Source organism: Equus przewalskii, chromosome 16 (assembly GCF_037783145.1).
Source record: "Equus przewalskii isolate Varuska chromosome 16, EquPr2, whole genome shotgun sequence".
Taxonomy (NCBI): domain Eukaryota; kingdom Metazoa; phylum Chordata; class Mammalia; order Perissodactyla; family Equidae; genus Equus; species Equus przewalskii.
Window position 1 is genome coordinate 3,948,888 of NC_091846.1, and position 964,055 is coordinate 4,912,942.

A 964,055-nucleotide genomic window follows, 5' to 3' on the forward strand; every position below is an offset into this window, starting at 1 on the left:
TGTGTACCGTGCCATGCTCTCTCAATCTCAATAACTACCTGTGGCAGTTTAGTAGGGCAGACGTGGATTCAATCCCTATACACCAGGAAATGTGCAGTCCAGTCACCCATGCTTTTTGACCTTGAGTTTCTTCATCTGTGAAATGGTACCCCTCTTAATCACCAGAGAGGACTCTGGGCTCTTATCAGCCCAGAGGAATCGACATAACAAACCTTGCTAAAGTGACGCTTATGTCCCATTAGTTTGCTCATATATTTACTTTCCCACAGTTTGCTCCCCCTAAAAGCCTAAATCCCTTCTCCTCTGTCTTGGGCCATCTCTACAAATTTATCATTCTTTGTTAAGATCCTATATAGGCCCCAAACTCTAACCACCCCTTTGAGTTACTACTCATCATTGAGTTTCTCTGGTGTGTATGCACATTGCACACATTATTAAAATTTGTATGCTTTTCTCTTGTTAATCTATCTTCTGTCAGTTTAATTTCCAGGATCCTAGTCCTAGAAGGGTAGAGGAAAAAGGTTTTTCTTCCTCCCCTGCGGTTACAGACTTGCCATTGGTTCCCTGAACTATTTCCTAAGCAGTCAGTCCCCAGAGCTTGGCTCTGACTTCACAGTCCCTGCAGTTTTCTGGTACTGAGCGATTGCAGAATAACTGGACTTCTGCGGCATAGTCACACAGACGTATAGACGAAGACCATCATGACACAGCTTCCTAGGAAGGAGCTTTCTGTACAAAGCCAAATCATGTTCCTTTGGTCCCTGCTTCACAATTATCACGCTGTTACAATGAAGACTTGCGAACTTTGTACATCTTCATTACAATGAACCTACTTCTGCTGCACAACGCAGTGTAGGCAAAATCACAACCCATTTCTAAGGCGATGCATGAAGCCACCCTTGTCACCTAAAAAAAAGTGCACACCCATTTACAGGATCATCAACCAACTAGAAAAGGAATGCTCTTATCAATAACCCAAACCTCCCTGAGGCTACAAAACAAAACAGAGTCTATACAGCTAGGGGTTGTACAGCCTTCCAGCTCCAGCATTTAAAAAAAAACTTGAAAAATAGACTTTTTTTCTTTTTTTTTTGAGGAAGATTAGCCCTCACCTAACATCTGCTGCCAATCTTTCTCTTTTTGCTGAGGAAGACTGGCCCTGAGCTAACATCCATGCCCATCTTCCTCTACTTTATGTGTGGGACGCCTGCCACAGCATGACTTGCTGAGTGGTGCCATGTCTGCACTGGGGATCGGAACCGCTGAACCCCAGGCCACCAAAGTGGAACTTGAGAACTTAACCACTGTGCCACGGGGCCGACCTCAGATCGTTTTAAAATGTACAAAATTGACCATAATCCTGCCTCTCAGAAAAACACTGTGGCGTTTTACTGAGTGTAATCACTCAGATTTACTGAGTGTAAATCACTCCAGGATATTTCCTAGGCATGTGTGTGCTTCCACAACTAGTTATTTATTTGTTGCATGCCCTCTGGGTAAGGCCCTGTGCCACCCATGGCAGTAAACAAGCAGGCAGGGGCCCTGACACGTGGGGCTCACCTTTTAGTAGGGAGAGACCAAATATACTCAAATAAACATATATGCCAAGTGGGAAAACAAATGTTATGAAGAAAATTACGCAGTGCAAGAAGATAGTGGTGGCTTTGGGGAGGTGCTATTTTAGACAGAAACTGAGTTCTATCAAAAATTATTTACTGGACATTTATCACATGCAAGGCTTATAAAATATAGAGTTTTCAGGTTTAGAACCAGAGTTATGATTCTTAATTTAATGAGATTAAAGCCGAAAAAATCAAATACAAAAATAGCCACTCTTAACATTTTCAATATTTCTTTCTTTTTGTTTTTCTCTAACACTCAATATGTTTAAGTTTATTTTTAATTACAAAAGTACATATAATTTCATTCTTCTTATAAATGACTCAAACACTACAGGTAAAACGAGTCTTCCTTTATAATCAGCACGTCCCGCATTTCTTATCTCAGAATAAGTAACCATTCTCATAGAGCATGTCTCCTTCTAGAGCAAATCTAGATCTTTCCAATAACGCATATTCATGAAAACATAGCAACATATTGTACTAAATCTTCAAAGGAACATAAATTAGACTTTCCTTTCCACAACTTGCTTTTTCACCTAATAATTTCTCAGTAAATATTCTTGTATTTCCATGCCAGTACGCCATTCTTTCTAACCATTGCGTCGTATTCCATATTAGGACACATCAGTGTATTTAACTCTTCCTTCTTGATAGATATTAAGGTTATTTCCAATTTGCTTTATTAAAAAATCAGTCTGTATTTGCCTTTTTTACACCCATGTGACTATTTTCCTAGGCCAGGTAACATGAAGTGGAATTGTTAGATCATAGGATTTAAAATTTAATATATACTGTCTAATGATTGTATTCATTTATAGTGCTTGTTTTGGTATAAAATTCCACCAGAAGTGTGTCCTTTGCAAAATTAGAGCCACAATGTGCTTATTGTCTAAGATTGCATTTTCTTCCACATGAAAAAACTGTATGAACATTTTTCATGTATTTAAGTGTCCTTTTAAAAGAAAATGTTTAATAGAGGCAAATTATTCCATCTCATTAGTTGTATTACAATGTTTTTGTCAATTTCTCTACTGTTGTATATTTCTGATATATCCAAATGCAGCCACAAATCTTTGTATGCATTTGGCATAATTTCCTTACGTTACGTTTTTTGAAGTTAATACCGACCAGAAAGGGTGGATGTGTTTAAAGCATCTTACACAAGAGTTGCCAAATTGCCCTTCAGAAACACTTTACCAGTTAACATTCCCACCAGCAGAGGGGGAGAATAACCACATTCATTTTTAGATGAGCATCCCAGGTGCTCTTCAGGATTTACTAGTATGAGGAAGTCACAAAGGACTTTCTGAAGATGCCAAATCCCCCACATGGAAGGGGATTTGCACCACAATGTGGGGCAATGTGGCAGAACGGATAAGAGAATGTGCTGACTGTGTTCAAACCCTGGCTTCCCACTTACCAGTGTGGGACCTGGAAACCTGACTTCTTGTCTTCATGCCTTGGCTTCCTCGAATGTAAAACTGGGATGATAATAACACCCTATTCCATATTTGCATGGACTAAATGAGCCTGTGTACATCAAGATTCTGCACAGCACCTGGCTCTGCTCTCCCATAAATATTAGCAAGAAATTATTATATCACTGATGTTTCCTGTGTTCTGTGTTCTGTATCACTGATGTTCAATGTCAGCAGCGTAAAGACTGGTATTCATTTATTCAACACGTCTATTGAGTACTGTCTATGAACCAGACACTGAGATAAGTAAGGTAGACAGGTAGGGGTTCAGAATATGTCACTCCAAATTATGGCTCTTTGGCATATTGATTATTTTAAATTAAAGTTACTTGAGAAACAGCCAGTGCAAGAAGGACACTCTGACCTTCCTTTACCCTCCTGAAATCAGGCAATAAATCTCCCATGTGAAAGGAGCCCTGCTTGAACCAGGAAGCTGGAAGGCCTCATTATCATCAGAGACAGAGAATTTAGGGCCAAGAAAGTGTATAAACAAAACTTGTGACTTCTTCTCCAATTTACTACCCCAAGCCCAGACCCCTTTGTCTTGTCAATTCACAAATGTATTGTTTCGTTGTCTAAAAGATATAAAAGCTCCCTGCTTTGGTCGCTTCTTTGAGTCTCATATTTTTATGGGACTCCCATACATACAAATTAAATTTGTTTTTCTCATGTCAATCTGTTTTATGTCAATTTAGTTATTAGACCAGCCAAAGAACCTAGAAGGGAATATGGGAAAATTTTTCCGTCCCTACAAGCAGTATGCTTGCCCATGTGACAAATTTATTTGAGAATTTATTAGGAAGGCCGTCTACTAAAAAGGTTCTTTTTCTCGTGAGCAAGAGCAATTATGTATGCACATGCATTTGCCTTTTTGCTTTCGTTCTTGGGAAGTTCAAAGAAAAATTTAATGTTCAATTATAGTAATACTGATACTATTGGTTTATGGATTCAGTATGTTGATTTCTTATTATAATGCATTTTTCACTTTTCATTTCACTATCGTTGGCCTTGCTTGGGTAGGTTTTTTATAGATATACAACCACATAGTTTTACTTCAGCACCTGTACATTCTAAGTAAGAAGTCTTGTCATTTAAACAGATATAGAGGCTCCAGAAAAAGAGTGAAAAACAGAAAGTTTAACAAAAGTACAAAGAATATGAAACAAGAGGAGACAAGACCAATTTTTGTGAGGCATGTCTATGTAAGTCTGGAAAAGACAAGAAAGGGGGAGGGGCTTGAAACTCTCCAACGTTTTGTTTCTTGGGTCCTAAGCAAGTTTAAGTGGAGGAAGTTGATTTTAAGAAGGAATGCAAACTAGCATTTGTTTTTGCATCCACAGCGTTTCAGGCACTGTGTTGGTTACTCTAATGCTTTTCTTAATCTTCACAAAAATAGTCCCCCAGTAGAGGGAGAAGCCGATGTCCAGAGTGGTTCACTCCCGGCTCTCTGTGGTTGCCACCCTCCTTCTCAGTAAGGAGCAAGCACAGTGGAATCCCACATCCTTTGTCCACTTGTCCTCTACTCCATGGCTGGGTGAGAAGAAAGACGAGTGAAGGGCTGTCTCCAAGAGACCTGAAACTGAGTGATTCTTTTGTTGCTTTACAAGCAGTGGGATGTATAATACTTTTTTATGAAGAATGTGGAGAAATGTAGATCTCATATCAGAATACGGCAATATAGGACATAAAAATGTACACACTGTGGTCCATAAAGCCCTCACCTAGAGTTTACCCTGAATAATTTAACAAAACTCTATAGGCATAAAGATATTTTCACAACTTTATCTGTATTCAGTATAACTTAAATGAGCATAAACTATGAAATAATACAGTCATAAAAACTAAATAAAAGAGAAACCAAGGTCAGCTAATAATTTGCAAGTCCCAGTGCCAAAAGAAAACATCAGGCACCTTTTTCAAAATTGTTAAGAATCTCAAGATGGTGACAACACAGCATTAAACCTCTCATGGAGCCCTTCTGAACAAGGGATCCCGTGGGGCTTCATGAAGCTGGCCCTGATAGAAACATAGAAAATGTTTACAGTATGTTAAATGGGAAACAGAATGCATGAAGTAAATGCACTGTGATTAAAATTACATAGAACATATACGCACATGCAAAAAGGCTGGGAATTAACTCCAGATAATCAAAATAGTTGTTATGGTGGTAAGATCATGGACTTTTAGCCAAATCTTCCATAATATTTTCATTATATAATTTTTGGTATAAAAGTGTTCTTAATAAAGCAGATGAGATAGGAATCCATGTCTATAGAAACAGGATAATGAATGATAAGGTGCGTGTTCTTTGCAGAACTGATTGTCTCCTGTGACAGTTTCCCTGCCATCCCTACTCAGGTCACCCCAGTGTGGCCAGAGGTCAAAGGAAGAGGCCTCATCTGGGCGCCATTCTGCATATGGCCGCCGTGTTGATGAGCATAGTTGTTTCCGGGCTATCTTGGTCATCAAGAGCCTCCCTGGTCCGGGTATATATCTGAAACGTTACCCAAAGGGATCTTTTCACTCAGGTCCAGTAAGACAACAAAAAGAACCAGTTGAGAATGACTAGGCACAAACTGTGAAATCAATTAAGTAGTTGGTATAAGATATAAACTTGACATCTCAGGAAAATGTCTCAGTCCTGGTCCTGACCCTCCTGGCATGGTGCTGTTGAGTGATCTTCCCTGTGTCTTGCGTGGTTCTGTGCCCTATATCATCCGCATCCAGGCTTCTCCATACGGCAGGTGCCTTTGGTGTCTGCAGTCACACAAGCTGACAATTAGAGAGTACAGTGATGGCTCCCAGGCTGGGTGAGCTGTGAGCAGTGCTGCTGCCACACACAGGATGTGAACAGGGCCTGAGAGCCAGCCCAGCCTCTTGCCTAGAGCTTTCCCCAAGAATGAGCAAAGCCAGGGAGGAAAAACAAATATGCAGTCTGTTGGGAGGGTTGTAAAACAAGACTGAATGGTGCGTGAAGCTGTGGGGCACGTGTTTTTGCCAGGTAGCAAGGCCGGTAACCTCGGGGATTCGCTCAACAAGCCTTTGGTCTGGGGTGAGTGGGGTCGGTGTTTCAGACCAGACACGCCTGCCCCTGAGCATTCTGCAGGACGGCTTTCTCCTCAGATGTTGGCCTTCCCGTGCTTTAAGAGCCTACGAACATAGGAACTGTCAACAGCTACACAGTTAGAGCCTTATTTGGACTTTGTAGGTGAATAATTCTTACCACAGGACACTTCACAAGGTGAACCCAACTCAACCAACTGTGTGGACCCAGCCCAGCTGCTTCCTAACAGCTAACAGTGTGCTCACTGCTCTGTCCAGTCAGAAGTATTAGCAAGCTTGCCCAAGGTCAACCAGAGAGTTCTGACTCTACTCTGTGCAAATTGAATCCATCAAAATCAGCCACCATCTCTGCACACTCGATTTTGGACACTGTCTCACCTCTCAGAACACGGCCTCATGTTCTTCTTTAATGACAGTTTATGGAATTTTCCCATTCTCTTCCCCTGCCGTGGGTACCCCTTAAGTGAGCCATTCGAGATCTATTTAGGCTCTCTGCCTCCACACTGCCAGTACACATCCGGCTGACCAAGGTGAGCCATAGCCAGCTGAACAGCCACCACGGAAGGCTGGCTCCTCTCCAGCCCTCTCTCCTCCACCATCTTCTCATACGGCACATGGATGTCCCTCCCTGATAAAACTGGTTGGCTATTCATGGGAGCCACTACAGATCTCACAGCCACATACTAAAAACACTTTCCAATTATCTTCAGTTAGGTCTAAAGTCACATAATTGCATTTTTCCACCTTTCGTTAAGAAACTGCTAAAGCAGAAACAGGGTAACTTTCTATTACACATTTTTTAAAAATTTTTGTATATCTCACTTTAGGTTTGTTTAGGTTTACTATTGTAAAATCATGGAATCACAAATCTGCACAACCAGAAGGACCTACAACTAGAATCTACAACTACATACTGAGGGGCTTTCCAGAGAGGAAGAAGAAGAAGAAGAAAAGAAGGTTGGCAACAGAGGTTAGCTCAGGTGCCAATCTTTAAAAAAAAAAAAAAAAGAATCACAAATCTCCTAATTTTATAGACACAAAATGAGGCACAGGTGACTTCCTAAGGGTAATAAGCTAATAAGGGTCAAATAATAAGTATCCACAGAGCTCTAATCAGAATCTGCATCTCATGATTCCTAGTCCAGGACATTTGTCTTTCATTCCTCCAGGATGCCCCCATCACCCACTGTCCTGCAGTGAAACAGACAATGTTACACGTTCATTGTAACTTCTATCACGCAGAGATACCCAAAACATACAACAGTATTCCTGTAGTTGTTTTTAAGCTGAGCCATGGTTTTCAGTCATGAACATTTTTAAACGCAATTGCATAGTTTTGCAAATTAGTTCCATAATTTAAAACTTTTTCTCTATATCATTGTTTTTTCCTTCGGCTGATTTCTAATTACATTATATACCTTCTCCCCCTTTCCCTTAATTACCAACTAGAAATTTATCTGTATTAATTGTTTTCCAAAGAACTAGTGATTGGATTTATCCATTTTTGTCCTAATTTAATTTCTTAATTTTCTAAATTTTGCTCTAATTTATTTCTGCAGTTATCTTTCTTTTTTCTTTCTATTTTGCTTTGTTTTGACTGGTTTTTCTTTTCCTAACTTTTTGAGTTGAATACTTAATTAATTTATTTGTATTTTTTTAAATAAATATTTGTTACAGGTTGTATATGCTCCTCTAAGTACTGCTTTGACCAATTCTTCTGTCTTGATACATAGTGTTTTTATCATCAGTATTATGTAAATATTCCATAATTTTTGTTTAATTTTTTTCTTTGAACCATATGTTGGCTTAAGAAAGAATTTTGTCATTTCCAAATGACATTTTGATTCTATTTTTGTTAAAAATGTGTGGTTAGATATTGTGGATTATGTTACTTTAATGTTAATTTATTGTGATTTTCTTTGTGACCTTAATATGTCATTGTATCTTGGGTCTAATTAAAAGATTGCAAACTCTCTATTATAATAGTGTAAAGTTCAGCGTATAACTATGACTTCAACCTCATTGAGGATATTCTTTAGATCCTCTATGCTCTTGTTTTAATCCCATTTGCTCAGTCAAGGTTGACAAAGGTGAATTAAGGTTTCCTACTACTATTACGTTTCTTTCTCCTGGCATTTCCTGCAGTTTTTGCTTTATGCATTTTGTTGTATTATTTTGTGCATAAAGATTAAAGCTTTTCATTATTACACATGCTGTCCTCGATTGTTTTTGTGTCCCTCTTTATCTCAACTAATAGCTCTTGCCTTGAAGTCAACCTTGTATGATATTAATATTATTATCCCAGTCTATTTTTCCTATCTTTTTCTTGACCATTCTAAAGCAGTTTATTTAGATTTGTATTCAGTATAATAGTCTATAGGTTGGATTGGGCATTTACTTATTTTACTATTGCTTTTCTTTTGACATTCATTGATATAACATTTTTGGTTTAAATTCTCTGGGTCTACAGTAGATTTGAGTGAGGTTGATAATAAGCGGATATAAACAAATAATCCCAAGTGCTTATAATTTCCACAGAGAAACTAAAATAGGGTCATGATAGAAAGTGACTGGGATGAGCCAGGATGCTCAGAGAGGTTTCTCCAAGGAGATGATATTTTAGCTTACTCAATAAATTCAGAAAATACTCTAATACCTTCTATGTGGCAGACAGCCTCTAGATGCTGGGGATACAGCAGTGAACCAAGTTTCTTCCCTTGGAGAGTTTACGTATTAATGGAACCTATGAGAGGAAACTTCAGTGCTGAGAAAGAGGCAACCGTGTAAAGATCTGCCGGAGAAGAACCATCCAAAGCAGAAGAAATATCACACGCAAAGGCCCTGAGATGGGGACAGAAGTAGAGTGTTTAAGGAACATGAAGTTATGGCTAGAACGCAGTGGAGGGAGGAGAGAGCAGAGGGAGATGAGTTAGAGAGGCAGGCAGAAGCCAGACCACAGAGGAACTTGTCAGCACGGAAAATAGCAGGTTTTATTCCAATTACACTGGAAAGTTTTGGATCTGATTTTGCTTAAGAAAGATCACTTTGGCTTTTCTTTGAGTAGAGCAAGAGTGAAGGCAGAAAGTCCAGTTAGAGGTCTTTTAAATCCGTTCAGGTGAGAAACGATGGTGGCTTGAACCGGAGTTGTAGACATGAGGGTGATGAGAAGTGGACAGATCTGGTGTACATTTTGATAGATCTTACTGGTAGATTGGATGAAACATGGAAATCAAGGATGATAAATGATCCTTGAAACCCATTACTGAGCACATGCGCGTTGATGATGCAGCGTAATGACATGGGACAGGCTCTGGGGGCTGCAGGCTATACATAGTAGAAGGGGAACCAACAGCTTTGCCAGAGTCAGAACTGGGTGGTTCGTTTTTATGTTGTTGCTTTTCACTGTGATTTCCATCTTTTCCAATAAGGTCCTTGTTTTTCTCCTGACAAGCGTTCTGAAAATTTGGGAGGTTTATATTCTACTTTTAATTATTTAAGCAGTTTTCTTTACAATGCTAAGTAGCATGCCTGAGTGTTTGTTTCTCAATGTCTCGGCTTCAAGATAGAAGTAGAAACTGTATACTGTCTGCTGCAAGAAATGGACAGATTAGACCTCTTTCTCTCCTCTTCTCAGGAAAACAGTGTTCCTACCATGCAGGGAAGAGGGAGAGCAGCGAGTTCACAGAGGACCTGGTGATACCTGAGGGCACCTCCCCCACTGCATCGCAAAATGGTAAATGTTAGCGAAAGACACCTATATCCTACACAGGCAGGCTCAGACCCCTCGAAATGAAGGTTTGAGTAAACGAAAGGAGTAAAGAACCCCAATTGTTTAGGTGCTGGCTAAAGACAAAGGGAGCCCAGAATGAGCAGTGGGGAAGGAAACTCTTAAATAGAAGTTATAGCCTTGGGACCAGTTGCAGAAACAGGGATTATAACTTCTACCCATATTTCACGTTAGTATATGGGATGTTGACAGCGATGAACCTTACAATTAAACCCGTAAGTTGCAGATCATAAAACGAGTTGAAGAGAACTTAAGGAAGATAGCATATTAGTTAGATACACAGGAGCTGGGTCTGGGTGAATATATGAGAGAGTTTGGTTTGTCTCTTTACAAAAGGTATAATTTTGGTTGTACGACCAATAGCTACATTATGCAAGGAGAGAAGGTTTCTTTATATGGACTGTAAATATGCAAAAGAGGGGGTATGTATTAGTTATCTATTGCTGGGTAACAAATTATCTCCAAATTTAGGGTCTTAATACAACAAACATTTATTATCTCACAGTGTATGGAAGTCAGGAATCCAGGAGTAGCTTGTCTGAGCAGTTGTGGTTCGGGGTCTCCCATAGGATTCCAGTCAAGATGTCGAGTGAAGCCGCAGTCATCCGAGAGCTTGCCTGGGGCTGGAGAATCCTCCTCCCAGCTGGCTGTCTCACATCCCATTGGCTGGAGGCCTCAGTTCCTGCCAAGTGGACCTCTTTGTAAAGCTGCTTGGGTGTCTTCACAGCACGGCAACTGGATTCCTCCAGAGCAAGCAATCCAAGAGAGAGAACAAGGAGGCAGCCACAGTGCCTTTTGTGTCCTAATCTCAAAGGTAACACACCATCACGTCCATGACATTCTATTCATTAGACACAAGTCACCAAATACAACACATATTAAGTGAAGTGGCTCTACCTTTTGAAGGGAGGCATGTCCAAGAGTTATGGGCGTATTTTAAACCCACTGCAGGGTATATGGCCTGGGAAACCTGGACATACTTTCTTTTTACTACCCAGCATCTACCAAGATGCTTATTCAAATCTAGGCTTTGTGCTTTGAACTTTGACGGAGTGCTTCACAGACTCAGGGATGGTTGAGGAAGTATTCGTGGCCATTATGACAGCAGCCACATCCGTACTCCTGGGCATCAACTGTCCAGGGGACGTGTGTTCCAGCAGCACTCTCATCCACCATTCCTGTGGGGACACCGTGGCTCTTCCGCACTGCCCAGCCATCCTTGGCTCCTGCCTATTTTCTAAGCCTTCCAGATAGTGCAATGAGCTGGTCAATGCCCTTCCAATAATTTTCTTTTCTGCCTGTTAGCCAGACTCAGTGCTGTCGCTTTGTATATGCTCTTGACAGATACAAATATATTAAAGTCCCAGCCAAATATTCTGCTCAGAACACCAGCAAAGAACCAAGGGCAATGAAATGCCTCAATACACTTACTGCTAGAAAAAAATGACCTTGTTTATTTATTTGTTTTACTTGCACGCTGTGTCTGTCCACCTGAATGCCAGCTCTGTAAGAGATAACCTCGTCTGCTTTGCATCTTCAGGAGCTCAGCAATAGTGCCTGGAACATGGTAAGCACCCAACCAATTCTTGATGAATGAATGAATGAGTGAGTAAATGAATAAATAGCAGTAGTAGTTGGTGAAATAAAGTGAACAGTTTTAATATCAAGTTGTATTTCTGCCTTTGAAAGAAAAAAAATAGTGCGGTTCCATGTTAGGGTGCAACATCACATGGACAAAGAGGGAGGGAAATAAGGAAGGTGTGACGTGGCGGGGTCGGGGGATGTCACGGAATGTAAGGGTGTGGAGAGGCAAGGAGTGAGATTTTTAAGCAGCCTCTGAGGGGACTGATAAAACTTAAGGATGTTTTCCTGTCAGATGCACTACATCAACCGATTCAAGAAAACCTACAATAACATTCCACATTGTTCTTCAAGGCTGCTGAAGTCAGATTTGAATTTCACTTAAATGCATCAACAAGTAGAGATGATCCTCAAGGCGTCAGATATATTTGGAGTATGTTAACTCACCAACAATTCTTCTTGAAACTATAACCTCACTGGAGGAGAAGATAAACAGTAAAGTCCGGTATATGCTGACACACCTGACTACTATGGAGGAGCTATGGAGGGAAGTGGGGCGGGGCTGACATGGAAGGTGAGGCCCGCCCCAGGCTCATCCTCCTCTGTGGAGGCCGTAGGGGTAGCAGCAAGCCCCTCAGGGATCCCCAAGGGATATTTAAAGACTGCAGATCATAATCCACCAACATGCTATGCATTGGTGAAGTGAGCTGGGGCCCATGGAAGAGCGGGAAAGACGCTGCAATCGGGAAGAGCATGAATGAGCTTAAAATCGCTCAAAGCAAACAACCCTAACTTTTTTTTTAAAAAAATGCTACTCTTAAGATGGAATGAAAGACTGCTATTGGGTTATATTATATAGTCTATATAAATTAACATCAAACAAAATTCAGTGTGTACAGGAGAATAAATATATTATGATGTACACGTATGTTCATGCTTATTTGTATACTCATATGTCTGTATTTTCAAATATTTGCAATATTATTCGTAATCTTAACAGTAATGACTCATGCAAAAAAATTAAGTTGCAGGGGATCAGCTTCAGTTCTTCAACTGCAGACCCACAAGGAAATGATCCCAAACTGAAACCTGCACACAGTGGGTTGCACGGTAGCTCCCCAAAAATGTATTCTCTGGAATCTGTGAATGTGACCTTATTTGGAAAAAAGGTCTTTGCAGATGTAATTAAACTAAGGATCTTGAGATGAGATCACCTTGAGTTATTTAGTGGGCTCTAAATCCAATGACAGGCGTCCTTATCAGAAACGGAAGAGGAGAAGACAGACACAGAGGAAAAGGCCACATGAAGACTGAGGCAGGGACGCGAGTGATGTCTCCTGGAGCCCCAGAGGCTGAGAGAGGCGAGGAAGGCGTCTCCTGGAGCTGCTGGAGGGGGCGCAGCTCACCGGCAACTGGATATCCAGCTTCTGGCCTCCACAACCGTGAGAAAACACATGTCTGTGGCTTTAAGGCACCGAGTTTGTGGTGACTTATGACGGCAGCCCTAGGGAACTAGTCCACTCAGTAGACAAAATTGCTCATTATGAACATGCGGCCAGCGTAGCTTTCAAGATGTTGAGTAAGAACGTCTGGATCAGTGAGGGTTCCACCAGACTGGTAGGAGATGACATGAAGGGATTTGCTGGGAGGAATTGGCTCACGTGATTGTAAGGGCTGGCTAGGCAAGTCAACGTAGAGGGCAGGCCGGAAACCTGGGCGCAGGCGACGCCGCTGTCCACAGGTGGGCTTTCTTCTTCCTCAAGCCTCGACTCGGCTGTTAAGGCCTTTCAACTGTTTGAACCAGGCCCACCCAGATTCTCTAGGTTAGCCTGCCCTGCTTAAAGTCAGCTGACTTTGGACTTAAATCACATCTACCCAACACCTCCCGGCATCACCTAGACTAGTGTTTGATTGAACAGCAGGGGGCGGCAGCCTCGCCAAGTTGACACGGGAAGAAAACCACCCGCCATTCCTGAGCTTCCACTCATGCGGCTGTTCCATGCTGCGGGCAGAAGGCAGCGCCCTCCACTTGCTCCCCGGCTTTCTGGTCCAGAGGTTACCGCTCCTGCCAAAAGTTCTGCTCATAACCTTGTCACTCATTGTCCCCATAGCAGCAGAAGACCTAGAATTCAATCCAGACCAAAATTTGGTCAAGAATAGAGGTGGTGTGTCAAGAGAAATCTGACAAGGAGGTATAGTATTGAAAAGTGAATGTGGAAATAACGCTCTAGTCCTTTTCACCCCCTACTCGAGTGGACTTTTCAATTAAAGAAGAAAATCATTTTCCCCTCTCATTTCCTCCTCACAGGGGGGACAGCCTTATGTAACTGATACCGTGGATCCATGGATGACATAGCATTTTTACTTTGAGGGCCAAAAATAAAGAGTTGTTGCCCAGGAGGAAAGGGTCAGACAGAGTCGATTCCTGCCAGGGTTCTCTGTGGAGGATTTAGACAAGAGGTTGCAAGCTGGCAGTAGGAAGCCTGGAGACAGAAGCAGACCCATTAAGGAAAGTGGACCAGAAACCTGGAGGGAGCTGGGTACCAAACAGTATCACTGAGCAGTCAAACTAAAGCCACCCAGGCCTACCCCCAGACCTCTGCTTACGCAGGAAAAGCATTGAGATCGCATTGGGGTGAAGCCAGTTTTTGTGAGTTTTCTGATATTTGCAGAATAAGAAATGTGGCTGGTCAGACAAAAACAAGACTTTCCACAAAGTCTGTCTTGCCAGCCTCAGCAGGTTGTTTGCAAATTAAATGAGCTAATGCATCTGTAAACAAGGTGTTTAATATGGAGCCCGCACAATGCCATGCGCATGACCCCGCCCCAGAAACGCATGCTTCACGGCACTGACTCAGACAGAAGCACACATGAGCAGGTGGTTTGCTTGTCCGTCTTTGTTTTTCTTTTCCTTACATAAGAACAAATTAAAAAAAAATTGAAGTCAAAATATTTGTTATTTTTGATTCAGGAAAACAATGATAAATTTGATTTTTTACAAACAAGAGAAAATATTGTTGTTCGTGAATTTGCAATTTTCATCCAAATATATACTTCCACTTAATGACAGATTTTGAGGGAGGGATTTAGAAATTGTAGAGATATTCACAATGCCCTGCTAGTTCACTCAACTCGAAAAATGCAGAGGTTGCTTTGAACGGTTGGCCTGCTGGCGCATTTTGTGTAAACCAGGAGGAAACTATGGATGCCTGAGATACAGAAGCTAGGAAAAAATAGTCTGCCCCTGGTAACCTTGGAAGGTCATCACAGACCGTCTCTGCCTCAGGCCAGTCTAAGTCTAAACCACCCGTGGGAGAGGAGCGCTCGCCTCGCCTGTCAGGCCACCTGCTCGTCATTAATCAGGGATGACCGGAGTCGAACGTGCCCTCTTGAGTTCTGGAAGGCTCTCCAGTGCGTGATGACAGCGTTTTCCCTTGGATCATGAAAGTGAAATGTATTTAGTCCAGTTGTGATAGCAGAATGTGACTTCGTGTGAACCTTGAAAAGCTGCCTCCTATTCTCTGCTATTCCGTTATATAAACTCTAGCGGTTTAAAAAGAACTGTTTGCCATAATAACTGAACTCTTTCACCTTACCCCTTTATAAAAAGATCAGCCTTAACTGGAGGCAGTTATCACAGTGATTAACCACAGAGGCTATTCCTTGATTGAATGTCCAACTTTATCACTTAGCTGTGTGGCCTTATGCATGTTAATTACCCTCTCTGTGTCAGAATTTCCTCATCTGTCAAGGGGAGTGTGTTAGTCATGTTTTTTATTTTGTATATTTTATGATGCTTTGACATCTAGGGGCCTTACGGGCTGGGGAGAGACTGCCCTTCCAGGGCTAGCTAATTCCTAGAGAGAGCAAACAACTTACCAGAGAGTGTGCCTGTCATATGTAACCAACCAATCCTACACCCATATCTCTGACCCCCTCCACTATCTAACTCTCACACACCAAGCCAACATTTCCCCTGCCCCAAATCACCCCAGGGCCAGGAACTGCACAGCTAGAGACTGCCTCCGGGACACAGAAACCACCAAAATCCTTCAAGCGTCCAGTCCTGAGTTTGCTCCAACTTGCCTCCCCCGCCTCCCCTTCCTCCCTGCAGAAGCCACGGTAAAGGCTCTGGGCCCTGCTCTGTCCCTCGCTCCTTCTGCCTCCCGACTGACTCCGGTTCTTCTCCGTGAGGCCCTGCACAGCCTGCTCGCTCCTCTTGAAAACAGTGAGGAATAAAACTTCTTTCAATGGCATTGACCTCTCTGTGTTGTCATTCAGTCACTTTGACAAATTAAATCCTGGGAACAAATGAAACAGGGGGTATTGATGGTTCCCCCTCAGGGCCAGTATGAGGACTGAGCAGTTGGAAGCATGGAGAGCACCCAGAACAGCCCCTGGTGCCTTGTCTGCCCTCGGGGCCTCTGTCACTGACCCCGCCCACGTTGCTCCCTCTCACAGGCTGGAGAGTCTAGAATATGTCCTCACAAGCACGGGCCTCATCTAGGTTCTTCTCATCCCTCACCTTATGACCACAGCCTCCCTGACTCCAAACCTTGTCTTGCCAGCACTGTCCTCCTTTAAATAAACTTCTCCTTTCTCTCCCATTCCCAGACTCTTCCTAAAAGCCTCTCACCTGGTAGACGGAGACCAAGAGTGCACGTTTCTTCCAAAGAGGGCCTGGGGCTGGCCCGTCTCCGCCTCCTTGCTCAGCACACACGCCTGTCCCAAGGCCTTTTGATGATTCAGTCATGCGCCTCTCCAAGATATCGACAAAGGTGTTGAATATGTCACTCCCCACAAGAACATGTCAAACCCAACAGCCGCAGCAGCCACTGACAGAACATATTAGTCTCCTTGAGCCAGTGCTCTGCCCGCTTTCATTTCAATTTTACGCCTAGTACAACTCTTGAATACAGGTTTCACTTTACAAGTGGCTATTGTAAATAATGCTGCAATGAACATTGGGGTGCATGGGACTTTTGGAATTGCTGGTTTCAAGCTCTTTGGATAGATACCCAGTAGTGGGATAGCTGGATCGTATGGTAGTTCTATTTTTAATTTTTTGAGGAATCTCCATACTGTTTTCCATAGTGGCTGCACCAGTTTGCATTCCCACCAGCAGTGTATGAGGGATCCTTTTTCTCCACAACCTCTCCAACCTTTGTTACTATTTGTTTTGGTTATTTTTGTCATTCTAATGGGTGTAAGGTGATATCTTAGTGTAGTTTTGATTTGCGTTTCCCTGATGATCAGCGATGATGAACATCTTTTCATGTGCCTATCGGCCATCCGTATATCTTCTTTGGAGAAATGTCTGTTCATGTCTCCTGCCCATTTTTTTATTGGGTTGTTTGATTTTCTGTTGTTGAGTTGTGTGAGTTCTTTATATATTATGGATATTAACCCTTTGTCGGATGTATGATTTGCAAATATTTTTTCCCAGTTAGTGCATTTTTTTTGTTTCCATCCTGTTTTCCTTTGCAGAAGTGGCCCTTTTTTTAATCACACCGGTTATTCTTCCCACCAACAAAGACTCAAATTCTAGTGTAAGCAACCAAGACCACTTCCATTCAGAACACCAGCAAGACAGAGTTTCCTGTCAAGGTCGCTCCCATAATTTACCTCTTCTCTAGCCTGTACTATTTATTGTAAAATCATTGATTCTTAGATAGCAATTTTTTCTCTGACAGAATAATATTGGAAAGAAAACAGCAACAATTCTTCATGTATGAAGCAAGATTCAGAACTACTTGTTAGCCAATTCCCAACAGGAAAAAATCTTCCCTATTTTATTGCACAGAAAAAAATCATCCAGTTAATTGTGGAAATTGACTGGCCTCATTTTTAATTAGATTTTCTGGGCAAAAATATAAGCACTCGGGGTTTTCAAGGCATGTTCATTCATTTTGTATAAGCACAAGAGACTGTTTTTACAATAATAAGACTATTTACAAGTTGATTAAAGCATTTTCACATACCGTCAGGGTTGGAGTTTGAGCCCTTTTTGGAGCGATTTATTTCATTCAGAAAACTACTCTAGTCCCTGGGAGCATACAGGACCCCTGACTCAAGCCAAAAGAACCAAGTAGACGATGTCTTGAAAGGCAGCATGCCGTGGACAAGCAGTGAAAATTCTAACGTCAGCTGTAAAGGCTCATCGTAGTTAGAATGCTCACAGAAGCCCAACTGGCACAGGGCTTTCTTTAACCTATTTTTCTGTGGGAATAAACCAAGGCTCAAAGAGGTTGATGTGTTAGAAAGCACATGGCCAGCTGATGAGTCGCGTTATCTTTCAATGCAAACAATGCATTATTAATAATACTTAGTATGAGCAATCCCATAACAGCAACACTCATCAGATGTTTGTTAGGGTCTTCAATACGCCGGGGGCTGACCAGGCCTCGGGGTTAGGGGGAAAAGAGATGAGTGGCTGCATGCAAGGAATTATAGCCTAGCTGGGGAGCCAGGCACGTAAAAGTTTAAAACATAAGGATAGAGGGACGCTTGGGTGCCATGGGAGTGTAGGTGGGGACCCAATTCTGGGTGAGTGGTTGAGAAACTTCCCCAGGGTGGTTTGTGCCTACTGATGGATCTACAGGCCCTTTCGTGACAGATGCTGCGTTTTTCTTTTCACGTGGGTTAAATCCAGCCCTGCCCACTGTCCAGCCTGCCTCTCCGGCCTCAGTTCTGACCACACGTATTTGCTGTGTCCTACGACACTGACCTCTGCCTTGCCCAGCGCCCCACCGGGGCTCTCCTAAGCTCGTTCTCTCAACCTGCCCTCTCCCTTACTCTCTCTTCTTCCTCCTTCTCGTTCTTGCCTGCAGGCCTTTGCCAGTCTTGCTCCCTCTGGCCCGTGCATCTCCCCCCACAGGGACAAGCAGGCCCCTGGAGACTCTGGGTCTGGGAAGCCGTCTCCAGCCCCACCAAGGCCATGCGGGTGCCCCTTTCTCTGCTTCCTGAGCACCTTGGTGACCCTGCCCTCTCTTTCCTGCCCCAGTAGCCATGGCTCTGTGAATTCAGGGACTGTGCCACCAGTGCCCGGGACTGGTTCATCGTAGCTGCACAGCAAGCAGGAATAAAAGTAGCTTTTTGATAATTAATATCAAAATTCTGTTTACACTTAATTGTACAAACAGAGTGGCATGTCGCTTGCACTCCAGAATTCTTTATCTAAAATGCACACATTGCCATTTATAACTGCATCAAAAGAATAAAATATCTAAGAATAAATTTAGCCCAGGAAGTAAAATATCTGTATACTGAAAATTATGACATTAATGAAAGAAGTTGAAGAAGACACAAGCAATTCTAATTATGATCTTTCATCAGAAAATATATTTGCAAATCATATATCTGATAAGGGGTTAATATCCGAAGTATATGAAAAACTCATACAACTCGATAGCAAAAAACCAAATATTCTAATTAAAAAATGGGCAGAGGATCTGAATAGACATTTTCCCAAAGAAGACATACAAGTGACCAACACGGCGGCTGTCCTTCGGCAGAGTAGTTAAGTTCCCGCGCTCCGCTGCGGCTGCCCAGGTTTTCGCCGGTTCAGATCCCGGGCGCGGACATGGCACTGCTCATCAGGCCATGTTGAGGCGGCGTCCCACATGCCACAACTAGAGGGACCTACAGTTAAAAATATGTACTGGGGGGACTGGGGGAGAAAAAGCAGAAAAAAAAAGAAGATTGGCAACAGTTGTTAGTTCAGGTGCCAATCTTTAAAAAAAAATGGCCAACAGGTACATGAAAAGGTGCTCAACATCATCAGGGAAATGAAAACCAAAACCACAACGAGATATCACCTCACACCTGTTAGAATGGCTGTTATCAAAAAGTCAAGAATCAACAAGTGTTGACGAGGATGTGGAAAAAAGGGAACCCTTGTGCCCTGTTGAGTACATAAACTGGTGCAGCTGTTATGGAAATTCCCCCAAAATTAAAAATAGAACTACCATATGACCAGTAATTCCACTTCTGGGTATTTATCCAAAGAACGCAAAAACACTAACTTGAAAAGATATCTGCATCCCCGTGTTCACTGCAGCATGACATACAATTGCCAAGACAACGAAGCAACCTAAGTGTCCATCAATGGATGAATGGATAAAGAAAATATAGTTATACACACACACACACACACACACACAATATACACACAGAAGGGAATACTGTTTGGCCATAAAAAAGAATGACATGTTACCATTTGCAACAAAATGGATGGAACTTGAGGGCATTAAGCTACATGAAATAAGTCAGACAGAGGAAGACTAATACCATATGATCTTACTTATATGTGAAATCTAAAAAATAAAAATAAAAATCCAAGTTTACAGGTACAGAGAACAGAATGGTGGTTGCCAGAGGTAGTGGGTAAGTGGTAGGTAAAATGGGTGAGGGGAGGGGCTGGCCCCATGGCCGAGTGGTTAAGTTCACGCGCTCCGCTGCAGGTGGCCCAGTGTTTCGTTGGTTCGAACCTTGGGTGCGGACATGGCACTGCTCATCAAACCACGCTGGGGCAGCGTCCCACATGCCACAGCTGGAGGGACCCACAACGAAGAATATACAACTATGTACCGGGGGGCTTTGGAGAGAAAAAGGAAAAAAATAAAATCTTTAAAAAAAAAAAAAATGGGTGAGGGGAGTCAAAAGGTACAAACTTCTAGTTACAAAATAAGTCAGTCATGGTGACGTAACACACAGCATGGTGACTATAGTTAATAACACCGTATTGTGTGTTTGAAAGTCGCTAAGAGAGTAGATCTTAAAAGTTCTCAACACAAGAAAAAAAAATTGTAACTATGTGTAGTGATGGATGTTAACTAAACCAGACTTATTGTAGTGATTGCTTCACAATATATGCAAATATCAAATCATTATGTTGTACACCTGAAACTAATACAATGTTATATGTTAATTATATCTCAATTAAAAAGTTGTATATGCTTAAAAGAATGCACACCGCCGGAGAGTTAGGCAGATTCACCAGCTGTAGATTAGAAGATGCTAAGACTCTCCAGTTCCCAGGCCCAGCAGAGGAGTCCGGCCACTTTCATCGCACGCCAGGGCGCATCAGGGTTTTCTATGTCTCTGAAAAGCTTTGTGCTATATCTCATATAGCATATGTGAAAGGTGTTTAGATATTAACCACCCTTTTTGCATGATGACAATAATGACTATGAAGTGAGATAGAACGTACTTGCCAACTGTGAATCAATACAAATGTGAGGGACCAGGAGCATCCGGACCCCTCCAGGCCTAGGGCCCTTCAATTGCCCCCCATCACTGGCCCATTCCAGACTCTAGTCTCCCCAGGCCTATCCTAATCTAGCTGAGCACCCTGCAGTGACCGAGAAAAATCCCCTCAACCCAAGAGAGCCTCCAAATTTAGCAGCAACAACAGTTAACACAAACATTAAGCCACTCTGAGCTTGGCACGCTCCCGCCTTTCCCAGCGTGCTTAGTTGTATTCGGGGCTCTCCAGCACCCCTCCCTGATAGGCTAGAACCCGCTTCCGATGTAATCGGGGCGCTATGTTCATCTTCGTCAAGTGCCAGAGCGTAAGGCGGAAGCCCAGCGCCTCGGAGGAGCCCCTTTAAAGCTGACTGCCTGGGTCGACTGCAGCCTCCGCCCCTTCCGAGCCGGATGACCTTGAACATGTTGGTCCTGATTCCTCATCTGAAAAATTCAATAATAATTACACTTTCTTTGTAAGGTTTTTGTGAGCATTGAGTGGGCTAACAATAATTTTCTAGATTAGAAAAATGCGGAGTACACAGTAAGCATTCAACATGTTTGCTCCTATTAGTGGAAGTATCAGATTCGATTCGTAAGAATTCTTGGTTTTGAGGAAACTAACTCAAACTAGTTCAGGCAAAAAGGGAAAAATGTGGCTTAGGAATTAATAAAACCAGGGCTTGAAATGCCACAAGGACTCTGACTCTTGTCTCTGTTTTTCTCTTTGGCCGGTTTTGTTCTCTGCACTGGAGGCAGTGAATGACAGACTCTCCCCAGCTGGGCTCCCGGGCGGGCTCGGGCCCCCTCTGTCCAATCACGGGGGACAGGGCACGGGATGAGAGGGAGGTGGCAGCTCGTGGTCAAACTTGAAATAAAGGAGCGCCCTGGAGAAGACCGGGTACTACTCCTGCGCAGACGAAAGAGGCGTCAATTACCACTGTCACCGCCGTCTTCTGCAAAAGCACCTTAGCGAATTCGACCACTTCCCTTACGGAAGGCTTTCCTCATTCATTCGTCCTCACCTTTGTTTATGCAATGAATATTTAATTCCGTGTCTATTAGGTGCCAGGCACCGTGCTTTGAGGCAGAATCATAGAGATGAAAAAGACACAGCCACTTAAAATTCTGGACTTTCTTTTATCCTTACAGCCAACTCTTCAGCTAAAACAAATAAATCCATTTGTTAACAAAGAGACATCGCTTCTGCCCAAGGTTGGCTCCTGGCCTGCTCCCTCTGAAATGATGAGGAAAACAGCTGTTGCTCCACAGAAGCCTCCTTGTCAAGGAAATGGCGACGTCTGGTGGCCCAGGAACAGCTGCCTCCAGTCACGGGGTGACAGAATTCGGTGAATCCTTCCGCAAATGACGACCGGGCAAGTGTTGGTATAACTTCAGCATGAATGAGTGTTTGGAATGCGGAGAAAAGCAGGAGATGAGAACGTGGAGTTTGGCTCTGTGACGCACAAACAGCTGCAGAATCCCCTGGAGCCCAGAGAGAAGCCATGCGACAGGCCAGGCCAGGAAAGCCAGCGTGAGGCCACCCCGGCCCCCCTTCCACACAACTGCCCTGAGTTCATCCTGGCATGCTTCCCTCCCCCACCGCAGTCTTCTCCACACTATTTATTCCTTTAGCAAATATTTCTTCCCATCTCCCCCTATGAATTGTATGCTTACGTTCCCCAAAATTCATATGTTGAGGCCCTAGCTCCAATGTGATGATATTGGAGGGGGCGTCTTTGGGAGGTAGTTAGGTCATGAGGTTGGAGCCCTCGTGATGGGATTAGTGCCCTGATAAGGAGGTACCAGAGAGATGATCTCTCTCTCTACTACATGAAGATGCAGCGAGAAGGCAGCCATCTGCAAACAAGGAAGCCAGCCGTCACCGGGAGCTGACGACCCGACACCCTGGTCTCAGACCTCCAGCTGCAGAACCATGAGAAATGAATGTCTGCTGTGCAAGCCCCCCACTCTATGGAGTTTGTTACCGCAACCTGGGCTGACGGAGACGTGACTCCTAGTGCCAAGGCCTGCACTGGGCTCTGGGAGTAGAAAGAGAAGGAAGAAGGGCCCCTGCCCCAGAGGAGCACAGAGCCTCCTGAGAGAGGGGGGCCACACGCCGGCAGTGACTGTGGTGGGGGCATAATGGGGGTGCATCCTCCAAGTGCTGGGGGGAGGGGACGGAGGTGGGGGTACAAGGTCTCTGCCTGTGGGACACCTGTGTCAATGAAAGATTGTTCGATATTCTCAAGTGTGGCTTCTGTGCACCAAAATATTACTAAGAGGTGATTTTCATTTTAAAACATTAATATTTATCTTACAAAAGTTACAAATTTTACAATCTAATTTTTCCTTTAGTTTTTAATCTAACTTACAAATCTTATTATTTCATAAAATTAATAGCATGACTCTAGCAAATTTTAGCAACCTCTACTAAGGAAACCTTTACAACTTAATTAGATTGCCATAAATAGTTCAAACTTATTTATAAATGTAAAATCTTCACTTTACTCTTAAGTGCTACAATTAGTAAATAAAATTTTCTTGAGTACTCTAATAGCTCCTATAGATCTAACACACATTAATGTAATGATTCTTCAGTTGTCTTAAATGTATATCATTTTAGTAAGACTTTAATGTGAAACAGCAAGTCAAAATGAGTTATTCAATGACATTTTTTTTTCCTTTTTGCTTATAGGCGGTTTTTTTTTTTTTGAGTTCGTAATAGTTTACATCATTGTGAAATCTCAGTTGTACCTTATTTCTTGTCTGTCACCGCATAAGTGCTCCCCTTCACCCCCTGTGCCCCTGAACCCCCTTCCCCTGGTAACCACTGAACTATTTTCTTTGTTCATGTGTTTGTTCATATTCCACAAATGAGTGAAATCATCTGGTGTTTGTCTTTCTCAGTCTGGCTTATTTCACTTAACATGATTCCCTTCAGGTCCATCCATGTTGTTGCAAATGGGATGAATTTGTCCTTTTTTATGGCTGAGTAGTATTCCATTGTATATATATACCACATCTTCTTTATGCAGTCATTAGTCAATGGGCACTTGGATTGTGTCCATGTCTTGGCTATTGTGAATAGTGCTGCTATGAACATAGAGGTGCATATGTCACTTTGGATTGTTGATTTCAAGTTGTTTGGGTAGATACCCAGTAGTGGGATAGCTGGGTCATAAGGTAGTTCTATTTTTAGTTTTTTGAGGAATCTCCATACTGTTTTCCATATTGGCCACACCAGTTTGCATTCCCACCAGCAGTGTCTGAGGGTTCCCTTCTCTCCACACCCTCTCCAACATTTATTTTTAGTCTTAGTGGTTATAGCCATTTTAACAGGCGTAAAGTGGTATCTTAGTGTAGTTTTGATTTGCATTTCCCTGATGATTAGTGATGTTGAACATCTTTTCATGTGTTTATTGGCCATCTGTATATCTTCTTTCGCAAAATGTCTGTTCATCTCCTCTGCGCATTTTGTGATCGGGTTGTTTGTTTTTTTATTGTTCAGTTGTGTGAGCTCCTTATATATTAGGGAGATTAACCCCTTGTCAGATATATGATTTTCAAATATTTTCTCCCAGTTGGTGGCTTGTCTCTTTGTTTTGATCCTAGTTTCTTTTGCCTTGCAGAAGCTCTGTAGTCTGATAAATTCACACTTGTTTATTTTTTCTTTTGTTTCCCTTGTCTGAGAGGACATGGTGTTTGAAAAGATCCTTTTTAGTTAGATGTCAAATAGTGTACTATCTATATTATCTTCCAAGAGTTTTATAGTTTCAGGACGTATCTTCAAGTCTTTGACCCATTTTAAGTTTATTTTTGTGTATGGCATGAGATAGTGGTCTATCTTCACTCTTTTGCATGTGGCTGTCCAGTTTTCCCAACACCATTTATTGAAGACACTATCTTTTCTGCATTGTATGTTCTTGGCACCTTTGTCAAAGATTATCTGACCGTAGATGTGTGGTTTTATTTCCGGGCTTTCAGTTCTGCTCCATTGACCTGTGTGCCTGTTTTTGTACCAGTATCATGCTGTTTTGATCACTATGACTTTGTGGTACATTTTGAAGTCAGGGATTGTGATACCTCCAGCTTTGTTCTTTTTTCTCAGGATTGCCTTAGCAATTCAGGGTCTTTGACTGCCCCATATGAATTTTAGCATTCTTTGCTCTATTTCTGTGAAGAATGTCATTGGGATTCTGATGGGGATTGCATTGAATCTGTAGGTTGCTTTGGGTAGTATGGACATTTTAACTATATTTATTCTTCCAATCCATGAGCATGGAATATCTTTCCATATCCTTATGTCATTATCTATTTCTTTCAATAACGTCTTATAGTTTTCATTGTATAAGTCCTTCACCTCCTTGGTTAAATTTAGTCCTAGGTACTTTACTCTTTAAGTTGCGATTGCAAATGGAATTGTACTCTTGAGGTCTCTTTCTGTAAGTTCATTATTGGAGTATAGAAAAGCAATAGATTTTTGTAAGTTGATTCTGTACCCTGCAACTTTATTGTAGTTGTTAATTATTCCTATTAGTTTTCCAAAGGACTTTTGGGGGTTTTCTATGTATAAGGTCATGTCGTATGCAAACAGCAAGAGTTTCACTTCTTCACTCCCTATTTGGATCCTTTTATTCCTTTTTCTTGCCTAATTGCTCTGGCCAAAACCTCCAGTACTATGTTGAATAAGAGTGGTGAGAGTGGGCATCCTTGTCTTGTTGCTGTTCTCAGGGGAATGGTGCTCAATTTTTGCCCATTGAGTACGATGTTGGCTGTGGGTTTGGCATATATGGCCTTTATTATGTTGAGGTAATTTCCTTCTATCCCAATTTTGTTAAAGAGGTTCTATCATAAATAGCTGTTGGAACTTGTCAAATGTTTTCTCTACATCTATTGAGATGATCATGTGGTTTTTATTCCTCAATTTGTTGATGTGGTGTATCACATTGATTGATTTGCGGATGTTGAACCATCTCTGTGTCCCTGGTATGAATCCCACTGATCATGATGTGTGATCCTTTTGATGTATTGCTGAATTCAGGTTGCCAAAATTTTGTTGAGGATTTTTGCATCTATGTTCATCAGCAATATTGGCCTGTAGTTCTCCTTTTTTGTCCTGTCCTTGTCAGGCTTTGGTATCAGAGTGATGTTGGCCTCATAGATAGTGTTAGGAAGTGTTTCACCTTCCTGAATTTTTTGGAATAGCTTGAGAAGGATAGGTATTAAATCCTCTCTGAAAGTTTGGTAGAATTCCCCAGGAAAGCTGTCTGGTCTTGGGGTTTTATTCTTTGGGATGCTTTTGATTGCTGTTTCAATCTCTTTATTCAGATTGTCTGTTTCTTCTTGACTCAGCTTTGAGAGGTTGGGAGTCTAAAATTTATCCTTTTCCTCTAGGTTATCCATTTTGTTGGCATATAGTTTTTCATAGTATTCTCTTATAAACCATTGTATTTCTGTGGAGTCTGTTGTTATTTCTCCTTTTTCATTTCTAATTTTATTTATCTGAGCTTTCTCTCTTTTTTTCTTTGTAAGTTTGTCTAGAGTTTGTCAATTTTATTTATCTTGTCAAAGAACAAGATCTTTGTTTCATTGACCCTTTCTATTGCCTTTTTTCTTTTAATAGCATTTATTTCTGCTGTGATTTTTATTATGTCTCTCCTTCTGCTAACTTTGGGCTTTGTTCTTCTTTTTCTAATTCAGTTATGTGTAATTTGAGATTGCTTATTTGGGATTTTTCTTGTTTGTTAAGGTGTGCCTATATTGCAATGAGTTTTCCTCTTAATACGGCTTTTGCTGCATCCCATATGAGTTGGTATGGCATGTTATCATTTTCATTTGTCTCCAGATATTTTTTGATTTCTCCTTTAATTTCTTCAGTGATCTATTGCTTGTTCAATAGCATGTTGTTTATTCTCCACATCTTTGTCCCTTTCTCAGCTTTTTTCTTGTAATTAATTTCTAGCTTTATAGCATTATGATTAGAAAAGATGCTTGTTATTAGTTCAATTTTTTAAATTTATAGAGTCTTGCCTTTTCCCCAACATGTGGTCTATCCTTCAGAATGTTCCATGCACGCTTGAGAAGAATGTGTATTTGGCTGTTTTGGGATGGAGTGCTCTATATGTGTCTATTAGGTCCAACTGGTTTAGCTTTTCATTTACTTCCACTGTTTCCTTGTTGATTTTCTGTCTGGATGATCTGTCCATTGATGTGACTGGGGTGTTGAGGTCCCCTACTATTATTGTGTTATTTTTAATATCTTCTTTTAGGTTTGTTAATAGTTGCTTTACGAACATTGGTGCTCCTCTGTTGGGTGCATAGATATTTATAAGCATTATTTCTTCTTGATGTAGTGTTCCTTTGATCATTATATACTGCCCCTCTTTGTCTCTCTTTACCTGCCTTAACTTGAAATCTACTTTGTCTGATGTAAGTATTGCAACACCTGCTTTCTTTTGTTTGCCATTAGCTTGGAGTATCATCTTCCACCCCTTCATTCTGAGCCTGTGTTTGTCATTGGAGCTAAGATGTGTTTCCTGGAGGCAGCAAATTTTTGGATCTTGTTCTTTAATCCATCTCGCCACTCTGTGTCTTTTTATTGGAGAGTTCAATCCGTATACAGTGAGGGTGATTATTGATGTATGAGGGCATAACACTGTCATTATATCACTCATTCTCTGTTTTTCCTGCATTTCCTTTGTTTCTCACCCTGTGTGTTTTGGTCTACCCATTTAATTATGTAGTTTTTAATGATATGTTTCTTTGTTTTTTCATTATTTATTTTTTATCCTGTTCTGCTTTTTAGTTTAGTGGCTACCCTTTAGTTTGTATTAAGAATCTCGTGTATAAGATAGTCCATTTTCTGCTGGCCTCTTATTTCCTTAGTCTAAACTGATTCAGTCCCTCTCCCCCTCCCCTCCTAAGTTATTGTTCTCATATCTTATTCCAATTTGTGTTGTGAGTTTGTGGTTAAAGTGACAAGATTGTCATTGTTTTTGGTGTTTTCCTTCCCTTTAGCCTAATGCTATAGTTGAATATTTGCTCTCCTATTCTGATTCTGTCTAACTATTTATCTCCTTACTCTGCGTTTTGTGTTCCCTTTCTCCATTTTTTTCTTTTTTCAGGTATGAGGACCTTCTTGAGGATTTCTTGGGGGGGGGGGTGTCTCATGGCTACAAAGCCCCTTAGCTTTTGTTTGTCTGGGAAAGATTTAATTTCTCCCTCATATCTAAAAGATATTTTTGCTGGATAGAGTATTCTTGGCTGAAGATTCTTGTCTTTTAAAGTTTTGAATATGTTGTTCCATTCTCTCCTAGCTTGTAAGGTTTCTGCAGAGAAATCCACTGAAAGCCTGATAGGGGTTCCTTTGTAGGTTATTTTCTTCTGCCTTGCTGCCCTGAGCATTCTTTCTTTGTTTTTCACTTTTGCCAGTTTTACTAGTATATGCCTTGCAGTAGGTCTTTTTACATTGACAAATCTGGGAGATCTGGAAGCTTCTTCCACACACATTTCCCTCTCATTCCCTAGATTTTGGAAGTTCTCTGCTATTATTTCTTTGAACACCCTTTCTGCTCCATTCTCCTTCTCTTCTCCTTGAATAGCTATAATTCTTATTCTCTCTCCTCCTCTGTCTGGAGCAGTTCAACATGTCTATCTTCGATTATGCTGATTTGCTCCTCTTTGATGTCCACCCGAGCGTTCAGGGCATCTGTATTTTGTTTTCTCTCTTCCATTGTGTCTTTCATCACTAATGTTTCTGATTGATTCATCTTTATAGTTTCTATCTCTTTTGTGAAGTAGCCCCTGAACTCATTGAATTGTTTCTCTACATTTTCTTTTAATTCATTGAGTTTTTTGATGATGGCTATTTTGAATTCTCTGACATTTAGATTACATATTTCTGTACCCTCAGGACTGATTTCTGGGTACTTGTCATTTTCTCTCTGGTGTGGCAATTTAATAAAATTTTTGACACTGCTAGAGGGCATGGCTTTGTTCTTTACCATCCTGGTATTATTTGGTCGCAGTTACTACCTATTACCACTGGGTGGGGGTCAAGAGCTGCGCATTCTGGGCCCTCTGCCTTCAGCCAAGATCCCAGGCACTGGAGCCAGTGCTGGGTGGGTTGGGGGGAGGGGCGCTTTCTTCTGCGTGCTCTTGGGGTTTTCTCACTCTGCCCTTGCTATCTGCTCTCCTGGGGTGTTGGCTTGATAAGGTCACCCCCCATGAAAGCTTTCACCCCAGTAGAGGGCTTGCCTCTAGGCTACAAGGGCCTCGGGGATCCTTGATGTTCCCATGAACAAACGTCCCCTCCTCCATTCCTTCCCTCTTGGAGGCCTCCCACAGTCCCAGATCACAGTCTTTAGGGGAGGGAGCAAAGTTTTCTCTTACCCCATTCCACCTCCTCCAAGGGGGGCTCCAGCCTCTCCATCTTCCACTGTATGGCTGTGTGGGTCTCTCTGATGTTTTTTGTGTTGTGTTTGGACGTCCTCTGTTGGAGCATGAATGTCCTTTTCGTTGTATGGTGGAGGGAAGAGATTACTGGGAAAGCTCACATCACCATGATGCTGACATTACTTGCAATAACATATTTTTAATAGAATCAGAAGGCTAATCCATTGCTCCAATATGCCAATTTCTCTTAAATGTTACAAATATCTAAAATGTCAACGCTGCACAATTTATTTATTAACACTAAACTATACATCCTACAAGGTTTATTGATTTCATCCCTTAAATATTTATGTATTTAATTCACAACTTTCTCAGAATTAAAAGATGCTTACCCACTAAGGAAACAATCACGTAACCCCAACAATTTTGGAGGTAACTTTTCCACTTGCTGAGGGTACACAACAATAAGAAATATGAGCTGGAGCCTGAGCTCAGAGGCCTCACACATCCAGACCTATTTTTCTGACCTTGACTGCCAGGTTGAGCCATACAAAAATGGACTCTATACGTCATGGAGATAATGTTTCTGGAGCCCACATTCTTGGGCCTAGGTTTGACTTATCCCCTTATCTAATTCTTTTAATCACTCATCAAAGTGTACAAGTGCCTATCAGGATGCCACATCATCTAAGCACATTTTGTGTTTGATATCCTAGCTGATTAAGGTTACACCTTCCATGGTCTGACAGAACAAACACTGAGCAGACCTCCTGGAAGGAGGCACCTGGGCTGGGTTTAGTGGTACCTACTCACGCCGTTGCTCTGGTGCCTCATGCCTTCTTGATTTCTGCTCACTGTGGTGGGCCCAGTGGTATGCCAGCAGGAATTGTGCACATCTCTCCCCAGTTCTGCCTCAGTGACATCACATTGGTAGCTTGAAATCAGCCATGGTGGGAGTGTTTACGCTATCAAAATAGGCAGATGCTACAAACAAGGACTTTTAGGAAGCTGGCTGTTACACACTTACCAGCACACTGTTGGTGTACCCCACTTAGGCTTGCAACCTCTTTGGTCAATCTCTGTATTCTAGGCCCATCAGTTGATTATTCTCTCCTTCTAACCAAATTTGGTCCATGCCAAGCTGGAGCATTATAGAGCTCTACACTACTTCTCTAGTGGAAAATATTAAACTAATATTAGATAAACTGAGTGATTTAAGATATTAGTGACATGTGTTTACAGGCAAGTCTTCCATGTAACAACGACATCATTATGACTTTTTAAATAGCATCTCTCTTTGAGGACCTTCTCTTGTTGTCTTGATATCTAGCTTTCCAAAGTGCTCTCTCCAGTGTCTTTCTGGTCTTATTGTCTGACTATAATCTTAAAAACCAACATGTACACCTATGCCTTAAAAAAGGCCACTTCCAAAATGTAGCTGAGCCAATCGGTTTAGGAATTTGGAATTGGGAGACTGAGAGATGAAGCCAGTGAGCAATGAAGCTGAGACAAACAGATGTGAGCTATAAGAGAAGCTAAGGAAAACATCCCGGGGTATGTGCAAGCTGAAATTATGAGGCAGCAAGAACAATGTTGAAGGAGAGGAGGTTGGCTGGAGAGAAATATGGAGCAGGTGTGCAGGGAGAGGGCTCCACAGAGAAGCCCAGGAGGCCAAGAAAGGAGCCTTATGCTCAGGGACTTTCCAGATTCAATTTCCAAGAGATCCCTGTCTTGATTTTTATGCTTGGGTTCTCAGGAGACTTCTGAGATGTACTTAAACTTTTACCTGAGCCAGGTCAAGATTACTGGCAACCAAAGACACCTGACTCATTCTATTTAAATTTGAATTGACATTTTTTAATTTACTATCATAAACTATTGCCCCGAGTTATTACATATGCTTTAAATATATAGTTTCTCATGGCTAAATAATATTTCACAGTATGGATGCATTGTATAGGAAACTTAAATGACAACAAAATTGATTACTGTTAATGCTATTAAACTTATTCCCTAGGGACTAGGAAATCTAAGACCTGTTGTTGCCCTGATTCAGGAAGAGCTCCAATATTCTTTCAAGATCCTTTTACCTACCAGAAGCAACAACAAACACACACACACTCCCCACATCAGCTTGGTTAGTGGAGTTCAGTGAGGAGACAACTAGCCTGCCTTCAAAACGTCCCTTAAGGGGCCAGCCCCAGGGCCGAGTGGTTAAGTTCACGCACTCTGCTTCAGATCCTGGGCACAGACACAGCACTGCTAATCAGGCCATGCTGAGGTGGCATCCCACATGCCACAACTAGAAGGACCCACAACTGAGAATATACAACTATGTACTGGGGGGCTTTAGGGAGAAGAAGAAAAAGAGAAGATTGGCAAAGGTGTTAGCTCAGGGCCAATCTTGAAAAAAAACAAAAATTACTTTCTCTCTTTAAAAAAAAACACAAAACATCCCTTAAGTCTTGTTTTCCTAACTGAACGCATCACAGATGTTTTATGAAGGCAAGGTGGCTGTTTCCCAGCTCCCCAGGCCACTGTAACTGTGAATAAGGCAGCCACAGCCCTGCCTGATCTGTCACAAGACAAGGAAATCCAGGATAAAGGCCACTGCACTGGCCAGAGGAGCAGGTGAGGCGCACAGAACCAGCACGTGCACCAAAACCCTTAATCTACATTTCTTTCTAATGAGAAGACTGAAAGAATATAAAATACCGCGATTGTCCTTTACTAGAAAAGCAGAAATGGTATCAGCTTAAAGATTGGCACCATCGCTTGGTAAAACCTCAGGCAAGCTGTGAGGAAGGAAGCTGAGCTCCATTCTCTGTTTCAAAACATAGTATCAAACGCTGCTCTCTGTGGGTTTGGAGATTGCTTGGGAAAAGAAGTCTATCATTTTCCCTCATGGAAATGTCATCCACACAGTCACTGGAGAGTCCTGCAGCACTCCTTCTCGCAGGGCAATAGGACGGGTGGTCTTTCCAGCTGGGTTTCTCCCAAACTCCTAGACTCATACCAATTCTCCCACCAAATTACAGCAGTTCAATGTTATCAAATACATCTGAGTGAGAAACCCACAGGTGTAGTGAGGTCATGGGCACTTCTCTGACCAGGAAGTAGCCTTTCTGTGCATGCTTGGCCTTATCTTTCTTCAGGGATGGAGGACACTATGATGTAGCTAAACCGCCAGTGGGGTCACGAACTTCTAGTTTTAATGATAATTTCTATTATTTAGGAAGGATTTGGGGCCCACTTAACTCAAAGGTTAGTTGTGAGAAAATGTGAGATGAATCATGTGAAAGCATTTTAATACATTTTAAGCAATTTACATAAAATGCTTTCCTTAGGAAGGTCAAATGAGCAGAAAGGTCCAGTGAGCAGATGAGCCTGGACTATCACAGACCTGGGTTCACGTCCCCTCAACTTGACCCTGGGCAAGGTCCTCGCTGCTCTGCATTTTGCTTTCCTCATCTGCGATATGGTACGTTGATGTATTATGTATTTCACCAAGGTTAAACATATTCTGTATTAATAATGCCTTCCTCACTAAGTTAATGAGAAGACTAAATGATGTTTTTGTTGTGTCTCTGATAAAAGTGGTCTTAATGGCGGGTAAAAAGGCCATTTTCCAAGTGGCCTTCCTCAGGGGTTCAGTCATTCTCCTTGCTACCCGCCTGGTTGAACTACTGCCTCCGACGTGTTCCATTTGGCCTTTATATTTTTCGTCAGCACAGTGCTTAATAAATAATTTAAACATTTACAAAATTTTGTCAACATTTAGGAGTTGGAAGATTCCACTTACAATCCAGATTTCTGGCTTCTCTTGACAACTGGAAGATCTGAGAACATCTGACCCATATTCTCAAATGGCCAGTGGTCAACCGGGATGGTGTTGGGGCCCAGGGCAGGCCACCCCAAAATATCCCATAATAGCAATTAACTGCTTTGAATTAATATTACTTGAGAAGCAAAAAGGGTGTTCTGACCCTCCAGTCTGTGCTCCCCTGGAAGCAGGAAATGCATCTCCTGTGTGAAAGGCGCCCTGCCTGCATCCTTATCGCCAGAGCTGGGGATGCAGGGCCGAGAAGCTGCGGAAACAAACCTCGCTGATTTACTGCCTCAGCCTAAACTGCTGATATTCCTCACTGACTACATAGCCCAAACCTAAGTTTCCTTGTGCAGTCAATTTTTCTCAAATTTATGTTGTATATACTGCCTGCTTTGTTTGCTCTCCGAGCATTACTTCTTTATGATCTCCAATACGTATGTATTAAACTGGGTCTTTTTCCTGTTAATCTAGTCTTGTGTCAACTTTATTATTAGTCCAGCCACAAGGAGACAAGAAGGGACTTTCCTCCACCCCAACACTGGGAGGCGGGTGCTCTTCTTTTTTTTGAAGAAGAAGAAGATTAGCCCTGAGCTAACATTTGCTGCCAATCCTCCTCTACTTGCTGAGGAAGACCGGCCCTGAGCTAACATCCATGCCCATCTTCCTCTACTTTTATATGTGGGATGCCTACCACAGCATGGCTTGCCAAGTGGTGTCATGTCTGTACCCCGGATTCGAACTGGCGAACCCCGGGCCACCGAAGTGGAACGTGTGCACTTAACCACTGTGCCACCGGGCCGGCCCCGGGGCGCTCTTCTTCAAATGGGTTGCTTTGGCCTCAGTTCACCACAGTGTCCATCTAACCTACTTCCCTCACTTCCGTTTACTCCCTGGAATGGGTCTTAGAAATAAAGGCAACACTTCAGGCAGATTGACAGGCCAATGGGTGTGTTTCTGACCGAAGGGAGGCCTTCATAGGAGGAGGATTGACGCTGTCTAATAACTCTAAAGGTGCCAGGATGATAAAATTACAGCTTTTTCGAAGACTATTCACTCCAGGGTCCTGAATCTCCATCCCAGGCCACAGATTAGATCAGCGTCTACTCAGTGCTTCCTCTTTACACAAATGGCACTGTCTTTCTTCTTCAGCAGAGTCTCAGACTGCCTGGGATGAAGGGGACCTTCCTGATTACCTGGTTGAGGATCCACACATTGCTTGAAAACTCTACAACATCCTTACCGTGGATTCCCAGTGATCTCCAACCAGCTTAGACAGGCTCGTCACCTCCTGAGGCAGCCATTCTGACTCTTCAGACCATTGTCTCAAATTGGAATGGAATCTGACGCCCGTACTATCATATCAAAATTGTACAGCACTTTAAAATTTGCAAAGTACAGTCACAAACACACTCTCATTTAATCCTTAGTAGGACTGAGTTATTATTCATTTTATTGCTTCTTTACAAATGAGGAAATTGAGGTTCAGAGAAGTTGCAGGGCTTAGCCAAGGTGACACAAGGGGTAAGCAGTGGCAAGACACGGTTTTTCTGATTCAGATTGCAATATTCTTTCCATAGAAGCATTGGTCTAAGATTTATCCTATGAAATAACACTGCTCATGTCTAATTTCTCTTTTATATAACAGACCTTCATATATTTGAACACAGTAATTATGTCTCTCACGAGTAGTTGCTATTTCTAGCTAAATATTCCCTAGTCTCTTGACCAAGATTCACTTGAGAAGGTCTCGACACTCCTCACCATTCTCATTTCTCTTCTAAACATGATTGTGATGATTAATTTTATGTGTCAACTTGACTGAGCTAAAGGATGCCCAGAAAGCTGGTAAAACATCATTTCTGGGTCTGTCTGTGAGGGTGTTTCTAGAAGAGATCAGCGTTTAAATCAGCAGCCTAAGTGAAGATGATTGCCCTCACCAATCCAAATGGGCCCTTGTGGGCCTGAATAGGAATAGAAAAGGCAGAGGAAGGGTGGTTTGCTCTCTGCAGACATCCATCTTCTCCGGCCCTGAGACGTCAGCACTCCTGGTTCTCAAGCCTTCAGTCTCACGCCAGGACTGGCACCATTGGCTTCCCCATTAGTTTTCAGGCCTCCAGATTCAGAGTGAATCACACACTGGCTTTCCACAGTCTCCAGCTTGCCAACTACAGATCCTCAAACTTTTCAGCCTCCATAATCCATGAGCCAATTCCCATTTATGTATACATATTTATCTCCTGTTGGTTTTGGTCCTCTGGAGAAACCCAACTAATACAACAGTCAATTAGTTTTAAAGTTTAGATCTGAATACAATGCTCCAGATGTGGGCTGACCAGCACAAAGGAAAGCAGAGCCATCCTCTTCACCCTTCTGAATATTACACATCTAGTTATACAGCCTAAGCACACTTCAGCTTTTTTGATTTCCATATCAATATGTTAAGCTAAATATAGGGTGATCATGAGTCCTGCTTTACCCAGCACAGCCCCCAATTATGCTTGCTGTCCTGGCAAAATTACTAATAATACTCCCTTTCACTCTCAAGTGCCCCAGTTTAGGTGATAAATTGTATGGTCTCCTTCCTTATATGAAACATAGTGGCAACCATGTCTTTGCTACAGATACTATTGCTTTTGCTTAGGTTTGTCTTCTCAGGGTAAAACTTGGACCCCAGTAAAAAAAACTTAAATTTATTTATGATAAATTTCATCTCATTGGATTCAACCTATATTAGATTGCACTAATCGTCCCAATTCTTCAGTACCCTCTGTATCCTTTACCAAGTAACTTTGCAGAGCCCTCACCTTGTGGGCTTGGGTCTCATTCTCCAGCCTTTAGCTTGGCCATTCAACTTGCTTTGGTCAATGGAATGTTAACAGACGTGAGAACAACAGAGTCTTGAAAGGTGCTTCTGTGACTGGACTTGCATGCTTGTGCTTCTGCCATCACCACGAGGAGGCTGTGTAATGGTGGCCGCTGGTCCCAAGGGGAAGATGAGAGACACGTGGAACACAGCTGCCCCAATTCAAGCACCCCAGCCTACGGCTGACGTCAGCTGACGATAAGTGAGTGCCAGCTTAAGCCACTGAGTTATCAGTGGCTTTTTCATGCAGCCCTATACCATCTACTGTCCAGGCTCCTTGAGTCTGACTCTATCACTCAGTGTATTCACTTCCCCTCCCAGCTTCCCTTCCCTACATTTGATGAGTATGTACATCCACACTGTCACTCGGGTCGCTTCTATACTGTCAAATAGGGTAGAATTCTGTAATCCTCTAGGAACAGCATTCCAGGCTCATATTGCTAATTTAATCAACATTCTTTTCCCAGACCATTTAGTTATAATAAATATTAATAAGAACTAACTTTTATTGAGCACTTAAGGCCCTGTTTTAAGCATTTGATATGTACTATTTAATCCTCTCAACTCTAAGAGGCAAATATTATAATCCCCATTTATGATGAAGACTCTGACGAACCCATGGGTCGAGGAACATACCCGAAGTCACACTGCTGGGAGCAGAGTCTAGATTCTCACCTGGCAGCCAGACCAGCACCCTCACTTTAGGCACCTCATTCTACAGTCTCTTGGTTACTAACCCACCACATTGTGATCAGATTATAGAAGATCTTGGCAAATGGGTTTAGGGAGTTGAGAAACAGTTTTCTCAAATCTTAGTGGGATATCACTCACCTAAAAGTAGTCATCATGATCTAAAACAAAAGAACACACCGTTTGGAAGTATCCAGACAGATGTGGGATTAAACCTGAGCTCCAGCACATATCAACTATATGACCTAAGGCCAACTATTTGATCTCTCTGAGCCTCAATTTTCTCACCAGAGAAATGAACATAAAAATACTAACTTCCCCTGGTTGTCTAGAGTGTGAAAACCCCTAGGTCAGCATATAGCAGGCTTCAAGAGATACTTGCTATTTTTCTCCTTTTAGGTAGAAAATGGGGCTTTTCTGACATACGTGCCCTGTGGTCTGTGAGCATGCTGGAGCCTGCGCTCAGGCCCACACTGGGTTGCCTGCCAGGTCTTGTTTTGTGTTTGTGAAGGTAATTCCTTCCCTTGCCACTGCTGAGCTTTATTCTGAAATTTCAGCTCATTCCTTGTTCCAAAAAGAGAACGCCCTCCTCTTCTTGCTCTAGCTAGGTGAAAAGGAAAGTCAAAGCATTGCTTCCTCTGAAAAACAAAATTTGGAAATTGAAAAAAAAAAAACAATTTCAAGAATTCCAGCTATGATAGGAGATGGAAAGTTCATTTTCCAAGTTTGGAAACCACTTCGTCATGTTGACCCTAAATTTAGAATTGAACTCAGCTTCTGGGCACGCAGCACCTGAGAACTCTGACACGGCAGATTCTGAGCAGCTGCATTTGACAAGATCTCAATAGAGATAAAAATTACAATCACAAGTTTTAGTCCCCGAAATTCTAACATGACTCACTGCCTGTGGGACCTTGGGCAGGTTACTTCGCCTATCCTCATCCGGGAAATGGAAATCACGATAATGCCCCCTCGGCCAATGGCAGTGAGGATTAAAGCTGAGCGCATGGTGAACTCTCAACAGAAATCCATTGGAATTATCATTACTAATAAGATTTTATTCAATTAAATGTGCCTCTGGAATGCCTTTTCTTGATTTGTGTAAGCGTTCCCACGGCAATCCAAGGTGATACTGTAAGAAATCCAAGAAACTGCGAATAGAAACTATTGATCTCTGCCTTTAAAAATCTCCTGGTGAGGTGCCTTCAAATGTTCTTAACCGCCTTTCCCATTCCACCTCTCCACTTTTTCCTTTCCTTTCCTTCACCGAAACAGGAATCGAATTGAATGCTAAGGAAGGTCCACAGAGATTTGACAAAGAAGAAGATATTGAAATAATATTAAATATCTCTCCCAAAACACTAATCAAATACTCAGTGCAAAATGATGACTTTATCATTCGTGGAGGAACTGGCAGACAGCAACTTGACCATTTCCTAAAGATTAGCATCATAGACGTGAGTCAGGCGACAGAGTTGGCCCCTGAGAAGAATACAGTATAATTTCTGAGGGATTCCAGCCAAAAATGTGTGGCCCAAGTCTGGTCGTGAAGAAACATGAGAGAGAGCCAAGTGAGCATCATCCTACACCCTGGAGGGCCTGTACTTTATAATTATTATTATCATTATCATTATTATTATTATTATTGTTATTGAGGTATAATTGACATATAACATTGTATTAGTTTAAGGTATACAACAATGATTTGATACATGTATTTATTGCAAAATGATTACCACAATAAGTTTAGCTGGCATCCATCACCTCACATGGTTACAGATTTTTTTCTTGTGCTGAGAACTTGTGAGATCTCCTTTAGGCCTGTACTTTTTCAGCCTCTCAAGGATGCTGTTATGAGCTGAATTGTATCCCCTCACAAATTCATATGTTGAAACTGTAGCCCCCAGTACCACAGAATGTGACTGTATTTGAAGAGGGTCTTTAAAGTGGTAACTAAGTTAAAATGAGGTCATTAGGGTGGGTCCTAATTCAGTTTGACTGATGTCTTTATAAGAAGAGGAGATTGAAAGACAGACACATACAGAGGGAAGACCACGTGATGACACAGGAAGAAGATGGTCATCGGCAAGCCAAGGACAAAGGCCTCAGAAGAAGCCAACCCTGCCGACACCTCAATTTCAGATTTCTGGGCTCCAGAATTGTGAGAGAATAAACTTCTGTTGTTTGAGTCACTCAGCCTGCGGTACTCACAGACTAGTGCAGACGAGAGAGGGAAAGACTGAGCAACTGTTACAGACAGAAGGAAACTAGTGAGATGTGACAACTGAGTGCAACACCCAATCCCAATCTTAGACCAGGAATGACAAAAAGAAATACCTTGGTGAAATGAGCATGGGTCTGAGGCTCAGATAACGCTAGTTGGGGGCGTTATTTCGTGGTTACGCAGGAGAATGCTCTAGCTTTAGGGAGGTACACACTGAGGTATTCAGGGATGATGGGGCGTGATGTCAGAAAACAAATAGGTCTATGAATAAAGAGGAAGAATGGGGAAGCAAATGTGGTAAAATGCTAACAATTGGGGAATACGGGTGAGGAAAATATGGACATTCTTTGTACTCTTCTTGAAGGTGTACTATACATTTGAAAGTATTTTTTAAAGGTTGAAAATGTTATCCTGGGATCCCGTGCATACTCTTGGTGGGAATGCAGGATGGTACAGCCACTGTGGAAAACAGTATGGCAGCTCCTCGAAAAACTAAACATAGAATGACCATATGATCCAGCAATTCCCCTTCTGGGCATATACCAGGAAGAACTATAAGCAGGGACTCAAACAGAACTTACGCTCTCTCGTTCATAGCAGCATTGTTCACAGTCGCCAACGCGGGAGAGCAGCCCCAGCGTCCATCGATGGATGGATGCGTAAACAAAATGTGGTCTATCCGTACAACAGAACACTATTCACCTTAAAAAGGAAGGAAATCCTGGGGCTGGCCCCGTGGCCGAGTGGTTAAGATTGTGCGCTCTCCTGCAGGCGGCCCAGTGTTTCATCAGTTCGAATCCTGGGGGCGGACATGGCACTGCTCATCAAACCACGCTGAGGCCGAATCCCACATGCCACAACTAGAAGGACCCACAACTAAGAATATGCAACTATGTACTGGGGGCTTTGGGAGAAAAAGGAAAAAATAAAATCTTTAAAAAAAAAAGAATACACAACTATGTACCGGGGGGCTTTGGGGAGAAAAAGGAAAAAAATAAAATCTTTAAAAAAAAAAAAGGAAGGAAATCCTGTCACATGCTACAGTATGGATGAACCTTGAGGATATTGTGCTAAGTGAAATAAGCCAGTCACAAAAAGACAAATATTATACGATTCCTCTTTTTCCTTTGACTTCTTTTCTTCTTTTTTCCTTTTTTCCCCTTTTTTCTTTCTTCTTCTTTTTTTTCTTTTCTTTTTTTTCCCCTCTCAGCCCTGCCTGGGCACCACAGGGAGCTCTGGGCTGTCTGCCCCACCCCATCTCCGACTCCTCGCCCTGCGGCTTTCTCTCTGCTGGGCTGTAGTTGACACATGGCACAGGGGACTTTGGTCCTGGCCTTTGGGCCTGTGGCCAGGCTCCAGGCCACAGGGCAGAGGGAGGGCCAGCAGTCCTGAAATGGGCATCTGGCTGCTTACCTGGGGAATAGCGCCGGGCCGCGGGGCAGTCTGCGCACCCAAGGGTTTCAGCAGGGCTCCACACAGCTGTGAGGGGCCAGACCAGCCCCCTGAAGGGACAGCTTGAAGCCAAGTGTACCTGCATGCTATGGGTCTCTGGCCGCCCAGCCAAGGGGGTGGGGTTGCAGCAATGTGAAGTGGGGAAAACCGGTGACAAGAAATTTTCACATATTGAGGTATATGGGGGTAACTATCCTGGTTTAAAACTGATTCAGCTTGAACTAAGGAAGCCTGACTGATGGCCTATCAAACACACATTGCACATCTGCTCTAACCCTTAAAGAAGGCATTAAACATCCTCTCAAAGTCAAAGAAGGCACTCTTTGAGGATAAGAGGCATACTTCCCCTCCTACGGTGCCAGTATCCTAACGCCGGCCCAGCACTCTGGAAGGTGTTTCCTTTCCCAACCTCGGGGTCATGTTGACCTGCTAATTTGCAACCAAATACCTCTTTAAAACTTTGATGAATAGGTATCCTGGGCATGTTTAATGTATGTTCTCTGTTCTTAAAAGGTATAAAATTATACTGAAAATCATGCTTCTCCAGAATGCTTTCTTCCTGTGCGGAAACTGCCTTCCCAGGTTAAAGTTCTCAGCCTGCCTCAAGTAAAGGTCAGCTTATCTCTCTTATCTATAGATTGGTTATTGATTATTTTTGTGAACACTGGCATCTCAGTAACTCCCAGTAGCCTCTTGGTCTGGGGGGGGGGGGAGGTGGGGAGGGGACCTCAGATCTATTCCCAAAAGTATTCCTGTCTCCCTGCCCCCCTCTGGGTCTTTGGGCAGACCCTAGGCAGGGCGCAGACCACACAGCAGCCCCCTCCCCCCTTCCCTTCTCTTTGTCCCTTCCCTCCGCCTCCTCCCCTCCTATCCATCTTCCCAGCCCCTGTCCCCTGTTCTTCTGCTCCATCCTCCTCCCTACCCTGCCCCTCATACCAGACTGGACACCCAGTGCTGCTCCAGAGGTCAGGCTTCCTGCCTCCCCTGCTGACCTGGCAGAAAAGCAGGAGGAGTCGGTCTGGCTGAAGCCAGGACTATAGGATTTCTCTTTTATGAGGTTCCTAGAGGAGTCAAACTCACAGAGACTGAGGGTCATCAGAACGTGCCACCTCAAAATATGCTTTTTTTGTATATAGATTATTTCAAGCTAAAAGCCATTGAGAAGAAAAAGTAGGGAAAGTTCTAAAAACAAGGCACAAATTATCCTTTTGTAAACGAAATTCACATTTATGAAGGAAATTTCCATTTGTCAAAGGTATTTCTCTCTCCCACACCAGGATGAGGAGGACTCTTAACTCTTCTCAGTGGAGAAAGCAAGACTTAAATCTACATAACAAACCTTACTAAAAAACCCTTGTTTAACAGATCAATGGAACAGAATCGAAAGCCCGGAAACAAACCCAAACATCTATGGACAGCTAATCTTCAACAAAGGAGCCAAGAACATACAACAGAGAAAAGAAAATCTCTTCAATAAACGGTGTTGGGAAAACTGGACAGCCACATGCAAAAGAATGAAAGTAGACCGTTATCTTACACCATGCATAAAAATTAAATCAAAATGGATTAAAGACTTGAAGGTAAGACCCGAAACCATAAAACTCCTGGAAGAAAATATAGGCAGTATACTCTTTGACATCAGTCTTAGAAGGATCGTTTTGAATACCATGTTTACTCAGGCAAAGGAGACAAAAGAAAAAATAAACAAATAGTACTTCATCAGACTAAAGAGCTTCTGCAAGGCAAAGGAAACCAGGAACAAAACGAAAAGACAACCCAACAAGTGGGAGAAAATATTTGCAAATCATGTATCTGACAAGGAGTTAATCTCCAAAATGTATAAAGAACTCAGACAACTGAACAACAGAAGAACAAACAATCTGATCAAGAAACAGGCAGAGGACATGAACAGAAATTTCTCCAAAGAAGATATACAGATGGCCAACAGGCACATGAAAAGATGTTCAACATCACTAATCGTCAGGGAAATGCAAATCAAAACTACACTAAGTGGGCCGGCCCCGTGGCGCAGTGGTTAAGTTCGCACGTTCCACTTTGGCAGCCTGGAGTTCGCCAGTTCAGATCCTGGCTGTGGACATGGCACTGCATGTCAATCCATGCTGTGGTAGGCATCCCACATATAAATTAGAGGAAAAAGGGCACGGATGTTAGCTCAGGGCCAGTCTTCCTCAGCAAAAAGAGAAGGATTGGCAACAAATGTTAGCTCTGGGCTAACCTTCCTGAAAAAAAAGAAGTAAAACTACACTAAGATATCACCTTACCTCTGTTAGAATGGCTCTAATCACCAAGACAGAAAATAACAAATGTTGGAGAGGATGTGGAGAAACAGGAACCCGCATACACTGCTGGTGGGAATGCAAACTGGTGCAGCCACTACGGAAAACAGTATGGAGATTCCTCAAAAACTTAAAAATAGAAATACACTACAATCCAGCTATCCCACTACTGGATATTTATCCAAAGAACTTAAAATCAACATTTCAAGGAAACTTATGCACCCCTATGTTCATTGCAGCATTATTCACTAAAGCCAAGATGTGGAAGCAACCCAAGCGCCCATCAACTGATGATCAAATAAAGAAGATATGATGTATGTATATATATACAATGGAATACCACTCAGCCACAAAAAAAAGACAAAATCATCCCATTTGTAACAATGTGGATGGATCATAAGGGTATTATGTTACATGAAATAAGCCAGATACAGAAAGACACTGCATGATTCCACTCATATGTGGAAAATAAACAAACACGTGGATGAAGAGAACAGAGTAGCAGTTACCAGAGGGGAAGGGGGTTGGGGGTGGGCAAAAGGGATGAAGTGTACAAATAATAATGTACAACTGAAATTTCACAATGACCTCAATTAAAAAAAAACAAAACCTTGTTTATCATACTTTTCCTGGTCACCTTCCCAGAAGCCTCTGCTGCCCAGAAGCCCAAACCCCATTTTCCTTTGTTTTTAGCCTAAGATATTATACAAGCCCAAGTTCTAACTACTACTCTGCTTACCCCTTGCTGGGTGCTCCCATGTGTACATGCGTGATGCCTGTGTTAATACACTTGTCTTTATTTTTCTCTTGTTAATCTGTCTTTGGCTGGTCTCATTGACAGGGCTTCAGCTGGAAAGCCTAGGAGGGTAGTAGGAAAAAGATGTTTTTCCTCTCTTACAAGACAAAGTAGAATAGAGGTTGCCCAGGCTGGAGAGAGAGGGGAACGCAGTTTCAGTTTTGCAAGAAGACAAGTGTTCTGGAGATTATTGCACAGGCATGTGAATGTTCTTACTAACGTGAAATTTACAAATGATTAACATAAATTTTTACGTCATGTGTATTTTAGCACAATATAAATGTTTAAAGAGGTGTCTTGACTGTTATTTCTTTGGAGGCAGAAAACACGTCTTAATTCTGTAGCATCTTTCAGAACCAAAAGCCAGGGCACCGGGTCTGACCAGTGCAGATATCTGTATGGGACCCCCGGGGGGAGGGTTTGAACTTGCAGCTCCCTGGGAAGACCTGGACTACGGGGTTTCCTTACTTCTCCCTCCTAACATCCCCCAGCACCTGACAGAGTGCCCCTAATACAGTAAGTGCTCAATAAATATTCATTTGTGGGGATGTGAAGGAAGGATGCAAAGGTTCTTCAGCTCTTCCTCCATCTCCCAGTGGCTGTCATGGGCACCCCGGGGCCCTGGCCACTCTCCTCACAATCTAGAAATAGGTCTGCCTCATCTCATCCTGCAGAAGTTCTTTAGACTTTGACTAGAAACCGGTTCTTCATGTGCCATTTGTTTCATTCTATGACTTAGGTAAATCCCTCCGTTTTTACTAACTGTAAATTCTGTGTTCCATGAAAGGAATCCAGACATACGTCTGAACGCCCTGAGACGTGCAAGAGGACCTAAGATTCACGCAGCGCCAGCCACTTTGCGTTTGTTATTCATTTCGGCCTCACAGCAAACCTCGTGACTAAACCAGGCGTACGACCGAGAAAAGGAAAGCCCGCAGAGATTAAGTCACTGTGCGCCCAGCGCCCACCCCTGATCGGCAGAGTCGGAATCCCTGCTTTCTCCACCCCGCCGCCCGGCCTCCAGGGGTCGAGGGCCACACTCCCTGATGTGGTAGGTGAGTCTGTGGCTCTGGAGGCAGCCAAACCAGGAAATGGGGGACTCGATTAAGAGCCCTCCAGCACACCGTTGGGTGCCCGGATGGGGTGGGCAGCACCCTGGCCTGGGGTGCTCATCTGAGCACTAGTTCCACGAGCAAGGGAAGATGATTCTCAGGAGGGCGCCAGCATGCTCAGAGATTCTTGCAAGTAGCTGGAAAACGCTCCATTTCCTCTTAGGCAAAAAACCCAGGATTGGGATTGGGATTCGTAGGCTGGCGACACCTAGTGCCTCTAAATTATACTTGACAGCCAGTCTACTCGGCAGTTCAGTGCTTTCTGGAATAGTCGGTTTCTATATCCTGAGCGTGGCCCCTGTAGCTGCGCGTCCCCAGAGCGCAGTTCACACACGGACAGCTTGATGACTGCTTCCAACCACAGGAGGGCGCAGTGGGATCATTAAAAAACTTTCCCCACCCTCAAAGCTGTTGCTGATAACGTGGTTTTGGGGAAAGACTCGTGTGGTTTTTTTGGTTTTATAACAGATTGTTCTAATATAAACTCAAACGAGATTTTTCAAAACAGGAGTCTGGTCCAATCCCCTCATTTTGCAACCGAGAAAACTAAGGCCAGAGAGCTGGAGGACTTCAGGTGCCCAAGGTGCACAGGCCGCTGGTGGCGAAGCGTGTCACGCCAGGCTTCTCCAGAGAACCCGACCACGACCCAGCCAGGTCCAGTGGCACAGTAGGATGGCTCACAACTCAGAAAGGACACGAGAGGGCACAGGGGACAGGATCCCCGCTGTGCTGCAGAGAATTGCAGAGGAAAATCAGCATTGTTTCTAGACTTGAGGAACTAGTGAGGTAATAGGAAAAAATAATTAGTACACAATGCAGGAAGAACAGATCACGGAAACACATGGAACCTGGAAGTGCTTCATTCATTGCAGCTGCACTGGGCAGTGCGCGAGAGTGCAAGGGTGAGCTGAGGGTGGACGGCACCAGCGCCCACAGAGACCACCACCCCGACAGGGTTTCGTGAAGCTCGCCTGGCTGCCTATGTTTTCATGGGTAGCTCCCTGGTCTCCACTAATAGTTGACAAAGTATGGTTCCCTTCTGGAGAGTGTGATAAAGGATCCAATTTAAATGATTATTAAGACAGGATAGGCTCATGAGAGATGAGTGGCGTGAATGGCCTCTCGGACAAAGAAACATCAAAGAACAGCTAAGTAGTCTGTGTCCCAAACTGTAGGATCAATCCTTGTGTTCAAGCGCTGAGCTTCTGTGTCTGTCCATGGTGGCAACACAGTCGGCTTCAACTCTGAGCTCCCGAGGGCGGCGCAGTGCACTGAGAGCTCAGTCCGCCATCAGTGGTCAATGCTAGAGGCTGTGTAAGCAAACCCTGCAAGGGATCAAGCCTCAGTACCAATTATCCTGGCCAGTACATGGCCAGCATTCACAGACACATTCCCACTTCTGAATTTTATTTTGTTTACAATTTTGCTCTATTCAGTCATGATCATTTTAACTCAATTGCGTTGTCTGTGTAATTTTATTAAATGTCTTTTCTTAAATGATAACCTTGTGTATCTTTCTTGAGTGAGGCAGAAATAAAGAGGGACAAAGAACTAAAGAGACTGAAGCTACTGAGAATCCATAAGAAAAATTTGCTGGTTATCAAACGTAATACTGATCAAGTCTGAGGCATCTATATCGATGGGGACGCTACATCCATGGTTAACCTCACAAAGAAGCAAGCTATTTGCTTCTCAATTTTTTATTTTATTATTATTATTATTTTTTTTGCTGAGGAAGATTGGCCCTGAGCTAACATCTGTTACCAGTCTTCCTCTATTTTATATGTGGGATGCCGCCACAGCATGGCTTGATGAGCCACTGCATTCAGGATCTGAACTGGCAAACCCCAGACTGCCGAAGCAGAGGGCATAAACTTCACCACTACACCACCAGGCCAGCCCCCTCAGTTTTTTAAAGACATGCAGTGCATTTCTTCTAGAGGCATGTAATCTCAAACACAGACAATTTTTCTGGACAACAGAAGACAATTATGCTTTATCATTTATATAAACCCTGACTTTCTCCAAGATGGTTTTGATATAGTTTACAACAAAAAGCATATGGTAGACTTAATAAAAGAAGAGTGAAGATAGGAACTAAGGATCAAGAGGAAAAAAATATAGTGTGGGGGACTGCAATTGGCCACCCCTAGACACGTCTCTTGGGCAGGAGGATTATTTTGGGCTGGTTACTTTTAAAAACTGCAGACATGAGAGAAACTCTGAAAAGTAGAATTTACTTACCTGTTGTTAAGAGATATTTACATTGTAAAGGAAATCTCCATCTGTAAAGGTGTCTCCGTCTCTGTACCAGGAAGAAGGGGGGATGGCCTTATCTCTAGAAACCCTTACCAATGTGGAAGGCAAGGACATAAATCTGCATAATAACCCTACTCTTGTTTACTGTGATTTTCTGGTAACCTCCCATAACTGACTCTCCCCACCGCCAGCATCCTCCTTTGCCTTTAACTGAGGAGGGTATTTAAGATGAGAACCTCTGCCATTTTGGGGAGATGCTCAGTTTGCCTGAGCCTCTTCCATGTATATGTGTTATAAAGCTTTGTTTAATTTTCTTCTGTTATTCTGTCTTGTGTGAATTTAATTAATTGTCTGGCCAGAAGGACCCAGAGCGGGTAGAGGAAATGTCTTCCCCTCTGCAGTTTGGTGATGAGGATGGGATAAAATTTCACTGGCTGGCCACTGCTCACTCCTGGGCTGCTGCAGCTGAGTGATCCTGGACCCCTGACGAGAGCCGGCAAGAGGTAAGAATTCTTACCACATCAGTCCCAGATCTCTGCCTGTGGGGCCCAATGGAAGCAAGAGTGGTGCGTTATTTTGCTTTTCTAAATTTAGATTAGCAGGAGAAAATTTTGGTGAGGCTAGCTTCTTGGACTCAGCGACTCTAGGATTTGAGGAGAGTACTTACTGGTTGTAGATCCTTTCTCTCCCAAAGATAGTATTTTTCCTTGCCTCTGTCATTTTTCGTCATTTGTCATAAGACACAGGCATCTTTATAAGCCTGTTGTCTGGGAATATGCACATGAGTTTGAAGTTGTTGCAAAGGGCATCTTGGAAGCCAAAAAGGCTGCAACTTTGGTGGGCGCAGGTCAAGCAGTTAAGAGCCATTAGGGTGCTCGCCACCTTAAGAAGTCTCCTTTGGAAGGAGAAGTTGGTCACAGAGCGGGGTAGATGCCACAGGTCCCCTGCCAACTTCAAGAAAATGTCTCTGCAATGTTGACATACTCTGGAAATCACACACAACCCCCAACCCCATGGCACCTCCCTCCTAGCTATTATTCTGGCTCTCAGAGACCCAAGGCTTAGCTAAAGCTGTTAATGTGCATGTTAGATGAGGTTTTTCTTTCGTCTTGTTCTATGTCTTGAGAGCTTGGCTGTGTGACCTTTCTGGTCTCCACCATCTGGAGGATGCATGTACCAGCATGCATCTTGGCAGCCAGTTGAGTAGACTGGGGTTCCAGGATGCACTCTCTTTGTCCGGCTGTGTCAGCTCTCAGGGGAGTTTGTCATAAGGGGTCCCAATTCATGAGGGGCCTTTGTCGTCTCAACCATGATTGCTTGGTGTGCAATGAAGGCATTTACTTTCTTAGACTATTTTTGCCAGTGAACTTTCTGGATCTCTCTTGGGGATGCCTCTTGCATCCATGGTTAAGTTTATTGGTATGAGTCGCTATTAAGATCCTACTCATCAATATGGCCAGACGATGGATCATTTAAATTGGGAAAACTCTTAAATTTGGGGAAAAGTTTGTGAGTTCTCTCCTCATAATTTTTACTGGTACCTATGAAAAGGCCAAATTAAAAGGAAACACAAGAAAAAAAATGACTAGCCTTAAGACCCTGACTCAGGTTACAATTGAATCGAGAAAATATGAAAGTGTAAGTATTAATAAGATTACAAAGGTTGGAATGCTTGAGCTAGTTTTCTGTAAGGAGGGTATATCAACTTTGCCTGAGTATGTTTTAAAATGTTTGGCTGGGAATACTTCCCCTATCCAATATTTTAAGACCAAGACCTATTGATAAAGTCCTAATGAAAGCTGTGATTAGAGGTATAAGAGTTGATGGAATTCAGGTGAAATTTGTAGAAAATTGATATATTTCTAGGTTTTTTGTAAAGTGACTGTCTCTCTCTTTGTCTGATTGTATTATGGACTGTATTGTGCGGATAGACATTGTCTCACTGGGGAGCATTTCCCCCGCCTGATTGTAAGACTTTTAAACGTGTGATACATTGTCCTGAAAGTTTTAGAACGTACAAATCTTTGATTCACCTCCTAAGTTAAAAATTTCCCTGATATAAAGAAGCAATTGGAAGGGAGTAGCTGGAGGAGTAAGTCAGGCTCTTTTTTTGTCATTCAGGCTGTAATCCAGTTCTTTGGGGGAATTGGAAGCAACCATCTTTGTCTTGCAAATCTCTGCAAGGCTGGACGTGTGGCTCTAGAAGGCAGTTCAAAATTCAGCTGTCTTTTGCCAACCCCAGGGCCTCACCTGTTCCTTCAAAAATGCTCCTAGATATTGAGAAAAAGATTGAGACATTAGAAACATATAAGGCAAATATGTCCCCGAAACTCTATCTTAAAGAAAACTTGGCTGCTTTCTCGGTGTCTTTCTGATGTAAATTTTCTGCTCCCATCCTCTCTAGGACCTGAAAGCCATTCTCTGAAATGCAGATATTTCTCAGAAACTAGTGCATTTTGTATTGCACCTGATTCATAACAAAAATTTAACGTCTCTGTGTCTACCTGTGTGTTTAAGAGTGTCTATATGTATGTTGTATATGTGATATTCTACCCCTGGATGGTATGACCAAAATCAAGAGCTCTGTTTACTTAACTTAGAGTAAGCGCTCACATGTCTTTCAAGTTAACATATGAAATAATCTTTGGTAAATGAAAGCTTGTCTAAGTTTGTTGATTTGATTAAAATGGACATGTCCTCCAAGTTACCATTGTTGGATATGATGGAAACATGTAGCCTGGCTTTACCAGTTAAAAAAAAAGGCTCATGTTATCCCTGTTACAAATTTGTCAGCATCCTAACTTAGAATGATAGCTAATTTTGTCTAATGTCTCATGAAGGTCTTGTGGATAATATAAACATAATCTTGGGGAACGAATGATTTATATATAAATGATATAAGAGTTTATAGATAAACTTTTAGCAATAATTATAGTTTATCACATATGTATCTAAAATAACTTCCAAAATGTCTGTAGTAACTTGAAATTTGAAGTTTTGCTAGGTTAATTTAAATGATAAAATTCCTTGAGGATCTAGACCATTTCCAAATAAGATAAGATATTAGACATTAATTACTAAATGTAAGTTTATCTACTTTTGGCTTCTTATTGCAGGGAGGCTAAAAGCGTTTGGGTCTCTTAGAAAGCATGCATTGTGTTTTATTACTGTGAAGTGGCATGTTTCTAGAAATTATGAAGAATGTTTAGAATGCTGAGATAAAAGAGTTTACAATTGCTTACCTTTTTAGTTTTTACTAGGGTCTGTAAGGACTAAAATTCTAATTAACATATGTAATTAAAGCTACTAGAAATTAATAAGGAAAACTGCTCTGTATTCAAGGAAAGTAAAATGTATGTTTTCGGTAAAGAAGATATAAAGAATGGGAGTATTTTTGTTTGTTGGGTTAAGAAAGATAAATTTGTCCTAAAGTACTAGAAAGGAGGAAAACAAGCATGGGACAAATTCAGAATGTAAAAAGAAAGTTCTAGAAGGTTTGTGAAAGAGAAGATCTGAGAGAGTTTTATGCTGGTCAAGTTGACTAAGATTAAAGCAAACCCAATTAACTGAATGAATTTTAATGTTAAAAATAAGCTGGTGCAGAAATTAAAATTTGGTTTTCTCTCAAAGGATAATTTTCTTGAACTTTTGGCCTGCTCTAAGTCTACCTAAAAGACAGAAAATCTATGTTTTGCTAAAAGAATTTACTATATTCAGAAAGAAAGAGGTCTCTCAAGAGTTTTTCACTGTTTTAACTGCTCTTGACTGTTTCTGTTGTCAATTTGAATAGATACTTGAGCACTGTTTCACAGTGAGCATTGTTTCCTATCTGAACAAGTGCTTTGAAAACTTTTGATATTTTTGACAAGCTCCCCCCAAAAATATCCAAGTCCTGAACAAAGGCTTGTTTTTTTACCTGAATGATGGAAGAGGATTTCTTTGAGGATTTTCAGAGGGCCCCCTAAGACTTCTCAAAGGAATTTGATCTCTCTTCCTATAAGGAGGAGAATACTAAACTAAGTAGGCTTATTTGGTATGTTAAATTACATAGGAAGCATTGTCAGATAAGCAATGATAAATGTTCTTAGGTGGTATTATGTGGGTGAATGCTATTGATATAGGTGTTTTAAAAATTATATAACATTCCTAAAATTCTGATCTGTCCTGGTTATCAGTCATAATTCTGCTTATTATTTTAAGGTGTTGTATGTCAAAAAAATAACCAAATTTCTTTGTCACTTTCCATTTTTGAGTCTTTTGTTGTTTACAGACAGTTACTGTTTTACTCTAATGCTTTTTGCTTTTGCAAATATGTTTTATCTTCAGAGAAATTCATGAAAAGGACTCTGGTGCTTACTTTACAGGTTTCTGATAAACTTTCAGATTATAGAACTGAACTGGGTGAGAAATTACAGAACTCTAACAGAGAAACTGATGACCTCGTAAATCTGCTAACAGAAGATCAAGATCAAGAATCGATTATACAGGACTGTATGAACTGATGAGGATGATTATAATTTTTTATGACTTTTGTTTGAAATAGCGTTGACTTTTTGATGTTTTGTTTTCTCAGATTTAAGGAAATCTTTTCTTCTTTCCTCTTATTCTAGCTATGACTTAGAGCAATTTGGTGAAATTATACCTTTGTGAGCAGAACTGAAACATTATCTTTTTCTCCCTACCTGATCCCTCCAGAATTTGGAAACTTAGTGAGTGAGTATTGTTGTTTTCATGGCAATATAGTTATTTGCATAAATTCAATAATAATCTGTTCTCCTTATAACAGGACACAATTGGAAACACTGGTTATCTTACCAAAGCTTTGACTGGAATGTCATATTTGAGAAAAACAGGCATAGACTCAGATATGACCAGATAGCTTTTGAGACTGGACTTTATGGAATGAAGCCACTTAGGAATATGGGCCTGGTACCTTGTTTACAGAGATTCCAGCAATCTTACCTAGTAAGGAAGGAAGCTTACTTATCTGGCAGGTGCAAGGAACCTTGAAATATTTTGGGGTACCTCGAAAAGAGAGGAATCCACCCAAATACAGGCAAAATCTCATGGCAAGTCCTTGGCTTGGCTTTCCTGGCCTTGAGAGGCCTTTAAAGTTCAATATGAGATTCCTTATAAAAAGTTCCAGCAAAGCAGATTTTAAAAAACCTTTATGATTAATGGCTATTCTTGCTGTACTTATGTAAATAATTGGGCCAAGTTTGTTGAAACTAAACTTATTTTTCCAGCCAATTAGTCTTAATTTGGCTGTCTTTGGTAAAAATGAGATTTATTCTAGAGAGAAAAATTATGTTTCAGTAAAAAACTATAATACATTTGTGAATATTAGATCCTAGTTCTGTGAATTGTTTTGGGGGTTTTTTCAACCTGTGAACTGGACTGGATCCTGAATTCTTCTCCTGAAATATCTGGCTACAAATCTCCAAGCTAACATTTTCGATTTTTTCCTTCATTTTCATTTGGAATCATTGAGAATTGAACCTTTCCTTTTTCCTGAAGCCTTGCAAGCTGAAGCTGAACAATTTAATGTATACTTAAGAGAGATTCCTGTCTGTTGCTGTGTAAGCTGTAAGCCACTTAGCAAGCCACCTGAGTGCCCGATGACGTCATCAGAGACATTTCAAGCTGCAAAAGATGCTTTGACTCTGACATCTAGAAGTCTTCTTGGCTGGCTGCCTCCTGGACTCAGGAACTAGTTTATAATTTGCTCCAACCATTAACTTGTTCTTCTTTTTATTTCCAGAGAAATGCTTATTAAATAACTGATTGCTTGCTTCTACATATAGGACTAACTTTGGGAGTGCACCTGTATCACCACATTTTAAAATGAATTTAACTGGACTGACCTATTATCAGGACTAAGAAGTGTGTTCAGTGAGATGAAACAATCTACCCCTCAGCTTCTGGACTATGAAACTTCTTAAAGTTTCAAAGGACTGTGAAACTTAAGTTTCAATGGCAGGACTGTGGGGGACTGGATTGGCTACCCCCAGATACGTCTCTTGGGCAGGAGGATTATTTTGGGCTGGTTACTTTTAAAAACTGCAGACATGAGAGAAACTCTGAAAAGTAGAATTTACTTACCTGTTGTTAAGAGATATTTACATTTGTAAAGGAAATTTCCATCTGTAAAGGTGTCTCCCTTTCTGTACCAGGAAGAAGGAAGGATGACCTTATCTCTAGAAACTCTTATCAATGAGGAAGGCAAGGATGTAAATCTGTATAATAACCTTACTCTTGTTTACTGTGATTTTCTGGTAACCTCCCATAACTGACTCCCCCTACCCCCAACATCCTCCTTTGTCTTTAGCTGAGGAGGGTATTTAAGGGGAGAGCTTCCACCATTCTGGGGAGTTGCTCAGTTTGCCTGAGCCTCTCCCATGTATACCTGTTATAAAGCTTTGTTTAATTTTCCCCTGTTATTCTGTCTCGTGTGAATTTAATTCACCATCCAGCCAGAAGGACCCAGAGTATGTAGAGGAAATGTCTTCCTCTCCTGCAATAGTAAACACAAAAAATGTGAGCATGTAATATAATTTCTTTTCTTTTTTAAGATTTTATTTTTCCTTTTTCTCCCAAAGCCCCCGGTACATAGTTGTGTATTTTCAGTTGTGGGTCCTTCTAGTTGTGGCATGTGGGATGCCACCTCAGCATGGCTTGATGAGCGGTGCCATGTCCACGCCCAGGATTCGAACTGGCAAAACCCTGGGTCGCCGAAGCAGAGTGCACGAGCTTAACCACTCGGCCACAGGGCCGGCCCCCATAATTTCTATAATTGAGTATAAAACATGGCTCTGAGCTTCCTGGAGGCCAAGACAAAAGTGGAAACAAGATAAACATGTAATGTCATTAGCCGACAGAAGAAAAAGTATGGATTCTTCAAGACATTTTTCCCTAGAAACCAAACCTAAACACAACTGCTGTATGTAAGGATTCATATGCATGGCTTTAAGTGAAGAAATGATGGACAATGTCCTCCATAAGAGTTCTTGCACAAATTGAAGGGGATAAGAATTAATATTAAAGCATAACTCAGTAAAGTTACTCCTTTGAGCGGCTAGGCTGACATAAACAAACTTCTGCAGAAAAGCTTCGCACTCCAGCAAATAGAGGCATGGAATGAAGGAAGCCTATTCTAGCTGCACTATTGTGCCTGGGGCTCGGCAGCAAATGTTGAACACTGCTTGTTCCCATATAAACTCAAATGAGATTGTTCAAAACAGCAGTCTGCACGAATTCAGCAGCTCTGATTTGAAATTATGAATGATTTTCATCAGCCGTGTCTTTGGTCCCTTGGCAGGCATCCTGGGCATGGACACCAGGCTGTGTGGGCATGTCCTCGGGCAGGCTCAAGGCATGGACAGAGGAGCCCAAATTGCACATGTGCAGCACAGCCTTATTCCATCATTTCATTTCTGGATTGAATTTTGAGCAGATGTGCGTCCTCTTTTTTTAAGGTAAAAAGCAATGAAAAATGTTGTGGTTTTAAAATTAAGCGAGCACTTGAAAACTATCAGCTCTGTTTGGCTTCAGGTTTTGTTTTTTCCTATACTCTAAGGTTCTCTTCTTGGCAGCAAAATATTCAATTGAAAACTCAGCACGCCCACTGCCTCCCCACTCCTTCAAAAAACATCTGTGGAAAGTCTCCATGAACAGAAGGAGAGCTCTTCACAGTTTGGTTTTATTTTTAAATGATAGCCATTTACTTTATCGTTTAAGCATTGGTAATAAATTAACACCTGTGTATCAGTTCCTAATGAGCATAATACTGTGGTGGGCTATAAAAAATTATAATCTATTTCTTCTGTTCTCAAGAATATCCAGTCTCATTGGAGAGGAGAAACTAAAACACGCGGTACAGTGAGAGGACTAGTAAGTACTAGTACGTATCATATTCCCAAGTGCAAACTGAAGGAGGGGCTGTCGTGGGAAGGAGCAATCCGGGAACCATCCGTGGTCTTTACCTGACACAATCATTCTTCATGCCTAAGAGAATAAGCGAGAAGCCAAGTATCTTACTACTCTTGGCTCTTCTCCAGACTGAATAGTTATTCAGATCCATATTGTCTCCCCAAGTTTCACTGTGGCTCCTTCTTTCTTGTTAGGTCTTTTTTTTTTTAATCTTTGCTTAAAATGTTGAAGGCTGAATGAAGAGCAAGAAAATCTTGCGTGTGAATAAGACACTGGGAACTGCATAGACCATGTCAGCTCGCAAGCTCATCATCTCACGCACGGATTGCTGAGCACATTCTTGCATTCTTGCTTTTAATCCTCCCTTGGCGACCTTCCACTCACACATCATCTTTTGTGCAGAGAACCAGGCACGTTTCTCATCAACATTAATCCTGTTCTCAGCCAGGTGTGTAGCCACAGAGCACACAGCAATAGGAGGAGATGAGTACCCCAGGACGTGAATCTGTGCAGAGGAATTCCAGTCCAGGCTTCTTCCGCAGCTGGGACATTGGCCGTGTCACAGATGTACAACTTAATTATCTATGAGACTGTCTGCGAATTGTGGGTGTGTGTCTAAGTGCAGAAGCACATGTAAACTTTAACCCGTATGCACACACTGTTCACATACACAATGCATGATACTGGCTCAACACAAGGTTGACATAAGGGAAGCCATATTGTAGAAAAGAAACCATATTGTAACTTTAAATGACCTCTGACTCACTAGCCCAGACATGCTCCGTAGATTTTGTGGTCCCTCCCAGCTGCTTTAAGATGATAACTTTGTTCTTTCGAGTTCCTTAGGAATGTGATGACCCCCAGGCAGAGAGCCTATGCTGAAAGCCATCATGAGTGACAAACTGAAAGATCAGGGTGTAGTGCGGCTGCTCCATTCTCTGATGTATATCCAGTAAAACAAAGGACTATCAGGAACTGGGACCAGATGTCTGCCCCACCCAGAGACCAGCCCCATGTATAACTGGCCTGTAGTCTTTGTTCTGGGAGATGGTTCTTTTGGACATGAGTTGACCATCTTCCCTCTTGCTAGCAAGCTGTAATAAAGTCCTTTCTCTCCTACTACCTTACCTCTTGACTATTGGCACGTTTTGTGGTGAGCAGACGACCTCCCCTTGGGGTGTAACAGAATTATCCAAACAATTAGTTAATGGCACTGTGGCTGCCAGCTTCATCAGCCTCCCTGTTCCACTGAGAGCCGTTGACGATCAAGGAGGCAGAGACTGGGCAGCAGCAAAGATTGAATTTAATAGGTGAGACCTTGGGTTCAACAGACAGCTCTGCTCCAGTCCCTGATATCAGCTGATGAGGATTTTTAGGCTGCTTAATTTTAAAATGGCTTATGATGAGGATTTTTAGGCTGGTTAGTTTTAAAACTACAGATGAGATTCAGGCTCCAAGGAGTGGAATTTGTTTGCCTCTTTGTTGGGAAACATTTACATTTCTAAGGGAAACCTCTATCTGTGAAGATGCCTCCCTCTCTGTGCCAGGAAGAAGGGGGAATGGTCTTATCTCTAGAAGCTCTTAATGGGGAAGGCAAGAACTTAAGTTGGTTGCTGTCTGGCAATCTCATGTAACTGGTTTAGGGTGGTGGCGTCTAACCTTTCTAACCTTTACTTAATCCGATTTGATTCTTGTCTAAAAGTCATGGGATCACCCAATGACCAGACCCCACCCGCACTGATACCATTTTAACTTTTTTTCATGTTCTTTCCTTTGTCTTGTAAAGAGATGAATCATATACCTATGCCTTATAAAATTAGCCCTAACCCTCAACTGGGGGCAGCAGAAGCTCTGACTGCCCATGGGTCCTGTCCCCATGCTATTCCACACTATTCTCTAAATAAAAGAGCACTACTGCCAGATCTTGAGAGTCTAAGAAATCTTTCTTTCGACTCCTCGGCTCACCGACCCCGCATCATCAGCCACTGTCAGAAATTATAATGTCTTTGATTTTCTATGCTTCACATATTTCAAATACAAGAGGTCAAGACTGACAATGATTAGCTTTCATTCGTTTGACAAACCTTTATTAAACACCACCAGCAGCCTTGTTCTAGGTGGTGTGGAGAGGATGAGTGGCCAATGGCCACTGACCTTTGGGCATCACTGTTTTATAGGGGAACTGGAGAGGCAGGCGGGAAGGGAGTGGCCTTTGAACCGAATCAGTCTTTAAGAATAAATTGGTCAACGGAGTTGGAGTGGGGGGGAAAGAGGGTTTGGAAGATGGGCAGAAAAGCAAATAACTTGAGCAAAGGCCTGGGCACAAAAAAGCCGGAGGATTTGGAGAACTGTGAAAGATTTTGCATGACTAAGTGCAAGGAGCAGGAGAGGGCCTTTTGAGAAATACAGCTGGAGAGGTAATGAGCAGCCAGATCTTGTGTCACACAAAGGACCTCTTATGCCACACAAAGGAATTTCGATTTTTTTTCTTTTAGGCATAAGGAAGCCATTGAAGGGTTTTAAACAGACAGCAATGTAATCAGATTTACTCTTTAGAAATAAGACCTCCTGATTAGTTAATGAGCTCGTATTTCTTTTCTTGTATGTTAACCATTGTTTTATTGTTTGGTCTTTAGACTCTATTATTGATTGAAATAAGAAAATGATAGGAGTTAAGAGGCGGTGCCACTTAACCTTCCAAAGGCTCCGTTTCATCTGCTTTTAAAATGGTGATTATGTTATCTGCTTTACCTTCCTCGTTGGGGTCAGATTAAAGTGAGCTGGAAGCTGAGAAGCTGCTTGTGCTACTGTTGGTGCGCCTGTGGACGCCCTCGGTGAGCTGGGAGCAGAGCATGAGGGTTACAGTGAGTCAGCATTGACAATTGGACCAAATATGGACAAAATCAGAAAACACCAGATCTAGCACAAACTTTATAAACCATTGAGTCTTTCATTTTATTTTGCATTTAAAAATGCTGATCTGTGGGTCCCAATGCAGAGATTCTGATTTCATTTATCAAGGATGTAGCCTGAGATTGAGGATTTTTAGAAACTCCAGGTAATTCGAATATGCAGTTGGGTTTGAAAACCACTATTCTAGTCTTATAAGGCTTTGCAGGTAGTTTTCTTTAAATTCTCCAGTAATGCATAATTCACACTCTACTCAGACACACAGAACAAATGAAGGGAGCTATTGAGTTCATTTTATGAAGCAAGAACTATCCTGATAACGAAAGATAAAAACCTAAAAAAATGTATCCGAAGACATTAAGCTGTAAATTAATCTTTTAGAAATCATAAATAAAAATATAGGTATAGAAATCATAAGCAAAATATTCTTTAAAATATTTAAACTGTCTATTAAAGGAACAGTCCAACTAGAATCTACTTCAGGAATTGAAGGGTGCTTTAATCTTTGGAAATTTGTTATTGTAATGTGTTACCATTTTAAGAATATTTATTGAGCATTATAAAGTATCAAGTACTGTGTGAGGCAATGGATATATAAGACAGGCATTGTCTCCACTCCACAGAATGTATCATCTAGTGAGAAAGATAAATATTGAATTAATTGTATACACCAAAATGCAAAATAAGAAAAAATTTAATAAATACCAAATAATACTGGATAAATTTAAGCACCAAAACATGTTTAGAACTAGGAATAGAAATATATATTTTTAGCATGATATTAAAATGAAATATATTTCCTGCTAGCAACCAACATCCTGTGAAAATCAGGAACAAAAAGATGCCTGCTGTTGTCATTATGATTTAACATTGTTCTGAAATTTCCAGCCAACAAGGAAAAAAAAAGGATACTAAGTAATAACTATTTAAAGAAACCCTGATTTTTTTGCACAGAAAAACAAGATGAATCATTTGAAAATTGATAAAATTAACTTTTAAGGCTTAGTAAAAAAGCTGAATAAATGATAAATATATAAATTCAATAACTTTCATATATGTATTTTAGGAATTAAGATTATTTCTTTCACTAACCTCTTCCTTTTTACTCCCACAACTGATTCTCACAAAACAGGGCATGCCCCTGTGACTCCTCCCTCACTCGACTGGACAGCTGGCCACATGACCCTGCCACCCCACACCCTAAAGTGACACATGATCCCTTTTAGTCTTCACAACTACATAGTGAAGTGGGTTACCCTGACACCCCTTTATACGTGAGAAATGGTGCAAGGTCACACAACCAGCAAGTGGAAGTGACAGGACTGAAGCCAGATCTGACTTAAAGCTCCAGTTTTGTGAGTTAGGTTACATAAATCCAATGGTAAACTTTTCAATCAACAAAAAGAAGAAAGATATAAGCTTTAAAAGAAAAGAGGAAAAAGATAAGCTTAAAAGCTATACAAGAAATCACAAAGTAAAACATCCATGCATTTGCTTACATAAACATTTTAAACATACACTTACTCTAAAATGGTATCAATTCTTCCAATTGATGAATGGCATCTACAAAAAGCCTACAGCTGACACCTCAGTTAATGGAGAAAGACTGACTGCTTTCCCCTGAGAATGGGAATAAGCTAATGCGTGTCTGCTCTCACCACTTTTACTTAGTCTTGTACTGAAGGCCCAGCTGGTGCAATAAGGCAAGAAAAAGGAAGTTAAGGGCATACGGATTGGAAATGAAGGAGTAAAACTGTGTCATACTTGCAGACAACATGATCTTCTACTTAGAAAATCCTAAGGAATCTCCAAAAAGCCTACTAGACCTAATAAGAAAGTTTAACAAGTTCATACAATCAATACTCAAAAATAAATTTATTTCTGTCCATATAGCAGCAAATGATATAAAATAAAATTGAGAAAAACAATTCTTTTCAACATACCATCAAAGAGAATAAAATATTTAGGAACCAATTTAAGGAAAGCGCAAGACCTGTACACTGAAAATTACAAAGTGAGAGACATTAAAGAAGACCTAGGGGCCGGCCCCATGGCCGAGTGGTTAAGTTCACATGCTCCGCTGCAGTGGCCTGGGGTTTTGCCAGTTTGGATTCTGGGCGCAGACATGGCACCACTCATCAGGCCATGCTGAGGCAGCGTCCCATAAAGCAGGACTAGAAGGACCCACAACTAAAAATATACAACTATGTACTGGGGGACTTTGGGGAGAAGACAAAGAAAACAAAAGAAAAGATTGGCAACAGATGTTAGTTCAGGTGCCAATCTTTAATGAAAAAAAAAAAAGAAGACCTAAATAAATACAGAAATATATCATAGTCATAACTTGGAAGACTCAGTATTTTCTTTCCCTATTTTATTTTTTATTGAGGTTATGATAGTTTACTACCTTGTGAAATTTCAGTTGTATGTTATTATTTGTCAGTCATATTGTAGGTGCCCCACTTCACCCTTGTGGCCACCCCTCAACGCCCCTTTCCCCTGGTAACCACTAATCTGTTCACTTTGTCCACATATTTAACTTCCATATATGAGTGGAGTCATATAGAGATTGTCTTTCTCTATCTGGCTTATTTCACCTAACATAATACCCTCAAGGTCCATCCCTGTTGTTGTGAATGGGACGATTTTATCCTTTTTTATGGCCAAGTAGTATTCCATTGTATAAATATACCACATCTTCTTTATCCAATCATTGGTCAATGGGCACTTGGGTTGCTTCCACATCTTGGCTATTGTGAATAATGCTGCAATTAATTTAGGGGTGCATGGGTCTCTTTGCATTGCTGATTTCAAGTTCTTTGGATAGATACCCACTAGTGGGATGGCTGGGTCATATGGTATTTCTATTTTTAATGTTTTGAGAAATCTCCACAGTTTTCCACAGTGGCTGCACCAGTTTGCATTCCTACCAGCAGTGCATGAGGGTTCCTTTTTCTCCACAACCTCTTCAACATTTGTTATTTTTTGTTTTCATTATTTTAGCCATTCTAACAGGTGTAAGGTGGTATCTTAGTGTAGTTTTGATGTGCATTTCCCTGATGGTCACAGATGATGAGCATCTTTTCATGTGCCTTTTGGCCATCTGTATATCTTCTTTGGGGAAATGGGAAGACTCAGTATTTTTAAGATCATGGTTCTCCCCAAATTGATCTATAGATTCAATGTAATTTCTGTCTAAATCTCTGCTGACTATTTTATAGAAATTGACAAACTGATCCCAAAATCTATATGGGTAGGCAAAAGAAATAGAATAGCCAGGGGCTGGCCCAGTGGTGCAGCGGTTAAGTTCGCACGTTCCGCTTCGGTGGCCCACAGTTTGCCAGTTTGGATCCAGGTGCAGACATGGCACCACTCATCAAGCCATGCTGTGGCAGGTGTCCCACATATAAAGTAGAGGAAGATGGGCACGAATGTTAGCTCAGGGACAATCTTCCTCAGCAAAAAGAGAAGGATTGGCAGCAGATGTTAGCTCAGGACTGATCTTCCTCAAAATAAATAAATAAATTAGTTAATTAATTAATTAAAAATAGAATAGCCAAATAATTGTGAAAAAGAAGAACAAAGTTGGAGAACTTACACTATCTGATTTCAAAACTTACTAAATAGCTACAATAATCAAGACAATGTGGTGTTGGCATAAAAATGAATAGATAAATCAATGGAACAGAATAGAAAGATCGTAAAGAAACCCATAAATCTGTGGTCAATGGATGTTAACAGAGTGTCATAGTAGTTCAATGGGGAAAGGATAGTCTTTTTGTCACTGACTCGCTGCCCCAAGGAACTCAAAGGTGGGTTTGGAAGCACTTCAGTTTTTCCAAATTGTATTTTTTTCCCTTTTGTTATGTTAAGGAGATGCACTCACCAACCATCCTGAACTGGACCAGGCCTCACCACAAGAGCTACACCTGTGACTTTTGTTTATTTTTAATGCTAAGATCTCTCCAGGAGGAGCTTAGGCCTGATTACTGTAACCTGCAATGTATGTGGACGCATGGTTTCCAACTGAGCCTGTGCAAGAGGATGCCCACCTCTCCCTTTTGAATATTCATTCCCCATCTGAAATAAAAGGTCCCTGCTTCCCTTTGTTTGGGAACATCATGACTTTGAAATGATTCCACATGGTCTCCTACTTCCTGCAAATATACTTTACTTTGTGAGACAACTTACTTCCGGTGGAGAGTCTGATTTAACTCGCCAGGAGGGAACCCACTTTGGTTTCGGTAATATTTTCATTAACAAATGATGCTAGAACAATTGGATATTCACATGCAAAATATGTATGTGAAGTTACACCCTTACCCCACAAATACACAAATGTTAACTTAAAATTGATCAGAGGGGCTGGCCCACGGCTGAGTAGTTGAGTTCACGCCCTCCACTTCGGTGGCTCCGGGTTTCACTGGTTCCGTCTGATCCTGGGTGCGGACATGGCACTGCTCATCAGGCCATGCTGGGGCGGCGTCCCACATGCCACAACTAGAAGGAACCACAACTAAAAATATATAACTATGTACTGGGGGGCTTTGGGGAGAAAAAGGAAAAAAAAATCTTTAAAAAAAAAGGCAATGGCTAAAAAAAAATTGATCATAGACGTAAATGTTAAGTGCTAAATCTATGAAACTGTGAAAAGAAAACATAGGAGAAAATCATTGTGGCCTTGGATTAGGCAAAGATATCTTAGATATGACACCAAAACAAAATTAACAAAAGAGAAATTATAGGTTGAGTTTCATTAGCATTGAAAGTTCTTGCTCTTCAAAACACACCATTTAAAAACATGCAAGACAATCTCAGGCTAAGAAAAATATTTGCAAATTAGGTATGTGATAAAAGATTTGTATCTTGAACGAAGAACTCCATAACTCCACAGAGAACGTTATAGTTCTATAAAAAGAAGACAAACAATCCAATAAAAAATAGGCCAGAAATTTGGACAGTTTACCATAGAATATCTCATGGATGAAAATCAAAGCACACGAAAGCGGCTCAGTATTACTAGTGCTTAGAGAAATGCAAATTAAAACCACAATGCAATACCACCACACACCCTAGAGTGTCTATAATCAAAAAGACTGACAATCAAATGGTGGTGAAGATAGGGAGAGATGAATCTTCCTACATGGCTGGTGAGAATATAAAAATGACACAATCACTTTGGGAAACAATTTGGCAGTTTTTCAGTAAGTTAAACACATCCACTCCTAAATATCTACTCAAGAGAAATGAAAACTTATGCCCAAAGATGTGTGTGTAAACATACACATAGTTTATAATAATGCATACTATTTATAATAGCAGCGTTATTTATAATAGCCAAAAACTGGAAACAATCTAAATGTGCATAACTGGTAAATGGATAAACAGTATGTGGTATAGCAATACAGTGAAACACAGTGATAAAAGAGAATGTATTACTGATGTATGCAAGACCATGGATGAACTTCAAGAACATTATGCATGGGGCCAGCCTGGTGGCACAGTGGTTAAGTTCACACGTTCCACTTTGGCGGCCCAGGATTGTCCGTTCGGATCCTGGGTGAGGACATGACACCGCTTGGCACGCCATGCTGTGGCAGGCGTCCCACATATAAAGCAGAGGAAGATGGGCACGGATGTGAGCTCAGGGCCAGTCTTCCTCTGCAAAAAGAGGAGGATTGGCAGCAGTTAGCTCAGGGCTAATCTTCCTCAAAAAAAAGAAGAAGAAGAAAAAAAGAATATTATGCTAAGTGGAAGAAGCCTGACACAAAGGGCTCCATGCTGTATGATTCTATTTATACACATTTTTTTTGTTTTTTGAGGAAGATTAGCCCTGAGCTAACATCTGCTGCCAATCCTCCTTTTTTTGCTGAGGAAGACTGGCCCTGAGCTAACATCCGTGCCCATCTTCCTCTACTGTATATGTGGGACGTCTACCACAGCGTGGTTTGACAAGTGGTGCCATGTCCACACCTGGGATCCAAACCGGCAAACCCCAGGCCACTGAGAAGCAGAACATGTGCCACTGAGAAGTGGAACGTGCGCACTTAACCGCTGCACCACCGGGCCAGACCCCTGTTTGTACATTTTTAAGAAAGACAAAACTATGGGCCAGCCCAGTGGCACAGCAGTTAAGTGCACATGTTCCACTTCAGCGGCCCAGGGTTCGCCGGTTTAGATCCCAGGTGGGGACCTATGCACTGCTTGGCAATCCATGCTGTGGCAGGCATCCCACATATAAAATAGAAGAAGATGGGCACAGATATTAGCTCAGGACCAGTCTTCCTCAGCAAAAAGAGGAGGGTTGGTGGCAGATGTTAGCTCAGGACTAATCTTTCTCCAAAAAAAAAAAAAAAAGAACCCAGAAAGGTGAAACTGTAGGCACAGAAAAGAAATCAATGTTTTCCCAGGGCTGAGGCTGGGAGCTGGGGAACTGTCTGGAGGAACAGAAGAGTTCTAAAACTGGACTATGCTGGTGGTTGCACAACTTTATAAATTTATGAAAACCCATAGAACCATACAGTTACAATGGGTAAATTTTATTCTATGTAGGATATATCTCAATAAAGTTGCAAAGTAAAACTATATGAGAAAAGGCAAACAAGCAGAAGAAATAATGACAACGAATATAATGCAAGAATCATTCATTTTAAAATTGTTATTTTATAAAGTGCTCAAAATATCAGTAAGGACAGTATTATAACTTTTAAAAATTATTATAAGGGGCCAGCCCTGTGGCCAAGTGGTTAGAACGCCACTCATACCACTTTGGTGGAATTGGGTTTGTGGATTTGGATCCAGGCACAGACCTACTCCACTCATCAGCCATGCTGTGGAGGCGTCCCACATAAAAAATAGAGGAAGATTGGCACAGATGTCAGCTCAGGGCGAATCTTCCTCACCAAAAAATAATACTAATAAATAATACATAAATTATTATAAAATACTTCAAGCACACAGAAGAGCAGAGAATAATGGAACAAAGATCAGTATATTCACCAGACAGTTTTGTTAAAATTCAATATTTTGCAATATTTCCTCTAGATATTTTTTAAAGAAAAAGAATGTAGAGAAATTATATTCTCAAACATTACTACTGCAGCATTTCTGTAGGAAATCTTATAATATCTGTTAAAGTTAAAATATATACACACATTTGACCAAGCAATTCCACTCTTGGGAATATAGTATCGCTTAGATGTGAAAGCGCCAGTATGTAAGGATGGGGGTGTAAGGGCATTTATTATTGCAGCTTTGTCCATGGATGCACAAATGGAGAATCAAAGCGATTGCTCATCAATAGAGGGATGATTGAATAAACTGTGGCGCATCCGTAAAATAAACAAACTCCCACTTTGTCAGTTGACTCAGAGATTCTCAAACACTTTTACTGAATGAAAAAATCAAGATTCAGAGAAAGATGAATTAAAATCCAAATTTTGTAAAGAAGTAAATGACCAAAACACTCTATAAGTGTGTGTTCGCATATGCATTTGTATTAAACCTAAGCAGAAGCAATCAGTGGAAAAATAATGTTAAATTTTGTTAGTCCAAAAACATACAAATTGTAACAATGACAATACTATATGCTATTTTCACCTATAAAATTAAAAAACATTCAAAAATGGAAATACCTGCTTCAGGAAATGCTTGGACTTTGGAAGGATGTATTCATGTAACCCTTTTGAAGTACAGTTTGGAAATGTGGGTCTAAGAGCCTTAATGATGTTATTATACAACAATTTCAATAATGGACTCAATCTTTTAAAAATAAGTCAAATAGGGCTGGCCCCATGGCTTAGTGGTTAAGTTTGGGATGCTCCACTTCAGTGGCCTAGGTTCAGTTATCAGGCATGGACATACACCACTTGTTGGCAACCATGCTGTGGTGGCAACCCATGTACAAAATAGAGGCAGATTGGCACAGATGTTAGCTCAGGGCCAATCTTCCTCAGCAAAAAGTTTTAAAAAATAAAATAATAAGTCAAATAAATACACAAAGATGTTAATTACAGAAGTAACTGTAATCATTGAAACCAGAAACAAAAAGGTCTTAATAGAAGACTGGCTAAATAAATTTAAAATGTGTACATCATCGTGCAGTAATTAAAACAGATGATGATAAAGAATTTGCAAAAACTTCAAAAGCTGCTTATGTAATAATGTTAATTATAAAAAATACATATATAGAATATAATATAAACTAGGCAAATACTTTTTTTCAAGACAATAAGTAATACCCTACAAAGGTCACAGAGATTGTTTCTGAACAATGAGATTGCAAGTGACACTGTAATATAGAAATCATTGGCCTGTAATATTTCCGTGAATGGGTAAACCCTTTTCCTGACTCTTTATATAATGGTGCCAGCCTCCTCCACCAGTCACTTAATATCATTCTGTTTTATGTTCTTCACAGTACTTTTTCCGGCCTGCGAAATCTTAGGTTCCATGACTCACTTATTTGTAGTCTCTCCCCTCCTACTAACTGAAAGCTCATGAGAGCAATGAGCTTTGTCTTCTTCATGGCTGTATCCTCAGCACCTAAGACAGTGCCTGTACGTAAGGCACTCAGCCATATTTGCTGAATGAATGAAATGTATATGAAGACAACGGTTGTTTCAGATGAGGAAAAGAACAATGGTGTTGTCTCCATTAGTGAAGTGACTCTCAAATGAACTAATCCAGATAATTTACATCAAGGTAAAATTTTAATCTAAAATATTATACATTTGAGGTAAAACTGGTAAATTTCTTCCTAAATTTTCCGGATAATATCTCAGTTCAAACACTAAGAGATGTTACACTGCGCTGTTTTATGTTGTAGCTGTTGAAGGAATTTGTGACTGCTTTGAAGAGCCAAACTACAGGCTAATCTAATTCAGCATTGTACTGAACTCGTGTATCGAGCTCCCACCCCTCCTGAGAGCCTGGTGAAATGACAGCTTAGAAACTCAGAGAGGAATAAACTCATACAGCGAAGAAGGCGAGGAACAGGGATATCAGGAGACAAGAAAGTTCAACAAATTTCCAGAGGACAAAACGTAGATGGATAAGGCGGCAAAGGAAGCTGGAGCTCAGATTAGAATTGTTGGGGACACTGTAAAATGGAGCCAGCGTCCTCTGTGGAGTCCTCGAGAGTCTTGGCCTCAGAAATGGCGGGGAGAGTGGGCAGAAGCGAAAGAGAAGGCAGAAAAGCAGAGGGAATGATGGAATGTGACAGCCTGCCAGTCCTTTCCCCTCCCCACCCCCTCTGGAGTGTGCGGAAGGCCAACATTGCCACTATTGAAACATAAAGGAAGTTTTCTCTAAAGAAACTGGACATCCCTGCTGTACCATGTAGCCAGCTGATCTGGGAAGTTGGACGTCCTCTGTCGTCGACTCTTCATTCCAGAGTGCTCCTCCTGGTGTCCTGGAGCCCGGATCCACTCCAACCCAGTTGTGCCACGCCAGGCCTTCTCAAGCCACCTGTGGTGAAGAACTAGTTCCTTTTGTAAAAAATTTTTAATCCACTGCAGGCTGTTATTTTTTTAAAAATACAATAGAAATGAATTGCTGGAAAAATAAAACTTTAAAAGCAAAGACATACAAAGCACAAGCCCAATGTTTTGTTATTAAATCCAAGAGACGTAAGATTGCATTTCAATCACTGTAATCAAAACAAACTTAAAACAAGAGAAAAAATTACAAAAATGCATACATTCAATGAAAGTGTGCATACAGGTAATTAAAATAGAGCATCATTATATTAGTAAGTTTTTGTCATTCTGCAATTATAATTAAAAAGAGATTATAAAGGAAATAGGGACTACTCATACAAAAAATCTATAAGCTTTGCATGGATACCATGTGTAAAAATATTGAAAGTTTTATTGTAAAAAATGAGCCTGATTCTTGCTTTTTAATTTACTTAATCCATGTTGAATTATCAACAATGCTATTCACAAAGGATAATACATATTTACACTGTTTCCATGTACTTTTTCTTTATTTTTTGAGCTATAATTCACATATCAAAAAATTTGCCATTTTGTAACCAAAACAAAAAGTAACAAATATTGGAGAGGCTGTGGAGAAAAAGGAACCCTCATACACTGCTGGTGGGAATGCAAACTGATGCAGCCACTATGGAAAACAGTATGGAGATTTCTCAAAACATTAAAAATAGAAATACCATATGACCCAGCCATCCCACTACTGGATATCTATCCAAAGAACTTGAAATCAGCAATTCAAAGAGAGTCATGCACCCCTATGTTAATTGCAGCATTATTCACAATAGCCACAATGTGGAAGGAACCCAAGTGCCCAACGACTGATGATTGGATAAAGAAGGTGTGGTGTATATATATATATATATATATATGTATGTATATACACAATGGAATACTACTCAGCCAGAAAAAGGATGAAATCATCCCATTCACAACAACATGGATGGACCTTGAGGGAATTATGTTAAGTGAAATAAGCCAGATAGAGAAAGACAATCTCTGTATGACTCCACTCATAGGTGGAAGTTAAACACGTGGACAAAGTGAACAGATTAGTGGCTACCAGGGGAAAGGCGGGATGGGGGTGGGCACAAAGGGAGAAGTGGTGCACCTATAACACGACTGACAAACAATAATGCACAACTGAAATTTCACAAGGTTGTAAACTATCATAATGTCAATACAAAGTTTTAAAAAATTGGCATTTTAAAGGGTGCAAATCAGTGGTTTTTAGTATATTCACAAAGTTGTGCACCATCAGCGCTAATTCCAGAACATTTTCATCCCTCCAAATGGAAACCTCACACTTGTTAGCAGTCATTCTCCAATCTCCCCTCCCACCAACCCCTGGGAACTACTAACCTACTTCCTGTCTTTATGGATTTACCTATTCTGGACATTTCATATAAATGAGGTAATACAACATGTGGCCTTTTGGGGCTAACTTCTTTCCCTTCGCATGTTTTTAATGTTAACCTGTGTTGTAACATGTATCAGTACTTCATTCCAATTTATGGCTGAATAATATTCTATTGTACAGATATACCACATTCGTTTATTTGTTCATCTGTTAATGGATAATTAAATTGTTTCCATTTTTTGGCTATTATGAACAATGCTGCTATAAACATTACATTAATATAAAAATTTTTGTGGCAACATACATTTTATTTTTTTTATTTTTTTGAGGAAGATTAGCCCTGAGCTAACTACTGCTAAACCTCCTCTTTTTGCTGAGGAAGACTGGCCCTGAGCTAACATCCTTGCCCATCTTCCTCTACATTTTTTTTTTTTTATATGTGGGACGCCTACCACAGCATGGTGTGCCAAGCGTTGCCATGTCCACACCCAGGATCCGAACCGGCAAACCCCCAGCTGCCAAGAAGCAGAACATGTGAACTTAACTGCTGTGCCACCGGGCCAGCCCCAACATACATTTTCAACTCTCTTGGGTATATCCCTAGGAATGGAATTGCTGGGTTATATAGTAACTGCCTGCTTAACTCTTTCAGAAACTACCAGCTGCTTTCCGCAATGGTTGCACCATTTTACATTCCCACCAGCAATATATGAGGGTTCCAATTTCTCCACATTCTTGCCAACACTTCTTATTTTACTTTTTAAATTATTATTATTATAGCCATCCTAGTGTGTGTAAAATGGTATCTTGTTGTGGCTTTGATTTCCTTTTCCCTAATGACTAATGATATTGAACATCTTTTCATGTGTTTAGTGGTCATTTGTATGTCTTCTTTGGAAAAATGTCTATTCAAGTCACTTGCCCATTTTTTTAAATTGAATTATTTGTCTTCTTAGTGTTGAGTTGTAAGAGATCTTTACATATTCTGGCTACTAGACCCTTATCAGACACATAATTTGCAAATATTTCCTCCCATTCTGTGGGTTCTTTTCACTTTCTTGATAGTTTCCTTTCATGCACGAAAGTTTCTGACGTTGGAAGTTCAATTTGTCTGTTTTTGTCTTTGGTTACCTGTGCATTTGAGATCCTATCTAAGAAACCACTGCCTAACCCAAGGTCATGAAGACTTACATATATGTATTCTTCTAAAAGTTTTATAGTTTTAGCTCTTAAGCTTAGGTATTTTACCCACTTTGAATGTAGTGTGAGGTAGGGGTCCAAATTCATTATTTTGCATGTTATATCCAGTTTTCCTGGCATCATTTATTGAAAAGATGATTCTTTTCTCCATTGAATGGTCTTGGCGCCCTTTGTCAAAAATCAATTTACCATAGATGCGTGGACTTTTATTTCTGGTTTATTTTCTAGACTCTCAATTCCATTCTATCGTTCTATATGTCTATCCTTATTTCAGTACCATGCTGTCTTGATTACTGTAGTTTTGCAGTAAGCTTTGAAATTGAGAAGTGTGAGTCAACTAATTTTATTCTTTTTCAAAATTGTTGTGGCTCTTCTATGTCCCCAGCATTTCTGTGAGAATGTTAGGATCAGCCTGTCAATTTCTACAAAAGCAGCAGCAGAGGTTTCGTCAGTGATTGCAGCAAAACTGTAGATCATTTTGGCTAGTTTTCCCATCTTAGCAATATTAAGCCTCTCAATCCACAAATATCAGATATCTTGACATTTATTTAGGTCTTCTTCAATTTCTTCCAACACTGCTTTATAGTTTTCAATGTACAAGTCTTGCACTTTTGTTAAATTTATTCCTAAGTATTTTATTCTATTTTAAACGGAATTGTTTTCTTAATTTCATCTGTGGGGTGTTTATTGCTAGTGTATAATACAACTGATTTTTGTTTATTGGTCTTTCATCCTACATATTTAGCCAGCCCTGATGGTCTAGTGGTTGAGATTTGGCACTCTCACCACTGTGGCCCAGGTTCATTTCCCCATCAGGGAACCACACCACCTGTCTGTAGGTCGTCATACTGTGGCAGCTACATGCTACTGTGATGCTGAAAGCTGTGCCACCAGGATTTCAAATACCAGCAAGGTCACCCATGGTGAAAGAGGATTCAGCGGAGCTTCCAGACTAAGATAGACTAGGAAGAAGAAGCTGACCATCCATTTCCAAAAAGTCGGCCACAAAAACCCCATGAATAGCAGCAGAGCATTGTCTTAAACAGCACTGGATGGTGACAGGATGGCACAAAAAGACCAGGAAGGGTCCCACTCTGCTGTACACAGTCTCTAGGAGTCAGAATCAAATGGATGGCACTAATAGCAACAATCCAGTGTACTTGCTGAGCTCATTTATTAGTTCTAATAGATTTTTTGTGGATTCTTTAGGGTTTTTTATATAGAAGATCCGTCATCTGAAAATAGAAGTAGTTTTACTTCTTCCTTGTCAATCTGGATGCCTTTTATTTCATTTTCTTGCCTAATTGCCCTGGGTAGAATTTCCAGCATAGTGTCTTGCTTCTGAGCTCACAGGGAAAGATTTCAGTTTCTCACCATGAAGTATGATGTCAGTTGTGGACTTTTCATAGATGCCCTTTATCAGTTTGAGGAAATTCCCTTCAATTCCTAGTTTGTTAGGTGTTTTTAATCATGAAAGGGTGTAATTTTGTCAACTGCTTTTCCTGAATCAATTGAGATGATCATGTGGGGTTTTTCTTTCATTCTATTAATGTGGTATACTACATTGATTGATTTTGTATGTTGATCCATCCTGGGCAGAGGTGAGCACCTGAGTTAAACACCTGAGTTAAACACCCGAAACTCACAAACCTCTAAGGCTTTGCCAGGGAGTTCTATGTGCATGTTGAGTCAAGCCTTTAACACGCAGCCAGGCAATTTACTACCCTGTCTTAGCCTTCCATCCCTGTTATGCAGGGCCTCAAGGTCAACTAGAGGTGAGAGCTAGGCCTCTCAGGGCTTTCTTAAGCATGCCGAAGACCTGCACAAGCCCCTGCCATTTTAGATCCCTAGAAATATGTCAAAGCTTTCAAAACCCCTATGGACGTCTTACTCCTCAATTTTTCCTTTTAGGCTTTTTGGTTAGTTTATTGTTTGCCCCAACTGTTATCCACCTCAAGCAACCTCATAGTTAAAATATTTGCCTGAAATTGTTTTCAACAAATGCCTCTCCACCACTGGGAGAGGCTTTTAGAGCTTGGCGAGCTTCAAGCGAGTTCAAATAAAGGGGAACCTTTTGAGTGGAGTCTTCCAGGGAACTACCAGACAGATCAGATCATGTCAATTCTTCGGCAATGAGACTCCCAAAGAACTCTAGCTCTGTTCTTACCTCTTGGCACCTGGAATTTGGCTGTTATTTTTCAAGACTACTGTGGAGCTAGAGAGTGGGAGACGGGACCAAGGTAAGTTAAAATGCCACAAAGATTACTGTTCTTACTAAGAATCAGACATTTTCCTCAAATAAATGCTCCCTGGCTTGCTGCAAGTGTTTGATTAACTTGCAGAGATCCGGAAAAGATACTGATAATTTTTGCCAGTTTTTTCATTGCTTTTATGAAGCAGCAAATTTTCAGATGTTCTTACTCTAACATTTTCACTGATATCACCTGTTGCTATGTTTTGTTTTAATAATTTACACACTATAAAACTGGCCTATTAGAATTATGTTGATGGAAGGGGAAGAAGAGATTTTAAAGAAATTTCAGTAAGCTCAAAATATTTATTTTAAATTTTTATTCAAAGTGAAGTAAGTGATGCTGTATTTTCAAAATTCATCTTCCACCATTCATTAGTAACCAGTCAATAATTTATTCTTAAGTTTTAATTAAATTTAAATTATCTTTTGATGGAAGAAGTGGATTCTAGATCCATGAATTTGCTATGTGTAGTCTTCCTTTGGTAGAAAACAAAATTCACAATCTTTTAACAAATTTTAAGGTGTTTTGATGATAAATGTTAACAGATCTGCAATACCAACATCGTTGCCAACTTCATTCTGAATAAACTGTGGACATGTCACAAGAATCCATACAAACTCTGTACTTCCAAGCATCTGGCCAGGCACTGTGTGCGTGTGTGTGTGTGTGTGTGTGTGTGCATGCACACACGCTATGTGTGCCCTAGGCTCTCCAATGACCCCGTCCAGGAATTTGTTTATAAAGGCTGGCCTCTTTTGCTGCACCTTAAGCGGATGCCTCTTCTCAAAGCCCCATTGCAGTTCCAGGATTGGCCAAGGGTGAGGGCAGGCATGAGGACCAACATGGAGCCTAGAGGCACTTGCTCTGCTTGTGGTGGTGTTGGGGGTGGTGGTGGCAAGGAGCTGCCCCCTCAGTCCTCCCAGGGGAGGACTCTCTGGGCTTCTGCATAAGGCTCCTGACCACACTATGTAAGGCTCTTCCCTCCCAGGCCCCTGGACCCATTGATGCTGTGAATTGAGGCAGCCCCACCTGGTTATATGATCAGGTACATGCTCATCCTGACATGTTGGTCCTGTGTCCTTCCAACCTGGCCCCCTCCATGGAGGCCCCTCCCAGTGACACTTCCTGGGGCTCAGTCCTGGGCCCCCCACTTCATAGTTGCTCTGGGAACTGCTGCTGCTTACAGAACTTTTTTTTCTTTTGAATAGTTTTAAGGAGTTGTAACCTTTTGGGTCTCGTCACGTAAGAAGATAAATATTCTAAGTAGGAAAAAAAGTTTCATTTGGCTTTTAATCTTATGTGGCAGTGAAAAGCGTATTACTTTCCTTCCTTGCATAGAAGTCTGGTGATCATTTTTAAATTATCAGAGATACTGAAAAAATTAGCAAGACTGATTGCAAATTTATATCTTTAAAAAATTGAGACCATAATTTTTTTCAATCTTGCAGAAAGACTGAGTTCATTTTTCAGTGCAAATATTTCTAACAGAACATTCCCCTTATAACCATAATACCTAAGCAAGCATTAACAGTTGTTTATAATTAACTTCCATATTATCACTAATAAAAGGAACATAACTCAGAGCTAACACATTAGCTTTGATGTATTTTTACTAGGTTTTAAAGCACGATTTAGTTGGGCTGTTGTTTTTCTTTTAAGAAAGTCTTTCCCCAAGAAATAAGTAGTGCACAGATCTACATTATGTCACAATTCTCCTCAATGTGGAGATATTTTCCTGTCACTGTAGCTAAGTCATCAAGATATACTCCTTTACAAAATATAAATGCAAAACCACATGAAGCATGCTGATTGGGTTTCTCAGTAATGTGTTAAAATGCTACAAAAGTATGTATACGAGCATTCTAAATTTCCATACTTACCTCATGGTGGACCAGCAACAAGCGATTTGCAGACCTGGTACCAGTCAACCGAGCACACTTGGAGTAGCACCTCCTGCAGCAAAGTCCTGTGACAACACGAGATCTAGTCAAGCTTCTTGTTCCAGGCAGAGTTCTGCAAGGAAAAGGGCCCATTCCAACAGCAGCCAGGCAGGTCCACGTTCTTGACTGACTCATCCACACATGCGTTCAACGAATGAGAATCACCACACGAGGAAAATTACAGCCTAAAATAGACAAAGAGACCAAACAGAGCAAGTGACTCTGAAGTGAAAGAAAGAAGATTCAGGGAACACAAGAGAACTTTAAAAAAAGTTTAATTGAATCATTAAAGATTCAACAAGAGATACTAAAGCATTTCTCTGATTCAAGTAATTTTTCTTCAAAACATAAAAGCCAGAACATAATGTCTTTAAAAAGGAAGAAAACAAAAAAAGCATTTAGAAATGAAAAATATGATTGACAAAAAACATTTTTCAAAAGGAAGAGTTTCAAAGTTGATAAAAATATGTTATACAAAGGGGAAAAAGGTAAAGAGTGAATGAGATGGGAAAAGAACTAAGAAACTAAGAAACTAAGAAAAAGGCAATCCAGGAGATCTAATACCTGACTAGCAGGAGTTCTAGAAAGTTCTAACAGAAGATGAAGAGAGGGAAACTATTTTCTTAAAGTGTGAGGAGAAGGGTGACATCAGCATCATGGTGGATGAGTTGCTCCCTTTGTCTCTCCCCTGAGTTACAACCAAGAGGACATCCCCAGACCAACACAGGACTCTGCATAGCACACCCAAGAGGTCCACACATCTATACACCTGAAGGCCAGCGGACTGGCCCTTGTGGAGGTGGTGGAACCAGGCAAGCAGTGGCTACAGCTCCAGAGACCGGAGGCTTCAGGAATTGCAATAATGCCCCCAAACAGAGACCCCAAGAACCCAGGTAGCCCATGCTTCCTGAGGCCAGGAACTGCTGCCATGGCTGCGACCAGAGGCTCTGGGAACCATGATGATACCTGTGACCCAGCCCCCACCCCCTTCCCTAGCTTTCAACCCAGGCCCTCCCAGCAGTGGAGGTTGCATCCAAGACCCCTATACCACTGGCAGCAGTGGTGGTGCCCATGACCTGAGGTTCCAGGAATCATGCTGATGCCCACAACCAGAGGCTGCAGGAACCTCAGCAGCATTTAAGACTCAGCCTCTCCTCATCCCCCAGCAGAGGTGTGTGTTGCTTGTGACCTGAGGCTTCAGGAACAACAGTGGTGCCTATGAACCATCCCCCGCCCCCTCTCCTAGTGGCAGCCTTTCCCACACTCGCCCTTCCAGCAGCAGGAACTGCATACAAGCCCCCGAGCCCCTGGCAGTGGTGGTGGTGCCCATGACCTAAGGTGCCAGGAACTGCACCAGTGCCCCAGACCAGAAGCTTCAGGAACCCCAGTGGCACTTGAAACCCAGGTACCCCTCCCTCATGACAGTGGCAGTTTCACCCACGACCCCAACCCACCCGGCAGTGGTGGTGACACCTGGGAACCCGGCACCCCCAACAGTGGTGGTGCCAGCACCTCCAGAAAACCCAGGAGCAGCTGTGCAGGCAACACACACAGCAGCAGCACCCAAGGCTGTGGAGAGCCAGGTAAGAGTGACACCCGAGCCCATGACCCTGATCCCCTCCTAGCTGAGTAGTGCTCACAACTCTGGCCCCACAGCCACAGCAGCAGCATCTGCAGACCTAACAATTTGGACATGGCAGAAATTTCTGTGACCCTAGCTCCTACCCAACTCTTCCTTTGCCCCCAGCACAGTGGGGAAACCTATGACCCAGGAGACCCCAGAAGCAGCAGAGGTGCTTGCAGCCCAGTGACCTTGGTGGTGACATCTGCGACTGCAGCTACATCATAAGCAGCAAGGCACCAGCAACCTTGGAGGCACAAGCAGCACAACCAGGGCACTGATAACACCTGTGGCAGAGGCAGTGAGGCTGGGAAATACAGCTCTCACGTACAACCAGAAGGAGCTCAGAATCAAAGTAAAGAAAGCCTTATCCAAATAAGAAAGATGTTTGCTACCACAAATGCACTGTCAGAGGAACAACTCATCAAGCACCATGAAAAATTACAGTAACATGATATCACAAAAGGAAAATGACAATTCTCCAGAAACCAAACTTGTAGTCATGGAAGATTGCAATCTAACTGTCAGAGAATTCAAAATAGCTGTCATGAAGAAACTCAACAAGTTACAAGAAAACTCAGAAAGACAGTTCAATGAACTCAGGAATGAAATTAATGAAAGAAAGAGTCCTTCACCAAGGGGATTGAAACTATAAAAGAACTAGACAGAAATTCTGGAGCTGAAGAACACAATAAATGAGATGAAGAATAAAGTAGAAAACACTGGAGATAGAATAGATCACACGGAAGAGAGAATTAGCAAGCTCAAAGATAGAAATCTAGAAATGATTCAGGTGGAAGAGGAGAAAGAATAAAAAAATTTTTTAAATGGAGAATTCTGAGAAATATCCAACTCACTAGGAAAAGCAACATTAAGATAATGGACATCCCAGAAGAGAAGATAGGGAGATGGGAGTAGAGAGCCTATTTAAAGAAATAATGGCTGAGAACTTCCCAAACCTGGGTAAGGAACTTGATATACAAGTACATGAAGCTAATAGAACACCTAATTATCTCAATGCAAAAAGACCTTCTCCAAGGCATATTATACTAAAACTGTCAAAAGTCAACAAAATATTGGCAAATTGAATGCAACAATACATTGAAAGGATCATACACCACAATCAAGTGAGATTTATTCCAGGGATGCAGGGATGCAGGGATGGTTCAACATCTGCAAATCAGTCATATGATACACTACACTGACAAAATGAACAATAAAAATCACTTGATCCACCTCAATAGATGCAGAGAAAGCATTTTACAAGATTCAACATCCATTTATGATAAAAGCTTTCAGTAAAATGGATATAGAAGGAAAGTACCTCAACATAATAAAGGCCATATATAATAAACCCACAGCCAACATCATACTCAATGGTGAAAAACTGAGAGCTATCCCTTTAAGAACAGGAACAAGACAAGGATACTCACTCTTACCACTCTTATTCAACGTAGTATTGGAAGTCTAGCCAGAGCAATTAGGAAAGAAAAAGAAATAAAAGGGATCCAAATTGGTAAGGAAAAAGTAAAACCATCACTATTTGTGGATGACATGATTTTACATTTAGAAAACCCAAAAAAATCTACCAAAAACTATTAGAAATAATTAATGAGTACAGTAAAGTTGCAGGGTACATGGGGCTGGCCCCGTGGCCGAGTGGTTAAGTTCGCGCGCTCCGCTGCAGGCGGCCCAGTGTTTCGTCGGTTCGAATCCTGGGCGCGGATATGGTGCTGCTCGCCAGACCACGCTGAGGCAGCGTCCCACATGCCACAACTAGAGGAACCCACAACGAAGAAGAATACACAACTATGTACTGGGGGGCTTTGGGGAGAAAAAGGAAAAAAAAATAAAAAAAATCTTTAAAAAAAAAAAAAAAAAAAAAGTTGCAGGGTACAAAATCAACATACAAAAATCAGTGGTGTTTCTATATATTAACAATGAAATAGCAGAAAGAGAAAACAAGAATACAATCCTATTTACAACTGCAACAAAAAGAATAAAGTACCTAGAAATAAGTTTAATCAAGGAGGTGAAAGACCTGTACAGTGAAAACTATAAGACACTGTTGAAAGAAACCGAAGAAGACATAAGGAAAAGAAAGATATTGCATCCTCGTGGACTGGAATAATTAGCATAGATAAAATGTCAATATGACCCAAGGCAATCTACAGATTTGGTGCAATCCCAATCAGAATCCCAATGACATTCTTCAAGGAAATAGAACAAAGAATCCTAAAATGTATATGGAACAACAAAAGACCCCAAATAGCCAAAGCAATTCTGAGAAAAAAGAACAAAGCTGGAGGTATGACACTCCCTGATTTGAAAATATGCTACAAAACTATAGTAACCAAAACAGCCTGGTACTGGCAGAAAAACAGACACACAGATCAATGGAACAGAACTGAGAGCCCAGAAATAAACCCACACATCTCTGGACAGCTAATTTTCAACAAGGAGCTAAGAACATACAATGGAGAAAGGAGAGTCTCTTCATAAATGATGTTGGGAAAATTCAACAGCCACATGCAAAAGAATGAAAATAGACCATTTCTTATACCATGCACAAAAATTAACTTAAAATAGATTAAAGCTTGAATGTAAGATCTGAAACCATAAAACTCCTAGAAGAAAACATAGGCAGTACACTCTTGGACATTGGTATTAGCAGAATCTCTTTGAATATGTCTACTCAGGCAAGGGAAACAAGAGAAAAACTAAACAAATGGGACTACATCAGACTAAAAAGCTTCTCCACAGCAAAGGAAACCAGGAACAAGATGAAGAGACAACCAACCAATTGGGAGAAGATATTTGCAAATCATATATCCAATAAGGGGTTAATTTCCAAAATATATAAAGAACTCATACAATTCAACAATTAAAAAAACCAACAACCCAATCAAAAAATGAGCAAAGGATCTGAACAGACATTTTTTCAAAGAAGATATACAGATGGCCAACAAGCACATGAAAAGATGCTCAACATCACCAATTATTAGGGAAATGCAAATCAAAGCTGCAATGAAATATCACCTCAGTCCCACCAGAATGGCGATTATTAAAAAGACAAGAAATAACAAGTGTCAAAGAGTATGCAGAGATAAGGGAACACTCATACACTGCTGGTGGGGATGTGAACTGATGCAGCCACTATGGAAAACAGTATGAAGAGTCCTCAAAAAATTAAAAATAGAAATACCATATGATCCAACTGCTCCACTTCTGGGTATTTAACCAAAGAACATGAAAACACACTGACATGCACCCCTATGTTCATTGCAGCATTATTCACAATAGTCAAGACTTGGAAGCAACCTAAGTGCCCGTTAATGGATGAGTGGATAAAGAAGACACGGTACAATGGAACACTACTCAGCCATAAAAAGATGAAATTTTGCTTTGTGACAACATGGACAGACTTTGAGGGTATTATGCAAAGCAAAATAAGTCAGATGGAGAAAGACAACTACCATACAATTTCACTCATAAGGGGAAGATAAACAAACACACAGGGACACAGAGAATAGATTAGCGGTTACCAGAGGGGAAAAGGGCAAGCAGAGGGCTAAAGGGGTAAGTGGCACATGTGCACGGTGACAGATGGCAACTAGACTTTTGGTGGTGAACATGATGCAGTGTATAGAAGTTGAAATATAATAACGTACAACTGAAATTTCTATAATGTTATACACCAACGGGACCTCAATAAAAAAATAGAGAGATTGAAAAGAAGGTGTGTGAGGAGGACAAAACTTTTCTCAGAACTGAAAATGTTATGTCTTCAGATTGAATAGGACCATAGAATTCCAAGCAGGATAAAAGAAATTAAAAGACCTGAGATCCGTCTTTGTGAAATTCCAGAACAGTAACAATAAATCAAAGACTAAAAATATTTCAAAGAGGAAAAACAGACTATCAACTAAGGAGTAAGAATTCAGCTGGCATCAGATTTTTCTCATCAGCAGCACGATACATTAGAAAACATTGAAATTCAAATTCAGAGGAAAAATGATTTTGAAAGTTCTATAATTGGCCTAGACAAACAAAAAACTATGAAAGAGAAATAAGTACATTTTAAGTGACACTGGAAGTTCACCTTCCCAACATCTTTCTTCCCCCAAGAATTTACTGGAGAATATATTCTAGTCAACTGAAGGAGAAAATCATGAAGAGTTCATTATGGAGGTGAACTTAGGGGCCAGAAACACAATGAACAGCAGACCCCAGATGACGGCTCGTGCGTTTGGCCAAAGAAAATCTACTTAAAATTAGAACAGTTAAGGACTCGGGGAAAAGGAGGACTTCATGCCGCTAGTGGGATAGAGAAACAGATAACTTTTAGGATACGGTGAAGGTGTATTATTCCTTTTCCAACAAGAAAGATAAAAAATAGTTTAAAACTTTAGGGAAAAAATGAAAAGATATAAAGGGTGGCTCAAGTATGACACAAACAGTGGGGAGATTTTGAGCATTTAATGCAGGACACAGAAAGGGGACCCATTGACTCTGACAGGAGCAACATTGTCCGTGGAGCACCACCGCGGTTCTGCATTGGACCTAAGAGAAGGAATTATCATCCGGACATACCACCCAGATCTGCAGTGAGCAAGGTTCACAGATTCACAAAGGCTGCTCTTCACTTTCTTCTTTGAGAATCAAAGACGTAACTATGGTAGACTTCAAAGACTTAACTATAGTTGCAGAATAGAAGATAAAATACCATCAGCCTTAATAATAGAAAATAAAGGTGTAACTGTCAGAAGTGAACAGTGAACAACGGTAAGGAAAAAGAGTGGAAAGCATAAGGCGTTTGATACGGGGGCAAGGGAGGCAAAAGACATTGACAAAAGTTGAAAGAAAAAAATGAGAGTATGTTGCTTAAAGTAACAAAAATAAGCAACATAAGAATTTTAAAAATAATATACAGTTGTCGAGAAATGGGATTGGGGAAAGGTACTTCTGTAAGGGAGGTAAATCTTTATCTTTTGTATCAGAAAGTCAATAAATGTTGTCTTAAACTGATTGGCCTCTTCCGTTTTTATGAAATATCCCGAAGAGGCAAATCTACGGGGACAGAAAGTAGAACAGGGCTTCCACGCGCTGGGGCTGAAACTGTGGAGTGACTGCAAATGGCCAGCCGGGATTTTTTTGGAGTGATAGAAACATTCTAAAATTGGATTGTGGCGATGCTAACATAACTCTGTAAATTTACTAAAATTCATTTCATTGTACACTTTATATAAGTGAATTGTATGATACATCATTATATATCAATAAAGCTGTTTTAAAATAGAACTGATAAAAAAGTTGATGGGTCAAAGAACAGATGCAAAACCATATTATTTAGAGTTATGTAGGTAACCTAAGGAGTAAAAACAGAAACGTTTTCAAGAAATATCCAGGAGCAGTGGGCCAGGGTGAGGTAGAGTGAAATGGAGGCTGTTGTTTATCATTTACGGTTTTCTCTGCTATCTTGATTTTTTTTATCAGTCAATGATGGATTACTGCAATACATTATTAAAGTTTTTTTTTTAAAAGATTTTATTTTTTCCTTTTTCTCCCCAAAGCCCCCCAGGACATAGTTGTATATTCTTCCTTGTTGGCCCTTCTAGTTGTGGCATGTGGGATGCTGCCTCAGCGTGGCCTGATGAGCCGTGCCATGTCCGCGCCCAGAATTCGAACCAACGAAACACTGGGCCGCCTGCAGCAGAGCGCGCGAACTTAACCACTCGGCCACGGGGCCAGCCCCATTATTAAAGTTTTTTTAAAAAAAATTTAGATTCTTCCATGAAGAAAAAATATTCCTATTTTTAATCTTTTAGAATTTAAATATGAGGAATGATGCCATCTGGATAAATGAGCAGAATTTCTTTTTTTTCTCCTAAAGACCAAGGCCGAGTGGCAGATTCTGTTACAAGCCACCCTGCATAACTTCATGAGGCGAGGGCTCAGCTAGGCATAGTCACAAGTCCATCCCACTCCCAAAATAGAACGGCATAAAGGAGCAGAAGCAACTGATCATCCGGGAACCACATTTGGTACATCTGTGTTAAGTGGTTGCCATGGATTAATAGATCAAACATAAATAATTTTCGGAGAAGCAAGTGCCCTAGAAAAACGAGATGACAAGTGAAGTCGCTAATGTGATCAGCTGTCTTCATCTGTTTGTGTAAGAACACTGCCAAAGTAACCATCCGTGAGCTTGGGTTTTAAGCCTCATGAAACAGCCTTCAAAACCTGAGCTGAAACCAATGGGGGCCGATGAGAGACCGCTGACTGTGAAAAACAAATACGAAGACGTTTTTGAGATATGAGGTCATGTGGTGGATCACGAGGCTTAGAAGTAAAAGCTGATGGCCCTGCAGTTGGTTCAGTGACCAACATACTCAGCACCGAGGTTGCTACAAAGTGTGTGGGGGTTATTTCAGTATAATTTTGTTGGGTAACCAGAAACTTCAGACATGTGTTCTCTTTAAAATAAAGTGCCACGTGAACGGTGGTAACACAAATAAACCAATCAGAATGATCTCATGCAAGCGAACAAGCACGTGGCTTACATAGTTGGGCTAAACATGAGAAAACAAGAAGTGGGAACATGCCTGCTTTTCCGCCAGCTCCACCCAACCAATATTTGTAAATATCTGTAATATTTGTAAGAGTGAAACCAGACTTTCGTGGGCCTGCCTGCTGCCTGAGTGCCCTGGACTTACAACCTCAGGATTTGGCTGACTACCTGTATGTGCCAACAGGGAGCCTGGCAAGAGGTGTGCTGGGAGACAAGACAATGCCCCAGTGCCTTCCTTCTAAGTCCCACGCACGCATCTGTGAAACCAACACAGTGAAGGTGGCAAGAGAAGCCAGATGTACAGGTCAGCGGAGAAGGCCACCATTCCCCCAAGAGTGGAAGCCATTTCCTAACTAAGATTCTGACACCAGTTCCAATGCGTCCTCCTCTTTTTTCCACACCACCAAGCAATCAACTCAATTCTGACACTCTACCTAGAGATAGCATCAGACCCCACAGGTCAAGGATTCAGTCCTACAAGACCAACCTCTCTCCTCCAACTTCAGGTGCCAATCACAAGTCCAGGTTGTCACCTGTGCTTCTGATCAACCAGCTATAGATTGGAGGTTCCCAGAACCTCCTCTTTTGGTTTGATTAACTCGCTAGGCTCAGAGAACTCAGAGAAACACTTTACTTACTAGATTACTGGTTTAAGACAGAACTCAGGAACAGCCAGGTGGAAGAGATGAATAGGGCAAGGCACGTGGGAAGGGGTGCCCTCTCCCCGAGTCTCCATATGTTTACCAAGCTGTAACCTCTCAGAACCCCATCCTTTTAGCTTTTAGGTTTTTACGAAGGCTACATTACCTAGGCGTGATTGATTAAATCATTGGCCATTGGTGATCGCAGGTGAGGGTGGGGGAGTGGTAGGAACTGAAATTTCCAACCCTCCAATCACGTGGTTTGTTCCCCTGGCAACCAACCCCCAACCATTAGGTACTTTCCAAAAGTCACCTCATTAACATAAACTCAGGTATGGTTGAAAGGGGTTTATTATGAATATCAAGACATTTTCATCACTCTTATCACTTAGGAAATTCCAAGGGTTTTGGAGTTCTGTGCCAGAAACTGGACAAAGATCAAATAATATATTTCCTATTATAAATCACAATATCACAATAATCCTCAGTTACTATTTATATGATGCTAAAATAAATCAAAACAGAAAACAAAAATAGTCAAGGGCCTTTTCACTAAACCGGTACTATTGCTTAGCGAGATTATTTAAATGCATTATTCAGTCAATGGGAAAGAGCTACAGTAAGAAAAACATTACAAGATAAAGAGCAAAATATAAATATAGAATATATTTGCAAGTCTGTATATTGCTGTCGGTAGTTGCTGACCGGTAGAAACCAACCAGATGGGAGTGAGGTTTTAAGTGCTGCTTCCTATTTTGGTGGCTAAAGAATCCTACGAGAAAGATTGTTTTACCGATAATTAAGTTCTAATTCCTAAACATTTCTCATTGTGTCAAAATATACAATTTGCTTTTTATAAATAAAAATGTGAGATGGCTTTCATATCTGATATCATCAGACATTTCTGACAAACAGATACCTCATGGCGATCAGATTAGACCAGCATTCCCTATGGCCTTATTGCAGACAGCAGGCCACCTAAATCTGCATAGTGTTGCCTGGGGCTGAGTGCCCACACTCTGGTCTCAGCTATAGTCAGGGTTATTTACTAGACTTGCCGCTTACTAGCTCTGGGATCTTAGCTCTCACACCTTACAGGGCTGTCCTAAGCTTAAACTCGAGTGCATGTGGAAAGCCTGGAGCACAGTGCTTGACACATCTAACAGTGGGTTCCTTTATTATTATTCCCATTTTACAGCTGAGGGAACTGAGGAACTGAGGCCCAGAGGCGTTAGGTGGCTCAAGGTCACAAAGCTAGGATCTGAAGACTAGCTGTTGGCAATAAAGCTGTTGGACACACTAAATGAGTTCATTGAGAAAAATCCTGTTTATGAGAAAGCGCTGGATTAGCTCTTTTATTAAGACTCCATTTGCTTTCACACTTTAAGCCCTTCCCTCTCTTACTGCAAGAATGACAACCTTGTACATGTGTTCCCCAGGTCCATAAGACTGACTACATTGTGAACTTATTACATGGCTATGACCCAGGCTTTTGAGAAAGCTGTATTTTCTGGACGGTCTGAAATAGAGATGGCATATAGTAGTAACAGAGATATAAAAATAACTTTTCCAAGTGGATAAAAAGTCATTAGTGAAGGAATAGATCTAAATCCTTACAAGCCTGTTGGACATTCTAGTTGCTTACCAAATGTTTTTTAGGAAACAATGATGATTATCAAATTTCTGAGCCATCCCATCCTTTTAGGATTGTAAAATCACCCAATTTATGTATCTCGTAATAAAAGAGAAATGATGTATGAAAATTTAAAAAAAAAAAGAATGAGAGCCTAGTTTACAATTTGAACATTGCTCTCAAGGTTTACAGAAATGCTGACAGGAAAGTACGTTGTAGAATTGGGTGTGAGAAGAGCAGAGAATTCTTTTCCTCTCTCGCCACAGCAAAGGCACAGCTGACGCCATTCTCTGCCATCTTTTGAGAAGCTCGAAGGAGCAAGTCTGCAATAAGTCAGTGGGAAAGTACAATGGGGCAGTTCTGCCTGTTTGAGCCCGGATGCAGGAGATACTAAGCTTTGGGACTTTGGGCAAGTTTCCTCATCTGTGATAGGGGGATAACGATAGTGCGAACCTCCTAAATTTGTGTGAGGATTAAATGAGATAATGGGAGATAACACTTTAAAAAGCGGGTGGTACAGGGATGGCATACTACCTATTGACTCTGTCTACTAGTGTCCTCTTAAAGCACCCTAACAATAGCTATTACATTTGAAAAGAGGTGACAGTGATGAGACAAACTTGAAAGAAACCATGGGGACATCAAATAATTCCAATGGTGGGAGGCAGCCTCTGTGCTCAGATTCTAACTCTGCCAGGCGCCCTCGATGTATCAGCTTACAAGAGCTGGCTGTGGAATAGAAGCGAATTCCAGCTCCATTATCTCCATTGCCTTTGAACTAAAATTTGGAACTCAACGCTATAAACTTTCTAAAACCAAGCATTTCACATTAAAATGGTAATTATTTTCTGCAGCTACTTTTGAAAATGCTTATTTTCTTAGAAAAAGACCATTTTAATGTGGTTCAGATGAAATACTAGAAATTTGTTTAAGAAACTATTAGAATAAAAGAATCTATTCAATTATGGTACACCATGTTGCCTAATAACAGTCTTTGCTAACTTTTTCAGAATCCTATTTCTGTTTAAAATTGTCCTTCAACCAGTTTGAAACTGAATTATAAGAGAAAGCCAGCTAGGGGCCGGAGAAGCTGGAGCCTGGTGCTCGCCTAGGTCTGGTCTGTTCCTGAGCACTGGGGTGCCCGCGTGCTTTCTCAGTCTTTTCAGGGCAGGGGCTCTGTGCACAGTGACGCTCTTGGCTTCAGAATCAGCCCTGGAACGCAGGCATCTAGCATCTGCTGCTGTCACTGGCAATCCCCGTTGACCTTCCATCTCACCCCAACCACTCCTTCAACTGCCTGGGTCACTTTTTATCCTTATTTAACTTTCCAAAGGGAATTCTTTACATAAGCAGTCTCTCATTGTTTACTGAAGTCACAAACTGACTAACTTGTGAAAGTCTAGTAGAAAATGCTGGGGGAGGGAACCTAAGAGAAAAGGATGGTGAATTGCATGGGAAAATCTATCAACTCACCCCCTATGTTAAGATCTCCTTAACAATATTGACGCAGCTAGAAAGCACTTTTTCACTTATCTTTGCTTCCCAGGTTATGCTCCTTAGGACTGACCACTGAGAAACAGTTGACACACACACTGGGCATGACTAGCCCCTTTTGGCTTTCTCTCAGATATAAGGAGAAAGTAGACGACATCATCACCAGTTACAAATGTTTACGGGCACGTAAGTGGAATGCACTAGGCAAGATGCAGAGAATTTCATGGGGCATAAAACAATGACTTTGCTCTCAATAGCTTAGTTATACAGGGTACATTAATAAAATGATAAGTAACAAGATGGACCCGCATATTAAGTGTCAGATGATAAGTGTGTGTGTGCTGTGTACATTCTGTAGATATATGTGGATGTTGAGTTTTGTTCAGTCTCACTTTGATGTTGCTTATGTGAGCCCATCAGTGTGTGTATAAGTGTGTATGTGTGTGCCCAAGAGGATGCTGATGATATTGGACATCTTAAGCATTGAATTAGGAAAATATAAGTAAAAGCAAATGATTAATATTGCTCTCTCCTCACTCATTTATCCGCCTTTTTCCAACCCTATCTGCTGAATATGTCTCTTCATGTTGAACCCCAGGTGAAGGTGATTATTGAACTTAAAGATTTAACAAACTCATCACAGGTAATACCAAAAGGGCTGTACTCCCTGACAATTCACCTAATCCAGCACCACCCACCTTCCCCATGGGGACACATATTCTCCAGCTCTAAAGCCCCAAATGGAGTTGGAGATGGTCTTCTGTCCTTGCATCTTCACTCCCCTCTGCCTTCAACAGAAAGCTACAGAAAGACACTCAAAATCTCCCTTCACCTTTATTCCAGCCCAATCACTTTATTCTTCAAAAAAGGTAAAGAATTGGAAGAATTATCATGATTTTCCCCAGACTCTATTTTCTTATGTTGACTTCCACTGGGCACTCGTCTTCTGTCCTATCATCTCTTTTGCTTGGGATATCTAAACAGCCAGAGTAAAAGAAGGCATCCAATACATTTTTTCTTTTTATTTTCCTTAAAATTTAAAAGTTGGAGTTCCATAAAACCACAACAGAGAAAACTGGGAAAGGGGATTCATCAAAGAAATAATGCAAGGTTTCTGAGAACCAAGAGTCACCAGTTTCTGTATCAAAAAGGCCAACCACGTAGCCAAGCAATTAAGAAGCATAATCATATCAGAGCACATTTTCAGATTCCAGGACAAAGGGAAGATCCTGAAAACTTCTAAAGATGAAAAAAAGAAAATAGCATATAACTTTAGACATCTTAACAGCAGTAATGCAAGCCGGAAGGCAATGAAGCAATGCCTTTGAAATTCTAAAGGAAAATGTCTTCATCCTAGTATTATATACCAAACCCAACTATTCATCAAGTGTGACGACATAATAAAGGTATTTTAAAATGTACAACTTCTCAAAAAAAATTTTTTATCCCTTATAGCAAAAAGCTATAAGCTTTTGGGAACTTTTTCACACAAAAAGCTACCAAAAGATGAGTTCCATCAATAAAGACGAAGATAGGGAATAAAGGAAATAAGAAAGAGGAAGATGCAAAGTAGTATGAAAAGAGATCCCAAGATGACAGCTGTGTACCAGACACAGAGGACACGCAGTCTAGAAGGAGGAAATTGGAAGATTGCAGAGGAGACTTCTCCAGAAAGACGACATTGGTAGGACGCCCGATGTGTCTGGAAGCCCGAGGGAAGACTTGGACAATCTGTGAAGAATTTGTGGTTGAATCAGCAAAAGGACAGAAAATCAAGGGGGAAAAAAGGATTATTAACTCCAGGAAAAACAAAACTTTGCACAGAAAGGAAAAAGCAATCATGATTTACTACATGGCTCAGCTACAAATAACATTAACGTGGTCGTAATGATGTAAATACTGAATACTGAGCTAATTGCTGTACAACATAACTATTTGGGGAGTTGGGAGAATAGAAAGAAGCATAGTCAATAGGAGGAAACATAGTTAATTAATCATCTTTTATGGTAGGACGGTAACCCACAACTGAAAAATTTAGAACTAGAAATATAAGCATACCATTAAGAGAAATGGAGGAAAAACAAAAATTATTAGCTGAAAGAGGTGAAAGTGGGTGTCTCGAGGAGTAGGAAATGAGGGAAGAAGGGGATGGAGCCTGTTATTTTTCATAACGAGCTTGTTGGCTTAAACTATGGGCGTGTATAACTTTGATAACAATTAAAGCTAAGACAAATATATACAAAAATAATCCAATTAACAAAAGGGGTTGACACCAAGAAGATTTGCTTCTGATACCATACAATGACAGAAACCTGGAGCTTCCGCTGACCAGATAATTATCCAAACTGGCTTCAATAAGGGGAAAAAAAAGATGTTAGGAATATATACTTAAAGTCATTGTAGTTAGAAATTACTGGAATTTTCTGGAATTACAAACTTCTAGAACTAATAAGAAATAAGAAAGATATTAGGAGTGAAAAATACAGAGGCTCACATTATGAAACACTGAGTTGGCTTTAGAGAGCTCAGATCATGTTATGAAAATACGCATCGTAATTTGAGGTTTATGGCCTCAGTGTCTAACCGCAAGTGTTTTCTCATAAGGCAAACCATGCTGTAGGCTACTTCTATCCATGGTAAACAATGATCTTCGCCCACATAATAAGGGGTTATGCTGGAACTTTGACTGCATTTGATCATTCTCCAATTTACTTCTAATAAGTGATTGGAGATGATCTAAACTCTGGGAGTATCCAGGAGTTCTTGACCTCAGTTTTTAAGAAAAAGATTCAGTGACAAAACAATCGAGAGGAAGTCATAGAACACAGAGAAGCGTCAAGAAGAAATCATCTGGGAAATTCAGTCACCTGGTGGCTAAGAAGAAAATGTCAGTACCACTAAAACAGTGGAACTCAGAATAAAAGATTAGATTTGCACTGTCTTCTTATAAGGCAGTAGAAACAAGTGACAGAAACAAAGCTGGCCTTACAGTGACTGACAGAGCATTCTGCGCCCATCTGTTTGGGTTTACTGAACTGTACTTTGCCAGCAAAGTTGGGGAAATGCATAAAAATAATTCCAGCCCATCTCAGGCAGGCAGTATAATCAGAAAGGGAATATAATAAACCAATTCATGGAAATTGTGGGGGTGTATCCTGTAAAAATTCATAGCCAACGCATCTGAGCCAGGGTTGACTTTTTCAATAAAATATTGCTGAGTTTCCCAAGACAGCATGTCTCCTTTTTTTTTTCCCCCCAGAAGCATCTCAACCCAAAAAGCCTCTGGAAATAGTGTCTGGGCCAATTTCCTAATCCCAAAAACTCTACAGCAGATTATCCTAAAATAATGTCATTAGAAACACTAGACTAGATTGTTGGTTGATTTAAATATAAGTTTGATATGAAGTCAACTGCAGCTATAAAATTGGGCAATAAATCCTAATCCTGCCCCTCAAACACCAAAAAAAAGGAGGCTGGGGGCGGGGGATCCTTCAGTAAAGCATGGACTTAGTTTTTCACAAATCATAACACTTGGGCTCCTTAATTAAAATAGGAAGACTCTCTTTCCTTCCTTTGACCCCACAAGCCACGCAGGCCTTCACAGCTGAAAGAAGCAACCCCAACCCCTTGTGTGTCAGCCAGAGTCCCAGCAAGAAACAGGCGTCCACAAAGAGGGCCCACAGTGCCCAATCTCAATGCAGGGATGTCAAACAGAGCTGCGGGCTGCCGGGAGGCTGAGGCACCCAGAGGTTAGCAATGTTAGGAAGGCATCCCGGCCCCTGTGCTTGACCAAGCAAGGAGAGGGAAGAGGGTAACCAGAGCCCAGCAGCTACACTCGTGGAGGGACTGTGATTGCCTGCACCGTGGGGCTGAGCCAGGGAGGACGAGGCGGGAAAGATCCGCCCCTCTCTCCTCCTGGCCTCCATCCTCTTGCCCCGCCTCAAAGCTGGCTGACAAGAAGGTGAAAAACAAAGCTCCTGGGAGCAGTCTCCCAGGACTCGGACTGAAGAGTGAAGGAGGGACGAGGAGGGGGGAGGGGAGGAGAAAAGGGGGAATACCCAGCATACCTGGAATTTGAACCAAAATGGTTGGCTTAGAACACACCTGAGATTGATTATTCGAAGGTTTGAAAAGAATGTATGCTTATGGCTGCATATATGTGTATGTAAGATAGAAAGAAACTAGTAGATATGCCATACACACACACTAATAATCTTTGTATCCCTGAAGTGATCTTTTTTTTTTATTTTTGAGGAAGATTAGCCCTGAGCTAACTATTGCCAATCCTCCACTTTTTGCTGAGGAAGAGTGGCCCTGAGCTAACATCCATGCCCATCTTCCTCTACTTTATACATGGGACGCCTACCACAGCATGGCTTTTGCCAAGTGGTGCCATGTCCACACCCTGGATCTGAATCAGCAAACCCCGGGCCGCCAAGAAGCAAAACATGCGCACTTAACCACTGTGCCACCAGGCCGGCCCTCATGAAGTGATCTTAGTTTGCATACAGTCATAAAGACACAAAGCACTTTAGATGATAAAATCATGGTGTCACTGCATCCTCCCTGCCCCCACAATTCCCATTCGGTCTGGAATGAGGGCCCAGGTATTTGTATTTTCAACAGCACAATGATTGAGTCATTGCACATAAAATTCTGAGAACCATCCATTTCAATAGACTGATTTCAGTCATTCACCTCTAAAGAAAAATTCATTTAAGCAGATTATTTTCCTTCTGATGACTAGGATGGACCCTCACTAACTAGAAAGAGAAGAGCAGTAAAGGGGGAAAGGTATTAAGGAAGGGATAGAAGGAAAAGAGAGGAGTTTAAGAGAGCAAAAGCAGTTTCTGAAAGAAACAGAGGGAAAAAGAAGGGAGAACATGTGCGAGAAATAGTAAGAAATAGGAATTAGAAACATGTATGTGCGGCAGACATTGTATTAGAAGCCTTAGGTAGGGTCAATTTTAAACCTTTAAAAATTCTAAGCACTGAAAAGATTAGGACTACCTGCCGAGAAGCTCCAAAGACCATGCGCCCTGTGTCAGAGAGCGCCTCGGACACAGACCCTGGTTTGTAGATCTCACTCTGCTACAAGAGAAACCAGGGTTCCTTGGAGAAATAGCTGATTCCAGAGCTGGGGGAAGGAATACGCAAGATGTACGTGGAGCACCTTGTAGTGTCAGTAAGAAATTGCTCGAAAAACAAAAGAATCGGGGCACGTTAAAGAGACGCAGGACCCAACCTGAGAGAGCTCGCAATGGCCAACGCGGGAGGAATTAGAGCAACAGAATAAATAGCATAGTATTGGATTATGTTCCAAAGTGGAAAATAAATATACATGAGTCCATAAGTATATAAATAATACTGAATAAATAAATGAGAGAGAAGAGACAAGTCTTTTAATAGAAGAATTCCAATAATTTATGTAGATATACTCTCCTAGGAGAGGGGGTTTGATTGCTCTCCTTTGATGATGCGAATGCATCGGCTTAGTGACTTGCTTCCAGAGAATAAAGAAATGGAAAGAGAAAATAATGACTTTACAATGGAGAAATGTGACAAACACCGCCTGAACCAGGTGCTAAAGTTTAGTGTGGGGGACTGGAACTGGCCATCCCAAGATATATCTCTTTGGCATGAGAATTATTTTGGGCTGGTTACTTTAAAAACTGCAGACAGGAAAGAAACTCTGAAAAGCAGAATTTGCTTACCCTTTGTTAAGAGACGTTTACATTTGTAAAGGAGATCTCCATCTGTAAAGGTGTCTCCCTCTCTGTACCAGGAAGAAGGGGGATGACCTTATCTCTAGAAACTCTTATCAATGAGGAAGGCAAGGACTTAAATCTGCATAATAACCTTACCCTTGTTTACTGTGCTTTTCTGGTAACCTCCCATAACTGACTCCCCCCACCCCCAATATCCCCCTTTGTCTTTAGCTGAGGAGGATATTTAAGGGGAAAGCTTCCACCATTTTGGCAAGTTTCTCAGGTTGCCTGAGCCTCTCCCATGTATACATGTTATAAAGCTTTGTTTAATTTTCTCCTGTTATTCTGTCTCATGTGAATTTAATTCATTTCCTGGCCAGAAGGACCCAGAGTGGGTAGATGAAATGTCTTCCTCCCCTACATTAGCATCACCAGCAATGTCATGTGGATATCACGTACCCAGGATGTGACGTATGAAAAGGACACTTCTCCTCTGTGATACTCTTTTTTCTTTTTTTAAAGATTGGCACCTGAGCCAACAACCATTACCAATTTTCCTTTTTGTTTTTCTGCTTTTTCTCCCCAAATTCCCCCAGTACATAGTTGTATATTTTAGTTGTGGGTCCTTCTAGTTGTGGCATGTGGGACATTGCCTCAATGTGGCCCGATGAGCAGTGCTATGTCCACGCCCAGGATCTGAACTGGCAAAACCCTGGGCCCTCAAAGTGGAGCGTGTGAACTTAACCACTCAGCCACGGGGCTGGCCCCATGTGCTATTCTGTCTAGAGACTCATAGTCCTAGTCCAAGTATGAGAAGGACATCAGACAAACCAAAATTAAGGAACGATCCACAAAATACCTCATCAGTACTCCCCAAAACTGTCAAGGTTGTGAAAAATAAGGAAAGACTGAGAAATTGTCAGAGACCAGAGGAACCAAGGAGATGTGACAATGAAAGCAATGCTCACGGTATTCAGGATGGGATCACAGAACAGAAAAAGGATATTATGGGAAAACATTGAAATTTGAATAAAGTCTGGAGTTTAGTGAATAGTAATGTAGCAATGTTAAATTTGAGGAATTTTAAAATTATAATACCTTAAATAAAAGATTAAATATTGGTCCTGGCCCAGTAGCATAACAGTTAAGTTTATGAACTCCGCTTTGGCAGCGCAGAGTTCGCCAGTTCAGATCCCGGGCACAGACCCACACACCACTTATCAAGCCATGCTGTGGCAGGCATCCCACATATTAAAAAGAATAGAGGAAGGTGGGCATAGATGTTAGCTCAGGGCCAATCTTCCTCAGCAAAAAGGGGAGGATTGGTGGTGGATGTTAGCTCAAGGTTAATCTTCCTCAAAAAAAAAAAATCAAATATCTATTAGAGCTATCGAAACTTTCTATAATATCTAAAGCAGTTTTTAAGACATTGGCTTGAGTCCTAACTTAATTGAATTACAAAACATTTTTGGAAAACTAATACTGTAAAACAAACTGTGTAAACCTTCCTGCTTCATTTTATGCACAGTGAACATCTGGATGTTTCCATTTGCTTTACTGAATTAAAACCAGCTCATCCTGCAGGAAGCAAAAAGTAACTGCCATATGAGTTCACTGGCCAAAAGTTGCACAAATCAAAGCTCATGCAAAATTTCTGAAATTTTCCTTGAACCAAAAATAAGCAAAATGAGTTATTGACAATTAGATCACTGATAAATTCACCCCGGGAGACATTCCAGAAGCTCTGTAGATAATCATCTGCTTCCGCAATAAATTTCATACAGTTGTCCCTTGGGAAATTTCACTCTCTGAAGTGATAAAATGTTTTGATTAATGCAAAAAATTCCCGTTAAAAGTTCAAATAGGAAGCAATTATTTGGATAATTTGTGGTACTATGAAAAAATTAGGTCTTAAAATGGATAAAAAGTTCATATGTTGGTGATTATGCTCAAACACATTTATAGTGTCTTTTTATTGATGGGTCTCAAAGTCCTTAATACATAGTGGTGACAACAAGTTGTACACGTCTTTAGACACCTCCCTCTGGAGACAATTGACTGATTCAGAATAGTTCTAGCTTGGGGCCAGCCCCATGGCTGAGCGGTTAAGTTCTCGCGCCCTGCTTGGGTGGCCCGGAGTTCGCAGGTTGGGATCCTGGGCATGGACCTGCACACCGCTGGTCAAGCCATGATATGGGGGCATCCCACACAGAAGAACCAAGAAGGGCTTACAACTACGGACTGGAGCTTTGAGGAGGAAAAAAAAAGGAAGATTGACAACAGATGTTAGCTCAGGGCCAATCTTCTTTATCCGAAAAAAAACATACACACACACAAAAAAAGAATAGTTCTAGCGAAAGATAATTTATCTAGGGATAAATATTCAGTTATAAGTCTTTTTCTTGCCAGAATACTGAATCCTAATGATTCTTTTTTTTTTTAAAGATTTTAATTTTTTTTCCTTTTTCTCCCCAAAGCCCCCCGGGACATAGTTGTATAACCTTTGTTGTGGGTCCTTCTAGTTGTGGCATGTGGGATGCTGCCTCAGCGTGGTTTGATGAGCAGTGCCATGTCCGTGCCCAGGATTCGAACCAACGAAACACTGGGCCACCTGCAGCAGAGCACGCGAACTTAACCACTCGGCCACGGGGCCAGCCCCTCTAATGATTCTTTATAGTGCTAATTTAAAGGAAATTTTCCAAGCAAGATATTTTCTGAATATTTCTCATGGGTTGGAAAATGGTTTGTGGGGAGGAAGGACCCTTCTACTTCCCTGGGCACCAAGTCTCACAGAGGGACCAATAAGCTCTGATCATAGCGGCCGTTTCTCTATCCAAGGCCTTTAGAAGTGTGAAAGCACAGGGGCCGGCCCCGTGGCCGAGTGGTTAAGTTCTCGCGCTCCACTGCGGTGGCCCAGGGCTTCACCAGTTCCGATCCTGGGCACGGACATGGCACCGCTCAGCAGGCCACAATGAGGTGGCATCCCACATGCCACAACTAGAAGGACCCACAACTAAAATATACAACCAAGTACTTGGGGGATTTGGGGAGAAAAAGGAAAAATAAAAGGTTTGAAAAAAAAAAAAAGAAGCGTGAAAGGACAGAGAGGGGAGAGAGGGAGGGAGAGAGAGCTGGACCTGATGTTCCCAAATTACTAATTCACCATTAAGAAGTGAAAATGTTTCCGCTACTGTGATGGGGCATCCTGTGGCATCTTAGTTTTAGTTCATTCTTACAAAATATAGATTTTTAAATTTTATCCTAACCAAAATATTGACTTGACTTTGTTCTGTTTGAAACATCTTTCTCCAACATGAACTGCTGACTCCTGTGAGCACAAGAATGATACTCAGAAGTGCTGTCTTCCCGTCTCGCATCCATAACATAATTTACGTGGAAACATTCACAGCCAATTCATCCTGTCAGACAAGTTGGAGTACAGAAGAAGACCCTCCCCCAGGGGACCGCTAGGTGCTGTTTTACCTACAGAAATGACTGGTGACATGGACAGGAAAAGTTTCTAGATGAAGACCATCTTGGCCATGCGCCATGGCAGGAATTCCACAGCCTCAGATGAATCGTTGCCGGGATATCTGGATGCGTTCAAAGCTGAACTTTGGGGAAATCCAAGCTGTGCCTGCAGCTGCCCTTAGTGTCCCACCTGAGCTGAGGTCACGTGGACTTCCGTTCCAGCAAGAACCCTGTCCAGATTTCTCAACATCTGTAACAGGAGTTTACTCTTACTCGTTTGGGAATCAAAACATATCGATTCCCTTAACGACTTGATTGAAGGTTCCTAAGGAGCAGGAACTACGTCTTTTTAACCCAAATCTAGCATAGGCCTAGGCTGATGAACAATAAATGTTCATCAAATGAATGAATGAACAACACTATTTTATCACCCAAAGTCCCTTGTGTAATCTCTAACGTGATCCCCTCAGAATCTGCCACCAAGGAAACGTCTGTTGTAAGGAATTCGTAAGCATTCCACATTAGAATCATTTAACCCACTAAGCTTAGCCTTTGCACTGGCCGCCAAAGCAGAACCAAACGCCATGTTCAATCTCAGTAACTAGACCAGCCCTCGTGGCCCGAGTATTTTCTTTTCTGATTCTGGTTTATTAAACTTATTATTTAATGATACTTTATTCTAAGCTGCCTCAAATTTGGAAAGAAAGTAATCATTAAATAAGTAAAGAACAGAGACATAGGTTTCACTAACTGATCCATGATTCAAGAAGTCCTCCACGGACTTAGAAACTCCGTTTCTTCATCTCCCTGAGAAGCCATGGAATGTTGTTCATGATCTGGGCACACGAGGGTTTTCCGTTTCTCCCCCAAGGCAGCAGGTTTTGCTTTCACTCCTCCAGAAGGGTCTTGCCTGGGCCCTGGGTAGAGGGTTTGCTCCTCAACCTTGACTGCCTAAGGCCTTTGCCCGGTAAGAGGAAAGGTCCGTGGCGGGCTTTGTGCCGTCACTAGGGACAGCTGCTCACGTCTGCCAGCCCAGCCTGAGGGCGCGCCCCACAGTCTTCACACTGCCCAGTCTCCCGCCAGCAGCTTGTGAGTGAGGGAGAACTCCCTTTACGTCTGGGCTCCCAGCTATTCCAGACAGACATGCTGCCCACACTTGGCCTTAAGGAATTTGTTAACGTTCTGATTTCTTCTTAGGGTATTCTTCCCTTACGCGCGGTTTCACTTTCTGCTGTTTCAGTTACCCACAGTCAACTTCGGGTCAAAAATATTGAATGGAAAATTCCAGAAATAAACAATTCATAAGTTTTAGAGTGCAGGCCATTGTGAGTAGCATAACAGAATCCCGGGTGTTCGCTCCATCCTGCCAGGGTGTGAATCACGTGTGTCCAGCGGATCCAGGCAAACACACTCCCTGCCGTCAGTCACCTAGTAGCCGTCTCAGTTATCAGATCGGGTGTAGGCATTGCAGTGCTTATGTTCAAGTCACCCTCATTTTACTGAATAATGGCCCCAAAGCGGAGGAGCAGTGATGCTGGCAATTCAGACGTACCAAAGAGAAGTCATAAGGTGCTTCCTTTAAGTGAAAAGGTGGAAGTTCTCGACTTAATAAGGAAAGAAAATAAAAATCATATGCTGAGGTTGCTAAGATCGATGGTAAGAATGAATCTTCTATCCATGAAATTGTGAAGAAGGAAAAAGAAATTTGTGCTAGTTTTGTTAGCCTACCTCATTATGTATGTATAGGAAAAAACATGGTGTATAATAGCACATATAGGGTTGGGTACTATCCATGGTTTCAGGCATTCACTGGGGGTCTTGGAACGTATCCCTCGTGAGTAAGGCGGGACCACTGTACATGCTTGCGCTTTCCCCTTGGGTGCTGCCAGAGGCGCAGCATTTCCTGGATCCCAGCTCTCCGGGAGGGGCTGGTCCCTCTTTGGAATTCCATTCACTTGGTGGTCTTGTATTCTCAGCTCTCCGAGAGGCTCCAAAAAATTACAATTTTGTAGATTAGCCGTCTTTCTGACATTGCTAATGTGGGAGTGATGTTCTTTTGCAGTTTTCTACATCATAAGTGGAAGCGGAACTCACCGAAGGTGACATTGTGAGCTACCATTAGGGTGTGCGCATTGGCTGTTTTGCTAGCACCCTTTCAGCTACACAGTCATGGTTCCCACTCCTTCCCTTGCCTTCCTTGCATCCAACAGCGTGCGTTGGAGGCAACCAGCCGGGCCAGGGCTCTGATCCTTTGCCAAGGTTCACGTGCTGATGAAACCCATGACCCGGGTTTTATTAGCACCATGCCCACAGCACCTGGGTAACCAGCCACCCTGATGTTCAATCTGATTACACCACAGGAGTGGGGAATCGGAGCCTCCCACACAGTTATCACTTCTCACATCAGGGTTGTATGTTGGCAAGATCTCATAAATCCTCACAACTGGATCTTTGAAAGGCAACATAAAGGCCTACACAGTACACAAAGGGGTAGAGATGAATCATTTTAATAATTAATATTTAGCAATTTGATCAACAAAGTCAACCCAAATAATTTAAGCCTCCATAATATTAGCTCTCTAAACTTACCATGATCTGGCTTGGGACGGATCAGTACTTAAGAGATTTGTACTGTTTTGGGGCTTTACCAACTCAGGAAAATATAAATGAAGTCTATATGGAAAATGACGACTTGGTACCTTCCTGAGAGTTATCTTATTTTTTCCGACTATGGAGGCCATTATAAAAATACTTTACTAACAATGAGCTTTCTTACTGCCTTTATTTTTCTACGTTAACTTGTCCTTGTATGGTTAACTTTCTGGCTGGTGTTGAATGGGGCCTGGAGAAAGCAAGCAACATCCACACTCGAGCTATCATGCCAGAGCAGCAAGGCAACACCGGCTTTCACTAAGTCGCTTGAAGATTGTACAAAAAATTATATTGCTTAAAGTTTGAAGCTGGTAGACCGAAGTTTAAATAGTGGCAGAGGACTGTTTTTTTCTGAATGAAAAAGTTATAAATAGAGTTACCCTGTTATAGAGGCCACACGATGTAATTTTTTCTGAAGCCATTTTTTATAGGTTAAATTACAAATACCAGAAGTCAAACGTTCACAATCAAAGCCTTAAATTCTGCTATCATGAATCCCAGGCTGCTGAGCAGGGAGCACATGCCTTTCAACGGAGTCTCCCTGCCAGAGGCGCCGCGGAGCTGCAGGCTGGCACGGTGGTGACCGTCGCGGCAGGTGGCGGCTCCTTCAGGCAGGACTCCCCCAGGGGACCTGCCAAGGGGGTGGACCCGGGCCCAACTCAAGGTGAGGGGTTGTTCTGAAAGAGCAACAGGGGAGAGACCACCTCTCATGTAAGAGCACCAGCTTCCGCGCTTCCAACTCTGTTAGCGCCAGAGCAAGTCTGTGTGACTTTCTCACATGCTCAGCTTTACAAGTTTCTGTCTGCAATTAAGAATGACGGGGCAAGAATGTGTTTCTGGAAGACAACTAGTCCAAACCTTTCTCCAGAGAAGAGATGAACCGGAATTCTATAACTAAAATGAAAATATCAGCCAATCATTTGTTAGATAAGAAACCCATTTAGAAGAAAAAGAAATGCCAGATGGATAAGTATTTACCCAAACCAAACTGTACATCAAATTATATAACATTTAGACAAGAATGTTAGCTTTCTCTTAGCATTTGCAACAAATCACCCAATTTCACAATCTCATTTCTTATGCTAACTAATCCTTATCAATTAGCGGACTGTATATTTATTCTTTAATGATAAGAGTTATTTGGAATGTAAATATTTTGAAAAAATTAAAATCTTCTTGTATGCCTTCCCTCAAACAATTTTTTCATTTAAAATCACTTAAGATTTTATTTGGTCAGAGAATTTCTTTTCTTTTTTTGAGGAAGATTAGCCCTGAGCTAACATCTGCTGCCAATCCTCCTCTTTTTGCTGAGGAAGACTGGCCCTGAGCTAACATCCATGCCCATCTTCCTCTGCTTTATATGTGGGATGCCTGCCACAGCATGGCTTGCCAAGCAGTGCATAGGGCCACACCCAGGATCCAAACTGGCGAACGCAGGCTGCCGAAGCAGAACTTTCGAACTTAACTGCTGCGCCACCAAGAAAAGAGAATTTCTGATTGACTAGAAATATAAAATACACTTTGCAACAAAATATTCCTTGCAATTATTTAACTTCTATGTCAGAAAACTATTGAAATTTTCTATCACCTTGCTTTGTTCCGATTTGTATAAGCTATTTCAGAATACTATCACCTTTCATAGTAGTTCCTTTGTTTTAGAAGGCACTAAGTATGACTTCGTTTACTTATGACGGAATTACAGTTGATCTAAACAAGATCCAAAACTACGAATCAAGGCATCATTTCTAAAGGAAGCCACTTGTGCTTTTAACATGGCTAGTTCACTTCATGTTGGCATCTCTTCAAGATCCTTTAGTCACATCTGTTTCATGGATTTATTTGGAAAACAAAAGGGTTATAAGAGCCTGGAAGACATTGATGTTACCACCAAACATGAATTCAATTCCTCAGGCTTTGAAATAGCCTCCTACGACACGTTCTATGCATTTGGTTCCATGTGGAACAGCTTAGGCAGTTCAAGAGGATTTCAATACTAGATCAAAAGTATTTTTCCAGATGCCACTTTAAAATAACAAACAGAGCGTTATACTTTACTTCCCACTGGAGGAACATTTGGAATAATGCTTATCATTAACAGATCCAGCTTCTGCTGATTAAAAACATTAATCTGTGCTTTTCAAAATATTTCAGACCTATCAAAAGAGAGTTTAACGAAGCCCATTAAAGTCCCGCCCTCCTCTGTCCCTCCACTAGGGCTCTGTGCCTGTATTTCAGGAGAAGGGAATTAGTGACATGAACAGATGAGAATTTGAGTCTGGAAAAAATACTTTCATTAGAAAAAAATAGAGATAAAATGAAGTCAGTTAGAAGAAAGAATGGGGCTTCAAGGTAAAGATTTCCTTTCAAATATTTCCACTTGGTTCTTTTTCTAGAGCTTTCTCTAATTCACTCAGTCAGAGTAATCTGCCTTTCCTCGGCATTTCCATAATACGTTATGTAAGTGTTCCTCTAAGGAGAATGATATCATTGTACTAAGGAGACTTGGGTACAAGTCATCTCTCCCAAAGTAAGCGCCAGCTTCTTTGAAGATATAACCACATCTTCACATATTCGTGTCTCCTCTAGTGCCTTCCGACTACAGATCCTTTACACGGTATCTATTTAACAAACGTTGAGATGAAGTGGAATAGAATGGATGGAATGGATGAAACAGAGATTAAAGAATGAAAATGGAAGGATGTCTGAGACATTTATTCAAAATCAAAACAAGCTCACAAAAAGGTATTCAGAGAATAAAGAGATGTGTTCTAATTATTCAGTGCAGCTGAATAGTGAATGTAATGATGTAATAGTGAATGTAATGGCTATTCTTTCAAGGAAAAGTATGTTAGTTCTATCACATCTACTCATAAACAACTTCTCTCAAATAGAATAAGATTTGTGAGGGGAGAAAGGAACGTTCCCGTTGTGAACTCCAGATGCATGGCTGCTCCTTGTGTATTCCTGCCTCCAGCCCAGACCCCTGGCTGTAGAGTATCATAGAGCAGTGGTGGAGATGAGTTGAATCTGAAATAGTTGTGAGTGGAGGCTTCAGTCTGTTTGACCGCCTGTTAATTTAGCTCAGACTTTGCGTACCTACAGGAAAAAACGAAAAGCCAAATTCCTTCCAAAGTGGCAAAAAGAGCACAATGAATATGTCTCAATATGCTCTCCAAAGTCTCACCCAGGAAAACCACTTCAAGCACTTAAGGTAGAGTGTAATACTCTTGGGTTGCTCAATCACAAACATCTACGTGGTTCCTTGGCGATAAACAAATACGTACATAAATAATGTTGCTTCAGCATTTTTAAATGGGGGTAGCCTGGAAATGCTGTCCAAAAAAGATTAGTCGTTGTTTTTAGACAGGTGTACTAGATAGACTGTCTTTCTCAATCACTGAAAATAATATTCCTTTTCCTTCTAACTTAATCCAGAATAATCTTTTCATATTATTATGACGCTTTCGGAAGGAAAACACCTGTGCGTATCACCTGGAACAACTTTAAACTTGTTAACAAGGTGATGACAAGGAATTGGATGCCATTTAGCAGTGGTGACTACATGTTTCCAATTAACAAAGTCAATTTTGATCTCCCCAGTGCCTTGCTCACCAGCAGTTTAAATATGTGCCTTTCTTTCAGTGAGAGGTAAGATCACTATTCTTTGCCAGCAGGTGGTGCAAAAACCATATTGTAGAAAAAGTTCACAGGAAAACAATAGGATATCTCAAGTTGAATACTCATGGTACACATGGACATTGGGTCTGGAAGAAGTGATGGTCAAGCTCCTTATTTAACATCAACATATGCTCCTTCCATGATGTGTCGTCCTTTCCCCACTCCAACCACCTCACTAATTCCACACATTTGGTTAGACATAGAGTGGATCCATTTGAGACATTATGACAAATTTTGTATTCATTAGCTCTTATCTCATTTCCTCTGCTTTCCCCAGCTCCTTGAAGTTGACTCCAGACTTGCACAAGACCATTAGCCATTCCCTAGAGAGGCAAGTTATTTGTGACGTGACTCCATGAGCTCCAACTCTTCTCGCTCCACCTGTAGGACTCAGGACTAAATCAGGGTCTCCAGACCTAATGTACCGTCCCTAATAAGCTTCTATATCCTTTTCTCCACCTCACTCTCATCTTCCAGTCAAAGATCCCGTACCATCAAGACTGGTCTAAAGAAATTTATTATTGTTATTATTTAGTGACAGAAATATTGAACCATGGGATGAGTCGTGGAGAACAAACAAAATCAGTTCAAAAGTGTAAAGCACTTTGTAAATTAAAATGATCATAGAAATTTCGAATAGTTCAAAATCTGCTTATTTCTTGCGTGATTTCCTTCAAATTATTTAACTCTTCTGTGCCTCAATTTATTTCTTTATTTACATATTTTTGCCACTTGACAAAAGAGGGCACAGGAAATTATAAGCAACAAAGAGAAAAGAATAAACTCGACCCAAATTTAAGTCTTATTCCCTGTGCCAGGCACTGTGCTGAGGACTTCCACGAACTTCGGTAAAATGGCTACTAAGGAGTAGTTTCAGGATTCAAATCCTAGTCTTGGATCTCCTGGCGTGTTTCACTTCACGTATTGACCCATAAATGCTAACTCAATCCTAGATGATAGGCTCCAGAGTCAGGAGCCCAAAGGTCAAAAGTGACACTCAACACTGTGGCCCTCCTCAGCTGCTGAGCACACCACTGCTACAGGGATGCTGATCAGAGAAGGTCCCTCTCCCAGACACACGCGTACACACACACACACACACACACACACAGAGTTCGCTTTAAAATGCACTTCAATTTTACAAATGATAGAACAATCCTAGAAAGCCTGGACATTCTGCCCTATGTCACAGAGACATCTGGCTGCCCAAGAATCGATGGTCTGTTTCCTTTCCGCTTGTATCAACACAGAACTAAGTACTCAGACTCAAGTAGGAGAGTAGACAAATTTTCCCTCATTCCCCGCTCTTCTGTGATAGTCAGAGATATCCTTGGGTAGCCCAGATAGGCCTTAAATGATCTCACTGCCACCTGGACCACTTCCAAGCTCCGCCCCTTCAGCTTCAAAGCTCGGGCTTGCATGCCCCTGAGCTCACTTCTCTTATCTGCACCTGCATTCCAGTGTCCCGGCTGGCTGGCTCCTGGCAAACTCGCTCAACCTGCCCTCCTCCCTTCCTCTGTTGTCACCACCAAGCCTTACACGAGCCACTCTGGGGATCAGAAGAGTCTCCCTCCCACAGCCCCGAAGACTTCTAGGTTCTCAGAGGCACCTGTCTTTATTTCGTTACAGTTGTGCTTATGTGCACCTACCGTTCACAAAGGATTTAGGGCAGCACAGATTCATCCTCAAAAGTTATTTCCTCCAACCTAATTCTAACCAAACACGGAACTGTATATGCTCCATAAACATAGTTCCTGATTTCCCTGCAGTGTCAATATAGGTTTTCAATATAATCCTATAAACTTGTATTAGATAGCATATTTTACATTGATTCACATTACACCGCTGATAATGTATTTGTATTTGCAGATATCTTACCTTAAGATACATTTTGATCCTAATACGTTCTAATATCACACTTAAGAATGTAAATTTTTGCTATATATTTTATCCTTTTCATTGCTAATTCTACTTGTGCCTAACTTTTCTACTCAACTTTTGCATTAAGTTTGTCAAAAGAATGATCCAGATGATGGCAGAGCCCACATAGCATTTTTCAAATTACCCATATTATTCAGTAAATGTTTATTAAGTATAGACCAAATACAAGTATAGACCAAATATAAGAGCTTAGCCTCAGGCAAGAAAAAAGTGAAAAGGCGATGCTTTCAGCCCTCACGGAGTTTATCATCTCAAAAAGGGAAAGAGTGAGTGGACACACAGTCCCGCGAAAAAGCAGAATGAGGTAAGACTATCTCCGAGGCGCAAAAAAAGTGGTCTAGAAACACAGAAGAGGGAGAGATTTTTCTGGTAGAGTGCAGGATAGAGATCAGAAAATGAATCAGAAAGAGGGGAAAAGGAATCTGTGCCATTTGAGGGCAACAGCGTTCACATCAGCCAAAATGAACAGAAGGGACATTCCAGGCAGGTGGGCAGCACAGCAAAATTCAAAGAGAGGAGCCAGCATGTTAGGGAGCCGCCATGAACTCTTTACTGGAGCCTACAGTTGGTGAGGGAGAACAGACAGGTAATACCAACAGCGACTGAATTGAAATGAAGGGTGTGGATTCAAGAGACACTCAAAAAAGAATCCCCAGAATTCAACAAGTGGTTGGGCGTGAGAGCGAGAGTCAACGGGGCGCTTCCCAGGGATGAGGCACTGCTTTACATGTCACATGTGTTAACTCTCAGCCCTCAGGACATATTCTATGAGAAAGCTGAGGAACACAGAGGGGGAAGGAAAGAGCTGGCTGAGGGCCAAAAAAAAACTGAGATAGTATTCTGGAGGCAAAGGGAATTTGCGATGGTTTTTCAGCAAGGATGTTCTCAGGTGATGCAGTGTGGTGAGTAAGTGGGTGGGCTCTGGGGTCAAATGGCAAGGTTTGAATCCCAGTTCTGTACCTACTGTCATCTTGGGCAAATTACTGGGTACATAAGAACAGTCCTGGGGGCCAGCCCAGTGGCACAGCGGTTAAGTTTGCATGTTCCACTTCTCGACGGCCCGAGGTTCACCGGTTCGGATCCCGGGTGCAAACGTGGCACAGCTTGGCAGGTCATGCTGTGGTAGGCATCCCTACCACATATAAAGTAGAGGAAGATGGGCATGGATGATAGCTCAGGACCAGTCTTCCTCAGCAAAAAGAGGAGGATTGGCAGTAGTTAGTTCAGGGCTAATCTTCCTCAAAAAAAATTTTAAAAAATAACAGTCCTACCTGGTTGGGTTGATGTGAGGATTAAGTAAGTTAATATGCAGAAAACATTTTGAACAGGGCCCTGGACGGGCTGTACTCAGAGCTACATTTTCAAAGCCAGGCTCTAGGCAGGCTGGACAGCAGGTGCCGAAGGGGAGAGTGTCAGGATGGGTGGAGCTCTCACAGGGCTACTGACATCATTGGTTGAGGTGATGTACTGATGACCTAAACTGGCAGGGTGCAGACTCAAGAGACATTTAAAAGAAGAACCTCAGAATTTGACATCATTGGGTATCAGAGAGAAAAGTCAAGGATGACATCTTTAAGGTTAGATTATCAAGAGACTTAGCAACTGGTACAAGGAAGTCCAAAGAAAGAACTGATGTTTGGAGGAGGAGGGTGTGTGCGGTAGATGTTTAGGAAGATAAGAGATTAGGGGCTGGCCTGGTGGCATAGTGATTAAGTTTGTGCACTCTGCTTTGGTGACCCAGGGTTCACCCGTTTTGATCCCAGGTGCAGACCTACACACCACTCATCAAGCCATGCTGTGGCGGCATCCCACATTCAAAATAGAGGAAGATTGGCACAGATGTTAGCTCAGGGACAATCTTCCTCACCAAAAAATAAAAGTTAAAAAAAAGAAGGTAAGAGATTAGATTTGCATGTGTTTAATTCAATCACTAGTGGAATATCCAAGTAGAAGTGTAGAGTAAGCAGTTCTCCTAAAACAGCAGGAGAAACAAAAATCTGTAAGATTTACCCCTTACCCTTACTCCGTGGTGAACCTCCACTCGGTCTTCAAGATGCAGCTCAAAGGCTGCCCTCTCTGTGGAGACTACTATATTGTACCACTATTGCAGAGTGTATCACAGTGTGCCATATTTGGACATCTATCTCACTGAGCTCCTTAAGAAAAGGAACACTGTCTTGTTTTCATCTTTGCACTTACATTCAACCATATTAGGTTGAATTGGTAAAGGGATATAAAAACTATCTGGAGAGTATTGTTAATTAATCCCGGAGATGAGGTTCCCAGAGAGAGTGAAGAGAGAGAGGAAAGAGAAGAGCAAGGATGGATCTCCTCGTTAGGGGACACCTATGTTCAAAAGAGAGAAGGTGGAGAAAGTAATTGAAGGAGGGCACAGAGAGAGAAGAGAGAGAGAGCTGAGAAGAGTGTGGAGAGCACTATATCACACAAGCCAAGAGAAACATTTCCAAAAGAGAGAGATCACTGGTGTCAAATGTTGAGAGAGGCAGGAATGGAAACCTCTGATAAAAGCCTATGGGCCCCAGGATGTTTGAAGGTGACTGGGTGAGATACAGCAGGGGTAGTAGGGACCACAACATTGTCTTAGGGGGCCAGCAGTCCTCAGCTCTGAGGGAACGTTGGCTCAGTAGGTCCAGATATTCTGAGTTTTCAAGGGAAGCCAGAATGCAGATCTACATGTAAATATTAAACCTTAGCAAATCAATCAAGTTTAAAAAATAAAAACATGATGGCCAACACTATGTGGGTCAAACAGATCCTCCCTGATCTGGAGGCAGCCAGTTTAAGACATCCAGGCAAGAGTGATGGGGGGGTGGGGAGTGGTAGAACAGACACTGGAAATGGTGTGAAGTGGTGAGTGATCCTCGAGACAAAACAGGAGAGAAGTCACATTTCAGGGGCTAAGCAGTGGGTTGAATGTTGTGGAAATGGAGGCACAACACACAGAAAGCCACAGCCTCTCGCGGGTCTCCTGACATCCTGAACCGTGCAGAATGCTCGTCCTGGGGAGAGCCTGCCTCGAAGGCACACAGCAGAACTCACTTGCTCGGAACAGCACAGGTAGCTCCATTGACTAGTTCATGGAAAGCTCAGTGCAGAGAGAAAATGGAAGTGATTGTCTCTCTAAAAGCCTTACCATAATACCTGCAGGGGCCAGGTCGCTGAGACTGGATGTAATCAGGTAAGGTCACATTCATTAGCATCCATTAATGTCCTTGCTATCTGTGGCATCTTTTGAAGTCTGGGCAGATTCTTTCAAATGTGAAGTGACTTCCTTTTGGCTGTTGCCAGCTGGGAAGCCAAGCTGAGAGCCCCAGGAGCCTGAGAATACGATGAAGAACTGGGTCTCTGCCATCACTTAGCAAATACTCATGTGAAGGGACTTTTAGCTGAATCTGTTCAGTGAAATTAGTCTTGCCTTTCAGAGGGCCTTTGCTGGGTCAGGACACCCGAGTGTTAGTTCTCCACTGGGAACTAACTGAGTAACTACGGCAAGTTGTATATCTCTTCTAGGGCCTTGGTTATCCCATCTGTAAAATGGAAATAATGATAAAAAGGCCAAGACCTCGTCCAGGAGGTTTCCTGCATTTATCATAGTGCAACATGAAATTGAGCACGTAATAAATGTGTGTGGCCCCCCCTCCATACCCGTCATGGAGAGCTTCTATAACAAGTGAAAAATTTAAAAACAGATTTTTTTTTTCTCTTCTTTTAGTACATTATCTCCAATTCACAGACTAGACTATCATAGACACACATCCAACGGGCTGTTTACAACCACATTCTTCATCTCGTAGGAGACATTCATAATTCAAAGACAGTGCTATTTAAAGGTCATGAAGTATCTTATTGGAAAGCCCTGGTAAACATATCTTATTTCACTGAGCATTTCTGCAAAGTTACTTCAGAATTGTTCACGATGGTGCACGGCAGTTCTGCCTCGCAAAAGAAGCAAAGGGTCATTTAGTGGCTGTGGGTTGGAACTAAATCTTGTTGCCAAAACAGTGTGAAGCCCTTCTGAGGACCTTACTTTAACCAACAGTGATAATGCTCGTTTTCATGAAAGCTAAGCACAACTTAGGGTTTCTGAAGTTCTCTCTTATTGTGCACTGGGTTCATTTAGTGTTTAATCTTTCCCACTGCTTTGATGTATGGATTTGTTTATTTTGTAATCGTTTTGTTTAAAGACACTCTATGATTATTTGACTGCTTAGCCTATTATTGCAATCCTTGGGATTTTAAAAACTACCTGTCACAGGCAATCACTAAGATCATCCTGCCATAAGAGAATAATGGGATTAAAATGCCACACACATGCAAGGAATATCTAGGAATATAGTTGAGTCAATTTAAACATATCCTAAATAGTGGATAATGCATTGGATAGAACACAAATGCAAGTTCACTCACATTCAAGGCTTGTGCATTCAAAGCACCTCTTTCCTGCAGCTAGTGCTGCTGGTGGCAAAGAGCTGGCCTTGGGGGCCCTGAAGACACCTGTCTCCTTTTGGATAATTCTACCTCAGGGCAAGGAGGTGGGTGAGGGCCACAGGCAACAGTACACTGTTTTGGCATTCCTTGTATAAAGAAATTTCTAGCAGGCTTAAGAGAAAATTGACCTGACATGTTTGCTCAGGCAAAACTCTTCTTCCCTAAGGACACCATTTTTCACCTTCACATGCAGCAATTCATCTGTTTCAAAGCAAGGGAATGCCTTCACAGTGACAGAGCTCCAGCGAGGGGTGTTGGGTGACAAGGCATACAGAGAGGCTGGGGAAGTTGACTCCCGAACAGTGACCATCCTTGAGAATTTCACACATCTCTCATTTTGCTGCTTTCACATTAAAATGCTTGCTATAGATTGAATAGCTGTGTCCATCCCCTACCCCCAAATTCGGATGTTGAAAACCTAACCCCCAAGGTGATGGTATTAGGAAGTGGGGCTTTTGGGGGTGATTAGGTCATGAGAGTGGAGCTTTCATGAATGGGATTAGCGCCCTTATAAAAGAGGCTCCAGAGTGACCTCTCGGCCCTTCCACCATGTGAGACCGTGGTGAAAAGACAGCCGTCTATGAACCAGGAAGCAGCTCTCACCAGACACCAAAGTGGCCTGCTGGTGCATTGACCTTGGACTTTCCAGCCTCCAGAACTGTGACAAATAAATGTTTGTTGTTTATAAACCACCCAATCTATAGTATTTTGTTATAGCAGCCCGAAATGACTAAGACAATGTTAAAAGTAAAGAGAAATCCATTCAGGCTTCTCACAATCATGATTTTTCATAATTAAAATTATGATATGACTCAACAGTGCTGAGTGTGTAGGTACTTTTCAGATAAAAGGAAAAGTGGCGAGTGATGCTGACATCACGGCAGAGTGAGCTGTTCCCTTTGTCTCTCCCCTCTAAGCTACAAGCAAAAGGACATTCAATAACCAGCAGAGGAGTCCCTACACAGCACAACAGGATGCCTGAGAGACCCACGCAGCCATACATCAGAACATGAGTGGACTGGATCCCCAGGAAACAGTGGAACTAGGTAAGCACCCACCCTCCTCCACCAGTGGCAGTGATCCAGGTCATGAGTCCTCACAGTGGCCTGTGTGACTGTAAGAAGAGGTGAGGGCAGCCTGGCCTGAATGTGAATGCTTTCTGAGTGGTAGCCCAGCCTGTGGGAGCACCCACTCTGCCACGGCAGCCCCACCTGTGGGAACACTCCCCACCAAGTGGAGGCAGCTTAGCCCCCCTTGAAGGAGCCCTGCCTACCAAAGGCAGCAGCTCAGTCAGTCCCCTGATGAGCACAGTGGCCCTTCCCACTAGTGGAGCATGCGTGTGCAACCCACCAAGAAGTGGCCAGCCCATGAAAACACAGAGCAGCCCTACCAGCACAACTGCCAGTAGACGGGATGGTATCAGAAAACAAATCTCCTGTCGACCTCCAGCAGTGGCAGGTGGAATCTGTGACCTGACACTATCACAAATGTGCCTACAAAGCATCAATTCATCAAACACCGTGAGAACTACAGTAACACTTCAGAACAGAAGGAAAATGACAAGTCTCCAGAATCCAAACCTGAATCACAGAAATTTACAATCTAAATGATAGAGAATTCAAAATAGTTGTCATAAAGAAACTCAGTGAGTTACAAGAAAACTCAGAAAGACAGTTCAATGAGCTCATGAATAAAACTAATGAGCAGAAGGAATACTTCACCAAAGAGACTGAAGCTCTAAAGAAACACTAAACAGAAATTCCAGATATGAAAAAAAATTAATGAGATAAAAAATAATCTAGAAACCATAAAAAAATGGAGCTGACACTATGGAGGACAGAAGTAGTGAATTAGAGGAAAAAATATAGAAATGCTTCAGGTGGAGGAGGAGAGAGGACTAAGACTTTTTAAAAATGAAGTAATTCTTCAAAAAATATCTGACTCTGTTAGGAAAAGCAATATAGGGATTAAAGTATTCCAGAGGGAGAAGAGGAGAAAGGAGCAGAGAGCTTGTTCAAAGAAATAATAGCCGAGAACTTCCCAAACCTGGGGAAAGAACTGGACTTACAACTACATGAAGACAATAAAACTCCTAATTACATCAATGCAAAAAGACCTTCTCCAAGTCATATAATAGTAAAACTGGCAAAAGTCAATGACAAAGAAAAAATATTAAGGGCAGCAAGGCAGAAGAAAATAACCTACAAAGGAACTCCTATCATGCTTTCAGCAGATTTCTCAGCAGAAACTTTACAAGCTAGAGAGAATGGAATGATATATTCAAAATACTGAAAGACAAAAACTTCCAGCCAAGAACACTCTATCCAGCAAAACTATCCTTCAGATGTGATGGAGAAATAAGTTTTCCCAGATAAACAAAAGCTGAGGCCACCACTAAGCCTGCCTTACAAGAAACGTTGAAAGGAGCCCTCCCACCTGAAACCAAAAAGCAAAGATTTACAAAACAGTGAGCAAGGAGATAAACAGACAGAGTCAGAAAATTGCAGCTTTATATCAGAATAGGTTAGTAGACACTTAATTATAACATAAAAGATAAAGGGAAGGAAAGCATCAAATATAACTATAAACACTTCAATCTAGTCACAAACTCACAACACAAAAAAGAATAATTTGTGACTACAATAACTAAGAAGAGGAAGAAGAAAGGAATGGAACCTACTTAGACTAATGGAGATAAGAGGCTATCAGAAAATGGACTACCTCATCTATGAGATCTTTTATGCAAACCTCATGATAACCACTAAACAAAAAATCAGAACAGAGTCGCAAATCATAAATAAAGAGAAAACTGAGAAAACCATCACAGAAAACCACCAAACTGAAATGGCAGTCAGAAATATAAGGGAAAAGAAACAATGGAAATATAGAACTAGAAAACAAGAGATAAAGTCGCAATATTAAGCCCTCATATATGAATAATCACTCTAAATATTAATAGATTGAATTCTCCATTCAAAAGACACAGAGCGGCTTGATGGATTAAAAAACAAGACTCAACAATATGCTGCCTCCAGGAAACACATCTCAGCTCTAAAGACAAACACAGGCTCAGAGTGAACGGAAGGAAGACAATACTCCAAGCTAATGGCAAACAAAATAAAGCAGATGTTGTCATGCTTATATCAGACAAAGCAGACTTCAAGATAAAAAAAGACAATAAGAGACAAAGAGAGGCAGTATATAATGATAAAAGAGACATTCCACCAAGGGGACATAACACTTATGAATATATATGCACCTAACACAGGGGCACCAAAGTATATAAAGCAACTATTAACAGACATAAAGGGAGAAATTGACAGCAACACAATAATAGTAAGAGACCTCCACACCCACTTACATCAATGGATAGATCATCCCGACAGAAAGTCAACAAGGAAACAGTGGCCTTAAATAAAATACTAGACTAGATGGACTTACTAGATATTTAGAGAACATTCTATCCAAAAACAGCAGAAAACACATTCTTCTCAAGTGCACAGGGAACATTCTCAAAGATAGGCCATACGTTGGGAAACAAGGTAAGCCTCAATAAATTTAAGAAGAATGAAATCATATCATTCATCATTGCCAATCACAATGCTATGAAAATACAAATCAACAACAAGGAAAAACTTGGAAAAGTCAAAATATGTGGAGACTAAACAACACACTACTGAACAACCATTCGATCAAGGAGAAATTTAAAAATAGCCAGAGACAAGTAAAAATGAAAACAGAACATACCAACTCTTATGGGAAGCAGTAGGGCAGTACTAAGAGGGAAATTTATAGCAATACAGGGCTACTTCAACAAACAAGAAAAATCTCAAATAAGTAATCTTAAACTACACCCAACAGAACCAGAAAAAGAAGAATAAACAAAGCCCAAAGTCAGCAGAAGGAGGGAGAGAATAAAAATTAGAGCAGAGGGGCCGGCCCAGTGGTGCAGCAGTTAAGTGTGCACGTTCTGCTTCTTGGCAGCCTGAGGTTCACTGGTTCAGATCCTGGGTGCAGACATGGCACCGCTTGGCAAAAGCCATTCTGTGGTAGGCATCCCATGTATAAAATAGTGGAAGATGGGCATGGATGTTAGCTCAGGACCAGTGTTCCTCAGGAAAAAGAGGATGATTGGCAGTAGTTAGCTCAGGGCTAATCTTCCTCAAAAAAAAAATTAGAGCAGAAAGAAATGAAATTGAGACAAAAAAAAAAAGGAGAAAGGATCAGTGAAAGTAAGAGCTGGTTCTTTGAGAAGATAAACAAAATTGACAACCTTTAGCCAAACTCACGAAGAAAAAAAGAAAGATGTCTTAAACAAATAAAATTAAAAACCAAAGAGGAGAAATTACAATGGATACCACAGAAATATAAAGAGTAATAAGAGAATACTATGAAAAACTATATGCCAACAAATTGGATAACCTAGAAGAAATGCATAAATTCTTAGACTCATACAACATCCCCAAACTGAATCAAGAAGAAATAGAGAATTTAAATAGACCAATCACAAGTAAAGAGATTTAAACAGTAATCAAAAACCTCCTAAAAAACAAAAGTCCAAGACCAGATGGCTTCTTTGGAGAATTCTACCAAACATTCAAAGAAGAGTTAATATCTATCCTTCTCAAACTATTCCAAAAATTTGAACATGGTGGAATGCTTCCCAACTCGTTCTACAGCCAACATTACCCTGATACCAAAACCAAACAAGGACAGCACAAAGAAGGAAAATTACAGGCCGATATTGCTGACAAACATCGATGCAAATATCCTGAACAAAATATTGGTAAATCGGATACAGCAATACATTAAAAGGATCATACATCATGATCAAGTGGGATTCATACCAGGGACACAGGCATGGTTCAACACCCACAAATCAATCAATGTGATACAACATATTACCAAAATGAGGAGTAAAGAAATCACATGATCATCTCAATAAATGCAAAGAAAGCAGTTGACAAGATCCAACATCCATTTATGATAAAAACTCTCAATAAAATGGGAATAGAGGGAGAGTACCTCAACATAATAAAGGCCATATGTGACAAACCCACAGGCAACATCATACTTAATGGGGAAAAACTAAAAGCCATCCCTCTGAGAACAGGAACAAGATAAGTATGCCCACTCTCATCACTCCTATTCGACATAGTATTGGAGGTTTTGACCAGAGCAATTAGACAAGAAAAAGAAATAAAAGGGATCCAAACTGGAAAGGAAGAAGTAAAACTCTCACTGTTTGCAGATAACATGAGTCTATATATAGAAAACCCTAAGGAGTCCACCAGAAAACTATCAGAAATAATCAACAAACACAGTAGAGTTGCAGGGTACAAAATCAACATGCAAAAATCAGTTGCATTTCTATACACTAATAATGAACTAGCAGAAAGAGAAGTCAAGAACACAATTCCATTTACAATTGCAACAAAAAGAATAAAATATCTAGGAATAAATTTAACCAAGGAGGTGAAAGACCTATACACTGAAAACTAAAAAGCATTGTTGAAAGAAATAGAAGGAGACATAAAGAAATGGAAAGATATTCCATGCTCATGGATTGGAAGAATAAACATAGTTAAAATGTCCATATTACCTAAAGCAATCTACAGATTCAACACAATCCCAGTCAGAACCCCAACGACATTCTTCAAGGAAACAGAACAAAGAATCCTAAAATTTATATGGAACAACAAAAGACCCCAAAAAGCCAAAGCAATCCTGAGAAAAAACAACAAAGCGGGAGGCATCACAATCCCTGACTTCAAAATATACTACAAAGCTATAGTAATCAAAGCAGCAAAGTACTAGAACAAAAACAGATGCACAGATCAATGGAACAGAATTGAAAGCTCAGACATAAAACCACATATCTACGGGCAGCTAATCTTCAACAAAGAAGCCAAGAAGATACAATGGAGAAAGGAAAGTCTCTTCAATAAATGGTGTTGGGAAAACTAGACACCACATGTCATAGAATGAAAGTAGACCGTTATCTTTCTCCATACACAAAAATTAACTCAAAATGGATTGAAGACTTGAAGGTAAGACCTGAAACCAGAAAACTCCTAGAAGAAAATATAAGCAGTACACTCTTTGACATCAGTCTTAGCAGCATCTTTTTGAATACTCAGGCAAGGGAAACAAAATAAAAAATAAACAAATGAGACTACACCAGACTAAAAAGCTTCTGCAAGGCAAAGGAAACCAGGAACAAAATGAAAAGACAACTCACTAAGCAGGAGAAAATATTTCCAAATCATATATCTAACAAGGGGTTAATTTCCAAAATATATAAATAACTCGTACAACTCAACAACAAAAAAACACACAGGGGCCAGCCCGGTGGTGCAGCGGGTAAGTGCACACATTCTGCTTTGGCAGCCTGGGGTTCACCAGTTTGGATCCTGGGTGCAGACATGGCACCGCTTGACAAGCCATCCTGTGGCAGGCATCCCACATATAAAGTAGAGGAAGATGGGCACAGATGTTAGCTCAGGGCCAGCCTTCCTCAGCAAAAAGAGGAGGATTGGCAGCAGATGTGCGCTCAGGGCTAATCTTCCCCAAAAAAGAAAAAAAATACAACCTGACCAAATAATGGGGAGAAGATATGAACAGACGTTTTTCCAAAGAAGAGATACAGATGGCCAACAGGCACATGAAAAGATGCTCAACATCACTAAATATGAGGGAAATGCAAATCAAAACTACACTAAGATCTCACCCTACACCTGTCAGAATGGCTATAATTAACAAGACGAAAAATAGCAAATGTTGGAGAGGTTTTGGAGAACAGGGAAACCTCATACACTGCTGGTGGGAAGGCAAACTGATGCAGCCACTATGGAAAACAGTGTGGAGATTTCTCAAAAAACTAAAAATAGAAATACCATATGATCCAGTTGTCCCACTACTGCATATTTATCTAAAGAACTTGAAATCAACAATACAAAGAGATTTATATACCTCTATGTTGATTGTAGCATTAGTCACAATAACCAAGACGTGGAAGCAACCCAAGTGCCCGTCAACTGACAAATGGATAATGATACAATGGAATACTACTCAGCCATAAAAAAAGACAATATCATCCCATTTGCTACAACATGGATGGTACTTGAGGGTATGATGTTATGCAAAATAAGGCAGACAGAGAAAGACAAACACCATCTGATCTGACTCATATGTGGAAGATAACCAAACACACAGACAAAGAGAACAGGTTAGTGGTTACCAGAGGAGATGGGGTAAGGGGGAGTGTGAAAGGGGTAAATGGGTACGTATGTAGACTACACTATTGGTGGCGAGCAGGATGCAGTCTATACAGAAACTGATATATAACAAGGTACATCTGAAATTGTGTAATGTTATAAAACAATATGACCTCAGTAAAATATTTTTTAACAAAGGAAAAGTGGGGGCTGTCCCAGTGACATAGTGGTTAAGTTTGCACGCTTTTCTTCAGTGGCCCAGGCACAGACCTATGCACCACTTATCAAGCCATGCTGTGGCAGGTATCCCACATATAAAGTAGAGGAAGAAGAGCACGGATGTTAGCTCAGGGCCAGTCTTCCTCAGCAAAAAGAGGAGGATTGGCAGTGGATGTTAGCTCAGGCCTAATCTTCCTCAAAAAAAAGAAAAGGAAAAGTGACCTCTATAATATCATGATGTTGTTTTTAGTATGAAATAGAGTTAGTATAGTTCTTAAGAGTATGCAAAGCACGTTCCTACAGTTTAACTCATTCAAGCCTAGAACTGAGGTAACAAAAATAGGTGTTACTATTACGCTTACCTCAGGTATGGATACTGAGGTTCAGAGCAGCTACACTTGTTAAGGGTCGGAGCCATTACTCTTCTGACTTTTTAAAGACCATTCTTTCCCCATTGTAGAATGACTCCTACTATGCAGTACTGGGGGCACAGTAAGTTTCTGCCCACTTAAAACAGTAACTGTAAAGCTAAATGAATTGTGCCGGAAGCCTGGATATAATAGAATCTTTTAAAATGTTAATAGCATTCAGTATATCTGAGTACCCAAAAGAACTTTCTGTAATATTGCTCTGCCACATGCAGACCCGCAAACACCAGCTCTGGGGACAGAGTTAACGAAATCATTGCCCTTTTCTCTGGCTACAGCAACTGAGCTCTGCAGACCATCCGCCCAGCACGCAGCACACCTCCTGGCAGGAGCAGGTGTGCAGCCAGCTCTCCCGAACGCCTGTTGAAACATGTCATTTATCTCCTGCTAAACACTGATGAAGGCTTGAGTCATCTAAAATCGAACAATAGACATACGTCACTGAGCACACTAGTATGTCGCTCCTATGACTGAAAAATTGTCCAAAATGTAGTAGGTTTTCCCTCTTTTTATTGATGTGCCTTCCTCTACTGAATGGAAGTCCTCTCCAGGAAGCTGTGTGCGTCATTTTGAAGCTCTGGTGTGGCCCTGAAATCTTTCATCACTGTCTTTTTCCCTCTAATGTCTTTGCCTCAGTTCAATGAGTCCACCATATTCCTGGTTAGATTCTTTATTAAGCTGCTCCTTGAAAGGCAAACTGCCCTGTTTACTCATAGGGAAACAAACACTAGCAAGTGCAGTTACTGGGTTGGTGGAAACTGGTGAGGTGGCCACAGCGTTGACGCCCGGGTCTCGAGCTCGCGCTGGAGCAGACTCACTCCGCTGCCTCATTGCAGTGCTGCTGTTCTTACTGGCACCAACAGCAGGCGCCTTCCGGCTCTAATTCATTATTCCCCTTTTCCAACAGTTTTGAACCATTATTTTATATCTATTCTCTTAAAGAACTGGATCAAATATGTTCTTTCATGAGCCTAATCTGACATATGAGGAGTTCAGAGCTCAGACTCTCACACGATGCTTCCGGCTCTGGAGATTGGGGCCAGCAGGTAGGTGAAGGCATCCCCTAAGATTTGAAGTGGTTTCATCTAGAGAAAAAAAATCGAAGGGATTACTTAATCATTGTTTCCAAGTCTGAAAAGTGTGGCCTCACCTTAGTGGCAATGACGTAAGATAGAAGAGGCAGAATGTGTCTAAGTCAGTGGTTCTCACAGCTGTGGGTGCTTTTGCCCCCAGGAAACGTTTGCAAAGTCTAGAGAGGTTTTTCGCGGTCTCGGCTGGGACTTGGAGTGGGGAGAGGCCAGGGGTGCTGCTGAGCATCCTACAAGGCAGGGGAGAGCCCTCCCCACCCCCAACCCCCCACCCCCAACAAAGCACGTCAGCAGTGTGAGATTGACAAGCCTTGGTCAAGACTGTACCTAAAGGGACTTAAATGAGGTTGAAGGAATAGTTTCCTGACCACCACTTACCGGACTCTGACCCACACCGTGAGGGGAGTTTCCCCATCCTTTGAAACAGAGAAAACAGACAGGGATATGTTGAGGATCATTCCTGTTGTTTTATGACCAGCAGCTGTGCTGTGAAATAACTTCAAACTAGCAGAGGCGTCTTTACTTCCTGACAGCACACACACGAACCCCTTCACAGGCTGCTCTTCCCTTTGACAAGACCTGGGGAAAGCAGGCTTGTAAAGCGTTTTCTGAAGACCCATCTAACTTTAGACATTTTGATCTGGATAATTTCTTTCTCTTCATTTTCTGAACTGACTTGACTGTGGATTAACATTATCTTTACGCTGGTTTAAGGCCTTAAAATTGACTATAGCCAGTGAGAGCATATCATATATCATTTAGGTAAATAACCACAACCGTCATTGGATCTGAGATGTGTTCTGTGTACCCGCTATGCCTTAAATTGTAAACTCCATAATAACTAAATTTGACTTGGAATTGTTTTCTGTTGAGCTTATAATACACGTTTTGACCTGCTCGGCCCAGCAGAAAGCCAGAAGAGAAAACCGTAAATAGATTTTAAAAGCTTTTCAATTCAGTGCAAACAGTAATCCATATTTGGAGTTAAACCTTGAAATTCCAGAAAGATTTGAAGGTTTTATAAGGTTTACCCACCCATTATGTTCACTTCTACCTTTTTTACTATCTAAGTTAATTGCTTTGAAAGACGGTTATCACAATGACCGGTTGTGTTTTGTTACCAATATATGTAGCTTATTTCACTGACTCTCAAATTTTTGCAGCTTTTAGGGGATGACATCTTCAAAACGCCATTAGACGGCAATAAGTCTGCCAGGAGGCTGTCTTAGGAGGATATGATTTATCCAGTGGAACTAATATATAGGACACTGCATGATGTAGCATTTAAAATCCAGACACCAGAGTCAGGCTGCCTGGGTTCAAATCCAGCTTGACCACTTCATTTGGGGTGGGCATGGGGGGCGCAGCATTATTTGCGATCAGAATTATCTTAACCGACAGATACTCATTCAACTTCAATAACCCCTTTAACCCACCAACATCGTTTCATCTCTACCAAGTTGAGAATTTATTTCAACAGGGAAAATAATTACTGCATTTTTCTAGTTATGATTTTTTTTAGCAATTTAATGTTTACAAAATTGTGATGCATCTTACAACCAAGGCAGGTGTTTCATAGGAAAAGGTTTCTTTTTTCTGAAAATATATTATTGAATTGATGGTGCAGATCACAACAGTTGTGTCTTAGACACTAAGAAATGTGATAATAGGCTCAGCTTTATCCCAAATAAGAGGGAAAACAGAGAAAATGTCCAAAGGGCTTGGTAGCAATATGTTTAAATTGACGTCAAGGGTTTTAATCTAAACTTAGCAGCTGACAGGTCCTCAGTAATTCTTTAATTCAGTCCCTTTATATACACACACATACACACTCACATATGTGTATTCACATGGAGACATGTACAAGAAATAGAGTCAGGCACTATAATTCCAGAATTGCAGAGCTGGAAATGGCAAACAACGGCAAACATAAGACCCTCTATTTATGGAACAGAAGGTGGAGAAAAGTTAAATGAATTGATCCGAATTACACAGATCAGTGTAGAAAGACAACCAATCTTTTTGCTTTCATTTTTTGTAAAAAGATCTTTTCTAGTGATTTTTTATAAAACAGAATATCTTAGCACGTCTAAGTTAAATAATCACTAAGATGTGTTTTTATTAATATATTGCAGAGAAATCATTTATTTCAGGACATTTGCAATTCTGCCCTTTTGTGTAAGATTCCAGATAGTTGTGCTGCGGTGCCCTATATTTAGAACTCTACCAGAGGACACAGAATAAAGTCCCAAACTAGCAAGATAAAATTACGAACATCTATATTTCATTAACTTTGAAAATAAACACAAAACACAAGCTCATTCTAGAAAATGATTGTGATTGACTCAAAAATTTTATAAATCTCAGAAGAAAAAATCCTATAGTCATTAAAAAATTCAAATCAGTGGGGAAGAAACAAAAAAACAACCACCATAACAAAAGCACCAGGCCAGCCTCAGCTGGTTTTACGAGAAGTTTACTAAATTTTTCAGAAACAGATAACCCCTTTAATGAACTAACTGTATTTGAAACAGGAAAGAGTGGTGGGCACTTCAATTCATTTTGTGAAGCTGCTATAACCCTGAAAAAGAATCTGATAACAGTGTCAGAAATAAAAATTGTAAGTCAATACCATTAGCAAACTGAATCCAATAATGTAACATGTATTTCTCCATTGCTTGAGACCCTTGTTTTTCTTTTTAGACAGACTTTATGGAAGCATAAGTTACATAAAATCAAATTTATATATGTAAAATTTATATGTATAAATATAAATATGTACTGAATATTTTCTCCCAGTCTGTGATTATCTTTTCACTTTTTGTAATCTTTTGAAGAACAGAAGTTTTTCATATTGTTATTAATATTTTATTTATGCTTAGTGTTTTGGTGTCCTAACAAAGTTTTGCTCTCCCCATGTCACAAAAACTCTCTCTTATGTTTTCTTCTAGAAGTTTTATAGTTTAAAATTTATGTTTAGGTCTATGATCTACTTAGAGCTCATTTTTTGAGGTAAGGGTTGAGGTTCATTTTTTTTCGTTGGGAAATGGAATCCAATTGCTCCGTAATGGTTGAGGTTCATTTTTTTTCGTTGGGAAATGGAATCCAATTGCTCCAGTACCATTTGTTGAAAGGACAATCTTTTCCCCATTGAATTGTCCTTGTTGAAAATCAGTTGACCATATATGCATGGTTATGTTTCTGGACTCTGTATCTGTGATGGTTAATTTTGTGTGTCAACTTGACTGAGCTAAGGGATGCCCAGACCGCTGGTGAGATATTTCTGAATGTGTCTGTGAGGGCATTTCCAGAGGAGACTGGCATTCGCATTGGTGGGCCTTATCCAATCTATTGAGGGCCCCGATACAACAAAAAGGGGAGGAAGGGAGAATTTGCTGTTTGCTTGAACTGGGACGTCCATTGTCTCCTGCCCTCTGACATCTGGGCTTCTGAGTCTCAGGATTTCAGACTCTGACTGGGACTTATGCCATCCAGCCTTGCCACCTCCCTTCTCCAACCTTTGGACTCTGGCTGGGTCTTACACCATCAGCTACCCTGGTTCTCAGGACTTCAGATTCAGACTGAATTACTCATCAGCTTTCCTGTTCTCCAGCTTGTAGATGGCAGATCGTGGAAATTCTTGGCCTGCATAATCATGTGAGCCAATTCCTAAAATAAATCTCTTCTTATGCGTATCTGTATATATCCTATTGGTCCTGTTTCCTGAGAGAACCCTGACTAATACAATATTCTACTCCACTGATTTATATCTGTTCTTACATCAATTCCACACCGTCTTGATTACTTTTCAGTAGGTCTTGAAATCAGATAAGATAAGTTCTCCAAATTTACCTTTCTTTTTCAAAAGTGTTTTGACTATTCCGGGTTTTTCACATTTCAATATAATCTTAGAATCAACTTTTCAATTTCTATCAAAAAAGCATTATGGAATTTTGATTGAGCTTACATTAAATTTATAGATCAATTTCAGGAGAATGATCTTTAAAAAATATTGAATCTTCTAGGAAGTTCTGACATATGCTACAACATAGATGAACCTTGAGGGCATCATGCTAAGTGAAATAAGCCAGTCACGAAAAGACCAATACCATATGATTCTACTTACATGAGATATCTAAAGTAGTCAAGTTCATAGAGACAGAAAGCAGAACGGCAGTTACCAGGGGCTGGGGTGGAGAGGAGAATGAGGAATTATTGTTTAATGGGTATAGAGTTTACTTTTGCAACATGAAAAGTACTCTGGAGATGGGTTGCACAGCAATGTGAATATAGTTAATACTACTTAACTGTGCACTCAACAATGGTTAAGATGGTAAATTTTAAGTTATGTGTATTTTGCCGCAATTAAAAATTTTTAAATACATATTGAGTCTTCCAATCTATAAACACAATATATCTCTCTATTAGACATTCTTCCATTTCTCTCAGCAATCTTTTGTAGTTTTCAGTGACCAGATTTTACAATATTTTGTTAAATTTATTGTTAGGTACTTTGTGTTTTTGATGCCGTTGTAAATAGTGTTGTTTAAAGACAGTTATACTATTTCCTTTTCAATTTATATTCCTCTCTTTCTTCCTTTATTCCATCCTTCCTTCATTTCTTCCTTTCTTCCTTCTTTTGTTTCTTTCTTTTTTGGCAATGTTTAACTCAAGTGGAGAGAGCAAACATCCTTGCCTTGTTCCCAGTCTTAGAGAGAAAATGTTTAGTCTCTCTCCATTAAGTGTGTTGTTAGCTCTAGGTTTTTCACAGATGATCAGATTGAGGAAGTTCCCTCCTATTCCTAGCTTGCTTAGAGCATTATTAGTGGATGTTGGATTTTGTCAAATACTTTTCTTTGCGTGTATTGAGATTATCTGGTGGTTATGTCTGATAGTTAATATGATGAAGCAGTTTGATGATTTTTACATGTTAGGCCACCCTTAGATTCCCAGGATAAAACCCACTTGAGGAACCGGCCCGGTGGTGCAGCGGTTAAGTTTGCATGTTCCCCTACTCGGCGGCTAGGGGTTCACCGGTTCAGATCTTGGCTACGGACATGGCACCGCTTGGCAATAGCCATGCTGTGGTAGGCGTCTCACGTATAAAGTAGAGGAGGATGGGCACGGATGTTAGCTCAGGGTCAGTCTTCCTCAGCAAAAAGAGGAGGATTGGCAATAGTTAGCTCAGGGCTAATCTTCCTCAAAAAAAAAAAAACCACTTGAACATGATGCTTTATCCTCCTTATATATTGATGGGTCTGATTAGCTAAAATTTTGACAAGGATTCTTTGCCTCTATGTTCGCAATACGTATTTGTAAATAGTTTCCTTTTCTTGTAATGACTTTTTCTGAATTTGGTATCTGGGTAATACTCACATCATAAAATTAAGACGTGTTCACTCCTCCTCTATTTTCTCAAAGGTTGATACAAAGACTTTCTGGAATTCACCAGTGCAAAACTGTCTGAGGCTGGAATTTTCCTTATCAAGAGAGATTTAATCACAATTTAAAATATTTAGTAAATATAAGCCTATTTGTATTTTCTATTTCCTCTTGAATCATACTGATAATTTATGTCTTTCAAATAACTTGTCCATTTAGTTTAAGTTTTTAAATTTATTGACACAAAGTTGTTCATAATATCCCCTTATTATTATTTTAATATCTGTATGATGTGTAGTGATGACTTATTCTCATTCCTAATATTGGTAATTTATGTCTTTTTCTGTTAACCTTTCTAGCTAGAGATTTGTAAATTATATTGGCATTTACAGAAAACAGCTTTTGCTTGCAGTGATTTTCTCTATTGTTTGCTTGATTTCTCATATATTAATATCTGCTCAAGTATTTATTCTTTCTTTCTACTTACTCTGGGTTTCATTTGTTCTTTTTCTAGCTTTTAAAAGTGTATGCTTAAATCACTAATTCTAAATCTTTCTTCTTTTCTAATATAAGCATTTGAAGCTGTATATTTACCTCTAAATACTACTTAAGCTGCACTTTCCAAATTTTTATATGCTGTGTTTTCCTTATCAATCAGTTCAAAACAGTTTCCAATTTCTACTGTGATTTCTTCTTTTTACCATGAGTTAATTAACAGTGTATTTTTTGATTTCCAAATTTTTAGGGATTTTTCTAGTAATCTTTTTGCTGATTTCTAATTTAATTGCATTTCGGCCAGAGAAAATACTCTAGTATTTCCATCCTTTTAAGTTCATTGAAACTTCTTTTCTGGCCCAGAACATGGTCTATCTTTGTGAATGTTCCTACATGGAACGTTGAAAAGAATAGATATTTTGCGGGTGTTCAGCATAGTGTTTTATAAAGTTCAGTTAGGTTAAGTTGGTTGATAGTGTGTTCAGCATCACTGATATTCTGTGTATTTGTTTTAGCAATTACTGAAAGAAGAGTGTTGAATTCTCCAAATAACATTGCCGATTTTTAAATTTCTCCTATGTCCATCAATTTTTACTTCATGTGTTTTAAAACTGTATAATTAGATGCATACGTATTTATAATTCTTAGAGCTTCTTGAAGAATTGACCATTTAATCATTACGAAATATCCTTTTTTATCTCAGGTGACATTTCTTGTCCAAAAGGCTACTTTGTCTGATATTAATATAGCCACTTTGTCTCTCTGTCTTTCGAGTAATGTTTTTTCATCTTTTTTTGCTATCTTTTACATTTTAATATATCTGTGTTTTTGTACTTACAATGTATTTCCTGTGGACAACATATGGTTGGATTTTGCATCTTTATTCAGTTTGGCAATCTCTAACTTTTAATTCGATTGTTTATATCATTTAAATTTACAAGTCCTCACATTTGGGTTTAAGTCTAGCATCTCATAATCTATTTTCTAGTTAACTCACCTGTTCTTTGCTCCTTTATTCTCTATTCTGTCTCCTTTTGGATTAATTTTATACTTTTACACATTCTATTTTATCTCTATTATTGCACTATTAGCTAATTATCTTGTATTAGTATTGTATATTTATTAGCAGCTCTACGTTTTACAATAAATATCTTTAACTTATGTCTTATCTTCAAATAATATTATATCTGTTTATGTGTAATGTAAGAACCTATAACAGTATACTTCCTTTCATACCATCTCATTCTTTGTGCTACTGTTGTCATATATTTTACTTCCATATTTATTACCAACTCCACAATAAATTGTTATTACTTCTTCCTTAAACTCTTTTACATTTACTTACACATTTACTATTTTGGGTGCTCGTCTCTCCTTTAGAAGATCCAAGTTACTGGTATGACTCTACTTCAACCTAAGAAATTTCTTTTTTTTTTTAATTTTTATTTTTTTCAGATGTACATCATATTTTGAATTCTGTATACATTACATCGTGTTCACGACCCGAACACTAATTATAGTGCATCCCCTCACATGTGACCCTAATCACCCCTTTTGCCCTCCCCCTCCCCTCTTCCCAAATGGTAACCACCAGTCCAATCTCCAATGCTATGTGTGGGGGTTTTTTTGTCGTTTTTATCTTCTACTTATGAGTGAGATCATACGGTATTTGACTTTCTCCCTCTGACTTATTTCACTCAGCATAATACCCTCAAGGTCCATCCATGTTGTCACAAATGGCCGGATTTCGTCATTTCTTATGGCTGAGTAGTAGTCCATTGTGTATAAATACCACATCTTCTTTATCCATTTGTCTGTTGATGGGCACCTAGGTTGCTTCCAAGTCTTGGCTATTGTGTATAATGCCGCAATGAACATAGGGGTGCAAGTATCTTTATGCCTTTGTGTTTTCAAGTTCTTTGGATAAATACCCAGCAGTGGAATAGCTGGATCATATGGTAGATCTATCCTTAATTTTCTGAGGATACTCCATACTGCTTTCCATAGTGGCTGCACCAGTTTGCACTCGCGCCAGCAGTGAACAAGGGTTCCCTTCTCTCCACACCCTCTCCAACATTTGTTGTTTCCTGTCTTGTTAATTATAGCCATCCTGACCGGAGGGAGGTGATACCTCATTGTAGTTTTGATTTGCATTTCCCTGATAGCTAATGATGTTGAGCATCTTTTCATATGCCTGTTGGCCAACTGTATATCTTCTTTGGAGAAATCTCTGTTCAGATCTTTTGCCCATTTTCTAATTGGATTGTTGGTTTTTTTGTTGTTGAGCTGTATGAGTTCTAACAACTGTTGCCAATCTTCTTTTTGATTGCTCTCTCTGTTTTTTTTATTCTTCTCCCCAAAGCCCCCCAGTACGTAGTTGTAGATTCTAGTTGTGAGTGCCTCTGGTTGTACTATGTGGGATGTCACCTCAGCATGGCCTGATGAGCAGTGCCATGTCTGCACCCAGGATCCGAACCAGCGAAACCCTGGGCCACCAAAGCAGAGCATGCAAACTTAACCATTCGGCCACAGGGCCAGCCTCTAAGGAACTTCTCTTAACATTTCTAATAGTACAAGCCTACTCGGGAAAAATATTTCTAGACTTTGTTCATGTGAAAATAACTATTTTTGCCTTCATTTTTTAAAAATATTTTCACTGGATATATACTTCTATATTCACACTTTCAGCAATTTAAAGATGTCTTTCCATTGTTTCCTGGCTTTCACAGGTTCTGATGAGAAGTGTGGGACATTCTCAACTTTCTTCTTGCGTACAAAATGTCTTTTCTTCCCTCTGGTTGCATTTAAGATTTTCCCTTCGTCATTGATTTTCAGTAATTTGAACATGACGTGCCTTGGTGTGTTTTTCTTCATGTTTCTTCTGCTTGGAATTTATTGAGCTCCTTGAATCTATAGATCTATAGTTTTCATCAAATCTTGAAAATTCTTGACTATTATTTCTTCAACAATTTTTCTGCCCTCTCCTCATTCAAATGATACTGTTAAATTATTTGATGTTTTCCCACATGTCACTAAAGCACTGTTCATTTTATTCAGTGTTTTTCTCTCTGTGCTTCAATTTGGATAATTTCTGTTGCTGTGTCTTCAATTTCACTGATTTTTTTCTCCTGCAGTGTTAAATCTGCTGTTAATCCCACTCAGTGAATTTTCCCTTTCAGGTATTATATTTTTCAACTTTAGAAGTTGGTGGGGTCCAGGGCAGGCTGCCCCAAGATGCGCCACTCTGGTATGCAGATTATTTCGAGGTGAAGACAATAAAGGCTCAGACTCAGAAAGAACATTCGACCTTTCCCCCCAACTGCCTAAAAGAATTTAAAAGAAAGCCCTGTCCCCAGGACAGGCCATCACCACAGATCACTTTGGGTTCCGGTAGACTGGGAGGATCCTTGCTAAGCCCACTCTTATCAAAATTCTATTTACCAAACATTTGCTTTTCCATTTCCATGTGGGTTGCCTTCCTCCCCTTTGAAGACCCAAACCACTACCCCAAACGTCCTCCTTGTCTGTAGCTGAAGATACTTAAACAGGCAGCCTCCGCCAGTTGGCTGAGTTACTCAGTTTCCCCTGAGTTTCTCCTATGTATACATGCTATTAAAGCTTGTTTGATTTTCTCCTGCTAACTTGCCTTTTTAATTATTTGACCAGCCATAAGAACCTTAGGGAAAAGGTGGGGGGGGGGGATCGGAATTCTCCCACTTCCCCGACAAAGTCTTATATATATATATATATATCATTATGCATTTATATATCTTACATTTCCCTTCTGATTGTCTACTTGTCTTCCTTTAAATCCTGAACACAGTTTTAACTTCTTCCAGGTCTCAAGGTCTTCCAGGCCTAAAGCTAGGATGATAGCAGGTCTCACATTGTTTGTTTCCCTTCCCTGAGGAATTGCAATCCTGTGCTCCCTTGAGTCCAACGTCTTCAAGCAGTTGTTTCATATATTTTGTCTACTTTCTAGTTTTCCACGGCTGGAGGGCAAGTCTAATGACAATGACTACAACATGACTTGAAGTGGAAGTTGTTTATATTTAACACACTATCTAAGTATATAGTTTTCTTCACTACCCCCTCTTTTTTCCTAATAGAATGTAAGTTCTATAAGGTCAGGGACTTTGATCTGTTCCCCTCCTGCTGTATCTCCATTACCTAAAATATACCATAAATATTTGTTAAATTATTGAATCAATTATTTATTTTGTGTAATTTAAAGTACTTTAGCCAACAAAGAGTGATACTATATTTGTTCCAGTGAACGCAAGTTTTGACATGGCACAGTCAATTTCCATAATCATGAGTCCACAGTAGGGACTAGTATACCAGTATTAGCTAGGATTACATCAGTCAGCACACGAGCGAGGCATTACTAATTAGCATAATGTATATGAAAAATGGGCTCTCATTGGTGAAATTAAAGACATTCAGAGTATGACAATAAGCTAACATATTTCAAACATATTATTTACCTTTATAGGACATCAGAATTCAATGAGCCTATAGTCTGAACCCTTAATGATGCTATGAGGCTTAATCTTTAAACAGTCTTGCCTCTAGCCATTGGCCTAGGCAAATACCTGCCTGACACCAACTGTGGAATGTCGTCACGCATTTTACGCAGAGTGCTAGTCAGAGCACCCAAATGTGCAGACAGCTAGGATTTCATCTAGATTAGAGAACCAGGTGTATGAAGTTTTGTATCTACTTTTTAATCAATATTTATTTAGTAAATGTTAGTATGTGTACAAAATCTGGTCTAAGATACGCTTTCTTCGTACCCGTACGGAGGTTGTGGGGTAGTAGCTAACCTTCTCCCACCTCAAACTTGTCAGAGGTTACTGCCTTCTACCAAACGGCAGCTAAGAGTTATGCATGACCAAATTCACTTAGGTCAGTTGGTAATTGACCAAGTTGGGTTTATTCCCAAGAAAGTTAACTTAAAAAAATTCTAGCAATGTGATTCATCTCATTAATTGATAAAAGGAGGAAAATCTTAAGATCATCTTAGAAGATGTATTGTAGTTTTGATATTTAATTTCAAACAAATTCATGATTTTTAAAAAATTTAGCAAACAAGAAATGGAAGAGACCTTCCTTAACTTGAAAAGTGTTGTATCCAAATCTAACATTAAAGAGACCTACAAAATAAAATAAAAACCAGGGAGCAGTTTGTTTTATATATAATACCATGTACGCAATACCATAAAGGCAGCGTTATGAATCAGTGAGAAAATACGAACTGTTCAACAAGTTGGGCTCCTTCTACTACCTGGAAGGAATCTGACTTTTGTTTTTTCAGTGGTAATCTAAAAAGCCCTAACAACCTTTGATAAAAAGTCTGAACTACTTTAATAGAAAGTCAAAAAGATTAAATATATCTCTCACTAATAATATTTCAGAGACAATCGTTTTGTGTGCAAATAGTTATACTGCATATACTGGGACAATTGGCTGTCCCCTGGGGGAAAATACATCTATTTCATTTCATACACAAAAATAAATTCCAAATGCATTTAAAGATCTAAGTGTGAAAGGTAAAAGATTGAAAAATAGAAGAAAATATTAGAGAATATCTTTCTGACATTGGAATACAGAAATATTACTTAAACAAGGTGGAAAAGCAAACATCTTATCAATTCATCAAAATGATTTATGGGGGGAAGGTGAAAGGGATGCTCAGGCACACGTGTGGTGCTGGGCTTGTAATTAGACTTTGGGTGATGAACACGATGTAATCTACACAGAATGCGAAATATATTATGAGGCACATCTGAAGGTTATATAATGTTATAATCCAATGTTACTGCAATAAAAAAAAGATTTATAAATTTTATTATATTAATATTATTTAACTTCAGTATAAAAAAAGATATCTTAGACAAAGATAAAAGGTAATTGCTAGACATATAGCCAGCCAACAATTAGTATCAAAATTCACATGTGGGGGCCGGCCCGGTGGCGCAGCAGTTAAGTGCACACGTTCCACTTGGGCGGCCTGGGGTTTACCAGTTCAGATCCCAGGTGCGGACATGGCATCGCTTGGCACACCATGCTGTGGTAGGCGTCCCACGTATAAAGTAGAGGAAGATGGGCACGGATATTAGGTCAGGGCCAGTCTTCCTCAGCAAAAAGAGGAGCATTGGCAGCAGTTAGCTCAGAGCTAATCTTCCTGAAAAAAAAAAAAAAATTTCACATGTAACATTCAGCAAATCACGAAGGAAAAGACAAACCAAAGCAGAAACTGTCAAAGTGTGTGAATGGGTAGTTCAAAGAAGAAATATAAGTGGCTAATAAGCATTTGAAAAGATATTCAGCCTCACTGTAATCAGTGAAATGCAGCTAAAAATAATGTAACATTATTTCATTCCTATTAGCGGGCCAAAGTTTAAACCAAGAATTGATTGGGGGCTGTGGAGGAATGAGAGCTCACGGAGGACCGAGAACCAGATCCGCCACTTTGGAAGGCAATTTGACAAAAGCTAGCAAATCCCTGAATTCTGTGTTTCAGGACCCTCCTAAGACTCAGATATGTGCCCTTCAAGTCACGTATAAAGATGTTCAATGGACGTCCATTGCAGCTCTTGGAATAGTGAAAGCGAGAAGCAACCTAAATGCCCATCGCCAGTGAACAAACATTAAACGTTATGCTCCATGAGGCAGAGATGTTTGTCCTTTCCTGATTCCCAGCACAGAGAACAATGCCTGGCTCTTAGTAGATGTTCAATAACTACTAGTTACATATATGAATAAGTGAATCCTAATACATTTATACCATGTTATGTCACACAGCAGATAAAGCACTCTCTGTGCACCAACATCAATGAATCTCAAGGAAAAATGACCTGCAAAAGAATCTGTGGAGTAGAAATCCATCTCTGCAAACTTTCAAAGTGCACAAGACGTTGTTTATGTTGATGCAGACGTAGGTATGTACACATCCTCAAAATACACCCAGAATTCGACTACTCCTGCCCACGCCCACCTTCACCAGCAGGGCCATGCCACCACCAGCTCTGCTCTGGACTACTGAGGTGCCTTCCTAACTGATCTCCTGCTTCCGCCCGAGCCCCACCTGGCATCTCTTCTCCACACAGTAGTCAACAGGTCCTGTTAAACATATGTCAGGTCATGTCTCGGCTGTGCTCAAAGCCCTCCAAGGGCTCCCGTCTGGAAAACTCCTTATGATGGACTGCAAGGGTCCACCCAACCCACTTTTTGCCTCTCTGACCTTGTTCATTCCTCCCAAGCCACCCCAACCTCTCCTTGCTCCTTGAACTATGCTCCCTTGGTGTGGAGTGAGTCCCCCAACATCTGTGTGCCTTGTTCCTCCACCTCCTTCAGGTCTTCCTAAAATGTTATCCTGTCACTGCGTCGTTCCCCGGCAACCTTATCCAAAATTGAACTGGTCCCTCCCACCACAGCCTCCCTATTCCAGTTTCCTACTTATTTTCTTCCAAAGCACATCTTCTCATCTAACGTGCCATACATTTTACTTAGTATTTGCTTGTTGTCTGTCCCCACACGGTTTCTAATGTCAGCTCCAGGAGGGCAGGGACACTCGTCTGTTTTGTTCACTGCTGAATCCCCAGGAACAGGAACTGGCACAGTCCTTGGCACACAGTGGGCTCAGAATGAAAGATAGAGGCACAGTGGTCAGGGTGAAGACGCCTTCGGGATAATGATTGTCTCTGGGGACTGAGAAATCTGGGTAGGATGTGGGGATGGCTCCAAATACATTTTGTATTGTTTTATATTTTAATCAATGACCAAAAAAATGAAGCAAATATGGAAAGTGTTAGCATTACGCAAATCTAACGTATATAGTCAACTATCTTATTATTTTTCATACTCTTATTTTAAACTGATGAATAATATACACAATAAAGTACACTAATATTATGTGTACAGCTTGCTGACTTTCTATGCATGTGTATACCCACGTGACCACCAGCTAAATTAATGTTCAGCACACTGTAAATTTTGCTTATGCCCCTTCCCAGGTTATAGCACTTCTGCCCCAGATAATCATTATTTTGACTCCGGTTATCAGTTAAATTTGCTGTTCCTGAAATCCATATAAATAGATTCGCACAATATATACTCGTAAGTGTCTGACTTCTTTTACTCAACATAACATCACTGAGATTCATCCATGTTGTTGTATGTATCGTACATCACTTTTTTTAAATGTTGTATAGTATTCCATTGTATGAATATACTACAGCTATTTATGTAACGTCCCATGGTGGGTGTTTGATTTTTTTCCCCTTGGTTTCTGGTCATTATGCATACAGCATCTATAAATTTCTTGAACATATTTGTTTGTGAACATACGCCTTCATTTCTCTTGTCTATATCCTAGAACTGGAATTTCTGAATCTTAGGATAGGTATACACTTAGATTTAGTAAAATCTGACAAATAGTTTTTAAAGTGGTTACACCATTAACTCGCACTAGCAATGTCTGTTTCAGTTGCTCTAGTCCTCACGAACACTTGTTACAGTCAGTCTTCTTCAATTTTAGCCATTCTGGTGGGTGCGTGGCGGTTATCTCACTTAAGGTTTTAATTTGTATACCTCATGGCAAAAATTTTGACCACCTCATTTACTTGATGGTCTCTGGATATCCTCTGTGTGAGGCACCCGGTTTCAAACTAAGCTGTTTGCCCTCCCTTTTCCTTTGTGAGAATTCCTCATCAGTTCTGGAGAGGTTTTCTTCCGGTACACGTATGGTGACAGCCTCTCCCCGTCTGTGGCTTGCTTTTCACCTTCTTAGTGATGTTTTTTGGTGAATAGACATTTAAAATCTTGATGAAGTCCATCTGCATGCTTATGGATCTTTAACAGATTTTGTAAAAATTTTTGATTGAAAAAAAGCAAGAGAACATGTGGCAGGAAGGATTCTTTCTTTCTTTCTCTTTTTTCTTCCCTCCTTCCTTTTTCTTCTTTCCTCTTTTATTCTTTCCGTTTTTCCCTTCCTTTTTTTGCTCTATATTATATTAACTTGCATCCAACTTGAGGATCAACATGGAGGATGATTTTTAAAGAGGCAGGATGAGCTCCCCTACTCCTTCCTGCTCCTCGCGCCTCCCCTCCTTCACCTCCGTCCTCTCCTCACGAGCCTTCCCATCAGCGCCTCTGCTGCCGGCAGACGCAGGTCTCCCCTCGCGGTGACCGGTGACACGCAAGCGGGCAGGAGCTGGGCGAAGGGCCTGGCTGGCAGCCCCGCAGCGCTAGGCGCACCAGCAGGCCGGTGGAGCAGAAGCACGTGCTGCGCGGGGCAGGCGGCAGGGGCTCCTGGCCTCTGCTTCAGGAAGTTTCTGAAAAGCCTTCCTGGACGCCGCTGTGATGAAATGTGCTGTGGGTGCAGGGCGGGTGCAGGGCGGGTGCAGGGCGGGCCCAGACACACCACATTCAGGACGAATACTTCAGATTCTACTTGGGACTGATTAAGAACACTCTATGCTTCATCGGCTTCAGGAAGGGGGCGGCAGGAGGCACGCTTCTCTTGTTTGATCAGTGGGCTGAGAAGCCTGCGCTCACGCAGAAGGGACAGGAGGAAGTGAGCGTCATGGAGGATGAACTTAACGGGCTGCACATTCAGCCAGATTTATGACCCAAATTATTGCCTGGGCAACAGAAAGAGGAGACAGAGATTAAAATCGTATTTCATGAATCCAGGGAAAATGTCTCCCAAGATGAAAAGAAGATCGACAGCTACCTGTAATACCCACCGCACCAGGGGACTGCAAAGCTTCAGCGTTTCAGTTTGGAATCTGAACCCTACCTTGTTCGTCCTAAGCCTTCATGTACGTGCTTCCCACCAACTCCCTGTTTACTCATGATTATCTAGATACACATCTGTCCTGTCACCAGATGTCAGCTTCTTCAAGGTCAGGGCTATGTTTTATGCCCTCTCTGTCTAACGCTGCATTTTGCTCATATTAAAAAATATTAAGAAATGTATATTTTTGTTGTTGAGGAAGATTGGCCCTGAGCTAACATCTGTTGCCAATCTTCCTCTTTTTGCTTGAAGAAGATTGTTGCTGAGCTAACATCTGTGCCAGTCTTCCTCTATTTTATGTGGGATGCAGCCACAGCATGGCCTGATGATGGGTTTTATGTCTGCCCCTGGGATCCCAACCTGCCAACCCCAGGCCACCAAAGCAGAGCCAGTGAACTACGCCTCTGGGCGGCCCCAAAAATATTTTTTAACTAACTGAACTTCTGGTCACCTAGGAAACCAAGACAAAAGTCTCTTCCCAAGCATTTTATATGCGAAGAAAGATTCTTACCGCTTTAAGAACAAGGACCAATTCCTGTTAGAAAATGTTCACTTTTCCAGGTACAGGATGTAACATTGCAGAATAACTAGGCCAGGAGAGAAAGATGGATCTCTAACTTCAAAACTCTTAAGTGTCTTTTACAACTCCTACTGTAGATGTCACCACGCCAGTCCATCCGTTTGTAGTTTTCCGTAGGAAAGTTCCTTCCAGAATTTCTCTGCCTCACTCACAAACGTCCACAACTGCCTGAAGTAGCCATGTCTGCTCTGGAAAGCTAGTCATGAAGAAGTCTGGACTCTCTGGCCCTAACAGAGGGTTTCTATTTTACTCCTTAAGGTAACTCAGAGGGGATGGTTTAATCTACAAAGCTCTATTGTCTAGCTAAAAATTCCTTGGAGATCTCTGCTTCCCCTCGCACTCTTTTCACGGTGATTAAGTTGCTGGGCTGCGTTACTGCTTATAAGGCAAAGATCTGAATTTCAGGGAATATGAAATTTCATCTTAAAGAAGATAGCGTTCTTTTAATAATCCTTTTATTAATTTACATTATACTAAGCAAGCACAATTCTGAGTGACACCCAATCTATCTTTTGTGGATGATAAAAAATAGGACTAGGTAGGCCAGTGAAATTTTCACATGAAATCAAGAAACATCATAAAAAAAAAATAGATCTGGAGAGTAATGCTAAAGAATTTATAGAGGAAAAACTAGAGATAGCATATTACAAAATAAAGCATAGCTTAGGAAAGACAATACATGCTAATCCACCCATTGAAAAAGTAACAGAATCAAGGGGTCAAATTTGAGAAACAGATGACTCCTAACAGAAATTACTCATTTATTTCTCAACCACTCTTTATTGGCTATCTGCTCTGCCACACCCCGTATGATATGTTAATAACGGCTGCCAGCTTACATAAGGCATTGATCTAGTCCCTAAAGGAGGCGTAAAGGCATGGCCGGCCCTGAGCCGAGTAACAAAACACACACCACAACGTTTATCTTCAGTGTTCTCACTCCTCTTTATGCAACTTTCTCCCAGCCCCTTCCCCTCTCTGTGGTTCATTTCTAATTCTAGGCACCAGAAGTAAAAACTTGTTCCAGGAAATATATCTGGGTAGTCTAGTTACATCTTACTGGCAATGTAGGTCAGTGTATCCTCTCCCAAGAGGATTCATATTTTAAAGCCTGTCTATTTCAACTGAACCACTTGATTGACTCCAGAAAAGCGAATCAGGAGAAGGTGGAGCTGAAAATGACGATAAAGAGCACTTTCTGTTACCCAACAGGTAAGGCTGCCCTGCTTTTTTTGTTATTCTCAGGAACTTGAAAGCCTGGCTTATTTAACTGTAAGCTTGAAATAACTCTCGTTACGGTCAACAAGAAAGTCTTGAGTTGGGTCAAATACTCGAGGGATTTACATCATGGAACAGTAAAGGAATGTTCTCTCTGCAGTCGACTTCTCCAGAGACTACAGTGGGACTGCCTGCTTGGAGCAGTATTTGTTAACAGAAGTGAGCTGATAGAGTTGAGAAGGTCCAGAGCAAGGCACCAAAATGATCAAAGGAGTGACTTGTGCACTAAGATCAAAAGGCTTGGCAGTGTGTAGATTGGCCAAGTAATGGTGGAGAGGGGTACCCGGGTACTCGATAAGAGTCTACAAATATTTAAAAGGTGTTAACGCCAAAGAAGGCAAGTCCTTATTTTGCTTGCTTGGAGGTGACATAATGTGAAACAGTAAAGGTAAAACTAAAAGAACAACGTACCCAGGATATCAGGAACTATTTCCAACAAATAACAATTGGGATTTTTACAAAATTAGACAATGTGGAGCATTAGATCCATTGCACCCCTAGCAGAAACTAACCCTGAATAACTTCCCTTGTTTGCCAATCACTGTGTCTTACTGTGTTTCTTGCCTCTATTTTCCATCATTTTATGCTTAATAACCCACTTTCTTCTACCTCTTACCCAAATTCTTTCATATTCTTGTAGGTCCCATCAATGACATGGTACCTGCTTTTTGTCAGAATATGATTTTGTAGCAGGGTCATATAGACATATACAAATAGGAAAGCATTTGAATAGCTGCCATCACTGGATGTATTCATATGTAGTGTGGGGATCAGAATTTGCCACCCCAAAATGTGTCTGTTTGGCTTGATTTCTTTTAAGAACAAAAGACTCTGAAAGAAACTTTGCCCTTCTCCCTCACTGTCTAGAAGAATTTAAGATAGAAGTCCTGTTCCAAGAAGGAGCCAATGCCATAAGATAACTATAGTATACTGTAAACTAGATGTGATAGGGATGAACTTAACAAGGGCCTTTTAATCAAAGTCCTCTCCATCTGTCATTGTCTTTGCGAGGCATGGTCAATATTTGTTTATCAAACGTTTGCTTTTCCATCTCCATGTAAATTGCCTTCCTCCCCTTTGAAGTCCCAAACCACTACCCCCAACATCCTCCTTTGTCCTTAGCTGAAGATGGTACTTAAGATAGTGGCTTCTGCCATTTTGGCGAGTTACTCGGTTTTCCTGGGTTTCTCCCATGTATACATGTTATTAAATTTTGTTTGATTTTCTCCTGTTATTCTGTCTCATGTCAATTCATTCTTAGACCAGCCAGAGGGACCTAGAGGGTAGGGGAATAGTTCTTTTTGTCAGAATATGATTTATATTATATAGATACTCCCTACAGTAGCATCTTGGTTATTCAAGGAATGCTTAGTTTAGAAACACAGAATTGTAAGAAGTAGAATCAAGCTTGAGTTAATTGCTGTCATCAGAGAGGGGGCTGACTTCTCCAAAATGCATAAGCCTGATGACTGACAGAGACTGAAACCAGACCTTTACCACAGTGGGACCTGCTGCCCATCAGATGGCAATACTTTCTTCTTTCACAAAATGCAGTGCTCTCTGACTCTGTGGGACAGTCTCAGTTTAGTTTTTCTTGAAGCTATGATTAGCAAATTTTAGGAATTTTTTTTATTTGCCAGACTTCCAAATTCCCACACTTTTATTGCTGCTCAGAAGAAACTTACTTAAAATTGCAGCTTAGGATCATTAACAGTGCAGTTCTTATCCTAATGTGAAAATGACCTGGGAGCAAGGCCTCACGGAAGGTCAGCCCATCACTGTCTTCCACACCATGAGATGCTTGAGCTGAGGGGGACGGGCTTCTCCCTGACACACAGCTGAACAGCTCTGCCCAGCACCACTTCTCTACCTAGACTGAGCTTCACTCGGGGCACACCTCAGTCTGCAATAGGAAGACCTTGATGTGCCAAGACCATTTCTGCATTCTCACGATAGTCTGGTAACCAATCTTACACAATGAAGTATTTTACTGAAAGTTGGAACTACGACTATTTCTTTTTACCTAAAAAATTGAGTAGTGACGAGATTACTGTGCTGTGTGAACTGCATCATCCAGTAGTGCGCGGCATGCTTCACCCCCTGCGCTCACACTGCGTTGACTGTCTGTTTGGTTCTCAGCCCTGAGCTAGACTCGAGGGCAACAAGGATGAGTAGACATGGTTCGTGCCTTCAAGGAGCTCAGGGTCTACTGTGCACAGCGGAAACAGAAACCAATTTATAAGACTGTGTTAGGTGCTGTGATAGAGACGTACGTGCTGTGATAGGGTGTTTGAGAGGGAAATAGAGAGGCACCAAACCCTGGCGAGGTTAAGGAAAGCTTCCTAAAAGAGCGATTTGGGGCTAGCCCCATGGCCGAGTGGTTGGGTTAGCGTGCTCCGCTTCAGCAGCCCAGGGTTTCACTGGTTCGGATCCTGGGCACAGACATGGCACCATTCATCAGGCTGTGTTGAGGCGGCATCCTTAATAACAGAACTAGAAGGACCTGCAGCTAGAATATGCAATATGTACTGGGGGGCTTTGGGGAGAAGAAGGAAGAAAAAAAAGATTGGCAACAGTTGTGAGCTCAGGACCAATAAAAAAAAAAAGCAGTCTTTTTCAGTTGTTAAGCATTCTTTGTTTCTATTTCTCTTTGTATGTACCAAAATATTCATATGGAGAGTTTTTAATGGATTTGTATCATACAGATTGTTATGTAACTTGCTTTTTAAAAAAAAAACACTCGAGGGGCCCGCCTGGTGGCGCAGCGGTTAATTTTGTAAGTTCCAGCAGACCAGGGTTCGCCGGTTCGGATCCCGGGTGTGGACGTGGCACCACTTGGCAAAAAGCCATGCTGTGGTAGGCGTCCCACATATAAAGTAGAGGAGGATGGGCACGGATGTTAGCTCAGGGCCAGGCTTCCTCAGCAAAAAGAGGCGGATTGGCAGTAGTTAGCTCAGGGCTAATCTTCCAAAAAAAAAAGTAAAAACCTCAAAAAATATCATAGACATCCTTCCAAACATATCTACTTTAGTTTATCAAATAGCTAGAAAGTATGTATTTCCATCATGTATTTAACTCTTGCTCTGTTTTTGGACAATTGCGTTATTTCTAATTTTTACTAATTACTAACATAATCTGGATGACAACTTCTCCCTAATTTTAGTCCCATGGGAGGTGTCTGTCTTCCTCTGGGGGTGGATCAGGAGGTCATCCTTACCGCTGCTGGAGTTGGGCTCCTCTGCTGGCTGGCACTCCTCTCCATCGGTGGTCCACAGCAGGATGGCTGGCGCTTCTTAGAAAAGCATGGATGAGGGCTCACTCTCTTTCCAAAACACAGTATCATCTCACTGTTTTTTTCAGACCAAATACACATTGGCCTCCAAGGCCCTGTAAGCCATGCTTGCCTTGAAGGACTAAGCGTCCGAAGTATCCTGAAGTGTTTCAGATTTGGGGGGAGGATGGGAGGAAGTTGAGGGAGGCGGTGGTCAAGAAGGCTCAGTTGTTCACTTAATTCCCTCTGTTGTTCCACACAAGAGAGGCACTGTGTCTCTGTTGGGTCCTCTGGAGGACATTCCCGGTGGATGTTCCCTGATTCCCTAAGCCTCCCTTCCTCTCCCAATCCTCCTGAGTCCTGACGTGAAGCCCTCCGTGCACAGCCTCCAGCCGTCTCTGGGGACAGTTGGCCCCACCCTGCAGGGTAACAGATGGGGCCTGAGCTGAGCTTCAGTGGAGCCTCCCTCCCTGTGATGCTCTTGTCTCTGGAAAGAGGATCTAGCCCTCGTGCCACAGATGGAGGATGGACAGAAATGGTCATCTCTTGGTGTCTCTCCACCAACAAAGCTGAAGCTGATTAATCTCCTAAAGTACCTGAGAAACATAATTTATCATTAGTCTACATAAGGAATTTGTGATAAAGACTATTTCCCCTATTATCTTACAAAATAATGACCTTGGCTGAACTGTGTCAAAGGTGCAGCAACCTCTCTCCTGGCCTGATTAATATTACAAAGGTCTCCACAGTAGCCAAGATCCCTCTGCATGAGCCTTCATGGCAAGTGGCGCCGCGAACAGTCGCATTGTCTCTAATCTCTGAGTTTCTCCACTGAGAGCAGAGGTGAAGCTATCATTACCTGCCACACAAATAATGTTGAGATGGACACCCTGGTCAATCATCCTTGCACACACGTAGAGCACATTCCCAGAACTAGAATGGATAAGTACAGCCATGTTGTCTTGTACAAATTTATAATCCCATTATCAGTGTATGACAAATATACTATGGCAGCCTGGGTTGCCTGGTCAGCCACGCAGTGGTGGTGTCCCATGTACAAAATAGAGGAGGATTGGTACGGATGTTAGCTCAGCACTAGTCTTCCTTCCCAAAAAACAAAAAAGATAAGAAAAGAAAATACTGATGTGGGGGACTGGAATTAGCCACCCCAAGATATTTCTCTTTGGCATAAGGATTATTTCAGGCTGGTTACTTTTAAAAAACTGCAGACAGGAAAGCAACTCTGAAAAGTAGAATTCACTTACCCTTTGTTAAGAGACATTTACATTGTAAAGGAAATCTCCATCTGTAAAAGTGTCTCCCTCTCTGTACCAGGAGGAAGGGGGGATGACCTTATCTCTAGAAACTCTTAATCAATGCCAAAGGCAAGGACTTAAATCTGCATCTTGTTTACTGTACTTGTCTGGTAACTTCCCGTAACTGACTCCCCCCACCGCCAACATCCTCCTTTGTCTTTAGCTGAGGAGGATATTTAAGGTGGTGGCTTCAGCCACTTTGGCGATTTGCTCAGGTTGCCTGAGCCTCTCCCATGTATACATGTTATAAAGCTTTGTTTACTTTTCTCCTGTTACTCTGTCTCATGTGAATTTAATTCATTCTCTGGCCAGAAGAACCCCCAGCGGGTAGAGGAAATGTCTTCCTCCCCTACACTGATAAAATTCAACGTAAAATGAAGGTGAAGGCTGGAGAAAACTGTTCATTTTCATATACTGCTGGCAATAATATTAATTGGTACAATATTTTTTGAGAGTAATGTGGCATTGCTATAAAACTTTAAATGCATTTTATTTTACCTAGCAATCTTTCCTAAAGAAATATTAGCACTTAGTGACAAAGATATTAGATATGGTATCATTTACAATAACAAAATAATTGGAAAACAACCTAACTTCCACTCAGAATAAGGAATACCACACTAGCATTCTCATATATTTAGTGTACAAAAGTACGTGTTAAAACAATACAGCCGGGCATAGCATACCACCTTTTTGTTTAATAAAATAAAATGTGTATGTCTGTTTGTGGGTGGTGTGTGTGCACGGTGTGGTGGGTGATGCTTGATGGTGGGTGGGTGGTGCGTGTCTGCATGGTGTGGTGTGTTGGTGCATGCTTGGTGTGTATGGGGTGTGTGCATGGTGTGGTGTGTGTGTGTGAGGTGTGTGCACGAATGCACATTTGCAAGGTCTCCCATCACAGGGCTGGCAGAGTCGGCCCTGCCACGGCATTGCAATGGAAGTGAGGAAGGAAGGAGCTCATTTTCACCGTACACATTGCAGCGTCCTTTGAGTTCTTATTACAGACTCCTGTACTGATGTTCTGCTCTGAGTCATATTTCTCTTTTCATGCTAGAACTTTAGAGAGGAAATGGTGCAATTTCTATTGGAATTCCAACACAAGAGACCTTTTTCTTAGGAACCTCATTTGAGGACAGTGTCTTATTTTGCAGTCTCTCCCCTACTGTCGGAGCCATCCCCAATAAAGGGAGCGATTGTCAGAGACGTTTGTTTCACAAAGCTTTGCCCGGAGATACAATTGTGAGATCAAGCAGCGGAGACGCATTTCCTGTATTAAATATCACACTGAAGTAGCACTTAAGACCTCAAACAGAAGGTTAAATAAATAGGAGAGGAAGAAAACCCTCGGCAGAAGCCAGTGTGTTGGCCACTGTCTAATGGGGATTCGCCAGTAATGAAAAGGCGGTCGCAGAGAGGCAGCAACGGCGTGGCCGAGCCACATTCGTCCTCAAGTCCAAAGAGTGTCTGTCCAGCAGTATGTTCACCGAGCTGCTGATGGGGTGGCCTCTCGGGCAGGCAAGGCTTTCGCTTCATGTTTTAATTATTTAAATCTATTAATTTTTTAAAAAGAAGAATAAATTAGAATTATGGATGATGCAGATGATTTTTTTACTTTGTTTTTCTGTAATTATCCAATTTTCTATAATACATATATGCTGTTTTTGTAATCGGGAAAAAAAAAACCTTAGTACTTGAAATTTAACTCTTTTTTGTTCTTTTGGTGAGAAAGATTGTCCCTGAGCTAACATCCGTTTCCAATCTTCCTCTTTTTGCTTGAGGAAGATTGTCCCTGAGTTAAAATCTCTGCCAATCTTCCTGTATTTTGTATGTGGGATGCCAACACCACACGACCTGAGGAGCAGTGTAGGTCCACGCCAGGATCCAGGCCGTCAACCCCGCCAAAGTGGAGGGAACGAACTTAACCACTACGCCACCAGGGCAGCCCCGAAATTTAACATTTTTGAAAGGAGGACTCATAAGCCTCCTGTGGGGGATTCCTGTGGCTCAGGCTAATTTACAGAGGCTATTAACACTTAAGTTGGCCAGGCTCCCTACTTGTGAAAACGAAAACAATGTTTTAGAAAGATATTTCATTAGAAAACAATAGTGAAATAGTGTGAACTTGTCAAAGAGCACAGCCTTAGAGCCATACTGTCCTGACGCTGATTTTAGTCATGTGATCTGGGAAGCAACATAGCTTTTCTGCCCCTTAGTCTCCTGGCTTATGAACTGGGGAAGTTGACTGTGAATCTAGCAAAGTATCAGCTTTAAGGGAGATAGTTAACCAGGAACTATTGTTAATTGCTCTGCAGAATGCGTATGAAAACTGAGAGTTCCACTGTGTCCCCAGCCTCTCTGAGACCCCAGTAAGCTGTCAGATCAGCAAGGCATTCGAGAGAGGGCTGGATGCCTTCCTGCCTCTGATTATAGAGCCTCTCCTGCCAGTGTCCCATGTGCACTTTGCCCCAGGGTCCTTCACTTCTGATCACTCTCCTGACTTTTTCCCAGTTGGACTTCCTCCGTCGTTTACTGGCTGAAGTCTTTGCAAGTCACCCATGCCATTTGCAGCCCTTCAAGAACACACCCTCAGTCTTAACACAACAAGTCCTGTTCCTTCCCAGCACCTCAAGGTTTCTGCACTCTCTAGAAAGCCCACACCACGCCGGGATAGCAGTCACAAAACGCTGCGCCTCGCTGGGCCCAGATACACAGACCACCTCCACTGTGTTCCCAGTTACTTCTCCCTGTCTCCATGGAGACTCCTGCTTGTTGCTGCACCCTTAGCTTGTGCACTTGTGAAGGACCAAACACCCTTCTCTGTCTGGGGGCACTCTGCCCCTCTGATAGTGGAGGACGCACTCACCGTCTAGCTGTACCTGTATATGAAAGTAACTGTATATGAAAACTGTCTATTGAAATTTTTAATTTTTTATTTTAAGAGACTCTTTTTTATAATCTTATACATTCATCTAAAGAATGGCGCATCCTTAGCCTGAATTCTAACATGAACCTGAATGAAGTGCCCCCTCTGAAAACTCTCATGATATACTTTGGACTTTTCTATTGTATAGAACTGAAATATCACAGTAGCAATTTTTAAAAATCAAAGTTGTCCACTTCCAAATGCTACAAAACATGCTGCTTACCAAAATGGAAATATCTTTTGGCTTCAACATGAGAAATGCTTAGAAAAAGCAGAATACAGACTGCCTATCTCTTCCAAAAAGAAATAATTTTTTCTCAGCTGTTTACAGTCAGAAATATTTCTTTTTAGCAATGCTTTAAATAGCTGAGAGTTAATATGTGTTCCATACTTTCTACATGCCAGTGCTAGTCTCATTTTGACAAGAACCCTAGGGAATAAGTACTCTTATTATGCCCATTTTAGAGATAAAGAATCTGAAGTTTAAAGTAATTTATTCACATTCAGAAGTTCATGGGGAAGTCCTGGAATTCAAGTCCAGGCAGCCTGATGCAAGAGGCCACGCACCTAAGCAGTATGGCTCTAACTAGGACATTAGAAAGTGGGAAGTTGACTAGAGTCATTTCTTTTTGCAAAATTCCTTATATCTACTATGAACAACATGTGTATCTCTTATTTGCTTTGAACGATCAATGAAGCTGGAAAATAAATAGAAACTAAACTCTGAGGCTCATGCAATTGATGAGCTATGAATAAAGTTGGTAGGCTTGAACAAAGTTAGGAAAGTTCCACAATGTAGTCATTCTCTACAAATTAGATATAGCAACAGTGTTGTGGTTCATGCTGTATAAAAACGTAATTTTGTATCTAGGGAAGAAGTAATAGCAATTCTATACAAACTTTCATAGAACACAGGAGTTAACACTTCCCAACTTGTTTTATGAGGCCAGCCTTACTGTATACCAAAATCAAACAACGACATTACAAGAAAAGAAAACTGGACGTCACTATCCTCCATAAACATACATGCAAATAAAAAAAATCATCAAATTGAATCCAGCAATATATAAAAAGGCTCACATATTGGGACCAAGGCCCAAGAATGCAAGACTGACTCAATATTCAAGAATCAGTCAGTGTAATTCACCACATAAACAAACTGAAGAAAAACCATAGAATCATCTCAATAGATGCAAAAAAAGTATCTCACAAAAGTCATCACCCGTTTATGATAAAGACTGTCAGAAAATTAGGGATAGAAGAGGCCTGCCTCAATTTGACACAGAACATCTACAAAAAACCCTATAGTTATCATTATACTTAACGGTGAAAGACTGAACTGAACACTTTCTCCTTGAGATCAGGACAAAGGTAAGGATGTCTTCTCTCAGCACTCCAATTCAACATCCTAATGGAAGTCCGGGCCAGTGCAATAAGACAAGGAAAAAAAAAGGAAGACATAAAGATTGGAGAAATAATAAAACCATGTCAATTTGCAAATAACATCATTTTTCATGTAGAAAATCTCAAAGAATCATTTTTTAAAATCCTAGAACTAGTAAATGAGTTTAGTAAGGTGATAGGAAAAAAGGCCAATATGCAGAAATCAATTGTATTTCTATAAACCAGCAATGAACAATTGGAATTCAAAATTAAGAAACAGTACCATTTACCATAGCACCAAAAAACTAAATACTTAGTGTAAGTTTAGCAAAATAGGTGAAGAATATTTATGCTGATAAATACAAAACACTGATCAAAGAAAACCAAAACCAATAGAGAGATGCATACCATGTCCATGAATTGGAAGACTTAATATGGCTAGAATGTCGATTCTCCCAAATAAGTCCTACGGATTCAACATAACATCAATTCAAATCCCAGACAGCTTTTTTATAGATTTCAACAAGCTTATTCTAAAATTTACGTGAAAGGTCAAAAGAACTAGAATAGCCAAAATAATTCTGGAAAGAAACAAAGTTGGAGCATTCACACCACCTGATTTCAAGACTTATTATAAAGTTACGGTAACAAATATAGTGTACTATCGACAAAATAATAGAGACATGGGTCAGCAAAACAGAACAGATAGCCTGGAAATAGACCTACACAAAATACACTCAACTGGTTTTTTTTTTTTTTTTTACAAAATTGTAAATTTAATTCAATAGGGAAAAGATAGCCTCTCAACAAATTGTGTTGAAATAACTGGATGCTAACAGGCAAGAAAATGAACCTCAATCTATACGTCACACCTTACACAACATTTAACTCAAAACAGAGCACAGATTTATACGTAAAGTGTAAAATGATAAAACTACAAGAAGACATGGGGAAAACCTATATGACCTTGGGTTTGTCAAAGAGTTTAAAATAGGACATCAAAAGCATGATCCATTTTTAAAATTATTGCACTGGACTTTATTAACATGAAAAATGTTTCCTCTGTGAAAGACACTGATAAGAGAATGAAAAGACAAGCCACAGACCAGAAAAAAAGATCTGCAAATCATATTTCTGACAAAGAACTCTGAAAACTCAACAATAAAAAAAACACAAGATCATTCCAAAAATGGGCAAAAGATCTGAACAGATGACCAAAAAAAGTGTACAAATAGCAAATAAGCATATGAAAAGATGCTCAACATTATTAATATTTAAGGAACTGCAAATGAAAACCATAATGAGCTACCACTTCACACCTATCAGAATAACTACAATTTTTAAATGGCTATGTAAAGTGCTAAGGGTAGCATGGAGCAGCTAGAGCTCTCAGACATTGCTGGAAGGAACACAAAATGGTACAGCCACTTTGGGAAACAGTTTTGAAATTTCTTATAAAACTAAACATATGTATCATATGTCTCAGAAAGCCCACACTTAGATATCTGTCCAAGAGAAATGAAAATTTTTGTTCAAACCAGAGCTTGTACAAGTAGCTTCATTCCTAATTGTCCAAATTTGAAACAATCTAGATGTCTTTCAACTTATAAATGGATAGCAAACTTGGGTACATTCTTTCAATGGAATACTAGTCAACAATATAAAGGAACAGTTATTGATATATACAACAACATAGATAAATCTTAAATGCATTTTGTTAAGTGAAACAAACCAGACTCAAAAGATAACATATTGTATAATTCCATTTATGATACTATGCAAAGGCACAGAAACAGATCAGTGGTCTCCAAGGCTTGGGGAAGCCAGGAGAGGGGTTAAATATAAAGGGACAGTATAAAACTATTTGGGGGTGATAAAACTGTTCTATGTGGAACTGTGGTGGTGGGTACATGACTACACATTTGTCAGAATCCATAGTACTGTACACTGTAGGGGAGGAAGACATTTGCTTTACCTGCTCTGGATCCTTGTGGCTGGAAAATGAATTAAATTCACATGAGACAGAATAACAGGAGAAAACTAAATGCAGCTTTATAACACGTATACATGGGAGAGGCTCAGGCAAACTGAGCAACTCCCCAAAATGGCAGAAGCTCTCCCCTTAATTACCATCCTCAGCTAAAGACAAAGGAGGATGTTGGCGGTGCGGTGCGGGGGAGTCAGTTAGTCAGTTACGGGAGATTACCAGAAAAGCACAGTAAACAAGAGTAAGGTCATTATGCAGATTTAAGTCCTTGCCTTCCACATTGATAAGTGTTTCTAGAGATAAGGTCATCCCACTTCTTCCTGGTACAGAGAGGGAGACACCTTTACAGATGGAAATTTCCTTTACAAATGTAAATGTCTCTTAACAAAAGGGTAAGCAAATTCTACTTTTCAGAGTTTCTCTCATGTCTGCAGTTTTTAAAAGTAACCAGCCCAAAATAATCCTCATGCCAAAGAGACATATTTTGGGGTGGCCAATTCCAGTCCCCCACAACACCATAGAGTAAATTTTCTGAATAAATTCTGCAATTTAGTTGATAGTATTGTACCCAGATTACTATTTTAACTTTGATAATTGTTCTATGGTTGTGTAAGATATTTACATATGAAGAAGCTGGGTGTAGGATATATTGGAACTCTCCGTACTATTTTTGCAATTTTTCTGTAAATCCAAAATTATCTCAAAATAAAAAACTTTTGCAAAGATAATTTTACACTAAACTGAATACACTGCGGCAAATAAGAATTCTCACACAATTTTCTCTTTTATTTTCTATTGAACATATTATAAGAGAAAAAACAAATCTGGCCTTAGAAATTTTGTACTGCAAACCACATTTCTAAAGGTCCTCTTAGCCTGTTTCTCACTGTCTGGAAGTGGACGAATCTCCGTGTATTCTACAGCACTTTATTTTGCTGTTCAGTTTTATTTAGCAGGACTACTCTATGATGCCTTTTTTTCCCAAAATAAATTTTGTCTTTTCCTGACTTTAGTCAGGAATTATAACTATGGTGTGTGTTTTGTGACCCCAACTATATGGTAGATGCTCTTACAATTTCATAAATGGTTGCACCATTAAATATCTTGACTATAGATCAGTATTTCTTAAAGCAGACTTTTAAAGGCAGGCCTGTCTTTATCTAACATTGTACTTCCTGATGAAGCCAAAATCTCTTTCTCTCTTTTTTTTTTTTGGTTGTATTGTTTGGAAGGTTTTCCTTAGTGTCTCTTTCTGCAATTTCTCGCCATTCTGTTTTGTTAGCATTCTTAAACTCTACTGAGAACCGAGACAGGCAGAAATGGAGATGGAAAGCGTTTAATCAGTTATAGGATGTAAGTTTGGTGGCTTCTCTGAAAGCCACCCTGGGCTCAGAGGAGGATTTGGCGGGCAGCACAGCAGGTAAGGAAGATTCTGGAATCTCTTAAAGCTGGAAAACAGGCAGCAGGCCTGCAGCTGGGCAGTTTGAGGCAACTTCACTGGGAACCAAGCACACTTTTGATCCCTGATTGTGGCTGTAGATGTATGTATCTGAGGAATTGATGCAATGTTGTATCAGAATCAGAACCACAGCATTGCGGAGAGTTTTACCAGATTCACTTCGATGGCTCACTTCTTTGGAGCCTCTTGAATCTGACAGATTATTTAAATCCCTAGCTGCTCTACTGTCTTGTAATTATGGAGGCACATGTCTTCATTTCCAATGTTACCTGAGGGATAGTTAAGAATTGAAGATAACAGAAATACAGCACCCAATGTAGAATAAATGTAAGGCTTTAAAAATTAACTACTCGTAGCAGTGAAATTAACTTTATTGCTCTGATGATAGAGTACACACAATCTTTAAGATTTTATTTTTTTCCTTTTTCTCCCCAAAGCCCCCTGGTATATAGCTGTATATTCTTAGTTGTGGGTCCTTCTAGTTGTGATGAGCACACAATCCTTAAATTAGACCCATATATTAAGGTCCCAAAGAAGGTCACAATAAATTAACAAAAATTGAAATAATGTAATTCACAATTTCTGATCGTATATTTTTAATATGAAGAGAATCAAAATGAGTATTAACTACTTGGAAATGATGAAATTCTTTTTTAAACCATACATGGTTCAAAGAAAAAGTCAACACCAAAATTATTGAATATCTAGATAATGGTGATTATTAAAACACTATACACTTAAAGGACTTCTGGTTTTAGCTTCTACATGTAAAGAGCTTGAAGTTATCGTTCCCATCCTCGCAATAAGAAAAAAAGCTGAAAAATCAATGACTTTTCAAGGTTCATCAGAGAATTGAGGTCACAGGGCAAACTGCCGCCCCCAAATTTGGAGAGATTGGCAAACACAGAGAATCAAAATGGAGATCTGCTTACTCGAAGCAGAAGCCACAGGAGCCAGCAACTGGTAGGAACACTTAAATGATAATTTTGATCAATTCCTGGAAGCTGAGTGTAGACTTGTGTGAAACTCCTGGGGCTCAGTCCTAGGGGAACCATCACACTTCCCTAGATTTTACCTCCCAGAACTCCACCAGGTTCTCACAGTGATGATCAGAGAAAAACCCCTGGTGTTTTGGGCAGAGGGAAGGGAAAAGTAACCATTTTAAAACGCGCTGAGAATATTCTCCATAACAAAAGCCTGCCCTCCAGAGGAAACTACCTTACTAGAGACTTGTCTGACCTGAGGGGAGAGTGACAAGTCTACTCCAGCCCCCTCTGGCATTCCTGTCTCATATAAAAGGATTGTTTTTAAGGCTAAGAAATGCTTTTGAAGTTGAAGGGACTCAAGCCCACTAAAAAAACTGTGATTTAATCATAAGATCACAGAAAGCTTTCTGCCATCAACACCTTGCCACCACATCAAAAGGCGTTCAGTAAAATAACAATGGATTACATAGAGAGAACCACAAGACACAGACTGTATTCAAGAAGTCCCCAGGGAAACTCAAAGACAACAAGGGAGAAAAACAAAACAAGGACACTAGAAGAAACCAAAACCTTAGGACCTACAGCGACAGCAAACACTAAACACAGCCCAGATCCTAGCCGGCTAACATAACGCTAACTTAACATCACGTAAGAGATTAACCTCACACTGAAACTCTAATTACCTCATACATCATGTCCTGCTTTCAACAAAAAATCGCAAGCCGTAGTAAAAGGCCAGACAAACACAGTCTGAAGAGACAAAACAAGCATCAGAACCACACTCAGCTATTTTAGAATTCTCACGTGAGGAATTTAAAATAACCATGATTGAGGGGCTGGCCCAGTGGTGCAGTGATTAAGTTCACGTGCTCCACTTCAGTGGTCCGGGGTTCGTGGGTTTGGATCTCAGGTGCAGACCTAACACCCCTCATCAAGCCATGCTGTGATGGCATCCCACATGAAATAGAGGAAGATTGGCACAGCTGTTAGCTCAGTGGCAATCTTCCTCAAGCAAAAAAGCGGAACATTGGCAACAGATGTTAGCTCAGGGCCAATCTTCCTCACAAAAAAATAAGTAAGTAACTAACTAACTATGATTCATATATTAAGAGCCCTGATGGAAAAGGTAGACAAGATGCAAAAAGAGATGGGCAATGTAAGCAGAGAGAGGCAAACTCTAAGAAAGAATCAAAAAGAAATGCTAGGAATCAAAAACACTGTAACAGAGACGAAGAATGCCTTTGATGGGTTCGTCCATAGACTGGACACAGCCAAGGAAAGAACTAGTGAACTTGAAGAAATATCAATAGAAACTTCCCAAAGTAAAATGCAAACAGAAAAAATGAGTGAAAAAAATCTGAGGGACAATTACAAAAGGCGTAACACACAAGTAATGGAAATACCAGTAGGAGAAGAAAGAAAGGAGGAGAAAGGTCAGAGAACACCAACCAGGGTAAACACCAAAAACCTACACTAGGCGTATCATATTTAAACTGCAGGAAACCAAAGACAAAAAGAAAATCTTGAAGGAATTCTGAAAAAAAACTAGAAACACTTTACTTATTGAGAAACAAGGATAAAAATTATATCAGACTTCTCATAAGACACCATGGTACAATTAAAGTGGAAAAGTAAATAAAGCCAATGAATAAAAGCAGGAGGGAGCTGTCACAGAAGTTGGAACCAAGAGAATTGTGTAACCTGAAGGCTAAGGAAGGAGAGAATTTTAAGAGGTAAAGGATGACCAGTTTGAGGAGTTCCAGACAGGGATAAAATGTAATCAATTTTGCTTTTAGAAACTGAACTAAATGGAGGAAAAACTTGAGGTAGGAAGGTCAGCTGGAAGCTGTCATAATACTCTAAGAGAAAGGCAAATGACCTCCACCAAGCAATAGAAGTGGAGATGTGAAGATTAGAAAAAGAGACCTTTAGGAAGTCGCTTTGGCAGGAACTGATGTGGCTGGACATGGAGAGTGAAGAAGGCAAGAGTCAAGGCTGATTCTGAGGTTTCTGTCTTGATGAAAGGTGGTGCTCTTAACTGAAATGAGGAATGGCAGAGAAGCTGGTTTGGGGAAATTTGGGGAAGGTAAGGAGTTTTGTTTTGAATTCATTGAATGGGATATGCTTTAAGATACTCAGGTGGAGGTGTCCTGAATGATTCTAGAACTCAGAAGGGAGTTTCGAGCTGGAAATATAATTGAGAGCGGGAAGAACATAGGTTCTAGGTTAAACCATGAGAGAAACTGAGATTGCCTAGGAAGAGCATGTGAGGGTGAGAGAAAAGCGCTTAGGGCAAAAACTGACAGATGTGTGATGGAAGTGGAGCCAATAGGTAGTCCTAAATAAACGTTTTACTAAATACCTTCATAGAAGGTAACCAGCAAAGTTCCAGTAAAGCAGTAAGTTCAAATTAAGCATTTGGCTTAGGAAGTGTGATATTTATTAATAACATAAACTAAGGTGGCAGGAGAAGAAAGAAGGTGGATTTAAGAGTGTTCCAGAGTGGGGTTCAAATCCTGGTCCTCCATTACATGTTGTGTGACTTACCACAGAGCAGGCACTTAGTAAAACGAATTCTCCCCATCTCTCACTCTCTCATCCTTCTCTTGCTCTCTTCCCTCTCTCTCTTCCTTTGCTATTGTGGGTTTAATCATTTGCATTGACCTGGGGATTTTACCCAGTTGAAACTCAAAGATTTAATTGTTTATTCTATTGATAAAGAATGATAGATCAGGGGTTGTACCCATAATTTAAAATCACCGTCCTGATATGCAGGTAAGCAGTACTCATTGAGAACATCAATTGAACAGATTTGGTTCCTAACATGGGTTACCTACACACAAAGAGTAGCTCAACGCGGGTTCGCGGGGTGGATGGATGGAGAGGGAGGAGAGAGAAGAAAAAAGAAACCATGAAAGCAGAAAGAGAGTGGAGTAAAATATTTAAAGTGTTGAAAGAAAAGGAAATCCACTAACCTAGAATTCTGTACCTGGCGAAATTATCCTTCAAAAGTAAAGAAATGAAGACTTTCTCAGACAAACAAAAACTGAAGGAATTTGTTGCCAGCAGAACTGCCTTGCAAGAAATGTTCAAAGAAGTTCTTCAGAGAAAAAGAAAATGATATAGGTCGTAATCTTAGATCTACATAAAGGAAAAGCGAGTCAGTGAAGGTAAAATAAAATTTTTAAGTTTTCTTATTCTTAATCGATCTAATAGATAATTGTTGGTTCAAAGGAATACTAGCAACAGTGTATTGGGTGATTATAGCTTGTGGATAAGTGAGATAAATGGCAGCAATGTTACAAGGGGCAGGAGAGAGGAATTGGAAGTTTCAGTTATAAGATACCTGTACTACTGTACTATCCATGAAGCAGTATAGTGTGGTACAAAAGTGGACTTAGATTAGTTTTTAGTGGTTGCCTTACAGTTTGCAATATACATATAGAACTAATCAACAGATTGGGAAGAAGAAATGAAAATTTCTTTGTTCACAGATGATATGATTGTCTATATAGAAAATCCCAGACAATCGACCAAAGAACTCCTGGAATGAGTAAGTGATAACAGCAAGGTTGCAGAATATAAGGTTAATATACAAAAGTCAATTGCTTGCCTATATGCAAGCATTGAACAATTGAATTTGAAATTATAAACACAATATCATTTTTATTAACACCCCTCACCCAAAAAAAAACCCTAAAATACTTAGGTATAAATCTTTAAACAAATGTACAAGATATATATGAGGAAAACTACAAAACTCTAATGAAAAAAATCAAAAAAGATCTAAACAAATGGAGAGATAGTCCATGTCCTTGGATAGGAAGACTCATATTGCTAAGATGTCAGTTTTCCCCAATGTGATCTATAGGTTCAGTCAAACTTAATAAAAATTCCAGCCAGTTATTTTATGGATATTGGCAAACTGATTCTAAAGTTTATACAGAGAGGCAAAAGACCCAGGATAGCCAACACGATACTGAAGAACAAAAACAAAGTCAATGGGAGTGATATTATCTGACTTCAAGATTTACTATAAAGCTACAGTAATTACACAATGTGTTATTAGTAAAAGACTAGACAAATAGATCAATGGAACAGACAAAACAGCCCAGAAGTAGGCCCACACAAACATACTCAACTGATCTTTGACAAAGGAACAAAGACAATTCAATGGATAAAGGATAGTCTTTTCAACAAATGGTGCTGGAACAACTAGACATCCACATGCAAAAAAAATAAATAAATCTAGTCACAGACCTTACACCTTTCACAAAAATTAACTCAAAATAGATCATAAACTTAAATATAAAACACAAAACTACAAAACTCCAGAAGACAACTTAGGAGAGAAGCCAACTGACCTTGGGTTTGGCAATGAGTTTTAGATACAATATCGAAAGTACAATCTATGAAAGAAAAAATTGATGTTGGACTTGATCAAAATTAAAAACTTCTGCTCTGCAAAGACACTGTTAAGAGAATGAAAAGACAAGCCACAAACTGGGAGAAAGTATTTGCAAAACACATAACTGATAAGGACTTCTATCCAAAATACACAATGAACTCTTAAAACTCAATAAGAAAACATACTAAGCAATTAAAAATGTGCAAAAGATCTGAACAGTCACCTCACCAGAGGAGATATACAGATGGCAAAAAAGCATATGAAAAGATGTTCAACATCAAATGGTGTTAGGGAATTGCAAAGTAAAATAAGATACCACTACATGTCTATTAGAATGGCTAAAATCCAAAAAAAACTGACAATACCAAATGCTGACAAGGATATATAGCAGCCGAAGCTCTGATTCATTGCTAGTGGGAATGCAAAATGATACAGTCACTTTGGAAGACAGTTTGGCAATTTCTGGAAACAATCTTACTACACAGTCCAGCAATCATGCTCCTAGGTATTTGTTTACCAATTGAATTAAAAATTTACGCCCATATACAAACCTGCAGAAGGATGTTTACAGCAACTTTATTCGTTATTACCAAAACTTGGAAGATACCAAGGTGTCCTTCAATAGGCAAATAGACAGGCAAACTATAGGATGTCCAAACAATGGAAAATTACTCAGCGCTAAAAAGAAATGAGCTTTCAAGCCATGGAAAGACATAGGGGAAACTTAAATGCATGTTACTAAGTGAAAGAAGTCAATCTGAAAAGATTGCATACATGTGATTCCTACTATATGACATTCTGGAAAAGGCAAAACTATGGAGACAGTAAAAGGATTACAATTATTACAAATACACTACACTAATGCAAAATGCTAATAATAGGGGAAACAGGGTACAGGGCACAGGGGGTATATGGGAAATCTCTGTACTAAGTACTCAATTTTTCTATCAAGCTAAAACTATTCTAAAAATGAAGTTTATATGTATTAAAAAATTAAGCACTAACATCAGCAAAACGCAAATTAAAACCATCATGAGGTGCCACTAGACTCCATTTGAATGGCTAAATTTATAAAGACTGACAACACCAAGTGTTAGCAAGGATGCAGAACAAGTGGAAATCTCATAGATTGCTGACAGGATCATAAAATGGTACAATCACTTTGTGAAAGAATTTGGCAGTTTCTTATAAAGTTAAAAATTTGTATACCATATAACTCAGAAATTCTACTTTTAGATATTTACATAAGAGAAATGAAAATATATACCCAACTCAAACACTTGTACACAAATATTCATAGCAGCTTTATTTATAATAGCCAAAAAGTGTGCTTTAATCCCTCTCTTTGATTTCTTTTGTTAATACTCCGCTTCACTCCACAGTACCCCTGAACCTGTACTGTCCAAGAAGGAAAGAGCACTCTGCCCACGTTGAGGAAGCCATCCAGCCACAGCAGGGGGTGGCCACAGCTGCTGAGGGGGATTGTAGAAAGCAGGTCTCAGGGTGAATGCTGAGGAGAATGTAGGCCTTCCGAAACGTTGCATAGGGCTCTTTAGTCGTTTGTGAGGGCTGCCATCACAAAGTACTGCAGACTGGGCGGCTGAAACAGCAGAAATGGATTGCTTCACAGTTCTGGAGGCTGGAAGTCTGGATTGAAGGCATTGGCAAGGTTGGTCCCTTCTGAGGGTGTGAGGGAAGGATCCATGCCAGGACTCTCTCCTTGGCTTGTAGCTGGCTGTCTTCTCACTGTGTCTCTTCGAGTCGTCTTCCTTCTGTTGTTTCTGTGTCCAAATTTCCCCTTTTTATAAGGACACCAGTGATACTGGATTAGGGCCCACTCTAATGACCTCATTTTGATTACCTCAGTAAAGACATGGCTCCAAATAGGGTCACGTTCTGAGGTACTGGGGGTCAGGACTTCAACATCTGAGTTTTAGGGGATACAATTCAACCCATGGCAGGCTTGAGCCATTTTCTTTTTATGGTCACATAAAGGGTGGTCCCAGATAATGTAAAAGTGGTCCCAGGACTGTGGCAGACTCAGGGCATCTTGGCTTCAGATTAACCAGACCCCAGAGCTGTGTGGTAGCCTGCTCTGCCCCTTTAGAATACTGAGCCCCAATTTGAGTTTGATCTCCCAATTAAATATTGGCGTTTCACTATTGCTCTTTAATTCTCACAAAGAAGGGAAAGGGAACTTAGCTTTTCTGTTGAGGGTTTATTCTGCTTGATGTTCTTTTTTCCCCCAATTTTTTTATTGTGGTAAGATAAATTTTCGTCTTGCAAGACTGAAAATCTTCCCCCCTTAAACAGTAACTCCACACGACTCCCTCTCGCAGCCCCTGGCAACCACCATTCTACTTTCTTCCCTTTTCTTATCTCCCCATTTCCCCCACCGCCAACCTCTGGTAATCACCATTCCACTTGCTGTTATTATGAGTTCAGTGGTTTTGGTTTTTGTTTTTAGATTCCACATATAAGTGAGATCATGCAATATCTGTCTTTCTGTGTCTGCCTCATTTTTCTTAGCATTATGTCCTCTTGCTTCATGCATGTTGTCACAAATGTCAGAATTTCCTTCTTTTTTAAGGCTGAATAATATTCCATTCTCTCCCTATGTGCATATATATATATTATATCATATTTTCTTTATGCACTTATCCATCGATGGACGTTTATGTTGTTTCCACATCTTGGCCATTGTGAACAATGCTACAATGAACACGGGGTGCAGACATCTCTTCAAGATAGCCAGTTCATTTCCCTTGGAGAAATGCCCAGGAGTAGGATTGCTTGATGCTCTCTGCGAAAGTTGGTCTTCTGAACAACACTAACGATGTAAATGTTGTCCCCTTCTTACAGTTTAGGAAAATGAAGCTCAGTGAGATTAAGTAGCTTGCCCAGATTGTCCAAGCTGTTATTATGTTACAGATAATATGACAGAGGTTTAAACCCAGGCCTCTCTGACTCCAGGGTCCATGCTCCCTCCAAAACGTTGAGCTACTTCACACACACAAAAGTGTGTAAACGAAACAAAGTCTAAAATTCTTCCTCCAAATTTATGTATATAAAGCTGTGCTTATCTGATGTAACCCAGGATGTATATTCTGAACAAAGAGTTTGGTAAAGAAGGTATTAGAAAAGAGTTCTAGGTAATTCCAAGAACTTTGAAACTCAATGTAAAAAAAAGGAATATGTACTACCTGAACCTATATCTCACAATTGTAAGAATTGATGTGATTTACCTGTCAAGGTAAAGAAACAAAGGAAGCATATTTCAGGTGCTGGAAAGAAAACAGCACTCAGGGGCAATTGGGGGTACATGAACCATCCTCCTCTCAAGAATCTCAGGAAGCCCCTCATTCTTTGATGTGAACGACGGAAGTTTCCTCAGTCTTCAGAGCAATGAAATGCAGCATGCAGGTCTTCACTGTGGCTCAGATTGCCGCGCCAGCCCATCACACAGCCAGGAGCCGAAGTGCAACTTGGTGGAGAGTGACATAAGCCATTTATACTGTGACACGGCACTAGGAATCACAGATAAAATTCTGTGATTTGGTGTAATTAAAAGAGATAATTATGTAGAGTGTGGTGACATATTTCTTATCACCATACCATCAGATTGAATTTCACCAATCTAAGCTTCTTGGAGGGGAAAGAGAAAAGCTTTGTAATAGCGCCCCTTCCTGGTGCTGTTCAGAAATAAGCACGGTCCAGGCCCCATCCCCACAATGAAGGGAGCTCCACAGACAGGAGCACAGACTAATGAGCTGGGGTCAAGAGGTCATTCCTCACTAGAGGGGCCTTTAGCCACACTCTGCTTCTGGCGACAGATGGGGCCCTAGCCTCAGTCCCCTTTCATCTCACACGTAGGGGGTTCTTGGCCACAAGAGGACCAATTCAAAATAATTTTCAGTGACTTAGTGAATAAACTCTTTCACTGAAGATGATTTTGCATTGCTAGACGTATTTTGAACTATAAATCTTCCTTGCTCAGATTTCTGTAAATTAAGGATCATTTGACTGATTTTCATGAGTCCCTGATTTCAAATGCCCCCTGTAAGCTTCCAGTCGAACTATAGAATCCTAATTCAGTCCATCACTATTTCTACTGTTCTTAAATTCTATAAAGACTTTCGGATTGACCTGCTTCTCCAAAGAACCTTGCAGAACATGTAGTTGTTATGATTTAACACATCAGTGTGTCAGGAAACTTTATTTCTGAGCGCATTTGACGGAACATGGATCGCACGCGGTTGCAGGTCTGTGCTACCTCAGAGAAGAAATGGGCACGTGCCCACTTGGAAACACTGTCCTTTTAAATATTGTCTATGTATTCAGAGAAGCCCAGGAAACGTCATGTGGAGTCCAGCTTCACAGGAGCTTTCCTGGTCTACTTTCGAGAAGTCCTGGAGAAGCCCACCGCGCTTCAGATGCTGTCTGAGCTCTGTGCGTCTTTGAGAAATGATGCATGAGGTAGAAAAAGCATTTTTAAAATGTTTAAAAATAAACATGACTATCAAACGTTTACCTGTTCAAACAAAATATTTTGCTATGAAAATTTGTTCAAGAATCATAGAACTCTGGAAATACATCATAAATTACATTTTCAAATATCACATCAGGAAAAATTAGATGAAAGCAATTAGGGAGGGAAGTTATCCAAAGAATGATTAAATTCTACTGTCTCCTAAGTTTTGCAAAAACATTTTTAACTGACCATCCAAAAGTTGGCAAGCTTCCATTATAAAATAGAAAATTTTCCTTCATTCCATGAAAGAGGGGTCTGGAATTTAGAAATGCACTGTATCCTGGATTGTAATGGAGATGAAGTTTCTTATTATCTTCCATTTAACAAATACTAAAAAAAAACCGTATTTTATTGAATCTGCCATTATTAAGGAAAACTAGTAAGGAAAGTCTAAATAATGTGCAATAGATTTAATTTTAAATTATGGAGCATTAGAGTAATGGAGTGACTTTTAGTGAGTAAGACCCAGATTCCAGGTTGGGACAAGCAGCCCTTACAGGCAAGGCGCAGGGCTCCAGGGAAAGCCCAGGGCAAATCTCTCCTCCAGCACTTCTGTTCTTTTGTGAATTTTAAAACGCTCAGCACGTATTAATAAATTTTCTTACCTATGAACTACGCATTGTTTTAAAATCTAATTTTCAGAATCTCAAAGACCAAGACTAAGACTAAGTCTGCCCAAGGCTTTAAGCGAGAGGGTGGAGATGTCAGTCACTGATAAACTAATTAAAACACCACTGTTCAGTTGGCAGTCAAATTCTAATAATTTAAGTTTCAAGGAAAAGGCACTTTACTTAAAATCCTTACAGACTTTCACATCTAAAACAAAACCAAAAGTTTTAAATGTTATCCCCTCCATCTGGCAGTGTTTCTGGGTGTTTTTTGAAATGGTCTTATACGGATATTTAACTATTCTGAATATTTGATGCCGCATCTTTGTGGAAAATTGTGATTTTTATCAAAGAAGAGGCAATTAAGTGCTGTCACTTGGAACCTGGATCTTATCACACAAGAATCATCCCGCAGCAACTGCCGCCCTTTCCAACCGGGAAACAGATAACAGAAACCGTCCTGCATGAGGCACAATAGTCTAACGTGATTAGAAATCAGGCAAACTCTGGCTTCTCTTGAGCTGTACTCCCCCACAGGCTGAATTATAGCTCTCCTACCAGTCCCAAGGCGCTGAATGATGTCATGGGATCTGCAGCTCAGAGAGATGAAAGGGATAAAGCAGAACCCGCTGGCACTAGGCAAGGCTTCCAACACACAATCCACAACACAGCTTGGGAACCGAAAAGGCTACAGATCCAGCCACTCAGCCCAAGCTTGGGAGAACCGCCGGTATTGCCTCGCTGCAAAAAAAAAAAAAAAAAAAAAAAAGGAGGAAAACAACGTGATCGGGTTAAACAAAAGAATTTGTGGACGAGGAGGCTTGAGGGTGACTACCTGCTGAAAGTGAACTTTCTTAATATCCGTGCATCTATATAAATTTAGCCCTGCCTTTGATGTTCTGCAACTGATCACCGATCAGATTACGGGCATTTCATCTCCCTGCTCGTCTGCCTTTGATCTGCATGGTTAATTTTATTTTCTTGGATTTGAAGTTTCGTCTGGGCTTGTGCTGACATACATTTTTGGGAAGGTAGAAGCATTTGGCATAGAAGTGCTGCCAAGGAGAAACTAACTTGCAGAAAGGGTGAGTGCTGGAAAGAGTTCCTCTGCTGCAGGTACAGCATTTTGTGTGTTGTTGTTGCTTTCACTTCACTTTTCCTGTGTGTTCTAAGAGAAAGATGGTTTTAATCAATTAAAAATAAGCATTTCTATACTTGAATACTACATTATGCTACATGTGTGTATCAGAGTAAAGACGATACTCCACGCCATTTTCGTAATTTGTAGAAAAGAGTTTGCAGTGTCGTGGAAATTTTACTTGGAAATAAGTTGTTCAAAAGGACAAAACAGACGAGTGCTAACTTTAGCCTACAATCGGTCCTTCAGAGCCTGGGATCCTAGGCTGTAATTGCTCTAAGTATTTGCAGGTTACTTTATTTAGTAAACAGGCGGTGGAGCTTTACTTGATGCCAATGCTTTCTTGTTTTCTTATATAAAAGAGTATAGTGCATCTCTGGCACTACTGTTTCTTTAGTTTATTTCTTCTCTCACCTCCAAGACATAAACCTATCACATACATTTTTCTTATGCAGATAGCATCCTCAAGGGAATCACTGAAAAGCCATTCAAGTACGATTAAAGACTTTCATGTGTCAAACTGAAGAATTTTAAAGCAGTGAGGGTAAAGTTACACTAAGTTTGGTTAAAAACCCTCTAGTGACTTTCTGTAATCTTTGGAAATAACACGAGCCTTATTTGCAGAAACATTCGCAAGTTTAATATTCTAAATTAACATTTACTTTGAATTTATAGTGACAGCTGTCATAATTTAAAATCTGCCAACTGTTTATGAAAACTATCTGAGTAATCAACAGCTATTATGTTACATAAAATTTTTAGTCACATTTTCGCTTGGGTTTATGCTCAATATGGGAAAACCAAATTACACTGCTGTGCTGAATTTGAAAGTTAACTTGTTAATTCAGTGATCACACACACACACACACACACACACACACACACACAGTAAAATCTTTACATTGAGATGCAAGAACTGAATACAGTGGAGGAGTTCCATGTTCACTCCAGTTCATTTTAATGTTCCAGTCCTAAATTTATTTGGGTAAAATATTTAATTATCATCACAATAGTCTATTCTATGCCAGATGAACCTCAAAGAAATTCTAAACGATAAGACCAGTTGTCCTTCAGTCTGAAATTCTGATGAAACAGGAAAGGTCCAATGAGTCTCATTTCATATGTAATTAATCTTTCAGAGCCAATTAATTCAACTGCTTTCTAAACTTCCCTCCTGGGCTTAGAAGGAGGGCAATTAGCATTGTTTGCTTAATTTTAAAACTTTGATAGCTGTTAAGTGGAGATTATTCAAAACCGTACTGACTATATTTTTCAAATGTGTCAGTAAGAATTTAATCTAAGACTCAACTGTGGTTTTTAGTCATGCTTGGGAGAGGCATTTAAATTTTTGTTCTACTGACAATGTAAAAAAGCATGTTTATAATATTCCAGAGGATCAGTTTAGGTTGATTGTTTTCATTCATTTGTTTAAAAAACCCTCTTTAAATCATAAAAGCAGTATTAATATTCACATTCAGATAAAGAAAATTAAAGCAATGACTGGAGAAGATGCCTAAAAAAATAGTGTGCTTAGAAACTCGTGGTCACTTAGCTCAGATTTGGGATTTTTTAACTTTTTGAAATCTTTTAAATGACTGTTTATTCTGCTACCAGGCTCATTTCAACAAATACAGACTCTCCTCAGCACAAAACAAAAGGGAGAATTAGCAATTATCTGATTAATTTAGGGCTTTGTAGAAAACTAGCTTGGGCAAGTCAAGTCTTTGAAAATCCACTTCAGTGTCTGGATTAATTCACTTAATTGTTTCCTCCTTGTGTCTTCATTGAAAAATGAGATATTGTACCCAATTCTAAAGGAAAGATGGCTATTGCTGAGTGTGCAGGTACAGTCTCAAAAAGCGTTTCTGAATTAATGGCCGCACGATGATCTTGACTGTGGTTGAGCAGATGTACTCCATGGTGCTTCCTTCTAGGACACTGCTCAGAGCGCTTTCCTGTCTATTGCTTCAATGGCTGCTTTGTTCCTGCAGAAAGTCCAAGTCTTCAAAAGACTTTTATTTCTAATCCTGGTTCTGTCACTGATTAGCTATGTGACCTTAAGAGAGTCACTTCACTCAGTTTTCTCATGCATGAAATGAGGGGGTGGATCAGATCATCTTCATGAAATAAGCAGGGTGGAATTTTTATAGCCATCTTACAGATTCGGAAACTGAGACTAGAGAAAAGTAACTTGACTCTTAGCCAAGGTCACATGGCTAGCTTCCCAAGTCCTCGTCCAGCATTCTTTCTAGGTCACCATGCATAGTCTATTTTCCAACAACTGCTAAAACAAGTGCACGGGGTAGCTGATCGGAGAACAACGTTAGTTTAAAAGATAAAGATAGCCACTTCCTATGGCAGTACATTTTTTTCTTTCCATGATAGACATGTCAATCAACTGGATTAGTCTGGTTGTTTCCCGACTGTTCCTTTGCTTCTGCAGTTCTGACCAGTTGAGACACAATTACTGCTCACACAATTTACCGCAATATTTAAAATGACTTTCACAAAAAATTTAGTATATCAATGCAGTGTGGAATTATTTGTATTTGTGTGCGTGCGTGTGTGTGTGTGTGTGTGTGTGTATACAAGTTTGGCATTATAAAAGCACATCTTTGTGTGTTTCCAAGGAATTGATATTTTTTTAGAAGATGTTAACGGTGTCCGTGAAAAGTTTGATAGTTAATTAAAGGTTGTTATTTCTCAAAGGAGATTACCAGTGGGATTTTGAGATTTCAGTTTGCAAGTTCAATATGGGTTTGTACATGGTTTGTGTTCCATACTACATCTGATTATTTTAAGAATCCTCAAACATATTTTCATGAACTCTGGTTTTTTTCTTGGAAAAAATAATATATTTCTTGTGAATACATTTATTTATTGACTGTAAATTGTACACATACACACTGCTCTCAAGACCAAATAGCTGTCCCTCATGTTTTATCAATCTCGTAAAGGTTTCATATAAAACTTTACAGATTATTACTTAGTACCATTTACTAATATTTATGAATTCACTAATTATTAATTAATTCACTAATATTTATTGATATACTTGTGTATTGAATACTTGTGTGCCGGGCACTCTAACAATATTTGTTTAAACGCTATCTCATTTAAATTTACAGCATTTAAGTTTGTCATGCCCATTATACAGATGAGGAGAGTGAGTCTCCAGGGTTAAATAACACGCGTAAGATAACATGGTAATTAAGTGGCAGCACTAGAGTCTGATTTCAAATCTTTTGTTTTAGGGCTAGGAGCTAATTCTGCTATAAGAATTATATAAAGCTGAACTTAACTGCCAGCAAACATTATAGCCAAAATTTTGGCCAAATATGGTCTCCTGTTTTTCTTTCTTTGGTATATTCTGCGAGAGCTCTGAGAAATTTTTGATGGAGTTTTCCATCACTTGGCCTAGAATCTTCAGCTATGAAGCCCTCAGGACACAATCCATTCTTCCTCTGCTTCAGGACGAGACTGCTTTGGTCAGACTCCCTGTAAGGGCAGGTCCAGTTCAGCCACCCTGGAAAAATTAATAATTTGGTGCCCCTCTAAAGAGTGATTCTTTGAAATTTTGTCTGCTCAATTTAGAGGAACGGGCTAGGAAAAGGAGGACAGAGGAGGCCCCCAGGTGGCCATGCTGAAGTTCTCCTCTACTGTCACAGCCATTCAGCTTCGGCTCCAGAGTTGTCCCTCGAAACCACCCGCTTGCTGAATTCACCACCCGGAAGTTACCAAGGTCGAGAGGCCGTTTAACACTATCCGTTGTGACTTAAATTTGCTCTTTGGTGCAAAGGGGGAGGGAGGGGTGAGTTGGTAGGGTGGGGTTCTCGAGCAACTTTATCAAACCATTCCTTCCCACATAAACCACACTCTCCCTGAGAGGAGTTCTAAGCACATCTTTCTCCATCCTGCTTAAACGTCCCCAATACTTTGGCAGCCCCATCTCCTCGCATCATGGGCTGTGCCCAGTGAGCCCGTTTCTTAATTCAGCCATATGCAGAGGAGTCCGCCATATTCATCGGGAGAGAGAGGTGGAGGGTCAATGGCCTGTTTCTTCTCATTAAACTCATGAAAAGGCTGCCCAGTGGGGGTGTCGTAAGCTCACAAAGATCAGTGTAAGTGCTACAACTTATAACAACTTTGCTCTGTAAGTCATGAGTTTGACGTTATATACCCAAGTAAATAACCTCCTTGGCCTTTTCATGTATATTTGGCAAACTTTGTTAATCTTTGGGATTCTCCCTCCCATTTATTAATTCATTCCACAAATTTTTAATGAGTACTTACCATGTGACAGGCTCTGTGGACTAACAGACAAAATTCAGTATTCTCCTGGAGCTCGCATTCTCCTTCATTTTCCCAAGGAAAAGTGATTTACACTAAAAATTACTAGAAAGTTACACAATTTGCCATTAACTTTGCTTCCAGTGAGCTAGCTTATTGCTGAAACTATTTTTAAAAGAAGTTTGTTACTTCATTAGTTCAACTTTTTTGGGAAAAGATCCTAAACAAATGCACTGTGTATCAGCTTAGATGTTGCTAAAACTAGCTTCAGGAAACTGACCCTTAACATAATCTTAAAAACAACACCTCTACCAAGATCCTCATAATAATTTGGCTTTTCCAATAAAAATTTCAGTCCATTAATGATATTCAACGTTTTAAAGGGAGAAGGAAGGATGTTTGCAGCCCTAATTCTAATCATCGATTTCCTTCTGAATGAGTCTAAGAATCATACAATTAATTCTGTTCTACCGCCGGTCCTCATTTGTGGATCTGGGTTCTCATTCCGATCACACGATCATACTGTCTCCAGACCATATAGACACTCAAAGTGAGGGGGAGAGGGGAGTATTTATTTAACTTAACTAGCCTCTCCTTTAGAGAGTAAGATGCCTGTGATAGCTAGAGTGCAGAGGTTCGGTGCTGTTTGTCCCCACTGTCACATATCATTTCAATGATCATGTATTTACTGATGCTAGGCATTGTACGCCCCACAGAAGATAGACTGCTAATTATGGCTGCCATTTAGTGAGCACTTACCATGTGCCAGGCCTTGCACTAGGTGCTTTAAATACCTTATCTTAGTTAACAACCACAATAAAACAATGCATTTTACAGGTGAAGAAATGGAAATTTAGGGGCTGGCCCTGTGGCCAAGTGGTTAGGTCCGCACACTCGGCTTCGGCGGCCCTGGTTTTTGCCAGTTTGGATCCTGGGCATGGACCTAGCACCGCTCAGCAGGCCATGCTGAGGTCGCGTCCCACATAGCACAACCGGAAGGACCCACAACTAGAATATACAACTATGTACTGGGGGCCTTTGGGGAGAAGAAGAAGGAAAAAAAGAAGATTGGCAACAGATGTTAGCTCAGCTGCCCATCTTTAAAAAAGAAATGGAAATTTAGAGCGGTTAAGTAACATTTCCAACGGCATGCAACTAGTGAATGGCAGTTGGTATCTGAGACTAGATCATCTGATGCCAAAGCCTGGTTACCATAGTGTCTCTCTCCACAGGGAGCTAACAGGCTAACTGGGAAGATCAATCAAATACACATGAAATGATGCAAGAACTAATGAACTAATAATGTGTTACTGTCTCTAAGTACAAAAGGAGGCCAGAGAAAAAAAGAACATTTGGCTGAAGTCAAAGAGTAGTTCCTGAGCCAGCAGATTAAATTCCACTCAGAAAACATTCATTGAACATTTGTGTGAATGTTTGATACTATCAGAGATACAAGTTTGAACAACATATGCCCCTTCTCTGAAAGCAGTTTTAACTCTTTGAGGAAGAAAGCTGAGTCACAGATAATTATGACACAGGGAGAATGTGGCAAGTGCTGTCACTGCAGTAAGAAGGCCACAAACCTTGGAGAAACTCTTGAGAGTTGTGGCTTTTGAGTTGGTCCTGAAATGGGAGTAAAGTGAGTAAGGAGTTAGACAGGTAAGGGAAACAGGTGAAGAGGATGAAGCTTAGAGAGCAAAAGGAAGGGCAAGTTCAGGGCACATTTAAGGCAAGGCATGCAGACCAGTTTGGCCAGAATATGAAGTGTTCAGTCTACAGACAAAGATAAGGCTAAAAATGTGGGTGGAGCCCAACATGGCAGTCTTTGAATGCTAATTCAAGGAGTATAGAAGCCATTCTTGACAATGAGGAACCTCTTGTAAATATTTTAATCGGATAGTGACAGTGAGGAAAGGCAGGAGTGGGGAGTATTGGCTGGACAGAACAGCACGGAGCGTTTGATGGCGTGGCGAGATTCAGAGGAAAGGTGGGGAGGGCCTGTACTGTGGTGGAGGCGGTGGAAAGAAGAGAAGAAGAGGTCTTAAGAAAGGGTGAATGTGTGAGATCTTACAAAGGAAGAAGGAATAATTCAGCTTAAAAAAGATGTGCTGAGCATCCTATGTGTTAGGCTCTGCGATGTTCAGAAATTAAGATGTGCCCTCAGGAGACTGAAGTCTAGTTGGCAAAGGCACCCAGACAAACAGATAGCTTCCCTAGAACAATGAGCGTATTAGTGCCATGCACAGAGTCTGCAGTAGGACTAAGGAACAGCTGACAGGCTAGGGAACATATGCTTGCCTCGAGCTTCCAATGAGATAGTGTATATCATTTGAAAATCGTTTACAGAGAAGTCATTATTGTGATTTATATTCTGGCCCTGTTAGATTTAAAGTAGACAACCTTGAGGTGTGACACTTGGGAATGATAATATTTCTCATGTATTTTTCACAAGTACCTAGTACAGTACTGGGGTGTTCTCAGCATAGGATCACAAGATGTGCTTATAAGTGATTAACTATAACGATTTATTCATTCATTCAACAAATATTTAGTGAAAGGCTACTATGGGCCTTGGGGTGTAGAAGAGAAACAAAGGATTGGGTTCCATCCCACGAGACGTGCAAGTTGTGCCGGGGAAACACAGCCAACACAGGAGAAACGGCGGATGCCTCCTTGTACCAGCCATGCACAGTATCCTGCGTTTGAAGGAACTTTGCCTGTTTACTCAGTCTTCGGACAAATGAAACAACAATTACATTTCTATAGCATTCTACTGCTGGAAAAGCTTTTATTTTAAATGTACATGCTTCTCTTACTCCTTCCAATAAATCTGCAAAATGGGCACCATTAGCTCCCCTTCATAAATGCACAAACTGAAGCTCGGGAGTTTCAACACTTTACACAAAGTACCAGTGACGACACGGAGCCCAGGCTCTGTGCTCCCCGCACGTGGCCAGCGACGTCCAGTGACCCTGGGAGCTGGACTGGGCTGTTCCTGGCGTGGAGGAGATGGACACAGGCGTTCCCCACCACACACCCCTGAGCTCCAGAGGTTTCTGTCCGGTGGGCGAGCCTTGGGTGAGTATCTGCCGGGAAAACGCATCAATGAATGAATGAGGCGGCTGGGTCACCAGAGCTAGGTCACCGTGATCTGGACCCCCGGGGCAATGTGCCGCATCGTTTTCCGGAGGCCCTTTCTCATAGGCAGAAGCGGGCGCTGGGGAGAACAGGACCCCGCAAGAGGAAGCCACAAAGGTCCCAGGAAAATACGTGCAGGGTGGAAGCGCAGGCCCCTCCCCTCACAGCCAAGCTCTCGGTGGTGTGGGCGTGCTCCGTCCCCCGCCGCCCCAGGTCCGCCCGGGGCTGCAGTCCCCAGCTCCAGCAGCCGCGCGCGGGCCGCCAGCGCCTCCCGCCGCCGCGGGCCGAGCGGGGCCGAGCCGGGCTGGGCGCCGAGGGGCGGGGCGGGGCGGGGCTCCGGGGGCGGGCCCGAGCGGCGGCGGCCGTTGCCCGGCTACGGGAGAGCGCGGGCGGGCGGCGCGGGGCAGCGCTCGGCGTGCGCGCGGGGAGAGGAGCGGACCTGCTCCGCCGCCGGTACCGCGCGCCCCTGCGCCTCCGACTCCGGCCCGGCCTGCGGGGCGGGCGGAGGAGCGCGGCCTCCGAGCCTCTCAGGTGACGGGGAAGGTAGGTGCCCGCTGCACCCGGCGCTGTGCGGCGCCGCGCGCGGTCCCTCGCCCTCGCCCGCGTGCATCCCGCGGGAGGGAAACCGGAGAGGAGGCGGCGGCAGGGCGCAGGGAGGGGGCGCCGGCAAGGGCTGCCCACGTGCAGAGGAGCGCGGCGGGCGGACTGAGCCGGGCGAGGCGAACCGGGCACGGGTGACAGCCAGCGGCTGCCGGGAAGGAGGCGCCCGAGATGCTGGCGCTTTGGCCGCCGCAGCTGGAGGGACGAGAGGGTGGGAACGCCTCCCTGTCTCCGTTGGCGGTGGGGATGGCAGGACTTTGTCTTTCTGTCCAGGGACCCGGCAAGTAGAAAATCTGCTTGTAAGGCGAACGTGTGTGAGTATGCATATAAATCCGCGTGGGGCGTGACCCCCGCCTGAGACGATTGCGCCCCCTTTCCTGCCCGAGGCGCGTTCGCCCCGCGCGGCGCTGGGAGAGGCAGCCCCCGAGTGGGCGCGCCCCGGAGCGCGCTTCTCGGGAGGAAGCTGTCTGCAGGCCGGGGCTGCCCAGTTGTAGCTAAGGAGCCGGAAGGAGAACATTTACAAGATTTACAAGTAGTCCATAAACATGTTCATTCTGTGGAAAAAGAAGGTTTCGCCAATGTCAGCAGTATTTATTAGTACAGTGATGGGTAGAGCGTGGAATGGATTAGAAAGGTCAGCTCTCACAGCCCTGGACGCGGTTCTGATGCCGTGTCAGGGAATAGAAATTTAGCTAATGTGCTTTTGGAGATGAAGTTTGAAAGGACCAAAATTCAGTGATCTGTTTTGATGGTAGCGAACTATGCATCAAACCTACATTTACCATTGTAAGAAATCCACGTCACTTTGCTTTGGTGTTTCAATGCAAGGACTCAATTTACAAACAAAAGCATAAGAATTGTGCTCCATATTTCTTTAGTTGATACAATTTAACTCAAAATATATATGAAAGTGTAGTTTATACTCCAGTGAGAATTTGCCTTTACTAGGAGATGATTTCTTTATATAAACAGGAAACGGTTGTTAACCATGACTTCTGCAAACAGAAGAGTTTATTTTAATAGGTTATTTCATGAACAGATACTTCTGTGCGACTGGGAGGATTATACCGCATTCATTCAGGGTTTGCTCATTATGTTCTGCGTTGTGCGGTTTCACCTTAGGCATTTCTGCCAATGCTACTTTCATGTCGTTTAAAAAAAAGTTTTATTTCAAGGACTGCTTATTATCTAATTTAAAGATAGAACTAGAGAGGGTGAGAATTGAGTCCTTCTGTGGAGGACAGTTTTTGACGTTATTCCATAGAGATGTGGGTACTTAAAGAATTTTTCTTTGCGTAATATTTATCGAGTTCTGAAAATATTACGAAACATAAAAATGCAGTTTCCTTTTGAAACTGTTGCCTTGATATCAGTACATGGTACAGTATCATGAGCTCTGTAAGTTCTTTACTTTTTAATCTATGAAAATGTCTTATGACATTTGTTTTATTACCGAGGCCACATGGCTTTATTGACTTTAGGCTTTTTTCCCCGTAGTTTCCAGTGCTAACTCTGGGATACTGTGTTAGCATTATCTGGGCCGTTCATGGGAGTTATTTGTTTCTTTGACAGGAGTGTCTTTTGACTCTTGAGTCCAGACTGGGTCTTGAGTTTGTAGTTGAGGACATATGAAGAGTCTTTTTATGCAGTTGAAATTGCAGTGTAAAGTGCCTTTTCTATCCAGAAGACTTTAATAAGGAATATTCCTAATATTTAAGAAGCTATAAGAAGCTTTTAAAAAAGCAATTTTTTATTTTTACTTCAGATCATCATGAGTTTTAATTTATACCTACATGCATACACCCATGAATGGAAAATGAATTGAGACGTGTATTTGTCACATGCTGTCCTTCATATAGTAATTTAATTATAACTATACTAATAGCTCTGATACATGATCTAGGGCACATTGGGGACTTTTGAAGCACAAGGGAGGAATTCTGTTCACGCTCATGAGGAGAATTTGATTCTCCTTTTTCACCTGTTTGAATCTCTGAACCCAAGCTTAACCCAGCCCCTGTGACCAGTTCCCTTATTCAGAAATTAACACAACACCAACTAAAAACTGCAGGCATCTTTATTACATGAAAGAAGCCAAGTCCTTTCAAATCTGATGAATCAATATTTAAAGTCAAACATTTAAAATCCTAGAAAAGGCCAGCATGCTCTATCTGTGTTGACTACAGGTTTAGTAAGAATACCCACCTTGAGGGGCCAGCCTGGTGGCGCAGCGGTTTAAGTTGACACATTTCACTTCTCGGTGGCCCTGGGTTCACCGGTTTGGATCCCGGGTGCGGACATGACACCACTTGGTACACCATGCTATGGTAGGCGTCCCACGTATCAAGTAAAGGAAGATGGGCACGGATGTTAGCTCAGGGCCAGTCTTCCTCAGCAAAAAGAGGAGGATTGGCAGTAGTTAGCTCAGGGCTAATCTTCCTCAAAAAAAAAAAAAAAATACCCACCTTGAATAAATGTACACCCCAAATAAATAGACAGCTGCTGTGTGATAAGAGAGCCAGCAACAGTGAAATACATTCGTCTCATGGCAGCTGATTATGCACTGTTCAGCCTCTTTAAGGTAACCTCCTAGCTGAAGAAAAAGAACAGCAAAGCAGGATGAACACAGTTTCTTTTCATGATTTACTGGTTGAGGAAGGAGTTCATTCACCGTATTTTGTCTGTCTAAAATGTTTACATTTAAAAGTAAGATGTTTAAACAGTATTGGGTTATCTTCTAGTCCACACATCACAGTATATGTACCTTTTAAACTGAAGTTTTAAAACCTAGGTTTTAAAAAGAGAATAACCACCCATCAGTAATTATATAAGACAAAAGAACATGTATATGTGAAGATTAAATGTCGTTGATCCCCGCTTCAGTCAGCTTGGATGGGTCTAACATGAGGCAATTCTAAAAGAATGAAGGCTACTTGTACTGGAGAAGAAGACTACAAATGTTACAAAGAGGGCTTTTGGAATCTATCCAGACTTACTTCTACAATAAAAATTTAAACAGCTGTGTTTTAGAAATGGTTATACACTGTTCTCTTAACTGTGTCCATCTTTGAGGTCCCTTTAATCCTTGATGTTGCAGTTTATTCTTTCTGTATTTTAGGATAGAGAAACATTTATGAATTCGGGGAAAGGTACCTTGGTTACAATATGCTTGTTGATTGAACATTTTGAGAACGCTGACATGATTTTCCTAAGGCAAAGAGGATGGGTGTACAACTCCGAGAAATAAAAAGAATTAGTCTCAAAAAACGCTATCCTAAGTTAAGTTCTGTTAAAAAAAAAAATTGTAGCCTGACAGCAAGTACCCCCTAAGGTTTTTGAACTTTGGGGGAATTGAAGATGTTGTATTTGGCAACAGAACATTTTAAAGCTTGTAGAGCTTTTAGTAGAAAATATTTCATGATTTGAAAAGGGAAATCATTCTCATTTCCCAGCCAACAACAATATGTATATTTTCATTACAGCATACCTTTGTGAACTTCCTAGGCTCCAGGAGGGGCTGCCAATGCCACAACGTAGGAAGAATGATGTTCGGAATATGGGAAAATGGAAGGCTGTGATAAGGAACAGCTAGAGGCCAGGGGTTAGTGTCCTGTTTGAAGATAGCAGTACCCTAAATTTCTAATTAATGTTTTATTCTCTTAGCACATGAAATTGACCTTATTTCAAAGCCTTTTATGGTTATGTTCCACCATTAAAATGTAAAAGGCTGTATGTATAGCATGTGTAGCAATGCTGATTTTATGAATTGTAAGCCTGCCAGTTTACTTTAATGTTGATTTTAAAAAAATATATTTCAACCTATTGCATATTGGAAAAAATGTATGAGTTGAATGTAGCTTGATTACGTAATGTTAATACAGTTTTACTAGATGAAAACTGTTCCCAACTGCATGCACTGCCTGTTGGATAATAAATCAAATGGCTTTTAAGGGACGGAAAAGTAAAGAAAATTAAATAATTTATTCTGAAAAAAATTATCCAGATTATTTGAATTATTCTAAGAGTCATATATTTTGGTCATATACAAGATAAAAAATAAAGGTCATTCTCAGAAAGGTCACTGAATTGTTAAAATTAGAAAGATACACACCGGACCTTCCTCCTTAGTGATGTCTGTCAATGTTATAGCACTGCAGTCAAGGAATGGAGTCCTGACTGTGTTCTAACACAGTAACTTGTACTTCAATGTTGTTATTATTGCACGTATTTTTCATATGTATTGTTTTAGCTCTTACAACAATCCTGAGTAAAATAGTATCCCTAATTAATGAATTTCTTCATTCAGCGTGTATTAGGCACATATTTTGGGTGAGTTACAGTCCTAGAGTGAAGTCACAGTTCTTTGCTTTAAGCCTCAGAGCCTGTGGTGGTAAACTCAGATGGCTTGGTTGGTGATAAAATGAAGAAAGGGAGCCCATGTGACAATAGGGAGTGGTGGAGACTGGAGCACTAGAAAGTATATTCTTCTGTGTAAGAGACTATCAATGCTCAACTCTGGCTCATGTTACCTTGATGTGGGAGACATCGTTGCCAGATTTTCTAATTTTTCAAGAAAATTCTTCATTTTTAATATTAAAAACTTACTTTAAAAATTGACTACTATGGTGTCTGAAGAAAATAATGCTGCAGGCAAGATGGCAACACAATGGCTACAGAGCGAGAGAGGTTACCAGATAATTATGCCATGAGATAGAGAGAAGTCCAGGGTGCTATGGAAGCATGAAGGAGAGGTCATGCTAGCCTTAGGGAGATGCCAGAAGAACGGTGACAGATGGGGCAGGCATGGTAGATGAAGGCACAGTACACAGGAAGGCCCCAAGGCAGAAGGGAGGGTGGCAGTGGTTTGGGATCCAGTGGTCTTGTCCAGCCAGTAAGAGATGAAGCCTAGAGCTGCTCCTCCCCACTGGGGCTCCTGTAAACTGCCACCTCTGAGACCCTGCCTCTTTGCCTGTTGACACCCCAGTGTGGGTTTTCATGATTTAGACAAGGAAGTCAAAGGGCTATACATTTCAGCACCTTTGGATTTATCCCATTGAGAGGCTGGCTGGCGAGGACACATCCATGTTAGTTACCGTTCATTCAAATGAGCAGGCTGAGCAGCTCGATTTGATAAGCAGCCGCTTTCTATGCAGCTGAAGAGAACATTTGCTAGCTCTGCGCTTGCGGCTCCTGTATCTTCTGTGTTGCTTGCCTGGTTCTCTTGATCCTGTCCCCTGCTCCATATTGGGGAATAGCAGATATGAGGCAGAAATTCCATACTCCTAGAATACAGTAAACCAAGCATCGTTAGTCTTCTCCTTATTGCCTAGGTAGGGCCAGTTTCTCTGTGCACGTTTTGCAAAAATGAGTGCTACATTGTTAGTAGATGTTGTCTAGTCTGGATATTTTGACAAACTATGAAAACTGCAGTGGACCCATTGTACATAATCTCAATAATTTATGTATCTCATGCTTGATAAGTCATCCTCAAATAAATAGAACACTGAAATATATAAAAGGATTTTTGTATCTGAGCCAGACTCTGAATGTCCAGAAGTTAAAAGCATTTTCAGTAAATACCTTTTTATTGCCTTATTTTTATTTCAAATGTTATTACTTAAACACTTGTTTCATTAAATTTTCCCTTTTTTCATGAAGGCCAAAGCATTTTCAAAGGTATTTCATTTTATTCCCGGAAATTCAAGGTCACTCTTATAACACTCCACCAGCGAAAGTGTTTTTTTCCGAATACCCCGTAGCCGGGCTATCAGGAAAGGCGTTCAGGAGATTCCACCGCCCCTGCTGACCCCGGGACTCCCTCCAGTGCACCTGTGGGGTGTCCTTCCCCAGCCTGGTGCTGCCTCCACTCAGGCATCTGACACCTGTTTAATCAGAGTTTGTTGGATAAACGGCTAAATCATTAGATGTATGTTTTGTTATGTAGTTTGTTTTGGTTGACGTAGTCCTGCTCTGCTGCATGCCAGGGGTCCCGGATGCTGCCCTGGAGCAGGATACGGCCCTGCATCAACCTGGCAGAATGGCTGAGAGCCCTGGAGTCACCAGGCATGAGTTTGGTTCTGTTTCCACCATTTTTAGTACGTGTCCTTCGACTCTCAGGTCTCTCTCCCATAGTGTGGGGATAAATATCTACTTTAGAGTGTGGTAGTAAGGAAAAAACCTTATGCTTTTTATAAAGCCTTAACACAGTACTTGACATTATAAATGCTTCGTTCAAACTTTGGGTCTATTCTTAGTCTTCGAATGCTTTCTGCAGGCCTGTGCATCTTAAAACATGACCTGCCACTCGGTTGTGACCGTCCGAATAATGTCTCCTGTTTGTCTAACAGGTTACAATCTTCAAGGACTGTCACATACACTGGATCATTTGATTCTCAGTATAATATCATTAACAGTGACAGCAATCCTTGCTGACACTTACGTAGCACTTATTATGGGCCAGAAACAGTCTATATCAGTTAACTCTCCTATGAGCGCTTCACAGTGGTTAAACTCACTCACGCCTCACGGCAACCTCAGCAGGTAGGTGCCATCACTGTGCCCAGTTTAGAGATGATGGGCGAGACTTAGGTTAAGGAACGTGTCCAAGTTCACACAGCTAATAAGTGATGTTCTCAAAAACAGCAGCAGCAATAGCAACGTCAGCAGCCATCCATCATCGATGAGGCTTTTCTTCTGTTCCAGGCACTGGGCTAAGCACTTCATGTGCATTATCTCAGTTAATCCTTGCCACACCCCTGTGAGTAGCTTCTGTTTTTATGTCTACAGATAGATGTTTTAAAGTGACATTGCTAAGAAATGGAGCTGAAAACCCAGGTGTTTCCAGTTGCCTCTGCCAGTCTGGATAAAACCCTGGCTTTTTTCACCCATATTGAATTTACATGCGGAAAACTATTGGTACTTGACTGTAGGTCACCCCAGCTGCCGTCAGGACGATCTCCCAGCCCGGGATCCAAACTGGCGAAGCCCCAGGCTGTCAAAATGAAGCACATGAACTCAACCTCTCCGCCGCGGGGCCAGCCCCTATTTTGTGGTTCTTCATTCTCTTAACTGATTCAGTAGACATTCACTGAGCAGCAGTATGTGCCAGGCACTGTGCTAGACACGGGAATATGAGAGTAATAAGGTGGGGTCCCTGTTTTAATGGAGTGTACAGTCTGTTGAGTAAAGCTGACCTACAGCTAAGCATAATTGCTCTGCAGTGCGATAAATGCTGCACGTGAATGTAGAAAGGGCTTTAGGGCCATAGGGAGCAAGTCTTCACTGTGCTTGGTCATGGACAGCATCTCAGCAGGGTGACAGTGAGTTGGTTCTTGGTGGGATTTGGTAGGAGAAAGGCTCTCCAGACCAAGGTTACAGTGTGTGCAAGAGGGCAAGATCGTGGGTGTTCAGGAGAAACATGAGTGCCCAAGCGTGGCTGAGCTGGACAGGCAGTGAGGGCAGTGGCCAGTGATGAGACTGGCAGGCCAGTGGGTGAGATTATAAAAGGTATAGGTGCCAGACTAAGGAGTTTAGAAAATAATTTGCAGGGACAAATTCATTCAACTATTCAGTTTCACATGAGCGTTGGGGGAATAATACAAATCAGCAATAGGATATAGTTCCAGTAGTTTTTTCCTACCTATCGTCGAAAAGAAAAATTTCTTGGTGATGCAAAAATCATAGCACTTTATTCAGTTTTCTCCTTTCTTTGGTGGTGTTTATGTGGTTTTTATCTTGTCACCTCTTTTAATTTATAAACTTTTAAAGGAGAAGGACCATATCACTTACCTTTTTGCCCCAAGAACACTATACGTAAATTTTTTCATGATTAATGAGATTTTTACGTTATAAAGAGTTTTGGGGAAAAAGGGCTAAATTTCACCCAGAATGCCACAATATAAATGTAACGGTTGATAATATTTTGGCATATTTATTTTTGCACATAAAATAGGTGTGTCTTATGAAATGAGAATCATATTGCCGTGACTTTGAACTTGATGTGCATGTCAGTGATTGCCTTATAAGAAGATGCTGCAGGATTTGTCTGCTTCCACAGAAGTTAGTACAGCATCCCAGTATTCTGTCCAGGCTGGTTGCTCGATTATGGTGCGCACTGACTGACTCTATCAATGTCTTTTTTCTCATTATTTTGTGTAAATGCTTTGGTATTTGTACCTTTTCCATATTAGTGTAATTCCACATAGATTTTATGTTTTTTACTTTTAAAAATTAGCACATTTTAAAAAATTTAGGACCATGTTGAGAAAGATAACCTGAAGCATACCTTTCAGAGAATGTGATTTTATCTGCTGACCCCAATCCTGTGTCTACACAAGCAGTAAGCCGCATAGTTGGGTAATTGCTGGATGATTTTGAGATATGCAAGGGGGGAAAAAAGCTATGACCAAGAAGCTGGAAAAGCAAAAAATGTTGTTTGAATTCACTCAAAATGGTTCCTTCATTCAACAAATGTAAAAATGATCTTTCATTCTCTGATGCTTGGCCCTGCTCAGGCAGCTGAAATGACCATTGGGTTGTCCATCTCCAGGCTGTGTTCGGGTGCACCCTGGTTGGCTGCTGGGCCCACGTTGAGACAGCAGCCTGCCAGCTCTGCTTCCGTTGTTGCTACTGGCGTTGTTTTTCTTGAGCTCTTTGCCCACGGTTCTGGTTCTCTGCTCTGCTTTCTTTCTAAGCAGGCAGATAATCTGTGTTAGGTCTCTGTTAGTTTTGGAAGGTTCGACTCTAAGGAGAAACTGAACCGTTGTTTCTCTGCCTGACAGATGGACCCACCAGATGAGTCTTCACTTTTTTTTTTTTTAAATAAATCTCTTCTCTTGATGTTGTGTGGATCTGTGAAAAAAAACAGCCAGATTGGTTTCTACATTTTAGATCATTTCTGGTGAGGATAAAGAGGCTTGGATTATCTTTTATTGAAATGTCAGGTGCCTCCAATTTCATCACTTGTAAATGATTTTTAGATGTGTTTAAATGAATGCTTATTTTTCTGCTAATAGATAATTTGCACTGTGCTGGTTTGGGGAGGAATTCACAAATGCCAAATGTTAGCTGTGTCTGCTTTTTAGTGGAGCTGAAGGCTCCAGACCCAGGTATACCATTTTCACTAAACACAGCAGAGAGTTTTGCAGGGTATATGTGACACAGGGACACTGGGGCCAACCCACCTGTGTTCGCATCTAACTCTGCCTCTTAGCAGCAGTGTGACCTTGGGCAAGTGACTCAGCCCTCTCTGAGCCTCAGTTTCCCCCATCTCTAAACTGGGGATAACAATACTATCTACCTTCCCGAGTAGTTGTGAAGATTGTCAGTTAACATGCTGAAAATAGTACCTAGCACAGAGTGCTCAGTGCGGGTTGTCGTTTTATCACTACTGTATCCTGCTGGCGCTCACTCAACCTGTATAAATGGAAGGTTTATATAGTCACTGTTCGAATGTAATTCTCTACTGGGTGAGTAGATTGGACACTACACAGACCTGGTTAGAAAATAAAGGCATGTAGAGCCTGGGAATTCAGAGCCAGTGGGAGTTTTGCATAGAGTGTGTTAGTAGACAAAGCTTCGATTCTCATAGCCTCAATTTTTAAAGAATCCCGTATTATTTGCCTATTATATCTTTTTTAAAGGTTTTATTATTTTAAGGTTTTATTATTTTAAGGTTATTATTTAAAGGTTTTTCTTATTTTAAAACATAATTAATATTACCTAGTATATGTAGCAAATGGTAAACATTATATAGTAAATACAGAGCATCTTCACTAATGTTATTTATGTTAACTATATCTTATCTTTTAGAACTCTTCAAGGATAAATACATTTACTAAGAGCAATGGCTTTAAAAGTGCTACTCGAACAAGAGAAAAGATTTTTCACCGTTGTAGTTTTACTAGCCTGTTTGGTAAGTCAACTCTTAACTTTCATATGAATGTGGTGAAAATTCCTATAAGTAGAGCCAAAACTATTTTCTATGTCTAATTTCATATTTTAAAACATTTTTCATTGCATTTTTTCATTGTGACATTTAATTAATAAGTCAAAAATTGCTGCTGTATCTGGACATTTGTAACAGTCATTGAAATTGCCTTATTTAAATTTAGTTGAAGTCAAAATCATAGTGTTCCTTGCAGCCCCGTGACAATGATACCTTGGTTTACAGACGTGTCTCTCACAGCACATCCCAGACCCTGACAAGACCATCAATGCCGGTTCGGAGCCCATGACTTACACACTTTTTGAAGAGCTTAGAATTGATTTTTAAAAGAGCTGTTATTTTTATGTAGTTATTTATATCTTTCTTGCTTCCAAAAAGTGTTAAAGACAGATGGGGAATTTTAATGTCTGAAAGCTTGACACAAAAGATCTATGAAGGTGTTTGAAAGAACTGAAACATTTAATCTGGAGGTATAATCATGATTTACACTGAATTATTTATACCGAAGGCAGCCCCTAAAGTCTTCTTGGAAGACAGAGTAAGAGGAAATGGGGTCAGATTGGAGTCTGAGATTCAGACAGATGCAAGGAAAGCTTCCTTCCTTTGGGATGAGGTTGTTGAACACTGGAAGAAAGGGTGTAGGATGGAGGTTGTGGAATTTCTTTCTCAAAGCCATTACAGTGTGTTTGCTGGAGAAGGGCTCTCCTACCTCTTAAATGAAATCAGGCTCCTCTACGATTGGTGGTGAAGGGGGGTTCAGAGAGGTGGAAGGAGATTGTCAGATCTTTAGCCCCAAATCATGTTCTGACCCTAAACCCACCTTGAACTCTCCCTCCTGCCTGCTCTAGAGGTTAAGGCTTTGGTTTTATTTAAGGAGGCTGGCGGACATCCTTACAGATATTCCTGCCTCAAGGTGGAGGGTAGTTTGTACTGAATGACTGCTCATTATTATAACCACCAAAAACAATTTTCGTGTGCCTGTGTGATGGGCATTATACATAACAAGTCTCTGTTCGCCCGTGCTTCCTAAGGTTTTCAGCCTTCACTTAGGAAAACAAAATTATAGTCAGGAGTGTTACTGAGGCCACTCCTGCTTAGGGTAAGAGGTGGAACTGAATGTTGTCACCAATCTGAGATTCTATTAATATCCACTTTTTTTATGAAATGCTATCTGTTACGAAGCAGATAAACACACTTTGTAGGATGATAGTATATGAAGTAAACTTATTGTTTTTACATAAAATAAGAAAAAAAGGCTATATTTTGGAAAATAATTTACAACCTTTATTTTGCCAAAGTTGATAATCTTTCTATATCAAGTCCTGTGCTTATTTCTATATTGATAATCTTTCATATTAAGTCCTATGCTGTGAAGCAAAGTCTGTAGTTAGATCCCATTTAAATGGTTAAATGGTCATGAGTAAGAATGTAAGTTCCTATTTACGTAGCACTTTTACTTTGAAGAGTTCAGAGAGTTTGGCCACTGTTCTCATCTTTATCATCATCAAGAATTTTACTCATCTCATGACTGTCAGATAGTATTTTTTGGAAGACAGACTCTAGGTAAATGCGGTTCAACTGAAAAAGATTGAAACTTCTATATCAAAACCGTGTGGCGGATATGTCTGAAGGATAACAGCAGAGTCCTTGTGGCTATCCTAATTGATTCCATTTGTTTATTTATCTAATTCATTATACTTAAATGTGTTTATATTTCTTGAAGATCAAAAAAACATTGTTTTTGAATTCAGAATTCTTCAGGTTGCAAAAGGATCTCACGTCTCTTACGACTATTCTTTTATACATCCTCTTACTAGAAAAGAAAGTGGCTCCTAAGTCATCTTTTTCCCTGGGTACTCAGAAAAGTATCAAAGGAAGATAGCGATTAATTCCAAGAAAAAGGGAGACCTCATTCAGGGTCTCCAGAGAAGAAGCAGGCTTATTGATTTATTTGTTCCACTGACTTACTCAGAAAGTGGTTTTTCCTCCTAAAGTGAAAATTCATTTAAGAAGAATTTTAAATTAATGTTTACATTCAGTGATTGTGTGAATAATACTGATGATATTGTTTGTTTTGAAAAAAATTTAATTTACTTACTTTACAATAACGCTTTGTGAAACATTTTTTTCAGGCATGTGAGGTGATTTGTGAAACAGGAGACTGTAGACAACAAGAATTCAGAGATCGGTCTGGAAATTGTGTTCTCTGCCAGCAGTGCGGGCCAGGCATGGAGTTGTCTAAGGTAGATGTTGGATACGTGGTAAAGTTGTCGATCGGTGTTTTTAAAATGTGTTCTTTTCAGCTAAATTCTTTTTGTTAATTACTAGTGAAGATTTGGACACCATGACAGAATTCTTGGTTCATTATGTCACTTTAGCCAAACATTATACAGTTCCCTTTTCAGTACTTTTGATTCATGTGTGTTACTGAGATAAAAAAAATAGGTTCTAATAACCAGAATTCAGTAGCTGTCATTGTTTTATATAATTTACTGTTTATCATATTTTGCTGAAAGAATATAATTTCTAAGGTTTATTTAATTAAAAGAATCAGTATTCTACTAACGGTTTAAAAACAAAGCATTGATAACAGAAAATGGTAATACTACCCTTTACGGGGCCTTCTTTTTCTTACAATGATTGTGACCATTGTCAAGAAGTAGAGCCCAACAGTGACTTAAGTAACCATCCTTCAAGGTAGTAGTTCTTTTCCAAACCTGGGTTTTGAACACTCCTTTGACCATGCAATTATTATTCATCTCCCCGTGTTGAGTGTGTGTTACTCTCAGTAGCGTTTTAAGTATATTCATTTTCACCACTATTTAAGAAGCACTGTGTCCTAGCAGGGCATATTTCAGTCTTGGATGTTCTTGGGGCCTTTCTTTTTTGTGAGCATGTTCAGAGCTATACATTCATTTGCTTTATTTTCTGACCTTTTGAAGATGTTACTAGTTGTGGACAATTGATGTATCCTTTTGTTCTAAATAAAGCATCAAAGTCTTCCTGTTAGAAAAGGAACAAAAGATTTTTCTTTTTATTTAAAGTGACTTTTAGAAGAGAAGTCCTTTGCCTCTACAGACTGCCATTATTGAAAGTTGAGTCTTGTCATTCATAGATTTTTGATCAATGATCTACAAACAGCAGGAAACAAAGAATTATGCTTTCCACAAGTACTTCCTGGAGGATGGCCCTCTCTGGTGGTTGTGTTAAATAAGTGCTGGCTTTCAGGATCCTGGTTGACTGGAGCATCTCAGCTGATGTTTTTCAATCCCTGTTGATTGTAAAGTATGTGCATTTTCAGACATAAGTTCTGCTATGTAAGGCGTAAAAAGATCCTTTATAGCAGCTCTGCATACCTATGGTCAGTGAACAAAGTAGTTAAAAATGGAATAGTGCCCAAGAGGAAAGTAGATGATGATGATCTCCACTCCTCAAAGAAGAAGGAAATCCTTCTTTTCTCAAATCACTATGGAAATCTGAATGAAACTACACAGAATCTAAGAGATGAATAAATTATTTCTGAGAAGTTGCTCCCTAACTTTCATCCTTTGAATCCAGGAAATACAACCTCAAAATAATTTCTGGAGAATCAGACCAGAAGATGAAAGTCCTATAAGCTCTAATATTTCCTTTTTAAAGATTTTATTTTTCCTTTTTCTCCCAAAGCCCCCTGGTACATAGCTGTATATTTTAGTTGTGGGTCCTTCTAGTTGTGGCATGTGGGACGCTGCCTCAACATGGTCCGATGAGCGGTGCCATGTCCGCGCCCAGGATTCGAACCGGTGAAGTCCTGGGCCACTAAAGCGGAACGTGCGAACTTAACCACTCAGCCACAGGGCCCAATCTCTAATATTTTTTATTTAAAAAGTCCATCTTCTGAGATTATCTGGTAACAGTTTCTGTATTTCATAATTTCCCATTGATAACCAGAAGAGAGATTTTTCTCTTAGGTAGCAGTTTTCCCTGAGTATTGAAACAGCCGTCCAACCATGTTACATTGGAAGCAATCAAAGGGAAACAATGTGAATAATTCTGCCTTTATCTGCTTATTTTATTTATTTCCATTTCAATACTTATTATCATTTTCTTCATTAAAAAAATAGACCAGAAGAAATCGAGTGAGAAAGGATAAAAGTAAAGGTAATGATGTCACTGAAAAATTAGATTCATAAGACCCACTGAGATGCTCAGATGTTCTGAGTGGGTCCATATTCCTGGGTGCCCTGATGTGTCCACCTGGAGGACAGACAACCAACTCCTTCAGCTTTCATCCTCAGTGTCTAAACAGTGTGCCTTGCTCCTGACAGACACATAGCATATCTTTGCTGAAGGAGTGAACAGATCAGCCAACCTCTGATAGTTCTCGGGGAGAAAAGTGACCTTTAAATCTAGTAATATAAAAGTTAATGAATTTGTGTGTATTATAAATAATATTTTTGCTAAGTCTTTTATCTTGATTTTAGCTCATAGTCAATAAAATTAGCAACTGAGCCTTGCTCATACTCTAACATGCAAAACAGAAGAGAGGCAAAGGTGGAAATCCAAGCCACAATGAGATGTCACCTCACACCTGTTATAATGGCTATCCTCCAAAAGGCAAGAGAAAACAAGTGTTGGTGAGGACGTGGAGAAAAGGGAACGCTTGTGCCTTGTTGGTGGGAATGTAAATTGGTGCAGCCACTATGGAAAACAGTATGGAGGTTCCTCAAACAATTAAAAATAGAACTACTGTATGATCCAGCTTTTCCACTTCTGGGTATTTAGCCAAAGAAAATGAAAACACTAACTGGAAAAGATATATGCACCCTCATGTTCATTGCAGAATTATATATAATAGTCAAGATATAGAAACAACCTAAGTATTCCTCAGTGGATGAATGGATAAAAGAAATGTGGTATATATATCTATATCTATATCTATATATATATATATATACACACACACACACCACCATATACACAGTGGGATATTATTCAGCCATAGAAAGAATGAAATCTTGCCTTTTGCGACAACATGGATGGACCTTGAGAGCATTATGCTAAATGAAATAAGCCAGACAGAGAAAGACAAATGCAGTAAGATCTCACTTACATGTGGAATCTAAAATAAACAAACAAAAAACTGAAAAACACAGCTGACAGACACAGAGAACAGATTGGTGGTTGCCAGACGTTGGAGGCATGGGCAAAATGGGTTACAGGGGGTTAAAAAAGTACAAACTTCCAGCTATGAAATGAATGTCATGAGATGTAATGTATAGCCTGGTGACTATAGTTAATACTGTATTGTATATTTGAAAGTTGCTAAGGGAGTAGATCTTAAAAGTTTTCATCACAAGGAAAAGAAATTTGTAACAATATGTGATGGTGAATGTTAACTACCCTCACGGTGGTGATCATTTTGCAGTATATTCATATATCAAGTCATTATGATGTAAATCTGAGAGTAGTTTAATGTTATATATCAATTATATGTAAATTTAAAAAGAGAGAGAGAGAGGCAAACATACCAATGGAAATATACAACTAAATAATTATTTTTATTTCTCAGTTAACTAATTAAGGCAAGGAGCTTGAGGTTTTTATAAGCAGTTACTTTGGGGCTAGAAATTTCTGTGCCGTCCACTCATGAATTTGCAGTTGGTTCTTTCCAGGCTGCCTTTGTTAAGTTTATAGCAATAGCATACCTTTCAGAGGAAAGAAAAGTAAGTTCTGAGTATATTAAAATCAGATAAATCACAGAACAAGTATATTCAACTGGTTAATTATGACTTTCAAGCTTTACAAATCCAGGGAAAATTTATTCTTTTGACCAAGACTCAGCTTTTTAAAAAATTTTCACACAGCTCCGTTTATAAATAATCTAGTTGCTTTTTACTTGGAATACTAGATATGTAGTCTGGAGGGGGTACCTGAGAATTTGTAATGAATAGATCAGTCTAAGAGCATCACCTTTTTACCTGAGGCTGACGGTTTTCATTACCTGTGGTGTCTGAAATTTTGAAAGCACGATCACCAGTAAATATTTTAAAGTTAGTTATGGAAAAGTAGAAAGCTGGATCAAATTATTGATATCCACAACTAAAGTTTTCCTTAAAACTTTTTAAAAAGTGCATTTTCACCAGACATAAAGCTTTCAAATTACCTTTATTCTAACATGATGATGTTACTTGTTTTGCTGTACTAAGGCTAATTTAAAACTTCTGTCCATTTTCTAATATCATGTCTCTCTATCTAAAATAACAAACCCTGGGTCATGAGATTCTTTGAATTACATGTGTCTGTGTCTTAAAACTGAAGCTTGGAAATACTTTGGGTAAGCAGAGACAGTTAACATTTCCGTCTGTGGTTTTGTTACTCCTAATTATTATTTTGGGGCAAGACATTCAGTTCTGTTTTTCTCAGGGTATCTGTGCTTGCTTTCCCATTGTTAGGGCTCTGCCATTTAAAACATGAAGTTGGGGGGGCCGGCCCCGTGACCAAGTGGTTAAGTTCCCGCGCTCTGCTTCGGCGGCCCAGGGTTTCACGGGTTTGGATCCTGGGTTCTGACGTGGCACCGCTCATCAGGCCACCCTGAGGCAGCGTCCCACACAGCACAGCCAGATGCACTCACAACTAGAATATACAACTAGGTACTGGGGGACTTTTGGAGAAGAAAAAAAAAGAAGATTGGCAACAAATGTTAGCTCAGGTGCCAACCTTTAAAAAAAAAACAAAAACCATGTAGTGGGGCTTGCGGGAGCTACTGGAACAGCCTTCCTGGAGATGGTGCGTCCTTGCCACACCTGTGGTGTACGGTCAGTGGCTCCACCGACCTCTTTTCATTTTCTTTCAATTATTAGATGGTAAGAAGTCCCCACCGAGCTCCATAATATCATTGTTGCTTATTTAAATTGACGCCCTTTTGTTCTTTGGCCGCTTTTTAAATGATTACTTATGTTAACCTTTCACCTTGGAAACTTTGGGTTATATTCATCTAAAGGATGTCCCTTAACATAACAGAGATGTATTATCTCTCAAATATGTCTTTAATTATTACTCTGTAATACATATCATGCAACCAAAATAGATAATGTTAGCTAATGTTTATTATAACAAGCCAGGTTCCATGTGATGTTCATATATTACATAACGGAATCCTTACAACCTGTGTCTCAAATAGCAAGTATAACTACCTTGTTTCATAGGTGGAAACTGAGACAGAGAGTTAGTTATCTGTCCAGGGTCACTGTTAGTGAGTGCCTGACAGTGAGCACTGGGGAAGGAGGTGGAGCCACTTGGGGGTGACCATCTGTTTCTCATTTTGACAGTGCTCTGTCCAGCACTGTCCAGTAGAACTTTCTGTGATGGTGGAAATGGTCCGTATCTGTGCTGTCCAGTATGGCAACTCCTGGCCGCTGTAGTTATCAAGCGCTTGAAATGTGGCTGGTGTCACTGAGGAACTGGATTTTTTATTGTACTTCATTTTAATTAATTAAGTTTCACCATATGAGGTGATGGCTCTTGTATTGGACAGTGCAGCTCTAGAATGATGAACTTCCCTCCAGAAATTCTGGCTTAGGATCAACTTCTGAAAGAAGACGTATCCAAATCACATGGACCTGCTGCATGCGCCGTCTTCCCCTCCTTCCTCCTCTGAGCTGCCCTCGTCCTGGCCACCGGTTCCCACACTCCCACCGGTTTCTGTTCCGCCGTGGCCCTGTTTGGCCTTGCCAAGTGGGAGCATCGCTGTGGTTCCTCACACCAGATGCCACCCTCCTTGTCACCTCTCTTCCCGTCCTGAGCAGTCTCATCTCATCAGCTCTCCCGGCTTCCAGTTCCCTCCCTGAAAGCCCCAAGCATCATCTCGTCTCATTAAGGTTCTTTTTAGTAACTCAGCTTAAATAAGTAGTTTTCCTCTATCTTTGGGAAAATATATGACAGGTCACTGAGCCATTTGGAAATTGTTTTGAGAATTTTGTCACATGGAGCCATATTTACTCTCTCTCTTCCGCTATAGGGTTTAGTTTTTGAAAGTTCATGGGAAAGATAATTGTTAGTATCCTTTTCCTATTTCTGAGGCAAAAAATACAAAATATTGTTTACATTGCTCCATGAGTAGTACATACTGGGCATTTGGAGCCATGCATGTGCGTAGCAGTGTTACATGACCATCCTTTCAGCTCATGAAAATAAACAGTGTTGCAATATGTGGGAGGAGGAGGATTGTTGTTTTCCTAAAGTGACCACATTAGACTTTTAATTCTTACTGTCTAGAATTTGCCCAGTCACGGCCTCCTCCTTACCGAGTCTTAATGCCAACAATGTGCTTTTAACATGATCACCTCCCAGCAGTAAATCAGGAAACTAGTTTTTGCATGAACCACTTGAAACAGACTTCAAGTCTCTGGCACAGCTTTCAAAGTAAGCTTTTCTAACCAATTATTGGGATGACTTTAGTTAATGTGAAAAAATTAATTCTTGTAAACAACTGCATACCTCCCTCCACATGAGTGTGTGTCCGGCTTTATATTTTTAGAAACACTACATTTCTTTAAACTGTTTTCATCCCTATGGAGAAAGTCAAATAAGAAAAAATGAATGTAATTTGCAAGCATAAAAAAGATTCATTTCTGCCATTTAATTACAGCGTTGCTCACTTTATTTATGTTTAATTATACCTAATCGAGCCCAGTGATGTTTGGCAGATATTAACAAGCTCTAGCTTGTAATTTTTCTTTAAAAAACTCAACTACGGATTTTCATAAACTGAAAGTTGAGGAGGGGATATGCCTTTGGTGATGTTTTATTAAAGGAAATTAAAAAGCTGATTTCTAAAAACCAGCCACCTAAATCTAATTTGTCATTTTCATTTGTGTGCCCTAGATTTTCTCCACAAATAACTTCTTCTCTGTCCAAATTTGAACTTTTAAAGTTCAAAGAACCAACATTAATAACTTGGTGGCTGTACAAATAAATAGTGCTTTAGACCCGAGGCCCCTGAATGTGTGTCCTGGACCATTGTGGTCCGTGAGGACCTCCCCTGTGGCCTGGGGAGCTGCTCTTCCAACATGCAAGTGGGACCCACTGTGATTTTAGGTGCTGGATTTGCACAGGGAGAAAAGAGAAGGGGATTTGAGGACTGTTTACTTTGAGTCATTTTGCTACTGGAAAGCCACCAAATGTGGCTTAAAACTATTGGGCCCAGTGACAGAGCCACTGCTGCCGCCAGCCTGGGTGGAAGCAGCCCAGCTGGATCCGGCCCTCTCCTGCCTTGGAACCCAGATAAGGAAGGCTGCTAACACCTCCATGCTCACCCCACCCCGACCCCCCAGCCTCGTCTCCCCCACCCCCAGCTCCACCTCCGCCAGCCAGGAGAGTTCTTTGTCCTTACCTAGTGGGAGGCTGCTGTGGCCTTTACAGGTTTTGCTCCCTGGAATAAAATAATCACAGAAATAGTAATAAACTTTAGGAAATACTGCCCTAAATAATATTTGTTCATCCATTTGTTTACTCAGCAAGTGGTTATTTATTACTCGCCAGCCTGTTAGGTACTGTTAAAAAAAGAAAAATTCAATGACACCTGTTAAAGATGGCAAGGCAGGCTTTGTTAGCACCTTTGTGGTAGGTGGAGGGACCAATGCAATGGGATTTTACAGTGGGGAAGAGAGATTGGGCTGGACTCCGAATACAGCCTGGGCAAGTGAGAATTTATAGCCAAGGAGCAGGGCAGGGTCAGTGGATGGAAAATGACTAAGAGGAAACATCAAGGCTAAGGGGGATTCTGGGTAAACTGACCCAACAGGATTCTTCTCTGAAGACAGGCCAGGGTGATCTGACATCACTGGGGGATGGTGGAGGAGGAGGAGCCCAGGCAGATGCCGAGGGTGGGGGTTCTGGGTAAACTGATTTGGCAGAGTTCTTACTAAAACTGGATTTTACAAAGACATGTAAAGCTGGGCCTGGTAGAATGTTCGGGAGCCTGACAAAGTCTGATCAAGCAAAGAATCTTTGTCAGTCCCAGGTGCTATGCTAGTCTTTGGGAAAGAGTGGTGGAGGAAGACGTCATGCCAAGGATTGTGCACTTATTGTATGATTTTCAGAAGTGAGTAGGAACCTTACAGCAATGCTTTTTAAAAATTACATTTTTTCATGCATGTGTGTATTTTCCCACCTCAAAGTTTATTAATAAAAAGGTCTTCCCAGAGATTCAGGGAAGTCCTAGGTATTTCCTTCAACTTTTAAGGTACCAGATCATAATTTCAAAAATAAAGACTATAGGATTATTTTACATCCTAAATACATTTCTGCCGTTGATATTAATGGCAGACCATGCCCCATAAAAATGAAACACACAGATCTAATTCTGAAGCCCAGGCCAATGATTAACTGACTCTTCCCACCCTTGTTTTCCCTCCCACTTACCCTCCCTCACCACACACACACACACACACACACACACACACATACACATACACATACACACAGTCCCTCCAATGAAATGAGAAGGAGAACTCTAGTGCAACCTGGAAAGTGTCAAAGAAAACTGCAGCAGGACAGAGGTTAAAGCAGTAAAACCAGATTTTATTCAGGAACTATTGCAATGGGGGAAAGAGACCTCAGTATGGAACTGGGCTCAGTTCCAAATACAACATGGACTAGTGGGGATTTATAGCTGAGGAGCAGTGTCGGGGTCAGTGGGTGGAAAATTACTGAGAACGAATATAGGGGCGAGGGGAATTCTGGCAGGCCGACCTGACCGGACTCTTGCTGAAGGCAGGCCGGGTGATCAGACATCACCTGGGGGGCGGTTGGGGACGAGGAAATGTGATTAGATAGCAAAGGTAAGCAGATATTGAGGGTGGGGGATTCTGGCTAAACGGACTCTTGAGGACAAGGCCCAAGGATGGGACCTAACGGAAAAAGTGGCTCAGAGGAGCCTGGAGAGTTTGGTCCCGGAGAGAGCCCGTGAGAAGGCTGTCTGACCACAGTCGGCCGGGCAGCTCCCTCTCCTCTGTACTCCTTGTTCTAGCTCACCGAGACCCATCCATACAATTGCTTCTGTTCCCAGGGGTAGTTGACTGGCCTGCCGCAGAAAATAATATGCCTAGGGAAATGTCCCCTTCCTACCCAAAATAGTTGGGGGGAACACCCAAAGATTTGCTGTTGTTTTCGGTAGCCGCACCATTAGACCAGGTGGTCAAGGCCAGTGCGGTCTGCCCGCCGCCCGCGGACTCAGTCAAGCTGCGGCCTGCAGCGCTCTCCGCGGGCTCATACATTGAGCCGGGGACACACACAGACTACCTGCAGAACCGCGTGTTACACACACACTCAACACGATATTTGTGGCAGGTTGCCTGGAAACCTGGTGATAGAGTTTGCCTGTGTGGAGGGAGTAGGACGTTAGAGACCAGAGATGGGAAGGAAGGTGTACTGTTTGGTTTGTTAAAAAATCTTGTGTGTAGTAGTAGTTTTTCATAGGAACAGGGACAAAAAGAAAAGGGAGAAGAAATGGCATTCAGCCGGGAGGTGGCGCAGGTTTGCGAAGGCCCGTCTCCGTGTGCGCGTGCGCGGAGGGTCCCAGCGGCGGGAGGCGGGGCTCAGCTTCAGGTATTTGTTGCACTTAATGGGGGTGATTTCAAGGCGTTTTAACCCCCTAGTTTTCCTGAATGGAATAAAAACATCAAGGTAGACATTTATATTGAGGTAATTTAATATTTATATGCTGTTTACTCTATAGCCTGGATTTCAAATAATTGCAGCATCTCTATGTTTGTGGTGCTTTAGAAATACGACAGCCCTAAAAGTGGTTGCTGCTGTGGACTCGACACTGTAACTTAATTCCTTGGAAATAACTTATCTGAATTTCTAGTTAACTCAAGCTTTCTAGTTAGTTTAACATGTACAATGGTCACTTCATAAATTTCTTAGACTATCATGAACTGTAAGCTATGTTTTTGAGTTTAAAAATATAATATTAGTTTGGTTTCTAATACTGCCCTGTTTAAAATGGCAAATATTTTAGAGAAAATATATTTTTAATATAATTTTGTAATTCTCTAATTAATGTTATATCTAATATATCTAATTATATAATAAATTACATAATTTATTAAATGAATATCATTTAAATAAAACCCCCCCAAATAACCTCTGTAAAAGTTCCCTGGAGACAGACTGATTCACAGCACATGCTCCATCAATTCTGGTGTTATTTTGTGACAGTCACAGATAGAAAGCCTTGGCTCAGCCTCCATCTAAATCCATTCCGAAGAAAATTACTGTTGCTGCTGCCAAAACGTAGAAACTTTAAGCAGAAATAATATGTTAATATCCAGATAATAAGGCAAAATATGATACATCTGGAGCCGAGCTTTGTTTTCTTTCTATAAATGATTTTGTCCAGTGTAGAATGGATCAAAAAAATTTTTTTCTGTGTGAAATCCTCCTTCTACAGAACATGATGACATATAAATGACACAGAGTGATATATGGCAAAAAGGCATTGGTCAAAAGGGCCCTTATGTACAGTATAAACTCTAGAAGACAGTCAAGAATCAAAAAATAAGCACAAAGATCTCCCCAACGCTAAAGTGTATATTCTTTTTCAAAAGAGATGAGACTGTCGAAACACCCATTTATATTTCATGTTCCTTTCTAGTTGGGTCATTTATCTAGTTTCTCAGGAATGGAGAGAGGAAGTGAATTGGAGGCAGTGATGCTCAGCAAGAGCGAGGAGTGAGAGTGGACTGCCTGGCAGTGGTGTTAAAACAGCAGAACTGCCTGTGTGGACACAGCGGCTCCCTAGGGTTTCGTATTGCAGCCCAGCGCAGGAGTTGATTCAACCAGATACGGTTCAATTATGTTTTATGTACCTGTTTTTTAAAAGGCCGTTAATTGCAATTCACTTTAGAAAGATTTTATTCAATAAAAATGTTTTAGATGGAAAGTGATGTTTCAAGTAACCTGGAAAAAATTGGAATCTGAAGATCCTCTTGATCCTCAATGAGGCTTTATTATGCTTGAATCAGGAAAGTGGGCTTATTGGGTTGTAAAGAATCCAAAATAACATAGCCATAGGTGTCATTTATTTGGTGAATGCCTACTCTGTGCTTGATTTATACTTGAGAGGCTTTATATGTTTTCTGTTTATTCTTCAAAGCAACCCTGTAGGGCTAGTGATTGTCCCCATCTCACAGTTGAAGGGACTGAGGATCAGAGAGTTCCCAAAGTAATTTAGCTGACAAGTGGTAGAGTTGGCATTCAAACTCATGTGTCTTTGGCTTCATGGTAGGAAAATACATGCTTTCCCCTGTGTCAGCCTTGCTTGAAAATGGGCAAAATTTCAAAACCTTTACTGTCACTTAGTGGATTTTTCTCTTCCCCTTTGTTTTCTCTTCTCCCTCTTCCTTTTTCCTTTCCTTCTTTGTTGTGTGTTAACTCGTACATGAGACTCCTACAGTCCAGGCTGCCTGGATCAAAGTGTGGTTTTCAGCACTGTTCCTGCACGAACCTTTGACGTGGAGGTGCTGAGCCTGTGAAGGACGAGGCCCCGCCCCCCACATGTCACGTGCACCACACTTTGATCCTGGGAGACACTGGAAGGCCCCCTTCTGTGCTTAAAGAAAGCCTTCGGATGCATCGGGCTCTCCGCAAAAACACACTTGTGTCCGGGCACAGAATCACATGCCCACTACAAAGCAGCGGAAACAGCGGTGAACTCCTCGCAAAGACCTAGTGCCTGTCCCAGGAAAGGCTTTTGAATATCTGTCTTTATTTTTTCCTGATTACTAGAGTAATAGGTGCTTTTTGTAAGAAACTCTGCCACATCTCGCTGTGTCCGTGGGCTGCCCAGCATGCTATCTGCCTAGATACTCTTCTTGCTCTTACGCTGCTGTCTGCTTTTTTTTAAATGGCCAGTGTTCTGTAGAAGCCATCACAAAGTACAGATAACCAGTGTTAACATTCGATATGTAATCCTTCAAGCATCTTCCTATGTGTATGTCAGGTAAAGCACCTGACACTTCCTATAGTTTAGTGATATGAAGTCTGACTGAAATCAAACTGTAGGTTCAAATCCTGGTTCTGACATTGGCTGTGTCACTTTGGTTGAGGTGTATACCTTCTGGGAAGCTCCGTATTCCCATCTATGAAATGGGAATAATGATAGTGCTTCTCTCACTGGAAAGGAGTATGAATTAATGAGATAATGTGTTTAAAGTTCTTGCATAGAGTAGGCACCCAATAAATGTTAGTACTTACGTTTTTGTAAGAAATGGGATCATACTTCCAATTCTGTATTGTGACGTTTTTAAACTGTCCTGAACACATAGCTACATCATTCTTCTTATGGTTGCATTATAATTACATTATATGATATGCTGTGATTTATTTAGGGCTTGAACTCGTGGAAATGATCATAAGTGGGTCAAAGAGCCATCTGTTTCGCCCATCCTTGGGAAACAGTACTGTGTTCTGATGCTCAAATCTAGAGAAGCTTGAGACCTGTAGTACCACACAGCTTTATCCAAACAAGAATTCAGTGTTCTTTTAAGAACTATGTAAAAACCTTCTTCTATCAGACACTAATAAATAGCGGAACATTTCAAGGTGCTCTCCCCCCGGTAGATTTCTAGGCTTGGAAGCTTGTGAAATTTCTTATGTAGTTATCCTCGTTTTCTAAAATCTCACCATTGATATCAAAGTACTTATTTTCTGCTTTGATAAGTGAGTAAACCTCTGACTATTTCCCTGACGTCCGTTTCTGAACATTCACAGGACTGGCTTTGTTAGGAAAGAAGAAAGTGCCATAATTCTGCCATAAGCTGGCAGTAGTGCAGCCGTGGGGGTCCTGGAGAACCTTTATTATTCAGATGCTCGTGGCTCGTTGAATAAAGTGGATGACTAAGTGTACTTATCGTAGTAAGAGAGATTATTAGCAGTGGGAGACACATTTGACCTTGCTGAAAGAGCTGCCTTTGTTTCTAGGAAGGCCGGCGCTGGGTCATTATGAGACCAGCTCTTCGTTTTATTCCAGCCGCCTTCCCTTTTTCACGCTCGCCGTGTCTGAATAGCTTTCTATTGCCTGTTAATCCCGGCAGGAATGTGGCTTTGGCTACGGGGAGGATGCCCAGTGCGTGACGTGCAGGCCGCACAGGTTCAAGGAGGACTGGGGCTTTCAGAAATGCAAGCCGTGCCTGGACTGTGCAGTGGTGAACCGCTTCCAGAAGGCAAACTGTTCCGTCACCAGCGATGCTGTCTGCGGGGACTGCTTGCCAGGGTACGTTGGACGATTTCTTTCCCTCATAATTAGTTAATTATTTTTCAACAGGCGTTTCTCTTGTTCCTTTCCAGACTTGAGTGCATGCTGATATTAACCTGAACCCATTTGTCGAGTGTTCGTGACTTCGTATCTCCATGTTCACCACTAGATTCTTTGTGCCAACTATGTGGTATGCACTGTGACAGGTGCTGGTTATAAATGAAAGGATTAGTGTTGCGAAAATCTGAAGAGTTCCTACAAATGGGTAAAAAAGAAAACATGGACAAGTGGACGAAAGAATAAACAGGCAGTTCACAAAAGAGGACACACAAATGGCCTGTGATCATATGAAGATGTTCATCCTCACTACTGATCAGAGAAATAGAAATCACAGCCATTCAGTCATTTCAGCAGATATTTGTCGAGCAACTATAAGGCACCTCTTAGGGAAAGAGGCAAAAATCCTATCCATGTGGAGCTTATATCCTAATAAGATGTTTAGAAATATCTACACAGTAAGTATTAAAGAAGTAAATTATGCAGAAAGTTAGAAGATGATCATTGCTGTGGAAAAAAAAAACTAGAGGAGCTAAGGGGGATTGGGCATGCCCCCAAGTTGGGTTGGCAAGTTGCAGTATTAAAGTAAGTAATCGGGGTACGCATTATTGGCCAGGTGGCAGTGGAGCAAAGCCTTGAAGGAGATGAGACAATTAGCCAAGTAAATATGTGGGGGAAGAGCAATGTAGACACAAGGTACCGCTAGAAACAGGTCCTGAGGTGGGCATTCACCTGGGTTTTGTTTCGTTTTTTATTTTTTATTGAGATTATGATAGTTTACAACCTTATGAAATTTCAGTTGTACATTATTGTCTGTCAGTCGTGTTGTAGGTGCACCCCTTCACCCTTTGTGCCCACCCCCAACACCGCTTTCCCCTGGTAACCACTAATCTATTCTCTTTGTCCACGTGTTTAACTTCCACATATGAGTGAAGTCGTACAGAGATTGTCTTTCTCTATCTGGTTTATTTCGCTTATCATAACACCCTCAAGGTCCATCCATGTTGTTATGAATGGGACGATTTTATCCTCTTTTATGGCTGAGTAGAATTCCATTATATATATACCACATCTTCTTTATCCAGTCATTGGTTCATGGGCACTTAGGTTGTTCCACGTCTTGGCTATTGTGAATAATGCTGCAATGAACATAGGGGTACATGAGTCTCTTTGAATTGCTAATTTCAAGTTCTTTGGATAGATACCCAGAAGTGGGATGGCTGGGTCATATGGTATTTCTATTTTTAATTTTTTGAGAAATCTCCACACTGTTTTCCATAGTGGCTGCACCAGTTTGCATTCCTACCAGCAGTGTATGAGGGTTCCTTTTTCTCCACACCCCCTCCAACGTTTGTTATTTTTTATCTTGGTTATTTTAGCCATTCTAACAGGTGTAAGGTGATATCTTAGTGTAGTTTTGATTTGCAGTTCCCTGATGATCAGTGATCAGGAGCATCTTTTCATGTGTGTGTTGGCCATCTGTATATCTTCTTTAGAGAAATGTCTCTTCATAACCCCTGCCCATTTTTTGATTGGGTTGTTTGCTTTTTTGTTGTTGAGTTGTGTGAGGTCTTTATATATTATGGAGATTAACACTTTGTCAGATATATGATTTGCAAATATTTTTTCCCAGTTGGTGAGTTGTGTTTTTGTTTCAATCCTGTTTTCCCTTGCCTTGTAGAAGCTCTTTAATCTGATGAAGTCCCATTTGTTTATTCTTTCTGTTGTCTCCCTTATCTGAAAAGACATGGTGTCTGAAAAGATCCTTTTAAGACTGATGTCAAGGAGTGTATTGCCTATATTTTCCTCTGGAAGTCTTATGATTTCAGGTCTTACCTTTAAGCCTTTGATCCATTTTGAGTTTATTTTTGTGAAGGGCGTAAAAGAACGGTCTGTTTTAATTCTTTTGCTTGTGGTTGTCCAGTTTTCCCAGCACCATTTGTTGAAAAGACTTTCCTTTCTCCGTTGTATGTTCTCAGCTCCTTTGTCGAAGATTGGCTGTCCATAGATGTGTGGTTTTATTTCTGGGCTTTCAGTTTGTTCCATTGATCTGTTTGCCTGTTTTTGCACCAGTACCATGCTGGTTTGTTTTTTTCTTCTTTTTTTTTTTTCTGGAGGAAGATTAGCCCTGAGCTAACATCTGCTGCCAATCCTCCTCTTTTTGCTAAGGAAGACTGGCCCTGAGCTAACATCTGTGCCCATCTTCCTCTACTTTATATGTGGGATGCCTACCACAGCATGGCTTGCCAAGTGTTTCCATGTCAGCACCTGGGATCCCTGCCAGCAAACCCTGGGCCATTGAAGCGGAACGCGTGCACTTAACCACTGTGCCACCGGGCCGGCCCCACCATGCTGTTTTGATTACGATAGCTTGATAGTATATTTTGAAGTCAGGGATTGTGATGCCTCCATCTTTGTTCTTTTTTCTCAGGATTGCTTTAGCAGTTCGGGGTCTTTTGTTGCCCCATATGAATTTTGGGATTCTTTGTTCTATTTCGGTGAAGAATGTCATTACAATTCTGATTGGTATTGCATTGAATCTGTAGATCGCTTTAGGTAATATGGACATTTTAACTATGTTTATTCTTCCAATCCATGTGCATGGAATGTCTTTCCATCTCATTATGTCATCATCACTTTCTTTCAGGAAAGTCTTGTAATTTTCATTGTATAGATCTTTTACTTCCTTGGTTAAATTTATTCCAAGATATTTTAATCTTTTTGTTGGGATTGTGAATGCGATTGTGTTCTTGAGTTCTCTTTCTGTTAGTTTGTTATTAGAGTGTAGAAATGCTACTGATTTATGTAAGTTGATTTTGTACCCTGCAACTTTGCTGTAATTGCTGATTACTTGTAATAGCTTTCCAATGGATTTTTTAGGGTTATCTATATATAAGATCATGTTGTCTGCAAATAGTGAGAATTTCACTTCTTCATTACCTATTTGGATTCCTTTTATTTCTTTTTCCTACCAAATTGCTCTGGCCAAAACCTCCAGTACTATGCTGAATAAGAGTGGTGAGAGTGGGCAGCCTTGTCTTGTTCCTGTTCTCAGAGAGATAGCTTTCAGTTTTTCCCCGTTGAGTGTGATGTTGGCTATGGGTTTGTCATATATGGCCTTTATTATGTTGAAGTACTTTCCTTCTTTACCCATTTAATTGAGAGTTTTTATCATGAATCAGTGTTGGATCTTGTTGAATGCTTTCTCTGCATCTATTGAGATCATCATGTGGTTTTTATTCCTCGTTTTGTTAAATGGTGTATCATGTTGATTGACTTGCAGATGTTGAACCATCCCTGTGTCCCTGGTATAAATCCCACTTCATCATGGTGTATGATCTTTTTAATGTATTGCTGTATTCAGTTTGCTAATATTTTGTTGAGGATTTTTGCCTTTATGTTCATCAGCGATATTGGCCTGTAATTTTCCTTCTTTGCATTGTCCTTGTCTGGTTTGGGGATCAGGGTGATGTTGGTCTCATAGAATGTGTTAGGAAGTGCTCCATCTTCCTCAATTTTCTGGAATAGTTTGAGAAGGATAAGTATTAAATCTTCTCTGAATGTTTGGTAGAATTCTCCAGAGAAGCCGTCTGGTCCTGGACTTTTATTTTGGGGAGATTTTTCATTACTGTCTCAATCTCTTTACTTGTGATTGGTCTATTCAGATTCTCTATTTCTTCTTGATTCAGTTTTGGGAGGTTGTAAGAGTCTAAAAATTTATCCACTTCTTCTAGGTTATCCAATTTGTTGGCACATAGCTTCTCACAGTATTCTCTTATAATCTTTTGTATTTCTGTGGTATCCATTGTAGTTTCTCCTCTTTCATTTCTGATTTTATTTATTTGAGTCTTCTCTCTTTTTTTCTTAGTGAGCCTGGCTAAGGGTTTGTCAATTTTGTGTATTTTCTTGAAGAAGCAGCTCTTTGTTTCGTTGATCCTTTCTACTGTCTTTTTTGTTTCGATTTCATTTATTTCTGCTCTAATTTTTGTTATTTCCCTCCTTCTACTGATTTTGGGCTTTGTTTCTTCTTCTTTTTCTAGTTCTGTTAGGTGTAGTTTAAGATTGCTTCTTTGAGATTTTTCTTTAAGGTGAGCCTGTACTGCAATGAATTTCTGTCTTAGGACAGCTTTTGCTGCATCCCAAATAAGTTGGTGTGGTGTTTTCATTTTCATTTTCTCCAGCTAATATTTGATTTCTCCTTTGATTTCTTCACTGATTCATTGGTCGTTCAGTAGCGTGTTGTTTAATCTCCACATCTTTGCTCCTTCCAAGCTTTTTTCTTGTAATTGATTTCTATTTTCATAACATTATGGTCAAAAAACATGGTTGATATTATTTCATTCCTCTTAAATTTGTTGAGGCTTGCTTTGTTTCACCATATATGGTCTGTCCTTGAGAATGTTCCATGTGCACTTGAGAAGAATGTGTATTCTGCTGTTTTTGGATGGAGTGTTCTATATATGTCTATTAAGTCCATCTGGTCTAGTTTTTCATTTAATTCTACAATTTCCTTGTTGACTTTCTGTCTGGAAGATCTGTCCATTGTGTTAGTGGAGTGTTGAGGTCCCCTGCTATTATTGTATTGTTGTTGATATCTCCTTTTAGTTTTGTTAATAGTTGCTTCACATACTTTGGTGCTCCTCTGTTGGGTGCGTATATATTTATAAGTGTTATGTCTTCTTGGTGGTGTGTCCCCTTTTATCATTTAAACTGCCCCTCTTTTTTTCTCTTTACCCGTCTTGTCTTGAAGTCTACTTTGACTGATATAAATATGGCAACACCTGCTTTCTTATGTTTGCTGTTAACTTGGAGTTTCATCTTCCATCACTTCTCTCTTGGTCTGTGTTTGTCTTTGGGGCTGAGGTGTATTTCCTGGAGGCAGCATATTGTTGGGTCTTGTTTTTTAATCCATTCTGCCACTCTGTGTCTTTTGATTGGAGAATTCAATCCATTTACATTTAGAGTGATTATTGAAATGTGGGAGCCTAAGGCTGCCATTTTATTGCTCATTTTCCAGTTCTTCCTTTGTTTCTTGTCCCATGTATTTTGGACTGCCAATTCAGTTAGGTAGTTTTCTATGTTTGTTTTCTTAATTTTCCTCTTATTTCTAATTTGTGTCTCTGTCCTAATTATTTGTTTAGTGGTTATGATGTGATTTGCATAAAATATCTCATAGATGAGATAGTCCATTTTCTGATAGCCTCTTATTTCCTTAGACTAAGCTGGTTCCATCCCTTTCCTCTTCACATTCTACGTTGTTATTGTCACATCTTTTTTTCTTCTTGTGTTGTGAGTTTGTGGTTAAAATGACAAGATTATATTTATTCTTGGTGTTTCCCTTCCCTTTATCTTTAATGTTATACTTAAGCATTTGCTAACCTGTTCTGATGGAGAGCTGCAATTTTCTGATTTTGTCTTTCTACTTATCTCCTTGCTCAGGGTTTTGTCACCCTTTTCCTTTCTTTTCTTTTTTTCTTCAGGTATGAGGGCCTTCCTGAAGATTTCTTGTAGGGGGGCCTTGTGACAATGAACTCCCTTAACTTTTGTTTATCTGGGAAAGTTTTTATTTCTCCATCATATTTGAAGGATATTTTCACTGGGTAGAGTATTCTTGGCTGAAAGTTTTTGTCTTTCAGAATTTTGAATATATCATTCCACTCTCTCCTAGCCTATAAGGTTTCTGCTGAGAACCCTGCTGATAGCCTGATAGCGGCTCCTTTGTAGGTTGTTTTCTTCTGCCTTGCTGCCCTTCATATTTTCTCTTTGTCGTTGACTTTTGCCAGCTTTACCACTATGTGCCTTGGGGTTGGTCTTTTTACATTTATTAAGTTTGGAGATCTATTGGCTTCTATCACATGGATTTCCAGCTCCCTCCCCAGGTTTGGGAAGTTCTTGGCTTTTAATTCTTTGAACAAGCTTTCTGCTCCATTCTCCTTCTCTTCTCCCTCTGGCATACCTATAATCTGTGTATTGCGTTTCCTAATTGTGTTGGATATTTCTTGGAGAGTTTCTTCATTTGTTTTTAGTCTTAGTTCTCTCTCCTCCTATACCTGAAGCATTTCTATATTCCTGTCCTCCAGACTGCTAATTCTGTCCTCCATATTATCAGCCCTACTGTTCAGCGAGTCCAGGTTTTTCTTAATCTCCTCCATTGTGTTTTTCATCCCCAACATTTCTCATTGGTTCTTTACAGTATCGGGGCTTTTGTGATATAGCCCTGAACTCATTGAATTGTCTACCTGTATTCTCTTTTAATTCACTAGTGTTTTAATGAGAGCTATTCTGAATTCTGTGTCATTTAGATTATAGATTTCTCTGTCTTTGTGGTTATTTTCTGGGTACTTGTCATTTTCCCTCTGTTCTGGAGATTTATTATATTTTTATACTGCTTGATGGCGTGTATTTGTGCCACTGCATAGAGATAGAGTTTGGTTACTGCTTCCACTTGCTGCCACTGTGGGGAGGGGGTCAGAGCTGTGTAATCTGCGCTTACCAGGATCGCTGACAGCTGTTCCTGACTGAGCCTGGGCCACTCCCTGGGATCACAGTGGCCCTGTGGGGTCTCCCGTAAACTGTGGGAACAATCACATGGAGGTTTCGGGTTGCTGCTGCCTGCTCCCACAGACCTGCCTAGATGTGCTCCCTCCTTATGGTCTGCAGTAGTGTTACGGGCTTTCACGGCAGCCGGGAGCTTGTTCACCCAGACTTGCAGCTGTGCCGCTGTCTGGTCCCGCTGGATCTCACTTGCCCCCTCTGGGCTGCAGCAGAGCTATGGGCATCTAATGCAGCCAGCAGTTAGCTCGCCCTGCCATGCCGCATCTTCTCCTAGGTCACCTAGCCTATGTGCTTGGTGGGCGGGGGCTTTGCACCTGGTATTTTTAAGAAACTGCAATGAGGCCAGAGTAGCTGCAGGAGAAGGGGAGAGTAGAGTAGAAAGAGAGGCAGTGAGAGGGTGGAAGGCAGGGGCAGGTGTGCATGGTGAAAACCTGAAATGTGCACACTGAAAATGAACTGAGGCTGTGGAAAGAAGGGGACCATGCCTGGGCCAGGCAGAGAGACCATACCCAGGAGGAGGAATTCTAAAGTTGTAAGTGCTTCTAGGTAACCATTGGACAGATTCCCCAGATGAAACAGGCAGTTGGGGGTCAGAGTCTATATGAAGAGTGGAGTCAGGGAGGCGTGGGTGGTGATCTGTCAGGAGTGAAGAGGCCTTACGACAGGAGGTAAGAAGGAGAAGAGGCAGAGCAGAAGGTCAGGACGATTTAATGAGTGTAGAGGGGAGCCTGTGTTACCAACCAGAGTCAGAAGAGAGAATTCAGATTTCCTGGAGCTTGGAAACCAGGTTGCATTGCAGAGGCATGACAACCAAACAACAGCATTACTGGAGCAGCCAACATTTAGTATTTATAATGTGCTGGGCACTTGGCTAAGCACTTGCCATGAATTATTTTCTGTAATGTGCACAGTGTCTTAGAAATGAAGAAAGTGATCCTAATAAAGGTTTAAGCTTCCTCAGGCAAGATTGCTTAGCCAGTCTGAGGGGAAGCTTGGAGCCACATCAAGGAATCTAATGCCAGAACTCACGCTCTGAGTCACTGCAGGCAGGACTCTAACTGGGCCTGGCCAGAATATGCCCACAAGAGCAGGGTGGTTTTGACCAAATGGCACAGGCTAGTTCTGGGGCTTTTATTGAGGCTGGATGGGGAGGTAAAGCTCTGCACCTGGAGGACAGAAACAGGGTGGGAAACAGCATTGTGACTATATCAAGTATGTCCTTATGCAATGACTCAGCCCTTGAAGAGGTGCAAAAGTAGGGGTCTAACATCGCAAGCACAAGCAACCAAAAAAAAAATAGCTGTGTTGAACTTCATCAAAAGTAAAGTGTGCTTCCAAGGATGCCATCAAGAAAGTGAAACGACAACTCACAGAGTTAGAGAAACTATTTGTAAATCATATGTGTGATAAGGGACTCTCTTATCTAGAGTATATAAAGAACTGTTACAACTCAGTAATAAAAAGACAACCCAGTGAAAATGTGGGCAAAGGATTTTAATAGACATTTCTCCAAAAAAGATATACAAACGGCCAAGAAGTTTGTGAAAAGAAGTCGACAGCTGCCAGGGAAATGAAAATGAGAAACACATACCTCACACCTAGTAGGATGGCTATAACCAAAAAGACGATAACAACCGTTGGTGAGGGTGTGAAGAAATTGGAACCCTCATGCACTGTTGATGGGAATGTGATAGGGTGCAGCCACTTTGGAAGGCAGTCTGGCAGTTTCTCAAAAAGTTAAACATAGAGTTATCATGTGACCCAGCAATTCTGCTCTGAGGTATATACCCAAGGGAATTGAGAACACTTTCACACAAAAACTTATACACAAATGTCCATAGCAGCATTATTCATAACGGTCAAAAAGCAGAAACAACCCAAATGTCTATCACCTGGTGAATGGATAAACAAAATGAAGTATACACAAATAATGGAATATTATTTAGCAATAAAAAAGAATGAATTACTAAGGCATGCTATGATATGGATGAACCTAGAAAATATTATGCTAAGTGAAAGAAGCTAGTCACAACAGACCACATATTGTATGATTCCATTTGTATGACATGTCCAGATTAGGCAAATCTATACAGAAAGTAAATCAGTGGCTGTCTAGGGCTGGTGGTTGGGGAAGGTTAGGAAAAAAGGGGGTGACTGCTGAAGGGTACAGGCCTTCTTTTTTGATGTGATGAAAATGTTCTAAAATTGATTGTGCTGATGGTTACACAACTCTGTGAATATACTAAAAATCATTTAATTACATACTTTAAATGAGTAGATTGTACAGTATGTGAATTATATCTCAATAAATCTATTTAAAAAAAAAATAATGGACTATAATCTCAGACCAGAGCTGATACCTGTGAATATCATTACTCAGAGTTTTGACCTTGTGCAGATCTAATCGAGGACCTGAACTGAACATCTGACACATCTCTATTGTTGTTCCTGTTCTACAGATCTGCTAAAAGCAGGTCTGTGCATGTCTGCCCTCTTCGTCTCGGGGGGCAGGGAGAAGAGGAGGTTCACAAGAGATGTGGGGGCTGAGATGCTGCCCAGAGAGAGTGGGGAAAAGCTCAGGATCCAGGGGCTTGGTTTTTGTAAAGAGGGAACCTGGGCGCTGTGCTGCTGGAGGGTGAGAGAGGGTACAGTCTTGCCAGGAGCTCCACCCAACGTGCTTCCTTGTGCTTAACCTCCCTTCTTGTCATCTGAGCCCACTGCTTTAGTTTCTGCGATGTTTGCTCATTCTTTAAATAAATGCCTAGATGTGGGAAAGTTAGAAATGAGTAGACATTTGAATTATGTTTCATAGTTTATTTATATGATTAGTTTAAAATTACATCCTTTCTAAGCCAATGTGAACATAAGAGGCAGGCAATAATTGTGTAGTGACTTTTACCCAGGTCATCCAGAGTGTTTTAAAGGTGCTCATCCAGCTTGACTGTGTTTATGTGAAGAAAGCAAATAGTTGAAACCCATTTTACAGACAGGAGAATTGAGGCAGAAAGAAAATAAGCAAATTTGCATATTGCTTCTGGAAAAATGATGCCGAAGTCAGACATAAGATGGGCGTTTTTCTTTCTGGTGCCACTCCTGCCTTCTGCAGCCTCAACCTCACTTGAGTGAGGATCTTCTGCTGCCCACATGGTCAGCCCCAGCAGAACACCAGCTGCTTTTTTCCAGTGGCAGATACGTGTAGAAATAGTCTGCCCTCTGTGCCCACAATTTGAGCGATTAGAGGGAGCCGGTGCCCTTGTCCCCAGATATGTTCAATGACTTTAGGCCAATCACTTAGTCTTTCTGACACCCATTCTTCTCACCTATAAGAATATCATCTAATAATAATACCAACCTGCAGAATTCTCAGAAGGATTAAGAATATAATGCTTGTCAAGTGCCTAGCAAAGTGCCCAGTCCATAGTAAGTACTAAATAAATATTTGACGATGTTGCCAAGCAATATTGCTGGGGGCCAGTGGAAGCTTTGCCCGGCTGCTGTTTTCAGAGTGTGGCCAAGGGGTCACTGGCCTCCTCCGTGGCCTCTTGTCCTGTCTCTGCTGAGGAGGCTTGGGCCCAGCCCTGGGAGAACAGCCTGGGCCCTGCCGGGTCTCTGCTGCTTCCACTCATCGTGATGGCTAAGTTATTGAGTGCTCACCATGTGCTGAGCGAGCCATGCAGATTAGTTGATTTAATCATCAGAACCAATCTATAAAGTCCAGATTAATATCATCCCCTCTTTATAAGGAGGAAATTGAGCCTTGGAGTGGATAAATGACTTGCCCAAGGTCACCCAGCTGGTAGGTGCACTGCTGAGCCGCTGTACTGAAGCCCACGGCTGATTTCACAGGGAGGCCTCACCCGGAGCTTCCGTGATTGACTATAATGGCTGCCTCTGCCCATTCTGCGCCCCTCTCCACCCTCACAGCGTGTCAGCCCCCATGCATCTGAAAGCTGCTTGCGTTGCCCTGGTCCGTTTTCTCATCTCGGCTCTCAGTTCCCCTTGCCTAGGGCAAACATGAGCTCTCCTAACGCCACGCCGTTTGTGAGGGCTGGACTTGTACTCTAAGGGTTTGTCTTCTCATTAGCATTTGTTTAGATTCAGTAAGGGGCCATTGCTGTGGCTTGAGGAGAGACATGAACAGTGGGCTGACCAAGCAACCCAAGTCAGGCACTAACAGGAGTAGAGCAGAGAACACAGTTGTCAGTGGTTTCCAGCATATGCACGGAAGAAAATTTGACCTTGACTTGATACTGACACACAGGACGTGGTGGTAACTGCACTCAACCCTGTGTTAAGTGAGATCGTTATATAACCAGAGCTGGACTATGGTGTGTCATCTCCTTGCAGAAATGCATTCATTGATTGAAGAGTTAATGGTCCCCAACCTGGCTTTCTTAAAATAATAGTTTTCAAACACAGTGTTCATTAGGCTAACTAGTGTTATTTGGATTCACTTGAATTAAAAATTCCTCTTTAAATTCAGTGTTGGGGGAAATTTAGGGTCTGTAAGATGTATTTATGTGCTGCCTCTCATCAAACAGTGATTAAGTAAAATTCAGTGTGTTTTCCTTTTGTCTTTTTGACAAAAGCCCAGAGTAAAATTTAAAGTTCAACTATGGAAACCATTTCACCAGATACCTTTATATGTCTCTGTTCTCTTTTATTTAATTTGTAAAATTTGTGTCCTGTCTCACTTGTTCAGGAAGTAAAGTTGCATATGTTCTATGTCCCAAAAACCAGGCCACTCTCAACAAAATAAAGAGAAAGGATAATTTTTAAAGATTTATGAACTTCTTTATCCACTTAAAGTTACATCTTAAAACTCTAATTTCTGCATCTTCATTTTCAAATTGGATAATTTTGACCAGAGCTTTCTAAAAATTAAAAATAAAATGTTTTTGATCATTAGTACATAATTGGTAATTTAGTAATTATTCTGTGCCTTATGATTCTGACCTTAAATGTCACTTTGTACTAAGTGGAGAAAGTGAGAGTCAGTTGATGGTTTTGAAAATTTTGTAGCAGTTAGAAAAATGTTGGATTCTTCCATCAAGCCATTGCAATAAAGCAGCTGGCCACCCAGGTTCTGCATGCTTTCGAGTAGTCTCTGTACCGCGGCTATGGCTGCTGTCAGTCACGCCGGGTGTCACCTCTCCTTGTGAGCAGTGGTTCTGTGGAGCCCCCTGAACTGATGCTCCCACGCAGCCTCCTTGTAGTTGCTATTCTAGTTATTTCTGGTTAGATTTCATGGTCATTCAGAACAGATGTGATTGACTCACCTTCTAGCCTCACTTGTGTGAAGGCCCTCAAACTCGTATTTTAATAAATAATATTTTTAACAAATATGTTTTGTTCAGGTGTCAGGGAAAGCTCCGACCTCAAAACTGTTTTGTCACAAGTAGAATTCCTTATTTTAAAAATGTTAAATAACGTCTGCATTTGGTTCCCAATACTTTGCAGTTCCTTAATTTTTAAAAATATTTTAAAGTGTGTATTTCTATGTCAATATTTGCTGTTGAAAATGTTGGATATTACAATTTTTGTTTCACTTTTTGTTTCGCTTATTTACATAGAATGAGTTTTTATTTATAAAAACTATTTTAGACTGTCAATACTTAATCAACTTATAATTTGGCAAGTTTTCTAGCTGAGAGGAAGAGTATTAGTCTGCATATAACAATGTTTAGCCAGAAATACATCTTAAATAAGAAAGCTCCCTTATAGTGTCCTATGATATTTACCTTATTTTTAAATTTTTATGCATTTTTAAATTGTAAAAAATATATAACATAAAGTTTGCCATCTTAATCATTTTTAAGAGTACATTTCAGTAGTGTTAAGTATGTTCACATTGTTGTGAACAGATCTCCAGAACTTTTCCATCTTCGCAAACTGAAACTCTGGACCCATGAAACAAGAACCCCCCATTCCCCTCCCCCGCAGCCCCTGGCGGCCACCGTTCTCCTCCCTGTCTGTATGAATCTGACTGCTCTGGATACCTCATATGAGTGGAATCAGACAGTATTTGTCCTTTTTTGACTGGCTTGTTTCACTTAACATAATGTCCTCAAGATTCATCCATGTTGTAGCATGTGACAGGAGTTCCTTCCTTTTTAAGGCTGAATACTATTCCATTGTACGGTATATCCCATTTTGTTTATCCATTCTTTCTTCTGTGGATGCTTGGGTTGCTCCCACCTCTGGGCTGTGGTGGACCGTGCTGCTGTGAACAGGGGTGTGCGCATACCTCTTTGAGTCCCTGCTTTCAATTCTTTTGGATACAACCCAGAAGTGGAATTGCAGGATCATATGGAGCTTCTATTTTTAATTTTTTGAGGAACTTCTAGACCGTTTTCCATAGCAATTGTACCATTTTACATTCCCACCAACAGTGCACAGGAATTTCAGTTTCTCCACATCCTCACCAACACTTGTTATTTTCTGTTTTTTTCGTCTGTTTGTTTGTTTTTGTTTTTTATAGTAGCCATCCTAATGGGTGTGAGCTAATACTTCATTGTGGTTTTGATTCATATTTCCCTGATGATTAGTGATATTGACCATCTTTTCATGTGCTTATTGACCATTTGTATATCACCTTTGGAAAAATGTCTGTTCAAGTCCCTTCCCATTTTTTAAACGGGTTTTTTGATTTTTGTTATTGTTGAGTTGTAAGAGTTCTTTATATATTCTGGATATTAACCCCTTATCAGATATATGATTTGCAAATATTTTCTCCTATACTCTAGGTTGCCTTTTCACTCTGTTGATTGTATCCTTTTCTTTTCATCTCAGAAGGAACTATTATTATTATAATTTAAAACTTTCTTGTTGGTGTAACTTTTTTTTTTTAAATGAGGAAGATTGGCCCTGAGCTAACATCTGTTGCCAGTCTTCCTCTTTTAGCTTAAGGAAGATTGGCTCTGAGCTTTTTTTAGATATGATGCTATTGCACACTTATTAGACAACAGTATAGTATACACATAACTTTTATATGCCCTGGGAAACCAAAAAAATTTGTGTGACTCGCTTAATTGCGATATTCACTTTGTCTCAGTGGTCTGGAAACCAAACCCACAATATCTCTGAGTTATACCCGTAATTAAAACTAAAAAATATGGGGGCTGGCCCGGTGGCATAGTGGTTGGGGTCATGTAGTTCTCATGCTCTGCTTCAGTGGCCCTAGCACTGCTCATCAAGCCATGCTGTGTCAGGCACCCCACATGTTGAGTAGAGGAATATAAGCACAGATATTAGCTCAGGGCCAATCTTCCTCAGCTAAAAGAGGAGGATTGCTAGCAGATGTTAGCTCAGGGCTAATCTTCCTCAAAAAAAAAAAAATTCTGGAAAAAGCTAAAAAGTATGATGCGATTAAAAAAAAATTTTAATGTTTAATCTCAAGTTAATCAGGGAAATGCAGGTTGCAATGAAAATATACATACTTTAATTAAAAAATACTTTATTGCTAAAAAACGCAAATTGTCATCTGAGCCTTCAGTGAGTTGTAATGTTTTTGCTGGGGGAGGGTCTTGCCTCGAAGTTGATGGCTGCTGACTGATCAGGGTGGTGGTTGCTGAAGCTTGGGGTGGCTGTGGCAATTTCTTAAAGTAAGACAACAATGAAGTTTCCCACATCAATTGACTCCTCCTTTTCGCGAACAATTTCTCTGAAGCATTTTTTTTTTAAAGATTTTATTTCTTTTCCTTTTTCTCCCCAAAGCCCCCCAGTACATAGTTGTATATTCTTCGTTGTGGGTCCTTCTAGTTGTGGCACGTGGGACGCCGCCTCAGCGTGGTTTGATGAGCAATGCCATGTCCGCGCCCAGGATTCGAACCAACGAAACACTGGGCCGCCTGCAGCGGAGCGCGCGAACTTAACCACTCGGCCACGGGGCCAGCTATCTCTGTAGCGTTTTTATAGCATTTTACCCACAGCAGAACTTCTTTCAAAATTGGAGTCAGTCCTCTCAAACTCTGCCACTGCTTTATTAACTGAGTTTATGTCATATTCTAAATACTTTGTTGTCGTTTCAACAATCTTCACAGCAGCTTCACTAGGAGTCGGTTCCATCTCAAGAAACCCCTCTCTTTGCTCATCTAGAAGAAGCACCGCCTCATCTGTTCAAGTTTTATCGTGAGATTGCAGCAGTTCAGCCACGTCTTCAGGCTCCACTTCGAATTCTAGTCCTTTTGCTTTTTCCACCACATCTGTGGTTAGTTCCTCCACTGAAATCTTGAACCCCTCAAAGTCATCCACGAGTATTGGAATCAACTTCTTCCATACTCCTATTAATCTTGATGTTTTTTGACTTCTTCCCATGAATCACCAATATTCTTAATAGTATCCTGAATGGTGAATCCTTTCCAGAGGTTTTCAATTTACTTTGCCCAAATCCATCACTATGGCAGCTGTAGCCTATGTGGATGATTCTTTACTTAGTTTTGCTTCTCAGGTGTCTTTAAGTGTGTGTGTGTGTGTGTGTGTGTGTGTGTGTGTGTGTGTGTGTGTGTGTGTGTGTGTGTGTGTGTGTGTGTGTGTGTGTGTGTGTGTGTGTGTGTGTGTGTGTGTGTGTGTGTGTGTCGTGTGTTCGTGTTCAAAGCTGTTAATCTCTTCCATTCTGGCTCCTGGGTTTCTTGTCAGGCCTAGAAAGATGTCCCCATATCAAGACTGTATAAGTATGTCCCTACATTTTTCCGTTGCTCTACACTTTGCTTGGTTTCTTTGGTCTCTGAATTTCAAATGTTAAAAACTAGCACTTTCTTTATAAGGCGTTTTGTTGTTTAAGTTACAGTAGAAATGCCAGAGACCACCGATTTCGTGTTCCCTCACCAACACTCCTCCCTCCATTAGAAGCGGTGGGGTTGAGTAGAAGCTACAGAGGGAGGTTTAGTGGGATTGATATTTCTTAATCGTTCACTGCATGCTCAGAGGGCTTTCTGAGATGTATCTAAGATACTGTTGTATTTAAGACTTTGAGAACCTTTTTTTTTTTTAACAATAGAAGTGGTAAAGGAGACTGCCAGTAATTTATGACATAAATCTGTTTGTTGCAACTCTGAGCTTAGATGAAAGAGCTAACAAGGATATTTTCCTTTCTCTTCTAGATTTTATCGGAAGACAAAGCTTGTTGGTTTTCAAGACATGGAGTGTGTACCTTGCGGAGAACCCCCTCCTCCTTACGAGCCGCACTGTGAGTGAGCTCCGCGCAAACACAGCCCAAGGGCTCTTGGTCTTTTTTCAAACCTTTCTTCGGTTGGCAAATGGACCAGAATCTGTCTCTGCTGTGGGGCTTTAGAGTGTGCATTCTTTTATCAAGCTTCCAGCAGGACATAAAGCCCCTTTTGTTGTGTGCCTCAGTCAGCAAACTGTGTCCATTGATTTGAATCTCAAAGTGAAATACAGACATTTTGCTGCTGCTGTGCTCCATTCAAACTCTTATCTTCCTTTCTAGATATATAACTGGCAACTCCAGTGAACTAGGTGGTCCAAATCCTCACACATAATGTCTTTGTGCCATGGCCCCCTAAATTCCTGTGCTTTCCCTTCTTAGTCCCCAGACCCTGTCATGTGGTGGCTTCTCTGCCTTTCCAGAGACGTTCCTCTCCGTGAATCACCTGCCCTAATGAACGTATCATTAAGTGGAATCTTAGTTCATTTCACTCACTCCTTCGTTTTTCTCCTTTAACAAATAAGTAAGAAGAGAAAAGTCCATTGCGTGCTGGAAATACAACTGTAAATGAGAAAATTGTGCCTTTTCTTCTTTGTATTAATATTAATCTTTTTGACCATATTTTTCCTTAGATGCAAAAGGTATTTGTTACCAGTTATCAACCTGCATTGATTTTGACTAGGAAGAAGAGTGGCTCCTCACTCTTCCTAGTCCTAAATATAGATCTGGCCCATGAAAGCCCACAGGTAATGGGCCAGGAAAGGATCAGCAGGTGTGCCTCCCCATGCCCTCATGTGCTCAGGGCACGCTTGTCTTTGCTGAGCAGGCCTTTAGTGAGCTGTGCTCCCCCACGCACAAGACAGCGAAGTCCAGGAGGGAGGACGGAGGAGGTGCTTTATTCGTGCCTAGGTTGCTCACGGCTTTCTGAGGAGCATTGGTAATATAAATGTTTATATTTAGTGGTTGTTTTGATATAATATTCAATGCACAGGATTGTCTTCTTGCTTCTTACTGTGACAGAAGGCCCCTCTGAAATAATTGAAAATTATTGCATTCTTTGATAAGGTCACATAGTGCTTCTATTTCCAAGAATGTCATGGAATTCTGCAGTCCATATTATTATGTCCTTTACCAAAATGCATCGCTTTCTATCCTTCATTTGAAGTGATAGAAAGGCAGAAAAACTGAAGACTCCTTCTAACTTTATACAAATGTATTTTGACCCTCCTCTTTATAATACTCAAACAGTCACCAAATAAATCATGCAGTTAACAAATGCAGTATTGAATGCCTGTTATGTATTAGTCATAACCCAAACTGTTTTAGTTAATTTTCTCGATAGTCCATCATCAGCCCGCATTCGTCAATGAGGACACCAGCTCCAGAGGTGAATGCCTTTCCATTGTTGGCTGGTAGTTAGCAGAGACAGTAATCAAACCCCAGTCTGTCTAACTGCAAAGATCGTGCTTTTTCTGCTTCACTCTGCTGTCTTCTGAGACAACCGAGCTATCTGCTCTGCCCTCCCTTGGCTGATGGCAGCCCACTGCATGTTGACTTTTTCTTGTGTTGTTTGCTTTAATGTTCATCATCTAATGAAACTCTAAAAGGGTAACGTAGAGGAGACACTGAAAGAGCCACTTTATGCTACACAGCCCATAAAAGGACGCGTCCTCGCGCCAGTTAAAACAGAGCAGCAGCCCGGTCTTGCCCGTGGGTCAGCTCAACCGTCATTTTGTCCAGAAGGCGAAGATTATGCAGTTTGTCCCCAACTACCATGAAAAGATTTAGAAAAGAAATTGGTATTGCCTAGTTTACGGTTGGAAAGTACGAGGGGTTTTTTTCCCCTTTAATTTATTGGGTTTAAATTTAATATAATCTAGTCATAAGTCTGAGGCATTGGAATTTTTTGCCTTTGGGGTTCTGACTAAGCTTGGATGTCATAAATCAGCCTTTAAACGTAGATTTCACATTTAAATTTTAATGTCTCGTAAAGCTCTAAGTAAGTTGTAATTTGAAAAGAAAATTAACTAGTTTAATTTATATGAATAGCTAGCTCTATTTCTACCTATGAGAAACTTTTTAGAAAGCAAAGAAAATAAATTATTTCTCGAAGTCAGAAATGCAGTGTGCAAGCTCATAGCCTTTCGAATCGTGAAACAACAGTCTGGCGGTCCTCGGCGAGCCTGGGTCCTTATCTCTGCAGAGGAAGGTTTGCTGCCTTTGGCATGGTTCTTGGGAATAATTCCAGAACACAACTCATCTCCTCAAAGGAGATCGTGAAGGCTTGGGGGGAAATTATGTAAGGCGCCTCCTGTTTTCATTTCTTCTACCTTGGGCTTTTCAGCTCCTCCACAAAGAACTGCCTCTTCAGGGATTTCTCCCCCTCGGGAGTCCTGTGTTATTTAGACTCTTAGCCATAAGAAAGTGTCACCACTCAAGCTGCCTCAAGTAATGGGGTTTGTTTCCAGGATACACATGGTAGTGAGAGAGTCTGAAGGCCCCAGAACCCAGGAGGAGCCCTTGCTCGGGACCCCGGCAGCCCTGGGGCCCAGGGCCTGTAGCCCCCCTGGTGCAGGAGGCTGGGCGCCCTGCCTGGAGCTCCGTGTCAGCACCAGCAGCTGCAGTCTCAGCCTGCAGGACTCTGGGTACGACTCCTGGTTTTCCCTCATACTTTCGGCCAGCAGCTTTGCTGTCTTCTTCCCTGTGCAGGCTCCTGAAGCAGAGACTCTGATTGGTCTAGTTAAACACCATGGTCCTATGAGGCAGAGCCTTTTTCACTTCTCAGTTGAACAAATATTTGAGTGCCTACTGGGTGCCAGGCACACAAGGGAGAACAGATAGACCCCTGTCCCCTTCTTCATAGAGTTTAGGGTATAGTGGGGGCATTGTCAGCTGCTCCACATTAAACAGTGTTCAGACACTACACACGTGGATGCAACACTGTGACTGATCAGCTCCGTGCCTGGAAGGATCCCCGGGGCTCCAAGAATGTATGATGGGTAATGACGCAGCACTATTAGGGAAGGCTTTCCCAAGCTGCGACTTGTGACCTGTGATCTAAAGGATCAGCTCGAGGAGGGTGAGCCCAACAAGGAGACTGACAGAGGGGCCCAGAAGTCTGAGGAAGCCCGGAGAGCGGAGTGTCCTGCAGCGTTGGATGCTGTGTGCCAGCCGAGTCAGTTGACCCTGGAACTGGCCTTGGGACTCAGCACCCTGGAGGTCTTTGAGGACATTAACAAGAACCGTTTTAGTGATGGAAGCCAGGTTACAGTGAGATGGGAAGTTCACGTAAGGGGAGGAGTGTGACGATTATAGACACCTCTGTCCAGATGTTTGCCTGTGAAGGAGTAACAGGGCGATGTGTGGAGTGTGCACACAAGGGAGCAGTTTGTTTAATTTCATTTTTTTAGGTGAGAGACAAATCTGCCTGTTCGAAGGTTGCCGGGAAGGACCCACTTGAGAGAGGTTGACTGTTTTTTTTGAGGGAACAAAAGAATGATCAGTCAGGTAAGGTTTGCATAGGTGTGGCGTTAACCTCTCTGGAAGGAGGGCGAGCTCCCTGCTGTAACCGGGGAAGGAGGGCGCAGGGCAGATGTGCGTGGGCTTCACAGTCAGTGGCAGGCGGCGGGAGGTTCCTCTGCTTGGCTTCTGTGTATGTCCAGTAGGAGGCACCGTGTTCTGCCAAGTGAGTCTGGAAGCAAGGAACTCAGGCTGGAAGAGCATAGGGGTCTCAGGTCCTCGTTACAGAGAGTGGGAGGGAAGTCGATTAGAGAAGACAGTGGGTGTCCCAGTAGCAGCGAGGGTCCAGCTGAAGTTTGTAGTCATGGTGAGGCATTGTTTGCTTCTCATATGGTGTCTCCAGGGGCTTCTGTGCGGGGATGACTCAGGCCGCCTCTAAGCTGCCCCAAGATGCGTGTGACTTGTAACCCAAATGTGCAGCTTATAGCAAGCTACAGACAAGTCTTTGAAAAGGATGACTGTCTAAGTGTTAATCACACGAGAATAATTTTAAATGGATGTAAATACATTTTCTCACATAATCCCTGAAGCAAACCAAAGTAACAAGAAAACTCAAGATTGAAAACTTCCCACGTTTCTGTCAACTCTCCCAGGGGCCACCCCACATCCATGCTTGTCTGTAGCTGGTGTAACTTTGGCAGGTGACTTAACTCCCCTGTGGCTTGGTTTGGGCCATAAAATAGGGTGACCCCTCCCTGCTAAGGTTGTTGTAAGTACGAAGTAGTCAGTGCATGTAAGTCGCGCAGCACGGTGTCTGGCACGCAGGGTCCCCAGTCTACTGGCTCCCTTCCTGCCCCTTTTACCACAGTGCTTCTTTCTTAGATCGGATCTCCTAGCCTTTAGGGGGAGTTGCTGTCTTGAGAAAGCACCAAGTGATGGCCCAGAGGTGTGGTGTTTAGCAGGGGCCGTGGTTCAGAGAACAGCAGTGAGCTAGCACTCCACAGGAAATGGCATAAGGGGAGACGGGAAACTCTGGCCATCAGATAACTAATAGGTTCTCTACAGCTCAAATTTGTAATAAAGGATGTCAAATTAGAAGTTCCTGTCTTTGTAAGGTAGACCTGTATCCCTTGTAAAGTGACTTCAAAAACGAGAAAGAAGTTTCTATCCCTCATGACCCTTTACGCTATATCAGCCCAGTCTTAAGAACTCCTTAAAAAGGTGGCATCTGTTAGAGGCTGTGGAGCAGAGTAGAACACAGTGTAAGATCTGCAGCCAGAAGTTTTGGATTCGCATGTAGGCTCTGCCCTGTAGCGATGGTGTGACCTTGGGTAAATGTGTCACCACTTCATACCTCCACTTACTCCTTGGAAAAGGGATAATCATGCTGGTATTGGCAGATTTTGGATTGAAATAGTCACCCAGAAACATGCCTGCTGCAGAGTGAGCTCAGTAATGCCTCTCTCCCTGCTGGCCTGCCTTCTTCCAAAGGATGGCTGCATCCGCCCAGCATCCCCTCGGCCCCGCCCCGCCCTGCCCCACCCCAGGTGTGCTCTTTGGAAATGGGTGGCTGGGAGTTGTCCCATATGGGGAGGAGCTCATGATGCAGCTGGCTTTGGTGTCTGTCTTGCTGGCCCTCACCTCCACTGGGGAGTGAGCAGGGAAGTGGACCTGCAGAGAGAGGGGCTGCAGTGGGTTTTTGTGTCTGATTACTGACTGGCTAGAACACCAGGCTGAGAGACCCTACTCAGGCTGGTCTCTTCCCTCTCTGTCCCATTGCCCAAAGCCTCACACCCCATGCCCAACCAGCACGAGCTTTAAGCTTCCCTTGCCTCAAAACAATGATGTGTGTGTGAATATAACCAATTAGTCCACCCATATCCTCTGTCAGGTCACGAGTAGCGTTAACTTGTGAGAATGACCAATTGGGCATGGAGCACGGGGTTGGTTGATGACATCACTGTAAATGGCAGATAAATGAAAGGCACTCTTTACGTGGAAATCCCTGCTTCGGGCTTTCTCCCCATTGTCTCCTCACATCCTAATAATGTGCACCCGTTTAGAACGTTAAGGAGAAACACACAAGAAATTTTAGGAGAACCATATCCTGTCCCGGGTTTGATAAGAGATGCAGATTTCATGTGATTTCTTTTAGCAATGTTTACTTAATGGGGAACAAATACTGTGGTTGGAACAAATGGTTTTGAAAAAAGTCAAAGCAGTTTTCACCGAGTACAGCTTTATTTGAGTGTGTTTAACCTAGATGTTTGCTTTGTTCCTGGGGGCTTTGTAGAACACGCCACGTGATCCTAAAGAGATAAGCGATCAGATAAGTCCCTGTGTGGGGGAGAAAGAAAAGCGGGAGCTATGTTGACCTGCAACTTATTAGGAATTTTACATGGCTTAATACTCTCAGAAGACAGCAGGTCTCTGCACCAATAAGTAATGAACCACATTATTAAAAAAATGGTTATTTTCCAAAGGAAACTTTAAAATATCTTCTAGGTAATGAATAAAAGCAATTTCAAAATAAACTTTTAAAAGAAATATTTGCTCATTAAAGATGATTTTTAAAGGTTAGTAGAAAAAAGGACGGGAGAACACTGTAAACAAAACATTGCCGGCATTTGAACCACCCAAAACAAAAGACAACACTTTGATGGTTTTCTTTCGTCTTTTTTCTATCTGTACCTCTGATTTTTAAAAAATAGATGTAATTATGCTGAACATACTATTTTATATCCTTTTTCCACTTTAAATTTTTTTTCACACACTATTTTCTAAGCCTTACTGTAATGATATTGTGGAGTAAAGTATCATGTAGGTGTTTGGACCGCAGTTGGGTTTTGAGGCTGCTGCTGTTCACATCTCTGCAGGATCTTTTAACGGATTGATGCCCACGGCGTGTTTGCCTGTCTGAAGGTACTAAGATTTTTGTCTCTTGATAGGCAGTGCTAAATTATGTTAAAGTAAGGGTGCCTAGTAAACACCTCTTTTAAAGAAAACAAAAACAAACTTAAAAGGAAATAAACTGGAAGTGTTTTGAAATCAATACCAATATGAGTCTTCAGGTTTTCTTCAAAGGAAGCGGGAGAGGAGAGGGAGGGGGCGGGAGGAGAAGCAGTGGCTCATGGTAAGAGTTTCACCTGAACGCTTTAGCCCCTAAACTCCGAGGTTAAGAAGGCAGCTTCCTGGTGCTCTCCCAGCACCCAATTCTCCCGTCCTGGAGTACTTAAACATTTGCTGCCTCTGATCAGAGTGAATGACTGGGTAACGGGTTCCGGAAGAGATGCATGTAACCCAAAAGTGTTTTACAGTTGCTTTAGAAACAGTATGTGATTCTTACTGTTCCTGTGTGTTTTTTGTTTATGTAGCAGTGTTCTTCTGACGAGTTTGCTAATACTTAGTGGTCCGACTTTCCAAAGTACTTACTGGATCCTCTGTAGGATGGGTCCACAAAGCCGCTGTGTTCTAATTAAGGGTTCAGTTTACTGAGGGTTTTCAAGTAGTCTGTGGTCCTCAGGCCAAGACTCCTTAAGTGTCTGGCCAGGGGTTGCTGCCCTGGGTTGTGTCGATGGAGCCGACTTTGGGCACTGTTTCAGGAACAGAGGAGGGCCCCTCTGCCTCCTAAACAAGTCGATAATGCAGTACAGAGGGGAGCGTCTTAAAGAGAAGTCTCAGACATTTAGCTCTTTCCTGTTAAACAGAACTTAGGGAATAGGAGGACAACGAGATCAAAGAGAACTCAGCACAGACAGAACAGCCCATGGCTTGTGGCAGACAGATTACGAAGCCAGCCCTCCCCTGTGACATTTGAAGCAGAGATTTCCTCTGCTGTTCACTAGTTTATTTGTTGGTTTAAGAACCATTGCTCTTCTCTTCCTTCTGCTCTCTACAGTTCCCCACTTTCCTTTAGTATCTCCCTTTCTTTTTGTCAATGTTACGTGATTTCATTATTTTATTGAAAAACAATCTAAAATAGTAGTAGTCAAGATCGCTTACGTGGAAACCAAAGAAACAGAAATCAGCCAGGTCCCCCTGCAGAGTCCCGGCAGGAGAGTGCTCTGCACAGAGGAACGTTTTCTAAGCCCTCCTGTGGAATCCATTTATTTTTTAATATAAGCATTGCTATGCCAAGCAAGTGAGCCACGGTGCAGGGAAGGAGAGGCGAGGGAAGAAGCTAACAATGAGGGATGGATGCCACAAGAAGTGAAAGGGCAGCCTGCGGTCCAGTGGGGAGGAGTCGGAGACACCGCAAAAAACAGCCACAGGAACTCCAACCACACTGTAATTTTGTGCCATTGAGCACAGAGCAAACAGACCTATGCAGCCTAAGGACTGACCTCTGAGCTTTTCTCTCTAATACTGCTGGGAGGATAATGACAGTTCTCATTATTATTCTGGACCCAAAAAGAAGTGGGAGGGATGATCAGATTACATTTGTTCAAGTCTTCTTAAGAAAGCAGGAAACTGTTGTAATTGATTTTAGAATGATTTCCCTAGAAAATAATCCTTTTTAAAGCTGATTTGCTTATCAAGGCACACAGCTGTTATCTAAAAATAGGCTGAAAATTTGTTATAGCAAACTCCTCATTTTCTGAGGATGTTGAGAAAAACAGCTGGGCACTTTCAGTGTCTTGACCTCTTTAGAGAAAAAGAGCGCTATAAATGCAACTGCTCTGTGTGATTATTTAGCTATTTCAAATATTTATCTTCACATAGCCCTGGTTTCACTGAAGTTGTAGAAATCAAAAATTCTCAAAAGAAAAAAAGTATCTTAAACTCACATGCTCTGCATTCATTCTTGTCTCCCAATGTAAAACCGATATGTATTTGTAAGCCATTAACTTTGTTCCAAGTAGAAAAAAGGGAAGTTTAAATGCCTTGACTGCGTCGGCTGCAGCGCCCCCTGAATCCGGGATGCTGTGGAGCGTCCTGAGCTAGAGGCGCGGAAGGAGCCCAGAGCCTTTGATCCGAGCACGCAGCAGTTGATGATTACCCAGTCAGCTCTGAACGTACTTCTCTGCCTTTCTCTTTACTCTCTTTTAGACATTTAAAGTCACTGAGCTGGTTTAAATATTTACTCACGAAGAAACAGGTTGTGGTTTGTTAAAGGCCATCACTAAATTAAATGAATGTTAGATTAAGTACAGTTTATTTTAAAAAATATAGTCTAGCAGGCCTGTTTCATTAAGTTGTGGACTTTTACAAATGGCACAGTGATTTGTGTGCGTACTCATTAAATGCTTAAAATAAATAAGTTTGGATAAAACAGTCGAACAGTTTGTGCCAAACCTGCAGTGGACGTACTCAAAGCCTAATCTTAGAGATCCCTGCGTTTCTTACAGCGGAGCACTCCTTCTCGTCTGGTGGTGTGTTAGGGCTCACGCTCCCCCAGAGCCCAGTCCTGGCCTTCTGGGCCCCCTTCTCAAGGGGACTGGAATATGTAGCCTTCACCAGTGGGCTGGATCCCTTTGTCTTTAAACATGAGTGAGTGCCTGGCCACTTCCAACATCAACTGCTTAAGGAAGGGAGTTAATTTGAGGAACATCGTTTTGAGGAGGGAAAACAGAAGCAACAGGAGAGTTTAAAATAGCAGACGTTTGTTAAATTCTGAAGGGTACCAGACACTTCATCTGCATTTCTCAGCCGCCCTGCAGTAATTCTTGGCCGTGAGCATACCTGATGCCCTCACTCCACAGCTGGGAAGCAGTCACAGGGACCAGGAGACAGCATTCAAACCTGAGTGGGCCTGCAGCACAGATGCGCTGAGCTCAGTACTGCCTCTCCAGGTGAACTCAGCAGGACCAGGAATAAAGGAGTTTAAAAATAATTTTAAAATTAAGGGGAAAAATTTGAAACTATAAATAAAATGTAATTGAGTCATCCTACTTGAAATAATAGCGTAAAATAACTCAAAGGTTGCAAAAGATAGTAGAAAGTAAAAATTGGAAGCCTGAAGTCACATATCAAACAGGACTTAATTTTTAATTTTTTTCTTTTTTGGTGAGGAAGATACGCCGTGAGCTAACATCTGTGCCCATCTTCTTCTATTGTATGTTGGATGCCACCACAGTGTGGCTTGAGAGCAGTGCTAGGTCTGTGCCTGGGATCTGAACCCACGAACCCCAGGCCGCTGAAGCGGAGTGCATGAACTTAACCAGTACGCCACCAGGCTCGCCCCCCAAACAGGGCTTAGTTTTTTTAATGATAAGATCCCACTTCAGGTGTTTAAAGTATTATTTTAACTGCTTCACTTACTATTTTGACCATCTTGGAGAAATTAAGTATTCATGAGAGTTTTGCCTACATTGTGAATCATGTAGCCATTTTTTAAATTAAATACTCAAGAAACGTCTTTTCTTGATACTTACACAATTATAATTAAAGGGAGGAAGTGCTTTTTTTTTTAACTGTTGCAAAATAAATTTGTAAATTTTATTGAAATGTAATTGATGTACAAGAAGAGGCACCAGTTTAAGTGTACAATTCATTGGGTTTTGACAGATGTATACTCCTGTGTAATCATCTCCCCAGTGAAGATGTAAAATGTTTCTCTCATCTCCCCCAAAAGGGAAGTCATTTTAAGCAATGACTTTGGAATGGCCTCAGAAGTGTTCTCTTTATCTTATTTACCAACTGTCTTGAAGACACGGTTTGGACATCTTTTTGTTCTCTTGAATTTTTAAAAACTTATTAATGTGTACATTAGAGTTTTCTGTCTATGTTTCATTTTCTATCAAGCGACCACAGGGTTATGGTATGAAATGTTGAATTTTGTCTTTAAATGATTTTCTGCAAAATCTTTAGTATCAAACTTAAAAAATTCATTGAAAAATCAGTCAGTCACTCCTGGAAAGCCTTCCAGTGGTCATAAGAGGCATGCTTTTCCTTAAAATGAGAAACATTACATTTTAAAATCCTTGGCATCAGGCTGTTGAACTGTGGAAGCAGGTCGGGGGCCACTTTCGACTGCCTGGTGCTGGTCTGGATATCAGCAGCAGGCATCAGAAAGGTCTCTCTCCTACGTTGTGCATCACCCGCCTTCAGGCTGCCCTCTCATTCGCTGACAAGTGTATCGAGTGCCTACTCTGAGCACTGATGTGGGCACTGGGGACCCTGCAGTGAAAAACACACACTAGATTCCCAGTCCTCCAGGAGATGACGTTCCAGTGCTCCCGAGGAGGGGTAGTATAAAAATACGGTGGTCAGGGAAGGCCTAGGACAGGGCCCTGGAGGAGGGAAGGAGGGAGCCAGCCGTGGGCAGAGTGTGCAACACACTTAGCAGAGGCTGGAGCCCAGTGGGTAGAGTGGAGGGGCTTGGACCAAGTAGGGCTTGTAAGCCATTGTGAAGACGCGGGTCTTTATTCAGAGGGAACTGGGAATGTGAGCTGACTTCAGTTGTAGAAAGACCCTTCTGGCTACTGCTGAGAACAGACTGCAGGGAGCAAGGGGAGCAGTAGGGAGGCGAGGCGCACAGCGTTTGCATCCGACACAATAAACGTAGCTCTTTGAAGAATGGACTTTCCACCCTTTCTCAAGAGTTAATTATTTAATTTATTTAATTTAATTAATTTAAATGCTTTTAATTTATTTAATTATTAGTTATATTAATAGTATAATAATATTTGTTGTATTTTGCTTGCTCTGTGCGATGTGAAAGAAAATTAAAGAAGAACATGGTTGATCTTTTTTCTAAACTCGGGCAAAACACCAATTTGAAAGAGGTTAACTTAGGATTTTTTACATCATACCATAAGATTTCAATTCATCATAAATATTTTCTATTATTTTAGATGCTGAGGGCACAGATAAAAATCTGAAAAATAAAAGGGAGTTTCTCTCTAACTTCTAATGCCAATTAGCACCACGAGGCACTTGCACAGAGCTCCTTCGTTTGGTCATCGCGAGACTGACACGCAAACCAGGATCTGCGTGGTGTTTTTCATGAATTCGCTTGTTTAGTCTTCACAATGGAGAGGGCTTGATTTTGAGTCTGGTCCTAATACCTAACTTTCAGGCAAGTTTAGCTTTTCTGTGTCCCAGGTTTTTCGTGTACCAGGTGAAGATTCTAATAATTGCAAAAGAGTAAATAAAGCCTTGGTGAAATTCCTGAATCAGCTTCATTTTCCAATCCTCAGGAAAACTGTGCTCCTTCCAACCCAATCCACAGTTTTGTTCTTTTTTTTTTTAAAAGATTTTATTTTTTCCTTTTTCTCCCCAAAGCCCCCCGGTACATAGTTGTATATTTTTAGTTGTGGGTTCTTCTAGTTGTGGCATGTGGGACGCTGCCTCAGCGTGGTCTGATGAGCAGTGCCATGTCCGCGCCCAGGATTCGAACCAACGAAACACTGGGCCGCCTGCAGCGGAGCGCGCGAACTTAACCACTCGGCCACGGGGCCAGCCCTCACACAGTTTTCTTCTTTACCATAAGTTCTGTCATTTGTAAAATAATAAATTAATAACAATATCAATAATACTGGAATAGGAGATAGCAAGAAACACTGTCGAAATCCAGATTTTCTTTTCAGTGCAGACCCAGCCATATGAAACTATGCATAGACATACACACATTTTTTTCTTAGTTGAAAATTAATGGGTGGAAATAATTTGAGTTTTATCGTCTTAGAATAATTTCACAGACGATTACTTCTTTAAATACTGAAGTAAGGTAAATAAGAATTATCCACTTTACTAATAACAGGGAACCTGAGCATTACAGGATGCAGAGTCCTCAGGTGAAAGCGTGCATATCTCGTGCCCTCGCCAAAGATGAGGGAAATGCAGTCTGCGCTTTCACAGGGACGCGGGGTGGAGGGCCCCGTGTGGAGCCGGCGCTCAGAGGGTTAGGTGGAGTCCGCTCCGCAGCAGGGGGCGTAGCTTTGGCCCAAGTTTCGTATCTTTGTTCCAATTCCCAGATGGCAGCCGTGTCTGTTAGTCCCAATTGAAGCAAAACTATTTTTGAGCTTGTGTATCCTTCAGCACAGATGTTCAAGACCACAATAATGTGTTTCTTTTATGGTGTCTTTTCTGTTTCTTGCAGTAAAGTTTAAAAGCTTCCTTGTTTCATAAGTCAAATAAACACAGCAAGACCTTATAGAACTGTGGGATAATGAAAAGAAGAAAAACATCCTTGAAATCAGAAAAAGATTCTTTTGCTTTATCATATTTGCAGAGAAATACTATAGACAATCTGTTGCCATTTTGTGGATTATAATTTTTTTCAGTGTTAATTATGGTATTTATCGTAATTAAGGAACCAAATAGTTATACTTATAATCCACCAAGTGCCAAAGAGAATCTAAAGTAATGAGCTCGCTCCTGGCATAACAGACTTTCTCTGCACAGTGCATGGCAGGAAAAGTCTCCAGTCAACCCCGGAGCCTGGACTGTGGGCTGCGATGGCCTCTTGTTCACCTCCCTCCCTGGCCAGCCACTCTCCTGTGATAACTGCTTTCTCTGTCTTTCCTTCTTGCTTTTTCTCTTAGAGACATGCGTGATAATATTTGGCCTACACCATCTTGGTGGGGAACAGATCTCTAGGCCAAGTTATCTGGAAGCAAGGTCAAGAACAGCAAAACTAAGTGTGTTGAAGCAGTTTACCATGCCTCAGCTGCCGTGACCTTCAGCCTCCCAGTGTCAGGGTCCCTACCCAGGATTTTCTCCCTTCTGGGCATGCTTCTACCTGTCGAGTTTAAACTTCGGGATCCCCTCTGACCTCCTGCCCTTCAGACCACTCTCTCCCCACCTCCCCGGCCTTCGGCCTTCGTGGAGGCCTCTCTATATGTTGCCAGCCCGAATCGCTCCTCCGTCACCCCAGCACCTCTCTCAGTGACGCTCCTGACCCTCTGCCTGCTCACCTCCCGTCTCGCCTGCTCCGGTCCTGTCGCTGGGCTGCCGAGTGCCCTTGAATCTTGTCCCCTTCACTTTTATCGTTGGATTTCTGATAGTGCATTCAGTGACATATGTAGGAAACTCTTTACCTTGTCCATTTATAATTTTCTTTTGCCGTGTTAAGAAGAAGTACAGCTGTTCAGTTCAATGCCTTATAAATACAGTTAAATTTCTCTTTCTGGATAGAAACATTCACATTTTATACTAATAAATAAAATGCAAAGCCCAATTTAAAGAAATGTTTAAAAACTCTTCCCCACTCACAGTTGGTAACAGTCACTGGTAACTGAGTACGCAATCGGCTATTGGTGCTCGTGGGTGATGACAGGCTTGTCCAGGACCCCAGCTCACTCCACAGTTCCTTCTCTTCCTCTCACCTCAGGAGCCACACCTGTGCTCAGCGTATCCATACCCTGGGTAGATTTGTCCTCCCTGTGCCCCTGGTGTCTCCCTGCCAGTGTTGGGGAGCAAACCATGAAAGATGATGGCTCTCAGAGCCCACACTTGGTCTCTATTTCATAGGCAGCTCCCCAGCCAGTACTGTGTGGTCCAAACCAGACAGGGTCCTGTGACCAATTTGGCCAGCAGGGCAGTGGTCTGGATGCCCTGACCTGGGAGCATGCTGGCCCCTTAGGAGCCGTGTAGTTGAGGAGGAGATGATACACGAGGACTAAGGTAGTGACTATAGGGAAGGAGATGAGGCTAGAGATCCAAGTATTTGGAAAGACCATTTTCAAAGCAGTGTATACTACAGGATGTGAAAGGATATGCTGAAATCATTATTTTTTTTAGCAATTGAAATAACAAGGTACTTACCACTGCAGTCAGAATAAATGATGATACTGTGATTTTTCAGCTTAGGAATAAAACAAAACTATATTGGCACAATAACAATGCTTTGTACTTAAGTTATTAAGTACCGGCAACTTACTTTATAGCTTAGAAGGTGTTTTCGCTAGTCTAATACACTGGGGTGGTGACGAATGAGGCAGTGGAGAGAGTGCTGGGTGGTGCTGTCTTAAAGGAGAAAGGAGCTGGGCTGCCTAAAAGACTCTGTTCAAACATGCTGTGTGAGGCCATTTATTTAGTTGGAGGAGGTTTGCAGTGGAAAATAATGGTCTCAGTTGGACAGGGAACCAAGCCCGTGTCTACACACACCAATTAAAGGCTTGGTGACTTCGGCCTTATTTTTTAAAATCAGTTTTTGTAACCACACAGGTTAGTAATCCAAGTCAGAAAATATAGCTAACTGTGTTGATGAGAGTGGGAAACTGCCAGATTTCTACTCAGCTTCATGCTGTTAGCTTATTACCAAATAAATGCGATCCCAGACTTCTTGGACTACCAAAATGTACCCAGTTCTGAGTGAGAGTTTGATTCTCTCCAGGTAAAAATAAGAAGATAAAGTCAAGGAGAGAGAAGAGACGTAGGGTCAAATATCACCAACACTGGATAGAAGCTTCCATTGGTCAGTATATCTTTTTGGTTATAAATGCTGTGCTGGGCCAGAAGGTCTTCCAGTCTCCTTTCTCCTCACTCTCTCTCCTCTTTGCTTCTCCTCCTCTCAAATAGGAGTGTTTCTGTTCTCGTGTTGACAATCCAGAATGTCTAAGTGTTCATCCGAGTGTCACCAACCCACCCTCATGAATGAATGAAGTCACAGTAACTTGCCCATGAAGACAGATATCACATGTCCATGTAACTGATCCTTTTTTCTGCCATAATTTTGCAGTAAAGGAAGACCATTTAAATATTGGCAGTAACACCAGACAAATTACATATGTGAGAAAAGAGAGATTTCTTCTCTGTGTCTTCCTTTCAGACTGTCATTTCTATTAATTCCTTTCCCTTCAGTATCCCATTTTGCATGTAATTTAAATATGTAATATTATTTTTGTTTAAAGCTTGTTTGTGTTTCTGTTTATTTCTTACTATGTAGTTAATTAATGAGTCCAAATCATGGTTTTAGTGTTCAAGGGGCTAGGGAAGAAAGAATCATATTGTTTTAGTTCATTCACTCCAAAATACCTATATCAACAATACTTAATAAAAGTCTTTGAAAAAGATGTGGAAATCTTGCACGAAAAATTATGCTCAGTTGTGGTACTATCAGCTTGCATGTCATCCATTCAGAAGTCTCTGCAAATGTGTTGAAGGCAGAGTGAGTGCAGGTCCACAGCCCGTCTTCCACACCCCTTGAGTAAGACCATGAACCACGGCGCTTTCTTGTTGGCCTGCGTGCCTCAGCTCTGTATTCTCAGAGCCTTCTCTGTCAGTGACAGATAATTGAAACTCTTCTTATTAGCCTTTCAAAGTTTTTTTTTTTCTAAAGGGTTTTCTTAGTAATAGTTTTAATGTTTCATTCACAGTATTCTTGGAGGTTTAGTTCTTGGGCTAATTGTTGCTTATTGTTACATAACGTTGCTTAATGTTACCAGTTAGGAGATCGGATGAAACCCTTTGAGATACTTAGATAAAAGAAGTAGTAACTTTGTGTTTTGTAACAAATGAGTCTAAACCTCTGGAGAGAACTATTGTGGTTTGTTTTTATTGTTATTTTCCTTCTGAACTTTCCAGTGCTTTAGGGATGCTAGGTGGACACGTGTGAACACAGTTGCAGGCAGCTCATTCTGTCAGTTTATTCAATGGCCTGCCTGCTTTGTGGGTGCTTTCAATTGAGTTAAAAGACAATCCAGATTCCGACATAATAATTATAATATAATATCTAATTCCGAATAATCATAGGAGAAAGTGTGGCTCACACTTACAGAAGCTTTACTGTGTGTGAGGTATGTGCTAACCCTTTATGTGAGTTAAATCCTATGAAGTGGGTATTATTATTTCCTGATTCTGCCAAAAAGGAAGTTGACTCGAGAGATCGTCATTTGCCACTGGTAACACAGCCAGTAAATGGCAAAGCCGAGTTTGAAGCTAGACTGTTGGCTACCAAGGTATTAACCATTAGAATGTGTAGCATTTTACAGTCAGTTTTAAAGCCAGGAAAAGAGGGAAGGAGGAAAGGATGAAGGCCTGCTGATGTACATGTATCGTGCATGGACCAGTGCGGGGAGGCTTCTGTCTTCCCCTTTTTTAAGATTTAGTCTGTGATCCTTCAGAAGCAAAGTGCTTTACTGATCAGCAAGCAGGGCCCCCAGTTCCAGCATATGTGCCTACAGCAGAGGCCCAACGAAAAGAGCAGGGCAGGCCTTCGGAGTGTGTTTTTGCTATTTTAATTCTCATTTAGTAAAATCGAGTTCATATAAACACAACTTGAATATGCTCCACAAATGTGAGCTCTTTACCACCAGAATCTGCTTAATTCAGTTACTGTGTATATTAACTTATCTGGACATCATTGATACTATTTTCCGCTTCATGAGTGGGTCTAATTAAAAGCGACTATGCTATATAATTAAAATATTGATATTGCATTTGTATCTTTAACCCTTTGATTCGTATTAGGGTTTTGTCACTACCAAAGTATTAGCAGTCGATGAACTTATTTCTCTTTAAGATGATTAAACCACTGACTTCAGTTAATATTTTCTAAGAGCAGAGATAAACTTGCAGATAAGAACTGATAAGAGTGAAGAACTGATAGACCTGTTATTTAAAGAAGTTTCCACTTTTCTAATTACAAACCTCTTCTGGTATAAGAAATTTAGCAAAATGTTTCGGTAAAAGCTTTCTAGAATGCAATAAAGGACTTTGATTCATGTAATTAATGTTTTAATTGCAAGATTTGGACCTTTCTATAACTCAAAAGATAACAGTGGAATAATTGGAACCATTTTAGAATATTGGCTATAATCGTATCTTTTTAAATGTGTTGTAATAGAAAGTAGTATTTATTAACAATTTAAAGGAAATTATTATTTAAATGACTTCATATAAGAATACGAAAATAGACATAAGTGTGAAGGACACTCCTAAGTGCTTTAAATTTAAGAATGGATATAACATTATTCGCCCTCCCTACCCCCATCCCCCAGTTTCAAGAAGGACATTTCACATTTCTTCATGGTTTCCTCTCGGTAAACATGGTAGCAGGCTGACAGTGGCAGTAAGACAGTGACGGGGGCCGGCAGCTCAGAGGAAAACAGAAATTGATCAAGTCAGAATTGCTGGAAGGAGAGAGGGCTCAAAGACCTCCACAGGGAGCTCAGGGTCTCCTGTGCTGCTCTAAATAACCCGAATAACCTCCATCCCATAATGCCGCAGCCGGAGAGCCTGTCAGTGACATTGCAAATCCTATGGATTCCTTAGTTCCAAGGATATCCTTTCAGCTTTCATATTTCGCTTAGTTTCCACTCAGTGGCCCTTAGATAGAACTTGAGCAAGTGGGAAATAAAGATATAAAAGTTTACTTCTTAGGGATGGATTCTGTTTATAATAAAACCATATTTGTGAATCATCTGTATTCGTATTAAAAGAAGCGAGCTCGGGGCCGCCTTGGGGCTCTGCATTGATTCCCCTGCTTGTACATCGTGAAAGGACTGGTAATTAGAGCAATGCCCAGAAGGGAAGTTAAGAGAAGGAATCAAGCTCAGAAGTTTGTATTTATAAACAAATGTTACAGCATTGCTCAGCAAAGAGGAATGCTGGCATAGCTGTACTGTTTTCAATGTGCTCTCAGTTCAAAAAGGAAAATCAATAAAATCAGTGTAGGGCACTAACTTGGAAACTCAGCCCTCAGAGCTGTTTGAAAACCGGTCTGACATGATGAACTTTGGGTTCTCCATGTGCACAGCTGGCTGTCCCAGATACAGATGTTAGAGGACAGTCTAGCCAGTGGTTCCTGGTCTCAGATGCTGGTAAACAGGGATGGCAAGCCAAAAAATAATGTATTTATTTGGGGGGAAGCTTCAAAAGTAAGATCACAATGACTCCTTAGGAAAAAGAGGCAAATCCTAGTGTCATCTTTCTATCATTCATGGAAAACTATTCTTAATTTAAATAATCTTGCGTTAAGTAATGGAAGCTTGCTTAAGTCGTAGTTAGTGTTTCTTAGAAACTTCCACTGAGCTTTGCTGCTCTTATTTGACTTTGTAGCATCACATTTTGGTTCCATTTTAATTCAAAGATTCATTCAACAGTTAATTTGTAGGCAGCTACAATGCGCAAGGTCATTAATTTTTTAAAAATCACAAATCTAGGGGCCAGCCTGGTGGCATAGTGGTTAAGTTCGTGCATTCAGCCTGAGTAGCCTGGAGTTTGCAGGTTTGGATCCTGGGCGTGGACCTACACACCACTCATCAAGCCATGCTGTAGTGGCGTCCCACATACAAAATAGAGGAAGATTGCCACAGATGTTAGCTCAGGGACAATCTTCCTCAAGCAAGATTGACAACAGATGTTAGCTCAAGGCCAATCCTCCTCACCAAAAAAAAAAAGAGAAAAAGAAAAATCACAAATCTGTTTAACTTTCCTCCAGAATGTTGAAATTTGCTTTTTGTAACTAATCTCCAAAGTAAAATATCCTAAAATACCTAATTATTTAAGAATCAGAAGAATTCATCTCATTAAGCTTCGGTTTACTACTTCTTTCTTGAAATGCATTCTTTTCCAGGCTTCCTTGACACCGTTCCTGCTTGTTTTCTTCTTATCTGACAGCTGGCTCCTCTGCTTCTATCAGTTTCCTAATTTCAAAGTGTAGCTGGATTCTGTCCTCGGCCCTAGTGTTTACATTAAACATGTAAGGGATTTTAATGGTCCCTTGGCTTTGGGTATTATCTATGCACTCATGGTTTTCAAATTTCTATCTCCAGTGACAATCTGTCTTCTGCCTGTTCTTACAGGCAGAATGTACACCCCCTTATCCGTGGGGTATACATTCCAAGACCCCCTGTGGATGCCTGAAACCCAGAATAGTATGTATACAGCATAGATACACTGGACAAAGGGGTGATTCACGTCCCGGGTGGGCCGGAGCCAGCCAGCGTGATATTTCATCATGCTACTCAGAATGGCCCACAATTTAAAACTTACAAATTGTTTATTTCTGGAATTTTCCATCTAGTATTTTTGGACCGAGATTGACCGTGGGTAACTGAAACCTCAGAAAGTGAAACCATGGATAAGGGGGGACTACTGTATCTTCAGCTGCCAACTCAACAGCTCCACATGGGTAGATAATAAGTATTTCGGACTTCAGATTTCAAAGCAGAATTTTTTATTCCTTGCTTTCTCGCCCCCACCAAATCCACTGTCCCTCCAGTTTTCACTCTCTCAAAAAATTAGTCAATGGCACCATAATTTTCCCAGTGGTTTACTCCAAAATCCCAGGCATCATTGTTGACCCTCCAACCAGTTTCCGATAGTGTTTTTTGTTGTGATAAAATATATATAACATAAAATTTGCCCTTTTTAACTGTACAATACAGTGGCATTAATTGCATCCACAGTGTTGTGCAGCCATCACCACATCTACTTCTAGAAGCCTGTCGTCACTCCAAACAGGAATTCTGGGACGACTAGGCAAGAACGTCCTGTCCTCCTCTCATCCCCACCCCTAGTAACTTCTAATCTACTGTCTGTCTCTATGAACTTGGGTGTTCTAGATATTTCAGAGGAGTGGAATTATATCAATATTTGTCCTTTTGTGTCTGGCTTATTTCACTTAGCATAATGTTTTCAAGATTCATCCACGTTGTAAAATGTATCCAATTTTATTCCTTTTTAAGGCTGAATAATATTCCATTGTATGTGTATATTCCACATTTTTGCTATCAAGTCATCTGTTGATGGATGATTGGGATGTTTCCACCTTTTGGCTATTGTGAGTAATGGTGCTATGAACATTGGTGTACAAGTACCTGTTTGAGTCCCTCTTTTCTATTCTTTTGGGTGTATACCCAGGAGTGAAATTGGGGGATGGTGAGGTAATTCTGTTTAACTTTTGGAGGAGCTGCCAAATTATATGCTCCAGCAGTTGCACCACTTTCCATTCCCACCAGTGACGGGCGAGGGTTGCAGTTTCTTCACATCTTTGCCAACATTTCCTTTCTGTTTTTTTAATTATTGTTATAGTCATCCTAGTAGATGTGAAGGTGGTATCTCGTGGTTTTTATTTGCATTTCTCTAATGACTAATGATGTTGAATATCTTTTCCTGTGCTTATTGGCCTTATTTCTGTGTTCTTTGGAGAAATGTCTATTCGAGTGTTTTGCCCATTTTGTAATTGGAGTGTTTGCCTTTTTGTTGTTGGGTTGTAGGAGTTCTTTTTATATTCTAGATATTAAACACTTACCAGATATATGATTTGCAAATATTTTCTCCCATTCTGTTGGTTGTCATTTCATGTCCTTGATGGTATCCTTTGAAGTACAAAAGTTTTTAATATTGATAAAGCCAAATTTATCTGTTTTTTCTTTTGCTGCCTGTGCTTTTGGTATATATTTAAGGAACCATTGCAAAATCCAGTGACGATTTTCCTGTGTGCTTTTCTTCTAAGAATTTTATAGCTTTCACTCTTAAATGTAAGGCTTTGATCAATTTTTAGTTAATTTTTAATATGGTATAAGATAGTATCCAGCTTCATTCTTTTGCATGTGGATATCCAGTTTTCTCAGCACCATTTGTTGGAAAGACTGTTCTTTCCCCATTGAATGGTCTTGGCACCCTTGTCAAAAATCACTTGACCATAGATGTATCAGTTTATTTCTGGATTCTCAATGCTATTCCGTTGCTCTATATGTCTATCCTTATTCTAGTACCATACTTTTCTGATTACTGTAGCATTTATAGTTTTAAAGTTGGGAAATGTGAGTCCTCCAACTTTCTTCTTCTTTTTCAAGATTGTTTTGGCTATTCAGGGTTCCTTGAAATTCCGTATGAATTTTAGGATGGGTTTTTTTGTTTCTACAAAGAAAGCCGTTGGGCTTTTGATAGAGATTGCATCAAATCGTGCGTATCACTTTGGGAAGTATCGTCATCTTAACCATGGTGAGTCTTCCAGTCTATGAACGTGGGATGTCTTTCCATTTATTTTGGTCTTCTTTAATTTCTTTCAACAATGTTTTACAGTTTTTAGTGTATAATTTTTGCACCTCCTTACATAAATTTATTGGTAAGTATTTTAGTCGTCTTGATACTGTAAATGGAATTCTTTTTTTAGTTACCTTTTTGCACTGTTCATTGCGAGTGTATAGAAATGCAGCTGATTTTTGTGTGTTCATTTTGTATTCTAAAACTTTACTGAAATTGTTTATTAGTTCTAACAGGTTTTTTTGTGGAATCTTTAGGAGTTTCTACATATAAAATCAGGTCATCTTGAACAAAGGTAATTTTGCTTGTTCTTTTCCAATTTGGATGCCTTTTATTTGTTTTTCTTGCCTAAGTGCTCTGATGATTACTTCTAGCGCTGTCGAATGGAAGTGGTGAAGGTGGGCATCCTTGTCTTCTTCCTGATGTTAGCGGAACAGTGTTCAGTCTTTTACCATTGAATATGATGTTAGTTGTGAGTTTTTCATGTATGACCTTTATCATGTTGAGGAAGTTCCCTTTTCTTGCTAATTTACTGAGTGTTTTTATCATGAAAGGTGTTGGATTTTGTTAAGTGCTTTTTCAGCATAATGGAGATACCCGTGTGTTTTTCCCCTTTCATTTTATTATTGTGTACCATAATTGATTGATTTTCACATGATTAATCATCATTGCCTTCCTGGAATGAATCCCTTGGTCATGGTGTGTAATCTTTTAATATGTGCTGAATTTGATTTGCTACTGTTTTGTTGAGGATTTTTGCATCTATATTTATCAGGGATCTGATAATCTGTAGTTTTCTTTCCTTGTAGGGCATTTATCTGGCTTTAGTATCAGGTACTGTTGGCCTCATGGAATGAATTAGGAAGTGTTCTCCTCTCTTCATTTTTTTGAAAGAGTTTGAGAAGGACTGGTGTAAATTCTTAAATATTTGGTATAATTCACCAGTGAAGCTGTCTGGTCCTGGGCTTTTCTTTGTTGGGAGGTTTTTGATTACTGATTCCATCTCCTTACTTATGATAGATCTATTTTAATTTTCTATATCTCCTTGTGTTAGTTTTGTTGGTTTATGTATTTCTAAGAATTTGTACATTTCATCTAGTTTATCGGATTTCTTGGTATACAATTATTCATAGTATTCTCTTAGAATCCTTTTTATTTCTGTAAAGTCAGTAGCAATGTCCTCTCTTTCATTTCTGATTTTAATAATTTGAATAATCCCTTTTTTTTTTGGTCAGGATGAAGTTTTGTCAACTTTGTTGATCTTTTCAAAGAACCAGCTTTTGGTTTTATTGGTTCTCTGTATTGTTTTTCTATTCTCTATTTCATTTGTCTCTGCTCTACTCTTTAGTATTTCCTAGCTTTTGGTTTAGTTTGCTCTTGTTTTACTAATGTCTTAAAGTTGAAAGTTAGATTATTGACTTTAGATGTTCTTTTTCAATGTAGACATTTACTGCTATAAATGTTCCTCTAAGCAGTGCTTTTCCTGTATCCCAAAGGTTTTGATATGTTATGTTTTTATTTTCATTCATCTCAAAGAATTTCCTTTGAGATTCCTTGTTTGACCTATTAGTTACTTAAGAATATATTGTTTAATTTCTGCATATTTGTGAATTTTCCAGTTTTCCTTCTGTTATTGATTTCTAGTTTCATTCCATTGTGATTGGAAAAGATGCTTTGTATGATTTCAGTCACTTTAAATTTATTGAAACTTTTTTGTGACCTAACATATGGTCTATCCTGGAGAATATTCCATGTGTACTTGAGAAGAATGTGTATTCTGCCATTGTTGAATACATCCTATTGTTATTAGAATGAAATCCAGACTCCTCACTACAGCTTCTAAGTCCCTACATGAACTGGCCCTGACCAGCTTCTCTGGCATCCTCTCCCTCCACTCTTCCCTTACGTCTTGCTAAGGAAATATTTTTATTTCCTGACTTATTAGCTTAATGCTTTAGTGTAATAACAATAATGTATCTCTTTTTTTTTTTTATTAATGTTATGATAGATTACAACCTTGTGAGATTTCAGTTGTACATTTTTGTTAGTCATGTTGTGGGTACACCACTTCCCTCTCTGTGCCCTCCCCCCACCCCCCCTTTTCCCTGGTAACCACCGATCAGATCTCCATATCAATATACTAAATTCCACCTATGAGTGGAGTCATATAGAGTTCGTCTTTGTCTGACTGGCTTATTTCGCTTAACATAATACCCTCGAGGTCCATCCACGTTGTTGTGAATGGGCCAATTTTGTCTTTTTTTATGGCTGAGTAGTATTCCATTGTGTATATATACCACATCTTCTTTATCCAATCATCAGTTTCTGGGCATGTAGGCTGGTTCCACGTCTTGGCTATTGTAAATAATGCTGCGATGAACATAAGGGTGCAACGGACTCTTGAGATTTCTGATATCAGGTTCTTAGGATAGATACCCAGTAATGGGATGGCTGGGTCATAGGGTATTTCTATTTTTAACTTTTTGAGAAATCTCCATACTGTTTTCCATAGTGGTTGTACCAGTTTGCATTCCCACCAACAGTGTATGAGGGTTCCTTTTTCTCCACAACCTCTCCAACATTTGTCACTCTTGGTTTTGGATGTTTTTGCCAATCTAACGGGTGTAAGGTGATATCTTAGTGTAGTTTTGATTTGCATTTCCCTGATGATTAGCGATGATGAACATCTTTTCATGTGTCTATTGGCCATATTCATATCTTCTTTTGAGAAATGTCTGTTCATGTCCTCTGCCCACTTTTTGATCGGGTTGTTTGTTTTTTTGCTGTTAAGCCGTGTGAGTTCTTTGTATATTATGGAGATTAACCCTTTGTCGGATAAGTGGCTTGTGAATATTTTTTCCCAATTAGTGAGCTGTTTTTTTGTTTCAATCCTGTTTTCCCTTGCCTTGAAGAAGCTCTTTAGTCTGATGAAGTCCCATTTGTTTATTCTTTCTATTGTTTCCCTCAACTGAGGAGTTACAGTGTCCGAAAAGATTCTTTTGAAACTGATGTCAAAGAGTGTACTGCCTATATTCTCTTCCAAAAGACTTATTGTCTCAGGCCTAATCTTTAGGTCTTTGATCCATTTTGAGTTTATTTTGGTGTGTGGTGAAAAAGACTGGTCAATTTTCAATCTTTTGCATGTGGCTGTCCAGTTTTCCCAGCACCATTTGTTGAAGAGACTTTCTTTTCTCCATTGTAGGCCCTCTGCTCCTTTGTCGAAGATTAGCTGTCCATAGATGTGTGGTTTTATCTCTGGGCTTTCAATTCTGTTCCATTGATCTGTGGACCCGTTTTTGTACCAGTACCATGCTGTTTTGATCACTGTAGCTTTGTAGTATGTTTTGAAATCTGGGATTGTGATTCCGCCGGCTTTGTTTTTCTTGCTCAGGATTGCTTTAGCAATTCGCGGTCTTTTGTTGCCCCATATGAATTTTAGGATTGTTTGTTCAATATCTGTGAAGAATGTTCTTGGGATTCTGATTGGGATAGCATTGAATCTGTATATTGCTTTAGGTAGTATGGACATTTTAACTATGTTTATTCTTCCAATCCATGTGCAAGGAATGTCTTTCCATCTCTTTATGTCATCGTCAATTTCTTTCAAGAAAGTCTTGTAGTTTTCATTGTATAGATCCTTCACTTCCTTGGTTAAGTTTATCCCAAGGTATTTTATTCTTTTCGTTGTGATTGTGAATGGGATTGAGTTCTTGAGTTCTTTTTCTGTTAGTTCATTGTTAGTGTATAGAAATGCTACTGATTTATGCACGTTAATTTTATACCCTGCTACTTTGCTGTAGTTGTTGATTATTTCTAATAGTTTTTCTGTGGATTCTTTGGGGTTTTCTATATATAAGATCATGTCGTCTGCAAACAGCGAGAGTTTTACTTCTTCGTTACCTATTTGGATTCCTTTTATTTCTTTTTCCTGCCGAATTGCTCTGGCCAGCACCTCCAGTACTATGTTGAATAGGAGTGGTGAAAGTGGGCACCCTTGTCTTGTTCCTGTCCTCAGAGGGATGGCTTTCAGTTTTTGCCCATTGTGTATGATGTTGGCTGTGGGTCTATCATATATGGCCTTTATTATGTTGATGTACTTTCCTTCTATACCCATTTTACTGAGGGTTTTTATCATAAATGGGTGTTGGATCTTGTCGAATGCTTTCTCTGCATCTATTGAGATGATCATGTGGTTTTTGTTTTTCATTTTGTTGATGTAGTGTATCACATTGATTGACTTGCAGATGTTGAACCATCCCTGTGTCCCTGGTATAAATCCCACTTGATCATGGTGTATAATCTTTTTGATGTATTGCTGTAATCGGTTTGCCAAAATTTTGTTGAGGATTTTTGCATCTATGTTCATCAGTGATATCGGCCTGTAGTTCTCCTTCTTTGTGTTGTCCTTGTCAGGTTTGGGGATCAGGGTGATGTTGGCTTCATAGAATGTGTTAGGGAGTTCTCCATCTTTCTCAATTTTCTGGAACAGTTTGAGGAGAATAGGTATTAAGTCTTCTTTGAATGTTTGGTAGAATTCTCCAGAGAAGCCGTCTGGTCCTGGACTCTTATTTTTGGGGAGGTTTTTGATTACCGTTTCTATTTCCTTACTTGTGATTGGCCTATTCAGATTCTCCATTTCTTCCTGATTCAGTTTGGGGAGATTGTAGGAGTCTAGGAATTTGTCCATTTCTTCCAGGTTGTTCAATTTGTTGGCATATAGTTTTTCATAGTATTCTCTTATGATCTCTTGTATTTCATTGGTATCTGTTGTGATTTCTCCTCTGTCATTCCTAATTTTATTAATTTGCGATTTCTGTCTTCTTTTCTTGGTGAGTCTGGCTAGGGGTTTGTCAATTTTGTTAATTCTTTCGAAGAACCAACTCTTTGTTCCATTGATCCTTTCTATTGTCTTTTTTGTTTCAATATCGTTTATTTCTGCTCTTATTTTTATTATTTCCCTCCTTCTACTGACTCTGGGCTTTGTTTGTTCTTCTTTTTCTAGTTCTGTTAGGTGTCGTTTGAGGTTGCTTATGTGAGCTTTTTCTTGTTTAGTGAGGTGGGCCTGTATTGCGATGAATTTCCCTCTTAGGACTGCTTTTGCTGCATCCCAAATGTTTTGGTATGTCGTGTTCTCATTTTCATTAGTCTCCAGATAAAATTTGATTTCTTCTTTAATTTCTTCAATGATCCATTGTTTGTTGAGAAGCGTGTTGTTTAGTCTCCACATTTTTGCACCTTTCTCTGCTTTTTTCTTGTAGTTGATTTCTAGTTTAATAGCATTATGATCAGAAAAGATGCTTGATATTATTTCAACTCTCTTGTATTTATTGATGTTTGCTTTGGTTCCCAAAATATGGTCAATCCTTGAGAATGTTCCATGTGCACTTGAGAAGAATGTGTAACCTGCTGTTTTTGGATGAAGTGTTCTATATATATCTATTAAGTCCATCTGGTCTAATTTTTCATTTAATTCTATTATTTCCTTGTTGATTTTCTGTCTGGATGTTCTGTCCATTGGTGTTAATGGTGTGTTGAGGTCCCCTACTATTATTGTATTGTTGTTGATGTCTTCTTTTAGTTCTATTAAGAGTTGCTTTACAAATTTTGGTGCTCCTGTGTTGGGTGCGTATATATTTATAAGTGTTATGTCTTCTTGGTGGAGAGTCCCTTTTATCATTATATACTGTCCCTCTTTGTCTTTCTTTATCTGTTTTGCTTTGAAATCTACCTTGTCTGATATTAGTATAGCGACACCTGCTTTCTTTTGTTCATTATTAGCTTGGAGTATTGTTCTCCATCCCTTCACTCTGAGTCTGTGTTTGTCTTTGGGGCTGAGGTGTGTTTCCTGGAGGCAGCATATTGTTGGATCTTGTTCTTTGATCCATCCTGCCACTCTGTGTCTTTTGATTGGGGAGTTCAATCCATTTACATTTAGAGTGATTATTGAGACGTGGGGGCCTACCACTACCATTTTGTGTCTTGTTTTCCGGTTTTCTTCAGTTTCCTTTGTTTCTCGTCCCATGATTTAATCTGTTCTGATGTAGAGCTGCTACTCTCTGTTGTTGTCCTTCTACTTATCTCCTCTGCTCTTGGTTTTGTAGCCCCTTTCCTTTTTTGGATTTTTCAGGAATGAGGGTTTTCCTGAGGATTTCCTGAAGAGGAGGTTTTGTGGCAATGAACTCCCTTAATTTTTGTCTATCTGCGAAAGTTTTTATTTCTCCATCGTATTTGAAGGATATTTTCGCTGGGTAGAGAATTCTTGGCTGTAGATTTTTGTCCTTCAGATTTTTGAATATATCATTCCACTCTCTTCTAGCCTGTAAAGTTTCTGCTGAGAAATCTGCTGATAGCCTGATGGGGGTTCCTTTGTAGGTTAGTTTCTTTTGCCTGGCTGTCCTTAGTATTTTCTCCTTGTCGTTGACTTTTGCTAGCTTCACTACTATATGGCGTGGAGTTGGTCTTCTTGCATTGATAAAGTTTGGAGATCTATCGGCTTCTGTCACCTGAAGATCCATCTCCCTCACCAGATTTGGGAAGTTCTCAGCCATTATTTCTTTGAATAGGCTTTCTGCCCCTTTCTCCTTCTCTTCTCCCTCTGGTATACCTATAATCCTTATGTTGCATCTCCTAATTGTGTCTGATAATTCTCGGAGAGTTTCTTCATTTCTTTTTAGTCTTGCTTCTCTCTCCTCCTCTGCCTGCAGCAATTCTATATTGCCATCTTCCAAATTGCTAATTCTTTCCTCCATATTATTGGCCCTACTGTTCAGAGCATCTAGATTTTTCTTAATCTCCTCTATTGTGTTCTTCATTTCCAATATTTCTGTTTGGTTCTTCTTTATCGTATCAAACTCTTTTGTGACATAGCTCCTGAACTCGTTGAGTTGACAGTCAGAACTCTCTCTTAACTCATTGAGAATTTTAATGATGGCTGTTTTGAAGTCATCATCATTTAGGTTATATATCTCATTTTCTTTGGGATTGTTTTCTGTGTATTTGTTACTTTCTTTCTGTTCTGGAGATTTAATGTATTTTTTCATATTGCTTGATGTTGTTGATTTGTGCCTCCGCATGGAGATAGAGTTTAGTTGCTCCTTTCACTTGTTTCAGCTGCTGCGGTGGGGGAGCAGCTGTTTATACTGCACCAACCAGGAACCCTGTCCGCAGTTGCTAACTGGGCCTGGGCCCCTCCTCGTAGCCACAGTGGCCCTTTGGATTCCCTCCTCTGCTGTGGGGGCCATCACAGGGGGGCTTCAGGCTGCTGGTGCCTACTGTTGCAGCCCACCTAGATGTGCTCTCTCCTTGGGGTCTGCAACGGTGTTATGGGCTTTTCCAGCGGCCAGGGGTGGGATCACTTATATTTGTCGCTCCGTTGCTGTCGGCACCCACAAAATCTCACTTGTCCTCTATGGGTCATAGGAGAGCTATTGGCATCTTCTACAGTCTGTGGTTAGTTCACCTAGCTATGCTGCTTTTGCCCTGGGGTCTTCTAGCCTTGTGGCTGGTGGCTGGGTGCTTTCTACTGGTGCTGTGCAGAGGCTTTCCCTAAGGCTGCTGTGAGCCTGTAGGGTTTCCCCCTAGGCTACGAAGCTGGGTCTCTGGAACTCCCCCCAGCCCCAGTCCTCTCCGAGATCTCCGGCTATCCCTAGACCCACGGGGCGGGCAACGGGAGCTGGGGGTCGCCCCGCCCTCTGGGATTCTCTCCAGGCCTCTCCTGGAGCCGTGAATGCTTGGCGTGGCCCCTCTGCTAATGGCAGACAGAGAGTTTTGTCTGCTGCCCGGGCGGAACTCCGGCGCTTCCCGTCTGGGTCGCAGAGCCGGCCTTTGAAACTTCCCCCAGCCCCGGTCCTCTCCAAGATCTCCGGCTATCCCTAGTCCCACGGGGCGGGCAACGGCAGCTGGAGGTCGCCCCGCCCTCTGGGATTCTCTCCGGGCCTCTCCCGGAGCCGTGAATGCTCGGCGTGGCCCCTCTGCTAATGGCAGACAGAGAGTTTTGTCTGCTGCCCGGGCGGAACTTTGGCACTTCCCGTCCGGGTCGCAGAGCCGGCCTTTGAAACTTCCCCCAGCCCCGGTCCTCTCCGAGATCTCCGACAATCCCTAGTCCCACGGGGCGGGCAACGGCAGCTGGGAGACCTCCGTACCCTCAGCGACTCTCTCTGGGACCCTCCGGGCGCCGCGAACCCCTGGTGGGGACTCCCTGCCAATGGCGGGGAGAGACTCTCCCCGCGGGCTCAGGTGTGCAACTCCAAAGTTTCCCTCTGCGTTTAGGAGTAATTGCGGGGGGTTTAGGTAGGGTTCTGGTCACCTGTTTCCACCGTCGCTCCTCTGTTGTGTGCTCGCTCCTGCCCTAGATGTGTGTAGATCCTCTGGGGGCGTCCGTTGGAAGAAAGCCGCTTGCGGGTACTAGGCTGCTCGTCGGGGTCGGAGAGTTTTCACCTATTTCCACATCGTCCCGGAGGAAAGTCCATCCGCCTTCCGATGTATAGTCGCGTGGGTCTCTCAGACGTCCTGAGATGCTGTCTGGATATCCTTTGTCAAGCGATAAGTGTCCAAATAATTGTAGACTCGAAGGGGGAGAGACAAAGAGGACTACTCACGGCGCCCTCTTGGATCTTCTCCCAGGCCAGAAAGCAACAATAATGTATCTTTTGATAGCATATGTAACAGTTGCTATGTATCTTTGTGAAAAATCTAAAAATATATGGAAAAAGCTTGTATGTGAATGTTCATAGAGCGTTATTCACAATAGCCAAAAGGTGGAGACTACCCAGGTGTCCATCATCTGATGAATGGATGAGCACAATGTAATATATCCATACAATGGAATGTTATTCAGCCATAAAAGAGAATGAAGTTCTGATACATGCTATAGCATGGTTGAACCATGAAAATACACTAAGTGATAGAACCTAGACACAAAAGGCCGCATAATATTGTATGATTCTATTTATAAGAAATATCCAGGGGGGCCGGCCCCATGGCCGAGTAGTTAAGTTCACATGCTCTGCTTCGGCGGCCCAGGGTTTCACCAGTTTCAATCCTGGGCACGGACACAAGCCATGCTGAGGCAGCGTCCCACATGCCACAATTAGAAGGACCCACAACTAAAAATACACAACTATGTACCAGGGGAATTTGGGAGAAAAAGGAAAAATAAAATCTTTAAAAAAAAAAAGAAAGAAAGAAATATCCAGAATAGGCAAATCTGTAGAGACAGAAAGCAGATTAGTGCTTGCCAGGAAGTGAGGGGAGGGGAAATGGGGAGTGACTGCCTAATGGGCATGCAGTTTCCTTTTCGGGTGATGAAAATGTTCTGGAATTAGTAGTGATGGTTGTACAACATTGCGAATGTGCTTAATGTCACTAGTGGTAAATTTTATGTTATGTGTATTTTACCACAGTAAAAAAATCAGTCCAGTTTTAAAAAAAATAAGTAAATATATACATGTATGTAAGTACAAACAGAAAAAGCTCATTTTGGAGTAATATTTCTATCCGTTGTTGAAAAACAAACCCCATAGTTCTAAGACCAAAGTCTAAAATGAGAAACAAGTAAATGATGAAGGTTCATTCTCTGACGTTTATCCAGTGTCCGAGTGCTTGGTAGAAAGTGGATAAAAAATCCAGCTATTTTGTTTATTGGCAGGCTCTTTTGTGGTACATCTGGAATTCATATGTTGAGTGTTACCATAGATATTTTTGTTTAACCAGTTTAGATTAACAAGATAAAGCTTACACTCCAGAGCTATATTCTTACCTCAGTTAAGATTGCAAAGAGCTCTTTGTTAATAATTTTTTCTTTTTAAGCACATGGCTAGAAATAGATTCATCAGGTTTTAATTTTTGCTAAACCATTATTTGACATGGGTTTTGGTTGGTGGTGGTGATGGTGGAAGAGCACAGAAAGCACTGGATTGAATTATAGTTTACTTGAAACAAATGTAAAAGTCAGAGATAAAATATTTTGGTAAAAATTATTAGAAAATGTCTAAATTATATGCTGATATTCCAGAACTAATTGTTAATTGAATTTCATGTACCAAAACATGGTCATCAACAAGTGAAGATGCTCACATTTCCAATTAAGTTGGAGTTTCCATAGCGACATATCGTACAGCAGGAAACCTGATGTAGTATTTTCATGTACTAAACTCTGATGAAAACACAAGCCATTGGTGAAATCTTGAAAATGGAAGCCCAGACAGCAAGCGTAGTTCGTTCACAACTTGTTCTTCCTGACTATATTTATTTGATACTCATCTGATTATACCATATAGACCTTAATAACATTTAAAAGTTAAATTTAAAAAGTCATGTTATTTTTCACTGCAATAAAATGCAATGGCCTCTTTAATCTTGGGGGTGAGACAGGTTGAATTTGTGAAGCTACATTTGTTTTATATCAGGTCAAGTTATATTGTATATATTAGCTGATTAACTAGAATTTACTGGTCTGTACAAAATTTGAACCAATAATCCTTCACACTATAGTATATTTTTTGCTCTAAATGGTTGGAAAGAGCGTAAGTTTTAGAATAAGACAAACCAGGCATAAATCTTGATCAAACCACCTGATGGTTGTTTGAAATATATATATTCATAAATATGTAAATATATATATATTTTTTTTTTGCTGAGGAAGATTTGCCCTGAGTTAACATCTGTTGCCAGTCTTCCTCTATTCTGCATGTGAGCTGTCATCACAGCATGGCCACTGATAGACTAGTGGTGTAGGTCTGTGCCCAGGAACCGAGCCAGGGCTGCCAGAGCAGAGCTCGCTGAACTTAACCACTAGGCCACCAGGGCTGGCCCCAAAAAATCTCTTTATAGATATGTAGAGACCTCTTCATCTATAAAACCCTTACTGTGAGGGATTATTATAACATTTCTAAAGTGAGTAAGTAGGAGCTAGCTCGCTGTAGGCATTTGGTGTATGGTAGCTGTGATGGCATTGATGATAATTTGGGTAACTTTCTAGAAAAAAATAATTATGGGCTCCTGTCGTTAACAATTCTCTAGAGTCTCATGTCATTTTATCCATACTTCTGAACAGTTTTAGGGGGAGAGGGTAAGTAAAAATGTAAGATTAGGATGCCTAATTTGATAAAACCGTAGGAATGTTTAATTGTTCCCTGAATCCAATTTGCCTAATAATTAGCTGCTGAAATTGACACCAAAGCAGCTTTTGTTGGAAGATGTGACTGGCCTCCCAGAAGTCCTCTCCTTTTCAGGCTTCTTTGGTAATTCGTTAAGAATCAATCCTCAATGCATGTGTATTGTTAACTAAGATTATATTTGGCATGTGGTAACTAAAATAAGATCTCTGTGACGAGTCCATGGGGTGCTACTTAAAATTGACTGCAGAAGGCTAAATTTTTGTTTCATATCCATTTTGAGGTTATATTCAGTAATCTTCAACCAATAAAATGGTTGCCCAATTTATTTACATTGATAAATCTGGGCAACCCTTGCTCTTTCACCCATAGTCAGATCACGTTACATACAGTCAGTGCACTCAAACAGCATTGTTAGTTGCCCCCAGCTGTTTTCATCTGCACTGCAGTGTTCACATCAGCTCCATGGGCAGAGATGAAAGGAGGTGAGACAAACGTATTGTTGACATAATCTCATCTTTTTGGCTAGACAATTCCGCATTGAGTAAACTTTTTGGAATACTTCATGTTTTCCAGTTTCTTTCACAAACATTCATTCATACCACCATTTATCAAATATTTATCGGGCACCAGCTGTGTGCCAGGAACTCTTGTAGGTATTATAAATGCAGTAGTGAACAAAACTGACAACACTCCCTGTCCTTATGGACGCCATATTTTAGTGAGGGATGTCATTGGTTAGGGTAAAGGCTAAGTTGCTATAACAAGGAGACCCCAAAATATTGCAGCCTAAGTAAGATAGAAGTTTCTCTCTCCGTTCTCTAGCAGTCCAGCCAGTTTAGCCTGGTGGAGGATGTCCAGCCTGCAGGATGTCATTCAGATGCCTGACCTCTTGTCCCCATTGCTTTGCCAGCCTTTAGATATCTTCCTTATCTGTAGGATCGAGACTGGGCTGCTGCTATATCCAGCACCCCAGCCCACAGTGGAGGGGAAATCTAGGGCAAGCCGTTTGTCCCTAAATTGGAGATGACCCGGATGCTGCACACATCACTTCTGCTCCTCCCCTGATGCCGCACTGCCTTCTAATGTGGACGTACTCTCACACCTCACTGCAAAGGAGGCTGGGAAATGTGGCCTCTTGCTGGGTGCAGCTTACACACAAGCCAGACAGGTGTGTCTGGGGAAGCAGGATGGGTTCTCTTACTCCCGCTGCAGGGGAGAATGAGAGTGAAGCGGACAAGTTAAATGTGTAAAACGTCAGACGGCGGTTAGTGCTAGGGAGGAAGGGAGCAGGGATGGGGATAGAAAGCTGCAGGAGAGACTGCATTCTTAAGGAGTTTGGTGGGGAGCCTCACTGAGTAGGTGACATTTGAGGAAGAACATACAACAACCATCCATGCAGCAGCCCAGGGAGGAGCCTTGCAGACAGAGGCAGTGACAGGTAGGGAAGATCTGTGGGAGGAGCAGGGGGGCTTTTGAGGGGAAAGAGGGTGGGTCATGGTTGGAATGGAAAGCTCATTTTGTGGATATGTTGAGTTTAAGATCCATACATCTCTATCCAAGAGGAGATGTTCAGGAGGCTGCTGGATATGTGAATCTGGGTTCAGGAAAGAAGCTCAGACTGGAAATAGAAATTTCAGAGGAGAAACATACAGCATCCTGCTTAATCTTGCTCTTTAATGTAAAGGCCACACTCGTTTCTGGAGGCAGGAACCGGCCAGGCCACAGAGAGGTCCTGGGACTTCCAGCAGCAGACCTGTGCAAGGGCGCATGGAAGCTCGTTCTGCACAAACTCATCTGCCCTGAGAGAAGTTTTCAGTGGCCCCTCGTGGTGGATCTTGGTGTCTGCATAATGAGCTACTTAATCTTCCTTGTGAGGAAACTGAGATCCAGAGAGGTGGTCTTCTGGTAAGAGCCAGATTTGGGAGGCCAGTTCCTTCCTCCCAAGCCAGGCCTCCTTGAACAGGGCCCTTTGTTAGGAGTTTACTTGGAGAAGAAGGATCTTTTGTTTAGCAGGTTTTTAAACATAGCCTGCTAGGAAGTTGGAGTGGTTAAACAAGTAGGGAGATCAATGGAAAGCAGAGTTCTGTTACACTGAGGAGGTGGGCCTGGCACCCAGGCCGAGCGTGCACAGGCTGACACTGCCAGCAGCCGTCTGCACGGCTCTCCATCTCTCTCTAATCCGGCCCTTTCCAGGTTCAGTCACCTCCATCAGTTTCCTCTCCTCCTTGCCTCAGCGACCCTCAGTCATTGCTCAGAGTAGCCACTGCTGGCACGCTGGCTCACCATGCAACACCAAGGCCCACACTGAGGCGGGGGGCAGTGACATTTTCTCTTGGGGCAGATGCTCTCGTGTGGAACGAGCTTCCATGGGCACTTGGACAGGTCTGCTGTTGAGAAAGTCCATGACCTCTCTGCGGCCTGGCTGGTTTCTCCCTACATGAGTGAGTGTGGCCTTCACCTCCACAGACAGGAGCTACGCTTGCTTACTGTTAGTTGCCTGGCAGAATGTCCCCTCTCTAGAAGCTGCATGCGTCCATGGAGCAGTGTGGTCCACAGGAAAGGATCCACAGGCCTGATTCCAGTTCTCAGGCTGGCCCCGCTTTGCTGTGTAACCTTGAGCCAGTTACTCAACGTCCTGGTTTTCTCATCTGTAAAAGGAGGGTCATCAGTGAAATTTCACCACCTTGCCCTTTGTGAGGGGGGTGAAGTCACTGAAGGTGTGTTAGCAGCGTCCACGTGTGTGAAAGCCCATGGAAGGTCTCAGAAGCAAGTGCTCACACCTCAGTCAACTCTGTGGCCCGCAGATGAGTTCCTTCTCAGACTTTTCCATGTCTAGTCCAAGAGTCCAGTAACATAAATGTCCCCAATATGGGCATCTCTCCAGCCCCTCTCCGAAGCTCTTCGGAGGGCTGACGTGTGAGGAGAGTGTCTCTACAGTTGGGATTTGTGCTCCCCTGTCACACTCCACAGACGGTGAACCTAGACTTTATGCAACCAGACTCTGCTGGTGACCTCTGTTTTCTTTTCATCTATTCAGATTCTCATTCAATGTCATAATGCCTTGTAGGATGTCTCATTCATAGTAGATACTCAGTGCGTAATTGTTAAGTTGAGCTGAACTCCTAAGGAAATGTATAATAGAAATTGAACCCATGTAATGTATTGTAAACTTGAAGCCAAGAAAGCAGTTCTCACTGTGAAGTAATTGCCAAAGGGTAGTGCTAAGATGGTAGTGGAATTTCATAACTTAATTGATTAAGGTAAGGGATGCCTTTGTTTTCCAGAAAAATTAAAACTTCCCAAAGAATGTGGATACTCTCGTTCCCAGTCCTTCAGAAGTGCTGTCAGAATCCTAGTGAGGTATGCGTCAAGTTCCTTGCAGGCATTCAGTGTTCTTGGTGAGCTGTGGACAGGGAGTTTAGTCCAGGCAAGTGAGTGGAAAGAATCTTTAATCTCAGTATCATTGCCATGGGCACAGGTTAGCAAAACAATACTTTATAGTTTGTAGTAGATAAATCCTTTTCTGAGGAATTCTCATCCTCATCTCAACTGACAAGAACTTAGTAGGATAGAAGCCACCTCACACAGCCAGTACCTCCCCCCCTTTTTTTTTTTACTACTCAAGTCAAAAGAATTATAAGAAAATAGGCTTTTATTAGCAGCTTATGTGAATGAGTTTCAGCCCGCTCCCCCATAGCGTCTATATTTGTGTCTGCATTGCTGTTTATGACAATTAACTTCAGAATGATAAACCCATTTGTTATAAAAGATGATGCTTGCTGTAAGTGTTGTCATTAACCTGTCCATATAAACAAGAATCAAGAATGTGGTTTCCAGGGGCCAGCCCCGTGGCCGGGTGGTTAAGTTTGCACGCTCTGCTTTGGTGGCCCAGGGATTCACCAGTTCGGATCCTGGGCGCAGACACGGCACCGCTCGTTAGGCCACGTTGAGGTGGCGTCCCACCTGCCACGACTAGAAGGACCCACAACTAAAATATACAACTATGTACTGGGGGGCTTTGGGGAGAAAAAGGGAAAATAAAATCTTTAAAAAAAAAAAAAAAAGAACATGGTTTCCAGAGCCCTACTTCCCATGGGGACTCTCTGAGGGGATGCTTGAGTTAACAAGATACCTTTTCTTATTTAGGTGTCAAAAAGTGGGAGGTAAACGTTGTATTTTTCTTGTTTATCTTCAGATGCTACTGCCTGGAAAATGTATAGAGAATGGGCTTTTGGGATGTACTTTCCTTTAGAATTGCTGTTGCTATGGCAACTCATCATCGTTGACATTACAGTATCAGTACCCTACCTTGGAGAGATATGTGTTAACAAGACTTTTGTGATTGGCTTGGGCAAAATAAATCCTGAGTCACAAACCACCAAATTAAAAACATAGTCCTCATTTGGGGGCATTTTACCTCATTTACTAGTTAGAAATAGTTCCTTTTATATGAAGGCAAGTAAGTTGACTAATACATTTTAGGAAGATTTTAAACAATAAGAACTTAAAGCGCTCAAATCATGATCCTCCTTTAACCTGAAATCCCTATAACCTATAATCTCCTGTAACCTGAAATCTTGGTAGGCTTTTTCTGAATACCCAATACTATGTTAATTGATGAGTTTAACTTAATAGTTACAGCAGAGTTAGGAGCTTTGAGATCTTCAGCTCAAATCATATGTTATGTCTCATTTTGATGCCACTTTTGCTAAAGCCCTATATTGAACAGAGCTGGGTTCTTTGATGGAAAGCTTAAGCTAAGGGACCCGGTCTCACTCTGAAGTAAACTACCTTTCTCACAAACAACATGAGATGTGGTTTTCCACAACTTTACCATTTGGTCCAAAAAGATAATGCTCACATTTCCCGGGTCACTTCCCCTCCAGTGTAGCCCACTGTTTTACTTGCATAGAATATAAATTCCTCCTCAGTTACTTATTTGCCAGTGTTGGTACAGCTGTGCCTGTGTTCATACCTCCTTCTGTGAATTTGTCCACTGCTACAGGTCAGGGATGTCGGTTAATTGCTGTATGATGGACATTTAATATGTGCTATTTGATGATTATGGTATATCCATATAGCTAGAAGTGATAACATACTTTTTGTGAATATTAAATGTTTACAAACAAATATCCTTTCAACTGTGTGAGTGGATTATGATCCCTCTTCATCCAAGCCCCAGGCACATGGCTTGTGTGCCTCTTCAGGTGGCAATACAAAACCTTTATCAGTGTGGCCTGGAATCACTGGTCCTCAAAATACCAAGACTCAATCTTCCAAAATGATCATTCCTGCTCTCCTGTTTTTATGATTCAATAACATTAGCCCAAAAGTTTCTCTCTGGTTCTCACCTCAAGTGTCATAGAGTGGAAAGCAACCTTATGGGGTGCAGTTGGGGAGGGGGTTGGGGAACATGCGGCCAGGGAAGAGGAGAAAGCTCCCAGACAAGGGACTTGTGTTTAGGTGCTGTGCTGCACAGACGTCACGAACCTTTCGTCTTTGGCCTTGGATGTCTGTTACGAGAGCCGTGAGCCGCAGCAGCTAACGGGCACTTGCAGTATGGTTAGTCCAAATCGGGATGTGCTGTCCATGTAAAATCACATCTGACTTTGAAATGTTTGTACGAGTAAAGAATGCAGAACAAGTCAGTAATAACTTTTATATTGAATACATGTTGAAACGATAATATTTTAAGATATATCGGGTTAAGAAAAATAGATTGACTTTACTTGTTTCTATTTCCTTTCTTAATGTGGCTTCTAGACAACGTAAAATTACACAAGAGGCACACATAGCTTCTGTGGGGCAGGCGTGGTCTGGAGGAGCTTCAGCAGAGAGGGCAGTGCCTGCGGCAGCGCTGAGGAGCTGAGCGCGCCTGAGGGGAGCGGCCCGAGGGCCCCCTCAGCGCCCAGGGCAGCGACTCAGGAGGAGAAGGCAGGACTGCCCTCTATGTAGCTTTCAATCTCCCTCAAACTCTTTTGAGGTTAATAGAGGGTGATGTGACTCCACTGAATGTAGATTTCTGGTCCAAATTAGTTTGTTCATCCCAGTACCCTAGAGATACTTAAAGTGCTAATTACGATCATCGTCATTCCAATAGCTCATGACTCAGTAGCACGGAGTGCAGGGCCTGTGTGATAACTCATTTCAGCCCCTCAAGGGCCGGGTGAGACAGGAACTATTGTTACCTCCATTTGAGCAGATGTGGGTGTGAGACTCAGAGAAATTAAGTTGCTGGCTCCAGGTCCCACATCTAGAGGTTGACCCAGGCAGTGGGACTCCAGAATCTCTGCTCTTAACCATGATGCGATACCACCCTCTGAAACAGGATCTTTTTCTTGAAACTTCCTTAACACATTACTGTGCCTGCCTCTCCACAGTATAGCAGCAGCCTTAATTTTTCTGCAAAACTTAGATGTTGTTCAGCAGTTTAACAGCTAAGGCATTAAAAAATGCTTACTGTCTCAGAAATTGTGGGCCTACTATAAGGTCGTGAGTGATCCAACCCCTTGTTTTTCCCAAAAGTTGCCCAAAAAAGCATATCTGAGTGCAGTCTGCTTAAAAATGTAGATAGTCTAATTCCAATTAAATAACGAATATCAAAAAATAGCAAGGGTTTTTTTTTCTTTTTTTTTGCTATTTTTTGCTATTTATTAAATAACAAATAGCAAAATATGTTTACTATGTGGCAAACACTGTGCCGATTACCAGGGGACAGAGAGAAAGATGACAAATTCCATCTCGCAAACAGTTCTGGTCAAGTGGCCCTGGAAGCACATTCCCGCAGCACAATGCCTTGAGGGTTGTGTGTTCAGTGTGGTGGGAGCAGAGGGGAGGCACATCCATACATTTGGGGGTTCGGGGTGGAGGTGTAATAGTCAAGAAATCTAAGAGGAGGGAGTGCCTGAGCCATCTTAAAGTACCTCCCCTGGGTTTCTGGGGTTTTATTTCCACTGCGTGAAGGCCATGCTGCAGGCAGCTTTGGTGTGAGCGCTTGTGTCTGCTGGGTTGTTGAGAGCCTGCTGATCCCATTGCTGGTTTTCAGGTACCAGCAAGGTCAACCTCGTGAAGATCCCGTCCACGGCCTCCAGCCCGAGGGACACAGCCCTGGCTGCCATCATCTGCAGCGCCTTGGCCACCGTCCTGCTGGCCCTGCTCATTCTCTGCGTCATCTATTGTAAGAGGCAGTTTATGGAGAAAAAGCCCAGCTGTAAGTTTTGAGGTCTTTCTGTTTCTTACATTTTCGTGACGTGCATTTATCATCATTGTCATTCGAATCTTCAGCAAGAGACTTGACTAAGAGGAGAATCCAGGAGCTGTTAAAGGGACAAAGAGCCCATGAAAATGGACCTCACAGCCGGCTAGCCCCAAAGAGGCACTGAGGGGTGGCACCACTTTATAAGGACATTGAAAGGCAGGGATGTCCCCCTGCCACTAGGCAAAAATAAAAATTGTTGTAAGCTCTGGCAACATAAGTACTTTACATTTTGAGCTTTCTTGACAAATTTTTTCCTATTTGTGCCTCTGTGTAAGAAGAAATGTTTTGAAGATTGAATGATAGCCTTCTTTTTCTTTAAAAATACAAAAGCTAGAATGGTGCTGGTCTGCATTGTGATGTTAACGAACCCCTTTGTAGAGGAAATTGTCTTCGCTGACAGAATTCTTGCCCCCTTCGTTTAGGGTCTCTGAGAGCACAGGACATTCAGTACAACGGTTCTGAACTGTCATGTTTTGACAGACCTCAGCTCAACGAATCTGCTCCCAGAGCCTGTTGCCAGTGCCCCCGGGACCCGGCCCAGAGCTGCGGTAAGCGGAGCGGTGAGGAGGCCATGTGGGGACCGGGGGGTCACAGCTCTGAAGCTGCGAAGAATTGCTCCTGTCCGTCCCACAGCTGGGCTGCTCTGCTCAGTTTTCTAGTTAAAGCTAATCTTGTTAAATTTTTCTCCACTGTCCCCTGATGGTTTGGGTGCTTTGAGTCTCTTAAGTATTAAAAAGAAAAGGAGCATCTCATAAAAATCCTAGAACTCTTGGGTAACTTTTGAAGCAAATTCGCCTTTGTTGCTTTGGGTCAATTGATTAAAATAATATCAACCTTGTGTGGAGTAGGAGTTTGTATCCTTTCTCGTCTGGTGGATTCAAACTGGGCATTAGTGTGTCTATCGTCATGTCTTTTTTGGATTTCTTAAAGAAGAGGGAGGAGGGAGCTCTGTGACAGACAGGGTTTCCACAAACCATAATTGCCTCTGGGATTATTGACAGAAGTGAAAGTTTAGGGAAGTAATTCAAATGGACATTGGTTTCTCGCTTGGGAAAAAACAGGCAAAGGGTATACCAGCTTTCTTTGCCAGTTACTTATATTCATCAACACAAGGTTTCTAGACAGACTTTCACTTCCCCCTCCTGTCCCCACTGTAGCAACCTCACCTCCTCTGCAAAGTCAGATCCCACGTGGCCGGGTCGCCCTCCTGGAAGCCCGCCCTCGCTCCCTTCCCTCTCCTCACTCCACACATCTCTTAGCACCTTTGAAGCAGTGCTCGTAGCACCGTTTTGTCTCTTACAACCGTTCTTTGTTTTAAGTTAATGTTTCCCAGTTAGATTGACTTATCCTCTTGGAACTATCCAACCTTTCTTTTCAAGAATTTGCAGGATTCAATTTTTTAATATTTCATACATGGAATAAGACGTTCTCAACATCATTATTTTCCTATTGATCATTACTCCCTTCTAGTTTAGGAATGGGTGAAGAATAAAATATGGGACTTGTGGTGGTGTGTGTGGATCTTTTTTTTGCCTTTGCCTACGTAGATAACGGACTCTTAGAGAGCTACCGACAGTGACCATGATCCTTAAAACGCCCGAGTGCGTTGTCTCCTAGATCTTATACAGTGACACTGCCACTAGAATCAGTGAGCAGGAATAATTTCTGAAAGATGAACTCAAATTTTAAATATAATAAAATACAGCTTTGTGCATACTCTGCCTCATCTTAACTTCCATCTGAAAAGAAAGATTCAATACATAGATGGCCTCGTTGCACGTCCTTTTAACAGAACTGGAGACAGTGCCCCGTGCTGATGCCAGGTTCCGGATAGCTTTTGATTTCAATCACTTCCTCCTTAATGGCAGCACCATTTTTCTTTGAACTTTGTATTATAACATAATTTCAGACTTAGAAAAATGTTGAAAGAATAGAACAAAGAATTTCCACAAACCCTTTACCCAGGTTCCCCAAATATTAACATTTTATCTCCTTTCTATATTTGCTTCATCATTTCTCTCTCTCTCTCAGTATGATGGAGATGTGTAGATATATATTTTTTTCACTTGCCATGTAAAAGTTGGTTGCAGATAGGATGTCCCTTTACCCTCAATACTTCGGTGTTTGTTTCCTAAGAACAAGAACGTTCTCTTACGTAACAGCATGATTATTAAAATCAGGAAATTAACATTAAGTCAATGCTATTATATAATCTAAAGAGTATATTCAGATTTTCTTAATTGTCCCAGTACTGTCCTTTGTAGCAAAAGAAAATCCCAGATAAAAGTTGCATTTAGTTGTCAGATCTCTTCACTCTCTTTTAATCTGGAATAGCTCCATTATCTTTCTTTGTTTCATGACATTAGTATTTTTTACAAGCACAGGCCAGTAATTTTTTTGAATGACCCTCAGTTTGGCTTTGTGTGATGTTTTCTTGTGACTAGATTCAGAAATACACAGAGATGATGTTGTGTCCTGATGCGCGGCACAGCGTGTCCATCCGTCCCATTCCTGGGTTAAAGTGGTGTCACTTTGTTAAGGTGGTGTCTGCCAGATTTCTGTGCTGTGAAATTATTGTTGTTCTCTTTGTAATTAATAAATACCCTATGGGAGACTCTTTAAGACTATGTAAATACCCTATTACTCTCATGATGATGATAGCTAACAAATTCTGGCTTTCTAATTCCATCATTCTCTCTACATTTATTAGTTGGTTTTCTATGGTAAAAAGGAACTTCCCCTTCTTCCCTATTTATTTGTTTACTTTAATTAGCGTGGACTCATGGACCTCATTCAGTGGGTTATGACCCTTTGCTATCATTATTTATTTTGATGCTCCAATTTTCCTGGGTTTGGCCAGTGCAAGGCCCTTCAAGCTGGCTCATGTATCGTTTTGACTTGTCCTCATTATTCTTTTAGCACTATCTTACTTTCTGACACAAAAAGAAATTCTAGGCTCATGTTCTGCTTTCCCTCCTTGAGCCCTAGAACCAGCCATTTCTACAAGGAATGGCAATGCCTTTTGCTTTTAAATAATTTTGAGAAATTCCACAGGGAGCATCGCATGTTTGTTGAGTGAATTGCCAGTGGATCCAGGCACGTCCCCATGATCACAGTGGTATATATTCAGATGGCACAAGATGGCGGCCTGCTTTGAGAGATTTGGGGGAAGCTGTGCTGGTGTCCGTCCTAATGAAGCCTGGTTTCCAATTGCATCTCAATACTTAACATTCATTTTTAAAAAGGGAAATATTTGTTTCATAGTTTTTTTTCCTGCTTATAAAGGTAAAGGGATAATCCTCATGAAAATTCTGGATACACACACAAACATATTTTTATATATGTAAATATATCATTTCTTCAAGTCTTTTTCTCCCTATATATGTGTGTCCTTGTATTTGTCTGTCTACTTTCGTATGTTTATGGTTTTTATAAATCAGAGCTACATGTGCATGTATATAGAGAGAGAAGTCTGGAATGCTGTTCACCAAATGTTGACAGTGTTTGTTTCCAGTTTATAGGATTGAGGAAGATCTATTTTTAAATTTCTTATCTAATATCTCTTTCTTTTTTAAAGTTTTTTCTTCAGTAAACTTGTATTATCTTTGTAGTCAAAAATATGTACTGCTTCAGTGAACATAATGATGTGTAAAGCTGTGTGCACATACCTAGTTATTCCCTAAGTTACACTCCTAGCAGGCAAAAGAAACGAGGATGTGCGTGTGTGTATCGAGTTAAAGGGTTTGAAGATTTTTCTCTTCTTGTTCTGTATTGCTAGACCACTCGCCGGAAGCCGTGCTCTTTCTGCTTCTTTGCCAGTACATGAGTCTCATTCCACGTGTCCTCTCACAGAGCACACGATTACGTTCCAACATTATTTTTTGTGTGTAGCAAAATATACACAACATGAAATTTACCATTTTAACCATTTTTAAGTGTACAGGTCAGTGGCATTAAGTACATTCATTGTTGTGCAGCCATCGCCACTGTCCATCTCCAGAACTTTTTCATCGTCCCAATCAATCTGAAACTGTGTGTCCATTCTCTCCCTCCCCCAGCCCCTGGCAGCCGCCATCCAACCTTCTTTCTGTCTGATTTTAACTCTTCCAGGTGCTTCATGTAAGTGGTTCATCATTTTTTTTAAGATAACAAGAAAGAGAAAAAATTAAACCTCATACTCCTTTTCCTAAAACAAGTCCCCAAAGGAGAATAGCTAAGTTTTCAAGAGCAGTTTTGAAGTGGTATTGAAGAGGAGGTTCCCAGGGAAGAGCCGTGTGCTTCACCCGTCTGTGGTTTTCCTAGGGCCTGCCCACTTGATGCCATCCCTGTGCCGTGACAAGGCCTGCAGCGTCCACCGGGCCGCTCCTGGCTGTAGAGTGCATTCCAAGGCCGCTCTTCAGGACAGGTAACTGGGTATTTTTAATCAATATAATTTCACGTTCCCTTGTGCATATACGCATTCTACTCGATTTTCATGTGAAACTATGAGAACATCACTTTTTGATATTATTAATAACATTCAGGACATTGGAGGAAAGCAAATCTTTGGCAAGAATTAGGTGAATCTCTCAGGGTTACTGATATCCCATGCAACATTCTTTATTCTTTACACTTTATTAGTTTTATTTTTGTCTTATATTCGTGATTTATGACACTTCTGTCATCTGTAAGTAATTTTTAACATGTCACGTACTCCCAGAATTGTAGAGCATCAGTCAAAGAAACTCAGTGAAGACCCAGGAAACTACATATTTTACAAATTGGATTAAGTGTAACTATATTGATTAGAAGTAGGTGTAGAAATTCAGTTTCAAAGTAAACAGAGTAATTTAACTTGTAGTGTTGAAGCAAGTTTATAACAAAGGAAGCACTACAAGTCTGCTTTAACAAATTGCTGTTTCATCTAGAAAACTTAAAAGTGTAGGTGGAACGTTGCTTTGTAGATGTGTTTTTCCTCCCCGTGGGACACTTAACGACCTTTTTGAACGTGTGTTCAGAAACGCAGGTCCATTGACAGAAATGACGCCCACTTTCTTCGGATCTGTCTGTGGCGAGTTTTCGGACGCCTGGCCTCTGATGCAAAATCCCCTTTGTAGTGACGACATCTCTTTTTGTGACACTTTTCCTGAACTCACTGGAGAAGATTTTCATTCTCTCAGTCCAGAAAATGAAAGTTCGTCATCTTTGGATTCCGACAGTAATCAGGATTTGGTTGGTGGAGCTGTTCCAATTCAAGCTCATTATGAAAACTTTACAGAAACTACTGATTTGTCTAGACGTAGCAGCTCACTGACAGAATCAGTGCTGACTCAGGATACACTAACTTCTAGAAGCCAGCTAGATCAAGAGAGTGGCGATATCGTGAACCTAACCACTCGGACCTGCCCCCAGGTAAGGCAAGGACTGGTGTCAGAGTGGACGTAGCGTGGACTTATGGAAGACCAGAGGGAGTGGAACTCCCACCAAAAATGTGGGGCAAGCTGATGAGAAAGCTTTTTCATCTTTTATAACTTCTTGTATGTTATAGGAGAATGTATTTTAAATTAAATTTCAAGAGCCTTTTTTCTTTTAACTAACAGCTAATCTATCAGGGCCTAAAGGGCAGTTGCATCCTTCTAGTCTTCTTTGTAAATCCAGCTACGGACTTAGCGCATCTCCTGGCTCTGTTCCTAACTGGGAGGGGTGAGGTAGTTGCGGGAGCCTCTTGTAAACAGTTCCTCACCGTCGTTTTTCCCTGTGATATTCGTATGCCCAGTACTTCAGTGCACTTCATTCCCTGTCAAGTTAGTGAGAATTTTGGTGTCCTGAAGCCACTCCTCTCCCTCTTCGCTCCTTCACTCTTGTTTTCTAGATTGTTCTGCTTTAACTGATTGATCAGTTTGGTTGGAAATTGATTGTCAGTTGTGATATGAGAGCAAATGCAGCATAAGAACCTTCCAGATAGAGGGGTTTAAAACCAGTTTTTGGGGAGGTGGTGACTGCAGGGAGGGGGCCGTGGGATGGACTGCCAGGCTGCAGGTGGAGAAGCACCCGGGATACTGGGCAGCGACCCTGTCCTCTCCTCCAGGCGAGGATGTGGTCTTTGCTGAGTTTGCCTTAGTGTTTATAAATATTTCCTTAATGTAGGCACATCTATTGTTAGTATACGTCCTTGTGGAAGAATGATGCCAGCCTTGAGTATAAAAGGGCAGAGTCACAGCAGGGGCGAGGCTCCCAGCCCCACAAGCCCCTGCACTGCACAGACAGCGTTGCTCTCACAGCTTTTCCCTCCCTGCCCCAAATCAGGGGCCCTGGGGCCTGAGGGAAGCTCTCCGAGACCTGCTGCATGTGCTCCTGTGGGCCTGCGTTTCCACGGGCTGTTGTGTCCTTGTCTGATTATATCAGAAACAGCCTGAAGTCAGAGTGTGGCTGGAGCTGTGTTCCTTTTAAGAACAGTACGTAAGTTATATATTGATCTATATCTGCGGGGTTTTCTTTTTGAGGAAGATTAGCCCTGAGCTAACTATTCCCAATCCTCCTCTTTTTGCTGAGGAAGACTGGCCCTGAGCTAACATCTGTGCCCATCTTCCTGTACTTTATATGTGGGACACCTACCACAGCATGGCTTGCCAAGCAGTGCCATGTCCACACCCAGGATCCAAACTGGTGAACCCTGGGCCGCCAAAGGGGAACATGTGAACTTAACCGCTGTGCCACCGGGCCGGCCCCTGCAGCAATTTTTTTTTAACTGCAAAAAAATTCTATAATGAATTTATGGGGAGTTCTATACAGAAAATGATTGTTGGCTTTGGAGAAAAAAAATGTTGGTTTTCTCAAAGTAAAGGAAATTAAGAAGAAATAAGTGAAGGGAGGGAAAACAAACAAATTAGACACAGAAGCCATCCTCTGAGGCTGAGAAAGATCGCTTACTGACCTTGTTCTTTTGAGCCAGCCCATGATGGTTATAACTTTCATGATAATAATAAAACTTAAGAGTTAGCGTAGGCGAGTGGAGGACTCAGGAATGGACCGTGGGCCCACAGAGCTTCGGGGCTGAGAACGAAGCAGGAAGGAGGCCCTGACACAGGTGAGAGGACCGCTCTCAACTCCTTCAGCAGCTGATCCCATTGTCCCCACCGGGTCCTTGCCAAGCACTTCTAAAATCAAAGGCTTAGGACTCTGAAAATTCGCTCTGAGTCCCATTTCCATTCCAAGATGCTGGTCAGTCAGTTTGGATGATAAACTCGCTGCGTTACCATCACCACATCTCCCTACCTCTCTTGTAGGGGACGTCCGAGTTACAGAATGACTGTGCTGCCAGCTTACTGACTGCGTGGTCAGTAAACAGAATTACCACTCATTTTAATTCTCCAGCTTGTTTGCATTTCTCTGATGTAAATTCTAAGACTAGGGGATGAAACATCTTGATACCAAATCACATCAGAACCAACCCGTTCTCTACCTTTTTCTGCTTATGTTGTTGGTGAGGTGGATGTGGGGTTGATAAGCACCATTATCACAGCTATATGAACGTAAGACTTTAGAACCAGTTTAGTATATAAAATTGGTGTATAATGATATCAATTCCTTTTCAAAGACAGTTGTCAAGGTAGTTATGAGCTGCATAAAGATACTTTCAACTCAAATTATTATGAAAAGAAAGTTCTAATTACATATAAAATGAATGAGAAAATGTTACATTCAAGTTGCACAATGTAATTTATTAATGAAAGGTTCTTGTTAGCTTTCCAAGATGTGTTATCTCATAATTATTAGAGAATTTTTGTAAATCTAAATAAAACATTCTGAATTCAGGAAAGGAATTGTTAAAATGTAAATCATTTCAGTTTTCTCCCTGTAATTAAAAATAGCAAATAATATTTTGAGCCCATTTTAGAAGATAATATTTTCCAGATTCTGAAAAGCACTTTCTCTTCGGTTGCATTCACTAAATGTGTGAAATTGAGTGAATGCACTTTAATCTTCAAAAGAAAATAAGAGGTGGCCACAGCTGCACGTCCTTGGGAGATGACCCTCTCCGTGATTTCAAGGGTCAACCACGTATTTAACTCGAATGGTGGTGTTTTTCTTCAATCCATCAGACTCCAAAAAGTATTTCACACTTCCTCCAACAGGCTAATTCTCCAAGGTAGAAAACATACTGACTTCTCATAAAGAATTTGATTGCAGCAGCTTGCTATTATAAACCAAAGTCAAGGACTTCTGTTCCTCAATTTCGTGTGTAGTGAGTTTGGCTCCCTGGCCTGGGCTCATTCAGAGTTCTGGAAAGCACTGTATTTCAGTTTGGGAAATATATAAAGGCAGCAATAGCCGTAATAGCCATCCTTTTATTTTATTTATTTATTTTTTTGCTGAGGAAGATTGGCCCTGAGCTAACATCTGTTGCCAATCTTCTTTCTTTGCTTGAGGAAGATGATTGTGCTGAGCTAACAGCTGCGTCAGTCTTCCTCTATTTTGTATGTGTGACGCTGCCACAGCATGGCTCAATGAGGGGTATGCAGGTCTGCACCCAGGAAATGAATCTGCGAACCCTGGGCCTGGAGCACCCAAACTTAACCACTATGCCGCTGGGCTGGCCCCAAGCCCTCCTTTTTTTTAAGTGATTTATCTCTATTTTATTTTCAATGAAACTTTAATTTCCTATCCAGGCATTCACTTGTATTTTCAGTTTTTTAACTTCTGTTTCCCCCTTTTTTTCCAGCTGTATTGAGATATAATATTGTGAGGTCAAAAGTGTACAATGTTATGATTTGACACATATGTATATTGTGAAATGCTTAACGCCATTTTTGTCCTACTTGGAGTGAGCCTCAGATTTCTAATGCGTGATGCATTTGTTTCCCAAAACTGTATTTTTCCACAGTAGTTTTCGTGTGGGTGGTTTAAGACCACCCAGAATCTGATAATGAGAGTTATGTTCCAGAGTAAGACAAATAGGTGTGAGAGGCTCCTGTGGTCTGTATGACTCAATTTTAATCAAATTTTCCCTATACACACCTCCCCAGAGGGAGCAGAACTAAGATATTTGGGACATCATTTGCTAAGATATTTGGGAGAATGAAGCCAGCCTGTTTACCTACAGGAAAGCTTTTTTGGGTTAGTTTTTAAACCAACATTTTAAATGTCAGCATGAAATAATGGAAGGGATGGTAGAAAAGATATGAGATGACCTGGGCTCTAGTTTCTCAATCTATTTTTAAAAATCTCTGTTTTTTCCTTATTGGCAAAAATGAGTCTAATTTGCCTCCCACAGAAGGGTCGATGTGGTTATTACTATATCAATTGATCAACATATTTGATAAAATTCTCTCATTATCAAGAGTACTTCAGAAGCTTCTATTTATGGATAATCTCCTTAGACCTAGGGAGAAAATTTTTCCGTAAACTTTTCTGATACGTCACCCATGCCCAATTTGTAGTAAACAAGTTGGTGAAGGTTCCCGCATCAGTGCGGGTTCTGCTCACGCACGGTGGTGCCCCTCAGTGAAAAGGACAAATCTGCTGGCTCCACTTTGCTGAGGATGTTTTCCTATGAAGAGTATGAGTTTCCAGGAGATCATTATAAGAGAAATCTCATTCCCAAACTATTTCTAAACTTTCTGCAGTAGTTTAACATAAGTTTTAAATTCAAAGACTGAGGATGGCAGGCGCTATTCATTAGTCATCTCGTTCTTGGAAAGAAGGGACTAAAGGAGGCGAAGAGCTTCACCTACGAATGCTTTCAAGGAGTGCAGCACAGAAACAAGCTTCAGATGTTTGGAGGAGGTTGAAAATCAGCAAAAGAAGTTTGTTATACATTTTGTTTACTGTGAGTTGCATTATCATCTTGTAAGTTCTATTTGCAAATATTGAGTGTCTAGGAGTTATGAAATCTTTATTGTCAGAGTGCTTGGGTACCTGGATATGTGAACACCATTAATGAGCTTCTTGTCCATAAGCTTTGAAGTTCATGTGTACAGCTAAAAGGCAGGTACCATAATTTTTTACAATGACAGTTGAGCAGCTTTCATTTGTAAGACGTTGTGTTTAAAGCCTTCCTTCTGTTGCTGTTCTAGGAAGCGTAAAGGGCTTGCTTCTTGCTGCAATAGAAGTGTGCATATGGAACCCAAAGGGCGCCTACTCCTCTGCTTAGGCTGATGGACTGAGCACAGTCTGGACCTTGCTTGGCTTCTGGGGCAAAAAAAATAAATCTGAACGAAACTGATGACATTTTAAGCTTTCAACCAGTTGCTTCTGAGCCAGACCAGCTGTAAGCTGAAACCTCAAGAAACAACAAGAAAAGACTCCAGGCACTCGTGATACTTTGCATCTCTCCTAAACAAGAAGCTTCCATGCCGCAAGCGTGACTTCAAAGAGTGATGGGTCAAGTCTGCAGCCTCCGAGATTATGGGCATATAACGAGAAACAAATGCATTCTTACTTAGTTTTATGGTGGATGTGGTTTTACAAGACTGAAGACCCAGAGTATAAATTTTCATTTACATTTTCTTTCCAGAAATAATTTCATATAGCTGATTATCCTACTAAAAGTCAATGTCAGATTAGTTACCTTAGTTTTTAGGTAAAATGGTTCAAGAACGAATGTTTCTATTTGATGGTCACTTTTTCATCATCTTAACTAATTAGCTTAGGAGATTAGAATTGACTTCATCCTGCCTGCCTAAATCTTGGGTTTATTCAATGAAGTTACCTGACTTAACTAGGAATCAGAGGAGAACAAGTCTTTTCCAGAATCGACACTTCTAACCTCAGCCGCTGTCTCATGGACCCCTCTGGGAGCTGGTAGTGAGAGGCCTGAGTTGGGGGGGTGGCTGGGAAAGGAGCGCCCATCACCCTGTGTAAAAACCCACTTAATGCACATATCCTAGATTAGCATATTTATGGGAGAATAGGTTGATAGGGAAGCAGTTGTTACTTCTGTCGCTGTAACTGAGCTTAGAAGATCCAGAATTTCTTTTATAGAAAAGTAGTATTTGTAAAAATAATGATCTTTTATTTGCCTTGTATCTTCTATTAAAGGCTTTAGAAATTACAACATATCAGGTTCCCCTCCTACTGAAATATAACACCAGGGGAGGAGTCTCATGAAGACTACACTGCATACTAGAACCAGAAGGACAAGCACAATCTGTAGGCGGCGTTTGAGTGAACGGTCTGTGACAGCCGTAGGGTAGTTTGACCAGGATGCAGCAGTGTTCCCTCTGCTCTTGTAAGCTTAGTTAGCGTGATGATCTCCTCTGTCTGCCGGATGATGCTGGAGAGAGGAGAGCCGTGCTTCTCTGAAGGCGCTCCATCCCGTCCCACCCTGTGTTTGCTCACTAGATTTACCTCTAGAGCTGATAGAAGTGAACCAAGCAACAGCTCGTTTGTTCTTACTCTTTGTGTCCTGGAGAGGAATTAAGTGAGCAGGATTTATTTTTTTCCTATTTGAACCTACATGATCAGATCTGGCCTTTGTCTTTTAACTGATTACTGTTAGTTCTGTCACTTTTGCACTTAAAAAAGAAATAGACATTGGAACATCATTGTGTTAGAGTACACTAAGATATTTTGTTTTGGAATTGCCCTGCCCACGTCAGTGTCTTTTACCTAACATTTAACAAAACTGAAATAGGAAATTAGAGTGTCTCATGGTAACGCACAGTCTTTCCTGTCTACCTGGTGCCCAGTCATAACTGATTGACTTTTTCTTTTCCTTTTTTAGCATAAACTTTTGGTTCTTAAACTTTGGGTACTCACCAACTCTTATGAGACTTGTCTTTAGGAACTCATGTAAAATATTTAGGATTTGATCACAAGATGTCTATGAAAACGCAAGTTTCCTTGAGTGGCTTCATTGTACTTCACATGTGTGCCATTGTTTGCAGTCTGATCATGTTTGTTATGACAGAGGATGATCAAAGCAGCCCAGGGTGTGTTCCTTTTTGTAACCTGCATATATTTTCCATATGTAGAGCCCTCATTAACTTCAAAGGTGAGTACTTGCTGGAGAGAACTAGATCAATGCAAATGAGACTTTGGCCAAAAATCCTGAAACATCACTTTTGATCAGTAGGGAAATACTTAGGGTTGAAAGTCGATTTCAATTGATACTGTGTTTGAAAAATCCTAGGTTATATTTATCAAGATGAAGACATTTTCCCACCACTTTACTATGGAAACATACAGTGATGTTTTTTTGTAAAGTTTTTACACATTTTGTAAACACTTGAGAAAGAAATCCCATTTGCATTTCACTTTGTGGAATATCCGACAGCACTCGGATAAACTCAGCTACTCGAGGCCCGAGCCAGGGCCGGGAGCGCACGGCCGTGACAGCGCTGCGAGGCCCGTCGAAGAGGATGACACGGGGATCTGAGAGCAGCACGGAAAGGCGTGGCATTTCTAAGTTTGTGTATATGGAATGTATTTTTCAAATATAGATTTTTCTACTTTAGATAGAATGTTAATGTTGCTCTTACCTAGGTTAAGCACTATTGTCTGTGCTCGGAAAAAAGAAGAGGAAAGGGAAAAAACCCATCATTGCTTTAAGGTAGCCTGAATCGGTTCAGATTTCAGCATTACTACTTTGCATACTGGAATTTATAAATTTGTAAATTTTCGTTTTCTTATACAAATAGTTTTGTAATACCTTTTTTTATTTGTGAATAAAACTGATACCTGGTATTCTTATTTACCTGTCTGGTAAGAGAATGATTGCTGCTGTGAATGTGGGCACGTCTTCCCGTCTTGCTCCCCGTGTGCGGGGCACACTGAGTTCTGATCCTCCTGGCGTAACCTTCTCTGGCCCCTCAACCTTGTGCGGGGATTTGAATCCTTCCCAGTGACCTGGTTGTATCTCTCAGGCATGTCAAGCTACTGAAAAATGCTCAGTTATTTGAGAAGCTTTGGTATCAAGATTTTACTATGATCTCTTTTTTTTCCCTTCGTTTTGTGGCTCAAAGAGGGAAAGACCTAGAGAAGCAGAGGTTTTACAGTCATTCTTTTTGGAGGTCAGCAAGGCATTCTCCGCAGAGGAGTGGACTGAAGAGCGGAAGACGCTTCCACAGAGCGGCACAGGTCACTGCAAGAGTCTCTTTTTTCCTTCCCGGCTTCTTCCTTTCCTTCTTTCTCAATCCCTTTCTTCCTTTCCTCTTTTCCCCTCAGGAAAGCTTTTATAGCTATTATTAGATTTTGAGAGAGGACTTTAAACTTCCTGGAAAAATAAAATGAGTTAACGTGATATCATCTCCTGCTGGTTAGTCTGTGGTGTTGAATGACACTAAGGATTCCATGAGGGAGGGACATTCTTTAGCTTCTTTCCCCCTTCCCATCCCCCACCCCACTTCAGCCCCTTGGCTTGTTAGACTTTTCCGGTGTCCATGCAGACTGACTGGGCTCATGGTACCATCAACTCTGAGAAAAGTACCTCTAAGCTCATGAGGTTCTAACAGGAGGTCTGCAGTATTCTGTAGTCACATGGAACAGGAGCCAGTCAGTCCCCTGTTTGGAAATGCTGACGTATTTTCATTATTACCACTATCATTAAGGTCTCTGCAGTTGGCTACTGTCATTCTGAATTTATCTATTTGTCCCATTTTAACTTGAAAAAGTATTCTCTGATGTTTTTTAAATGTATTTGGCACCCAATAAAGTATGTAAATACAGCTCAAATTTATGGTTCAGTCATCTTGAAACTAAACAGCAGTCTGAGGAGTTCCAGCATCTTCCATAATAGCTGAGAAGTTTCGATAAGACCTGGTATGTGATTCTAGAGATGTAACTATACTGAATCAAGTCAACAGGTCACAGTAATATTGGTTATGTCACATTTCAGCCAGAGGAAGGCCACAGGGTTTCTGCTGCAGAGATTAAGCAGCCAAGGTCAGGTCCTTTCATAGACCACAAGTGGCATTTGCGTTAGTGTGATTTATGGCTTCTTTCAGATCAGCCTCTCCAAAAGACTCAGATTTTAAAAACTTAACCCCCAAAACCACTTTCTCTGGAACCATGGGTGGTCTTCTGAAGCAGGTTTCAATTATTAGTCTATAAAGACAGAGGATTCTTTCTTTTTATCTTAATTTCTAATGGCATTAGCTATTCCTGCTGAAGACAGACATAGTTGTGTTCTCTCAGCTTTGTTTGGGGTTGAATTTAGCTAGCAGAACTCCGCACAGGCATTTTCCTTGCCTGAGTCGACTGTTTACAGTAAACAGAAGGTCTTCAGAACAGCCCGCTGCTGGCGATCCTTTAATCGCAGGCCAGGGGGGCAGGCGGCCTGCTGGAGGCGCGCATCACCACCGCCATGTATCACGTACGAGTTGTTCCCCTTGAGGCTCTGAACACAGCCTAATTCCTCTCAGAAGACTCTCCACGAAGAGGCCGTTTGCTGTGTCAGTGCTCCATCCATCATGGCCCGACATTGATATAGTTGGGTAGAGCATGCACTTGGTTGCAAATGCAATGCCAGGGTTGAAGCAGACACCGGGAAATAGGAGGGAGACAACCCTGTCAAGTATTTATAAAGTCTTGATTGTAAAGATGTGAGCGCTCATTCTTCCTGACCACGGGGAGCAGTGACGTTCTGGGGACAGTCCGGGAGAGCACAGAGCTGGGGGATGCGCACGGCGGGCCGTGCTGATGGCGTGGAATTCGCCTTGCAGGGGCGCGCGGGAGGAGTCGCAGGGCAGGGGAAAGGCCCAGCTTGTCCTGGGAGTGTTGAGAAGCGCAGGGTGGTGGCAGCGCGAGGAACAGAGGTGCCGTGGTTCAGGCCCTACGCCCAGCTTGACAAAGGTCTGGTGCGCTCTGCCCAGGCTTTGAACTTGACCCTGTAGGAATTTGCCTTTAAACACATGGGTGACATGACATAAAAACCCTAAAATCTCTAGTCTTTCAGAAGCTCAGAACTTACAAAACTAGGCGAGTTAGACCTCTCCAGCGGTGGAGTAACCCCAGTTAGTGAGAGGTCAAGGCCACCTGTGTGGGGGAGAGGCGGACCGTCAGTCCTGGTTTCGAAATAGACTGAGACTGTTCTGTAGTCGAGGTCCCCTTGGTCCTGTTCTGATTCCACGGGGGACAGTGCTGAACGCAAGATAGATGTTCAGGACTTGGCTGAGCCACCTGCCAACTTCAGATCAACATTCTGCCCGAGTCCTTGAGAAGCCTGGAGTCAGGGTGACAACCTACTCAGCGCCAGCCCCCAGCGCCTCTGCCACCACGTCTGAGTTAGCCTTGAGGGGGAGGCGAGCTTGCCCCTCATTCCTGGGTCTTAGCCAGTCACCTGCACCTGAGAGCTGAAGTCCCGCCTCCTCGTTTTTCTCCCCCCTTACCCTTGTCTTGGAAATGCTCTGCTTCTGCTGTTTGTCCCTGGGGGTGAGCAGCCTCCCCACGGGGCCTCGGGGACAGGCAGGCTGGCCTCGGGCCGGGGGCGGCAGCGTGCTTGTGCCGGCCACCCCATTGCCCCTTCTGCTCAGAGAAGCCACCGTGTCCGTGGCCGCAGCCCTACTGCCCATCGGCTCCCCGCACTCCGCACGCCTGCTGGCCATCCTCGAGATCTTTCCAGATATTTTAACCACAGGCACATGCACCGAGAGGTAAATAAATGGGCCAGCTGGAGAGGGAGCCCAAGCATGAAGCTGAGGGAGAGGTTGCCCAGAGAAGCCCAGAATCCTGTCTGCACTGAGGGAGCTGCCCCTGTGCCCTCTGCAGCCTAGAGCTGACAGGCAGCGGCTGCTGCGGTGATGGAGCCAGAGGGCTGCCCCCTGCGGTGGTGTGCACTCCTTAACGCCACCATCCTAACACTCAGCGCCAGACCCTGAGAGACAGTGGAGTTGATGGTGGTTTTTCAGATGCAAGATTTAGGACTTCCTCCCCGGGTTAACATGGGGAGGAAAGATGAGAGTTACTACTTCCTCCCTCAATTACTGCTTTCTCCTTCCCTTCATGTCCTTCGCCACGTATTGTGGAATCTTGGTCTCCAGCTTTCCAGCAACACAGGTTCCAGCAAGCGTGGAGCTGCCTCCTCCGTGGTCTGACAGCCTCTGGTTAGGTTCACACAGCAGCGCAAAATGAAACGGGAGAGGCAGGCCGGCGGTGCCTCCAACCGGGTCCGACTGTAGGCCTAGGATTCCCCAGGGGAATCTCACATTTAACAAATCTGCTCGGGAATACCTGGGCTTGGCTCTCAGGCCTGAGGACAGAGGCTCCTTTGAAGACGTCCTTTCCTGAAAGGTGAGTTTGATGAGGAGGTTCCATGGAAGGCCAGATCCCAACGGAGGCGTCTTCGGAGAACGTCGTCTTCTCTCAGTTTATAAACCAGTCACCCGCCGTAACACTGGATTCTCAGTCACTCTCTGAGCGGATCCACTTCGACACTGTGTAGGGGAGTATCAGCCTGGCTGGGCCATGGCACCCAGATACTTGGTCAAACGTCATCTAGATGTTGCTGTGAAGGCATTTTTTGGATGAGATTAACATTTAAATGAGGAGACTGAGTAAAGCAGGTCACCCGCCATCATGCTGTGGGCCTCATCCAATCAGGCTTCTAACTCAGGAGACTTAGGAGAAAAGACAGGCTCCCAAAGGAGCGGGAAGTCTGCCTCCAGTCTGCCTTCAGACGCAAGCTGCGGCGTCAGCTCCCCCTGCGTCTCCAGCCTGCGCCCGCCTGCGGATCTCACACTTGTCAGCCCTTAAAACCTCTTGAGCTAATTCCTTAAAATCTCTCTCTCCCCTCCCTCCTACCCCCCGCCCACACACAAACACACATACGCACACTGCTGATTCTTTTTGTCTGGAAAACCCGGATTAATACAAGGACTAATAAATTAATCAGTTCCTCAAGCCAAATAGACACAAGTGACCAGAACTTGTGGAGCGGCAGTGAGGGAAACGTTCTCTGTTGGGCAGACCAGTAGAATCTCAGGGGGCTCAAGGGGGTCTTAAAAGCTCCAGTCACATAACCCAGAAGTCGTTGGTCTGTTGGTCTGAAACTGTTGGAACGTCTCATCTTTTCTTCAGGCCCAACTCCCTTTCGCTTTCCTCCCTTCTAATAATTCAGACTGAGTCTCAACTCTCCACTCTTCTCTACTGTGTAGGCTTTGCCTCTCACCAAGATGAAATTCTCCATTACGAGAATGGCCTCGCTCTGGTTGGTTTTGATATGATGACTAGATGTTAGTTCAGGGAGAATAAGAGAATGGGTCCCTTCTGGAAGAATGGCCAAAATGATGCTTTTTGAAGTAAGCCCTGGGATTAACACACACTATTTGTCATTTGTTATTAGACACACAAACTAGCCTGATTCCAGTTGGCTGAGCGCCACAGAATCCTTTAGTCTCTCCCTGTACCCATCCAAGAAGTGGGGATGACTTTACCATGAAGAGAGAGGCACAGAAAGAGCCTGAGGTCTTCCAATGACTCAGAGACAGGATCAGGGGAAGAGCCTCTGTCCTCCACAGTTCCCAAGCACCATTTTCATGAATCCGGTAGAAACTTGTTCCCCGAGACCCAAAGCAAAGTCCCGGCCAGCATGACTTCTCCCTTCCCTAAAAGCCAACCCCACCTACATAATCTTATCAATCACTTCAAGGGGAGCAGTCTGTTTTCATTCTAAACACAAGTTTTGTATCGCTCTCTAACTTTGGGATTCGAGGTCCTACGAATGGCATGTCCAGGACATTCCTCTCATTGGCCTAAAGGCCCAGCATGCCATTTCGTCAGCAAACCAACTCAGCTGCTGATTTCCACGCTTCTTTGAACAAATGGTAAAGCTTGTTCGTGTTAGACCAGGAGCCTGAACTTTAGAAAAATCAAACAGTAAAAAGTACAGTCGAATCTGCCACATGAGAAAACAAGCTCATGACATAGAAGGTATTCCTCATTTCTAAACAAATTTGAGGAATCTAGCTGGATCTGCCCCTATATTCAAAATCTATAGTTCTATGGGTATAATTATAGATTTTTCACCAAAATTCAATCCAGCGAATAAAGAGTCACCACCACCAAGGATAGCCCAGCTTTAGAGACAGCTCCAAAAGATGCATTTCATAGTTTTAAGTAACAGCAACATTATCAGAATAATGAATTGCCCAACCAAGGGACATCTTTGAAGTTAGTGGTATTTATCTGGATATTCAAGGCTTGTTTGTTTAAGAAAAATCTCAATACTTCACAGCCAGACCTTGTACCCTGGACATTTCTGTCAGAAGTGATGAATATACTCAAAACCAGATTTTTCTGGGGGATCTGCTGATGATTATATGCAACATTGAAAACAACTCATGACTTCTTGAGCACTCACATGCATCATTTCACTCGCTCTTCTCATCTGTCCTATGACTGGGATTACTAGCTTCATCTTGCAGATGAGGAAATGAAGATTTGACGAGATTAAGTAACTAACCCTAAAGTCGGTAAACGGTAGAAAGTGTTTGAAAACATGGTAAAAAAAAAAAAAAAAAAAAAAAAGGTTTCAGCCAGTGAGTGGTAAAGCTGGGATTTCAACACTGGATTTCTGACTCCCTAACCCATGATCTTTCTGCCATGCAGTGCAGTTAAGAAGTGACTTTCCACACAAGAGAAATGAGAGGAGATTTTGGGTTTCATGACCATATTGTGCCGAGTGAAGACAAAGGATTGTTCCAACAGAGCAAAGGACTCCTTGCTTCACCTTACAGCTCTGGTCTAGAGCTGGAAGGGACTGCAGCAAGTGTCTGGTCTAGCAGTTTTAGCATGGTGATCCATGGAGTCCCAGAGTTCTGAGGAGGCTGCCCCAGGGAGCGAGAGAGAGGCCTGGGGAGGGGCAACATGGCGGCTCTTGGCCTTCCTCTAAACACAGGACCATTAACCTCTTCACTTTGTAAATGGAGATACGTGGACCTAGAGAATCCCAACTTCATCCCTATTCCGGCTCCAAATCCACAGCTCTTCCTCCTACTCCAGTCTGAATTTCATCCTAAATTCCTATCTTTTCGGTTAGTGGAGAATCATCAAGTTCCAGACTACCACGGCCCATGGCCTTTCTGATATGATTGTGGTATGATTATGTACCTCCTTCTCCGACCCTGCGTGCCTGGCCAACCCAGTGTTAAGTCCCGACTCCTTAGCAGAACACTTAAGACTCTTTGTGATCTGGCCCCCGTTCACCAGCTCAGCTTGGTCTCCCTCAGTCTCCTGCTCCATCTCAATCTCTCACCCCTCCCCACTCCATATGTGCTGTGCTCAGCCCGCAGCACCTTCATCAAGCTCTCGCCTCCTGGTCTCCTCGGGGAGTCCAAGTCTCAAATCATAGACTAATCTCCATGTAAAGTTTTCCCTAAACTCTTTGCACAGTCTACAACCTTCTCCTCCCTAAGGGGCCCACTGTTCCACCTGTACTCGAGCACTTGGTGTATTATTTCATGATGGTTTGTGTGCATGTCCTTCTCACTAGGCTGCGAGCACGGAGTTTGCCTCTCTATTTTTATATTTTTAGCCTAGAATAGTGCTTGGCACATAATGGGTATTTATTTACCGAACACTTATTACTGTATATAAATATTTGTCTAATTAATATGTATTAGTTATAAATGTTAATTATTCATATAAATATCTATTTATTGCATATACATGTAAATAAATATATTTATTTACATCTACTGAATGAATAAATGACTCTCAGATCCCTCAAAGCCCCATGGTTCTTAGAATAAGTTACAAACCCTTTATCCTGGCCTTCAAGGTCCCTCCTGATCCAGTCCCTGTCCCTCTGTCAATCATCTTGTGCTGCTCCTCCACTGACCCCCCTCTCCTATACCCCTGGGCATTTGCACTTGCTCTTCGCTTGGACTGTGAAGGCTGACTCAGTCTCATCCAGGGACTTCAGGTCAGGGGCACCTGCAAGAATCTTTCCCTGTCTGCCCCTTAAAACGCATGCGCCCCTGTTACAGCCCCACCAGCTAATTTACTTTCTTCACAGTGCTCAGCATTTTTTAACGTATAACGTTTACGTACTTGTCTATTCATCATCTGCTTCTTGATATAATGATTAAGTGCAAAATAGGGAAGAACGTTGTCTTATTCATCATTAAACTCCAAGGCTGGAATGTTACATGGCACATGGCGAGGCCTAACGAGCATTTGTTGGTCTGTGTCTACACGAGCTGGGGCAGCGGGCGGTGTATTGAGTTATTGGCTCACTGTGGCCCCATCGAGTCCTGACGTATTCATTTCCAACCTTTATTCACATTTTCTGAAGTCAGTTCAGCATCAGACTAGACAACGTGTTGTCTCACTTATGTTTGAGGATGACAGAGTGACCTGTCGGACTCGTGGGGATTTTCCCTGGAAGAGCTGTGCAACCCTGTCAGTGTTACTTAGCCTCTCTGAGCACCAGGTTCCTCTACTACCAAAGAGAGACAATAACTGTCCCTACCTCCCAGTAGAGTTGTGAGAATGAAATAAGAACTTAACGCACAAAAGCCCGGATGCCATACGGAAAAGTTCAACAACCTCCCATTATTATTGCACATATTTTTCCAGGATCCCAATGACGATAGCCCACATGTCCAAGAAGGGAGGCAATGGCTTGATGAAAATGGGCACTAAGACACAAACAAAGAGACCAGATTCTAATCCGAGTTCTGCCACCAGCCAGCCAAGTGACCTTGGGCACCTCACTTCTGTGGATCTCACTTTTCTTTATTCTACAAAATAAAGAAATCAGATTCCATAAGCTCTTTCAGGCCCTGGGTTCTGCCCCCTGAAATCCTGGGGGTGGGGACTCTGATGCGCCACACACGGGGTGACACACGCCATCCCTGCTCGCGCACGCCCTGCTCACCCTCCACACCCGTCATGTCCCCATCTGCAGCAATTTCCAGTTCACGCCCCAGGATCGCATCCTCCTTTTATTGTTACTCCAGGAACACAGCGGGAACTGGCTGTGACGCCCCCGCCAACTCGTTCTGGATGCTGCCGGAGCAGAAACACTCCAGGTTCCTATAAAACGTTCACAGACTACAGAATGCCAGCGCTGCCGTGGCTCCTGGAGCGTCATCTCATCTTTTTTTCCCTCTCTCAAAAATGTCTGTCCATCAACAGATGAGTGGATAAACAGCATGTGGTACATACATTCGATGGTATATTGTTCAGCCTTAAAAAGGAAGGAAATTCTCACGCATACTACAACATGGCTGAATCTTAAAGACATTATGCTAAGTGAAACAAACCAGTCACAAAAGGACAAATATTGTATGATTCCACTCACATAAAATACACTGAGAGCAGGCAGATTCAGAGGGACAGACAGGAGAATAGAGGTTTCCAGGGGCTGGAGAGAGGGGCATGCGGAGTTAGTGTTTAATGGGCGCAGAGTTGCTGTTGGGGAAGATGAAAAAGTTGTGGGTATAGACGGCAGTGACGGTTAACACAACATCGCAAATATATTTGATGCCACTGAACTGTAAACTTACAAATGACTAAAATGGTAAATTTTATTTTATGTATATTTTACCGCAACAAATTTTTTTTAACGTAGTCTATTATCTAAATCAGGACTCCCTGGGGCCCAGCCCACACCATCTGACTCTCCAGGCAGCCCTAGAAGCTGCACGTCAAACAAGCTGTCCAGGTGATTCTAATAAATCTGAAGCTTGGGCACTACTCACCCAAGCCTCTCGTTTTAAAGACGGGGAGACAGAGTCCAAAGGCCTGCCCACTCCTCCTAAAGCCGTGCAGCTGAGGGGAGAGCGAGCGGTACCAGACTCCCAGCGTGTGGTCTCCGAAGGGCACTTTTTGAAACACCTCCCCAAGATGCATGGATCTGGGGACAGGGCTCCACCAAGGAGCAAGACAAACGGCGGGAAAGGCCTGCAGACGAGAGGTGGTGGTGCCTCGCTCCATGTGGCCGCTTAGCAGGATCGCTGTGCAGATGCTCCCTTGCCCTTGGCCGGCGGGAGCCACCATGCAGCTCCGGACACGTGAAGGACAGTCTCTTCCAGCTTCTGGTGCTTGGTCTCCACCCAGGGTGGCCACAGGACATTGGAAAGTGAGCCGGGGCGCCAGGGCTGCGGCCGAGCTCCGCCATCTCCCGCAGGGGCTGACCTGGCCACCAGGGCGCGAGAAAGAGCAGAGGGGCCACCCTGCTCTCAGCAGCTCCCTGCGCATCCATCCCAAGTCCCCTTCCTCCCAGGGTCAATTTACTGAGCGCTGTGGGGACCAGATTCAGGCTGCCCGGGGTCCAACATGCATTTTGCCTCCAGAATTCCTTCCTTTTTGTTTTTTTTGAGGAAGATTAGCCCTGAGCTGACATCTGCTGCCAATCCTCCTCTTTTTGCTGAGGAAGACTGGCCTGGAGCTCACATCCATGCCCATCTTCCTCTACTTTATATGTGGGATGCCTACCACGGCATGGCTTGCCAAGTGGTGCCATGTCCACACCCGGCATCCGAACGGGTGAACCCCGAGCCGCCAAAGCGGAATGTGCGAACTTAACCACTGTGCTGGGCTGGCCCCAGAATTCCTTAAGACCCAATTTGGCCCACTGCCGGCCAATCTTGGAGGGAGGCAGGGTCACGAAGGGTTCCAAAGGGGTCCCGGTTCCCGGGAAGACAAAGAGTCCAGCAGTGGAGGATAAGCGTGTCCGTACAGGACAGGTCCTTTAGTGACCCAGTGAGATCCTGTGTCCCGCCCTCAGGCAGGGTTGCCCTAGCCCAGCCCTAATGATAGAAAAAGACAGCTTTTCCATTCTGTTCACAGTCACTCGTGTGTGGCCACTGCTTCGTTGTCTGATTACTCTGCCAGGTCTGTGCTGTGCTCTGAGGTTCAGAGGAGGTAAGAGCGCTTTGAGGCAGAGGGCAAGGGGTGGTCATCCAGCAGAGTGGACAGGTGGTGGCCTAGGAAATGGGCGTGGCTTGGACTCAAACAGAGCAGGGTCAAGGGCAGGCTGCGCCCCTCACCTGATGCAGTGATCTGAGCAAGACATTTAACTTCTCTGAGTTTTTTCACTTGTAGCAAAATATACACAACATACAACTTCCCATTTTAACCATTTGAAGTGTACAGTTCCATGATATTAAGTACATTCACACTGTTGTACGACCGTCACCAGCATCCTTTCTCCGTCCCATCTGAAACCCTGAATCTATGAAACTCCCCATCCTTCCTCCCTCCAGCCCCTGGCAACAACCATTCTTTCTGTCTCTATGAATTTAAGTACCTCGTATAAACAGAATCATACAGGGTTTGTCTTTTTGTGTCTGGTTTGTTTCACTGAGCATACTGTCCGCAGGGTTCATCCATGGTGTAGCATGTGTCCGACTTTCATCTTGAGCCTTTTTAACTACTTCTGTGCAAAATGGTGATGATTTATAACTCTCCAGAGGACTATAGTAAGAATCAGAAATAAAATACGTAAAGCTCTGTCACAGAGCAGGTGCTCAGTAAGTGAAAGATGTTATTTCTACCTTTATTGCCAGTGTAATGGGGGGTGGGAGGAATCTGCAAAATGGAAAGAGCCAGACCTGCCTGTCATTCTGGGGCTGGGAGGTTTGGGGAGTAACTTAGGGAGCTGCCCACAGTCACACGGAGGTGGGGAGAGCACGGCCAGGCTGTGGTTTGGGGGCTTGGCCTCGTCCTTTCCAGGCCACGTGTGTAGGGTAGCAAGGAGTGGAAGGGAGGCAGGGTACGTTTCATTCCCGAGTCTGTGGTGGTTTTCCAAGACTGCTGCCAAAACTCCTCTGGGCCAGCCTGGAGACAAAGGGCCCCCAGGTGTTGAATGCAGAGACGCAGAAGTGCGGAGGTGAAGACAGCAGCAGCGAGAGGCCGCAGCTCCGCGGGCTGAGGGGGGAAGTGGCAGAGGCTTCCCAGGGGAATCTCCCAGTACCTGGCATCTAGGAAGGAAATGACAGCAACGAAAGGCCACTGCCTTTGGGTGGGCTGTGGGTGCCAGGCCAGCAGATGTGGAGGAAGCAGCAAGGGGCAGAGGCACAGGCAGCAGAGGCGACAGCAACTAGGAAATAGGGTGTTTGCTGTGATCCCCGTGTTCTGTGGGGAGCCTGGATTCTACCAGCTGCTGGTGGAAAGCTAGCTACACGCCCTTGGGGCATGGAGATTGGCTTGGGAAAATGAGTTACTGGGAAGAACCCAGACAGCCAGGAGTGCAGCAGCACCTGCCTCACCCCAAGAGGAGGCTCTGCCTAGGCTAATATCTAGAAAGGTCTATTTGCAGGATCAGAGGAGCCTCTGATGAAAGAACCAAGGGAAAAAGGGACCAGACATGACAATCTGAGAAAGACAAACATGACGCCCTCCTGCCCTGTCTGCCCCCAGAATGTCTCACAAGAGAAAAGCAGCTGCCACAAGCAAGAAGCAGCAGACACAAGAGAGGGCAGGGCCGCATCTCCAAGAGCTCGCCTTCATGCAGCCAGTCTGGAGGAGAACATGGAACCAACCTTGTTAGATCACTAAAGATATCAAAGGAGAAACTTTCACATTATGGGAAAGTGAAACAAGCAGATTTGGAAAATAAATAGAACTTCTAAAAATGTAAAATATAATAATTGAAATTTAAAACTCAATAGCTAAAAAGCAGAAGAGATATAATTAAAAAGAAAATTCGTGGACTGGAAACTAAATCTGAGGAAATGGAAGGGATGCGTGATAGAATTGTGAAAGATAAAATGAGAAAGTCTAATATATATCTAATAGGAGTTCCAGAAAGAAGCAGTGGAGCCGATGAGAGAAAGAAGCTATTCAGAGACCGTTTTCCAGGACCAGGTGTGTCTATCGACAGTGCTGCCCCTTGACGCCAGCAAGCAGGGCCCTGCCCTCAGGGAGCCCCATGCTCTGGAGGCCTGCCTTGAATTTCCTCCATCTCCCTCCAAAGGCGAGGATGGGGCAGGGCTGGCAGGGTTTAGGCAGGGGGCCCAGAGCCTGGAACAAGGCTTGTGTGGACCACGGTCCTATTCCTCCCCTTCCAAGCCCTCTCTGACTCTCTAGCTAATGGGGACAGATGCTCCAAAGGTCTTCAAGCCTCACCCCTGTGGGTTGTCCTGGGGGCCTGGAGCCGAGCGCTGGCCCCAGGGAGGCAGTCTGGTGAGTGGATCACTTCCATTGGCCAAAGCAGAACTTCTTTCTTGGGATCACATGTGATTGAGCTGCCAAAATGATGCTGACACACTGATATTGTTGACTCGTGATTTATACAGACAAGGACCCCACAAAACATGTTTGCTCAGAACACCACACATCCTATCATTTATCAGTGATAACAAATAGCCATGAGTAAAACCATTAATGTGAGCCTGCAGACCATAAACAACAGAAAATATCTTTAAAGCGATTCAGATGAAAAACACTGCCAGGAAGGGCTCCCTGGCCTGGAGCCTCCCGCACAATGGCGGGCTTTGGAACAGCGCTTTCAAAATGCAGAAGGAAACTGTCAGCCTAGAATTCTGTATCCAGATAAAGTCTCATTTAGATGTGAGGGTCAAATAAAGACACCTAAGACAAAGACAGAATTTACCACTCCTGGAGGCTCACTGAGGAACCAAAGATTCTTATTCAAGAAGAAAGAAATTGGGGCTGGCCCCGTGGTGGGGTGGTTAAGTTCATACACTCCGCTTCGGTGGCCAAGGTTTTCACTGGTTTGGATCCTGGGCGTGGACATGTCATCACTCATCAGGACACGCTGAGGCGGCATCCCACATGCCACAACTAGAAGGATCCACAACTGAAATATACAACTATGTACTGGGGAGATTTGGGGAGAAAAAGCAGATAAAAAAAAAAGAGACTGGCAACAGTTGTCAGCTCAGATGTCAATCTTTAAGAAAAAAAAAAAGAAAAAGAACAAGACATTAACCTGGATGGAAAGACTAAGGTGAAAGAAGCAATGGGGAAGAAATAACGAAAATAAATATCTGTGCAAATCAATACAAATTTGCCATATAAAATAACAATGATAATTATGGCCGAAGGGGGTTTGAAAACAAAGTGGATGTTTATTCTCTTGATTTTAGGGAGGTGTGTACACATGTTAAAATCTGTCAAACCTTGTACTTTAAGTGTGTCAATATTATTCTGGCCAATGTACCTCAATAGAGCTGTTTAAGAAAAGAAGCGAAAGTGGAACTAAAACTTCTCCACAGTCATAACAGGAAAGACGGGGAGCAGGAGGTCGAAGTGAAAGTTTCTAAGGCCTTCCTGTGATTGAGAGGAGAGTTGAAGATGTGAACACTAGACTTTGCCAAGCCTAGTATTCATTTAAAATTTAAGTGTAACCCATTAAAAGAAAAGAGAGAGATCCCGTAAGTCCAAAGGGAAAAATTTGTAATAAAGAAGACTAAAAAATTTCTTTCTTTTGGAAAACTGAAAAGAAGGCAGGAATGAGAGAAAAAGGATGGTAAATAGAAAAGGCGAAATAACATTATTAATATCTTAATAACCACAGTTAGTATAAATTGTCTAAATTCAACATTAAAATGCAAAGACTATTGGATTAAATAAAAAACAAAAACTAATTATGGATTTTGTATTTCACAAGAGACATACCTAGGGGCCGGCCCCGTGGCCTAGTGGTTAAGTTCACGTGCTCCACTGCGGTGGCCCAGAGTTTCGCTGGTTCGGATCCTGGGCGTGGACATGTCATCGCTCATCAGGCCACGCTGAGGTGGCGTCCCACGTAAATATACAACTATATACTGGGGGGATTAAAAAAAGAGAGAGAGAGACATACCTAAAACAAAAGAATGAAAGAATGATTAAAGATACAGATAGGAAAAATATCCAGGCAAATACTGCTCTGACAAAAGCTGGGATCGCTGTATTAATAGGAGACCAAGGGAACTTTAAGGCAAAAGATCTTTGTTAGGTTGTGAAAGAGGATCATTGTATAATCATGAAAAACAACAGGAAAATATAGCAATGTATGAACCTAATAGCAGAGGCTCAGATATATAAGTAGGCAAATAAAATATGGACAAAATATATAATACGGGCAGGATTACACAGTGAAGTTGATTAACTGACTTTCACAGTGGGAGATTTTTAACACATTTCTCACGATAGATTCAATGAAGCGCCATCAAAACCCTGATAGTTTTTAATGGAACTTGATTGTGCTGACGCTAAACTTTTTCTGGAAGAGCAAAGGGTCAAGAATAGCCAAGACTTTTCTGAAGATGAATAAAGTAGAGCACTTACCAGATCTCAAGATGCTCTAAAGAGAAAATAACTAGGACAGTCCAGTATGAGCACAAGAGAAGCCAGTCACCAGTACACGATAGTGTGATGCGTGACAGGTGGCACTGCAGGTCCAGGGCGCTGGACAGGGGGTATCTGTATGAAAAGTTCAAATAAAGCTGGGAACCTGGCTCATGCCATGCACGAAAATAAATGCCCTGTGAATTAAAGAGCTCGATGTTCAAAGCAAAACTTGAAACTTTTAGGATAAAATCTATTTCAGCACTGGGTGGAGAAAGATTTCTTTAACAAGACATAAAAAAACACAAACTGTGAAGGAGAAGATTGACAAATTTGACTACATTCAACTTTAAAACTTCTCTATGACAAAAGCCACCAGATGCAAATTGATAAGCCAAACCACAGACAGGGAGATGTGTGCAAAACGCGCAGCCAATAAAGGACTGATGTCCTGACGGATGAGAAAAGAAAAGTATGCTCTTAAGATGGTCAATATATTTACTTCTCAAGAAAAAGGCGGGATAGAGGGTTGGGGTGGAGGTGGAGCCTGGCTGAAACTGATTTCTTTAAAGACATCTGAAGCAACTATAGAAAAATATGAACATCTACTTACTCTCAGGTGTGATTGTAGAGGTGTCTACTAGCCTGTTACTGTCTATATGTTTACCATGTATTAAGAGAGGATACAGGAGATGCTTTGGGAAATGAGTAAGGAATGGGCAACTTTAGGGAGCAAAGACACAAATTAGTGTTTGAGCATCTTTACCATGAAGCCAACTATCTTTGTAAGCTGACTGTCTGTGTCCCCACCTTTTCAATCATCATCTAATGCTCATGGGGAATCCCCCGGCCCAAAGGTGCTCTGTGAGTGCAAGAAAACGAGTGTGCGTCACGTGTAGTTTGAACAACAGAACCAGTCAAGCTGCGAGCAGGGTAAGGAAACCCATAGTGACATAATTAGTCATTATGTTGTGTCTAGAGCTTAGGCCCATGGGTTATGAGCAATGTTTGCTGCTCCTAAGGACCCAGTACCCCAGACTCGAGCAGGCTGTGGTCGGAGGCGCCTCACGGAGCTGCCCGCCCGGCCCCAGAAGCTGCTACTTCCCAGAGGCGTTTGGAGAAGCAGCCACAGGCACCCCTGGGGGCTCGATTGGCCACACTCATTGGAGTCCCTCAGTGACAGCCTGTTGGAAGGTCACTGAGCAGGGAGCGGGAAGCCTTCGCCCTGAGGTTAAGGCCAGGACCCAGGCCTGGGAGGGGTCCCTGTCCCGGGAGAGGCCCACACCCACTGCCTCAGCGCTTAGCACCGAGACTCCATGCACATGGGCGTGGCGGGCCGAGCCTTCTTGGGGAAACGTGTTCTAAAGCGTGTGGGGAAAAACAGTTGTTTGTTTCATTGGTTTGTTCTGGTTTTCATTTGATTTTTACTGTGGAGGATAACCTGGGGAACATCCAGAGAAAGCCTGCTGATGACACTCATAAGCTCGGTTCCTGACATGGCTTTAGCAGGGCCTGGGCAGGAGTTGCCGTCCCTATCACTTGCAGTGTTCCCATCCTCCCAGCGGGAGGGCGTGGGGCTGTGGAGCACCTGCTCAGACATGGTGACCAAGCCAGTTGTATCTTGGAAGTCACCTGAATTGCCTGCGGGTGCCTTTTCCCACTGACTGATCCCTCCAGGCCCCCGGTGCTGGTGTCCTAGGGACGGTGCCAGTGTCCTGGGGCCGCCTGGGTCGGGAAAGCCCAGGAGCCCTCTGGCCCTGTGGAAGCTGTTAAGCCGGCAGTGCGCAGCTGCTTTCAGCAGGTAAGCTGGGTGATTACTCTGATCCCAGTCGTCCTGGCGCGAGGTGAGGCGAGGAAGAAGTCTTCTTTGTTGTGGCTTCTTTGAGGGCCTTCGGTTCGCGTTCCTGTGAAGTCCCTCCAAGCAACAGGCCACACGTGCTCGCTCCCCCTCCCTCCCCCTGCTCTGCTCGCTGAAGTGCAGAGTGCCACCTGCAGCCCCCTCCCTCAGACCCGGCTGCATTTTCTCATCAGGGCCAGCCTCCAGGGGGAGGAGCAGGCAGGGGCAGGCAGGGCCACCATTCCAGCCTCACAGCAGCACTCTCTGTGGGAGGGGGCAACGACTTCCGGCTGAGTCTAGGCCTGGGTGCTGACAAGCCTGCCTGGCCTTGCCTGGGCCACACAGCTATTCCGATGGTGTCCTGTGATCAGGGGCGGCTTCAAGACTGTGCGACCCGTGAGTCACACCGCCCTGTGTTCATGGAGGGGCGAGGACCGTGCCTGGTTCATGCTCTGCCGCTGTCACCCTCTTGAAACTCTTAGTAATGTTTCCAACAAGGGACCCCACATTTTCATTTTGAATTGTAACCCCAGGGGGGTAGAAGCATTTTCATCTGAATGGTACAACTGGGGGAATGACCAGACCAGGGGAGACGGAGGGAGGGGTAGGAAGGAGATGGAATGAAGTGGTGCTCTGCTGGGACGAGCTGAAACTTCACTTCCCCTTCTGCCCTCTCCTCCCCCTGCGTCAGCCCTCCCTGCGTCCCCCAGCTCAAAATGCCTGGCATGCCTACTGGACCCCGTGTCTGGAAGGGTGTTAGACAGCCCTGTCTGCTGAGCCCAGGGGACAAGGAACGGACACCACTGCCTCTGGTTTCACTGTGTTTGAAGCATTTCAAATCACTGTAACCTGAAAATGAAGACGAAACCTCCATCAGAATTCCAGATACAACCTAATGTGGGAAAACCTAACGCCTTCTGAAGAATAGCAACAACGTCTGGGACGGCCTCAGAGAGGCTGGGCGATGCTCGGAGATTAAGAACCGGATGGCATTTGTAATGCTCTGAGCTTTGAGGTCCAGGTTATCTTGAGAAGGCTTAACTGGTGCCTCCACCTTCTCTGACTGTGGATTTATGATAACTGCAGTTTTGGAGAAGGTTCGGCTCCGTCTTTACTTCCTGTGCTTTACAGACAAAGGGGCTCTGACGGCCAGCTCGGGGAGCAGGGGTAGGAGAATTGGGGCAACCTCCAAAGATTGGTTGAGGGCACACTAGAATCCTGCCCCTTTCTCAGCCCTTACAATACCTCAGTTCTTTCTTTCTCAAACATTTAGAGGCTGGAAAAGCAGCACTTTCAGGAAAGTTTAGCATTTTGAAAAATCTACCCCATTCCTTGAAAATCCACCTCGTTCTATGAGCTGCAGTCAGGTGGGGTGGGGTGAGGTGCTCTGCCTGGCCCACTTAGACCTACAGAGTGAAAGGACCTTATAGATCGTGAAGTCCTGAGTATAAATATGTCAGTAGGGGAAAGTGAGACACAGAGAGGAGAACAACTGACTGAGGGCCGTGCCTGTCATCATTATCGTCACCACAACCCACCAGCATAGTCATGAAGGGTTTGACCAGTGCCGAGACAGCCTCGGCCCCTTCCCCTGCGGGGCCAGCGCAGGCAGCAGGCAGGGGGGTGCAGCAAGAAGTGTCAGCGGTGGAGGGATTCAGCTCAAATGGCCCCACAGCTGAGACCCCTCCCCGCGGTTACTGACTGCCAAGACGGTGGATTCTGAAGCCGTCAGTGTAAGGTGGGACAGAGGCCCGAGTCAGGTGGCATGTGGAAACCATCTACAGGTGAACCATTTTCAGAGTCTGAGATGAGATGTGTGGAGATCAAATAAGTTTTGAGGATCAGGAACGCCGGTTGTAACCCTGTTCATTTGCAATTTAGAGCATGCTCCTAAACCCAAATAACTCTCCAGATACTGAGACAAACGGTTGACAAGGAACAGAAGGAAAGAATATTACTGAGAACAATGTCCGAAGGGCTGGAGTCGAAGCCAGAAGACGTTGACAGAGTCTCAATGTATTAAGGATCCCATTTTACAAAGGTTGGACTTGAGCCCTTCTGGACTGAACAATCCCCATTTTATTTTTAAAGATCATGCAGGAAGAGAATCCCCCCCAGCCCCGGGAAATCCTTCTTTGTCCCCCATCCCATGCCTCAGGATTAACCATTGAGCAGCTTTATCTGAAATCCAATGCAAACCCTTCTTCTAGCGCTAACCCATTTACGTCATGTAAAAAGACGGAAGATGGAGCTAATCTCTGTCCTCTGTGTAGTAACGCCTCCCCCGTGAGAAGGACACAGGGAGGTCAGAGCGTCTGTTTCCCCGTTAAGCAGGCCCAGTTACTTTGCGTTTTCATCACAGACCGCATCTCTGAGTCTATCCATCAACTGCCACGGTGGGCCCTGGTTGGCAGGACCTGCAGTCACTGAACAAGCGGCACTTTCTGAGGCGGGAGGGGAAGGCGGGATGCCACTGGTTCCAGGGCGATGTTAATTCTCTTTGACATTGCTCGCTGTTGAGAAGACTGGGATAGGCAGCTGTCCATTAAGTGAAACTAAATAAGCCTCCCGCTCAAGGATGAGAATAGGATATGAATAGCAAGAGGCGACAATTAAGGGCAGTAAATAAAAGGAGGTCAAAGGAGGCCCAACGTGGAAACAATCCAAGCGATTACACTAAGGAGGACAAGAATCCCAAACACAGTTATTAATGGCAAGGAGATAAAGGATTTGGAAAATACAAACCCTGACGGAAACCTCAGGGGAATGAAAAAAGGCCAACAAATTATAAGTGAGCTTGTAATGTGATACAACTGAAGCAACCACACGAAACACAAGTCATTCTGAATTGCATAGTTGCGGTATCGAGTCATGGACCAACGAAGAGCCAGCTCTCTCCAGAGCCCCAGAGCCCACATCCAGGGCCCTCGGACAGGAGAGACTAGGCGAGATGGAGGGAACTGGAAAGAATGCAACCACAAAGGGCAAGGAGTGGGAGGGATGGGTTTGGAGCAGAATAACCAGCAGGGATTGTGCAAGAGGTGACTAACAGCAGCGGGGACCACGCACCAGGGCCCGAGAGGCCTGCCCAGGGGACAGCAGGTCAACCAGCTGGGGTGGCCACAGGGGGCTGGGAGGCAGCCCCATGGAGATACCCAAAGGCCATGGGACCATTGGCTGGAATGGCTCTTCTATGTGTGTTGGAGGCCAAGCAGCCTCACAACCCCTGATGGGGTCTGCACAGCAGCTGTGGCTGCAAACCCCCTAAGAGCCTTGGGTGTGCTCCGTGGAGAAGGGACTGCGGATGTTCCTTTCCAGACAGCCGCTGCCAGGACACCGTCAAAGGCTGCAGTTCTCAAGGACTCACTCCCGTTCCCACTTTGACTCCCAAAGCCCCTGACTTTTGTGAGGCTGCGTGATGGAGACCGTTTCTCGCTGGTTGCCCTCCCACCACGCATGGCCTTTCTATAATTTCTTGTGGTCTATTTTCTGCCCATGTTTTCACAAAAAGCCAAGAGAAAAGCTGAAAGCAGTGAAAGACAGAGGGGACAACAAAAAGAGGTGCAAAGAGGGTGGAGAGCCCCTTGGGCAGGGGGCCAGGGCACAGGGGCCGCCATGGGCCCAGAGCAGCACAGGAAGCTGGTGGAGAGCCATGTGGGAGGACAGCCCGGCCATCCAGGCCTCGAGGGCTCCTGGGGAAGAGCCAGCTGCCCCCAGCAGCCTCCCCGGCATCCGCCAGCAGGCTGAAGGCAGGCAGCCCTCCCCCGGGGCCTGTGCCCCATCTCAGCCAGAAGCAGCTGAAAGGCCCCAGCTGTCTGTTCACAGTAGCCTCTCCTGCCCCCAGCGAATGAACGGCCCTGAGCCCCACGGGCCCAGCCGCGCTAGTCTCAAAGCGCACAGATGAACAGTGCGAGCCTCAGCAGGCACATGGCAAAGGGAAGATGGAAGGAAAGCCAAGTGCGAGCACTGAGGCGGGAAGGGAGACTCTGAGCAGGGACGGAAGAAGCCGCTCAAGCCAGCAGGGAAGATGCCTCTCCCATACAGAGGGAGAGGCACGCAGGCTCCTGCAGAAGGAGCGGGCCTGGCCAGACAGGGGCAGGGCGGAGGGCAGCTGAGGCGAGGGCCAGCTCTGCAAGGCATGAAGGGTGACGTGGTGAGGAAGGCGGGACACTGGAGTCACTCTGTCTGGACTGGAAGCTGGGTGACCTTGGGCAAGCTACTTAACTCTGTGCCTCAGTTTCCTCATCTGTAAATAAGGATGAAAAACAGTAGCTACGTCCCAGGGTTGTTCTGAGTGTTAATGTATGTGAAGCTCTGAGAACCCCGTCTGGCGCAACAAAAGCACTCTTTAATGCGAGTGGTTGCCTTTTTGTCCTGTGATGGGAGAACCTGGAGAAATTAGGATGACTGAGCAGGACAGGGAGACGGTGAGCTCGGCAGCAGCGCAGCTGGAAGGGGATTGAGGGCGGGCGAGGCCGGGGAAGGGCACTGCGGGCTGGCACAAGGAGAGTGAGAAGAGAAATAGCCTCTGCTTCTTATTTTATAGATTTAAAAATACATTGCTTTTGGGCTGGCCCCTGGTCGAGTGGTTAAGTTTGCGTGCTCTGCTTTGGCGGCCCAGGGTTTCGCTGGTTCGGATCCCAGGTGCAGACATGGCACCGCTCATCAGGCCATGCTGAAGCGGCGTCCCACACAGCACAGCCAGAGACACTCACAACTAGAATATACAACTATGTACTGGGGGGCTTTGGGGAGAAGAAGGAAAAAAAAAGGGAAAGATTGGCAACAGATGTTAGCTCAGGTGCCAATCTTAAAAGAAAAAAAAGTGGTTAAAAATACATTACTTTTTTCTTCATTATATTTGAAATCATTTTCCAATTACATGACCTACAAAACTAAAATTAAAACACACTGGTATTTTTATATTGCATAATTCAAGAGCTGTAGGAAGCCATTGCTTAAACATGTATTTACTTGTGGCCAAAAGAACAAACAGAAAACAAACGTCAGAGTTTAATTATTTGGCTCAAAAAATACATAATGCTGGGGCAGCTTAAGGAGAAAAAATGAGTTCTACAAAAATAGGTTCCCCCAGATGGTAAATGAGTAATCAAAGCAAAAATGTTGCCGTCTGAGAGTGGACGAGTCCCTCAGCTGAGTGCACGGCCTGCGTCCACTGCCAGCCCGCTCCACCCGGGTCCCAGAGGAGCATGCAGGGCCGGGCGGGGTGCACCATCAAAAGGATGCCAATTCCCAAATCAGGCAAAATCTCAGTAAACCTCTTGGATAATGAGGAGGATGCTGATCTTTAAATTAATTTATAATACATTCACCCGTGCTTCTTAAAAATATATACATCCCTTCCCAAAAAGCTACATTTCTACTAGTGCGGGATTGAGGGTTGAGCAGCCGTGTGTTCTGGGCCTCAGTGGGGGGGACACAACCCTCTCTCTTCCCAGCTCTCCTCGAAGGAGCAGGAGAGCAGGTGGGACCAGGTCTCAGTGGGTCCACGCATCCCGGGAGCAGTCAGTACCTGTTCAAAGTCCTCCACCTTCCTCTGACGCCCTGCCCGGCGCGGTGACCCCTGGTGGGCCCGCCTGGCTCTCTCTCTTTACTCTCCAACGCGCATGGCCCCTCCTCTCTTCCATGCATTCCGGAAGCTAAGATTTGGGTTGAGGCTGGGAAAGAGGAGTCCCCATCAGGCCTCAAGCCTTAGTCACACGCTTCAGCCTGGTTTCCAAGGAGCTTTGAAGCCCAACAAGCAATTACGTGCTACTTTGGTTTACTGGGGCATCACGTTTTGGGCGAAGGCCTCCTTTCTGGAGTTCCTGCTCAGAGATGGCTGGGTCAGAGCCGGATGCAGCATTCCTGCGACCACGGCCGCAGAGCCTCTTGATACCATCAGAACCGCCCAAGCCCAAGCCCACCCAGCAGTGGCAGGTCTGCGGTCACAGCCGGGCCCTGCAGTGCTGGATGGTGCCCCCTCCATCGCCTCGTTGCTGATGATGGGGACATGAGAAGGACCCAGCCAACGGCCGGAGAACCGGCCGCGACCACCGCCAGGCACCCTTGTTCCCCGGCCTCGCTCCATCTTCACTTGACTTTCAGCAAACCACATGCTTCCTTCACAGACCCAGAGAATGTGCTCCTGCTCCCTGGTGATGGTGCCATCCGCTGGGCCTCCTGTGATGTGGGAGCCAAACCACAGGCTCTCTCTTGGGCAGAGACTGATTAAGATGAGTGAAGTGTTTCGAACGTGAGAACAGTGATACAACAGACGTCAAGGCCTGGGAATGGGAGCTCTTGCCACAGGCCCAGGACGGCCTTTGCTCAACTCCCGCCAAGTCTCCAGCTGGTCAACAAAGAAGCAGCGTGACCAGCCCCATGAATGCCTGCACGGCCTCCTGCAAGATTTATGTGAACTTCGGGCCTCCCCTGTACCACTTTCCACTTCATAAAAATTATAAGCTGCTTTATCAGGCGATGCCTGGAAATTCTTGAGGCCTCTTAAATGCTGAGGTTTGGAGAAGTGACTCCGGTGGCAGGAGGTTTCTGAACGACTAATCATCAAGTTGGCAATTTCCGGGCAAAATGCTGGAGGTGCTACCACCTTCGAGGTAGGATGCCACCGAGAAGGATCCCTCCTTTGACTGCAGCCACCGAAACGTAAAGAGTTAAAAACTACCCGAGGTCGGGAAATTCTACACTCCATTCCAGCAGCAGCCTCCCCTGCCCACACATTCCCACTAACCAGCCGGCAGCAGGCTGAAGGGCTGCCAGAGCCCACTTGAAAGAGAGTGGTTAGCTCTGTGCTCCTAGAACTGCAAGTCTGCAAATGCAAAGCCTTTGATAAATATTTGACATGCAGCCCCGGCATCCCTCCCCCTCGCTCGGGGCCTGGAGGAAGTGCAGGGCGCCTGGGTCTCCTGGGGCGAAGGGGCAGCTCCTTGCCACAGTGTCCTCGACATAGGCCGGCTGTGCCCGTGGCCAGGGCCCCCAGCGACCTCTGCACCATGACATTCCAGAGGCTGAAGATACTTCTCAACACACATGCACGGCCAGCGCGCGTGGAGCAGTCACCCAGCGCCTGGCTCTGGGCAGGGAATTGAAGGAGACTGGGTCACCCGGCGATGGCTTTCTGCTGAAGGCCCATGATGCCCGAGGCGGCTGTAAGGCTGGGGATACAGTGACAAACACAGCAGCACTTCCTCACCAAGGCGTCACGCTGTGAGTGAGGGAGACATTGGCAAGTCATCCAGGAAAGGACAGCTGGGTGGCCTTTGGCACCGGCGAGGGCTGTGGAGGAAACACCGCAGCGATGGTGTGGAGGGAAGACGGCCACGTGAGCAGGGTGCTGGCGGTGCCGGCGAGCAGGTGCTGAGCCTGCAGCTGACACCCGCTGGAAGCGGTCACTTGGAAGTATTGGGCAGAGCCTTTCAAGAGCTTCAGAAGGGAAGCAAGAAAGGTCCTAAGACATGTGATTGGAGCCCCAGGAGCCGAGGGCGAGACAGCGAGAGCCGGCTCCGAGGGAAGGACAGTGCTCCAAGCTCGGATCTGTTTCTCCCGCGCTCTGGGTCCCACACCGGGCAGCACCATAATTGTGAGTGATCACGTCCCATTTTACGGATGAAGGAGCCTGGTGGAGAGAGGCGGGAGGTGAATCGCTAAGGGCCGCCTACCTCACTGAGCTGAGCCAGATTCCAACCCAGGTCTACTTGTCACAAAAATCCACGCTCTTGCCCGTGTGCTGCCCTCAGAAGACCTCAGACAACCCCGACTTCTGGTCAGACGAACCCAGCAGATGCGAGCCCCGTCGTGATGCAACAATGGCAGGGGCCTGGGTGAACCTGGAGCAGGTGGCTCTGGTGGGAGCAAGTCAGGGGAAGCGTCCAGGAGGACGGGAACCCAACGTGGAGCCCAAACGTTGGGAGGGATGAGTTGTGCGCCAGGAGGTGGGGAACAACCCGTTCTTCGGGATGAAACCCCGATCTGCAGCGTTTGCCCATCTGCGTGGCATAAACTCTCACGCGTGGCCAATTGCAAGTTACCAAGGTGATGCCACTGAAGATGGAGTTGGAAGAGCTGCACACAATTGGCTCTTGGGAGCTGATCCAGGCCAGGTCCAGCTCACCAGTGGGAGGGAGATGCCCCTTTCAGAGGCTACAGAGTGTAGAGGTGAAGAGCATGGACTCTACGGCTGGATGGACTGGGTTCAAATCGCAGCTCTTGTGTTTATTAGCTGTGTGATCTTGGATAAATAACCCAACCTCTCTGTGCCTCAGTTTATCCCCCGGAACAGTACCTACCTCAAGACTGTTATGAGGACTGAGTTTATATTCTTTAAAGTGTTTAGAAAAGACCCAGCACGTAGTAAGTGATATTTAAATGTTTTCCAAATAAAATACAGAAGAAAGAGGAGCATAGTGGTCTGAGTTCATGTTATGGTAAATTTCTAGGTCCAAGGACCAATTCACAAAGAGGTCCTTATGTTATAAAGGCAGCAGAATGTCAGACAATAGAAAGTGTGAAAGGAAACCTTTTGTTTTTTGCTGCTTAAAATATAGTGTTATGGGGGAGGGCACAAATGGGGAAGTGGTGTACCCACAACATGACTAACAAAAATGTACAACTGAAATCTCACAAGGTTGTAATCTATCATAACATTAATAAAAAATATATATATACTGTTAGTATTTAGCAGAGTTTAGTGCTTTAAGACAGTCATCTCCCACCCTCAGAGGGCCAGGCTCTTTTCTACCTCAGAGCCTTTGCACATGCTGTTCCCTCTGCCCTTTCCCCAGGCATACCATGGCCCTTCTACTGCCCTCTGTTAAGTCACTTTACCGATGCAGCTGCCTCAGACCACCCAACTTTAAATTGCCTTCCTCCCACATCCCATATTCCCCTCTCCTTTTTTCCCATAGGAGTTGTTACCTTTTAACCTGTTACTTGTTTGTTTTATTTTCTGTCATTTGCTACTAGAATGGAAGTGCCCTGTGACTAGAGAGTTCTGGCTGTTTTGTTCACTCCTCTGTCCCTGGTGCCTCAGACGTACCCAGTGCTCAGCAGGCACTTGGTAACTCTTTGTGAAATGAGTGGAGGAATACGTCTCTCTGGGCTCAGCTAAATTCTCCACTATTAACTTCACAATAATCATGCCAAATTGCACTCAAACTTCAGCTACAAATTTTAGTTGAATTTTAACTCAAAAATCAAGGTGATTCAGGGGCCAGCCCTGTGGCCTAGTGGTTAAAGTTCAGCATGCCCCACTTTGGCGGCCTAGGTTCAGTTCCCAGGCACAGACCTACACCATTTGTTGGCAGCTATGCTGAGGCAGCAACCCACATACGAAAATAGAGGAAGACTGGCACAGATGTTAGCTCAGGGTGAATCTTCCTCAAGCAAAAGAAAGAGGGAGATTGGCAACAGATGTTAGTTCAGGGTGAATCTTCCTCAGCAAAAAAAATAAGAAAAAGAAAAGAAAATCAAGGCAGTTCACTAAGACTCATCAATAAGATTGCCATCATGTGATGTGCCATGACTTCAACCCAGATAGCCCTCCATCTGTGTGCAGTTGCTTCTTTGAACATTTTCATCTCACAGGCTTTTCTTCATGCTCACCGCTCTAGCTGGACATGGGTGACTGATGATCAGGCACTGAGTAAATACATTTTCTTTAATTTTTAAAGGTTGATTCTGAAACTCTAGTTTTACACACAAGGGACCCAAATCCATACAGACAATTAAATACATTACATTACAAATAAATTACAAATAAAATTACAAGTAAAATACAAATAAATTACATACAAGTTTGCATACAGGGGACCTGGATCTATCTGAGGTGCCACAGCTAGTGAATGGCTGATCCAGGAAATTGCCCGGATCTATCGAACCCTAAACCTGTGTTTCTCTGCTGTGTCTGGTGCCTCCAAGCGTAAGGTCCAGCTTCCTCGGTTCCTTATTGATTGTACTTCTTTTCTTCTACAATAAAGTAGAGTCGATATATTCAATGTAACGATGTATTCAAAGCCCAACGTGGTTCTCCTCCAGGAAATGATACGTTTTAGGCATCATATCAGTAAATTAATTAGATATATGTCACTTTCCTATTTTCTCCCATTTTTCATAGACCTCGGGGTCTTTTGGTCTTAGCGTTTTTTCATTTGTCTGCTTTTCCCGCTGGTTTGTCTATCTCTGTCATTTATCTAGGGTAACTGCGTGAGATGCACGGTCCCAGGAAGTCGTGTGCAGTGATGGGCAATGCGGTAGCGTTCTCACGGCACTTTCATCTGAAGGTAAGTGAAACTCCCTAACGTTCATTCATTCATTCATTCATTCAACCAAGTTCTGTTGAATGCCAGCTGTGTGCCAGACACTGTGTTAAATACAAGAGACACAAAGACATGGTCCTTGTCCTCAGAAGAGTGTTCTCTATAGTAGGAGACGTGTGTGTAAAGAATTTAATGACATATGGTACAAAGTTCTGCAGATTCTCCAAGTCATCAAATTAATAACAAGTGGTAATTACTTACCGTGGAGGTGATCTAGCTTTTCTGCAGCAGAGTCCTCAGGCGATCAGAACCTCTGCCTCTGAGATACCAGGAAGGCTTACACACACACACACACACACACACGTTGAGCAGTAGTAGAGAGACTGAATCAGGATTTCATTTAATCCATCAAATGATGTGCACATTCACATCTGTGTGCACACGCTTCCTACTACCACATCCTTCAGGTGTTCATAGTATCTATAATATAAACACTGTGGTTACTGCCATCAGACATCTGTGAGCTCTGATGGACTCTTTCAGTAACAGCCATGATTAATTCACAATCATCTTAACTCACCCATGACTTCCCGGGAAGTCAGGCTCACACTCTCCGGGTGCATTTCAGAATGCTTTTGCAAGATTTGCATAGCATAACACAATAGCCAAATTTAAAAACCATGATCTGAATAGACAGTATATCTACCTGCTTAAAATTTTAGGACACTCTTATCCTGAGGTCTGTCCTGGCACATTTGGACACCAACTGGATGCCATGAGCCAGTGACCTGTAGATCTATAGCTAGTGATCTCTGCATTGGTTGGGAGGCTGACCACATAACCTCAAATATTCCAAACAATTCAAGAGTTCCAGGAATCCCTAAAATATGGCTGAATGGGCATGTTTTGCAAAGTTTAGGCAGGAAGAGCCTGCCCTTCTCCCTTATCTTCTCGCCAGAACATCCAGGGGCCCCTGTCATCACCACTACAGTGCTTGGCTGCAAAGGGACCCTGAACCAACCCCTCTACAGGCCTTTAATTCCGAAAACTATCTCTTTTGTGCTTGACAAGCCAACAGGGTTGGGTTTTTTTGAAGAGTTACCTAGAAACTAAAGTAAATTAAAAAGTGATAAAATATTCATGTGTGACAAAATTATATATGAAGGAGGAGAAACTACACAATAACAGGGTTTAGCTGGGATGAAGCTTGGCCTGAAATCGTCCTACTGCATTCAGAGCTGGTAGACTCTTTAATAGTTTTCAGAAAACTTCTAGTCCGATTTCCTTGTATGGGGACTTGATAACCCCATGGGTCCTCTAGGATTTGCCTTAACAGTACCCTCCCCCACTCCCACCCCAGGACTTGGGCCTCCTCTCTTCGCTCTCTGATTGGTTTCTATAAATCCTCCCTCTCCCATCATCCAGAACTCTCCACTCTGACTGGTGTCCCACACCCAGTCAAGCTGGTTGTCAGGACTGTCCAGCCCCTCGGTCGCAGCTGGCGTCTAGTCTGGACCCCTCAGCAGCACTGGAGGTGGCGTGAGCCTTACAGAGACCTTCTCCCTCACCCGCCACCTTCAGCTTTCAGAAGCCAACTCATCCCTCACCCTGAACCAAATATACCCCGCCTCAGTCCACCACTAAGTCACGATGTCCTCCCTGACGCTCACACCATTTGCAGGGCAGACGAAGGCATCTGCCTCGTTCTGAGCTCACCGAAGGAGTGCAGCCCCCAGCTCCGACCGACCGTCGGCGCCCCTCCTCTCCCTTGGCTCTTTCTGTTTCTGTTTTCGTTTTTATTTTTGAGGAAGGTTAGCCTTGAGCTAACTGCTGCCAATCCTCTCTTTTTGCTGAGAAAGACTGGCCCTGAGCTAACATCCGTGCCCACCTTCCTCCACTTTAAATGTGGGACGCCTACCTCAGCATGGCTTGCCAAGAGGTGCTATGTCCTCACCCGGGATCCCAACCGGCGAACCCCAGGCCACCACAGCGGGAGGTGCGAACTTAACTGCTGCGCCACCGGCCGGCACCCCCTGGGCTCTTTCTGATGGCTCATTTCACAGGGGAACGCCGCATCCTTCCTTCAGTACCTTCAGTACATCCTTATAGTCCATGATAATTCGATACATGTTAGAATCACATCCACACACACACTGTCCCACAGTGGGGGAGGGTCTGTGCGTTTCCGCATAGGGAGATTTCCGAAAGTGCCAGCTCACAAGTGGTTTGTGTAAAATGAACATAGCAGAGGGTGAAACAATGTTCCAGTAACAAGACATAAAGACTTTTCTTAGGGGAATGGCATGAAAGTGAGACAGTAAATTCAAGCTTGTAAGCTTGTAAAAATTAATAATTTAATAATCTTTTCATTATGGCCTTACAAATCATTGGAAAATAGCAAAAATGTGTATTATCCTTAAAGCTGCTGCCCTAAGAAATCTGCTAGCCATTTGTCACATTTCTTCCCTTCTCCTTAAATGCAGACGCTAAGGAGCTGCCAAAGTGAGTTAGAGACACAAGAGGACAAACGCTGTATGATTCCATTTAGGCGAGGTTCCTAAAGTAGGCAGACTCACAGACACAAAGTAGAACGGGGTCTCCAGGGCCCGGGGGAGGGGGCGCGGGGAGTCAGCGTTTATGAGTCAGGAGTCTCAGTTTGGGAAGATGAAAAGTTCTGGAGATGGACGGTGTGATGGTTGCACAACAGTATGAATGTGCTTAATGCCACAGAACTGTGCACTGAAAAATGGTTAAAATGGTAAATTTCATGTTATGTATATTTTACCGCAATTTTTAAAGAGTGAGAAAATTGAACGCTCAGAACTCAGAAGTGTTCTCTTCAAATGAACCATCTATTTTACTGCAACTTAACAGACGAGTAAGACGTGCTGGGTGAGGGAGAAACGAAGTGGATGGCCAGGTGTGCGATGTTGCACCTTCACAGTTGGCCTTTTGAACGTCCTCTCTGGGAAACAACCGGAGAAAATACTGACCACGTGCACGTGTGGCCGCTCTTGGACGCCGCGAGGGCGCGGTATCGGGGTGCTCTCCTCCGCTGACCCCGGGCCTGCGAGGGCCGAGCAGAGCGCACCGCCCCAACACCGAATGGTGCCTGTTTGCACGTGTGCTTCACGAAAGGTTATTTCTCCTTAGCTGTCATTTTTCTCCTATTCCACAACATTCATCTCAAGGTAAGGCATATTTGGCAACTTTGTTTTTTAAAGAAATCTGACTACCTTACGTGGAGAATTTCACCCCAAATCTCTTTGAGGGGAAGAAAAAGTTGATATATTTTCATTATGGGGTTATATTTGAGTTGTCTAAACCCAGTTACATATAAATAGTAACGGTTAATACATTTATTTCTGGAGCACTGATTGCGTCCGTGGGAAATATCCACCATCAGGAAAATCTGTTTACATTGGAACACTCACCATTTTGTACGCAGAGTGCCTTGAGTTTCACTAACCATGAAAAACCTCCCCTTCTTTTAATGAAGTAATAATTCAAATCAGAATGTTATCACCGGGGCCGGCCCTGTGGCCTCATGGTTAAGTTCATGTGCTCCACTTCGGTGGCCCAGGGCTTCGCCGGTTCGGATCCTGGGCGCGGACACAGCACTGCTCATCAGGCCATGCTGAGACCGTGTCCCACACAGCAGAGCCAGAGGCGCTCACAACTGGAATACACAACTATGTTCTGGCGGGCTTTGGGGAGAAGAAGAAAAAGATTGGCAACAGATGTTAGCTCAGGTGCCAGTCTTTGAAAAAAAAAGAATATTATCACCTTAGAAAAAAGAGTCCCTTCCATATACTATGAGGCAGTGTCTGTGACACAACATTAATTTTCTTGGAAGGGACATCTTATAAGTGACAATGTGGTTGTCAACATGTGTGTGTGTGTGAAAAAATCCTGCTTCGAATGGAGTAAAGCCGGCCCAGTGCGCTCTCTCTTTCAATTCCAGCGTCAAACACTGGAGTCAAAATAATTTTCAGTGTTATGGATAATGTGATTTAAGAATATAAGTTAAACTTTTAAAGTAAGCTTTGTGAGCTTTTCTTTTAACTGCGGTCTTTTGATTGTTTAGAAGTAAAACAGTTTAGAGAAAGAAATTATGGATAAAAGCCACAGTAAATGTAAAATATGAGGTGATACAGGGGCCGGCCTGCTAGCGCAGGCGCAGTGGTTAAGTGCACACGTTCCGCTTCTCAGTGGCTCGGGGTCGCCGGTTCAGATCCCGGGTGCGGAGATGGCACTGCTTGGCACGCCATGCTGCGGCAGGTGTCCCACGTATGGGCACAGATGTGAGCTCAGGGCCAGTCTTCCTCAGCAAAAGAGGAGGATTGGCAGCAGTTAGCTCAAGGCGAATCTTCTTCATCCCGCTCCACCGGGGCCAGTGGGGTCCGGCCACTTGGTGAGTTGTCTGATGTAGGCTCTGCCTGAGGTGGGATCTTCCCAAGGTCTGAACAGAGGGACGGGTCGCCAGGCCCGCTTTGCCGCTCGATGTGAGTGACACCTCCCAGGGTAGCCTTAATTAGGAATAAGGTGAGAGTTTGGTTCTCCACTGGCTGCCTTCGCTCTCGATTGATCTGGGCAGGAAAGATGGGTGTTCCTTGCTGGTCTCTCTCAAAGATCCTCAAAAAACATTCAGCAGAATCCTGTGTTGCCATTAAAACTGGTATAGAAAAACACTTATGATTCAAATGGCCATATTTTAAAGCAAAAAGCCAGTTAAAAAACAATATGTAATACACAGCCAAGAAAACTGGGTGGGGGGGTACCAATACATTGTGGTTATTTTCTTCTTGCTGATTTTGCATTCTCTAATTTTTTTACACAAATTTGTGTAGTTTTGAAAAATAAGAATAAAATCTATGTTTAACAAATGACTCTGCTCAACCATAATCTCCTCGCGCTCCTCCTGACTCCCTGGCCCCCCAGCCCTCACCTGCCAGCCCTCACCTGCCGTGCAGAAGGAAATTCTCCTACCTCGCTGTCTAAGAGACTCATTTAGTTAGGGGCCTCTTTCCCGCTAGACTGTGAGCTCCTTGGGGCTGGGACACTGTCTTATCCATCTCTGTGACCACAGCAGCCAGCAGGGCATTTGGCTCATAAATGGTGCTCAGTTGATGTTTGTCTCATGTGCTGGTGAGCAGAAGGATAAATGACATTTAATAAAGTTCCCATCCCCCGAAGGGCGGTGACAGGGGAATGGGGAGCAGCTAGCTCTTCTTCAAGGCTGAAGAAAGGGAGGTGGGCCGGAAGCAGGAGGAGGAATGAGCTCTTTTCAGTGGCAAGAGGCGGCATGCTGCTGACGGGGCTGCTGCGAGGGAAGGCAGACGCTCCTGTCAGCCGTCTCGGGCAGATGTGCCTTTGCCTTGGGCAGGGAGTGGCCTGGGCGAACTTGGGAAGGCCTCTCCATCCTATGAGTCCAAGGTTGGGTAAGAGAGACTTTCCTGCTCATCACGCCCACAGCGCCACCCCTCACCGCTGAGTGCCGCCTCTTACCCAGCGGGCAGGTGTCCCGGGGAATGAAGATGTTGCGGGCTGCTTGGACTGATCTCTCTGGAATCCCGAAACCTTTTGGCTCCACCACTCCCAGGCTCTGGGGGCTGAATATCTTTGCCTCAGCGCTACAGAAGAGCAGCTGAGCAGGACAGCTGTCCATTCTCGTAGACCCTGGCTTCTGAGCGCACACAGCCCTTGCACTGGGCCTCTGCTCCACAAAGCCTGCGTTTCCCTCAGTGTAACTGCCCTCCTTCCTGCTCAGACCTCATGCTTCCGGCTGGGCTGCCTACCTCTGCCTCCCAGGCGGACATGTGACCCAGACCTCACGTGATCCTCGCGTGACCCACACACACACCAGAGCCAGGAACTCCTCCAGCTACAGCGCTTGGCTCAGCGGTGAGTGTGTGACCAAGGCTGGTCCAATCAGAATCAACCCAGGGGCTCACTAGAGTTATGCGGAGGTGGTCTTCTCTCCCCACTGCGGTTCAAACTGCAGGACTGGGACCTACAGCTGCTGATGCTCTCTTTGAGAGAGAGAGAGAGAGAGAGAGTAACAGAGAAGTGAAAACTACAGGACATAGATTGTTTGGAAAGTACAGAATTTGGAGATTGGTAATTACTTTTTATTGGCTTTTTGGTCTTGGACAAAGTTAAATTCTGTAAGGGTATTCTTGGTTAATAATGATAATTATTGGGCCGGCCCCAGGGCCCAGTGGTTAAGTTCGCACACTCTACTTTAGCGGCCAGGGGTTCGCCTGTTCGGATCCTGGGCGCAGACCTACACACTGCTCATCAACTCATGCTGTGGTGGCATCACACGTAGAAGAACTAGAATGACCTACAACTAGGATATACAACTGTATACTGGGGCTTCAGGGAGAAAAAAAGAAAAAGAGAGGAAGATTGGCAACAGATGTTAGCCCAGGCCCAATCTTCCTCACCAAAAAAAGTATACTTAAAAAAAAATAAAAATGATAATTATCATGCAGTGCTTAAGTGAGGATCAGATAAACTAACGTACATGGAACACAATGTAAATTGTAAAAAGCCATTTTCTTAAAAGTTAATTTTCATTGCAAGGAAAAACCGAAAGGGAGAAGAAGAAATTGCAAAGAGTTGAGACCAAGAGACCAGTTTTTTCCCCCAGCACTTAGCATAGGGCCTAATGCATAGCAGGATACACAAAATTAATTAATGTTTATTAAATGAATGCATGTGAGGCAGAAGGATCATTGCAGAAGAACAATGCTTTCTCTGAAAACCATTTCATGCAAATGTGATGTGATTGTTCGCGGTTTCTGTGGGGGCTGTGGAAACATGCTGTTCAGCTCTTCAAGAGAATCTGCCACAGGGATTATAGGTGACTGACAGCCCCAGTTGCTAAGCCTTGGGGTCCACCACAGTGTTCCAGGCCAGGCTCCTTCTGGGCTCCTCCTGGGCTGTGTGTGGTGAGGGTACTACTGCCGGACCATTTCTTTTTTTAATTTTTAACAGCTTAATTGAGATATAATTCGTATACCACAAAATTCACTCATTTAAAGTGCATAATTCAATGGTTTTCAATATATTCACAGAGTTGTGCAGCCATCACCACTATCTAATTCTAGATTTTCATCATCTCTAAAAGAAATCCCTTACCTCTTAGCACTCACTGCCCATTTTCTCCACCTCTGGCCCTAGGCAACCACTAATCTACTTTCAGTCTCTATAGATTTGTCTGCTCTGCATATTTTACACAGTTGGAATCTCATAATTTGTGATCTTTCACTTAGCGTGATGTTTTCAAGGTTCATCCATGTTGTAGCATGTAACAATACTTTGTTTCTTTTTACTGCTGAATAATAATTCCTTTGTATGGATATACTACTTTTGTTTATCCATGCATCTGTTGATGAACTGTGGGTTGTTTCCACTTGTCGGCTATTATGAATAAAGTTTCTATGAACATCTATGTACAAATTTTGGGGTAGACATATTTCACAAATACATATGAATGGGTTATATGCATATATATTCCTATTTTAACATATGAATAGTCAATATATTTAATATGTTAAATATATTCATATTTCATTTCTCTGGGGTGTATACCTAGGAGTGGAATTTTTAAGTCATATGATAACTCTATGTCTAACTTTTTGAGTAACTACCAAACTGTCATCCATTTCACATTTCCATCAGTAACGTGTGAGGGTTCCAGTTTCTCCACATCCTCATCAACCCTTGTTATTGTCTGTCTTTTTTCTAGCCATCTTGGTGGGTGTAAAGTGGTATGTCATTGTGGTTTTGATTTACATTTCCCTAATGATCAGTGATGTTGAGCATCTTTTCATGTGCTTATGGCTATTTGTATATCTTCTTTGGAGAAATGTCTATTCAGATCCTTTGTCCATTTTCTAATTGTTGTCTGTCCTTTTATTGTTGAGTTATAAAGTTCTTCATATAGCTGAAACAAGTCCCCTATCACAAATTGGATTTGCAAATTTTTTTTCCCATTATGTGGGTTGTCTTTCCACTTTCTTGATGATATAATTTGCAGCAAAATTGAAAAACTTTAAATTTTGATCATGTCCAATTTATCTACTTTTTCTTTTGTCACTTATGCTTTGGATGTCACATCCAAGAAACCATTACTTAGCCCAAGGTCATAAAAATTTATACCTATGTTTATATTTTTAGCTCCAACGTTCAGGCCTATAATCCATTTTGAGTGAATTTTTGTATATGGTCTGAGGTTGAGGTCAAACTTCATTATTTTGTGTGTGGATTTCCAGCTCTTCCTGAACCATTTGTTGAAAAGACTGTTCTCTCCCCCATTGAATTTTCTTGGCACTCTTGTCAAAAATTAATTGACTATAAATGTAGAGCTTTATTTCTGGACTCTCAATTCTATTCCATTGGGCTACATCTCTGTCCTTATGCCAGTCCTACACTGTCGTGATTACTGTAGCTTTGTGGTAAGTTTTGAAATTGGAAAGTGTGAACCCGCTGACTTTGTTTCCTTTCAAGGTGTTTCTGGCTATTTAGAATCCCTTACATTTCCATATGAATGCTGGGTAATTTCTGTGGGATGCAGAACCCCTCTGATGGGCAGTTTTGAATTGGGGACTCCCCATTGCCTGCCCAAAACTTTCTCAGAGCTCTGCGGAGTTGAGCCTCTTCTTGCCTGTTGTTCCCTCCCTACCCCTCTCCTTTCACAGGTGTCAGACCTGCCTCAGTGTCTAAAGGCTCTCCCTGCCCACTTCTGCTACCTCCTGTTCATCCTTCATGGAAATTTCCCCCAATAAATCTCCTGTACATCTAATCCTGTCTTGACATCTGCTTCTCAGAGGACCTCAGCTTCCTAAGCTCAGAGTTTCTTAAACCCATTCCAAACCTGTTTGGTATACTTGGAGATAAAACAATTAACTAAGGAAGGCAAATTTCAACTTTTAGAAGACACTCCTTCTTTTAAGAGATAGGAGCCCAGGTTCCTCTTCATAAAGAGAGTAAACAGATTCAGCTCTGAATGTGCTCACCTGTAGTCGTTCAACAGTGAGAGATGAAATGGCCAATTTCTTGGGTGGAGATGAAATATGTCTTTTTGGCTACTTTTCACTTGATCACCCAAAACCATGTGACATGACAGTTCTTCCTTGTGGTCTCACCCAGTTTGATTCTAGATTTAGCTTACTTGCAGCCCAAAGCATGCTGACCTCTGTTGGCAGTCCTTGGGTGCCTGTGAGACATCCTAACGGTATCTTGTAAGAAATCAACCACTTTACTTAACCTAGTTCAAGTTTGCATTCTCTCATTTCAATCAAGAGAGTAAACAAACAAATGTTCATGTTTCTAAAAATCCTGTAGGAAGAAGATAAATTGACAGAGTTATTTTGCATAGCAAGAAAAAAACCAATCTTCATTCTAATTTTCTCTATATGACAATATTTCATCTATCTCTGAAGATGTAAAGATTAAATAAAAAGTGTTTATGTAGACATTAAAAAGAAAATTTGAGGGATGTAGGAAATATGAGCATTAATATGCACTAGGAACTTTTAGGAAGTCACAATTTCATAACAAAATGGAAATGTTTACTCAATCGGGAAAGCATACAGAAACAATTGCACTTCCAATCAAACATTATCTTTTTTAAAAAAATTATTTTATTATAGGGATGAGCATAGCTGCCTTCTAAACATTATCTTTGGAAGCCTATCACCCACATGAGTAAGGAAAGAAAGTAAAGCTATCTGCCAGACTCAGGAAGAAAACTGTTATGGCAAAAGATCATTGAGCAAGAACTTGCTAATCACCAGTGAAGCTTCGCTGAAGATGCAGCCTGCTGGACTCCCACGGATAAGATGCTCCATTAGTCGCTGGGTAAATAAAGACGAAAGGATGGATACACGTCCTGGCTTCAGTTTGTCACAGTGTAGTGAGGAGATAAATATCGATAAAGTATAATTACAGATTTATTTTTTTTAAATGGCTTTATTGAGATATAAAGCCTGTGTAGTGTATAATTACCCTGTAAAGTGTATAATTCAATGATTTTTTAGGTATATTGCATTATAAACTTTAAAAAATTGTGGTGAAATATTTATGACATAAATTTAGCTATTTTAAGTGTGAAATTCAGTGGCATTAATTTATATTCAACCATCACCACTAGCTATTTCCAAAACTTTTTCACCTGAAACAGGAACTCTATAACCATCGAGCAATAATTTCTCCATTACTCCACCCACAGCCCCTGGTAACCTCTACACTAATTTTTGTCTGTATGAATTTGCCTATTCTAGATATTTCATATAAGTGGAATCATACAGTATTTGTCTTTTTTGCCTGGCTTCTTTCACTTAGCTTAATGTTTTTGAGGTCCATCCATGTTGTAGCATGTGTCAGAACTTCATTCCTTTTTATGGGTGAATGATGTTCCATTATATGGATATACTACATTTTGTTTATCCGTTTATCACTTGATAGACAGTTGGGTTGTTTCCACCTTTTGGTTATTGTCAATAATGCTGTAATGAACATTGGTGTACAAATATCAATTTGAGTTCCTGCTTTCAGTTCATTTGGCTATATACTTAGGAGGGGAATTGCTAGGTCATATGGTAATCCTGTGTTTAGTTCTCTGAGGAACATCATTACAAGTTTCTGATAATGCAGAATTAGGAATTTGACTCAACACTCCCAGAGAAGACAATTTTTAGAGGGGTGAGCTTGGGCACTCACAGTGTCTTCACCCTGGAAGTGTTTGCCAATCTGGAAAGGACAGCTATCAGATTGAACTGCACTTCTGACAGCCCTGCAGGGCCATCCCAAGGAGTAAGGGTAAACTAGAGGTATGGGTAACTACCCCTCTGCTTTAGTATTGGATGCTGAAGGGGGTAAGAGAGAACTAGAAGTAAAGTAGCTCTTGCATGGACTGCAGCCCAGTTTTGAGTATTCCATGTTGCCCAGAAAAATCACTAGTCCTGGGGCTGGAAGGATGTGATCCAGATTACTCATGCTTTGTGTGCTTTCTAGAGAAAGATGACATCATCATGGACCTCAAATTACTCCTAGAAATAATTTTGCAAATACCTCCTCCAGTACTCAATGAAAGATAAACAAGCGTATATGAACAAGAACCAGAGAAACAACAGATACTAGAATTATCAGACAAAACTGCAGAGAAACTATGTTTACCATATGCAAGAAGATAAGAGCCAAGTTTGAAATTTTCAGGAGGAAATTGGAAACTATTAAAAATGCCATTGCAAATTGTAAAAAAGAACCGAAAACAAATTCCAGAACTGAAAACATAAAATAATTAAGAACTTGGATAGATTTAATAGCATACTAGATACAACTGAAGATAGAATTGGTAAATTGAAAGATAGACCAGGTAGAAACTACTTAGAATGAAGCAAGGATAGACAAAGGATGGGAAAAAAGAGAAGGGAAGGTAAGAGACATAAAGGACATAGTGAGAAGGTCTAAGACACATTTAATTGGAGTCTTAGAAGGACACTGGCCAAAACAATATCTGAAGAGATAATGACTCAGAATTTTCCAAAACAGATGAAAAAATAATTAATCCACAGATCTTAATAAATTTCAAGCCGTCCAAGTAATAAATAACAAATAAAATAAATGAATCTACAGCTAGATATATAGTAGTGCAACTACAGAAAAACAAAGAGAAAAATCTTAAAAAGAGCCAGGCAGGAGGGAATAAAAACAGATCACTTTCAAAGGAGCAAGATTCAGACTGACAACTGACTTTCCAATAGCAACAATGGAAGCCAAAAGCTAGTGGCATGGTACAGTTAAAGTGATGAAAGAAAATAACCACTAACAGAATTCTGTACCTAGTGAAAGTATGCTTTTAAAATGAAATGAGACATTCTCTTAATAAAACATTGGAAAAAATAAATAATAAAATAAAGACTTCATAAATAAATGAAAACTGAGAGAATCTTCAGCAGACCCACATTAAAGGAAATTCTAGAGGTGACCTTCAATCCCACGTGGAAAGTGAGAGGTGCAGGAAAGAATAAGGAGCAATCAAATGGTAAACATGTGCTTGACTCTTAATGAATACCAACTATATGAGTAATAAAAAATTATGTATATGTATATGTACACATACATACACAACAGAGAATATATAGTTTCCAAACTAACAGAGGAAATAATACAAAATGAAATAATAAAATAATTAATGCAATAATAAAAAATATTAATAAAAGAATGCAAGAAAGGAGAGAAAAGAAAACATTAAATAGGTAAAACAAACAGAAGTCATATAGCCAGATGATTGATTTAAACAGAAGTGAATGAGTATTTTACATGAAATATATATGAACTAAGTGATCCAGTTAAAAGACAAAGAATATCAGAATGAGAAACAGTATACTGTGTATAAAAGACACACCAAAGATTTAAGGGTAGAGTAAAAGAATGGAAAATATATCATGAAAACATTAATCAAAAGAAAACTTGTATAGCTACAATAAATCAGGAAAAAGAGATTTTAAGCTAAAAGGTATAACTAGAGGTAAAGAGAATCACATCACAATGATAAAAAACTTTAATTTACCAGGAAGCTACAGGGATCTTAAATTTGTTTGTAGTTAGCAATATTGCCTCAAAATCTATAAAGCAAAAACTGACCAAATTACAATGATAAATAGATAAACTGACAACTATGGCAAGAGATTTTTAACACATCTTTCAGTACTTGGTGGAATAAGCAGGCAAAAGATAAAGAAAATGGACAATGCCCCTAGCAACTACAAAGTACACCTTGTTTCCAACCACATAGAGCATGTTTACAATATTGACCACTTACGGGGCCAGGAAGAGGTCTCAGTACATTTCAAAGACTGAAACGTTACAGAATATGTTCTCTGACCACAATGCAGTAAAGATTCACTTCTAAATAACCCATTAGACTACATTAAATTCTATTTTGAACTGAAGGATAATGAATAATGAAAATACTTCTACAAGTGAAAACTTCTGGGATGTAATTACAGCAGTACTTAGAAGAAAGCTATAGCCTTAAATGCATATCTTAGGAAGAAGAAAGGCTGAGAATTAAAAATTAATGAGGGAGGCATCCACCCAAGACCAAAAAAAGAACAGCAGAATGATCATAAGCAAAGTTGAAGAAAATAACAAATAGATCAGAAATTCATCAAAAGAAAACAAACACAAAAAAGGAGGATCAACAAAACTTACAGGTTGTTCTTGGAAGATTAACAAGATTGATAAATTTCTGCTGAGACTAATTAAGAAGAAAGAAGATGCACACAAACAAAATAAGTTAATTATTACATGATTTATGTGTTTCTTAAAAAACACATACAATCTGCAAAATTGATTTGAAGAGATTGCAAAAATTGAAAAAGCCCAGAAAAATGGCACAGCTTGTGAGAAAATAGGTTGGAGCAGAAACTCAAAGCCTAGGCATCGACTACTAACAAAGTGAATAGATAATGAGCATCACAGGAGGGGCCTTGGACAGCCCAGACAGGCCATCTCAGTGGAGCCAACGTGCACAGACACAGTCAGGCAGAAGCGCTGCCCAAGGGCACAGAGACAGGGAGGGTGGAGCAAGGAGGAAGGATGACCTGACATCAGCTGGAGAGGGGGATCCCTTATCTTCATTTCCTTAATAGAGAGGCTCTTTCTCAGTGAGCTGAGGGCTTTTTCCTTTTCTGCTGATGGTTATAATTCAGCTCCCACTACTCTGGATCCCTTTGCCTAGAAAAAGATCGCTCAAGAGACAGCCCAACATCCACATTAGTTGTTATCGTTCTCCCATTTTCCGAGCATGTGTGACCAAATTTGTGCTATGAAAACACATATTGCTGCTGAACAGACTGTTGAGAATGAAAATGAGGACATCGCTAGAGTTCTGCAGACATCATAAGGGTATTATGAACAATCTTATGCCAATGTATTGTGATATGCTCAGCATCAAAGCTCTCACAGGTTCCTTGGCTTCCAGGCTTAGCTGGGACACAGCAATCACCACCCACCATTCCCAGGCCAGTTTTAACATTCATCCAGCTGCTGGATCCCTGCAGGATCAGCAAACTCTCATCAAGGCTTCTGGGCATAAGTGGGTCCCAGGTCGAAATCCTAAGCGAAACTCCCAAGGGTATTATTTTCACCTTTGTCTCCCCCACTCTGGCTGCCTCTGCCCCTCAGTCACTTCCATCCATCCCTTCCCCTTTGGGGCTAAGCGAACATGAATTCCTCAATGAGTTTAGGCTTTAACAAGCAAGAGCCAGGTAAGGGGTTACCTTCTTGTGCTTGACAGTCTTCTTACAATGAAGAAGAACAAGACAAATTTATATCCAGTAAATTTCCCTTCTGTTTTATAACTGAACTACATATAAAGTACAATGGAGTATGGTAAATCTCTTATGTATTTTTGGCAGAGCCTTGTACTCAAAATTTTAATCAGTAAGGAACAGCTAAAATAATTTAGAGAAGCATTGAAAAGAGCTTGCACTATATCCTAAAAATTAGCAGAGTATTTTTCTTTCATAAGACTCGGGTCTCATAATTGAGAAGTGCAGAGATGCTGTTCAAAATGGTGATCTTCATTGTCAACTCATAAGGAGCAGGCACGTGAGCTAATCCATCCTTCCTCCCCGTGCAGGACTCCCTTCTGAAGCAGCCATGGTAGATGATCGTCAGCTTCTGCTCGAAGATTTCCAGAGACGGGGGCTCATTACTTTATCAGAATCCCTGTCCCATTGATAGCAGCTCAAGATATTAGCAAGATATTCCTTATACTGAGTCAAAACTAGACAGCCTCTATGCCTTTAGGCCATTGAGAGTCTGAGGGAGGCCTGGGGAGCGGAGGGGAGGGCACTGCAGCCCGGGCAGGGGTATAATCCTAGGGAAAGGGCTGGTATGGGACAGGAAGATCAAGGGGAGTTTCTGCTTCAGAAATTCAGTGACTGAGAAGATGGTGCTGCCTTTAACAGAAACAGGGCATTTAATGCTACCTGTGTTTGGATAATGAGGGCTTCAAGGAAGAGGAAAGACTTCTCATGTAAAAAGTCTGGCTATCTAAAAGCTTCTGCATGTGTTCTGTGTGCGACTGAGGTACCACCAATGAGATGCACTTCTGTGAGATTAGAAGGTCAAGTGTGGTGGAAGCCGCCTTCCTGCCCCCTCCTGCCTGGTTTCTGCTGGCACGCAGGATGGTGTGTGTGTGTGGTTAGCATCAGCTTTCTTGCGTCCGTGTTCCATCCTGTAGGCTGTCGAGGGGCAGCTGTGTTGGTGGCAGCACCGTGTTTTTGGCTTCCTGATCTCTAGATCTCATTTGCGGGCACATCTTCTTGAATGCCCAGCTCCAGTGGCAGTGTTAGAGATAGTAGTGGCCAAGCATCCGGGAGTCTTTCCAGCAAGTTTGAAGGCATCTTCTTAGTGACCGAATGTTTGTGTTCCCCCAAAAACTCGTCTGTTGAAGCTCTAATCCAATCTGATGGTATTTGGAGGTGGCTTTTGGGAGGTAATTAACTTATGAGAGTGGAGCCCCCATGATGGGATTAATGCCCTTATAAGAAGAGGCCAGAGAGCTAGCTGCTCTCTGCTGTGTGAAGACACGTGAGAAGGTGGCCGTCCTCAAAGCAGGAAGAGAGCCCTCAGCAGAACCCAACCACACTGACACCCTGACCTCAGAGGTCCAGCCTCCAGAACTGTGAGAAATAAATGTCTGTTGTGTAAGCCACCCAGTCTATGATGTGTTATGGCAGCCTGAGCTCACTAAGACACATCTAATGCTCTGAATCAATCCTTTCCTGCTTGAGATGCTCCGAGTGGGTTCTGCTTCCTTCCCTGAGCCCTGGGGCACAGTGTGTACCCCCATTTGATGGTGGGAGGGAGAAGAGAACCAGTGCCAGAGTCAGAAACACTGCTCCCAAGAAGAAACAGAAAATGTGTCATGCAGGAGGGGTCTGTCAACAAGTGTCAAATGCAGCAGAAAAAGAAGGGAAGACGTGAATGAAGACAAAGCAGGTGTGGCGACTTGAGAGCCACCGTGGAGAACTTGTCTCACTGAGGGGCAGAAACCCGGCTGCAGACAGGACGCAGGGAACCGGAAGTAGAGGCCGCCAGTGCTCGCCCAGGAGGTTCCTGAGAAGGGAGCGAGGACAGTTCAGGGGGCGCGGGGGACGGATGCAGTGTCTGACTGGGATGGGAGAGTAGAGCAATGACAACTTACACTTGTCACAAATTAAACCTACTTAATCAAGGCTATTTGAAACCCAATAGCCTTAGAAATTTATAAAATAAGAACATCACTTAAATCTCCCTTAAAATGAGCATCTTTTAATCTGCAGGGGAAATGAACATAAAATAATCTGCTTAGTTTTGAGCCTCCCTAGTTCTTCTGGGCAGTGGCTCACGTCTTTTATTTTGGAACCCTTTGCCAGTTCATCCTGCAGGAATGGACTTTCTCACTTCAAAATGGATGCAGGCAAACCCATCAAACGCACATGCTGAGACTTCTTTTCAGTTACTCTTCTGATTCTCACCTGTCACCTCAAGATCTTCCTGAAGACTCACTTCCCCTTAAACACCTTGTCTGGCTCGCAACATCACACTAAAATTCCCAGCCCCGGTGGCCTAGTGGTTAGTTCAGTGCACTCCACTTCAGCAGGCTGGGTTCGATTCCCAGGCACAGACCTACACCACCCGTCAGTGGCCATGCTGTGGCAGCAGCCCACATACAAAATAGGGGAAGACTGGCAACGGATGCTAGCTCAGGGCGAATCTTCCTCAGCAAAAAAAAACTACATTCCCTGGGCTCCTCAGCACCTACTGATGACAGGTAGCAACTAGAGCACAGGGGTCAGATTTTATTCAACCTTGTACCTGTAGCACCCAGCATGTGCTACATAAAAAACAAGCAGTAATTCCATTTTGTTCCATCTCTGAACAAAGACCAACTGTATTGAGAATCCACACACTGAGAGGCATGAACAAGACAAACACACGCCACAGAGGTCACACTTTGTGCCGCACACGTTCCTGTGTGCTCCTTCTAAGTGATTCCAGGAGCTCAGCTACTGTCTGCCCCCTAGTGACCGTGTGATGTGTCCATCGCCCCAGCAGGGTGTTACTGTTCTCACATAAGGAGTCCAATTAATGTCTCCTGGGGAACATGACCTCCCCCAGGCCTTTGACCTGGCGGGAGCTACAGGTCTTGCCGAGTATTCCAACGTGATGTTTGATGTGGAACCAGAGACCTGCTGGCCCCCGGTGGTAAGGGTATGGCCCCCTCCCTGAAGATGTGCTGCTCCAGGCAACATTCTTTTACCTTTGGATTCATCACTCTGAAAGCACTGCGGGCAACTGTATTAGCACGTGTTGTCTTAGTGGTTCAGGCTCCTATGACGAAATACCAGAGTGGGTGGCGGATAAGCAACCGAAAGCTATTTTGCTGGGTCCTGGAGGCGGGAGGTCCCAGATGAGGGTACCGGCATGGTGGAGTGAGGGCCCCCGCCTGGGCTGCAGACTCCCGGGTGTATCATGACACGGTGGAGGCTCTTTTATAAGGGCGCTAATCCCATTCACGAGGGTTCCGCCCTCGTGACTCAATCAACTCCCACAGGCCCCATCTCCTAAGACCATCATCTTGGGCGTTAGGATTTAACATATTAATTCTGGAGGGACACAAACATTCAACCCAAAGCACATGTTATGGCTCTTTTTTTCCAACCTGAAAAGTAAAGGGACTTTGAGAGCACACAGCGAGCCGTAAGCGTGCCAGTAGAGAGCCATCTGTGGTACAGAACCGGCTTGTTTCATAAACAATCTGCAGACAATGAGAGCACTATTAGAAACACGTTGTGCTACAGGCAGTCGTTTACACTGCTTATCTTTAATCTTCCTCAGCAGTCGTCTGTGCACATTTACGATCTTTGCTCTCAATCCACATGCTTTTCCTCCACCGTAACAGCTTGTTAGCCCGAGTCCTGCCTCTTCTACCGCGTCTCGCTGTCTCTTACATCTGAGCGTTCCTGCTGGACGCAGTCGTCCTGGGCAAGAAGAGGGTCGCCCAGCGCGGGAGCCTCGTGGAGGGAGCCGCGCTGCCCGCCGCTCAGCGGCTGCCCCTGGATCGGCGCTGAGCACTCGGCGCTGAGCACTCGTGTACGCGCTTCATTCCTACTCGATTCTCTTTAACCTCGGATGCCTCTGCGGAAGCGGCTCTGGTTCAACCCTCCCTGGCGGCCCCCATTGGCTGTGCCAGCCAGCAGGGCCCCGACACGCGTCTCGTCAGGGGTCCCTTCCTGAGCCAGAACAACTGCAACAACCAGGCCTTCTTCTCCTCCAGCCTCTTTGTTCATCAAAGAAAGAAATCCTTCCACTAGCTGGGCATAGCCGTTACTAGAGACTGAATCTGAAAAGCAGTACTGAACAGATCTACACGCAATTTAGTACTTTTACTAAATTGAATACATTTTAATACATCGACCTTAAAACGTTTTTTAAGAGTTAAAAGCTCAAAACGGAGGTGTTTACAGCAGCCTGGCGTCAGCGCGCGTCCGGCCCGCTCCCGCGGCGCCCACGCAAGCTCCTCCTGCGCACGCGCGGCGAGACCCCTCGAACGCAAGCTCCCCGTGATGTTCAGGACGTCCGCTGCCTCGAGGCTCCCTTCTTCCTGCGGAATAGCGACCAATTCGCAACGGACTGGTAGCTCCGGATCAGACAGAGATCGCACAGCGCGCTCCGTCCCCGCACACGGCCTCTTCGGCCATCAGCCACGTCAGACAGCTCGAGTGGAGATTAACACAACAGGACCAAAGAGGTTTCTACACACATTCTAAGACAAGCATACGGCTCTGCCTGGGACTTCTCTGCCGAGGCTGGTTTGCTCCTGGTTTCCTCCATGCCTCTTCAATTGGGCTTGGCAAAATGGAGCTAAGATGAGCAGGACCTGCTCCTGGACTTACAGAGACAGGTGCATAACAAACAGGCCAAGTGCGACAGGACAGTAAGTGCCGACCACAGGGATGATGGAACAGGGAGGAGCGACTCAGCCCTTACAGGGTTTCTCCCTCAGCGCCTGGGGAGAACGGGCGCCACTAATCCACGTTGACTCACGAGGAGTGTGTGGGATAGAAGATGAGTCCGCTTTTGCAGGTTGACTTTGATGTGTCTTTAAGACATACGGGTAATGTAGACAGCTTGAAAAACACCTGGAATTCAGGACAAAGGTTCTAGAAACGGCATGCCACCTGACATCCCTGTGGCATCTCGATGCTCAGTGTCTGCACTGTGGAAGGGACGACATGGGACATGTGCCGTCCACTATTCTGGGGCCTGTGTAGGTCACATGCATTTTACATTCACGCAGTAGATGTGTTCCCTGGGTCTTTATGTATTAGCTACTTTTTATTCCTGAATCCTCTGTTATTTCACATTACAAAAAGCTCAGTTCTTCTTTCAAATGTAGGCAAGTTGGAGCCTCATGCTTTGCAAGGTGAATTAACCACACTGATACCATGAACTCACTTTTGAGTTAGTTTTCTAATTCACACCTACTATTTATTTCAAGATTTTGCTTAAGACCTGTTCCTCCTGGAAGCAGCTTCCCTACCTCTCTCGCAGAAGGAAGACTCCCCTCCACGTGATACCGCCACTTAGGCATTTGCTCAGAGTTGGCCTTCATGTCATCTCTCCAGTGTCACTCTAATGGGGATCGTTTCACTCACCCCAAAGAGCTGCTGTGAGGATAAAATATTTGAGAACATGGTGACTGTGGAGTGCAATTAACCTCAGACCAAGGCAGTGTAGTCCCCTAATGCATCTGGATTTCAGAAAGATACCCGACAAAGTCCTTCACGACTGTTTTGTAGATGCAACAGAGAAACGTTCCTGGAGAGTATCCATAATTGCTGGATGATCTTACTCAAAAGAGGCAGACTGAGCGATCTGTCCACCTGAAGGGCAGTGACTCATGGCTACCACAAGCTGGGTCTAGTTCTTGCTTCCCTGAATTTTTTTCTAAAATCAAGTTTCAGTCATGATTTAGATGAGCACATAGGTGGCATATCTACCTCATTCTGCCCCACCACTGCAGTTTGATACCAAGTTCTGTCAGTGAATATTCCAGAATGTCTGTTTCTACTCTCTCCATCCTTCCACCCAACACTGCCCTGATTCAAGCCGTCGTCTTTCCTGGCCTGATGTAACAGACTTCATATTTTATTTCATCCTCTATCTGTTCAGGGGCATCAGCTTCCTCAAGCAGAAAGCCAGTGAGTGACAGAAGGCCCTGCGGTCTGTGGGGGTCACGTAACCACTCAACACACTGTCTGTGTCTGAAGACACACCTACGAGCCTGCAGAAAACAGGCAGGACCTCTGAAGACTTGTATGAAGTGGAAAGGGCTGTGGACGAGGAGCCACCGGAGCCGGCACTGATCCTGCATCTGCCAGTGACCGGCCTGTCTGCCTCACTAGTCACATAGTTCATGACACCATCTGTCCTGCTAGCTCAGGTGATGACCATCGCACGGCTGTATGACAAGTTCTTTGGCAACTGAAAAATGCTAAATAAATGTCGAGCACTATTGTCATATTTTATCTCAATCACTTTTATCAAATCAGGCTAAAGCTTTGGTATTAATAAAGTGTTTGACTGTACAAATCATTCCCTGAATGTTTCAGAGACATTTTCTGAATTCGCTTATACCAGCCAAGCATTTCTTCCGAGTTGGAAAAATGCTTTAAATGTGCTGTCGTGATTATTAAACTTTTTGTAAGTTTTAAATTATTGTTAAAATTACCACATTACCTACTTCTAAAACTTTGGAAGTGGAAGAAGAAAGAAGAAAAATAAAAGGCCCGACTATCAACAGTAAAGACAACCACATTAACATCTTATTATCCTCAAGTTCTTTCTCTACATTATTTTTTTAGTGTTTACGGAGTCCTAAGTACTTTAAATTGGATTTTTGGAAGCTGGTGGTAAGTAAATCATAATACAGGAGAGCATTTTCCCAGAGGAACTGCTCTGTGCTTATGGGTTTATTCCTATCCTAAGGAAAAGCACTCATAATAAAATAACTTGCTATTATGATTTATCCAGCTGTTACTGTGAAAAGAGGCAATGACCGCTCTGCATTCTTAGAAGTTCCTTAGCGATCTCCTTTGCTTTGATGCTTGGTCTAAATTACTTATTCTTTTAGCAATTTTTAAACAAGGCTACAAAGCTGAGATGTTTCCTGAGCCCTCGTCTATCTGAGAAAGCCATTTTACATCTCGGCCTTTATCTCAAAACTTTTTCCCATTGTCCATTGGCTTTTAATGACAATGAATAATTGCATTCTGGGATCACAATAATTTGTGTTCCTTTGTATGTAAGCTCAATGCTTTTAGCAGTTATTTCCTAATGTTCTGAAAAATGTCATCAAGAGGTACTCCAAAAAAGGGGTGGCTCCTATAATCAAATATGTTTGGGAAACATCAGGTCACATATGCAATGCTAACCATGCCTTGTGATTGCAGAATTGCTAACGTGCACACTGGCCTTTCCCAAATGCATTCAACAACAGGAGCCTTTAGAGTCCATGGAACACTAAGGAACAGTTCCTGGGAAGCGCTCTGCAAAGCCCAGTTTGCGATATGGTGGCTTATAATTTTAGTTATATTTAAACTCTGAAAAGAAAAGACAGATTATGTCTAGGCAGGGGTCTCTTTTCACTGTTTTGTTTGTTCTGGTCTAGAATGCAGGATTCTCCCTCTTTTCTTTTCTTTTCTTTTTATTTTTTTATTTTTTTATTTTTAAAGATTTTATTTTTTCCTTTTTCTCCCCAAAGCCCCCCGGTACATAGTTGTGTATTCTTCGTTGTGGGTTCCTCTAGTTGTGGCATGTGGGACGCTGCCTCAGCGTGGTCTGACGAGCAGTGTCATGTCCGCGCCCAGGATTCGAACCGACGAAACACTGGGCCGCCTGCAGCGGAGCGCGCGAACTTAACCACTCGGCCACGGGGCCAGCCCCTCCCTCTTTTCTTTTTTAAAAATTGTGGTAAAATATACATAACATAAAATTTACCAGTTTTAACCATTGTCAAATGTATAGTTCAGCGGCATTAAGTACATTCACATTATTGGGCAACCGTCAAGGATTTTCCTTTAAATTGCACTCATGTCTTCTTTTCAGCTCAAAAACGTTTCCTTAAATTCACTGAACGCCACGTACTCACCGAGCACGTACCATGTGCCGGGCACTGTTCTGAGCCCGGGGACAGCGGAGGACACGAGCATTTGTTTTGTTCTTGCTCTTGCTCGACTGTCCGGATTCCCCGTCAGGATTCCGTCATCCGGAGGAGCCGGCTCTCTGCTCCGGCTCCCTTGCCATCAGCTCTAGCCCTGTCCCTTTCACCTCATGCTGAGACGTTTCTCAAGTTTGTCATCAACAGTTTTGTTCTTTTCTGCTTTGATAATGTTTTAAATCATTGTACTGTGTTTCAGTTTCTCCGCATTTCTTTCTTTTTCTACTTTTTTAGCTTAATCCTATTATCCCTTTATTTCTGCTTATTCTTTCTTTATGGCTTTCAGCTTCACAAATACCATGTTTTCTCAAATCTCACTAAGAATACCAGAGAGTTTTTCTACAATGTGATTTAGTTCCTTTTAAAAATAATTTTCCAAATTATCATCTTCTAGGTGACCTTTCCCTTTCCTTTTTCTGAGAAATGTTTGCACAAAGGTTCCATACAGATTTTCCTGCTTACTCACCGTCACCTGAAAAGGGGTTGATAGAGGCCCAAGAGTGTCTTTGTGAATAGGTTGGACGTGTCTTAGTTTTGGGGATTTTTAATTTAGTCTTTTAGGAACATCATTAGTCATTTAGTGAAAAGCAGGAAGAGGATGCTAGCAAATGCCTTTTTAAACTAAAGTCTGTAATTAAATTCTTGACTTTGATGGTGGGAGAAACACATTAAATAATTCCTTTCCTGTTATTAACACACAATGATACGGTACGCAGTAATGTAAAGCAGATGGGTTCCGGATAGAGACAGACACAGTCTGAAGCCCAGTTTCCTTACTTATCAGTTGCTGGATCTTGGCACATCACTTATTAACCGCACCTGCACCTGTTTCTGTACATTCACAGTCAAGCCAGACAAGTGTGAGTTCAGGTTCCCTCTGTTCTGAGTCCATCTGTGTGGTGCCTGAGCACTCAGAAAAACCCAGTGCAGTCAATTACGCATACTTTGGAAACCGTACTTGGTCTCTCGGTCACTGTGACTGACTACTCCAAGTGCCTTCTCAAAGCCTAGTACAGTGGTCTTTAGGCATGGCAATCATTCAAAAGAACTATCTGTGTAATCCTTCTGAAGACTGCTTCAAACCAAAAATAATTTTGCTTTTAATTAAGTCTTTAATTTAACCATTTAAAGATCAATGGAAAGGGGAAAAGGCCAACCGGAGTGTGGCTGGACTAAGGAAATGCTCAGCCCTTAAGTCTAGTTTCTACTAGCTCACTGAGTAGATCTGCATAGGTCCAAGAATCAGCCAACAGGCTAAAAGCCAGCATAATTAAAACAAATTATTTATTCCAAGTTCTATCAGTTTAAGGTTTTTCAGAAGTTATTACAGAAGTGAATATTGAAATCAGGAACGAGTGTTCACAGCTGTATTTACAACAAAGTTAATATCCACATGACCTTGATTTAAAAGATTCGAGGTGTTTCCATCATTCGGAATCCATGAGGAAAGTTTCGAAGTCCAGATCCAAGTCAGAAACGAGGGCACTTACAAAGTCATCAACAGAAGGACACTTCTGAAGCATACCTGCAAACAGAGGAAAGATCAGCCACCACTCACCGGCAGACACCAAGGAGGGACAAAAGCACACACTCACATCTGCGCACCAGGGGAACAGTCCAGCTTTCTGAAACAAGAACTTGCCTCCATAACCTGACTACAAGAACATTACAAACGTCATGGGCAGGGTGTGGGCCCTGAAGCTATTAATGATTTCAATGCATTTTCACTATCTAATCAACACAGACAGCACAGAGATTTAGGCCCAAACATGTTTCCCGAGGGTTTTCCTTTGCAGGTATCCCCATATACTTGGAGTGATGTTAGAAGACTGATTGGTTATCTTCGACTGGGTTGATGCAGAATTTACCATGTTTAATTACTTATCAAGTTTTATCATCAAGTTCTATACACTTTAAAATCATTCAAATGTTAATTCTCTTGCAGAAATCTTATGTCAGAGTCAAGTCATTGCTTTCTTCCAGATTCTCCCGTGTTGGAGAACTCCTAGCTTTGCAACTTTCTAATTGTATAACATGGAAGTCACTTAAAACCCCTGATACTAAAATTTCCTCATCTAATATACAAGGTTGCTACAAAGGTAAAACTAGGAGACGTTTTGGAAAGCAACAAGGCACTGTGTCTAGCATATATAAACAATTCAATGAAAAGCTGAATTTATCTCCATTCTTCCCTCCAAAGAAGCCAAAGACAAAGATTCGAGCAATCCACTTTGTTGCCTCGACTTATATTCTTGGCAGATGATGCTAACTCACAGGTTGACCAGGGCTATATACGTTGGCATTTAATTTGGGGGATGGATCCCAACACTGAGATATTAAGAGATTGCCAGAATTCTTTGTTACCCTCTAAACCTTTAATGCAACTCAAGTAACATGTATTGAGTATTTGCTGTGTGTAAAGGATCAGGCCAGGTCATGAGCATTCAAAGACAAACAGGCTAAGGTACAATATGAGAGTGAGCAGGACACAATCACAAAAGTACACTGTGGGGAAATGCATACCCAGATGGGGGAAAAACTAATCTTGACTCCTACTGCATACCATACATAAAAATTAATGTGAGATGGGCATGGACCTAAGTATAAAGCTAAGATTATAAAGTGTCTAGAAGAAAATATAGAATATATTTGAGACTTTGAGGTAGGCAAAGGTTTCTTAAGACACAGAAAGCAATAACCATAAAAGAAAAAAAAATGGATATACTAGATTTCACCAAAATTAAAAACTTGCACTCTTTAAAAGAAACCATTAAGAAAATGAATAGGTAAATGACAGGAAGGGAGCATATATTCACATAATATATGTTTCACATAGGACTCATATCCAGAATATATAAAGGACTCCTTCAACTCATCGTCAACATATTTTGAAGAATTAAAAATGGACAAAGATTTGAGCAGACCTTTCACAAAAGAAGACATCCAAATAAACACACACAACTAATAGGCACTGAGAAGACACTCAACATCATTGCCATCTGGGAAAAGAAAACTAAAACAACGAGACACCACAATACACTCACCAGAATGGCTAAAATTACGAAGACTGACAACACCAAATGTAGGCAAGGCTGTGGGCAACCTGAATTGTCATACATCAGTGGTGAAATGATACAACCGCTTCAGAAAAACGTCTAGCAGTTCCTTATAAAACTAAGCTCACTTACCCTATGACATAGCAATTTCCTCCTAGGTATTACCCAAGATAAATAAAAGCATGTCAACAAAGAAAAGGACCTTACGACACCAAACTGGAAACAACACAAGTTCCCATCAACAGGATACAGATAAACAGATGAGGTAAACTCATAAAATGGAATACTACTCATAACAAAAAGGAACAACCTACTGACACCTGTGGCGACATGGATGGATCTCAAGAATGGTGCACCGAATGCAAGATGCCTTACCCAAAAGAGCACATAGTGTTTGACTACATTTATATGAAGTTCAAAAATGGGCCAAACTAATCTATGGTGAAAAAAATCATAACAGTGGTTCCTTTGGGACAGGAGATGGCAACTGACTGAGAAGGGACACAAGGGAACTTTCTGCTGTGATGGTAATTAGTGTTCTCTATCTGGGTAGTGATATGTGTTACAAAGGTGTATACACGCATCAAAATTCATCGAATGGTACATTAAACATTTCTGCATTTTGCTGTATATAAATTTTACCAAAAAAAGAAAACAAATATTGAACTCTAGTTAATGCTACGCATGCAAAAGCATTGGGGTAAAATGTACTGATGTCTGCAACTTGCTTTGGAAAAAAATATATACGATGGATTGATGGGTGGACAGAGAAATGGACAGATGGATATGTTAAAAAGCAAACAGAGCAAAACGTTAACTGTAGAATCTAAATGACAAGTACATGAGTGTTTACTGTATTACTCATTCAACTTGTCTGAATATTTGAAAATTTTCACCATAAAATGTTTGGGAAAAACTAAACTGTGGATGTTGCTAGCACACAAAATGCAGTCAGTGGAAGAAGTGAGAGGAAAACGAATTCCAATGGAGGGATTCAGATGGCTTCACGGAGGGATGGGATCTGAGTAGAAACTTAAAAGATGGGGAAGATTTAGGTTCAAATTAGGCCCCTTCAGGGGGAGAGGACGATATAAGAAAGGCACAAAGGTGGGGAAATTCAAAACATATGTAGGCCACTAAGGGTGGAGGAGACTCTGGGAGAGGAAGATGTGGGAAGACTGAGGCTTGGAGCCAGGGTGACTGGGAATGGGGGGGTAACCGAGCCGGAGCGCAGGAGGAAAACCAGGAGCCCACCATGTTTAGCTGCGGGGCAGGCTCCAGGTGCAGGCGCCCAGGCTTCTCCAGTCAGCAGGGAGAATGCAGAGTCAAGGGGCTGGGCCCTGGACTGGACACGTGGTCGCGGTCATTCTCATCAGGCAGGGCGACCATGTGGGAAACAGACCACAGTGGTTTGTATGGTGGACATAAACACAGTAGCATCTCCAAACACGTACTTGTAAGCTACTTAGGAGACCTGAAGTAGTTGAGAACAATAAGAATATTGCAATATTTTCAACTGCAGACCAAAATATTTTCATCCTCATTTAAGTTCAAGTTCAAAATCTCCATCTGAGGGAATATCTGAGAAAGAAGGAGCAACTAATGGAAGAGAATTTCATTTCTATGTTTTTATTTGCAAAACTAAACTTCAAAACACAATTTTCTTTTTATAGTAAAATAATCTCTACGGATGAAAGAAGGCCTCTCCTCTGGTCCAGCTGTATCACTAATGATAGAAATGTTGAGTCTTTGATGATTGCCAAAGTAGCACATTTCACATCAGATCTTCTAGATGCAGGCTAGTACTTAAGCAGATGCAGTCTGATTAACAAATCAGGTTTCATGCATCCCTCTGTGCCAGGTTTCTTTCTGATGCAGAGAACAGTTGTAGGGAAAACATTTAAACATGGCTTTCAATGAAAGGTGTTAACCTATTACACCATTTTCTTCCTTTTAATATTTGAAACATTCTATAATTAAATGGCTGGTTGTTTATAATTAAATGACTAGAACTGTCTGAAGGTAGAACCCATTTATTTAGAGCCGACCTATTCAGTCAAGCACGGCCCTCCTGTCCCTTTGAAGTGGTTCATTTCAACTCAACAAACGGCCAATGTAAACACGCCCTTCTCTGTCCTCGCAGACGGACGGAACTAGCACGCGTCCCTCGCCAATTTCCCTTCTTCAGCCCTTCCTGCAGCTCAGAGAGCGGCGACTGTGGCAACAGCAAGAGAAAAACATATACACTTATGGTATTTTTAAATAAATTTGATCAGAACTGAGCAGTTTGGTAATTTTAGATGTTATGTGATTGCTAAAGATCAAAGTTCAAAAAGAAGGAATCAGGACCTGAAGGGATAAAGAACAGTTGGCGGGGCGGGAATTCTCTTGGTATGTTGTTACGGTGTCCTCACTTTAATTAGATTGAAATGTTTTGCAAGTGTCAACATGAACTAACCTCTACACAGAGAATTAAAAGAAAAATACAATGTTTTCAGGCAATTCCACATATCAGAAAAATTGAAGTTGGCTTTTATATTTATGTATACTCAAAAAAATTCCAGGAGCTCTTTGATTTTTAAAAAAAAGCTGACAAAGATGTCCCCTTTGTCTTCAAGTCTTAATCCTCAAAGGGTGGTGATTAGACTTGCAATTTCTTAGGAGCTCTGGGGAACCAGGCTGGAGCCATTATGTCCATAAGTAAGTAGAGTTTACAAATTCCATATTGGAAACATATTTCACTGTGGAAATCACCTAAATTAAGGGGGGAAATGGACTGATTTTGCCAAAAGGACTGAAACAAAAAAATGGCAACTCAAAAGAGAAAAGTGTCGATGGCAATTAAGAAAGACAAAATTGCATTAGGACACACATTGTACATATTAGTTCATAAAACTGAAAACAAGTAGTTGAGTTTCATCTCCCTATCCCACTCAGAGGAATAGAGCATATATAATGAGTAGTTAAAGAATGATGATTTAATTTATTTTTCTCCTCATTTTACATGAGAGGTAAATGGGCTAATAAAAGTTGGTACAAGCTAGAACATTTTCGTCTCGACTACTCTGTTCAAACTAGCACGTTTCATAACTTTGAAGTACTAGGGCAATTATTCCAGGCCTGACTAGAATAAACTATGATATCAAAAGGATTCCAAGACCGACTCTTGCAGCAGTGAAGGTTTCCACACCGTACTACGTGCTATTCTCTCCAGGGACTGCTGAAACAGAGCTGGAAATAACGTGAGGGTAAAGACCCCAGGCACGAGGACCTGACCCACGGACAGCTGGTCTAGAAAGGGTTCATAGGAAAGACTGCCACCAACACAAATGACAAAGCGGTAATGGCAGCTATCTGTTGGGTTTACTGTGTGCCAGGCACTGTGCTAAGAGTGTTAACTCATCTGAGCCTTGAAACACACCTGTGAGGAACATGGCCTACATAAAAGAAAATGGAGCATGAGAGGTCACACAACTCTTAGGTTTTTTGTTGAACCCTGGCAGTCTGGTTCCAGAGCCCATGTTCTTAAAGCGCTGTGATATACTGCCTCATGCCCGAGAATTCTGTAAAGTAATTCACATTCTAGAAAGGTCCAGATTTAAACATCAGCATCCTGGATATGACAAAACCCAAATGTGTGTAGAAATTCTGGAAAAAAAAAAGTCTAATAGCTTCCTGATGTCACCCATGGCTAGATGGACCCAACGTATTATTTGTCCCTTTATTGCCTTGAAGACAGAGCCAAAATGTCCACTGCTTTTTGGACCATTCTGTTTCCTACTCTGGAGCAGGCACACTTCATGAGCCGTCTCAGCTATGTACCTATCCCAGAGGCAAAGAACGGAGAAAAGTGGGAGCAGTCTGCTGAAAAGGCAGGAGCTGGTCCTGACAAATGGCTCTGCCCAGCCATGACTGGGACAGGCAGTCGTGTCACGACCAGAACCCTCTTCCTCTTAGGGCACAATGCTTGGCCACGCATGGCTGCTGCTGGAGTTCTCTAGGCATGACACTGGGAGAAAAAAGTGCCTAAGAGTTTTGCACTTAAGGATGTTTTCTGGGTGGACTCCAAGTATCTGTGGTAACCCCCTGCAAACAGAAGCCCTTACACGTTTAAGGGGCTCCTAACTGTGCATATTGCTATGCTTTTGCCAAGAAAAAATTCTGTCAGCCCGAGGACGAGTTCAACACGTGTACTGAGCTGCAGGTCCACGCCCTGTTATTCTGTAATTAATATATAATCTAACCAGACCTTCACTGGAATATCAACATACTCTTGCATGAACTCTTTAACCTCTTGAGTACCCGTCTGGATGTAAAACTAATACAATTATTTGAAAACATGACTGAAAGCAACTGGTTGGCAGTCTGGTTATGTCTCTAAGCCAGCCTGGCAAAGCTGGAGTCTTGTTCTGGCCCCTTTACCAAGCGCCTGGGGTGAAATGGTCTGCGTATCACTTGATTTTGAGAATACAGGGGATTATTGCGGCAATTAAAAAACAGAATTATTTTAAGCCTTAGAAGAGAAGTAGAATAGTTCCATCTCCTCTTAGAGTCCATTTCATATATTGCTTAACACCAACCAAGGGTGTCCAATCAAAGAAAACTATGGCAGTGTGACATCAAGGACAGTGAGAGCCAAGAAGGGTGGATGAAGTACCTAGAAATAGGATCTTTGTAAGGGTTTTCTTTCAATCATTCATTCATTCACTCACTCATTTATTCTATCTGTAACTGAGTGCCTAAGTGAATTTCAGGTGGGCAAAAGGATCAGTATTATTTACCAGGAAGACACTATGTATAAAAATTACTAAGACTCGGTCTTATGGAAAGGCGTGATCTTGTGCTTCTAGGGGTGGATCTCCCAGACCAACATCAAGGGTATCACCTGGGAACCTGCTAGAAGTCCAAATCTCTGGTCCCTGCCCCAGGCCTAATGCTTCAGGCACTGGGCCCAGCCATCAGTGCTGTAATAAGCCCCCCTGGGGATTCCAGCGGGCGGTGAGAACCACCGCTCAGAAGGACTGAGGGGACTGATCCACGTGGAGAAACGAGACGAGGTTCTTCTCAACTGGTAATTACAACTTGAGAAATGCTGAGCAAGAAAGATGTACAGATTTTCTATTTAATTAAACTAAAAAATACATGTTTCTTAAGTCAAATAGGAAACAATGTTAAGAAATAAAAGTAGGATTTGTTTGGGACACTGTTCAAGATTATAATTACCAAGCCCCAAGAGAGACGACACAGCTGGCCGGAAAAGCACCTAGAAGGATCAAGCGGATTTGGCATGAAAATAGCCGTACAATCCGAGGAGGAGGGGAGGCGGCCAGAAGGGGAGCTGACACAGCCACGGTGCTGACAGGAAGGGGCTGACACTGGGGCTGGGGACGCGCTCAGCCTCCCGGACGGAGGCGTGCTTCGGAGGTCAGCAACAGTACTGTTACTTCAAAAAAGCAGCAGAGTATATTTTGATTACTAGAAACCCCCGGGAAACAGCGCTTTGTGTTTATCGATTATCCACTCTTCAGTGAGGAAAGCTCAGAAACACATCCTAGAAGCTGCTTTCACGTGGCAATCCTGCCTGCTCTGAGCTTGAGAACTACAGTCAGACCTCAGCCAGGTCGGAGCCCAGCGCGAGCCCAGGAGGAGCCCCTTTTCCAGGGAAGAGACCAGAAAGTCATTCCAGGCGCGGGCGGTCTGCGCAAGCGGGGTCTTCCTGGGGGATTCTTAGTGGATGGGGGGATGGACGGTGCTGAGGTATCGACTCCCCACAGACTTGGCACGCGCCCTCCTTCAGGGTTCTGACCGGACATCCCCTCTGGCTGCCAAGCTCCCGACACTACAGTGAGCAGGACCATACCCACGCCTTCCTCCACTGAAGACAGAAAGCCTGTCTTCCCACTCATGAAAAATAAGATGCACCGAGCACCTGTGTGCCAAGCACTGCATGCTGGGGACACCAGGCACGCAGATATGAGTGAGACACGATTTCTGTTCTCGAGAAGTTCATCATTTGGGGAGAAAACCATGGAAATGCATAATTGTTTATGAAGAACATCAGTGTATATAAGGTACAGAGATGGTGCAAAAGAGAGAGCGGTTGATTAACTGCCGTGGGGGGGCCCTCAGGAGACTTTGTGATCCCCTGCTGCCGGGAGGCCAAGAGTCTCTGTGTGAGTGAGAACCATGCACGGCTGCTGAGCCACAGATGGAGGTTGGCTTACAACCAGGCCCGGGAACAGTGGAGACAGACTGAGGGAGGAAAGACTCCCGGATATGGCTTGCTTGTGCCACCCAGCACCCATTTCCTTCTGGTTAGAGGACTGATTTTACTATAGAGCAGGGGTTCTCAACTGGGGGCAGCTGTGCCCCCCAGGGGACATTTGGCAATGCTGGAGACACTCTGGCCGTCACAGTGGGGGAGTGCTCCTGGTGTCTAGTGGGCGGAGGCCAAGGACGCTGCGGACGCCCTCCCATATGCAGGCAGGCACCTGCTGTCGTCCCGGTAGGTGCAGCCTCCTGGAGCTGCTGGCCCAGCCAGGCCAGCCAGTGCGCTCTTCCTGGAAGTTGCATCTGGAGTGCAATGATCAAAGGTCTGAAGGTGAGTGGAATAGATTCCTCCTGGCACCAGCACCTGAAGGACACATCTGTTTCTTCCCCCGACCCCTGAAGCTGCTCTTTCTGAGCACAGGTTTGACTTCTCCCTTTGATTCTGTGGCCGCCTCCACATCGTTCCAAAAAATTCCTTTTCTCCTTGCTAAGTCTAAGGTGGTTCTATTTCTTTAAGAAGATTCTTAGTTGATAAAAAGATCAGTTCACAAGTTATTAAAAGGGATTTAGTGACGCCAAGGAGACGGTGACATTTTTGTCTGATTAAGGATCAACTTTCTAGACCCAGAATTTGGACTAGAAGGGTTTTTTTTGTTTGTTTGTTTTTTAATTTAAGTGACTGTGTGTTTCCTCAGAGTCATAAAGTCCGGATGATAGACAAGCAAGCTTAATGTCAGATTTCCTCCCTCCCAGCTGACTGAGGAATTAAGGAGAGTGGTCCTGGCCATAGAGGGGAAAAGAGTATTTCGCTGCCTCCCAGTCGTGGCCAGGCTGTGGAGGGTGACGGGAGGTGTAGAAAGAAGCAGGGCGGAACTGTCTCAGCAGCTGGTGGAATCAAGGAGGGAAACGCCTTTCTGTCTGTGGGTTTAGGACGTGCAATGGGAGTTCATGGACTGGGTGTGTGTCCTAGGCTGTCCAGGAGGGATGTCCGGGGTCTCCATATTTGGGGGTGAGGGAGACGTAGTCCCAACACCTATCAGGACTGGCCAGGCGTTCAAAGCCTAAGATGCCAGGGGACAAATACCGGGCCAGCTCTTTTAAAATCAGAGCTAAAAGCCAGTCATACTGTTACATTTCAGACACAGCACTGGTATTTGGTTTAAACTAAGGTCAGTCAGGTTTATATTCAAGGCCTGCAGGTATCATTAGTTAGTGGACAGTCTGATGGACCAAGAAGAACCTTAGGTTCCAAAAAGGACATGGCCTGGGGGCCCCCTACAGCAACAACAGCCTGAGCTATAAAAACCAGAGTAGTTACAGCCTCAGGAGCACGATGCAGGGAGGACTGTAGGCTGAACGGAACATTACCTGGCTCAGAATAGCATTTTATAACTTAAAATTTCAGTCTAATTCTCCTCTTCTGACAATTCAAAAGTTTTCCTTTGAAGGGTTGCCAAGGAGGAATAGAGAGGAAAGATACATCCTTCCTTTCCTAAACCAAAGGTTAGATGCCTCTAAAGAAGGTACTATATCCTGACGGTTAGAGCAAGGGTTTGGTCAGCGATGACCCTGAGTTAACCAACAGATTATGGGGCTTCAGACCAGTCACTGAACCTCCTAAGTCTCATTTCTGCTAGAAGCAATCTGAGCAAAGGTAAAATGTTAGAGTGAAGTAAAATGTTCGAAGATCATTAAACTGGCACAATGTCGTCTACTTTGCTAGATTGTTATAAGGATTAAGTGAGAGTATTTAACACATGGAAAATGCTCCATAACTGGTAACAACAGTGAGATCCAAAGGTTTATGAAAACCTACTGCCTAGTCCAAGAGCTGAAGGATGAAGTTGCCTTTTTTTTTTGCAAGTGCTGAATTCCAAAACATTGGTCTATGATTAAGTATTTAGGATATTATCATCACACTCACAATCACAAGCTAATTACCCAGTTAATGAATCACTGCTTGTTTTACTTTGCTCTACTTTTCCCCATCTGCTTTTTATGAGATGACTGTTTATCTACTGAAAGAAGGAAACAAAAGATGTAACTGAAATCAACCCATTTTTCTACCTGTTAGCAGCTGTGATAAAGGTTTATCCAGAAGACATCACTGGGATGACGGAAAAGTTCTGGAAATGGATAGTGGTGATGGTTATACAAGATTGTTAATGGACGACATTGAGAATGCCACTAAACTGTACATTTAAACATGGTTAAAAAGGTAAATTTTATGTTATATATATACTTTACCACAATTAAAAAGAAAGAGAGACCAAAAGTACTAAGATAGATTTGATTTGTCCAGATATTCTGCTATGTTATTATTAACCCCGTCCTGTGTTAGCAAACATAACAATAACTGGGATATATCAAAAAGCAGATTATCTATACAGATTTGGAATGAGTGAGAAGGCGTGTCTGCATATTCCCAATACCACTATCAATTCTAAAACCCATCATAACAGTTAATGGCTTTTTATGCTGAAATAATTATATGTGCTAAACTCAGCTCAGACTGATTAAGAATTATAGTACAAACAGCAGTTTGGAAAGTCCAAAGTGAATTTTATGAGATCAGAACCCTCACTGCAGACCTGTCTCTCCCAAGCCTGGGGCAACCATATGGCTCACCTTCTCTACTTTGAAGTTCCTCTCTGCACAAGGCTGTGGTTGCCCACACCTTTTTCTAAAGGTGGATTCCCACTACCTGCAATCAGTTCCTGGGAAGATGAGGATATCAGCCAAAAAGTGAAATTCCTTCCCTCCTTTGAACTGAAAAAACTCTATTGCCCCCTAAGCTGGGTTAGTATCTTCGCGGTTCAAACCTGAGGCTCTGTCTCTGGGGTCACGGACTGGACTGAAGCAGAGTGTGTGAGCTGCCCACTAGACAGAAGCTGATCCAGCGAGTGGAGCCCCACACACACGCTGTTTACAAATTAGTGTATTTTAATTTTATCGTCAGATTTAATAACTCCATTTACAATTACATTTCTGGGTTACAAAACATTTTGCCTTTTGAAGCTCAATGTCTTTCTTAAACAAACACACCCGCACATTAAACATGTATACACCCTCTTAAAAAAATCAGTGCATTCACAAAAGGAGGTCTTAGCCTTGAGAACGCAGGTGCTCTCTTCCATTTCTTTTTTCCCGAAAGCTCTCAAGTATTTCAGAGGCTACGCTGAGTAAATACCCAAACAAACCAAAGATTAGGGATTCTATTTACTTGGCTATTATTCTGGGTTGCCATTTCCCTCTATTATTGAGACTGTGTCATAATCCTGGAGACGCTAAACTCTAAACCTGATTCCATGACATGCTTTCCTCATGTATTCCTGGTAGGTTGTGCAAGAAAAGTTTTCTGCCGAGTGTGTTGTAAAGTACCAAACGTACTCTGCCTTCACGCACTCTCATTCAACAACTCTTATTTTGCTATAAAACCCCTTTACTATATGTCAGGCAATTGACAACTTATCAATTCTAGTTAGATATGCACCTTTCAGATTTGTCCCCATGATATCTTGCTCTAAGAACTCAACAATATCTTCTTTGAACATCAACGTGTTCACGAAAAGGCAACTCAGTTACCAAAAATTATAAGAGCAGGAGGTAAAATACAGTGGAATACGAAGGCACTATTTCCAAAGCAAAAGCGTCCTGGTATAACCCGAAAAAGGAGGTTAAGAGATTACCAGTCCACACAAGGCGAGCTGCAGTGCCTGGACCTGAATCCTGGTTCTACTGGTTGTCCCTGTGTGGCCTCCGCACTAAGCGCTGCCGCGCCCCTTGGCCGTTTAGAGAGCGCAGGGAGGGAACCATCCACCTGGGCAAGGGCCGCCAGGACCTGGCACCGCACCCCGCTCCAGCACTCGCAGGAGTCTCATCATTGTTATTACTGCTACCACTGCTCTCCCTCCTGTCCCTTCAACTCTAGAAAGACAAACGCAGGAGAAGTTGGTGAATAGCCAACCTGAGGTATTATTCACCCTAGGAAACCAGCAGATAAGGCTCTTGCAGCATTTTAATAAAATTCCAAAGTGAAAAAGCACGTGCATGAAAAGGAAGATAAAAATGAATGTGGTGCTGAAATTCCAATTATTCTGAGTGTGTGATTTAAGATTTTAAGAACTTTCTAAACCTCTGTTTTGTTTAAACTGCCTGAAGGGAAAATATAAGTGGAGTTTAGCCGTCTTCCTGACCCTACGGCCTAATCAAACTAAACATACGTCGTACTGTAAGGAAAGAGATTAAAAAACTAAACATGTGTTACTTGACATACCCTAACTTATGTGACGGGGTGAAAAAGAACTTGATCATGTTATTTAAATATGTGAGAAGTGAGAACTCCGAGATTAAGGAGGGATTATTCTATTTTAAAAAATTTAATGTAAAGAACTATTAAGTAAAAAGGAAAATCAGGTTGAGGTATGATCATTCCTTAATTTAGTTTCATTATTAGTAATGTTACACAACAGTCAAAAGGGAAAAGTTTCTTTTAGAGATAGTTGAAAAGACTCAAATAAACACTAGAAGATACCTTGTGAATGATCTTCCAGGAAACAATCCAGTTAAACCAAGAGGAAATTTCCTGTCTCTGTGCTCTCCGGCAACATTTCAAACAAGAAACTAAAATCTGCTCTAAATCTCTACTGCTACTACTATTTTACCTTTCACTGGTATACTTTCTCAATGCAAATTCATCAGTGTATCCTCAGCATCAGTCCTGCCTGAGATTCTTCTGGCTTCTAATTTCCTCAGCCCTTTAAGCTCGATGCCACAGGGGGTCAAGCTAAGAATCCAGATCAAGAGCTTTGGGGAAATGACACCTGCTTTTCTAACCTGTTTTTAGCCCACTGCTGACAGCACACATTTGTAACCACATGTTAAGAACATGATCTTTAATGACCATCTTTAAAGAAGATTTTAATGATGTTTCCATTAAGCAATCAAAGAGCTAAAAGAATATTATCTACATTCTTTGTAGAAAGTACTGTACATTGACATAATCTAAAAATGGAAACAGTGGTATATTTCTTGGAATGAGTCTACTACAAGATACTTACTTGGGAAAAAAAAGCTCTCACACCTCAAATAAAGTCAAATTCCAGAGACATTATCTCAGATGGCTACACAAATGGGAGAGGGCTCCACCACATTCACACAGCAAGTAGCAAATGACAGCTTGCTGTTATTCAGAGAAAACTACCAAAGAAAGCACTACCCACCAAAAGTCAACAGCGACAAAAATGTTTGTCAAGAGTCTGTAGCTCCAAGAGGGGTCAGGTGGAGGGAGAGCTGTAAGCGGCAGATGCGCTGGGTACCCCGAGGGCTGCGGAGAGACAGCAGCTCAGGCCAATCCCGACTATGCCATGTAATAGCTTTGCACCACTGAGGAAGTTACGCAGCTTCTCCAGGCCTTGCTTTCCATTTATGGGAAATGGGGATAATGAATTAGCTGGATTAAGGATACTGTCTATGTCCACGTCTAGCACACTTTCATTATGTCATTGCCCTTGAACTTCCCTGTGTAGCGAATCTCCTTCCTACATGCCCTTTACAACAGATCCTCCGAAATCATTCAGGCAGGCCCTTCTGCTGCCCAGGCTGCAAGCAGAGGTGCTCTCCTCTGAGCACCAGGGGACAAGCAGGGAGCAGCCTTTCATCCAGCGGGGCCTCTGTGTAGCCCTTCTGCTCAGCTGCTCACAATCACTATGTACTCACCCTGTGCGCAGAAAGGCATTGTACTGAAATGAAAAGTGCCTAAACTATATATAACACGGTACATAATTGACAGGGTAAAAGTTAAAAGTCTGTTTAAAAGTTACTTTCCCAGAGGCTTTTCATCATCTTTTCTAGCAAAAATTATGTTGGTTGAATTTAGTCATTGGAACTTGACAAGAAAAACAATCCAAGGATAGTAGAACTTCCGGGTCAAGTTCAGCAGAAGAAAAGATCTATTATTTCCTGTTAAAGGCTGACTTCCTTTTACTGGTGTCAAGAGATCAAGATGCCTCGTGCTCTCTATTATCCTACATTGTAAAAATCATACAAAATGCTCCTCAGTTTCTAGGATGGTATTTTGCAGTTATCTGCCCGGTGTGTTAACAAAACACCATAACCCACAGGAATTACTTATTCTTGGTGTTCCAAAGTCAATTTATTTAGGAAATAAAAACACTGCCATTCTTTCCATGATGGCATTTCACTTAAAGGACCTACACACTTTCTGCTCTGTTTATCTGTATCTTTTAAATGCTGACCTTGTATTTTGGCTTTAGTTCTTTGCATTTCAAATTCTATTAATCTATCTGTTTACTTCAAAGTTTGACCTCTTCTTTTCTACTTATAAGCAAAGAACATGTGAGTAGCTCTTCAAAGGGCGGGTGCCTCTGATCTTCACAGAATGCCACCTGTCCTAGAAAGAGACTTCAGACACTTTGGTAATGGCATCTGATGAAAGCAGGCTGCAGGCTCCAAGACCTGCTGCCCATTAATGTACTAGGTATGTACAGAGGCTTCCTGAGGGGAGGCAGCCTGTCTTTTTACTTGGGTTTGTGCCCTCAGCATGTCACCTCCCCTCCTACTCACCCCCAGCTGCCTCATCTGGTCGTCCAATCGGTGTAGAGTGCTAAGGTAGCTGGCTGAGGAGAAGGCGGGTGACACCCAGGAGCCCTGAGGTCCCAAGGTCTTTTGTCTTGGTGCAGACCACATGGGCCTGGAGCGGGCACCTTTCTGCAGTCCACCTCCCAGAGGGGGCTCCTTTCTGTAATTCTCACAGAATGCTACACCTTCACATAAATGTAGGGTCTATATATTATTCTTATTTATTTATTTACGTGTCCCCGAAGTGCCTGGTTAGCAGTGAGTATTCAGTAAATATTTTCTAAGCATAAATGAATTAACATCATCAACTAACATAATATTTTTTTATTCTATCAGATTATTTATTGGTCATTAACCTAGGATATTAAAATAATACATCTTAACAAAAGACAGCATTCTGGACAGCTATTTCAACCTCAGGCTACAAAAGTGGTGTGGCTTGGGCTGGCCTTGTGGCCGAGTGGTTAAGTTCACACACTTTGCTTCAGTGGCCCACGGTTTCACCGATTTGGACCCTGGATGCAGACCTAGCACCGCTCATCAAGCCATGCTGAGGTGGCGTCCCACATAGCAGAGCCAGAAGGACCTACAACTAGAATATTTAACTATGTACTGGGGGGCTTTGGGGAGAAGAAAAAAAGAAAAGAAAAAGAAGATTGACAACAGATGTAGCTCAGGTGCCAATCTTTAAAAAAAAAAAAGTGGTGTGGCTGAAAACAAACGGTCCCAGAAGCCAAAACACAGGTGCCTGGGAGGAAGAGGAGCCATCAGGGGAAGTGTTGAAGGCCAAAGGCTTCGAGGACAGCTTGGTCCAAGGGAGAGTTTTGCCTAGAGTTGGCCCTGCTTTAATTAAGCCTCAAGAGTTGATTTACCTTATATAACAAAGCACACTACTGTCATAAATCAAGTTGCAGAATCTATCTTTGACCTCCTACAGTAGTGAAAGTGTTTTCCACTTTAATGTCCATTTCTTAAATAACTATTAATTTACCAGATTGACTTGGTCTTGCATTATGAGAATTATAAAACACAAGAAATGAGCTACCTTATTACCCATTGTAGAACACTGGTGACGTATAGTGTAATAAACACATGTGGTGTTTAGAGGAAGAGTTCTACAAAGAACACAAAACATCTCAGAGAGCCGAATGGATGGCGTTTGAGAGCCATGGCTTCCTCCCACCTGCTGCTGAGGCTTTTTCACCAAAAAGGATTGCAGCTGGTGAAGAAGGGGTCCTGAAGCGGGTGTGGTGGGGAGGAGGAAGCCCGAACAACCGGCAGGAGGACAAAGGCAAACCAGCTATCCAGAGAGACAGCAGACGTGATGAGAGGCAATCAGAGGGGAGGCGAGATACGCAGTGAGTGGAGACAGAGCGCCTCCACCAGATGTCTATTTCTATACCTTCACAATATGTATATTTCTGTTGAGTTTCATAAAAATATTTCGGCCCACAAAATACTTGGAAATATTTATGTGACATAATTTCAGAACAAGGTGAATAAAAACCTGTCCCCTTTCTAATAATCACCACTTTTTTTATGGCACAAGAAATATCTGGCCTTTTAAGTATATTTTAATATTTACACATTCAGTCACTCGACAATGTTTCTTGCCTGCCTGTGCACCAAGCCCCGTCATGGGTGCTGGATGCAGCAGGGACACACAGTCTGCCTCCTCTCACACAGCTGTTACTTTACTGGGGAGCAGAGACCACAAACCAGTGAAAGAACGATAGATGTTAAATTGTGCCAGGCAGAAGGTATGTGCTCTGGAGAAAGACAGGGCAGAGCAGAGAGTGACGGGGAAGGCCTCCCGACCACGGGAGGGAAACAAAGATGATCTGATTTATAAACTTTGGAGCAACCCATCAAAATTCATCTGAATGATTTACTTCCAACAGCACAGTTTTGTTTAGCATGCTAGTAGTTTTAAATCATCTTATCTTTTAACATTTAATATATCTGTGTGAGGGGTCTCCTTATAAGTCACTGACAAATGCAAAGACTCTCTGAGGTGGGCACTCGGAGCCACAGTGCATGTCCTCTGAGCAAGTCCTGGCATTTCTTTATACCGAGCCCCCACTCCCGGGGCACAGACATTGGCTAGGTCAGGCAGAACCTGTCATGAGTTAATGCTTATCTGTCGCTCGAAAATCCCACTTAATTAAAACAATGAAAAGCAAAGAGACATATTTTTAAAAATAAACCTAGGAATAACCATCAAAGCCTGCGTGTGTTTATTATTCTCATGAGGTGCTGGGCCGGCCTGCCTCACCACACAAGAGCAATATTTAGGGATTAACCAAATTGCATGACTAAATGTTAACTGCATGTTTTAAAACTGAAAGTAATAACTATGACTTATTTTTAGAGCTATAAAACAAGGTAAAATGCCTTTTCTGTTTAAGTTACTATGTATACGTTTTGACAATAGGGGATATCAATCAAGCTAGCGTCGAACGACTGTTTATGTAGCTCCCTTACTTCCAGCGTCAGCTGTCCCTCTGCTGACAGACAGGCATGAGTGCTCCTTGACTGCCATCATGTTTGTATTGTACAGGTAACACCAACAGCAAAGCTGCGTACTAAGCACATTTGGCCTCTTAGGTTAGTAATCAGATTATTAAAAAAAACCAAAGCATTAATGCTTGTTAGCTAAAGATGCTGTGTCAACAAGACATCAATCTTTCAAAGTAGATGAAATATTCTGGGTCAATTTGAATAATTGTGTCATCCTGTCAATTAGAGCTGTCTAAAACTGGGGGGAATCTGCCTGGTGACAAAGGGAGTTCCCCAGCACCCACCTGCTCAGGAAGAAGGGCTTCCTATGGCTAATTCAGCACAGAGCCCCTTTGGTAATTCAGAAATTGAATCCCCTTGACTTGGGAGCTTCTTACGCTGAGTTCCACTCAGTGGCTGAACTGTTTTAGGACAATGGGCCTAGTTCTTCAACGTTTCTATCAAGTTCTTTCTAATCCATCACCCTTCGGTGGTCAGCCACTGCTCCCCCTGCCGCATCAATGGGTCCCCAGGGCTCTCATGGCCATACAGCATGACTGTGTCTCCAGCCGCACGAGCAGGGACTGGGGAGTGGCCCCTGACACCCCTCTCACTCCCCTCCATCCGCATCAGTTCCCAGCCTGCGGCTCTTACTTCATGAATACTTCTTAAATCAGAAACCCTCCTTTTACCTGACTCTTCCAGGCATTCACCAGGATTACTGCCCACAACAAGGGGCCTATTCAAATCAGCCCTTACCCCGGCCCCTCCTCGGCAGTCAATGGATATTGTAAACCATAAATCTGATCTTGCCACTGACTGCCTTAAAAATACGATCTATGCTTTCTCATGGTCCGAGGATAAATGCCAAAACCCTTCACGGCAGCCACGAGCTCTGCATGAGCTGGCCCTGTTCGCCTCTCCAGCCTCGTGTTCCGCCAGTGGCCCTCCTCCAGTTACAGCTCTGTGCCTCTGCGTGCTTCCCCAAGGGACCTGGGACGGCTTCCAGAAGCAGGGAAACGTGGAAATGGAATGAGAGTGGCCGAACCGTGGGTGGCAGTGTCAGGAGCAAAATCTTAACCCAGGAGGCTTGTTTGTTTTTTACTTGTAATTTTAAGGTAGTTTTATATTTACTGAAAAAATGGGAAGCTAGCATAGAGTTCCCATACACTCCACACCCAGTCGGTCAGTTTCCTCCATGATTATCTTACATTGGTATGGCACATGCGTCACAACTAATTCACCAACATTGATTGATGCAGTATTATGACCTAAAGTCATAGTTTACTCAGATTTCCGGTTTTTATCTAATGTCCTTTTTCTGTTCTGGGGTCCCAGCCAGGATATCACACTGCGTGCAGCTGTCGTGGCTCCTCAGGCTCCTTGGGCTGTGACAGTTTCTCGCACTTCCCTTGGTTTTGATGACCTTGACAGTTTTGAGGCGTACTGGTGACGCATTTTGTTCTTTGCCACTCAATTTGGGTTTGTCTAATGGTTTTCTCACGATTAGACTGAGCTCATGGGTTTGGGAGGAAGACCACGGAGGGGAAGGCCCTTCTCATCGCATCATATCGAGGGCCCACGTTACCGACAGGACTCACCTCTGTTGAAGCTGACTGGAACTTGTCTCTAACTTTCCCCTTCCCTGCTGGACTCTTGGGAAAGAGTCACTCTCCACAGCCCACCCTCGGCGGGGGGAGTTATGTTCCACTTCCTCGACGAAGGAGTATCTACATCGATTGTTTGAAATTCTTCTGCATGGGAAATTTGTCTATTCTTCCCATTTATTTATTTATTCAATCATTTATACCAGTATGAACTCATGGATATATATCTTATACTGTGTTATATTCCAATACTTATTCCTTTGGCTGCTCAAACTGTTGCAACTTCGGCCATTGGGAACTCTCTCAGCGAGCGCTTGACTTCTTTGACTCACACACCCATCATTATGTCTGTTTCTCAGCATTTTCTTTCTTTATGGTGCTACAAGGTGCTCCAGGCTCCTACTGATACTCAGTCCTAGAATCAGCCATTTCTCCAAGAAGCTATGGTTCCTTTTAATGGAGAATGGCGTGAAGGCAAGATTTGGGCCTCGGGTGTGCTCACTGCTACTAGGGCCAAGAAGGTTTTTAAAGAAAAGAGTAGTTACCATTATAGGTTGTATTAATCTCCTTGGGGTATGGCGGTGACTTTATGGAATATAAACCACAATTCTCTAGTTTGTCTCTTGAACAAGAATAAGATGTAATAAGTTAGAAAATATGATATAGGATAATCACGGCAAAAATGAGCACGTTTTGAAAACCATAACGCTCTGCAGAAATGTAAGGTATTATGATTTTAATCGGATCTAGGTAAGGCCCTGTGGGCTCCTAGATTTTGAGTCCATGAGTCAGTCTGGCAACAGGAGAACAAACGGAAGGGAGTTTCACTGAGAACTGACTCGTTTATCTACTATTTCTTTTGTCTTATCTGATGTTTGGTCCTTTTTAAAACTCTGTCAAGTTATTACTTTGCATCTCTACTTGCACACTGCTTTTGGCCAGAGAGTCATAAAAATAAAGCTAACACTTTCTTTTCTGGAAAGGAGCACAGAAATAAAGTTGTTTAATATTTGAAAATAACCTCTTGGAATGCTGAAATCTTGGATGTTAACCTTTCCTTTCCCCCACAAAATTCTCTGCGCAAAGGTTGAGGGGCAAGAGCACAGGGAATGCTAGAACCAGAAGCAGAAACACAAAACTGATCTTGGCATCACACTTATTTGGCTGTGATGAGCATCTCTGTATCAGAATCACCAGGACTGGGGCCAGCCTGGTGGCGCAGCGGTTAAGTTCACACGTCCCGCTTTGGCAGCCTGGTGTTTGCCGGTTTGGATCCTGGGTGTAGACCCATGCACTGCTTGTCAAGCCGTGCTGTGGTAGGCGTCCCACATATAAAGTAGAGGAAGATGGGCACGGATGTTAGCTCAGGGCCAGTCTCCCTCAGCAAAAAGAGGAGGATTGGCAGCAGATGTTAGCTCAGGGCTAATCTTCCTCAAGAAAAAAATAAACAAAGAAGGAACCACCATGACTAAAAATGACGATAAACTGAGTTGACAGCTTGGCCACAAAAGTCTAAAGGGGCTTATATGAAAACAGAGAAAGGAAAATTTTACTGCTGAGCACTGGATGTTGGGCAGGCCTCTCCAATGTCAATGGGAATAGTTAGGATGTGACATTAGAAAAAAAACCTAGACTTTCAGATCACTAAAGCCTCAAGGCTCATGTCACTTGCATCTTCCACATTCTAAAGAGCAGCTCAATCTCAAGTCAGAATCTAAAGACCAACTGAGGAAGACGTGGGAGTCAGCAGGAGAGTCAGCATGGAAACAGAATGAACTTTGACTAAGTTTCATTACCTACGAAAATGGGGGAAACATGACCTACGCTATAGGGGATTAAATGAGACAGCACAGCAGACAACACCTGGCACGTGGCAATTTTTCAATGTTAGGTGTTGTTTCTGGTTATTTAAAGATAAGTAAAATCTGAACCAAAACACTTAACAAAGGCCATTTACTCAAGAATTTTAAATAACATAAACCACTAAAAGATAAAGTGGTTTACAGAGGAAGAAATGCAACCTTGCGTGAGTAACTGATCTGTCATTTACAAACTGCTGAAATAACACAGCTTCGATCCCTAACAGCCATACAATTCCAGGCTCTGTTTGCTGTAGTGGGAACAGCTCTGCTTCCTGGCGGGTACACAGTTACTTCCTTGCTGCTCATGAGCCCTACTGCATGTTTATCTTTCTAGAACACCATACATTTTCTGACATGATTATAACAGGAGCTGAACTTTGATCATGTTCCTTAGCACAATCAAAACATATTCTAGTACATATTTTTAAAAATGGCAAAATGAATAAAAATACTGTATCATCATGGTTTATTTTAAGCAAAAGCTTTAAGTTCTCTTATTACTATGAAATGTGATACTTAACATAAACCAAAAGACATTGTTGGGGTATGGAATGAACAGCAGAAAAACTTAATATTGACAATTAGATATTTGAATTTGAATTGTCTTCAAATTTTGAATACAAAGAGTTCAACCTCACCCCAGAATTGTTGGCAATTAAGAAAGTTGGTTTCAGTCAGGTACGGCCATACTGTGCTTAGTGGAGTATTAAGCAACTGAATATTGTGCTTATAACATATATCTTAATACCTGGTATGAATGTGTTTAAAACTAGATAAGGACATAATTGCAATCTGTAATGCTCTGAATTTCTATCACATTGACTATATCAATTATATAACACACACCTTCTGAGACGACTGAAAAAGGAGCTAAGGAGAAGCAGATTAGAAAGACGCGTTCTGAATCAAATCACATTTTATCTCCATCAGGGAGATGAAGTGACTTTCGCAGCTAATTTACAGATAGTAAGTAGCAGAGCTAGTAACTGCAAATCCAATTCTATTGCACTATTTCACTTTCCTTCTCTGAGAAAGGAAATACTGTTTTAGCCACTATTTTGCTGTCTTCAAATGGTGTTTAAGAGTGTTGAGAGGGAAAAAGTACAGATTCTTGAAGAAAAGCTTTGGGGCTGCAACCTACTCTTTCTGCGAGGCTCCTCAGTGCAGGAGGAGTCAGCACAGAGAGTGGCTGCCTCGCAGGGACAGCAGGACCAAGAGGAGTGCTGTGTTCCCGGGGCTTCCTTTGACCGGTTCTGGCCACAGGGAGATGCGGGGTGGGGGAGAATGGGGACACGACTGGAAAAGACAAAGGGACTCAGAGCTAATGATGCTCGTTCTAAAAAAGGTAAGTAAGCTAAAAGTTCACCTGCATGGTACTTATTATCCAACAATCAAAAGCATTACATATTTGATTTCTTTGAATATGTACCATTCAAAGAGCATAAGCACAGTGCATAGGTATTCTGACTCTAAGGAATGGCCTGGAGTTAATTGGAAACATAAGTCTTCAGTAAGGAGGTTAATAAAGTTGTCATGTGGTCAGGGAGGTACATGATTTGAAGCTAAGGATTCTATTTCTTTACCTTTTTCTACTTAATATAATTTTTCACAAATACCTGGTAAATAGTTAAATAAAATAGATACAGCACCTATAAAAAATTATATTTTCATAAAAGAATAATACCAACTAGATCATTTATGCTTTTATATCACAACTCTCAGTAATTTCGCCCATCAGTATTCCTAGGGGTACCCCAATGTTAAGGCTATAGCCATCATCTAAGACTGTCTTGTTTGGGATACAGGTTGGCCGCATATAAGAAACCGAGAAGCCACTGCCGGTCTTGGCTTACAACTCCAGCCCTATAAAGTGACAATAGGCATACCCTCTTTGCATGTCCCCCATTCATCTTTGACATGTAACAAATCATGTGAATTGGTAAGATCTGACAGAACAACATTAAGAAAAACATTAAAATTTAAAAGCAGAACTGTTCTATTATTGGTGTTAACTGAAATCTGAATACTTCAGCATCCCTGGTTGGAACCACAGTCTTGTTTTTCTCTCATCAGTGTGTGAATTTTAGTGTGAAAAATATTAAGTTTCTTAACACAAAAATTTTTCCTATAAAGAACAAGTTTTAGAGAGGTTTGCCACAACGTTCTTGGAAGCAAAGTAGAAAAATACACCAGCTGAAAGACAAACAGTGAAAAGGATTTAATTGTTTTCTTTTGATGGAACCATACGCAAGCTAATATTTACGTGCAAATAGCATGGAGACCCTGTCTCAAAAAGCATAAGCTAAGCACAGCTACTGGGAGAATATACCTAACAGAAAATCTACACGAGAAAGCAACCCTGGGGCATCTCTTCCATTCTCAACTCACAGTAGGCTGTATACACAGCACCATAAACTTTGAGCTAAAAAGTACATAATTTAAACTAGTAGTTGCTTACTATTATGAGCCAATTAATTTCACTTTTACCTGAGTCTATAACAGACCCTTAACTGGGTGTCCTGTACCACCAACGTGAAACAGCACAGACTACAGAAGAGCTTGGTCTCTGTTGCCAGAAGTCACAGGTTCGAATCCTGGCTCTTCTACTCACTGCCTCATGACATGGGCGGGCACCTGACCTGTTTCATCATCTGTAAAATGGGAATAACAATAATTCCTACCTCATAGGGTTGCTAGAAGATTAAATTAGTCAATGCATGAAAACCATTTAAAAAAGTTCCTGGATGTAGCAGAGTTCAATAAGGGCCAAGAGGGGTCAACTGGGAAGCTGGGGCAGCATCAGCATGCCTTCCTCATCTCAGGAGGACAACTCTGGGGCATGCTGCTCTGATGGGAGACCCAAGTGCCACTGGCAAAGGACAGCCGGGCTGGGCTACATAAAGTGCAGGATCTCCGGGCTGGCTGATTTGTTTTACAAGCTTGCTGTGGCATTGGGCCTGGATAAACACACCCTTCTGGAAAGGCTGATGGAAGGAATCTCCATGGGAGCAGGATTTTTGCATACGTTGTCTTTCAATGCTTCACCTTCACACTTATAATAGTGCCTGGCGACAAGTTAAGCTGAACAAATGAAGAGCTGAAGGAAAGATCTGGAGCTCTGCTAGAAAGGGCAATAGGTATTTGATGGAACAGATCTAAACAAGGAAACAGTTACAGCAGACCCATTACTATCAGGACCGACTACTACAAGGAGAACAATGTTTCTCTAATACCAGAAGTTATTTCCTAAATGCAGTCTTGATCAGACAGTCAGAGGGATCACCTGCAAGTATAAATGCTGATACACTGAGAAAGTCCAGTAATATCCACATCTTCCTTAAATATCTGTGAGAACATTTTATGCAAAGTCATGATGGTCAGGTCCATTTACAATTACATTTTCAGTGAAAATAATTAAATTAAAAAGTTACCTCCAAAATTACATAGGAAAACAAGCATTGTGATACCTCAAAGAAAAGATTTAATTAGGTTCTAATTTTTCAACAGGTAAAAAATCCAACTTGATGCCTTGGAATTCTAGCAAATGTATGGCTAAGCTTTCAGAGAAAGAAATTAAGGAATAAGAAATAAATGAGTTCTTTAGGCTAAAGAAATACATTGTGACCTATTAAAATCTAAAGGCAAACCCTCTGAGAATTTATGACAAATTTAACGATTTCCTATTAGAGTGTTAGTAACATTTTGAAATGTTATCCTGGCATTCTAAATAAATCACAGTAACTAAAGTTTAATTTGTTATTTGGGATACAATGAAATAGATGCTCAGAACAAAGTACACAGCTGAAGCATCATTGCTTTCAAACAAAAAACGTGTGTGGAGAAAACGTGAAACAGCTTTCATTATAGATGGTGCAAAAACATAACTCAAAGTGCCAATACTAGGACATATAACCCATAAAACCCTAAAAAAACAACGGATCACAGGAGAGTTCGCACTCGTTGCTTTGTTTACCTTGAACCATGAGCATGGGCTCCTTGCCCCCGCCGTGTGCCAGCATCTCCCTGCGGTAGCGCTCTCCTGCCGCCCTGGGGGGACAGGAGATTCTGTTACAGGCACCTGTGCACACAGCTGGCTTGGGCCCCATCACACTTGTCTCAGTGTGAAGCCACACTGATGTCACATTCAGAAAAGCTGCCACCACGAGACAACTGGCCCTTTATTATTTTCTTGCTTCTAAAAATCTAATTCTGATTTTTACTTATTCTAACAAGTAGAACCAGGTGTGATATATTTACTATAAAAGGATAACTATATTTTTAGCTTTATGTTTTGTAGCAAGCAAACTCTCTTCATAGAAAGGATTATTTAATGTATTATAGAATAAGTAAAAAATTATATTCTATTCTCCATCATCTTTAGGATTATTTTAAAAGTGTGATTTGAAATCATTTATGGCATTCTTTACTTTCATAAAAGAATCTGGGACGGCATCCAACAGAGAGAGAAAAATAGTACTCTGAAATAAGAGGGAAGGCAAAAAAGCTGGCAGGAGAGGGTTAATTAGACCAGGAGACCCTGGCTAAGGACAACAGCTAATGGAAGAGACAACTGACTCTCGCATGAACTGGTGGGGAGGACAAAGGGCGAAGAGCTCATTCTCACTGTGTGACGCTGTCAGCTGGATTCTATAAGGAACACTGTCTACAATACGTGAAGGCAGATCGTAAAGACTTCTGTTGTTGTTGTTGCTGTTGTTGAGGAAGATCTGCCCAGAACTAACATCTGTGCCAATCTTCCTCCACTTTGCATGTGGGTCACTGCCCACATGGTGACATCAAACAGGAATCTTGGTTACATCCTGAAGGAGCTCTATGGCAAAGTGTGCCAGGAAGCAGGAAACGTGGACAGAAAGCTGGGCCTTCTGGGAGATGAGGTGGCTGGGAGGCCCCACCTGACCTCTGGTCTGGGGGCTCAGCAAGCCCTCCCCGCCCGGCACGGAGCGCCCTCCCCTAAGTAAACTCCTGCTCTCAGGCCTCCAGCTGCTGGCCTGCCTCCGCTCCACGCTGCCTGGCGTCCTGATGAAGGGGGGCTTCCAGCCCAGGGATTCTTCAGATCTGAGATCAAGAAGGATCTTTTGACAGAGGTTAGGAATTTCCTAGTCCAATGAGTATTTTTACTAGCTTACTTTTACATGTCTATAAAAGTACGGCAACTACATGTCTAGGCAAGAATGCATACAAAACAAGATATAAATACTTGGAAATACATGTATTTAATAGTATGTGGTTTTCTAGTAAAGCATAGTTCCTTTAAACAAGATAATATTTTGCCTATTTTACAGAAATCTCCAGTAAAGAATTGTAATCCCCAAAATTGATTTACTGTGGTCAATTCTGGCTTTAGATCCTTTGAAAATAATAAAATCTGAAAAGCAGACCAAATGTCTGCAGTGTGCAAAGGGCAGAAGAGAAAATAACATGTGGGTGCCAGGCTGTAAAACATTTAAAAACTCTATGACATCACATTCGAGTTCAAAAGATTCTAGAACTGAATGTGACTATTAACTGCTGAGAAAATCCAAACTCATGTCAAGTTCTAGGGAAAGCTGAGGGGTGTGGAGGAGGCAGGAGGGAGCAGGGACTAGAATTCGAGACCTAGATGATAATCTTGGTCCAGTTTCTACCTGTGCAGCCCTAACAAATGCGCTGTCCTCTCTGAGCCTCACCACTGTGCCAAGGCTGCTGGGAAAGGAAAATGACACGCCATCTGGACACTCTAGGGCGCTCCAGAGTCTAAGCTGCCACTAATCACAAACCCTGAGAGCACTGAAGATAACAGTCACCAGCCACGGCTGCCTGAGAGGGATGTGGACATGTATTTATTTGTGTGAAGAGGAGAAAAATGTTTTAAACAACTATTAGACCAGATCCTCATTAGTGGTTTTCTTTCAAAGAAAGCTCCTTCTCAGGATCCACGAAACCGGACCTGACTTCCCCGTGATTCCCACTTTCAGAGGAGCCCGTGAGGAGCCTCACAAGGAGGCCCAGGCAGGGAGCAGCAGGAGCTCTCCCGTCCTCTGCCCAACAGGGCCTTCAAGATCCCGGGGAAAGGGGGCTGCCTGTCCCAGCCCCCAGCTCCTCCACGTCCTGCCTCCGCTGTCAGGCAGAGTGGGCATCACGTGTCCCTACAGGAAGCCACCTACCAGGACTTCCCCATGGAATCAGTCCAGGCTCACCACAGGCACCGGCTAATCTAACGGCATCCGCTCTGGGAGGGGCCAGGGGGTCCCCGCACACACACATTTGTGTAGTTTCTACTGAGAAAACTGCAATTGTGCTGTCTGAACCACTGACTATCCTGATGGGAGACATGGCAAGCGAGGCTGCTCAGGAGGGCCCTGGATGGCAGGCCGGATGGGCAATGCAGGGCGGGGCTCTGCAGCTACCCACTCCCTCAGTGGCCGCCAGTGCCCCCATGAAGGGGAGCTGTGGACAGAACGGTTGGCAGAGCCCTTCTTCAGACTGCCACCGTCTCCCATGGGGAGGACCTCCCCAGGGAAGAAACTGTCCTAAAGTCTGGCAGAGGGGGAACTTTCCAGAACAAACTGGATGCAACTGTCAATAAAGTTTCCAGTGGTACTGCTCCCAAATGAAAAATAGTAACAAGTCCTTTGTTGGGCAATAAAGAAGAAATAAGGTGTTCACGTGAGTGAAACTTCAGATGTTTGTGCTAAAAATAAGGACGCTTGTGAAAGTGACAGGAAGCACTGCGAGCAGCAGGGTACCAACAATAGGGGAGGCTGGGAAACGAAGAAAACCCGCAGGAGAGGCATGGAGACAAAGCAGTCGAGGCCCATTTCGTGCAAAGTGAAGAGCCCTCATGCGAGGGTCCCTGCGGGCAGACAGATGGCACACACCCTGGCCGGGGCGTGGGAGCGGGTGCTGTGGAAAGGAAGCCCAGGGCCCGACCTCTGTGAGCGGGAGGAGGCTCAGCCGGAGGCCCGGGGTGGTTTGGGCCGTGCTGAGAACGCCTCCTGGGGCCTGAGCTTCCCCAGGCTCAGGCTGTGCCCCGAGCTGCCGAGGTGCTCGGAGTCTGACTTTGGATGCAAGGGTGGGGGATTACTGAAGTTGAAGAAGGGGACATTTTATGAAGTCCCACTCCCTCTTATTACCTGTTAAAAGGATCCTGTAGAAAACATTCCTTCCAAACCATGGAAGCTACTGCCCTGGACATCAGGTAGGAGTAGTATTTGGCACCGTAGCCCACGAGGTGGCTGAACCGCAGCTGCCAGGCCTGCCAGGAGAGAAACACAGCACAGGAAACAACTAAGTCTCCATGTTTTCAGACATTTATGAGAACGCAATGGAAGCACGCAAGGAAATCTGCAAGTGTTTTAGTTTAAATTTCACTTTAGGGAGCCACATCACTCATTAATATTAATATTCTTTCATGTTTCATACAGTTATGGGCTGAGGTGTCCCCTCAAAATTTATATTGAGTCTTAACTCCCCAGTACCTCAAAATGTAACTATTTGGAGGTAGGGCCTTTAAAAGGTGATTCTGTTAAAATGAGGCCATTAGGGTGGGCCTTAATCCAAGAGGATTGGCATCCTTATAAGAAGAGGGACAGACAGCAGGCATGGGCCTGCACAGAGGAAAGACAGCAAGAAGCCGGCCACCTGTGAGCCACGGAGAAAGGCCTCTCCTGAGACCAGACCCAACACCTCACCGTTCTGTGCAAGTCCAGCACTGCCGGGGTTCATTTCCGAGGTAGCAGTGTGGAGAGGGCCACCCAGACGTGGCGGCAAGTGTGACCATGATGCACCAGGGCTGGACGTTCACCTCTATTCTAGCCTGCCGGGAACACCTGGCCATTGCAGCAGGAGAGGGCATTTCGGGTGGCACTGAGTGTGTCCTTTCTTTTTGAAGACCAAGGTGTAGGTATTATAAGAAAGGCCACGTGAGTTTTCATGGAAGAACACTCTTCCACTAAAAAGTTCTTTTGCTATGAATTCTCCATACTAAAAGCTGCAAACGTCTCCATTCCTTCCAGCTGGAAGGAGGAGGGTTATCCAAGTGCAAACGCACAAGCTGACCACAGTGCACTCACGGCAAGATGGCTACAACGAAAGCTTGGACTGCCAGAACCATCTGCAAGACATATTCATGACTTTAAAGCTTTTACGCTTCTGAGACAAATCTGACCTGCAATAACTACTGTCTTCTAATGTATGCTCTATCTGACATGAAAATTTTTTGAAAAAAATTAAAGCCTAAGTTTTCAAACTGAGATAATCATTATCTAATAAATCTTTTAACTCCCTGGAAAATAACATATAATTCTCATCACAAATCTATAAACTAGATAAGCAAATTCTACCTAACTGACTAAGAAACAAATATTAAAAAAATAAACGGTTCCTTGATCACAGTGGTGTGGCAAATTTCAGAACACACTCTAAGTCCTGTATCCAGCACACAGTGACTTTAACGATGACGTCGCAGTGCCAGTTACTCCCTGGGTGTGGTCATGCTTTAAGACAAACACTTTGCCTGGACTGGGCAAAGGAGCTGCTATAAAGGAAGGCATGCTGCAGCACTCACACTAATTTAGAACACGAACATCTCAGGAATATGATATGAATAATTATCCTCAATATCCACGCTCCCCTTTTTTCAAAAAGGATACGACTGGAAGTAAAGTGGGCGCCTTGTGAGTTGTGTCCTTTCCTCCTTGTGGTGGGCCACATCAGGCTATCTGTGAAGGGGAGACCCCAGCGATGGGGGAGCCACAAGCCAGGAGCGCGGTCTGTGACTCCACACGGCCGCCACCAGTGCTGTGCGGGTGTGCTTGCACAGCTGTTAGTTTGGGTCTGTTCCAGTAACAAGCCCTGGATCCTTCCTAATTCACCCCAGGCACAGGGGCTGCCACCGGGCAGCACCATAAAGACAGGAAGCACTGTAGTGCTGAGGCCCTAGGAGCTCAACTGTGGCCCCCTCCGGCCGGGAGAATGATCGCACTCTCCTGCCAGCAAGTACCCTCAGGGGACCGTGTGGGGCATGGGGAGGTAGAGACAGGCTTTCTACCCTGTTTATATTCAAGTGGTATTTAAACTGAAGGCAAATAGCCAAGGATCATCAAAGGGTCAAATTCCCTTACAACAAACTTTGAGTAAATTTTTAGTCAAAGGGGTGGGTCTTTTGGAGTGCATTTATAACACACACATAGTTCTGTATACTCCAGCATATTAAAAGAAGGGATCTATGTCAGTTTTTGTATGATGCTGGAATCTTAATGGACCACTGGTAATCTCTCTCATATAAAGGCACTGGGACGTGATGGTATATTTTGTAATGGAATACGGCCTGCTGCTTTGATTTGATTCTGTACTCCTACTGGCTCTCACGCTATCGATGATGTAAACCTCTCTCGGGGTGGAAGCCCCAAGACTGGCAGCACACAGCTAAGGGGCTCTGCCTGTGAAACTTTTTCTTCTTGGTATTCTGCCAAAACTAGTTTGGCAGCCTTTGCAGTACAGAGCAGAGCTTAATTTTGTTTAGATTCAAGCTGAATACAGTTTTATTTTGTCTTGAAAGCAGGCCTACTTCAATAGTGACAGTTGATTTGAGCTAAGAAATTTTAAGTTCCTTAGTTTCATCAACTTGTAACTGAGTTCTCACATAAACAGAGTAATAAAAATAAGACCTTTCAGAAGTGTAGAAAGAGACATCAGGATCTGTGCACTGCAGCTTCCCAAATTGCCACAGCATCCACCTTTCACCAACACCCCGAGCTGGGTACAGACATTCTGGCACAAGGCACACCTCCCTGTGTCTTGTTCTTTAATCACAGGTTTGAGTCCAGTACTACACCCTTTCCATACCTCAAGACATGCTAAATAAATTATACCCACCTGATACCTTTCATCAGTGGTTTATAAGTTTATGGCAGGCTAAGACCTACAATTCCACTGCTGCTTGACCACAAAGAGCTGAATTCCTGCTAATTCAATCTAATATTAAGTACTCGTTACCATTTCACTTATTCATCAGGAAAAAGAAAAGACAGCATTTCGTCTGACGCTCTGGAATTATGCTATCCTCTTCCTTTTAAACTGAAGTTTTCCTCTTCCTAAGGCACATCTGTCAGATGGACAAAAGTTTCCGCCCTTCCTTCAAAGTGTACTGTGTGGACCTGATCTTAAAAACAGAGGACTCAATTGCCTTTGCAGTTTCTCTTTTATTCTGACTAGAGGTGTAGATCTTCCAAGTCTAACACTATCCACAGGCATGGCTGTTAAAAACTTTTCTTGGGGTTGGCCCCGTGGGCAAGTGGTTAAAGTTCTATGTGCTCCATGTCGGCGGCCCAGGTTCACAGGTTCAGATCCTGGGTGTGGAACTACTCCACTCATCAGCCATGCTGTGGAGGTGACCCACATACAAAATGGAGGAAGACTGGCACGGATGTTAGCTCAGGGCTAATCTACTTCAAGCAAAAATAGAGGAAGATTGGCAACAGATGTTAGCTGAGGGTGACTCTTCCTCACCAAAAAACCCACAAGAACAAAAACAAAACTTTTCTTGAGTTAGATAATCTCAATGGTCCCATATGAAGTACAAAAACATGTAGCAGACAAAGCAGCCTGGTAGGAGCTCCTGGATACTGTGACTTGCTTTAGAGCTCAGCAAAGGGAACCCTTTGAGGATTCGTATTTGCTGTAGCCCTTTCCTAACCACAGGATTTTCCTCCAGCCAAATCAGAGCCAGGGCCAGAAATGGAAAGGCAGCAGAGTAGCTGGTTATTTAAGTGAAAAGAGCTGACAACAGCAACTCCATTTTGTACCCTGGACTCCATCTTGTTAAAAACACGAAACTATGCTGACCTTGCTGACCTGAGAAAAGGGAGTTATTTGCTCAGAAAGGACTTTCTGAAGGGCTATGCAAAAATATACTTTTTTCTAGTAATAACAAGATGTCCTTGAGTAAGCCAATGAGCTGAACATAAAGTGACCCTCCCTAGCAAATAACTGAGGTGGTTGTTCTGGGCTCTCCTTTTTGCTCATAAAAACTCCTGACTTTTACTCCTCAGGGGGACACTTTTCTGGCTGCTGTGGAACCTGTGTTCCCCGAACTGCAATTCTAAGACCCCAAAGAAATGCTCTCCTTTTGTTTTTTCTAAGTTGACACTTACTATCTATTTTCTGTTTCCAACCTAGAAGAGAGACTAGTGCAGAGTAAGCACTTATTAACTGTGTGTTAAATGTTGAATGACTGACCTAATCATTTCTCTTAATTATATTATCGAATAGCACATCATTTCGTCATTTCTAGTTGTATGTGTATAAATGCATTTAACTACAATTTACTTTAAAATAACCTTATTACTGGAACATTAGAAACTGCATGAGAACAGAAATGACACCCAGTGCTTCCTTAGTTTGTGTCATACTGAACTGAAATTTCCTTAAGAGCAAGGATTGCAATGCTGTGTCCATATCTAGACTCAGCACGACACCTGGAGCACAACAGAAATTCAACAGTTATCTGTTGGATGGATGGATGGATGGATGGACAGACGGACAGACACTATAGGATTCTTTCACAGTGATGTTCAATGTTACTGACAGATTGGACTTTTGACTGAGATGAGGAGGCCAGGAATAATATCTGAATCACAAACAAGAGGATATTAGAAAGCTAAAAACAAATTTTGCATCTCAGGCTATTAATAATACTTTTTTTAAAAAGAATTATTTGACTATATTATTTGATAGATGATTTAAGACTTCTGAGGCTAATTTTGGCACCAGATCTCCAGGTAGTGCTCCCTAGTGTGTGATTCAGTCTCCTCCAAGCTTCATAGACTCTAAATGGGCTGGCAATACTATACAAGCTCATAAAGGCCTATTGTTCAAAGTGTACCCATTGTAATCAGAATAACTAAAGGACAGCAAGATAGAAAGCAGCAAACGCCTGAGCTAGTCTTTGTGGACAGACTATTTTGACTTCTCACATTCTCCATGTACAATATTGTTGGTTTGTGGAACACCTATGATGATCCCAAATCACTGGCATCCAAAATTGCTTAACTATTTCACCCCAATGGAGAGCAGAAGGAGATATTCTCCTAACTGCCTTCTCATGTTCATATTCTCTCTCTCTTAATGTGTGTTTGTATATATTTTCCATGAATGAATATAAACTAGTATTTCTAATTTGATAAAATTCCCTATTGACATTTTACAAAAATCAAAAGGAAAAATTAAAAAATATCTTGAGACCAATGGAAATGAAAACACAACATACTAAAACTTATGGGATGTAGCAAAAGCAATTCTAAGAGGGGTGTTTATAGCAATAAATGCCTACATTAAGAAAAAAGAAAGATCTCAAATAAACAACCTAATTTAACACTTCAAAACATTAGAAAAAGAAGAACAAACTAAGCCCAAAGTTAGCAGAAGGAAGGAAATAACAAAGATCAGAGCAGAAATAAATGAAATAGAGACTAAAAAAAAAAAACAATAGAAAAGATCAATGAAACTAAGCTGTTTTTTTCCCAAAGATAAACAAAACAGACAAACCTTTAGTTACACTCACTAAGAAAAAGAGAGAGAGGGGGGAATCAAATTAACAAATTAGAAATGAAAAAGGATACAAGAGACACCAAAGAAATTCAAAGGATTGTAGGAGACTACTATGAAAATTATTTGCCAACAAATTCAACAACCTAGAGGAAATGGATCAATGCCTACCAACATACAATCTATCAAGACAATCATGAAGAAACAGAAAATATGAACAGACCAGTTACTAGGAAGCAGATTGAATCAGGAATCAAAAACCTCTGAACAAACAGAAGTCCAGGCTTCACTGGTGAATTCTATCAAACGTTTAAAGAAGAATTAACACCAACCCTTCTCTAACTCTTCCAGAAAACAGAAGAGAAGCAAACACTTCCAAACTCATTTTATGGGGCCAGCATTACCCTGATACCAAAACCAGAGAAGGATACTACAAGAAAAGAAAATTACAGACCAATGTGCCTGATGAACATAGATGCAAAAATCCTCACCAAAATATTAGCAAACTGAAGTCAACAATGCATTAAAAGGATCATACATCATACTCAAATGAGATTTATTCCAGGGATACAAGGATGATTCAACATCCACATATCAATCAATGTCATACACCATATTAATAAAATGAAGGAGAAAAATCATATGATCATCTCAATAGATGCAGATAAAGCATCTGACAAAATTCAACATCCTTTCATGATAAAAACTGTTAACAAACTTGGTATAGAGGGAATGTACTCCAACAGAATACAGGCCATATATGACAAGCCCACAGCTAACATCACACTCAGTGGTGAAAAACATAGTACTGAAAGTCCTAGCCAGAGCAATTAGGCAAGGGAAAAAAAGGCATATAAATCAGACAGGAAAAAGTAAAACTGTCTCTATTTGCAGATGACCTGATACTATACACAGAAAACCCTAAAGACTCCACCAAAAAAACTGTTAGAACTAAGCAACAAATTCAGTAAAGTTGCAGGATACAAAATCAAAATACAGAAATCAGTTGTGTTTCCATATACTAATAATGAACTATCAGAGAAATTAAGAAAACAATCCCATTTACAATGGCATTAGAAAGAATAAAATACCTAAGAATAAATTTAACTAAGAAGGTGAAAGATCTGTATACTGAAAACTATAAGACGGTGATGAAAGAAATTGAAGAAGATACAAATAAGTAGAAAGATATTCCATGCCCATGGATTGGAAGCATTAATATTGTTAAAATGTCCATACTACCTAAAGCATTCTACAGATTCAATGCAATCAATCCTTATCAAAATTTCAATGGCATTTCTTAGAGAAATAGAAAAAACAATCCCAAAATTTGTATGGAAATACAAAAGACCCTGAATAGCCAAAGCAATCTTGAGAAACAATAACAAAGCTGGAGGTATCATGCTCCCTGATTTCAAACTATATTACAAAGATATAATAATCAAAAAAGTATGGAATTGGCATAAATAGACAAATAGATCAATGCAACAGACTAGAAAGCCCAGAAATAAACCCACACATATATGGTCAATTAATTTATGACAAAGAACATACAACAGGGAAAGGATAGTCTCTTCAATTAATGGTGTTGGGAAAACTGGACAGCCACGTGCAAAAGAATGAAACTGAACCTCCATCTTAGAACACACACAAAAATTAACTAAAAATGGATTAAATAGTTGAACATAAGACCTGAAACCATAAAAGTCTTAGAAGAAAACATAGGGAAAGAGCTCCTTAATATTGACTTTTGCCAATGATTTTCAAATTTGACACCAAAAGCAAAGGCAAATAAACACGTGGGACTACATCAAACTAAAAAGCTTCTGCACAGCAAAGGAAACCAACAACAAAATGAAAAAGCAACCTACTGAATGGGAGAAAATATTTACAAATCATGTACCTGACAAGGAGTTATTATCCAAAATATATAAAAAACTCACACAATTCAATAAACAAAAATCCGATTAAAACTGGGCAGAGGATCTGAACAGACATATTTCCAAATGAGACATACAAACATCCAACAGGCTACATGAAAAGATACTCAACATCACTAATCACCAGGCAAGGGCAAATCAAAACCACAGTGAGATATCATCTTACACTTGTTAGAATGGCTACCATCAAAAAGACTAGAGATAAAAAATGTTGGCGAGGATGTGGAAAAAAGGGGACCCTTGTACACTGTTGGTGGGAATATAACTTGGTACTGTCATTATGAAAAACAGTATGGAGATTCCTCAAAAAATGAAAAATAGAACTACCGTATGATCCAGCAATCCCACTTGAGGGTATTTATCTGAAGGAAACAAAAACATTCTTTCGAAAAGATACCTGCACCTCCTATATTCACCACAGCATTACTCACAATGGCTAAGACATGGAAACAACCTAAGTGTCCATCAACGGATGCATGGATAAAGGAAATGTCAGATGTACATACAATGGAATATTATTTGGCCATAAAAAATAAGGAAACCTTGTCATTTTCGACAACATGGATGAACCCAGAGGGCATTATGCTAAGTGAAATAAGCCAGACAGAGAAAGACAAATACTGTATGATCTCACTTATATGTGGAATCTAAAAGAAAAAGAAGTCGAACCCATAGAAACAGAGAGTGGAAAAGTGGTTGCCAGGGGCTGGGGGGTGGGGAAAAAGGGAGCAGTTGGTAAAAGTGTACAAACCTTCAGTTAGAAGATGAATAAGGTCTGAGGATCTAGTGTGTAACCATTGTGACTATAGTTGATAACACTGTATTGCAATAATTGAAATTTGCTAAGTGTAGAACTTAAATGGTCTCCCCAAAAAAAGGGTAAATAAGAGAGGTGATGGAGGTGTTAATTAATTCAATTAACTCCTTCAATCAAGGAGGTGGGTGTCTGCATACAATAAGAAAAAAACCAGGAAAGTGAACATGGAAAAAACATGACTGTCCTTTGTAGACAGAATTTGCTGCTCATGCATAAGAAGTAATGCAGAGCAGACAGTAACTTCTCAGTGGGGAAAACGAACCCAAGAGCAAGGGCATGACCCATGGACTCCACAGAGACGTGTGAGGGAGGCAAATGGGTGGAGAAGGGCTATCATCCGGCTGTGTGGGCAGAGGCTTCCTCAACTCTTACTTCATTCCTCCAGGGGCCTAGCTTATAGATTTATAAGCAGCATCTCCAACTTATCTTGGAGCAGGCAGACAGGATCCCTGTCCTGTAAGACAAAGGTGCAGTACGAACAGGGGAAGGACAAATGGAACCATGTCAGACAGGGCTTATCAACTTCGAGCATCAAACAGGCCAGAGAACCCTGGAATTTCTTCTTGGAACCCCTACCTGTTAGATGTCATCTCCTATCACTCTCTCCTCCTCACTCTGCTCTTCTACTGGTCAGAAAACACAATAGGTAAGCTCCTGCTCCTGCTCCTGCAAGTCCTGTCCTTGCTTTTCTCTCTGCCTCAGATACTCTATATGGCTCACTCCCCCACCTTCTGTTCAAAGTATACTTTACCAGCAAGGCCTTCTCTGACGATGAAAAAGGGCACTACCTCACTCAGTGCTGATGGTGGGCACAGTCGAGAGACTGACAGTGGGGTCCTCTCACCTTCAGTTTTACTGCTGCCCCCTTGCTCCCCAGCAGCTGGGCCCCCCGGCACTCCGCCTCCATCCTCATGGCAGTAGGGGCCTGCTCAGGGCCTGGCTCCCCACTCACCCATCCCCATGACGGAAGGCTGGCTGGTGAGCTCCCACTCCATGCCTTCTTACTCGGTCAGGGCCTGATTCTCCTGCCTGCGCCTTAGCCTCACCTTGCTGCCCTCTGGGGATGGATCTCCTTCATGTTGGACTAGAGTCCTTGGCTCAGGGCCACTTTGCCCCATCATAGTGACTGCCCCTACCCCTCTCCCCATTAATCTAATTGGTCAACACCTGGGATGATCATAGTGGAATGGCCGAGGGGAATGATTTAGGGAGATGGGGGATGAAAATACACTTTAATATTTTCAATTTACTATCCCAATTACAAATGAGTTTTCATCATGCCCTCAAAGTCTTTAAAGAGAAAACTGGGGAGGCTGTTCTTCCTTCTCTGAACTCCTAGAGCCCTTGACATCTCACCAGCAGCAAGGGCCTGCACTGCTATTGCAGATGCACACGTTCCTTTCCTCCTCAGTGAGGGGCAAGAAACACAATAGTTAAACATACGGGCTCAAAATTCAGCCATCTTTCCAAAGTTCACTGACCACCCACGGCATGCTGGACACTGCTAGAGAGAGCACTCATGGATGCGGCCCTCATGGCCACACAGTCTACTGAGGAGACAGACACTGAATAAAGGGTCACCTGGACAAGACTGCCACATGTGCATCCAGGCTCCACACTGACCAGCTGTACAACCATCACCAGATCCCATGACCTCTGTAAAGCCTCATCTTGAGCATGTGACCATGATAACGCCCACCTCACAGGACTGTGACTACGATGACACCCACCTCACAGGACTGTGACCACAATGACGCCCACCTCACAGGACTGTGACGTGGGTTAAACAAGAGAAAGCAAGGAAAAAGTTCACACTGTGCTGGCCGTCAGCGAGGGCTGTTTGTCAGCTGCTAACATAACCCTTTGAAAGCAGAACACCGTGCACCCCTTTCTATCTTGTGCCCAGCACACTATCCTCCATAAATATTCACAGAAACATGATAAAAAGAGTAGAAAAATTAGAACCAAATTACTGTAATTAATACACAATTGACATCTGTAAGTCTGAATTCTCTTTCTATAATTAGCTAGTTTCATTAATCACTAAAATTATAAAGAAGTCAACAAATAGGTAAAGGATAACTAATTTACTGACTACACACACACCTCTAAATTTCTGACATGATAAAACAAAATTAAGGGGCGGGTCCCATGGCGTAGTGGTTAAGTTCACGTGCTCCGCTTCACTGGCCCAGGGTTTCACCACTTTGGATCCTGGGTGTGGACATGGCACCGCTCATCAAGCCATGCTGAGGCGGCGTCCCACACAGCAGAGCCAGAAGGATCTACAACTAGAATATACAACTATATACTGGGGGGCTTTGGGGAGAAGAAGGAGAAGAAGAAAAAAAGGATTGGCAACAGATGTTAGCTCAGGTGCCAATCTTTAAAAAAATTTTAGGGGGCTGGCCGGTGGTGTGGCGGTTAAGTGTGCGCGTTCCACTTTGGTGGCCGAGGGTTCACTGGTTCAGAACCCAGGTGAGGACATGGCATCGCTTGACAAGCCATGCTGTGGTAGGCGTCCCACATACAAAGTAGAGGAAGATGGGCATGGATGTTAGCTCAGGGCCAGTCTTCCTCAGCAAGAAGAGGAGGATTGGCAGCAGATATTAGCTCAGGGCTAGTCTTCCTCAAAAAAAAAAAAATTTAAAAAAAGTTAAAATTGTTACTAACTTTCATTAATTTCTCATAGGATGAGATCAAAGTATATAGGTAATTCTGAAACATGCATGATTCAGGGGGGTTATTCTCTAACAGTCCTATTCTCCCATCCCTGGAATTTGTGAAATCTGGTGTCTGCACAGTGACATCTTTACTGAACTGGCTCTTACCCATTAACCCTTATCTAATAACTCTAAATGATATTCACTTTGCTTCCCTTGGTTTAAATAACTGCTCTTTTCCAAACATTTTCTAATTCGCATGGTGAAAGATTCCTCCAGATCATACTAAAAAGTACATCCTATTAACTTTCATTTATGTTGCTTAAGATGTACAAAAGTTAGATATAGCAATTAGGAAATAATGTCTCACTAAGGGTTATGCTCCTGGTAAGATGAAACAGAGTTAAGAAAGACGGTAAAAGACACTTTCACCTCCAGGAACACATAATAACCACGTTCCCCACCCCCTATGTAATACGTGAAGGCATTCCAGAAGTTTATTAAGTAACAGCATATGCTGAAGTGTAGCCCAGGGCTTGCGATACTATGTCATCTGTAGGTCATGTTACTACCTGTATTTTGTACAGAGTAACTGACAGAAATGAAATACGTGACTGATTCACTGAAATTACTAGAGTTGCCTGCTTTCTATCAACATGTCATCAAATCCTCCCTGAGCATCTCGTCTGAAGAATTTCCAAAATTCCTGATGCAACAGCTTTTAGCAATTTCTTACAAAAAAGAAACTGCTATAGATATGGTTGAAACATACGGAAAACCTGGGTAATGCCAAAGAGTACTCATTACCGCAATTCAAAAAAAGTGTTAGATCAAAATAATCAACACCATTAGTTAAAATTTGTAGTCACTATAAAAAAAGCAGCACCTAAGTATTATAACTCTTCATATAACAGTAGTATCATCTAGTATTATTTTACAAAGTTATAGTAATAGGAGCTATATGTTGGCTTTCTTCTCATATCTCCTAAATTTGAAAGTTCAAGGTGTGATCTTCACAAGGGTCAGCGGTGAGTGATGGCTTAAGGCTGAAATGAACTGATGCCTTATAGTTCCTTCTAAATGGACAGGTTACTAAGTTAAATCTCATTCCACATAACAATAGCCAGAACACCCCTTTGAGGTAGGCTGATCTGGAACTTGCATGGCAATTCAGTCTCCTCCTTCTTGGGAAGGAGCGGAGCCCGTCAACTGCGACCCCTCACAGCCCTCCCCTGCTTCAAGGCATTACGCCAGCATTCACTCTTTCTAAAAAAACTCAGATAAAATTCAAGTATCATAAAATCCACGCTTTTAAAGTGTACAATTCAATTATTATTAGTATATTCACAAAGTCGTGCAACCGTCATCACTATCTAATTCCAGAACATTTTCATCACCCCGAAAAGAAACCCCTTACTCGTTAGCAGTCGCTCTGCCTTTCCTCCTTCCCCCAGTCGCTGACAACCACTAAGCTACTTTGTCTCTATAGATTTGTCTATTCTGGACATTTCATATAAATGGAATCATACATAGGTGGCCTTTTGTGTTTGGCTTCATTTAGCATGATGTTTTCAAGAGTCATGTTGTAGCATAGGTACTTCATTCCTTTTTATGGCTAAATAACATTCCATTGTATGGATAACATTTGTTTATCCATTCTTCCAAATGTTGACTGAAAGATATTTGAGTTGTTTCCACTTTTTGGCTATTATGAATAATGCTACTGCTGCTATTAACATTCATGTACAAATTTTTGGGTGGACAAATGTTTTCAGTTCTGTTGAGTATATAGCTAGAAGTAGAATTGCTGGGTCATAGAGTGACTGTGTAACTTTTCAAGGAACTGCCTAACTATTTTCCAAAGCTGCTGCATCATTTTACACTCCCATCAGAAGTGTAAGAAGCTTCCAATTTCTCTACGTCTTTGCTAACACTTATTATTGTCTGTTTTTATTATATACATAGCAGTGGGAGTAAAGTAGTATATATCTCATTGTGCTTTTAATTTGCATTTCCCTAAGGACTAATGATGTTGAACATCTTTTCCTGTGCTAATTGGTCAACTGTGTATCTTCTTCAGAGAAATGTCTATTGAAATCCTTTGCTCATTTTTAATTTCGGTTGTTTTTTTTATTATTATTGGGTTGTAGGAGTTCTTTATGTATTCTGAAAATTAAACCCTCATTAGATATCTAGTCTCCCATTCTGTGAGCTGTCATTTCACTTTCCTGATAGTGTCCTTTGAATACAAATTTTAAAATTTCAATAAGTCCAAATTACCTTTTGTTTCTTCAGTTGCATATGCTTTAGGCATCAAATCTAAGAAACCACAGCTTCCTCCAAGGTGCAAATATTTACGCCTATGTTTCCGCCGAAGAATTTTCTAGCTTTAGCTCTCAAATTTAGGTCTTTGATCCGTTTTGAGTTAATTTTTGTATATGATGTTAGGCAGGAGTCCAACTTCACTCATTTGCCTGTGGATGTCCAGATGTCCCAGCACCACTCTTTTTGAAAACAAATTTTTCCCCATTGAGTTGTGTTGGCACCCTTGTGAAAAATCAGTTGACCATAAATATATGGGTTTATGTCTGGGATCTCAATTGTATTCCACTGAGCCATATGTATCCTTATTTTAGTACTACACAGTCTTTTCTCCCCCGGCTTTATTGAGATATAATTGACATATAATATAGTGTAAGTTTAAGGTGTACAATGTGTTGATTTGATACACATATATTGCAAAATGATTACCACTCTGGTGTTAGCTAACACCTCCATCACGTCACATGATTGCATTAGCAACTTTCAAGTATATAATACAGTGTTATTAATTGTAATTACCATGCTGTGAAATAGATGCCCAGAACTTATTCATCTTACAACTGGAAGATGACCAACTCTTTGACTAAGGTCTCCCCATTTCTCCCACACCCCTTGCCTCAGATAACCACTATTCTACTCTCTGTTTCTATGAGTCAGGCTTTTTTGGATTCCACATATAACTGATATATTTAGTATTTGTCCTTTTCTGCCTGACTTATTTCCCTTAGCACAATGGCCTCAAGGTTCATTCAAATTGTCACAAATGGCAGGATTTCCTTCTCTCTCGTGGTTGAATAATATTCCATTACATATACTACATTTTCTTTATCCATTCATCCATTGAGAGACACTTAGGTTGTTTCCACATCTTGCTTATGGTGGATAATAATGCAATGAACATGGGAGTACAGATATCTATTCAAGATCCTGTTTTCATTTCCTTTGGATATATACTCAGAAGCCAGATTGCTAGATCATATGGTAGTTCTATTTTTAACTTTTTGAGGAACTCCATACTGTTTTCCATAGTGGCTGCACCAAGTTACATTCCCTCCAACACTGCACAAGGGTTCCCTTTTCTCCACGTCCTTAGCAACACTTGTTTTCTCTTGTGTTTTGGATGACAGCCATTCTAACAGGCGTGAGGTGATCTCTTTGTGGTTTTAATTTCCATTTACCTGACAACTAGCGATGTCAAGCACCTTTTAATGTACTTGTTGGTCATTTATATGTGTCCTTTGGGAAAATGTATATTCAAATCTTCTGTCCATATTTTAATTGGATTGTCTGTTTTTTTTTGCTATTGAGTTGTATGGGTTCTTTATGTATTTTGGATACTAATCCATTATCAGATATATGATTTGCCAACATTTTCTCCCATTTTGTAGGTTGCCTTTTCATTTTGTTGACTGTCTCTTTTGCTGTGCAGAAGCTTTTTAGTTTGATATAGTCTCACTTATTAATTTTTGCTTTTGGTGTCAAATCCAAAAAATCACTGCCAACACTAATGTCAAGGAGCTTTTCCTTTTGTTTTCTTCTAGGAGTTTTATGGTTTTAGCTCCTACATTTAAGTCTTTAATCCAATTCAAGTCAATTTCTGCGAATGTTGTAAGATAGGGGTCCAAACTGGTTATCCACTTTTCCCAGCATCACTTATTGAAGAGGCTATCCTTTCTCCATTGAATATTCTTGGCCCCCTTGGCAAATATTAGTTGACCACACATGCAGAGGTTTATCTCTGGGCTCACATTGGTCTATGTGTCTGTTTTTATGCCAGCACCATGTTTTTTAAATTACTATAGCTTTGTAGTATAGTTTGAAATCAGAAAGTGTGATGCCTCCAGCTTTGTTGTTCTTTCTCAGGATTGCTTTGGCTATTTAGAGCCATTGGAATTTTAATAGGAATTGCACTGAATCTATACACAGCTTTGGGTAGTATGGACATTTTAACAATATTAGTTCTTTCAATCTATGAACATGGGATGTCTTTCCATTTGTTTGTGTTGTCTTCAATTTCTTTCATCAAGGTCTTATAGTTTTTAGTGTACAGATCTTTTACCTCCTTGGTTAAATTCATGCCTAGGTATTTTATTTTATTTGATGCAACTGTAAATGGGATTGTTTTCTTAATTTCTCTTTCTGATAGGTCATTATTATTGTATAGAAATGCAAATAATTTTTGCATATTGATTTTGTATCCCACAACTTAACTGAATTTGTTGATTAGTTCTAACAGTTTTTTTGTAGTCTTTAGGGTTTTCTATATATAATATCATGTCATCTGTAAGTAGGGACAGTTTTACTTCTTTCTTTCCAATTTGGATGCCTTTTATTACTTTTTCTTGCCTAATTGCTCTGGCTAGGACTTCTAGTACTATGTTGAATAAAAGTGATGAGAGCACTCATTCTTGTCTTATTCCTGACCTCAGAGGAAATGCTTTGAGTTTTTCACTGGTGAGTATGATGTTAGCTGTGGGCTTGTCACATATGGCTTTTATTATGTTGCTGCTAGAGGGGCTAGCTGCAGGTCAGCACAGTGCTGCAGGCCAGTGACAGAAGACAGGGCCTGATCTGGGCCCACAAGCAGCTTTCGGGGCCCTGGCTATTGGCGTGTTCTGCAATGCTGGCTGTGGGTTTTTCCTAGATGCTCTTTATCAGGTTGAGGATCAGCAACGACTCTTGATTCTTTATCCTCGGTTACTGTCAATCAATCCTCAAGTCCTGACAATTTTATCTCAATATATTTCTTCTATTTTTTTCCTTATCTGCATGCCTATCCACAATGCTCGGATTTAGACCCTCACCATCTCTTGCTTGGACTATAAGACCTTTAGGGCAGGATCTATGTGCATATATATTTTCTGTGACCAAAAAAGTTGCATTCATTAACCAAAATCAAGATGCTATGGAACAGAAAGAAGCAGCAGCAGTTACTGGCAGTAAAAATATACTTGTGGAAATCAAAAACCAAAACTAAAACCAACCAAACCAAAAACAGTAGGAAGAGTAGGAAGAAAAAAATACAAAAGTAATCTCCCAGAATATAACATAAAGCAAAAGCACAGTAGGAATACCTGAAGGAAAGAACGGAGAAATGGGATGGAGGGACTTCAGCTCTGCAGCAGGACGGACTCGATATTCTGAACAACGCTGTAAAGGAAACAACTAAAACGCTAGATAAAATATGTTTTAAAAAAGACTTTGTGAATGCATTGCTGAGATCAGAGAGAATAAAATATTATCAAAATGATCAAGTAGATAATTGTTACAAATCAAAATTGATGTTTTTAAGTATGTGGTCAAATTCACTATACTTTTATATTTGTTTTCATCTATTACTTGGATAGAGTCTTTCCTGTCTGCCTCCAGTGTCTGTACCCTCCCAATCATCCCCCATATTGAAACCCTATCTTTCCCCTACAGCTTGTATCTGCTGAAGTCAGTACTCTGCTCACAAACTTCAAACCTCGAAGGTCTCCCCATTCCCTCTAGGATCATGTATAAGCCTCTGCATAGACATAAAGGACTCTTCACTATTGATCCTCATCTCATTTTCAACCGTGGACAACAGCTCCTCCTCCCGTACCAAGCTCCCTATCGTCAAGCAACCCTAGACTAACGTACTCTCTGAGCACCTCCTATCACACTTGACTTGTCCCTCTTTCCCTTCTCCTGACACTGGCTCAAGCTGGGGTAGAATCTGAATGAGAAATGACTAAGTCCAGATAAAGTGTCATTTCTGACTCCACAAGGCAAAATTAAACACGTCTCGATCTACTAGAGAATTCTCACAGTGCTGCATTCTGTCATTTTCACACTGTCTTATACATGGACATACCCATCTTTCCTAAAAGACAATGCCTGTCAAGTGAATTAACATCCATGAGGAGAAATGGGGGTGCTGGGATTAAATAAGAGTTGTATTTTTATTTCTAAATTATCTAGTTGTAAAACACCTCTGTCTGAAAACGGTTCTATTGTTGACTTGGGAAAGAAAGGTAGAACAAGCAAAATAATGGGACAAGGAAAGTTAACACGGTGTTTTCAAACTGTCGGGCCATGATTTACTAGCGGAGTATGAAATCAATACAGTAGGCTTTGACTAGTATTTAAAAATAAAAAAACAAAATGGAAAATATTGGAGCACATGGTGCATAGGGTGACTTTTAGTCTGTGGTACTTCTGTTTCAGTTTTAAACACACACACACACACACACACACCCCCTAAACGTACATAAACATATTTGTATAACAGATCGTAATATAATGCATTTCTTACCGTGAGTTTGGTCAAAATGCTTGAAAGTCAATGAGTTAACAGTTCAAGGACACAGATGAGAAAATCAGTGCTACTATAAGTAGAAAGAAAAGCCAAGGATATAACAGCAGATAAAAGAGCTTACGATGGGTGATCTCATAGCATGTACTGGATTTTACCCGACAGAGAAGTAGATTACAAAGAAAGAAACAGCCTCTGTAGCTCTCTACATTTAGCACTTTAAAATATTTGTGTTTTTCTAACATTGTAATAATTAGAATGCAGGTTCTCTAATCACGCGCCAGTCTCTAGTGATTCAGCTCCTACTGGTTCCGTCTTCACAATGCTCGTGAAATCTGGTTATCATCTAACAGAACAAAAGGAGTTGTGGGTTGTAAGATTAAACTCATGAACCAGTTTTAGCTAAAACCATTCTGAGATATACCGCCTCGGAAGATAAAAGACAGCAAATTTCAGAAGTAATCACAATGAGCAAATACAGGAATGTAACAGTAATTCAGATTACTGAGTTAGTAGTATGGTAGCAACGTTCATTTCCTGGATTTGACAACGTACCACGGTTCTGTAGGATATTATCGCTGGGGAGGCTGGGTGAAGGGCATACGAGAACTGTTTCGTAACTTATGAATAAACTATTTCAAAATAAGAGGTTATCAAAAATAATTAGGATTAAAGTGTTTTGTGGATTCCTAGTATCAGTGCCCTAGGCTAATTGAGATTACTCCACCACAGTGAGCGTGCTTGTTACTCACTCGCTCCGGAGACAAACCAGCTTAGAGCTGAGCTCTCTTACTTCAAATAAGCCAGCGCAGCAGCATTTGGTACTACTCTGCCTTCTTTCAACACCACGCTTTTCTAAACTAAGCTGTGGCCGCATAGTATTCTCCAAAATCTTTTTGTGTATTTCTTTATTCACTTTAATTTAAATTCAATAGAGGACTGGTTCAACATTTTAGAGGATATACTAAGTTTTAAGAGGGAAAACGAGTTAGAAAAAGTGGTTATGAAATAAATGTAAACCATCATTTGATTTATAGACCTCCACTGCTTTCATTTAAAGGACTTAGCACTGTGAAAGGGTTGTTTAGACTGTACTTTGGCTTAAGTGGAAAGAAGTTATGCTGAAATTGTATAAATCATTTCAAATATTGTTTGCTTTTAGCTTTTAAGTGTCTGAGTTTTTCTAAATGTTCTGAGAAAGTTTGGTTCACTTTTCACTCTCCATAAATCAGCAAGTGTTTCAAAGCTTCCCTGAGACAGAGAAAAATATACACATGTGAAAAGAATGATTGCATCATCACTAAGGATCTGAAGATAATGTATATTAGAGAAAGCAACTAACCGGGTGCTCACTTTTATAATTATTAAATATATACATTACAAATCGAGATGTGTAAAAGACACCAAGATAAACTACTCTCATATATTAATAACCACATGTGGTCACAGAAAGCAGCTAGAGGGGCACAAATCTGTCATAGCGGTACTCAAGCAAGTAGCCAAGCGCATTATTACGGGGAGCTCTGGTGGCCTGGCAAATGGCTGTCCCTCAGGAGCAGGGGTCAGCCTCAAAGTCACTGACTAAAGAATGCTGAACACAGAGATTCCCATCCATTTTAATGTATTAGTTTGCTTTTCCTCCTCTCACCCATCCTACATGCAACTGATGAAATTATCATCCCCACACACATCTTTATCATTTAACCCCCCCCTTTTCAATAACCATTTATTATACTGACAATACTACTACTACTATTGAATATTTGTTTTGTGTTTACTATGTGTCAGGCATTGGGCTGAGTGCTTTTGACATATATTATTTCATTCAATCCTTACAATAACCATATGGGTTCAATGCCACCATCTTACAGAGGAAGATCTGATACTCAAGACTCAGTCCAGGTCATCTGATGCTCGAGCTCTGCACTCTACATTACTCCTATGTTATCTATCACGTACAGTCGACCTCCCCCTCCTCAGAGGAGCCTATGTTGCTCTTGTTGTTACTCCCCTACACAGAACTTCAGCTTCATACAACCTGTTTCCACACATAACTTTCTCTTGTCTTTGTAATTTGAATATGTGACTCTTTATGCCGGAATGTTCTCTTCTCTCAAACACATACACCAGCCCTCTTTCAGAGATCAAACCAGAAACATTCCATTAATACCATAATCAAAACAAGGATGCTCAACTTCTCTATTGTTAGTTAGCATTATTTTGGAATTTCAAGCCACTGAACCAGTCAAGGACATGTGGAAACGTATAAATATTAGAAAAGGGCAGCAAAAAATATTATTTACATATGTTGCGAGATATAGGATATATATATATATATAGGTTAAATATACGTATAGAGATAGACAGATATATCTGGAAAATCCCTAAAATCTAGTAAATAAGTATCAAAAACACTAAGTGTTCATTGAAAATGCCAGCCACAAAATCAATAAACCAAAATAAATAACTCTATGTACCAATAATAATCAGCTAGAAAAAGGGTAGAGGAAGGAATATATACCCATTCACAACAGCAAAAAAACAAGAAATCATAAAACAGGAACACATTTAACAAGATGCATGAGGAACTTACAAGAAGAACGTTATAAATATATGATAGTGTGATAGGAATAGGTAGATAAAGGGAATAGTGGAGGAAAGGCATCTGTGTTAAAAGCACAACCAACCATCACACACACACAAAAAACCCTCCACAAATGATGATCCAGCCTGGGCAAGAACCCCTGAAATGGAAAGCTTAGAAATAAATCTTTCTATAGATGAAAACCTAGCATCTCACAAAGGAAGCCTTTTCAAATCAGTAGGGAAAACCGGCTTATTCAAAAACAAAGGAGAAAAAAAGCTGGTTCCAAATCTCATACCTTATATCACCGTGAATTTAAATAATCTAAGATTAAAGAGTGAAAAATAAAACCGTAAGAGTGCTAGAAGAAAATATGGGCAAAATTTAAATACTCTTAGGCTAGGAAATTCTTTTTAAGCATGATAGTAAACTTGAAAAAAAGATTTAACTTTTAATTAAATCTGTCAGATTTAAACCACCACCATTAAGCAAACTAACAAAAATAAAACCTTCTGAATGTTAAAAAATCATAAAAGAAGTTGAAAAATAACAAAATGGGGGAAATACTTATAACAAAAAGGATAAAAAGGTTAACATCCCTATAAAAATCAATAACAAAAGATGAACATAAACATGGGAAAATGAAAAAAACAGGCAATTCATCTCCTATTCTCCATACAGATGGTAATATATCATAGGGGAAGATGTTCATTTTACTAATAAAAGAATTGCAAGCAAAAATCTTACACTATTTGTGGTCTATTGGATTGGCAAAAATTAAAATCAAATCAGCAATCAGGATTGTCCATGGAAAACTATCTGGATTTCAGCATTGCAACTGGAATATAAACCGAGCACTTCTTTTAGCCCAGCAGTCCCACTCCTGGGAATTTAACTTAAGGATAGAGGGGTCAAGTTCACAGAGACATACCCATTCACAGGGTTATTTGCACTCCTCCTGTCACGCTGAAAAATAGGCTCAGAACCTGGAACAAGAGTTGGGGCGAGGAGAATAGGGTTCTGGGGCAGAGTTCTGCAGCAAGAGAAGGAATGTGAGCACCAGGTGGGGTCTGGGAAAACAAACTAGGGATAAGGCCACAGCTTGCGATGCAGATAAGTGTCAAGCATCCTGTCCACTCTGCACAAAGTATCAAGACATTGTGCCTGGCACACAATAATAAAGGCCCCTGGAAAATGTGTGATAAACAAAAATGAACCAAGTCTAAGCTATATTTCACGGAGGATTGAGCTTAATCCTAGTAAGAGACGTATGAGACTTTCAGATGATTTGGGAAAGCAAGGGACTCACATTCCATAGTCAGTTTTGAATTAATTCATCTTCATTTATTAAGGTATGTATAAGTTTCATCCAGGCAAAGACACATTTTCTCTTTCCTCTATGCTCTCTGCCATGGCATTTCCACACAGTGCTCTGCAATGAAAAACTGCTCAGTGTTATGAAGAGCCTGATTATCACCCCAAAAGCTCTCTCTTTCAGGATGCATCTTTTCTGAAGCAGGACAGTTCACATTCTCAATCTCCAAGATCACTTAAAGAAGAGAGGGAAAGTTCTTCAGCACTAGGGGAGCGAATTTCACATCCAGAACTAAAACCATGGGGAAGGGGAATTTCTCCTCTGAACCTAATTTAAGCTTAGTTCTGCTCCTTCATCTCAGCTGGGCTGACCAGGCATAGAAAGGGCCCATATGATCATTGTCATTTCAATTATTGTTACCTTTTTAATGATGCAGAGAGAATTGGATGCCCCTGTCACTGGAAGCCAACTGAAGGTGTGTGGGGGTGTATGTGTATGTGTTTTTATCCTGCTGATTTTACAAGGAATATATGCTCATTATAGAAAATTGGAATATAAACATAAATATAAAGAAGAAAATGAAGCTCACTCCTAATGTATGACTGTGTGATAAAAATTTGTCAATACTTTAAAGTTCTCTTCAGTCTGTTTTCAGAAGATGAAATCACACTATCTACAAATTTATAGCTGTTTTCACAATCCTGATTTTAAGAATTGTTTTTAAACATTAATTGCTGTACATTATTTCATCACATGGATTGTACTAGTCAGGATATGCTATGATGCAATAACACAAAACTTATGATCTCTGTGGCTTCAAACAACAAAGATTTGTTCCTTGAGCAGACGACACGTCCCTCTCAGGTCAGCACGCTCTTCCCTCATCTACAGCACTGAGTCACACACACTTTTATGGTCTCTGCCACCTGGAATGACGTTCGTTGCTGGGCCCAGGGGAAGGAAAAGCGGACAAGTTCACAGGAGCTCTTAAAGGCTGCAGCCTAGCAAAGACACATATCACTTCTGCTCCATTTCTTTGGTCAAATTAAGTCACAGGGTCACAACTACCTGCATGGAACAAGGAAGGGCAATTCTACCAGGTGCCAGAGAGAGAAGTGGAATGTTAGAGAAGAGGCCTGATGACAACCACATGGGCAGGCCACAGTCTGCAGGCACGCTACAGTTTGCTTAACCATTCCTTCAATGTTGGACTCTTTCCAATTTTTTGTAACTGTAGTGATTATCAGGTATAAAGTTTTATTTGGTTTTCTATTTATTTCTTTAGAATAAATTCTTTAGAATAAATTCCTAAATGTTACATTATTGGCTTAAGAACTTGGAAAGCTCTTCATGTTCTTGATCCCTCTTGCCAAACCAATTTATCCTCCTATGAACACATATAAAAATATCTATCTCAGTGTATCAATACTGGCACCACTATGTTGTCTTTTTATTAAATCTTTATTAATTTGGTAAGTGAATGTTGTTTCACTGTTATTTCAATTTGCATATTTCTGTGTGCTAGGAAAGTCAGACAATTTTTCGTATACACATACATAAATCATTTACATTTTCCTCTTTTGTGACTGTTTTTATCTTTGTCCATTTTCTGATGGGGGAGTATTGAGATCTGTTGTTATTCTTCAGTTGTTCTTGTTGTATTTGTATAAGTTCTTTATGCAGTAACAATGTAAACCATTTGTCATAAATGTTACAATTTTTAAACATCAGTTTGTGAGCCTGTGAATTTTATTCATGTTTTCTGAGAGAAATTCAAATTTTTGTGATCAAATCTATTACTGTTTTCATTTGCGATTTCTTCCATTTCTTTTTAACTTACTATCCTTCCCTAAATGACAGAGATATTTGCCTATATGTGCCATCTTTTAATAAATTATGTTTTTCTATTTGTTTACACTATCTGGAATTTATTTCATGACAGTAAATTAGTATAACAAAGAGAACTCTAGTCCAAAAGTCAGGCAACATGTATACTAACTGTGCCTATGACACCTTAGGTAAATTACTTAATCCTCACTCTATTCTGTTCCTATAACATAATTCCAAAGTTTGGAAAGCTTCTTAGCTTCAGTACAAAACTGAATGGGGATCCTGGCCTCTGCCACTACCCAGAGTATCAGGAACAAATAAATAAACAAATACTGTACTTCTATTTTGCAAACTAATGTGAAATCATGTCTCACTTTCCATGCCCTTCTCTTCAACTCCCAGTCTCTCCAGTATGATTGGTTTTGAGCTCTCCTCAACCAACTCCCACACGCTCTAAGGGAGACCCACCCTCCACTGGCCTCCATCTGCAGATGTCAGGTGGGAGGCCCAGGGCACTGGGTGCTCTGCCAGGACTCTCACCCTCCCTCTGCCCAGCCCTCACAGCTCCACCACCATTATTTGTCTTAAGACCACCTGCCCTATTTAAATCAGTTACCATACGAAGCTCTGGTCTCCCAACAGCTTGTTGAATCCCATTTTCTGACCTCTTCTTTCTCCTCCCCATCTTCCACTGAGCTTTCTGGAATTCAGTTGTCAGCAAAATCACCTGTATTTTCATCTGCCTTCTCTGAATGTTCCCTTCACTTTTTTGTTCTGACAAAAACTTGGGTCTCTACTGAGAATCCTCCTCCCCTGGCAATCTTTTCCAATCCCTCATATCACGGGGCTTGGAGGTGGGGCAGGTGCTTTCTGTTTGTCACTGCCAGTTCTAGGCCATCCTCCCTTCCTCCTCCTTAAGGATATTCCAACTTCGATTTTCCTGAGAGTGGCCTAGGACAAACTGTTACCCTTCACTCTGCAGTCACTAGCTGGGATGTCCGTCATTCCCACTCATTCTTTGAAGAGTTTCACTTCTGCTCTACTTTCACTCTCACCAACGTTACTCCTATTATAATTCTGATGATATTGATGACCCTATAGCTAATCTCTCAAAGGCCCCTTGTAGTAGAAAGAATAATGCCCCTCCCCCAAAGATGTGATGCCCTAATTTCTGGAACCTGTGGATGCTACCTTACATGACAAAAGGAACTTTGCAGATGTAAATTAAAGATCTTGAGGAGATTACCCTGGGGCATCTGGGTGGAACCTAAATGTAATCACAAGGGTCCTTAGAGAGAGAGGCAAGAAGGTCAAAGAGGCAAAGTGATGTGTGAGGGAAGCAGAGATTGGAGTGATGTGACGGGGAGCCAAGGAACACTGTCGGGCTCTAGAAGCTGGAAGATGCAGGAATGGATTCTCTCCTGGAGCCTCCAGAAGGAACAAGCCTTGCTGCCACATTGAATTTAGCTCCTTAAGACTAATTTTGGATGTCTGGCCTCAAGAACTGTAAGAGAATAAATATTCTGCTGTTTTAAGCCACTAAATTTGTAGTAGTTTATGATGAGGATTTTTGGCTGGTTAATTTTAAAAACTGCAGATGAGAAGCAGGCTCTGAGGACTGGAATTTTCTTGCCCTTGGAGAGATATTTGCATTTGTGAAGGAAGAGGGGATGACCTTGTAGGGACCTGAAATTGGCCACCCCAGGATACGTCTCTTTGGCATCGGGATTGTTTGGGGCTGATTGCTTTTGATAAACTGGGACACGGAAGGAGGCTCTGAGGAATGGAACTTGCCCTTGTTGGGACACATTTACATTTGTAAGGTAAATCTCTATCTGTAAAAGGTGCCTCCCTCTCTGTACCAGGAAGAAGAAGAGAGATGACCTTGTCCCTAGAAACTCTTAATGGGGAAGGCAAGAACTTAAGTTGGTTGCTGTCTGGCAATCTCATGTAACTGATTTAGGGTGGTGGCTTCTGACCTTTACTTAAACCGGTTTGATTCTTGTCTAAAAGTCATGGGATCACCCAATGACCAGACCCCACCTGCACTGATACCATTTTAACTTTTTTTCATGTTCTTTGCTTTGTCTTGTAAAGAGATGACTCACATACCCATGCCTTATAAAATTAGCCTAACCCTCAACTCGGGGGCAGCAGCAGCGGCTCTGCCTGCCCATAGGTCCTGTCCCCATGCCAGCGGGGGCAGCAGAAGCGGCAGCAGCAGTGGCTCCTCCTGCCTGTGGGCCCTGTCCCCACGCAGCAGCCTGACTGCCCATGGGTCCTGTCCCCATGCCGGCAGCAGCAGCTCTGCCTGCCCATGGGTCCTGTCCCCATGGTATTCCACACTATTCTCTAAATAAAAGAGCACTACTGCCAGATCTTGAGAGTCCAAGAAATCTTTCTTTCGACTCCTAGGCTCACCGACCCCGCATCATTTCATTATAGCAACAATAGAAAACTAATACATATACTCTGGCTTCTTGATTCTTTGACCTTGTTTTCCTTTAGTGCTACTGTCCTTGGCCCTAACTCAGTCTCTCACTTCCATGGTTACAACCTGGACCTCGTCACTACTATAACTGAAACCACCCCACATTACCAACTTCAAGTTATTACTCCTTTCCTCAACTATCACCTCCTATCTTTTCCACTCACTCTCTCTAGTACCTTCTCTCAAACCCCAATGGGACCTCAAAATCCATTCATCCTAACAACTGCTCCCCATGCTTCAGCTCCCTCATGTGCTCCCTGTTCTCTTCACCCAAGTACATCCCACAGTCAGTCATTCTAATGCTTTTTTTGCGTACACCCTCAAGTCCATTGCCATACTTGCATCACCATACTCATTTGGCAAAACCACAGCTCTGGTTAAAGCTTGGCACCTGTACCTGCACAGGAGAATATTGCTGGGAAAAGCATATAACCATCTCGATGGCTCTTATTTCAAATTAGTGGCATTCACCTCAAGTGGGCCCTTAATGCTGTTCAGCAGCAAATCACAGATCTCACTCCACTGACTCTCCCGTTCTCAGGAATGACCACTTTATACGTCTCCTCTTTCCTCAATACCAGCACCACCTTCCCTCTCACTCTCAGCTGGTGACTATGCTTCCTATTTCACTGAACAAAGCAAGCTGAAGGGAACTTCCACAATCACACCTACCCAGTACCTGTATCTTTGCTCACATGCCCTACAGATGACTGTATTCCCAGCAGGGGCTAACCCCTCTGCATAGACAAAAGATCCCATCCCCTCTCACCCACCCCAGCCATTTTTCCATTGCTTACCTGCATCATCAATTTTTCAGTCTTAATAGAGCTTTCCCATTAGCCTACACATGTTATTTCTCTCATTAAAAACCAAAATGAAATCAATCAAACAAAAAAACACCTCTCTTTATCCTGCACTCCCTCCAAGTCCAATTTCTCTCCTTTTCTCACAAGAAAACACGAGTTACCTATAAGCACTGCCTCCAATTCCTCTCCCTCCATTTTCTCTTGAAACTCACTCCACTTAGTCTCTGCTCCCACCACTCCACTTAAACTGTACTCATCCAGGTCACCCATGACCTTCACATTGTTAAACCCAATGACTGATTCTCAGTCCTCAACTCACTTGACCTAAAGGTACCATTTGACACATCACTCACTCACTCCTCCTTGAAACACTTTCTTCAATTGGTTTCCAGAACATCATGCTGTCTTACTCTTTCCTCTTACTTTATTGGTTTCTAGCTCTCATTCTCCTCTGTTGGTTCTTTCTCATTTCCCAGTCTTCCAAATGACGGCCCAGGGCTCATCTTTCAGACATATCTTTTTCCATTTCTACTCACTCTTAAGGGTGATCTCACCCAAAACCTTGGCTTTAGATACAATCTGTGTGTGGATAACCCCAAACTGATATCTCCAGCAAAGACAGTTCTTCCAAACTTTAGAATTGTATATCCACCTGCGTACATGACATTTTCTCTTGTTTGTCTAACAGATGTCTCAAACTTAGTATTTCTGAAAACTGATCTCCTGATCACCCTTAGGGACCTACTCTTCCCACAGTCTTCTCCCTCTTAAGGGCTACACCACCGTTTTGGCTGCTCAGGCCGAAATATTTGCAATCACTCTTGATTCTGCTCCTTTTCTTACACTCCGCATTCAATCTGTTAGTCCTCTGCTTGAAACCCTCCAATGGCTTCCTATTTCACCCAGATTAGAGCCAAAATCCTTACACAAAGGGGACATTCATGTGGCCTATAAACATATGAAAAAGTGCCCAGTGTCATTAGTCATGAGCAAAGTACAAATTAAACCACAGTGAGATAATGCTCCACACCCCCAGTATGGCTGAAGTTAAAGCCAATTACTGGACAGGATGTGGAGCAAATGATACATGCAAACATTGCTAGTTGGCATGTAACTCACCAGAACTACTCTAAAAAACCATTTGGCAACAGCTACATTAAAACTAAACAAAAGAATACCCCATTCTCTCCTGGGTGTACACTCAACAGAAACGAATGCTTACATCCCCCAAAAGACATACACAAGAATAATCATAGGAACTTTATTCAAAATAGCCACAAACAAGAAATAACTCAAATGTCCACCAACAATGGAATGGATAAATAAGTTGTGGCTTATTAAAAATGGAATACTTTAAAGCAATGAAAAAGAACAGATTACTGAAGTACACAGGAAGATGGACAGATCTCACAAACGTAATATACAACAGAAACCAGACACAAAAGAGCACATACTGTATGAAGGCACTTCCATGAAGTTCAAAACAGGCAAAACAGTGGGTACCTTGTGGGAAGAGGGTACTGACTGAGAGGGGGTGGCGGGGCCTGCTGAGGTGCTGGAAATGTTATATATCTCCATGTGGGTGGTGGTTACACACGTATATACCTATATAAAATTTCATGGAGCTGTATATTAGGATTTGCGCACTTTATATAACTTATGCATCTGTGAAAAGATAAAAGAAAAAACTTCCATAAATATTTGTTGACCACCTACCATGTATAAGAAACTGTGTGGAGTCCTGGAGAAATAATGAACACATCAGAAAGGGGCCTTGCTCTTATGCAAGTTTCACTTCCACTGGGAAGACAGAAACTAATCAAACAACATTAAGAAATTATAAACTGGGAAGATCACTACGAAGGGAAAGACCTCAGTTCTATGAGAATGTATAACAGAGGAACGAGGTCTGGAGAAGTGCCATTTCTAGCAGAGGTGACGTGAGGAGAAAAGAGAGTGCTCCAGGCAGAAGGAAACAAGTGCCAAGAACGTGGAGAACTTGGTGCCAAAGGAAGCAGGGTGTGTTCAGCTGGATGCAGCTCGAGTGACCAACCACGCAGGAACTCGTGGGTAGCCAAGGTCTTTGACCTTTAACTCAAGAGCAATGGAAACAACTGGACGGTTTTAAGGAGCGGGGAGGCGTACCATAATCAAATTTGTATTTAGAAAGGATCTCACTGATAGCTGTGTGGATTTGACAGAAGAAAAAGAGATAAGAGAAGATTCATTAAGGGAGAATTGTAATCGTCCAGCCAAGAGTTAGCCCATGTGGAAGAAAAGGCAGGAAGAACAGTAAAGGAAGGGAGTTCCTGAGAACAGCAGATTTGATGTATCTTTCTATCTAACTGAAGTGATTCTATCTTCAAGTCAGTGTGTGAGAAACAAGAGTGGCACACGGTGCCTCCAGAGAGAGGGGCCAAGGGCCAGGAGGACTGGAGTAGGGGGGAGACGTCATACTGTAAACGCTTTACACCTTACGATTTTTAATCATGTGCATATATTACCTACTCAAAATACAACTAAAATGTAAAATTAACATTATTCAACTGGAGGCTTCCTTCTGTTGCTAATGTTGCCCTTGGAGTTCCAAAGGCATAAAGGTAAAAAGACACTGGTCCAAGCCCCTCTGGGTACTGTCACTCCAGGAATAATAGTGAGGTCCCAGTGTCCTGCTCACCACTCACATTCATGTGGATGAGAACGTGGTTTACCTTAGAGAATTACCAGAGAAAAAGCTTCCTGAAATGTAAACAGCTATAATCTAAAAGACACATGTGTATCATTTAAAATACCAAGTTTACCCGGTAAAGAAAGAATTTCCACTATCTTGGGTTTTTATTTCATTATATCTAGCCTATGTGAATTTGCAGGCAAAAAAAAGGTGTGGAACTATTTATGAAAACGAAGACAAAAATGAAAGTTGGTGACTTGGCTCAAAGGACTATATTATAAAAACAACTCAGGCAGTCATATAATTTCCTCATGTTTTAAATCAGTGAAATCTAGAGTTGCAGCTGTCCCACAAACTGAAACCATATAAATTTTTAGAAAATGAGTCAATCATGAGATTAAAGTTTCAATTTATAACACTTCTGTGTTTTAGTTACAAAGTCATAAATAAATCCAGCATGACAGAGAAGGTAAATATTTTCTCAGTTGTTTATGCAGTCAAAGAGGAAAGGAATTTAACATGCAATTAACCACTTAGCTTGTTCTAGATATGCACCATATGGTCTTGTATTTAAGGTAAAGAAGAAAATAAATATTGTTTTGTTTAATCTAACATTTGCTTAGCAACATCAAATGCTCCAGACTAGTGCAACCTGGGCTGTACCTTCCCTTCACAGAAGAGCTTTTCCATTTGTGCCAGAGCTGGGGCAGAGGAATAAGAGGAAAAAAAGAAAAGACTAAATATTTAGGAGGAATGAGGATTTTTATCAAATAATTTAAGCTAAATTCTCTAGAGACTGATGAACTTCTAACTACCCTGGCTCCAGTTCTATTGTTTAATAGATAGTATTTTTTTTACACAGTAAAAAAAGAGACTTTTATGCCATTCTTTGAATCAACATCTGAACAAGCTTGAGGTCAGAACAGCAAAGGTCAAAAGCAGACCTCAGATTTCTATAAAAAGAGTCCCACATGGTGTCACAGTTTCTCTTAGCAGCCTTTCTTTAAAAATAACTAATTGGAAAACATCTGATGGCCATTTTAATCTAGATGGTAGAAATGATTTAATAAATACTATTTCTTATCTCCAAGTTTTACCAATTATTCTAAAATTAAACCTTTTAAAATAAAATCATTAACACTTGATGCTACATAAAATCAATAAGCCGTGATACAATTTTATATTAACAACTGAACTAAAATTGTGAAATCTCCTATGAAAAGCTTTGAAATTTACATTTAAAATTAAAAACATAAAAACAATTTTTAATCTGACTGAATACATAAACATCAGACATCTACATGAGTTTCTACATATATATACTCTCATGTATATATTTTGAAGAAAGAAGTTCTTCAAAACTTACTATCAAGTAAGCAGGAAAGAAAATAAATTCTAGTAGTAAGAAATCAAAGTCTTAACACCCAAACTGTGGGTAGCAAACGCTATTTTCTCATGGTGGGTTTATTTTTTCTGTTTATTTTTCTTCTTTTTGAGACTACTAAAAAAACAAAACAAAACTTCATAAAGTAAATATGGTAAGAATAGTCCCAAAATCTCTCTGCACTGTTCCACTGTCTTGATTTCATCCCCCTACTCCCACCCTTCCACATGGTTAAGAGGGCTGTTTGAAAGCTAATCTGGGATGAGCACACTACATAAACAACTGGGCTTACCAGTGGTTGCACTCCATCTCCCAGCTGGTGAATTAGCGGTTGCCTTCCTCTGCACATACAATCACGACAACAGCAATGTCAGCTTAAGAATGTGCTCTAAACACTGAGCAATTTCATGATGGGAAGTCTTCAAATTACACAGAAGTTGTACACTAAAACTGCATTTATTAGTCTGTTATTTGGAACTTCTGAACACACATCCAAAATAAATGTTCTATAAATGATGTTCCAAGCTACCATATAGTCAATGTAACCCTAAAAATAATAGAAAAGAACAGAATATTATACTGTTGTAATTGTAGTAGTAGAAACAGAAGAGAAAACAATACGTTAAAAAATTTTTTTTTGCTGGTACTTAAAAAAAGCGTTCCAATTAGAGCTTCTCCAATCACACCGGCTGAGGCAGTATTCACCCACTGCCGAGATATTCACAGGCATCTCTCCTTGGATATTCTATCATCATCTCAGACTAAACTCACCATCTTTGCACCCCCTACACCATAAAGCAGCTACCCCTCTTGTATTCCACATTTCATTGAATGCCATCCCTATCCTCACAGATGGCCCCGTTAAAACCATGGGTGTCATTCCCCACTCCTTCTCTTTTATCATCACCTTCCAACTTCTCAAACACCAAATACCCAGGTCTCTCTGATGGCTCACCTGAGCCTATAAACCACTCTTCTATTCTGTCTAGCCATCTTTTTTTTTTAACTTTTTATTGAGATTATGATAGTTTATAACCTTGTGAAATTTCAGTTGTACATTATTGTTTGTCAGTCGTGTTGTAGGTGCACCACTTCACCTTTTGTGCCCACCCCCATGCCCCCTTTCCCCTGGTAACCACTAATCTGTTCTCTTCTGTCTGCAAATTTAACTTCCACATATGAGTGGAGTCATACAGAGATTGTCTTTCTCTACCTGGCTTATTTCACGTAACATAATACCCTCAAGGTCCATCTGTGTTGCTGTGAATGGGACAATTTTATCTTTTTTTATGGCTGAGTAGTATTCCATTGTTTGTGTGTGTGTGTGTGTGTGTGTGTGTGTGTGATACACACACACCATTATCTTCTTTATCCAATCATCAGTTGATGGGCATTAGGTTGCTTCCACATCTTGGCTATTGTAAATACTGCTGCAATGAACATAGGGGTGCATGGGACTTTTGGAATTGCTGATTTCAAGCTCTTTGGATAGATACTCAGTAGTGGGATGGCTGGGTCATATGGTGTTTCTATTTTTAATTTCTTGAGGAATCTCCATACTGTCTTCCATAGTGGCTGCACCAGGTTGCATTCCCACCAGCAGTGTATGAGAGTTCCTTTTTCTCCACAACCTCTCCAACATTTGCTACTTTTCGTTTTGGTTATTTTTAATTAGTGTAATTTTGATTTCTAGCCATCTTTTTTTCTTTTGTTTAACCTCCCAGTGTCTAGCCAGTGCTATGCCTCCACGAATGCTTGCTGATGCAAAGTCACCACGTTAGCAAAGGAGAGGAAGAATGCAGGAAAACAAAAGATACCTCTTCTGTCAATATTTCAGGTAAGAAGCCTACCTCCAGAAATTAAAACTAGTGTTGCAACATATCCTTTCTATCAGCTGTATTAAGCATTAGAATGTCTTAATCTCTCAGCTTTCAGGTTCTGTCCATCCGCTCACAACTCAGAGCAATTTGAGGAGATCAAGGAATATTTTGCTTAATAATGAAATGTTTGACAGGACAGCAAGACATAATGATAATTATGCATACACACTCTAAACAAGCCATTTCTGATAGAGGCTCCATGAGGGCAAGGATTTCGGTCTTGTTTTATTCACTACTCTATCCCCATCACCTAGAGAGTGTACAGTAGGTAGTAGGCAATTACTAAAAATATAACATATAAAAATACATTATAGGGGCTGGCCCGGTGGTGCAGTGGTTAAGTTTGCATGTTCTACTTCAGCAACCTGGGGTTTGCCAGTTTGGATCCTGGGTGCGGACATGGCACCACTTGTCAAGCCATGCTGTGGTAGGCGTGTCACATATAAAGAGAGGAAGATGGGCACGGATGTTGGCTCAGGGCCAGTCTTCCTCAGCAAAAAGAGGAGGATTGGCTGCAGATGTTAGCTCAGGGCTAAACTTCTTCTTCAAAAAAAAACACTGCAACTATATGGTTAAAAATAATTTATAAATGTTATCTATAATAATATAAATAATATAACTGAATTAATGTACAAATATATAAATCAGTATTTGGAAATAGTTTTTGTTGTTGTTTTTTTAAAGACTGGCCCTGAGCTAACATCTGTTGCCAATCTTTGTTTTTTCTTCTCACCAATGCCCCCCAGTACATAGTTGTATATTCTAGTTGTAGGTTCTTCTAGTTGTGGCATGTGGGACGCCGCCTCAGCATGGCCTGATGAGCAGTGCCAAGTGTGCGCCCAGGATCCAAACCAGAGAAACCCTGGGCTGCCGAAGCAGCGTGTGCGAACTTAACCGCTAGGCCACGAGGCTGGACCCTGGAAATAGTTTTCTTTATGCTAAATAACAAAGAAAAGGGTGTTTGCTCTTTGATGTGTCTAAATTTAGCAAAATTTTCAGCTGTTTGTTCTAATAACAGGGTAAGCTATAGACAATTACACTTAATATGAAATATATATATATAACTTCTCTATCACTACACATAATAGGAATAAGTCTCAATAGAAATCAGTCTCCAGGAGCAGCAGCCTTTCCAAAATGATGCCCCTTGAGCAGGCTGTAGCCAACCAGGTATGTCCCCAACAAGCCTGCAGCAGAAGTCCACCCAGAAAGACGCGCTGGTAAGCAGCATGCCCAGACCATATAAATGCCCATCTCCCCCACCTCCGGTAAACTGCAATAATTGGTGTGCCACTTTTAATCACTGAACCACTATAAAATGAGTTTGTTGCTGGATACAGAAATGAAGCCTAAACATGGAGTGAATACTATTCACATAAAACATGTCTTCTTTTCACATCTTTGTTGGTGTTTGCTCTAACAAGAATAATGACCAGATATCAACCGATCATTCAATCCCAGTAACTGCCTTCTTAAAACAATTCTTTTATTTTGGTTTTAAGCAATTTTTATACCATCAAGATAGTAAATTTTAAATTATGAATGGTCAAGAAAGACCATCTTCCCAGACATATTATTAGGCTATTTGCCGGAAGTGATGACTTACGGGTGCTCAGGATTTTCTTACTCTGTACACATTGCTGTTTTCCTGGGGGGGTGAGGGACAGAGCAGCTCTCAGTGCAGAGCACTTACTCAGAGAGCACTGTTGCTCCGAGAGCAGCGTGTGAGAGACACAGCTTTACCACCAATGGTCATCAACCTGCGAAATGTGTTCAAAACACTGCATCATCAACAAATCTTAAAAACCTGCAGTCTGTCAACAGAGTCAGTTCTTCATGCTTTCAACTTGAAAAATATTCATGAGGACAGAACTGGAGGATCATAAGGCTGAGAAAGGTTTCACCCCACCTTCTTGGATATGACTGTCTGCTTCAGAGAGGTGAGTGACAAAATAAAAATATAAACCTGGAATACTATAAAAATAAAAATACAGCACTTTCTACTCTCTGAATTAGAAACCGGGAAGATGCACCATCATTTAGAAAGAAAACATTCAGAGGAGAAGAGATGGCCATTAATATAAAAACAAAACTCCTAAGAGAAGTGGTAACAATCGAAGTCTAGTCTGGTCGCATATATTGTAAAATTGCCCTCTATTCACAACTGAGCAGGCACCTTTGGATTTCTAGCATCAAACTACTGTCAGATAGAATAGCAAGAAAAGTATAAATTAAATTTGTCTGTATATTATACAGATACTTTAGCACTCACATAAATATTAATAAATTGCTGATCTAGTAAGGCTATTTACTCACTTGAAAAATAAGCACCCACTATTTAGTGTGGAATATTGCTGGAGCCGCCCCTGTTCAATAGTTGCATAATGAAGTGTAAAATTTTCCAAAATATGACCTACATAGGGCTAGGTGCCTAGAAATAAATCATGAAGACTTCCACAGTTAATAAGTTTGGGAACAGAGCGCCTGTGACGCTCATTAGCACATCGCAGATTCTGAGCAGTCCTACAGTGGAGAAGCCCGTCTAACATTATTTAAACCAGGGCTGGGGGAGGGCAAAAGGGGTAAACGGGGACACTGTATGGTGACGGAAAGAAACTAGACTTTTGGTGGTGAACACGATGTAGTGTATACAAAAGTTGAAATATAACGGTGTACACTTAAAATTTATATAATGTTATAAACCAATATTATCTCAATTAAAAAAAAACCCACTATTTACACCAGTGGTTCTCCAACATAACTGATGGGACACTTTATTCCCAAGGTGAGTTATTAACACACTTAGAGAGATGCTAATATAGACAGATATATAATCATTGTCTAAAAGTTCACACCACATTACCTACAAATAATTTGAACAGACTCTATGAACATTACGAATATTCTGTAGGTTGTTGTTTAAATTATATTTTCCTTTTCTCATTGTTCAATTTCAGGGAATAAAATGATTCACTTGACATAAAACAGTTTCTGGAAATAAGTTTATAGGGCGAAAAGCTGTCACTCTTTTTGGTCAGCATGGGAAGACACTACAGTCACCCTCTACTCAACACTCATGTTAAAAACCGTGCTGCCATTCTTGATCCACATTTCTCACTCATCACCCCAACCTCCACATCCAGTCCACACCTGGCCTTATTGATTCCACCTTCTGCACTGTTCTCAAACCCATTTCAACCTTTCCTCCTCCATGGCCACCATCCTAGTTCAAGCCACCGTCAGCTTTGCCCAGGCACTTGAATAACTTCCCAACTGGTCTCCCCAAATCCATTCTTTACCACACACATTGCAGCCAAAATGACCTTTTAACATTTAGAAATATCTTCTACATTCCAAGAATATATTTCTACTAATAAGGAAGAAAGGATGACAAAATTATCAAAAACATACCTACTAATCAGTTTAAGAAATAAAATATTAGGACTTCTTGTTCCCATTCCTTGTTCCAGAGATAAGTATCATCCGAACTTTATGCTTATTACTCCTTTACTTTTTTCTTTTTTTTTTTTTGTGAGGAAGATGGTCCCTGAGCTAACATCTGTGCCAATCTTCCTCTATTCATATACAGGACACCACCACAGTATGGCCTGGTGAGCAGTGTGTAGGCCCGTGCCCAGGATCTGAACCCGTGAACCCAGGGCTGCTGAAGCGGAGCATGTGAACCTAACCACTGCACCACCAGGCCAGACCCCTCCTTCAATTTTCTTCATAGTTCTACTACATATGTATATATCTATGATAATGTACTATTTAGTTTTGAATGATTTTGAACTTTATTATAAATGTACATAGTTTAATTCTTCTGAAACTCACCTTTTTTTTACTTTACATTATGCCTGTAAGTTTACCATCTGTATTCCTCAATTTCCACTGCTGAACAGTGTTCCAACTGACGAATATGCCACAAATTATTCATTTTCATGTTGACAATCACTTGGGTTCTTTCTAGAATGCTATCTCCCCCTTTTTTCCTATTTACAAACAGTGCTGTTACAAATCTTCCTGTTCTTAACACCTGGTATAACAGACAATGCTTTCTCCAGGTTACACATAGGAGTTAAATTGCTGGGCATAGGGTATGTCCATCTTCAACTCTAACAGATAATGCCCAATTGTTTTCCAAAGTGGTCACACCAAATGTGCACTTCTATCCACATGTGTAAGAGTGCCTGTGACTCCATACCCTTGTCAACACTGGGTCCTACCAGTTGTTTTACTTTTTGCCGAATTGGTGAGAGTCAAACAGTATGCTGATGTGGTCTGAATTTGCATTCCCTGATTAACATGCAGGTCATTATATGTGGCTTATTGCATGTCCATGTCTTTTGCCCCTTCAAAGCACTTTAAAAATATACCTCTTCCAAGATGGTACATTTTATGTAATGTGTGTGTGTGTGTTTTTTACCACAATAAAAATAACTAAATAAATAAAGGGAAAAAATACCCTTTTCCAGTTATAGGTGTTGAAAATCTCTTCCTCCGTAGCTTTTCTTTTCACTATTTTTTACATATTTTTTTGATGAACAGAAGATTTAAATTTTAATATAGTTGAATTTATCAGTCTTGTTTTATGCTTAATGCCTTTTACATTGTAAATAAGATATAGGATAGTCTGAGCAAGTATAAAAAGGGACTAACAGAAAGATATTCTTTTGCACTATCTTTTAAAAATATAAAGCTTCACTTCTCACATTTGGGTCTTTACCCCACCCTATTTTTGTGTGCAGTATGAGAACCGAGATGCAAGTTTCATCTTTTCGGTATGGATGATCAATTGCTACAGCATCGTTTAATGAACAGTCCCTTCTTTGCCCACAGAGCTACAGTGCCACCCAGCTTACGTTTAAGAGTCCATGAAGGTGTTGAGTCCGCCCCTGGACTCTCGCTTCCGCTCCACCGTTCTACTCATTCATCCCTCACCAGTGTTCCACTGTCTGAATTCCTGCAACTTCATGTGAATACTAATCGTGATTGGGCAGGTCTCTCCTCTTGCTGCTGCTATTCAGAATTGTCCTGGCCATCCTTGGGCCATCGCTCTTTCACATCAAATTCTATAATCAGCTTGTTAGGTTCAAACAAACAAACAGCATTACATTACAATAAATATAGATTAACTGGAGAAAAATTAATATTAATTTTAAATTAAAACTAAATTTTCCTATCTATAAATACGGTTCAGTTCTTCATCTATTTAGAATTTTGAAGATAAAGATAATACCCTTTTTTTTATAAGACTTTTTTTAGTAGGTACCTCATACTTTTTGTGGCTATAATGGTATCTTTAAATTTTTTTTCAGTTTGTTGATGGTAAACAGAGATGAAATTTTTATATATTGATTGCTTATCCAGAATAGTTGCTAACCTCTCATTAATTTTAATAATTTACCTGTAGATACTTCTGATTTTTCTCAGCAATCAATTATCTGCAAATAATGACAATTTTTATTCTTCCCTTCCAATGCTTCTATCTTTTCTTTTCCTTGTCTTATTACCCTGATGAATGTTGCGTTGAAGAATTCCAATGGTTTTATTCTTTATTTTTGTGGAAATATTTATTATAGGTTTAATGATGAGCTGCTAAATGAATGAGGATGTTCCAAAGTTTCTAGGTAGGAAGAATAGAATGTTTGTGCAAATGTAAACAAACTCTCAGACATTAAAAAAAAAAAAGACAAGACTTAAAACAAAGTCTTTCTTCTCTAACTGTAGCTATGCTTCTTCTAAAGGGCTCTTAAGACAATTTGTCCAAAGTGCTGCAGCTACCGACAATGAAGAGGGGAGACGATCTCAGTGAGAGACGAAGCTTTATATTTTCTCAAAAGAAACTAGGACAGGATAGTGGATTTAATAACATCATCCCTCTTTTTAATCAAAAATAATTTACTCATAATTGATGGAGAATTTGTTTGCCACTGTTACCTTATTGTATATTTAGTTATTACATAGAGGAAAGCTAGATGGGAAGGAAGTTTGAGTTCTCTTCCGAAAGGAGGAGGAGCTAAATCTTCATAAGACTTAAAAGAAAGGCAGGGGCACGCCACTCAGCCAAAGGCAGCTCTGCGGCTTTAGGAAGCAGCCCAGGTCCTCCTCATCTGGGTCTTCCTATGACTTTACTACTTACTGGTTATGTTGTAACTATATGGAGTTTAAGTCACATCCATTTTAAAACCAAGCAAAGAAGAATATAAAATAAGCACAAAAACACACGCACACGGAAGCACATGAATCAGGCAAGGCTCCATAAACTGGAAAAAGCTATTAAAATCTAGGCAATTGCTATTATGATTTATTCCATTGATAAATAGTTATTATTTATGACTTATTGCTACAAATTTTAACTAATACAGATAATCCAGAGCTCAACAGTACACAGAATTAGAACAATAAATTATATATAAGGTCAAAACCAGGTAGAGAGTATGACTAGAATCATATATATGGAGATGATTAAGCTTCTAAGATGATCAGAACTGTTGATAAGGAATATTATGAAGATAAAATACCCTGTTACTTTACTTTTCTGGTAAATATGAACTATTTCCATGCACGTTTGAGTGTTAGGACCTGAAGATCTAGTGGACAAGTATAGTTTACTGATTAACTTAACTGCTCAGTATAACATGTGCTGGTATCCAATACTGTAACAAATAAAACCATTTATTTGGCATTTTACAGTTTACAGAGTACTTTCAAATTAGCTCTCTTTCTATCAGACTGGCTAAGCTAGCAGGATATAAACCCGGACCTACTGGTAGCCACCACATCGCCAGGTCAGGGCTGCCTGTCTGCGAATGAAATAAGTCCAGAGAAAAACAGAGCTAAGAAAGAGAAATATTTCTAACAATACTGTGTAAGAATCAACTAGATCCACTTCACCAGAAACCAGATAGAGCCCTACACCTCTCAGCCACGAGACTCAACAAACTTGCTCTCCTGCTGCAGCCAGGAGGAATCGGGTTCTGTCCCTTGGGGCTGAGTCCTGAGTAACGCGAGGCAGGCGCCTGGCGAAGTGCACCATCCTCCGAGCCTCCTCAGGGAGCTCGGAAGCAACGAACAAAGCACGACTGCAGGGGCTGGTTTTGAATTCCAACATGGCTACTCAGTAACTAAGTGATCTTAGGACACATAATATGTATGAGCCTCAATACAAGCCCCAAATATGGAGATATTGTTTAATTTATAGAATTGTTCTGAGAGTTAAATTAGAGATGTTTTTTTGCAAAGCTATTAGACAGAGTCTAGCCCCTAGAGCTCAATAAATGGTAGCAACACTCCTGCTCCTACCCTGACAGGGAACTAACCCCACGACAAGACATGGAAAACATCTGTTACAACCCCTGACATGAAAAAGGTACTCGATACATGTTAATTCTCTTTGCAATGAAATGATTAGGGACTGATAGTCACATTCACCTTATATTGCTTGCTAACCATTTTCTCATTATAGAAAAATAACAAAAAAGAATAGAGGCCTCCACTTTCCCATGAATCTAGAAAAACAATGCTAGCAGGGGGAAAATAAGCACATGTAAAAGGACGGTCAAAGACATTAAATGAGCCAGGTAATTTCTAGCATTTGCCCAAATGGAAATCTCAACATAAATGTGAGGATTTCAAGTTCTGTAAGAGGGAAGGTGATCACAACCGACTTACTCCGACAGATACACTAGCAGAACCATTCAACGGTACACAACAGCATCAAAATGCCAGACTCACGGTATTTGGAACGTATGGTAAGCCATAAAACTTCTCCTGTGTTTCCTTGAGAATGTCAGTGGTTGACTTCCTCAGGGGATGCTTCCCATGGTAGATTTGATCCAGAGTGGCATAAAAGACCTAGACAGACGAAAACATCCATTTAGTTTTGGTAGTCCATTCTTATCTAAGATGTGGTCAACCAAAGATGTTGTAAGTGCATCAGAATAATAATTATAAACCACAGTTGAAAATATTCACAAATATAAATGTATATGTGGCTTGAGATGTGTTTTGTACCACATGTAAGAACACGTTAATGATGAAAAGGAAAACTCAACCTTTTCATGATTAAAGATATTAAGGAATTTTGAACCTTATCCATAAGGTACTCCTTATGTACAATGTAGCATATTAAATTTGTGATCACAGAACTGGAATTTTGCTTATATATATAGGTAATATATATAGTTGGAAATATGAAAAAATAAAGTTACAACTTGTGACCCCCTGGATCTAACAAACACTGTTTGGTTTCTTCCTGGAACTCTGATATACCTTAAATGAGAGAAATGAAGTGATCAGAATCTTAGTTTTGTGATGAGAGGTGAAAGAAGATTAAATAGGTGGGGTGTGGTGAAGAAAGGAATAGCAATCTGATGTCTAGTGAGTACAGATGTTACAAAGAATCCTGGAGCAGCTGCTGGGGAGTCTGGAGCTGGGGCCAAGTCAGACCCCACACCTGGTGTCAGGAGATACAAAGGACACAGCTGCTGTGCAGGGGCAATTCTGGCTTAAGGAGGTGATCAGGAGAGAAGGATCCCTCACCTCTGAGTAGAGGATCTAGGGCATTGAAACATAAGAGGAGAACAAAGCACTAGAAAAAGTTTGAACATGAAATCTGCCACTTACACAGTTCTGAAAACTAAATTTTGCATAGGAAATCTAAAATAAAGATAAAGTGCTTTTTCACTGCAATATTTGACTTGAACATTAACATTGTTTGGAGTTCAAGCTGAAGCAAGAAAGCAGAAAATACTATATTTTAAAGGAAGAATTCTGATATGCAATTATGATTCTGATACATATCTTTCTGATTAAAAAATGGAATTTGTAGAGAATGTGCAGCTGTTGACTTGAAAGAAGTGAGGATTAGCTTGGATAAAAGAAAAAATTTAAATGACCTCTAGCTTCTGGCTTCATGTAGATATGGAATTATGGTTCTAAATTATAAAGTCAAGTTTCAACCTTCCCTAGAAAAATACAGACATTTCCTAAATATAAATATTGCTTTACTCTAACTGGTAATCTAAACATATAGCTAAATACAGCTCTTTTAATTCTATATTCTATAATGAGTAACAATGCATAAAGATAATCAGAGAAGCCAAAATTACTCATCCATGTCTTATCTATATTCTAAAAGAATAAATTATTAGGAATTGAAACTCTTATTTCTAACCTCAACTGAGGTATTTTTTTGCCCCAATCTATAAACAAATCAGAATTCAAGAGTTCATTCCTTCAATTATGCCTTTCACAAATGAAATTATTTTTTTAAATAACAAAAACAGAGCAAAAGGTATTTCATGCACACATATTTCATGGTCGTTTTATGATAAACGAAACAATTCTAAAGCAATAAGCCTACCACCAACCTAGGAAGTCATGCATGCCTGGGACCAGGGCCCTCAGAGCCACAGAAAAATAGGAGTCTATTTTTAAAACAATGCACAACAACAAAAAAAGTTCACAATTCTTAAAACACTGTTTATACCCCTTTAGAAATCTGAAAAAATTCATTTCCTTTCCACCCACTGCACAAGGGGATAGCTGTATAAACTGAGAGCTGACACAGGCAGCTCTTCTGACAAGAGTCTCTCTCTCCCTCTCCCCCTCTCCCTCTCCCTCCCCCTCCCTCCCCCTCCCCCTCCCCTCTCCCTCCCCTCCCCCTCCCCCCTCCCCTCCCTCCTCCTCCCCCTCCCTCCCTCCCCCTCTCCCCCTCCCCCTCCCTCCCTCCCCCTCCCTCTCCCTCCCTCCCTCCCCCCTCCCCCTCCCCCTCCCTCCCTCTCTCCCTCCCCCCTCCCCCTCCCCCTCCCTCCCTCTCTCCTTCTCCCCCTCCCTCTCTCCCTCTCCTTACCCCACCCTCTCTCCCTCTCCTTCCCCCTCCCTCTCTCCCTCTCCTTCTCCCTTCCTCTCTCCCTCTCCCTCCCCTTCTCTTTCAATCTCTCTCTCTCTACCTCCCTCAGGGGGTTATTGTTTTTGGAGGGTGGAAGGAGTGAAAGGTTGGTTTTCCATTTTATAAGGAAATCATTGGAACAACTGTTCCAAAAGAAAGCCCCAATACAGACTTTTAAAAGGTAGGACTTCTACTTTCACTGCAGAGTATCAGCAAATCAAAAGACTTTTGCCAAGGAATGCTAATTTTTTCAAATAATCCAGAAAGCCTTTTTAAGTTATATTGATATTAAGAGACACTAAATCATGTAAATCAAATGTCAATTCATGGTTTTGTCTATAGGGCGCATTTCCTTCACTAAAATATATATTTTAAGGTACAACAAAAACAGAGTTCCTTCATTACTTTCTAAGGACTGAACTTGAAAAACTATAAAGCAATTAAATAGTGGCTACACTTTTAAATAGGTAACTGGATCATTATAAAGTCAATATTGTCTGAGATGAAAGATGGGTGTTTAGGCTATGTTTATATAACTCTCAAGATCTGATGAAGAGTAAGAATCCCACAAACAATCTCAGTAATTACAAATAACCTAAACATCTGGGATCATGTAGACCTGACATCCAGATGGTTCATAAAATTTTTCTAGTTTTTATCTGGAAACCTGGAAAATTGGTTTTGAATACCATCTAAAACTAACAGCTATTACCATTTAAACTTCACATCTAAAAACACAAATTTTGGAAACAATACAAAGTGAATAAAAATATACAACTGGATTGCTGCAATGTATAATTTAGAAGCCATGTAACTTTTCCAAGCTTTGATTTTCCCCACTGACATGGGAGACAATGTTATTTAACATCTACTTTATAAGGACAGTGCAAGGACTGAATGAGTCAATTTTGGTCAAGTTCTTTGAACTCAGATGAAAGATGCTTTAGAAGCATAATTATTATAACAAATGTGTAGCACTGGAAAGAATTTAAAGCTATATATTTATTTTGAATAACTACTCTGAAATACTTCAGAACAAAGGTACATACATACCTGAAGCTGCATATCAGCTGCAGCACAAACCTTTTTAGATTCACAAAGACGAGACACCATATTTTTGGGCAGTGACTTGAAAAAAGAAAAGAATACACATGTGAGTAAATTGCTTAAGTCATCGTACTAAGTATTTACAAGGCAGGAAAGTTAAAAATAACACCAAATGAAAAGTTAATAATAGAATTTCATTATGGTTTGAAACTAACTTTGAAATATTTTAGTTGACAAGATAACAAAGGATAAAGATATTCCATTTAATTTCAAAAGTGGTAATTGTCAAACAGGAGTTTGTACGTGAAAATACAGCATTGTAGGGAACTAAGACGGTGGCAACGATCTTTAAAAATCTATTTAAAATCTTAATAAAAGTTAGTACTATTTCTATTCCTTCGTTGCCTGTGAAAGCCTGTTCAAGTGCTCTGTTGACTTTTAAGTGAATATAATAACTGATGATGGGAATAAAAGATTAAAATTTCAAGAAATAAATTATAATTCATGGTGTCAGCTAGTATTAAGGCTGAATTGATATCCTAACAAATAACTATGATAGCGAATTGCATTCTTTTATTTTACAAATAAATTGCAAAGCTTGGAAACTCAGTATAATATCCTATATGACTTAAGGCTTCCTCTAGGAGAGTAATTAAACCTAATCATATAACATCACATATTTTCTTAGAAATAAACTAATAATGTAGTTTAAGAGGTACTTAATCTTATTCTGCTTTAAAATCATTAATACTGATGTTTATTGAAGAAAGCTATCACTTTATACCACTCTATTTACAATTTATAAATTTATCCAAAAGCCCTTCTAAGGAAAAATACATTACATAATGAATGATAATGCGAGCAGTCCCTGGCACATCAGCAGATAATAAATATTTACAGAAGGAATGAATGAACACAAGAATGATCACTTAAAAATGGCTTCTTAAGTGAAAGACTACAGTAGTAGTACATAATGAAGGCTCAGACAACAAAGCCTTTTCTCTTTCTGCTTGGCTATAAGAAAAGCAAACTAGGCAAAAAAGACAATTTTAAAGAGTTAAAATATGGACCAAAGGAAGTTGTATACTGTAAATTCTGGTGCAAGTAAAAGGCCTGGGGCTTTCTGACACCAGGAGCACCCATCTTGCGTAAAGAAAAATTTCCTCAAACAGGACTTTAAAAAGTCAAGATTTAATTAAGTCACGTATGCCAAGAGCTTGTATCAAAATGTTCAGGTTCCTTTAACCTCACTTTATATTTTACCTTCTTTTGATAGGACTTGTGCTACACTTGAATTTTTCATGCTTCACAAAGCTTTAATAGTTTTATTTTCATAAAAAAGAAGTATATGTGGAAAGATGGCATTTTCTTATTTATTCAACAAACAGTGAAAACTACTGTGGGTAAGCACTGCATTATGCACAAGGGACAGAAAATGGTGATCAGACAGGGGCCCTGGCCCATGAGCTTCACAGGCTGGCATCACCCATGTAGGCACGATTTTAAAAAGAGCTATGACTATAATGAGTGCTAAGAAGGAAGGCAGTGCAGGTTGGCCTGAAAGCTATAACCTAGAATGGCTTAACTGAGAAAATAGTGTAGAAGTGAGATTTGCAAAATGAACAGGCATTAACTAGACAAGGGAAGAATGGGCTGCAGGGACAAAGAAGTATTTCCACAGAAGAAATAGGATACGTAAAGGGCAGAAAAGAAGAGGGCCACTGGAGGAGGTGAAAGAGCAATGGGCAGGAAGCAGAGTTCTGGCCAGGCTGGAGAGGCAGGGAGGGGCCCAGGCCTAAAGATGCCTGGAGGGTGAGCCAAGAAAGGACACTGGTCTCCACCCTCAGACTCCACCTCTGTGGTAAGCCACTGGGGAGGTTGAAGCGAAAAAGTCACATGGTCCGATCGTTTTAAAAAGACTCCTTTGCCTACAGTGTAGACACTGGGTAGGAAGAAGGCAGGAATGGATCAGGAAAAAGCAGTTGGGAGGGTATAGTTAGTGGACCAGTGACACACACAACCTAAGCAACTGGCAGAGCGACGAGGGCAGAGGCACCATGAGAGAGGGCTGCAGCTGACTGGGAGGTGAGAGACACAGGACAGATGACTGTTTCCAGAAGTGTGAGTGACAAGCATGGAGAGGGTGAGGGTAGTAGCTGCAGTGGGAAGGAGGTGGAGGGAAAAGTTTTTGTTTCGGGTTGGGAAATGCTTAAGCAGACTTTAGAAATGCTGATGGTAAAAGTCCAAAGAGGTGACAAAAATTAGAGATGTAGGAAAGAGAAGAGACAATGAGAGCTTAAGGTTCCTGAGAAGGCAGGAGGACAAGCTGAGCAGACCACAGGTGAGAGGAGGTTCAGGTGTGGGGTTTCCATTTGATGTGTGCTCTCTGTGAGGTCAGAGAGGAAGCTGTTGAGAGGGAGTCGGACTGAGGATCAAGGAGGTTAGAGAAAGTTGTGCGGAAGGCCCATGGAGACTTACCCATTGAGAAGGGTAGAATCATCAACCCTGGGAGAGGCCTGTGATTGCAATCTGGCCTGGGGTGCAGGCAAAACTGAGCAGCCCCCTGCAGCACAGATGAGGAGGATGTGGGGAAGGGAAGGTGGATGAGGAGGAAAGTCAAGTCACAGAGGGAGAGGGAGACAACAGAAAGGCAAACAGCACAGAGCCCCTGCTGAAGGGGGAGCAGAGAAACAAGCAGCCCTAGAGGCCCACAATGGGGGCCCGGCATCTTCAAAAGGTTTCCTATTTCTGCTCTGTATTTCTGTCTTGATTTTGAAATGCCAAGAATTAGATCAAGATTCAAACTCAACATACCCTTTTCCACTGGGAAATAACTTGTTTATTTAGAGACCAATATCTCCAAGATTCATACCCATACAGGAATAGCAAACAATAAAGGGACAAATTTAATGAGGCTTAATTCTTTCCTTTCAAGTTTACAATAAAACAAAAGATGTAAACAAAAAGAGTATATAAGAACAAGGACAAGTGAAAATAGTTCATGAAAAACTATGTATTGAAAAAACACAGAGGAGGACATCTGTGACACAATGGAGTGAGCTGTTCCCTTCATCCCTACCCCTTAGAACTTCATTGATCATCGGAGGATACCCATATAGCATAAGAGGAAGCCTCAGAGACCCATGCTGCTATACGTCTAAAGGTGGATGAGCTGCTCCTGGGGAGATGGTGAAGATAGGTCTGGGCCCCTGGCAGCCCTGTGCACACATGTGACTGCTCTCCCAGCTGGAGCCTCCACAGTATCGCTGTGGGCCTGAGGGTGTGATTATGGGAAAAGGTGATGACAGTCCTCAGCCCAAGTGTGATTGCATTCCCATCCAATGGGAGAGCCCACAATACCAATGTGGTCCCAGGGAGTGGCCCAGGCTCAGACTTCCTGGGGAAGACCTGCCCACAAAGCACAACAGCAGGTGTGACCTGGAGGCAGCAGCAGATCTGCACACCCGTGCGTACAATTTCCTGGCTACTGTGAATGCCCATGGTACTGCTACAGGTCAAAAGGTGGGAGCACATCTCGATGGGACTGTAGGAGAAGGTGGCAGCAGCCTTGAGCCCCTGCATGATCACTTTCCCGTACAGGGGGAGAGCCCGCAGTGGTGCTGTGATCCCAACGAGTGGCCCAGGCTTGACAGGCACAGGTTCCAGAGGTCACGGCAGGTTCAGAAAACACACCTCTTCCAACCCCCGCGGCAGCAGGAGGATCTGCGACGAGATACTACCACTATGCTTAGGCACAAATCCACCCCATCAAATAGTACAAAGAGGTATATTAATACTCCTGAACAGAAGAAGACAGACAAACACTCAGAAATCAATCCTGGGGGCAGAGAAATTTACAATCTAAATGACAGAGAATTAAAAACAGCTATCACAGGGGCTGCCCTGATGGTGCAGTGATTAAGTTTGCACATTCCACTTTGGCGGTTCAGGGTTCACAGGTACGGATCCCAGGCACAGACCTACACACCACTCACCAAGCCATGCTGTAGCAGCATCCCATATACAAAATAAAGGAAGATGAGCACTGATGTTGGCTCAGAGCTAATCTTCCTCAACAAAAAGAGGAAGATTGGGAACAGATGTTATCGCAGGGCCAATCTTCATGACCAGAAAAACTCAAAAACAAAAAGCAGCTATCATAAAACAACTCAATGACTCACACAAAAACTCAGAAGGACCGTTCAATGAAATCAGAAATACAATGAACAAACAGGGGGACTTCTTTACAAACGAGATGAAAACTATAAGGAAAATCCAATCAGAATTGTTGGAGATAAAAAATACAATGATTCAGATAAAGAAAAACATGGAGTCCTTAAATAACAGAGCTGGCATTATGGAAGACAGAATTAGCAACTGAGAGGACATAAACGTAGAAATGCTTCAGATGGTGGAAGAGAGAGAACTAAGACTAAAAAGAAATTAAGAAATTCTCCAGGAAATGTATGACTCAGTCAAGAAATGCAACATAAGGATTTATAGGTATTCAAGAGGAAAAAGAGAGAGAGAAAAGAGCAGAGAGTTTGTTCAAAGAAATACTAGGTGAGAACTTCCCAAACCTGGGGAAGAAGCTGGAAGTACAAGTAAATGAAGCTAACAGAACTCCTAATTACATCAATGTAAAAAGACTTTCTCCAAGGCATACAGTCATAAAACTGGCAAAAGTCAATGACAAAGAAAAAACAGTAAGGGCAGCAAGGCAGAAGAAAACAACCGACAAAAGAACGCCTATCAGGCTGTCAGCAGATTTCTCAGCAGAAATGTTACAGGCTAGGAGAGTAGGGAATGACATATTCAAAATTCTGAAAGACAAAAACATTCAGCCAAGAATATTCTATCCAGCAAAAACATCCTACAGATATGATGCAGAAATAAAAGCTTTCCCAGGTAAACAAAAGTTGAGGGAGTTCATTGCCACTAGACCCCCCCCTCCCCAACAAGAAATGATCGAGAAGGCCCTCATACCTAGGAGGGGAAGGGGGAGAAGAAAGGGTTTACAAAGCCTTGAGCAAGGAGATAAGTAGATAGACAAAAATCAGAAAACTGCAGCTCTCTATCAGAACAGGTTAGCAAATACTTAATTGTAACATTAAAGATAAAGGGAAGGAAAACATCAAAAATAACCATAATCACTTCATTTTAACCACAAATTGGAATACAACACAAAATGGAGTAAGTTGTGACAACAATAATGTAGATGGGGAAAATATCTGCAAATTATATATATGACAACAGGTTAATCTCCAAAACGTATACAGAACTCATACACTCAACAACAAAAAACAAACAATCCGATCAAACAATGGGCAGAGGGGGCCGGCCCCATGGCTGAGTGGTTAAGTTCATGCACTCTGCTTTGGCGGCCCAGGGTTTTGCCAGTTTGGATCCTGGGCACAAACATGGCACCACTCATCAAGCCACACTGAGGTGGCATAGCCCACATGCCACAACTAGAAGGACCCATAACCAAAAACACACAACTATGTACCAGGGGGCTTTGGCAAGAAAAAGGAAAAATAAAATCTTTTAAAAAAAAAAAAAGGGGAGAGGATATGAACAGACATTTTTCAAAGAAGATATACAGATGACCAACAGGCACATGCAAAGATGTTCAACACAACTAATGATAGGGAAAGGCAAATCAAAAGAGTGGACGCTGCAGCTCACAGGTGCCCCAGATTCTGTGACTGAGCAGATGCAGTGGAAGCAGAAAAAACAGGTGTGGTTTGCTCCATTCCAGTCTCCCAGTAGGTCTGCCCTGCGTGCCTGCGAGTGGTCTCTGCAAAGGTAGAAAAAACAGGCGTGGCTTGCTCACTGCCCATCTCGCAGTGGATGCAGTGCATGCACCTCCTTCCCTTACCCCAACAGTGGCCAGGAGTTTCCAAAAGTGGGGACAGTATACAAAACTTGGATGTTCTCAGCTAGAGTGGAACAACCTGACCAGAGTTTTCAAAACTTACCAGCCAGCACCAGAGATCAGAGGCTTTGCAAGGGAACAGCAACAGTGACCTCTCCCTGCTTAGCCCTTACTTCCCCCCAGCAGTGGCAGCTGGAACCTGTGACCAGAGGTTTCAAGAGCCAACGCAGAACTGGTGACCCAGACCCCAGTGGCAGCACTCCTGAAAACACCTCCACCAGAAGTGAGGGATGCATATGGGTTCCCAGGTCCCGAGGACCCCCAGCAGTGACAGTAACACCCAAGAAGATAGCACCCTTTGCAGTGGTGCAACCTGCACCCCCAGACAACCCAGCAGCAGCAGGCCATGTGATGCAAAAGGCAGCAGCATCTGAGGCCATGCAGAGCCCATGAAGAGCCAGTGGAGGAACATGAGAGCCAGGAACCTCAGGAGCATTAGAAGTTCTCACAGCCTGGGCCCCAGCAGCAACACCTGAGACTGTAGCAACACTGTGGAACAGCAAGGCACCTCAGAGGCAAAACTGGCACAGGAGGGCACTGACAACTCTGGCAGAAGCACTGGAGGGTACAAAGTGGAGGCTCTCAAATACAACCATAAGCAGCTCAGAACCAAAGTAACCAAAGCCTTACCCAAATAAGAAAGGTGGTTACTACCACAAATGCACTGGAAGAGGATGAATTCATCAAACACCATGAAGAAATACATTAATGCAGTAGAACAGAGAGAGAATAACAACTCTTCAGAAACCAAGCTTGAAGTCACAGAAGATTACAATCTAACTAACAGAGAATTCAAACTAGCTGTCATAAAGAAGCTCAACACGTTACGAGAAAACTCAGAAAGACAGATAAATGAGCTCAGGAATTAAATTAATGAACAAAAGGAGTACTTCACCAAAGAGAGTGAAAGGCTAAAAAACAAAAAATAAATTCTGGAGATGAAGAACACAATTAATGAGATGAAAAATAATGTAGAAAGCATTAAAAATAGAGCAGACCACATGGAGGAGAGAATTAGTGAGGTTGAAGATAGAAACCTGGAAATGATTCAGGTGGAAGAGAGAGAACTAAGTTTTTTAAAAACAAAGAAACTCTTTGGGAAATATCTGAATCAATTAGGAAAAATAACTAAGAATGATACGTATCCCAGAAGGAGAAGGGAGTGAGAAAGGAGCAAAGAGCTTATTCAAAGAAGTAATAGCTGAGAAGTTCTGAAACCTGGGGAAAGAAATGGACATGCAAACACAGGAACCTAATAAAACTCCTAATTGCCTCAATGAAAAAGGATCTTCTCCAAGGGATATAATAGTAGAACTATCAAAAGTCAATGACAAAGGAAAAATATTAAGGGCAGCGAGACAGAAGAAAAGAATCTACAAAGGAACCCCCACCAGACTTTCAACAGGTTTCTCAGCAGAAACTCTAGAGGGTGCAAGAGTGGAATCATATATTCAAAATACTAAGAGACAGAAACCATCAGCCAAGAATACTCTATCCAGAGAAATTATCCTTCAGATATGATGGAGAAATAAAAGCTTTCCCAGACAAACAAAAGCTGATTTCATCACCAGTAGACTTGCCTTACAAGAAATTTCAGAAGGAGCCCTCCTACCTGAAACAAATAGGCCAAGGTTTACAAATCTTTGAGTAAGGAGATAAAACAGAATCAAAAGAGCAGCTCTATAACAGAAGATGTTAGTAAACTCTTAAGTATAACATAAAGGTTAAAGAGAAAGAAAGCATCAAAAATAACTATAACCACTTCAGTTTGGTCACAAACTCACAACACAAGAAAGAACAATTGTGATAACAAAAACATAAAAGGGGAAGAACAGGATGGAATCTGCATATGCTAATGGACATAAGAGGGTAGAAGGAAAAGGACTATCTCATTTATGAGATCTTTTAAACATACCTCATGGTGAACACAACACAAAAAACCAGAGCAAAGTCACAAATCATAAACAAAGAGAAAACTGAGAAAATCATCACAGGTAACCACAAAGTGGAAACGGCAGACAGAAATACAAGGAAAAAGAAACAATGGAAATATAGAACAACCAGAAAACAAAAAACAAAATGCAGCATTAAGCCCTATATATCAATAATCACTCTAAATGTAAATGGATTGGATTCACCAATCAAAAGATACAGAGTGGCGGATGGAATAAAAAACAAGACTGAACAACATGCTGCCTCCAGTAAACACACTTCAGCTCTAAGTACAAACACAGGCTCAGAGTGATGGGATGGAAGACGATACTTAAGGAAATTGTCAAGCAAAAGAAAGCAGGTGCAAGCTCTACTTATATCAGACAAAACATACTTCAAGAAAAAAAAGATGAAAAGAGACAAAGAAGGGCATTATATAATGACAAAAGGAACATTCCACCAAGAAGACATAACATTTATTAATATATGCATCTAACACAGTAGCACCAAAGTACAGAGAGCAACTAATAACAGATCTAAAGGGAGAAACCGACAACACAAAAATAGTAGGAGACTTCAACACCCCACTTATATCAAAGGATAGATCATCTAGAAAGAAAGTCAAAAAGTAAACAGTGGCCTTAAATGAAACACTAGACTAGATGGACTTAATAGATACATATACACAGAACATTCCATCTAAACCAGAGTATACATTCTTCTCAAGTGCACATGGAACATTTTCAAAGACAAATCATATGTTGGGAAACAAAGCAAGCCTCAATAAATTTAAGAATGAAATCACAGCAAGCATCTTTTCAGACTACAATGCTATGAAACTAGAATTCAACTCCAAGAAAAAAGCTGAAAAAGTCACAAATATGTGGAGACTAAACAACATGCTCCTGAACAACCAATGAATCAATGAAGAAACTAAAGGAGAAATCAAAAAATACCTGGAGAGGAGGCAGCCCGGTGGCAGAGCGGTTAAGTGTGCACGTTCCGCTTCTCAGCGGCCCAGCGTTCGCCGGTTTGGATTCTGGGTGTGGACATGGCACCGCTTGGCACGCCATGCTGTGGTAGGTATCCCACATATAAAGTAGAGGAAGATGGGCATGGATGTTAGCTCAGGGCCAGGCTTACTTGGCAAAAAGAGGAGGACTGGCAGTACTTAGCTCAGAGCTAATCTTCCTCAAAAAAAAAAAAAAATCTGGAGACAAATGAAATTAAAATACAACATACCAACACTTATGGGATGCAGCAAAAGTGGTACTAAAGAGGGACGTTTATAGTAATATAGGCCTACCTTAAAAAACAAGAAAAGTCTCAAATAAGCAAACCTACACTGTACCTAACAGAACTAGAAACAGGAGAACAAAGCCCCAAGTCATTAGAAGGAAGAAAATAAAATTCAGAGCAGAAATCAATGAAATAGAGATTAAAAAACAATAGAAAGGATTAATGAAACTAAGAGCTTGTGCTTTGAGAAGATAAACAAAACTGACAAGCCTTTGGCTAGAAACATTAAGAAAAAAAGAGAGAAGTCTTAAATAAATCAGAAACAAAAGAGGAGAAATTACAACAGATACCACAGAAACACAAAGAATTATAAGACAACACTATGAAAAACAACAAACTGGATAGCCTATAAGAAATGGATAAATTCCTAGAATCATACAGCCATCCAAAACTGAATCAAGAAGAAACAGACATTCAGAAAAATCAATCACTTGTGAGGAGATTGAATCAGTAATAAAAACATTGTAAATAACAAAAGTCCAGGACGAGAAATATTCTCTGGTGAATTCTACTAAACATGCAAAGATCTAACACCTATCCTTCTGAAACACTTCCAAAAAACTTAATAGGAAGAGATGCTGCTTCACTCATTTATAAACCCCAAATTACCACAATACCACAACAAGACAAGCATGACACAAAAAAGGGAAATGACAGGCCAGAACTGCTGATGAACGTAGATGCAAAAATCCTCAACAAAGTCAGGGAGTGATGTCAGCATCATGGCAGACTGAGCTTCACCAGTAATCTCTCATCTCCAACGTACAATGAAAAGGACATTCATACTCCAACACAGGACATTTGAACACAACACAAAAAATGTCAGAGAGACCCACGAAGCCATACGACGGAGGGTGGAGAGGCTGGAGCCCCCCTCGGAGGAGGTGGAACAGAGTAAGAGAAAACTTCGCTCCCTCCCCTAAAGACTGAGATCGGGAATCATGGGAGGCCTCTGAGAGGGAAGGAACAGGGGAGTGGATGTTCGTTTACAGGAACATCAAGGACTCCCTAGGGCCTTTGCAGCCTAGAGGGAAGCCCTCTATCCCGGGGAAGCTCTCACGGCAGGTGACCTTATCAAGCCAACACCCCAGGAGAGCAGATAGAAAGAGCAGAGCAAGAAAACTGCAAGAACAAACAGGAAAAAGCAGCCCTCCCCCAACCTGCCTAGCAGGCTCCACTGCCTGGGATTCTGGAGGAACACAGAGGGGTCAGAACATGTCGTCTTGACTCCCACCCACTGGGGATTGGTGGTAACTACAATCAAACAAAACCAGGATACTAAAAAATAGAGCCACTCCCTCAAGTAATATCAAACATTATATTAGATTTCCAGACCAGAGAGAAAACGACAAGCACCCAGAAATCAGTCCTGAGGACCTGAGGACACAAACATATGTAATCTAAATGAGAAAGAATTCAAAAGAGCTATCATCAAAATACTCAACGAGGTAAAAGAGAATGTAGAGAAACAATTCAATGAGTTCAGGAGCTACTTCACAAAAAAGACTGAAACTATAAAGAATCAAGCAGAAATATTAGAGATGAAAGACACAATGAATGAGATAAAACAAAATATGGATTCCCTGAAGGCCTGAATGGACATCATAGAGGAGTGTATCAGCATAATCGAAGACAGACATGTTGAAATGCTCCAGATAGAGAAATAATATTAAAAAGAAATGAAGAAACTCTCCGAGAACTATCCAACTCAATGAGGAAATGCAACATAAGAATTATTGATATTCAAGAAGGAGAAGAGGAGAATGGAGCAGAAAGCTTGTTCAAAAAAATAATGGCAGAGAATTTCCCAAACCTAGGGAAGAAGATGGAAATCCATGTGGAAGAGATTATCAGATCTCCTAAATATGTCAATGTAAAAAGACCTACTGAAGGCATATAGTACTGAAACTGGCAAAAGTGAATGACAAAGAAAGAATTACTAAGGGCAGCAAGGCAGAAGAAAACAACTTACAAAGGAACCCCTATCAGGCTTTCAGCAGATTTTTCTGCAGAAACCGTAAAGGCCAGGAGAAACTGGAATGACATATTCAAATCTTGGAAGGACAAAAAGTTTCAACCAAGAATATTCTATCCAGTGAAAACATCCTTCAGATATGATGGAGAAATAAAAACTTTCCCAGACAAACATAAGCTAAGGGAGTCTGTAGCTACGAGACCTCCCCTACAAGAAATCCTCAAGAAGACCCTCCTACCTGGGAAAAAAAAAAAGGGGAGAAAGGGGTTATAAAGCATGGAGTAAGGAGATAAATAGCTAGACAGAATCAGAGGAGGACAGCAAATACTCAAGTATAGCATTAAAGACAAAGGGAAGGAAAACACCAAAAACAAAGATAATCTTGTCATTTTAACCACAAAGTTAAAACACAAAGTAGAATAAGATATGAGAAAAACAACTTAGGAGGAGAAAAGAGACTGAATTGGTTTAGTCTAAGGAAATAAGAGGCCATCAGAAAATGGACTACCTTATCTATGAGATTTTGAATACAAACCTCATGGTAACCACTAAACAAAAAAGCAGAACAGAGACACAAATAATAAATAAGGAGAAACCAAAGAAACACAACCTAAGAAACTACATAACTCAACTGGTAGACCAAAATACACAGGACGAGAAAGAAAGGGAATGCAGGAGAATGGGAAAACGAGTGATAAAATGGCAGCATTAAGCCCTCATATATCAATAATCATCCTAAACGTAAATGGATTAAATTCTCCAATAAAAAGACAGAGTGGTGAGATGGATTAAAGAACAAGACCCAACAATACATTGCCTCCAGGAAACACATCTCGGCTCCAATGATAAACACAGGCTCAGAGTGAAGGGATGGAAGATGATACTCAAAGCCAATGGCAAACAAAAGAATGCAGGGGTCACTATACTTATATCAGACAAAGTAGACTTCAAGATAAGACAGGTAAAGAGAGACAAAGAGGGGCAGTATATAATGATGAAAGGGACACTTCATCAAGAAGAAATAACACTTGTAAACATCTATGCACCCAACACAGGAGCACCAAAATATATAAAGCAACTATTAGCAAACCTAAAAGAAGATATTAATAATAACACAATAATAGTTGGGGACCTCAATACTCCACTCACATCAATGGATAGATCATCCAGACAGAAAATCCAGAAGGAAACAGTGGAATTAAGTGAAAAGCTAGACCAACTGGACTTAATAGACATATGTAGAACACTCCATCCAGAATATACATTCTTCTCAAGTGTGCATGGAACATTCTCAAGGACAGACTATTTGCTGGCAAACAAGGCAAGCCTCAATAAATCTAAGAAGATTGAAATAATAACAAGCATCTTTTCTGAACACAATGCTATAAAGCTAGGAATTAATTATGAGAAAAAAGCTGAGAAAGAGACAAAGACGTGGAGACTAAACAACATGCCATTGAACAACCAATGGATCATGGAAGAAATTAAAGGAGAAATCAAAAAATATCTGGAGACAAATGAAAATTATAACATACCATGCCAACTCATATGGGATGCAGCAAAAGCCACACTAAGAGAGAAATTCAAGGTAATACAGGCTCACCTTAACAAGAAACATCCCAAATAAGCAATCTCAAACTACACCTAACTGAATTAGAAAAAGAACAAACAAAGCCCAAAGTCAGCAGAAGGAGAGAAATAATAAAAATCAGAGCAGAAATAAATGCAATTGAAACAAAAAAGGCAGTACAAAGGATCAATGAAACAAAGAGCCGGTTCTTTGAGAAGATAAACAAAATGGACAAACCCCTAGCCAGACTTAAAAAGCAAAAAAAGAGAGAAAGCTCAGATAAATACAATTAGAAGTAAAAGAGGAGAAATAACAATGGATACCACGGAAATACAATGGATTATAAGAGAATACTACAAAAAACTATATGGCCACATTGGACAACCTAGAGAAAATGCATAAATTCTTAGACTCTTAGAACCTCCCAAAGCTGAATCAAGAAGAAATAGAGAATCTGAACAGACCAATCACAAGTATAGAGATTGAAACAGTAATCAAAAGCATCCCAAAGAATAAAAGCCCAGGACCAGACAGCTTTCCTGGGGAATTCTACCAAACTTTCAGAGAGGATTTAATACCTATCCTTCTCAAGCTATTCCAAAAAATCAGGGAAGATGGAACACTCCGTATCACATTCTATGAAGCCAACATCACCCTGATACCAAAGGCTGACAAGGACAACACAAAAAAGGGAAACTATAGGCCAATATTGCTGATGAACATAGATGCAGAAATGCTCAATAAAATATTGGCAACCTGAATACAGCAATACATCAAAAAGATCATACATCATGATCAAGTGGGATTTATACCAGGGACACAGGGATGGTTCAACATCTGCAAATCAATCAATGTGATACACCACATTAACAAAATGAGGAATAAAAACCACATGATCATCTCAATAGATGCAGAGAAAGCATTTGACAAGATCCAACAGACATTTATGATAAAAACTCTTAACAAAATGGGGATAGAAGGAAAATACCTCAACATAATAAAAGCCATATATGACAAACCCACAGCCAACATCAGACTCAATGTGGAAAAACTGAATGCCATCCCTCTGAGAACAGGAACAGGGCAAAATATACAGATGGCCAATAAACACATGAAAAGATGTTCAACATCTCTAATCATCAGGGAAATGCAAATCAAAACTACACTAAGATACCACCTTATGCCTGTTAAAATGGCTATAATCACTAAGACTAAAAATAACAAATGTTGGAGAGGGTGTGGAGAGAAGGGAACCCTCATACACTGCTGGTGGGAATGCAAATTGGTGCAGCCACTGTGGAAAACAGTACGGAGATTCCTCAAAAAACTAAAAATAGAACTACCATATGACCCAGCTATCCCAGTACTGGGTATCTACCCAAACAACTTGAAGTCAACAATCCAAAGTAACATATGTACTCCTATGTTCATTGCAGCACTATTCACAACAGCCAAGACATGGAAGCAACCCAAGTGCCCACCAACTGATGATTGGATAAAGAAGGTGTGGTGTATATATACAATGGAATACTACTCAGCCAGAAAAAAAGGCAAATTCATCCCATTTGCAACAACATGGAAGGACCTGGATGGAATTATGCTAAGCAAAATAAGTCAGACTGAGAAAGAGAAACACCACATGACTTCACTCATATGTGGAAATATGAACAAACTCATGGACAAAGAACACAGTTCAGTGGTTACCAGGGGAAGGGGGGTAGGGGGTGGGCACAGGGGGTGAAGGGGAGCACTTACGTGGCGACAGTCAAGAAATAACGTACAACTGAAATTTCACAATGATGTAAACTATTATGAACTCAAAAAGAAATTTAAAAAATCCTCAACAAATATTCACAGATCAAATATAACAATACATTAAAAGGATCACACACGACCATCAAGTGGGATTTATTCCAGGGACGTAGGGATGGTTCAATATCTGCAAATCAACCAATGTGATACACAACATTAACAAAATGAAGAATAAAAATCACATGAACATCTCAATAGCTGAAGAGAAAGCATGTGACAAGATCCAACACCCATTTATAAGAAAAACTCTCAATCAAATGGGGATAGAAGGAAAGTACCTCAACATGATAAAGGCCGTATGTGACACACACAGCCGACATCATACTCAACAGTGAAAAAGTGAAAGCCATCCCTCTGAGAACAGGAACAAGACAAGTATGCCTACTTTTGCCACTCTTACTCAATACAGTACAAGAAGTTTTAGCCAGAGCAATTAGGCAAAAAAATAAATACACAGAAAGAAAGAAAAGGGATCCACACTGGAAAGGAAGAAGTAAAGCTGTCTCTGTGTGCGTACGACACGATTCTATATAGAAAACCCTAAAGACTCAACAAAACCTACTAAAAACCATCAGTGAACGCAGCAAAGATGCAGGGCACAAAATCAACATACAAAAATCAGTTGCATTTCTACACATTAACAACAAACTAGCGGAAAGAGAAGTCAACAATACAATCCCATTTACAATCACAACAAAAAGAAAAAATATCTAGGAACAAATTTAACCAAGCAGGTGAATGACCTATAGACTGAAAACTATTAAATGTTATTGAAAGAAATCAAAGAAGACATAAAGAAATGGAAAGATATCCCATGTTCATGGAGTGGAAAGATAAACATAGTTAAACTGTCCATATTCCCTACAGCAATCTACAGAGTCAATGCAATCCCAATCAGAATCCCAAAGACATTCTTCTAGGAAACAGAACAAAGAATCCTAAAATTTATACGGAACAACAAAAGACCCTGAATGGCCAAAGCTATCCTGAGAAAAAAGAACAAAGTTGGAGGTATCACACTCTTTGAATTCAAAATATACTACAAAGCAATAATAATCAAAACAGCATGGTACTGGCAGAAAAACAGACACACAGACCAATGGAACAGAACTGAGAGCCCAGAAATGAAACTGCACATCTATGGACAGCTAACCTTTGGGATCCAAGAACATACAATGGAGAAAGGAAAGTCTCTTCAATAATCGTGTTTGGAAAACTGGACAGCCTCACGCAAAAGAAGGAAAGTAGACCATTATATTACACCATACACAAAAATTAACTCAAAATGGATTAAGGACTTGAATGCAAGACCTGAAACCATACAAGTCCTAGAAGAAAATATAGGCAGTATGCTCTTTGACATCGGTCTTAGTAGTATCTTTTTGAATACCATGTCTAGTAAGGCAAGGGAAACAAAAGAAAAAATAAACAAATGGGACTACATCAGACTAAAAAGCTTCTGCAAGGAAAAGGAAACCACCAACAAAACAAAAAGACCACCCATCAACTGAGAGAAAATATTTCCAAATCATATATCCGACAAGGGGTTAATTTGCAAAATATATAAAGAACTCACACAACTCTATAACAAAAAAGTGAACAACCCGATCAAAAAATGGGCAGAGGATACAAACAGGACTTTTTCCAAAGAAAATATACCAAAGGCCAAGAGGCACATGAAAAGATGTTCAATATCACTAATTATTAGAGAAATGAAAATCAAAACTGCAATGACATATCACCTCATACCTGTCAGAATGGCTACGATTAACAAGATAAGAAATAACAAGTGTTGGAGAGGATGTGGAGAAAAGGGAACTCTAATATACTGCTGGTGGGAATGCAAACTAGTGTGGCCACTACAGAAAAGAGTATGGAGATTTCTCAAAAAATTAAAAACAGAAATACCATATGATTCAGCTACTCCAGTACTGGCTATTTATCCAAAGAACATGAAATCAATAAGCCAAAAAGATTTATGCACCCCTATGTTTATCACAGCATTATTCACAATACCCCAAAACGTGGAAGCAACCCAAGTGCTCATCAACAGATAAACGGATAAAGAAAATGTGGTATATAAGCACAAGAGAATACTACTCAGCCATAAAAAAGACAAAATTGTGCCATTTGGGACAACATGGATGGACCTTGATGGTATTATGTTAAGCGAAATAAGTCAGAGAAAGACAAATACCATTTAATTTCACTCATATGTGGAAGACAAACAGAGCATAGATAAACAGATTAGTGGTTACCAGGGGAAATGAGGGTGGGAGGAGCATGAAAGGGGTAAAGGGGCACATATGTATGGTGATGGATGAAAACTAGACTACTGATTGTGAACAATACAGTCTATACAAAAACTGAAATATAATAATGTACACCTGAAATTTAAACAATGTTATAAGCCAATATGAATGTTATAAGGCTCAACAAAATAAGTGAAAAAAACCCCAAAACACATTTGCTACTATAGTTACATAAAATGTTACTACTGGGGGAAATGAGTACCATTACTGGTGAAGGTTACATGGGACCTCTGTATTATTTTTTGCAACTTTTTGTGAATCTATAATTATTTCAAAATAAAAAGATAAGTAAAAAAAAACTTCCCCAAATAATGTATTCTAGCATTCTAGGACTACTATACATATTGTAGTGAATTCAAAGTACATTTACCAAAAATATACAGAAACGTAACTAGCAGGTAAGTACTATCCTAGTTGAATAGTTCAAAGACTCACTAATCCATCAAATCACAAATTAAACAGTACATCTATATTATGTGTGGCATATATACGAAAACAGATGTTCTTTTATTTTTTAATCGAGTTTAGTTGTTAGTCAACTTGAATTAATAAATGCATTTCAGCTCTTGGAATGATGTTATATATTTATTACCTTAGAAAGTACTTCCTTTTTTTACTTAAAAGAATAAAAGATAAAATAAAACAAATTTAAAAACCATACAAACTGATTTTCTTTTCAAATTATATGTAAGTTTTTAAAAATAATATTTAGAAGTTAAATCTTAAACTTCAAATTAGAAGAATGTTTCCTAATCAAGATTTTCTTCTGTAAATATCTCTTTACCAACCAGTCATGATAACCAATATTGAAATAATTCAGTGTTTGCTGTCATTCCAAAAGTGGTTATATCTACAGAGTAGCACAGATGTTTCATATAATTGTCTCCGAAAGTCAAGACACTCACATCTGATATAATGAAGAAACAGAATGAATACAGTCTTGCGTCGCTTAACGATGGGGATACGTTCTGGGAAATGTGTTGTTAGGCAGGTTGCTGCTGTGTGAGCATCACAGAGTTCACTTACACGAACCTAGATGGTACAGCCCACTGCACACCTACGCTATGGTACTAATCTTATGGGACCACCATCAAATACGCGGTCTGTCAGCGACCGAAACATCATAATGCCACACATGACGTACATCCAAACTGACAGGTAATGAGCAACTACATATAAATTAAGATGCATTTAAAACACCTGCGCCTCAAACAATATTGTAATTACTTTTCATTATATTAAAATGAAAATTTACCGAAGTCCATGGCACTAAAAATAATAACTCTTTCACCACATAATCAACTGCATGTTTCACCAGATACTACTTTCATCTTCATAATTTCCAAAGTCAAAAAAATACTCCCTTCCACTTATCACTAAATCTATCCCAACAATGACATGTAACTCTCAGTCCTCCTTAGGATCCGGACACTGCCATATTTATTGAAGCTTAGAAAGAATCCTATCAGCATACTAACAATACTGTAAGCCAAGAATAAATTCCAGATTAACTAATTATGGTAAAGAATGATCGTGCAAGAAATAGCATGCCTGGAGAGCTGTTTTGGGCCTTTCAGGCTGCTTCCAGCATCCTTAACTTCTGCCTGCTGAAACGGCTGCTTCACGTCATCCCACAAAGCCAGAACTATCACTCCTTCCAGGAACCCTTCTTCTTGGACCCAGTGGAAGAGAACAGAGAGCATGGTCTGCCTTAAACCAACCTGTCTGAACCTGAAACTCCCATTATTATGCTTCAGTTGGGTGTCAAAGAAAGAGCAAAGGTTCTGGAATCAGACAAAACTAAGTTTGAATCCTAACTATGCCACTTAACCAGTGTAGTAGCGTCATGTCGGGGAATTTACTGAACTTCTCTAAGCCACATTTTCCTCATTTGCAAAATGTCACTATTATCTTTTTGCAGAATTAGGTAAGAATTAAACAAGATACTGTATTTAAAAAACTTATTTTGTCAGGTCTAACACAGAGTAGATGCTGAATAAGTGGTAGCTAATATTATTTACTCTTACAACTGTCCTACATAATATAATAATCATTGACTGTGACAAATTTTATTTACATTTTACCGTTTTATTACATATGCTGTAAATATGGTCTGGTTTAGACTTATAAACCCTTAGGAGACAGGAATTATAGGTAAACAGTTCTCTCTCTGTAGCATCTAATACTCAAGTTCTTAATAAGGAAATGTACTTTCAGAGTTTCCTGTTTATATTTCTATTCAATTATAAAATAACCGAATATGCTTAATGGAACACAGGTGCCTCCTCAAATGACCCAGCTTTAGAAGAGGATACACGGGGATTACATTTAGAAGAACAATGAAATTTTCTAAAGTGTTATTAGTTTATCTTCCATATTTCAATATTTACCATAAAACTTTGTCATTAACTCACATATTGAAAATACTTTTCTTTCACTTTAAGTAGAATTGATTATCAAACAGTAAGCCAGCTCTTCATCTGCAGGTCCAGTTCATATTTAGAAAAGATTGGTACTAATCAGAAAATCTTCCCTTTCTAATGATATTTTAACCAATGTACCTCATGCTGTGGATCTTGATGGTTCAAACTTTCATAGTCTGATAAGAAGTCTGCTGTAATTTCTATCTCTGTTCCTCTCTCTCTTTTGTTCTCCGGCTGCCTGCAAGGTGTTCTCTCTATCTTTGGTTTCTGTAGTTTGACTACAATGTATCTAGGTGAGTGTTTTGTTATTCATCTTGCTTGGGGTTCTCTAAGTTTCTTCAATCTCTGGCTTGATTTTCATCATTTTTGGCAAATTCTCAGCCATTATCCCTTCAAATATTTTTTATGCCTTGTTATCTCTCTCTTCTCCTTTGTGGAACTCCAACTGAATATATGCTATGCTGTTTGATGTTGGCCGAACGTTCTTGATGCTCCTTTTGTCCCTGCCCACCACTCTTTTTCCCCCTTTGTATTTCAGTTTGGATAATTTCTATTGACCTATCTTTACGTTCAGAGTTCACTGCTTCTTTCCTGAGCCCTAAGGTGTACTAATGAGGCCCTCAAAGGAACTCTTCATATATGATACCATGGCATTGCTTCTTGCATTTCCATCTGAGTGATTTCCATAGTTTCCATCTCTCCTCCCCAACTGTTCATACATGTTGTCCACCTTTTCCATGATATCCTTTAACAGAGCTATTTAAACCCCTGTCTGATAGTTATTTTAAAGTTATTTTAGTTATTGGTTATTTTAAAGTCCCTGAGTCTGATTCTATTTCTTTCTTTGAGCAGGGAGGCAGGGCTTTGTGCCTGGAGGCCTGCCACACTGAGGGAGGCCCTGTGTGGTCGCCCACCCCACGCCCATTAGTTCCCATGAGCACCTGTGAAGGCCGACAGAAAAGAGCCGACAAGTGAATGCAAATTCCGCCCTGTATGTCAGGTCCCTCCGCTATTCCAGACTGACAGGAAAAGCCCACACTGGTCTCCAGTAATTTGTTAAAGTGCTATCTGATTTCTCCTCACCCCCTTGCACGGCAGCCAGCCCTTGTGCACATGCTTTGCCAGAGGTGAGCCAGTCTGCGCCTCCTTGGACTCAGATGACTTGATGGTCCTGTGACCTCAACTTTCTTGTGATCTCAAGAAAAGTTAGAATTTTATCTATCTTTTTCCTGTAGTTAGCTTGGAAGCAGCAATCTTTCCAGCTTTCCACATCCCCAACAGTTCAGACTCATCAGCAGCACCATTTGGGCTTTCAGCTTCCAAAGGGAAAAAAAAGGCAGAAAAGCTTTGTAAAGGGTGAACTACTTGGTTAAGTCAGGAATCAGACATCATTAAGGGTTATTCGGAAGAAACTTGCAATGCATCAGCATGTGTGATAAGACAGTTTATTTTAATACTGTCAAGAAGGCATCTATGAACACCAGTTAGTGGGTTTAAGCCAAAAGACAGTTCACTCAACAAATATTCACTGACTGCCCATTATGCGGCAGGCACAGTTGATACATCAGTGAACAAAATAGATAGAAATCCCCGTTCTCAAGGAACTTATATTCTAGGAGACCTTGGTACTTTTTAAAAAATTACCACTGGGGGAAAAAAAGACATTTTTCAGTATTTCAATTCCTATAGGCTTCAGGAATAAAAGGACGAGGGTTTAAGCACTATCTCCTTTGGGCTGACCAAAAAGATCACACCGCTAGTTACAATGCCATTTACATAGGTGATCTTTACTCATTTACATTCATGTGTGAGCTCTGCACCTTATATTTAAACAACAGAAGGTAGTTGGCAAACAGTGAATTAGAGCTGGATATGCATATAACTCACATTCCTCTTCTTCCAAAGAAAATGAACCAATAAAATACACAAATGCATCATCTCAGTATGTGCTAAAAGCACCAACCAATTATTCATCCATTCATTCAACAAATTCTTAGTACAAGGCACCATTCTAGGCACCATGGGAAGAAAAAAGACAAAACACCATCTCCTGCCCTGATAAGAATCACAATTCTGATCCCTGCTTCACACAGGGAAGTTTGTGATGTATGACGTAGTTGTGCATTTTCAATTTATTTAGATACTCCTCACAGTTTAATATTGCAATTAAGGTATACTGCCACTTGATGGTAAAAGTAACCCTTTGCAAAATGTGTTCTATTAATATTCCAACAAGTTCCTCACAAAAAAGCATTAGTAGTGGTAATAAAAATTTCAGTCAATATTAACGTTAAGTACATGTATCTAACATGTAATTAGTATATAATAAATAGATGAAGTTAGAGATAGGGGACATGAAGGTGGGAAAATAAATTGAGGTTAAGCACATAAACATATGTGTCTTACAGTTTCATTCAACTTACACAGGTGGGCCATACATTTAGCTCTAGTCAGAGATGGAAACTCAATGATGCCTCATCCTAACTGCTATGAGTACAGGTCCAGATCCTTTATCTGGAATTCCATAATCCAGAAAGCTCTGAAGACTGAAAGTTTTTCACAAATTCTACACAAACACATGTAAAGGCAAAACTGACCTGAACAAATGTGAGGTTTGCAAAGTATTTATCCCACTTTGTGAACATGTAGAAATATGAATTCCTTTGACTACACAGTACTCTACCAGAACCCATTTATTTTTTTTAAATGAAAATATACAAAATATAAACCATTTTACTTTTCGAAAATTCTCAATTCAAAAACATCTAATCTTGAAGTTTTAGATAGAGAACTATGAATGTCTACATGGCATATATCTTTGCCTGAGATACAGAGAGAATTTTTCACTTAAGACAAAACAGACAAAAATAACAAATCTTTTCACTCAAAGTGTTCCACAAACAGCATTTGGTAAATCTCTTCCTTAAGAGGCTTATAGGAGTATCATTAAAAATGGGTCAAGTAGTGGGGCCAGCCTGGTGGAGCAACTGTTAAGTCTGCGTGCTCTGCTTCAGCAGCCTGATGTTCACCAGTTCAGATCCCAGGCGTGGACCTATGCACCACTCATCAAGCCATGCTGTGGCAGGCATCCCACATATAAAACAGAAGAAGATGGGCATGGATGTTAGCTCAGGGCCAATCTTCCTCAGCAAAGAAAAGAAAAGAAAAGAGGAGGAGTGACAGCAGATGTTAGCTCAGGGCTAATCTTCCTCAGAAAAAAAGATTAAGTAGCTAAGTAAGTATGAGAGACTCTTCCTATACATCTTTATTTTGTATCTGTGGAATCCAACTGGGTCTGAAGTTACTTGATGCTGGCCGACTCCCATGCCTGTGTTTCCTCAGTGGAGGCCCTGTCTTGTGGTAGAAGATACAGCAATAAAAGCAGGTCAGATTTGTCCACAAGATTCCCACAAAGTAAATTCCCTTTCTAAGGATTCTCAATTCACATGAGCATTGAGAGTTATGAGTAGTCCTAGCTTCCTTAAGTATAGAAACCTATTTAACTTCTACACTCATTTCCACTCAATTATTTGAGCACAGAATATGTTTCCACTCCATAATATATCTTTATATTACCAGGTGATTTAATATATACGACACTAGTTGGAAAATAATTTGTGAAAGAAATTAAATGTAAACTTTCACTAATAAAAGAAAACTTCTTAAAGAAATAAATGTCCAAATACAGTTGTATCACTCTTGCTAATCTTTTAAACTCCTTTCCAATCCCAAACGTCTCCACTGTCTTTCGAAGGCTCCTTTCCAGCTCTTCAGCTCCCGCCTGGCCACTCTGCTCTCCAGGGCCAGCAGCCTCCCCGGTTTCTCTGGGACTCGCCTCAGGCCGCCTTGGCTGCTTCCTCAGCCCCACCACTTCAGTGCCCTGGTCGGAGTGGCCATTCCTACCTGACACAAGCTGCTGGGGCTAATGAAGGAGAACACACTCATGTGATTTTCGTCACAGCCAGGGGACAGGTGGGCAGCAAGCCAGAGCGACGGTTTCTCTAGTCTGCTCACTGCATTAGTTTGTCCTGAAGCTCCTTCTGACTTCTCTGTTCCAAACCACCTGCTGTTCTCCGCCAAGCCACAGACAGAAGACACAGCCAGCCTCCGACAACGAGGCCACGCTAAAAATGCCAAATAATACCAGCCCAAACCCCACGTTTCTCTCCTGCAAAATTCTTTTTCCACAGTGAAAAGAGGAAGATTTCCACTTGGCTCTTTTCCGGGTATCTCCTAGTATCAATATTGATTTCACGGAGCCCTTTCTCTTAAATGCAATACTACATCTAGTTACAAACCCTCAACAAAGCGTAGTAATCTGCAACCCTTACAGACTCTCTTAGGACAGAAATGGTTTTCTGAAACAATCTGTATCCTTTAACAAGCGCAGACCATTTTGAACAAGGTTTGAGAACATTAATCCAAATGTATTTCAAAATAATATTTACTGAATGAACTTATATTTTAGATAATTCCGCCCTTGGCTGAGCTCCTTTCATAAAAATGCGTGGAAGAGCTGCCGTCCCTGCAGAAGCCCAAGGGGCTGGAGCAGGCCTGCTTTGATGCTGGCTGACTCGGTGTGTACTGAGGGGCGGCCCTGCTGGTGGGAGAAGACAGAGCAGTAAGATGAGGTCGGGTTCGTCAGGGAGACCCGCCCCGCTCATCTTTGCAAAGCACCCCACTGTGTGCAAGGCACCCTACTAAGCAGCTGGGTGACACAATGAATCCTTCTTGATCCTGATACCAGGAACGAGAAAAAGAATGCATGCTGAAATTAATAATGCAAGGAAAAATGCCCCAACCACCACAAAAGAGGTACAGATAAAGCAAGGGAGGAATTTAGAAGACAGCAATTATTTAAAGTGTCAAAGGCAATCACTCTAACAATTAATTATGCCTCTTGTACTATTATAGTGGTAGTATTTCTATTTCAAAGATTCACCCTAGCTATAAAATGTAGAAAGACATTGTGGGTTTTTTCTCCCCACTGATAAAGAGGAAAATGGTAAAATTGTGGTTTCTACAATTGGAACATAAAACGCCAGTAATTAGCTACAGTGACCTACTTTATTTTAACAATTCAATATGAATTTTTCCGTAATTATCTTTGGTCTCTATTTAAAAACAAAAATGCTGTTTGTCTCTGAAGAGTTGAGATCTGGCTTTGTATGACTGCAACAACGTCTAACAGTGCAGCCTGTCTAACAGTACATGCGCCAGATCCCATAAACCACCAAGATCCGACTTAGGTCTCGGAGCAGCAGTAGGCTACACGGCCCCACCCCCAAGGCTCGCTGTGTGAATGGCAGTTCCTAGTTCCAGTATTTAGTTAATTTATCCATCCTATGTCCACTGATGCATCTGGTGGCTTAAATTTAAATTTCCGGAGCCCAACCAGACTCTCTGAGGTGCAGTCAGCCATTGTGCTGTGAAAGGCCCCTCTAAAGCCCCTCGGAGTGGGAGCTCCCTGCCTCCTGTGCACCCAGGGCGCACGGCTACGCTAGAGCCCACGCCCAGCACAAACTCTTTCATTTTTTTTTAAATGCCGGAACAGAATTATGGTTAAAAAGAGGAGATGAAAGACTATAAACTCAATTTTTCTGTCAAGAAGGTAAAGTCTGGTTTCCTGCTTAGAATTAAAATACGAATTATAAGACCAATAATTGCCCAACTATATGAAGCCTAAAGCAAGTAGAGCCCAGCAGCATCAGCATGATCTGGGAGCTGGTTGGAAATACAAATTCCCAGGCTGCTCCACACCCGCTGACTAGACCCCACATTTTAACCAGACCCCCAGGTGATTCTACGCATGTTAAATTTTAAGATGCTCTGACTTAGAAAAACATAATTATCACAATGACTTGAAAAACAAAGGTGAGCAAAACGAAATTATCCTAACTTTACAAGCAAAAGAACCATCCGTAAGAAGGCAGCACCGCGTGCAAGGCAGACTGCACATTTCCTAGCACTCCTCGTTTGCTTGGTGACAGCAGGCAAGTCTCTCTGTATCCTGTGTCCTCACTTGTAAAATGAAGATAAAAACACTGCCGCAAAAAAATTAGTAGGAAGATTCAATGAGGTAACAGTTATTCAACCAAACTGTGAAAAGTATTAACTAATTGGAAAAAATTCAAGTCCCTGCATTGAACACATTTGTCTCTCTAAACGCTGTCACAGGAGGGTGAGCACACATGCCAGAGGGCCTGACAGCCTCGGGTCAGGACTGCCGTCTCTAACAATAGATACCCCTCTTCCTTCTTGAAAGTATCAAGAAGGAAGGACAACACCTTCCCTTGTCGCCCTAGTAACAACTGTCTCGAGAGCTTCATGTGGGTGCTCACTGTCAGCTGTCCACAGCCTATGCACGCTGCCCTCCAAAGGGAGCAAGCTGTTCACTGTGTTCTTGGCATAAATATAAGTGGCAGAATTTGCTGACCATACACAAGAACAAAAATATTAAAATAACGATAGCTTTTCTATTATATTAAGAAAGCAATTTTTGGAAGATTTTAGAAATATCATCAAAAATGCAAGTGCTTTAGCAAACCTGGCATTACTTGAATTCTCTAAATGTTTCCCCATAAACTTAACTTATAAGCACATAACCTCATAAATTTCCCAGACATTTTCTATCACTTCACAATCTCACAAGTCTAATTTAAATAACATTATGTTAAAAGTTTGGCATCAAATTCTTACAGAGCCAAGTCACTGTGATAAAATATCTTGTTTTATTTATCACCACTTAGAAAATTTATTATGGTAGAAGATGCATAAATACTGAAAGTTAAGACATTTTCTGGTACAAATCCCTGTTATGGTAATAATTCAACTCCTGCAGCAGAGAACTCCTACCATCAATATCCCCCGGGAACATGCTGGATTTGATGCTATAAACTTGTTGAGACATGGTCATCCAAAACAAGAACAGCCTTCAGAGGCAGAAAGCCAAGCACCAAAGCTGTCCAGTCAGCAGCTTCAATCTCGCAGCTTGATCCCATACCACCCCAGCACTCAATCTCTGCGCACGTCTATAACGGGAAAACAACCGGATTCAGCCTGTCTCAACCAGCCTGTTTTGCTATTAGCTAGAAATCCAAATGGCACATAATCAATATGTGTTAGTGGGGTTTTCCAACAAACTAAGATGATCCAAGATGAAAGAACCTTTAGAAATGCTTACATCTATTATCACAAACTCACCAATGGCCTCAGGGAACAGAAGTCACATGGCTTCCAGTTCTACAGGGTTCAACAAATGTTTAGACATTTTAATGTGTGGTGAAGTCTATTTGCCATTTTTTCTTTAAAAAATTCTAATAACACCATGTTCACAGTTTGCATACATTATTAAGTTTGACAGATAAGAATTCTTGAGATAATTTTGGAGGTATTAATTCTTAATTTTTCTTTTATACAAAAGAGCAGAGAAGACTCAGACAAGTTCAGTGACTGATCTGAGGTCCCCTGTGCGTGGTGCTGGGGCCGGGGTCAGAGCCGGCTCTGCCTCCCAGTTCAACACTCTTGTCTAGACATAATTGAGAAGCACCAAAGTTGAAAATAAGGAAAGTTTCAAAACAGCTTAAATCTGCCAAAACTAATCTAGTTCTCGTTGCACTATAATTTTTACCTTCAATCCTTATTCATATCTCCTGAAAAAGAATGACAAGATTTATTACAAGTCAGTATGTCTCCTTGGAAATAGATCTTAAGCAATTTTAGCCTTGGGCTGACTTTCACAAACTAAGGCAACAAGCTAAATCTTCTAATGATGCAGCACAGAACAGTCCTAAAATGAAAGCACTGGAATTTTACTGTTCTAAAAATAACACTTACAATGGAAATGGGTCTGCTCTTTCATGAGCCATAATGTGTAAGAAGTATAAGGCATTTGCTACCATGTTAAGGGACTTTTAACCAGGAAACACTGGAAAAAGGAAACATTCACAATGCCATAATATTGATTTGAGCAATTCTGACAGAACTTTAAGGAAATTCTGATGTGAAACTAATAGGTCCACTAAGACCCATGTTACTACTGTGTGACCCCTGGCAAATTACTACCTGTCTGAGCCTCAGTTTCCATAAAGTGTAGATAACTATGTACCTACTTCATACACTGCTAGACAGAATTAAATAAGCAAAAAAATATATAAAATTGCAAATGTTAATTTCTGTTATTTACTATTTGATAAATATTTTGTGAGAAAGATAACTAGAGCAACAAACATTTTAGTGCAGCGGCTAGTGGACAAAATTATACAAAAAATGTAGGTTTTCTCAAAAATCAATTGACTATATTTGGTGATTAGCAATATGGCTAAGGTTGCAAGATTATCAGAAAAAAACAGACTTTAAAGACAAGAAGCATTATGAAGATTAAGAGGATAATACATGAGGAAGAAAGGAATAGTTCATCAGGAAGATATAACAACTCTACACATTTATGCATTCTCTCAAAATACACAGAACAAAAATGGATGGGAAAATTTTTATGGCAATAAAAACACTTGGTATGATACCACAATGAAGGACACACGTCATTACACATTTGTGCAAACTCACAGTGTGTACAGCAGCAAGAGTAAACCCTCACGTAAACTACGAACTTTGGGTGATACTGACAGGTCAGTGCAGGTTCATCAGTCATAACAAATGTACCACTCTGGTGGGGGATGTTGATAATGCGGAAGGCTCTCCATGTGTGGGGCAGGGGTTATATAGGAAATCTCTCTATCTTCCCCTCAATTTTGCCATGACCATAAAACTGCTCTAAATAAATAAAGTCTTAATAATTTTAAAAATTGGATAGAACTAAGGGGAAAAAATTACACATTCATCATCTTAGAGGAAGACTTTCACGTCTCAATTTTTGCTAGGTCAAAAAAATTAGTAATATATCAAAAATCTAAACAATACGATTATAAGGTTGACTTAACAGACTTGTATGAAACCCCAGACCCAACAATTACAAAATATACAATGTACTCAAGCACAAATAGAACATTTCCAAAACGCTGATGACACACTAAGACATAAAATAAATATCAACAACCTGCAAAGAATCAATACTGGTTAGACTAATCAATTAGATGTCAATTAGAAAAAGATAAATAACTCCCCCACAAAGGTTTAAAATTTTTAAACTACACTTCTAACAACTTGTTGGCCAAACAGGAAATTATAATGGAAATTAGCAACGTTAGAAATATTTCGAATTAAAATTGTAGCATGTAGCTAAAGCACTGAATCACACAAAGTAAAATTATAGCATTAAAATTTAAATGCATATGATGGATAAGACTGAAATTAATTAGCTAAGAAATTACCTTAAGAATTTGGGGGGAAAAAACAAAGAAGGAGGAAGGAAAGCATAATAATAAAAACAGAAACTAATGAACTAAAACAAACAAAATAAAGAGGGAAAAAGAATTAGCATTAGTTCTTTGAAAATACTAATAATATAGAGAAATTTCTGCCAAAATTAATAGAAAAAAATGAAAGAACAATATTAGGAATGAAAAGGACATAACTACAGATTTAGTAGGATTTGAAGGATAAAAGAATGCTATAAATAACTTTATGCCAATAAACCTGAAAACTTGGATTAAATAGATAAATTTCTAGAAAATGACAACTTAGCAAAGCTTACTTAAGAAGAAAAGAAGGCCTGAAGATTCCTATGACTATTAAGGAATTAGTCATTTAAAAAATCTTCCCACAGAGAAAATAACAGACCTGAACGGTTTTATAGATGAATTCTGACAAAGTTTCAAGGAACAGATTATTACAATTTTAGAAAAGTGCTTGTAAGGAAAAGAAGGAGCATTCAAGAACTCATTTTATGAAATGGTATACACTTAACGTCAATACCAGCAAAGAACAAGAGGACAAAGAAAAATCACAAGCCAATACCTCTTACAAGTACAGACGCAAAAATCCTCTATATACAAAATATTAGCAAACTGAAGCCAGCGTTGTATTAAAAAAATAGTAAGTTAGGACCAAGGTCATTTAACCCTGGAATGGTGGCTTGACATTTAACATCAACATTCATTATATTAAGAGATTAAAGAAAAAGAACAACTCAATTATTTGAAAAGATGCAGAAAAAAATCTGATAAAATGTAATGCTCATTAATGATGTTTTTAAAAAACTTGGCAGACTCAAAATAGGAAAGAATTTCCTTTTCCTGATATGTCCACCAAACCTATAACAAATATCTTTCTTATGGTAAAACACTATAAACAGTTCCTTTAAAAATCAGGATAAAGGCGAATAATGGCCATATCACACCTTCTATTCAACATTGTACTGGAGGTTCTAGTAAGTCGAGCAGAGCAAGAAAAAGAAATAAAAGACATACAAATCATACAAACAGGAAGGGAAAAATAAAACTGTCATTATCTACAAGAGAAGTCCGACTGAAAAACTTTACAAATTCTGTAGATATTAGAATTAATAAGACAGTTTAACAAGGTTGCAGAAAATAAGATCTATGTCCATAAAAGGATAAATTGCACTTTTAAACACCAGCAACAATTAGCAAATACAATTTTTTTAAATATACATCTACATATTACCAAAAAGGTACGGCATCTAGGACTAAGTCTAAGAAAAGTTAAGCAAGACTCTTGGGAAGAAAACTTTAACATTTTATTAGAAGACTTTTTAAAAGACCTAACAAATGGTGAGATATGTCATATTCATGGATTGGATGATTTATTATTAAGAGAGAGAAATTCTCCCCAAATTGATGCACAGATTTAATGTGATCCCAATCAAACTCTCATCAGAGTTTTTCAAGAAAATAGATAAGTTGATTCTAAAATGTATACAAAAGAATACAATGGCCCAAGAATAGACAAGAAATTTTTGAAGAACAAATAAAGGAAGACTTATCCTATCAGATATCAAGACTTAATAGAAAGCACGGCATTCGTACCAAGACAGACCACCCTAAACAATGGAATAAAAGAGAAATTCCATGAACAGACTGTTGTATGTATACGGGTACTTGGTATAGGACAGACCCCTGGAGAGAGAAGAAATGGTGCCGGACCATTGGTCATTCAGAGAAGACAGGAACCTGGATTTCCACCTTACACTAAATACAAAGAGAATTTCCAACTTGATCAAAGATCTAAAGATAAAGGAAAAACATTAAAAATTTTAGAAGAAAAACAGAAGAATATAACTTCTAGGGAAACAAAAGTTATTAAAATAAGATATAAAAAGCATTAACTATAAAAAAGACTGCTAAATTCAACAATATTAAGATGAAGGAATTAAATCCATCAAAAGATACTATAAAGTAAGTGAAAAGACAAGCCACAAACCGAGAGAAGACATTTGCCTAACAAAGGATTACTATTCCAACATATCAAGAGACCTGAGAAATCAGTAAGAAAAAGGCAAATGCCAAAAAGGAAAATGAGCATAAGACAAACAGGCATTTGACAGAAGAGAAAACAAAAACACATAATGAAAACACAAAAAGATGTTCGACCTTAGAAGTCCTCAGGGAACGCTGCTGCATTAGGGTCACAACAGCCTCCCCCCTCATAACCACAAAGCTGGCCACACCAGAACTCCTGACAAGGACAAACGTTGATGAGGACGTGGTGCAATGGAAACCACTGCTAAGAGGAGTACAAATCAGCACAAACATTTTGAAAAACAATTTGGCATGTGAAATAAGTCAGAGAAAATACTGTATGATCTCATTTATATGTGGAATCTTAAAAAAAGAACAAAACAAAACAAAAACAAACTCGTAGATATAGAGAACAGATTGGTGGTTGCCAGAGGTTGGAGGTGCAGGGTGGCTGAAATGAATGAAGGGGGTCAAAAGGTACAAGCTTCTAGTTATAAGATAAACAAGTCCGGGGGCTGCAATGTACAGCATGGTGACTACAGTTAACAATACTATACTGTATATTTGAAAGTTGCTAAGAGAGTATTAAAGTTCATATCACAAGAAAAAAATTGTAACTAAGTGTGGTGACTGATGTTAACTAAACTTACTGTAGTAATCATTTTGCAATGTATACATGTATCAAATCATTAAGTCGCACACCTAAAATGAATACAATGTTATACATCAATTATATCTCAATTAAAAGAAAACAACTTGGCATTATCTCATAAACTTGAAGAGGTGCATACCTTACACCAGCAATTACCCAGCAACTCCAACGTTGCACATGAATATAAGGACAAAAGTATAAAAATGTTCATAGCAGAATCATGGAAACTAGTAAAAACCTGGAAGAATCCACGTGCCCAACGACACAAGAATGAGTACATAAATTATGGAATTTCATGCTGAATTGAAAGTAAATATACTGCACCTACATGCAACGCTGATGAATCTTAGGCATATAATAACTGCAGAAAGCAAATCACAGAAGATTATCAACAGTATAATAACATTTTGTGAAAAGAAAACAAAAACTAAACACTGCACAAGAACAAAACTAAACATTCTACTTCTGAGGAATAAATAAACCATGTGGCAAAATCTATTTTTAAGCCACAAACTAATAAGAATTCAGGACAGTCCTTACCTCTGGAGAGGCGCTTACAGAAATGCTTTACTTTTTAAGTTGGGTGGTGGTTTCACAGCTGTTTATTCTACAAATATTATTTTGCAACATTAAATATTAAATAATTTTATTACTTTTAGAAGTAGCTCCTTTCTGATCATTTATGAGAAGAAACTACTGAACTGAAATCAGCTTTATTATAATTCCCCCTAACAGTTCCTAGTAATATTGTTTTTTTCTGCAATGACATAGAACAAATGCACTCTGTTCCTTTACATGATATCCTTCAAATATTACATGAAAGACTGAAGCTTCTTTCTTCTACTGTAAAAACCTATTTTCTTACACCATTCCCACTATGAAGCCGTTTCCAATTTACACTAATGCAGAGCCTCTTCTCAGAACGCTTTCTAGTTCACGATGACACCGTAAAACATGGTGTCCCACAAAACACTTTGTACATATGGAAACGCACTGGGGCTGGCAGCGCTGCTCCAAGCAACATGCTGAGGGCAAAGGGTATCTACTGTGGGAAAAGGTGGGGACATTGCCAGTGCATGTGGGAGGAGGGGGGCTGGAGGTCATTAGTTGGAAACTGAGGAAGTGGGGACAAAAGAAGACAGAGGCTGACACTGCTGAAGGGAAATAGGGTGGTACGATATTGTGATATAATACGTACATATTTGGTCTTCATCTCTGGGTTCCTGGCACAGAGCTTGTAAAACCTTTGTAATTTCCTGAGTGGCAGGAGTGAGAGAAGCACATTTTGTTATTCATAATAAGTCCCTTTCGACCCCAGCAGAGATTATACTAATGAGGTGGCTCCTGGAGGATGGGGGCCGGCTGCCAAAGGAACAAACCATATGATGAGAGGCTGGGGATGGGAGGGGGCTGGAGACTGACTGACATCAATGGACAATAACTTAAGCAATCATGCCCACGTCCCTACATAATGAAGCCTCCATAAAAACCCGCAACTAAGGGGTCTGGAGAGCCTCTAGGCTGGCAAACACACGGAGGTGCTGGGAGGGTGGTGCAGCTGGAGAGGGCGTGGAAACTCTGTGCTTCTTCCTGAGTTCCACTCTTTATAATAAACTTGTAATCTAGTGAGTAAACTGTTTTCCTGGATTCTGTGAGCTATTCTTGCAATTTACGGAAGGTGAGGAGGGAGTCGAGGGACCCTCCACTTTATACAGAAGCACAGGCGACAACTTGGACTTTCGACTGGCCTCTGAAGGGGGGCAAGTCTTGTGGGACTGAGCTCTTAACCGTAGGGTCTGTGCAAACTCCAAGCAATTAGTAATTGAATTAGCAATTAGAATGGAGTTAAACTGGAGGACACTCAGTTGGTGTCTGTCAAGCACTGGAGAATTTGGTTGGTGTGGGGAAAACACTCACACATTTGGTGTTTGAAGTGTGGAATGTAGAGGAAACAATTTTTTCTTTTAGGTGGGTAATCAAGCACCAGGTCTACTCAGGAGCTTGGCTAATTCAATTCAGTTATATATAGCTACAGAGGCCTGGGGAAAATTCAATCTGAGCAAGCTGAGAACTTTAGAGATGCAAAGTAGAAGTATGAGATGTGCTCATTTTTTGAAATCCACCTAAAACTTGTGAACAGATCAAAAATCTAGGGCAGAGACAAAAAAATCCTGCCCCTTTTAGGAGTAAATATCTACAGGTAGTGAGAGAAAGAAGAGAAAACTCTGGGTATTCCAAATAATCTGAGTGTCAGGGACAGCCTAGCTTCCCTACAGGGTGTTCAGGGATAGGGGTCAAGGGTCAGGCTTTCAGACTGCATGACAGAAGTGCTTAGTATTTTCAACTTTGGTGTAGTGGCTAAAACTATCTTATTTCTGTGAATCTAAGAACTCAATAATTGTAAAAAGAAAAAGAAAGCACCTGTCGGAGGCCAGCCCTCTGGCATAGTGCTTAGCCCCCTGGCATAGTGGTTAAGTTCAGTGTGCTCCACTTCCGCAGCCCAGGTTCATGGGTTCAGATCCTGGACACAGACCTATACCACTTGTCAGCCACGTTGTGGTGGCGATCCACATATAAAGTAGAGGAAGATTGGCACAGATGTTTGCACAGGGCTAATCTTCCTCAGCAAAAAAAAAAAAAAAAAAAAAGGCACCTGTGATTTTCTAACAAATGAGGAGCAGGACACACTACACCATCAGACATAGAGAGCTAACGAGAGATTGAGAGATTCCATTTTCAGAATTTTTAAAATATGAAAAAAAAAATTGCACCATCCATTAAAAGTAACTAAAAATGAATCAAAGACCCAAATGTAAGACTGAAAACTATAAAGTTCTTAGAAGAAAACACAGGAGAAAAGCTTCATGACATTGGATTTGATAATGATTTCTCAGATATTTCTTCAGATATATCAAAAGCACAGGCAACAACAACAAAAAAGTAGATAAATTAGACACATTCACATTAAAAACTCCTGTGCACCAAAGGACACAATCAACAGAGTAAAAAGGGAACCCACAGGAGAAAAAATATGTGAACTCATCTATGTGATAAGAGATTAATAATGAGACTGTATAAAGAACTTCTACAACTCAACAACCAAAAAACAAACAATCCAATTGAAAACTGGGCACAGGAGTCGAATTGACATTTCTCTAAAGACGACACACAAATGGTCAATATGCATATAAAGAGATGCTCAAGAATACTAGTCATTATGTAAATGCAAATCAAACCACAATAGGATACTACCTCACACTCCTTAGGATGGCTACTATCAAAAAAATCAGAAAATAACAAGTATTGGCAAGGATGTGGAGAAACTGGAACCTTGAGCACTGCTGGTGGGAGCTGAAATGATGCAGCTGCTGTGGAAAATAGTACGGTGGTTCCTCAAAAAATTAAAAACAGAATTACTATATGATCCAGCAATCCCACATCAAAAGAACTGAAAGCAGGGTCTCCAACAGATATTTCTACACCCGTGTTCATATTCACAGAAGCAGTACTGCAGATGGTCAAAAGGTGGAAGTAATCCAAGTGCCCATCAACGGATGAGTAGATAAACAAAATGTGGTATATCCACACAATGGAATATATTCAGCCTTAGAAACGAAGTAAATTCTGACACATGCTACTACATGGATGAACCTTGAAGACATTATGTTAAGTGAAATAAGCCAGTCACAGAAGGACAAATACTGTATGATTCCAGTTGTATTAGGCACCTAGAGCGGTCAAATGCATAGAGACAGAAAGTAGAATGGTGGTTGCCAGGGGTCGTGGGGAGGGGAAATGAGTTACCGCTTAAACGGGTACATAGTTTCAGTTTTGCAAGATGAAGAGTTCTGTGGATAGACGGTGGCGGTGGAAGCACAACAATGAGAAAGTACTTAATACTAACAGCACTGAATGGTCCACTGAAGGCATGGTTAAGATAGGAAACTTGATGGTATGTGTATTTTACCACAACTAAAAGTAAACTGCACCTTGCAATGTTTAAGGGAGGACAAGGATCATGCTTCTAGAAGTAGGGCCTCCTGCAGATAATTTTGTGCTCATTGGGAACAACAGGAAAGGGTAGGCTGGAGGCCTGAACCAATAACACTGAGAAGAGAGACAATAACTTTTGGTTTCCTAGACACCACAGGCCCCTAATGCAGCCTAAGACTGAATGAGATTTATAGGGAAAGTCCAGCAGACGGTTGGTTCATGTTAAGTTTATTATGTCTAAAAATCTGGGATTTTTTCATATGAACTGCTACCAAGCATGTACTCCTTCTATACTCGTGCTATTGATTTTAAGATTAATTTACAATAAATTCCACTTCAGCTTTGATGTAGCTTGTCAAGACAGTTTTGAATCTCAAATAAGCACCTCTGGTATGTTATCTGACAGCTGAACGGCACCTGCAAATCTGATAAGCATACTTCTAATTCCTCTACCACAAGGAATTCATTGGCTGTGCTACGCTCAAGTGCAGATAAGATACCGGTAGGCTTAGTCAGTCACCATATATTATCCTTACTCTGAGAGCTCTCTGGAATACGGCATACAATGGTAAAAAAAATCCTTTCCTGATATACAGCAGGATAGGAAATAAGCATGAAAATGCAACCCTGTTATTCTTCTTATGGGCTTTAATGTTATTTATTTACAAAGACTTAGATTTTAGGGAATTAACTCCTTGTCCTGGAGGCTAGACCTGTCCTTAAAATGAAAACATCAAGCCATGTGGTGTCTTAATTAGTAACAAGAAGAGGCAAGCCCTTTGTGAAACTCAAAGCATTTACACGTCTCTTGCCTTCTGGCACTCTTTCCATTCTCCATGGAATCACGAAATTATTTTAAATTCTGTAGAAATTGTGTCTGCAAACCCTTTAGTCCATTGGACATGTCTTCTGAGTCTGAACCTTGAATTAATTCAAAGCAGTTTATTGCTTTCTTCCTATCTCATCTAGTTTAAAGTATATATTTGGACTTAATATTGTTTTCTTGAAACTATCTTGTTCAAAACTGGTTCTTCTTACTGAAGAATTTAGTAATAAAATAGGAATTGTCCTTTTTTGGGAAAACACACCACCCTCCAAACAGTGGCTCTAGCCCTTCTTTGCTCTTCTGATGTTTGTGTAAACAGATGATAATATTTTAAAAACCGACCTTAGTATGTGCGGTGAATTTCACTTTCTGTTGTAAGCGTGACTCTGCCAGGCTCGCGAGGCTCTCTTGCAGTCCTCCTTCCCTGTGTGCGGCCCACTCACAGCTTGTGTTCAGATCTCTTAAGAATCAAAGCTCCCTACAGTCCTTTCCTGGTGATGCCTCCTGCTTTTCTCTCCTGAGCAATTTCTAGTCTCCCTATTCTTCAACTGCCATCTCTACGCCAATTATTCCCGCACATCTGCAACATCTATTTGATTCTGAATTTCCGACTTGAACTACTAACGGCCACATAAACAACAATGATATTCATCAATATATCAAAAAAAGAACTGTGTCTGACCTCCTCACACTCGGCCCTCTTCCGAGTCCTCTCATGGAGCCTCCGTCTGTGACTGCTCCCTACTCCGTTCTCCTGTCACCTAACTAGCCTCAAGTCCTTCCAATCACGTCTCCAGCAGATCTTCAAGTCTGCTCCTCCCAGCCCCCCACCGCCACCACCTTGTTCTGGTGCTCCCTTCAGTGGCACAAAGGGCCGAGCAAGGCCACAAGTTCAAAGGCGGAATCCAGGGAAGCTGTCTGCCAAAGGCAAATGAGAACACGGGTTGGGGCAGAGTTGTATGAGAGCCAGCGGCCACACGGACTAGACCCAACTCCAAGAGGAACTGTGATGGCAAAGCCCAGTATAAACAACGCCCAGAAAAATCACTACCGTCACAAAAGGTGATCTAGAAAATGAGCTGGGATTAAAAGGTGTCCATGGGCAAGAGGAGTGCAGAGACTGGTGGCAAATTCTAGAAACAAGAAACTTCCAGTGTCTCTTTGTCTCTCCCTCCCTTCCTCTACCTGTTCTTGCCATTGTCTCAGCTTCTCCATGCCTCGGTATGGGCTCTTCTTTCTGGCTTTAGCGCCACCCTAGTTCTCCTGAATTTAAAGCCACGAGCCCTGGAATGTTGCCTCATTTATTCTTGGCTGTTTCCGGAATGCTGAGAACAGCGCCTCAGCACTGTATAAAATATAATATAAACTCAGTAACTATTTCCTAACTGCAGGACCTACATATGTTCTTAGTGAGTCCTCAATAAAAATATTTTAATGAGATAGATGAAGGCTCCTGAGAGCTGACTGGCAAACTGCAAGCCATATTTTTTTCAAGACCTAGTTCCTCCAGCACTTCCTGTATGAAAGCCTCGCCCAACACCCGGGCACAGCCAGCGGTCTCTCCTTTATGGTCCCACAGAGCACTGTGCTGTGGTTCTGCTCCAACGTGCCTCACGTTCTGCTGCCGCTGAGGGTGGGCAGGGGAGCGGTTACAAAAGAAGGAATTTCATCAGGTCTTCCTAATCATTCCCAAACCCAAAATGTGGAGCCATGGATGGATAACGTTATTATTTGATGGGTTATGTGCTTCTATGTTATTGGGCTGAGTCTACATAATTCCCAGAGCAATTCTTTGAGGGTTAATAGACAGGTAGCTAGTTGGACCTCAAATATGTCTATTTTGTCATCTTAATAACTGAATTAAATTATGACGAAGACTAACTCAGATGAGCTATCCAGAAACTCATCCATTATTCTACAGTTGGCAGTAATAGATAAAATCAAGCAAAAAAAAAGACCAAATCACAGTATGTATCTGGAGACATAATCAGAAAAAGAGTCACAAATCAAGGTGGTTTTGGCCCTTCTTTTTTTCATTCTATTCATTGCTTCATTTTAGTGCTTTTTATGTACTAGGCATAATTCTAAGTGCTGAGGATTCAAAAGTGAATATGGTTTTACATCTGCACTCAGTAGATGCAGCCTAAGGGGGAAAACACTACCTAGTGTAGTATTATATCATCAAAGTTCTGAGAGAAGGGGAGAGTATGTTTTCCAAAGTACATGTGGACCGCAAACTGCATGATGCTGACAGCCAGCTCACAGCTAACTCACTGTCAGGTGTCTCTCACTTTAACACGACTTTACAGAATTTATAAGTCTTTAAAATTATAACACATTCTTTAAACCTGAGCCCCAAATTAGGAATTTTCAGACTTAGCATGATACAGACGCTAAGCATATTGGGAAAACATGGCAATATAGTTCAGTTTTATGAAAGAACATATAAATTCAGACCAAGAGAGCAAATATTCAGAAGCATAAAGGAAAGAAGAAAGAGCTAAGGATTTCTGAAGTGAGGCAGGCATGAAGACCTGTGCTACTGGAAGCTCATCTCTTCATGTGGGAAAGAGGAACAGAGTGCTTTCCTCAGGGATGGCTGTGAGGACTAAACGGCATATTACTTGGTATATAACGAAAGGCAGCTATTTGTCAACACATGACTATATGCTATGACTATGATGCTACAGACTGGTAAACAAAGAAAGGGAATCAGAAAAAAAAACAGTAGAAGGATTCTGGCTCTGAAAGAGGGTGACAGAGTTCTGAAGAAGGACTAAGTTCTACACCATCCAGCAGGTCACAAAAGCCAACCCCACCACTCAAAGGACCGTACTACACTATGAGCTTTCCCTACCTGGCCGGTTTGATAATGCCTGGCAAACTGGTTAACCACTCGATAATCATTTGCAAAGTACTCCATCAGAATAGAAGGAACCTCAGCAAAGTCAGTGGGGCACCTGGTCCCTGAAATGAAGGAAAAAGAAAAAAGCTGGCATCGACATATTTATCTTACTTTTTATGTACTCTTTTAAAACTTTTATTTGTACTTCTAATGAACTATGATAAGTTCTAATTCATTAAATCAATATTTTACTTCTATAAAATTATTGCACATGTTTTCAGAACAGTTTATTATAATCCTATATATTTTCCTATATAGCAAAAGAAAAACAAACTATTTGCACAGCTGGATAAAAGCCCTTGTAGAGCGACAGCTCACACCCTGCAAACAGACTGCCCTCAGCTGTGTGGGGCCATGCACGGACCACACACTGAAACATTCTTATCAGTAATATGGCACTCGTGTTTAACTCACTGAATTCTACCACCAAACGTGCTTATCCTTCATTTGTTTGAAAAGTACTTTATTTTATCCACTGATTGCTTCTGGTAACAAAGTCAATCCTCAATGCAGAAAAGCAATATTTTAAACTCAAAATTATTTAAAGCAACAAATCCTGTAAGAACTCTTTGGTGACATTTTATGATTCTGTCCCACTCACCTACAGTCTTCTCAAACATCTCCTCCTCCCCCAAAATACTGTGCATATAAAGTTAGTTAACAAATACTAAATGCCAATTTACTGGGTGGTCTAAAGCTGACCATATACAATAGTGAGCTTAAGACGTAGACGTGACAACTAAGAGGAAAGTCTACAATAGTATCAAATATGGCCACAGCTCAGCATGAAAAACTATAATTTTATACCGGGGAAAGTATAAGAAAAATAAAAAGTAGCTTATTTTTTCAACATGCCTTAGTAGGTTTTCTAACTGATTTTGGATAAAAAGAGACAACATTTATTTACTTACTCACTCACTAACGCTGTGCTAGGTATCTAGGAGATGCATATTTATTCACCCACACATATGGCCACAAACTTAAATCCCATATAAAACATGATAAAATGTAAAATGGTACAAACTCAAAAGACAGACAACTGAGACTTATTTCTCAGTGAGAACTGTTAGCAAGAAAGGAAAAAAATGTAAAGAGGATCAGGTTGCAAAACAATGGCAGGACAAGATAAGCAATCTGCAATAAATGACCACAGGACATTATTAAATGATCAAATTTTCTAAATAAAAAGCTTTCTTTGGGGCCAGCCCAGTGGTGTAGTGGTTAAGGTCACGTGCTCTGCTTTGGTGGCCTGGGGTTTGTAGGTTTGGATCCCAAGAGCAGACCTACACACCGCTCATCAAGCCATGCTGTGGTGGTGACCCACATACAAAGTAGAGGAAGATTGGCAGAGATGTTAGCTCAGCGACAATCTTCCTCACCAAAAAAAAAAAAAGAAAAAGAAAAAGGCTTTTTTCTAATTTAAAACGAAATATATGTTTTTAAAGGACTGTATTAGATAAAAGTCTCCTCTGCGTGGCTTACCAGTGACGTGTTGATAACGGGTACGTCCCAGCATAGAATGCATGGCATGTCCCATTTCATGGAAAAGATTTTCCATCATTCCAGGAGTTAATAAAGTTGGTAAATTCCTTGAGGAATGAGGAAGATTGAGCATAAGAACTACAACTGGGAGTTGATAGTCTCCATCTTCCTTTAATCTGCCTCCACGGATTGTAAAGTGGCAATCCTTTAAGAATCAGAAAACACAATATGAGAAGAAAGTATTACATAATCTAAAAGATAAAATAACCTTAGTGAATATAAAATTATACCTAAATGTGTGAGTTCAAATTTCCATTCTTCTTCTATTTAGTTATAGACACATTTTCCAATACTTTATTGTGCTAAAATTTTACTTTTTTTAAAACACCGAGAATACATTGAGCTGGATGAACTCGCTCATTCATTTCAAAAATATGTATTAAGCTGATGCTATAACAGATGCTGGAAACACATCATCAAAAAGCTTAGACCCACGCCCTCAAGATGTTCACAAGCAAGCGGGAAGGGGTAGACATCGAGCTACTGGAGGGAAGGACACTCATATTTACTGAACTGCTTCTACGTGTCAGGCAAACAACTAGGAGACACTTTCCACACCTATTACCTTCACCTCTTGGAAGTGATGAACTCTAGACCATCATAAAGCAAGGAATCTGGAGTAACCTCTGTAACAGGCTGAGATTCACACAGATATTATTACTAATTCTTCACAATAACCCTATGAGGCAGGTATCTTATTTTTCACATGAGAAAATTGAAACTGAGTCTTGGAAATATTAAGTCATGTGTCTGAGGACACACAACTTGGATTGCTGCACCTCGGATCTGAACCCGGGCTGAGCACTAGGAGCCAGGGCTCCCAATCACAAACCTGGACTCTCCACCAGCCATTCAAGCAAAGACGAAGAACACAGAACTTGGAGTCCAACGCCCTAGACTCTGGCACCACCTTCAACACCTACTGGCCAAACCCTCCTGGAAGCTGGTTTGCCTCTATGAGCCTCATCTCCACCTTGTCAAATCCCAGATCAGTTGCACAGATTTTTTAAGCTCACATCTATTAAGATGCTTTGGAAATTGTGAATGACTTTTCAAATAGGAGGTACCATTATTTCTGTTATAACTTAAAACCTGAACCCTTGGCATTTCCCATCAAATTACCCGAAACTGCTGAAGCTGACTGACTGGCAAACCTGGTACACAGCTAAAGGAAAAGACCCTCATGTATTCCACACGAGGAGCAAACTGGTGGTTGATGAGGCTTCCATATGGACCTACCTTCTGTAATGCTAAACTAGGCCCACCGCCAAGTATGGAAAGTAGCTATGAGCTGGGGCTCTAGTCAGAATGTTTGGCTTCATATCCTAGCACTTCTGGCTGTGCGATCTGGGTAAGTAACTTAACCTCCCTGGCCTCAGTTTCCTCATAATGTTAGTGCCTACTCAAAAGGCTGAGGTGAACATTCAAAGATGTGATGTATACAGAGGGCTGGCCCGTAAGAGGGGCTCCTAAAATGTCAGCTACCATCATTATTATCAGGACCAGATGAAAGTGACAGATACAGATTGATGTAACTATTTTCATAACCTTTGTTATCTTTAAATTCCATCCTAACTTCAAATTTGCATACTTAGTAACTATCATTAATGCCTTTTAAATATAAGGGAACTGCAAAAATGACATAGAAAGTTCACATTAATACAAATTGACTGCTATCACTTCTAGAGAGACAAGTTTGTAAATAAAGCTTCACCTGATGTGGTTTGTCTGCTCGCTGAAAAAAATCACAGTAAATGTACCCCAGCAATCCTTCAGATTCATGAACGACAGCCTAGAAAAAAAATTTAAATTTAGTGGTGAATGAGGCTATCAGAAACTCCAAAAGTGAAAAAAATCCCTAACACAAGAATTTGTATATAAAACATCCTCAGCTACAAATATAAACATTTTATTACTTCTTACATTCCATATTATCTCAAGATAGACTCCACTTTTTCCTCAACCTGCTTTGCTCCATCTCTCAGATGATTTTAAACTGGAAACTCCGTCCAGGAGAGGAGACCCTCCCCGTCCCGGCCCTTCATCTGACTGCCAGTCTCAGCAACGCCTCTCCCAAACACGGCTCTTCAGACCGCCGCAAACCACCCAAAAGAATCGGGAATAAGTGCTGGCTTGACAACTTTAGCAACAAACTGGTTTCTCCTTCAAATCTTAGAATGTAATGATATATGCCCATACAAATTATAACCCTCAAATACAGAAACAACAAAAGGGAGCTTCTGGCTCCAGCTGAAGAGCAGCAATATCATTGTTCATTCCCGTTTCCCCGTCGGGCCTGTAGAAGAGGCACGGCTTACAGGAGAGAGCTCAACCACTAGTCTCCCTCTTGCCCTCTTTGTCTTTTCACAACTTGAGGATTCTGCCAAAGAGAACCTCAATTTTATGCTTCAAAACTTCTTGCAAGCATATATTCATTAATTGAACAAACATCTACTAAGAACCTACTCGGTGCTAACAACTGTTCAAGGCATCTGGGATACAGCAGTGAACAACACTGGCAAACAGTGCTGCCCGATGGGCTCGCCTCCTGCGGTGGGGGAGACCTCAAAATCACTCGCATTTTGTCCTTTCACTCTTCTGCTACCAGTTTTGCTTTTCACTGTATCTACACATTTTATCAATCTCTATCATTTTTTAAAGTACATAATATACAAATAGATACTTCGGTAATTAAGCGCAGTGATGAAATGTGCTCCCATTCAATTCTTTCAATTTCACCACGACACCTATTCTATTCTCACAAAACTTAGGCAAGGGACAATGAGCTAGCTTTCATTTCTTGAAATACAGTGAAAAGAATCGTGTGGTAAGCCTATAAGCAAAAAAGCAAAACAACAACAACACAAAGGCTTTGCGATAAACACATGGGTCAGTAAGTCCTCAAACTCTTATCAGGAAAACACAAAAATATTCACATCTAAAATAAAGTGGGCCCTAACAGGAGAAGGACGTAACTAGGCTTGAACTTACCATCAAAGAAGCCAAATCAGAACACAGGATCTAAATTAAAATCTGACGCAAATATAAGCTCCTACAGGACAGGAAAGGGATTGAAGGAAAGGAAAACTGACTAATGCAATGGGTTCTGGAATTAACCAACAGGGACACTGAGCACTGCAGAAATATGAAAAGTAGAGACAAATTTTCCTTCAACTAGAATTTGTCAACATACGAAGACTCAACTTTCTACCAAGTTCCTTGAAAAATTGTTTTCGGAGAACCAACTCTGCCGTTATACGTTTACATCAATTTCAGGCAACAACTGATCTTAGAGGAAAATGTGTCTTTTATACAGTGTCCTAAATCTGAAGCAGTGATTTGGCTTCTCTGTGAGACAGGAACGAGGTGAGAGACGCTCCATCAGGGCCAAGCTAACCTCAGACGAGACTGTTGTGAACTCAACCAGCAAACCCAAGAGAGAAAGCGATGCAACTAGACGCCAACAGGGATGCTTACCAGTTTCCGAACATCTTCACACCACACCTCTCCTTTTGCAGGCTGCTCTGCATATAACGAAATCCCTAACAGTTTGTTAAACAAAATATTCAGGCCTTCCATGCATGCTCCAAGGGAGAAAAATGGGCAATATAAACTGGGCTCAATATTATACCTAAGAGAGAGAAAAGATGTTCACAGCATTTTTGTTTACTTCAATTTCATAAGGTAAATTCAGTTAACTTTTCATTTAAAATTTGGGCCACAGTAGCTAAAAAAGGACTGAAAACATAAAGATTTATCTCTACCTTCTGAAGGATTTTCAGACTCAGTCTTCCTCAGAAGTACAGCAGTCTATTACTGGTAGTAAGAGTAATACTAGTAATTAAAGTAGACATACTAGTCCCCAATCTTCATCTCTCCCAGGTTACTTACTCTTTCACTGACTCAATTAAGCACCCTGCCTCAATTACCCACACGGCACACATTCCTTTACGCCTACTTCTATGCAAAGTCTGACCATTTCGAGCTATAACAGTACACCTCACTTCACGAAATGTGTTATATTCTAAAAAGCTGTGACTCGTATCACATAAATATTAAACAAATCCAAGTCCTGAGGCACACTAAGTGAATCTAAAGTTCACACCCAGTAAATTATGTTAATGGAAAAATCTCTGTAATATAAACAATTGGATCTTATCTGTTTTGTAGTTATATATCTTAAACGAAGGATAACAGACTGCTAAGTTAATTGTTCTTCATGCAGAAACAACTCTTTCATGTCCTATTCCAACAGAGACCAAAGTACATCCACAATATGTGATGGGAACGTTCACTTTTGAGTTTTTAAGTCAGGCCAAACTTTATAACCACAGCTAGAAAGAACGGCTGTAGAATAACAGTAGATATTTAATCTATTTCCACTTTCTGGGATTAACAAATATATACAAACTTATATATACAATATATACAAACTTATGCTTATTACTAAATGAGTGATAGGATTTTGTGAGTGAGCATAAATTGCACCACAAATGAGATTTTGGCTACAGAAATCTACAAGTTTACAACCTAAATTTCTGATCAATTTTTCATAAAAACAGAACCTCACTGTTGAAAGAGACATTAGTGGTCCGGCGCCCTCACTCATGGATTCATTCACTTATGCAGGCTGTCGACTAACCTGCTGGATTTGGAGGTAAGGAATGAGAAGAGAGTCGGTGTCTGAGGAGCTCAGAGTGAAGAAGGCAGAGAAGGGAACTGACCACACGGTGTCTGCCGAGCCTAGAGCAGTGGGCACAGAGTAGCTGCTCAAGAGACACTGAGGGACGAGTGAACGCACACTCATGGTGGGACAGCAAGAGAGTGCGAGACAACTTTACATGCAGAGTGGGGTGGGAACAGGAGGTGGTCACAGAAAAGAAAAGAAAAAGGAGGCTACGGGGCAGGGCGAGGATGAGGGATGAGAGAAGGGAGGAATAATCAGGGAATTCCAGGGAGAGGCAACAGCATAAGGACAGTATGAAGTCATGAAACAGCCTGGTAACTTCTAGTAACCACGTGGTTAAATATGAGAGTTCACGGTGGAGGGGATAAACAGGAAAGAGTGGGAGAGGAGTCTGGACACAAGTGGGCAGGGTCCGGAGAAGTGGGGGCCTGGTACACAAACCTCAGGAATTGGGATTTTATACTGTAGGCACGTGGTCTCTCAACTTTTTGATCATACACCCCCATCAATAAAATAACTTGTGAGTATTCAACCTTAATATATTTATAAATTATATGCATGTGCTATTGTTCTACTACATTTCAAAACCAAAAGAAGGGACACTTTTATAAGTTGAGATAAGGAAAAATCAACCTAAACAGAATTTCTAATATTTTATGTCCATACCCTCAATGGACTGCTCACAGATTGAGAGACATGGGAGACAGCTTCTGTAGGCAACAGAGCAATGTGATGCTTTCTGTAACACCATGGGGTTGGCAGCATGGAGGATGGAACGCAGGAGAGGCAGGGAGCACAGACAGTAAACTAATAAGGGTCTGAATGAGGGCAAGAGCAGTGTGGTCAAGGACAAGGAGGCAGATTTGAATTTCTTTTTCTCTGAGATGAAAAAGTTTTGGGACTGTGTGAGTGACTAGATTTGGAGGGTGAGTGAGAAAGAATGGTCTAGAATAATACACAGGGTTCTGGCTTCAGCAAATGGGTTGATACAATGGCAGAGTCATTTAATCAGAGCAATGAACACAAAAAAAGGAAGAGAGTGTGGGTGTGTTGTGGGAGAAGAAAGGAGGGTGTGGTGCATTACAGGAGAAAGACTGAGGGACCACAGAAAATAAATTCTGTCTTGGAGACACTGACTTGGAGGTGCCCATAAGATGTGACACTCAGGATGTTATGATGGAGGAGACTCCATCGTCTGGGTATGTGTAAAAGCTGGAGAAGGAGATGGGGTCACTGGGGGAGGGGGAGGCAGGGTGAAAAGTGGGTCAAGAGCAGATCCCTGAAGTTCCCGTTGAAGGAGCGGAAAGGCAGACAGAGAAGAAAAGTTACAGCACTAGAGAAGCCAAAGAAAGGGAGATATCGTGGAAAGGGGGAGAAAATGCATTGAAAAACAGGAAATAACTGATGCTTCCGGTTTCTGGTCTGGCATGTAAGGAGCCTAGAAGGTACTGATCCATCCTAATAACAAGTAAAAAGCTGAACAAACTGAAAATCAACAAGTCTTCTTAGATCCAGCAAAGAATTGAGATCACAGAGCAAACTGCTGCTCCCCAAATTGGAAAGACAGGCAGGCAGATACAGAGAATCACAATTCACAGGATTCTACAGTGGAAAGTAGTGGCAAGGCAGCAAAATTTAAACTACAATTGACAAACTGCTGGAAGCTTAGTGTGGACAAGTCTGAGAGTTAAAAACTCCAGGGAGGCCCAGTTTACGGGGGGAGTCCCCACACTCTTATGAGTTTTACCTGCAGAAGCCTTACCATGGTCTCACAGTGAAGATAGAGAAAAACTGTCGCATGCTTCCACAGGGGAAGGGAAAAGTTGCCATTATGAAAGACACATATGCTAGAGCATTCTGTTATTCTTAATAAGGCCTGCCCTCAAAAGACACTATCTTACCAGAGCCTAACCTACCTGGAGGAAGAGAAATACCAACTGGAGCCCCCTTAGCCTCCTGTCTCATCAAAGCAGGGAAGGGAAACCTGAAAAGCATTGTGAAAGCCACAGCCCATGGGCACATGCTCATTAACAGGCTGCAAACTAATAATAGGACTTCTCCCTGCACACACCGCCACCACATCAACAGGGCTCCTGCATAATAAAGGGAGAATACAACTGCGAGAACTGTACGTCTCAGACCTTATTTTAGTGGAAGTCTCCAGAGAAACTCAAAGACAACAGGAGAGCTAAAAAAGGACACCAGAGGTAAGTTTAGCCTCCAAATCAACAGCTACTGCAAAAAGTACACACAGCCTAAACCCTAGCCAGACACAGAACCTCACACTAAAGCCCTATTTATCTCAGTTCCTTTTACCCAGTACATCACGCCAAACACTCAACAGAAAGTCATGCTAAAAGACAAAAAACATAGTTTGAAGAGACAGAACAAGCATCAGAACCAGATTCAGATATGTCAGAAATTTTGGAATTATCAGATTGGGAATTTAAAACAACTATGATTAATAACGCTAAGGGCTCTAAAAGAATAAGTAGAAAACACACAAGAATATATGGGTAACGTAAGCAGAGAGATGGAAACTCTCAAAAAGAATCAAAAGGAAATCCTAGAAATCAGAAGCATTTAACAGAAATGAAGAATGCCTTTGATGGGCTCATCCATACAGTGGATACAGCCAAGGAAAGACTCAGTCAGCTTGAAGAAATGTCAATAGAAACTTCCAAAACTGAAATGCAAAGAGTAAAAAGAATCAAAAAGACAGAAGAGAATACCCAAAGAAGTATGGGACAATTACAATTACAAAAGGCGTAATGTACACATAACAAGAATACCAAAGGAGAAGAGAGAAAGAAGGGAACGTAAGAAATATTTGAAATAATAATGGCTGAGAACTTTCCAGATTAAAGACAAGTACTAAATCACAGATCAGAGAACACCAAGAAGGAAAAATACAACAGAAAAAAATACACACACACACACACACACACACACACCTAAGGCATGTCATTTTTAAATACAACAGAAAAAAATACACACACACACACACACACACACACACACACAAGGCATATCATTTTTAAACTGCAGAAAATCCAAGACAAAGAAAAACTCTTCAAAGAAGCCCGAAGAAAAAATATGACCTTACCTATAGCAGAGAAGGATGAGAATTACATCAGACTTTTCTTCAGAAACCACACAGGCAAGAAGAATGTGGGGTGAAATACGTAAAGGTTGAAATGAAAAACCACAAACTTAGAATTCTGTATCCAACAAAATGATCCTTCAAAAGTGGAGAAATAAAGACTTTCTCAGACAAAAAGTGAGGAAATTTCTCATTAGTAGACCTGACTTGCAAGAAATGTTAAAAGAAGTTCTTTAGCAAGAAAGTAAATGAGATAGGCCAGAAACTTGATCTACATAAAGAAAGGAAGAGTGTTACAGAGAGAAATAAAGATATAAAAAATCTTTTTTTTCTTATTCTTAAATGACCCAACAGATAAGTTTGTTCAAAATAATAATAGCAACAATGTATTCAGTGATTACAGTTCATGGATAAGCAAAATGCATGACAGCAATGGTATAAGGGATTGAAAAGAAGAATTGGGAAAACTCTGTTATAAGGCACTTGCACTCCCCATGAAGCAGCATAGTATTATGTGAAAGTGGACTTAGATTACTTGTAAATGTATACTGTGAACTTTAGGGCAACTACTTAAAAAGATTAAAAAAGAGAGGAGAAAAACTGGAATCATACGAAATAATTAAAACCATAAAAGGCAGAAAAAGAGTGGAAGACAAAAAAAATACAAAGAAAAAAGAAACTAAGAATAAGGGCAATGATTAGAAAACAGCAACATATATGATAGATATTAATTCACTTCTATCAGTAATCACTTGAAACATCAATGGTCTAAATACAACAATTGAAAGACAGAGAATGTCACAGTGGATTAAACAAATAAGATCCAACTATATGCTGTCTATAAGAAATCCACTTTAAATATAAAGACACAGATAGATTAAATGTAAAGGAATGGAAGCTATACAATGTTAATCAAAAGAAAGCTGGAGTAGCTACATTAATTTCAGTCAGAGAAGACTTCAGAGAATGAAAGTTATCTGGGATGAAGGGGGCATTACATAACGATAAAGGAGTCAGGTCTCCAAGAAGTCAGAACAATTCCTAATGCGTACGCACCTAACACAGAGCATCAAAACATGTGAGGCAAAAACTGACAGAACTGTTAGGAGAAATGGATGAATCTACTACTATAGTCGAAGAGTTCAACATCCCTCTATCAGAAACGGACAGATCCAGCAGTGAGGACGAAGTTGAACTCAACAGCACCGTCAATCAACTGGACACAATTGACATCTGGAGACTGCTGCATCTAACTACAGCTTTCTACTCAAGGTCACATGCAACATTCACTAAGACAGACCATATTCTGGGAAATAAAATACATCTTAACAAATTTAAAAGAATAGAAAACATACACTGTATGCTCTCAGAACACAATGGGATTAATCTAGAAACCAGTAAGAGGAAGATAGGTGGAAAATCCTAAAATATTTAAGATTAAACAACATACTCCTAAATAACACATGGGTAAAAGAAGTCTCAAGAGAAATTTTTAAATTTTTAAGTATTTGAACAAAATGAAAATACAACTTACCAAAATTTGCAGGCTGCAGTGAAAGCAGTGCTTAGAGGGACATTTATAGGAATGAATACATATATTAGAAAAGAAGAAAGATCTAAAGTCCATGATCCAAGCTTCTATTTTAGGAAGCTAGAAAAACAAGAGCAAATTAAATCCAAAGTAACAAGAAGAAGAAAAATTTTTTAATTAGACCAGTAGTCAATGAAACTCAATACAGGGAATCAATAGAAAAAAAAAATCAATGAAATCAAAAGCTGGGTTCTTAAAAATAGCAAGAAAATTTACAAACCTTTAACCACGTTAACTAAAAAAGAGAGAGACAGAAGACAAATTATTAATCTCAGAAATGAAAGAGGGAATATGACTAATGATCCAATAGGCACTAAAAGGATAATAAAGGAATATTATGAACAACTCTAAAGTCACAAATTTGCTAACCTAGATGAAAAAGATCAATTCCTGGAAAGACACAATCTACCAAAACTCATCCAAGAAGAAATAGATAATAAGCACAGGCCCATATCTATTAAAGAAGTTGAATCAATAATTAATAATCTTCCAAAACAGAAAGTACCAGACCTAGATGGATTCAGTGCTGAATCTACCAACATTTAAGGAAGAAATCATAGCAACTCTCCACAATCTCTTCCAGAATATGTAAGCAAAGGGATTACTTTCTAACTTATTCTGTGAGGCCAGCATACCCTAATACCAAAACCAAAAAAATAGCAAGAAAGGAAAACTACAAACTAGTATCTAATGAACATGGCTGCAAAAATGTTTTCCCAAGAAAATATTAGCACATCAAAACAATGTATAAAAACAATTATATACCATGATCAAGTGGGATTTATTCCAGGTATGCAAACTAGTTCAACATTTGAAAACCAATTAATGTAATCTATCATATCAACAGACTAAAAAAGAAAAATCATATGGGCATTTCAATAAATTCAGAAAAAGCATTTGAAAAATCCAACATCCATTCACATAAAAACCCTCAGCAAACTAGGAATAGAGGGGAACTTCCTCAACTTGATAAGAACATCTACATAAAACCTACACTAATATCATACTTAATGGTGAGAAACTAGATGTTTTCCTGCTAAGATCAGGAACAAGGCATGGATGTCCCTTCTCACAACTCCTTTTCACGTCGTGCTGGAAGACCTAGCTAATGGAATAAGACAAAGAAAAGGAAACAACAGTTACAGAGATTGGGAAGAAAGAAATAAAACTGTCTTTGTTTTCAAACGATGTGATTACCTATGTAGAAAATCCCAAAGAAATGACCAAGAAACTCCTGGAAGTAATGAGCGATTATATCAAGGTTGCAGGATACAAGGTTAATATACAAAAGTCAATTGCTTTCTTATATACCAGCAACAAAAAATGGAAATTTGAAATTAGAAAACAATATCATTTACATTAACAACCCCGCCCCCAGAAATATTTAGATATAAATCTTTAAAAGATCTACCTGAGGAAAAATACAAAACTCTGACGAAAGAAATCAAAGATCTAGATAAATGGAGAGTTATTCTATTTTCATGGATACAAAGATTCACTATTGCTAAGACGTCAGTTTTCAATGCAATCAGAGTCCCAGCAAGTTATCCTGTGGATATCGACAAACTGATTCTGAAGTTTATATGGAGAGGCAAAAGACCCAGAACAGCTAACACGTACTGGAGAAGAACAAAGTCAGAGGACCGTCACTGTCTGACTTTAAGACCTACTATAAAGCTATAGTAATCAAGACAGTGTAGAATTAGCAAAGGAATAGATAAATAGATCAATGGATCAGACTAGAGAGCCCAGGAATAAACACCCAAAATACAGGCCACTGATCTCTGACAAAGGAGCAAAGACAATTAAATGGAGAAAGGACAGTCTTTTCAAAAAGTGGTACTGAAACAAATGGACATCCACAAGCGAAGAAAATGAATCTAGATACACACCTTACACCTCCCACAAAAATTAACTCAAAATGGATCACAGACCTAAATATAAAACACAAAACTACGAAACTCCTGGATAGTAACAGGAGGAAATTGAAGTGACAGTGGATTTGGCAATGACTTTCTAGATACAACTCGAAAACCATAATCCATGAAAAAAAAATCAATAAATTGCACTTCATTAAAATGAAAAACTTCTGCTCTGAAAAAGACACTGTTAAAAGAATGAAAAGTCAAGCTATAGACTAAGAAAAAAATCTTTGCAAAATACATATCTGATTAAAAACTGGTATTCAAAACACAAAAAGAACTCTTAAAATTCAGCAGCAAGAAAACAAATAACTAAAAAGTGAACAAAAAATCTGCACAGACCCCTCACCAAAGAAGATATACAGATGACAAGCAAGCATATGAAATGATGCTCCACATCATACGTCATCAGGGAAACGCAAATTATTCGAATGGCCCAGATCCAAAGCACTGACAAAAGCAAGTGCTGAAAAGGACGTGGAGCAGCAGGAGCGCTCACTCACTGCTGGTGGGAACACAAAATGGAACAGCCACTTCAGAACACATTTTGGCAGTTTCTTTCAAAACTAAACACATTCTTACCATACAATCCAGCAATCACACTCCTAGGTATTAATCAAATGAGTTGAAAAATTTATGTCCACATAAAAAATTGCACAAGAATGTTTATAACAGCTTTATTCATAATTGCCCAAATTTGGAAGCAACCAAGATGTCTTTCAGTAAATGAATAAACAAACTGTGGTACAGCCATACAATGAAATATTAGCACTAAAAAGAAATGAGCTATCAAGCCACAAAAAGACACAGAGGAACCTTAGATGCATATGACTAAGTGAAAGAAGCCAATCTGAAAAAGCTACATACTGTATGATTCCTACTATATGACATTCTAGAAAAGGCAAAACTATGGAGACAGTAAAAAAACCCAGTGTTTGCCAGGGTCTGGAGGGAGGGAGCGGAGGGAGCCTGGATGAACAGGCGGAACACAGGAAATTTTTACAGCAGTGAAACTACTCTGTATAAGCTATGAGGGTGGATACCTGCCATTACACATTTGTCAAAATCCATAGAATGTATAACCCAGAGGGAACCCTAATGTAAACTATGGACTTTAACTAATAATATTGTCTCATCAACTGTAACAAATGTACCACACTAATGAAAGATGCTAACAATAGGGAAACCTGTGAGGGAGTAGAGGGGATTTATGCAAATTCTCTGTACTTCCATCAATTTTTCTATAAACCTAAAACTTCTCTGAAAATTAGTCTATTCATTTTTTTAAAAAGCCAATAGGGCCACTGTTAAGAAACCACACTTGGGAGAGGCTTGCTTTTAGCCTTCTTCCAAAGAGCCAGAGCAACCATAAGTCTGGGCTTAATTTGCCTCTACTAATGAGGCAGTACCTTTCTGAGTATTCGACCTGATATTCCACAAGTTATCAGGTTGTTCCAATATGATGGGAATACGAGTAAGCCAAGGCCCTGTGTGACAATGACTGTCCTCCGGCTCCTTTCATATGGTTCTTGTCTCACATTTCTTCACGTCAATGCTCTGAACAGGATTCAGCTGAAGACTCAAGAGGGACCCTCTTCCAATTTCCAGAGCTCTCTCTATGTAGCTCTGTGCTCTGTTATTCTGTCCTGTGGACTGCAGCCTTCTCGGCCTCCGCGGGCTCCCAGCCCTCAGGGAGACCACCATGAGCCACTTGCAGCCCCCATCCCAGGGCTGTAATATGGAAGTTCCTCCAAGAAGTAGGCTGGGGCAACTGCAGGGGTCTCTCGTCTGTTTCCCCTCTTTCCAGGATCACTGTCTTACACTGACAGTTCTCCTATGTCTGACAATCAGTCTCAGACTGTGACCGGGAACCAGGCAAGGAAAAGGTTACTGAGAATCTGATCAATAACTAACATGGAGTGTCAAATGTTCTCCAGACAAGGAGAAAACTAAATGTGCTGTTTTCCAGAGGTTGATGTCCCACTTTTGCAGATGTGCCATCCTACGTGAAACTTACATGGTTGCACAAGACCCCTGCAGTTTGCTCCAGTTCTAAGTGTTCAAAAGTTACCATGGACCCGTCAAGTAAAGACATGTTCCTTGAACTTGTTATGTAATGGCATGTTGCACTGAACTCGTTAAGTAATAGTACCTTGAACTTGTCATGCAGTGGCCTGCACATGTGCCCTGACTGGGCCCAGTTGTTATACGGTGGTAAGACACCCTCTGCACTGTGGTGTAGAAAGTCTCCACCTGCACTAGGCTCTGGGGACACTGCTTTGGGGGCTATCCTTAGTGTTCTCCACTGCTTGTTCAAGCAATAAACCTTTCTTCACCCACTTCAGCCTTGGTTGTGCTTTTCCGCTCCAAACTCACCAAGAGACAAACCCACCGAGTTCGGTTACAATATATCTTATCAGATTGTTTTTAGTTGTGTATGCAGGAGGGTAAATTTGGTTCCTGTTACTCAAGCTTGGTCAGAACTCTCTTAGTATTTGATTTTAGGACACTTGATATTCAAAGTGAACAAAAAACACATACTTTCCTAGGGTGTAAAAAAGGGGAAGTAATCAAGGATTGCAAGGCTAATGCCTGTCCAGTGGAGTCACCCAGAGCTTTCACAGGCAGCAGAGGAGGAATCAGAACGTGGAATTGATACCATTCAAGGAAAAGAAGTGACCCCAGGAGTTCAGAGGAACTGGCTGGGTCTGGAAGAACAGATAAACTGGCAGAGCCGGGTTCCAGAAGATGTTTCTGAGCAGCAGAGGCAAACCGGAAGGATGCTAGACTTAGAAGCAAAGGGACATGAGCAGCAGCGTCACCATAATCTCCTGCAGGAGGGGCTTCTCCTTCTACCCAGGTTGCCTTTATGTGCTTCACCTGGGTGTGAGTTTGGGTAGGAAGTGCCTTTTTCCAGAATGTGTATAGTTTTTACTATGTGTGATGAAGCATATTCTTGAAATTTAAGGAATGGGAAAAAGAGTGTATAGATCTGGAAGATGAAAGAGTGCTGATTCAGAGCACGAGGTTGGAACTAGCAGGCATGAGTGCGAAACGCGACTCTACCACTTACTGCATGATCCTGAGCAAACTACTTCCTTCACTGTGCTTCGGTTTGGGATAATAACCACACCTGCCTCATGTGGTTGCTGCAGAGTTCAAATGAGGTACTATACATCAAGTTCTTAGAAAAGTGAACATAGTAAACACTCAATAAATATTAGTTATGCTGATGAGGAAGAGGGAGAAAAGGAAGAGAAGAAGAAGGAGAAGGAGCTCGGCAGCACCATCTGCACACTGCTCTACCCATTACAGAACCCTCTTCCTTATGGGAAAGCCTTTCCAGGTGGTTCAAGCAGCACTGACCACTTATACACCCCACCAGTTGCAGCCACATGCTCAGAACCTCAGCCCGGACAAAATGAGTATTCCTGTACTCCTGGCTGCAAATGTTTCTAAACTCTACCCCTAGATTTTTCAGTTTTGTGAATCAATGAATTCTCTCTTCTGCTTAAGTTTGTTTGAGCTGGGTTTGTACCAATAATAACTGAAATGGTCCTAAGTAATATATTAGCTATCATTTGAATTTAATGGCTTTAAAAATGACCCTTCTTTAGGCCAACAGTACATATTTTCAGATTAGAATTAACATCATGGGGCCAGCCCAGTGGTGTAGTGGTTAAGTTTGCACATTCCACTTTCGCAGCCTGGGGTTAGCTGGTTCGAATCCCAGGCACAGACCTATGCACCGCTTGGCAAGCCATGCTGTGGCAGGCATCCCACAGATAAAGTAGAGGAAGATGGGCAAGGATGTTAGCTCAGGGCCAGTCTTCCTCAGCGAAAAGAGGAGGATTGGTGGCAAATGTTAGCTCAGGGCTAATCTTCCCGGAAAAAAAAAAAACAATTAACATAAGGTCTATGGGTAATTAGAAGATCCCTTTTTGGGAGCTGACACCCTTATCTCATCAGCCCTCAAAACAAACTTGTTTAAGTGAATAAAAGAACATTAAAGCAGAACTTAGTTTTGTGAAAAACAATTAATTCACTTATCTTATGATACTAAATCAGGCCAGACTGACCTTAAAGTATAAAATCAAAAGGTCAAGTTCAAACCACAAACAGAACATGAACAAATAGAAATAAAAATAGAAATAGAAATAAAAATTAACCACAAACACGAATGCTAGACAATTTGATTTAAAATACAATTCACTTTTTTTGTTTTTGTTTTTGTTTTTGTTTTGAGGACGATTAGCCCTCAGCTAACATTCACTACCAATTCTCTCTTGTTGCTGAGGAAGATTCACCCTGAGCTAACATCTGTGCCCATCTTCCTCTATTTTATACGTGGGACATTGCCACAGCATGGCTTGATAAGCGGTGCATAGGTCCATGCCTGGGATCTGAACCTGCAAACCCTGGGCCGCCGAAGCGGAGCAGGCAACCTTAACCGCTATGCTACTGGGCCAGCCCAGGCAATTCACTTTTTTTATTGCCAGATAATAAAAATCAATACAAAAGTAAAAGAGAATAGAGGATTTTGGGATGATGCCAGGTAGGAAGCACCAGGAATGTCTCCCCACCTAGACAACAACTGCACGGCAGAATCGGTCTGATGTAACTATCTTGGAACTTCCACATCTTAGAAGGTGTGGAGGGTAAATTGCGGTCAATTTCAGCTCTTAGCACAGTAGCAGCTATCCATCTACCACCCCCAGCCACATGGCAGGCAGCTGTGCACGTGTTCCTGAAGCAGCCTGCACACAGCTTGGAGGACTAGGGTAGGCAAAAATGACTCTGTCCCCCAAATACTGGAGATCTGTGCTCTGACTGCTGATTGCGGCTTCTGATCACGGGGGTACAGACAAAGAGGCCGCGAGCCAGCACTGTTGCACCTCCTCCCACTGTTGCCCAGTTCCTCCCCTCCAGCTCTAGTTACTTCCAGGAGATATAAAACACCAGAGCCCTTTTTCACTCCTTCATTTTTCAAGTTTCTTCTTTCAGGGGCCAGACATTAAACACCAGGACATTCAAAACAACAGCATCTATGAGGAAAATTAGAAAGTGACTGCACATATCCAGGTAAGGGCTTAGAAAAGACCTAAGGAGACATTAAGTTTACGCTTCAGGCTGATCCTCAGCACAAAGACAGCCTACAACCATCAATAACAAAAAAAGCAACCCTGGGGAGGGGGACAACCTGATTTCCAGAATTACCACATGATTATTCAAATATCCACTGTTAACAAAAAAATCGCAAGGCATACAAAGAAACAGGAAAGTCTGGGCCAGTGAAAGGAAAAAAATAATTGAATAGAATCTTTCCCTAAAAATGACTTAATGGCAGACATATTAGACAAAGAATTTAAAACAACAGTCTTAAAGATGCTAAAGAACTCAAGGAAGATGTGGAAAAGTCAAGACAATGATGTGTGAACAAAATGGAAATATCAGTGAAGAGATAGAAAACCTAAAAAGAAACCAAAAAGCAATTCTGAAGCTGAGAAGTACAATAACTGAAATGAAAAATTCACTACAGGGAGTCAAAGGCAGATTTGAGCAGGCAGAAGAAAGAATCAGTAAATTTGAAGACATAAAAATAGAAATTATAGAGGCTGAGGAACAGAAAGAAAAAAGACTGAAGAAAAGTGAACAGAGCCTAGAGACTTATGGAACATTATAAAAAGAACCAACATATACATCATGGGAGTCCCAGAAGAAGAGAGAGAAAGAGGGGCAGAGAAAATATCTGAAGAAATAATGGCAGAAAACTTCCCAAATTTTAAGATAGACATAAATATAAACATCCAAGAAGCTCAACAAACTTCAAGAAAGGTGAATTCAGAGACCCATACCAAGACACATTATGAGGAAACTTTCAAAAGCCAAAGACAAAGAGTAAATCCTGAAAGCAGCAAGAGAGAAGTGAAACATCATATACAAGAGCTCTTCAATAAGATTTCCAGAAGATTTCTCACCAGAAACTGTGGGGGCCTGAAGACAATGGCCTGATGTATTCAAAGTGCAAAAAAGAAAAAAACTCAGCCAAGAATCCTGTAGCCTGAAAAACTGTCCTTTAAAAGGGAGGGAGAAATGAAGACAGTCCCAGATACACAACAGCTGAGAGAGTTCATGACTTGCCTGCGAGAAATGCTCAAGGGAGCCCGGAAGGGTGAAACGAAAGGGCGCTAGACAGTAGCTTGAAACTGTACAAAGAAACAAAGATCTCAGTAAAGGCATGGATAATTATAAAAACTAGTATTATTGTAACAAAGGTTTGTAACTTTGTAAATAAAGGTATGCTTTCTACATAATTTAAGAGACCAATGCATTTAAATAAAAAAAAAAATTATTAATGTAAAACCTAGTATTATTGTAACTTTGGTTTGTAATTCCAAAACTTGTTTTCTGCATTGTTTAGGAGACCGATGCAGTTGAAAGAATTATTAGTTTATGTTTTGGGGCACACAATGTAAAAAGATGTAATTTTGTAACATCAACAACCTAAAGGGGAAGGGACAGAACTGTAAAGGCTCGAGTTTTTGTATGTTATTAAAGTTAAGAGGCTATAAATTAAAATTAGTGTTATAATTTTAGAAGGTTAAATGTAATCCCCATGACAATCACAAAGAAAACCGCTATAGAATATACAAAAAAGAAAATTAAGAAGGAAATTAAACATGTCACTACAAAAAATCAACTAAGCACAAAAGAAGACAGGAATGCAGTCACTGAAGAAATAAAAAGCTATAAGTCATAGAGAAAACAAATAGGAAAATGACAGAAGTCCCTCTTTATCAGTAATTACTTTAAATGTAAATGTGTTGAACTTTCCAATCAAAACACAAAGATTGGCAGAATAGATAAAAAACACATGATCCAACTATACACTATCTACAAGACACTCCCTTGAGATCTCAAGGCACAAAGGTTGAAAGTGAAAAGTTGGAAAAAGATATTCCATGGAAATAGTAACCAAAAGAAAGCAGGAGTGGCTATACTAATAGGAAACAAAATAGACTTTAAATCAAAAAAGGTCAGAAGAGGGGCTGGCCCTGTGGCCGAGTGGCTGGGTTTGCATGCTCTGCTTCAGCGGCCCAGGGTTTTGACAGTTTGAATTCTGGGTGCAGACATGGTGCCACTCATCAGGCCATGCTGAGGTGGCGTCCTGCATGCCATGACTGGAAGGACCCACAACTAAAAGATACATAACTATGTACCAGGGGGCTTTGGGAGAAAAAGGAAAAAAATAAAATCTTTAAAAAAAAAAGTTAGAAGAAACAAAGAAGGGCATAATATGTTAATAAAAGGTTCAATACTGCAAGAAAATACAATTAAAAACATTTACACAATGACAGACTATCAAAATACAGGAAGCAGAAACTGACAGAAATGCAGGGAGAAATACAAGTTCTACGATAATAGTTGGAGACTTCAATACCCCACTCACAATAATGGACGGAACAACCAGACAATAAGATAGATAAGGAAATAGAGGACTGAACATAATAAATCAACTAGAACTAACAGCCATATTGAGAATATTCCACCCAACAGCAGCAGCATACACATTCTTCTTAAGTGCACATGGAACATTTTCTGGAATAGACCATATGTTAGGCCACACATTAAGTCTCAGTAGATTTAAAAAGATAGATATCATACAAAGCATCTTCTCAGACCACAACAGGATGATGTTGGAAATCAATAATGTGAAACAAAACTTGAAAATTCACAAAATTTTGGAAATTAACAAATTTTTAAACAATCAATGGATCAAAGGAGAAAACACAAACAAAATTAGAAAATACTTAGACACGAATGAAAACAAAACACATTAAAACTTATGGGATGCAGCAAAAGTGCTGCTAAGGGAGAAATGTACAGCTATAAATGCTTATCTTAAAAAAAAATCTCAAATCAACAACCTAAGTTTACAACTTAAGGAACTAGAAAAAGAAGAACAAAGTAAACCCAAAAGTAGAAGAAAGAAGGAATTAATAAAGATGAGAGCAGAGATACATGAAATTGAGAACAGAAAAACAATAGAGAAAATGAGTGAAATCAAAAGTTGGTTCTTTGTGAAAATCAACAAAATTAACAAACTTTTAACAAGACAGACTAACAAAAAAAGAGAGAAGACTCAAATTACTAAAATCAGAGATGAGAGTGGGGACATTACTGATTCTACAGAAATGAAAAAAGTTAGGGGCCCACCCCATGGCCTAGTGGTTAAGTTCACGCACTCTGCTTCTGTGGCCCAGGTTCACAGGTTCAGATCCCAGATGCAGACCTACACCATTTGTTGGCCATGCTGTGGCAGCAAACCAATACAAAATAGAGGAAAATTGGCACAGCTGTTAGCTCAGGGCCAATCTCCCTCAAGCAAAAAGAAAAGCACTGGCAACAGATGTTAGCTCAGGGTGAATCTTCCTCAGCAAAAAACCCCAAAAAACACAACAAAAAAATTATAAGAGAGTACTATGAACAACTGTACACCAAAAAATTGCATAACCTACAGAAATGGACAAATTCCTAGAAATACAAAAGCTACCAAAAGTAAATCATGAAGAAATAGATAATCTGAATAAATCTATAAATAGTCAAGAGATTGCATCAGTAATCAAAAATCTTCCAACAAAGAAAAGCCCTGAACCTGATGGCTTCATTGGTGAATTTTACCAAACATTTAAAAAAGAACTAATACCAATCCTTCTCAAACTTTTCCAAAAAACTGAAGAGGAGGGAACACTTCCTAACTCATTCTATGAGGCCAACATCACCCTGATCCCAAAGCCAGACAAAGACATTATAAGACAAGAAAATTACAGGCCAATATTCCTGATGAACATAGAAGCAAAAATTCTCAACACAATATTAGAAAACCAAATTCAACAGTACACTAAAAGGATCATACACCATGAATGACCAAGAGAGATTTATTCCAGGAATGCAAGGATGGTTCAACACACAAAAATCAAGCAACATAATATGCCCTATCAACAAAATGAAGGAAAAAAACACATTATCATCCCAACTGATGAAGAAAAAGCACTTCACAAAATTCAACACTCTTTCATGATAAAAACACTGAACTAATAGGAATACAAGGAAACTACCTCCACAAAATAAAAGCCATATATGAAAAACCCACAGCAAACATAATACTCAATGATGAAAGACTGAAAGCTTTTCCTCTAAGATCAGGAAGAATGCAAGGGTGGGTGCTTTCACCACTTCTATTCAACACGGTACTAGAAGTTCTAGCCAGAGTAATTAGGCAAGAAAAGGAAATAAAAGGCATCCAAATTGGAAAGGGAGAAGTAAATTAATTTTTTTTGTAGATGATATAATCCTATACGCAGAAAATCCTAAAGATTCCACAAAAAAAGTGTTAGAACTAATAAATGAATTCAGCAAAGTAGCAGGAAACAAAATCAACACACAAAAATCAGTTGCATTTCTATATACGAACAATGAACAATCTGAGAAGAAATTACAAAAGCAATTCCATTTACTATAGCATCAAAAACAATAAAAATACTTAGGAATTAACTTAACCAAGGAGGTGAAAGACTTGTACAATTAAAACTACAAAACATTGCTGAAAGAAATTAAAGACATAAATAAATAGAAATGCATCCATGTTCATAGATTATAAGACTTAATATTATTAAAATGTCAATTACCCAAAGCGATCTACAGATTCAATGCAATCACTATCAAAATCCCAATGGCATCTTTTGCAGAAATAGAAAATCCCATCCTAAAATTCATTTGGAATCTCAAGACACGCCAAATAGCCAAAACAATCTTGAAAAAGAACAAAACTAGAGGACTCACACTTCCTATTTTAAAACCTATTAGAAAGCTACAGTAATCAAAATAGTATGGTATTGGCATAAAGACAGACATACAGGCCAAGGGAATAGAACAGAGAGCCCAGAAATAAACCCTTGTATAGTCAAATCATTTTTAATAAGGGTGCCAAGACCACTCACTGCAGAAAGGGACAGTCTTTTCAACAATTAGTGCTGGGAAAACTGGATAACTACATGAAAAGAATGAAGCTAGACTTTTACATAACACCATATGCAAAAACTAATTCAAAATGGATCAAATTAACTTAAAATGGATTATAAATATAAGCCCTAAAACAACAAAACTCTTAGAAGAATATACAGGACAAAAGTTTCATGCTGTTGGATTTGCCAATGATTTCTTGTATTTGCCACCAAAGGGACAGGCAGCAAAATTAAAAACAGACAAATTGGACTTCATGAAAATTGAAAGATTTTGTACATCAAGAGACATTATTCAGAGAGTAAAAAGGCAACCCAAAGAATGCAGGAAAATATTTGCAAATCATTTATCTGATAAGGGATTAATATCTAGAATATATAGGGAACTCCTAAAACTCAACAACAAAAAAACAAACAAATTCAAAAATCGGCAAAGGACTTGAATTGACATTTCCCCAAAGAAGATACAGGAATGGCCAATAAGCACGTGAAAAGATGCTTAAATCAACATTTGCATTAGGGAAATGCAAATCAAAACTACAATGAGATACCACCTCACACCCATTCAGATGACTACTATCAAAAAAAACAGAAAACAATGAGTGCTGGTAAGGATATGGAGAAATTGGAAGCCTTATGCACTATTGGTGGGAATGTAAAATGGTATAGCTGTGAAAAACAGCAGGGAGGCTCTTCAAAAAATTCTTAAAAAAGGAATTACCATATGACCCAGCAATTCCACTTCTGAGTATATACCCAAAAGAACTGAAAGCAGGGTCTCAGAAAGAGATATATTTGTATACTCATGTTCATAGCAGCACTATTTACAATAGCTAAAACATGTAAGCAACCCAATTGTCCATCCACCACTGAATGGATAAACACACACACACACACACACACACACACACAGAGGAATATTATTCAGCCCTAAAAAGGAAGGGAATTCTGCAGTATGCTACAGCATTGATGAATCTTGAGGATATTATGCTAAGCGAAACAAGCCAGTCACAAAAAGACAAATACCACATGATTCCACTTATATGAGGTACTCAGAGTAGTCAAATTCACAGAGACAAAAACTGCACACTTAAAAGTGGTTAAGACAGCATATTTTGTTATGTGTATTTTAATTCAATTAAGAAAAAGAAAAAGAGGAACAAAAGTAAATATAAGAAAATAAAAAGAACCCTTACATCTTAAAATTAAACCTTTTCAGACTATAATAGACATGTAACTTATTTGACTATGGTTACCAAAAAGAAATACAGTAAAGCTAACAACAACGTAGCCTATCCAAAACCTAAAAATATTTGTTGTCTTACCGAGTGCCCATGACACCCACATGTGATAAGCAGGCAAAATTCAAGGAGAGAATTAAGCTTGGAGAAAAAAATTTAAGTATAGAATATAAGTTTATGTAATATTCTACATATGACTTCAACTCTGCATAACTTAAATAAAATTATTATAAATGCTGAAAAGCAAATGGTATTAATTTGAAATGATTAAGAACAAATGTATTATAAAGTAATAGAAACTCCCTGCTTTTTTTAAGAAAAAAACCTCAATAATATCTCCTGGCTCACGATTCGCACCATCCAGAGGTAACTACTGTTAACCATTTCTTGTGTATCCCGATTCTGTTTGTGTGAAAAGGTTTACATGTGTGTGTATATACATATACAGAAATACATACAGATTTATATATCTTTCTACACAAACAGAATCATACCATTCATACTACCCTGCAAGTTCCTTTCTTAACAAAGACCTAATTTGAAATACCATCCCTTAGGGTACAGAAAGCTCTAGCTCATTCTCTCTCAGGGCTGCAGCCACCCATGACAAGCATGTGCCGTGCCTTCTTCAGCACGTCTCCTACCCTGATGTGTGTGGCCAGGGGAGGCGGCCAGGGAGAGCCAGCACCTTTCACTGGAGTATCCTATCAGTGACGTGGTTTGGGACTGCCCACACATGGTGATAATAAAAGGAGCCCAGACTTTTCATCATGTTTTTACTGATTTTAACTTCTCTGCAGAAAACACACCCAGAGCTAACCTCCCTGAGTTGGTCTGCCTCTGCTCCCAGTGAGTCAGCTGGTTGCCAGTGTTTCTCTGCCACAAACAACACTGTGGTGGGCACCCCGTCACACCCACGCTAGCCTATCTGTAGGATAGATCACAGAAATGACACATCATGGCAAAGAGTATGAGATTTTAAATTTTTAAATAATCCTTTAAAATCATCCTCCAAGGGGCTGGCCTGGTGGCTTGGTGGTTAAGTTCACGTGCTCTGCTTTGGTGACCTAGGGTTTGCGGGTTCAGAGCCTGGTGCAGACCTCTGCACCACTCATCAAGCCATGCTGCGGCGGCATCCCACATACGAAACAGAGGAAGATTAGCACAGATGTTAGCTCAGCGACAATTCTCCTCAAGCAAAAAGAGGGAGACTGGCAACAGATGTTAGCTCAGGGCCAGTCTTCCTCAAGCAAAAAGAGGAAGATTGGCAACAGATGTTAGCTCAGGGACAATCTTCCTCACCAAAAAAAAAAGAAAAGAAAATCACCTTCCAAAAAACCCCTGTATTACTTTACATTCCCATCAACTGTGTATGAAAGTGCCTCACTTAGTGCCCTCCTCTCGACAATGTAATTCTACTATGTTCTTTTTAATGCTTCCTTTATTTTTTTCTTTGGCTCTGTGGGCTGCATTTTCTTTTTCTTTCTGGTAATTCGGTGTGTTTATAGTCTGTTTTTATTTCCCGGGTAGTTATCTCTATCACTTTTTAAAACAACCGTTTATTTACTGTTTTGTCAACTTTAGATAGTACCTATTGGTTCCTGCTGTCACATCATCACATCTCCTGTTTCACTCTCCTGATCCGTTCTATTGTTATACATAGATGTAGAGTAGACATACTCATGGTCTTTCATTAATTTTACGAGGTGCCAGGAAGGAGAGTAGAGCTAAAGGCCTTTGTTTTGCCACCATTTACTGGATATCTCCAAGAATGCACAAATGTGGGAGCAGCCGCCATTAGGAACTGGGAAAAAGGGGAGAGAAATAAAGAAATGCTGTGCTGTTGAAAGATGATTCCAGCAGTAGTAACCAGAACAGAGTGTAGAATGCAAAGATTCATGATTGCATGATGGCAAGTGAAGTTTCAATATTGCAAATATGTCTACTTTCCCTAAATGTAATTTACAAGATGAAAAGTTATCCCAAAGTCACAACGATGATGGCGATTAACATTCAGTGAATGCTCGCTATGACACTGGGTTAAGCCCTTTATATGTATCTCATTTAGTAGCAAAAACAATCCTACAAGGTAATATTGTTACCCCCAAGTTACCAAGAAGAAAAGAAAGGTTGACATGAGGTAAGTAATCTTCCCAAGGTAAAAGGCAGTAAGTAGAAGGGCTGAGGTTTTCTTTTTAACTAGATGATAATGGATGTGAGTTGAAAAAAAAATGATCCTGAACATAACTGAGGGCCTGTTTTTGTTTAGACTAAGAACTCAACTGTTTTTCACAGGTATGTGTTCCAAGTTAAAGTACTAAAGGAAACACTCTACTTGTCTCCTTTATTCTTACTCACATTTCCCGAAATACTTTCATGAGTGAGAGGAGAGAGGAGCCACTGATCATCCTCGGGGCCTCAGAACCGTGAGTTCACTCCTGAGGCTTCACAACGGCGAAGGAAGAGATTGAGAATTGCCAGTTTAGAGAAGAGAACTAAACAGAGAAATGAGTGAGAAATGGGAAAGTGGAGAAGAAGGAGTTGAGGGTATGCACTGAAGAAAGAATTTTAGGAAACAAGAAATGGTAATCAATGTCAACAACTTTGGATGTTAGGGGTGTTGAGGACTAAAGCAAGTTACTGAATTTTATGATTGGCAGGTGGCTGATAACTTGGAAAGATCAGTCTGATAGACTGACAGGGCTATTAATCAAACTGTAGAGATTACAAAGAAGCAGCATCCACTATAGACTACTGTTAGGGGTGGTTTCGAAGGGAAAAATGAGAGAGGAGCATGGGAGGGGTAATTATTGTGCTTCATGAGGAGGGATATCTGAGCGCCCTGCAGGCAAAGGGGAGAAGCTAACAGAAGAGAAGAGACTGATGACATAATAAAGTTAGCACAATTGATGAAGCAACACGTGTAACGGTTTGACATGACATTACATTTGCACAGTGCTTTACAATCTGCAAAGCACTTTCACATCACGAGTCTCCCGTATTCCTTACATAATTCTGTGAGACAGGTGGAGCAAGAATTATTACTTAATTTTACTTGAGGAAACTGAGGCTCAGAGAGGCTTGTGACAATCCAAGGCAGTCAGGAGGAGAGCCCTGGGTTTGACGTTCAACTCCTGGCTCTGTGTCCTATGGGGTCTGGTCTGTGCTCTGAGCAAGCTATTTGGCTTTTCTAGGCCACCATTTCCTCACCAGGAAAAGGGGGATAATACTTCCCAGGCTCCAGTGATGGTCAGATAAATACATGCAAGGAAGCTGGCACACAGCCTGGAGAAAAGGAGGCACCCCATAAATTACAGCAACACCATGAAGAAGCTTGAGTCAAGGCAGTAAACATGCATCAGTCATCTACTCTGCGTCTGCTATCTCCTATGTGCTATGCCAGTGGCCATCCAAGACACAGCTCAGGATGCGGCCACTGCCCCTGCTTGGGCAAAGCTGAAGGGCAGGGGCAATCCTCACGTCTGGTGCTCCCGGCTCAAAAGAGGCCTGCGGCTACAGCACCAGACTCGTCCGAGTTTGCCAGTGAAGGCTGCTCGCAGCTCCTTCGCCCACAACTTTCTTATCTGCATAGATACTACATAAGAACTTTTTTTCCTATCATCTAAAGACCTCAAACAACAGAAAAGTGTAGAGGCAACATGCAGAACCTTACGGCATATCAGAGCCACAACCCAACATAAACATAGTAAAATTTAAGTGTATTTGGAGGATTTTGTTTCATTGCCATCCCTTTCATCACCTCAAACTCTTTTACAGTTTTACAAGAGAGTTTTACTGCTATTTTTAATAAAGATGTTTCACTGATTTGACTCTGGAAATAAGAAATCTCTAGAATACTTCGATTCCTCTTCCTCAGAAAGAAATAGGAAGAAAATTATTATTCATCGTAGTTGCTAAATGAAGATCAATAAATGCTCTGCTATTTCTTCTAGTTAAAAATATGCCACATATAGGTTTATAAATTTTCAATTTTCAAAGAACTAGAACACATTGTGACAAAATGGTATAAATTAGGTCTTTCTTATTAAGAACAATAGAATTTATCAATATCTCAAAATCCTCATCAGGAACACTAATTGTCATTGAAATAAGTACAGAAATATTAGTCAATGAGAGATTTTCAACTGAAGAAGTGTTTGTTGTAATTTGAGTTCTTTTTAAAAAAAATCAGTGTATCACCGTATTTACGAAGCATACTCTATGAGTCAGACTTATATTTCAATCCCGGATGCATCTGGAATTAAGGTAAAGAAAGAACTTGGACATTACTTCCAAAAATCTTGCCACTGAACCTAGTAAAAATATATAACATAATTACATACGGTCAATGAATCTAGGTTGAAACTGTGAGTAAACAGGCTTCGGTCTCATCCTGTTCTATTCAATCAGAGCAAGTGTAAGAGAGAACATCTGCACCAAGTGGCAGTGCTTACAGAGGCCCACTGCAGGAGGCACGAGACAGCGTGCCCGAGAACACGTGTGGGCCAGGGCAAGCGCTCGCTTGAAAAGAGCAGCTTATGTGACAATATCGTCAGAGGACTATTTTTAACTTTATCAAAAGAAAATGAAACAGAATGTTCTGGCATCAGGGATGATCGTCTAAGCACGATTATAATGCGGTAGCTAGATGGCATTTTGAAATGTTTAGTCTTAAAAGCCACAGGAGAGCTACTGTTTTATCTGGTTAAATAGAGGTAAGGTAGCAATAAAAGAACTGAATGATACCAGAAACCTGTTTACCTTTCAGGTAATTACATTGTACTGAAAATAATGGAGACCTCTTTTCTCTGTTTTATAAAGAATCAGCCACTGCCAGTCTGGTTCTATCCTGACTTCTGAAGCTTTGCCAGCAGAACCGCGCCAGCCAAACTTCCTGGTAATCAGGGAGTAATTTTCCTTAATGGTGCAGATTGGCTAGAGTTCACTGGAAATTGCAGTTAACGTGAATCAGAACTAAGTTAACAAATACAGTACAATTTCATCATCACCCTAGAGAAGCAGGAAAGTGAACTGGCAGGCCTGACTTTAGAGAGAGGATGATAATATTACACAAACGTGGCACCAGGTGACAGAACCCCCGTGCCAGAGGCTCGAGCTAAATCTTAGGAGAGCAGTGACAGTCCCTCATCCAGTTTCTTAAATTTTATCAATATATGAAGTTAAATAGCCATATCTGAAATGCAATAATAAGACAGAATAACCAAAAATAATGAGCAGGGGGAGGGGTATAACATCCAGCTTAAAGGAATTACAGGAATAGAGGAACCAGCGAAATGACACCACAAGCAACTGGAGAAATCCAAAAGCTTGGAAATTCTGTAGGACAAACGGCCTGGTCTCTTCAACAAGCTGGTAACATAAAAAAGGTGGGGGTGGGGCAAGAGCACAACATGTGGAGAAGTGCTGTGGAGTAACACAGAGTCAGAAAAAGCACATGCAGCGGGTCAGCCTGCTTTGGATCCTGGTTCCAACAAGCTCACTGGGAAAAAACAGATCTGCTACTATCAAGGAAATGTGAATATAGATGATGCCAACAAATCGCTGTGAACTTTACTAGGTAACAATGGTACTGGGGTTATGTAAGAAAATACCTGTATTTTTTAGAGATACATAATAAATATGTAAGAGTGAGATGACATGAGGTCTAGGACTTACTTTAGCACACTTTAGTAATAACAAGAAGGAAGGAAAAAAGAAAAGAAAAAAGAGATAAAGCAATATGGCAAAATCTTGATATTCAATCTGGGAGATGAATACACAGGGGTTACTTATATTAGTCCTTCTACTTCTGTTTATTTTGCAAGTTTTCATAATAAACGTTAATTTTTTTTAAAAAATTGAAAGCACCAAATTCACTACACATATACTGACAAATAAAGTATACAATTTCACATATCAAACAGAAGTCTTTGTTATCTTGAAACACCACAATGCCATCCTTCTGTGAGAACCCAATGTTTTCCGGATAGTTTAAAACACAAAACAGTCCTACGTCATTCTGTGAATGCTCTTGAGATTTTAAGACTACACCTTAGCAAGGAAAAGACGATCCTGAATCCCACTTTCCATAGACAGACCAGCACCAAAACAAATGAAAGGTGATTCGCTGAAACTCATTACTGGCAGAAAAGAACGTCCCCAAGCATCAAAAACAAACCAAAACACTGGAAAGATACATTAGACACCTTGAAAATGATTACTTCTAGGGGGCAAGGGCAGGGAGATCAAAATCTCTCAGTGACTACTTTTTAATGTTGTTTTTATTTTTTTTATTTCTTTTTTTTAAAGATTGGCACCTGAGCTAACAACTGTTCCCAATCTTCTTCTTTTTTTTTCTTTTGCTTGTTTTCCCCAAATCCCCCCAGTACATAGTTGTATATTTTAGTTGTGCATGTGGGACGCCATCTCAACATGGCCTGATGAGCGGTGCCATGTCCGCACCCAGGATATGAACCATGGAAACCCTGGGCCACCGAAGTGGAGCGTGCAAACTTAACCACTCGGCCATGGGGCTGGCCCCTGATTTTTTTGAACTATATAAATGTATTGCCTACTTGAAAATAAAATGTAATTTTAAATAATTTCATATGTACTTTACATAATTTAAAGAATTACTTCTACTCTTCCATGAAGAATCTAACACTAAAACTTGAAAAAGAAAAGAATTAGCTGCTGTGTAAGATTTACCATCAGTCACTTATGCCACTATTTTCTGCAATACACCTTTGGTAGTTTTAAAACACATTAATTTCTTGTCTTACTTCTAATAGGTTCTTTCTTTTCTTTAGGTGGACATTTAAGAAACTTGAAATAAATCTGAAGTATTTAACATAAAAGGAAAGAAAGTCCCTGGGGTTAACTTGAAGAAAAGCTCAAATCAAGGAAATCCCCTTCTATCTTTCATTTCATGTCAAACTACATATTTAAGTCTCAACTTGAAAGTGAAGGAATTTAACAAGGATTTAGAAATCTTCACTCTGTTCCACTCTTCTAACCTCAAACCCAAACTGTTCTGTTTTCCCTGTCTTTTCTCACCCATTACCTGTGCTTTTCAGCCTACTCTTGTCAGTCAAGATTACTGACACCTCATACCAAAACTCAATCAACTGCCTTTTAAGCCACTTAAAACAGATGTTTAAAACCCCCAATTCTTACAATCCCATCTGAAGCATTTCTGCATCTTTTTTCCTGGTCCTTTCACTGAGTTACTAGCCAAAAAATAAACTAGTGTTGAAACTTTAAATAAACTAAAGCCCCTTGTGGATATCAGGTGGGTGACACTGGTCCCCGAATAGTTGGTGATTTCTTTCTTACTCAAGGAACCAACAAGCCTGGTGGAAACCTCCGTCAACAGACGAGCATCACAAAGACCTCAAGGGTCACACTGCTTTAACAAACCTGACAGATGAAAAATGTCAAGCACAAAAAGACGATATTCTCCTTACAAAAAAATGTATCGCTGGATTGCTTTTAATAAGGATTTCCAATTACTGGTTTACACACAGGCTTGAACAATGGCTATCAACTAACATGTATTCACTCAGAGCCCAGAGTGTATGTTTCGCATTTAACTGCAAAGAGAAGAAATATGGCAAACTTTGTGTTTAAGAGCTTTAAGAAGACATGGCTGAAGGGGGTGGAGCAAAATGGCAGGGTGAGCTGACCCGGGATTCTCTCCCCTCCAAAATACAACAAAAGATTAGAAGAACTGAATTTCAGAGAATAAACATAATGCCAGCTCGTTAGAGACCTACAATACCAAGAAGGCGGAGATCATAACCTTGCTTACACCCTCGGAGGCGCTGGAACGGTAGGAGAGAACATCGCTCCCTCCCCTAGAGTCTGCGATGGCTGCGGCGTGGGTCGGGAAGGAGCTGGGGAGGGGCCGCGCGACCGGGGGATCATCCAGGACTCCTGCCGCTGGTTCAGTGGAGACCCGCTGACGGGGGGGAAAGCTTCCGTCCATGGGGACCCCATAAATCAAGGCCTTGGGAAACCAGAGAACAGAACTGATCTGAACCCAGACCGGTGCCTGTGAGTAACAGCCCCTCCCCCCCCCCCCAGCAAAGCCAGTGGGCGCAGCCATCTTGCCCCGAAGGCGGAGAGCTAACACGCCGCTCTCGACCCCCATCTAGTGGCGACAGGCTGTAACTGCAACCGAATTCTACCACCATGAGAAAAAACCGCTCCTCTACCATCCAGCAATTTATAAAAGCCCCAGACCAGAAGGAAAACAATAAAAACATAGAATTAAGTCCTGAGGACTTGGAATTAGGTAAACTAAGTGATAATGAGTTCAGAGCAGCTATAATCAAAAAACTCAATGAGGTAGAGAGAAAGAGAGAGAAACAAGCCGAGTTCTGGAGTTACTTCACAAAAGAGATTGAAATCATAAAGAAGAATCAAACAGAATTACTTGAGATGAAAAACACAATGGACCAGATAAAACAGAATACGGATTCCCTGAATGCCCATGTAGACAACATAGAGGAGAAAATTAGCATAATCGAAGACAGACAGGCTGAATGGCGCCAGACAGAGGAAGAAAGAGAACTAAGAATTTAAAAAAATGAAGAAAATCTCCGAGAGGTAATGGATTCAATGAGGAGTAAGAACATAAGGATCATAGGAATTCCCGAGAACATGGAAAAGGAAAATGGAGCAGAAAGTGTGCTTAACGAAATTATTGAAGAGAACTTCCCAAATCTAGGGATCGACGGAGAAATGTGTGTAGAGGAGGGTTTTAGATCTCCTAGATTTGTCAATGTAAAAAGACCCACCGCAAGGCACATAATAGTAAAGTTGGCAAAAAGGAAAGATAAGGAAAGAATACTCGGGGAAGTAAGAAAAAAAAAGAATAACCTATAAAGGAGCCCCTATCAGACTGTCAGCGGATTTCTCTACAGAAACCCTACAAGCTAGGAGAGAATGGAGTGACATATTCAAAGCTTTAAAGGATAAAAATCCTCAGCCAAGAATACTCTATCCAGCAAGAATTTCCTTCAGATATGAGGTAGAAATCAAATCTTTACCAGACAAAGAAAAGTTAAGGGAATTTGAAACTAAAAGCCCTCCATTACAAGATATCCTCAAGAAGGCTCTCATACCTGAAAAAAGAAAAAAGGGAGAAAGGGGACACAATCCACAGACTAGGGAGACCGATGGATAGAACCAGAACAGGATAGCAAATATTCAATTATAGCATTAGGGTAAAGGTAAGGAAACTACCAAAACAAGGACGATCTTAGCACTCTAACTACCAATTAATAAGATGAGTTGGAATAAAAAATGAAAATAATTATTTAGGAGGGGAAGAGCAAAGGGTCTAAATCAGTATTGGTCAAGTAAGTAAGAGACCACCAGAGAATAGACTATATTATACACAAGATTCTAATTACAAACTTCAAGGTAGACACTAAAATAAAGTACAGAACAGAGTCACAAATGATAAATAAGGAAAAATCTAAGAAACCCAGCATAAGAAATTGCAGTATTAAATGGGTAGTCTAAAGCAAACAGGAAAAGAAACGCAGGAAAACAAGATAATGAGCGACAGATTAACAGCACTAAGTCCACATGCATCAATAATTACTCTCAATGTGAACGGACTGAACTCTCCAATAAAAAGACACAGAGTGGCAAAATGGATTAAAAAACACGATCCAACAATTTGTTGCCTCCAGGAAACACACCTCAGCCCCAAGGACAAACACAGACTCAGGGTGAAGGGGTGGAGGACAATACTTCAAGCTAATAGCAAGGAAAAAAAGGCAGGTGTTGCAATTCTCATATCAGACCAAGTGGATTTCAAAATAAGACAGGTAAAGAGAGACACAAAGGGACAATATATAATGATCAAAGGGACACTTCATCACGAAGAAATAACGCTTATAAATATCTATGCACCCAACACAGGAGCACCAAGATTCATAAAGCAACTATTGACAGACGTAAAGGAAGATGTTAAAAACAATACAATAATAGTAGGGGACCTCAACACCCCACTCACATCAATGGACAGATCAACCAGACAGAAAATGAACAAGGAAATAGTGGAGCTAAATGAAAAACTAAAACAATTGGACTTAATAGGCATATATAGATCACTTCACCCTGAAAGAGCTGAATACACATTCTTCTCAAGTGCACATAGAACATTCTCTAGGATAGACCATATGTTGGGAAACAAGGCAAGCCTCTACAAATTTAAAAAAATTGAAATAATAACAAGTATCTTCTCCAATCATAGTGCTATAAGGCTAGAAATTAATTACAAGAAAAAAGCTGAGAAAGGCACAAAGATGTGGAGACTAAACAACACACTACTGAACAAGCAATGGATCACTGAAGAAATTAAAGAAGAAATAAAAAAATACTGGGAAACAAATGAAAATGATAGCATACCATACCAGCTCATATGGGATACAGCAAAAGCTGTATTAAGAGGAAAATTCACTGCAATACAAGCACATCTTAACAAACAAGAAAAATCCCAAATAAGCAACCTTAAAGCACACCTAAGTGAACTAGAGAAAAAAAGAACAAATGAAGCCCAAAGTCAGCAGAAGGAGAGAAATAATAAAAATCAGAGCAGAAATAAATACTATTGAAACGAAAAAGGCAGTAGAAAGGATCAATGAGACAAAGAACTGGTTTTTTGAGAAGATAAATAAAATTGACAAACCACTAGCCAGACTTACAAAGAAAAAAAGGGAGAAAGCTCAAATAAACAAAATCAGAAATGAGCGAGGAGAAATAACAACAGACTCTGCAGAAATACAACAGATTATAAGAGAATACTACAAAAAACTATATGCCAACAGAATGGATAACCTAGAGGAAATGGATAAATTCTTAGACTTCTACAATCTCCCAAAGCTCACTCAAGAAGAGGCAGACAATTTGAACAGACCAATCACAAGGAAAGAGATTGAAAGAGCAATCACAAACATCCCAAAGAATAAAACCCCAGGACCAGATGGCTTTCCTGGGGACTTCTACCAAACTTTCAGAGAGGATTTAATACCTATCCTTTTCAAGCTATTCCAAAAAATTAGGGAAGATGGAACACTTCCTAACACATTCTATGAGGCCAACATCACGCTGATACCAAAACCTGACAAGGACACCACGAAAAAAGAGAACTACAGGCCAATATCACTGATGAACATAGATGCAAAAATTCTAAACAAAATTTTGGCAACCAGAATTCAGCAATTCATCAAAAGAATCATACATCATGATCAGGTGGGATTCATACCAGGGACACAGGGATGGTTCAACATCCGCAAATCAATCAACGTGATACACCACATCAACAAACTGAGGAATAAAAACCACATGATCATCTCAATAAATGCAGAGAAGGCATTTGACAAGATCCAACAGCCATTTATGATAAAAACTCTGAACAAAATGGGCATAGAAGGAAACTACCTCAACATAATAAAGGCCATATACGACAAACCCATAGCCAACATCATACTCAATGGGCAAAAACTGAACGCCATCCCCCTGAAAACAGGAACGAGACAAGGATGCCCTCTATCACCACTCTTATTTAACATAGTACTGGAGGTCCTGGCCAGAGCAATCAGGCAACATAAAGGAATAAAAGGAATCCAAATAGGGAGGGAAGAAGTGAAACTCTCACTGTTTGCAGATGACATGATCTTATATATAGAAAACCCCAAAGAATCCATTGGAAAACTGTTAGAAGTAATCAACAACTACAGCAAAGTTTCAGGGTATAAAATCAATTTGCATAAATCAGTAGCATTTCTATACTCCAGTAATGAACCAACAGAAAAAGAACTCAAGAATACAATACCATTCACAATCGCAACAAAAAGAATAAAATACCTTGGGGTAAATTTAACTAAGGAAGTGAAGGACCTATATAATGAAAATTACAAGGCCTTTCTGAGAGAATTGGATGATGACATAAGGAGATAGAAAGACATTCTATGTACATGGATTGGAAGAATAAACATAGTTAAAATGTCCGTTCTACCTAAAGCAATCTACGGATTCAATGCCATCCCAATCAGAATCCCAATGACATTCTTTACAGAATTAGAACAAAGAATCCTAAAATTCATATGGGGCAACAAAAGACCCTGAATTGCTAAAGCAATCCTGAGAAAAAAGAACAAAGCTAGAGGTATTACAATCCCTGACTTCAAAACATACTACAAAGCTACAGTAATCAAAACAGCATGGTACTGGTACAAAAACAGGTGCACAGATCAATGGAACAGAATTGAAAGCCCAGAAATAAAACCACACATCTATGGACAGCTTATCTTTGACTAAGCAGCTGAGGGCATACAATGGAGAAAACAAAGTCTTTTCAACAAATGGTGCTGGGAAAACTGGAAAGCCACATGTAAAAGAATGAAAATTGACCATTCTTTTTCACCATTCACCAAAATAAACTCAAAATGGATGAAAGACCTAAAGGTGAGACCTGAAACCATAAGGCTTCTGGAAGAAAACGTAGGCAGTACACTCTTTGACATCAGTATTAAAAGGATCTTTTCGGACACCATGCCTTCTCAGAGAAGGGAAACAATAGAAAGAATAAACAAATGGGACTTCATCAGACTAAAGAGCTTCTTCAAGGCAAATGAAAACAGGATTGAAACAAAATAACAACCCACTAACTGGGAAAAAATATTTGCAAGTCATATATCTGACAAAGGCTTAATATCCATAATATATAAAGAACTCTAGCAACTCAACAACAAAACATCAAACAACCCAATCAAAAAATGGGCTGGAGACATGAACAGACATTTCTCCAAAGAAGATATAATGATGGCCAATAGGCACATGAAAAGATGCTGATCATCAGGGAAATGCAAATCAAAACTACACTAAGATATCACCTTACACCCGTTAGAATGACAAAAATATCTAAAACTAATAGCAACAAATGTTGGAGAGGTTGCGGAGAAAAAGGAACCCTCATACACTGCTGATGGGAATGCAAACTGGTGCAGCCGCTATGGAAAACAGTATGGAGATTCCTCAAAAAATTAAAAATAGAACTACCATACGATCCAGCCATCCCACTACTGGGTATTTATCCAAAGAGCTTGAAGTCAGCAATCCCAAAAGTCCTATGCACCCCAATGTTTATTGCAGCACTGTTTACAATAGCCAAGACGTGGAAGCAACTTAAGTGTCCAGCAACAGACGAATGGATAAAGAAGATGTGGTACATATATACAATGGAATACTAGTCAGCTGCAAAACAGAACAAAATCATTCCATTTGCAATAACATGGATGGACCTTGAGAGAATTATGTTAAGTGAAATAAGCCAGCAAGAGACGGATAATCTGTGTATGACTCCACTCATATGAGGAATTTAAAATTATGCACTAAGAACAGTTTAGTGGACACCAGGGGAAAGGTGGGGTGGGGGGTGGGCACAAAGGGTGAAGTGGTGCACCTACATGACTGACAAACATTAATGTACGACTGAAATTTCACAAGATTGTAACCTATCAATAACTCAATAAAAAAAAAAAAAAGAAGACATGGCTGACGAAATACATTTAACAACATGACACAGAAGAACACGTGCTGAGAGGCCCAACGGTGTAGCAGGTAAGCTGCAAGCACGGTGGAGGTAGGAGCTGCACGCAGAGGCTGGCACAGACCCGGAGGCCTCGAGGACGCGGCAAAATTTCACAGATAAGACAGACAAGGAAGGCAAAGGCAACCCTATGAGCCACCAGACACAGGCTCCATCCCTGAGGCCAACAGGGGGACACCGGCTCCGTCTCTGAGGCCAACAGGGAGCGGGCTGGGGGCAGAGAGTCGAGTGTGGCTGACGTAAACTGGGGAGGGAGAGGAGTGGTGGGAGAGAACCAGAGGCAGGCCATACCCGACAAATAACTGCGGGGCTGTATGTATTTTTTGTTAAAGCAAAGTGGGTTGTGATAAGATCCTGGAAGATCTTGAGTGACAGCTCCAACTTTATTCTGAAGGCAGTGGTGATCTCATGACCTTGAAGAGGGAAGTGACCCAAAGTGAGCTGTCCTGCCACCTGGACAAAGGGTTCCTGGCTCTGGACACAGCGGTGCTGGGAAGCCCTGGCAGGATGGACAGCCCTGTTTCAGTATTCTTTGTCTATCATCCAAGCTTCTCCGATGAGCATTCAACAACTAATCTGATACACTGATTACACTTTAGACCAGTGTTTTCTCAGGGAGAAACCTCCACTGTTTAAGAACTTACCACTCCTTCAAAAGATTCCAGGAAACACTTAAAACTCATCTCTTAAAGTGAGCCATTCTCTAGAACAACATCCACAGACGGCCAGTTCCATACAATAATGTTATTTTAGTACTAATAATACAAAAACATCATCTCACTAATCCTGCCCTATGCTGCAGGGACTATTATAACCCCCATTTTAAAGATTTTTCCTTTTTCTCCCAAAGCCTCCCAGTACATAGCTGTGTATTTTTAGTTGTGGGTCCTTCTAGTTGTGGCATGTGGGACGCTGCCTCAGCATGGCCTGATGAGCGGTGCCATGTCCGCGCCCAGGATCCTAAGAGGCAAAACCCTGGGCCGCCACAGCAGAGTGCGAGAACTTAACCACTCGGCCACGGGGCCAGCCCCCAATATAACCCCCATTTTACAGACAACCTTGCTAAGAGGCTTGCAAAGGATAAGGAACTTTCCAAAGATCATGAAGAGCTGGCTTAGAGGAGGAGCCAGGACTTGCCCAGCCCGGCAGACTTCAGGGCACAGGCTCCCGGCCAAGCCGCCTCAGGCGTTCCCACTCCTTCCAGGGGCAGATTTGGACAATAAGACCCTGTCTCTGTGGCTGGTGTGGAGGTGTGAGAACTCACAATCTACTGGGGGCTCAAGAATCTCTAAGTGCTGACTCCAGGGTCGATCAGCAACATAAAGACTTCCCAAAGTTGTATTTTTGGCAGAAATGGAGGAGTCGCTATCCTTTATTCAACAGCTTTTGCTTAAGATCACTACCAAACTTCTCAGGGACCTCATACCCCTAAGTAAAGTATATACTTTAAATCCCCATTGATTCTATCTTTCCAAATCTTCAAATATTCATACGTTAATTTCTACAGAACCACCTTTCGGGCATGTTATCCTTACAGAGAACAGCTAAATGACAAAAATATCACTTAAATTTAAGGTTAAGGCATTAACTAATAACAGGGGGGCATGATACAGAGGAATACCACATAAAAATCACAGTAGCAAAAATTAGAAAGAAACAAATACATCTAATTTATATTACTTTTCCAATATCAAAAATCAAATAAAATATATAAATATGGAAAGCATTAGCAGGAGGAAGTATTTAGTGTTCCTTTTTGCCACTTCTTAACAGGCCAAGCAACCAAGTCAAATCTTTCTGTGAAAAATTTTAAAAGAGATATTACAGGGGCCGGCCCAGTGGCATAGCAGTTAAGTTCACACGTTGCGTTTTGGCGGCACAGGGTTCGCAGGTTTGGATACCCGGGTGCGGATGTGGCACTGCTTGTCAAGCCATGCTATGGCAGGCGTCCCACATATAAAGTGGAGGAGGATGCACATGGATGTTAGCTCAGGGCCAGTCTTCCTCAGCAAAAAAAAAAAAAAAAAAAAAAAAGAGGAAGATCAGCAGCAGATGTTAGCTCAGGGCTAATGTTCCTCCAAAAAGAAAAAAAAGAGATATTTTGTTATGCAACTATAGGGAGCAGGGTCTGAAGTTTTGCACTCATAAAACACCCTTTGTGAAACAATTATTTTATGTTAAGCTATACGTGTTCTAAGCACTTCCTGTTCACCATGATCAAAATATTACAGATTTTGAATAACAGTTTGTCCTTTCATCGAGAAGAAGATTGAAGCTGAATTTGGGATACAGGTATAAAAAATAGTAGCCGACAAAGCATTACTACCTAAAGGTCATGAGACAATTACGCTTTGTAAGTAAGATTGGTTTTGGGAACAGAGACATAAAGGAGAAGCCAAAGAGGAGAAGAAGGGTGAGAACCAGGTGGGCAGCTCTTCTCACATTGACCAACCTTGGGGCGCGTCCTCCTGCCAGTGTAGAAAGGAGCGCGCAGTTACTGCCTTCTGCTTCTATGCCCAAGGCCCAAAGAAGGAATTAAACAAACGAGGTCTAGTTTTAGTGAGGCATTTGATGCCTGAATAATGCAGAGTAACAAAAAGTCTCTAAAGCTTCATACCAATCAAATAATATATTATCATCCTGATATACGCCAACTTGCTTAAATAATGAGGAAAAAGTAATAAAATTTTTATTTTCTTCCATTATCTGAACCAATCTTAACTCTCTTAGTTAAACTGCATATTTCAAAAGCGAACTATAACAGAAAAATGCTAACCATTTGTTAAAGGGTCGGATTCTGAGATTTTTTAAAATTCCTATTGTGCACATAAAGTTGCTTGGGACATAAACATTTTAAAATGTGTGCACTTTAAACACGGCTCCGTAGTTCTTAGGTTTACATACAAACGTAAAAATGACAGAAATAAGGTATATTTAGGGGGAAAAAAGTATCTATTACTCTGCCACAACATAACAAACACAGGAGAATACAGAAGCCAGACGAGTACGGCCATCAACTTAAGTTCCCTCAATCTTTTTTTCCATCCTTCCAGATGTGCCAATAACATGCTGACAATATGTTCAAACAAAAATGAGAAAACATAAGAAAATCTCTTAGCACCATGCCAACTATTACCTTATTCCTTCATTGGTTCAACAAATACTTGCTGAGCACCCACCCTGGGCCAGAAACGGGTACAACAAGGGTTCTAGCAAAGTCCCAGCCCCAAAATGCTCATGGTCCAGTAAGTGAACCTGGAAGCCACCCACGGGCAGGGGCAGAGGGGCCAGACTGTAGGCACCATGGGAAGACATCTAAAAGCTCTGGTTTTTTTAAATTGAGATATGATTGACAACAAAAGTTATAATCAAGGAAATGACATAAGCCATAGAGGAGGAGGCTTGTGGGGGAGGGTAAAGCGTGATTTTGAAATCCAGGTGAAAAAACACGTCAGCAGGTGCTGACCATGCCAGCAAAGGGCCTGAATTTGAGGGGATACAGGTTTGTAATGTGGGCAACTGAGTGAAGAGAGTAGTTGCATAATTAACATACAAACTGCTCAATAAATATTAGTTTCCCTCTTCCTTCTCATATATGAATATTTCTCAAAAAACTTACCTCTCTGCACGAATCACACCACTGTAGTAAGGAGGATCCCAAGGCATTAATTCCTACAATGGAATAATTCACTGTTATGAAAGTTACTGACTATTTCATAATTTTTATCAATTATGTAGCCTGTTTATAAAATGTAAACCTGTCTTATATCAGAAAACTTTTATGAAAACCCTAAAAATTCATGACTTGGCAGGAAATACCTGCCTCTTTATTTTGACTGCCCTGGAATCAATGAGTACAGAGGTATAAATAAGGCATAATCCCAGAATTTGGGGAAAAGGTAAACAAATGTCAGTCTAAAATGTAAACTAATAAAAGTCAACATTAATGGATTAAATCAGCCATGTTGAAATTTTTCCCAAAATGTAACCGATGTATTAATCCACGAAACATACTGCAGGTAAGATTAGGGCACTAAAGGTAAGATTAGAGTTCTTTCCAGATGTAAGCAAGAAGCTTAGGGTGGATCGCCAAAATGAAAGCAGCAATTTAAAACGTAACTAAGGCAGAATTAACTCTAATCTTGGCAAAGAAAATATGCTTTACAGAAGTATTGTAATAATAGTTGTTTTTGACAACTGGCACGGAATCCTGAAAGAAAGGAAGGCTTGACTACCTAAACGGATCATCCTCCCCACAAACGGTCCAGGTGACAAGAGTGGTTAAGAGACCAGGCTGTGAAGTGAGACTGCTTCGGTTCAAGTTCTCAAGCCACACGGGGTGTATGACTTGGAAAAGTTATTTCTGCTCGCCAATGCTTTTCCGTCTTCCTTCTACGCGCTTTGATCTCGCCCCGCTGCTCCTGAGCCCACGTCCTGTGACCTCCCCTCACTCACTCCACTCTGGCCACACTGGTCTCCTGGCTGTTCCTTGATCACACCAGGTGGGCTCCTGCCTCAGGCCTTGCATCTGCTGTTCTCTCTGCTTAGAATGCTCTTCCCTTCGGTATCTGCATGGCGTACGCCCTCACTTCTTCCAAGTCTCTGCTCAAGTGTCACCTTACCAGAGAAGTCTTTACTGATCACCCCATATAAAATAGCAACCCTCATCCCCTTTGCTCTGCATTATTTTCCCCTATAGCTCTTATCACCATATGACACAGCATACATTTATTCTTTTCATGTGTTTACTATGTGTTTCCTTCCCCTAGAAAGTAAGTTTCATGAGGGCAGGGATTTTGTTTGCATTTTTCCTATTATATCCTGGCACCCTGAACACTGCCTGGAACACAGTAGTCCCTCAATAGTTATTTGTTGAATGAGTCAACAGCATGTCCCAAACAGTATTGCTTAAAGCACTCAAACCATTCAACAGAAGACCCGACACTGAGTGAAAGCTCCATGAAGGTTGGCTTCTGTCCTTATTACCATTATCCTTTAAAATTTCAGGTTATACATTATCTCCTCGAACAACAAGGTGTTCTTTCTCATATCCCATACTTTTATCACAGAACGTAACTAACGTAAGGTACTTGTAGGTTTACTTTCTTTCTCCCCATGAGCTCCTGAAGAGCAGGGACAGCACCCCTGGAGCTCCAGCCCCTCGCTGTTCGTTTCTAGCACACGTTTCCTCCACCAGATCATCCTTTACTACCTGCCACATGCCAGACAGAGCACAGACTCTAATGAGACAAAAACAAACAGGATGTGATCCCTGTACCGAGGAGCTGGTCTCAGCAGTAGGAAGACAAGTGCCTCACCATCGGAGAACAGTTTGTCACGTCTATGATGTTGCACCATGTGAAACAGAGCCCATGAAAAGGGTATTTCAGTCACAGAGGAAGGCCAGGAAATGTCTGGAGGAGACAAAGCCTGAGTTGAGTTTTGAAGAATGGGAGCTCTCGGTCCAGATAAGAAAGAGGCAAAGACACTCGGGTGCGTGGTATTTATGAGCGACTGGAAGCTACCTGCCATAGTTGCTGGCACAGAAATATTAGTTAGAATTAAAAACTAAAAGAAAGGAAAGCAAAGCAAAAAGAAAGTGAAAAAAGCACACACGCATCATACAGGTTATTAGTAGGGAGCAAAGGACACTAACTTGGCTTATAGGGGCAGAAGATAAGGCTAGAGAAGCAGGCAGGGGCAAAATTATGAATGGCTTGGTGGGAAAAGCTAAGAAACAGGAAGGTAAATCTGACAATCACAGCAGGCCTTTGAAAAATATTAAACAACAGAGTGACAAGATCAGATGTGCTTTTCGGAAAAATCCCTCTGGTGGCAATTCATTGGTTCATTTGTTCATACTTCAAATAAGTGCTGAGTACCTACTCTATGTCCAACACTGAGCTAGGCACACTGCTAAGCAGCCTGAAACCCAGGATGCCTTTGAAAGAAGCCAAAAGAAAAGGCTTGAAAACCAGTTTAGCAACTACAACTCGAATCTGGGCGAGAAGAAATAATGACCTCAACCAGGGCTGTGGCAACAGGCACGGAGAGCAGAGAATCCTCCTCAGGAAGAGTGCTCGGGAGGGCGGAATCTCCAGGACTTGACAAGTGACGATGGGGGGAGGGTGGGTGAGTCACCTGGAGGTCTCGTTAAAGCACAGACTGTGGGACTCGAGATACAGTGGGTCTCATGGGGGTTCAAGAGTTTGTATTTCTAATAGTTCCCAGGTGATGTTACTGCTTCTGGTCCAGGGAACACATTTGGAGAACCAGTGGCCTAGAGTTAGTCCAGGTTCTAGCTGGGGTAGTTCCAGTCACCAAAACAGGGACTTCATTAGAAGATTGGGTGTTTCACAAATATCCGCAGAACAACAATAAGCTATGCAAAATAATCAATAAGCTAAACAAAAATGTCCAGGGAGGACAGTTTCAAGTCATATTAGCGTTTAATGAATTAACTTTTGGCAACACACTTTACTTTTTCTGTTTCTATATTCACCAAACTAAATTCTGATTTATTATCTAGTTTCCTAAGTGGACCTACCTACCAAGCCAAAGTGTGCAGATGACTAATCCTAGTTACTCTGCCAAAATTAACAAAGTGACATGTTACTCTAGAAATAGGTGCATTTGACAGGATTAATCCACAGCAGTCCCCCTTATCCATGGGGGATATGTTCCAAGACCCCCAGCGGATGCCTGAAACTGTGGATAGTACCAAATCCCACACGTTTTTCCTATATATACACACCGATGATAAAGTTTAATTTATAAGTAGGCACAGTAAGAGATTAACAACAATAATTTAGGATAAAATAGAACACTTAAACAATATACGGTAACAGAAGTTACCGTAGATCTTAGCAACCCCAGTAGACAATATCTTTTCCTTATTAAGTTGAGAACTTTCACCTTTTCACTTAAAGGAAGCACTTTCCGGCTTCTCTTTGGCATATCTGAGTTGCCAGCATCACTACTCTTGCGCTTTGGAGCCATTACTAAGTAAAATAAGGGGCACTTGAACACAAGCACTGCAATACCGGAACAGTCCATCTGATAACCAAGATGGCTACAAAGTGACTAACGGGCGGGCAGCGTGCACAGTGTGGATACCCTGGACAAAGGGATGACTCCCGTCCCAGGCAAGATGGAGCCAGATGCAGCAAGATTTCATCATGCTACTCAGAACAGCTCACAATTTAAAACTTATGAATTGTTTATTTCTGGAATTTTCCATTTAATATTTTCAGACTTCAGTTGACCATGGGTAACTGAAACTGCAGAAAGCAAAACCGCAGCTAAGAGCGGACTACTGTATTTCTTATTGGTTGTATCTGGGAAGCCACGAAATAGCTTCTAACTCTGCAAGGTTCATCGCCCCTAAATCTTCCCTGTGGGTATGGCTCTGGCGGCTACCACCAAGTCAAGCCATCCCAACGACAGCACCTACAGAGGAATAGCGTCGACAACCCCAACAATCAAGCCATCCCAATGACAGCACCTACAGAGGAACAGTGTCAACAACCCCAGCAATCAAGCCATCCCAACGACAACACCCACAGAGGAATAGCATCAACAACCCCAGCAATCCTGCAGCACCTTGGAACCAAATGAGAACCAAGGCCCAACACCTGGAATCCCATCACGTTTCAGGGCTCCCCAATCACACGGGCAGCACCTTGGCCACAGGACACTTAGTCTGTACAGTAAGATCAAGTAATCATTTGGCCTCTTGACTGAAAACAACTTTTATGTGTTTTTAGGACAGGGTGTACCTTGCCAGTCAATATCAATCTACTTAACTGACCTCCATAAATTAGCAAACAAATGAGTGTTTGTTTACATCGATGGTTAAAATTACCACCTGCCACTCAACCCTCCACTGAGCCTCCTCAAAGCCTGCTTCAAACTGAGACGCCAACTTCCTACAGAATGGACACAGCCTTTGCATGAGTCTATATTAACATACTCTGTGTTACTCTACATTTATAGGTGTGTGTGTTTCTGTATTATGTCAACCAACCAACAAAAATACTGGATTTCCTGGAAATGTCAAACTGGGACGTATAGATCAAATATTTCAAGACTCTATTCACCAAGCCCAAGGATCAGAAACAAGATCACAAATGAGAAATAAGACTATATTCACCTTCAGCATATTGTAAGAAAGTTCCAGAGTCAAAAGATAATGACCTCAGATGACAGACTGCTTATAACAAAAATATTCCAACATTGTCACTTACAGAATTTTGAGGATTTAGTTTCATTTTCATCCCTCGTATCATCTCAAAATCTTTTACAGTTCTGTAAAACAGGTTTATCATTAATTGCTAGGACAAAATTTTAATGATTACATTATAAAAAACCAGTTTGCTTATGCTACTTCCCAATATTCATGATAAAATCAGTAATTTGTAGTGCAAATATAAACCAGTATTAATCCAAATTTACATGTGTTAGAAGAGACAGCAGTATATACATCAGTCAGTTACTGCAATTTCTACCTTAAAAAGCACCTTGGCAGATACATCTCTTGAAAATACTACAGCTTGGAAAAATTAGCCACGTTACAGAAACACGCAAGGTGCTAATCCACAGACTTGAAATCACTACTCTTTCCCAACCCTCAAAAAGCTAAGAGACTAATGTACTACTTTCTAGAAAAGAATATTAACAAAGAGTATGTTTAACACTGCTATTCATAATTCTTCCCCTTCAGAAAAACTCTAGCTGGGTGATAATCAAATATATGCTTAATATTTGTAGACTATGAAGTTTCTGTTAGAATTAACTCCTATATATTACTGTAAAAATCTAAAGACATTTGCTCAAAATATAATCTATAGCTACAGACAAGTAAAGAAAGAATACTAACACTTAACTAACCAAGTAGAATAAATTCTCAAATATGCACAACTAACACTTCCTCTTTATTATATCAAAGCCACAGCGGTTCACTAGATTAAAAGAATATTCTAGAATTTATAAATATAATCCAAATTAGAGAGGACTGAGTTCTAAGGCATGAGTTTATATTAGAAAATGGAAATTTGAGCTAAAATTTAACACAATGTAGTGAAAAGGGCAAATGAAATTTTAGACGGCAGTGTAAGAAAGAAATAAGAGCGCAGCACCCTCTTAACAAAGCATGACGTGCCTCCTCCTGGAACCCCAGGGCTCGGAAGGCTCCTGGAGCACCGCCCTCAACGCAGCACTGCAGCGTCCGAGTGAGGACAGTGACACGACCCGAGAGACGGGCAGTGGGCAGAGGGAAGGAGGGACATAACACGGGGACTCGTTACCGAGAGGGAAGAGTCCAGCCTGAACATTACAAAGGCTGAAGCGTGCCTGCCACCAGGACCCACGACGGAGAATACACAACTATGTACCGGGGGGCTTAAAATCAAAAACACAGATCAATTTACCACATTTGCGAGCCGCCTATATTTAGGCCAAAAGAAGAGAAATACTACTTTATGAACTTGTTATAAAATTAATGGTACAAGGTAAAATATATAGGTTCAAAAAGGTTTGGAAAAATTTTTTAAATACACATCACCTCAAGCTAATTAACTGGTTAATCATGGGGGATGGCTTACGCTTTCAAGACCGTCATCTTAGGAAGACAAGTATGTGCTTTCAAAGTATACCTCGTAGTTAATTTATTCTCTTGCTAAATAGTCCAAAGATCTGACCCAATATTCCAACATTTATATTCTTAATAGCTCACTTCTTAGTAATTTATAAATCGTCTTTTTTTAAAAAAAACTAAATGACACATACTCTAAAGAGAATAATAAAAAACTAACCTTTCAGAAAGCTTGTCAGACAGTTTCTCAAGGAACTCCATGACAGTCTCTAAAAGTGAAATCCAAAAGAAAGTATCTTTAATTACATAAAATAAAATGAACATACCTATTAAGATTATAATGTGATGATCATAACCTGTACTCTATCATGCCCTTAAAGTGAAGATTTTCAAAGGGAAGCAGGGTTGCTAACATTAAGTAGGCATACAATGAATATTTCTAGATGATGATGATGATCTCTTTATCAGAAAAACAAGTTAAACTGACATAGTAATAATCCAAAGCCTTAGATTATATCCCAAAACGAAAAGAGTTAATGGGAAGCTAAAGAAAAGAATTCAAAATTTCATACTGTTTCTATCTATTCACATGTATAAGAGAAAAAAATAAGTTTCATAGACATGCCTAATTTTTTATGAGTTTTAGAAAGACAGCCAGACTCTCATTTGTTCATAAAAATCAGTACAATTCAGGGGCCGGCATGGTAGTGTAGAGGTTAAGTTCATGTGCTCCGCTTCAGCGGCCTAGTGTTCACAGGTTCGGATCCCGGGCACGGACCTACACACCACTCACCAAGCCATGCTGTGGTGGTGTCCCACACAGAATAGAGAGAAACTGGCACAGTTGTTAGCTCAGGGACAATCTTCCTCAAGCAAAAAGAGAAAGATTGGCAACAGATGTTAGCTCAGGGACAACCTTCCTCACTAAAAAAAAAAAAAATCAGTACAATTTACAAAGATGATTCACTGAAAATTCAATTTTAAAAAATTAGTGTTTTCCTGGGTAACTATTTTTATTCTTACATACAGCTGCAGAATAATCTATTCTGGATCAATACCAAAAGAAAACACAACAAAATTAAAACATTAAAACTTTAAGCTCTGTTAGAATTTTTTTAAGCACTTAAAATACTTCAGCCGTAAGTCACTATATTTTACAAACCCATAAAGGCAACTTAGTGGAATTACCATTATTTCCCATGATGGGAAATTTTTCATGTGTATTTTTAAATTTAGCACCTTTTGCCATTGATTTATGTATATAGAGCTAGCATAAGCACTTCAGAGTTTGCCACAAACACTGTTTTTATATTTTCCAGATGATCTTTTATATGGTTTTAAGTTTCTTGCCCTCTTCAATTTAAGTTATCTTCTTTCTGAGTAAAATAAAAGGCTGACAGAAGCCCAGAGGTTAACCTAAACCAAGAAACCACAGGGTTTCTTGCCACTGTCAACACTTACCAAGCCCTGTACACAGTCATCTTAAAAAAGCGCCTCGTGTTCATGTTCCATGTTACATGGTATTAGGAATTTCAGAAAAGAACTGTTATTTAGTTAAAAATGAGATCTTATTTTAGGATGTCATACCAGCTACCATAAAGAACTGTTTTCAAATAAATCTCTGTGTATGCTTTTTATTTCTAAATAACCATTTTTTACTAACTTTCACCCGTTTTGTTTTTCTAGTATCTTATAAATGAAAAATCTACCTCAGTTAATGTACCTGGAAAACTGTCATATTAAAAAGAATGAGCTTGAAACCCTCTGAAAGCAAATACACGCCTCACTGGAAAATCATTTCCTAATTCACCTGCGCCATGAATGCCCACCTTACCCATACCTTCATCTAGCCCCTTTCCTGCCTTCCTCCCTCTCCCTGCTGAAAGCTCACCATTCCTTCACTGTGCATCTCAAGTTTCTCTTCCCTCTTAAAACATTCAACAGCCACATAAGCATCTGATAAACTTCACCAACTCCTAAAATCCTATGGCATTGTTCTGTCTATACTATGCATTTGCACTGAGAAGACATCAACCTGTATTACTATTTATCTTACATGTATATACGTAAGCTCCCCAACTAAATTATAAACTCCTCAAAGACACAGGTCACATCCTACGTGTCTATGCACACAACAGTCTTACTCCAAAATCTCACCATACTAAGCAGTTAGTGAGCAATGGACTTGCTGAGAATGATATCCAGCATTAGCCACTGCAGGCCCAGTGACCTCCAGTGCACAGTGCTCAAGCCAGTGGTCAGCCCCCTGCAGGCCCGGTGACCTCCAGTGCACACTGCTCAAGCCAGTGGTTAATCCCCGGCAGGCCCCGTGACCTCCAGTGCACACTGCTCAAGCCAGTGGTTAATCCCCGGCAGGCCCCGTGACCTCCAGTGCACAGTGCTCAAGCCAGTGGTTAATCCCCGGAAGGCCCCGTGACCTCCAGTGCACAGTGCTCAAGCCAGTGGTCAGCCCCCTGCAGGCCCGGTGACCTCCAGTGCACACTGCTCAAGCCAGTGGTCAGCCCCCTGCAGGCCCGGTGACCTCCAGTGCACACTGCTCAAGCCAGTGGTCAGTCCCCTGCAGGCCTGGTGACCTCTAGCGCATAGTGCTCAAGCCAATGGTCAATCCTCAACCTTCTTTATACTTCACCTGCCCTCAACTTTTGAGTTAGCTGATCACTCTCTTCTCCTTAAGACACTTTTTTCGCTCGGCTTCCAGGACCACACACTGTTCACTTTCCTCCCCTCTTAGTGGCTGCTCCTTCTTGGTGGCCTTTACTGAGTTTTCCTCATATCTCTAACCTCTTAAACTAGGAAGGTCCCAGAGCTCAGTCCTTGGACTTCTGTTCTTTAAATATACTCACTCGGTTGGCGATTTCACATAGTCTCATGACTTTAAATAAAGACCCAATTTATACTCCTGCTCAGAACCCTCTCCTCAATTCCACAGTTGTATATCTAACTGTCTACTCAACGTTGCCACCGAACACCAACTGGCCGCTCAAACTTAACTTGAACCCCACCAAGCTCCTGGTCCTCCCCATCTTAGCTAACAGTACCTCACTCTGTCTTTCCAGCTGTTCAGGTGGAAAACCTTGGCTCTCCCTTCAAAATGCTATACATCCAGAATCTGACCTCATCTTTCCACCACCACCAGCTTCGTCAAGCTGCCATCCTTCTCATGATTATTGCAAAATAGCTCCTAAATGGTCTCTCTTCCACCCTTGCCTCTCTGCAGTCTGTCTCAGTAACAGCAGTACATGATTTACCACTAAAACTTAAGTCAAACGATCACACTTCTCTGCTCAAACCCTCCCATGACTTCCCAGCTCACTGGAGGAAAGGCCCTACTTTAAAAAAAGAGTTTAACGGCTTCATGGAACAGGTGGGTTTTGAGCAGAGCACTGAAAAACTGGACAGGATTTTAAGAGACAGATTGGGAAGGGGGAGCTGTTCCCTATTCCGGGAACAACACGAGCGAAGGAACGAGTGTGATGGGCCCATGGCTCACCAGAGAGCCTGACAGGTCAAAGGAAACGGGCGTTTACAAAAGAGTGAGAAATAAGATAAGGTGGATTTAAGGAAACTTTGGAGAAGATACGAACATACTAGAGAGAGAAAGGATAAACATGGAAGGAATAAAGACAAGAGAGAACAAAGGATGTGATCTTCCTCTCCCACAGAGTTCATTTCCAGTGCTCCCCCATCTGTGAAAGGCATGTCTGCTCAGATGCACAACCAGAAACCAAGGGAATCCATCACTCCGGCTCCTCCTCAACACATCACCAAGTCTCATACCTGCAACCTCTAAAACGCATCCTGCATCTGCACAGCTCCACCATCACAGTCACCCTGCTGCTGACTCAGTGTCCAACTAGAGCTGTAACTTAATAAACGTCTTTGAAAAAACCTACTACATGTGTTCATATTATTGTTACCGTATAACATTTTCTCCCATACATTATAAATCATAAAGAACTCAACAGAACACAAGGCGAGCTTATCACAAACCCAAGGAAAGATGCTTTCCCCCACGCAGCACAAACCTTCCCACGCAGTATGCTTCCCCCTGAAAAGGAGGCTTATAGAACTATGGGTTTTTATATGACCTAGCCTATCTTAACCTTTATTTCAGCAGAAATATTGATCTTTCATCCACTCTCACACTAATTCTAACCAATTTGGTTAGATTGAGCACAGAAACTAGTTGAGATAAAATGAAAGTAATTTAAATTAGCACCAATGAAAATTTAAGTATGACTTACTCTCAACATGCACATGAAATAAAATAATTTGGTTGGACAGAATATATTCCAAATTATTAGCTCAATTTAAAAATTGTTTCTATCTAAAGATATAGAAAATCTCCACAAATGGGTCTCTGACTATATTAAAAATAGAACAGTAATTTATAAAATTTAAAATCAGAAGTTCCATTCCATAAAAATCTTATTTTGCCCTTAAAAGTTGGATCAACAAGGGGCTGGTCCCATGACGTAGTGGTTGAGTTTGGCACATTCCACTGCAGGGGTTCATGAGTTCGGTACCTGAGTTTGGATCCTGGGCAAAGACCTACACCACTTGTCAGCCATGCCGTGGCAGCATGCTACATACAAAATAGAGAAAGACTGGCACAGCTCAGGAACAATCTTCCTCAAGCAAAAAGAGAAGATTGGCAACAGATGTTAGCTCAGCATCAATGTTCCTCACCAAGAAAAAAAAAAGTTGGCTCAACAAGCTTACCTGGATTTTTAGCTATGGTTCCTTGGAGAGCTCTGTGGGAATATGTGGAATACCCTACTAACTTTGCCAGAAGGTCTCTGCTGCTGAGCAGTTCTTCCAAACATTTCAACTGATCGGCATTCGGATAAAGAAAGATTTTATAAGCAGCTTCTCGCACCTATATTTAAAAAGTAAGTGGTGAAAGACATAAATACCATGATACAAAGTCCCAGGCAGTAATAATAGAGGCTGATTCTCACCACTTTAGTCTGCAGGTGACCACTGCCTTAGAAATAAAATGATGGTTCACGCAGGTGTATAAGGCTTTCAGATTCATAAACTACTATGGGATACAACAACATACTTGACTGGAGTTCTCTGTCGTGGGGTATGGTGGGACAAAATTTTACCCAATGCACGTGCCAGAAAGTACACAGGTGCCATGAAGCACCTCCACCTGGGGAAAGGGAAGACTGCGTGCAGGAATCTTCTGAGCAGTCTAGACTGTTGATCACTGCTGTTATTTATCACACTTTAAAAATGAGACGTGCATAACTGAACCATTTTCATCATTCAAAACATTTATGGCATTAAAAATCCCACAGTTAAATTTTCAGGGCTTAGTAACACTAAAATATTTTTAAAGGTATGATTATACTATCACTGAATTTGGGGTTAAAACAGTGGTGACACACAGATGGGACCTGGACTATTAGAGAATGGAATACACATACCAAGTCATCTGGTGCTTCCGCATGCAGACCGTCAATCATAACATGATCTCCGGTGAATACAAAGTTATGATGAATGTGTGCTGGTAAAAGATGCTTCTCAATCTTGGTAGGAAAGTTGGTTCCCATGAGAAATGTACTACTCAAATCCAAGATTTTAACATTCAAGTCCACTGCTCTTTTACGCTGTATGTTGAGGGAATAAAAGTTATTTAAAGGCATTTGAAGTAATATTTCACAACTAACTTAATAGACAATCTACAAAGACGGCAAATCAACATATATAGCCGAATTATAATTTAATAAGCTATTAAAAATATTAAATGAAATGAATATTAAAAATATTGATTATGTCATAAATGTATTATAATAATATACTATGATGTTAATTCTATTTTTGATAGATATTTAATATCCTAACAAAAAGATTATCCTTATGGTTTTATAGTGTTTCTACACTTTAAGATTTACATAAATTCTAGAGTTCTATTTTATGTCTAGGTTATATAACTTACAATGATCTTTTGAAATTAACAACATTAGGGGGGCCGGCCTGGTGGTGTAGTGGTTAAGCTCATGTGCTCCACTTAGGTGGCCCAGCATTCGCCGGTTTGGATCCTGGGCGCAGCCCTACTACTGCTTATCAAGCCATACTGTGATGACATCCCACATGGAAGAGGCAGAAGGACTTACAACTAGGATATAGAGCTACATAGTGGGGCTTTGGGGAGAAAGACAAAGGAAGATTGACAACAAATGTTAGCTCAGGGTCAATCTTCCTCACCAAAAAACCCCCCACAAAATCTCTTCAAGTGAGTCAGAGAATAGTGGGCTAGTTGAATATAGTCAACATGATGCTTAGAAGTATTTTTAGACTAAAAAACATGAATTTGAAGGGCAGATGAGAAAATATACTGAGTCTTATCCAGGCCGCCCCAAGAAGGGGCAGAGCTTTGGACTCTGGGCGGGAGCGGGCCCTGAGGGGTGGATAGCTGAGCGCTGTCTGCGAGCAGGACTCCCGGGGGTGAGAGTAACCCCCTCACTTCTTGAAAGTGAATCTGGGCAGGGCATCCCAGCCCCGACCACAGCTAAAGAACTTCTAAGTTTGGGGGATTTATATTTTTAATAAATGATCCACCTGTGTTCAAGAATCGTTTATTTTTCAGAAGGCTAAACATCTAATACATACATATTACTCAAACTTACTAATTTTTACCTACTTAATTTGTTGAGCAGTGTTAAAGTATTCCAATAAAATTATGAATTGGCCAGAAAAAATCTATAGATATACATATACTTAGTCTTAAAAGATCAGACTAAAAGGGTAGAGGGAAAGGAAAGTAACTAAAACAATTCTTCCCAAGACTGCAGCGAACAACCCAAAGGGGGAACTGTACAAGTTCTGATTTTGCGTGTACTTGAGTGGCTATAACACGCCGGCAGAGAGTGGGGAGAAGAACTGGACTGCAGCCCGCAACGGCAGGACCCCGTCTTCCCACTCTCCTGGCACCTGTCAGGCCCTCGGAGAGTCAGTGATGATGACGTGGGTGGTGCTGGCACATCCACGTGGGTTTTATCTTGCAGACATACCTTTAGGAGACAGCCTCCTGAGAAAACGTGTATTACCAAAGGAGGTGCCGCAAGTGTTCTGGATGAAACATAAACTATAGTCCACGTAATCAGGTCTACTGGAGGACAAGGGGTGAATTTTCAGTTACTTGGTACTAAAAAAGCAGACAGGCATCTGGACCTGGGTTCATGACGGGCTTCAGGGGAAATCATATGCAAATCTTTCTGGGAAGGCGGTCAGCTGCTATTAACAGGTTCTAAACTATACTATGACCCTAAAAAACAATTAAGCAGCACTAACATTTTTTAAAACATAAACATGTAAGATGCAAATGTACACTTGATAAGATGTTGAAGAAAATTAAGTATATATTAATAACCAAAAATGTTTCAATATAGAAAATTCAAACTTCACAAGAAAAATCCGTTTTCAGATACTCCAAAGTCTTCATAGTACAGAGTTCTCTTTGCCTATTTTGTTTCTGACATAGCCATTTATCACCACCTAATGGTAACCAGTGGAATAACAAAAAAGATGAAAGCTATCTGGAAATTACACTATAGTTCCAAAAATTTTCCTGGAAGTCTATACTAGGAAAAAGAAGGGATAAAATTCATTATTTCAAAGAATTTTTCACCTGTTAAAATCTCTAGAAAATTTTAAACCGGGTTTACTTTGTGCCTGCACCAATCTGCCAGGCATGTCATTTCATTCATTCTGAGATAATTAAACATGCAGCACACTGAACTCCAAGAACTCTTATGGAATTGTTGTTATTTATAAATGATTGCTTAAAACAACATACTTCCATCAATTTTAAACTTTTAAGTTATATTCATATGAGACCTTAAAAATAAGAAATAACCTGGCAAAAACACAGAAAAAATATTGGCCTTTACACTTGTAGATTACGTTAGCGGGTTTGTTTCAAGACTTCTGTTTTAAAAAGTATACTGTGTCTTCCTTTTATCCCATCCTAGAGGGGCACTGAGAACAGACAGAGGAGTTACAAGAGAGGAATGCACAGGTTTCCTTTGCTTGCATCTTCAATGCTCATGGGTCCTCAGGGAGTTACTTGCTGCAAAGAGAAGCTGTCCTTGTAAGAACATGCATTTAGATAAAAGCAACAAGGCTAATGCTGGTGAAACCGACCTTGACTTGACACACATTACTTTCTCGTAAAGTTTCAAAAACACCTTTCATGAAGATTATATAAAATAATAAAACTATTCACCTAGATTCTCTCTTAGCAACCTTTCTCCTAAGATATTAAACTTGAGGAATATTAGCTGGCATTATGATGATTAATCATACATTCATTCAATATTTAACTGAGTCCAAAACTGGAAAAAACATGACCCGCACTCTCTGTCCTTGAGAAGCCTATAATTTAGATAAGCAAGGCAATACTAACAACAACAACAACTTCAATAAAAGGCACTTAAAGATAAATGCCAGACGCATGCAGGAAGTAAAATGCGAGTTCAGATGAAGACAAAATTCCACCGGGGGATTGAGAAAGCTTCACCCAAAGGCAGCAATCAAATCAATGCTTGACGGAAATGACTCCAGCAGAAAATCCACAGGCAGGACTAGCGGCGCGGGCTCTGGAGTCTGGCATACGTAACAGCCTCCTCCACCTGCTAGTTCTGTGAGCTTGGGTAAATCACACAACCTCTAGGTGCTTCAGTTTCTTCACGTATAAAACAGGAATAACAGTATCATCAGCCTCAACGCTGTTATGAAGATCTAATGAGAAATATATGCTTTAAACAGCAAATGCTTAATTGCTGTTAACTATAATGAGTGTCAGGAAGACAAAGACCTATAGGACAGACCAGGTGTTTGGTGATAAAGATCAAGATGAGCTGTTCTGGGGATGCAGAGAGATGCAGGAGAAGCTCTACAGACCAATCCAAGGACTTGGCCACTAATTTAGATAATTTAGATACGAAAGTACTGGGAATGGAAAAAGTACAAACTGACTCCAAAATCTTATTTGGGTGGCTCAGAGAATAGTGGTATCATTGATATAGAGAAGTAATAACTTGCGTGGAGAGGGGCAAATGTGTCCATTTTAAGCAAGGTGAGCTTACACAGAGTCTATCAGCCTCGTGGACTGCTGGGAAGGCACATCCAGGCTCAGGGTTAGGTCAGGAGTCTAATGCTGGGCCCTTAAGGCCACATAAGCACAGTGCCATGTGAGCAGCTCCAGCGTTACTCAAACCCAGCATCGATCCAAATGATATTATCTATTATATGTGACATATATCCCCAAGACCCTGCCCCTACTGTCCAAGATACTCTGATAAATTAATCTCTATTAATAGGTAGCTGGCTTTATACTATACTTATTGGGAGAAACACATTTATCTAAATAAAAAAGGATAACCATAATAGTCAAGGCTGTAGCCAAGTAGGGGAGATACTGTGGAGCAGATCTTTCAATGGTGGTAGAGTCACCCCTGCTACTCCAACCTTGAGCTTAATATTGAAATGAGGCACTCAGTTTCTTAGGATGTCATGTTCTAGAAAGAACAGTGGCCAGAATTAGAAGTCCTGGAAACTAAGGATGGGAACTTGAACAAACCACTTTGTTTTATTTGCAGATCTGTAAAACAAGGGGTCTGGACAATGTATAACATCCCTTCCATCTCAGTTCAAACACTGTATAACCCATGCTCACTGCTTCCAGAACAAAACTGTGTGGCTCTGTCAAAGACGTACACTATGAACACACACACTTACGTCAAGGTCTTAATGACATTCCCTGCACTTCCGCTTCCAGACCTTCATTTTCAAGGGCATCAGCTTTCCTACTCCCTTGCCTATCTTTCCTGACACTGTCCCTCTCGTCCTAACTCCAGGACATCTAAAACACCCAACTGTCTCAAGTAATCTTAATTTCGAATTATCGTGGATAATAGGCCAACTTCTAGACAGCACTACATTCAGATACAACCTATGGAAGAATTTTATAATATAAACAATCCAAGAGTTTTTATAATATGCAAATCCAAGCAATATACAAGGACTGCAACCAACAGAGACACCAACTAAATATTAGCAAAATAAGAGGAGTCAAAACAGAGAGGAAAGATTTACCTTTTCTTTGTCTAGATGGATTCCACTGATTTCAAAATCAAACATAAACAGTTCGGCCACTCGCCTATAAATAAAATGAGCCCCAGGTTAAAACAGGTAATAATAATTGTTAACAAAAATTAGTTTTTTGTTAAATAAATTGGTCTTTTTCAAACTTACTGTCGAAAAGCCAGATGTTTACACACACACACACACACACACAATGTGTTTGAAGCCAGGAGCTTAACATCTCAGCAGTGAAGCACAATACCCAGCTGGCTGACTGGGTTTTAAGCCCTCCTGTGGATGACGTGGGACCGTAACATCAGGCTAACTGTACAATAAGCCTTAAATTGAACCAAAAGAATGACAATTACTCCAATGAGGCCAAATTTACCTGCTGCTTTTTTCCAAAGGAGGTAAACATCTTTTCAACTGTGCAACTGCCTTTCCTTCAAAAAATATCTGCTGCATCCTATATGCAATGTACCAAAGAAGTACTCACGGGATACACACATGCTGCCTGGTTGCAACTAGGTAAGCCTGTACATGTATAACTATATTTTATATCTAGCATATTTATTTACATTATTTATTTATATTTAGCATATTTATATTTATATTTAACAGAACTACACTCTAAGCTGCTTGTGGGTAAAGACTTAAGTATGTTCTGTAAGGCATCGTCCCATAAGGGGATAAACACTTTTGGAATGAATGAATACAAAAGATATAAACAGGGGTACAAATAAAGTGTTTGGGGACTTCGAAGAAGACCACCAATAATAGCCTTCGCCATGTCAGCAGTATGTAAAACACCACCTTTTATTCCCGCTTTTATTCACTATAAAAAAGCAGGCTCTTTATCAGCTTCAGTTCACCATCCTCTTCCCCTTGCACTAAATTTGCTTAAGACTTGTGAGGGAAGATTCCTCACTATTTCAAGAATTAGTACTAGTATGCTTTGTAAAGATCAACATTTTTTAATGATCATAAAATGCTTCTGCAAACTTAACAGGACCTGATTTCCCTAATCTTTCTCAATGTAATAATTTCATTAGAACAATAAAAAAACAACCACAATGAAAGTATTCTGGATAACAGCTCTTCAAACACATTAGAGTAAAAAAACCTAGTCCAGGAGATAACAGTCTAATATCACTCATAAATAAGTATGACTGATAAATACTGGGGGATCAGGAAACAAGAGTCTATCTCACAGAGCTTATATTCGTATGACTAAAATGTAAGATATAACTGCATATCACTATTTATTGGCATAGGAAAATTGCTCAATAAATGGCAGCTAATTATTTGGTGGTAAGGAGAAGAAAGATTAGAAAGAAATAGGCCAATTAACCAAAATAACCCCTCCTCTCCTTCCCTATTACCACCATCCTAGTCCAGGTTGCTGTCACCCTGGCCCTGGTATCCTGGAGCCACCCCTAACGGGCCACCTTGCCTCCAGTCCTGTCCCGCTGCAGGAATGACCTTTCCCAACATTGTAAGTCCTTGGCATGATTCACGGGACATCTCATGAAAGGCCCTATCCCCCATGGTGAGGTCTCTGATTTCTGTTCTCCCCCACCAGACAAATCAGGGGTCTCTGTGACGAGCTCCAACAGCATTTGTGATTTTCACTTCACACTTAATTAAAACAGAAATATGTGTTGGTTGAACACAGAATTTTAAAGAAAGGTTGCATTGAAGACATATGGTACAAAGTGGTGTGGTCGGAGCCCTTCACTGTCCTGAGTTATAAATGCTTCATTGGATAAGTATAGTAAGTAATGAGGGAGCAAAGAATAGCTTCGACCGATGTTTAAGTCAGTCAATATATGTACTGCAGAACATGAAAAACACTCATGATTAGCTTTTCATGTAGGAGCTTATTCCTTTATTCATAGAGTACAAACCTGTGAAAGCCACCATGATAATTATTTATTTCAATTCCACCCAAATCCCAATAATTAAAAACATGAAACAGTTTATACTTGGACAGTTTCTCAAAGGCCTTCTGCATGAGATTTTCAGTTTTTCTTCCAACTAGCAGCAGCTCTCCAGAACCGCAAATTCTCTGACGCTGTGCCGGAAGCTGTTTCTTGGCTGATGAGATTTGTTTTCTTTCTCTTTAATCCCGCTGCATGCTGGGAACCAGCCTGCAGTGTAACACCTCTTTCTGTCAATAACGTTTTTTTTTAAAAAAAACTACTTTTCTTCTGGAATTAAGTTATTCAAATGTTTGATCTACTCTCCTGTCTTACCTTGACTTTTCATAATGGATATGTTTATTTTTCTGGTTATCGAGCCAATATACCCTGAATGAACAAAATTACAGTTCTTCTAAAATTCTGAAAACTCAATAGACCACGTTAATAATTTAGTCATTTACCTTCTTTCCTAAATAATGTAAGGTGCTTCACTCAAGCCCCTGAACTGTCCCCATTATCTCTGTCACATTGACCTCCCTTCCTGAAAAACACACCACTCTCTTTTCTAGCAAAGGTATTTTCTGTTTGTTTTAATAAGAGAAAAGAAAGATAGCAAGCGTTGATAAATTGGGGATGGGAATTTATTGTATAAGTTTAATGTATTATATAATATAGGTTTACCATATAACAGCTTTACTGTAGAAATGTATGAAAAAATTAAAATCACTAATCCCAAAGATAACCATTATTAAAATTCTTAAATTTCCTTCCAATCTACTTCCTTTTTCTGAAGGCTATGAAAGGCACATCTAACTAAATAGATATGGTTAGAGAAGTTAGCACAGTGCCCAGCACAGTAGGCACCTGGAAAATGTTTGCTGGGTTTCTGAACACAGATAAGGGGTACTAAATTGATTCCCTCACTCTTAAACATCCATTGTCCCAGGGGGCCAGGCGGGCTGGGGGGGGACACCCAAAGGGACCCTTGTCCTGAGAAGCACAGGCTGAGGCAGCATCTTTGGTCTCATGAAAATACTGTCTTGGTGGCAATTAACTTGTGGCTAACACCAACAACAACAAAGACCTTCTCTTGGCTTCATCCAACCTACTCTCAATATGTTACCCTACTCATTGAGAATAACTGGGACTCTACACAGACTCTAGTATCTTGCTTTTTCTTGTAAAATTATATCATGAATGTTGACCATTTCTCTATATCTTTAAATAGTCTTCAAAAACATGGTTTTTAATGTTTACATTGTTTCATCATATGGACTAAAAATGTTTTCATTTTTCCCACTCCTGTAAACCATGCTACGATAAAAATCCTTATTACATACATCTTTGTATCCTAGTCTGTTTCCTTAGGATAAATTCTAAGAAATTAAATTGATCAAAAAGCATGCACATTGAGGGCCAGCCTGATGGCCGAGTGGTTAGGTTTGCACACTCCACTTCAGTGGCCCAGGGTTTTGCCGGTTGGGATCCTAGGTGTGGACATGCCACTGCTCATCAGGCCATGCTGAGGCAGCATCTCACAGGGCACAACCAGAAGAACCACACCTACAATATACAACTATGTACTGGGGGGCTTTGGGGAGAAGAAGAAGAAAAATAAATAAAAATAAAAAATAGAGGCCAGCCTGGTGGCACAGCAGTTAAATTCACACATTCCACTTCAGCAGCCCGGGGTTCGCCAGTTCAGATCCTGGGTGCAGACCTACACACTGCTTGTCAAGCCATGCTGTGACAGGTGTTCCACATAAAATAGAGGAAGACGGGCATGGATGTTAGCTCAGGGCCAGTCTTCCTCAGCAAAAAGAGGAGGATTGGCAGCAGATGTTAGCTCAGGGCTAATCTTCCTCAAAAAAATAATAATAATAAAGTTAAAAAAACAAAAAATAAAAAGATTGGTAACAGACATCAGCTCAGGTGCCAATCTTTACAAAAAAAAAGAAAAAAAGTATGCACATTGATAATATACTACCAAATTGTCATCCAGAAAGATATGTCAGTTTACACTTAACTAGAGAGGACCCATCATCCCAAACCATTAAAACACTAATCTTACTGCATTTCAACCTTATTAGTTGATGGGCTCTTCGCTTTGTGCTATCTTTCTTTAATAGTGGTAGGTCCCATTTACTATTTGCCAGATACCAAGAATGCATTTTACATTAATTGTTTCATTTAAACCTCATAATAATCCTATGAAGTACTTTTTTATTCTCCTCCTAGAGAGGCGAAAACTAAGGTGTGGAGAGCTACAGAGCCAATATCCAACCAACTCAGTGTAATTCCAGAGGCCCCATCTCCAGCCACCCCTTCACGCTCATTACATTGTTATCAGCTTAATGGCCATCTGTTGCCATTCCATACTTTGTGAAATGAGAATTTCACAAGAGAATCCTTTACCCATTTTTCTATAAAGATTCACTTTTTTTCTCTTTTTAGTAATTTGCAAGGCCTCTTAACACAATAAATGTATTAATCCTTTATCATGTAAGTAACATTTGTCCCATTTGTGTATTCTGACTTTGACCGTGGAAAGGTTTTGGCATACCAAAGTTTGCAGTTTTTATATAATCAAATCAATCTTTTCTTTTGTGGTGTGACTTTAATGTTATGCTAAGAAAGACCTTCCAAATTCCAAGATTATTAGTACTTTTATAATTTCTTTTTTAAAAATATTTAAAGCTTTAATCAATCTACTTTTTTCCCAAAATAGCTGTCCACTGGCCTAACATTTTTTATTGAAAACCAAGACTTTGCTTATTGATATGACACTTCCACCACATACTAAACACAGTCATATATATTTGTGTCTGTGTCTGAAATTTCTCTATTCTTTCATTGATCTAATTGACTATTATAACTATAATGCACCTGTAAATACAATATTTTTATAGTATGTCTATCTAGTACAAGTCCCTCTTCAGGACTTTTCTTCCCAGATTTTTCCTGCCTACTTTGGCATATTTATTGTCTATGACTTCAAAATCATTTTAAGTAAGAAAAATATCTTTAGATATAGACTGATAATATTAAATTTACAGACCAGTACAGAACACTATTGAGCTTTCTTCTTTCTTATCTAAGGATACAGCATGTTTCTCTATTTAAATATCATCATCTTTCATGCGTCCCAGGTGTGTGTATGTGCATCCTGAGGTTCCACAGTCTTTGCCTTGCTGAGTTTATTCCAACATATATTACAGCTCTGTTGCTCTTGCGACTGGGACTTTCCTTTCATTATATTTTCTTTCTTTTTTCTTTTTTTTTTTTTGAGAAAGATTAGCCCTGAGCTAACATTTGCTGCCAATCCTCCTCTTTTTGCTGAGGAAGACTGGCCCTGAGCTAACATCCATGCCCATCTTCCTCTACTTTATATGTGGGATGCCTACCACAGCATGGTGTGCCAAGCGGTGCCATGTCCGCACCAGGGATCCAAACCTGCAAACCCTGGGCCGCCGAAGCGGAACGTGCGCACTTAACCGCTACGCCACCGGGCCGGCCCTCATTATATTTTCTGAAGAGTGTGTTTGCTCTTTTCATAGAAGAAAGCTCTTGATGGTTTTCAAAAACACCACGTAAAACAGATTTCTTTATGCCTGGGCTTCTCAGAGACTCTAATATACTAAAATTCTCAAAGGAGAAAAATACTTAATATGTCAGACTGCCAAACTTACTGACCAATGGGATCTTTCTCAGAATACTTTTGAATAGTTCATAGAACTAGCATTGCAAAGAATGCATCTAAGAATAAAATGATTATCTACTCAATTTACATGATTTTTTCTCTACATTAACTTGTCTTGACAAGGTAATTCATTAACCCTATATTCTTTGTTCTAGCCATTGTCTTACACGCTACCATGTGCAAGGTTCTTTCTGGATTCTAGCCAACATTCTTGATGGTGTACAAGTGCCATGAAATTTCAATCATCGTTACTTTCACATTCTTGTTTCCTCTCACTTCCAAGTTACCTTTCCTTTCTAGAATACTCATACTCGGGGCTGGCCCGGTGGTGCAGTGGTTAAGTGCACACATTCCACTTCTCGGTGGCCAGGGGTTTGCCAGTTCAAATCCCGGGTGCGGACATGGCACCGCTTGCCACGCCATGCTGTGGTAGGAATCCCACATATAAAGTAGAGGAAGATGAGCACGGATGTTAGCTCAGGGCCAGTCTTCCTCAGCAAAAAGAGGAGGATTGGCAGTAGTTAGCTCAGGGCTAATCTTCCTCAAAAAAAAAATAGAATACTGATACTCTATCTTATTTTTCCCAGTATATTTATCATTTTATTATTTTAAAAATCCCATTGGGATTTTTGGGAACATCTAGAAATGTGGTATGTATTCTATTAGCACAAGTCCCCTATACTTAAATGGTCTGCTAGTCCACTACAATTTTTACACATTAAATATGGAAAAGTCAACTTTTAGTAAAGTCAGATTATGAATAACCTGTTGTTGCTAGTCAAAGTCAGAACTAGCTGAGTACAAATCTGGCACAATTTTGGCAGGCATTCAACTTTTACTTGTTTTGCTCATGAAGGCAATATAAAGCTCAGGCCTAAAATTATAATAAAGGTGAACTATTCTGATGGTACAGCTAGCTTTACTAGTGTCCTAAGTGCCAGGATCAATGAAGTGAAATAAGACCGAACCAATATCTGCACATCAGGCAGTCACGTGAAAATCATCCCTCAAAAACAGCCTCACTGTGCTATTCAGATAGCATGGAACCCGTTTACCAGATTAACACAGCTGACCCACCGTCCACCCATGCCTGCAGCATAGAGCTTCACATGGGTCAAAGCCACAAATGGAGACAGAAAGGAGAGAAGAAAGCAGGAGGAGGCAGAATCAAGGAGCTAAAGGAAGTGAGTATCCCATAAATAAAAGTAGATAAACAAGTACAGACAGGTTAAAAAAGTATTAATCTCTGTGCTACGAGACAAATAATACACAGTCAAGTTAATGACAAATCCTACTATACTTATTTTATAAATAAATAAATTTGAGCAGGGGCTGGCTGGTGGCATGGTGGTGCAGTTTGCACACTCTGCTTCAGCAACCCGGGGTTCATGGGTTCAGATCCAGCGTGAACCAACGCACTGCTCATCAAGCCATGCTGTGGCAGCACCCCTTATACAAAACAGAGGAAGACTGGCACAGATGTTAGCTCTTCCTCACCGAAAAAATAAAAATAAATAAATAAATAATTTGAGCAAAGAAATATGATATCCAAAATCCTACATCAAATATTTTCTACGTATTGACTTAGGAATTAGGCCTTTTCAATTCAGATTAATAAATGTCATCTAATGAACCAAAGCAAATCACTTCAAGGATCTTGACATCCACCCAGTAAATACAATCAATTTGCTTACATCTTCTGGTGGTATAATCATGGAATTTTAAGCATGAAGCTAAGTGTAAATACCAACTGTTTATAGGACTTCATTCATTGGTGAAGCACCTACCACAGGCCTTGAACTGTTGTAGGCGCTGAGCATGCAGCAGTGAATAAAACAGACCAAGTCCCTGCCCTCAAGGAGCTTCCCGTCTAGCGAGGTGGGGAGATGATAAACAAATTAACAAACAGGTCAGACAATGCTGGAAGGGATCAGGACCAAGAAGAAAAAGCAAGCAGGATAAGAGGAAGGAGCGTGACCTGGTACAAATATCATGGAGAAGCTACCATTTGAAGGCTGCAAGGGCGGAAACGCGGGCTGGGGGGTGGGCATGGTCTCCTGTTCGCACTCTACTGTCACAATCACAAGGAATGAAACAATTGAGTACCTGGTTTCTGGATCAAGCGAATCCATGAGCTTTTCATCAGCTAGTAATTTTTGCAAACTTTGATACAATTCCACATTTGTGTTCAACCTAGAAAAATTACAAATGATAAAAATTAAATGATTTTCTAATACTTTCTTTTTAACTTTACATCAAGAGAATGATGTCAAATTCTGACATACACAGATCCAGAGGCCACTGGGACTAGGACTCGCATAACCCTACTTAGCATAGGGACAGCAGTCGGCTAGGCAAAGCGTCAAGGTACTAACTGTTCCGAAGGGTAAAAGGATACATTTAAAGCAAGAGTCTGCAGCTGGGGCCAGAAGAGCAGACAGGAAAGAGGGGAGGGGAGGGGAGGAACATAACTCATGATTTGACCCCACTGCCACTGCGAACCACTCCCCACCAGCAACATGCCAAAGGCCATTATTTTTTAATAAAGGAGAGGCATGAGAACAGGAGGGAGGATAAACAAACGTGGAGACTGTAGTCCTGAATGGAGTACGTACCCTAGACCCGGGGCTACCTCTGATCATCCGGGTGAGCGCAGGCCCACACTGTGAGGAGAGCTCAAGGACACAGGCTTTGGAGCCACGCCCCAGGCTGCGCCACCAGCCCTACTCCTCCTGTGACCTCGGGCAAGTTACAGAACTCCTTCAGCTTGTCAGACCTCAGGTCGTCCAAGGGTCAAACAAGATGATGTGTGTACAGTGCGCACTCCCCACCTGAATGGACGGAGCTGCTGTTAGGTGGCCGTACCAGCCTGCCCCTGGCCCCCAACCTGAGTACTGCTCTCAGCCTAACTCGGGGCACCGCTTCGGGCCCTCAGTCCTTCTTCTCTGGATGCCAAAAGCTCTGGCGCTCCCAGGGCTAAGCAGTGAGCTGCTTCTAGATGCAATCTGAGCCCCGTCTGGCGCATCCTCAGGGAAGGGCGCGGTTGTAAGAACCATTCACCAATTCCCACTCAGGGACTCAAGGATGGTCTGGTTCCCTGGTCAGCTCACAGTCAATAACCTGCAGTTTCATAGAAGGCGAAGGATTTCTGTTGCCATGGTTCTCATGGGCCACCCCAAACACCAAGGGAACTGAGGCGGTCACCACCAACCAAAAAACTCTCAACAGGAAGGGCAGCAAAGTCACTGTGGGCGCTTCCTCCTCCGGGCCTGCTCACACCAGGAGCTACTCCACGAGGACGCCTACACTGCATCCTCTTCAGAAGTCTGAGCAAATCTCTCACATTGTTCTATGTTCTAAGACCCCAAGATAATGTCTATACTTTAAGTCTATATTCAGCATTAATTCTAAACAAACACATCTAATTTTAGGCTATTTTTCCACTACTGGAAAATAAATCAATTCTACACATGCACCTAAAAGATCACCTGAAGCAGTGAATATATGGCTCAGTGTGACTAAAGGAGAAAATGAGTCACAGGGCTTCGTGAGAACCGAGAGCACAGCTCCAGTGACGCCCTGCCAGCGGCTTCCTGAGCCGACCTTCCTGTCCCAGGCAGGCCTCAGGGCAGCAGCAGCAGAGTGCCATGAAGAACAGAAGACTGAAGTGCTCTCCAGTGAAGCGAGGACCTTGCACAGACACTCTTGACAACACTTCATTGCCAATTATGGTTTCCCATTGTCTTCCCACAAAATTAAGAGCCCATGTCCTTTAGACCAGAAGCATATCTAAATGCGGGCACGACACAGCCTTCAGGGCGCCTCAGGCAGGTGACCCTGCAGCTCTGAGTCAGTTCCTGGGGCGAGCTCTCCCCAGGCAACGCTGTTTCTCCCAAGGAGTCTCCCAGTCTCAGCCCATCATCATGCCCCGCATCCAGACTGTGCAGGGACCAGTTTATCCTCTTCGACGAGGTGATTTTTCAATGGCGATAAGAAAAACCACATGCATGGTCCCCAAAAGAGCAAACGGTGCTCAGTGGGGTACAAGCAGCACAGCCTGAAGCATCAGGTCCTCCGGGAAGCCTTGTCGGACTAGAGAAGCCACGCCCTCCTCCTCCAACCACCGGTTTGCGAGCTTCGGCCTCCAGCCATCCCACCAGACCCGAAGCCCACCCGCCAGGCCCGGCACTCTCACCTGCTCTGGATACACGCAGCGTGACCCACCCAAGCGCTTTGAACGCAGCGCTGTCCAAGTTATTAACAGGCGCGTTGGAGCTCTCATAAATGGCTTTAAATATTTAAATTCACTCAAAATCACTTTAACATAACTCACTTCATCACAGTCTCTGCCCTCTCGGATAGTTTTATGATCTCCCTAGACCCCCCATCCCAATCCACAGGGCTGCAAGACCCCTGTGTACAGACGCTGGCTTCTTGCCCTTGGCCCACAGCTGTCAGTGCAACTGCAATTTAATCACACGATCAGCTGGAGTCTCCAACTTGCCACTGAGACACCAAGCAAGACACCCTTAGTTCTTGTAAGCAATAACCATGATGACAAGGATACTGGATGTCTGCTATACACCTGACACCATTATCAGCACTCAATATTTATTATTTCATTTTCCTGAAAACAATTCTAAGAGGCAAATCATCTTATTATTCCACTTACAGACAAGGAAACTACGCGACAGAATAGATAAACAGCTAGCCCAGTCATACTGCAAGTGCAGGAAGCAGCGCGCGGCCCTGGCCGCCCTGGCCTCGCCAACCCACCCCCCAGCCTGGGTAGCAGTGGCTGCAGCACACACGGGGCCCCCGCCTGCGGGGCGGGACAGGACAAGCCTCCAGACACACTTCCTAGAGCACAAACGCAGGAAACGTGTCACCCAACGCCGTAACGAAGGGGGAACGAAACATACTTCTCCACCACGGTGCCAATGCTTCTACAAGCTTCTTCCGCTGCCTCTCTGAATGCTGGCTCAGGATGAGCAATTTTCACAAAATCAGCCTAAGAGGAAAGACAAAACCAAGAGGGAATTTGATGGAAAGCTTTCTTCCAGGATCTGAGGGCAAAAATAAAAACCTGTGTTTTAAAATGTGCCATCTGGCTTGACCGATGCGTTTCCATTACTGACATTTTCCTACACTAGCAGGGCAAAGCGCTTCTTTCTGAACACTTATTAATTCTGTTAATCCTTGGAACCACGTTTGTTTCATTCCAGAGAAAACACTTTCACTAACCTTTAGAAAAGTTTTTCTCCTTCAAATAGCAACACCAAATGAATTCTTCCTAATTCTGTAGTTCTTTTAAAAAGCAGGCTCTTGCTTCAAATATTCTAAAACATTCTATCTTAAAAGTGCTCGCAACATGGTTCTCACGTTAGCCTGGCTCCAGAGAACTCCTAGAGGCTTTTCCTTTTTTAAAAATAGACACATATTATAGTTGCAAGACTAATTTAACTACATTCTAGCCCTCCTGCAGAAAACAACGGCACGTTCTCTCTGCAGCTCTTTGAGTAAACATGGATTCCCAGTCCCAGCCTAGACGGCACCCAGGTACCACCGCTACACCAGCCTTAGAATTGAACTGAGCCAGAATTCTTTTTTAAAAAAAATTAAATCATGTAAAACTAGATTTTAGTTTTCATGTTAATTGAAGCAAATTGCAAAAGAAAAAGGCAGGGAAACTAGAAAATACTATGTATTTTCTTCATTCTCTAAGAAGACAACATATGTGACTGCAACATGAAATAAAACCACCCAAGGTAAAATTTCCTAATTTTATTATCAAATAGTTTTTAATGTAAAAACATTTAAATCCATAGTGTGATACAATATGTGATGCAACAATAAAATACCATTAGTACTAAAGCACCTGAAAATGAGCTATAGGAAATTACAACAAATTCTATAAATTATTAATCTACATATTATAGGAAGTACAATAGTAAATTCAAAACCCCAGCCTACATTTTAAAACTCATTTGTCATAGTGATGAGGAAAACAATACTGTTACACAGCAACTGTATTAAAAAACCAGGGCCGGCCTGTGGCCGAGTGGTTGAGCTTGCCCACTCTGCTTCAGCGTCCCAGGGTTTCGCTGGTTTGGATCCTGGGCGCGGACATGGCACCGCTCATCAGGCCACGCTGAGTTGGTGTCCCACACGCCACAACTAGAAGGACCCACGACTAAAATATACAAACTATGTACTGGGGGGATTTGGGGAGAAAAAAGCAGAAAAGAAAAAAAAAGTTTGGCAATAGTTGTTAGCTCAGGTGCCAATCTTTAAAAAAAGGAAAAGACAAAATGACCACTTGGTGGGAAATACAGTTTATAAAACCAATGCTTTATAATAGTATTGATCATACTGGCAAATAAAATCTTAAAAGTTGAAAAAGGAAGAAGGTTCTTTGGATTTTTTTATCCAAAGACTTACCTACATAAATCACATTATAATTTTTTAATGATATTATTATACTTCATAAATATGAAAAACTTCAAAAATAGGACAGGCTGTGGGGCAGAGAAGTTAAAATCTTTTAGTGAAGAGCAAAAGCAAAACGTGGAAAATATCCTAAAATACTGCTTAATTAAGATGAAGGCTAAGACAACAGACAGTGAGGTCTGCGGTTTTTCACTGAAAAAGCCAACACTGGATCACACATAAATGAAACTCACTGACAAACACTTTCCTTTTCAGATTTCAGCGACACAATTAAGTGGAGAAGGTGTGAGACCTCCTTTGTGGCAGTACGTCTCCCGTATCTCCTCCATCATTCAAAGCATCTGCTACCCACCTACTGGAGGGACAGAATCAAGACCCAAAAAACCGAGAACTGACTCCAAGGAGCCCAAAACACATCTCACTTCACTCCTGGGAACAAACTTTTAAGATAAGACACTTTCTCAATTTCCTTAAAACTGAGAAGCTTATAGCGACTGGAAGATGATCTGAAAGGTATTACTCCCCAATTCACATGCACAGGAGGAAGGAAACTTCCTGAAAAAAGGAAAAAGCAAAGATGTGGAGGTGTTATGGCTGGGTAAAAGGAAGTCAGTCTCAAAAGGTAAATATGATTTCATTTCTCTGACATTTTAGAAAAGACAAACTACAGGGATGGAGAACAGAGGGGTAAGGTGCCAGAGGTAAGAGGTGAGGGGTGAGTGTGGCTGTAAGGAGAACTTGTTTGGGGTGATGGAACAGTTATGCACCCTGACTGTGGTGGGGGGCTACATGAGTATATGAGTTAAAATTCACAGAACCATACCACCCTCTAAAAGAAGTAAATTTTACTGTATGATAATTTTAAAAATAAACTCTTTTTTAAAAGATGGGGAGGCTAACCAACTTGCCACCCTCTCGAGGCAAAGAAGACCTGCTCATCTGACCAGAGCAGCCAGCCAGCCCCTGCAAGGGTACAGAAGAGCAGGTAAGAGCATGAGTTCTGCAGCCACACTGCCTGGACTCAAAGCCCAGCTCCACCACTTACTGGCTAGGTGACCTTGGGCACGCCACTTCACCTCTTAGTGCCTTTCTTTCCTCGTCTGAAAGTGGAGACATGCTGAAAAAGTTAAATCACTTACTCCAGGTAAGGCTCTTACCAGGGACCTGGGCCCGGTAAGATCTAAAAAACGTCAACAGCGCCATGAAGTCAGAGACTGTGTCTTATTCAAGACTGCATTCCCAGTGGCTAGAACAGTGCCCGGCACATGGTGGGGCCTCAATATTGAATGAATCTAGGAAAAAAAGCTATATTAGCCCAATACCCAGTAGACAGGCTCACAAGCGATTGCAATCTTGGACTATGTGCACCACTAAAATTGCCTTCATGATGCAACTAATCGAGATGTGGGTTTCTCAGTCGGTGAAGAGACCCAGGTGCACTTCTATTGCAACTTTAAAATGGGGAGAAAAGGAAGCCTTTAATACAATTAGTTTGATGTCAAAACCTTATTTTTAATTAGAAAAGACATTCCTGAAAAGGTTTAGAAAAACCAGTTTTTCATAAGATTAATTTTATTGTAAAATTACAGATAAATGATCTATTAGAATTTTGGTAGAAGTTTTCATAAAAGAAGAATCCTTGTCAAATAAAGAATCTTTGCCATACAAGCAATCATTCTTTTATTATATATTACATGTATATTTTATTAAATGTACATATTAAAGTACAAGTTCTAAATATAACCTTGTCCTTTACGTTTTTTCCATTTCTAATGACATACTGCACTATATAACAAATTACACCCAACAGCTCTCAAATAGTTCACGTTTTTAAGACTTTACAGTCTAATATTAAACCTAACCAACTCAGTGTACATTGCAATAGTCTGAAGGAGAGAGACAGCTTCAAGTCTTACAGCAAGCGTCTTACCAAGTCAGCCACCCGGCACAAGGAGTCGGAGAGCTCGTCAAAGATGAGCACGGTCTGCGGCCCGGGGGGCGTGCAGCGCGCACGCTCCACGAGCAAGTCCGTCTTTCTCAAGGCATTTTCTTGGGCAATACGAAATCCTTCTGGGGAACTGAGCTCGGGAACTCCAAAAAGACCCTGAAATTCAAAGAATAGTTCCAATTTGTAACTAAAAATATGATTTTTTGGTAGTAAGTATACTTTTTTCATAAAGGAAATCTTGGTTCTCATTGGTATATCATATAATTACACCACCTGCGATCACAGATAACACTTTGACATTCCCTACAAAATTCCACATAAATTAGACTAAAAATGTTTTAAAAACGTAATTTTTCTTCAATTTTTAATTAGTTTATAATAAACAGAAACAGAACGACACAGGTTCAAAATCCAGCTGTGTGACTAGTACAGAATCTAACTCATAAAGTGGTTACAAGGTTTAAATGAGATAACACGTGTTAAAAAACCATTTTAACAGTGCCTGGTACCCAAAAGCCTTTAACAGATGTTAGCTGTAATCCTTATTAGCTGTGGAAGCTTGGCCGAGTCCTCTCCCCTCCTAGGCCTAATTTTTCATCAGGCACAATGGGGACGGCCATATGTACCTCACAGCATGGGCACAGGTACTAGGTTAGAAAGCGTGTGTGAAGTCCTTAGGACACTGAGGGGTATCAAGTCAGGTCCAGTACACAGTACCAATTATCCCACAATTATAAAACAGGGAGGATGAGTTGATTATTGAGCACACAGATATTCTAGAAAGATTTAAAAAATATGTTGAACCAAGTCACAGGCTGAAACTGGCAGCAAATTTTATACTTTCCAAAAGCATTTGAATATCTTGATAAAGACAAAAATCACTACTCTGTTGAGAATAACCTTCTTCTTGTACCAGTTCAATCACACTTGTTATTGCACTCAGAAAGGAAGAAAACCCCCAAACATTTATCTTGCACCTACTGCACACGAATCAGCGTACTATATACTTTAGACAGGCTCTCTCGTTTAAATTACACAATCCTAGAAAAGGAATGATCACTCTCCTTTTACAAGTGAGGAAACACTCTTGAAGATGTTAAAAAAAATGTTCCAGGGGCCGGCCTGGTGGCATAGTGGTGAAGTTCGTCCACTCTGCTTCAGCAGTCCGGGTTTCATGGGTTTGGATCCCAGGCACGGGCCTACACACCACTCATCAGGCCATGGTGTGGCAGCGTCCCATGTGCAAAATGGAGGAAGACTGGCACAGATGTTAGTTCAGGCCTGATGTTCCTCACCAAAAAAATAAAACATCTGAGGTCATTAATTGCGGGAAAGAGAGAACTTGAACCTGCTCCATCTATCTCTAAAGCCCCCACTCTTTCCAGACTTCTGTACTGCAATTTATCTGTTTGGAAGTCTTCTCTTCTGAGAAGGTGAGCTCCTAGAGGTAGGAGCCCTGCACTTCATCTAACCAGCTGCCCAACAGTGCCTAACACGCTGAGGAACTCAGGAATGAAAGAAAGCAATGGACCGGATGCTTAACTTTGTAGATTAACTTTGTAGTTGCTGAACATGTTGATTTGGGAAATACCAAGAGGTAAAACTTTCAGGCCTGATAAGGCCTACTGCTTCTGCAAGAAGGGATGCAAGAAGTTTACTTTTTTTTTAAGATTTTTTTATTTTTTTCCTTTTTCTCCGCAAAGCCCCCCAGTACATAGTTGTATATTTTCAGTTGTGGGTCCTTCTAGTTGTAGCATGTGGGACACCACCATCAGCATGGCTTGTTGAGCAGTGCCATGTCCGTGCCCAGGATCTGAACCGGCGAAACCCTGGGCCACGAAAGCGGAGCACACAAACTTAACCACTTGGCCACGGGGCCAGCCCCTGTTAAATTCTTCTTAAAATATATTAAGAAGTTGAAGAAAATAAAGACAATTGGGGAAACAGTAGAACGGGGACCAAAAATAAATTTGATCTTTACAGTGATTTAACTTGATTCAAGTACACTGTTAATTTTCACTGCCCAGCACACCTCCCCACACGACTCCTGGGAATTCTAAACCTCAGGCTACCAGTTAAGGTAATGCTAAAAAACTACATAAACCTTTGGGGGGGAGTTTTCTTTGTTTTAGTCAAAAAACAATGCACATATTGGAAAATCTGATATCGGTACATAAAATCATGATGTACAAAAGAAAAATTAATAAAGCTAAAATTAGTTATAATTCATCCACCCAAAACCGAGCTTACTCTGTCTTTCTGCTCAGTACCTACAGGCTGTTCTTCTCATCCTCAAACCAACTACATTAATACCAACATTATTTACCCGTGTGGAAGTTGGTGTAGCAAATTTCATACAAAAATAATTTTAAAACACAAAATGGTAATGACAGGGATAAAATAAGAAAACACATCATTAGGCTAACTGTAACCATATCCTAGACTCCTCTTTATAAGAAAGACAATGGCAGAAATAATGAAGAAATTAAAAAGGCAAAAATAAAAGCAACAACCTAAAGCGGACAAAATTCACAAATGCATAATAGAACAGGCAGCAGGTAAGTCCCCTTCAAGTTTGCCTTCCTTTCACCTTTAATTCCGTCATTCAATAAATATTACTAAATGCCAGACACCATGCTGGGCGTGTGGATATAACAATAAACAGGAACCAAGGAATTCAGTGAGTGACTTCTTGGGGGAAGAAGTCACCGTGATCAGACTCCATCGCACTGTATAGGAAATTAGACTGCTCTCAACAGCTCTGAGTTTTAGAAGAAAACAAAGCAAAAACAAAGCCCAAAGCTCTGGAAAAATTAATGGGATTTCGGGCATCAATGGAACTAATTACAAGACTGAAGGAAAGTGTGTCCTTGGAAAAAGACACTTGAAACCGCATGTGAACTCACAGGGCGAGGCCTCACATTGCACAATGTATTGGAGCAAAACTGAACTTCGGCGGGGATTGGGCTGAGCGTGAGGAGAGGGCGGGACCAGCAGGGGGAATCCACTGCCACCGCCAAGATGAACTACTTTAAGTTCTGTGGAGCAAGGGGCTCACGCTGAAGCGGGTCATGGGACCTACATTCTGGGGACAGGACCACTAAAGGCCCCTTCGCCCTCTTTAAAACAACCCCTCAAAGAGATCAAGGTCACCAAGACAGCAAACGACACCCTACTGTACCAAGTGGGTTCGCTGCCTGGCTCCTCCCAGACCCAAACGACCTTGCCCGCATCCCCGCTAGCCACATGGAGAAGGGCCAGCTGATCTCTGGGGGCCAGGGGGTGCCCCCTCTCGCGCCGCTCACCCGGCGCTCGCCGAAGAGATCCAGGCGGCGGCCCTGGGGCTTGACATTGAAGGCGGCGCCCACCGGGGACCAGCTGGTGCTGACCCCCCGGGCCCGAATCCCGGCTCCGAGGCCGCCCAGGCCCGCTCGCCCCGGCCGCAGAGGCGCTGCCCGGGCGCGGAGGCCGCCCAGCCCTCGGGCGCACAGCATCGCGGTCCGGAGCAGCCCCTTCCCCCTGCACGAGGCCCGGCCCCGCACGGCCGCTCCGCCGGGGAGCACGCTCGCCGCGTTTCCAAGGCAGCGGCGCACGCCGCGTCACGTGACGCCCGCGCTTCCGGGTCGGCGCTACGGGTCCTCAGGACGTGGGCACGTCGGCGCCCCGAGAGCAAGAGCGGCGCCCCGCCGCCTTCTCGGCCGCCACTGCGGAGTCGCGCCCCCGTGTGCCTGGAGTCAGGAACGACCGAGGCTCGCCCTTGCCGGCCCCTTGACCGCGCGGGCGGGCGGGCGGAAGCCCCTTGAGGGCCGAGCTCTCTCGGAGTGGCGCTGATGCTCCGGAGAAGGCGGCTGGCGGGCCCGCCGAGCGGCCGGCGCCCTCGGCCTGCCCTCCAGGAGATGGGCGAGGTCAGATGCACGGTGCCCGCCCAGAGCTCCGGCTGCGGGACCCGGGGGGCGGGGGCGCTGCGCCCCGGGAACGCCCTGCAGCAGGGCCGGCCCGCCCCGATGCCGGAGCTGCGGCTGGTGCGGCGGGACAGGAGCTCAGTGGACCTCCTTATTCCACGGCGAACCGCAGGCCGTGTCCTTAATGCCCGTTTCAGCGTTGCTTGTTGGGTTCGAGCAGTGCTGAGAGTCTTGAAAGCTCCAGAGAACCAGACGCGAAGGCCGAGTGGTCGTGCTGCCTATAGATACCTGCTAACCTCACGCCTCCCCCGCCAAACGATGTAGCTTTAAATGGAGTTTGTTTTCAGTTTAGCCTAGTAGGGAGAAAAAGCCCACATGATAATGATAAGTAACAATTAAAATTTAGTTAAGACATGTACCATTGTGTACCTATACAATTCTTTATAACTTAACTATAAATTCTATATTTCATTGTGTATATGTGGTAAGTTGTGATTTCATTTTCGACTGATTTTTTAATCAGAGATTTAAAATTATTTAAAATCTCCGAATTTCTAACTCCATGTTGATTAATATCGCATTTTCTGTAACCAGTTGCTTCTTAGGGCAGCCACGCCACATTGCTGACCGAATGCTTGTATAGCAGGTCCTTACAAAGATGTCAAATGTGTCATGTAAAAAAGAAAATTCATCAATATATTTGACAAAAGTGCTTATTTTATCATATTTTTTAAAAAAGAGTTCCAAACCTGAGAGCCTTTCTTTAGCCCAGAATGGTTTTTATACCAGGACACCTAACCATTTTTAATGCAAGCATTTAACCCTTAAAACGTCCTCAGGGGATGATGACTTGTGCTAAATTAGAGAGCCTGGCAGAGTTAGACTTTTAAAGACTGCAGTCCAGGTGCACAGACAACTAATGAAAAAGAACCCCCAACGGCAGATGGGACACCTCTCCCCCACCACCACCGGGCAACTGTCTCTTTCTAAAGTCCTTTAAAACATGTTTTACATCTCATCTATATTTGCCCTGCAAAAAAAAAAAAAAAAAATTATAAGAGCTTATCCTGTGTCCTGGGCATGAGTTACATTGTTTCCTTTATTCCTATCTCAGCCTATACAGTTGTGTTCCTAAATAGAAGGGAGTTAGCACAGGCATTGCCTCTATTCAAAGAAAACCAGACTTTACACTGGGGAAAATAGCTTGCATTATTACAATTCAAAGAAGCCAAAAGATAAGAACTCTGGCTCAGTAAATGAAATGATCAGTCACTCTGTCGCTGAGCAGAAGGGCAGCAAGGCAAGTGCAGGACCTGGGGTGCAAAACGGAAGGAGGCGCTCCCTCTCGGGTCAAGTGCATGAGTGTGAGCACCTGAGTGAGTGCCTCCTTAGACTGTGCGCCCTGGGTGCCTCACCTGCTTCACCCTAGTCCTGGCTCTGCTCTAGAAGGAGCATAAGTTAAGGAAGGCCGATAAGATACCTGTAAGCAGAAATTATTTCTGTCTGTTTCCAAAATTTTCCGTAACTACCAAGTACTTGTAAATATTTCACCTACTGCAGTGACCTGCATATAATGACAATTCTGAAAAACCCCATATTCCCAGGGAATGAAGATATCATTACAAGCGAGTTCACTCGGTTGGAGTGTGGATAGAATGGCTCTAAGTCCCAATTTCAAGTGGCACATCCTGTCAGATAGCACCTCCCAGGCTCTGGTTTGGAAAATGCTGTAGCTCGAATGTGTGCTGAGCTTGTGTCCTTTTCCTTCTTTATTAGTTGCTCTTAACTAAGAGAAAAGTGTATCAAGTTAACTTAGCCTCATGTAATACTTCCAGAATGTTAGAGTAGGGTTAGGACCATATGAAATTATTCAGTTCAACCACTATCGTGGAACAGGAGGCTGGGGCACAGAAAGGCTAAATAACGCCCCCAATTCAGATTCCTTCGTTGAGGCAGGAACAACAATCCATACATCTCAATTCTTAGTCTCGGGCTTTTTCCACTATAATCCTGCTGCCCTTCCCTTTGGACATAGATCACTTAAGATTCTTTTAGACAAAAGCAGTAGTGACAACAACAAAACCTGCATTAGACTGGTTTAAGCAAACAGAATTTGTTGGCTCACACAACAAAATGGCCCAGGGGTATGCCTGCCTTCAGGCATAGCTGGATTTAGGGGCCTAATCAGTGTCTCCAGGACTGGTTATCTCCAGCTGGCTGGCTTTGTTTTCAGGCTCTGGAGATCAGCAAGATAGCTGCCAGCTGAAGTTCTAATTTCACCAGAAAAAGATGTTGCCTTTTTTGTTTCCACCGGCCTTCCAAAGTTGCAGGTTGCATCTCGTTGGCTCTGATTGGATCAGTACCGTCTTGGAAATAGCCGTGTCCAGAAGATGCTGTCGTTCTGATCAGCCAAGCCTGAATCCCGTGTTCACCCCACAGGGTGGGGTCTATACCATTTGAAAGACTCGGCTTGGGAGCGGACATGAGGATACTTTTACCAGAAAAAAGGGAAGTGGGTGGCACCTGTCTGAACAAGAAGTGTCCGCTATGGCCTGAGGGTAAGTTTCCCTTTTCCCTATTCTCTTCATAACTTCATCCCCATCCTCCGCTTCCAACTGTAACTCTGGTGTCTGTCCAGTTTTCTTTTTCTTTTGCATAGCTCATTTAGAACTTTCGTAAGGTAAACAGTGAAGGAAACCTAACAGAATTTGCCCTGCTGGGTTTCAGACTTGTTTGGGCCCCGTGGTCCCTTTTTGTTCTCCCTACTTCTCCCTTTTGGAATGGAACTGCCAATCCTATGCTTTCCCACCACTGTATTTTGGAAGCAGATAGCTTGCTGTCTGGTTTCTCGGATTCACAGATGGAGAAGAATTTGGCCCCAGGATGAGTCACACAATAGCTGTTATCTATAACAAACTTAAATGGTTGAGATGATGAAACTGGGGACTTTGAGTAGATGATGTTTAGATGAGATTTTTAGAGTTGGAGTTGGTGCTGAAATTGTTAAGACTTGAGGATGTTGGGATGGGGTGAATGTATTCTGCATGTGAAAGGACATGAATTTGGGACGTACCAGAGAGCAGACTGTTATGGGTTGAATTGTGTCTCCCAAAAAGATACACTGAAGTGCTAACCCTTGCTATCTTTGAATGTGACTTTATTTGGAAATAGAGTGTTTGCAGATATAATTAGGTTAAGATGAGGTCGTATTGGAGTAGAGTGGGCCCTGATCCAATGTGACCGGTGTCTTTATAAGAAGAGGGAAATTTGCACACAGATAGACACAGAAGGAAGTCAGCCATGTGAAGATGGAGGTGGAGCAAGGAGTGATGCTTCCACAAGCCGAGGAACGCCTAGGACTACCAGAAGCTGGAAGCAGCAAGGGAGCATCCTTCCTTAGAGGCTTCGGAGGACGCCTGGCCTGCTGACACCTTGATTGTGGACTTCTAGCCTCCAGAACTGTGAGAGAATAAATTTCTGTTGTTTTAAGCTCCCCAGGTTGTGGTACTTTTTTATGGCAATCCTAGGAAACTAAGACAGATTCAAGTCTGGCAAACAGTTTACTAATCGACTCTTTGTTGAATTGAATGGTGATTAAAACCTAAGTTAGAAAATGAGCAGTGTTCTGGGACGTCTCATTGTCACCAGCTGAATCCTCTTATTAGTCACTAAATGAAATAAACAGTTTCCTTTTTGTTCTCCCTAATGTCTTCAGAAATTCAGATAAGAGAGAAATCATAATATGGCTCCTTCGAGCACTAGAATGATAGCAGAACATTCTTTTCACAGGAAAGGCACATGCAAAGGACTCTTCAGATAATGGGAATGATAAAAAAATATTAAATAAATTATAATAAGCAATGTAAGTATTTTAAAATTTACTCTTGGAAAGACAGTAAGTTACATAGAATCAGTTTTAGGAATAACTTTCCTACTTTCAGCTTTTTATGATTATTACAATAATGAGAGTAGTTAATATAGTAAAATCATCTAATCACGTCTTCACCCAGCTCATTCTGATGGATGGTGAGGCAGCTTTGCAAACGCTTCTCTGTCATGAGCTGCTGAACAAAAGGAAGCCTGTGAAAGTTGTATCATCATCCTCGTCTGCAAACAAGCCATTGAACCTCTCCCCTCCTGTCACCTGCACCCACACCTCGTCCCCAAGCTTCAGCTGCAGGATGGTGCCACCCGAGGCCTGGTCCTCAGAGCTCGTGTACCCATCCTTGGTGTGCAATATTTTTACTCCATTTTTGACCAAAGATACCTGAACGTTCCTGGAGAAAACAGTGACGTGGTAGGTGAAGTAATAGACCCCGGCAATGTGGCAAGTGAATTTCCCCGTGGCTATGTCAAAATGGTTGAATTCGTTATACAGGATCTTGTCAAATTTAATGGGTACATCTGAAGAAGGAAACTTGCTCAGCACTGTGAGCCCCACAGTGAAAGCACTTTTTGGCAAGACTGGAGTCTCACCAATTTTCCCTTTTTCTCCTCGATCCCCCTTCCAGCCTCTCATTCCCCGGACTCCTGGCTCACCCTGGGGCCCCAAGGGTCCAGCATCTCCCTTGGGACCAGGCTTTCCAATGGGGCCTATGGGGCCAGGGAGGCCGGGTGGGCCTGACAGTCCTGTGTTGCCCTTGAGCCCTTCTGGACCAGTGGGACCCACATCACCTTTATCCCCCTTTTGCCCTTGAGGGCCAGTCTCTCCTCTGAGGCCTTTCTCTCCCATGGGCCCAACGAATCCCTTTGGCCCGTGTTTCCCTGGGGATCCTCTTGAGCCTTGATCACCTTTGACACCTTTTGCTTCAACTTTTCCATCTGCTCCTAAGTAGAACAAGCAAGAACAAAGGAAGGGACAATTTGTGAGGCATTACCTTGTGAAAAACAACTTTAGTTTTTCTGTTGTTGAGCATACAAACGAGATGAGGCAGAACACAGGTTCAAGATATGCTTAGATTTTGAAAATTAATTCACTCCTAAATTGCACACGCACACACACGCAAACACCATCTGACTGCTGTCTACTAAATTAGTGTCAGGGCTCACATTAGAAATTACGACTCTTTACCGTCTGGCTGCTGTCTGGCTGCTAAACAGTGCCGTCCTTAGCAGAACACGTCTTTGGAGTAGGGAAGAACTGTGAAAGGTGGATTAATTCAGGCAACTTTCAGTAGACTGACAGCCCGAATTCTGTGGCATCCCCTAAAAAGCTCCTCACTGGAGTGAACACAAAATAAAGTCTGCAGTGTGGCATTCACTGCTCTCTACTGTCCAGCCCAGCCTGCCCACCGTGCCAAGTGTGTTGCACTGTTCCTCATTCTGCCTGCAGGCTCGGTGCTTCCCATTTCCTCCACCTTGAGTGGAGAGTAGTGGATACGAGCACGGCCTCTGGAGTTAAATGCCAGGATTCAATCCTGTCTCCACCGCTTGTGCACAGTGGGACGTTAGGCAAGCTGAGTAGCCACCCACACCTCTGCTTCCTCATCTGTGACACTGGGATATACCACTACCTCATGTACAGGCTGTTGTATGAAGTGAGTCAATACATGAACAGCACTTAGAACAATCTAGCACAAAGCAAACACTCTCTGTGTTTGCCATTCAGACCGTTCTCCTTCCGCATCAGTCACAACGGTCCTCACTACCCTCAGGGCCCAATTCGAGTGCCCCCTTCGGATGCACTCAGTCAAAATTCAGTCTCGCTCCTCAAGGCGCATCCACTAATTCAGGCTTCTGCAAACTATGGCCCACGGGCCAACTCCAGCCTCTCGCCTGTTTTTGTGTGGCCCACAAGCTAAGAATGGTTTATGTTTTTAAGTGACCACAAATAATATTCTGCAATGCATGAAAATTATATAAAACTCAAATTTCTGTTTTCATAAACTGGAACACAGCCTTACTTATTTACGTAGCGTCTGTGGCTGCTTTTTGCTACAGTGACAGAGTTGAGTAGTCATGCGTCACTTAACAATGGGGATACATTTTGAGAAACACGTCATTAGGTGATTTCGTTGTTGTTCGAACGTCACAGAGTGCACTTACACAAACCTAGAGACAGCCTACCACACACCTAGGCTCCATGGCGCTAATCTTATGGGACCACCGTCATATATGTGGTCCGTCAGTGACTGAAATGTTGTTATGCAGTGCGTGACCGTGGTTGTGACAGAGACCATATGGCCTGCAAAGCTGAAAATATTTACTATCTGGCCCGTTATAGAAACAGTTTGCCAGTCTCCGCACTGAATCATGAGCTTCTGGAGAGCAAGAACTGTGTTGCTGTGGTCATTGCATCATCCTCAGAGCCTAGTCAAGGCCTTGTCCTTGGTAAGCACTTAATAATTATTGTTAAATCACTGATAGTTCGGAATTAGAGCGTGGTAAATGGAACACAGTTTCTGACCTCGTTCTCCTTTCTCTCCATTCACCCCATCCTTCCCTGGACCACCAGGACGTCCTGGTTCTCCTAGGTGGGAAGAAGAAGAGAGACAAGAGTTAAAATTCCGGTTCTGATTTTCCTAGATATTGGTCTCAATCAGTGACGGAGGCTGGCGAGTCCTGACACACTCTCTCCACACACACAAGTGCAGGTGGAGGGGGCAGGTGTGAGCGAGCAGCAAGGCTGCTGAGTTGTGTAAAAGAAGTGAATTATGAAATGGATTTAGTGGACTACCCAAGCACCCAGCTCCAAGAGGGCAGGATGAGAATGGAGTCTGCTCACTCAGATGGCCATGAAGGTGTCTTATGTGACAGAATGTGAGCAGTGACTGAATGTTGGAGGCGTGGGTGGCTTTCTCACTTCTGCTCCCTTCCTATCACCTTGTGGAGAGTGGAGTGGAAGGTTTACTAGCCTCCTATGAAAACACAGATGACTATGGTCACATGCTGCTATTTGGGATAGAAGGGAGGCTTCTGGAAGGATCTCTCTAGTGCCTTAGATTGGTGGTAAATGTCAGTGATCAAGTTGGCATGGCAGACCCCATTTGGAATCTCCAGCGAGTGAGGTTTTGCCGACCATACAAGAGTCCTGATGCTCAGAACAGGCTACCCTGAGTCCAGCTTCGGTGTTCTGAGTCAGCAGGATGGAAGTGGCTCCAGGCATGGTGACAGAAGAGCTCACTAGGCCACAGGGCACCCAACGCTGGTTCCCCCACCCGTAGGCATCCGATACTTCAGCACCACTGGCCAGCTGTGGGTGACAGGGGCAGGCTGGGCAAGCTTCCAGGTGCCGACACAGGACCGACATAGGCAGGTTTGTATCAGTGACAAGTCTGGTCTCCTGGGACTCCAGGCGGGGCGGGGAGCCCAAGCGCCCAACAGGCCCTGGGTCCTTGGAGTCTCTGAGCCTCAGTGACCCCTACAGATGCCCCCCCATCCCCCCATCACTGGCCCACTTGAGGAATGAGTCCTCTTCCCCTTTCTTGTCTTGGTTTCCCTGCTTAATTCTCCCTCCACTCTCTAGAACAGTGGCCTCCAAGCTTTCATCATCCGAGTAACAGAGTGAACATCCATCCTAATCATGTACATTTATATGTTTCTAAATTATGTACAGGTAACGTTCTAAAAACGTGTTCATTGTAAAACATGCACACAAATACCTGTGAAGAGGGTAAGCTAAAGATGAAGTTAATTTTTAGTGTGAGAAATGTGATTGAATGTACTTCTAAGAAAGAATATTTGGGGCTGGCCTGGCGGTGTAGTGGTTAATTTTGCCTGCTCTGCTGTGGTGGCCCAGGGTTTGCAAGTTTGGATCCCAGGCATGGACCTACACACCAGTCATCAAGCCATGCTGTGGCAGTGTCCCGCATACAAAATAGAGGAAGATGGGCACAGATGTTAGCTCAGGGCTAATCCTCCTCACGCAAAAAAAGAGGAAGATTGGCAACAGATGTTAGCTCAGGGCCAATCTTCCTCACCAAAAAAAAAGGAAGAAAGAAAAAAGAAACATATATGTTATATATAATACATATAAACTATATATAAAACATATATGCTTTGAAGAAAGATGTAACACTTGAAAGAATGAATACCATTGAGGAAGAAGGAGAAAGATTCAATAGGGGAGAAGCTGAGAAATCTGGTGTTGGATACATGAGCATTTGTCTTTATTTTTCAGCTATCTGAAACCTGTCTGTCTGAGACCTGTCTGTCATCTGTCTCCTTTTGTGTATATAAAATATTTTTAATAAAATTAAAAAATTAAAACCCCATACATTTGGAAATAAAACACACACACTCCCGCCCCACTTTGAGTCAGAGAGAGGGGATGGCTACCAGCAGGTGAGAGCACCACCTCACCTTGCCATGCCCCCTGGGCCAGAGGGTGCTGAGCTGCAGAAATATTGCCTTGGACTGGAGCAAAGTGTGCTCAGATTTTTCAGGAAAGCTAGAATGTGGCCCAGGTAGTTTGAGGTCATGACTGATGCCTGACTTTCAACCAGAAGAGTCTAAAGAAGCAGCCAACTGAAGCTGCCCAAAAGGCAGCACAGAGGACATCTGCGCTGGGAATGCCCACCGCTCCTGAGTCTGCAGGGCACGGTTCCGAGCTCCGTGCAGGCCAGGTGGCTGCCTCCAGAGGAGCCAGGCCTGAGATGATCAGTAAGGGCCTGCCAAGAAAACTGCTGCCAAGGCATGGGGACCCCAACAGCAAGAGAGCACAGGAAGAGACTGGGGACATTCAGGTGCACTTAGGCAAGCGTGCATTGCCCATCCCCAGGAATGGCGCAGAAGGTTCACAAAGAACCCCAGAAGAATCTCACAACAGAAAAGCCAGTGCTGGGTCATCTTCCTCAGAGGGCGCCGATGCCAGATTTTAACAGCAGCAACTAAGTAACAACTTCTGACCCCTCTTCACCGGCCCAGCCCGTCTCTGGAGTCAAAGGTGGTCCTCGCAGTGAGGAGGGAGAGTGGAAGGGAACGGTGGAGGACTCATCAAGACACAGGCTTGTCCTGTGCATGTATGCATACACACACATGCGCACGTGCACACACACACACACTCGCTGTGGTCCCAGTGTGGGGGTCGAAGAATGGATTTCATTAAGATTGAGGATTTGCCATTGTCTTGGACTGGGTTTTTTACCACCCAGAAATGAGACAGGTCTAGTGCCTAAAAGTGACATGGACTTACTGGGATGTTATCCAGAAGGAGACCCCACAGAACAGATTTGCAGGGCAGGGGTTGGAGAGAAATGACATTGCTTCTTGGTGACACTGCTTTCATCCAGCCCACCCAATAAACCCGCTAGACCACCAAACACCACAAGCAGGGGACACCCAGAAACACCTATACTCCATTCATCTGTACAGAAGACTTCCCCTACTAAGTAATTTGTTCTAATACTTGCTTCTCCAAGTCTTAACAAAGGCTTTTTAAAAATCCATATTCCAACAACATTTGCTGGCAAAGCATTAATTTTAGTCCATCTTGAAATTGCTTTCTGTGTCTTGTTTCAACCATTTTTAATTTAGCCAGAGGAACATCTTCTGATGTGATTAAGAAATCTCAAAAAAGGCTTCTAAATATTTATAAGTAAGTTTGGTGAAGACTTTGTACTACTTAATGCATTGCTGAGAAAAAACGGCAGTGGTTTGTGTGCACGTTCCACAGAATCCTGACATGACTTATTCATTGAGGTGCTTCCTTCTGTGAATAACCAATATCTCAGAGGACCATTTACGGCTAGGACGGGGTTCATGTTAATGAATGTAAATGTAAATTCACATGCTCAAAGTCTTAATATTTCTAGTTTTGGGCGGACTTGTTGTCAGACTGCCTGGTTTATTGTTGTTTTTCCTGGCAGTGCGCTGCTGAAGCGCACTGAGCACAGAAACGACGGCACTGCTATTCTCTGTGATTCCTTCATGCTGCATTATCACATCCACCTTCGATCTTCAGTTTCTTTCCGGGAGCACTGCAGACACCCATCCGCGTGTAACAGTTCCATAGCATAATCTGAATATCCCTGCCGGGCACAGTGCCTGCAACACCCCTCAGTGTGCTGAGGGCGGTGAGCATGGGAGGGCTCCCAGCCAGCCTGTTCACACTGTGGGGCTCCCACTCTTCCCACAGGAGGCGTGCCAGGCCCCGAATGACACACTGAATGAAAATAAACCAAGTGAGGCTACCCATGCCAATTCATATAGTAAATATTTTTAAAGCTCAATTTTTTTTCTTCACCTACATTTGTCTTTTAAAATGTCAATAGAAGTTTTTTTTTTTTTTTTTTTGGAGGAAGATTAGCCCTCAGCTAACTACTGCCAGTCCTCCTCTTTTTGCTGAGGAAGCCTGGCTCTGAGCTAACATCCGTGCCCATCTTCCTCTAGTTTATACGTGGGACGCCTACCACAGCATGGCTGCCAAGCAGTGCCATGTCCACACCCGGGATCCGAACCAGCGAACCCCAGGCCACCGAGAAGCGGAACGTGCGAACTTAACCACTGCGCCACCGGGCCGGCCCCCTCAATAGAAGTTTTGATGTTTTCTTCCTGCACTCAGATCATTCTGCTTGTGTCTTAGGTATGCGACTCTGTGGTCAGACCAGGGCTCAAGAAACCCCTTCAAAAGTCATCTGGTGTTATGGAAACCACACACATCCTGGCTTTTGCAAATCTCCTTCCCAGAGGCTGGATCCTGTCCTCTAGTCCCCAAACCTTGGTGCGGGTCCCAGCATATGGCATAGACACCTGAGGAGCAGCTGTGCACTTCAGGTCACTGTCCGTTTTTTGTGTTCTCGTCACTCCGCATCATCTGCTTTCCCACGGGGCAAGGTGGTGACTCTCACCTGCACCACAGCTAGGTGCTGTCTGCCAAGTGCCTAGCAATCAAACCCCTCTGCAGGCCCCATGTGCCAAAGGTCCCTCACACCTGTCGCCTGGGGCAGATCTGTGACGTCATATAACCGTACTCCTGAAAAGGGTCTTGTAGCATCAGAGATGATGGCTCCCAAACAGGCATCCCCACTAGAGGAGAAAGTCCAGGAGGACAGGGTCCTGTCAGTCTTGCCCTGCACTGTCCCCAGCACCTGACCCAGACTCTGGCCTGGAGCAAGCTCTCCACACGCGTCGGCCTGGTGAGGGGTGGATGGTGGAAGGGGATGAGCAGGCAGGTGATGACCACACGGATGATGAGTGAGTGAGTGAGGTAAAAGGCACGGAGGGACAGATGGAGGAGCAGCTGAAGGCTGCCAGGGGTCAGTACCTGCATCCCCTTTGTCACCCTTTGCTCCATCTCGTCCGTCTCTTCCAGGCAAGCCGTTGTGACCAGGATTCCCCGGGATGCCAGGGTGCCCCTGCCTGCACGTGTCCTGTGAGTTCACCTTCCCTGTGCAGATTCCAGTGACAAGCAGCAGCCACCAGATCCTCATGGCTCAGGTGTCAGAGCTGAACTAAAAGAAGGAAACACAGACCAAAAGGAGAAACCTTTGTCGCTGGGGCCACGACACAGCCTCTGTTCCTTGCACTGTGAAACGGACCCACCCTGGTCAGACTTCGACAGAATGGTCGGGGCAGGTCAGGGGAGAAGCAGGTAGAAGACTTCACTGTTCACCATCAGAAGGACATTGTCCTTGGAAGGATGTGTGTGATTGGGATCACTCTTAAGGGTGAGTGATTAAGGCCGAGTTCCATGTCAGGATACTTCCACTGACGATTTCACTTGGGGAAAACCACTTTTTGGAGCTAGAGAAGAGAAAGAGATTAATGCTTACTTATCTCACAGGGCTGCTGTAAAAACCGAATTTGATCACAATGTGCATGACAGCGCATTTTAAATTGTAAAGCAAACATAGAATTAGCATTTGATCCAGCACTCCCGCTCCGGGGTATATATGCAAAAGAACTGAAAGCAGGGACTCCAGCAGATATTTCTACTCCCGTGGTCATAGCAGCATTATTCACAATAGCCAAAAGGTGGAAACAACACACATGTCTGTTGACACATGAATGGATAAACAAAATGTGGTATATTCGTACAATGGAATATTATGCAGCCTTAAAAAGGAAGGAAATTCTGACACATGCTACAATGTGGATGAACTTAAAGACATTATGTGAAGTGAAATAAGCCAGACACAAAAAGACAAATAGTATATAATTACACTTATACGAGGTGCCTAGAGCAGTCAAATTCATGAGGATGGAAAGTAGAATGGGGGTTGCCTGGGGCTGGGGGAGGATGCTGGGGAGTTAGTCTTTAGTGGGGACAGAGGTTCAGTTTGGGAAGATGAGTCCTGGAGACGGATGGTGGTGATGGTTGCACAACAACGTGAATGTATTTAATGCCACTGAATTGTACACTTCAAAGTGGTCAAAGTGGTAAGTTTTATGTTGTGTATATTTTACCACAATAAAAAAAAAAAGTTAAGTTAAAAAATAGTAAAGTGTTCCAAGCAGTCCTACTGTGATTAGATGTGTTTGCGGTTTTGTTTTATGGGAGGCCACTATGAAGAAGCCCACATGCACACACACCAGAGGGCACACAGCTTGAGAAGTACACTTTCAAGTCCCCCAGTCAAGTTAACGATTTGCTTTCCAACCTCATCATGAGCTAAGTCAATGCTGAGACCTGCAGGAGAGAAGTGAATTAGGAGACGTGTTCTTGACAAAGAGGACAAGGCCAGACACCACAGTCGTGTGAGCACGTGGGATTTGTAGGCCCTCCTGCCCAGTCAGATCTCCCCAGGGAGGGGCACGTGGCACCACAGCCCTCTCCTTCATGGCCCCTGTCATGGTAGGAGGTTACAGTTGCTTATATAATTGCATGACTAACAATCAGACTGTATCTTCCTCATTATTGTGTTCCCAGTACTCTAACTTAAGCCTGTAAGATCAGGTTGAATAAATATGTGTTGAATGGAATGAAAGTATCATGGTAGATATCTTAAGACTTAAAGAAGATAATAACAGGAGTGACATCAGCATGATGGCAAATTGAGCTTGCCCAGGACTCTCTCCCTTCCAACATACAACAAAAAGGAGCAACCATATTCCAACAAAAAAATATCCTGATAGCACAGGAAACCTCAGAGACCCACAGCAGCCAAACGACAGAGGGCAGAGAGGCTGGAGTCCCCTTTGGAGGAGCTGGAATGGGGTAAGAGAGAACTTCGCTCCCTCCCCTAAAGACTGGGATCACTGCGGCGGGAGGCTCCGTGAGGGAAGGAGTGGGGGAGGGGTCGCACATTCGCAGGATCACCCAGGACTCCCTAAAGCCCTTGCAGCCCAGAGGGAAGCCCTCTAACAGGGCAAAAGCTTTCACATGGGGTGACCTCATCAAGCCAAGACCCCAGGAGACCAGATAGTGAGAGCTGATTGGGAAACCTGGGTCTGTGTGCAAGAGAAAGTGCCCCCCACCCCACACTGTGCTACACCATCTTGGCTGAAGGCGGAGGGCTCAGAATACGCATCTCTCGACCCCCATGTAGTGGCGACAGGCAATAACTGCAACCGAATAATATCACTATGTGAAAAAAGCGTTCTAGCATCAAACAGATGATAAAAACTCCAGACCAGAAGACAAACAATAAAAACACAGAATTATGTCCTGAGGACTTGGAAATAAGTGAACTATACAACAATGATTTTAGAATAGCTATCATCACAAAACTCAATGAGGTAAAGGAAAATATAGAGAAACAAGTCAACGAGTTCTGGAGTTACTTCACAGAAGAGATTGAAACTATAAAGAAGAATCAATCAGTAACAGTAGAGATGAAAAATACAATGAATCAGATAATACAGAATACGGATTCCCTGAATGCCCGTGTGGACACCATAGAGGAGAAAATTAGCATAACTGGAGATAGACAGGTTGAATGACTCCAGACAGAGGAAGAAAGAGAACTAAGAATAACAAGAAATGAAGAAAATCTCCAGGAAATAGCCAACTCAATGAGGAAATGCAACATAAGAATTATAGGTATACCTGAAGGCAAAGAAAAGGAGAATGGAGCAGAAAGTGTGCTCAGAGAAATAATAGCAGAGAACTTTCCAAATCTAGGGAATGAGAGAGAAATGTGTGTGGAGGAAGCTTTCAGATCTTCTAGATATGTCAATGTAAAAAGACCTACTTCTAAAAAGGGCAAAACTGAATGACAAAGAAAGAATACTCAGGGCAGCAATGCAGAAGAAAGTAACTTACAAAGGAACCCCTATCAGACTTTCAGTGGATTTCTCTGCAGAAACCTTACAAGCTAGGAGAGATTTGAATGACACATTCAAAACTTTAAAAGATAAAAATCTTCAGCCAAGAATACTCTATCCAGCAAAAATATCCTTCAGATATGAGGGAGAAATTAAATCTTTCCCAGACAAACAAAAGCTAAGGGACTTCGTAGCCACAAGACTCCCCCTACAAGAAATCCTCAAGAAGTCCCTCATATCTGAAAAAAGAAAAAAAGGAAGAAAGGGGTCGCAAAACACAGAGTAAGGAGACAGATAGAATCAGAATAGGATAGCAAATATTAAACTATAGCATTAGGATAAAGGGAATAAAAACACCAAAAACAAAGACAATCTTATCACTTTAACCACAAACTCACAACACAAGTTGGAATAAGAGGTGAAAATAATAACTTAGGAGAGGAGGAGGAAAGGCACTGAATCAGTTTAGGTTAAGGAAATAAGAGGCCACAGAAATGGACTATGTTATGCACGAGATTCTGAATACAAACTTCAGGGTAGCCACTAAGCTAAATATCAGAACAGAGACACAAAAAATAAAATAAGGAAAAAGCTAAGAAACCCAGTTTTGGTTAGGCCAAAGCACACAGGACAAGAAACAAAAGAAATGCAGGAAAACAAGATAATGAGTGACAGAATGACAGCATTAAGCCCTCATGCATCAATAATCACCCTCAATGTAAACGGATTGAACTCTCCAATAAAAATACACAGAGTGGCAAGGTGTATTAAAGAACAAGATCCAATAATTTGTTGCCTCCAGGAAACACACCTCAACCCCAAGGACAAACACAGGCTCAGAGTGAAGGGGTGGAAGACGATACTCCAAGCTAATGGCAAACAAAAGAAAGCAGGTGTTGCAATTCTTATATCAGACAAAGCAGATTTCAAGATAAGGCAGGTAAAGAGAGACATAGAGGGTCAATATATAATGATCAAAGGGACACTACATCAAGAAGTAATAATGCTTATAAACATCTATGCACCCAACACAGGAGCACAAAGTTCATAAAGCAACTACTAACAAATCTAAAAGAAGATATCAAATATGACACAATAATAGCAGGGGACCTCAACAACCCACTCACATCAATGGACAGATCAACCAGACAGAAAATCGAACAAGGAAAGAGTGGAATAGAACGAAAAGCTAAAACAGTTGGACTTAATAGACATATATAGAACACTCCATCCAGAAACAGCAGAATACACATTTTTCTTGAGTGCACATGGAACATTCTCAAGGATAGACCATATGTTGGGAAACAAGGCAAGCCACTATAAATTTAAAAAAATCAAAATAATAACAAGCATCTTCTCCGATCATAATGCTATAAAGCTAGAAATTAATTACAAGAAAAAAGCTGAGAAGGGAACAAAGATGTGGACACTAAACAATATGCTATTGAACAAGTAATGGATCATTGAAGAAATTAAAAAAGAAACCAAAAAATATCTGGAGACAAATGAAAATGATAACATGCCATACCAACTCATATTGGATACAGCAAAAGCTGTATTAAGAGGGAAATTCATTGCAATACAGGCACATCTTAACAAACAAAAAAAATCCCAAATAAGCAATCTCAAATTACACCTAACTGAATTGGAGAAAGAAGAACAAACAAAGCCCAAAGTCAGCAGAAGGAGAGAAATAATAAAAATCAGAGAAGAAATAAGTGCTATTGAAACAAAAAAGGCAGTGGAAAGGATCAATGAAACAAAGAGCTGGTCCTTTGAGAAGATACATAAAACTGACAAACCCCTAGCCAGACTTACAAAGAAAAAAAGGGAGAAAGCTCAGATAAACAAAATCAGAAATGAAAGAGGAGAAATAACAACAGACTCCACAGAAATACAACAGATTATAAGAGAATACTATGAAAAACTATATGCCAACAGAATGGATAACCTAGAGGAAATGGATAAATTTTTGGACTCCTACAATCTCCCAAAGCTGAGTAAAGAGGAAGCAGACAATTTGAACAGATCAATCACAAGTAAAGAGATTGAAACAGCAATCAAAAGCATCCCAAAGAATAAAACCCCAGGACCAGATGGCTTTCTTGGGGAATTCTACCAAACTTTCAGAGAAGATTTAATACCTATACTTTTCAAGCTATTCAAAAAAATTAGGGAGGATGGAACACTTTCTAACACATTCTACGAGGCCAACATCATGCTGATACCAAAGCCTGACAAAGACAGCACAAAAAAGGAGAACTACAGGCCAATATCGCTGATGAACATAGATGCAAAAATTCTCAACAAAATTTTGGCAACCCGAATTCAGCATTTCATCAAAAAGATCATACATCATGATCAAGTGGGATTCATACCAGGGACACAGGGATGGTTCAACATCCGCAAATCAATCAACATGATACACCACATCAACAAACTGAGGAATAAAAACCACATGATCATCTCAATAGATGCAGAGAAAGCATTTGACAAGATCCCACAGCCATTTATGATAAAAACTCTGAACAAAAGGGGGATAGAAGGAAACCACCTCAACATAATAAAGGCCATATACGACAAACCCACAGCTAACATCATACACAATGGGCAAAAACTGAGCGCCATCGCCCTGAGAACAGGAACGAGACAAGGATGCCCTCTATCACCACTCTTATTTAACATAGTACTGGAGGTCCTGGCCAGAGCAATCAGGCAAGAAAAAGGAATAAAAGGAATCCAAATAGGGAGGGAAGAAGTGAAACTCTCGCTGTTTGCAGACGACATGATCTTATATATAGAAAACCCCAAAGAGTCCACTGGAAAACTTTTAGAAATAATCAACAACTACAGCAAAGTTGCAGGGTATAAAATCAACTTACATAAATCAGTAGCATTTCTATACTCTAATAACGAACTAACAGAAAAAGAACTCAAGAACACAATGCCATTCACAATCGCAACAAAAGAATAAAATACCTCAGGGTAAATTTAACTAAGGAAGTGAAAGACTTATACTATGAAAACTATAATGCTTTCCTGAAAGAAATGGATGACGACATGAGATGGAAAGACATTCCATGTACATGGATTGGAAGAATAAACATAGTTAAAATGTCCGTTCTACCTAAAGCAATCTACAGATCCCAATCAGAATCCCAGTGACATTCTTTACAGAAATAGAACAAAGAATCCTAAAATTCATATGGGGCAAGAAAAGATCCTGAATTGCTAAAGCAATCCTGAGAAAAAAGAACAAAGCTAGAGGCATCACAGTCCCTGACTTCAAAACATACCATAAAGCTACAGTAATCAAAACAGCATGGTACTGGTACAAAAACAGGTGCACAGATCAATGGAACAGAATTGAAAGCCCAGAAATAAAACCACACATCTATGGACAGCTAATCTTTGACAAAGGAGCTGAGGGCATACAATGGAGAAAAGAAAGTCTTTTCAACAAACGGTGCTGGGAAAACTGGAAAGCCATATGTAAAAGAATGAAAATTGACCATTCTTTTTCACCATTCACCAAAATAAACTCAAAATGGATGAAAGACCTAAAGGTAAGACCTGAAACCATAAGGCTTCTAGAAGAAAATGTAGGCAATACACTCTTTGACATCAGTATTAAAAGGATCTTTTCAGACACCATGCCTTCTCAGAGAAGGGAAACAAGAGAAAGAATAAACAAATGGGACTTCATCAGGCTAAAGAGCTTCTTCAAGGCAAAGGAAAACGGGTTTGAAACAAAAAAACAACCCACTAATTGGGAAAAAATATTTGCAAGTCATATATCTGACAAAGGGTTAATCTCCATAATATATAAAGAACTCATACAATTCAACAACAAAAGATAAAACAACCCAATCAAAAAATGAGTGGGAGACATGAACAGACATTTCTCTAAAGAAGATATACGGATGGCCAATAGGCACATGAAAAGATGTTCATCATCAGGGAAATGCAAATCAAAACTACACTAAGATATCACTTTACACCCATTAGAATGGCAAAAATAACCAAAACAAAAAGTAACAAATGTTGGAGAGGTTGTGGAGAAAAAGGAACCCTCATACACTTCTGGTAGGAATGCAAACTGGTGTAGCCACTATGGAAAACAGTATGGAAATTTCTCAAAAAATTAAAAATAGAAATACCATATAACCCAGCCATCCCACTACTTGGTATCTATCCAAAGAGCTTGAACTCAGAAATTCCAAAAGTCCCATGCACCCCAATGTTCATTGCAGCATTATTTACAATAGACAAGATGTGGAAGCAACATAAGTGCCCATCTAATGGTGACTGGATAAAGAAGATGGGGTATATATATACAATGGAACACTACTCAGCCATAAAAAAGAATAAAATCATCCCATTCACAACAACATGGATGGACCTTGAGGGAATTATGTTAAGTGAAATAAGCCAGATGTAGACGGACAATCTCAGTATGTCTCCACTCATATGAGGAATTTAAACATGTAGACAAACAGAACAGATTAGCGGCTACCAGGGGAAAGGGGGGATGGGGGTGGCCACAAAGGGTGAAATGGTGCACCTACAACACGACTGACAAACAATAATGTACAACTGAAATTTCACAAGATTGTAAACTATCACAAACTCAATAAAAATTAACTTAAAAAAAACTACTTGAATTCTCAGAAGGCAAAACAAAACATAAAGCTGATGTGACTGATTAGAGCCCAGATCCTCAGGCAGCTCTGAAGGCAGCGTGTGGCTGCCCAGCCCTTCAGAGTTAACAAGAAAATGTCCATATCTTTGACCCCGTAATCTCATCCCTAAAATTCTCCTCGGTAATCCAAAATTCGTGTGCCAAAGATTTCAACCCCAGCACTATCTATAATGGCGAAGAAGGGCATGCTGTGTAATGTGTAAGAGTAGTGGTTTAGGAAGCAGAATATTACGGAACCACTAAACTGATTATGAAGGTTATGTAGAAATATGTAAAAGATATATGTTGTGTTGAATTTTTTAAAAGTAGATTAAATGCTGCACGTGTTATGAGGGTACCATGTAATCACACAGGCGTATTGACACAAACTAGAAGCAAGCCTATCCAAATGAACATGGTTACTCTAGAACGCCAGGGTTATGGGAGTGTTTCCTTTTTAAAAAATGCTTTTTTACAGTGTCTATAAAAATATTTCCATATATATTGTAAAACCAGCTCAATTCTGTCATCCAAAGGATTGTACTGCCATCTTCTGGAAGCCTCTAAATATCACAGGGTCCAATTCAATGCAGAGTATTTTTAGAAAAGGAAATACAGATGTTTCCCTTTGAAGTCACAAACTTACGCCACTCCAGGAAATGGAGTTTTCTTCGAGCCAAATTCCATGAATAATCTACACCAGGCTCTTCTGTTTAACTCAGAAGTGACCAGTAGCAGTCAAATCTAAATTATACAGACCAACTTCTGTTAAGAGGTCTACATTTTTTCTTCTTACGTTTTTCCAAATATGTGTTACAATTATTCCGGTAATAGAAAGGCCACAAGATCATAAAGGTATGAAACTGAAATAAACTCCGTTTTGTTCTCCAGCTAGAGAAGAGCTGAGATAAAAGCAAACCTTTGTCCTTCTGTGGCTCCTTCCCCAGTTTTGCACTCGACAGAGGCAGCCTGTGTCCAGCTTGCTGTTACCCCCTAGCGTGAAGATGACCGTCAGCAGTGATTTTGAATAATGGAACATGCTTCGCTCCCATATAAGCAGTGAAATCAACTGTGGCACTATCTCCAACAAGGAACCATAGAAGAGGGAGATGAGGGTTTGTACAAGGAATACAGTAGAAATTATATTAATATGTTATTTTAAAAAATAGAAAATTACATTTGTGCTACTCACAGAGTCCTGGGTTGGATGGCCAGTTTCATGAGTTCATCCACAGTTAATAGGCCCAGCTTCTAATTCCTGTGTCTGGTGTTTCTCCAAAATGCAATAGAGCCATTCCCATCCGTCGCCCGTCCTTCCCTCCCGCCCTCCCTCCATCTTCTGTCACCCGATCACGGCCACCACTCCCCCTTTGTTCTCCACCCTGACCTAGACTAGCCAGCACTGATCAGACACCAACCTGGGAGCTTTTGAAGATAGTGACTGCATCTTTCCATTTTCTTATTTTTAGGACCTCACAGTCAAATGTTTGTTGAATAACTAAATGAATGAAAGAATATTATCTTGGTTCCAACTGTGTGCAAATCATCACCTGGGTAGGTGAGTGGATGTTAAAGCCAATCGTCGTAATGCTTTTGGTGGAGATCACTAGTTTCTCCAAAACCCCTTCTCAGCTTCTTCCGCGGGAATAGAAATTCTAGCTGAGCATGCAGCTGCCCACGGTAGACTATTGAAGGCCAGATATTGCCAGGAAACTAGATTCTGGCCAGTGGGAAGTGAGCAAAGGTGCTATGTGCAACTTGTGGAGCCCAGCCTTAGAGGGAGGCAGTGAGCCCTTCCCTGTCCCTCCCTGTCCCTGTGGCTGGGGTGCACATGGGGTGGTGAGCCATTTAGAGTCCCAAAAGGAGGGTGACGCTTTGGGGATAGAAAAATCCTAGTCTCTGATAACTGCACAGACCAGACCTGGCCCAGCAGCCCATCTTTGACAGGAGAGAGAAATATACTACTAACTTGCCTACTAAGCTTCTGTTATTTGGGGTCTGTTTTATGCACAGCTAAGGCTAGATCTTGGCTAATGCAAGGTTTCTGCTGTCAAAGGTGTGGGCACTCATCCACAGTGAGGAAGGTTTGTGCACGTCGTAGTCTGTTAGCCCAATAGTCAGAGTGGCTGAGGACTGCCTGGGTATACACCCCTCCTGGGGACACATTAAAAAACCAACAATCGTCACTGCCTGAGACAGAGGAGTACAATCAGTGATGCCTGGAGAACAGATGCAATCAGTCTGCTGAAGGCTGAGTTCACGGGGTCAGAAGCCTTGGGGAGCCGCTATGACCTCATAAATCTGATGCACTGATGTGGTTTGGGGCAAGGAGGCACAGGCTGCAGATGACTTTGGAGGTACTGTTTTTAGCCCCAAATAAAACAGGGTCTTAGTTAACTTCTTATTTCTGGGCTGTTTCTCCCATGCTTGACCTGTTTTTCCTTCACTACTGATTTCTCGCTAAAAGGTTACTCAGTGGCCCTCCTGATGAATTTTCTCCAAGGACATGAGATCCCTAATTCACAGCCAGGGTTGAGAGTTTCTACTCTTTCAGAGTCTTACTTCCCCAAAACTAAGATTTAATAAACACCTGCCAGAACCCAGCTGAGCAACGTTTACTAGGTCTCCAGACCTCTGAGCCTCTGATACTTTTGTGCATAAAATGCAAGGGATGGACGAACCCCCAACATCCCTCCCAGATTCGAAAGTCTAAGATTCTAAAATCTCTGAATTTCCTTCACTGACCATTTCCTTCCAGGTGCTCTATACATTGTACACTTTATATATTTCTTCTTCAACCTGTTGAAGGGGCTTGTTTGTAAACTACACTGTGTAAATCAATATAGCCATAAACATAAAAATGTACACATTGAAATTTGTGCAAGACAATCTATGAGCTTCTCTAGAAAGCTGAGTAGGAAAGTCTGCTACTCTCATGATTTGTCCCGTGGTGTGCAGAGTTCTGGCCGAAGATTTTCAAAATTCTACTTTTCCCCCGTTTAGCCTCTTCCTCAGAAGGGTATTTGAACCGCTGGCTCCTTCCCTCCCCAACTCCACCGACATCTGCCTACTTTGCAGATAATTAGCAGGATTATCACACTCTGATAATATAAGAGCTGTTTTAGGACACCAATGCCTTAAAATGAATGTAAAGAAATTGTTTTCTAATGCACTTACCTGACCCCCAGGGCTGTGGGCTGCACCCAGGTGCTGGGCAAACCAGGAATTAAGGGCCAAGGAAGGAAAATCCTGCCTTCCTGACCCCGAATTCCCAGGTGGATGTATCTACAAAATAGCAGGAAGAGGCGGGAACAGAGTCGGCACAAGATGTCTTGGAAGAGCTTCAAAACTTGCAGCCGCTCTGAGTCAGGTAGCAACTTCACCAGCACCATTTAGTTCAGAAAAACTCGCTCCCTTTGTCTTGTAAGGTACACTTTCTTTTTTTTTTTTTAAAGATTTTATTTTTTTCCTTTTTCTCCCCAAAGCCCCCCGGTGCATAGTTGTATATTCTTTGTTGTGGCTCCTTCTAGTTGTGGCATGTGGGACGCTGCCTCAGCGTGGTCTGATGAGCAGTGCCATGTCCGCGCCCAGGATTCGAACCAACGAAACACTGGGCTGCCTGCAGCGGAGCGCGCGAACTTAACCACTCGGCCACGGGGCCAGCCCCTTGTAAGGTACACTTTCAACCGGAGTCTGTAGGTAGGAATCCCCACAGCAGGTTTCTTCCCTTAAAGGGATGATCGTGCCTCTGCTTGAGCAGCTGGTCAGCTGACCTTGGTCAGTTATGGGCCAACAGGGCACACCTGAAGATGAACAGCACCAGGTCTCATTCGGATTCTGGACCATTAGAACTGACGTCATTTAACTAGCCCTTTCCAGCTTCTGCATAATGCCTTTAATTTTAGGCATTGGTGTACATAAGGCTTTAACACCCATTCCCTTCTCTCTCACACACACTCCTACCTGCCACTGAGAAAAATATGGTGAAACTACTTTTTCAATGCCATGTAATCATTGATTCTTAACTTTTCCCGGTGACTGTCTGTTAATGTTAACCTCCAGCTTAAAAATAGCATCAAGAAGACACGATTTCTCAGAGGTGCTGAGGAGAACTGAGTTGGATGTTAGAGGCCACATGGAGAATGGGCCATGTGGGTGTAAGGTGTGGGGGCCTGGAATTGGCCACCCCAAGATATGTCTCTTTGGCTTGAGGATTGATTGGGGCTGGTTACTTTTAATAAACTGCACACAGGAAAGCAACTCTGAAAAGCAGAGTTTACTCACCCCTTGTTAAGAAACATTTACATTGTAACGGAAATCTCCATCTGTAAAGGTGTCTCCCTCTCTGTACCAGGAAGAAGGGGGGATGACCTTATCTCTAGAAACTCTTTATCAATGCCAAAGGCAAGGACTTAAATCTGCATCTTGTTTACTGTACTTGTGTGGTAATCTCCCATAACTGACTCCCCTCACCCCCAACATCCTCCTTTGTCTTTAGCTGAAGATGATATTTAAAATGGTGGTTTCAGCCATTTTGGTGAGGTGCTCAGCTTGCCTGAGCCTCTCCCATGTATACATGTTATAAAGCTTTGTTTAATTTTTTTCCTGTTACTCTGTCATGTGAATTTAATTCATTCTCTGGCCAGAAGAACCCACAGTGGGTAGAGGAAATGTCTTCCTCCCCTACAGTTTGGCAACTTGGACAGGATAAAATTTCACTGGCTGGACACTGCTCCCTCCTGGACTGCTACAGCCAAGAGATCCCGGACCACTGATGCCGGCAAGAGGTAAGAGTTGTTACCATGTCAGTCTCCCAGATCTCTGCCTGCAGGGTCCACTGGAAGCAAGAGTGATGAGTTTTTTTTGCTCTTCTAAATTTAGATTAGCAGGAGAAAATGTCCGTGAGGCTAGCTTCTTGGATTCAGCGACTCTAGGATTTGGTTGAGTACTCATTGATTGTAGATCCTTTTCCTCCCAGTGATAGTGCTTTTCCTTGTCTCTGTCTTTTTTTGTTGTTTGTCATAAGACACTGGCATCTCTATAAGCATATTGTCTGGGTTTTTTGTCTTGTTCTATGTCTTGAGTTTTTGGCTTTGTGACCTTTCTGGTCTCCGCCATTGGAGGATGCATGTACTGTTATGCATCTTGGTGGCCAGTAGAGCAGACTGGGGTTCCAGGACACACTCTCTTTGTACGGCTGTGTTAGCTCTTAGGGGAGTTTGTCATAAGAGGTCCCAATTGCTTTCATAAGGGGACTTTATCATCTGAACCTTTGTTGCTTGCTGTGCAATGAAGGTCTTTACTTTCTTAGACTATTTTTGGAGTGAACTTTCTGGATCTCTTTTGGGGACACCTCTTTGTGTCTTGGTTAAGATTTTGGTTGAGTTGCCATTAAGATCCTACTTGTCAATTTGGCCAGACGATGGATCATTTAAATTCGGAAAACTTCTAAATTGGGCGAAAAAAATTGTGAGAGCTCTCATCATAATTTTTATTGGTACCTATGAAAAGGCCAAATTAAAAAGGAAACACATACAATAAAATAATGACTAGGCTTAAGACCCTGACTCAGGTTACAATTGAATTGATGAAATATAAAGGTCTAAGTGTTGACAAGATTATAAAGGTTGGAATGCTTGAGCTGATTTTCTTTATAAAGAGGTTATATCAACTTTGCCTGAGTATGTTTTAAAATGTCTGGCTGGGAATACTTCCTTACGCAATATTATAAGACTAAGACCTGTTAAGTCCTGCCCATGGGTCCTGTCCCCAAGCTGCAGCTCTTCACTGCCCATGGGCCCTGTCCCCATGCTATTTGAATAAAGGAGCACTATTTCCAGACCTTGAGAGTCCAAGAAATCTTTCTTTTGACTCCTTGGCTCGCTGAGCCCACTTGCTTCACCAGCTTGTGAACTGAAGTTATAGTCTTTCTTGTGCCTTTCTCTTTTCCAAGGATGGATCTAAATTCACTTCTCCATCAGGAACCTTCTTGGACAGCTGTATGAATCCACGTTTGCTGCCCATGGCTAATCTATGGGGTAAATTGTGGCATTCAGCCTGAAGAGAATCAGTACCTTAAGCCTGAGGGTGATGGAGAATGAATTAATTCATTGCTTCCTAATTCTATCTCTAATATATAAATTTTACATGGGCACAGGTCAACCACTTAAGTCATTAGGACGGTGGCCAATCTCCAAGACTCCCGTGGCAGGTTTCTTTTCCTAAGGCTGGATTGGCATCCCTCCCTATGCCTCCTGACCACTCCAAACTGCGGGAAAGTCCCAATCGGGACTCCAGTTCAAGGAAAGTACCAGACTCTAAACTTTGGTTGAGTATGGGAACCCCTTCTTGGGAGAATGCCTCCAGGAAACAATTGGGTAGAATGTCCCCCAGACCAGCAGAAAATTCTTGTCTGTTTTTCTCTATTCTTTTATCTTTGGGACAATTCACCCAGCACTTATGACTGCCAGGCATAATAGGGAAGGTATATAAGGGATGCAATGCAGGGGGACACCCCCATCGCTCCTTGCTACAGGGACCCCACAGGCAGAATGGGTAGGATGCTGCCCTAGGTTCAGGGGAGATTTTCAAGGTAATGGACTCTTTTCTTTCATGTCTCTTAAAAAAAGTTACAGTGGCCATTTTGGGCTCCTTTTGAGCTTTGCAACTGAGAAAGAAATTTTTAAAGCGTCAAAGCCTCCACCCCTGGAAGCCCCCGCTCTGGTTTCCAGGCCTGATCACCCCAGCAACCAAGTGGGGTGCCCTCTCTTGGCGATTGACTCGTTAAGTATTTTAGGTGCCTACTGAGTCAGTTATGAAGATAGGAGACCTTTGATTTATTCTGTGAACTGTCCTGCTGGGGTAGTGTGCCCCAGCAGGGGAACTGGCGTGTGACCCTTATCTTAATAACCCTCAGGAAGAAGCCATGAGGGTGAGGCCTGATCTCTTTTCCTTTCTATCTGTTTGTCACCTCCTTTATTGTCACCAAAGTTCAGGCTGGACCTAACCAGAACCTGGACCTCCTGGGCTTAACTCTCAACCCCGGACACAGTGAGCCCCGGCCCCCAGCCAGCTCCAGGCCTTTTCCTCCTGCTTCCCTGCCTCGCCTTGTGCTGGCTCAGGGACTAAGAGTCCGGGCTAAGTGGGACTTAGCTAGATCTTATAACTATGTTGATGTCTGCAGTCTTGCTCTGCACCCTTTCTCTGGCCGCTGTCAGTTGGACACCAGCTTTACTGCCATGGGGAATGCCTCAAACACCCCCAGAGACTCACCCCGTGGGTGCATTTTAACTAGTTGGAAATGCTTTCAATTGGGTGGTTTATGCCCCCAAAACTCCATCAGAAAAAAACCACAAATGAGTGGTTTCTTTGTGCTGTTGTGATGAAGTTAATTCCTAGGACCCCCCTCCCCCAAAAAAAAGAAAAAAAAGGGGGGGGGGGAAGGCCATAAGTGTGCCATTGCCAAAAAGAAAAAAAATCTAGCATCTTGAGTGTCTTCTCCACAAATATTAGTAAAAAGTCTCAAAATTTGGATTCATAACTAGGGACTTTGTATTATTGTACTTGATTCATGGCAGTGATTTTTAAAACAATAGGTGTGAAGACTCTGTGCATGTGTGTCTATATGTATCTTGGATGTGTGTGATATTTTTACCCCTGGATGGTATGGCCAAAACTAAGAGCTCTGTTTAATTGGATTAAAGTAAGTGCTTACATAAATTCTAAATGCAATAGAAATTAACCCAACGTCTTTTAAGTTAAGATGATATAGATTAATCTTTGGTTAATGAAAGTTTAAGTTTGTTGGTTTGATTGAAAAGGCATGTCCTCAAGAGTTGTCAGCATTTGGATATGATGCAAACACGCAGCCTGGGTTTACTAGCTTGAAAAGAAGGAAAACAACTCATGTTATCCCTGTTACAAATTTGTCAGGATAATAACTTTAAATGATAGATAATTTTGTCTAATAGCTCATGAATTTTTGTAGGCAATCTAAATAAGTACTGGGAACGAGTAAACTAAACACATGTGAAAAAGCTAAAAGTATTGGGTAAACTTTTTAAAATAATTCCATCTTATGACATGTATACTTAAAATAACTTCCAAAATCTTTTTGGCAATGAAACTTTGAAGTTTTGCTAGGTTAATTTAAATGATAAAATTCATTGAGTACCTAGATCATTTCCAAATAAGATATTAGACGTTAATTAATCTACTTTTGGCTTCTTATTGCAAAAGAGGCTAAAAGTGTTTTGGTCTATTAGAAAGTATGCCTTGTGTTTTATTGTGGAGTGGTGTGTTTATAGAAATTATGAAAAGTGTTTAGAATGTTGATATAAAAGACAGTTCATAATTGCTTAGTTTTAGTTTTTACTAGGGTCTGTAAGGGTTAAAAGTTCTAATTAACACATGTAATTAAAACTACTGGAAATTAATAAGAAAAAACAGCTCTGTATTCAAGGAAAGTAAAATATATGTTTTCAGTAAAGAAGGTATAAAGAAAGGAAGTATTTTTGTTTGTTGGGTTAAGAAAGATAAATTTGTCCTAAAGTACTAGAAGGAAAGAAAAAAAAAAAAGAGCATGGGACAAATTCTGAAGGGAAAAGAAAGTTCTAGAAGGTTTGTGAAAAATTCTGAAAGGAATTGTATACATGATCAAGCTGGCTAAGATTAAAATGAATCTAATTAAGTAAATGGGTTTTAATATGAAAAAGTAAACTGGTACAAAAATTAGAACTTGGTTTTCTCTCTCAAAAGGATAATTTTGTTGAACTTTTGGCCTGCTCTAAGTCTTCCTAAAAGACAGAATCTGGTTTGTTAAAATAATTTCTTATGTTTAGAAAGAAAGAGGTCTCTTAAGATTTTGACTGTTTTAACTATTTACCCTTCACTATTTCTGTTGTCATTTTGAGTATATGCCTGAGCATTGTTTCACAGTGAGCGTTGTTTCCTATCTGAACAAGTGTTTAAAACCTTTTGATATTTTTGATAAGCTTCTCCCTCAAAAATACTCAAGCCCTGAATAAAGGTTTTCTTTTGACCTGGATGAAGGAGGAGGATTTCTCTGGGGATTTTCAGAGGGCCCCTGGGACTTCACAGAGAAATTTTCTCTCTCTTCCTATAAGGTGGAAGATTTTAAACTAATTAGGCTTATTTGGTCTGTTAAATTACATGGGAAGCATTGTCAGATAAGTGACGATAATCTTTCTTAGGTGGTATTATGTGGGTAAATGTTATTGATATAAGTGTTTTGAAAATTATATAATATTCCCAAAATTCTGATCTATCCTGGTTATTGGGCATTATTCTGGTTATTATTCTAAGGTGTATGTCACAAAATTCACCAAATTTGTCAATTTCCATTTTTGAGTTGTTTACAGTCAGTTATTGTTTTACTCTGATGCTTTTGCAAATATGTCTTCTCTTCAGAGGGATTCATGGAAAGGACTCTGACACTGACTCTGGAATACAGGTTTCTGATAAACTTTCGGATCATAGAACTGAACTGGGTGAGAAATTACAGAAATCTAATGGAGAAACTGATGACCTCATAAAACTGCTAACGGAAGATAAGATCAAGAACCGATTATACGGAACTGAATGAACTGATGAGGATGATTATAATTTTTATGACTTTTATTTGAAATATTGTTGATTTTTTGATGTTTTGCTTTGTTTTCTCAGATTTAAGGAACTCTTTTTCTCTTTTCTCTTATGCTAACTATGACTTATAGCAATTTAGTGAAATGATACCTTTATGAGCAGAACTGAAACATTTATCTTTTTCTCACTACCTGATCCCTCCAGAATTTGGAAACCTAGTAAGTGAGTGAGTATGATTATTTCATTGCAATATAGTTATTTGCATAAGTTCAATGAGAATCTGTTCTCCTTGTAACAGGACACAATTGGAAACATTGGTTATCTTAAGAAAGCTTTGACTGGAATGTCATATTTGAGAGAAACATACAGACTCAGATATGACAATACTGCCTTTGAGGAATAAGGTTGACTTTCTGGAAATAAAGCCACTTGGAAATATGGGCCTGGTACCTTATTTACAGAGAGAGATTCCAGCAATCTTACCTGGTAAGTAAGGAAGCTTGTTTATTTGGCAGGTGCAAGGAGCCTCAAAATATTTTGGGGAATATCAAGAGAAGAGAGAAATTCACCGAAATCTAAGGTATTGCAGGCAAGGCCTGATGGTACAAATCCTTGGCTTGGCTTTCCTGGCCTCAAGAGGTCTTTAAAGTTCAATCTGAGGTTCCCCATAAAAAATTCCAGCAAAGCAAATTTAAGAGCCTGTATGATCAATTGCTATTCTTGTTGCACTCATGTAAATAATTGGCCCAAGTTTATTGAAACAAAACTTATTTTGCAAACCAATTAGTCTTAATTTGGCTATCCTTGGTAAAAAAAAATGAGGGTGATTTTAGAGAAAAATTATGTTTCAGTGGAAAAAAACCCATAATACACATTTGTGGATATTACATCCTAGTTCTGTTAATTGTCTTTGAGGCTTTTTTTCTACCTGTGAACTGGACTGGACCCTGAATTCTATCTGATTAAAAATCTCCAAACTAACGTTTTCAATTTTTTCCCTCATTTTCATTTGGAATCATTGAGAATTGAACCTGCTCTTTTTCCTGAAGCCTTGCAAACTGAAGCTGAACAACTTGATAGAAGCTTAAGAGAGATTCCTGTCTGTTGCTGTGTAAGCTGTAAGCCACTTAAAAAGCCACCTGAATGCCCGATGACATCATCAGAGACATTTCAAGCTGCAAAAGATGCTTTGACTCTGACATCTAGAAGTCTTCTTGACTGGCTGCCTCCTGGATTCAGGAACTAGTTTATAATTTGCTCCAACCATTAACCTTGTTTTTCTTTTTATTTCCATAGAAATACTTATTAAATACCTGATTGTTTGCTCCCAAAATATAGGCCTAACTTTGGGAGCCTACCTGCATCAATGCCTTCTAAAATGACTTTAACTGGACTGATCTATCACCAGGACTAAGAAATGTGTTCAGTGAGATGAAACAATCTACCACTCAGCTTCTGGAGTATGAAACTTCTTAAAGTTTCAAAGGACTGTGAAACTTATTCAAAGGCGGGACCGTGGGGGCCTGGAATTGGCCACCCCAAGATACGTCTCTTTGGCTTGAGGATTGTTTGGGGCTGGTTACTTTTAATAAACTGCACACAGGAAAGCAACTCTGAAAAGCAGAGTTTACTCACCCCTTGTTAAGAAACATTTACATTGTAAAGGAAATCTCCATCTGTAAAGGTGTCTCCCTCTCTGTACCAGGAAGAAAGGGGGATGACCTTATCTCTAGAAACTCTTTATCAACGCCAAAGGCAAGAACTTAAATCTGCATCTTGTTTACTGTACTTGTGTGGTAATCTCCCATAACTGACTCCCCTCACCCCCAACATCCTCCTTTGTCTTTAGCTGAAGATGATATTTAAGATGGTGGCTTCAGCCATTCTGGAGAGTTGCTCAGCTTGCCTGAGCCTCTCCCATGTCTACATGTTATAAAGCTGTGTTTAATTTTCTCCTGTTACTGTGTCTCATGTGAATTTAATTCATTCTCTGGCCAGAAGGACCCACAGTGGGTAGAGGAAATGTCTTCCTCCTCTACAAGGGCAAGTCCCAGTTAAACACAGGCGACACTCCCCTGGCCACTGCTCTCAGGATGCTTCCATTTCTTTGGTGGTACAGCGGGTAAAACAATACCAACATCGCAGGGCAGTGGCAGGATCTAATTAGGTCATGCAAATTGTCGGTTTTTCGTTCACTACCCCATGCCTGACCTCCCCTCCTGATCCCTAAATCCACCCAGCTACCTTGAGCCCTCTTGTAGCAGGAGCACCAGCAGCCTTGGCCCTGCCAACCATCCCCTCCTCCTGTTTCTGCTGCCCCTCCCCTGCCCCACCTCCCATTAGCTCCCACTTCTCTATCCAAGCTTCTTCCTCCACTCTCTTCCTCTGCCTGTTCATTCTTCAGGGTTGTTCCCAGGTCCGTTCTCTCCTCCACCTGCCTGCTCTCTGGCTCAGCTTCACTCCCATGGTTTTAATGATGCTACAGGTCAGCCCTGACCTCTCTCCTGAGCTTCACACTCACTGGAAGACCAGGCAGTCACGAACTCCTGCCCCACCTCCAAGCTGCTGTTTTTTGCATCTGTCTATGACACTGGCACCCACCTGTCACCCCACGCCAGAACTGGGAAACCACTATCTCCTCTCAACACTGTTGGCGACTGAGCCTGCCTTTGTCGCTGAGCATCCTTCACCTCCAGCCTCCTCTCTGTCTCCTAAATCTCCTCCCTGCTTCCAGTTTCAAGTCCACGCTTTTCTCTGCCATCTTTTCCTTAAACTCTTTGCCTACAAAATGAAATCCCAGTGCATCGTGGTCTACAGGCCCTCTGCCATCCAGCTTCTTGCTCACCATTTGGTGTCACACACCACAAATGTCATCACACCCTGGGGCCCTGCCAGGCTGAGTTAACCCTCCAGGATCGTGCTGGGGCCTTGCCTCCTCTGTGCCCCCTTCCTGCTGACACTCACCAGAGGAAGGGCCTCCATTCCCTGAAGTCCTTTCCTGACTTGTACACACTCCTATGGTTGTGGAGTTCACGCTGAACTTTAATTACACCTTCAGGTGTTTGTCTTCTTTCTTGGACCATACGCTCCTTTGGAGGATTGCCCATTTCAACCTGTCTCTCCAGTGCGTGGGGTAGGTGGCCCATATTAGGTCATCTCCCCCACAACTTCCAGAAGAAACTGCTACTGCCCTCCATTTTCCCTCCTTCCTCTGCGTGGTACTGTTACCAAAACCAAAGTGGGTTCCCTCCTGGCAAATTAAGTCAGACTCTCCACCAGAAGTACTTGTCTCACAAAGTGACAAATAGAAATGGCAAGCAGTAGGATATATTGGAGCATATGAAGAAGCCATTTGCTGTAAACTCAATTCGGCCTTTGTTTTTCCAAAAGGGCCTGATGTGGCCATTGAGCAGGCATTGTATATCTGCTTTAAACATTTACTACGGCAAGAACAAATGGCCTTAAAATAAAGGTGCAACTCCCCCCCTCATTGGCATTGCCCTAAGGATAAGCATCTTTCCTTAGGCTAGGAACTGACTGCTGTGCTCACCTTTGACCACCCAGCTCACCTATGACCACTCAGCTTGAGAGAGACCTACTTGCTGTGTCCATCAATCACTGCCCCGACAGAGCAGTTTCACGACTATTGTAAAAGGGACATTTCAATCATACGTGAAACACCCTGTTTGGGGGTATATAACCACTCTGTACACCTGACTTCTTTGGTGCCCTCTCTTCCTTCAGGAAGAAAGGCCCTGGGCCATGGTCCTCACATTTTAGCTGAGAATAAACTCACCAAAATCTTCATTTATGGATTGGTTATGGATTATTTTTGTTGACAAAAGTAAGGTATATTTGTGGGAAATAGGAGACCACGCAGAGTCATTTCCAAGTCATGGCATCCTCAAACAAAGGGAAGCAGGGACATTTATTTCAGATGGGGAATGAATACTCAAGAGGGAGAGGTGGGTGTCCTCTGGCGCAGGCTCAGTTGGAAAACACGCTGCCATGTACACTGCAGGTTACTGTAATAAGGCCTAAACTCCTCCTGGAGAGACCTTAGCATTGAAAATAAGGCAAAAGATCACGGTGAGGCCTGGTCTGGTTCAGGGTGGTTGGTGACTGCATCTCCTTACCATAACAGGAGGGAAAAAGACAATTTGGAAAAACAGTTAAATGCTTCCAAACCCACCCTTGAGTTCCTTGGGGTAACTAGTTGGTGACAGTACCGTCTGAGTCCGGGGAAGCCACCCTTGGACAGGCAGACTTTTAGGTTTCCAGGGCTTGCACCCTCCCCCAGCCCGCTAAGCTCACCCCCCTTTCAGTTGAGCCCAAGGCCGGGGAGGAGACCAGTTTGGGAAATAGGTGGATGTTGAGTAAACAAACAAAAAGTGGGGACTCGCTGCCTGGCAGCCTCTATAGGAACCCTTTTCTGATTGCAGTCACAGCAAACAGTGGGCTATTGACTCAGCTTCTCGGAGCTATTAATGAGACAAGGAAAGGCTCACCTGCCCCGCCCCCGGGGTGAGCGAGCCTCGGGCCACAGCGATTGGTGGAGGGGCCTGAGCCGGACCTGGGCCAGCAGTGGTGAAAGGGAAGGAGCACAGGGACGTCTGTCCATCCACCTTCCACCACCAGTATTGGGAGCTGCTGCTAGAAAACAGGACTTCTCACTTTGGGTTTGGGCTTTCTCAGTCCTATTCCAACATTCAGTGACTTTTTTCAAGTCATGTGGCCCCAGTTTCCCTCAGAGCCTTCTTTCTCCCATACCCATCCAGCGGCTTGATCCAGCTCATTAAAGGACGAATTTTTTACTGAAAAGAAGCCTATCAATGTCCAGGCAGGAAATGAGCTGTAAACCCCAGAAACCCTCCTAGCACTCACTCTCCACTAAAAAAAAAAAATTACACACACACACACACATCTTATTTTACTACTGAAATACCTTACTAGAACCAGTTTGGCAAATTAATTTTAATATACAGATACAAAACAACAAATATAGATTCACAGCATTTACAAGGAATCATTAAAATAACATTGTAAATAATTTTCTTTTTACAAAAACTTCATTCAACAAAAATACATATCAAGTTACAGCAATCTTGTACAACACACTTCAGCTGTCAACAGCTAATTCGTCAGCTCGGAAGCTGTCACTTCACTAATTCAGATAGCATCATCTTGATGAGTTAAAATTGAAGGAAAAGGTTACCAAAAGCCTTGCAAAGTAGGTAAGGCAAACACAACTGATGCTAATATTTACCCAAAAAGGCAAATTATTAAATTACAGAACCAGTTAAAGTATTTTCTTAATGCAATTTCAATGCCTGTAAAACTAAAGGCAATAATGTTAAGTGTGTTGTAGCCAAGTATATTTTTATGAAATATTTAAGGTTCCGGGTTCTTTTCAAGACCAGATAGTTTCCACGTATTTTTTTCAGTTTTTTGGAACCCACTTTCCTTGCCTCCATCCTGAGAACAGCAGCACTAGCCCAGGGACATTTCAGCAGGGCGAAGCGCCTGCAGGTTAAGCCTATCACAGGGACAACTGGTTTTGAGCAGTTTGGCCTTGATGATCTGTGTCCAGCACCCCTGGCCGGTCAGCCACGGAAAGGACGTTTCTCCATACTGTTGGCACCATCCCGTGAGGGACACATCTGTTTCTCCTCTCCTTGAAACAATAATACTACAGCTACCTCCTCCATGACTCCAGGCAGTGGGGCTGTTCCACTCCGGCGAGGGACCTAAGGCGCCTCCTACTGGGGATTTCAGCACTTCGGGCATGTAGAGAGTTCGAGCTGATGAAATGCTGGATCATGGCTTTTACAAAAGATGTCTATTGTGAAACAGATTTTGAATTAAATGCACTTTTGCTTTGTGTCTAGACAACAGCAATGTAGGATTGAGGGGATTTTCTGCACAGGCACAGAGTTAGTCTTCGTCTGGATTAGGGACAAAAGGCACAACGATATTCAGAAATAGTGTGGGGATGAAAGTGAAATGTTTTCAACTACAAAATCACATCTACGGAAAATAAACTAAGCAGATGGTATCCCAGGAGAGCTCTGGCCAACTGCCGCCACTCGTGTTCTAGTTTGCAAGACCAAGAGAAAGAATGCTGTTTCTCCAGGATTTTACAAATGTTCTATTTTGTGATTGCTTATAATCTACCGCAAGGTTGTTATGCATTTTAGGTATGATCAAAATTGAGAAGGTTGCTTTTGACCTGAGGCCACTTCAACTTCTTTCAACAGAGTTGGCAAATTCTGAAATATGAATGATAGAATAAGCGAAATTCATCAAAATGTTACCCCACCTTTTTTTGTTTGCTCCATCCATATTATGCAGTGTAGAGAGAAAAAAGAGAAAGACAGAGACAGTGAGATTCTCAGCGAAATTCATACATAATCCATATGGGAGGCTCTTTGTTTTTTCTCTTTCCAAGTGGACCATGTGACTTAAATCAAGAAGGAAGTTTGGCAAACCCCAAATTAGAACACTTGAGCCACTGATTCTTTATAGAACTCGGGTAGCTGGTCACACAACCCAAGCTAGACATACAGATTTCAAGAAGTCAAAGGATGTTTCATCCTTTAAATATATTTTAGCAGTTTTCAAAATCACCTGAAAATCCAAGCAGGATCCACCCAGACCAGATATTTGATCAAACGACTCGCACATGGCACATAGCTGACAGGGCCGCCCTGGGGTCCCAGCTGCCTGCTCCTGTGTTAGGAAGCCCACGGAGGGAGAGAGGGAAACCAGAAGATAGGGCTCAGCTGGGAAATGACGCAGCACCGGTCAGAGAACTTAAAGCATTTCTTCACTGCCCATTAGTAAACAGTAAACGGAAGCCCTCCGAGGGGATCTTTACTTGAACTGAATCCTCACTGAAAATGTAACACGAGCAAATAATTCTCTTTACTTCCTTAAAGTAATTCTCTTACATTAAAAAAAAAACAACTGTTCAACACTGCTGTATATACAAACAACTCTATTTAGCACAAAGACCCCTACAGTTATTGCTTAGGGGTCCACAAAAAGGATATTAAGTATAGTCTTTAAAATATATCATATTTTGTTAGTAAAAAGGTCAGTTACATAAATGCAACTAAAATTGAGATGTCTATTCAAAAACGAAACACACGTGCATGCGTGCGCACTCGGTATGAAGGGCCACAGAGCAGCTCCGGGGTCGTCAGCCACAGGGCAACACAACCTTCCAGCAACACGGCCTACGGGCCAGCACAGGGGCCGGGGAGGGTCACGAACAGATGAGATTTCCTGACGTGTTTTCACACAGCACTCTAAGGCCCGCCCAAGACGTGCGGGACTGTGTCGTCTTGATGCATGCCGTCACCTCCTTCAGCAACAGCTCTGGGTGCGGTGGAGGGTGGGGGGAGTGGGGGAACGGCACACTTGGAGACTCAGAGTACACCTGTGTCTATCACAGCCCAGGTTTGTCTATTCTCAAGCAGGGGCCTAGTAGAAAAAGGAACTTTCCGAGAGTAGCATACAAAAGTGTGTCTCAATAGAAAACCAGCAAGGGTGCCATGCGGCAGCCCCAGGCAGTGCACTCAGCAAACCAGAACGGCACCTCTCTTGCAGAGTCTGTCTTGTCTGGACATATTTAAAAGTTATTTTCATCAAAATTTACAATATAGACAAAGACAAAGAGATTACTATTGACAGGTATCAGCCCATGAGGCCCTGGTGAAAAAAGACTGCTGAGTCTAGACACATTTTGTCAAGGTCTCTCTTATACAGAACGAATCTTCCGAGACCTGCTGACGTGCTACCAACAGTACAGTCAGCACGACCGCAGCGGTTCACGCAGCGAAGCCACTTCAGACCCCGAGGAGGCCGAAGTGCTGTGGACCTCATGCTTTCTCGGCGGAATGTCCATGTGACTGTAACTTAATTGGCGAGGACGCCAGAAACAGCCGGCAGAACGGGCACAGCGCTGCTCCTTCAGAATGCCTCCCAGCTGGTGCCCCTGCACACTCACTTCATCATAAAACTAAAGGAAATGGGTCTTTATGCGGCAAACAGATACGTGTGAAGAGCGTTTCTTGGTTAGGACGTGCTTTCTGCGCGTGGAGTTACACCCTGCACACGGGCAGGCGGCTTCCTGACTCGAAAAGGACACGCCCAGCTCGCACGCAGTAGGCTCTCCCACCCCCTCCCTTGAAAGCGCCAGCGTCTTCCCTAGGGTGGGTCACGGGTGGGTGGCTCCGCAGTGCAGACCTCGCCGGCCCCGCCCAGCTCGCCCGCCTTCCCTCCAGCTGTCGGGGAGGAACCTGCACTACAACTCGGCAACTGTGTAGATTCCGAGGACGCCAGGGAGCACCGCGGCCACCTGCACTGTCCCCTCACACTGTGGAGCAGACAGCCGTGGCGCAGGCGCGAGGCAGGATCGTACCAACCCACCCCGATCATTCCTTGCAAAGTCCAAGGCGGACAGCCCGCTCCTCGGGGCCTCCCTCCTGACCTGAGCGCGGCTCGGCTCAGCGTGCAGGCGAGCCTGACGCTACTGCGCATGTCTGCCGCGCCGCCACCGGCCGCAGGGGCCCCGCGCGCCGGACACGTGCGTCACGCCCTCCCCTCCTTCCAAGGAGGTAGCTGGGTCTCCGAAGACTGAAGGCGACTCCAAGTCCTTCTCTTCTTCACTGATCCCCAAAGAAGTGCTCAGCACGGGTCCGTCCGTCCCTTGGATTTAGCGCAGAAGAAACCAGGCGGGCCCCTCCCCCGCGGCGGAGCGCGCCCGCGTCACTTGCGGAAGGGCGTGAGCTTGTTGAAGGTGTGCCAGAACAGCGAGGGCTTCCGCCGGGGCTCGGCCAGCGCGAAGACCTGCTGCTGCGGCACGCTGGCCGGCACGGTGACGTGGCGCTGGTGCACCGGGTGCAGGCTCTGGGGCGGCGGCGCCGCGGGGCACGCGCTGTAGCCTGCTGGGAGGGGGGGAGGGAACAGGCACTGCGGTCACTTGTCAGCCAAAAAGGAAAAAGAAGCGCCAACTCTGAGTTCTTCGCTAATTCTCAATTCATGGGAACCAAATTACCTCTAAGAGCTATCATAACAAACACGTTCAGATACCGCACGCGGAGCGTGACATAGGTTATCTCACTGAATCCTCACAAAAACCCTCCAGGGAACGTCCCATTACAGCGAGGTGACTGGGAAGGAAACTGAAACCCAGAGAGGTTATGTAGATCGCCTATGGTCACACAGCACTAAGCAGCAGAATTAGAAGTGGGCTATTTGGGATGAGAAGCAAAAAAATGCTTTCAGTGAGAGCCTGCAGCTCATACTGCCTCGGCCCAAATTCTGGTTTGCCACTTAGAGGATGTCGTTATTTGGGAATTTGATGTCTCTGCACCTCAGGTCCCTAATCTATAAAATGGGGATAACAGTACCTACCGGCTTGTCATGAGAATTAACTGAGTTAATATAAGTAATATGTATTACTGTAGTTATTACCTAATTGCTTTAATCAAACTACTGCTTTAGAGTAGGCATTTTAAATCTGTGTAGACGTAATTTAACAGGTTATTAAAGTTAGCGACCAGATGACAAGCTAACTGTGAAAGTAGGCAGGACACGAGGGAAGCGTGCGGGTTCTGGAAGGAGCCTGCGCCTGCCTCGGCTCCCCTGATCACCCAGGCCAGGGCGGGAGAAGACCAGGCACTCAGGGGAGTGCCTGGCAGGCCGCCACCAGAAAGGCTCCTCCGGCTCCTGGTTGCTGGGCTAGGGACTCTTGGAAGATGTGGACAGAAACTAATGAATTCTAACAAATTGCTATTTACTAGTCACCTGCCGTTAACAGTGGAGAGGCAAAAAAAAAAAAAAAGAGTATAAAATGGGTTTTTCTGCCCTGAAGATATCTGTAACTTGGAGCAGGGGAGTGCTACGTGGCGTTCTGGTGACAAGTCCTTGGCCCCTCAGTTGGTGGCGCCTCATGGTCCCAGGCTTACCTGGTCCTTGTTTTTCATTTTCAGTTAGGAAAATACTGAATGGGACCAATTTCATAGGGTAAATTCCTCTTAGAGAAGAAAGCCAACCTGCATAAAAGTTCTAAGAGTACTACACATATTTCTGGAATAAAATCATTATTTTACTCCTACTGGGCTGGATCATTTGCATGGTCTGCACTGTGGGAAATCTTTCCTCGCACATGAGGACCCTGGGGTGCGTGAGGCGGGCACAGGCATTTTCTAAAGCTGCCCAGGTAACTCGTGTGCGTGGAGGCAGAGAGAACCTGCTCTAAATAAGCCGGGGCGTCTCCTTTTTACCTCCTGGCCTGACGTCCTGAGCTTTGAGCTCTGCCTTCCTCCCCATACTAGAATGCAGCCCGCCAGCAGTCCGGGGTGGGGGTTTCCCCCTCACGTGCCCCAGAGACGCGGGAGGCCTTGGTTTGCCTCGGCCTGGTGAGCTGGTCAGTCTGATGGTATCACCATCGCTCCCTCAGGAAGGCGAGGCACGGGGGCTGTGGGCAGGATGGGGGCTCTGGAAGCTCTTTGGTGCCAATTCAAAACTCGTTTTATAGACTTCTAGTCGAACGTAAGCAAACACTGAAGCACGCTCAAACCAAAGGCAGTCCATTATTTTGGATCCATCGTTCTGGGTTTCACCCAAACTTGTCTCCTTCATTTAAGTTGGTCAGACACTAACAAGTTTGGGCTTTTCTCCCGGTTGTAATTCCAATACTGATACAGAGGAAGGAGGGGAAGCCTTCTCCAAAACTCACCTTTTGACTTCCCATGCCCTGCCTTCTGAGCATTTAACATGGCGAGCTTCTTCTGATTTTCTGAAATTTCCATGCCTGGATTTAGAAACAAATGTGATATATATTCAAAACAAGAGAAAACATTTCATAATAAAACTTGCAGAGAACCCATATTAACCTGAGGATTTCACCATAACCCGAAGCAAAGAACCTTTATCCTTAGGGAACTATCAGAGGTTGAAAAGACTGGAAAAGGAGAAGTAGCATGGATTATCACCAGGAAGGCCACAGGATTATTCTGCAAACCAGGTCACTTTAAACAGTGAAATGGGGTGCTGTTAATAATGATGCACCGACTACCTGTGTAAACCCAGATAAATGTCCCTATAGGATCACCCTAATTATTACACTAAAGGATGAGGCCATGGGAGGAGAGGACCAATCAAAGGGGTCCCAGGGTCTGTTCACCGACCTGCTACGGAAGTCACTGGTTCTACCCTGACAAAGGTAATGCGCATGGACATTGGACTTGAACTTCCCTACACTGTGAAGTTCTGTAGCAGAGGGACAATGTCTGCGTGGAGTGGGTGAGGGGGTGAAAACAAGGAGCTGGAAATGAGACAGCTGGAGATGAGACAAGCCAGGGTCAGAGGCAGGACGTGAGGACCAAAGGACAGAGATGAGGAAGACAGAGGCTGTGGCTGGGTGCTGCACCAGCAGGAGGGCTTCCCCCTCTAGGCAGGCCTCCATCCTGCTGGAAGGAGATCTGGGCTCTGCCTCTGCTGCTCTGCTGCGCGGGTCACTCATCAGGGCTCACCCTCTACCTCTGCACATGCTGCTCCCATCCTCGGCTTCTCGACGACCCTGACACCTGCCCCTGAAAGGTCTGAGGTCTCCTTCAGGCTCCATCACAGGCCCGGTGGCTTCTGCTGTTCCCAGGCCCACAGTGGCCTTTTATCTTATTCCCGCCCTCCATGCCCAGCCTGGTTTATGGCCCCATCTCCAGGATCCACCCACATGTGATGTATCAGGCACCTAGGCTGACGTAACATGCCAGGCAGGGGCCTGGGTTGGTCCTATTTCATTACTCACTCACACAGCTCATAGACTTAATGGCTCCAGGACTGACACATTCATTCATTCATTCATGTCTTCTGAGCACTCGCTATAGGGAAGCACTATACTGCAAAGAGGCATAAAATCAGGCTCCTCCTTTCTTTCTCTGTCGAGGGGCAGAGTTGAGCTGTGTTTAGAAGGGCCCTTGTAACAGTAGGTTCTATCCGAGAGGAAGCTGAAATGCCCCAACTTACAGATGACTCAGGCCTGCACAAGACGTGTCACGTGGCAGGTGAAGTCGGAGTTTGTAGCTCAGGCGTTCTGCATTTTAATAACTGTCATCTGCAAATATCTGAAGAATTCTCGGCATGACCGAGAGATGAGCCTTATGCTAAAGGGGCCTGAGACTCAAAAGCAGCATCAATATAGGGAAGTTGCTGGGAATCAGCCTTCCCGTCAGTAAAAGGACCCTCCTGCTTAGTGCAAGCGGCCACCTGCGAGGCAGTGAGCCCGTGTAATGAGGGTGAAGGTGTGGCTGATGCCCACCGGCTGAGAGTGTTTCAGGGGGAAGTCCTGCTTCCGACGGTGAGTTAGCCTGACCGACTTGTAAGCCCTTCCTGCCGGAATGCACTATCCCACAGAACCTCTCGTGGGTGAGAGCAAAGTCTGTGGCCCAGGCTAGGGCCGGCAGCCGGGGACACACAACGTGGGAGGAGCAGAGAGCGCCTCCTGGTTTTCTTTCTGGCTTCCTCCCGGCAGGGGTGGGGAGCAGGGAGGGTGGAGGCCTTCTCCTCTATCCCGCACCACATGACTGTGAGGTCTGGGCTCACGTGGGCTCCAGAGATGACTATCCTTCATTCCACCTCATCTTCAAGGCCCACAGGCCCTGTGGCATCCCAACGTCAACAGTTTGTGCTCAAAACCCTCATGTGCCCAGGGTGCACTGACCCTTGGGCTTAGAGACCCTGGGTACCGTCATTGTAAATACCCAGGACAGCAGTTTCATAGGGTCGATCAATCCCTGGAGGGGGGCAGAAGCTGGGAAGGCAAGAGTAATACCAAGTATTCAGAAGCACTGCCTTAATTATGGTACAGGACGCACGGTCCTGCTTCCCGATGACAGAGATGGGAAACACGCAGGCAGAGGTGCTGGCTCTGCATCAGCATGGCAGCAAGGTCAAGTTAAAGTGCTTTAAGGCACAGCTGGAGAGGAGCCTCCAGCATCATCTGGCATTTCTCCTGGCCTGGGGAGTCACCAGCGTGGCTCACCTCGCGGGCACTCCAAGCTGGTTTTAAATGATACACGGCCATGTTGGAAGAGAGGGCAAATGCCTTAAGCCTCGATTTCCTCATCTGTCGAATGGGTATAACAAAGCACCCAGAGCTTGGGGTCGAAAGGGACAACCTCTGTAAACATGTAGCAGGGCAGCCCGTACGAAGTAAACACTGAATACGTGTTGCCTGTACAAACCGGCTCTGTCACGGTCTGTTCTGTAACAGACCAAGCTGAGAAGTATCTCCCTTTCCCACGGGTGGGATTTTCCTCTATGGGAGGGGGCCGGAGAATGAGGTTAGAAAGCAGAGGCAAACGACCCCCAAGGTGCTGCTCACCCATCTCCCGGTCCTCCTGCACCCTCCTCCTTTCATCCCTGCAGGCCTGCAGCCACCTCGCCTTGTCTTCTTGTTTTTTGGCACAAAACAGATGAACCTCGTCAGTGGTCTTGCTGACGAGCTTGAAAGCGTTTTTCACGTTGAGGTTCCAGTCCTTGTCCCGCCCGTCCTCCAGGTCCACGAGCTGCATGTCATCCATGTCCATGCGGCCTCTGTAATAGAGCATGTCCCTGCGCAGCAGGTCCTTCTTGCAGGACACGAGCTGGTGGTCAAACAGGAAGAAAGTCCGCTGCTGGCTCTTGCCTTGCTTAGTGATTCTGGTCAGCTCCCCAGAATGGATCAATTCTGAACTTCGGTCTAAAATGTCCAGTCCCTGGAAGGAGGAAAAGACATTTTCAGCCCTTCTGGTTCTGAGTCCTTCAAGTCTCAGGGATACAGGAAGAAGTCCTGACCCAGAATCTCCCTCAGGCTTTCCAGTTACATGAGGCCCATTCACAGGAGGGCATTTAAACCTGGGTTTACTAGTCTCCTGTGCATGAAACTTTTCTTTTTTTCCTACTCAATGGGAAAATGTCACAGTGCCTCTATGTTATCTGAAGCGTCTTCCTTATCAGAAAGGTCTGGTGAAAAGCATGCTGGATTAATAGAATCCAGGCAATGGGAAAGGGTAGCCAGCCAAGACTGATCCTCGGAGAAGACGGCGACTGAGGCGGCTTTCCGAGCCTGGGAACACAGCAGTGCAGACTCCGGCTTTCGAGTCAGACATACAGCAGCTCCCCGCAATAATAACTAGTTTAGGGTCTTGGAAACAAAAGGCCAGATGGCAAAATGGCCAGCAAGAAATTGGTAAACTTCTGACAATAAGTTATCCCCTAAATGTCGGAGTCCAAGAAGAGAAGGAAAAACACACTTTACAACATTCAGCTTGGGTCTAATCCAGTGCAACTTACGGTATTTGGTATGATGCTGGTCTTTGATTTATAACATTTTATTCTCCCTTAATCCCAATATTTTTGGAGACAAAAGATCTTGACTCCAAAATAGTTCTCTTGACTTGCCTAGAGCAATCCTGTGCCCTAGATTCCTCGCTTACAAAATGAAAGAGCTGGACTCAGTCATCTCTGAGGTCCCGTCCAAGCTCCAAAAGTCCATAAGGTCCTTGAAATAGAAGGATTTCTTTCCAGCTTTCACCGCTGTAACACTTTAATTAAAAACCTAACTTCTCTATTCAAACTTTCTCAATTCTTTAGGACAGTGAATTCAGACCAATTAATTTGATATAGGATCAATTTTGCTTGGTTTAAAAACAATCTAAACAGCATCAGCTTATTGCTCTTAACAGCAGCCACAGAGTGTAGTGGTTCCCAGCATGGATGCTGAATCCAGGTGGCCTGCCTGAGTTTGAATGCGGCTCTGCCACTTCCTAACTGTGTGGCCTTGGGCAAGCGACTTAACCTTTCTGCAGTTCAGTTTCCCTATCTGTTAAATGGGGGTGATAATAGTTCCTACTTCACTGGATTGTTGAGAGGAGTAAATAAGTTAAAGTTCAAACTAGCTTGGACCAGTGCCAGACCTGTGGTGAACACAATCCAGGCAGGAGCTATGGTCACTGCTGTTGTTTTCATCAATAAACAAACGTGTGCGTGATGGCCGCGCCCAACACTGCCCTGGCACCGCCCTGTATAATCCTCACCACAGCCCTGTGAGGAGGGCAGTATTTCCCCTTCGTCTCATAGATGAAAAGAGTAATCTTGCCCAGGTCGCACAGACTGAGACCAGGCAGTGTGACTCAAGAGTCCCTACTCCTGCCACACCATAATTTATATTTTAAACGTTCCCAGTTGCTCTCATGGAGCTTACCTCTAGCAGGAGAGAGAGAGCGTCAGAGTAAATTAGTTACAGACTTTCTTCAGAGTAGTTCCTGGTGGACGTGAGGAGTAAAGAAGTTAACTGCTGAATTCAATGACCTGCCTCCAAATACACACACACCACTAAAGCCGAGAGTATGAAGTACCATCCCAGGGCATTGAAGTATTCATCAAACAGACCAAAGAGGGGAGGGCGCGGGCGGCGCTGGACCGCGCGCCGTGGAGCAGGGCCCCCACTCACCTCCCAGCCCACGATGGACACCTGCCACCGCGCTATCTTGTCTATGCTCTCCAGCTTCCGTTTGCGCTCATTGATCAAACAGGCTACGTTCTTCATGGCCTCGTACGCCGCCTTTATGTTGTTGTAATCACTGCAAAGGGGGAGGGGCATTTCAACCACGTAACACGCAACTTGCAAACAAGGACTGACAAAATAATACGCTCCGTTCCTGACTGTGTACTGAGAGTCTAGACAAAGCGGCATTTAAACAACAGCCATTGTTCCCTTCTTCTCGTCGCTCCATGAATAGACTACAGTCCGCACAGGTTAAGGGAGCCGACTAAACGCAACCCAGAATTCCTTGGAATAAGAATGTTTTCATTCATTTCCCAGAAATCACAATGAATCAAAGTAAATGCACAAGAAATAAGTTTTAGTCACAGTGACAATGGACTATTTTCATTGATAACGAAAGCACAGTCTTCTTTATTGCTTTGATTCTGATATAGCCAGTTTTGCTATTATAAAGTACTTTAACACTCACAAACCATTGTCAAGAGGAATTATTTGCTCTGAGTCTCATCTTTTTGTTCAGGAAAGGACACGACAGGACACAAGCCACGGAAGTCTGATGGGGTGAGTTACGTGAATGCTAATGTGGCAGTTACCCCATCAACAGATCTTCATTTCTTGTGCTTTCCACATGCTACAGTCAGATCAACTGAAAATGTTCCCCCCGCAGGCTCCTGCTCCCAAGGCCTCTCAATGAAGGTACCGGGATGACCTACGCCACGGTTCTAACCCGCACACAGACTGGGCGGGAGCATGTCTAGTACCCAAGTGTTTTACATTCGAGTTTTGCTCAGATTAATAATTCAGGGACACGGGAACCACCCCTCCAGCTAATGAGCTGAACTTCACACCTAGCTCTTTTGTCTTGGGGGACGGACAGAGCCTTCGGATCTCAGTTGGACTGAATCAGAGAGCTCCTGCACAGTTGGGAAGAAAACGCCTTGGGCGCAGATTCTATTGTCTATTTACTAAACACAGCTGAACTCAGCTCCTGGGAAGTCCCCGGGCATTCCTCCACCAGCAGCCCCCGCTGTCTTTGGACAGGCCTATTCACAAGCAGAAGCAGAGCAGAAAGGAAGAACAAAACACAAACAGGGGCTGTCAAAATAACGGGAGCAAACCCCTCAGGGAGGCCTCCAGTAACGAAGAAACTGCAAAATAATTGTATTGTTTTTCTACAAGTTTTTCTGTCCAATTCCGGAAAAGAGGCAGAATGTAATGGTTTTCTAAAAAAAATTCTGTTGTGTTTTACTTAAGACAAGGAAACAGGCTTTCTGTCACTTCCTTTAAAATGATGTTTTTTGGAAATAGCCAAAATCTGCAAATGCCTCATAGTGGAAAATGCCCTTGAGAGAGAAGACTGAACTGCGGCAGGTGATGCTGTGGCCACAGCGTCTCCACCCTGGGAGCTCTCACCTGTCTGCCCGTGTCCTTCAAGATACCACTGCTTCTTAATTCTCTTATTTCTCTGGTTCCTCATCAAGGGGCCTTCTCATTCTTTTTTAAAAATTTAAAATTTGTGACTCTCTTGACTCTGTATTTTCTTTTCACCAAACTTTTCTGATTTTCCCATCAGAAAAAAACGTATAGCTCTCTTTCCTGTTATCTATTTCAGTGTACTCCTTTCTCTTATTCCTTTAATCCTAATTCTTTAACACCTATTTCTAGGGTCTATTGTTCAGGAACCTAGCTCTTTTTCTCTTTCCACCTTCCGATCTAATTGTGAAAAGATTCCCTTTCGAGCCCTGCCTGTCCAGCGGCAGAGGGGACAAAAGACCGAGCCATTCTCCGCACCCTCGGGGCAGGCACTGCCATAGCTAATCCCACTGCTCCCAGGGCAGCAGGTAGTTGTTAAAGCCTGGACTGCAGGGCTTTGCTACAGCAAATTCCCTGTGGGCGCAGCCTTGCCCTTCCTCTTCTCACCACATTCCTTCAAGACTGAACATTCAAGGGCTGCAGGTGTGTGAAAGGTTTGTGATGGTGACATGGCTGTCACGGACAAGGTTTGATTCTCATCTACAACAGTAAGCTTAACCCTAAAACCTTGCCCGATAATGGTCGTGTCCCCACTGGCATTCCAGTTGTAGCCTGGTGGGAATATGGGCAATGAACCAATCACTGCCACCTAAAGGCAGCAAACAGCCGGTCCTGCTGTGGTGACATCGCCCCACATCACGGAAAATGGGCACGCCCATCCCAATGTGAACAGCTGCTGTGTTCCTGAGGATCACAGCTAGATCATACGCTACTCTGCACATGCAGGACAACGATGGAGGGGCTGCTATTAAGTAAGCAACGGATACCTTTTTGGCTCCCCTAGAAGAACTTACTTAGGTACAAAGTAAGCCCCAAAGGGAGATAGAACATTCAGGTAACCATGACGAGAAGCCCCGTGCTCAGAGCAAGAGGGAAAGGGGTGGAAAGAGTGACAGAGACAGAGCCGGCACCCAGGCGGGGTAAGAGAGCGCTGAGAGCCGAGCAGGAGCTCAGGAAGACGCGCCTCCCAAGCCGACCCTACACACCGCTCCACACCCCGAGTCCCTACTCTTCGGTAGTTCAAATTCTGGTATGTCCTCGCCACTTCTATCACTTCCTTTCTGGCACAGTAAATATTACTGCTATGAGAGCAAGCTGCTGTGAACCAACATAGGGAGCACGGGAGAGGAGGAAGGAAAATGCTTTCGACACCATACTTGTATTGGTCTAGTTCTTTTAAAAACTGTTTTTTATGAACTACTCAGTAGCTAGATAAGAGTATTTAGAGTATATGTCAATTATCAAGACCAATAACACAATAAAAATCCCCATGCGCTCAGGACTCAGTTTAAGAATTATTCTTATTTCTTAATATCTCTAGGAATGGGTATTATGGCCTCTTTGGTGACCCTATTTCAATAGTTACAATTTTAAACATTCTAAACAACCTGAAATGCTTTCCATACGGCTAACCGAACGTGTCAAGACTGACATCCAGCCCGTCTGTCGCTCCTTCTCTGGGAAGCCCTGGGTGAGCCCACAGGACTCAGTGGGCCAAGGGCAGCGGCCTTGCTCCCTGTTTTGCAGGGGTTCCCAGCTGGCCCCGCAGCCGCGCCCTCACCTGTGCTCCTGCGTGGTGTACTTGAGCAGCTCGGCCAGCTGCAGAGGGTATTTACAGATCTTCTGCACCGGCGTGAGCAGGAAGCCGTCAATGGCGATGTCGATCATCTGCTGGAGCAGGCGGCAGGCCTCGAAGAAGTGTCGGTACCGGCCCTGCTTCATCAGGCTGGACAGCTCCGCGCAGGCGCCCGGGTGGTTGTTACAGTACTCGGAGTAGATCGCAAAGCCCTCTTGCTGGGAAGGGAAAGCACAGCTTCATCAGGTGACGGGGTGGCTTTGGGCTGGGACAAGCACAGGCAACACCCCGCCTGTCTGAGGGGACATTCCTGGAAAGGCGGGCGAGGTTGCATGGGGCCCCAGGTAGTTCTGCAATGTTTTTCACACCTGGGCGATAATCCTGAATCTTCTCTGTGGGAAGGAACCACTTCAAGACTCTCAGGTGGTATTAAGTGGGGTCATGTGTTGTGGGCTGGAGGGAAAGGCTGCTCTGGGACTGAGCGCCCTGGTCCCTGTCGAAGTAGCCTCCCACAGACCCCAAAAGGGCATGTCACAGGTGCAGGGGACTTCCCCAGGGGCGGGGACCCCTGCCATCCCCTCGTCACCCCAGCTTGGACCTGATGTTGAAACAGTCGAGGAGGAAGGTGCTGCTCAGAAGCCCATCTCACTCCCTCCTGTCCTCTTCACTTTCATGGAGAAACTTCTCCACTGTGACTGAGAGCTAAGGATTCAGAGCTGCCGCCGCCTGCTGCTCACAGGTCTGCTTACTGTCCCCCCGTCTGGCTTCCACCCCGGGTGCCCTGAACTGCGCGGAAGCCGTGCTCACCTCCATCCTCCGTGACACCGGCCCTGCTCCTAGCCTCCCCTCCGGGGCCGTGGCTCCCAGGACGCAGGCCTCAGGGTCGGCCTGGGGCCTTGGCTCCTCACCCCGAGAGTGTCTCCTCACTGCGGCCACGCCCGCCCTGTACGAGCTGCGTGCCTTGCTGGCCCGCCTGCTCCGCGGCTTACACACGAGTGTGCTCAAACTCAACACACCTGCAACCACACTCCTGTCTCTCAGGAAGACAGGTTGCCTAACGCACCTGTGATTAGAATCAAAACCCTGCAGGCAGTTCTGATGGCTGCTTTTCTTCGTTGCCCATGACCAGTTTGTCCTCAGAACTCCCCATCTCAACAAACCCCTCTTTGCGTCTCCACTGCCACCACCCTCACCCAGGCCCACCTTGCGTCCCTCCCCAGCTCTGTCCCTAACTCTCCTGTTCTCCACGCAAGATCCACTGCCCCAATTTCCGTCACCAGGCACCTGCCTGCTCTGCAGCCTGACCTTCGCTGACCTTCGAAGCTTCCCTCTCACGACTCTCCTGAACCTTCTCTTCAGGCCAGACAGGTCTGTTAGAAAGCCCCAAATAGGACCAGTGCACCTATGGGGCCAATCCCCCACCTGCACGATCACCACAGCAGTATTTTCAGCTATTCAGAAACAACCCCTCCCCACAAGCATCAGCTCCCACTCTCCCTCCTCTATGGAGCGACTCAGCTCAGCACCCAGCAAGGGCGACCTAAGGAGGCGGTGCTGTCATTGCTATTATTATTACTACTATTGTGGCCTCGGTCTGAACTCGCACCTGCCACTTACTGACTAATGCGCCACCTTGGGCCAGTCGCCCTCCGGGCTTTAGTGTCCGCATCCGGAACACGGGGAAGGTCATCATGCCCACGTCAGAGCAGGGCAGGCGCTAAGAGAAGGAAACCCTGACAACAGCGCTTAACGTGCAACAGACACTCGAGAAGTCTCGTTAGAGATTACTCCAGATACATCCCCTTAACCCCAACTGCATAAAAGTGGGAAGATTTTGAAAAAATGGACTTGGGGTATTTAGGTAAAGATTAACCATATAAACCAATTGACTTAATTTACAAATGACATCTCCATCCTATAGGAAATTAATCTAGCAAACAAAGAAGAACTAAAACAAAACAAAAAGGACTCCTCTTTTTAGTGGAGAAACATTTCAAAATTATTTAACCAGATGTGATTAACAAGAAGTAATGGGTGACATACATGTTGAAGAAAACAGGATCCTATTTCACTTAAGTGAGGTTCCTCTTTATTGTACTGTTTCTCAAGGTCTTTCAGAAACTTTCTTTGGAATTTGTAAATATCTTCGATGTTTCCAAAAATGGTGGCTAGCTGTGCAACAGTGAACATTCCCGTGTGCTTGCGACACTGTCGAATATACCCCTGGAAAACAGGAAAGTAAACTTTAAAAAATTAACTTAGAAATTATTTATTTGAATAATACAGGTTTTTTTTTTTTTTTTTTTTGGCCAAAAGCCACTGTCTTGGAGTGGATTTTAATTAGAGAAAAGTATTTTAACCTCCATGGGTCCCTGGTGGGGTAATCATACTTCGATGATTACAATGTGCCATAAATATTTTAAAAACAAAAGGAGGGGCCGGCCTGGTGGCTCAGCAGGTAAGTTGCCACGTTCTGCTTCGGCAGCCCGGGGTTCGCTGGTTCGGATCCCGGGTGTGGACACGGCACCGCTTGGCAAGCCATCCTGTGGCAGGCATCCCACAAGTACAGGGAGATGGGCATGGATGTTAGCTCAGGGCCAGTCTTCCTCAGCAAAATGAGGAGGTTGGCGGTAGATGTTAGCTCTGGGCTGATCTTCCTCAAAAAAAAAAAAAAAAAATTTTAAAAAACCCACAAAACACAAAAGGAAAGAGAAAAGGTATGTGTGGTTGGATTTATAATTCAAGAAACCATATAAAGGTTCCAGATCATACTCATGAAACAAGTTGCTTGGTTTCAAATACTAGAGATCAAAAACTGGTATTTTCTAAACTCTTAAGATAACCATTCTCCCATCCCTAATTCCATTTCATGGCCAAGAAGACCTGTCACATACAGAATGCCATCGCCGGCTCAATAGCTCAGACAGCTCTGCTCACTATCATGGCAGAGCAGCAAGAACACCCCACCCAAGGATTCCACCATCACCTACTGCCTACACACAGTGTAAGCCTGGAGATCTCTCACCCGAAGCCTGCACTGATGAGAGCACGATTAATTCTCTGTGGAAAATGCCAGTGGTACTATGGCTGGGGCAGGAGTCGGTGCAGTAGGAAGGAAAGGCCATAAGTCTATGTAATGATCATTCCCAAATCAGCATCGTATAATTATACAGACTAACCCGACCGTATGGTAAAACACATACCACCGACCAGTTGATAGGAATTTTAGCAAAAAAGACAACATAAAGGCTCCATGTACAGGCTCTGGGCAGACTGTCCCATTTAAATCCCAACCCCACCACTTCAATTCTCTGTGCCTCAGTTTCCTCACCTGTAATAGGAGCTGACAGGACCTGCCTAGTGGGAGTGCTGTGAGTATAAGAGGAGTTAACCCAGGCACAGGGAAGGCACACAGTCAAGGCTCAACGATTACTGGCAATTATTTTTACTTTCCTAAAATACGACTTTAAAGAAACTCCCTTAAGCACATATTTATACAGAACAAGACGGTGGGCACAGATAATCTAAACACTGGTATGTCTTTATCTGGCCAGTTAATCCAGTTAGAAAATGGCCAGCTCTCCCCCTTCAGCCTGTCTTCAGTGCCAAACTGAGGGTGCAGAGGTCAGCGCTCACAGCCAGGACAGCCGGAGTCATCAGACAGGGGGGACTGCGGCTCAGCATCAACACTTGTACAAAATCCACGAAAATTAAAAATACCACAGGAGAAATAAATTTATAGCCGAGTAGAATTATCATGACACTGCAGGATATAGCCTTGGACATGACCAGATAAAACAATTTTTTTGTCTGCATCTCAGTGACTCAGAATCTTGTCTGTGAGTCAGTGATCGGATGCAGTGGGTTGTAGACCCTGACAATCCTTTGATTCTTTGTAAAGTCAAGTGTGCTCCTAAAGGGTGCTGCCTTCCCTGACCGTCATTCACTCTGAATAATCTCAGGAGCTAAGACCATTGAAGACAGAGCAGAATGGTGCCCTGAGGACAGGACTGGCTGCAACAGCGGTCCCAGAGCCACAGATGCTCACCAAGGCAGACAGCAAGTGCCACACGAGCGAGCAGTCTGTGCAGGGACAGACGGGCAGGAGCGGGGGTGAGGGGAACCAAGGGGCGCAGAAAGTATGTAAACTCGAGGGCCTGTGTGGCGACACGGGCACGTCATGCACTCCTACAACGGCCTCAGTGAGGCCACAGGATCCGGAGCCCTACCTCGCAGATGTCCTTGAGGTGCTTGATGTACACGCGCTCAGTGTTCATGATCTCCTGGATGACGTTGGTCCGCATCTGGTGCTTGCTCTCAGAGTGTTTGTGGCGGCTCCTGCCAGCGTCCTCCTCCGGCTCCTCGCCCTGGGAGCTGCTGGAGTTCTCCGACAGCTCCTCCTGATTGACGCGCAGCTGCGGTCCACACACAGGGGACAGGTGACTTGGGGGAAGTGGCCCCGGAACCAGGCAGGCCTTCCTGGTTTCCACTTCTCCATGACCAGTTAGGAGGCAGCCTGGCTCCAGCCTAAGTCTTCACGTCCTTAGCAGAGCCACACTGTGACAGTGGCCCCAAACGCAGCAGCAATGCCAAACAACAGTTTACCTTGAAGTTTTCCTCCAACCCAGTCTAGCAACTTAAAGGTTTGATTAAAGCAATTCTAAAGGAGTGAATCTGTAGGAGGAGTGAGTTTGGGCCTGAAACCATTCTCCCGCTCCCTGATAGACACTTGTGAAAAGTGGGAAGTGCCACACACTTACTCTGACAAAGCTGGCGGGGAACCAGGCTTCCTTATCTTCATTCCGGCCCCACCACCAGTCCTTGTTGGAGGCTTCTAGAACCTGGATCACGTCTCCTGCCTTGAAGCCCAGTTCCTGGTCGTCCATGGTCACGTGGTCCCACAGGGCTTCTGCGCAGACCACGCTGCCATCGCTGATCAGCTGGAATGGAGACAAGTGGGCACGCTTAGGGCAAAACTGGGCAGGTAGGACAGCGTGGGAGATGCTGTGCGCCCTCTGGTTGACACGACACCTTCTGGTTCTCATTTGTGTACACCCATGGCTTTGGTCAATACTTACTGTTCGACTGTTATACCAAATGAACGGAGAAAACCTTATCAGGGAAAACAAAACCAGGTGGGTATCTCTCACACGCTCTTAAAGGAAACCCCAAACCCACATCCTAAAAGATCTATCAAGAGCTCCCTTATCTGTAGATCAGTTATCTAAATTGGAATATCTGGAATATTGACCCCAGAAATGGTTTCTGAGCAGATGTCAGAGTTCCCAGCCTCCAAAGGTTATGCCCAGACTTCACTGCAAGACCCTCACAGCTTCACCCAGAGCTTACTATTCATGCTTTATTCATGATTTGAATAAAACTTCTACCTAAATGCAATTACAGAGAACACAGAATGACTTCTGGGTATTTAACAATTAATAATAAAAGTAAAGAGTGGACACAGCTCATGTTGGTCTACCGCAGGGGCAGATGACTGTGCACGTCCCCTCAGCTCTGAGGGACATCATCATATTCTACAGTGACAAATGGGGACATGAACGGGGATGCTGACTCACTGAGGACTTATGCTCCGTGCAAGAACTCCAAGTGCTTGTACAACTGAGAGGGATGAGCTTTAGTTACCGGAATCACATAAACTGTCCTTAAAATGCTGGAAAATCAGTGTTTTTCTAATCAGAGTTCCAGGTTTTAGAATATGATTAGTAAGAAATCATCAGAGAGCAAAGCCTGAAGTGATCCTGGCCCCTGAAAATCGGTACCTAACATTCGCCGGTGTCGTGTGGCGTTCCAGTACCTCATTGATGGCCAGCTGTTCCCCGCCTGGCTGCAGGTATCTGGGGTTGGCCTGACACAGGTCTTCATAGCTGTAGTCCTCCTCACTGCCATTGTCATCCACTAGGGCAGAGGACTCAGTACCTCCATCTGAAGAAACTAGAAAAAAAAGAGAAGGCATGGTTTAAAAGACATGGCTAACAAAAAAATGTTAAATGACAAAACAAATGACCTTTGAGAACATACCCTCAAGGGAAAGGAATCATTTTTATTTTACCCAGAATAAGAAATCATTAGGAAACTTCTACTGATCTGTTAATCCAAAGGCAGCAGTTGATGCTAAGAAGAGCTGGGGCGGAGTGTCACATTAAGTGAGAAGAGGAACATTCCAGAGAGTACTGCCAACGTTAGCACAGTGTTATTTTGTGAGGTAGGATATTGAGTGAACTATGAGGGATATAGTTGGAAATTTGTGCTCCAAAGTGGATGTAAAAATCATAAATATGGGTAACAATATTTCTAAGCAATGTGTTGAGGAGGAAAAGAAAATGAAAAATACAGCTTTTTTTAAAAAAAGTGTTCTGCTTCCATCTTTTAGCTGTAAGGCAGCAGTGCTACTGAACCAAAAGGTGCTGAGAGCATCCTAAGTAAGAGCACGCGGTCACTCTCACTAGCCGTCCCTGAACGGGAGTGCTGGAACTCACTGTGCCAGCACAGGAATGAGACAGAACCTTTACCAAACAAGAGGAAGACCCTTCCAGGATGCGAGCAGCACTGTGCACTGACCACCCTGGCGCTCAGACTGTCTTTCTGGAGACAGGGCTACTCTCCCCAAGGCTCATCTGTCACCGAGTGGAGGGAATTCTACAGAGAAAGAGAATATTCCTGTGAAGAGGACGGGAAGAGGCTTCACGGAAGAGGCAGCTGGGTCCTCAGGATACTTGAGATGCCTCTTGATTGAGAACAAAAAGCGGCTCGACTTGAAACGCATGTACATGGACACCAGGACATCCGATAAAAGATCAGACTGGAAAAGTAAGGTGGGGGCCTCAAGGGCTACAGTGAGCAGTGGGGCTGTTCTTTGAGGGTTCTGAGTAAGGGAGTGGCAAGTGTGAAGAGAGGTCCCCTGCCACTACAGAAAGAGTCACAGAAGCCTGGTCTGAATTCTATCCCTGACCGTCCATAGGCATGGGATCCTAAGCAAGCAACTTAATCTCTCTGAGCTTCACATCCCTCTGCTGTAAAAAGTATTTTCTTTCTTTTTGGAGAATTAAGTGAGATGATGTGTGTTAAATTCCTGGCATCTTTGATTCACAGCGGGGACTGACTCAGCGAACGTTATTGTGATGGCAGTGAGCGTGGTGGGAGCTGGGCTGTGAGGCAGACACTTGACCCAGGGAAACCAGCTGGGGAGACGGCAGGTGAGTTGCAGTGAGTGGTACTAAGGTGCGGCACCAGGGAAACGGCAAAGGGAACTGAAATTGAGAATGTTGTGCAGGTCGAGCTGAGGTCTGGAGCAACCAAGAGAACAAGTCAATGATAATTCAGAAAATCCAAGTCACTGGGAGAATTAACAAGACAGGAAAGTCAGAGGAGAAGCTAATGTGGTGGGAACGATGAAGGTTAGTTTGAGATGGCACTGGGAGATGCTGTCTGCCCTTGCTTTTCTCAAGGACTTGAGAATCTGAATTCCTAGTAACTTTACCTGCAGGGGACAGGTCTACTTTCTAAACTAAAGAACTTTTTTTAAATGAGCTATTTTCTATTCCTTGTTTTACAGGAAGTCTGTAAATCTGATGTGCACTTGACATTCACAGCCCATCCCGTCTGGACGAGCCACAGCTCAGGTGCTCCACTGCTCCCTGGACCACGCCCCCAAGTTCTGCACACCGGGTTCCCTATCATTCCACCCGTGCTGCTGCTGTGAGCAACTTTTAAAAGCAACACATTTGGTAAACAGAGCCTAGAATTCTTATACTAAAACAATGAAAACTATTGAAAAAGATCTGGAACAATGGGGGGTAATAAACACTGTGAAAATAAGCTATATGATTATATTTCATGCATCGGATTCTTAAGTTTTCCTCGCCAAGCATACACAGGACCACGATTACGATGACAAGTTCAAGCCAAGTAAAGGAGACAACAGAGACACGCTGAGCACATGGAGAACAACGGTGGGAGGCAGAGTGTGAGCCGGCTTTCACAGGGTGGCCCGCTGCTCCCTGTGGCCCCGTCCTCTGGGCCTGAGCTCTGCACAGAGCCCCTCTCAGTGACGCCCAGCAAGCCAGGTCTCTACAAGGGCCCATGCTTACATATGCTTTCCCTCAGCCTGAGGGGCCCCTCTGCACCTGGGAAACCTCCACAACCCAGCTGCAGTCACCCGTTCTTCAGAGCCCTCCTGTGAGCCCAGGTGGAGCCAGCTGCCCCCAGGCTTACTTCTACGACAGCGCTTGCATGGTGAATCACAGCCCATCAGCCTGCATATGTGTGTCCCAGGTAGGTAAGCAGGTGGCCTCCCCATCGAGGACAGGGTGCTGGACATCAGGTCAGGGAACTGGCGATGAGCTGATGACTGTGCAGCTGAGCTGGAGCTCCTGGAGGATAAGTGAGTCCCGGACTCTGACCACGCGTGCCCAGCACCATCTCACGCCTCCCCTCCCCTCCCTGTTCCCATCCCCAGCCTCACGTGGGAAAGATGGCGTGCGTGTCAGAAAGGTAAAAGTGAAGGTAGGCAGCCTCACGGATGAAGGCATTGCAGCGGAGGAAGGTTCCTGAAGCTGACCACAACGTCCAGAAGCAGATGACACCTCTCCAGACCCTTGGCACTGCCTCCTAGGCCCCCAGCTTGCTAACTGACTGACCATGGAAGAGAAGCAGCACCTGGCCCACGGCACCACGGGTGTCCCGGGTGAGGGGAGTGTAGGCAAGCGGGTAGCAGAGAGCCAGCTGTGTGTGTGCATGAATGTGCGTGTGTGTCCATCCCTGGGAGAGAGCGAGACCACATACCAGGGTCCTCTTTCAGGGGGGCTTCCCTCGGGAGTGCAATGCTGCCTGTGCTTCTGCTGTCTAGCGCTGGGGGGTTGGGTAGGGGTCTTGAGGAAGTCTGGCCGCCCTGTCTGAGCAGCATGCGTGAGCCTGTCTAGAAGCCTGGACGGCATGTGGTGACTTCCGCCTCCAGTGCCAGGGTCAGAGTGCTGCTGGCAGAGGACGCGAGGTCACCTGGTCTAGCGCACTTTCCTGGTGTGTGTGTTTAGCGGGGGGTGTGTGGGGAGAAAGTCTTGAGGAAGCAACTATATTTGTACATGCATGAGTCTGCCTTAGACTACAAAGAAAACACCACTAAAGCTGAAAGCTTTCTAACTGGAGGGCTTAGAGCAGCTGCCCAGTCCATCACGCCCAGCAATCGTGTGGGTTAACGGCTGAAACAGTCTAAGGCTCCTAGGTGAGGATACACACAACCCGTGGTCTGTGAGGAGACCCACGGGGGCAGGATCTTCCAACTTCAGCACGCACTGCTCTGGCAAGGCTGGCACCAATGGCATTTCTCCTCAGCACGTTCCACCGCGGGTGAGCCCAAAGAAGCAAAGCTCAGTAAAATGAGGGGCCTGGGCCTCCTGCCCACAGCAAAGCCCTGAAAACGACACTTTCTCCCTCAAAGACCCACTGAACTGTGTTTCCCTGGGGAGAATTCTTTACCTCCTGATCTGGCTGCTGCTATGAAAATCAATAAAGAGGAAAAAAAAAAAGCCAGCGGTGGTAACGTACAATTTCACAATGTACAGGAGTCAAGTGAAAAAAGGATTCCATTGGAAAAATGCAGACTTTTACAGGAGGAACTGCAATAGAGTTCTCTGGAAATAGACGCAGACTTCACACACTAGACGGTCTCTTAGGCTGCTCCTATAAACACTCAGGAAAGTAGCTCTGGCTGAGGTGGATCACGAGAGAGATTTCACAGGGAGCGTTTCAACACCACGGATGAATATTTACTGAGCCCAAGGAAACAAGATGGTTCTGCATGCTCGGGTCAGCTGACGCAGCCTCCCAGTGGGTAAGCGCGATGCGGCCGGAGGCCTGGGGCGGGAGAGACGCACTATGTACAGGGAAAGGTGAAGGAATTTGGAGTAAACATCCCTGAGCAAAGGACCTAGCTTTACCAACTCTCTAGCTAAATGACCTTGGAGTGAGTCACCAATCCTCTGCCAACCTCAGTTCTCCCCTCTGTAAAATGGGAATAAGTTTACATGTTTTATCTACTCAGAGGTCATTCTTTTTCTTCTGCCTCTTACATCTCATGTCTAGCTCATCAGCACATCCTGTCCCTCCCTTCAGCACGTGACCAGACGCTCGCCACTTCTCGTGGGTTTTCCACCACTCAAGCTTGGTCCCCTCCAGCTTGGCCGCTCCAGAGGGTCTCCCTGCTGCCACCCCTCCCCTCCCCTCCCCTAAGATTCTCATCAAAGCAGCTGGAGTGATCCTCCTGAACCATTTGGAAGTCAGATCGTTCGTTCTGCTTTTCCAAACTGTCCCCAGGGGAGAAAGCCAGGCCCTTGAAGACCATTCCCCCAACACACTGCCTCAGCTGCCCTCTTGCTCAGCCCCGGCCTGACGGCTCCTCACTTCACACACCCGGCACCCCTCCTCAGGGCTGCTCCCTGCGCTACATCCCTCCCCCAGCACACAAACTCCAGCAAGTCCTTCCCCGACCATCCCATCTCAAACTGCAACTCTCACTCCCGCCCCATCTTCTTCCGGGTTTATGGTCCTCCATAGCACTTATCACCATCTGATACATTTTGTTTGTTGTCTCCCTCCTCCAATTAAAATGTAAGCTCCATAAAGGCAGTGAGATTGTCTGCTTTGTTCTTGACCGTATTCCTAGTACCTAGACCCCACCTGGCACACCCAGGTGCTCAGAAAGTATTTGTTGGATGGACAGAAATACAGCACACAGACTAAGAGCAGACCTTTGGGGTCAGACAGACCTGGCTTCAAATCACAGCACTGCACAATTTGTCTTTAGTGTGAGTCCTTGGTCAAGTTCCTTTCCCAGCTTTGTTGTCTGTCCAATGTGGATAATAATACCCATCTCACAGGGTTGTTTGTAAATTCTCAACAGGTAATTGCTATTATTACTTTGCTGTGAGCCTCAAATGGAATGATGATATACGAAAGCACTCTGTAAGCTGAAAACCATTACAGAGGTGCAGGATTATTTTATTGGGCACTTACAATGTGCCAGGCACTCTTTTAGGCCTTTCTGCGTCTATCAGCTCACAGAAGCCTCATGACAATGCTATGTGGGGGCAGTATTAGTTTTCCCAGTTTGCAGGTGAGTACACTGAAGTCACAATGCCACACGGCTGTGTGTGGCAGGCCCCAAGCCACCGTCGCCTGACTCCTACTGCTGGGTGGCCCTGCCTCTTCCAGTACTACCTTTGTTATTAGTGAGAAGACGAAAACTGCCAAATATCGAAAATAGCTTAGTACCCAAATTGTAGTGTAATCCTGCATCATTCTGGATAGTAGCAATAGTCACTGATCCTCTTCTCCTTTTGTTCACCCTTTTTTCCTACTCCTGATCCCTGTTCCCAACTGGGTCTGCCATGATCCAATTAAGTTTTCTACTTTACCCTTTATTTTAAAGTCCCTTCTAAGTTGATGACTCCTTGGTTCCTGTCCAATAATTATATGCATCTTAGGCGGCTGGATTTTTCTGTACCTGGTGTCTAGATGGGAAGGATTTTAGTGCCACATTTTGATGCTGTGTCTGTGCAGCGCACGGTTTCCTACAATTCCCCACATTCACTGTCTTTACCTGTGTATTTCCCTTGTAAGACCGTAACTTCCTTTAGCAAAGGGACAGTCTTTCTATTTTTGTATCCCCAGCACCTAGCATAATACCTGACATACACAAGGCACTCAATAAATGTTTTTCAGTTGAAGTGCAAGTTGCTGATGGGGAAACTAAGGTTCCAAGAAGTTTAAATATCACTGAGCTACACAAGTGCTTGGTCTGAGGCAGGACGCACATCCAGGTCTTCCTGCCTCCCATTCGGTACTCATCCCAGCTTGTAGCTAGAATATTCTCCCAGCAAGTCTTCAGGCCTCCTGTTTCTACCTCCCCTCCCTCCAAGCCACCCTATATTCCAAGGTAAACTTCTTAAAACAGTAGTTTTTCATTTTCACAAGAAACTACATAGTGGTTATCTATCGCATCACGACAAAATTCTTCTGCAATATTTCAAGGCTCTCTATAGTCTGACTCCACTCTACTTAAACACGCTTATCTCCTACATGTGCCAAAGCCCACTGTCCACCAAGGCTGGGCAGACCTCTTCACTGTGGTCCAAACAACAGGCCCGTGCTGCCTGTAAACCACAGGCTTCCACACTCTTCCTGATGGCCACCTTCAACCAGACACGAAGGTTAATAATGTCGACTTTTTATTTAGGGGAATTTTGCATGATGTAGAGCTACTATAAATTCTTAAAATGTGCTTCAGAAACATTAGGAGAAATGAATATATTACAATGAATTATAAAATGAATTATATTACAATGACCACGGTGTGGAAATACCTCTTCAAGATTCCGCTTTGAATTCTTCTGGATCCACATCCAGAAGTACGATTGCGAGATCACACAGCAGTTCTATTTTAACTCTCTGAGGAACTTCCGTACCATTTTCCATAATGGCTGCACCATTCTCTATCCTCACCCACAGTACACTGGGGTCCGATTTCTCTGTGTCCTCATCAACTGTATTATTTCTTTTGTTGAATAAATAGGTTGGAAAAGCCTTTTTGAAAATGACCTTGTAAACATGGAGATAGACTACTGCAAACTGAAATCACTTGTAAAACCCCAAACTCCTACACATAATATGAAAGCAGATACATTATGCTCTTTTTCCATAGCACTTCTTAAAGCTGCAGTTGAATCCAGTGAGAACATCCTTTATCATCTAAAAGCTCTGCATACTTAGTTTTAGCACATACCTCTGGCTAGGGACAATTCTGAGAAACATACCTTTTCCATAGAGTAAATATGTATAAATATTCTGAAGTTTTGGGAAATGAATTTGTAACATGCTTGTTTAATTGTTACAGTTAACACCCTTCTGGAAGGGCTGTCATCCCAGGTCTCCTGCGCCTTGTACTTGGGCCACCTCCTTCCTGGGGCACCATTCATCCCTTTACTAGCCCTGCCCCTGTCACAGTTGTATCTTAAGATTCAGCTTCTGAATTTTCCTCGTCCTCAAATCTTTCCTTGCTTCCTAGACAATCTCATCAACTCTCCAGTCTGTACTGCTGTCTGAGGAAACCCCAGGCCACATTTCCAGCTGGCCAGATGCAGCTTTAGGAACAACTGAGAGAACCATGTATTCATGGAGGATATGCCATTTTTGAAGTCAGTAGGACTTGTTGCAAATAAAATTAGAGGCAATATACGTTTTTTAAAAGGCCAACAATAAACGGCTTCCACCCTCCTCAGATAAGTCACATTCTTCTGCCTGAACATAGATGTCACATTTGTGAAGGGACGAAACCTGACAACTGATTCTAAAGGTGAGCTTTTATGACAGGAAGTATCAAAAGTCAACAATGGAAAACTTTATTTTATCACACGTGCCCAAAGACTAGGACTTCCTGTGGCAGTGTGATTCACGCACCCAGAACGCAGGCCCCCAGGCCATGTGCTGCAGAGTTTTCTCAAGACATACAATGGGCCTCTCTCTCCTTTGGCTTATTTCTGCACATTTAAAGGCTTTTGATCAGAGTGGCAGCATTTCAAAAGCAACCGGACTGGGAGCCCAAAGACCTTGGTTTGGGTTCCAGTGAGGCCACATTAGAAAAGGCCCTGAACGCTCTGAGTCTCTGCTTTCTCACCAGTAACTGAGAAAAATGCTGCCTCTTGCACCTGTCTCCCGGCGCCATGGTGACAGGGTGCTTGTGGAAGGGTTTTGTTAAATACACACACGGCAGGTGTCCCGCTCAGGGCAGGCGTCCCGCTCAGGCCCAGGCAATGGCCAACACCGCCTCCCTATGAGCAGCGAGCACTCTTCCCGGCCAGGGCCGCTCCCCGGTGGGGACTTCCCCTCACTCAAACAGGAGTGACTTCAGGGAAATTCCCCCGCTTAGACTAATCTGTTAAAAACACACATTTCAGCAAACCTCCTGCTGATCACTCAGACTTCCTCAGGTTCCAGATAAGCCATTCTTGCTTCCCATCTTAAAAACGGAAATGGCAAATGCAGGCCGGCCGGCAGGCAGCCGGTGTTCAGAGCCGGGCGCAGCTTTCGCAAGGCCGCTGCTGCGTGGGCGAAACCGTGGGCCAAAACCCTCAGCACCAGAACACAGAGGGCACGAGCCAGGCCTCAGGGGGTTGATGTCAAACAGGGTTCAACATCCAACATGCAGCTTCCGGGCCACCCCTCTTCAGCGGCTCCCAACACCCAGGGTTGATAGTATCCAATCACATGGGAAACATTTAGAAAAACAGACTGCTGCCCTTCACTGGGCCACAGCAAGAACCAGGCTGTTGACAGGGTGGGGAGGTGAGGCGGGGATGTCTGTGGAGAAGCTATTTTCAAAAGCTCGCCAAGTGATTCTTTTTTTTTCTTTATTTGGCACCTGAGCTAACATCTGTTGCCAATCTTTTTTTTTCTTCTGCTTTTTCTCCCCAAATGTCACCAGTACATAGTGGCATATTTTAGCTGTGGGTCCTTCTAGTTGTGGCATGTGGGATGCCGCCTCAGCATGGCCTGACCAGTGGTGCCGTGTCCGTGCCCAGGATCCGAACCAGTGAAACCCTGGGCGGTGACAGCGGAGCGCAAGAACTTCACCACTTGGCCACGGGGTCAGCCCCTCTCCAAGTGATTCTGATGCCTGGCTAAACATGGGGACCACGGGAACTTGAGGCTAAACTTCCTTCAAACCCACATGTGCGGATGTGTTCTAGCATGTGTGGGTTTTCTGGCCTGTCCACGCAGCCAGCCGCAAGTTGGAGGGCACAGGACTCTGATCCCCTCGGTTGCTTTAGCCTCTTTGTACCAGTGAATGTTCCCTGTATTAACAAATAGGACAGAACCCTTTCGTCCAGGCAGACCTCTCCACCTGGAGCGACCTCCCGCCCAAAACAGCCCCTCAAATTCCGACTCGTCCTTCAAGGCAGTTACTCTTCCTGCCTGGAGACAGGCTCCAGGACTTTGCGGTTCTCCTCCCTATTGTCCCTGACCCCCTGCGATGACAATCTCTGTCTCTGATGTTCTAGAAGAACATTAGGCTTACCCTCTTTTAAAATACTTATCACAATTATATTGCTGCTATATTTTAGCTGTTCAACTACGGTATTCTACCAGCTGTTTATGTGTCTACCTCCTCAGACCCGCCCCCACTCCCACCCCAGCTGTGACCTTCTCAGGGACAAGGAACGTGCTTATTACAGTCAGTGTTAGTTGACTGAATTAAAGCATGAAATATCTTTCAGATTCTAGAATCTAAAATGTTACTCTCAGGAAAGTCACTGCTATGCCTAATCTAGACTTTCAAGCCATTTTCCATAAATAGTATTTTTGAATCTTTTATTGACAATAAGAAGGTCCAAGAGGGTCCCAGAAATGGTCATGCTAGCCTTTACTGGTAACCTTTTATTATGTCTAAGGGTCTTTTGAAAATAATTCTCTCTACAGTTTACATCTGTACTCAGCTTAGGGCCACTGTGGACTTCTGCTGCCCAGAGCAGTGACAAGAGTAACTTATATCATAACTGACCTTAATTTACACCAAACCCCTAAAAGTGGATTTTTGTTCCTACAAATGGTTTAATAAGTTTTATTTTAAACTATCTAGGAATAATTTTCTTTCCTCCCAGTTTGAAGTCAGAACTCACCCTAGAGTTGTGTCAAGTATGCTCTACATCATTATAAAGAGGCCACCTGTGGGGGCTGCCCAGAGGCGCAGTGGTTACTTGCGCCGTTCCGCTTTAGTGGCCTGGGGTTCACCAGTTTGGTTCGGATCCTGGGTGTGGACAGGGCATCGCTCATCAAGCCATGCTTTGCTGTCATCCCACATATAAAGTAGAGGAAGATGGGTACAGACGTTAGCTCACGGCCAGTCTTCCTCAGCAAAAAGAGGCTACCTGGGCTCATCTGTAAAGTGGGTATTCTGGGCTCTGTAAAGGCGGGAGGGTCTGGACGCCCCCAGGGTCACCCCTCCACTCTCTCCTGAGAGTGCAATGGCTGGAGAGCCCTGAGCCAGCAGCTCAGCTTCCTCCTGTTCTGGAAGCTTGCCCTCCGTTCCACCCTCTGTCCCATCTCCTATTCAGACCTGGGATTTAGGTCTGGGTTTCTTAGTGTCTTGCCCCAAGCCCTCAGGTTTTATCTTTGGCCTATCCCTTGAAGTCTGATTTCTCTTCTTAGCAAGTGGCTGCTCCTCCTCAGGTTTCTGACTCTGACCATGGCTCCCCCGTCCATCCCAGCTGCCACCCGTGGATGTGTCCTGGGCTCCTCTCCTCCACCTGCTGTTCCCTGACAGCTCCCTAGGCCGGGTCTCACCACCTCTCCCCATTCCTGACAGCTGCCTCACTCGATGGCCGCACAAACGCTGAGCAGGAACCCATTCAGTTTCCCCACATCCCCAGAATGAACTCTTAGTGGGGACCAGGCACTGCGCTTGATATGAATCACCTCTTTCAAGCCTCATGAGCATCCTAGAATTATTACTGTCCACTTACAGAGGAGGAAACTGTCGCTCAAAGAGGTTAAGTAACTGCTCCCAAGTGGCAGGGCTGGAGTTCAAACCCAGGTCTGTCTGGCTCCAAAACGATCTTACTATGTGCCTGCCTGGGTCCTGGCCTCACTTAGCTCACACCAACAGGACAGGACAGGACAAGACACAGCCTGATGGCCCGGGCTCCGCGCCTCCTCCCGGCAGGAGCTTCCTCCTGAGAGCCGGGCTGCCCCTCGGGGCTCACAGGCCCTCCCTGGCCCCTGCCCACTGGAGGCTCTCGAATAAAACAGAATCCACCATTTAGCAAGCTCTACACTTTATTTTCTGCTGGCATATCATTTAAAGTCAATTAAATATTGTGTTTGCTGTCATTTCCATTATACATATGTGTTTAGCAGAGTGAGTATATGAACTACAGTCTTCGGAACACACCGAACCAGTGAACGTTCAGAGCAAGAAAAGAGATTTCTAGAGAACTGGCCCTCCCAGTCAGAGGCACTGAGTGCTCCTCTTCTTTCCAGCACACTCATCAAAGGAAGCAGGCCACTCCTGACGGCCAGGCTGGGGCATGGGAGCCCTAACAGCACACCAGGGCCTGGGCGGGGGTTGGGGGGGTGGAGGGCACAAAGCCTTGCCGCAGGAGATTCTGACAGGCTGTGTCTCTGTAGCTGCATTGAGAGCGTTGCCCTCAGAGCCAGAGGCTGGGTCAGGCCTTCGCCTGGCCTTTGCATGAGTGTGGGAAGAAGGCGGGGAACCATGCCCTGGGAGCAGAGGAATGCTGGAGGGAGGAGCCACAGGCTAGCCCGGGCTACCATGCTGCCCACGGCTGCGCTCGCCTGGCTGGAATAAACACAGAGATGCCCATCGGGTCCAGGACGAGTGGGGAGGCCAGCACTCCTCCCCTCTCCATTCCGGCCTCGCTTGGACCACGTCGGACACTGAGACCATCGTACTCGGTCACTCAAGTCAACAAGCACAGCCACTTGGCAGGCATGCCTACGTTCTGAATGCAGAAATCATTGGGCCAGTATTTTCTCTTTCTCTAAATTTTTGTTAGTGAAATGGAGTACATGCCGGTCTTGTTTCTTTAATCCGCCAGACATAGAAGCCATAACCACATCCCTGTCTGCTCTCAGCCAGCAGAGAAAACCAATCAAAACAAGGAGGACGCACAAACTACAAACTATTGCTACGGCGAGGCCCAGGCTGCCGTCAAGTTGTCACCTACAATCTTAGTCCCCCCCGTCTGAGCTCCTGGCACTGATTTACGGCAAAAACAGAGACGAGACTTCTTCTAAGCACCCTACTGCATCCACGTCTAGCAGTCAGCTAAAATTCTTTCTGTGAAGTACTTTTTCTGTTACCCCTTTTTAAGAATACACAGATTACAGTTTATAACTCCTTAGTGTGAGAGCACTGCATTTCTTCTACATTTCAGTAGAAACTAGTCTAGTTAACAATACAAAAATATTGAAAAGCAAGAGTGAGATAAGGAACCGTGTCTAACTGAATACTGGGCAGCACCACTTTTGAAAACAGTAAATAGGACTTTTCAAAAATCAATTCATAGCCTCAAACCACACAGACCCCAAATCAGCAAGGAACATTTTTATATAGCTCGACAGTCAACTCTGCATAAAGGAATTCCATGTACTGGAGGCGGAACCCAGCACAATACAAACCAGATCCATAACTCATAAAGGACAGTCCATGCTTGCTTCTTCTTATTTTCCATTTCATACCAACTGCTGTGCCATAAACAAAACCAAGGGCTCTGATTTACTCCGTCCACAGCTCAGACCACCCTCGGAACGCTGCTAGGACAGACGGGCTTCCACACACACTGAAAGCTGACAGCAGAGAGAGAGCCCTGCGACTTGAAAGAGAGAGTCGACTCAGCAACCTTGCCCGACAGAACAATTCGTTCTCTGCACACATACCCATGTGAAGGCTTTCCAGACTCCAAAATCTTGCTATCTCCCCTCTAGCTACCATCCTTCTGTTTGCAAAACAGCCACATTCAGAGCAGGAGTGGGGTGTGACTGAGCATCACGGAGAATCACACAGGCTCCCGGCTACGGAAACTGCAGAAATCGCTTATTCACTGCTTCGCCGCTGTGCACACTCACTCCCGGCCAGAGTCTGCTCAGCACTGACGGCCGCCTGCCGCCTGGCGCGGGGCTGGCTGCTCCAGACATCCCGGGCCACCAGGGAGGAAATGCAGAGCGGGCGGCTGAGGGGGGCCGCGAACCCTCGGGGAAGGTGGGGGTGCATTTGCCGCTTTCAGTGACGGTCCCAGAGCCCTGGTCAGCCTCGCAGAGGGCTTTTAAAAGGTATCTATTTCAAGAGAAAAAAAGCAGAGAGCGTGCTAAGGTCAAAAATGGAGTTGGGGTTTCACACCAGGCATGACAAGAATTCGACTTATGATACTGCATTATGTTAACTGTAAACTTAGAAAATTACTTTAAAAGAGGGGTTTTTGTTTAAAATATATATATGCAAATATGTGGACATTCTACTATGTGAAAGTAATATGTATATCTTACAATATAAAGTACATTATCCTCTATAATGAAGAAAATTATTTTTTTAAAAGAGGTTCTCTCTAGATGACATGTGGGTTATTTCCTCTATACTTTCTGATATTTCCCAAGTTACCTACAATGAGCCAGTCTTTGGTTTATATTGTGAAACAACAACTGTTAACAAACAGTGTGCTTCCTTCAATTTTTTCATGACAGGAAGATGTTGCCTTTTAACTTTATGAACAATGAGGTAATACATGCAACTAGTGATCACATGGTCACACCTCAATGAAAGCTGGTTAAAAACGCCAGTGCCAATTAGTGAACGCACACTCCTGGTGATGCGCTCTGCAGTCAGCCGCCTGGGCTCCAGATCTGCTCCACAGGTGCGCTGGGGAAAGTCTCCCAGCCTCTCGGTAGCTCAGTTCCGGTCTGCAGGGTGGGGATGACGGGGCAGCAAGAGTCCTCTGAGGGTTACTGAGAACATACTGCCGGCACTTCATTAGGGCCTGATAAACGTGACCAACCATGCTACTGCTACTCCGAAAAACCCGACGTGCCTAATAACGCGTTGGCTCCCAGGAATTCACAGCACTAACTCAATAAGCAAAGCTGCATGATTAGTTATAATATTCAGCCTGACTATGTGCTATATTGTAGGCTTTCCTGACTTTTAAATATCTGTGGCTACTTCCATTGACTCGGTGCATCCCACCCTTCAATCCAGCTCAGGCAAGTTTTCTGGGGAACTCACAGCATCAATAATTCACAACAAAGGCACACACACCCACACCCACACCCACACACACATTCACAGTCACAGTTCAAATCTTTCTTTTGCAAGTATTTAAAAAAAGATTTAAAAGAGTCAAAAATTTTTAAAGGTTAATAAATAGTTCATTCAACAGGGGCATATCTCTTCTTAATAAAGGTGATGCTTCTTTTGTTTTTTTTAAAGATTAGCAACAGTTGTTAGCTCAGGTGCCAATCTTTTTTTTTTTTTCCTGCTTTTTTCTCCCCAAATCCCCCCAGGACATAGTTGTATATTTTAGTTGTAGGTCCTTCTAGTTGCGGCATGTGGGATGCCGCCTCAGCATGGCCTGATGAGCGGCGCCATGTTCGCACCCAGGATCCGAACCGGCGAAACCCTGGGCCCCAGAAGCGGTGCGGGCGAACGTAACCACTCAGCCATGGGGCCAGCACCAGGTGGTGCTTCTTTGAATTATTCACTCAAAAACTCCTTGAAATTGTTCTTCCGAGCAGACCACACTCTATGGAAAAGTTTCCTATACACCACATACTCAAGAAGTTCAAATAATGACATCTGTGTAACCTAGGATTTCCCAATCTCATCTGGCCACAAAACTCTCCTTTTACAGTAACACACAGAGTATTACTACCCCAGAGAACGGGAGTGAGGGCCTTGCTACTCAGTGTGGCACATGGACCACCAGCATTGGCACAACCTGGGAGCTGGTTAGAAGTGAAGACTCTTCAGGCCCCCTGCGCCAGATCTGTGGAATCAGAACCTGCATTTTAACAAGATCTAGGGCGTTCAAATGCACATTTGGGTCTGAGAAGTGTTGTTCTAGGCAATTCAAGAAATTCTTTGCTCTGAGGTAACATCTTGAATGCTGGTGTGTTTTCATCAATTCAGAAACTAATAAAGACCATGGATGAAAGGGTAGACCTGGTTTCAGTTAGAATCAAGCGGTGAGGAGCTGGCCTGTCGGCGCAGTGGTTAAGTGCGCACGTTCTGCTTCTTGGCAGCCCGGGGTTCGCTGGTTCGGATCCCGGGTGCAGACATGGCACCACTTGTCAAAATGCCATGCTGTGGTAGGCGTCCCACATATACAGTAGAGGAAGATGGGCACAGATGTTAGCTCAGGGCCAGTCTTCCTCAGCAAAAAGAGGCGGAGTGGCAGTAGTTAGCTCAGGGCTAATCTTCCTCAAAAAAAAAAAAAAAGAATGAAGAGGTGAAATGTTGAATATTGAGATACTACAACACAGTGAAAAGTGAGAATTAATTCTGATGGGTGTCCTGTTAAACAAAGCTTAAACTCCAGTAGGAGGCAAATAAAATCAGAGTGTTTTCATTTTCTTAAAATTTTTTTGGGTTAGAATTACAAATTTTCAAAAAGAACTCTGCCACATTTCCTCAGTATTGCTGAAACGGTCTGTTTGCTTTCATTTTTCATTGGCACCTGGTCCAGAGGACGAGCTGTTTTTCTGTTTCCCAAGGACTTTTTCTAAACCCAGAGACGGGGTCAGAGCACTACACTAAGATCCCTGGGATTTTAGGATCTTAAACCAAAGGCATTCACTAAGTAAACTTACTTTACTGCACACTCAAAACAAAATAAAGACAAAAAAAGGAAAAAAGGAAATAAACAAATAACAACTGTGTTTAAGTGAGGCATCTTCTCAAAGGATGTTGATCCGACAACCCTTCCAAGAAAGATATTTTTGGAAGAAGCTACAGAGAAGGTTTGACTTTTAGCTTAAAATTTTTTTTTAGTGATTAGAGCCTATATTTTACCAGATCAATGAGAATTCTGCAACAAAAACCTTCAGCATAGTTGAGACAAGTCTTAAACTCCACCCTGCCCAACACTCACACTCATCTCTTCTCCTTGGAGGAGGCACCACTACACAACGCGGTCAGGGCTGGGCGGTTACACACACGGAGAGAACTAAGCAAAGGGTTCGGTCCCACAGGAGAGGGGAGAAGGCCACACCATATACTAATATCAACTATCAAGAAATCAGAGAGGATAAAATAAAAGTTGAAAACACATGGGATGTTATGATTTTTATTCTGTAGATAGAGAAATTAAAGTTATCGGCAAAGTGGCCCTAAGACCCATATGTATCTACATACATACATGTGGAAAAGAAGTACCGCGAAGCTACCGGGAGGTAAGAGGAGCGATACCTCAAACTCAAACAATGGTCGTCACTTCACCTCCCCACGACTGTTTCTCGAGATTGACTAGGTGGTCACTAAGGTTCTGTTTAGCCCCAAATTTCTGATATATTCTTATTTTAAGCACTATATGGTATAGATTTTCTTATGTGACCACCTTCTGATCTGATGCAGAAAGATTACCAGCGCCGGTTATCTGCCCAGCAACCAAGGTTCCCCAACTGCTGCCGCTTCATGAAAGCAGCAGCCTGTCTGCGGGCTACAGAGGTGTCCTTAACCTGGGACTATCCCAGGCACTTGTGTCCCCGCTGGATTTGGATATGGCCCCAGTACCAAGAGCTACAGGACAGGCACAATTTAGCAGGAGGCCCCTGAGGAGAGAGTAATGCTATTTCTTGGCACAGCTATTGTCAGTGTTAGCAAATGGGCTCAAGGATGGGTACCACAGCAGCCAAAAACCAAGGAAGCCGTCCCCTGGCTGGACGGAGGCACAGTCCACCTTCCCTAGGAGCAGCGACTACCCAGAATCAAGAGTCACACAGCAAGGGTTCTGCACACGCCCCTCCGTGTTCCCCCTGCGGCTGTGGGCTGTGCTCCTAAGGCTGGAACAGGGGATTCCTTAACAGGAAATAACTCATTACATTTGCTATCACTTATTCAGACCAATGCTCCCTCGTCCATTAGCATAAATAATTGAGCATCCAGAGTGATCCCTTCATTCCAAATGGATTAAAGACAAACACTGTTCTTAATCGACAGGTCACAGTTATGCTATTTTCCAGAGAAATATAAAAAAATATAACATGGATGTTTAACATAACACACGGCACGTGACATTTTCTGGCATACATGGATGTACAACCGTAGACACTGTTTCAGCATGCTGTCTGCTCGTGTACGGCTATGGCAGGCTCAGCGTGGGTCTTACTGAAACCTCACTCAGCTGCCAGGCTCCTCACCGCAGAAGGGGGGCCCCAGGTACACCAAGCACACAGGAAATGGAGCCCGAGTTACCAGAACACGCTGGGTGAGAACCACCGGGCGCATGCTTGTAGAGAGTTGCCTCTCTCTGTGCCTTCAAAGCCACTGCCTTTCAACCTGGTGCACTGTGGACATGAACACACACGATGATGGGAGATTTGTCTTCAGTGGCTTGAACAAACCCTCCCATCACTAACTCCTAGTCCATGTCCCAAACTCTCAAAAAATGGCTCCAAACACGGCACTGTTCCTGGGAACTGACTAGAACTTTTAGACTAATTCAGAAAGAAATACCAAACTGCCCTTTAAAAGATGAGGTACTGTCTTAATTTTAAGACTGCTGCTTTTCCTGCTTCTGTAAACACATGCAGATTTTTCATCCTTCAAGGCCTACCATGTATTTCACCTCTGTCTTTGGATCCTTAGGACTGGGCATGTTTCAAACGTAACAGAGCAAAATAGGGATTGGACGAATTTCACTTTTTCTCTGTTTTAACAAAAGGTAATCGTTAGGGTGCAGTCTTAAAACTGACAAACAAGTATACTTCTGTACACACAAATGAAATAATTTTGTGTTTTGTGATGGAAAAGCACAGCCCAGGCCTGGGACACAGTGAGTGAGATGGAAGCGATCAAGGCTCTCAAATCAGTCTGATCTGGCTAAGGCACCAGCTCCATATCTACAACTTAACCCTGCTTAGCTAAGCAAGAAAATGGCACCGCGTCTGAGAGCCGTGGAGGCCCGTGTGCGAGACCAGCGACATGACGGTGGATGGCACTTGGTGGCCATTTACTACTTGTTCAGATCTCTTACTCTCCCTTCCACTGACTTTTAATATTCTTTCTTTTCCTTTTAAAATCCAATTTCTGAAACTTAGTATTAGACACATGATATTTTGAAGACTTTTTACTTTTCAACTCTAGTGGTTTAGAAACATTTGAACAAATACAGATTTCAGAACTGAGAATGTTTTAACTGTTAGAAGATAACTTCACAAGTTTGCTGGAAAAATGTTAAAAATTTTATGTTTTCCTGAAACAGAGACTTGTTTCTTTTTTAAAATTCTGATTACTGGCAATGATAAGGCACGAAATACCAGCTAAGAGAACTGCTATTAGAGCTAATATGGTCTCTAAGACTTGCAGGCACTATGGTTTAAGGCCCTGAGGCCCATATTTGCAATACTTGTTCCTGTATACGGAGCTCCTCCACAATTTCTAAACTCCTCCGACTGTGGAACCCACACCATCTCACAGCATGGTCAGAAGAGAGGGATCGTAATGTGCACCGTGTTAGCAGGCAGAAGACATTTTACTGCAAGTACTTGCCTAAAGAAAAGCGACCTGGATCACGTTGTGTCATTAATAAATACACCAGTGCCCAATGTTTCTTGGTGTTAGAGTATAAAGCTGGATGGGGCAGGCAGGAGAGAACCAGACCAGACACACGACATCCACACAACCACCAAAACAACCAAAACATACGTCAGCAATACTTCAGCCAGCTTTCCCAAGAATGCTGTTACCACCACTCTCGACAGGTGCTGAGCCAGGAAGATCTGATTCTACATTTTCTCTCTGATTCGTTATTGAAAGGAAACTTTTGAAAAGAAGACGCAGAAAGAAACAATCCAAACAACAAGAGATGAGAGCAAAAGGTTTTATGGTGTGGTTAAAATAATTTCAAGGCATCACACATCCACCTCAAACCTGCTCTTGCTTTTCTTTCCTTTTTACAAAAATTTTAGTGGAGTCCCTAGGTAATACTTTGGAAAATCCTTAGATAAGGCCTGAAATTTTGGGTAAGACAATCAACAGACAAGAGTCAGTCAAGTTTCTTTTTTTTCCCTAATAATCTGAGTGTATGCATTTTAAATTTGTTTAACCTATATCTGGATAATAATTAAACAGAATATTGTTCCATATAGACTCCTGGCTCTAGGGCTTTACGCATTAGATTAAGTGACTTGTCTAAGGTTAAACTGCTGGTTAAATAAGTAACTCAGAACTCTGTCTGTCAACATGTAAACACTGCTCATCACTACCCTTGTCCTGGGTGTCATTAATGCCTGCCTTTAGTTCTCCGAAATAAAGACAGCTAATATTTACTGCACGCTCCCTGTGTACCAGGCCATTCTCACACATCTGTGGGGAAGATTACATTAACATTTCCTAGGACAGACAGGACATGAAGACTCTATGAGGTTAAGTAACTTGCCCAAGGTCACACAGCTAGTCAAGAAAGGATGGGGGTTCAACTGTTTTTTTGACCCAGAGGTTTGTTAACAAGAAAATAAACTCTCACAACGAGTAGAACAGAACAATGCCAGAATAACTATGAGTCCCTGACCTTTTGCAATTCATTAGGTCTCACTATCAGGAATTCTAAATGCCTTACTCTATCGATCATACTAAGGAAAAACAGAAATAAGTTGGATCTGTTTTTAATGGAACTATCAGTGAGTAAATGTGTTGTTTCCAACAAATTAGAAGTAGGAGCAACAACAAAAAAACTAAGGCAAAGGAAAAAAACCTATTTTCTTTGTTTTGACCAAGTACAAAATAAATCTAAAGTGTTTTAATAAATTTATTAACTTCACTGCAAGACTTTAAAAAAAATGCTTCAGTAATTTCTTACAATTTATTTAATTAAAACAATCAAAGTTGAAATGGCATAAACCCTTATGATTAAATCTCTCCCACTTCCTTAATTGGGGTACATCATAACTCTAAACCAAGGAATGGAACTTTCTGATGTATACTTAATATTACTATTTCTTTCAAAAATACTTAGTAAAAATAAACACTGACAGAGGCCGGCTCTGTGCTGAGTGGTTAAGTTCGCGCGCTCCGCTGCAGGCGGCCCAGTGTTTTGTTGGTTCGAATCTGGGCACGGACATGGCACTGCTCATCAAACCACGCTGAGGCAGTGTCCCACATGCCACAACTAGAGGGGACCCAGAATTAAGAATATACAACTATGTACCAGGGGGCTTTGGGGAGAAAAAGGAAAAAAAAATAAAATCTTTAAAATAAAATAAACACTGACACAATCATATTAATGAGCTTTCAGAAGCTGTAACATAAAGCCAAAATAATTTTTTAATATGGTAGCAAAATAAATTATTTTTAATTAATCTTAGCTTTTATGGGAAATTTTCAGCTCTAAAATCAGAAAACCAACACAGATAAACAAGATAGATAAAACACCAGGGTATCAAGCCTTAAGGTCTGAACTCCCCCACAACCTTGCAGCCACCCTCCCACTGCCTCCTGGCTCTGCCCTCCAGGTGAACTGAAACCGCTTTGGTCTAGGCCAACAAGCTCCTCCTTGCCACTAAAACCCACAGTAAGTGTTCAGAGTGCCTAACTTGACTCTGGTCACATATGACACTGTTAACCACTCCCTCCCTGAAGCCAGCTTCCTTTGACATCTGGGACACCACTTACCTGTCTGGCCATTCCTTTTCTAGCTTTGTGGATTTCTTTTCCTTTACTGGTCCCCAAATGCTGTTGATCCTCTTCTCATTTTTCACAGACACCCTGGATGATAACATTCCTTCTTGTAGCTTTAACAACAACCATCCATTTGCTGATGACTGCCAAATCTTTACCTCTAGCCTTGGTCTTCCTCCTCAATGTCAGACCCTTATGATCAAGGGTGTGGTGATGACATCTTTACCTAGTTGTCCCACCTGCGCTGCCTCATGCCTGGAATGGAACCAAGTCCTCCTTTTGGGCGCTCTTTTCCTGTGCCCTCCATCACCCACACATCTGGGTGCCAGCACCCAAATTAGCCTGACCTCCAAGTTTTCATTCCTCCAGAACTGCTGTCACTTCCTAGTTCAGGACTCTGTACCCTGGATTAAGCAACAGACTCCTCCTGTCTCCAGCCGGGTCCATACTCTAGCCAAAGATCCCTCTAAAATGCAGATCCGATCATCTCACTCCACTTAAACCCTTCTGTGGCTCCTAGTTGCCCCCAGGTAAAGTCTAATCCCCTCAACAGGAGGCCTGGATGGGCAGGCTCCTTCTTACTTCTAGTAGTCAGGTCTCTAGTCTAGACCCGCCGTCTCAACCCTGCAGCCCTTCCTGCCTTCATGCTGCTGCAGCCGCAGGGCTCTCCCACCAGGAGCAAGAGGGCTGCCTCAAAGCCCCAAAGCAGAAAAAAACGATGCATACATTTGTGCCATAAACATTTCAACCTGAAACATATAAAAGTACAATTAATCCACCTTTGTTATCAGGGAGGACCAGAGGTCGTCGTTATGATCATCTGACTGGAATGAGATGTCAATTCTCATCTAATTTGACAGGAAATAATTTTTTAGCAATGTGTCTTTATTGAGTCTTTCCAAAAGTATTCCACTTAGTTTTCATAGATGTGAGCCTCTTTTTAGCCTCATATTTATACTTCATTTGTTTATGTATCTAAATAAGTCCCATAATTATAACAACAAATACAACTGCCATAAACAGATTTGGAGTCACGTCCTTGACTCGTGGTAAGGACACAACTCAGCTAATGACAGCAGTAGGGAGTGAGCGGCTGACTGAGCCAGCACTCCGCGTGCAGTAGGTATCAGTCCGCAGTGGAGGACACTTGTAATCTGATAAGCATGTGGATGGGTTAAGAAAGTTCTGCTGGGCAACCCTAACCTCAGTTTTTCAAATGTGCTCTCTGCCCTCTGGCTTCCACCCTCTGCACATGCTGTTCCCTCAGCGTGAAATACACCGTCTCCTACCAACAAACAACCTAACTTCCATTCATCCTTGAAGCGTCAACCTTCATGCCTCGATGTCATTTTCTCCGGGAAGTCTCTAGACTCCCCAGATCTGATCTGCAAGCTCTCTGTTTAACTCCTGTATTGCTACGGTGGCCTTTTACGTCTGTACACGCACTGGAGGTCCCGTGAGCACAGTGTCTGGCTTCCTCCTGACCAGCCAGCCTCCAGCACAGCACCTCACTTAAACCACGGCACATATTTATGCTATATGACGTCATATGTATTTGTTAAATGGATCGATACAAAGGAGGTATCTCAAAAACCAAGAGCACATTAAAAGACCAACTTGGAAAGGTTCAGAGCACCTTGGACATTTCCTGAAATACCACTATTTACGTCCTAGTCACTTTTTCATTTCTCAATAATAAGGTTGAATGAACTTGCTTTGACAACTAATACTAGTTCCTAAACAGGGAAAAGTAAATAAGTACATACATAAGAAAATTGTTTCTGTTTCTGTTTCTGAGCAAACACATTTCAGGATAAAATCAAATTGAAGAAACAGGAGTTACAGACATGGAAAGAATGTCAGCCCTGAGTGATAACCCCCAACTGTACTCTGAAAACTCCTGGGTGTTAAAAACAGTGGACGATATCTTGGTACACTTTTTTTTCCACTTTAGACAGTCCAATCTTAAATCTGTGTAGAAAACATTTAGCAGATGAAAGCAAGTAAGGTCTGTGGGCCTTGGTGGGCTGGTGGTTGTGGTGTTTGCCGTCATGGGGTGGCCGTCGTGGGTGGTGTTGCCTGTGCGTTTGCAGCACGTGGGCGGAGGTCACCTCTCTTGGGCCCCTCAGCTCCACAAGTGGATCGGCCCAACTGGGTACAGACCGGGTTGTGCTGGCCTCAGTTTAAGAAGAGTTTTCCTAGGGGCTGGCCCGGTGGCCCAGCGGTTAAGTTCGCACGTTCCGCTTCGGAAGCCCAGGGTTTGCCGGCTAGGATCCTGGGTGTGGACACGGCACTGCTTGGCAAGCCATGCTGTGGTAGGCGTCCCACATATAAAGTGGAGGAAGATGGGCACGGATGTTAGCTCAGGGCCAGTCTTCCTCAGCAAAAAGAGGAGGATTGGCGGTGGATGTTAGCTCAGGGCTAATCTTCCTCAAAAAAAAGAAGAGTTCTCCTAAGATCCCCTGAGAGGCTGCCAACTGCTATCGTTTCTGTTGAGCCTTTTGCATTATCACTGATTCAGCAAGGAAGGCTCCGGGTGTTGCCTACAGGGTTCCCCTCTGCAGAACATCTGCTAAGGACCCCTAGACTCCTGGGCAACTCCTGCAAGGACCAGAACCCACCTTGGTGTGGAAGGGAAGTCACAGATGGGCCTGACACAAGTTTTAAGCCATTAGGCAGAAGCCAATGCCTACCAGCAGTTTGCAAGCCATTTATCACAACTATACCCAGACTGTAGTGGCCGCTGGGGTCCACCCCCAAAGACGTTAACTGAGCTTACAATGAGCTAACTGGGACATGCTGCTCCAGTTTTCAACTCCTGGTCCTGGCTGGGCCAAAGCTCCTGACAAGTTTTTGCACACAGATATGTGTAGCGGAAGAACAGCAGTGTTCACTGCAGAAGAAGCTGGAAGTTATTGGGTGGCAGACGCTGTTGCCATCATCATTTTTACAGGTGAATGTTTCTCTAAAATCGTCCTCAATTTGTTCTTGTGGCAAAAGGAAAAACGCTGTATGTTGGATTTCTTATCATTGAGGATGAATGTATTTTGCAAATTTCTAAGTTACCTTATTCCTCATAAGTTATCTTATTCCTTATCTCTAACTTTGTATTCTAGTAGGTGACCCTGGTCAAATCAATTATCAATTTGAGTGTGGTCTCTAATATTTTTTACTTGCCTTTTTATTGATAGCAGAACTGGGAATTTGTAAAACCTCAGAATAGGTTTTCAAAATAGTTCCTCCCTTCACCCATCAGTGGCCAGCTCTGATGTGTTTCACAGATGGGTGGCCAGGATATAATCTGCATTCTTCCATCCTTTGTAGGTCAAGACGTTCTTTCTATATATCATGCCTTTAAGGATTGGATTTTTTGGTTGTTTCCTAGTGAAAAATGTGGATACGTGGTTATGATTTAGAGTTTATAACCCTATTGTTAGCAACTTAAATTATTACATCTTTCTGCTGAAGACTGTGCCGTTCTGGCTTAGGTCACTGGGGGGCCAGACTGGTTTAATTTGGTTCTCTCTCCTAGCTTGCAAAAAGTGACCATATCCATAAGAAATTAAGATGTAAAAGTTAAAAAAAAATCAAACTGAGGAATAATTGGAGTAATTTAGAAATATTTTTAAAACTCTGATTAAGTCAACTCATGTTTGTATCTCCTCAGAAAATCATTTTCTCTATTTTTTATACTTAGTTATTAATGTACCTAATCTTGTCGTTTTCTCTCCTCTGTTGTCTGGCATTATTACAAAATAATACAGTGCTTACTGGTTACTAAAAGGCTTTCAGAAAAGGTAACAGATGTTTTTTAAATGGCATACCCAAATCTACTGACCTCAATGTCATGCTTTAGTCCTTTGCTTGTGACCCATAAAGTTTCCACTCAAGTGTGATAACTAAGGAAACTGGATGTTCTCCTTTCTGGGGGACAATTAAGATAACCACTTGGTCTATATCACACGAGCAAACTAATCTGAACTCGATGGGTGGGATGAGTAGAAAGAGAAGGATGAGTAAACATGAGAATAAGAATTTTGAAAAGCGATCAGATTTGACTTCTGACCCAAGAGAGAGACCACTTACGGGAAGCAGTATAGCGGGAACCCAACGTCAGCGTGGGAAAATTCGGACCATGGGTAGGCTGTGATGGAGGAAGCGGCCTTGGGTGTAAGAGAAATGCTTCACAAGAGAGGAAAGCAGAAGGCAGCAAAGATAATTGTCTGAGAAAAAGGGATCACAGGGTAGGCACGCTTGCTAAGACTCAGGGAAAAGGAAGGGCCGCCAACACCATTGCCAATACAGCAATAGAGTTTTACAGGCTGGTGGCGTCCAGTCTATGAACTCTATAAGTGCCACTGTGATTCATGATCTGGACTCTATTCTTTCAATATGACACTCACGCAGTCAGTCGGTAAAGGTTAACCGATGACTGCTCTATGCGACATTACTTTTTTTTTTAAATTTTATTGAGGTTATGATAGTTTACAACGTTGTGAAATTTCAGTTGCACATTATTATTTGCCAGTCATATTATGGGTGCACCCCTTCATCCTTTGTGTCCACCCCAACCCCCTTCCCCATGATAACCACTAATCTGTTCTCTTTGTCCATATGATGGTTTATCTTCCACATATGAGTGTAGTCATACAAAGATCGTCTTTCTCTATCCAGCTTATTTCACTTAACATAATACCCTTAAGGTCCATCCATGTTGTTGTGAATGGGATGATTTTATCATTTTTTATGGCAGAGTAGTATTCCATTGTATATGTACACCACATCTTCTTTATCCAATCATCAGTTGATGGGGCACTTAGGTTGTTTCCACGTCTCAACTATTGTGAATAATGCTGCAATGAACATAGGGGTGCATGACTCTCTTTGAATTGCTGATTTCAAGTTCTTTGGACGGATACTCAGTAGTAGGGTGGCTGGGTCATATGGTATTTCTATTTTTAATTTTTTGAGAAAGCTCCATATTGTTTTCCATAGTGGCTGCACCAGTTTGCATTCCCACCAGCAGCGTATGAGGGTTCCTTTTTCCCCACAACCCCTCCAACATTTGTTATTTTTTTCTCTTGGTTATTATAGCCATTCTAACAGGTGTAAGGTGATATCTTAGTGTAGTTTTAATTTGCATGTCCCTGCTGATCAGTGATGATGAGCATCTTTTCATGTGTCTATTGGGCATCCGTATATCTTCTTTGGAGAAATGTCTGTTCATATCCCCTGCCCACTTTTTGCTTGGGTTTGTTTTTTTGTTGTTAAGTTGTGTGAGTTCTTTATATACTATGGAAATTAATCCTTTGTCGGATATATGATTTGCAAATATTTTTTTTCAGTTGGTGGGTTGTCTTTTCATTTCAATCCTGTTTTCCCTTGTCTTGAAGAAGCTCTTTAGTCTGATGAAGTTCCACTTGTTTATTCTTTCTATTGCTTCCCTTGTGCGAGAAGACATGGTGTATGAAAAGATCCTTTTAATATTGATGTCAAAGAGTGTGCTGCCTATATTTTCTTCTAGAAGTCTTATGGTTTCAGGTCTTACCTTTAAGTCTTTGATCCATTTTGAGTTTATTTTTGTGAATGGTGTAAAAGAATGGTCTATTTTCATTCTTTTACATGTGGCTGGCCAGTTTTCCCAACACCATTTGTCGAAGAGACTTTCCTTTCTCTGTTGTATGTTCTCAGCTCCTTTGTTGAAGATTAGCTGTCTGTAGATGTGTGGTTTTATTTCTCGGCTTTCAATTCTGTTCCATTGGTCTGTGTGCCTGTTTTTGTACCAGTACCATGCTGTTTTAATTATGATAGCTTGGTGGTATATTTTGAAGTCAGGGATTGTGATGCCTCCAGCTTTGTTCTTTTTTTCTCAGGATTGTTTTAGCAACTCAGGGTATTTTGTTGCCCCATATGAATTTTAGGATTCTTTGTTCTATTTCTGTCAAGAATGTCATTGGGATTCTGATTGGGATAGGACTGAATCTGTAGATTGCTTTAGGTAGTATGGACATTTTAACTACATTTATTCTTCCAATCCATGTGCATGATGTCTTTCCATCTCTTTACATCGTCATCAACTTCTTTCAGGAAAGTCTTGTAGTTTTCTTGTATAGGCCTTTCACTTCCTTGGTTAAATTTATTCCAAGATATTTTATTCTTTTTGTTGCGATTGTGAATGGGATGGTATTCTTCAGTTCTCTTTCTGTTAGTTCGTTATTAGAGTATAGGAATGCTACTGATTTATGTAAGTTGATTTTGTACCGTGCAACTTTGCTGTAATTGTTGATTACTTCAACTAGCTTTCTGATGGATTTTTTACGGTTTTCTATATATAAGATCACATCATCTGCAAACAGCGAGAGTTTCACTTCTTCATTGCCTATTTGGATTCCTTTTATTTCTTTTTCTTGCCGACTTGCTCTGGCCAAAACCTCCAGTACTATGTTGAATAAGAGTGGTGATAGTGGGCACCCGTGTCTTGTTTCTGTTCTCAGAAGGATGGCATTCAGTTTTTCCCCATTGAGTATGATGTTGGCTGTGGGTTTGTCATATATGGCCTTTGTTATGCTGAGGTACTTTCCTTCTATATGCATTTTATTGAGAGTTCTTATCATAAATGGACGCTGGATCTTGTCATATGCTTTCTCTCTGTCTATTAAGATGATCATGTGGTTTTTGTTCCTCATTTTGTTAATGTGGTGTATCACATTGATTGACTTGCGGATGTTGAACCATCCCTGTGTCCTTGGTATAAATCCCACTTGATCATGGTGTATTATCTTCTTAATGTATTGCTGTATTCACTGTGCCAATATTTTGATGAGGATCTCTGCATCTATGTTCATCAGTGATATTGGCCTGTAATTTTCCTTCATTGCATTGTCCTTGTCTGGTTTTGGGATCAGGGTGATGTTGGCCTTGTACAATGTGTTAGGAAGTGCTCCATCTTCTCAATTTTCTGGAATAGTTTGAAAAGGGTAGGTATTAAATCTTCTTTGAATGTTTGGTAGAATTCTCCAGAGAAGCCAACTGGTCATGGACTTTTATTTTTGGGGAGGTTTTTGATTACTGTTTCAATCTCTTTACTTGTGATTGGTCTCTATTCAGATTCTGCATTTCTTCTTGATTCCATTTTGGGAGGCTGTAAGAGCTTAAGAATTTATCCATTTCTTCTAGGTTGTCCAGTTTGTTGGCATATAGTTTTTCATAGTATTCTCTTATAATGTTTTGCATTTCTGTGGTATCCACTGCTATTCCTCCTCTTTCATTTCTGATTTTATTTATTTGAGTCTTCTCTCTTTTTTTCTTAGTGAGCCTGGCTAAGGGTCTGTCAATTTTATTTTCTTGAAGCAGCAGCTCTTTGCTTCGTTGATCCTTTCTACTGTCATTTTTGTTTCAATTTCATTTATTTCTGGTCTAATTTTTATTATTCCCCTCCTTCTACTGACTTTGGGCTTTGTTTGTTCTTCTCTTTCTAGTTCTGTTAGGTGTAGTCTGAGATTCTTATTTGAGATTTTCCTTGTTTGTTGAGGTGAGCCTGTACTGCAATGAATTTCCCTCTTAGGACTGCTTTGGCTGCATCCCAAATGAGTTGGTATGGTGTGTTTTCATTTTCAGTTGTCTCCAGATATATTTTATTTCTCCTTTGATTTCTTCAATGATCCATTGGTCATTCAGTAGCGTGTTGTTTAATCTCCACATCTTTGCCCCTTTCCCAGTTTTTTGGTAATTAATTTCTAGCTTCATAGCATTGTGATTGGAAAAGATGCTTGTTATTATTTCAATCGTCTTAAATTTGCTGAGGCTTGCTTTGTTTCCATATATGGTCTATCCTTGAGAATGTTCTGTGCGCACTTGAGAAGAATGTGTAACCTGCTGGTTTTGGATGGAATGTTCTACATATGTCTATTAAGTCCATCTGGTCTAGTTTTTCATTTAATTCTACAATTTCCTTGTTGATTTTCTGTCTGGATGATTTATCCATTGGTGTTAATGGGGTGTTGAGGTCTCCTACTATTATTGTATTGTTGTTGATATCTCCTTTTAGTTTTGTTAATAGTTGCTTTATGCACTTTGGTGCTCCTGTGTTAGGTGTATATACATTCATAAGTGTTATGTCTTCTTGGTGGAGTGTCCCTTTTATCCCTATATACTGCCCCTCTTTGTCTCTCTTTACCTGTTTTGTCTTGAAGTCTACTTTGTCTGACATAAGTACGGCAACACCTGCCTTCCTTTGTTTGTTATTACCTTGGAGTATCATCATCTATCCCTTCACTCTGAGTCTGTGTTTGTCTTTGGGACTGAAGTGTGTTTCCTGGAGGCAGCATATTGTTAGGTTTTGTTTTCTAATCCATCTCTGTGTCTTTTGATTGGAGAATTCAATCTATTTACATTTAGAGTGATTACCGAAATGTGGGGGCCTAATGCTGTCATTTTATCACTTGTTTTCTGGTTCTCCAGCATTTCCTTTGTTTCTTGTCCCATGTATTTCAGACTAGCAATTCAGTTAGGTAGTTTTCTATGCTGGTTTTCTTAGTTTTCTCCTTATTTGTAATTTGTGTCTCTAATTATTTTAGTGGTTACCATGTGGTTTGTATAAAACATCTCATAGATGAGATAGTCTATTTTCTGATAGCCTCTTATTTCCTTAGACTAAGCTGGTTCCATCCTTTTCCTGTTCGCCTTCTATGTTGTTACTGTCACATCTTTTGTTCTTCCTGTGTTGTAAGTTTACGGTTAAAATGACAAGATTATATATATTCTTGCTGCTTCCGTTCCCTTTACCTTTAATGTTATACTTAAGTATTTGCTAACCTTTCCTGATGGAGAGCTGCAATTTTCTGATTTTGTCTTTCTACTTATCTCCTTGCCCAGGCTTTTGTAAGCCCTTTCCTTTTTTGGCTTTTTTTTTTTTGGTGGTATGAGTGCCTTTCTGAGGATTTCTTGTAGGGGCGATCTTGTGGCAATGAACTCCTTTAACTTTTGTTTATCTGGGAAAGTTTTTACGTCTCCATCATATTTGAAGGATATTTTCACTGGATAGAGTATTCTTGGCTGAAAGTTTTTGTCTTTCATAATTTTCAGTATATCATTCCTCTCTCTACTGGCCTTTAAGGTTTCTGCTGAGAAATCCGCTGACAGCCTGATAGGGGTTCCTTTGTAGGTTTTCTTTTGCCTTGCTGCCCTTAATATTTTTTCTTTGTCATTGACTTTTGCCAGCTTTACTACTATATGCCTGGGAGGTGGTCTTTTTACATTGTATCAATGTTTGGAGATCTACTGGCTTCTGTCACATGGATTTCCAGCTCCCTCCCTGGGTTTGGGAATTTCTCCGCTATTACTTCTTTGAACAAGCTTTCTGCTCCATTCTCCTTCTCTTCTCCCTCTGGGATACCTATAATCCTTATAATGCATTTCCTAATTGAGTTGGATATTTCTTGGAGAGTTTCTTCATTTCTTTTTAGTCTTAGTTCTCTCTCCTTATGTAACCTTTCTTCACAGACTATGGGCTACAAGAACATAATACAAGTAAGGTAAATAAAGCAAGAGAGAAATGACAACTGCTAGAGCCTAGCACAGTGCTGCAAAGTTCTGAGAAGCGAGCGCTCACTTTACCTGAAAGCTCTTCATTTCTTAAAAAAAAAAAAAATTAAATTGCTAATCTTCAAATGTCTACCTTTTAAGAAAACTTTAGGGTTGGCCCGGTGGCATGGCGGTTATGTGTGCACGTTCCACTTCGGTGGCCTGGGGTTTGCCAGTTCAGATCCCGGGTGTGGACATGGCACCGCTTGTCAAGCTATGCTGTGGTAGGCATCTCACATATAAAGTAGAAGAAAATAGGCACGGATGTTAGCTCAGGGCCAGTCTTCTTCAGCAAAAAGAGGAGGATTGGCAGCAGTTAGCTCAGGGCTAATCTTCTTCAAAAGTAAAACAAAACAAAAAAATAAAATAAAAGAAGAAAAATTTAGTTGTGGGCATTTCTTGATTTGGAGATTTTGAGAGCACTTGACCAGCGAGGAGGAAATATACTTTCATTATTTTTAAATCTTTTATTATAGAAAATTTCAAATAAACACAAAAGTTAAGAAATTATATGGTGAACCCACAATTATCAATATTTCACCAATTTTTTTCCAACTATTTCCCAAGAACTTTTTGGAGTATTTTAAAGCACATCTCACATATATCATTTCATGCAAAAAACATTTTTGCGTGTACCTGTAAGAAAGATTTAAAAATAACTACACTGTTATTATCCAAACTAACAAGATTAACAATAATTTCTTCACTGAATACTAAGTGCATGTGAAAATTTCCCCACTTGTCTCAAAAATGATCATTTTCTGACTAGTTTATTGGTATCAGAATCCAAAGAAGGTTCTCACATTACGTTTATATGATTTAGATAAAACCAAATTCATCCATTTGGGTAGCATCTATCAGAGATTTTGTATTCAACACATGGACTCAGGAATCTGGGTGTCATTCCAGTACTTCGATGGGATATAAACCTGCACTCATTACTGGCCCACTGGCAAAGACCGGGAGATAGAAAGGCTGGAGCTGAACTATTACGAATTCACCCTCCCCTGGGCTAAATCTCCCAAACCACATGAGGGAAGTGGCAGCAACTTTTATAAGCAATCTACTGCTAATCTCTCTAGGCAAGGGAAGCCGGTGAGAGATGCTTCTGTTGCAATGAAGTCCAGGACCTTCACAGAGGTGGGACATCTGTCACAGGAAAAGTGGGCATAGTTTCTGTATGAGGCAGCAGGGCCAGCTTTGCCATTGGAATGGTCTGACCCACATGATCTCTGGCTGTGCTTAACTTATCACAGAGTCCCTAGGAATAAAACTGATGAGTAACTCCCCTGAGGGATTACTTGATTCATGTAGTAGGAAATCTCCAAATCTGGTGAGCAGAAGCCTGACTTGAATCACCATGACAGAGAATCAAGGGCCCTCACTCAGCCCCCAGATCTAAGTCAATTCCCAGACTAAGGCCTCTTTATGAAGCAGAAGCCAGGTAACCTTGGGTTAGGTATCCCTCTATTACCACTCTTCCTTCTAGCATTCCCAAAAAGTAACTGTGCTCCCAGGAAAGTAAATCTAAGCAATACTCTTCCCAACCTTTTCTGGCTGAAAGGAGAGATGGCCTCAGTAGGAATTTAGCTTGTATGGATTCATGGTTAGGAGGAAATGGCTTGGCTGAATGGCTTGGAGGAATTTAGAAAGAACAAAACGGATAATGGACTGGTTTGGGGAAGGAGTATGATTAGATGTATCAGAACACACTCAAGGTCTGTCCCACGTGAATGACCAATTGTGTCCCATGTGAATCCTATTGCAAAAAAGGCTGCTTAATAGTTGTGTGGACAATATGTCCTATTCTGTAAATGTCAATCTTTGTTCCTAGTCATCTTGATGCTTACTTAGTGTGTTTAAAAAAAAAAGGCCATGGTGGCAGAAATGGATGCCAAGCCTGAGTTAAACTACAGGCTGTCCCCTTCAACAAAGTTAATGATACGGTTCCTTGAAGGAACCAGACAGCTACTTGTGGAAAGTTGATTACAATGGATCCTTTTCATAATAGAGGGGTAGACGATTTGTCCTTACTGGAAAAGACACTTATTCTAGACTTGGATTTGTTTTCCTTACCTGTCAGACCTCTGCTGCAATCTCGCTGAAGGCCTCAGCCACTGTTCTGGCATCTCACACAACACTAATTCTACCTGAGGACTCCCTGGTGAAAGAAGTAAGGGGTGAGAGGCCAAGTGCCCCTGAGTGTCACTAGCTTTATCTTGTTTACCATCATCCAGAAACATGGAATCATACCAAATAGAAAAAGGGTGTAATGAAAATGAAGTTATGAAGGTAGCTTGAGGATACATCTTGAAGTTGCAGTGCTGTCCTGGATGGAGCATGTAACTCAGTGACTGACATAATGATGTCCACCCATAGCCAGAATGTATGGGTCTGGAAACAAAGGGTAAACACAGGGGCTGCTTCTTATGATTACTTAATAATACATTTGCAAAATATTCTCTTCCCATCCAGTAGCTCTGCTCTGTCAAAACTGAATTTATCCCCTCAAAAGAAGAGTACTTCCACAGGAATTCACAGCCTTGGCCCCACGGAGTTAGAACTAAAACTGGCCATTTTGGCCTCCTCGTGCACCGGGAAAATGAGCACCCAAGGAAGACATGGACGTCTTTTTGGTCACTGTCACCATCGATTCTCAACTGGACGAATGCAATAACCTTCAAATTCGTCTCCCTTCCTCTGCCTTTGCTCTCCCAAACTGTCCTTGCTCTCTGAAGCATGAGTCGGGCATATCATTCCTCTGCTGGCAATGGCTCCCCGCTACGCTGAAAATAACCCCAACTCCTTCTTGAGACCTACAGTGTCCTGGACTCTTGTTTCCTGAGCGCCAGTCACTCTGGCCTCCTCGCTGAACCTCAGACACATCAAGCTTCTGCCTAACTTTGGGGATCTGATGTTCCTTCCGCTGGCACCCCCCTCCCTCCTGCTCATCTTTCAAGCCTTCGCTCAATGGCACCTCTTTAGGGAGACAGGTTGCCCTCCACCACTCCCGCTCCTACTCACTCCCCATCACATGATCCACGCTCATCTTCTCTGGAGCAACCATTACTGCCTGAGATAATCCTGTTTACTGACTTATTGAGTCTGTTCAAATGCTAGAACGTGAACATTTTGTGACGCTTCATTATCTGCTGTATTCCAAATGGTAAAATAGTGCCGGGCTCATAGCTGATGCTCCACACATTTTTGTAGATTGACTGATTTTTGACTGAGAGGGAACTAAAGGAGACCATGGCAACTCTAAGCAAGCAGTACCACCAACAGCCCAGAAGCCTACAGAGTGAAGGTCTGGACACCTCAGCTGGCAAAGTACACTACCAGGTAAGGTTCTGCGCAGAGGCAAGGGGAGCATGCAGTGGGAACCAGATGAGCAAAGGCAAAAATAGCACGGATGGCCTTGCAACCAGACACAGAAGAGAGACATTTCCTTTTGTGGTGTCATGTATGGATACCTAATTTTCACTTATTTTCTATTTCCTTTTCTCCCCTCTCTCTTTCCATTATGATAAGGGTGTGTTGCTTAAATTTACTTGTGGTTATAAAAATTGAAAAGGCATTGCAACAGAACTGGAGATGGGATGAGTATTACTCAGAGGTCCTAGACTTGGAGATATTTGCAGTACTTGATAGGCCTTTGGGCTATCTCCCTCTGGAGACAGACAGGGCTTTCAATTATATACGGAATAGCTGTATCAGGTTAGAATGATGTTCTTTTAAAAACGAATGCCCTCTACTCTGCTTTTCTTTTTCTTTATAGTACTACCTCCCATGTTATACAGATACTTGTTAATTTATTATCCCCTCAGTAGACTGGTAGAGATTCAAGGGGCTTTGTTGTGTTCACTGCTGTCACCTGGAACTACTGAGGTACGCTGTCAATAGTTACTGAAAGTATGAATGAATGAATAAACAAATGTTGGACCTGTCGAGAATCTATTTCTAACACCACCTGGATCTCCTTTGGGGAATGAGCTCCCCTCCACAGTGTTCAGCCTTAGTGGACGGGGAATCCATGCACCTGCCTCCTAAAACGGAAGGCAGGTAGCCCCTGGAGGCAGCCAGTCCTTCTCCTTCTCCCAGTGCCACCGGGTGGTGGCTGCATCACCTAAGCTTCCAGAATCCCCTATCCTGAGACTGTGCTTTTGAGTGAGTGACAGAAGGCCCAGAGGATTGGCTGGCCTTCACTCATTCCCCAGGTGGCACTATGGCCAGTCTTCCTGCTAACTGCCTTCCTTGGCTCCTTCCATGTAGTTCCTTGGCTCCCAGGGCCAACCCTGACTGCCGTCCATCTCCTAGACTGGTTTCCTAGCCATTCCAACAATTTGGGGAACACTTGATGCCCTTCCAATAAATTCTTTTTACTTAAGCTAGTCACAGTTAGTTTTTGTTGCTTCTCAACAAGAGACTAAAATTGAAACAAAACAAAACACTGTTACAGAAAGCACAGAAATAAGCTGCTTGTATCTGTATAGGGTTGGAAGAGAAATCATCTACATTCCTACCACCCTAACTACACTATCTTCATTTTTGCATATTCTTGTTAAATAAATTTTTGACCATATGTATACACGTTGTATATGGTTGCAATCATGGTATATGTTATTGGTTGAATTGTGTGCCCCCAAAAGATGCTGAAATCCTAACCTCCAGTACCAGTGAACGAATTTGGAAATAAGGTCACAGTGGATGATCCAGTTAAGATGAGATCATTAGGGTGGGCCCAATTCAACAGGACATGGAGAACATCAAGCGAAGATGAAGGCAGAGATAAGGGCAATACAACTACATGACAAGGCACATGGGCCCTGAGCACCAGAAGCTAGGAGACAGGCCGGCAGACGTAAACAACCTCGCCAACACCTTCAACTGTCTTCCAGCCTCCAGAACTGAGATGAGAAATTTCTCTTCACCCAGTTTGTGGTACTTAATTAGAGCAGCCCTAGCAAACCAATACAGTACACATATGATTTTATTTCCTACTTTTTTCTCACTTCAAAATTACAGCAGTCACTTTTCATGTTGCTACGTGGTTTTCCTAATTATATTGTGAACTGTTTTGAGCTTGTCACCCATATAACACTCCAACCCGCCAGCCCACCGTACCCAGACATTTACACGGCTTCAGCTTCTGTGCTATCACAAAGAATGTCGTGAAGAACACCTTGTGCGTGTAAGCTTTTTTCCTCCTTTTGGATAACTTTCTCAGAATACATCACCAGAAGCTGATGACTGATCAGAGAGAATGAACATGAGACCGGTGGCTACACTACTTTGCAGAAGGATGACAATGAATTTACTTTGTCAACAAGGGTGTGCAAGAGTATGAGTTTTGAATTCTGAGTGGAAAGCATGTTGACAGATGGTAAAGGGAAGGAAGGAAATTGTAGGCAGAGGGAGCAAAGTGAAGTAAAGCAGAGGGAGTGTGAAAGCCTGGAGCTGTGAAGGGACACGGAACTGTACGCTCTGTTAGGAGAACTGAGAGAAACACTTGGAAAGTTAGCTTAGGGTTCCAGAAAAACCTGTAAACTCGTTCAAGGAACTGGGACTTTATTCCACTGATGATGGGAAAGGTTGCAAGGAAATAAAGTAAGAGTTGAACATGAACAGTAAGTCTGACTAGACAGTGTAGGAAAGCCTGGCCTGAGGACATGAGGCGGGGCCGGGCACAGCTATGAGAGTAAGGGTCAAGGAGCCTGAGAAGCAGAGGAGCCTGAGGATAAACAGACGGTACCTAGTGACTCCGAGGATGAGGGTGCAATGATTCCAAGGTGTCCAGCCTGCTCAGCTGAGAGGACGACAAAGGCATAAGATGTTTCAGATCTCCTTGACATCTAGCTGCCATCTAATTTCTCTCTCCCTTTTCACCCTGGTTAACGGAAGAGTCTAACCTTGATTCCTCCTGATATATGTGACTTGAGTTAGAACCAAGTCAACACAAGTAGGGATGATAACATTTTCTCACGACTCACCAACTCTCTGACCTCCTACCACTTTGCATGGCCCTCCCAGGACATTCTCCTCAACAATTTCTGTGTCAGAATCCATCAGTGACCTTGTCACCATTCTTGGTCATCAGTCTTCATCATCTATCTTTAGAACACCTCCCTTGACCAGTGAGGCCACACTTTCTTGCTCTGTTTCACTTCTCCAACCCATCCTGTTTCCCCTCCTTCTCTCCTTCTAAGTGACACCCTCAGCCCTCTTCAGGTCTCTTGAAATGACCCTATTTAAATCTCACCTCTTCTTCTGGCTTCTGTCCCCACCATCATGCCCATACCTCGAGTTGGCGGCAGTGCTGGAGTCAGAACCCAGGCCTCCTAACACCCAGTTCATCACTCTCCTGCTTACCACATGATATTCATTTTTCAAAGTAAGACAGTGAACCCAGCAACTGAAGCCATAAGCATTAACAGTCGGCTGCAAATCTTTAAAGAGTCAGTATAGTTCAGTGTTAAAAACATAGGCCTAGGTACTGAAAATTCTATTTGACTGAATGTAGATTCAAATCCTATTTCTGTCACTTCCTGGGTAAGTAACTCAAGGGCAGTTCACCTGTTTACACCTGGGCTTTCTTATCTGTAAAATGAGGGTAATCACAGTACCCCCACAGCATGAGGTTAGGAACATCAAATGAGGTAACACATCAGAGCACACAGGACAGTGTCTGCCATGGGGAAAGTGCTCAGTCAACGTTAGCTCTTATTATTCTCATCTAGTGCACGCCGGGCCACGCCATTACCCAACCAGCTGATGGGCAGTGATGTGAATGTTGGTGTAGGGGAAGATTTTCCATGTTAGGAATTTAAAAATCATTCACAAAACATGTGTTGTTAATTCAAATCCACAAGCATTTATTGGGTAAGTCTACGATTGCATATTAACTACCATATTAGAGAAGCTTTTCTTTGGTGTTCCAAACAGACTTGGTGAATCTAAAACCTCCAGAAACAGCTTTGAAAAGGTTAAGGCAAATCCCAGGGACTCCATTCTTGGGCAGATCTCCCCTCACAGAAACTGAGGTACAGACACCGCGAGAGGAGCAAACTTCTCAACTTAGGGTCCTGTGATGACGCAGGGCACCCACCCGGCCAGTTGCTGATGGACCCACACCTGCGAGAGCAGCTCCTGGGATGAGCCCTCCTCACTACCAGGCAAACAACGCCCCGGCCAAAGACGGACGGGAAGGCGCACAACCGACTGGGCACCTCGGCTTAACTGGAACAGTCAAATGGAGGATTCCACACCAGTTTCTGAAAGGGGGGACCCCCCCCAGGGAGGGCCTGTGAGACTCACTGTTGGATGCTCTCATCTGCCGCCGGCGTCCCACGCGGTCCAGCCCAATGGGGGTGCTCTGGGAAAACGTGAAAGGCCGGAATCGTGCCGAAACTGCTTTGTAGGGGGGCACCTGGTGAGCTGGCACGGGCGGCCTGGCTGCCGGCTACAAAAGGAAAGCAAACGGCTGTGAGAAGATGCCAGGAAGTGGCAGCTCCTGCAAGCTCTACACACACACAGCTGCGAGGAGCTTGGCGCTCGCACCTCAAAGCTACTCACAGATGTGAAAGGGTTCCTCCAACTCAGGTCGGAAGCTTCAGGCTGCAGAGAGGCTCAACTGCAATTAATTATTCTAAAATCTTAAAAAACCAGTATCAACTCAATGGCTCTTATCGCCCAGCATTGCATTCCATCTTATTTGTCAGCGACATCCCAATGAGCATCTAAGAAGAGGAGAAGCAAATGTAGGCAGTGGGGCTTTCTCACACAGAGCCAGGGTCAGGAGGTCCAGGAGACGGGTCCCAGCAGCAGCCTCCGGAGGAAGCAAGGACAGCGCCACAGACCACGGCCAGGTGACACTGCGGCCTGGCAGTTCTCCAGCCTCCTTTTACTCCTCCACATGCAGACACTAGGTAAGTGTTTGTGGAACACAAGCCTTGTTTACCTAAACTAACACAACATTGAGCTTTGTTTAAAGAAGAGTTGGTTTTCCACAAATTTCCCTGGGTCTCTTTAGAATCATCTACGTGCTCTTCTGATTTTCCACATTAACCGTCCCTATAGCTGCATCCAGGGCCACATTGGTTCCTGCTTTCCTTAGGTTCTCTGAGAATTTTTCCACCCAGTTCCCTAATGGAGCTTACGGTGCAGAAAGTTACGTTCCTGCCCTCCTTTCTGATGCGCTGGAGTGAAGTAATTTCTAAGGCTTTAGGTTGCCCCTATGCTGCGCTTCAAGTTTAAACAGATTACAGCTTGCTTTAGTTCAGAATTATTTCCTAGCACGTAGAGCATCTTAACACAACAATAAGTTCGTGGTATTCTTCAACTTAATTTGTTTTTACCTTAAGAATTCAATTCAGGTTAATTCAATTAAGCAAGAGGTTTTTGAGTGCTTCCTGTAAACACGGCATAGTGCTGGGCTCTACAGGGAGAATGGAAACAGAACATCCAATGCCAATAAGGGATTTTTCCTTTAAGAGAATTGTACAGGTTATTTATGCTGTTAGCTAGCAAGTTTAAAAAAGACAATAGGGCACTTACTCACACACTGTTCTGTGAACCCTTGACCATGGCTGGGTATTAGTCTTGCCAAATCATATAAACTCCTCCTGAACAGGCCTTTATTTAAACGTTTGTAACTTCAAAGCGCTCTTTGGGTAAGTAATAAATACTTGTTGAATTTCCAAAATACACTAAGGGAATAATCTAGATGTTAATCTACTGTCACAGCAGGTGCAAAGCTGCAACTCCAATGAAGAGAGTAAGAAAATGGTAGAAAATAATTATTTCCTTATCTCCTAAGAAAACTGACTTCTTCTTTATTTTCTTCTTATCTTTACATGTTAACAATGGATGACACCTTCTCTGTCAAGAATTTCTTCTTTCAGGAGGCTCACTAAATACGCACTGCTACTTTCCCTAATTCAAATCTCAGATGATTTAGAACAAACAGCAAACTAGTCTGATGTATTACTTGAGATCCCAGGAAAGACAGAAGATTAGTAAGAAGCATCCACACGTCAGATGGTTAGTTTTAGTTCATGCACGTTTTCAGACAAAGTCAGGAAGAAAGGCTGGAGCAGATGCCGTCCTCCCTGAGGCAGAGGGAAGACAGGAAAGCAGGTCTCAGTTTAGTTTGCAGCAGAGAACAAAGGCCAGGAAGCTGGAGGGCTCTGCTTGAGTAAAAGCACACCAGATCTTACTTGGGCTAGAAGATTCTCGATTTCCTCTGTCTGGTTGTTCCCATAGAAGCTGACCCCACCTATCACAGAGATGGGGCGTCTTCTCCGGCTTCCCTTGGGGCCGCCCACAGCAGGGTTGTGGTCTGCAGGGTCCGTGGAGGCCATGCTCGGCTGGTGGTCACTGTCCACAATGTCCTCTTTCTGGGGGTCTACAGCAACTGAGTCTTCAGGAATAGACAAACTTCGGCTGGCCAACTGGCCATAGTCAGAGAGCGGTCGAGGCCTTGACCTTCTCCCAGAACCCCATCTCCTCCTGGTGATCCTCTGAGCCTCTGTCCTTTCTTCCTCCTGTGATGAGCCCCGCCTCCAGGATTCCTCAGTAACAACCTTTTCAAATGTGAACAAGTTAGGTGAGCGCCAATATCTAGGAAGGTATTAAAACAGAACAAATATACATTCTCTCCCACCCTCCTCAGTCCTGCCACAAGCCTGTCTTGATTTACTTGTTTATTTTAAAAGTTACTTGTGTAATAGAAAGACATAATTGAAATGTGGATTAAAATAAGCAAATCTATCTTTAATTGGAGGCTGAATTAAAACCATAATTTAAATAGTGATGTTTGGTGACCAATGATGAGCTATGATAAAAGATATTAAGAAAATCAGCACTATGTGAGTTAATAGACAGAACTTTTTTAATTACGGTAGGTGTCACCCAAATATACATAACAATAGCGCAGAGGAAATGCAGGCCTGCCAGCAGAAGAAATTAATGTGTAATGCTATAGTTGCTACTCTAAGGTATTTTCTTTCAATAATATTTTAAAATAGAAGGTGCTTTAAGAGGATTAAGTCTGGGCTGTTTGGCTCTAACACGCAATAACTTAAGTTCCAATGGGGAGAGCACGGGATCAGACTACTAACCAGCTGTGTGAGCTCGGACAAGTCGCAACTAACCTTTCAGGATCTCAGATTTCAGGCTAGACAACCTCACAGCTGGACAGTCTATGATGCTAAATTAGGCAACACTTTCTAACTTTTCAAATAACTTTCTCAGAGGCAAGGCAATGTACTAGAAAAACACCCATGAAGTTTGGAAATGGGCAGACTTCTGCTGAAGTCAGGCTGGGCCACTGGCTAGCTTTGTAACCTCACCCAAGCTACTTAAATTCTGTGGACTTGGTTCTCCAGCCGTTCACTGGGGAATAATGGGTCCTTGTGAGGACGAAATGCAACAATGGGAAGTAAGATAGGCCTTATCAGTCACAGTTAATTATTGCTCTTAAAAAGCAGCGCCACAGGATAACCATGCCCCAACCGGAGATAACCTCTCCCTCAGCAGACCCCTGGAAGTCTGGGCTCAGGGGAGGGCTGCGTCAGGGCTCCACGGGAGGGAGCAGGAGGGCTCAGCAAAGTCTGCAGGAGGCACCCGTCCCTGCCTGTGGGCCAGGCCTGGGTGCCTTCAGTTCCTCCATCCCCACAGACTATCTAAAAATAAAAGGACAATAAAAACAGAAGCGGGCACAGGGAGGAGAACTACAATAACCAGACGAGTCATGTGAGCGCAGGGCAGCCCAGCCGCACCACGGGGACAGGCCCAGCAAGTCCCACCTCTTGCCAATCAGTGACAACTGAGACCCATAATTTCCAACCTGATGTGCCTGAAGCTTCCCTAAGATCATATACTATGAAAAATCTGATGAAGAGCAAAGGAAGCAGGAAGGGATTTACAGAAACTCTACTCTCATTATTTTTCAAATCACGAAAACTGAGACCTTGAGAAGGAAAGTGACTTGCCCTGGGCCAAAGAGCCAGTTAGCAGCAGCAGAGACTGAAAAGCGGGCCTCGTAATTTCTGCTCCCATAACACCACAACATTTTCCCACTATACCAAGTCACCTCTGCTCAAAAGAAAAGGGGTTCTTGGGGCTGGTCCGGTGGTGCAGCGGTTAAGTTTGCATGTTCCGCTTCTCGGCGGCCCAGGGTTCGCTGGTTCGGATCCCGGGTGCAGACATGGCACCGCTTGGCAAAAGCCATGCTGTGGTAGGTGTCCCACATATAAAGTAGAGGAAGATGGGCACGGATGTGAGCTCAGGGCCAGTCTTCCTCAGCAAAAAGAGGAGTATTGGCAGTAGTTAGCTCCAGGGCTAATCTTCCTCAAAAAAGAAAAAGAAGGGGCTGGCCCCGTGGTTGAGTGGTTAAGTTCGCGCGCTCTGCTGCAGGCCGCCCAGTGTTTCGTTGGTTCGAATCCTGGGCGCGGACATGGCACAGCTCATCAAACCACGCTGAGGCAGCGTCCCACATACCACAACTAGAAGGACCCACAACGAAGAATATACAACTATGTACCGGAGGGGCTTTGGGGAGAAAAAGGAAAAAATAAAATCTTTAAAAGAAAAAAAAAAAAAGAAAAAGAAAAGGGGTTCTGGCCGTCACCACTGACTTTGCTGTCTACCAACTTGTACTGCCTGGAATGCTATCTTTAATTCAAGGCACCACTGAAGGGGTCCAGAATTCACCACTGTGGCATAAAAACTGTTTTGAGTTGAAGGCATTTAAGAATAGGCTGTTTTTTTTCTGAATGCCCTTTTCTCCCTGAAAGCAGAGCCTCCCAAAAGAACTCAGTCATCATAAATCTCCCCCTTGGGATAGGATTCTCTTCCTTCCACCCAGGGAAGACTGACTGACCACCCCAGAAAAGCCGTCACCTGAGCAGACATTGTCACAAAACTCATGTCTCCCGTCTGTTCTTCTACAGGCCATTTATCTTCCCTAAAAGTCACTCGTTTTTCCATAAGTGCCCTTCTCCGCCTTTCCTTCCCCTATAAAGATGGTATATAAGCCCCCCACTCTAACCACTTCCTCCAGTCACATTTGTCTGTGAACGCCCACCTACATGAATAAAAATCTGTCTTTTGTCAGTTTAATTCACACGTATCCAAAAAGTTAACCTAAGAAGGTGGAGGCCAAGTTCTTCCTCTCTGACACCATCATGATAGAAATCATGGAAAAATTATTTTTTGTATTACATATGAAAAACAGACTATTATGGATAGTCTCTTAAACCAAATGGCACAGACAACTTAAGCACACAATGAGAATAAACCCGTTTATATCATCGCCCTGTGATAAAAAGGCTCACAAACGACGTGTCAGAGAAGCAGAAGTCCAACCGAATTACAGGCAAGGAGTCTCTGGTCACAAATCTACGTGCAGCTTTTGTTTTTTTCCTGCACTTATGCGACCAGCAGCCTGCTTTTCCTCACTCATGGCGAAAAGAAAACAAGGAAACGGGTTTAGGAAAACAAGCAGTTGCCTTCGTTGTTCAAGTAACAAGTCCTTCCAAGACCCAAACACACTCCGGGAAGCGATGGCGGCCGGGCGCAGCGGGCATGCGCGAGGCGGGAGCCGGCGCCGGCACAGAGAGGGCGGGCTGGAGCCCGGCTTCCGCGTCAGCTCCCCGGGCGGCCGCAGGGCCCGCGGTGACTCCACTCCGGTATTCACACGGCCCCACCCGAGAGATGCGCGGGGGAGCAGCCCCTCTGAGTGCTACCGAATGTTCTGGGAATTGCAAAAATTCAGAATAATACGTCAGGTCGAAATGTCCCTGTTACTCCTAGCAACAGTACAGAGGGAGGGAGGGCCAGGCTTTGTAAAAGCCCTAAGATTTAAGCTCCCGTTCAAACGGTGAAGATTAGCCGGAGGGACTTACATTCCATGGAAAACAACTATGACCTTGGATGCATATTCTCAAACTGAATCTTCTTACAGCAAAGTTTACAAACTTTCGAAACACAACCCAGCTTCATTCCAGGAAACGGCGTTTGCGATTATACCTGGAACTACAGACACCGGGCCCCCAACACCACACTCTCCAACGAGCGTAACCTACCCTGGACTCGGCTGCAGGCAGTGGCGGCCCGCAGACACACTGAAGGAACAGGCAGCTGACCACGTCCATGCTCTCTGGAACTTTCTCTGGCCTCTGAAACACTGTCATCAGGGGTGTGAGTGGCCACGCTGGAGCTCAGCCTGGTCCAGCTTCTTCTCCCGATCCAGGATCCAGCAGCCTGAGCTTCGCATGCACCCAGGGCTCTCTAAGCCCGAGTGGCCACTTCACACCCAAGTCATAAACTTTGTAAACACTCTTGTCAGTGCAGTGCCTGCCCTTTCACCTCTTGCTTCTCAGTATAAAGTACCTTCCCATTCTGGGGTCCTACATTTTTTCTTCCAAGATTCCTTTCTATATTTTTCAAAAGTAAGAAAGCCAAGACAGATCTCATCACCTCCAGTTAGACACTTCCAAACATTTTTTGAAACCACAGTGAGAGTAAAATTAACCTGAGGAAAAAAGCGCAATGTCACATACATCCATTCAGAAGCCTGGTTTAAAGTAAGTGTGTAGGGTCAACTGGGGTCCACCCCAAGTGCCGTGGGTGGAACTGTCTCCCCCTAAAAGATGCGCTGAAGTCCTCACCCCCAGTGCCTGGGAACGTGACCTTATTTTGAAATATGGTGTTTGAATGTAATCGAGTTGAGATGAAGTGATACTGGCTGAACTGGGCCCCAATCCAATGGCTGGTGTCCCCAGAAGAGGGAACTGTGGACACAAAGACAAAAGGAAGAAAGTCATGTGAGGACAGAGGCAAAGATCAGAGTGATGGGTCTGTAAGCCAAGGAGCCCCAAGGATTGCCCACCCCACCAGAGCTGGAGGCTGCCAGACGGACTGTACGCTGGGCCTTCGAGGGAGCGCGGCCCTGCCCACACCTGAGGTCAGACTTCAGGCCTCTATGATGTTTTGAGCTACCCAGTTTGCGGTAATTTGCTACAGCAGCCCTAGGAAACTAACACAGCAACACAATTCAGAAGAAAATACTATAGGCAAGGACATTAAGATGCTTCGTGAAAATTTTTAAAAAATAGACTAAAGCAAAGAGAATTTACTCTGGACGAGCCAAAGGTATTCCAGAGATGTGTATTACTACAAAAAGCAAGCCTCCCAGGTTTTCCTAGGCTGTCAGAGTCCTGGATATGGTAGGGAATTCAGGTATAGTCACCAAGCTGGACGTGAGGAGGGAAAAACAACCTGACGATCAACGTCGCTGAGGACAGCAGTGACGGCAGTAATGAGAGCTATCATGTCTGAATGCTTAGGACGTGCGAGAACCATACCAGACAGTGTTACCTTATTTGATCTTCACAACTACCCTGTGAGGTAGGTACTATTTGCCACGTTTTACTGATTACAACATTAGGGCTAAAATAAATAAATTACTTGCTCACATCAATAGAGCCAGAAAGGGGAGGGGCCCATTGTTCACCCAGTCTGTCTGATTTCAAAATCTCTGTCCTTTCTGCTCTGCAACCCTGCATCCTTGAGGCAGGCTTTACAGAAAGGAAACAACATTGCAGGTTTTCCTGCGGTTGGCTGGTGAGTTGCTTGGAGGAAGAGGAGGAGGGATGGCAGTTATGAGAGGCTCTGAGAATGGTGCTGGGGACCCAGGGACCCCTTCTCAGAATCACATTTTTAAGTGCATAAAATAAAATAGATGGGATTATAAAGGAAGCTGATTGTTTTGAAATACAATTATCAAAATATTAAAAGAACTGTGATATAATAATATAGGTAACATATGAATTAAGAGGAGTAGTGATAGGGCCAGCACTGCCAGCTTCTCAAGCACTGACGAGCACGAGTGATATTCTAGGATAGCACAAAAACTGTGGTATGATGTGAAAAAGGTCTGTGATTTCTCTTGGTGACGGAATCACAGGTGTTGCTTCAATTGCGCTGGTTTGATGCCTACATTCATAATTGAAGGAAATGCTACATTTTAGCTGGAGGACAGTGAAAATAAAAATAACCCCCCACTTCCTGACTTCTGTCCATGGAGCCCTTGGAGGAACGTAGGGTAGAAACTCCCAGATTAGATGATATCGCTTAACAGCAGCCTGCGGTACCAGTGCTGTGCTCCAACTCCAGAAAATGAAACCTTAGGCCTTACATATTATGAAATCAGAACAATAGCATCTCACTATTTAAAGCTATACATCATTACCTAATTTCCCTTAATGAAAATTAATGTATCATAATAAGAAAGACCCTGTACAGTCCTTTTTTTTTTAGCATGGGAGTTGGACTACAGAGTCCACAGAATGCTGTAAACAGTTGTCTTCGGATTTTAAATGAGGGAGTCAACTCATAAGATTCCAGATCAACTACCATATTTTGAGAAGTTGAACCAAAGAACAAGGAAATATTTACATACTTAAAAAGAGAAAAGTTTGAGCCCTAATGACATTTTCCCCCCTTTTTGGTTACTTTTAACACTAAAGGGATAATATCTTACAGTTACTTAAAAATCTTTTTTTCAGTTTTATTGAGATATAATTGACATACAGTACTGTATTAGTTTAAGGTGTACAGAATAATGACGACTTATATATACTGTGAAATGATTATCACAGTAGGTTTAGTTAACATCCATCAGCTCATATAGACACACATACACAAAAAAATGGAAAAAATGTGTTTTTATTCCTTATGATGAGAACTTTTAGGAAATACTCATAAACTTTCAAATATACCACAGCTCAGTGTTGACTATGGTCATCGTGTTGTACATTACCTCCCCAGTACTCATTTATCTTACAACTAGAAGTTCGTACCTATAAATCTTAAAGTTTCATTACCTTGCTTTAACATCTACCACCTAAAATTGTATTTTCAGGTAAGTAAAGAAGACAATGTTGTACCCATTTTAGAGACGAGAAGCCAGTCACAGAGAAGGCAACGGATTTCATGAAGGGGCACACGAGAGAGGGTAGGCACTTCATTTAATTTCATCTTTGCAAGCTCAGCACTACACATGCACCCCATCTGCAGCTGTAGGTAAGAGAAAGGCCAGACGGTTTTATGGTTTACAGCAACACCCTTAGCAGCAACTTCCCCGGAGAGCAGACCGCCGGATGCCGCTCCACAGAAGCCTGCGCATGCACTCGCACTCACGGCTCTCTGCTTCAGGCTGTGCCGCTCTGGGATGGCTCCTCTGGCCTGCGCTGCCCTCACCATCGGTGCACACACACACTCACACTTCTCTCTGACTTCCTCTGTGGTGTTCTCCTCCCACAGCCCGTATCTTTCTTATCTTCATTCTTTTTCCCTGTTCTGTTCCCTTCTCTCTGGGAACTTTCCCTTAACTGGCACACATGAGACTCAAATCGAGTCGGTTTTGTTTCATTTACCAAATCATATTGAGTTTCTTGTCCTGAACTTGTAGAACAAGCAGTGGAATAATCTCTCTTTCCAAACTTGCCTTCTCTTTTATAGTCCTCAAAGGTGTGTGTGTGGGTGTGGGTGCCCGCAGGCGCATGCGCATGGGGGTTATCCCAGCCTAAGGTGAGGCCACCAGAAACGACCTCCCACCCCCCGGGGCTCCAGTTCTTCCTCCCCGGGCTCTTCCAGGGGTTCCTGGACCTTTTCCTACAATTCAGGCTGGTTAAGGAACAATCAACATGGGGGGGGGAGATTCTTTAAGAGCAAAATTGTCCCAGTAAGGAGAGGAGAGGGGCAGCCACTGACTCCGTTCTGAAATAAATAAATGACAAAGTAAACAACTGACGAGCACCTTAAAATCGTGCTGTTCAGACTGGCCCAGCTCCACCCTTCACATCTCCTCTGGTTCGGGGACCATCTTGGGAAGGGACAGACACCATCATTAACTTTTCCTTCCCCTTCTCAGGCCCTGGATTTGGACTGAGCCTGGATCTGGACAGGGTCTGAGCAAGAAACAGATGGGAAAGTAGAACGTCTTTACTGGGTTATTCCTTCTACGGCTTTTTCACAGGCAAAAGTAACTATTAATGCTAGGATACGTTCTTACTAATGTGCTGCATCTTTGCTTTTTTTTTTTTTGCTCTTCTGATTATTATGGGATGGGATTACATGTGCATCAGTAATTTTTTTTTTGCTGAGGAAGATTCACTCTGAGCTTACATCTGTGCCAATCTTTCTCTATTTTTTAGTATTCAGGACATCAGCAAAGCATGACCACTAACAGAGCAGTGTAGGTCTGTACCCGGGAATGGAACCCGGGCTGCCGAAGTGGAGCATGCTGAACCCAACCACCAGGCCACTGGGGATGGCTGTGTGCATCAGTAATTTTGATGTAACTTAAAAAAATTTGAAAAAAAAAGAAAAAGAGAAGAAACTATTGTAATCTGGAAGGCTGTGGCCTTGTCCTTTGGGTTCAGGCCATTTGTTTAAAATATGTGAACAACTAATAGTTCTTACCCCCTTGAAGTAAAAGGAGAGTGCAGTGGTGACAACAGATACTTCAGTTGTCCTTGCATGTGTAAACCAATGACAAAACATGCTTAAAACACAGTGTGTGACTCCATGGCCTTTGTAACTTGTTTTACAGGCAGAATAGGTAATCTATTAAAAAATGCAAATAATGAGGCTCATGAGAACACTTAATTTAATACTGCTAGCCCAGTTCCATGAGCATAAAGAAACACTTAATAATAACTACGAAAAGTCCTGGGCAGTAGAGGTTTCCTCCCCGGGCCTTCATAATAATCATTCACAGAATTCCATTCTCTGGGCTTAACTAAAAACCCGACGATCCCACCATCTCAAAGTCAACAGCAACACACACTGAGCTGACACCCAGATAGAGAAAGTGATAGAATTGTAGGTTGTAGTTTTATGCCCGGACTCTGAAGATTAAAGAGAGAGTTAAAAACCATCATATTATGAAATGAATTTACCTAATGATTCCATCGTAAAATGTATTTTATCTCTGAAACATATGCTGGGGAATACAGAAGTCGACTCAAACTGTCTTTTTTCAATTAATAAAAAGCATGATTTTATAAAAATAAACTTACTCTCCTCTTTTGAAGTTGTTTGCTGATTGAGGACAACTAAATATTCCAACAACCCGTTGTTTTTCTAAACCCTTTTGAACATCGGAGTTTGTTAATGCTGCTTTGACTTTTTTTGTACAGAGAGGGTAGAAGGAATCCGGAGGAGGGGGAAGAAGAATGGGAACCAGCAGGAGATGATGCCGGCTTGTTCTCTAATGAAAGAAGATGGAGGAAGGTGTCTGCGTGCACATATCACCGGCATTTCAAGTCATAGTTGGCAGCACACAAACATTCAAATCAACAGCCCCCAATCCCTTCAGAATCATGAAAACTAAGGGTACCTGGATTAGAATGCAGAATAACATCTTCATGAATCATCTCGCCCCACAAACTGCTTTCTTGTTGTAGTTAAGGACACCTGGTGTACCCCGTCACCCCACGCTAGGCATTCTTAACTCTTCCCTCGCCCTCCCAAGCCACAGCCACCCAGTCCCCACATTCTGTCAATTATTCAATCTCAGGAGGAATCTGTGCCATCACTTCTCATGGAACTACTCCAACAGTCTCCTAACTCGCTTTCTTGTCTCCAATCCATTCTCTACCCAACTACTAAAATACACATCTGATCATTGCTGGACATTGCCCAGGACAAACCTGGGGCCACTCAAAATCTCATCCAATATGTCTTTCCAGTTCTGTCTTCAGATACTATTATTCTCCAGTCACACCAAACGACTCACCATCTGCCAGATATTTACCTTACACAAGCAACTATAAATGAGGTAAATGGTGCTCCATCTAGGATATCTTTTTGCCCTTTGTCAACCTGGAAAATTTACCCTTCAAAATTCAGTCAAGTATCACCTCCTGTAGGAAAACTTCACAAACTCCCTTGGGCTCTGAGTTCTCTGCTCCTTTCTGTGCGTCTATCCAAACCACAGCAATATTTATATAGCATTTGTTTCTTTATCTGAGTATCATACAAAAACAGCTACTTACAGTCTTTCCAAACTATCCAATACTATCAAAACATTCTCAGAGTCTATACTAGAGCCTGAGAAATGGCAGATTGAAAATGCTGCATGGATGGGTCAGGGATGAATGGGTGAGCTGGTGGACAGATAAATGAGCAAATAAATGGGCAGCTCTGGAGGGCAAGGATGCTGGTCTCACCCTACATTCATATGTGATTTTATAAAAATAAATTTAAGTTATGGCTTAGTTATTATAACATATTTCAGAATCAATAACCACATTTTAGATGAGGAAGTCACCCATCCCATTCCTGTCTCCTGCATAACCTATTAGAATTCTGTGCCACCCAAGACCAAACTGACTGTGCTTCTCTTTGCCCCATCACCAGCAATCCTGTGCGGAAGGCTTCCTAGTCAGTCTCAGACACACGAGGAACAAGGTAAGGGATCGTTTCCAACAAGTAAGTTTCTGCTGTTGGCAACAGAATGCAAAAGGAAAGATTTAGAACTTTAAAAAAAATCTCTTTTCTATATTTCAGTTTAAGCGTCAAGCATTGCTAAACTGGAAGGAGGAAGTAGCTTGGGATAAGATGAAGCGAAGGCAATCAACAGCGATGGGAAGTTGGAAAAAGACCTCAGAAAGAAGAGTCAGAGAAAGTAATGACCACAGCTTCACTTGGATTCTTTCTTCCTTTCAGCAACACTCACTGATGATAAGTAGATTGTGTCACTCCCCATTTAAACTCTAAGCGTCAGCCAATGGACCTAATCAAGTAATCAGCAACCCTAAATGAGATCTGTTCACCAGGAACACTGCAGCGAAGACTCACTGGTCGGTCTGCATAGGGACCATCACAAAGGTAAGGCAAGACCAGGAGACGGCACCAGTGGCCTTTTCTTTTTTATTTCCATCAGGGATCTGAGAATCTAGTGTGCACTGCTGCAGAGTACCTTGAATATGTTTAATTCTAAACTTGGCAGTAAAAGAGTTACAGATGAATAATTTATACCACAAACAGTGTAGAAATATAAAAGCCGAATGTACAATGGAACCTTGCTATAAATAAATATATAAAAAACTTCGATTGTATATTAGGGAATGGGGCTGTACTACTTTACCTCAAGGCTCTAGGCCACCTGTCCCCACCTGCGGCACTGACCTACTAGAAACGGCAGAGCCCTGGCCCTGGAGTCACACCACCTCCACTGTCCAAGGCGGCTTCCTTCCTGTGCCATCGGGGGAAGCACCAAAAGAAGTTGCCAGAAAAGGGAGTGGAGCTCCTTAGCTGAGCTGCCCAGCCCATTCTGAGTAGCCAGCAAACCCCATGTAAAAATCAAGAGGAAGGGCTCTGATTTGGGCGGGGCCAACAGAGGCAGGAAGGAGCCCAAGCTCGCTGGAAAGAATGCTGCACGTGGAGTCAAAAGAGAAAATGGAATGGAAATTTATCACGTGACTACGACACCAGCATGTGGAATACGGTCTTTACTAGTTCCATCTCATTTAATTTAAAAACCCTCGGCAGCAGATACTTTCAATTCTGTTTTACAGATTAGAAAGATTAAAAGATTCCACCAAAGATCAGGGAACCAGCAAAGGGTTAGAGTTTAAGTCTGCATACTGGATCCCAGCGCAGATGCTGCTTCTGGGCCTCCTTCCCCATTTGGAGACCTGGCTCCAGGCCCAGCTCTGCCACTCACCAGCTGTGTGACTTGGGAGGGTCCTGTAACCTTTCCAGGCAGGCCTCATTTTACTCATCTTTTAAAGCAAATCCAAAAATGCCGGCCTACTTCACAGGGTGGCTGTGAGAATCAAATGTGAAAGTGTCATGTGAAGAACCTTTATTAACTGAAAAAGCATCACGTAAATGTGAGAGGTTACTATTGATACTTTATTCGTAAGAGACAATTACTTTTTTTGTTGTTGTTGGTGGTGAGGAAGATTGGCCCTGAGCTAACACATGTTGCCCATCTTCCTCTTTTTGCTTGAGGAAGATTGTCGCTGAGCTAATATCTGTGCCAATCTTCCTCTATTTCATATGTGAGACGCTGCCACAGTATGGCTTAGATGAGCGGTGTGTAGGTCCATGCCCAGGATCTGAACCTGTGAACCCTGGGCCGCCAAAGCAGAGTGCGCAAACTTAACCACTATGCCACTGGCCAGGTCCCGACACTTACATTTTTAAAGTTCCAAAATGAGTTGGTAAAATTCCAGTTCCCACCAGTGGGTGGAGCAATTGCTAGACTCACACTCCTCAACATATTTTAAACCAAATGCTTTATTCTACCATTTCTTGCTTGAAAAGTTTAAATTTCATTTTTTTGCCAAAGGGAATTTTTGTTCGTATTCTGCAGAAATTCATATCCAATTGATGATAAAGTTCAATGAAAAAAATAAGGTTATAAGCTAGTCTTTAACTTTTTCAGGAATGCCGCTCTTTCCTAAATCAAGAGTTACCTGGGGCAGATCGGGAAGAGAAGTGCCCAAGCCTGAAACACAGAATACATAATACATAAAGGATCATCAGCCTGGAAGCACATCTCAAATTCTAGTGCGGCAAAAATAATCCCCCCGGGGAGCACGTTAAGAGTCCAGATTACTGGGTCTCGATCCTAGTGATTCCGATTCAGTAGCTCCAGGTGGGGCTCAGGAATCTGCACCTTTAGCTCGCATCCTGGGTGGTCTTCATTCTGAAGTTTGAGAAGAAACTCCAGCTAGAAGACCGGAAGTAATCTGTCAAGTCCAACTGGTCTGTATTGAAGTGTCTGACCAAAGGCAGCAATTTTATTTTTTTTTAATTTAAAAAAAATTTTTTTTTAAAAAATTGGCACCTGAGCTGGGGCTGGCCCCATGGCCGAGTGGTTAAGCTCGCGCGCTCCGCTGCAGGCGGCCCAGTATTTCGTCAGTTCGAATCCTGGGCGCGGACATGGCACTGCTCATCAAACCACGTTGAGGCAGCGTCCCACATGCCACAACTAGAAGGACCCACAACTAAGAATATGCAACTATGTACCTGGGGGCTTTGGGGAGAAAAAGGAAAAAAAATAAAATCTTTAAAAAAAAAAAATTGGCACCTGAGCTAACAACTGTTGCCAATCTTTTTTATCTCCCCAAATCTCCCCAGTACACAGTTGTAGATCTTAGTTGGACGTCCTTCTGGTTGTGCTATGTGGGCCGCCGCCTGAACGTGGCCTGACGAGCAGAGCCATGTCCGCGCCCAGGATGCGAACCGGCAAAAACCTGGGCCGCCGCAGCGGAGTGTGGAGACAACCACTCGGCCACGGGGCCGGCCCCAAAGGCAGCAATTTTAATGTTAACAATGAATATGATAAAAGCTAACATTTACTGAATTTACTATGTTCCAGGCACTGTGATAAATATCTTATATGTATTATTTCATTTAATCCTGGTAAGTACTGTTATCTCCATTTTTAAAGAAAGTGAGGCTTAAGTAGGTCAAGTGTCTTTCTTAAGGACACACAGCTGGTTAGTAGTAAAACTACGATTTGAACCCAGGCAACCCTACTGCAAAGCCGAACTATTTTACGCCACAGAGCTTCCGAGCACTCAGCAATGCTGGATGGCTGGCTGGCACCCACGCGGATGCGGGCTTCCTAGGAAGTCACCAGCTGTGAGTGCTCTTTCCTCTCCAACCCACCTGAGCCCCGCCCCCCTTCCTGCGCCAACAGCGACTCCCGGAAGTCCTCCCCTTAGCTTCACCATGATCATTCTAAATGAACGGAGCATTCCAAATTGTCCTTTTGTCCCCAGACTGTCAGTGGTAGGAGAAACACAGTAATATTCAGTTTATATAGTGACGTGTGGCACTTTGTACTGATGCCCTCTGCCAGTTAAACGTGTGGCATTCCCCGGATTGTCACGGCAGACACATCCAAATGAACACGCGTCACCAAGCCAAATGGAGAGTAACTCCCAACCTCGCATGCCCTCTGATCTTAATTATCACAGGGAAGCTTAAGATGAGAAAAACAGAACAGGAGAAAAACATATATACCAGCATCAGTTTCTTAATCATCAAGGTGCAATCTCCTCCAAAGAATATGATGCTACTTTTCTGTATTTTATAACTTCAGTAAGATCTTATTATGCCTTTGTTTCCCACAAATTAAAATAGACACTAAATAAGAGAAAATAGTAAAACTTTGAAAAATATCCTATGATACTGGTTCATATCATTTAAGTATTCCATATACTTCAGAAAACTTAAAATGCATAGCATTAATATGATACAGTACTTCATTTATACTTGATTACAAACGGTTATTATGGTAATCTCTATAAAAACTAGCCTCTTGCTCAGGTATATGGACATGTAATTCTGTCTCCCTCTCTCCACCTTGCTTTTAATAGGAAAATCCTATCTGATGACACGTCACTAGAGAGAAACTGTTCTAGAAATGAGCCATTGTCAAATTCAAGAATTACGTGTATATTATACTTTTCTTTAGGTTTTACATTTTTAGAAATAATTTTAGAAGCAGCCTTTTAACTTTATAAAGTTCCCTAGCCTGTCAAACGTTGATCACCCATTCAGAAATACTTGGAAACTTTCCACTGGAAAAATAATATTTGTTTATGTAATGATGAGCATAAATCTTTTCAGAGCAAGTAGAAACTTCTTTAAAAAAGACTGAGTTAGCAAATATTGACTCAATTGTTAAAAAAGCTACTTTCACATTCAGACTCACGACCTGCATTTTTTGATTTAATATTATTTTTGCAAGAGATCTTTTTTCTCTTTAGGAATTCTTCCCCTGCAAAAAGGAAAATAAGAGAATAAATAAACCAAAAACACCCTAGGAGAAACTAAATGTAAGCTAGCACAAAGATGACTTATAGAAAGCACATTAATTCTCTTCACAACACACAGGGAGTGCATGTCATGGGGGGAAAATACCTGTTGGATGAATGTCCATCCCAGGGTTGCTACTTAGGGAATACCACAGAACACTGACAGTATAGCAGATGTCCCTGTAACAAATGTCAAATTCATTAGAAAAACATATATATATATATATTTTTTTTTTTTAAAGACTGGCACCTGAGCTAACAACTGTTGCCAATCTTATTTTTTTTCCTGCTTTCTCTCCCGAAATCCCTCCAGTATATAGCTGTATATTTTGGTTGTGGGTCCTTCTAGTGGTGGCATGTGGGACACCACCTCAGCGTGGCCTGACGAGTGGTGCCATGTCTGCGCCCAGGATCCAAACCGGCGAAACCCTGGGCTGCCAAAGCGGAGCGCACGAACTTAAGCACTCGGCCACTGGGCCGGCCCCCAGAAAAATATTTTTTAAAAGCCCAAATAATATTATATTTTAAAATGATCTTTCCAACTGTAATTGCAATTCTTGTGATTCAAATTCTCAGGTTTCTTTGTGAGAGAAAATGGAGAATCCAGTGGAGTGTGGGAACTTACACTCTGTGTAGTGTAAAAACTGTGGGCAGTTCCACAAAGGGAGGTAGGATAACTGGACATCCATGTGCAAAAAGTGAGCGTAGCCCTTTACCTCACAGTGTACACAAAACCAGCTCAACATGGTGCTATACTACATAAGAGCTAAATTGTAAAACTTCCAGAAGACAAGATAGGAGAAAATCTTTGCCATTTTGGGAGAGGCAATGATTTCTTAGATCTAACACTAAAAGAACAATCCCTAAAGGGAAAAAAATTGGCAATTGGATTTTCATCAAAAGTAGAAACTTTTGCTCTTCAAAAGATACCATTAAGAAAATAAAAAGTCAATCACAAGATTGTGAGAAAATATTTGCAAATCACCTATCTGATAAAGGACTTGTATCTGGAATATATAAAGAAGTCTTACCCTTCAATAATAAGACAAAAAATGGAGTAAAATTATGAGCGAAAGAATTGAATAGACATTTCACCAAATAAGATATATGAATGACTAGTAAACACATGAAAAGAGGCTCAATGTCATTAGTCATTGGGGAAATGCTAATTAAAATCAACACGAGATACCACTATATGCCCACCAGGAGACTAGAATCCAGAGTACTGACAATACCAAGTACTGCCAAGCATGCAGAGAAACTGGAACCCTCACACACTCCTGGCGGGAATCGACACCTGGACAATCATTTTAGAAAACAGCATGGCAGTTCTTCAAATGGTTAAACACAGAATTACCATATGACCTAGAAGTACAATTCCTAGATGTCTACTCAAGAGAATGGAAACATATGTCCATACAAGACCTGCATGTCACTGGTCACAGCAGCATTATTCACAATAGCCAAAAAAGAGACACAACTTAAATGTCTACCACCTGATGAATGGATGAACACAGTGTGGGATTATCTACACAACTGAGTATTACTCGGCCATAAAAAGAAATGAAGCACTGAGATGCACTACAACATGATGAACCTTGAAAACAATATGCTAGGTGAAGGAAGTCAAGCACAAAAAAACACATATTACACGATCCTGTTTCTACAAAGTGCCCAGAAAGGTAAAATCTATAGACACAAGAAGTAGAACAGGGGCCAGGGATGGAGCCAGGAATGACTGCAACGGGCAGGAGGTTTCTTTTTGGGGTGAAGGAGATGCTCTAAAATTAGACAGTGGTGACGGCTGCACAACTCCATAAATCTACTGAAAGTCATTTAATTACTCACTTTAAAAAAAGTATAAAGGAGGAGGCAGATCAGCATCTGCCTGGGTCTTTAGTGGGAGCAGGAACTGGTTGCGAAAGGGCGTGGGGGCACTTTTTGGGGGTGATGGAGGTGTTCTGTAACTTGACTGTGGTGGTAGCTGCACAACTCTATAAAATTCCCCCAAATCATCCAACTGTATGCTTATAACTGGTAACATTTTATGTTATGCAAATTATACCTCAATAAAGCTCCTAAAAAACCTTGGGCCGACTTTCTAGGGTCACTACATTTCCTTGCACATATGCAACCTCATCTTTCTGGTGCTGGGAATGGCTCTGTGAAACAGCTGGGGTCATTTCTAACCTCCAGGACAACTGTTTAAATCTCTGAGCAAGCTATTTGAGTAACCTAAAGAGTAATGTCTAAGTAATCTACAAAGAGTGGAAATTATGCAGTGTATCTGTATCTTTGATTAAATCACACATAAAACAGCACCTTGGAGCTATCATTATGTATGAAGTACCCTTCATCATAAAACTCCACAATTTGTAATTCACACTGAAAACAGGCCTGAATTTAGCCTTGTTCACCTGCTGGATTATTCCACTACTAGAAGCTGGAGGGAGACTGCCTTTTAGTGACAGTGCATCTTGTGGTGCCACAAAAATCCCCTTTTTTCTTTCTGAGGCAGGAACAAAAATGCAAATGGTGGTTCTGGGGTGGGGGCCAGTGAAGTGGTGACCAAGCCAAAATCGCCACTTGCAGAGACTGGAGGACCAGCATGCAGTGCCACGGAAAGTCGACCCCACGTGGTAATAACAATTTGTATTCTGCAGAACTAAAGGGTCGCAGTCAGGCCCTCAAATCGTTTTCACTTTATAAGACTGTGTAGTGCAATGACTTCCAACAATTATAAAATCCTAAAACATTTGAGTGTTTAAGTAAACTGAGGCTCAGAAAAGGAAAGCAATTTCCCACAAGCTGCCATCATGTTAGCAGAAGGGCTAGGATAATGACCTAAATTCAGCTCTAGTCCACTGTTGTGGCTCGTTTGATTATTGATCTCAACACAACAGTTTCCTCCCAATCACCCTGTCACCTTTGACTTTTCTCTCCCCCAAAACATTCAAATGCTTATTAAAAATATAAACTGTGAGATCATTTTGGAATCCAGTCCCATAGTCTCAGTACAGATCTCATCACCTCTGGGCTAGACTGAAGAACACCATCTATCCCCAGGGCTGCCCCCACCCCAATCCTCTGTGCGTAGCTGGTCTCTCTCTGCAGTCCCTGGCTGAACACCCCTCTGGCACTCTGCTGCCTGCAGGGTAAAGTCCAAACTCTGTAGGTCCTAGCAAGGACCTTCCTGATTATGTACAGACGCATCTCTCCAATCTTATCTCCCGCTTCACCACCCAACCATCCGGCACAGAAGTTAAGGTGAGCAGTTCGCAGTTCCCTGAGCACCACAGACCAGGCTTTGCAGACACTAACTATAAGTGCAGCGTGGTGCTGAGTACTCTACATGCATCCCCTGAGCGATCTTCACGACAACCCAGGCGCTGGGTAGGAACTCACTCTATGCCCGGTTTACAGGGGAGGAAGCTGAAGCTGAGAGAACTCTTCTGGCTGATTCTCCCTGTCTACAGTACCGCCTCCTCCCCCTGCTCTTCCAGTCGGCCTGGAAGGCCCTGCCGCTCCTCCTTGACTGCTGCCCATGTCCCCATCCTACTCTTTTTCAAGACCCCACTCAATTGTCCCTCCCCAGCTATGCCACTGTTCGCCCAGCGTTAACAAGTCTGTCTTTGGTGCTCCCATGTGGAATGAGGAATTTGGTACATTCCTCATTAGAAACACATCATACTATATTATAATTATTTGCGTACATTCCAATCTATCAAGTGGACTGTGAATCCATGAGAGTAAGTGTTTTTCACTTTCTTTTCCCTGTGTCTGGCATGTAGCAGGTGGGTAATAGACGAATGACAAGGTATGTTACTATTTATTATGTGTTTCATTCACTCCTGATCCTTCCTTACGTATTCTGTTTCCACCCCCACATTTCAGAGCCTCATTACCTCTCAGCTCTCTTTGGTAATAAATTCCTGATAGCCTTCCCTCTGGTCACCTTTCTTTCCAATCCTCCTCTTTATGAATGGTGGATGAACTTCTCCTGAACCCAGTTCCGAGTGTGGCTCTTCTCTATTCAAAAACCTACTTGACTCCTCAGTGCTTACCGAGTAATGTACAGATACTTTACCCTGGAATCCAGGAGCGTCCGTGGTCTGGACTTAATGACTTCATCTTCACTTGGATCAATCCTCCTACACCAAACCAAACTATGTTACTGCCTGTTCTCTCAAATCATGTAACATCTCTGTACATCTGACCACTGAAATGCCCCACTCTCCTCTCCATAACTACCTGTAGAAATCTCACCTTCTTCACAGCAGATTCAATCATCCTTGGCAAGCCTTCCTTGATTTGACACATGGGAAAGAACTACGACTCTTCTGAAATCCCACAGCATGATGGTTTTACCTCTTTTGTGGGACTTAATCCATTCTGCATAGGTCTATTATGATTTAGATGCACGCTAACTCGTCTATAACCTCTGTACATCACCCGTCATTCCTTACAGAGCTACCCCGACTGAGCATCTTATACCTGGTGGGTGCTCAGCAACTTTGGTTTGGTGCATTATTAGATGAACACGCAGATTTCGCAGTCCTCCACAAGACTGCAGCACAGCGGCAGGTCGAAAATGAGTTTTGGAAAAACTGGCTCATGTCTTAGGAAGTTAGATCCACCCAGGATGGAAAAATCATCTAAATGGACAGCGAACGTCACACAGTGACAGCCAGTGTTAAACAGCAGGCTGAGTGTTCAACACGCATAATTTCCTTGGTGCTTACAAACGTCCAAGGCAGACGAAGCTATTCCACAGCGTGCCCCTGAGAAGACTGAGGCCAGGAGAATGTCAACAGTGTGCCCGATGGCAGGTGTCTTTTAAATGGCAGAGCCAGGAACCCAACCAGACTAGAAACCTTTACCCAGACTACAGCTCCCTGTAAAGGAGTTACAATAGATTCTCATTATTGAAAACAGCCTCATCTGTGGCGTATTTCGACGCTATCAGGAACTATACTGCATGACTAAGCACAGGGTCGCTTTTCTGGTGACCTAATTCAGCCAAAGGAGTTATTGTGTGACTTGGTAGGAAAACCAGCAATAACACTTTAAATCCCTGTGCCTGTATATTTATAAGGGAACAGGCAGCACTGTCGACACGTGTGAATGCTAAACCGCATTTTTACACCAAGTAACAAGTTTAGAGGCTTGGACCTTTCCACAGGCATTGCTCTTACAACAAAGCTTACCACTAGGTGGCAGGAGTGTACCATTACCGAGGCCACTGCAGTGCTGTATAAATCAAGACAGCTTGACATTTTCCCAACTCTTCTTCACAGTAATACACAATCTTCTTAAACTGCTTGTAGGTTTTCAAAGATTATTTTGTCGCTTGTAAAGTGGTATGTTATAAATAGGTGATTCTAAATTAAAATAATTATTCTCCCTTATTGAAAATTGCATTATAATATTTATTTTACTTTTATTTATTTATTTTTAATTTTTTCCTTTTTTCTCCCAAAGCCCCCCAGTACATAGTTGTGTATTTTTAGTTGTGAGTCCTTCTAGTTGTGGCATGTGGGATGCCACCTCACCATGGCTTGACAAGCAGTGCCACGTGCGTGCCTAGGATTTGAACTGGGGAAACTCTAGGCCACCGAAGCGGAGCATAAGAACTTAACCACTTGGCCACGGGGTCAGCCCCATAATATTTATTTGAAATAACGTCATAATATATACAGATTTCAACTTTTTTTCTACATCAACTTTTTATATTCAACAATAACCACAGCTTAAACCAGATTTAGACATATAAGTAGAATCATCCTATTAATGAATTAAATAAAAAATACACTGTACATTAAAATATAGTAAAGACTGAAATTTAATTTTGTGTAATACTATATAAAATAGACAAAAACTACTTTTAACCCATGAAGGGTGGAATTCTTGCATTCTGCAAGTTTTTGTTTGTTTCATTTCGTATTTTGTTTCTCGAAGTCAAAGTCAAAGAGGCTGCAGGTTATATTTTACAAGCACTTCTCTGCAAGTAGCACCAAAGATTACCAATACAGGAAATGCAAATTGGGCAAAACTATCGTCGTACTTTCTTTTTTTGACATATACTTTAAAAACACAAGAGGAAGGCTGACGTGTTATCTAAGAATTTTGAGGAAATGAATGCATCTTAACGATGTGATGAATGTCTCGAGGCAAATGTGTAGAATTATCAACATGAGTGCACTTTTAATAACTCGTGTCCTTTTGCTATCTTTGATGATCCCTTGTAGATAGAAATTAAATTATACATAACTAAGAATAGCCAACATACATTAAACCTATACAATGGTTCATAGTAAACTTGGGAAGTAACTAAGTTAGAAACTAACTCTTGCCTATGTTCATTTAATATGCACTCAGGAATAAAATATTTTAATTTTTCTTTTTTACTAATTTTGTTAAGCAGAAAATAAAATCCCACCTCCAACATAAAGAACCCTCTAGACCTATGCAAATCCTTTTTTCCTGGGTGGTTCCCAAAACATCAGGGGGGCAGGTCAGGGTACTGGGTGGAAGGAATTAATCTTCATCTCAACATCCAGGAAGGAGTGAAGCCTAGACTGGCTCAGGCCTTGGCCAAGTATACAAACCAGAGCTAGCAGAATTGGAACTCCGCCCCAAGGCTGGCAACTAGTCCTGTGTCCTGACAAGTCTTCCACGAGGCTTCTTTGGAAATACACACATGAGACAATGGCCATCAGTGTAGAAGACCTCTGGAAGACAGACTGGCCCTGAGGTCTCCACACAAACCTAGATCCACAAAAAGCTCACTTCTCTGGCTGCCCAGGGATCCTTGAGGCTTATTTACATCTCCTGAAGGTGACCTGCAATAGGTTTTACTTCGCAAGTCTCTCTTGCAGCAAATGTCAAAAATGGACAGTCCAGAGACTGTCCTGGCTTCTGAGTTGACAAAAGTTGCTGTGTAAATAGTAAATATTCATCTGCAGGCATTAAGACAAAACTGAGGTCCTCTCCTGGGATTAGTGGGAAGGAACCGTTGCTGGGGCATTATTTTCTATGGTAAGCACCCATTGATACCTATAAAACAGTGTCGGAATGTATGAGAACAATTTGCAGTATATACACATGGATGCATTTCCTCATCTTTCAGCTCTGTAAGGAAGTATTATTGAATGCATTTATGAAGTGAAAATTAGACACTAACGTTGTCCGGATGCTTGACAGGATATGAAAAGAACATTGCTCTCCTGGCCTTGACAGTTATTAGTTGATTCAATTCATGAGATGCTTATGTTCTACTCTAAAAATAAGTACAACAACCATCATAAAAATTTCTTTGAAGCATTGTCACTCAGGGGTTGACAGGTATCAAACTGCACATTGCTAATTCATTCCCAGGAAATAAAACAGACTTAGAAATGTAATGATCTCTTAACACAGACTCTCTTTTATATGAACTCTGTTGGAAAGGCTATGGAAACAGTCTAAGATACAAAGAGAAAGATGGTAGTGGTTAATAAAAAACGGTTCACTAGCAGCAGGTCACCAACAGGAGCTGCCCGCTCTGCCCTTACCTCTTCCTTTTCTTCTGGACTGGGGGTCCCATCAAGGCTCAGCTGAGGGTGGCTACTGGCACTGCTGTCCTCACTGCCTTTGTCACATGTGGCTTGCACCGAATCCTGGAAGGACACAGGACCTTGCTCCCTCTGAGCAGGCCCCTCTCCCCTTTCTTCGCTGTCCACTGAAGTCAGGGACAGCGCACTGAGATTGTGGGCATACCTGGCATTTCCTGCGCCCGGGCTCTGAGGGCTGGGGGGCTTGGGCGTGGTGGGCCTAAGAGGAGTGAGAGGCTGCTCGGGTTCGAATGTAAACTGGCTGCCAGGTTTGGGTGCATCAGAGTCTTTGCTCGACGCCTCCTGGGCCGGCGGGCTCCGTGAGGGGATGCCGGCGCAGGGACCGGCGCTCGGCGACGTCCGCGAGCTCACGGCATCCAGAGGGAAGCCGGCCGTCTCCATGCCCGGCCGGGGCCCCCGGGCGCGCTCGGCGCTGGAGGACGCCCGGCGCGAGTAGGCGTCGTGCAGCCCGCTGCGCAGCCCTGGCCCCGCGCCGGCCTCGCCCTTGGCGCGCTCCCGCCTCCAGGCCGCGTCCGTGGCCGTGCTCACCAGTCGCAGGACGCGGTCAAAGTCCTTGGCTCTGATCGGACTCTTCCAGCGTTTCGTCCTTCTCTCTGAGCCACCGAACTTTTCCGAGTCAGCAGAGGAGCTGCTCAGCGTCCGGTGGGGTGCTTGCTTTTCCGGCGCCACCTTGAGGTCCACGAGATTGGAGGTGGACTTCCGTTTGAAGGAGCTTTTCTTCAGAAAGTTTAGGTTGTCCGTGCTCTTGCTTCTCCTGTAGATGACGCTGTTGTTTCCAGAGTCTTTCACTAGAATCTCACACATCGTGGGCTCCTGGATGACTGGGGACAGGGGCCGGACGAGGGCCCCCTGCTGCTTCTCAGCGTCCAGGAGGCTGATGCGGCCGAGGCCGTAGGCGCGGCGGATGCTGCGGGAGCGGTGGGTGCTCCTCTGGAAGGCGTCGTCGGCCTCCTCGGGGTCCGAGCAGTCGGACGCGGCCCCCGGCGCCGGCTTGTGGGCGTCGCTCGCTGGTCCCAAGGAAGGGCACCGGCTTGCTTGGGTTCCGACGGCGGCACCGTTAGTGATGGGTTTCCCCAGGTCACGTTCTGAGGCACCTTCCTTGGACGCATCCGACCCCTCTCGGTTCTGGATTCCTTGAAGGACGGAGGACTTCAACTTTTTAAAAGATCCCATTTTCCGAAAGGAGGCAAGGGCGTTCCAGGTGGAGGAATTTCCCATCAGGACCATGGAGCGGGGCCTCTCGGGGTTGGTACCCATCCTCCTCCGACTCACGGAAAAGAGGCGCACGAGCTTGGCAGGGCTGAGTCTGGCCTCCGGGGCTTCCACATCGCTGCTGTGGCCGCTGCTGCAGCCTCCATTCTGACACGCCGGATAAGTCACCATTTTGGGGTCTTTCATATCAGAGACTGAAGATGGGACTGCAGCAACTCGCCCATGGCCGTTCTGGGCTGATGTCATGTTCTTGGGGCCAGGAGCCCGTGGCCACGGGGCAGCAGGGTTTAGACGCACGTGTGCATTTGTGTGCATCCGCCCCCCGTGCAGCCCGTCACCTCCGAGGCCGCCGGCCTGGCTGTCACACGTGCTGTGCGCATCGGGCTCCTCGGTTGTGGCCACAGCCTGCAGCAGAAAACAAAGCAGGGGTTTAGCCATTTGCTCCCACAGAAGAGACTCTACAAACGGGGGCTAGTTACTTTGTTTAATAATTTAATAGAAAAAAAAAAGCATGCTCCATTATGCAGGGCTGATCAAATAAAAACTATTTTAAATTAAGTTAAAAGTTTACTTTTTTCTCTAAGTCATTTCACAAGAAATAAAGGAAAAGATATAAATAGACATTCCTTTAAAAAAGATAATTATGGGTTGTGCATTCAATATAACAGTAAACTCTTGAGTCCATTGAAGCTAGTTGAAGAAAAACTTTTGAAAAACTGCTGGAATGAAAAAGCAAAGGCATCATTCAAGACTGTGTCTTCTCTTTATTTAAAATAGAAGAAAATTTTAATTACCAAATACAAAAAAACCCCAAACCCAACCAACTATTTTAAAATGTGTCACAGTGAAATGTCAGCCTATGTTAAATTTAGCACAGCTAATAGGCAAACTGAGTGCTTAGCGCATGCAAGAACTTGTGCAAGGAGTTATGATGGAGATCAAGATGCTCTCAGCTGCTTATTATCTATAAATCACCCTAAAACTCTACTAAGAGAGCTACAAAGTGCTACGGGGACACAGGAGCAGGAGGCACCAAGCCACTGCATGAGGTGGGACTTTGTGAAGCAAACCACATTACTGAAGGGCCTCTGTCAAGAGGATTCCAACCGGCCCAGGAATGGAGAGAGATGATGATGATACTAAAGTACTAGAGATTCAGATGCGAAAATTCAAATTAAACAAACACTGCGCCTTCCTCTTTCCTCCCACATGCGCTGAAGCCCAGCACACACCTGTGTCCATGCTCTCTTCTGCAAGTGACGATGAGGCTCTCCTTAACCTTTCCCATCAGGGCTTCAAGGGCCAGCTTAAACGTCACAGCCCCCCTGTTCTCGGTAAATGATTGGTGAATGAAGGAAGGATTGTGATAAGAACCATAACAGGCTATCATTTATTAAGTGCTTGGTACATGTCAGGCCCCTGTTCTAAGTGCTATAAAAACAACATGCCACTGAGTACTCATACAAACCCACAAGGTCAACAGAAGGACTTCATTTTATAGACAATTAAACGGAGGCTTGGGCAGGTCAGGTAATTTGTGTGGGGGTCTGCAGCTGTCCCCTCCAGAGCCTATGCTCTTCTCCACTGCTTCACACCAATGACCGAGGGGGTGGAGCTGGCACACGAACCCTAGGCCCAGACTCCAAGTTCATGCCATAACCCTGAGTCACGTCAAATCCCAGAAATCCTACCGACGGCAGTCAAGGCCATTGCCTCCAAAGGCAATATCAAAGGCAGAAGAGGAGGAGGAGAAAGTTGCACAGAGACTTTGAGGTTAGGTCCCAATTTAGCTTAGGCCTCTCAAGTGCAGAAGAAAATCTGACCTCATGCAAAGAGGTCTCATTTCATTCTATTCTCCAGTTTCTCTGATGGGTTCATTTTTATCTTCTCCTACATGATGCCCACTGAGGAGGGATTCCTAGGGAGAGTCAAAGTTAAAGGGCTGATTCCATCTGGGGCCAGGGAGGCTAAATAGACTTAGACCTCTGGGGCCTTTCTGACATCTGAGAACCCAATTCCATTAATCAGAAGGCTAATAAGGCTACCACATGCCCTCTGCATTTTACTGTTCTAATACAGAAATTAGGGGGCCTGAAGAGCAGTGGGTTGGTTGCATTTGAATGAGCCATATAAGCAGAATCTTGAATCGTCCCGGCCCTAAGGCTGCATGTGAAATCTACAACCAGTTGCAAAATGAGTCCCACATTGAGTATCGTCTGTCCGCCCTCACCTACTCTGAGAGGGACAGGGGAAAGTGGTTGTTTCAGCTTCTCACAATCTTGAAACAAAGCAGATAGTTTACGCAAACAGTCAAGTCTAGTGACAGGCACCGACTGACCGCCTATGATATAATAATAATGGTCTTGTTATGACCTGCACTGGATACAGAAGAGCAGACACAATCCCTGCTTGTAATCCAGCTGGACAAAGACCGCTTATTGACACCACAACTACAAGGTACTATGAGACCTTTTATAATCAAGGATGAAACTGTTAAGCTGATCCCAAGGCCCAAGGAGTACAGGGAAGTGCTTGGTTTAATGTTGGGTAGTTTGAGAATGTTCTATGGAAGACATGGGGGGCCAGGTCTAGGCTCTAAACTCAGTACTGTGACATGAATCCCGAGTCACTTCAGTAATCTGTGCTTTAGTGCCATCTATAAAATAAGAGGTGCCAACATTTATATATATATATCAACCAACCAATCAGTTCACAAGCCTCTGCAGGGTACAATGATCTATGCAGGCCTCGTGATGAATTCAAGGCAGTGACAAGGTGATGGCCCATTCTAGATGGGAAACTGGCATGAGCAAAGGAAGAGTCAGGAACATAAGTACGATTGGGAAGCAGCAAATTAGGGTGACCACTTGTCCCATTTGGCCCAGGGGTGAAGTGTTTTCCAGGATGTGGACTCTCAAGGCTGACACTGGAAAAGATCTTGGCAAAGAATGGTTACCCTACATTAGATAGAACAATACAGTTTGAAGGATGGCTCAATGTAATGTAGCAGTAGAAATTAAAGTGAAAACAGGCTCAGAAAAGTCTACATTCCCTTAGTCTAACACTTTGAGACCATCTGCAGGTGTCACCTTCTTTGGGACTTCCTTCCTGATGCCCCTAACATGAACTGGACCCCTTACTCTGTGGGTTACAGGCATCTCAGCAACTTGCTGCCAATATTATAATGGTAGGTTTATATGGCTGCCTTCAGAACAAGACTGACTTCTTTGAGAGTAAGAACTATGTGCTTGACACAGATTTTTAAAGTCTATCTTGATGTGAAATTGTATCTGTTATCTGCCTTGTCAATATCTGTGCCAAGGTTAACAATTCATCATTATATGCCACCATTATTTTTCCAGTGTGAAGATGTTTAAATTTTTACAACATTAATAAGTCTAAGTATTTACTTAAAACTTAAACCTAAGTTTTAGGTGAGAGATCCAGTAAAATACATGCAGAAAATCTGAGTTTCTAATTGGGGCAACAGGCTTTTTAAAAGACCACCGACTTTCTATTTTGTTCATCCAGTTGAACAATGTGATTGTTGTGTGCTGCTTGGAATGAAACTGAAAATCACGGAAAAAAGCTTTTCCTGGAATTTCCAAGTAACATACCAAGTTGCATTATTTAGAACTAATACTTTGACCTCTATTAACTAACAAGGGTTGCAATTCAGTCAGCGGTTTTGTAGCAAGTCTTGTAAATTGTGGGAGCTCTGCCAGGGATATTTATGAACAGAACTACAAGAAAGAATTTCAGATGGGATATTGTGAAATCCATTGTCTACAAGCTGGATTCTGGGCTGTATGAACTTTAGAATAGAACACTCCTTTTTTAGTCATAACGAGAACTCTCTGAAAACTATGGCCAGTAATTTTTAAATAAGAACTTGTACTTGATTTTGAAATTCAGGAATATACCAGGTTAAATGTACACACAAGAAGGTTTTTGTAATACGTTCATGTAAATTATACAAAATGCGACACTGGAAGGTAACATATTGAAATCTGAAATGTTCAAGGAGTGAAAGTACAGATCCTTGAATCACAGCACTGTAGAACATTGCCTTAGGAAGCATCTCAAATTAGGACACTGGGGCCCAGTGGGTCTGAGAGACTTACCCATCCTCAAGCTACTACAGGTGAAAACACAGAGGACTGGGAATCAGAGGAACCAGGTTCCAGCCCCAGCACCGCCACCTCTGGCTAGAACCTGGGGTGTCCTTGACCTCTTCCTTTCCCTCCGGGCTCACTGGTAACTGAGTCTAAGAGATTCTGCCTATCTCAACAATCCTTTCCAGCGATTAGTATCTTCCACCTGGGTGACTGCATTAGCTTCCTGACAAGTCTCCTGTCTTCCGGTCTGACTCACCTCCAACCTAGCCACAGGGTCCTTCCCAAAGTGCAAAGGGAGTCATGTCACTTTATCTAGTGTCATTGGCTGTCTCTGGACCTCGAGATGTTGAATCTCAGCTGAGCACACAGTACCTTGCACTCTAGCCATGCTGAATTATTTATAGTGACCCTTTCTCATACTGCTATGCTTCTGGCTATTTCCTTGTTCGCTCTTAGGGTCGTCCTCCAGCCATTTTTGTCACTCTGTATTGCAGGGAACCACAATTCCCAGGCTCCAGTGACAAAAGGCTTCCGGCCAGTGGGAAACACTGGTGGGAGACGATGCGTGTGGGAGGAAGGAAGATGCCAGGGCATGTCTCTCTGTGGGGGCTGCTGCAGGGGCTTTTCCAGCAGCTGCTGGGTCTCCTCTTTGGCTCCATCTCTGGCTGGGCAGCTCCTCCCTCCCAGGTCCTTGCTCCTGCCCGGTGGCACCAGGGCCTGGATCCAGCAGCACCCGCTCTTCCCTTATCCCTCCAGCCTAGGGAGTAGCATCTTTCTGCTATTGTTCATCCGAACTCTTTACTGTCTTCTCTTTTGTCTCTTGGCTGTGTAACAGTAATCCCTATATTAGATTCTCTTTGTTTGAAATACCTGGAGATGCTTCTCTTTTTCTGACCAATAAATATATGCTTTGCCTAATTAACTTTCATTAATTCAAATCAACTATTCCCTAGAGGAACTCTCCTTCCTATCCAGTTCAGATGCCCTTTCTCTGTGGGCTCTGTTTCGGCACGTACCACACTGCTCTCTAATCCTGGCCTCTCTGTCTGCTTTCTCCACTAAACTCTGAAGAGGTTGAAAAGTTCTTTGAAGGTAGAAACCAGGTCGTCTTTAACTCTGTATTCTCAGCATTCAGTCAGTTACTGAATGACGGAATGAAGATAATACACTTCTTTTGCAGACCTTAGGTGTGTCAGTGTAACAGGTGGGCCTGATAGTTCTCGTTGTGAGGCCACCTGATGCACTGTGGGATGTGGCAGCATCCCCAGCCGTCGCCTTAACTGATGTTCTTAGGAAGAAGAAATACAAAATAGACAAAAAGCTCTGAAAACCATGAAAGGGCCATCAATTAGCTTCAGAGTGGTTTCTTTAAAACTACTGAAATTTATCATTTTCAATCATAAAACAGTGTTCTATTTATTGTTTGATGGCACTGATAAACAATTTTAAAAATGGTAATACTGTTTGGAGCTAAAGTTTCCTGAGGTAGAAAGCTCAACTTAGTGACTGTTTATGTTCCGTTATTTTAATCACTGTATCTAATTTTGTAGACATTTTTGGTATATTCAGTGAAAAAGAAAATTTAATACCATAGGAAAGTAAATACTGACATGTTAATAGTCATACTCAATTGATCGCTTTTTATCTATCAATACAGATATTTCATTTTAATAGGTAATCAATTTATCTACCAAAGTTTAGTAATTTGAGTGCTCAGATTACACAAATTACATATCTGAGTTGTTAATATGACAATTAAGAATTTTATAAATGTGTTTCATAACACTTAAAATATGGCTTTTAATACTAATGTTCAAATGTAGATATGGATAAGATATACTTTGACCCATCTGTCTCAACGTTAATCAGCAAGATTTGAATAAAAAATGTTTAGAGAGGGTCTTAAAGTACCTGTGATTATTAGGGAAGTGATTTTCTACTATGAAATAATATTTACTCTTTAAAACATAAAGTATTTCCTCTATAAATACACCTTGGAAACTCTAACTGCAAGCCATACCTTAATATTTTCCCTACTCTTAGTTTAAGAAACTATTTTAACTTTATAAAATGTAAAACAAAAGTGAATTGGCATATAAATTAAGCTGGTAAAGCTCTTTATAAGTCTTTTTATCTAGGAAACTAAGATTAAACGCATTCATACTTGGGTTGAGAATAAGATTCTCTATTTCACAGCAAATATTGTCATATTAACCTACTTCAGATATACAGTCAGGCGTCGCTTAACAACAGGGTTACGTTCTCAGAAATGCGTCATTGGGTGATTTCATCGTTGTGCGAACATCAGTGTACCCATACATATCTAGATGGTATAGCCTACTACACACCTAAGCTACACACTACTAATCTTAGGGGACCACTGTTATACATGTGGTCAGTCACTGACTGCCATCATTATGCAGCACATGACCGTATATATTTTGTGTAATCTATTAAACTTCATCATTAAATCAAGATGGCTGTTAAAAAAATACAGATGTGTAGCTAAAAGACATTCAGATAAATATTAATACCCAAAATATTTGACAACAGTAAATGCTTCACTTTATTGCAATTATATACGATTTCATTTTGAGTCAATTACAGTTTGGAGATTCATAGAAAGAATGCGCCACGGTGATATCTTTTCTTATTTGCTCAACTTGCCCATTTTATTCTCCCCCTTTCTCTTCCTGTTAGGTCCCTTCCTTCTATTATTCATTCCAATATCCTTCCCAGAACCTTGCTGAAATTAAGACTCTGACCAGAAGATGGAAACTCCACATTTTTTGAACAGGTTGTATTCTAAAGGGTTACTTACGGGCAATCCATTTCCCTGCAGACATCAAACTTGTGTCCATCAAACTATATTTAACTGATAAGATAGCTACCAATGAATTTAAACATAATTTATAACATTTCCATAGGAAAATGCATCTAAGAATCAACTGTGGGTTCTAGTTCCAAGGATGAAGTTCCTTTCCCCACTCCTAGGCCCTTAATACAAGACATTCTTCCTCTCCTTTCCAAGCACAATGTGCACACCTCAGTCAAAGGAAGAAGGTCTCTCCCTCATGGACCTGGTATCCTCAGGGTCTCTTCTGTTGAAGGATGGGGGAGGATGCTTCAAAAGAGCCAGAGCTCTGGCTCCATTTAAATATCCAATCATTTAAGTTAAGTGTTTAAGAATTGAAAGTGTATATAAAAACATAACCGTGGATGAGACTGACTCACTGTATCTCTGGGAAAGGTGTCAATTTCATACAAGGGTGAGATTGTCTTGGCTTGCCTTATCTGAGTTGCTAGGCTAACCCACATTCCTGTGGGTGAGAATGAGGTTTCCCAGTGGGGATGGATGTTTGCTTCGTCAATTCTGGGGGTGGTGGGGGTGGAAAAAACGAGGATTTGCAAAGGCAGACAGACTAAAGAAAGGAAAATCTTCCTTTGGTCTCTAAGGCGGGGGGTCAGGCAGGTCTAGCAAGACACCATACTGCCCTGCCATTCCCCAGCGTTCAGCAAAGCTCCAGGCTCTGAACCTCCCCTTCTTCCACGGCCACTTCACACCTCGGGGCTGCAAGAGCCTTGGAGAGTCTTCAGGAGAGTCAATGCCAATTCAAGGTGTGAAGATGGCTTCTGTCTCGGTTTCCTACACCTCATCCCCTGTCCACTATTCTCTGATGCTAACAGGATTGCAGCAGCAGCCACCGCAGTTCACGGTTAGGACTACCTAATGCCAGTAACCAACGCCAAAGGTGATGTCAGCCCAGAAACTGCCTGCCCTGCACTTACCATTCAGGGCATAGGGAGTTTTCCAGATGGATGGCCCTAATCTTGAAGGCACTTTGAAGGCCACTGGGGCAAAAACAATGTTTCCGCTAGCTACAGGCAGATTTACCAGAACCTGGAACCATGCGTCACCGGCTCACAGGCTAAGACACTTGGTGCAGGAGGCACAGAAACCCCTCAAAGGATCAGCGCAGCTTGCGTACCCACGTTTGGTTAAACAAACCTAATAACTGTTTATAATAGTAGATATTTCTCTTGTGTTTTCCCTGTATTTATTTTATTGCTCAAGTTTTTTGCATAAAATGTTTTTCTAGGCATAATAACCCAATTTATAACACTGCATTGAGGAAACAAGATCAACTTTTGTTTCCATCTAGGAACTCAACTAGGTCTTAACTGAGTGGATGTCTGCCATCACTAAGGATAGAGGTCCAGAAAACGCCCTTCCCTGCTGCTCTGTTCAATCGGGTAGCCCCAATTCTCAAATTCGTTTTCTTATGAAAGCAGTGGCTGAAATGCCTTATATTGTCTAATTTAATTGTGTTCTTCTAACTGAGAGGGCATTTGAATTTTGTTTCCCTGCGAGCCCTTCACGCCTCTTGGCATGAACATCCTCCTTTAGGAGACACACTGGACAGCCATGTGGGATGACGCCACCTGTGAACAAAGCCAGGGGTGACCAGGCTATTATTCCTGAGCAGAGGTCCCCAAACTCACATCTCCGCCCGTGGGACTGCAGGGCCCGGCCCAGCAGGAGCTGATCTGTGGCCACTTTGTTCGAGGAGGAGGCTATTATGACGAACCCGTCCTCAGGGGACATCATTTATACCTCTGAGGCACAAAGAAGTGAACCCAAGGACTACAGACATTGTGCTCCAACATAAAGACAACTTCCTGCTGCTAGTGAGCAAGCCGCATTCTCACACTCTCCCGTGACTCAGAGAAGCAAGCTGGCCCAGCCTAACTACAAGGAAACCCAGAAGCGGGCGGGGGAGAAGAATCTGAGCGAGGAGAATTTATAGTGGAGGAAAATGTCGCACGTTTCTCAGGCTTTCACTGTCAGTACCAATTTCTTTGCACGTATTTGTTCTTCAAAGAGGGACTCACCGGCAGCTCGGGGCTCCCGAGCGGCTTCTCTAGAGTGTTACCATTCTCCGACTCACAAAGATTTGTGGCCAGAAGCTTTCATGGGATTACATGGCCTGCTTCATCACCACTTGGTTTATCTGTTTAGGGTGCCTGTTGTGAGGAAGGGCAGAGCTCTGGATGCTGTGCACACAAGGGTCTCACTGCAACAGTGATCAATGCTATCAATCCCACGGATACAGCCACTCACGGCAACTATCATTTTCTACTCTCCCTACTAATCCACTACCAACTAGTGGGGCGATGAGTCTAAGAGACAGCCCATGCTAACTAGCTTTATCCCTTGAGACGCTAAACCCCTCCCAATACACCCCCAGGAACATTTTCCTTTCCTCCCGTTTTCCGTTCTGATCTTCTTCCCAGTCACGTCTGTCATCACTAACCTGTGAGCCCTCAAAGCCCATGGACCTCGCCCAAACCTCCAACATGGTGCCTCTCAGGGGGCCTGGCCATCGGTGCAGCCACGGCATTCTCTCCTTGGCCCCATTCATCTGACATGATGGTTCTGGCTCTCACAACTCAGAAGCTGCTAGATACCTAAAGGAACTTGGCAGGAGCATGGATCAGACTGTGGAACACACTGGCATCACACACTGACATGGCTCCTTTTATACACAGCTTAATAACGTCTTAAACATGTCAGATGCCGGGCGAGGCCTGAAATGAAACAAATACTATATTCTGTCTTTTGTGCAAAGTTCAAAACCAGTTTAGTTTAGGTGGTAAAAAAAACCCCCAAAAAACTAAAGAATAACGAAGACTTCAATATCTTGAAGCTAAAAAAAAAAAGAGTGGAGTAGTGAGCAAGATGAGACAGGGGTACCTTCAGTGGGCAATGGCATATTGAAGGTGAGTTCCCGGGCAATTAAGAAAGGAAGCAGGTTTGCCTTCTGCCAGCAGTTACAAAGAACCCAATGATGGCCAGACAAGACCAGAGTAGCGTCCCTCTCAGTAAGACCAAAGCTCAGAGACGTGTAGCTTGAGGCAGGTCAGTGAAGGAGGAAGGGCATCGGGCTGAGGCTCAGGACTCCTGGACTCGGGTTCCTACTCTGCCTTTTACTACCTTTGGGAACCTGGGCCAGTCACTGCCCATCCTTCACCTCAGATTTCTCAAGGTGATCCTAACATTTCTTCGAGAGTATTTTACAGGGTTATTATGAGAAGCAAATACACTGTAAAGAAAATATTCTCAATGAAATAAGTTATGCTCATAGCATGACACCTTTTTTTGCAAAGCATAAATTTTATATTTATAGGTTAATATAAGACTGGTTAATAGGAAATGGAATTCTACTTAATTTCTAGATCAAAAAGAAGTGAAATACTCTGTTGGAAATTCAACGGATATAAGCTTATTATATAAGCATCTGGACTTACACAAATAACACATCCCATGCGGCCTGTAGGGGTGCAAAAAAGGCACCCACATGCACAGGTCACCACTTTGTGATTCACAAATGGAAGCACATTCTCCTCCCTACAGCCATCCTGCCAGTTCAAAAGTCATGGCCAGATGGAAATTACATACGGCCAGGCATAGTAAGGAACCAGCAAAGGAATATCTGAAGGTAGATGTGGGAGAACGTGGCTGCTTTTCCCAAAGAATGCCTCTGAAACCAAATATATATTAAATGCCATTATTTCATTTTCTTTTTTTTATTTTATTGAGGTCATATAGTTTATAACTGTGAAATGTCAGATGTACATTATTATTTATCAGTATTCTGTATAGAATGCATCGTGATCACCAATAGTCTAGTTCTTATCCTTCACAATATACATGTGCCCCTTTATCCCTTTCACCCACCCCCAACCCCCTTCCTGTCTGGTAACCACTAATCTGTTCTCTTTGTCCATGGGTTTATCTTCCACATATGAGTGAAATCATGCAGTTTTTGTCTTTCTCTGTATGGCGTATTTTGCCTAACATAATATCTTCAAGGTCCATTCATGTTGTAAATGGGACAATTCTGTCTTTTTTCTGGCTGAGTAGTATTCCACTATACATATATCCCACATCTTTATCCATTTATCTGTAGAGGGCCACTTGGGTTGCTTCCACATCTTAGCTATTGTGAATAATGCTGTATTGAACATAGAGGTGCAAACATCACTTTGGATTGCTGATTTCAAGTTCTTCGAAAAAATAACCAGTAGTGGGATAGCTGCATTATATGGTATTTCTATTTTTAACTTTTTGAGGAATCTCCATACTGTTTTCCATAGTAGCTACACCAGTTTGCATTCCCACCAGCAGTGTATGAAAGTTCCTTTTTCTCCACATCCTCTCCAACATTTTTTATTTTTTGCCTTGGTAATTATACCCATTCTGACAGGTATAAGGTGATGTCTGATTGTAGTTTATTTATTTATTTATTTATTTTTAAAGATTGGAACCTGAGCTAACAACTGTTACCAATCTTTTTTTTTCCTTCTGCTTTTTCTCCACAAAGCCCCCCAGTACATAGTTGTATATGCTTTAGTTGTGGGTCCTTCTAGTTGTGGCATGTGGGACACTGCCTCAGCAAGGCCTGATGAGCAGTGCCATGTCCGTGCCCAGGATCCGAACTGGTGAAATCCTGGGCTGCCGAAGCAGAGCGCACTAACTTTAACCACTCAGCCACGGGGCAGGCCCCTGATTGTAGTTTTGATTTGCATTTCCCTAATAATTAGTGATGATGAGCATCTTTTCATGTGCCTGTTGGCCATCTGTATATCTTCTTTGGAAAAATGTCTGTTCATATCCTCTGCCCATTTTTTGACTGAGTGGTTTGGTTTTTTTTGTTCTTGAGTTATATGAGTTCTTTATACATTTTGGGGATTAACCCCTTGTCAGATATATGATTTGGAAATATTTTCTCCCAGTTGGTGGATTGTCTTTTTGTTTTGTTCCTGTTTCCTTTGCCTTGCAGAAGCTCTTTAGTCTGATGTAGTCCCACTTATTCTTTCTTTTGTTTCCCATGCCAGAATAGACATGGTATTCAAAAAGATGCTGCTAAGACCTATGTCAAAAAGTGTACTGCCTATATTGTCTTCTAGAGGTTTTACGGTTTCAGGCTTTACCTTCAAGTCTTTAATACCTTTTGAGTTAATTTTTGTGTATGGTGTAAGATATTGATCTAGTTTCATTCTTTTGCATGTGGCTGTCCAGTTTTCCCAGCACCACTTATTGAAGAGACTTTCCTTTCTCCATTGTATGTTCTTGGCTCCTTTGTTGAAGATTAGCTGTGCGTAGATGTGTGATTTGATTTCTGGGCTTTCAATTCTGTTCCACTGATCTGTGTGTCTGTTTTTCTACCAGTACCATGCTGTTTTAATCACTATGGCTTTGTAGTATATTTCGAAATCAGGAATTGTGATGCCTTCAGCTTTGTTCTTTTTTCTCAGGATTGCTTTTGCTATTTGGGGTCTTTTCTTGTTCAATATAAACTTTAGGATTCTTCATTCTATTTCCATGAAGAATGTCAGTGGGATTCTGATTGGGATTACAATGAATATGTAGATTGCTTTAGGTAGTCTGGACATTTTAACTATGTTTATTCTTCCAACCCATGTGCATGGAACACCTTTCCATTTCTTTATGTCATCTTCGATTTCTCTCAGTAATGTCTTAAAGTTTTCAGTGTATAGGTCTTTCACCTCCTTGGTTAAATTTATTCCTAGATATTTTATTCTTTTTGTTGCGATTGTAAATGGGATTGTATTCTTGAGTTCTCTTTCTGCTAGTTTGTTATTAGAGTATAAAATGCAAAACTGTGTTTTGTAAGTTGATTATGTACCCTGCAACTTTGCTGTAGTTGTTGATTATTTCTAATAGTTTTCTGATGGATTCTTTAGGGTTTTCTATATATAGAATCACATCATCTGCAAACAGCTAGAGTTTCACTTCTTCCTTTCCAATTTGGATACCTTTTCTTTCTTTTTCTTGCCTAACTGCTCTGGCCAAAACCCTGTTCCATGTTGAATACGAGTGGCGAGAGTAGGTAGGCACTCTTGTCTTGTTCTTGTTCTCAGAGGGAAGGCATTCAGTTTTTCCCCACTAAGTACGATGTTAGCTGTGTGTTTGTCATATGTGACCTTTATTATGTTGAGGTACTTTCCTTCAATACCCATTTTACTGAGAGTTTTTATTAGAAATGGCTGCAGGATCTTGTCAAATGCTTTCTCTCCATCTACTGAGATGATCTTGTGGCTTTTATTCCTCATTTTGTTAACGTGGTGTATCACATTGATTGACTTATGGATGTTGAACCATCCCTGTGTCCCTGGTATAAATCCCCCTTGATCATGATGTATGATCCTTTTAATGTATCGCTGTATTTGGGTTGCGAATATTTTGTTGAGGATATTTGCATCTATGTTCATCAGCGATATTGGCCTGTAGTTTCCCTTCTTCGTGTTGTCCTGTCTGGCTTTGGAATCAGGGTGGTGTCGGCCTTAAAGAAAGACTTAGGAAGCGTTGCATCTTCTTCAGTATTTTGGAATAGTTTGAGAAGGACACGTCTTACATTTTCTTTGAATGTTTGGCAGAATTCTCCAGACAAGCCATCTGTTCCTGGACTTTTGTTTTTTGATGGTTTTTGATTATTGTTTCAATCTCTTTACTTTTAATTGGCCTATTCAGATTCTGTTTCTTCTTGATTCAGTTTTGGGAGGTTGTATGAGTCTAAGAATTTATCCATTTCTTCTAGATTGTCCAGTTTGTTGGCATATAGTTTTCCATGCTATTGGCTTATAATCCCTTGTATTTCTGTGATATCCATTGTAATTTTTCCTCTTTCATTTCTAATTTTATTTATCTGAGCCTTCTCTTTTCCTTAGTGAGTCTGGCTAAGGGTTTGTCAATTTCGTTTATCTTCTCAAAGAACCAGCTCTTAGTTTCAGTGATCCTTTCTACTGTTTTTTTTTTGGATTTCTATTTCATTTATTTCTGCTCTAATTTCTATTATTTCCCTCCTTCTGCTGACTTTGGGCCTTGTTTCCTCTTCTTTTTCTAGTTCTTTTAAGTGTAGTTTAAGATTACTTATTTGAGATTTTTCTTGTTTGTTGACGTGGGCCTGTATCACTATGAATTTCCCTCCTAGAACCACTTTTGCTGAATCTAGTTAGAGTTGATATGGAGTATTTTCATTTTCATTTGTCTCCAGGTACTTTCTGATTTCTCCTTTGATTTCTTCATTGATCCAATGGTGGTTTAGTCGCATGTTGCTTAGTCTCCACATATTTGTGACTTTCCCAGCTTTTTTCTTGCAGTTTATTTCTAATTTCATAGCATTATGGTCAGAAAAGATGCTTGACATGATTTCAATCTTCCTAAATTCACTGAGGCTTGCCTCATTTCCCAACATATGATCTATCTGAAAATGTTCCATGTGCACTTGAAAAGAATGTGTATTCTGCTGTTTTGGGATGGAATGTTCTATATATATCTATTAACCATCTGGTCTGGTTTTTTCATTTAATTCCATTACTTCCTTTTTGACTTCCTGTCTGGATGATCTATCCATTGACATAAGCGAGGTGTTGAGGTCCCCTACTATTATTGTGTTGCTGTTAATTTCTCCCTCTAGGTCTGTTAATAATTGCTTTATGCAGTTTGGTGCTCCTGTGTTAGGTGCATTTTATTCAGAGGGGTTATGTCCTCTTGGTGGAGTGTCCCTTTTATCATTATACACTGCCCCTCTCTGTCTCTCATTGTCTCATTTATCTTGAAGTCTGTTTAGTCTGATATAAGTATGGCAACACTTGCTGCATTACTTCATTTTAAATTAGCTCCATCTCTTCCCTATGCATCTCCATGGATAACAAATGGCTTAGGACTCTTTTCAGCACTGACTGTGAGACATAAAGAACAGATGTCTCAAAATTGTGACAAGTAGTTAAAAGTCAATTATTCAGAACTTAAAACACATTTTCCTGTAAGATTCTCATATTATCTGCCCAATCCCACTTATCCCATAATGTAAATAAACTAAGAGTAAGTAATGATTGCAATATTAATAATTGTAATCAGTAATATATTAAAATAAATTAACAATAGTAATTAATAAAAAAATGAACCTGATTTCTCTGGCTTAGCAGCTCATATTGTAGAAGTGGGAAAAGAGGAAGAAAAGTCTTGCCCCCTCTTTCCAGTATGAGAAAGACTCTTTGCAGTATTTGGAAATACGTGTATTTGGCTTTGGCATCCTCAGACTTTTCTCTCTTCCTCATCCTCTTTGAGCAGCTCTCAGCCTCCCTATTGCCCTCTCATCCTATACAATGTTCCATTATGAAAGAGGTTACTTCTGCCTCTTGGTCACCTTCCTCCGATTTCTCACTCCAGGAAAGTCCTCAATGCTGTGGAGACAGAGCAAAGCCACACAGGCCAGCGTGTACAAGTCCACCTGCTGTCATTTCCTCTGCTGTAACTTCTACTGCACTAAGAATGTCAGACCTGCCATGGAGTCTGCAACTCTAAACCAGCCTGCCAGTCACACTGCTTCTGTTCACGGCATCTCTGCACATCCTGAGCGTGTCTGGTTTGACATGTTGCTTTTCCTGACGGCACTGATTTCAGGGCTCAGGGACAGGAATGACAGACTAGTTACATCTAAGAAGCAAGGCTTGTGAGTCTAAAACGGCTTGTGAGTCTAAAACTGCTTGTCCACCAAACAACGCCTGCCTTTCGTTTTCTTCAAGATCTGGCAAAATAGCTGCTCAAGCGTGTGTTTCAATGTGACCAATTTAACTACATTCAAATTTCACTTAAAAAAACTACCCTGCTTCACACTTTCCCTGCAAAAGAAAAAAATCTGCCAAAGTGTGCTTGTTCATTTCTTTTCTAATTATAATTTCAGAACTATAATGATATGGCAATCAAGTCTATAGGTCCCAATAGTCCCTCCCAAACCAATGTTCTGACGCAAGAGTCTGGCGGTTTGGCAACAATCACGGCCTCAGCTGCCTCTGGGGTGGTTACACAAGCAGCTCAAGGCCACGTGCAGGGAAGAACACCTGCAAAGTCAACTGAGACTTTCATCGTTTGAGTGAATGTAAACTAGAGAGAAACATAGATGACCTCAATTTAAATGAAGTTCCTGTGGCTTGTTTTGAAAGGTCATCTTTTAACAAGAAAGAACCTCATATGAGATTTCATTCATTCATTCATTCATTCATTCGACAAATGTTTCCTTGGTTCCTCCTGTCTGACTGGTGTTGGGGTAGACCCTAGGAGTAGAGTGGTGAACAGCAGACATGGTCTCAGCCATCACAGACCTTTAGCCAACTGGGGAAAGATACATAATTAAACAAGCAATGGTAATGAAGTCTGCACTGTTATGATACCTGACCTGGCCTCCTTCAGGAAGTGACGTTAGTGCTAGGACTTGAGAGATGATGGAAGGTGGGGGGGTAGCAAGAGCCTGGGTGGAGTCCTGGCTGAAGGACAGTGGGCAGGGAGAGACTAGGGTCTTGTGAGCCATGTTAAGGACTTTGGGGTTTATTCTAAGGATTATGGGAAACCTTCAGCATCAGATGACCTATGCAGGTCCCAAGGCAGCAAGACTAGAGGCAGGGGAAGCAGTTATGAGGCTGGGAGAACAGCCAGAATGAGACAACAGCCGCCTGGACTTACATGGTGGCTGTGAGATGAGGAGGGTTGATGGAGATAGAATCAAGATGGCCTGGTGACTGATTGGATGTGTGGGATAAGGGCGAGGGAGGAGGAGATGGAAGATAGAGGGAAATAGAAGAGACAGGTGTGACTCCAGGTCATAGGCTGGGTCAAATCATGGTGCTGTTCACTGAACTACCCAGGCCTGGAGGGGAGGGGATCGGGAGGAAGGACAACAAGTTCCAGTTTAAATATATTGACTTAGCCTCATGCAAGTGGAAATGTCCAGAAGGCAGCTACGGATCACCCTGTGCCTGGAGTTGGCAAGAGTGGTGTGGACTCCAGATCAGAGGTTATCCTGGCACTTTGCAAAGTGATTAAGACAAGAGGGGCCAGGCCAGTGCAAAGCGCTGAGAAGCACCCCTTTGACAGCTAGAGACAAGTGGCCTGGAAGAGAGAAGTGAAAACGAAACAGCTAAACAGGGTGGATTTAGCATAAAGACAGGATTCATGTCTTTCACACCTATTATTCAGGATGATTCCCGGAGCTCCAAGAACATGGATGTTGACGTTGTCACTTCATGACACGGTCCTCTTTTTACTTATGGAATAGCCTTTGTCAAGAATTGTTTTTTTCATCTTTAATTCCCTCACCCCGCACCATAAGTGTGACTAGTTTCAACAAGAACACTGATCTTCTAAAATTAAAAATTAAATGAAGTTACAGTCATACCTCCGTCCACCTGAGACAACTGAAGGCACAATTGGGGCTTAACAGAAATAGGAATGGGTCCTTTAAAACTCTTACTGTTGATCTTACTCTGATTACGTTGCATTTTCAAGCTGAATTCCTAAAATCAGCTTGATCTGAAGTGCAGCCCTTGACCACCCAAGCTGGTGCTTAGCGACACTTCTCACTGCGTCACTGTCACAGTGGATCCATGCTGCGCGCTAACAGCTCACCAGACCGCACGAGGCCCAAGAAACCACTACAACAGGGGCCTGTTCTGCAGGTTATACTTGTCCAGGAAACAAGAAAAACACAATTAGAGATTCCTATTTTCTAGGAATTTGTGTCTTCTATATAATTTTGTAAAACTTTAGGTTAAAAAAAATCTTCTTCAACAACGGAGTGAATATTCATCTTGAAACTTCCACTTCACTTCAAGTTAAACCAAATAAACTAATTCCTGAAGAAGCTGAGCTTTTCTTAACTTTCTTTTTCCTTCTCCTGACACTAAATAAATCTACTTAATAAAAGACATTGTTAGGTATTTCTTTCGGCTCAGGGGTTCTGTAAAAGACTTCCTGAGACACCAGGGCTCAAGAACTGAGGAAGTCTGGGGACCCTCTGAACCCTCAATCTGGAAAGTGCTCCACCCCCACCAGGCCCGTCCTGACTGACGGGGAGCAGCTCATTCAGGAAAGTGAGTATGAACCACCATCTGGATGGGAAGGCAAAATGGCTCTCTAAGAATTCGGGCTCTACTGAGACTCCCTGCCTGGAATTCTAGTAGCACCTGGAGATTACGAAATTATGCTCTTAACTTCAGTCTTCCTCGGGCACATTCTGTATTTTCTTCCACAGCAGTATAACCTGGAGCTGGAACCCCCGCACGCCTAGAGCCAACAGGAATACGGAGCACCTGGTATTCACCCTGATTGGCAACTGAACCTCCCATTACAGGTAATCACTGGAATATGGCTGCTTCCTCCCTACTTCCCTCACTCCTCCGGGAAGCCACGAGGTCCTTGATTCTAAACTCATTCAGCAACTCGGTGCCTCCTCTGACATTAATTGCCTTCCTCCAGCTTGCTGACAAAGGAATTCGGTCTCAAAATCGTTGGCAGCCATAAGAACAAGGCCTGTCACTTCCCCACTGAAAGCTCTTCAACAGCTCCCACCAGGCAGTGCTGCTCAAACTTTCCTCTCCCTCACTCCTGGTGACAAGAATCGACGAGAGAGACACACAGAAAGTCTACATGCCAGGGATGCTCCCCACTCACAGCAATCCCTATAGCACACCCCTCTCCCAGATGCCAAACCTGAGGCTGGGCCCCGAGAGCACACAGGAGACAGTGATGGAGCCAGCACCCGCGGCAGGTGATCTGGCCACAGCACCCGAGCTCTTAGCCCGCTGCACCTGCCTCTCCCTGGGGGCTCAGGGGAGGCAGTTCACCCCCTGCAGAAAGGCTCAGGGAACAGGCTACTGAATGCAGGAAATTTAAAGTTCCATGATTTATCTTTACAAGTCATGCAAAGTTTGCATTCTTTTCATAAGATTTGTTTTTATAAAAAACGCTTTCCACCTTACACCCATTAAGGATGGTTATTATCCAAGATACAGAAAACAGCAAGTGTTGATGAGGATGTGAAAAAATTGGAACCCTCTGTGCAGCGCTGGTGGGAACATAAAATGGTGCAGCTGCTATGGAAAACAGTATGGCTGTGAATTGTGCACCTAATGCCACTGAATTGTACACCTAAAAATGGTTAAAATGCTAACTTTTGTGATATGTGTATTTTACTACATTAAAACAAACGCTCTGGCTAAAAAAAACCCAAAACAATGCTTTTAAATTTACCAGGTAAATTACTTAAAATTTTCCAAAATGTATTTGATTCAGGAAGATTCATGATTATCATATAGTTTCAAACATCCCTGAGCACAAGGCTTCCTCGGCTTTCTCATCTGCTCAGTTGGGAGGACAGTACCAGAGCCCCTGGAGGACTGTGCTGAGGATTAAACAACATTATTCGTGCGACTGTGTCGCTCTGGTTAGTTCCTGGCTGTTATTCCACACAAGGCCCTCTGTGACCTGCCTCCTGCCACTGTCACTTACGAGATTCAGTTCAGGAAGCGAAATCTCCCCGATGGCTTTCCAAAGTGACAAGGCCTGTGCTAAACCACAATGTGGTGCCAAACTGCACTGAACACACATCCACTATGTAGTCATGCGGGTGTGTGACTGAAGCACCCCCACGAGACATAAACTCCTTGAAGATGGGCTGTCTTAGCCATAGCATAGCTAGATATATATGCAAATATACAGCAAAGTGCCTGGCACTAAGAATTGCTCAATACATACTTGACCAAACATTCAGGGCCTCTCTGTAAACACTAGGTCTGGTGTCCACAAAGTAAACTTATCCAGTTGTGGGAGACCAGCAAACTTTTCTCACAAATTACCTGTACATTATATCAAAAAAAGAGTCTTTCCAGCTTCTTTCCCCACATATCCACGAAGAAAAAAGAGAAATAAGTCTGAGAGTTGGAGGGCCCACTGGATTTAACCTGCAGAAAATACCCAATCTTCTTTCTTGCCTCCAGGAATCAGCATGAAACTGAGGGAGGGCCTTATACTCCTGGAGTCATGCTCTCCCAGTACACAGGTGTGACGTCCATCCACGCGTAACACAGAGGCCTGCATCTCTGTCTCATTCTCAGTAGTGACAGTTAAGGAAAAGATGTGAGGGCCACAGGAATTCTGTCCTTTTTCTTCATTTGACACCTGACTACAGTCATCAAAACAGACTTTATGAAACGAAGCTGGCGTCTTTCAGGCTTCTTCATGGGGAATTTAAGAGACGAGAAATGGAAAAAGTCAAAGCACTCTATTATCAGTATTTCCTTCTTTTCTGTTATGTGATGATCACACAGGCACTAATCTACCTCCTCTATAGAATGGTCCCTCACACTCTGGAAAGACGCAGCTCCAAATATCTGTTCTTCAGAAAGCTCCACACAATAAAAATCGCAGCGTAATTCTAGGAGCTACTTACCACTTCCTATCTCCTTATCTCCCACTCTACCACCAACCTGGACACGCACGTGGAATGCTTCAGCTTTACACCGTTCTTTATTTCACAGAATAAGTGGTGCTGATAACATTATTCTGATCTCCCGTGAGCGCTCTGCTACCTTCGCTCAGTGAAAATTTCTTAGCTCAAATAATAAGAAATGTAAAAAGAGATGAAGAACAAAAGAAAAAGCCTGCCTAATGAGAGAGCTGTGATTTTCTTCTACCTACGTCTTCCAAACAGGCACGTCGGATCTATTAACTATTATTTTGCAAGATTCGTCCTCCTACTCCCTTCAGGTATTAAACCTCAATTTTAACTTTCTTTCCCAATTTGCACACACACAAGAAGTCACTGGAGCATCCTAATATTGTACCTCAAAGTACAGGTGACGCTAAAAAATAGGAACTTAGGAGGGCCCGCCCCGAGGACAAGTGGTTACAGTTCCGTGCACTCTGCTTCGGGTGAGGACCCACTCTAACTCATCAAGCCATGCTGTGGAGGCAACCCACCTACAAAATAGAGGAGGACTGGCACAGATGTTAGCCCAGGGTGAATCTTCCTCAAACAAAAAAAGAGGAGGATTGCCAATGGATGTTAGCTCAGGACAAATCTTCCTCACCTCCCCCCCAAAAAAGAGGAATGTAGGTTCTGACTGAGACCAATACTGGGTTCTATGAGCTATGCTGCCTGGATGCCCTTACCCAGTATTGGAGTCTGCAGGCTGTGCTGGCTAGGTGCCCTCACCCAGTACTGGGGTCCACAGGCTGTGCTGGCTGGGTTCCCTCACACAGTACTGGGGTCCACAGGCTCCTTGAACTGTGTTCCTTGAACTATGCTGGCTGTGTGCCCCCACCCAGTACTAGGTTCTGTGAGCTGTGCTGGCTGGGTGCCCTCACCCAGTACTGGGGTCCATGGGCTGTCCTGGCTGGGTGCCCTCACCAAGTACTGGAGTCCACAGGCTGTGCTGGCTGATGCTCTCACCCAGTACTGGGGTCCATGGGCTGTGCTGGCTGGGTGTCCTCACCCAGTACTGGGGTCCATGGGCTGTGCTGGCTGGGTGCCCTGGCCAGTTTTGGTGCAGATGAGAAAGCGCTCAAGCAGACATTTGTCTCCAGGCTAGTCTCAAGAATGTGCTGTTCTCTGTGGGACCAAATGCCCTTTATGATCATGGGCAAAATATTTACAGCTGCTGGGCTGCCTACTTAGTGTGGCTGCGTGGCTTTACAACCAAAAGAGGGCTTGGGGGCCCAGTAAGAGGAAGATCAAACTCTCTACACAATGAGATTATTCATGTCCTTCTGAAATTAAAGCCAAGAAGAATTAAAAAACAAACTCACTAACACATAACAAAATGATATCTTTACCTATTGTCTTTTAAAAGGAAGAATAAACTCAGATGTATCAAATGCAGGCGTCAAGCATTATAGAGTCACTTACTTTAACTCTATAAAAATAAACATTGCTGCAACAGGGATCAACCTCAAAAGCTAAGCGAAACCTTAAAAGGCTAAGTGAACAAACACAGACATGAGGACCACATAGTGTATGATTCCGGTGACGCACTGAGATGTCCAGAAACAGCAAATTGACAGAGACAGAAAGTAGATGAGTGGTTGCCAGGGGAGGAAATAAGTAGCGACCATAAATGGCCATGAGGTTTTTTGGGGGGGATGATGGAAATGTTCCAAAATTAGATAACGGTGATAGTTGTACAGCTCTGTAAGTTCACTAAAAATTACTGAATTGTACAACTGAAGTGAGTGAAGTTTATGGTACGTAGATTATATTAATAAAGCTGTTAAAAGTACAAAATAAAAAATATTAACCATAATTGCCTTGTGAATCATCTAAGAAACATTCTGAAGAGGATTTAGACAACAGGTTACATAATTCAAGGTAAAGCATGTCTTTACCATAAGTATCCAGGTAGGGAATTTCCGTCAAAAGAGCCACAATATATTTCCCAAATCCCCACCTCAGAAAAATCTGAAACATACCTCACAACTTTTCCATCCTCATCACCAACGACCTCAGAAGAGGTCTTCTCTCTAGGTGGTTTTCAATCACTTTGTGGAGGCTTTAAAACGAGCATTTTGATCTCAGTGGTATTGCCTGTGTGGACTTCAGCCTGTCTCCTAGCACAAGCCTAAATTACAGGGGAGAGATGACCTTGTTCCTGTGACTCCATGATTAGAGCCAGAAAGCGAGGCCTTCCCCAGCAAAACCCTCAGGAGCCCTCTAACAAATGATCTTCGGGACACAGCCTGATCCAAAAGGTCGAGAGAACTCTCATCCACGAGCCACGCTCTCGGGTTTGGTGAGTCCCTCACGCGCACCCCTCTTGGTCAGACCCAGAATACACAGTCTAGCTCACCACAGCGGGAGGCACTGGCCCGTGTGAGCTACGATCGGAGCGCCAGGGCCGGGCCAGGCGCCGGGTGCAGAGGGCCTGAGCTTTGTCGTTGTTAGTGTTTCAAGCTGATTCTACCATCCGGCCAGCTAAGCAGATGGATACATTTATCTCTGTCTGCCCACTTTCCAGTCCTTCCCTTCTAGCTCCACATGCAATACTGGTTACAGGTGGAAAAATCAGCCACGGACCCTGAGCTGCAGGTGTCCCGGATTCCGCAACGGGCCCGGCGGAGCGCCTCCCACCTTCTCGCCCTGACGGCAGCCCACCAGCAGCTCCTCCACCTCCAATGGTACTGTTTGCGGCTCCTGTTTTTTTTACATTTTAAAATAACTAATCCCTACTGTCATGCTGTCAGCTCCATCCAGTCCTTCTCATTTAAAGCCTCTTTTTCACCCCACGGCCACCCTTCTTCTCCTCCTTTCGTTCTTCCGCCTGTGTCTCCTCCTCTTGGGGGACCATTTACATCTGACTTCTAAATGTCACCCATCCTCCTTTTCCTGTTCCTAGTAGTCAGTTTTCTTCGCAGAGCTGTGAGTGTTAGAAATGATAAAGACTTTTGTTCAACGTCTCATTTTACAAATGAGGACCTGAGAGATCAAAACTAAACAGCTAAAGTGTTTACAGCAGCTTTATTCACAACTGCCAAAACTTGGAAGCAACGAAGATGTCCTTCAGCAAGTGAGTGGGTAAATAAACTGTGGTACATCCAGAGAATGGAATATTACTCAGCAATAAAAAGGAATGAGTTTATCAAGCTACAAAAGAAAAACAAGGAGGAATTTTAAAAGCATAATGCTAAGTGAAAGAAGCCAATTTGAAAAGGCTACATACTGCATGATTCCAACTATATGACACCCTGGAAAAGGCAAAACCACGGAAACAGTAAAAGAATCAGCGGGTACCAGGGGTTAAGGGGGAGAGAGAGATGAACAGTTGGAGCACAGAGGATTCTTAGGGCAGTGAAACCACTCTGTATGATGCTGTAATGGTGGATCCGTGTCATTAAACATCTGTCCAAACCCACAGAACGTATAACACCAAGAGTGAGCCCTCACGTAAACTGTGGACTCCAGTCAATACCAACATATCAACACTGGCCCCTCAACTGGAACGAACGTGCCACTCTGACGCAAGATGTTAATAACAGGGGTATACAGGAACTCCACACTTTCCAATCAATTTTTCTGTAAACCTAAAACTGCTCTAAAAAATAAAGTATATTAATGTAAAACATAAACAAAGAGCTGCTGAGTGAGTGGCACTGTCGGAACAGCGACACAGACCTGCTACTTGAGAGCTCAGTACACATCACAGAGCATCCCGGCTCATCTAGATGAGCGTGCAGAAACTCGCCCCTTACATTAACAATCGTGCTAACCTGACGAGGGCAAAGGAAAACCAACGCCATTATAACATCAAGATTCAAAAGTACCTCGGATCAAAATCCTAACTGTGTGTGTGTGTGGCCTTGACCAGCTGATTTTAAAATGCACACGAAAGAACAGGGACTTGGGACGCCCTGTGGCAGGGTCAGAGAGGGGAGGCACCACGCCACGCAATATCAAGATTAAAGCTTGATTATTACATGAAATTGAGCACTTGAATTGCAGGGGTTGAGGAGTTTGTTTTTTTAAACTTGAAGTGACTGTGATATTATGATGACCCAAAAGTGTTCAGAAGGGTCATGGGACCTGCTGGGTCCTCATGGCAGGCAGGGAGGCACTAACCACAGGGCTGATTTAGGGAGACCCTGGGAAGCAAAAAAATAAAGCTGCTTTGTATCACATCTCGTATGTGATGCTTATTCAACTAGACAATTATATAAAGAAAAATATTGTGTAGGAATATTTTCATATGTGAAAAACCAATAAAGAAAAGTTGAGTGACAATCCCAAAATTCAGAATGATGGTTACCTCTTGGGAGGGCTTGGCAGAGCTTGAGGACAAGGAAGGACACTCCCAGATGTTGGTGGCATTTCATATTTCAGGTTGAGTACTGCATACATGTTATTTGCTAATCTTTGAACTTACACCTATGTTACAAATATTTGCATAAATTAAATATTTAATAAATGTTTTTTAAAAGATAGATAAATGCTAAAAGCATGGGTCAGAAAACACTAATATAAATAACATAACAGGGCTAGGTAGGTGTGCCAATCATTTGGCATCAGACAGACCTGTGTTAACCCTACTGTACTACTCAGTGGCCATATAACGCTAAACAAGTTACATAACTCCCCTCAGCTTCAGTTCCCACAGATGCAAAAAGGGGGAGTAACAATAGTATTCTTCAAGTTGTAGTTGGGTTAAACAGGATAAAGCCTGCTGAAGAGCTCAGCAGGAGTCTGCGAAAGAGAATAAGAAGAGCTCTCATTTCGTGATCACTGACCATGTGCCAGGCGTCATGGGAAGTACCTCACAGGCACGATCACACTGAATTATCTCAAGGTCATATAGCAATAAGCAAAGGAGACAGAAGACAGTCTGATTCCAGTGCTAGGCTCTTAACCACCACGCTAGGCTTTCTCTCTGATAAAACTTACATATTATTATTAACGGTGTTGTTTATTATTATCATAAATATTCATGGCTAAAATTTTTAAAAGTAAGTTAAAAATTACCTATACATGACTAATATGGGAATACCTGACACAAAAGCAATTTATTTCAAAAAGAACCCAAAGATATAGTGACCCAGATGGCCAATGTGATGAGACATTGTCAGGCAGCTAACAGAAAACCCAAAACACTCTTATCCCACACGAATGACAGGAGCAGAGCTCAGATCAAAGAAGGCGCAGTCTTTCCCATCCCTCTCTAAACCCAGACCCTGGCCAGTCAATTTGGAGTAATATATCCAATTCTAAGTACCACATCTAAAAAAAACACAGATAAACTGCAGACTGGGTTTCTAGCTTAAAAAAGACAACTTTCAGGGAAGACATCACACTGATTTTCCTATGGTAGATGGCGTACAGATTTATTCAGACACACACTCTGTGGCAGAAGCAGTGCATAGATCAAGGCTATTTTTCATTCTGCAACAGACAGCTCACGAACCATCAAAGAAACAGAACATGCTGTCTAGCTTTTGGCCTGAGGAGGACTCAGGGGCTGGGGGCCACATGTTGGCGATGGCACAGGGCTGGATTCACAACCTATGAGGTTTCCTCCACCTTTACAGTTTTACGATCCTAAAAATATATAATACATCTTCTAAAAACACAGTCCTTTCATAAAGAGTGGAAAGGGGCACCACCAATCTCAGACCCTCTGGTTGTCACTTGGCCACGTGCTGTTGCTGGCGCCCTTCTAACTTTGCTGATCCACAGAAACTGCTGGTTTCCGTGCCCTAACGCTCAAATGTGGGGCAGGCCTACACAACATTCCAGGCTCTGCGGAACAAGGACAAAGAGAAGAGACTGTAGAACAAAACTTACCTACTCAGTTGCTTAACCATAGGTCCAGTTTTAAATTCCAAACAACACTTATTCAGGAAACTGACCTGAACTGCCACAAGAATGAGAAAGAATAACACCTCTACGGTAATCCCAAGCCCAAGTTAATAATGTATTAGTGGGAGACTCTCGCGGATTTTGTTAACTGAGTATAAAGGACTTAATGGCAAAGGGTTTCAGAGACCTCGAGACCTTTCTTTCTCGTTTCTGGAACACCCAGCAAAGCAATCTGCATCTGAAATAGGCTTGCTGCTTTATTATAAGTGATTTTCTATGAGTCTATGTCTGTTTGGGGGTTGGGGATGCCATGAGGATCTGATATTTAGTACAGTCAGTTTAGAAACAAAACGAGGTAACAGGAGACGCAAGGTGGGAAGGTGAGGAGCTGGAAGAGCAACGACTCCGCTTTTAAGAAACCAAATATATGTTATTGGGGGACTTGAGCCCAGGAGAAAAACCTGCCTCCAGGAGACCTGTGCCCACCGAGAGACACAGGGACACGATGGACAGTCCCCAGCATCTAGGAGTTTTGGCGGTATTAATGGCCCCTCTCTAATCCTCATACACATTTTAAAAATTCAGCAGAAATGGAAATAAGGCAAAGGATGGCCACCTTTCAATATCAAACCAGAACAGGTCTAACAGGTTCACCCAAAGGTTATTTCATTCTTTGGGAGAATGTACCATATTGCGACTTGCTGTTTACCGCTGATTAGGTAAGTCGTAGCTTAATCTGTACATTATTTTTGTCCAATAGATGTGCGAACACTTTCTGCTTGCAGAGAAGATAACCACAAAGGTCACGGTTTCACTGCTCTGTAGGACATTAACCAGTTTGTCTCTAACGTCACAAACATTTCGGCATGCCCTTCCTGGTAGACTATCTAATCTCTGCTCCTGGATGCTCCGTGAGCCAGCGGCAGCGTCCTGCTGGTTCTCTCATCTGTGAGCTGGGTAAATCTGTGACACACGCTCACAATCTGGAGGAGAGTCATGTTTCAACACTATGAAAATTGTACTTTGATCTATTTGATCTATATTCAATCACCACTGTCCCACTTACTTTTCCATCTTTGTAATTTCTTTCTATTGAGTCTATATTATGTAACAATCTTTGGCATTATTATTGTACATTCAACTATATCATATAAATATTATATGTAGCAGTTACGGAGAGTAGAATTAAATATGTCTTCCTCTAAATATGGGTCTTTCCTAAAGACTGAAAAATAACAGAAATAAAATAAAATGAAAAGTTTTATCACAAAGTTTAGATTTCTAAAGAACTAAGTTCTGCCCTTCCAATACATTTGAGCACAACTCATAACCCACACCTGGCAGCTGGTTGTTCATTTCAGACTCATCTCTTTCTTCTCAAATTGGTTTCTCTTTTTCTAGTCAATCCAAAATTCTAGTCTAATTTAAAAATCACGCCTATTGTTGTCTCTTGAAATATACTACTCTGTGCTAATCTGCCAATTTCTTCAGAAAGTCAATATTTATTGAACATTAAGTGCCAGGCATTGTAACAGACCGTTCACACGTTTGAACAAACAGGCAAAGAAGAGAACAGAACTATTTTAAAATTGAACTGCAAACTTTACTTGACTTCCTGAAAACATCGTAATCCCTGGGAAGGAATCTCAAAAGCCTCTTGTCCCCTCTTCTCTATTTTTCTTCCCTCTAAGTGCTTTCTATCTTTTCTACCTCTTTTGTTTTACTGTGTATTATTACTACAGATATTATATTGCAGTATATTACGTGGACCTACTTAGCTTCCATGGCTTTTAAATGTTTGTTCTCTTTGCTCTACTCATTCTCCAGATTCCGTATCAAATGCCCACTCAAGTAAAAAGATCAGGAACAGTCTAATGACTCTTGTCTTTGCTCTGCACACAATTCCAATTACTTTTGCTTCACATATGGGGACACTGAGTCCTAGAGACTTACAGAGAGGTCCAAGGCCACACAGCAGAAGGCCTAAGTTGAACAATGATGGAATAACAGAATCTGACCTCTTCTCTACCATTCTTCACTGCCTCTCAAAACTGATCTGGTTCTAGAAATTTCCAGCATGAACTTAACCTTGCATGAGCCCTTGGGGGAAGCAAAGTGAAGCTTAGAAAGGGTGAGTCACTTGACCAAAGTCATACAGCAAGAATAAGAACTGGTACACAAACTTGGGTCCTTCTAGCTATAAAATTGTCATTTTCAACTATTTATTCAAAAATACTTAAGTATTCTGCCCAAAAATCTTTCCACAGCATCCTTGCATCTTTTTCCTTTTATGTTGCCTTGTGCTTGATTTCTTGTATCGTGTCCTGGGGCTGTTTCTTCAAGTACCTTGTAGGATCTTAAAGAGAATGGATAACGTCTTTATATTCCTTATATCAATAAGAAATCAAGGATTTCTTATTGCAGAGATCAATAAACATTTATTAAGTGAATGGATGATGTGAAAAGGATAGTAAAAAAAAATATGTTCTGTGTAAACTGGAATATTTTATAGTGTGCTAGGGGAGGGTGCAGCTATTTTTATTTGATGTTATGTAATTTAAGAATATTTTTTATTGAAACAAATATTAGCTATCTATTATGTGAATATTACGAAACAGAATATAAATTCACGCGCATGTTAAAGATTGCAGTGTGACACTTCAAAGTAATGTTTGCTTCCAACAGGCCTCTTTATGCTCCACCTTCAATCCTTTCGGGAGTAAGTCTTGGTTCTCATCATCATTGCCAGGGCTTCAATGAAAACACCAGAAATACTGACCATGACGCTCCTCCACATTTGCATAACATGAGAAGCTCTTAGAAATAGTACCCCAGACCCCCTAAGATGTTCTGAAAACTCAGCATCAAGTACTGTCACTTTAGTTGAGTTTCTTGGCACCAAAGAATTAAACTCAACTGCAAACAGAGGCGCTAAAATGAAGCTGCAGTTTTCCCTACACAGCGGTCATCCAGATAATACGGAATATGCCTAATTTGCTTACAATATTTTCAAAAATGAAAACACAAAATTTACAAATTATCCTAGTCCTCAATAATATATCCCCAGTCCTACAGAGGGCTACTTGCCATTGATCCAAAGTATCATTAAGCTGATACAGTCAGGCTTTTCCCCCATCACCTGTCTAGACAACTTGTTAACAGGTGTTAATATGTACCTACATTAACCAATTTAAGTTCTCCCATGTTCTCCACACCCTCCTGTCCCCAGGGAAGTGAAATTAGCTACTGTTAAACTGAAACCAACAAATCAGTTATGAAAGAGAAACAAAAATCCTAGAAAACCCACCTTAATCAGTGCCTGAATAACTATACGAGTTTACTATAATATGTATTTTTCCAGACAGTAAGTGTTGGTGAGGATGAGGAAAAACTGGAACCCTCTTACATTACTGGTGGGCATGTAAAATGGTGAAGCTACTTTAGAAAACAGTTTCACGGTTGCTCAAAATATTAAACATAGAGTTACCACATGACCCAGCAATTTCACTCCTACATATACACCCAAGAGAATGAAAACAAATGTCCACACAAAAACTTGTACATGAACATTTATAGGAACATTATTCCTAATGGCTAAAAAATGGAAACAACCCAAATAAACTATCAACTGATGCAGGGATAAACCAAATATAATATACCCTCGACTTGAATATTATTTGTCCATAAAAAGGAACTACTGATACACGCTACAACATGGATGAACCTTGAAAATATTCTAAGTGAAAGAAGCCATTCACACTAGGCCAGATATTATGATTCCATTTATGTGAAATGTCCAGAACAGGTACATCCATGGAGACAGAAAGTAGGCTAATGGTTGCCAGAGGCTGGGGGTGGAAAATGGGGAGCCATTGCTAACAGGTATGAGGTTTCTTTTTAGGGTGATGAAAATGTTCTGGAATCAGATAGCGGTGATGGCTACACAATTCTGAATATACGCTAAAACCATTCAATTGAATTTTAAATGGGTGAACTTTATGGTATTTAAATTATATCTTAATAAAACTGTTTTAAAAAGCTGTATTGTCCACTTCTCATGAATCTGGTCATAATTCATCCTTGCAAGGTCCACTGTTTTACCTCCTGCTACTGTCCTTCAGATAAGAAAACCATTGTGAGCTCCTTGCAGGACGAAATCATTAAAGAATATTTTGCAGGTGAAGTCAAGGTTCCACATACCTTTCAGCAGGTAGAATTTTTAATAATGTACAAGTGATTCAGCCCTAGGATAAACAGTGGTGTTAAAAGAGGATATCTTTGTCCTTTCAACTTAATGCAGCAGTCCAAATCAGTCTGTGTGACAGGCTGACGATACAATTATTCGCAGGACCAAAGTTCTAAAATTGTTACAGGTTAAGAAGATGTAAAATAATCCCCTTTTAAAAGGCACTTGAGGGGGAGAGGTTGGATGAAGAATCAGTTACCCATTTCCATGGTCCATGAATTACTCAAATGTCCAGGAACCAGTGCAGCAAGCATTGGGCGCACCCCGCTCTCTCCCCACCCACGCCTCACCTTTCACAGGGCTGGTCCTCTGTCAGTGGTTCTCCAACGTGCCCCTCCTCCTGCAAAGAGCCTGGGAACTCTCCCCTCCAGTTCCTGCCCTACTCTTGCAGGCCATAAGGAAAAGAGAAATCTAAAAGTGATTTGAACTGCACACACTTTTCTTTTCTTTCTTTGAAAAAAAAAAAATCAGAGAATGACGTCAGCATCATGGTGGAGAGAGCTCTTCCCTTGGACTCTCCCCTCTAAGATACAACCAAAAGGACATTCATACACCAACAAAAGACATTCACACATCACAAAAGATGTCTGGGAGACCCACACAGCCACATGCCTGAAGGTAGTGGTGGGGCTGGATCTTCCGGAGGAAGTGGAAGCTGATATGCAGGAGCTCCGTGGAGAGAGATGCATCGCAGCGGCGGGAAGTGCACAGGTGAGAAGGGCACCCTGTCGCTGCCTGGTACTCCAGCCTCAGAATCATCCAGAGCACAGTGCACACAGAGTGCAGCAGCCGCGGAGGGGAAAGCATGCAGGTGAGGAGAGGTACCCTACCCCCACTCAGCAGTCCAGCCCCAGAGTTGTCAAGAGCACAGTGCAGAGAGCATGGCAGCTGTGGCAGGAAGAGGGTACATGTGAGGAGGTGCCCCATCCTCACCCAGCACTCCAGCCCCAGGACTGCCCGGAGCACGGCCCAGAGAGCTGGATGGTGGCAGCGGGGGAAGTACGCAGGTGAGGAGAGGTACCCTGTCCCCACCCGATACACCAGCCCCGTAAGTGTCCGGAGCACAGTGCGAAGAGTGTGGCAGTGCGGTGGGCAAAGTGCAAAGGTGAGGAGTGGCCCTCATCCCTACCTGGCACTCCAGCCCCACTATCCCCAGAGCACGGAGCGGTGAGCAAGGCAGCGGCGGTGGGGAAAGGGAAAGTGCACAGTCCTGCAATCGCCCAGAGCTCCATACAGAGAGACAAGCAGGGGCTGGGGAAGCGCTGGGGAAGGAGAGCACCCCATCCCCTGCCCGGTGCTCCAGATCCACCATTGATCAGTCGCTCAGAGAGAAAAGCAGTCAGAGGCTGGAGCTGGGAAGCCCCTGCTCACACTGGGCCCAGAACACACAGCATCTGATCCCCACCCAGTCATGGGACATGGCAGCTGCAACCAGAGAAAAGCACCAGGAGGAAGGAAAAGTCTACTCCATCAAGCAGTGTGAGTAGGTATATTAAAGCTCCGGGCCAGAAGGAAAGTGACAAGTACCCAGAAACCAACCCTGAAGGAAAAGAAATCCACAACCTAAATGACAAAGAATTCAAACAGATATCATAAAAAAACTCAACGAGTTACAAGAAGACACAGAAAGACAAATTAAGGAACTCAGGAGCTTCTTCACAAAGGAGATTGAAACCATAAAGAACCAATCAGAATTGCTGGAGAGGAAAACCACAATGGATGAAACAAACAAACACCTGGATTCCCTAAACAAGAGCTGACAATATGGAGGAGAGAATCAGCCAGTTAGAGGATAGTACTATAGAAATGCTTCAGAGGGAGGAGAAGAGAGAAAACTAAGACCTAAAAGAAATGAAGAAGCTCTCAGAGAAATAGACTCAATCAGGAAATGCAACATAAGGATCATAGGTATTCAAGAGGGAGAAAAGGAGAATAGAGCAGAAAGCTTGTTCAAAGAAATAATAGCTGAGAACTTCCCAAACCTGGGGAGGGAGCTGGAAATCCATGTGAAAGAGGCCTCAAGATCTCCTAACTTTCTCAATGTAAAAAGACCCACTGCAAGGCATATAGTAGTGAAGCTGGCAAAAGTCAGGGACAAAGAAAATATACGAAGGGCAGCAGGGCAGAGGAAAATAACTTATAAAAGAACCTCTATCGGGCTTTCAGTGGATTTCTCAGCAGAAACCTTACAGGCTAGGAGAGAGTGGAATGATATATTCAAAATCCTGAAAGACAAAAACTTCCAGCCAAGGATTCTCTATCAAGCAAAAATCTCCTTCAGATATGACGGAGAAATAAAAATTTTCCCAGAAACAAAAGCTAAGGGAGTTCATTGCTGCAAGACCCCCCACCCACAAGAAATCATCACAAAGGCCCTCATACCTGGAAAAAAAAAATAGGAAAGGGGCTACAAAGCCCTGAGCAAGGAGATGAATAGGGAAGCAATAATCAGAAAACAGTAGCTCTCTATCAGATCAGGTTAGTAAACACTTAACTTTAAGATCAAGGATAAAGAAAAGGAAAACATCAAAACAAAAATGATCTCATCTTTTTAACCACAAACTCACAACACAAGATGGAAAAAGATACAACAAAAATAACTTAGAAGAGGAAGAGGAAAGACATGCAATCAGTATAGTCTAAGGAAATAAGAGGCTATCAGGAAATGGACTATCTCAACTACGAGATTTCTTACACAAACCTAAGGGTAACCACTAAACAAATAATTAGAACAGAGACATTTACAAGGAGAAAAAGAAGAAAGCCAACAGAGAAAACAACCTAATCAAATTGGTAGCCTGAAATACATGAGACGAGAAAGAAAGGAAATGCAGAAGAACGGGGAAATGTGTGATAAGATGGCAGTATTAAGCCCTCATATATCGATAATCACTCTAAATGTAAATGGATTGAATTCTCCAATCAAAAGACAAGAGTGGAAGGATGGATTAAAGAACGAGACCCAAAAATTTGCTGCCTCCAGGAAACACATCTCAACTCTAGAGACAAACATAGGCTCAGAGTGAAGGGATGGAAGACAATACTCCAAGCTAACGGCAAACCAAAGAAAGCAGGTGTTGCCATACTTATATCAGACAAAGTAGACTTCAAGATAAGACTGGTAAAGAGAGACATAAAGGGTCAGTATATAATGATAAAATGAACTCTCCACCAAGAAGACATCTCTTATAAATATATATGCACCCAACACAGGAGCACCAAAGTACATAAAGCAACTATTAACAAACCTAAAAGGAGATATCAATGACAACACAGTAATAGCAGGGGACCTCAGCACCCCACTTACATCAATGGATAGATCATCCAGACAAAAAGTCAACAAGGAGATGGCGGACTTAAAGGAAAAACTAGACCAGATGGACTTAATAGATATATAGAGAGAGCACTCCATCCCAAACAGCAGAATATACATTCTTCTCAAGCACTCATGGAACACTCTCAAGGACAGACCACATATTTGGAAACAAGGCAAACCTCAATAAATTTAAGATTGAAATCATCGCTACTATATTTTCCAAACATAATGCCGTGAAACTAGAAATCAACTACAAGAAAAAACCTGGAAAAGGAGAAAAATGTGGAGACTAAACAACACGCTACTGAACAAACAATGGGTTGTCAAAGAAATAAAGGTAGATCAAAAAATATTTGGAGACAAACAAGAACAAAAACACACTATATCAACTCTTACGGGATGCAGCAAAAATGGTCCTAAGAGGGAAATTTATAGCAATACAGGCCCACATTAACAAACAAGAAAAAGCTCAAATAAACAGTCTTAAACTACACCTAACAGAACTAGAAAAAGAACAACAAAGCCCAAACTCAGCAGGAGGGAAATAATAAAAATTAGAGCAGAAATAAATGAAATTGAAAGAAAAAAGACTGCAAAAAGGATCAATGAAACAAGGAGCTGGTTCTTTGAGAGGATAAACAAAATTGACAAACCCTTAGCCAGACTCACTAAGAAAAAAAGAGAGAAGGCTCAAATAAATAAAATCAGAAATAAAAGAGGAGAAATTACAATGGATACCACAGAAATACAAAAGATCATAAGAGAATATTATGAAAAACTATACACCAACAAACTGGACAATCTAGAAGCAACAGATAAATTCTTAGACTCTTACAACCTCCAAAACTGAATCAAGAAGAAATAGAGAATCTGAATAGGACAATCACAAGTAAAGACATTGAAATAGCAATCAAAAACCTCCCCAAAAATAAAAGTCCAGGACCAGACAGCTTCTTGGGAGAATTTTACCAAACATTCAAAGACAATTTACTACCTATTCTTCTCAAATTATTTCAAAAATTGAGGAAGATGGAGCACTTCCTAACACATTCTACAAGGCAAACATCACCCTGATCCCAAAATCAGATAAGGACAACACAAAGAAGGAAAATTACAGGCCAATATCGCTGATGAACACAGACGCAAAAATCCTCAACAAAATACTGGCAAATCAAATACAGCAATACATTAAGAAAGATCATATACCATGATCAAGTGGGATTCATATCAGGGACACAGGGATGGTTCAACATCCACAAGTCAGTCAGTATGATACACCGTATTAACAAAAGGAGGAACAAAAACCACATGATCATCTCCATAGATGCAGAGAAAGCATTTGAGAAGATCCAACATCCGTTCATGATAAAAACTCTCAATAAAATGGGTATAGAAGCAAAATACCTCAACATTATGTTGAGATATTTATATATGAGGTATTTATAAATTTATATATATTTCATAAATGAGGCCCTATATCACAAACCCCCTGCCAACATCATACTCAATGAGGGAAAACTGAAAGCCATTCCTCTGAGGACAGGAACAAGACAAGGGTGTCCACTCTCACCACTCCTATTCAACACAGTACTAGAGGCTTTGGCCAGAGCAATTAGCAGGAAAAAGAAACAAAAGAAATCCAAATAGCCAATGAAGAAGTAAAACTCTCACTCTTTGCAGATGACATGATTTTATATGTAGAAAATCCTAAAGAATCCATCAGAAAACTATTAGAAATAATCAACAACTATGGCAACGTTGCAGGGTACAAAGTCAACTTACAAAAATCAGTGGCATCTCTATACTCTAATAACAAACTAACAGAACAAGAACTCAAGAATACAACCCCATTTATAGTTGCAACAAAAAGAATAAAATATCTAGGAATAAATTTAACCAAGGAGGTGAAAGAACTATACAAGGAGAACTATAAGACCTTACTGAAGGAAACGATAATGACACAAAGATATTCCATGTACATGGACTGAAAGAATAAACATAGTTAAAATGGCCATACCACCTAAAGCAATGTACAGACTCAACGCAATCCCAATGACATTCTGCATAGAAATAGAAGAAAGAATTTTAAAATTCATATAGGGCAAGAAAGACCCCGAATAGCCAAAGCAATCCTGAGAAGTAAGAAGAAAGCGTGTGGCATCGCAATCCCTGACTTCAAAACATAATACAAAGCTATAGTAATCAAAACAGCACAGTACGGGTACAAAAACACGCACACAGATCAATGGAAAAGAATTGAAAGCCCGGAAATAAAACCACACATCTACGGACAGCTAATTTTTGACAAGGGAGCCAAGGACATACAACAGAGGAAGGAAAGCCTCTTCAATAAATGGTGCTGGGAAAACTGGACAGTCACATGCAAAAGAATTAAAGTAGATCATTGTCTTTTCCCATACATAAAAACAGATTCAAAATGGATCAAAGACTTAAACCATAAAACTTCTGGAAGAAAATATAGGCAGTACCCTCTGACATCAGACTTAAAAGGATCTTTACAAATACGATGTCCACTCAGAGAAGAGAAACAAGAAAGAATAAACAAATGGGACTACATCAGACTAAAGAGCTTCTGGAAGGCAAAGGAAACCAAGATCAAAGTGAAAAAAAAAAACCTCTCCAACTGGGAGAAAATATTTGCAAATCATTTATCTGATAAGGGGTTAATCTCCATAATATATAAAGAACTAACACAACTGAACTACAAAAAAATTAAAAACCTACTCAAAAAGTGGGTGAAGGATATGAACAGACACTTTTCCAAAGAAGATACCCAAATGGCCAATAGGCACATGAAAAGATGCTCACCATCACTAATCATCAGGGAGATGCAAATCAAAACTATACTTAGATATCATCTTACTCCTATTAGAATGGCTATAATCACCAAGACAAAAAATAATAAATGTTGGAGAGGTTGTGGAGAAAAGAGAACCCTTATCCACTGCTGGGAGAATGCAAACTGGTGCAGCCACTTTGGAAACAGTATGGAGATTTCTCAAAAAATTACAAATATAATTACCACATGACCCAGCTATCTCACTACTGGGTATCTATCCAAAGAACTTGAAATCAACGATACAAAGAGACTTATGCACCCCTGTGTTCACTGCAGCATTATTCACAACAGCCAAGATGTGGAAGGAACCCAAGTGCCCAACGACTGACGATTGGATAAAGAAGATGTGGTATATATATACAATGGAATGCTACTCAGCCATAAAAAAGACATAATCGTCCCGTTTGCAGCCACATAGATAGACTTTGAGGGCATCACGTTAAGCAAAACAAGCCAGACAGAGAAAGACAAACATGATATGATTTCACTCACATGTGGAATATATAAACAAACTTACGGACAAAGAAAACAATTCAGTGGTTACCAGGGGAAGGGGGAGGAGGGTGGGCACAAGGGGTGCAGGGGCACATTTATATGATGTTTGACTAATATTAAGGTACATCTGAAATTTCACAATGTTATAAACTATTTAGACCACAATAAAAAAATTTTTTTTGTTTTGGATGATGCAAAGTTCAGGACTGTAAACACACATTTAAATCACTGTCTATATTGGCGCTCATCTCACAAAATTAGCATTTCAGCCCACTCCGTGTATAACTGCAGTCTCTCCACTCTAGAATCTCTGCTCTGCAAGGACCCTCGATGTGTGGGTGAAACTGCCAGAGGTCTTGTAATTGTAAGGCACAAAGATGAATGAGCACCATCAAGGACTCAGCTGCTGAAACATGGATGCAAGGTGGGAAGACGAACTAGAACTCGAACACCCGAGAGTGTAAGTCCTATTTAGCAGCTCTTCTCGAATTTCCGCCGCTCTTTTGTGTCTCCATAATCCTCAGGACTTCCTCCCCTCTAGACTTCTCTCAACATACTACAACGCTCTGACTACTTATCTCACTGTGCACCACCCGGAAACTCTAGGAGGCAGGAGACCACACCGATCTCGTTCATCGCAGCTGTATCACCTAGCACAATGTCTGAAATGCAAGAGTACTCAACAAATAATTATCGAGTGAGTGAATGGCCACGTTTTTTGTTTTTAATGTTTATTGAGTTAACGATAGGTTACAATCTTGTGAAATTTCAGTTGTACATTGTTGTCTGTCAGTCGTGTTGTAGGTGCACCCCTTCACCCTTGTGCCCACCCCCCACCCCATCTTTCCCCTGGTAGCCACTAATCTGTTCTCTTTGTCCACATTTTTAAATTCCTCATATGAGTGGAGTCATACATAGATTGTCCTTCTCTATCTGGCTTGTTTCACTTAACATAATTCCCTCAAGGTCCATCCATGTTGTTGCAAATGGGATGATTTTGTTCTGTTTTACGGCTGATGAACGGCCACATTTTAATTCATGCTTCTGCCTCTCTACACTCTTGAAACTGCTCTGGCTAAATTTCGCCACATCAAATGCACTCTTCTCAGAGAGACTCCAACTTGACCTCCCTGTGGCCTCAGACACTCCAACAACTGATTCTTCTCTAGGTTTCTGAAATGCCACTGTCGGCTGAGTCTACTTGTTGCTATCTGGTTGCTCCTTCTCCATCTCTGCTTTTCCCCCTCTCCTCTCTGCCCACTCCCAAGCTTCCAAACTCACCTCGTTTCTCCAGCTACTTGCGCCTGAGACCACTCCCTCGCCCACTCTCCTCAGCTCCAGGTTAAACTCTCCTCACAGCTGGGGCATAGCTCCACCAGGATTCACCTCTCACACTCACATTCAACCAAGTTCAAGTCTTCTCAGCAGCCTCCCAATACAAACAAAACCTCAAACTGTCTTCTGTTAACATCACCTCAATTCTCTCAGTTGTGCAAACCCACAGCCTTGAGAATGCTGGACTTCTCCACCTCTCTCCCATGTCCTCACCTGTTTTCCCCTCACCACCTAGGTCTTTGAATTCATTCCTTCGCGTCCACTTCCTCTGCCACGCCCCAACTCAGAGCTATATGGCTTCCCACCAAGAGCTGTTAACATTTTTCTACTCTCCAATCCATTCAGCACCCAAATGCCGCACTTACAGGTTAAGTTCCTGAAGTGTATCCCCAGTCACAGTCAACATCCTGCTCAACAACTTTCAATGGCTCCTATCACTTCCTCGATTAAAAGTCAATCTCTTGGGGCCGGCCTGGTGTGCAGGTTCTGCTTCGGTGGCCCGGGGTTCGCTGGTTCAGATCCCGGTTGCAGACACGGCACTGCTTGACAAGCCATGCTGTGGTAGGCGTCCCATTTATAAAGACATATAAAGTAGAGGAAGATGGGCACGGATGTTAGCTCACAGTCAGTCTTCCTCAGCAAAAAGAGGAGGACTGGCAGCAGATGTTAGTTCAGGGCTAATCTTCCTTTAAAAAAAAAAACAAAAAACTGGGGCCGGCCCCATGGCCACTCCAGTGGTTGAGTTCGCACGCTCCACTTCAGTGGCCCAGGGTTTCCCCGGTTCAGATCCTGGGCGCAGACACGGCACCGCTCAGCAAGCCATGCTGAGGCGGCGTCCTGCATGCCATAGCTAGAAGGACCCACAGCTAAAAATACACAACTGTGTGACTGGGGGTTTTGGGGACAAAAAGGAAAAATAAAATCTTGAAAAGAAAAGTCAATCTCTTCAATCTGGCTTTCAGGGCTCTCATCATTCACACTCACCCATACTTTCAACTATTTTCAAAAACTTTAAGGAGCTCCTGTGATGTGCAAGGCACAGAGCTTGGTGTTCTGGGAACAGCAAGAAGGATTAGGAATTATCTCATCTCACACTATCCCCATACAGATGCTTTAGCCGCATCACCCTGGACCACCTGCTTGTCTCTGAAAGTGCCTCCCGCCCCCCTGCCTCTGTTTACACTGTTCCACCCAGGCGGAAGGTCTTTTTTGCCCTGCTGGCCTCTCAAAATCCCTACAAGATCTTCAAGACCTGCCTGACATGACACGGCCTCCGACAACCATTCCTTCCCTTTGCTTCCCCATCACCTTGACCCCAAACACACTCTGGGGTGGACAGACCAGCTCTGTCCTTTGGAGTCTGTGGAAGAGGACTCAGGCCCAGTGAGAGGAGGACAGCTGTGCACACCAAAGGGCCCACCACGTGAAACACATACTCACAGCCAGAACTTCAGGTCTGGCTGTTAGTTCACGTTTAATGTGGCAGCATATAGGTGTGCAAGAGACACAGGTGTTAAAGAGACGTTTGGAGTGAGTGGGGGACAAGGCAAGGGTGAGAAGGAAGAGAAGCAGAGAAGGAAGAGTCCCGGAAACCAACGTTCTGAAGAACACCTCCAGTGAGTGCAGGAGGAGGAAGCGGAGGTGGCACAGAGCCCAAAAAGACAGAAGCGAACCAGGAGAGCAGGCAGCGTCACTAAGCAGAGTTTCAAGGAAGCGGAGACTAACAATGGTCAGGACTGCAGACAATCAAGAACCAAGAAAAGGCCATTGAGTGGAAAATTAAGAGATCACTGTTTAACTTAGAATATCTGTACTTTCATTACTTGGATGAAGTACATCAAATTACATCAAATGCAAGAGCTCTAGAAATGAATGCTCAGGGACGAAGAAGAGGAGCTGCTTTCCAAGCCCCCAGCAAACCTGTGGAAGCACAGGGTGGAGAGAGGCAGGCCAAGGACTGCAGGTTAAGGAAGCTGGCTGAGAACTGGAGTGGCCAGGACTACCCAGAAAAGAGTCCACCTGACAACTGAGGGCTGTGACTCCCTCACTGAACTGCAGGAATGACTCGTGCAACTTTGGGGCAGCAATGATTCTGCAATGGAAAAAGAGGTCTGGTTTCGCCCATTACTTTCCCCTTTCTTTGGATAGTGAAAGAATTAATTATGGGCTCTGAAAGCCTAGAAGTACATGACCAGTGACAGTACAGGCGACACTGCTTCGAAAAAAGTAGTTTCCTGGCAAAGGGTCATAACATAGAAGTGGGTATTTGCTGGAACAGCCTCCTAAAGGAAGAGGATTAATAAAGGGCTCTTTGTTGATTCTGCTCTATTTGCATAAACCCACACCTACACATCCGACCCACTGAACTAAACAGCATATTAAGTGTGACTCTGTAGAAATGAAATTGCTTTCTTGATGGATGAGCCAGTTAGAATTTCCCGAGGATATACAAAGCCAAATGCACTACTATTTCCCAGCCTATCTCTTGGTGTTGCTTTCTTTTTCTCTCAAATTATTTCTCTCAGTTTTCAGTAGTTCCATTGCCCATTTCAAACAAGTTGTCTTGTGGAGCACTTCTCTCTAAAACCTGTGTTTTCTGTGCAGAAAATTAATGTGCCTGCTACATTACTATGCTTTGCTTTCGCTTTCTGAAATTTCAGGCTGAGAATTTCTGAAAGGTAACTTCTCTCTAGCTGTGGAGCCTAGCACAGCAGCGTGATTTAGACCCTGGAGACAACCAGGGCATGAACCTCACCTCTTACATGGGAGTGCGTTGTGGAAGCTCCAGCTGTGTTCAGTTCTGGGACTATTCTGTCCTCAGTTTTGCTGGGTTGTTGCTGCTGTTCCACCTCCCATATGCTTTTCTGTTTGGAGGCTATTAACAGCCCCTGCAACCGTATGGCACGAGGCTTTGCATATCCTTGACATACCCTAAACTTCTGTCCTTAGTCACACTATTAATTTCTAATTGCTGGTGTGGGATCTAAACTTCCTGTAGTTGCTCCCCAACTTTCTAATTTTCCACTTTTACCCTGTAATTAACTCTACATCACATGAGCAGGTGGAAGAAAGATGACTTCTCCACGTCCCCAGGTAAACTGTAACAGCCATGCTTCCCATTTGGTGGGGGTGATGGTTAATTTCATGTGCCAACTTGGCTGGGCCATGGTGCCCAGTTGTTTGGTCAAAGACCAGTCTAGATGTTGCTGTGAAGGTTTCTTTTAGATGTGATTACTCTCTCTCCATAATGTGAGTGGGTCTCATCCAGTCAGCAGAAGGCCTTAAAAGACTGTGCTCCCCCAAAGAGGAAGGAATTCTGCCTCAGAGACAGCCTTTGGATTCAAGACCACAACATCAGCTTCTGCTGGAATTTCCAGCCTGCCCAGCTGCCCTGCAGATTCTGAACTTACCAGCCGCCACAACTGCATGAGCTAATTCCTTAAAATCTCTCTCTGTCTATATATATATAGATACACACATATATACGTATATATATATATGCACACATAAATATATTCTATTAATTCTGTTTCTCTAAAGAAACTGTTAAATCCAGGTCATTAGAAACCTTCAATAAAATGCATCATATGATCTTTGAAATGTCATGCCTATTATGTTAAAACCAACGATTTGTTTAAGGTTTCTGAAATGAGACTATATTAAAAGACTAGATACACAGAATTGTCAAAAATCATGATGTCAAAAATTATAGAAGGCTACTAATGGATTTAAAATTAAACGAGTAACTATTTCCAGAAGAAAAATAAAAGTCATAACTTAATTTGGCCCTTTCAAATCTCAGTCCTTTAATTCTCTGCACTGACTTATTTCTCACTGAATCGATCTCCAGGTAGCTTTGGAATAAATTACAACCTTGAGTGAGGAAAATCTAAATTACAGGCCCCTAAAAATCAGACTCATAGCAGAATGCTGCCAATAAATAAACCCCTTGTGAAAAAAATCTTTCATAAAGCAAGCAATAAAATTTCACTGCGTGCCTATCAGGAGCATGGGGAACCACCGTAAGTGAAGGCATTTATCGTGCAGTCTTTTGTAACCCAAACTAGCGTCTACTCAGCATCACAAACACATGCCACGGTCAGGTGCACTGGTCTCCACTATTAGGAAAGTCTTATGTTAATTTACGTAAAGGGAGAAATGCCCAAATTAGTAATAAATGCAATTACAGCATAGGTCCCCTGGAGAAGCAAAACATAATGGTACCTGAATGCACTTTCAAAAGACCGATTCCAGTGCCTGCAATGAAAGGGGTGAGCTATTTCCTGAGGGACAACTACCATATCAAGTCAAATCCGCTAACAGTACAGCAATGGTCACTTTCCGTAGACTCTACCACTTGACCTTAAATCCAGAATAATAATAAAACGAGGGATTTTCCTTTAACTCTGATCTTCATTAAGATAACAAAAGAACTATTTCATTTAAAAACAACAGACTGGACCCATCCCACCTTTCCAAGTCTTCAAAAGGCCACTATGGAGGTCACACTACAGTAGGAGTGATTTTATTTCAGGCCCAGTTGCTTGGCAGGAGAGCTCAGACCGTGAAATTATTAGAGCTTTGAACTTTGTCCTGCACAGAATACAAAAACCCACTAGTGCAATTTGTGAGTTCATGCTGTTGCCTGGCATTGAGTTAATGTATAACAACAATTACACATCAGAGAGAGAAAATTGAACAAGTTAAATATATACTCCAGAAAAACCAAAACCGGCAACAACAAGAAAGAGATCATCTTTGCAGTTTAGTTGGCTCTATTTGTATGCTTTTCCCCCACTTTCCCCTAATGTGAGGATATTTGCTTGTGACGAGTGTTCACGGACTGACGGTTGCTGGGCGCTCCTCTGATCCACTCAACAGGTGCAGGTGCTGCTGAGCTGCGTGGTTTTGGTTTCAACAGAAAAGCAATCTGACAACATGGGTCCAGTGAGAACAAAAAATTCTTCCTAGAGCATTTCCTGTACGGAATTTCAACGTCCAAATGAGTTTAACACTGATTTCTCAAAATAAGTCATTCTCAATAAGCACTGATACCAGATACCTATTCAAAATCCGTTGTTCCAACAAGGCAGTCAATAGGCCACAAGTAAGGAAGAAACCACAGAGCTCGGCCACTCTTCACTTAGCACCTTATTCTACGCTACTTCTCACAACAATCCTACGAAGGAAACTAGCTCTTCTGGTGACTTTAACAAGTTACCTAATCTCACCGAGCTTCAGTCTCCCTTACACAGTGGGAGTAAAGCATCTCTCAGTGTGCTGTGTGTAGGAAGTGAGCCAATATATGAAAGACCTAGGTAGCACCACATCAGAGGAAGCGTACATGATTATTTTTAAAAACCACAGGGTAAAATCAGGATTCGAATGAAAGCTCCAAATTTCCAACCCCAGTGCAGAGAGGAATGCAGGTCACTCCCCTCCTCTCCCAGCCCAGGTGCTGACCGGGACGCCATTAGTGGCCAGCAGAGACATTACGAAGGAGTGAAAGCCTTGACATGGATCTCTCTGAAAACTTTCCACAGAGATCGAGCTCCAACCCTTAGACATTATGCTTTTTCGTGAACCGAGTTTAAGGAGTGATGATGTCCTGGTTAAATGTCTCCAGTTCTGCCATCAATCTTGGTTTGGTTTGATGGCAGTTTTCTGCAGGGAAGTAGTAAAAAATTATGTCCATCCTAAAGGAAATTTGTATTCATTATATTTGACTTATATTTAGAAAGGCTTATGTTCAATTTATGTGATTCTATATTTGAAACATTCAGCCCGCTGTTAAAACAACCTCAACATGCAAACAAAAGAAAACTAGATGGAAAACTTTAGACTTAGTAAGAGAGACAGAACCCGAGAGAGTGCTGGAAAGAGCAGCAAGAACCCAGAAGGCAGGCTTCCACCTTACTGCTTTGAAGTCATCCGTGCAGGGAGCAATCCTGCTCTGCCCTTTCTGGCAAGTTACCATGAATAAGGAATATATGTGAGTAGACAGATGTGTTTCTTCAGAAGCTTATATCGCTGATCCCAAATGCAGCAATAAAAACAATGGTGCCCGCTGTGCGCCGCTGATCCTCCCTGAGGGGCAATGCCGCTGCGGAGATCAAGGGCACGACGGTCACTGCCGTTGCCCCTTTGGGTTTCATCAGGTTTGATTTAACAGACAAGGTTTTGTCTAACGGGCTTCCTTAGTGAAGTAGGACGACACAGTGAGTTTTCTAACGCTGACAAAACCTGCACAGCTAACTATATTTAACCCTATTAGAAACATATAAAATTACTAGAAATGAAGGTTTTAAAAAATTAAGGGATATAGACCTGAAGGTAGGATAAATACATAACTGTAAAATCCTAGCATCACAGCCTCACTAACCTCATCTTTAAACTAAGGGTGGTGGAAAAGGATCCGCCCCAACTCCAAGACTCTCAGCCTACCTAGAAATAGCTTTGCATCTCACCGGCCAGGCCTCCTTCCCAATGCAGAATTCTGCCTACAGAAAAAAAAAACAAAACAAAGAGAAGTTTTCTTCCACAAGTAGGTTAATAATTTCAACAAAACTTTCCACTCAAACGTTTATGGAATGCCAGACACTATACAAGGTGCTGAAGACGACAAATATGAAGAACACAATTACTTAACATTCAGTACTGACTAAATGCCAGGTCCTGTGCTAAGGGCTTCTCCCTGAGCGTCTCTCGGAATCCTCAGAGGGTCCCTAGGAAGCAGGAACTCCTCCCTGTGTGACAGATGAGGAAGCAGGGAGTCGCACAGCCAGGGAATGCCTGAACTTGAGTCCTGGCTGTCTGAGTCTGGAGCCCATGTTTTAGGCACTTCCTCAAGCACTTATGGTCCAGGAAAAATTACAGTCTTTAACAACAGCTTCCAAAGACATTCCAAAGAATTAAGAGGGAAAAAAGAATAGGCTTTTGTCAAAGTATTTAATAAGAAAAAGTTTTAGCTAATCAGCCATGAAACAAAATTTGAGACTTTGAACCAAATCATCTATTATTTCAAATAAGTATTAGAATATGGTTAACACTAGATAAATATTAAATATAAATGTTAAAATATGGTTAATATCAGATTCATTCTTCGAAAGGAGCTTAAGCCATCAGTTGTAATAGCCATTATTTATTGAGTGCCTACAAGGACAAAGTATCTGACTAAATAATTTATATATTTTATTCCAATCCTCATACTAATTTCCACATTATACATGAGACAATAGATTGAAGGCAAGGCTCAGAGTCCAGTATTCACCTCAAAGAGCTGGGGCTGGAACCCAGGAATACTGCCTCCCAAATTCTCTTTTAACTACACTTAAGTCTACGTTTGAAATAATGTACATAGTAATGTGAGAACCTATAATGTGCATATATTTATATCTATATATATATATACACATAAATACTAGAAAATCTGGAAAATAATATTTTTCAGAGCCTTTAAATCTATCTAATTAGATAAAATGTTCCACTTTTACTTGTTGCAATGTGCTGGGTACTTCAGGACAACATGTGAAGTTGAAAACCAAGTCACTGACCTGAAGAAGTTCCCTATCAGTGGAGCAGACAAAAGGAGCAGGCATGAAACACTGGAGATTTTAACAACCTGGTACGTAATTGAATGCACTAATGAGCCTTAAGCATTAATGACAGAAGTTCAGGAATGAAACCAGCTTCAGAGGTAGGAGTGATCAGAGAAAGCTTCATGGGGCAGTTGGGATCCAACTACATAGGCCATGAAAGATTAAAGAGTTAGAGTGACTGAAGGGAAAGGAAGATGTGAAGACATTTTAAAAAATGATTTTGTTGGGGCTGGTCCCATGGCCGAGTGGTTAAAGTTCTGCATGCTCTGCTTCAGTGGCCCAGGTTTGTGGGTTTGGATCCCAGGCACGGACCTAGTCATCGGCCATGCTGTGGAGCCATCCCACATACAAAACACAGAGGAAGATTGGCACTGATGTTAGCTCAGGGCTAATCTTCCCCACCAAAACAAACAAACAAACAAAAATTTTGTTGGTCTTTTTTTAGGAGTTAAAAAAAAAATGTGTAGAATTAATTCTTCACAAACTCTTCCAGAAAAACAGAATAGGAGGAAACAATACCAAACTCATTGTATAAGGCCAGCATTACTCTGATAACAAAACCGGAAAAAGACATCACAAGAGGAGAAAATCACAGACCATTCATTATCTCTTATGAATACAGATAGAAAAAGCCTAAACAAAATACTAGCAAACCAAATCCAGCAACATATAAAAATGATTATAGAGCACAACCAAGTGGAATCTATCCCAGAAATTCTAGGCTGATTTAACATTCAAAAATCACAATGTAGGGGCCGGCCCGGTGGCGCAGCGGTTAAGTTCGCACGTTCCGCTTCTCGGCGGCCCGGGGTTCGCTGGTTTGGATCCCGGGTGCGGACATGGCACTGCTTGGCAGCCATGCTGTGGTAGGCGTCCCACGTATAAACTAGAGGAAGATGGGCACGGATGTTAGCTCAGAGCCAGGCTTCCTCAGCAAAAAGAGGAGGACTGGCAGTAGTTAGCTGAGGGCTAATCTTCCTCCAAAAAAAAAAAAAAAAAATCACAATGTAATACACCATATCAATAAAGGATGAAAAATACATGATTATCTCAACAGATACAGAAAAAGCATTTGAAAAATTAAACTTCCATTTATGATAAAAACACTGAACAAAGATGGAATGGAAGGGAACTTCCTTAGCCTGATAAAGAGCATCAACAAAAAACCCACACCTAACATCATAGTTAATGGTGAAAGTCTGAATGCTTTCCCCTCCAAGATCAGGACCAGACAGGACAGATGCCTGCTGTCTCCACTTCTTTTCAACATTGTAGTAGAGGTTCTAGCCGGGGCAATTAGGCAAGAAAGTGAAATAAAAGGTACCCAGGTTGGCAAAGAAGAGGTAAAACTATCTCTATTTGTAGATGACATGATCCTATATGTACAAAGTCCTAAAGATAACACTAAAACTACTGGACTAATAAGCAATTTCAGGAAGCTTGTAGGATGAAAGATAAATATGGAAAAAAATCAACTTCATTTCTATACATTTGCAAGGAACAAGCCAAAGAGAAAATTAGGAAAACAATTCCATTTACAACAGCATCAGAAAGAATAAAATACTTACAAATAAATTTAACAAAAGAAGTGCAAAACTGACACTCTGAAAACTACAAAACATTGTTGAAAGGAATTAATGAAGATCTCAATAAATGGATTCACCAATTGGAAACTTAATATTGTTAAAAGGCCAATACTCTCCAAATTAACCTAAAGATTCAATGCAATTTCTATGGAAATCCCAATTGACTACTTTGCATAAATTGGCAAGCTGATCCTAAAATTCACATGAAAATCCACAGGACACAGAATAGCCAATACAATCTTGAAAAAGAACAAAGTAGAGAAGTTACACTTTAGAATTTCAAAACTTACTATAAAGCTACAGTAATTGATACAGTGTGATACTGGCATAAGGGCAGACATACAGATCAATGAAAATAGAACTGAGAGTCCAGAAATAAACTTTCACATTCATGGTCAATTCATTTTCAACAAGGATGCCATTCAATGGGGAAAGAATTATCTTTTAACAAATGGTGCTAGAATAAATGCATATCTACATGCAAAAGAATGAAGCTGAATCCTTCTTTCATACATATACAAATTTAAGTAAAAATGAAGCACAGACCTAAATTAAAAGCTAAAGCTATAGAACTCTTTGAAGACAAAGGAGTAAATCTTCATGGCCTTGGATTAGGCAATGGTTTTTCAGATATGACACTTAAAGCACAAATGACAAAAGACAAAATAGATAAACTGGATTTGACCAAAACTAAAAACTTTGATGCAAAGAATACCACCAAATAAGTGAAAAGACAACCTATAAAACAGGAGAAAATATTTGCAAATCACATATCTGACAAGGGTTTAGTATCCAGAATACATAAAGAACTCTTACAACTCAACAAGACAAACGACCCAATTAAAAGATGGACAAAGGACTTGAATAGACATATCTCCAAAGATATACAAATAGCCAGTAAGCACACAAAAAGATGTTCAACATCATTATACATCAGGAGAATGCAAATCAGAACCAAGTGAGGAAGAGGATTCTGGGAAGATGGTGGAGTAAGAAGCATCAGGAATCTATCTCCCCACCTAGACAACAACCGCACGGCAGAATCTGCCTGATGTAACTATTTTGGAACTCCGCACACTGTTGAAGGCTTGCAAATTCCAGGGGAAGACTTGAATGGTAAACTGCCATTAATTTTGGCCAATTTCAGCTCTTAGCACAGTAGCAGCTACCTATCTCCCACCCCAGGCCACATGGCAGGCAGCTGTGGACGTGTTCCTGGAGCAGCTTGCACACAGCTTGAGGGAGCCACAGTGCTGCAAAACGACTCTGTCCTCCAAACACTATGGATCTGTGCTCTGATGGCTGCCTTTGATCACAGGGGTACAGTCAAAGAGGCAGGCAGTGTTGTTGCACCTCCCCCTACTGTTGCAAGCCCCTGCCCCTAGGGCTGAAGTGACTTCCAAGGGATTTAAAGGACCTGTGCCCTTTTTCCCTCCTACTTCATTTTTTTGTCTTTTCCCCTTTAAGGAGCCAACCATTAAAGACTAGGGTATTAAAAAACAACTGCATATACAGGGGGAATTAGAGAGTGACCAGGCATGCCCAGAGAAAGGCTCATAAAAGACCTGAGAAGGCATTAAGTTTACACCTTAGGCTGATCCTCAGCACAGAGATAGCCTACAATAATCAAAAGCAAAAACAAAACAGCAAATAAACAAAACAACAGCAAAAAACAGCAAACTCTAGGGAATGGGGAGAATCTGATTTCCAGAGTCTCCACATTATTAGATTCAAATGTCCAGTGTTCAGCAAAAAAACCACAAGGCATACAAAGTAACAGCAAAGTGTGGCCCACTCAAAGGAAAAAAAATCAATCAGTGGAAACTGTCCCTTAAAAAGAACTGATGGCAGATCTACTATACAAAGTCTTTAAAATAACTGTCTTAAAGATACTCAAAGAACTAAAGGGCGATGTGGAGAAAGTCAAGAAAATGATACATGAACAAAATGGAAAGATCAACAAGGAGACAGAAAACCTAAAACAAACCCAAAAGAAATTCTGAAGCCAAAAAGTACAATAATTAAAATGAAAAATTCACTAGAGGAGTCAAAGGCAGACTTGAGCAGGAAGAAGAAAGAAGCAGAAAACTTGAAGACAGTGCAATGGAAATTATAGAGTCTGAGGAACAGAAACAAAAAAGACTGAGGAAAAGCACACAGAGTCTAAGGGACCTGTGGGACACCATCAAGCAGACCAACATATGCATCATGGGAGTCCCAGAAGAAGAGAGGAAAAAGCAGCAGAGAGAATATTTGAAGAAATAATGGCTGAAAACTTCCCCGATTTGATGAATATAAACAACCCAAGAAGCTCAATAAACTCCAAGTAAGATGAACTCAAAGAGACTCACACTGAGACACACTGTAATCAAACAGCAAGAGAGAAGCAAATCGTCACATACAAGGGAGCCTCAGTAAGATGATCAGCAGACTTCTCATCAGAAACCTGGAGGCCAGAAGACGGTGGCCAATATATTCAAAGGGCTTAAAGAAAAAAACTGTCAACCCAAAACTCCATATCCTAGCAAATCCGTCCTTCAAAAGTGAGGGAGAAATTAAGACATTCCCAGGGAGACAAAAGTTGAAGAAGTTTGTAACCACTAGACTCGCCCTGCAAGAAATGCTCCAGGGAGTCCTGCAAGGTGAAAGGAAAGGCCACTAGACAGTACTCAAAGCCGTAGGGAGAAATAAAGATCTCAACAGAGGAAATACATGGGCAATTATAAAAGCTAGAATCATTAGAATAACAGTTTGTAACTGCACTTTTTGTCTTCTACAGGATTTAAGAGACTAATACATTTAAAAAAACAATTGTTGATGTAAAAGTTAGTCTTACTTTATTACCATAACTTTGGTTTGTAACTCCACATTTTGTTTTCTACATAATTCAAGAGGCTAACGCATTTAAAAGAATTATCACTTTATGTTTTTGGACACACAACATATGACGATGTAATTTTGTGACATCAACAACCAAAAGGTGTGGGGACAGAACTGTAAAGGAGGAGAGTTTTTTAATGTTACTGAAGTTAGGCTGGTATAAATTCAAATTAGAATGTTATAACTTCAGGATGTTAAATGTAATCCCATGGTAACCACAAAGAAAATAGCTATAGAATATATACAAAAGGAAATGGGAATGAAATTCAAACATTTGACTACAAAAAATCAACTAAGTATAAAAGAAGACAGTAATGCAGGAAATGAGGGACAGAAATATTCTCAGGCATAAAGAAAACAAACAGCACAAAGACAGATGCAAGTCCCTCCTTAAGTGTAAAGGTGTTAAACTCTCCAACCAAAAGGCAGTGATTGGCAGAATCGATAAAAACACATGATCCAACTATACATTATCTACAAGAGACTCACTTGAAATCCAAAGACAGAAAAAAGTTGAAAGTGAAAGGATGGAAAAAGATAGTTCATGGAAATAGTAACCAAAACGGTAGGAGTGGCTATACTAATATCTGACAAAATAAATAGACTTTAAATAAAAAAAGAGAGGCCGGCCCCATGGCCAAGTTGTTAAGTTGCTGAGGTGGCGTCCCACATAGCACAGCCAGAGGCACTCACAACCAGAATCTACAACTATGTACTGGGGGACTTTCGGGAGAGGAAGAAGAAGGAAAAAAAGAAGATTGGCAACAGTTGTTAGCTCAGGTGCCCATCTGTAAAAAAAATAAATCAAAAAGGGTTACAAGAGAAAAAGAAGGACATTACGTATTAATAAAAGGTTCAATACAGCAAGAAAATACAATTGTAAACATTTACACACTTAGTGACAGACAAAATATAGGAAGTAAAAAAACCAAGAGAATTGAAGGGAGAAAAAGACAGTTGTACAATGACAGCTGGACACTTCAAGACCCCAATCACAATAATCGATAGAAGGACCAGACAGAAGATAAGTAAGGAAACAGAGAATTTAAGCAACACAATAAACCAACTAGATCTAACAGGCACATACAGAAGACTCTACACAGCAACAACAAATACATACTCTTCTCAAGTGCACACGCGACATCTTGTAGGCTATGCGTTAGGCACAAATGAAGTCTCAATAGATTTTAAAAGATAGATATCATATAAATTATATTCTCTGAACACAATGGATGAAGTTACAAATTATTCAGCAATTCCACCTATAAAAATCCAAAAGAAGTGAAAGCAGGGTTTCGAAGAGACATTTGTAACACATCCATGCTCACAGTAGCGTTATTCACAACAGCCAAAAGGTGGAAGTAACCCAAGTGTCCACAGACTGCACAATGGATAAACCAAACGTGGCATACACACACAATGGAATGTTATTCAGTCTTAAAAAGAAAGGAAATTTTGACATACGATACAACATGTATGAATCTTGAGAACATTATGCCAAGTGACATAAGCCAACCACAAAAAGACGAATACTGTACAATTCAACTTCTATTAGGTATTGAGAGTAGTCAAAATCATACGGACGTGTGTGTATAATGGATAACGGCTGCCAGGGGCTGGTGGGCAGGAGACAATGGGGAGTTACTGTTTAATGGGAACAGAGTTTCAGTTCTACAAGATGAAAAGAGTTACGGGGATGGACGGTGGTGATGGTTGCACAACAATGGGAATGTACTTAATACTACTGAATTGTACAGTTAAAAACAGTTAAGATAGAAAATTTTGATATGTGACTTTTACCACAATTTAAAATAATACACACAAGTGTTGGTGAGGAAGTAGGAAAAAAAAAAAACTGGAACCCTCAGCCATCACTGGTGAGAATGCAAAATGGTGTAGTCACTTTGGAAAATAGTCTGACAATTCCTCAAAAAGTTAAACATAGTTACCATGTGACCTAGCAATGCCACTCCTAGGTATGTATCCAAGAGAAATAAAAACATAGTCCAGGGGCCAGCCCCGTGGCCGTGTGGTTAAGTCTGCACATTCTGCTTCGGCAGCCCAGGGTTTTGCCAGTTCGGATCCTGGGAGCAGACATGGCACCACTCATCAGGCCACACTGAGGCGGCGTCCCAAATGCCACAACTAGAAGGACCCACAACTAAAATATACAACTGTGTACCAGGGGGCTTTGGGGAGAAGAAGAACAACAACAAAAAGATTGGCAACAGTTGCTAGCTCAGGTGCCAGTCATTAAAAAATAAATAAATAAAAAAACATATGTCCACACAAAAACATGTACACAAACGTTCATAGTAGCAGTATCCATAATAGCCAAAAAGTATGAACAACCTAAATGTACGTGAACTGAGGAATGAATAAATACAATGTGGCGTACACAATACAATGGAATATTACTTGGCAAGAAAAAGAAATGAAGTACTGATAACATGCCACAACGTGGACGAACCTAGAAACATTATGTCGAGTGAAAGAAATCAAACACAAAAAGCCATATATTGTATGATTCCATTTACATGAAATGTCTAAAAAGGCAGATCTATAGTGACAGAATGTAGATGAGCCGTTGCCTAAGGCTGGGGAAATGGGGAGTGACTGCTAGGTACAGGGTACAGGATTTCTTTTTAGGGAGATGAAAATGTTCTAAAATTGACTGTGGTAATGATTGGCACAACTGTGAATACACTAAAAACAAGTGAATTTTGCACTTTAAATGGATGAACTGTAGGTATGTCAACTATATTTCAATAAAGCTGTTAAAAAAAAATGAAGTGAGTTGCTTTGCTGTGGTGTCAATTCATTCTTCCTCTAGACAGAAGGAAAGGTGCAGTATGAACTGCCGGGTTAGGACCTCAGCTCGGCTGTTAGACAGAATGTGTCAGCTGGCTCATTACTTAAACTCTCTGATCTTTGATTTGTGCATCTTTCTCATATGGATAATAATACTTCCCTTCCATTTACTATGGTACTTGTTATCAGTAGTACTACTAATAACTGTATACAAATAATGTCATAATTGTATAGTAAAAAAAGCTCTTATTATAGGAAGACAAGAGGCATGTTCCTCAGAAGTATCAAAATGGTCTCCATTCATGGCAGCCATATCAAAATGTGGCTCAATACACTGCTGCTAATTCAATAAACATTTTTTAAGGGCATGCTCAGAGGTGGCAAGCCCTGGCTTTTGGGTTGAATTTAATAGTACTCATGCCTTATTTGGACTATACAGGGAGTTTTGTAAAAACAGAATTTATTTTCAATATTTAAGAATAGAGAGATTTCACTAAAATCCAGATTTCTGGATTCTCTTGGAAAATGAGAAGGTTTGCTAACAGTGGGCCACATGCCCTTGTGGATCCTACAGGCAGGACCTACGAAGTCTTCAACCAGACTGCAGAACTCCTCTGTCACCTGCAGGGCCGCAAAAGGCACAAGCATTTGCAACATCTGGGCTGCCACAGACTTGGAGATACAAAGATAAATCGGCCACAGCTCTCAGTCTTTCAGAGCTCACAGACTAGCAGGAGATAGTGAAAAGAGCCCTACTAAATAGGTGGGGCACTTATCACCAGCCAGATTCATTTTACAGAGGAGGAGAGAACAAGGCTCAAAGAAGTTCTCTCATTTACCTAAGGCAAACCATAGCAGCCAGACTAACTGATACAGGCCTGAATTATTTAAAAGCATGCCATCACTTTCTTCCAAATATCTGTAAGAACTTAATGTAACGGTTAAAGGTAACAGTGAATCAGGGAAGCAGAGTGGTTTTTTTTCATGTCCACTGTGCTTTGATCAATTAAAGAAGAACAAAGAGGTTGAAAAGAAAGCATAATTCTCAACTCCTTTTTATACTAGGAAGAAAGAAGGAGGCTCATTAATAAAATGATACAAAATCAAGCAGGAGCTTGTTATCTCTTGACAATTAATAGCTTATAAACCAATCATCTATTATTTATTCAGATACATGGAGCTTCTTTAAAGAATTACCAGGCTCTATTTTCACAGAAAATACAGTACTTAAATTTAACAGCCCAAGGTGAGAGAAAGAAGACTGACGATCGTTTCCAGGACTTGTGCCAGGATGCTGTGTGCTTACTCTGTCCTTGGACTGGCCTGGCCCCATTAATCAAAGCAACTGCTTTTCTGGGAAAATAACATGTTTTCCTGATCTGAAAAACAGATATTAGAGAGAAACTATGATGTCATGGGGAAAAAGAGAGCAAATACTAAGATATATTTAGCCGTATTTTCTCACTTTTTGTTGTGTTACATGAAAAGTAACAGACGAAGATCTTCGCGGCCCTTCCAAACTGTACCTGGTTAAACAGGTTAAACTAACGGTGTGTTTACCAAACGACATGAAGGAACTTCAGTATTGATACAAATGCCGGATCTGTTTGTATTTAAGGTCAACACGACTTATGTAGATATTCTTTATAAAGCTGTGTTATTGAAAAGATGATGTAAATAAATTTTTCCAGTATACATGGAATTCTCCATTTCTTAAGAAATAAAACAATGACATAAAGTTTAAGGAATTTCTATTTGGCCTCTATCTTTATAACAATCAGACTTAAGAAAGAAGTACATGAGGGGCTGAGCCACCCGGATTCCCCTGCACCCACTTCAGTGCCTGGCACACTGTGGAAAATGTGTAAACACTGCTGGGTTTTGAATTGAAAGTGACTATGTAACCATGTAATAAAACAAGTTTCCTGGCAAAGCTTTTTTTTTTTTTTGTTAAGCTGAGGAAGATTCACCCTGTGCTAACATCCGCTGCCAATCTTCCTGTTTGTTTTTTTTTTTTAATGTGAGCCACCACCACAGCATGGCCACTGACAGGTGAGTCATGTAGGTTCCATGTCCAGGAACCAAACTCAGGCTGCAGAAGTGGAGCACACCAAACTTAACCACTAGGCCACTGGGCCTGGCCCCTGCAAAGCATTTTTAATATTATTTTCCAAAGTTAAGCCGCAGCATCTGAGACTAAAATAATCTTCAAGGTTGAATTTACTCTTATGTTTTCTAGTAATTACTCTTTACAGAAGCCATCAGAATTCCCAGGTTTTTCTTCTGTGGGAGAATAAAAGACACTTAAGCCTATGTCTCTCTAGTTTATTTTTACATCCTCAGGTACTAGCACCACGTCTGGAATAGAGGAATTACTTAACAAATTTTTTAGAACAGATGAATAATCTAGCTTCTATATTAATAATCTGATTCTCTGCTCTGATCTAATTAATGATTGCATAAGTACTCAATAAACAGTAAATTAGTTACCTCATAAAGACTACTCAACAAGAAGTAATCTAGACAACCTTGAAACACAAAATCTTCCTCCAGTCCTGGTTGGCAAATTTAGCTGTCTAACTTCTGATTTTGAGATCAAGCTTGGTTTTCTTCAGACTTTCTAATTCTAAAACAGAGGGCAATGAAATGGCCCTCTGGTAGTGACATTTTCAATTGAGAATAAAATTCTACTCTCTCCTTGGCTGACTGTCTGAATTGCCCTAAATTGGCAATATAGACTTTTAGTCTTATTGTATTTGCCAGACAATATGACTTCAAACTCTTTGCCCTCCAATCCTCATTCCTGTTCCCCTACAAAAGAGGGAAAACAAAAACAAACTATTACCAACATCACCATAACAAAATACTCCATTTCAGGATTAACACAAGCAACCAACAGGACTAGACAGTAAAGGAACACCCTCTCCTACAAGGGCAGAGTGAATAATCTTTTCAGGCGCACATGGAACATATATCAAGATAGACAATATCCTGGGCCATAAAACAAACCTCAACAAATTTAAAAGAACTGAAACCTTATGGAATGTATTCTCCCACTACAATGGAATAAAACAGAAATCAAAGATAACAGGGAAATCTCCAAACACTTGTAAACTAAACAACACACTTCTAAATAATCCACAGATCAAAGAGGAAGTCTAAAGGGAAATTTTAAAAATACAATTAACTGAATGAAAATGAAAATGCAACATATCAAGATTTGTAGCACACAGCTAAAGCAGTTTTCTGAGGACAATTTATAGCATGAAGTGCATACATAAGGAAAGAAGAAACTTCTTAAAGAATAATCTAAGCTCCTGCCTCAAGAACCTAGAAAAAGAGCAAAATAAACCCAAGGCAAACAGAAGAAAGGAAATAATAAAGGTAAGAGCAGATATAAAAGAATTTAAAAACAGAAAAATAGAGAAAATCAATTAAACCAAGAGCTGGTTTCTTTCAAAACACAGGTAAAATTCACAAACTTCTAACAAGACTGACAAAGAGAAAAAAGATAGAAGACACAATATACCAATATTAGGAATGAAACAAGATGTAACTGTTGACCTGGCAGACTTCAAAAGGGTAAGAGAATACTATGAACAACTCTGCAAATTAGACAACTTAGACAAAATGGACCACTTCCTGAAAAACACACAGACTACCACAACTCACACAATATGAAATAGAGAACTTCAACAGCCCTTTACCATTAACAAAACTGAATTTGCATCTTCAAAACTCCCAAAAAAGAAACCTCCAGGTCCACATGGTCTTACTAAAGAATTCTACCAAATATTTAAAGAAGAATTAATACCAACTCTGTACTCTCTCTTGCAGGAAATGGAAAGCTCTCTTCCAGCTTCATTTCATGAAGGTATTATTACCCTGATACAAAAACCAGATAGCCCCAAAAACAAACAAACAGAACTATAGACCAATACCCTTCATGAATATAGACACAGGAACGTTTAACAAAATAGAGCAGAATTCAGCATTGCATAAAAATAATTATTCACATGACCACGTGGGGTTTATTCCATTTGGGTTTATTCCAGGGACTGAAGACTGGTTCAATATTTGAAAACTAATGAATATAATCCACCATATTAACAGGTTAAAGAAGAAAAATCATATGATCTTATCAATTGATTCAAAAAAGCATTTGATAAAGTTTAACACCCATTCATCATTTAAAAAATTCAGACAGGAAGAGAGGTAAACTTCCTCAACTTGATAAGGAGCATTTAGCAAAAACCCACAGCTAACATTATATTAATGGCACAAGACGGGATGCTTTACCCCCCAAGATCAAGAACAAGAGGCGAGGGTGTCTGCTCTCACCACTCTTATTCAACATAGTGCTAGAAGTTCTAGCCAGTGCAACGCAACAAGAAAAGGAAATAAAAGCCACCAAGATTGGAAAGGAAGAAATTAAGCTATCCCTATTTGCAGATGACAGGATTGTCTATATAGAAAATTGCAAGGAATATACCAAAAAACTCCTAGAACAAATGAGTGCACTCTACAAGGTTGCAGGATACAAGCTAGACATACCAAAAAATCCATTTTATTCTATATACTAGCAATGAACAAGTGGACACCAAAATTAAAAACACAATACCATTCATAATTGTTCAAAAAATTGAACTACTTAAGTTTAAATCTAAGAAAGCATGTATAGGAATGACGTGCTGAAAACTACACAATGCTGATGCAAGAAATGGAGAGACCTGCTTTGTTCATTGATTACAAGATTCAACATTGTAAAGTCGTCAATTCTCTCCCAATTCCAGCAAGATTTTTTGTAGATATCGAGAAGATTATCTAAAATTAATACAGAAAGGGAAAGGAGCTAGAATAGCTAAAATAATTTTGAGAAAGAATAAAGTGGGATGAATCAGTCTACTCAATTTCAAGACTTATATAGCTTAGTAATCAAGACTGTGATTGTCTGAGGAACAGACACACAGCTCAATGGAACAGAAAAGAGTACTCAGAAACAGACCTACACAGACATGCCCAACTGATTTTTGATACAGGTGCAAACGCAAACGAATGGATGAGAGACAGCCTTTCCAGCAAAAAAAGTGCTGAAGCAATAAGACATCCACAGGCAAAAACGAAAACAAAACAAAAAACACAAACAACCATGACCTCAATCTCACACTTTATCCAAAAATTAACTCAAATGGATCATGGACTTACATGTAAAATGTAAAAGTATAAAACTTTTAGAAAAAAAGAAAAGAAAACCTTTGGGATCTAGGGATAGGCAAAGAGTTCTTAGACTTGACACCAAAAGTAAGATCCATAAAAGGAAAAATCAATAGACTAGACTTCATTAAAATTAAAAACTTTTTTTTTTTTTTTAAAGATTTTATTTTTTCCTTTTTCTCCCCAAAGCCCCCCGGTACATAGTTGTGTATTCTTCGTTGTGGGTTCCTCTAGTTGTGGCATGTGGGACGCTGCCTCAGCGTGGTCTGACGAGCAGTGCCATGTCCGCGCCCAGGATTCGAACCGACGAAACACTGGGCCGCCTGCAGCGGAGCGCGCGAACTTAACCACTCGGCCACGGGGCCAGCCCCTAAAATTAAAAACTTTTATTCTCCAAAAAGCCCTGTTACGAGGCTGAAAAAAAAAAAAATAACCAATAGAGTCAGAGAACATATTTGCAAGCCACATGTTTAAAAAAAACTAGTATCTTCAGAGAATTATGCTGAACGGAAAAAGCCAATTCCAAATATACTATATGAGTCCAAGTTTACAACATTTTTGAAATGACAAAATTATATGGAGAACAAATCAGTGGTTGCCAGAGGTAAAGAAGAGTCGGGGCGGGAGGAAAGCGGGTGTAGCTATAAAGGGACAACATGAAGGATCCTTGTGGTGACGGACACGTTCTGCATCTTGACTCTATCAATGTCAATATCCTGGGTGTGATATTGTACTATATCATGTAAATATCATTGTGCTATATCATGCAAGTGAATCTACGATCATGTCAAAATACAGAGTTTAACTTTAAAAATTAATGAACAAGAATTTTTAACTCTTCATGAATAAAATTACAACCTTAACTCTCAAATCTCCATTCTCTTCTTCTGCCAACTCTTGCCTCTTCTGTGTCAAATGCTGACTTTTCCAACATTAACGCCAGCTAATGAAAACAATCTAAGTACCACTGCTGTCTTCCACACAACCAATCACCAGGAGTTAGGGACGCCTTCAATCTCAAAGTTCAAAAACATTTTACAGAGACCTTTACTCGAATACACAAACCTCCTAACTGATGCAGACAGGTTCACCAGGAGAGCCCAAGATCAGTGCTGAAGTCTGTCTGAACTCCAGTGCAGATTACCCAGTCAGGCGCCAGCAAGTCCATGTAGCCAGTTCCCTGTTGAGCCATTGACAGCTATCAGACCCCTGCGCTGCTTCCTTGAAACCATTCACTAGCCCCTGTAACATTCCCACTGTTTGCATCACACTGTGGGAGAAGGAGGATGTACTGCAGTTATAAGACCATACAGGAGACACACAGAAGAGTTTCTCTGATTTACGCAGGGAACCAAAAACTGTCCAAAATCATTCCATGGCTCACAGCCCAGCCATTATAAGGTCCAAAATCCTTCTGTGGCTTAACCGTCCAGCCACAAGAAAAAAAAACCAAAGGTGGAACCAGGACTTTGGTCTGAAAGAAGGGAGAGAGGGGTATCCAGAGGCAGGCTTGTGATAACACATTTTGGATCAGTGGCACATAGCCTTCCCAGCAGTGATTTTCCTTGCTCCGCCCTCCACACAGAAGCAGCAAATGCGTTCCATCCACCCTACAGGTTCTGAGGTAAGGGTCACCACATCACCATCTTCCTTCACCTCTTTCCTGATGGCACCACTGAATACATGAAGCAGCCAACGGGCAATGCTTTCCAAGTGCCTCTGCACTCAGACGACGCGGCAGCTACTTCCTTGGGAATCTGAAACCAGCCAGATCTCCTAGCGAGCAGTGAGTGAATCCTGACATGAATCTGAATTCCCAGCCTTCTGAGGTGAAAGCTGTGGGATCCTCCCAATGGGGAAACCTCTTCCAACCAAAAATCCATGAGAAACGTGCTCCAAGTTAATTCTTTCTGAATTCTGCATCAGTGAGTTTGTACAAGGAAGGGAAGGGTTCGCTAACCAGGCACAGGTAATAACTGGTTATTGAAGGACCTCTGCATGATCCAGTTCTCTTTAAAACAATCACATAAAAAACACGCTTGCACGAAAGAAAGTAACACAAACATGTGCTTTAGAGAGCTGTTTTTTTTTAATCCTTTCTCAGGAACGACTGAAGTGCTTTCCAGGCTTTTCCAGGTGCCCTGGAAGGACACAGAGAAGGCGGTTGTCCCCGTGTAGTCTGACAAGGGCCCAGGAACCCTCCAGCTGAACCAGGTCTCTTTTCAGTATTCTTTATCCCAGACTGATCAGCACAGATACCCACTATCTTTATCTCAGAAGAAAAGTGTCCCAATTGTCACAAAGCACTCTTAAAAATCCCCAGCCAGAGAAAAACAGGTGCACCATGTAGACAGTAAGATCTGGCTTCTAGAAGCTACTTTCCAGGAAAGCCTAGAAAACAGAGCTGTCCTGCTGACAACAGGCATTTCCTTCTTCCTTTAGAGTCCTCATCCCAGAAAGAAAGAAAAACTGAGAGATCAGTAGTATCCACCCACAAAAATAAGAAAAGGCTATTCGACTCCTGTAGTAGGAAAGCAACAAAAATGAAACCACTGACTTGACTAATTCAAATTCAGTAGGCCGGCATGCACTGAAATTTAATAAGCCACTATGCTTTAGAATAATTGTTGCATGGGGTTTGACTTAATTAATCTCAGCAGGCTTGAAAACAGCCCCCAGGAAGTCAACGTGATAAATTTCCTTCAGATGTGCTGGTATGAAAATGTAAGTGACTATGCCACCAAATCAGACATATTTAGGCACTGGCAGTAGTACTATATGGCTTGACCTATCCACCTATAAGCACTGACCTCGTAATGCTGGACCATTCTAAGTTCTGTGCACCTCTCGAAGGTTTCTGGGTCAGCACCCATTCAGGATGAGCACCTTGGACGAGGGGGCAGACTAGAAATAAAGATTAGGAAAAGCAGAAAGAGTTGTTGCTTCCTCCTATGAAATTACCTCTCTGTGAGAAGGACGGCAGACAGCACTCTGAGTCCTGAGTCCTGAGTCCTCATTTTGAGTGGAGCCACATGAAGCACAGACGGTCTGCAGGCAGAACAGCAGACAGGAGAGCAGAGCAGGGACTGAGGAGCACACACACCCTCTCACTACACCTGGGCCCCAGTTCCCCGGAAGCAGAAGATTCTAGCCTGAAAAGAAAAGTCCACAGGAGTGAACCTCGGTCCCTCTCCTGCCATCCAATAGAGAGATTCGGTGAGACGGAATTGGGGTGAGGGTGTAAGCACTGCCTGAATTACTGCTGAGACTGGGCGCTGTACGCATGCACTCAGCACCCACGCCTTGCCCTGGCTGCAACAGCGTCTATGTTTATATATGAACAGTCTGCCCCTACATCTCAATGAGCGTTGTCATTACCCACAAGCCAACGTGGCTTATGGGAGCACAAGACACTCTGCTGGGTACACGGTATTTCAAAAGCTGAGTCTGGAGATGGTGCCTGCCTTCAGACGGCTTAACACTGAGCAGAGCTGTTTATACTGATGCTGGTTAGTGAGGAGCGCAGCTGGAAATATGAATGTAACCCAAAAGGGCAACTTGATTCCACAAGCTACAAGTTTATAAATCAGTCTTCTTACTCACACTTGCCATGACTTGTCATTAAAAAACTAAATGTTCAAAACTAGCTGCCACTTTTCTTATTCAGAATTCCACTGTGTTATTTACTTAGTGAGGCCAGGAGTCTAAGACTCGACTTGGAGGGGAACTTTATACGATCAGCATCTCATTCCACGTCACACTGGTATATCATTCTGGCTCCATTATATACCAACACACACACACACACACACACACCCCCAGATCACAGCCAAGAACTGGAGTTGGACACAGCAAAGTACCCAATCCTTTCCCAGGAAGTATAGGACACCACAGTGCTGGCAGCGTGGCCTAAGGACACAGAGATACACTCTCATGCCAGAGCTGAACCCGACTTGGTAAAATAAGCCAGCTCTTCAGTAAGATGAGCCAAGCAACCCACTCTGGGGAGTTTAGATCTGCTTTAGAAAAGTCAAAGGCAGAAAAAGCACAGCAAACAGGTCTGGCAGATCACATACTATTTTTCCTAGTGTATTTTGGATTACTTGTTAACCTCAAATTTTTTTTAACTAAAATGTATTTTTAACTTTTCTCATTTTAAATATATAATCCTTTTGATAACTGAAGCTGTAGATATTAATGTATCCCCTCCTTCTTCATTGTCTTGAATGAAGGTTTGGGATGTTATTTCAGAAGGATCCATGCAACATTTAAGCAAGGGCAATTCCTTTGAAGGCCTGTATTTCTAAAGCCTATTCAGGCCGTGGGTAAGACGAGTGATAATGGAAGACCACACAACAGAGGCCAGTCTTTACCATAATACTGAGCTACTTGTGCACAGGCTATACAAAAGTCTCCCCAATGGTGGATTTTCACTTAGTAATTGGGCAGCAGAACAAACATAGTGAATCAATTAATTTCACTGGCAACACACATTTAAATGTACCAGGGCCACTCTAACAGTAGACATCAGTTACTTGCATGCCCCGTACAGCAGAGCAAAACCAAAATGTAATCTGACTTTACCACAGAAGGAGAAGAAATCATGAGCTTGAGATAGGAATTCACCTATTTCTCATTTCTTTAATTAATTTGGCCACACGACTAGAACTGATTCCGGAGGAAAAGAAATTAGAAACCCACAGAACTTAAACTGGATCACAGATTTCATTCTGAGGACACTAACTGCAGATTACTTCCTCCGGTCTCCTGGTCCCAGGCAAAGCGGATTTTAATAACTTGTCAGGATGTTCCAGAATAATCATTGCATGGGGTTTGATTTAATTACTCTCAGCAGGGTGCAAAGAAGGCCCGTGAAGTTCACATGAAAAATGTCCTTCAGATGTTCTGTTATTAAAAAGTCGAGTAATTGTATTAGCAAAAGAGAGAGGTATAGAGAAGGCTGCAGTTATAAATCAAAACCGAAAGAAATACTTTATACATGCTTCATGCTTTATACTTGACGGGGAGAGACAGTCTCTCCACAGTAGGAAAAGACGGGATAAAACCGCCAGCTCTGTGTTTGGTGCTGAGCAGGTGCTCACCAAGATTTCCTGAATTAATGAAACACTGAATGAAGGTTGAATGAACGTGTGCGACGGGACAGAGTATGCAAAAAGATTCTATGTTCTTTCAAATGATGGTTAGAAATCCGTACTTTATAATATAAGGACACTTAGATCCTAGAAGACAGGTCAGACACCAAAGAGAGACCAAGTCTTGAGATGTACTGTGTGTTTGAAAAGTGGCAGTTAGGTGCAAATGATACATTAGAGCAGGTACAGAATCCTGGGTGCCCCATTCCCATTCCCATCCACACTGTAAAGCATCGCTACTTCGTGATTTTACAGTCTGGTTACATTCCAAAAATTCAAGTTTTTCTGTAGAGAGGTGAGGAATGGTGCCCGGCGCTGGGAAGGCTGACCTCGGGGGGTTGGATGGGGAGGCTGTGTGCTCTGTTTACAGCACGACATCACATCCTCGCATCAAGGGTGCTTGAGAACCAGATGTGAGGATCCACCACACTTGAGGCTATTTCACCTCCAATTCTCAGAACAAAGCCGGGACCACGAGGAGATCTCCAAACCAAAAAGCATTCGACATTCAACCAATACTTATCAAGTAACTGAAATGGCGCTGCTTCTCCCCGTCCTAACACAAAACCATCCAAGCCCCCACCAGCAGAGGAGCCCCAACAGCAGAGGAGCCCCCACCAGCAGAGGAGCCCCTACCAGCAGGGGAACCCCCACCAGCACATGAGCCCTCACCAGCAGAGGAGCCCCCGCCAGCACACGAGCCCCCACCAGCAGAGAAGCCCCCCACCAGCAGAGGAGCCCCCATCAGCACACGAGCCCCCACGAGCACACAAGCCCTCACCAGCAGGAGCCCCCACCAGCACACAAGCCCTCACCAGCAGGAGCCCCCACCAGCAGAGGAGCCCCCACCAGCAGAGGAGCCCCCACCAGCACACGTGCCCCCACAACACACAAGCCCCACCATCAGCATACAAGCCTCCACCAGCACACGAGCCCCCATCAGCAGCACACGAGCCTCCACCAGCAGACAAATCCCCAGCAGCACACGAGCTCCCAGCAGCAGACGTATAGTAAGCACTTACTGTGTGCCTGGAACTCTTAATACTTCACAGGATCAACTGCCTTCATCCTCACAACAGCCTATGACAGTGGTTCCCAAACTTTACTGCATATGGGAAGATTCTAAAAATTCCAAGTTAGGTTACGCCCAAAACCAATCATGATATTTGAGGGTAGGAGTAGGCATCAAATTTTTTAAAGATTCCCGAGGTAATTCCAATGTGCAGCAAAGTTTGAAACTTGCCTAAGAGATGGGTACCGTTCTATCTATATTTTTCAGAAAAGGCAACTGAGGCAGGGAGAGGTTAACGCCTTGCCAAGATCACACAGCTGGCAAACAGCAGAGTTGGGATCTGAACCCAGGTTATTTGACTACTGTCAAATACAAAGAAATCACATCAGGTAAAGGTGTTATAGAAATAATTGAAAAGCTGGTATGCAATGAAATGAAGTGGGGTGGGAAGAGAAATTGTGAGGATGTACGCTGGGCAAAGAAGTACAAGAAATGCAGACAGCTGTCGACTTGAGGTGAATCTCACACAGTGCAACCTGGTAGGAACATAGTTCTAATTATTGTGGGGCCATGAAGAGCAGCTGTCCAGGAACTCTGGAACACACATGTTCTAGAACAGCGGCTCTCAAGCTCTAGTGTACATGAAAACCACCTGGAAGCCTTGTTAAAATGCTGGGCCCCGGGCCGGCCCAGTGGCACAGTGGTTAAGTTCGCAGGTTCCTCTTCGGCGGCCCGGGGTTCACCGGTTCGGATCCCGGGTGCGGACATGGCACCATTCGGCAAGCCATGCTGTGGTAGGCGTCCCACGTATAAGTAGAGGAAGATGGGCACGGATGTTAGCTCAGGGCCAGTCTTCCTCAGCAAAAAGAGGAGGATTGGCAGCAGATGTTAGCTCAGGGCTAATCTTCCTCAAAAAATAAATAAATAAATAAAAAATAAATGCTGGGCCCCACCCCAGAATTTCTCCTTCAGTAGGTCTGGGAGAGAACAGTAGAGTTGCTTTTCTAACAAAGCCCCAAGTGACACAGACACAGCCACTGCTCTAGGCACACCAAAACAGTCATGAATGATGAGCTGGGGGCTGCAGGTGAGCTGTTTGAGGGTCCCTAGAGTCGACAAGCTGAAGTCTTGACCTCTGCTTGCTCTGTCCCGAGGGGCTGGAATGTGTCCCTCTGTCAGCTCCCTCCCCAGTCTGCTCACTCCTGTTACCATTTAGCCCAGGCTGTAGTTAGCTCCTCCTCCAGGAAGCCTTCCTGGATCCTCAACCTCTCATGTGCTCTCTCCTAACACCCTCCCCATAAACTGATTGCTACACCTGCTGTGTGTTTCAAGACTTTGCTTTCACACGTCTACCTCTCCACTGGACAAGAATAGTGAGCCTCCTCTTGAGTAAAGGGGCTTTTCCTGAGTCTCTTTCCATCTTCAGCATCTAGCACAAGGCCTGGCACAGAAAAGGTGCACAGTAAGTGTGCACATATGAACACCCCATCCCACGAGGAAGAGCAGAAATGGGGAAACTTCTGCAGCAGCCATAGAGACAGTCCCAATACACAAATGGGACATGTTTCGTTTATCTCTGTCTCTCCACGTCATACGTCGTGGCTACGTACTAGGGCCTGACCTCAGAAACTTGTCTAATGTGAGTGAATCGTAACTTTAACACTCAAGTACCAGACTGCTCGCTGTTCCTCTTAATACACAACAACAATCTCTGTGCGAGACTGTGATCGAAGTCCAGTACCAGACACACGTCTCCCTCCCCGCCCCCTGCCCGCTGCGTAACAGTCAACTCTCGCACTGGCCCTCCTCTGCACCTGTCCTAGGCGGTAAGCAAAGATCCCAATTTCCCAGTTTCTTACGGGCTGCCTCCCTCCACTGACACTTTCCAGTCTGGTCCCTTCAGCCCTGTGTTCTACTTTTCTCCAAGGACAGCTTGCCAATCCTAGGAAACAAACTGTCTCAGTGTTACGGGGCGAGGGAAAGGCTGGCCCCTCCCTCCCTCTCCACCTCCGCCGTGCAGAGCCCTCTTAGAGCTCCCGAATCTGGCTGAATCCAGAGTGAGGACGACGGGGGTGTTTCCAGTCCAGATGTGGCAGGCTAGAGAGGAAGATATTTCGAGTCAGGCACATGGTCCCTGAAATTACAATGTTGAGCTCTCATTTCTTCCACAATGACACAGACTGGTCCTGTTGCAGGGAAATGGGCAGAGATCATTTCTGACCAAGAAATCAGGTCCTTTAAGGTCCCGGTTAGATGAGGTAACAGTCCTATGTCCCAGAGATCTGAACACTATGACCACAGGAGGGGTCATTACCTGTGTCCACAAATGCTGACATCCAGACCACAGCAAATTGGCACAAGCATGCATCAGAAATGCAGACTATTCTCTTTCCATTCCTAGCACTGCCACAGCCCCAGTGTTGTCTTAGGCACCAGCAGAAAGCCCCGTCTGCACGTGAAGTGAGCCGGCATGAGGACAGGCCTGGGAACTCCTGGGAGCCCTCATGGTCACCTTGCCCCTGCCCTTCCTCTCAGGTTCCAACTTCGGTCAGCAAGCAGGAATCATCTAGTTTGTAAAAGGCACGTGGGAACACTGCTGCCTGAGGGAGTTACAAGCCACAGAGGAGACAGACACAGGGCAGCAGGCACACAGCCTCCTGAGCCAGGTAGCCTGTGTTCAAATCTCAGTCTTGTCATTTACTGTGGGGCTCTGACCACAACACCAACCTGAGCCTCCACTTCTACAACCGTGAAAGGGGAGCAGTAAAACTGAACTTCCTCTTCAGTTGCCACGATCCTCATCTGAACCACAGAAGAGACAACGACTTGAGCGAATGTTTCCTCAGTTCTCCCAGGGATGGCACACAACCACCCATCTCTTTTTAGAAGCTAAGAGAGAAGTTAATTACGTGAACACATGACTTGGGGCATTAGGTTTAACTCTGTCAATTGAGCATCATGGGTAAACAACACCCTCCAATTCCCTGAGGGTTCCTGGAGAAAGGCATTCAACAGACAGGAAGGAGCAGAGCTGGGAATCAGGAGGGCAGAGTGGAGTCCAAGAGGAGAGGAGGGCACGGCAGAGCCAACAAAGAAACAACCAACTTGACAGGTTCTCCTCGCCCCACTGCTGCTTTATCTGAGATGCAGAGGTAAAGGAAATCATGTGAGCACTTTTGTACTAATGCCTTTCTCTCCACAAATGAAAAATACAATCAAATATTCCAGTTACTGATTTTCACATTGTCATATATTACATGATTTCCCTCCAGAAAGCAATGTACATTTCGTGTTCTTTCCTGGTGTTTTGGAAATAAAAATCTTTCTTTCTAACATATCTGAATTTATACTTGCGTGATTTTATGATCCCATTTATGCCATTATATATCTCAAAGCAAACATTTTTTAAATGTTTAGCTTTCAGACAAAAAAAAAAAAAGAAAACCACTGACCATTTCCATCCTAAATGAATTCTTCCAACGCCTCTTAGCTCAGGAAGGGATGGGGAAAGAAGGTTGACTGGCTTTCAGCAGCAGGCAGAGGTCAACCCACCACGCTGTAGGGCCAGGCCTCGAGAGCCAGGGACTAGAGTCAGCAGATCCAGGATCTCAGGCCAGCTCTACTGTGCCACTGCTGTCCCTTGGACACATCATTTTATTTCTCTAGCCCATAGTTTCCTCATCTGTGGAATGTCAGGTCCCTTCCAGCTATTAAATTATAGAACCTTACCAACACTCTGCTTCAGTATCTGCAAAAGTAGAAATACGTGCCTCCAACTTTCAGGAAGGCGAAGACTAACAAAAACATATTTGAACAAGGCTTTAAAATTACATAATGAGGGGCCGGCCCTGTGGCCGAGTGGTTAAGTTCACGTGCTCTGCTTCGGCGGCTCAGGGTTTCATTGGTTCGGATCCTGGGCACGGACATGGCACTGCTCATCAGGCCATGCTGAGGCAGCGTCCCACACAGCACAGCCAGAAGGACCTACAACTAGAATATACAGCTATGTACTGGGGGGCTTTGGGGAGAAGAAGAAAAAAAAAGACTGGCAACAGATGTGAGCTCAGGGCCCATCTTTAAAAAAGAAAATTACATAATGAAATAGAAATAAACAAGACTCATAAAATCACAGGGCTATCAGGGACCCTAAAGGTCTGGCCAGCTAAAGTGAAACTGAACTCTCAACACACGGAGGGAGACGGCTGGCAATGGTGTTTTTTATGAAGCTTTCTTCTGGGCTTCCTGCAGCTAGGAGGGCCGGTGCCTTCTCTTCAGGAAAGCAGGCTGGAAATGAGCACGAATTCAGTCAGCGCGGGCAGTGTCCCAGGCTTTCTGAGGGATATCAGGCATTAGGTTTTCCCCATACACTGTCCTACAGGTATAGATATTATGTCTCCCACTGGTATAAACTGCAGTATACATAAAATGTGCAAATAATGACCTCACTTCCAAAGCTGAAACCCAGCCCACCTCTGAGTTCAAAAGGTCCTGTGGCATGGAAGCTGGGCTGCCCAGTGAGAAGGGCTCCCCCACTACACAGCCACCAGAAACTGGTCCTGCTACTTAACTCCTCTGAGCCTCCTTTTTCTCATTGGTAATATGGGGCCGGTAAGAGTATCTACGTTCCAGGGGTGTGAGGAGGATTAATGAGTTATCACTGCCTGTAAGGCCCTCAGAAGAGTGCTGGCCCACACTCAGTGTTCAAGAAATGCTACCTAATATTCACAGGCCTACCAATGCTGACACGATTCAAGAACGATGTATACAACACCACTTCAGTAAGAAAACAAACAGAAACAGGAGCAGAAGGGAGGTCCTGAAATCCAGAGCACTCCCAGGGAAACGCAGCTGCTCGCTGCCTCCTCCTCCTGACACTTTCAGACCTTCTGAAATAAAGATGTCTGCAAGGTAATGGAGGACTGTCTGGAAGAAGGAAAAGGAACCCAGGGATGGGATGGCGATGGAGTGGGAATAATCACAACCTAAGGAACTGAAACAAGGTGTGCCGTGGAGGCCGTAGCAGGCTGCGGCTGGGAAAGCACTTAGGGAGAAGTAGGTGAAAGGCAAGGAAGGCCGAGGCGGAGAAACTGGGGAGAGAATGAAGACTCCACACATGCACAGGAGCACAAATGAAAAAGGAGATCAGCAAGCTGGTGGCAGGCAGATGGCAAATTTGAGGGCCAAAGGAGGTAGACGAAAATGAGAATATTGGATAATAAGAAATAGCCACATAAAACTCTAAAGGATGGGGGGAGGGGTTAGAGGCAAGGTCCAGCCGCCCTTGGAGGGGTGCATAATTAACAGGCACCCGGAGAACAATGCAGGGAGGAAGTCTGGAAGATGGGGGAGGGGGACATAAAGAGAAAAGAAGCATTTGTTAGGAAAAGGGGAAAAATAAAACTGAGTGAAATATCCGTTCCTGTTAGCAAAGGAGAGCAAAGAACTGGGAGACTAGGAGGGGGTAACAGGGAAGAAAACACCAGGCAACGTAGAAAACGAGGATGGGGTGGAGGATAGACGAATACGGAGAGCCTTGGGAACAAGTGCTAAATAAATTCAAATTATCATACCGTTTATCAATATTATTATACAACGCTGGGAAGCAACTAACCGAGAGAGTTTTGTTGGTTTGGTCTGGTTTGTTTTTTCGCACTTGGAGGGAGGGGAAATTTACTTAGGCTCAGTAACTTTGCACAGTCAGCCGGTGGCCCGCCAGCACAGGTCACCTGAGTTGCCCAGACGTGGGCAGCAGCCTGGCCTCTATCCTCCTGGGGCTGGTGTGTCAATTCCCCCACCTCGTCAACAGAAATGGAACCAAAGCAACTCACGCCCTCCAACCAAGAAACGACAGACACCGGGTCCCACTGTCTTTCTGGTGAAGAGAGACTCAGTTGGGCCCGGGAAGGAAACTTGCTTTCGGAGCTAAGCTCTCCAGCCGCATCCCTCTCGGTCCCCCGGACGCAGCAGACCTGGGCGGGCGCTGGCCGCCGGAGGGAGCTGAGCGTTAAAGGGGCTCCGGGCCGCACCGGGCTCCCCGAACCTCTGTCCGCCCTCCTGGCGCAATCTCGCAGGCCCGGCCGGCGAGCCGGAGCGCGGGTAAAGTTTCAGGGCAACCCCTGGAAGGGTGGTGCTGGAGACGGCCTTTTCCAAGAACGCCGCCTGCACGCCCTCCCCGGGGCAGCGCCGCCGGGCGGGCGCAAGGGCGCCGAGCAGCCAGCGCAGGGCGCCAACAGGTGGGCAGCCCGGCGGCCCCGAGAATCGGAAAGGAGAGAGCAGGCGTCCTCAGGCTACGAAACCCATCGTCTGGGGCTAATTCCTCTCCCGGGGTTCCCAGCTAACAGCCCCCGACGCCCGCCCCGCGCCAGCCCGTAGAGCCGCGCGCCCCCGGCGCAGCCTCACCTCACGCGGCCCCCACTCGGCAGAGCTTCCAGAGTCGGCGGATCCAAGACGTCCCTGCGACCCAGGGCTGGTCCCAGTCCCGCGGAGCTCCGAGCACGCCGGACTGCCGGAGGAGGCTCCGCTCCCGCGCGCGGTCTCGGGGCTGGCGGCGGGCGGAGCGGCCACCGGAGAAAGCGCGGCGCCGAATCCCCGCCCGCGCCGCAGCCGCCGGCTCCCCAGGCCACGTCCCCGGCCCGGCCCCCAGACCACGCCCCAACCGGGTTCTCCCGACCCGGCCCCAGACCACGACCCAGCCCGGTTCTCCCGACCCGGCCACGCCCCCAACCCGGCCCCAGACCACGCCCCAAAAGGGTTCTCCCGACCCGGCCCCAGACCGCGCCCCAGCCGGGTTCTCCCGACCCGGCCCCAGACCACGACCCTAGGACGATTCTCGTCCCCGGCCGGGCGATGCTCCCCACTCCTAGACCAAGCCCGGCTCCCTCGTAGGCCACCACGCCGCCAGCCCGGCTACCTCCACCATCCTCCCATCCAATTCCCAATCCTCCCCCACCCCCCATCAGGGTATACCCCCCTGCCATGCCCCCTGCCCTGCTACACTCCCCCCCACCATAGCTCCTATTCTCCTCAGCTACACGCCCCCTAGTCCGGCTCCCTTCTGTCCACCCCAGCGCCTCCCCCCTACCACCCCCCACAAGTCCGGCCCGGTAAACTAGGCTTTCCCTCCCACCCCCATCAACCTCCCAGCCTAGTCCAGGGCCGGAGGAGCCGTCGCGTCGCCCGGGCAACCGCCCCCCACTGCCCGCTCGATCCCCTGGGTCTGGACCGGGAGTTCACTCTAGGTTAGGCGCCATGGCTGTGCTTTTTTGAGCAAAGGAAACACTAGGTGAGGATTTTTTAAAGCTACGCGTCTCCCCAGGGCAAGTCTTACGTGGACTGTTTCGGTGAATGCATTCAAAGAACTATCACCTTTCCTATGTGGCTCAAGGCCTAGTCATTAATTTACGTGAAAACCACCGAACAAAGCGAACCCTTCTGCGTTGGGATCTGGGCCCCAAATATTCCATGATTATTTCCTGATATGCAGCTAATGGAATTCATAAAATAAATTCTTTTAAAAACGATCGTTTTTTAGATAATTCATTTGATGGGTTATGATGGACCAGCCCTATTGTTATAAACATGTATTGCTTTTATAATCAAAGAACAGTAACCACTATTTTAAAACTAAAAAACATATAAAATTATTAAATTACCCATTGAAAAGTCAAAATTAATTTCATATATGCTGTTTTAAATGGTGAAAAAATTATTCTGTATGATACTAAAATGACGGATATGTCATTGTGCATTTGTCAAAACCCGCAGAATGTACACCAACAAGAGTGAGCCCTCAGGTAAACTGGACTTTAGTTAATAATAATTATCAATATTAGCTCATCACTTGTAACAGATGTACCACACTGATGTAAGATAATAATAGGAGAAATTGGGGGCGGGGCCAGAGTTGAAGAAGAAGGAACTCTCCTTTCCATTCAGTTTTTCTGTAAACCTGAAATTGCTCTAAAAAATAGTCTATTAATTAAAGTACATACACCAAAGTATTAATGGTAATTATCTCTGGGTAGTGGAAATATGGGCAAATTTTTACGTTATTGTTTGAATCTTTATTGAAGTTCCCGAAATTTTAGACCAGCATCTATTTTTAAAGCAGAAAAAAGTATGATAAAAATAAACTATCAAAATTTTAGAGACATAGCATGAGAGGCTAATATCAAATATTCCATTTTATTTCTACATTATATAACTTAAAATCTTCATAAAGCTTTCATAAACGTTAAAAATGAAATCTATTTTAGTATTGTTAGAAAAAGAATATCAAGAGCTAAAATGAGAGTTTTTTAAATTATCTCTTTAGAATTAGCATAAATCTGAGGAAAAAATTTTGATTTTTGTTTTTGAAAAATCTGTGTCTAAAAAAGGATCATTTCTGCCTGCTTGGAAACCAGTATTAATATTTACATGCAACACTTTTTCTAGTGAAGAATGCCAAGAATACTATGCCATGTTCTTGGGTAAAATAGGCCTGGCCCTCAGATAAATGGATTTCTGCAGCCCCTAGACGTGTCTGCTTCCCTGACACCAGCGGCCCTGGGCAAGCTCTGTTCCTTTCTGAGTTTCAGCTTCGTCCTCAGTGAAAAGAGAAACCTCCCTCTCTGGACTGTTCGGAAAATAGCAAACTTCAATACTAAGACTTCTGGTACCGTAGCACGTAGAGGTGCTCAATCATTATTAGTTCCTCCTTTAAAAAATGCATTTTTCAGAGTTTTAGTGGGACTCTTGAGCTCCTGGGATAAAAGATATTTCTGGTTTTAGATTACTAACTCATTGGAGCAAGGCAGCACGGTTCCAGGGAAAACTCATCGATCTGATGTGGAGAGACCGGGCGCTGCAAACCCAGCACCATCACCAGCCATACGCATCAAGTGCATAAATCACCCAACTTCTCTGGATCTCACTTTTCTGATCTGTTAAATGAGAGATTCGGACCAGCGATCCCTCTCTAGGTTTCCTTCTGCTTCCATCATTTCATGGGGAATCTGGGTGTGGCTTCTGAGAGAAAAGGCCTAAATCTCCTATGGTGACCTCCCTCTCTGCCCACAGGACTAGCCATCACTCACCAACATGCTAACAAAGCTGACATCAGCATTCTGCCTTCGCTGCAAATGGGAACCTCCAGAAGTTTCTTTGAACTTTTTCCTCTCAGTGATCTACTGGTACCCAACTCTGACTAACAGCCTAAACCGTACCAGTGGCCAATCCAAAGATTTCAGCAAAGCTTCATCATAATACCACTGCGCTTTCTGCAGGATGATGTCCAGGCATAGAAATGACCGTCTCTTACCAAGGTGCACTTTTTTTTCACATAATAACATCTCTGAAATTATAATGTGTCTTTCCGTTAATATTTATTGAGCACTTAATATGCTGTGTCCTTTACATTCATTATCCCTTAAAGCCTCAAAGCAGCCCTTGAGGTACTATTATCATTCTTGTATTGTAGATGGGGAAAACAAAGTTCAGAGAAGTTGCATGAATTGCCTAAGAGCACATGGCTAGTAAATGGTGGAGCCAGGATTTCATTTCACCCTCCCGCTTTTAAACACTACGAAGAAAGCAGGACTGTGAGTTCCTCCAAGGTTCTGAAGAAGCATTGTTGTATCAGTCTGCTCAAAGTCCCCACTCCTCCTGGGTTCTCTGGAGAAGCGGCAAGGGAGGAAAGTGTTATGGACTGAATGTTTGTGTCCCCACTAGACTCATATGTGGAAGTCCCAACCCCTAATGAGATGGTTTTAGGATGGGACTTTTGAAAGGTAAGTAGGTTTAGATGAAGTCTTGAGGGTAGGGCCCCATGATAGGATTGTAACCATGAGACCAGTTTAAACAGACCCCATCTTATCAACAGAAACTGCAGGTCATGGAGCCAGAGCATGTGCAGAGGAGAAAATCTAGACCTGAAATAACACCCGGAACCAAAGATTCTTTCCCCCCTGAACCAAAGGACCTGGACAAGATTGGAACTTGAAAGCCGGGCTCTCATCAGAAGCAAGCAGTCCATCGTGTAGGAAGATCCAGTGTTCAAGCCCCTTCCACACCATAAATATTTAAAGCCCTCCAATCGAAACCTGCCCCACCAGGGCTTCTGCGTCCCAGCCTATTCCCCTCACTTCCTAGATTTCCCCCCAAACTCTGGATCAGGGAGACAGAATTGAGAGCCTTGCGGTCTGTCTCCTTGCTGGTCAACCTCGCGACAAAGCCTTTTCTTTTCTCAAAAGCCGGTAAGTATTGGCTTTTATGCACAGCAGGCAGCAGACCCCCTTTTTGTTGGGTAACAGGGTTAGTCCCTTATAAGAAAAGGAAGATGGACCACAGTGCTGGTCACTCGCACTCTCCCGTGACAGGATACAGGAAGAAGGGGCCATCTGCAAGCCAGGAAGGGGGCTCTCACCAAACGTTGTGTTAGCGCCTTCATCTGGGACTTCTCAGCCTCTAGAATCCGAGGGAAATAAATTCCTGTTGTTTAAGCCACCCACTCTGTGGTATTTTGTCATGACAGCCCAAGCTGACTAATACAGAAAGGAAACTCCTTTCTACTCATTTTAGATTTTGTCTTTGAGGAGCTGCCACAAAGTAACGTTCTGGTCTCAGGCCTCACCCTCTACAGCCAAAGGAGTTACCTGACTGCTGGGAGAAATCCACTGGTCCACCCACCTTGATAGAACGGACCTAATTCGTTAGTCATTTAGTAGTAATTTATTAAAGCACAGAGGAGTCACTCTTTTCTAACCTCTCCACCCAGACTACTTCAGGGAGCGATCTGGGGTCAGTGTCTCTGCCTCAGAGACACTGTCACCTGCATGGGGTGACTGAAGGTGCACACCTGGCTAAGGGAGCAGAATATTAGCAAGAACTTTTCCCATAAACCTGAAGTCACATTCTCCAACTGACTTTATGGGCAATGTCACTGACATTTTTATCTTCATCTGTCACTCTCCAGCGTCTTGTTTTTTAATTGGTTGTGAAGGTGGGAGGGGGAGAAAACGGAGATTGACTGGCCCACAACTCCCCCTGCAGCGGAAGGTAAGACCTGAGAAGCCAGAGCGTCTTCCACGCCAGCCCTGTGGCTTCGGGAACATTCCTTAACCTCGCTGTGACTCTCTCTTTATCTATGACACATCGTGGTGCAGATTAAGTGTGATGATGGATGTAAGGTCACTCAGGCCTGGCACATGGTAAAATGCTTAGTAAATAGCGGCTGTCATTATTGATTAGAACAGATAAGAAGGATTTGCTGTCTTTTATTCTACAGTTTATTAGAGCAGACATCTCTCTAAGCTTTCTAGGATGAAAGAATGATGTTTGGTCTTTGTTGAATTATTTTAACACATGCATATCTATTTGGGGGAGAGTAGAGAGAGTCCAACTAATTTGGGGAGAGAGAGAAAAGCATTTTCCTTGCTCTTTGCCCAGGAATGGGGCATCGAGGCCAATGGGACTAGAGAGCATGGAGGAGATGGGCCAGAAACCAGCTCCAGCATCCATCTGCAGTGCCCTCCCTGTGTGCTCAGCGAAAGGGAGGCTTTCACGCCTGGATCTGGAGGGAATGTGATGGCAAGGCAGCCGTAAGAAAGAGAGGAGAATGAGCAGTGAAACAGAGGCCCCAGCTTTCTAACCTGCCCACAGAAGTTGTTCATAGCCACTGGGATGAGGAGGGAAGCAGCCATGTCTGCAACTGCCTGATTCCAAAGTGGTTCTAAAAGCTCGTTAAGACCCCTTTCCGCTCTTTGAACTGTGCATGTAGGATTCGAGAGTATACATTGACTACACGGAAGAGACTTTTCCAGAGCAGTTCTCCATAAGCAAAGTCTTTCTCTTTGCCTTAATCAGGCCACTCCTGAAATCCTTTCTTCTTTATTAAATTGCCATGACTGATACCCTCATCTACCAGTTTTCGTTTTCACTCTGACCCCTTCATGGTGACACAGTATGCCTTAATCCTCTGCGTGATGTGACCTCTACCCTTGGTGATGGAGCCCTGGCTTCAGGGGTGGGCAGATCTGGCATAAAGTCCCCCTTTCACCTTTCACTAGCTGGGTGGCCTTGGATAAGCTCTTTTGAACCTTAGTTTCTTCATCTGTAGTTTAGAAATAGTAATACCTGCCCTGTTGTGACAGGGATTAAATGAGATAATCTCTGCAAAGAGTTTAGAGTCACCTGACCTACAGAGAGGATGTGATACAAATGGCTACTAGGAGCGCTTACACAGGCACACCCACGCCCGCCTAATGGACGCAGCGTCTTCTCAAGGCTCCCCTCAGTCTCACTTGTTCTTTGAAGCCTTCCCTGACTTCCCAGTTAGGGTTCATTACTGCATACTCGGTGATACCCTAAGACTCAGACACAGTTCTGTTTTAGCACTGACCAGAGATTAGGAGCTCCTTGAGGGCAGTAAATATAATATTATATATATATATATATATATATTTTTTTTTTTTTTTTTAGTTAATACTTTATTTTTTAGAGCAGTTTTTGGTTTACAGAAAAGTTGACCAGAGAGCACAGAAAGTCCACAAATACCCCCCTTTCCTCTGACAGTTTCCCTGATTATTAACATCTGAGGTCAGCGTGGTACATTCGTCGCAGTTGGCGAGCCAATACTGATACATTATTATTAACCCCGCCCACAGCTTACACTAGGCTCACTCTTCCTGTTAGCCAAGTCTATAGGTTTTGACAAATGCAAGCTGTCACGCATCTAACACCACTCTATCCCTGCCCTAAAAATCCCCTGTGCTCCCCCTGTCCAGCCCTCCCTGCCCTCTAACCCTGGCAACCACTGGGCTTGCTACCATCTCCATAATTTTGCCTTTTCCGGGATACCATATAGTTGGAACTGTACAGTATGTAGCCTTAGGTAGCATCAATTACTTGATCTTTGGTGGCACCCTGAGACTTCAGACACACTTCTTTTAGCACTGATCAAAGAGATTATGATCTCCTTCAGGACAGTACTTTTTTTCTTTTACTTTATTTATTTACTTTGGGATCTCCCACAATACTAGGTACATAGTAGGTACTAGGTAGTCAATAAAATAATAATAAGTGATAGTAATAATACGCTATGAGCTATTATTACATGCTTAAAAGTATATTACACACTTTAAGAATGGTATTTAAATGAAAAAAAAGCAGTTCCTAAAATCAGAGATCTGACTGTCTAGGCAGGCCGCCAGTTCTTTTTAGCTGATTTTTATAAGTCCTTTAAAACAATAATTCTTTTCAACTCCAAAATTCTAACCAAACTCTTAATGTCCTCCATAGCCCACAACTATAATTTGAGATGAATCGTGTGACCAGTTTTGAATTTCAGCTCTGACCAAACTCTTCCTTTTTACAACCCAAGTTAATTCTTTTTTTTCCCCACTGACTTCAAAAGTGCAGGAGAACAGACGGGGGAGTGCGTGCTGATTCACTGTTTACTCCTAAGCAGCCGTGAATAATGAGGAACAAGTTACGGAGACCGTTCTATTATAGTGAATCTTAAAACAGAGGCTTACTTCATAGATCAGAATATTAACTATGGAATATTCACAGCAAACCTCTAGACCTGGGTAGTTAGGGAGGACGAATAAATGGATGTACTAGGAAACTGAACTATAATAATAGAATCATATTCGTAGAGGTTGGAGAAAACAGTGGTAAAGGCATACACTGACCAAAGACACTTGGAGAAGTCCTTAGACAGAAACCCAAGGGTTCTGGCAGCTTCTTGGACTTACTGCATTGTTTGAGATATATAAATTGCTTCCTGAACATTTTTCAGAATTAAACTGCTACTGTTTCCAATAATAAGGCTGCAATGACTCATCTTGGTTATGATGGCTAACATCCTCTGGCCAGAGCATACTTTGGGCTTATTTCCATCCCTTCATTCAATCTGCAGAATGAGAACACAGGTTTTGGGATCAGACAGAGCTGAATTTGAATCCCACCCTGCCACTTAGTAGCTGAGTGACTCAGAGCAAGTTATTTTATACCTCTTAGCTTCAGATATTTAAAAATGGAGATATAACTTAGATTCTGTGCAGTACAAAAATCTGACATGTACAGCTGGATGAATGTGTGTGTGTGTGAGTATGTTGGACAGACCCTAAGGTGACCCTCAATGATGCCTGCCTTTTGGGGTTTGTGTCTTCTTATAAGCCACTCCCCCTGAGTGCAGACAGAATCTGCCATTTTCACCTAACCAATAGAATACGGCAAAGATGATAGGCTATCACTCCTATGATTATGTTCTGTTATATAGACCCCATCTCAGCAGACTAGAGACAGAGACTCTTGCTGCTGGCTTGATGAAGTAAGTGGCTGCGTTGGAGAAGCCTGTATGGTGAGGAACTGTGAGCAGCCTCTAGGACCTGGAGGCAGTCTCCAGCCAACAGCCATCAAAAAACTGGGGCTGCCAGTGATACAGCCGCAAGGAAACAAGTTCTGCCAACAACCTGAATGGGTTTGGGAGCAGTTTCTTCCCCACTCAAGCTTCCTGATTAGAACACAGCCCAGCTCATATCTTGACTGCAACTCAGAGTGGAGGACCCAGCTAAGCTATGCCCAGACTCTTGATCCATGGAAACTGACAGAAAATACACACAGGCTGTTTTAACCCACTAAGTTTGTGGTAATTTGTTTTCACATCACAGAAAAGTAATACAATATCAATGTAAACACCAGGCTGATCAAAATATAGAACATTTCTAGCCCTCAGAAGGTGGCCTCGTGTGCTCTCCTAGTTAGCAATACTCACCATCTCAAGGGTAAAGATTATTCTAACCGCTATCACCATAAATTAGTTCTGTTTGTTTTTGGACTTCACATAAATGGAATCATGCAGTATGTATTCTTTTGTGTCTGACTTCTTTTACTTAATGTTATGTCTATGAGAGTCATCCCTGTTCCATGTAGGGCATTCTTTTCCATTGCTGTGTAGTATTCTACTGTTTGAATATACCATGTCCTATCTTACGTTGATGGACAATTAGATTGTTTCCACTACTGATTATTATGCTTCCATGAACATTCTCAAACATGCTCTTAGAAAAAAAAAAAATCACGCTTCTTTTGGGTATATACCCAGAAGTGGTATTACTGGATCATAGAGTTTGCACTTGTTTACCTTTATTTGGGACTGCCAAACATTTTTTCAGAATGGTTGTATCACTTTACATTCTCACAAGTGATTTAGTAGAGTTCCGGGTGCTCCACCACCTTCATTAACACTTGGTATTGTCTTAGCCTCAGTTTTCTGTCAGAAAAATAGGGATAACAGTAGTACTCATTACCCAGAGTTGTTGTGACCATTAAGAGAGAACATATATAAATCTCCTCATGAAAAAGTACTTGTTTCACAAATGGTACACACGTATTTCCATTTTGCTCACCAGGTCACACAGGTAAAAGTGGCTGAGCTGGGATTCAAACCCTATGGGACAAATTCCAAACTCCATCCTCTTTCCACCACACCCCTACAAGGCCACTTCCCAGACATTTTTAATGGGCATCAATCTCCACAAATATTTCAAAATTATCTCGTCTTTTAGACTGTTCTCCTGCACAGATCCCCAGGAAGTATGTGCTCTTTCCTCACGACTTAAAAGATAGATAGAGCTGGCACTCAACAATGTGGAGGGTATTTGTGATCTCTTTCACAGAAAATGTCCACACTCTCTCTTGCAGTTTGCTGGGAGCAGTCCCTCCACCAGACACCTCTGTGGAAAGTGGGAGGCTGCCTGTGCTGATCTCTTCGTCCACAGAGCTTACTTTATTCATGGTTAGTTCTAAATGGTCAACTTCTTCACTTTTCTGCCACTCGTCAACAGACTATTGGCTCTATTACTTATTCCTTGTCTATATGACACGAATAAGTTCTGTTCACAAAGAAAGGTAAGCGTGAGGACTGTGTGATGGTGGCAGCGCAGGAGAAACGCAGTAAGTAAAACCTAGTGCTGTGGGCCCACCAGCCCAAAGACAGGACGGCAGATGGACGATGTGGCTCACACGTCAGTGGTCCCGGGACCACACAAGGGCCTCTTTGGAAATCCCAGAGACACGGGGCCAGCCAGCGTGAAGGGCCAACGCGTTTGTAATGCGCTGCAATGTTATAATGTTGATTTAATGTTTGTGGGGGAAGAAATGCAGATGAAATGAAGTGAGGTTGAGGACATCATCTAGAGAGGATGCCCTAGTCTCAACTCAGAGAACGGAAGCAGACATGAGCACAGAGCACAGACGTAATACAACTTTTTTCAGACATATAGTCAGTATCGCTTGTTTTCCACATTTGCCTTTATCACATTCAACTACGTTGCGTTTTGAAAATACGTGAAAGTTAGAGGTGAAAAGAGCAGTTATAATTTAAAATGTGAAAGTGAGAAAGAACAGAGATAATCAATATGTAGCCGGAACACCGGGGTGAGAGAGACAAAACTGTTTTAAGATGTGTGAATTCCTCCAGGATGGGGTCTTGAATCACTCATCATTCAGCCCCGGTGCCTTGCTCAGGGACCATCTAATATAAGCCTCATGAATGAACAGGTTGTTTGAAGAAAGGGTCATGGTGAGTGACACAGAGACGTCTTGTGCTGTGCAGTTTTGAAAAGGCCCTGAGCACCATCTCTGTGGGGACAAGACAGGACAAGGGCGCTGTGAGCCCAGACGCTGGTCACATGAGGAGAGTTGAGGGAACTCTGGAGCACTTTCATGAATTTATTCTACAATTGACATAGAACTCCCACCGTGCAGACTGCTGGAGATGCCCAACGACGATGACACGGCCCTCCCTCGTGGGGCTCACGGTCCAGCGGAGGCAGAGGAGGGGGTCATTACATACAATGTGACACATGCTGTTAGAGGGGGTGTGGGTGCAGCGAGTGCTGAGGAGAGCAGCTGAGTCCTGACCGTGGTCCCTGGGGCCCCTTCCGAGGGCAGGCATTGCGCTTTGCTGCGTCTGCTGCTTACATCAGTTCTCGCCAACGTCACAGAGCTATGAGTTCTCTGAGGACTGAGCCACGTCCCTCCAGCAACACGCCCTTCTCTTGCCTTTGCTGCCCCATCCTGGGCCGTGTACAGTTCAGTTCACTAACATCAGTTCAACTAGTCGAGCATAAATAATGCTTAATACTGTTAAAAACTACAAGGATGGTAGGAACAGTAAAGTCTATTTGATACCTAATACGTGCCAGGTGATGTTTTAAGCATTTTACATGTTTTTAATCATTTAATCCTCATAACAACGCTATAGTGTAGGAACTGCTAATATTCCCATTTTACAGATGAGGAAGCCAAGGCCTTTCTAGGGAGGTTGGCGACTTACCTAAGATGCCCCATAGCTGGGATTTGAACCTGGACAGTTGAGCTCCAGATCCCACCCTCTCAGAACAATGAGCCTGGTAATGGGCATTGCCTTCCAGGAAGGTAACAAGACAAAAAACACAGAATCAAAGGCTAAGTACAAAAAAATTGTCAAAGGAAATTAGGTGTTCAATAGACCACCAGAAACACAAAACACTGGTGCTCACTAAAGACTAAGTAAATGGAAGTGTACATGGTGAAGAGATATTACAAATGGTAAGATAAATAATAGACAGACATGTGATACTGTTTATTAAAATTATGGAGTAGTCTGGGATTGTACATATATGTATGCACAACTTGAAGCATTTCATTGTGAAACCCTGGCAGCAACAGAATTTTCAGGTGTGTAAACGGATTATTTTGATTCTCTCCAAATAAACTGGCTGTGAATGATTAAATATTCTTGTTATTACTGACATTATTATTGTCTAGCACATGATTGCTATGTGCCAGGCACTGTGTTGCACATTTCATGTCGTCATTAAAACCACCCTAGGAAAGTTTATTATCATCTTCATTTTATAAAGGGGGAAACTAAGGCACAGAGAGGTTATGTAAGTGGCCCCACGTCCTCCGCTGAGTGTGTTTCGCAGAGCTGGGCCTCACATCAAGGTCTGTTTCACTTTCAAAGCCCCCGTGCATGGCCATCTCACAGTCCTCTCTGCTCAGGGGCCCATCATCACGCTCACAGCACAGACACTGCTATGCTGCGGTAGGCAGCACACACAACGTGGATGCTGTGACCTGGCTTCCATTTCCAGAACCGTGTGGCTCTCAATGGTCTCATCTGTAAAATGATGATAATTATCTCTCTTCCCAAGATTACTGACAGAATGGATTAAAATATCCGGAGGCCCAGACAGGAACTTGTCGATTCTTTAGTGTGTATGTGGGGCCAGTGGTGATGATGGTTAATTTTACACGTCAATTTGGCTGGGTCTTGGCACCCACTTGTTTGGTCAAACACCAGTCTAGATGTTGCTGCAAAAGTCTTTTTTTGGGGTGATTAACATTTGAATCAGTAGACTTTGAGTAAAGCCGATTACTCTCATAATGTGGGTGGGCCTTATCCAATCAAAGGTTTTAAGAGCAAAGATTAAAGTTTCCCAAGGAAGAAGGAATTTGGCCTCAAGACTGGACTTGGAAAACCTGCCTTAGTTTCCAGCCTGCCCTACAGATTTTGGACTTGCCAGTCCCCACTATTACGTGAGTCAGTTCCTTAATTCTCTCTTTCTCTCCTATCCTGCTGGTTCTGTTTCTCTGGAGAATCCCAACTAATACAGGAGTGGAAGGCAAGTCTGGAAAGTCTTCAAAAAGGAGATCCTGCCAAGTTCCCCCAAAGAACATGTATGTACGAGTCAGAGGCACCTCCTGGGATCTGAATGCTCGGGACGCTAAACATAGCTAAAACGTAACTAAACCTATAATTTGCTCTCTAGATGATAGGCAGGAGGTAAGTTCTGTATGAGGCCAACCATGGGATGTGTGGGAGCCAGGGGTGAAACTGGTGCTGGAGGTGGGTTGGGGAGGGGAGGAAATTGGTTTGCCTAGAGAGGCTGAAGCTGTGATGGGAGAGGAAAGAGGAGACAGAAGATATTTGAGGGCTGAGGCACCTCAGAGAAGGAAGGGCCGAGTTCTTCTCCTCACAGCCCGTGCTTGTACTCACTCGCCGTTATCCAACATGACCATCCGTCCACTCATCTACCGAAAATCTCAGCCCCACTCACGGCCGGGGTCTCCTTCAGGGTCCATGCCAGGGGCTTTCCCCATGCCTGTGACCTACTTCAGCTTACACCTTACATCCTACCCTTCCTACAAGCAGAATTAAGTATCTCCTCACCTTCCTTCCCATAATTCTTTTAGAATCATGTGCTTATCTCCATCATCAGCCTGAAAGCTTCTCAAATTCCTGGTGCCCAGTATCATACCCAGTACTGAATAGGCATTCAACAAATATTTGTTGAATTAAATTGGCTGGAAAAGATCAGCGTGGATTGGAGAGATTTTTAAGCAATCATATCTGTGGTCCTACGACTGACCAGTGGCTGAACTGAGATTCAAACCCAAGTTTTTAGCTCAAAATGCGGGACTCTTTCCACTACACCACAGCTGAGAGACATGCTAGCAGTGTGGGGCACGCTCAGGGCAACCCCCGGTTCCCGAGTAGGTGGTGGTAGAAAGTTAACTAGCATTGGAATCAACCCAGGATCATTTGTTTAAGTCAAAGAGAAGCCAGATTTGGACACAAAATTCTCATTGACTGAAAATGAAGGTCCAGGAGCAGAAGACAGGAAAGTATGAGAATGTTTCTCAAACATCCGACTGCAACCCACAGTAAGAAACGTATTTTACATTAAAATCTAGTAAATCCATTCATGAACACTAGACACAAGGAGAAAATATTTACAAACAGTGCTTACACATACAACTCTTACACATGCAACACATTCTGACATTCTCTATTCTCATTGTTTTTTGGGTTCTTGTGGACTCACTAATGGGATGAATCCCACAGCTGGAGAAACACCACAGTGACTGGGAATGTGAAAACTACCAAAGTGTGATAATAAAGAGGGTACAGATGTGACATCCTTTCCCTCTGCCCCGTTCTTCTTCCTTCTCCCTTTTCGCCCCGCCATCACCCTCTTCTAGGGCAGAGATAGTTGGTTTCAGCTAGCGATACTCTTATGCCTGCCTTCCAAACAAATAGATGTTGTTCCCTTTCTCTGGTAAATTCTAATTGTAACTCTAAGTTATTGGAAATTTTATTTATACAATAACACTGACATTATATGTTCTATGTTATCATATAACTGAAAAACTAAAAAGGGACTCTTTTTTTCTCCTGTGTTTTAATATTTCCGTAAAACAGAAAGCCCAAGAACTCAATTTTGGTGAATGTTCAGGCCTAACTACGCTGAGGACTAGACTGATATCATCCTTACTAGGCCCTCAGGATGACAAGAGTTAACCTAAATCCTAGACTCCTGTGTGGGTCTCTGAGCCCCTACTTCCTCAGTGGCAAATAATTTGACCAAGTGGTCAAATATAACATTCAAATCCTCATTTTACTTCTTCTGTGTTTGTAGACCGAGTTTACATTCCACCAAGTCTAGTCACCGTCCCTGAATCACAGTCCTCTCTGTGGCATGCTGAGAAGAGCCTTTCTTTACTGGTAGAAACACTCACGGAAACCATGAATAATAAACAAGCAGCTCTATGGAAATTGACAGCAACTCCTGTGACCTTCCTTCCCTCGATCCACCCCTCGCCGGCCTCCTTAAGCTTTCCAAATCTCTCTGTGCACACACTCATGCTAGAACAGAATGCTATGTTCACATTTTTCGCTTATCTAACTTGTTTGGTCCATAAGCCTTGTGTACGATGTAAACAGTTAGAGGCTTGAGAGAATAGTCGAGCCCGTTGCTTACAGAGCCTCTCAACTATCCAACCAAGTTCCCTCTCTGGTTTTCAGCCTCTCCTCAATCCTGTTACAGATGATGATGCCTTGAACTCCTGTGATGTGTGGACCAGGTGTTTGCATGTAATGCCTAATGTCAGGTACTCCTCCAGGAACCCTGGCAGTGGGCAGAGTTACTGGGGAGAAAACTGAGTGTGGTTAAATTTCTAAGGCTGTCAAGTCAGGTAGTACAGCACAGAGTTATAGCCCCGCTTATTTTCTTTCAACTCTAGGAGCATTTCTGCAATGAGGAGATGCATACATGCTTTTCTAAACAAACACCCCTCTCATTCTGTAAAACTGTGCATAACAGACAGCAGAGTTCACGGGAGAAGCAGAGCTGAGGCAGACCACTCAATTTATTACAACTTTATTACCAGAGCCCTAACAAAATAGTAATAACTTTTATTAAAAGACTCACACAGGGAAAAAGGCACGTTAGAGTCCTAGTAAAGAAATACAACAGCAAGTATATGACTTCATCTTTAAAAAGAGGAGAAATGAAAAGTAGGGACTTGAACAGATATTTGTACACGCATGTTTATAGCAGCATTGTTCACAATAGCCAAGAGGTGGAAGCAACCTCAGTGTCCACTGATGGATAAATGGATAAACAAAAGGTGGTATAGCCATACAGTGGAATCCTATTCAGCCTTAGAAAGAAGGGAAATTCAGACACATGCTACAACGTGGATGAACCTTGAGGACATTATGTGAAGTGAAATAAGCCAGACACAGAAGAATAGATACTGTATCATTCTACCTCCATAAGATAAAGTAGTCAAAATCACAGAGACAGAAAGTAGAATGGTAGTTGTCAGGGGCTGAGGCGAGGGGAGAATGGGCAGTCAGATTCAGTTTTGCAAGATGAAAAGAGTTATGGAGATGGATGATGGCGATGATTGCATAACAACGTGAACGTACTTAATGCTAGTGAACTGTACACTGAAAAACGATTAACATGGTAAATTTTATGTTCTGTGTATTTTACCACAATTAATAAATAAGGTGTGGGTAGCTGCATGGAAGGGGTTTAATGGTTAACACTGATGAGTTATGAGGACAAGGACAAAATGCACACAGACTGAAAGAACTGAGCACAGGAGAAGAAAGCAGTTGAAGGAGGCTCAGGAACAGGCGTGTGGCTCCGTCCGTGCCGTCCCTCGTGCTTGCTGCTCTATCAGAGGCGCCAAACACTAACAGCCGGGAATCACTACGGACCAACGCAACTTTCACGTTATACTGACGTCCTTCCCCATTTGCTGGTCACATTGAGCCCAACTGCTTTACAGAAACTCCCACTTCAGCAAAACAGACTATACTACACTGTCATGACTGGTTACTCAACCAAGTCATCATTCCACCTCTTTCTACCTTCACGGCCTCGCGTTCTGCCTAAATTACCAGAAAAGTTACATGTCAAGGCATCACCCCATGCCAATTAATCAGACAGGTCTCTTAAAACACAGTTTTTACTCTATGTGGAAAAACATTCACGCTTGGTGGTAAAAAAAATCTTATTAATCAGGTGTCACCTTTCACCCGATGCATGCTGGGTGCTACAGACTGTGGAAAATGATGAACTCACCAGCACGCCTGTTGGGAAAAGAATCTATTGATGCAGGTCAAGAATCACTGAAATGTGGGGCCGGCCCGGTGGCGCAGCGGTTAAGTTGGCACGTTCTGCTTCTCAGCGGCCTGGGGTTCGCCGGTTCAGATGCCAGGTGCGGACATGGCACCGCTTGGCACACCATGCTGTGGTAGGCATCCCACATAGGAAGTAGAGGAAGATGGGCATGGATGTTAGCTCAGGCCCAGTCTTCCTCAGCAAAAAGAGGAGGACTGGCAGTAGTTAGCTCAGGGCTAATCTTCCTCAAAAGAAAAACAATCACCAAAATATTTCCTTCCTTTTATTTCCTTGTGGAATGCACAGTTTTTATAGAAGGGAAATGTTTTATGTCTGAATAAGTTCTCTTAAGGGAGGAACTTGCACAAGTATTCAAAATTAGGGGGTGGGTAAAACAGATGTCAGCCTGTCTGTGGGACAGGAGATTCTGCAGTGCTGTCCAAGGTGGATAAGACTGCGGCACAGAGCCAACCACGGTGGAAAGTGCTTTAACTACAAGGGGCCATGCTAACTGAATGCATGATATGGTCACGTTTTAAAAATACCTCTGGGCAAGTGAGAAAATGATTGGCAATTTTTTAAATTTCTGTACACTTCCTATAATGATATCTTCTAAAAGAGCATTTTAAAGGCTATTTATAGCCTATACTCCACTATGTTAACTATCACATCAGTTTACATGTTATTTCTTATCTTAAGTCTATGTAGATAAGACTATAGGCTACTTAGTTATGTGTCTCCTTAGCAGCAATTTTAGTTCTCACTTCTTATCTTTAAATTGGAACCAACAAATTTCCTGCAGACCAGCCCACGTGGAAGCCACCAACAGTCACAGGGAAGCTTGGTGAGCATGAAGACAAGGGGAGTTGGCTGAATTGGATGATTAACTGTCAGTCTTAAAGGGTGTGATGCTCCTTCACCAATGCCTCACCTCTGGGGCTGGGATACTCACACTTGATTGGCTGTAATCCCTAGCAATCATTTTTGAATTAGGACAGCTTGGTCTATGGGATCAGGATACTCAAAGTCTGTGGTGAGGCTCCCTCTATCCTAAACAGCTTGTGGATAAGTGCTGCCTAATATCCTTTCCCCGTGTGGCACGTCCTGTGCAAGCAGCAAAGTTTCTCAAATCCATCTCTTCTTCCTTGCTCCCAAAGCTCTCCATGAAGTGACCCGACACTGCCTGTCCAGAGCTTCAGGCAGACCAGGCCTGTAATTTTTTCAGGAGTGCTTTTTGCCCTTCTTCCTCCCATCCAGAATATCCCCCTCATCCCCTCGGCCACATAAAGGCTTCTCTTCTCAAGTCCCAGCTGGTGTTCTCTCCCTTGCATGCAGTCTTGGCCAATGCTGTCTGAAAGGATTTTCCCTCCTTAGTCTTCCTCACGTCCTTCTAGTCAGCATCACCAATTTGGCATTGAAAAATTTTTTGTCCATACACCTTTCTCTCCACCCGGATTATGAATGGAGCCTTCCTGCATTGGACAAAGAACTTCCTGAAATATGGACTAAGTCATGTCTACCTACTCTCGTGTTAACTTTGTGTGTGTGTGTGTCATATGAAAGGTGAAGCCACATTCTATTAAAGAGCACACCGTGCTCTAATGCCTTTTCCTCAGCATGCAGTGGCTTTCTGCTGTCACCAGACGGCCCTCCTGAAATCTGACAAGTCTCCTCTTAGCTATTAATACCTTCACTCTCCCATCTGTAAACTGAGAATTGTAAGAAGTACTTACGAGTCCTCCTCTGCTCCCAGCTCAAATCTAACTACACAGATACTATTGTTCAGGCGCCAACCTCCACCTCTGACTCTCCTCCCCGAGGCCTGCGATTATTTTCATTACATCTGTTACCAGTTTGCTCAGTTTTTGTCCTCTGTGGACTCAAATAACCGAGAGCCCCCAGAGGAACACACCAGGAGGGAAGCTACAGTCAGCTTCTTGGGACATAATCCTTTTCCTTGGATGGAACATACTCTAAACCTTGTCCAAAGGCCCCGCAAAGCCAGTGTTTGGCTGGAACCCTCTAGCCATTTTACAATGCCACAGCTGTCATGGAAACAGCCCTAATTAATACCTTTAATAGGAAAAGAAGTTAGATCCTCACCTGTTATCCAGTTAGTTGGTGTTTTGTGGCCATTGTAACAAACCATTCTCCTAAGGCAGTAAGATTTACACATTTTAATCAGGTAACCTATCCATGCCTTTCCACGCTCTCTCTTCCTGACATCACCGACACCCCAATTCCAGCGTGATGTCGGTATTGCCAGGGAGTTGAGGAGCAGGTGGCTGGAGCAGATCTCCTGTGCCTTAGCCAGTTTAGAACAGTGGCTCATCTGTACTTTTCATCCTGCCTGTATTCACAATGCCCCTTTCCTCTCCCCTTTCTGCCGCCTCGTCCCTACCCAAAGGACATCCATTTCCTCATCCTTTATGCAGTCATAGGTCTACTAAAATCTTAATCCAAATTTGGGATTAAGAGAATGAAGAATTTCAGGGGAGGAATTGGCACCTAAGTCCGAGGGTGAGCTCTAGGCAGGAATTGGAAGACAAAGGCAAGGAGGTCGAGAGGCAGGTGGGTGCAGAAATTGGCTCATCATCCACAGTCTAAATAGTGCTGCCACGGGAACCTGGAACCCCAGTCTCGGTGTCTCCTCTGGGAACACGAGCCAAAGCCTAGGGAAGGCTCATGTGAAGGGAATCTTGGAGCCACTGCAGCTGGCTGGCATGCTGCGACCAGGAGGCCGCAGAGGTACAAGACAGCAGCTACCTGCAGGGAGCAGAGAACCTCTGAGAACTGCTCAGTGTGCTCGAGCAAAGCTTCCTGGGCTGGTCTGGCACACCAGGCACAGGGGAACCACCAGAACGGAGAGCTCAGTCTTGCTGTACCCCGACTCTTCCTAAACAAGATACCTTTCATGTAGCACCAGCACGGTGCCTGGGACTCAGCCTGGGTGATGTTAGTTCCCTTTCCTTCCTCTTGTCTTTCTGGCATAGGATGTAGAGCTTACAGGCCTTCTTCATTCTTCCATTTTATGTGGGAGATGAGGTTGGAGGAAGGCAGTACCTGCTCTCTTCACTTCAGTGTGATGTTTGGAATGTTGGTGAGGCGTGTAGCAAAGTGGGTCATGGAATCAGACAGATTTGGTTCAAACTCTAACTGGACCGCTTACAGTTGTGTGACCAGAGGCAGGCGGCTCAACTCCTCTGGGAGCTGAGCTTTTACTCTGCAAAGCTGGGATAAGAGTAACAACCTCACAAGGATAGTAATATTCATACCACCTGGGATAGAACACGCACGGCTCGTGGACAACACAAGGTCTGAGATTCGGTGAGATGATGCCTTCCCTCCTCCCTCCACATTGCAGGGTCCCACTCTGGCTGCCTCTGTACCAGGCACTTCTCACTGACGTGACCTTACGTAATCTAAGGGCAACCATGAGGTCGGTGTGATTAGCCCCACCTTACAGTCGAGGAAATTGGATAAATAACTTTGCATCTGGACATCTGGACATCTGGCCAGAGAGCAAAGTGTTGAAGCTCCACGTTTCTGGTCCCCATCTTAAGCCCTTTCTCCAGTTTTGGGGGCCAACTCAGAACCTCTGGGACTGCCCAACTGCAAGACATGGCATCGAGTCACCAGAAAGTTTCTGAAAAGGCCCCCCCAATCCCCAGTTTTGAGTGTTCTACGCTTCCACCTGTAGGGCATTCTGAGTCAGTGTGGGTGGCATCACGACGCCTGAGCTTGGGTACTGCCTCTCGCTTTATAACAGACCTCACAGTTCCAAAGCCTTGGAAGAAAGACAACAACTTGGAGAACAATGACTTTTTAAGTTTAGAAAACACGTTTTTCTTTTCTGCCTTATGTCATTCATCTTTAAAAATAGGACTAAACATCAACTGATCTAAAATATGGGCATATTAATGATAGTGCTGCCAGTATCTGAGGGTTTTTACCTATAAAACTTCCATTCTGACAATCTCCTCTCCCAACCTCTCTCCATCTACCACTCAGGATGATTTGTTTTTTGAGATTGGAGAAAACGGGAGGAAAGAAAAGAGAGAGAAGGATGGGGAAGGCAGAAAGGGCACTGGTGTCCCTCCCAGATCTCCACGCACTTGCAGGACTTCCTAGATGTCCTACCTCAGGCACTGCAACCCTCCACCTGCAGGTATTCTCTGGCTGGGAATGGGCCAGAATGCCAGGAAACGAGTGCTGGGGAGCAGCCCTGTCCAATGACCTGGGAGCTCCCATCAAATGCCCGTCCTCCTCCCGTCCTGCCTCTCCTCCTGCTCTCCCAGCCGTGCTTCCTGGGCTCACCTCCCAAATCAATGACCAAGACGCAGTCATTGTCTCCAGGGCTGCTTCTGGAGGAACCCAACCTACAAAACCGTTTGTGATCAGTAAAAGGCCAAGACTTGGCTGAAGGCTGCTTTGGCAGGAGGGGAAGTCCCCTGGTTGACTAGGGTCTCTACTCACAGGAGAAAGAGCAGGACTGTCAGCTCAGCCATTCTCAAATTCCCCAGAGGGAGGGACATGAATGGTCTTCTAAGGGGACCTTGGTCCCTGAATCATGATTCCAAACTAAGTCATTGAGTGAGCTATCAAATTCCGGAGAAATACAGAGAATATAAAATGCCCCTCAAAAGAAATAATTATCTTCCAAGGAGCAAGTTCCAACACCCATACAAAAAGTCAATGTGAAAATTTTTTTACATATACTCAGAAGGGCACAATGTCTCTTCTGTGGTATTTCTGCCCCAAAATGTATGACCTCAGTCTAACACAAGAAAACATCAACAAATCCAAATTGAGGGAATAACTGACCGGTGTTCTTTGAAAGTGTCTTGAAGGCCAAGAAAGATAAAGACTGAAGAATTATAAGAGTTTGGCAAAGGAAAAAACAGTTTAGTTTAATAACTAAAAGTGATGTGGGACCTTGGATAGGACCCTAAACCAGACAAAGGACATCAATGGGAAAAATGGGGAATTGTGAATAAAGCCTAGAGATTAGAAAATAGTATTGTATCAATGTTCATGATGTGGTTTGGATCATCGCACTGTGGTTAAGTCAGATGTTGACATTAGGGGAAGCTGGATGAAGGATACATGGGAACTCTGCTCTATTTTTCAACATTTTCGTAAATCTAAAGTTATTTTAATACGAAAATGAAAAAAACTTTGCCTACAAATGATTAACACTGTCCAAAATGCTCTAACATCAGGACTGAAAGTTATAATTGGGAAAAACTTGCTGGACTGTTTCTGGTCAAAAGTGAAAAAATGGGAAAAACATTGCCTGGTCTACTTTTTATAGTCACACAAACTGGAACATCCATAATAGTATTTCTAAGTCATATTTAGCTCATTCTTAGAAACACTGTTTGTAAGGCGTTGTTTCTACAAGGCTCATCTGAGATGCCTGAGCCAGGTGGGTAAATAGCTACATGAAGACCTAACACCCCATTTGCCAGCCCAAGTTAAATGCCAGTTTTGAAGAAAAGGAAAATACCAGACTTGCCCAAAGTGGTGGTTAGTCTGCTCTGAAACAGCACATTATTGCCCTTGAAGTGATTCATGAATTAGAAAAAAATTGACAACGTTCACTTAATGATATATCTCTTTTTCTTATCCATCTAAGGCTTTGCAGTTGGGATATAGAGGGCAAGAACTTTTATATGTTCCCCTATTTCTTACTGACTTAAACAACCATTAAATACCTCCTGTATATAAGGCACTAGGGCTTCAAGGATAAACAGGACTCAGACGATTCCCTCATGAAGTATTCATATTCTTACAGAGACCATCCTAATTGATTATGTTATATTGATAAGCTTTACAATAGAGGAACATGCAAAGTACTTTTGAAACATAAGAGAAAGAAAGATTAGTTTAGTTGGAGAAGTCAATTAAGGCTTTGAGGGATAAGTAAGAGTTTGTCAGGTACAAAAGGGAGTGTGAACTCTCATGATATGTTCAAGAGTGAAGGGTGGTAAAATGTATAGGGAAACAGGAAGTGGTGGGAGATTCAAAAGCATTACCATAGCCCAAGGTTAAAAGGTGATCTTCACTAGAATTCCTCAGAACACTTCATAAACTAATTTTTAAAATATTACTTCTTACCACTGCTCTTCAAGCTTATATGAAACAGACAAGCTTTAGTGATCATAATGTTAAAAATGTGGCAGAGAATCATCAGAGAAGTGAATTCTGGTACTTATCAGTAAAGAAGTTAGAAAATTAACCCAGATTCATGGGCCCACTCACCTCATACGGTCATTCTTGGTTTTTTTCACTTAAGCAAACAGCAGAGATTCACAAACAATACCTAGCTTAATTTTAGTCCTGAACGTTTAATAACCTACAGATCGTTGTTTCAGAAGGACCTACACACAAATAGAAATACGTATAAAACCAAACTTTTGAACAAGAGCAATTGACCTTGGCAGAGAGAGGTTAGTTCTTGATCCAAGGAGTTCTGCTTCTACATTTGACCCTATTTGTTTCGGGTTCCGGGATCTCTTACCCCAGCTCCCACCAAATCTCTTATTTCTAAAGGGCTTTGAGGATGAAAACTCCACAGTTGAATGACTAGCTTCATTTCCAACATCAATGAGCCTTCTATATTTTTAAAATATCCTGTCTTCCTACAGGGAGAACAAACTGTGGATTGATTATCTCAGCATCTCTTGGAGCTCTTGACCTTCCTTAAATCCACCACGGTATTCAAGGATAACAATGGCTTAAACATGAACTGACTTTAACCTAAACCACTAAGCTTGTGTTTACTAAACATAAAATTGAAGAACCATTTACCACTACAAATATGCATGTGAAAACTGCAGCAAATGGCTTTAACTTATTATGACACTCGCAGGCATAGGTTATTAGAATTGAAAAAGATCTTAAAGGTGGTCTACACTCTGCACGATACAGAGTCTGGAACAAGAATAGACATGTCGATTAAGCAAATTGTTCCAAGTCACAAAGCTAAGCAGTGCCAGAGCCAGGAAGAAACGCAGAGCCCCTGACCCTAGGGAGAATGTGCTTTCTACCTTCCTAGATTGCCGGGGATTGTTTTCATAGTTCCCAGAGCTGGTAACCAGTATTCTGAAATCTTAACAACTAATTTATATGTTTTTAAAATCCAAATAGTTTAACATTTGGAAAACATGGCTTTCTGCAGCCAAGATGGCTTTCTGATGTAACAGATGGTAGTAAACTTACACAGATTTTTCTCTGACAATATATCACTCACCTGCCAGTTTTTTGTTCCTTCCCCATCAGAAGAACCCCCTGCCTGTATTTTCTTTTTAAGTATCGTTGTGGCTGAAAGGTAGCTCCCCTTAAAAAAACAGGTCGAAGTCCCAACTCCAGTGAATGAGATCTTATTTAGAAACAGGGCCCTAACATGTGTAGTCAAATCAAGACGAGGTCATACTAGATTAGGGTGGGCCCTAATCCAACTGGTATCCTTAGAAGAAGAGGGAAATTTGGACCCAGAGACACACAGGAGAATGCCATGTGAAGATGGACGCAGGGCTTGCATTGATGCATCTGTGAGCAGCGGAACACGAAGGACTCCTGGAATCAGCAGAAGCTGGAAGAGGCAGGAAGGATCCTCCCCTGGAGCCTTCAGGGAGCACGGCCCTGCCTGAACTTTCACTCAGACTTCCAGCCTTCGGAACTGCGAGAGAGTAAACTTATGTTGCTTCAAGGCACCCAGTTTATGGCAATTTGTTATGGCAACCCTGGGAAATTAATACAAGTATGTTATTTAATAATATGCTAAAATCCATTAACACCCCAATAGATAAAGGACATAAAAAGATACTTTATGACCAAAAAAACACAATTATTAAACAGCCATAGAAAAAAAATATATTCAACTCTGCCACTTATTAAAGAAACGCACATGAAAACACCAATGTGGTAGTTCTTTTATTCAAATAGCAAAAATTCAACGTAATATCAATAGTCAATGGTCCAGTTGTGGGAAAACTGTCACTAAAACACGACTGGAAGAAGTACAGAGAAACACTCTGTCAATACCGATTTGGTACACTTTTATAATCACCCCTGGGCATCTGACAGGTTCGAAAGGAACAGAGGAAAATTTCAAGAGCGCACAGTAATGCCAGGCAGTCAGACACATCACTGAGTGTCAGACGTTCTAAAATAGAGCAGCTTAGTGACCTGTCTCTCTGACCCTCCTGGATCTGACGACCCACCCTCTGATGAGGCCCAAAATATTCTCCAACGAGAGTCTGAGAGCACAAGCACTTCTCAATAATACTCCATATTACTTTTTGATAATATTATCACTTAATGTCACTCCTTGATAATACTTAAGCTGAATTTAAAGAGATCTTATTCCAATATCTTACTCCAGTCTTAAAAATTATAATACAGTCTACAACTCTTTATAGTAAAAGATATTTTCTCTGTTGTAGAATTAATTTCTCGTGGGAAGCCCTAAGGTAAGTTCCATCTCCCCAATTTTACTAAAGAGGAAACAGGCTCAGAAACATCAAGCAGCTTGAACCAGGCCCCTGGGCTAATCCATGGCCAACCTGGGACTAGAACCCACGTCTCTCATTTCAGTTCAGTGGCCTTTCACTCCACCAGGACACTAGGAAGTCTTTGCATGGACCTTTTCAAAGTTCGAGAAGACTTGGAAGTCAACTTATGGATGAGGAAACTGAAGCCCAAGGAGGTGAAATGATTTTGCCAAGTTCACACGACAATCACAAGGTGTCTAAGCCTGTCTCTGCACGCGGGATCACATCTCTCATAAGTAACTGGGCGTACTTAATCCAATTTCCATCAACTACACAGATTTGTTGTGCCCAAATACAGTCAGCATTCCTTAAACAAACATCTCTTGTGGGCCTACTGTGCACCAGCCTTGTGCTAGGCAATCTGTCCAAGGCCGGTAGGCCCAGAGTTGGACATTAGTGGACATTGTGGTTCCCAAAGCTGAGCCCGTCAATTTAGCCTTGGGAAGCCTAGAATCAGAATTTATGTAATGAATTTTCTGGGTTTCCCAGTTATTTCTGCCCTTGATTGTTTCTTTAAAAATAGGAATTTTCGTGGCCTGGCAGTGAAAGGCCATTCAGAACCTCAGATAAATAATTTCCTGTTAATAATCTTCTTAGGAAAACTTCTCTCCCACACACCAGCCCTACCAAGCTTAATGCTCTCTGAACAGCTTCTGAGGCTCACTGCTGGTTAAAGGGCAACCAAGGATCTCTTAATTCGGCTCAGGAAAGTGAACACATTGTTTTCAGGAGATCAAAAGATTTATGTAAAAAGAAGTAACCCTACCCCCATTTTCTTTCGGACTGTGCTAGATTTGCAAACTTTTGTGAGACTAATATGCCTGCCTTAAGTCGGGCGAACGAATCACTCCTGAGGATCCTAAGCCTCGAGCATTTACCTCCATAAATACCATTAGCATTTCATTATGCTCATTTTATCCAGCAGTTAAGTCTAAGGATTATCAAAAAGCTGCTGGTTGGGGAAAATGAATTCTACCTAAAATTACTGCTAAAGTGTGAGAGTGAAGCACATGACATTGACCTTGAGCGATCGTCTTTTGTAAGAGGAACTGAATTCCTAATTTAGGAGATTATTTTAACCTCGAAGAAATATGATTTAATAGGGCACACAGCCTTTAAACCTTCATTAAAAATACATATTCATTTAAAATTGATGTGCTGTCTCCTACCCAATTATTGAAAATCCGAGGGAAAGATGGGAGAGAAGGGAAAGTGGGTTTTGTTTCTTTGGATGACGAGCGTGTTCGTTTGCTAAGACTGCCTTAACAAAGTGCCACAAACTTAGGGGCTAAAACAATCAAAATTTATTTTCTCATGGTTCTGGAGGCTAGAAATTCAAGATCAAGGGGTCAACAGGGTTGGTTCCTTCTGAGGGCTGCGAGTGAGGCATCTGTCCCACGCCCCTCTCCTTGTTTGTAGATGGCTTGTCTTCTGTGTCTCTTTATATCACCTTCCCCCTGCATGCGTCTGTCTCTGTGTCCACATTTCGCCTTTCTATAAGGACACCAATAGTATTGGACTAGGGCCCACTCTCTGACCTCACCTTAACTAATTACGTCTGCAAGGACCCTAGTTCCAAATAAGATCACATTCGGAGGTGCTGGAGATTAGGGCTTCAACATACGAAGTTTTAGGGGGACATAATTCAACCCATAACAATGAGTAAAGCTATTCTGAGACCCATAAAACCCCTGAACTGAGGCTTCATATTTTATAGGCCCAGGAGGCAATGTTGGCACCACAAGTGGCTAGGACAGTGAGTTATAACTGGGAAATACAGGGGTTCTCATCTAGCTCTCTGAGGAACAGGCTGGGGTGGAGGGAAGTACTGCTGGGCTCAGAAGGACCAAGTCTTGCCCTTGCATGCAACACACTAGCAGGTGACCTGGATGATACAATTTACATTTTGCAGAGAACATTACCTTTTACCAAGAGTTTAACTTTCATCTGTGTGATCTCAATGAAACAGTACAAGGACCTAGTAAATGAGAGTAGCCTTCTCTTTTGGATGAGAAGGTCAAGACCCAGAGAAGTCAAATGACCAGCCAAGGTCTTAGCGTGAACAAGTACCATGACCCACGGCTTCTGACGTCCCACTCCACATCCAGGGTTTCTTCTCCAACTCTCCGCTGATGTTCCCTGAAGATTGCAGAGGTTGCTTCCCGCTCGAAATGTAATGTCACATAGAACTTCTCATCAACCTTGGGTGAAAATTTGAGCAACTTTCCTGCCCCCTCTTATTGTATCTGTGATGGCAACACAAGGCTGAGAAGTTTGGACTCACCGTCTTGCTGAAGAACGCTGTCTCTTGGCGAGCGAAGATCCTTCACAGAGTGTTCCTGAAGCAGCTGAAATTCAGACGCATGAGCGCATGTGCGTCCTTTCTGGGAAAAAGTCTCTAGGGCTTCATCAGCTTCTCTTAGAGGTCAATGGTCCCTAAACCAGTAAGAACCACTGGTCTACCAGCATGGCATAGCCAGGGTCTCTACTGCTGTTCTCCTGCTCAGCTCCCCCTTAAAAGCTCTCTAGCTTCCTCCTTCCGAAAGCATATCCCAGTGGGACCCCTGGCTGAGCTAGGCCTGGCCGAAACTGCCAAAAAGAGATGGGCTGCTCTGGGTATCGGTTCAGCTTCCATGCAGCAGGTGCCTCCCCATGAGCCTTGGCGATAAACGACAGCAACAAGTTAGCCCCAGGGCTTAGCCAGCCCCCTGAGCTGCACACTGGACCCCCGGCAAGCCCGGGGCAGAACTACTCACGGGAAGGTGGCTGGCCCTTGTGTGTGTTTTCATGGCTTAGAAAGGCCCCCAAGACTAACAGGACAACTCCAGCAGGTACTGTTTCCGTTACTCATTTCTTGGATAAAGGCAAAGAGGCCCTGGCCTTAGGGAGGGAAATCCCTCAGCCTGAAGCCGCAGCCAGTTAAACAGCTTTTGACATTCTCTTCGTTTATTCCATCCAGCGGGGTCCCACCCAGGCACCATTCTGCCTCTCCCCTCTGTTTGGATCGTTTGATATCTCTCCCTACCCACTCCCAACTTCCTGCCAGCAAGTGCCAACACCACATGCCCCTGGAAGGCATGTGGAGTCAGTCTTATACCAGGTTCTGACCAAGAAAACTTTAAGAAGCTCTAGCGAAACACTCAGTCAATATGCTGTCTGCCTGGTGCAACGCTGGGTTGTAACCTCTCCTGGAAGCCACACTCACCCTAGATGTAGTTCTAGAGCCTGTGTCCCTGACTTAACTTGTCCTGTTCCTTTCCCTCTGTGGACCAGATCTCTGCTTTCTCTTACTGTTGCCTTTGTGCGGCCCTGGAACTATTGTCTGCCCTGTGCCCCAGTTCTGCGGGTGGGGCCAGCCTCCCTGCCCCAGCCTTCTGCTGCTGTCTCTGGAGCTCTCTGCTCTGGCTCCCAGTACTGCGCTCCACCTACCCACCTGTTCTGGAACCCTAGGACACCTTTTGGCCTACTTACCACCTGGTGCTTGTCTCTCGCTATTGCATTGTACCTGCATGACCTGCTTTTCTTCCCTCACCTTCAGGTGTATCTGGCACCTGCCCCACCTCAGTAGGAATATCTAGTTCCATTTCTGACTCCGTTTTCCCCGTGCCCACTGAAATTAACCTTTCTGAAGCTGTGGGTATTGGCATTGCAACTTATATACAATGTTCCAGACATACAGAAATATAACTTCGTTTCCTACAACTGATCTCAAACGTCCCAAGAGCTGCTATTTCCAATTGGAGGTAGAAAAAGATTTAGCATAGTTATTGTGGTTTTAAACAGTCTGTACCAGGTGAACTCAATCTCTTTGGAGCACATACTCAGTCTTTCAAGTTTCTCTTTCTCTTTCCCTGTGCAGCATCTGGGGCCAGGGCAAGTTTCAGAGGGGTGGTTGATCTCGGTGCTACCCTCTGGTCCTCACAGGCCTCACAGTCTCATCCCACTGGGTCTCTGGGTACCCGTGTTTCTTGGTAACAGCTGCTGCTGGACACATCTGTCCGCTAGGAATGTCCAGGAGTCCATCACTGATGCCAGCTCCCTCCCTTGCCTCACTTGTTACATGCACACATGCTGTCCTCCTTGTCCCAACACTGAGTCCTTTATGGTTCCACCAGCTCTCTTTGCCCATCTGTATGCCTTGATGGAGCAAGAAGGAATTTCTGGATCTCCTTTCCCAGCCACCATTTACAGGCCATGGGAAGCTGCATGTGACATGAGGGAAGCCATCACTCACCATCTCTACCCTAAGCTAGCCACACAAAGGAGAACTGGGACTGGAGCCCTCTCTGCTTTTTTGGATGTCCCCCAATCTCTTCAGAGTTTCTAAATATCTCCCCCTCACAATAGGGTACAGCAGTTACTCTCAAAGCACCTGGGGCTATGGGACAAGAGGACACATACAGACCCCCGTGATGGGACTCCTGGAGCTGCAAGTGTTCTCAGATTCAAAGAGGGTGGCAGGCAATGAGCCTCAGGGAAGCCGGCCAGGCTAGCCAGGTGCCTGCCATTGGACTGGGCATCAGAGGCAAGGTTTCTGGCCCACAGGGACTCCAGTGCTTGGCTAATTACCAAAACAGGGACTCAGGTCTGGGGATTATTTGATAAAACTGGAGTCGAGTGTGAATCCTCGGTCTCGGGATGAAGACAGAAGGCCTGTTCCTAGAACTGAGGCCCAAGAACAGGGCCAGAAGAACAAAGATCATGATTTGGGTCCATCAGTGACTTCCCCTATATCTCAGCATTAAAACCAAGCTTCGGCACGTCCAACCATAAGCCTATCTTTCATGTAACGGTTTACCCTTCCCCTAACAGTTTCGTAAACTGTGGCTCCACATGGAAATGTTAACTATTCTCTACCTTCTGACTTTCCCCTTGCTCTACTCTCTAGGGTCTAGATACCCCCACATCAGACTGTAGTTCGGAGACATTTTCTTTATCTCACCTTTTCCTGCTGGAGAACCTGCAGGGTTCTCTGTTGTCTCAATGACCTGAGACACTCCTCACTCCACACTCCTCAGCCTGCTATTCAACCCTTTTAGCAACTCCTTCCTCTGCCTCCCACTTACCTCATCTCCCAGGACTTCCTGCCATGGGCTCTGTTTCCATCAGCTAAGTCCTACATCTAGCCCCGCTTTTGGCAGTAGCAAGTACTGATTTCTGCCTCCGCTTTCAAATGAAACAAAATGATCAGCATCTTCTTTGTGATAGGCACATGGTCACAACAGAGGAAATAAAAATAAATGAATCTGGCCCTGACTTCTAAGAAGTTTCCCTTTATGGGAATGCCTTGAAGTTTCCTTTCCTGTACTTTGAATTCCAAATACCACATTTTCTTAATGTCTTCTCCTAAGCCGGGCCTTGCCAAATTAACCCCTTTCTGTTCTTTCTTAGTAAAAGTATTAATAATACTTTATATTTGTATGAAACTTTCTATCCTTTCAAAATGTTTTCAAATAATTTTTGATCTTTCAACACAGCTTGTGAGATGTCAAGACAGTTATTTTACTCCCAATTTCACATATGAGGAAATGATGCTCAGAGGTATTGGGTGCTTTGCCTAAGGTCACACACTAGAACTCAGGCCTTTCGCCTCTCTGTCCAGTGTCCTCTCTACTGTAGTTGGCATAAATCAGGACGGCATTCAGCGAGCCATGTGAAACTGAAGGCTGGGTGTGATGGCTTAACTAAATAGAGGCTTACTTTTCTCTATAACAGGAAATTTAGAGATATGTCATCCAAGGCTGACATGGCAATTCCATAATGTAATCAGGCTCCAGGCTCTCTCTCTATTTCTGTTCTGTCACACTCGGCTGTCACACTTGTGGTTTTCATCTTTGCAGTGGCAAGATGATTCCCACTTCTAAGTACCAGCTCTGTGTTCTAGGACGAAGGGCAAAGGGCAAAGGGCAAAAAACAAAATGGCACCTGTCAGTTACTTCTCCCTTAAGAAGCTTTTCTGGAAGCCCCACTCAGTTACCCCACTGACATTTTATTGGCTGAATTGTGTCACCTGGTCAACCCTAGCTGTAAAGGAGGCTGGGAGGCTGGGTGTACTAAGCTGGGCACATTGCCATCCTGAACAAAATCTAAGCTGTTATAAGGAGAATGGGGAGAGTTGGATGAAGGAAGAATGGATGGTTGGCGGTGTTTGCTAGAACTGCCCACCTCTCTAATCGGCCTTCCCTTATTTTATGTTGCCGTATAATGCTCCTGCCTCGTCATTTCCTTGTCCTCTCTCACTCCAGTGTCCCACCTCTACATGGGTTACAATATCCCAAGAGAGCCAGGCTCCACAATGGTTGCCCGTGTCTCAGCGAAACTTTTCCTCAGAGAGGCAATCAACCAAGGTAATTAATACTGTATGAAAGCTGTGTTCAACTCAGATTTTCTGTATATTTCATGGAATACATCTCATAAACAACTGGAATGTCTTGTAAATCTCAACAATTTAGGATCCAGACTTCACCTCCTGGATATCTGGAAGTAGCACAAAATCCCGTTATCTGACATGTCTTGATTTTGAGCTATTTCCAGGCCCTGGGGATACTGAGGTCAGTAAGACAAGACCCCTGCCTTTCAGGGGCCATCTGTCTGGACGGGGTGACAGTCCAGTGTCCTGGTCAGGTAAGCAGAGATGGTACTGTGAGTCCAGGCTGTGCGGAGTGCACACCCAGGGTTGGTCCGCGGTGTGTGGGGCCACAGAGAGGAGGGGAACTGCTGTCTGCAGGAGTCCAGAAGGCATTACGGAAGAGGACTATTTGATCTGGACAAGGTACGCCCAGGATGTGGTAAGAACTTTCTTTTTCACTGTAAACAAATGCACAAAAACTTAGGAACCCAAAGAAACGTTGGTCTCTCCGAAGCCCCCACCTAAGCGGACATAATAACGCAGCCTTGTTCAAAGCATTCCTTCGCAAGCACAGTTTGTTCAAATGCGGTCCTTTCGCGGGTTACTTTCAAGCTTATATAACAATCTTGAATTTCCTTGCTGACAAATCCTTGTCCTCTAGGCTGGATTTTGTTTCTGAACACACGGTGACTCCTATGGAGACAATCGTGCATCAGGATGCGGGAAGAGAGCGGCATTGCTGGAGGTCAGGCTCGCCCGAAGCTGGCCACAGCTTCCCTGTAAGCAAGTTCATCTGCTCGGATTCCCAGCTTCCTAGATGACTTACGTAAAGCCTATAGAGAAAAAAGCAAAGAATTGAAGAAGTCTCAACTTGAACAGGCCTTTGTTTAGGTCCAGGACAATCGTGTGTTTACAGGTCTGTTGCTTCTGCCTTCTCAGTCATAGGATAAGTGGTCGCTTCTTCACATGTGGTCAGCGTTTTATCCTGAAAAACCTTGAGACCTTCACACGCCATCAGCACAAAGTACTCTCCACTTATCTGCTCAGGGAGCGAGGCTGGGGAATGACCAACCCGGGAAAGCCGGCCCCCTTTAAGCTTCCGATCTTGTCTGATAAACACCTTGCTCTCATGACTCTCAATAATGAGTTGAAATGTTGCCAGTAAATCAGACGACTTTTACTCCTCCCATGTGCTTCTAGAATTCTCATCAGCTCTACTTTTGCCTTTGTCCCTGACCTTTTCCCATCTTCTCTCTTTGTTCTTATTCTCTCCTCCCAGCTGGGTCCTGGGACAGCAGTCTGATTCACATTGGCTAAGCCGTCTCCTTTTTTAATTTAGTTGTAGGTGGGTGTCCAGATGGCTCACGCTGCATACAGGGAGGATTTTTCCTCTTGACCACCTAGGTCTGGGCTCTGCTCACTGACTCACCAGCACCATCATCCTGTTTGTGCACAGCCGCCCCCGATTGCATCAGCCAGTGGCTTTCCAGTGCGGACTCCTGGGCACTGACGGGGACTTGTTATTTCCCTGGCAGGATGCCCTCACACCAGGCGCCAGGCACACGTGGAGCGCCGTGCAAACATGCCTCCGGCAACGACAGCCCTAAAACAGGGGATGAGGTCAGCACTGGGCAGAGAGAAACCTTCCTGAAGGAAGGGGTGGGGCGGGGCTGCCTCCAGGCCACCTCGACGCCTCTTTGCACTTCCCCAAACTGCTGGGGAGCTGGAGGGAGTCCCTGTGCCTTTCTGCATCAGGAGACAACAGGTCATCAGGAGGCAGCACAGGGAGCCACTGGCTAGTACTCCAGGGTCCTCCAGGTCCTGACCTTTTGGCCCAGGTCACAGGAGTTTTAATCCACCACCCGGGCCCCAGAGCTATTGTGTGGTCCTCAGTCCCGCGGAAGCAGACAGCCCCAGCACCACTCAGCAGGCAGGGGTTGGGCGGGGCTGGGCTCTGTCTGACAAAAGTTTGCCCTAAGTTCTGAATGAGAAATCTGTGTCCATCACCCAGCCCGGGGGCATACTAAGTATACGAAGTATATAAAGCAGAAACAGCCAGAAATCCTTGCGGGGATCCGAAGCCACCAGCTCTTCCTTTTATCCCAGACCCAGCGTGCCCTTCATCTCATCTAACTTCAGGCAAAGATCAGGGGAATCAAACGGGGGCGGGGCGGGGGGGGGGAGGGGGGGCTATCAAGCAGAACAAATCCAGGGCTGCTTCATTTCAGGCGCAGGTCTCCAGCGAGCGTGAAATCTGTAAGCTCTGAAGAGCCCCCACGGCTCAGCTCCGGAAGGTTGAGGGCCGTAAGAACCTCAGATTAAACGGTCTGTTACACCCTTAACATTTCTCCCGACCAGCCCCAAACCGTGTTTTCAGCAGTTTCTTAAATCCCGAAACACAAAGGGTTAAGGGATGGAACGTGGGAATGTAAGGATCAAAGTCCCGCCCCACTCCTGTTCCTCCCTCCCACACAGGGAGGCTTCTCACTTAATTCTTTGACCACGAGCTGCTCCTCTGACCCCCAACACTTGAGCGTGGGCTGTGGACCCAGGCACCGAAGCCCAGACAGTCTCTTCTCAGCTGGCACCACTGGGGCTGTGGATTTAGGGCCCGCAGTGCACAAGTCACCACTTTAAAATAAATGGTAATCAGAGGGTCTCAGTAGATTGATGGCCTGGGCCGCAGGGTGACAACAAAAGAAGAGGAATGTTCTCCTGGGCTGAGTTCATCACAGCGCTTCCAGCAGGCAGGTTAGATGGCGATTCTACCAAAACTCGACTGTAACCATGATACCATGACTATCCTAAATAAAGAAAATAATTCCATTTTGGACAGCAGAAAAAGTAAGAAAATTTTTAGTTCACTTGTTTTCTTACCAAATTTTAAAGATCAGTGGGTAGCAACATGTCATTGTATTGGAAATATAAGCACAAAATTATTCCAGAAATAAGAGAAGCTAAAGGCTAAACTTTAGTCCATATTTTTAGTGGGAAGTAGGCATTTTCTTACAATGTAAGGTAGGGAATTTTTATGCTTAAATCCTCCTGAAATATATTTTTTGCTTCTTTTGCTCCTGAGAAAGCTGCTTCCAAAGCAAGGCTGTGTGTCCACATCAACGGAGAGCTTGAACAAGGCAGATTCCTGGGTCTGGGGAACACCTGCTTTCCAAAGCCCTAGTTTGGGACCGGGAAGAACAGGCTCTTGGGGGAAAGCTGCCCGAGGGCTGAGCAGCACCCCGGGCCCAGCGGACATTCCCTGGGGCTCTGCCTCGCTACTGAATTAGGTCTCGGCTTGACCCTTCTCTTCAGATAGCTAATCAGAAACCAGAAGAACCTGGCCAGGCACTGGGGTTAGAGTACATGACAGTTGATGCTTTAGAACGTTTCGAAAATCTTTACAGAGCAGGTTTGGCCAGTTCCTGGGGAAACGAACAGGCAGAGGTCATTTCTGGGGACAGCGGCCACAGATGTCATCTCCTCTCCCGGGTTTGACAAGTGCACTTGGGCAGACCACTCCACAGAGCACAGGAAGATGTATGATTGGCCATCGTGGAGTCCACTTCCAAGGGCGAGGGCACCAGCTCTGGAACAGCCCACTGCGGTGTTCCTGTAAAGGGCGCTTTGTTCCGCAGACGCCCCAGAATGCTAGAATTTACAACCCATATGACAGAGGTTCCCTCCATCCAGAGCCTCCCCTACAAGCAAAAAGCCCCCCTACAATTTCAAAGAAAACTGTAGACACCAGAGACATTGCAGCAGGGGTTAGCGCCCTGTTTACACAGCAATTTACAGTCAGTTATTTGTAAGCCCTGTTTAATGACACTGTCATTTTGCCAAGAGGTGAGAAGTAGTTGGATGCAAACTCAATTCGGGAGGAAAAGTAAGACATGAATAAAGCTGAAACAGACTCGATGCTTCTGTGCTGTATCTCTGCCTGTGATGTGTAATATAAATGTGTAACAACATCATCTTTGAATATACTATGCTTTAACATTACATGAAATTCAAATGTTATGCTTGCTCACAAGTCAATATTTTGTGCCCTTTCCAGAACCTGATTATTACTCAGCAAACCCTGGTTGGCACATCCTTTATGTATGGGGACTGGCTAATGCTTTGTGGGAAAACAAAGATTCCTGCTCTCAACTTTCAAGGCATGGGCTTCAAAGGATCTAAACTGAAGCTGGGGTGACTTATCACAATGGCTCTCATTTCTTGAGCCCTTCCTGTGCAGGATATCTTCTCTTTCCTTCCTGAGTTCACCCTACAGTTCACCCTTCTCCACCCTGTCGTGTCCCCAAATGCTGCCCTGTATGAACTACATCCAGGGCCTCCCGTGCCCTCCGGCTTCTGGTTGGGTTTGTACAACGGGGAGCACAGCCGGACAGGAAAGGGGGAGGGGTGGCCTGTGGTCAGACTGCCAACCTTCCTGCTGGTGCCCCTGCAGGCTGGCTGCCCCTGACTAAAGGTCATGGCACCTATGAGGCAGGCCACTCCACCTCCAGGTTCTGGAGACGCCCTCCCGGCCCCTCCTCGGCCCTGCTGATGGTGCACTCACTGCGACCAGCCTGGGGTGGTCACTCCCTTGTGGCTTCTCTACACCTCGGTAAATCACCCCTTTATTAAATATTCTTCAAGTCATCCCCCTGTGCCGCCAGGACTGACCAGCATTTCTACCACAACTTTGGTATTATTAAATTAATTCCTCAAACAACACGACGAGGTAAGAATTATTAACTTCTTTTTACAGACCCTGGAGCTGAGTTTCAGACAGATTAGGGGATTCCCCAAGACCACAAGTTAGATAATAGATGTGCCAGAATTCAAACCCATTTCTGTTTGCATTCACAACCCTGGTCTTCCGATTATCATCTCAGGAGAGAGAAAAGCTTCGTGGTACAGATTAGTGGAAAGCTGCTAAGTTAATAAAACAATAATGCCAATTTTTTGGTCTCTTTCCCCTACTCCTGTCCAGGGAAATTCCAGGATGAACATGACAGTCACAGGCTTTAGAAAAATGTCTTAAGTGCAACGTTTACTGAGGAGTAATCTGTCCATTAGTCAGCTGGTTAGAGTGGCAGTAATGGGACCAAGACCTGACTTCCACTCCCTCCTTTTCTAGTTAACTTACCGCTGTGACAACTGGCTTCATAGGCCTCAGCCTGCACCCCACCTCCAGATGCCCCTCCCCCAGACTCAGCCACACGTCAGGGCAGCAAGGGCTCCTCATGGCCCTGCCCCATCCCGAGAGGCAGCCCGTGCAGCGCATGAGGGCAGAGAAGGGAGCAGAATTGCAGCGAGGTCATGTGACAGACGTGGACTTTGAGGGGGATGCTCTCCCGTCATTTCTAGGCTGGGTCAGAGGGGAAGGCACAGGGCTCTCACCTGAGACAGGTGCCTGGCTCACCTGCTCCATCCTGCCTCTCCAGGAACCACAGGGTCAGGCCTGAGGCAGAGCTACAGACAGTTGCTATCAGTGGCAGCAGGGAGATTCCTCCCTGGGAAAAGGGACCCTTTGAAATCCACACTCACCTCCCATTAACCTTTATTTACTCTGCCAATTAATTGACCAGATGTTTATTGAGCATGTATGATTTTCAAGAAGAGTGCTGGGCTTGCTGTGTCCTTCTCCTGCTTCCTGGCATCTTTCCCTTGGATTGCCCAAAGCACTTCTGCCCTCTTCCTTGTTCCTCACCTCCCAGGTGACCTCTCTCCCTCTTCCTACTCCCTAGCAAGAAAAACTTCCATCCCTTGAATCTTGAAGATCTTAGCCAAGTAGGAGGAAGAAAATTCCTCGTTATTAATTCAGCTAGGTGGATTGACAACTCTCCTTAACCCTCCCTTGGTCCTGAAACCAATTGGATCTTTAACTGGTGAATATTACAAAGGGTGGGAGAAAGTTTAGGTTGTGCCACGTGCCCTGCTCAAGGGTCATTCGCATTCTCTATGCTGAAGGAGAAAAGGAAAAGGAGAAACTTGCAGGACCCCTCCTCCCAACTTGATCACTCACCAGCTTCTAAGATACAAACAGATCTTCCTCTCATCGCCGTCTCCCCTCTGCCCCTTCTCTGGAAGCTTCCCTGAGGCTCTGAATGTCCCTTCCAATTTTCTTTTCCCAGTGCACTGAGGAGACTCTCATTGGGGATGAGAGGAAGCTCCCCTACTCTGAGTCAAGGGTCCTCTCTCCTCACTTCTGTTAGAGGAAGCAGCTGCCTCACCTGGAGCCTAAGGCTCCTCTGCTGAAGAATCCAGAAGAGGTGGGCTCTGCGCCATCAGACACCAGCTCCAGAGTTAGTGCCTTTGTAGTGCAAGCTTAAGTTATGGGGGAGCAGAAGCTAAGCCTTACAGAGACTGGGATGGGGGCGGAGAAGGCAGGAGAAGGCAGGAGACAATGGAGCCATGTGGAGACAGCAGAGCGGACAGCCCCTCCCTTGCCGTTGCATTCTCTAAGACTTCCCGTTGCCTAGACCCCTTCTCCCTTCTCCCTCTGTGAGTGAGTTTCAGTTCCTTCAGAGCTAATGATCCTTGACCCCATGAAGGACTTGCTCTCACAAATCTGGGCAGGCAGGCTGAGATAATATTCTAGTAACATTGGGTCCCATTGCAAACCTTTGGACCAGTTTGTGCAGACCGTTAGAAACTAGCAAAACAGGCCAAGCATTGATCATGTAAAAATACACATAAAAAGAACGGCCATTTCCACCAGAATTTATAAGGGGGCACAGCGTTCTAAGATGGGACCCACTTTTGTTTGAGAAGATCTGATATTCTGCTGTGCACCGGAAAGGCTAGGCCAGTATTTCCCATCCTCCTTGTCTTTATGCTATTTCAGTCATTAGGGGCTGCAGATCCAGGCTGCAGCCTGAAAGAGCTTTTCCCAGCCTGCTCCGCAGGAGTCTGTAACTTAGAGGAAGAAGTGTGGTCACGTCCTCCTATCTTACAGGTGGGGAATGAGAGATTCTAAGGCAGTGTAGATAAAACACCCAAAATTAACTAAACTTCAGAAACTCCAAATAAATTTTTAAAAACCAAGAATCAGTTTATCCTCAGCTGTTTTCTCTGTAAGAACTCAGATAACTGCTTCCTTTGGTGAATTTACATGTTTTTTGATGCTTAGAAGACTCAGCCCCAAACAAGTTGTGCAAAGGGCTACCGGAGGTAGGTTATAATTCTGACAAATCCCGTTGCTTCGTGTGTGCATGCTGGTGTGGACCCAAGGGCCCCAGAATGACAGCCCCACCCCGCCGCACCCAGGGCAGGGCCGGGTGGCCCAGGGGCAGTCTCTCGTGGGCATTGGAGCCTTTCTTTCCCAGGGCCAGTGTCCCTAGGTTATCTCAAAAGCCTAAAACAGGAAAGTCGTTAAGGCATTAACAATGGATATCTCTGGGTGGGGGAGTTTTAAGCGACTTATTTTCTGCTTCAAACATTCCTGTATATTCCCCAGTGGGCCTTCATTGCTTTTGTAATATTTTTTAAAATAAAAAAATAAAAGCAAGCATGCATGGGACAACTCCTACTTCCTTTTTGTCATTATCTTGCATTTTTCTGCGCCAGGAAGCCTCCCACAGTCAGTGTCATCCATTCTTTGATGACAGAGCAACACCTAAGTTCCCACTTGCAGGTGGAACTCTGAACTTTTCTCTAATACATGTTTGGTCCCATCTCTGCTGTTAAACTGCAAGCGCCTGGCGGCAAGGATTCCAGCACGTCAGGCAGCCCCTCCAGGTCCTCAACAAACAAAGACTTTTTTTTAGCTGATTTGATTTTGATTTTAAGCATTTGTAATAATAATAACCACCACCATTTATGGAGTGTTTATTTAACATCACAATCTGTCTAAACACTTTTTTTTTCTGCTTTATCTTCCCAAACCCCCCATACATATTTGTATATCTTAGTTGCAGGTCCTTCTAGTTGTGGGAAGTGGGACGCTGCCTCAACGTGGCCTGATGAGTGGTGCCATGTCCGCGCCCAGGATCCGAACCCTGGGCCACCGCAGTGGAGCGCGCGAACTTAACCACTCGGCCACAGAGCCAGCCCCTGTCTAAACACTTCTTTTTTTTTTTTTAAAGATTTTATTTTTTTTTCCTTTTTCTCCCCAAAGCCCCCCGGTACATAGTTGTGTATTCTTCGTTATGGGTCCTTCTAGTTGTGGCATGTGGGACGCTGCCTCAGCGTGGTTTGATGAGCAGTGCCATGTCTGCGCCCAGGATTCAAACCAACGAAACACTGGGCCGCCTGCAGCAGAGCCCGCGAACTTAACCGCTCGGCCACGGGGCCAGCCCCTAAACACTTCTTAAGCATTACATTAATTTGTCATAGAACCCCAGGAACTGGGTACTACTGTGATTTCCATTCTGCAGGTGAAAAAACTGAGGCACAGGGCAATCCAATAACTTGCCCAAGGTCACACAGTTAGTGAGTCACAGAGCCAGAGTTTGAATCCAGGCAATCTGACCCCAAAGATCATGCTCTTCAGGTCAAAAATGCAGATAACTTACTTAAGTTGCAGCTCCTACTGCTGCTATGCCTGCTAGAGATGGAGGCAAGGAAAGATCACTGAAGCCATAAATCTTCCCAGAGGCTAAACAACAGGACCAAAGTGAATAACCTAGGCAACCGCCCAGAGCGTCTCATTTGCAAAGGCAAGAAGGCTTTTGCATTCTGCAGTGTGTCCTTCCAGTCACAGGCCAATTTCTTGATAATCATTAACTAGGAAAACAAGCAGTAGTAGCAGACCCCTGACTTTTACAGAGCGGGAAACAGAATCCCAGGAGTTTGCCGGGAGGAAGGAACAGACAGAGCTGGAGTTCAGGATTGCTTTAGCACCAGATACAAATCACAGGGTTGGATCTGATCAATTTCCCGCTAAAGACAGCTGGAATAAACAAATCAACAGAACACCGGCAGTTTGGCGATTGTTTCCTGTCACCGTGTTGGGTGGAAAAATAACTGAGACTACAGGCTGTTCAAAGAGAACTTCGGCATTTAATCCCTAATGGTAATGCTAATGGGAATTCTATCTAACATGCCATGGAATTTCACATAAGGACATTTTCTCAAAGCAGTCCCATAGTAACGCAGAGACTGACCAGAGAGAATTAGCCTGTCCCCCCTGCAAGGGGCTCTAGTTGTCGTGGGCTTCGTGGGGTCCCCATCCCCGGCTTTGACCAGCTGGGGGTAGCTCAGCTCTCAGCAGAACTGTTTATAGTGAAGATAGGAGATAAGACTCCCCACAGCGACAAGTTTGGATTCTTGGCTAAATTAGAAGAAACAGACTGGCAAATCTTGCAAAGGGGCTCTGCTTTTCTGAGTGAGCCATCGGCTGCCTTTGAGGACCCTTTTTTTAGTGACAGCGGCTCACACCAACCAAAGGTTATCGTAGAGATTCAACCCAGTTGGAACAAAAGGGATCTTTAGAAGAAGCTCTGATAAATGCCCCTTCATTGTGATTTCCCAGGTGGCCAGGTCCATTCGAAAAATTCTAGCAGCTGCTGAGAAAAAATAGTATTTACAAAAGCAAGCTTAGTCAATATTTTTTCCTCCCTCAATATCAATATGAATACTTCTCTGTTGAATCTGTATAGAATTTTCTTCTTTTAAAATATTCCTGGGATTATCCTTGGCAAGGATTTGAGAACTTGAAAACAATCACAGAAACAAAAGAACATTGCCCAGGGATCTTAGTTTTTCAATTCAACCCCCAAAACATCTTTCCTGGCCCCACTACATACTGGCCATGGGACTTTGGGCTCTGACTGAACCTCTCTAAGCCTCCATTGTTCTCTCTGTAAAATGGGAATATAAATTAGTATCTACTGATGGAGTTGTGAGAATTAGGTGAGACAATCCTTTAAAGTTCTTAACATGGGGACTAGCACACGCTAAGTACCAAATAAAAGTTAGCTCTTCTTACTGTTGTTATTGTCAGTTATTGAGAGGTAATTATGTGCCAGGCACTATGCCAGGGGCTAGAGATGGGTGACTATGACGTCGTCCCCCACTCAAGAAACAGTCCAACACAGTGGTTCTCAAAGTCTGGTCCCCAAAGCAGCAGCACCAGCATCAACAGGGACTTGTTGAAAATGCAAATTCTCAGGCCCCACCCCAGACCCACTGCATCCAAATTCCTGGCGGCAGGGCCCGGCGGTCTATAAGCCCCTCTTGATCAGGACTCTGGTGCCCGCTAAGGGTTGAGAGCCACGATGAAATGAATGGGACACATCTGATGTGTGTTTTATAATTTCTGTTCTAAAAATTTTAGTTAATTTAGCTTCATGTGATTAAAGGTCCATTAATTCAGGAATACATCATGTGTGAATAATCTGCATATGCCAAGAGCTGCCCATACGACTTTTGTCACTACCCTAAATGCATTAGTAGTTTGCTACACCTGGACATTTCCCCAACTCTGTGCATTTCCCAGCTGTAAATTGGAAACGCTGAATCAATGAATTAGGGACTATTAGGCCAGAGTTGTTAAGAAGAGAGGAGGAGTGGGCCCAGCCCTGTAGCCAAGTGGTTAAATTTTCCACGCACTCCACTTTGGTGGCACAGGTTTGCGGGTTCAGATCCCTGCCACGGACCTACTCCACTCACCAGCTACGCTGTGGAGGCGTCCCACATACAAAATAGAGGAAGATTGGCACAGATGTTAGCTCAGGGCTAATCTTCCTCAGCAAAAAAAAAAGAGGAGGATGGGGAGTGAGCACTCTCACACACAGAAAAACTAAAGTGGAGGAACCTCGAGCAGCTTATTTCAGCCCCCCAGTTCTCAGTTGGTGGTGGTCTCTCCTTAGGTCTAGAGTTATGTGCTGTTCAGGCTTTCCTCATGATGTCAGGCCTTTTGTTTTTCTTTTTTGGAGCTTTGATCAATGAATTTATAATTTGTAGTTGGTTGTAACAAATTGAACTGATAGCTGTAAAAATAGATTGCTATTGAAACTCCTTTAGGACAACTAATATTATTCAAGTCTTTCTAAATCCACTTTTTACAAATGAAATAGTACATTCTACAGTGTGAGTTTGATGGTATGAAGTTTTTTAGGAACACAATTATAATGTTGAAGCAGAATAAAACGTGCATTACCAGTATTTTTAAAGAATGTGAACAAAAATTGTTTCTTTACGTAATGGCCCTCTAACTCCAAGCTGCATCTATGTGGCCCAAACATAAGTGAATGAAATAAACAGCAAAACTCAGGCTGCTGCAGTCACTGTGCAATGAAGGAATGGGTTTGAGATGACTTTCTTGTTCTCTTCTTTTCTCGTTTTTTGTTTAAGGGAACTTAAAGACCGTTTCAGGGAGCCTCCTTCTGAGGCAGCAGAGTTCAGAGAAAAATGACATATTACAGGTAGTTCCACAGAACTGGAAGATGAGCAGCCTCCTGAAGTTCCACAATTTGCTCAGATTTCTGCAGTAATTAATCAAATAAGGAAATCACTAAAGACATAGAAATATATTTGACAAAGTATTTTATCATCTAAACTGTGAGAAATTGTAGGCAAAGTTGAGAATTATCTTAGGGTGTAACAGTCCTGGTATGATGCAGTTTGAATGGATTCAGCAAAGACAGAGACAGCTGTTGTAGGACCAGGGGAAGAAAGCAGAAAACCTAGACAAGGCCAGAGCAATGACATCTACTTCCTTTAGTGCAATATGCTAAGGGTTTCACTTGTATGTAATACAGAATTCAAAGTAAACACCAGAGCACACATACTCTCTCTGTTATTAAATCTGTATTTATCTTTCAGTTCAATCTATAATGTAGATACAATTGTTACACAGCAACAAATGTGTTGTCCTTACAAATACAGGAATTAAAGTAGAGTGTCCTGGTGAACACTTCCTGTTTCAGAAACATTGGACCTACGTTGGAATCCTATCTCTACCACTTGATATTTATGACACATTGGGCAAGTTGCTCACTCTTGCTGAGACATTTCACCATTTCTTCATCTGTAAAATGAAGGCAAAGTTAACTGCCAGACAGAGTCATCGTGAGGACTGAGTGTGATAATAAAGATATATATATATATATGAGGACTGAGTGTGATAATAAAGATATATATATATATATATATATATATATAAAACACATGCCCAGGAAATGGCATTGTGGCAGCCAGCCTCCACGATCCCACCTGCTGGTGCTCATGCCCTGTGCACCTCCCCCCAAAGTGAATATTGCAGACCTGTGACTACCAGCAAGACATTGCAGAAATCACGCTGTGTGACTTCTGAGCCTAGATCATAAAAGACATCATCACTCTTGCTCTGTCCTCCCTTGGATCACTCACTCTGAGGGAAGCAACTGCCACGTTGTGGGGATACTCATACAGCCCTAGGGAGAGGTGCACGTGGTAAGGAACTGAGACCTCCTGCCAGCAACCAGCACCAGTCTGCCAGACACGTGAGCGAGCCACCTCTGAAGTAGATCTCCAGCCCCGGTCAAGCCTTCACATGAGTGCAGCCCGCGCTAACATCTTGACTGCAGCTTCATGAGAGAGCGTGAACTAGAGCCACCCAGGCAAGCTGCTTCTGAATTCCTGACCCGCAGAAGCTACGTGAGATATAGGCTGTTTATTGTTGTTGTAAACTGCTACGTTTTGGGGTAATTTGTTATGCAGCGATAGGCAACTAGTACAGCTATAGTTGACACCACCATAATCGTAATTATATTTGGCAGACTCAACTAACATGTGAAGTCAAAATTGTGTTGCTCCAGAGTACTGAGGAAAGTATTCAAATGTCTTTTAAAAATGTATTTATTTATTTTTACCATATCAAAAGTGCAGGCCCAGGAGGCCTCATGATCATTTCCTTTTCTGTGATCCTACATGGTAAAATGCCTTGTCTTCTCCCCTGAGACAATGTTTCTGGAAACTCCTCAGTTGGTCTCAGGAGCTGACCCAGGCTGGGTTCAAACCCAAACCAAGAAGAGTTTGGCTGATCTCGAGCTGCTTCCGAAAGCAAAAATCAAAAATGGAAGAAACCACCTGAATTTAAGAAAGAAAGAAGAGACTGATGTAGCAGTGTTCTTGAAGCAGTGTGGCAGCCAGTCAACAGCCTGACGACCCAGGAGAGGGGCAGGCCCAAGTCTGTCTTGCTCTCACTCTCTTTTCTGTTCACTGGATAGTCTGCTGAGGTAAAGCACTATGCGTGACATCCTACACACACACGACACACACACACACACACACACTGAATTAGATTCCATATCCTCATGTATTGGTTTCCAGTCAGTTCTAACACTCAGGAAGCAATGAGGAAAATTCACAATCAGATTTGACAGACCACCAGAAAGAGGACAACAATCATTCTTTTGTAGCCTTTCAAGGAACTGCTAGCAGTCTCTCCAAAAGCTCTTTCTGCTCAGCCTGGCAGCACATCTGAATTAGAAAACCTAACCGACGTCTACACTTGTCAATCAACGCTGCGCATGAACTTTGCACTTCTCACATGAGCACTAATGAGAAGTTAAATTATCCTTCCACATTCAGACTTGTAGAAAACATTTTTATGACTCAAGGAATCTGTATGAAAGATCAAACCCAGAACCACAGAGAATGCTTTGCAAACTTATCCTCGATACCGAGCTGGTGTTTATGAAACTCACTTTATTTTCTTGTTTTATTTAAAAAGATAACATAGTTGTTTTACAGAAGTAATTTATTAAATATTCAGTTCAAAAAAGAATTTATGTCACCACTAAGAATGGTTTGAACCAAAATAACTTTTGTTTAAAATATTAAATAATTGAGGTAAAAATGTTCTACTGTGGTGGACGCACAATGTGGTTTAAAAAACTAAAACCTGAGTGGACCTCGTCCAGATCACCTCTCAGTAGGGTTCCAGGAACACACCAGGGAAGAGAACCAGGACGCACCTCGGGACAGCATCTGCCCTGCTTCCTGCGGGATGCTATTCCCCGGCACCCGGGCTTCCAGGAAGTCAGCCTTCCTTGTCTGCAGGGCATCACAGACTCCACAGCCCCTCCTGCCAAGTGGAGCCTGCCAGCATGAACTATAAAATAGTAGGATTCGAGAGAGCGCTCAAGGACGCCTGAACCATAAAGAGGAGGTCTCCATGATGAGCAGTGGGATGGCATAAGAGAGGAAATGCATGGGGCAAGAAGTGGCAGCAAGCACCGCCAAGACGGGCTAACACAACTAGACACTGAAGAAGTGCAGAGTGAGACTGAGTCCCCCGCCCCCTGAGGCAGAGGACAGGGGGAGACCGTGCATCAAGACTGCGAACACAGAGCAGGACTGAGACATCGGCTCTTCCTGGTTGGAAATCGGTAGGAGAACAAACTGCATGTTAGCTCTGTAATGAGCTGTTTGTGTTTAACTGATCGGAACATTTAGTTCATCTGTTCAACAAACATCAACTGTCTTTTTTGGTGCCTGGTGCTACAATAGGCACGGAAACTGCAGTGAAGAATAAGGCACAGTGTCCTGGGGCTCCTGCTCTGGTTGGAAATAAAACATGTGCATGATTCATTATAATCCAGTGTGGTAAGTGCTATATATAAAGTGAGTTCAGAGGAGGTTTTTGTTGGAGGTAGAAAATGTTTAAGCCAAACCATACAGCTTTGTCTGCAGTGCCAGAGAGACCAGCCCATCCTCATTGGTGTCCTGCCATGAACGCGGTTGCTGCTCTGCAAGACGGCACAGTGGGCAGGAATGCAGAAAAGTAGGAGCGTGTCCACCTTAAATGAGAGTGTCCTGGGGGCCAGGGAGAAGTGTGACCAACCACGTGAAATGCTGCTGCTGAGTAATAGAAGATGAGGCCTAAGAACCACCACTCACCAAGAATTCAAGGACGACCATCCTAAAGTAATTCCAAATGATCTAGAGAATAGAGAAACAGAATCCTCCTCAACTGGCTGGATAAATCTAGTATAACCTTAATAACAATTTCTAACAAGGACAGTATAAGCGATAAAATTATGAGTCAGTCTGGATTATGAACATGGAGTCAAAATCGCTGAAATAAGAGATTAACAAACAAATTTCAAAAACATGTTTTAAAAACTCCATCGTGACCAGGCAGGAATTGCAGGAATGGCCTCATATTAGAAAACTTACATGCAATTCACCTCATTCATAGATAAAAGGGGAAAAAAAGCTTGGTTCATTAAATCAGCAAAAGTATTGGATTCAGTTCAACATCTATTTCACCATAAAAACTGTTAGCAAACCAGGAACACAAATATTTATTAATTTTATATAAGGTATCCATCAAAAATCTAAGGCAAATATTAAAGATAAAATATTAAGAGCTTTCCCTTTAAAGTCAGGGCCAAAGCAAAGATCTTTTGCTATTGCCATTTCTATTTAAAATTATGCTGGTGATCTAGCCAGCAAAGTAAGACAAGGAAGAGAAAATGAGACACAGGGATTGAAAAGGAAGAAAAAGCTGTCCTAACTCACAGAAAATAGTCTAAATTAAAAATGCCAAAAAGCAGTATTCATAAAGTATTAAGCCTAGTAAGAGGTTCTTCAAGGTTGCTGGCTGCAAAATCAACTTATAAAAACCACAGCATTTCATATACCAGCAATAAACAATTAGTGCAGGTCACAAAAAAATCCCACCCACAGTAACAACAAAATTTATCGGTACTGAGAAATAATTCTAACAAAAGGTATGTGAAATATGTATCTAAAAAATGATAAAACTCTACTGAATGAAATTAAAGAAGATCTTTGCAAAACAGTGAGATTTATGGTGTTCCTGGAGGGACACTCAATATCATATAGATGGCAATGTTCTCCCAAATAATCTAAAATTCAGTGCAATTTCAATCAAAAGGCCAAAACGATATTTTGAGGGCGTTAACAAGCTCTTCTTAAAATTTATGTAGAAAGTAAAGGACCAAAGATAATTTTGAAAGAGAAGTGAGTATGACTTGCCTTATTTGAAATGAATAAGCTGTAGTAACTAAAACAGTATGATAATAGAAACAGAGATAATTAGACCAATAGAATAAACAGAGAATCCCAAAGTGGAGCCATGTTTATATGATAAATTAGTGTACAGCATGGAGGCATTACAGCTTAGTAGAAATAATGGGCCACTCAAGAGTTGATGCTAGGACAATTAGCTATCACATAGGGAAAATTCTATCCATACCTCACACGATAAACAAAAATAATTCTAGTCAAATGAAAACATAACTAAATGTACAAAACTGAAACTTTAAGAAAAAAGTAGAATGTATATGACAGCAGGGTAGAAGAAAGTTTTTTGGATAAGACAAAGTACAAACAATAAAGGAAAAAAGGATGTTTGATTCCACAAAAAATATGGAGGCAGGAAAAGTCCCCATGTAAGGATGGATCCCGGGGCAAGATCCGTGTTAGAGAGAAAATAATGAGCGTCTGAATTAAGATACTAGCAACAGAGGCGGTGGGACGGAGGTATTATAGTTTATTTTGTGAAAATTAGAAATGCTGTTTCCCTAGTCTCTTTTACTACTTTTATTAGTAAAGAAGGAGTCAAGAATATGCTACATTCACAGATACTATGAGCCTATTTCAGTCTTGAGCACAGGTCCAATAGCTTTGGTGTTAGCTCACCCGATTCTTCACGCCCTTATCTGAAGTGGGTTATTGACTGGAAAGATTTGTCCCTCCCATGTGTAATCTGCTTTATGGGCTATAAAAGTATCACTTTGTTATCATGGGTACATATTTATTCCCTAAGTGGCTTTCAAGAGCCTCGAGAGCAAGGATGTGTTTGTTTCATTTCTGCATCCTCAAGATCTAGCACAGTGCCTTGCTCATGGTAGGGGCTCAGTAAAGGTTTGGTGAATGAATAAAAAATGGGCATTTGTCCCCAAACCCTGGTTCTCCTCCACCTTCCCCTAGGTGTAAGCAGAGTTTGGGCCCACATCCGGGGGCCACAAGTCTTCAGGGCTGACACAGATCAAGGGAAGCAATTAGTCTCCCCAGCAACCCAGGAGGGTCCAGGGGTTTGGAGATGACCCCTGGACTTATTTCAGTAGTAAGTGAATTTGGATCTACTTCCATCAATCTGGCCCTAAAATACAGTCCAGTCCTCAGGTTTGTCCTCACTCTTCCCTCATTCCCTGTAGAATCCACTAGACAAGAGGGAATGAGGTCTGATCTAGCACCTTCTTCCTCCCTCCCTTTCCCACTCCTTGACCATCGCGCTCTCAGGGCCGGCAGAACTGAGAGGGCTCTCAGAGAGGCAGGTTTGACAGGCGGGAGAACATGAGTGCACGCACTGCGCACGCTCCAACTTCTACTCCTGGCTTCCGCCGTCGACAGCCAGGAAAGATAAAAAAACTAAGTGCCATTCTTCCCCTTGTAACTGGAATTATATAGTTATCAACAAAGTCAGCAAACAATGAAAATTAGATGGCATTTTTGCCTGTCAAATTTGCAAGTTTAAAAGTATAACAACATCCAGGGTTGGAAAAAAATTAGTACTAGCGTAGAATGGGAGTGAACGATTGATGCAAACTTCTGTAAGGCCCTTTGGCAATGTGTATCAGAAGCCTTAAAAACGTGCAACACTTTGACTCAGTGATTTCACTTCTAGAAACGTATCCCAAGGAAAGAGTGGCTGATGTGCACAGATGATAAAACAAATGTATTCACTGCAGATTTCTAGAGTGAAATTCACAAACAACCGAAAAGCCCAATGATAGAGGCGCCGTCAAGTGAATTACCATCCATCTATGTAGTGGAATGCTATGCACATATTGAAAAGACAATAACGAGGTAGGAAATACTTCAAAACTTAGGGCTAAGTGGGGGAAAAGAGGCTCCAAAAGAGTATGTGTAGTATGAGCTCCTTTTTTTTTAAGTTTCCACAGGTTCTGGCTCTGATTCAATACGGCTGACTCAGGACAAGTATGTATACATACACACACACACCCGTCATCTGAGACCCTAATAAAACGACACAAGTACAAAAGAGAAAGGAATCTACAACAGTGGAGAGAACAGGAGTGGGGCTATCATCCGTGGATGAGAGATTCTAAGCGTTTCTGGAAGGGAAAGGTGCGTAGGTGGTTAAAACTGAGTGGAATAAACTGCAGCCCAGAGCACTCACAGGAGGGAGCAGCGAGGGTGGGGGTGGGAGCCCATCTTTCTGGCAAAACCCCAGGGAAGCTCTGGGCTCGGGGACCCCAGGCTTCAAGAATAAGAACAGGCGAGGGTGCTGAACACCAGGAAGGAGCTGGAAGTCTGCCTAGGGAAGCACGCACGTCTCTCCCTCAGCCCTGCGCGCTGGAAAGCGTTTGCTCCCGGCCCGGGACTGGAAGGTTCCTCTAAAGAGAGAAGTCAACGGCTCGGCTCGGGGAGAACCCAGCTGCAGGGGCAGCGACCGCACAAAGTCACCAACAAGCGAGCCTGGAAACAGCAGGGCTGGCGCGCGAGCGCAGAGGCCCCGGGCGCAGCCCCGTGGGGAGGCCGCGGAGGAGCGGCTCGCGAATCCTGAGCAGCGGAACGATCAGCCGAGGCCCTACGCTAACTTAGGCTCACGTCACATGGGGGTCAAGTCCGATGTTGAAGGAACAAGAAATAGAAGTTTCAGTCTAGGTACAAAGGGGCCAAAGTAACCAAGAGAACTAAACACAGTAATTACTAAACTCGGAAGGAGGGAGATGGTGCAAACGAGCGTCTTTCCTTCCAGGGTCTCGAAAGAGCGCGCCCAGCCCGACACGTTAATCCATCAATAACGAACAACGCAGGCATCCCACAGGGTTACCGCCCGCCGAGGGGCCTGAAACAGGAATGATTACAAGAGGTGGCCCCTTCTCTAGGCCTTGATTTTTTTTTTTTTTTTTTTTTTACCATGTCCATACGTAGCTTGAGTAAAATTTTAAAAATAAGGAGAAGAAAGCGTACGTAGAGGTCATGTTGCGGTCTTCTGTTCCCAAGTGTAATTCAGACACGGATCGCAGACCTGTCGGAGGCAACTTCTAGGAGAAGGGGTTCTTTCTTTTTTTTTTTTTTTTTTTATTAATGTTATGATAGATTACAAGCTTGTGAGATTTCAGTTGTACATTTTTGTTAGTCATGTTGTGGGTACACCACTTCCCCCTCCGTACCCTCCCCCCACCCCCCCCTTTTCCCTGGTAACCACCGATCAGATCTCCTTCTCAATATACTAATTTCCACCTATGAGTGGAGTCATATAGAGTTCGTCTTTCTCTGACTGACTTATTTCGCTTAACATAATGCCCTCGAGGTCCATCCACGTTGTTGTGAATGGGCCAATTTCGTCTTTTTTTATGGCTGAGTAGTATTCCATTGTGTATATATACCACATCTTCTTTATCCAGTCATCAGTTTCTGGGCATGTAGGCTGGTTCCACGTCTTGGCTATTGTAAATAATGCTGCGATGAACATAGGGGTGCAACGGACTCTTGAGATATCTGTTATCAGGTTCTTAGGATAGATACCCAGTAATGGGATGGCTGGGTCATAGGGTATTTCTATTTTTAACTTTTTGAGAAATCTCCATACTGTTTTCCATAGTGGCTGTACCAGTTTGCATTCCCACCAACAGTGTATGAGGGTTCCTCTTTCTCCACAACCTCTCCAACATTTGTCGTTCTTGGTTTTGGATGTTTTTGCCAATCTAACGGGGGTAAGGTGATATCTTAGTGTAGTTTTGATTTGCATTTCCCTGATGATTAGCGATGATGAACATCTTTTCATGTGTCTATTGGCCATATTCATATCTTCTTTTGAGAAATGTCTGTTCATGTCCTCTGCCCATTTTTTGATCGGGTTGTTTGTTTTTTTGTTGGAGAAGGGGTTCTTTCTAATGAATTTCCATAAACACAGGTGACACCACTTGTTTTTAACATTTTCCGAGAGGACCGGCTTATTTAAATCAAAAGCTAGTGCGTTTGTTTTTGCTTTTACGCCTTGCTAGAGCCTCCGGTGTTTTGTTAAGTTTGGCAAACTGTTTTCGTGCCGTCTTGGGACCACGCCGCAGCAATTTTGAGTATGAATGCTCCTCTCTCTGGGTGCAGCTCTCATCCTTCCTCCATACGCAGGACATTTTCACCAGCAGTACTCAGGAAACTGACTGAAGAGAGACCCGGGGCCTCAACATTTTTTGTTATGAAAGGGAGACTTCAAAACGGCATTTGAGACCCAGCCATTTTGTAATCATCTTGTATTTCACTCTCCTCCCTTACTTAATATATCTACTTTAATTTCTAGTATTTCCTTCCTCTGATACAGTTGTAAAAGCTTTGTTTATTCCCTCCACTACTCTGGCAAGCATAAATTCCTCCCCTCCTTTTTTCTGCCTTTATCTTCCCTTCGTGTTTGTGCTTAATCTGAAAGTTCCCAGAAATATAGTTTTCAGAGAGGAAACGCAAGTAAAATCCTATCAGTCAATTCCTCAAACGTTCAGAAGGGTCCACAGACATCAGCGCCTGGTTGCCTGCTGCATTCACATTCCCACATTTGTTCCACTGCACCCGATCTGCTTTATCTGGAATCACTAATGAACTTGGGAACGAGATTTCTCTTTTGTGGTCTCTTTCCCTACAAGATGCTGTACTATCCTCGTTTCTTTTAGCAGGTTCTTGGTGTCATGCCTGCAGTGCGGGATCTCTGTCAAGTGGACACGGCCCTCACCTTGACCTTGCCTGAGAAGTTTGCTGTGGAGTGAGAGTGACCTCTGTGGGCCCCAGCACCAAGGATTCCACACTGGAAACAAACAATTATTGAATTGTTGCTACTCAGGCCCAGTGAAACACAATGCAGGTGCTGTTCTGTGCATGCCACCAGCTGACCGACTGCTAAATGATCCCCCAGTAGGGTCAGCCTCTGCTGCACAACTGCTCAGCTGAAGGGAGCCGAAGGACAGGAACCCAAAACATCTGTCATGATTCCCACAACTTCAATGTGAATAGTTTACATTTGAATGTAGGGAAAAAATAACTCTTGGTTTCTAGCAGATGAGAGGTGAAAAATGGGGAAGATTGCTATTAATTAACATTAACCACAAACTGAGCAGCTTAAACAACAGAAATTGACTGTCTCCCAGTTCTGGAGGCTGGAAGTCCAAGATCAAGGGGTCAACAGGGCAGGTTTCTTCTGAGGCCTCTCTCCTGTCGTATAGACGGCCGCCTTCTCTCTGTGCAAGTCTGGGTCCTATCCCCTCTTCTTATGACGACACCAGTCGTATTAGATTCGGGCCACCCTCATGGCCTCATTTTAACTTAACTCCCTCTTTAAAGGCCCTGTCTCCAAATGCAGTCACATGCCGAGGTTCTGGGGGCTAGGAGCTCAATATATGAATTTGGGGGGGACACAATCCAGTCCATAACAGAAAGCTCTCGTGTTCTTTCCATTTCTACCCTCCTAAGACACATTCTCCGTAGGCTTATTTTAGCTCTTGTTTCATACCACCCTTTGCTTTTTCCACACCTTCGACTTGTATTGAGTTTCCAGAATGCTTCCTCAGAAGGTGCTTGGCGCTGAAGATCCCAGGACAACTCCTGCCACTGAGTGGAAGTGGACTTGTAAAAAAAATAGTAACAGGTCGATAGCTACTATCATGGAGGTCTGAATAACGTTTTGCGGGAGGTCAGAAGACCGAGTGACTCTTGCCTGGGAGCAAGCAGGTCTGAGCAGAGAAGACAACAATTAAAAAGCTCTTAAATTATGGCTATGAATTCATCAGGAAGAGAAAATGGAGACAACATCATTCCAGAAAAGAGGAACAAAAAGGACAAAGTACAGAAGCATGCAAGGGTACGGCATAGTCGTTGGTTGTGAGGCGGGGGCCGACGATACGGAGTGGACCGGAGGGACGCTAGAGAGATAGGTTGGAGCCAGGCTAAGAGACCAGGACTTCAGTCAGAGCAAGCAATTGATATTTTAAGACATTAATTAACTAATAAATTAATATATTAAATTCTAAATTTCTGAACACCTTCTATGTGCAAAGTACTGTTCTTATGTTACTGAGATAGATCCTCAGTTAATTTTGCCAACTAGACTGTCAGCTCATCAACCACAGTATCTTTATCTAATACTTTATCTGCATTCCATATGTCCCTATCATTGCCACTATGAGAGAACAGATGAGTAAATAAAATCCTTTGCTTTCTAAGAGGCTACTGGCTCTATGCCTAATACCTATCCATGAAGATAAAGGTACTTGCATACATATATATAAAACACTTTCCCTTACATGTGTATTTAAGGGAAAGCATTGTAAGGATTGTTGAATTTATGCTTGCTTTAAGAATTTTCAGGGGCCAGCCCGGTGGCCGAGTGGTTAAGTTCGTGCGCTCCGCTTTGGTGGCCTGAGGTTTTGCCAGTTTGGATCCTGGGCGCGGACATGGCACTGCTCATCAGGCTATGGTGTGGTGGCATCCCACATGCCACAACTAGATGGACCCACAACTAAAATATACAACCATGTACTGGGGGGTTCTGGGGAGAAAAAGCAGAAAAAAAAAAAGATTGGCAGGAGTTATTAGCTCAGGTGCCTATCTTCAAAAAAAAAAAGAAATTTCAAATCAAAATCTTTTTAAAAATTAGACCACATCACCTCTTCATTTTACAGACTGATGGAACGAGGATCCCTTTAAATTAACATGAAGTGAAATCAACTGATCCTTTTTGTCAAACACCAGATTTGCTCTTTGCTTAAAAAGGTCCCATTCAACTTTTATACCATTCAACAAAATAGAATTGTTCACGCTACACTGACCTTTCCTTGCTGGAATTTTCTCAGCATTTATAGATATAGTGGACAGTCTCCCACTTATCATATATTGCTCTCCAACCATTTCATATAAATGATTTCCTTTATAAAACCATTAAAAGCACAACACTTGTATCTTTCCATTACCCACAGTGTCCGGCATACAGAAAATAATAATAGCAAACACAGTATATGGTGCCAAACACTTTATATATATTTAACTCATTTAATTCTTATAATAATCTGTGAAGTCGGTACCATCATTATCTTTATTTTAAAGATGTAAAAACTGAGTCACAACTTGTCCAAACAGCCACGACTTGTAAGTGGCAGGTGGGAGGTGAGCCTAGTCTGGCTTTACAGTCTGAGGTCGTGATCACTGTTACACTAGTTAAGAAGGTCATCATCTGAGCCCACGCACTACTGATAGGACCAGATTCCTCACTCAACTTATTCAACGGCTGGATAAGAAGACAGCACAGTGCCTGGCAATGCATCCCCCCGCCCCGCGTCCCGCGGCTCTGCCCGGAGCGTGGAGCACGGCACAGCTGGACAGGGTCAATAGACCTGTGTGTGTGACTGGGGGAGGCACTTGGATAGACAATGTCCTGCTTTCTTCTCCCTGTGCTCCAGCAGATACATCAGCAAAAGGCTTTTGTTTTTATAAATATGGCTCAGAGAATATAAATTGAGAATGGTGGTTATAATTAAGTTTTAAATTTTTTCGAAAACTATGAAGGATAAATTATAGCTAGTAATAATAATAGTAGTAGCTACCATTTATTGAGCCCTTGATATATGGCAGGTACTGAGCCACGCACTGTACTGCACTGTCTCACGTAATCTCCCCAACAACCCCAAGCAGTAGGAATGCGTCTCCCACTTAAAGACGGAGAAGTGAGGCTCAGAGGCTAAGGCACACAGCTGCACAAGGCAGAGATCTCTTCCTCCTCCTCCTCCTCCTCCTTCTCCCCATCACTCTGTTTCTGTCCCTTCCTCTTCTCGCCGCAGCCCTACTTTGGCCCCTGTCTATTTCTCTCTCTCTTTATAAATTAAAGCATAAGTGACACAATGTAAAAAACAACTTATTTTTTCATTGTTAATTTTGTTTGGAATAAAATAGCATTGTGATTATAAATTTTCTCTTAAATCCTTCCCTCTTGAGATGTACAATAAAGTGTTTACAGTGAAATGGTATGATGTCTGCTTATAATAAGATTTTTTAAATGAGAGTATAGATAAAAGAAAAACAAACAAAAAAGGACACATTTTTATCGTAGAGCAGCTCTGTTCCCAGATCTAGATGGGGACATTTCCAGCACCTAGAGGGGCTCAGCTCTTTGTGTCTGTGTTTACTGCCTCACGGAAATGCCATTAAAGTCTTGGTGAAAATTCACCTCAAAGCAAGAGCTTCTAGGGGTAAAGACTCTTCTGGAGCATCAGATTTCATCAGGAAAGCTTTCTGCGGCTGACATGCAATTGCAATCAGAAAAGTTCTTAATCCAACCAGGTCATACTTAATTTAGACTTCTGCAGCCAATTTCAATTTAAATTCAATTTACCAGAAGCGATTTGCATAAAGTCCTCCATAGGCGATCGTGCATTTCATGAAGCCAATTGCCTGTGATCCCCACTTAGCCTGTGCTTTGACGGGACCACGACACAGGAGAGGAGCCCTTCATCCAGTCGCTCCTGCTGCAGGCTGTGTGGAGGTGGCCTGGGGAGGCGGCAGGGTTGACGGCTGTCACACAGTCACAATTATTAGTGTTGTGCTTGTTTGTGCTGTAAACATAGTATAAAACTTGTTCCCAGAAACTGTCGCAGTTTTTTTTAAATGCCTTAAAACCTTTTGTAAGTGTTAAGTAGAGCAAGGGATTGCTTAAAAGTGTATGACGCCCTTTTTTTTGGGAAAACTGAACTTGTAGATTCTATCCAATTGGTTAGATTAATCAGATTCAACTCGATCAAATCTGGTTAGACTCTAGAATGAAGGTTCTTTGCTACAGAGATTGGTTGGCGCTTAGGTAAGGAAGGTGGTGAGCTGCTGTTCCCGAAGGAAAACATCAGGAGCTGGTAGTGGAGGTGCTGATGCAGCACTTAGCTGCCAGGGAGGTCCATTTCTGGTGTGTTTTTTAATATAGCAGGATTATTTAAGGCCATTGAAATTAGAAAGGCTGCAGGAAACAAAGTAAGCAATCACTGGAAGGCGCTGAAACCAGCCCTACTTAGCGGCACTCCTCCGCAGCTAATAACCAGGAGCAGGGGCGCATCGCATGAGCAGCACGTGGGGGGAGGGGCACCTGCGTTATTTTTTCCCTACAGGGGTAATGAAATGGCAGTCCTGGATGCTGCGCTGTAACTGTGAAAAAGGATGAAAATCCTCTGTACAGGGACATACATGCTTGAGTGTGGGCTTCTCTGTGGGGAAACCTCATCTCATTCCTCCTCTTAGCCTTCCTCCCTTCCCCCAGACATGACACAAATCCTATGTGGAGAACGAAGGAACCCGTTTCTCTGAGATGTGCATCACAGAGTGGCCTCTCATGGAACCCTGGAAACACAGCTACTGAATTTATTTGGGGCACTGGTAGGAGAAGTGACTTAAAAGGAGCAAAGAAAGACTTTATCTGTGGTCCAGGGTGCAAGACAATATGAACATACAGGGGTGATGGTAGCAAGTGCTGATTCTGGGAGGAGAAAAATGCATGTCCTTCTTCTGGCCCTGAGCACACACCAGGGCTTCTGTGAATGACGGCTGCTCAGCGCCTTCACTCCCGAGGTACGGAGCCCAGCTTCAGGGGACATCAGATGGCTGCCACACCTGGCCCTCTCCTGGGAGCCCCAGCTGACCCTGCACACCTGCTCACCCCATCTCAACATGTGTGGGCAGGACCTCTCTGACCCCCCGGGTTCAAGGAGAGAACAGGATGGGGCTAGAAAGACTTCCTCCCTTTCCCTGCTTGGAAAGGCTGTGAAAAGCACAACTGAGTTATGTCTATCCTCAGCTGGATGTTTCTTGCCACTGGAAAATATCATCTTTACTAATTTTGTTGACACAATATATATACATATACATACATATATGTATACAGATACATATATATGTATCCATATGTGCACCTAATTATAATTACATATATATGCAAATATCATATGTGTACAGAATTATATATAGTTATACATATATGATCTATATGTTTAAAGATATTTTGGTGTCCTTGCTGTCCATGTTGTACTATATGTGATAGAACAAATAGCAATGCTATTGGTATTTTCAAATAATAAACATGTAAAGACTAGCCACAGACAATGAACATACACAAACTGATAGTAACACTGTTTAACATCTGTGGAATATGGGGGGAGTGGACAACTACTCTATATTTGTTCATTTCCCATTGTTACATATTCAGAATGATTTTTAAAACCAAGTTCATGAGATTCTCCTGCCCTCATTATGCCTTGCAATGAAATCTGAAACGATTTAACATATGGGATTTGATATTTTCCATTTTGTCTCATTAAAAAAAATGAACCAATTTCTTCAAGAACTGGTGTTGAGAAAACATGCAAAACAATGAAGTTGGATCCTTACCTTATGCCATATGCAAAAATCTACTCAAAATGGATTAAAAACCTAAATGTAAGACCTGAAACTATTTAACTGCCAGAAGAAAACATAGGGGAAAACTTCATGACATTAGATTTGGCAACGATTTCTTGGATATGACACTAAAAGCAAAAACAGACAAATGGGATTACATCAAACTCAAACATTTCTGTGCAGCTGTTCTACTGCCTGCCTTGGCAGGGGAGCAAATTCGCACTCCTGTCTGACTCCTGAACATAGCCTTCTCTCTCACCCCTCCAGAAAGCCTAACTATAGACACCTAGCAGCTCTGGAGCACATCCTATGGCCCACCAGGGCAGGGAGCCAAGCCAGTAGCCCTATCCAACTGTTAAGCATAGCCTTTGGCCCTCTATAACCAGGGAATCTGAACAGTGGCCCTGAGCAGCCTTGGAGCCCAGCATATGGCCCTGCCTAACTGCTGAACACAGCCTGCAGACACCCAGGCAGGGAGCTCAGCCAGCGACCCCACTGAATCACAGAGTAGGATGTGGAGTTCCACCTGACCAGAGAGCCTAGACAGTGATCTTGCCCAACAATGGAGGACAGTGAAAGGCTTACCCAAGTGCAAAGCCCAGCCTGTGGCCCCACGCAACCTCAGGGCACAGCCTGCAGCCCTACCTCAATGTAGAGCACAGCCAGCAGCACCATCCAGTTGGAGAGCACAGCCTGTGGCCACAGTTGACCAGGAGCAATTGTGGAACATGGCTTACAGCCCTTCCCAATGGTGGAATCCAACTAGTGGTATTGACCTGCCAGGAAACACAGCTGTGACCCCACACAACCAGAGGTGATTGTAGACCTTAGCTAGTGGCCTCAGTGGACTGTGGAACACAGCCAGCAGCCTTGCCAGATCAGGGAGCCCACCCAGCAACACCACTTGAACACATGGCCCAGTCAGCAGAACCAGTCAACTGTGGAGCCCAGCCAGCCACAATACCCAACCTCAGAGCAAGGAGAATGGCTTCACCCAACTAGAGACCCCTTCTGCCTGTCAACACTATCAGCTGACATGTTCAGTACCCCAAGCTGAACTGACTGGTGAAGGTCATTCCTTGCCAAAATGAATCTGTAAAGTCTGGAAGAGGAAACTGCTCACTCAAATATGCAGATATCAATGCAAGGAATCAAGCGTCACAAAGAATCAGGTAAACATGATACCAGCAAAAACTAATAAAGCTCCAGTAACTGACCCTAAAAAAAAAATAGAGGTCTATGAACTGTCTGAAAAAGTATTCAGAATAATCCTCTTAAACAAGTTCAGCAAACTACAGGAACACACAGACAGACAACTGAATGAAATTAGGAAAACAATGCATGATGAAAGTGAGAAGTTCAAAAAGAAATAGAAACCATTAACAAAAACCCCAGAAATCCTAGAGCTGAAGAATAAAGTGACTGAACTGAAAAATTCAATAGAGAGCTTCAACACAAGACTCAACCAAGCAGAAGAAATAATTAGTGAACTTGAAGACAGATAATTTGAAATTATCCAGTCAGTGGAGCAAAAAAAAAAAAAAAGAATGAAAAAGTGTGAAGAAAGCCTACAGGATTTATGGGACATGATTAAAAGAAACAATACATGCATTATGAGAATCCTAAAGGAGAAGAAAAAGAGAGAGGGACAGGAAACCCTATTTAAAGTAACAATGGCTGCAAATTTCCAAAACCTGAGGAGAAAAATGGACAACATATTCATAAGGTCCAAAGATCCCAAATAAATTGACTCCAAAAAGGGCTATATCAAGAGACGTTATATTGGGGCTGGCCTCGTGGCCGAGTGGTTGGGTTCGCGCACTCCGCTTTGGCGGCCCAGGGTTTCACTGGTTCAGATCCTGGGCGCGGACATGGCACCACTCATCAGGCTGCACTGGGGTGGCATCCCACATGCCGCAACTAGAAGGATCTACAACTAGAGTTTACAACTATGTACTGGGGGAATTTGGGGGGGGGGGAAAAAAAAGAAGACTGGCAACAGTTGTTAGCTCAGGTGCCAATCTTTTTTTTTTTTTTCAAAAAGAGACATTATACTTAAATTGTCAAAAGTCAAAGACAAAGAGAATTTTGAAAGCAGCAAGAGAAAAGTGACTTGTCACATACAAGGGAAGCTCCATAAGACTATCAGCAGGTTTCTCAATAGAAACTTTGAAACTCAGGAGAAAGTGGGATGATATATTCAAACTATTGAAAGGAAAAAACCCTGCCAACTAAGGATACTATACCTAGCAAAGCTATCCCTTCAAATGAAGAAGAGATAAAGACTTTTGCAAACAAACCAAAACTGAGGAAGTTCGTCACTACTAGACCCGCCTTACAAGAAATGCTCAAGGGAATTCTACAAGCTGAAGTGAAATGATGCTAATTAACATCATAAAAACATATGGGTGTGTAAAATTCATCAGCAAGTCAAATATATAGTCAAAGCCAAATTCTCTAATATTGTAATGGTGGTATATAAATCACATATAACTTTAATTTAAAGTTTAAAAAATACATTAAAAATAACTATAAATACAAGAATTTGTTATTGCACACACACACACACATATATGATGTAAATTGTAACACCAATAACCAAAAATGTAAGGGGAGAGAAGTAAAAGTATAAAATTTCTGTACTGCTATTAAAGTTAAGTTGTCATCAGCTTCAAATAGGATGCAATAAATATAAAATATTTTATGTAAGCCAAATTGTAACCACAAAGAAAATCAGTAGTAGTTACATGAAAGATTACAATAAAGGAATCAAAGCACAGTGCCACAAAAAAGTCACTCAATCACAAGGGAAGACAGCAAGGGAGAAAGCAAGGAACAAAGGGCCTATAAAACAGTCAGAAAACAATTAACAAAATTATAATACAAAGCCTTGACCTACCAATAATTACTTCAAACATAAACAGATTAACTGCTCCAATCAAAAAAATATAGAATGGGTGAATGGATGCAGAATGGGTGAATGGATAAAAAAAGATCCAACAATATGCTGCCTAAAAGAGACTTTAGCTTTAAGGACACACATAAGCTGAGAGTGAAGGGATGGAAAAAGATATTCCAAGAAAATAGTAAACAAAGAAAACAGGATAACTATACTTATAGCAAACAAATACACTTTAAGATCAAAATAGTCACAAGAGACAAAGAAGGTCATTATATAGTGTTTAAGGGGTCAATTAGTCAAGAAGACATAACAATTGCACACATTAATGCACTCAGCATCAGAGCACTGAAGGATACAAAGCAAATACTAATAGCACTAAAAGGAGAAATAAACAGGAATACAACAATAGTTTTATCTAACACCTCACTCTCAACAATGGATAGATTATTCAGACAGAAAATAAATAAGGAAACAGTGGACTCGAAAAACATCATAGAACAAGTGGATCTGACAGACATAAAGTACATTCCATTGAGCAGCAGCACAATACACATTCTTCTCAAGTGCACATGGAATATTTTCTAGGATAGATCATGTGTTAGCCTACAAAGTAAGTGTCACCAAATTAAAAAAGATAGAAATTATATCAAGTATCTTTTCTGACCACAAGGCTATGAAATCAATTACAAGAGGAGAGTCAGAAAATTCACAAATATATGGAAATTAAACAGGAACCTCCTGAACAACCAATGGATCAAAAAAGAAAAAAGGGAGATCAAATATATCCTGAGACTAATGAAAATGAAAACACAACATACCAAAACTTATGGGATGCAGTACTAAGAGGGAATTTTATAGTGACAAATGCCTACATTAAAAAAAGAAAAAAGGAAAGATAAACAGTTTAACTTTATACCTCAAGGAACTAGAAAAAGAGGAACAAACTAAGCCCAAAGTTAGCAGAAGGAAGGAAATAATAAAGAGCAGAAAGAGATGAAATAGGGAATAGAAAAACGATAGAAAGAATTAACAAAACTGAGAGCTGGTTCCTGAAAAGATAAACAAAATTGACAAACCTTTAGCTAGACTCACCAAGAAAAAAGAGAAAGGACTGAAATAAATAAAATTAGAAATGAAAGAGAAGACATTACAACAGATATCGCTAAAATATGAAGGATCGTAACAGACTACTATGAGTAATTATATACCAACAAATTGGACAACCTATAAGAAATAGATTCCTAAAAACATCAACTTACCAAGATGGAATCTGAAGAAAGAGAAAATCTTAGCAGACCACTAATGAGTAAGGAGACAGTAATCAAAAGCCTCCCAACAAAGAAAAGCCCAGTATCAGATGTTTTCACTGGTGAATTCAACCAAACATTTGAAGAATACATAGTACCAGTCCTTCTCAAACTCTTCCAAAAACTGAAGAAGAGGAAACACTCCCAAAATCATTTTACAAGGCCAGCCAGGTAAGAAGATCACAAGAAAAGAAAATTACAAGTCAATATCCCTGATGGATATAGTTGCAAAAATTCTCAACAAAATATAGCAAACCAAATTCAACAGCACATTAAAAGGATCATACACCATGATCAAGTGGTATTCATCCCTGGGATGTAAGGATGGTTCAACAAATAAAATCAATAAACGTGATACATCACATTAATAAAATGAAGGATAAAAATCATATGATCATTTCAATAGAATCATAAAAACCATCTGAGAAAATTCAACAGCCATTCATAACAAAAACTCTTGACAAATTTGGTATAGAAGGAAAATACCTCAACATAATAAAGGCCACATATGACAAGGCCACAGCTAACATCCGTGAAAGGTTGAAAGCTTTTCTTCTAAGATCAGGGCCAAGACAAAGGTGCCCACTCTTGCCACTCCTATTCAACATATTACTGGAAGTCCTGGCCAGAGCAATCAGGCAAGAAAAAGAAAAAGACATCCATATTAGAAAGGCAGAGGTAAAATTATCTCTATTTATAGATTTCATGATCTCATATATGGAAAACCTTAAGGACTCCACTAAAAAACTGTTAGAATTAACAAACAAATTCAGTAAAATAGCAGGATACAAATCAACATACAAAATTCAGCTGCATTTCTATACAGTAACAATGAACTATCTGAAAAAGAAATAAAACATCCCATTCACAATAGCATCAACAATAAAATACTTAGGAATAAATTTAACCAAGGAGGTTAAATATCTATACACTTAAAACTATAAGACATTGATGAAAGAAATTGAAGAAGACACAAACAAATGGAAAGTTATCCCAGTTTCATGGATCAGAAGAATTAATATTGTTAAAATGTCCATACTACCCAAAGTTATCTATAGATTCAATGCAATTTCTATAAAATTCCAATTGTATTTTTCACAGAATTAGTAAAAACCATCCTAAAATTAGTATGGAATCACAAAAGCTCCTGATAAGCCAAAAAAAAAAAAAAAAAAAAAAATCTTGAAAAAGAGGGACAAAAGTGGAAGCAGCACACTTTTTTTTTTTTTTTAATTGGTACCTGAGTTAATGTCTGTTGCCAATCTTATTTTTTGTTTTTTCTCTCTCTTTTCTTCTTCTTCTCCCCAAAGCACTCCCAGTACATAGTTGAATATTCTAGTTGTAGGTCCTTCTGGTTGTGCTATGTGGGATGCCACTTCGGCATGGCTTGAGGAGTGGTGCTAAGTTCACGTCCAGGATCTGAACTGGCAAAACCCTCAGCCGCTGAAGCAGAACTTGCAAACTTAACCACTTGGCCATGGGACCTGCCCCTGCATTGTACTTTCTTATTTCAAACTACACTACAAAACTATAGTAATCAAAGAAGTATAGTATTGGCATAAAGAAACAGACAGAACAATCAATGGAACAGAATAGGAAACCCAGAAATAAACTCACAGATATACAGTCAACTAATATTTGACAAGAAAACCAAGATTACTCAATGGGAAAAAAATAGCCTCTTCTATAAATAGTATTGGGAAAACTGCATATCTACATGCAAAAGAATAAATCTGGACTCCTACCACTCATAAATATTAACTTGAATGGGTTAAAGACAAAACATAAGACTTGAAACCATAAAACTCCTAGAAGACAATATAGGGAAAACACTCCTTGACTTGGTAATGGTTTTCTGGTAAAATGGTAAAGATTTTCTAGACATGATACCAAATGCAAAAGCAACAAAAGCAAAAATGAAGTGGGACTACAGAAGCAATAGAAATGATCAAAGAAAGGCAACTACAGAATGAGAGGAAAAAAAATCTGCTATCTGATAAGGGGTTAATGTCCAAAATATATAAAGAACTCATGTAACTCAACAGCAAAAAAACGAAGACTTTGATTTAAAAATGGCAAAGAACCTGAATATGCATTTTTCCAAAGAAGATACACAAATGGCCAAGAGATACATGAAAAGGTACTCAACATCACTATCATCAAGGAAATGCAAATCAAAACCACAATGGCATATTGTCTCACACCTGTTAGAATGGCTTCATCAAAAAGACAGGAGATAAATCCTGACAAGGATGTGGAGTGTGCACTGTAGGTGAGAACGTAAATTTGTGCAGCCACTATGGAAAACAGTATGCAGGTTCCTCAAAAATTAAAAATAGGACTACCATATGATCTAGCAATCCCACTTTTGGGTATATGTCTGAAAGAAATGTAATTACTATCTTGAGGAGCTATCTGCATCTCTATGTTCATTGCAGCATTATTTACAATGGCTAAGACATGGATGCAACCTAAGTGCCCACTGACAAATGACTGGGTAAAGAAAATGTGGTATACAGTCATACACCACATAACGACGTTTTGGTCAATAATGGACTGCATATACGTTGGTGGTCCCATAAGATTAGTATTGTATAGCGTAGGTGTGTAGTAGGCTACGCCATCTAGGTTTGTGTAAGCATACTCTATGATGTTCACACAACAACGGAATCGCCTAAGGACGCTTTTCCCAGAAGATATCCCTGACAGTAAGTGATGCATGACTGTACATATATACAATGGAATATTATTCACCCACAAAAAAGAAGGAAATCTTGTCATTTGCAACAACATGGATGGACCTTGAGGGCATTATGCTAAGTGAAAAAAGTCAGACAGAGAAAGACATATATGACCTCACCTATGTGTGGAATCTCAAAAGAAAAAACCTGAACTCAGAGAAACAGGGAGTAGATTGGCGGTTGCCAGGAGCACAAGAATGGGGAAAATGAGTGAAGGTGGTCAAAGGTTACAAACTTCCAGTTATAAGACAAAGAAGTTTTGGGGATCTAATGTACAGCATAGTCACTTTAGTCAACAATACTGTATTTATACATGACAGTTGCTAAGAGAGTGGATCTTAAAAGTTCTCACCATACACACAAAAAAGTGGTAACTATGTGAGGTGATGGGTGCATTAACTGAAGTTATTGTGGTAATCGTTTCTCAATATATACACATATCAAATCATCATATTTGATATGATGTACTCCTTAAACTTACACAAAGTTATATGTCAATTATATCACAATAAAGCTGAGAAAAACCCTTTTGTGCAGCAAATGGAGTGAAAAGGCAACCTATGGAATGGGAGAAAACATTTGCAAACCATCTATCTGATAAGGGGTTAATTTCCAGAATATATAAAGAACTCCTACAACTCAACAACAAAAAAACAAATAACCTGATTGAAAAATAGGCAAAGGGTTTGAATAGATCTTTCTCCAAAGAAGATAAACAAATTGCCAACAAGGATATGAAAAGATGCTCAACATCACTAATCATCAGGAAAATGCAATTCAAAACCACAATGAAATATCACCTCACACCTGTTAGTGTGGCTACTATCAAAAATATAGAAAATAACAAGTGCTGACAAGGATGTGGAGAAATTGGAACCCCTGTGCACTCTTGGTGGGAATGTAAAATGGTGTAGTCACTACAGAAAACAGTGGAGGTTGCTCAAAAAACTAAAAGTAGAATTCCCATATGATCCAGCAGTTCCCACTTCTGTATATATATCGAAAGGAATCCAAACAGGATCTCACAGAGACATGTGCACTCCCGTGTACTCTGCAGCATTATTCACAGCAGCCAAAAGGTGGAAGCCGTCTAAATGTCCACTGACAGATGAACAGATAAGCAAAATGTGGTACATACATACAATGGAATATTATTTAGCCTTAAAAAAGACAGAAATCCTGTCATATGCTACATGTGAAACCAGCAGACAGCCATTGATGATTAAGTAGCTAGGAACTAAAGTTTTTTTCCTTTTTGCAATTACTGATTACAGCTTTCAACTGTTTAACCCACCCATTGTTAACTGTGCTGCTGAGGCAATATGCTACCTGACTCCCACTAGGCTCCTATGGCTAACATCTCCCTGGAGCCTGGGTCACCATGGTAATGGGTGTGAGCTGTTTTTCAGGAATTAGAACTCCTTGTCCACTTCAGGCCGGTTGAGTCCACCAATCCATCAACTGCACCCGCAGATGTCCGATAGGTGACCTTTTGAGATCAAGAGGCTAAAAACTCCACCCTCAGATCATGCTAAGGCCGCCATTTTGTGAACACAGGTCCTATGAAAAAGCATGAAGTCTGACTATGCTTGCACAGATCATCAATTACCTCACCTCTCCTCACCTCCAATCACCTCGCTCCACATTTCAGACCACCTTGCCCCCCATCCCATAAATATCCCTGGGTCCCTATTTTCAGGGAAGCGGATTTGAGACTCATGCTCTCACTTCCTTGCATGGCTGCCTTGTGAGTAAACCCTCTCTCTGCTGCAATCTCGTTGTCTCAGTGTTTGGCTTTCCAGGCGGTGGGCAAAAACAAACCTGGTTCAGTAAAACATGGATATATCTTGAGGCATTACACTAAGTGAAATAAGCCAGTCACAAAAGGACAGATATGTATGATTCCACTTCTATGGGGTATATAAAGTAGTCAAACTCATAGAAACAGAAAGTGGAATGTAGTAACCAGGGGCTGGTGGGGTTTTTCAGTGGGTATAGAGCTTAAATTTTACAATATAAAAAAATTCTAGAGATCTGCTGTCTAGCAACGTGCATATAGTTGACACTAATGTACTGCATACTTAGAAATGGTTATGATGGTAAATTTTATGTTATGTGTTTTGTACCACATAGATGAACCAAATACATACAGTACTAAACAGGGTTAAAGAAACAAAAAAGTCTAAGTCTGATGGCAAATACTAAACAAACCATGGGTTAGCATTAGAACATGAAAACAGTCAAGCAGAGCAGTGGTCACAGTGCTCTCAAATTGAGAATGAACTACTTACCCGAATGCGAGAATGCTCATGGCACACCTGTGCGATGAAATGGGGCGTGCAAGGAAAACTCCTCGCCTACTGCCATGTGCACTTCTCACTTCCGCCTCCACGTGTGTGAGTTTTTTACCGCATTGACCAATTCTCCGATTCCGGCTGGGTGTCTAACAATCCAGCTCAACTCTGACGCTATCTACCTGGAGTTAACGCAGACCGCACAGGTCAAGGGCTCAGTCCCACGAGACTACCCCACCCCCTGCTTCAGATGCCAAAGGCCCATCCAGGCTGTCACCTGTGCTTCTCACCAATCATCTCTAAATTGGAGGTTCCCACAGCCGCCTCCTCAGCAGCTCACAGAACTCAGGCAGACAGTTTACTTACTGGATTACCTGTTTGTTTGCAAAAAAGAACTCAGAAATAGCCAGATGGAAGAGATGTGTAGGGCAAGGTACGTGGGAAGGAGCGTGGAGCTTCCATGCCTCTCTGGGTGCGCCACCTTGCCAGCACCTCCACCAAACTGGAAGCTCTCTGAACCCTGAACCCCATACTTCGGAGATTTTTATAGGGGCCTCGTTACATAGCCACGACTGAGTGAATCAACGGCCGGGGATCAGGGCTAAATGTTCCAACCTTCTAATCCCATGGTTGGTTCCTCTGGCTACCAGCCCCATCCTGAGACTATCCAGGAGCCCCAAGCCACCAGTCATCTCGTTAGCATACAAAAAGACACTTGACAATGGAGATCTCAGGGGTTTTAGGAGCTGTGTGCCAGAAGGAGGGGGGCAGAGATCAAATATGTATTTATTATTATGTCACAGTATGCAAACTTTAAGAGCATTTTTGAAAATTATATGTGTGTAAGAGTGTGAGTAGAGAGAAAAGAGGGGGGCAAAGAAGGGAATAGATGAGAACAGGAAAGGAGAGAATGGTGGAGAACAGAGTGGAAGGAAAGCAATGCAGATATCAATAAGCAAAATAGCGTGGAATATTAATAGTGGGTCTTTGTACTTTTCAGAAGTTTATAATAGGCTTGTAATTTGACAGCCAGAAAAAAAAAAGGGCTTTTTAAATTAAAAATTACATCAGATTAACTCCTCAGGGGACAGAAGGAAGCACGGAGATGGGAAGTCCCTGTCCTCATGGAGAGCTGGCCCACAGAGGAGCGACTTTACAGCGTGTGGGCACAGGAGCCGAACCCCAGTGTGAGCGGGGAGCCAAAGGGGCCACGCCGCTGAAAGGAGCGGAGGCACCAAAAGTCACACGGAACCTGCTGCACACTCGCACCTGGGTCCCCACGTGTGCGTGAATGCCCCTTTGAGAGCATCCAGTACGTTGTTATTACATATTGCTCATGCTCTCTTGTAATGGTCATATTTCTCATTAATAATGCTGTCAGTCACACAAAATTTTTGTTTTTCTCCTTCTCAACGCTGTAAAACCCAGTGAAAATTTCTATCAAGAGAATGCATGAATGCACATTGAAATTACTATCAACACACTTGCTCAAAGGCAAGAGTCCACAGGAAGGTGAGTGGGAGGCTGGGACAGCGGTGCGAAGGCTGAATCTGATCCACAAAGGTGAAAATGATGGACAGTACACAACTGAGGACTCAGGCACAACCAAAACCCGCCCAGTCTAGATAGAGGCTTTTGAAGGGAAACAGAACTGGGGGGTTAGAAAATCAAAGCTCTAGCCCCAACTTTGCTCCCCATTAGTTCTGTGACTTCTGCCAGATCGTTTCCTCCTCTGGGCCACCACTCTCCCAAGTGAACACGAAAGAAGGTTGACAGAATCAATCCTGTGTCTTCCAGCAGAATGTTCCATCGCTACAAGACAAAGAAGCTAAGGGACTTGCTCTACTGGAAACGGTCTAGAGAGAGGGGGCTGGGAACAAGGTCTCAACCCGCACATTTCAAGACACGTGAGCTACAGAAAAGTAAATCCCTTGGAGAACTAAATGCACACGCTGAGAGCAAAAGAAAATGCAAAGCTGTTTTTCTCTCCAGAGAGCTGGTTGGTACCTGAGCACGAACAGAGTGCAATCTCCCTAAGTGTTAATGCAGTGGAGAATACAAACGTCACCTAGTAAAAAGGTTTAAAGATCAAGAATCATAAGAAATTATCTTGTCAGGGCATAGTGCTCCGATGAGGTTCTCCTTGGTGTCTTTTTTAACTTTTTTATTATACAATAAAACATTGATGAGAAAGCCATAAAAAACAAAAATATGGTCTAATAAATTATTGTAAGGTGAATACTTTGGTAATCAGGACCCAACTCAACAAAGAGAACTTTGCTGGCCACACCAGAAGCCCTTCCATGGGCCCTGTGCCAATGACAGCCCTTCTACCATCGGTTACCGTTATCTTGAAGTTTATAGTAATTGAAGCCAGGTACCTGAGGGGTACTGTAGACGTTAAATCAATTTGCCCTTTGTCCTGTTTCTCTTGAGGGGGGACACAGGGGTCTCGAGGATTTGTGAGCTTGTTTTCCAGAGGACCTGTTAGCTTGTTTGCAGGAGAAAGAGAATGCCATTGGGGAGGTTGCAGTCACTGGATGGCCCAGGAGTCAAAGATTGCCCAGGGGCCTATCGGGACTGACCCCTTTGTTTCCCTGAAGCCCTTCCTGCCAACCTCTATAAACCCACCCTGGTTTCCGTTCTTGGGGAGGTAGAGTAGAGCAAATTCACCCTCCCGCCTACTCGCCTACTCGTTTTGGCCAATTCGAATAAATCTTTCTCCATCTCCAAGCACCGATGTCTCAGTGTTTGGCTTACTGGGCATCGGGCCACGTGAATTTGAGATTAAGGGGCTCGATATCATAATCACTTGCAGTCCTCCCTCCATATCGGGAGGGATTGGTTCCAGGACCCTGTGGATATCTAAATCCGCAGATGCTCAAGTCCTTTGTACAAAATAGCGTAATATTTGCACATTACCTCCACTCATCCACCTGTACACGTTAAGTAGTCTCTAGATGACTTATAACACTTCCTACAATGTAAATGCTATATAAATATGTTATACTCTATTGTTTAGGGAATAATGACAAGAAACAAATCTGTACATGTTCAGAACAGACACAACAATCCCAGGCCCTCCCATCGCGGTTAACCCTGAATCTGTGAAGGCAGAAGCAGAGGATGCAAACCAAAGGCTGATTGCGTTTACATTTCTTTGTCACTTTTTCATCCAGTTGTTCATTCACAGACACCATAGTTTCCTCCTGACAGTTTAAAAATTCTTTGAATCTGCATGTTCCTCATCTGTTTCTTTTTCTTATAATTTATTTGTTTAAAAACATGGGTCATTTGACCTGTAGAATTCCCCCAAATCTGAATTTTCCTGATTGCATATTCATGATGCTCATCAGCATACTACTGTGTGCTCCATACTTCCTGTTGGCTGGCAGCTGGACCCAGAGGCTTGATCGCACTCAGGTTGGACCCCTTGGCAAGACTATCAGTGGTGCTGTGGTCTCTCATCAGGAGGCTGTAAGGTCTGCATTCCACTCTGTGATGCTAGTTCTTGTTGATGCTGAATGTCTAAATAGTGCTGTCTAATAAAACTTTCTGTGATGATGTCTGAACTGTCTACTGTGGTAGCTGCTAACACATGTGGCTATTCAACACTTGAATTGTGGCTAGTGTGACTGAGGAACTAAAGTTTCAGTTTTATTTAATATTGCTTAATTAAAATTTAGAATTAAATAGCCACATGTGGTTAGCAACTACCCTATTGCACAGCACCGGATACTTATATTTCACTGGGTTTTGCTATTGGTAATATTTTAATTCCATAGATTTTTGCTCATTTCTTTAATTTATTTTTAATTTATTATTATTTTTAAAGTGATTGTTGGGGGCTGGCCCCGTGGCCAAGTGGTTGAGTTCTCGAGTTCCGCTTTGGCGGCCCAGGGTTTCACCAGTTCGAATCCTGGGCACGGACATAGCACCGCCCATCAGGCCATGCTGAGGTGGCGCCCCACGTACCACAACTAGAAGGGCCCACAACTAAAATATATACAACTATGTACTGGGGGTCTTTGAGGAGAAGAAGGAAAAATAAAATCTTTAAAAAAATAAATAAATAAAAAATAAAGTGATTGTTTTTGGTGAGGAAGACTGGCCCTGAGCTAACATCTTTTGCCAATTTCCTTTTTTTTTCTCTCCAAAGCCCCAGTACTTAGTTGTATGTCCTAGTTGTAAATCTTTCTAGTTCTTCTATATGGGATGCCACAAGAGCATGGCTTTATGAGCAGTGTGTAGGTCCACACCCAGAATCCAAACCAGGGAACCCTAGGCCACCAAAGGAGAGTGTGCAAACTCAACCACTATGCCATCAGGCTGGCCTCACTCATTTATTAATTAGAGTAAATGTATAAAGAGTTGCTTACCCTCATTTATTGTACCAAGTGGTGCAATATGTAGGAATAAAGCAAGATAAATGCTTATTTCTCTCCACAATTTACAGATTTTCAAGATAATGAATTTGTTCCCCATTATCCTCTAAAGGTAATCACTTTGTTTTAAAAATATCATTGTGAACTCATAAATATATTTGATAGTTTCAATCAATTACAATTAATATTCATTGTAAACTCAAATTGCCCCATCTTTGTTCAGTAGGAGCATCTTCTTGTTGGCTCTTGAATCTTTTCAAGATTTTATTTTTCCTTTTTCTCCCCAAAGACCCCTGGGTACATAGTTGTGTAGTTTTAGTTTGGGGTCCTTCTAGTTGTAGCATGTGGGATGCTGCCTCAGCACGGCCTGATGAACGGTGCCATGTCTGCGCCCAGGATCTGAACTGGTGAAACCCTGGGCCACCGAAGCGGAGCGCACGAACTTAACCACTTGGCCAATGGGGCTGGCGCCCTCTTGAGTCTTTTTCACATTGTCCTAGTAGTCTTTGATAGCTTTGGGGTTATCTAAAATGACAAGATGTTCCAGGCTCATCTTTTTACATTTCTTAACTCAGATCTGGAACCAGGCACTTCTCCAAGAATCTCTGATTTCTTTTAGAGAGAAAAGACATTTCAAGACGTCAATGTGGATCCTAAAGATACTCTTTGCTCCAGGGTTGGTCATTATTTCTTGGCCACATCAGTGAACAGAATTAGGAAATGTTTTATTAATTATAGACAAAATATCTCAAGAGTTTATACTAATATTTCAAATTCAAATTTGGGGCTACATGGTTTTTGTTTTGCTTTGTTTTTAAAACAAGTTTTTCTACACTACATCTGTAATTTCTTTCCTTCACACCAGGAACACTGTTTTTCAAGGACCAAGGAGATGACAGAGTCAGAATATCCCATGATTACCCTTTAGCTTGACTTACATTATACACACAGTAGTCTCAGAATAAAGTACTATTACTCCCATAGATTTATGGTCAATTGATTTTCAATGAGTGACAAATCAATACAATGGAGAAAGAACAGTCTTTTCAACAAATGGTGCTGAGAAAATTGGATATTCACATGCAAAGAAATGAAGTTGGATATCTACCTCATGCCATAATCAAAAAATTAACTCAAAATAGATCATAGACTTAATGTACAAGCTAAAACTATTAAACTCTTAGAAGAAAATATAGTTGTACATCTTTGTAACCTTAAATTAGGCAATAGTTCCCTAGATGTGACAACTAAAGTACAAGCAACAAAAAAGAAAAATAGATAAATTGGACTTCACCAAAATTAAAAACTTTTGTGCTTCAAAGGACACATCTAGAAAGTGAAAAGATAGCCCATAGAAAGGGAGAAAATATGTGCAAATTATATATCTGATAAGAGACTAGTAACCAGATTACATAAAGAAGTCTTACAAACTCAACAATAAAAAAGATAAATAACCCAATTTAAAAATGAGCAAAGTATTTGAATAGATATTTCTCCAAAGAAGATACACAGATGGCCAATGAGCACATGAAAAGGGGCTCAACAGCATTCCTCATTAGGGAAATGCAAATCAAGACCACTGTTAGATACCACTTCACGCCCACTAGGATGACTATAATCAAAGGGACAAGCAAAGACAAGTGTTGGCAAGGATGGTAAGAAATTGGAACCCTCACACTTTGCTGATAGAAATGGAAAAACATACAACTGCTTTGGAAAACAGTCTGAGAGTTCCTCAAAAGTTTAAGCATAGAGTTATTATATCACCTAGCAATTCCATTCATACGTATATACCCAGCAGAACTGAAGACATATGTCTACCCAAAAACTTGTACACAAATGTTCATAGCAGCATTCTGCATAATAGCCAAAAAGTGGAAACACCCCAAATATCCATCAATTGATGCATGGATAAACAAAATGTGACATATCCATATAATGAATATTATTTGGCCGCAAAAAGAAATGAAGTACTGATACATGCTATAATATGAATGAACCTTGAAAATATTACTCTAAGTGAAAGACATCAGTTATAAAAAGCCACATCTCATATGAGCTCATTTATATAAATGTCCACAATAGGCAAATCCACAGGGACAGAAAATATATTAGTGACTTGTAGGGAGGGGGGTGAGACGTGAATGGGGAATACTGATAACAGGTAAGGGGTTTCCATTTGAGGTGATGAAAATGTCATGGAGTCAAATAGTGTGGGTGGTCGTATAACCTTGTGAATATACTAAAACCACTGAATTGTCCACTTAAAAAAGGATGGATTTTATGGTATGTGAATTATTTATCAATTATGATAATATTAATCCTAACCTAGCCCAAGCCAATAGAATTATTGCAAGTAAAAAATAATTTTGTACATGTTCTCCCCATTCCTTCTCCATTTTTTGTAGTGATACTTTATCTATAGTGCCTGAGCATATAGTATTTCATATATTCTTTTTCCTTTTTCAACCCAATTTACTCTTAGTTCTCCAAATAACTGCATGTTTATTGCTCTCATTAGTACTCATGCCAGTGTGACTTGAGTCACTTTAGTTTACTGAAGCTTTTTTTTCTGGTGCGTTCTTCAGGAAGGGCACCCAACCAATATTTCTTAAGTTTATATATATACCAATGACAGTTTCTATCCTATATACTCAAAAGTCAATCTTGCTTCTTAAAAACTCTTCACATTTTCTTGCCTTGAAGATCATAAACATACTATTCTATTCTTTTCAGACATAAAGAGTTGATGTTGTAAAATCTGATGATAATGTCACTTTCTTTCCTGCACAAATCACTTGCTAGATGCTCAAAATATTTTTTCTTTTAAAGTCCAGTAATTTTACTAAATATGCTTTGGTGTTTGTTGTTCTGGGTAATATATTCAAGCATTTAGCCTCGGGTCAATAGGTAGTGTAAAATTTTTTTTTTATTTCAGGAAATTTTTCTTAAAGGATAGTTTTCAGTATTTGCTTTGTTCCCTTCTTTGACTTTCTTCTTCAGGTACTCTAATATTTGTAAGTTGGATCTTCTTTGCTTATTTAAAAAATTTGTCATTTTCTCTCAAACCCTTTTTTCTATCATTCCCTTCATTTCTTTTTAAAACACTAAAAAAAAATTTTCTCCCCCCTCACATTCTTTTTCTCTTAAAGTACAATCTGTTTTGTTTATTGACTCCAGTTACTTCTAGTTTGTTCTTCACTTCTGAAATGACATTTTCATTTCTAATTATTTTCTGTTACTTTACTTCTGAGTTTTCCCATTTGTATTTGCATTCTTTCATGTTTTGTATTTTTTTTAGATTGTTTTGAAATGAAAGCTTCCTCTTTGAGCTGTTCTGTGAATAAATCTTTCTGCGACGTTTTAATTTTTTCCTATAGTAATTTCGTATGGGACTTGTATTCGATATTTTCCTATTGCCCTTTTCATGTGAAATTAGTTTTTCTGCACTATTACGAGCAGCTGTGGTCAGAGTAGCTCTTCTAACTTCATAGATTTCCTCCTGTTTTTCTCACGTAGTGTTAAAAGCTACGGTGGCTTATTCTGAGACTTCTTCGTTCTGTCCTCCCTCCACTTTTATCTGGACCTTCTCTTTCCATCTGTATTGGCTCCATCATGTTCAATTTGGATTCTGCTCTCAAAGGTTTCTCCTGACTGTGGGCCCCTGGTGTGCACTTAGACTGGGGAGGACCTCCTCTCATTTCCCACTGCCGTTCTCAAGTCAGCCCACCGTGTTTCTGCTGTGTCCCTGTCGGCTGCACTGGAGTTCTGCTCTCCTCAGGTGAGCCAGGTGCCCCGGGGCTCCCTGTCCTTTCTCCTGCACAGACACGGAAACTGTGCAGGTCATGTTTCTGTGCGTAGTTTGGCTCCACTTGCTTCAGTTTATGGGGATGTCTTGTCCTTGTTTTGTTGTAATTGTTGTCCATGGGTTCTTGGTGTTTTTTTAATCTAGTTGCTTTGTCTGATTTCATGTTGAGACTAATAAAGATTTATAAACTATGCTGCTGTGGCAGCCATCTCTCCAGAATCTTTGAGCTAGGATAAAGGGGTCGTCAGGCGTATATTCAAAACTGAACTTTGGCTCTTTTCTCCCAAATTTTATTTTCTTCCAGTCATCCCTTAAACCTTGGCTCCTGGAGTTAGCAGAATTTCCTGAGTCACCTACCAGCTATATGACCTTGGGAAAGTTATTTTTTTTTTTCTCATTTGTAAGTACCTACCCCATAGGATTATTGAGAGGATTGAATGGATAATATAAAGTGTTTAGCACAAAGCTTGGTATGTAGTAAACTGGGCCTCAGAGAACATGGCACGGAAATGGCTTAACGCTCCAGAGGACAGCAGACTCTTGAGGCCCCTGGTGCGTCAGCACTGAGGGATCTGCTAAGACAATAATACAGCTCTTCTGATTAAAATCCCTCAAAAGAAGGGCTATAACCACCTTTTTTTTACATTTCAATTAAAATCTCAGTGTAGACAATAAATCTGCCAATTTTTTGGCATTTTACTTAAGAGCCAATGTTTCTTTAGCCTTTACTAAATGACATAACATGCTTTTACAATATAAGTGACGGCGCATTCTGGTCTGCCCCTGTCTTACAAGTGTTAGAAACATTTACTGAAGAGCCATCTCCATTCACTTAACTTCAGAGTCCTTAACAATACCTTTCCTTTTACATCTGGAACTAGCAACACACCAAGTACACCTGTGGGTATCGTGGGTTGTGAGCTTGTCTGGGAAGGGGGAGTGGAGAGCTGTGAGGGGCACCGGGGAGGAGGAGGGGTGCCTGTGTCGAAAACTCTAAGAGAATGCCAAGCACAGATGCTATTAATGTACTAATACATCCGGACTGCCAAGTACGCCGTTCATTGTCACACCCACCAGATGCACGCCCATCGACGAGGGACGAGCTGCACTAATTCCCACTTAAACACTCTCAGACTGATTCTCAGTCAGGTGTGTCCTCCGAAAGTTCTACCTGTGTCATTCACCAGGGGGCTGAGTTCCCCTCGTGCACCCGTTCTCAGATGGCTGTTGGTTGTGTGAAGTAGATTCTCTTCGCTCCACCACAATTTTCCAATGCTAAATTTGGTAAGAACTGAAAAGCTATCCTTGAAAATAGGAATTAAATTTCTCCAAAAAAGTTTTCTCAAAGGTGGCTCAAGACTCCAAAATCACACAGGGTGAGAGGCATGCTTGATAGAAGGACAGATTCCTGGGTCCCACTCCACATTTACTGATCAGGAGTTCTGTGGTTGGAGGTCAGGCATGTGAGTTTTTTTTGTGAGGAAGATTGGCCCTGAGCTAACACCTGTTGCCACTCTTGCTCTTTTTGCTTGAGGAAGAGTGGCCCTGAGCAAACATCTGTGCCCATCTTCCTCTATTTTGTATGTGGGTCACCACCACAGCATGGCTTGATGAGCAGTGTAGCTCTGCACTCAGGATACGAACTCACAAACCTAGGCCACTGAAGTGGAGTGCACCGAACTTAACCACTAAGCCACCAGGCCAGGCCCCAGGAATGTGTATTTTTAACAAATCCCTAGGTTATTCCTATGCCCACTGATGTTTGAGAACCATTAAACGGTGCCTTCTCTCTACACGTAAGGTGGCTGCTATGAGGTGAAAGGTGACACAGGTGATGATGGGATGGTTTAGATGCAGTGACTGAGCTCAGCCCACGAGTGGATAATTGAGAGATGCAGGGACCCGAACTTAGTCACTTATATCAGTACAGACAGAAATGCTCCCAGCTCTAGTTCTAGGTGATTCTAGAACCGCCCTTAACTTTTGCCATAATGCAAGCACAGCAAGAGATAAAGAGGGTTTTTTCCCCTAGTCTGGACAGACAAACGAACAAAAGAAAGTGCTAAAAAAATTATGGAGAAATTAATGTTTTTATAGGGAAGGCCAGCCAAGAGTTATGAAATATTTATATTCGCCATCCTCCCCACTCTGCTGTGTGCTGGCATTTTGAGACATGTAGTGGTGAGCATTTTTAGCAAGCTTGTTGGCTGATTCATACAGTTCTATGACGTGTGCTTTGAGAAACATTGCTCAAAGTATTATGACCACCACCTGGCTCTTTCCCCACATATTTCGCCTGTATTTTAATGTTAGAAACTTGATTCTTGGTTCTTAAAGCAGCCAGACTTTTTAAAAAATTGTGACATTAAAAAAAGATCAAAATATAAAACAAATCTATCTAGCAGTTTCCTCATAGCCACCAAGCCAAAGCTTCTATTTCTTTCATGTGATTTTGCCTCTTCCCACAATTGATCCCATGTAGCAGAAAAGAGACAAGTCAATCAGATTCCAAAGGAGCTTTTGGGCCAGACCTCTCCGGCTGTTCTTTGAGATAAATCTGAAATGTGCCTGAACCTTGCGTTTGTCTTGGAACCATTTAGTAGACTGTTTCTTCCTAAGGTCCACCTCAATTTTCAGGAAGTCATTTTACCTTAAGAAAACCTAGATCACTAACTATAAGGTCTCTTAAAATTGGCAAACTGCTGCAGAGTATTTGCATCCCTAATGACACAGAAGAGCGGGATACTGATGAATGGAGAGTGAATTTCAGCATTTCTTGACTTATTCAGTTCAGGATGATGAACAGCTTGAGTGCACCCTAAGATGTTTATTTTCATCCTTTATAAAATACATTCGAAACCAGGCTCAGTCACAAAGAGAAACAGCAGATTCCCATTGATGTTTCTCAGGGGCTGACCTTTTAACCCCATGAAATATGGGGCCTCTTTATTAGGGTCAGGTGAGAGAATGGATGGATTGTTTATGGCTTTGGAAAATATCAGTAAAATGTGACCTTGTTAACAAATGTGATCATGCTCACTGTTTCACCAGGATGCTCTGGAAAAATAAGATTAATTATCCCAGCCTGCCATTATGCTCTCAGATTCTGTTTGAAGGGCAATGATCACCTTTATTGCTAATGAGAAGGTAAAAAACATTTAAAAATTCAACTTATAATAACTTATAATATTAGTGCTTCAGGCTTACTCAAGCAATCTTTTATTTTTTACTGGCTTTTTTGGTTAAGTCCACACAATAGAGTCTATGGAGTATAAAAATGCCACATAAAAATACTCAGGTGTGGGGCTGGCTCCATGGCTGAGTGATTAAGTTCGCATGCTCCGCTGCAGGCAGCCCAGTGTTTCGTTGGTTCGAATCCTGGGCGCGGACATGGCACTGCTCGTCAGACCACGCTGAGGCAGCGTCCCACATGCCACAACTAGAAGGACCCACAACGAAGAATATACAACTATGTACTGGGGGGCTTTGGGGAGAAAAAGGAAAAAAATAAAATCTTTAAAAAACAATACTCAGGTGTAATTACTAAAAACGGCTGCCATCTTTATAAGCTACAACATAAAACATGTTGAAATACGAAGCTGCCAAACATGTGGCAGTTTGAAGAGAAATAACTAGTAAATCAATAGAACAATATGTTTTCAAGAGTCAGAGGCCAAGAGAAGGTATTCTCTGATGAAGCGTTTTTCTACACAGTGCGATATATAGTCCATTTCTAACAGGCTCTAAGGTTGGGCTTTCTAACTAATTATCTTTGAATAATCTTATTTTTAAATTATTCTTCTCATAAATTTCCTATCAATTGCTTCCCACGTTACTTCATTATCACCACTCTTTTTAAAATTCTCCCTCTCGTTGACTCATCTACTCTGAAAATGTGAACCATTATCTTTTCTTATCATTCAGGTAATATCAATCATAATCATTCAAGAACTATGTGCAACAGTAAGGAAGTAATAAAAGCCTACTGAGGATGTGAAAAATAAGTGAAAAAAAAAATCGAACGCTTTTAACTGATCTCAGAGGCACAAACATCCCCTTCCTAAAACTGCCCCCCTCAGAGAGCTGCCAGGATGCCTGAAAACACCAAAGGACCATGACTTCCTACCTGAGTTAAGGGACAATCTCTCAAAAGCCCTTTGGAAAGGTCAGTATTGGAGAAGCACTTCCAGGATGGTAGAGTAAGGACCTTCAAAAACCTCCAAAAAACAATGAGAAGCTGGTAAAATTTGTCAAAAACAACTTTTTCAGAACTCTGTAAATGAATCAAAGAGTTTCAACAGTTCACGGAGTACTTATTCAAGGAATATGACCGAATCTCAGTAAGAGCAATAAGCCTTGTGGCAGTCCAGCTTGCCCTGTTCTTGTTCACCCCTCTGCCCAGCACCACAGTAGCCTTGGGAAACAACAACCTTACACCTTATACCTTGGTGAGTGTGAAAATCAGCAGCCTAGCAGCCACAGAGGGACAGAATGAGTTTGGAGCTCCCTCAAAGCCACCCCCAGAAAACTGTCATTTTTTAACATCTCCCAGAAAAGCTCCATTCTCAGGATTCGTCTTTATTAGACCTTATTCAGAGCAAGTTCTGTGCAAACAGCTGTATCCCTAGGGCATTTGTCAAACACAATTAGTGGCAACTGTTTAACGTGGCAGTTGCTTGAGGTGGTGATACCAGTTGAGGCTAACAAGAAACTGAACAAAAAACTCGAAAGGAAGTGCTGGAGAATGAGAGGTCTATAGGGGGCTCTGTAAGGCTGTGATATATTACTGAGGATCTAGAAGGCCACACACATGTGCAAGACTGTGTGTATGCTCAGGTAAGATCTTAGAAGTCTTAATCTCTCACCTCTGGCTAATACTGAGACTATGTACAAGCAAGGAGTGAAGGCTAAGGCAGAGCTGTAAACAGTCTGCTGGAATATTGAAGGCATACCCCAACGCATGCGAAGAGTTCCTTCTAAAAGGCTAGGAGACTTAGCAGTCTCTCCAATCATTAGGCAATCACTCAGCCAACTGAGCAGCTACTTCAGTAGCTGCTTAGGACAAAGAATGCATATTTTATGGAATTAGTCCAGAAAAGTCATTAAACAAGCAAACAGCAAGAACCACAACAATAACAGCAAAAGAAGGGAATCTGGATACTTAATATTTAAAACATCTGGTTTTCAACAAAAAAATCGTAAGACATGCAAAGAAAAAGGAAAGTACAGTCCATGCATAGTAAAAAAAGTAAAGTTTAGAAACCATCCTGGAGGAAGCCCAGATGCTGGGTTTACTAAACAAGGACTTTAAGTTATCTATTACAAATATGTTCAAATCACTAAAGGAAACCATGTCTAATGAATTAAAAGAAAGTAAGAAAACAATGTTTCACCAAATAGAGAATATCAATAATGAGAGAGAAATTATTAAAAAGAACTAAATAGAAATTCTAGGCTGCAAAGTATATACTGAAATGAAAAATTCACTGGAGAGGCTCAAGAGCAGATTTGAACCGGCGGAAGAAAGAATCCGAAAATTTGTAGATCAATCAATTGAATTCATCCAGGCTGGTGAACAGAAAGAGAAAAGAATGAAGAGAAATAAACAGAGCCTGACAGACATGTGCAACATCATCAAGTGGACCAACATATACATAATAGAGTTATAAAAATAAAACAGAAGGAAAGCAGAGCAAGAGAAAGAGGCAGAAAGAATATTTGAAGAAACAATGACCAAAAACCTTCCAAATTTGATTTAAAAAGCATTAATCTACATATCCATGCTCAATGAAATCCAAGTAGGATAAACTCAGAGATATCTATATCTAGACACATTATAAACAAACTGTCGAAAGAAAAGAACAGAAGAACCTTGAAAGCAATAAGAGAAAAGCAACTCATTGTGTACAAAAGATGCTGAATAAGATCAACAGCTGACTTCTTATCAGAAACCTGTAAGCTAGTGGGATGATATATTCAAAGTGCTGAAAGAAAAAGACTACTAACCAAGAATTTTACAGTCACCAGAACTATCCTTAAATAAACAAAGAAGAAATGAAGATAATCCTAGATAAACAAAAAGTGAGAGAACTCATCACTGGCAGACCTGCCCTTCCAGAAAAATTAAAAGGAGACATTTCAAACTGAAATGAAAGGACATTAGAAGTAACTTGATTCCACACAGAGAAATAAAGAGCACTGGAAAAGATAACTACAGAGGTAAATATGAAAGATGGTATAAATATAGTTTTGTTTGTAACTATTTTATTTTGCTATCTGACTTAAAAGATAATTGCATAAGGCAACAACTATAAAACTATGCTGATGGGCTTATAATGTATAAAAATGTAAGTTGTATGACAATAATAGAAGGAGAGAGGTGAACAGAGCCAAAGTAGAGGAAATTTTTGTATATTATTAAAATTAAGTTGATATTAATCCAAACAAATTGCATTAAGATGTTAATTATAATCACCAGGAAAAACGCTAAGAAAATAACTTTTCAAAAAAGTAGAGTAATATAAACAACAAGGGAATTAAAATGGAAAACATCTATTTAACACAAAAGAAGGCAGTAATGGAGGAATAGAAAAACAAATAAGATACAGAAAGCAAATAGCAAAATGGTAGATGTAAATCCTACCTAACTGAGGATTACATTATATGTAAATACATTTCAATCAAAAGGCAGAGATTGGCAGTGTGGATTAAAAAAAAAAGAAAAAAGATGATCCAACTATACACTGTCTACAAGAGAGACACCCTTTAGATTCAAAGATACAGATAAACTGAAAATTAAAGAATGGAAAAAGATACCCTGTGCAAAGGGTACCCAAAAGAGAACTGGAGGGAATAGAGTAATATTAGACAAAATAATCTTGAAAACAAAAATTGTTACTAGAGATTAAAAAAGGAAGTTTAAAAACGGTAAAAGAGTTAAACCATCAGAGAACATAATAATTATAAATATAAATGCACCTAACAACAAACCCCCAAAAAACATGAAATAAAAACAGAGAATTGAAGGGAGAAATAGACAAACTGTAACAGATAGAAACTTCAATACCTTGCTGTCAATAATGGATAGAATAACTAGGCAAAAGATCAACAAGGAAATGGATAACTCGAACAACATCATAGACCAATTAGACCTAGCAGACATTGCTACCCACCAACTCTCCATCCAATAACAGAAGAATAGATATTCTTCTCAGTGCACATGGAAGATTCTTCAGGATGGACCATATGCTAGGCCATAAAACAATCCCCCAAAAGTTAAAAAGGAGTAAAATCATACAAAATATGTTCTCTGACACAATGAAATGAATCAATAACAGAACACATTGGGGAAATTCACAAATATGTGGAAATTAAAAGACACTCTTAAATAACAATGGTCAAAGAAGAAATCACAAGGAAAATTAGAAAGCACTTTGAGATGAATGAAAATGAAAAGAGATGATACCAAAACTTATGGGATGCAGATAAAGCAGTGCTTAGAGAGAAATTTATAGCTATAATTGCCTAAATTAAAAAAGAAGGATCTCAAATCAATAACATAAGCTTCCAACGTAGCAAACTAGAAAAAGAATAGCAAACTACACTCTGAGCAAGCAGAATGAAAAAATGATAAAGATTAGGATGGAAATAAACGAAATCTGGAAGAGAAAAACTAGAGAAAACCAACAACACCAAAAGTTAGTTCTCTGAAAGGCCAAAAAATTGATAAAATTTAGAGAGACTGACCAAGAAAAAATTAGAGAAGACTTAAATTGCTAAGTGGAGGAAGGAAAGAGGGGACCTCCCTACCAATCTTACAGAAGTAAAAAGGATTATAAAGATATACTGTGAACAATTTTATGCTGACAAATTAGATAACCTAGACAAATTCCTAGAAAGACATAAACTACCAAAACTCATTCAGAAAGAAATAGAAAACCTGGGGTCAGCCCCGTGGCATCATGGTTGGGTTCACATGCTCTGCTTTGGCAGCCCAGGGTTTGCAGGTTTGGATCCCGAGCACAGACCTATCTGCCGCCTATCACGCCATGCAGGGCAGTGTTCTACACGCGAAATAGAAGGAGATTGGTACAAATGTTAGCTCAGCGACAATCTTCCTCAAGCAAAAAGAGGAAGATTGGCAACAAATGTTAGCTCAGGGCCACACACACACACACACACACAAGAAATAGAAAATCCTGTTAGACATATATAACAAGTAACGAAATTCAGTTAGTAACAAAAAAACTTCCCACAAAGAAAAGCACAGACCAAGATGACTTCACTGGTGATTTCTACCAGATGGGGACAGAGTTTCAATTGTGCCAGATGAAGAGAGTTCTGGAGATTGCACAACAATGTGGATATACTTCACATCACTAAACTGAACACTCAGATGGTTAAGATGGTAAATTTTATGTTATATGTATTTTACCACAATTAAAAATACTCAACAATAAGAAAACGAATGATTCAATTAAAAAAATGGGGAGAAGATCGGAACAGACACCTTACCAAAGAAGACATACATATGGCAAATGAACAGATGCTCAACATCATAGGTCATTAGAAAATTGCAAATTAAAACAGCAGTGAGACACCACTACCCATTATTAGAATGGCCAAAATCCAAATCACTGACGACACCAAATGCTGGCGAGGATGTGGAGCAACAGGCACACTCACTCACTTCTGGTGGGTGCAGCCACTTTGGAACACAGTTTAGCTGTGTGGCAGTAGGGGGTATGTGGGAAATCTCTTTACTTTCTGCTCAATTTTTCTATGAACCTAGAACTGCTCTAAAAACTAAGGTCTATTAAAAAAAATAAGTAAGTATAGTTGCTACCTGCTAGGAGGGTACTAAGATTTTGTCAGTCTTCTAGGCTGTTGATCCAACGACGAATATTTATTACCTATTTATCAGTTAGAAGAAAGAGGCAGTAAATGTCCAGAGTCACAGGCTCAGTTTTACATGCATTTTTATCTCCAGGGGAAGAAAAACAAAACCGGAGCTCCACACTGAAGCATGGAGTATAGACAGAGCTCAGAACTTGAAGTCAGCTGGGTTTAGGTTCTCATCCCAACGAGACACCTAGTAGTCATGCGACCTTGGGTAAATTCCGTAAGGCTCTGAGCCTCAGTTCCTCATCTGTAAAATGGAAACAATACCCATTTCAAAAATTGCTTTGGGGATCCAGTGCCACATAGGCAGCACTTAATATCTGATAGCTCCCGGTCTCCTGGGGCCATGTCTCAGCATAAATGTTCATATGACAGTCTGCCATCACTTAATGAATTCAGATCACAAGGCCAGAGATGTGTGATCCCAGGTACCTTAACCTCAGTGAGGCATTTCACGAATTCACAAATTAGAGGGCCAAACATGGCTCTCGAGATTTTATAAAATTATTACTAAAGGCGGTTGACAAAGAGCCAGGCGAGAAGCTGGAGGAAGCCCGGAGCCTCGAGGGGTGGATCTGTGTGAGCCTCATCTGAGCTGCACAGCAGCCAGCAGCCAGCAGCGGTGCAGGGGGAGCCCAGCAGCCCCCCCTGGTGGGTCCTTATCAGTCGGCTTCCACCTCAGCTGTGTCACCGGCAGCAGCTCCTGGGGGAGGGGAAGGCCTCCTGGCGGCCTCCCAGAATGCCAGGCTCGGTGGGAGATCTGCCAAGCTGGAGATCAAAGAGCTTCCCAGGGTGCCCAGAGGCCTCCCCGCAACCCCGTGACCTAGAGAAGTGTGTGGGTGGGGGTGCAAGATGATGGGCAGGGGGATTGCAGCCGGTTCTAGCTTCACTCCTAGACGGCATCATTTTGTCCCGCTGTTCCCTGACTTTCAAATGGAATCGTTCACTTAAAATCTTTAACGTTCAGTTGGAATTTCTAAAACCCAAAGATTTTCACCTGAGCAGGAGCTGGAAACCTCAGGATCCCATTAAGCTAAGCTCCCAATAAATTAAATGACTTTTAAGTCCCTGGATGCTGTCCATGTCCGAGGGTCACAGTCTATTTTCTCCTGGTGTCCTTGACTGAGATAAGAGGAGAGTGCCCGAGGCATCAAGAGTGTGTCCAAATGCTGTCCCTTGGGAGTGGGGGTGAGGGTGCAGTGGGCCAGTCAACTGAGACGCTCTGCAGGACTGCAGGGCGGGGCGCGGGCTGCGGAGCAAGCCGTCCAGCGCAGCTCTGGTGCAGGACTCCTGCCAGGACTTGGGGGGCCCGGGCCTCCTGTCTGCAGCCCACCCCCTTCACTCCAGATCTGGGCTGACATGCCTGGAGCCTGCTGCATTGCCAGTTTCACCTGTGATCCTTGGAGTATGGGCACCAGGCTCAGAGGGAAGGCCTTTCTGGGCATTCAGAGATAGAAGACCCCATAGCTCCACGTGTTCACGGGAGCCGGTGACAACACAACTATTTCTCCGCATTTATTGTTTTTGCCTTCATTGAAAATGTAAAGAAAATGTTTGGGCCACAGGGATTTCCGACTCATTTTTAGCCCAGATTAGAGACTAGGATTTCTTTATCGTGCAGTAGACTTCGCTTTCCTCTGCCCTGGGCTGCCGCTCTGCTTTACCTCACTCTGCTCCCTGCCTTGAAGAGCTCATCCACTCTCCAACTTGCTGCAGCTGCCACCACTATCCAGGGGCTTCCAACCAACAGCTCCAACGCACTCCCTCTTCTGGAATTTAGCTCTGCATCTCCTGCATGCTGAAATTTCCCCTTTGCTGTCTACCGTGAGATCTCCGAGGGAACTCAAAGTCCCACCTCCCTTCCTCCTTCATTACGCTGCCTCTGAACCATTTCTTCCATGACTGCTCCCAGCCGCTGGGCCTACACCTTGAATTCATCCCTGCTACAGCCACACTCCTCTGCCTGCTTCTCTGAACTGATTCTGGTCAGTCACCCAGTCCTGTTCACTCAGCCACTGAGCTTTCCTCTTGAATCCATGCCTTCTTTCATGCTTTATCTATAATGCAGACTAAGCGCCTTATAGTCAAGCCAGGACAACTGCAATCATTTTCCAATTAATAGCCTATGATATTGTGATTTATAATAATATATAACAAGAAATATGTATTTTTGTCTTCATCCATGTCCATGGTTCCACATGGACACATGGAGCACAGAGCTCCTAAAACCCTGTAATTTCCTAAATGATATGAGCTATGGGAGCATCTCTTGATATAATATTTGGTCTTTTGTCTTCAGTTCCTGAAATAACTCCAGAGCAATAAAAGGTGAAAAGAGAGTCTTGTTATCTATAACAAGTCCTTTCAATCTGAGTTTATGTTAATGAGGTAATTTTTGGAGACTCCCCTAGATAACCACAGGATGTGACCTGGTTGCCAGGGCAACCAACCACATTTGGAACTTTCAGCCCCACCTCCTGATCTCTGAGGAGGGGAGAAGGCTGGAGGTAGAGTTAACCACCAGTGGCCAAGGATGTAATCACTCATGCCTGTGTAATGAAGCCTCCATAAAAACCCTAACTGAAGGGGTTCAGAGAGCTTCTGGGTTGGTGGACACGTGGAGGTGCAGGGAAGGTGGCACGCTCAGAGAAGGCATGGAAGCTCCACGCCCCTTCCCTATACCTTGCCCCATGCATCTACTCCTTCTGGCTGTTTCTGAGCTGTATCCTTTCATAATAAGCCAGTAATGTAGTAAGTCAGATGTTTTCCTGAGTTCTGTGAGCCGTTGTAGCAAATTGCTGAACCTGATGAGGGGGTTGCGGGAACCTCTGATTTATGGCTAGTCACTCAGAAACACTGAGTGACAATTGGACTTGAGAGTGGCATCTGAAATGAGGGGAAGGGGAGGCAGTCTTGTGGGACTGAGCCCAGAGCCCATGGAACCTGACGCTACCTCCAGGTAGACAGTGTTAGAACTGAGTTAAATTGTAGGACACCCAGCTGGTGTCGGAGAATCTCTGGGTGTGGGAAACCCCCTCCCAACGTCTGGCATGGGAGGTGAAGTACTTCAGTAGAGGAGGAGTTGAGATCTTTCCTTTCCTGGCCCTCACTCTGGTGTCTTCCTCTTTCCAAAACTTGACACAGAGGACTCTCTTGCTACAAAACTCTGTGACTTCCCCTTGCACGAGTTGCCAAATAAAAGTGTAGGATGTTCAGTTAAATCTGAATTTCAAATAAGCAACAAATAAATTTCTTAATTGACTATGTCCTACGCGACATTTAGGACAGACATACAAAAAGTTACGTGTTGTGTAACTAAGGTCAAATTTAACTGGGCATTGTATTTTATTTGCCAAATCTGACAGCCCCACCCCCTGCTTACATTGCAGAAGTCAAACTCACTCATGTGGCATTTAAGGCTTTCTGCCGTCTGACCTTTTCCTACGGCCTTCTCTCAATGCTCCCTACGGTCAAACGTGTCCACTCCATGGCTCGGCAATACTATTCCTCTAGCCCTGAGCTTCCTTCTCCACCGTAGTGTTTGTTTACTACATGGCTCTGATCTGGTTAAGATGCCTTGAAATATGAACAGTGCCCTGGGACTCAGTAACACCGAAGAGCCAGGAAATACACTGGGCCCCAAATGGCACTGCTTCTTACCTGGGCAGGAGCAAGAAGGCTGACTTTCCCACAGAGGGAGAGAGCGAGCAGCTGCAGGGGTGCTAGCACAGAGCAAACAGCTCCCTGGTCACTGCCCAGCATAGCCCTGCAGAGCAGAGGAGGAAACCTCCCCTGCAGAGGGAGCGGTCCACGTGGGAGGGAGCAGAGTCAGGCAAGAGAAAATGAAATGCTTATAAAAGGCGCATGACTGCAGATGGCGGACCTTTCCTCTTGGATCTAGGGTCCCTCGGGCTTCCTTCTTTGGGCTGACCACTCCGGATTCCTGCAGCTGTCCCACATGGCAGGGCTTCCAGACTCTGCACTCCTCCCCCGGACAATCTCACGCCGATCATACTGCTTGTGTAAAGCAGACACTGAGCCAGACCCCACACTCTGAGTTACGGTCTCCACAGTCAACACTAACAACCGAAGAACGGTCTCCGTGGACCTGAATGCCTCTGAGAGTATGCATGAGGTGGAGGTAGGTGTTTATCGCCCCTATCATCCCAGGTTTTATACTTAGTTCCTGATTCAACAAAATCCGCAATCTTTTTCTCATAAATTGTTATCAAGCTAGGCTTCCTCTTACTTGCACTTGAATTTTCGAATGGAAATAAGTGCTGTCACATGTCTCCTTGATTTTAGGTCAGCATTTGCAACCATCGGAAACCGGGCCCCCGACAGCTATTAAACTGGCCATGCTTCCCACCTCGTGCCCTCTGAGCCCCATGGGGTCCCGCCTGAGAGCCCGCAGATGGGCGCTGGGCAATTGTTGGAAATTCATCTCCAGCTAAAGAAACGTACAGATGATTTCGTCCCATAAGGAAAACAAGACAGCAAAGTTTCCCCGGCGTTTTGAAAGAAAGACCATGCAGCGCCCACAGGGCTGGGAACCGAATCAGGGTATGGACAGTGCTCAGCACGCTGGAGTCAATTGTTAGCCAGACCACGACTGCACACATTTAGAAGCAAATAGGATTCAGATTCCCCTCCCTGGGCGTCTCCCAATCTTAAAGTGTCATTGCAGCAACTTCTCTGTCGCTTGTGGGCCCGCTCGTCTCTCTCCCTTGTTTCACTGAAGAAGCAGAACTGCGTGCACGTCCTCTCCCCCCACCTACCAAATGCTGCTGCTTATTGTACCGGGGACGCCGGAGGGCCCTATTCTCCTGTTTCCACCCACATCCTACCAGTGAATTTAAATTGTTCTGCTCCTTTCTTCCCATCCAGCGCGTTGCTAAGTTATTGAAGATAATTAGGAACAGGTCTGGGAGCTTATTACAATTCCAGTCACAGGGCGCCTGCTCTCTCGCTCTCCCCTTTCTCTTTCTAAGGAGCAGGAGGACAGGAGGAAAATGTTCCTTACACTGAAATCAAGGGAACCCAGTTTTCAGAGCAGGCCATGCTGGGGCCGGGCCTGGCGCAGTGGGCTCTTGCAAACGGCACAGATGAACACACACTGCAGAAATCCACGATACAATTCCCTGGCTCCCTGCCTTGCTTCAAGGAAAACGTCAGAAAAACACCTGTTCCTCTAAGATGGGGATTGTTCGCCTGGTGACAAGGGAGGGAGCAGCCAGGAAATGAGCAGTTAGAACTTGATGATTCTGAAGTAGCAAGTGGAATCAGTCTAATCACCACTTGGCTGAACTCACTATTTCAAACCAGTAAGTGCAGTCTTTCTGTCTGAAAAGTGTCTCCCTTTGATTTCCCAGGCAACCCTTGCAGGACAGATCAGAAGAAAGAAAGTTTTAATCCACTCTGATTAATGTTACAAAATGAGCCCCCATGACACCTGTAATATTATTCTCCGAGCAAATGATGCAAGAGGACAGGCTCAGAAACGTAGGGAAGCTAACAAAACCCCCAACCACCTGCGAGCCCAGAGGTCACCCTTCTCCCGCCGAGGCTGGAGTCCTTGGTCACTCCAGGATGACCTGGCATCATCTGGCCTGAGCCAGTCGCACCCTGCTTTGACCCCGTGGGCTTGTTTGCCATTTTCGGGTCCTGGATTTCTCACACCGCCCCAGTAGGCGGAGCTGAGGCCGTCCCTGGGCAAGGCGCCCTTTGTTAGATGCCAGGAGCTGACGTCACCCGCATCGGCCGCTGGGCATCTGTTTCTATTCTGTTTCCCTGGGAGCTCTCTGTTTGCTGGTGCAGAACTCACTCGGGCCCAAAATTATTTATTGATGCCTTTCACTCATTAGACTCGAGGCTAGAGAGAGCCTCATCCAGCTTTGCATCCATAAAAGTCTTTTATTAAACAGATGAGTTTTCACCCTCGAGTGGAAGCTATAATTTCTAGTCCACCTTAGAAGGCTTGGGCTATTTCAACCATTACACATTTAGATTTATATTCTGAAGCTCTGAGAAAAAAATTGTATAAAAATCCTATTCATAGTGGGCTGGTCCCGTGGCCAAGTGGTTAAGTTCTTGCGCTCCGCTGCAGGCGGCCCAGTGTTTCGTTGGTTCGAATCCTGGGCGAGGACATGGCACTGCTCATCAAACCACGCTGAGGCCGCGTCCCACATGCCACAACTATGAAGGACCCACAATGAAGAGTGTATACAACTATGTACTGGGGGGCTTTGGGGATAAAAAGGAAAAAATAAAATCTTTAAAAAAAAAAAAAAATCCTATTCGTATAAAGAGGGCTCCAGGGAAGACAGCCCTTTGATGCTGAGACTACTTAGAAGTTTTTGTCTATGTTGCTGTACTTGTGCGGGAATGATGCAAGATCTCGATTTTATGTCAGCTGTAGTTGCATGTACAAGTTCTCATGGCTTTCTGAGCTCTCCACTATCCCGGGCACAACTCTGCAATGGGTGACCCACTCATCTCAAGGGGAGTTCTCAACCACTGTCCCCCGTCACAGCTGGTCACGCCGTCTTAATCAAATGAGCCCAGCACATTTGCTAAGACGTGTTCTTCAAATCAACTGAGCTCAGCACCAGTGACTGATGTCAGCTCAAATCGCACCTCTGTGCAGAGAGCTGTGTGTCCCTGGGTGAGGAACTCACCTTTCTGAATCTCAGCATCCTCACCTGTCAACGAGACGTTGATATGCGCCTTGCAAAGATGTAAGGATTTTTTATCCTGCACATAAAGCAACTAGCATAGAGCTGGGCAGGAAGCAGATGGTCAATAAATGACTGTAGACATTTTTATTGTTATTATTCTAGATACAAACCTGATAAACATGAAGAGAGTGGAGCGCTGCCGTCAGTGCGAATGGTGCAGCTGTCTGAGAGCCATCTGGCAGCGCTCAGTGGACAGTGAGCACGGGACCCAGGACCTGTAATCCCACTCCTGTAAGAGATCCCAGAGGGCACCAGCACCCACGAACACAGCCAGGCTATTTACCGCCGTCTCTCTGGGGGTGTGGGAAGGGGGCAGGCTGGGGCCTGACGCAGAGAACGGGTGGGAGGAAGGGAGGCTGCGCCTGGTGGGAGGCTGTGAAGCAGACAGAGGAATGAGCTAGAGGTACTGTCAGAAACAGCCACTCGTTTTTAAAACATGGGGCACCATTTTTTAAAAATTAAGAAACAGCATGCGATCTACAACACAATACTCTTGATGTAAATTTAAAATACACATGTGACAACACTGTATTTCTCAAAGATCCACACAGATGCAAGGGCATGTGCCAAACGTACTGGAGCGGGTGCTTACGGGTCCAGGGGAGACGGTTCGTGGGAGTAGGGAGTGAGAATGAAGTGGAAGAAAAAAGAGTAACATGAAATAAAACAAGACAGGGCCTGTACAGACTATGGGTGAACTCCGCATGATTAACACCTCCCTTCACTTTATGTCCAAAACAACAGCAAAAAAATGTGGTGGCCTCTGCTGTGTGACTTGCATAGATTTACTTGAAACGAGTCAAAAAATCGTGTCAATCAGTCCAATGACAAGGACACAGAGGAGTTCTCTGAGAGTTCTGCTTGTGTTTTAACTCAGCTCTATACCCACAATGCTTAGCACAGCACCTAGAACGTAACAGGCAGAAAACAAGGGGTCAAATGAACGAATGAAACGAAGCTACTTATATTCATGCCGAGCTTGTCCTCCTTTACCTGCTGGAGGCTGACAGAGGCCTTGGAATGACAAAAGGAACTGTTGAGAATTTACTAGGAGGCGGGTATGTCTGCAGGAGATGAAGAGGAAAGAAAAGAGGCATATTGGAGCTGGTTGTCCAACCCTCTAGAGGCTTGGTTTAATCTCTGGAGGGAGATAAGACAAACCAATGAAACAATTAAAGAACAACCACAGGACCACATAGTAAAATACAAAATTAACACACGGCTGTGGGCCCTTTGAACTCTGCAGAACCCGAAAGATGACCCTGGCCCCGCTTTGTTACAGGGCCAGGTACGCGGGGTGCTGCTGCACCGGATAATTGATACTCTGTGACATCAAGGTCGCGGGCCAAATCCCAGACCTAATTGCAAATTTAAGGGGAAATTAGCTTCTGAAATGACAGATGGCACGTCAAAGCTAATGGATTCCAGAGTCCAGCCTGACTGGGCTCAAATTCCCAGCTGCAAACGTGTGCACCATGACCCTGGCTTTCCCTTCCTGCCTCACTCCGTATATACAAGGCGAGAACAGGCCTTTTGGGCGTTTTATTCATTTTGAAACAATGAGGCATGCCATGGTAGCAAGTGATTGGGATCAAGCAGCATGTCCAATACTTTGTTTTAATTTCTGATAAGCTGTTGGTACCTAATCAATCTCTCCACAGTCCATTCATTCCGTAGCAGGAGGCTTTCCAATTTGCTGCGATGTCCCAAGTTGCTTGTTTATAGCAATAAAACGTGTTAGGGTGTGTTTTAAAAACCTTATCCAGATCCTCCTGGCTTGACATACGGACAGTTAAAGGAGGTAGACGGCTTTGTGGCAAAGATGAGCTTTGGTGTTAAGAGGGTTTTGGATTAGACTGGCTTGTTTTAGATAAGGAACCGAAGAAGCAAGCTTTTGAGAATTCTCCATTTCTCCTTCAGTTTGGTGCTATCGAATATTTTAATAAGAAATTAATTCTCGTGTCTGGTGTCATTTCTGTTTCAGACACTTGTGTTCACAGATCAACCTCCAGGCAGGAAAAGCCGCAGACCCTCGCTGGAAAGTCATAGCCTCTTCAGAGAGGCTGGCGGGCTGCAGATTGATTTTGTGATTTATTGTAAACAGCACATGAATACCCCCAAGAAACGCCATCCTCACCCGAGGGTCAGAAGCAGAGACCAGGAAAGTACGGACACCACAGCTGGAGCAAGGGCCTTGCCCTCAGACCCTCGGAGGGCCCAGAATCAGAATCGATAGACACCTGCACATCTAACCTAGGTTCAAGTCAGGATTATTAGACGAACCTTCTAGAAAGACTCCCTGAGAGCAGTCAGCCACCAGGGCAGCAAAGAAAGTTCAGTCAGGGTCTTTCAGATGGAAAAGGCCAGAGCAGGAACCCTCTGTTCTCTTTATCTCTGGCCTCTCTCCAGTCTGTTCTGCATTATGAAACCAGACTGATCTCTTCAAAGCATAACTTGGATCATGTCACTCCCTCCCCAAACTTACCTCTTTTTAAAACCCTTCAACAGTTTCCCAGTGTTCTTGGTATAAAGATAAAAGCCCCTGTGGCTTACAAGGCCTTAGATGGTCTGGTCCCTGTGTACATCTCCAGTCTCATCTCATACCATACAGTTTCTACTATAGCCACTCTGGTCTTCTATACATCATGCTCCTTTATACCTCAGGGCCTTTGTACATGCTGTTCTCACTGCCTGGGATGCTCTCCTCTTCATCTTCCACTGCCTCCTACTCATCCTTCAGCTCTCAGGTAAATATTAATTCTTCCAAGAACCCTCCCTGATTATCTGGTTACATCAAATTCAATGATAAGCTCACAGCACTTTACACTCTCCTTCAGAGCACTTGCCAATTGTAATTTTACACGAATTGGGTGATAATTTGATTGGTTTTCCCACTGGATTGTAAACACCAGCAGGGTAGAGGCTGTGTCCATCTTGCAAATTGTTCTGTCCACAGCATCCAGAGCAGCAAGGATACAGGACATATTTACTTAATAATTACCTGAATGGGTAAATGAAGGAATGAGCAAACCAGGGCTGAAATCCGCTCACACAGTTGGGACTATGGACGTGGGGTAGAGGTGGGAAAGGTGTGAGTATTGACCCCAGGATTATGGATAGAGTAACACAACTTTATTGATTAGAGCAACAGCTATCTCCTGCACGCGTCTCCTGGGAGGGGGGAGCTGGACGGGCAGTGACAGCAAACAGCAGGGATCTGCTGCTGAGGCTCCTGCCCTCCGGCCGCTGCGCTGGGAGCCCCTCGCACGTCATTTCTAGAGGTCGAGAGGGCAGATCTTTAGGCACACAGGCTTGGAATCTCGGCTCCATCACTCACGAAAAGCCTTTCTGTAAGCAAATTACTGACGCGCCCGGCGCTGCCCTTTCCTTGCTTGTAAAATACGGTAGTAATAGCATTTTCCTCAGATTGGTGCCGCGAGGGTTAAATAAGCTGACACATACGAAGCCCTCGCAATGGTATTTGGCACACAGTAAACACTAAAAATATAGCTATTATCATCCCCATTTCAAACAGAAGAAAACTGGGGCTCAGAAACTTTGATTAATTTTAAAGCCCCACAACTAGTAAATGGGCAAGTTAGAACTCAAACCGAGGTGTGTCTGGCTCCAAAGTCGTTCGTCTCCTGACCTGCTCGGTTCAGGGGCTGGGCAGCACCGAGCCTTGAGGTTGGGGGTCTTCGGAATTTGCAAAACGCTAGACGGAGACAGCTGTGGGGTGAGAGCGGGCAACAAGCAGAGGTACCAGAGCGCAGGCAGCCAGCTGCACAGTTCTGGCCACAGGTGCGTTAACAGAGTTAAAGTTTCATGGAGAGGAGCAGAGCAGGGACCAAGTGATGGCACCAGGACGCTCCAGTTAAACTCACAGTGGCTGGGACCAATCTGCAAAGTTACTGTGGGATGTGCAAGGTGGTTGGCCATACAAGGCCAGGCCTTAGAGCTCCTTGGCTGAAGGGGGGGGATTATTCCCAAAGCCTGGCGTGGGACTGGGCCTCGGGAGGAAGGAAATGTGGGATCAGCTGAGGGAACAAAGAGTTGTGGGGCCTGGAACAGGCCAGTCCCCACAGCAGTGGTGGGGCCACCTCCTGAGGCTTCAAGCCAAGGGTGGGGGGCGGCGGTTCAGACAGCGGCAGGAACAACGTGATCCTGATGCCCGGTGTTCAAACTGGGCGCGCATTTTCCTGAAGAAACAGTGTGGCATTTGAGGTACTGCAATACAGGATATCCTGGATCTCCCAGTGCAAACCCAATTTCAATACTCTGTTCTTTCGTTTCACTAAGAACACGTGTACTTGTCAATCATGGATCCCAATTTTGGGTTCAGAAAATACGGCCCCTATAACTACAGTTCAGCTCCATTGTGAATTCAACCAGCTCTTGTGGACTGGAACTGGGATTCTAATTCGTATTTCTATTTCCTGTGGGAAAATTCACTCCAACCTCCAAAGCACTTTTGGAAGGGAACCCCTTCATAGGCTGGGCACCGCCTACACAGTGGAAAAATCCATCTACCATTATTATGTTCAACCCTGATGAGATCACGCTCTTCCTTGACATTATTCCACTTTCTCTTCATCCACAAGAGATGGTATTTTAACAAAAAGCAATAAAAATGAAAACTGTGGCTTGACAAGGAACACAGGGTCCCCTCAATAACGTATGAATTAAAGGGAAGGAGCTGGCCATTTCTAACTGAAAGCTAGTCGTTCTGAAGAACACAACAAGGTTAATGGGGGTCATTCTGCCATAATGACATGTGTCAGCCCACCAGGCCAGCTAATCCGTGAGGACCAGAGGAATCTCATCCGCATTCAGGGGGACCTCACTTGAACTCTGCTCTCGGCCGGCCTTCTGCTTGGCTTCTGCCTGCGTTTCTCGGGGGAAGAACTTCCTTTGGATTAAGCTTGATATTCTAGATTTTTTGTCTTCTTGTGACCAGAACCCACCCCTCTCTCTCTCTCCCTTCCATCTCACTGTATTACCCGAGGCCTTAGTTCCTGCATTTTACACCCACTGCAGAATCACCCCAAACCTGGCAGCCAGGACCACAAGAACCTAGATGGCCCTGAGTGTAACGTCCCAGATTCTGCTGGTTTGTTTATATTCATTTTTTCCATTAACAAAGAGCTTTTTTCCACTTTTTGCACGACTAATATCAAAACAATAATGAAGAAACCCAAAAAACCATGTGCATTTTACCATCCTTTGGAACATCTACTTTCCTTCTCTGTTGCCCTAGCCCAGCCCTGACCTACACGCAGACACGCTCCGCCGCTGATCTCCTCAGTCGCTCATCTCCCACTCCGCGACGGGGCACCCTCCAGGCACGAGGCTATGACCTGGCACACCGTGAAGAACCACTCTCTTCCAGTAAGGAGCTCAATCTGCGAAGTTTATAATTAGTATGGACGTTATATTTCATTCAACTTTAATGAGGAAAACTGAACTGATCATTTCCCAGTGGGATGAACTCCCTGTCTGTGAAGCAGGCAAGTGGCCAGCCTTGCTCTGTGCCAGGTCCTTAAGCACACTGAGGAGAATGTTTCTATTCTAGCCGTGATATAAAACAGATTTTGACTGAACATCTCGATTCCTAGCCCTGAGTTACAAAGTAAATATCCTAATTTCTACCATATTAGGATCTTAATTTTCCACCTCACCGCATTAGTCATTTACGTACTGCTGCTTAGTTGCACATCCCATTTGTGGCAGTTGTTAGATGACTAAAACACGTAAAATGCTGTTTCTGTTCTTGTACTTGAGGATCTCTGAGAACTTTCCAGTCAAAAATGTACATCAATGGTTCTTATTATCTCAATGAATTCCAAAGTAGACACTGTCTCTATTGTACAAGCGCAAAAACATGTTCATCTGAGAGAGAAAAGGAACGCGGTCAGCTTAGTTTGGGCAGCTCATTTTAAAGATATCGATAGGAACAGAAGATGTTATAGAAAATTGGGTGTTTTCTGCCACGTTATTTCCTAGTTTTAGATTTTTTCTTTTTAATTCTAGACGATTTGGGGCCCTAATTCTTCTACAGAAATTCTTTCTTCTATAGGAATTTCTGTTCTACAGGGAGAGAACTGTCGATAAAGGGAGGTGGAAAGATGGGAGGCGACTGAGGATCTTGCTTTCCCTTCCATCCGGAAGCAGCACTGAGAGACACGGAGCGTCCCTGGGATGAGCAGCAGACTGAAGAGAGCTTCCTGTCCAGGCAACTTGTGTACCCTGATTAGGAGGGTAAGATAAAAAACTTTCACTCATTAACTCCAGTTGAAATTACAGACAATCTTCAAGTTCCTTTGAACTAAATACTTAACTTTTACAAAGCTAGATAAGCAACTTTGTCATAACTTTTCCAATTCCATAAAGTAGCAACAATGCCAGCATTATAGCTAATCTAGTCAGCAAACACAGCTAGAAGGTACCAGAATATCAGCACTCATTAGAAATAAGAGAACATTCTAGCAATTCTACTTAACTCTTGAGTTTATTTAAACCCCTGGCTCAGTGGAAAGATTTTCTCTTTATTGACATTTGCTTTATTTTTTATTTTATTATTGTGAGATTCTCTGCTGTCCAGGCTCATTCATTTATGCATTCATTCATTGTTTCAGTCAACAGTATTTATGGAGTACCTGCAATTTGCTCGTCTGAGTATTAGGCTCTGGGCTTATAGGAGTGTAAGTACAAAATGAGCACAGGCGTATGCTGTCACAGAGCTTACATTTTAGTAAGGAGATTTACATTTAATTTACATTAAATTTACATTTAGGGAAACTGGTGGTGAACAAAAAGCAAACCAATACTAAAATGTTGGACAGTAACAAGCGCTGTGCATGGATTGAAAAGAGGTACTGTGTGAACAGTAATGGGTGGTCGAGAAGGGCCTTCTGAGGAAAGGTATTTAAACCGAGATGGAAACGGCAGGAAGGAACCAGGCATCAAAGGTGAGAGGGACACCATTCCCGAGCAGGAACAGCTCACTGAGCAGCAGTCACTGTAATCCTCCGGGGAATTGACCAGGGTCCAAAGGCAGCATATTCAGAAGCACATGGTGGAGTGTCTAGACGCATTTGAATCCCCATTCTACCACCAGGATTCAGGTAACCAGGATTCAATGCTAAATAAATACACAGACATACGGTAACTTCTACTGCCCCAGCACCAGGTGTGTGAGGACAGACTTCACCCTCCCAGAACTGCGTGCCTCAGCTGTCACTCTCACCAGCGAGGATAAATTCCAGGTGCAGCTTCCTGTTTCACATTTCTAACTTGTACACGGAAATTTCAGAGAGGCGAATCCAGTGGGTAGAAGTCACCCACCTGTGCCCTAGTTGATAAAGAGGGTGGCAAAGTGAGTTTTCTGGGTTTCTCTCTTGGGGTAGTGGGATTCATAAAGCTGGAAATTTTACAAAATAGCAAAGGTGGAAAGTACAGGGCAGTCAGAATCTTAACAAATGTCCCCTACAGTCCACCCCCTGCCTTCCAACAACATCCCCTCTTCTTCCACACTTAAACTTAGCAACCACAACATCATCTAGAAAAATGACAAAAAAGCTCCCACCACTGTCTTGGATAGAAAAATGTGACATTGTCACAATATCAATGATCCCTAAATAAATCTTTAAACCGAAGGAGATAAGAACGAATGGGTCCAATGTTGGGCAGGTTCAGTTTGAAATGCTAACGGGAGAGTCAAATCTAGAATTCATGAGAAGATCCGGTTTGGACGTATGAGTTGAGGAGTCATTTGTGCATTGCATGTAGTGTTGGACGGGATTGCCAAGGATGAAACCTTGGGCAACAATTAATGGAGGTGGTAAAAGAAAAGGAGACAACTACAGATGCTGAGGTGGGGTCGTTAAAAAGCAGAAGGGGCCAGCCCAGGTGGCCTAGTGGTTAAGTGTGGCACCTTCACTTCAGTGGCCGGAGTTCAGTTCCCGGGCGCAGACCTACACCACTCGTCTGTCAGTGGCTATGCTGTGGTGGCAGCTCACATACAAAAAGAGGAAGACTGGCAACAGGGAAAATCTTCCTCAGGAAAAAAAAAAATTAGGAGAAGAACCAGGAGAAAAGGGATGCCAACAGAGGAGAGTTTCTGGGGCCAAGAGCATCACAGGCACAGAGAGGTGCAGAGATTGAGAAAGAAAAGAGTCTCTGGTTTGGCAAGCCTATCGTTGGTGACATGCTAGAACATATCTTCAAGTGAAGCATGGGACTGGAAGCCAGAATTCAGGGGACTGAGCTGTGCGTGAGTGGGAGGTGCAGAATGGTGGCAGCAAGTCTACACGACCCCGTTATGAAGTTCGCCTCTATAGCGAAGGGGAGGGATGTGGCAGAAGCCTTTACATAACAGGATGGCTGATGTTCAGCCCCGACGTGAGCACACGTCGTGGAGACCAACCTGTCTCGGGTTCAACTGGAACATCAATCATCTCCGTGCCCAGATCATACATACGCTTGGTTTTCCATTTATCTTTCTGCAAAGGCTCCCTTGAGTTTGCCCAGGCATGAAGATTCCAAAGACTGTTCCAATTCAGAAGAGATCTGTAAATGGGCACTTAAATAGAGACAACGGTTTTGGCAACGATTTGGGGACTTTTAAAAATAAATTTGCACGACTAACTCTAGAGGTTTTTGTTTTGTTTTTCTAGGGTTAATGACAAGCCATTTCTTGTGATTTTAAGAAAATATTTACCCTGTGTCAGAGAATAACTTTTTTCTCACATAACTGTGTGTTCATTTTTGTAGTTTCTCTAATTCACTCAGATTTAATTTCCTTGATTGGATATGTGCACTCCTACTTTCTAAAAAAAAGAGAAAAGGCCATGTGAATTGAATTATTAATACAGAAAGCACATGTTACATATTTTACTATGCCAAAAAAGCCAGCAATAACATGCTGGAACCAGCTGCAAATCCTCCTCTCTTGAAGTCCTCCAGCTACTGGAGCGCTCGGGCAGCTGTCACAAAGTACACACGGAGAGGAGGCCCTTGCTCAGAAATTCTTTAAAGTCTTGCAATGTTAAAACTTTTGCCAACAGAAAAACAGAGCTTACGGGCTTCCAGAAAGATATCAAAGTGGGTGACAACGCCAAGAACCTCCTCCTCACCGAATGTTATTACATATGGAACAATGAAAGGTTTTAGCAGCAACGATGCCAGCACCGAATGCTAACTCTGAGCTGGCACAGCGCACGGTAGGCCTGTCAGAACGTAGTGCAGGGGACCAAGAACCGGCTCCAGTTCCCGGAGCGCAGGATCTGACGGGGCCGCCTCTCTGAGCACCCACGTTCCCTAGGCCCACCGCGGAGAAGTGACTGAGCACACAGGGCAGGGCTCTTAATTCCAGAGCCCGAGTCCCCTCGTCTGTACATTATGGACAGTCAGACCCACGTTATAGGTTTCTTCCGAGGACTAAGTAGGCAAAGCAGACAGAGGCTTACGCCAACACCTGTACCAGCCGTGGTGGTGGCGTTGTTGCTCCACCTTAGTGACATCCATGGAAGTTCACCATCGCAGGCTGCACTTCAGCTAGTGTCTGTGCCGCTTCTGCCAGTGTTTGGTCTCCTGCCCTCCGTCCCTGCGTGTCTCAAGTGAGTTCCAGGCTGCTGTGGGTCTTCAGAGATACTGAGGTCCCCTCTCGAAACGAATGACACTGCCACATTCAACAGTTTACGACTGCGCTCAGGCATCAGCTTTCTGAGCAGCTCTGGTTCTCCTGATCAGACCAAAGCCCTTTCCTGACGCGGAGGTGTTAGCCAGGGTCTCCTACTAACAAGTGTGCAGTCATTATTCTCCAGAGAAGCAGAACCAACAGGATGTGTACATGGACATAGATAGAGAACACATAAAGGAATTGGCTCACGACTTACGGAGGCTGGCAAGTCCCAAGAGCTGCAGGGTGAGTGGGCGGTGGAGCCCCAGGAGAGCTGACCGGTTAGTTCCAGTCTGAGTTTGAAGGCCTGAGAAGCAGGAGAGGCAATGATGTAGCTCCAGTTGGAAAGCTGGCAAGTTTGAGACCCAGGAAAAGCCAACGTTTCAGTTTGAGACTGAAGGCAGAGAAAAAGCTGATGTCTCAATTCAAAGGCCATTAAGCAGGAAGAATTTTCTCTTAATCCAGGGAAAGTCAGCCTTTTTGTTCTACTCAGCCTTCAACTGATTGATTGAGGCCCACCCACACTAGGAAGGGCCCTCTGCTTTACTCACTCTGTCTAACAATTTAAATATTAATCTCATTCAGAAAAACCCTCACAGACACATGCAGAATAATGTTTGACCAAATATCTAGGCACCCTGTGGCCCAGTCAAGCTAACACATAAAATTTACCATCACAATAAGCATACGGTCCCAAGGCTCAGCCCTAAGTGAATCGGTAAAATTCCATTGATTCAGGGTAGACACATGACAAACCACTAGAGAGATGGACCAAAGAAGTCACATGCTGTGGACTTCTGGGAAAGGACATCCTTCCTCTCTTCCTTTCAATGGGATGCCTGGAACTGCTGCCGTTGTCCACTATCCTGAGGGAAGCCAGGGTAAGGAGGAGAGAGCAGGCCAGGAGCAGCCCAGAGGAATGCTGCAGCCTTGATCAAGCCACATATGAAGCCTGATTACCTTGGGTCATTTCAGTAACCCAGGCGGATCCGCCCTCTTTACTGTGTAACTCAATCTGGCTGGGTTTTCTGGAACTTGCAACATGAGGTCTTACTGGTCTGCTTACTCCAACACCACGGCCATTCTTGTCAGCAATCTGCTGCCTGCTCCCTGTTCCCTGTACAAGCAGTCAGGATTTGGGACACTGTCCAAGCTAAATGAGGTAGTGGAGCTGTGACAGTGTCCCTCAGATGTCACCTTTGCCTAGTCTTACCTTAGGCCAATGAGTTGCTCACCAGAATGTCCCCCAAACCAGACCTCCAAATCTCAAGCAGACTGGAATACTATCCCAGAGTAAACCCACATTAAGAACATTCCTTTGGCCCCTGAGATTTGAACTGCTGGTCACCTTTTGAGGGTCAGCCCCACAACCTTGCCCGTTCCCAACTTTCTGCCTTTGGCGATAGCCAGTGCCATTTGGTTATGGAATATGACTAATGTTAGAGAGAATTATTGAATGGGCTATATGACAGGAATAATAAAATCAATGAATAAATAGAGAATAGGTGTTGGCAAGTATAATTACTGAAACAAAAATAGTATTAGGTCAAATCAGTAGTTTTTCTATCCCAAGATTCGTTTCTGAGGAAAAAAACAAGAGCTAGTTGGTGAAAGAGCATGGAGATTGCCTTCCCTCCTGCTTATTTCAAAAGAAATATTAGCCTTAACTTCCCAGAATAACGAACTTTTAATCTTATATTTATTATAGATCTGTCGTCTATGAATTGATTTATATAACCTTTCTCAATCTATTTATATATGTATGTATTTTGCGTATGTGAGGAAGGTGGTCGCTGAGCTAACATCCATGCCCATCTTCCTCTGTTTCATGTGGGACGCTGCCACAGCCTGGCTTGACGAGCAGTGCTCAGTCTGCACCCAGGGTCTGAACCTGCAAACCCTGGGCCGCTGAAGCAGAGCACGTCAACTTAACCACTACGCCACTGGGCCGGCCCCAATCTGTTTGCATTTTTGACCTATACAAAGATTTAGGCCTAACATTAGGTATTTCTTTACATCTTGGTTTTTATCGAGCCACCTAGCTTTGATGTTCTGCAGTTTAATGAATGAATCCTTATTCGACCTAATCACAATCCTTCTGAATTTACAGGCAGTATTTACTGTTCTTATGTACCATCAAGTCAGCTCTGACTCCTGGTGACCCTACGAACGAGTGCTGTCCACAGTGTCCCGTCCTAACAGCCCTGCTCAGCTCCTGTAGACTCAGACCTGTGGCTTCCTGTACAGAGTCAATCCATCTCATACTTGCTCTTCCTCTTTTCCTGCTGCCTCCTGCTCTTCCCAGCATTATTGTCTTCTCCAAACAATCTGCCTTCTCATGATGCGCCCAAAGTTGGGCAGCCTCAGTTTTATCATTTCTGCCACCAGTGATAGATAGCTCAGGCTTAATTTGCTCTGGGACCCACTTGTCGTCTTCCTGGCAGTCCAGGTTATCTGTAGGGCTCTCCTGCAAAACTCCGTTTCAAATGGATCCATTTTTTTCCCGTCAGCCTTCTCCACTGGCCAGCTCTTGCACCCGCACACAGTAATTGGGAATTCGAGGGTGTGAACAATCCTGACCTTAGTCGCTAGTGACACTTCTTACACTTGATGACCTTTCCTAATTCTCTCATTGCTGCTTGAGTCTCAGTCTTCTCTTGATTTCTTGGCTGCGGTCTCCATTTAAACTGATGACTGAACTGAGGTAAACAAAATCTTCAACGATTTCAGCGTCTTCATTTGTCGATGTTAAAGTTGTAGCTCTTCTGTAGTCAGGATCTCTGTCTTCCTGATGGTCAAATGCTGTCCTGCTTTGGCACTTTCTTCTCTCACTTTTGTCAGAAGTCATTTCAAGTCATCTGCCACTAAGATGGTGTCATCTGCGTGTCTTAGATTGTCGATATTTCTTCCACCAGTTTTCGCTCCTCCCTCATCTGAGTCTAGCCCAGTTTTTCGATTTGTTCTGCGTACAGACTAAACAGACTCTCTCCAGATTCTGTCCTGACAGTGGCTTCTTGTCCACAATGCAGGTTACGCATCAGGACAGTCAAGTGCAGAGGCAGGTCTTGTTCTTTCAGAGCAGCCCAGAGCTTTCCATGAGGCTTTCCTGTCGTCTATAAAATACAGACTAACCTTCTTCTGAAACTCTTTGAGCACTCCAGTAGCCAACGAATAATCACAATTAGATCTCGTGTGCCCCTCCCTTTTCCAGCTCGGATGTCAGGCATTTCCGGCTCCATATGAGGTAAAAGCCTTTTTTGCAGCACCTCAAGCACCATTTGACTCGCATGGGAAATTAGAGCAGTGGTGCCATGGTTACTGCGCTCCTTGGCATCTCCTTTCTTTGTGATTGGGATATATATTGAGCATTTCTAGTCTGTAGGCCATTGCTTTGTTTTCCATATTTGTTGGCTTATTTTTGTTAGGATTTTGACAGATTCAGTCTCCGTGGCTTGAAATAATTCTAGCAATATCTCATCCACCCACAATAAGAAGCACGAAGCAAGAGTCAGTGATTTAGGATTGGGAGAATTTCCAGGTGTTTGCTGCCTGGATTCTGGTATTTACTCATGAAAAGTCATAACTGAAGGGCCAGTCCTGGGCAAGTGGTTAAGTTCACGTGCTCTGCTTCGGTGGCCCAGGTTTTGCCAGCTCGGATCCCAGGCGTGGACCTACATACTGTTCATCAAGCCATGCTGTGGCAGGTGTCCCGCATGTAAAATAAAGGAAGATGGGCACGGATGTTAGCTCAGGGCCAGTCTTCCTCAGCAAAAAGAGGAGGATTGGTGGCAGATGTTAGCTCAGGGCTAATCTTCCTCAAAAAAGAAAAAAAAAGTCATAACTGAGTTAAATTCTGACCAGGGCTGAGGAAGGTATAAAGATTTAGAGGTTTGGTCTGGGAAGGGTGGCAGTGCCTGGGCTGGGGAGTCTGTGAAACTTGGTGGGGGAACAGAAAGAAGTACAACCAATTTCATCTGCCTGCAGTTTAGCCCTGAACTCTTATCTTCAGGACAGCAAGAGAGAAACCCACAAGGAGCTCAGTTTGTGAGGTTAGCAGCGGCTGCTTTGGCTAGAATCTTGCAGACAGACACCCAGGCCTCCTCCTGGTTGGGTTTGCCCCTTCTCAGGGTGTGGTTCCCTGACTGCTGGCCACGTCTGGCCTGAGTCTCTGAATCCGGCTGCTGAGCGGGCCAGTGTTTGTTGGAGTTTGCAGGCTGACAGTGCAGTTGGCATTGTCAACCCGATCCTGGAGAGTGGTTTCCCTGGAGCTGCTCGCTGGTTTTAAGCTGTTGTGTGCTGGCCGCCCAGTTCTGTTTGGAAGAGCAAGGAGGGGAACCGAGGGGTAGAGGGAGCATGAGGGGTTACAATGGACCCTTCCTGGCCCATGGAAAGAGAGGCCCAGGCCAGCAATGAAAGGGGCCATTGTGACCACAGCCAGGCACCTGCTGTCACCCTCCATGCATGAGGCACCCCTGCCCTTGAGAAACGTCTCTGAGTTGAGGGGCAGTTTAAAGGAACTTTTGTCCCAGGAGGCCCAAAATGGCGGGCGTGTTTGGCAGCTGGTTTATCATGGAAAGAGCCCTGGACTTGAAACCAGAAAACAAATGTTCAAGTTCTGGGACTCCCACCTCCCGGCTGTACGACTTCGAGCACATCATTTAAACTCTGAGTCTCCGTTTCCTCATCAGCAAAATTTGAGAAAGAAAACTTGTTTCTAAGACTTTTGATGAGAATCGAATGAAACAAAGTACGTGAAAGATTCGCATGTGACATACATGGATAGGAATAAACCCAATGCAAGTCACCAACCTCCAGTGGGGGAGGGGGAGGGTGTGGTGATGGATTTCCTTACCTGGTCCAACCTATTCTGGTCATAAATTGACCAACTCAACTAACCATTACCTGGCTCCATTTATCACCTAAAGGTACATTACAGGTACCTACCTTTAATAATACATAACGAAAAATGACAATAGTAGATTACATTTATTTCACACATGGCATGTCTTTGGCATTATGTGAAATGCTTCTATCTCATTTAATCCTTACAACAACCCCACGAAGACTATAATAAGCACAAATTTACCTGTGACAAAATTTAAGCTCAGATTGCTTAAGTGGTCTAAGACCACCCGGGTTGTGAGTGGCAGAGCTGAGATTCGAATCCAAGCGATTTGACTCCAGGGCCCATGCTTCAGAACTTAGAATTATTATTTTTTAATGAGTTGAGAATGATGGGATCCACAGCACTATGAAAAGAACTATGTATGGGTTACCAAACTATTAGCTTCCACATAAATATATTGGAAAACCCAATACAATACCACGTGTTTCCAGTGTTAATTCTACTCTCCCATCATGAAGAAAGTGTTACCTTTAGCCAGGTGTGGCTTAGCGGGTGTCTCTCTCCCAGTCCCATGAGGATTTTGTATTTTCATTACTCTGTTACCTGCTAATACTCTTGTATCCGCGCTGTTTTGGTCACCTGAGTCCTCAGCGCTTTACTCAGGTGAGACTTGCTCAAAGGCAGGACTTTGATTCAGAGTCACAGGTGACATTATTTCCAGAGCTCCAGGATCACTTTCTCGAATCTGCTGCTACACGGAACTGTGCAGCGATGGAACTGGGGAGGCTCACGGCCCTCCAGCGCCCGCTCGGCCCCCAGCTGGCACCCCGCTCGGGAGCTCCGCACGCAGAGGGTTTAGAGGTCACCTCAGACTAGACAGGCAGCTCGTGGTTCCAGGACTGCCACCGAGAAAAGCTGTTTCCTGCGCTGTTGTCACGGGATATATTTTACATTCCTTGTGGGTTTTCGGACAACCCCCTGACAGGTACAGCATCTTAGAGTTTTACTACTAAGTCGTTTATTAACTTTGTCAATGATAAAGTTATACAGATGTGATAAAGCCACAGGGCATCAATGCAAGGTCTAAGTACTGCCATGGCAGGACTTCTGAGAGCGCAGATTAGAACATCCCTCAGGTATTCTCAGTTGAAGGCTCCGTTTTCCTTCTCTGAGCTCCTCCGATGCCCCACCAGAACACTGCCAAAGTGCGCAGGCTCTTGCCGTGGACTTGTCTGTCTTCTCCATGAGACTGTCACCTTCAAGATGGGAAGGACGATGTCTGTTTTGTTCACCACTTTCTCTGCAGCATTTCACACAGCACCTGGTAAGGAACAGTGGTCAACAGGACTCGTTGGGTGAATGGATGGATGGATGGATTCCCCTGGCCTTTGTGGCCTCCTGGAACCCTTACCAGAGTATGGTTTCATCCCTTCTGCAGGTTTTGTTCTGTGGTCAGTATGGTGTTCAGGGTGTGGAACACGCAGCCGGGCCCCATGCGGGGGCCTCTAGAGATGGCTCTGCCCTGGCATAACCGATTGGCACAAAGAGATATTGGGACTAGCAGGAGAGCTAAGGTAAACTCACACTTCATTTTTGTAAATAAACTTTTTATTTTGGCATAGTTTTAGATTTACATAAAAGTTGCTAAGTTAGTACAGAGAGTTCCCCTACTGTTAACATCTTATCAACATGCATTTGTCACAACCATGAAGCCGAGATTGGTACACTGCTCTGGACTGAACATCCACGTTTATTTAGATGGAGCCAGCAAAATGCCCTTCTTGTCCTCCAGGACCGCAGCGGGACACCACTGGGTTCCACTGAGTTGTCACATCTCCTTAGTCTCCTCTGGTTTGTGACAGTTCCTCAGGCTTTCCCTGTTTTAATGACAGTTGTAAGGAATACTGATGACGTACTGTATAATATTTCCCTCAATTTGAGTTTGCCTGATGTTTTTCTCATAATTAGACTAGGTTTGGGTTTTTAGAAAAAACACCCCAGGGGTGAAATGCCTGTCTTGTCCCATCGTGTAGGGAGTACACGTACCCTCATGACATCATTGATGGTGTCATCACCCGATTGAGGTGGTGTCTGCCAGGTTTCTCCCCTGTGAAGTTCCTATTTTCCCTCTGATGTAATTGCAATGCTGTATATCTGAATGTCATCTAGTTACTAAATCATGAAAGCTGGGCTTGAAGGACCCATGAGACACTGGCCAGTTTCAGGAGGGGTTGGTTGCTTGCTTTCACGCTGATGCACTATAAGCTTCGGACCGTCTTCAATTGTCTGTGACGGGATGGTTAACCCTCAGGAGGAAATGGTCGGCAGTAGAGTGGCCTGATGAGGCTGAAGAGCGGGTGCAGTGGAGATCAGCAGGAGAGAGTGCTGGAAGGCTTGGAGGTCCTGGTCTGAGAATGGGAACACTGAACTGAAGACTGCTCAGGGAGAGCAATCCTCGGGCACGGCAGGCTCCAAGCGTGGCCATGGGAGAGCGTGAAGGCCACACAGGTGGAAGAGGACGCCCTGCGAAAGGAGGCAGGAGCCAACGGGGACATTCGGGGGTTTAAAGAAGTCACCCGTGTGAAGTTTCCCAGAGTGATGCTGGGACCATGAGCTTAGCGAGGGGGTGAATGGGCACCAAGTCAGGACAGCAACAAAGAGGAGCCACACAGCCCGGGGATGACGCAGCAGAGAGCAGGGTTTTGTTTTACCAAAGGTGAAACAGAAGCAAGGGGAACGCTGACCCCGCTCCCTGACCCTGAGGTCCAGGACGTGAGAGAGGGAGCCGCCCCCACTGGAGTCCTGGGGTGACAGCCAGGGTTCAGGTGGGCAAGGTGTGGAGGAACATGTGGTGGTGATGTAGGGGGCGCGTCTTCCCGCAACGGGAGTTGCAGAGAGCAGGGCAGAGCGTCTGGGAGGGGGGAGGCGGCCCAGGCCAGGTTGGGGTCAAGAGGAGAGAGTGGTGCTCGGCCAGAGGGCCTTGACCTTGGGCACGCATCAGGACTTACAATAACTCATTCGTTCTCCCTACGACTACTTATTGAGAGCATTCTCTGTGCCAGATGGCGGTTTGGCAATGAGAACACGGACGTGAATAACACAAAGTCCCTGCCACGTGGAGCGTACCTTCTAGGGGGGCTGACACAGGGCCCTGGGGAAGTGCTGGCAGGAAGAACCAGAAGGGGGAGAGAACTGAGCGGGACAGGGCTGCTCTCTCACTTAGCCAGTCTGAGCAGAGAGCTGGAGGGATCAGGGAGCATGGTAGCCCATGTGGGCTGTGGAAGAGGCTTCCAGAACACAGGGGCCGGAGCAAGGAGTGAGGGGAGAAGGGAGGGAGGAGGGAGCCAAGGACCAGAACAGGCAGGCCGTCAGGGTCCCGGCCCGGTCTTTGAACTTTCTTCTGAGTGTAACGCTAGGCTAGCGGCACACTCAAGCACAGTGTCACGATCCCGCATCATGTGACAGACCTGGGGTATGATGTGTTGGTTGACCTGAGGCTGTATAAGCATCAGTCCAGCATCAGCACGCTGGTAGACCACAGACGACCAGGCTGCCCAGGCCTCTCAGGAGCCTGTCTGCGCAGGAACGGCTTTCCCTGAGGGTGAGCTGGCAGGAGGCAGCGGTGGCCTTTGGCTTCCAAGACGCAAAATACGGGAAACAGAGGCAACTCCCAGGGAGGGGACTGCGGTCTCTGGAAATGAGCAGCACCAGCCTTGCTGGATTCTCAAGGCTTGGGTGCCGCCCTCTGTGGGGCCCTGGGGAGGAGCAGCTCAAAGCCTTATTGGTGGGGTCTGTCATGGTTACACTGGCTACAAAGAGAGGCCTCTGGGTCATGGCTGCTGGCCTGACGCTCTGGCAGGGTGGGAAGGTGTCCTGGTCATCCTGGGGCCTGAGCTGCCTACAGAGTGCGTGGTGGAGCTACCCAGGAGGCCTGGCACGGTCGGACGGCAGGACCATCCCCGCGGTCTGAGTTCAGTCTGCAGCTGCCTCTAGAGTAAAATCCATCCACGATCAAAGTTGGGAAATCCTGATTCTTCACTGGCTTAGTCCTAACGAGGGGCTATTAAGGGCCGGCCCCAGCAGCAAACGCATGTGCCTGCACCTGCACGCACACTCGCGCGCCCTCTTTGCAGCACAGACATGGCGATGATTCCACGCTCACCCGGCCGGAGACTCGGGGCCAGCGTTCACAAGAACGTGGACAGTTAGAGCCAGACAGAAGCCCGTCCGTCTCCTGACCCAGCACCTGCTATTTTGCCAAAAGATAGGCAGCCTCTGGAGGCAGGCGACCTGAACGAGGGGCAAGGATCTGTGGGAGGGCGGCCGCGCCCCAGTCCTCGCTGTTGGGTGGAGGTCCGCCCAGTGGCAGGAGAAGGCAGGCCCTGAGGTTTCTCGGTTGGACCAAACCCTCTCCCCCTCCTCAGCCTTTCCTCAAAGGATCACAGCCTCACCCAGACCCACAGCCAATTGGGCTGTGCTCAGTAAATAGAGTTTGGGGACCATGAGACATGGGCACGGGGCTAAAAGTTCCACAGCTCTTCATGGATAACCATCAGCATTAAGAAACAGGAATGTGCCAGGGGTCACAGCAAAGCACTCTGAGCTGTAACCAATCTGTTAGGATTTATACATGCAGATGAGCTGCTCGTCAAAATGGCCTCATTGGTAGCTTACATCTCTCTGCAGCGAGGTTTCCACTGCTCATCACATCTCCAGACCTCCTCTTCAAGATGCAACAGCAGTGGAAAGTAGGCTTTGAGTCAAAGCTGCCTAAATCTTAGTTCTAAGTCCTTCTAGCTAGCTGTGTGACTTTGAGTGAGTTACTTAACCTCTCTGAACCTCAGCTTCTTCAATTATAAAATGGACATAATTATACTTACTTTACAAAACCCCTGTGAGCATTAAATGAGATAACAGAAATGAAAGTACCTGTGCTTGGTATATAACAGACTCAGAAATGTTGTCTTTCTTCCTCCTTTGGAAATTGCTCTCAGAAAGTAAAGCATTAGCTTAAGTAACTTAATGGTGCCAAATCATTAATCTTCTGAAGAAGAATTATACCTTTGAAAATGGCCAAAAGCTGTTCGGATTGTAGTGCGATAAAGCAGAGCAGCACGCACGTTGCCAGGCCAGGTGCAGCCGCTGTGGTGGTAACGAGGATGACGTTCTGCACAGACAAGGCAGAGTCTCTCACGGCCGCCAGGGTCCAGGCGCGGTGCTGGGCCGTGCGACTACACCAGTAAACAGATCGCAGCCCTGTCCCAGGGCCCACAGACCTGTGTGAGCCAGGGTCCACAGGCCTCTGTGAGCGGCAGGGGTGCCCCTTCCCGAGCAAACAACACGGCTCCCCAGGACAGATGCTTTCCAACCAGCGTGCGTGCCGTGGCGCCGTCTGGGGACTGCCACCTCCTCTGTTGCCAGTGAGCCCACAGCACCGCCACGTAAGCCACAGGAAGACAGCTCTCCCCAAGCCACAGCCATTCTTCCCACCTGGCGTGGCTTTATCAAACAAAAAGAAGCAATTGATAAATTATTTGAACTTCGTGATGATGTTGGCATTTTCTGAACCTTGCGTTTCAAACCCGAAAAGCTGTCGATAATTTCCTTTGCTGGAATCTCTAATCAGGTCATTAATTATGTATTATTAACCAGGCCATTTGTAATTATTCACGTCATTAATTATTATTTAAATAACACATAGCCCTTATACCATAAAGACGAATCTCAGCTTGTGAGCTGTTTTTGATCCTGTATTCAGCAAGAGCTGCCCGGGGAGGGATCGGAAGCCCTTCTATTTTGCCTCGATTTCCTCAACTGTGAAACGGAGATGGTGGAGTCGCATACTCAGCGCTGTGGGGAGGATGAGATGAGTCCCTACAATTTAGGAGGTTTAAACAGCGCCAGGAGCCCGGGATTGGGTTTGCTCTCTCTCTCGCTACCTGACCTGAGACCCAAACAAGAATACCAGGTGCTGTGTTGCAGTCTTCCACGTTGGAATCCTGCTTCCTGTGACTGAAAGATGTCATCCAAAGTGAGCTTGCTGGGTTTTGTTTTATGGTCCGCAAAAGTCCACTTTATGTAGCATCATAATCATGCAAAGCGAAATAAGTATGAAGATACAACCGTCCGACGTGGCATCAGGCGTGGAGATCGTGTGTGGTAAAAGGGATTGGGCGTCTGAGGCAATCACATCACACACCGAGTGTGAACTCGACCTTGAACATTCCCTTCTATACGCCACAGCCCCTTGCCACAGCGTCCATGGAATGAAGAGACAATAACCTGGGGTTTGGCAGTCTCACCAGGTGCCGAGATCAAAAGGAGACAGAGGAGGGGTCGGCATAGTGAAGCTCAGCATGACTTCCTTTCATTGATCCTTCCTGACCCCCAATGGGGGTCCCTGGCTGTGACACCCCCCCCCCCAACTGCAGTCTTGTTTAGGGTCACAGCACTCAAAGAAGAGGAAAGCAAGTAGTGACACACGTGGTGTGGAGATTCTGAAAGGCTGCGGCCAGCCATCTCCAGGACTCCAGGCCTCTAGCCACCTGAAGGATGGAGGCTGGGGATGGGGGGTGGGGTCGGGTAGACCAGGAGAACAGAGAAATGGAGTTTATGTCCTAACAGGGTGAATATAATGCCCTGCCCTGAACCAGACCTTTTAGTGCCTTCCATCTTTAGACATTTGTGCTGAACGCCCCACGGCCACCAGCTCTGTTACGGATGTGGTCACAGCACGCCAAGAACACCGGCTTCACCGAGGGCCTCTCGGTGGAGGGCATCACCAAGAAGTGAAGACTGAGAGGGAAAATTCAGGACGTCCTCAGGAGGACCAGCAGCTGCAGAGGGATGGCAAGGTGCCAGAGGCCGAGGAGTGGCCAGATTAAGAAGTCCCACTCTCATTCCCCTGAATGTCCACGCCAGGGATCCTGGAAGCCGCAGTGGGTAGGGAAGGCTGCTCACCTTCGATCTCAGAAGAACCCGAGGACCAAAATCCGCCCTGTGACCAGATCAGTTTGGGTATCTTTTTGGACACACAGAGCAACTTGCTTATTCTTGCCTTCACTCCTCTCCCAAAGCAAAGCCACCCAAGCACACAGAAATAGGTAAGGGTCTTTTAAGTACTGAGTAGGCACAGTTCAGAAGATGGGTCTGCTAAAAGGAGGCGTCCTCTCCATTCACTGGAGACATACACCTGTGCACACACGCTCCTCCCGTGTCTGCAGACTGTGCTGGGCGCCGAGGGCGTGACGACGAGCAATCAGATACCACTTCCACCCGGCTGAAGTTGTAGAGGGGAAGACAAGGAGTTAAACGAGAAAGTAAGAGCGACGTTTAGGACAGAAGAGCAGAATGCTGTGGGAGTATGTAGGAGGAGGGTTTAGTTCATCACATATTTTCTATGGAAAAGGAATAATGAATCTAAGGGTAAGTTGATTCTTTTACTACTTTAAAAGTCCAAATGCAGATCTATTGGGTTAACCAGATGTATAACCTGGCTGGCCTTTCTAGAACTCCCAAGACATCTCTATATGGACCCTAGAGCACCTTCAGGTGGGCATGCGACACACTCTGCACTGAAGCGGTTCTGGGCACTTCCTTCTGTTCCTGCCTCATTTCTCGTTTTAACTTTCTCTAGTTATTCACTTGTTAAAAAGTGACTAGTTCCCTCTATTCAACTGTTTCAACGTCCGTGGAATGCCTGAGAGCTCCCTTTATCCTGTCTCCCCCTGCAAAGACCACTATATGTCTTGGAGGGCTTTCATGGAGAAATGTGCTGGGTCCTTACAGGTAAACCTGTTGTTAATCTGCTCCCTAAATTGTTCAAATTGCTCCTGTTAATATGTGATATGCTTATAACTTCTTTCATCCCAAACGCCCATAAGACACCTCACATATAAGCTATGACATATAAGCTATGACATTTATCTGATGAAGCACACTTGCTTTGTTCTGAATCTTGGGAGTGGACAGACCGAACTGCTCAGACAAATGCACTGAATTCCACGGAGCCCACCTGACTTAGAACATCCAAGAATATTTAGAGTTGGAAAGTAATTTTGAGATTATTGACTCCGTCTTTATTATTTGATAGAAAACTGAGGCCCAAGGAAGCTGGGTGATTCAGACAGTCACTCCCACCAGGGGGTAAGGACTAGTAGCTCTGAGGACTGTGATCCCGAGCGCTCTTGGGCCCACCGCCCCTGGACCCCACGGCCCAGCACAGTGCCTGGCACGTGGCACTGGGAAGTTCATGTACTTTAAATGGGTGAAGGACGATGGCTGAAGGTCTGGGAGACACTGTTCTGGGACCTTCGCCTGCATTAACTCCTTTACTCCTCACAACAACCCAATGAGGTAGGTACTATTAGCATCCTCAGTACACGGAGGCGCACAGAAGTGAAGAACTTTGCCCAAGATAACACAGATAGGAAAGGACAGAGCCGGGGTTTGAACCCAGGCCTTCTGACTGAGTCTATGATCGTACACACGGTGCCGTCCCGGCCATGAAGGGATGGATACCTAACAACACATACACCCCCGAGGGAAGAGGAGAGGACTGGGGAACAGTTTAAGAACAACAGAATAATAGAAGATACACACATATACGACAGCCTGATACTCCTTTACCTGTAAATTACACGTCCCCTCAGACGGCTAGAGACCAGGTTTGCTGATCTGAACTTCAAAGACTATGTAAAATAAGATAGGACACAACATTTGCTTTTGTGGCATATAAATTTTGAATTATAGCAACTGGCATTATGTTGTTCATAAAAAATTAGAATTATAAACGTAAAATCATAGTCATAACAACCACCTTCTGAAACGTGGCTAACTAAACCTACTTGTTTTTTAAATGCCAGAGGGCATATTATCACGAGAGGTCAGTGCCGGTATTGCGTGATTTGTCAGTGTTCCGGCTCTCGCACAACCACTCATCTGCCCGGCCCTGATGGGAAGCTGTCTCTGGGCGTGCGGACAGTTCTGACGTCTCACCACTGACACTTCCAGCAGTGGCTTGGTGGTTATTCCCTGGAACCCTCCAATTAAAAACTCGCTTAGATACAGCCAAGTTTGCTAAACTTGTCATTTATCTATTATATTATATTGCAGACGGATTTGCAGTTCTCTTGAAATCCCCCGGAAGGATTTTCCCTCCTTTCCTGGCTGAAGGACAGTGGGCCCCACCCCAGGGCCGCTGCGCTGTGATGGGAACTGGGGCTTTCCCACAGTGGAAGGAGCGTGGGAGGGATCTGTCATGCTGTCCTTGAAGTGACTGCTCTTTGTGGCCTTCTTCACATCCTCCTCCACGTCTCCCATCTCCCCCTGCAAGCCTGCCCCCAGCACAGGGCACCCATTATTCAGAGTGACCCGGCACAGGCAAAGCTATGCAGGAGCCTCAGGCAGACCCAGGACAAAGGGGGAGCCTGTGACTGCTGTTTCATTTCTGAAGATGTCTACACCTTAAACATATAAATAATCCATAATACCCTGCTGATTCATTTATCTTTGAAAAATCCTTGTAAACCCCTATTCCGTGGCACCCACAATAGTCCATTGCCGAAAGCGTAACGGTTCCCTGTCAGGTTTCAAACGGGCATCAAGAAAACTAAGGGACTGTTTTGGTGTCCCTTAAAATTCTTGCCTGAGTCTCGATGGCTGAGTCACCAGCCCCCGATATGACAAACCTGAAACCAAAGCATTGTCTCCCTCACATCAGCAGGGCTCACGAGCTCCTAGGGAGGACAAGACAGGCAGGAGCAGCGACAACAGGACCAGCCCCTGCACTCTCAGAGACGCCAGCCCCGCAGGCGCGTGCTCCCCGGACATCTAGTGGCCGTCGAGAGAAGTGCCGTCCCGACCTTGCCACCCCACCCCAACTCAAGACAGGTCCGGGAGGGTGCTCAGGGAGCCCGCTGTGGACGCTCCTCGTTCCGGGTAAGGAAGCTGAGGCCCAGGGGCAGCGCGGCTCGCCCACTTTCATATCTAGTTGGGGGCGGTGGCATGCAACCCCACAGATCGTTTGTGCTAGAACACGCACACGGGGAGCGCCGGGCGGATCACCCAGGCGACGGCGGGTGCGTGACAGGGAGCTTTGGGGGCTCGTGGTTCACTAGGCATTTGCATCTAAATGCAGTGATTTTCCAAATTCCATCATTCATCCTTTATGGATAATGGCACTGCTTTATGAGAAGAAAAAACTACTAAAACTCCCATCCAAATCTAAAAGAAAAACGGGTCAAAACAGGCTTAGAGGAAACCTGTCAGGCAGCGCTCCAGCTCCAAAACTCTGCAAACTTCACTCACACGAGAACTTTTCTGCACTTTGTGACAATAAAATGCACGCAAACAAAACATTCCTGGTCCTCAAACACTGAACTTTTACATCTAAAGTTAAAATATCATAGAAGTAAATAACTTTGTGCTATAGGTACCAATAGGTCCCACAAACTTAGAATGCTGAACGAGACTCTGTTTTTTAGCCTAAAGAGCCACAGGAGAGAGAAAATACAAAAGAATTAGGAATCGGAAGTGTTACGTAAGGTAGAGGAGAAAAAAAATCAGAAGCCAAGGTTCTTAGTCCCAAAATATCTCTACAGGAAGCTCAAAGAAACAATGTTCCGTGAAAACAGGAGATGCGTCTTATAAATAATAAGCTGGGCAGGGCTGTGAGGGACAAGGAACGCATGGAGGAGGGAGGGAAAAGTGGACGTGCTGGCCTGCCCCGGCACAGGAACGTTGTGGGGTCCAAGGCCAAAACACTGAATATTTATGTTCTCCTTATAAAATGTGTCTTTTATAGAGAAATTTAGTCACATTCTACTGTGTCCGAAGAGTTCCCTAAAGTCAGATCTTTGCAGACTTTCCATCCGTCCTTGTCATCAGGCCAGCATGTGTGGAGACTGGCTTCCATTTGGAAATGGGGGCAGGCAGAGCCGTTCTGGGCGAGATTCCTAGCAACCTGCCTGGAACATTTATTTCTCATGTAATAGACTGAAAATACAAAAACACCAAAACAACAACTATATATATATCTCGTCTGTATCAGGTCTGCATACCTGAACGTAAGTGCATGTCCATTCTGAATTTAAATATAAGATCAATACTTAATGACAACCAAGAAATAAAAACTTCCAGATCAAACTGTGCCACTGAGGCCCCAAGGTCCTTTGGAGTCATGCTTCGTCCTCCTCCTCTTCCAGTTGGAATTGCGTTAAGAACTGAGCTCAGAGGAGCCCTGAATGCCCAGCATGAATGAGTCAGGGGCAAGCCAGGCGCCCTACAGCCACACTCACTCCCCAAGAACTAGGAGGGTTTCAATTCCCACATGGGAAAGGAGGCAAGCGATGGAGAGCCCACGCGGAAGGGAAAGCTGGAGACAGGCTGTCTGAACCAGGGCAGGAGACTCAGACAGATGAGAGTGCGAGGGTGGCCTGGGAGGCGAGGAGTAGGAATGGGTGCTGTGAACAGAAGGTCAGGGACTCCTGGGGCCCCATGCCCACCGCTGCCTTGTCTGCCCCTCGCACCCCCTGCCCCCTCCTGGTCCTAGAGAGCCCAGCTCGCAGCAGGCTCTTTCCCTCAGGATTCCAGTAGCGCTGCCGCCTCAGCCTCCAAGCCCTACCCCCTCTCACCCACCTGCCTCCAATCCGCCCACTTCTCTTAAGGTTCTCCTCAGTTGATCTGCCCCATGGAGTCTCTCCCTGCCTCTCCTTGCCCCCAGATCACCCTGGCAGGGACCATTCTCTCCACTGGGCTCCACTGTACTCGACCAGTGGACACACAGCATTTATTCATCCACTTCCTTCTACTGACCATCCCACTGGCGTTAACCTCCCCTCCCCTTCCCGGTTGCTCATGTGTGCACCCCAAGTGCCTCCCTGCCGGGGTCCAGCCCCAGCTGAGTCCAGGGTCTCCCGAAGGGATGGACGGAGTCGGCGAGAGAGAGAGACGCAGTGAGACAAGGAGTGAGGTTTCCAAGCCTATTTAATATGAGCATCTGCTTTTCTTATAAAGGGTCCAGGTTACATAAGGTTCAATCAGGTGATATTATCTCAGCAGCTAATCTTTAGCACTTAGACATTATCTAGACATCGCATGTCCGGCAAGCAATATATTTTCTGTGGGGTAAGTAACAAGTGGTTTCAAGGGCGCAGGGTATGGTATACAAAGGAAAGTATAAGATGTCTTGCAAACAACCGAATATACATGTCAAATATAGCTGGCATAACTATTAATAAAGTGAACTTTAAAGGTTGGACTTGTTTGCTTGTCTTTCAAAGGTCAGGAACGTGTTTGGCAGTAAAGTTTGCATCGTCCCCCTTCTTTCCACCAATTCCACCATGGGCCTTCTGTGGCCTTATGTGCCCTTTCTGGGTCTCTGCAATACAGCCTACACAGATGTTTCATTGTATATGGATTCCATGTTCTAGGATCTCCCCACCGTGCATTCATACTATCCCAATATGTTGTATCCTCAGGTGTAATTCTTCTGTTTCCTTTCCACTTATGGGGGACCCAATCTTCATCATAGTCCCAATTAACTCTGACCAAAGTTTCATGATGTTTTCGCATCAAGTCCTCTGGACTTAAAAAAGTAAGTCTACGTCTCTTCTTATGAGGGCCCCTATATGTACCTGGCTGCCATCTGTGTCTTCCTAAAGTTAAGGGGAGCATATACCATTTTCCTCCTATAAAAATTTCCTGATTTGGCCAGGTTCCTCTTATGGGATGGCCACCAATGTTCCTCTGACCTACTTTATGAGGGGAGGAAGGAGGAAGCTGACCAGCAGAACTTCTCATCACTCCCCAGCAATTCCAGAAAAGGAAAAATAGATGCAAGAGCATAGTGCATATAGATATTGTGCGCTTTCCCTAATTTCCCTTGAGAAGCGCCTTGCACATTCTCACTCCACTGCCAGACCTTGTCACACTGCAGTGGTAGCTAAGCCTGGAGACCGGCTCCCAGCACCTCCCCCCAGAATCCCATGCCTGGCCATCCTCCAAGAGCCCCTGAGCAGGAGTTGAGGGGTATGTGAACCTGAGGCAAGACCCTGACAGCTGCACCTGGGGAAGCTGATCAGAGCCTGCACAGGTCAGTCTCCAGGGTATGGTTGGGGTGGGCCAGGCCGGGAAGTGCTGAGCTGTCCATAAAGGGTATCTGTCTGATGCAGCAGGACAGGCTGCAAACTGGAGTGGATGGGGGTGGGGGGTTGTGACAGGCGCTGGTAGGGCCACTGGGCAGAGCTGGGGCAGCGCGTGGGCAGGAATAGCGAGGACAGAAAGTATCTGGCTTCTAAGGATGTTTTATCTCCACCCCCAGGCATAAGGTCATTCACCTAAAAGGTCACGACAAAGACAGGCAGTCTTGATGACTGCAGGCACAACCTGTCCACTGGGGCTGGAAATCGCTCCCTGCAGTGCACGTCCTCATGGCAGCTCACAGGGCCCTGCAACGAGGACGTGCTGTGTGGAGACAGAGGAAAAGGGGCCAGGGTCCCTGAGAATTGAAGGCGGTTAGTGCTGGAAGTGTTCACTCTATCACTTTTGCATACATTGAGGAAATCCAGAGAAGAGCAGAGGCCCTCCCAAGGCTACCCAACTGGTAAAATGCAGAGCTGGGTGTAGAACACAGCTTAAACCACAGTACAAGCACCTGTAAGAACATGATGGGAAAAACTCTTGAGTAACACAACCTAGATGTTTTAGTGCAAAAGTTAGCCAACAGCACATTTTTGAGAAATGGGGAGGCCTCCTGGGACGTTACAGCAGCACCAGTTCAGGAGGCTTCCCTCATGATTTTGTATCTGAGTGTTGTACAAACTACTGCATTTGCCAGATGGGGGTGATACGCTGCTCCTTGTCCAGAGAGCCCTGCCAGTACAGACACAGCCCAGCAACACACAGACAATGATGCAGAATCCTAAATTTGGAGCTGGACAAAGGTAAGTTTTAGTAACATTGGGAAAGTGCATTACCATCCCTGCATTTGAACTTCGGGGGGAGACACAGCACAGAAAACGACTTTACCTCCTCTTGTGAATTCTTGTGCAAGGCTGAGACCCAGCCCACTGCCCCTCCGTGTCCCAGGGGCTGCACAGGCTGGACTCCATCCAGGGGCCCCTTCCTCCTTGCCTGGAGGTTGCCCGACTCAGGGAAAGTGGCCCCTCAGGGATGGTACATAGTCTAAGTCAGCCTCAGAGCCTATAAAACATAAGCCACCTCAACTGTTCTGCGTGTGTGGTTTGGCTCCATGTTTTCCCCATCTCACGCGGATGTTTGGTTTCTTGGGAGGACTGGTCTAGCAGGTTTATTTGGCTCTGGGAAACTGACCAGTCACCATTATCAGATTTCAAGGGACTAGAGTGCACTGAAAATTTTAGTCTTCTCTTACTAAGATCAACTTTATATCTGTTTTCTAGTATCTACCATAGACAATTAACCTTATAATGATTTCTTATAAATTCATGGTTACTATCAATCCTGTGACTTCTACAGATGGTTAGAAAGAGTCTGAAAGTGTCTCAAATGAAAATAATCAGACTCACCTCTTCTGGGCTTGTAAAGACCCCTGCGGAAGACTATGTTGGCTCCACTGTAAAGGTCCTTTAAGTACTTTCTTCAGAATATCTACACGTGTGGTGCGAGGGTCTCCGTGATGGACAGAACTCCCACTCTCCCTTGACCAGGACATTGATTTTGTGTCTTTAGTACTCTGAAGTTAGCACAATAGCAGATACATATAGGAAATCTATGCTGCCTAATTGCACTACAATAAACCACATTTTTAAAACTTACTATGCCCACTTACACTGTCTTAGGTATTATTATTATTACTGCTGCGGCTATTGTTATTTCACAGTGAAGGAAACTAAACAACCAGAGAAGCGAGACATCTGTGTTTAGGGCCCTCATCTCATCCAGGGTTAGAATTCAGACATTTCTCAACCCTACTACTGAATTTAAGTAGCCAAAGATTTAATAGTTCTTGTGTCTACTTCATTATTATCAGCTTCTATCTTAATTAACTTCCTTTTCTTAGGTCCTTTCTTGTTTTATTTTATCCCCCAGTTTCTTAAGATGAATTCTAACCTGTATTTTAAAAATTCCTTCTATAATACAGAAGGCATTTAAGTCTATTTCCTCTAAATACAACTTTTTCTGGGTCCCATAGGCTTGGTATAAGGTCCCCTAGTTTGAATGCTTGCTAGATAACTTCTAATTTCCCCCTCGACCTCCTCTTTGATCTATAGATACTTTGTGAGAATGTCGCCTAATTTCGAAGTATTTAAGATTGTCTTTATATGGTTTACCGCATTTTACTGGATTTTGATCAGAGACTGATGGTTCTAAAATCTCCATTTTCTTGACCTATTTGAAATGTCTTTCATCATCAAGTACCAAATTGAATTTTATAAATTTTAAAGGACAAAAAAAAAATAAAGCGGAACTATATATTCTCTATTTGCAGGATGCAAATTTCATATGTGTTATTACATGAGATTATGGATGTGAAGATCCATTTATTCTTGATTAAAGTTTGCTAGAGCTGCTGAATTGTGAAATACGAATGTTTAAAATCATTCCTTTACCTAAACAGTGTAAGGCAATGTCAACAGTGCAACAGATGCATTAGTCACCTGGGAGATGCAAACGAAAAGCATCCTGAGCTATCGCTACTCAGCTAGGTAGTGGAACAGCGAAGTGAAAAAGACGGACAATGCTGAGTGCTGATGAGGACGACGAGGCGCTCCCACTGTCCTGGGGAGACAGATGGGCATAACCACTTTGGAAAACGGATAGGGCTTACTAACGCTGATCACGATGCACACGCTCGAGTCAGCAGTTACATCCCTAGATACACAGCCAATAGAAACGGGTACGTACATTTACTGTAAGACTTGTTCAGGCATGTTCAGAGCAGCCTTATTCATAATGTCCTCCAATTCCAACACTGGAAGCTCCAATTTCTGACAATGGTAGAATTAATAAATAAATTTTGGTATTGTGCAGTAGCCTTCTATATAGCCATGAGAATGAACAACTACAGACACAAAAACTACAGTTCTACACACTCTATACACACTCGATTTATATAAAATTCCAAAATAGGCAACACAAATCAGTGGTGTCAGAAGTCTGGGCTTGAATGGATCCCTTCCTAGGATGGAGTAGTGCCTAGGAGGAGGGTTTCTCAATCTAAGGGTTAGTACATGAGGGTGCTCACTTTGTGGAAACCCCAGCAGCCACCTGCACCCTCATGACTTACACCCTTTTCTGTGTGTGTGATATACTCCGGCAAACATTTTTTTTGTAAAAATCTAATTCAGGGCTCTACACAGGATTTATTAGGAAACAGAAAATGCAATACTTTATTTTTTTTACAAGATAAAATTCAAATTTCAAGAAAAATTGTGCCAGGCAGTGTGCGAATTTCTTCTCATAAATCACTTTGTTAAATGGTCAGGACTGCCCGTTGAGGTGAGCATTATGACCCCGTTTTACAGATTAGGAAAATGAGGCTCTGAATGGAACCAGTTTGCCCAAGACCCCACATCTGCTAAGCGGGAGAGCACGCTGACCTGGAGGCCGGTGGTTTTTAGTTCTCCGTGGTCCTGACAGGATGAGGAGGGCAGCCTCGTCAAAGCTCAGAGCCTGGGCCAAGGACAGATCACAGAAACCTGTGTGCAGATTTTTTTTTCTGTGAAGTGCAAAAACTATCTTCCCTTGTGATATTTCATATGAATTACTTAGAGATAATTCAGACTAAAATTCAATTTTAGCATCCTTCCATCTAACTTCTCCACTTCCCTGGCACCTTGGTTTTATTTCAGTGCCCTTTGTCACAAACCCTGTCATTGTTTACAGTGCCATTTTATACACAAAATTTCTTCCACAACAAGATTTACTCTTACAGTATTTGTAACAATAAAAAAACCTGTACCACGTGATCCGCCCAGTTCCATTTAATGATACTGCAGCTGTATTTAGGGCATTGGATGTTTTTACTTTATAGCAAATTAAACTCACATCAAAAAATGTTTATTCAAAGTGTATACATCCTGCCTATTTCCAAAAAGCTTTGGCTCATAATAAAAGGTGCATATAAAATAAAGCTGAAATACACAGTTTAAAACTTCTTGGAAGGAGAAGAAACTAACTGAGGATAATACAAAAACCATGGTTGAATATTAAATTCAGCTCTAAGCTGTCTCAAAGATGAGAAGTACATAAATCTCCTTATCTGGTCAAAGGAAATAGATTAGTTATTCAAGGAAGACAGTTTTCCAGATACGAATTTCCAAGAGGCATGCCAAAGAAACTTACACAAAAGGTTTGATTATAAGAGAGACAAATTAAATGAAGACACAGAGTGATATTAAGGAGTGTCACTTTAAGAGGAAAATCTTACAAACAAAACAGTCCTGGATTTTGTTTTTAGAGAATGAGTTCCAAGAAAAAAACAAAAGAAACCAGAAAGAGAGAGAGATTTTGGATTTTCAGAGGCAGCAGAGACCCCCCCCCCCCCACCGCCCCCCGCCGGGCGGTCAGGCAGTGTGGCGGGGATGGCAGGTCAGCCCAGTCACTTGACAGTCACCGGGCCAGCCATGCCCTCCACTGCTGTGCCTTAGTCTTCTGATCAGGGCAAAGACAGGAAGATAATACATTCCCTGCCTACCTGACCGTAAAGCACTCTGGGAAACACAAAAGGCTCTGCCACCGTAAATCCGTCATCTAATCTGCAGCAGTGCCATCAAAACGAAAAAAACAACAACCCATGTCTCCAAGGTTGAGAGCAGTTAAAATTTGTCATTCTCCCCGCAGCCTTTGTCTTGAGGGTGACTTCATTTGTTCCACTTGCCGTCCTTTCCAATTTTGTCTGGAAGGGCATTTATTAGAAAATCTCAATGTGTGAAGAACCAGTGCAGAATTACGAAAACGTGGCCTTTCACTCTGAGTCGCACTGGCCCAATCTTCTGTCCTTCCCTCGGGCACAAGCCTGAAACCCAACAAATTCCCCCATTTAAAGTTGAGAGACATAAAATGTGCAGACAAATTCACTGAGGACTGCATCCTCCAGAAAAGCGTGCTCTTCTCCTCCAACCTGACAGTCATGGATTGCACCCTGTGGGCCCAAGACTCTGTGTGTGCGTATGTGTGCATGTAAATGTGTGTTCACGCACGCGTGTGTGTGTATGTAACCATCAATCAAGGCCCAGAATCCGGGAGATGGACGTTCTCTTTTCCCTAACAGCCAAAATCTCCTTCCTGAATCTCCCAAGCTGTGAGACCACTGCTGCTGAGGTGGCAGAAATTGGTGCACTGTTTGATTACAAACAAGATGACATTTCATCACGTGAGCATCTGTAGTCCTATGTCCCACTTCACACTTCACTACATAATCCTCGTACGTGTGTCACTGCCAAACCCAATATCCATGATGAGGCAGAGGAGTAAAGTACCACTGAGTAAGAGCGAGGGGACATGGAGAAAGTCCAGCTAGGCCGTTGACATTTCTCTGTGAGTGTAAGCTGAAGAGGAGAAAGGGCTGTGCCTACACCAAAAACAAATACTTGAGAGTGAACGAGTTTGTATGTTTCATTCAACGGAAACAAACACACGTTGCAAAAGGCTTCATTATCAACTCAGACCAGTTTAAAATATAGTTATATATATATTTTCATACAATATTTGCATCATCCTATCAACTATCAAACTGCTGTTAATGCTTTGAACTTGCAGTCTAAACAAACACTGGGTCTCTGAAGAACCATCTTTTTAATTAAGTTCCCAGTGCTGTTCCTCTAAGTAGGGTTCTTGGAGCAATGGTGTCACAATCAATCGGGAGGGTTTTATAAAAATGCAGGTTCCAAGGCTCCGCTACTGGCCGACTGGGACAGCCTCTCCGGGCTTGACACTTAGGAATCTCCATTTTGATCCAGCTGCTCAAATTATATCTATCTATGCACAATACCTTTCGAGAAGGTCCGTCCTTAGAGTTAATTCAGGAAGGTTTGCCTCCTGACGGCCAGCACACCAAGTAACTACTCGGGAACCCAGTTTTGTGAAGTGACCAGTTAGGGAGCGTGTGTGAATGTGCACTGGTGCCTCTGATCAGTTGATTTGTGAGGAGAAGGGTCAATGGTTACACCTGGCAGCCCGGCATGCTTGAAAACTGTAGGATTGTAAACACGCAACATTTAAGGACGTGGCCCAGCACATCATCACCACGCTTCCCATTGTGCTTTAAAATTTTATGTTGCTTTTCCCATCTTCTCTCATTCACTGAGAGTTTAAAATTCCCACTGAGGTCAGTGTTGCTCATCCAGAAGCCTTCAGGGGAAATGCTGTGTGCCTAAAATTGAGGAGTAACAAGAAAAGTCACAAAACTGTCTTGTGAACCCTGCCTTCTGTCTCACGACGTACACGAGTCCCCACAGCCTACACTCCTGGAACACAGAGGGTGCCGCGACTTTCCAGCGAATCTGCCTGCGGGAAGATTTACCCTCTTAGTAGGGTTGGTCCCCACACCTTAAAACATGGGCCACATGAAGCCTTCTCTGTGTCCCACCCACGATCCCAGAGCAAGGAACTCCCACTACGTTTTCCAAATAAAATGACGTAAAGGTGAAGGCTGCATGTCAAATACATTAGTATTGACCTTTACGACTCATTCTGATTCCACCCGGTCTTTGCAACGCTGCGGTTGGTCCCCTGGGCCCTGTCCTCAGGCTGAGAGAGGCTTCCTGTGCCTGTCTCCCTCTTTCCTTGATTGAGTGAGACTAAGCCAGACATCTCTGCTCTGCCGTGCCATCTAGTACCAGCCCTTCCCATGCCAGCCGTCACTCCCATCTTTTCTATTCTCTATTTCCACCCAAATTGGGAGGAATGAAAATATGAGCTACGAGTGGGAGAAGACTCAAAAAGACTAAAAAGAAGCATTTTCTTAACACCACCATGATTTCCTAACCCAATTCCAGGTTTGTGTTTCCAATATCTTTAAACCTTTGACCTATAAGCTATTTGACAAAACCAATACATGGGGCCGTGTGGTTGAGTTTGCGCTCTGCTTCGGCAGCCGGGGGTTTAGTGGGTTCAGATCCTGGGTGCAGGCCTAGCACTGCTCATCGGACCATGCTGGGGTGGCATCCTATGCAGCACAACCAGAAGGACCTACAATTAGAATATACAACTATGTGCTGGGGGGCTTTGGGGAGAAGAAGAAAGAAAAAAAAAGGAGAAGATTGGCATAGTGCCCGCCACCCTCCCCCACCCTCGCCAAGATTGGAGGGAATGAAGGCTGTGGGAGGAGAGAGGCTGAGGTGAAGCTGGAAAGGTGTCAGGGGCCGGCCTGTGGCTGAGTGGTTAAGTTCCTGCGCTCTGCTTCAGTGGCCCAGGGTTTCCTGGTTGGGATCCTGGGCGTGGACCTAGCACCACTCATCTGGCCATGCTGAGGTGGCATCCCACATAGCAGAGCCAGAAGGACCTACAACTGGAATACACAACTATCTACTGGGGGGCCTTGGGGAGAAAGAAGAAAAAAAGAAGACTGGCAACAGATGTTAGCTCAGGTGCCAATCTTCAAAAAAAAAAAAAAAAGCCAATACTGACTTTTTGGTTTAGTTTTTTATAACATATAATGACATCTTTATACCAGAGCTCTTTGCACTTGAGATTCTGATTCTGAGGCATTTAACTCTGACATAGGCATCATAGATTATGCTAATCTGATCCTTGTCAAAATTTTTCAATTGGGAAAATGAGCTTTAAAAGGACGTTGTTATTAGAAAGAAAGAAAGAGAGAGAAAGAGACAACAAAAACCCTTGATATCCAAAATTCAGGTTGAAACCCCTTTTTAAAAAAAATCCAAGTAACCTATATCATATTGAAATTTCCGGGAGATTCTACAAAGAGAACATGTCACTTTTAGTATGAGAAAGAAGCTTTCCAAATTTTCCTGTGTGTTTTGAGCACACTGTGGGTTGAATCCAGCTAAGTGGATTCGTGGGAACCCATTCAGCTCCATCCTACAATGTTCCTATAGGTAAGAGCACAGGTTGACATTTATATCTTGCTTTATTTGTTGTTTCAAAGTACAACTGTGTTTGTGGCTCATGTCTAAATGTGGCTGTAACTCTGTGATCGCCCAGCCCCTTTCCCCAAGCCGCCTTCTCTCTGCTTGCTCCCACCACAGCTTTGGCGTCCCCTGGTGGACCACAGCCATAGTACTGAGCTCATTTTGTGTTCTAATCTGAGCAAAAGTTTCTTGTGATTGGCCAACCATAGACTCTAATCTTCAGGAACAAGGAAGAGCTTTATAAAGAAATTATAATAAACAATTAGCAAAAGCCAGAGAGAAGAGATTTAAACTACTAAAGAACTTAAAATTGAAGTGCCTTGAAGCCCAGTTTTTCTTTTCAATTGGCCAAATTTGTATCCATAAGAGAAATCCTAGTTGAATTTTCTTCAGGTAATCTTTCCTCCTTAAAGCTGAGCTCTACAAAATGGGGCTGGCCTGGCTTCTCACGTTACCTTACCCTGGGCCCTGTGGCTCCATCTACTCTTGTCTTCTCATAAGATGCGGTGACTCAGCTTCCACTATTTGTGTTCTCTTAGGAATGACACCATCGAGTTCTACCTACGAGTCCTGCTCCCCCCACGCTCTCCTCCTGCCAGGACAGTCTGTGGGCGGGGAGCTGAGGAAGCTGGTTTGGTAAATGAATAGTAGCTGGTAGAGCAATGGTTGGCAGCTGCAGCCACAGCTGGGTGCAAAGGCAGACTTGAAAGTGAAACAATCAAGGGATTGTTTTCAGAACTCCGGTGACATCATACATCGTGAACCTTTTATTCATCCTCTGCATGGAACAGAGAAAGAAAGGGTCGGCAATTACAGAGAGGCAGACCAGGGAGCAATCGGGACTCGATAACGGGATCCTGCCCTCTCCTTGTTTGTGCTGGTGTAAACAATAACCTTCTTTATTGTCTCTGATAAAGGGGGCCTGAGAACTGGGATAGTGACAACAAATCGCCCCTATTTCCCTGCCTGGGCTATTACCTGGGAAGAGCTGGTTTCTTTGGATGCGGATGCTCCTTTTTTAGCCAAGATTAGAATTACATGCTATTGGTGAAATGTAGAGTTCTGAAAGGCTGCCTAATTACTCTGTTGTGTTTTTTGATTATAACTAGGATTTCCTAGGTCCCAGTGAGGCATGAATAGGTCAGAAGTCGGCAAACTCTGGCTCATGGGTCAAATGCAGCCACTGCCTGATTTTGTAAACAGAGTTGTCCTTGGACCCAGCCATGCCTATTGTTTACCTATGGCTGTCTTCTACGGCTGCCTTTGTGCAACAGAGACCATAGGGCATGCAAAGAAAATATTTACTATTTACCCTTTATAGAAAAAGCTTGCTGACCCCGAGTTAGTTGCTCATCTTGCTTCTCAGCACTAAGGAGGCGTCCTGCTAACTGCTGTGGTCATGTGTCCTGCTTCTCTGGTACCAACCACAGGTCTGCATGGGATGAGACAGAATCGAGGGGGCAAGCCAAGGGTTCTCTTCAAACATAGACCCCCTAGGAATGTCAAAGGTGACCGGATCATTGGGACTCCAATGTAAGCATGCAACAGAGAGAACTAAAAGCCCACTGGCACCATCAAGGAAGGATCTCCTTCTATGGTTGAGGGTCTGAAGGAGGGGACTGTCTGTGTGACCTTTCCTGACCACATTATAGCAGATCTTGGGTTTAAAATCCCCCAAAGACCAATGAGAGTATCTTTGTTGAGAATCTAGCTTAGTTGTTATTAACCTTTATTTATGGGGGAGTGGGAATATTTCTGAAAAAGGACATATACACAGACATCTACAATTTCATTTATAATGTCTGGGGGTTCTTGGACCTCCACAAGCTAATCCACAAACCCCAGATTAAGAAACTCTGATCGGGGGCAGACCCCATGGCCGAGTGGTTAAGTTCACGCGCTACACTTCAGCAGCCCAGGGTTCTGCAGGTTCAGATTCTGGGTGCAGACATGGCACTGCTCGTCGAGCCATGCTGAGGTGGCACCCCACATGCCACAACTAGAAGGACCCACAACTGAAAAATAAAAAATATACAGCTATCTACTGGGGGGCTCTGGGGTGAAAAAGGAAAACTAAAATCTTTAAAAAAAGAAAAAGAAACTGAACGATTTCTTTGCTAGTTGTGGGGAAGAGGAATTCTAAAAAGCACTAGTCAAAGGACCTGTTTTCAAATAGCTTGGTTAACAATTAGCAAGTGCTTCCTTGACAATGAACTTAAAATTAACAGCATCTACTAAGCGCCAAATAACTGGTACAGACAATAACGTTATTGGAATTGAGAGAAGAAAGCGATTACTGTTGTTTAGTAAGGTGAGCGAAGCCTTCACAGAAGAAATGCAATTTATGTAAGATCTGAATGAACAGCTGAGTTTAGATCAGCAGAGAGGAGCAGGGCGGGTGGGCTGTGCACGTCTTCAGGGCTCAGAGAGCTCTTGCGTTTCTTACCTATGGGCCCCTGGAGGGGGGAGTTCCCTAAAATATCCCTGAAAGACAATCCCCTTAAGGAATCCCCAGATCCTGAGGCTTCAGAGGCATCTGTAAACGGCTCCTGTCTCTCACCTGTCTATTGGTGCTGCTGTGACTGGCATCTGGGTCAACACTGTGTCCTGGGCAGAGCGGGCTTCGTGGGTGCTTGGCTGGAGCTCCACTGCTGCCTTCTTAAAATCTGGAATACTTCTAAAATAAAAGGACAGCATTTTCATTTGCACTGGGCCCCACAAATTACGTAACCAGTCCTGATCCTTGGGAAAGAATGGATCCAACAGTAATATGATCAAATAGGAGAAGAAAACAGGAAAATGCACCCCGCCTTCAAGATGGGACAGCAGTCTAAAGGATGAGAGAGCTCCAATTCTTCTTTTTTCTTAAAACTGAGGTCACATTGGTTCATAACATTATAGAAATTTCAGGTGTGCAGGGCTATATTTCGACTTCTGTATAGACTGCATTCTGTTCACCACAGGAAGTCTAGTTGCCATCCATCACTGTACATGTGAGCCCCTTTACCCCTTTCGCCCTTTCCCCACCTCCCTTCCTCTCTGGTAACCACCACTCTGTTCTCCATATCTATGTGTTTGTTTATCTTCCACATATGAGTGAAACCATATGGTAATTATCTTGCTCCATCTGACTTACTTCGCTTAGCATAATACCCTCAAGGTCCACTCCTGTTGTCACAATTGGCAAGATTTTGTCTTTTTTTCAGCTAAGTAGTATTCCATTGTGTATGTACCACATCTTCTTTATCTGTTCATCTGTTTTTGGGCACTTATGTTGTTTCCAAGTCTTGGCTATTGTGAATAATGCTGCAATGAATATAGGATGCATATAGTGTTTTCCTGTTTTGGGATAAATACCCAAAAGTGGAATAGCTGGATCACATGGTATTTCAATTTTTGATTTTTGAAGAATCTCCATACTGTTTTCCACAGTGGTTGCAGCAACTTACATTCCCACCAGCAGTACACGAGGGTTCCCTTTTCTCTACATCCTCTCCAACACTTATTTCTTTTCTTTTTAATAGCAGCCATTCTGACAGGCATGAGGTGATGTCTCATTGTGATTTTGGTTTGCATTTCCCTGGTAATTAGTGATACTGAACATCTTTTCATGTGCCTGTCAGCCATCTGTATATCTTCTCTGGAAAAATGTCTATTCAAATCCTCTTCCCATTTCTTAATTGGGTTGTTTTGTTGTTGCTGTTACGTTGTATGTGTTCTTTATGTACTTTGGATATTAACCTCTTATCAGATATATGATTTGAAAATGACTTCTCCCAATCGGTAGGTTGTCTATTGGTTTTCTTGGTGGTTTCCTTTGCTGTGCAGAAGCGCTTCAGTTTGGTGTGGTCCCATTTGCTTATTTTTCCTTTTGTTCCCCTTGCCTGAGGAGATATATCCAAAAAGATATTGCTAAGACCCATGTCAAAGAGCATACTGCCTATGTTTTCTTCAGGGAGTTTTATGGTTTCAGGTTTTACATTCAAGTTTTAATCCATTTTGAGTTGATTTTTGTGTATGGTGTAAGACAATGGTCTACTTTCATTCTTCATTCTGGCTGTCCAGTTTTCCCAACACCGTTTATTGAAGAAACTTTTCTTTCTCCATTGTATGTTCTTGGCTTGTTTGTCAAAAATTAGCCGTCCATAAAAGTGTGGATTTATTTCTAGGCTCTCAATTCTGTCCCATTGATCTGTGTGCCTGTTTTCCTGCCAGTATCATACCGTTCTGATTACTATGGCTTTGTAGTATATTTAAATCAGGGAGTGTGATACCTCCAGCTTTGTTCTTTTTTCTCAGGATTGCTTTGGCTATCTTTTATTGTCTTTTACTGTTCCATTTAAATTTTAGGATTCTTCGCTCTATTTCTGTGAAAATGTCATTTGGATTTTTCTTTTTCAGCTGAGGAAGATTTGCCCTGAGCTAACAACCATTACCAATCTTCCTCTTTTTTGCTTGAGGAAGATTCCCCTGGAGCTAACATCTGTGCCAACCTTCCTCTATTTTGTGTGTGGGTCGCCACCACAGTGTGGCTGATGAGTGGTGTACTTGCAAACCTGGGCCACTGAAGCAGAGTGCGCCAAACTTAACCACTACACCATGGGGCTGACCCTTGTCACTGGGATTTTGATAGGGATTGTATTGAATCTGTAGATTGCTTTAGGTAATATGGACAGTTCAACTACGTTTATTCTTCCAATCCATGAGCACAGAGTAACTTTCCATTTCTTTGTGTCTTCTTTGATTTCTTTCAACAATGTCTTATAGTTTTCAGTATACAAGTCTATCACTTCCTTGGTTAAATTTATTCCTAGGTATTTTATTCTTTTTGTTGAGATTGTAAATGGGATTGTAGTCTTGATTTCTCTTTCTGCTAGTTCATTATTAGTGTATAGAAATGCAAATGATTTTTGTATCTTGATTTTGTATCCTGAAACTTTACTGTATTTGTTAATTATTTCTGCTAGTTGTTTGGTGGATTCTTTAGGGTTATCTAAATACAGTAACATGTCATCTGCAAACAGTGACAGCTTTACTTCTTCCTTTCCAATTTGGATCTCTTTTATTTCTTCTTCTTGCCTAATTGCTCTGGCCAGGACTTCTAATATGGTGTTGAATAAGAGTAGCGAAAGCGGGCATCCTTGTCTTGTCCCTGTTCTGAGAAACATAGCTTTCAGTTTTTCACTCCAATTCTTCCTATATGCTGTTCTAAGAACTTGTCACCAGTACTTATGAGTGAATTTAAACTCCTTTGGATGAACAGCATGAAGCTACTAGAACTGTCAAGGCTCAAACTTGGTTTAGTGGACTTAGTATTTATTCAACAGACTAACACTGTGTTTCCATTACTTTAAGAATAAATTTGAACTCTTCCTCAGGGTATAAGTGCAAAATGTAAAAGAAATGAACAGAAGAAAAATGATCTTAACAGACCATACGCTTTAATAATACCTCATTCAGAGCATCCAACCATTTTCTATAAAAAGTCTAGTATTTGAATCTGACAATTAGGAAACTAGAGCTTGGCTAAGTTAGAAATAAGCAGAGAGTTCTAGAGCCCAGTTCAACTTGTTTTATTGGGAATGATTAGCCAAGTAATTTAAGTCTTCCATAGCTAGACAAGATGGGGAAGTTTGGATGGTTCTAAAAGATTAGGAGTTGAGATGCCCTAAATCAGTGGTACTCAAGTGAGGTCTATAGACCCCAAGGGTCCCAAGAGCCTTTCAAGGAGTCCTAGAGACCAAAATTATTTTTGTAACAAAATACTAAGATGTCATTTGGCTTCTACTGTGTTGACATTTGTACTAATGCTGCAAAAGCAATAGTGGGTAAAACTGCTGGGCCCTGAGCATGAGCCAAGGCCCCCAACTATACTAGCAGTCCCATTAAATTTGTCACTACCTGTACTTGTAGTTACAAAAAAAAAAAAAATCCAGTTTCACTTAAGATTGCCCTTAATGATATAATAAAACTTTAAACCTCAATCTTTGAATGCACATATTTCTAATATTTTGTATGACAAAATGGAAAGTGCTCATCAAACACATGTGTTGTAGACAGAAGTACAATGATTGTCTCAAGAAGCCTTGAGCAATCCTTTGAGTTGCAAGCCTTTTGTTTCCACGGTACACTGTTTTCACTTGAAAGAATGACTGACAGATAGACTATGGTTACTCATACTTGGGTGTTTGTTGGATATTTTCTCAAGAATCTTGTCACTGAAAGGAAAACAACAGAAGGTATTTGTTGCCAATAGTAAAATTCAAGTTTCAAGCAAAAATTAGATTATTGAAAACTTGTATCTGTCACCATGAGTTTGACAGCTTCCCAATATCTCAAGACTTTTACGATGAGATTGGTAATGATATTAACAGATGTACTTTTTTGATATTGTATAATAATGAAATGTGTCAAATTTGGAAGATCTGTGTAATTCGGTGAACAAACATTTTTCAAATGATCAATGCATTATGCTACCAAATCATGTGCGAGTAAAAGGCCCCTTGAGAGTATAAGACACAACAATGGGCTTTAATGTAACAGTATGCATCTGAAACTGATATGGCTTCAGATTTTACACGGAAACTCACCTTAAAGTAACGATGCTTGTCAAGAAATTCAAACCTGTCATTATCTGAAAGGGCTGTTTATTTTATTTTATTTGAGGAAGATCAGCCCTGAGCTAACATCTGCCGCCAGTCCTCCTCTTTTTGCTAAGGAAGACTGGCCCTGAGCTAACATCTGTGCCCATCTTTCTCTATTTTTTTATATGTGGGACGCCCACCACAGCATGGCTTGACAAGCGGCGTGTAGGTCCGCACCTGGGCTCCAAACTGGTGAACACCAGGCTGCTGAGGTGGAACATGTGAACTTAACCGCTGCGCCACCAGGCTGACCCCCGAAAGGGCTGTTTAAATACTCCTCCTTTTTCCATTTACCCATCTGTGTGAGGCCAGATTTCTTCATATACTTCAACTAAGACAACATATTGCAACAGATTCAGATGAAATGCAAAAGCAGATATGAGAATCCAGCTGTCTTCTATTAAGCCAGACATTAAAGAGATTTGCAAAACTCCAAAAGAGTGCCACTCTTCTTACTCATTCTTTTTGTCTTGGAAAATATAATATTTTCATTAAAATGTTATTTATATAATAGGATTATTACTGTACTTTTAACATAGATTAATAAGTATTTTTAAAGTCTCAATTTTATTTTTTAATATTGTAAATATTAGCAATATAGCCCACTACCAACAAAAGCTCTTGAGGACCCTCAATTTTTAAGAGCATAAAGGGGTCCTGAGACCAACAAGTTTGAGAACCCCTGCCTTATATGAACTAAATACAACTCAGTGATGTGCATCCCATTAGTCTTGTTTCTCTGGCACGTTTCCCTCATGTCTGCTTATTATTTCTTCTAAGTTGGGCTGTGTGCCCAGGAACTCCTGGCTTTCAAGGTTCCTGCCGCTGTGTTCCAAGTCTCCGTGGCCAACGCTGAACCAGGTGGCTTACAAACCTCCTTTAGGGAGAGCGTGCTTGAACTGATGGAGAAGAGGACCAGCATTCCAAATCACTCTATCAAGACCCGTTAGAGTTCACTGGACATTAACCGACAAGGAGTGCTACGGTCTCTAAAGTAAGCATTTAGCGTGAAATGATCGAATCCAACTAATGTCATGGAGAATCTGGTCTCCCACGTTATGTTTGATCCAGAGCAGAAAGAATATTAAGTTTTTTTCCCCATCAAATTCTGCCTCTTGGCAGTAACTGTATTGAGAGAAGCAGATTAGCAAGTCATGTCAAGCAGCTCCCCTGGGTCTGCAGTGTAGAGTGTTACACTACTTGATTTTCTCACTCTTGAGTTCCTCTCTTGCCCAAGGCCATAAATCCAAGAATTTCCCAGCATCATTCCGGGAGTCTAAACAGTCTTTTCAACAGCTGCTGAATGCTGATGGTCTCATGATTCCCTTAAAGAATTTTTCTGTGGGTGGCGGAAGCCACAGCCTATGACTCTGAAGTAAATGTTGGAAGTTCACCTGCAACAATGAAAGGAATCGTGTGGAATCCTCAGAACCTCAATGTGGGTAAACTGTCCTCTCTTCCACGAATAAGGACTTGCTATAGCAGACCCTAGTGCCTTCTTCCTTTCTGTGCAGTGAAAAGACCACTCTTGATAAACGAGAAAAGTAAACGGGTGGCTCCAATAACAAGTCACCTGCGTCTCCTGATTTCACTCTAACATAGTTCCCCGGGCTCTCGCTTCCTAAGGTTGTCACACTGGTTGCACTGTAGGACTTATCCACATGTTGGATGAAAATGCAGCCAGGGCAAAGGTATTTCCTCCAGCAACACATAGCAATATCCTAAACAGCTCTGCTTCACCTAGCGTGAGAGCAGGGGGAATGCTGAGCATGCCTAGCTCTCAGCACTGTGCTGGTTCCCACTGCAGGCTGGGACAGGTATCCAGAGCCTTAAGGAGCCCCATGAAACAGCCGCTTTGTGTCCAGTTTCTCCTTAGTCACCTTCTCCCATGTCAGGGTTGATTACAATAGTCAATTTACCAGTCTGAGTTGAAACCAGCAGGTTAGCGGAACACTTCGGGCTGGGGAAGGCGCTGGAAAGCTTCTGTACATGGGTCAAATTACCATACTCGCTAATGGAAATGAGTTTATCTCTGATATGTGAAGATCTGGCCATCAGTAATCAGGAGGAGAGCCCATGTAACCTTCTGACCCTATCAAAAAGCAAATATGAAGGAGCTGCGTTTCACATGCCTCTCAGCCTGACTGCTTTTGACTTTTATTTTTATTAGATTTTTGAACTTCTTTTTTTGTTTTTAAAGATTTTATTTTTCCTTTTTCTCCCCAAAGCCCCCTGGTAAATAGTTGTATAGTTTTAGTTGTGGGTCCTTCTAGTTGTGGCATCAACATGGCCTGATGAGCGGTGCCTTGTCTGCACCCAAGATCCGAACCAGTGAAACCCTGGGTGGCCGAAGCAGAGCACACGGCGGACGTAACCACTAGGCGAGGGGGCCGGCCCCAGATTTCTGAACTTTTATTTTCTGAATAGTTTTATTCAAGTTGGTGGCTTCATACACAGTACAGAGGTTAGGTGAGTGGTCCTGCTCCCAAATGATACAGTAAAAACATGTAGGTCCAGGGAACTTCCATCCATTTCCTAACACCAAAGGACTTGCTGCAGGCCCCCAAGAGTTACATATCTTTAAAAAGTTAAATTGATGTCTCATTAATCTAGATAAAAATGTGAATTTGTTCTTTCTTCCCATTGAAAGTATTGGATTAAGCCAACCTTTCCAACCTACCCAAACTGAGTGAAACAAACCAATGAATCCAACACTCCCTGGCCAGGCCTACACCAGATGCCCCCGTATTCCCAGATTTGGTGACCCAGAAAACAAAGATTAAGTCTCAGACCTACTGACTCAACTGAACGGAATTGTAAGGATGAAAACCAGACCCTGACGGATGACCAGCCTCTAGGGCAGACCACCCGGATGGAGTGAGCGAATTTAAGTTTAACTCTTATTGGAAAGTCTGGTTACATTTTCGGGCAAACTTAACTCTCAAGTGTAAACTTATTTTGAAGTTAATCTGCTCATGAACTAAATTTTCCCATGTTCCCAAAACTCTAATGTCTTATTTGCCACCCAAAGCCTCCATACTCTCTGTTACTAGAGAAAAAAGCAAACAGCCTTTCCTCACAGCCAACCACCCCTGTAAACAAACACAAAAGGAAACCCAAGACATTTGTCATCTCTCTCTGTGAAATCTCCAGCAGATGCGCAGGTGGACTGATTCCACCAGCAGCCCACTTCCTGCTCGAGCCACATGAGTAATCGTTCAGAAACAACAGCGGCCTGAGCACTCAGCACACAGAGGACAACCGTGGGTGAAGAACGACCTAAAAATGGAGGGGAGTGCCCCCAAGAAGCAACTTGCCTAAAGAGAGAGCTTGTAGATACAGTACTGAGAAGACCTTGCAAACCCGGAAGTCTAACCAGGTGTCTGAAGCTAATTTCCCCGTTCTGGAATTAACTGAAGAATGTTGCAAGTAATTATAAAAAAGAGAATTTTCAAGCGTTGATTATTGTTTAAGGGAGAGAGGAGATACAAGGCTCTCAGCTCCTCAAGGGCAGGTCACTGTCTTATTCATCTTTGCATTTACAGCGCCCGGCATGGTCAGCGTTCATAGCAGATGCTCAATATATGCTCATCATTTAACCTATTCTATGCAGAAACCTCGGTTATTAGAAACATTAACTTTATCAGATGTTCCACAGCCTGAAGGCCATTTAATTTTCTTAGGTCACTTAATTTTCCTTTTTCTAATTCAAAGTTTGCCATGTGTTTTCCCCATTGTCTTGATATCTGGAAAGGCCCTGGAGAGCGGATACAAGTATTCTAGTCACTGACAAGGACTATCTCCCACTGTAAATTAATATATTGGAATTCTGACATGAGATTTGTTAGCATGAATCAGTTCACTAGAGTCAGATTAGCTCCAGGTAAACCGATGCAGTAATCGAGTTTCCAAACCAGTGAAGCTAAGGACAAGACCTTGGTCTGAGCCAAATCTCCAGAGACGGCGGGAGACGGGCGTCTGCCGAGGCTGCAGGCCAGTCTCCGCACAGCATTATCGCCATCAGCAAAGGTTTCCTCACAGGCAGTAGTCCTAATTGTGGCCTAAATAAATAAGTAAATCACAACTATATAAATCAGTGAATAACAGCTTTAACACTTTTTGATGCTTTGAATGATAAAAGGTATTGAAAAATGGAAGAGAATGCAGCAAACCAGGTAAAAATATAGGCGTTGGAGATTAGAATAGCTAGGATTGAATTTGCTTGTTACTTTGTGAATTTAAGCAAATTATTTAACCTTTCTAAACTTCAATTTTCTCTGTGAAATTGAGATAATAGTAATGTAATTTCATTAGGTTGTGAGGATTGAAAGAGAGAATCTACATACAGATTTTAAACCTTCCATTGCTGGTAATATAGTGGACTAGAGCTCCTAAAAATCCTCCCCCTGCAAAATACTTAAGATTCAAATTCTCAACATCACTAATCATCAGGGAAACGCAAATCAGAACCACAATGAGACATCACCTCACACCTATCAGAATGGACATTATAAAAAAGACAACAAATAAGTGTTGATGGGGATATGGAGAAAAGGAAACCCTTGTACACTGCTGGTGGGAATGTAAATTGGTGCAACCACTATGGAAAACAATATGGAGGTTCTTTGAAAAATTAAAAATAGAACTACCATACCATCCAGCAATTCCACTTTGGGTATTCATCTAAAGAAAACAAAAACACTAATTTGAAAAGACATACGCACCCCTATGTTCATTACAGCATTATTTACAATAGCCAAGAAATGGAAGCAACCTAAATGTCCATCAGTAGATGAATGGATAAAGAAGATATAGTGTATATACACAATGGAATATTACTCAGCCATAAAAAAGAACGAAATCTTGCCATTTGAAACAACAGAGATGGATGTAGAGGGTATTACACTAAGTGAAATAAGTCAGACAGAGAAAGACAGATACTGTATGATCTCACTTATGTGTGGAATCTGAAAAACAAAACAAATGAACAAACAAAACAAAATAGAAACAAACTCATAGATACAAAGAACAAACTGATGCTTGCCAGAGGGGAGGGTTTGGGAGGATGAACAAAATAGGTGAAAAGGATTAAGAGGATAGACTTCTAGTTTAAAATAAATAACTCATGGGGATGTAATGTACATCATAGGGAATATAGTCAGTAACATTGTAATAACTTTGTATGGTGACAGATGGTTACTAGCTTTGTTGTGGTGATCATTTCCTAATGTATATAAATGTTGAATCACCTGAAACTAATATAACATTGTATGTCAACTTTACGTCAAGAAAAAAAAGGATGCTAGATTCAATTTTTTTTTAAATCTTCAAAAAAATGTATGGATAAAGTTGTAAGAGAGCAAAGCATTCCTCTGAAATCAGGAAAGAAGCTGCAGGATAAATCCAAGGAACATTCAGCGAGTCTGGAACCATCTTCTAGTCCCAGATGGCCTAGAGCTTTAATCTTAATGAAACCATGAGTGGGCACAAGATTAGGTGGGAGGACAACCAGAGACCACCACAGAAAGACAAGATACATAAAAGGCTATGCCCTTAGAGAAATGGTAAACAAGGGGAAAACATACACACCTTACCCAACCAGTATCAAGGAAAGTTATCCATCTTGGTCTTGAGCTTTTAGTGGAAGGAAAAAAAAGTCTCCCTTGAGTGAGGCTGTCAGATTTAGAAATTAAAATACAGGGTGCCCGGGATTTCTAGGACAGTGAAACTATTCTATATGATACTGTAATGGTAGATACATGTCATTACACATTTGTCAAAATCCATAGAATGTACAACACCAAGAGAACTCTAACATAAACCAAGAACTTTGGGTGATAATGATGTGTCGATGTTGTTTCATTGACTGTAATAAATGTACCACTCTGGTGGGGATGTTGACGGTGGGGGAGGCTGTGTGGGTGTGGGGAGGAGGGGGTATGTCAGAACTCTGTACTTAACACTCAATTTTACTGTGAACCCGAAGCTTCTCTAGATAATAAAATCTATATAAATATATAGAAAATACAGGGTGCCCAGTTAAATTTGAATTCTATATAAACAACATATACTAAAAAAGTATTCATTGTTTATATGAAATTCAGATTTAACTGAGCATCTTGTATTTTTTATGGCAACCCTACCCCTGAGAATCCATGGCTACTGGCCAGCCCTAACATGGATTTGGGTCTTAATTCACATTATCTGTCTAAAACACTGTAAGCTAAAATATTTATATTGGATCCAAATTTGCATTATCCCCAGGTGCCTGGTAGAAGCAAACAAAAGTTCTTCCTGTAAAAATGTATCTTCACCCCAGGCTTCAAAAAATTTTCCAAATAAGTTTCAGACAAATAAAACCTTACCAAAAAAACAAGGCAGGGGCTGGCCCAGTGGTGCAGCGGCTAAGTTTGCACGTTCCACTTTTCGGCGGCCGGGGGTACGCCGGTTCGGACATGGCACGGCTTGGCACACCATGCTGTGGTAGGCGTCCCGCATATGAAGTAGAGGAAGATGGGCACAGATGTTAGCTCAGGGCCAGGCTTCCTCAGCAAAAAATGAGGAGGACTGGCAGTAGTTAGCTCAGAGCTAATCTTCCTCAAAAAAAAAAAAAGACAAAAACAAGGAAACCAAAGAGCCACAGAAAAAAATAAACAATAGACCAGACTCACCAGGACTTTAGATATTGGAATTATCAGATATAGAAAATAAAGTGTTTACATTTACATGTTTAAAGAAATAAAAGAGGAAATTGAAAGCATAAGCAATAAAAAATAACCAGAAACATTAAAAACAAACCTCTAAAATAGAGAAATATAATTATTGAAATGAAAAACTCACAGCAGCTGTTAAATAGCAGATTATACATGACTGATTAAAAAATCAATGATCTAGAAGCCAGAATCAAGCACAGAGAGAGAGACATAAAAGTATGAAGGAAAGGTAAAGAACACCGAAGATTGAGTAAGAAGAACTGACATTCAATTGAAATTTCATAAACAGTAAAGTGAATAAAGGATAGGAAGTTAGAATTTTCCGAAACAGTAGTAGGTATCGATCCTCAGAATTAAGAAGCATAAAGAATACCAGGCAACATCACCTCAAAAAAATCCACTCCTAGATACGTTACTGAAAAACTGATGAAAGCCAAAGGCAAAGAAAAGATTTAAAAGTAGCCAATGAAAAGGAGATATTACTTTGTATCTAATGAGATGCTAGCTGACTTCATCACTGCAAGCATGGAAGTCAGAAGAGTCTTGTCTACAAGGTACTAGGAGGAACCCGGCGCTCAGTCTGGAATTACGCACCCAGCAGCACTAGCTTTCAAGAATGATGACAAAATATAGACATTTTCAGATAAATAGATAATTCAGATAAATTGGGGGCAGTATACCAACAAGAGACCCTCCTTAAAAGACTTTTAGAAGAATTTACTGCAGGAAGAAAGAAAATGAGGCAGAAACAAAAAGGAATGAGCAAAGAAAGTGGTAATCATGTGAGTAAATCTAAACAAACATCAATAGTATAAGATCATAATAACACTCTAACCTGTGGGGATAAAAACAAAACAAAACCAGAAAATATTTACAAAAGCACATATTGGGCCATATATCAGGTCTCACAAATTTTAAAAAATTTATATTAAATTGACAATGTTTTTTGACCACAATATAATTAAAAAATAAATCAATTTTTTAAATACCTGAAAAAAAAACCCCTCTCCTATATGTTTGGAAATTATAAAAACATAAATAATTCATGGATCAAAAAATATATTAGAAATTAGAAACAACTAAAACTGAATTATACCAAAAACACTTTCAATCAAAGTTTACGATGTTAAATAGCCACGTGATGTTTAAGAAGATATTTGACACGAGAAGGTGGAAGAGAAAGAAAAAGGTAAGTGGACAGAGCACTTGCCTGGTGTCTACTCTGCACCAGGTATTAATCTAATTTCTTATGTATTAACTCATTTAATCTTCACAACAACCGTACGATATGGTCATTACCTCCATTTTAAGGATGTGAAAATAAGGCACAGGGAAGTTAAGATACCTGACCAAGGTCACATAGCCAGAAAGAGGCTTAATTGCTTACAGAAAGAGACTTAATGAACTAAGCATTAACACACAGGCGGAAAGAAGCAGCCCAATAAGTCCAAGAATGTAGAAGAAAGGAAATAATAAAGATAAGAGCTAAAATTAATGAAAGAGAAAACAAAGATACAATACAGGAATAACAAAGTCACAAGTTGATTCTTCGAAAATATTAATAAGATTAATAAATCTCTAGCAAGATTAATCAAGGAAAAAAAGCAAAAGAAAAGTATGAGGAATGAAAAGCGATATGACAGCCACATAACACAGATCCAGAAGATAAGACTATACCATAATCAATTTTTTGCCTATATATTTGAAAACACAAACAAAATGCAGATATTCCTAGAAAAAATAATGGAAAAATCGACTTAAGAGGAAACAATACCTACAATCATTAAAGAAAATAAATTAGTCATTTAAAATCGTCCTATAAAAGAAAAAGTTGTTTTGTAAACAATTTCCAAACCCAGTTTTATAAACAATTTTACTGAACATTAAAGGTTCAAATAATTCTGTCTTACCAAAACTTGATCAGAGAACAGAAAAACAGTAAATAACTAACATTGAAACAGCCCTGGACGATAGGAGAGGATCTCTACGTCACCTTCTACAACCCCCCCCCCCGCCACCAAAAACAAGTAATAATTCATGTGCCCTTAATGTGAAGGGCACAAAACTTCAAACTTTTAGAAGAAAAACAGGAGACTGTACAATATGACTTTGCGATAGGAAAGGATTTCTTAACTCACGAGGAGCATCAGTCATAAAAGGAAAAAGACTGAATACATTAAGAACTCCTGTTCATCAAGATACCGTAAAAACAGGGGAAATGTTGAGTCACATACTGGGGAGAAGACATTTTGAACCTATATAACCCAAAGAGAGTTAGTACCCAAGATATATGAAAAACAAGTAAGCCAATTTAAAAAAACCCAAAATATATGATGTGATATTTTATTGAAAAGAAATGCGAATGGCTAATAATCATATGAAAGATGCTCAACTTCACTAGAAGTCACAAAAAGGAAAATTCAAATCATAATGAGATACCACTTTATATCCACCAAATTCCAGAAATTTAAAAACTGAGAATACCGAGTTTTGGCAAGGATTCAGAGCAAAGGCAAGTTGTATCTACTACAGGTTTTAAATATAAATTGGTACAAACACTTTGGAAAAGAGTTTAGGATTATTTTTAAAGCTGAATGTAGAACTCCACTATGATCCAGCAACTCCTAAATGTATGCCCTGAAGACATTTGTACATGGATTCAGGGAGACCTATACAGAATGTTCATAGAAGCATGTCTGCAAAGGTTAAATCTGGAAATAACTCAAATGATCATCCATAAGAGAATATAGATACATACACAGTTAACACGCCGCATAACGATGTTTCGATCAATGGGGAACTGCACATACGATGGTGGTCCCATAAGATTAGTACCACATAGCCCAGGCGTGCAGTAGGATGTACCATCCAGGTTTGTGACAAGTACACGCTCATGTTCCCACAATGACAGAATCGCCTAACGATGCATTTCTCAGAACGTATCCCTGTCATTAAGCAACGCATGACTGTACATACATCTTAGATATAAGTACAATGAAACCTTTAGAGCAGTGAAAACGGATACACTATAGCCTCAAGCATCAGCATGGTTAATAAAAAGCAATAAGGAGAATGCAGAGGAAGATGGGCACAGATGTTAGCTCAGGGCCAGGCTTCCTCAGAGAAAAGAGGAGGATTGGCAGCAGTTAGCTCAGCGCTAATATTCCTCAAAAAAAAAAAAAAGAAGAAGAAGAAGATGAATGCATACACTATGATACAAATTTTAATAAAATTTTTTAAAATAAGCAAAAATTAAAAAATATATTGTTTAGGGACATATACCTTTGTGGTAAAACAATAAAGAAAAGCAAGGGAATTAAAAGCAGCATTCAGAAAAATCAGAATAATGACTACCTTTTGAGAGAGGACAAGGTGTGCAATCATGGAGTAACATGCAGGGAACTTCAGATATTTATAATTTTCTATTTCTCAAGAAGCATGGGGGGATCCAGATGCTCACTTTATGATTATGCATCATAACAGACAGACACACACACACGTAAAACGCATTATTTTGTGTTACCAAATATTTATAAAAACATGAAATATGTTTATAAAGAACTTACTATGTGGTACCTAGTAGGCATTCAATACCCAGCAGTAACAGCTGCTGTGTCCGCTGTTCTGGAGAACAGTGCCATACAGCCACCAGAAGACCCCTAGTGGCATGGGACGCGGGGGATGGGGTCTCTAACACCCTCCCGATAGGATCCTGCTCATGTATGTGGCTGGTCTGTCACTGCCACAGCCCAAGATAATGAAGGGGTGTTTCTTCTTTAGCCAGTAGCCCCTGATTCATCTTTATCCTTTCATTCTCCTCATTCGTTCATCCATCCATTCAGTCAATAAATATTGAAGTACCTACCAAGGGCTAGAAATCTCGAGGCTTCATCTGTCATTCAAAATCCTATTGTTCGAAGAATCTTAGGGCAACAGATGGGTCAGCCAATCGCAGATACCCGGCTGGAGTGCCGCCCAAGGTCAGTCTGATCAGGTCCCTTAGCTACCCCTTCTATCAATGTCTGTGGTGAAACGGATTCTTCGGAAGGAGAACTCAACTCTGATTCATAAATCTCCACAGCACGCGATTCACACACCTCTCCAAGCATGTTGGCAATTGTGATCCACTCGATTCTAGTAACTGAAGCTCACAGCTCACAAGCACCGACAACAGGGAATGTCTACCTGCATTACCAGTGACCAGGGGGTTTTACTAGGAACTGACTGTAATATTCGAGAGGGTCTACGTATGTTAGTTTCCTATGGCTGCTGTAACGAATTACCACAAACGCATGGCTTGAAAACACAGCTTTGTTACCGACAGTTCTGTAGGGAAAAGTCCACTAGGGGCTGACGAGGCTGAAATGAAGGTGTCAGCAGGGCTGCATGCCTTCCTCGAGGCTCTAGGGGAAAATCCAGGTCCTTGCCTTTTCCAGCTTCTGGAGGCTGCCAGCGTTCCTGGGCTCGCAGCCCCTCCTCCACCTTCAAAGCCAGCAATGTCAGACCAAGTCCTTCTCCTCCACCTTCAAAGCCAGCAATGTCAGACCAAGTCCTTCTCCTCCACCTTCAAAGCCAGCAATGTCAGACGAAGTCCTTCTCACATCGCATCACTCTGACCCGTTCCTCTGCCTTGCTCTTCTCGCTTTTAAGGACGCTTGTGATTTCATGGGGCCCACAGGATAATCTAGGATCATCTCCTTGTTCTAGCATCAGCTGCTGAGCACCCTTAATTGCTCTTTGCCATATAAAGTAATATATTCACGGTTTCTAGGGATCGGGACATGGACATCTCTGGGAGGGCCCTTATTCTGCCTTTCATGTTATGAAACATCTCTCATTATTCCCTAATTTTCTCGATAAATTAGATCATCAAAAAGCGAAGTATCAGGGTCACGTCATCTCCACCCTCTCGAGAAATGAATTCCTGAGCTATTCCTTAATTTAATGTCTGCCTTACAGAGGATACAAGTAGGTTTGAACAACCTCTGTGTGTTTTTTAAAAACAATCATTGAAGTTATTGTCCAGCGTGTTATTCAGTGTTCTTTTTCTAGAAGAGCCTACACTAGAAATTTTTGCTTGAGTTTAATTCCAGGAAAACTTCTGATTCTGCAGATGTATTCATCAAATGAGAACAACGTGGCCACAGTGCTGCTTGCCTCACACTGGCTGCCAGAAAACTTGAGAGCTAAATCCATCCCATTTCCTATAGATAGTTTCTGTTTTGTTTTAGCTCTAAAAAAAAATCTTATTTTGGATTTTCAAAGTTACATCAAGTACTCTAAGCAGTCATTTCTGTCTTAATAAATATGGTAAAAGCATCTAGTAATCCTTTTTTAAAAAAGATCCCTTTCAACTATTTTTGAAAATTATACAAATGCTTTATCAGTTTTGGAATACTGTAATTAAGAAATATTAAGATTTTCTTAGAATCTATGTCTAGTATATGCTCAATAGATATTTGGTGAATAATGTCTAGTAAACAGTGAAACTTATAGCATTTTATCTAAATCTAGCCCCACTGACCTAAACAGTGCTAGGGTGTTCTGTGGGTTTGAGGCCCAAAGCTATCTGAGGTGATAGAGGAAACCACAGAGAGCAGCGGATATGCCTCCCACTCACGCTGCAGCACGCGCAGGCCGGGGGCTCATTCGGTCACACCTCGACGTTCAAAGCAATCAGGTAAAAATAAGTCCTCGGTCGCGTGCTGGATCACAAGGCTGCCCGACCACCTTCGCTGCCTGATATTCTCTTCCTCACCTTGAGGCAACCTGTGCTCCAAGCAAACTGGATTCTTCAGGGTTCTCCAGCATCCTCTGCACTCAGAATATGTCCCCATCTCCACCTGTCACATTCCCAGAAATGCTCCACATCCATCCCTACGTGCCCCCTCCTCCATCCTGCCTGTCCTGATGCTGTCTCTCTCTTTTGAAACCCCATAGCATATTGTTTCTTTCATATGGTTCTATATATTATGTTCTACTTTGTAACGTAAATTACATATGAACCATGTGAATTATTCATCTTTATATCCCCTTTTAGAAGAAAGTGCCTTGTAAATAATATGCTCAAAAGTATTCATTGCATTTAACTGCAGTAGCTCTTAATTATATGCGTTACTTTTGTTTTAATAGGAATAAAAACTATGCTACTGCTTGTTACATTGCAGTTATGTTACATTTTATAGGCCAGATTAGCTGAATAGTTTACTCAAAGATTTGTCGAAATTTAAACACCTTTAGTTTAAGATTCAATGGCTCCCTCTCGTGGCCTCTGAGGGAAATTGGGCTCACTGACCTTGAGAGTTCACAGTCAAGCCAGCGTATTTATTTTTAGCACTTAAATTTGAAGTCGTTCTCAATCAATTTCAGTTTTGAGGTTATGAATCAATTACTACTGAACGATAAATTTTATTTGGCACAAAAGTGTCATTTTTATACCAAGAATAAATACAAGCCGTTATTTGAAATTTAGTTCAATGGTTTCCATCTCAAGTGACTGTAAACCTGCTTTAAAAAAATTAATATACTTTAAGTATTAAGATATTTGATTAAGGTTAAAAAGCAAGTTTTCGAAAAGTCACATACACTTTTTCAGTGCATGAGAGTGACTGTAGCTGGGAACTTAGTGACAACATATAGCACTATATTTTTGCTTTTTTCATACTTTGGGACAATATCAATTACAGATAAGTTAGAAACTCAAGCATTCTAACTATACAATTAAATGCTCAAGTTTGAAATGGAACAATGTAAAACTTGGAACTAAGTGAAATCCAAAACATTAAACCTAGAAGTACAGCTCCTAAGGAGGCGCGAACCCTCGAGTCGCCACGCCTGTGGCCGGGAGCTCATGCCAACAGGGGAAAGCTGTCGGAGGAGGTGGCGTTCTGGCTGTCGGTGGCCTCCGTGCTCTGAGGCAGGCTTCCTCAGGGAGCAGCTGGAGTCAGCCAGTCACAGGGAGGGCAAACGCTCAGTCACGGTAAAGGTCTGCATTCTGCCGGAGGACAAAGAGCTCAAGCTGGCCACACACTCTACAGAAGGACTCCAGGGAGACACAGGAGGGGATCTGAACCTCCACCAGTCCTCATGGGCTCCAGAGAGGACGAGAAGAAAGAGAGGGCAACAGTGAAATTCATACCCGTGGTTGCTAACGCGACGTCATTTGAAAAAATAAAGTCTATTTAATAGAAGCTTTTCCTGTGCGTACATGAATGTCTCTTTCCCCCTGGGTCCCCATAGTTGCACAGAACCTCCAACCTATGTAGGATTCCAACAATTATTTCCAAACATCATAATTTTTGAGAACAGTTCTATAGAATTTCTCCCATCATGGTTATATTTTTAAATAAAATCTGACCTCAGAGAAGTATTTTCATTAATCATACTTATTCCAGTTGTGAAGGAGGCACAAGAGAAAAAAAGAGAATATACTGCTTGATAAGTCTGATAACCATTTAGCATGTGGCATTAAAAAATGTTTAAAAATATACATAAATTATTGCTAGATAACAGATTTTTAAATAATGTTTACCAAAAAGCAAAATAAAGCAACAAGAAGCATGTAGAAATTGTAACAACCTCTATTGCTGTCAAATTCGTAGTGATTAGACAGTATAAAATACATACTGCTTATAAAAATACATACTGCTTTTCTTTTCCGTAAATAAAAATCATGTAACTTCGGGCCTCCTTCTTTAGAAACACACTCACTCTCCCTGAGTATCGCCCAAACTGTAATAACACACCACTGAAACCCACCCAGGCAGGGACGCCTCAGGATTCTCCTTCATCCTAAATGTTAAAAACATTATAAAACAGACTGAGTAAGTTTTTAATAGTTTCTCATAATTTCTTTTCATCTGAGTGTGCACCACATGATTTCAAAGTAAGATATAAAGATCTATGATAATCCATTCACAGAATACGCACAACTTTGGAAACCAAATGCCATTATGGAATTTTTCCACAAACAAATAGGAAGAGTTAAAAGTTCAAAAAAAATGCAACAAGTAAGCAAAATAGAAGAAAATAGCCTCTTTGTTTCAGGTCAATGGTAAATGGCAAATGAATGTCAATGTCAGTTAAGGTTGATGGTCACCAAATCAATGAACGATCCAACTGAACTTCAAACAAGCCAGCAGATGCCCCAGCTAATAAGATGGACCTCACTTGTCATCAGTGACTGTTACTGCAGAGACCTCTTTGGGTTTCTGACGTGTAAATGTAATCCCAAGATGAATTTTCTAAATTTTGCATTGTCTGCTCAGTTAAAGCTTTCCATAAGAGGCCATCCACTTTAGTTGGAGAATAAGGAATACAAAACGACTTTTCATTCAATACCTAAATGGCCTTCCTTAAATTCTTCACTTGTTAGTCTTTAGTTAGGCCCAATAGGTAAATCATGGCTATAAATAATGGTAGGAGAACAAACATGATCTTTTGCAACATTTCTATCTGTCCATCAGAAAAGACATTTTGACTTTACAACCATGAAGTGGTTGGTAATACAGTTTAATTTATAACAGGACATAAATATGTCACATATACGTATATTAAAATGGGTTAAACTCTAAGAAGCTTATATTCATCCAATTAAAAAAACCCGAAAATGCTCCCCGGTTTCCATCACAATAAAATATCTGAAAAAGGTAAGAATCGCATGTCTGGTTTTCCACTGGTGTGAGGTGACTAATTTGCACTTGTTTCCAAAGTAAAATCATTCCCAAGTTTGCCTACAATGGATTGGCCAAAATAGCAGAATATTTAGTCGCAATACTGCAGATTAATAAATTTCATTCATGACCTAAAATTATGGTAAGAGAAGGCCTAACTGCAAAAAGGAAGATGTCACCCAAAGAGCCTAACAGAATGTCTATTCTGAAAGTTAAGAAAATCGTGACGCTGTCAGTCTGTGAATCTCAGTATGACTTAGAGAAGAGAGCGGACTGGGAGAGGGGGCGACGACACGGAGCTGTTCTTACCAGGTCTGGAGCACTGGCAACTCTTAAGGACACGTTCTGGAAAGGACAAAAAAGACGTGCTGTTAGTGCACAGATGTGTGAAAACAGGTAATCTGAAGTTAAATCAGAATGTCAGATAGAGCTCTATCTGACCTGAAAAAGATACATAAAATAAAGAAATATATATGCATATACCTGTGTGAGACACTCACATATGTCTTACATGGCCTTGACGGCAGATTTTAATAGCACTGAGAAAATGATGCACTCTACCCAATGTATTTGGATCACATATCAGCCATGGTCTGGCTGTGTATTTCATAACTAGAAGCCCTGGGTTTCAGATCCATGGGACTCCGGTTCAGGGGATGGGTGCTAAGGCCAGACTACACAGACTCAAACCCCAGTCCGCCATTTCTTGCTGCATGACCCAGGGCAGTGATTTAATTTCTCTCCTGGGCTAACAGCAGAGAATTACCGTGAGAAGTGAGTGAGTTAATGTATGTAAAGAGCCTAGAGCAGTGCTTGGCACGTTGTAAACATATGTAAATGTATGTCCTTATTTTGGGGATTTGCTCTCTGTGGCTAAAAACTGGACTATTTCTCAGGAATCCTTGCTCCTTAATATATATTTTTAGATATTTTATATTTACTTTATTAGGCTCTCTCTCTGGCTCTCTGCTTGGCCCCCCATCCAGAAAGAATTTCTGCTCCCCAGTCCCTATGACCTCATTCCCTCCTTATGGAGCTCATCGCCATTCCTTACATTCTGGAAGCACACCTCCATGGAAGCTGCCTGCCACTTCTTAGTTAGGACGACGCTAATACTTAATGTTCATTATACCATCTAGGTGGGCATCTGTCTTTCTATTCATTCTTTCATTCACCAACTTAACGTGTATTTATTGAATGTTGGCCGTCGGCCTAGGTGGGAGCAACACAGGCATGAACGAGGCCCGGATTCCCTCCCCCTATGGAATCTATGTCTGTATTACCATGTGGGGGTGTCAGCCTGGGTGGGGGCAGAATTGCCACCCTATTGTTGGAACTGTGGCATATTGTACATCCTGGAGTGTCCTATAAGGCTTCTTTCTGAACAAGGACACAATAAAACTAGAGACACAATATTAGAGACACAACAGCTCACGAGGGTTGGGAGCAAGAGAGGAGGGGAGAGGATGGAAGATGCCCAGCTTCATAGACGATGCTCAGGTCCCTGGGAATTTGAGCCTGGGTGGAGTCAGTGGTGCTCCAGGCCCATCCAATGACCTCACTTGGTTGTGGGCAGAGAAGGGCAACTTTGAGCCCAACATTGTGGATGTAGTTTGTATCACTTTCCCACCCAGCTGCCGAAGGATGGATGTTCCCAGTTCTTCTAGCAAGAACTCGAGAAAGTTGAAGTCAATTAAATAAAACTGCTGCAACATCCAGGGTGCTGGCAGAATTCACATTTGGATCTTGATAAGAACTGCGACTCCACTGGGAAACAGCCCTCCTGGCCACAGGGCAGGCAGCCACTGCCCCTCGGAGTGACTAGGGCCGTGTCAAAGAAGGAGAAGGAGTGCTCCTTGTGGCAGAAACAGACTCTAAGTTACCGTGGCCTCAACTCGCCTAATCAGGAGGAACCACCCAGGAGCAGAGCAGAAGAATAAAGCCACAAACCAAGACCAAGAGCCAACCGACTTGTAGGACCATCTGAGGAAAATGCACGAAGCACTCCAAATCCTGACAGGGCACACAGGGGCTTGCATTGGGGTTCTCGCCATCTTACTGTGGGGCTCAGAACCGAGACACTTGCCACCGTGGCTCACCACCCCCAGCACACACACACCGTGTGCCCTCCACATCACTGTAGAGCTTGGGGACTGGTGACTCAGACAACAGAGCAACATTAACTCCGTCTTCACAAGGGAAGGGTGAAGCCAGCACTAAGCAAGCTACAGAAAAACAAAACTATATCTTTCGCTTTATGGTAAAGAAAATATCTCTGGATTTTAAATGATCTCTAAGTATAATGAACTTTGTTTTAATTCTCTGGGTTTCGTCATGACAGGGACTCCAGGTTTGCCAGCTGAAGTTCATGTCCCAGGGAAGGCGCTCGGAAAAGCCGTCCTGAAGAAAGGACACCTGTGAGGGTTGTGAGGGACCAGGGGTGTCCTGGACCAGGGGGCAGCCTGGGTGGGGCCGAGAGGAAAGACTTAGGGGTGCAGGTGTGGGAGGCGGTTTTTGAGCAAAGCTGAAGAGGTAGACAGAATTTAGATGGCTTGCTTATGACTTTAGAATAATCCTGATGGATAACACCTGTCTGTCACACGGTCGCATGTGTGTTTTTGATAAATCACCTGCTTGTGGAGAAGGGATTTCAGAGAAAGAAATGAGCATGGAGGCAGAGTTATCCCTGAAATTTAGCTTTAATTGATGCGCACTTTGAAACGTTTTCTTAAAATGTGCGGTCCATCTAGCACCTCTCAGTGAAAGGTAAGTTGATTTAGGCTTTAACTTATGCTCTCTCAATATTTTTTAAAAGAAACATTAAATAACTCTGTGTGTCTATTTTGGAGTAAGTGCTCATCTTTGAAGATTCTTTTCTTCCAAGGCCTGTCTTGTTAAGACTCATATAGGTCATCATCTAGATATGACAGACCTTGTTCTGTCAAGAAAATGTTGCTATTACCATAAAAATCCGGCAAGTGCCGAAAAAGGAAGCTAACCCCAAACTAGGGCAAATCTGTGGAAACTATAACCGGAAAGTGAGGATGGCGCATGGCTCAGACACTGTGCATGAATTACAGCTTTATGACCAATGAAAGCAATTGTTTCCTTTGGTCAGTCCCACACTAACCTGCATGACCTTCCTTTTAAAGGAGGCTGTTAAATTACAATAATCAACTTTCAGGCAAAGACATACAGGATTTTGTTACAAACTAAGAAACTGAGGAAATAGGTAAATAGACTGTTAAATATTCTTTGACCAAAATGACTGACAAGGAGACATGGCAGTCAAAAGGACACCTGGGAGAAAGTTAATTTTTTAATACTTCCTATGATTATATTTTATACCTTTTTCATAGTATAAATTTCTAAGTGTATTCAAAAGTAGAGTTCAGGGAACCTCTGAACTCATCACCTTGCTTCAATAACCACAACCATCTTGCTACGCTCTTGTCATTTATTTTCATTTTGCTGGATTTTTAAAAAACAAATCCCGGTCATCACGCCATTCACCCCAAATCACTTAACGTCCTCTCAAAAAATGGAGACGTTTTCTTACATAGTCATAATGCCATTATCACACTAAACAAAATTATTATTCCTTAGTTAATGCTTTAGTCCAACAATTCATTTCTTACAATCCCCAAATATACTAATAGGTGTAGTTCCAGAAATTTGTTTATAAGTCAATTGTTTAGATTTCGGGAACTATCCCCTACAAGAGCGTCTTTAACTCATACATCACCTGAAATAGAACAATTTTCCAGCTAAAAATGCTCAAAAGTAATGCTTACTCCATAGTAATGTTGTATTTCAATGGAATAACCTGGAATAAACATCTTAGTATGCATTATTTTTGTCCATATTTAAAATTATTTCTATCCTAAGTGAAATTCAAGAATTATGATCATCCTAAGCATCTTGCTCCACGCTGCCACACTTCCTTCCAGAAAGTGCTGTAGACCAGAGCTTCTCACGCCTTAATGTGCATTGGAATCACCTGGGCATCTTGTTCAAACGCAAATTCTGGTTCAGTACATCTGGGGAGGGGCTCCCCGGTGACACCTACGCTGCTGCTTAGAGACCGTCCATGGACCACCTGTCATCGGTTGACTAGTTTCCCGGGCCTGCCCCAAATTCATATGTTGGAGTCCTAAACCCCAGTACCTCAGAATGTGACCTTCTTCGGAAATAGGGTCAGTGCAGATGTAATTAATTAAGATGAGGTCATTTGAGTGGACCCTAGTCCAGTATGACTTATGTCCTTATAAAAAGGTGAAATCTGGACACCCATGCACACATGGAGGATGCCAGGAAGACTGGATTCATGCCTCCAGAAGCTGGGAGAGAGGCCTGGAACGGATCCTTCCCTGGTGCCTTCAGAGGGAGCAGGGCCCTGCAGACACCTCGATCTTGGGCATCCAGCTTCCAGAACTGGGAGGTGCCCAATGTCTATTGTTTAAGCCCCCAGTTGGTGGTACCATACTTTGTTACAGCTGTGCTAGCACACTAACGCACCAGCCTCGTGTAGCCAGGGTTTGCAGGGTCCCACTTTAACACATGCCAGCCCTGCATTCAGGGCTAGGGCAGCGGCTAAAAAATGAGACTATGCAGGCAGACAGGCCTCCATTCCATCACTTGCCCTGAGTAACTTCATACATTACCTAATCAGGCAAGCTTTGATTTCCTCAGCTGGGAAATGGCCATGGTGATATGCAGACCCGTCTCACTGGGGTTGTTGGAGGGTTAAACAAAAAAATGCACACAGTGTTCCTAACCGCTGATTTTCGAGAGAGTAGTTTTTGGGGCAAAAAAGTGTAGAAAAACTCAGCTTGTAGGGAACCAGGGAGCAAAATGCAAGCAGTGGGTGTGGATTACTCTTTCAGAGCTTTTTTTGGAAAAAGGAAAGTTAAAGAGAAATGAAACTTGAAGGATTCACAAGGTCAAGGAAAACGTACTTCTTTAGAATCTGTGGGACTCAAGCTTGTTTGTACCTGTCTTGTCCCCATTCTGAGAACAGGTGGAACCCAGGGCCCTGTGCCCAAACACTGTGCCCAGGTGCTGGGCAAGGTACAGGGTAAGGTGTGGCTGGCTGTGTGCTCCGAGCCCAGAACTAAGAGGCGGGGAGGGAAGTGGAGGAGCAACTTGGACAGTTGTCAGTCTGAAGGGCTTGGCAGAGGGAAATAACCAGGAAGAAGGAATGGGATGCTACGGAAACCAGAGAGCTCAAATAAAAGTGAGAGAGTCCCACTCAGGAGTGGGAAGTGGGACCTGGAGAGATCCTTGGGAGAAGGAGCTCAGGACACGTGCCGTGGGTGGGAGGGGAACAGTAAGTGCTCTAAGCCCTGCTCAGAACCCCCACGCTTGCAGACCTTTTAGGCGGTGGGTTGGGTGGAGGTTTCTCCGGGTTTACAAAGGTTTGCCATGTGACCTGGTGCCGCCCTCCTGCCCTGGCTCTGGCTCAGGCATGTAGGCTGTGGCCAATGGGGCATTAGCCAGCAGGACACAGCAGAGGCGTGGAAAGCTCTGGCATAATTTGGATTGGTGGCCATTCCCCTCTGCCATCACACTAAGAATATTTCTGGGCCATTCTGCTGGATGAGGAGAGACACTTGGCCCAGTTGCACCATCACCCCAGCCAATAGCCAGCTGGGCGCCAGCTACATGAGTGGGCCCAGTGAAGACCAGAAGAACCACCCAGTCAAGCCCAGCCTAAACCCCCAACCAGTGGACTCATCAGCTAAATAATTGCTTAGTGCCTTGAGCCACTAGGCTTTGGGGTGTTTGTTATGTGGCATAATTGTGGGACTAGATGATTGATACAGTGCTCGTGACTGCTCAGCAGAAGGCTAGAGCCCATCCCACCACACATGCTGGTTGTGGGGCTGGTAATAGGGGACAGGGAGGGCACAGATTCTAGGAGCTCATCCCATCAGAGAAGAGGAACTATGGGAGCCACTGAGATTGGAGGGCCACGACCTTGATCATCTTGGCCAACTTGAAGGCTTCTAACTTGATGTCCAAATGGGAAGCCTGTCAGGATTTCCCATATGGGTGTCCCTCTCACTCCTTACAGCCAGTAGGTGTAATCTTTGTACCCATCCTAGTTACACTGGGAGACCCTAAAGGGCTCCTCCCGATACTGACCCGCAGGGAACATCTGAGGCAATGTCCTCCTGCCCAGCGGCAACCTTGGACAAGACAGATGAGAGTTTTGTCCATGAGCTGCCCCGCGCCCAGCAGTCTAAAAGCGTTTTGGTCTGAAAATAGAAAGAAGTTCCTGCTCTGGAGTGGCCCATAGACCCCTGTGCCCATGATGGAGGGTCCAGCCATTATGCAGAGCGGAGGCAGCCAGACTCCAGGGCCAGCGAACGAAACTTGCCTGAGCTTTCATCATAGACCAGTTACACACTTGGCTTCCTGGCAGTGTGTCTGCCAGTGACCAGGTCCCTCACATCCCTTTTGGGCCACGTGGTCAGAGGTAAAGGCCACAATCACTGGAGGATGCCCAATGCCTTTATTCTCCCAGTGAATCCATTACCAAGTTTTATTTACAGATATGCCAGCAGGCAAGACCAGTCCTGGCCCTGTGGGTTCACAGTCTGGGGTGGAGGAGGAAGTGGACAGTACAGCCAGCACTACACGTGTGTGAAGAAGGCAGAGAAGCCGGGGCTACCACCTGGGCTGAGAGTTCTAGGTCTGTGAGTTCAGAAAGACTGGGGGCCTGCTGTCAGAAAGACAGGCTCTGGCCAGGTCATCCCTGGTGACCTCCCTGAGGCCCGCCCAGATCTGCCTGTGCAGGAAGGCCCAGCCCTCAAGCCGCAGGCCATCCACCCTGCCCTGGGCCAGGGCCTGCAGTCAGCATCGCTGGCTGTCTCTTGCCTGCCAGCCTAGGACTACTAGGGGCCTGGACAGACGGCTGCTTGGCCAGGAGAGGCCACTTGTCCCTGTGCTGGAGATTCGGCGGGCTCTGCTCCCCCAGGAAAGTTAGAGCCCACTGTTTCCAGTCACACCTGAAGAAGAAAGCAGGGCAGGGCCAGTCCCTTGTTGGCAAATCTAAAGGTCCTGGTGCCACTGGTTGTGCTGGTGTAGTCTGCCAGCTGTACGTACAGCCCTGCAGCTCGAGGGCGCTGCCCAGCCTGGGCATGGAGAGCAGAAGTAACTTCTAGAACTCTTGTAGGATTCGGGGCTCTGCCCTCACCAGCAGCTCCACTCTCAGGCACGGGCAGCAGGGTCACCATGCTCCCCAGGGATGGGAAAGCAAGGCCAGGTTCTACCCTGGGACTATCTCAGGGCCCAGAGCAATTGTGGAACACAGTGACCACATTGGGTAGCCAAGCTGGCACTGCCTGAGGGACAGGGAGCAGAAAAATCCCTAGAACCAGATGCTCAGGAGTTATGGCCACTTCTGGGTGTGCTGGCATAGCCTGCGAGCTGCATGTGCAGCCCCACAGCAGGTGGCATCCCCACGTGCTGGTCTACGCTGGGGGGCAGCACCCCCAAAACACAGGGCCGGCCTAGGGCTGGAGCTGACCCGACCACCAGTGGACCGCAGCCCTGCAGGGAGGGGGCCTCAGCGGATCAGTCAGGTCCAGGGAAGAAGCCAAAATCAAGGTCTCAGAGGGGTCAGCCAACTGGAGACACATCACAGCAGGATGTAAACAGAAAAAGACAAAAAAGGAAGTGGTCAAGGCAGAGAGGGGAGCTCAGGCACAGGGAATTTCTGTAGGAAAAGCCAACATACTCTATCCTTTGAGACCTCAGGCACCACTGGCATAGGAGACATTGGCCAGGCTATGGGTAAGGAGCCAGTGGAGGAAGAAAGGGAGGACATGATGGATTGGAATAAATATCTGTGGAAGCAGGAGGGAAGGAGAAGACGGCATCCTGGGAGGAAAAGCAGATCCAACTCATGATGCAGGTGGAACAGCTTCCCAGGCAGAGGACAGGACCAAGGGACGGTGAGGGGAGGTGGCCCTGCTGGACGGACAAGGCCCAGGGAAGAAAGACAAGAGACCCACAGGAGGATGACGGTCATCTAGTTCTTGCCTGCAAGTTGGTGACGTCTGTGACACGGAACTGCATGTGTCAGCTCCTCATGGCACTGGAAGCGGAGTCTGGGTGGGGAGAGTGCTGGCTCAGATCTGCGCAGTCCCAGCAACAGAGGGCTCCCTTGGGTTTAGGTCCTAGCTACCTTTTGTGCTCCCAGAGGCCACATAACTACTGCCTTCTGTTTCATGAGCAGCCTCCACCCACTTGGTTCCATTGCTGTATTTTTGCCACCTCTTCCCCTCTCTGTGGCCCACTTTAAGTCACTCTATCAGCTGGTGGCACGAAGAGTCTTTCATAGACAGAGGCTGCAGAACAATAAAACCAAGAGTGCTCTGGGATGTGTGAGGAGGGAGTGTCTGGGGAGAGGGTAGGGAAGAGGAGGGGGAGGGGAGCACGAGGAGCAGGGGGGAGGGAGCACTAGCGAAAGGAGGAAGAGATGAGTAGGAGGGCCGGGAGCACAAAGCTGCCGTGGCAGCAATGATAAAGGCACTGGGAGCTGCCACTGCTTCAGCAACACAAGGCCAAGTACAAGTGGTGAGTGGGGCCTGCCAGTGGGACTGAGGGCTCAGGGCTCGCTTGCTCCCACCGACAGCGACAGAGGAAGGAAAACTGGAAGAAAGCCCCTCAGCCCATAAACTTCAGGACTTAAGGCAGAGGTAGTTCCCCCTGAGATCTAGACATAATCAAGTCTGATGATTAAGCGCTTTAAGTTATTCGAATACTCCTACTTGCTATACAATACAGATTGACCAAGGAAGAAATGGCCTGCCTCAGCAGACACACTTTGTCTCATCCAGCAGACGGGACAGACTCAAGAGGGAAGAAGCCCAGAGTGACGAGCTCTGCTTGAACCTGCCATTCTCACCCCTGACTCAAGAGAGGCCTCGGTGAACAGCCGACACAGCTCCCTGAGCGCGAGTCATCTACCCACCGGGGGCGGCCCAGGCCCGCACCACAGCCTTCGTGCTGCGGCCACTATGGTTTTTTCCCAGAACTTCCTGGCTATGCTTCACGGCTTGAAGTAGAAGTAAAACTTACACTTTCTGGAGGTGGCATGTGCACACCAACGATGATGATAACAAATAATGCTTATTCAGTCTTACTGTGTATCAAGCACGTACAATATTTCATTTAATCCCCACAATGAGGCACGAGGTCAGCGGTACTATTACTCCTAAATTTAAAATGGAAAATCCTCCAGCCTAGTAACTTCCCCAGATCAGACAGCTAGTCATTGGAGGAGCAGCATTTTGAGCCCAGGGCCCCAGTTACGAACCACAGATCTGACGGCCACACAAGAGCAGGCTCCCTCCCCACAGGCAAGCTTGGCCCAACTGCCCCCCAGAAAGACAGCCGGGAGAAGGCGGCCCAGCTGGTCCTTTCCCTTTCCTAGAGACGGCCCCTCAACAAAAGTGTATTCAACTCGACTCTGCGGGTGCTACGCTCAGTGCTCCAGGGGACACCTGGGTCACCGGGCATAGGCTCTTGAAATGCTCTCCAGTCAGGTAAGACGTCAACAGAATGGCTCCCAAGACTACAAGCTAGAAAGTGACGAGTCTTAGGAGGCACAGCTCGCTAGGACCCGAGCGAGGAGGGAAAGGTGATGACTCTTAGCTGAGGGGAAGCAGGAAGGCTCTGTTTGAACTGGCCTTGAGGAAGGGGGCGTTGTGGATGTGTAAGGATGGGGCGGTGGACACAAGGAGAGGCAAGTCCAAAGCAACAAGACAGTGAGGGAGCCGCGGCGACTCTGCGCCTCTGTGCCATCTTCCTGAGAGGGGGCTGTCTGTTGATCACAAAGAGCCAGCGTCCTTTTCTTCCCACCACTCACGAGGCTGCCCTTCAGACACAGAACAAAACCCACAACCCTTATGGGAGCTGACAACGCGGAATCAACAGTGAGGAGCCCGGGCCGTGAGTGCGGGCGCTCTCCTGGCTCCACCCCGTGCAGGAGCTAGGCTCACTGGGACTCAACTCCCCAGCTGTAAAGTGGGACCACGGCTGTCCACGCTCAGGGGATTACCGTGATGACTCCGTGCGCTAGCGCAGGCAGGGCGCGTAGACTAGCATCCCACACAACTAGTGCTCGATCAACCACGGCTGCTGTCATTAGTAGGCTTGGGAGGAGGAGGAGCAGCAGCAGCAGCTGCAATCAGGGCCTGCGTGGTCCGCCTTCTGCCGGCTCCTCTGCCCTCTGTTGCGCCCCAACTCCCCCTCAGTTTGCTGGGCTCCATGCTGGGCTCCTTTCGGTTCCTTCACATCACGGTACATGACATGGCAACAGTGTCATGTAGTCGTCTGAAACTGTTGCTCATTAGTACTGCTTACAATTTTTTCCTATCACATTCTCAATCTGAGGAAGCCCAATATTATGCAAAGCTCAAGGACGCTAGGGGAAGGCCCTGTATATTAACCTGCTGACAAATTAGGGGAGCTCCTGAAGACTCGGGTGACAGCTCCTAGGTGCACTGGAAATAGGGAAACTTTTATACAAGGAAATAACTCCTAATGAATGCTAATATTTAAACTTCCCTCTATATCCTCTCAGATATACCTTACTATGTCCATAAATGTCTCATTTCATTATAGAATTATGGATGGTTACTCTCAAAATTGCTGTATTTTCTCTGTGGTTCACAGTGAAAAGCAAAGGAATGTGGCAGGCTCCCACGGCCACTTCCAGCTCAGCCGTTCTGAGCGTCTTCCATCCAGAACATGTGACCCAGCGTGGTAACTGTGCATCGGAACAGGTGATAATTATGCAAGAAATGGTGTACTGTTCTAGAAGGTCAACTCTAAAGGTCAAGGGAGTGGAAGTCTTTATTAAGGAGAGGAGGGAAAAAATGTCAGTTATGCTGTTGTGTGCAGAAAAAGGGCTCTACTCCTCCATTGAGAAAAACGCCTGGGCTGCTGCTCCTGCCTCAGACGCAACTTGTATGGCTTGTTGACAAATCCGAAAAGAATGTGCCTTCCTTGGGAAATGCCCGTTTAAAGGCTGTGTCCTCAGGCCCCTTTCACGAATTTACCAGCTGTTCTTCACCGTGACTATTGGAAAGAGAGTTTCAGAAACTAAAATCTTTCTCGTCTCTATCCCTCACCCCATCCCCACACCAAGTGTGATAAGACACGACTTCATGCCCCCGCCAGGCAAGACAGCTATGTAGTTGTACCTTTTCACCAACTATTCCCTGTCCCCAAGCATCATTAACATTATCGTTTTCGTTCTGTATCTGCATATACTCCATCTTTCATACTTAGATGTGAGCTCCTGGCCTGGCCCCACCCTGCTAGGCCCTCGGGGAGCCTCTATTTGGTCTAAGATGCTGGGCAAGTCCCGGTTCCATCTTCACGGATCCCTGATTCTCGCCTCTAAACACGCGCACATCTTCTAGGAACATGTTTTCATACATCCATTCAGAGTTGTTAACCATTATAAAAATGTAAGAATAAAAACATTTTTTTTTCTGCTTTATCTCCGCCCCCCCCCCCCCCGCCCCGTGCACAGTTGTATATCTTAGTTGCAGGTCCTTCTAGTTGTGGGATGTGGGCCGCCGCCTCAACGTGACCTGACGAGCAGTGCCATGTCTGTGCCCAGGATCCGAACCCTGGGCTGCCGTAGCGGAGCACACAAACTTAACCACTCGGCCACGGAGTCGACCCCTAAAAACATTTTTGAAACACGAGCACTACATACAGGCTGACAAAGAACAGAATTTCTGTACAATTAAATGCTGGTGTCGTCTTCTAGCATTTAACTCCTCCCCTAAAGAGGCAGAAAAAGCAGAGTGCTCTCAAAATAAAGATTCTCAGAAAATTATTTGCTTTGAGAAAAACTTAGAGCTTTTTAAATTGAAAGCAAGTTGGCAAAGATAACTTATATGTTAGTAAAAAGTAGTAACGTAAAAGGGAATGTAGATTCATTTTCAAATGCATGTCAGTTAGTTCCTTTGGTTTATTCTCACAGTAGATGGTAACGATAATAGAGGGGCTAAAGTCAGGGGACAAGCTTTAAGCTTTCCTTGGGAATCTGATGGTGGGTGGGGGTTTAGAGTCTGATTTGGGAGTCTCTAGGGGGGTGGCATTTTGTTATCAGGGTGCCCTTTAGATTTTACTATTGGCTTTATCTCACTGTAGAATCTTTAGTAGTTACACTGGAGAATGTGGCTGAACATAATTTTTGATGATCAATAGCATGGAGAGTAAATTTGCAGCCCTGTGTAACACAGCAGTCTTGGAATTAATTTAATCGCGGCAGTGTTCTCACCCCTTCCAGAGCCTCCCTGGGTAATAGCTGTGTTGCCTACTCAGGTGCCATGAGGATACTGAAGGAGATACCGACCCTGGGCTCTTCTGCTCTCTGGGTAATAGAAAAGGACAAGAGGCCCAACCACGGCTTCAGACAAGGTTTTATTGGGGCTCATGCTCGAGCACAAGGAGACAGCACGGGAGAAGTGGCCCTCTGGCTAGCTCCCGAAGGGAATCGTCCTAAGTCTTTTATGGGGTGAAGCGAGCGGACTGGCGTCATGATTCTCCGCCTCGGGAGGCGTTGCGCTTGCCTTTTTCCAGTGGTGTCGTCCTCACGTGCTGCGTGGAGTTGGGGTCCCTGCGCCTGCCCCGGGTTGCTCACTACCGCCACCCCAGGAAGGTCGCAGAGTGGTCCTCTCGAGGCTTTGGGCGCACGCGGGAGTCGAGGTCGACCGCTTGGGGGAAGTTTTGCGGTTGGAAGGTTGCTTATCTTGACTTTAAAAATAGCTGGGCTGGGAGATGCTCGACCTGGTGGTTAAGGGTAGAGGGGTAGGGTCCCGTCCCTGTTCTGTCTCAAAGGAACACCTTCATGAGGGGGGCGGTCTCGTCTTCATTGACTATTTATCTTCTCCCCTGAGGGGAGCACCACTCCCCTGCATGGCCAATGAGTTAAGAAAACAAAAATCTGGAGAACTGTGTAGCCTGAAAAGAAATGATCCACAGCACAGGCTTCCGTATTGCATGAATCTCAAATACGTGAATGTCAACCCAACCTAAATTAGATCAATTTGACAAGCAAGAAGCAAGCATACCTGCCATCTTAAAAACTTTTAAACATTGATATAAAGGGTATTTACTCAAAGTGCGTGTATAGACTGTTAGCCCAAGGAGTCACTATTTCCCTCCTAACCCTTTGGTTAGCTATGACTACAGAGCAGTATTTTGTGTATATGTTTTTAAATTTCATTTTTCTAATAATTCATCTTTCTTTTCCTGATTTACAAAATATTGGTTCACGATGCTTTGGACATTTTTGAAAGCAGTCGTTTACCAAGACAGAGAAGCTCTGCCCTGGAGGGGCTGATGCCAGAGCTGCCTGGTGGGAACCCAGGTCCCTGGACGCCCCTGAGGGTAGACAGAACTCTGGAACTGCGCAGGGAGGCAAAAGGAAACTTCACATTTGGAAAACAAGAGTAATATAGATCTTGGGGTGTGCGTGTGTGTGCAGTAAACTACAAAATGATTCTGGGAGAGTGGGAGGGAGGAGCATGTGACTGGAAAGGGGCTTTAACTGGTGGGTTCTATTTTCTTTTTTTTTCAAGATTCACACCTTAGCTAACAACTGTTGCCAATCTTCTTTTTTTTTTCAAGATTTTATTTTTCCCTTTTCTCCCTAAAGCCCCCTGGTACATAGCTGTTTATTCTAGTTGCAGGTCCTTCTAGCTGTGGCATGTGGGACGCTGCCTCAGCATGGATTGACAAGCGGTACCATGTCCGTGCCCAGGATCGGAACACATGAAACCCTGGGCCGTCGCAGCGGAGCAAAGGAAGTTAACCACTCAGCCATGGGCGGGCCCCTTTTTTTTTTTTTTAAGAAACCAATCTTTTTTTTTTTTCTGCTTTTCCTCCCCAAATCCCCCCAGTACATCAGTGTATATTTTTTTAGTTGTGGGTCCTTCTAGTTGTGGCATGTGGGATGCTGCCTGAGTGCGGCCTGCTGAGTGGTGCCATGTCTGCACCCGGGATCCAAACCTGCGAAACCCTGGGCCACCGAAGTGGAGCGGGCAAACTTGATCACTGGGACTTAACCACTGGGCCACAGCTGGCCCCATGTGGGTTCTTTTTTATGGGTATGGTACACACAGATGTGTACTGTGCATTTTTCACATCCTTGAATGTCTCTAATATTGTATTAAATTTATAAATTAAATATAGAACTAAAAATAAGGTATTTTAAGATAATATAATGAATAATGGTTGATGTATAATGTAAAATAAAATTGTTTGCAAATATTTTGCAAAAAAACACAGACTGATTTCCTATGTTCATATGATTAATAATGTATATTTTGCTTTAATCCAAAATTGCTTGAAATGCATTTAAGGCAGTTAAACCTGTGTTAGAGTACTATCGATACAGTACATAAAGAGCTGATTACATAATGAAGATTCTAAACTTAACTAGTAGTTTTTAAATTCTCGATTTTCTCAGAAGCCGGTTGTTGGCAGCAGAGCCCCTCCACGCCTCCCGGAATACATAGCTGCTGTGTAGGACAGCGGCTACTCAATTCAGGTTCTTCCCAAAGAGCAGCACAGCGCCGTCTTTTCCGTGTGTGCCCCACTCACTATTTGAGCTGTCAATCCTTTTCAGCTTAATTTACCAAAACTTCTCTTGCAAACCTGCTGTTATCTCGAGGCCCAGTAATGAAATTATTACTCGCGTCAGAGAAGCAATGCTGAGCTTGAGATTTCTGTTGCTGAAACATCAAAATGAATGACTTCAACCCTTCCCCTGAGTTATGTGACACCGGTACCCGCCTCGCAATCTACATATGTACGTCTACATAGACACACACAATCTGCATTTATAGGCCAGTGCCAGAAAACGCTACAAACAGAAGGATGCAGAACCAGATAAACAGGATTCCAAATAACCATGCAAATGCCCTGAAGCAGCAGCCTCAGGGCGCTAGATCCACCCACACATCCCCCCCTGAGTTCCCAGGGAGAAGCCACAGGAGAAGAAAGAACAGCGATTTTCTCTGTTCACTCCCAAGTTCACAAAAAGAAAAATATTTAGCTGTTCCACTCCTGGGAACATCAGAAACACAGTTCCCAAAAGGGGCCGGATTCCTAAAGGGGATGGCGGCTGACTTTAATGCTATCCCAATACCGTGTGTAATGATGTATTGGGAAGACAGGGCAGTGTGGATCCTCAGGACTTGGCTGAGGAGTTAGGGAAGCAGAGCAGCATGGGGCAGAAGACTCACCTGCCGAGGGGCTCCAGGGGTGTGGAGGGACCTATTCCCTCCCTGGAGGAGCCAGGCAAGACGTGGGGCAGTCTTCTCTCATGGAGACTCTGAGGGAATCAGGGAATTGGGGAAACTTCTCTGGCTTCTCATTCTTGCAGTCAAGTCAGTGCAACAGGGAGGACTGAGGGATCCCAGAGGCCAATATGACCACCCCTTCTGTCCACGTCCCAAAGCACTTAGGCCAATCTTGTGTTTTCCGAAGCCCAGAATGTTGTCCTACAAAACCCATCACCAGCTCCCCTACAACCTCCCCCCAAATAGGTTAATTCTTTCCTCCCTCCGTGGAATACTGATCTAGAGGGACATTTATTAATGACTGGAATTCATTTGCTAATACCCGTCTTGCTTACGGCTGAGAATACCCTGAGAAGACACTTTTTCATTTACCCCTGTGACTGCAAGTCCACCATGGAGATGGACATGTAGTTGTCATTTAATCTATGTTCACCCAAAACATTTTTGAAAGCCTTTTATATCACAGACCTGGGGCTAGGGTGACTATTGAATGGAGGATGCATAAATAACGGACATTAATCTTAGACCTCCCCGGTACAACTACCTCATGTTCCAGAGGAAGAAAACGATGACACTGCTTTTTTGGAGCTCATGCCTCAAACATGCACTTGACCCCGTCCTTGCCATTGCACTTCCATGACCGCCTGGCAGCTGACACACCCTCTGCCTCTCCGTCTCTGGTCTCACCATCACCTCGGGTGAGTTCAGTGTCTACATAAATGACTCCTGGCCCCTCTGTCCATCATCTCCTCACCTTCTGTGTCTTTCCCTTTATCCTACCACCCTTTCTACGGTCACACCCTAGGCCTCATCTTCCCCCCTCATCTATGTCCAAGTCTCTAGAGGAAGCATCTCATAGCCTCTCCTCCCCAGCTTGTTTGTGCAGTTACCACCACTGCTCCTCTACCTTCCTGGAGTTGCTCTGTTACTAACTCCTTTACTCTCTCCAATCTGTCAGTCCCCTCCTTTCTCATTTCCCTCCTTACCCATGGGCCATCAGTTAAACAGCATCCATGCCAATATCCTAACCTCCTCACCCCTCCATCTTCTCATCATACTCGCCTGGATGAATTCAACCCCCTGCTTGCTCTGCTGCTGGGCTCACCTAGCGAGCATCACAACCAGGATAGAAGAGACCATTCATGACCACCCACCTCAACGAGGACATCAACCTGTCCTTCAGCCCTACTGCATTTCTCTGGGTAACTCATTCTCCCACTTTCTATGCTGATGACTTTACACTTTCTTCACTCTCCTCAAACTTCCACCCACCACGGCTCTACCCCCATAACCTCCCCCTACTCAGTAGATGGCCTCACTTCCTACTTCTCAGAGAAAGTAGAGGTCATCAGACATTAAGCAGTCCATTAAAGTCCCTTGCCATACCTATAAGCCTATTTATTTCTGCACAGAAATTCACTCCCTTATCCTACCGTTAGAGTAGAGGAGCCAACCCTCTTCATTTCAAAGCCATCCATCCTCTTGTCCTTCCATCTCCTCAGTAAACTCACACTATTATTTCTCCCTCTTTGTTCTTGTATGTTTTGACTACTCCCTCTCAACTTTAACCTTCCCATCAGCATCTAAACAGACTAAAATCTCTCCCAATTTTAAAAGGCTCTCTCTCTCTATCCCTACTTGCCCCTCTGGCTACCGCCCTACCCCATTCCTCCCTCAACAGTGAAAGGAGACACAAAGTCTGCCTCCATTCCTGCTCCTCTGACTCCTTCTTCAGCTGAGTTCCTCTGTCATTCCCAAAACAGCTCACACAAAGGGCACTGATGATGCCCGTGCTGTGAAATTCAATGACATATTTTAGTCCTCCAATTACTTCAAAATACTTGACCTTTCTGCAGCATTTGAAACTATTGATCACCCCTCCTTCAGAAAACCTCTCTTCTTTTGAATTCTTGGATGCCATGCTCGTTTGTTCTCCCCTCTGGCAGCGCCCCTCCTTCTCCATCCAGGTTCCTCCCCTGCTTGGCCATCATCTGATGTGACTCTTCAAGGCTTGGTCCCTGACCCTTTCTGGCTCTCACCCCACACTCTCTCCCTAGGTGAGTTCACCCGGGCTCACAGCTGCGTTACCATCTGCTGTGGCTTGAATTGTTTCTCCCACGAAGCTGTGCAAGTCCTAACCCGCAGTACCTGAGAATGTGACCTTATCTGGAAATAGAGGCTTTGCAGATGATAAAATTAAGATGAGGTCATTGGGGTGGGCCCTAATCCAGTATTACTGTGTCCTTATAAAAAGGGGAAATTTGGACACAGAGACAGACACATACAGGGGGAAAACGATATGAAGACACAGGAACAAGATGGCCGTCTACAAGCCAAGGGGAGACGCCTGGAACAGATGCTCCCTCACAGCCCTCAGAAGGAACCAGCCCTCCTGACGCTGTGGCCTCAGACTTCTAGGCTCCAGAACTACTCAACAGTAATTTCTGTTGTTTAAAGCCCTCAGTTTGTGGTACTTTGTTACAGCAGCCACGGGAAGCTGGTACACCATCCAGTCCCAAATTTCTCTCTCTAGTCTAGAGCTCTCTCACGAGCTACAGATGCATGATTTTAACTGGTTACTTGACATCTTTAACTGGAAGTCAAAAAGACACTACAAATCTAACATTTCCAAAACCTAACTCTGTTCTGTTACATCCTCTGCCACCAAACTTGACAAAACAAAACAAAACGAAATCCAAGTTTTCCTATCTCATTAAATCATATTCCCAGACGCAGAAACATGGTGGTAATTCTTAACGCCTCTGACTCTGTCCCCACTGCTCCACATCCTAGCCAAATCCAGGTCCTTGGAAATTCCTCTCACGTCATCCACTACCGTTATCTTAACGGTCCTGACGACCACATGGTAAAAGATGGCGCCGTTTCCTGCCTGGAGGGGAGAGATCAAGGAGACCACTTAGGAACCTAGTAGCAGTGCCCCACGCTCCAAGCCTGTTATCTCTCCAGTCATCTCGCTTCACTCTCCCTCATGCACCACGCTTCAGCCACACTGGCCTTTCATTTCCTTAAACACAATAAAACCCTCTTCCCCCACAGGATACTGCACATGCTCACCTGGAATCCACTCCAGGCTTCACTGTCCCCTGGTTCACATCACTAGGTCCTTTGTATGATTTAGTTCTTGGCTCAACTGTCACATTCCAGAAAGGCCTTCCTGGCCCATGCTGTGTAAGTGCTCCTCCCAGAGCAGTTAGTGCTCTCAGCCCTGCTCATGCCCTTCACGGATCTGATTACGTTAGCACACATCGTATGCGTTGTGCGCACTGCTTTGTGGTCTGTCTCCCCACATGAATAAGTTTGAGGAGGCAGCGCTGCATCTGCCTTGTCCGTCCTCGCCTGTGCAGCGTCTGAGACAGCTCCACACGCTCCACGCCTGCCGGCCTTTGGAGCCTCATCTCCACCACACTCTCTCATTTGGTTCTGCACAGCTGGCATGTTCTCTCCCATCACAGGACTCCTGATTGCCATCCATATTCACCTTCTTAACCTCCTGTTCATGCCTCAGATGCCCTAACCCCTGCCACATCCTCAGTGAAGGCTTCTCGACCCCTAGACCAGGTCAGGCCCCCTGTTGTACCTACTCCTGGCACTCTGTCCTTCTCCTTAATAGCACTACCAGAGCTCAAATTTTACATTGATCAATGTCTAACTCTCCCACTAGACTCTAAAGCCATCAAGGCAAGAATCACAACCAGTTTTATTCATCATTGTATTCCAGTGCCTAGTACAGCACTGACACATCGCTGCTTAAAAATATATTTGCTCAATGAGAAAATGAAGTGATTTGCCCAAAGTTACACAGCTTATTAGAGGCCAATCTGGGACTGCAACCTAAGTTTCCTAACTCACTGTCGTGTGTGTGTGTGTGTGTATGTGTGTGTGGGTGGGTATGTGTGTGTACGCAAAACATACAGTATATTAAAAACGTATAAAATACATATGCACAATTTAAAGAAAAAAATTAAAGGAATACTCACGTCTTCTCGGATTCAACAATAAAACGTCATTGTTATCTTAGAAGCTTCTTGTATGCTGCTCCCCAATAGCATCCCTCTTCCTATTCCCAGAGGGAACCAGCACCCAAAATTTTGTATTAACTGTGTTCTTGCTTTTTGTTATAAGGGTGTATCTCTAAATAATGTATTCTTTAACAGAGCATGATTTAACTCTGTATAGATGCACCCACACTGTATATACTCTTCTGGGAATGGCTTTTTTGTTGTTGTTTATCATGTTTTTGAAGCGTGTTCATATTAATCCATGTCATTGGAGGTCATTTTCACTGCTGTATAGTTACTCCATTTTATGAATATACCACAACTTCTCTATTTCTTTGACTGCTCGTAGACTTTTGTGGTGTTTCCCATTTGTGGCCATTATGAACAATAGTGCCATGAACATCCCTAAACCCGTTTCCTGGTACGTGTGTGTGTTTCTCTGGAGTATGTACCTAGGAGCATAATTGCTGGGCCTGTGGTATGCATAGGTGTATCAGACATCACTTTTCTGACACCTCAGATCTTCTCAGCCTACCTATCTCTGGGAAACTTGGCTACACATTCTGCCCTGCCCGTCGCTGCAGCAATCAGCTTGGTGAGTTTTGCTCAGCTGCCACCAGTAGGGCCAACTTTCAGCAGTTTCTGCCCCAGCTGCCAGCTCCTGACTTCTTCCCTACTTCGGACTCAGATGAAGTGCCATGTCACTGGCCGTGGGCTCTACCTTTCCAGCTGTCGGACGAGCCAGATGTAATCTGAAAGTACAGGGGGGTCAATCCCAATGGGGCAAGCTTGGATCAGTGGGGACAGGAGGTGCGAGAGAACCAGCAGGCAGATCTAACCTCCGCCGCAGAGCGACACAACAGTTCATTCAGAAAGGCAGCTCCCCTCACCTCTCTCTTCCTTCTCCTCCACGCCTGCTTCCTGGGACTGTGCTCCCCGGGAAAGTGTGAGCACAGAAGCTTTGCTCCAGGCTCTCTTTTCTAAAGAATCTAGCCTAAGACTCCAGATAATGCCAAGTTCCTGACCATTGGAGTTGTCCCCATTTTTGACCTCCCCCAGCAGCAGAGGAAAGCTCAGCTCTTCTACGTTCTCTTTAACACTCGGTATTACCCAACTTTTAAATTGTCTGCCAATCTGGGGGGTGTGAGATGCTATCGTTTTGTGGTTTTAATTTTGTGATTACTAATGAGGGTGAGCATCTTTTTTTACGTTTATAGACTAACTCATTGTTGAACATATTCTACTATACTGCACCGTCTGTCTTTCAAGCTTGGCAAATTGACCATCTACTATTGTTACAAGCCAGGTATTTGGCCTGGGAATATTAACAACAATGGAGTTGCTTTGGATTTGCTTTGCATAAATATCTAAGTAGAGGCAAGTCTGCTACTAAAAGCAAAATGGGAGATTTCTGATCCTGAAAAAAAGCAGAGTAATAGGAACCAGATTTACCCTTTCACCTAACAAAAAACTAAAAACAGCCTAAATATATGAAACAGGAGTTTTCAAACATTAGCTATCAGGCAACACGGGACCGTGATCCCTGAGATACGGGAAACAAATGAGGTGAGCCACCAGATTGCTCAGCGAGTGCCTGGAAGGAGTTTCTGGGCCACAGCTCAAGGAAGAGCCCAGACTAGACTCTAGAGATCTCCCTGAGTGGAGATGGAGTTGGGATTTCAAGAAGAGCACAGTTTGTACACCTAGAACTATAAAATGCTGCTGAAACGAAGTAAAATGAGAGGTAAACCGTGTTAATGGATCGGAAGATTCAATATTGTTAATATGTCAAAGTTGATTGATCTATATATTCTCTACAATATCAATTAAATCCAAACAGTCTTTTTTTTCTTTTTTTGGTAGAAATTGAGAAGCTATTTCTAAAATATATAGAAATGCAAAGAACCTAGAATAGCCAAAACATCTGAAAAAAAAGATGGAGGGCTTACAGTACCTGATTTTGAGACTTACAGAGCTATATCAAGATAGCCTGGCTTTCATGAAAAGATGGAAAATTGATCACTGAACAGAATAAACAGTCTAGAAATAGACTCACACATATACGGTCAATTGATTTTCAACAAAAACGTAAAGGCAATTCAATGGGAAAAGTAAAGTCTTCTCAACAAATGGTGCTGACACAAGTGGAAGTACATATGCGAAAAAAATAAACCTGATTCGCTTCTCACACCATATACGAAAATTAATTCAAAGTGGATCATAGACCAAAATGAAAAGTCTAGATATATAAAACTTCTGTAAGAACACAAAGGAGGAAGTCATTGTGACCTTGGGTTAAGCAAAGATTTCATAGATACAACACCAAAAAGCACACTCCATAAAAGAAAAAAATTTATAAATTAGACTTTATCAAAATTAAGAATTTCTGGGGCTGGCCCCGTGGCCGAGTGGTTAAGTTCGTGCACTCTGCTTCAGTGGCCCAGGGTTTCACTGGTTTGGATCCTGGGCACGGACATGGCACCGCTCGTCAGGACACGCTGAGGCAGCGTCCCACATAGCACAACCAGAAGGATGCACAGCTAGAATATACAACTATGTACTGGGGGGCTTTGGGGAGAAGAAGAAGAAGGAGAGAAAAAAAAGATTGGCAACAGATGTTAGCTCAGGTGCCAATCTTTAAAAAAAAAATTAAGAATTTCTGCTCTTTGAAAGACACTGTTAAGAGAATGAAAAGATAAGCCACAGGGCGGGGGAAAATGTTTGCAAATCACATATCTGATACAGGGCTTTTGTCCAGAATATATAAAGAACTCTCAAACGCAATAATATGAAAACAAACAATTCGATAAAAAATGGGCAAAAGATTTGGATAGATGTTTCATGAAAGAACATATACAGATGGCAAATAAGCACATAAAAAATGCTCAACATCATTAGCCATTAAAGAAATGCAAATTAAAACTTCTCTAAGATACCACCACACACCTGTTAGAATTGCTAGAATTAAAAAACTCATCACACCAAGTGTTATTGAGAATGTAGAGTAACCGGAACTCTCACTCACTGCTGGTGGGAGTGTAAAATGGTACAATGACTTGAGAAAACAATCTGGCAGTTTCTTAAAAAGTTAAACCTATCTACCACATGACCCAGTCATTCCATTAGCAGGTATCAGCACAGGAGAAAAGAAAGCACAAGTCCACAGAAAGGCTTGTGTATCAATGCTTATAGCAGCTTTACTTGTAATAACCCAAACTGGAAACAACCCACATGTCATTCACAGGTGACTGGATAAACCATGGATTGCTACCAAGCCATACCAAGGCATAAGCCAGTGACACAGTCCACAGCATGGACGAATCTCAGAATAATGAAGTTGAGTGAAAGACGTCAGACAAAACGAGAGTTCATGCTATATGACTGCTTTTACATAAAATTCTAGAAAATGTAGGCTAGTTTCTAGTGATAGGAAGCAGACCAATGTCTGCCTGGGAATGGGGGAATGAGGGAGGGAGGAATGACAAAGGGGCATAAGGACACTTTTGGTGATGATGAATATGGTCTTATTTTGATTACGGTTGTTGTTACATATGTGAAAACTCATCAAATTGTCCACTTTAAATAGTGCAATTGCTTGTATGTTCATTATACCTCAGTAAGTTAAAAAAAAGGGAAAGGCAAAGCAAGACTGGAGACCATTTCCACTCACAATATTTTTAAACTTATGGTTGTTTAAATAGGAAAAAAAATAATTATTTTTAAGAGCCTAGATTTTTCTATTACTCACAACTGATCCTTACAAGAGTGAACCCAGAACGAATACGGGTTAATCCATTATTCAGTGTTCTTAAGGGGAATGGGGCACTGGGAACAGCAAAGACTCTGAGTTGCATTTTCCTGCCTGTAAAATGGCAATAACAACGCCTACCTGCAGGCTTATCTGGGCGGGCCCCATGTTGTCACAAAGGTCCTCATAAGGGAAAGAGGGAGGCAGGAGAGTCGGAGAAGGAGATGTGACAACGGAAGCAGAGGTCCCAGGGATGTAATTGCCGGCTTTGAAAATAGGGGAAGGAATGCAGGCAGCCTCCAGAAGCTGGCAAACGCAAGGAGATGGATGCCCTCCTAGCGCCTCTAGAAGGAATACAATCCTGCCAGTCCCTGGATTTGGCCCTGTAAACCCAACTCAGACTTCTGCCCCCAAACACTAAGATAAATTTGTGTTGTTTTAAGCCATTAAGTTTGTGGTAACTAGTTACAGCAGCAAGAAAAAACTAATCCACAACCTATCCATCAACCCTTCATTTCCTCAACGACCAACACTAAGAGTCTGTTCTCTTCCAGAATGAATATAACAATTCCTATGCATCTCATGTGGTACCTGTTCGGGTATCTTTGTAGCTCCACTTAACCTGCTCTCCAAACACTGCACATCTTTCTTTAACAATGAAACTCAGCTACGCACAGAGCACGTGCTATTAGGGGTCTGATCAGTCCTGGGAATAACGGATCACCTCTTCCTCCATCCAATTCAAGGCAGCCCCATCCTTCAGGAATTCTCATTACCAGAGGGATGCACACTTCACGTTTTCCTCTTGGGAAGGCTACTAATTTGAATTTCTAAGTCCTTGTCACCATCCTCTACTCTTTTCAAAGACTTAAGTCCTTTACTCTCAGTTGCAAATTAATACACTAATTAACACCATCTTCTTCATTTCCCAGCCTTTCATCATCTGTATCGTTTTCTCAGAAGTTTTTGGTAAGAAGAGTCAGAACTGGCCTAGATCACAGAATATGGTTGATTATAAATATGAAAATGCATATCAGATAAAGAAGGAAATAACATCATATATTTATTACAAAGGGAAAGCCTCAGTCAGCCTCAAGATTGCATCTGTTTGGGGTTGAAACGGTAGTCTTCTTTTAAGGCCACGTGCCAAAGCTGACTGCTCTCATTTTCTCCTCATGTGGACAGATTCATTTCAAGTTATCAGTATAATCAGTGTTCTAAAAATAAGTTAGAAATAATAACATGTTTAAAAATCGAGCCCCAGTGGTGTTGACGTTACTGTCAAACTGAGTTAAACAGGATTCATCAAAAGATGACCTGAATCCTACTTGGATCTGACCAAATTAAACGGGAAAACAAAATAATCTTTGACTTCTATGTGTTCAAAGATCACACCTTTGTCTGCTAAGGGTAAAATCAGAAGATCAGCTATGCATGATAATCATTTTAATGAATGATTTGTTTGTAGTTTTCCAATAAAAACAAACAAAAGATTGCTATGTGTCTTCAGGATCCTAAGACTACCAAGGCTTCTCAGCGCTGGCACTATTGACATTTTGGACAACATCATTCTTTGCTTGGGGGCCATCCTGTGTATTGTGGGATGTTTAGCAGCGGCCCTGGCCTCTACACACTAGACGCCAGAAACATCCTTTCACACACAATCATGACAATCAAAAGCATCTCCAGACCTTGCCAAATACCCTCTGGGAGCAAAATCTTCCCCAAATGAGAACACTGAGCTAAACTAGTTCAGGAATGATCACCTGTTCAGTAACGATTACAGTAAATACTCTGTAACAGTGTCCCAATGTGACAGTAACTTTCAACGGGTCTTAGAAGCCTAAAATGGAGGGCGTGGTTACAAGCTATTTTCTCCATAACTCTAGGAGCTATGGGAGAAAATCTATTGCTTATTGACTATTACAATTCTACTCTTCTGTTTCTAAAAATTAGTACTATTTATTCGTTCACACTCGGAGACACCAATTTTGCAAAGGCAGTAAGAAAAAACAAACAAACCACTCTATATTCATTTTGCCCTCTTCTCATTGTCATTACTCACTGAAGAATAGGAAACTTCAGTGTTTCCCACCTGCAGTCATTACAGGCGGCCGCCCAGCTATGGATGAGTGGGACCTCTCCACGACTTAGGGGGTCATAGAGGTCACGGCTGAAAGACGCCCTCAGAACAATGCGGGCAATCCGACGTGTGACTCTCCTCTCCCACACCTCTGTCTTTATCCTGATGGAAAGTTCGGTCTTTATTAAGGAAGACTGCATCGTCCTCCAGCTTCCATCCTAATTCCGCTCCCCGGAGCCATGGCAGGGGATGTCCAACCGCTCCTCTCAACAGGGGCTCTTTGAGAGTTGACGTTCCATCATGCAACATTAAGATATGTTTCAAATTCTTAACAACCTCATGACATAAGCCCACAAAGGACCTTTTCAGCTATAGTTTGCCTTAAGTTTGGGCAAAGGTGATTTGTGGACCAGTATTAAGGAATTAAGCCGATAAACCTTTCATAGTAGTGTTTCCGTTAGAGAATTTTTCCGAGCTGGAATTTAAAGTGCCAGGAATACATCTCCTTTACACCAAAACTGCAGTAGCCTGCCCCAAATTCCCAAGAATGGGCTCTCCAAAAGCTTGGCAGTCACTTCACAAGTGAGAAGAAGGACGTTTCGTTGTAACTGCTTATTACTCGTCAAAAAAAAAAAAAAAAAGATGGAAGAAGTGTGTCACACATTTACTGCTTCCCATTCTTCAGGGAAGCATCACTCACCCCCACATGGCTGTTCTTGAACATAAGAAGTGAATTAAATTTCCTAGCTAAATCTGTTCAAATATTCAGCGACTTCCCCCTCAAGCTGTATAAACACTGACTGCCGTGGGTAGGGCTGCATTTGCATCGGGATGGGGGTTCTATGGGAAAGCACCTAGAGACTCCCCGCAAGTAATCCCAGCTGGCTTCTTTCCCTCTCGCCAAAAGATGGGTTTTTCTAGGTAGGTTTTTATTCCTCTTAGCCTTGTGGTTTGAATCAATGGTCCCAGAATGTAATGCAGGGAGTCTCTGTTTGTTGGGGGGGGGGGGGGGGTGACAAATGCACATTGTATTGGTTCCTGGACGAGAACGTCATCGACAGAACCTACATCAAGCATTTGGCATCCGTGAAACACTGTCAGCCTGCTGGACAGCGGGGCTTATCTCTTACTCACAGACAGGGCTTACTGCCATAAATTGCTGACAAAGGCAATATGCTTCATTCTATGTATCACACACTGTTAGACATAACATTTTAACACCACTTACACCAGTCACAGACTACTTAGTAGTGGATAAACTGAAACCATTAATAAAAACATAGTAGCCCATATAAAACCACTGCCTTGGTCTGCAAATGTCACTGAACTGACCCTGCAATGCTCTATCCTTCTGTGCAAGGCAACAAGCTGTGATTCTGTAGGTACAAAGTGTCAGGCTTAGGATTCCAGGCTGCCATGGTGGGCCACACTTGGGGGACAGCACGTTCATGACCCTTCCACAGAACAGGCTCATTTCACCCTCTGTGGGGCAACTCAGGTTGCTGACGTTTTTATACCACATTTTTTCTAGTGCTACCACTCTTTTTTTTTTTCTGAGGAAGATTAGCCCTGAGCTAACGTCTGTGCCAGTCTTCCTCTATTTTGTATGTGGGACGCCGCAACAGCTTGGCTGGTGAGTTGAGTAGGTCTGTGCTCAGGGTGCGAGCCCACAAACCCAGGCCACCAAAGTGGAGCGCAGAGAACTTAACCACTAGCCACTGGGCCGGCTCCATTCCACTCTTTTCTGAAAGCACTGGTGCCAACATCATTATATGTTGTCAGTAGATGAGATGGGTAAAAGTGAGACATCCTACCTAGAAATAGGACCAGACTAAGATGCCCTTTGAGAACTGCACTTCAAAAATTAACACAGACTGGTTCAGAACAGAGAAAACCAAAGTCGCCTTCAATGCATGACAGACTTCCAGCCCTGTAGAACTTGAATACACCTAAGCAAAGACATCAATTAACACACACAATAAAGAACCAGTCAAAGAAAGGGGTACCGGGCAGCAAGGGAGCACAGCCAGAACGCAGACCTGGAAGAAGGTGGGCACGTACGAGGGGGCACAGTGACTAACATTACTGAGCACTAGTAGGTGACAATTAATCGTTGCTCTAACCACTTTTCACAAGTTAACTCAATTTTCTCAACAAGTCTGGGGAGTAGGTTCTGTCGTTAATCATCTCCATTCCACGGATGAGTAAACTGAGGCCTCAGCCTCTCGGCCCCTTTCTCCCAGAGCGATCTTCCGGGTACGGAACGGGTTCTAATCCCTACTTCCGGTGGCCCTCGGTCAGGTAGGAAGGGTGTGGGGCGGCTTCGAGCCCAGTGCTCTCGGTAGGCGTCTCTCAGACGGCGACGGCGAGGGTCCCACAGCCCTTGGGTGCTTCCTCAGTCCCGAGTGCTCAGCTAACGTGAGTGCACACCTGAGACAGAAGGCACTTTCCCGGTGCTGGCAGACCACGCTCCTGACACTGACAGTGCTAGAGTTTGCACCAATTTTTCTCAACCCCAACCAGTGGGGGAGCTTTTAAAAAGCACCAGTGAGAGCCAGCCCTGACGCCCAGCGGTTAAAGTTCGGGCGCTCTGCTTTGGCCTGGGTTTGGTTCCCACAAACCCGAGCCATACCATTCGCGTCAGTATGCCTGCCGTGCCGTGGCGGCTTATAACCATATACAACTATGTACTGGGGCTTTGGGGGAGAAAAAGGAAGAAAAAGGAAGAAGATTGGCAACAGATGTTAGCTTAGGGTGAATCTTCCCCTGCAAGGAAAAAAAAACCTGTATCAGAATCTCCGATTCAGGGCCACAAGCATTGGGACATTTTTAGCTCCCCGCATGGTTCGATAGGCAGCCAGGACCGAGAACCCAGCCTGAGCCTGAGATTGCTTTGCCCGGGGGACTATCAGGGCCCCACCAGCTGTATGAGTCAGGGTTCTCCAGAGAAACAGAACCAACAGAAGATTATAGGTACGTCACAGGAGAGAGAGAGAGACAGAGACTGATCCATTATAAGGAATTGGCTCACGTGATCACATGTTAAGTCCCAAGATCTGCAGGGTGAGCCGGCAGCTGGAGGCCCAGGACAGCTGATGGCGTGAGTTCCAGTGGAATCCAAAGGTAAGAGGAGACCGATGTCCCCGCTGGAAGGCAGTCAGGCAGAGGGCAAATTCTCCCTTACTCGGCCGTTTTGTTCGATTCAGGCCTCCAGTGGACTGGAGGGGGCCCACCCACACTGGGGAGGGCCACCTGCTCCCCTCAGTCCGCCGATTCAAATGTTACTGTCATCTAGAAACACCTTCACAGAAACCCCCAGAATAACAGTTAACCAAACAGCTGGGTACTCTGTGGCCCAGCAAGTTGTCATGTAAAATTAACCATTACACCAGCCTTGCCCAGACAACAGCTTCTTGTCTTGGGGTGTTTTTCCTTTGAAATGTCTGTACTGTACCCATTAGGTGTCTGCACTTTAAACCCTAGAAGGCTACGTTGTCATTTCTACCTCTAGGGCATTGACTGTCAAGATACATGGTCTGAACACCTTTTCAATTACACATCCCTATAAGGAAATTTGTAAAAATACTGTTTGTCCCTATACACGTTTATTTATTAATTTATAAGTGACATTGAGGTTCTACTAGATGAGAATATATATACTCTGACACACACACACATTCTGATACGTTCTGCCCACCCCAAATGCAGTGCCCCCATACTTTGGAGATGATAGGTATAGATGCCGCGTTTGTCTCTTTGAAGACAGGGTTTTGTACTGGTCATTCTTTTTTAAGAGATATGGTATCTCTCCAGCTAGACTTACTGTTGGGCACTTCAGCCTCCTTTTGGGGCCGGAGGATGTCAGTGAAAATGGTAAGGGCAGTAACTGTCGGCGTGTTGGTCCTGGTGGAAATTCTCCTGCCACATTACAGACAGAAGAGTAGCTGACACTCACCCAGCTCTTGTCATGTGCTAGGTGCTGTTAGAAGCACGTTCCACACATGTGGCAGAGACTTCCAGCAGTCGCCTGACTCAGGCACACTGGACGTGATTGCCTGCCCTGTCACCAGCATGCCCCCTAGGTCGAGCCAATGGTGTGTGAACTGCGGGGGGCGTGTATCGGGAAGCTAATGAGTCTCGCGGGCTGCTGGGGCCGTCTGGGCGCCGGTCACCCTGTGTCCTCTTTCTTAGAGAGCTTCCCCCGAGCTGTGCTCCCTTCAGGCCGCCCCATACCTCGAACCAGGCCTCCAACACCCTCCCCTGGCCTGTGGGTGGGGCGTCACGGCCCGAGGGGCCCTGGGAAGCACCCGTTGAAGGCGCACAGCCTTCAGAGCCTGCGGACTGCACGGAAAGGATGGAAAGGAGCCGCTGCCAGCCCAGAGCCCGACGCTGACCGGAACGTCTGCACGGGGCCGTGAGCGAGTCCTCACGCTTCTATTGTGTCAAGCCGCCGAAACGTTGCGCTCTGTTTGTTGCCGAAAGGTTGGGCTTTGTTTGTTGTAGGACCTAGTGTCACCGTAACTAATACGCAACCTCATTGTTGTGTTTAATCCGCACAATGACCTAAGTCAGAGCCTTCAGTAAGTTGCAATGGTCGCACAGCTCGTAATGAGAGCGGAGCTGGACCTACCCCTGGGCCTTGGCTCCTGGACACCGATGGAGGCAGCGGATGGCCTGGGGTTGAGAGCACGGAGCTGCACTCCAGCTCCGCTGGGTGGCGAGAACCAGCCTCGGGGAGTGTCAGCGGCCGCTGTGCCTCAGTCACCTGGCTGCAGACCGGCCTCGGCATTTCACCAGCTTCGGAGGCTGTCGTGGGGGCTAACTGAAACAATCCACGGGAAGCTCCTAGCACAGTGCTCGGCTTATAGCAAACACTCAGCGAAGTGAGCCGCTCCGTTACAGTGAGCCCGTGGTCATCATCGTTTCCTCTTCCTGTTTGGGGCAGCTTTATGTATTTCACTGTACTAAAATCTTCACTCTGAAAAAAGACTGACTCTCCTCGTATAAGATTCTTCTTCTCAAAAACAAAACTAAAACAACCCCCATCCCCCAGTCCAAAGTCTTCCTAATCTGATTTTCTACACACAGAGGTCATTGTACGATGAATATTCTGCTCTCTGGGTGTTACGGAACCAGAAGAATATTTACTCCAAACGATCATTCTCTGGGGACGCAGCCTTTGGTCACACAGGCCCCTTACGTGGCAATGCTGACCCTTGCTCCTTTTCCTTATTGGCCTCAGCATGACACTAGTCTTATCGGCCTGTGGAGGAACAGAAGGAAGCAACAGCACAAAGACAGCTGGTCCCTGGGAGGGTGGCCTTGCTCACTTTGCAGGGTGAAGCCCACAGGAGAGAAGTTTCTTACGACCACAACATTCACTGTCAGTTTCCAAGGGGAAAAGAGGAGCAGGAGGGAAGTCATTTGAGAGTGTCTTAAGCTCAAGATTTGCTCGCTTACTTTAGACAGAGTCTGCTAAAATACAGCCTTTGTTATTTTATTGTACTCCGTACTCATCAGACCCTAAGTCCCAAATCAATGACTACATTTGGCAATCACAGGATTTCTTGCTCTGAATCAGCCCCAAACCACACTTACATCTCAAAGGGAGGGCTATAAATGTATTAAAAAGAAACGACAGCAGAGGTTCTCAGATGGGCTGTCCTTGAAGGCTGCACTCAAAGGCCATTTGAGTCATGGTACACTCAGAAACCATCCCTTCCACACCAACCCAGACGGGGATCTCAGCCCAAGCTGCGCCCCCGCTGTCCTCGGTGAGCTCCTTGCCTGGCCGGGATGCTGTCCGGAATATCAGCAGATGCACTTTGTTTCCCTGCTGCCTGGTCTCAACCTCGTGTGAGCCTTACCTCCAGTGTCCTTCTCGCGAGGCTAGCGGGCCACCAGGCAAGTAAGATCGCAGCTAACCTAGCCCTCTCTTCTTGCTGCACAGGTTTCAGAATTTTCAGGGGAGACACTCAGGGTTTCAGTATGTAATATTATCGTAACCCGCTCACACATAGCAACACCCCATTCCCAGACGACAGTCTCCTTCAGTTCTCCAGCCATCTTTCAAAAGTCATTCATCAACAGATATTTATGAGCAATAAAAATCTTAGTTGCTGGGGCAATGGTGAGAAACAAAGGAGAGGTGGTCCTGCTCCCTGGGCACGGACAGCCCTGTGGGGTGACCTGTTTGTACACAGAAAAAGGCCGTTACTGTACAGGCTGATCGTGTAAGATAAGGGATATTGAGGGGCCTTGGAAAAGCCACCGACTCAGACTTGGGGAGCGTCAGGAAAGACTTGCTGGAGGATGAGTGACCAAGAGTCATCCAGGTGAAAGAGGTGGAGGGAATGGAACAGGGGAGAACATTCCAGAAGAAGAGCAGATTCAAAGGTCCTGAAACAAGAGTGTGCACCCTGAGTTTAAGGAATTGACAGATAATTTTGAGAAGAATGGAGTGTAGGAAGAGGGGTGGTGAGTGACGGAGCTGAGGGGTAAGTGAGGCAGGCCAGGGCATGCTGGCGTGTGAAGGAGTTGGAGTTTTATCCTAGGGGCAACTGGGGACCATCAAAAGGTTTTAAGCAGAGATGTGATGATCTGATTTGCACTTTAGAAAGGTTACTCTTGGCTAGAGATCAGAGAACTATTGACGGGGACAGGTCTGGAGGCAAAGGATCAGTGGAAGGCTGCTGCAGGTAACCCAGAAGGGCTCGGCTGGGGTCCGGACAAGGTGGTGGGGAGGGCACGCGGGCTGGTGGGCGCACTGGAGGAACTTTTAGTAGATTGATTTGCTTGGTGATATGCTGGATGTGGAGCAGAGTGGGAAGATGTCTTAGGAAATCCATACAGGAAATACAGGAACTAAGGAGTTGCTTTCTGGGTCAAAGGAATGAGCTCAGAGTGGGGCATGTCGAGTTTGAAGTACCCAGGATGTACTCAGCCAAATGCACTTAGCCAAATGAAATTTAACAATACGCTACTTTTTAGTTATTTTTTCAGTTCATACCAAGTTATTTACTGTCTTGAGTTTATACCTCTACCTTTTAAAAGAGGAGTAAATCCTAAATAACTTTGAAACATATTGTGAGCACAGAAAATTTGATAATGTTCTCACAAAGATGTACTTCCCTCTGAATATAACCACTTCAATAAAACCTCCTACAACATCAGACTGTCTGTCCCCTTAATAAAACTTACTGTCATGGAGCCAGTATCCGGTGAATGGTGTTGAAAAGCAGGTCTCACTATTCTTAGACAAAGCTCCTGTTTCACAGCAGAGCTCCAAAAGTCTCCCACAGCCTGCATTAAGGGTGCCAAACAAAAGTAAATTTTTCAACAACAGCCAATATAAAGAAGAGGGAGGAAAAAAACTCAATAGCCCAATTGAGAAATGAACAAAGGAAATGAAGATAGTCCCAGTAAAAGAAAACACAATGGCCCTGAGACACTCAGAGCTCACTTGAGATAAGGTAAATGTAAATTGCAGCTGTGCTGAGACAGCATTTTCCACCCTGAGATGAACAACGATGAAGGAGTTGGTGACACACTGTGTTGGGGAGGAGGTAGGAAACAGACAGTCCCTAAAGGGGCTGTAAATGGGTACAGGTTCCATGGAGGGCAATTTAGCAATAGCCCCAAATTTAATAAGCCCACAACAGTTTTTTCAGCAAATCCATTTCAAGAACTTTAACAGATATATTCATACATGTGTGAAATGGTCTAAGTTCACAACTATTCAGTGAAGCATGAAAATAACCTAAACACCCATCAGTAGGGAATTGGTTTATGTTACAACTATAGAACAGATTACTATGCAGTCATTAAAAAGAATGAAAAACAGTGGAAACAATCCAAATGTCCATTGACAGATGAATGGATAAACAAATGTGGTATACACATACAGTGGAATATTATTCAGCCATTAAAAGGAAATGAAATTCTGATACATGCTATAAGATGAGTGAACCCTGAGATGATTAAGCTAAGCAAAATAAGCTGGACACAAAAGGTCAAGTATTGTATGATTTTACCCATATGAGGCACCTAGAAGAGTCAAATTCATAGAAAGTAGAATGGTGGTGGCCAGGGGAGGGTGAATGGGACAGAATTTCAGTTTGGGAAGATGAAAAAGTTCTGGAGGTGGATGGTGTTGATTACACAACAATGTGAATGTGTATGTACTAATGCCACAGAACTGTGTGGTTAAAAAATGGTAAATTTCATGTTATATATATTATTTTACCACAATAAAAAAGCATGAGGAAATGCTTTATGTACTGATATGGAATAATTTCCAAAATATATCGTTAAGTGAAAATAAAATTTTCAAAATAGCATGTAGACTATGTCATCACTTGCATGAAAAATAGAGGGGGATAGAAGAAAAAATATATATTTGTTTTGTTTTGTTTTTTAAGATTTTTTTTTTCCTTTTTCTTCCCAAAGTCCCTGGGTTTTTTACATAGTTGTGTATATTTTTAGTTGTGGGTCCTTCTAGTTGTGGCATGTGGGACACCACCTCAGCGTGGCCTGATGAGCGGTGCCATGTCTGCGCCCAGGATTCGAACTGGTGAAATCCTGGGCCGCTGAAGCGGAGCGCACGAACTTAACCGCTCAGCCACAGGGCTGGCCCCTGAAAATACATCTACTTATTTACATAGGCGTAGAATTTCTATGAAGCGTGTGGAAGGACCTGGTAATACTGGCTGCCGTGCGGGCGGAGCTGGGTGACCTGGAGGTGTTAGCAGGGCAGAAGGCAGGAGAGAAGAGGCGACTCTTTAGCAGATGTCCTTGTGTACCTTCTAATTTTATAGCATGTAAATATATTACATATTTTTAAAAATTAAAACAATTAAAATTTAAAAATTAATACAACTAAATTTTTATTATAAAAATAGAGTTTTTCTTGCTTTCCAAAAAACTGCCATCTCTCCCACTATGAAAATCCATGTTTATTTAAAAGCAGTTATTTAAGAACAGATTTTTAGTAAACTAGTGGGATATATCTGTTTGTTCAATTAGCAAATTAAACTATCATGAACATTAAATTTTGAATATAAAACCACTTGAACAAAACTATTCATAAAGGATGTTGTTTTCTATCATGAGGCTAATCCATTTACAGCCTTTAGCCCAACTACTTTGGCTAAATCTTTCTCTCTCCTTCGTAGCCCATCTTCATAAATCAGATCCCAGTGAAAATTCCAGACGCACCTTTTCCAAAGAAATAATTAAGGGTGAACTGTTTGAAAGCGAATGTCCCTGCCCCCCTCCTTCCCGTCCACTGCTAGTCCTGCACTGGCCCCCACTGGTGCCCAGCGACCCCAGGGGCTTTAAAGGTGCTTACAGTTTTCTCCAGAGAATATAGTCCCACAATGAGGGAGTTGTTGATTTTCACATTATTCCAGCTATCCTTCATCCCACTGAAAATGTAGGCATCTTATCAGTAGTGTAGGTCCTCACTTTCAAGTCACACACAGATCTAAGGGCTAGACAGGAAAAATTTTCTTTTCTTTTTTTTCCTGAGGTTGGACACCAGCTTTGCCATTTATCCACGGTGTCCTCGGACGTGTGACGTAACTTCTGCAAGCCTCACTCTACTCACCTCCATCGTGAGAACGACAGCTCCAAAAAGCACAAAATGTATGAGTATCTGGTTCACAAACTGCTCATTGATGTTATTTCCCGCCTTTTTTAAAAAAAAATCAATGATATATTTTTACATTAAGACTTAACTCCATCCAAACATTTTCTCAAAATTATAATAGATACAGTTGGAATGTCTTAGTTTCTCCACTCCTTACTCTGTAAAATCCTATAGAATGGTGCTGTTTGGCTGAAGCCTCTGTGAGATGGACTCAGTTGTCTCTGGTGGGAAAGTAAGCAAGGTACTGGGCTAGAATTCCTTCAGTGACCGCCCCCGATCCAGGGGAAGGCAAGAAAGGCCCACGGCTTGGATCCTGGGTAGAAGCATTTTCCAGGAGAAAAGTGTCCATATTTCTCATGCTGATGGCATGGACATGCTCAACCTATAACCCAAAACAACCTTATTTAAATACAGATCCCAAAACACATTTTTCCTAAAATTTGCCTAATTGGAAGCTTTCAGGCAATGTTTGTGTGGGTTTCTCTTTTTCCTTTCTAAATAAATAAGTAATTGGAAAGGAAAAAAATTTCTAAAACACCACATTTACTATCTACATAGAGAAACGGCCACTAAAAGGAAACCTGATAAATAAGATCCCAAGATTATAAATTCTATAAACGAAGAGATCTATTTTCACTATGGAGTTTCAGCGTAGATTTCATTTACTTTGATGCCTTAGGTCATTTAAAATATAAATCCAAAATACCAAAATTCAAAACTTCTCAAAATTTCATATGTAGTGTAAAATGACGGACAATTGTGGGTCACTTTGTCTATGCTGTAATTCACTGCACAAGGAGACCCTTCTACGCTTCCAATCAAAGGCAATTACAGGCATTCGAGTTGAGGATGCAGACGGAGATATTCTATTTGAGACGTAACAGATTGACAACAGACACAGTCTCAAAAGACCATGGCATTCTCTTGGCAATGTGACTGGCATGTGGCCCGATGCTTCTCTAGGCTGAGACCTCACAGACGAGACAGGAGGCAGGAGCATCTGAAGCAATTATATTTTCACAAAGGCATAAACCAAAAGAATAAATTAAGAAAAGTTAAGAAATTCCCATCTCTAAAAATTTTTCTGGAAAGACTTTCCCAACCTTGTGTATGAAAACGGGGAGGTAACATTATTGCTGTCTCATAGGGGCTCTGGAAACTCATGGATAAAAATCAGAGTGATTTGGGGGCCAGCCCCGTTGCCGAGTGGTTAAGTTCGTGCGCTCCACTTCAGTGGCCCAGGGTGTCACAGGTTTGGATCATGGGCGCAGACATGGCACTGCTCATCGGGTCATTGCTAAGGCGGCATCCCACATGCCACAACTAGAAGGACCCACAACTAAAATAGACAACTATGTACTGGGGGAATTTGGGGAGAAAAAGCCAAAAAAAAAAAAAAAAGGCAACAATTGTTATAAGCTCAGGTGCCAATCTTTAAAAAAGAAAAAAAAAAATCAGAGTGATTGATATTTGACCAGCATTTGGGATTCTTAGAGAAGACACATTCCATTTTAAGCTGCCTTTTAGAAAGAGCACAATTCCAGAATGCAAAGCGACCTTAGAAACTATCTAATCAAGTTCCTCTTCTCGCAGATAACAAAATGTAATTTCTGGGAAGTTGACTTGCTAAGCATTTGTTAATTTGTATGAGAGACAAGATTTGCACCCAGGTCTCCCAACCCTCCTTTATTAACAATTTTTGCTCGTATATGTCTTTGCCATCCAAATAAAATTCTCAGTTGCCCTAAGCTTCAGGTTACAAAGGCTTTGTGCAACAAAAATGCAATTCACTTGTTTGGAATTCGGCCCATATTTTCTTAGAAATAGGATACACAATGAATCAGCCCCAAATATCTAATGCATGCACACGAAGCAGCAGTATGCTAAAAAAAAACCCCTGCAAATATAAACACCCTACAGCTGAATTTACCATTCCAAACTGAATTTACCATTCCAACTTGAAATGCCTGGGACAATGGGACAGAGACATCCACTCTCCTTGTGGGGGCCCCTTCAGCTCCAAATAACTGCTAATCATCGTGAAGGGAGGAGCTGAGCTCCAGTGAGTGATGAACGGGAGCCTGGGGCCTCTGCAGGTATAAACCAGGAAACACCTCTGCATCCCGGGGCTGGCTTCCTAATCACCACGTTTACTTTCTTCCATCAGTCTCAGGAAAAGGACCACTTGCTGTTGGCCTATTTTCTGTCACCATCTAGGGTTTTGGACCAGTGTTTTTCTCCTCTCTGCCCTGCTGTTGCCCTCAACACAGTCTCATATTCTTATGTTGCCTACGTATCCTTCTGTCTTTAAAATGAACACTAGGCAGTCTTTCTAGGGCTTTTGAAGGATTTATGACTACTACCAATGATGAGGAAAGAGAGTAGAAATGGCTCTCTCTTCTGCCCCTTCAGCGCAGTCCCTTCAAACCCTGATGAGGTTCCTCCAGGAGTATAAAGGCTTAAAAATCACCGTGGTTTAAACACATTCAGAGACAGGAGTTCTTGAGCATCCTCACTGGATTGAAGGAAGACTCTAAAAACCAGAAAAGGGCTGGGTTTAGGGGGCTGGGGTGATGAGAACTTGAAGGAGATAAGCATCTGGGAAGCCACAGAGAGGAAGAAGATGTAGTTCTCTGGCCACCGAGCCCCACCTTGAGCCATTGTTCCGGGTGGCTCTAGGAGTGTGTGCGTGACACAGCCTTTACCTGTGCTTTCATAAATATTTTCATGTCTGTCTACGCTGAACTTAAGTATCAGCTGCTTGAGGAGAAAGTCTGTGACATATCTTCTCACGGCCTGTCAGCACTGAGTAGACAGTAAGTGACTGATAAATACTTGTTGATTGCCTGGGAACTTCTAAGCCACTTCAGTGTCATGACCTTCTTCAGTAGCACAGGGGAAAGAAGGGTATCTCACTGTGCCAAATCTGGGGAAGTCATGAACAGCTATGAACAGTAGTTTTTCCTTACTCTATACATTTGTGTTTAGTTCTTTTCTCCTAACTTGAGGGGAGTGAGTACATCTGAGGCGAGCTTTTAATTAAAAGGTGTTATAGAAGCAGCCGTTGAACAGACCAACCCACCTCCTGGGCCTGTGCCAGACGATTTGCACAACCGACCAGTTACACAAATGTCTGGCTCAAATCAGAAGGTGAAATATATAGTTCTGCCCTTCAGGGACTTGTACTAACTTTCAAAGCTGACTTTTCCAACTCCAGGTTCTGGCATCGATCCCCTTCCTAATTAAGTGTGCCCTGCTCTGAGGAATAGGCATTCTTTTTTGGCTGGATAACAATAGCTATTCCACACAAGAACCTGTTTTTGAAACCACCCATCTTGGAAAGCTAGTGGATCACGTCCAAAGAGTACATTTCGAAAGATTTTGGTATTCCTTGACAAAGTGCCACCAAGTATACTGGATACACATTCTTTAGTTGGGATATTTCAGAGTATAGCCTGGGGCCTCACATTTAGAAGTAAATAGGATAGTCCTCAAAGGAGATTGACTGAGGGAAGGCCATGAAGACATAAATAACAACTCCTCAACTCAAGATGCGAGGGTAGCTTCTGTGGGATGGTAATAGAAATGGATTCCTAAAATAATGACAGAGTTCCGATTCAACTTACAGAAAAAGGCCAAGAAGTGACCTATTAACACTCCTTTAGCAAATGACAAGACATTACATGAGGAAAAGTGGACAACTATGCTCCACCTCTTCTGAAGGCAGAATATGAAGTAATGAAGGAAGTCAAGGAGACAAACAAAAGGACTTTGAAATTCTGATGACTGTTGAATACTGAATCTTTTATTACAGAAGACTCTGGAACCTTCTTTGGCGATCTTGAAGCAGCACTGATTCCTATTTTTACAAAGCAGATTGTGTAGCCCAGCCCAGGGCAGGCACTGGCTGCAATACTCACAGGCTTCCCTCTCACCCCTGCTACTCTGTGGCCGCAGCATCTTAATATTTTGAGTCTTTGCAACACATCCCAATTACAACCTTTTTAGCTGTTCCGTGTCTCAGAGAAAACCTTCACATTCTTCTGGCTACCTTTCACAGTCTGAAATATATAGCAAACACATCTTGTTAGAAATAAACAGGGAAAATGCTATCCAGATAGAAGGCTGCCGTAGCTTATCTTCACGGCTCTGAGAGCTGTACAATCTACGCTTCACTGTCCTTTCGGTATTGCGATTTCCTTCTTATCAGGTTTATCACGCTGCACAGGCTATGCATGTGACTCAAATCACTCCACCACTCAAAAAAGGCAGAGAGACAGGTCATACCTAGCTGGAAATGGGGTCGTTGTCAGCTTCGTCTGCACTCGTCAGAACCTGACAAGGTTTGAAGCTGATCCTGCAGAGGTGAGAGTGAAAATAAAATATGAAGTGAGCTAAATATAGAAGAATTCAGATTGAATCTCTCTTTGTTTTCTTTATACATCCAGTGCAATATACTGATGTAAAAAATTGCCACAACTTGCTCAAACATTTATTTCTGCTAGGCGAGAATACTAATGGGAACAATAAAGAATTGCAATAGGTCTTGTCTTCAGAGTCATAAACCAAGTTCACTTTCCTCTGTTGTGGGCTGGATTGTGTCTCCCCAAAGTCCACATGTTAAAGTCCTAACTCCAGTACCTCAGAATGTGACTGTATTTGGAGACAGGGCCTTTAAAGAGGTAATTAAGGTAAACTGAGGTCATATGAGTGGGCCCTAATCCAACATGACAGGTGTCATGAGAAAAAGAGATTAGGACACAAACACACACACAGAGGGAAGACCATGTGAGGACACAGTGAAAAGGCGGCCGTCTGCAAGCCAAGGAGAGAGGCCTCAGAGGAAACCAACCCTGCTGACACCTTGATCTTGGACTTCCAGCCTCCAGAACTGTGAGACAGTAAATGTCTATTGTTTACATCAGCCAGTCTGCAGTACTTTGTTATGGGAGATCTAGCAGACTAATACTCCCCGCCCCCGGGGTCTCCTCACCACCAATTTCGATATTCTTTCTTCTTTTATCAACTTCATTTCACTCTTTTTCCTAACACTCACTTGTCTTCCTCCACTGAGCCCCTCTCCTGCTCTTCCTTTCTCCTGCCCTGCCTCCTCTTCTACTAAAGAGGTTCCCTCATCTTCTTCCCAGAAGAGATGAGAGCCTTGGGAAGGTGAGGGGAGAGAATGCGTCATGCACCCAGCATTGCCAGGTCTGTTGAGACGCCCAGTCTGCCAAAGCTCACAGGTGCGTCTGGTTTGCAAAGGTAAAATGCAAAATCACTTGACGTCATCAGAAAATGTGCCTCCCCCTTTCTGGGTGACTCTGACCAAGTCACTCAACTTCCCTGAGTTTCTTTTTTCCCATATACTTAAAACAAAATGGTGATGGGGACTCTTGCATGGTGGTTGTGAGGTTCAATTCAGATAATACATTGGAAAATACTTTATACGCTAATCACCATAGCTCAGTTTTCCTGTCTGTAAAATAGGTACTAGCTACAATTTTACAGCATAGTATCACTGTATTTCACTAGCTTGATAACAGTTTATTTTTGTTTCTCCTGCCAGTTAATATTTATGAAGAGTGTTATACTTGATTCTAAGAGGACGATTCTAAAGACACAAAAGACCTTGTTCTTGCCTTCATGGATCCTGCAATGTATGTGGAAAAATAACATTTTAACAGTAAAAACACTTATAAAATTACTTCAAAGTGGTTTTCAGAGCAGCGACCAGGTACATGTAGACAAATCTCACTGCAGGTCAAGCCAGGTACATACATGAACTTTCTAGGACAACTTTCCAGATAGTAATTTCCAACTATCACCTACCTAAAGTCACTGCCAGCAGAAGCTAACAAATGTGATTTAAAAGATTTAAAATCAACATAGTATTGGAAGTCCTAGCCAGAGCAACTAGGCAAGAAAAAGAAAAAGAAAAGGGATCCAAATTGGAAAGAAAAAAGTAAAACTGTCACTATTTGTGGATGACATGATTCTATATGTAGAAAGCTCTAAAGAATCCACCAAAAAACTATTAGAAATAATTAACGAGTACAGTAAAGTTGTAGGGCACGAAATCAACATACAAAAATCAGTTGCATTTCTACATACTAACAATGAGGTAGCAGAAAAGAAATCAAGAATACAATCCCATTTATAATTGCAACAAAAAGGATAAAACACCTAGGAATAAATTTAACCAAGGAGGTGAAAGACCTATACATTGATAACTATAAGACATTATTTGAAAGAAATTGAAGACATAAACAAATGGAAAGATATTCCATGCTCATGAATTGGAAGAATAAACACAGTTAAAATATCCATACTACCTAAAGCAATCTACAGATTTAATGCAATCCCAATCAGAATCCCAACGACATTTTTCATGGAAATAGAACAAAGAATCCTAAAATTTATATGGAACAACAAAAGACCCCAATAGCCAAAGAAATCCTAAGAAAAAAGAACAAAGCTGGAGGTATTACACTCCCTGAATTCAAGATATACTACAAAGCAATAGTAATCAAAACAGCATGGCACTGGCGGAAAAACAGGCACACAGATCAATGGAACAGAATTGAGAGCCTAGAAATAAAATCATACATCTATGGGCAGCTAATCTTTGACAAAGGAGCCAAGAACATACAATGGAGAAAGGAAATTCTCTTCAATAAATGGTTTTGGGAAAACTGAACAGCCACATGCAAAAGAATGAAAGTAGACCATTATATTACACCATACACAAAAATTAACTGAAAACAGATTAAAGACCTGAATATAAGACCTGAAACCATAAAAATCCTAGGAGATAACATAGGCAGTACATTCTTTGACATTGGTCTTAGCAGTATCTTTTTGAATACCATGTCTCCTCAGGCAAGGGAAACAATAGAAAAAATAAACAAATGGGACTACATCAAACTAAAAAGCTTCTGCACAGCAAAGGAAAACATCAATAAAATGAAAGGGCAACACATCAAGTGGGAGAAAATATTTGCAAATCATATATCAGACAAGCAGTTAATTTCCAAAATATATAAAGAACTCATACAGTTCAATAACAAAAAAAATGAACAACCTGATCAAAAAATGGGCAGAGGATATGAACAGATATTTTTCCAAAGAAGATTTACAGATGGCCAACAGGCACATGAAAGGATGTTCAACATCACTAATTATTAGGGAAATGCAAATCAAAACTACATGAGATATCACTTCACACCCATCAGAATGGCTATTATTTAAAAGACAAGTAATTACAATTGTTGGAGAGGATGTGGAGAAAAGGGAACCCTGCTACACTGCTGGTGGGAGTGCAAACTGGTGCAGCCACTATGGAAACCAGTATGGAAGTACTCAAAAAATTAAAAATAGAACTACCATATGATCCAACTATTCCCCTTCTGGATATTTATCCAAAGAACATGAAATCACAAATTCAAAAAGATATACGCACACCTACGTTCATCGCAGCATTATTCACAATGGCCAAGACCTGGAAGCAACCCAAGTGCCCATCAATGGATGAATGGATAAAGAAGATGTGGTATATAAATACAATGGAATACTACTCAGCCATAAAAAAAAGACAAAATCATCCCATTGGAAACCACAAGGGTGGACCTTGAGGGTATGATGTTAAGAGAAATAAGCCAGACAGAGAAAGATAAACACTGTATGATTTCATTCGTTTGTGGAAGATAAACTCACACATGGACAAAGAGAACAGTTTAGTGGTTACCAGGGGGAAGGGGGATGGGAGGTGGGCACAAGAGGTGAAGGGACGAATTTATATGATGTCTGAAAAATAATAATATACAACTGAAGTTTCACAATGTTATAAACTATTATGACCATAATAAAAAACAGATACAAGACAAAAAAATATTTAAAATCAGGAAAGGTAATAAAAACCTGAATGATAACTAAGTAGTATATTTTGCCTTAAACAAATCTAATTCTATAACAATTTGCACAATAGATACTTTAATACATAAGTACCTCTAAATATTCTTAAAACATGATTTGCAGAACCATATTTTTGTTTTCTCATTAACTTCTCAGGAACTGCTGAAAAAAGATTACCAACAATAGCAACACTCCCGTAGGAAAAACACGTATTTTTCAGGAATGCAATCGATGTCTGACTTTAGAAACATCTCAACCAAAAAGAAAACTGCATATTTTTTTTTTTTAGAAATTCACACTCATTAAGAATGATAAAAATGAGGTAGTTTGGTCAATAGGAACATAGGGATCCAAGGGTTTAACGCGTCAGAAGCAGCCTGTCACAGGAGTCCCATCTGAGTTTGGATCCTGACTCTACCACTTGCTGACTGGCAGCTCTGGAGCAGATGACAGCACTTTAGTGAGCGTCGTCTTCCTTATATTCCACCCGGGTACAACAAGTGTGACACTGATGGAGTGCAAAGCTCGCTGCCAGTCAGGGGGCCAGCCACCGGTCATCGCGGGGGGAATTTCCAAATGAGAATATCATTGTGGATTATAGTTACTTCCTAGCCTTCTCCTCTCCCTTAACTGTGCATTTTTCTAATTAAACTTTGTATGTCCCTCTCACCACTTACTCCTGTTCTCTCAAGTCTAGCACTGTACACAGCACAAAGTAGAGCCTCAATAAATATTTGATGAATGAATACAAGAATAAATAAACAACACAGATAACTGAAAAATGGAGGCAGAGGAAGAAATAAACTAGGGTGTGGAATACATCTTAAGAACTAGTAACAGATCGGTGTCTTTGGCAAACAATTAAAATCAGGAGAAACAGATTAAAAATACCAAAAGATACCTTTAGCTACAGGAAGATAAAAGGAAAAGGGGGTGGGGGTGGGGGTGAATGCCACTGTAGGTGCCAATCACTGCTCTGGAAAAGATAATTCAAATTCCTTGCCAATTTCTTTTTTCTGTAGTGTACGGCTAAAACAAGTAATCTCTGAGATAATAAGCCAAAATTATCTGGCACGTTTACATGTAAGAAAATACCCAGTGAAATAAAATGAAGTTGATTCTCTCCCATCCTTCGTGAAAGTCGTGTCCTTCTGTGGTCTGAATTTTTAATACTGTGTGTACTATCTGCTGTATGTGCTTTTCTTCTGTAAAGATTCTGGTTAATACGTTGGAAAGGCTGAGGGCCAACTCGTTTTCATGGATCCAAACCAGGTTCTGTATTTTATTTTCTGAAAACGATAATCAAGGAATATCTATCAGCAGACAGTACATTGAAAATGAGGAAGCAGTATACCTTTTTTTTTTTTATATCGTTTTAGAAATGAGTATCCTTTAACTTTTTTCATGTCTTTCATCGGAACACAATCCAAATATTTTCAAAAGCAGAGTAATATGGCATTACGTAGGTAGTAGCCCAGATCCAGATGCCCTAACGAAAGGATAAGTGGCTGAGTTAACTACCCACTGAGACAAGTATCCAAAGAAACTTCAGACTTGGCGCATCCAGGCGAGAGGCTCCCAAGGATTCCGCATCCCCCTCCCCCGCGCCCCTCCGTCGCCCGGCAACCTGGGCACGCCGCGGCTCGCCCCGCCCCCGCTGCCATGGCAACAGCGCCGCGCCGCCGCGCCGGCTTTGTGCTCGCGGCGCCGGGCGCAACTGCGCGCTCGCCCCCAGCACCTGCTGCGGCCGCGGCAACTTTTCAAAGCTCCTCCGCACTGACTGGCCTGCCGGTCTCTTACCCGGGGCCCTGATCCTGGCCTCCTCTCACCCTTGTTGCAGAAAAAATGTTACACGGACGCGGGATCCTGGCCACCTGCTGCGTGGTGGTCCCTTCTCTAGAAGGGAGGGACGGGTGCCAACCGGCGCAGAAAGACCACTCACCTTTCTCAGCATTCCTCCAGGTTAGCAGGGGAGCCTTCGGAGGGGCCTCACCATCCCGCGCCGAGCTCAAAGTGGGAAGGAGTCACGGAGAAGCGACGGGAAACTTCGGCCTGGGCGAGAGCCGCCGCGAGGGGCCCTGCGCCCTCCTCATTTGCACGACAAAGGGCTGGACCTTCAGGCCGCTCCGTCCGGAGGCGGTTAATCCGTCCGACCGCCGCCTCCCTGGAGAGTTCAGATCGGCTCTGTTCAGATGCCACACTTCCCCGGCGATGAACGGCTCCGCGGGCTCGTCCTCGGCGGCGAGTTCGGCTTCCGAGCCCCGGGCTGTGCTATTGTTTGACGGCCCCCGAAGCACGGGGTGTGGGGGGCGGCCTGCCACAGGCGTTTCATGCCGGCTCAGGTTGAATTTCTTGCAGCGTTTTTCTCTCAAGCTTCCTCCCAACCCGTTGCTGTTGCATATTCATAAGAAGGCGGAGTCGCTTTCCACCTCTTTTGAGTCCTCGGGGTTGAGGAAGCCGAGGAAAAGAAGGGCAGATGATTTGATTTGGAAGGAAACCCGAAGAGAATAGGGTGGAGAGATAGGTGGCAACGTAAATAAGCAAACACAGGATTCCTATTTCACAATTTCTTCTCCCACCCTCAGGCGGCGAAAGCGCGCGCGCCCACACAGACACACACACACACACACACACCCCATTTCCCCGTGCCTGAATTGTGCTAACGGAGTTTCAAGGAGGTCCTGACTAAATCCCTTGGTCCTAATTGTAGTATTAGACTAACTGGGTGGGGGGGGAGGGTCTGCCTAGAATTTTTAACGATGACTTGCGCTATGTGCTCGTCATAACAAAGAGAGCAGTTAAAATTTTATGTATTTTTAATATATAACTAAAATTGCATTGATTCTATTGCAAATTGCAATCATAATTGTCTGCTTTTAATACAGTGCAGCCCTCCATCATTCTTAAAAACCCGTATTTTTTATAAACATTCAAATTGCTAATTCCAGAAAATAAAAATAGCGTAAGAAAAATGACAGGCGTAAGGAAGTTCACATAGGGGACAGGGACAGTCTGACTGACAAGCACTAAAGCCGTTGGTGCTGAGCTGTTCCCCCCGCCCCCCCCCCCCACCCCCCGACAGAACAAGTGGTCCTCCAGAATGGTTTCTCTTTCCTCCCTGAAATTTCCACCATTGGAATCGTCACTAAATTACGTCGTGGAATTCAGGTCCAGTCCACCCCTCAAGGGATGGGGGTTACCTGAGAAGGGTGATTTGAACGGACGCAAAGATTCTGCCTAACACTCGGCTCCCAAACCAACTGCCGCGATTCTTCACCGAATTTTCTCCTCGGTGTAAAAGTCCTACAGGAAACCCCTGTTAAGATATAAATTCGTTAGCTGAAAGAGGTGACCCATGCTCATTAACCCTCACTAATTACAGGTGGTTAGACTTATGGACTTAGAAACCCACTTACTCCACAGGTCCTCACAGGTGCCCATTTACTGGTGGGTGGTGGGTGGTGGGGAGACAACTGACGGTGAAATAGCCCAGGTCCCTGACCTGGGAGCCAGCCTTCCAGCGCGGGACAGACCACAAACAAACAAATAGAAAGTCAGGTAGTTAAGACTGCTATGAAGAAAATGAAGCCATTTAGAAAGGCAGGTGCTGGAAGCCCAGAGAGTTTAGAAGTACCTTGACTTCCCTGAAGGAACCCACTGAGACCAAGTCCGGGTTTTCTGATGGTGTTTTAGGTCCAATTGTATGGTCACTAGCTGTGTGACCTTAGGTATACCGCTGCCTGTCTGGTTTCTGTTTCCTCATCAAACAAACAAAGACTAGGCGATGTTTTCTGTAGTTTTAGAGTGGACGAAGTAAGTTGTACTGACTGCGTGCACACGGAGCCTCAGAGGGTCTGACAGTGTGGCTGGGTGGTCAGTGTGTGGATGCTGATGTCAGACTGAGTTTCAAATGCATTAGCCAGACAAGACATTTCACTTCCAAGTCTGGGTGCCCTGTTGTGAAGATGGGTAATAATACCCACCTCAGAGGTTGCTGAGAAGATTCAGTGAGATGATGTACAAAAATCACAGGGCTTGCTGTTATAATTTCTCACTGGAGCCACTGGGCCTTCTGGAGGGCAGCCCTGCTGCTTGTCCTTTGAAAGCAGTGGTTACCTGATTATGAGAACTAACTGCTCTCTACTTCTCGCTACTCATCTGAAATTCGTTTCCTGCAAAGGGAAGTAGGATGTGAGAGGGTAAGGCTAGTGGTTACAGTGGTACTGCTGGCCCCTGCATACAGTATCTCTTTGTCGTGGCTCCCATTAACCGTCGGACAGATTGAAGGAGGATCCGGGAGGTGGATTTCCTTGCCAACAACATACAGCACAGTACACTGAGGACCTAGGACTCAAATGGCTCTGTCCCAAAGCCCGGCCATGTCCCATAGCCTGGCCTCCTTCAGGTCATGTGCTACTTTGGGCAACAGCAAACCACTCTGAAGCAAAAGGAAAAGATTCTCATTGTTTGCTGACTCTTTAATGATAGCATAGTAGTAAGTACATGATTATTTTCTTATACAAAAGTAAGAGGGTGGTGCGTCTTTGGGGTCCTGGGACCCAGCTGAATGTGTCTCCGGGGTCACAGCAGTGAGTTAGAGAGAAAAGTTGCACCAGGGCTCCCCACCCTGCTCCACAAGGTGTGAGGGAGAGACACACCCACGTGGAGCAGAGCCAGGGCCGCCCTCTGGGCAGCAGCTGAGGAGACCCTGCTCCCAGTCCCCCCTGGGGAGGCCCTGGTCAGTCCTGCAGCAGGGCGTCGATCAGAGGCTGCCTCCCCACCTAGCAACTCCATCCTGTGCCCCACTTCCCAAATGTAAGAATATGGAAGACACTTAAATGTCTTTATATCAGACATTTGTCAGAATCCAATGCCTAGAAATTGGTCTTTCTGAATAAGAGCCCAGAGAAGCAGCCATGAAAATATTCCAAGATTCCAAAGGCAGTTTTTAGAGCAATCCCTCCATATGGAATAATGCTTTAAAATGCATAACAATTGCTGGGCATCAAATGCATGGGGGAATAGGAAAAATGAAATTGGAGGCCAATGAAATGAAGGGAAAAGAAGAGTTTAGAGCATGAAGTTGCCCAGAGTAAGGGTTGTGCTTCAATAAACTTGTGCACATCTTTTATAATTTGCTTTTTAATGTTCCACTTAGATTGAGGAAGAATTTAATTTGCATCTTTTCTAGTTGGATGCTACATCTGTGGCTCGCTTCTCTAAGCATCCATACTTAGCGTTATGGGGAGATGTTATTTAAAGTATTATTTTCTGCTACAAATGTTAGAATCTGTTTTTACTTTAAATATTTGAAAATGCTAATGTTAGTTGTCAACATGTCCCAGTAAGTAAGTTTATTGTTTTATTAAAATCACACTTTGGTCCAGAAAGAATTTTAGGTGGTATATATAAGATCATCCAATCCAATAAAAAAAAACTTAAAAACAGTCAAGTGAGGAAAATATGACACAGAGGAAATGAGAACAGAAAAGATGAACAAACATTCATATATTTACATCTATGTCAGTTCATTTATTTATTTACATCAAGACCCTTTTAGAACTAACCAAAAGTAGTGCAAACAAACCCTGCAAAAATGAATCTTTAGCCCATTTAAAATAAAAAGGCATGATGTATTTCATGAAAAACTATATTATTTTTAGGGGACAAGGATGGAGTTGTGAGGAGGTAGGGATACCTAGAAGTTTCAGAGTGCAGCCAATTATAATCATTTTTTTATAGAGTATACATTTGTTTTGTGCACTTTTTGAACACTGACCATAGTTTGTTTCACTATGATAAGAGAAAAATATACGTGTGTGTGTGCGCGTGTGTATAATAGTTTTTCCTTAGTGCTCTAGTCACTTCTAAAGAGTTAATAAAATCACTTTGAAGCCTAGGGATAAACAAACACCTACATCCCCCGGTCTGGTCTAACACGGGACTCTGCTGCCTGTGAGCACAGTGAACGCTGGTTAACGGACTTGCTGACCAGCCTCCCTTCTTTTGTTTATTCCTGTGAATGACTGAAAAGCGTTTTCTGGGTGCGCGTTTCCCCATCTCTGTTCGGAGCCCATTTTGAGAGTGCATGGAGAAACATTTCTGACATTGGCCATAAATTTTTCCGTGAAAGCATTTAGATAGTGCTTCTGGATTTAAGATCGACCTTCACACAAAGGGTTAGGAAGAGACTGAAGTGGAAGAGGCAGGCAGGGAGGCCTGGCCATGGTGGACTGGCAGCCTCGTGGCACAGCGCCATGGATCAGGGATGCCTGGGACTCTGGGAAAGATCACGGATAATTCACTCACCTCCGAAGGGACCAACTGGATCTCGAGTACGTAGCTCTCGAAGGATGGCTTCACACTAACGATGCCCCTTACTAGCATGCCCGGGTACAGTGAAATCCCCGTTCACTTGTCGGGAGATCTTGGGTCTTGTTATGGACACACTTTGTTAGATCCTGCCATCTATAAGATTTAGCTCAATTGCCACTCTTGTTAATTCTTTTCTCAGCTTCTGTGATCATCGATGGTTACTTAATGTGGATAAAAAAATTTCTTATGAATTTGAAATGTACAGAATTGCCTTGTGCCCCCTTCCTGGATTCCCAAGTTAACACACAAGTAATGTTAGGCTGATTATGTGGGAAGATCTTTGTTCTGAGCTGCATAGAGACACAAATACACACTTTAGAATCTCTCCAAATTTCCAAATGTAGTATTATTCCCATGAATTGTTCTAGTGCATTATTGAGACTTGAATAAAATGAAAGGGAACTGAGGAATGGATAATAAAGACTCACTCGTGTCTACTGTGCTAAATTTTTCTAAGTGTCAAACAGACATTCTACCTTGGGATCCTAATTAAAGTCACTTTTTATCATTTTCATTGTGGACCCCAGAGAAATAGGCACATAAACAAAACTGACAAGACCTGACAGTGTTATTAACCACCACTGTCAAAACCTGATCATCGTAACACAGAACCCCCTCATGATCTGCTGCTGCACGCACACGCCTCCCGGCCCTCAATCTACCGGGCAGATATAGAGGGAGGAGGAGTGAGATGAAAATGGAGATTTCTTCATAAATTCACCTCGTGGTAAGCCCTTAAGAATTGTTAGTCAGATTTCCCCCAAAAGCATTAATCGTGACCAACTGTGCACATGGCCCTGTTGTTATTGAAGAAATAATAAATTATTACTCTTCATTTTGTTCATCCATTCATCAGCAACTGTTTATTGACTAACTCTGTGGGAGGCAAGGTGCTCGGCTCCTGGGTAGTTTTTTTAAAAGCAACTGTCCATAAAGACATTAGAATATGGCGGGAGGATAATATATAGGTGTAAATCTAATTCTTGTAAATTAAATTATTGTTTAAATGCAGCTTTAAACAACACAATGAAGAATACTGTGGAAAATTCTTTTATAAAGCAAAGAATCCACTTGTAATATGAATCACAGTCATTGCTTAATTTGCAAATTGGAATTTTGGTATAAAGAAACACATTTCTAAGGTTGAGAGGTCGCTGAGGAATGGTGGGTTTCTTCATGAAGGATTCGCTAGTGACACAGTGGTGAGAAGGTGCTGGAGGTGGTCCAAGAGGCTTGGATAAGAACACTGGAGAGGAAAGATGGGGAGACGGCTAAAGGTGGGGAATGGGCACCTGGAATAGCAGGGAGAGGTGGCGGCACCGGTGTAGAATGGGCCTCTAATTCAAGGCAGATTAAGTGACCACTGTCCCCCCCGAGGAGCTGATGGCATGGTGGATGGCCTTTAAGTAAGGGTCTTCATCTTGGTAGGTGTGTGGCTGAAAGCAGTAAGACAAGCACAAATGCTGGTCGTCCAGGAATTGGCCCCATAGGGCTGGGGCAAAGGCCAGGGAGGGGAAGAGCCGGACAGATTCGGGGAATACTGAGGAGGACGGAGAGTCAGGCTCAGGAGGAGACTGATGTGGAGAAGATGCAGAGGCGTCTGAGCACACCCCAGCTTTCTCTGTGTGTTGCTCCATGCATCACTCAGATCCTACTTCTACGAGCTCTTCAAGCATCACAGCGGCAGGCGGGCCCCTCACTGAGCCCTCTGAAAGGCGGGGCCTGTGAGAGCAGCAGCCCCCTCCAATGGGAGATAGCAGCCTGTCCGGGGAAGCATCTGTGTGCCACTAGGAACAGCCTTCAGTTGACCCAGGACTTTTTGCCCTTCAACCACAAAAGAAGGTGGGAAGGCTCTAACTGAGCACCTTCTGCATACCTGGCACCATCACCTTTGCCCAGCTCTCTGGATACACGTATATTAGTGACATGTTTGATCTTTTCCATTCCTAGCTTTCTTCAAATAATCTGTTGTGGAGCCATCATCCATTAGTTTATTTAAATCCTTTCTGAACTGTTTCTGTTTTTAGCCTGTGCCTATTCTTAGAGATAATGAGTTGCATTTATTTTACAATCATGCTTTAAACGGGCACTTTTATTTTCTTTCCTTGATAGGATATTAACTTGTCACAGAGTGCACCCACCCTCATTCAGAGCTCCTTGGTCACCAGCCTTCATTCATTCATTTGCTCAGTAGGCATTGGTTCAGCACAAACCATGTGTCAGACTCTGTGCCAGGCACAGGGGAAACAAAACATCATGCTTCCTGCCCTCGAGACTACTGATGGAGACAGACCGTGAACACCGACACCACAGCTGGGACTCGGGTGCGTGTGTCTGAGTAAGATGTTGTAGAAGCACCAAGGAGAAATGCTTACCTGAGAAAGTGTGCAATGCTTCAGGAGTTTGCTCGTTACTTCTGCCCTGGAATATTTAGGTATCGATAGTTTTTCTTTTCAGTCTTCACCTTTTCAATTTACATGATCCTTATCTTGTTATCCAGCCCTTTATGGAAGCCTCTTTAGACTATTGACTTTTTAAATTTAAGATTTGTTATACCTTTCTTGGCGTTTGATCTGAAATTGAAGACTCTTTCAATTGTGGGCACATTATAAAAAATTAAGATGATGCGCTCAAGGTATTTCGCCCTTAGATGTCAATCTAATAAACAATTTAGCAATCTGCACTGTAGAACTGATCTGATTTTCTCTTGAAATACACTTAAACTGTAAACGTTGGGAATCCAGCATACTAGAAGAGGTGTGTTCGCCTCACGAACTGGTCGTGTGTGTGCAAGCGCGTGTGCATCTGTCTGTCCTTTTGGTTTGCTGAAGCTGAAGTTGTTTAGATTCTTTCGTAAATACTAAACCTCCTGCCCAGAATGTATAACGCAAGTGTGTAGTCCATCACAGCTAACTGTTCTTAAAGGATACCAATGTCTTCTTACGAGAGATTTGAGCAGATAGAAAAAGCACCAGTGACACCCCAGTGAGAAAAACCCCAGGTTACCCACAGCCACCGCTCTACCGTCGGTGTCTAAGCAACTTCAACGTTGGAAAAGGGAATGACGCTCTGAAGTTTGCAATTCAGAGTGTGGATGCTGAAAGTCCCTTGGCTGCTCTGACAGAAGAAAGCTCTCAAAAGCGTTTGCTGGGATGCTTTTACAGTGACCTTGAGACCCCGGCTCGGAAGGCGTGAGAGCTGAGGAGGCTTGTGCTGCTGTCACGAGCTCCCTCTTCCACACTGACAACTCACACATTAGAAGTCTGCTCTCACATTTCTATATTTCGCGAGCACAGAAGGATGCATATGCAGTAAAGAAGTGTTTGTGGCCTGAACAAAGACAAAGCATGGAGAATATAAAATTAAATCCTACATTGATTTATGCCGTTTAACTAGCAATCTTGACGCTTTAGTCCATTAAACTGTGTGTCTCCGGCCTCACGCCTGCACCCCCACTGGCTCTCCTGCTGGGATCTCCCCACAGAGCTGCTGGCTCATCTCTCATCCTTCAGGCTCCTTCGGGCTGTCACTGTTTCCGGGAGAAGCCTGTGACTAACCCCAGTAAACTCGAAACACGTGTGCTCACACACAGGCACACACACTCTCACAATATGTTCATCTTTATATACCCCATCCCACTTACCCCTATCTGACATATGTTTACATGTTTGTTCACTGTCTCTCCCTTCCCACCAGGATTAAGCACCATTAAGACAAGCTTCCCATCTATTTTCTTCTCTGTTATATCTCCAGCTCCTAGAATGCTGGATAAATGTTCAAAAAATATCTATTAAATGAATTGTGAATTTCAAAATGTAAGACCTGCTTCTCAATACTCTTGAATTTATAAGGAGGAAGACACTGAAAGGCCTTGACCTTTCCCCAAGAATTAGAGGATGTCCAGGAAGTAAGATGCTGAGCAGGTAGCAAATGTGTGCTTTTGTTTTCCAGCTGTGGTGACTAGTTAAGAAAAACTACCAACAGTGTAGACACAAAGAAGTTCCCAGAACATAGGACACACGAGAGTGCTCTCACCTTAGTGTCGGATTGAAAATCCTTATGGCTTAATGCTGAATCCTGATCCCTGTGTTGAGTCATCTCAGATGACACATCTTTAAAGGAAGTTGCCTCTGATGATGGATTCAGGAGCAACAGCACCATAGAGGGTGGGAGGACAAGGATGATAGAGGGAAAAAACTTGAACACCTTTGACTGTTGTGATCTGAATTCACACAGCAAATTCTGTCAGACTTGGCAGTGTTCTGAAAGGAGCATGTATGTTGCTGCAGGCCTGTGGCCTCCCCGGTGGCTACAGCTCTGAAGTCCCCTACTTCCAGGAGCTGGGGAAGGAGGAGCGCAGTGCCCACCCCCCCCCACCCTCCCCCGCCGGGAGCCAAGATGGGAGGGAACGAAGGCTGTGGGAGGAGAGAGGCTGAAGTGAAGCTGGAAAGGTGTCTAGGGCCACCTAGTGGCCGAGTGGTTGAGTTCACAGGCTCCACTTTGGCAGCCCAGGGTTCACAAGTTCAGATCCTGGGTGGACCTACACACCGCTCATCGAGCCATGCTAAGGCGGCATCCCACGTAGAAGAGCTAGAATGACCTACAAGTGTGCACTGGGGCTTTGGGGAGGGAAAAAAAAAGAGGAAGATTGGCAACAGATGTTAGCTCAGGGCCAGTCTTCCTCAAAATAAATAAATAAATAAAATAAAAAGTAAAAAGCAGTTAAATGTATAAGCTTGTTCTATAAGAAAGAAAGGAAGAAACAAAGAAAGGAAGGAAGGAAGGAAGGAAGGAAGGAAGGTGTCGAACCTACTACTTTGTGCAAACACAGCATTCCCTGACGTAGATAGCCTCGAGGCCATTCTCGTGTCCCGGGGAATGGAAGGACATGGATCCCAATGAAGAAAGGCACAAGTCTAGTTGGTGGACTGAAGTGGGCATTGAGCGACAGCGCACACCTAGTCCTGCCTTCCTCGAGGAATCTTCCAGTCGGCCTTGTACCCCTAAACTGCTCCTCTCCCCAGCAGTGAGCCCCTCCCATGTCTGGTTCTCAGGCGAGGAGAACAATCGGTGACCTTGGCTTCTCGCTCTTTGGAGATGGGCACCCTGAGTAAGCCTCCGTGAGATCAGCGGGGCCAAGTGACTGCTGTGTGAATAAACCCAGCCAGCCCAGCCACACACGTCAGAACTTGCCGTGAATACACAGCTTAAGGTCTCACACTGATCTTTCCATATGATGAACTCACTGCAATTTCCCAAACCTCCCTTGTTGTCTGTGTTGAACCCTCTGCCAAGAAAACCCTTCAGCTCTCCCGCCTCGTTAGCTTGGCTGAGCCCGGGACTCCACAGTCCCTGAGCTAAAGCGCCACGGCCTCCAGGAAGCATTCTCCAACCCCCAGCCCAGATGTCCTGCCCAGGCGAGCACGCTTTGCAGTGCTCTCGCACAGCACTAATCCCTCTGTTGCTTGAAGTGTCGGTTGAGGCGTCCACCTCCCTGCTCCCCAGACCACGAGCTGCTTGAAAGCAGGAACTCCCCAGGGGTCATGCACGATCTGAAATATGTTAGCCATTAGGACACGCACGTTGAATTGTTAAGTGAAAAGAGAAAGAGATCTGTACAGGTAAGTGTTAAGAAAATTCAGAAAAAGATCTGATTCCCACAGAAGTTTCTCAAGGAAGATATATTTCAGCTATGCCATGAAAGATAAGATTGGATTTGAGCAGGTGTCAGCTGGAGAGAGGGAGGGGGTTCCAGGAGCGGGAACAGCATGAGAAGACGCAGGAAGAAGGAAGATGCAGAAAGCCTGCGTGGGCGCCACTCCTCGCTCCTGCCACTGCCAGCTGTGTGGCCTGAGCAAGTTGCTAACTCCTGTGTGCCTTGGTTTCCTTCTCTGTGAAATGAGAATAATGATGGGACCCATGTCAACCCATAAGTTAAGTTAACCTTTGCTAAGGTTTAGAACAAGGCTTGGCATGTAGTAAGCATTTATATAAATATCAGCTGTTATCAATACTATTATTATTATACATACAAATAAGAAAAGTAGCAGGAATTCAAGGATGGAAGAATGGAAAGTGATCTGGAATAGCCTTGCCTTTTTTTTTTGGCAGCCCCACATTCTAGGTTTTTCTGACAGTGCCACATTCAAATAGAGCATTCCAGTGTTTCCAATCTATCCCAATATTTTCTTGAGAAGAAGAGGGCCGTTGTGCCCTCATAAAGAAGTCACTGGGTCTTTTTATTTAAGTTTCTAAAATAATCCGTATTTTTTTTTTAAAGATTTTATTTTTTTCCTTTTTCTCCCCAAAGCACCCTGGTACATAGCTGTATATTCTTTGTTGTGGGTCCTTCTAGTTGTGGCATGTGGGACGCTGCCTCAGCGTGGTTTGATGAGCAGTGCCATGTCCACGCCCAGGATTCAAACCAATGAAACACTGGGCCGCCTGCAGCGGAGCGCACGAACTTAACCACTGGGCCACAGGGCCAGCCCCTAAAATAATCCGTATTTCGACACAGTCAAGTTTCCTCTCAATTTCATCCTTGATTGGAAAAAAGGCAGAGAATAGATAAATTATACAAGCAATAAAATACAAACACACACACACACTAGGGCAGTAGGGAAAACAAAATCACATTTCTTTGAAGACCATGGCTACATGGGGTATATAAACTGGCTAATTAAATTGCTACAAATCCCATTTGTCTGTTATTTTTTTCTCTAAACTTCCTGGTTGAAGTAACTCCATTTGTGTTTACATGGTCATAACAATCACAAGAGAAAAAATGTATTAACATGAATAGAAGGAAATACATAAGATTATGATACACAATAGTATGTCTATGTTTTCCTTAATACTTTCGGTTAAACCCCTCTTAGTCCAATTCCTTTGTTTTTCGGTCACTCAGATGTCACCGTCTTGTCTCCTTCTTTAGTTCTTTTTCCTTTAAATAATAAAATAAAGTTACGCAGAAGTAGTGCTGCCGTTGTAACTCGCCTGTGCTCATTGAATGGTTCCTTCTAGACTTCTTCTGTTGGACTGCAGAGAGTCATAACAACGATGAATCCGGAGGCCAGCAAAATGAGAGAGGAAGCCGGTGCTGAGGGCTGATCGAGAGCAGGAAGCTTAGGAAGTCGTCCTCACTTTTGGACCTAACCGTGTCTAAATCTGAGAATTGACACTCGATTCTATTATAATGCTCTTTTCCAAGTCACATAAGATTTCCCAGAGCCCACGTAACTGATGCAGGCATGGCCCCAGATGTCCAGGTCTCCAGCTCCCCGAGGCCGCTGGGGCAGGGCCATTGCTCTCTTTACTCTTCATGGACGTGAGAGATGCCAGCTCTCCCGCGCTCCCTCCGCTCCCTCTGTGGAAGCCAGAGAAAGGGCAGGTGCTTAGGTCAGCAAAAGGGCTGGGTTTGAAATCCAGCCCATCACTTACCAGGGTGACTTGGGGGCATTCCTTCAGTTTTTGAGCCCCAATTCCCTTTTTCTAAAGTAGCTACATATGGTGACTATCTTAAGGATGTCTTCCACTGAAATGAGGACATAAACTGGAAAAGAGATGAAAGTGAGATATAGAGGACAGGAGATCCAAGGAGAAGAGCAGCAAAGGGAATCTCCAGGGAGGGCGGCAGGGGTGCAGGGTGACAACAGACCCCTGGGCGCAGAGGGGGAGTCACTCCAGACTGGAGCAGTGAGCCTCAGAGACAGGGGCGTCTGGTGCCTGGAGCCGTGACGCTGCCTGTGTACCAGCTTTTAAAGAGTGAGCTACTGGGGATGCGCTCCTGCAAAGCAACGACTCAAGCAATACAGGAAGCCAGGAGGGACTGCTCGAAGGAGAAGGGCAGAAAACCCTAAGATGACAGCTACCGTGGCCTGGACAGTAGTCACCCCGACAGGAGGAGAGGAGACCCTGGGGAGGGTCATGGCCAAAACACACTGGAACTTCTCGGCCTTGGGAGAAGTTATTGGAGAGTATGAGGGAAATTAGTAATGGATTGATAAGCCGGGGAATTATTGACTTCAAGAAAACAAAAAGTAGAAAAGGAAATCATCACAGTACACCAGATATTTACCTGTGAATGATATTTGCATAAGCAGAATAAGGTGAACAGTGAAGATAGATTTCATTTAAAATTATAACTATTTTGAATGAAAGGAGAAGAAAAGCAAAGAATATGATGGTAGATAAGAAGTATAGGAGGTCAATAAATCACGTTTAAGCTGATAACTAAAAAGAAAACAGTACACACGCAATGTTTAGAGCTCTGGGCGTATTTAAGGGCCAGGAAACACAAGCAAAAGCATTGAAGGAAAGTGGTTGCCTCCAAAAAGGACAAATGAGAGCGGGGAGAGGTGTGGGCAGGTAACTGCTTTCTTCTGTTTTGAGAGTTACATATTCAAATTTTTAACCGATGTGCATTGATTACTTTGATAAAATAAAAACTAATTTAAAATGCCCGCTTCACAAGATTGTTCCGCGGGTGACAGAGGATATTTGTAAAGTGCTTAGCACGGGAACTGGCACAGCAGAGACCTCGGTAATGGGGACGGTGGTCATTACTGCTGCTGCTCCCGCCAGCTCACGAGGGGGCCTGGGTGCGGACCTAATTCATGCTCCCCAGACACCCCGGCTGCTCTGAGCTCTTTGTGTGTGTGTGTGAGGGATGTCTGCAGAGCACTCTCAGCTCTTCTAGAAAATGTTTATGTTTAAATGACAATTTTTTTTATTGAGATCATGTTTACAAGGTTGAGAGTTTCTAATTATATACTCCTTGCTAGAATTTAGATCTATCATGAACCGCCTCTGAGGCCCCCTCCATGGCCTCTGCCATGGGTGCCAATGGATGAACTTCGGGAGTTTTGTGACCCCCCTAAAGTTGTAAGTAAAATTTTTGAGAATGTGCATAAGTGTGTTTTTTCCAGAGAGCCTATACTTTTCATAAGATTTTAATGAGGTCATAAGATCTAAAAAAAGTTCATAAAAATATCTCTAGAGAATATAATATATTGATATTAGTTTTAATAAGTTTTGGATGTTACAATATAAAAATTTTTTTAAATCTAAACTTTAGAGTGTAAGAAAACCTCATTTCAAGAGAGACTAAAAAGAAATCCATTTGTGACTTAACTCTATGTGTAATATAATTTCATGAATCCAGCTTTTTTGTGGTTTACATCAACCAAGAGAAGTTAATAAAGACGGTTTTCTTGAAAGGAGCATAAGTGACAAATGGAAAAGTCTCAGTCACCTACAGTACAGAATCTTTCACTCCTGTAAAGAAAAAAATTTATAAAAAGTAGTCTGTCTGTGTGCCCAGGAGCATACATATGTAAAGGGGGAGTAGAATGGGGAAAGAAATTTAAAAAAACATAAATTGAGAAGGAGAGTATAAAAAAATTCAAATCTCATGTCCTAATTCTATTCACTCCTTTTCTCTTTGAATTCATCTTCTGCTCTTTCTTGGACAGATAAATATTCATTTACTTTTTAAAAATCTTTTTTCTGCCTTCCAATTTTCATATGATCTCTTTTGCCATAAATCATTTTCAGAATCTTCACGCAAAGGTACTTGATCTCGGGGCTGGCCCTGTGGCTTACTGGTTAAGTTTGGCACACTCCACTTCAGTGGCGTGGGTTTGCAGGTTCAGATCCTGGGTGTGGACCTGCACCACTCATCAGCCATGCTGTGGCAGCAACCCACATACAAAGTGGAGGAAGATTGGCATGGATGTTAGCTCAGGGCTAATCTTCCTCAGCAAAAAAAAAAAGGTACTTGATCTTTTTCATGCCCCAAATGTCATAGTGTGAAGTCCAATGTGCTGTCAGTCAACATGAAGTGATAAGCACTGTGTGCATGCTCAGGTTGCCTCAGGCTGACCACACAGCAAAGAGCAGAAATAGACATGATCTCTGTCTTCCTGGAGCTATGGTTTATTGGAAAAGACAGAGCTTGCTTAATTATGACACCAGCAATCGTGGAATCACACTTGTGAGAAGTGCAGTGCTGTGGGGGAGGGAGACACAGAGCCCTTAGAATCTGGGTAGGTGGGTGGGGCCCACGGAGCGCTCAGGAAAGACTTCCTTGGGTGAGAGAAGCTCCAGCAAAGAAGTGCGGGATGCTGGTGAGGGGAGGAGAGTGCCCACCACAGGGCCTGCAGCATGTGCCACCTCAAGGGGAGTTGGTGGCTTAACCATTTTATTCCCTCAGGTGCCGTGTGATGAGACCAGATTGCAGTCAGGAGAGAGACCGGAGAGAGCTCTACAGTTGGTCAGACTCACGGGCTCCTGTGTTCTCTGCCCGCCACCCAGGGCCACTCGAGGAAGCACTGGGGTTGGCCACAAGGCAGAGGGAGAAAGTGACCTATGGGCAAGCGCCTGGTGGCGGTTTCCACAAGAAGGAACAGGTAAGGCAGGGTAAGCGGGCCGAGGATTGGCCAGGTATGTTGGAAAGTGGTGCCCGCGTGAAGTTCATGGTGATTGTGGCTGTTAGGACATTTGGTCTGGGCTTTCTGAAGTCTGCAGATGGTTTGGGGTGGAGCAGGGCTGACCTGGGAACAGCTAGTGGCCATTTTGTAGATGTCACAGCATCAATGTAGAGAAGTTAAAAGCATGGTTAATACAGTTGGGAGCGAGCAGACCTGGGAGAGGTGGGCAGGCTCCGAGTGCTGAGGAGGCCCGGTTATGGAGATCCCTTAGCTACCGGAGCTCTTTGAGGAGGAGTTGGGTAGGAGTGAGAGCCTGCTGAACACTGAAAGGGACAGCCCGGCAGCAGTGTGGACAGGGGTCAGGGAGGTTCTGAGCAGACCTCTGAGGAGGCTTTGAAATAGTCCAGGAGAGAGAAAACCCCTTCCGACCTCCCACAAGGCCCCAGACAAAGAGGGCCACCACACTCTAAGACAACAACTTGCACGAGTGGAAGGATCATCAAAAATCTCCGTGAGATCGTTCCAGACGAAACAATTCCTTAGAGCCAAGACGCTACCTTTGTAAGGTAAAGAAAGATGCAAAGGATATGATCACCTTGCTGTATACAGGGCTAGCTACCATTTATTGATCACCAACTACGTGTTGCCAGGCCCTCAATATGTGTAATAGCTCCAGTCCACACCGCAACCCAGCAAGGTCTTGTTTGTTATCTCCAGTTTACTTCCAGGAAAGCCATACCTCTGGAGGCTAAATTAAGTCAGCCAAATTCACATAGCTGGTTGAAACCGGTTTAGAGAACTTACACATTTTCCAAGACCTCTCTGTGTGTTAGTCATGATAAGATATATTACACAAAAGTTTCTCTCAGAGCAAAAGTTTGGTTTTATGAAAGTGTTACCCGCACATTGGGTTCTTGTTGTCCCCTAGGATGGAAATCAAGAGAGACAACAAGCAGGGGCAGAAGAGTAAGTTTATTAGCTTGTGCACAGGGGAAGCACAAGGGAACAGGTGCGGAAAGGTAAGGGGCAGGTGACCAGCTGGTTAGGGAGCAGGATTGCGGGGCTTTTATTAAGCACAGGCTGGGGAGGAGAGCCTTGTCAACGCATGTAGAGGAGGGTTGTGCTTGCACCTGTGCTGTCATGTAGCATGCTACCACGTGCAGTGCATGGATTATTAGCATGCTGGCTCTCCACCCCCGGGTGTGATTTTTACTATGCTAATGGGGCTAGAGTCACCTTCAGTGGACTCCTGGGCCCCAGGGCGCTTGCGTCAGCCCAGGAAAGTCCCGAGGCTGCGGAATGTGGATCCCGGTGGTCTCTATCTGATTCTCCTAGCTCTCTGATTGGTTAGGGGCCTTATCTTGTTAGGCCAGGGGCCTTGCAGATGGCCCTGTCTCGTTAGGCTGGTTCCTGTCTCAAAAGCATTTCCTGGTAAACTTAAAATTCCCTGATAAAGTCTTAAGGGAACTGAACTGAGATAGTAATCATCTTTTTTTAAATTGAGGTATAATTGCATACAGTAAGACACACACATCTTAAGTGTACAGTTTGACAAGCTTTGAGAAATGTGTACAACTGTGTAATTACCACCTTAATGAAGCATTTCTCTCAGCTTAGAACGTTCTCTCATGTCCCTTTCCAGTCTCTCCTCTTCATACCCAGAGGCGGCCGCTATTTTAGTTTCCATCCCTATTGATCAGTGTTGACCGTTGTTAGGCTGTATGAGAATGGGATCCTACAGGACGCATTCCCTTGTGCCTGAGCATGAGGTTTTTGAGATTCCTCTATGTTGTGTGTTAGTTTACCCCATTTTATTGCTGTGTAGTAATCATCTTTAAATAGATGATTAACGTATTTTAGCTGGCTTTTCCAATTACTAATATCTTCTCAATTGGAAGAATCTCATATTTTATATTTCTCATCTGTTTGCTGTGATCTTGTTTCCTTTATACAACATGGGCCATAGAATTAAGATAAAAATATCTTCTTTCTCCCAGTCACTCATCAATATACTGACAATATCCTGGGCCAGAATTGCTGGCACTAATTGATGGGTTCAGCTCCCCATTGTTGGTAATTAAGGCCATCTGCTTCAAATTGTTATCTTAGAGGGAAACTAAACCCCAATTACAAGGTAAAGCTTCTATAAGCTTAGCTGACGTTGACAGATTGTGGACGTAGGGAAGCGTTCTTGCAGATGAATTGCAAATGAAAGCGGCCACACAATGAGGAAAACTGGAACATTGTGCCCTAAAAAAAAGAAAAAGAAAGTGTTTTCTGGAAATAAATATATATGCAGCTATTTAAAATGGTATTATGACCCCTGAAAATGTTACCACCCCTCACGAACACTGACCACTGCACAAACGCCAAATAAAGGTAAGATCTAAGAAGATCGCATGGTCAGGAAGAGGGCACGAAAGCTCCAGAATATCATCTGGGATAAAAGATCAATATATAATAATCATTTTGTTTCTATATATTAACAGCAAACAACTGCAAATGACATTTAAGAAACAAATTTTGTAATCCTAGAGCAACCACCAAAAAACTAATGAAAAGACATTAGCTAAAAAGCCAATAGATTAAACAATATACTAAAAAACATTTGTTTAATACATAAAAGGCAGGAAGAAAGGACCACAGTGATTGAAAAAAAAGACGTGACAAACAGAAAAACGGCAGACAAATCATTTCAATAATTAAATGTAAGTGGACTAACACTCCAATCAGAAGACAGAGATTGGCAGGTGAAATACACAAGCAAAACCCACCTATTTGCTGTCTACAAAGGACGCTCTTTAGAGGCAAAGATGCAAATGAGTTGAAAGTAAAAGAAGGGAAAAAGACAAAGCATGGAAATAGTAAGCGTAATAAAGCCGAAGTAGCTATATTGTTATTGACAAATAGTTTTTAAGGAAGCATTACTAGGGACAAAGAGGGCAATTTCAAAATGATACAAAAGTCATAAAGCAGAAACACATAACATTTACAAATGTATATGAACCTAATAACAGAGTTCCAAAACACATTAAAAATTGACAAAAATGAAAGAAGAAATAGACAAATCCATAATTATAAGTGGAGATGAAATCATCCTCTTTCAGATAATAACAGAACACATAGATAGAAAATCAGTATAGAGAAAACTTGAAAGACATTGATTAAACGAGGCAGAAAATCAGTAATGATATAAGCTTGAACAACATTATCAAGCAACTTGACCTAATTGGCATTTACAGAACACTCCATACATTCTTTTTAAGTGCACATTGAATATTCACGAACATATGGAATATTTTGAGCCATAAAACATAAAAATAAAAGCAATGGAATTATTCAGAGTATTTTCTCTGACCACAACAGAATTAAACTAGAAGTCAATAACAAAAAGCTACCTGGAAAATCCCCAAATGTTAGAGATTAAACACACTTCTAAATAACCTCTGAGACAAAGAAGAAATCGAAAGAGAAATTAGAAAATATTTTGAATTGAACAAAGATGTAAATACAGCATATCAAAATTTGTGTGATACAGTGAAAACAATGCTTAGAGGAAAATTCGTAGCGTTAAAATGCTTATATTAGAAAAGAAGAAATGAATAAATTCAGTGATATAAACTTCCTTCGTAAGGAAATAGAATAAAAACAAATTAAACCCAAAGTAAGTAGAAGGAAGGAAATCAAAGTAACAGTGGAAATCAACAAAATAGAAAATGGACAAACTAAAGAGAAAACCAATGACATCAGAAGCTGGCTCTTGGCAAATATCAATAAAACTGATATAGCCCTGAGCTAACTACTCTAAGTCCCCCTCTTTTTGCTGAGGAAGACAGGTCCTGAGCTAACATGTGCACCCATCTTCCTCTACTTTGTACTTGGGATGCCTACCACAGCATGGCTTTTGCCAAGCAGTGCCATGTCTGCACCCAGGATCTGAACCAGCGAACCCCGGGCCACTGAAGCGGAACGTGTGAACTTAACTGCTGGGCCACTGGGCTGGCCCCAAAACTGATAAACTTCTAACCTGGTCAATTAAAAATGCACAAATTAGCATTATCAGAAAAGAAAGAGGATTACTGCTACAGTTCTACAGTCATTAAAAAGATAATAAGGGAATATTGTGAATATAATTATGCCAAAAAATTCCACGACTTATATGAAATAGACAAACTTCTTGAACGACACAAATTACAAAAAGAGAAAAGAGACTCAAGAAAAACTGAAGACCCAAGTAGTCCAATGACAAATAAAAATTTTAATCTTTAATTAAAAGCCTTGCCACAGAAATCCCCAGTTCCAGCTGACCTCATGGTGAATTCTATCAAACATTTAAGGAGTAAATAATGCCAATCTCTCACAAATTATATCAGGAAAAAGAGAAGGGAATACTTCTCTACTGCATTATTCTGATTTAATACCTGACAAAGACATATCAAGAAGAGAAAACCATAGACCAATGTTCCTCATGTACATAAATGTAAGAATCCTTAAGGAAATATTAAGAAATTGAATCCAGCAATATATTAAAAGAATCGTGAATCACAATCAACTGAGGTTTGTCCAAGACGTGGAGTATTGGTTTAATATATGAAAATCAATTCTTGTAATTCATCATAGCAATAGAACAAAGGAGAAAAACCATATGATCATCTCAACAGATGCAGAAAAAGTATCTGACAAAGTTAAACCCCCATTCATGATAAAACTCTCAGCAAACTCAGAATGGAATAAAATATCCTCAACCTAAAAAGGGCACCTCTGAAAAATTTAGAAGCAACATCACACTGAACGGTGAAAACGAAATGCTTTTACCTTAGAACACGAACAAGACAAAGATATACATTCTTACGTCTTTTATTCACCATTATACGGGAGGTCCTGGACTGTTCAATAAGGCAAGAAAAAAATGAAATAAAAAGCATAGAATTCATAAAGGAGGAATAAAATTGTCTTTATTTTCAGTCAACATTATCATATATATATATCATATATATATATAAAAGCCTAAGGAAATGTACAAAATCTACTAGAACTAAGCCAATTTAGCAAGACAAAGTAAAAGATCAATATGGAATAATCATTTTACTTCTGTATACATTAACAGCAAACAATGAAAATGACGTTTAAAAAACAAATCCATTTACAGCATAAAAACTTTGAGTAAATTTAACAAAAGGTATGGAAGATCTGTACACTGATAACTGCAAAACTGTTGAGAGAAATTAAAGAAGACAAATAAATGGAGAGATATGACATATTCATGAATTGGAGACTCAATATTAAGATAGTAATTCTCCTCCAATCAATAGATTCAATGCAATCTTAATCAAAGTCACAGCAGGCATTTTCTTTTAGAAATTGACAAGTGGATTCTAAAATTGCTATGGAAATGCAAAGGAACTAAAACAGCCAAATGCTTTTTTGAAAAAGAAAACTTAAACCACCTGAGTTCGAGCCTTACTATAAAGCTATAGTGATCAAGAGGGTGTGGTATTGACGTAAGGAAAGGCACATCCATCAGTGGAGCAGAGGGGAGTCCGGGAATAGATCCGCTCATGCACAGTCAGCTGATCCTTGACTAAGGGGCAGAGTAATTCAATGAGGCAAAGGACAGCCTTTTCAACAAATGGTACTGGAACAAATGGCTATTCAAACTGGGGGGAGAAAAAGAGTCTTGACTCTTATCTTTTACCGTATACAAAAAAGAACTCAAAATGGATCCTACACCTAAATTTAAGAGCTAAACTCTTGAAACTTTAGGCATAAAATTAGGAGAAAATATTTGTGTTAGTAGGTTAGTCAATAATTTCTTATTACGACATAAAGGAATGAAGTAAAAGAAAAATGTTGATAAATTGGATTTCACCAAAACGAAAATCTCTTGATCTTCAAAAGAGCTTCTTCAGAAAATAAAATGAGAAAAAATAGTTGCAATACATCCAACAAAGGAGTTGTGTCCTGACCATATAAAGAACTGTTACAACTTACCAATAAGACAAACAGCTCAATCAAAAACCAGACAAAAGATTTTTTTTTTTCCGAGGAAGATTAGCCTTGAGCTAATATCTGCCAATCCTCCTCTTTTTGCTGAGGAAGACTGGCCCTGAGCTAACATCCGTGTGCATCTTTCCCTACTTTATATGTGGGACACCCACCACAGCATGGCATGCCACATGGTGCCATGTCCAACCTGGAATCCGAACCAGTAAACCCTGGCCGCCGAACCGGAACGTGTGCACTTAACTGCTGCACCTCCCAGCCCCTCAGACAAAAGATTTAAACACACACTTGGCAAAAGAATATATATAAATGATCAGCAAATAATGAAAAGATGCTCAACATCACTAGTTATCAAAGATAAGCAAATTGAAACAATGAAGAGATACCACTATATACTCACTTGAGTGGCTGAACTTTTAAAAGCCTGACAATATGGAGTGTTGGCTTGAAGATGGAGCAACCGGAATATCCACATATTGTTAGTGGTTATACTATAATGGTATATTCACTTTGAAAATCAAGTTGACAGTTTCTTAAAACGTTAAACACACACTTAACATTTGTCCCAGCAATTCAACTGCTAACTATATGACCCAATAATAAATACGTAGATCCACACAAAGACGTTGTATGCAAATGTTCGTCACAACATTGTTCTTACTGGCCCCAAACTGGAAACAGCCCAAATAGCCATAAATTAGTAGATAGGTAAACAAGTTGTTGTATATACAGGCAATGGAATACTGCTCGGCAATAAGATAGAATAAACTGCTGATAGATGCAAAAACATGGATGAAACTCAAAAAGATGCAAAGTGAAAGAAGCCAGACACAAAAAGCAACATATAATTTCATTTATATGAAATTCCAGAAAAGGTAAAATCACAGTGACAAAGGGCAGATCAATGGTGGTCTTAGACCAGAGCTGGGGAGAAGAGAATAAGTGCAAGCGAACACAGAAGAATTTTGATTTTGGTGGGGCTTGCATAATTGTACACATTTGCTAAACTCATCGAACTATACTCTTAAAATCTGTGAATTTTACTGAATGCAAATTATACCTCAAAAGATGCAAAAAGAAACATATGTGAAAATTAGTATCTTTCAAATATAAAAGTAACAGGGAGTAGAATATTCAACAGAAGAAAGGATGCTGCCTGGGATATCCTGTTTGCCCTCCAGATTTGTTCTCCACCTGACCCCACCCTGCTCTCTACCCAGGAAGGCTTAACTATATTGGCTGTATCAATGGGCTCTCCTGGCCTCTTGCCTCTGGTTGGGATTGACCAATGGAAAGCCCCAGCAGGAGAGATCTAAAGGGAGGGAGGAAAGGGAGGTCGCATATTTATTTCCTCCTCTACCCTTTCTCTCTCTGGAGGGATCACGGTGGGCTAGAGGTGTCCCTTGACAAAGTTATAGCTCTTGTCTCCAAAAGGCAGCAGAGTCTCCGCTCAGCGTTACAGCAACTCCTCCTTGCCCTCAACCATTCACGCCTGGGTGTGGAATAAAGGACCCGAGAACTACTGTTACCGGACCAAAGGTACTACTCTGTCCTCTTGCTTCTTCTATACCTTGTTCACATTTTTGTAAATACTAGCTTTCTCTTTGTCTCCTCAAGTTATCCAGCTTAAATAGTGTCATTTGTTTCCTTATTGGAACCTTTATTGCTACTGAGCCCATTCACAACAGCAACGAAAAAGAAAAAATACATTGGAATTAGCAAACCAGAAATTGCAGGAACTATGTTAAGAACACTTCAAAATCAACAAAAGAAGACAAACGAATGGAAAGACACCCACGGACTTGGATGGGAAGTCTCAACATCATAAAGATGTCAATTCTTCTCTAGTTAATTTATAAATTAAATGCCAAAAAGTATTTTTATTGTTTTTTGCTATTATTGTTGCGGTTGTTTCATTGTTTAAACAAACCAATTTTAACATTCATGTTGAAAAACATACAAGAATAGCTAGGAAACTCTGAAAAAGAAAAGCAAATATTAAAACAAAATTATTAGCATTAATTTTTTAAAAAACTCATGGTGTTAGCACATGAATTGGAGAAAACTATGTAACTGAAGAAAAAGCCCAGAAATACATGCAAATACTTATGAGAAATTACAACAAAAGTTGCTTCTCAAATCAGTCGGGAAAAGGACTATTTAATAAATGGTTTTGGGACAACAGGTAGCATTTTGGGAAAAAAAATACAGTTGAATCCATACATTTCGACATACATCAGGATAGAATTCAAATGAATCAAAGATCTAAGTGTAAAAATGGAGTCATGGGGGGCGGGCCCCATGGCCGAGTGGTTAAGTTCGCGCGCTCCGCTGCAGGCGGCCCAGTGTTTCGTTGGTTCGAGTGCTGGGCACGGACATGGCACTGCTCATCAGGCCACGCTGAGGCGGCATCCCGCGTGCCACAACTAGAGGGACCCACAACCAAGAATGTGCAACTATGTACCGGGGGGCTTTGGGGAGAAAAAAGGAAAAAAATAAAAAAATCTTTAAAAAAAAAAAATGGAGTCAGGGAAGCATTGGAAGTAAATATGAGAGACTTTGTTGTAATTGTGGAGTGATAAAGGCCTTTCTCATTATAACTTAAAATCCAGAAGTCATGAAAAAATTTTTAAGTCCTATATTACAAAAAAACACAAAAGATGAAGTGGGAATAGAATAACATACTCCTAGAGATCCATAAGGAAAAGACCAACAACCCAATAGAAAAATGACAAGAGCAGTTAACAGAAAAAGCAGTACAATAGAGTTTTAAACATAAGAAAAGATGCTCAACTTTTCTCATAATGAAAGAAATGCAAATTAGAACAACACTGAGAAATCACGGTCCACTTATCAGGTAGGAAAACAAAAACATGGCAAAGGCTGTGGGCAAACGGGTTCTACAAAACACAGCTCTTAGGACCAGCTCTACTGACAGCTGTTTACAACATCTATTAGAATTCCAACTGCATTTGATCTAGCTATTCTATTCCTGGATATTTACTCTGCAGACATATTTGCACAAGTGCAAAATTATGTCAGTATAAACTTTCCATCTCAGCATTGTTTTTAATAGCAAAAAACAAAAACAAAAAACTAACAGTCAAAATATCTAACAACAGAGAACTGGTTAAATAAATAAATAAACGCTATACGTGTAATACTTTGCAACCTAAACAGACACTGAGAATGTGCTCTGTGTACTGATATGGCATAACGGTAATTAGAAATGTTAATTGAAAGAAGGAAGGTTCTGAAGAAGGTACGTAGTGTGTTACTATTTGTATAAAGAAAAAGGGAGAGGAAAATAAGAATATATATTTGCAGTTGCTTGTGTATAAAGAATACTCTGAAGGCAAGAAACTAGTCACAGTGCTTATCTGAGGGACAAAGGTGAGGGGTGGTGACAGCTGGATGAATAGGATCAGAGGCGGGAGGAAGGCTTGTCATCGTTTACTTTCTTATATTTGGAGAAGTATCGAACCCTGTAACTACATCCTCTATTCAAAAATTTTAAAATATAAAGATATACTAATCTTCAAAGCAAAACCCAGAATGATGGATATTAGTATATTACCTAAGAAATATTCTTTAGTTTAGAATGGGTTCTTCACACCCACCGTCACCTACATTGTACAACGAACATTTTCCATCCTCATCCACAGAGAATGGACAAGAGCAGGCCTTGGAGCCACTGTTTCCCAGCTGCTCAATGAGATGTAATTAGATATGTTTATTCCTCAGCTCCTCAGCAGACTCACAGGACACTGACACAGGAAAATTGCCCTAAGTGTGATTCTCTTTCTATTCATTGAGTTCCCACATACGCTGATTTTCTTAGCTCAAAAGCATGTATTTTTGTACTTCTCTATTTGGACAAGCACAAAAGTGTAATTTTGTACCTCTCTCTTTGGACAAGTTAATACATGCAGTTGTGACATTTACACCCCACCATAAAACTCAACACCATTGCCAATAATAATATGCCATTAGTTTATCCTGACAGCCCATCTTTGATGATGAGGATCATTTTGGGCTGGTTACTTTTGAAAACTGCAGACAGGAAGGAGGCTCTGAGGAGCGGAATTTGCTTGCCCTTTGTTGGGAGACGTTTACCTTTGTAAGGGAAATCTCCATCTGTAGGGGTGTCTCCCTCTCCGCACCAGGAGGAAGGGGGGATGACCTTATCTCTAGAAACTCTTAATGGGGAAGGCAAGGACTTAAGTCTGCATAATAATCTTACTCTTGTTTATTGTGCTTGTCTGGTAACCTCATGTAACTGACTCCCTGCACCACCAACATCCTCTGGAAGCATAAGACATCCTGACTTAATCCGATCTGATTCTTATCTAAAGTTATAGGACCACCCAATAACCAGACCCCACCTGCACTGATACCATTTTAATGACATTTTTTACATATTCTTTCCTTTGTCTTGTAAAGAGATAACTCACATACCTATGCCTTATAAATTTAGCTCTAACCCTCAACACATTGCAGCTCTTAACTGCCCAGGTGTCCTGTTCCCGTGCTGGGAGCTCTTCACTGCCCATGGGCCCTGTCCCCATCCTGGCAGCTTTTTACTGCCCATGGGTCCTATCACCATGCTATTCTCTAAATAAAAGAGCACTACTGCCAGACCTTGAGAGTCCAAGAAATCTTTCTTTCAACTCCTTGGCTCACCAAGCCTGCATCATTTGATGTTTTTCTTTATATATATATATATATTTTTTCTTTATATATATATATGTATATATAGGAACATCCTTCATTCTGTCTTGTTTGTGCATAAGACTATCTTAAGTTTTATCTAAAAAGCCATCTAAGACTGGATGTTTTCTGTGCATCAGTGGCTCTCCAGCAGATAGGCATTCAAACCTATAATTGGTGAAAATCATGAAATGATAAAGAAGCTCCATGAAAGGGAAGTGGGAAGGGGCAGGAATTAGACACGTGAATTTATTTTCCCTCTTATTTTGGAAACCATGGTGACTGAGAGCTCTGATTAAACCGTAGAATATGCCAGTATAGACTCAGGAGCATCTTAGAAGGAGTAATATCCCTTTGATTTACCCAGTTCTTTTTCCTACCCGACAAAATTTTTCCACAGAAATCAATTTGTTTGCCAACCACAACCAAGGTTTTCTATAAACCATAAAAACCAATACAATGGACAGAGTGGTTGGCCAGTGGAAATGACTTTCTAATGCATGGTCTAGTCTTGTTTCAAATGCCTTAGTGTTACTGGCCGTGGGATTACAATCCTCTAAACTCCTGGGAAATCTGAAAATGGAGTTACAAATTAAATCACAGGTCTCTAGCCCTGAATTTTGGTGATTCCATCCCAATTCTACTCCACCCAAGTGGATACTCCGTGAGCAGCACGTGGAGGAAACAAAAGCTAGTGTATATTCAGATCTTTGTGAATCTGCTCTTCTATCCATTTACACAGCGAAACGGTTTTACTATGCTGCCTTTCTTTGAAAGAAAAGAGCATTTACGTTTGTTAATGAGGCAGAAAATTCATCACACATTTTTAAGTAATCACACCCTTCCTAGCACTTGCTTTTTACGAGACTACACTCTCGGAATAATATATGCGTTCCTAAAAAACTGTGCATCAATTTAATTTTTAAACGTTTAATTGAATTTTGTGTTAGCCACTATTTAAAGAAGCCCAGCAATGCATCTTTGTAATATGAACTGACCCTCCCATTTGATCTTCTTTGTAGAACCAGACTTTTTTAAAGGGATTTTCTCAAACAGAATTATTTCAGATTGCCAATTACTTAGATATGTAGCTACGTTAGGTCCCAAGATTAAGGCTGTGCACTTTTGAGTACAAAACTCATACTTAACATGTGAATTTCCAGGCTGGCCTTAAGAGAATATGAATACATAATATCATATTATTAATATTATATATTTGTAATATATTTTATATAGTTATATGTTTATTGTACAGTTATATATTTATATAATATAATATATAAAGTAGAATGTATTATATATAAAGCATAACATATATAAAAACATACATTATACATTAATAAAGTAGAAAGGAGAAAGAAAATTTTTCATTTGACCATTTTTCTCCAGATATTTTAAATTTGGGCTCTGAAAATTATCCTAAAAAACCCACTAATTTTACTGACTTTTCTCTATCTTTTCTGAACTGTGATTGTCGTATCTCTCAATATATTTCAAACAAGAAAATAACTTTTTTCATCCAAAATTTCAGACCTTTACATAATAGCATTTATTTTTAAGATACATAAATGAAGAAAATAGATGATATAATGATAAAAATAGCTATAATAAATTCGCAACATTTTTAAAAATTAAAAGATAATTAATTGTAAATTTTATGTTTTTTTAAAGATAGCTGATCAAAGGTAACTACACGCGTAATTTAAAAAACCTAATTGAATAGGGGGCTATGCCTGGTCCTGATCACAAAGGTAATCACTTGTAACCATTTGTTTTTTTAAAACCACTTCATTGAGGTATCATGGTTACACAAAAAGCTGTACATACTTAATGTATACAACTTGATGAGTTTGGGGATAAGTATACACCCCTGAAACTACACAATCTGGGCCATATTTTATCCATCACCTCCAGAAGTTTCCCTTATTTATTTATTTCAATTAAAACAATCTTTTTTCCTTTTGCGGTAAAAGCACTTAACATATGATACCATATACCATACCAAATGTTATGATATGATACGATGCCCAACATACCAAATGTTTAAGTATGCAATACAGTATTGTTAACTACAGGCTCTGTGTTGTACAGCAGATCTACAACTGATTCACCTTGCATAACGGAAGCTTTGCACCCTTTGACTGGCATCTTCCCATTTCCCTCCCCGCCAGCCCCTGGTAACACTGCAACTATTCTACTCTGGTTTTATGAGGTTGGCTATGTTAGGTTCCTCATAAAAATGGGATCATGCAGTATTTGTCCTTCCCTGTCTGGCTTATTTCACTTAGCATAACGTCCTCCAGATCCATCCATGTTGTCTCAAATGGCGGGATTTCCAACCTTTCTTAAGGTTGAATAACGTTCTGTTGTATACATATACCACAGTTTCTTTATCCATTCATCCAGTGATGGACTTTTAGTTTGCTTCCACCTCTTGGCTATTGTGAACAACACTGCAATAAACAGGAGAGTGCAGATATCTCTATGAGATAATTATTTCACTTCCTTTGGATAAATATCCAGAAGTAGGATTGCTAGAACATATGGTAGTTCTATTTTCTATTTATTTTTTATTTTTTTATTTTTTTTTAAAAGATTTTATTTTTTTCCTTTTTCTCCCCAAAGCCCCCGGGTACATAGTTGTATATTCTTCGTTGTGGGTCCTTCTAGTTGTGGCATGTGGGACGCTGCCTCAGCGTGGTTTGATGAGCAGTGCCATGTCTGCGCCCAGGATTTAAACCAACGAAACACTGGGCTGCCTGCAGCGGAGCATGAGAACCCAACCACTCAGCCACGGGGCCAGCCCCTCTATTTTTTACTTTTTGAGGAACCTCCATGCTGTTTTCCATAGTAGTTGCACCAATTTACAATCCCACCAACAGTGCACAAGGATTCCCTTTTCTCCACATCCTCACCAGCACTTGTTATCATTTGCTTTTTTTTGAGAATAGTCATTCAAACAGCAGCGAAGCGACATCTCATTGTAGTTTTGATTTGCATTTCCCTTAGATTAGTGATGTTGAACATCTTTTCATGTGCCTGTTGGTCATTCATATGTCTTCTTTGGTGAAATGCCTATTCAGGTCCTTTACCCATTTTTTCAATTGGGTTATTTGGTTTTTTGCATTGATTTGTAGGACTTCTTCATATGTTTTGGATATTAACTTCTTATCAGATATTTAACGATTTGTTTTTAGTGTTTCTAGAAGCTAGTTTTCTCTAATAATCTTTGTACACAGTTATTTCTTGGTTTATCAGCTTTACAATTTAACTATTGACTTTCTGCTATGACAGTTGAGGGTATGTTTTATTCACCCCTGCTCATCATCCTCTCTCCTCCTCCTCGCCATATAAATTATCACTATTTTTAGTTCTTTTATTGGTAATATTTATTAATATAAAGGTTCACATAGCAGGTAATTAACAAATGTTTATTGATTGACCAATGTCATACTTTCTGAGGAAGTTTATACACTTAATGCTCAAGTGCTTAAATTCTAATATCATTTCTCAGAATAACTGAGGGAACGTTGATTTGAGTGTGCAGGGCTATTCCAGGTGATGTGGGAGGTATAGAGAGAAACAACTTCCAGTCTGTGGTCTTAAGGAGCACCCTCTGTAGTTGGAGAGGCAGACAGGGAAACAAGCAACTTCTTGTACCAAAATAGAGGCATGAGCCAAGCATACAATTAATGCTTGGACAATTAATTCCAACAGCAAAATCTTGGAGGACTTTGTGAATGAGATGGCGTTTAAGCTGAGCCTTTAAGGATAGGTAGGATTTTGATAGATGGTGAAGAGGAGAAATGGTGTTACAGGCCAAAGGAATTTGACAAAAGGCAGATGATTATTCATCGAATTTTACAATTCCTTCCCTTCCATAGAAGAGAGTTGTCTCTGAAAGTAGCTGCACTTCCAAAGGCTGTATTTCCCAGCTCCTGTTGCATCTAGGTATGGCCATGTCATTAGTTCTTACCTAGGGAATGTTAGTGGAAGTGATATGTGTCATTCAACGCAAGGTGGTTAAGAAACAGGTATGTTTTCCATTGTCTCTTTCCATATCTCCTACAGGCAGAGCATTTCAATCTCTTAAGAGAAAGAGGAGCCAGAGACAGAAGAATCCTGGGCCCCAGAGTCACCCAGGAACCTTATTCCTGCTCACCAACCAGGAACATTTGCATTGGACTGTCACGTGAACAAAACATAAACTAGACCTCTACATTTGGACATTTCCTCACGGTAGGTCAGTCTAAAGGAGGACTGGAATCATACCCACTGGAGTCAGACCGCAGCTGAAGCTGGTGCCAAGGACCTGGAAGGAGAAGAAAGCGCAAAGTGAGACAAACAGGCTGCAGCCATGTTGTCACAATACAGAACATTTATCACTCAAAGGGGGAGATATATCAAGAGACCCTTAAAACAGCAACTTAAAATGTTGAGAGAAAAAACTACTTATCTCCTTCACTACACGTTTCCCTTAAAATATGTCCATTGGGATGGGGAGGCATTTGGAAATGACCATGGCCTAAAAGTTGAGTGCTAAAAGAGAAAATGCCACCCAAGGCCCAAACCTGCTGCTGACAACCTTAGTTTTCAGTTTCCCTTGGGCAATCAATGATTGCCCTACAACTGGGAAAGACTGGGGAATTAAATGCTAAGTATTACTCTCCTCATTTCCAGGAGCTCACTAGGGAACCCCTGCTCAGAACATCACTCCTAATAGGCAGTGCTAACAGTGGGAGCCAACAGCAACAGGGCTTTCTGGGCAATGCAACTGATAGGCTAAAGGAAATAGACGGCCCCAAGGAGACCAAAGTCCATGTAGGTGACAGGCCTGCCTTCTGAAAGATAGGCCTGAAATTCAGTCTAAAAGTAAATGTCAGGTCTGATTGTATCAGTGGACTTAATTGACACTGGCCAGTTAACATTTAGCCATTAGCCTTTAGGATAAGTTAACTCTAAAACAGTCAAAAAGAAGCTTGTAAATAAATAGCAACTACCCCACTCCCAAATCAAATGTCCATTAAGACTTACACATAAAATTACACACAAATATACATAATTACCCACTGTTCTCAGGCCCATACTAATATGTTTGTTGACACAAAGCATCCAGGGATATATGAAAATCCAGACACATTTGGGATCTACCACCTGGGTTAATCACCTTTACAATAATATAATTTTTATTGTAATGATTCGTGAACACTTTGGATAAAGCACTTTGTAAGTCATATTAGGAAGCACTTTGGGTAAAGAAGTAATGAGCTATCTATCCCATCCCTTGGCTTTTACTTCCAATCTAAGGAAAATGGTGACCAAATACCATCCAACTGTGAACTTATAGGAGACAGACATGCTAAGGGCTTATTGGTGTTTCCGCTTAAACCATGATTTACCGTGAGATGAGATTTTCACGAATTGTTGGATTCACCTCTTAAATATGTATATATATGATGAGTATCATTCTAAGGAGAAGGCTGCACAGCTTTTGAGAGTAGCATTCTCTTGTAAAAGGCGAGGAACTGTGTGTATCAGACAGGAATTGTGTATCTGTTGGGTGATGAGCTTTCATGGGCCAAGGAGCTGGAAATCTGGGGCCTCGATCGAGGGCAATTTGGAAGACCAAGCTGTGAGCCCCCAGAATATACCTGCCAAATAGAGAGAGTGGGCCTACCTTAACGCATTTAGACCACAGGCAAATAGAAGTAGAGCAAGAGCATCAGTACAGGCATCATGGGCTGTCTGCCTCATGCTGCGTTCAATAGTATTGGAGTGAAGGGACACAACTGTGCTTTCAAGGGACAGGAAGTCAGGAGGCAACTGACTCAGTTTCATGAGTTCCATTTTAGATTTTCCCCAGTTGTCTTCTCCTACCACATAAAAGCGCCAGTGCCTCCACCTCCCCAGTGCAAGAGCCAAGAGAAATTCTATGTGAGGACTAGTTTGTTCCTAGTGAAGACAGCCAAGCAGGTTGAGAAATCACATCCTGTACTGATGCATGAATAAGGAACTTGGAATAGGGACACAGCTAGTTGTTAATCTTGTCTTAACCAGACAGTTTGAATGTGCAGCAGAATTTTCATCAGATCTATGGATCGTGCCAATGTAAAAAAAACAGGCAAGCTTTGCAGGTTAGATCATTGCCCTAATAGCATCCATCAACGTGGAGTCTTCTGATAGACTGCAAATCGACAACGTACACAAAGAAGGATTTCAACCTTCCTCCTGCTCACCTCAAGACTAGAAGACACAGGGAGCAAGGTAGGCCGGATATGTAGTGATAACATTGAACAAGACTGTTTTTCTTCATGTAAAGGATGCATCTATGAATTAAGGATTTTTTTTTTTGCTGTGACTAAAAATAAAAATTTACATTTTTAGAAAGATTCTCTTATCTCTTAGAGGTAACTACTGAAGTAGTCAAAAATGAAAGTATCTGATGTCTGGGTTTGCTTTAGAATAATCTGTCAAAATGGGAGGGGCATGTGTCTATGAGCCAAGATTGATAAAACATTAATAATGGTTGAAGCTGGTACATGGAGTATATTATAATCTTCTCTTCATTTTGTGTATGTTTAAAATTTTCCATGATTAAAAAAAAACATTTTAATGTACCAATAGAGGAAAGAATATACCTTCAAAAACAGCCCATCATTGGTCAATACATTTACCCCTTGTTCTATACTTGTCTGTGTGTTTGTCATCACTTTAGGCCGGGATTTCTCAGCTTCAGCACTAACGACATGTGGGGCTGGATCACTCTCTGTTGTGGGGACTGTCTTGCGCAGTGTGGCATGTTTAGCAGCAATCCTGTGGGTAGAGAAATCTTCTAACCACTAGATGCCAGTAGCACACGAGTGAGCACCACCCCTCCACACAACTTGTGATGGCCAAAAACATCTCCAGACATTGCCAAAGGCCCCAGGGAAGAAGGCAGCACAGGAAATCACCCCAGATGTGAACCATCATGTCGGACTGCGAATAACTGGAGGGGTGTTTTCCACTTTGTGTTCCTGGTAACTAAAACAGGACTCATACATTAAGTGTTTAATAAACATTTGGTGAATGACTAGGTTGGAGACCCAGCAGGTAAAGCAAAGAATAAAGGAAACAAACTTATAAAGAAAGCAGAGCCAGGGGATAAGTTGGCTGACAAGAGCATATAATTTATTCTTGAGGAGTTGCATTTTAAAAAAACATTTCTAATCGACATGGTTTGTTTTTATAAATAGAACTTATTAATTGAATTTATAAACTACAATTTAAAAATTATATATAAAATGTTGATTTTATGTAAAGTTTTTATATTTTCTATAAAATGTGTGTGTTACTGGTGTTTGACTTGACTATTATCGCTCTCAATTGTTCAAATGTGAATTAAGTCCACACTGCTTGGCCTGTGATATAGTTAAATATAATATTCACTTATCCATCAATCTCAACTATCTGACACAGGAATGGAAAACATGTGAATAAGGGAACAAGGACGTTAGGTAGTCAGGTTAAGTAATACGATGGCCATGAATTTATTTCTTCCAGGAATGGTAGATACATTCTCACTCAGAACCAAGTTACTCTTACTTTACGTATGGATTTAACAAGACTAGTTAGCTGTTTCCTTCTTATTAGAAAATCAAATTGAGAGAGAGACAGAGAGAGAATGCCAGAAACAAGTCCACTAAAAGCAGCAAGAAGTAATGCCTGGAAGTCAAATAGCAAGAAACAGGAAAAAAGCAATTTAAGTACTCAACAACAAAAAATCAGCGGCAACAATAAAAACCACACCTAGTGTGTTGTGTAGTTATTGAATACACTTCATATCCTTTAAATATTATAGCAAATTATAACCAGTGTCATTAATTCATCAACCAGAGCAGAGACTAGAAGTCATGTAACGTAATGTGGAATAAATGTCTACGAGAATAACTCTGAGTCAATAGGAAAAAGTGTAATTGTGTTCAGTGTATTATGATTAAAAGGGCACGAAAGCAAGCAAAACAACTTAGAAATATTCCACCCTGCCCCACCCCGCCAAAACAGTATTAAGGAAGAGTTTTGTTCTTAAGGTCATAATAAGCTTCATTTAAATGGAAACCTCCTTTTCCTAGGAATGCTGTCAAAATGAAGCATTATAGGTGTTTATTCTAGAAACGAAAAGTTGGTTTAACGTTTGAAAATCAATCAATGTAGTTTATCATATTAACAGAGTAAAAGAGAAAAGCCATGTGATCATCTCAGCAGAGGCAGAAAAAGCATTTCAAAAAATTTCAGACTGAGTGATAAACACAGAACTCAGTAAACAGGATTAGATAAAGCATATTTATAAAAACTCTAGAACATCATATTTGAAGGTGGAATATGGAATGCTTTCCCTGTCAGTTAGGGAACACGTAAATGATACCTATTATCACCATTTTTACTCATTTGTACTGGAAGATCTAACCAGTATAAAAGCAAGGAAAAAAAAGAGTAAAGATCGGAAAGAAAAAGTAAATCTTCCATTATTCACAGATGGCATGATTGCATATCTAGAAAAGCCAAAAGAATCTATAAACAAATAGAAATAATGAGTGAATTTAGTAGGTCACTGAATTCAAGGTCAAGATCTAAAAATCAATTGTATTTCTAGATACTAGCAAGAACCAATTTAAATATAAAATTTAAAAAGCAACACCAATACAATCACTTTAGAAAATAGTTCAGTAGTTTCATAAAAAGTGAAACATACACCTCCCATAAGATCTAGCCATCCCATTCCTGGGTGTTTACGTAAGAGACATGAGACCGTGTGTCTGTACAGTGACTTGCATAAGTGTTCCTAGCAGCTTTATTTGTAACATCTCCAAACTGGAAACAACCCAAATGCCCATCAAAAAGTTATAGGACAAAACATGGAAGAATATTTTTAAAATTGTTAGCAGGCAAAGATTTCTTAAATAGGACACAGAAGGCAGAGCCACAGTAGAAAAGATTGACAAATTGATCTTCATTAAAATTAAGAACTTCTGTTCAACAAAAGATGACAGTGAAAGTAAAAAGGCAATTCACAGTCCGCAATCCATCTACCTGAAGTGCTCATTCAGCATATTCCAAGAACTCCAAAAACAGCAAAACGCAACCCAATTTTATTTTATTTTTACTTTTTTACTAAATGAGGAAAAAACTTGAACACGCAGCTAACAAACATCCAAATAGATAGTAAGTATTAAAAAGATGTTGAACATCATGTACAGTCATCAGTACAAAGCAAGTGAAAGCCAGGGTGAGATGTCTCTGCACCCACCCCAGAACGGCTAAAATGAAAAGGACCGAGAATACCAAGTGACGGAGAGGAGGTGAAACAACTGAAACCTGCATTCATGCAGTGGGATACGATGGGGGCAACGACTTTGGAAAACTGCCATTCTACAAACACTGAACGTACATATACTCTATGAGCCAGCATTTCCACTTGTGTGTGTATACCCAACAAATATGAGCTCCTAGATCTGCAAGAAGACGTGTACAAGAACGTTCATAGCAGCTTTATTCATTAAGACCCTGGAACAGGAAAATCCAAATGTCCGTCAAAGGAACAGATAAATAATGGGATGTTAACGAATGGAACACTGCATAGCGGTAAGAAAAAACCCAAACCACTGGTGAGTGCATCCACATGGATGATTCTCACAGACATTACGATAAAAGAAATCACATCTGAAAAAGTACGTGCTCCATGACCTATTTAATATGAAGGTCAAGGACAAGCACCAGTAATCTATGGTGACAGGAGAGGAAGAGGAGTAAAGTTTGCAGGCGGTGGGGGCATTGGCTGGAAGGAGGAATGAGGGAACCTTCCAGGGTGCTAATAACTTTCTGTATAGGTGATTGATAAAAAAGTATATATACATGTTTAAAAATTCACCAAGATGTACACTTAAGATTTGTGCACCATTTTCCCCTGATAGTTGCTAAACAAAGTTCCTGCCCTAGTATCAGAGTGGTACTTATCTAAAAAAAGCAAACTGAGTAAGGCGACCATCACACCGAGTAGCGAGTACTCCTAATTAACTGCCTCCATGTGTGAGAACACACTGCTAATTAGGTTCCTTGGGAGACAGAAGAAAGAACCGGTTTGAGTTTTGATCCTCCCCATCCTGCAACTGATGGTTTGCTCTTCACATCTGTGTTTTGCTTCTGACTCAGTTTGCTTTTAATTGAAAATCCAACTCAAACTGAGTTAAACAACAAAGAAATGTATGGCCTCCCTAAAGGAAAGCCCTAAGATTGTCCTGGTTGGTTGACCAGCTGCTCAGTCTTGGCACTGACTCCCGCTGTTTGATCTCGCCACTCTACCATCCATGGTGTGGGATGCGGCTAACTGAGTCCCCTTGCAGGGTGAGACTACTGCAATGGAGGCTGCATTCTTCCTCATTCTTGCGGGAAGAAGTGCTGCCAGAAGATCTCCCAAAACAGCAAGGAAGAATTTCCCCAGAACTTCCTGCAAATCACTTCTTGTGTTTCACTGGCTCGAATTTTGTCGCAGTTCCATCTAAACCTGCCACTGGATGGAGGAGGGGAGGATGAGTGAGATTACAAAGATTGGTTTAGTCTAATGAGCGCAAACCCTAAGGCTGATAATGGGACGGATATTGGGGAAAACATCAGGGTTCCATTTAGAAAGAGGAAGGAGAGCCTAGGAAATGGATGCTGAGTTGACAACCAATGGTATCCGATACAGTTTCCTCAACAAGATTGTAAGCACCCTGGTGGCAAGGATTGTGTTTATCCCTGCAACATGTTCCTATCTGGGGGCCGTGAAAGGTAGGTGAGACAGGGAAGTGTGCAGGACCTCAGAGTTGCACCATCAGTGAAATAGCAGCTGATGCCACCAGCTGACTGACAGTCCGAAGGTACAGCTAAGGTTCTCAAGAGCTCCCCCAGTGTTTAGAAGAGCTTGGAAGAGGGCAGTTCCTACTTGCCAGAGCCTTTTATGGCCACTACCAGTCCGTATCAAGCCTTTAGACAATGAGCTAGAACAAAAGTAATATTCTATGAAGGAGAGCATCGTAACCTGCAAAGGACAGTCGAGTGAGAATGCAGCATCTTTTTTCTCTCCCTCCTGCCTACCCTCACAGCAAGGGATCTGGAACAGGGCAGAGGGAGAGAACAAAAGTCTAGCTTGAGGACTGGAGTGAGGATACGAATTGAACATGAGATTGAAGCTTAAAAATGAATAGGTCAGTTGATCACATAGTTGTATATATTTTTATAACAGCTTTATTGAGATATAATTCATATACTACAAACTTCACCCTTTCAAAGTATGCAATTCAGGGTCTGGCCCGGTGGCCCAGTGGTTAAGTTCTGCATGCTCCACTTCAGTGGCCTGAGTTCGTGGGTTCAGATCCTGGGCACAGATCTACTTCACTCACCAACCACACTGTGGAGGTGTCCCACATACAAAAAAAAAATAGAGGCGGATTGGCACAGATGTTAGCTCAGGGCTAATCTTCCTCAAGCGAAAAAATGAAAACTGAAAAAAAGAGGAGGATTGGCAGTGATGTTGGCTGAGGGTGAATCTTTCTCAGCAAAAAAAAAAAAAAAAAAAAGTATGCAATTCAATGAGTTTTAGTCTATTTCCAAAGTTGTGCAACCATCACCACTATCTCACTCCAGAACATTTTCATCACTCCCAAAAGAAATCCATATCCACTGTAGTCACTCCTCATTTCCCTCTCCCCTTAGGCCCTGGCAACCACTAATCTACTTTTTGTTTCTATGGATTTGCCTATTCTGGACATTTCATATAAATGGAATCATATAATATGTGGCCTTTTGTACCTGTCTTATACAATGTTTTCCAGTTCATCCATGTTGTAGTATGTATTTGTAATTTATTCTGCTTATTGCCAAATAATATTCCATTGTATGAATATACCACATTTTGTTTACATTTATTCATCAGTTGATGAACATTTGAGTTGTTTCCACTTTTTGGTTATTATGAATAATGCTGTTATAAACACTCATGTACAGGTTACTGTGTGGATACGTATTTTCAACTCTCTAGGAGTGGAATGCTAAGTCATATGGTAATTATATGTTTAACATTTTGAGGAAGTGGCTGAACATTTTAAATTGCTGCTAGCAATATGTGAGGATTCCAATTTCTCCACATCCTTACCAACACTTGCTATTATCTGTCTCTTTTTATTTAGCTTCCAATTGTGTGAGAAGTGGTACTTCATTATGATTTTTTAAATTGAGATATAATTGACATATAACATTATATTAGTTTTGGGTGTACAACATAAATTTTATTTCTTGTTATAGGAACTTTTAAGATCTACTCTCTTAGCAACTTTCAAACATCCAATACAGTGTTATTGACTATAGTTACCATGCTGTACGTTTAAATCCCCAGGACTTATCTATAACTGAAAGTGTGTAGCTTTGACCCCCTTCACTCATCTTGTGCATCCCTCACCCCTGCTTCTGGCAACCACCAATTTGTTTTCTGTATCTGTGTGTTTGTTGTTGTTGTTTTCTAGATTCTACGTATAAATGAGATCATATATTAGATCACACAGTATTTGTCTTTCTCTCTCTGACTTATTTCACTTAGCATAATGCCCTCAAGGTCCATCCATGTTGTCACAAATGGCAGGATTTTCTTCTTTTTTAATGGCTGAATAATATTCCATTGCATATGTATATACCACAATTTCTCTATCCGTTCCTCCTTCAGTGAACACGTAGGTGGTTTCCCTGTCTTTGCTGTTGTAAGTCACGCTGCCATGAACATGGGGGTGCAGATATCTTTTCAAGTTAGTGTTTCTGTTTCCTTCAGATAAAACTCAAAAGTGAAGTTGCTAGATTATATTGTAGTTCTATTTTTAATTTTTTGAGGAATCTCCATACTGTCTTCCATAGTGGCTGCACCAGTTTACACTTCCACCAACAGTGCACAAAGGTTCCCTTTTCTTCCTATCCTTGCCAACACTTATTTCTTGTCTTTTTGATGACAGCCTTTCTAACAGGTGCGAGGTGATATCGCATGTGGCTTTGATTTGCATTTCCCCGATGACTAGTGCTGTTTAGAACACTTTTTTCTGTATCTATTGGCCATCTGTATGTCTTCTTTGGGAAAATGTCTATTCAGATCCTCTGTCCATTTTTTAATCAGATTGTTTGATTTTTGCTATTGAGTTATATGAGTTCTCTGTATATTTTGGGTATTAATCCCTTATCAGATATGTGATTGGCAAATATTTTCTCCCATTTCATAGGTTGCCTTTTTACTTTGTTGCTGATTTCCTTTGCTGTGCACCTCATTACGGTTTTCATTTGCATTTCCTTAATGATGATGATGTTGAGCATCTTTTCATGTGCTTATTGATCATTTGCATACTTTTTTGGAGAAATGTCTATTCAAATCTTTATTGTGGAATGTAAGAGTTCCTTATATATTCTGGACATAAGTCCCTTATCAGATATGATTCACATACAGAAGTCTCCCCTTACCCATGGGACATACATTCCAAGATCCCCAGTGGATGCCTGAAGCCATGAAGAGTACCAAATCCTGTATAGACTATGTTTTTCCCTATACACACATACCTGTGATAAAGTTTAATTTATAAATTAGACACAGTAAGAGATTAACGACAACAAGTAATAACAAAAATAGAACAGTTATAACAGTGTACTGGTATAAAAGTTACCATGGGCCTTAGCAACCTCAGTATACAATTTTTTTCTTTCCTTATTAAGTCGAGAACTTTCACCTTTTCACTTTACGGCTTCTCTTTGGCACCTCCAAATTGCCAGCATCACTACTCTTGTGCTTTGGGGCCATTATTCAGTAAAATAAGGGTTACTGGAACACAAGCACTGCCGTACTGCAGCAGCGGATCTGATAGCTGAGACAGCTGAGTGACTGACAGCAGGTAGCGTATACAGAGTGAATCTGCTGGACAAAGGGATGACTCACATCCTGGTGGGATGGAGCTGGGGCTCGAGACTTTATCACACTACTCAGGAAGGCCTGCAATTTAAAATTTATGAACTGTTTATTTCTAGGATTCTCCATTTAATATTTTTGTACCATGGTTGAGCATGGGCAACTGAAACCTGAGAAAGCAAAACTGCAAATAAGGGAGACTACTGTATATTTTCTCCCATCCTATGGACTGCCTTTTCATGTTTTTGATGGTGTTCTTTGAAGTACAAAAATTTTTTATTTTGATGAAGTTCAATTTACCTGTTTTTTCTTTTGTTGCTTGTGCTTTTGGTGTCCTAAGCAACCACTGCCTAATACAAGGTAATGAAGATTCACTCTGGAGTTTTCTCCTAAGTGTTGTAGTTTTACATTTAGGTCTATGATACATTTTGAGTTAACTTTTATATATGGCATGAGGTAGAAGTTAAACTTTATTTTATTTTAATGTGGATATCCAGTTTTCCCAACAGCATTTGTCAAAAAGAGTATGCTTTCCCCATTAAGTGATCTTGGTACCGTTGTCGAAAGTCGATTGACCATCACTTAAAGGCTTCTTTCTGGACTCTGAATTTAATTCCATTGATCTGTACATCTGCTCTATGCCAGTCTTATACTGTCTTGATTGTTGGAACTTTAAAGTAAATTTTAAAATTGGGGAGTGTGAGTTCTCCAACTTTGTTCTTCTTTTTCAAGATCATTTTGACTATTCTGGATCCCTAGCATTTCCATATGAATTTTAGGATCATCTTGTCAATTTCTGCAAAAAGGAGAAAAAACAGGTAGGTGGGATTTTAATAGGAGTCATGTTAAATTTGTAGGTCAGTTTGTGGAATATTGCAATCTTGACGATATTACATCATCCAATACATTAACACAGGATGTCTTCCCTACTACTTAGGTCTTCTTTAAATTCTTTCAACAATGTATTGTAGTTTTCAGTGTACAAGTCTCACACTATTTTGTAAATTTATTCTTAAATATTTTTTCTTTTTTATGAAATTGTAGTGGAATTGTTTTCTTAATTTCTTTTCAGATTTTTAATTGCTAGTATACAGAAATACAAATGATTTTTATGTATTCATCTTGCATGCTACATAGGTATATACATTTGTTGAATGTCATTGAATCCTGTGCTTAAGATACATGCATTTCACTGCATAAAGCTTACATCAATAAAAGATTACTATGTAGTTTTAAAGAAAGTGAACAGGACCGGTTATTTTTAGAATGAGACTGTTCTACGACTGGAAACACTAAAGGTTTATGTCATTGGACTGATTCAGCAAGCCTTCTCTCAGAGAAAGAGGAATGGTGGGTGATGTTCAATAGAGCACAGCTAATGGCTGCTAATGGAGAAATAAAGTCTTTCAATATTGATACTCCAAAGAGTGAAGAGACTCATAAATCGGTAACTATGGTGATAGAAGATAGCGTAGGCTATTACTTGCATTACTCTGACATTTACTTTGTCAGAGCAATATTGCAAACAAAAAGGCATTTGTTTCCCTTAAAAAAAAAAATACTCTTTGTCAAATGTTTATTGAATTTGCATCTGTCGCAATCGGTGAGCACCCAGGTCCCAGGATCTTTGTGCTCAGCATTCTTCTCTCTATTCTTTACACCTTGAGAATGAAAAGAGCATCTCTACTGTCTCTTTAGCCACATCATAAAAGCTGAGACTCTGCTGTTTGGTAAGTATCAAGAGAAGTTTCAGCTATCAATCAAGAAATAAGGCTCTTTTGGTGCAGATCTTGTGAAAATATAACAACTATTAACAAGTTTTCCTAATACGGAGATAGGCAGGTCCATCCCTTGCAGTGGTGACACACGTCCTAGTTCTTCTAGAGATCTCACGACATCAGAAAACCTAAGGAACACCGAGTACCTATGCAGCGTTTCTCATGACTTCTAGGGTTTACAAGGAAAGCGTCAAGACAAAAGCCTGCTGGAGACGTTGGTCTTTGAGCGTCTGTACCAGAAATTAAAGGAAAGCGGGCCAGACGGGATAAAATGGGCTCCACGGCCACGTATATTTTCTATTTTCTCACTGACAGGACGGTGTGTCTTCAAAGATCTTGGCCTCATCAGACCTTCATCTCAGAAAATCCTGTGTGGAACCAGCCATTTATTTAAGACAGTCTGCTTCTTTTTAGTCTCCTAATATGAGCTGCTATCGTGAAAATAATCCAGGTGTTCCTGAGATGGTTACAAATAATCACCCTTCAAGCAGAGTCTATAAAAAAACAGTATTAACATTTGTTAAGTGACTGCGTTCCATGTATTATTCTGGTGCTTTTTTATACATGATCCTCAATTTAATAAAACTTGACAATAATGAAAAAAAATTCTCTTTACCTGCCAAATCAATTCAATAAATTTGTGTTCATTAAACAGACAATGGAAACATCATTTATACATACATATTCCAATACTTTTTCCTTACGGTTGTTTTAAGCTTTCCTCAAATTACCATAAAGGCATCAAAACCTACCATCACAGTTCTGACCTTCTGATTTTCCCACTGAAGGACGAGAGAAGAAAATTCCATATCTGTCATCTAGACCCTATTAGTACCTGCTTTGGCTAAGCCTTGAAACTAAGCTGTCACAGATCAATTACACAGGAATGAGCTGACATCAGCTTCCTGCCAGGAGCAATACACAGAGAGAGAGAGAGATTTGCTCTTCTGAATGGAGTGACGGAAAACACAGTGTTTACCTTTGTAGGATCTGAGACTCATGAAGCTAGCACTAAAAACTGCATGTTACAAATAAGAACGTGGGTGTTCGGGAGTCAGTGGAAGTGCTAGGTTTCCTCGAGCTGGTGTCTCATCAGCTGGCTTATCTGAATGTGATGAAACAAGGAGAACTTCTCCCTCACTTCCGGCAGACTTGGGCAGGAGTAAGGGGAGGAGCTAAGTCCTTAATCCTCTCCCAAGGCCTCCAGAAAAGGAGAGGCTGAAATGGTAAAGCTGCAAGAGCCCTTAGAAGCCACGTCATCCATAGCCCTTATTTTACAGCCAAGGAAACTGAGGCGAAGGTTGAATGTGACTTTGGTTAAAGCGTCTGGAGCCTTTGTCATCCCTTCTCTCCCTAGAGATGTGTCGCTTGGAGACGTGGGCCAGAGGCTCTGCCGGTGGGACTGGGGCTTGAGTCCCCTGCAACTGAGTTGAAGCAAATGCAAAAATGAGTTTTCTTAGACATGTGACAACAAAATAGCAGATAACAGAACACGCAGAGGACTGACGACAGTCAGAGTCAGCATATTTCATTCTCAGAGAACAAGTAATCCTCTCCACCACAGCCCTCTAAGGAATTTCAGGTACATCCAGATGAGCTGGCACTCGTCCCACATGCAGTTTCCATCACTCAGGACCAGCTACTAAGGGGAGGTGCCCTGTGCTTCACAATTAGCTTCAGGCGTTGCCCACTACAAACAGCTAGACACAGACTGGCTTGCTTTTAAAAACACCACTTAGCTCACAGACAGATCTCTAAGGCAGCAGCCATTTGCAGTCTTAATATAAAATGAAATTAAGCTTAAAAGAACTTTCCTGCTATGTGAATTGTGATCTGTATCTATAAATCAGAGAGCTACAGCAGATATATATATATCTCTCTCTTAAATATTCTTGAAGTAGAAAAATATGCTAAACTATAAATACATACGTTATATACACATGCTTATATAGAAATATATGTTTATTTAAGAAACTGTACATTTCTTTTTGAATCGTAATTAGGTTTATGCTTCAGTCTGTGTATGTTAACAAGTAGAGCACATGCAATCCCACTGAATGAGGTCTTTCTAGAAAGAGAATTAACTCTTACACTGTCACTAAAACAACTAAGTTCCATCTTCCCTTGTCTTGGAAAACGACTGGTGTCCTTTCTGCGAGACCCAAAATCTTGAAAATCCCTCTCACGGAAGGCTACGTTAGATAGGAGAAATCCAAAATTCAGTTTTCCAGCTCTTGTAGCAAAAGTAAATTTCCAAGCAATAGATCTCATTCCTTGTTGAAGCAATGAACTTCAACAGCACACGCAATATTTATTTTCTGGAAATTGGGTTATAAACACACAGCACCTGGATTAGAGGCTGCAGGCAAAACGGCTTTCTCTATTTCTCTCCTTTTATGATTCAGTAATATTGAGTGAAAGACTCACCCTGTTATTACTATTCTATGTTTAGTGAGTATTTTTACTGGTGGTGAGTGATAATACAGGTTCCAATAAGAGGAATGTGTCCGCTCAAAACGTGAATGTTTGCGACACGGTCTGCTACCACGGGGGCGCTAACTCCTCACTGCTGCCATCTCCTGGAGACTCCAGTCCCCGCAATATTGACCAGATAATTTTAAAACTCAAATTTCCTCCAAATAATTGACCTCATTAATTGAAAAAGCCAACACCACAACATTTGACATTTCAGGTTTGTTTACAGGCGGAAAAAGCTTGGCTTCCCGAAATATGAAAGAAAAGTCATAAAGGACTGATCATAGAACAGAAGGCATTGTCCCTGCTCAGCCTCATAAATAACTGTAATAGCTAATGAAAGAATTCATCGTGATATAAAAACAGCACCCCGCCTTCCCCCTTTCCTTTGGCCGTTCAAATCTGAAATAGGATGGGAGCCCACGAAATCATTTCCAGGTAGCCCTGCCTGGCCTCTGCTTCTCTTTCCAAGTACAGTAGCTGAAACAAGTCACTACGCCAGCCGTGGCAAGGGCAGGGTGCTCTATCCCAGAGGCCACTCGGGTTCCTGGCCATGAGTAGAGTCTGATATTGATGGGTTTGGAGAATGATTCTCATGATGTCAGCTCGCTGGATAGGATTCTGTTGTCAAAAATCATCATCCTCATCATCATCTTCAGTGGTGTTTCCTCTTCCTCCCTCTGTGTAGGTTCAGAGCCCATTTCAGGAGAGGTCTCTGGGTAAAGCATTCCGTGGCCTGCTCCACTAGCCAACTCTGACCATCCCTTCCTCTGTTTGGCCTCTCTTAACTCAGTGACGACACAGGAGGCGTCCTGGGAGGCCCAGCCCATACTCACCAACCCACCTTGTGAAGCCTTGGCCGTTACTGAAGGCAGGTCCTCCACCCAAGGTCATTACTGAGTAGAAATTCCACCATAGGAGGGAGCACAAGAGAGAGCTTGCCCTGGAAACAAACAGAAATAAATGCTTCCTGATCAATCAAGTCATAATGCTCAATGTTCAGAACCTCACTCCATATCCCCACACAGTCTAGTCTCACACTCTTTCTAAACACACACACACACACACACACACACTTACTCGTCCCTCCTCTGCCTTGAAGCCAAATGCCCAAGTCCTTGAGTGCCACACAGAGGAGGTTTGTAACAGGAAACTGAAATTTTGGAAGAAGGGAGAAACCTGGAAATATAAAATATTTATCAAAGTTTAATTGCCAGATGAGTAGGAGCAGAGACTGGGAGAAAGAGCGGGTAGATGTCTTTTTGTGTCTTCCTTCTAACTAGCGTTCAGTCAACCTCTTTAGAGGGGTCACTCTGCCTGGTTCCTAAGCCGGACACTGTGGGTAATTTAGACATTGTCCCTGCCTTCCAGCTACTTGTCATCCAGTGAAGGCTTGCAAATGCCGGATTCTTTCTTCCATCACTTCTCCCAACAAACATTTACTGACTGATATTCTTACTTACCAAACGTGAACTAATGTGAGGGCCTGAATCTTGAGGCAATTTTGTCTCTAGAAAGAAATATATAGATGTGAGAAGACACGGGAAAGAAGGATTTACGGAACAAAAGTGCTAAGTTGAGAGAAGCCAGAATCCAAAATGGCCTGTGGTTACAGAGCTGGGTGACTCGGAGCTGGAGGTGCCTGTATTGAAATAGAGACGTGAGCAGAGCCGTCTGATGAGGAAGGTGGTTTTCACTCAGAAACACAGTGATTGAAAGTGACAGGAAGACCTAAGTGTAACTCATCAGCGACCTTCAGACATGAGGGACTGGGTTTGGGGCAAGAGTGAAGGGTCAGACTAGAGATGGGATCTGGGAACAATCTGGGTGACGGTGAATAAAGCAGTGGGAGGTGAGGAGATAAGAAAAGATCTCCACCACTTAATCAGGAGGAAAAGGTCGTTTCCTCCAAACACTCTGTCTGTGGAGAATACTCCACAGCAAGCGTGTCATGAGGCAACGCAGGAGGCCAGACCCTTCCTTCTGAGTCCTGGGGAGCCATGAGCCGGAGGAGGGGAGACGGGTTCTGGCAAAAACTGGGGCATCTGTCAAGGGTTAACTCAGCTCATGTGGGTCCAGGCATTCGCCCCTGAATGCCTCAGAATCCTAGAGTGGTTTCACTTTTTTTTTTTTTTTAATATGCTTTTTGGTGAGGAAGATTGGCCCTGAGCTAACATCTGTTGCCAATATTCCTCTTTTTTTCTCCCCAAAGCCCCAGTACATAGTTGTATATTCTAGTTGTAGGTCATTCTAGTTCTTCCAAGTGGGACGCCCCAGCAGCATGGCTTGATGAGCCATATGTAGGTCCGCCCCGGGATGCGAACCCACAAGCCCCGGGCCCCAAGCAAAGCGCAAGAACTTAACCACTACGCCACCCCGACGGGCAGGCGGGTCGTGCTTTGTCTCCTCCCCCCAGCCCTGACCCGCCTGGCTCCAGCCACGTGTGCAGGCCTCAGCAGCCCCAAGCGCTGAGAGCATTGTGGAGCAGCCTACACGGAGGAAGTGCCCAACCACGCGGGACACACGGGCCGTATGCTGAAATCAGAACAGCCCCTTCCTTTATGTTTACTGTAAATCAGGACTTTAGGGAATGACTTTCATTTTTATGCCTCTGTTTTGCTGCCACCCCACGTGAAAGTTCAATCTGCCTCCTCGAAAACCCAGCCTGCCTTTCCCACGCAGCACCGTTTCTCTCCTTTTCCTTGAGAACCCGTGCTCTTCGCTGGGCTCGTCCCTGTCGCCCCAGGCTGGCCTTTGTGCCTTCGTTACTAGGTCAGGCTTCGGGAGGTCTGTTTCCATCCCACGCCATCAGTGCTGGCTGTGTGCCATGGAAAGCGCAGCCCCGGGGGCGGGACAGCAGGCCTGCGTCTCCGCAGATGTCACCTGCGTTCTCTGTCACAGACGAGCCGCCACTCTGCGGCCCCTCTTGGCCTCCACTCCCCGCCCTTTGCAGTGGCTTTGCTGCAGCAGCTGCGCCTTCTGTTCCGTGCGGTGCCCGCTGCTGGCCCTGCTCCCGGCCGCTCTAAAGCCGGGCGGAGCACAGTCCCTGTCGCCCAGTGGGCATTTGTCTCTCAACCGCCTGATGATGCTTCCTGGACTCAGCTCCTCCTCAGGACAAGTTTCCATTCTCGGTTCAGTGCCCCGGATGAACTCTCTCAATGGCACGAGTTCTATGCCAGGATTAATCCTTTCAGGAAAGACCGTGTTCCTATAAATGCTGATTGTCTCTTTTCAGCAAAATTTATTAAGAGCAACTTGTAGGCAAAACTTAGAAAGCCACAGGTTTATGAGAATGTCTAGATGTCTATTTACAGATCACAAAATAGATATTTTGCTCTCCAGCTTAATCAGGGGAGGCAACAGCACGACAGAAAGAGGCCCAAATTAGGAATTCTAACCCCAGTTCTGCACCTACTGGGCTCTGGACTTTGCCCCGGGGCCTCTCAGTGCCTCTGCTTCTTCACCTGAAAATAAGGGAGTTGGCCTAGATTTTTTGCTGAGTTTCCTTTAAGTTCTCCTGTGCTGGAATTTTGCATTGTACTTTCTGTGTGATGCGGTTTAGCAATTAAGAACCCCCGAATTCCTGTTTGCCATTGGTATGGAGGTGTTAGTAATGCAAGCACTGTTTCCCTCAGACCATCTTTCCCGATAATCTTGTATTTTATGGCGATGTCACAACCGGAAGTGCTTTGCTGGAACATTTGCAGACAGCTTCATCCCTTTGTGCAAAGTCACGATGTTCCAGGTGCTCCGGTGGCCTCTTATTTCACTCCGTAAGAATTTTGTTTTTATTTATTAGCCAAAGGTAATGTGCTCAATTCCACTGCTCACTTCTGAGTAAGCGTTTTTTAAATCCGTGCTTCCTCTTTCCCCAGCAAACCGTCTATGCAGATTTTGAAAGGAGACTTTTGAAAAGAGTAAAAAGCAGTCCTGCAAGTGAATCCCAGACCCAGGTAAGGAGGTAAGGAGGTGTCTGCCCAAGTCACAGAGTGACAAGGGGAATGAGTGTGCATTGTCCCAGAACCGTCGCGTGAGGGTGAGAGCCTGCGAGAGAGCAGCAATCAGTGGGGGGGGGGGGGGGGGGGGGGATGGAGGTCGGGCGCATGCTGTGATAAGCGGCAACTTCTAGTCCAAGCATCGCCAAGAGCACTGGCACCTGCTTCCCCTCCAAGCAGTCCTTGTCCTGGTCCCCATGCAGGGCCATCTCCTGGACTAACTCTGATTCTCAGGAGCTTGCTCAGAATTGGCTCAGGCCTCAGTCACTTCTCTCCCGCTATGTCCCACCCACTCCCCAGTGTGGGGCAGCTTCTCCTTTTCAAACCACAGTCTCCTTCATGGACAAGGGAGACACCCACCTGCCCTGTGGGCCTTCTGAAGGCACCTCTTTCCCTAGGGCAAGAAAGAAAATCCACAGGTTTAATTTCTACCTTTTAAAAGTGACTTCTACATATGCAGAATTTTGGGACTAGTTATTCAACATGTGAATGAGATTTGAAAACCTCATCAGCAAAGCACAACAACATACCTCATAGGCCCTGTTGAAGGTCATATTGTACTTCGTGTGTTCCTTTCTCTCTTTCCTCTCATATTCATGCATTCACTCAACAAACATTTACTGAGCCCTTCCTATGTGTCAGACACTGAGGTTTCAAAGGCAGGGAAGAGTTGATTATGGCGGGAGAGACAGGTATATAAATAATTTACCTGCACACCACAAAGTCCTGGCCCATGCCCCTGACACTGCTGGGCAGAAGTTAGGCTACGGGGCCTACAGGCTGGCTCTAGGCACTCCCTGGCTTGCACGGGCTGCAATTCTGAAGGAATTATTTTCCCATTTTACAGAGGAGAAAACTGAGGCCCAAAGTGGTTAATTCAATCAACATGTGTCCTCAAAGTAGAAAGTGGTGAAGTTACGTCTGTCCTTTGGACCACATCTGACACTCTGTCTCTGACTCTCTCGGATGACGATTATTTTAGGCTGGTTACTTTTAAAAACTGCAGATGAGAAGGAGGCTCTGAGAAGTGGAATTTGCTTGCCCTTTGATCAGAGCCATTTGCATTTGTGAAGGAAGTCTCCATCTGTGGGGGTGTTTCCTTCCCTGCACCAGGAGGAAGGGGGGATGGCCTTATCTCTGGAAACTCTTAATGGAGATGGCAAGGACTTAAGTTGTTTACTGTCTGGTAACCTCATGTAACTGACGCTCTCCCCCCCCCCCCCCCCCCACCACCGCAACATCCTCCTTTGTCTTTAGCTAAAGATAATATTTAAGGTGGTGGCTTCTGCCATTTACTTAATCCAGTTTGATTCTTATCTAAAAGTTATAGGACCACCCAATAACCAGACCCCACCTGCACTGATACCATTTTAACAACTCTTTTTACGTATTCTTTCCTTTGTCTTGTAAAGAGGTAACTCACATACCTATGCCTTAAATTTAGCCCTACCCTCAACCCATGTTTGCAGCAGCAGCTCTGACTGCCCATGAGTCCTGTCCCCATGCTATTCCACACTATTCTTTAAATAAAAGAGCACTACTGCCAGACCTTGAGAGTCCAAGAAATCTTTCTTTCAACTCCTCGGCTTACCGACCCCGCATTATTTCTGGCGGCCTGTACGGGGATCCTGCTTCATTGGTTTGTGGCCTCGAGTTCTGGTAAGTGCATTTTTTTTTTCCTTGTGCCTTTCTCTTTTTCAAGGATGTATCTAAATTCACTTCTTCATTGGGAACTTTCTTGGACAGCTGTATGAATCCACATTTGCTGCCCATGGCTACTCTATGGGGCAATCATGGCATTCAGCTTGAAGAGAATCAGTACCTGAAGCCTGAGCATGATGGAGAATGAATTAATCCATCCCTTCCTGACTCTATCTCTAATATATAAATTTTACGTGGGCACAGGTCAACCACTTAACTCATTAGGATGGTCGCCAATCTCCAAGACTCCTGTGGAAGGTTTCTTTTCCTAAGGCTGCATTGGTATCCCTCCCTATGGCTCCTGACCACACTCTGAACCACAGAAAAGTCCCAATCAGGACTCCTGTTCAAGGAAAGTACCAAACTCTAACCTTTGGTTGAGTATGGGAACCCCTTCTTGGGAGAATGGCTCCAGGATGCAATTGGGTAGAATGTCCCCCAGACTGGCAGAAAATTCCTCACCGTTTTTCTCTATCCTTTTCTCTCTGGGACCATTCACCAGGCACCTATTACTGCCAGGCATAATAGGGAAGATATACAAGGGATGCTATATTGGGGGACGCCCCCATCATCCCTTGCCATAGGAACCCCAGTGGGGGGATTTTCGAGGTAATGGCTCCTTTTCTCTCAGGGACCATTCACCAGGCACCTATTACTGCCAGGCATAATAGGGAAGGTATACAAGGGATGCAATGCTGGGGGACGCCCCCATCACCCCTTGCTATAGGAACCCCACAGTAGGAATGACGGGTAGGTTGCTGCCCTAGGTTCAGGGGGGATTTTCAAGGTAATGGACCCGTTTCTTTCATCTCTCTTAGAGTTATAGTGGCCATTTTGGTTTCCTTTTGAGCTTTGCAACCGGGAAACAAAGAAATCTTTAAAGAGTAAACAGCTCCACACCTGGGAGCCCCCCCCCCACTCTGGTTTCCAGGCCTGATCACCCCGGTGACCCCAAGTGGGGTGCCCTCTCTTGACGGTTGACTCATTGAGTATTTTAGTCACCTACTGAGTCACTTATGAGGGTAGGAGACCTGTGATTCATTCTGTGAACTGTCCTGCTGGGGTTGTGTGCCCCAGCACGGGAACTGTTGTGTGACTCTTATTTTGATAACCCTCTGGAAGAGGCCATGAGGGTGAGGTCTGATCTCTTCTTTTCCTTTCTTTGCCTTGTTCATCACCTCCTCTGCTGTCACCGAGTCAGGTTACGTTCAGGCTGGACCTGAGCAGAACCTGGACCTTCTGTAAAATTGAAAACCTTTTGCCAGGGACTTAACTCTCAACCCTGGCACTGGGAGCCCCAGCCTCCAGCCAGTTCCAGGCCCTTGCCTCCTACTTTCCTGCCTCACCTTGTGCTGGCTCAGAGACTAAGTGCCCTGGTTCAGCAGGACTTGATTAAATCTTATAACTATATCGATGCCTGCAATCAGGCTGTGTACCCTTTCTCTGGCCGCGGTCAGTCAGACACCAGCTTTACTGCCATGGGGAACGCCCCCAAGCATCCCCGGAGACTAACCGGTTGGTGCATTCTAACCAATTGGAAACACTTGCAATTGAACACATTATGCCCCAGAAACTCCAGCTTGGAGAAAACTTGAGGGGTTTCTCTGTGCCTTTGTGATGTCGTTGGACAGGTAGGTCAATCTATAAGGTCATTTAAGTTACAACCCGGTTTCTGAGAAATCAAGAGCAACTGTCCTTGGAAAATCCTTGTAAGGCTAGGAAAGCAGCTCTAGAGGCATCAGGTTCCACCCATTTCCCTTATCTCAAAGAGCTTGCAAATCCTCTGGAGGACTACTTAGCCCATCACTAATTCCTAAGACTGAAGAAAAAAAAAAGGAAAAAGAAAAAAATGGTCACAAGCGTGCCCTTGCAAAAAATCTAGCATCTTGAGTGTCTTTTCCATAAGTATTAGTAAAAAGGCTCAAAACAAAATTTGGATTCATAGCTGGTGAGCTTTGTATTACTGTACTTGATTCATGACAGTAATTTTTAAAACAATAGCTGTGGAGACTCTGTGTATGTGTGTCTATATATGTGTTACACGTGTGTGATATTTTACCTCCAGATGGTATGGCCAAAATTAAGAGCTCTGTTTAATTGGCTTCAAGTAAGCGCTTATATAAATTCTAAATGTAGTAGAAATTAATCCAGTGTCTTTTAAGTTAACGTGATGTGAATTAATCTTTGGTAAATGAAAACTTGTTTAAGTTTGTTTGTTTGATTGAAATAGTCTTGTCAGAGTTGTCGGTATTTGGATATGATGCAGGCATGGAGCCTGGGTTAACTAGTCAAATAATCTCATGTTGTCTGTTAGAAGTCCGTCAGCAAAATAACAGCTTTAAATGATGACCAGTTTTGTCTAATGTTTCATGAGGTTTTCGTGGCTAACCTGAACATAATTGTTGGAAACAAATGGTTTAAATAGATAAAAGTGGGTAGAATAACTGTTTTATGGTCTGTATACTTGGAAAAAAAAAACCCAGCTTCCAATTTCTTTTTGATAACAATCTTGAGTTTTGCCAAGTTAAGTTAAATGATAAAATCTGAGTATCTGGGTCATTTCTGGATAGGATGGAACACTGAAACATTGCTAAATGTATCCAAGTAATCTACTTTTGGCTTCTTATTGCAGAGGGGCTAAAAGTCTTTGGGTCTGTTACTGTAAGCTGGCGTGTTTCTAGAAATTATGAAAAGTGTTTAGAATGCTGATATAAAAGACAATTCATAATTGCTTACCTTTTTAGTGTTTACTAGGGTCTGTTAAGGGTTAAAAGTTCTAATTAACCTATATAATTAAAGCTACTGTAAATTAATAAGGAAAACAGCTCTGTATTCAAGGAAAGTTAAAATGTATGTTTCAGTAAAGAGGGTATAAAGAATGGAAATATTTTGTTTGTTCGGTTAAGAAAGATAAATTTGTCCTAATGTACTAGAGAGTAAGAAAGCAAGCATGGGACAAATTCTGAAAGTAAAAAGAAAGTTGTGGAAGGTTTGTGAAGGAGAAATTCAGAAAGGAGTTTTATGCCTGGTCAAGTTGGCTAAGATTAAAGTAAATCCAACTAAGTAAATGAATTTTAATGTTAAAAATAAGCTGGTGCAGAAATTAAAATTTGGTTTTCTCTCAAAGGATGATTACCTTGAGCTTTTCAGCCTGGTCTAAGTCTGTCTAAAAGACACATCTGTTTTGTTAAAATAATGACTGAGGTCACTTAAGATTTTTGACTGTTTCTGTTGTCACTTTGAATAGATACCTGAGCATTGTTTCACAGTGAGTGTTGTTTCCTATTTGAACAAGTGTTTTAAAATCTTTTGATGTTTTTGACAAGGTTCTCCCTCTTAAATTACATGGGAAGCATTGTCAAATAAGCGATGATAAACTTTCTTAGGTGGTATTATATGGGTAAACGCTATTGATATAGATGTCTTAAAATTATATAACATTCCTAAAATTTTGATCTCTCCTGGTTATCGGTCATAATTCCAGTTATTATCTTGAAGTGTTGTATGTCACAGAAGTAGCCAAGTTTCTTTGTCAGTTGCCCTTTTGAGTCTTTTGTCCATTTACAGATAGTTGCTGTTTTGCTGTGATGCTTTTTGCTTTTGCAAATATGTTTCATCTTCAGAGAAATTCCCGGAAAGGATTCTGACACAGGATTCTAGAATACAGGTTTCTGATAAACTTTCAGATTGCAAAACTGAACTGGGTAAGATATTACAGAATTCTAACAGAGAAACTGAGCTCATAGATCTGCTAACAGAAGATTAAACTCAATAATCGATTATACAGGACTGTGTGAACTGATGAGGATAGTTATAATTTTTTATGACTTTGAAATATTATTTTTGATGTATTTTGTTTTCTCATATTTGAGGAAATCTTCTTCTCTTTTCTCTTATGCTAACTGACTTACAATTTAGTGAAATTATACCTTTCTGAGCAAAACTGAAACATTTATCTTTTTCTCCTTACCTGATCCCTCCAGAGTTTGGAAACTCTTTGTGAGTGAGCATGGTTATTTTGTGGCAATATAGTTATTTGCATAAGTTCAATAAGAATCTGTTCTCCTTATAACAAGACACATTGGTTATCTTACTAAAGCTTTGAATGTCATATTTGAGAAACATACAGACTCGGATATGACAATGCTGCCTTTGAGGAATAAGGTTGACTTTCTGGGAATAAAGCCACTTGGAAATATGGGCCTGGTACCTTGTTTACAGAGATTCTGGCAATCTTACCCAGTAAGTAAGGAAGCTTGCTTATCTGGCAGGTGCAAGGAACCTCAGAATCATTTGGGGGACCTTGAGAAGAGAGGAGTCCACCCAAATCTGTAGGTACTGCAGGCAAAATCTGATGGCAAGTCCTTGGCTTGGCTTTTCTGACCTCAAGAGGCCTTTACAGTTCAATCTGATGTTCCTCATTAAAAAAATTCCAGTAAAGCATATTTTAAGAAGCCTGTATAATCAGTTGCTATTCTTGCTGCACTTATGTAAATAATTGGACCAAGTTTTATTAAAACTACACTTATTTTGCAACCAGTTAATCTTAATTTGGCTATCTTTTAAAAATGAGGGTCATTTTAGAGAGAAAAATTATGTTTTAATACAAGCTATAGTACACATTCATGGATATTAGATTCTAGCTCTTTTCTTCTACAAGAATCATCTATTACTAATCATAATGTCTCCTTGTGGCCATCCATCTCTGATACCAGGGAGTTCCCTGGCCACAATCAAACCTTTTCCTTCAACACTACTGCCCAAATACTAACTAGATTTGCCTTGTCACAGGTGGATCATAAACAATGAGTTCCTAAGGTAAAGTCTCATATCATCACCTTAAGAAATACTGATTGGTTCGGGACTGACAGGGATAGACGGCCCAGCATACGTTGGTTAGCCCCTAATGGCACTCAGTGACTATGTGGCTCCAACTTATAGCCTTGGCTGCCACCTGGATGGATTGGACGATGCACCCTAGGCTTCATCTGGATGCAAGGTAGAACTACATTTACTATTTCTCCTCCTGCTAGCCTACCCAACCTACAATAGTGCTGGACCTGCTCTGTCTTCCACTGGTGTGACCACATTGCCTTAATTTTCCTTCCCCAATTAGGAATCGAAAGTGTCATCTGGCACATGGAAGCTCTAAACAAATTTAGTATGAAGGCATTAAATGATACACAACATAGCCTTTCGCTGCTCGATTTAGAAGTATCCCAAATGCATAAGGCAGTCCTCCAAAACCGAATGGCACTGGATGTCTTGACAGCAGCACAGGGGGGCACTTGTGCCATTATAAAAACTGAATGTTGTGTTTATATTCCTGACTACCATCATCAAAATATCTCTGACTTCCTATCTGATATGAGCCACCAACTTAAATCCACGTCTGACCCTACCCTATCTCTAAATGATTGGTTGAACTCTTGGTCAGGTCCAGGTTTCTGGACTACTATCAAAACCTTATTCATTGGGTTAATCATATTGCTTGTATTTCTTATTATAATTTGTTGTCTATTTCGTTGTTTGTCTTCTGCATGTCAACAAAGTTTCACCTCCTGGACCACCTCTCATCAAATGATTCTCTCGTCTCCAGAGTATCTGTATACCTTGTCAGCCTTGGACTCCACAGGTGCAACCTTCCGGTCCACTGAACTTCCTGCCTGTACCTATGGCCACATTTAGGGACAGCTCTACAACCTTGTACAGCCAGAAGTAGTTACAGAAGACTGACCACCGTCTGTATCCCCAAAAGATTTCGGGGCCAAATGAGTTCCGGGGGGGTTTATGATGAGGATTATTTTAGGCTGGTTACTTTTAAAAACTGCAGATGAGAAGGAGGCTCTGAGAAGTGGAATTTGCTTGCCCTTTGATGAGAGACATTTGCATTTGTGAAGGAAGTCTCCACCTGTGGGGGGGTGTCTCCTTCCCTGCACCAGGAGGAAGGGGGGATGGCCTTATCTCTGGAAACTCTTAATGGAGACGGCAAGGACTTAAGTCTTGTTTATTGTGCTTGTCTGGTAACCTCATGTAGCTGACTCCCCCCACCACCAACATCCTCCTTTGTCTTTAGCTGAAGATACTATTTAAGGTGGTGGCTTCTGCCATTTACTTAATCTGGCCTAATTCTTATCTAAAGTTATAGGACCACCCAATAACCAGTCTCTACCGGCACTGATACCATTTTAACAACTCTTTTTACATATTCTTTCCTTTGTCTTGTAAAGTGATAACTCGCATACCTATGCCTTAAATTTAGCTCTACCCTCAACCCACATTTGCAGCAGCAGCTCCTCCTGCCCGTGGGTCCTGTCCCCATGCTATTCCACACTATTCTCTAAATAAAATAGCAGTACTGCCAGACCTTGAGAGTCCAAGAAATGTTTCTTTCGACTCCCTGGCTCACTGACCCCGCATCATTTCCATGGCAGGGAGTTTGCCATGACCCAGGTTCCTTTGTGACATGCTGCCAAAGACCTCAAGGCAGCTGAATCCCCTTTGCCTTCCCATGGGTCAAAGCAGAGAAAGGAGAGGAACCCCGTGTGTCTGGGCTGGAGCTCAGGGACCCGCGGCTCCTGCACCAAGCACAGGAAACACCACTTGGGCAATGGGTTCCTCAGAAAATCTGCCCAATTCTTACATCATTCAAAAAGCAAAGGAAAGGAAACCAAGAACCACCCCCCCCCCCAAAAAAAAACTCTTGTAATAAAGTGACCCAATCGCTCATTCCATGAACATCATTTATTGAACACAGGCTTTGAGACTAGAGAGACTAGTAAATTTGGCCACCATCAGATAGAAGATGATGTGGATCACCTGTGAGGATCCCAACAGAGCCCAGCCAGGCCACACTCCAGTGTTCTGCACCCAAGGGTGAGAGCCTGGTCCACTCACTGAGCCCAAGGTGTCTCTCCAGGGTGCTGTTTGGGACTGAAGTCCTCTGACAGCACTGCTTGATCCCCCATCTCTCTCCAAGGCTTGGTCCCAGCATTCCCAGCAGATGAAGGAACAGACCCCCGAACTCAGTGCTGTGGCCACCACCAATCTGAGGCAGAACTCAGAGGACATGTTTGGAAGGGAGGCCTCTGCAGGTACCGGCCATCCAAACACGCTGTCATCACCCCACCCAATGCGAACCAGGGATGTCATCTCAGAGGCGATATCTCGGAGAGTGTCTAGAAGATGGGCAGGAGAGGGAACGGGATGCGTGCTCCCGGAGGCCTAGGTCACCCCTCCCCCATTCGATGAGCTGAAAAGATGAAGGTGATGGTCAGTCAGACCTTGGAAGGGGAAGCAAGACCACCGGGGTCGGAGAACTGCACCTGGAGCCGCGACTCTGCCCACGATGGGGGACTGCAGTGTTCCGCATTCATGGAGTTGAAGCAACACCTGTTCTCTTCCATGATCCAAACACAGGCGTTATTGTACACTCGGTCTTCAACAGATATTTGTGGGTAGAAGAGCAGATGAGCATTTTTCACAGATTAAAGACATTGGCAAATTAACAAGGCAGCATTTATTTTAAGCACTCGGGGATCCCAGAGGTAAGAGTGATGATTTACAACCTAGTTCAGGAAGGCTTCCTAGAAGAGGGGTGGCATTTAAACGAGGTCTTGAAGGAGGAATAGGAGTTCACCAGATAAACAACATCAGGAAAGGCATTCCAGGTAACAGGAACAGCATGTGCAGAGGCAGGAACTGGGGAAAGAGCTAATTTATAGATTGGTGAGAAGTTAGGTATAAAGAGGATGTAAGATATGGGATGGGGATGGGCAGAAGGAGATATTGAAGAAGTTAAGTTTTCAGTGAGAAATTTGGACTTTTTCCTATAAAAGTTAGAAATCAACCAAGGCTTTTAAGGAAAGAGGGCACAATTAGAATTTATTTTTAGGAAAATTGTTCTGGTAATAATGTAAAGGATGAACCTAAGAGCAGAGATTCTGGTAGCAATGAGTCAAGTTAAAGGGCTGCTGTCCCAGTAGGAGGTGGTCTGGGAATGACACGGCATAATAAGTTGGGGTTAATTTTGGAAACAAATCTGAGATATAGTTTACACAATTTGGAATAAGTTGGATAGGAAGGTGAAAGATGAAAAAGATTAAGAACATTTTTAGGGAGAAGAAAATGAGTTCCATTTTTAACCTATTAGACTTGAAATACCTAAGGATGTCCCTTAGGATGAAGAAATACAGAAACGTGACTGCAGCTCAATTTAGAAATAAAGCTTGAGATACTGATTTTGGAGTTGTCAGTATATGGTGGTGGTTGTAACCATCTGATGTGGATCAGATCACTGAGAAGAAGTATCTAAAATACGAGAAAAGGACAAATTCCTGGGTAATAAATTAGAAGGAGGGGGTCAACAAAGAAATGACAGTTCTAGAATTAAGGAGGAAAATCAAGAAAAAGGGAGCAGATCAAAGATGTGGAAATGTTTTGGACAGAAAAATAGCAATAGCGAGGGGGACAACTGTGCAAACCCTGATTGGGGACAGCAGGACCTGAGGGCGAGGTCTTCAAGGCAAGGGGAAGGAGGCAACCCCAGGGTGCAGACACACACACATACACACACACACACACACACAGGGTCAAGCCACACAGGAAGGCCTCACTGGACACTGAGGTGATGGGCTTCCATCCCACTTGGGCCAGCTTATCACAGCCATGGGTTGTGGCCCTCATGACTCACAACCAAAGATGTAATAGTCAAAGCACTGAGAACACAGCTCAGGCCCCAGCCAGAGTTGAGGACGAGGAGGCAGTGGATAATCTTCATTTATCCACTCTGGAAGGCCAGCTTTTAAACTCTTTCTCTGAACACTCCAGCTGGCAGGATCTTTCCCCTGAAATCCCACAGTATTGATTGTCGTGATTCTCATTTGACTCTTGTCACTTGCTGATCACTCTCTGTTACTATTAATGCTTTATGCACGACTCCAACACTCCAACTAGAAGAGAAGCCTCTCCCACACAATATCTGGCATATGCACATGTGTAAACTCAGAGATGTGTTTTAATGAATGATTTTCCCGGAAGCCTCTAGGAGTTTTCAGATGGAAGAGGAGGCCTGGCAGTCTTTGAGAATCAGATAACTCGCTTCTAGCATATTTGTGAAGCTTAGACAACACAGCCTAGACTCTCTGATTTCCCAGTGGGGTTTTAGGCTGAGAGTGACAAAACCCCAGAGCCAGGCAAGCAATTCCAAGGACGTCCTGTGCTTGGGAAATTAGAATATAGTATTTGCCTGATTCTAGGGGCGTGATTGACTCAGCCATTCTTCATGTAATACAACGTAATCAGTACTTGAATGTCCTGAGTTTGTTAGCAAAATTGGGAGACTGCATCACTTTTTAGGTTGAGGCCAAGTGAAAGAAGTCACAGACAGGAAGGGGAGGGAGAGGAGAGGCTGTGAAGGAAACCCTCCTCACACCGCCACACACATAGCCCTTTACAAGAATGGACTGAACTGTGCTTAGCATCTTGGCCTGAATTCTTGGACTTATTTTGTGCAAGGGCTATTGCTGGATGTTCTGCAAACAGGAGGAAGCCTCAGGGCCGCCACAATTCTGCTGCTTCAGTAACAGCAAACAATGTGGGAGGACAAGTCTTGCCCAGCTAAAGCAATTCCTTGTTTAGCTGTATCCATTAAAACAGATATGCATTTGGGCTCCTTTCAGATAACTCAGTGTGGCCAGCTTCTGTTTCATCTTAGCTCTGGAAAATTTTTAGACATTCAATTAAATACAGGTAATTCAATTTAGACAGAGAGAGTAAGGCCAATGGGACGCCTCAATGTTTCCTTTATTATAGACAAAGCCATCCCTGGAGAATGTGGCTTATGCCTATGGAAGGGTGGGCTTCCTTGTGCCTGACCCCAGAATGAGGGAGCTGTGCCCACCCTGTGCAGGGAGGGCTGGCCTGCAGCCCGGAGGAGCCCTGTGGAATGTGCTCTCCCACCCAGGGGCCAGCCAGCGGGGGGAGGAGGGGAGAGGGCCAGGCCACTCCTTCCTGCATCACCCACCAGGACTGGAGTGTGTGTCGAGGCTTACACGAAGGCACTTCCTCCACAAAGAATGAAACGTGGCGAGTGAGAAAGACCCTCACCCCACGTACAATATGCAGGCTTCATAAGTAAAACCAGAGTTTCACTACAAATGTGCAGCTTAACTTCTGTGTCGACCAGCCCCTTTTGCTTTGTGGTAAAAGATAGATGGAGGGGCAGGTTCTAAAACACCAAATGACTATGACTGCAGGGGCCACACTGAATGAATGGGTTTCTCTTAAGAGACATTCATCTTTTACTCATATGCCCTCCAAAAAACTATCGGAATCCTGCTCCCTAAAGAAAAAGATAGGATTTGAGCTGTGATAAGCGTCTTAGAAACTCCAGTGTGGAATGGATGGTGAGCGGCACCTCGACCTAGTGAGAGATGGAGGGGTTTGCTGGACCAGAAGAGCTGAGTTCTGGTGTGTGTGTGTGTGCACACGTGTGCGTGAGTGTGTGAGCGTGTGTGTGCATCCTCCAGGTGGGGGATCCTGGAGCCAGAGGTTCTCAAACCTGAGTGCACTTATGAATCACCTGGAGAGTTAAAGATGCAAATTCCTGAGCCCCGCCCTGGAGATCCGGATAGAGCTCAGCAACGCGAGTTTTAACCAAATGCTCCCCATGTGATTCTGATGTGGACAATCTGTTGGCCGTAATTTTAGAAAAACTGCAATTGGTTTCTCATGGGTTAATTTAGAATAATATCTTCTCTGTGTCCCTCCCAGGGGTGGGCCTCAGTGGGGATGAAAAGGGACAATCTACATATAATCACGTGGTAAATTGAAGCAGCCGCACCACCGCAGGAGCTTCTGTGAGCAAACCTGTTCCTCCCCGTAAAGCCTTTTGTATCCCCCACTAAAATGGCCCAGCTGCTTCACTAGGTGTATAGAGTGTTTGGGTAGAGAGTCCTTTGTGATTTTTATGTCACGCTCTGCGTTCTCATTTTCACCATCTTCTTTATGTGGGTTTTTCCCCCCAGAATCAATTCTTCCTTGAATTTGGGGTTTCATATGGTATTTGTGTGACACATCTCAATCCGGTTGCATTTCCCTGGCAACAGATTCTCCTTGCGCCCCTGTTCTGTCAATCTCACTCTGAAAATCATTCCTCGCAGACACAGAGCTGTCAGTAACAGGTGTGCGATGGATTTGGGACATCACAGGCACACAAAGTCCCCTGCTGGGGCTTGGCCCAGGCCCTAGGGCTTCTCTCGGCTTTGGTGGGAGGTGCTGTACCCCTGGCCTCACCACCCTACGCTCACTGCCCTGTGACTGTCTCTGACCCTTGGTGGACACCCTCCATTACCGGTCTCTCAACATGGGACAAGGGGCTGCACCTACAGGTTGGCCTTCTCAGAGGCTCTTCCCCCAGGCGCTGGCTGGGGAGTGTAGTTTATACCAGACCGCATTTCTGTCCTTTCCAGCTCTCCAGCACACGATGCACACACCATCTGTGTTTTACTGAATTCCCATCCTTTCCTCTTGTTCTAACTCGAATCCACTGTACTGTCAGCTCCCACACGTCAGCCAGCGAACAGCCTGAAATGAATGTTGGCTGAGTGGACAGATCCATGAACACATAAGCGATACTGATACAAGGAGAGGGCCATTGATGTGATAACTAATTCCTGGAGCGTGTGGGGTCCTGGTGGGGATGGAGACCCTGTAAAACTCCCCCAAGCGAGCCCTCCACCCTAATACAAAGTGTAAATGGCGCTGGGGGCTGCTTACGTTAGAGCTTTAGAAGACTGTGTGATACTACTTTGCTGTAAGTTGCTGTCATTTTCCTATTTTAAAATATATACTCACAGACTCTTCTTTCATTTAATAACACTCCTTTTTTTACGGTATGCTTTTTTGGCAGGGGTGAGGGGTGGCAAGGAAGAGTGGCCCTGAGCGAATATCTGTTGCCAATCTTCCTCTTTTTTTCCTCTCTCTAAAGCCCCAGTACATAGTTGTATATCCTCGTTGTAAGTCCTTCTAGTTCCTCTATGTGGGATGCTAGCACAGCATGGCTTGATAAGTGGTGTGTAGGTCCACGCCCAGGATCTGAACCAGTGAACCCTGGGTCACCCAAGCGGAGTGCATGAACCCAACCACCTTGCCACTGGGCCAGCCCCTAATAACACTCTTTTCTGCTACTTTATGGCTTGGATGCTTGCAAGCTAGTTAGTTGGAGCCAACATAGAGAGGCCTGGTGCTTTCATTTTCCTGGGTTTTAGAGGGAGTTTGAGCCAAAAGAATTTTGACATCTTCATAAATTAATGGGATACCTGTGGCTTGGTCATCTTGGAACGAAAGTGTGGAATGTGGCCAAATCGCTTATGCAGTGTGGCTATGCATTCATGCCCTCCTCACGTGTCTTTTGAGGACTGACTGTATGCAGGGGTCTAACAGAGTGAGGATGGTTGGTCCATGAGTGGACGAGACGTCCTTGTCTTTATGAGATTATTGTCTCAAAAGAAAGGCAGACAAAATTCCAAAAGTCCCATGCACCCCTATGTTCATCGCAGCATTATTCACAATAGTCAAGTCATGGAACCAACCTAAGTGCCCAGCAACTGATGATTGGATAAAGAAGATATGGTATATATATACAATGGAATACTACTCAGCCATTAAAAAGGACAAAGTCGTCCCATTCACAACAACATGGATAGACCTTGAGGGTATTATGTTGAGTGAAATAAGCCAGACAGAGAAAGACAAACTCTGTATGACTCCACTCACAGGTGGTAGTTAACATATAGACAAAGAGAACTGATCGGTGGTTACCAGGGGAATGGGGGGGTGGGGGGAGGGCACTAGGGGTGAAGTGGTGTACCTACAAGATGACTAATAATGATGTACAACTGTAATTTCACAAGGTTGTTAAATATCATAATCTTAATAATAAAAAAAAAGGCAGACAAGTCCATAGGGAAATGCAATAGCCTGTAACATAAGGCTCCATTTTGTTGTATTTATTCTGGGAAAAAATGTTCTGCTCACATTGTTGTGAGATTGGAGAATGATTTTGAAAATTCCATTTATACTAGACACCTACTAGAACACTTCCACGGGAGGAGATGTGTTCCTGAGTCATGGAGAACAGGAAGTGGCAGACGGAGCTGATAACAAGAGCTGGAATATTCTGTGGGTGCAGGGTCCATCTCCCATTGCTGCGTGTGAGAGAGCTGTGAAGTGGGAAGAGGTTGGCTTCATATGGGCTGGACCTCAGGGGCTAAAGGAGACTCAAAACTTCAAAAAGCAAGATTTCATATAAAACTTTGATTGGAAGAGGATGCTGAGGCAGCATGTTCTTTAATTCCTAGCTTGTCAAAGTTGGCAAAACCTGGGAGTTAGAAGTGCAGAATCTCAAGTCCCATCCCAGATCTATCGGATTAGAATATGCATTTTAACAAGATCTCCAGGTGATTCATGTGCATATACTCTAGCTCTGGAAAGAAGATACAGCCCAGGGTGGAGCTGGAAAGAAGATACAGCCCAGGGTGGGGACAAGGGTTGGAGGAGAAGGAACATGAAGGAGAGGCTGTAGACGGGCTGCTATCAAGGACCGCCTGGAAAGTGAGGAAACCTTGTGTTAAGTTAACTTCTTCAGTGCTTTTTCTGGGATCCATACAGTCTGGAATCATCTGTCTTAATAACTCTAATAATAGCCAACACTTAATGGTGCCAGACGCACTTGCAAGCACTTTACCTGTATCAACTCATTTAATGCTCAGGACGACCCACAGGCGGTGACTAATATTCTCTCCATTCCACAGATAAGAAAACTGAGGCGCTGAGGTGAAGTGACGCCCTCCAAGCCCAAACAGCCAGCAAGTCCCAGAACCAGGATTCAAAGCCAGGCATGCCGTCCCCGTCTGTCGTCTTTACCACGTGTTCTCATGCCTCACCAGCTCTTAAGCTGTTTGTATTCACTTTTTGTTCTTTCTGTTTTCTTTGCAGTGTTCTGTTTTGTTCATTTGTTTAATATTACCATCCTAACTACTGTTCCAAGGAGAAATAACGGGAAGGGAGAGGTATGCCCTGGGCCATTCCCTCTTCCGGCCTCTTGCCCTCCCACCTTTCCCTGTAATGTGCAAACTGGCAGGATAGGGGCTGAATTCAGCCCGTGTTTTGCTTCGCCATATGGGTTTTAAAAATCACACATTTTCACACTAAGATCTCCATACTCACATTTGCTCTCTCCAGCTTGTGGCAGCACCCCCCACTCCTGAGGGGTCTTACATATGCTGCTTCCTTTGTTCACGCTCTGCCTCCACCGTGAAGTGACATCATTCCACTTTTGCCTCCTCCCTGAACTAAGAGCTCCATGAGGATGCACGTCTCCTCCGAGTCATCTCTGTCACTCTCCGAGGCCAGCGCTGTGCCTCCAGTAGAGCTGCTGCCAGACCCCTGCTTCTCGCTCTGGGCATTCTGGGGTGGGGTGGAATAGAGGGAAGGGGGGGCCAGCCGTGCGCAGAGGAACGGCCTTGGGAGCAAGAGCGAGGGTCAACGTGAGCATCCGAGACTTCGTGTCGGAGGCTTTTGCACAATGACTGTAGATCCTGGTGATCCAAAGACAGATTGTTCCCTCGGAGCAGGCTGTTGGGAAATCCCTCTCATCTTTGAATCAAAACCCCATGGACACTTGCCATGTTAATTCAAGTAGCTGATTTCTTAATAAGCAAATTCATTTGCTGCTGTAGCGTTTTCTCTCCTTCATTCACCATCTGTCCTTCTGAGTATATATGAATGGATCCCTTCCAAGACGTTCACAGGTTGGGAAGTGGGATAAATGTGTGCAGAAATGCTCCACTGCCAGGAGGACTGTTGTGAGCCCAACCTGCAGCAGTGCCAGTAAAGATGTTCTGACCCGTTCTCTGCTTCTCAGAAGTGTAAGCATGTATGACTCATGGACGCAATACTGAAGTCAACTTTTTGTGGCAATATAGTTGTGCTCTCTTAAAGGATCCTATCAGTAAAGCTGGTTCCACTGTGATTTGCTGTTGGAAAGACCGAAGTCTCCTTATTTTCCACCTGTCCATTGGATTCGGGAATACAGTTATGATTATAAAAGATTTAACATTATTGGCTACTGGTAGCAAAGTTAACAACCAAATCTCCATTTAAAGCAAGTGATTATTTTAGTCCACTTGAGAGAACTGTGTAAGTACATTAAATATTCTTGCAACTCTTTTTTCTACTGGGAAAACATCCGAAGGGAAAATCAGAGTCAGGTTATCATTTCTGGAAGAAAGAAATGTGAGCCTCCTGGTGCTGGACACTTGGACCTTTATGGAGCCTTAACCATGAAATTCTACCATTTCTCTTTGTCTTTCATTCTCCTCCCCTCTCTCCCTCTTGCTCCTTCCTTTCTCTCACAAACATATCTTGCTAACTAAGCTTTGAAGAGTTTGGTGACATTTATACCATTTAGTCTCATCATTTTAAGGCCCTCTGCTGTAACCACGCTAGAGTTCCCTTCTGTCTCACCCTGACCATCACTGACGTAATCGCCACCACGCCGGCCTTCCCAGCTCCCGTCAAGGGCCTCTGGCCAGTTGTATTTCCTTCTTACTCTGAGTTCTTTAAAAGGATATATAAAGAGATTTATTGTTTGTTTTCTTAAGTGACATATTATGTTAACCACTCTGAAAAGGATGGATATTTAAAAAAATAACGATATTGCCAGACCTTACTTTTAATGTGTCTGTCTCATACTTGTTCTGGAACTATGCATTTTAAACTTACGAGCTAATTCAACAGGAATGATATTTTGAAACAAGTAAGTGAGTTCTTAATCACACAATTGTGATAAATTTGAATAATTTAATAATCTCTTATTTTAATATTCCTTAGAGATGTACTTTTAAAATTACTATTTGCCTGTCTGATGATCATCATAGTCATCATCTTCATACACGCACTTGCATAGCACTTTAGGCGTTCTAAAAGCTTTTTATAAGCTTGATCTCATTTGATCCTCCCAAGCACCCTGTGAAGAAGGAGCTATTATTTCCATTTCACGAGGAAGGAAGCTGAGATGCACTAAGAAAAAGGAATTTACATGGGACAAATGGCAAGTGGCAGAGCAGAGATGTGACACTGAGCCCTCCCAGGCGCTTTGTCACATGGTGGAGTGAGGCTAACATCAAGAACTCTGCACTTGGGGCTGGCCCCATGGCCGAGTGGTTAAGTTGGCGCGCTCCGCTGCAGGTGGCCCAGTGTTTCGTTGGTTCAAATCCTGGGCGCGGACATGGCACTGCTCATCAAACCATGCTGCAGCAGCGTCCCACATGCCACAACTAGAAGGACCCACAACGAAGAATATACAACTATGTACTGGAGGGCTTTGAGGAAAAAAATAAAATCTTTAAAAAAAAAAAAAGAGCTCTGCACTCAGACTTCCTGGATGTGAAGCCTGGCCCTGCCATTTACCCCCAGGTAACTTGGACCAGTTACTCTTTGTGCCTCCCTTCTCATCTGCAAAATGAAAACAATGATATCTACATCACAGGGTCATTATAAGAATAAAAAAAAGATAAGCCACAGGAAGCATCTATAACAGCATAGAAAGCACCGTGCATTAGCCTTGCTGTGAATATAGTGTGCTCCTCTCATAAACCTATTCCTGCTAGTGCATGCTCAGCATAAATGTCAGTGGCCATGGGGCTGGCCCGGTGGTGCAGTGGTTAAGTGCGCATGTTCCACTTTGGCGGCCCGGAGTTCGCCAGTTCAGATCCCGGGTGCAGACATGGCACCGCTTGGCACGCCATGCTGTGGTAGGCGTCCCACATATAAAGTAGAGGAAGATGGGCACGGATGTTAGCTCAGGGCCAGCCTTTCTCAGCTAAAAGAGGGAGATTGGCAGCAAACGTTAGCTCAGGGCTAATCTTCCTCAAAAAAAAATTTTATTAAATAAATTTAAAAAAAAAATGTCAGTGGCCACGCCAAGACCAGATGCTCAGGTGTCTGTATTGAAATGACTGGGAAAAAAGAAAACTCAGCGGGGAATTCTGGATATCAGATTTCTTTAGCTCTCTTCAAAATGCCACCCAGGCTAGAAGTAGCAGTGGTCTGGGATTCAAATGTTTAAAAAGCTGGTGAGGGTATCCTGTCAATTGTTCGTGGAAACAGCCTGCAGATGGAAAGAGCGTCCATTACGGCGGGCTCTTGTCTCTCGCAAGGTTGAGAAGCTGTCTTGTCTCTCCTGGTCTCATCATTAGTCAGTGGAATAAAGGGCCGACCACGGCTTACATTTCCTCTTCCATCTTCCCAGAAGAAATAGTTAAATCTGATAAGGCAAAATGCTAACATATTTCAAAGATCTCGTTACATAATTCAAAGAGAGTTTAGGAGCTTTCTTTATTTCTCTTAAATTATTCATAACATAAACCTTTGAAATATTTAGACTCCTTTCTTCAGTAGTCAGAGGAGAATGCTGATGGAGAGCGCTGCACGCCTGAAAGGGGCAGGATCGATGCTCGGGGCTAGAGGGAGGACGGAGCGCCCGGGAACGCCTCCCGTAGGACTGTCAGAGCCTTTCATCCTGCCTGCTCTACTTTCTGGAATTGGGCATGTTTTCCTTTTGAGATCAAGGTTTTACCAAATGGGATTTATTTTTTCTAATGTTGTTCTCAGGGAAGAGCCTTTAACAAAACACAAGCAAACATGTGAAGACGTGGAAATGTCCTCCTACAGCAAATGAAAAGTCGCTCATTAGCAAAACACCGGGGTGCTACTATCTAGACGCTAGTGCAGCTGGCACCAATTCTGAGAGGAGAATGATTCATTACCATGGTTACTGATGCCAGAAATATTACCTTCTGCAATCAGCACACACAAAGATCCTTTAAAGAGAGTGTAAAAATTAGAGCACTGTAAACAATTAATGAAAATTGCCAACGGGCACGGAGGCTGAACTTATACAATGCTGCTTTCAGGGCGTAAAAACAGGGGATGCACCATTGCCCACCAGCGAATTTTGCTGCGGGCAAAAAAGGGACACTCACGCTCAGGGAGTGAGCAGAAGTCCCCACTAACAAACATTTCTGCACGAGTTGTTATCAGTCACACAGACAGTGTTAGAAAAAGACCTATCTGATTGGTCATATTTGCATGATCAAGTTCTGGTCCATTAAACACACAGTCAGTCTTTTTTTAAGATTTTGTTTTTAATTAATAAACTTTATTTTTAGAGTTTTAGGTTCACAGTAAAATTGAACAAAAAGTACAGTGAGTTCTAATATAACCCCTGTCCCCATACACGTACAACCTCCCTCATTATCAACATCCCCACCAGAGTGGTACATTTGCTACGATCAATGAACCGCATTGACACGTCATTATCACCCAGAGTCCATAGTTTACATTAGGATTCACTCTTGGTGCTGTATGGATTTGGGCAAAGTATAAGGACATGTATTCACATTACAGTATCATACAGGCTGGCTCCACTGCTCTAGAAATCCTCTGTCCTCTGCCCATTCACCCCTCCCCACCTCTCTCCCGTACCACTGGCAACCATTGATCCTTTCACTGTCTCCACAGTTTGCCTTTTCCAGAATGTCATTTGGAATCATACAGTGTGTAGCCTTTTTGGATTGGCTCCTTTCACTTAGTCATATGCATTGACGTTTCCTCCATGTCTTTTCACGACTTGATAGGCTCACTTCTTTTTAGTGCTGAATAATATTCCACTGCTGGATGTACCATTTTGTCTATCCCTTCACCTACTGAAGGACATCTTCCAAGCTTGGGTAATTATGAATAAAGCTGCTATGAACATTTGTGGGCAGCTTTTTGTGTGGACAGAAGCTTTCAGCTCCTTTAGGTAAATACTAAGGAGTGTGATTGCTGGATTGTATGCTAAGAGTATATTTAGTTTCGTAAGAAACCACCAAACTGTCTTCCAAAGTGGCTGTACTATTTTGCATTCCCACCAGCAATGAACGAGAGTTCCCCCGCAGTCAGTTTTTGCATCGTGTCTTAGAAAACGCAGTGTGTTATAGCAATATACCGTGAGTGTCCAGTGCTGTTACTCCCTGGTAACAAATAGGGATAAAGAAGTTCAAGGAAAGGAAGTTTGTTAAATGACAGTAGTTTCCTTTTCAACTTCAGTGGATTATTTCCCAAGTCTTGAAATAGGAAAATAGACTAAGTACCATACAAAAGCTTTGACTGAGTGAATGAGTCATTTCTGCACACATCTTACTCTATTTAAAGAACGTCAATACTGTGAGGCAATCCATGCTTTCATAAACTCTAGCCCAAACTCGGCAAATCCCAGAGCACCACCCAGCTCTGCGAAGATGACCACAGGAAAACCTGGATCCCAAACTCTCCAGTTACTAAGTCAGGATCATTTGAACATATGATGGACTCAATTTACCTTCTGCAGCATAATTTCTTCAAAAAAAAGGTTGTTACATCAATGAGTAGTATAAACAAGATATCTAATTACAAGAACAAAGTGCTTTTGCATTTTACAACATAATTTGCGAAGTCAATTAAAATGTTTCTTATTTCATGTTATCATCTATTCTCTAAAGAAAGAACAGTAGTTTATCAATACTGTATTAGCCACTAGTATGGTCTCAAGCAGACATGGTTTGATAAATACATACATAGAAATATAGGTAGATATAGATATAATGTGATCTCCACATGAGCAAGGATTTTTTGTTTATGTTGTCCATTGTTTTATCCCAAGCACCTGGAAAAGTCCTGGCACACAGAGGGGTGTATCCAGAGACAGTCTCTAATATCTGTCTAGTCTTCAAAGACACACACAAATGGATGAATATGAAGGCTCTCTCCCTCCTCCTCTGAACTCAGCTGCTGATTGATTTTCTATGTAAATTTTCCTTTTCCGAGTACACCGAGCTCTCACTCCAGGAAGGCTGTAACAGTGTTTTAGAGTTCTGTGTAGTCCTGGCCTCCCAGCACTTAGCGAGTGCTCGCCAGATTCTCACTCTTGGCTTCTCCAATTTGATTCTGGTCCACAGGGTCCTGGCCTGGCGCTATGGGCTGCTTCTGCTTCCCGCGGATCTTGTGTCCCCAAACCCAGCTTGGAAAGGGCCCTTGCTTCTTCTCTGCTTCGCTTTGACGTACTTCTTTTAACCTCCAAGCAGCAAATGAAAATGACATAACTGACTTCTGGTCTCCTCCAAGCATTTCAGCATCCTCATTAGCTTTTCCTTGGTGCCAGTGGTTGGTATTCAATTATATGCAATTAACAACTCTGAGGGAACAAAGTCAGCTGCTGGGTAACGCCCTTTGCATGCCAAGGAATGGTCAAGAAAAGCAAGCCTGGCCAGAAGGCTGGGGACTGCCTAAATTGATGGGCTTGCTAACATGGTAACTCCCAAACAGCTTTCACCTGGTGGAACTGATACAACAGTCACTCAACCCTGCTCGTTTCCCTTTCAAAGGATTAGTGGCATCCATGAGATCAGCAGGGCTGGAGGACAGTCAGGCGTTTGCCTGGACTCTGGGGCAGAGAGGCTGAGGAGTGGTATAGGAATTACAAGAAGGAACTTCCCAGACACAGGGCTTGTCTCTCCCTGGGGCCTGCCCTCCCTCCCACGAAGTTAGGCTGATAGGGTGTGGCTGGTGTGGACCCCTGTAAGGGCCCTCATTTCTCTGCCTCAATGGAGCATCCAGGACACCTCTGCCCAGTGAAGAAACCTGAGAATAGAGAAATTTCCAGTCCTGGCCCTCCTCCTCACCAGGCTGCAGGATAGAGTAGGTAGGAGCGCTGGCTCAAAGCCCATCACAGATGGGTAAATCTCTGCTCTGCTACTCACTACTTGGTCACTTTAGGAAAGCTGCATAACTTCTCTGAGCTTCAGTTCTCATAACTCTAAAATGGTGAAATTAATCACCTACGCCATAGGGTTTTGATAAAGATTGGTTGCCAGTGAGCGTAGAGTGTCGGGTGCACAGGAAGACCCTGGTGATTTGGTTCCGACTGTTCTCCTGTGATCATCCTGACAAATGTGGACCAGCTCCACAGCAGGCGCCTCTGCTCACTCTGCGGGCCCACCTGAGCAGGCTCGCCCTTACCCATCTCCAATGGCTGATCCATCTCTCTGATGCAATAATGTGAAACGTTTCATTCAAGATCTTATGAGGATTCAGTAGAGAGCCCTCAGCACCCAACACACAGTGGAAGCAATAAAATTCCCGTTAAACACCTCAGTTCTTTCTTCAAAAGTTTCCCTTGACTATGTCAACCTCACGTCTTCTCCTTCTCTCCCCAAAACACAGATTCTAAAGATCTCACAGGATGCCCTGCCAATCCAGCCCACCCTCAGCTTCACACTCCACACTGCAAAACACAGGGTGGGTCAGCCCATCCCTGCCGCCCGACAGCGGGTGGGGTTCTGAAGCCCCACAGCCTTGGCCTAACCATCTGTCTGGGATGCTCCACGCTCCTGTTCTCAGGCAAGGAAAAAACGCAAGGCAACCCCAACGTGAGAAATGACAAGTTTTGCTCACAGTTTTTTGGGGGCTGCTCAAGTTCACAAAGCAAGGTGGGTTCAGGGCTGTGCCCCCAGGCCTATGACTCAAGGCCTCACCTTTTCAGTCCTCCTCTTGCGTTTCCCCTGGGCTTTAAGCAGACAGCTGGTTTCTGTCCCACTCTGCATTGGTGCAGTTTAACGAGAATATTGGTGGCGCCCAGATCAACTGCCTCCGTCAGTCATGACAGAACGTGAACCAGAGCGGGAGGCCCTTGGCTTCCTTTGAGTAATCCCACAAAAGGCATGGACACCCTCCCCCTCCTCCAGCCTCCTCCCTGACTCAACTCCCTGGCCATACCCTGCAGACCTGGATCACACCTAACACCTCTCTGTGCAGCGGTAGGAGGTGGAACACGAACTTTACAGTCCTACTGCTCAGTGTTTGAATCTTGGATTCCCGTGCTTACTAGGGCGCAAGTTACTTAACCTCTCTGAGCCTTAGTTTCCCCAACTGTAAAACCTGGATAATATTACCTTCCTCAGAGGATCATGGTTAAGATGCAGCACCTGGCACAACACACGTGCCCAATGGAGAGGGACTATTTGTTCCTGATTTGGGCAGAGCTGGGTTTGGGCTCCTGAACCTATCCAATTGGCTTTATTATGATGGTCAGCTGAGAAGGCCTGCGTGCGCTCCTCAGGGGCTGGCTCCACTACCGCTGGAGCCAAATTCCTTCCTTCCAGCCTGGACATGGGATTTCATTCCCATCACCCTTTGTTTCCCTCACATAAGAAAAAATAGCCAGTGGCCCTCAGCTCGGGCAAATTTGCCAAGTCTCCCACCCACAGGGGCATTTGGCAATGTCTAGAGACATTTTTGGCTGTCACAGCTGGGGAGGTTGGGTGCTACCTGCCTCGAGTAGGTGAGGCCAAGGCTGCTGGTGAACATCGTACCGTGAACAGGACGGCCCCTGCAACAAAGATTCTCCAGCCCAAAATGTACATTGCGCTGAGGCTGAAAGCCCTGAAATAGGCCTTGTATCCAGAATGTTTTTGCTCACAGATACAATGGCGTTTTTTATTAAGTGGGAAAAACAAGTGTTGGAGGCAACTATGTAAAAAGTACACTTGTGGACGAATTCTCTGAAAAGAAATGCAAAAATTGTTATCAGGAGAGTAAGATCTCAGAAGATTTTTCTTGCATTTTAAATCTTCCCATAATGTTGTTTGGGCAACGAAGAAGAAATGAATTATTCTAGAGTGTGGCACAAGATTCAGCTGGCAGTTTAAACAAGATGGCCAGTACTTGGAGATCCAATGACCTTCAACCTCTCTCCACTCACCCAATGCGCCAATTTGCCCACACCCAGCGCACATCGAAAATGCATGAACAGACTCACACCAAGAGAATCAACACCAGGAGGGGGAAGAAAATCCATCAATGTGAAAATAACTTAAGTAGGGCTTTTATATTCATGTAATTTTTACTTCCTTGTTCATTAAACCAGAAAATGGCAGCGATTGCCATGACTGGTTAGGTCAGTCAGGACAAAAAATTTCTGGTTTGACTGGTTTTTCCTTTTCAAAAATTATTTTTTCCAGAAACTATTCTGACCTACCAAGTCATTAAAAACTGCCAAACCAATCTGTGTGAAACAGAACTGAAGCAGAACAGGAGGTTAGAGGGGAAAAAATAAGCACTTAAAATACCTTCTACCTTACAGGACAGATAGCTTCCATAATAACAAAACAAAAAATATGACATTATAATGAAATGAAGTGACGAACATCAGAAGATGTTATTAAATTGAGGCAGAAAGAGACTCCAACATATAACACAAAAGGCTCACTGGGGCAAGACATTTAAAAGTCCTATTCATTTGAGGCCAAAGAATGGCTTAGATCCCAAAATACTATTAAAGAATTAGTTACACTCCACGTTAGCTGATCACATGAGACACAATAACTGCCTGTAGTCACCGTCAGCACAGTGGGGATAATTTGCATATGATTTACATACAATATTTTTGCAGGCAGATTATGGCATTCACAAGTCTGAACTCTTTACTATTTTTTCTCAAAGGGAAGGATCCAGTGACGGATGGTGTGGAATTCTTTCAGAAATGCTAGTTATAGCAGCTTTTGTCATTCCTGCCTCTAACCACTGGATGTTAGCAAGCTCATGAATTGTCCTTTTGATTTATACATTAACACTGATCAAGGCAGGAAACATGACAATCTAACCTTTAATCTTTGACATGGTTACATAGTATGGGGTTGAGCTTAATTCCCTAGTAGAAAATGCCAAAGTTATGAAATTATAAACTACATTATTTATGCAAGAGGAATGTGTCTTGACAAAAATTGACTTTAAGGCAGAATTGTGTAATGGGTACAAATTATTTGATCTGCCCATTCTACCCTGTCTAGTCTTGCTGTAATAATCTATTTATTCATTGATTCATTTCTGCTACACTCCACAAATGCTTCTAGGAAGTACACACATACACACACACACACAGGGTAGTTGAAGTGACAAAGCTGAGGAGAAAGAATTAAGCCAGTGAGGGACTGGAACAGACTACCTGCCACACAGTGCTACAGAGCTCCCAGTGTGGGCTACAAACTCGGGGCCAAGCGTCTTAGCGGCTAAGGCACAAAGCACACTCCAATTATTGCAAGGCGCACAGAAAAAAACGTTCAGAAGTAGAGTGTTTCTTGACTGTGAAACCTGAGAGAAAATTCTGTACTGTGTCTCATGACGGAAATTTCTTGAGAGATTTGTTAAACGATATTAACGTTCATGTTTTCTGTTTCATTACTTTCTACACTTATCTGTATTGTTTTCAGAAAATGTTAATAGAACACAATTTTGAAAAACCCTAGAGAAACTCACATATGTGTATAAGGAAGCGTGCATAAAGCATCTGTTACGACCTCGTTGTATGGAAATAAAATAAATCTTCCTCTTCAGGAGAACGGACAAAGTTTGAGACATCCGTACATGGAAACATAATACATCACCTGAAATAAATGAAATGAATTAGATCTACATCATTAACATGGATAAATCTTAAAAACACTGAATTTTAAAAAGCAAGTTGGAATTTGATACATATAGTATGATTTGATTGCTATAAAAGATTAAATCTCCTTGAACAATACTGTGTCATATCTATAGATACATATAATTAACAAAAATGCATAAACATGGATGGGAAGGATACACATCTCCCGGACAGTTATTCCCTCTAGGGCAGCAGAGGGGAATATGGCGGCCGTGACACTGTTTGACCTCCACATAGGGATGCAGGGTGGCAGGGAGCTTCCACCACATTTGGACGACTTTAGGCAAAGATATCAAACAAATACGGCAAACCAATTAACAGTCTAATCTTGGTTGTGGGCACTTGGATGTCTATAATATTCCTCCCTGAACTTTTCTGAGTATTAAAATATTTAATGTTTAAACATAAAAAAATTAAAATAATGAAAGGGAGGTTTGAGGATAGAGTTTGAAGGATCTAAAATACCATGCCTAGGATTCTGAACTTTATTCTCTAGGCATTAAGAGTGTCTGCGCAGAGGGCAGCCTTGTCAGAGCTGTGCGGCAGAAAGTACTCGGCCCCCACAGAGAATCGATGTGGAGAAGAAGGGCTGGAGGCAAAGAAAGCTGCTTGGAAGTTGTCGCAAAATGCCTGTTATAAGAAATATGGTGCAACCCACCTTATTAGTTAAGAAACATAGACATATTTGCTTAAAGTATGTAAAACATTACTCTTCGCTTTTTAATTCTTATGATACATAATTAACTCCATCCCTATTCTCTGACGTCATATTCTCAAAGTTGTCCCACAGGGATTATGGAAAGATTCGCTGTCCCATTTCACCCCGAGACTCAATGTTTCTTAACTCGGCTCTAGAGCTGTGGTAGAGAAGACTTGGTTATTGTAGATACTGAGGGAGAAAAATTGGACTGAAGGTGGGGAAAGGATCAGAAATCAAGAAACGTTATTGCTGCTATGAAGAATGCCCTAAGGGGGAGCAACACAAAATTAAAACTGAAAGCAGATTTTGTGCAAATCACATGGCAATTCCCTGGTGGCCCAGCTATTTTAAGTGCTGGCTTAGTTACATGTGATTAACACCGGCACACCAATCCAGGAAGGCAAGCATCTCATAATCCCTCACTTGCTCCTCTTTGCTTGGGGATCACTCCAAAGGATGTCCTTTACGTCTCTCCCAAGAGTAAATCTGCCTGTGCAAGAAGCTGCGGACCACGTCTGCTCCTTGTTTATGGTCTGTGTATGCCCCATCAGCGCCTTCAAAGGTAAGCCAGGAATTTCCCAAGAATCAGGGCACTGTCACCCATATAGAGCAATTTACATCCTGGCTACAACTCTGTCTGCAGTCAGTATATTTCTACTAACATTTCTGTTTTCTCTCCCCACACTCCAGGGCTGGCTACCAAGTGCTGCTAAAAAAGGTCTCGTAACTATGCTCACTGACTCAACTGTGTATTTGTGCTATCTAACCTTAGAGCCCTCCTCACAATCTTTTTGTTCATATTTCTCTGTGCTCTCTTCTCGGCCCCCACGGGGCTGTTTGCAACTGTCAGTCATCTCAAGTTCCTCTCACACTCCGGCCGCAGGAGTAGAAGGCTTCCCTTTCCTCTTTTCTAAGAACCCTTCGCGTCCGAAAGCAATGCCTGCGGTTCACATTGATAGTCCTTGCCTCCCTTACATCGGATTCCCCTATCTTCCTCTCCCTTTGGGGAAATTTGGTTTGAGTATGGCTCCAGCACAGTCTTCAGGGCTGGAACAGGGACCCAGGTCTGCCTCCTCAGCGCTCTGGAATCCCCCAGGCACAATGATTGGATGAGAGGCAATCACATGTCCTGGCGCTGGCCAATCAGAGTAATTCAAATCCCAGCCACGGCGATTGGTTTAAGAACGAGCTTTAAACCCAAATGGGTCTAGTGCGGGTCAATGCCAGGACTTAGGTATGATCTCCAGGAGGAAGCCTCTCCTTTTTCTCTGTACTTCATTCCAAGTGGGAAAGTCCATTGTTGCCGAGGACAAGGCAGTGGCACCTAAGAATTGGAGCCAACATAACAGGGAGAGAGAAAGAAACCAAGTTCTGATGGTAGTGTTTGAACTCCTTGATGCAGCTCTGCCCCTCGACTTTTCACTACGTAAACCAGTGGCTTTCCATTTTTGTTCAAGTCAGTTTGAGCAGGGTTTTCTGTAGCTGCTGTTGGACAAGGCTGGCTAAGCCAGTGTCCTCTCCTGTTCCCTAAAGCAGCCTCTGCAGTCCCGCACCAGGCTCCGCTCAGATGCTGCCCACTTCTGCTCCCCTTTAGCAGACGGCCTGCCTCCTACTCCATCAAGAGAAACCATCAGGCAAAAGTCCACAGCTTCCCTCTGACTTCTCATCCATTGTCACCTCCATCACTGTTGGATCACCCTCAAAGGTCTACTTCCTCCTGTCCACAGTGAGCCAGGCCACCTCTGCTCTGGATCCTGTCTACACTGCCCTCCTCTGGGACTTAGCTTTCTCAATGACTCCCTCTTCCTTTTATCCTATTCTTTCCTGCTCTGTTGGCTCTTTATCTTCAGCATATGAAGATATATAGTCCTCTCACTAAAAAAGAAAGAAAGAAAGAAAAAGCAAACACTAAAGAAACACAGAAGGAAAGAAAAACAACTTCCCTTCTTCCTGAACAGCAATCCATCATCCTTTTTCTTTTCTTTACTTCACAGTGTGTTTGCTTCAGCAATGTTCTACACTCCCTGTACTTTCTCATGCTTCACTTGTTCTCAGCCTACTGCAATTAGGATTCTGCCCCTCCGCTTTCCTGAAGCTGCCAAGCGCAGTGGCCTGATTTCAACATTTCTCTCCTCAGTAACAGTTGATTCTGCTGATTTATCTTCCACAGAAGGGCCTTTCCAGCACTTCTCTCATGGATCTTGTGCTTCTTTTTGGGCCTTCCTCCACTTTTCATCTCTTATGCTAACAATGCATAGCCATTTTTGGATCACAAAACCTGTTGAAAATTTGACAAAGCCTATGGTTTGTTTCCCTAGAAACATGTGCTTTGCATGGTTTTGGTCAAGGGTGTTAGTAGCAAACTGAAGAGTACACTCCAGCTGGTTTAATCAGAGAGGGCTTTCCTGAGAGTACAGATGGTTCACACAAGGGTTGGGAGGGCCAAACTCCAGGAACCTGAACCACGATGGAGCTGCTCTCCTCTGCCGGTTAGAAAGCTTCCAAATAAAAAACCACCACCAAGCCGCTGGCACAGAAACCATCCCGGCTTTAGCAGGAGCTGTGCCAGCAAAGCGGGTGCCTGCACCCCACTCTTCTCTCCTCGTGAACCCCATCCTGGATCAAATCTCACATGAGGTTCACGGTCTTCAGGTGGCCCAGTTTCTAATCAAGGTCCCCCACAAGCCTTTCTTACCAGCAGAACCTAAATCTCATCCAGAATCCTGGCTTCAAAGTGGAGTGGGAAACATTGTTTCCACCTTTCCAACTCTGCTCTGCAGAAAGGGGCTGAACTGGAAAGTGTTAGGCGGTCAATCTGCCACATCACCACGTGCACATAAATGCAAAATCCAGTGACCGAAGTTGAAGAATCACATTTTAAACATTAATGTTCCCAGGGGCTTTAGTCAGGATCTTTTTTTGGTTACAAGCGTCGGATCATAATTTAAACCACCTTTAGTAGGAGAAGGAATTTATTGGCTCAGGTGAAAACTTCAAAAAGAGCTAACTTTGTCACATTGCGTCCATGACTTGGGCAGCAGGATTTCTCACTCAGGCTCTCCTCCGTGTCTCGGCAATGCGTCCCTTGCTTCTCTCTCAGGCAGATCTCCTTGTGGTGAGCAGTTGGCCAAAATGGCAATTCCCAGTTCATATTCCTACCAGTACAGCAACTCCAGCAGACAAAGAGCCCTCTTCCCGAACAGTTTTAGAAGAAGACCGAGAGAGATGTCTCCGGGCCAATGAGGCAGGTGCTCCTCCCTGAATCAGCCATTGTGACCAGGGCCTGCAGTGTTCTCATGACCCGTGCCTGAGTGCTCTGCCCAACCCGGGGTCCAGGATGTGGGGCCGTCTCTACATGAACAAAGTGAACTGAGGGGTGAGTGTGAAGGTGCTCCCCAAAGGAAACACTGTGTTACCAAAAGGAGCGAGAATGGATGCTGGGAAGGCAAATTCAAGAGCTGTCCATCATACCAGAATTCTGTCTCCTGCCTTCTGTTCCACAGATCCTTCTGGATAGTCTCAACTACTTACGTGATTTCAACTACCACCTTGATTTGGGATCCTCTGCTCTGGGATAAATCTTAGATCATTTTCATGCAGTGAAATAGAAATTTCAAGTCGCCAAACGATGTGGTCCAGCTGAAAGGATTTTTGAGAAGGAGGAAGGGAACTGTCTTTTTATTCCTGATCTAAGACAATGGTAAACAGCATTCTGAAACGACTGGCGTTGCTTCTGGTCCTCTGCTGGAAATGAATTGTCAACTGTTGGCTAATCCAGCTCACTCTGGGCAAAACGGTGGACACGGGTGTTTTTGTCCACAAAAGGGAATATTTTTAAAAATACGTTTATTACTGCTTCTTCAGGGACAGAACCCTTGGTCCTCAGAATCTTCAACTGAGATATTCAATTACTCATTCATCTCATTTAAGGAACGTTCAGTGTCACGTCTAATTCCAGTTCTCTTGGTTCCAAGCAAGCATGACGTTAGCAATTCTGTGTGTTGTATTTTCTCCTTCCTTAGTGTAGTGTATCCTCTGGGAGAGAGGCATGCAGGTCTGGGTGGGTGACCACCTCAAAATCGATTTGTTAACACATGATCTTGGGATAGAGGAAAAAATAAATCATGTCCTGGCATTATCTGCTGATGTCCAAAGCTTCCTGTCTTTACAGGGCATTTTTGTCTCAAGGCCCCAAAAACCGCACAACTCAACATACTTCAAATTAACTCATTTTCAAGATCTGCTTTTTATTCACTACTCCATTTGCAATTAATCATCATCTATCTTTTAGCAGATTAGAAACTCCTGAGTCATCTCTCTCTCCTTTCAAATCCAGTTGGTCACCAAGGAGTGTTACTATCTCCTAAATCTCCCTCCGGTCTGTATCTTTCCCTCCTCCTCCGCACTTGCCTTCATTAGTAAGGCCCTTTTCAGGAACTGTGGGCATCTAACTCCGAGTTATAGCAAAAGCCTGACCACTGCTTTCACATCTCCAGTCTTCTCCCTTCCGTCCAACACCGGGAAGAGAACCAGACAAGGATCTGACTTTATTTAGCTCTGGCTTTCGACTGCCCCCTCACTCACCATGAAATCTCAAGGAAATCGTGTCTCCTCCTTGGGCCTCAGTTTCCTCATTTGTAAAATGAAGGTGTTGGATCTCTAAGGCCCCACCAGCTCAAAAGTTCTGGAATTCGAGTTCCAGTGATTCTGCCCTGCCCCACTTACCTCACGGGGAACTGTGAAAATTAACAGATAGTGTACGTGAACGTGCTTAAAACCTCTGACTTACTAGGTTTTAAATTTCCAGGCATATGACTAATTACTATTAACTTACCAGTGTCACCTCCATGGCCCCGAAGGCGCAACACAGGGCAGCTAACGTTCGAGCACTTACTGTGTGCCAGAGAAGGTGCTAAGCCGTTTGCATCCATTATCTCTTTTATTTCGGTAGTATAAAAGGGGGAGTGTGTCGTCACTTACTGGTTGTTGGCCTGCGGTCTCTGCCTGCCGGCAGACAAGCCACCTCAGAGCTCCCAGCGAGCAGAGGCGGGAAGGCAGAGCAGATGAAATGAAAAGTGCCAAGAGGGCCGGCCTGTGGCCGAGTGGTTTAGTTCCCGCGATCAGCTTTGGCAGCCCAGGGTTTCCCCAGCTCGAATCCTGGGCGCAGACATGGCACTGCTCATCAAGTCATGCTGAGGCAGCACCCCACATGCCACAACTAGAAGGACTCACAACTAAAAATACACAACTATGTCCCGGGGGGCTTTGGGGAGAAAAAGGAAAAAAATAAAATCTTTAAAAAAAAAAAGAAAAATGGCAGGAAAACGTCCACACAGCAGCCGGTCAGGGATGCACAAGGCGGACAGCCCTTTTTGGGGCGCAGCACCCGTCCTCAGGAAGCACAAGCTCAGCTGCACCTGCAAAAGCAAAGGACCTACCGCAAACCTCTCCCGGGGCCCTTGGAGATCTCTCCCACCAGATCTCCCGCCACATCTGTCGGCACGGAAACCGGCGGCGCGCGGGGTTTCCCAGCAGCCTTCTCATGCCCCCTGAGAGGCAGGACGTGCACAGCTTTTCTCTTTTGCTCTCCTTGTTTCTCTGCTCACAGCTGTTCCTTTCAAATTAGACGGTCTCTCTCACATTCACATTTATTCACCAATGCTCATAACCCCTTTTCTCCTCCTCCTCCTCCAGATGTTGAGAAGTCTGTCTTCTCCCTCTGTCTCAGTGGGGTTCCCTAGAAGCAGAGCCAAGGGGGGGACTCCCGGGCAGGGATGCTATTACAGGAGGGCTCCTGGGAGCACCCTGTAAGGGAGTAAAGGAGGGAAGAAAGGCAAGAGGAAAGCTACACCAGGATGTGGTTTCGGGGGACGTGCCCTCAGCGTGATCCCCCCTGGAGCTCTGGAGCATATATTTCACCACCAAGTCTGTCCCACCTTCAGCCCAGGGAGCAGAGCTTTTGTGTCCCTCTGCAGTCACTGGGGTGGGGTGGGGAGGAGGGCAGCTTCCGGCAGGCCTGGAGAGTAGCTCCAACCCCCGATGGGCAGAGCTCCAGAGAATGTTGCAGCTCTGAGTCATTATCAGCAGCAGCACCTGAGCAGTCTCCAAAAGCCCCCCCGGGATCTGGGAGCATCTGCACAGCCTTCTGCCTTCGCTCTTTTATTAATTACTTAGTAGCAAGAGTGGGGAGATGGTTTGAATAGCTGGCACCAGATTTCTGCTGGGGAAACACGGTTTAGGAAACCCCCTGAATTGGCCTGTCCTGGGAAGCTGAGAGAGTGTGGTCATGTAGGAGACAAGGAAACAAAGGGGGAAATTCAGATGAGAGAGTGTGGTCATGTAGGAGACAAGGAAACAAAGGGGGAAATTCAGACAGGCAGTGTATCGAAGAGACCAATGGCCAATAAATACAGAACAAGGTGCTCGGTCTCACAGCTAACGGCTGAGTGGAGAGGAGTACAGAAATCCTGCTCCCTCGCCTCCAGGCGGGACAGGCTTGGTGTGAAACGTGCTCCAGAGCCCCCCGTGGGGGCAGGCTGACGGGACCTGCCCCAAACCACAGCCTGGCTCCGCTGGATTTCCCACCGTTTGCAGGGCGGCGTTTAAAGTCAGAGGCCCAGGGAACCCCAGCTGTCACTCATGTTACATTCATAACATAACACAACTGTATTGCTTGCTGATTTTTTAAAATTAAAAATGTATTAAACTTGTGTATTTGCTTGTGTTTGCTAGTGCATATCACACTAGAATCCACTGAGCTCATGATATGGGCGCTGTTGCTGTTATCATCTAACAGCTCTTGGGGCAGGGAACAATATAAAACGATTTTTCTGATATGATATAAGGAGGCTAACAAATTACTGCCCATGATCTTGAGTTTACAGAAAATATGAGTGAGTATCATGTGAGTCTGGGGACACGATCTTGTGACTATGAGAAAACAGGGACCCCGAAGCTTGTCCTGTCATGGCCCTCATAGAAAACGGCGGTGTTTATGCAGAATTGTGTGTGTGTGGGGGGGGGTGTCTTAGTATCGCCTTAGGAAAAACATTAGCTTTTTTTCATGTTATATCATATGTTATGCTGAGAAATATAAGACAGGAAGTACCAGGGAAAATATTTAATATTGGCTTTCCATAAAACTTCCAATAAAACCTCCTCAGGAACTTTATGGAGAAATTTGAGCTTCTCCTGACTTTCCTCTCTCAGGTCTCAGCCTCACATGGCTTCATGCTCCTTTTCTAACTCTCAGTAGATGCCGTCAAGGAGAAAGCATGTTCACACAAATGGGTGATAAAAAATTGAAAACCATTTTCAAACCTTTCAAACATTTATAACAGTTGAAATTAGTTTTAAAAAGTTAACAGCTCTGCCTTTTCTTTCATGATGGAAGTTCTTCTAATAGGGGCAAACGGATTTTGAACCCAGTGGACTTTTTTGACATCAATGATTCCACAACATGGAAGCTCTCCTTCGCTAATCTCGCGTGTATGAGAGCAGTCACTCCAAAGATAGTGACTCCTACTGAAGTGCCCCTTGGCCAAGAACACACGGAAGCACCCTAAACAGGAAGAGAGAGATTGTGGCCTGGCTCACCTGGCCCCCACAGCTTGGCCAAGCCCCATCCCAAACCTGCCTGCACCCTGTGGAGGCCTGCTCCTGGCACCTTTCCAACACACATGCCCCTCGCAGCTCCCCGCTTTGTGCATCCGTTGGGCAGCAGGTGACTAAGGTTGATTTGCAGGTGCTGGACCACCTTCCTGCCCTTTCTAGCACTGCAGGGAGTCCCAGGTTTTCTCTCCGTTCTCAGGCTGTGGGCGCCATGGGATGATGTGAGGCTCCCATGCCCTGCCCAAGTGGCTCTCTGAGGATCCAAAAACCAGGGTGTGGCCAGCCACTCTAGGCCCTGCCGGGCTGCCCCCAAGAGGAGATCAGCTCCTCCAAGCACACTTCTGAGGATAGCCAGGTAAAGCCATAAGCAGATGGCGAAAAGTAACTCTTTAGGTTCACTGAAACCGCCTCACAAAATAACTAAGAAACAAGTGTAGCTGGTAGAGCAGTTGCACATACAAACTATGAGACTGTAGCATCAGTTTTTATTTCTTTATTTGTAAATAACATAATGAAAATAATTTTTTAAGTTTTATTGGGGCCTGACAAAATGAAGCGTTTCTTTTCACTGTATCCCTGCAATACCCCAATCCGATTCTGATACTGGCCACCGGAGCCAGCAGATCCCACAGGTTAGAGGCACAGTCCCCGCGGCCATCATTTCAGGTGCCGGCCACAAGTTCAGGAGTCCCCAGGCCACCTGCACTTTTGACCAACTGGTTAAAAATTTAGGGGTTCCCAAGACCCGCCTCAGATTTGATAATTCACTAGAATGACTCAGAGAACTTAGAAAAGTGCTATCCTTACAATTACATTTGTTCTAAAGGGTGCAAATCAGGACCAGCCAAACGAAGAGACACACAGGGCAAGTTCTGAGAGAGTCCTAGACACAGAGCTTCTGTGCCCTCTCTTGTAGAATCGGGATGTGCCACCCTCCTGGCACATCGCTGTGTTCACCAACCAGGAAGCTACCTGAGAAGCCTCAGTGTCCAGAGATTTTACTGGGACTCATTACGTAGGCATGGTTGATTAAATCATTGGCCTCAAGGTTGAACTCAATCTCCAGCCCCCTTCTCCCCTCTGGAAGTCAGGAGTCAGGCTGATGCTATGTGGCTCTGAGCCCCAGTCCTCTAATCCCATGGCTGGTCTTTCTGGCATGATCAGTCGCCATCCTGAGTCACCTCATTAACATAAACTCAGGTGGGTTGAGGGGTCCACCATGAAAAACAAAGACACTCCTATCACTCAGGAAGTTCCAAGGATTTAGAGGTTGTCTCCCAGGAAGCAGGAACAAAGAGAGACAAATTCTTTATCATACAATAATCCCTAATAACATAGTTTATCAGTGCAAGACTCTCAGGACAAGCCTCCCAGAAAAAGTAGGTAGTATATGGATTTTCCCCTAAAGGAGTACAAATGAATCATTGGGAAGATAATTCTGGGCCAAAGGTCAGTATGAAAGGTTATTAAGAGAACAAAGAACAAAGATGGCAGGAAGAAGGAAAGATTAAAACCAAAACACATAGTCTGAAAAGAAATGATCAACTAAAAGATGTAAGTCCTTGAGGTGGGGTCACTACAGACCATCAGAAAGACTGGAGTCAAGTAGGACCTCACCTTTTATTGCTATTTAAAGACCGACAGGTTGAAGGATATGCTATAGGAAGACCAATACTCTTGTAAAAGATATTGGGCTTGGACTTGCTCGTTGCTAGGGCTTTCTACTTAGAAGAAATTTACCTGACACCCACCAGCAGCCACGTGTTGGTGGGTATGGTCATCCATCAGGCCTGGTGCATATCTGCAAGACTGAGAAAACAAAATGTGTCAAGAGTCTTCTGAAATGCAGTCCCATGGGCAAAAGAAAGATTTAGAAGCTTGTTAAGACATACACTACCATCTGGAAAGAAGTATGAGACATAGATGTATGAGAAATTCATGTTTTCTGGGAAACACTGAGGAGCTAGCAGCTGACAGAGAAAGATCTTTTTAGATTATCACTGTATTCTTGCCTGCCAACTTGGAGGGCCTGGTAGATGAAGAAAGACAAGAAGCAAAGACGTCAAATGTGCAGGCCTCCATTTTCTTCAAAGTGAGAAGCTTTAAAAATAACCCTGTATACCTGTGAGTCTTTTCAGTGTATAATTCTGTACAAAACGGAATCTACAATTGTCCTAAAGTTTGAGACCTTGATTGTGTCTATTTGATAGCGTTCTTTACTAAATATTAACTGCTTCCAAACTTCTGGACATTTGGTATCTGTAGATCCAGCATTTAGATAGCTGTCTCTTTTCACGTAAATCTTCACTTTCCTGATAAGTGAAAAGGAAGAATATTGTTATTAAAATTTTTAACAAGTACGTCAATGTCCCATCCGTTCTAAGACGCACATTTTCACAATTTTATCTCTAAAGTTGGGTGCATCTTTCAATCAGTGGTGTCTTACAATTATAATTGCCAGTGTTTTTTTCGTTCCTTTATGATACATAAGAGAATGGTGCATCTGCGGCATCTTAGATTGGATGAAATATGGGCAATTGCTTAAAGTAATGTTACTAGAGAAAATGTTTAAAGTTTAAAGAAACCCATTGTCCTGAAGAGTTTGAATGCTTCAAGAGCAAGGCAGGAATTAGGTATGCAAATTCTGGAATTGTTAAAGAAACTTAAAAACTGCCTTCAGGCATGTGAATCTACAGCTTTGAGATATGATTCGCTCCTCCTTAATCTCTTAATCTGGTGAATTATATTAATAGACTTTTTTACAGTGAACCATAGTTGCACTCCTGGAATAAACTCACCTTTGACAAATAAAAATGGCAAGTAATAGGATATATTGGAGTATATGAGGAAGCCATTTGGTGTAAACTTAATTTGGCCTGACCCCGTCTTTCCAAAAGGGCCTGACCGAGGCCGTTGAGCACGCATTGTATAGCTGCTTTAGATATTCCCTATGGCAAGAGCAAAGGCCCTTGAGATAAAGGTGCAACTTCCCTCCCCCTCCCAGCGTTGGCATTTCTTTAAGGATTAAGCATCTTTCCTCAGGCTAGAAAGTGATCGCTGCGCTCACCTGTAACCACCCAGCTCAAGACAGTAGACTTGCCTCCTGCTACGCCCTCCGAGATAGCAGACCCACTATCTGCTGTGTCCATCAAGTGCCGTGCCGACAGGGCAATCTTGTGACTATTGTGGGAGGGACATTTCAATCATATGTGAAACGTCCTGTATGGGGGTATATAACCACTCTGTATACCTCACTTCCTTGTTGCCCTTTCTTCCTTCGGGAAGAAATTTCCTTCTGGAAGAAAGGCCCCGGGCCATGGTCCTCAGATTTCAGCTCAGAATAAACTCACCCAAATTTTCATTTATAGATTGGTTATGGATTATTTTCATCGACACCTTGATCGTGATGAGTGTTGGTTTCACAGACTGCTAGATGCAGGTTTCTAATGGCTTATACGGAAATGTTGAATTTCATGATAGAGATAGGTCTGTAATTTTCCTTTCTTGCTAACCTCACACAATGCACTGGGGAACATGTCCTCTTTCTCTTGAAGAGGCTGTGTTAGATGGGAGTTACCTGGTCGTTAGCTGTTTGGTAGAACGCTAGTTCTGCCATCTGGTTTTACTGTTTTGTTTTGTTTGGAAAAGGAGGGAGAGTTTCAACTACCAACTCAACGTCTCTAATGGTTTTAGGACTTTTTAGGTTAGCTATTTCTTCAAGTCACATTGGCAATTTATTTATTTATTTTTGGAATATGGATATTTTGTCTAAATTTTAAAACTTATTGGTGACAAGAGATTTGCACATATTGAGTTACATGGGGTAGCTATTCGAGTTCAAAACTGATTCGGCTTGAACTAGAAAGCCTGACTTACGGCCTATCAAATATACATTGTACATCCGCTTATCCATTAAAGTAAGGAATGCACTCTCTTGAGATAAAGAATGCACACTTCCCCTCCTATGCCCTGTTGGTAACACTCTATTGGTAATGCTCCAGATTAGTCCCTTTCCTGGCATCAGGGTCATGTTGACTTGCTAATTTGCAACTGAATACCTCTTTGAAAATGTATCCTGGGTGTGTTTAATGTATCTTCTTTGTTCTAAAAAAATATAAGACTATACTTCAGATATAAGACTGAAACCCAAGCTTCTCTGCAACGCCTTCTAAGCCCTTCCTGGGTTATAATCCTCACTCTGACTCATAATAAACTCACCCCAATTCTGATTTATAGGTTGGTTATGGATTATTTGCATCGACATTGGCATGACTTTATTTATGGCATTCTTTATCTTCTTATGTCTGCCGTAACTGTAGTTATGCCCATCTTCTCATTCTGAACCTTACTTATATCATCTCTCTATTTTTTCTTAATAAATAATATTAGATGTTTTTCAAGAGAATCAATTTTTGTCTTTGTTGATCCACTTTAAAGTATCTTTGTTTTCTGTCTCACTACTTTCTGCTCTTATCTATGTTACTTCTTAATCATACTTTCTATGGGTTTATTCTGTTATTCTTTTTCTAATTTCTTATAATTGGTTAAAATGGATTATTAACTCATTAATCTCACCTTTTTATCTTTTTAATCTAAGCATCTGAGGCTGTAAAATTCCTTCTAACCTTTAGCCATATTTCATGTTTTAATATAGTTTCATAATTATGCACTTCTAATTGTTTTCTAATATTTATCCTCATTTATTCTTTGATCCGTAAATTATTAAAAGGTGCACTTTAAAATTTTCCCAAATGTATGGAGTGGTTTTAGCAATCTTTTTGCTACTAATTTCTGGCATGTTGTATTATAGGGAAAAAACCTGTTCTGCATGGAAGTGATTTTTTGAAATGTGTTAAGACATGCTTTATGGCTTAGGATGTAGTCAGTTTTCATAAATGTTTTGTTTGCACTTGAAAAGCATGTGCATTCTTTAATTGTTTGGTCCAGGTTTATATAGATGTCCAAATGTGTTGCTCAAATCTTTATCATTACTGATTTTGTGCCGCTTCATCTTTCAATGACCAACAAAGACCCACACAACAGTCCTTCCCCTCTGATTGTGGATTTCACTAACTCCTCTATGCTCCCTAGCCCATTCTCCGGCCATCGAACCCAAAGTTCTGGGCCTCTAAGCATCAGTAGTTACATCTAGGGGTTACTGGCCTCCCTTCCTTGATAACTCAACTATGCATTTAAAGAAATAAAAATTAATCTTGTCTGGCATTTTTAAGTGTTCTGTCAAGAAAATTTTTTTAACTCTATCTAACCTTCTGTATTGCCAGAAACACTTAAGATCTCTAAGCTTCACTTTTACATTGGAAAATGGAAATAATAATATCTGAGGTTGGAGTTTCCCAGGAAATGACACCAAGACAGAGATTTGCACACATGGAGTTTATTGGGATATTTAAGTGGCCTTAGCAGAGGGGCCAGTGTTGTATCTCACCGACACCCGCCATGCTTCGCACAGAACCCAACACATTAAGTACTCAATATTTGTGGAGCCGAAACAAATGGCACAAATCCATTTACCATCTCATATAATGGATATGACTTTTTCATTATATGGAAAGCTGCAACAAGACTGTGACATCGGACCTGGGAGCACTTGAGCACCTGGCAAGAGTTGTCCCTTAGCTGCCCAAGAGAACCAAAGTCCTCCAAAAAGTGCCTACACACACTGAACAACAGAGCCGACACAGAGGCAGCTTCTGGCACTGAGAACAACCATCCAAAGTACCTTCATGTTTTAATATATTGCTTCATAATTATGCACTTCTAATTGTTTTCTAATATTTATCCTCATTTATTCTTTGATCCATAAGTTATTAAAATGTGCATTTTAAAATTTTAAAGTGACTCTGGGTCACTTTACCCAGAATATGGGGTGTAAGGATCTTAGGGAAACCAACCTCTCAAATCATAGACCTAGAAGCCAGAAAAATATAAAAGGACTGATCTGAAATGGGGACCCATGCCCTGATCCAACATGAATACACACTTTGCTGCCTACACCTGGGAATAGCAAGGAGAAAAGGACGTGCCTGCAGCCCAGGGCCCTGGCTTTTGCCCATGCTTCTATTCTCTCCTGGGAATATCCCTTTTCCCATCACTTTACTTGTCACCCAACACTGCTGCTTGTTCATGGGTGCCTAACGTATCCTAGAGTGTGCAGGAGTCTGCGGGTTCAAAGCATAGATGGAACGGTTTTCCATTGCTTTGTTCTCTTGCTTTAGATTTTTGACACTAAACTCTTCCTTCTGACATACATGTTTTCACCCCTCTTTGGTTCACAGTTGCTTCCTCAGGACTCTAAACTTTTAGCTTGAAGTTCTCCACAGAGTGAAAATAGCATAAAAGGTGAAAATTACGTATACTTTTCAAACTCCCCTGTGAAAGCCCACATTGGAGACTGACATCCATCCATCAGTATGCCCAGTGTGGCCTCAGTGTCACAATAGGTGGTGTTTCTCTGACCCAGCACTAGATGTCATTGCTCTGAGTTTGGGTGCCATATTGTATGAAAACAGTGTTACCATTAAGTTCCAGAATGTCACTTCCCACTCAGGGCAGAGGGATGCCCATTCTGTGACAAGTGTTCAGGAACTGAGGCCAATTCAGAACACAAGCCTTGCTCATTCGTTGCTTGAAATGGCAGAAGCAATTGCTCTCTCGCTTAAATTATTTTCTATCTCTCAAGCCCATATAGTTAAATTTTTTTCAGGTTAAATGCACCAATGATTTCTTCCCACTGTACTAAACCACACAGCTCTCTGCCTTCCATTATGGTCACACTGTGTCTGATGACCCAATGT

The 964,055-nt window shown here is 42.6% G+C and overlaps 4 protein-coding genes and 6 long non-coding RNA genes across 45 annotated transcripts; 6 read left to right on the plus strand and 4 right to left on the minus strand.

Annotated features, from left to right (window-relative positions):
* Positions 1 to 66,227: 66,227 nt before the first annotated feature.
* Positions 66,228 to 95,398, minus strand: LOC139076372 (uncharacterized). 2 transcript variants are annotated; one of them, XR_011527936.1, is made up of 3 exons: positions 94,940 to 95,398; positions 73,725 to 73,810; positions 66,228 to 67,003 (listed from the first exon to the last, which is right to left on the minus strand). It is a non-coding gene; the product is annotated as an uncharacterized lncRNA (long non-coding RNA). The 2 variants fall into 2 exon arrangements; XR_011527937.1 differs by having other exon boundaries at positions 73,725 to 73,969; positions 94,940 to 95,391.
* Positions 95,399 to 157,535: 62,137 nt separating this feature from the next.
* TNFRSF19 (TNF receptor superfamily member 19) lies at positions 157,536 to 259,581 on the plus strand. 7 transcript variants are annotated; one of them, XM_070578596.1, is made up of 11 exons: positions 157,648 to 158,149; positions 165,045 to 165,570; positions 176,041 to 176,143; positions 178,309 to 178,419; positions 191,257 to 191,435; positions 207,131 to 207,216; positions 246,697 to 246,861; positions 247,332 to 247,457; positions 251,212 to 251,314; positions 251,907 to 252,300; positions 256,965 to 259,581. In XM_070578596.1, exons 3-11 carry the CDS (start codon positions 176,075 to 176,077, stop codon positions 256,971 to 256,973), a joined length of 1,242 nt encoding a protein of 413 aa, XP_070434697.1. In that variant the 5' UTR covers positions 157,648 to 158,149; positions 165,045 to 165,570; positions 176,041 to 176,074; the 3' UTR covers positions 256,974 to 259,581. The 7 variants fall into 7 exon arrangements, with proteins under 7 accessions (XP_070434695.1, XP_070434696.1, XP_070434697.1 ...); XM_070578597.1 differs by having other exon boundaries at positions 157,706 to 158,180; XM_070578598.1 differs by lacking the exon at positions 157,648 to 158,149 and adding an exon at positions 159,929 to 161,944.
* A 50,156-nt stretch (positions 259,582 to 309,737) lies between these two features.
* MIPEP (mitochondrial intermediate peptidase) lies at positions 309,738 to 495,471 on the minus strand. 3 transcript variants are annotated; one of them, XR_011527994.1, is made up of 20 exons: positions 494,618 to 494,927; positions 491,295 to 491,468; positions 487,837 to 487,925; positions 485,021 to 485,107; positions 477,305 to 477,368; positions 472,633 to 472,815; positions 471,920 to 472,076; positions 467,397 to 467,445; positions 465,831 to 465,891; positions 461,204 to 461,256; positions 424,869 to 425,022; positions 423,106 to 423,183; positions 421,332 to 421,536; positions 419,802 to 419,911; positions 380,841 to 380,915; positions 377,630 to 377,749; positions 337,498 to 337,619; positions 334,338 to 334,411; positions 332,852 to 333,015; positions 309,738 to 309,995 (listed from the first exon to the last, which is right to left on the minus strand). XR_011527994.1 is itself a non-coding variant. In XM_070578600.1 (19 exons), the coding sequence occupies exons 1-19, from the start codon at positions 494,804 to 494,806 to the stop codon at positions 309,898 to 309,900; spliced, it is 2,142 nt and encodes a 713-aa protein (XP_070434701.1). In that variant the 5' UTR covers positions 494,807 to 495,471; the 3' UTR covers positions 309,738 to 309,897. The 3 variants fall into 3 exon arrangements, 2 of the variants coding, with proteins under 2 accessions (XP_070434701.1, XP_070434702.1); XM_070578600.1 differs by lacking the exon at positions 332,852 to 333,015 and having other exon boundaries at positions 494,618 to 495,471; XM_070578601.1 differs by lacking the exons at positions 332,852 to 333,015; positions 334,338 to 334,411 and having other exon boundaries at positions 494,618 to 494,932.
* A 3,606-nt stretch (positions 495,472 to 499,077) lies between these two features.
* On the minus strand, positions 499,078 to 517,336 carry C1QTNF9 (C1q and TNF related 9). 6 transcript variants are annotated; one of them, XM_070578607.1, is made up of 5 exons: positions 517,218 to 517,336; positions 506,418 to 506,604; positions 501,621 to 501,683; positions 499,482 to 500,041; positions 499,078 to 499,275 (listed from the first exon to the last, which is right to left on the minus strand). In XM_070578607.1, the coding sequence occupies exons 2-5, from the start codon at positions 506,581 to 506,583 to the stop codon at positions 499,201 to 499,203; spliced, it is 864 nt and encodes a 287-aa protein (XP_070434708.1). In that variant the 5' UTR covers positions 506,584 to 506,604; positions 517,218 to 517,336; the 3' UTR covers positions 499,078 to 499,200. The 6 variants fall into 6 exon arrangements, with proteins under 6 accessions (XP_070434708.1, XP_070434707.1, XP_070434703.1 ...); XM_070578606.1 differs by adding an exon at positions 506,696 to 506,896 and having other exon boundaries at positions 499,078 to 500,041; positions 517,218 to 517,293; XM_070578602.1 differs by having other exon boundaries at positions 499,078 to 500,041.
* An 11,266-nt stretch (positions 517,337 to 528,602) lies between these two features.
* Positions 528,603 to 875,455, minus strand: SPATA13 (spermatogenesis associated 13). 20 transcript variants are annotated; one of them, XM_070578609.1, is made up of 14 exons: positions 874,889 to 875,455; positions 830,505 to 830,540; positions 609,709 to 611,385; positions 587,522 to 587,887; positions 585,621 to 585,765; positions 548,124 to 548,260; positions 547,069 to 547,248; positions 546,538 to 546,723; positions 544,352 to 544,531; positions 542,294 to 542,526; positions 539,146 to 539,275; positions 537,037 to 537,409; positions 534,391 to 534,465; positions 528,603 to 532,591 (listed from the first exon to the last, which is right to left on the minus strand). In XM_070578609.1, the coding sequence occupies exons 1-14, from the start codon at positions 874,898 to 874,900 to the stop codon at positions 532,416 to 532,418; spliced, it is 3,906 nt and encodes a 1,301-aa protein (XP_070434710.1). In that variant the 5' UTR covers positions 874,901 to 875,455; the 3' UTR covers positions 528,603 to 532,415. The 20 variants fall into 20 exon arrangements, with proteins under 20 accessions (XP_070434710.1, XP_070434709.1, XP_070434713.1 ...); XM_070578608.1 differs by having other exon boundaries at positions 528,603 to 532,594; XM_070578612.1 differs by lacking the exons at positions 830,505 to 830,540; positions 874,889 to 875,455 and adding exons at positions 655,997 to 656,052; positions 682,206 to 682,446 and having other exon boundaries at positions 528,603 to 532,594.
* Positions 586,093 to 604,243, plus strand: LOC103541155 (uncharacterized). Of its 3 annotated transcripts, XR_011527998.1 has the most exons (6): positions 586,093 to 586,231; positions 596,513 to 597,153; positions 597,735 to 597,785; positions 597,885 to 598,205; positions 599,770 to 600,092; positions 602,732 to 604,243. It is a non-coding gene; the product is annotated as an uncharacterized lncRNA (long non-coding RNA). The 3 variants fall into 3 exon arrangements; XR_542399.2 differs by lacking the exon at positions 602,732 to 604,243 and having other exon boundaries at positions 599,770 to 600,423; XR_011527999.1 differs by lacking the exon at positions 602,732 to 604,243 and having other exon boundaries at positions 586,099 to 586,231; positions 597,065 to 597,153; positions 599,770 to 602,122.
* Positions 768,423 to 772,118, plus strand: LOC139076408 (uncharacterized). Its single transcript, XR_011527997.1, has 3 exons — positions 768,423 to 768,578; positions 769,729 to 769,968; positions 770,133 to 772,118. It is a non-coding gene; the product is annotated as an uncharacterized lncRNA (long non-coding RNA).
* On the plus strand, positions 800,477 to 804,126 carry LOC139076409 (uncharacterized). Its single transcript, XR_011528000.1, has 3 exons — positions 800,477 to 800,603; positions 800,927 to 801,032; positions 802,688 to 804,126. It is a non-coding gene; the product is annotated as an uncharacterized lncRNA (long non-coding RNA).
* Positions 875,456 to 921,583: 46,128 nt separating the features above from the next.
* On the plus strand, positions 921,584 to 923,870 carry LOC139076411 (uncharacterized). The gene is made up of 3 exons (XR_011528002.1): positions 921,584 to 922,438; positions 922,541 to 922,618; positions 923,508 to 923,870. It is a non-coding gene; the product is annotated as an uncharacterized lncRNA (long non-coding RNA).
* A 7-nt stretch (positions 923,871 to 923,877) lies between these two features.
* On the plus strand, positions 923,878 to 930,728 carry LOC139076410 (uncharacterized). Its single transcript, XR_011528001.1, has 2 exons — positions 923,878 to 925,992; positions 929,153 to 930,728. It is a non-coding gene; the product is annotated as an uncharacterized lncRNA (long non-coding RNA).
* Positions 930,729 to 964,055: the final 33,327 nt, after the last annotated feature.

What these genes read in the sequence shown, in the direction of transcription:
- TNFRSF19 (XM_070578594.1), top strand. Translation starts at nt 176,075, where the DNA reads ATGGCTTTAAAAGTGCTACTCGAACAAGAGAAAAGATTTTTCACCGTT. An exon ending in TAGTTTTACTAGCCTGTTTG is followed by an intron (nt 176,144 to 178,308) that starts GTAAGTCAACTC and finishes CATTTTTTTCAG; the next exon opens with GCATGTGAGGTGATTTGTGA. An exon ending in GGACCCGGCCCAGAGCTGCG is followed by an intron (nt 247,458 to 251,211) that starts GTAAGCGGAGCG and finishes TGGTTTTCCTAG; the next exon opens with GGCCTGCCCACTTGATGCCA.
- MIPEP (XM_070578600.1), bottom strand. Translation starts at nt 494,806, where the DNA reads ATGCTGTGCGCCCGAGGGCTGGGCGGCCTCCGCGCCCGGGCAGCGCCT. An exon ending in ATCTCTTCGGCGAGCGCCGG is followed by an intron (nt 491,469 to 494,617) that starts GTGAGCGGCGCG and finishes TTTGAATTTCAG; the next exon opens with GGTCTTTTTGGAGTTCCCGA. An exon ending in CAGCTGATATGCAGCTTCAG is followed by an intron (nt 377,750 to 380,840) that starts GTATGTATGTAC and finishes TCGTCTGTCTAG; the next exon opens with GTCTTTTATGCCACTCTGGA.
- SPATA13 (XM_070578608.1), bottom strand. An exon ending in ACCTCAAGGACATCTGCGAG is followed by an intron (nt 544,532 to 546,537) that starts GTAGGGCTCCGG and finishes CCTGTTTTCCAG; the next exon opens with GGGTATATTCGACAGTGTCG. An exon ending in TACACCACGCAGGAGCACAG is followed by an intron (nt 539,276 to 542,293) that starts GTGAGGGCGCGG and finishes CCCCCTTTGCAG; the next exon opens with TGATTACAACAACATAAAGG.
- C1QTNF9 (XM_070578602.1), bottom strand. Translation starts at nt 506,583, where the DNA reads ATGAGGATCTGGTGGCTGCTGCTTGTCACTGGAATCTGCACAGGGAAG. An exon ending in GGGTGACAAAGGGGATGCAG is followed by an intron (nt 501,684 to 506,417) that starts GTACTGACCCCT and finishes CTTCCCACCTAG; the next exon opens with GAGAACCAGGACGTCCTGGT. An exon ending in TGGAGAGAAAGGAGAACGAG is followed by an intron (nt 500,042 to 501,620) that starts GTCAGAAACTGT and finishes TGTTCTACTTAG; the next exon opens with GAGCAGATGGAAAAGTTGAA.